Source organism: Hypanus sabinus, chromosome 23 (genome assembly GCF_030144855.1).
Source record: "Hypanus sabinus isolate sHypSab1 chromosome 23, sHypSab1.hap1, whole genome shotgun sequence".
Lineage (NCBI taxonomy): Eukaryota > Metazoa > Chordata > Chondrichthyes > Myliobatiformes > Dasyatidae > Hypanus > Hypanus sabinus.
Genome location: NC_082728.1, coordinates 11,998,315 through 13,061,284, shown reverse-complemented (window position 1 = coordinate 13,061,284; position 1,062,970 = coordinate 11,998,315). Strand labels below are relative to the sequence as shown.

Below are 1,062,970 nucleotides of genomic sequence, written 5' to 3'. Positions count from 1 at the left end.
AAGAAACTGAGAAAAGGGAATAGCATTTTTGAAGGAGACGATGAGAAACAAGTAACAATGGTGGGCAGAGTCTGCTGAATAAGCACATCTGGGAAAGATTTAAATCAAATTGCCAGAAGAAAGAAGAGGAGGGGGTGGGGGAGCAATGCTGGGACTGTGAGATAACAGGGTTGGAGTGGCAAGTCATTGGAAATTGTTGAATTTGGTGTTGAGTCTGATGAATTTACAAATAATGTGCCCAGCCCAAAGAGAGGGTGCTGTTCCGACAACTAAGCATCAACTTCCAGTGGACGGTGCAGGAAGCCTAAAGCAGAGGGAGTGAAATGAAGTGGCAGGGAACAGAAAGCACTGGGTCACTTGCAGACTGAACAGACATCAGTTGCAAAGAAGTAACTTGATCTGTGGTGTCCCCAACCTTAAAAGAGTGTATGTTTTAGTTATAAAACAGGCATGTACAAACGAGGGGGAACGGGAAAGTAGGGTGGACTAACACTGCAGCAGTTATAGAAAGACAGTGTAGGGTTCATAATAAGAGAAGCAAGTTGAATAAGAAATTGCAGGAGGGGATAGCTGCTATAGACCAGTCAACCAAATATCTGGACACAGTGGCCCCATAAAACTTAACAGTATTATTATTAATCATAGTAATTTATGGGCTAATGGTCAAAATCAAAATAGACTTGTTTAGTATATTGAACCAATTTATTCAAATTTATATATAGTTTTTGTTACTGAATATGATAATGGCAAGGCAGCTCACCTGATGGAATGTGCATCCTTTACCATGTGGAAAGTTAAAGAAGTTTAATTGTCATTCACCCATACATGAAGACAGCTGAACAAAACAGTGTTACTGCAGGGCCAAGGTGCAAAGCACAGTATCAACAGTCATACACAGCACAGGGCACGTTTTCCACATATGTGTAGCTGGGGTGCCTAAGACTTTTTGCACATTATGTCTCAATGTGGAGCAGACAGCAAGTTTGTAAATCTGGCAGGAGCAAAGGATTTTGGAAATGGTGATGGTGTGGGACTGGTGGCAGAGAAGAATTGCGAGGGGCTACTGGTGACATGGGTGCAGACACACCTAGCCCAGAGACACCAGTCAAGGTAATTTGATTTCAAATAATTGGTTTATTGATCACTAAAGAATGTCTCTCTCGTGGTTCCTGCTCCCTCTCTTCTCCCTTTCTCTTTTTCCATTATTCCCCTCTCCTTGCCCCCTTCCCACTCTCAGTCTACAACAGACACCCATATCAGAATCAGATTTATCATCACTCACATGAAACCCCTTTTTACTGGGCATCTGTAGAAATGGCTCGTTAGTCCCTCACTAACAGCAGTTCAACTTCATGGTGAGGAAACCCACCTTTCTCAGGGTTCATACATCTAGGGTGTATACAATTTTGGTCCCACCAAATCCATGAGATTGGGCTGTCTCATCCACCCAAACCCCAGTTTCTGTGAATGCTCCGTGATTTACTGCTCCGTCTAATCACCCATTGGCATGAAATAACAGATCGTACACTGCATATAATTACCAAGAAAGTACATTTATGAATGTTAACTAAAGAGCTAAAAATAAAAGACTGAAATAAACAAAAAGGGCCCATTATAATAAAACAGTCAAATGTGCACAGGTTGGAGCTCAAATCTTCCAAAAGCCATTTTCACCGGTCCTTATAGACATCTGCTCCTTGGATTCCATTGAATTAGGTTTCCCACTGGATCAAATCCTACAGCATTTTTTCTCCAGTGTCTTCTCTCCCCACCTCCCACTGAACAAAGACCATGATGCACCTCAGTGTTCGTCACAAAACCCTGCTCCCAGTTCCATTCTCCTGATTGAGTGACACACATTCCTAAGCATCCCTTATCTTTAGCATAACCCAAACACTGCCAGCAGAGCAGTCTGCTTCTGCAGAAAGACTTTTATATGAAATACCCTACAACATCAGCAGTACAACCTTTGCCAATGCATTCACTCTTCCCCCATCAAAGATAGTCATATCCTCATTACTTTGAAATTTATCTACCCCTCATTAGTGACACAATTTTCAAAGGAATTTCACGATGTCAAGACCTCCAATTCAAATGTAAATGGTCGTGACATCGCACTAAAGGGATAGGCGCAACATTCTGATCCCCCAGTGCAACATGGGCCAGCCTATCTGGGAGTTTCCTAACTCTTTGAGACCTCCTTATCCCATCTACTACTTCACTTGAAGATACTCCTTGGGATCTTTCCTGACTACATGGAGAGGCCTCCCCTGTTTGTCACTCAGAGCTTCTGTCTCTTGGCTGAGCTCAGCTTCATTCCCAGTTACTTTAGAGCTCATTGTCCAGCCACAAGCCTGCCTGTCCACTAAGCCCACTTGGCTGGCGTCTGTCTGCAACTGGGAGTTTGCAAAAGCCAACACAGGTGCTTTCGTCAGCAGCTCCTCCAGCAACTGAAAGGTCTCTTAACATTTTGCATTCTATCTTGCTCCAAAAGGCTCTGAAGGGCTGTGATAAACTTTACCATCTTCTCCTTTTGTCCTCCCGTTCTTCCCCAAGGGAGGGTAACTGCACAGAAACTGATTGAAAGGGTGACTCACTTTAGAGTAGTCCTTCACCAACCTCCGATAGTACCCATAGAATCCAAGGAATGAGCACATTCTTGGACCTGGGCCATGTGGTCACCACCCGTATCTTTGACGGATCCGTAGCTACTCCAATCTGTAACATTATGTACCCAACGTAGTTGATGGACATCTTGCAGAACTGGCATTTGTCCTGTGACAGTTTTAACCCTTTAGCTTTCAGGCAGCCTTACACCTTCAGTATCTCACCTCATGCTCTTCCAGGTGGACCTGAACATTATGAGATCATCCAGGTACACCAGCACCTCAAGCAAGTTCATACCCCAACAGTTTTCTCCATGACATGCTGGAAAGTAGCAGGGCTCCTGATAATCTGTGGGGCATCCTTTCAAACTGAAAGAATTGAAGTGCACATATGAATTCTGTCTTCTCCTTGTCAGCCTCACTCATGGGTATCTGATAATACCCACTCTTTAAGTCCAGTACACTGAACCACTTCACTCCACTCAGGCAGGCTAGTGCATCCTCAATCTGCAGAACTGGTCAAGGGCTGTACATCAGTTCAGTGTCCAATAGTCAACACACATTCGTACCTTCCCATTCTTCTTCCTCACCACCACTATGGGTGACTTGTAGAGACTCCTGGACTCAGTGATAACCCCAGCTTCCTTCAGCTTCCACATATGTTACCGAATGTCCTCCATCTTGATGGGTGCCAGTTGCTGAGACCTTTCTCTGAAAGGGGTATTTTCTGTCACTCGGATGGTGTGGCACATATTCTTGGAACAACACACAACAAACTCATCAGTAGAAAAGACATCTTCGAACTTCAACATCCTCCCTGTCAGTTTCCTTTCCCAACCTCCAGGTGCCAGGAGTCACCAAAGTTGAATGACTTGGCTGACAATTTTCCCTTTCCAGGAGACGATTTATCTCCTGCCTGTCTCACAGGAAAACTATACATTACAGTCACCAGTAAAATGTGTGCCATCGGCATTCCCTGCCTGAGGGTGACCTCCCTCTTTGAGATAGTCCTGACAATCTCTGACAACCAATGGCTTCTGCAGTTCGGGCCTCACCAGTACCCCGGCAAGTAAGCACGACTCCTCTTCGTGGTCTTCTGGAGCATCAGGCATTCAGGGAAATTTGCTGTTTCCCATCACTCTAGCTGCTTCCCCAGGTCATAATACGACAGGCTTGGACTGGGTGTACAACACAGTTCCTCGTTTATGCTCATCATCCAGCCTAGGATGGTCCTACACTTCCTCAAAAGCATCTCTGAACACAGGGTGAATGGACAAGGTTTCAAGAAAGATCTCTCTCAATTCCTCCTTGCAGGCTCCCACTAGCCTCCTCATAATAGAAGTATTTGTTTCTCAAGAATTGAAGCTTTACCCTTCTTGACCAGGTCTGGACAAAACAACACTAATGCATCAAGGACCTCAACTACTCCCATATCTGCCTCCGAAAACTGCAGTTTCAACGACAAGCAACCATCACATGGGTAGTCAAAGACCCCAGAGCTCTTGGGCACTGAGTGGTGTCAATGATAAATGCATCAAATCTCAACAGAGTAACCTGAAAACCTGGGTCAAATATGTCTATAGCATAAATATCCTCAATCCCTTCAGAACCAGAGCTTTCCAGTTTAGAGTTTTCCTTGGTACGTTGATTAAAACGTGTTCTCCCCCGAGATGCCAAGCAGCTCCCTCACTGGATCTCTCCAAAATTTCCCGACTTCCCCTTCTGTTTAAGTGACTGTGGGCTCACTTTCCAAAGGTTTTCCGGTCCTTCACACTCCCACCTGAGGTGTTCCTCCTCACCACAGCTGTAACAGACAATACCGCTCGCTCCGCTTTTCCAGGGACCCCGTTAAGCAGCAGCCCTCTGCTTATTAGTTTGTTCCATCAGTGGGTCCAACTCCCTACTGGCTTTGTCTTGTTTGGTGATACCTCAGCTCTGAAATCTTTAATGAACCCCTGTAACAGCCCCGCCTGTGGGACAGGGTTACTTCGGCAACAGGGGACTATGGCTTGCTGATGGAAGCCTTCCACTCCTCCACCACGTTTTCTTCCTCTCTTACTTCTCTGATCAGCTCACCAAACGAGGGAGAGGTCATGTCTTACGGGACATGCCCTGTGACTATGCACCCTTCTCCATTTTTCCAACCTTAATTGATTCACCTCAGCCAGTTGAATGGCTCCTTTATGCTGCAAGCAACTAAGCTCTCTCTTGAGCAGAAAAATATCGGCTTTCTTCTGAAACAAGCTTCTAAACACTATCATTAGCTCCATTGAGCTTCCCATTGGGCCAAAAACACTTTCTAGCACTGACATGTAGCCCGTGGAAGTAGCAAACAGGTTCTCTGTCTTTAAGGACCTCTGCTTCAGCAGCCAGACCTTACAGGTTTTCTACCAGTTGCTGTCTTTTCACATTATCAGGGCACTGTCACTCATCCAACATCTCAGAGGCCAACTCTGCGCAAGTCTCGTATTCCTCCTCCCCAGCGAGGGTGGGCTTTACTCTGAATAACATTTTCAGCCAATGATAACTTTGACTCTCCACCGGTGCACTTTGCTATTTATCCGCCAGGGTCGTAAGGGCTGGTGCTGTTACGTACCCTGTAACTGGGTCACTTACCAACAAAGATAGAGAGGTCCGCTGAAGTCTGATGGTACTATTTTTAACAGTATTTATTGATAAAAATACACAAAAATAATATCAATGCAAACATACAGATAATATACGTTGTCAATGCTAAATCTAAGAGCGCGGGTATAATAATAATCAATAAGAAATAGCTCTATCTTTGTCTAGGGGATAATGTATTGTCCGATGGAAATATAAAAGTCATTTTAGTTCATTCAAGCTGCAGCTTTTTGTTTGGAGAGAAAGATGGAGGTTTAACTTGCCCATTTCTTTTATGATGTCAATCCTTTGAGAGTCGTTGGGGCTGATTTCCCCTTTGTGGTTAGCTAAAGCCGGGCTTCCATGGTAAAGGCCCCACCAATTCTGAGGCAAATGGAAAAGGAGGCACATGGGCTTTTCCACCGGCTTTCGCTATTATGCTGTTACAGGAGTTCTAGCATTTTTTCTGGTGCGTCTGAGGGGCTGTTCCCACAGACCCTCTTTTATCCTTACTCACAGGGTCTCAGATGTCAATCAGGTTGGGATGACGCAATCCCTCCACCAACCCCCCCCCCCCTTGGTTCATTGCCTGGGGGGGGGGGGGCTTTGATGAATCGTACAGTATTCAATACACAATTCGGTCTCCAAAAGACAATGACCAGTTCTGTGGCTTTGTATCGCCGAAGGGCCAAATATTCCAAATGTCTCTCTCTCATTTCCTGGGTCTCCTGCCCCGACTTAATAGCGATCTTGCGATTCTCAAAAAGGAGGGGGAGGGGCCACAGGCGTAACACCCCCTTTCTTCAACGCATTTTTTACCATCGGAAAAAAACGAAGTAATACAGAGTCTTACAGGGTTTTAGAATCCAACACAATACAAAAGTTTTTTTTCTACAGAGTAATACAGTTATACATTCAATTCAGCATCTAGATAAACTTAGTCCGCGAGCACATTATCACTTTCTTCAATATCTTAACATCTTGTACCTTACTAAAGTCTTGTAGCATCAGACTCCAATTTAATAACCACCTATTTCTATTTCTTATTTTCTTTAGCAAACAAGAACTAAAGAGTTGTAGTCTTAGCTTACGGGTATACTACAAAAGTTCATGCAAATACTAATCTTTATGTTGCTTTCAAACTTAACAGGCAGGCTTCCATGGGATTGTCTTTATTATTCACATGCTTTGTCGAAATCCCATACAACCGGTTCCTGCTATTTAAAAATGGCGTCCCCATTAACCCTCGCCTCTTTTCCGGTTAGTTACCACGTGGGGAGCTGGTGCACCCTGGCGAAACAGGCTTTCGTCCACTCCTTCCATAAGAGTGATTTTATCAACAATGTGTTCCAAACTTAGACCATTTCCTGAATTTCCACCCAATTCTTTAATTTTACTCAAGTTGCTAGTTTTCTCTTCAGGACCCTTGAGGCTATTGGGTCTCGATACCAGCGATCCCTCTTTGTTCAACCAGTATTTCGAATTCTGCGGTTTCACACCACACTCTGGAATAACAATAGCGTGTGGGGCCCCTTTGCCTTCCAACTCAATCTGTAATGGATCCACAGGTGCCGCGTTACCAAGCCTTTGTCCCTGTAGCCTGGTTGCTGCTTCTAATATCAATTCAGACTTTAAATTTTCTTCATTCGATTTGGAAACCACACTTTTCCCTTTTCCTTCAATAATAATGGTCACTTCACCACCCGCTATCTCCTCGCTAACCTTTTACACCTCTTCGAGCACAAACACCTGGGAAATCTCACTTCCCACTATTACCGAGGTTAACCCTTTCTTCACTGAACCAAGTCTATCTGACCCACAAGGACTGCATTCCTTTTCAACTGAATCAAATACCTCAGACTTTTTCTGAGCTCCATTACTAGGTTCAGTACCACGTGCATCCACATCTTGGACACACTCAAATGGGACATCTGCCTCTTCCAGGCTTTCAATGCCCGTACCCGGTCCAAATTCTAAATTCCCCTGATTCTCCCAGCTACTCTCTGGGCAACTCCCTTCCGGAGTAAACTCAACCCCGCGGGCTGAAACAACCTCATCTGCCAACCCAGCAGACTTCTTCAAGGTAATGGCATCCTTTTCATCTAGGACTGCCCTCATTTCATTATCGGGAACACCTTTAGAACTTTCCACTTCTTCAAACAGTTCTGCCAAACCAGGCAGATCATTCACGTCCAACTCTGGACCTTTTAACAGCTCTATCTGTTTCTCATCTTTATTTCGTGCCTCTAGAACTTTTCTCCTCGCTAAGGGCAGGTCTACCCCCTCTCCCTTACTCTCTTTCACTTTCCTATTCTCCGTTTTCCCACTCTCGTGGTACAGGGTCGGTAAAAACGTCTCGGCCAAATCGATACTGGCCTGATTTAAACTGCTCCCTTTCTCAGCTGCCTTTCTCGACAGGCTGCGAGTGACCATGCATGCGGGGTAGATCTTGGAACCTAGGGGCAGGACCGCAACGCTCACTGGCCGACTTGTCAGCGTCATTGCTGCCCAAACCTTACCACCAGCTAAACCGTTACCAAGAAGGATGTCTACGTCAGTTCTCAGGAATTCTGATCGCACCCCCATTTCAATTGGTCCGGAGACTAGCTCGCAATTCATAATGATCTTATGCAAGGGCACCATTTCCGTCCCTTTTCCTATTCCTTTCACAGCTACCATTCCCATCTTGCGACCAAGATCTAGTACCTTACTGCTAATCAATGACAGTTCAGCGCCCGTGTCTCTCCAGATCCGTACTGGAACTGGTGTACCTCCCTCCCTCACAGACATGGTTCCGTTTGACTTACAAGTCTCAGACCCTTCTCGTACTCTGTCTACCCGGGATTTCTTGTCGATTTACTGATTACCACGGCACATCCGATAGGGACCCCTGCTTTCCCTTTCCCTGTCTCCTTCTTCGGAGCAAAGCACCTAGATGCAATATGTCCCCCCTTTCCATAATTAAAACAAGTCAAGCCCGGAAATCTCTGGCCGTCTTGCCTCTCCTCCCCAACCTTACCACTAGCTCCTGGTGGGACCTCTGCCTCAACCGGTGGACTTTCTCTATCATTCCCACGGTCTCTCTGGGAACTTTTATTCACCGCATTCAGAACACAAGCATTAGTAATGGGCAATCCTTTTGAATCGTACCAACACTCAGTCCCTGCAGCATCCATAGGAATGTATCTCATTTTCCCAGACAACAGTTTAACACAGGCTGAAACACAAACCCGCTTAATCAATTCTTAGGGTAATCACACCACGTTCAACGAATTCAATCCCAAACGGGCCCCCACAATGAAACCCCTTTTTACTAGGCATCTCTAGCAATGGCTTGTTAGCACCTCACTAAAAGCCACTGGACTTCGCCTTGTATGCCTAGGGCGTATAGGACTGGTCCCGCCAACTCCGTGAGACTGGGATGTCTCGCCCACCCATACCTCAGTTTCTGTGCATGCTGTGTGATACACTGCTCCCTGCAATTGCTCATCAGCATAAAATAAGACCGCACACTGCATATAAGTATAAAGGAAGTATAATTATGAATGTTAACTTAACCAAAGAGTTAGTAAAGAAAAAAAGCAAAAAAGCAAAAAGGGCCCATTATAATTGAACAGTGAAATGTGCACAAGTTGGAGCTCAAATCTTCCAAAAGTCACATTTACCAACCCTTGGTAGAGCTTTGCACCATGGGGTCAGTTGTTGCATTTTCCACCGGATTGAATCATACGGCTGGTTTTCTCCAGCATCTTCTTTCCGCATCTCCAGGCAAAAAAAGACCTCAACCCACCTCAGTGTTTGTCACAAAAACTTGCTCCCAGTTCCACTATCCTGATTGGGTGACACATATTCCTAAGAGTCCCTTATCTTTAATGCAACCCAAACAATGCCAGCAGAATACACTGCTTCTACAGAAAGACCATTATATGAAATACCCTACAACATCAGCAGTAAAACCTTTACCAGGGCGTTACACACGTATGCCGTTACTTTTTTTGTGGCAGCAGCACAGTGCAATACATAAAATTACTGCAATACTGTGCAAATGTCTGAGGCACCTGATGCACCATCAATAACTCTCTGAGACGTGAGGCGAGATATAGGCTTTTATCGGCTGGAAGAAAGAACAAGCAGCAATTGACCACCACACTACATCCTGGAGACTGAGGAAGGGGCTGTGCCTCCAATCGCCTTTATACCGGGGTCCGTGGGAGGAGCAGTCAGCGGGGGGGGTGTGTCCAGACAGGTATGTGTAGTTCACCACAGCACCCTAGCTCAATATCTCTCTCGAGTCCAGCATGGATGCTGTGCCACAACGCCCCGGCCCTCTGGTGGAGCACCCAATCCCTACGCCTCCCCCTAGGCAGCCACAAACAGGCACCACCACGGCTTGAGGCCTAGCTACAACCGAGGCCACGCAGCTGCCCCGCCGTCCACCCCTGCCATTTGCCAACAGATCAATGAATTGGACTTGCACACCTCCAATGTCCAACAGAGTCTTGCAATCACAGGAAAAGCAACTTTTTTGTATTTTCACAGTTTGTTGTTATTTTTCACGTTGGTTGAACGCCCAAGTTGGTGCAAATTTTCATTGATTGTATCTGAATTTATTGTGTTTACCCACAAGAAAATGCATCGCAGGTTTGTATATGGCGACATATATGTACTTTGATAATAAATTTACTTTGAACTGCTCAAAAAGTAGATGTACTTTTCGAGGATAAAACAATGTTGTAATACAGTTAGGATGCAGCAGATGGCAGTAGAACTACATGAAGAAGCTTGAAAACAGCAGTTGCAGTTCCTCACTAATTCTCTCTCTCCAGGCACAGATCCCTGCCCATTCACCTCCATGCAGGGTCCCAAACACTTCACCTGCGTATCTGCTGGGGTTGTCTTTTGAATCCGGTGCTCCTGATGCGGCCTCCTCTACATTGGCGAGACCCATTGTAAGTTGGGGAGCAGCTTTGTTGAGTCCCTCCACTTCGCCTGTTAAAAGTGGAACTTTCCAGTGGCCAAACATTTTAATTCTGATTGCCATTCCCATATATCTGTCCATAGTCTCCTCTTGTGCCACAATGAGGCATCTCTCAGGGTAGAGGAGCAACACCTTATGTTCATCTGGGTAGCCATAACCTTCTCCTTCTGGTAAATAAAAATTCCTTTCATTTCCCCTCTTCTTCTATTCCAACTCTAGCCTCTTACCTCTTCGCTCCTGTCTATCACCTCTTCCTTCCCTTTCTCCTATGGTCCACTCTCCTCTCCTAACAGATTTCTTCATCTCCATCCCTTTACCTTTCCTGCCCACCTGGCTTCACCTATTTCTTTCTAACGAGTCCTCCTTCCCCTCTCACCATCTCCCCATGTTTTTGTTCTGGCATCTTCCCCCTTCCTGATGGATGGTCTCGGTCTGACCTGCTGAGTTCCTCCAGCACTTTGTGTGTGTTGCAGTTGAACCTCTTCCTGGATTTCCAGCATCTGCAAAATCTCTTTGTGTTTGCAACATTCAATGTGGATTGTTAATATGGATGTTTCAGATTTTCAGCATCTGCAGTTTCTTGTTCAAACATTTAATAAGTTTGGAGTTTTATTGCGTTTTTATTTTGGCTTTAGTAATTCACATACATTTCCAAAAGTAATTTTGTGAAAAGATTTTAAAGGGAGATCTTTCTTTAATTCCCCTTACAGCATTCCTGCCTTGTCTACTTTCTTCTCCATCTGCTGGAAACTTTGTATATTCAGTGGTCACTTTGTTAATTACAGGAGTGGAACCTGATATAGTTTACTGCTGCTGCAGCCCAAGGTGTGACGTGTTGTGCATTCAGAGATGCTCTTCTGCACACCAGTGTTGTAATGCACAGTTATTTGAGTTACTGTCGGTTTGAACCAGTCTGGCCATTCTCCTCTGACTGGCTCACAAGGTGTAGCACCCGCTTAACCACACCACCCCACTCCCCTGATCAGGGTCATGTGAAGCCATGGGAGCAGGTGGTGGATGGTCGTATGAGCAGCTGGTCCATATCACAAGTCCTGGTGATGTGACCACTGACGCCAGGCAGACAATCTCTAACGACTGGGGTCACCCATTTTGTAAAGACACTGCCCAGAAGAAGGAAATGGCAAACCACTTCTGTAGAAAAATTTGTCAAAACAATCACGGTCATGGAAAGACCATGATCGCCTATGGCATATGGCACGGAACATAATGATGATGTCATATGACACAGCACACAATAATGTTGATGACCTCAGGTTTGTAGGGCTATGACAGTAAACCTGCTGATATGAAACAATAGACAATCTGCTGGAAGAACTCAGTGGGGCAAGCAGCATCTGTGGGAGGAAATATCGACCTTTGGGGTCAAACCCTACTTCAGGACTGAGAGTACACAGGCAGAATCAGAAATGGATTTATCAGCAAATTGTGAAATTTGTTGTCTTCTGGCAGCAGTCCACAGAAGGACATAAAATTACTGTAAGTTACAATAAATAAATAAGAAAATAATGTGGCAGAGCTAATGGATTGTTGAGAAATCTGATGGCAGGCATGCAGTGGATGTGGAGAGATTGTTTCCTGTGGTGGGAGACTCTAGAACCAGAGGGCATGGCCTGAGAATAGAAATATAGAGGAATTTCTTAGCCAGAGAGTGGTGAATCTATGAAATTCATTGACACAGGTGGCTGTGCAGGCCAAGTCTTGACGTATATTTAAGACAGAGATTGATAGATCCTTGATTAGTCAGGGCACGAAGGGATATGGGGAGGGAGACAGGAGACTGGGGCTGAGAGGGAGAATGGATCAGCTATGACGAAATAGTAAAGCAGACTCAATGGACTAATTCTGCTCCTATGTCTTATAGTCTTATGGAGGGGAAGAAGCTGTTCCTAAAATGTAGAGAGTGGGTCCTGTACCTCCAATCATCAATTTATTTCCCCTTGCAGATGCTGCTCGACCTGCTGGGTTCCGGCAGACAGATTGTTGCTCCAGATTCTGACATTTGTATTCCAAGGTTAAAGTCCAAAGTGAATGTATTATCAAAGAACATATAAGTCACCATATACAACCCTGAGATCCATTTTCTTGTGGGAATACACAGTAATACAAGAAACACAATAGAATCAATGATAGACACAAAATACTCTGCAGATGCTGGGGTCTAAGCAACTCACACAACACGCTGGAGGAACTCAGCAGGTTGGGCAGCATCCGTGGAAATGAGCAGTTGATGTTTTGGGGCCGAGGCTCTTCGTCAGGACTTAAGAGGGAGGGGGCAGGGGCCCTAATTAGAAGGTGGGGGAGGGTGGGAAGGAGAAGGCTGGTAGGTGCCAGGTGAAAAACCAATAAGATCAAGAGGTGGGGGAATCAATGATACACCACCCCAGCTGGACAGACAACAACCAGTGTGCAAAGGACAACAAACAGCAAATACATAAAGAAAGAGAGAAAACAAAAGAATTGAAATAATAAATAAACAAGTAATAAATATTGAGAACATTCGATGAAGAATCCTTGAAAGTGAGTCCATAGGTTGTGGGAACAGTTCAGTGATGGGGCGAGTGAAGTTATCCCCTCCAGTCCAGGAGCCTGATGGTTGAGGAATAATTACTGCTCCTGAACCTGGTGGTGTGGGTCCTGAGGCTCCTGTACCTTCTTCCTGATGGCAGCAATGAGAAGAGAGCATGGTCTGGACCCTGATGAAAGATGCCGCTTTCTTGCGACGTGCTCCATGTAGATGTGCTCAATGGAGGGAGGGCTCAAGATTGTTTATTGTCATTCTTCAGTACATGAGTGTCAAGACAAAGGAAGTGGTTGTTACTCCAGATCCACTGCAGCATATAAAACCACAGTAAGACAATAAATATAAAAGCAATCATATAAAACACAATGGTCAAGTAATTGGTGAGAGTGGTTGAGTACACATAAGGTTACCTCATCAGAATCAGATTTAAAATCACCAGCATATGTCATGAAATGTGTTAACATTATGGCAACGGTACAATGGAAAACATGATAAATAAATATAGAGAAAAGCCTGAGTTACCTTAAGTATCTATATGCCTATTAAATAGTTAAAATAAGTAGTTCAAAAAACAAATAAAAAAGTAGCGTCCAACCTGGTGGCATGAACATTTACTTCTCTAACTTCCGTTAATGCCCCTCCTCCCCTTCTTACCCCATCCCTGACATATTTAGTTGTTTGCCTGTTCTCCAACTCCCTCTGGTGCTCCCCCCCCCCTTTCTTTCTCCTGAGGCCTCCTGTCCCACGATCCTTTCCCGTCTCCAGCTCTGTATCACTTTCGCCAATCACCTTTCCAGTTCTTTGCTTCATCCCACCCCCTCCGGTCTTCTCCTATCATTTCGCATTTCCCCCTTCCCCCACTACTTTCAAATCTCTTAGTATCTTTCCTTTCGGTTAGTCCTGACGAAGGGTCTCGGCCTGAAACGTCGACAGCGCTTCTCCCTATAGATGCTGCCTGGCCTGCTGTGTTCTACCAGCATTTTGTGTGTGTTGTTGTTTAAAAAAGTAGTCAGATAGTTTTCATGGATTCAATGTCCATTTAGAAATCGGACGGCAGAGGGGAAGAAGCTGTTCCTCAGCTGCAGAGTGTGTGCCTTCAGGCTTCTGTACCTCCTTCCCAATAGCAACAGTGTGAAGAGGGCATCTCCTGGGTGGCGGGAATCCTTAATGATGGACGCTGCCTTTCTAAGGCACTGCTCCTTGAAGATATCTTGGATACTATGGAGGCTGATACCCATGATGGAGCTGACTAATTTTACATGTTTCTGCAGCTTAGTTTGATCTTGTGCAGTAGGCACCCCCTCCCCTTTCGAGATGGTGATGCAGCCAGTCAGAATGCTCTCCACGGTACGTTTGTATAAGTTTTTGAGTGTCTTAGTTGACAGACAAATCTCCTAACGAAACATAGCCACGGTCTTGTCTTCTTTGTAGCTGCATCAATATGTTGCATCCAAATTAAGACCTCAGAGATACTGACACCTAGGATATTGACATCAGTCTATACACAAAGACTGATTGTAAGTACTTAAAGTGACACTAATTGCAGGAGTATCTGTACATAAGGTGACAGACAGGTAATAATATTGACAAAGAGACTCTTGACAAGAGGAAGGGCAGGTGCAAACACAGGACAGAGACCGTGTCAATATAGGCACGAGGTGTGGGGTGTAGGTACGAGGTAAACTTGTAAAGACCAACTGCAGAAGTATTTAAGCCATGATCACCCAGCTACCGTTGCAGTGGCTGGGGCACGTGATAAAGATGCCCCCATGTTGGCTACCCCGCAGTGTGTTATACGGCCAGTTACATCATGGTCAACGCTCAGCTGGAGGGCTGAAGAAGCCCTATATGGATCAGGTGAAGAATGGTTTAAGGAAGTGCAAGATCAGACCTGCAGACCTGGAGGATGTTGCTGCTGACCGTAACACTTGGCGACAGCTGTGTAGGGATGGGGTTCGTACTCTGGAGATGGAAAGAACAACCAGAAGACAGCATTAGAGAGCCAGGAGAAATGCAGCCATGGTTGCCATCACTACCACATTTACATGTCCCATCTGCAATAGAGCTTGTGGGTCCAGGATAGGACTGTATAGTCACCAAAGATCTCACCGTTAAAGGAGTGGATGTTGTCATTAGATTCGGTTGGAGAACCGAAGAAGAGATATGTGGATGGGTTATTGATGCTGAAAAGCTGTGGGGAAGCGCGACTGATGTGATTTTGTGGTGGGGAGGGGATGAGAGGGGTCCAGTTGAACTCATGTGGCTTGGTTTGAAGGTATACATGCTTTTGAACGGTTGCACTTTGAAACAAAACAAAGCTTGACTATTCTTAAGGTGGACCGACCATTTGATGCGGCGATTCAGTGGTTTGCAGTGCGCGTACAGAAGAGGGCCTCGCCCACATCACAAGCCGCAACTGCAACCCAACCTCCCGGAAACCTCCTGTTGCGCATGCGCGCGGCGGCAGCCCCGGGACGGCCGCGGGTTCGATGTCGGCGTCGGCTCCGGATCACGACGAGCAGCTGCTCCGGGACTGGGAGAGGTACAGGCAACGCTTTTCTTTAAATGCCACGGAACAAAAAAAAATAAAAAATAATAATATACTCCTCCCCACTTGAGATCATACAACGGCGCCCAGCAGACGGTGGTGGGAGGGCCTTCGAACGCAGTGCATTCTGGGAATTGTAGTGCAGTTCAAGGACTATAACTCCCAGAATGCTGTGCGCAGTGTGCTCCTCAGCTGTAAATCTGGGAGGAGAGGTTGAGCTGAAAATACAGGATATTTATAAAGAAAGGGGAATCTATGGGGCACCCCAGCCCAGCACAGGGACTGGCCATGTGGCCCACCATGCCAACCCTCTCTTATCAGATTCCAACATTTTCAGCCCTTTCACCCATCACCTCCCAGCTTCTGGCTTCATTCTTGCCCTCACCTGGACACCTCCTCCCAACATGTCCAACGTCTTTACCCCACCCTTCCTAGTGGTTCTCTCCCCTCTTCCCTTCAGTGCCAATGAAGCGTCTCGACCCAAAATGACGACTGGGCATTGCCACCCATAGACGCAGCATGAACCGCTGAGTTCCTCCGGCACATCAATCCTGGCGACCTGCACGTGGCCTACACCCCTCCAGCCCTTCCTGTACACGTAGCTGGATAAATGTCTCTTAAACATTTCTCTTGTCTCTGCTTCTGTCATTTCCACTGGCAGCACCCTCTGTTTAGAAAAAGTACCTGGTCCTCACATGTTCTTCAGGCTCTCCCACTCAACTGATGCGCTTTAGACCTTACAGGTTAATAAACAGACACCACCAATTAATGGAGAATATTGGCTGGGAAGAGCGTGCGAACAAACCAGAAGCAACAGCTCCTGGTTTTTCCAGAAGGTCGGGCTTCCGCAGTAAATTTTCCCGTATCCACGGGAACAGCACCATTACTGTGGTAGTATAGCAGTTAAAAATACCAGAACGATGGTCTGGATGCAATTTAAATTCTGTTAATAACCTGGAATTTGTGGGAGATTTAAAAAAAAACAAACTATCTTAGTAACATTGACTACAATGACAACCATTTTGTCATAAAAATTAATTTCATTGATTAACACAAGACTATTTACATCGGAGCAGAATTGGGCCATTCAGCCCATTGAGTCTCCATCATTCCATCGTGGTAGATTTATTATCCCTCTCAACCCCGCCTTTGCCCCATAACCTTTGACACCCTTATTAATCAACAACCTATCAACCTTTGCTTTAAGTATACCCACAGCTGTCTGTGGCGATGGATTCCACAGATTCACCACCCTCTGGCTAAAGAAATTCCTCCTCATCTCTGTTCTAAATGGACATCCCTCTATTCTGAGGCTGTGTATAGGAAACATCCTCCCCCGCATCTGGGCCTTTCAGGATTCAGTAGGTTTCAATGAGATCCCTCCTTATTCTTCTAAACTCCAGCGAGTACAGGACCAGAGCCATCAAATGTTCCTGGTATGTTAATACTTTAATTCCCGGGATCATTTGGGGGTGGGGTTAAGATTGCCATCCTTACGTATTCTGCATGGTATGTGACTCCAGTCACACCACATGGATTCTCAAATACGTAATCTCTACCCAGCTGTAGGGAGCCTCTCACCACCTCCTGTAGGGTCATTGGGTACGGGCAATACAGAATGGTTCTGTCAGTGACACAAGACATTCTGCAGATGCCCCTAATGCTTCTCCTCCTCCTCCCCTTTCTCCAATGATCCACTCTCCTCTCCTGTCAGATTCCTCTGTCACCAGCCCTTTACCTTTCCCACCCATCTGGCTTCACCTTTCACCTTTAACTATCTTCCTCCTCATCCCCGCAGCTTTTTAATCTGACGTCTTCCCCCTTCTTTCCAGTCCTGAAACGCCGACTGTTTATTAATTTCTGTAGATGCTGCCTGACTCGCTGAGATCCCCCAGCATTTTGTGAGCGCCACTCTGGTTCTATCAGTGAAGCTCAGATCCTGAGTGAATAAAGTGCAGAATTGCATGAATGGGCTTGCATACATGCTCCACTTTGATCTGTAGCCCTCTGTTTCCTGTCCGTCCTGTCTCTCTTGGGGCGATGACGTCGTCGTTTGAGTGTCCGGGCTACATTAGTAAAGTGGTACTCGGGTCTGTCACTGCTGGGTTTGTCTATGAGCATCTGTGTGAAATTGTTTATGTAAGATTTGCACACTAGCTTCCAGAGAGCTATCACAAGGAGTTGTTAAGCACCTGTTTCCTATCCTTCAGAGCTGTACGTTACAGCCAACATGCTGGACTCCTCCATCGAGGTATGCCTGTGTCCATTAGAGATAGAAGTCTTGTGGTTTACAGGTTTGGAGGTGTAGCCCTTGGAGTACTCAGTGTTGATTACGGACCTCATGTCGTCTCAGTGCATCAAGGTCAAATGTGGACAGAGAGGCCTCCTAATTACTGCCCTCAGAGTTTCTCAAAGTAACAAGGACCCAGGAAGTTCCCATAGTACTGCCATCACTGGTTGGAGGACTTCATTGGCTTACAGTGGGGGCGGGGGTGGCACAACTACTGATGGAGATGGAAGAGTCGTGAAGGATGTAGCTGCCACTTGAATCTGTGGAAGCATTAATGTGAAGGATGATGCTGATCTTGATTTCAACACCTTACCTGTTACAGATGCACGTGAAGAGTAATGACCACTATCTACTCTGCCCATACTTCTCGCTGCCTCTGTAGAGCAGGCGGATTAATCATAGACTCCGCCTGCCCCAGAGATTCTCTGGTATGGAAACGCCAGTGCCCAAGAACAGAAAAGCCATCCTACATAAAGTGGATGCCGCCCAGGAAAAGTCCTCCCCACCAGTGAGCTCCTCTACAAGGAGCACTGGCAGAAGAAAGCAGCCTCGATCATCAAGGACTCCCACCATTAAGGCCACGTAGCTTCATGCAGCTGCCATCTGGACCCTTAGGTCCCACACCATCAGGTGCAGGAACAGTTATTGTCCTACAACTATCAGCCTCCTAAAGTAGTGTGGACAATGTGTGTGTGTGTGTGAGAGAGAGAGAGAGATTTGCACAGTTTCTCTTCTTTTGCACATTGATTGTAAGTCACTGTGTGTTGTTTTTAATCGATACTGTCATGTTTCTCTGCTCTATTGTGAGTGCCCACAAGAAAATGAATCTCAGGGTTGTATATGGTGGCATAGACGTACATTGATAATAAATTTACTGTGAAGAGGGGGAAGAGAGGAGAAAACCGGAAAAGACAAAGCGCCAGGCTGAAGAATAGCTTTATCCTAATGAAAGGTTTCAGTGACTTTATTCCTTTCCATAGACTCTGAGTTCATCCACGTTTTGTGTGTGTTACTCTGGATTTGCAGCATCTCCAGACTCTCTTTTGTTCTATCCCACCGTTACCAGACACTTGAACAGACCTCTTATACGTTAAGGTGGATTCTCTACAATCTACCTGGTTATGATCTCACACTTTATCATTAACCTGCACTGCACTCTTTTGATAGCTTTTACACTTCATTCTGCCATTCTGTTTTTGCTTTACACGTTTTTCTAGCTCAATGCGCAGTGTTTTGATTTGACCTCTGTAAAGAGTATGCAAGTCAAGCTTTTCACATGCAACAATAATAAACCAATTCCAATCTGTCATTCTGTGCGGCCCTAGAGTTGTGCTGAATGGGCTGGATTCAGATGGATCTGGCAGTTCTAAACAGAGGCCATAGAATGCATAATTTCATAGCCTGGCATCTTCTTCATTCCTCTGTGGATCAACCCTGGTTTAACAGAGAGTGCCAGAAGACATATGATATGAAGTGATAGGCAGATATAAGGAAGATATACAGATATGAGGTATATGCCACACTGGAGGCTGTATTTCATTCAGAGTTTCTGGAGGTTTGGTATGTCAAAGATTCTAACAAATTTCTACACATGTACCATGGAGAGAGTTCTACTGGTGGCATCACCGTCTGGTATGGATGGGCCACTGCACAGGGTCGGAAAAAACTGCAGAGGTTTGGAAGTTCATCCAGCTCCATCATGGACACTAACCTTACCAACGTCGAGGACACCTTCAAAAGGCGATGCCTCAAAAAGGCGGCATCCATCATTAAGGACCCCCATCACCCAGGACATGTCCTCTTCCTATTACTACCATCAACGTGGAGGTACAGGAGTCTCAAGACACACAAGGTTTTAGAAAGGTATCTGCTCTGGATTCCCTCAAAGGCTAACGTATCCTTCCAGTGTATGTGGTGCCCAGCAATGATCAGGGTTCCTGATATGGCCTAACTAGGGTTTTTTTACCACAGTGTTAAGGCTTCTGTCCCACATTATTCTTGCCATAAAACAGAGAACTTCAGAGTTCACTGAATTAGAAGCTGTTTTCTGTGATTATACTTTTGGTTTTGTGCTACACCTTTGTAATTCTGTTTCTTCTCCCAAGTGTCACCCTGCCTGATTGACTGCAGAGGGATTTGATATGTGACTTTCTACATTAGATTTAAGACCTTACTTAAAAATACCGAACTGGCCAAATCCACTGTTAAAACACTAGTCAACTTCTCTCCGTAAAAGGGTCAACCTTATTCGCCGTAAACATTTTCATGTATTAGGAATTTGCTGTGGTGCATTGGCACAACACACAACACAAGACCACATGCCACAATTACAAAGAACAAAGAATCACAAAAAAGTTAGACCTGATACCTATCCTGATGAAGGGTTTTGCCTCAAATGTCGATTGTTTATTTCTCTCCAGGGACGCTGCCTGGCCTGCTTAGTTCACCAGTATTTTGTGTGTGTTGCTCTGAATTTACAGCATCCACAGAATCTCTTGAGTTTAAGACTTGGAATATTTTCTCCTTTGACTTTGGTGAATCACATTGACTTTGAACTTGAGGTGCTATTGACAGTACAGACTGACACTTTCTATGTTTGTTGCCTGTGGATGTCTTTGACAAATCCATCCTTCGTTGTGAATCCCAAGTGTCTTGTGAGCTGAGTAGCTTTCTGGGCTTTTTCTTTCCAAGGAGTTAAGAGTTAACCATAGTGCTGAGCTGTTGTATTGGTCAGATAAGGTAGTATAAAATTGAATGAAGACGTAGCACAAGCAATTCTGTAGGGCAAAACACACAAAGCACTGGAGGAACTTAGCATGTCAGGCATCATCTATGGAGAGGAATAAACACTGTGTGTTTCAAGCTGAGACCCTTAATCAAGGACTGGAAAGAAAGAGGGAAGAAGCCAGAATGAAGAGTGTTTGTCTTAGAATCATCTTTCTGATAGCTCAGGTCAAATTTCTTATACAAGGAAGTACATGTACGTAAAGATGCAAAGAAAACCTTCAATCCTGCAGCATCACCGGCAAAAGACATACAAGGCACAACATTCACAAGAAAAGCATACATTAAATTGTCTTATGAAGGTAACTTGAGTTAGCTGGGGCTTTTTTCTCTGGAGTAAAGGAGGATGAGAGGTGACCTGTTAGAGGTGCACAAGATGATAAGAGGCTTAGACAGAGAGGATAGCCGGAGCTTCCTCCAGGGCAGAAATGGCTAATACAAGGGGCATAATATTAAAGTGATTGGAAGGAAGTATGGGGGGGAGGGGGAGGATGTCAGAGTAAGTTCTATACAGAGAGAGGTGGGTCCTTGGAATGCTCTGCCAGGGGTGGTGGTAGAGGCATTTAGGAAACTCTTAGATAGGTAAATGGATGATAGAAAAACAGAGAATTACATAGGAGGGAAGGGTTAGAATTAATCTTAAAAGGTTAGCCCTGTACTGTGCTGGTTCTAAATGTAAATTATACAAGGAAGAACACAATTAGAACTAAAAATAATCAAAGTCCACTGTGGTGCAATGTGTTGCTGTACTGAGGTAGTGATTAGAATTGTGCAGATTGGTTCAAGAATCAAATGATTAAAGTGAAGTAATTGTACCATACTCACTGAAAATTCCCATGAACAATAAATGCAAGTAAAGGGTCTCTGTATTGGCTTTTCTAGTCATTGGCTCACTAATTTTGCTTGGTTCAGAATCTATTTTATAATGTTTGATTACATTTATTATTATAAATTATTTACATAATTTTCTTTGTTGCTTAAATATTCTTTGATTTCCTTCTGGCAGCCAGCAGGTGGAACTAAAGAAGCACGCGATTGACTACAACACCGAGGACTGGCAGAGCAACAAAGGCTTCGAAGGGTTAGAGCGTGTCGGAGGAGTGGATCTATCTTTCATCAAGGAAGATGAAGTTAATGCTTGTGCTTCATTGGTGGTTCTCAGTTATCCTGATCTCAAGGTAAAATGAAGCATTAAACCCAGAAAGGTTGTAATTGATCCATGCTCCAACTGTCACGTGTTGTCATTCATTGCAAAGGCCCGTCCTATTCTCTGTGGCAGCAGCAATTTGAACATTTTGAGCACCCCATGCCCTTCACAACGAGCCAGCCGGTGGAGTAGTGGCACCCTCACCGGACTCCGAGTCTTGTGGTCCCAGGTTCGAATTCAGCTGACTTCTGGCATGCTTTTCACCTTGTGCCGGGTTGAGTTGCTCGTAAAAATAAAAACAGACAAATGCTAAAGAAACGCAAGGTTGCTGGCCGATGCGCCATAAGGAACAACATGCCTTTCACAGGAGGAGAAACAGATGGTTGAAAGGCAAATGGGTTTGAGGAAGGGAGGAAGTGACTAACATGACCAACAAGGAACAGGAGCCTTAGGTCCCACACCATCAGGTCCAGGAACAGTTGGCTCCTGAACCAGCGTGGGTAGCTTCACTCATCTCAGCACAATGTACCAGCTCACTTTCAAGGAATCTACAACTCATGTTCTCAATGTTATTTATTTAGTATTTGCACTGTTTGCCTTCTTATTGCATTTTGATTGTGAATTTTTATGTGTAGTTTTTCATTGATTCTATTGTATCTCTTTGTTCTACTGTGAATGCCTGCAAGAACATGTATCTCAGGGTAGTATATGATGACACATGTGGCAATACAGTGCGGAGTAGGTCCTTCCTGCTCTTCGAGCCACGCCACTCCATCTACCCCACAGCCCCAGTTAACCCCAAGCTAATCACAGGACAATTTACAATCACCAATTAACCTACCTGGCACTTCTTTTTACTGTGGAAGGAAACGAGAGCACCCAGGGGGAAACCCACACATTCCATAGGGAGGAGGACAGAGAGTCCTTACAGAACGGCGCCGGAATTGAACTCTAAACTCTGGAACGTCCCGAGCTGCAGTGCTGTGGTGCCCAAGTACATGTACTTTGATAATATATTTTCTTTGAACTTTGATGAAAGAGTTTGATGAAAGCTCCAGAATGTTGTAGGTCAAAGCCTGGGTAGCAGTCGGAAGGCAGCGTGCACAGATCCAGCCGGAGCAACTACAATGAACACAAAAGAAAAGAGCTGGATCCACCAGTTAATAAAGTGCAGTATAACAGTATATACTTAGAATTTACTTCTGATTGTCGCATTTACCTTTTATATAATTTTGGGTAGAAGGATACCTTAGCAATTGGCATATTCTGAGTGCTCTGCTGATCTGATTGGACTGTGTTACTGTCTGGTTTGGCTATTAAAACAAAAACCATGCCAATTTAAACATTTCTTGCCCCAGGCAGTTAATCTGATCAATTATTCTAGTAAGCCATCCCCACTCTTCCCCCCCCCCCACAATCTATCACCTCAATCACTGCACTGCACTGTAAACACTTTAAACCACTTTTTATAATGCTATTTACATTGTAAGTACATGAATGTATTTTATGCATATTTTATTCCATATCCATATTTTAACTGCTAAGTACTTTTTATATATAATTCCTTTATTCTTATTATTGTTGAAAGCTGTTTTTTGTTGCATGCCGAACTCTGACCAGCACACCACAGCAAATTTGGAAAGCACGTAAGTGTCTATGGCGAATAAAGTTCATCCTTGATGCTGAATGACTTATCAGAAGTGAGCAAAATAAGATGATCATGGTAGCTGAGTGATAGTTTAACCATTAGCTGGAATCACAAGCCATTAATCCCTCATGTGTCCGCTACTGAGAGGTCCAATATGTGAAGATGTGGTAAGTCCACTGAGTTTGAACAATTGCACATTGACCAGAGAAGCTTATGTTTTCCTTTCAAACTTTGAAAATGACCTACATGTTAAATTTTTCTGGGCAGAATTACAACTCCGGAACATCAGTACAGTACCTCAGTACTGAGCTGTTAGAACAACATTGATCAGAATATCCTGCATTGTTAATTTGCTACAGCGACCTGTCATCTTGATCCATACTTTTAGCATTCAGCCAATCAGAATCTTGCTGCGTCAGCAATTATATAGTTAGCTCAACCTATTGAATCTGCAATCCTTTCTTATGGCTTGTTAGTTGGAATAGCACTAGGACTCTAAATATTAAAGTAATGAATATTTTGCCTTTGATTGGTCCACAAGAGAAAATATTTGGATTGATATTTTACCTAAATTAAAATTGGAATTAGTTTGTGTCTGGCAACACTACCATCTGAGTAATCACGGGTTAGGTATATTCTAATCCTGGAGTAGCCACCAAAATAACCTGCTCTTTAAACTGGATCCGTTTGCATGGTAGACAATTGCTTACTATTCCTCTCTGCACTTAGTGGAGCATCGGGCAGCAACCTTGCCGTTCATTTTGTCTGTTTTTTACGAGGCCGAGTTGCTAGCTCAACACTCGGCCAGCACGGATAGAAAACGTGCAAGGAGCCAGCTGGCTTTGAACCTGGGACCATTCCTCTATAAGTCTAGTGCTGATGCCACTACATCACTGGCCAGCTAAGGTAGACAATTGTATGTAAACTGTGCATGGGAAATTAAAGATATTATTTTAACTGACTTGTCTTGTGAGTTGTTCTTACAACTACAAAATAACACAAGTACACATCACTAGAGCAACAAATTATTGTTAAAAAAAAACTGAATATTGGAAGGACTGAAAGTTTTACAGAGGTATGAGTGATGAGATTGATAATTAGAGAGAGCACGCAAGTAGGACATATACTTAATCCCAGTAGGAGCCGTCATTCTGGGAAGATTTTTCTAACATCAACTCTATAGTTCATTGGAATTATTTGCAGAAAAAAATAATAATTCACAAGAGATTGCTCTAACATATTTAGCTTTTCCAATACAAAGGTATGTGGTATCCAAGCTAATTTTCACCATGTAAGTATCAGAAAATATTACATGATAAATTAATTAAAGAGGGTCATTGACAGACTATCAGAATCGGACCATACAGCTGTTTGTCTCCGCTGTTAGATGGGAGGAATTAATTCTGACTGTACACATAATTCTGAGATGACTGGAAAGGGAGAAGATGAAAAATACTCTTGGCTAGCTATAAATCAGGATGAAAAACAATGAATCAAACATTTTGGAAACAAGTCTTCAAAATGTGATTTTTCACGAGAAAGATTCAGAAAATAAAGCAGAATAAAGTGCTAGTCAGTATCTGTGGACAGAGAAACAAAGTAAACTTTTCAGGTTAAAGCCCCCTTGTCTTACCAGCAGTTTTTGTCCATTTCAGAATCTGCTGTTTTTCTTATTTTCATACAATAAGTCAACCTGTTTGTAGTAATTGTATAAATACATGTGCTAGTATTGGTTCATATTTTGTCAGAAGTTACCAAGATGCAGTGAAAAGTTTGTCTTGCATACTGTTCATACAGATCAAATCATTTACACAGTGCATCAAACTAGAATAAGATATAAAGAATAAAGTGTAATAGCTACTGAAAGAGATAAAGTGCAAGGCAGAGCGGAGGCTGTAGTGTAGTGGAGAGTGTATTGACTAGCCTTTGAACAGAAAATCCTACAAAAGGTAGTGGATTCAGCTCAGTACGTCACAGGTAAAGCCCTCCCAACCATTGTGCACATTTACATGAAATGCTGTCGTAGCATTTCATGTAGCATCTGCCATCAGAGATCCTCACCATGCAAGCCATGCTCTTTTCTCACTGCTGCCAGGGGGTAAAAGGTATAGGAGCCTCTGGACTCACACCACGTTCATGAACAGTTACTACCCTTCAGGATCTCCCTGTCTTCCACCCAGGTTTGTGATAATAATCATTATCACCTATTGTCCTTCGAGACAGATGAATGCCACCAACTACCCTTCAACCATCAGGCTCATGAAGAGAAGGGGATAACTACACTCACTTGCCCATTTATTGAGATGTTCACAAACCAATGATCTCACTTTAAGGACTATTTCCTTTATTTCATGTTCTCATTTATTTCTATTTATTTTTATTTGCATTTAAACTGTTTGCTGTCTTCTGCACTCTACTTGATCATCATTGATCCAGTTATTGTAACTATTCTATAGATTTGCTGAATATGCCTTCAGGAAAATGAATCTTAGGGTTGTATGTGGTGACATATATGTATTCTGATAATAAAATTTATTTTGAAATTTGAACTTTGAGGGCTGGTTTCTTCTCTCTGTGATATGATGTTTTAGATCAAATTGCATGCTGCTTCTCAGAAACCAGTAGTATGAGCATATGCCACTGAGGTTGCTAACATAGGAATCCTATCGAGTTAATATAAATTATCTCCATTTTCTTTTGTCCTTTTTGAAATCTGCAGTTACCTCTAAACCAGCAGTAGGTGGCAACAAAATTTAGAAATGCTGGAACAATTTATATCTTCTCAGCGTTTTCTTCCTTCACTGGTCTTGTTGGATACTGTTAATTTCAATTTAAGGAGTGAGTAAGTATAGAATAGGCGCTGGTTTTAGTTTCAAGATAGTTCATTTAAAACAATTTATCCTGTTATTTATTCCAGCCATTGTTAAAATTCTGAGCAGGATCATGTTGCAAACATCTACCAGATATTTCTGTAATGCCTAGGCAGCATAATCACCTTTTTTAATTACACTTAATAATTAACTCAAAACAAAAAAAATTAGAATTCAAAGAGAAAGGATAAGCTGTGACATGTCATAGAAACATAGAAATCTACAGCACGTTACAGGCCCTTCGGCCCACAATGTTGTGCCGACCATGTAACCTACTCTAGAAACTGTCTAGAATTTCCCTACTGCATAGGCCTCTATTTTACTAAGCTCCATGTACCTAAGAGTCTCTTAAAAGACCCTATTGTATCCGCCTCTACTACAGTTGCTGACACCACTCTGTGTGAAAATCTTACCTGTGACATCCCCCTTGTACCTACTTCATTGAAGATTTCACCATCCAGACATGCTCTCTTCTTGACGCTGCCTTCAGGAAGGAGGTACAGGCGCCTCAGGACCCACACCATCAGGTTCAGGAAGAGACTTTTCCCCCCTCAACCATGAGGTTCTAGAATCAGAAGGGATAACTTCACTCAGTCCTATGTTGAAATGTTTCCACAACCTAAGGGCTCTACGTCTCATATTCTCTATATTTATTATCTTTTTTCCCCTCTTTCTGTATTTGCACATCTTGTTGCTTTTGCACACTGGTTGTTTGTCCACCTTGTGTGTTGTTTTTGTTGATTCTATTGGGTTTCTGTAGTTACTGTGAATGCCTGCAAGTAAATGAATCTCAGAATTGTATATGGTGACATATGTGTACTTTGATAATAATTTACTTTGGACCTTACAGATGCTCAGTGATCTAGCCTTATGCTTTTATTTTGCATTTACATACTTTACAGTTTCTGTTTCTTATTATGATCCCCTTTTTAGTGAAGGTTTGATGAAGGAAACTGTACACTGATGTTGCACTGTGGAATGAAAGAACACCAGCATTCCATGAAAGTGAGTCACTGAATTTCCCTGCATGAAGGGCTGTGCTCAAATTAACTAAAATTCCTCAAAGATACTGTATTCTACAGGGTAATACAGATGAAAGAAACCATGGAGTTGGTGTTTGACATTGAAATAATTAATTTTACATGAAAAGCAGTGGAGAAAATATCTACAGTACATTTAAAAGTTGCAAACAACCTTTGCTGCTAACACTTCTGCTACAGTAGCTATATATATCAATAGGAGTTTGAGGAGATTCAGTATGACACCAAAGACCTTAGCAAATTTCTATTGATGTTCTGTGAAGAGCATTTTAACCGGTTGCAGCACTGTCTGGTATGGAGGGGCCACTGCACATGATCGGAAAAATCTGCAGAGGGTTGTAAACTCAGCCAGCTCCATCACGGGCAGCAGCCTGCCCACCATCAAGGACATCTTCAAAAGGCAATGCCTCTAAAAGGTGGCATCCATCATTAAGGACCCCCACCTCCCAGAATGTGCCATCTTCTCATTACCACCATCATGGTGGAGGAACAGCAGTGTGAAGACACTCAACATTTTAGGAATGGCATCTTCCCCTCTGCCATCAGATTTCTAAACAGACAATGGACTCAAGAACAATTTTTTGTTCTCCTTTGCACTACTTACTTATTTTTTATATATTTCTTATTATAATTCATAGAAAATATTATGTATTGCAGTATATTGCTGCTGCAAAACAACAGATTTCGTGATGCATGCCAGTGATAATAAACCTGATTTTGCTTCAGATTCTGATTTGAACAGCATTGGTTGTTATTTGTTGAAGAGATGGCTCCTTGAACTTTCATTGTTCGTTCTACATTCAATGTTTTAAGACATGAATGTGCCCCTATGAACGCTGTGAACAAATATGCAGGAAGAATCGCATTATTCAAACATTCAATATTCGTCATTGCCATTTCAATTTTGTTTTGTCTCCGTACTGCTCAGGTAGTCTATGAAGAGTGCCAGATGGTTTGTCTGACTGCCCCTTATATCCCTGGCTTTTTGGCTTTTCGGGAGACACCTTTCTTGGAAGAAGCTGTGAAAAGACTGCAGCGTAAAGATCCAAGCCTTCTCCCTCAGGTAAAATCAGCTTGTTAGAAATATAATCCTTGATGGAACTGCCTGAAGCAGATCTCCTTAACACAACAATTCCAAAATAGCAAAGTTATATAATTTTGTTTTTAAAACAACTGCTGCACTTAATGCTTCTCAGAGTGGTAACCACAATCAAAATAGAATTTCGTAAGTATTAAACCAACCCAGTTTTATTAATTTTACTTCGGATCACATACATAAAACATAGAAACATAGAAAACCTACAGCACAACACAGGCCCTTTGGCCTACAAAGTTATGCGGAACATGTCCCTACCTCAGAAATTACTAGGCTTACCTATAGCCCTCTATGTTTCTAAGCTTCATGTACCTATCCAAAAGTCTCTTAAAAGACCCTATCTTATCTGCCTCCACCACCGTTGCCAGCAGCCCATTCCACGCACTCACCACTCTCTATTCCAAAAGATTTAAAATAGCTAACAGTCTCACTTTTACCTTTTGAAATCCATTGGGAAAGTCATTTTGATAGCTATTGTTTACACTGTCACTTTCTAGATTTCACTAATTCAATATAGTCCTTACAAAATGGCACATCATATTATAATTAATAGTTGAGTTTAGAGAATTCCTAACATATGGTAAAATTTGAAAGCTATCTCTGTTTGCATTTTAAAAACAGTTTCAATTTCAAAATTAATTTATTACCAGAATACAAAATATGTACTTTATACAGAGGCTTCACGTTAACATAGCAGTTTGCCTAACATTATTACATTGTCAACGGCCAGGGTTCAGTTACTGCTGCTGTTTGTAAGGAGCTTGTATGTTCTCCCCTTGACTGCATGGGTATCCTCTGGGTGCTCCAGTTCCCTCCCACATTCCAAAGACTTACAGGTTATTAGGTTATTAGGACATGGGTGCAATTGGGTGGTGCAGAAATTTGTACTGGAGGGATACTACCATGCTGTATCTCTAAATATCAAATTATGATACCATATACTACCGAAAGATTCATTTTCTTGCAGGTGTTTACAGGGAAATAAAGAAATACATTAAAATTTATTTTAAAATTGTACATAAGCAATTACGTACAACTAACCAAACTGCAATAGAAGACAAATCATGCAAATAATAACAAAAAGTAAATAAATAATATTGAGAACACAAGTTGCAGAGTCCTTGAGAGTGAGTTTGTAGGTGGAGAAGACAGTTCAGTGTTGAGGTGAGTGAAGTTACGATGGTACATGTCTTTAATTGGGCAAGGATTCCTTAGGAGTTTGCGAAGATTTGACGTGACATCTAAATATATAGGTGATTGTTTTGAAGGAGGTTTATTGATGTCGTTTGATCAATTAAAAAATAAATATAAAATATGAAACAACACTCTTTTCTGTTATTTTCAATTAAAGGCTTATTTACGAGAAAAGCTGGGTCAAACAATGTTGATGCCAAAACCTAGTGAAATAGAAATATTAATTCAAAAAGGAAAAATTAAAAAATTTACATCTTGTATGTACAATTTGATTCAAAAGCAGACAATTAAATCAGGAATTCATAAATCAAGACAAAAATGGGAATCTGATTTGAATGTTAAAATTGATGGAAAAAGCTGGTCAAGATTATGTTCTGATAGTATGATAAATACAATAAAAATGTTCGACTTAGATTAGTACAATATAATTTACATCAATTATATATAACACCACAGAAAATAAATAGATTAAATTCAAATATGTCTGACCAATGTTTTCGATGTAATCAAGAAATTGGTACTTTTTTACATTCTACTTGGTCTTGTTTTAAAATTCAACCATTTTGGATAAATCTAAGACTTTTATTGGAACAAATTACTGGAGTACAACTCCCACATAGTCCAATATTATTTTTATTAGGAGATATTGAAGGGACAATACCGAAGTATCAGAAAAAATTTATAAAAATTGCATTGGCAGTAGCCAAAAAAGTTATCGCAGTTACTTGGAAATCTGATTTATATTTAACTATGGATCGTTGGAATAATGAAATATATAGTTGTATTCCACTTGAAAAAATTACATATAATCTAAGAAATGAATATGATATATTTTTGAAAATTTGGCTCCCATACCTACAAAAGATAGGATTAAATACATAGGTCCTTTGAAGATAAAATTATAAAGTAATTGGGGAAAGTAAAAATAAATATTAAAATTATTTTGAATTCCATGGAGCACGTGGGGATCCTCCGATATCCAGGCAATCTTTCTCTTCTTTCTTTCTTTCTTTCTTTTCTTTCTTTAGATAAGGGTTAAGGGGAGGGGGGAGGATTAATATTATTTTTCTCTTTCTTACTATTTTATCATCACATTTATTCTTTGTAATTTTCTAAAAAATTAATAAATAAATAAAAATAATAATAAATCTTTGACAAACTTCTATAGATGTGTGTTGGAGAGTGTTGACTGAATGGCATCACAGCCTGGTATGGAAACACCAATCAATGCCCCTAAACAGAAAATCCTATAAAAAGTAGTGTATACAGCCCAGTTCTTGATGGGTAAAGCTGTCCCCACCATCGAGCACATCTGTATCTCAGGAATACAGCATCCATCATCAAGGACTCCCCACCACACAGGACATGCTTCTTCTTGCCATCTGGAAAAAGGTACAGGAGCCTCAAGATGCACACCACCAGGTTCAGGAACAGTTATTATCCTCCAACCTTCGGGCTCTTAAACCAAACGGGTAACTTCAGTTGCCCTATTAATGAAATGTTCCTACAACCTATGGACTCACTCTCAAGGATTCTTCTTCTCGTGTCTTCAATATTTATTGCTTATTTATTTATTATTATTATTTCTTTCAATTTGTATTTGCAGTTTGTTGCCTTTTGCACTCTGGTTGATCGCCCAAGTTGGTACAGTCTTGCATTGATTCTTTTATGGTTGTTATTCTATTTTGAATTTATTGTGTATGCTCACAAGCAAGTGAATCTCAGGATTGTACATGGTGACATATATGTACTTTGATAATAAATTTGTCTTGAACTTTCAACATTGATTGGGGACATGCAGGATACATCAAGCTAAGGCTGCTTCTGTTTTAACTTGCTGTAAGGAAATGGACTCCTCAGCAATTAAATGATCAAAGGAATTATATTAAAATGAAATTCTGAGATCAGCTTTAACTGTAAGGAAAAAAATTTAAAAGAAGAAAAATGAATTGGAAAGCATTAGATCATTGAAGAGTTATTGTAACATGTAGTGGCTCAAGAATGTCATATACACCCTGAAATTGGGGTAGTGGCTTAAAATCTCCAGAAGTATATGCCATAATTAATACAGAATATAAAGCAGAATTATGTTTTAAAGTCTCTTTCAACCGATGCTCTGCTGTTCTCATTCTATTTTTTGATGTGGATGTTTTATGATGCTGTTTGAAGTTGTAAAAAATGATTTGTGACAGGTTGTTATTGATTACCTGACAAGACCTGAAGGTTTACTGTATCCATTGAAGAGGGCCCACACTATTAACAAGCTACTTTTAATAGTATATCTCATGGGAACATTAATATTGCATACATTACAATATAGTCACAAAGATTTCCTTTCATGATTCAAAAAACAATGTGGGATTCTGGAAGTATTCAGCAAGTCGGGTAGCATTTGTCAAGAGAGGAACAGGTAATATTTCAGGTCAATTACATTCAATAATGTTTAATAAAGTTCTCATTTGTGATCAAATGATTTTAAAAATGTTTTATAGTAGCAATTAAAGAGAGAAATGAACTGTTTAAAATGACTAATAGTAGATGAAATGTGCAGCATGAATTCTGGTAACTTTTCAGTATACTTTTATACTAATTTTGTTTCTAAGCTTTTTATACTTGTAGATCTTTTAACAGATATTAATATAAAACTGCAGAAGTGCCCTATAAATATATTTAATCTACATTATTAATATTCCAGGTCATTTTTGCAGATGGAAATGGAATATTACATCACAGAGGTACAGTTCACTTCTTAGTTCTTATTTATTTGCAATCTATTGTACAATAATCCATGAAAGCTACAACTTTAGCTCTTTAGTGATTAGAAACTTACTTTTATTTTAAACAAATTTAAGCACTAACATTTACTTCACACAGGCAGTTGACTGATTTTTAAAAAAAACATGCTAGAACCTGTCGCATTCAAGTGTATCTAAAGTGTGAAGTATTAGTACATTAATTTAAAAAACTAATAAAATATTTTTGCCTAGCTCATTTACCTGCTTTTATTAGTTGCTGCATGCTGGTATTCAATCAATTTCAGTGTTTTTTTAAAATTTTAAGTAATCATTAATCTATCCCAGGAAACTGAGGGAAGAAAGGGAGGAAATTGCCGGGGACTTAACAGAGATTTTTGTGTCCTCTTCATAAACGAGCAAGGTGCCAGAAGTCTAGAGAATAGCCAATCTTGTTCCTGTATTTAAGCAGAGCAACAGGGACTAACCAGAAACTATAAGCTAGAGAGCTTAAATCTATGGTCTTAGGTTCTTAGGGACAAAAATTACAAGCATTTGAAAAGGTTTGGGCTTATTATGGGCTGGTTGTGTGAAAGGTGAGGGCTAGAGGATTTCAGTCCTTCCTGCGTACACAGCAAAATCACTATAGCAAGCCTTGCCTCGCCCTTTCAGAGACATTCCCTTTGCCCAATCCATCCTTCTCCCATGCTCTCTGCAACTAAGTTAGTTTTGTTTTACTTTCAGTTCTGAGGAAAGGTCTTCGACCTTAAAGGTTACCAGTACATAGATCATATTGCTGAACCCTGGATGACCTGATGAGGTTTAATGAATATACATGATCAGTGTAGTTTCTCCTTTTTAAACATTATTAACATTAAAATTCCAGTTGCCACCTGCTTTAATGCCCAAGTTTTCTTAAATCCAATTCAATTTCAGGTAGTGGATTTCCACAGGACTGCAAAGATTTACTGTTATTTTGAACAGTCAGTGAACAGTTTTGAAGGATTGTTTTTTCCCCACATAAAGTGTACTTGGAAATGAAAAATGCATGTGGATTTTCATCTGCTTGCAAAAGTCAGAACCACTCTGTGTTTCTATAACACTGTTTTGATAGAAAATGGAAGGTCATAGTGACCCTCCCTGCTGCTGTACACATCCACTCACTTTAAATACTGACTTAAGACCGTCACCCCTACTGGAGTATAGGCCGCCGTCAGCAGCCTGCCGGAGCCCTCTGTCCTGGCCCAGTCTTTCAAGTTGTCTCCAGGTGTAGCCCATGGAAGTTCCTTCCTCCTCCAGGGATGCGGCCTCCCACTTCTGTTGGCATTTTTGTAGCTCTGGGTTTTTAATGGATGTGGTTGCTAATCCCACGGCCGACCCTCCTCCTTTTGCGATCACCCGTGGCAGAGCTACCTTAAACACAAAAGAAACTTTACTTGTTCTCTTCTTGAGGAAATGAGCCATTTTAGTATTCTGATCAAGACTTAGAATGGCACGATTTGCTGATCTGATATTGGAGACACATTGACAGCATTTTGGTACCATTGGGGAAAGACAGTGTGAACTAAACAATGCAAAAAAGGGTGCAGCTGATATGGGTGTACATAATTCTTTAGTGAGGATAGAACAAGGGGAAGATTGTTTAAAAACCTTTAGGGATCCTGTGGGATTAAATAGATGCACAATAAGCCTCCTCTTGGCTTTGTATGCTAAGTTTTTTGTTCAGGTCCCAGATGAAATGTAGCATTCTATTCTAAACACTGCAGATTAGGATGAGCAGTAAAGAAGATTTATCAGAACGGTAGCAGGGAGTCATGACGCCATCAGTATGGGGGACCACAGTTCTCCTTTGAGCAGAGAGGCTTAAGGTGGAACTTATCAGAAGCGTTCAATATGTGAAGGATTGTGTTAGTGAACAAAATGAAAGTTTCTCCAGAGGTCGAGTGATCAGGAACTAGACACAGTTTAAGGAAAAGGGGCCAAATGGCAAGGAACCAGACACGGATTTAAGGAAAAAGGACAACATGGGCAGGAACTAGACACGGATTTAAGGAAAAGGGACAAAATGGGCAGGAACTAGACATGGATTTAAGGAAAAGTCCTGGGCCGGTCTTTCAAGTTGTCCCCAGATGTAGCCCATTGAAGATCCCTCCTCATCCAGGGATGGGGTCTTTAGAGCTTCTGTTGGCATTCCTGTAGCTTTGGGATTTTACTGGATGCGGTTGCTAGCCCCATGCCTCCTCCTTTTCCAGCTGGGCTTGGGACTGTCCAAGGCAGAGTTACAAGTAGTATTTAATTATTCATGAACATACAATTGAAACAAAAAGTTATGTTATTTATTACCTTTTTGTTATTGAACAACAGAATTTGGTGTTGCCTGTCATTTGGGTGTCCTGGTAGACTTGCCCTGTATTGGGGTTGCTAAAAACCTCCTGCATGTGGACGGCTTGGAAGAAAAGGATCTGCTGAAAGAAAAGGTAATGGTGAACTATCTGACGCACACCTTTGTAATTGGCATTGAAATATAACATGAATCAACTTGTTATAGCTCTTGAAGTTGGATGTCTTAAAACCATCCATTCAGGAATTTCAATTTGAATTCAATCTGACTCCAGCATTTTTTATAGACGCAGAAGCAGTGCAAAAGAAAGTAGTTCTTTGAAAAGTGTGACAGCATTGATATCCGTAAGGAACAATAAATCCAAGCACTGAAGGAAGGATTTTGGCACCAACATTAATAATATAATCATTCTGCATTTTTTCAGTTTGTTCCAAGAATATAATAAATGAAGAAATCTTCTAGCATTCTTCATACCACGCCTGTGGTCTGAAAACTGCAGAAATAAAGTCATATTTTCTCACACAAGGTTCAAATTACATTGCTGCAAGGGCATTTCCTCGCTTCCCAATACTAAATACAATTTGGGTTCACATTTCAGCATTGGCTGTGACTCAGAAACTTAACTTCCTCATTTGAAACACCTGCCTGTGTTTCAAGTGTTATCTGCTGGTACCTTATCTCCAAATAGAACTGATAAATATATGTTGGAACAGATGTTTTAATTTGTCCTTACTAGGTTATAAAATTAACCATTTATATATATATATATATATATATTCATTATTAACCAGTTACATGTAGAATTGGATAGTCAGGTGTAGATTAACCCTGTAAGTTCAAGAGGTTGAGTTTAGGAGCTGTGAGGTAATGTTGCAGCACTGTAAAACCCTGGTTAGACCACACTGTTTTCAACTCTGATTGTTTTATTACAGGAAGCATGTGAAAGCTTTAGAGAGTGCACAGAGGAAATTTACCAGGTTGCTGCCTGGATTAGAGGGCATGTCTTATGAAGATAGATTAAGTGAGCTAGGGCTTTCCTCTTTGGAGCGAAGGAGGATGAGAGGAGGCATAATTGAGATGTACAAAATGACAAGAGGCATAAATTGAGTGGATAGCCAGAGACATCTCCCCAGGGTAGAAATGGCTAATACAAGAGGGCATCATTTTAAGGTGAGTGGAGAAAGGTATAGGGGGGGATGTCAGAGGTAAGTTCTTTACACCGGGAGTGGTGGGTGTGTAGAGGCAGATATATTAGGGGTATTTAACAATCTTTTAGATATGCATATGGATGACTGAAAAATAGAGGGCTATGCAGGAGGGAAGGGCTAGATTGATTTTAGAGTAGGGTAAAAGGTCAGCACAATATTGTGGGTCAAAGGGCCTGTACTGTGCTGTAGCATTCTATGTTCTAAGACTGGACTTCCTCACAAGGACAACAGTCCCTGAGTGGCAATTGAACACTCAGCTATGATTGGTTGTGACCAGGCTGGAAGTGTCAATGAAAGAATCCTGTTCAGTGCTTTATGGACAAATGGAGCAGCAAATTCCACATGGTTTCTGATTAGTGCCAGCTGAAAGTCTGTCAGAAATTGGTTCTAAGTATGAATACCTGCTGTCAAATATTAAACATGTGAAAATACTGATGTTCTTATTGTTAAAATTCTAGATATTATACAAGCTTGTAATAGCAGGATGCAATAGCACATTTTGACAATAAAAGCTTGCGGCTGAATTTTCACTCTCGATGCCTGTAGATGGGAATTGAAAATAGAACTTAGTGTGAAGTGACAGAAGGAATATTCATTGCGGTGCATTTGGGATTTTTTTGACAATGTAAGAATGTAGCTTGAGAATCATTTACACAAGAGATTCTGCAGATGTTAGAAGTCTTGAGCTAGGTCCTGATAAAGGGTCTCGGCCAAAGACATCGACTATTTATTTCTCTCTGTAGACGCTGCCTGATTTGCTGAGTTTCTCCAGCATTTTGTGTGTGTTGCTTAAAAATCATAAGTGTGAAGTTGAACTCTGGGGAAAAAAAACAGCTCATCAATCACTGAGTTATCACTTTCCTACTTAATGACTGGAACAGCAAGCAGATTCTGGGGCTGGAGGTGGACGGGGGTGCATTCGAGAAGTTTGCTGTCACATGGCCAGTTGAGGATGAACATCCAGATCCTAAAAAGTGAATAAGTAGATTTTAAAACATTTAGTGTAAATTTCTTCATAATAGTCTGGATGTGCTGAATATAATCATAAAAATTGAATCAAGTTCAAGTTTAATTGGTCATTCAACCATATGCGTGAATACAGCCAAATGGGTCAGTATTCCTTTGGGGCCAAGATGCAAAACAGAGTCCCAACAGTCATACACACCACAAGGCACGTATAGCACAAATTATTACAATAGCAATAAAACATCAGACACACAAGAAATAATATAGCCCAGTTTCCTGAGTATCATGGCCTATGGATTGATGGTGCTTGGGATGATTGTCCTGGAGCCACGTTTCTGCAAAACAAGTACACAGCAGTTCCTTATCACGGGCTAGTGCAGTTGCAGACAAATGCACTCTAGCTTGTCTTCCACAAAGTGAACACTGGAGGGCAGCACCGAACTGAGGGCCAGCCCCAATGCCTGCTGCACCACACTGCCTCCATGGTCCATGTAACAATTAAGGCCATGCAGCTCCTCCACCATCGGTCTCACCAATGAGCCAGTGAACTGGACTTGCAATATTCTACATTACCAATGACCAACAGGGCCTTTTGATCACAAGAAAAACATCCAAGACAATCATTTGCACCACTTGCTGGATCGCACATCACCTCCGACACCTTCCACCTTGAGTGGCTGTAGCAGGCAGCAACATGGCACACAAGTCCAGCTCCACTGCCATCGAGCAGCTCGCTGATGGGGTACATCTGCTGAGCTTGATGTTCTTAATATACAGCAGTGTTCTGCGATCTTAAAAAAGATGTAGAGCACGAGTGATTACACCTTTGTTTGAAATAAAAACTTGCTGTTTAGAGGAATCTAACATTCATAATCATTCTCCAGAAGAGAAAAGGGACTTTGAAAAGATGACAGTTAGGTAAGATTCAGTGAATCTTGGTTTTTTGGAAACCACATCAGCCAATTTAGGTAACATTGCAGTGGTGGGGTGGAGATATGTCTCTGCACTCTCTCCAAAGGAGATGTAAGGCTCTTCTTCCCTCCACTACCCTACAGGTCACTCTTAGGTCAGAGTCATGTGAAGCCATGGGAGCAGGTGGTGGATGGTTGGATGAGCAGCCGGAGCATATCAGAGGCAGACAATCTCTTGAAGAGTACTGATAACAGTTGGGATCATCCATCTTGTAAAAGGACTCTGCCCAGAAGAAGGCAATGGCAAACCACCTGTAGAAAAACTTGCCAAGAACAATCATGGCCAAAGAGACCATGATTACCTGTGTCAAACGACCCGGCACATAATGATGATGATACATCTCTAAAAAAACTTTGTTTAGACCACACTTGGAGCATTGTATTCAGTTCTGGTCCTTTCATTATAGAAAGGATGTGGAAGATTTGGAAAGGATACAGAGGAGATTTACTAGGATGCTGCCTGGATTGGAGAGCATGCTTTAGGGGATAGGTTGAGCAAGCTAGGGCTTTTCTCTTTGGAGTAAAGGAGGATGAAAGGTGATTAGAAGAGGTGTACAAGATAAGTGGCAAAGTGGACAGCCAGAAACTTTTTTCCTAGAGTGGAAATGGCTAATATGGTAAGGTATGATGTTCAGGTAGTTAGAGGAAAGTAGAGGAGGAATGTCAGAGGTGTTTTCTTTACACAGTGTAGTGGGTGCATGGATCGCTCTGCCAGGGGTGGTGGTAGAGGCAAATACATTAAGGACATTTAAGAGAATCTTAGATAGGCACATGGATGAAAGAAAAATGGAGGGTTATGGGGGAGGGTAGGGCTGACTGATCTTAGAGTATACTAAAGGGTCAGCACAACATTGTGGGCTGAATGGCCTCTACTGTTCTAAATTCAGTTTGTGTAGAGCAACCACTCAACTGTAGCTTGAACATATAAACTTCTGTATTCTCAGAGGTGATCGTGCTACCAGTAGGTTGGACATTGTTTTTGTTTCACCGAAATGCCGATTGCAACAGTTTAAATACACTGTTTGATTAGATTAAGTACAGGTGGCCCCCGTTTTTTGAACGTTCGTTTTACGACAGCTCGCTGTTACAAAATACCTACATTAGTACCTGTTTTCGCTAACCAAAGAGGGTTTTCGCTTTGATGAAAAAAAGACGCCCGCTTTATACCTGTGTTTGCCCCGAGAAAGGCTACAATGACCGTGAAGCCTTGTGCGCGCAGTTGTCTGCGCATGCGTGTACGTGCGTATGTGTGTGCGTGCTGATTTTTTTCCTCCAAGTCCATTTTGGCTCACTGTCTTCCCTATTTTGATGTGAAACTACACCGTACATACAATATTTCTACTTTATATAGGGTGTATATTTATCATATCTTTTCTGCTTTTACTATATGTTAGTGTTATTTTAGGTTTTATGTGTTATTTGGTATGATTTGGTAGGTTATTTTTTGGGTCTGGGAATGCTCAAAAATCTTTCCCATATAAATTAATGGTAATTGCTCCGTCGCTTTACGACATTTCGGCTTATAAACGGTTTCATAGGAACGCTCTACTTTTGGATAGCGAGGGAAACCTGTAATTGAGAATCAATAGGTGTTTTCTCCAGAATGTATTTCCAATGCTGCTTCACATTATTTCTTTTGAGAACCCAAGATAAAACTGCACCAACCTGTGCAATGTTTAATCTACAATGCCATGAATGCTCAGCCAATTGGATTACTTTCTTACATTCTGCGTGAGAACTGCAGAGCTCCATCCATCAGATTTTGACATGCACTGTTCTCTCAGGGAACAGTCTACCCGTACATAATTTTAAGGAATCTTAGCAAGACCACCCACTGAACACTGACAAAAATCTTGTGTATTACACAAGACTATAACTGGTTGCTAAAACTGGGGGACAAAGTCAGTAAAGAGTGATAAGAAGTTATTTTGCATCTGAACAGAGGAAATGCGTGAAGGTGAGCTACAGTCTGAGATCAGATTCCATGACTTTGAGGAAAATCTGGACACCATCTGCATGATACAAAAATATTCAGAAACAGATTAGATGTCATATTTATAAATAAATATATATGAGAAATCAGTGAGTTTTACAGGATTTTGTTAAACTCTATCTGGGATATCTTATTCTTCATTAGGGATTCCTTCCTTTGGCAAGTGACAAGTGTAACACAATCATTGAAGAAGTATGAGGCAGCATCCATAGAAACTACTGCCAAATTAGTTATTGGCAGATCTAGACAAAGTGAAAGGATGTGCTGTGATGGAGCATTTGGACATTTAAATTTTGATAAAATAAGGAAACATTGGCTCAAGAAGGAGTATTTTTCATCTGATTTTCTTTAATTTATTTTAAATATTGCTGTGAAGGACTGGAGAAAGTCTTAACGTTAAATTTTTCAGAAGGTTCTTGATAGGGTCCCACTTTGAAGGTCAATGGTTGAGTTAGAATCTGCATCCAAACACATTACCTACATCTCTGTCCACAGGCACTGACCTGTAGTATTTCTAACATCGTTCTTTAACATTTTCAGCATATTGCCGATTTTGCTTTGAGCTTATAGCTCTTAGTCACCTTGAGTTGTAATTACCCCACCTCCTGGATTTGCTGCCAGCAGTCCATGCTGCCATCTTTAATCTAGCCAGATCCAAACAGTTAAAGCCATTTTTCTGGAGTCGGGCAGTGAGCTGTAATAAGATATTGGCCTTAGCAATGCTTCTGATGCTTAGATCTTTAATATCTTTCAATGTTGCTTCAAAAACGAATTAAGACAAAAGCACGTTTAAACTTTTAAAGATTATATTTTCTATAAGTACCTTTTCCTTCTAATCTACATTTCCATTCAAATACTATATCATGTCTGGGGAAACCAGGCTGGAGAGAATTGCACACTTTAAATGCTGGAGGAACTCAGCAAGTCAGGCAGCAATCTATGGAGAGGAACAAAGAGTCATTGCTTTGGGCCGAGTCCCTGTTGAAGGATCTCGGCCCAAAATATCAACTCTTTATTCCCCTCATAGATGATGCCTGACCTGCTGTGTTCCTCCAGCAGTTTATGCATGTTACTGTGGATTTCCAGTGTCTGCAGAATCTCTAGTGTTTAGAACAGAGTTGTCCATTTGTAGCCCAATGACAAAGTAATGTGAGACCTTCTGTTTATCACTGAGGTCATCTCAGACTCAACAGGTCTGTGTAAAGCTCAGCATCATTGGTTCTGCTGGAACTGCCAACCACATCAGCCCAATGCCTTACTCTTCCATATCCTCTTCTCTATATGAGACTAATCTGATAATATAGTGCGATGAACTAAAAGTGTGAGGGGGAGGAGGAGGGGGAGGAAAGGGAAGAATGCCAGAATAAATTTTTAAACCTAATTTAAATTCTAGTTATTTTGTTGTGCTATTTTTTTCTCTCCCTTTCCCTACTGAAATTGCACTGCACTATAATTGATTTTGTCAACACACAAGTTGTTACAAAGATTTTATGCCTCACTTGTATCAACATATTGTTTAGGCATATGCTACCAGTAGAATGTTCACTATACAGCACTTTTAAGAATTTGTTATAGCGTCATAGAGCACAGAAACAAGCCCTTCCGCCTGTCTAGCCCATGCCGGATGATTATTCTGCCGAGTTCCATTGACCTGTTTCTGAACTATTGGCCTCCATAACCCTCCTATCCACTTACTTATCCAAATTCCTCATTTATGCTGAAATCAAACTTGCATCAGTCTCTTCCGTTGGCAGCTTGTTCCACATTCACACCACCCTCTGAGTGAAGATGTATGCCCTCATATTTGCCTTCTATATATTTCTCCTTTCACTTGTTCACTAGAACTTCTAGTTCTAGTCTCACCCAACCTCATAATTTTATATACCTCTATCAAATCTCCCATCATTCTCCTGTGTTCTAGGGAAATAAAGTTCTAACCTATTCAACCTTTCCCTATAATTCAGGTCCTCAAGTCCCAGCAGCATCTTCCAAGTTTTCTCTGCACTCTTTCAATTTTATTGATACCTATTCTGGAGGTAGATGACCAGAACTGAATGCAATACACCAAATTAGACCTCACCAATATCTTATACAACTTCAACATCATATCCCAGTGCCTGTACTCAGTACTTTGATTTATGGTTCAATATGCCAAAAACTCTTTTTACGACCCTATCTAACTGAGACACCACTTTCAAGGAATTATGAATCCGTATTCCTGGATCCCTCTTCTTCCTCACTCCTCGGTGCTCTACTGTTCCCTGTCTTAAGTCCTACCCTGGTTTGTCTTCCCGAAATGCAACACCTGAAATTTGTCTGCATTAATAGACACACTCATCAGCACTCATAAAGGATGTAAGGAAGTGCATTATTATATGCTAACATAGCTTGGATTCGCTGAACAGAACCTCACATCTACATCCTTTGATGTCCAACTCTTGTGTTGGACATCAAGTTTTAAACTCTTGCGTTGTCATGGAGTACTACAACCATGCAGTAAAGAAACAACTTCAGCCACTATGTTTAAAAATAAAGATTGGCTTTATTTGTCACATGTACAATGAAACAAATGCATTGCCTGCATCGACGATCAACACAGTCCGAGGACTATGCTAGGGCAGCCCACAAGTGTCAGCACACTTCCGGCACTAACATTGCATGCTCACAATTCACTAATCCTATCCATATGTCTTTGGAACTTGGAGGAAACCAGAACATCTGAAGGAACCCACGTAGTCATAGGGAAAGCATGGTAGTGACACTGTAGCGTAGTAGTTAGCAGAACACTTTACAGTACAGGCGACCTGGGTTCAATTCCCGCCACTGCCGGTATAGAGTTTGTGCCTTCTTCCCGTGACTGCATGGGTTTCTTTTGGGTGCTCAGGTTTCCTCCCACAGTCCAAAGACGTATTGGCTGGCAGGTAAATTGGGCATTATAAATTGTCCTGCGATTAGACAATGATTAAATCAGGTAACTGCTGGTCAGCATGGCTTGAAAGGCCTATTCTGCGCTGTATCTCATAAATAAATAAAACTCCTTACAGACAGTAGCCGGAATTAAACCCTGATTGGTGATCGCTGGTGGTGTAAAGCGTTGTGCTAACCACAACGCTACTGTGGCTGCCCAATACTGATTATCAAGTATCTGTCTAAGCTAATCTTTACTAACACTAGGGCCAAAGTATTCTGTGCCTCTGCACCTCAGGTTGTCGTCTTGATTCTTAGATATTGTGAGATACCTGCTTCCACCTCCTTTGTGTTGTTTCATAGGATCCCCTATGAACCTCAGCTTAAACCTATGCCTTCTAGTCTATAGATACTTTTACTATGGGGTAAAGTTCCCTGTCAATGCCCCTCATAACTTTTTATACATTTATCAGCTCCCACTCTCCATCCTCCTCTACTCTGAGAAAAACAAACCCAACTTGTCTGAACTGTTCCGTTTTAGACAGTGTCCTCCTCTTCACCCTCTCCAGTGCGGTCTCATCCTTCCTATTGTGTGGACATAAAATGCTTCAGTGGTGATCCTAGTCCTGCATTTTGCAGTCTCTGACCTGAAGCTGAGTGGCAAGTCCCTTCCTGGCACCGGGACTTTGAGTGACAAAATTAATTCGTGTTGGCAAGTCCTGCCATAAAATCCTCTGAAAGCAACATTGATTGGCTACAAAGTCCCAGCCTCACGTTGGCAGTCAGTCAAGGTTATCAAGATTTTTTGGTGCATTTGATAGTCAGCAAAATTTTAAAAGTTAGAATCACCTGAAAGCACTTATAAATAATTAAACATTGCAGCATAAACAACATTTTGTCGGGGGGGGGGGGGGCACTGCACAGGATCTGGAAAATCTGCAGAAGATTGTAAACTCAGTCAGCTCTATCATGGGCACTGGCCCATAACAGCATCAAGGACATCTTCAAAAGGCAATGCCTCAAAAAAGCGGCATTCATTGTTAAGGACCCTCACCACCCAGGACATGCTCTTTTCTCATTGCTGCCATCAGAGAGGGGGTACAAGAGCTTGAAGGTACACACTCATTGTTTTAGGAACAGCTGGTATGGGAACTGTACTTCCCTCAATCGCAGTACAGTCGGCCCTCCTTATCTGCGGGGGAGTGGTTCTGGGACCCCCCGCGGATACCAAAATTCACGGATGCTCAAGTCCCTTATTTAACATATATCAGTGTGGTGGTCTTTAGGACCCAGCGGAACCCTGGACTTTATTTAACATGTTTCCGTGCTGTGGACATTAGGACCTGGTGGTGCAGCTCTAAATCTGCAGTGTTTTTGTTCAAGAAAATAATCGTGATCGCGATTGAAAATAAGGTGTAAGTAATAAAGTGATTAGAAAGAGGTGAAACACCATCGGTCATTGGAAAAGCGTTAGGCTACAGTCAGTCAACGATTGGAACAATTTTAATGGAGCATGTGAAAGGCCCTGCCCCGATGAAAGCTACAATTATTACTAAGCAACGCAATGGTTAAATTATTGAAATACATATGTTTCTTAAGTGTTTTATATGCATAGAAAGGTAAAGTATGTACTATATACTAAGAAAAACGTTTGACTAACTGACGCTAAATAATACTGGATGTACCTGTTCCGACTTCAAATCGGACTTAAAGACGGACTCAGGAATGGAACTCATTCATAACCCGGGGACTGCCTGTACTTTTAAGTCATTTCTAGATTACTTATAATTACTAATACAATGTAAATGCTATGTAAATAGTTGTTATACTGTATTGTTCAGGGAATAATAGTCTGTACATGCTCAAGCAACGAGTGCTGGAGAGAGAACTTCTGGGTTTTCCCAATCTGTGGTTGGTTGAATCTGTGCGTACAGAATCTGTGGATAAGGAGGGCAGACTGTACTCTGCAGCAAGTGGTGTGGACTGTCCACCGCATCTGTGGATGTGAACTTCCCACTACTCAGGACACTTACAAAGATAGGTATGTAAAAAGGGACCAAAGGATCATTGGGGACCTGAGTTACCCCAACCACAAACTGTTCCAGCTGCTACCATCCAGGAAATGATATCGCAGCATAAAAGCCAGGAACAACAGGCTCCGGGATAGCTTCTTCTACCAGGCCATGAGAATGAGTATTTTACACTGACACAATTGTATTTCTAAGCTATATTGACTGTTCTGTTGTATATCTCACTGTACATACTATTAATTACAAATTACTATAATTTGCACATTGCACATTCAGATGGAGACGTAATGTAAATATTTTTAATCCTCATGTATATAAAGTCAAAGTCAAAGTCAAAGTCAGTTCTTCCCCTCCACCATCAAATTTCTAAATGGACAATAAAACAAGCCAGGAATACTAACTCAATCTTTTTTCTTTCTTTCTTTTTGCACTATTTATTTAATCTGATTACTTAAAATATATACTTTGTATTGATATTTATGGTTTTATATGTACTGCACTGTACTGCTGCCGCAAAGCAACAAATTTCACGACATTTGCCAGTGATATAACTTACACATTCTTTGTTTGGTCGCAGTTGTAAAATCCCCATTGAAGTGGTTGGGCTTGCAGATCCCGCACTGGCAGATTCTGACCTGACTTACAATAAGTGAGCTGATTCCCCCTCCTTCATAGCAGGTCTACCAGATGGTGCTGAGCGCTATCTCTGTTGAGCCATGGCTTAGATCTAGATGTTTTTTAGGTTTGTAAAGGTGGTTTGGGGGATAGAGAGGGGACTTAGGGGTCAGACAACACACACAAAATGCTGGTGGAACACAGCAGGCCAGGCAGAACCTATAGGGAGAAGCGCTGTCAACGTTTCGGGCCGAGACCCTTCATCAGGTCTTGGCCCGAAACGTCGACAGCGCTTCTCCCTATAGATGCTGCCTGGCCTGCTGTGTTCCACTAGCATTTTCTGTGTGTTGTTTGAATTTCCAGCATCTGTAGATTTCCTCGTGTTTGCACTTAGGGGTCAGGTTAGGTTTTAAGGATAGGATGAGGAGGAATAAGAGGTCAGTAAGTCTCTGCTCTGCTATAAAAGACCAGTGACACAGATATGTAACATCCATGGTCAGATGTTGGGGTGGCAGAAAGAGGCTGAGGGCCTGCAAGGTCAGTGAGTTGTCAGCGGGTGCCAGAGCTGGAGTTCAATGCGAGCAGGAAGAATGAGGTCCAATAACCCCCCTGCGTTCATGATTCAGAGAGACGGAAGTTCAAAGCCAAGCCATCATTGGCAATTGTGGAGCCTGAGGCCTAATGTTCAGCGATCGATGTCAAGACCCGAGGGTCAAATCGGAAGTCCAGAAGTCAAGGCCTATTGGCCGGATCCTAGTCTGTGAATCTCTGCGAGACCACTAAGGAGGTCAAAGCCCAGTGTCTGCAGGCACAAGTCCACCTCCACTGGAGTTTGCAGCTGGTGCCCTGGGGTTAAAGGACAGTGTATGCATGTGGGTGGGAGGGAGGATCAAGGCTTGTTTTGCTGCCATTGTTGTGTTCTGTCGAGCATCGTGGGCATGCTGTCTACTGTATGTTTGCGTCAGAATGTGTGGCAACACTTGTAGCTTCCCCTCTCAGCTTACCTTCAGATGTGTTGGTCGGTAACACTCACGACGCATTTCACTGTACGTTACGATGTACAGATGATCAATAAACATGAATCTTGACTCTTCGAACTCCAGCATTACATTCCATGTGCAATCTTGTGATGGACAGCCACCAGGGAATCACTGACAGAGCCTTCTGGTGTGCACTTCTGCACACCAATAGCAAATTCAGGCATCTCCATATAAAATTCAGTCTAAGCCCTTGTTGCTGTTTAACATCTGCGTGAATTACATGTTTACTTGTTGAATTTTGGAAGGCTAATTTTGATAGACTGAGTACTATTGGACTCCCAGTTTGATGTGATATCTATATGCCGTTCGCTGGCTTTTGCCACTTGCCCAACTTGTTCTTTTTCTGCTTGTTCAGGTGTTTGATATTTTCTTGAACGGTTTCCATGGTGTTTCTTTGTTTCATGGTATCCTGCGGGAGGACGAATCTCAAAGTTGTGTTTTGTATGCATACTTCAGTAATAAATAGGAATCTTTGAATCAATATTTAAACCTGGATATTGTAGAAATTACAGTGCAGCTTTCAGTCATTTGTCCCAACTGGTCAGGTCTTCATACATTACACTTCTCAGATGGTGCATTCAAAAACCTCAAAGCCATCTCACATTTCCTGCCATTGATTTTTACAAGACAGCCCTTTTCCCGTCCTTATCAGTATCTTTTCTAGGGCATCAGGACTAATTACTGATCCTTCTATTTCAGTGCCATTGACATATTTGGAACCACTCTTTCCCTGGTCAATCGTACTATTGGTTCACGTTTTATTATTATTATTTGCACAGTTTGTCGTCTTTTGCATATTGGTTGTTTGTTGGTCTTTGTTAGGTATAGTTTTTTGTAAGTTCTATTGCATTTTTTTATTCTCATGTAAATACCTGCAAGAAAATCGAAGTTCAAAAGTTCAAAGTAAATTTATAATCAAAGTGCGTGTATGTCACCAAACACTACCCTGAGTTTCATTTGCTTGTGGGCATTCATAGTAGGTAGAAAGAAATACAATGGAATCAACAGAAAACTATAAAGACAGCCAAACAACCAATGTCCAAAAGAAGACACGCTGTGGGAATACAAAAATAACAAATTTTAATAATAAATAAATAAATAATATTGAAAACCTGAGTTTTAAGGCCCGTGAAAGTGAGTCTGTAGGTTGTGGAATCAGTTCAAAGTTTGTGGTGAACTACATATACCTATCTGGACATGCCCCCCCCCCCCCCCCGCTGACTGCTCCTGTGGCTCCTCCCACAGACCCCTGTATAAAGGCGATTGGAGGCATTGCTCCTCCCTCAGTCTCCAGGATGTTGTGTGATGGTCTCTTGCTGCTGATAGTGCTTTCTTCCAGCTAATAAAACCTATCTCCCCTCTTGTCTCCGAGAGTTATTGATGGTGCATCAAAGTTCAAAGTAAATATCATCATATATGTCATCATATGCTACCCTGAGATTCATTTCCTTGTGAAAATTCACAGTAAGTACAAAGAAACACACAGAATCAGAAAACTACACAGAAAGTCAAACAACAAAAGTGCATAAGGAGACAAACTGTGCAATTGCAAAAAAAACCCAACAACAATAATAATAATAATAATAAATAATACTGAAAACATGAGTTACGTAGTTCTTCTATAGATGGTGCAATCATTTGAGCTGAGTGAAGTTATCCACACCGGTTCAGGAGCCTGATGGTTATAGGGTAATAACTATTCCTGAACCTGGTGCTGTGGGACCTAAGGCTTCTGTACCTCAATCCCTACGGCATGGTCTGGATGGTGGATGTTGCTTTTTTGTGGCATTACTCTTTGTAGATGTGCTCACTGGTGGGGATGGCTTTTCCTGTGATGGCCTGGGATGTTTCCACTATTTTCCTCACATGGGCATACCAGGCTTTATGATGAATCTCAAGGCAGTATATGGTGATAAACACATACTTTGATTATAAATTTACTTTGATTTTGGTACAGTAAGTACCACATTAAGTGCATATTATCCATCAACAGTGTTGACCACCTCCTCACAAAACTCTTCTCATCCCTTTGAATTTTTGATGATTCCGTTCTTATTAAGTATTCCAGTTTTTTTTCTGCTTCAGATGTTAAATGACCTGTCACCAGCTTAGTTATTTTTACACAGGGGTTATTATATGAGTTACTTACAAATCCTCCTGGGAGGAGAACAGCATCTGGATTGTATTTAACAACACGTTTTGCAAACTTGTGCTGCCACGATCTGTATGAATAAAGTCACCTGGTGCCTGAGATGAGTAAGTGAGCGGTAGTGATGTATGGATCTGAGAGTATTTTCTCCACAAGCCTTCAGCTGAATAATAAAAGATAAATATAAATGCAAAGGAAAAGGAACACTCGCTCTTAGTGACCAATCTTCACAGAGTGCCTGTCAATTCACATTCTCAAGCCAGCTTCAATTAAGACATTTTACTCATTCCCTGCGTTTTGTTCAATAACGAGTTTCTCAGCAAGCCCTTTGACATGATTGGTTTAACTTAGTTTTTATCGATAAGTAGCAATATTACTGAGCAGTTCATTGTGAACCATGAGGAAAATCAGCCAGACTGGAAAGTATCTTCAGAAATTGTGCCATCATTGTGACAGAAACACACACATTTTCTACATTTTTAATATAAATATCTGCATATATCTATCTATATATATGGATCAACAAGGTATATACATATATATCTTTATACATACTTCAATAATCAATATACTTTGAATTTTGAACTTTTTGAACTAAATGGGCGTTTCTACATTGTGCACCTTGACCCCTTGTTCTAGGTGCCCTCTTGAAGGGAACGTCAAGGGAAATCATCTAAATGGAGAGAGGCTGAAAATGAGTGGGGTATGGAGAGATCTAGGTATGTCATTCTAAAAGCTAGCAGGCCCATTGAGAAGGTAAACTGTATTTTGGTCTTCATTGCCAAGCACTTGGAGTTGAAGTATAGGGAGGTTTTCTGCAGTTGTACAGAGTGTTGCATCAGCTGGAGAGCTGCACACAGGTTTTCGTCCCTTAACCAATAAAAAAAATTACTTTTGGAGGCAGCATAAGGAGGCTTAGGGCCCCTGCCCCCTCCCTCTTCAGTCCTGATGAAGGATCTCGACCGGAAATGTTGACTGTCCATTTCCACAGTTGCTGTCTCACCTGCTGAGTTCCTCCAGCGTGTTGTGAGTGTTATAAGGAGGCGAATTCCTGGGATGAGAGAGCTGTCTCACCAAGAAAGACTGAACAATTTGGGCCTATGCTCCTTGGAGTTTAGAACTGGGTAATTAAACTATCCAACACATCACCGGCAAGAGCCTACCTGCTATCAAGAACGTAGATCCTGAAAGGTGTTGGAAAAATGCCAGCGATATCATGAAGGATCCCACCCACCCTGTTTATGGACTGTTTGTCCCACTCCCATCAGGGAAGAGGCTATGCAGCATTCACGCCAGGACCACCAGACTCAAAATCAGTTCCTTCCCCCAAGCAGTAAGGCTGATCAACACCGCCATTAACTAACTCACCACCAATTCTTTACCAGTTTGTCAGTCAGCTTAATGTACAGACACACCTGTGGCTAGCATCACTTTCTATTCATAAAGTCTATGTATATAAGCTAATCTTATGCAGTTATGTTTGTTGTGTTTTATGCTTATTGTGTTTTTGCACTGGGTTCAAAGTAACAATCATTTTGTTCTCCTTTACCCTTGTGTACTGATGAATGACAATAACCAATCTTGAATCCTGAAGAATGAATGTGATCTTATTCAAACTTAAAATCTTAAAGGGTAGATGTAAGGCTGTTTTCACTAGTGAGAGAGTCTTAAATAAGGGGACATAAGTACAAGATAAAGGGCCTGTATTTAAAACTGAGATGTACAAAACCCCTTCTTGCAGTTGGTAGTGAATCTCTGGAATTCTCTATCCTGGTGGATGGTGGAACCTGGATCATTAGAATTATTTAAGATGGAGATGGATAAATGTTTGATAGATTGAGGAATAGAGGGCTATGGAGAAGTGGCAGGGATGAGGTGGTGAAGCCAATATAGATTGGTCATGGTTACATTGAATGGCTGGACATTATGGCCTTTTCCTGCACCTATTTTCTTGTGTTCTTTAGTATTTTGTATTAGCATTATCACAGTAAATTCTTTACTCTCTCCTAAGCATTCAGAGGGAGTTAGGGAGCTTACCTGTTTTACCTTATCTACAACAGTATTACTGATTATTTTCTGTGTCTTAAAGCCAGATCTTGAATGACATTCCCTTGTTCGTGATTGACAGAACTCTTGGAAGTGAAGTGACTGTCATTTGTGAAAGGGAATATCTATTAAATTGAATTTTGAAGCATTATTTTGTTATTGATCTCTCCGGTACTGGCAGAGATGTATGTTCACCATCTTTTCCCCAGGATAGGGGAATCTAGAACTAGAGGTCATAGATCTAAGGTGAGAGGAAAAAGATTTAAGGAGAACCTGAGGGGCAGGTTTTTCACCGAGAGGACGGTGTATATGTGGATTGAGTTATCAGAGGAAGGGTACAATTAGAACATTTAAAAGAAAATTGGACAGCTTCTTGGGAAAGAAAGATTGTGGAGGTTTGGTTTGTCACCTAAAACACTCATAAATTTCTACAGATGTACCGTGGACAGCATTCTAACTGGCTGTATCACAATCTGACATAGGGGGATCTGCTGCACAGAATTGAAGTAAGCTGCAGAAAGTTGTAAACTTAGAAATCTCCATCACAGGCACCAACCTCCGAGGTATCCAGGACATCTTTGCGGAGTGATGCCTTAAGAAGGCAGTGTCCAGGACATGCCCTCTTCTCATTGCTACTATCAGGAAGGAGCTACAGAAATGTGATGACACACACTCAACGATTCAGGAACAGCTTCTTCCCCTCTGCCGTCTGATTTCTGAATGCACATTGAACCCATGAACACTACCTCACTACTTTTTTATTTCTATTTTTGCAATACTTACCTAATTTAACTATTTAATATGCTGGATATATATTTACTGTAATTCACAGTTGTTTTTCTCCATTATTATTGTACTGCCACTGTAAAGTTAACACATTTCATGACAGGTGCTGGTGCTATTAAGCCTGATTCTGATTCTGATTTAGTGGAATATGAGCCAAATGTAGGCAAATGGGACTAGCAGAGGAAGTCACCTTGGTCGAATTGGCCAGAGGGCCTGTTTCTGTGCTGTATAACTCTATGACTACGACTGTATGAATAGCAAGATAAATTGAGACTTGTGCATTCATCACAAATGGTATCAATGTTACAAGGAGAACTGGTTATTTCTTAAGCCAGTCAGTAAAATAATTATATAATTGATATTACTTCATGTAAACTCTTGCATTTGTCTTGTAGATCAAAGATCTTCATGAAAGAGGAAACACTTTTGCACTAACCGGAAGGACTGGGAAGGTTTTGGGTATGGTAAGTCTTTGCTTATAAGATATAATCCGATGCAAATAGTCTTAAGGATTGTGTTGTAACTGTGCACTTGTGGACCAGAGTGCAATTATACTGGGATCAAACAAATGATCCGAAATTATTACAGACTGCTTAGAAACTCATTTGATTCTGTTTCAGGAATGAGCTTTGCTTTCTGGTGACTGGAAACATTTATTTATTGAAGCAAAAACTGCTGGGCACACTCAATGTAACAAGCCACCAAATCACAAATAGACAATATAACAGTAACTTCACTTCATTGGTTGTAAAACACTCTGTGTTGTCCTGAAGCTATAATTGCTGCTATATAAATGGAAGTTCTTGTTAAAGGGTAATCTAGGGAACTACAGACTAGTGAGCTTTAACATCAGTGACAGGGAAGTTACCGGAGGGGATTTTCAGAGATAGGATCTATCTGTATTTGGAAAAGCAAAGACTTATTAGGATAGCCAGCACAGCTTTATGTGTGGGAAATCATGTTTCATGAATTTGATCAAGTTTTGTGATCAGGTCACTAAGAGCATTGATGAGGGCAGGACAGTAGACATTGACTATATGGACTTCAGCAAGGCTTTTTTGACAAAGTCCTGCATGGTAGACTGGCATGAATATTGAGATCACATGCAATCCAGCCTATTGAATACAACATTGGCTTGGTGGTAGGAGTCAGGGAATGGGAGGAGAGGGTTGTTTTTTTTTTCAGATTGGAGGCCTGTGACCAGTGATGTGACACAGACATCAATGCTATGTCCCCTGTTCACATATATTAATGATTTGGATGAGAATGTAGATGGCACATTTCAATAACATGAAAATGATCGGCATGGTGGGACAGTGAAGAAGGTTGTCTACAGTTACAACAAGATCTGGATCAACTGGGAAAATGGACAAAGGAATGGCAGATGAAATTTTAACTCAGACCAGTGTGTTGTGGGAAGTTAAATTAGGACAGGGCACTCACAGTGAATAACAGAATCCTGAAAGATCTAGAATTGCCAGTGCATAGCTCCCCAAAAGTGGCAACACACTTAAACAAGGCTTACAGCACACTTCACCAGACAGGATATTGATTGCAAGAGTTGGGAGCAACATGCTACAGCTGTACAAGACATTGGTGAGACTGCACTAGGAATATTGTGTGCAGTTCCAACCATCAATCTTTAGGAAGGATGCGATTGAGCTGGAGAGGACGCAGAAGAGATTCACAAAAGATGTTGCTGGGACCAGAGAGCTTGAGTCAGAAGCAGAGGCTGGGTAGGCTGTGACTGATTTCCATGGAATGAAAGAAGTTGAAATTTGATTGTATGGAGGTTTATTAAAATCTTGAGGGGCAGAGGTAAGGTGGATGGTCACTGTTTTCTCTCCCAGGATAGAGAATTCTAAAACTAGAGAGTGTAGGATTAAGGTGAGAGGGGAAAGGTTGAAAGCGGACCTGAGGGGCATGCTTTTCACATAGAGGGTGACATTGGAGCAAGCTACCAGAGGAAGTGGTACAGACATGTACAGCATTTAAGAGACATTTGGGCTGGTTCCTGGGTAGGAAAGGCTTAAAGTGGGATTTTGGAAAAATGCTGGGAATTGGGACAAGCTCAGTAAGGCAGCTTGGTCGGCATGGACATGTTGGCCGAAGGGCACGGTTCCGTTGTTTATAATTCTATGAATATGATTCTCTATGTTGTAAACGATAACTTTCTCCTATCCCTGAATAAATAGAAATCACTGACAGGCTCATTGTTCTGCTTTATAATTTTCTCACATATTCCACTGTAACTAAGGTGCTGCTCTGGTTCTTCAGACCATATCACCCTGTTAATAGAAGAGTTATATAGAATATAGAGCATTGCAGCACAGTACAGGCCTTTTAGCCCATGATGCTGTGCCAACCTTTTAACCTACTCCTAACCATTCCTCCTGCATAACCATCCACTTTCCTATCCTCCATGTACCTATCTAAGAGTTTCTTAAATATCCCTAATGTATCTGCCTCTACCACCACCGTAGTAGTGAGTTCCATGCACCCATCATTCTTTGTGTAAAAAGCTTACCTCTGACATTCCCCTGTTATTTTCCTCCTATCACCTTAAAACGATGTCTCCTTGGATTAGCCATTTCCGCCCTGGGAAAAAGTCTCTATCCTCTCGATATGTGCGTCCTATCATCTTGTACCCTATCAAGTCATTTCTCATCCTCCTTTCTCCAAAGAGAAAAGCCCTGGCTCACTCAACCTGTCCTCATGAGGCATGCTCTCCAATCCAGTCAGTATTCTGGTAAATCTCCTCTGCAAAGAGGAGGCTGAGAAACTGCTGCTCTGATAGACGGTCTGTTCTTTCCCAAATTCAATTATACTAGCAGGCTGAAAAAAGTTTATTTTTTTCGCCTTTAATGGTTGATGATAGAGCAATATTCACCTTGGTATCTTCCCTCACCTCATTGCAGAGGAAGGGAAAACCACAAGACATACAGCAGGAGGAGAATTAGGCCATTTGGCCCATTGAGACTGCACCACAATTCCATCATGGCTGATTTATTCTCCCCCTCAAATCCATTCTCCTACCTTCTTCCAATAACCTTTGATGCCTTTACTAATCAAGAGCCTATCAAACTCTGCTTTAACTATACCCAATGGCTTGGCCTCCACAGCCACGTCCACACTAGACCAGATAAATCTGTAACCAAAACTTTTTCTCGTCGTTTTGACCCTCTGTCCACACTGAAATGGCATTTTCCTCCCCCAAAAACAGAGCTTTTCTAAAACACCCTCCAGAGTGTGTAAATTTGAAAACTGCGATTTGGCAGAGTAATGTGGACGGGGTGACCAGAGATTTCAAAAAATGCTGTCATGACATGCCGGAACAACCTAACAATTTCAGAACAGATGGCAACGAGACTGAAGCCAGAGGAGTTAGAAATGTACTCACCAAATATTTTGACCCATAACTTACTGAATAAATAAGTATACTCACTTTGCCCTGTTTTCTGTCCTTGCTCGTATGAAGGTGGTTTACCTATTTACCTATTTTGACCCATAACTTACTGAATAAATAAGTATACTCACAGTGCCCTGTTTTCTGTCCTTGCTCGTATGAAGGTGGTTTACCTATTTATACATCTGTTACAATAGATGTGTAACAGCCTAATGTAACATTGTATGGAAAGACAAAATAACATTGATGCAGACATCTTTTATACATTTAACAAGGTGCTTTATTAATGCAACAGAGTTAGTCAGTGTTTCAATGTTTGTCGTCAGCTGGGTCATACTGTCCGTGAACTCCCTGTTGGTTGCCTCCATACGCTCCAGTATTTGTTTTTTTAATTTTAAGTCCTTCTGCGCGAGAGCCAACAGCTGTCCGTCGTTTAGCAATTTAAATTTTTCTAGTCTGTAACTGCACAAACGCAGACATTCACAGCAAGATTCAACACCAACCATGTCACTTGTTTTCTGTTGATGTGCCCTGCACATGCCCGGTAGGAGGAGATTTGTCCAAATACCCATTTTAATGTGGATGGAGGTATTTTCAAAAATGCCTATGGCCTATGGCCTATGGATGCCGATCGTTTTTACGTGAAACCGACGTTTTCAAAATTATCTGGTCTAGTGTGGACGTAGCCTTAGATTCACCACTCTCTGGCAAAAGAAATTGCTCCACTCCTCTGTTCTATTCTGAGGCTGTGCCCTTTAATCCTACATTACCCCACTATAGAAAACATTTTCTCCACGTTCACACTATCTAGGCCTTTCAATATTTGAGAGATTTCAATGAGATCCCCCCTCCCCTCGTATTTCTAAACCCCAGCCAATGTAGGCCCAAAGCCATCATAACACTACTCATACGTTAACCCTTTTATTCCCAGGATAATACTCCTGATCTTCCCCTAGACCCTCTCCGATGCAAGCACATCCTTTCTTAGATGTTAGAAGCATCTAACATTAAATTTATTTTAATAGATGATAAGTTGTTATTCTTAGAAATTGAACCTGGAGTAGAAAAGTGAGATTAAAAGTTATGAAAACCACCTGTAGAAAGCTTAATAGGATGGGCAGTTTGAAGCTACAGTGCTCGGATCAACATCACAAGTTTGGTTCTGTTGGTGTGTCTTCCACTTTTGCCCCCCCCCCCTCACTTTGAAATACATTGACCAGCATACAATCCATTGAGTGCAGTACTTACAGCACTGGTAGTCAGGTCTAATGAATACCACAGAGCAAGTGTCAAGTAAGTATGAATATGTGATGAATGACCGAGATATTTTTCAAGAGGAAATTGGGGTGGTTAAGAAGACATGTTGGCCTTTATTAGTCAAGGGATTGAGTTCAAGAGCCATGAAGAAATGTTGCAGCTCTATAAAACACTGGTTATCCTATACTTGGATTATTGTGCTCTGTTCTGGTTGCCTCATTATAGGAAGGATGTAGAAGCTTTCAAGAAGATGCAGGGGAGATTTACCAAGACACTGCCTGAATTAGAAAGCAGGTTCTATGAAATAAGCGAGGGATTTTCTCTTTGGAGTGAAGGAGGGCAGAGATAACTTCATAGAGGCATACAGGATGATAAGGGGCATAGATTGAGTGGATAGCCAGAGATTTCTTCCCAGGGTGGAAACAGCTAACATGAGGGGGCATAATTGTAAGGTGATTGGAAGAAAGTGTAAGGGGGGGATATCAGAGGTAGGTTTATTACACAGAGTGGTGGGCGTGTGGAATGTGCTGCCCGGGGGTGGTAGAGGCAGATACATTAGGGGCATTTAACAAAGGCATGTGGATGATACTGAGTCTGCTATAATATATATATATATATATCTTTCTTTACATGTGGCAGGCTCTTAAAAGCTGTGAGAAAAGCACAAAACCAATTTACGTATCTGTGGGCCACAGGATTAATCTGGACACTGCCACACGCCTGACTCATTCCTGCTGCAAATACAGAGTGCCAGAACCAATTCGACAGGTATGTTCCAATGGTTGGCTTGCACATCTAGGCGTCAGCCAATAATTACCAGGATTATGTGTTGCGAAATTGACCTTTCACCTCAGTGGATATCATTTTCGTTTCACTGCGACATCAAGTAGCGCTCTTGTGTGTGGGATTTGTCTTGTTAGTGCGGGAACTAGTATGCACTGCAGTAAACCTCACCAGAGGTTTGCAGGTTATAACGATATTTGGCGAGCAATGCTGAACCGAGAACAAAGCTTCTGTTTGGTATTAGTTGGTATTTATTATTGCCACATGTACCAAGCTGCAGTGAAAGGCTTGTCTTGTACACTGTTCATTCAGATCAAATCATTACATCTCTTCTTCAGTTGTCCATCGGAATCCGATAACAACATCCAGTCCTTTAACGGTGAGATCTTTGATGACTATACAGTCCTATCCTGGACCCACAAGCTCTATTGCAGGTGGGACATGTAAATGTGGTAGTGATGGCAACCATGGCTGCATTTCTCCTGGCTCTCTTCTGCTGTCTTCTGGTTGTTCTTTCCATCTTTAGAGTACGAACCCCATCCCTACACAGCTGTCGCCAAGTGTTACGGTCAGCAGCAACATCCTCCAGGTCTGCAGGTCTGATCTTGCACTTCCTTAAAGCATTCTTCATCTGATCCTTATAGTGTTTCTTCAGCCCTCCAGCTGAGCGTCGACCATGATGTAGCTGGCCGTGTAACACTCTGCGGGGTAGCCGACATGGTGCATTGACGTACAACAGGGTAAAACGATATGAATGCCGGAATAAAATGTAACAGTTACAGAGAAAGTACGTTGAAGGTAAACAAAAAAATGCAAGATCCTAATGAGGTAGATTGGGAAGTCCATTCAGGATACTGATAAGAGCTGTTTGCACCTGATGGTACATGCTTTCAAGCTTTTGTATTTTGTGCCTAATGGGAGATGGGAGAAGATTGAACATCTGGGGTGGGGTCTTTGAGTATGCTGGCTGCTTTAGTGAAGCAATGAGAAGTATAGACGAGACAATTGTGTCCGTGATGTGCTGAGCTGGGTCCACAAAGCAGAGTTGTGCAATTCCTTGCAGTCTATGTACACAAAATGCTGGAGAAACTCGGCAGGACAGACTGTATCCATGGAAATGAACAGTCAATCAGACCCTTCTAGCGATCTGCAGTTTCATGTAGCCCCATGCAGTTGCTGAGCTGTTATGCATCCAGATAGGATGCTTTCTATGGATCTCAGTCCGACCAACGCCCTGCCTTTGTCACGCACTGCTGAACCATTTGAGAGCATCATCAGCTCCTGTCAGGGTAGTTGCTAACTGAGTTGTACTGGCTGCTTCAATTTTACGACTGCTTTGTGTTTTCTGAAATTCTTTATCTTTACAGCATTGGTTACTAAAAAGGAGTTGAAGAGTGAGGAGGTCTCAGCAAGGGACCACAGCCATCTGTGTAAAAGTTCCTCTACTTGAAACTCAACAAGAAACAATATACAAGCTATTAGCACTTCAGCTAAGGTGCCATCACTGAAATCATTCCAGCGATTCCTCAAATCATTTGGCAGATAAAGCAACAGATTATTTTTTATATATCAAAATAAACTTTATTCCTAATGAAAAAATACAAGAATAAGCCATGCAATGCCTTTTCATTCTTACATTTGTAGGCAATGTATTACGTAGGGTTTAATTACATTATTTAAAACCAATGGCACTTTTGCCACTCGTGGCCCCCTGGGGTGATGTACTACTACAGTAATAAAGGGGCTCCCTCACCCAACCTGCTCCCTCCCTGTCCAGTAACAGAAGAACCCTACACTATCGTCCTTCCCCAGCAAGCCCTTGCGGTGGCTGCACCAAGCTTCATCACATCCCTCAGCACATACTCCTGAAGTCTGGATGGCAGACCAACAAGTTTCGGGTGAGACCAAGGGGAGTCTTTCACTGAGTTGATGATCTGCCAGTACACATGACATCTGCCTCATCAAGGATATTCTTCCTCCATCTGATGTTCCCAGCATCGAAGCTCAAGTCAGCACATCTTCTGCCTGGTGGTTCCACAAAGTGCAGCCTCTTTAAGTGATGCCGGTGCTGCTTTTGAACAGTGCAGAGCAGCTTTAAGTAGGGCAAGCGAGTCACAATATTTGACACCCTGCTGATGTGTGCAGTAGTGAACAGCATGGTCAGCACTGCTTATACAATGAAATCATGTTAATTAGTAGGCAACACAAAATTAGCATGCTGCCTACATCAGAAGCCCTTGCAAGAGTAACATTCCAAAATCAGGCTTTCAATGTTCTTTGCCTCACAAACTTATAACAATGAAGAAATCAGTCATGTTGCCTTTGAAATTATTCCCTGGTATATTTCAATAGAAATGCTTAAATGTATACACTCAATGGCCACTTTATTAGATACACCTGTATATCAGCTCATTAATACAAACGTCAAAGTCACCAGAGAGACACCAGAAGTAGTGGTTATAGAAGCCTTTATTCCAGCAAAACATGTATACAGGTATCATATTTGAGTCTCCCTTGGAAGAAGAGGCATGCCTGATCCAATATCACATGACATTTTTAAATGCTAAAGATCAAAGGTAACACCAGGAATATTTGATAGCTACAGAGTACTATCAATAGTGCTTTCCTTGAGGAACATATAATTTTCAAACACCTTCTTCACACCCACACTCCAGACACCCAAAATGAATGATAATCAGCATTCTCTCTCTCTCTCTCTCTCTCTCTCTCTCTCTCTCTCTCCCCCTCTCTCTCTCTCTCTCTCTCCCCCCCTCTCTCTCTCTCTCTCTCTCTCTCTCTCTCCCTCTCCCTCTCCCTCTCTCTCTCTCTCTCTCCCCCTCTCTCTCTCTCCCTCTCCCTCTCTCTCTCCCCCCTCCCTCTCTCTCTCTCTCTCTCTCTCTCTCTCTCTCTCTCTCTCTCTCTCTCTCTCTCTCTCTCTCTCTCTCCCTCCCTCTCTCCCTCTCCCTCTCTCTCTCTTCATGCATATGTAGACATCAAGTGAATGGGTGTTTCAACCCCAAATCTGCAGCCCCAGGAAGACCATTGTTCCAAGCTGCATTTTAAATTCAATCTACAATCCACATTCAAATCTGAAGATTGGTTGCTGCTGAAATTAATACTTGCTAAATACCAAAACTCCAAAATACGCCCTAACAGGTGCCAATCCTCGAGAAGCAAACATCGGTAACATTTACAACCACTTAATTTCTACATAGTACCTTTCCATTGGCAATGTTACAGCAGCATGTAAAATGAATGTAAATGCTTTGGTGAGGAACCATGATTGAAAAGTGTATGCAATTTTCTTATAAAAAGTATTGAGGAATGAACGATAGTCAGTAATTCCATTCCAAGATTCAGAAGGTGGTTTGAATTACCTTGTGCTTTTCTCATTTTGGTTGCACATAGCTGAATCTCATTACACCACGGGTTTCCAGCTTTTATGATTAAGTTATATGTCATTGCTTGGTTTGCTATTTTACTATTATAATACAAGCAATATTTCTAGTCCTCATCCTTGTACAATAAGTGAATCAATGGCTATGGAGAGAGAGAGGGAAATTTGTGTTAGATTAGGGTGTTGAGCCAATTTGTAAGACCATAAAGTCATGAGCACTAAAGCACAAGAACACGTCTTTCTTTCCATCGAGCTGATGCTGAGATGCTATTCTGCCTAGCCCCCTTGACCTGCACCTGGACCATAAGCCCTCTATTCCACTCCCATTCATGTACTTATCCAAACTTCTCTTAAATGTTGCAATTGAAACTGCAGCCACTGCTTCTGCTGACAGCTCATTTCAGACTCACATCATCTCTTAACAGTCATGCACTTCAAACTAACTTTATTATCAAACAGCATATACGTCACCATATACAGCCCTGAGATTCATTTTCTTGTGGGCATAATTTATAAATCCATATAATAATAATCGTAACAGAATCAATGTAAGACCATGCCGACTTGAGCATTCAACCAGTTTGCAAAAGATAAGAAACTGTGTAAATACAAAAAGGAAAAAATAGTGATAAATAAATAAACAATAAATATCAATAACACAAGATGAAGCATCTTGAAAGTAAATCCATTGGCTGCAGGAACATCTCAACAATGGGCAAGTGAAGTTCACCCTCTGAGTGAAGAAGTTCTCCCTCGGGTTCCTCTTAAATAATTTACCTTTAAAACTTAACTAGTTCTAGTCCCACCCCACCACATTATGTAACTTACATGAAGTATTGCATTTAGGTCTTGACAAAGAACCAATGCAATCTTGGGGCAACTACACTCAGTGGCCACTTTATTAGTTCACCTGTTCACCCTGCTTGATAATGGAAATAACTGATCAGCCAATCATGAGGCAACAACTCAATGCAGAAAAAGCATGCAGACATGGTCGAGAGGTTCAGTTGTTGTTCAGACCAAACATCAGAATGGGGAAGAAATGTGATCTAAGTAACTTGAACTGTGAAATGATTGGTGGGGCCAGACAGGGTAGTTTGAGTACTTAGGAACTTGAACTCCTGGGACAACAGTCTCTCGAATTTACAGAGCATGGTGTGAAAGAGAAACATCCAGTGAGTGGCAGATCTGTGGGCAAAAACACCTTGTTCAATAGGTTCAATGGGTACATTTGATGTAATAGAAATGTATACAATATACATCCTGAAATTCTTTTTCTTCGCAACCATCCACAAAAACAGAGGCATGTCTCAAAAAATGAATGACAGTTAAATGTTAGAACCCCAAAGCCCCCCCATCCCCCCCATGCTCAAGCAGCAGCAAGGCGATGACCCTACCCCCCCCCCCACGAGCAAAAAAAAAGGATCGGTGCCCCCCCCACCGAGCACTCAACGTGCAGCAAAGCATCAATAAAGACACAGACTTGCAGTACCCCAAAGACTACTCGTTTACCCGGTATTCAACACACCATAGGCTCTCTCTCTCTCTCTCTAATAAGGGAAAAAGAGATGTCCCCGTTTCACAGCGAGAGGGGAGACATATCAAACATTTTGCTGATTCATGGTGTTAAAAGTCTGTTGTGTTGCTTTTTTGGAACCCTGTGCCCAAAGTACTTGCGTCCCTGGGCACACAGCTAGCAGCTCGCTGCTTTCGATCTTCCGTGTTCTTCCATGATGCATCAGGCAGCAGCACCAGCCTTGAATCCAGAGCCACAGAAATCCAGAACCCTGAAGGTGCACTCGCCTTCCAGGCCGTGTCCTTGGGAATTCGAAAAGTGGCCGGTCAAGAGGCCCTGAGAATGAGTCCTATTCCCGCAAAGAACCATTGTTAATGAGTGATGTCAGAGGAGAATGGCCAGACTGGTTCAAGATGACAGTAATTTAAATAATCACTCGCTACAACAGTGGTGTGTAGAAGAGGATCTCTGAACGCACAACAAGTCAAACCTTAAAATGAATGGGCTACAGCAGCAGAAGACCACGAACCTCCTGTACTTAATAAAGTGGCCATTGATTGAAAGACCACACCAAATATCTGATAGGAAACCTCAATTCAGATGAGTGTTTATTATACTCTTTAGTAGTTGCACCTAATTCATATATTATATACTTGTATTGGAAACAACAGAAAATGAACCAAATTATAGGCACAAGAGATTCTGCAAATGCTGGAAATCAGGTCCTGATGATGGGTCTCTTTATTCCCCTCCATAGATACTGCTTAACCTGCTGAACTCCTCCAGCATTGTGTGTGTATGTGTGTGTGTGCATGCATGTGTTACCAAATAATGTGGCATTGTTGATGATAACACCAAATGTTGATAATACTAAAGAGTGGAAAGGAAGTGTTTGAAAATCTAGAATATAACCATAACTTAGAAGGGATTTCAGCTCCCTCAGAGGCAGTAAAAGAGTCAGAGAGCCCAGAGGATTTACTTTGGTAGAGGACCCATCATACAAAAATTCCAGTGGGGAGTGAAATATGGCTACATCTACTCATGGGCAATAAGTCATTGCAGGGATTACGTGCGAGAGAAGATCGGGAGTGATCACCACTTCACGGTATTTTAAATAATGGTTGATGAGGTATACTTCCGAGGCCTTCAAGCATCAGGGTCCTGAACAGGTGTGGATAGCTTCACTCACCTCAACACTGAGCTGACTCCACAACCTACAGACTCACTGTCAAGGACTCTGCAACTCATGTTCTCAGTATGATTGATCTATCTGTCTATTTATCAGTTCATTTATGTATCTTTATTTAGTTAGTTATTTATTTAGGCATGCATCCATCTGTTTATTTATTTATCCATGTATTTGCTTGTTTATTTATATGTTTTGTCTTCTTTTGCACATTGTTTGTCCATCTTTGTGTGAAGTTTTCATTGATTCTATTGTGTTTTTGAATGTCTGCAAGAAAATGAATCTCAGAGTGGTATATGGTGACATATACTATACACGCTTTGATAATAAATTTACTTTGAACTCTTGGGGTTCCATAATCGGCTGCTATTCGGCGTGCCAAAGTCTCAGCCTAAGATTTCTGCATGGATTCAGAAGCCTGGGATCTCGAGGAACTGGAGACGGGCGGATCCAGGGTCAGTATCGCCACAGGAGACCCATGTGTTGTTGGGAGAGTTGGAACATCTGCTGTGTGCCTGGGGACCTGGGATCCTTGCGAACTTCAGGCACAGAGCTCGGAAAAAGCGATGTATCGGCCTTTTAACATCTTAAACCAGCGAGTTGCTTGTTATGTCTCTCCGCTCATTGGGAAATGGAGTCAGCTCTTTCTCTCTAATTAGGAGAGAGAGAGCCTGCAGCATGTCGAATTATCGGTTGAATGATGTAGTCTTTGGGGTAACTGCAAGTCTGTGTCTTTGCTATTGCTTTGTTCACACATGAGTGCTGGTAGCGGGTGCGCTTTTATTTTTGCCGGTGGGGGGAGGGGGATTGTTGCTCGCTGCTGTTTATGTGTGGGAGGGAGGGGAGCTGGGGGGGGGACTTTGGGGTTCTCATGCTTAACTGTCGTTCATTCTTGGAGCACTCCTCTGTTTTCGTGGATGGTTACGAAGAAAAAGCATTTCAGGATGTATATTGTATACATTTCTCTGACATTTAATTGTACCTTAGAACCTTTGAACTTCAAAGACCAAAGTAATTAACCATGTAAAGTCCACCATGCGTAAGTGAAAATGGGATTATTGAAGGTAAATTGGGAAACATTAAATGGAAGCCAAGTAAATTGATATTGAGCATTATTGAAAGTCAGTAGAATACAACAGAAATCTGTACCTCTAAAATAGAAAATAGAAAGAAGCTATCATATCAGTGCAGATAAACAAACAATAATGTTTGTTAGATTCTTGTTTGTAATAATGTTAGATTCTCTGAATCTAAAGAGAAAGATGTATAAGCAATGTAGAAGGATTTGTCAAAAGACAGTGAGGTGTGATTGGTAAAGTGTTATAGGCCATTAGAGCAAAGAAGAAATAGTAAAGAACAAAAAGTGACTTCTGATTGAACTATTAAAGGAAGAAAGATAAATTTACAGGAAATATTACTGAGATGGCAGGGGTAGAAAATGTGAGCTAGAAATAACCTGGAAAATGTTGTGGTTCTGCATAAGCCAACAACAACATTGAGAAGACAAAAAGAACAAATCAAGCTATTGGACAAGACCAGTGTGACCTACAAAATCCAACGTGGACACTGCAGCAAATGTTATGGTGGCCAGACTGGGAGAAAACTATCCACAAAGATCCATGAACCTAACGGGCTGTAAAGTGGCACAACCAACTCTCTCTAGTCTCTATTCATGAAGCTCAAAAGGGGCTCAAATTTGACTGGGTATCAGTGCAAGTCATGGTGATAGCAAACCCGTAGCATACAAGAGAATTCTTAGAAGCATGATTTTCCGTGGTCAATTCTGTAAACAGATCTTGATCCTGTTTATAAGGCCAATGCAGGCAAAATTCCAGACAATGCACAAGAGTTCGCCACACAACCAGTCAGTAATAAGACCCCTTCCCTAAGTCACAATTGAGTTTCCATAGTAACAACCAATCCGCTGATTGATAAGTATATAAAGGTAAAGCATTCAAATGATACACCCCAAATTAACAGCACACTGATGATGTCTGTTCATATGGTGACGAAACATTTGCAAATGAATTGCCAAGATCAGAGAACAACTCAACACAACCAAGATATGTCACGTGCTCCTTCACTAGTTTTTGATGTCATTTCGCTCCTCTTCCCAACCACATTAGAATTGTGACGTTAGCTTTGACACAGTGCGTCATTCCTTTGTTTGCTTTAGTGAGGGGTTGGCTATCAAATATTTTGTATTGCTGGAGACCACATTATTGATGTACAGAGCAATCATAAGGTCCACATTCATAGCTCCCTGGGTAGCAAAGTAGGTGTATGGCATGTTTGCCTTTATTAGTTTGAGCACTGAGTTCAAGTCCTGGGCAACTTTATGAAACTATGGTTAGGCCACATTCTGGGTTATTGGCTTCAGTTCTATTCTTTTCACAGGATGTACGTGGAGGCTTTGAGAGGGTGCAGAAGAGGTTTACAACATGCTTGCTGGATTAGAGGACATGTGCTATGGGGAGAAGATGGACAAACTTGGATTGATTTTATTCGGAGTGGTGGAGACTGAGGGAAGACCCGATTGAAACTTAGATTAGGAGAGTCATAGAGTTCACAGCCTGTGGCTTTATTCCCCCCCCCCCCCCCCCCGGGAGTCAAAATGTCTAATGCTGGAGGGTATGCATTTAAGGTGAGTGGAGATAAGTTCAAAGGAGATGGGCGGGGCAAGTTACTTAACACAGTGAGTGGTAGTTGCCTGGAATGCGCTGTCTGGCATGGTGATAGAGGCAATTATGTTAAAGAAATAAGTGCATGAATAGACAGAGAATGGAAAGACACAGACTTGTGTGGGACAAAGGGACCAGTTTAGTCGGCGTTTAATTAGTTAATAAATACAGCACAATATTGTGGGCCAGACAGCCTGTCCTTTTGCTGCATTGTCCCCCACAGTATGAAAAGCTACCATGCCCCACCACCAGCATGTATATTGTCAGTGCTGCTACTTAGGAAGTGTGTTGACAAGTTACCTGTTTCAGTGTTTAACTCTTAAGATATTTCTATTTCCTTTTCCATTGGGCTGTGCTCTGTTCTAGGTTGAAAACAAAACCTGTTTGCCATACAAATTCAAGAGCTGCCATTACATAATGTTCTTTGCCTTCTGAGCTAAGTGAGCAATCTGTTTCCATTGACTACGGTGTGAAGCATTAAGTTGCAGGCTGGCGTCCCTTTGTGTGCTGATATTTAGTAATGGAGTAATAAATTATCGTTGGACAACCTGCTGCTGCTCTCTTTTAATCATTTCTTATTTTATCTACAGTTTTTTCTGCAGTACGTCAAGAGAGAGAGAAAAAAAAATTATCTTTAGCAGTATGGGCCTCCAATATTTTAGAACTATGCTTTAGATACAAGAGACTGCAGATGCTGGAATCTGGAGCAACACACAAAATGTTGGATAACTTCACCAGGTCAGGCAGTAGAGAAAATGGACATTGACATGACCTAGTCCAGATGATCCATACATCATTGTAAAGATAGAGAAAGGGGCTCACAGAAGAATATTCCTTTTCTCCTTTCTGCTACGGTACCCCTCTTAGGGTTTATTCTGGTTTATGAAATAATAGATAACATATATATGGATAAATTAAAATGGGAGCCAGTCTTCAGCAAATAAAACCTGTTCACAGTTTAACTTAAACTGACGCTTTAAGACTATTGAAACCACTCATTGGGTGTGGGACATTCTAATTCTAATATGAACATTCTAATATCTGGGTTCAATTTCTGCCTCCGCCTGTAAGGTGGTTGAATGTTCTCTTCATGACTGGGTGCTCTGGTCTGCACCCATATTCCAAGGTGTATGGAGCAGCAGGTGGAAGTGGCGTCGTGGTGTTGTTGAGCTGATATGGCCTGTTACCATGTTGTTTCTTTAATTTAAATTAAAACTGTAATGAAACTTGTGGGGAGAGGAGAACTAGATTCTCTGTTGTGTGGAATAAGGTATTTTATGTCATCAGCTTCAGTGCTTCTCTGGTGATTGGCTGACAATCACTACAGTCCCTTCTTGATGCTCACAGTCCAGATGAAGGACCTCCAGCCAAAATGTCAGCTCTTCATTTCCCTCCACAGGTGCTGCCCAACCCACTGAGTTCCTCCAGCATCTTCCTTACAACGTGTTTGTTATAGTCGTAACCAAAAGATATTTCTGAATATTAACCAATTGTACTGCACGTGACAAGCGACACAGAGAAATTTAGGAAGATGCACATAACCTGTAATAAATTATATAGTTGCCATGAGAAAATGTTTTTATTAATCCTGGAGTGGTGGGACAGTAAAATGTTGGCTAGTGTACTGCTATTACAATGTCAGCGACCCAGGTTCAAAGTCCACTGCTGTGTGTAAGGAGTTTGTAGGTTTGCACCGTGATAGTGTGGGTTTCTTCTGGGTGCTCCAGTTTATTCCCACATCCCAAAGACGCATGAGTTGATAGGTTGACTGATCACATGGGTGGCACGGAGAGGGCCTAGTACCATGCTGTATCTCTAAATAAAAATTAAATGGAGGAAACACCAGATTCAGCACCAAACAACTGGAATGAATACTTGCTAAATATATAAACAAGTGTAAAACTTAGATACATTTGAGAGAAAAAAGTAAGAATTTTTTGGTGTTTGAGTATTAAGTGAGAGCTACTATTTAAATGCCACAGTGGTGTCAGTGGCGTATGAGCCAACAGAAAGTGCATTATATTCTGCTGTGATACCTAAATGGCAACCTGGCCTCCTAACTTCAGTCCAATTTAAATTTCAAACAACCAGCTGCGTAGATATCCAGCAAGAAGATTTAAATCAGCAGGAGTCATGAAAGAATGTTATCATTTAATTATTGGAACACTAGAGTGGGAAACATTACTGTCAGCTGTCCTATCTTTTACCATCGAAGGTTAAATTGCAGCCCTTGCTGTGCTATATTTCCAGAGGACCTGAATGTAAAAGTAAGGGTGTACTGCTGAGACTGTCAGGTGTTGGTCAGATCCCATCTGGAGTATTGCGAACAGTTTTCAAAATTGCAAGTAAATTTATTATCATAGTATGTAGACAGTATGTCATCATATACTACCTTGAGATTCGTTTTCTTGCAGGCATTTGCAAGGAAATAAAGAAATGCAGTAGATTCCAGTTAATTGGGTCATTTTGGAACCAGTATATTTTGGCTCAGTTAAGCGGCTGCCTCAATTATCTGGTTTCATGGAAGTAGTTAAAAAGGTATGAAAAAGACAAACTACTGCTTACTGTGTAACAAATAGTTAAAAAGGTATGAAAAAGACAAACTACTGCTTACTGTGTAACAAATAGTTAAAAAGGTATGAAAAAGACAAACTACTGCTTACTGTGTAACAAATAGTTAAAAAGGTGTGAAAAAGACAAACTACTGCTTACTGTGTAACAAATTATGTATTTAAATGAAATACAGAATAAATTAGAATACAACCAATACTACAACAGTACTCTAAAACTGTATATTAGTTCCCAAGGGTTATCGATGGAGGATCTCTTCTAGTGTATGGTGCTGTGTTCTTTTGATTGACTGTAAACGAACGAGATCAGCACCGAAAAATTGTGCAGGTAATGGGCTGCCTTCAGTGATTGCATCATCCAAATCTTCATTTTCATTGTAACGTTCAAGATGATTGTTGATACCTTCAAACTCTTTGGAGTGCTTAACTTGTTGAACTAGTGAAATCATTTCATTTTCACTCCTGGTCGTTTCTGGCATCTCCAAACCTCAATGCTTGAAACAACAGTGAGCAAAACAGTTCTGAATTATCTTTCTGCTCGTTTCTCATCAAATATCTTTGGCAAAAATCATTGTTTTTGAACACTATTTAAAAACTGCTCACTCTAATCACAATGTAGTGTCTACCGGCCATGCAAGTGCACACAACTGATGCTAGTTAGAAACTCTTCAGCAGCAACCGCCTGTCCCAATTAAGCGGTATAGTGTCCCAAATAAACAAAAGGAATCCCAGCTATTTTCTCGATTAGTTTTTGTTTCTTTAAGAAATTCCCAAATAAGTGGCTATCCCAACTAACTGATGACCCAGTTAACCAGAATCCACTCTACAATAGACTTTATGAAAACTATAAATAACAAAGACTGAGAAACAGCCAATGCGCTATATACAAATAACAAAAAAGTAAATGAATAATACTGAGTTGTAGGGTTCTTGTAAGTGAGACTATAGGTTGTGGAGTCAGCTGAGCTTTGAGATTAGTGGAGTTACCCATGATCATTCGGTAGCCTGATGGTTGAAGGATAACAACTGTTCTTGGACCAGGTGGTGTAGGACCTAAGATTCCTATACCTGTTTCCCTATGGTAGTAGCAAGAAGCGACCATTGCCTGGGTGATGAGGCCCTTGAGGATGGATGTGGTTCTCTGTGGCAGCACTCCATGTAAATGTGTTCAATGATGGGGAGGGTTTTTGCCTGTGAACAATTTTGGGCCTATATCTAAAGAGATATATGCCAGCCCTTTCACAAGTATCATCCCAAAAACAAGAGGCTTAACATGTGGGGAGCGTTTGAAGTGTCTGGGCCTGTGCTCAATAGGGTTCAGAAGGATGAGGGGGGTGATTTTGTATTGAAACCTACCAGATACTGAAAGGCCTGGATAGAGTGGATGCAGAGAGGATGTTTCCATTAGCAGGAGAGTCCAAGAGCTGAGGACGTAACTTCAGAATGAAAGGACATCCCCCTAATACTGTGATGGAAGGGAATTTCTTCAACCAAAGGGTGATGAATCTGTGGAATTTCTTGCCAACTCATTACTTGTACCTGGGGCAGAAATTGATAGTTGGTCGATTGGTAAGGGCGTAGGCCAGGTCTGAGTCTGTGAATCTCCATGAGACTGCCGGGGAAATCGAAACCCAATGTCTGCAGGCCCAAGACTGAGTCTAAGTCGGCTGGAGAATTTGAAACCCGATGTCTGCAGGCCTGAGACCGAGTCCGAGTATGCTGAGGAAGTGGAAGCCCAATGTTTACTGGCCTGAGACTTGAGTCCGAGTCCACTAGAGGCTGGAGGCTGAGGAAGACAGCCTGTCCTGGGGTTAAAGGACTGTGTATGTGTGTAGGTGGGAGGAAGGAATGGGACTTGTTTTGCTTTTGTTGTTGTTTTGCTGCTTGTTACTTTCTGTGTTGTTCCCGAGCATTGTGGATGTGCTATGTTAGTGCTGGAATGTCGTGATCGGATTTTGTTGGACAAGAGAGAGAATGTCTACCCACACTTGTGGGCTGTCCTCCTGCAGGCCATCAGATGTGTTGATTATTAACACAAATGACAGGTTTCACTGTGCTTTTTGAAGTACATGTGATAAGCAAACTTGGCTCTTGAATCTTGGGGTTAAGGTTTGTGGGTACAGGGTAAGAAAATTGGGATAAAAGATCTGCCACGATTAAATGGAGTCAGAATCAGGTTTATTATCATTAACGTATGTCGTGAAATTTGTTATTTTCCAGCAGCAGTGCAGTGCAATACATAGAAAACTATAAATTACAATAAGAAATAATAATATATAAGTAAATTAATCAAGAAGTGTATAGAAAGCAAAAATAGTGAGGTAGTCTTCATGGGTTGGTTCATTGTCCAGAAATCCAATGGCAGAGGGTAAGAAACATTGTGTGTGTGTCTTGAGGCTCCTGCAGCTTCTCTCTGATGGTAGTAATAAGAGGGGAGCATATTCTGGGTGATTGGGGTTCTTAATGTCAGATGCTGCCTTTTTGACGCATCACCCTTTGAAGATGTCGTCATTTCAGGGGAGGCTAGTGCCCATGATGGCTGAGTTTACAACCCTCTGCAGCTTTTTCTGATCCTATGCAGTGGTACAATCATCTCCATACCAGACAGTGATATAGCCAGTTAGAATGCTTTTCATGGTACAAAAGACAGTCAACGTTGGTGTACTCTGACACTATGGTTAAAGTTGCTGCAGCAAAGCCCAGCATGCACTTTGGGTAGCTAATGGTGTTGCCAAAGCAATGACAGCCTGGTGAAGGGTCTCGGCCTAAAACATCAACTGTCTATTCACTTCCATAGATATTACCTGCCCTGCTGAGTTCCTACAGCGTTTTATATGGAACCCCTTGTGTTTAAAGGGAAGTAAAGGGGCAAGGGAATATAAGGGATGAAATGAAGTGCAGCAAGAAAATGTGGTTGTGTCCACCAGCCATTTGGGTGAAACGCTAGAAGTCAAAGGTTTGTATTGCAGTCAATGAATCAGAAGGGATAACATTCTGATTGATTAAACTGGCCACTGTAGGCAATTTTTTTTTACCGTGGAGAACATTTTGTGCACCTTTAACTAGTTAAGTGGAAATGCTGAGCTGGTATGAAGATAATCGTACTGTATTGCCAGGCTCTCCCCTGTGAGTGAGCACAAATTATGGTTAAAATGGCCAGAATTCTCCTTTAGGATCTGCAAAACTGTATAGTTCAGCTCTCTGAAGTGCAGGCCAAAGCCCAGACTTCTGCTCAGCCATAAACACTGCTCTCAGGGTCAATTATGCTGTGCCAATGGGTCAGCGTGTGATCCCTCGATTGCTGTGCACCATGTTAACCTTGTTCAAGCCCAGCAGGCCATTGATTTCAATGGAAAGAAAGAGCTTTGGAGAGAAAGGGGAGCACAAGTTAATTCCTCAAGTTTCAAAACTCGACTTTATTTATCACGTGTATGTCGAAACACACGGTGACAAACACAAGAAAATCTGCAGGTGCTGGAAATCCAAAGCAACACACACACACAAAATGTTGGAGGAACTCAGCAGGTCAGGTAGCATCAATGGAAAAGGGTAAACAATCGATGTTTTTGGCCGAGATGTCGACTGTTTACTCTTTTCCATAGAAATATACAGTGAAATGCATTGTTTGTGTTAACAACAAACACACTAGGGTGTGCTCGGGACAGCCTGTTAGTGTCGTTGCATATTCATGCACCAACCCTGCATGCCCACAAGCCTTTTTTATTTGATTTAAAAACTCATTTGAATTACATTGTAGTGCTTTTAACATTCTTAAATAACTAATTATAACTTACTTGATTATCTGCACTACACCTTCTCTGCAGATACAACACTATTCTGCATTTTGATTTCTTTAATATATAATTACATAGTTCAATGTATTTACACTCAGTGGCTACCGTCATTAGGTTCATATGTATACCTGCGCATTAATACAAATATCCCATCAGCCAGTCGTGTGGCAGCAACTCATAAAAGCATGCAGACACGGTCAAGAGTTTCAGTTGTTGCTGATACCAAACATCAGAATGAGACAGAGGTGTGATCTAAGTGACTTTGACCATGGGATGGTTTTGGTGCCAGAAGGGGTGGTTTGAGAACTGTATCTCAGAAACTGTAGGTAGTTCTGTGGGTGAAAATGCCTTGTTAATGAGCAATGTCAGAGAAGAAAAGCCAGACTGGTTCAAGTTGACAGGAAGGTGACAGTAACTCAAATGACCATAGCTTACAACAATGGTGTGCAGAAGAGCATCTCTGAACACAAACACTTTAATAGGTACAAGAGGTATCTAATAAAGTGGCCACTGAGTGTATGTATGTATAATGATCTATCTAGAGGACACACAGACAAAAAAGATCACTGTACTTCTCGATATGGCAATAATAAAGATTAAAGATTAAGTTTAAAGTTCAAAGTAAATTTATTGTCTAAGTAGATATATGTCACCATTTTTAGCCCTCATGGGCATACACAGTAAATACAAGAAACACAATAGAATCAATGAAAGACCACACCCAACAGTGGCCAATTTGCAAAAATAAAGCGAACTCTGCAAATACAAAAACAGAAAAAAAATGATAATAAATAAATAAGAAATAAATATCAAGAACGTGAGACGAAGAGTCATTGAAAGTGAGTCTATAGGTTGTGGGAACCTTTCAATGATGGGGCAAGTGAAGTTGAGTGAAGTTATCCCCTCCGGTTCAAGAGCCTGATAGTTGATTGAGAGGTAATAACTGTTCCTGTACCTCCTCCCTGATGGTAGCAGCAAGAAGAAAGCATGACCTAGATGTTGGGGGTCCTTGATGATGGGTGCGTCTTTTCTGCAACAGTAATCCATGTAGACGTGCTCATTGGTGGTGAGGACATTACTTGTGATGGACTGGACCGTATCCACAACTCTTTGTTGGCTTTTCAGTACAAGGACATTGGTGTTTCCATACCAGACCGTGATGCAACCAGTCAATATACTCTCCACCTCACACTTATAGAAGTTTGTCAAAGTTTTAGATGGCAAGCCAAATCTTCTCAGACATCTAAGAAAGTAAAGGCATTGCTCTGCTTTCTGTATAATGGCACTTACGTGCCAAACCCAGAAAGCATCCTCTGAAATGACACCACCGAGGAATTTGAAGTTGCTGACCCTCTCCACCTCGGATCCCTTGAAGAGGACTGGCTCGTGGACCTGTGGATTCTTCCTTGTGAAGTCAACAACCAGCTCCTTGGTCTTGCTGACTTGAGTAGTTGTTGTGGCACCCGTCCGCCAGTTTTTCAACCTCCCCCCTATATGCTCTCTGCCGTCTGCTCCCAGAATGAGGCTTTCCGTTCCAGGACATCTCAAACCACCTTTGATTTGGTCAATGACAGTGCTGTCATCAGCAACGTTAAATATAGTACTTAGGTTGAGTTTAGCCTCACAGTCTTAAGTATAAAACGAATAAGAGCAGAAGGCTTGTGGTGCACATGTATCAATTCTACTTGTCACGTGCATTGAAACATACAATGTTTTGCATCAATGATCAACACAGTCTGAAGGTTATGCTGGGTGCAGCCCACAAGTGTTTTCATGCGTCCTGTGCCAAGACGGCCAGGCAAAGCTCACTATCCCTGTGAGAGGAAACCCACTCGGTCACGGGAAGAAAGGACAAATTCCTTACAGACAGTATTGGGAATTGAACCCCCGACTGGTGATCGCTGACGCTGTAAAATGATTGTGCTAACCACTATGCCAACAATGCTACCATGCTACCCACCTACACTACCGTAAACTAATAGTGCCAGTCCCTTTTTGAACGTGTGTGAATGTCAAAGGCATTCAGTTTGACAGCCAGTAACCCTGGAGGGAAAAAAATCACTAGCCATCAAAGCAGTCCAAGAGCAGTGTGCATCATTGACAGAACACTACATCTCTTCAGTCAGTTGGATGCTGGATTCTCAGCGGAGAACAACACCCGGGTGCAATTCCCGAACTGGGGATTAGAGTCCACACGGTGTAGCAACACATTTTCAGCATAATTACAGAGAGTTCCCAACATAAGCTATAACTACATAAAGAGATTTTTACTTTGTTGAAACCAGTTTGAATCTCTTGGACTTCTGCTGCTTTAGGGATATTCCAAAGAAAATATAAGAACTGGTAAAAACGCCTACAGTTCTGTAGAATTAGGACATGTTAATTCAGGAAACTATCCCTGCAGTAATACGATGACTGTTTCAGTCCAATACCTGTGTTGATATTCTGTCAACATGTTAGTCCTAACTTGAAACAATTTCCATTAATGTATTGAACACTTTCATACCAACTCCCATCTGAAATCAATTTCCTTTCTTTTGTCGATTCATTGAGAATATATTTTCAAATTGAACACAAGAGATTCTGCAGATGCTGGAAATCTAGAGCAACACACACAAAAGTCTGGAGGCACTCAGCAGGGCAGGCGGTTTCCTTAGGGAGGAATAGAACCTGATGAAGGCTTTTGATCCAAAACATCGATTCAATATTCCTTTCCATAGCTGCTGCCTGACCTGCTGAGGTCCTCTAGGATTTTGTGTGTGCTTTCAAATTAGATATTTTCCAGTTTCTGGCTACCATCATTAACTACCTTGCAAACATCATTGCAACACACACAAAATGCTGGAGGAACTCAGTTGGCCAGACAGCATCTGTGGAAAAGAGTTAACAGTTGATATTTCAGCCCAAGATCCTTCATCAGGCCTCATGAAGGTCTTTAGCTACTCATACACACTGTAGTAATGATGTCAGGACCTTGGCTGTTTTTGGACATTGTAAGTTATAAATCTCAATGTATGTGGTGTAACTCATAAAATATATCATTGCGATTGGAATGTGTGATGACATCCTTAGGTTGTGTTGGTTATTGTGCAAATAACACTTTTCATTGTCTTTTTCAATGTACACGTGATAAATAAGTGAATCTAAATCTGAAATGAAATTGTAATTGAGCAGAAATAGTTGATGACTACTATGTGTCAATACTCCTCTCCTACACTCTATGGAATGTGGAATTGAGCAAAAGAAAACAAACATCACTTAAAACACAGAGGTGCTAAGTTCCTTAGTAATATTCACAGTTAAAGTTGGCTTCTTTAAGTTATTCATCATCTTCATTATGTGCTGTGTCATATGCCATGGGCAATCTATGACCATGATTGTTTTTCTACAGAAGTGGTTTGCCATTGTCTTCTTCTTGGCAGTGTCTTTACAAGATGGGTGACCCCCAGCCATTATTAATACTCTTCAGAGGTTGTCTGCCTGGCATCAGTGGTCACATTACCAGGACTAGTGATATGAACTAGCTGCTCATACAACCATTCACCACCTGCTCCCATGACTTCACGTGAACCCAATCGAGGGTGGGGAGTGGGGGTAAATAGGTGTAACACCTTACCCAAGGGTGACCTGCAGGTTAGTGGAGGGAAGGAACACATTACTTCTCTACCCCTAATAAAAAATACAAAGGCTTATGCTTAGAGAGTTGATGTTTGATGTTCATGGAGAGAGCTTTGGTTTTGCCCCTTACTGTGAATTCAGAAAGTACAGTCAGCCTGTGTATCCGCAGATTCAACCAACAGTGGATCGGGATCGAGAAAACCCCTGAAAGTTCTCTCTCTAGCACTCGTCATTTGAGCATTGTTCACCTCGCGTCTCGTTCGGTCACCTCTTGTATTGTGTGCACCCTTTGTTTCTGTGAAAAAATGGCTCCTAAAAAGCAATGAACCGGTCAAAGCAATTCCTCAAAGGCTAAGAAGGAGTGTAAAGTACTGTAATCTAGAGATGATTAAAAGTATTACTTGTTGTTTGAGCATTGTTTGCCTCATGTCTTGTTTGTTCACTACTTGTGTTGTGAGCAAGAGGAAGGAGTTTAAGGCTAGTAAGGGATGGCTGGCTAGCTATGTAAAGCGCAATAGCCTCAAGAACTTAAAGATCACGGGAGAATCGGCATTGGATGATGCCAAGGCGACATCAGCGTTCCCAGAAGAGCTACGATAGTTGCATCTGTACTGAACATGTACAGACTTTTTTCTTGTTATTATTCCCTAAACAATACAGTATAACAACTATTTACATAGCATTTACATTGTACTAGGTACTATAAGTAATCTAGAGATGATTTAAAGTATACGGGAGGATGTGCATAGGTTATATGCAAATACTACGCCATTTTATACACGGGACTTGAGCATCTGTGGAATTTGGTATCTGTGGCAGTGGGGGGGGGGGGGAGCCCGGAACCAAACCCCCATGCATACAGAGGGCCAAAGAACAGTGAAGGCCAAAATGAAAATAAAGGCAGAGTATTGCCTCATCACTGCTGCACAGTAGCTTGAGAAGAGAAAACCCAGAGACTTTATATTGCCTGGAAAGGATTTAAATTGGAATTTACCAGCAGCAATGTCTTTGCTCACCTAAGACCTAAGCAACACTTTTCAGATCATGTTGAAATACATCCGCTTCAAGAGCATGACACATTTTCTGATCTAACGCTGTCAATGTGGAATTGAGCAAAAGTATGTGAATTTGTATAGAAAACAGATGAATTTCAATATTATAGACATGGAGTCATAGAACACTACAGGACAGAAATAGGCCCCTTGGTCCATCTAGTCCAAACTTCTTCGCTTGTGAAAGTAAATTGATAAATTTGGTTATTATTGTCAAATGAACCGAGTATAATGATAAACTTGTTTTGCATGCGGTCCATACAGATCACTTCATTGCAATTGTGGATTGAGGAAGGGAAAACAATTGCAGGATGCAGAATAATGTGTTACTGTGGATTTTATGAATAAAATGTGTGAGAGTCATCTTATGTGTTGAACAAATCCACAGTCCTTCCATTCTGAACAAACCAAAAAAGAGTTGTCTTGCACTGGCATCATTACGTCAGACACCATTTCTTAAAGACAAGAACTCAATGATGGTGTTTGTGAATTATGTAGAATAGTTTCTGTTATGAATAATATATGTCATCTTTCACATTACCCTACATTACATTTACAGTCTAAGTGCAGCACTGGTAGGCTGTAAGGTGCAAGACCATTACGAGATCAAGAGTCTTATCTTAACCTTACAAGAGGTCTTTTCGAGACTGATAACAATGAGATAGAAGTTGTCCTTGAGCCTGTTGGTACGTGCTTTCAGGCTTTTGTATCTTCTGCCTGATGGGAAGAAGGAGAAAAGGGTATGTCTGGGGTGGGTGGGGCCTTTGAGTATGCTGACTGCTTTACCGAGGAAGTATGAAGTAGACAGAGTCCATGGAGGGAGGCGCTTTCTGTAATGTGCTGAATTGTGTCCACAACTCTCTGTGGTTAGTTAACTGCTTTGCCTACAAAAAATTGTCACCTTCTTCAAAATAATGAAAGACCTTGATGGAGTACATCAAAAAGAATGTTTTTTTCTTGTCAGGGAAAAACATATCTGGAAATCATGATATAAGACAGTGACCAAAGTAATTTAATTAAGAGGTTAGAAGAATGTGGAACAGGGAGTGATAGATACAAGAAAGCAGATTCCATCATCAGGACCCCCACCATCCAGGCCATGCTCTCTTCTCACTGCTGCCTTTGGGAAGGAGGTACTGGAGCCTTAGGTCCCACACCACCAGGTTCAGGAAGAGTTATTTCCCTTCAATCAAATGACTCTTGAACCGGTGTGGGTAACTTAACTGACCTCAACATTGAACTGATTCCACATCCTATGGACCACTTTTAGGGGCTTTACAACTCATGTTTTTGATATATATTTATTTATTCATTCATTCATTCATGCATGCATGCATGCACAGTTTGTCTTTTTCTGCACCAGTTGCTTGTTTGTGTGTATTTTTCATCGATTCGATTGTATTTCATTGTTCTACTGTGAATGCCTGCAAGAAAATGAATCTCAGGGTATCATGTGGTAACATACATACTTTGGTCATGAATTTACTTTGAACTTTGAAATATTACAGGTGCATTTAAGGGAAGTCTGGAAAACCGTATGAAAGAAGGAAATAACAGATTAAGTGGTTCAATTCAAGTGGTTTAATTTAATATCAGAGAATGTATACAGTAGAATGAATGATAAACCCTAAAGTCCCCCTCCCCCTCCCGCCCACAAGCAATAGCAAAAGCTGCCCCCCCCCGCCCAAAGAGACCTTGATCTAGAGTCTATCAAAACTACAGTTCGTAACCCAGCACTTCAATATCTCAGACAGGCTCTCTCCCTCACTCCCCCCCCCCCCCATCGAGGGAGAGAGAGGTCTCCCCTGCAACAACGAGAGTAACGAGAGCGGGAGACCAGCAACTGGCTGTTCCGATGTTACAATCTTCCACGTAGCTTCTCCAAACCCCCTCGGCTCGAGGACTGGCAAGCTCTCACTCTCCATCAGAAAGAGAGAGAGATTTGGTAAAGGAGAAAAGGGAAGTAATTTGAGTGCAGTTTAATTCCTAGGGTGGACTGGTTGGGCTAAGTGGCCTGTTACTGTACTGTATATCCTGTGTAATTTGTGCTTTCCTTTTACATACTCTCGTTATAATACAGAGTAGCATTTAAATGCAAAACAACTGCATTGAAATGTGATATTAATATAATGAACATACTACATTTTCTTTGATGTACAATAATATCATTTGTATTTTAATCACACCTGGGATTATAACATTTTTGCTATAAATTGCACATATTACATTTTCTGACAGAACTATAATAATGCAGCAATTTAATCTGACTGTGCCATATATTCCAAACCATTGTTGAATTTGACTGCCTTAAAAGCAACCATATTATTCAGAGAAATGATTACCAGTCCTTTAAGATGTATGCACTTTTGGGTTCAACCCAGCTTCTGTGACGCCGTCTGGAAAATCCGGTTTTAGCTGGATCTACATTGTCAAATCGTGAGGAAAGATGTATTTATGTGAAATCAGGCGTGTTTATTGATGTTATAATTAGTCGGCGTACAGGAAGGAGTCAGGGAACTTAGTAACATATATAGATGTACTGTGGAGAACATTCTAACTAGTTGCATCACTATCTGGTATGAAGGGACCACTGCACAGGATTGGTAAAAGCTGCAGAGGGTTGTAAACTCAGCCAGCTCCATCATGGACACTAGCCTCCCCACCATCGAGGACTTCTTCGAAGGGTAATACCTCAAAAAGGCAGCATCCATCATTAAAGACCTCCACTACCCAGCACATGCCCTCTTCTCATTACTACCATCAGAGAGGAGGTACTGGAGCCCGAAGACACACTCAACATTTTCAAAACAGCTTCTTACCCTCCGCTGTCAGGTTTCTGCACGGTCAACGAACCAGCCCATGAACACTACCTTGTTAGTTTTCTGTTTTCTGTTTATTTTTTAAATATATTTCTTATTATATTTCACATATTGCACTACACTGCTGTCACAGACAACAGGTTTCACAGTATGCTGTGTGTCAATGACAATAACCCTGATTCTATCATGAAAACAACCTTTCCTACAATGTCAGCTGAACAAAAGAGCTGCTCATTGACTTTGGGAAGTGGGGCAGTGCACATGTCCTTGTCTACCTCAGCGGTGTTGAAGTACAGAGGGTGGAGAGCTTCAAGTTCCTGGAAGTGAACATTGCCAGGAGCCTATCCTGGTCCAACCATGTAAACACCACCGTCAAGAAAGCTCACCATTACCTCTACTTCCTCAGGAGGCATCTTGGTTGGCATAGAAAAGTTGGGGACTAAATGGCCTGTGTATGACTATGACTCATATTTATGTATTATCTCCCATGCTGTCAGGATGTCTGCCTAGTTGATATTTCTAAGTTTAACTATTACAGTAATATATACTCAGTGGCTACTTTATTAGGTACACCTGTCCATCTGCTTATTAGTGCAAATTATCCAATCATCCAATCATGTGGCAGCAACTCAGTGCATAAAAACATGCAGGTAAGGTCAGGCGGTTCAGTTGTTCTTCAAACCAAAAATCAGAATGGGGAAGAAATGTGATCAAAGTGACTTTGACCATGGAATAATTGTTCGTGCCAGACAGGGTGGTTTGATTTCCTCAGAAACCGCTGATCTCCTGGGATTTTCATGCCACAACAGTCTCTCGAGTTTACAGGGAATAGTGCAAGAAACAAAAAAAAACATCCAGTGAGCGACAATTCTGTGGGTGAAAGCACCTGTTAGTGAGAGAGGTGAGAAGAGAATGGCCAGACTGGTTCAAGCTGACAGGAAGGCAGCTGTCTCAAGTAGTCATGGGTAATATAGCACTGTGCAGAAGAGCATCTCTGAATGCACAGCACATCAAACCTTGAAGTGGATGTGCTACAGCAGCAGAAGACCACAAACATACATTCAGTGGCCACTTTATTTGGAATAGGAGGTGTGTAATAAACTGACCACTATGTAGTATACAGTAATATAGGGAAACCAGCAACCAGTCTGAGGCTGAAGCTGATGCATTGATTCCATCGAGCTGCTGTACACAGCCAAACAATAGAGGACTCTTGCTTCTGAGTTTAATTCTGCTTCTTTTGTTTGCTGTTTGTTACTGGGTAGAAAGCAAGAGCTGCAGGCAGTGAAGGTGGAGCGATTCATTAGTGGTTCTCTTGGAATACCAGACCAAACAACTTTGTTTCTGCAACTGTCATGAGTTGAAGAGTGTGGATCTATTTAAGGCTGTTGGATTCAACAGTGGCTCAGAATATTGTGCAAGGGTAATTATGTTGCTGCTTTTTTCTATCGTGAAATATCCCTGGCAACCAATCTTTCAGGATCATAATTAGAGTAAAACTTTGTCAAATCTGAATTTAGGGCAGAAAAAAGTTTGGCTAAATCATGATGGTTTTGATTTAAAGTAAAATTGAACATTGTTGTAAAACCAAACGTCTATTACTCAGAAATAATTTGTGAGGCAGGTTATTATAGGGATTTCAAACACACTGTACATTTTAAATATCTCTGGGATTTTACTCCACAGATATTTCTCCAAGCCATAATGGAATTGTTTCCACTGAAATAACATTTAGATTTAGTGATTAGATTGGGTATGATTCAGGGCTGTCAATTCAATATTTAGTTCCAGATTTCACCCAGGTTGTAAGGAATACAGGTAGTTCTATTCCAATGCATGCTTTCAATACTTCAATTTAATATCAGAGAATGTACACAGTTTTCAACCTGAAATTCTTATTCTTCACAGACATCCACGAAACAGAAAAAAAAACCCAAAGAATGAATGACAGAAACATCAGAACCCCAAAGCTATCCCACGCACAAGCAGCAGCCAAAGCATTGACCCTCCCCTCCACTTGCACCAGCACAAGCACCTACCTCCCCGTCTCCCCACCATGCAAACAATAGCAAAACTGCCAAAAAGACCCATCATCTGGAGTCAATCAAAAACTACAATCCATCCCAACATGTTGGTATCTCAGAAAGACTCTTTCTCACTAGTAAGAGAGAGAGATCTCCTGCAAACAACAACAGTGGAGATCAGCAGCTTGCCGCGTTGCTTCTCCGAGTCCCCCGACTCAAGAATGGGCAGGGTCTCGCTCACCGTCTACAAGAGAGAGGCAGAGAAAGTGATTGCTGTAGTGCAGGGGCCTTCTTCTGATAGCAGCGCACACTACCTGCTGTCTCGATGTTTCAGTCCCCGTGACGCTTCAGTCGGCAACATTGGCGAGGAACCAAGTCTTTCAAGGTGCTCGTCTTCCAGGCCGCAACTGGAGATATCAAAATGTCAGGCCGTACAGCAAGTCCAAGAACCCACCACTCGTGGAGAACCGTAGTATGAGCTACAGCTGTACATCATGGACTCTGAGAGGACCCCAGCCGCCTTGAAAAGAAAAGAAAGATACGAAAAAAAAATTCTGTTTCACAGAGAACTGGAAGAAGTCACCTAGGTCTATAAAATCAGCTAACACCATCTTTTCTAGCTCCTCTCATAATAAGAAGTGGATAGAGCACCAGAGATGAATTAGGGAATGTTATTTGTACTACATAGGCAGAATTGGTTATAATATCATTTCCATCAGGAACTAGAGGACCACTTAAGAGTTACTTTGTAAATTGACAAGCAGAAGAAAAGCCGTCTTTTGGGAATAAAACTAATTACAGGAAACTTCCCACAGTAATCAGATACCATTGTCTCTATAGAACACAGGGAGTAATCAGATACCATTGTCTCTATAGAACACAGGGAGTAATCAGATACCATTGTATCTACAGCACACAGGGAGTAATCGCATACCATTGTCTCTATAGAACACAGGCAGTAATCAGATACCATTGTATCTACAGCACACAGGGAGTAATCGCATACCATTGTCTCTATAGAACACAGGCAGTAATCAGATACCATTGTCTATAGAGCACAGGGAGTAATCAGATACCATTGTCTGTAGAACACAGGGAGTAATCAGATACCATTGTCTATATAGAACACAGGGAGTAATCAGATACCATTGTCTCTATAGAACACAGGGAGTAAACAGATACCATTGTCTCTATAGAACACAGGGAGTAATCTCATACCATTGTCTCTATAGAACACAGGGAGTAATCAGATACCATTGTCTCTATAGAACACGGGGTAATCAGATACCATTGTCTACAGAACACAGGGAGTAATCAGATACCATTGTCTATAGAACACAGGGAGTAATCAGATACCATTGTCTCTATAGAACAAAGGGAGTAATCGGATACTGTTGTCTCTATAGAACACAGGGAGTAATCGGATACTGTTGTCTGTAGAACACAGGGAGTAACAGATACCATTGTCTATAGAACACAGGGAGTAATCAGATACTGTTGTCTGTAGAACACAGGGAGTAATCAGATACCATTGTCTATAGAACACAGGGAGTAATCGGATACTGTTGTCTGTAGAACACAGGGAGTAACAGATACCATTGTCTGTAGAACACAGGGAGTAATCAGATACCATTGTCTCTATAGAACACGGAGTAATCGGATACTGTTGTCTGTAGAACACAGGGAGTAATCAGATACCATTGTCTATAGAACACAGGGAGTAATCAGATACCATTGTCTCTATAGAACAAAGGGAGTAATCGGATACTGTTGTCTCTATAGAACACAGGGAGTAATTGGATACTGTTGTCTCTATAGAACACGGAGTAATCGGATACTGTTGTCTGTAGAACACAGGGAGTAATCAGATACCATTGTCTATAGAACACAGGGAGTAATCACATACCATTGTCTCTATAGAACACAGGGAGTAATCAGATACCATTGTCTCTATAGAACACGGGGTAATCAGATACCTTTGTCTCTATAGAACACAGGCAGTAATCAGATACCATTGTCTACAGAACACAGGGAATAATCAGATACCATTGTCTATAGAACACAGGGAGTAATCAGATACCATTGTCTCTATAGAACAAAGGGAGTAATCGGATACTGTTGTCTCTATAGAACACGGAGTAATCGGATACTGTTGTCTCTAGAACACAGGGAGTAACAGATACCATTGTCTATAGAACACAGGGAGTAATCAGATACTGTTGTCTGTAGAACACAGGGAGTAATCAGATACCGTTGTCTCTATAGAACACAGGGAGTAATCTCATACCATTGTCTCTATAGAACACAGGGAGTAATCAGATACCATTGTCTCTATAGAACACGGGGTAATCAGATACCATTGTCTACAGAACACAGGGAGTAATCAGATACCGTTGTCTCTATAGAACACAGGGAGTAATCTCATACCATTGTCTCTATAGAACAAAGGGAGTAATCAGATACCATTGTCTCTATAGAACACGGGGTAATCAGATACCATTGTCTACAGAACACAGGGAGTAATCAGATACCATTGTCTATAGAACACAGGGAGTAATCAGATACCATTGTCTCTATAGAACAAAGGGAGTAATCGGATACTGTTGTCTCTATAGAACACAGGGAGTAATCGGATACTGTTGTCTGTAGAACACAGGGAGTAACAGATACCATTGTCTATAGAACACAGGGAGTAATCAGATACTGTTGTCTGTAGAACACAGGGAGTAATCAGATACCATTGTCTATAGAACACAGGGAGTAATCGGATACCATTGTCTGTAGAACACAGGGAGTAATCAGATACCATTGTCTCTATAGAACACGGAGTAATCGGATACTGTTGTCTGTAGAACACAGGGAGTAATCAGATACCATTGTCTATAGAACACAGGGAGTAATCAGATACCATTGTCTCCATAGAACAAAGGGAGTAATCGGATACTGTTGTCTCTATAGAACACAGGGAGTAATTGGATACTGTTGTCTCTATAGAACACGGAGTAATCGGATACTGTTGTCTGTAGAACACAGGGAGTAATCGGATACCATTATCTATAGAACACAGGGAGTAATCACATACCATTGTCTCTATAGAACACAGGGAGTAATCAGATACCATTGTCTCTATAGAACACGGGGTAATCAGATACCTTTGTCTCTATAGAACACAGGCAGTAATCAGATACCATTGTCTATAGAACACAGGGAGTAATCAGATACCATTGTCTCTATAGAACAAAGGGAGTAATCGGATACTGTTGTCCCTATAGAACACAGGGAGTAATCGGATACTGTTGTCTGTAGAACACAGGGAGTAACAGATACCATTGTCTATAGAACACAGGGAGTAATCAGATACTGTTGTCTGTAGAACACAGGGAGTAATCAGATACCATTGTCTATAGAACACAGGGAGTAATCGGATACTGTTGTCTGTACAACACAGGGAGTAACAGATACCATTGTCTATAGAACACAGGGAGTAATCGGATACTGTTGTCTGTAGAACACAGGGAGTAACAGATACCATTGTCTATAGAACACAGGGAGTAACAGATACCATTGTCTATAGAACACAGGGAGTAATCAGATACCATTGTCTATAGAACACAGGGAGTAATCAGATACCATTGTCTGTAGAACACAGGGAGTAACAGATACCATTGTCTACAGAACACAGGGAGTAATCACATACCATTGTCTCTATAGAACACAGGGAGTAATCAGATACTGTTGTCTATAGAACACAGGGAGTAATCACATACCATTGTCTCTATAGAACACAGGGAGTAATCAGATACCATTCTCTATAGAACACAGGGAGTAATCACATACCATTGTCTCTATAGAACACAGGGAGTAACAGATACCATTGTCTACAGAACACAGGGAGTAATCAGATACCATTGTCTATAGAACACAGGGAGTAATCAGATACCATTGTCTCTATAGAACAAAGGGAGTAATCGGATACTGTTGTCTCTATAGAACACAGGGAGTAATCGGATACTGTTGTCTATAGAACACAGGGAGTAACAGATACCATTGTCTATAGAACACAGGGAGTAATCAGATACCTTTGTCTCTATAGAACACGGAGTAATCGGATACTGTTGTCTGTAGAACACAGGGAGTAATCAGATACCATTGTCTATAGAACACAGGGAGTAATCAGATACCATTGTCTCCATAGAACAAAGGGAGTAATCGGATACTGTTGTCTCTATAGAACACAGGGAGTAATTGGATACTGTTGTCTCTATAGAACACGGAGTAATCGGATACTGTTGTCTGTAGAACACAGGGAGTAATCAGATACCATTATCTATAGAACACAGGGAGTAATCAGATACTGTTGTCTGTAGAACACAGGGAGTAATCAGATACCGTTGTCTCTATAGAACACAGGGAGTAATCTCATACCATTGTCTCTATAGAACACAGGGAGTAATCAGATACCATTGTCTCTATAGAACACGGGGTAATCAGATACCATTGTCTACAGAACACAGGGAGTAATCAGATACCGTTGTCTCTATAGAACACAGGGAGTAATCTCATACCATTGTCTCTATAGAACACAGGGAGTAATCAGATACCATTGTCTCTATAGAACACGGGGTAATCAGATACCATTGTCTACAGAACACAGGGAGTAATCAGATACCATTGTCTATAGAACACAGGGAGTAATCAGATACCATTGTCTCTATAGAACAAAGGGAGTAATCGGATACTGTTGTCTCTATAGAACACAGGGAGTAATCGGATACTGTTGTCTGTAGAACACAGGGAGTAACAGATACCATTGTCTATAGAACACAGGGAGTAATCAGATACTGTTGTCTGTAGAACACAGGGAGTAATCAGATACCATTGTCTATAGAACACAGGGAGTAATCGGATACCATTGTCTGTAGAACAGGGAGTAATCAGATACCATTGTCTCTATAGAACACGGAGTAATCGGATACTGTTGTCTGTAGAACACAGGGAGTAATCAGATACCATTGTCTATAGAACACAGGGAGTAATCAGATACCATTGTCTCCATAGAACAAAGGGAGTAATCGGATACTGTTGTCTCTATAGAACACAGGGAGTAATTGGATACTGTTGTCTCTATAGAACACGGAGTAATCGGATACTGTTGTCTGTAGAACACAGGGAGTAATCAGATACCATTATCTATAGAACACAGGGAGTAATCACATACCATTGTCTCTATAGAACACAGGGAGTAATCAGATACCATTGTCTCTATAGAACACGGGGTAATCAGATACCTTTGTCTCTATAGAACACAGGCAGTAATCAGATACCATTGTCTATAGAACACAGGGAGTAATCAGATACCATTGTCTCTATAGAACAAAGGGAATAATCGGATACTGTTGTCCCTATAGAACACAGGGAGTAATCGGATACTGTTGTCTGTAGAACACAGGGAGTAACAGATACCATTGTCTATAGAACACAGGGAGTAATCAGATACTGTTGTCTGTAGAACACAGGGAGTAATCAGATACCATTGTCTATAGAACACAGGGAGTAATCGGATACTGTTGTCTGTACAACACAGGGAGTAACAGATACCATTGTCTATAGAACACAGGGAGTAATCGGATACTGTTGTCTGTAGAACACAGGGAGTAACAGATACCATTGTCTATAGAACACAGGGAGTAACAGATACCATTGTCTATAGAACACAGGGAGTAATCAGATACCATTGTCTATAGAACACAGGGAGTAATCAGATACCATTGTCTGTAGAACACAGGGAGTAACAGATACCATTGTCTACAGAACACAGGGAGTAATCACATACCATTGTCTCTATAGAACACAGGGAGTAATCAGATACTGTTGTCTATAGAACACAGGGAGTAATCACATACCATTGTCTCTATAGAACACAGGGAGTAATCAGATACCATTGTCTCTATAGAACACGGGGTAATCAGATACCTTTGTCTCTATAGAACACAGGCAGTAATCAGATACCATTGTCTACAGAACACAGGGAGTAATCAGATACCATTGTCTATAGAACACAGGGAGTAATCAGATACCATTGTCTCTATAGAACAAAGGGAGTAATCGGATACTGTTGTCTCTATAGAACACAGGGAGTAATCGGATACTGTTGTCTGTAGAACACAGGGAGTAACAGATACCATTGTCTATAGAACACAGGGAGTAATCAGATACTGTTGTCTGTAGAACACAGGGAGTAATCAGATACCATTGTCTATAGAACACAGGGAGTAATCGGATACCATTGTCTGTAGAACAGGGAGTAATCAGATACCATTGTCTCTATAGAACACGGAGTAATCGGATACTGTTGTCTGTAGAACACAGGGAGTAATCAGATACCATTGTCTATAGAACACAGGGAGTAATCAGATACCATTGTCTCCATAGAACAAAGGGAGTAATCGGATACTGTTGTCTCTATAGAACACAGGGAGTAATTGGATACTGTTGTCTCTATAGAACACGGAGTAATCGGATACTGTTGTCTGTAGAACACAGGGAGTAATCAGATACCATTATCTATAGAACACAGGGAGTAATCACATACCATTGTCTCTATAGAACACAGGGAGTAATCAGATACCATTGTCTCTATAGAACACGGGGTAATCAGATACCTTTGTCTCTATAGAACACAGGCAGTAATCAGATACCATTGTCTATAGAACACAGGGAGTAATCAGATACCATTGTCTCTATAGAACAAAGGGAATAATCGGATACTGTTGTCCCTATAGAACACAGGGAGTAATCGGATACTGTTGTCTGTAGAACACAGGGAGTAACAGATACCATTGTCTATAGAACACAGGGAGTAATCAGATACTGTTGTCTGTAGAACACAGGGAGTAATCAGATACCATTGTCTATAGAACACAGGGAGTTATCGGATACTGTTGTCTGTACAACACAGGGAGTAACAGATACCATTGTCTATAGAACACAGGGAGTAATCGGATACTGTTGTCTGTAGAACACAGGGAGTAACAGATACCATTGTCTATAGAACACAGGGAGTAACAGATACCATTGTCTATAGAACACAGGGAGTAATCAGATACCATTGTCTATAGAACACAGGGAGTAATCAGATACCATTGTCTGTAGAACACAGGGAGTAACAGATACCATTGTCTACAGAACACAGGGAGTAATCACATACCATTGTCTCTATAGAACACAGGGAGTAATCAGATACTGTTGTCTATAGAACACAGGGAGTAATCACATACCATTGTCTCTATAGAACACAGGGAGTAATCAGATACCATTCTCTATAGAACACAGGGAGTAATCACATACCATTGTCTCTATAGAACACAGGGAGTAACAGATACCATTGTCTACAGAACACAGGGAGTAATCAGATACCATTGTCTATAGAACACAGGGAGTAATCAGATACCATTGTCTCTATAGAACAAAGGGAGTAATCGGATACTGTTGTCTCTATAGAACACAGGGAGTAATCGGATACTGTTGTCTGTAGAACACAGGGAGTAACAGATACCATTGTCTATAGAACACAGGGAGTAATCAGATACCTTTGTCTCTATAGAACACGGAGTAATCGGATACTGTTGTCTGTAGAACACAGGGAGTAATCAGATACCATTGTCTATAGAACACAGGGAGTAATCAGATACCATTGTCTCCATAGAACAAAGGGAGTAATCGGATACTGTTGTCTCTATAGAACACAGGGAGTAATTGGATACTGTTGTCTCTATAGAACACGGAGTAATCGGATACTGTTGTCTGTAGAACACAGGGAGTAATCAGATACCATTATCTATAGAACACAGGGAGTAATCACATACCATTGTCTCTATAGAACACAGGGAGTAATCAGATACCATTGTCTCTATAGAACACGGGGTAATCAGATACCTTTGTCTCTATAGAACACAGGCAGTAATCAGATACCATTGTCTATAGAACACAGGGAGTAATCAGATACCATTGTCTCTATAGAACAAAGGGAGTAATCGGATACTGTTGTCCCTATAGAACACAGGGAGTAATCGGATACTGTTGTCTGTAGAACACAGGGAGTAACAGATACCATTGTCTATAGAACACAGGGAGTAATCAGATACTGTTGTCTGTAGAACACAGGGAGTAATCAGATACCATTGTCTATAGAACACAGGGAGTAATCGGATACTGTTGTCTGTACAACACAGGGAGTAACAGATACCATTGTCTATAGAACACAGGGAGTAATCGGATACTGTTGTCTGTAGAACACAGGGAGTAACAGATACCATTGTCTATAGAACACAGGGAGTAACAGATACCATTGTCTATAGAACACAGGGAGTAATCAGATACCATTGTCTATAGAACACAGGGAGTAATCAGATACCATTGTCTGTAGAACACAGGGAGTAACAGATACCATTGTCTACAGAACACAGGGAGTAATCACATACCATTGTCTCTATAGAACACAGGGAGTAATCAGATACTGTTGTCTATAGAACACAGGGAGTAATCACATACCATTGTCTCTATAGAACACAGGGAGTAATCAGATACCATTCTCTATAGAACACAGGGAGTAATCACATACCATTGTCTCTATAGAACACAGGGAGTAACAGATACCATTGTCTACAGAACACAGGGAGTAATCAGATACCATTGTCTATAGAACACAGGGAGTAATCAGATACCATTGTCTCTATAGAACAAAGGGAGTAATCGGATACTGTTGTCTCTATAGAACACAGGGAGTAATCGGATACTGTTGTCTGTAGAACACAGGGAGTAACAGATACCATTGTCTATAGAACACAGGGAGTAATCAGATACTGTTGTCTGTAGAACACAGGGAGTAATCAGATACCATTGTCTATAGAACACAGGGAGTAATCGGATACTGTTGTCTGTAGAACACAGGGAGTAACAGATACCATTGTCTATAGAACACAGGGAGTAATCGGATACTGTTGTCTGTAGAACACAGGGAGTAACAGATACCATTGTCTATAGAACACAGGGAGTAACAGATACCATTGTCTATAGAACACAGGGAGTAATCAGATACCATTGTCTGTAGAACACAGGGAGTAACAGATACCATTGTCTACAGAACACAGGGAGTAATCACATACCATTGTCTCTATAGAACACAGGGAGTAATCGGATACTGTTGTCTGTAGAACACAGGGAGTAACAGATACCATTGTCTATAGAACACAGGGAGTAACAGATACCATTGTCTATAGAACACAGGGAGTAATCAGATACCATTGTCTATAGAACACAGGGAGTAATCAGATACCATTGTCTGTAGAACACAGGGAGTAACAGATACCATTGTCTACAGAACACAGGGAGTAATCACATACCATTGTCTCTATAGAACACAGGGAGTAATCAGATACTGTTGTCTATAGAACACAGGGAGTAATCACATACCATTGTCTCTATAGAACACAGGGAGTAATCAGATACCATTCTCTATAGAACACAGGGAGTAATCACATACCATTGTCTCTATAGAACACAGGGAGTAACAGATACCATTGTCTACAGAACACAGGGAGTAATCAGATACCATTGTCTATAGAACACAGGGAGTAATCAGATACCATTGTCTCTATAGAACAAAGGGAGTAATCGGATACTGTTGTCTCTATAGAACACAGGGAGTAATCGGATACTGTTGTCTGTAGAACACAGGGAGTAACAGATACCATTGTCTATAGAACACAGGGAGTAATCAGATACCTTTGTCTCTATAGAACACGGAGTAATCGGATACTGTTGTCTGTAGAACACAGGGAGTAATCAGATACCATTGTCTATAGAACACAGGGAGTAATCAGATACCATTGTCTCCATAGAACAAAGGGAGTAATCGGATACTGTTGTCTCTATAGAACACAGGGAGTAATTGGATACTGTTGTCTCTATAGAACACGGAGTAATCGGATACTGTTGTCTGTAGAACACAGGGAGTAATCAGATACCATTATCTATAGAACACAGGGAGTAATCACATACCATTGTCTCTATAGAACACAGGGAGTAATCAGATACCATTGTCTCTATAGAACACGGGGTAATCAGATACCTTTGTCTCTATAGAACACAGGCAGTAATCAGATACCATTGTCTATAGAACACAGGGAGTAATCAGATACCATTGTCTCTATAGAACAAAGGGAGTAATCGGATACTGTTGTCCCTATAGAACACAGGGAGTAATCGGATACTGTTGTCTGTAGAACACAGGGAGTAACAGATACCATTGTCTATAGAACACAGGGAGTAATCAGATACTGTTGTCTGTAGAACACAGGGAGTAATCAGATACCATTGTCTATAGAACACAGGGAGTAATCGGATACTGTTGTCTGTACAACACAGGGAGTAACAGATACCATTGTCTATAGAACACAGGGAGTAATCGGATACTGTTGTCTGTAGAACACAGGGAGTAACAGATACCATTGTCTATAGAACACAGGGAGTAACAGATACCATTGTCTATAGAACACAGGGAGTAATCAGATACCATTGTCTATAGAACACAGTGAGTAATCAGATACCATTGTCTGTAGAACACAGGGAGTAACAGATACCATTGTCTACAGAACACAGGGAGTAATCACATACCATTGTCTCTATAGAACACAGGGAGTAATCAGATACTGTTGTCTATAGAACACAGGGAGTAATCACATACCATTGTCTCTATAGAACACAGGGAGTAATCAGATACCATTCTCTATAGAACACAGGGAGTAATCACATACCATTGTCTCTATAGAACACAGGGAGTAACAGATACCATTGTCTACAGAACACAGGGAGTAATCAGATACCATTGTCTATAGAACACAGGGAGTAATCAGATACCATTGTCTCTATAGAACAAAGGGAGTAATCGGATACTGTTGTCTCTATAGAACACAGGGAGTAATCGGATACTGTTGTCTGTAGAACACAGGGAGTAACAGATACCATTGTCTATAGAACACAGGGAGTAATCAGATACTGTTGTCTGTAGAACACAGGGAGTAATCAGATACCATTGTCTATAGAACACAGGGAGTAATCGGATACTGTTGTCTGTAGAACACAGGGAGTAACAGATACCATTGTCTATAGAACACAGGGAGTAATCGGATACTGTTGTCTGTAGAACACAGGGAGTAACAGATACCATTGTCTATAGAACACAGGGAGTAACAGATACCATTGTCTATAGAACACAGGGAGTAATCAGATACCATTGTCTGTAGAACACAGGGAGTAACAGATACCATTGTCTACAGAACACAGGGAGTAATCACATACCATTGTCTCTATAGAACACAGGGAGTAATCAGATACTGTTGTCTATAGAACACAGGGAGTAATCACATACCATTGTCTCTATAGAACACAGGGAGTAATCAGATACCATTCTCTATAGAATACAGGGAGTAATCACATACCATTGTCTCTATAGAACACAGGGAGTAACAGATACCATTGTCTATAGAACACAGGGAGTAATCACATACCATTGTCTCTATAGAACACAGGGAGTAATCAGATACCATTGTCTCTATAGAACACGGGGTAATCAGATACCTTTGTCTCTATAGAACACAGGCAGTAATCAGATACCATTGTCTCTATAGAACAAAGGGAGTAATCGGATACTGTTGTCTCTATAGAACACAGGGAGTAATTGGATACTGTTGTCTCTATAGAACACAGGGAGTAATCGGATACTGTTGTCTGTAGAACACAGGGAGTAACAGATACCATTGTCTACAGAACACAGGGAGTAATCACATACCATTGTCTCTATAGAACACAGGGAGTAATCAGATACCATTGTCTATAGAACACAGGGAGTAATCAGATACCGTTGTCTATAGAACACAAGGAGTAATCAGATACCATTGTCTATAGAACACAGGGAGTAATCAGATACCATTGTCTATAGAACACAGGGAGTAATCAGATACCATTGTCTCTATAGAACACAGGGAGTAATCGGATACTGTTGTCTGTAGAACACAGGGAGTAACAGATACCATTGTCTATAGAACACAGGGAGTAACAGATACCATTGTCTATAGAACACAGGGAGTAATCAGATACCATTGTCTATAGAACACAGGGAGTAATCAGATACCATTGTCTGTAGAACACAGGGAGTAACAGATACCATTGTCTACAGAACACAGGGAGTAATCACATACCATTGTCTCTATAGAACACAGGGAGTAATCAGATACTGTTGTCTATAGAACACAGGGAGTAATCACATACCATTGTCTCTATAGAACACAGGGAGTAATCAGATACCATTCTCTATAGAACACAGGGAGTAATCACATACCATTGTCTCTATAGAACACAGGGAGTAACAGATACCATTGTCTACAGAACACAGGGAGTAATCAGATACCATTGTCTATAGAACACAGGGAGTAATCAGATACCATTGTCTCTATAGAACAAAGGGAGTAATCGGATACTGTTGTCTCTATAGAACACAGGGAGTAATCGGATACTGTTGTCTGTAGAACACAGGGAGTAACAGATACCATTGTCTATAGAACACAGGGAGTAATCAGATACTGTTGTCTGTAGAACACAGGGAGTAATCAGATACCATTGTCTATAGAACACAGGGAGTAATCGGATACTGTTGTCTGTAGAACACAGGGAGTAACAGATACCATTGTCTATAGAACACAGGGAGTAATCGGATACTGTTGTCTGTAGAACACAGGGAGTAACAGATACCATTGTCTATAGAACACAGGGAGTAACAGATACCATTGTCTATAGAACACAGGGAGTAATCAGATACCATTGTCTATAGAACACAGGGAGTAACAGATACCATTGTCTACAGAACACAGGGAGTAATCACATACCATTGTCTCTATAGAACACAGGGAGTAATCAGATACTGTTGTCTATAGAACACAGGGAGTAATCACATACCATTGTCTCTATAGAACACAGGGAGTAATCAGATACCATTCTCTATAGAATACAGGGAGTAATCACATACCATTGTCTCTATAGAACACAGGGAGTAACAGATACCATTGTCTATAGAACACAGGGAGTAATCACATACCATTGTCTCTATAGAACACAGGGAGTAATCAGATACCATTGTCTCTATAGAACACGGGGTAATCAGATACCTTTGTCTCTATAGAACACAGGCAGTAATCAGATACCATTGTCTCTATAGAACAAAGGGAGTAATCGGATACTGTTGTCTCTATAGAACACAGGGAGTAATTGGATACTGTTGTCTCTATAGAACACAGGGAGTAATCGGATACTGTTGTCTGTAGAACACAGGGAGTAACAGATACCATTGTCTACAGAACACAGGGAGTAATCACATACCATTGTCTCTATAGAACACAGGGAGTAATCAGATACCATTGTCTATAGAACACAGGGAGTAATCAGATACCATTGTCTGTAGAACACAGGGAGTAATCAGATACCATTGTCTATAGAACACAAGGAGTAATCAGATACCATTGTCTATAGAACATAGGGAGTAATCAGATACCATTGTCTATATAGAACACAGGGAGTAATCAGATACCATTGTCTCTATAGAACACAGGGAGTAATCAGATACCGTTGTCTCTATAGAACACAGGGAGTAATCTCATACCATTGTCTCTATAGAACACAGGGAGTAATCAGATACCGTTGTCTATAGAACACAAGGAGTAATCAGATACCATTGTCTATAGAACACAGGGAGTAATCAGATACCATTGTCTATAGAACACAGGGAGTAATCAGATACCATTGTCTCTATAGAACACAGGGAGTAATCGGATACTGTTGTCTGTAGAACACAGGGAGTAACAGATAACATTGTCTATAGAACACAGGGAGTAATCAGATACCATTGTCTCTATAGAACACCGAGTAATCACATACCATTGTCTGTAGAACACAGGGAGTAACAGATACCATTGTCTATAGAACACAAGGAGTAATCAGATACCATTGTCTACAGAACACAGGGAGTAATCACATACCATTGTCTATAGAGCACAGGGAGTAATCAGATACCATTGTCTCTATAGAACACAGGGAGTAATCAGAAACTATTGTCTATAGAACACAGGGAGTAATCAGATACCAATATCTACAGCACACAGGGAGTAATCGCATACCATTGTCTCTATAGAACACAGGGAATAATCAGATACCATTGTCTCTATAGAACACAGGGAGTAATCAGAAACCATTGTCTATGGAACACAGGGAGTAATCAGATACCATTGTCTCTATAGAACACAGGGAGTAATCAGATACCATTGTCTATAGAACACAGGGAGTAATCAGATACCATTGTCTCTATAGAACACAGGGAGTAATCGGATACCGTTGTCTCTATAGAACACAGGGAGTAATCAGATACCATTGTCTATAGAACACAGGGAGTAATCAGATACCATTGTCTCTATAGAACACAGGGAGTAATCAGATACCATTGTCTATAGAACACAGGGAGTAATCAGATACCATTGTCTCTATAGAACAGGGAGTAATCAGATACCGTTGTCTATAGAACACAGGGAGTAATCAGATACCATTGTCTATAGAACACAGGGAGTAATCAGATACCATTGTCTCTATAGAACACAGGGAGTAATCAGATACCGTTGTCTATAGAACACAGGGAGTAATCAGATACCATTGTCTCTATAGAACACAGGGAGTAATCGGGTACCGTTGTCTCTATAGAACACAGGGAGTAATCAGATACCATTGTCTATAGAACACAGGGAGTAATCAGATACCATTGTCTCTATAGAACACAGGGAGTAATCAGATACTGTTGTCTGTAGAACACAGGGAGTAATCAGATACCATTATCTATAGAACACAGGGAGTAATCACATACCATTGTCTCTATAGAACACAGGGAGTAATCAGATACCATTGTCTCTATAGAACACGGGGTAATCAGATACCTTTGTCTCTATAGAACACAGGCAGTAATCAGATACCATTGTCTACAGAACACAGGGAGTAATCAGATACCATTGTCTATAGAACACAGGGAGTAATCAGATACCATTGTCTCTATAGAACAAAGGGAGTAATCGGATACTGTTGTCTCTATAGAACACAGGGAGTAATCGGATACTGTTGTCTGTAGAACACAGGGAGTAACAGATACCATTGTCTATAGAACACAGGGAGTAATCAGATACTGTTGTCTGTAGAACACAGGGAGTAATCAGATACCATTGTCTATAGAACACAGGCAGTAATCGGATACTGTTGTCTGTACAACACAGGGAGTAACAGATACCATTGTCTATAGGACACAGGGAGTAATCGGATACTGTTGTCTGTAGAACACAGGGAGTAACTGATACCATTGTCTATAGAACACAGGGAGTAACAGATACCATTGTCTATAGAACACAGGGAGTAATCAGATACCATTGTCTATAGAACACAAGGAGTAATCAGATACCATTGTCTGTAGAACACAGGGAGTAACAGATACCATTGTCTACAGAACACAGGGAGTAATCACATACCATTGTCTCTATAGAACACAGGGAGTAATCAGATACTGTTGTCTATAGAACACAGGGAGTAATCACATACCATTGTCTCTATAGAACACAGGGAGTAATCAGATACCATTCTCTATAGAACACAGGGAGTAATCACATACCATTGTCTCTATAGAACACAGGGAGTAACAGATACCATTGTCTACAGAACACAGGGAGTAATCACATACCATTGTCTCTATAGAACACAGGGAGTAATCAGATACCATTCTCTATAGAACACAGGGAGTAATCACATACCATTGTCTCTATAGAACACAGGGAGTAACAGATACCATTGTCTATAGAACACAGGGAGTAATCACATACCATTGTCTCTATAGAACACAGGGAGTAATCAGATACCATTGTCTCTATAGAACACGGGGTAATCAGATACCTTTGTCTCTATAGAACACAGGCAGTAATCAGATACCATTGTCTCTATAGAACAAAGGGAGTAATCGGATACTGTTGTCTCTATAGAACACAGGGAGTAATTGGATACTGTTGTCTCTATAGAACACAGGGAGTAATCGGATACTATTGTCTGTAGAACACAGGGAGTAACAGATACCATTGTCTACAGAACACAGGGAGTAATCACATACCATTGTCTATAGAACACAAGGAGTAATCAGATACCATTGTCTATAGAACACAGGGAGTAATCAGATACCATTGTCTCTATAGAACACAGGGAGTAATCAGATACCATTGTCTCTATAGAACACAGGGAGTAATCGGATACTGTTGTCTGTAGAACACAGGGAGTAACAGATAACATTGTCTATAGAACACAGGGAGTAATCAGATACCATTGTCTCTATAGAACACCGAGTAATCACATACCATTGTCTGTAGAACACAGGGAGTAACAGATACCATTGTCTATAGAACACAAGGAGTAATCAGATACCATTGTCTACAGAACACAGGGAGTAATCACATACCATTGTCTATAGAGCACAGGGAGTAATCAGATACCATTGTCTCTATAGAACACAGGGAGTAATCAGAAACTATTGTCTATAGAACACAGGGAGTAATCAGATACCAATATCTACAGCACACAGGGAGTAATCGCATACCATTGTCTCTATAGAACACAGGGAATAATCAGATACCATTGTCTCTATAGAACACAGGGAGTAATCAGAAACCATTGTCTATGGAACACAGGGAGTAATCAGATACCATTGTCTCTATAGAACACAGGGAGTAATCAGATACCATTGTCTATAGAACACAGGGAGTAATCAGATACCATTGTCTCTATAGAACACAGGGAGTAATCGGATACCGTTGTCTCTATAGAACACAGGGAGTAATCAGATACCATTGTCTATAGAACACAGGGAGTAATCAGATACCATTGTCTCTATAGAACACAGGGAGTAATCAGATACCATTGTCTATAGAACACAGGGAGTAATCAGATACCATTGTCTCTATAGAACAGGGAGTAATCAGATACCGTTGTCTATAGAACACAGGGAGTAATCAGATACCATTGTCTATAGAACACAGGGAGTAATCAGATACCATTGTCTCTATAGAACACAGGGAGTAATCAGATACCGTTGTCTATAGAACACAGGGAGTAATCAGATACCATTGTCTCTATAGAACACAGGGAGTAATCGGATACTGTTGTCTGTAGAACACAGGGAGTAATCAGATACCATTGTCTATAGAACACAGGGAGTAATCAGATACCATTGTCTCTATAGAACACAGGGAGTAATCAGATACCATTGTCTATAGAACACAGGGAGTAATCAGATACCATTGTCTCTATAGAACACAGGGAGTAATCAGATACCATTGTCTATAGAACACAGGGAGTAATCAGATACCATTGTCTATAGAACACAGGGAGTAATCAGATTCCATTGTCTCTATAGAACACAGGCAGTAATCAGATACCATTGTCTATAGAACACAGGGAGTAATCAGATACCATTGTCTATAGAACACAGGGAGTAATCAGATACCATCGTCTCTATAGAACACAGGGAGTAATCAGATACCGTTGTCTATAGAACACAGGGAGTAATCAGATACCATTGTCTCTATAGAACACAGGGAGTAACCGATACCGTTGTCTATAGAACACAGGGAGTAATCAGATACCGTTGTCTATAGAACACAGGGAGTAATCAGATACCATTGTCTCTATAGAACACAGGGAGTAATCAGATACCATTGTCTATAGAACACAGGGAGTAATCAGATACCGTTGTCTCTATAGAACACATGGAGTAATCAGATACCGTTGTCTCTATAGAACACATGGAGTAATCAGAAACCATTGACTCTATAGAACACAAGGAGTAATCAGATACTGTTGTCTATAGAACACAGGCCGTTTCAGATACTTTTGTCTCTAAAGAACACAGAATGTCAGTTTCACCATTAGAGGCCATTGGAAGTTGACAAGTAATCGCTTCTATTGACTCTTATGCAAGGTTATTTGAACATAAAATGTTACATACAGCATAGAGTATTATTTAGAATCAAAATCAGGTTTGCTATCACTGGCATATGTCATGAATTTTGTTGTTATGTGGCAACAGTGCCTTGCAATACATCATAATAAAATTGAAAATTATAGTAATAAGTATGCATATATCTAAACAGTTAAATTAATTAGGTGTTTAATTTAATAATAACTTCTGGTCAAGATGGCGCCAACAAGCAATTCCTTGGGCAACATCTTCCAGGTATCAAATCTATCCAATTATTTCACTTGTTCTACACCTTCTGCTTTATTTTGTCTTGTTTGTGTTATGGATCCTGTTGGAGTCAGTGGCGTACAGTTTGTAACTCGATTGAAGGATGCAGCACTATGCTGTGTCCGGAGAGCTTCCTCATGGAAATCAGAGATGGGGGGGGGGGGGGCCAAGAATGTCTGAGAACACAAGCTGACTCATGGAAAGGACCAGAGGTGAGGCACAACTCCATCTTGAAGTGGTGAGGAAGATCGAAGCATTGAGGTGAATGCGAAAGGGGTCAGTGATGGCTCTCAACAGAGATGTTTATCAGCCGGATGGGTGCATCCGTCCCCGGGTCAGCGGCAATAGGACCCGGGTTGGCAGTCGCTCGCTATGGAGGACTGAGTTTGTGCCGCTGCTCTCTTTGTATGCAGACAAAAAGGTATTTCCCATTTCTGAGATTTATATGATTATTGGACTCTACTGTTGGTTTCCTTCAGTTTCTTTGGTGTTTTTTTTCTTGTGGACAGTTGGGGGGGGATCTGTTAATTTTTGTGTGTAAGGGGGAGGTTTGGGGGTTTGGTGCCACTGTCACTGTTCCTTTCTCCGAGTGAGGGGACGGGAGATTGTTTTGCTGCGGGGGTGGGGTCATCTTGCGGTCTACGAGTTTTTTTTCTTTTCTGTTCATGCCAGTGGGGTGGGGGGGGGGATCGAGCTGATGTCTTTTCTTTCATCAACACACACATGGTCTTCCTGCATTTAATGGCTACAAATATCAGAGTTATATTCTACATGCATACTTCGACAATAAAATGAACCTTTGAACCTTTGAAATAAGTAGTGCAAAATGAGAAAAGGAGAAATAATGAGATCGTTTTCATAGGTTCAACGTACAGCTGAAATAAAGTTATAGCTATTAAACACACATTTATTTTTGAAGATCATGTTGGAAAAATAACTATTAATGTGAGTCTGAAACTCTCTAGCTCCAAATCCCACTTTTCCCATTCACACAACTGTTTTTAAAATGTAATTATATATAGTGCAAGGTTTATAAGGAGCACAACTGCCACATTGTAGCAGAACCACCTGTATTTCTCTATTTCAGTTTATTGTTGGGAGACGCTTCCGACAACCGAGGATACTCTTGATCCTTGTGGCTGCAGGATTTAGTGGACACGGACCCAGCATCAAGATTAACATTATAGAACCAATAAAAATTTGCAACAGAAGAACATGCATCAAGTCTGTGCCCTTCCAAAAAAGTGAATACCCAGTCTAGTCACAGTCTAGCGTGGCCCTCCCAGTTTAGCCGCTAATTTCATATTAACTTAAGGTGAGATTCTGATGTTTTCTGGACCATCTCTCTCCAAACCATAATTTAAACAGTTGACACTGTCCTTCATGCACCTCCTCCCATACCCCTCTATCAAATTCCAATCCCGCTGCATCTCCAGCCTTGGGGCTAAGGAAGTTTTTCTCCCTCTGTTTCTTAAGCATTACATAAGAATTCAGAATTACTGGCTTCCCAAGTAGGAGTGGAGCACATTGAAAACCGCCCATTCAAAATTCAAAGTAAATTTGTTATCAAAGTACACCATATGCTACCCAGAGGTTCACTTTCTTGCAGGCATTCGCAGTAAATACAAAGAGACACAATAGAATCAGTGAAAACTTTACACATCGACAAACAACCAATGTGCAAAAGACAACAATTGTGGAAATACAAAATAAAATACGAAATGCACTCAGAGCAGCACGGGTCATATTGGAGACACAGGAGTCGGCAGACGCTGGAATTTGGAGTCCTGATGTAGGGTTTTGGCTTGAAATGTTGGCAGTTTCTTTCCTCCCACAAAAGCTGCTCAATTCACTCACTTCTGCCAGCAGATGGTTTATTGTAAGTCGAAGGCACATTGCTGGCCACAAGAGGGCAGTGCAGTATTTTCTGCGAAACTATCAAGTTATATAAATATTTAATAACATTGTTAATCTCATAAAAACACTGCACATAAATCCAGAAGTGTATGATGATTCCAATTTCTTCTTCAAGACAGACTGATTTTAGTGCATTCAATAAAACAGATATATCTTCTTGAACTTAGGACAAAATCAACTCATTAAAATCATATTCTCAACAACCTAAATGCATTAAGTTTCAGCATCAGTCACTCTAGCAAGTCCTTGCATTTTTAATTCTTGCATATTTTCACAAGGTACTGTACGAATACGTAAAATTCATAAACACAATAACCTTGCGATGTCTCACAAAGTTTTGTTTTCATAGATTCCATTCTTTTATTGGTAAGCATTTTTGAAACATGCGGCCTACGTCCTTTGAAAATATATGACCACAAGATTTAAACATTATCCAATCATGCAAAGATGTAAAGGTTCGCGACGAGACCCTTACAAGTTTGTTGTAGGCTGTCCAGCAGGGAATGGTATCAATGATTGAGATTCATCTCTGCCTTCAGGGCAGCAGAGCAGCCTTTGAATAATTAAGGAACAATGTATTTAAAGATCACATCTGGCATAATATTCATGGTCAGCCAGATAGCAGTGAATCCTGCCCTCCCTTATGTTTCTGAAACCTGGATTACCTACAGACCACTAGAAATAGGAGCAACGCTAGGCCATTCAGCCCATTGAATCTGCTCTGCCATTTCACCTTCGCAGATCTATTATCCTCTCAGCCCTATTCTGCTGCCTTCTCCCTGTAACCTTTTAAGCCCTTAATAATCAAGAACCTGTCAACCACTTTAAATATATCTAATTGCATGTTTTCCACAGGGTCGGTGGCAAGAAATTTCACAGATTCACCACCCTTGGGTTAAAGTTGTTCCTCTTCATTTCTGTTATAAAGGGGTGTCCTTGCATCCTATTGCTGTGCTTTTTGGTTCTAGCCTCTCCCACTATAGAAAACACCATCTCTATGTCTGCTCTATCTAGGCCTTTCAATATTTGATATGTTTCAGTGAGGTCCCCCTCCCATTGTCCTAAACTTCAGCAAGTCCAGGCCTAGAACCATCAAACCCACCTCGTACGTTAACCGTTTCGTTCCTGGGGTCATTCTCGTGAACCCCTTCTGAACCCTCCCCAATGCCTGCACATCTGAGGGGCCCAAATCTGCTCAAATACTCCAAGTGTGGTCTGACCAATGCTTTATAGAGCCTCAGCATTAGATCCTTGGTTTTATATTCAGTCAAAATGAATGCTAACATCACATTTGCATTTCTTGTCACTTTGCCAGTCTTGGAAATGTCTGTTTCATTGTTCAAAGTAAATTTATTAAGAAAGTACATATATATCACCATATACAACTGTGATACATTTTCTTTTAGGCATACTCAATAATTCTCTCAAATAATAATCTTAACAGTATCAATGGAAGACTGCACCCACTTGGGCATTCACCCAGTGTACAAAAGACAACAAACTGTGCAAATACAGATAGAAAGAAATAATTATTAAATAAATAAATAGATAAATAAATAGATAGATAGATAGATAGATAGGTAGGTAAATAGATAAATAAGCAAGCAAGCAAGCAATAAATATCGAGAACATGTGACCGAGAGTCTTTGAAATTGAGTCCATTGGTTGTGGAAACATTTCAGTGATGGGGCAAGTGAAGTTTCACGAGCCACACGGGATAGTGTTTAGGACCATGAGTCTGCATTGGAAGCATGCAGAAGCTCTGCATGAGCGGAAGAAACACACATCTCAGGTACTTCCTGCCTCATCGATTGCCTCAGAAACTGCAGAACCAATGTGGCTCATCACCCTAAGTCCCATGAGACTGAAGTAGGAGATGGTAGGTAACTGAAGTGGAAAATTTTGATCTGTTTCTTTGAAAAATGACCACAATGATCTAATATTATTCCACACAGCTTTGCATAAAGAAAATACATGATTTAGGGGACTGTGAAAGCCTGACAAGAAATGAGTTCTCGTAGTTATATTTCATTAGGAGTTTGAGGAGATTTGCAAAATTCTGCAGATATACCGTGGAGAGCATTCTTACTGGTTGCATCACCGTCTGGTACGGTGGTGGGGGGGAGGGGCCGGTGGGTAGGCACTGCACAGGATTGAAGGAAGCTGCAGAGAGTTGTAAACTCAGTCAGCTCCAGCATGGGCACTGGCCTCCGCACGTCTTCAAGGAGCGATGCCTCAAAAAGATGGTGTCCATCATTATGGACCCCAACATCCAGGACTTGCCCTCTTCACATTGCTACCAACAGGAAGGAGGTACAGAAACCTGAAGCATATATTCAATGATTCAGGAGCAGCTTCTTTCCCTCTGCCATCCGATTTCTGAATGGACATTGAACCCATGAACACTACCTACATTTTTAATTTCCATTTTTGCACTACTTATTTAACTATTTGATATAAATTTCCATACTGTAGTTAACAGTTTTTCTCTATTATTATGTATTATATTGTACTGCTGCCGCAAAGTTAACACATTCCCCAACCTATGCCAGTGATATTAAACCTGATTCTAATCACAATGCTGCCCACAATGGCAGTGAGTCCTGCTGAAGGGTCTCTTCTCAAAATGTCGGCTATCTATTCCCCTCTAGACGCTGCCAGACCTGCAGAGTTCCTCCAGCATTTTCTGTGTATTCCTCTGGATTTCCAGTGTCAGCCGAATCTCTTGCGTTAATGGAAGGGAGATGACAGTATTCCGGAGAAAGTCTTGATTTTGATGCGGGAAGTAAAAAAACTGTAGCAGTAACTACGGAGACCCAAGAGTCTGCAGATGCTGGAATCTGTAGCAACAGAACTGTCTGCTGGGGAGATCAGTGGGTCGAGCAGTTTCCATGGAAGGAAAAAGATTGTTGGTGTTTTGGCTCGAAACACTGAGGCAATGACAGTTCCTTTGTTTGTTGCTTCACATAAACTACTGTACTGTGCTTGGAGCTCAGGCATGTTGTGTAGGCTGAGGTGTCTTACCTTATGCCTGGAACGCCCTCACCATAAACCACTTAATGCTGGAAGTATAAAGCAATATACATCATGGTACGGGCATAGAGGATTCAAGATTTAAGCTTATTTGTCACGTATACGTCAAAATATACAGTGATATCACTGTATATTTATATATACATATAAAATATACAGTGAAATGTATCATTTACTCTAACAACCAACACACTCAACAGTGTGCTGGGGGCAGCCCACAAGTGTCACCAACGTAGCATGCCCACAATCTATTTTATCACAACAACACAGAACATAACAGCAGAACAAGCCCCGTTCCTCCCTCCCACGCAGGCAGACACACAGTCCTTTAACCCCAGGACAGGCTGTCTCCAGCAGACTTGGACTCAGACATTGGGTTTCGACCTCCCAAACAGACTCAGCTCTGGCTAACTGGCCTTGATTTCCAGACCCTTGGGCCTTGATCCTTGGTACTAATCCCAGTAATCGCCAATTACTGAACACTAAGCCTCAAACTCCAGATTTGCCGCTGATGGGGTTTGGACACTAGGCCTTGAACGCCAGACTCACAGACTCGCAATCCTGGGGGGGTGTGGGGGGTCACTGGGACTCGATTCTCATGCCCTCATCTTGAGAAGCACAGACTTGACACTTTTATTGCATTGATAACTAGTTTTGATTAACAATCAGCCTAATGATCAAAGAAGGAACTCAAAAGACAGGCTTCATTCCATTAGCATGTACTCAGTGACCACTTTATTAGGTACCTCCTGTATGTTATGATCTTCTTCTGCTGTATCCTATCCACTTCAAGGTTCAATATGTTGTGCATTCAGAGATGCTCTTCAATATACCACTGTTGCAACATGTTTTTTTGAGTTACTGTCACCTTCCTGTCAGCTTGAACCAGTCTGGCCATTCTCCTGTGACATCGCTCATTAGCAAGGCGTTTTCACCCACAGAACTGCTGCTCACTGGATGATTTTTGTTTCTCACACTATTCCACATAAATTTTGGAGACGTGCATGAAAATCCCAGGAGATCAGCAATTTCTGAAACACTCAAACTACCCCGTCCGGCACCAACAATCATTCATTCCACAATCAAAGTCACTTAGATCACATTTTATCCCCATTCTGATGTTTGATCTAAACAACAACAACTGAACATCTTGACCATGTCTGCATGCTTTTATACGTTGAGTTGCTGCCACATGATTGGCTGATGAGATATTTGCATAAATAAGCAGGTGTACAGCTGTACCTAATAAAGTGGCCAATGAGTGTGCATTGCTAAATTACTCAACCTGATCACCAATCTTGGATAATTCAGATAGCATTTAATACAGATCTGTTCATATTTATTATAAATATTTAATTTTAATCAATTTTTCTGTCAGGACTATAATTGTCTTGTTTATTTTAATTTTTTTGCTTCCTATTAACTGACTAATCCTTCAGTTTGGAAAAACAAATTCATAGGCAGTTTCATAAATATGCATCATGACATTTCAGTGTTGGAATTAAATAATAGGCAGAACCTCACCGAGATCATTCACTTATCAGGGTTGCAGTTCAAACAGAGATAAGATTAGTCACTTCTGAGCTTTGTTCACGGAATAGGATAAATCAGGCACTGCTGTCAATGGGGCATCTGTCATGTTTAATATTCTAGCTGCCTGTTCAGCTTTTAGATGATTTATTCTTTTTTAAACTTGAAAAAATGGTAGGAACTGAATAAGAAATTTCTGATGATGGCAAAATGGAAAATTAGACAAACCTCTGTTCCGTTCATTCTTCCTTTCATGCTTACAGTATTATTTATTACTTATTTATTATATTTTCTTTTTTGACATTTGCGCAGTTTGTCTTCTTTTACACGTTGGTTGTTTGTCCATCTTTGTATGTAGTTTTTCATTGATTCTGCAGGGTTTCTTTGTGCTACATCGGATGCCCACTATAAAATTACTCTCAGAGTTGGCGACATGGAGACATATATGTACTTCGATAATCAATTTACTTTGAATTTTGAACCTGTCTTTAAATCTATAACTTAGAGTTAAGGGTAAAGGTTGAATAGGTTAGGATTTTATTCCCTGGAGTGTAGGAAAATGAGGGGAGATTTGATAGAAGAGAGGTATACAAGATTATGAGGGAGTATAGATAGGGTAAATGCAAGCAGGATTTTTCCACTGTTGTTGAGTGAGACTAGAACTGGAGATCATGGGCCAAGGGTGAAAGGTGAAATGCTTAAGGTGAGCTGAAGGCTTCACCCATCACCTATCAGCTTGTATTTCTTCCTCTCCCTCTATCTTCTTCCCCCTTCCTTTCCAGTCCTGATGAAGGCTCTCAACCCAGAACATCGACTGCTTAATTCCTCTCCTTAGATGCTGCCTGGCCTGCTGAGTTCCTCCAGCATTTTGTCTCTGTTGCTCATGTTTAGAACAAGAAGCTCTCCTGCGAGTGATTTGATCCACTTATGGTTATGATTAGCTAAAGAGAGTCAAGAGGAAGCCCATATGGAGTGTAAATATCACCGTGTGGGCCAATTTGTCTGCTGTTCGCAGGGACGTGTTTCGATCTATCTGTTGAAGTTAAAATGCTCGCATCCTGTGTTAAAGCATTCTGCTCTACACCCCCTAGCAGGCAGAGAACAGCAAGCACTCCTTAGAGCTATTGAGAAATATGCAGACACAGAGAGCCCACCCTAAACTCACACGTCTATCAGTTGGCAGCAGGGCAGTGTATATGGAACTCTCGGAGCAATGTATTTGCCAGTTCTCATGAGGTTCCACAGGGAATAAATGTTACGTCAAAAAGGACACGGCGTTCAGTTCACAAACTGACTCCACAACCTACAGTCTCACTTTCAAGGACTTTACAACTCTCAGTTTTACTTCTTTTCATTATTTGCACATTTTGTCTTTTCTGCGGTTCCAGTTACTCATACATTGCGTTTTACAGTATTGCTTTTATATTTGTGTATATTATTGTAATTTCTATGTTTATTGTGTTGCATTTTGCTGCATCGGTTTGGGCGTAACGATTATTTTGTTCTTTACACTTGTGTACTGAAGAATGTGGGTGGCGGGATGGAGATATGTCTCAAGCAAAGGAGGTATAAGGTGCTCCTTCCCTCCGCTTACCCGCAGGTCACCCTCGGGTGAGGTGTAGCACCTACTTAGCCCCTGATCAGGGTCATGTGAAGCCATGGGAGCAGGTGGTGGATAGTTGTATGAGTAGCTGATGCAGATCACAATTCCTGGTTATTCAACCACTGACACCAGGCAGACAATCTCTGAAGAGTATTGACAATGGCTGTGGTCACCCATCTTGTAAAGACACTGTCCAGAAGGCAATGGCAAACCAATTCGGTAGAAAAATTTGCCAAAAACAATCATGGTCATGGAGACCATGATTTCCCACATCATTCGACACGGCACATAATTGTGATGTCACACAACACGGCACATGATGATGATGACTGAAGAATGACAATAAACAATCTTGAATCTTTTGCACATGGTTGTTGTCGGTCTTTGTTTATGTCATTTATGTATAGTTTTTCATAATTTCTGTTGTATATCTTTATATTCTTGAAAATAAATCACAAGGTAGTATATGGGGATATATATATAAAATAATATACTTACTTTGAACATTGAACTCTAGTAGTAGTTTTAAGCTTACTTCATAGTCATTAATGTCAAGGCTATAGAAAAACCCGTACCCACTACCTGTGTTTCATACACTAACTTCCCTGTTTCTTAAATTAATTGCAGTAGATTGCCCATGTATATTACACTAATTGCATTGCCTTTATTGTCTTCTTGATCTTCAGTGTGATATGAATAGCAATGAGCACTGAGTTGCTTTCTCTGGGGTGATGTGGTTTGTATACACTGTACATTCCGAAGATCAGGCTACAGTTCATCGGCACGGCCTGTGATATCTCTCTTTCACTCTCTGTGATTGTACGTCTTAATCAGTTCTCTGGAGGTGAAATTGCAGCAGAGCAAATTACTGCAATCCCCAGGCAACCATTTTTCTCTGCTATCTGTGGAGGTGTGGCACGGAAGATGATATGTTGTCTTACTTAGCACTGCAGCCCAACACTGATTAAACTCGATCAGTCAAGGCAAGGAAATTTGGCCCCTGCCCTCCCCTGGGTCTCATCCTTCTGACCTTCTGATTCATGACTGATTCACATGGTCAGCCATCAAAATAACCTCTCCCGATACACAGATTTCATGAATACGTTATGAATGATCATTTTGAACCTGAGATTGGCGATTTAACCTCAGTGTAATTTTGCTTTGATTCATAGATCCTGACCTTCAGATTGTTTAATTCTATGTCTTCTCAGGCATAGAGAAAAGATGTAAGAGAACTCGCATAGTCACATAGCAACTGCTGTACAACCAACACGACAATTCACAAGGGAAACACATCAAAAGGTGCTGTGTTTCCGTGAAATGTTGACGTGGACATGGAGAGGATGTGTCCATTAATGGAGATTCAAAGTTCACGTTCAAAGAATATTATACAACCTTGAGATTTGTCTCCTCACAGGCAGCCACAAAACAAAGAAACCCTAAAGAATCTGTAAATGGAAAGACATCAAACACCCAGTGTGCAGAGAGAAAAAAGACAAATCGTAAAGCAATAAAATTAAGCGAATAGTATTCAGAATAAAAATAAGTCCAGAGACACAGTGCAGCCGGAGTAGGCCACAGCCTCATCCTCAGTTTAGCGCAGAGCCGAATAAATGTCACGGAGCAGCCAGCAGAACCAGCCCGACCCTCGCCTTTCGTCCTGACTCTCTGCCTTTTCAATCCAACTGGCCTGGTGTTTTAATTGTCCAATCATCAGGTCATTCCTTGCACTAGGACCCAGGCCCCGTCGTGTCGATATGTGCTGGGCCTGGACCCCGCTACCACGTATCAGCCTGTACCTGACCTTCCCAAGTCATTGGCCTGGCACTTAGATCAATCATACCGCACTCTCAGTTTAGGTGGACAGGCCTCGAATCTGCCTCTCCTCCACTGACTTTGCCATATGCCTCTCCTCAGTTTCACCTCGCACCCGCTCGCTTTGACCCTTGACTTAGCCTCATCTTCACTCGCCTCTCCATTGTTTGAGATGATAGTTTATCATAAATTTTACAAGGGGGGTTATTAATGAAGTGTTCACTTGTATCCTTTGTTTTGTTTGCCACCAGTAAGTAGTTGCTGGGATTCACCAGCGCCATCTTAAACCAGAAGACCAGTATAGAAGGATGTCCCTTTAGAATTGAGATGAGGGGGAATTTCTTTAGCTAGAGGGTAGTGAATCTGTGGAATCCATTATCATCTACTCATTAATGGAAATACCTAATGCCACCAGAGCTGCGGCCAAGCCATTGGATGTGTGTAAAATAGAGGTTGATATGTTCTTGATTAGTAAGGGTGTTAAGGTTACGGCATTGAGAAGGAAAATAAATTAGCCATGACTGAATAGTGGAACAGACTTGACAGGCAGAATGGTCTAATGATGCTCCTATATCTTATGGTCTTATGGTTTCTTGCTTCTGGCATGCAGTAAAGACACTGGGGATATCTCTGCATTGGTTAGAGTTTGGAAGAATGAGAAATAATTTGTTGAAGCATGTTTTAGATAAGGTATCATGCAAGAGTCGAGGTTAAGATGTTTCCGCTGTTGGAGTGTCCCAAACCAGGGACACTGCTTGATAGTCATGGAAGTTGGGTCACTGCTTGTACTTAAACAGGGAGCAGAAAAAACTCTTTTAAACTGGTCTGTATGGAGAAAAAATGGAAAATAGCTTTAAAATAAATCAGCCATGATGAAGTACAGAGTAGGCTCGATGGGCCAAATGGCCTAGTTCTGCTCCCATGTCTTATGGTCTTACAGTTGAGTGCTGAGGGAAGAGGAGCTGGGGCCTAGGGCAGACCAGCCATGATTGGATTGAATGGCAGACAAGATTAAGGGGAGAGGTGACTTACTCCTGCTTCTGTCCTTATGTTCCTGGGCAGTTTTGCCCCTGACCTGTTGTCTTGAATTCAGAGAGTTAATTATTAGTTTAATCAGTTCAGCACACTATAGTGTGCAAAAGGGCCTGCTTTGTACTCTACTGTTCAGTGTAACAAATAGAAATTAATATTTCATATTCAGATTCAGTTTATTGTCATTTAGAAACCACAAATGCAATGCAGTTAAAAAATGAGACCATGTTCCTCCAGAATGATTTGTTCACACACATTTGCCCTCACCCCATTCTCCCGCCGCCATGCCAGAGATAGGGTTCCTCTTGTCCTCACCTACCACCCCACTAGCCTCTGTGTCCAGCACATAATCCTCTGTAACGTCCGCCATCTTGAATGAGATCCCACCAGCAAGCAAATCTTCCCTTCCCCCACTTTCCGGTTTCCGCAGGGATTGCTCCCTATGTGACTCTTTTATCCATTCGTCCCTCCCCACTGATCTCCCTCCTGGCACTTATCCTTCCAAGAGGAGCAAGTGCCACACCTGACCCTACACCTTGTCCCTCACCATCATTCAGGGCCCCAAAACAGTCCTTCACCTGTGAATCTGTTGGGGTCATCTACTGTATCCGGGGCTCTCTGTGTGACCTCCTGTATATCAGTGAGACCCGACATAGATTGGGCGACAGCTTTGCCGAGCTCCTTTGCTCCATCCACCTCAAAAGGTGGGTTTTTGCAGTGGCCACCCATTTTAATCCCACTTCCCATTCCTATTCTGACATGTCATTCCATGGCCTCTTCTACTACTGCAATGAGGCCGCGCTCAGGTTAGAAAGGGAACACCTTATATTCTGTCTGGGTAGCCTCCAACCTGATGGCATGAACATTGATTTCTCTAACTCTGGTAACAGCTTCCCCTTCACCATTCCCCATTCCTGTTTCCCTCTCTCACCTTATCTCCTTACCTGCCCATCACCTCCCTCTGGTGCTCTTCCCCCTTCCCTTTCTACCATGGTCTTTTGCCCTTTCCTATTAGATTCCCCCTTCTCCAGCCCTTTCACCAATCAACTTCCCAGCTCTTTACTTCACCCTTCCCCCTCCCCCGCTTTCACCTTTCACCTGCCACCAAATACTTCTTCCTCCCTTCCCCTCACCCTCTTATTCTGACTTCTCCCCTTCCTTTCCAGTCCCGATGAAGGGTCTCAGCCCAGAACATTGACTGTTTACTCTTTTCCACTGACACTGCCTGACCTCTGAGTGCCTCCAGCATTTGTGTGCGTCGCTTTGGATTTCTAGCGTTTGCAGATTTTCTCGTGTTTTAGAAATAAATGGATTTTTTAAGATGTTCCCTATGGACTAATCCCAGTGCTGTGAAAGGAACTTCCCAGCTAGCTGCTAAACCAGCCAGATATCACAGATCATCATTACTGCAAAATTATCACTTAGCAGAGGACGAGAGTATTGAGTGTTTAAGTTCGTTAGGATGTGATTGGCCCATTTATCACTGATTCACTTTACTGCATTATACAACAATATAACAAAGCCCAAATAAACAAAAACAAACATTCAAAGCTCTTGACTCTCTGGTTGAGCTGTTAATAATCTGTTCATTGAGAGAATGACATTGGTCTTTAAATGAGGAGAGCTCATGCCTAGAACGTAGGACATAGAACAATACAGGCCCTTCAGCGCATGATGCTCTGCTGACCTTTTACCTACTCTACGATCAATCTAACCCTTCCCACATATCCCTCCATTTTCCTACCATCTAACAGTGTCTTAAATACCCCCAACGTATCTCCAAAGGGAAAAGCCCCACATCACTCAACCTATCCTCATAAGTCACGCTCTCTAATCCAGGCAGCATCCATGTAAATCCCCTCTGCATCCTTCCTATGATGAAGCAACCAGAACTGAACATAATATTCCAAGTGTGGTATAACTACTGTTATGGTCACCTCTGTTCAATTTGGTGCTGCTATGCATGTACAAAGCCTGTTAGAAAATCCAGTCACTTTGGCTATGGTGAAATAGTAAATGGTAAATAATAAATTAAATATTCTAATTGCCTCGTTCTCTAGTGCATTGTGTTAATTTATGCAATTTGTATAAAAGCCATAGGGGACAGCTGATTGTCTTGCTCGTTCAAGGAAGGTGAAGTGTCTTCCATAGCCTCGACTTTCCAGGTGTATTGATTCACCCAGGACTACTGCTTGGTTTACCATGAAGAAGGTCACTCGCATATGGCCCCTCATACACAACTGCACCCTTAGCAACACCTTCACGTGGCGTCCCTGTTCTTCCTGAGGTTGCTATGTATGGCACGACCAAGTGTCCAACAGTGTAACTGAGCGAACAGGCTGGGCTCATCAGCCTCAGCTGGCAGCCAGCCGAGGAGAAGGACAACTCCGATTTCAAACCCGGATAGGTGGGACTTGTTAGCCTCGCCGGGCAGTTTGTCTAGGAGAAGGAAAACTCCAGTACTCCTTGTGGTCACCGCAGTCATCGCGGCCCGCTGTGCCATTGTAGAACATACCTCGGCCTAAGAAGTGGAATTGATCCTCACTGTAAACCTACGCAGCGCAGGCGGGAGGGAAAGTCCTACAACGATGGAGATATTCCCTCTTGATCTTCACGAGCGAAGAACCAGCCACCATCACCATCGTAAGAGCCAGAGATTGGGTATATTAAAAAATAGTGATAGGGACCTCCTATCCCAGTTTGGGCAAAAGGGAGATGAGAAAAAAAAGTGTGAAGCAGAGTTCTAGCTGAATTTTCCTCAATCCTTCTTCCCTCCCTACTGTCAAGAAGTTTAGTGCTGATCTTCTTGTATGCAATTATCACTACTGAAATGTAGGTTGCTACTGAAGCACTCCAAAAACGTTCTATTTCAAGATTCGCCCTTGGGTAAATCAGTAGACAGGAATTGTGATGGAAGAAAGGACCATGCTGAAAAGGTGTCCTCTGTGAATATGCTTCTCTGCTCAATTCCCATTCACGAATGAAGAACAGAGGGGGAGAAGAAAGTAGAAAAACAGCTGCTATGTTGTGTGGCGAACTCGGAACAGCACCGTCCTCAAGTTGATTCTTCCCCCCCCCCCCGCCCCCCCCCGAGTCAGCAGTCCTTTCAATTTACAGGAACTCAAGGAAGGTGTAAAGAAAGAAAAATTTAGGTGATTAATATTTGCAAAGCAACCGCACTCTAATCATGTTTTGGAAATTAGTCAGTGTTGGAAACTTAAGCAAAAATAAAGTCATTTGTAATGATGCAGAGGTATTCAAGATCACTACAGTCCAGTTGGCTTTAGGGCAACACTGCATCTACTGTTTTCCTGTGTGTTAATGACTTTGGTGAATAAAACGAGGATCCACATGACAGAAGCAATCATGTGCAGATCTACAACCCAGAGGTTAATGGATCCCATCGGTTTTTACCCAGCTGCTTATATTTTTATCACCCGATTCTGAAACACTAGCAGTTGAAGTAATTTGTTGAGCTCAACATTTTCCGGCTTAGTCTGAATAATACATGAAATGCAGTGATGTATGTGTGTCCTGGTGGAACCAGCTCTCTGTGCATTAGTGACGTCAGTAGGCTTGCACTGAGATTCCCAGCAGTGATGCCTTAACCCAATGAGTACCAAACACTGCTCTGTATAAAGACAGTGGTGTAGATCTGAAGTCAGTTTGCTGAGATTGTTACCAATCTGTCTCTCTCAACTTGACCAGGCAGTAGTAAGACCAGCTCTCTCTCAACGGGTGAAATGATTTGAAAACACCCAGTGATGGGATAGGAATATCTGAAAACTTTTTTATGTGGCCTGGAGTCTCCATGATCTCAGGGAATTTTACGAGAATCTCTAGGTCTCTACAAGCAGTAAGAAGTGAACAGTGTAAGAGTTATCCCACCAGTTTGGGGTGAGTATGCTGTGTTGACACCAAAAGCACTTGCAGTTCGCCCACAGCACGTCCTCAACTCAAACAACGCATTGTTTCAATGTGACAAATAAGGCTAATCTTCAAAATCTTTGTGTGGCATGTGGCCAAGTGGTTAAGGCATTGGTCTAGTGATCTGAAGGCCGTGAGTTCAAGCCCCAGCCGAGGCAATGTGTTGTGTCCTTGAGCAAGGCACTTAACCAGACATTGCTCCAGTCCACCCAGCTGAAAATGGGTACCGGCAAAATGCTGGGGTTAACCTCGCGATAGACTGGCATCCTATCCGGGGGGGGGGGAGTCTCATACTCTCAGTCGCTTCACGCCACGGAAAAAGGCCTGATGATCCTATAAGGCTCAGGACAGACTTTAACTTTAAATAACTTAACTTCAAAATCTTTAAAACAATTAAACAGCAGAAAATAGGAGTAACTCACAAAATATTGGAACAACTCATGAGAGGAATAAAGAGTCGATGCTTGGGCTGAGACTCTTCATTGGGACTGGAAAGGAAGGAGGAAGAAACCAGAATAAGAAGAAAATATCAGCAGGAGCAGCCACTCGGTCCGACAAGCCTGCCCCTCGTTCAATGTGACTGCGATTGATCAGACCCATACCTCATTTCCTTTGTGTCAATTCTCCAGAGACCTCAGTTCACGATTTTTCAAAAATGTTTCCATTGCTCCTGGGTTCAGAGGGTCTCACTGAGCTTCCACCCACCTCACAGTTCCTTCTCCATGATCTTTGATGCTCTCCCTCCATTCCCCCACCTTCTTATTCCAGTTTCTCTCTTTCTTTCCAGTCCTGATGAAGGGTCTCGGTCAAAAACATCAACTCTTTATTCCTCTCCATAGATGCTACCTGACCTGCTGAATTCCTCCAGCATTTTGTGTGTAATATAGATGTAATTTCATTTGCCACTTTGGATAGGACAACACTTTCATTCTTCTAACACCCCCCCTCCCCCCACAACCCACATCTTGTATGACCTGGAAGTCTTGGAGCTATCCAACCACATGATTATAATGGATCATTTCAGCCAGGTAAACCTGGCCTATTTGTGAGTCAATGTATGGAAATTTAAAAGTAAGGGAAAGTGAAAAGCTCGGTGTGTTCCAGCTGAGGCATGTAAATTACTTATTTTAGATATTAAAGAGACAGTTCTAGACCAGATTAGAAAGTTATAGGAAAAGTAGTGATTTTCAAATCTAATGCAGTGCTTTGTAAGTGGATATATCAGAGACTGCAGATGCTGAAATCAAGCAAAAAATGAGCTGCTGAAGAAATTCAGTGCATCAGACAGCATCTGTAGAGGGAACTAGACAACCGAGATGAAGAGACATCAACTCTCCATTTCTCTCCACGGATGCTGCCTGACCCTCTAAGTTCATGTAGCAGCTCATTTTTAACTCCATTGCTTTTAATTATCTGAATAAATTATACATACTGTATGTAAATCAATGGACATCAGAATAAATTATGTTTACTATATGTAAATCAAAAGGTATGTGAATAAATTATACTTACTGTATATCAGAGAATTATACTTACTGTATATCAGAGAACTACTGTGGCAATGTTTACATTGTAGTGTACAGTCACAACATTCAGTCTTCCCAGGTCAGTGTAAAACATTGCAGTGGTCTGGACAAAAGAGCTGACATGCGACACATAGAGTTGCAGTTAGCACAATCGCCTTACAGTGTCAGTGATGGGGATCGGGGTTCAATACCTGCCGCTGTCTGTAAGGAATTGATACATTCTCATCATGGCCAGGTGGGTTAGGATTAGTAAACTGTGGGCTGTTACGTTGGGGCAGGAAGCATAGCGACAACTGCGGGCTGCCCCAGCACAATCCTCGGACTGCATTGGTTGTCAACCCAAAATGATGCTTTTCATTTCATATTTCGATGTACATGTGACAAATAAAGTTAATCTTGTCATGTTGTATGCAGGGAAATGCAAATGCTGCAGTTAACTGATTTTTCAATAGTTATGTTAATAAAGATTAAAGTTTACCTTTGGTAGACAAGTTGTTAAGTGTACAGACTGACCAAAAAGAACATGATAATCTGCCTCAATGATTATCGTCCAGTCACACTTACATCCACCATGATGGAAGTGTTCTGAGGGGTTGGTGATGAAACGTATCAACTCCTACCTGAGGAATGACTTGTGTATGCTCCAGTTCGCCTACCGTCACAGCATGTCTATAGCAGATGCCATTTCATTGGATCGTTGCTCAACCCTGAAACACCTGGACAGTGAAGATGCTCTTCATTGACTATAGCTCTGTATTCAATAAGATTATCCCCTCAAAATAAATCAATAACCTTCAAGACCTGGGTTTCAATACTTCCCTATACAACTGAACTCTTTGATTCCCTCACTCACAGCTCCAGTCAGTTTGGATTGACAGCAATACCTCCTCCGCACTCACCATTAGGAGCTCCACTGTGTGCTAAACCCTCTGCTCCACTCGCTTGAAGTTTATAGCTGTGAGGATAAGTACCTCACCAATGCCATATTTAAGTTTGCTGTCAACACCGTTGTCGTGAGCTGAATTAAAGGTGGTGAACATTAGCATATAGGTGGGAGATTGAAAATCTGGCTGAGTCCTGCCACAACATCAAACTCTCACTCAACGTCGGCAAGACGGAAGAGCTGATTATTGACAGAGGAATAGGTAACCAGTGGCCCATGAGCCTATTCCCATTCTGGGGTTCAGGGATGGGAATTTAGAAACATAGAATGGGCTGCCGGCGGTGGTGGTAGAGGTAGAAACAGAGGGGTCTTTTAAGAGACTCAATTGCACAATACAGGCACTTCGGCCCACAAAGCTGTGCCAAACATGCCCCTACCTTAGAACTACCTAGACTTTACCCATAACCCTCTATTTTTCTAATCTCCATATAGCCATCCAGGAGTCTCTTAAAAGACGCCATCGTTTCTGCCTCCACCACCGCCGCCGGTAGCCTATTCCATGCACTCACCACTCTGCGTAAAAAACTTACCCCTGACATCTCCTCTGTACCTACTTCCAAGCACCTTAAAACTGTGTCCTCTTGTGCAGCCATTTCAGCCCTGTGGAAAAGCCTCTGACTTTCCACACGATCAATGCCTCTCATTATCTAGTACACCTCTATCAGATCACCTCTCATCCTCTGTCGCTCCAAGGAGAAAAGGCCAAGTTCACTCAACCTATTCTCATAAGGCATACTCCCCAATCCAGGCAACATCCTTGTAAATCTCCTCTGCACCCTTTCTATGGCTTCCACGTCCTTCCTGTAGTGAGGCGATCAGAATTGAGCACAGTACTCCAAGTGGGGTCTGACCAGGGTCCTATATAGCTGCACCATTACCTCTCGGCTCTTAAACAATCCCATGATTGATGAAGACCAATGCACTGTATGCCTTCCTAACCACAGAGTCAACATGCGTAGCAGCTTTGAGTGTCCTATGGACTCGGACCCCAAGATCCCTTTGATCATCAACACTCCCAAGAGTCTTACCATTAATGCTATATTCCGCCATCATATTTGACCTACCAAGATGAACCACCTCACACTTATCTGGGTTGAACTCCATCTGCCATTTCTCAGCCCAGTTTTGCATCCTATCAATGTCCTGTTGTAACCTCTGACAGCTCTCCACACTATCCACAACAACCCCAACCTTTGTGTCATCAGCAAATTTACTAACCCATCCCTCCACTTCCTCATCCAGGTCATTTATAAAAATCACAAAGAATTAAGAGTCCCAGAACAGATCCCTGAGGCACACCACTTGTCACCGGCCTCAATGCAGAATGTGACCCATCTACAACCACTCTTTGCCTTCTGTGGGCAAGCCAGTTCTGGATTCACAAAGCAATGTCCCCTTGGATTCCATGCCTCCTTACTTTCTCAATAAGCCTTGCATGGGGTACCTTATCAAATTACTTTCTAAAATCCATATACACTACATCTACGGCTCTACCTTCATCAATGTGTTTAGTCACATCCTCAAAAGATTCAATCAGGCTCATAAGGCATGACCTGCCTTTGACAAAGCCATGCTGACTATTCCTAATCATATTATGCCTCTCCAAATGTTCATAAATCCTGCCTCTCAGGACCTTCTCCATCAACTTACCAACCACTGAAGTAAGCCTCACTGGCCTATAATTTCCTGGGCTATCTCTACTCCCTTTCCTGAAAAAGGGAACAACATCCGCAACCCTCCGCTCATCAATCTCCTCCCTCATCTCCCACAGTAGCCTGGGGTATATCCCATCCGGTCCCGGTAATTTATCCAACTTGATGCTTTCCAAAAGCTCCAGCACATCTTCTTTCTTAGTATCTACAATTTCAAGCTTTCTTTTCATTGAAAAGGTCAACAACTTTTAAGTTCCTCGGTGGGATCGTTTCAGAGGACCTGTCCTTGGTCCAACATGTAATTGTCGTTACAGAGAAGACGTGGCAGCATCTCTACTTTCTTAAAAGTTTGCAAAGATTCAGCATGTCATCTAAGCCATCTGTAAATGTGCATCTGGCCTGGATTGGAAGCACCAATGCTCTTGAGCAGAATAAGTATTGAATACAGCCGAGTCCATCCCAGGTAAAGCCCTCCCAACCATTGAGCACATCTACACAGGAAAGCAGCATTCAACATCAAGGATCCCACCATCCAGGGGGAGGAGAGAGAATATAGAGGGTGGGTGGGGCCTTTGAATATATCGGCTGTTTTACTTACACAGTGAGAAATGTAGACAAAGTCTATGAGGGTTTAGGAAGTGTTTGGGAGGAACAGAAACCGGCAGTGAGTAGGGCTAGGGAGAGACGGCAGAGGAGAAGGGAAGTTCTCCACCATCATGGGCTAGTGCCCTCTCATCATCAAGAGCATTTTCAAAAGATGGTGCCTTAAGAATCTACCATTAAAAGCCCTCACCATCCAGGACATACTCTCTTCTCACTATTACTATCAGGGAGGAGGTACGGGAGCCTGAAGACCCACTTACAGCTTCTTCTCATCTGCCACCAGATTCTAAATGGCCAAAGAACCAACCCATGAACACTACGTTACTATTTTGCTCTCTTTTTGCCCTAACTTTTTATTTTTTTACATATTGTAACTTTTTTTAATGTATTACACTGTACTGTTATTGCAAAAAATGTCATCATGGGTAAAGCCCTCCCCACTATTGAGCACATCTGCACAGTCGCAGGAAAGCAGCATCCATCAGCAAGGATCCTCACCAACCAGGCCATGCTCTGCTCTCGCTGGGGCCATCAGGAAGAAGATACAGGAGCCTCAGGACCCACACCACCAGATTCAGGAGCAGTTATTACCCCTTAATCATCATTCTTTTGAACCAGAGGGGACAACTTCATTCAACTTCACTCACTCCATAACCTATAGATTCACTTTCAAGGACTTTTCATCTCATGTACTCAAAATTAATCACTTATTATTTTTATTTCTTTTATATTTGCATAGTTTCTTGTCTTTTGCACGTCGGTTGTTTGGCCTGTTGGGTGTGGTTTTTCATTGATTGATTCTGTTGTGCTTCTAGGCTTTACTGTGTATACCCACAAAAAACAAATCTCAGGCTTGTATATGGTGACGTATATGTACTCTAATAATAAATTTACCTTGAACTTTCATGACATTTCATGACGTTCATCAGCGATAATATACCTGATTCTGATTCTGAAGTTTGGACGGGAGAGATTCCTGGTTTCCTTGTGGGATGAGGGAAACACCACAGCTACAAGGAATGTCAGATAAAACCCACAGCTCTTTTAAGGATGTCTTCCTCCTAGGATTTTCCTTGCTGTCATCTTCAGAAACATCAGATGCCTCTATCTAAGGCTTTAGAGTTGCTTGATGAAGAGACCTCAGGAGATATTTTCATACTAAAATGAAGAACACCGTCTTCTAGTCATGTCCCTCTTAAGCTCACAATGTGCAATGGATCATCCTGGTAATGGACACTGTTGTGTTGGAGGTGGATCCACCAATTTCACCATAGTTTGACCTGTGTGAAGAAATTGCATAGGACAGAGCTCATTTAGAAGAATGAGTGAATCATACAAAACACTGGAGATGGATAATTTGGCATACCCCATTAGGTCCTCTATGCTTCAATAAGATCGCTCCCCATTTTTCTAAACTTCAGAGTACAGATCTTCAAGAGATCTTACAAGACAGTCTGTGGGTATTGGAAATCCAGAGTAACAGTCATACCAAATGCTGGAGGAACTCAGCAGTTCAGGCAATATCTGTGGAGAGGAATAAACAGTTGATGTTTCAGTCCAGGATCCTTCATCAGGACTGGAAAGGAAGGGGAAGGAAGCCAGAAAAAGAAGGTGGGGAAGAGAAGGAGAAAAATCTGTCAGAGGGCAACAGAGATCACTGAGGGGAAGAGAGGGTTTGGCCCAATAAACTCACACCTATCCTCATTGCTTCACCTCTCAGATCTCTGATTGCCTCCACCAGCTTGTACTCCTTCTCTTTCCCATCTTCTTATTCTGGTCTTGTACCCCCGTTCCTCTCCAGACCTCATGTAGGTTCTTGGTCCGAAACATCAACTCATTATTCCTCTCCTTAGATGCTACCTGACCTACTGAGTTCCTCCAGCATTTTGTGTGTAATATAGATGTAATTTCCTTTGCCATATTGGATAGGACGACTCTTTCATTCTTCTATACCCCCCAACCTACACATTGTATGACCTGGAAGTCTTGGAGCTAGCCAATCACATGATTATAATGAATCATTTCAACCTGGTAAACCTAGCCTGTTTGTGAATCAATGTATGGAAATCTAAAAGTAAGAGAAAGTGAAAAGCTCGGTGTGTTCCAGCTGAGGCATGTAAATTACTTATTTTAGATATTTAGAGACAGTTCTAGACCAGATTAGAAAGTTATAGTAAAAGTAGTGATTTTCAATTCTAATGCAGTGCTTTGTAAGTGGATATATCGGAGACTGCAGATGCTGGAATCAAGCAAAAACTGAGCTGCTGAAGAAATTCAGTGCATCAGACAGCATCTGTAGAGGGAACTGGACAACCGAGATGAAGAGACATCAACTCTCCATTTCTCTCCACGGATACTGCCTGACCCTCTGAATTCATGTAGCAGCTCGTCTTTTATCTCCAGTGCTTTTAATTAACTGAATTAATTATATGTACTGTATGTAAATCAAAGGCCATCAGAATAAATTTTACTTACTGTATGTAAATCAGAGGACTACTGTGGCAATGTTTACTTTGTAGTCTACAGTCACAACATTCAGCCTTCCCAGCACTAAATGCAAGGTCGGTGTAAAACATTGCAGTGGTCTGGACAAAAAAAGCTGATATACGACACGTAGAGTAGTGGTTAGCGCAATCACTTCACTGCACCAGCAATTGTGCTTGGGGTTCAATACCTGCCACCATTTGTAAGGAGTTGTTATGTTCTCCCCATGACCACGTGGGTTTCCTCTGGGTGCTCCAGTTTCCTGCCAAATTCCAAAGGAGTGTGAGTCAGGGTTAGTAAGCTTTTGGCGCAGGAAGCATAGCGACAAATGTGGGCTGCATTGGTCGTTGATGCAAAACAACACATTTCATTGCATGTTTTGATGTTTCAATGTACACGTGCAAATAAAGCAAATCTTGTCCTGCTATTTGCAGAAAAATGCAAATGCTGCACTTAAACTGATTTGACAATTGTCGTGTTAACAAAGATAAAAGTTTACCCCTCGGCTAACTAGTTGTTAAGTGTACAGACTGACCAAGTAGAACATGGTAAACTGCCTCAGTGACTGTCGTTCAGTAGCACTTGCATCCACGATGATGAAGTGTTTCGAGAGGTTGTCAATGAAACATATCAACTCCTGTCGAAGGAGCGATTTGTCCTCTCCGGTTTGGCTACTGTCACAACAGCTAAATAGTGGGTGCCATTTCATTGGCTCTCCACTCAGCCCTGGATGCTCCTCATTGACTACAGCTCTGTATTCATCCCCTCAAAACTAATCAATAAGCTCCAAGACCTAGGTTTCAATACCTCCTTATGCAACTGGATCCTCAATTCTCTCACTTGCTAAAGAGCTGATTATTGACTCCGGAGAAAGAAACCAAGTTGCTAATAAGCCAGTTCACATGGGTGTTCAGTGGCGGAAAGGCAACTTTAAATTCCTCAGCATTATCTTTTCAGAGGATTTGTCCTGGGTCCAGCGTGTAGGTGCCAGTACAGAGAAGACATGGTCGCACCTTTACTTTCTTCGAAGTTTGTGAAGATTTGTCACATCATCTTAAACTTTGACAAACTTCTAAAGATGTGTAGTGCAGACTATATTAACTGGTTGCACCACAGCTTGGTGTGGAAACACTAATGCCCTTGAATGGAAAAGCCTACAAAAAGTACTGGATATGATCCAGTTCTTCACAGGTTCCTCCCAACCAGTGAGCACATCTACACCAGAAAGCAGAATCCATCATCAAGGATCCCATCATCCAGGGGGAGGAGAGAGAATCTACAGGATGGGTGGGGTCCTTGAATACATTGGCTGTTATACTGACACAGTGAGAAGTATAGACAAAGTCTATGAAGATTTAGGAAGTACTTGGGAAGAACAGAAAGCAGGAGTGAATAGGGCTAGGGAGAGAAGGGAAGTTTTCCATCATGGGCACTAGCCTCCCCTCCATTGAATGTATCTTCAAAGGATGATGCCTCAAGAATCCATCATTAAAAGCCCTCACCACCCAGGAGATGCCCTCTTCCCAATATTACTATCAGAAAGGAGGTACAGGAGAGTGAAGTCTCACTCTCAGAATCTTAATAACAGCTTCTTCCCCTCTACTATCAGATTCTGAATGGTCAGAGGGGATAACTTCACTCAACTTCACTCACCCCATCACTGAACTGTTCCCACAAACTACTGACTCACTTTCAGTGACTCTCTTCATCTCATGTTCTTGATATACATTGTTAATTTATTTATTATTATATATTTTTTTCTTTCATAGTTGCACAGTTAGTTGTCTTTTGCACATTGGTGTTTGTCTTAACTGTTGGGAGCAGTCTTTCATTGATTCTATTATATTTCTTAGATTTATTGAGTATGCCTGCAAAAAAACAAATCCTGGACTTGTTTATGGTGACGGATATATACCTTAATAATGAATTTACCTTGAACTTTTGAAATTTCATGACATATGTCAGTGATAATATGCCTTATTCTGCTTCTGATTCTGATGTTTGGACAGGAGAGATTCCTGGTTTCCTTGTGGGCTGAGGGAAACACCACAGTTAAAAGGAGTGTCAAATAAAACCCACACCTCTTCTTACAATGTCTTCCACCTGGGATTTTCCTTGCTGTCATCTTCAGAAACATCGGTTGCTTCCATTTAAGGCTTTAGAGTTGCATGACAAAGATGCCCCAATTAAATTATAAGGAGGTAATTGCATATTAAAAGGAAGAATATCTAGTCGTCTCCCTCTTTAGCTGACAACCTGCAATGGACCAGTCCTGGTAATGGATGTTGTTGTTTTGAGGTGGATCCACTAGTTTGATCACTGGAGTAACTAATTTGACCTGTGTGAAGAAATTGAGCAGGACAGGCCTTATTTAGAATAATCCAAAGATTTAAAGTACATTTACCTTCAAAGTAAGCACATGGTATACAACTCTGAGATTCGTTCTCCCTCAGGCAGCCACCAAACAAAGAAACAGCATGGAACCTGTTCACAGGAAACTTCGGACACCCAACACGCAAAAAATAAAGGCTCAAATTGCACAAAGGCAAAAACTGAGAGTAAAACACAGAATATAAAGCATCAAACCACAGAGTCATTGAAACAGCCTAGGAATGTTCAGTACAGTTCAGTTTTGTACTGTGTTGTTCATTGACTGCAGGCCGCAGAGCTAGTCCACCCTGATCAAAATAGCAAATAATAAAGGAGTAACCAGAAACAAGTCATAACATGAACTACAGAGTCTAATCCACTAACCACGTTGATTGAACCTTGTCCCAGACCCAAGAGTCCAGCACCATCCTCTGGCAGCATTGAGCGAGAGGGAGAGAGAGAGAGACCAGTCAAATGCAGACACACTACTCCAGGACAAGTGCAAGAGAGAGACCATTCAAACACAGGCATCTTCCTATGGCAGCGGAGAATGAGTGGAAGAGTGAGACCGGTCAAACCCAGACAGATGGCTGATACATACGAAATGCTGGAGAAGTATAATCTGGCATACCCCATTAGGTCTTTTTTGTTTTACTAAGATTACTCCCCATTCTTCTAAACGCCGAAGAGAATAGACCTCACGCAAGAGATTCTGCGGGTGCTGGAAATCCAGAGTAATGCACACAAAATTCTGAAGGAGCTCAGCAGATCAGGCAGTTTCTATGGAGAGCAGTAAATGGTCAACATTACTGCCAGAGACCCTTCATTAGGACTGGAAAGGAATGGGGAAGAAGTCAGAACAAGAAGGTTGGGGTGTGGAAAAAGTACAAGCTGGCAGGTGATAGGTGAAGCCAAGTGAGAGGGAGGGTAGGTGGGTGGGGAGGGGGGAGATGAGGTGAGAAGCTAGGAGGTGATGGGTGGAAAAGATAAAGGGTTGAAGAAAAAGGAGAGGAGAATTGACCTTCGGAGAAAGGTAAGGAGAAAAGGTGCCAGGGTGAGGTGATAGGCAGGTGAGGAGAAGAGAAGAGGTAAGAAAGGAGCCAAGGTGGAGAATGGAAGAAGAAGGAAGGGGAAAGAAAATCAGAAATTAGAAATTAGAAATATTGATGTTCTTGCCATAAGGTTGAAGGCTACACAGGTGGAATATGAGGTGTTTCTCCTCCAACCTGATAGTGGCCTCATCATGGCAGTTGACCAACATGTTGGAATGGGAATGGGGTTGGAAATAAAATGGTTGGCCACTGGGAAATCCTGCTTGTGGCAGCTGGAGCGAAGTTTGACAAAGTGGTGTGAGTGATGATTTCATTGTAAAGTTCTAAAAGGGATTGAAAACCAGGGAGAGTGAGTTCAGAAAGAGGCTCATAATCACAGTATAATTGATTGGCTACTCAGAACTAAGGTGAGGTGAAAGATTTCTTATCTCAGTTGATAGTCAATCTGAGCAAGTTCAAGGCTGAGACTGATTGATCTTTGAGAAGAAGATCAGTAGCTATGGAGATCAGACAGGAGGGGATAGAACCGAGGATCAATCTTGACATTACTGAATAAGAGATGAACCACAATGCATCTTTTGCTCCTATTTCATATATTATTAAGTTATGCCAGTATGATTCAGTTACCTAAGGCTTGGATTCCAAGACATTAGCTTGAATCTCACCATAGGAACTTGGGAATGTAAGTTCAGATAATTAAATGAACTTGGAATTGAAAGCCAGTGTCTGAAAAGATTGGACTGTGATTAAAAAAATGCCTTACCTGTTTCACTAATGTAAGTTTTATGTTGTCCTTACCCAGTCCAGTCCATGTGACTGCAGATCCACCAGTGTTATTGATCATTAACAGTTCAGGGGTCAATGACATGTAGACAATACTAGCCAGCTTGTACTCCTTCCTGTCCTTCAACATTCTTAAATGGCTTCTGCCCCCTTCTTTTCCATTCCTGATGAAGGGTCTCAGCAGGAAATGTCGTCTGTTTATTCCTCTCCACAGAAGCAGTGTATGTTTGCAATATGTGTAAACCTACCTTTCCCATGTCTGCTGGTAATGACTTGCTGCTTGTCTTAATGGTTTCACAACAAGGCTAGGCAAACTAGGGACAGCCACATCGAAAAAAATCAACAGCTGACTGAGCTTAGTTGGCTGTCAAGCATATCAATGATTATTTTCAAAGATTGCTGCCATCAGCCAATCAACCAAAGTAAAAAATTCAAAAAACTAAAAAAAAATGTTAAAGGAACCAAAAGAATCCAACTAAACTGGACTTTTAAAAAACTGATAAATATTCTGTTTGCCCCACTCCACCAGGAAAGAGGCAATTAGAGATCCACGCTAAGACTCAGGAACATTTCCTTCCCCCAAGCCATCAGGCTGATCAAAACCTCCACCCATTAACCCACCCACCAATGCCACTACCTACACATCAGCCACTCCTCTCCACAATCCCTCAGAACCCTTGATCCACCCCCCTTCATACACTGCAGCTCTGCAGCACATTATGGTTTGTAAGATTGTTTTTATATTTATAGTGTTTGTTATGCTTCTTGTAATGCTGCAGCAGATCCTGGAAAGCAATCATTTTGTTCTCCTTTACCCTCATGCGTGAAAGAAGGTCGCTAAGCCATCGTGAATCGTAATACCTTGCATCTGTTCCACTACACTGAGATGTGTGGGCTGTTTGCTCCTGACACAGATTCTGTGGTCAGATTCCTGACAGAGCTGCTGGAGCATTACAGTGAGTCCATGCTGTGCTGCCAGCCTCTGCAAGGATTTCAGCACTTCAGTACCGCACCACTGTCTTTGCAGTTCATGTTATATAGTTTCTGCTTACTCCTTTTTTATTGCTATTTGGTGTGATTTTGGCCGGGGCAGACTAGCTCTGCGGCCTCCAGTCAATGAATGGCACAGCGCTAAGTGAACTGAACTGAACATTCCTAGACTGTTCCAATGATTCTGTGGTTTAATGTTTTATGTTCTGGGTTTTTCACTTATTTGTTGCCATTTGTGTGATTTTTCCCCATTTTTGTGCATTGGGTGTTTGAAGCTTTCTTTGTAAGGTTCCACAATGTTTCTTTATTTTGTGGCTGTCTGTGAGAAGGCAAATCTCAGGGTTGTATTCTGAATACATACTTAGATAATACATGCACTTTGAATCTTTGAAAAATGGTTAGGTATTCCCCTTATTCTGACCTGCTTTAATTCTGCATTGAAGAGCCTGAATGCCTTCTCTTTATTGCCCTGATTGTTCACGTTGAATGACTTTAATTCCGTAGCACAGAACTAGAGCAGAAGCAAACCATCCTTGATCCCAAGGGCTGGCCAAAGAATAGGAAGAAATAGATGCCATCTCCTGGCTCAAAGAGAGTACCCAAGAAGTCGTAACAAATGATCTGCTGGAAGACCTCTCTGGGTCAAGCAGCATCTGTGGGAAGGAAAGAATTGTCAATGTTTTGGATGGAAAATGCTGCATCGAGACTGAGAGTTTAGATGTGGGAGTGCACACAAGATGCTGGAGCAACTCAGCAGGTCAGGCTGTAACTATGGACGGGTCATCTAATGTGTCCGGGGCTCACGGTACAGACTCGACGCAAATTGGGGGGGGGGGTGCTTTGTTGAGCATCTTTGCTCTGCCCACTGTAAAAGGTAAGACCTCTCAGTGGCCACCCGTTTCAATTCAACGTCCCATTCCCATTCTGACCTGTCAGTTCGTGGGCTGCTCTACTGCCCCGATGAGGCCACACTTAGGTCAGAGGAGCAACACAGTATATTACATCTGGTTACCCTCCAACCTGAGGGCATGAACATTGCTTTCTCTAACTTCCAGTGATTTCTCCCCCATCTCCCTTAAGTTTTACTGTCTAAACTTAAACTTTAAAGTATTTTAAACTTAAACAAAATATTTAAATCGGCTGACAACACCACTGTCATTGGCCAAATCAAAAGTGGTGATGAATCAGCATATAGGAGGGAGATTGAAAATCTGGCTGAGTGCTGGCACAGCAACAACCTCTCACTCATTGTCAGCAAGATCAGAGAGCTGATTATCGGCTTCAGGAGGAGGAATCCACAGGTCCATCGAGAGATCAGAGGTGGACAGGGTCAGCAGCCTTAAATTCCTTGGTGTTGTCATTCCAGAGGATTAGTCCTGGGCCCAGCATGTAGGTGCCATTATGAAGAAAACAAAACAGTGTCTCTACCTCCTTAGAAGTTTGTGAAGACATTTAAATCTTTGATAAGTTTTTGTAGATGGGCAGTTGAACTTATGGAGTGTTTGAATCATGGCCTTCCCTTTCTTCCATGGTCTACTGTTCTCTCCTATCAGATTCCTTCTTCTTCAGCCCTTTACCTATTTCTCCAATCACCTCCCAGCTTTTTACTCCATCCCGTCCTCCCCCACCTACACACCTTCCCCCTCACCTGGTTTCGCCTGTCAGCTTGTCCTCCTTCCCCTCCCCCACCTTCTTATTCTGGCTTCTGCCCACTTCCTTTCCAGTCCTGAAGAAGTGTCTTGGAATGAAACGTCGACTGATTATTCCCTTCAATAGAAGCTGCCTGACCTGCTGAGAAACTTCAGTGTTTCTGTGTGTCACTCAGGCTCAGACCTGGGTTCTGGCACTGAGGGGCAGCAGCTGTACCTGTTGTACCACTCTGCTGTGAATCAAACATTTGGTGAAGGTGGCTGTTAAAAGCCGCCAGTATGAGCATGTGTGCTAACAAGCTGTTAAAGTATCTCTGTAGATTTTCCTAAACATGAGGTGTCTGTTTAAAGACACTCACCCCATAGGATTTCAAGCTAAAAGGCAAAGAAGGCATGCCAGAAAGATCAGCTGGCACCAGCACGATATTGCCCGCAGTCTCCCTACTGTTTCTGCACATACTGCTGGCAAAGTACGAGGGCAGCTGGTGCATAAGACCCATGAAGGCAATTTCAGACCCACACTCCCTGTTAATCGGACATCTGCGCTTCCTGTACAGGCGGCAGTGCAGGCAGTGGTTAGAGATATTTGTTTCCTCTCTTAATCCCAGCTATGGTTGGCTGAGGCTGGCTTCAAAATCAGCTGGAGAATTTGGTCCATTTTGTTCCCACGTACATTTCACATGAACGACGGACGTTACCAGGGAACTGAAGCAGCAGCTTGGCACAGCGACCTGATTTCATTCCAGTGCTGTGTTTACCAGAGAGTAGAATCAGAAGCTGAAACAGGTTTATTATCACTGACATATGTTGTGAAATTTGTTGTTTTGGAGCAGCAGGACAGTGCAATACATAAAGTGCAGTGAATTCTGGTTAATTGAGCCATCGGTTATTCAGGGCAGCCGCCTATTTGGCTTGAACAAAAACTAATTGAGAAAACATCTGGGATACCCTTTCTTTATTTCGGACATTTTTAAAATAACCAAATAAACTTTATTCACAATATAATTATTTACAAGGATAAACCGTTCAATACTTTTACATTCTTCACAGATATTATGCCACTTAATTGCAACAGAAGAATGTTGCCGAACAGTTTGTTGCTGACTAAGGCAGCACAGGAGCGTAGTGGTTACCACAACTCCTTACAGGTGACCTGGGTTCAATTTCCACTGCTGCCTGTAAGGAGTTTGGACGTTCTCCCCGTGACTGCATGGATTTCCTCTGGGTACCCTCGTTTCCTCCAGCAGTCCAAAGACTTAACAGTTGGTAGGTGAATTAGTGTTTGTAATTTGTCCCATGATTAGGCTAGGGTTAAATCGGGGGTTGCTGGGTGGTGCAGCTTGAAGGGCCAGAGGGGCCTATTCCACACTGTATCTCAATAAACAATAAATAAGTAGTTTGTAACCAGCGTTAGTCACATGTACTTGTGCAGCCGTAAGCACTACACTGCACTTAGAGCGAACAGTTTTAAATAGCATCAGTTGTGTGTATGTGTTCAAAACCCAGTGATTTTTGTCACTGATAGTTGTTGAGAAGTAAGCAGTAAGACATATCAGAATTGTTTTGCTCACTGCAGTTTCAAGCATTCAGGCTTGGAGATGCCAGAAACAGCAGGAAATGAAAATGAAACTTCAACAAGTTAGGAACTACAAGGTATCGGCAATCATCTTGAATATTAAAATGAAAATGAAGATTTGGGGGATGAAATCATCTTGAATGTAAAAATGAAAATGAAGATTTGGGGGCAATGCAACCGTCAAAAAAAATTGTATGAAGGCAGTCCATTACCTGCACTAGGTGTCTGCACTGATGTTGTTCATTTACAGTCAATTAAAAGAACGTGACAGTGCACACTGCATGAATTCTTCTATAACTAACTATGAGGAACTAGTACACAGTTTATAGTACTGTAGTATCCACTATTGATAGTGTTCTAATTTGTTACTCTGTTAAACAGTAGTGTGTTTTTCTTATACATTTTTAACTATTTCCATGAAACTTCAGCTAATTGGGGCAGCTGCTTAATTGGGCCAAACTGTAAAAGTTCCAATGTGTTCCAATGAACTGGAATGGAATCAAAGTTACAATAAGAAATAGTGAGGTAGTGTCCAGGGTTCATTGTCTATTTAGAAATCTGATGATGGAGGGGGAAGAAGCTGTTCCTAAAATGTAGGTGTCTTCAGGTTTCTGTACCTCCTCTCTAATTGTAATAATGAGAAGAAAGCATGTCCTGGGTGGTGGGAATGATGGATGCCGCTGTTTTGAGACATCACCCTTTGAAGATGGTTCAATGCTGGGGAGGCTTGTGCTCATGATGGAGCTGGCTGAGCCTACAACCCTCTGCAGCTTTTTCCGATCGTATGCAGTGGCCTCTCCATACAAGATGATGATGGAGGTGAAGATAACCAGTTAGAAAGCCCTCAATGATACATCTGTAGAAATTTGCTAGAGTCTTGAGGACTACAACTTTGACATGGTTTGGAGGCTTGCGTGCCTCAAGAAACTGAAAGGCAATGCTTGCTGGAGTCAGGGTTTTATGCTTTGGCTCTTGGTAGGGTCAACCATGCCAAACAGGTCAAGGGGTAGAGGTCAGTGTAAGAGTGGTCCACTTGTCCTCCAGGTTCGGGGTTCAGCTCAGGGCTAACAACTCCAACTGGTAAAAACAAAATTGTTATGGAAACAGCAATGAAGAATCCTTCTACATGTGAGTGTGACAGTATTCCTGAGTTTCCACCTGGGATTTGCTTGACTGACAGTAGTGAAGACTGAGAGGAAGTTACTGACGTGATGAAGGAAGCTCCAAACACTATGAGAGTTGGTGGACCTTCATTGCTGCCCTAAATGTCAGTTGTGTAAGTTTGGTAGAGAAAATACCAAACTTGTTGTAGGTGCTACATACTGAATAGTTTTGTCAGTGTAAAGTCACTCAGATCCCCCATCCAATATTTGTATATGTATGTCATTAGGTAAGCCATGCCACTTAAGACGTTGAATAACCAAGGAGGAGGTATATGAGCCTGAAGATCTACACGCCACAATTCATAAACAGCTTCTTTACCACCAGATTCCTGGTCTATAAGCACTCACAAAATGGTGGAGGAACTTAGCAAGTCAGGCATTAGCTACATAGAGGAGTAAGCAGTCAATGTTTGGGCCAAAGCTACCTCATTATTCCTTTCTTTTGTGCTATGCATTTATGTTTATCATTTACAAATATATATTTACTGTATTTTACATTTTTATATAGTATATATTGCATTGTATTGCTGCTGCAAAGACAACAAATTTCATAATGTATGCCGGTGATGTTAAACCTGATTGTGATTCTTCAGATGCTGAAATTCCAGAGCAGCACACAAAATGCTGAAGGAACTCAATAGGTTGCGCGACATCTGTGTAGAGGAATAGAGTCAATGCTTTGGGTTAAGATCCGTCATCAGGACAAATTTCACATCATCTAAGTCAGTGATAATAAATCTGAATTTGATTCTGATTCGTAGAGCAATGGTAGGGGGCTGCTGCACGACAATACCGTTCCAAGAATGGGCTCTGAGCCTTTCATACTTACATGGGTGGTGAGCAGGAGAACAATCTGTACACACTTCCCCAGAGCTGTTGCCATCTTTTACATCATAAGCTAGTTGGGGGGGGGGGGGGGTCAGAAAAAAAATTCCCTGTCATGTCCTTTGAACGACCCTCCCCTGTGTAATCCTTTACATTCCATTCAGAGCTCCTTTGCCAAATCAGATCTTCTGGGATAGAGCCTTTAATGAATCTTCCATTGACAAGAAAATAAATAAATCTTTTAAACTCCCCTCGCTCAATTCATGTACAAGGTGAATTACAGTATACAACACCCCTTTCGTCTCCTCGGGATAATCCAAGCAGTCAATTAACTGTATTTGATCGGCTTTGGTGCAAGTTGCAGAAACTACTTGATGCAGCAATTTCCTATGTGAAGCATTAAGAGTAAACAAAAGTGAATCAGCCAAGGGAGAGGCAGTGGGGATGTGATTGAGAGGAGCATCAAAATAAACACTGATTTCTTTTTATAAATCAGGACTAAAAATATAAGTCTTTGACTGCAGCATGTTCACCATTTACATTTACTAAAAATCTCACCATTGGCAAATTTATTCCATGAATAGGTTCTGCTTTAAAGTACAAAATGCAAGCAAATGTTTTACAGTAATGGGAAAATACTGTTCATTCAGTTTTATTGCAACGTATTGTGTTTGTGACAGTATAAATAGCGTCTTTTTCCCACTCTGAGGAGCACTATAATTTTATTTTTCCACCAGTAATTATATAATACAGCAAAAATATGAGTTGGATGACATCACTCACCTCAACACTGAATTGATTTCCACAACTAATGGACTCACTGTCAAGGACTCTACAACTCTTGTTCTCATTATTTATTTATTATTATTTGTTTTTTTTCTGTATTCGCAGTTTGTCTTCTTTTGCATATTTGTTGTTTGTCCATCTTTATGTGTAATTTTTGATTGATCGTGTTTCTTTGTACCTACTGTGAATGCCCACAAGAAAATGAAATCTCAGGGTGGTACATGGTGACATTTATGTACTTTGATAACAAATTTACTTTGAACTTTGAAATGGGTGCTTAATGCTTTATGTACTTTATGCTTAAGGAGAATTGTTTCTAGTCTGTCCATGGGTTAAGAATGCTGGACTAGTGGACACGCTGATGGGCAAGTGAGCTCCCATAATGTGACTATTAAAGGTAAATTGTTCTTTCCTATGAATGACAGGACTTACTTCATATCTCTCTCTCTTTCTCTCTGCTTTTGGTAATTGTTCTTATTACTTTGATGTCCTCTTAATGCTATTCATTGCAATGCTGTGGAGGTATCATTACCATATCAAGGGATTTTTGTGTTTCTCCTGACTAATGGACAAAATGAATTTAAGAAATCTGCAAGAATAGCATCTGGATTATTACCCGGGGGCATCCTGTGATCATTTAATGCAATCTGGATGTAGCCAGCATTTAAGCCATTATAATTGTTCCCGTGAAGGTGTTGATGATGGCCTTTTTGAACTGCTGCAGTGAGGAGGATAGGCCGAGATATTAATCAGCTGGTAAGATGGGCAGACGGATGGAATTTAATACTGATAAGTGTGAGATAATGCATCTGGGGGGTGGGGACTAATGAGGGTAGAACATGCTTAATGAACCATAGGGTCTTGAACAGTCTTGAGGAACAAGGGGATAAATCCAAGGATTAAAGGTTAGATTTACTTGTCATGTGCACGTGAAAGCATGCAGTGAAATGTGTCGTTTGCATTAAGTCAAATCAGTGAGAGTTGAACTGAGCAGCCCGCAAGGGTTGCTGTGCTTCCAGCTTGTTAACACGTTAGGACGTTTGGAACGTGGGAGGAAGGCAGAGCACCCGGAGGAAACCTACGTTCTCACAAAGAGAACGTACAAATTCCTTATAACGAACGGGCAGAATCAAACCCCAATCTTAAAGCTGGTGTTGTAAAGTGTTTTGCTAAACTGCAGGCAGCAGTATGGGTAAATAAGCTAGTAACAAGGTATGTGGGATACTTGCCTTTAATTTCCAGAGCATAGAATAGAATAAGTTTTAAAGATTAAACATTGGAACACACAGAGAAATGGCTCGGCTGCCTCAACGACCATCACAGAAACAAGGAGGTTATAGTAACTTTATGAAGTACTGATCAGGCCACAGTTTGAGAGTGATAGCCATTTCTGGTTGCCACACCAATAGACTGGACATGATGGCGGTGAACAGGGTGCTGAGAAGGATCACCAGGGTGTTGCCTGGGAAGAGTGTTGCAGTTATGAGGAGTAGGTTGGTTTGTTTTTCTTGTAGTAATGCAGGCTGAGTGGAAACTTAACAAAGATTTCCCTTCCTCTCCCCTCTTCTTCTATTTTCCTGCTCTGGCCTTTTACCTCTTCTCACCTGCTTATTATCTCCCCGGGTCCCCTCCTCCTTTCCATTCTCTTATGGTCCGCTCTCCTCTCCTATCGGATTCCGTTTACTTCAGCTTTTATCTTTCCCACCCACGTGGCTTCACCTATCACCTTCCAGCTAACCTCCTGTCCCTCCCTCTACCTTTTTACCCTGGCATCTCCCCCCCGTCCTCTTCAGTCCTGATGAAGGGTCTGGGCCTGAAACATCAACTGTTTATTCACTTCCATAGGTGCTGCCTCACCTGCTGAGTTTTGTGTGTGTTGCTTTAGACTTCCAGCCTCTGCAGACTTCCTCGTGTTTAAAGGTACACAATGGTTAGAGGCACTCGTAGCATTGTTTGTATGAGAGGAAATGGAAGGAAAAATTAAAGAGAGTTACGAGTTCAGTACTAAAGGAGGGTCCCGTTAGAGTTGCTAGGCATGGCGGGGGGGGGGGGGGTGGGGGGAGGAGAAGATCAGCTGAAAAAATGGGCTAAGCTCTTTGTGACTTAGATGTCCACGAATTCCTTGACTTTTTGGAAGTAAAGGATAAAAGAGGAGGGAAACAGAGACAGAAGATCATAGTTGTGGAGAAAAGGAAGTCCTGTTGTCTTTTTTCTCAAGAATATCCTGGTGTAGAGTCCAAGAGTCGCACAGCAAGGAAACAGGTCCTGCCACCCACTTCCTCTGTCAACCAAAAATTTCTCCTAAGCTAGTCCCACTTGCCTGCATTTGGCCCATATCTCTCTAAACCTTTCCTGTCCATGTACCTGTCTAAATGTCTTTTAAATACTTTCTGGTTTCTTCCCCCTTCCTTTCCAGTCTTAATGAAGGGTCTCAGCCCAAAACATCGAATGTATATTCCTCTCCCTAGATGCTGCCTGACATAGATCCTCCATGTGTACTATTTTAAATGCCAGCATCTGCTGAATCTCTTGTGTTTAGCTAAGGCTCCAGTACTTCATTCCTGATGGTAGTAGTGAGAAGGGAGCATGGCCTTGATCATGGATGCTGCTTTCTTGTGGCAGTGCTTTTTGTAGAAGTGCACAGTGAAGGGAGAGGCTTTTCTTGTGATGAACTGGGCTGTATCCACTACCTTTCGTAGGCTTTTCCATTTTTGGGCATTGGTGTTTCCACACCAGGCCATGATGCCACCAGTCAGGTATGCATCTCTAGAAGTTTGTACTAAAGAAACCCTGCAGAATCTCCTGGATTTGAAGCAGATACATGCCGTGGGCCTTTTATACTGTTGCTAAATGATGAAGGAGCCACTCATCATCTGGTTGGATGCCCGCACCAACCTGAGACTTTCACAAGGCATAAGAGGCGTACGTTTTATAAGCAGGCACACTGGAACTGCGTTGATTCACTCCCACACTAACTAGCAGCCTGTAATTCTTATGTGGGCAATAACTAATATCCTGGCTAACTGGCAAACAATGTGGCTTATTCTGAGATGTCTCCTATGGCTATTATATTAAAATTAAAAGACATGTTTGATGTCTACTAGCATTGACCATCAGAAGATTAATTCTCTCTGCAGCCTTTGTGCATTTAGTGTTACGTCTGAAACAGAACCTGTCTGGAGTCATGGACTTCCATTTCCTACGATCACTCCATGATAAGCACACTCTTGCAGAGTGCCCACCGTTGTAACATCAGAGAGACGCAGCTGGTAGAGATAAACAGTCTTTTATTCAGGACACACATAGAGTCATGGGAGAGAGAGACAGAGACCCAACATTTCAGCACATCTTTATATATTAAAGAACAAAGGTAAGAGAACAATTTTTATAGTTACAATGCCCTCATAATGCTTCTTACACTTAGTTTTCAAACCACTTACACATAGTGGTTACAAGTAGTTTTCAAATGCCTGCATCTTTCCCTAACACACCCAAAATGAGTGGTAATTACTGTGGTCTCTGAGTTGCGTTCAGGCAATGGGGTGTTGATTGCATTCATGCATATGCGGACACTTATCAATTGAGCCTATGTCCACACTACACCGGATAAATCCGTAATCGAAGCTTTTTCTCTTCACTTTTACCCTCAGTCCACACTAAAACGGCGTTTTCGTCCCCCAAAACCGGAGCTTTTCAGAAACGCTTTCCAGGGTGGGTATTTTTGAAAACGCTGCTCGGGCAGATCAGTGTGGATGGGGTAACTGGAGAAATCTGAAAACGCTGTCAGACGGCAGTGTACTATTTCATTGTTTTCTTGAATGCAACCTAACAATTTCAGAACAGATGGCAACAAGGCTGAAGCCAGAAGAGTTAGAAATGTACTCACCAAATACTTCGACCCATAAATTACTGAATAAATAAGTATACTGTGCTCACTTTGCCCTTTTTCTGTCCTTGCTCGTATGAAGGTGGATTACCTATTTAGGCAAGTACTTCTCTGACAATAGATGTGTAACAGCCTAATGTAACATTGTATGGAAATACAAGATAACACTGATGCAGATATTAAAACATTTATACATTTAACAAGGTGCTTTATTAATGCAACAGAGTTAGTTAGTTTTTCAAAGTTTGTCATCAGTCGGGTCAATCTGTCTGTGAACTCCCTGTTGGTTGCCTCCATACTCTCCAGTATTTGTTTTTATTTTACTTTTAAGTTCTCCTGTGCGAGAGCCAACAGTTGTCCATCGTTTTAAGTTTTTCTGGTCTGTAACTACACAGACGCGCACTTTTACGGCGAGATTCGACACCAAACATGTCGCTTGTTTTCGGTAGATGTGTCCTGCGCATGCCCAGTAGGAGGAGATTCACCAAAATCTCCGTTTCAATGTGGATACAGATATTTTCAAAAACACATAGTGTGGACGCCTATCGTTTTTATGTGAAACCGGCATTTTCAAAAGTATCCGGTCTAGTGTGGATGTAGCCTGAGTTGTGTTCATGCAAAGAGATGTTGATTGCATTCATGCATATGCAGACACTTATCAATTAAATTATGCGTCTCCTGGTCTCCAATATACTGTTCTGAGCTGCATTTTGAATTCAATCTACAATCCATATTCAGGTCTGAAAATTGGTTGCTGGAGTTAATATTTGCTAAAGAGTCTAGCTCCAGAATACACCCTAACACCCACAATACTCTGTGACCCTCCAACACTCTCAGTCACTGCTTGCTTCGTTCTTAAAAAAACCCGCAAAAATTTTTTGATGTGACTCCTGAACTATAAAATAAGGCTTGATTATCCAGTACTGCTGAGCAATGCCACTAATGTTCTTTGCAAACAAAAATTGTTTCATGTTTAAATGATTTTTAATCTGCATTTGGCAGGGTCCCAGTCATCAACATGCAATATGCAGCCAAGTGGTTTCCTTTCAAGCTGTCTTCACCTCATGCTTACATCTAGTTTTTCACTAAGATTAGAACAGACAAAGAGCTTGAGCTGCCTATGAAATAAATACAGATGGTAAAAATAGTTATAAGCTGTGTTTTCGTAAGCTTGACAGTCAATTAATTTAGTCACCTTGGTGTGTCAGAAAGAGTCAGAATGATTATAGTGCCAAAAGTAAGAAGATTACATTTAATTGGATCACTGTACAACAGTAATTTGATCAAATCCTTTATATGCAGTGTCTGGATCAGAATCAGGTTTATTATCACTGACATATTGCTGTGAAGTTTGTTTTGAAGCAGCAGCAATTGTCATGATGGTGTGGCAGAGCTGACTTGATGGGTTGAATGGCCTCATTCTGCTCCTATGTCTTATGGTTTATGGGCTTATGGGAAGAAGCTGTTCCTAAAACATTGAGTGTGTGTCTTCAGGCTCTACGTTAAACTTGTGTGTTTTAGAGCTTAAAATCTAAATTGTGCTATGAAACAACCATATAACACAGTTTAGGGGAGATGTGTGTTTCAGGAGCAAGTCCTTTGGCCCACAGTGTCTGTTCTGATTATTGTTAGGGCATATTCTGGAGTTAGGCTATATAGAAAATATTAATTTCAACAGTAACCGACCTTCAAATCTGAATATAGAATGTAGATTGAATTTAAAATGCAGCTGGGAACAATGGTTGTCTTGAAGCTGCATTTTGGATTAAATTGTAGACCAGGAAACACCTAATGACTGAAATATGTCTGCATATGCATGAATGCAATCAACACCCATTGCATGAATATGACTCAGAGACGACAGTAATTAACATTCATTTTGGGTGTGTTGGTCAGAAGACCCAGGAACTCGAAAGGAGCATTATGAGGGCATTAGAAGCTATAGAAATTGTCCTGTTACCTTTATCCTTTAACACATAAAAATGCACTTTAATGTTGGATCAGGGAGCCGCTCTCTCTAGTGACTCCAAAGGTTGTCAGCCCATGTGTGTCCCAAATAAAGACGTTTAATTCTACCAGCTGCATCTCTTTGGTGTCTTCATTCACAGTCACAACAAATATGATGCCATGCGAAACTAATCTTATCTGCCTATACATGATCCATATCCTCCACTCCTTTTGATATTCATGGATCTGCCTCAATGCCTCATCAGTTCCACTATCTTACTTGCTCTCACCACCTCTCTGAACAGCCCTTTCCGGACACCACTACGTTCTGTGTAAAAAAAACCTTATCTTGCACACCTCCTTTAAACTGACCCCTCTCACCTTAAAACTGTGCCGTCAAGTATCTGACACATCTACCCTGGGACAGAGACCCTATCTATGCCTCTCAAAGTTTTATATACTTCTCGCAGGTCTCCCTCAGCCTTCAGTACTCCAAAGAAATCAAAACATGTTGTTCAACATCTCAGAGCTAAATCACCTTTGGATGGACACTACCTGATCATTTTGGTGCAGAGTTGGTGGGTGGGGAACAGCGTTAAACAGCACACGTGAACAAACCTTTTCCTTTAACTGTTTTCATGGTAACAAGTGCACCACTGTAACTCCAGTTGTAACCAGAATTACAGATGCATTGATTGAAATACCATTTTATCTGCAGTACATAAAAAGCAAAGTGTAGCACCTGCTTAGTTACGTGAAGCCATGAGAGCAGGTGGTGGATGGTCGTACGAGGAGCTGGTGCATATCCCAAGTCCTGGTTATGCAACCACTGACACCAGGCAGACAATCTCTGAAGAGTATTGATAATGGCTGGGGTCACCCGTCTTGTAAAGATACTGCCCAGAAGAAGGCAATGGCAAACCACTTCTGTAGAAAATTTGCCAAGAACAGTCATGGTCATGAAAAGACCATGATTACTTATGATGTACAACACGGCACACAGTGATGACGTGGCCGCTCTAAAAAAAACTGTTTAGAACCCACTTGGATTATTGTAAACCGCTTCTGTAGAAAAATTTGCGAAGAACATCATGGTGACGGAGACCATAATTGCCCACGTGATATGACACGGCACATAATGATGATGATGACATAAAAGGGTCATCTGAGAATCTATGTGTCAGCAGAGTGATTAAAGATTAGCTTCATTTGTTACACATACATTGAAACATTCTGTGAGAAGTATCATTTGCATCAAAGACCAAAACAGTCCAACGATGTGTTGGGGACAGCCTACAAGTGCCACCATGCTTCCAGTGCCAACATAGCATGCTCACATCACCCTATCCCTAACCCCTATGATTTTGGAATGTGGGGCACGACAGAGCACCTGAGAGAAGCCCATGCTTACAGACAGAAGTTCAAAGTAGATTTGTTATCAAAATTTGTATACTTATACAACCTTGAGATTTGTCTTCTTACAGGCAGCCTCAAAGCAAAGAAACCTAATAGAACCTATTTTTAAAAAAAGACCGTCAAGCACCCACTGTACAGTGGGAGAAAAACAAATCGCGCAAAAGATAAGTGCAAGCAAATAGTGTTCTGAACTGAAGTCCTCAGAGTCTGTCCATAAACCCTTAGTTCAGTGCTGAGAGGAACAGTGCGCTGAACTGACCTGACCCACATCTCGGGCCCTAACACCCTGACCTTCTCAATCTGGCCTGATGCTCAAATTGTCGCCTAGGCACAGGGTTCAGTCACTTGTTAGGCAATATTCTGCAGTGATGGAATTATATGAATATAGCAGATATTAATTCAAAAGCTGGTGCCTGCGTAAACACTCCTTCAGTCAACATCTTCTGAATAGATCATGAAGCCATATATTTCACTTCTTTTATGGTTTTTGTTTTTCATCTTGAATTTGATTCTGGAACAGTTGGTGCCTCTGATTTGCAGTTTGCTGTGCAGTCTCTGAGGGGATTCCAGGAGGCAGAGGCAGCGTGTGTGAACCTCATGGTGAGAAGGCTGTGGGGCAAAGCTGATGTTCGACTCCATTTCGCTGATGAAAGCTTCCATTGTACACTGATTAAAGCGACGAGAGAGATTGAAGCATTGAGGCAAATGTAGAAGGTGATTACCAGTTGCCTGCCTTTTTACTGCTGGGGAATCGCTCTGCTGCCGGAGAGGGAAAGGCCTGCCGCTATGCCCGGAGAATGCCCAGGGTTTTTTGCATTTTGGATATTGAATTGGACTATAGCTTTTTCTCTCAGTCTTATAGTTTTTTTTAATATTGTATGTTCTTCACCGGATCTTTCTCAATTTTTGTTTGCGGGGGAGGGGGAATATGGAGGTCAATATGCCTGTTCTGTTTTTTGTTTGTTTTTTTGTACAGGGAGGAGGGATTTGGGATGGGTGGGGGGGGGGGGATTGATGACCGTGCTGCCATTGGTTTTGTGGCTATCTGGAGAAGAAGCATTTCAGAGTTGTGTACTTTGATAATAAATGAACCTTTGAATCTTTGAAACAAGAACCAGTTTTCAGTCCTTAATGTAAATTGCAAGCAGTAATCAGTTTGAAGTGAAAAGGACTGCTTTGCAAACAAACAGCACTGTCGACAGAGCAGAAGCTGCTGCCCCTCAGCAGGGGACTGCTCCAGAGATGTGTGGTGCAAAGTGAAGTGACATGAGACATTCCCATCTGCATCAACGAAATGCAAGACAGTGGGGTTATTCTAATTGGTCTTCATCAAACCAGGCAATTATGGGTGAAGTTAAATTGCACTATTGTGATAGCAACACATCCTTTCTGAGATATGGGTCCCAAAACTGTTGACAGTACTCCAGCTGTGGCCTGAAGAGCAGAATTAAGTAATTTGGCCCATGGAGTCTGCTCTGCTATTTTGTCAATGGCTCATCCATTTCCCTGCCAACCCCATTCTCCTGCCTACTCCCTGTAACCTCTCGCGCCCTAATCAGTCAGGAATCTGTTAACCTGTGCCTTAAATAAGCTGGTCTCCACAGCCACCTGTGGCAACAAATTCCACAGATACACCAGCCTCTGGTGAAAGAAATTCCTCCTCATCTCCATTGCAAATAGACATCTGCGTGAATTACTTTGTCCCAGCAAAGATGTTTGAACATTCAGAAGTGTCACCCACTGTATACACGTTACTGGAAGGAAGCATTGTCAACCCAAAATGTTGGAGCAAACGATGTCATTGTACCGATTGAAATTGTATTGAATCACCTGCTGTTCCCTCTGATCTTCGCAGTATTAAAATCTGATATATTGACATTGTGGGACTTTGCAGAGAGGGTTTCCAGGAGAATGCCTGCTTATCACGATAAATAACGACCCTCATATCACCAGCCTCAGTGTCTCTGGGGTGCTCACAACTTTTCTTGTTTCCATTTCAGGCTGACATAAGGTCCAGAGAATATATCCGCAAAAATGTTAACGCATCCTGACAGTCGGATACACAGTGGTCAGACGTTAATCTTGCAAGGTAGGTCCGACATGATGAGTGACTGGTGGGATTTACATTGAAATCTGGTCCCAGAATGGACTGCCATCATCGCATTATGTGAGCAAGTGAGGTTAACCATGTGTAATGCTGCAGAAAGCACTGGATTATGATGCAGTCAGCAGGAAAAGGATGAAGTAATACAATTAGTTAAAGTGCTTTAAATAAAAGCAACTCTATCAATTCTGGAGAAAGGCAGTTTACTTACACGCCACAGGAGCATAGCGGTTAGCATAACGCTATTACAGCTCGGGGCATTGGAGTCTGGAGTTCAATTCTGACACCATCAGTAAGGTGTTTACACACCCTCCTCTTGAAACGCATGGGACCTGGGCTTCCTCCCACATTCCAAAGATGTACCGGTTAGTAGGTTCACTAGTCATTGTAAATTGTCCTGCGGTTAGGCTAGGGTTAAACAGATGGGTTGCTGGGTAGTGTGGCTCGTTGGGCAGGAAGAGTCTGTTCCACGCTACATCTCCAAACAGAACTGAACGAACAAACAAACAGTTTCGCCTGTGGTGACGTTTGGGAGCTCAGTGGGAAGGAAGTTGGGCGGGAGGTGTGAAAAAGAGGGAGTGAGCAGTAGGAGGAAAGCAGGTGGAACTGAAATGGTGGGGTGGAGTAATTGTCAAACCGTAAACAAACTGCAACGTGCGTCGGCCAAGGGAAAGCCTGCAGAAAAGAAAGACCAGTCAACTGTGGGCCAGCTCAGGTTATCGTGAACTGCAAGAGCTATGAGCATCAAGCCAGTGAGGCTGATTAAAGAGGTTCAGAGGTCAAAGTGCATTTATTATCTAACTATGTATAACTATATACAACCTTCAGATTCATTTCCATACAGGCAGCCACAAAATAAAGAAACCCAATAGAACCCATTAAAAAATGCTGTCTAACACCCTGCAGGGAAAAAACAAATCAAAGAAACAATAAAAGTAAGCAAGTAATTTTTTTTATTATTTATAAAAAATAATGAAACTTTTAAACATTAAAAATAATAACTTTAATAAGTTTATTAAGCTTATTTTAATCATCGTGGGGCTGTTGCTGCAACTGTGAGCTTACTGGAGGCTGGAGGCCTTGAGGCTGCCTTTCCTGAGGTTGGACTGCTGAGCGTGTCAGTCAAGATCACGATTTAAAGGAGGGAAAGCGGCTCTCCGTGTGACCATGTGGATTTCCTCCAGGTGTTCTGGTTTTCTCCCACATTCCAAAGATGTACGGTTAAGGTTGGTGAGTGGCGGGCATGCTGTGTTGGCACTGGAAGCATGGCACACCTCAGCACATCACATTGCAGCAATGCTTTTCACTGTACGTTTCAATGATTTGACGTACATGTGATAAGTAAAGATAATCTCTAGTCTCAAGTTTATTTGTACGATACACCCGATGATGTGCTGGGGGCAGCCCAAGCATCACCATACATTCCAGCGCCAACGTAGTGTGCCCACCACACTCAGCCGAACAACACAGAACACAACAAAACAAACACAGCAAGCAACAAAATGGGAACAGCCAAACTCCCTCCCTCCTGGGCACATACACAGTCCTCCTACTTGCTGACTGCATCAGCGCATCCTTAGGTTGTGCTGGTTGTTAACGCAAACAACACATTTCACTGTATGTTTGAATGTACATGTGATAAATGAATCTGAAACTAAATCGTGATATTTGGAATAGGGGGCACTGTCTGTGAGATATCACCTGAGGGGCTAACTTTGATGTAGTCAACTTGTAAACAAAGCAATAGCAGAATAAAGTGTTACAAAGAAAGTGCAGTGCAGGCAGACAATAAGGTACAAGTCCATGACGAGCAAAGACTGTGGAATAATTGTTGGTGGTGGTTTGAGTTTCTCAGAAACTGCTGATTTCTTGAGATTTTCTTGCACAACAGTCTCTAGAGTTTATAGAGAATGGTGCGAGAAACAAAAAAACACCCATCAAGTGACGGTTCTGTGAGCGAAAATGCCTTGTTAATGAGCGAGGTCAGAGGAGAATGGCCAGACTGGTTCAAGCTGACAGAAAGGCAACAGTAACTCAAGTAATCACACACTCAGCAGTGGTGTGCAGAAGAACATCTCTGTATGCACAACACATCGAAATTTGAAGTGAATGGGCTACAGCAGCAGATCATCGCAAACGTACACTCAGTGCCCACCTTATTAGGTACAGCAGGTACCTAGTAAAGCGGACCCCGAATATATACTTTGTGTTCCTTCACTATCATGGAGCACTACAGCCCAACTCATTCATACCAATCAAGACGCACATCTGCCCATGTTTAGCTCACTTCCATCCAAATCTTTCTTATCCATGCCCTCATCCAAATATCTTAAATGATTCCATTGTACCTGCTTCTACCACTTCCTTTGGAATTTGGTTTGAAATGCATACCACCTTCTGGGTGAAAAAGTTGTCCCTCAGGTTCTTTTTAAATCTCTCTAATTACGGTGAGCATCCAGTCTATCTCTGGCCCTTTTCACTTCTCTAGATTGCAATCCTGTATTTCTCTAACAATGATGCGGTCCAGCAAGTGAACTGCAATACTTCAAAGTGGCTAACCGTCCTATTAAAGATTAGCTTTATTTGCCACATGTACATTGGGTGACGGGGTGGAGATACACCTCTACCAAAGGAGATGTAAGGCGCTCCTTCACTCCGCTGATCTGCAGGTCAATCTTGGGCAAGGTGTAGCCTGGCTTAGCCCCCACTCTCCCTGTTCAGGGTCACATGAAGCTATGGGAGCAGGTGGTGGACGGTCGTATGAGCAGCTGGTGCATCTCACAAGTCCAGGTTAGGTGACCACTGACACCAGGCAGACAATCTCTGGAGAGTATTGATAGTGCCAGGGGTCACCTGTCTTGTAAAGACACTGCCCAGAAGAAGGCAATGGCAAACTATTTCTTTTGAAAAATTTGCCAGTAACAATCATGATCATGAAAAGATCCTGATCAACTACATCATACAACATGGCACAAAATGAACGAACATCAAAACATTGAAACATACAGTGAAATGCATCATTTGCATCAATGACCAACAAAGCCCGAAGGTATGCCAGGCCAGCCCTTGTGACATCATACTTCTGGCGCCAACGTAGAAAATCACCAGACCTAGCCCGTACGTCTTTGGCATGTGGGAGGAATGTGGAGCACCCGGAGGAAACCCACATGGTCACGAGGAGAGCGTGAAAATTCCTGCTGGAATGCAATCCCGATCGCTGATCACTGGCACTATAACAGTGTTACGCTAACTGCTAAACTGCACAGTGATTCAAAAGCATCTGGATGAGTACCCAAAGCTCAAGACTTGGTTCAGAGATGGGCCGTGAATGCTGACATTACCACAGGTATCCACTCAATGAGAGTGAAGCTAAAACAAATAATACTGGGTGAATACTTCGGTGTTCTCCACTGCCACAAAATACGTTCAGGGTCCACTTTATTAAGGACCTAATAAAGTGGACCTATATATAGGGACCTATAAAGTGGCCACTGAGTGTATGTCTTATGGCTGTTGAATGGTACAGGGAAAAGGCAAGATAATAAATCAGCCATGATCGAATGGTGGACAAGGCTGATTGGCCTAAATCTGCTCCTTTTGCTTATGGTCGTGTTAGACATTGCAGCTGGATAGAATTTCAAAAAGAAAAGAATTTAATTTCCTTTAGGTTTAGGAAGATGAAACTCAGGGTTGCATACTGCAAACACTAATAATAATTACTGTCCATTACGTCACTGGCATTTAGGACGGCATTGAGGTCCTCCATCCCTGCCAGTGTTCATAGCGTCAGTAGCTTCCTCTCGGTTTTCACGACTGTCAATCAGACAAGTTCCGGGTGGAGACTCAGGAATAGCGTTGCACTCAGGTGTAGAAGGATTCTTCACTGCTGTTTTCCCTCACAACCGGTCAGGGTTGTTAGCCCTGAGCTGAACGCCTAAACCTGGAGGACCGATGGACCATTCTTAGTTCAGCCTCTACCCTTTGACCTGTTTGGCATTGGTGACTCTAACAAGAACTAAAGCAAAACGCCCTGACTCCAGCCAGCATAGTTCACCAGATCATCGAGGCGTGCACCAAACCAACAACAAGGTTGTGGTCCTCTTGAAGGTTACTGCATGCATACTTTGATAATAAGTATGGTTTGAATCTTTGAAAAAAAAATAAAACATACTCAAAACAGGAAGGGAAAATAAATGTATAGAAGTTACTTTAAAATAATTTATTAAATATATAAAATGGTTAAAAAATTAAAATGAACAATTCAGCTATTTTAGCCAATAATCTCTGACTACTATCATAATGAAATCATAGATACACAGTGGATCAATATGTTGGTTGCTTCGATGACAGGAAAAGAGAAATCACCAACATTAAACCACCCACGTGCGGAACACACACTGCTGGCACTATATGGGGAAAAGTATGAAATAAACAAAATCAAAGATCCAATTCAATAACAAAAGGAATATCTCTGATATGAAGAGTGATCGTAGAACTCGCTAGAGGATTTTTGTTGCATACTTTATGGTGTGTTTTGTCCTTTCATACAATGCAGAGTAGCTACTAGTGTTGGATATTGTTTGTGAGCAGTTTGTGAAGGTTATAAGCAGCGGAGGCACAAGGACATATTAACATGGAGCTCATCTGGTCATTGTAATCCCAGCACAATAGCTTCTGTTTCCAACCACCCCCAAGCTCTCTGCTGCCTACTTCTCTTTTCGTTTTAAGAATACACGAAATAGGAGCTGATGTTGGCCACATAGAGTTAAGGTGTAATACAATACGGCAACAGGACCTTCAGCCCAACTTGTCTGTGCCAACCAAGATGTCCATCTAAGCTAACGCTATTTGCCTAGTTTTAACCCATACCTCTCGGAAAGTCTATCCCACGCAAATTGTTGTATAAGTGTCTGATTTATTTGTCAACATTTCTGTCCGGTGAATTTGTATGTTCTCCCCATGACCGTATGGGAGTCCATAGATGTATTGGTTGGTAGGTTAATTGGTCATTGTAAATCATCCCCTGATAAGGCTAGGGTTAAATCAGGGGTTGGTGGGCAGCACGGCTCGAAGGGCCGAGAGGGCCTACTCCTCACTGTATCTCAATAAATAATTAATAAATAAACTATTCCACTTCCCTCTTTTTCAATCCAGCAATAATGTCTCCCTTTCTTTGACAGCATCAAATACTGAATAATACCCAAGTATTTACTTTTCAACTCAACTGGAGAGACCTTTGTTTGCCTTCCATAATTCTATTTAATGCTGGAATGGTTTCCTCAATTAATCGTGACCAAACACAATAGCATGGAACAAAAAGGAACAGTGAACCAGCTGAGTCTAACACTTAACAACTGGACGATGAGAACTGGTTTCTGTCAAATCTGCGATAACTCTGTATTGATTATCTCTTCCTTGTGTCCCATTGCGTTTACTCTCATTCACAAGATCATGCATTTTGTGATCTTGGCTTTGACTGGATCTCCCTGCACTTTCCCAACACCCTGCACTTCCTTCAGGTTCAGGCTTGGCAGCATCTGTGAAGGGGAAATAGAAAATAGAATTACCATTTCAGGTAAGCGAGTGTCCGTGAGAATTGGAAAAGCGAGGAAACGTAAATTGGAAAGTTGCAGACAAAGGAAGTAGGGGTGTCTGTTATAGGATGGACACCCAGGTTGGCCAGGTGACACGGTTGCTTTTGGTTCTATCCCTTTGATCAGAACTAACAAGTGTGATGGAGCATAGAGGGAGAGACAGGAGTCAGTACAGAGGGAAACAGCAATGTTAATTTGGGACTAGGGGATGCAGAATACTACAATTGCTAAAATAAATGAGAATGCTTGAATACTCAGCAGATCGTGCAGCGTCAATGGAGAGCGAAAAACTGAGAGAATGTTACAAGTGGAGAACCTTACTACAAAACTGGCCAGTAAGGTCTGGGTTAATTGAAACAGTTGAATTCAGTAGTTCTGATGCAAGCAGAAAAATAAGGAGCAGATCACTAAAAGGTGCTTCCATGCAGAACTTCTGTGTAGCTGCAGAATACACCCAGTACACCTGCACATCATACCACAGGTCTCAGCCCTGGAAGCATTCACCAGCCTTCACTAAAAAGGCATTTGGTCTTGACTTAATTTAATTAATATTTATTGATGAATTTACATAAGTCAATGTCGTCAATAGTTCAGTAGTTCCATTTAATATCAGGGAGTCTGTACAATATACAGCCAGAAATCCTTGCTCTTTGCGGACATCCGTGAAAACAGATGAGTGCCCCAAAGAAATACAGTAAAAAATGTTAAAACCTCCCCCCTCCCATGCATAAGCAGCAGCAAGCATCAACAATCTCTGAAGAGTATTGGCAATGGCAGGGATCACCTGTCTTTTCTTTAATAATTTTTTTTATTGAATTTTCAAATGGTTACAGAAGGAAAAAAATTATCAACCCTTCCCCCCTCCTCCTAACATATCCCTGTAGAAAGAGAAAAAAAGATTAAAAAAAGAAAGAAAGAATGCCTGGATATCAGAAGATCCCCACATGCTCCGCGGAGTTCATAATAGTTTTAGTATATATATTTATTTCTTTCCCCAAGTAACCAATAATTTTATCTTCGGAGCACCTATATATTTAATCCTATCTTTTGTAAATAGGGGGAACCAAATTTTCAGAAATATTTCATATTTATCTCTTAAATTATAAGTAATTTTTTCAAATGGAATGCAGCTAAAAGCTGTATCTATTTTCATTTTCTTAATGTATGTTAAAATTCTTCTTCTTTTCACCGGTCCATTAAGCCCATTAACATTAAAACTTTAAAAATTCAGTAAATTAGTCATTATTTTTAACAGGGTTACTCCACTCTGTAGTAATACCTAACTTTTCAACTTTCGTAGTACCTTGGGGAATCTTTTTAAAATTCTCTGTGTTGCTATGTGTCTTGTCTCCCCCCCCCCCCACCCCGATTGTCCAGGCAAAGAAAGAAAGATTAAAGAAAAGTAGATTATAAAGAAAAAAATTCATGGCAATCGCCATGATTACACACGTGAATCCCGTAGCAATTGATCCGAAGTTCCCCCAGCTCCCCCGTAACATAAAAAAGTATATATAAGAGAAGAAAACATAATATCACTACTCTTGATTAATATTTCTCAAATTTTTACCTTTCTTCCCCTGTATCATATAATTAAGAATATATATTACAACATCGGTTGCGTGGGGAGGGGAGACTTGCAGCTTGGGCACCTGCCGGTCTTCCACAAAAAAAAACCTGGCCCAGGCTTGCGCCCTGGAAAACTTTGCAAGGCACAAATCCATGGCCTATCAAGACTAACGGAGGCCTACACAGATTGCAAAAGACGGAGGGTTTATGCTGTCTTAGAAAAAGCCTTCAATCTGGAGTATTTTGTCGGGCTCTGAGTGCCACGCTTCAGGAAGGATTTGAAGACTTTGGCAAGACCACAATAGATTTACCAGAGTAGTTTAAGGAGGAGGAATTACAGTTACTTAGTTCAAAGCTTTCTTAGAACTGAGAAGGGCTGAGGGATATGACAGAGGTGTTGCAAATCCTGTAGTGCAGATTAAATATGGAGAAGTTCTTTCGAAGCACTGAAAGGTCAGTAACCCAAAGGGACAGATGGTTGGCAAGATAAACAGTGACACAAAGAAAAATATTCTTGTTCTTACATTGCATTGAGTAGCTGGGATTTGGAATACATTGCTTTACAGATACAGATTTAATAGTGGTCTTCAAAAGGTGTACACTCAGTGGCTGCTTTACGAGGTACCTTCCCTACCTAAAAAAGTGGCCACTGAGTGTATGTTAGTCGTCTTCAGCTGCAAAAACCTATCCTCTTCAAGGTTCAACATGTTGTGCATTCAAAGATGCTCCTGCACACCACTGTTGTAGCATATGGTTATTTGAATTACAGTCGCCTTCCTGTCAGTGTGAACCATCTGGCCATTCTCCTCTGACCTCTCTCATTTTCACCCACAGAACTCCCATGGAGTGTTTTTATTTTGTTTTTTGTTCCATTCTCTCTAAACTCTAGAGCAGGGGTTCTCAATCTTTTTTATGCTCATGAGCCTGACCATTAACTGAGGGGTTCATGAACCCCAGGTTGGAAACCCCTGCTCTGGAGACTGCTGCGTGTGAAAATCCCAGGAGGTCAGCAGTTTCTGAGATATTCAAACCACCCTCTCTGGCATCAGCAATCATTCCACAGCCAAAGTCACTTAGATCACATTTCTTCCCCATTCTAATGTTTGATCTGAACAACAGCTGAAACTCTTGATCATGTCTGCATGCCTTTATGCATTGAGTTGCAGCAAGGTATTTGCATTAATAGGCAGGTGTACAGGTGTACTTAATAAAGTGGCCACTGAGTGTATATTTGCAGAGAAAACGTTGCAAGGAAAGGACGTAGGAGCATGACTAATTTGAAAGAGCTTTTACAGATTCGATGGGCTGAATGGGTTCCTTTGCTGATATTCAATGGTTTTTTTTTTAAGAGGCTGATATAAGACTAAAATCTCCGATCAGTGAAGTTGGCACTGTTCCATTGTTGTTTGTTCTTCTGTTGGGATCTAAGTATAGGTTGATGTGCTGCTGTAATATCAACATATTGAATTACCCTTGCATTTGAAAGCATGCAAATCAGTCTTCCTTCAGAGCTCATTAAATAAAAGATTCTTCAAATCATATTGAAGAATAAATATGGAAAAGTTTGGAATGTGTCATCAATTGCTTTGTCATAACTTGAAAATTATTTGCATTTTATCATTCAAATATGTACAGAACTGGCATTGTATGCTGTTGTAAAGGGATATTAATTTACACCAGTATGTCAAAAGTTAGACTATTACAAGATGGTAGACTGTCAACTGAAAGAATCTGTTAGAGGAAGTTTCCACTAAAGATTGATTTGGAGTTGGAATTAGAACTGGTTTACTATTGTCACATGCATTAAGATTCAGTGAGAAGCTTGTCTTGTATACTGTTCATAGAGATCAAATCAAAACCTGAGTGGATGATTGTGTGCCTATGAAAACTTGCTGTATACTCCCAAACCAAAAGCCATGGATGAACTAGGAGGTACATCATTTGCTGAGGGCTAGATCTGTGGCTTTTAAGTCTGGTGAACCAGGTCTGTACAAGAAGACGAGGTATGACTTGTGGAGGGCTATTTCAAGGGAGATAATTCCGAGCGGGTTGGAGGAAACATCGGATGCACACCAACTGACAGGATTTGCAGGATATTACTTCCTACAAAGTGAATCCTAATATCGTGAATGGCAGCAATGCTTCACTACCAGATGAGCTCAACGCCTTCTATGCCTCCTTTGAAAAGGAGAATATATCTACAGCTTTGAAGATCCCTGCTGCACCTGATGACCCTGTGATCTCTGTCTCAGCGGCCAATGTTAGGCTGTCTTTAAGAAAGGTGAACCCTCGCAAGCCAGTAGGACCCAATGGAGTACTGGTAAGGCCCTGAGAAATTGTGCCAACCAACAGGCAGGAACTCAACCTCTTACTGCTGTGGTTGTAAGTCCCCATGTGCTTCAAAAAGGCAACAATTATAACAGTGTGTAAGAAGTGTAGTATAAGCTGCCTTAATGAATATCATTCAGTAGCACTAGCATCTACAGTGATGAAATGCTTTGAGAGGTTGCTCATGGCTGGAATGAACTCCTGCCTCAGAAAGGAACTGGACCCACTACAATTTGCCTATGGCACGATAGGTCTATAGTCAATGCAATCTCAGTGGCTCTTCACATGGCCACCTGGACAATGCAAACACTTATGTCAGGGTGCCATTCATTGACGAGAGCTCAGCATTTAATACAATTATTACCACAGTTCTAATTAATAAGCTACAGAGCCTGACCTCTGTACCTCCCTCTGCAATTGGATTGTCGACTTCCTGACCGGAAGACCACAATCTGTGTGGATTGGTGATAATATCTCCTCCTCACTGACAATCAACACTGGTGCACCTCAGGCGTTTGTGCTTGTTCTACTCCTTCCATAACCATGACTGTGTGGCCAGACATAGCTCAAATACCATCTATAAATTTGCTAATGATACAACCATTGTCGGTAGAACCTCAGATGGAAAGGAGAGGGTGTACCAGCTAATTGAGTGGTGTTGCAGCAACAACTTTGCACTCAATGTTAGTAAAATGAAAGAGCTTATTGTGGACTTCAGGAAAGGTAAGACAAGGGAACACAAACTAATCCTCATAGAGGGATCAGAAGTGAAGAGAGTGAGCAGTTTCAAGTTCCTGGGTGTCAAGATCTCTGAAGATCTAACCTGGTCCCAACATATCAATGCAGTTATAAAGAAGGCAAGCCCACAGCTATATTTCATTAGGAGTTTGAAGAGATTTGGTTTGTCAACTAAAACACTCAAAAACTTCTGTAGATATACTGTGGGTTGCATCACTGTCTGGGGGCTACTGCAAAGATCCAAAACAGAAAGTTGTAAAATTAGTCAGTCCCGTCATAGGTATTAGCCTCTGTAGTATCCAAGACATTTTCAAGGAGCTGTGCCTCAGAAAGGCAAGGTCCATTATTAAGGACCCCCATCACCTAGGACATGCCCTCTTCCCATTGTTACTGTCAGGAAGGAGGTAAAGGCGCACACTCAGTGATTCAGAAACAGCTTCTTCCCCTCTGCCATATAATGTCTAAATTGACACGGAACCCATGAACACTATCTCACTTTTTTATTATTTCTGTTTTTGCTCTATTTTTAATTTAACAATTTAATATACATATATATACTTACTGAAACTGATCTATTTATGTATTCTTTCTGTATTATCATGTATTGCTTTGTGCTGTTGCTGCTAAGTTAATAAATTTTCTGACACACATCAGTGATAATAAACCTGATTCTGAATCTGATAAGGTGCAAGATTATAATGAGATAATTTGTGAGGTTCAGAATCCATCTTATCATACCAGGGAACTATTTAATAGTCTTATAACAGAGGGATAGAAGCTGTCCTTGAGCCTGATGGTATGAGCTTTAAGGCTTTTGTATCAAGCATTAACACATGAGGAACATTTGATGGCTCTGGTCCTATACTTGCTGGAGTTTAGAAGGATAAGGAGGGATCTCATTGAAACCTGTTGAAAGGCCCAGATAGAGTGGATGTGGGGGAGGGTGGATGTTTCCTATATTGGGAGAGTATAGAACTCAAGGATACAAGGACACCCTCTTGGAACAGAGAAGAGGAGGAATTTCTTTAGCTAGATATTGTGAATCTGTGGGATTCATTGGCACCAATGGCTCTAGAGTCATTGGGTATATATAAAGCAGAGATTGATAGATTCTTAATCAGAAAGGACTTCATAGATTATGAGAAGGCAGGATAATGGGGCTTGAGTGGGAAAATAAAAAATCCATAATTGAATGGTGAAGCAGACTTGATGGACTGAATGGCCTAATTTTGCTCCTATACCTTATGGGCTTATGTATGAGTTGGCAAGTTAATTGGCCAGTGTAGATTCTCCTCGGTTTATGGGTAAGTGGGAGCACTTGTAAGGTTTATGAGAATTTTGGAAAGGGTGAAAAATAGGGATTAATGTAGAATTGGTGTAAGTGGGTGGTTGATGAGTGGTTGCAACTCGATGGGCTGAAAGGCTGATTTCCATGTTGTGTATCTTTGATTGCAGTGTTCTAATTCAGTAGGCTGGGAGCCTGTATTGACAGATGCATCATTAAGGCTTACACCAGACTGTTACTATCACTAATTGAAGGATTATGGGGTGGAGCATGGTGAATATTTTAGATGGAAAATTCCTTTGCGATCATAATCAAATGTTAATTAAATATTAATGTTTCAATGTCTGTCGTCCTGGTCAGCATTAAGAAGTATGAGAAATGTTGATGATTATAAATGTAGCCTGGTTCTGAGGAACACCAGACCAGTCTGTCAGTTGTCGAGGCTGCCTGTGATGTCAAAAGCCCCTCTGGCATTCATTCTTTCCTGTAGTGAATAACGGACCATATAATTTTACAACTATTTCAGAATCAACTAATTTTCATTTATGAACCATCAATATTTTTGCAAAGAAAATTCTAACAATACTTTTGTAAAGGGTGATGGTTAATATTTTTAAAGGACTTTCACGATGGCAGTGAATGCCATTGAAGTTGTTATGCCTCAAGGCTGGTCGTAATGCTTCCTGATATCCACACCAAACCACATCAGCGAAGTAAACTGGCAGAACTCTGCCTGGGCCATTCTTTATTGTTTACATATGCTTTCAGTATATCAAGGAATCTCTGTAACTCAAGAATCAAGAATCAAATTTACTTATTGCGTGTATATTGAAACATACAGTAAGCTCTGTCATGTGTGTTAACAACTAACACACCCAAGGGTGTGCTAGTGGGAGCCGCAAGAGTCACCGCAAATTCTGCACTTAAATTAGCATGCCCACAATGCTCAGCAGAACAACAGACCACCACTACTTTCTCATTTTCTGTCAGAGTCACCTGTACTGAAAATGACATTAAATGATCTTGAATCCTGGGGGAAAAAAAAATAACAACAGCAAAACAAGCCTCATCCCTCCCTCCTACCCATGCTTATGCACAACTCAGTAACCCCTGAACAAGCCGTCTTTGTGGTCTCTAAGTGGTCTCAGATTTGGGTGGAATTGCAGGCATTGGGCCTTCAGCTACCCCAGCAGACTTGCAGAGATTCATAGACTTAGGGCTCTGGCCACGTGCACATCGAAGCTTAGAGTGAAATGGGTCATTTGCGTTAACAACCAACAATTTGATCCTTGGGCATCGGCTTTAGCCCCAGGACCTACCAATCATTGAACACTAGGCCTCGAATTCCAAGGAGATCGCCTGCCAGGGTTATTGAGTAAGGCAGAGACAGATTAAACAGAGGAAGACAGGAAAAGAACCGATCAGTAAATTGTGAGTTAGAACTAAAGGAAGAACTGACTGCCAACAACATTTTGCCTTGTATTCTGTTGACAGTTGTCCTTCCTTAGGGGATTAAGTGTGCTTTCGGGCAGGAGTCCTCTTTGAGACTACAAGGAAAATCAAGCTTCTTTGAAAGATCTGGGCTGTTTTCCCACTTCCAACCACAAACAAGTTAAATTCCACCAATGTTGTTAACTATCTGGAAATACAGCCACAGCAAGATGGATTAGGCCTAGTTTTAGAGTGGAGCCCCTCATCAATGGGTCAAGAATTTGTTCCTTTGCTGAAAGAAACAAGGTATGACTGGAAACCCCATTCTCCCATTCTCCTGCTAACTGGCACTTCCTTGAGGGGAGAAGCACTTGGACAGGACAGCGGACAGGAGATGAGGATACAGGATCAGAATTATTATCACCAGCATAACTCATGAAATTTGTTGTGCTGTGGCAACTGTATATAAAGAAATTACTGCAAGTTACAAAAAGTTAATTAAAAAAGAAAAAAAAGCATTATCTTTGCATTATGTTTGAATAATTGTTTCTTCAAAGCTGGATTGTAACCTGAAAATGTATTTTGTTTTTTATTTAGAGATGCAGCATGGTAACCAGTCTTTCCAGCCCAATAAGCTCATACTGCCTAATTACACCCATTAACCTACTAACCAGTAGATCTTTGGAATGTGGGAGGAAACCAGTGCACCCAGAGGAAACCCACATGATCACGGGGAGAACGTACAAATTCCTTAAAAATAATGGCGGAATTAAACCCAGGTCACCGGCGCTGTAATTCTATAATGCCCACTGCTACCCTACCGAGCCACCTCTAAAACTCATGGTCACTGTGTGGAGGTGCCAGGCATTGAATTCAGGATCTTATCCATACAAAGCAAGCACTCTTCCACTGAGCTACATCCCCTGAAGGAAATTAAGTGACAACTTCTGAAAAGGATAGGTTAACAATGCTTCATCTGGTTTAGGTCTGTTATGCTAGTCCAAATCACTGAACTTCCAATTAATTGTGTGGAGCTTTTCCTGAGTGCTCTTTAACCGTTCCTCCTTAACTCAGCATGGTCTATCAACGTTAAAAGAATTCCGAATGTCAGAGCTTCGTGGGCAGAAAACACATTCCTCAATTTTATTTTAAATTATATAGATGTAGGAGGACTTAGTATGAAACTGTTCCCTCTAGGCTTTCCTTATCCTTTAATTTCTAGTATATAATCTATTTTCTTTATTATGTTTTTTGCAGACTCAAACCAGAAATCTGTTTCAATCCATCACCGTTGTGTTTGAGCAATAAATAGGAATAGTGAGAGCTCTGTTCACAGCTTTCCAGTATCATCCCTTATGATTACAGAGGTATTGCTTTCTGGAAAACTGCTGAATAGACAAAACAACAGAACACCCGATTCTTCGGAGAGCAATATTTCCAAATGTAATAAAAGATGTAAGCCTCCAATTTGGCACTCATCTCATTGTTTACACACTCTCACCAACTCACTAACTTTGAGAGCAGTCCTGTGATGGATGCAGTGAATCTTTCAAACATTTCAGTGGAAATGGTTTAGGGGGGGGGGGCCTATAAATACTGCAGTGGACAAGAGACGTTATCACACTTGGTGAAATGGGGTTTGAGCGCCTTTTTTGAAGCTAGAAGTAAACACTGTGATCCAACTCGCTGTGATCCAACTGCACGAAGGTGTAACAGTGAGCCAGTTTGCTCATATTGATATTGGCCACTTGTAAACTGAGACCAGACTACCTCACTGAATATTTCCTGATTGTGTAAAGCCACATTGAACCAAGAGGTGGCAGGCTGCACACATCCAGTAGAATGAGTGGGATTCCAATGAATACAGCTGATGGTGTTCAGGCAGTTCACTGAAGATTATTGAATCTCCTGAACATGAATAGGCATTTCCAGGAACTCAGTGCTACCTGGATGACACCATTGTTATCGGTAAGGATGATAAGGAACAACTCCAAAATCTCAAGACAGTGTTAAAAAGATTAGAAGATTATGGGCTCAGAGTATGATGCAGCACGTGTAGAGATGTAACACTGAGCATTATAGGAAGTCATTCCTACCTGTGGCCATCAAACTTTACAACTCCTCCCTCAGAGTGTCAGATACCCTGAGCCAATAGGCTGGTCCTGGACTTATTTCCACTTGGCATGATTAACTTATTATTATTTAATTATTTATGGTTTTATATTGCTATATTTCTTCACTATTCTTGGTTGGTGCGGCTATAACGAAACCCAATTTCCCTCAGGATCAATAAAGTATGTCTGTCTGTATGTGAGTTCTTTAAACCCAGCATCACTTACTGTGGTCACACCACTAATGCACAAGGATTACATAAGTAAGTTGAAAAAATTCAAGCAGTGGCGAACATCTCAAGGCCAAAGGATGTGTCACAGTTGCGGTCTTCTTTTTAGAATTTGTCAATTACTATAACAGGTTCTTGCCAAACCTGACTACTGTGCTCCACCCTTTGAACTCAGTACTACAGATTGGGAAGACATGGCAATGGACAAAGCAGTGTGGGGTGGCTTTCAAAAAGGTAAAGGAAACGGTTATATTGGAGACTGTACTCAAACATTATGATCCACGTCATCCAGTGAAGCTTACCTGTGACACCTTGCCTTATGGTATAGGTGATGGAAGAGAATGCCCCATAGACTTTGCATCATGTTGCCTTACCGCTGCAGAAAAAATATTGTGCACAGATTGACAGAGAGGCCTTGAGTCTGGTTAGGGATGTAAAGCGTTTCAATGTATGGGAGAGAGTTTATCCTTATTACTGATCATCAACTACTGGAGTCCATTTTCAATCCATGGAAGGGTGTTCCACTAACAGTTGTAGCACAGAAGTGATGGGCTCTGTTTCTTGATGGGCATGATTACAAGATCAAATTCAAGATAACAACTAATTATGGAAATACTGATGGATTGTCCTGTTCACCCTTGGAAAAGGAAATATCTCAAAAACTTGCAAAAGAGGACATTCCTCTTGATGCCTTCTCCCTAGTGCAAATGGAAAGTCTCCCTATTACAGGAGAGATGTTCCAAAGGAAAACTAGAAAAGAACTCACATTGCCTCAGGTCTAAATGGCAACCCAAAATGGTTGGAATGTGCAATAAAAATCTCAGTTCCTCCATTTTTACCTGTGCTGGGATGAACTTGCCCTTGACAGAGGTTGCCTTATGTGGGGCTTGAGAGTTGGTGCACCATCCAAGCAGAGAGCTAAAGTGTTGGACGGACTATATACCAGTCATTGAGACATGGTCAAAATGAAAGCATTGGGTTGAAGCTTCATCTGGTGACCTGGGATAGATCAGTAGATTGAACAGCTTGCCGTGTATTGTTTGGGATGCCAATACTGCCTGTTGATGCCAAGAGCAACACCTTGCCATCCCTTGGAATGGCCTGCATTGCTCTGGCAGAGGATTCATGTGGATTTTGTTGGACCATTCATGGGCACAAATTTCCAGGCCGTAGTGGATGGATGCAGCTACAAAGTGGACAATAGTGTTCCCAATAGCCTCCAATACATCCTCACACACCATAGATGTGTTGAGAAGGCTCTTCACATTGACTGGTGTTCCAGAACACTCAGTCAGTAACAATGGACCACAGATTGTTTCAGAATAGTTTCATTCATTTCTGAAAATGAATGGAGTAAGACATTTTACATCTGCACTGTACCACTGGCTTGGCAAAAAGATTTGTCCCATCCCGAGTCTAAAGGACACACTGTGAACAATGTCAGTATAACACACTACACTAACACTGGATCAAAAGCTCGCCAATTTCCTCCTTGCATACTGTAATGCAGCATACAACACAAGCAACAACTCACCGGCTGTACTGTTCCTGGGTTGTCCCTTGCATTCACGCTTTGATCTACTCAAAATCAAACTCAGAAGGAGGATGCAGGACAAATAGCTGAGACAAATTGAGGGCTCTTCAATCAATGAGGATCAATGTTTCACCCCAGGACAAGCATTGCTGGTGAGGGACTACAGAGGTGATCAAAAGTCAGTACTGGGAAGGATTAAGGACAGGACTGGGCCGTTCTCCTTCACAGTGGATTTGCGTCTGATGTCATTGGGAGACAACACGTTGATTGGTTGAGGAGAGCAGAGGCAATTGTTAGAGAAGAAAGTTGGCTACCGCCTTCAGAACCTCTTCCCGCTGTCTCAGATTCAACTCTTACAACCACCACGGTAGAGGCTGCAGAACCTGAGATTGGTTTCACAGCCGCAAGTCTCATTGCCAAGCAGAGGGTCTCCCCAATTAAATCTTCAGGCCTGAACCGGATCATTTAAAATTGACTCTGCTGTGGATGTCTATATAGTAGTTGAATTATAGAGTGTACTGTAAATATATAAGTTGAGATGCTTTCTATATTGAGTTGGAGTTTTAGCTAAGCAGGGAGGAATGTTGTGTGTTTAATATTTGAGTAATATTGTAAATATATTGTTTGATTGAGCATTCTTTGTTGTTTACATAATTCATTATGGTTTATATGTAGAAGTACGTGAATGTCATTACGCTACCATGTCGTAAGTGCGTCCCTCGCTTAAAGTAAAAACGAAACTAAGACACATTCTCCTGTGCTTAACTTTCAATTAGTTTTATGTTTTGCATAGAAAGGAGGAGTAGCATAACTGAGCAACTGTACATCATTCAGCTTCTGTGATGAATTTGTCATGCCTCCAGAAACAAACAGTTTGAAGGACAGTTTTCAGTTATGGACACTGCACCTTCAAAGTTCCAAGTTCAGAGTAAGTTTATTGTCAAAGTTCATATATTTCACCAAATACAACCTCGTTTTCTTGTTGGCATTCACAGTAAGTCCAAGAAACACAATAGAATCAATGAAAAACTGCACCCAACAGGATGGACAAACAACCAACATGCAAGACACAACAAACTACGCAAATACAAAAGAAAAATAAATAAACAAACAAACAAACAAACAATAAATATCGAGAGCATAAAATGGAGAGACATTGAAGTGAGTCCATAGGTTATGGGACCAGTTTAGTGATGGGGCGAGTGAAGTTGAGTGAAGTTCAAGAGCCTGATAATTGAAGGGTATTAAACCAGAGGGAATAACTTCACTCTCCACATTTCTACCTGCTGTCACTGACTGATTCACTGTTCCTATTGCCCCTCGTAACAAATTGCATTGAACTGAATGAACTTTATTACTTACATCCTTCACATACATGAGGAGTAAAAATCTTTACATTCCATCTCCGTCTAAATGTGCAATATGCAAATTTTAGTAAGTTGTAATAAATAGTATGTACGGCAGGACAGTCAATATAGCATAGAAATACAGTTGTATCAGCATAAATTAATCAGCCTGATGGCCTGGTGGAAGAAGCTGTCCCAGAGCCTATTGGTCCTGGCTTTTATGCTGCAGTACCATTTCCCAGATGGTAGCAGCTGGAACAGTTTGTGGTTGGAGTGACCCAGGTCTCAATGATCCTTCGGGCCCTTTTTACACACCTGTCTCTGTAAATGTCCTGAATAGTGGGAAGCTTTCCAGAGGTATAATAGTTGTAGTGTTAGAAACTGGCCACACTGGAGTTTAGTTGGAGGTCAGAGTTAGACAGGTGTAACACTTCTGACAAGTTTATGGCTCTGTTACTCTCACTTTCTTACATAAAGAATAAATTAATCAGAGTCCTCAGACAGCCCTTGATGTCACCAATGTAATTGAAAAGTAGTTTGCCTCTTGTACTCATTTTAAATATTAAACATAGCAATTATCATCTTGCAAGTTCATTATCATTCTGTCATATACATGTATATAGCTAAATAAAACTACATAATGGTAAAATACTCTCAATTTGTACTTTACAGTTCATGGAACTGTAAGATTAACCTGGTTCTCTTTCCACAGATGCTGCCTGACTTGTTGAGCATTGCCTGATTTTCAATGAGGACTAAGTCTTGGTTCAATTGCAAATGACTAAAACCTGTACCTTTATTTCATATAAAGGGCCTTAGGTGGGACAGCTGGAATGGTTTGATTGCAAGGATGCTTTATATTTGAATGTGTGAGGATACACTTTGGATGACTGCACAGCCAAACATCTCCAAGATGCGGGAGTTATGCCTGTTCATTTATGCCTCTGCACTGCAAACTGAAATTCCCAGAGCAATCTCCTGATAGAAAGTGGCACAATGGAGATCACGGGGATTAGTTGAATCTCAAATGGTAAATAAGTTGCCATCTGGTGTTATTCTATTTCTGGAGTCTTGTTCAGAATAGCAATCATTCACAGTAACACATGTTTATGGCTGTGACTTTTATTTATGTATTTTATTTATTTGGAAGTACAACATGGAACCCTTCCGGCCTAACAACCCGCACCACCCACACCCCACCTATTGAACCCTAGCCCTAATCACAGGAGAATTTACAATGACCAATTAACCTACTAATTGGTACATCTTTGGACTGTGAGAGGGAGCTGCATCGCCCGGAGGCAACCCATGTGTTTCAAGGGAAGAATATAAAAACTCCTTACAGATAGTATCGGAATTGAACTCTGACTCTGACACCCCGAGCTGTAATAGTGTCACACTAACTGTGGTGTACTTAAATATTATTGTTACTTTTTAAAAATTTTCAATTTGTCTTCTTTTGCACCTTGGTTGTTTGTCAGTCTTTGTGGTAAGCTTTTCATTGATTTACTTGTACTTTTCTGTTCTATTGTGAATGCCTGCCAGTAAATGAACATGATGACATACACAAACTTGTCATAATAAATTTACTTTGAACTTAACAATCAGTGAAGGAGTTGAGGAGGCTCAATAGAGGTTACTTATCTATTCCAGGATTTTTCTGAATGCCTGCAATCGAGGGTGTGTGGGCTTTCTCAGTAGAATGAGCACATTGTAAGTCATATCCATTGTTGGATTTGAACTGCCTTGTACTGAAGGTCTCCCTTGCTAAAGGAAATAGTGGAAGAATCCGGATTGAGGCTCCCTGAATCATCCATCACGAAGCAACCTCATCGTCTGAGACATGCCCTTTTCTCACTACAGGGTACAGGAGCCTGAAAACTCTCAGAACCAGACTCTGCCGCACCTCCATCAGATTTCTGAATGGGCCTTGTATCCATGAACACTACCTTGCCGGTCCCATTTTTCCATTATTTACTTAATTTGGTCATTTATAGTAATTATATGACTTTGCACCGCACTGCTGACACAAAAGTCGGTGAAAATGAATTAATTCTGATTGATGCCATCATGTGTTTTATTTTTATTTCTATTTAGCAAAACAGTGCAGAATAGGCCCTTCCGGCCTTCTGAACCACGCTGCCCAGCAACCCATAGCAACCCCAATTTAAACCTGTGGGACAACTTACAATAACTAATTAACCTACCTGGCCATCTTTGGACTGTTGGAGGAAACTGGAACACCCGGGGAGAACCCACGCACACCAGCTCCTTACAGAGGACGCCAGGATGAAACTCTCAAACCCCAAGCTGCAATAGCATTGCGCTAACCACTACACTACCATGGCATTTTGCGTTGATTTAGTGTAACTAATGTTAGTATTTCATATATTGTGACTTTATTAGCCCTCCTGAGGTGTACCTTACCCAATGCAGCAACACGGACCAACCCATTTAGTTCCCACTCGAATGTCAGTGACGGACCCCGATCCCTGAACTTCCTGCCACTGTAATAGATCGGGATGGGGGACTGCACCTTATCCAAGGATTGCTGTAGTCTGCAATGGGATGTGTTTGTGCTGCGTGGTAGCATAGCAGGTAGTGCCATTGCTTTGCAATATCAGCCATCACAAACCAGGGTTCGATTCCCACCACTCTCTGAAAGGACTCTGGACCATAACACATGGGAGCAGACTTAGGCCATTTGGCCCATCGAGTCTGCTCTGTCATTCCATCATGGCTGCTTTATTTTCTCTCTTAACCCTATTTTCCATTTTTCTCCTCATACAACCCCTTGTTTTTCAAAAGAGTTTCTGCTCCCTTTTTAAGTACCTCTACTGACCCAGCTTCTGTGACCATCAAGAAGTAGAAAATTCCATAGGTACCAGTGAGAAGAAATTCCTACACTTTGTTTACACTAATTGACCTCTTATCTTGTAACTATGCCCATACTGCAAGTGACCATTTGGGTTTCCTCTGGGTGCTCTGGTTTCCTCCTATGTTCCAAAGATGTACACTTAGGGCTAGAGTGAGTGAATTGTGGACGTGCTATATTGGCTCTGGAAGCATGTGATACTTGCAGGCTGCCCCCAGCACATCCTCAAGGATTGTTGATGCAAAACGAAGGCATACATTTGTGACAAATAGAAGCTCTGCAGTCTCGGTATTTCATTGCAAAACGCAAAACGGGAGAAAATTTATCCTTTCAGGTTGATAGGTCACCATTAGAACTGGAAGAAGTCGGCCTTAAACAAAATTTAAATTGTGGCACTTTTACCGTAAGGTGATAATTCATCTGTACAATATTTAAAACACACTCAGTAGCCACTTTATAAGGTACCCCTGCACACTTGCTCATTAATGCAAATATCTAATCATCCAATCATGTGGCAGTGACGCAATGCATAAAAGCATGCAGACATGGTTAAGAGGTTCAGCTGTTGTTCAAACCAAACATCAGAATGAGGAAGAAATGTGAACTAAGTGACCGGGGAATGATTGTTGGAGCGAGGATGGGTGGTTTGAGCATCTCAGAAACTGCTGATCTCCTGGGATTTTTACTCACCAGTTTCTAGAGTGTACAGAGGATGATGCAAAAAGTAAGTGGCAGTTCCATGGGTGAAAACATGTGGTTAATGAGAGATGAATGGCCAAACTGGTTCAAACTGACAGGAGGGCAACAGCAACTCAAAGATTTTAGATGCATATCATACTTATACTGAGTTAAATACCGTATGTAATTAGTTTTGCTACAATAAGTGTATGGGACACTGGAAAAATGTTGAATTTCCCCTTGGGGATGAATAAAGTATCTATCTATCTATCTATTACAACAGCACTGTGCAGAAGAGCATCTCTGACTGGAAAACACATTGAGCCTTGAAGTGGATGTGCTACAGCAGCAGAAGGCCACGAGCATGAACTCAGAGGCCTCTTTATTAGGCAGAGGGGGTAGTTAGTAAAGTGGCCACTAAATGTAATGTACCAAACAATTGAATTCTAGTTCTAAAATTCCATCATAAAAGAACTGGATGGCATTGGCCTCTGGCACTTAAAGTAAAACTGCCTACTTATGTGTCACCAACGATAATTTGAAATATGGTCGGGTCAGAGGACGAGCAGATCAAACTGATGCTGCTGTTCAGCAGTTGAGAGCAGCTGACTGTACTCTGATTGTCATCTGTCAGAGCTTAAAAAGCATATTTATGGAAAGAAACATTCCCTAGAGTTTGACATTACAAGAACCTGGTTAAGGAAATTCGAGTAAAATATTTAAAATTAGATGTTAACCTTATTATCTCTAACTAAATGTGCATCATTGTACAGCTGAAATATAGGACAAAGGATAAAATGTAGATTTTATTGGATTGCATCTTCAACCCTCTGCTTACCAATGCTGTCAAATCAATAACAGTAAAGTTCAGAAGAGAACATTGTGCAGAGCACAGTGTTACTCACATAAGAGGATAAAGATAAATGGAACTTTTAAAGTAGAAACTAACTTTCTATTTATTTTTTAACCTTACTCTCATCCAGCCTAGAGAAGACTATCCAGAGTTCTATGGTTGACACATTCAGGAGCCATGATAATAACGTGCATGTGACACACACGTACACACACACACTCTCTCTCTCTCTCTCTCTCTCTCTCTCTCTCTCTCTCTCTCGCTCTCTCTCTCTCTCTCTCTCTCTCTCTCTCTCTCTCTCTCTCTCTCTCTCGCTCTCTCTCTCTCTCTCTCTCTCTCTCTCTCTCTCTCTCTCTCTCTCTCTCTCTCTCGCTCTCTCTCTCTCTCTCTCTCTCTCATGCACACGCACACACATAGTGCAGAGGAGATTTACAAGAATGTTGCCTGGATTGAGGACCATGCATTATCAGAATAATTCGAGGGGGCATAGTTTTAAGGTGCTTGGAAGCAGGTACAAGGGGTTGTCAGAGGTAAGTTTTTCACACAGAGAGTGGTGGGTGTGTGGAATGCACTGCCAATGAAGGTGGCAGAGGGGGATACAATTGGGTCTCTTAAGAGACTCTTCGATAGGTACATGAAGCTTAGAAAAATAGAGGTCTATGCGGTAGGGAAAGTCTCGGCAGTTTCTAGAGCAGGTTACCTGGTTGGCACGACATTGTGGGCTGAAGGGCCTGTAATGTGCTGTAGGCTTCTGTGTTCACACAGACACACACACACACACCTAAACAGCACATACGCAAATCTAAATTTCAGTAGAGCAAGTTTTGAGCAAGATACTGGAGTCAATGTTTTAAAGATAAAAGGTCATTGTTGGAACAGGGCAGCTAATTGGAGAAATGACCTGTTTCAAAACAGATTGTCCATGCCATCAAAGAAAACTTAGTTCAGGGCCTTCATCCCTGGAGAACACTTCAGTGCCTTACCAGGGGGTGGCATCTGTTGGACCAGGTGTTTGTCCTGATCATCACCAAAGCACAATACCATTTTTGGAAGCATGCTGTGCACAAATAAGCCATTTTGTTTCCTGCAGCGCCTGCTCTTCAGAAGTACTTCAGTGGCAGTAAGGTGACCTGCGATGTCCTGAGGTTGTAAAAGAAAAACTTGATATGCAACTCCTTGCTATCCTTTCCAGTAATACAGTGTAGTTGTGTGTGGAAGCAATTGAAAGGAAACTCATCAATAATTCCTATGCATGGAATTTTAAAATGTCTCTGAATTTCTTAGCTCACAGAAATCAACCCAGTTCTCATTTGGAGGAACTTGACTGCAGGTTGAGTTGTGCCTTCTGTGGCAATCTTTTGATAGTCACTTGTTGTTCAATAGGCATTGTCTCAAGGGAATCAACACTCAAAGTAATTTTATTATCAACGTACGTATATATCACCATATACAACCTTGAGATTCATTTTCTTGCAGGCATTTTCCAGTAAATCAAGGCAATGCAATAGAATTAATGAAAAACTACACACAAACCACTGACAAACATCCTTTGTGCAAAAAAGACAAACTATGCAAATAAATAAATAAGTAGATCGATAGACAGGCATACAGATAAAGAGAGATAAAATGTGAGATAGAGAGAGAGAGGTATGGATGGAAGGACAGACAGACAGATAGTTGAGTACATGGGTTGTAGAATCATTGAAAGTGAGTCCATAGATTGTGGCATTAGTTCAGAGCTGAGGTGAGTGAAGTTATCCATCACCATGTTTTTCCTTCTCTCAGGGCCCTGTGGTGGTGATCCTGACGTTCCTTATTGAGCCTGCCTTTGTGTTTATTCCAGGAGGTTGTTTGCAGCCCTCATCAGCGCAGGATTCACAAGTCTGTCTTGTTTTAGTGTGGCATTGATCCAGCCGGTTTAATTGTTGTTGCCAGAACAGATGACAATCCAACTGTCTCACATTAGCCACTTTACATTAGAGTAATTCTGAAAAGATTGTAGTAGGTGCACCGGATATCTTGATCACCAATAACACCAGCTATTCTGGTTAAAGTCAAATCAGGATTGCTGTTGAAGCATATCTTGCTCACAAGCTCATTATATAAAACATTCTTCGAGAAAAGTTCAAAGTAATCATCAAAGTACATGTACTACCTTGAGATTAATTTTCTTGCAAGCATTCACAGGCAAATAAAGAAATGCAATAGAACCAATGAAAAACTACACACAAATAAAGACTAATGAAGAACCAATGTGAACATTTAAAATAATAAAAATATAAATACATAATAAATAAATTATAGCTAGATGGAAACCTTGAAAATTAGTTCACAAGTTGTGGAATGAGTTGAGTGAAGTTATCCACACATTCAGGAGCATGATGGTTGAAGGGTAATCAGTGTTCCAGAGCTCAGTGTGTGGGACCTAAGGTAGGAGTGAGAAGAGAGCATGGCCTTGATGATGGACACAGCTTTCTTATGGTAGTTCTCCTTGCGGATGTTCTCTAAGGTGGGGAGGACTTTGCCTACGATGGATCAGTGTAACAATATGTATATTGGAGGTATCGTGATCAAACTAGCACAGACTACTTTTAATTCAAAGTCATTCAAAAGTATTGCATCGCCATTTTTTCATTTATGTGAAATTTCAAGTTGTTGACAATTATTCTTCTTGATAAAACATAACTTCAAATTCTCCAGAGATATGTGGATGAATCATGAAGATACGACACAAATTCCGTCATTGTTCGTACCCTGAAGTTGTGCAGTTAACTTAAGTTATGCATGAAGATTTGAGGTTGGCCCTGTTCATAAGTGCTACTTGAAAAGTAACACTGACAACCGTGATGTCTGCATTCCCACATATTTGCCGGTAGGAATCATGGAGTCCTGTGTGGGCATTGGCTGCTGTTCCCCTCTTCCGAGAGAAAACTAATTACAGACTGCCAACTTTTTTTAAAAAGAGTAGCTTTATTTGTCACACGTGCTTCGAAATGTACAGTGAAATGCGTCGTTTTGCATCAATAGCCAAAACATTCGGAGTTTGTGCTGGGGGCAATTCCCAAGTGCCGCCTCACTCCCTGCACCAATATAGTCTGCCCCCAACTCACTAGCTTTAACTGTATGTCGTTGAAATGTGGGAGGAAACTGAACACCCAGAGGGATACAGGGGAAGTAGACTTAAAATTCAGGGAATAGATTTAGGATTGAGATGAGGAGAAACTGCTTTTCCCAGGGAGGAATGACTCTGTGGAATTCTCTGCCCCGGGAAGCAGTAGAAGCCAGCTCATTAAATGCATGTTAGATGGATTTTTGGTAGGGGAATTAAGGTTTATGGGGAAAAGACATGTAAGTGGACCTATGTCCACTACCCAATGAGCTGTGATCTTATTAAATTGCGGAACAGGCTCAATAGGCCAGATGGCCTACTCCTGCTCCTATCTTTTACGTTCTAGTGAAGCCCACGTGGTAACAGGACGAATACACAAACACCTTACAGGCAGCAGCGGGAAGCGAACCCCAAGTCGGTGATCGTTAGCACTGTGAAGTGACTGTGCTAATGATGCTGCCCTAACTTGGTTAAACCAGCCCTGACTCAGAATCAAGCCTCTTCATCTCTGGCTGGTCCCTCTACCAACTGAAATTCTGATATGTGTTCTTCATTATTTTTCCAGCCCAGGAAGAAAGGACCTTCCACCAAAACAGCTGCCGCTTCTACCTCTGGAACTGCTTGCTTGGAATATTCAAAGGGGAGAAAAAGGCCATTAATTTTCCAGTAATGATGTTTGTCCTCAGACTCTAAACATGCTTGCCTGGGTCATAAGTTGTCCAGACCAAGGATCACAGATTATACTTCAAATTCTTTACCCAGCACTACCCACCACAGTGTTAGATGTGTGTACAACGAATATTGGACTAACCATGCGGCTGTTTAACTGTTTAAACATTATTACCTGGTCAAAATGGTCTTCTATTTTCAACACAGATTGGTAATATTCTTAATTTTCTTGTTTTGAAATGTAATGGAGAATGTATATTTTCATACAATCTTTCTAAGTGCATATTTGAATTGGGGTGGATGGTCAAGAATGCTACTGGTGAGACTGCAGAAAAGGATTGGGGAAGTAACACTGAGATTTCCAGAGATGGCTTTATAGATTAGTGGACAGTGCTTATGGGGCCAAATGCCTTATTCCCACTCTTAATATGTACAGCAGGTGATTAAAGTTGAATAAACAGCCCTTTCCCAAAACTGAACCAAATAACTCCCAAGGTCTATAAATATGTAATGTAGATCAACATCTCTAAAAATAGGAATAGAGGACATTTAATACAAATCCATGAAATGTTTTTGCTGAAACAATGTTAATTGTAAGAGTTAATGTGCAGTGTCAAGTTCAAGTTTAAGTTTATTGACCTTCAGCCGTATACATGAATGAGGGCCTCCATCAGTCAGAGTTGACTGTAGATATTGCGTCCGAACTATCTAGATATGCAAGCCTGGGCAGCACGATATGGAGAGCAAGCTGTTGTCCATGAAATAGTCTCCCCCTCTCCATGCATCTAATGATCCCAAAGGAATGACAGAGACCGATACAGTTTGGTACCAGCAGCATCACAGGAGTTGCCAGTCAGCATTGACCTCAACGTAGGACTGCCTAAGGGAATCCAGCTCCAGATTTTTCCCTTGGGGTTTATTTCCGACGCCTTCCCCATGAATGAATGTGAGATAGCGGAGGTTTGAGATCAGAGTTTTCCTTCTCCTAGATGAGTTTCCAACCATGGCTGATGAGCCCTATCTGCCTGAATTGAAATGGTTCTGCTGGGCTTAGTAGCTAAGCCACACGTGAAGGCCAGGAGCTGGACTTGGTTGTCAGAGGCTATTTGAGATGCACACCACTGGGAGTATTTAATAGTTAGAGGGAGTTTATCCCTGCTACCACTCCCAGCTATAACAACCTTAAAGAACCATCTTAACTTTTGGAATACAGCCAGATAAATCTACAGAATTACATAATTACAGTAGTAGTACATCCCAACCAGTAGAATCCCTTTGAATATACAATACTAGTGTCTGTTCCAAAAGCTTCTGAGTACAAACTCCAGATCCACAAAAATAGCCCTTTTTTAAATGTTGAAGGATGTTTCATGATGTGCAACTAACCAAAAGGTTGAGTGATAAAATATACCTGTCCTGAACTGTTACTGAAATACACCATAAGCATGTGCTAATTATAACCACAAGAGATTCTGCAGATGCTGTAAATCCAGAGTAACACACACAAAATACTGGAGGAACTCAGCAGGTCTGGCAGCATCTGTGGAAGTGGATAAAACAGTCAACCTTTCAGGCTGAGTCCTTTCATTGTGAATTCAGATGAACAGTCTCATCCGGAAACGTCAACTGTTTATTCCTCTCCATAGATGCTGCCTGACCTGCTGTGTTCCTCCAGCATTTTGAGTGTGTTAAGCTGGATTTGTTGTTTGCCACAGTAGTCCATAAAATATAAATTAAATTACAATAAAACAGATACAAGCACATATATTCTCCTATAATAAAATATACTATAAATTACAATAAGAAATATATATATATAATAAATAAGTAGTGTAAAAAGAGAGCGAAAATATTGAAGTACTTTTCATGGGTTGGTTCAATGTCTGTTCAGAAATCTGATGGCAGAGAAAAGAATGTGTTCCTAAAACACTGAGTGTTTTTTTCTTCAGGCTCCTGTTCCTCTTTGCTGATGCTAGTAATGAGCTGGTAAGAGTAAGCCTTCGAGTATCAGATCGAAGTTAAATTGTGTACAAGTTTTTTTTTCCTGAAGACTGGTCCTCGTCTTAGTTCATCCATAATTATGCTATCCAGGACTACTCACCCTCCAAATAATAATCCCTAACACATTTCTCAGCAGCAGTTGATTTAATCATGAGCTCTGTCCATGGAACATTGACGATCAGAGCCAGCAAAGCACATTACTACTGGTGAAGAGAAAATAACCAAAGCAAAATTCATGGCCCCGAGCAGCTCCCTGGCCATCACTGCTTTAGATACAGATTTATGGTTGCTATAATATTCTGAGGGGATCAAATTATTTCAGGGCTTAAATACCGGTTAGAAATTCAGCTACTTATATTATGCAAACTCCACAATTAGTTTATCACTTTGTAATTTTCCACATTCTCTATTTAATGTAGTTTTCAGAAATAAAAGATGTTTATGTGTAATAAGATGCATATTATTTACACTAAAAAGGCAAACCCCACCAGCAATTTAATAATTTAACAAAACAGACCATAAATTCACCTGGGAAAGCAGGAATTGCTGCAGCATTATAAAGTAGGTTTTCTGGGATTAGGGGCTATAATTTACTGCTAATCATTTCATTAGAGATACAATGCTGATTAGGCTCTTCTGGCCCAGCAACTCCTAGCCTTATCATGAGACAACTTACAATGACCATTTAACCTTCTAACAGGTACTGCATGACTGGACTATTTTGGACTGTGGGAAGAAACTGGAGGACCTGGAAAAAGCCCATACATTCCACAGGGAGGACATGCATGCTCCTTACAGATGGGGTCAAAATTGAACTCTGAGCTGTAATGGTGTCATGCTAACTACTACACCATCTTGGAGCTGAATATTTCACTGGAATTCACTAAATTTTACAACTTATTCCTAACTTTTGCTTATGTTCTCAAAATAAACTTGCTCACTATAATTTTAAGAAGGGATTTGTAACTTGAAGAAAAGCATTGACCTTATTTGGTGAAGACCAATCACTTTACCTATTTTTAAATCTCCCTGTTATTAATTAGTACCCTCACAGTAGGAGTCTTCAGTAATTAAATTCATTACATTTAACAGATTCTTTCTGTGTGATCATTTGCAGAATTTCTAATCCAAGCGGTTTTTTAGATAGGAAAGCATTCGCAGCAGCCTATTTTTCTGCAAATTTTGTGATACAAGCTAAATCTTCAGACACAATGCAATTAAAACTGCCCTACATTTAAATGAACTGATGAATTTTACTTCAAATCTTTTGGGCTGATACTGTGAAGTAGGTCATAAATTAACAATACTGAGTTAATTATAAAGCATCATACACAGTGTTTGTTTAATGGTGCACTGAACTGTTTTGTGACAAAAGCACACTTAAGACCATAGGTTGGTCTTATTGACCACTGGTTCATTAAGGTAGTTATAGCCGTGGGAAGGGGTGGTAATGGCAATAGCCTCCCACTATCAATGAAATGCTCCCAATAGCCTCTGACTATTTGAGAGGCTATGTCCAGCCTCTGGCCTTCTCATGTGGCTTAGCCACTAAGCCCAGTGAACTGTTTCTACTGACAGGAGAAGGGGCAAAAGTGGGTTACTGGCACCTTAAAACCAGCCTGATGGGGCTCCTTAGCCATGGTCAGCAGCTCACCTAGGAGAAGGGTAACTCTGATCTTAAATCTCCCCTGCCTTGCGGCTACACAGGGAAGACTTCGAGTGAAACCAAAAGGGAAAAAAAATCCAGAGCTGGAGTCCCTAAGGTTGAGTTCAACGCTGTCTGGCAACTCCTGTGACGCTGCTGGTGCCAAACTTCTATCGGTCTCTGCCGTTCCTTTGGATTCATCAGCTGCATGGAGAAGGGGAGCCTCCTGCATGGGCAGCAGCTTTCATACTGCCCTGGCTTGCATATCGCGTAGGAAGCTGAGATGCAACATCCATGCTCGACCCCAACCAATGGAGGGCATCAAGAAGACCATGGGAAATAGGTACAGGTTTAGGTCATTCAGCCATCATCACGGCTGATCTATTATCCTTCTCAGCCCCTTTCTTCTGCCTTCTCCCTGTAATCTCTAACACCCTTACTTATCAAGACCCTATCATCCTCTGCTTTAAGTATACCCATTGACTTCACTTCCACAGCTGTCTGGAAATGAATTCCACAGATTCACCACTCTCTGGCTAAAGAAATTCCTTCTCAGCTCTGTTCTAAAGGCAAACCCCCACCGGCACATTAATAATTTAGCAACACAGATCATAAATTCACTCGGGAAAGCGGGAATTGCTGCAGTTGGTTGCTAAAGTAGGTTTTGTGGGATTGGAGGCTTTAACTTACTGCTAATCATTTTATTTAGAGATACAGCGTGGAAGTGGCCTTTCCAGCCCTCTGAGCTGCATCGCCCAGTAATCCCAATTTAGCCTAATTACAATGACAAAATAACCTACTAACCCACACATTCCGTGGGCAGAACATACAGACCCCTTACTGGTGTCATCAGAATTGAACTCTGAACTCCCAATGCCCCAAGCTGGAAAAGTGTCATGCCAGCCATTGCACTATTGTGGCACTGAATAGTTTACTGGAATTCAATAAATTTTGCACTTTATTCCTAACATTTGCTTAAGTTCTTAAGATAAACTTGCTCACTATAATTTTTAGAAGGGATTGTAAATTTGAAGGAAAGTATTGACCTCATTTGATGAAAACTAGTCACTCTTCCTGTTTTTAATCTCCCTGTTATTAATTAGTACCCTCACAGTTGGAGTCTTCAGTAACTGTATTCATTTCATTTAACAGATTCTTTTAGTGTGATCACTTGCTGAATTTGTATTCTAAGGCTGCGTTCTCTGGTCCTAGAGACCCCACTATTGGATACATCCTTTCCACATCCACTCTATCTAGGCCTTTCAACGTTCAAGGTGCCTTTCAATATTCATCTCATATAATGGGCTCTCCTTCCCTATTAAGGATGAAATGATTTTCTAATTGCTTAAATGTGTTAAAGAGATGAGAGGCCTTTTAAGAGTTTGTGGTTTGTCAGGAGGTTGATTCATGTTTGAGGAAATGTCTCCCCCTATAACGTTGACCATTTATTCCCTTCCATAGATGCTGTGTGACCCATTGCATTCCACCAGCATTTTGTGTGAGTTATTCTGGATTTCCAGCATCTGCAGAATTTCTAATGTTTATGGCCTGCATTTTTTTTTTAAATTTTCAGACCTGGCATGAAGCTAGGACCATCCCCAATGGAATCTTTCAAACACTCAATGCCTTATCTAGTCGAATTGCTGTGAAAACAGCTGATTAACTGGGTGGCTTTATAGCGTTAAAGTAAGACAACACCTCTGTACTCTGGATGCTAAAATAGTGTACTTGTAATCTAGATGCCTTGGCAAATGAACTGGAAGTGAGTTCAAATTCCAAATAGGATGAGAGGGAAGATAAATCAGCCATTATCAAATGGTGGAGAAGACTTGATGGGCTGAATGGACTAATCCTGCTCCTGAAAAAAAGTCCCATCACTTCAGGTGGGACATTTAAATTCAGTTAATTAAATAAGGTTTGGAATTAAAATCTGGTGTGCATTGTAAATCCCACTTGATTCACTGATCACCAGCTCACACTGACTTGGAACTATGTACTTGTTTCTCAGGCATCCTTGACCAGTTAGGAGCCAACATTAAATACCCAATGCATTTTTGTTTAGAAACATTGCCTTACATGAATGTGAAATTTGGGGTTTAAACACACCTCCTTCCGGAAATAAGGATATCTGGCAGCTCAGTGTCTGAGATTCCACCTTGCAATGAGCTGACAGTCGGTGCAGGATGGAAGCGTTGCTGTTTTGTGCTTGGTAAGTGTTGGATATCGAGTAACAGATCAGGAAGGAGCCCCTGCCATGTGCTGTAAGGATACCAGAGGCTTTTTCTGCAGAAACCAATTTAGCCAAGATAGCGCTAGTGAACCACAGCAACGTGTTGCAGGCTACTTACAAAACTTCCAAATTAAAGGAATCTCAGGGTTGTTTATGGTGAGATATATGTTGAAAATAAATTGACTTTGAACTTTGAACTGCAATCATGTTGAAATCCAAAACTCGTTAACTCATAATGGAACATTATTACAACATAATGCACTCTTCCTGCTACTACCATCAGGCAGTAGGTACAGGAGCTTTTGGTCTCACACCACCAGGTTTCAGAACAGTTATTACTCTTCAACTGTCAGGCTCCTGAGTCCAGCAGAGATAACTTCACTCAATTCAACTCTTTACTGATTCTAGAGTGGACATACTCACTTTCAGGGACTCAACAACTCATGTTCTCAGTATTTTTTACTTGCACAAAATGTCTTTGTTTGTCAGTCCCTGTTTACACAATTGCAGGGTGCCACAGTAATGCAGTGGTTAGCATGAAGCTATTACAGCTTGGGGCCTCAGAGATCATTTCCAAAGATCTCTGCAAGAAGTTTGTACATCTCTCTCCTGAGCACATGGGTTTCTAGTTTCGTCCCACAGTCCAAAGACATGCTGATTAGTAGGTTAATTGGTCACTGTAAATTGTCCTGTGATTAGGCTAGTGTTAAATAGGTCGGTTGCTGGGTGGCTTGGCTCTTTGGGCCTGAAAGCCAGTTTTGCACTGTATCTCTGAATAAATAATTGTATAAGTAGTTTTCATAAATTTTATTTTATTTCTTTATTTTCCTGTAAATGTTAGCAAGAAAATAAATCTTAAGATAGTATGTGGCAACATATACATACTTTGATGATAAATTTACTCTGAGTTGACTTTAAACACACCGGAGTGAGGCAGTAATACTTCACACCCCTTTGGAATGAGGCATGACTAATTAATCAGAAATATTGATATGAGAAATATATCTGCTAATTAATATAGCTTTGCATACTGCAGAGTCATTTTATTCCCTTTCTTGAGATTGCTGCTCTAATTATTTGCATGTCGTGGACTGAAAAAGAAGCTAATTAGAAATACCAACTCTGATTGTTATTTCTTCTGCTTTATCAGGTTTGCAAATTTTCAGTATGGTTATTTATGATACAGGAAATTAAAGATTTTTAACTTGTGCAAGATGGATATATTCAGAAAATGGCTAAATACAAATGAGATGGGGGAATGAAGCTTTGAAATAAAGTTTGAATAGCATTTTGTAGGGGGAAGTATTCTCAACAAATGTGGGGTACAGCTGCAATAAAATAACCTTCAGAATGGATTGTGTAAACCCACAGATTATGGTAAACTGTCAAATCCACGTCATGTGCCTGGATATCTTCACTTTTGAAACTGAGCTGCTGCTCTTGACATAATAATGAGCTGCTGGCACAAGAGTGGGAGGAAGATGAAAGCCCATGTTTCTTTTCGGTTTTAAACATATGCCCGACTCTCCCATGGAAAAGCGAAGAATAGGTCATAGCAGATGATGTTTGTTCTTAACATGCACAAGTTAGACGTCACTCGTGTTACATGTTCGTCACTGCAATAGTGTTGGAGGAAATCCTTAAGGGTCCGTTCCAGTGACTATTTTTGATCAAACAGTCTTTGATCCTCATCAATGTCTGCTTTCACTTTCTCAATCCTTATTCTGATACTTTTTTTTAAAAAAGCGAGTCATGAAGATTTTGTTGTAGGCCTGAATTATTGATAAGGAATCAATTAAACATGAACTGAGGATTTTTTTTTACAGTAAATGAAGTAGGATAGGAGTTGGAATGTCCGTCAGCGGAAGGTTTGATGCAGCGCTTAGGGACCTGGTCTGATTTTGGAGAACTTTATGAATCGCAGTGGGGGTTGAGTAAACAGGAATAAATCTCAAATTACCGGAATAGCTTGAAATAAAACCAGAAGCACAAAGCAGGTCCATTCATAGGTCTTAATGACCAAAAGACGTAGGAGCAGAATTAGGCCATTTAGCCCATCAAGTCTGCTCCACCATTCCATCATGGCTGATTTATTATCCCTCTCAGCCCCATTCTCCTGCCTTCTCCCTGTAACCTTTAACACCCTTACTAATCAAGAACTGAAGAATCTCCACTTTAAATGTTCATTGCCATCAGTGGCAATGAATTCCAGATTCACCACCATCTGGCTAAAGAAATTCCTCCTCATCTCTGTTCTAAAGGAATGTCCTTTTACCATCTGGTCCTAGACTCCTTTACTCTAGGAAGGAAACATCCTCTCCATGTCAACTCCATCTAGATCTTTCAATATTTGATAAGTTTCAATGGGAGTACCCCCTCATTCTTCTAAATTCCAGTGAGTCCAAGCCCAGAGCCATCATACATGACTCATACCTTAACCCTTTCATTCCCTGGATCATTCTAGTGAATCTCCTTTGGACTCTCTCCAATGTCAGCACATTCTTTCTTTGATAACGGGCCCAAAACTGCTCACAATACTCCAAGTTACGGTCTGACCAATGCCCTATTACACCATTACACCATTACACCATTGCACCATTACACCATTATCAGCATTACGCCATTGCTTTTATATTCTAATCCTCTTGAAATTAAGACTAATATTCTGCCCCATTTCTATTTTTAGACATTCATGCCATTTCTTAGTTTCATTTCATGCCATTCCGCATAGAATTTAGGGTTTTTGATCTTAGGAGATAGCAGCTGGTTGTGTTACACAGAACTTTAACTCGAGTACAATATTCTGTCTCGCACACGGATGGGAGGTGACGTGACGGAGATGTACAGGATGATAATAGGCACTGATAGAGTGGACAAGCAGAGGCTTCTCCCTCAGGTGGAAATGGCTATTACAAGAAAGGCATAATTTTAATGTAGTTTGAGGACATAGTGGAAGGGTGTCAGTGTTAGGTTTTTTTTACACAGAGAGTGGTGGCTGTCTAGAATCCTTCGCCAGAGTGGTGGTAGAGGCATTTGGGAGTTCCCTAAATGACATTAGGGGCTTTTAAGGAACTCTTTGATAGGCACATGGTTGATAGAATAGTGGAGAGTTACAGTACTGTGCAAAGGTCTTCAGCATATGTATATAGCTGGGATGCCTAAGACTCTTGCATAGTACTGGAGTGGAGAACAAGTTTGTAGATCCTTAAAGTCACAACATTGCGTTGTACTGATTACTTGTACTTGGCTTGTACTCTGTCAGAAATTGTTGTCCTTGAAGTGTCTTTTCTTTGGCACAAGCCAGATGCTTTAACAGGCCATTCATCATCCATCTCTACCCAATTGTACATGGATCTTAGTCACTGAGGTACTTAAAACTTTCCTGCATTACGGTTGACAAGAAATACCAAATTAAAAAAACTTCTTTACTTCAATTCAGTGATGAATATATGCTGTTTTTCCCAATCCAAAAAAGACTTAAATATTAATGCTTTGAGCATTACATCTGATGGGCAGCATAAAATATTGAACTTGGCACGACATTACATGCTGAAACAGCGTAGTCCTGCAGACCGAAAATCAGTGCTTCAGTGCGACTTTGGCCAAGAGCCCAGAGCAACAGCAACTACGAGAAAGAATTCAAATCCAGACTCTCTCACAATAGCAGATTGTGAGAGAGTCTAGATTTCTAAACTGTCCGCCAGTCCCACAAAAGTTTAAAGAGAGGAATTTCATTTCCTTTCGGGAGTTGGAGTGTTTTAACTTCTGATGCCTTCAACATTTCAGCATTTCAAACCTTGACATTTTTGTTGCCGTTTTGAAAGGAAAAGGCATTTTACCCTAGAGTTTGTGCACCAGGGATGAAATATCAAAAATGTTACATCTCGTAATCCACTACATTTCATATTCATGTTTTTGTTTTGTTGTCTTCCCAAAATTGTTCCTTGTAACTTTTGCAATGCCCTGGTTCATATTTTTACTGTTATGCGATATTTATTTCACTTTGGTAGTTCTGTGAGGGCAGTCTGTTCTGTTTTCAGCTTATTTGGGTTATTGATGAAAATTAAGAGATGAGAAGAAATGTGGACCATCCAATTAGGATGGTCAGATTAAGGGGAGGTTTCTCTGGTGAAGGACGTGAAGGTTGGGCTTGGGGCTTTTGTTCGAGAGGAGATGAAGAGAGAAGGCGCTGGGGAGAACCGGTCGTATCAGACAATCCAGTGGGAGACCCATTTGTTCGAGATGGATTGCAAGCGACATTAGGAAGGTGCGTGTGTGCTTTCACGCTGACCAAGGGACCAGCGCCTGAGTGACAGAGAAGCTCAAATTGAGCTCCAACTTATGCATATTTGACTGTTTAATTAGAATGGGCACTTTTCTTTTTGTTATTCTTTACAAACCCTTTAGTGAAGATTCATAAATATAATTTACCCGTCTGCTATTTTGTGGCATTAATTCGTTTTCTTTTTTCTTTCTTTTCAAATCTTTTTATTATTATTAGTTATTATCCAAAATACAAGAGTACATTATTTTAAAAGTAACATTTAAAAGTAACATTAATTTTTAACAGAGTAGCAAATTACACAGCATCCACACAAACCGGGGTTTGGGGTGGGATCGGTGTGTCTCAATCTCATGAGTTTGGTAGTCTTCCCTCGACTTACGCAGCCAAGAAAACCAGGGAGTTTCACTCTCTTTCAGGATGTTAATCTGTAGGGGAAATGTCACATCCCAGAAGATGTGGCACTTTATTGATGGCCTGCTGAAAGAATTGTATTAAAAATATCAAGCAACACACATAAAATGTTGGAGTGACTCAGCAAGTCAGGCAGCATCCATGAAGGAGAATAAACAGTCGACGTTTCTGCCCGAGATCCTCCAACAGGGCTGGAAAGGAAAGTAGCAGAGGCCAGAAAAAGAAGGTGGTGGAGAGGGAAAGGAGAACAAGCTGGCAGGTGATTGGTGAAGCCTGGTGAGGGGGAAGGGAGTGGGGATGAAGTAAGAAGTTGGAAGCTGATAGGTGGAAAAGATAAAGGACTGGATAAGAAGGAATCTGATAGGAGCAGACAGTGGGGTGTGGAAGAAAAGGAACGAGAAGGGGCACCAAAGGGAAGTGATGGGCTGTGGAGGAGAAGTGAAGGAATGAGAGGAGAATCAGAAGGAGGAATGGGAAAAAAGAGGTGTAACTACTGGAGAAATCAATATTTATGCTATCAAGATGGAGGCTACCCAGATGGAATATGACATGTTGCTCCTCCAACCTGAATTCGGTCTCATCATGGCAGTAGAGGGAAATGTTAGAATGGGAATAGGAAGTTAAATTGAAATTTAGCCAGTGGGAGATCCTGCCATTTCTTGCAGACAGAATGAAGTCACATGTGTCTAAGAGAGAAAGAGGGGTGGGGGGGGGGTAACTTGTTTCTTCATGTCAACTAACAGTCCCTCAGCAGACAGAGGACACGTGTTGGGATGGAAATGAATGGTGTTTTTCTGGACCCGAGCAACAGTCTTAAGTTACATAGTCTCACACCTTAGCCTGGGCTAAGGGCACTCTTGGCAAGACGGCATTTCAAGCTTCACTGTTGCCCAGCAGAAACTGACCTGGATTTGACTGGCAGAATAGCCTCCAGTGGTAATTGAATGATTTTGTGATATGATGCAAGAGGGACTTGGCAACTGTTTTGGAAACCATCCAGAAACTGCACTCATTGTAAACTGTACAACCAACTGACCCCAATGGGAGCAAGAGGCCACCACCATAAGTGTATTTTCTTAACTTTTTTCTTTCAAAAGGGCTCTTTAAGAAACTGGACACCTCTCAAATCCATCTCTTTACTGTTTGTTTGTTTCCTTTGACTCCATCTTGTTCTGCTTCCTCAGGACTCATCTCGCTGGCCATCATTGGTCTGTGAACTGAGAAACTCACAGCACACCATCAGAATCATAGAGGTACAGAATGCTACAGCACAGAAACAGGCCTTTTGGCCCATCTAATCTGTGCCAAACTATCATTCTGCATCTGGACTATAGCCCACCATGCACTTACTTGCCAAAATTTCTCTTAAATGCTGAAATCGAACCTGCATCCACATTTGAATCAAACCACAAGAAGCTGTTCCTGAAACGCTAAGTTTGTGTCTTCAGGCTCCTCTCTGACACTGGGTAATGAGAAGAGAGTATATCCCAGATGGCAAGGGTCCTTAAGAAACCACTGCAAACCACTGATTCTATCGAGACTTGGACTTCTCAATCCAGGTGCATACTAAAAGTAGCCGGCTGGTGGCGTAGTGGCATCAGCGCCGGACTTTGGAGTGAAGGCTCAAAGTTCGAATCCAGCACTTTCCATCTGTACTGGGTTAAGTGTCGAGCTAGCAACTGGGCCTCATAAAAATAAGAAACCCTGCTCAAAAAAGCGCCATCACGACAGCGTCCCGATGACTCCACTCAGAGTTAAGGGCTTTCTTCTTCTTCTTCTTCTTCTACTACTAAAAGTACACTGTGAGGCAATCAAAATCCAGCCTTAACCAGAAGGGGACATAGCATGGAGACACCCCCCCGACACCCACCTCCAAAGTTTAAAAGGGACCTGAGGGAGGACATTGTTATGCAGATGGCTGTATATAGATGAAGCAAGCTGCCAGAAAAAGTAGCCAGACAGAACAAGGACAGTGATCACATTTGAAAGCATGGGTACATGGTGACAGGTGCATGGGTAGGAAGGTGTAGACAAATATGGGCCAAAGGAATTAGCTTAGATGGGCACTTTAATTGACATGAAAAGTTGGGCACAGCCAGGACATAGACAAGTGGCTATCCACTGGCTAGCCTGACTTCTACAGCCCCCTCCTGTTTCCTGCCCCCCAGAGCATTATACCTTCATTCACATTTGCAAACCCCTCTCTTACCACATGGCAGGTTCACTCTGCCCCTCTTCATTACATAATGGGGGCATTTAAGAGGCACATGGACCTGCAAGCTGATGGTTTAGTTTAATTTGGCATCATGGTCGGTACAACATAGTGGGCCGAAGGGCCTGGTCTGTGCTGAACTGTAGTGTTCAATGTTCTCGTGCCACATTTGATCATCTGTGATTCCTACGTGTTTCATTCCCTGTTTGCAGAATGGCTGTGGAATATAACCGGTAAATGTTCTGTATTCGTAAGCTGCAGAATGCACCTAAAATCCGACAGTTGTTAAAGCAGATATTGGAAAGAATGTTCCCACTCCTTACTGTTAGTTGAACTTTATTTCGAGTAAGTTGAGTCAAGTTTATTGTCATTTAACTATGTACATGTATATTGTCAAACGAGACAGTATTTCCCCAACCCAGGGTGTAAAGCACCGTCCATAACACACATAACACATAATAACTTATGTAAGTTAGGATGAAATCTACAGGTGGATTACACATAAATTAACTAACTAAAGTGCATAAATTAAGTATTGTAAGGTACAAAACAGATTAACCAGTGACACTTCAAATGTGATGTGGCAGGGAGTTCAGAAGCTTAACCATAGAAAGGGTGCAGAGGGGATTTACAAGAATGTCGCCTGGATTGGGGAGCATGCCTTATAGGCAACCTTATAGGTTGAGTGAACTCAGCCTTTTCTCCTTGGAGCGACGGAGGATGAGAGGTGACCTGATAGAGGTGTACAAGATGATGAGAGGCATTGATCGTGTGGATAGTCAGAGGCTTTTTCCCAGGGCTGAAATGGCTAGTGTGAGAGGGGCACGGTTTTATGGTGCTTAGAAGTAGTTACAGAGGAGATGTCAGGGGTAAGTTTTTTACGCAGAGAGAGGTAAGTGCGTGGAATGGGCTGCCAGCGATGGTGGTGGAGGCAGATAAAATAGGGTCTTTTAAGGTACATGGAGCTTAGAAAAATAGAGGGCTATGGGTAACCCTAGGTAATTTCTAAGGTAAGGACTTCTTTGGCACAGCTTTGTGGGCTGAAGGGCCTGTATTGTGCTGTAGGTTTTCTATGTTTCTACGTTTCTATGTTTAATGGCCTGAGGGAGAAACAGTTTTGCATCCTGACCATTGTTGTTTTTATGTATCAGACTCTCCTGCTTGATGGTAGAAAGTCAAAGAGAATGCTAGATGGATGGGTGGGATTCTTAACTATACTGAGTGCCCTGTGTATGCAGAGCTCCTGATAAATGTCCCTGATGGATGGTAGGGAGACCCCTATGATCCTTTCAGCTGTTCTCACAGTCCTTTGTCGGGACTTCCGGTCCAATGGTCTGTTAGTCCCACACCAGAAGGAAGTGCAATTGTCAGGATGCTCTCAATGATGCTCCTATAAAATGCGTTAAGATGGGGGTGGGGTGGGGGGGGGGAGCCTCACTTTCCTCAGACAGAGGTGATGAATTCCTTGTTTCCTTCAATAGAACAGTTAACAGCTCATGAAACCAGGTCTCCAAAGTATGAAATAAACCTTGAAATGGCCACAAATGCCATAAAGATGGCAGAATTAGTTACCATTTGTAAGATAAGCAAAAAGAAATCTCAACTTGGTTAAAGGGAAAAGAATTCTCTGGTGTACTCAACAATATTTCACTGAAAGTTCAGGCCATGTGGCCATTATTACATTCCTGCTTCTGGGGGCTTGCTGTGCACATGTTGGTGCTGAGTTACCTAGGTTACAAACATGACCACACTTTGGAAGCACTTCACTAACAGAGAAGCAGCTTTGGATAACTTGAAAGGGTTCTGAAAAGCTTTTAACAAATGTAATGCTATTTCTCTTTCGCTCTCTCAGCCCCTCTCTTGTCTTTCACAGCCTCTCTCTTCCTCTCTCTGAATGTCTCTCTCTCACTCTCTCGCTCTCTTTCTGCCTCTCACTCTTTCTCTGCTTCACTGTCTCTCTCTGCCTCTCACCCAGCATCTCTCCTCTCTCTCTCTTTGCCTCTCTGCCTCTATCCCTCTCTTTGTTCCTCTCTCTTTCTACCTCTCGCTTCCTCCCTCTAGCCTCTCACTCTCTGCCTCTCTCTCTCACTCTCTCTCAACCTCTCTCGCTTTCTTGCTCTCACTCTTTCTATCTCTCTCCTTCTACCTCTCTACGCCTCTCTCACTCAGCCTCTCTCTTTCTTTCTCCCCCCCCCCAGCCTCTCTCTTTCTAGCTCTCTGTGTCTCAATCTCTGCCTCTCATTCTCTTTCTATCCCATCTTTACTGCAGAACCTCCAAGACAGACTGTCCCTGGACCACCCCCCCCCCCCCCCTTACCCTGACATTTGTGAACTCCCCTCTTGCCTATTTGGTACTTGTCAGTTCTTTTAGGTTATTTTCCTTATCCTTAGTAATTGCAACGTACAAATGGATGGAACTTCCATTTTTTTCTCAATTGTTGGTAGTTCCTTTAAATGGACTGGTTTATTTAGGTGCCCTAGAAGGGATGCACTAAAGTGTTTAGTGAAACTGAAATTACCCTCACTAATAAGCTCGTGTAGTTCTGTACAAAAACTAAAGCAAAAAACAGTCACTGGCTGCAGTGAACCAATGCTGCAGGACTTGTAAGTGTCCAGAACAATGAAGCAGGCAGGAAAAATCCATCCTGCAAGATCCTGTTTTTAAACACACTCCCTTCTGTACAGTGCTATATGGTTATTAAAATGAAATCTTAAAACTGTTCCTTCCCCCAGGCATTTAATCTGATCAATCCCCCTACCTCTTTTAATCCATTACAACTGTCACTGCACTGTAAATTCTGTAAGCCACTTTTAATGCTGTATACATTGTAAATACATGCCAGTGTTTATTTATCAATATTCCATATCCATACATTAACCTCTAACTTTACATGTAACATAATTCTCTATTCTTTATAATTGTTGGATGTTGTTTGTCTTTGCACTTCACACCAACACACCACAGCAAATTCCTAATATATGTAGGAGTATATGTGAATGAAGTTGACCTTTGATACTTGATGTTACTTCATCATCTTCAATTCAGAGTAGCAGAGGATCAATGAAGAGTTGCACTAATTGTTACATTTGTTTATATTCATTAAGGATGCAAATATAAGACAATTCTAGCTATAATAATAATAATTTTTAAAAATATATAATTAGCCTCAATGTAGACCCTCCATTGATCAGGGTCAGCCATGGATATTGCACCTTAGCTGTCTACACATGCCAGAGCAGTACGATATGAAGAGTAAGCAATTGCCCATGTAGCAGGCTGCCCCTCTCCTTGCCATTGATAGATCCAAAGGAACTGCAGCCATGTATACAATTTGGCACCAGCAGCGTTGCAGGGCTTGCCAGTCAGCGTTGAACTCAGTGTAGGGCTGCCTCAGGGACTCCAGATATTTCCTCGGGGCTTACTCCTGAAGCCTTCCCCTAAGTGGGTGTAGCTGCGAGGCAGTGGAAGTTTGAGATCAGAGTTTTGCTTCTCCTAAAACAGCTGTCAACAGTGGCTGACGAGACCCATCTGCTCAAAACAATTGGTTTTAAGGCACTGGTAACCCAGCTTTGTCCATAAACCTGTCAGTAGAAACAGTTCCACTGGGCTTAGTAGCTAAGCCAGACATGAAGGCCAGGAGCTGAACTTGGTTGTCAGAGGCTATTTGAGACAAATGCCATTGGGAGCATTTTATAGGTAGTGGGAATTTATCCCCACTATCCCTCCCATCTATGACAACCTTAAGGAACCAATTAGCCTAAGTAAAACCTACTTCTACAGGGTATTTAAGTACAGACCTTCCTTATCAGAGTGAACTTTAGGTATAATTTCCTCATAGACTCTCAGTATTAGCAGAACCTGAAGAGAAACCCTCCTGTCCAATTGGGAATTAAACTTATTCCTTCCACTGACAACAGAAATTGCTATAAGTGCAGTGGTTCTTCTGTGACCTTATCTTGGTTTCTTGATTTCTTTGGAGTTGTATTATTAGAACAATAATAAGATTCATAAATACAAAAGCAACAGTTGCTGAATTGAAACTATCCATATTCAAGAAGAGAATTGTTCCATGTTGACATTTCAACTGACAGATCAACGAAACCAAGGATCTACGCTGCACAAAGCCATATCTTTTGTAAAAATCACTCAGTGAGATTATAGAAAAATTTGCAGTTTCATTCATGCAGCTTCAAGTTCATGGGTGTCAATATCTGGGAGGCTCTGACCTGAGCCCAACACATTGATGCAATCATGAAGAAGGCACGCCAGGTGCTCTGCTTCATTAGGAGTGCAGTGTACCATTCAGCTAGCTCTTCTAATATGCGGAAACAAACTGCAACAAATTCACAGTAAATCAAATTATAAGTGCATTCGGTTTTTTACTTGCAAGGGAAGTTCTATCTCCACACCAGTATCATCTGGAAATAGCTTCGATCTTATGTCTCAAACAAAGCACTTTTATACTTTTTACAGAGAACAGGTTGATCCTTCCCGTAACATCCCTCCATTATTTGCATCCTTACCTGGTTCTGACATTTATTCTTTAGAAGCTGTGTCCTGTTTATCTCTGTTGTCCAAACATCCCCCCACCCTGCCAGCCATATTAACCTATTAACCAGTATAAAACATAGAACATAGAAATCTACAGCAAATTACAGGCCCTTTGGCCCACAATGTTGTGCTGACCATGTAACCATCTCTAGAAACTGCCTAGAATTTCTCTAGCGCATAGCCCTCTACTTTTCTAAGCTCCATGTACCTATCTAAGAAGCTCTTAAAAGAGCCTATTGTATCCATTTCCACCACTGCCACTGGCAGTGCATTCCACACACCAACCACTCTGTATGTGAAAATCTCACCCCTCACATTCCCTCGGTATCTATTTCCAGGCACCTTAAAACTGTGCTCCCTCATGTTAGCCATTTCAGCCCTGGGAAAAAGCCTCTGGCTATCCACGCGATCAATGTTCCTCATCATCTTATACACCTCTATCAGGTCACCTCTCATCCTCTGTCACTCCAAGATGAAAAGGCCAGGTTCACTCAACCTGTTCTCATAAGGCACACTCCCTAATCCAGGCAACATCCTTGTAAGTCTCCTCTGCATTCTCTCTATAGTATCTACATCCTTCCTGTAGTGAGGTGACCAGAACTGAACACAGTACTCCAAGTGGGGTCAGACCAGGGTCCTACATAGCTGCAACATTACCTTTCGACTCTTAAACTCAATCCCACGATTGATGAATGCCAACACATTAAACGCCTTCTTAACAACGCTGTCAACCTGCACAATGAGTGTCGACACAAACCCCAAGATCTCAAAGATCCTCCACGCTGCCAAGAGGTATGTCTTTGGACTGTGGGAAACTGGAGCACCTGGGGGGAACGCTGACAGGAAGAACATACAACTTTCTTACAGAAAACACCACAATTGAGCTCCAAACTCCGACACCCCAAGCCGTTATAGCACCACACTAAACACTAGATATCATAGTATCCTATAAACCTTTCTGTTTATAAAGTCATCAACGGTAGATTTAACCTCCTTTTAGAACCTTGAATTATACAACAAGAGACAAGGGGTATAAAGCTAAAACAATTTCTTACACAATAAGATGGATCCTTGCCCTCACAATCTTCCTCATCAAGGCCTGGCACCTTATTGCCTGCCTGCACTGTACTTTCTCCATAACTAATACTATATTTTGCATTCTGTTACTCTATTACTCTTTCCTCTGACTCATGTCAAATGTCCTGCTTGATCCATAGATCCTTTGATTCCAAATGATCTTAGCTATGTTTTGTGCCAGCAGTACAGAGGAGGCATCACAAATTATTACGTTACAATAAAAATATGGACCAAATTTGGAAAAATGGGTCCTGCTTAAATGGGAATCTGATAGAATGCGACCATTTGGGCTGAGGGCCTGGTTGCATGCTGTTTAATTCTGGGACTTTAAATTAAACATTTCTTGACAAATTATCCCAATAAAGTTACTTTTGTGATTTTTCACTGCTTCAGTCTGACTTTTTGCTCACTTTTTCTCTTTTCGTTATCATTGTCTAGCCTGCTGGTGTGTACCACTGTCTCGGTCCCAGCAACACGTTGGTGCAGTAAAGGATATATAGTGGCACATTAAATCCGCTGCCACATTAATACATTTAATCTCAACCTTTCAGTGATATTCCCTTTGTTTCAGGAATAGTTAATACCCTACAGCCATCAGGCTCCTGAGCCATTGTAAACATATAGGCTCACTTTCAAGGGCTCTAAAACTCATGCTGTCAGTAATATTTCAAAGTTCAAAGAAAATTTATTATCAAAGTACATATATGTCACCGTATACAATCCTGAGATTTATTTTCTTGCTGGCATACTCAGTAAAACCAATAACCAGAATAAAATCAATGGAAGCCCACACCAAAAGAGTGAACAACCAGTTTGCAAAAGACAACAAACTTAGCAAATAGAAAAAGAAATTTTTAAAAAAGGAAATAATAATAGGTCTTTATAATAATAATAATTAGGTCTTTATTCTTTGGAGCATAGAAGGTTGAGGGGGGACTTGATAGAGGTATTTAAAATAACGAAGGGGATAGATCGAGTTGACGTGGATAGGCTTTTTCCATTGAGAGTAGGGGAGATTCAAACAAGAGGACATGAGTAGAGAGTTAGGGGGCAATGGTAGAGGCAGGTTCGGTATTGTCATTTAAAGTAAGGTTGGATAGGTATATGGACAGGAAAGGAATGGAGGGTTATGGGCTGAGTGCAGGTCAGTGGGACTAGGTGAGAGTAAGCATTCAGCACGGACCAGAAGGGCCGAGATGGCCTGTTTCTGTGCTGTAATTGGTATATGGTTATGATAAATATCATGAGATGAAGAGGCCTTGAAGATCCATAGGTTATGGGAACAGTTTAGTGATGGAGCAAGTGAAGTTATCCCCTTTGGTTCAAGAGCCTGATGGTTGAGGGGTAGTCACTGTTCCTGACCCTGGTGGTGTGAGTCCTGAGGCTCCTGTACCTCCTTCCTGATGGCAGCAGCAAGAAGAGAGCATGGCTTGTGTGGTGGGGGTCCCTGATGATGAATGCTGCTTTCCTGCGACAGTGTTTCATGTAGATGTGCTCAATGGTTGGGAGGGCTTTACCTGTGATGGACTGGGCTTATCTGCTGTTTTTTTTAAGATTTTCCATTCAATGGCATTGATGTTTCCATGCCTGGCTGTGATGCAGCCAGTCAATACGCTCTCTACCACACATCTCTACAAGTTTATCAAAGTCTTGTATGTCATGTGGAATCTTGGCAAACTCCTAAGGAAGTTGAGGCACTGTTGTGCTTTCTTTATAACTGCACTTACAGTGCGTGCTGGGCCCAGGATGTGTTGCTAATACCGAGGAATTTAAATTTACTGACCTCTCCACCTATGATCCCCTGCCAAGGACTGGCTCATGGACCTCTGCTTTCTTCCTCCTGAAGTCAATAATCAGCTCCTTGGTCTTGTGATATTGAGTGAGAGGTTGTTGTTGTGGCACAACTCAGCCAGAGTTTCAGTCTCCCTCCTACATGCTGATTCATCACCACCTTTGATTCAGCCAACAACAGTGGTGTCAGCAAACCTGATTATGGCATTGGAGCTGTGCTTAGCCACACAGTCGTAAATACAAATCAGATAGAGCAGGGGGCTGAGCACATGAATTTCTTTATTTATTGATCTGTAGACCTATCTATTTATCCATCTGTTTATTTGTTTGTCTATGTATGTATTTATTTGTTATTTGCTGTTTGTCTTTTGTGTAATGATTGTTTATCAGTCTTTGTTTCTAAGTAGTTTTTCATTGATTCTACTTCATTTGTTTGACTTTGAATGCCCACAAGTAAATGAATCCCAGGGTTGTATTTGGTGATGTGTATGTACTTTGGTAATAAATCTGCTTTGAACTTTGAATGGTTTAATGGCTCAATTTAATATTAGAGAATGTGTACAGTCTACAACCTGAAATTCTTACCCTTCACAGAACATCCACAAAAACAGAAGAAAAACCCAAAGAATGAATGAGAGAACCCTGGAGCCGCTACCGCCTCCCACACACAAGCAGCAGCAAGGGCATCCTGATCCCCCTCCCCCCACTTGCTCCAGCAGAAGCATCAAGCCCACCACCCACCATGCAAGCAATAGCAAAGCCCCCCCAGAGACCATGATCTAGAGTCTATCAAAAACTACTGTTCATCCCAACACCTTGACATTTCAAACAGGCTCTCTCTGTCTCACTAGTGAGGGAGAGAGAGAGATACTGCTCCTGCAACAGACGAGAGGGAGACCAACAATGTTACAATCTGCTGTGCTGCGATATTCAAGTTCCCCTGACTCAAGGGCCACCTTCCAACAGCAACGCTTCTGTTGGCGACACCAGCGGGAAACAGGGTTGTCCACAGGGCTGCTCCCTGAAGGTGCACGTCTTCCAAGCCAGACCTGGAGATCCCAAATTCTGAGAGCACAGACACAGCAACAGGAAAAACCGCAGTTTGAGTGTAGCTGTAGATCATGGACTCCAACAGGACCCCAGCCACCTTTAAAAGGGAAGAAGAGACATTAAGGAAAATGTTGAACTTTGTTCTACCCATTCCTCATCCACCTCCTCTGCTTCTGACAACTAAATTTACCAGCTCTGATGCAGGTTTGTGAACCTGAACCTAACCCTAACTGTTCCTGCTTCCACGGATGCTGTCTGACCTGCTGAGTGTTTCCAACATTTTATTTTGATTTTATTACACTGTGAATGCACTTCTTTCCTTTTTTCAGGGTGAGTGAGGGGCAAAGATTTACATTCACCAATGCCAAACTGCAGCCAAATGAAACAAATTTGGTTTTCATTAAAAGTGGCAGAACAAACAAGCAGAAACCAATATCCTTGCACCAAACAGCCTTGAAAGCACTGCCTGAAGTATTAGCTTAGCTTGCAATAAGAAAAATAAACAATGATTAAATTTATTAAAGCAAGATATACAACTTACCATGTAAGATAGGTTTTTCATCTAATCTTCTCAAAGCCCCGATTTTAATTAGAGGCATCATGTAAAACTATTCAATATGTTAACCAGGAATCACTGCAACTAAATGAAAGGTTCTACTTGGGTCTGCGAGATGGACGCTCCACTCAAAAATGATCTTGTATTATATTCGTTGGGGATCAGTTCATCTCTAGGCATCAGTATTTAGCTTGAAAGACCTAGACAGAGTGGATGTGGAGAGTCTAGGATGAGAGGGCACATCCTCAAGTACAAGGACATTCCTTTAGAATTGAGATGAGGAGGAATTTCATTAACCAGAGGGTGGTAAATATGTGGAATTCATTGCCAAAGACAGCTGTGGAGGTCAAGTCATTGTTTGATAGGTTCTTGATTAGTAAGGACAGCAAAGGTTATCATAATGCCATAAGATAATAAGACATAAGAGCATTTGGCCCCTCATATCTGCTCTTCTGTTCCATCATGACTGATTCATTATCCCTGTCTACCCCACTCTCCTGCCTTCGCCCCAGAACCTTTGACTCTCTTAGTGTTCTTGCACACGCAGAAGTCCAACCACTGGAAGCTACTGTACCTGCATTTAGCAGCTTTACCAGGCAGAACCAGTCGAAGAAACCTGTACAAACACCCCGGTTATTGGGCCCTTCTCCCGAGATCCAGTGTTATTCTCCAACTTACGGGGAGAAAGCAGAATGTGATTGAGAGGGAAATTAAATAAATCAGCCATACTAGAATGATGGAACAAACTCAATGGGCAGAATGGCTTAATTTGCTCCTATGCCTTATGGTATTATGGTCATATGTGTTACTGAGCTGTGGGCATGCTACGTTGGTGCTGGAAACACAGCACCGCTGTGCTTGTCATTGAAGCAAATGACGCATTTCTCTCTTAGTTTTCATGCTTCAATATACATGCAACAAATAAATACAGCAAAGAGTCCCCAAGCAGAAAAGCAAAGGTGAAGAAGCCTGCCAAAGTCCTCCTCCAGTCCTGCCAAAGGGTCTTGGTCTGAAATGTTGACTGTACATTTTTCCATAGGTGCTGCCTGCCCTGCTGATTTCCTCCAGCATTTTGTGTGTGTTCCATAAATCAGTGCCTGCTTTAGTTTCCAAAAACTAAATGCGATGGAGCTTTAATGGAAGAGCATTGCAAAAACAAGGCATAAGTTTAATTTCTCTGGCATCATGTCAAATGAGGCAGCACGGCTGCAGAAGACTTTACAGAGCTAGTGATCGGAATTCAATTCCTTCTGCTGTCTGTCATGAGTTTGTACTTTCTCCCTGTGACCATGTGGGTTTTTTCTGGGCACTCTATTTTCCTCTCACATTCCAAAGGCATACGGGTTAGCGTTAGTGAGATGTGGGCATGCTATGTTGGCACCAGAAGCATGGCAATACTTGTAGACTGCCCCCAACACATATTTGGACGATGTCGGTCTTTGGAACACATGATGCATTTCATCGTGTGTTTGGATGTACACGTGACAAATAAAGCTAATCTGATCTTTAATCATCCTAGTCATTGTATCTGTGGCACAGGGCATGCTCAGTAAAAGCAAACAATCTGCTGCTGATGGAAACTTTATGTGCTCAAGCTTGGGCACGTATGACCAATGTCTCTACAAGTGAGATAAAATGAGAGAATATCAGAATACTCAGAGGTCATGCAACATCACAGACATTCCCTTTGTTCTCTCCATCCTGCCTCCTTTCTGCACCTTAATACATTCCTAGCTTCCAGAGACAAGACAGGCTGCACATGGTGGATTCGGCAGTTTCAAACAATCTGCTGGAGGCAGATAATGTCATCAACCATTCTAGTTAGCCTCTGGGACAGCTGCCTGGATTAGGGAGTTTGCCTTACAAGAATAGGTTGAGTGATTTTGGCCTTTTCTCCTTGGAGTGACAGAGGATGAGAGGTGACCTGATAGAAGTGCATAAGATGATGAGAGGCATTGATCATGTGGATAGTCAGAGGCCTCTTCCCAGGGCTGAAATGGCTATCATGAGAGGGCACAGTTTTAAGGTGCTTGGAAGTGGATACAGAGGAGATGAGAGGAATAAGTTTTTTACCCAGAGAGTGGTGAGTGTGTGGAATGGGCTGCCGGCGACAGTGGTGGAGGTGGATACGATAGGGTCTTTTAAGAGACTCCTGGATAAGTACATGGAGCTCAGTAAAAATAGAGTGCTATGGAAAACCCTAGGTAATTTCTAAAGTACATGTTCGGCATAGCATTGTGAGCCTGTATTGTGCTGTAGTTTTTCTATGTATCTGTGAATTTGTAGGTTTTCCTTCTGACTGTGTGTGTTTCCTCCAGGTGCCCCGGTGTCATTCCAGATATACAGGTTAGTAAGTTAATTGGTTACATGGGTGTAATTGGGTGGCATGGGTTCGTTGGGCCAGAAGGGTCTGCAACTGTGTTGTATCTCTAAATAAATAAATATCTATTACCCCGCTGAACTGTAAAGACTTTATATACACAACTTTCTATAATGTTGTTTACATTGTAAATGTGCCTTTATTTATTTATTTATTGAGCTGCAGTGCGGAATAAGCCCTTCTCCTTCTAGCTATGCTGTCCAGCAACAACTCCCAACTGCTAGGCCTTTGAACTGTGGGAGGAAACCAGAGCACCCAGAGGAAACCCACATGATCACAGGGAGAACGTACAAACTCCTTACAGGTCAGTGCTGGGAATTGAACCCTGGTTGCCTGTACCCTAAAGCATTATGCTAACCACTATACAACTGTGCCGCCCCAGAATATATGCAGGTATTTATGTATTTATGCACATTTTATTCCAGATCTGTACTTCTAACTTTATTTTTTATATATTTTTTTATTCTTTATAGTTGTTGAATGTAGTTTTTTTGTTATATGTCACAAATTCCTAATACATGCAAATATTTATGGCTAATAAAGTTGATCCATGATTCTTGACCCTTGAACCTTGAATCGAGCAGCATCTATGAGAGGAGAGGAATTGTCCACGTTTTGGGTCAAAACCATGCAATAAGACTGAGAGTTTTGAACCTCCTACGTACTCCACAATTTTCCAAGTTGTCCTCTTTCCTGTGCACTTCCAGTTGTAGTATTCACCATCCAGGGCCCCAAGTTTGGAATTCCCCACAGCCATCGCTCCTTAGATCTCACAATCCTTCATTCTACATTCCGCTTCTCTGTCCACCTTTAAATCCTCTGTAATGCCTAAGTTAGGCATTAAGTTCTAAACTCTTTATGGTTTAGAAGAATGGGGCTAATGTCACTGAAATGTATAGGATCCTGAGGAGTACCACAGGTAGTTGTTGAGATGTTTTCAAGTGTTTCCAACTCCTGAATGAATGGACATGCAGTCATTACAAGATTATGGTACAGTCACTTAAAACTGAGGTGCTTATGAACTTCTCATTCACAGAGAGCAATGAATCTCGACAATTCCCTACCCCAGAAGCTGGATCATCAGGGATACTTATGGAGAAAGCAGATGCAGTTTTGAAAGATCAGAGGGTTGTTGGGCTATGGGAAACTAGCGACCAAGAGCAGACCGAGCAGAACTGCCATGATCAAGTCGGCGAGACAGGAGTTTGAGGCCTAGTGTTTGGGATCCTGGTCATTAGAAAGTCTGGAGTTCATGGTTCTCATCCAGGGTCTTCATTCATCGTCATTAGTGACCTGGGGTCAATACCAAAGATTGAAACCCAAAGGTCGACCAGCTATCCAGAAGTCAAATCCCGATGGCCAGATCCTAGGTCTACGAGTCTGAAAGTCTGCTGGAGAAGTCGAAGGCCTAACATTTGCAAATAGGTTAGTCTACTGGAGGCCCAGAGAGGCCTATCTGTGTGTGTGTGTAGGTGGATGGGGGTGGGGGAGGAATTGGGCTTGTTTTGCTGTTGTTGTTTCATTGCTGCTGTTCTGCAGAACATGGTGAGCATGCTATGTTGGTCCTAGAGTTGTGACACTAGTGGGCTGCCCCCAGCACGTACTTAAATTTTATTGGTTGTTAATACAAACAGCTCACTTCACTGGATGTTTTGATGTAAAAGTGATAAATAAATTAATCTGAATCTGATTATCCTGAATGGTGGGCTGGCTTGAGCTGGCCTACATTTTCTCATATTGGTACTTCTCTGGTCATCTGCCCTAACATCTCAAAGGGATTGATTGATAATGCTCTTGTGATGTTTTGGGAAGTTAATATCTTACATCAATAGCATGATACACTAGGTACAAACTGTAGCTAACTTTTAAGTAAGGATACATGACAGAATGTTCAGATTTATGGATGCAAAGACTGCCAAAGTGAGAGGCATCAGGTTAAATCTTGACACTAGTTGAATTGCAATTTTAGCACTGTATTAAAATTTATTGGAGGACTTTGGAAAACGGAAGAGTTGTATGGCATGCAACCAAAATGAAATTTCAAAAGTACAAACGCAGGAGGTTCTGAAGATGCTGGAAATCCTGTAAAATGCATAGAAAATGCTGAAGGTCAGCAGGTCAGGCAGCATCTACAAAGGGGAATAAATCTTGATGAAGGGTCTCAGCCCAAAATGTCAGCTTTATTCTGCTCTATAGTGCTGCCTGTCCTGCTGAGCTCCTCCAGTATTTTGTGTGTACAGCAATTTCAAAAGTTTGCTTTTTAACAAAGTTCAGTAAGACACAAGAATGGAGTTCCAGTGAGTAATTATCAGAATCAGAATTAGGTTTGTTATCACTAACACATATCATGAAATTTATTGTTTTGCAGCAGCAGTACAATGCAGAAAATATACTATAAATTATCATAAGAAATATACGCTATGTAAAAAATTAAATAAGTAGTGCAAAAAGAGACCAGAAATAGTGAGTTACTGTTCATAGATTCATTGTCCATTCAGAAGTCTGATGGTAGAGGGGAAGAAGCTGTTTCTAAAATGTTGAGTGTGTGGTTTCAGGCTCCTGTACCTCCTCCTTGGTGGTAGCAATGAGAAGAGGGCACGTCCTAGATGGTGTGCATCCTTAATTATGGATGCCATCGTTTTGAAGTATTGTCTGTTGATGCTGTTGATGGAGAGGAGTCTAGTGCCATGATGGAGCTGGCTGAGTTTACACACTTCTGCAACTTTTTCCAATTTTGTGCAACAACCTCTCCATACCAGACAGTGATGCAACCGGTTAGAATGCTCTTCATGGTACATCTGTAGAAATTTGCGGGAGTCTTTTGTAACATGACAAGTCTCCTCAAACTCTGAATGAAATATAGATGTTGGCATACCCTTTTCATAATTGCATCAATATATTGGAGTCAGTATAGATCTTCAAAAATGTTGAAAGCCAGGAACTTAAGGCTGCTCACCCTTTCTAATGGTGACCCTTGATGTGAACTGGTTTGTGTTCCCTCAGTTTCCCCTTCTGGAAGTGCGCAATCAATTGCTTGGTTTCGTTGACATTGAGTGCAAGGTTGTTGTCTTGACACCGCTCAACCAGCTAGGCTAAAGTACTGTATCTGGTCCTTGACTGGAAAACATTGCCTCCACAGATGCTGCCTGACCAGCTGAGTTCCTCCAGCAGCTTGTTTTCTGTTCTAACTGAACATTGGTTAAGACATCATGGATGGCATCCTCCTGTTGTAACAAAGAATCCCTTGATATCTTTCATGTAGGCTCAGGAGAGCCAATGGGGCCTCACTTTAGCATCTCATCCCAGCAAGGGTATCTCCAATTAGAAGGATCTTGGTGCTGGAGGTCTCCAAAGTGGAACTTGAACCTAGAAACATGAGCTTGAGACACAAGTGCTACCCTTTGAGTTGGAACAGACACATGCTTAGCAGTGACTATGAAACTCTGGGCCATATCACACTGGACCCATCCTTCCCCCATCTCTCAGACCCCTGAAGGCATGGCTATGGTTGGTGTAAAGCTGAAGATTCCAGTACGGTGTATCTCTGGTCTCTTGGCTCAGTAAGGTGAATGACATCCCCAGGCTGGGTAATGAGTTGAGAAGTGCCCCACATCTGACCCTTAACATTTTCTATAGTGCAGTGTGTAGGCATGGGAGTCTGTGGTGCACCGACCAATCAACTTGAGAGTTATTCTTGGTTGCCCTCACCACATAAGCTGCCTGGCCTGCTGTGTATTTCCAGTGTTCTCCGTATTTCTCTGCTCACTCTAGGCAGGAGTGCTGTACCTCAACTACCTGCTGTTACTGCCCTACAACACTGAATGTAGCTGGACCTACCCCGTGAGAGAACACTTCACAAGCTGAAAGGCATTTGTTACCTAGCTTTGCTTGGTACTGATCACATCTCCTTGGAAATCTAGATAAAACCATTTCTTTCTGGACATTTATCACCAATTGAGAAAATAGGATTTGGTTAGATTAAAAGGGACACCACTCCAAAAACTGACTTTTCTTTTCTATGTTGTTAATGGATTCCCGACATTCTTAAGTTATTCTCCTGCCTACGAGTATTAGAGCGCCTTGTGTCTCTTTCCCTTTCCTTCCTCCCTTCTTTTCCATTAATTTCTCCAACCCCTTGCCCTTCTCTCTTTTCCCATTCCTCATTCTGACTCCCACCTTACTCCTTCTGTTCACCTCACTTGTGTATCACCTCCCTTTGGTGCCCCTCCTCCTTCCCTTTCTCCCATGGTCCACTCTCCTCACCTATCAGATTCCTTCTCCTTCAGCCCTTTACTTCTGCCACCTACAAAGTCCCAGCTTCTTCCTTCATCCCCTCTCCCCTCCCCCACCCACCCATCTTTCCCCTCACCTCATCTAACCTATCATCTGGCAGCTTGTACTCCTTCCCCTCCCCCACCTTCCTTTCCAGTATTGATGAAGGGTCTCAACTCTCTGTCCTCTTACGTTGCCTCTCCTGCTGAGTTCCTTCAGCATTTTGTGTTTGCCTTTTAGCACATCTTTTAGTCCGCAACTCACTTTGGATCCTGTTTCCAAGCATACCATCCCTGATCTGGAACGCAGAGATTATTAATAATAGGCAGGCATTGGACATTTGTATTTCATCACCAAACCTTTTTGCTAGTTTGGGGTTGTGACCTTTCATTGTCAAATTTGGCAGAGGTGGCTTATACAATTAAAGACATGATGCAGTCCTGATGAAGGGTCTTAGCTGGAAACGGTGATGGTTTAATTTTTTTTCCATAGACAATGCCTGGCCTGCTGAGTTCCTCCAGCATTTTGTGTGTGTTACATTTAAAGATGAACTTTCTTGATGAAAATGAACCCGAAAAACATCAATGATTCCCCCTCTCTCTCTCTCTCTCTCTCACACACACACACACACACACACACACACACACACAATTTTGTACTCAGATGAATGGGAGACATAAACTGACTGCAAGAAGGTGAATGGTTCCTGTTACATTATCTAAATGAGACAATTGTAATGATTTGATCTGTTTGAACAATGTGGAAGGCAAACTTTTCACTGTATCTTGGTACATATGACAGTAATAAATCAAACACTAAACCAAGTCTTAACAATCTATGAATATTTATCTAAATATTTTTACATGATAACAAGAGCCATTATGTTACCTAAGTAACACAATGACAGAAAAGCTAAATTTTACTTCCTTCAAGCTCACTCACTTCAAATCCTTCAATTTCCTTCAAGGAGAGAAAGTGGATCTGTGGCATTGAGGTAAAGGATCATATTCCCATTGTCTATACATTAAGGAAAGGTTGATAAGTTCTTGATTAGTCAAGGCATCAAAGGTTACAGGGAGAAAGCAGGAGAATGGGGTTGAGAGGGAAAATAAATCAGCCATAAATGGGCTGAATGGCCTAATTCTGCTCCTGTATCTTATGATAAACAGCAGAGGGCAAGTGGCCTACTCCAATTTGTTTTTCTATTATTCTGTATCAAAGGATCCACCCTTTTCCAGCATACATCTTTAGTGTTGATGCAAGTTCTGATGCAGGATTTCAACCCAAAACATCAGCAATTCCTTTCCTCCACAGATGCTGCTTGACGTGCTGAGTTCTTTGAGCAGATTTTGTTTCTTCAGATTGAACGCCTAAGTTGGTGCAGTCTTTCATTGATTCTGTAATGGTTATTATTCTATTGTGGATTTGTTGAGTATGCCCCCCAAAAAAAGAATCTCAGGGTTGTATATGGTGACAAATATGTACTTTTTTTTCAAGTCAAGTCACTTTTATTGTCAATTCGACCATAACTGCTGGTACAGTACATAGTAAAAATGAGACAACGTTTTTCAGGACCATGGTGTTACATGACACAGTACAAAAACTAGACGGAACTACATAAAAAAGCAACACAGAGAGAAAAAAGAAACTACACTAGACTACAGACCTACCCAGGACTGCATAAAGTGCACAAAACAGTGCAGGCATTACAATAAATAATAAACAAGACAATAGGGCAATAGGGCATAATAATAATAATAAGTTTAATAATAAACTTACTTTGACCTTGACTTTGATTCCAGCATCTGCAGTCACTCTTGTCTCTAGACCATTAGTTGTCTACTTGGGGAAAATTGTGCTATTTCAAAGACGGTTGGACAGGTATATAGACTGGAAAGGTTTAGTGCAGGGGTTCCCAGCCTGAGGTCAGTGGACCCCTTGCTTAATGGTATTGGCCCATGGCATATAAAAGGTTGGGAAGCCCTGGTTTGGAGGGATGTGGACTAAATGCAAACAAATGTAGGCAGCTCACCAAGGCAACTTCTCGGCATAAACAAGTTTGGCTAAAAGACCCATTTACCCTGCCTTATCACTATGATTCTAAATGGCTGACACCCAAGGTTGATTCAGTTGTTCTCCTTCCTTCTCAGTCTCCTGTTGACAACCATGTCCAAGATCGGTATTTTTCATTGGCTTGCTGATGGGGAGAGGCCTCCTTCAATGCAAGATAAAATTTCACCAAAGTCCTACATGCACAACAACCTTTAAAATGAATAGGTCAATGCAGATCTACTATGAAATGTAGATTACTAGATGTTTTGTAATAGAATTTCGTTGTTTCTAATAATGGTACCCATGGATCAATATACTGAACTGGGTGAAGTACGATATCCTATGATTTATTAAGAAGGAATTGCTTTAAAGTTGTTTGCCAGAAGTGTATGATTGAATACCACATTCACTGAGGGGATAATTTGATTCACAAATTTAACCGTACACAGATTTTGATTTATGCACAGCAAAGTATTTCTGAAATGTTAGGTACTCTTAGCGATCTGATCTCCAACTTCTTTCAGACTGCTCTAATTAAAAACTTACGGCAATTTTAAATATTTCTTCTCATCTTGAGCTTCTTTGTTTTAACTGCAGTTTCTTTTCTGTGCTGTCCTTTTTCAAGAACAATAACTTTTAATGGTGAAGGTGAAGGAAAAATAAACAGAGGAAGCAGGTCTAAAGAGATGAGGCAGAACTTCATGCTACAGGTGTTTACAACAAGAGCATTCAGCTACAGAGAGAATCAGAATCAGGTTTATTTTCATTGACATACATCGTGAAATGTGTTGTTTTGTGGCAGGAGTACAGTGCAAGACATAAAATTACTATATTACAATAAAAATAGAAAAATACATCATGTAAAAGAGGAATAGCAAGGTAGTCTTCATGGGTTCATTGCCCTTTCATAAATCTGATGGCGGAGGGGAAGAAGCTGTTCCTAAAATGTTGAGTGTGAACCTTCAGGCTCCTGTACCTCCTCGGTGGTATTGAGAAGAGGGCATTCCTGGTTAGTGAGAGGCCTTAATGAAGGATGTTACCAGAAGGTAGAAGAGAGAAAAGGGACTGGCAAAAGTGGTGTCATGGGTGTCTAGAGTTGTTAGGTACCAGCCTCACTATCTGCCCCACAATGTTTCCTGCTTGAAGGGAAAATGCAGAAATGGCTTTGATTTATTGGTCCAGATGATCTCTTTACATGCTGTATCAGTTATGATTTTATAATTCTATCTGTATCCATAACTAAAGAGTGTCTGCAGACTAAAGTGGACACAGTGAACCTTACAAGCTTGAGTGTTACCATGAGAGGGTATCATATTAACTGATAAAGGTTGTGTTAATTCCTAACCACAGGGAAAGTCTACAAAAAGTGGTGGAAACAGCCCAGTCCATCACAGGCAAAGGCCTTCCCCATTACTGAGTGCATCTATAAGGAGCACTGACACAAGAAAGCAGCATCCATTATCAAGGACCTCATTACTGACGTCACACTCTCTTCCCACTGCTGCCATTGGGATTTAGGTACAGCTACCATGGGTCCTACAGCACCAGGTTCAGGAAAAGTTGTTACTCCCCAACCATCAGGCTCCTGAAGCAGTGTGGATAACTTCACTCACTTCAAAACTGAACTGATTTCACAACCTATGAACTCAACTTCAAGTGCTCTACAACTTACGCTGTCAGCATTATTTATTTACTTTTTATTTATTATTAGCATGATTTGCCTTCTTTTGCACTTTGGATGTTTTTCAGTCTTTGCTGTGTATAGTTTTTCCATAAACTCTAGTTGTAAATAGTATAGTTTTTCATAAAATCCTATAAATGCCTGCAAGAAAATGAATCTCAAGGCAGTTTGTGGTGACATAAATGCATATACTTTGATGATGAATTTACTTTGAACTTTGAAGTTCATTACCAGATCTATTCAGGGGGTCAGAGAGGACAGTGCATTGGCAGCCTGGCTGTACTTTACTTCAGGTCAGCCATTGCGGAGTGTGGTGAACTATGTGCCTGTCGGGACACGCCCCTGCTGACTGCTCCTGTGGCTCCTCCCACAGGCCCCTGTATAAAGGAGACCTGCGGCCTGAAGATCGGCCTCAGTCTCCATCCACGACCTGGCACTCCGCGGTGGAGAAAGTAGCCCAGGCCATAGTGGAGGCTGTTAGGCACTGGAGGCACTATCTTGCTGGCAAAAGATTCACTGTGCTGACCGACCAGTGCTCGGTTGCGTTCCTGTTCAGCAACCAACAGCGGGGCAAGATCAAAAATGATAAGATTTTGCGGTGGAGGATAGAACTCTCCACCTACACCTATGATATCCTGTACCGGCCTGGCAGACTCAATGAGCCCACTGATGCCCTATCCCGGGGAACATGTGCTAGCACACAGCTCGACCAGCTGTACGCCCTTCATGCACAACTTTGCCATCCGGGGGTCACCCGATTTTACCATTTTGTGAAAGCTCGGAACCTGCCGTACTCCCTGGAGGACATCAGGACGATGACCAGGGACTGCCAAATTTGTGCCGAGTGCAAACCGCACTTCTACTGTCCTGACACGGCACAACTTGTCAAGGCCACCCGCCCTTTTGAACGCCTGAGTGTTGACTTTAAGGGCCCCCTTCCCTCCACTGACCGCAATGTCTATTTTCTCAGTGTTATTGACGAGTTCTCACGGTTCCCCTTTGCCATCCCCTGCCCCGACACCACTGCCACGTCCGTCATAAAAGCCCTGCGCCAGCTCTTCACTCTGTTCGGGTATCCCTGCTATATCCACAGTGATAGAGGGTCCTCCTTTATGAGTGAGGAGCTGCGCCAGTACTTGCTAGCTAGGGGCATTGCTACCAGTCGGACCACGAGTTATAATCCCCGGGGTAATGGCCAGGTAGAGCGGGAGAATGCCACAGTGTGGAAGGCCACACTTTTAGCCCTTAAGTCCAAAGGGTTGCCGGTCTCTCGATGGCAGGAGGTCCTCCCTGAGGCACTGCACTCTATCCGCTCTCTGTTATGTACGTCCACCAATGCCACCCCTCACGAACGCCTATTCTCTTTTCCCAGGAAGTCTGTCACTGGGACCACCCTACCAGTTTGGCTGACGTCCCCGGGGCCAGTGCTGCTCCGGAAACATGTGAGGAGCAATAAATACTCCCCACTGGTGGAGAGGGTTCACCTTCTCCATGCGAACCCCCAGTATGCTTACGTGGTCTTACCTGATGGGCGGGAGGACACGGTCTCCATCCGCGACCTGGCACCCGCAGGTGCAGCAGACCACTACCCTGAAGGCTCTCCGGTAACTGTGAACCCTGCACCAGAGGTGACACCGTACTCACCAGGCCCTACACAGACTCCTCACGACACTTGTATACCGGGCGTTTCGTACGCATTTATACCAGGCGCCTCGCACATGCATGAGGGATCACCGGCGCCTAGTGGGCAAGAACACGCGCAACCCCCGTCCCCTGTGCAATCGCCAATGTTGCCGGCACCTATGCGGTCACAGCCGGTGCTACGTAGATCGCAGCGACAGATTCGACCGCCTGATCGGCTTGACTTGTAAGAACCTTCGCTACATGAGGACTTTTTCAAACGAAGGGGGGGTGAATGTGGTGAACTATGTGCCTGTCGGGACACGCCCCTGCTGACTGCTCCTGTGGCTCCTCCCACAGGCCCCTGTATAAAGGAGACCTGCGGCCTGAAGATCGGCCTCAGTCTCCAGGACCTTGTATGATAGACACTCACTCCTGGTTCCTTCTTCCAGTCAATAAAAGCCGATATCTCGCCTACGTCTCAGTGTGAGTTATTGATGGTGCATCACGGAGTTTCCATCATCGGGGCCTGCACAGCTGTAGATCAGTTCCACCACGAGGAGAACACAGGACCATTTTAGGATGAAATCCCCACTCTCCCGGCAATGATATCAGCCAATTGCTGAGAGAGCAAGAACTAAATTATTGAGTGGAGATTTTGGCTCTAAACTCCTGCCTGATTGTTCTTCTCTAACCTTGAGACTTGTAAAAAGCCTTTAATGTACAGAGAGGTGCTGACTGTTCTCCCAACCCCCCCTTAATATACAGCTCACATAGAAAACTGTTGAGATGGCCCAGAAAATAACTTTGTTCCCAATAATAAATTCCCAAAGCAGGAGATAAACTCAATGTTTTCTGAAGTTCTGCCAGGAACAGAAAGACAGAGATTCTTTCCTCTGCTCTGTTCCAGAAAATAATCTAGCCGTACCCAGCTCTTTATGGGGTTCCACAGTCAACTTTTGTTTAACAAATGTCTGACTAGAAACTTAACAGAACTTTTAGGTTTTTATTAAAATATTTTGCACATGTCATCCAAAGATTGTGCCGTTTTCAGTAGAAACCATGCCGGATGGGATATTGAAATTAGTCACATTCGTTATAAGTCAACTCTGGGTGGGTATTGATGACATCATCACCCAACTGATGATGTCATCACCATGCTTGGCATGGATCTGTCTTGCCTTCCAACAGAAATCTGGTCAGAAAATTGCAACCTGCTACTTTTGTTCTTCGTGCAGGACTTTGGGAGGCATGAAACAAAGTCCCTGGCTGAGCATTGATTTTTTTTTTCACTGAACAGCACCCACATTGTTGCAATGTAAGCATTCGTTTCCAGAGGACTGGAATATAAAAGCACGGATTCATTTATAAGGCACTGATCAGGACACATCTGGAGTATCAAGGGCAGTTTTGTGCCCCATAACTAGGAAAGATATGCTGGCACTGGAGAGGGTTCAGAGGATATTTGCGAGAATGGTTAACATATGAGATGACTCTGGGCCTGTACCCTCTGGAGTTTAGAAGAAAGAGGGTGTATCTCATTGAAACCCACTGAATATTGAAAGGCTTAGATAGAGTGGACATGAGAAGATACTTGCAATAATGGGAGACTCTTAAGATCAGAGAGTACAGTCTTAGGATAGAAGGACACCACTTTAGAACAGAGATGAATCAGAATTTCTTTCACCAGAGGCTGATGTATCTGTGGAATGCATTGCCACAGATGGCTATGGAGACCAAGTCACTGGGTAAGTTTAAGGCAGAGGTGAATAGGTTCTTGATTAGTAGGGGCATCGAAGGTTATGTGAGAAGGCAGGAGAATGGGGTTGAGAGGGTAATTAATTAACCATGATGGAATGGCAGAGCAAACTTGATGGGCCAAATAGCCTAATTCTGTTCCTATGTCTTATCGTCTTATGATCTCCCCTTTCCCCTCCCAGTCCACACGCAAGGTTTCAATGAGACATTGGATGTCCCTCTGCTTCCACAGATCCTGCCTAACGCAAAGATGCGCAAATCCCCATAATCTCCTGTGGTCTGATTGTGACAAAGAGTCTGATCCTTCCATTCCAAAATGAGGTGGGGTCTGTCTCATTGCCCAACAATGCCTCCTCAATCCTTTCCCCTTACACTGATAGCCCCCAGCCCTTTTCATTTTTCCCTCCTGCCTTTGTTTCCCACCATCTCCATACCAGCCTATGTGCCAGACAGAGAACCCTATAACCAGGCAAACCTGCGTCGCTCCCTCTCCATTGGACAGTGTGTGTACAGAGTGGCTGCTCTGACCTCAGGTCCACAAGAGGACTGGAGGCCTGTTCTAAGGTTGGAGGACTGTCTGTGCTGACTTTTGTTAGGGCATATTCTGGAGTTAGGCTATACAGCAAATATTAATTTCAATCACAACCAAACTTCAGGTCTGAATATGGAATGTAGATTAAATTTAAAATGCAGCTTGGAACAATGGTCTTCCTGAAGCTACATTTTAGAGTAAATTGCAGGCCAGGAAATATCCAATTGGCAGAGATGTCTGCATATGCTTGAATGCGATCAACAGCCCATTGCATGAATATGACTCAGTAATTAACTCATTTTGGGTACATTGGTGGAAAGATCCTGAGATTTGCAAAATTATGTGTAACTCAAAAAAAAGCATTATGTTGGCTTTGAAGTTTTTCTTTGACATACAAAAATGTGCTGTCATGTTGGATCAGAGAGCCTCTTGCTTGAGTGATTCCAGTGGTTGTCAGCTCAAGTGTGTCCCAAATAAAGACTTTTATATCTACCAGCTGTGTCTCTGTGGTGACTTAATTGACAGTCACAACAGTGTGAGTGGGTGCTGTGTGTGGGGGGAAAAGGGATTGCTTTGCTGTTGTTGTCTTGTTGCTTGTTGTGTTGCATGTTGTTCTGCCGAGTATGGACGACACGCTATGTTGGTGCCGGAAAGAGTGGCGACACTTGTGGGCTGCCCCCGGCACATCCTTGGGTTGTGTTGGTTGTAAATGCAAATGATGCTTTTCACTGCATGTTTCAGTGTACGTGTGACAAATGAATCTGGGGCCATCGGCTTCCTACTCTAAATGGAAGAAAACCACAAAAGCAAGGATGTTCTAGTTTGGCTGTTTTGTTAGTAACCCCCGATTTGGTGTTGGGGAGCAAGCACCACACTCTTTCAATGCACTAAAAATGGAGTAAAAAAAATCACAAGTTCTGGGCTGTTATGCCTTGCGTGAGAAAGCAGTAGTGTATTTTTTTGGGCTGAATATCTCTTCAACAGATTTTTTAATGAGTCATCTCTCTCCGAGTTAAAGCTGTAATCCATCAGGAATAGTTAGTGTGCTGACTTGCAGCCTATGTTAATGGTCGCATTAATGATTCAGATTGAATTGTTTATGTTTGGCCTGTCCATCTTAAATCAATACCAGATAAGATTTGCAGTAACAATGCGAACTGTGATCTGTGTGAAATCGTAGTTTGGTCAAAGTTAACTATCTACCGTCGGTTTAATTAAATCACCATAATTTCTTTTAATTCATTTTTTAATATGGTTAAATTATATTTTTGCTCTTTTGCTAAGGAAAATTACTTTTGCACATGAGATTTAATTTTAAAACACAAATATAAAGTGATACTCTCTTGTTTGGCAGAGTTGCCTCTATGAACTGTCCTGGGTTTTATTAGAAAGGAAAAGGAACCAACCTTCTATTGGTCCGTTAACATGAGTACATGTAGCAATCATACCCAATGGGATCCTTTGCAAAATTTGTGAAACTGGCCAAAAACGCAGTGCTGTGGTGTTTAGTATATATAAAACCTTGCACTAACATAAGAGTGTATGATTCCTGACAGGGCTGTGTGCAGAACCTCTATACTCCACATCGTTTCTGTGCTGGGAAGAGCGTATGATCTTAAAGACGAGAAAATCTGCACTTGCTGGAAACCAAAGCAACACAAAATGCTGGAAGAACTCAGCAGGTCAGGGAAAGAGTGAACTGTCGACATTTCAGGCTGAGACCCTTCATCAGGGAGTCCATAGTTGCTGCTGGCCTGCTGAGTTCCTCCAGCATTTTGTGTGTTGCCTGAGCTTACAGAGCTTTCTCCCCAGAACCCACCTCCCTCCAGTTGCACGAAAATCAGTCACAGATGTGAGGGAACTTCAAGGGAAAAGGCACAGGAGGATCCTAAGCATGGACAACCCATGTGATGGTGTGCTGCAGTCCAGTCCAATCTCACACAGGATAGAATGTAGAATGGTACAGCACAGTACAGGCCCTGCAGTCCACAATGTTCCAACCTCTTAACCTACCCCAAGACCAATCCAAATCTCCCCTCCCGCAGAGCCCTCTAATTTCTTTCATCTGTGTGCCCATCTAAGAGTTTCTTAAATCTTCCTAATGCATCTGCTTCTATCACCACCCTAGTGTGCAGGGTATTCCATACTCACAGCACTCTCTGTGCCAAGAAACTAATTCTGATATCCCCCTATACTTTCCTCCAAACACCTTAAAATTATGCTTTATCGTATTAGCCAATACTGTCCTGGGAAAAAAATCTCTGGCTGTCCTCCCAACCTATTCCTTTTATCATCTTATACACGTCTATTAAAACTCCTCTCATCTTCCTTCACTCGAAAGGGAAAAGCCCTAGGAAAAACGACATTTTCTCAAAGGACATGCTCTCTAATCCAGGCAGCAGCATGGTAAAACTCTTCTGCACCCTCTCTAAAGCCTCTGCATTGTTTCTTTCTTTCTTTTTTTATTATAATGCAGTGCAAAATTTGCCCTTCCAGCCCTTTGAGCCATGCCACCCAACAGTCCCCTGATTTAATCCTAGCCCAATCATGGGACGATTTACAATGACCAACTAACTGGAAGCACCCGTGAGGCGATCAGAACTGAGCAAGTCTGGTTTAACCAGGGCTTTATAGAGCTGCAACATTACCTTGTGGCCAAGACTGGGGGTGTAATGGACAGTGAGGAAGGCTATTTTGATTTGCAGCGGGATCTGGACCAGCTGGGAACATGGGCTGAAAAGTGGCAGATGGAATGTAATGCAGACAAGTGTGAGGTGTTACACTTTGGTTGGACCCACAGGGGTAGGTCTTACACAGTAAATGGTAGGGCACTGAGGAGAGCGGTAGAACAAAAGGTTCTGGGACTACAGATACATAATTCACTAAAAGTGGCATCACAAGTAGATAGGGTCGTAAAGAAAGCTTTTGACACATTGGCCTTCATAAAACAAAGTATTTGAGTACAGGAAATGGGATGTTATGTTGAAGTTCTTTAAGACATTGGTGATGCCTAATTTGGAGTATCATGTGTAATTTTGGTCACCTACCTCCAGGAAAGATGCCAACAAGGTTGAAAGAGTACAGAGAAAAATTACAAGGATGTTGACTGGGTCTGGAGCAACTAAGTTATAAAGAAAGATTGAAGAGGTTAGGACTTTATTCCTTGGAATGTATAAGATTGAGAGGAGATTTGATAGAGGTATACAAAATTATGAGGGGTATAGGAACATAGAAAACATACAGCACATCACAGGCCCTTCAGCCCATAAAGCTGTGCAGAACACGTCCTTACCTTAGGAATTACCTAAGCTTACCCATAGCCCTCTATTTTTCTAAGCTCCATGTACCTATCCAGGAGTCTCTTAGAAGACCCTATCATTTCCACCTCCAACACTGCTGCCGGCAGCCCATTCCACGCACTCACCACTCTCTGTGTAAAAAACTTACCCCTGACATCTCCTCTGTACCTACTTCCAAACACCTTAAAACTATGCCCTCTCATACTAGCCATTTCAGTCCTGGGGAAAAAGCCTCTAACTATCCACACGATCAATGCCTCTCATTATCTTGTACTCCTCTATCAGGTCACCTCTCATCCTCTGTCGCTCCAAGGAGAAAAGGCTGAGTTCACTCAACCTATTCTCATAAGGCATGCTCCCCAATCCAGGCAACAGCCTTAGAAATCTCCTCTGCACCCTTTCTATAGTTTCCACACCCTTCCTGTAGTGAGGTGACCAGAACTGAGCACAATACTCCAATTGGGGTCTGACCAGGGTCCTATATAGCTGCACATTACCTCTTGGCTCTTAAACTCAGTCCCTTGATTGATGAAAGCCAATGCACCATATGCCTTCTTAACCTCAGAGTCAACCTGCGCTGTAGGTATAGAGAGGGTAAATGCACGTAGGCTTTTTCCACTGAGGTTGGGTGGGACTACAACCAGTGATCATTGGTTAAGGGTGAAAGGTGAAATGTATGAGGGGAAACTTCTTCACTCAGAAGGAAGGAACTACAAACACAAGTGCTGCATGCAAGCTCGATTTCAATATTCAAGATAAGTTTGGATAGTACATGGATGGTAGAGGTATGGAGGGCTGTGGTCCCAGTGCACATTGATGGGAGTAGGCAGTTTAAATGGTTTCAGCAAGGACTAGATGGACCAAAGTGCCTATTTCTGTGCTGTGCTGTAATGTGCAAATACATAAGAGGGAGAATGAATATATATAACACACACCAGCCGGTTCAGGAACAGTTATTACTCCTTCACCATCAGCCTCCTGAACCAGCCTGGATAGCTTCATTCACCCCAAAAACTGAACTGATTCCACAACCTATGGACTCACTTACAAGCAATCTACAACATGAGCAGCCCACTCGGGGTCAGGAATCTGACGGTTGAGGGGTAATAACTGTTCCTGGTAGTGTGGGAACCTGAAGTTCCTATACCACCTTCCTGATGGCAGCAAGAACATGGCCTGGATAGTGGGGGTCCTTGATGAGGTATGCTGCTTTCCTGCAAGAGGAAATTATTCCCAGCACAGCTCAGACAGCAAGTAAAGTTCTCTCTACCCTGCTCTGGCACCTTGCCTGAGACACAAACCTTTTTCAATAAAGACTTTGAATTCAGATATATCCTCAGGAGATCTCAAAGTACTTTTCAGTGTTGGAATTACTGGCTGAACTCTAGTTAATGTCTTGTTTTGTGGGCCAAGTTACAGACCACAATGTTTGGCGAACAACAGCAGAACCATTGCATGGATCTCCTCTGTTTCAGGGATGAATCTCAGTCGGTATACCAGAAGAACACGTTACTCTTCTTAAAGTAGCCCCATGCAATCTTTGATATTTACCTGAACTGGGAGTTGGTTTAAATTCTTGATTGGTCAGGGCATGAATGTCATAGTCCGGTCAGTGTTGGCCGTGTTCCAGTTCATGGTCCGGTCCGTGGACTCCAGACTCCAGGTCATCTGGCTGTCCCTTGTTTCAGTTGGGTTTGATCATAGGCACCTGATGCTTGTCTTGGGACTGGGAATATATGTGGCCCTGGGAACGAGTATAGGTACTGGTTTGTCTTGTCAGTATCCTAGCCTTGCCTCTGTGGGGTAAGTCAGGCTGGCTTTGCCGTTACCCCGCGGTTGGATCCGTCCCTTCCTGTCCTTGCCTCTGTTGGGTAAACCAGGCCATCTCTGCCATTACCCTGAGGCTGGACTGTTCCCTTCCCTTCTCCTTCTTTCTGTAGCCCTTGGCTGGAGCCTTGCCGGCTACCTTTTGCCTGGAGCCTCGCCTATTCTCGCTGTCAAGTTCTACTGTCAGAGTAAGATCGGAGCCTTGCAGTGCCTAGATAAGGAACTGTCTTTAATTGTTTGGAACTGTCTCTTTGTGTCCTCGCCTTTGCTCAGTAGGTCTGGTTGTTTGCCGCTACCTAGTGTTGGGAACCATCTTGTCATGTTCAGCTTTCTGTGTATGAGTCCCGGGCCTACATACTGTTCCCAAGGAGAGGTCCTGGCTCTATGTTCCGCGTTCCTGTCTCCCAAGAACAAGGCTCTATGTTCCGCGTTCCTGTCTCCCAAGACCAAGGCTCTGTGTTCCGCGTTCCTGTCTCCCAGGACCAAGGCTCTGTGTTCCGCGTTCCTCTCTCCCAAGACCAAGGCTCTGTGTTCCGCGTTCCTCTCTCCCAAGACCAAGGCTCTGTGTTCCGCGTTCCTGTCTCCCAGGACCAAGGCTCTGTGTTCCGCATTCCTGTCTCCCAAGACCAAGGCTCTGTGTTCCGTGTCCCTGTCTCCCAGGACCAAGGCTCTGTGTTCCGCGTCCCTGTCTCCCAAGACCAAGGCTCTGTGTTCCATGTCCCTGTCTCCCAAGACCAAGGCTCTGTGTTCCACGTCCCTGTCTCCCAAGACCAAGGCTCTGTGTTCCGTGTCCCTGTCTCCCAAGACCAAGGCTCTGTGTTCCACGTCCCTGTCTCCCAAGACCAAGGCTCTGTGTTCCGCGTTCCTGTCTCCCAGGACCAAGGCTCTGTGTTCCGCGTTCCTGTCTCCCAGGACCAAGGCTCTGTGTTCCACGTCCCTGTCTCCCAAGACCAAGGCTCTGTGTTCCGCGTTCCTGTCTCCCAGGACCAAGGCTCTGTGTTCCACGTCCCTGTCTCCCAAGACCAAGGCTCTGTGTTCCGTGTCCCTGTCTCCCAAGACCAAGGCTCTGTGTTCCACGTCCCTGTCTCCCAAGACCAAGGCTCTGTGTTCCGCATTCCTGTCTCCCAAGACCAAGGCTCTGTGTTCCACGTCCCTGTCTCCCAAGACCAAGGCTCTGTGTTCCACGTCCCTGTCTCCCAAGACCAAGGCTCTGTGTTCCTCGTCCCTGTCTCCCAAGACCAAGGCTCTGTGTTCCGCATCCCTGTCTCCCAAGACCAAGGCTCTGTGTTCCACGTCCCAGTCTCCCAAGACCAAGGCTCTATGTTCCGCGTTCCTGTCTCCCAGGACCAAGGCTCTGTGTTCCGTGTCCCTGTCTCCCAAGACCAAGGCTCTGTGTTCCGCGTTCCTGTCTCCCAGGACCAAGGCTCTGTGTTCCGCGTTCCTGTCTCCCAGGACCAAGGCTCTGTGTTCCACGTCCCTGTCTCCCAGGACCAAGGCTCTGTGTTCCACGTCCCTGTCTCCCAGGACCAAGGCTCTGTGTTCCGCGTTCCTGTCTCCCAAGACCAAGGCTCTGTGTTCCGCGTTCCTGTCTCCCAGGACCAAGGCTCTGTGTTCCGCGTTCCTGTCTCCCAGGATCAAGGCTCTGTGTTCCACGTCCCTGTCTCCCAAGACCAAGGCTCTGTGTTCCGCGTTCCTGTCTCCCAAGACCAAGGCTCTGTGTTCCACGTTCCTGTCTCCCAAGACCAAGGCTCTGTGTTCCACGTCCCTGTCTCCCAAGACCAAGGCTCTGTGTTCCGCATTCCTGTCTCCCAGGACCAAGGCTCTGTGTTCCGCGTCCATCTCCCAAGACCAAGGCTCTGTGTTCCGCGTTCCTGTCTCCCAAGACCAAGGCTCTATGTTCCGCGTCCCTGTCTCCCAAGACCAAGGCTCTGTGTTCCGTGTCCCTGTCTCCCAAGACCAAGGCTCTGTGTTCCGCGTTCCTGTCTCCCAGGACCAAGGCTCTGTGTTCCACGTCCCTGTCTCCCAAGACCAAGGCTCTATGTTCCGCGTTCCTGTCTCCCAAGACCAAGGCTCTGTGTTCCGCGTTCCTGTCTCCCAGGATCAAGGCTCTGTGTTCCGCGTCCCTGTCTCCCAAGACCAAAGCTCTGTGTTCCGCGTTCCTGTCTCCCAAGACCAAGGCTCTGTGTTCCACGTTCCTGTCTCCCAAGACCAAGGCTTTGTGTTCCACGTCCCTGTCTCCCAAGACCAAGGCTCTGTGTTCCGCGTTCCTGTCTCCCAAGACCAAGGCTCTGTGTTCCACGTTCCTGTCTCACAAGACCAAGGCTCTGTGTTCCACGTTCCTGTCTCCCAGGACCAAGGCTCTGTGTTCCACGTCCCTGTCTCCCAGGATCAAGGCTCTGTGTTCCGCGTTCCTGTCTCCCAGGACCAAGGCTCTGTGTTCCACGTTCCTGTCTCCCAGGACCCTGTGTTCCGCATTCCTGTCTCCCAGGACCAAGGCTCTATGTTCCGCGTCCCTGTCTCCCAGGACCAAGGCTCTGTGTTCCACGTCCCTGTCTCCCAGGACCAAGGCTCTATGTTCCGCGTTCCTGTCTCCCAGGACCAAGGCTCTGTGTTCCGCGTCCCTGTCTCCCAAGACCAAGGCTCTGTGTTCCGCGTTCCTGTCTCCCAGGACCAAGGCTGTGTTCCGCGTCCCTTTCTCCCAAGACCAAGGCTCTGTGTTCCGCATGCCTTTCTCCCAGGACCAAGGCTCTGTGTTCCGCGTCCCTGTCTCCCAGGACCAAGGCTCGGTGTTCCGCGTTCCTGTCTCCCAGGACCAAGGCTCTGTGTTCCGCGTACCTGTCTCCCAAGACCAAGGCTCTGTGTTCCGCGTCCCTGTCTCCCAAGACCAAGGCTCTATGTTCCGCGTTCCTGTCTCCCAAGACCAAGGCTCTGTGTTCCACGTTCCTGTCTCCCAGTATCAAGGCTCTGTGTTCCGCGTCCCTCTCCCAAGACCAAGGCTCCGTGTTCCGCGTCCCTGTCTCCCAAGACCAAGGCTCTGTGTTCCGCGTCCATCTCCCAAGACCAAGGCTCTGCGTTCCGCGTCCCTGTCTCCCAAGACCAAGGCTCTGTGTTCCTCGTTCCTGTCTCCCAGGACCAAGGCTCTGTGTTCCTCGTCCCTGTCTCCCAAGACCAAGGCTCTGTGTTCCACGTTCCTGTCTCCCAGGACCAAGGCTCTGTGTTCCTCGTCCCTGTCTCCCAAGACCAAGGCTCTGTGTTCCACGTTCCTGTCTCCCAGGACCAAGGCTCTGTGTTCCACGTTCCTGTCTCCCAGGACCAAGGCTCTGTGTTCCGCGTTCCTGTCTCCCAGGACCAAGGCTCTGTGTTCCACATTCCTGTCTCCCAGGACCAAGGCTCTGTGTTCCACGTTCCTGTCTCCCAGGACCAAGGCTCTGCGTTCCGCGTCCCTGTCTCCCAGGACCAAGGCTCTGTGTTCCGTGTCCCTGTCTCCCAAGACCAAGGCTCTGTGTTCCACGTTCCTGTCTCCCAAGACCAAGGCTCTGTGTTCCGTGTCCCTGTCTCCCAAGACCAAGGCTCTATGTTCCACGTTCCTGTCTCCCAGGATCAAGGCTCTGTGTTCCGCGTTCCTGTCTCCCAGGACCAAGGCTCTATGTTCCGCGTTCCTGTCTCCCAAGACCAAGGCTCTGTGTTCCGCGTTCCTGTCTCCCAAGACCAAGGCTCTGTGTTCCGCGTTCCTGTCTCCCAAGACCAAGGCTCTGTGTTCCACGTTCCTGTCTCCCAGGACCAAGGCTCTGCGTTCCACGTCCCCGTCTCCCAAGACCAAGGCTCTGTGTTCCACGTTCCTGTCTCCCAAGACCAAGGCTCTGTGTTCCACGTCCCTGTCTCCCAGGACCAAGGCTCTGTGTTCCGCGTACCTGTCTCCCAGGACCAAGGCTCTGTGTTCCACGTCCCTGTCTCCCAGGACCAAGGCTCTGTGTTCCGCGTTCCTGTCTCCCAGGACCAAGGCTCTATGTTCCGCGTCCCTGTCTCCCAAGACCAAGGCTCTGTGTTCCGCGTACCTGTCTCCCAGGACCAAGGCTCTGTGTTCCGTGTCCCTGTCTCCCAAGACCAAGGCTCTGTGTTCCGTGTCCCTGTCTCCCAGGACCAAGGCTCTATGTTCCGCGTCCCTGTCTCCCAAGACCAAGGCTCTGTGTTCCGCGTTCCTGTCTCCCAAGACCAAGGCTCTGTGTTCCGCGTTCCTGTCTCCCAGGACCAAGGCTCTGTGTTCCTCGTTCCTGTCTCCCAAGACCAAGGCTCTGTATTCCACGTTCCTATCTCCCAGGACCAAGGCTCTGTGTTCCTCGTTCCTGTCTCCCAAGACCAAGGCTCTGTGTTCCGCGTTCCTGTCTCCCAGGACCAAGGCTCTGTGTTCCTCGTTCCTGTCTCCCAAGACCAAGGCTCTGTATTCCACGTTCCTATCTCCCAGGACCAAGGCTCTGTGTTCCACGTCCCTGTCTCCCAGGACCAAGGCTCTATGTTCCGCGTTCCTGTCTCCCAAGACCAAGGCTCTGTGTTCCGCGTTCCTGTCTCCCAAGACCAAGGCTCTGTGTTCCGCGTCCCTGTGTCCCAGGACCAAGGCTCTGTGTTCCGCGTTCCTGTTCCCAGGACCAAGGCTCTGTGTTCCGCGTTCCTGCCTGTGTTCCTGTTGGGTCCACTCTCAACGCCCACCTTATGACAATGAAGGGATATGGGGAGAAGGCAGGAGACTGGGGCTGAAAGGATAATTGGTTCAGCCATGATGAAATAACAAAGCAGACTTGATGGGCCAAATGGCCTAATGCTGCTCCTGTATCTAATGGTCTTATTATTGTCACTTATGTGTGTGGCTTTTGTGGACTATGGTGAAGTTGTTTGCTCAGGCAACAGGCTTGTCCCAGAGGATCTGAACTCACCACCTGATAACACAAACATAGATCTCTCTAACTTCTGATCATTTCTCTCCACCCACCCCCCCCTTTTCTATCCTTTATTCTAGTTACCCTCTCACTCCTTTTCAACTCCTCGCCTGCCCATTAATTCCCTCTGGTGATCCTCAATTCACTGTATTCAATGGTCAACAGTTCCCTGTCCTCTCTGATTAGATTCCTCCTTCTCCAGTCCTGTACCTCTTCCACCTACCGCCTCCCAGCAGAATTAGGCCACCTGGTCCAGCAAATCTGTCCCACCTTTCAACCTCAGAGTCCCAGTGTATATCATAGTGCAGTTTCCTAGCACTCCTTTCAGATTCCTTTGCTGATGCCTGCGTTCCCACCATTGCTGGTTTTTGCTGCCTTGTCATATAACCTCTTTTGAGTTGAAATGTTAATTCTCTCTCCGCAGATGCTGCCTGCCTTAATGGCACTTGTACCATTTTGTGCTTTTATTTCAGTTTTTCAGCATCCTGGGTGTTTTGGTTTCATGACCACAACCATTGAGTGCCGTGGTAGCGTAACAGTTAGCTGACACTATTACAGCTCAGGGCATTCTGGAAATCAGTGTTCAATTCTGGCACCATCTGTAAGGAGTTTGTACACTCTTCCTGTGACCACGTACATTTTCTCCAAGTGCTCCGGTTTCCTTGCACAGGTTAGTAGGTTAATTGGTCATTGTGAATTCCTGAGGCCTTATGGTGATCGGGGCTGACCATGGATGTTGTGTTCTAGCTGTCTACCTGATAACGCAAGCCAGGACAACACGATATGGAGAGCAAGCTGTTGCCCATACAGCCTGCTCCCCCTCTCCACGCAAAGGAACAGCAGAGACTGACGCAGTTTGGCTCCAGTGGCATCACAAGAGTTGCCAGTCAGCACTGACTCAAAGTTGGACAGCCTTGGGGACTCCAGCTCTGGGTTTTCCCTCATGATTTACTCCCAAAGCCTTCCTCATGAGTGGATATAGCCTCAAGGCCATGTAAGTTTAATGTCAGAGTTCTCCTTCTCCTAGGTGATCAGCCAACCATGGCTAACGAGCCCAATCTGCCCGAAGCAACTGGTTTTAAGGCAAGAGTAACCACTCTTTTCCCCATTTCCTGTCAGTAGAAATGGTTCCACCGGGCTTAGTGGCTAGGTCACACATGAAGGCCAAGAGCTGGACTTGGTTGTCAGAGGCTATTTGAGACTTAGGCCACAAGGAGCATTTAATAGGTAGTGGGAGCTTATCCCCAGCACCACCCCCGGTCATAACCTGTGATCAAGTTGGGATTCTGGATGATCCAGAAGGGCCTGTTCCATGTTCTTTCTCTAAATAAGCAATAAAAATAAATCTGAGAGTGATAGGACATTCAAGATCAAAAGCAAATAAACATGAAACGCGGCGATTTTGCCAGTGTGAGGAAAGGAGATATTCAAATAGCAGGGTGACGTTACAGATCCTCAAGGCTCAGAATCAGGTTTATTATCCCCAGCATGTGACGTGAGATTTGTTAACTTAGCAGCAGCAGTTCAATGCAATACATAACATAAAAGAAGAAAAAAAAATAAGTAAATCAATTACAATATATGTATATTGAATAGATTAAAATCATGCAAAAAACTGAAAGGATATATATTTTAAAAAGTGAGGTACTGTTCAAGGGTTGAATGTCCATTGAGGAATCGGATGGCAGAGGGGAAGAAGCTGTTCTGCAATTGCTGAGTGTGTGCCTTCAGGCTCCTGTATCTCCTAGTTGATGGTAACAGTGAGGAAAGGGCATGCCCTGGGTGCTGGAGGTCCTTCATAATGGACGCTGCCTTTCTGAGACACCGCTTCTTGAAGATGTCCTGGGTACTTTATAGGCTAGTACCCAAGATGGAGCTGACTGAATTTACAATCCTCTGCAGCTTCTTTTGGTCCTATGCAATAGCCCCTCACGCCCACCCCCCACCCCATACCAGACAGTGATGTAGCCTGTCAGAATGCTCTCCACGGTACATCTATAGAAGTTTTTGAGTGTACTTGTTGACACACTAAAGCTCTTCAAACTCCTAATGAAGTATAGGCGGTAAAAGCTGCTGTGCAAGTTAAGAAGGGAGATTACTGGTGCCGTATAACTAGTCACTCTGGGCAGATGGAACTCGTCAGCCATGTTGGCCTTCATTTGTTGGGGACTGAGTACAACAGCTGCAAAGAAATGTTTAAGATGTTGGAAAAGATCTTAATGTTGCAGCTCTATTGAACCCTGCTTAGACCATGGTTGGAGTATTGTGTTCAGTGCTGGTCACCTCATTATAGGAAGGATTTAGAGAGTGCAAAGGATATTTACCAGGGCGCTGCCTGAAATAGAGAACATGTCTTATGAGGATAGGTTGAGGTTGTTCTCTTTGGAGCAAAGGAAGATGAGAGGTGATTTGATAGAGGTGTATAATAAGAGGGATTGCTCAAGTGGACAGCCAGAGGCCATTTTCCAGGGCAGGAATGACTAATACAAGGAGGCATAATTTTAAGGTGATTGAAGGAAAGAATATGGGAGGTGGGATGTCAGAGGTAAGTTTTTTTTTACACAGAGAATGGTGAGTGTATGGAATGCCCTGCTAGGGATAGGGGTAGAGGCATATACATTAGGGGCATTTAAGAAACTGTTTGATAGACACATGTGCGATAGAAAAATGGAGACCTAAGTAGGAGGGAGGGGTTAGATTGTTCTTAGAGTAAGTTTAAAAAGTTGGCGCAACACAGTACAAGGGCCTGTACTGTGCTGTACTGTTCTATGCAATATCGAAAACAGAGGCAATCAGGTGGTGTTGAAAGCATCTTGAAGTGTACAGACTGCAGTTTGCAGTAATCACATCAATGAATCACTAAAAGACTTAAAACTGGCCCCATAGCCATCCTCCACGGTACAGTTTCAAATACACTTTTCACCTTAAAAAAAAATTGATCCTCATCTCTTTAAAAGGAAGAGGCTGTGTTGCAATGCTCTCTGACTGTCGCTGTTTCACCTTTGTTCCACCTCACTCCTCTCCACTTACATCTTATCAAAGTATAAAAACTTTATCCCCTTACCAATGCAAGTATGATGTGCAAGTTTGGCCACTGTTCACTGAAAGTACATTGCTGGGGGATGGTTGAAGAAATAGGGCATAAATCGCAAAGAAAATCCATTCTTTTAAGATAGAAAACCCAAAAGGAGAAGTGATTTATCAGTGGCTGACAAGACAAATTAAAGATGGAATTAAATCTCTGGGAGGAGCTTATAAAGTAGTCAGAAATAGATATACTGTACTGTAGGTCTGAGGATTGGGGGCACTTTAGAACTCAGACCAATAAACTTATTTTTTAAAAAAGTTAAGTAAGAAACATAAAAGTGGACTGAAAGAGTTTCTGTAAGGGGAAAAGGTGAGAGAGGGCAAATGTGGGTCCTTCTAGAGACAGGAGAAGTTATGTGGAGATTCAGGAAATGGCAGAGGAATTAAGCAACTGCCTTGATGGAAGGAGATGCAAAAATCTTGCCAGAGGTGTGAGAAGATGAAGAGTCTAGCAAGAATGAGCAAATAAACACAAGTCAAATAATACTACAACAGAAAGCTAGTAAATCCCAAGGACCAGATCATTTACATTCTTGAGTTTTGAAAGACGTGGTTATAGAGTCAGTGGTTGTCAGCTTCAGATATCTTGTAGATTGGAGGGCAGAAAATGTGAGCAAAAGGAGGGAGAGAGAAAATAGAGAACCAGCCTGTTAGTCTGTTACCAATTTGCCCTGAAAGCATCCTCTCTGGGTGTATCATGGCTTAGTAAGGCAGCAGAGTGGTATGGACACAGCTCAGCCCAGCTTAAAAACCTGCCTACCCTCCATGGACTCTATCCATACACCTCACTGCCTCAACAAATTTCACTTGCCCCATCACTGAACTATTCTCACACCCTATGGACTCCCTTTCAAGAACTCTTCACATCATGTTCTTAATATTTAATGTTTATTTATTTATTTATTTATTTTTGTCTTTGCATTGTTCGTTGTCTTTTGCACACTGGTTGAACGCCCAAGCTGGTGCAGTCTTTCATTGATCCTATCATGATTATTAATCTATTAAGGATTTATTGAGTAAGTCTACAAGAAAATATATCTCAGAGTTGTATATGGTGACATATATACTGTATCTACTTTGATAATAAATTTACTTTGAAAGCAGCCAGTGTAATCAAAGACCCCACCCATCCCAGACATTCTCTCTTGTCCCCTCTCCCATTTGGCAGAAGATACAAAAGCCTGAAATCACGTCCCACCAGGCTCAAGGACAGCTTCTATCCCACTGTTATCAGACTCTTGAATAGACCTCTCTTACACAATAAATTGGACCCTTGGAGGGTCATAATCTACCTTGCTATGATCTTGCACTTCATCTTTATCTACGCTGCACAATATCAATCCCAATTTGTGACATTAGTAGGGAAAATACTGGAATCGTTAATAAAAGATATAATAACAAAACACTTTGAAAAGAATACAAATATTAAAAGAAAATTCAGTGATGATGGTAGAGGCAGATACATCAGGGACATTTTAGAGACTCTTAGATAGGGACACGGATGAAGGAAAAGTGGATGGCTATGTGCAAAGGAAGTTTTAGAATGAATCAGAATCAGAATCAGACTTTAATCGCCAAGTACCTGTGCACATACAAGGAATTTACTTCCGGCAGATGTTGTCTCTCTGCTCATAACAATAATAATGATAAATATGAATGAAAATATGGATTATACATACAGGTAGTGCAATCCAAGTAATAGTTAGCCGACAGTTAACCGGCAGTTAACTGTTCAGCAAAGTGACCGCAGTAGGGAAAAAACTTCTCCAGTGCCTATTAGTCTTAGTCTGGAGGGATCTGAAGCGCCGACCAGACGGAAGCAGTTCAAACAGTCCATGCGCAGGATGGAGGGAGTCCTTTATGATGTTCCCCGCCCTCTTCTTCAACCTGGAAGAGTACAGGTCCACAATAGAGGGCAGGGAGGCTCCAATGATGCGCTCGGCAGTAGATTCAACTTGGAGTAGATTCAAAGGTTGGCCAATATTCTGAGCCACAAGGCCTGCATTGTGCTGTAATGTTCTATAAATTACATTTACAAGACAAATATTTTGCAGAGAGAGTGGTAGGTGCCAGGATTTCCAGGGAAGGTGGTGGAAACAGATATGATAACAACATTTAAGAGGCATTTTCCCAGGCCCATGAACACAGTTGAGGATGTGACCAGTAGAACGGAGAACAGGGAACTGGTAGATACAATATCTTCAGCGAAAAGAAGAACAAAGAGTTCTGCAGTAGAGCCCTGATCTCAACATCACTGAGGCTGACTGGAATTATCTGGAGATACAGAAGCAAGTGAGACAGCCAAAGTCTGCAGAAGAACTCCGACAAATTCTCCAAGAAGCTTGAAACAACCTACAGTACCTGCTGATTTTGTTATAGAATTATATGACAGCATACCTAAGAGAATTGATGCAGTTTTAAAGGCAAAGGGTAGTCATATCAAATATTGATTTGATTTAGTTTTTTTTTACTGTTTTCTGCTCTTTATAGTATTTTTGGATATCTAGAAACTTTTCATTTCATTATTTTTGGAAGTTTTTACATGTGTCTAAGACTTTGGTATGTTCGAATTCTCAGAAAGCTTTTAGCAAAAATCTACACAGGAGATTGGTCAAGCAGGGTTAAGTGGGAAATACACTGACATAGATTGAGAACAGAGAAACAACAGACCCTTGCCAGCTCACAGTGAAGAATGGGATGCCACAGGTTTGGTGGGATTGTAAATAAGGAGAGGAGGTAGAAAAAATTTTCAGGGGGACATAGAGCAGTGAGTGAGTATGGATAGGAAAGCTGTTCTTTCACGGGTGCACAAAACAGACCATGAACTTGTTAACAGGCGAGAAACTGGTGACAACGTTAAAAGGAACCTGGGAGTACATGTGCATAAATGACAGAAGTCCAATATTCTGCAGCAACAAGCAACTGGAAAGACAAACGGTTTGTTTCCCTTTATTGGGAAAGGAGCTTTATGGAATTGTGAGGAATGTAAAGAGGTCTGTGGAGTAAGGCAATCTTATTGGGTCCTAGGGAGACCCATCTTAATACTTTGCACATTTTTGGACTCCTTACTTCCACCCCAGGTGGCGGAGTGCCGATACACCTCTAGCAAAGGAGACGTAAGGAGCTCCTTCCCTTTGTAATACCTGCTTAGCCCCCCACCCCCCTCCACTGATCAGGGTCATGTGAAGCCACGGGAAGAGGTGGTGGGTGGTCATGTGAGCAGCTGGGGTGCATACCACAAGTCCTGGTTATGTGACTTCTAATGCCAGGCAGACAGTCTTTGAAGAGTATTGATAACGGCTGAGGGTCACCCATCTTGTAAAGACACTGTCCAGAAGAAAGCAATGGCAAACTACTTCTGTAGAGAAGTTTGCTAAGGGCAATCACGGCCATGAGCCCCTGATTGCCCACGTCATTTGGCATGGCACATAATGATAATGATGCCCTAGGAAAGGATGTACTTGTCGTAAATGCAATGAAGATTCATTAGACTTGTTTCAGGAATGGTTAGTTTGATGTATGAAGAGAAACTGAGTAGACAGGGCCTATATTCTCGAGAGTTTATGAAAGTGAGAGGAGAGAGATATCATTAAAACTTATAAAGTTTCTTCAGGCCTTGACTGGGTGGACGCAGAGAGAGTATTTCATGTGGCTGAGGAGTCTAGAAGGAGGGATCACGATCACAGAATACAAGATTGGGCATTTGGGACTGAGCGGAGGAGAAATTTCTTCAGGCAGACAGTGGTGAATCTTTAGGATTCTCTATCCCAGGTGACTTTAAAGGTTCAGTCACCAAGTTAATTTACAACAAAGATCAACAGATTTCTATGCTCAGTGGCCACTTTATTGGGTACACCTGTACACCTACTCGTTAGTAAGCAGCCAATCATGTGGCAGCAACTCTGTACATTAAAAGTATGCAAAGATGGTCAAGAGGTTCATTTGTTGTTCAGACCAAACATCAGAATGAGAAAGAAATAACTCTGACCACAGAATGATTGTTGGTGACGAGATATTTTGAGTATCTCAGAAACCGCTGATTTCCTGGGATTTCCATGCACAACTGCCACTGGAGTTTACTGAGAATGCAGTGAAAAACAAAGAAATATCCAGTGAGTGGCAGTTCTGTGAGCAAAATGCCTGATTAATGGGAGCAGTCAGAGGAGAATGGCCAGACCAGTCCAAGCTGCCAGGAAAGCAACAGTAACTCAAATAACCATGCAATACAACTGTGGCATGCAACAGAGCATCTCTGAATTCACCTTAAAGTGGATGGGCTACAGCAACAGAAGACCCACGAGACTCAGTGGCCGCTTTATAAAGTATAGGATGTCTCTTTTAATAATATTACATAATAAGGGAATCAAGGAACACAGAGGTGGTGCAGGGAAATGGCATTGAGGTAGAGAAGCTGAATAGCCTGCAGCTGTTTCCATTTCATTTACAACTTTGTTCATTCTCGGCAATTTTATTATTTTATATTGATGGTTCCTTGTTACCAACCAGAGGATTCCTCATGCATTCCCTCAAACCTCTCTTAAGTTCAAAAATTAGCTGAGTGTAGAAATCCATCGTTAAATAGGCTACCTGTGTGATGTGGTAAGGGGTAGTACTGGGCTTGGTACTCTAGCCCCAATCCTTACAGTGTATCTCAACAATTCAGCTGATATTCCCTTCAACGGATGTCAACCTACAGGGTCATTTTATGTATTGTACTGATTTGAAGAATACATCTCACATGCTCTAAACATGTCATCAGCCATGTAGCCTGAGGACATCAGGTGTTTCGGGGTTTTAACATAAGACACCCTCACCCAGTCAACCCAGCCATGATTGATCAAACCATGACTTGTGTTCATGTAGCCTGTGCTGTGGATCCCCATGGACTTGCTTTCTCCATCCAGAGACAGTTTGAGGCTTTCACTGCTGTCTTGGTAATGTTGCCGATGTCTCTCTGCCTCCTTGTACCAGTTGAGTCTAATGCACTGAGGACGCTGGGAAGAAACTGCCCGGCCATGCCCCTTCAACGGGCATACACTTTGCCTTCCAACGGTCACTTGTATCTGGCAATCTTCCTCTCATGGGCCTCCTCCAGACACTCCTCCCACAACAATGTCAGCTCCAGCAAGATGCCGTGTTTTGCTGCCTCTGAGACCAGGAGGATGTCTGGTCTCAAGGTGGTCTTGATGATGCGCAGTGGTGTGGGAACTTTAATTGGTCTCCAAGTCAGTCATGAGCTGCCTGTCGTAAGTGGCTTCATTCTTAGACCATAAGACTATAAGATATAGGAGCGGAAGTAGGCCATTTGGCCCACCAAGTCTGCTCTGCCATTCAATCATGGGCTGATTCAATTCTTCCAGCCATCCCCACTCCCCTGCTTTCACCCCATACCCTTTGATGCCCTGGCTAATCAAGAACCTATCTATCTCTGCCCTAAATACACCCAATGACTTGGCCTCCACAGCCGCTTGTGACAACAAATTCCACAGATTTACCACCCTCTGACTAAAGTAATTTCTCTTGCTTCAGGTTGCTCTCCAGCTCTCACAAACATGGGAGCTCGATTGGAGGGTTGAGTTTGTTTGCCGTTACTGATTCTTAAGAAGCTTGCTTCCATGACGTGACCCCCACAACAGATGGTCTGGGGCATCAACCTTCCCCCAGCCATACAGATTGGACGGGCTGGGCAAAATGTCATACACCGCCTGGACAGGGAACTTGATTCGGTGTGGCTCTGCTCACTGCTTTGGTGGACCTCAGTTCATCCAGAGCTGCTCTAACTTCCTCCTGGAACAGCTTGTGCTTCTCCCTCCCCTTAGCCATGTCCCACCTGCGGACTGGGAAACTTTCTGGGCCAGCTCTTCCTTGGGTCACTGCCCCCCACCAGGATATTGTGGCACAGCTGAGATTCTTCCACTCTCCTCGTCCTCCCGGTCTTCACCATGACCCCTGCCTGGGCCACCTTTGGGTGGCTGGACTCCCAAAACTGCATCAGCTCTCTAGTTCTTGTCACCTTGAACTCTTCCTCCAAGGATTTCAAGGGCAGCTGCAGTTCAGTGTCCTTTCCATAGAGGGCACTGCAGCTGAGCATCCTAGGCAACCCCAATCACCTTTGGAGAAAGTTGCTGACCCCTCTAGATTCTCGACAGTGGAAATTGAAATTTCATATACCAACAATGGCCAAAGAATCCTAGGCACTCTACAGCTGCCACAAAAAAAAAATCCATGACATGTGTGAGTGATGATAATCCTGATTCTGATATGGATCTCTATTGTGGACTGAGAGTGGGAAGGGGCCAGGGAGAGGGGAATCATGGCTGGAAGAAGGGGAAGGGAGAGGGGATGGAGCGGGAAACACCAGGGAGACATTCTGTAATGATCAATAAACTTATTGTGTTTGGAGTCAAATAGCCTTGCCTGGAGTCTCAGGGCTGAGTGTGTCTGCACCCACACTACCCGTCACCCATGGCACTCCTTCTCTGCTACCTGTCCCACATCCCTCCCACGGCGAGCCATTCCCAACATCCTTTACTCCTGCTATATTTACAAATTTGCTCTCCACTTCACGTTGACAAATACTGTAGCTGAATTTCAGAAGTGGAGTTCAAGTGAAATGTTGCTGTGCCTCCTACACCCAGAGGACAAACTTCTATTGTGCTGCTTAATAAGAATTGTCAAAAATCAAAGTAAATTTATTATCAAAATTCTTATATATTACCATATACTATCTTGAGATTCATGTTCTTGCAGGCAATCACAGGAAAAATAGAAATACAATAGAATTTATGAAAAACTATGTATAAACAAACAGTGACAAACAACCAGTGTTCAGAAGACAAATTGTTCAAATAATAATAAAAAAAAGTAAATAATTAATTCTGAAGAAGTTAAGTTGTAGAGTCCATGAAAGTGAGTGAAAGTTTGTGAAATCAGTTCAATGTTCAGGTAAGAAGTTAGTTCTGGAGCCTGATGGATGTAGGATAGTAACTCTTCCTGAATCTGGTCTCATTTGACCTGGTCTCACCCTATCGCAGATATTGCCTTTGTCCTCTCCATTCCTCCTGCTGTCTTCTCTTCCACATCAAATTATCTATTTTATCTCTCTTACTCTGTTCTGACCTGATACATTAACTCTGTTTTTCTGCAGCTGCCTGACCTGCTGAGTATTTACAGAATTGTCTGTTTTTATTTCAGATTGCCACCAACTGCAATTGTTTTAAAAAGTTTTCATCTACCGGCAGATTTTCTTCCCCAGATTTTATGACAATCTGAACCTCTGCTTCTTTAAAAATACACATTTGTTTAGTTACTTAAGTTTATATTCCCCCGCCAGCACTGGGGGTTCTCTCCTACAAGTCCAGTGAGTTAACTGTGATACTACCACACCCCACATTTATATCTCAAACAGGCAACCTTAAAACAATGTATCTTGTTCTCACATTGCTGTGTACAGGAACTTGTGATGTGCAGAACTTTGCTGCAGGGAACGTTCTCAGAAAATATTCTGAGGGATGCTGAATTTGTTATTTTGAGTCATGGAATCTCAAAGCACAGAAACAGGCCCTTCAGCCCAACTCATCCCTGCTGACCAAGATGCCCCATCTAAGCTAGTCCCATCCTTCTATACCAGATTCCCAACCCTTTTTATGCAATGGACCCCTACCATTAACTGAAGGGTCTTTGGGCCCCCAGGTTGGGGACCCCTGCTCTATACCTTTCCTATTCATGTACCTGCCTAATGGACTTTTAAATATTGCTATTGTGCCTGCCTTGGCCATTTATATATCTGCCTATGTATCTATCAATCTGTCTACTTGTTTATTTATCTATTATCTATGTATTCATATATTATTTATCTATTATCTTTCTATCTGTCTATTATCTATCTATGATAACGTGTGCTTCTAGCTCAACGAGCCCATGCTACCCAATTACCCCCCATGTGACCAATTATCCTACTAACCTGTACAACTTTGGAATGTGTGAGGAACCCAGTGAAAACCCACACAGTCATGGGAAGAACGTACAAATTCCTTACAGAGAGCAGTGGAATGAACCCAGGTCACTGGTGCTGTAATAGTATTATGCTATTTTGCTCTTATGCAAGCTTGTTCTATGTACAGTATGTACCACCTTCCCTGTGGAAATAATTGCATCAAGTTCCTATTAATTCTTTCCCCTCTCAACTTAAACCCTCCAGTTCTTGATTCCTTGACCCTGGGGAAAAGACTTTGTGTTTCATCCCAGTTATGCTCCCTCATGATTTTACACACCTCCATAAGAGCATCCCTCAATCTCCTATGGTCCAAGAAGTAAAGTCTTAGCCTGCCCAAACTCACCCAGTAACTTAGTCCCTCAAGTCTTGGCAAAATTTAAATCCAGCGCTTTCTTTTAATAACAATTCTAATTTACCTTTAATCTGTAGTTTTTGATTTGGTTGGGTATATTCATTTTTGCTCACATTATTGACACAGTTCACCGAGATACAAGAAAAGTGATGGCCACTCATTTGACCCACACTGCTCACTTTTGACATGTTAACACCACAGTTGACAATCCCTTCCTTGTGGGGACTTGCATCTAATGATCAGAGTTCTTTCCAAAACTGATTTGTGTCAAATTGAACAGCCCATATTAGAAAAATGTCAATTGTCTTCCACTGACATGCTGTACATGTAGAATGAAGATTGCCCTCTGAACAATAAAAAAATCTTACCTCACTGATCCCGAGTAAATATCTTTCACTACAAAAGAAAATGCTCTGAATTTAAACGAGTAATTACAGCTTTATGTGGAAGGTTGCAACATTAGCAACTTGGTGTGGATGAGTTACTGTTGACAGCAAATTGTGGTGAATTACATGTTCTTGTGACCAACACTGGATGTAATTCTACATGCCACTGCCGTATCATAAAAGACCTTGGAGGCCCTGTTGATGGTGATTACGGTATTCAAAGTAGTCAAGACCTGCCTGCAACAGCTGCTACTTGCTTCAAACAGCTGCTCATTACGTACTCAAGACAATGAAAGGCTGGTCATGTCAACCAAATCACTGAATTTCTGTTCATCTGCCCCAGGGATAAGTGCCTGTTTAGGTCTTATCTTGGGAGATTGCTTCCACTGGGCACACAGGCTACTTTCTCCACAGTTGTCTGATATCAATCTATCTATTCATCTATCTATCCATCCAGAACAGGCCCGGCCCTTCCCACACAATGTGCCACACTGCCCAGCAACCTACCTAATTAACACTAGCCTAATCATGGAACAATTTACAATGACCAGTTAACCTAGTAATTATCTTTGGACTGTGGGAGAAAACCAGAGCACTTGAGAAAGCCGACATGTTCATGAGGAGAACGTACAGACAACACAGGAATTTAACTCCAGAACGCTACCCACCCCTCCAAGCCATAATAATGTCATGCTAACCACTTCACTACCATATCCCTCAGCTTCAGAAGCTCCAGAGGTGTCTACAACCCACCGGTTCTGGTCTTCAGCTCATTCTTGACTTCACTCACACCACCACAGGCAACTGCTCCTTCATCGATTAAAATTGATACGTGTACCCCGGCTGGAAGCCTGAGAAGAGTTTATTCGTCATATACGCTGGGAAAGCACTAGGTCCTTTTTCAACTGTTCTTTCAGTCCCAAAGCCTCTAAGTTCTGGAACTGAACTTAATCATAGAGAAATACAGCTTGGAAACAGGCCCTTCAGCCTATTGAGTCCATGTTGAACATCAACCACCTACTTGAACTAATCTTTTTATCTAATTTGATATCTCTGGCCTGTGCTCGCTGGAGTTTCGAAGAAAGAAGGGGACCTCATTTAACCCTATCAGATATTGAAAGCCCCAGACAGGGTGGATGTGGAAAGGATGTTTCTTATAGCGGGGGAGTCAAGGACCAAAGGGTGCAGCCTCAAAATAGAAGGATGTCCATGTAGAACCGAGATGAAGAAAAATTTCTTTAGCCAGATGGTGGTGAGTCTGTGGAATTCATTGCCACAGGTGGATGTGGAGCCCAAGTCAGATTTCAAGTGGAGATTGATTGGGTCTTGATTAGTAAGTGTGTTAAAGATTACATGGAGAAGGCAGGAGACCAGAACTGAGAAGGCTGTGGAGGCCAAGTCAAATTTTAAGTAGAGGCTGATAGGTTCTTGATTTGGGAGGGCATCAAAGATTGTGGGGAGAGGGCAGGAGAATAGGGTTGAGAGGGATAATAAATCAGCCATGATGGAAGAGTGGAACACACTCGATAGGCCAAATTGCCTAATTCTGCTCCTATGTCTTATGGTCTTATGGTTTATGTTCTTCCCACTTTCCCCTCAGCTTATCCCAGTTTCTACCATTCTCCTACATACAAGGTGCAATTTATATTGGACTACTGATCTACCAATCTGCATGTCACTTGGTTGTGGGAGGAAACCAGATCACCCAGCAGAAAGTTCAAAGTAAATTTATTGTCAAAGTAGTAGTAGTAGTGCAATCTCTTGGGTTGAGTGTGATGTTCTCCTGACGGGTTGACATTTGGTGAGTCCTCAGGTAGCTGTAGAGGCTGATCAGGAATCCATATATTCTGGATTCAATTAATGGAGAATTTCTGTGCTTGACTCAGTTTAATTTTGGGGAGGCTGATGCACAGGCATCCATAACATGGTCCTTGACAGATTGGGGTCAGGGTCCAGTGACATGGAATGCAAGATGACTGGGGACCCTTCACTGCTACAGCCTTCCCCCACCTTCACTGCTGTTGTAATGAGTCACAACCTTCCTCCAGCTCCACCCTTGAGGTCCTGGTTGGTTTGTTCTTTGTCTGGAACCTCCCCTTTGACCTTACCACCATGGGTGACCCTACCAGGAGCTAAGCACCAGGTGGCCATTACTGCATTACTCTCAGGAACTTAGAAACTCATGTGTCTCTTCACCACATCAAAGTGATGATCATCAGAAAAGAGTATATCTCAAATATGTATGTAAACATATGCCTCCTTAAATTCATTTCCTGCAAGCATTCACAGTAGAACAAAGAAATACAATAGAATCAATGAAAAATTACACACAAAGACTGACAACCATTATGCAAAAGAAGACAAACTATACAAGTAAAAATAACAACAAATAAATAATACTGAGAACATGAGTTGTAGAGTCCTTGAAAGGACTGTTGAAGGGTCTCAGCCCAAAACATCGACTGTACTTTTTTTCTATAGATGCTGCCTGGCCTGCAGAGTTCCTCCAACATTTTGTGTGTGTTGCCCTTCCACCTATACTTGTATTGTCTGTAAACTTTGCCAGAAAGCCATCAATTCCAAGTCATTAACATATAACATAAAAAGAAGCGGTTCCAACACAGACCCCTGTGGAACAGTACTAGTCACCGACAGCCGACCAGAAAAGACTCCATTTGTTCCCACTCTTTGTCTCATGCCCATCAGCCACTGCTTTAACCATGCTAGAATCTTTCCTGTAATACCACATAACAACAGCCTTATGTGTGGCACCCTGTCAAAGGCCCTTCTGAAAATCCAAGTACACAACATCTACCGATTCTCCTTTGTCTATCCTGCTTGTTATTTCCTCAAAGAATTCCAACAAATTTGTCAGGCAAGATTTTCCCTTGAGGAAACCATGCTGACTATGGCCTATTTTATCAAGTGTTTCCTAGTACCCTGAGACTTCATCCATAATAATCGACTACAACATCTTCCCAACCACTGAGGTCAGACTAACTGGCCTATAATTCCCTTTCTTCTACCTCCCTCCCTTCTTGAAGAGTAGAGTGACGTTTGCAATTTTCCAGTCTTCTGGAATCATTCCAGAATTCAGTGATTCTTGGAAGATCATTAGTAATACCTCCACAATCTCTTCGGCTACCTCTTCCGGAACCCTGGGGTGTACACCATCTGGTCCAGGTGACTTATCTACCTTCAGACCTTTCAGTTTCCCAAGAATCTTCTCCCTAATAATGGCAACTTCACACACTTTTGACCCCTGACACTCTTAAACATCCAACATCCTGCTAGTGTCTTCCACAGTAAAGACTGATGCAAAATATTTATTCAGTTCGTCCACTATTTCCTTGTCCCCCATTTACTACTTCTTCAACATCATTTTCCAGCAGTTCAATATCCACTCTCACCTCTCTTTTACGTCTTATGTATCTGAAGAAAGTTTTGATAACCTCTTTAATATTATTGGATTGCTTACTTCCGTATTCCATCTTTTTCTTCCAAGTGACTTTTTTTAGTTGCCTTCTGTTGGTTTTTAAGAGCTTCCCAGACTTCTACTTTCTCACTAACTCCCCCCACCTCTAGTTCAGGAGCCTGATGGTTGAGCAGTAATAACTGTTCTTGAACCTGGTGGTGTGGGTCCTGCAGCTCCTGTACCTTCTTACTGATGGCAGCAGTGAGAAGAGAGCATGTCCTGGGTGATGGGGTCCCTGATGACGGATGCTGCTTTCCTATGACTACACTCCATATAGGTGTGCTCAGTTGTGGGGAAGGCTTTACCTGTGATGGGCTAGGTTATATCCACTACTTTTTGTAGGCTTTTCCATACAAGGGCATTGGTGTTTCCATACCAGGCTGTGGTGCAACCAGTCAATATACTCTCCACCACACACCTATAGATTTTTGTCAAAGTTTTAAGTGACATGCCAAATCTTCACAAACTTCTCAGAAAGTAGAGGCACAGCCTTGCTTTCTTTGTAATGGAACTTACATGCTGGACCCAGGACAGATCTTCTGAAATGATAATACCAAGGAATTTAAAGTTACTGACCCTCTCCACTTCTGATGAACACTGGCTCATGGACCTCTGGTTTCTTCCTCCTGAAGTCGATAATCATTTCTTTGGTCTTGCTGACATTGGGTAAGAGGTTATTGCTGTGTAGAATCAGTAGAAGTGGATGAAGTTATCCATGGTGGTCAGGAGCCTGATGGAGGGTAATAACTGTTCCTGAACCTTTGTCAACCTCTTAACCTACTCTAAAATCAATCTAATGCTTCCCTCTCATATCGCTCTCCATTTTTCTTTCATCCATGTGCCTAACAAAGAGTCTATTAAATGTCCCTAAGGAACCTGCCTTGACCAGCACCCCTGGCAGCACATTCCCCCTGCACTTACTCTACATAAAAAATCTACCTCTGACATCTCCCTTGTACTTTTCTCCAATTGCCTTAAACTGATGCCACATTGGAACATGGAAACTGCACACAGATTGAACCTGCATCTCTGGTACTGTGAGTCCGCCGGGCTACTACCTATGCCACTGTACCCCCCCCCCCCCCATCCCACACCTTTCTGCATCTCCTCTCCTCCTTTAAGAAGCCCTGTGAACAAGAGTAACGGCATCCTCTGGTGCCCTACCTCCTTCCTTTTCGCTCATGGTCCACTCTCCTTTCCTATCAGATTCCTTTGACTCCAGTCCTTTACTTCGTCCACCTATCACCTTCCAGCTTTGAACTTCACCCCCCCACACCCACTCACCTTGCCCCACACCTGGATTCACCTACCCCCTTCTAGTTTGTGCTCCTTTCCTTCCTTCCTTCCACTTATTATTCTGATTTGTTCACCTCTTGGAGATCTAGAAGATTATAAGGCTAGCAGGAAAGAGCTAAAGAATGAAATTAGGAGAGCCAGAAGGGGCCATGAGAAGGGCTTGGTGATCAGGATTAAAAAAATCCCCAAGGCATTCTACAAGTATGTGAAGAGCAAGAGGCTAAGACGTGAGAGAATAGGACCAGTCAAGTGTGACAATGGAAAAGTGTGTATGGAACCAAAGGAGATAGCAGAGGTTTTTAATGAATGCTTTATTTCAGTATTCACTACAGAAAAGGATCTTGGTGATTGTCGGGATGACTTACAGTGCATTGAAAAGCTTGAGCATATAGACATTAAAAAAGAGGATGTGCTGGAGCTTTTGGAAAGCATCAAGTTGGATAAGTCACTGGGACTGGACAAGATGTACCCCAGGCTACTATGAGAGGCAAAGGAGGAGATTGCTGAACCTCTGGCAATGATCTTTGCATCATCAGTAGGGACAGGAGAGGTTCCAGAGGATTGTAGGGTTGCAGATGTTGTTCCCTTATTCAAGAAAGGGAGTAGAGATAGCCCAGGAAATTATAGGCCAGTAAGACTTATTTCAGTGGTTGGTAAGTTAATGGAAGAAATCCTGAGAGGCAGGATTTATGAACATTTGGAGAGGCATAATATGATTAGGAATAGTCAGCATGGCTTTGTCAAAGGCAGGTCGTGCCTTACGAGTCTGATAGAATTTTTTGAGGATGTGACTAAACACGTTAATGAAGGAAGAGCAGTAGATATAGTGTATATGGATTTCAACAAGGTTTTTGATAAGCTACCCAATGCAAGGCTTATTGAGAAAGTAAGGAGGCATGGAATCCAAGGGGGCATTGCTTTATGATCCAGAACTGGCTTTCCCATAGAAGGCATAGAGTGGTTGTAGATGGACCATATTCTGCATGGAGGTCGGTGACAAGTGCTGTACCTCAGGGATCTGTTCTGGGACCCCTACTCTTCATGATTTTTCTAAATGACCTGGATGAAGAAGTGGAGGGATGGGTTAGTAGGTTTGCTGATGACACAAAGGTTGGGAGTGTTGTGGATAGTGTGGAGGGCTGTCAGAGGTTACAGCAGGACATTGATAGGATGCAAAACTAGGCTGAGAAGTGGCAGATAGAGTTCAACCCAGATAAGTGTGAGATGGTTAATTTTGGTAGGTCAAATATGATGGCAGAATATAGTGTTAATGGTAAGACTCTTGGCAGTGTGGAGGATCAAAGCGATCTTGGGGTCTGAGTCCATAGGACACTCAAAGCTGCTGCACAGGTTGACTGTGTGGTTAAGAAGGCATACAGTGCATTGGCCTTCATCAACCGTGGGATTGAGTTTAAGAGCCGAGAGGTAATGTTACAGCTGTATAGGACCTTGGTCAGACTCCACTTGGAGTACTGTGCTCATTTCTGGTCACCTTACTACAGGAAGGATGTGGAAACTATAGAAAGGGTGCAGAAGAGATTTACAAGGATGTTGCCTGGATTGGGGAGCGTGCCTTATGAGAATAGATTGAGCGTACTCGGCCTTCTCTCCTTGGAGCGACGGAGGATGAGAGGTGACCTGATAGAGGTGTATAAGATGATGAAAGGCATTGATCGTGTGGATAGTAAAAGGCTTTTTCCCAGGGCTGAAATGGCACAGTTTTAAGGTGATTGGAAATAGGTACAGAGGAGATGTCAAGGGTAGGTTTTTTTACGCAGAGGGTGATGAATGTGTGAAATAGGCTGCCAGCAACAGTAGTGGACACAGATATGATGGGATCTTTTAAGAGACTCCTGGATTGTTACATGGAACTTAGAAAAATAGAGGGTTATGGGTAACCCCAGGTAATTTCTAAAGTAAGGGTTTTTTCATATTTCATATTTAGCAGAGCATCGTGGGCCAAAGGGCCTGTATTGTGCTGTAGGCTTTCTATGTTTCTGTGTTTCCTTTCCAGTCCTGATGAAGGGTCGTGGCCTGAAACATCAACTGTTTAAGTCATCTCCATAGATGCTGCCTGACTTGCTGAGTTCTTCTAGCATTATGTGTGTATTACTCTGGATTTCCAGCGTCTCTTGTATTTGTGAACAAGAGTCTAGCCTTCTGCTTTCAATTACTTTGTGAGGCTGAAAATTGGATTTGTGCATTGAATAATGCATCTGAATAGGAAAAGTACATCAGAGCTGATAACATATGCCTCAATATTCACATCTTGGGTTTTTGTTGCCAACTTTTTAATGTGCATTTACTTGGTTCACAACATTGTTAAAGATAAAAATCTATGTAAAATTATAACCGAGCAGGGATAATGTCATGTTGCCATTGGAAACCAGCCCCTGGTTATGTGGCCGCAACATCTGTAGAGAAAGTGTTGAAAAGCTTGCACTTATATAAGCTCTCACCAAATCTCTGAAGAGTTTCCCAGACAATGAATAACTTTGAAAAGAGTAACAGTTGCCAAGGAGCCTAGCACAACATCAATTTAATACATGGCAAGATGCCACAGTAGCGCAGAAACAAATGACCAGTTAATCTAGTTATAGTTAATTACTAATTACATGTAATTAGAAACAGAAGGTGCTAGAAAAACAAAAGCAAAAGATCGTACATGCTGTAAAGCTGAAATAACAAACCGAAAATGCTGGAAATGCTCAACAGGTCAGGCAGCATCAGGGAAGAGAGAATCCCGTTCCATGCTCTTTAATTAGAATTGGAAAGATGTAAAGATGTTCAAAGTTCAAAGTAAATGTATTATCTAGGTTCCTGTTTCATGCTCTTTTATCAGAATTGGAAAACTGTGTATATGTTCAAAGTTCAAAATAAATTTATTATCTAACATACATATGTGACCATATACAACCCTGAGATTCATTTTCTTGTGGGCATACACAGTAAATATAAGAAACACAATAGAATCAATGAAAGATTGTACCCAACAGGATGGACAATCAACCAATGTGCAAAAGGCAACGAACTGCAAATACAAAAGAGAGTAAAAAATAAATAAGTAATCAATAAATAGCAAGAACATGAGATGAAGAGTTCTTCAAAGTGACTTCAAAGGATGTAATGGGCTTTAAACAGTATGAGGAATGGAAGAGGGATGGGGGAAGGAATGAACAAACAAGATAGGGTGGGAGGCAGATTCAGATTCTGATTTATTTATCACGTGTACATTAAAACAGTGAAATGTGTTGTCTGCGTTAACAACCCACACACCCAAGGAATTGCTGGGGGCAGCCAGCGAGATTTACCACATGTTCCAGTGCTAACATTGCTTTCCCAGCATGCTCAGCAGAACAACACATGCAGCAACAACAACAAAACAAGTCCTTTCCCACCCAGACACCCAGACAGGATCTCCAGCCTCAGGACAGGCCTCCAGTCCTTGGCCCCGGACTCTAAGACCCGCAAGCTTCAGGCAGAAGAGACTGAATGGCAACGGGTAAGGCACAGGGGTGAGTAAAAGAGAAAGGAAGAGTCCAGAGAGACCAGCAGTGGGGAGATCAGATCTATTATGGAGTAGATGCTTGTGTGTTTGCTTATTATGGATGATGAAACAGAAAATCTTCAAGCTAGGCACAACCATGTAATTCATCACAAAGGCGGGTATTCAAGGATCGTTAATCAGCTTAATATCCATATGCTGATCTGTTCAATAGAGAGCTCTGTTGCATGAGAACGACCTTCACTATGCCGCAGAGAACAAGCGGAGCTACAAAAGGAGACTGAAGGACTAACAGGACCAACTACTAACCACAGCCACTTGCTCTACCCACACTGCACTAGAATGTGTGGATCCTGGATCGAACTCTCCAGCCACCTGAACTCCCAACCCCTTAGGCGCACATCACACTCGACTTGAGCGATCGCACTACCGTTTCCCTGTGCTGAACTCGTCGCTTCAGCAAGTACAGGCCCTGTGCCAACAAATGCTCCTCGTATGTTAACCCGTTCATTCCCAGGGATCATTCTCATAAACCTCTAGACCCTCTCCAATGCCAGCACATCCTTTCTTAGATAAGGGGCCCAAAACTGCTCACGAATCTCCAAATGCAGTCTGACCAATGCCTTCTAAAGCCTTGGCTTTACATCCTTGCCCTTATGTTCTAGACCTTTGGAAAATGGATTCAATCCTAACTTCTGATGCTATCTGTCTCTGCCCCTTTCCAAAAAAATGTACAGATTCGTAGATTAATGGACTAATGTAAATTGCCTCTGGTGTCTAGGTAAATCGTCGAGTTCCAATGCAAAACTTTTGGAGTAACAGCAAGGTCTGTGTCTTCGCTATCACTTCGCACACGCTTGGGTTTCGTGATGGTACGGATGCACGTTTAATTTTGCTGGTGGGATGGGGGGGGGGATTGCTGCTCGCTGCCGCTTACACGTGGGAGGGGAGAGCTGGGGGTGGATACTTTGGGGTTCTCACATTTAACCGTTGCTCATTCTTTGGGGCACTCCTCTTTTCTCGTGGATGCTTTGCGAAGAAGAAGCATTTCAGGATGTATATTGTATACATTTCTCTGATGTTAAACTTGACCTTTGAACCACCCCCCCCCCAATGATAGGAAACATCCTCTCCACGTCCACTCTATCCAAGCCTTTCAACATTCGATTGGCTTCAGTGAGATCCCTCACATTCTTCTAAACTCCAGCAAGCAGAGGCTCAGAGCCATCAGAGGCGCCCCAAACGTTAACCCTTTCCTTCCCATGATTATACCCCACACCAGAATCCCAAAAGGCTCTACGATCCAAGTTCTCCCCTGAGAAGTGACTACCGAGAAGATAGGGCGAAATATCCAAGATGACCCAAAGCCCCTCCTTGCACAACAGCAAAGTTTTGCACTGGGAATCTCGGCCCCAAGACTGCCATGGGTGGAGAGGGAGCATCCAAGACAACCACCAGATCGTGCAGAGGTAAGTGTCCACACTTCAGGCAACTCAAAGATTCACTGCACACTTCCAAATGCTTCATTCATTATTTAGTTTCACAACTCTTGTAGTCTTTGAAAGTCTGTTACTTACAGCCAAATATTAGCCTTTCTTGAAGAACCTGGCTGGGGCTCGATCGCGGCAGGGTCCAGGACTCACTTCCTTCTACGGTACTTTTCCACGGGATGTCAGGTCCCAAACATCCCGATCTGATTTTCCTGCCTTTCAGGTAGTTCACAGTGGGATTTTTATGGCCAGATTCTGATTCTGATTCAGAAGTGGTGGAGAAGGCTGTCAGAATGGACAATGCTTGGAGTTCATGAAATAATCCACTTATTCCAATGCACCTGATGCAAGGTTTTAATGTGTGCTGTGTAGAATTGCCAGCAGCCCCAAAGGTCTGTGCTAGCCACTTATCCCCGCACAGCAGGATCCCACAAACTGCAATCTGAAATTAAACTGAGCAACTATTTTTAGTGATGTTGTCTGAGGGTGAAGTATTGACCAAGAATCCAGGGACTATTTCCTTGTTCTTTTTCAAATAATGCCAACGTCACTGTCATTGCTACCAGCTGACACGTGCAGAATGGTCATTCAACTTGTCGAGCTGTTGCCCCACACCACCACTGATCCTGGTTCCGTCTAGACTGCCAGCACTGTCTGCACAGAGTTTGTGTCACCGCTGGTCAGCTGGACTCTGAAAACTCACACTCTTTCCTCAACCACCCTTGATTTTACTTGTGCACAAGGAAAAAAAGCACCACACTCTCTACCAGGGGTCAGCAACCTTTACCACTGAAAGAGCCACTTGGACCCGTTTCCCACAGAAAAGAAAACACTGGGAGCCGCAAAACCCGTTTGACATTTAAAATGAAATAACACTGCATACAACGTTTTTTTTGCCTTTATGCTATGTATAAACAAACTATAATGTGTTGCATTTATGAAATTGATGAACTCCTGCAGAGAAAACGAAATTACATTTCTGCATGCAACAAAAACATTTTGAACTCCGAAAAAAAGACGTTGGGTTGAAAGTTACTTTAAAGTAAAATACTCAATGTCTATTTGAGTCCTTCTTGTATTTATGAAAAACGCCGAACTTAAATTTTCCGCCAGCAGCAAACCAAAAATAACATCAGCCAGCTGTCAGCCTGAAAAATAAAAGGACTATTTCACTGAACAATGAAAAAATATGAATACACATAAAATAATAGGCAATTAAAATATTTATCATACTTGGTTAATGGGATTTCTGCTCCTGGACCTCAGCGCACAGCGTCTGCACATCAGGGCTGTATGACGTCACCTTCATCTTTACACAGGATCGCAAGCTGTCATCTGTGAGGCGTGCGCGATGTTTGTTTTTAATAAAGTTCATGTTGGAGAACACCTGCTCACTTACATATGTGGATCCAAAGATCGACAGGACTCAAAGCGCATACTTTTTAATGTTTACATAAATGTCGGGCATAGCATTCCATGTTTCGAACACAAGTTTGTCCGGTTTTGGAAGGTTTTCAATATCACTCCATTTGTGTTTCTGAGCAAGAACGGGCAACATCTTCAAGGTCTGCTGTCAAGCGTCTAAACTTGGACACCCATATGTCTTTGTCGGCTATGTCGGCCAGTTCCATCTCAAGATCAGGTTGACTCACACCTGCCAATGCAGTCGTATTCAGTAGGGAAGGATCGATGCTTAAGGGAGTGACCGGGAAGGATAATGTGTTTTTTTCCTCTCTGAACTCACAGAAGCGTTTCCCAAACGATGTTTGCATTGCGATGATTGCAGAATGTAAATACTCCGAAATTATCATGTCGTGACCTTGTTTGAACTCTCTCAAATTGGGGAAGTGAGACAAAGTGCCTTTCTGTAAATATCTGGCAAGCACTGTCAACTTGCGCTCGAATGCCAAAACATCCTCCAACATGTGCAGGGCTGTACGTCCTTACCCCTGAAGAGCTGTGTTCAGCGTGTTCAGGTGCGCTGTCATGTCTACCATGAAGTGTAGCTTTTCCAGCCACTCTGGCTGTTCCAGCTCAGGAAAGGTGAGCCCTTTGCTGCCCAGGAAAGTTTTCACTTCTTCCAGACACGCGACAAAGCGTTTCAGCACCTTCCGTCTGGACAGCCAGCGATAAAAACACGTTGTAGCGGTGTCAGTAAACTGCAGTCAAAGATAGCTTTATTCGAACTAAACAGCCTTGCTTTTAAGCCTCCCTCAACCCAGCCCCCATGGACGCAGATGCTGCAAAAGACGCGTACTCACAAACCCCCGTAGGCTATCTCCCTTAGCCGGAATGCTGGCTAATTGTGAGCCGTTTCGGATGTCGCCACACCATAATCTTCAAATTTAGAATTACATTTCAAAAGCTAACAAACTAACATAAAATACATTTTAATTAAATACTGACCAATTATTTCCCAAAGCCACAGGGAGCCGCAGCACAGAGGTGAAAGAGCCACAAATGGCTCGGGAGCCGCAGGTTGCCGACCCCCGCTCTAAACAGAGAAGTACTGTTTTAAACAGAATTGATTCATGATTACAGGTATTGACTAATTGTTAACCTTGTGTATCAACAGATTCCTTATTTGCAAGATTGATTATCATTCACAATACAGGTGTTAAGAGTCAATGAGAACTACAAGCTAGCAAACAATGGTACTTTGAAGTCAGTAAAGTAATTGTCCCTTTGTTTGGCAAGTGTTCCTTGAATCTTTCCATTATATTCTTATCTCGCCAGGCCCTGTGCTGTGCAAAGGGAGACAAAGATCTTCAAGGACCTTTCTTCAAAGGCCTTTCATGCCAGGACTGTCTGCACACTAACAGCAATCTATCCTTGCCCGGACATTATGTTAATCTTTGCCGCGCCACAACTTCCACATTTGGCACGCACTCCCGATGAAAGCACGTGCTTCCTCTGACGCTCCATTTTCTTCCCACCTTCCAGAGGTGTTTTGAGTTGAGGCAGTGCAGTGGTGCAGCAGTTAGCTCCTTACAGCGCTCTCTGCAAGATCGGGCTTTGATTCCTGCCGAAGCCTGTAAGGAGTTTGCATGTTCTCCCCGTGACCACGTGGGTTTCTTCCCACACATTCCAAAGATGTATGATTAGGGTTAAGTGTGTTGTGGGCACACCATGCTGGTGCCAGAAGCGTGGAAACACTTGTGGGCTGACCAGCACAATCCTCGCAGACTTGATCCAACGCAAACGATGCACTTCACTGCATGTTCCAATGTACATGTGATAAATAAAGCTAATCTTTTAGTTGCAAGGTAATTTATTACCACAGGCAGCTGTGGAGGCCAAGTCGTTAAGTGTATTTAAGGTAGTGCTTGATGCGACATCAAAGCTTATGGGGAGAAGGCCAAGGAGTGGGGAGAGAAGGATCAGCCATGATTGAATAGCGGAGCACACTCGACGGGCCACATGGCCTAATTCTGCTCCAATGTCTTATGGTTAATTGACCATTGTATGTTGGTGAGTGGTAGAATCTGAGAATAGTTGATGGAAGTCTGCAGGAAATATAAAGAGTCTAATATACATGGGAGCTTACTGAACTCGACGGGACAAAAGTGGCACAAGAGACTGGGGCAAGGTGCTGGAAGAACTCAGCAGGTCAGGCAGCACCTGTGAAGGGAATGTATCAGGTCAAGACCCTCCATCTGGACCAGAAGGAAAGAGGTTAATAGTGGCCAGTTCTGTGCTGGATGACTCCATGAGAGCGATACAGGAGACGGCATACATAGGCTCATCGCATCATCTGGAATGCAGTGATGTCACCAACCTAAAAGCTGGTCGAGAGTATGTGGAGTGCGACTTGGATACAAAGCCTTCTGACTCAAGGGTGAGTATGTCAGCGTTGAGTCACAGTTGACACTAAAAGCAAACAGAGTGCAGCCACAGTTGGTGTCAGATCTGAGGGATGGAAGGTCAGAAATACAGGAACCAGGAAGACTTTGCAAGACACATTTGTTAAATGTTTCTCTGATGATCATTAAGCTTTGACAGCCCATGACATTTTGGCCAAATGTTTACCTTGAATACTCTCAAGCATACATAGCGTTTAGTTGACATTTTTCCACTTCGGCTGTTGAAAGCGAATGTTAAGGTTGTAGAATCATTTATTTATGCTGATTTGGGAGCCTAATGGTTGTAGGGTAGTAACCGTTCCTGAACTTAAGTGGGACTTAAGTCTCTTGTACATCCTTCCCGATGGCAGCGTTGAGAAGAGAGCATGGCCTGGATGGTGGGCATCTTTGATGATGGATGCAGCTTTCTTGTGGCTGTGCTCCATGTAGACATGGAGGGAGAGAGCCAAGCCAAGCACAGGTCCGGGAGCGAAGTTTAAAAGGGGAAAGCTTCATGGGAACTGGGAGCACCAGTCATGAGTTGGAAAGCAGGGAAGGTACAGGCATAAAAGGAAGACACTGCCTAGTGGAGCGGTCATCGGCAGAGTGGTAGGGCTTTGGCTCATTCAGGCTTTGGCGAGTGAAGTGGGTAGGTGGACTACGTTTTTCCTTGCATTTTTTTCTGGAGGAATAGACAGCATGTCTGTAGGGTTAATACTTTGCTCTGGGTGTCAGGTGTGGGGATCCTGGGAATCTTCCAGTCTCCCAGATGGCCACATCTGCAGTAGGTGCACCGAGATGCAGCTACTGAGAGACCGTGTTAGGGAAGAGCTCAGATAGTAGAGAGCAGCCCTGTGGCCATCCCCTCAGTAATTGTTATCTCATTTTGGATGCTGTTGCGGGGGGGTGGGGGTGACCTGACAGAGGACAACCACGGCGATCAGGTCTCTGATCATGGTGCAGAAGGGAGAGAAGATGAATGCAGTAGTCATAGGGGATTCCATAGTGAGGGGAACAGACAGGAGATTATGCCAGCCTGATAGAGATACCCACATGGTGAGTTGCCTCCCAGGTACCAGGGTACGGGATGTCTCGGACTGGGTGCAAAGTATTCTGAAGGGAGAGGGTGAACAGGCAGAAGCCTTGGTACACGTTGGTACCAATGACATAGGTAGAAAAAGGGAGGAGGTCCTGAAGAGAGAATTCAGGGAGCTGGGTAGGAAGCTGAAAAGCAGGATCTCCAGGGTAGTAATCTCAGGATTGCTGCTTGTGCTATGTGCAAACAACCACAAGGCATATTAATGTGTGGCTGAGAGACGGGTGTAGGTGGGGCAGGGCTTCGGGTTCCTGGATCATTGAGGCCTCTTCTGGGGGAGGTACGACCTGTGCAAAAAGGACAAGTTACTTCTGAATCCAAAGGGGTCCATTATCCTACCGGGCACATTTCATAGAGCTGTTAGGGAGGGTTTAAACTAATTTGGCAGGGGGATGGGAACCGGAGTGATAGGGTTGAGGAGGGGGGGGGGAAACAGAAATTAATCAAAATCAGTGTGCAACAGAGATGATAGGAAGGACAGGCAGGAGATGAGGCATAGTCACAGCCTGTGGGATGAGTTACAGGGCAATAGAGGCGTGGTCGGGTTAAAACAGAAAGCAGCAAATACTGGACTGGAAGTATTATATTTGAATGTACACAGCATAAGAAATAAAATGGATGATCTTGAAATTCAGCTACAGATTGGTAAGTACGACATTGTGGCCATCTCTGAAACTTGACTAAAGGATGGCTGCCACTGGGAGATGAACGTCCAAGGGTATATGGTGTATTGGAAAGATAGGTTAGTAGGCAGAGGGGTTGGTGTGGCCCCATGTATAAGAAATAATATTAAATCATTAGAAAAGGATAACATAAGTTCAGGAGGTGTAGAGTCTCTATGGATTGAGTTAAGAAATGGTAAGGGTAAAAGGACCCTAAGGACAGTTGTATACAGGCCTCCAAACAACAGCCAGGATGTGGATTACAAATTACAGCAGGAGATAGAAAAGGCATGTCAGAAGGTTAATGTCGTGATAATCGTTGGGGATTTTAACATGAAAGTGGATTGGGAAAACCAGGCCAGAATGGGAACTCAAGAGAGAGAATTTGTAGAATGTCTAAGGGATGGCTTTCTAGAACAGCTTGATGTTGAGCCCACGAGGGGATCAGCTGTACTGGATTGGGTGTTGTGCAATGATCCAGAGGTGATAAGAGAGTTTAAGGTTAAGGAATCCTTGGGGAACAGTGATCACAATATAATCGAGTTCACATTGAAATTTGAGAAGGAGAAAATAAATTCCAACATGTCAGTATTTCAGTGGAATAAAGAAAATTACAATGGTATGAGAGGGGAACTGGCCAAAGTTGACTGGAAAAGGACACTAGCAGGAAGGACAGCAGAGCAGCAATGGCTGGAGTTTCTGCTAAAAATGAGGGAAGTGTAAGACAGCTATATTACAAATTAGAAGACATTTTCAAATGGAAGGACACTACCGTGGCTGACAAGTGAAGTCAAAGCCAAAGTAAAAGCAAAAGAGAGGGCATACAAGGAATCCAAAGCTAGTGGGAAGATAGAGGATTGGGGAGCTTTTAAAAACTTGCAGAAGGAAACTAAGAAAGTCATTAGGAAGGAAAAGATGAATTATGAAAGGAAGATGGTGACTAATATCAAAGAAGACCTTAAAAGCTTTTTTTAAGAATATAAAGAATAAAAGAAAGTTGAGGGTAGATATAGGACCAATAGAAAATGACTCTGGAGATATTGTAATGAGAGACACAGAGATGGCAGAGGAACTGAATATATGTATTTTGCATCTGTCTTCACAGTAGAAGACATCTGCAGTATAGCAGACATTCAAGAGTGTTGGGGAACTGAAGTAGATTCAGTGAAAATTATGACTGAGAAAGTGCTCAGGAAGCTTAATGGTCTGAGGGTAGATAAATCTTCTGGACCTGATGGAATACACATTCAGGTTCTGAAGGAAGTAGCTGGAGAGATTGCAGAGGCATTAACAATGATCTTTCAGATTCTGGCTTTGTACTGTACTGTATAACTGGAAAATTGCAAATGTTACTCCACTGTTTAAAAAGGGTGGAAGACAGCAGAAAGGAAACTGCTAGCCTGACATCAGTGGTTGGGAAGTCGTTGGAATCGATTGTTAGGGATGAGATTACGGAGTACCTGGAGGCACATGACAAGATAGGCCAAAGCCAGCATGGTATTCTGAAAGGAAAATCCTGCCTGACTAACCTACTGCAATTTTTTGAAGAAATTACATGCAGGGTAGACATAGGAGATGCAGTAGATGTGGTGTACTTGGATTTTCAGAAGACTTTTGACAAGGTGCCGCACATGAGGCTGCTTAGCAAGATAAGAACCCATGGAATTACAGGAGAGTTACTAGCATGGGTGGAGCATTGGCCGATTGGCAGAAAACAGAGAGTGGGAAAAAAGGGATCCTATTCTGGCTGGCTGCCAATTACCAGTAGAGTTCCACAGGGGTCGGTGTTGGGACCACTGCTTTTTACAATGTACGTCAATAATTTGGACTGTGAGATTAATAGATTTGTGGCTAAATTCGCAGATGTTACAAAGATAGGTGAAGGAGCGGGTGGTGTTAAGGAAACAGAGAGCCTGCGGAAAGACTTAGATAGTTTAGGGCAGGGGTCGGCAAACCGCGGCTCTGGAGCCGCATGCGACTCTTTCATCTCTGTGCTGCGGCTCCCTATGGCTTTGGAAAATAAATGGTGAGTATTTAATTAAAATGTATTTTATGTTAATTTGTTAGTTTTTGAAATGTAATTCTAAATTTGAAGATTATGGTGATCTTGCACAATCTAAATAAAACGTGTTTTTGTCGCTATTAATATATGTCACCACGGCCAATGCCTGACAACCGCCAGTGCGCGATTTCTTTAATTTTTCGATCCAAGGTAGGCTAACTATGGAGAATTCTAAAAAAAGAAAAGTGACTGAGGAAAACAGAACGTTTAATGATACGTGGGCAGATTCATTTGCTTTCACTGCTGACGAGAATGGTTTACCGGTATGCTTAATATGCAATGAGAAACTAGCAAACAACAAAAAGTCAAAAGTCGCAAGACATTTCCAGAATAAACACGCAGCCTTTGCTCAAAAATATCCGGATGGAGATGAGAGAAAAAAAGCCGTTTCGGAACTGATGCGGAAGGTTGATCTGAGCAAAAATCATTTCAAGAAGTGGACGATATCTGGAAAATCAATGACATATGCTAGTTTTGTTGCCACTCAGGAAATAGTCAGGCATGGGAAGCAGTTTACAGATGGTGAATATATAAAAGAATCTTTCATTAAGATTTCAGAACATCTATTCACGGACTTTAAAAACAAGAGTGAAATTGTGCAGAAAATCAGGGATATGCCCCTCTCTGCAAAGACTGTCAAAGAAAGAACCATAAAGATGGCAGAAGACATCACAAGACAGTAAATTAAAGACATCAATTCAGCTGTGGCCTACTTGATTGCCTGTAACGAGTCTAAAGACAAAGGTGATATTGAACAAATAGCGCTGTTCTGCCAGTATGTAAACTCTGCCAGGCCACAGGAAGAAATGATTGAGTTGATACCTCTAAAAGGCCAAACACGGGGGAAGGACATCTGTGAGGCTGTCTTGAATTGTTTAAGAGCCAAAGTAATAAAGACCACCCACCTGGTGTCAGTAGCTACTGATGGGGCACCAAGTATGACAGGAGCGCACAAGGGATTTGTGGCTTTACTGCAGAAGTTGCTGGACAGAAAGCTGCTGACTTTTCACTGCATCTTGCACCAAGAGGCACTGTGCGCTCAAACATTTCCTCTGGAATGCACAGAAGTAATGGATGTTGTAATTCAGATTGTCAATAAAATAATGGCAAAAAGTTTAAATCACCGTCAATTCCGTTTGTTACTGGACGAGCTGGAAAGCGCATATTCTGATCTCCTGCTGCACAACAAAGTCCAGTGGCTGTCCAGAGGGGAGGTGCTGAAACGCTTTGTCGTGTGTCTGGAAGAAGTGAAAACTTTCCTGGGCAGCAAAGGGCTCACCTTTCCTGAGCTGGAACAGCCAGAGTGCCTGTAAAAGCTACACTTCATGGTAGACATGACAGCGCACCTGAACACGCTGAACACAGCTCTTCAGGGGAAAGGACACACAGCCCTGAACATGTTGGAGGATGTTTTGGCATTCCAGCGCAAGTTGACAGTGCTTGCCAGAGATTTACAGAAAGGCACATTGTCTCACTTCCCCAATTTGAGAGAGTTCAAACAAGCTCACGACATGATAAATTCAGAGTATTTACATTCTGCAATCATCTCAATGCAAACATCGTTTGGGAAACGCTTCTGTGAGTTCAGAGAGGTAAAAAACACATTATCCTTCCCGGTCACTCCCCTAAGCATCGATCCATCCCTACTGAATACGACTGCATTGGCAGGTGTGAGTCAACCTGATCTTGAGATGGAACTGGCCGACATAGCCGACAAAGACATATGGGTGTCCAAGTTTAGACGCTTGACAGCAGACCTTGAAGATGTAGCCCTTCAGAAGGCCATTCTTGCTCAGAATCACAAAGTGGAGTGATATTGAAAACCTCCCCAAACCGGACAAACTTGTGTTCGAAACATGGAATGCTATCCCCGACATTTATGTAAACATTAAAAAGTATGCGCTTGGAGTCCTGTTGATCTTTGGATCCACATATGTATGTGAGCAGGTGTTCTCCAACATGAACTTTATTAAAAACAAACATCACGCATGCCTCACAGATGACAGCTTGCGATCCTGTGTAAAGATGAAGGTGACGTCATACAGCCCTGATGTGCAGATGCTGTGCACTGAGGTCCAGGAGCAGAAATCCCATTAACCAAGTATGATAAATATTTTAATTGCCTATTATTTTACGTATATTCATATTTTTTTCATTGTTCAGTGAAATAGTCATTTTATTTTTCAGGTTGACAGCTGGCTGACGTTATTTTTGGTTTGCTGCTGGCGGATGATTTAAGTTCGGCGTTTTTCATAAATACAAGTAGGACTCAAATAGACATTGATTATTTTACTTAAAAGTAACCTTCAACCCAACGTCTTTTTCTCGGAGTTCAAAATGTTTTTGTTGCATGCAGAAATGTAATTTCGTTTTCTCTGCAGGAGTTCATCGATTTCATAAATGCAACACATTGTAGTCTGTTTATACATAGCATAAAGGCAAAAAAACGTTGTATGCAGTGTTATTTCATTTTAAATGTCAAACGGGTTTTGTGGCTCCCAGTGTTTTCTTTTCTGTGGGAAACAGGTCCAAATGGCTCTTTCAGTGGTAAAGGTTGCCGACCCCTGGTTTAGGGCAGGGGTCAGCAACCTTTACCACTGAAAGAGCCACTTGGACCCGTTTCCCACAGAAAAGAAAACACTGGGAGCCGCAAAACCCGTTTGACATTTAAAATGAAATAACACTGCATACAACGTTTTTTTTTGCCTTTATGCTATGTATAAACAAACTATAATGTGTTGCATTTATGAAATTGATGAACTCCTGCAGAGAAAACGAAATTACATTTCTGCATGCAACAAAAACATTTTGAACTCCGAAAAAAAGACGTTGGGTTGAAAGTTACTTTTAAGTAAAATATTCAATGTCTATTTGAGTCCTTCTTGTATTTATGAAAAACGCCGAACTTAAATTTTCCGCCAGCAGCAAACCAAAAATAACGTCAGCCAGCTGTCATCCTGAAAAATGAAAGGACTATTTCACTGAACTATGAAAAAATATGAATATAAGTAAAATAATAGGCAATTAAAATATTTATCATACTTGGTTAATGGGATTTCTGCTCCTGGACCTCAGCGCACAGCGTCTGCACATCAGGGCTGTATGACGTCACCTTCATCTTTACACAGGATCGCAAGCTGTCATCTGTGAGGTTTTCAATATCACTCCATTTGTGTTTCTGAGCAAGAACGGCCTTCTGACGGGCAACATCTTCAAGGTCTGCTGTCAAGCGTCTAAACTTGGACACCCATATGTCTTTGTCGGCTATGTCGGCCAGTTCCATCTCAAGATCAGGTTGACTCACACCTGCCAATGCAGTCGTATTCAGTAGGGAAGGATCGATGCTTAAGGGAGTGACCGGGAAGGATAATGTGTTTTTTTCCTCTCTGAACTCACAGAAGCGTTTCCCAAACGATGTTTGCATTGCGATGATTGCAGAATGTAAATACTCCGAAATTATCATGTCGTGACCTTGTTTGAACTCTCTCAAATTGGGGAAGTGAGACAAAGTGCCTTTCTGTAAATCTCTGGCAAGCACTGTCAACTTGCGCTCGAATGCCAAAACATCCTCCAACATGTGCAGGGCTGTACGTCCTTTCCCCTGAAGAGCTGTGTTCAGCGTGTTCAGGTGCGCTGTCATGTCTACCATGAAGTGTAGCTTTTCCAGCCACTCTGGCTGTTCCAGCTCAGGAAAGGTGAGCCCTTTGCTGCCCAGGAAAGTTTTCACTTCTTCCAGACACGCGACAAAGCGTTTCAGCACCTTCCGTCTGGACAGCCAGCGATAAAAACACGTTGTAGCGGTGTCAGTAAACTGCAGTCAAAGATAGCTTTATTCGAACTAAACAGCCTTGCTTTTCAGCTTCCCTCAACCCAGCCCCCATGGACGCAGATGCTGCAAAAGACGCGTACTCACAAACCCCCGTAGGCTATCTCCCTTAGCCGGAATGCTGGCTAATTGTGAGCCGTTTTATGATGTGGCAGGAAATGTGTCGCTACACTTAGGTTGTACAAGATCACCATAATTACATTTCAAAAGCTAACAAACTAACATAAAATACATTTTAATTAAATACTGACCAATTATTTCCCAAAGCCACAGGGAGCCGCAGCACAGAGGTGAAAGAGCCACAAATGGCTCGGGAGCCGCAGGTTGCCGACCCCCGGTTTAGGGGAATGAACAAAGAAGTGGAAAATGAAATACAATGTTGGAAAGTGTATGGTCATGCACTTTAGTGGAAGAAATAAAGGGGCAGACTATTATTTAGACGGGGAGAGAATTCAAAATGCAAAGATGCAAAGGGACTTGGGAGCCCTTATGCAAAATACCCTAAAGGTTAACCTCCAGGTTGAGTCAGTGCTGAAGAAGGCAAATGCAATGTTGGCATTCATTTCTAGAGGTACAGAATATAAGAGCAGGGACGTGATGTTGAGGCTCTATAAGGCACTTGTGAGAACACACTTGGAGTATTATGTGCAGTTTTGGGCTTCTTATTTTAGAAAGGATGTACTGACATTGGAGAGGGTTCAGAGAAGATTCACGAGAATGATTCTAGGAATGAAAGGGTTACCGTATGAGGAACGTCTGGCAGCTCTTGGGGTGTATTCCCTGGAGTTCAGGAGAATGAGGGGGGATCTCATAGAAACATTCTGAATGTTAAAAGGCCTGAACAGATTAGATATGGCAAAGCTATTTCCCATGGTAGGGGAGTCTAGGACAAGAGGGCATGACTTCAGGATTGAAGGGCATCTATTTAGAACAGAGATGCGGAGAAATTACTTTAGTCAGAGGGTGGTAAATCTGTGGAATTTGTTGTCACGAATGGCTGTGGAGGCCAAGTCACTGGGTGTATTTAAGGCAGAAATAGATAGGTTCTTGATTAGCCAGGGCATCAAAGGGTATGGGGAGAAGGCAGAGGAGTGGGGATGACTGTAAGAATTGGATCAGCCCATGATTGAATGGCGGAGCAGACTTGATGGGCCGAATGGTCTAATCCTGCTCCTATATCTTATGGTCTTATATGCTGAGTGGTGGGGAGGGCTTTTCCTGTGATGGACTGGGCTGCATCCACTACTTTGTGGAGGCTTGTCTGCTCTTGGGCATTAGTGTTTCCATTCCAGCTGGCTCCTTCACACCGGGACTGCATGCACAAGACGGTGAAAGAGAACGGAACATCCCCGGGGCTTCAATTAGAATTTGACCCCAAGCATTTCTGCAAATTTAGACTGCAATCGCGTCCTCCCTGGATCTGAACTTGGACTGATTTTAAACCCATCTCATTATCCATATGTGTGGAGCTGTAAAAACATTAAATAAATAACCCCGGTTTCCCGGGAATTCAGCAACAAAGTGAAATATCAGAGGCTCTGTAGAAAATCTTGTAGATAAATAGCAAGAAAGCAAGGAGTATCACGTACTCAGTGAGCACAGTTCTAATTCTAAAGCGTTATTACTAATGCTGATCCATTTCCACACATCTCCAATCTAGTTCTGGCCTCCAGTGACCTTTTCTCTGCTCTTTGACTCTCTGAATTCCCCACAGTGTACCTCTCCTCCCTGTGCCCTGTATTTCATGTCCTACATTCATTAGAGAGTGGTGCTATAAAACCACAGGCAGTAAAGGCTATTGCCTTTATGCGGTAATTGGCTGCAGCGAGAAGCAGGCCTCATTAGAATCATTACTGCAGTGCACACAAACCAGTTTGCTCGCTAATGCACCAGTCCTTCATGCTTCGCTCAGTTTCATTAATGCTGGCAATTCTCACGCTCAGTCGGATGGTGATGTTATTGAAACTGAAATAAGCCAAAGTGAAAGAGGATGCCCTACAGTTTAACAAAACAGCTGTCAAGAAAAAAGATGACATCAGTTTTTGGAATCCCCTTCCAGGAGGAGCTTTGGCTTATCTACAGTCAGTGGGCACTTTGTCAGGTACACCTGCTCGTTAATGCAAATATCTAATCAGCCAATCACGTGGCAGCAGCTCAATGCATAAAAGCACGCTGAGTGGTCAAGAGGTTCAGTTGTTGTTCAGACCAAACATCAAAATGGGGGGAGGGGGGGAGAAATGGGATTTCAGTGACTTTGACTGTGGAATGATAGTTGCGGCCAGGTGGGTTGGTTCGAGTAGGGTGGCATGACAGCACAGTGGTTAGCACGACGCTTTACAGTAATTAGCAACCCAGGTTCAATTCCCACTGCTGCCTGTAAGGAGTGATCGCGCGGGTTTCCTCCGGGTGCTTCAGTTTCCTCCCACAGCCCAAAGACTTACTGGTCGGTGGGTTAATTGATCATTGTAAATTGTCCTGTGATTAGACTAGGGTTAAATCAGGGATTGCTGGGCCACACAGCTCGAAGGGCCTACTCCGTGCTGTATCTTAAGAAATTGAATAAGTAAATAAATATCTCAGAAAAATGCTGATCTCATGGGATTTTCACACACATCAATCTCTGGAGAAACAAAAAAATAATCCAGTGAGCGACAGTTCTGTGGGCAAAAACGCCTTGGTAATGAGAGAGCTCAGAGGAGAACGGCCAGACTGGTTCAAGCTGACAGGAAGGCGACAGTAACTCAAATAACCACACGTTACAATAGTAGTGTTCTGAACAGCATCTCTGAATGCACAATACGCCAAACCTTGAAGTGGATGGGCTGCAGCAACAGAAGGCCAGTGGATACTTTATTGGGTAGACAAGGTACTTAGTAAAGTGGCAACTGAGTGTATATTGATCTTTGATTGACCCTTAAGCCCGTTCTGATTGACTAGGCCTCTTTCACCCCACCTGCCCTTCATTGTGATTCCAAGGCCATTCACCAGCCACAGGCAACCAATACTGGCAATTCTACACTGCCCTCAGAGAGAGCATCCTCACATCAGCCATTACTGTCTGGTCTGGTACAGCATCCTCTCACAGTATACGAAAACTACAGCGAACTTTCAGGTCAGCAGGAAAGGCCATTGCTGCAGCCTACTATCACTGCAGGAATTCTAGGCAGCCGGGTCACAACAGTGGATAGGAAAAAAAATTACTGCAGGCACTACCCACCCTGCCAACTGCCTTTTCCAAAAGCTCCCTTCTGGAAAGCACTATAGGATTATTAAAATGAAAACTTCACACCATCTTAAAAGTTTCTTGCCCAAGGCAACTAATCTGATCAACCATTCTCGTTAGCCACCTCTGCCCCCTCATCTATTACCTCAGCCATTGCACTGCAAACACTTAAAACCACTTTTCTTAATGCTATTTGCATTGTAAATACATGATGGTATTTATGCACATATCTGCACTTTAACCTCTAAGTTTATTTTTCATAAAAATACTTTATAATTGTTGAATGTTTTTTTTCGTTGAACGTCATGCCCTGGCCAACACACCACAGCAAATTCCTAATACATGTAATTATATATGGTGAATAAATTTGATCCTTGATCTCTGATCAGAGACTTGCCAAAACCAGCAGTACTGTGATTTAAGCACACACACGGTTCTGGGAAAATGTCCGTGGTGTGGAGGCACATCTGGTATATCCAGATGAAGGGAACTGTGGGCCACTTTCAGTTCAAGGAACAAATATCTCGTCACCGAAACCTGAACAAGCTCCTTGAACTTGGCTTCTATCAATGACAATGACCAGCACCCAACTGTACCTCCATTGGCCATGAATGATGCGACAATAATAGTTACAGGTGGTAGATAACTCACAAAGGGTGATTATGGTCACTGAGGGTTTGGAGAGGGTGCAGAAGTTTACCAGGATGCTGCCTGGTTAAAAGAGCATGTGCTACCATGCAAGGCTGGACAAGCTTCAGCTGTTTTCTTTTGAGCGGCGGAGACTGCGGGGCAACTGAATGAGGTTTATACGATTATCAAAGGCATAGGCTGAGTAGACAGGGAGTATCTGTTTCCCAGGGTAGAAATGTCTAACACCAGAGCACATTGAAGGTGAGGGGGGTAGGTTCAAAGGGGATGTGTGGGGTGAGTTTTTTACTCAGAGAGTGGTGGATGCCTGGTATGGTGGTAGAGGCAAATAGATTGGAGGCCTTTAAGAAATGTTTAGGTAGGCACATAGATGTGAAGAAGATGGAGGGATATGGACGTTGTGCAGGTAGGAAGGATTAGTGTTTGGGGCATTTTTGATTTACTTTTTCGCTGGTTCAGCACGAAGGGCCTGTTCCTGTGCTGTACTGTTCCATATTCTATGTCCTAAACCAGCAAACACACCACACTCGCCGCTGGCAGGAGCACCTCACCTCTTCACTAGGAACAACCATCATGCCCATTTAGCTCCTGAAGGGGTTCACAGACTGACACACAGGAGACAGCAGAAGCTGGGATCAGGATCTCAGGGGATTGAGCAGCATCTGGGGGAGGTAAGATTTGTTGACATTTCGGTTGGAAATTCCTTCCTCGTGCAGGGTTTCAACCCAAAACATCAACAATTCCTTCAACAACCTGTTACAAGGAAGCAGGTTTGTGGGTTTGTTAAGTAAGATGGAAGACACTGATTGCGAATAAGCAGATTAATCATTCGTTTGCAAACAGTAAAGCATTTGCCAAGCATCTAATTCCCCCCAAGTTCCACAGCTACAAAACTAAACATTTGACAAACAGATAAGAGTGTGTTTGGGCTCCCCTATATCTGCAGCAGACTTTCCCAATGCTCTGCAGCCCTGGTTGCGATTTTGGTGTGAAAGTGAGTGCCTGGGGATGAAAGGAAAAGACCGTCTCCCACACTTCCTATTCTTATACGCCAGAGGTGCCTGAAATCAGACATTGGTGCTTTGGCACACAAAGCAACCAATGGGAAGAGCTACTGCATCCTTCAAACCGGCCAATCGATGACCAGCACACTGCAAGCAGCTTTCGTCTGGCAAGTAAACTAACCCCCCACATCCCCAGAGTTGATGGTCAACCCACTGAATTCCTCCAGAAGATTGTTTGCTGTTCAGTGACAGGGTATTTGAGTTTACTCCTTTTCCACTCATACTAAACAGACGAAGGTTTATACTCACAAGAGATTCTGCAGATGCTGGAAATCCGCAGCAACACACACAAAGTACTCAGCAGGTCAGGTAGCATCTACGGAAGGGAGTAAATAATCAGTCTTTTCACCCAAAACCCTTCATTGGGACTATCAGATTGTTTTTATTTCTTTCAAGATGGGATGACTCATGCATGGGTCCTTAAATTACAGTTCAGAATGAGAAACAGAATCAGGTTGAATATCGCCAGGAAATGTTGTGAAATTTGTTAACTTAGCGGCAGCAGTACAATGCAATACATGATAATAAAGAATAAGTAAATTACAGTAAATATATATGTATACTAAATAGTTAAATTAAAAATAGTACAAAGACAGAAATAATTAAAAAGTGAGGTAGTGTTCAGGGCTCCATGTCCATTTAGAAATCAGATGGCAGAGGGAAGAAGCTGCTCCTGAATCATTGGGTGTGTGCTTTCAGGCTTCTGTACCTCCTTCCTGACGGTAACAATGAGAAGAGGGCATGCCCTGGGTGATTAGGGTCCTTGAAGATGAAGATTGCTCTGTGAAGATGTCTTGGATACGACGGACACTAGTACCCATGATGGAGCTGACTAATTTTACCACGTTCTGTAGCTTCTTTCAAACCTGTGCAGTAGGACCCCAACTGCACCCCCCAATACCAGACAATGATGTAACCTGTCAAGATACTCACCATGGTACATCTGTAGAAGTTTTCAAGTGTTTTAGGTGACAAACCAAATCTCTTCAAACGCCTAATGAAGTATAGCTGCTGTCTTGCCTTCTTTATAGCTGCTTCGATATGTTGGGATCAGGTTAGATTCTCAGAGATCTTGACACCCAGGAACCTGAAGCTGCTCATTCACTCCACTTCTGATCCCTCTATGAGGATTGGTTCATGTTCCTCCATCTTACCCTTCATGAAGTCCACAGTCAGCTCTTTGGTCCTACTGATGTTCAGTCCAAGGTTATTGCTGCGACACCACTCAACTAGCTTTACATTTCCTGGACTTTAACTCTCTGTCTCATTCCCACTTCCTTGGTTTATCCTATCATTTCAAGGAACCTCAATGAAAAGCATCTTAACTAGAATGAAGGATCAACTTTACTAGACATATACATTTGCACGTACACTCAGACCCCACTTAATGCTGAGGATGTGTCCCTCAAAGGCCGAGGGCTCTGTAAATCAGTGCTATGCGGGGTCATTATAATATTATGTAAATGGACATGTGTGCCTGTTAAAAAAAAATCAAACCCGAGATATATGATATTTTATGTCTACACAGCAATTCATGGAGTAACAAACTTGCAAGTAGGCCTAACCTGTACATCAGTGGAGCAGCAACACATCACAGCGGCAATGGAGGGAAGCGAGTGGTGGCTCTGTCTTAGAGGAGGGACCAGGCTGAGGTACCTTCTCTCACTTTGGCTTCTTTGGATCTGACAGCCTTTTCTTAAGTTTCCTCTCATGAAGCAGATCTCGGTAGCAGGAAATCATGTCAAGAACTCCTCTCTTTGCCCTATTGCTTCGGTCCCAGCTGGGGTCATTATCGATGAACTGCTCCATGATTTGTGTGATCATATGATGCTAGTGCTGAGGAATTTTGTGGTGAGGTTTCTTGCTGGTGTTTCCTCTTCTCCATTCGTGTCCTCACATTCACCCAGGATGTGTTGCTCTGCCAATTCCCAAAGCTCTTCGTTATTAAGGCTCTCACCATGAGAATGCAGTAACTCTTCACTTGGCCATCATTAACATCCTCTATTCCCGCTTCATTTGCCAGTTCAGCAATGTTTTGGATGACTAGTTCTGCCTGAAATCCTAGGAAATCATTGCATGCTTCTGACAATAGCCTCTTCCACACTCCATTCATTCAGTTTGAAGTGACTTCATCCCAGGCTGCTCTGATATTGTCTACAGCTTTCATGACATTGTAGTTTTTTCCAAAACTGCCTAATGGATCATTAGTCTTGACCTTTTGTTTCCTCTACAACTTGCTTGAATGTGTGATGAAGGTGTTAGGGTTTAAAATTCAATATTATTCTTTGATCCATTGGTTGTAGTATTGAAGTGGTGTTGAGTGGGAGGTAAACCACTTCTACAGGAATGCAGGTCCAGAGCGTGTCATGATTCTCAAGGTGGCCATTATCAAGCACCAACAATGCTTTAGGTTCAAGGTCATGATCCTTACAATACCACTTCACTGCTACACAAAAATGTGCAACAGATCAATTTTGGAAGACGTCAATAGTCACCCAGGCTGTCTTGTTTGATTTCCAAATCACTAGTAGACTTGACTTTAAAATGCCTGTCATTGCTCGTGATGTTTCAAAGAGATACACAATCATAGGCTTTAACTTAAAGTCACCTTTAGCATTGCCTCCTTGCAAAAGAGTTAACCGATCCTTTGCAGCCTTGAACCCAGATGCCTATTGCTCTTCTCAGGAGAAGAAAGTACGAGAAGGCATTCTTTTCCAAAATAGGCCTGTTTCATCCACATTGAAGACAAGCTCAGAAGGATAGTTGTCCTTTTTGATTACAGCCTTCAGTGTTGCAGGAAAATTCTGGGCCTGTCTTGCTTCACCAGAGAGACATATGCTATGCAGGTTACTGCACTGTTTAAATCTATCAAACCAATTTCTGCTGGCTGCGAATATCTTCTTCTTCTTCTTGTTGAATATGATTGAAGATGCTATTTGCCTTTTCCATTATTAACTTGGCTTAGGGGCATGTTTCATTGTGTTTGGTCATATATATATAGTCTATTTTCCTTTTTTTCAAGCAAATGGCTCCTTGAGCAAGTCAAATTCATTGATGATAGTCTTGAGATCATTGTTGCAGAAGCTTTTCTCTTGTCTGCCTTATTTATAATTGTTCTGATCGTCAATGTAGCCAGTTTCAATGAGGCACCTACCTCAATCTGACGCTCACCAGCTTTCAAACACCGTTTCACCTGCAGTTTCACATCCATGCTAATGCTTTTCCTAGATATCCTAACTGGAAGACCACAGTCTGTGTGGATTGGTGATAACATATCCTCCTCGCTGATGATCAACACTGGTACACCACAGGGGTGTGTGCTTAGCCCACTGTTCTACTCTCTCTATACACATGACTATGTGCTAGACATAGCTAAAATACCATCTATAAAATTGCTGATGATACAACCATTGTTGGTGGAATCTCAGGTGATGACGAAAGGGCATACAGGAGTGAGATATGCCAACTAGTGGAGTGGTACTGCAGCAACAAGCTGGCAGTCAATGCCAGTGAGACAAAAGAGCTGATTGTGGACTTTAGGAAGGGTAAGACGAAGGAACACATACCAATCCTCATTAGAGAGATCAGAAGTGGAGAGAGTGAACAGCTTCAAGTTTCTGGGTGTCATGATCTTTGAGGATCTAACCAGGTCCCAACATATCGATGAGGTTATAAAGAGGGCAAGTCAGCAGCTATACTTTATTAGGAGTTTGAAGAGATTTGGCATGTCAACAAATACACTCAAAAACTTCTATAGATGTACTGTGGAGAGTATTCTGACAGGCTGCATCACTGTCTGGTATGGAGGAGCTACTACACAGGACTGAAAGAAGCTGCAGAAGATTGTAAATCTAGCCAGCTCCATCTTGGGTACTAGCCTACGAAGTATCCAGGATATCTTTAGGGAGCGATGTCTCAGAAAGGCAGTGTCCATTATTATGGACCCCCAGCATCCAGGGCCCTTTTCTCACTGTTACCATCAGGCAGGAGGTACAGAAGCCTGAAGGCACACACTCAGCGATTCAGGAACAACTTCTTCCCCTCTGCCATACGATTTCTAAATGGACATTGAATCTTTGGGCTCTACCTCACTTTTTTTCAATATACATTATTTCTGTTTTTGCACATTTTTAAAAAATCTATTCAATATACATAATTGATTTACTTGTTTATTGATTATTATTTTTCTCTCTCTGCTAGATTATGTATTGCATTGAACTGCTGCTGCTAAGTTAACAAATTTCACGTCACATGCTGGTGATAATAAACCTGATTCTGATATCTTAGATGTACTACCCTCACTGGAAGTTGCAGGCTGTTTTCCAGACATTACGCGAGAAAAAAAATGGAATAAATTGATGAGGGAGCAAGAATGTTTACGCTCGCCCGGGAGGCAGAGCATGAACTAATACACGATTGGCTGTAAGTGGCTCAGAGCATGTGCAAAGCGCTCTCGTTGGCTGATTAAATGTTTACTGTAATGGCAGCCACTCTTGAGAAGTTTTAAATGTTACATAGAATGTATTTTTGTCATTTAAAAAAATTCCAATAAAGAATTGAAAAACCGCATTGTAACGAAACAGCACTCTGCAGGGTAGCATTATGCGGGGTCTGAGTGTATTAGGAATTTGCTGTGGTGTATTGACACGACAAGCAACAATAATAAAAAATAAAGAATTATATAAAAATAGAATTAGAAATACAGATATGGAATAAAATGTGCGTAAATATATAAATACCAGCATGTATTTGCAATGTAAAGAGTGTTGTAAACAGTGTTTTAAAGTGGTTGCACTGAAATGCAGTGTCAGGGAATATAGATGGGTGGATGAGGAACTGACTAGAATGGTTGGTCAGATTAAATGCCTGGGGGAAAGAAACTTCAAACATGATGTGAAGTTTTTGCTTTACTACCTGATTATTGACCTTAGGAGGAGGAACCCAGAGGTCCATGAGCCAGTCCTCATCGGGGGATCAGTGGTGGAGAGGGTCAGCAACTTTAAATTCCTCTGTGCTATCATTTCAGGGGACCTGTTCTAGGCCCAGCTTGTAAGCGCAAATACAAAAAAAGCATGGCTGTGCCAATACTTCCTGAGGAATTTGTGAAGATTCGGCATGACATCTAAAACTTCAACAGTCTTCTACAGATGTGTTGTGAAGAGTGTATTAACTGGCTGCATCACAACCTAGTATGGGAACACCAATGCCCTAAAACAGAAAATCCTTTGAGAGGTTGTAGATATGGCCCAGTCCATCACAGATAAAGCCCTCCCCACCACTGAGCACACCTACACGGAATATTGTTGCAAGAAAGCAACATCCATCATCAGGGACCCTCAACACCCAAATCATGCTCTCTTCTCACTGTTATCATCAGGGAGAAGGTACAAGAGTCTCAGGACTCACTCCACCAGGTTTAGGAACAGTTATTACCTCTCAACCATCAGCCTCTTGAAACAGAGGGGATAACTTTACTGAACTTCATTTGTCCCATCCCTGAACTGTTTCCACAATATACTTTACTGCTTCACTTTCAAAGATCCTCCATTATATTTCTTGATATTTATTGCTTATTTATTTATTTGTTATTATTCTTTTTGTATTTGCACAGTTTGTTGTCTTTTGTACACTGGTTGCCCACCTTGTTGGTGTGTTCTTTCATTGATTCTATTGTGGTTATTTATTTATTGAGTATGTCCACAGGAAAATGAATCTCCGGGTTGTATATGGTGCCATATACAAAGCCTATAAAAAGTATTCACACCCCTTGGAAGTTTTCATGTTTTATTGTTTTACAACATCGAATCACAGTGGATTTAATTTGTCTTTTTTGACACTGTTCAACAGAAAAAGGCTCTTTCATGTCAAAGTGAAAACAGATCTCTAAATAGTGATCTAAAGTAATTACAAATATCAAACACAAAATAATTGTTTGCATAAGAACTCATCTCCTTTAATATGACACATCAAATCATCACTGGTGCAGTCAATTGATTTTCTAAGTCACATAATTAGTTAAATGGAGATCACCTGTTGCAGTCAAGATGTTTCAATTGATTGCAGTAAAAATACACCGGTACCTGGAAGATCCAACTGCTAATGAGTCAGTATCCTGGTAAAATCTACACCATGAAGACAAAAAGAACAGTCCAAGCAACTCTGTGAAAAGGTTATTGAAAAGCACAAGTCAGAAGGTGGATGCAAGGAAGTTTCCAAATCACTGAATATCCATTGTACAGTTAAGTCAATCATCAAGAAATGGAAAGAATATGGCACAGCTGTAAATCTGCAGGCCATCCTCAAAAATTGAATAACCACACAAGAATGGGACTAGTGAGGGAAGCCACCAAGAGAGTTGTCAAGCTTCAGTGGCTGAGATGGGAGAGACTGTGCTAACAACAACTGTTGCCCAGGTGCTTCACCTACTACAGCTTTATAACAGAGTGACAAAGCAAAAGCCATTGTTGGGGGGAAAAAAACTCACTTGAAGTATCATCTAGAGTTTGCTAGAAGGCATGTGGGAGACCCTGAATTCAGCTGGAAGAAGGTTCTATTGTCTGATAAAACCAACATTGAGTCAGACTAAAGATGTCATCAAAAACACACCATAACTACCATGAAGCATAGTGGTAGCTATATCGTGCTGTGGGGATGCTTCACTGCAGCAGGCCCTTGGAGGCTTGTGAAGGTAGAGGGTAAAATGAATGCAGCAAAATACAGGGAAATCCTGGAGGAAAACTTGGTGCAGTCTGCAAGAGAACTGTGACTTGGGGGAAGATTTGTTTTCCAGCAAGACAATGACCCCAAGCAAAAAGCCAAAGCTACACAAGAATAGCTTAAGTTCAACAAAGTTAATGTCTTGGAGTGGCCAAGGCAGAGTCCAGACCTCAATCCAACTGAGAATTTGTGGCTGGACTTGAAAAGGGCTGTCACTCACGATCCCCATGCAGTCTGACAGAGCTTGAACAGTTTTGTGAAGAAGAATCCAGATGTGCAAAGCTGATAGAAACCTATCTACACAGACTCAAGGCTGTAATTGCTGCCAAAGGTGCAGCTACTGAATACTGACTCGAAGAGGGTGAGTAATTATGCAATCAATTATTTTGTGTTTAATCATTGTAATAAGTTTAGACCAATTTGTAGAAATTTGTTTTCACTTTGACATGAAAGAGTCTTTTCTGTTGATCAGTGTCGAAAAAGCCAAATTGATTCCATTGTGATTCAATGTTGTAAAAGAATAAAACTTGAAACCTTCCAAGAGGGGTGAATGCTTTTTATAGGCACTGTACGTACTTGGATAATAAATTTACTGAGAACATCAAACAGTGACTTTTCCTGCCCACTTTTTTGACCTGGATACGTACAACTGATGGCGGACTGCAGCCAATGGCCTTTTCTGCTGTCCTGAGAGTTTGCGATAATTTTCATATATATGTTCCAACCGAGCATTTTGCTTCGTTACGCAGCACTCAGCAGTTTCAGGTTCCAATTATTCCCACTTTACCCTCCCCTCAATCATCTCTTGGTGTCCTTTCTTGCCTTCATCCCTTGCCTCGTCGAAGTTCTTGTCCTTTCTGCCCTTTTGTATTTTTGTTCTTTCCTTCTCTCTGGTCTTCCTCTGGATGGTAACAGCTTTCTCCAGGCAGTTCTAAAGATAAATACAATCTCAGGAAATGCAGGGTGTGGGCAGTGTGGACTCTGGGGGTTCTCCTCTAAGCAGAGGAGATTTAAGAGAGGCAGTCAAAATCATGAGGACTTCGAATACATTGGAAGAAACTGCTCTTTCTGACAGAAGGGTGAACAATCTGAGTTTGTGAAACAAATTCAAGTTGTTTGGCAAACGAGGTGGTGATAAAATGAGTGTTTCTGAATGCAGGGACATACTGTGCCTGGAATGTGCTGCCAGATGACAGTGAGCAGAGTCAATTGTACGCTACAATATGCTGGGAAAGGAGACAGTCTTCGCCCTCTGGGAGCTGACTGTTTGGCTCTTTAAAAGAGCTAGCAAGGACGTTCTTTATGGTTCAGGAAGATTGTTCTTGGCATGTCCCTCTGTGGATTGCTTTACTGTCCTCTTGCCTTTACAATCCTGCTCAGTGTGCTGCAGAGATCTGCCCTGGAGGACACTTCCTGATTCTACCAGAGCCTGACAGGAACTACAACTCTAGAACAGGACTTGGAGTCCTAGCACAAAAACAGGCCCTTCAGCCCATCTAGTCCATACTGGACTATTATTCTGCCTAGACCCACGGATATGCTCCTGGACTGTACCCTCCCATTCATGACCCTATCCAAACTTCATCTGAAATGTTGCAATTGAACCTGCATCTACCACTTCCGTAGAAACACAGAAAACTTGCAGCACAATGCAGGCCCTTCGACCCACAAAGTTGTGCCGAACATGTCCCTACCTTAGAAATTACCTATAGCCCTCTATTTTTCTAAACTCCTCTAAGTAGCCATCCAAAAGGCTCTTAAAAGACCCACTGTCAGCTTATTCTGCATTCTCAGTACTCTTGTGTTCCCCTTAAATATGTTACGTCTCACACTTGACCTACGTTCTCTAGTTCTAGTCTCACCCAATGTCGGTGAGGGGAAAAAGCCTGCTTGCATTTACCTTGCCTATAACACTCATCATTTTGTATGCCTCCATTACAAGAATCACCCCTTGGAATAATGAGCTGGAGAGGCACGGAGGGAACCTGTAAATAGCGTTAAGTACCTTTATTGTCTCAATGGAAGAGCACGTGAACTTACACAACCAAATACTTGTGTGCACACCTAAGTTTTCCCTGACCTTCAATGAACAGTCAAAGAATAGAAAATATAATACCAGTTAAACAGGAGTTTCTGCTGCTGACCGCAGGGTCTCAGCCTGAAGCGTCAACTCTTTATTCCTCTCCATAAATGCTGCCTGACCTACTGAGTTCCTCCAGCACTTTGTGTGTGAGAGATCAAAATGGTTGAGGGATATCCACTAACATCATTTTAAAGGTACATGGACCAGAAAGCTTCAGATGGATATTGACCAAGCAAGGACAAATGGGACTAATTAAATGGTCAGCATGGAGCAGTTGGGCTGAAAGGCCTGTTCTCATGCTGTCTGACTCCATACTGTAAATGTGGTGAGAATAAAATGGGGTAATATGATAGCTTACTGTAAGTTGGTCAGAATAGTCTCAATGGCTGAAGGGCGTAGGTATGACTTCTCAGCCCCTTGATAGGATGCCCCATATCCACCCTTGCAACACTATTACTGCCTACTTCCCCTCTCCCCACCTTTATATTCTGCCATCTTCCCCTTCCTTTCCAGTCCTGAAGATGGGTCTCAGCCCAAGATATTAACTGTTTACTCATTTCCATCGATGCTGCCTGACCTCCAGCATTGAACTTGCAGCCTCTGCAGAATTTTTCATGTTTAACATTATTACTTCCTGCCTATGCATTTCTGCTCTTCGATGTAAGCTGAAGAATCAGATTAAGTTCACCGCTGGCACGACAGTGGTGGGGCTTATCACCAACAATGGTGAGATGGCCTTCAGAGAGGAGGTGGAAGAGCTGGAGGCCTGGTGCCAGGGGGTGGGGGAAAAAAGCTCTTCCTCAAAATCAACAAGATAAAAGAGATGGTTATCATCTTCAGGACAAGTCTCACCACTCACGTCCCTTTTTACATCAGCGGCACGGCAGTAGAAACCGCGAGTTTCAAACTCCTGTGGGTGTGTGTCACTCACAACCTCTCGTGGTCCCACATAGGCAAGAAACCTCACCAATGCCTCTACCTTTCCAAGAGGCTGGACTCTACACAATGTCATTCCACAGGTGCACAGTAGACAGCTCTCTCATGGCTGTATCACTGCTCGGTACAAAAACTGTACTGCGGTGGATAGGGAGACCCTACAACGAGTAGTGAAAATTGTGCAACACAGCACCAGTCTACACACCATCAAGGACATGTATACAGAAATAGGCCAGTAATATCATGAAGGATCCCGCCCCACAATGCTCATGAACTATTTGTCGCACTCCCATTGGAGAAGACGCTAAATAGCATCCACGCCAGGACAACCAGACTCAAAAATGATGACCTTTCCCAAGCAATAAGTTGATCAACACCTCTTCCAACTAACCCAGACCTCCAAACTCCCAACCACCACTACTTCATCGTTTCATGTCAGAGTTAGCTTGTGTACATAACTGTGGCTAGCATCACTTTACAGACATACAATCAATCTGTATTTATATTTATTGTTTTTTATATTGTGTTCTTTATCTTATTGTTTTTTCTGCTGCATCAGATCCAGAGTAACAATTATTTTGTTCTGCTTTACTCTTGTGTACCTAGATGTGACATTAAACAATTTTGAATATAAAATCAAAGCAAAATATATTTCTTTGAGGGGGGGGGGAATCACTTGAATACACAAAAAAAACTTGCTTTTAATAGGACTCAATGTAGTCTGTGCCTCAGTGGATGTCATCTGTGATTGACTAAATTGCTTTTAAATACACTATATATTCAGATAAGCCAATAGGTGAAGAGAAAGCTGGGTAGATTTGACTTAGCAGTGTAAGAGATACTCTGTAATAAGCTATTAGAAAGAGACTTTGACTCGGCTCAGTAACAGACAGAACAAGGTTGCAAGAGACTATGAGCTGCATTTCACAGTGCTCATTATACAACTGTCTGCATAGTCTCAGAGATAAAGAACACAAAGTTGTTATTTTCCGGAAGCAGCAATGTTTTTGAATGCTATTGATTTGAGGTAGTCAGTCCAAATATTTTCATTGTTTTTCATTCTGCATCAAGTCGCCTGCAAGATTTCCTAAAGTGGATATCCAGACCTTTGCTTTACAAGTACAGACATTCAGTTAGATGCCTCACAGGCACAGATGTGAACCTTCTGTCTGTGTCTGGTGTAGATGTGGTTGATGTTCTAAGTGACAGGGCAGGGAGGTGAATGATATTTACCCAGCAACTGCACAGCACTTCGTGGGGGCTGACATGATTGCTTAAAATGTGAGGAACAAATATAGATCAAATTATATTTGATATCAAAGTACGTACAGTATACGTCACCAAATACTACCTGAAGAGCCTTTCTTTCAGGCATTCACAGTAGAAGAATGTAATACAGTAGAATCAATGAAAAACTACACACAAAGACTGGTAAACATCCGTTGTGCAAAGGAAGATATGCTATGCAAGTAAAAAATAAACTAATAATGAATAGGTACATAATGCTGAGAGCATGAGTTGGAGATCCTTGAAAGTGAGTGCATTGGTTGCGTTCAATAATCAGTTTAGCGGCATATTTAGTGAAGTTGTCCATCCTGGTTCAGGAGCTGGATGGGTGAAGAATAATAACTGTTACTGAACCTGGTGGTATGGGACTTGAGGCTCCTGTACCTCCTTCCCAATGGCTGCAGCAAGAAGAGAGATAGCCTGGATAGTGGGGATCCTTGGTGATTGATGTTGCTTTCCATCAACTTGTAGATGTGCTCAATGTTGGGGAGGGCTTTTCCTGTGATGGACTGGGCTGTGTCTACCACTTCTTTGCAGGTGTTCTATTCTTGGACATTGGTGTTTCTGTACCAGGCCAGTCAGGATGCTCTTAACTGTGAGTCCATAAAAGTTTGTCAGTTTTAGATAACAAGTGTTTCCTCTGGTAAGCAAGTTAAATTTATGTGGATGTAATTTTAAAATTCAAAACTGTATTATTTTTCAGTAGGAAGGGAAACAAACATCTGAAGTTTTCACCTAACAACGTTTGAGGGTTACTAAGAGCTTCCTGGAATAAGATTCATGGATTTTTATTCACTTGTAGAGGATTATGGTGCATACTGTTATAATGATACTATCATGGTGTGTGTGGCAATGGCTGAACTCAGGGGCAGAGGAAAGACAGACTCCCATGTAGAGACAGAACTGAGAGTTTTTACATAGGAATTCCAACAGAACATCACTAGCTTGACTGAGCAACACCAGGAGACAAAACATTCTCAAAACAAAGACCCCAACGATTAGTGCTAATCTGGAGTCCACTTTAAATAAACACAGTACATGGGAGAAAACCTGTGCCAGTCACAATAAACTTGACAAGGTTAAATAGAAAGCACAAAGGCTTAACAACTCAGCAATTAACAAAGACAAGTGCTCTAGAAACCTCAGAGCCAACACTACATGGCTTACCACACGGGCCTACAGGGCTCCCTATGGCCAGTATTTGATGTCCCAAGGGAGCCCTGGGGAACTCAAATCAGGGCTAGTAAACTCAAGACAGACCCAATGGTCTCTTGTAAACTGGTATACAATGTTCCTGAGTTTACTAGCCCTGTCTTGAGAACATTAGATCTGTCTCATTTATCAGCCTGGCCTCGAGACCTTCTGGTCAGTCTCTTGACAGCTGGTAAACTCGAGACTCGAGATCTCATGTTCTCAAGACAGGGCTAGTAAACTCAGGCTCATAGAATATAACATAGGAACATTGACTACCATGGGAGACCTTCCAAACCTTTTCAACCTAGAGGACCTTGGAACAATTAACAAATACAGGTGCTCTGGAAGCCTCAGAGCCTAGTGGTACATGGCTCATCACACATGCTTGCAGGGCTCATGACAGATACAGAATGAGGATATTCAGCCCATCTAAACTATGCTAGTTCCCAGAGGAGATTTATTATTCATAAAAGTAGAATAGTTCCAGGTAAATTTATTATAAAAATGTGTATACATCACCATATACTACCCTGCGATTCATTTTCTTGTGGGCATTCACAGTAGCTACAAAGAAATGTGATGGAGTCAATGATAAAAACCTACACAAACACTGACAACAACTGTGTAAAAGAAGGTGAACTGTGCAATCATAATAATAAAAGAAATAAATAACATTGTGAACATGAGTTGAATCCTTTTCTTGCAATCCCTGTTTCCTTAGACTCTTCCTCTCTCTGACACATCGTTAAGGATAGTTACATGGAATGGAAAGATTTAGAAGGATATGGGCTAAAAGCAGGCAATTGGATGAACTCAATGAGGCTACCTCAATGCACTGTGCAATGATTTGATCTGTATGTGCAAGATAAACTTTTCACTGCATCTTGGTACATGTGATAATACTGAGCCAATACAATACCTGGTCAGCATAGACAAGTGAGGCCGAAGGGCCTTTTACACCATATAACTCAATGATTCTCTGAATCTATCAACTCTGGTTTCTTTTTTTCACATTAACCTTCACCATAAGTCACTTAGTTGCTAATTCACTACCAAACTCAGAGTCAAGAGTTTCAAGAAGATACAGAGGAGATTTACCAGGATGCTACCTGGATTAGAGGGCATGTTCGATGAGGATAGGTTGAGCGAGGTTCAATTTTTCACTTTGGAGTAAAGGAGGATGAGAGGAGTCTTGCTAGAGATATACAAAATGATAAGAGGTGTAGAGCGAGTAGAGCCAGAGACTTTTTTGCAGGGGTGGAAATTGCAAATAAAAAAAGCAAATAAAAAAAGCAAAAGAAGTCATAATTCTAAGGTGACTGAGGGTATGTCAGAGTTAAGTTCTTTAAAAAGAGAGTGGTGGGTGTGTGGAACACCCTGCCAGCGGTGGTGGCAGAGACAGATACACTGGGGCATTTAAGAAACTATTAGATAGGCACATGGATGATAGAAAAATAATAATAAGTACTTTATTGGTCCAGAGTAGGAAATTCTTTAAAGTTAAAAGCACTTGAGCTACTGCAACAAGCTGACACTAGTGCGGCACCATTGTGAAAGAAAAATGGAAGGCTGTTGGGGGGAAGGAGGGGTTAGATTGACCAAAAAGTAGATCAAAAGGTCGGCAAAATATCTTGGGCTGAAGGGTCAATACTGTACTATAATGTTCCACGTTCTGTGTTCAAGTACTCCACTACACTCACTAGGTCCTGGTGAAGGGTCTCGGCCTGAAACATTGACTTTTTATTCCTCTCCATAGATTTGCTGTGTTCCGCTAGCATTTTGTGTTTGGAACTCTTGGTTCTCCTCTCACAGTGTTCAACACTAATTCAAAGAAAACAAATTGCTTCTGAACTATCTGTGTAGTAGTAGGATGATCACTTGGGTAGAGTATGATGTTTTCCTGAGGGGCTGTCGATTGTTGGGCCCTCAGGTGGCTGTAGGGGTCAATCCAAGATCCACATTCTGGTGCAGTGTGGACAAGGGTAAGTGGTGGCTGTGGTCAGTGGCTGGGTCTCTTGATTACTCAGTCTCCCCTTTCACAGCTGCCGCTTGCTCTCTGCAGCACAGCAGAGGTTGCTCTCATGGTGCACAGCTCCCTCTCAAACAGATTTCCTCCAGGTGCTTCTACTGAGTGCACAGTTTTCCCAGTTTTTAGCTGTAATCTTGAATTTCCCCAGGCTGATTTTGTTAATATCTTTGAAGCGTTTCCTTTGCCCAACAGGGGTTCAACTGGCCTTCAACTGGGACTAAAGGACCTGTTAGAGAAGTCGTGAGTTAGACATCCAGATGACAGGGCCTATCTGTTGGAGTTGATGTTGCTTTATCTTTGTGGAGATGCTGTTCATGTTGGTCTCATATTGCACTGGCACAGGTTTAACATCAGTAACATTTGTCATGAAATTTGTTTATTTTATTCAAAGATTAAAGCTAGTGTATTATCAAAGTACATACACAAGATGTCACCATATACTACCCTGAGATTCATTTTCTTATGGGCTTTCAAAGTAGAACAAAGAATTAGAGTAATGGAAAGGCTGCTTGAAAGCCCGGAGCCCAAAGGTTATGGGAACAGTTTGGTGTTGGGGTGAGTGAAATTATCCCCTCTGGTTGAGAGTTAGTAACTATACCTGAACCTGGTGATGTGGGTCCTGAGGCTTCTGTGCCTCCTTCCTGATGGCAGCAGCAAGAAGAGAGCGTGACCGTGGTACCGTGTAATACGCTGAACTGAATACTACTGGATTACTGATTTGATGTTCGATATTCCACTTTTTGCCATTTGCACAATTTGTTCTTTTTCCATGCGTTGGGTGTTTGATATTTTTTTTGAATGGGTTCCAGTGTGTTTCCTTGTTGTGTGGCTGCAGGCAGGAGGACAAAGTTCAGAGTTGTATTCTGTAAACATACTTGGATAATCAATATACTTTGAAGCTATGAAACTTTGTATTAAAATATTATAAATTATAATAAGTAGATAAAATATATATTTGATAAGTAGTATAAAAAGAAAACAAAAACAGTCAGCTAGTGTTCATGGGTTGGTTCATTACCCATTCAGAAATCTGACCACAGAGGGGTTGCGGTGTTCCTAAAACATTTGAGTGTGTGTCTTCAAGCTCCCGTACCACCACCTAGTAATAAGAAGGGAGCCTGTCCTGAGTGATGGGGATTATTAATTATGGATGACGTCATTTTGAGGCATCACCTTAAGAAGATTCTTTCAATGATGGGGAGGCTATTGCCAATGATGGAGCTAGTCACAATGGTGTTAATGCATCTGTCCTTCCAGCTGATCCTCAGAATCTTTCATTAGGACCTTTTGGTGGTATTGTTCCAGGGCGCTGGACACGCATTACCCTGGATTTTCAGTGAACATTGAATGTACAAATCTGGGAGTCAGAGGTGCTATGCAGCAAACCCATGCTCATCGCTCTCTGTTTCTATCCTGGCCATGTAAGCCAGCATCTCTTTTGCTCTTCTGCCTCTTGGAATTCACCCAAACAGCTGCAAAACGGTAGTTACTTGCTTCAAGCTGTCAACGGTCGTGTCCCAGTAATTGACCAGTTTCAAAAATAGTACAGCGTACCTGCTCAAAATAACTGTCACGCACAAGGGATGTTTTGGCTTTATTCCTTCTACAGTTTGTGCTGTCTGAGCTCAAGTTTTAATTGAGACTACGAGCATCTCGTCATTTGAAAACAATAAGGGAGATTTCAATATGGTAGCAGGTAGCGAGAATCACAATGAGGCCCAGTATGAGACTGAGAAACATCTTCTGTCTGGACTGGTTTCAGTCTTCAATATTTAATTCTGCAACTTTAAGTTACTCACTTTCCTTGTCTTTGTCAGTCTGCTTTATGTCATCCATTTGTGATGTTGATGAAAGGTCTCAGTACAAAACATTTATTCATCTCCGTAGATGCTGCTTGACCTGCTGAGGTCCTCCAGTACTTTTTGTGTGATGTTGAATTGGTTTTCTCTCCTTCCTGAAATCATAAGATCATAAGATATAGAAGCAGAATTAAGCCATTCAGCCCATTGAGTCTGCTCTGCCATTTAATCATGGCTGATTTTGTCTTCAACCCCATTCTCCATGTAACCCTTAACTTGTTTGCCAGTCAAGAACCTATCAATCTCTGCCTTAAATACACCCAATGACTGGACCTCCACAGCTGACTGTTGCAACAAATTCCATAGAATCTCCACCCACTGGCTAAAGAAATTCTCAGTTCTGAAGGTTCATCCCTCCATTCCAAGGCTGTGCACTCGAATCCTAGACTCTCTTACCAATGAGTAAATCACCTCCACTTCCTGAATTTTCAATATTCGGTAAGTTTCAAGAGATCCACCTTTACCTTTCTGAACTCCATCAAGTAAAGGCCCAGTACCAGAAAACATTCAGCCTTTCATTCCCAGGATTATTCTTGGGAATATCCTCAGGACCCTCTCCAGGGCCAACACATCAGATCTGCAAGGAAGTCCCACAGCTCTACATTTTGCAACAGTGCATTCCTCTTTTTTTTAATATACTCTCACTCTCTTAATACGCTTATTTCATAGCTTTTGTTCATTACCTCCTTCTCTACCTGCCCCCATTATTTTGGAGGCCTTTACAATTTATCACTACACCAACCCTGACCCCACCCTATTGCAGATATTCCCTTTGGTCAATCCATCCCTCCCTTAGCTGCTCTTCAACTTAAACTTTTCTCCATTTTCCATTTCTGATGAAGGGTCGTTGACCTGAAATCTTAACTCTGTTGCATGCTCAACAGACAGTCTGATTTATTGGGAATTTTCAATATTTTAGGCTATAAGAAATAGGAGCAGAATTAGGCCATTCAGCCCATTGTCTGCACCTCCACTGGAACATGGCTGATTTATTTTCCCCCTCAACTCTATTTTCCTGCCTTCTCCCCATAACCTTTAAAGCAGTTACTCATCAACCTCCACTTTAAATGTGCCTAATGACTTGGTCTCTACAGCTATCTGCCACAATGAATTCCACAGATTCACTTTCCCCTGGCAAAAGATTAATCTTCAGCTCTATTCTAAAGGGACGTCCTTCCATTCTGAGGCAGTGTCCTCTGGTCATAGACTCTTCTATAAATGGAAACGTCCTCTCAAGGTCCACTCTATCAATATTCAGTAGGTTTCATTCTCTAAACTCTAGTCAATAAAGGCTTGGAGTTATCAAACTGTCCACTTCCACTAACCTTCTCCAATGCTAGTGCAGCCTTCCTAACATGTGGACAGATGTAGCACTTGTCAGACTTGCAGGGATAAATGCCAGAAGGGAGATCAGAGGGGATGGATAAGCTGACAAAGCAGTTATGTTGGGAATGATCCTTGTGGAAAGCAGAGAGGTGAGGGAGGGTGGTTGAGGAAAAATGTTCTTGGTGGTAGTAGTCTGTTGACTATTTGTTCCTCTCTACAGATGCTGCTAGACCGGCAGAGTTCCTCCAGCATCTTGTGTGTGTTGCTCAAGATTTCTAGCACTTGCAGAATCTTGTTTGGTGGGTTTGGTGTCAATGTATCCTTGGTATTGAACACACAACAACCACAGTTTGCCAGTGCTTTGAGTTCCTCATTATGCTGATCAATGGGACAGCAATTGTGAACATCTGGATGTTGTGATGTGAGGTACCTGATCCCTGCCTAATCTGTGGGATACAGTGCGATCACTCGAGTCAAGTATGGTGCTCTCCTATGGGGTTATTCGCTTAATGGAGAATGCCTGTGCATGACTTCATGGGGAGGCTGAGGTATGGGCAGCCACCGAAGGTCCTTGACAGATCGGGTTCAGGGTCCAGTGGCATGGTATCCAATATGGCTGCAGTCCTCCTCTGCCTTCCCTGCTATTGTGAAATGTCATCATTTTCCACCAGCTCCACCGTTGAAGTCTTGGTCGGATCGCACTTTGTCTGTAACCTCTCCCTTGACCTTACCACCATGGTAATCTCCGCGCAGCATCACTCTTCGGATCTCAGGATCTCGCAAGTATCTCCACAAAGACAAGGTGGCGATCCTCCGAAGAAGTGGGACAGATGAAAGTATTTCTACTGAGAATAACCATCTTGTATGGCGCATATTTGCATCTAGATTTTGATGATACCTACAACAGCTAGATTAAGGTGTTCGTTTAGTGGATTTGCAGAAGATTATGGAATTATCACAGAGATAGTATTTTCAACCACACTGAGAAGTTCTAGATATGTCATGGAAAATAGTACGTGCGTCCTATGACATAACAAATTTGCATTTCCGTAACTCAGAAGTAGTGGGTCTCCTTCAGCTCTGGAATTAAATCAGTGGCCATCCTCACTGGAAAAATTATCAATGAATAGGTCCTCACATTGAGAAAATTGGTTCCAACAATGACAACTTCCATTAACAAAGTGAACTTAGATGCCAGGATTGACCCATAATGAATCAGTGAAGCATGTTATTTAACTTTAAATTCCTGGGTGTCACTATCTCAGAGGATAAGTATCCCTGCAGAAAAAAAATGCAGGGTTGTATGTGGTGACATGTATGTACTCTGATAATAAATTTTACTTTGAACTTGCCAATGTACAAAAGACTGGTTAGACCACACTTAGTTCTTAAAAAGTTCTGATGCTGAATACAAGAGGTAGTGTTGCAGAGAGCATGGAAGGGATTCAGAATAAGAATCAGATTTATTATCACTGACATATGACATGAAATTTGTCAGAAACACAAGAAAATCTACGGATGCTGGAAATCCAAAGTAACACACACAAAGTGCTGGAAAAGTTCAGCAGGTCAGGCAGCATCTATGGAAATGAATAAACAGTCGATGTTTTGTCCCCCACCACTCTTTCCCTCTTTCATCTTATCTCCTTACTTGCCCATCACCTCCCTCCGGTGCTCCTCCTCCTTTCCTTTTTCCATGGTCTTCTATCCTCTCCTGTCTGATTTCTCCCTTCTCCAGCCCTTTCAACAATCAACTTCCCAGCTCTTTATTTCATCCCCCCTTTCCAGTTTTACCTATCACCTACCACCTTGTACTTCTTCTGCCACCACCCCCACCTTCTTACTCTGACTTCTCATCTTCATCTCCACTCCCGATGAAGGGTCTCAACATGAAATGTCAACTGTTTATTCCTGTCCATAGATGCTGCCTGGCCTGCTGAGTTCCTCCAGCAATTTGAGTGTTTTGTTGAAGGTTTCCAGCATCTGCAGAATCTCTTGTATTAAGGTTACTGCAGTAACTTTGTAATAAGTGAAATTCCCTTATTCAATCTTACTGTTTTTTCACTTTTTCTCCTGGTCGGATGAGCAGCTAGTAGATACCAGAACTCCTGGTTATGCGATTTCTGACGCCAGGCAGATAATCTCTGAAGATTATTGATAATGGCTTTGGTCACCAATGTTGTAAAGACACTACCCAGAAGAATGCAATGGCAAAACACTTCTGTAGAAAAGTTTGCCAAGAACAGTCATGGTCTTGTAGATGATGACTGGCTGCATCATATGTAACAGCACATAATGATGAGTGCTGTAAAACAACCTCTTGCACAGAGGTAACCTGGGAAATATCAACAGGTGACGACAAGGAAACAGAGAAACAGGGTCCTTTTGAACAAATTTTTAATGCTAAGAAGAGCGCACAGGGGCCTCAGGCTGTGCTGGAAAATTTTCCACAACACCCACTGCAACTTTTTTGAACTTTACATCAAAGAGCAGAGCTTTGTAATATGCTAACACTATTCAGAGCTTCCAACTTTTATCAGCACATTGCAATGTGGCTTTGTGTATTTCCCCGTGAGCTGTCAGAACACTGAAACACAACGTAAAGAAGGTGGGAAAGTGTTGAAAAGGCACAACTAAATTAGAAATCAAAGTTGTCATTTGGACTTAAAATAATCTTCCACCGAATCCTACACAGACTGACAAACTTAGAATTGTCAAAGGCTTTGATGAGAGCCCTTGAAGCTGAGTACGTTTTCAAGAGCAATGCACACAAAATGCTGGAGGAACTCAGCAGGCCATGCAGCATCTAGGAAAAGAGTACAGTCGACGTATTGGGCCGAAACCCTTTGGATGAGTTCCTCCGGTATTTTGAGTGTGTGGCCCGGATTAATAGCAGCTGCGGATTTTCTCTCGTTTCTTCCCTTTTCCGTGTGGGTCCAGGTGTTTTGCTTTCCTCTCACAATCCAAAGGCATAGGGTTAGGGATTGGAAGTCATGGGTATGCTATGCTGACCCCGGTAGCATGACGACACTTGCAAACTTACCCCCAGCACCTTCTGGGACTGTGATGGCCATTGAGGCTTATGACACTTTTCACCATTGCGTTTCAATGTATATGTGACAAATAAAACTAATCTTTAATCTTCTAATCTTTTAACTTGTTTCCCTACCAGTCAGCTTCACCTTCTATGCTTCCATTATACTTCTAAATTATTCTCCTTTCTCCAGTATCTTCTCAAAAATAAATTTCATCCTACTTTCCCCCCCACACCATTCAAAACCCTGCAGAGCTTAGTACTATATTTTCAAAATAAAATATGTAATAAATGCCAGGAAATGCTCAGTATTGTTAAGTTTTCTCTCCAGCACTGCAGCAGGAGCTCTCTTCCCTGTGCTGTGGTTTCTCCTTCCTCTGTGGTTCACAGTAAAATCAATTGGCTTGGCTTCCCTCTTATATCAGCAAAGCAAATATACATTGTAAAATGCAGCCACAATGCAGCAGAACTATCTTCGTTCTGGCCAAGATTAGGATAGCATACAGAGGGGTAAACACAAAGGCATAAATGCCTTCTTTGCCCAATGAGCAATTGGTGCCTGGTGTGCACTGTCAGGGATGGTAATAGATAGTGGTGTTTAAGAGGCTTTTAGTAAAGCACATGAATATGCAAGGATTGGAGGGATATGGATCCCATGCCTAAGATGTTGTGATGCAGCTCCGATGGGAATCATCAAATATTCCTTTTCTCGGCAGCTCGGGTGCAAGGCGTGTGTGTGCCATAGTCAGAGCCCTATGGAACTCGGGAGAGAGAGATCAAAGGGGCAGATTCGGGCAAGGCCGTCTTTATGGGCTGCATGGGTGCAGAAAGTCTTAAATAGCTGCAAATAAAAGGAGGGTAGGCTCAAGCGGAATGGCCACTGTCGGAGCAGTCATGTTTCCGAAGGTTGCCATAGCTGGGGGTGGTAGAGGGGAGAAGCTACCTATAAAGTGCTCCAAATGGCGTGCGACTCTAACTGCCTCTGACAACCAAGTCCAACTCTTGGCTTTCACGTGTGGCTTAGCTACTAGGCCCAGTGGAACTGTTTCTACTGACAGGAGAAGGGTCAAAGTTGGACCACTGGCGCCTCAAACCCAGTTGCTTCGGTCAGGTGGGGCTCATCAGCCTTGGACGGCAGCCCGCCTGGGAGAAGGAAAACTCTGATTATGATGCTCCGCTGCCTTGCGGCCATACCCGCCCACGGGAAATCCTCAGGAGTAAACCCCGAGGAAGAAATCCGGAGCCGGGGTCCCTAAGACAGTTTAATGTTTACAGCTTCACTCTGGCATCCTCTGCGATGACACTGGTGCCAAGCTGTATCGGCGCTTGCCCTTCCCCTGGACTACATCGGTGACACGGAGAGGGGAGACTTGCAGCATGGGAACAACCAGTTCTTCAAATCTTCTCACCCAGGCTTGTACCCTGGAGAGGACACAGTCCACCAGAGGTGCAAGCCCCTGGGATTGATGGTTGTTGAATGTGCCAGTGATAGTGTGAAGGCTTTGGCTTAACACATTTTCTTCTTTAGTATAGAGTCGTCAGGATATAATGTTCCCCCATCAGGTGTGGGAATTTAAGATACCTAACAGCTTATCCCGATGACTACATCTGTGAGAAGTACATCCACCTTCAGCGCCTGACTGACCAGGTCAAGGAGTGGCAGCTGAAGTTGGACATTCTCAGGATCATTCAGGAGACTGAAGATATTATAGATGACACTTCTGAAGATATTCAGGGATTCATCTTCGAATCTCAATGAATGCACCACGGTTGTCACCAACTTCATCAAGACTGGTGTGGATGAATGTGTGCCTTTAAGAAAATAGCAGACATACCCAAACCAAACATCGTGGATGAACCAGGAGACTTGTTGTCTGCTGAGGGTTAGATCTGTGGCATTCAAGACCAGTGTTCCAGAGCTATACAAGAAGTTCAGGTATGACCTACAGAAGGCAACTTTAAGAGCGAAAAAACCATACTGACTGAAGTTAGAGACAGAAGCAGATGCATATCAGGTCTGACAGGGTTTGTAGGCCATTACTTCCTACAAAGCGAAACCTAACATCATGAATGGTTATGATGCTTCACTCCCAGATGAGCTCCATGCCTTTTATACACACTTTGAAATGGAGAATAAAACTGCAGCATGTGATGACCCTGTGATCTCTGTCTCAGAGGATGACATATAAACATCTTTCAAGAGGGTGAACCCTCACAAGGGGTGAAGCCTTGCTGGTGTACCTGGTAGGGCTCTGAAAACCTGTGCCAATTAACGGGCAGGAGTGTCCAGGTAGATCGTCAGTCTCTCACTGCTGCGGTGGGAGGTCCCCACCTGCTTCAAAAGGGCAAGAATCACACCAGTGCCCAAGAAGAGCAGGGTGAGCTGCCTCAACGACTATCTCCCAGTGGCACTCACATCCACTGTGATGAAGTGCATTGTGTGGTTGGTCATGGCTAAAGTCAACTCCAGCCTAAGCAAGGACCTGAACGCACTGCAATTTGTCTATCGCTACAATAGGTCTACAGTGGATGCAATCTCACCATCTCTCCACTTGGCCTTGGATCACCTGGACAATAGTAATACCCTGTTTATTGATTACAGCTCAGTGTTCAGCAACAACATGCCCTCATTTCTCATCAGCAAGCTCCAAAACCTGGGCCTCTGTACCACCTACTGCATCTGGATCTTTGACTTCCTCACTGAGAGACCAGAGTTGGTGGAGATTGGGAATAACATCTCCTACTTGCTGATAATCAACACTGGCACATGACAAGATGTGTGCTTGGCCCATTGTGCTACTGTCTCTACACCCACGATTGTGTGGCCAGGCACAGCTCAAATGGCATTTATAAATTTGTTGATCACACAACAATTATTGGTAGAATTTTGGATGGTGATGAGGCGTACAGGAGTAAGATAGATCAGCTGGTCAAGTCGTGTCACAACAACAACCTTGTGCTCAATGTCAGTAAGACTAAGGAATTGATTGTGGACTTTAGGAAGGGGAAGTCACGAGAACACACACCAATCCTCAAAGGATCAGCAGTGGAAAGGGTGAGCACTTTCATGTTCCTAGGTGCCAACATTTCTGAAGGTCTATCTTGGGCCCAACATATTGATGCAATTACAAAGAAGGCACAACAGCAGCTACATTTCATGAGGTCTTTGAGAAGACTTGGTATGTTACTGCAGATTAGTACAAATTTCTGCATATGTATTATGGAGAGCATTCTAACTGATTGCATCACCATCTGGTACGGAGCGGCCACCACACAGGATTGGAAAAAGCTGCAGAAAGTTGCAAACTCAGCCAACTCGATCATGGGCACTCGCCTCCCCAACATCGAGGACTTCTTCAAAAGGCATTGCCTCAAAAAAGACGCAAGGAGCTCCATCACTCAGGCCACGCCCCTTTCTCTCTGCCACCATCAAGGCGGAGGACCAAGAGCCTGAAGATAGTCAGTGATTCAGGAACAGATTCTTCCCCTCAGCCATCCAATTACTGAACGGACAGTAAACCCGAGAACTCACTTTTTTTTCTCTCTTTTTGCACAACCTATTTAATTTAATTTTTATATTGTAGTTTATAGTTCTTTAAAATATTATGTATTGCAATGTACTGATGCTGCACAACAACAAATTCCACAAGATACAGTATGTTGGTATTAAACCCGGTTCTGATTCTAATCCTTCTGATATCTCAATGATTCCTTCATGAAGACAAACCTGGTTTTCCTGAGTTAAGGTAAAACCAGATTTTGGGAGCGCTGACCACTGCCCTTTCTATTCTATTTCAATACATGGATCACACCTACCTACTCTTTATAATTTAGAGAAGATCCCTGTGTAGTTAATCAAACATAGTTTAATATCAAATTGCTGTATCTGTGTCCCACTGCCTCTGTTTTGACTAATTTTCAGAATTAGTCAACAATAACCAAAATCCCAGTTATTTAACCTCAAACGTGGCACCCGTCAGGGATGCCCTTTAAGTCCCTTTCTCTTTGATTTGGCTATAGAACCTTTGGCGATAGCATTTCAAAATTGTCCTGAATTGACCAGGATTTGGAGAGGGGGTGTTGAGCATAAAGTTTCTCTTTATGCTGATGACTAATTACTTTTCCTTTCAAATCCGTCTATTGATCAGTTGATCAGTTTAGCCAGATCTCTGGCTATAAACTTAATTTACATAAGAGTGAACTTTTCCCAATTAATAAAGAAGCACAAGAATTAACATTCCGTGATCTCCCTTTTAAAATAGTTCATAATCAATTTACTTATCTTGGGATTACAGTCACAAGGAAGTTTAAAGATCTTTTTCGTGAAAACTTTGCCAATCTTTCATATACTATAAAACAGAGTCTGTTACAATGGTCACCTCTATCTATGTCTTTGGTAGGTTGTATTAATGTTGTTAAAATGTTTGTTCTCCCTAAACTTTTATATTTATTTCAATCAATCCCAATTTTTATTCCTAAATCTTTTTTTGATTCCTTAGACTCTATTATTTTGTCATATCTGTGGAAGAATAAGCACTCTAGAATTAATAAAGTTTATCTCCAAAAATCTAAAAAAGAGGGTGGCATGGCTTTACCTAACTTTCGTTTATATTATTGGGCAGCCAATATACGTTGTGCTACCTTTTGGTCTTTTTTCCATGGCCAACCCGAGCGCCCTAATTGGGTGGCAATGGAGTTGAGCTCCACTAAAGATTTATCTATCTCTGCACTTCTTGGCTCTGTACTCCCTACTAGTTTGTCCAGATTAATAGTTAATCCTCTTGTTTGAAACACTTTGCATATATGGGCTCAGTTAAGGAAAAACCATGGAAACCATAAAATTTTCTATTCTAGCCCTATCTTACATAATCACCTTTTTTTGCCTACTACATATGATTCAGCATTCCATGATTGGTATAGGAAGGGCATTAGACATTTTGAAGATCTTTTTATTGATAATCGCTTCGCTTCTTTTCAACAGCTCTCTGCTAAGTTCAATCTGCCCAATGCTCATTTTTTTAGATATCTCCAAATTAGACACTTTATTAATCCTTTAATTCCTAACTTCCCTGAAATGCCTGAGAAAAATGTTATGGATTTATTTCTTTCTATTAATCCACTAGGTAAAGGTTCAATATCATTTATTCGTGATAAATTAGCAGCCTTACGATGTGCCCCTGTGGATAAAATTAAAATGGCATGGGAGCATGATTTAAATACCTCCTTATCTGATGAGACTTGGGACTCGATTCTCAAATCGGTTAACTCAACCTCTCTTTGTGCTCGCCATTGCCTTTTACAGTTTAAGATTGTTCATAGAGCCCATATGTCTAAATCTAAATTATCTCGATTTTACCCTAACATTAGTCCGATTTGTGATAAATGCAAAAGGGGCGAGGTCTCTCTCATTCATATGTACTGGTTTTCTCCTAGCTTGGAGAAATTTTGGAAAGATGTTTTCATAACATTATCGTATATTCTGAATCACCACCTAGAACCTAACCCTTTAATTGCTTTGTTCGTTTTTTTGGGTGAGACAGATTTACGTCTGAGTTCGACTAAGTGTCGAATATTATCCTTTGCCTCTCTCCTGGCTAGACGTTTAATCCTCCTTAGGTGGAGAGATGTTGCCCCACCCACGCATGCTCAATGGCTTAACGATACTATGTCCTGCTTAGACCTTGAAAAAATTCATTATTCAGTTCTTAATTCGGATATAAAGTTCCATAAGGTCTAGGGACCTTTTATTGAGTACTTTCATAACCTTCCTCTTAACTAAGGTTGTTGTTTTATTTTTCGGTCCCTTGCTTTCAGCTCCTTTTTTTTTGGTAGTAGGCATTAATATCTTCTGTTGCTAAGTGTATTTACAGTTTTGGGAGTTTGATTGTCCTGATTTATATTCTCTATATAGTGTTGTGGTTGGTCTGGAGTTTTTTTTTGTTGCGGGGCTTGGGGAGGACACTAATTTTACTTGTCTTCAATTTGGGTGCTTTCTCAATTATCTTTTTTTGTACCATATTATTATTGTATGTTTATTTTTGCACTGTATCAATGTTCTTCATTTTGATCTGGGTTTTTTTTTATCTGTAGCGATGTTGAAACTGTGTTTTTAAAAAAAAACACAACTAATAAAAAAACATAGTTTAATAAATATATGAACCGCACCTAACCATTCTTCATAAATTAAAGAGAGCCCCTGCCTAGTTAATCAAAGGTTAATAAAAAGAAACAGTAAATCATTCTGACAGTCCTGGGTAATTTAGATCGTCCTCTCTAAAACAGTATTATAACACTGTGAACACACAAAATGCTGGAGGAACTCAGCAGATCAGGCAGTATCTATGGAAATAAATAAACAGTTAACGTTTTGGACTGATACCCTTCTTCAGGACTGGAAAGGAAGGGAAAGATGCCAGACTAAAAAGGTTGGGGAAGGGGAAGGAGGATAGCTGTAAGGTGATAGATGAGCCAGGTGGATAGGAAATCTTTCCTGCCTTCTACCTTCTCACAAGTCAGCTTTAATTCCCTTCCTCCTTATCTATGCATCTGAAAGCCTCGTACATTTCTATTTTCTGTAAATATGAATTAACGACAGCATGGTAGCATAGTGGTCAGTGAAATGCTTGACAGCACCAGCAATTAGGGTTCAATTCCCACTGCTATCTGTAAAGAGTTTATAAATTCTCCCTGCGGCCATGTGGGTTACCTCCCGGTGCTCTGATTTCCTCCCACATTCCAAAGACATATGGCTAGGGTTAGTAAGCTGTGAGCATGCAATGATTGCACCAATACTTGATGCTTGCATGTATTCACACGTATTATTACATATTCAGACTGTGTTGGCCATTTACACAAACAACACATTTCACTGTATGTTTTGATGTACGTGATAAATAAACTTACTGTCCATTAAGGCGCTGGCATTTGGGGCAGCAATGAGGGTCCTCCAACTCTGGCAGAGTTCAGGGCTTCCTTCATCATGTCTGTAGCTGCCTCTCCGTTTTCACTACTGTCAGTTATGCAAGTGCCAGGTGGAAACTCAGGAATACCATCACGCTCAGATGTCGAAAGATTCTTCATTGCTGTTTTTGTAACAATTTTGTTTTACCAGTCAGGGTTGGTGGTCCTCAGCTGAGACCCCAAACTTGGAGGACCAGTGGAGCACTCTTCATCTAACCTCTACCCTTTGACCTGTTTGGCATGAGTGACCCTATTAAGGGCCAAAGCGTAAAGCACTGACTCCAGCCAGCATAGCTCACGCAAGCCCCCAGACCACGACCAGGCTGTGGTCCTTTTGGAGGGAGATAAATAAAGCTAATCTTTAAGTTATGAATGGCCTTCAACTAATACTTTGCCTCTTTTTCTCCCACCTTATTTCCAGCTTTTTCTAGCAATTTCCATTATGTGTGTGTGTCTTTGTATCTCTCTTTGTGTCTGTGCATGTGTATCTCTGTAAGTCTCACTTCAGGGGTGTCTTTGCACTGTGTATGTGAAGACATTGTGAGCCTGCCTGCCTCTGTACATCGGTGTGTATTTGTGAGTTAGTGTGTGAACTTGTGACTTTTGATAATGCTTAAATCATATCCCAGCTCTAAACACCTTCCTACACAGGGGTGGTAGCACCAGAAGAGTAAGAAGCTAGCTGGTGGTTTGTCAGAGCATTTAAATCAATAGATGTGTTCGAATGATGTGGCGAACTATGATATCCATGGCTCCCTGTGTTGCTCCCCACGCACTAGTTCCAGGGGATTGTGTGCTGCGCCATGTTCCCATGGAAATGGAGCTCCCTAGTTCCATCACTGGGTAAAGGAGCAGCTTTAACATGGGGAGGAGTTTCCCCTTGCAGCTGTGGCTCACAGGAACGGAACTCTTTTGAAACAGAGAGCTGTGGGTTCAAGACCCACTCATGAACCTTGAGCGAGAAAATCCGCTACGGCTCAGGATGTGCAGCAACGTTGAAATGCTGGCTTTTCGATGAGTTGTTCGACTATCCACTGTCTTGGCGCTCCATCCTGGAGGCCGAACGTTTTAATTCCAATTCCCATTCCTGTTCTGACATGTTGGTCCATGGTCTTCACTTGTGCCAAGATGAAACCACCCTCCGGATGGAGGAGCAACACCTTATATTCCGTCTCGATAGCCTCCAACCTGATGGGATGAATATTGATTTCTCCTTCCCTCCCCCTCTCCTCTTCTTCTATTCCCACTCTAGCCTCTCACCTCTTCTTATTTGCCTATTACCTCCCCTGGTTCCTCTCTTCCTTCCCATTCCCCTATAGTCCATTCTCCTCTCTGATCAGATTCCTTCCTCTTTATCTTTCCTAATCACCTGGCTTCACCAATCACCTTCTCACTGTCACCCTTCCCCCACCCCCCACCTTTTAATTCTGAGGTCTTCCCCCTTCCTTTCCAGACCTGAAGAAGGGTCTCGGCCCGAAACTTCGGCTGTTTATTCATTTCCAGAGATGCTGCCTGACCTGCTGAGTTCCTCCAGCATTTTGTGTGTGTTGCTCTGGATTTCCAGCATCAGCAGGCTCTCTTATGTTTAAGTGTGCTGTCCAATGTCTTGAACAGATTAAAAGAAACCTCCTGGGATAGTAAAGACCCTGCTGGATATAGCAAAGTATTAGTCAACAAAGAGATTTAATATAATAGAGTGTGGTCCAGCACCTTTGGCCCACAATGTTGTGTCATCCCTTTAACTTTACTCTAAGATCAATCTAACCCTTCCCTCCTACATTATATTCCATTTTTTTCCATCTATTTGCCTATCTAAGAGTCTCTTAAATGTCCTTAAAGCATCTGCCTTTACCACCACACCTGGCAGTGCACCCACACATCACCACTCTGTGTTTTTAAAAAACTACCTCTGACATCTGTCAGTACTTTACTCCAATCACCTTAAAGTGATGCCGCATCATATTGGCCATTTCCAACCTGAGAAAAACTCTCTGGTTAATCCACTCTGTCTCTGCCTTCTATCATCGTGTACATCTCTATCAAGTCGCCTCTCATCCTCCTTTGCTCCAAAGAGAAAAGCCCTCGCTCGCGAAACTCAAATAACCACGTGTTCTAACATTGGTGTGCAGGAGGGCACACAATATGTCGATCCTTGAAATGGACGGGCTACAGTGGCAGAAGACCAAGAACATGCACTCAGTGACCAGTGTATTAGGTACATCTTGTACCTAATAAAGTTGCCAGTGAGTATACACGCTGTTATTTATGTATTTCTGCACTTTTCATTCCATATCCGCACTTTAAGCTCTTTTTTTTATATATGGTGTAAATGGCAAAAAAGTTGATCTTTGACCCTTGATCCCAATGTTTGTAGGAGCCTGCTGTGTGCAAACCGGCTACTGTGCTCCCTGCCTTACAGTGGTGACAAGATTGCTGAATAGATTTTTTGTTATAAGCAAGCGATCTCTTCAACCTTGAAAACATTTGCATCAATGGGAACAATTGTCTGAAGCATCCTCTTCAATCACTAGTCCTCTGACCTCTCTGTTCCCTGAGTCTAGCATTTCTGCCAGGTTTCACTAAGGACAAACCATCTCTCTGTTCAAGCTGTGCTGAAGCACACTGAGTCTATTTTTTTAAGTAAAAGTGTTGTTGATGCACTGTTTTTGCATTCCTTGCCAAGAACTAGAATCCTTCCAGCTGCTGTCACTGAAGCACAGCAGCCTCTCTTTCCACACAGCGCACAGTCAGTCACTGGGGATCTTTTGATAGGAGCATTTCAAATGCAGGTGTAGACAAAAGCCGATGAATTTATATCACGCTTATTATCGCTGACATGTTGCTTTGTGGCAACAGTACTGTGCAAAACATAAAAATGACCTCCACAAGCTCTCCAACCACCTCTTTCAGAAGCCTGGAGTGTACATCTTCAGATCCCAGTGACTTAGAGCATCTACCTTCAGACCTTTCAGTTTACCAAGAACCTTCTCTCTAGTTATGGTAATTTCACATACTTCATGACCCCTAACACCCGGAACTTCCACCATATGCTCGTTATCTTCCACAATGAAAACTGATGCCAAATATTTATTCAGTTCGTCCACCATTTCATTGTCCCACATTACTACCTCTCCAGCATTATTTTCCAGCAGTCTGATATCCACTCTCACATCTCTTTTACACTTATAGACAATAGACAGTAGGTGCAAGAGTAGGCCATTCGGCCCTTCTAGCCAGCACCACCATTCACTGTGATCATGGCTGATCATACACAATCAGTACCCCATTCCTGCCCTCTCCCCACATCCCTTGACCCCGCTATCTATAAGAGCTCTATCTAACTTTCTCTTGAATGCATCCAGAGACTTGGCCTCCACTGCCTTTTGGGGCAAAGCATTCCACATATCCACCACTCTCTGGGTGAAAAAGTTTTTCCGCATCTCTGTTCTAAATGGCCTACCCCTTATTCTTAAACTGTGGCCTCTAGTTCTGGACTCACCCATCAGCCGGAACATGCTTCCTGCCTCCAGCATGTCCAATCCCTTAATAATCTTATATGCTTCAATCAGATCCCCTCTCATCCTTCTAAATTCCAGTGTATATAAGCCCAGTCGCTCCAATCTTTCAACAAATGACAGTCCGGCCATTCCGGGAATTAACCTTGTGAACCTACGCTGCACTCTCTCGATAGCAAGAATGTCCTTCCTCAAATTTGGAGACCAAAACTGTACACAATACTCCTGGTGGGGTCTCACCAGGGCCCTGGACAGCTGCAGAAGGACCTCTTTACTCCTATACTCAATTCCTCTTGTTATAAAGGCCAGCATGCCATTAGCTTTCTTCACTGCCTGCTGTACCTGCATGTTTGCTTTCATTGACTGATGTACAAGAACACCTAGATCTCATTGTACTTCCCCTTTTCCTAACTTGGCTCCATTTAGATAGTAATCTGCCTTCCTGTTCTTGCCACCAAAGTGGATAACCTCACATTTATCCATATTAAACTGCATCTGCCATACATTTACCCACTCACCCAACCTGTCCAAGTCACCCTACATTCTCATAACATCTTCCTGACATTTCACACTGCCACCCAGCTTTGTGTCATCAGCAGATTTGCTAATGTTACTTTTAATCCCTTCATCTAAATCATTACTGTATATTGTAAACAGCTGCGATCCCAGCACCGAACCTTGTGGTACCCCACTGGTCACAGCCTGCCATTCCATAAGGGACCTGTTAATTGTTTCCTGTCAGCCAGCCAATTTTCAATCTATGTCAGTACTCTGCCCCCAATACCTTGTGCCCTAATTTTGCCCACTAATCTCCTATGTGGGACTTTATCAAAAGCTTTCTGGAAGTCCAGGTACACTACATCCACTGGCTCTCCCTTGTCCATTTTCATAGTTACATCCTCAAAAAACTCCAGAAGATTAGTCAAGCATGATTTTCCCTTCATAAACCCATGCTGACTCAGACTGATCCAAATATGTTGTAATTTCCTCTTTTATAATTGGCTTCATTTATCTGAAGAAACTTTTGGTATCCTCTTTAATGTTATTGGCTAGCTTGCTTTCATATTCCATTTTTACCTTCGTAATTGCTTTTTAACTTACCTCTGTTGGTAGTTGAAAGCTTCCCAATCCTCTAACTTTCCATTAATTTTTGTTCTAATATCTGCCCTCTCTTTGGCTTTTATGTTGGCTTTGACTTCTCTTGTTAGCCATGGTTGTGTCATCTTTCCTTTAGAATACTTCTTCCTCTTTGGGATGTATATATTCTGTGCCTTCTGAATTGCTTCCAGAAATTCCAGCCATTGCTGCTTTGCTGTCAGCCCTGCCAGTTTTCTTTTCCAATCAATTCTGGCCAGCTCTTCTCTCATGCCTCTGTAATTCCCTTTACTCTACTGTAATACTGAAAAAGACTTGGCCTCCACAGCTGCCTGAGGCAACGAATTCCAGATTCACTACTCTCTGGCTAAAGAAATTCTTCCTCATTTCCATTCTAAAAGGATTCTCCCACCGTCCTCCCCACATCCACTGTATCAAAGCCTTTCACCTTTCAATGGGTTTCAATTAGGTCACCCATTCTTCTAAATTCCGGTGAATACAAGCCCAGGGCCATCAAATGCTTTTCATGTGTCAAGCCGTTTAATCTTGGAATCATTTTCATGAACTTCCTTTGAACCCTCTCCCGCTTCAGCACATCCTTTCTGAGCTAAGGGGCCCTAAACTGCTCACAATACTCCAAGTGAAGCCTCACCAGTACTTTATAAAGCCTCAGCATTACATCCTTGCTTTTATATTCTAGTCCTCTTAAAATGAAGGCTAACATTGTATTTGCCTTCCTCACCACGGACTCAACCTGCAAATTAATCTTTTGGGAATCCTGCACAAGGATTCCTGAGTCCCTTGGTGCCTCAGCTTTTTTTGTATTTTCTCTCCATTTAGAAAATAGTCAACCTTTTCATTTCTTCTACCAAAGTACATGACCGTACACACCCCAACACTGTATTCCACCTGCCATTTCTTTGCCCATTCTCCAAATCTAAGTCCTTCTGTAGCTTCCCCATTTCCTCAAAACTGCCTGCCCCTCCACCTATCTTCATATCCTCTGCAAACTTTGCAACAAAGCCAATTCCATCATCCAAATCATTGATGTGTGCTGTAAAAATAATGGGTCCCAACACAAACCCCTGTGGAGCACCACTAGTCACTGGCAGCCAACCAGAAAAGGTTCTCTGTATTCCCACTCTTTCCCTCCTGCCAATCAGCCACTGCTTGACCCATGCTGGAATCTTTCCTGTAATACCATGTGCTCTTAGCTTGTTAAGCAGCCTTGTTTGTGTGTGTTACCTTGTCAACAGTCTTCTGAAAATCCAAGTACACAATATCATGCGATTCTCCTTCATCTATTCTGCTTGTAAGAATTCCAACAGGCAAGATGTTCCCTTGAGGAAGCCATGGTCTATTTTATCATGAGACCTGGTCCTCAACAATGGACGCACATAGTAAAATGAAGGGCTATGTTGGAGAGACGGGTTAGATTGAACTTGGAATAGGTAAAACAATGGGCACAATATTGTGAGCTGAAAGGGCTGTACTGTTCTATATTCTATTAAAAGGCCTTTGGGATGTTGAACGTGTTTCTGTAGTTCTAGTCTCGCTGTGTGATCGCATGGTTGAATTCTGTCTGAAAGAGCGAGCAGCAGCAATTCCGGCGTGTTACTGAAGGGGTGAACTGCAGCCGAAGCGGAGTTAATTAACTTTCCGCAGCCTGACTGCGTACCTGCTGCGGCAGTGTGGCCCGGGTCCAAACCCGGAGCCCTCGCCGGCCATGCTGACCTACTTAACACTGCAGAGGAGGGGCGCCGCGGTCCCCAAGTACCGAGTCGGGTTCCGTGTGGCGCCGGCAGCTGCCGTCTGGCTGTTAATCCCTGTCACCCACCCGACATTTGAATTGTGTTTCTCTGCGGATGATGTCGGGTTTCAGGAGGTTTCCTTTGCCACCTCGCTGCTTCGGCGTGACAGGAGCGCGCTGCGGGGGCGGTGAACAGGAGGAAGGGCTCCCCCCGCGCGGGGAGATGTCCCTTCACCGCGGAGCGCGTTGATTCAACTTAACCCTCGCCGTCTCTGATTCTCAAAATTCAAACCCGTCCCCTTCAGGATAAAATATCGGGCTTTCAGTGGCGTGTTTAATAGGGAGAATTGGATTTATTTCTGGTTTGTAAACATTCTACATTTTAAAAAAAATAAGATCTCTTCCCCCCCCCCCGCACTGATGTGAGTCGAGATGAAATCTCAGAGACGCAGAAAAAGTCTGCAAAGCCCCTGCCTGCATTGCAGTAACGTGTAAAATATCAGAGACCATCTGCCATCTGAACTGATTCTGGCAGAGAACTTGTGTGTGTGTGTGACTCTACCACCGACCCCCCCCCCCAAAAAAAAACCTCCCGTCTCTGAGTTTCTAACTCGTCCTTACTGTCAGCGACCACGATCTCTTTGTGTCAGGAACTCGGTATGCGTGTCCACCGGTATCTATCTTTTTCTGTATCCCTTTCTCTTCTTCACTGTCTCTCACCTTCTATCTCTCTATCTGATTTTGTGTGTGTGGTTTTGTGTCTGATTTGTGGTTATCCCCATCTCTGACCTCGGACTCAAATTCAGTGAGAAGTCATTCACCTGAAATGTTATTTGCTTCTCTCTCCATGGGGACTGCACGCCCGCTGAGTGTTTGCAGCTGTTTCTGTTATTAAGCCTTTGTTTGTGACTGTACACAAACCTATGTGGGCGTCTGAGTTTGTGGGTGTGCAGGATTGTATGTGTCTATTTATAAATAGCCGTGAGAGGAGAGTGTGTGTGAGTGTGTGTCTTTGTGAGTGAGTGAGAGAGAAACCTTCAGGGTGTTGGGTCTGAATGAGAGCGAGAGGGAGAGTGTGTGAGTATGTTCCTGTATATGTGTGCACATATGTGGTGTGTGTTTTATGTACAGTATCTGAGTGAGAGATTGAGAGTGTGTTTGTTCATGTGTGTATGTCTGTGTGCTTTTTTTCTTTGTGTTTTTTGCGTAGTTCAGTCTAGTTTTTGTACTGTCAAGTAACACCATGGTCCTGAAAATCTAAGTGTTGTCTCGTTTTTACTGTGTACTGTACCAGCAGTTACGGTCGAAATGACAATAAAAAGCGACTTGACTTATGTATATGTGTCTGTGAGTGAGAGGTTGTGTGGTATGTGTATGTACAGTATGTGTTTGTGTATGTGTGCGTATACGTCTGTGCTTATGCCCATGTGTCTAAGTGAGTGTGTGTATGTGCTTACGTACATGTGTCTGTGCGTGAGTGAGTGTGGTATGTGTCTGTGTGTGGGTGTATGTCTGTGCTTATGCCCATGTGTCTGTATGTGAGTGAATGTGTGTGTGTGTGTATGTGCTTATGCCCATGTGTCTGTATGTGAGTGAATGTGTGTGTGTGTATGTGCTTATGTTCATGTGTCTGTATGTGAGTGAGTGTGTGTGTGGGTTGCCTGTCGATGCTTGTGCCTGTGTACGAGTGCGAAGTTGAGAATGTGTGTAGATCGTGAGTCTGTCCCAGCGGCAGAGTTGATGCGCGCACTTGGGCGCCTGGTTGAGATTCCTCGTCCTGCGATTCTGCAAGAAGTTCACTCGGCCGTTTAAACTGTAAGCCTTTCAACCCCGGAGAGAGTGACCAGCGCCGCGGAGAGTTCAATAAAATATAAAGGAACGGACGAGTGCAGCGAGTGTGACCGTCTGCCGCGTCCCCGGCACAGTACCTCACCAACGCAACAGCCCGCCCACCAGGCAGCCTCCACGATGTGACAGGTTATTTCCCAGCCCCCGGAGTTTCTGTAAATCACAGGTACTGAGCTGGAGTTACAACAGAGCTGCTCTTTAATTCCGTGGTCCTGACAGCTGTATCTCGCCCCGGCTGTTTCGTCAGCTCTGTCCAATCATCACCCGGACTCGGGGGTCTCCGCATCGCAGAACCTTTCGCGGTTAATTTACGAGGCTCCCGATGAGAAATAGCAACATTAATAATAATAATAAAAAATATACAGCCTTCCCAATAATCGGAGGCTTCCTTTAAAATCCCCCTCGCCGCCCCTCCCCACAACAATGCCTGCAGTCACGTCTAGTTCATCACATCCGAAGCTGGTTTTACTCGCTGATTGCTTTCTGAACGCCCAGGCTGGAAGCTTTGCGGCAGTCTCTGAGCAAGACCACAGAGCTGCGGGCTTAGGTTTTAAAATCATGCCATAGATAAAAGGGTGGCATGGTAGCATCGAGGCCAGCATAACGCTCTACAACACCAGCGGCCGGGGTTCAATAAGGAGCGTGTACATTCTCCCCGTGACCACTTGGGTTTCCTCTGGGTCCCCCGGTTTCCAAAGATGTACAGGTTCAAAGTTATGCCACCCTGAGATTGGTTTTCTTGTGTGCATTCGTAGTAAATCCAAGAAACACATTAGAATCAATGAAAGACCGCACTCAACGCGATGGACGGGCAAACAATGCGCAAAAAAAATCAACAAACTGAGCAAATATGGAAGAGATAGACAGGTAGATAAGCAAGTAATGAGTATGGAGAACACGAGATGAAGAGTCCTTGCAAATGAGTTCATACAGTTTGTTCTGGGAGCAGCTCAGTGATGGGGCCATGGGATGGGGTTGCTAAGTAGTCAGAGTTGTAATTGGACAGTGTAGGCTCATTGGGCCAAAGGGGCCTGTTACCATGCCATATCTCTAAAGAAGTAAGTTAACAGATACATAGATAAGCATATATTGAGTATGGAAGTTGAAGTGTTATGTTGTACTATGTAAGCTGTCAGTGGAATATCTTTTGGAATATTGTTCATTGTTTTGGACACCCTGCTTTTAGAAAGGCATCAGAAAGCTGGTGAGAGTGTAGAGGAGATTTACGAGGCTGGTGCTTGGACTCAAGAGGCAGAGTTATGAGGAAAGGCTAAGCCGGTTTGGATGTTCTTCACTGGAGTGAGGTAGAATGGTGGTTGATCTTATGGGAACGTATAAAGTCATGAGGGGCATGGATACAGCTGTTGCGAAAAGGCCTTTCTTCAGGGTTGGGTGGTCAAGAACTAGAGGGCATAGGCTTAAGGTGAGAGGAGAAAGGTCTAATGAGAATCTAAAGGGCAACGTCTTTGGATGCAAAGAAGGTTTTACAGAAATGGAGTATTTAAAGCATATAGTTTCAGTTTCTGCTTTGAAAGCCAAGGTAGTGGAAAGCAAATACATCCAAGGTGGGCAAATGGGAAGCTGCATTGGAAGTAGAACTAGTGTAACAATGAAAGGGACTGAATTTGGAGAGATTAGAATAAGAAAATCAGGAAACTGAAGTCCAGTCCAGTGGGTGGGGATGAGGATGATGTCCTGATGGATTGAGGCAAACCATCATATCTTGCCAAAGCTATGAGAAACAATCTGATGATGCAGATACTCCTGTGCACCAGTACTGCATGAGAATTATGCCCAGAAAATTGAAAACTATCACATTAAAGACTTTGTACTTACAGGAAGAGGATTACAACACTGAACCGGTGGTTCAGAGAGGGATGTAATTCCACTTCAGAGTGAAGAGTGCATGTATCAGAATGAATGGTATGACTTCAAAACCAATCAATAATCTTCAAGACCTTGGCTTCATATCTTGTGCAATTGGATCCTCGATTTCCTCACTTGCAGACCCCAGACAGTTCAGATTGGCAACAACATCTTCTCCACAATCTCAATCAGCACAAGTGCTCCACAAGGTTGTGTGCTTAGCCCCCCGCTCTACTCGCTTTACACTTATAACTATAAGGCTAAGCACAGCTCCAACGCCATATTCAAGTTTGCTGATGACACCACTGTCATTGGCCGAATCAAAGGTGGTGACAAATCAGCATGTAGGAGAGAGAATGGAAATGTGGCTGAGTGGTGCCACAACAACAACCTCTCAGCAAGATCAAGAAAGTGATTGTTGGTTTCTGGAGGAAGAATCTGGAGGTCCATGAGCCAACCTTCATCGGAGGATCAGAGATGGAAAGGGACAGCAACTTTAAATCCCTCAGTGTTATAATTTCCTAGGACCTGTCCTGGGCCCAGCACCTAATTGCATTTATCAAGAAAGCACGACAGCACCTCTACTTTCTTAAAAGTTTGCATAGATTCTGCATGATATCTAGATGTGCAGTGGAGGGCGTATTGACTGGTTGTATCACGGCCTGGTATGGGAACACCAATGCCGCGAATGGAAAATCCTACAACAAGTAAGGAATCTGGCCCAGTTCATCATGGGCAAAGCCCTCCCCACCATGGAGCACATCTACACAGAGCGCTGTTGCAGGAAAGCAGCATCCATCATCAAGGGCTCCCGCCATCATGGCCATGCTCTCTTCTTGCTGCCTTCTCATCAGGGAGAAGGTACAGAAACTTCATGACTCACACCAGCAGGTTCAGGAATAATTATTACCCCTCAGCCATCAGGCTCTTGAACCAAAGAGGATAACTTCACTCAGCTCATCACCAAACTGTTCCAACAACCTATGGACTCGCTTTCAAGGATTCTTCAACTCGTTCTCAATACTTATCGATTTTTTTTCTTTTACACTTGCATAGTTTCTTGTCTTTTGCACATTGATTGTTTGTCTGCCCTGTTGGGTGCGGTTTTTCATTGATTCTATTATGGTTCTTAGATTTGCTGTGTACATCCACAAGAAGGAGAATCCCAGCGATGTATATGATTATACATACACAAACTTTGATAATAAATTTACAATGAACTTTGAACTACAGCAACATTCCAACATGTCAGTACTCTTGAGACTTTGCTGGTGTGAATCCAGCAAACTGTCCAGATTATTGAAAATTGCTTATGTGACACCAACCTATTGTAAGACCATAAAGATCAGAAGACATACAATAGAAGCAGAATCAGGCCATTCTGCCCATCAAGTCTGCTCTACCATTCCCTCATGGCTGATTTATTAACTCTGACTTCTCTCCCTGTAGCCTCACTAATCAAGAACGCACCAACCTCTGCTTTAAATATACCCATTGACTAGACCTCCAAAGCTATTTGTGGCAATGAATTCCACAGATTCACCACCCACTGGCTAAAGAAATTCTTCCTCACCTCTTGTTCTAAAGGGACATTCTTCTATTTTGCAGCTGTGTCCGTTGGTCTTAGACTCCCCCATTATTGGAAGCACCCTTTCCAATTCATTCTATCTATGCCTTACAATATTCAATGTTTCAATAAGGCCTCCCCCATTCTTCAAAACTCCAGTGAGTACAGGCTCAGAGCCATCAAAAACTCCTCATACGTTAACACCTTCTTTCCTTTCATTACTTACACTGGCTTCAGTTGCAATCCTACTCACATTCATAACCTCTGGTGTCCTGGTCCATATTGATCCCAGCTCTCATTCAGCACAGTCGTACAGTGTGGAAAATGGTCCTCCGATACAACACATCTTTGCCGACCAAGGTGACCATCTACACTAATCCCATTTCCTTGTATTCGACCCATATCTTTCTGAACCTTTCCAGTCCATGAAACTGCCCAAAAGTCTTTCAAACTGCAATCGTAGCTGCCTCTACCACTTTCTCTAGCTTCTCAATCAATCTACTGATCTCCCTGTGTGGAGAAACATGCCCCTGACACCCCTTTAAATCTCAGAGAGCCATTGAACACTACAGAACAGAAACAGGCCCTTATGCCCATCTCGTCCATGCTGAACTGTTATTCTACCTAGTCCCACTGACCTGCACCCAGATAATGGGCCTCCGTACCCCTTCCCGTCCATGTACCTATCCAAATTTCTCTTGTGTTAATATCATACCTGCGGCCACTTCTGCTAGCAACTCATTCCACACCCTCACTGCCCTCTGAGTGAAGAAGTTCCCCTTAAACATTTCACCTATCACCTTTAACCTATGATATCTAGTTCCAGTCTCACACAACCTCAGTGAAAAAAGCCTGCTTGCATTTACCCTATCTACACCACTCATAATTTTGTATGCCTCTATCAAATCTCCCATCATTCTCCTACACTCTATGGATCTCAAGAGATCACCTTTAAGATCTCTCATCTTAAATCTACGCAATCCAGTTTTTGACTTGCCTACCCTGGGATAAAAAGACCATGAAAATCTACCCTATCCATGCCCCTTGTGATGTTAGAAACCTTTATGAGCTCAGCCCTCAGGCTTCTGGAAGAACAGTCCAGACATATCCAGCCTAATGGTTTTGCCACTCAAGTCAAGTATGTTGTTCTCCGGTTGTCTATTGGCGGGTCCACAGGTGTCTGTAGATACCGATGCAGGATCCACATTCTAGCGCAGTGAGGGTAAGAGTAAGTGGTGGCTGTGGCTGCATCTATGGAAAAAAGTACAGTCGATGGTTCAGGCCAAAACATCGACTGTACTTCTTCCCATACATGTTGCCTGGCCTGCTGAGTTCCTCCAGCATTTTGTGTGTGTTGCTTGGATCTCCAGCAGATTTTCTCTTGTTGGTGGCTGTGGTCAGTGGCTGGGTCTCTTGATTACTCAGTCTCCCCTTTCACAGCTGCCGCTTGCTCTCTGCAGCACAGCAGAGGTTGCTCTCATGGTGCACAGCTCCCTCTCAAACAGATTTCCTCCAGGTCCTTCTACTGAGTGCAATGTCTTCCCAGTTTTTAGCTGTAATCTTGAATTTCCTCAGGCTGATTTTGATATTGTCTTTGAAATGTTTCCTTGGCGTGTCGGTTGCAAAGGCATGATCCACGGACATTAAGTCTACAGATAGCTTGAACTTCAAGCTCTAGTAAGTGCAACAGATGTTAAGTCATGGGATGCCTGATCATTGGTGTTTACTGTGTTCTGGGCCCCTTGTAGAGCATGGTCTCAATTTTCCCATTTCAGCTCCCACATCACTGACTTGTCCTGTGTTGCTAATTAAATCTGTGTGAACATAAGGTGAGATTGAGTCTCACATGTTCTGGCACTTTCCGGACAACTTTGAGTGCAGAAGGAATTGTCAAACACAAGCAAGTTAAGCAAAAAATACCTGCATGCATCAGTGACAATTTTCCAGCTGAAATGATAAGAACAGGGAGTGCATCTTGAAGTCGTTACTTTTCTTCCGCTCTCATACAGTGCCGGAGAGGAGGGGCATCGGCTGTCACCCTGTCAGCGACCAGTCTTTCCCTCAATCATTATAAATATCCTGGCACTTGTAGACAAGTCCCAGTTCCCTGAACGGACAAACAGCTGCTTTAGTCTCTGCATTGCAGCTGATGGATAAAAATGTGTGAAAGCAAAGATTGTTAGAAAAGCTGACCTTGCAGATTTCTGCACTCTTGGCACGGGTCAATAAATGGGTTCCTGTTGTCCTTGACAACCTTGAGGTTTAAAAACATAGAATATAGTAGTTGCAATAGTGGATCACTATGATGTCCTCCTGACTGTTTATTCCCTTAATGGAGTAAAGCCAGTGCATGACTTTGTTGACCATGATCAATCCAGCACAGTCCGGGGCCAGGATCCAGGATTGTGGAGTGTAAGATGACTGGGCACACTTAACAGCAGCAGCTTTTCACTGCCATTATAATGTGTCATCTTCCACCAGTTCCACTGTTGAGTGCTTGGTTGGGTGGCTCTTTGTCTGGAACCTCCCCCTTACCCTTACTCTCATGGGTGACTCTACCAGGAGATCCTATCTTTTCCCCTTCCCTCTTCTTCAATTCTCCACTTTGGCATTCTTACCTTTCTCCCATGGTCCGCTCTTCCCTCCTATTAGATAGCTTCTTCTTCAGCCCTTTACCTTTTCTGCCTATCACGTCCCAGCTTCTTACTTCATATCCCCCTCCCTCTCCCACCTGGCTTCTCCTATCACCTTCTAGTTTGTCCTCCTTCCCCTCCCCTCACCTTCTTACTCTACCATCTTCCCTCTTCCTCTCCAGTCTGCAAGAAGGGTCTTGGCCCGAAACATCGACTGTATATTCATTTCTGCAGATGCTACCTGACTTGTTGGCATTTTGCGTGTGCTACAATGGGAGTCATCACTGCTCAGAAATTCACAGTCATAATGTTAGACAGCATGGAGACAGGCCCTTTGGCCCAACTCATCCACGGCAACCAAGCTGCTTCCTGAGCTAGTCCCATCTGTCTGCGTTTGGACCAGATTCCTCTAAATCTTTCCTATTCATGTACCAAATGTACTGACATCAACTACATCATTGTAATTGTGTCTGTCTGTACCACTTCCTCTGGCGCCTCATTCCATGTACCAACCACCCTCTCAGTGATAAATTTTCCCTCGGTTTCTCTTTAAGTTTCCCCCTCCACCCCAGCCACTTCACCTTAAGTATATGCCTTCTAGTTTGACTCCCCTACCTTGGAAAATCCACCTTGTCAATGCCCCGTATGATCTTATAAACCTGCATAGTGACCTTTGCACCAGGGGAAAATAGAGCCAGCCTGTCTCATCTCTCCTTATTGTAGCAGCCCTTCAGTCCTGGTGAATATTCTCAGCACTCACTCTTGCTTCATCACATCCTTTCTGTAGCATAGCAACCAGAACTGCTTAGGGTATTCTAAGTGCAGGCACACCAATGTCTTGTGCAGCTGTAACCTGCTGGATCATCAATGTTGTGCCTATAAGAACAAGCCTGGTACAGGGTATTCTAACACTCTTTTGTCCTTCCATTAAATACACAGATTTGTAGGAAGGTGAATAACTCTTCACCCTCTCTAACAGAGTCAAAATCAAAGTCAAAGTAAGTTTATTATTAAAGAATGTAGATAGCACCAAGATTCATTATCTTGCAGGCATTCACAGTAGAACAAAGAAGTACAATTGAATCCACAAAAACAAAACTACACACAAAGACTGACAAATAATTAATGTGCAAACCCAAATACAGCAACAACAATAATAATAATAACTGCGCCACAACTTGATGCTAATAGCAACAACCTAGACTTAGAGCCTCCACAGAATGCTGATGATGAAGCTGAGCTTGCAGACAAAATTATCCAAACATTTAATGTCACACTGACCCAATAAATTGACCTGACATACCAAAACAAAACATGTCATCGAAACTCACAAAAAAAACTGTTAATACTTTCAACAATATATTGCCACAATATTTAGGAAAACTTGAAATATTTAAAGAACTACAGACAAAAACATACTGTGCAGCATAAACAGCAGTGCAGTGCAATACAACAAAATAGAGGCACTCATTAATAGAAACTTAAAACTGAGTAATGAAATGAGAACACCAAAATGGCAAGAAACTACATTGAACCCACCTAATGAAGTATAAAATGGATAACCTGAGCAAGAAAGTTAAGAGAAAAGTTAAGAAAATATAAGGCCCATACAGGATACAATCAACCTACCAAAAGCAAGGTAGAATTTATAGATGTACTAAACACAAGCTTGGTGTATACAAAGCCAAACTAAATAGATGCTTGAAATGTGCCAGACAAAGAAAATGGAATTATCAGTTCGGAAACAATGAAAAAGGTTTACACAGGACTTTGAAACTAAACTTGATGCATCAAAATGTCACCAACCCTTGCACAGAATTACCAACACAGAGATAATGAACTTTTGGTCTAATATCTGGTCAAGCTGGGTGACGCAGAATGGATATACTCAACGTGGTTGTAAAAATGCTCACAACTGGAAAAGAACCAGCAGTGATAATATTCATAATTATTGGTATAAAAATTTACTTGCCTTCATTTGTACCTATTAATACATATCAACAGTTTTCTTAAAAATCCTGAACAAGTGCCAGAATTTTTGACAAGGTAAAACATATCTTTTACCTAAAGGAGAAATCACAAATGACCCACCAAAATTTTGTCCAATTACTTGTTTACAGACTATACAGAAAACTGTAACATCTTGCATCTCGCAACTAATCACCACTCACTTAGATAACCACAATATGCTTAAAGAGTATGAAAGGATGTAAAGAACAACAGATAATCGATTTTGTAGTTCTACATTATGCCTGGTGGAAAAGCATAAATCTTTCATGCTGTTATATTGAATACCAAAAAGCATTTGATTCTGTCCCATACTTGTGAAATTCCTATTGCATCTGATGAAGCATTGGCATTCTATAATCACCCTACATTAACAGTCAAAAAGAACAAACACCAGTGTCAAAATAAACCGAGGTAACTTTTTCCTCTTGCCCTTGTTTGCAAAATTACTGGAAAGATATTTTTAGTATTATTTCAAGAGTTCTGAATATCAATTTCCAACCGCATCCTATTACTGCAATTTTTGGTTTACCAATGGTGGATAATAGTAGTTTATCCTCTTCATCTCGACGAATGATTGCATTTGTTACTTTAATGGCGAGAAGATCTATTTTATTGAATTGGAAAGAAATTAATCCTCCAACCATTTTTCAGTGGTTTTCTCAAACTCTCTCTTGTTTGAGCTTAGAAAAAATTAGAAGTGTTTTTGATCCTTCAGTCAAATTTGAAGAAACTTGGAGACCATTTATTCGACATTTTCATATGAGTTAAATTGTCTTTTCCTAAACCTCACTTTTATTATCCTTAATTATTTGGATGGAGGTTCAGAGTTATTGGCACTACTGTATATATCTAATGTTAAGCAATGGCCCACGTTGGTTAGTGGGTTTTTTCCTAATTTTTGGGGGGTTTTTTTCTTTTTATTTCTTTTGTTCATAAATACTATGAGTTTGGGATGCTATATATATTGATTATTATATATTTGAATGTCTACTTAAACTATCAACTATGTACTCTCAAACACTTTGTATTCATGTTTCATTTATGTTTGCTTAAAAATTAATAAAAAGATTTAAAAAGAAAGAAAGAAACTTTTTCCAGGGCAACTCTCTAATCCCACTGTGGCTTTGTCTAATTTTAAACCCACTCTCTAATTTACTGAATCAAATGAAATTAGGGTATCAAATCAGAGAAAACCAAAAGAGTTATATCTTGACACACCTTCTATACCTGGACAATTTGAAATTATACGCTCCTTTATCAGTAAACCTAAAGCAATTACTTCAAATAGCAGGACTATTTAAACATGTAAACATGAACTTTAGACTAGATTACTGCAGGACATTAAACATAAAAAGAGGTGCAATAGAACTAGCAGAATATAAAACAGAGCAGCAGGATACAATACAACCAATGGATGAATATGGAACCTATAAGTATCTGAGATATCAACAAGCAAAGAAAATAGGTCATAGTGTGATAAAGGAAAAACATTTGACAGAATTTACTTCAAGGCTTCAGAAAATCTGCCAAACAGAGCTCAATAGAACAATCTAACAGAGGTAATAAACACTTTAGCTATACCCATATTAACGCATTCTTTTGACATAATATCTTGGTCCAAAACCAATCTGGAAAAATGACAAAGAAAAATAAGAACTGAATTGACAAATTTTAGTAAACTTGAATGCACTTAGGTTAACACAATTTAGGACCGAAGGAGGATGAGGAATAACAGACAAAAAAACTTCTAAGGATATATTTTCATCAAAGAAAAGAAGACTCATGTGAGCATATGCAGTTCTGATAAGAAGTACTCACACTAAACTTAAATGAAGGCACAGCCCAGAAAAATGAAAGAATTGTCACTGCAGCAGAAAAAGTTAATCAATGGAAGAGCATTACCATTCAGTCTGAGGGATGTGAATCTGTGGAATTCATTGTCACTCATGGATATGGAGGCAAAGCCATTGAGTACACTTAAAGTGGAGCTTTGAAAGTTTTTGGGAAGGACATCAAAGGGCTACGGGGAGAAGGAAAGAGAATGGGATTTAAGGAGATAATAATTCAGCCATGATGGAATAGAGCAGAATCGATTGGCTGAATGGCCTAATTCTGCTCCTATGTCTTCTGGTCTCACTATGTGTGGGGAGGGTGGGCCACGGGATGCTTGTGGTGAGGAGGGCTTTGCCTGTGTTGGACAGTGATTGGCTTGAGGGCCAGCCCCAGCACATCCTTAGATTGTGTTGGTTGTTGTCACAAACTGCATTTCACTGTATGTTTTGATGTTTTGATATACATGTGACAAATAAAGCTAATCTTCATTTTGCTCATCATGCCTGCACTGCTTTGTAACTGTAACCCTTTATTCTGTTATCACCTTTCTCCTTTACTACTCAAATACACTGATGGGATGAAATGATGGCATACAATTTATCTACTTAATAAAAGTTACAGTCAAGGAGACTTCGCTGTGGCATCATTCCCCTCTAACACAAAAACCTGATTTCAAAAGTTCAAAGGTAAATTTATTATCAAAGTATAATAAATGTCACCATATACAACTTTGATATTCATTTTCATATAACTATATAACAATTACAGCACGGAAACAGGCCATCTCGGCCCTTCTGGTCTGTGCCGAATGCTTACTCTCACCTAGTCCCACCAACCTGCATTCAGCCCATTGCCCTCCATTCCTTTCCTGTCCATATACCTATCCAATTTTACTCTAAACAACAATATCGAACCTGCCTCTATCACTTCTACTGCAGACATTCACAGTAGAACAAAGAATATAATAGAATCAATGAAAAACGACACACAAAGATTGACAAGCAGCCAATGCATAAAAGGAGACAAAGTGTGCAAATACAAAAAAAAATAATACTGAGAGAATGGATTGTAAAGTCCTTGAATGTGAGTCCATAGATTGTGTTCTGTGATCATTTCAGAGTTGTAGTGAGTAAAGTTACCACATTGGTTCAGGGGTTGTGATTTGGGAACATATTGACATTCCTTCATCGCTCGAGACCAAATCTGAAATGCCTAGTCCATAGCACTAAGAGAGTAACGTCATGAGAAGGAATCCAATTGGTCAAGAAAGTGGCTTGATACCTTCTTCTCAAGGGGGATGAGAAAAGAGAAATGCCCTCAGTGGCCACTTTATTAGGTACACCTGCTTGTTAATGCAAACATCCAATCAGCCAATCATGTGGCAGCAACCCAGTACTCAAAGAGCATGCAGACATGATCAAGAGGTTCAGTTGCTCTCTACACCAAGCATCAGAATAGGGAAGAAATATGATCTAAGTGACTTTGATTGTTTATGCCAGACAGGTTGGTTTGAGAATCTCAGTAACTGCAGATCCCCTGGGATTTTCATGCTCAACTGTCTCCAGAGTTTACAGAAAATAGTGTGGAAAATAGAAAAATATCCAGCGAGCGTCAGTACTATGGGCAAAAATGCCTCAATAATAACAGAGGTCAGAGGACAATAGCCAGACAGGTTTAAGCCGACGGGAAGGTGACAGTAACTCAAATAAGTATGTGTTACAATAGTGGCATCCAGAACAGCAGCTCACAACATACTGCACATCGAACCTTGAAGTGGATGGGCAACAGCAGCAGAAGACCACGACCAGGAGGTACCTAATCAGGTGGTCACTGAGAGTAAATATTGATATTTCCTGCAACCTGTTAATGACTGAATTAAAACCTTTGTTGTCCCCTATGATCTCAATCAGAATGAGATTGTTAAACATCACCTCCGCAGTTATACTGTGCTGAAATAGTTTATATGACTATTGGTGGTTTGCTTAAGACTATTCCATATGCAGTAAATGATTGAAAATTCCCTGCTGTGCTATTTTTAATAAAATCTTAATGCCATATTCTCTAAGACATTGCATTGATGAATTTCATACACTGATTCCATTCGTGCTCAATAGTTCTTCACAGCTTTGTTTGTTTAATCACATTGAGAATGTTCGGCCTATATTATTCCCACATGAAAAGTTCATGTTGAGGGCTCAATGTAATTGGCAAAAGAACCAGAGGGGAGATGAAGAGAGCATTTTTCCACAGCCAGGCATTATGAAATGGGCTGCCTGCCTGAAAGATTGGTGTTCGCAGATTTCAGTTATAATTTCCTTAAGGGAACTGGGTCGGTACCTGGCGACAAAATGTTTGCAGAGCTGTGGTGAGACAAGAGTCAGGAGGAAATTTGCAGAGAGGTCCTACAAGGAGCTAGCATGGATACAGCAGGCCAGATGTGCGGTGCCGTTCTAAGATTCTGTTAAGAAGGCGTCCAGTCTCCTTTCTACAGAGGGAAGAGAAATCAGGGAGAGAATTATCGTGTGTCTCCCTCATGTTTTTAAAGTTGATCTCTGGGCATGTTCACTTAGTCAGGGAGCAAAACGAGATGGGAGTGTAAGAGCATGTGATAGGCTAGGTGTATGTTGGGGGGGTTATTCTATTTATTCTTTTCCATATAAGGACATAGAGCATAGAACATTACAATCTAGTACAGGCCCTTTGGCCCACAAAGTTGTGCTGCCCTTCATTAGTCCAGGTAGATTCATAGAGGTAGTTGTAATGTAATGAAAATATTTCTGAAGTTGGTCGTCAATATTCTGAACTAAAAAGCAGTACCCTCGGGGACTGTGAATTTAGAACATAGAGCATGACAGCATAGTACAGGCCCTTCAGTCCACAAGGTTGTGCAAACATTTTAATATACTCTAAGCTCAATCTAACTCTTCCCTCCTACATAGCCCTCCCTTTTCCTATCATCGATGTGCTCTCTAAGAGTCTCTCAAATATCCCCAATGTATCTATTTCTACCCTACCATCACACCTGGCAGGGTGTTCCACGCACCCATTACTCTCTATTTCCCCCTTATATTTTCCTCCAATCACCTTCATACACCACATCCACTGCCCTATCAATGCAAGAACCCGGATTTCCCCACAGACTGTGGCTATGTACTCAAGCACCAGTCTTACATGGTCACACACAGCCTAGGAAGAATCAAGATCATGGTGGTGCAGCAGGGGTCAGGGGCCATTGCTTGACTGAGCATGGGGAAGCTCACTCTCAGTACTCCCGCTGTGACAGGTAGTTGGGGGTTCAAATCCTGTCTCGAAGACTTGAACGCAGAACTCAAGGTGGAGACCCAATGAGGTGCTGGGGGAGGCCTGTGTTGTTATAAGTGCTTTCTTTCAGGTGAGACCTTAAGGTGAGCTCTGCCTGGCTTCAAGATCTGTAACCAAGGACATCTTCAAAAGGCCATGCCTTTGCAGGGCAGTATCGATTGTTCAGACTCGGCCCGAAACGTGGGCTTTTTATTCCCCTCCATAGGTGCTGTCTGACCTGCTGAGTTCCTCCACCATTTTGTGTGTGTTAATCCATCATCAAGGACAACACCCAGGGCATGCTCGCTTCTTGCCACCACCATCAGAGAAGAGGTACAGGAGCTTGAAGACACACACTCATCATTTTTGGAACAGCTTCTTCCCCTCTGCCATCAGATTTCTGAACGGACAATGAACCAATCCACGAACACTACCTCACTATTTTTCCTCTTTCTTTACATTACTCATTTAATTTTATATATATAGTAATTATGGTATTTTTTATGCATTGTACAGTACTGCTGCTGCAAAGCAGTGAATTTTATGGCGTACTGTATGTCAGTGGTATTAATTCGGATATAGCGGAATAATCATTCTTGATGCCCTGGGCAATATTTATCCTAAACTAACATTGCAGCACATAGTTTGGAGGGTCATTCTATCAATACCCATGGGGAGGCTGCTCTGCACAAATTGCCCAGTGAATTTCCTATGCTATATAACACTGTGACAACATTTCTAAAGGACCTTATTGGCTGTGAATTTCACTGGGACACCTCAAAGGAGAGGCAAAAAGGTGCTACATATAAATAGCGGTTTCTGCATGTAGTGCACCAAGCTGACAATATGGGATGCTGTCAGTAGCAACACGAAGAAATAAGCTGAATTTAATCATAAAATTTCTGTGTATAGATATGACGAGGACTCTGAGAGCCAAAGAACGGCCTTGCAGTGCAAGCGCCTGAGCAAATTCACAAGCCTACCATAAATGTGTGGATGGAGGAGAGGAAGATAAACTCAGCCCTAAAATGAAAGCAGGATTTTACAGTGTAAATCCATTAAATCACTGTTGCTGCTCCTCTTATTCTGGTAGGAGATGCAGATTTTTATTGCTACCTGTTTCACTGCTGTTCCAGCTCGTCTTGTAAATTAAAAATGCATGAAATGCGCTGAAATAAATAAAAAGCAATCAAAACTGACTTGACAGTAATTATTCTTCTCCTGCTGCAGAGCTACCTAGTCTTTGCCAAATTCACCATGCTGTGAGAGGATCGTAGAGCAGGGTACAACAAAGTAGAATGGTAAAGAAGAAGGCCATTCTGCCCATCAGCTCTGTACTGACCCTTTTCAGTGAACATTCCTATAAATCCCACTCCCCATTTCCCACTCATCACAGACTGGGTCCAAAAGTACATTGATGGTGTGGCTAGCGAGGCATATGGTGCTGAATCACAAATAGGAGAAAATCTGCAGATGCTGGAAATCAAAGTAACACGCACAAAATGCTGGTGGAACTCAGCAGGCCAGGCAGCATCTATAGAGAAGAGCGAGCAGTGGACACTTCGAGCAGAAACACTTCATCAGGATTGGTGTGCTGGCTTTCATTAACCGGGAGACAATTCAAAAGCCACAGGGCAAAGTCACAGCCCTACCAAACTCTGGTTAGACCACACATAGTTCTGGTCGCCTCATTGTAGGTAGGACGTGGAAGTTTTACAGAGGGTGCAGAGGAGATTTAGCAGGATGTGGTCCAGATTAAAGATTTAGTTTTATGCAGAAAGGTTGAGTGAGCTAGAGCCTCTCTCTTTGGAGCGAAGGAGTTTGAGAGCTGTCTTGATAGAGGCTGACAGAGGCATGGATGGAGTGGGCAGCTACAGCCTTTCCCGCAGTGTGAAAATAGCTAATACAAGGAGACATCATTTTCGGGTGATTGGCAGAAAGTTTGGGGGTGGTGGTGTCAGAGGTAAGTTTCTAACACAAAGAACACTGGTTGGCATAGCGATAGGGGCAGACATTAGGTCACTTCAGATAGGCAGATGGGTAATAGTAAAACGGAGGGTTATGTAGGAGAAAAGTGTTTGATTGATAAAAGGTCAGTACAACTTGGTGGGCCGAGGGGCTTATACTCTGCTGTACTGTTCAATGTTTTCCATTCAGTATTTCAGTAAGGCCAATGTCAGAACCATATTCAGTACTAGGTCTTGTCCTCAAAACGCTTTAAAACTGAGAAAAGTGCAAGATACTTATAATTAAAATTTGTAGATATTTACAATATATTTACCTGGTTTCCACACCTGTTTAATAACTTCAATGAGATAAAATGAAGGCAGAAAGCTTTCCCATCACCAGGCATTTGTTGTGTCAGAGGCATGGATGGAGTGGGCAGCTGGAGCCTTTCCCGCAGTGTGAAAATAGCTAATACAAGGAGTCATCATTTTCAGGTGATTGGCAGAAAGTTTGGGGGTGGTGGAAGAGTTGCACAGACACTGTCCCACCCATTCCATCAGAGGGAATCCCACAGGTAGAGTTGCATAGACACTGCATCACACGCTCCATTTCAGAATCAGGTTTATTATGACTGATATTTGTTGTTTAGCGGCAGCAGTACAGTACAATACATGAAAAGTTACTGTAAATTACAATATATTAAAAACATAAGTAATGCAAAAAAAGGAATAGCAAAGCAACACACACAAAGTGCCGGAGGAACTCAGCTCTTGTTTGTGAAAGGAATTGCAAAGGTTCAAAACTGCAAAGTACATTTATGATGAAATCTGTATGCAGTATACAACATGAGATTCACCTTCCCGCAGACAGCCACAAAACAAAGAAACACCATAAGATATAGGAGCAGAAGTAGGCCATTCGACCCATCGAGTCTGCTCCACTATTCAATCATAGGCTGATCCAATTCTTCCAGTCATCCCTACTCCCAAGAGCTGCCAGACATGGAACCTGGTGAAGGAAAACATCAAACACCCAACATGGAAAAAAAGAACAAATCACACCAACAGCAAAAAAACAAAACAGCAAAATAACTCATGGGTTTATCGACAGTAAACTTCACATATTCTGTTTTAGGGAGATGAGACAGCTAAAGTACCCTGAGCATTTCCATCTGGTATCGGGGCGGGGGGGGGGGGGGCTACTGTGCAGGATCAAAGTAAGCTGTAGAGAGATGTCAACCTAATCCGCTTCATCATAGCCATTACCTTTCATAGAATCCAGAATATCTTCAAGGAGCGATGCCTCAAAAAGCGGCATCTACTATTAAGGACCCCCACCACCCAGGACATGCCCTCTTCTCATTGTTACCATCAGGAAGGAGGTACAGGAGCCTGAAGATATGCACTCAATGATTCAGGAATAGCTTCTTCCTCTCTGCCATCCAATTTCAGAAAGGGCATTGAACCCATGAACACTACCTCATTAGATTTTTATTTCTATTTCTGCAATACTTATTTCATTTATCTATTTGATATACTATATATATTTACCATAATTCACAGGCTTTTTTCTATTATGATGTATTGCATTGTACTGCTGTCGCTACATTAACAAATTTCACGACATATGCTGCTGATATTAAACCTGACTTGATTCTAAATGAGCTTTAGCCAATGCTTAATAAAATATCTATCTGGTGCAAACTCTTCTTTATTACGTAGTGGTATTCTTGGAAAGAAAGATCTTTTACATTTCTTTATTCATGGCTATGATGTCAGTGGCAGAATGGGCATTTATTGGCCAATCAGACCAGCATCTGATCAGAGGCAGCAGTTAAAAATCAGTCACATCTCGGGTCTAGAGTCACATATTCACCAGTTCAGGAAAATAAGAGTAGTCTCAGGGAAATTAATTTTTCACTGATTGAGATAGGAAACAGAATGGGTTTTTATAACATTTGTAGTTTCATGATCCTATGCCTGAGGCTATTTTGTTTTAAGTTCCAAATTGATCTATGACTTGAATTTAAATTCTAGGAAAGTGTCACACCAGTTCAGCTTAGTGCTGAATAACTGGTCAGTCAAGTAAGACAAGAGGACAAGAGCTATAGATAGGTTCAATGCAGGCAGGCTTTTTATGCTGAGGTTGGGTGAAAGTAGAATTAGAGGTTGTACGTTAAGGGTGAAAGGTGAAATGTTTAAGGGGAACATGAGGTGGAATTTTTTTACTCAGAGTGTGGTGAGAGTGTATAATGGGTTGCCAGTGGAAGTGGTGGATCCGGATTCAATTGCAACATGTAAGATCAATATTGATGAGTAAAAGGAGAGGATAGGAATGGAGAGCTACGGTCATGTACAGGTTGATGGGAAAAGGCAAAAGAATAGCTCATCATGGACTAGATGGGCTGGAATGCCTACGTCTGTGCAGTAGTGGTCAATGATTCTATAAATCCACTGTAGCGCAGTGGTACTGCGATGCTGTTACACCTTGGGTCAGAGTTTGGAGTTTAATTCCGACGTCACGTGTTAGGAGTCTGTAAGTCCCTGTGGAACGCGTGGGTTTCCTCCGCATGCTCTGGTTTCCTCCCACACTCCAAAGATGTACCAGCTAGTAGGTTACTTGGTCTTTGTAAGTTGTCCCTTGATTAGGTGAGAGTTAAATCTGGGGTATAATAAATCGATCAATCAATAGATAGATGAAGTAAATAAATAGCAAGCAAACAAACTAACTCTGATAACACAGCAAGTGAAGCAAGGATGATAACCCAGATGACTGCGCTGAAGAAGCTTAAGTCCTTGTAGGGTCCAGCAAGGACAAAGACTGCAGGAAAAATGAGCAAACTGTGCTGGTGCAGATTGATTCCGATCAGATACATTTATTAATCACATGTACATCGGAACATACAGTGCAATGCATGCAGGGAGCACTGAGTTGTGTGACTTTCCTTGTAACGATTGAAACACTATTTAGAAATAAAACCAGACTCTGCCATCAACCTAGATCATCCATACTGGCTGCCATTTACTATAATCCAGTACAACCCTGAATCAGTTCCAAAGCCCTGTGCAAACTCCACGCAATACACTCAGGGCAACTTTATTGAGAACAGGAGGGGAACCTGGTGTAATCCTCTGCAGCTGTAGCCAATCCACTTCAAGGTTTGGCATGTTACATGTTCCGAGATGCTGCTTTGCACACCATTGTTGTAACGCGTGATTATTTGAGTTTCTGTTGCTTTCCTGTCATCTTGAACCAGTCTGGCCATTCTCCCCTGACCTCTCTCACTAACAAGGTGTTTTCACCCACAGAACTGCCGCTCACTGTATTTTGTTTTGGTTTTTTGCACTGTTCTCTGTAAACCGTAGAAACTGTTCGATTATCTGTGTGATTCTACCTGTGAGATTCCCTCTGATGGAATGGGGGACACAGCATCTGATGTAATAGGGCACCAGCAATCATTTTATGGTCAAAGTCAGTTAGATCACCTTTATTCACCATTTTCATGTTTGGTCTGAACAACAACTGACCCTCTTGACTATGTCTGCATGATTGGCTGATTAGATATTTGCATAACGAGCCAATGTACAGGTGTACCTAATAAAGTGACCACTGAGCATGCACGCCCATGTCCAAGTTAAGGACAGTCTCTTGAGAAACACTGACAGATCTGGATCTGCTGCTAAACTAAGCCAGGCCTCTTTATACATCTCTTCATCTGCAGGCCCCAGTTTCACGGGGTGCGGCCTTCCAGGTGCATGGTTTATAACTTCTGAATGTTTTATGGAGACACAGAAAAGGCTGTGACTAATGTGCCTTTTATGATTTCAGCATGACCTGATTGATTTTACATGATCTGCTCAATCATTGCTCCTCTAGAATAGGACCGTTGGGACCTGACCTCCAGTTTCATTAAAAGTCACGCCCAGCGTGACAGCACCAAGGGGAGGATGAAGTGTAAATAGTGGGGTCATTCTAAACCTCAGTACTGTGTCTGGATAATGTAGAATGATAAATAAAATAGGAAAGTGGCTTTTGCAGTTAAAATTTAGGCATCGGGGAAGAATTAGGGGGTTCATCCCACCAAGTCTGGTCCACCATTCATGGCTGATTTATTAACCCTCTCAACCCCATTCTCTAGTCTTCTCCCCATAACATTTGACACCCTTACTAATCAGGAAACCATCAGACTCTGCTTTAAACATACCCAATGACTCAGCCTCCACAACCCTCTGTCACAATGTATTCCACAGATTTACCACCCTCTAGCTAGAGGAAGTTAAATTGGGAATGAGGTGCCTGTGATCTCACTGACCTTTTCTATACTACACAGTATAACCTTGCTTTCAACATCTGGATCTAATCTTAGTAGCAGGGACCTGGGCCACAGTAGAGCCTTCCACCGTAAAATAAAGGGAGCCAGAGAAACACTGAGCGCTGGCCCTCCCACATCCCTGGCTTAGCCAGCTGTCATTCCTTAAAATACTCTGAATGTTGCTGACATTCAAAAGTCAAAATTAATATAAGTAAAATGTGACAGGCAGATATTTTACATAGAGAGAGGTGAGGCCCTGGAATGCACTTCCTGGGGTAGTAATAGAAGCAGAAATATTAGGGACTAAGAGACATTTAGATTGGCACATGAATGTGAGGAAAAAGGAAAGATGTGGACATCGTTGAGGCAGAAGAAATTAGCTTAGCTGGCCAATTGATTACTGATTTAATTAGTTTGGCACAACATTGTAGGCCAAAGGCCTATTCCTGTGCTGTACTGTTCTTTGATCTATGTTCGAAGTAAGATCATTAAACTGTTTAGAAAACAATTTGATCAAAATGATTTGATATTTTTAAATGTATTTAAACATTACTCAAGTTCAAATAATTCAAAAACATCTGAATGATGCTCTTTGGTAGCCATGTACGTGCGTATAAAAGGGAATGCATCTTACGTATAGGTCCATATACAGGAAAATCCAAACACTGGTGCCTAGTCTAAATATTGTAGACATGACGAATGACTGCATTCTGCAATGCTTTTGAAAAGGATTCCCATTTATGTGTAATTACTATGATTACTGAAAAGTAGCCAGTCACTGTGATGTTTTCAATAGAGTCACCTCATCTTGAAAAAGTCCAGAGAACAGGGCCAGTTCCCACCACTGTTTGTAAGGAGTTTGCACAGCCTCTCCGTGACCGCGTGGGTTTCCTCCGAGTGTCTGGTTTCTACCCACATTCCAAATGTGGGTCACATGGGTGTAATTGAGCAGCTCCAGCTGGTCGGGGCTGAAAGGCCTGTTATTGTGCTGTATCAGAAAGAAAGTCTGCATTAAAGACCATAACAAAGGTTATGAAGCAAGTCTTTCGATGACTGGAGGGTGTCCAGTGAGTTACTTAGTGGAAATAGCAATGTCGAGCAAGTTAACAAGGCCTGAATTTCTTGAGACTCAGTCAAAACAAGTATTAGAGTAAAGTCAGCCTCTTAAAGAAAAAGATAAGTCGTGTGCCTAAAAAGCCTTTCCCAATCTCAAGAAATGAGAGGGCACTTAGAGCCAAGTAGTTTAATTTGAAAGTACAGTATAACCACTGCAAAGTGCAGGAAATGAGGTCAACAGTATGCCGTTGAGTCATAGAGCACTACAGTACAGAAACAGGCCCTCTGGCCTGTCTTGTCCGTGCCAGTTGTTGTTCTTCCTAGTCTCATCGAGCTGCATCTAGACCATCAATCCATATATTTATCCAAAGTTTTTCCAACTGTTGAAATCGAACCTGCATTCACCACTTCCACCAGCTGCTCATTCCACACTTCCGCCACTCTCTGAGCGAAGAAGCTCCCCCTCATGTTTCCCTTAAATACTTCACTTTTCACCCTTGCTATATCGCCTCTAGTTCTAGTCTCACCCAACTTCAAGGGGAAAAAGCCTGCTTGTATTTACCTTATTTATACCCCTCATAACTTCTGTCAAATCTCCCCTCATTCTCCTACACCGCAGAGAATAAATTTGTAGCCTAGTCATAGAATCTTAGTAAAGTACAGCATAGAAACAGGACATTTGGCCCATCTTGTTTGTGCCAAACCATTTAAACTGCACCGGGACCATATCCCTCCCATCTCTCACATGCACCACTTTGCACTGGCAATCTATTCAATCTTTCCCTGTAACTCAGGTCTTCACACCCCAGCAACATTCTTGTAAACTTTCTCTGTGCCCTTTCAATCGTTTTGATATATTTCTTGAAGGCAGATGACCAGAACGGCACACAATACTCCAACATCTTACACAACTTCAACATAGCATCCCAACTCTTGTATTTATTACTTTGATTTATGAAGGACAATGTGCCAAAAGCACTCATTATAACACCACTTTCAAGGAGTTATTAATTAAATAGCAGGTTCACAAAAATTATAGCACAATAAATGCTCGGAACATCGCTTTCATTTTGGATAAATGGAAAAATAAGGACCATCAGACCAGAAGAAAATTTGCAGTTGGGGTGGGAAAATTGGATTTGTAAAATGTAATAGGTCAGTGTTGAATGCCTTAAGAACACAATTATCTGGGTGAACATTTGCATCTTGGAACCCTGTTAAAAACCCCTCTTACAAGGATATTTCTCACAATGGTAGAAAGCAGTGTTGCTGCTACATAAATCCAGAGATTTGGGTTCAATCCTATCCTCAGGAGCTGAATCTGTGGGAATTACACATAATTCCTGAGATTATATGGATTTCCCAAAGGTTCTCTGGTTTCCTCCACTTTCCAAAGATGTGTATAGATTAATAAGCTACAGTAAATTGCTCCTCGTGTAGACGAGCGGTGGAGAATTAATGCCGGAGCTGATGGGCATGCAAAAGACGTACCAGTTGGAAGGTTAATTGGTCATTGTAAGTTGTCCTGTGATTAGGCTCGGATTAAATCAGGGGATTGCTGGGCAGAGTGGCTCAAAGGGTCGGATAGGCCTACACTTCTCTGTTAATCAACAAATAAATAAACCGCCACAAATCTCGTACAACGTAGACCATAAGACCATAAGTTAGAGGAACAGAAGTAGGCCTTTTGGCCTGTTGAGTCTGCTCCGCCATTCAATCATGGGCTGATCCAATTCTTCCAATCATCCCCACTCCCCGGCCTTCTCCCCATACCCTTTGATGCCCTGGCTAATCAAGAACCTGTCTGCCTTAAATACACCCAGTGACTTGGCCTCCACAGCCGTTTGTGGCAACAAATTCCACAGATTTACCACCCTCTGACTAAAGTAATTTCTCTGCTTCTCTGTTCTAAATAGATGCCCTTCAATCCTGATGCCCTCTTGCCCTAGACTCCCCTACCATGGGAAATAACTTTGCCATATCTAATCTGTTCAGGCCTTTTAACATTCAGAATGTTTCTATGAGATCCCCCTCATTCTCCTGAACTCCAGGGAACATGGCCCAAATGCAGCCAGACGTTCCTCTTGTGGTAACCTTTTCATTCCTGGAATCATTCTCGTGAATCTTCTCTGAACCCTCTCCAATGTCAGTGTAAAATAAGGAGCCCAAAACTGCTCACAACACTCCATGTGGTCTCACAAGTGCCTTATAGAGCCTCAACATCACACCCCTGCTTTTATATTCTATACTTCTCAAAATGAATGCCAACATTGCATTCGCCTTTTTCACAACTGACTCAACCTGGAGGTTAACCCTTAGACACCCTTAGACTCCTGCACAACGACACCCAAGTCCCTTTGCATTTCTGCATTTTGAATTGTCTCCCCATCTAAATAATCGTCTGCCCATTTATTTCTTCCACCAGAGTGCATGACTGTACATTTTCCAACATTGTATTTCATTTGCCACTTCTTTGCCCATTCCCCTAAACTATCTGCAGGCTCCCTGTTTCCTCAACACTACCCATTCCTCCACCTATCTTTGTACCATCAGCAAATTTAGCCACAAATCCATTAATCGCATCGTCCAAATCACTGACAAACATCGGACAATACATCTCAGAATCAGGGCTTTGGCACACATTGTTGTTCTGAAAGAATTAAACCAGTACGTCACAGCTAAACTAATCTCTTCTGTCAATATATCCTTCCAATTCCTGCACATATGTCTATCTCAGAGCTTCTTGAATGCCCCTATTGTTTTTGCCTCCAACACTACCCCAGGCACTCACCACTCTCTGCGTAAAATCATACCCTGCATATTTCCTTTGCACTCAGCTTGAATGCGTGCCATCTGATTTTAGACATTTCAGCGCTGGGAAAAAGATACAGGCCAACTGCTCTACCTATGCCTCTCGTAATCGTATACACTGCTGCATCACCATCCTGCTGTATGGGGACGCCTCTGCATAGTGTTGAGAAAAAGCTGCAGAGAGTCGTATACTCAGCCACTGTGGGCATGAGGCGATGCCTCAAATATGCAATGTCCATCATAAAGGACCCCCAGCACCCAGGATATGCCCTCTTCTCATTACTACATCAGAGAGGAGGTACAGGAGCCTGAAGACCCACAATCGATGTTTCAGGAACAGCATCATTGTCTCCACCGTCAGATTTCCCAGTGGACAATGCAGCAAGAGTTGGCTGGAGTGCACTGGGAAGCTAAAACAGAAATTGGGACTGTGGGAACAGCGCTCCCTGTCGATAACCAGGAAGACCTTGGTCATCAGGTGTGAGGTGCTCTCACACCTCTGCACTTGCCACGGGTGAGGCCCAATTCCACTCCTTCAGTTCGGCAATCACACAAGCTGTCTTCAGATTTACCTGGGGATCCAAGATGGAGTAAATCAGACAGGCACAATGCACAGGTCCTTGGACAATGTCACCCTCACCCTGATGGTCACCTCCAGTGTGGCTGTATTACCTTATGCGTGAAACCCAGGCATAAGGGCACCAAGAGCCTCTGCATGCCGAGGTACTATCTGACCCTGGTCTTGCAAAGAATGGGCCTGGTCCCTTTGCCATGCAACGTCCCGGTCAGCTAGATGGTGATGCACTACCTGTCCTTCATTGCAAAGTTCGTCCGGACCAACATCTTTTGACCACAAGGCCATCAGGCAGTGGTCAGCACAGAACTTCCTGCATACACTTCAGGGAGAGGACCCAATGGACACAGTGGGGTGGTTTCCCGAGTAGACCATCTGGCTGAGTGCCTCATTGACAGACCCTGCCTGGCTGGCAGTGAGGGGTGGGGGCTCTCCCAGTCTGATCCTTGCTACATGCCTGAAGTATGCGGACTATGAGTTTGCAAAGAAGACTCGGAGAAAGATGCAAGGGCCTGTGTTGCTGCTCCTCCCCAGCAGCTGCGTGACAGAGGAGCTTCTGATCCCAGGAACACACGTGGAGACGGTCGTCGTGCTGCTGGCAGATCATCGACTCAGTGAAGCCCCTCACTTATTGCAATAGGATACCACCCCAGGGGAGACATGAGTGGCAACAGTGCTATTGATTGAAGTGTAGGAATGTAATAGAACAGGACTGAACGCATTGATTTTGAATGTAAAGATTGAAAAGGTATGGGATGGTTTATTCTTGCAAATATTTTTATTATGAATAAAGTTCATTTTATATAAAAACACAATAAACCCAGGAGTTTCTGCAGACTCTGGAAATCCAGAGTAATACGCACAAACTCCTTGAGCAACTCAGCAGGTCAGGCAGCATCTATAGAGGGGAATAAACATTTCGAGCCAAGACCCTTCTTCGGGACTAGAAAGGAAGGGGGAAGAAGCTGGAATAAGAAGGCGGGGAGGGGAAGGGAAGGAGTACAAACTGGCAGGTGATAGGTGAAGCCAGGTGAAGGGGAAGGGGGTGGTTTGAACTGAGAAGCTGGGAGGTGATAGGTTAAATAACTGAAGGGCTGAAGATTAAGGAATCTGATAAGAGAGGAGAAAGGATCATGGAGAAAGGGAAGGAGGCGGGTGATAGGTGAGGAGAAGGGGAGGGGGAATGGAAAAAGAGGGAAGGGGCAGGAGGAAGAAAATACTGGAAGTTAAAGAAATCAATGTCATGCCATCAGGTTGGAAGCGACCCATTTAAACATTATTCATGTTTTTATTTACTCTCACATTTCCCCATTGTACCTACCTGTCAAAAGTTCTCCCACACAGTTAACCCACTCATCTACAGGATTGTCAAAAATACGTTTCTTAAAATGACTGAAAAGGCATTGTCAAAAAGGTGGGTGACCATGAAATGACACCTTGAAGAAATCCTCCGTATCACCTTTTACATTAGACGGCTGTGAGTAATGTTTCACCCTGATCCTTTGTGGAATAATTGCCACATTCAGCTCCCGAGGGGGATTAACCTGCACCGGCCTCCCCCAGTGAGAAATGACAGGCTGTTGGTGTAAATATTCCCACATACTCTGCGCTATCAATCAACAGCATAACTCAGAGCAGAGACGCCGAGGAAGATAGTTCTGATTAAGGATTCACTGAGAGGTTAGCTGGGGGGTAACAGAAGACCCCAAAACAGATGATTCAAATTCAAACTACATTTATTATCAATGTGTGTATGAATTATACCTTGAGATTCTTTTGCTTACAGGTAGACAAAAAGCAAGAAACCCGAAAGAACCCAATTATAAAAAAGAAAGACCAACACCCAATGTGCAGGGGAAGAGAGAAAATAAACACATCATGCAAACAATAGAGGCAAGCAACAGCATTCCGGACCAAGTTGACTCCACAGACCTGAATCCAGAACGGCCGTTGTAGGCCCAAAGCCTTGGTCTCAGTTCATCGTGCAGCAGGGCAAATCACCACGTAACTCGCAAAGGTGAAGCGCAAACGGCATGGCCTTGTCTTGTCTGGGAGCCACTTAATGACTCTGAATTGAGTCATGGAATCATAGAGCAAGACATGCCAAGAAGCAGGCCCCTCGGCCCATCTAATCTGTACCTACAGTACTTCCATCTGTCTGCACTTGGGCCACGTTCTTCCAAACACCACTCATCCATGTTCCTATCCAAACCTCTTAAATTAATGAGGGGTGACCTCATTGAAACCTATCCAATGTGGAAAGGCATCGATAGAGTGGATGCAGAGAGGATGTTTCCTATGGCAGGGGAGTCAAAGACCAGGGTACACAGCCTCAGAATAGAGGGCATCCTTTTAGAATGGAAGTGAGCAGGGATATCTTCAGCAAGAGGCTGGTGAATCTGTACAAGCTGTTGCCAGGTGGCTGTGGAGGCAAAGTCATTGGGTAGATAGATCAATAGATTCTTGATTAATCAGGGCATGAAGCGATATGGGGAGAGGGCAGGAGATCAGCTGTAAAGAAATGGCAGAGCAGACTCGATGGAGCAAATGGCCCAATTCTGCTCCTATCTCTTACGGTCTAAACTGAACCTGCCTCTCCTATCTTCTGGCACTTGGTCCACACTCACATTATCCTCTGAGTGAAGAAGTTCCCCTTAAACATATCAACTCTCACCTCATTCTGACATACTTATTTATTGTTTGTAACTTATAGGAGGGAAGGAGGTGTAAGGTACTTCTCCCCTCCGATGGCCTGCAAGTCACCCTTGGGCAAGGTATAGCATCTGCTTATCTCCCCTAATGAAGCCATGGGGGCAGGTGGTGGATGGTCGTACGAGCAGCCGGTGCAGATCACAAGTCCTGGTTATGTGACCACTGACAACAGGCAGACAATCTCTGAAGAGTATTGATAATGGCTGGGGTCACCCATCTTGTACAGACACTGCCCAGAAGAAGGTAATGGAAAACTACTTCTGTAGAAAAATTTGCCAAGAACAGTCATGGCCATTGAGACCATGATCACCTGCATCATATGACAGGGCACATAATGATGATGAGCTTATAGTAATCTACATGAATTGTGCTGTACCTCCCCCACAAAACAGCAGAACCTGATTCTGATCCCTATGCCAAAAGACAAACGTTGGAATTACCCCAAGAACATTACAAGGTGGTGAAGGCTGGAGAGAGCAGAGTAGGTTGGTATGTAGAGCAAACCTGTCCTAGAACCTCGGAGCACTACATTGTTGAAACAGGCCCTTCAGCCCATCTGGTCATGCTGATCTTCTGCCTAGTCCTATCTGCCTTCCTCTCCTCGGAGAGCCACGAAGGGTGGGAGTTGCCTCTCGGAGGGAAGTGGGCAAAAAGTCATTGAGTAAGCACAAGATTGAGATTCGAGAGTGCTTGATATGTGGATTACGGGAAATGAGTGAGAAGTGGAGTGCAGTTAGAAGACGATTATAGAGAACAGAAAGATTCATAGCACATGCCTATTCCTGCTGCTTGTTCTGTTCTACCACAATAAGATCCTCCCCTATCTCCTGATCCTGCTTCAGTCCCTTGGACTTTCGTGCAAGTTGAGTTCATTGTCATATGCACATTTCAGGCAGAAACCTACTTGCAGCAGCATCTCAGGCACAGAGCATCCTATAAGCAGCACTTACAAGGAAAACACAAATTAGACATAACTTACACGCAATTTTACAAGAAAGAACACACTTAGAACCAAAACGAAGTCCATTTTCGCGCAGAGTGATCAAAGTGGTCATGGTGTTGCTGAGTTGCAGTGATAAGCGCTGTGCCAGTTGTCCCAAGGGCCAAATGGTTAAAGGGAAGTTGCTGTCCCCTCTCCTCTCCTCTCTCTGTCAAAGAGGAGGTACAGGAGCCAGAAGGCACACAATCTACGTTTTTGATACTGCTTCTTCCCCTCTGCCATCAGATTTCCGAAATGGCAATGAATTAATGAACATTACCTCACTATTTTGCTCTCTTTTTACATTATTTTTAAATTGTTTGGTATATATATATATATATTTCTTGGTAATTTACTGTATATTGTACTGTACCGCTCTCACAAAACTACAAATTTCATGAAATATGTCAGTGATAATAAACCTAATTCTGATTCTGATTTTGCTCTTGAACCTGGGGGTGTGAGTGTTCTGTCCATCGGGGGTTCCCCAGCTTTTTTTTAAGCCATGGGCTGATACCATTAAGCAAGAGGTCCGTGGGCATCAGGTTCGAAACCCCTGCTCTACCACCTGCCTGATGGAATCTGTGATAAAACAGCATGGCCCAGATGGAGGGGTTTTTGATGATAGTTCTAGCCTTTTTGAGGCAGGACTGTGTGTAGATCTTGCTGATGATGGGGAGGAAGGTTCCAGTGAAGTACTGGGCTGTGCCCGCTAGTCTCTGCAGCTTCAAGTATTCTGCACATTTCAAATTGTGATACAAGACCGTGATACAGCCAGTCTGGATGCTTTCAACAAAAACCTTCAGCAGAGTGGGAGCAGATGCTATTGGGAGTTTTGTGTGCAGGTCTGGTCACTCATCTACAGGAAAGGTATCAGTAAGATTAAAAGAGTGAAGAGAAAATTTACAAGGATGTTGCCAGGACTTAAGTTATAGGGAAAGTTTAGAGTTTATTCCAGGAGCATAGGAGAATGAAGGGAGATTTGATAGAGGTGTACAAAATTATGAGAGGTATAGAAAGGATAAATGCAATCAGGCTTTTTCCATTGATAAGGGATGACACGATTACCAGCAGAGGAAAATGAAAACTATATTCATTTGAGGACTATGAAAACAATGAGGTAGAAAGATTCAAGGTGAAAATGAAGATTATATTCATCAGCAGCAGAGGAAAATGAAAACTGCATTAATTTGAAGACTATGAAACAATGAGGTAGAAAGACTCAAGGTAAAAGATGAAGATGATATTTATTACCAGCAGAGGAAAATGAAAACTATATTCATTTGAAGACTATGAAGACAATGGGTAGAAAAATTCAAAATGGAAAATGAAGATTATATTCATTACCAGCAGAGGAAAATGGGCATCACAGTAGCACAATGGTTAACATGATGCTATATAGCACAGGACATTCCAGAGTTTATACAGTGCTGTCTGTACCTTTTCCCCTTGACCACATGGGTTTCCTCTGGGTGCTCCAGTGTCCTCACACAGTCCAAAGACATCCTGGTTAGTAGGCTAATTGGTCATTGCAAATTGTCCTGTGATGAGGCTAGTGTCAAATACATGGGCTGCTGGGCGGTACAGTTCCTTAAGCCAGAAGGCCTTTTCCACACCGTTCCTCTAGATAAAATAAATAAACTATTAAAGTCTGCTTTTCCGATTTCACCTTTTTCTCTCACCGCTTGGCCACATGACCTTCAAGCAAGACCGCGAAGAGAAAGCCGGCTCATGGAAGGAGCTGAATAGAAACACTCCTTCACCCTTCCCAGCCGAGTGTCATTTGCAATATGACATTGTTAGTCACGCATAGGGGAAGCGTTGATCCCCAGGGATTTGTCTTGGGAGAGAAATAATAAAAGAGAGCTACACAGAAAAAATATTGAACTTCTTTTTTTGCCATAATCGAGAAATCTCAGCTGACAGCTAGACATTGAAATTTGATTAAAGTTACCATCACAGTAGTTCTATGTGAATGACAGACAATTTTTCTACACCATAGGAAGGGAGGGTTGTACATATTCATGCAATTATTTGCATATTCTAATATTTAAGCTACAGTACCATCCTAAAGTCTTAGACATGTATATATAGCTCGGGTGCAGAAGCTGTTTGCACGGTACTGTATTGGTAATGTGATCTGTAAATCTGGCAGGAGCAAAGGATGTTGGGAATGGTGAGGGTGAAGTGCTGCTGGAGGGGTGTGGGATGGGCGGCTGAGAAAGAGTGCCAGGGAGGAGGGGGGGGGATATGGGTGTAGACACACCCAGCCCTGAGATACCAGGCAAGGTAATTTAACATAGAACATAGAATAGTACAGCACAGTACACGCCCTTCGGCCCACAATATTGGGCCGACCTTTAAACCCTGCCTCCCATATAACTCCCCCACCTCAAATTCCTCCATATACTTGTCTGGAGGTCTCTTAAATTTCACTAGTGGTATCTGTCTCCACCACTGACTCAAGCAGTGCATTCCATACACCAATCACTCTCTGAATAAAAAACCTTCCTCTAATATCCCCCTTGAACTTCCCACTCCTTATCTTAAAGCCATGTCCTCTTGTATTGAGCAGTGGTGCCTTGGGGAAGAGGTGCTGGCTGTCCACTCTATCTATTCCTCTTAATATCTTGTACACCTCTATCATGTCTCCCCTCATCCTCCTCCTCTCCAAAGAGTAAAGCCCTAGCTCCCTTAATCCCTGATCATAATCCGTACTCTCTAAACCAGGCAGCATCCTGGAAAATCTCCTCTGTACCCTTTCCAATGCTTCCACATCCTTCCTATAGTGAGGCAACCAGAACTGGATACAGTACTCTAAGTGTTGCCGAACCAGAGGTTTATAGAGCTGTACCATTGCCCCACGATCCCTCGACTTATGAAAGCTAACACCTCATAAACTTTTTTAACTACCCTATCTACCTGTGAGGCAGCTTTCAGGGATCTGTGGACATGTACCCCCAGATCCCTCTGCTCCTCCACACTCCCAAGTATCCTGCCATTTACTTTGTACTTTGCCTTGGAGTTTGATTCCAAACAATTGGTTTATTGATCATTGCAGAATATCTCTCTGGTGTTTTCCCCTCCCTTCCCCTTTTCCTAACCATGATTTCCCTCTCCCTGCCCCCTTTCCTCTCTCAGTCCACAACAGAGACCCATATCAGAGTCAGGCTTATCATCACTCACTTACGTCATGAAATTTGTTTTCTTGTGGCAGCAGAACAGTGCAATACATAAAATTACTACAGTACAGTACTGAGCAAAGGTCTGAGGAACATATATATAGCCCAAGGCTTTTGTACAGTACTTTATGTCCCCATATCCTAGACAAGTTCCCACTCTTCTCTCCCATGCAAGGAATTAGTTTCTCTCTCTATCAGTTCCCTTTAATACTTCAACCACTTTTAGCAGTCGTCTTCCATTATCACCCAGTAAAAATTACAGTCAAACAGGCACTACAGCCCATCTAGTCCATGTAGAGCTGTTACTGCTATTCTGCCTACTCTCACTGACCCGCACCCAGGCCATAGCCCTCCATACCCCTCCCATCCATCTACTTGTCCAAACTTCTCTTAAATCGGGTTACAATCGAACCCACGTCCACAACTTCCACTGGCAGCTCGTTTATATTCTCTCTCCCACCTCTGAATGAAGAGGTTGTGCCTCAGGTTCCCTTTAAACATTTCACCTTTCACCCTTAACCTATGATCCTCAGTTCTAGTCTCACTCAGTCTCTGTGGAAAAAAAGCTGATTTGCATTTACCTTATAATTTTGTATACCTCTATCAAATCTCTCCTACATTCCTTGGAATAAAGTCCTAACCTATTCAACCTTTTCCTGTAACTCAGGTCCTCAAGTCCCAGCAATGTCCTGTCGACTTTCTTAGTACTCTTTCAATCTTATTGATACCTTTCTTGTAAAATTTCTTTAGTTTCTTTCTGCTCCTTTTAGCAAGGATTAGACCAGTACACATTCAGTGGCCAGTTTATGAGATACCAGCCGTCTACTCCATGCTTCTCAGAATCTCATATGCCATTGCATCACCGTCTGGTATGGAGAGGCTGCTGAACAGGATCGGAAAAACTGCAGCGGGTTGTAAACTCAGCCGCGTCCATCATGGGCGTTAGCCTCCCCAGCATCAAGAACATCTTCAAAAGATTATGCTGTGTACTTAATACTTAAGTAATATTTGAGTCATCTTGTACATTTTGGCTGATTAGGCATTCATGTTCATTTAAGTAATTCATTACAGATTGTATGAAAAATACATTAATTACATACGTCATCACACTACCACATGAGAAGTAGGTGCCTCGCTTACAATAAACTGGAAGTTAGACCCACATTTCGGACTCCTCCATCTTCCTTTGAATTTGTTTAATGTTTTGAAGAAACAAAACATAACAGGCGACTCTCAAAGTGGTGGCATCCATCATTAAGGACCCCAACCCCCTCATACGTGCCCTCTTCTCATTGCTACCATGAGAGAGCAGGTACAGGAACCTGAAAACATACACTTAACATTTTAGGAACAACCTTGACCCTCCACCATCAGATTTCTAAGGGGATCCATGAAACCATTAAATATTTGTGTGTGTGTGTGTGTGTGTGTGTGTGTGTGTGTGTGTGTGTGTGTGTGTGTGTGTGTGTGTGTGTGTGTGTGTGTAAATTTATTTATTTATATATATATATATACATATACTGTATGTACCTACACTTAAAGATTATTTTAGGTATTGCACTGTACTGCTGCTGCAAAACAACAAATTTCATAACATATATCAGTGATAATAAACCCAATTCTGATTCAGACACACTAGTGTTCAACTCAAAACTGTATGGTTGCGTAGGATGGCATACACCAAATTAATTTAATAAAACATTGACTGGGAACATTTTTAAGTTTGAGACCTTAAATCTGTTTTCTGGAAAGCTCTAGAGGGCTATTAAAAACAAAAAAAAACTTAACACCATTTTAAAAGTTTTTTTTTTCCTTCAAGCAGTTAATCTAATCAACCTTTCTAGTTATCCCCCACCCCACTCAAACTATTAACTCCATCTCTGCACTGTAGACATTTTAATCCACTTTTTATAATGCTATTTGCATTGTAAATACATGCTGGTGTTTATTTATTTGAACACATTTTATTCCATACCTATATTTTAACCTCTAACTTTATTAGCTTTTTACTCATATGTAATTCTTTATGTTTATATCATACTTTATTCTTTATATTTGTTAAATTATGTTGTTTTTGTTGCATGTCACGCCCTGACCAACACACCACAGCAAATTCCTATTCTATGTAAATATATGTGGTGAATAAAGTTGATCCCTGATCCCTGATTTTGCTGATTTATTTTCTTATACAAGTCTAAATCCGGAGATCATTTCTATTTCATTCCTTAGAGTGGGGAGGAGCCATTAATCTACGAGGGCATCTAATCAGATTACATAATATCTGAAGGAAAATCGAGGCAGTTCCACTATCATGAGATACAAGTGGCTCCACAAATCCTTTTAGCGTTGTGCTTGCTGCTCTTTTAACATATGTGTCTCCCAAAAGTTTGTGTCACTTAGATGGAGAACTCTCAATTTGATCACAGGCATTTAAGGTGTACAAGAATCTGAAACTCTGCATGGAGTCACCTTCACACATAAGGTTCATTGGAGTTAATATAACTAAGGGTGAGCTGGCATTGCAGATGATCCAAAGGCGGTTCGCAGGAATGAACTCTAAAAAGTGTTTGATGGGTCTAGACCTGTACTTGCCAGAGCTTAGAATGACAGGGGATCTCACTGAAACCTAGCAAATATTGGAAGGCCTTCATAGAGTGGACGTGCAGAGATGGTTCCAATAGAGGATGTTTTCAATCATGGTAGAGTCTGGGACTAGAGGGCTCAGCCTCAGAATAAGAGGGCATCCCTTTAGGACAGAGATAAGGAGGAATTTCTTTAGCCAGAGGGTGGTGAATCTGTGGAATTTATTGCCACAGTTGGCTGTGGAAGCCAAGTCATTGGGTATATTTAAAGTGCAGGTAAAAAGATTTTTACCCCCTTGGATGTAAGAAATAAAAATAAATAAGTACATAAATAAACATAAACACTCAAGTAAATAAATAGGTACTTAATTAGTAAGGGTGTCAAAGTTACGGGGAGAAGGCAAGAGAATGGGGTTCAGAGGGATAATAAATCAGCCATGATAGAATGGTGGAGCAGATTCGATGGGCTGAATGGCCCAATTCTGCAATAATGTCTTATGGCCTATTGAACTTAAGCATGTTCCACATCTGGCAGATATCAACATGTTGAGTGCTCGCAACCAAGGCCAAACTTCTCCCTTGTGGTTACAATTAAACTCTATCTTATCAATTAATTTTTGAATCTCTTTCTAAGTGGACTACCATATGTGTCCTCTGCTAGTTAAGGATCAGCAAAGCGTCAGCACTTATCATGTTACTGCATTTGGTAGATGGGTTTGTGAATTTTGTATGCTCTTTTCAGACAAGGAAGCCAATTATTTAGCACATGTTAGGGTTGAGATGACAGAGCACACGATCTTAAGTGACTTTGGAGTTAAGTACCCTTTGATCTTCTTATAACACTACCACTATGATTCATTGAAAAATTAAGATGATAAAAGGAATACAGAACTAAACGCTGGAAATATTCAACTGCTGAGAGTTTCCAGCACATTAAGGCAGATCTGAAACATCTGCAGTGTTTTGATCAGAGGAGAAAAGATTTAGTAAATTAATTGGTGATTACAGGATGTGAGTGTTAGAGGGAAAGGTGGCATTTATCCTTGTATCTTGAGAAGGTAATTGAGTGCAGCTCTCCAGAGCTACTGTGTCATGCAGGACAATGCCATTTAGGTGGTAACCAACAAGTTACAAGACAATAGCACAAACAGCCATGAGCAATCAACAGTTAGCAGAACGGTCGCATGTGCAAGCACCAATGATCAAGCTTAAATAAATGAGAACACTTGAACAGACTCAATAGTCATCGACAGAACAAGGCGAGCAGATGTTTCACGGATGTTGTGCAGGGACAGTTAGAGTATTCCACCTGAACGAGTTGTGCTGAGAAGCTGGAAAGCTACCAGAAAGAAGCTTCGGAGATGATGTGTAGTCCTGGTGGTGATGGACTTGTAGTGTCTCCCTGAAGATGAACTGGTGAATAGGAGCCTGCTAGGGTCCATGTGCCGGAGCGTTTCTTCAGATAAGCTGAATGTTAATTACACCACAGTTTGATGGGATTTATCCTACTTATAGGGGAATCTATGACCAGAGAGCACTGCCATAGAATAGAAGGACGTCCTTTTAGAACAGAGATGAGGAGCAATTTCTTTAGCCAGAGAGTGGTGAATCTGTAGAATTCATTGCCACAGATGGCTGTGGAGGCCAAGAGTCAAAGTGGAGTTTGATACACTATTGTTTAGTCATCATTAGCATTATTCACTGTGTCGTATGACGTAGGTGATCATGGTCTCATGACTATGATTGTTCTTGGCAAACTTTTCTACAGATGTAGTTTGCCATTGCCTTCTTCTGGGTGGTACCTTTACAAGACGGGTGACCCCAGCCATTATCAATACTCTTTAGAGATTTTCTGCCTGGTGTCAGTGGTCGCATCACCAGGACTTGTGATATGCACCAGCTCCTCATACCATCTATTCCCATGGATTCATGTGACGCTGGACTCTGATCGAGTGGGTGGGGGTTGTGCCAAGCAGGGGTAATCCTTGCCCAAGGGTGACCTGCAGGCTAGCAGAGGGAAGGAGCACCTTACACCAATTTTGGTAGAGACGCATGTCCACCCTGCCACCCATCTTAATCAGTCAGGATGTCAAAGGTTACAGGAAGAAAGCACAAGAATGGGGTCGAGAGGAATAATAAATCGGGTATGACGGAATGGTGGAGACATTCTGGATTTCCAGCATCTGCAGGATCCCTTGTACTTAACTCATGAATGCCTATTGCTCATTAATACAGACGTAACTTCACAGTATGGGCGCAGTGCCCATAGCCCAGCAGGGTTTTCATTGGGTCTTCTATCCTCAACCCCTCTTGGTTCATAGTTCAAAGCAAATTTATTATCTCAGTACATAAATGTCACCATGTTCTACCCTGAGATTCATTTTCTTGCAGGCATTCACAGTTGAGCAAAGAAAATAAATAGAATCCATACCAGGATATCAAAAATCCAATGTGTAAAAGAGGGGAAACTGCAAAAACACATAATATTGAGAAAATAAGCTAAAGAGTCTTTGAAAGAGAGACCATAGGTTATGTGCAGTGATCAGTTCATTGGCCTTTAACGTGTAGATTCTGTTGGTTATTGTGGTGGTATGGTTGGTGAATGATCACGCAAATAGGGAGTTCGGGCATACATGGGTTTGCCGGTTGGCCAGTGTCTGTATCTACTGGTCAATCACTGTATGGAAGTTTCATTTTTGTTCAGACTTCAGAAAAGTGTGCTAACGGGAGCCATGCTCACGTGTAAAAATAGCGTGATTGCGGAACAAGTGTGAGATTTCAGAGTCCGGTTAATCAGCGATGACATTTCATCCTGTCACTTGCTCACTTCCAAACTGTCCTCGTGACCACTGCTCACTATCAGATTCCAAACCCCTTCTGGACAACGCTAACAACCCCACCCTTGTCTGAAATGTGAGGGCTTGCTGGGTTTGCTCAATGAACCAACCTCTCCATGCAGAAACCTTTCCTCTGCAACTAACCAAAAGAGTGCTACGCTTTCCACCAACTTCATCATTCTAACAATAAGGATTTATAACTTATCAGTTATTTTTCAGATAAACTTTGCTATCATGAAACACATTTAAACTTTTTAAACATTTAAACTGTGAAACACATGGAAACTAATTCAATGCATAATAAAAATGAATGACAGCAAATTCTACATTAATGACTTGCGTATGCTATTAAGTGCCAAATGTTTCTGTGTTCATTATTTTATTAAAACATGGCATGGACATAAATCTTGTCCATTATTTCAAGCTACCCCTACAGCAATGTGTTTGTTGTATAGAAGAGCTCCCTATACCATTCCACGTCTGTGCTTCACTCAAAATGCTGGAGAAACTCAGCAGGTCAGGCAGCATAAATTGAGAGGAAAAATCAGTCAACAAGATTGAAGGGTCTCAGCTTGAAACGTCCACTGCTTGTTCTTCTCCATAGATACTGACCTGCTGAGTTACTCCAGCATTTTGGGTGTGTTATTCTGGAATTTCAGCATCTGCAGAACCTCATAAACACAAGAAGTTCTGCAGACGCTGGAAATCCAGAGTAGCACAAACAAAATGCTAGAGGAGCTCAGTAGGTCAAGCAGTATCTATGAAGAGGAATTCATCAGATCTGGAAAGGAAGGGGCCAGAAGCAAGAATAAGAAGTGGGATGAGGGGAAGGAGTACAAGCTGGCAGGAAATAGGGAAGACCAGGTGAAGGCGGAGGTGAGTCGGTGAGGCAGGGGGGATAAGATGAGAAGCTGGGAAGTGATAGGTGGAAAAGATAAAGGACTGAAGAAGAAAGGATCTGATAGGAGAGAAGACTGGACTCTGGGAGAAAGGGAAGGAGGAGGAGCACTGGGTGGGGGGGTGGTGATAAAGCAGACAAAGAGAAGAGAAGAGGTCAGAGGGGACCCAGAATGGGGAATGGAAAAAAGAAAGAAGGGGAAGTGGGGCAAAATTAGAGAATTCAGTGTTCATGCCTTCAGATTGGAGGCTTACCAGACAGAATAAAAAGTGTTTTTCCTCCAACCTGAGAGTGGCCTAATCATGGCATTCAAGGAGGCCATAGACTGGCATGTCGGATTGGGAATGGGAAGTAGAATTTAAATGGATGGTCAGCAGGAGATCTGTCTGTTGGAGCAGACGGAGGGATGGTGCTCGGCAAAGTCATTCAAGTGATTCTTTGAACCTCACTGTTATTCAGACACCTTGGCTGACCACATGCCGTAGTTGCCATGACAGCATGTTGCCATGGGCCCAGTCTGCACTCATTGTCTCCTGACCCACTTAGGTCCTGGAGAGCGAAGACACACTGAATCCAGGGGAGCTCCATGCACGTGACCCCTGGCCCCTGTCTCTCTCTGTGCAGTCTCCCTTAACTTTGTTAGCAAACATGCCCTGAATGGAGAGTAATTAAATCATAGTTCTGCCGTTGCCAATAAACTGGATTCTGAAAACTCACACTCGTTCCTCAGTCACAGTTTATTTACTTGTGCACAAGGACAACAGCTCCAGTCAGCTCCATCCGGGCATTAGCCTCCTCAGCATCAAGGACTTCTTCAAAAGACATTGCCTGAAACAGAGAGCATCCATCATTAAGGATTCCTTTTACCCAGGACATGTCCTCTTCCATCCAGGACGAGATGCAGGATCCTGAAGACACACACTCAGTGCTTTAGGAACAGCTTCTTCCCCTCTGCCATCAGATTTCTGAATAGACATGGTACATTACCTCAATATTTGTTTCTGCTCCCTTTTTGTACTTATTTAATATAATTTTTAATACATTTCTTACTGTAATTTATAGTTAATTTATTGTTATGTATATAGATTTTTATTAATATGTGTTGCTGCAAAACAACAAATTTCATATGACATATGACAGTGATATTCACCCTGATTCTGATTGTTTTTTTATTGTGTTCTTTATGCTTATTATGTTTTTTTCTGCTGCATTATAAACAAGCAACCACCATATCACATCCCTCACCACCACTACTTTATCATTTCCTGTCAGTCACCTTACGTACAGACACTCCTGAGCCTAGCATCACTTTATAAAGATTCAATCAGTTTATGTATGTAAACTATCATAATCATCATCGTCGTTACATTGTGACACACATGGTCGCTTGACTGTAATTATTCTTGGCAAATTTCTCCACAGAATGGTTTGCCATTGCCTTTTTCTGGGAAGTGTCTTTACAAGATGGGTGACCCCAGCCATTATCAATAATCTTCAGAGATTGTCTGCCTGGCTCATAACCAGGGCTTGTGGTATGCACCGGCTGCTCGTTCGACCATCCACCTGTTCCCATGGCTTCACGTGGCCCTGATCTTGGGGGGGGGATGGGGGCTAGGCAGTTGTACACCTTGCCCAAGGGTGACCTGCAGGCTAGCGGAGGGAAAGAGCACCTTACACCTCCTTACAGCAGACCTATCTTCACCCCACCACCCAATCTTATGTTAATCTAATGTATTTGTATTTATTGTGTTCTTTTTTCTTTTTTTCATGCATTAGTTCTGCAATAACAATCATTTTGTTCTCCTTTACCCTTGTATACTGATAAATAACAATAAACAATCTTGAATCTTGAAAAGTCCATGAAAGTCAAGGAATGACATTAACAACATGAACTTCTTGCCCCATGTAATTTCTTTTGAACAGATTACATTTTACATCTGTCATTAACTAATTGTGGGCTTAATTTGATTTTAACTTGACTCATTTCTGATGCACATTTGCTGACCTGAAGTTTGTCTTTTCTTGCCTCTTTATCAGAACCATCGTGACTCCACTCAGACCCCACAGCCCACCAGTCCTCCTTCATATTGAAATTACAAAGCAAAGCACTAACACAGGAGATTTTACAGATGCTGGAAATTTTGAGCAACACGCACAAAATGTTGAAAAAACACAACAGGTCAGGTAGCATCTATGGATGGGAATAAACAGTTGATGTTTTCGGCCAGGACTCTCCATCAGGACTGGAAAGGAAGAGGGGAGAAGCCAGAATAAGGAGGTGAAGGGGGGGGGGAGAGGGAGAAGTGCAAACAGGTGATCAGTGGGACCAGGTGAGGGGTCAGGTGGGTGAGTGGGAAAGGTGGATGAAGTAAGAAGCTGGGAGGTGATAGGTGGAAGAAGTAAGGGACTGAAGAAGAAGGAATCCGACAGGAGAAGACAGTGGACCTTGGAAGAAAGACAAGGAGGATGGAGCCCCTGTTGCTCCTCTGTCTAGAGGTAATAAGGGATTGGACAAGAGATGCCAATACTGCTAGCAACATTCACATCCCATGAAGAAATAACAGAACCAGACCCAGCTAGGGTTATACAGTCTGTAGTTCAGTATGACTTTCTCATTCAGGGTCAACTTCATTGTCATTCAACCATACACATGCATACAGCTAAATGAAACATTGTTCCTCTGAGACCAAGATACAAAACACAGTACATACCGTCACACAGCACACATAGTTGCAAACCAGCACATACAGTCACAAAGTAAAATTAGCACAAGTCCCTGAGTGGCCAGGCCTGAGGATCGACAGGTTGACATAAAGTGAGAAGTGCGTGTTCATGTAGGACGGTATAATGTTACTGCCACTACGACAGTAAAACAAGCAGTCGTATAAATATGTGAAATAGCAGCAATAAAAGATGAAAAGTTTCCAGTGGAGAATGAGAGTGTGTCTGTGAGTCGAGGAGTGGTGGGTGAGGGCAGTGGGGGCATTCAGACAGGATGTACATGTGTGCTGGGTGGCAGCTGGGTGTTAACAAGTCCAAATCCACCCCCCCCCCCCCCCAGGAGGTAAGAAGCTGTTACCCAGTCACACAGTCTGGTTCTTATGCTACGGTATGTTCTGCCTGATGGCAGGAGGTCAGAGAGATTGTGGGAAGAGTGGGAGGTTATGGAATTCACACTTCTCATTCCATGCCTGTTACACCACTGGTGTTCAGAGAAGCATTGGAGGTCCATCTCTGTCTGTCCTTGGCCATCTTCTCTATTGTGCCCCAGGAGTGGTTCAAGGTCCTCATTTCTGCCTCTACGATATGGCACCAAATTGTCTTTGGTCTCCCACATGTCCTCTGCCCTCAGGGGTCCAGTGAAATGCTGTCTGATGATGTTGGCCTCTCTTCTCACCACATGCCGAATCTATCTCCAGCGTTTCCTCATGATGATTGTGGCCTTGTCCTCTGGGTGACACTGAAGGACTAGGATGTGCTTGGAGATCTTTCTTGGCCAGAAAATGCAGAGGATCTTCCTGAGGCTCATGGTGTGGAATGATGACTACTTGGTAAAGTCATTCTCTGTCATGAGCCAACGTTCTGACCCGTACAAGAGAGTGGGCAGAACACAGCTTCATCATGGTGTGGACGCTGTACTTGGTTGATCCCCATTTGTTGCTCATTGATCTGAAGACATTTCTAGCTGTGATGAGTCTGCACTGGACGTCATCCTTGCTCCCACCACCCTGCCCAGGTCGGTGAATCTGCTGGTGCTGGGTAAGTTGATGCCATATGCCTTGACGGGAGGAGGAGACTCTACATTGAGGGTCACGGTCTCAGTCTTTCTCTGGCCGACTCTAAATCCAACCTGTCCAGCACAGGTACACGGGCGCTGAGTTTTCCCTTGCATGTGCTGGTGTGTAATGCAAGGTCATCCACAAAATCAAGGTCTTCTGAAGCAGAGAATAGAGTCCACCTAATGCCTCTCTGATTATCTTTTGTTGTTTACCTCATTATCAATCACCAGGTTAAATAATATCACCAACACCACACAGCCTTGCCTGACTCCTGTCCTGACTTCAAAGCACAAATTCCAGTTCCCAACTCTGCAGTTAGGAATTGGCATAGAAACTCTGGATTAGCTGGAGAATTCTGTCAGGGATCCCGTACAATCTGAGAATTCACCAGATATTCTCCCTGTGGACGCTATCAAAAGCCTTTTCAAAGTCCACAAAATTCACAGTGCCACTCGGCACTGTTCTATGATGTTACACAGCGTGAAGATCTGGTCGACACAGCCTCTGCTTCTCCTGAAGCCAGCTTGCTCTTTCTTCAAGCATCCATCGACAGCATCAGTAAAGCATTGGAGAGTGACTGTGGCGAGGCTCTTGCTGGGCTCTGACAGAAGTGTGATGCAACCACAACGATCCTAGCAATAACTCCCTTTGTCCAGTTCCTGGGTATTGTCCCAGTTCCCAGATTATGGTAAACAGTGGCTGCCGATCAGCTGCTGCAACTTTCAATTCAGCTCTGAACAGTTTGGCGTTCAAATTCTCATGTCTGAGAGCTTTGCAGTTCGTTAATGATTTAATCACAGCAACAACCTCTTTTTTTCTTGGGTGACTCTGTGTTGATGTTGAGGTCCTCTGCTGCCTCTTGTATGTCAGGTTCTTCATTTAGTGGCTGTCCTTTCAGTAATTCTCTGCAATACTCAACCATCATGATTCTTGTTCTTTCTCAGTTGTCCAAAGCAGACCGTTCTTATCTCTCACATGGAGAGTATGAATTCTACTCACAAATTCAGATGGTAATGGAGGTTGTCAGTGGAAGAATAACCACGGCAAGACACTTCATTCCCCCTACCTCAAACACTCAAAAGGGAACTTTTGGAGCCCAACCAAAACTCATAAAGGATTGAAAACAAAGTTTTGCACTTTGTTGCACTCTTCACCCTGTGCAAGTACTGAAGAATGTTTCAGAGCATAACTAAAGTTGAAATTTAGGAAGATATTGCAACAGTAATGGTTGTCTAGCAACCATTGTTCAATCATCTTTGAGGGATTCTATCAAGTGGAGGCTGATGGGTCAACCACTGACATTTCAGCTTAAGAAAGAAAAATATAGTTGGCAAATTGCTCAGGAGTAGCTGTGTGATTGTGTTTCATATTTTTTTCTGACCTCAGACACCGAGATGGAGTCTGATCAGGTACAAAAGCAAAGAGGAATCTGTGTTTCAGTCTTACAAGCCAAGATCAGACGAGTCATGACCAGTCCCATGACTGCTGTGGTCCAAGAGGGATGTTGTGGACCATAATTGGGGCTCAAGGTTATTGGGAAGGTAAAGAACAAGGAAATCAGTCTGGATTTCTGATTTGTTGGAAAATCTATGTAACTGTAATATTCCCAGTGTCAAATAATACCGGCGTACACAGAGGAAAGGAAATTAAACAGAGTAGTGGGTACTGCAGGGCTGATATGGTTAATATTTTTGCATTGGGTAAGCCACAATTTAGCTCTTAATAGACTGAGAAGAAATCAAATCAGCTGTAAATAACTTTATTCAACTGATATAGAACAGCCGTGAGTCTGAAGCTGCTGCAAGGAATTGATTCTATTTTTAATGATTTATTTGTGGAAGTATTCTGACAACATGGTGTTCCCTAGGGCTGGTTTCTAGCTTCCCATTTTCTTCTCTAGGATTGGTTTTGTGCCAAGGGCCAATCTTCAGCGATTTATTTCTTTGGAGTTTAGACCCTTAATGACCCCCTGGAGCTATTCGCCCGCTGCACACGAGACTGCAGCTGAGATCCGGGTATCGCAGCCACCAATACATCGCAGCAACGTTGTGCCTTGTTTCTCAGTGGCAGTTTTGAATAATATGCTGTAAATAATTTAATTCATAATCAAAATACTATTTTTAGCATCCTAAATTATTCACAAACACAGCTTAACAAGATCGCAGACCGTGGCACCTGAAATCACAATGTGGCATAAATTATAAAAGTATTTCATTTCTGTTAAGAGTCTCAGTATCAGGCACAAGGTGGTTAACGTGACGAGTCTTTACAGAGAGGTCCACACACTTGTCCAAAAGGTTAACCAAATGCACGTCAGGATGTGGGCCAGTCAGTAGCGAGTTTGAATCTCCAAAACACACACACACATATACACATACACGAGTGCACACACACTCACACACATATACACATACACGAGTGCACACACAAACACACACTTATACACAAACACGAGTGCACATATACACATACACGAGTACACACACACGTACATGCTCATATATGAGTGCACACACAAACACACATAAATACACATACACGAGTACACACACACACACACACACACACAAACACATATGCACATACATGAGTGCACACACACATTACACATGTACAAAGCATACAGGTAAGCAATCAAACACACATACATAAACACACCAGTGTACAAAGACATACATGCAAACAATAAAATACACACATACAGATATACAAAGGCACACTGTATATGCAAGCACACGTGCACTCACAGATATACAAAGATGTACATGCAAACACACACACACATATAAAGGCACGCACTCACAAGTACTGTATTCAAAGACATCCTGTAGATACAAACACACGCACACACACACAAGCGTGCGCGTGATCTTGCATCTAATGGACGTAGATTCGTAGAGTTATCCCGCATGGAAGCAGACTCCTTAGTATCCACTAGAGTTTAGAAAAATGAGTTTTGGTTTAATTGAAATATATAACACCCTGAGGATCTGGAGGACAAGGTGGATGCTTCTTCTTGTGAAAATATTTCGAGCAGAACTCACTTAAGACACAGATGACTTATAGTATGATGATCCTTGGAATCCTCTTCAAAGGGTGTTGGCATGAGATACTTGAAAATGTCAGTTTGAGGTCACTGTCCATTCAGCCTTGACCTTACTGCCTCACTCCCAGCTGTCCATACTCCCACACAGACAGTCCTTCAAGCCTGGAACAGGCCTCCTGCGGACTCATTTAAAGATTACACTGAGCAAGATAGGAGAACGCCGGTTATCCTTAGTGCATGGTACTGAGGCAGAACAATAGTGTCGGCAGAGCAGTTAGCTCAATGCTTTAAAGCGCCAGCGATCACTGGCGGGGTTGAATTCATGCCGCTGTCTGTCAGGAGTCCGCCCGTTCTCCCTGTGACTGGGTTTCCTCTAGCCGGTCTGATTTTCTCGCACGTACAGTGAGGGTTAGTTAGTGAGTCTTGGGCACGCTGTGTTGGCGCTAGATGCGGGGCAACACTTGCGGGCTGCCCCCAGCACATCCTCGGACTGAGTCGGACGCCGACAGGAGAAAGCAAAGCACTTTGCTGCATGTTTCAACGTACACATGGTGAATAAAGCTGATCTTTTTTTTGGTAAAGCCCCTCTGCACCCGCTCTAAGGCTTCCACGTCCTTCCTATAACGAGGTGACCATAAATGAACACAGCAACCCAAGTGTGGTCTAACCAGGATTTTATAGAACTGCAATATTACCTCACGGCTCTCAAACTCAACATTCCCTCCCCCCACCCCCCCACACCACCACCACATAACGAAGCCTAACACATCATTCACTTCCTTACCTTGCACTGCAACTTTGTGGATCATCTACAAGGTGGATTAGTCCTGCAGTTTAGCAGGGAGACCTGGTACCTTAAGCAAGCATCAGTAGCCTGCTATGTTCCTATCTGAATTCATCAGTGTTACATGGTAATTTGTAACTTGGCCGTGAGCCAGTGCATCAATACTGCTTTGTCAGGAGAGCAGTTCATAAACCGAATGATGTATTCAATGGCTCGATAAATGACACTTTAAGGGTAACAGACACTCTATCTGGTGCTGACCCGTGAGAACCAGTTGCATCTTAGACCCAATCCCCAATGACTCTCAAGGCAACCGAGGCAGGAATGCTGGGGGACACTCTGAAAATTCATGCAGCCATCGTAAGGGCTCAGTTGGGGAGGACCACCAGTAATTGAGGGGCTTTCTCGCCCAACCTTGTCCCTCCCACTGCTGGACAGGGAGGGGTCGGGTCGGATGAGGAAGCACCTCAATTATTTGAGTAGTGTTCCCCCTCCCAGGAGGCCATGTGATTGACAGCAGCCCTATTGGGTTTAAGGAATGACACAGAACCCTAAACAATGGACTACAAATGTAAGGACGAAAGGATTTGCATGGTTTATGTAAATAATATATTTGTAATGAATAAAATTGATTTTGATATATACAGTAAATATGTTGCTGGGCTCCTACGATAGGCACCCTGTCCACTACTGACCCCAAGCGGAGAGTTCAAAGTTCAAAGTGAATTTATTACCGAAGTACATGCATGGCACCATATACAACCCTGAGATTCATCTTATTGAGATAGAGCATGGAATAGAGAAAACCACAGTTTTACACTAGCGTAACCACAGGACAATCTGCAATGACCAATTAACCTACTAACCTGTACGTATTTGGAATGTGGGAGTAAATCCGAGCACCTGGAGGCAATCTACACAGTCACGAGGAGGACACGCAAACTCCTTACAGGATGGCAGCAGGAATTGCACCCGGGTCACTGGTACTGGAAAGCATTGTGCTAGCCACAGGCATGTACAGTACATCCAAGAAACCCAACAGAATCAACGAAAGACCACACCCAACAGGGCGGACAAGCAACCAGTGAGCGAGAAACAGCAAACTGTGCTCATGCAAAAGAACGAATTATAATCAATAAGCAATAACTATTGGGAACATGAGATGAAAACTCTTGGAAATGAGTCCATAGGTTGTGGGAACAGTTCAGTGATGGGGGCAAGTGAAGTTATCCTCGCTGGTTCAGGAGACTGATGGGATAATAAATAGAAAACTGAAGAATAAAGGGAAAAATAGAATAAAAAGGAAATAACATCTAGGATTTATGGCATGCAGTCAAGTTGAGAGAGGTTGGAAAAAGGATGAAAATTCTCCATGCCCCTACACACAGACCACTATCCTGATGACCCAGTACCAAGTCCCTGCTATAAGAAGCACACAAGTATAGCTTGCTGTTTAACCATAGAACATTGGATAGTATAGCATGGTACAGGTCCTTGGCAAACAATGTTGTGCTGACCTATAAAAACCTCCTCCATATCCAATCTAAGCCTTCCCTCCTGCACAGCCCATGACCCTCCATTTTTCTAGCATCCATTAAGACACTGCTGCTAAAACCTGGATTCTACTTACCTCAGTATACCGTGACTGTGACTCTGCCAGAAGAAAGCAGCATCCCTCAACAAGGACCCCACCATACAGGCCATGCTGTCTTCTCACTGCTCCCATAAGGAAGGAGGTCCGGGACCCTCAGGCCCCACACCACCAGGTTCAGGAACAGTTATTACCCTTCAACCATCAGGCTCCTGAACCACTACGTCCAGAGAGGTGCATACGTTCCATTGCTGTTCCTGGAGTAGAGTTCAGCATTCAATACCATAATTCCCTCCAGACTTGACAGGAATCTCAGAAGCCTTGGTCTGCCCCCCACCTTGTGTAGCTGGATCCTGGACTTCTTACTGGATCGCCCATAGGTGGGAAGAATGGGCTCCCTCGCTTCTGCCCCTCAACACAGCTGCCCCACAGGGATGTGTCCTGAGTCCCCTCCTCTACTCCCTTTATACCCAGAACTGTGCTGTCACACACAGTTCCAATCTGCTGATCAAATTTGCAGATGACACGACTTTGATCAGCCTTATTTCCAGCAGAGATGAGACAGCCCACAGAGGAGAGGTTGACACCCCGACACAGTGGTGCCAGGATACCAATCTCTCCTTCAATGTCCCAAAAACACGACAGAGTTGATTGTGGTCTCCAGGAGGAACCGAGACGGGCTCAGCCTACCAACATCAATGGGTGTGCCGCGGAGAGGGTGAGCAGTTTCAAGCACACATCACTGAAGGCCTCGCCTGGACTGTGCACACTGGCTTTGTGGCAAAAACATTGCGACCACATCTCTTCCACCTCAGGCAACTGAAGAAGTTCGGCATGAGCTCCAAATCCTCAAGACCTTCTACAGGGGCACCATTGAGAGCATCCTGACTGACTGATCACTGCCTGGTCCGGGAACTGCGCCAACCTTGATCGCTGGGCACTGCAACCATAAACTGTTTCAGCTGCTTCCATCCAACAAACGGTACTGTAGCATTAAAACCAGGACCAACAGGCTTCTTTCTACAAGCCATTAGACTTTTAAATTCACATGTCTGTACATTGAGACGGAGTCATAACAGAAAGATTTTTACTCCCTCATGTTGTGGAATGGATGTAAGATTTAAATAAATTCACTTCAGATAACTTCACTCACCTCAACACTGAATTGATTCCATAATCTATGACCCCCTTTCAAGGACTCAGCATCTCATGTTCTCAATATTATCTATTTACTTATTTTTGATTTGCACCTTTTGATTTGTTTTTCACATTGGTTGCTTATCAGTCTTTGTTTGTGTGTAGGTTTTCATTGATCCTGTTGTCTTTCTCTGTTCTGCTGTGAATGCCTGCAAGAAAATGAGACATGAGGTAACATAGTGGACTCTGGTTAATTGAGATGCATCGGGACCAGTACATTTTGGCCTTATTAAGTGGCTGCTTAATTATTTGAAGTTTCATAGAAATAATTAGAAAGTTATAAAAAGGTAAACTGAGTAACAAATTATGTAAATAAAACACAGAATAAATTCAAATGCTATCAATAGCACTATAATACTATAGACTGAGTATTAATTCCTAATAGTTGTCAATGTAGGAATTCATCCAGCATAACCAATGATCAAAATCAGTGCAGACACCTAATGCAGATAATGGACTGCCTTCAAAGAATGCGCTTAACAATTGCATCCTCCAAATCTTCATTTTCATTGTAACATTCAAGATGTATGTCGATACCTTCAAATTCTTTGTAGTACCTAACTCGCTGTAGTACTGAAATCATTTCATCTTCATTCCTGACCGTTTCTGGCATCTCCAAGCCTGAATGTTCGAAACTGCAGTGAGAAAAACAGTTCAGGATTGTCTTACTGCTTATTTCTTTCCAAATCTCGGTGACCATCTGCTTTTTGAGCACAAGCACATGGCACTAATGCTATTTACAAACTGTTTGCTCTAAGCACAGTGCAGCGTCTAACGGCCACATAAGTGCGCGTGACTGATGCTAGTTAGAACTGTTCAACAACACTCTCCTGTCCCAATTAAGTGGCATAGCATCCCAAATAAATGAAGAGATTCCTGGCAATTTTCTCAATTATTTTTTGTTCTTTAAGAGTTGACTCAAACAATCAGCTGCCACAATTAATCAACGGCCCAATTAACCAGATTCCACTGCATGTGGTGACATATAAGTACTTTGATAATAAATTTACCTTGAACTTTGGTCTTCAAATTAATAACCACCTTCTCCTTAGAAAACCCATCAAACTCTCTCAAAGTTTTGGTTGAGACTCATAACCTGTCATAATGAGATACACTAAAAATAAATGTCCAAGTCTTTGCTGTTGTCTGTTAAGATGACCTAACTCTCCTCCCATCACTAGTTATGCATCTAATCTCTCTCTCCGGAGTTATGAGCAAAAGTTTCATAAACTTTCTAATCCTCCTTGAGACTGATTAGCCATTTGCTGTCATTCCTGAATACTGGCGACATATGGCTCCTCTCTGTGCCACACGATCATGAACTTCGGTGTCTCAGTGACAATATTAATCATCATTTATTTACGGAATGCAAATGCCTTCGGTTAGTTTGAAGTCAGCTGAAGTTTGCTTCGGTGCATGCCAGATGATGTAGAAGGGTTTTTTACAGGCAGGGCTGTCTTGTCACTCCATTAATGTTTAAGAGCTCTACTACATAGCAGGAGTCGATTCTTGCGGGCTGCCCACAGCACATTTCGGACTGTGTTGGTTGCCCACCCAAACCGCGAACTTCACTATATGTTTCAACGCCTCGAGGTACATGTGACAGATAAAGCAAATCTTTAATTGAAAAGACATTTGGATAAACATATGGATAGGAAGGTTTCAGAGGGGTGTGGGACAAATGTGGGTAAGAGATACTAACATGATGGGCATTGCAGTCATCATCAACTAGATGGGCTGAAGGGCCTGTTTCTGAACTGTATTATGCTGTGACCCTGTGACTCTCCCTCGCTGCTGCACTGGGGAGTTTTGTACAGAAGGTTCATGACCTCTAAGGATCTATCCTGGTCCCAACATCTTGATGTAGCTACAAAAAATCCACGATAGCGATTGTACTTCATTAGGAGTATGAGGAGGTTTGGTATGTCACCAAAGACAGTCACAAATTTCTATAAAGAGCATTCTAACTGGCTACATCACCGTCTAGTATGGGGGGTGGAGGTGGCACTGAACTGGGTTGAAGTGAACTGCAGAGAGTTGTACAGTTAGTCAGTTCTATCATGGGCACTAGCCTCTATCGTATCCAGGACATCCTCAAGGAGCGGTGCTTCAAAACAGTGGCATCCATCATTAAGCAAACCCATCAACCAAATCATACCTTGTTCTCAGTGTTACCATCAGGAAGGAGGTACAGAAGCCTGAAGGCACACACTCAATGATTCAGGAACAGCTTCTTCCTCGGTGAAATCTGACTTCCTTATGGACACTTTACCCATGACCACTACCTTACTACTTTTTTATTTCTATTTTTCAACTACTTTTTTAATTCAACTATATATATATATATATACATACACACACACACACACACACACACACACACACTTACTGTAATTCATTTTTTTGCTATTGTCTTGCATTGTTCTGCTGCTGCAAAGACAACAAAATTCACAACATGTGCCAGTGATATTAAACCTGATCCAGGTTTAATTTCCAGAGATTCTAAATGATTCTTTCCTCTTTCTCCTCTACTGTGTGAGATCCATAAGGGGCAGTGGGTTAGCCAGCAAGCAACCGAGGCTGCCTTCTGAATACAGAGCGTCAGGACCCACTGAAACACTGAGCTATCTGCTCAATAGATCTGCATATTACAGTGCAGGCAGGGACTGGCTTGATCCATCTCCAGAATCCACTTCCCCAGTGGCAGAGACGGAGAAGGTGAAAGCATTATCTCTAAGCCTAAATTAAATTAAAGCAATTACATTCTGAAGGATAGATTTTTACACCCTGTACTGTTAGCGGCAGGTGTAATGAACAAGGTATACATGACTGGTGCTCAGTGTTAACATCTGCAATCTCCCGGCCAAGCAGTTCCTTAGAGAAGGCTTTATGAAGAAGGCCAGATGCATCAGGAAGGATCCCACCCCACTCCGCTCGTGGACTGTTTGACCCACTCCCATCAGGGAAAAGACAATGCAGTAGCCTCGCCAGGACCACCAAACCCAAAAACAGTTACTTCCCCCAAGCCGTCAGGCTGATAACACCTCCAGCCATTAACCCCACCACCACTACTTTATCATTTCCTGTGAGAGTCACTGTACCCAGTGTCACTTTATGTGCTTACAATCAGTCAAGGACTCTAAGCTATTTATGAGTGACCATATTATTTCATTAGCTGGCCGGTGGTGTAGTGGCATCAGCACCAGACTCCGAGGCGAGCGGTCCCGGGTTCGAATCCGGCCGGCTCCTTCACGCTTTCCATTGTGCTGGGTTGAGTGTCGAGACAGCAACTCACCCTCGGTAAAAAGCAAAACAGACAAAATGCTAAAGAAAGGGCAAGCTTGCCACCACGGAGAGGAATTAAAACAAATATTATACTCATAACATTTAATCTGAAGACCCCGTAACAATGATTCTGAGCACATAACCATCAGGCTGATCAACTGCCCCATCCATTAACCCACCACTACATACACATTCCCTAGTGTCACTCTATCTACATACTGTAACAGTGACTTGTTCATTGTATTTTATAGGATTGGTTTTATATTTATTGTGTTTTTTGCTTTTTTTATTGTGTTCTTTACGCTAATTATGTTTTTATGCTATATCTGATCCAGAGGAACAATCATTTTGTTCCCCTTTGTGCTCGTGTACTGAAGAAAGTCAATAAACAATCTTGAATCTTGAAACTTATGTTCACACTATATCAGTTATATACTTAACAGAGAGGGAAAAGGTGGTCAGGAATCATTAGTCAACTGGTTTTCCCCACTGCCCTTTCAGGAGGTTGGCCTCTCATTTCCTCCTGGGGACGTTGTTTCTCGCTAACACTGATTAACTCACAGCATAAGCCTTCGTGATAATGCTAACCATCATTCTGTGCGTAGAGCTCTCTCCAGCTACAGTGACTAATGTAACCTGGTTGATTCAACACAAGTGTGAGAACGTATTTTCAAGCTCAATAGGTACTAGATTTCAGATATTAAAATAGTTTTTTGTCGCCTTCCAATTTAATTTGCTATTCTTCTGTAGATTAACCCACCCAAGTACTAAAGGTCAGCTTCACCCTGTTCAAATACTTCTAGTGAATCGCTGTCGGTGACGAGATTGTCACCACTTCATAATACATATTATTTTAAAGCCATCTCAAGCATTCATGAGGACATACAATTTAGAAATCAGTCTTGGGTTTAATAATTAGATTGTGAGCTGAAAAGCACTAATTGGTTGTCAAGTGTGGCATTAAAGAAATTGAGGCCAACAGATTGAAGCATTAAACTGCCAAATGATGCTGAAACCGTTCACCTGAGTGTTTGAAGTGTTATTTACTTTGAAGCAGATGGTAGTGCAGTTGATAATAATGCCATTCTGTTGCTAATGGATATCACACTGAAACCACTCACCCTTCCTATCCCTCTTGGAGTTAACTGGGGGTGGGGGGAGCCACATCAACACAACCCTGTCTGCATGAAGCTTCACGCTAAGTGGGAAGGGAAGGTCGAGTCTGAGGGAGAGGGAAGAACGACTTGCATTTCTACAACACCTTTTAGAGTTTTCCAGACCACGTAGCAGTCGGTGTAACACCTCACTGCACCATCGATCAGCAAATCTTGCCCGTGTCCGTAAGGAGTTTGAACGTTCTCCCCCAAGACTGCATGAGTTTCCTCAGCGTGCTTCAGTTTCCTCCCACATTCCAAAGATCTGCAGCTTAAGGGGTTAGTAAGTTGGGAGTATGCTATACTGGTGACGCAACACTTGTGCACAGCCCCCAGCCAGTCCTCGGACTGTGCTGGTCAGTGAAGCATTTCACAGTGTGTTTTGATATTTCGATGCACCGTGTGATACATGAAGCTAATCTTTCCATTCAAAGGATAGGGGAGTCCAGAACTAGAGGGCATAGGTTTATGGAGAGGAAGTTTTCAAACAGAGAGTGAAGGGTATGTGGAACAAGCTGCTCAAGGACGTGGAGGAATTACAATGCTTAAAAGATGTTTTGACTTATATGCAGATTCAGAGAAAGGCAGGAGAGATTTCAAGGAGATCTGAGGGACAACTCTTTACAACTGAGTTCCCAGCAGTTTTATTTGCACCATTTGTTTTTTGAACATTGGCTGTCTCTCAGTCTTTGTCTGGCTGTGTGTAGCTCCCTGTAAAATTTTATCGTACTTCTTTTTCCCTGTAAATGCCTGCAAGAAAATGAATCTCAAGGTTGCATTTGGGAAGGATTCAGCACAGTAGCGTGGTGGTTAGCAGAATGCTTTACCGTCCCTGCGACCCTGGTTCAATTCCCACCACTGCCTGTAAGGAGTTTGTACATTCTCCCTGTGATGGCTTGGGTTTCTTCCAGGCGTTCAGGTTTACTCCCAGAGTCCAAAGTCGTAGCGGTTGGTAGGTTAATTGCTCATTGTAAATTGTCCCATGATTAGGCTAGGTTTAAACTGGGAGATAACAAGGCAGTGTGGCTCAAAGGGCCAGAAGGGGCTATTCTGCGCTGTATTCAATAATAATAAATAAATAAACATATACAAGCAATGGCATTATATTTACTTTGTACATAGTATCTTTTTCATCCAGAAAGTGGTAACTGGACCATTGCTGGACAGTGGAGGAAACAGAGTTACTGACGGCATTTAAGGCTTGAATCACCTCCTGAGTATAGAGGGGAATGAACCAAGATGGCACTAATACAGATGGCGGCCCGCTGGTAGGTGTGGACATTGTAGGCCGAATGGCCTGTTTCCACGCTGTATGGAAATTACTGCCTTCCCAGACACCTCTGTTGCATCTCTCAGTACAGTCACTGAGAGGGGCTCAGGGAGATCAGGAAAATGTCGGAGTGAAGATATGGATATACACCTGCCACTCCTGGAGAGAGGAGGCGAGGATGTGCAGTCAGCTTTTGACACCTCGGTTTCACTTCAGTGGCTTCAAAAGACAGTGGAGTACAAGGCACAGTCAGTGGCTTCTATACTGATCCTCAATACTCCTTCACATGCCAAAGGTTAAAGCCTACAAATGATGTCATCCCTAGTCAGTACTACGTGTGAGCGTGATTTTTGGATGACTGTGTAGACACTTGGAGTGGGAATTGAATCTGCACCATAATTATTCAGAGTCTCAAATGAAAGCATGCTTCCAATTGAGCCATGGCTGACATGTATGTTAATGCCCTCTGACAATGATTTGACAAGAATTGTAACCGGGTTGCAAAAAGCACTGAAAAATAACTGGGAATATAAAAGATTAACTACATATTTCAGATGGAATTATGAGCATCAGTCTGATAAATATGTGTGTTTTGACTGTCAATGTATTTTTATGAGATAATTAAACCAAATGTGTAGCTTTTGCTTGTGTTTAGCCAACTGTATGTATCCATGGTTACCAGTATCATTACAAATTATATTAATTCTGAGGCTAATACAATTACTCCAAAAAATTTTTAATTAAAAGCCTGTAATTTAATGATTATGGAATATGCAAATATGAGACAAGTGATTGTACCTATGTGTCATGAAGGAATGTAATGATAGCGATAAAACTCCAAATAATAGTGAAGCCCGCAGAGTGCAGGATGCCCTGTGTGCCTTTTGCTGTTCTGGGTGTGCAGCCAACCCAAGCTGAGCCAATGTAATAACACAGGGTGGCAAGAGAGAAGCTCAGTCATCAATTAATTCCTGGCCTGACACCGTTCAATTCATGTAGGTTTTAATAACAGAACAATGTGCAGAGACTTGTATAAATAATAGAGGGGTACTGAATTAGTAGCTCACCAAGATCCACTGAGATGATGCCTAGATACTATCACAAGCTGAAAGAAAGATTGAATAGGTTAGGACTTTATTCCTTGGAACGTAGAAGATTGAGAGGAGATTTGATACAGTGGACAAAACTATGAGGGGAATAGATAGGGAAAATGCAAGCAAGCTTGTTCCACTGAGGTTGAGTGGAACTAGAACTAGATGTCATGGGTTAAAGGTGGAATGTTTAAGGGGAGCATGAGGGGAAACTTCTTCACTCAGTGGGCCATGAGAGAGTGGAATGGGCTACCAATGCAAGTTGTGCAAGTGAGCTCAATTTCAACATTCAACTCCAAGCAATGTGCTTGTAAATTTTCTCTACACTCTTTCAATCTTAGTTACATCTTTCCTGTAGATAGGTGACCAAAACTGAACACAACACTCCAAAGTAGACCTTACTGTCATCTTATATAATTTCAACATAACATCCCAACTCCTGTACTCAGTACTTGGATTTATGAAAGCCAATGTGCCAACAGCTTTCTTTGTGACCCAATCTACCTGAGATGCCACTTTCAAGGAATAATGGATCTGTATTTCCAGACGCCTCTATTCTACAACATTCCTCAGTGCCCTACCATGTAAGACCCACCCTGATTGGTCCTCCCAAAGTGTAACAACTCACATTTGTCTGCATTAAATTCCATCTGTAATTTTTCAGCCATGCTTCCTGCTGGTCCAGATCCCACCCACTGCAAGCTTTAATAGTCTTCCCTACTGTACACTTCACCACAGTCATCCACAATCTTATTGATCCACTTTACCACATTATCATCCAGATCGTTGATATACAGTAGATAACAAACAACAATGGGCCCAGCACCAGTTCCTGGGCACTCCACCAGTCACCGGCCTTCGGTCACAGAGGCAACGATCTACTACCGCTCTCTGGCTTCTCCTGCAAAGCCAACACCCAACCCAATTTACTACCTCATCTTAAATGCTGAGTGACTGAACTTCTTGACAATTTCCCACGTGGGACCTTATCAAATGCCTCACTAAAGTCCATGTAGACAACATCACTACTTTGCCTTCATCAACTTCCCTCAAAAAACTTTATATAAGATTGGTTAGACCTACCATGCACAAAGCCATGTTGACTATCCCTCATCAGCCCCTGTCTATCCAAATACTTGTATCTCCTGTCCCTCAGAGTACATTCCAACTACTTCAGACCTTTACCTCTCCCATCTTCTCACTTCATCCCCACCCACCTTCACCCTTACCTGGTTTCACCAATCACCTACCAGTTTGTACTTCCCCTCCCCAACCTACGTATTCTGGCTCCTTCCCACTTTTTGGCCCAAAATAGTGACTGTTCATTCCCCTCCATAGATGCTGCCTGACTTGCTGAGTTCCTCCAGTATATTGCTTTGGATTTCCAGCATCTGCAGAATCTCTTGAGTTTTCATACCGTGGGGCCTGTCCTGTCTTTGTTCACACCCATACAAATAGCCAGTCATCATCTTAATGTGCCAAGTTATAATACATAGTCTTACTAGTCATGGTCTTCCAGCTATCTTTAAGACCCCCTTCATCCTGTTGCATTCATTCTTTTCCCTGTCTAAAACCATGATTATTCTTGGCAAATTCTTCTGCAGAAGTGGTTTGCCATTACCTTCTTCTGGGCAGTGTCCTTACAAGACAGTTGACCACACCCATTATCAATATTCTTCAGAGATTGTCTGCCTAGTGTCAATGCTCACATTACCAGGACTCAGCTGCTCACATGACCATCAACCACCTGCCCCCATGGCTTCACATGACCCTGATCGGGGTCTAAGCAGGTGATACACCTTGCCCAAGGGGGGGCCTGCAGGCTAGTGGAGGGAAGGAGTGCCTTACACCTCCTTTGGTAGAGATTTACCTCCAACCCGTCACCAAAATAACCACCAAAGTCAATAACATCATTATACCTAGGTCTTGTACCAACGTCTGACTTGTAGTCATGTCCTCTTCCTGATCCAAGTCCTAACCCAAGCTACTACCTCACCTCATGCAGGACACTGGATCCTATATAAAAGTAGTCCTCTCCTCAAATGCAACATCCGCAGCTCAGATTCCAGCTCAGCAACTCTTGTCAGTTTTAATCTTTATACCTGATCAAATTTCCAACTGACTCCCACTCCTGCTTCTTGTGTAATTATGCTGGTACACAAGTATTGGTCAAGCCTGCTTGCTGCCCTCAGGAAGGTGGTACAGGAACCTTAGGACCCATACCATCAGGTTCAGTGACAGTTAGTACACCTCAACCATCAGGCTCTTGAACCAGATGAACTTCACTCATCTTCATTCATCCCAACACTGAGTTGTTCCCGTTTCAATGACTCTTCACTCATGTTCTCAATATTTATTGCTTCTTTTTTTTCTTTCTTCTTACATTTGCAGCTTGTTGTCTTTTGCACACTGGTTGATTATCCATCCGGTTGGGTGCAGCCTTTCAATGATGGTATTGTGTTTCTTGTATTTACTGTGAATGCCCACAAGAAAATGAATCTCATTGTTGTACCTGGTGACATCTATGCATTTTGAGAATAAAGTTACTTTTGAACTTTGAAGTAGAGTCTCTTCCATAAGCAGGAACAAGTACGGGAGAGAAACAGCTGAAACAAATACACTTACAATAACTAACATTAGTAAACGAGAAGTTATTGAAACTGAAATTTCCTGCAATCTATGGTTCTATGAGAGGCACCACAGTGATAGTGCATACTGAGCCCCATAAAGAGGATGGGGCCCAAAAGTAAGGAAGTCTTGCTGTGATTATACAGGGCTTTGGTGAGACTGTGTCTGCAGTTTCAATCTCCATACTTCAAATCAGAAATATTTACCTTAGCTTCCAGACAAACTGGATTCTTTGAATGAGAGATTAAGAAATATTTGCCTATGCTGGAATTCAGAAAAGTAGAGTATGATCTCTTTGATGACTTTCTGAGAGAGATTGATAGATTGATGCTGTAGAAGTTAATTCCCCTCATGGCAGAGTCTAAGATAGGGAACTAAATCATAGCCAGCTGGTCTCCTATTCAGGACTGAGATGAGGAGATGTTTTCTATTCTGACCATTGTAATTCTCTCTAAAGTCCGCTGGTGAGTATACAGAGTTGAGGAGATGGTTTCCATTCTGACCATTTGTAATACTCTCTGAGGTCATCTGGTGAACATACTCAAAGCATCTGTAAAGTTGAGATCAGCCAGGAAAACACCATTGTATCACAGGATGAGCCATAAACTAAGTCAATGGCATCCGGCCTGTTCTGTAGCCTGGCTAGCTGATCATAGCAAACTAGGATTCAACAGTATGTGTGGGATTGGGATGAAAAAACATTATAAGTTCTGCTGATGAAAAATGGATTGAGTTAGTTTTTACCTTTATACCTGAACAAATCTCCAGCTGTCTCCCACTCCCGGTTCTTGTGTTATTATAGTAAATTGGTCCTTTAACGTTGTCAAAGGCAGGGGAGGTAGCGAGGATAAACTCCCACTACCTATTAAATGCTCCCAACGGTGTGCGGCTCAAATAACCACGTTCAGCTCCTGCCTTTCATGTGTGGCTTAGCTACTAACTCCAGTGGAACCATTTCTATTGACAGAAGAAGGAGCAAATGTGGGTTACTGACACCTTAAAACCAGTCACTTCAGGCAGATGGGCCTCATCAGCTGTGGTTGGCAGCTCATCAATGAGATCGAAACTCTGATCTCAAATCTCTGCTGCCTTGTGGCTCATGGGAATGGCTTTGGGAATAAACCCAGAGAAAAATTCCAGAGCTGGAGTCCCTAAGGCAGTCCTGCGTTGACCAGCAACTCCTGCGACGCCGCTGGTGCCAAACTGTATCGGTCTCTGCCGTTCCTTTGGATTCATCAGCTGCATGGAGACAGGGAGCCTGATGCAAGAGCAATAGCTTGCTCTTCAGTTTGTACTGCCCTGGCTTGTGTATCACATGACACAGTGAGAGTGCAATATCCATGATCAATCTCAACCATTGGAGGGTCTCATAATAAACTGGTAAATTGGTTTACTATTGACACTGGGCTGAGGGAGAGTGAAAAACTTATCTCGTGTAACATGCATGCAGATCAATTCAGTACATCAGTGCTTTGAGGTGGTGCAAGGTAAACCAATAATATAGCAGAGAAAGTGTAGTGCAGGCGGACAGGATGGTGCAAGGCCATGATGAAGGAGACTGAGGTCAAGGATCCATTTTATTTCAATAAGGAACCGTTCAGTCTAACAGAAGAGTGGAAGCTGTCCTCAGCCTGGTGGCATAGGCTTTCTGCACAAAGGGAGAGGAGAGAAGAGGAAATACCTGGAGTGGGTGATTATAAGACTGTAAGACATTAGAACAGAATTAGGCCATTTGGCCCACCATTCTATTATGACTAATTTATTACCCCCTCCCCTCGCAAACCCTATTCCCTTGCCTTAGAATCATAGAAAACCTACAGCACAATACAGGCCCTGCAGCCCACAAGGTTGTGCCGAACATGTCCCTACCTTAGAAATTACTAGGCTTACCCATAGCCCTCTATTTTTCTAAGCTCCATGTAACTATCCAAAAGTCTCTTAAAAGACCCTATCGTATCCGCCTTCACCACCGTTGTCGGCAGCCCCATTCCACGCACTCACCACTCTCTGAGTAAAAAACTTACCCCTGACATCTCCCCTATACCTACTCCCCAGCACCTTAAACCTGTGTCCTCTTGTGGCAACCATTTCAGCCCTGGGAAAAAGCCTCTGACTATCCACATGATCAACTCCTCTCATCATCTTATACACCTCCATCAGGTCACCTCTCATCCTCTGTCACTCCAAGGAGAAAAAGCTGAGTTCACTCAACCTATTCTCATAAGGCATGCTCCCCAATCCAGGCAACATCCTTGTAAATCTCCTCTGCACCTTTTCTATGGCTTCTATGATGTACTGTTTGATCTGTATGCATGGCCTTCTCCACATAATCGTTGACCCCCTCACTAAGTAAGAACCTATCAAATTTCTCTTTAAATATACCCAATAAATTGGCCTCCACAGCCATCCGTGACAATGAATTGTGGGTGGCACAGTAGCATGGTGGTTAGCACAACACTTTACAGTACCTGTGACCCCAGTTCAATTCCCATCGCCTCCTGTGAGGAGTTTGTACATTCTCCCCGTGACCATGTGGATTTCCTCCTAGTGCTCCGGTTTCCTCCCACAGTCCAAAGATGTACCGCTTGGTAGGTTAATTGGTCATTGTAAATTGTCCTGTGATTAGGTTAGGATTAAATCAGGGGTTGCTGGGCAACACAGCTCGAAGGGCCAGAAGGGCCTAATCCACATTGTATCTCAATAGACAAAGAGCAGATTCACAGACTCACTAACGGATTCTGGCAGCTGGCTTCTGAACCATGTTGAGTAGCGTTCCACAGAATGAAACAGCTTGTGTAGCTTTATAACAAGGAGAGTGATGTAATATGCAAAATCTTAGTTGGCTTGTCCCACTAAAGCACAAGGTTTAATTACTATCACTTCCACAATTTATTGCAGTTACTTAATAATAATGTGAGGTTTATGGATTGATAGGTGGTAATAAATGTCTAATTTCTGGTCATAAGTGACAGGATGAAATAACTCTCCCCTTTCCTCATTTTTATATTTTTATTATAGTTTGTGTGATTTATGAGATGCGATCTCTGAAAAATCTTCCCTTCCTGCCAAGAAAGGTCATTAAAATATAACCATTGTTCTTGCCAACTTTCATTCTGAAGTAGAGGTATAAAAGCCTTCTTGATCCACAAGGCCCTGAATTTCCTCTTTGGCATTTCTGTGCGGGAGGTCAGAAGAGCTTTAGGCAAAATCAGGCACATTCTGTGGCCGAAGAGGATACTGCATTCGTTTGTTTGTGTGACATAGGCAATCATGGTCTAAGGACTGTGATCATTCTTGGAAAAATTTTCCTTCAGTAGTTTTCTATTGCCTTTTTCTAGGCAGTGTGTTTACCAGACGGGTAACCCCAGCCATTATCAATACTCTACTGAGATTGTCTGTCTGGCGTCAGTGGTTGCATAATCAGGACTTGTGATATCACCAGCTGCTTCCATGGCTTCACACGACTCTGACCCTGATCAGCGGGCTAAGCAAGTGCTACACCTTACCCAAAGGTGACTTGCAGGCTAGCAGAAGAAAGGATCGCCTTAAACTGATAGAGGTGTGTCTCCACCACCCCCTCCCCCACCCAGGAGATACTACAAGAGTATTAAAAGCACAGGAACACCACCCAAAAGTTTCCCTCCAAATGTACATTGTCCGAATTTTTTATTTAAAGGTACAGTGCAGAAACAGGCCCTTTTAGCCCAACGAGACATGCCGCCCAGCAACCCACCTATTTAACCCTACCCTGATCACAGGGTAAGTTACAACGACCAGTTAACTTACCGTCCGATACGCCATTGGACTGTTGGCGGAAATCAGAGCACCCAGAGGAAACCCACATGGTCACAGGGAGAACGTACAAACTCCTTTACAACTTGTAAATATGCCACTGTCCCTTCACTCTCGCCGGTCAGAACCTCAGAACTCCCTTCCTAATGGCACTGTGGGTAAACCCGCGGCTCGACGAGTGCAGTGGTTCAAGAAGGCAGCTCACCATCTCCTTCTCAGGGGTAATTAGAGATGGGCATTTCAAGGTTCAAAGTAAGTTTACTATCTAAGTATATATACTGTATGTCACCATATCCTACACTGAGATTCATTTTCATACGCAGGAGAACAAAGAAATACAACAGCCTCAATAAAAAGCTACACAACATCAAAAGCTTACAAACAACCAATGTGAAAAAGAATAAGAATTTCCGTGCTGGTTCGGCCTGCAAAGCCCAGATCTCTTGGATAAATTTTTAAAATCTACTTTTAATTGTTTAATTCTTTTATTTGTTTTTAATTGTTTAATAATTGGGCCATTGTAAATCTTAAACCACAGTCTGGGGAAGTTTTGATAACCAAAGGTGTTAAGAGGTATGAAGAAAAAGTGAACGATTAGACTTATGCCTCAGAACCATCCATCTCCCCGACCCTTGACTTGCTCAATCTTTTATCCGATTAGCTGAGAAGTTAAAAATACCCATAGTAAAAATAGAGCATGAAAGATTACTAATATATCATTCATTGCGTTATAAGACAATTAAACATTGGAACTGCAAACTCATGCATAAAACCTCATGAATAATGAAATAATGTAATTTCCAGATGAAATAATGTGGCAATAATATTTTTGGAATCGTCGAGGAAACATATACAGTATAAAACATAAAGTGTATGACTTTATCTGTCCTTCCTTTAAAATTATTTTCCACACCTTGCATTCCAAAGCAGCAAGTTATGCCTATGGAAACCCATCTGTCTATTGTTACTCTGTTTTCCATCCTGCATGGTTTGTAATGTTATATAACCGAGCGGATTACAATTTAGAACACCACAACACAGAACAGGCCTTTCAGCCCACAATGCTGTACCGACCTTATAACCTAATCTAAGATCAATCTAACTCTTCCGTCGCACATAGCCCTCCATATCTCAATCATCCACGTGTCTATCTTAGAATCTCTTAAATGCCCCTTGTATATCTGCCTCTACCACCACCTCTGGCATGGCATTCTACGCACCCAGCACACTGTGTAAGAAACTTACCTCCCTAGACTTTCCTCCAATCAACTTAAAATTATGCCGCCTCATTTTAATCCTCTCTCTAGGAAGTTATCTGACTATGCCCTCAATCTACACCTCATCATCTGAGACATCTCCATCAAGTCACCTCTCACCTTCCTTCGCTCCAATGAGTAAAGCCCTAGGTCACTCAATCTTTCCTCATAAGACACACTCTCTAAACCAGGAAGCATCCTGGTAAATCTCCTCTGCACCCTCTATAAAGTTTCCACATCCTTCCTATAATGAGGTGACCAGAACTGAACACAATCCTCCAAGTGATCAGGTGCTGAACTTTTGCACTCACTCTGCGTGGGACGGAGACTGACAAGAACAGAAGGTTCTCCTTTCAGAATTGTCTGAGTTCTTTCATGTTACTGCACTAATTACTCAGATGTTATATTTGGATTCAGCAACCTTGAGATGGGGTTCAGGACAGTTTGAAGCATTGGTCACATTTTTTTAATTGGCTTGAAATTCTATCACAAGTTTCAGTCAGAAGAGCTCAGACCTTCCTGTCCTCTTCATATGGCCATTTATCGGTCCTTTCCAGTGAGACTCATTAGCTCCCTACCTGAATACTGTGATGCTGTTAACTTTTCATATTCTCCAGTCATGCAGTCTGTTGGAATGGATAATGCCCATGTCTTCTGCTGGTGACCCAACTGTTCACTTTAGTTCACCTCCTATCCCTAATCAAGTGGTCACTGAGTATACGTTCATGGTCATCTGCAGCAGTTTATCCACTTCAATGTTTGATACTTTGTTCGTTCAGAGATGCTGTTTTGCACACCATTGTTGTAATAGGGTTACTTGAGTTACTGTCACCTTCCTGTCAGCTTGAACCAGTCTGGCCATTCTCCTCTGACCTCGATCGCTAACAAGGCATTTTCACCCACAGAACTGCCACTCACTGGATTTTTTTTTTTTTTTGTTTCTCGCACCAATCTCTGTAAAATCTGGAGACAGTTGTGCTTGAAAATCCCAGGAGATCAGCAGTTTGAGATACTCCAACCACCCCATCCGGCACCAACAGTCATTCCACAGTAAAAATCACTTAGATCACGTTTCTTCCCCATTCTGATGTTTGGTCTGAACCTCTTGACTGTGTCAGCATGCTTTTATGCTTTGAGTTGCTATGATATGATTGGCTGAATAGATATTTGCACTAATGAGCAAGTGTACACGTGCAGCTAAAAAAGTGGCCATTGAGTGTACAAATCCTCCTCAACAAAGCATTCATTCTTTAGAAGTTCCTAGAAAGTTTTTCAAAAATTAGTTTATCTTATTAATGCTGATGAAAATAAGACAGTATGATTTGCAAGTTTATTGTAGATTTGAAAATATCTGCCTGCAGTATGCAAAATGAATGCTAAAATTGATTGAGAATAAAAGCCCTTGAGAGGGCAATATATAAAAAAATGTAAAATTCATGCGTGAGTTTATTCTAGATGCTCTGGACTCCTCCCATTGTGCAAAGACGTATGGTCAGTAGGTTAATTGGTAGTTGTGACGTCCTGCGATTAGTCTAGGGGGTAAATAGGTGGGCTGCTGGGCCGGAAGGGTCAGTTCCACACTGTATCTCCAAATAAATAAATACGTATATACAGAGACTTACGCTCAGCACACGCACGCACAGACACACACAGCTGAAACAAGGAGGCAATTAAAACAATGCTGTCATAAGCAACGAATACTGTAGAGAGCAAATGTCAGGAGTAAAGATCACTGAACACCAGGAGCCAGTGAGTTGGGAGCACACTCATTCTCAATCACTGTTGAAGTGTGTGGCATGTTTATGATTAGAAAAATATTCCACCCAGTAGCATTCCACTCCAGTAACAGAATAATTAAGTCTGACAATACATGCCAGAACGGGAGTATTTCTGTCCTTGGAGGACTTTCTACTGAATAATGTTAAATCTCTGTCTGTTAGACTGATGTTAAAAATTGAATGCTTTGGGAAGAGTGCATACATTCCAGATACACTGAATACATTTTCTCAGTGATTGTATGCTTTTCAAATAATGATGTACAAAAGATACACAAACTTGAATGGATTGCCAATTGTTAACTTTCAAGAGAAACAAGATATAGACCTCTTTCTATCCGTGTAGATCTTGGCAATGCTTTCAAAGTCAATTAATTGCAGCAAAGGTGCCATTCAAGTTGTAATGGATTTCAGGTCAGGTTAGTGCTTTCAGTAACAAATCACTTTTTCAGCCTCTGCGCCAAATATCAGCCTTGGTACCCTTTTTTTTTATCAAACTTTTCACGTCCCTGTTCAAATTTCAAGCTTTGAAGTAAATTTATTATCAAAATACCTCTGGGTCACCATAATAACCCTGAAATTTGTTTTCTTGTGAACATACACAGTAAATACAAGGAACACAACTGAATCAATGAAAGACAGGGTGGATAAACAACCAATGTGCCAAAGACAACAAACCGTGCAAATGCAAATGAAAAAAAATAAGTAAGTATTGAGAACATGAGATGAAAAGACGTTGAAAGTGAATCAAGGTTTGGGAACAGTTCAGTGATGGGGCAAGTGAGGTTGAATGAATTTATCCCCTCTGGTTCAAGAACCTGATGGCTGAGAGGTAATAACTGTCCCTGAACCTGGTGGTTTGGGTCCTGAGGCTCCTGTACCTTCTTCCTGATGGCAGCAGTGAGAAGTGAGTATAACCTGGGCAGTGGGGTCCTTTATTTTCACAGTGCCCAGTCACTAACTTAATGTGAGAACCACTGTTGTGAGGCATCATATTGCAAAAGGTTTCAGCAGCGGTTTTAGAAAATGGTCATACTGAAACCAATTCAAATTTGCAATGGGAGAAAGCCTTTGCAAAGGGGCTTGAGCACATAAACCAGGGAGACACAGTAGTGTAGCCACTAGCATAATGCTTTACCGCAACCAGCTGTAAGATCTGGGTTCAATTCCTGCCTCTGTCTGTAAGGAGTTTGTACATTCTCCCTGTGACCGCACGGTTTTCCACGGGGTGCTCTGGTTTCCTCCCGTGTTCCAAAGCCGTATGGGTTATGCTTAGTGAGTTGTGGGCTTGCTAAGGTGACACTGAAAACATGGCTTCCCAACACAAACTTTGTTAGAGTGATTTGACGCAGCCAGTGCATTTCACTGTATGTTTTGTTGTATGTGTGACAAATAAAGCTAAGCTTCATCTTTACAAATCTTTAAGGGGAGTATTGGCGCACTATCATAGGTTCACATGAAGTATTAGACTAAGGGCTTGCCTTCCTTTCAGGTTCAAAGTTAGAAACATAGAAACCCTACAGCACAATACAGGCCCTTTGGCCCACAAAGCTGTGCCAAACATGTCCTTACTTTAGAAATTACCTAGGGTTACCCTTAGCCCTCTATTTTTCTAAGCTCCATGTACCTATCCAGGAGTCTCTTAAAAGACCCTATTGTATCTGCCTCCACCACTGTCACCAGCAGCCCATTCCACGCGCTCACCACTCTCTGCATAAAAAACTTACTCCTGACATCTCCTCTGTACCTACTTCCAAGCACCTTAAAACTGTGCCCTCTCATGCTAATCATTTCAGCCCTGGGAAAAAGCCTCTGACTATCCACATGATCAATGCTTCTCATCATCTTATGCACCTGTATCAGGTCACCTGTCATCCTCCGTCACTCCAAGGAAAAAAGGAAGAATTCACTCAACCTATTCTCATAAGGCATGCTCCCCAATCCAGGCAACATCCTTGTAAATCTCCTTTGCACCCTCTCTATAGTTTCCACATCCTTCCTGTAGTGAGGTGACCAGAACTGAGCACAGTACTCCAAGTGGGGTCTGACCAGGGTCCTATATAGCTGCAACATTACCTCTCGGTTCCTAAACTCAATCCCATGATTGATGAAAGCCAATACACCGTACGCCTTCTTAACCACAGAGTCAACCTAGTTCACAGTAAATTTATTATCAAAGTACATAAATGTTACAATGTACAACCCTGAGATTCATTTTCTTGCAGGCATTTACAGCTAAAAGGGAATACAGAAGAATTTTATGAAAACTATTCCTATGGGGGCAGCATGGTAAGCTAGGGGTTACATATTGTCATTACAGCACCAGAGATCTGAGCTCAATTCCCACTACTATCTGTGAGGAGTTTGTACGCTCTCACTGTGACCACGTTTTTCCTCCGGGCGCTCCAGTTACTTCCTATAGTCCAAAGACATGCAGATTAGTAGATAATTAGTCACATGGGTATAACTGGGCTGCAGGGGCTCATTGGGGCCAAAGGGCCTGTTATGGTTCTGTATCTGTAAATAAAAATAAAACAAAGACCGACAAATGACCAAGAGGCAAAAAGAAGACCAACTCTGCAAATAAAAATAATCCTGAGAACACGAGTTGCAAAGAGTTCTTGAAAGCAAGTCTGTAAGATCAGAAATTCAGTGAGTGAGGTTGTCCACGCTGGTTCAGGAGCCTGATAGTTGCAGGGTAATAACTGTTCCTGAAGTTGGTGTTATGGGATCTAAGACTGCTGCTCCTCCTGCCTGATGGTAGTCATCAGAGGAGGAGGTGGCCTTGATGGTGCAGGTACTGATGCTTGATTATGCTTTCCTGTGGCAGCTCCGTATAAATGTGCTCAATACTGGGGAGGGCTTTGCCTGTGATAGACCGGGCTCTAACCACCACTTTCTGTAGCCTTTTTCCGATCCCAGCTTTGGTGTTTCCATATCAGGTCAGTTAGGATACTCTCCACTGAACATCTATAGAGGACTATTAAAGTTTTGATGATGTAGCAAGTCTATGCAAACCTCCAAGAAAGTAGAGGAACTATTTGTGCTGGTCCCAGGACAGACTCTCTGATATGTTAACACCAAGCTACGGAAACTTCTCCACCTCTGTTCATCCACGAGGACCACCTCATGGAGCTCCAGCTTCTTTTTCCTGTCGTTGATTATCGGCTCTTTGATGTTGAGTGAGAAGCTGCTGTTCACTGCTCAGCCAGATTTTCAGTCTCCCTCCTTCTTGCCGATTCGTCACCACTTTCAATTCAGCGGTGTTGTCAGCAAACCCAGACACGGCATTGGAGCTGTACTTGGGCACACAATCATTAATATAAAGAGAGCAGAGTTGGGGCGAAGCACACACCACCCGTGCTGATGGTCAGTGTGGAGGAGATATTGTTGCCAATCCATAGAGAAGAGAAGATTAAGAAGAAATTTCACAGAACTTTCAAAATTGTGAACAGCTTCCGACATTCATGTTAACTGTTAACCCTAGCATCCTATGCTGGTCATTAATGCAAGCGACGCATCTCACTGTTTGACATTAATGTGACAAATAAAGTTAGTATTTTGATCCTTAACCCAAAATGAAGAGTTAACTACACAATAAGTTATGGTCCACTTCTGTGTTATCACTTTTAAGGCATTGCCATGGCTGCAGCATCAAATATATATTTGAGCATCACACTTTGAGCAAGAACAGCACTCATTCATAATTGATTCCAGAAGGCACCCTGCAAGATCAAAACAGCAGATGATAGCAGTTCAGATTTAGGCTACGTGAGTCTCCAACAGTGTCAGATGAAATGAAATGTACCAAGGCAGGGACGGGAGGTAGAGTCACTCCATCAGGTCCAGGAGCGACCTGGCTGCAAACTTGAAATGGTACATTAACTGGATATGTCAGAGTCAAGACCCTCCAGACTTCACTGAGAAGGTGGCTGAGGTGCATTGTGATCAGTGTTAACAAGTCTTGGCTGAATGCCCAGTATCACCCCCACAATCCCACACCACCAGATTCAGAAACAGATATTACCTTTCAAACATCAGGCTCCTGAACCAGAGTGAATAACCTCAGCTCAGAACTAATTCCACAACCTATGGACTCACTTTCATGGACTCCACGACTGAAATTCTCAATGCTATTTATTTATTTGTTTGTTTGTGTTGTGTTTACACATTATGCTTTATTTTGCACATTGGTTGTTCGTTGGTCTTTGCATATAGTTTTTCATTGATTCTATTGTATTCTGTTGTTCTGCTGTGAATGCCTGCAAGAAAATGGTAGTATTTTGTGACCTATATGTACTTTAATAATAAAATTACTTTGCGCTTTGAACTTTGAATTGTCCTCCATCTCCCCAGATCCAGTGAGAAATTAGCGGAACTGTTAGAGAATGGTTCCTGCTAGAAAATAAGTTCACTCCAATGCTTCATCTCAGGACGAGCTGCCTGAGCCAAATATCTTGCTGAAACTTAAGGCAAATTGTAATTGCCTTATGTTGCCTCAGTGGAACTATCCATGGTTCTGATCTAGACTTACGACAGTTCACAGGCTCAGGGACTTAAGAAATTAGAAATGACTACACAGACTAGTTGAGAGTTCATCAATGGGAAAGCATTTTCACTTATCCAAACAACACACACAAAATGCTGGTGGAACACAGCAGGCCAGGCAGCATAGGGAGAAGCACTGTCGATGTTTCAGGCCGAGACCCTTCGTCAGGACTAATTGAAAGGAGAGATACTAAGAGATTTGAAAGTAGTGAGGGGAGGGGGAAATGCGAAATGATAGGAGAAGACCGGAGGGGGTGGGATGAAGCTAAGAGTTGGAAAGGTGATTGGCGAAAGTGATACAGAGCTGGAGAAGGGAAAGGATCATGGGACGGGAGGCCTCGGGAGAAAGAAAGGAGGAGTGGGGAGCACCAGAGGGAGATGGGGAACAGGCAGGGTGATGGGCAGAGAAAGAGAAAAAAACAACTAAATATGTCAGGGATGGGATGAGGGGCATTAACAGAAGTTAGAGAAGTCAATGTTCATGCCATCAGGTTGGAGGCTACCCAGCCGGTATATAAGGTGTTGTTCCTCCAACCTGAGTGTGTATTCATCTTGTCAGTAGAGGAGGCCATGGATAGACATATCAGAATGGAAATCCAAATTGTCCATAACTGTGGGATCAGAGTTAAGAACATAGAACGTAGAATGCTGTAGCACAGTAAAGGCCTTTGGAGCCCCAATGTCCTGCCAATCTTATAACCTACTCTAAAATCAATCTAACCCTTCCCTCCCACATAGCCCTTATTTTTTCTATCAACCATATGCCTAAGAGTTTCTGAAGTGCTCCCAATGTATCTACCTCTATCACTAGCTCTGGCAGGATCTTTCACGTACCCACCACTTTCTGTGTTAAAAACATACCTCTGGCATTTTCTATATTTTCCTCCAATAACCTTAAAATTATGTTCCTCAGACTAGCCATTTCTGCCCTAGGAAAATGTCTCTGTCTATCCATTCTATCTGTGCCTCTTACCTTCTGGTACTCCTCTATCCAGTCACCTCTAATTGTCCGTCAGTCTCAAAGTTAAAGACCTCACAATCCTCAAACTGTGTTGGTTGTTGACTCAAAATGATGCAGGACAACTCAAAATGAAGCTTGTGTATCAATGAACAAATTATTGCAATTGCATTCCCCTGTAGAAATAGCAAACATGCCAATGCATTTTGCTGATATTTTCTCAGCATTGACCCCAGTGAGCCTCTAGGCCAGGGGTTCCCAACCTGGGGTTCTAATAGTAGGGGTCTATGGCATAACTAAGGCTGAGAACCTCTGCCCTAGGCTATATCCCCTGTTCTAAGTTCAGTGATGTTAAGTAAGGGGGTTGCTTGTAGGTCAGGAAAATGGAGTTAACATCACTGCTCCTCCACCTGGTTCCTTTCAACTTTATCTCCCCTGAGAGGTGCTTACCAAACCCAGAACCAGAATCAGAATCAGTTTTAAAATCACTGGCATACGTTGTGAAATTTGCAGTCTTTGCGGCAGAAGTACAATGCAACACATAATAATAGGAAAAATATGAATTACAGTAAATATATATAATAGTTAAATTAAATAAGTAGTGCAAAAACAGAAATAATAAAGTAGTGAGGTAGTGTTCATGGGTTCAATGTCCATTCAGAAATCTGATGGGAGAGTTCCTGAATTGTTGAGTGTGTGTCTTTAAGCTTCCCTGATGGTAGCAATGAGAAGAGAGCATGTTCTGGGTGATGGGTCTCCTTAATGATGGATGCCACCTTTTTGAGGCATCTCTCTTTGAAGATGTCCTGGAGGCTGTGGAGGCTAGTGACCATGATGGAGCTGACTAAGTTTACAAACCTCTGCAGCTTATTTTGGTCCTGTGCAGTAGCTCCAGCACCACCACCTCCATACCAGACGGTGACGCAGCCAGTCAGAATGCTCTCCGTGGTACATTGGTGAAAATTTACGAGTGTCTTTGGTGACATACCCAGTCTCCTCAAACTCCTAATGAAATATAGCTGATGCTGTGCTTCCTTTGTAGCTGCACTGATCTGTTGGGTCCAGGGACAGATTTCCATACATGGTGCTAGAAACAAACAGCCGGTAAAGCAGCACCTTAAGAAAAAGGGGTGGCATGGTGGTGTAACGGTTAGCATAACACTTTACAGTGCCAGTGATCGGGGTTCAATCCCCACCACTGTCTGCAAGGAGTCTGCAAGTTCTCCCTGTGACCGTATGTGTTTCCTCCCACATTCCAGGTATGTAAGCTTCAGTGAGCTGTAGGCATGCTAGAAGCTCGCAGAGATTCGCATTCTTGGATCTCTGGCCGATAAAGCAGTAAAGACACTTCTCCACAATAAGGCTACCTCTGCATGGTTTGGAGTTTAGGAGAACGAGAGATAATCTTCTTGAACTATGTAAGATGGAGGAGCATGCAAGAGTTGAGGTGAAGATGTTTCCACTATAGGGAGAGTCCTGAAACAGGGACATAGTTACAAGACAAAGGGGCAGTTATTCTAAACAAAAGTGTAGAGGAATTTCTTCTCACTGGAACCTGTGGAATTCTCTTCCACATATTACCCTGCCCCCAGTGAGGCGAGAAACCACGTAAAAAAGCGAAGTTCTAACCTTATGAGCTCCAGTCTCTGATCACTGGTTTGATTATTGTCAAAGGCCCAAGGTGGGAGGAAGGTGCTGGGGCAGGGGTCACTCCACCACATCACCATCACCAAGTCATTTTCTGGAGGACTAGCTTGCTGAAACTGTGGATCTAAGTTAGTTCCAGTGTTAATGCTATGAAACTGTTTCATCCATTGACTACATTCAGAAGCAGCACTGCCACAAGACAGCAGAATCCATCATCAAGGACTCCACCATCCAGTCCATGCTCTTTTCTCTCTGCTACCATCGGGCAGTTAGGTACAGAAGCCTTAGGTCCCATAGCACCAGGTGCAGGGACAGTTCTACCCTGCAACCAGCTGGCTCCTGAACCAGTGTGGAGAACTTCAATCGCCAAAACTCTGAACTGATTCAACAACCTACAGACTCACTCTCAATGACTCTTCACAATGCATCTTCTCAGAATTATTTTTATTTGTACAGGGGTTGCCTGTCAGTCTTTGTTTCTGTATAGTTTTTCATAAATTTTATCATATTTTGTTGTTCTACAGTGAATGCCTGCAAGTAAATGAATCTCGGGGTAACATATGGTGACGGACAATGTACGTGCTTGGATAGTAAACTTACTTTGAACTTTGAAATGCCCATCTCTAATTACCCCTGAGAAGGAGGTGGTGAGATGCCTTCTTGAACCACTGCACTCCTCGAGCCGCGGGTGCTCCCGCAATGCGTTAGGGAGGGAGTTCTCTCGACCCAGCGGCAATGAAAGAACAGTAAAACACTTCCAAGTTGTAGGGAGCTTCTGTGTTTTCCCTGAAACCACTTGGGTTTCCTCCGGGTGCTCCGGTTTCCTCCCACAAGTACCGGTTAGTAAATGATTTGGTCTTTGTAAATTGTCCTGTGATTAGGCTAGGGTTAAATAGGTGGCTTATACGTACTTTGATAATAAATTTACTTTGAACTTTATATTCATTTTTTTTGCAAACCTCAAGCATAAATCTACAGTCTGGTAACCGCACAGGGATTCATGCAGTGAACGATACTGTCTGGCTCACTAATTCCGACCAGCCTGCGCCGTCTTCATCTTTTGCTTCCACTGATTTTCCCATTGGTGAGTTTGAAAGAAAGACTTTGAAGACCCAATGGCAAAAATCCACGCGTTTCATCCACCTTCAAACAACATGAATAGCTGGGTCCAAGTGGGACAAGGCCACCTGAGGTCACTTAATACATTTCTGGAGAACCAACCTCTGATTAATCAATGGATCACACCTCATTACAAGAGGCACTGTAACGTCTCTTTAAGAAGCTCTCTCTCTGTCTCTGATCACAAACAGGAGAAAATCTGCAGATGCTGGAAATCCGAGCAACCCACACAAAATGCTGGAGGAGCTCAGCAGGCCAGGCAGCACCTATGGAAAAGAGTACGTTCGACATTTCGGGCCAAGGCCCTTCAGCAGGACTGAAGGGAAAAAAAATGAGGAGTAGAGTTAAAATATGAAGGGAGGGGAGGGGGAAACACAAGATGATAGGTGAAACCAGGAGGGGGAGGGCTGATGTAAAGAACTGCGAATGTGATTGGTGAAAGAGATACAGGGCTGGAGAAGGGAGAGTCTGATAGGGGAGGACAGAAGGCCATGGGAGGAAGAAAAAGGGGGAGGAGCACCAGACGGAGGCAATGGGTAGGCAAGGAGATAAGGTGAGAGAGGGAAAAGGAGATGGGGAATGCTAAAGATGGGGCAAGGGGTGGGGGAGGCATTACCGGAAGTTTGAGAAATCGATAGTCATGCCATCAAGTTGGAGGAAAGAATATAAGGTGTCGTTCCTCCAACCTGAGTGTGGCCTCATCACGACAGTGGAGGAGACCATGGATAGACTCACCGCTCAAGGCCCCAGACAGTCCTTCCAGGTGAGGCTACACTTCACCTGTGGGTCGGCTGGGGGTCATCTACCGTAAGTGGAGCTCCCGGTGTGGCCTCCTGTACATTGATGAGACCTGACGCAGATTGGGAGGCCACTTCACTGAGCACCTACTCTCTGTTCGCCAGAGGAAATGGGATCTCCTCGTGGCCACCCATTTTAACTCTACTTCCCATTCCCATTCCGATAGGTTTATCCATGGTCTCCTCCACTGTCGTGATGAGCCCACACTGAGCTGGAGAAATAGCACTTTATATTCCGGCTGGGTAGCCTCCAACCTGATGGCATGAACTTCGATTTCTCATACTTCCGGTTTTGCCCCCTGCCTCCTCCTTCACCATTCCCCATCCCCTTTTCCCTCTCTCACCTTATCTCTTTGCCAGCCCATCACCTCCTTTTGGGGCTCCTGCCCCCTTTTCTTTCTGCCACGGCCTTCTGTCCTCTCCTATCAGACTCTCCCTTCTCCAGCCCTGTATCTCTTTCACAAATCACCTTCCCAGCTCTTTAGTTCACCCCTCCTCCTCCTCCTCCTCCCAGTTTCTCCTATCACCTTGTGTTTTCCCTCCCCTCTCCTCCACCTTTTAACTCAACTCTTCATGTTTTTTTCTCCAGTCCTGCTGAAGGGACTCAGCCCAAAATGTTGACACCGTACCCTTTTCCTCCAGCATTTTGTCCTCCAGGTCCTCCTGGAGGTCCTCCAGCATTTTGTGTGTTTCTCTATCTCTGAGTAGGCCATAGTGGGATTTACAGTACAGATATTGCCTGGCTGCCTAGCAAGCAATGAAATATTGAAGATGCATTGCTGCATTTTTAAGCCTCTACCTTTTCTCATTTTAATTCTATGCACTCGGAATATTGTATTCAGTTCTGGTCACCTCATTATAGGAAGGATCTGCAAGCTTTAAAGAGAGTGCAGAGGAGATTTATCAGGATAATGCCTGGATTAGAGCGCATGTCTTAAGAGGGTAGGCTGAGTGAGCTGGGACTTTTCTCTTTGCAGTGATTTGATAGAGGTCTACAAGATTACAAGAGGCGTTGATAAAGTGGACAGACAAAGACTTTTTCCTGGGGTGGAAAGGCTAATACGAGGGAACGTAACGTTGAAGGAAAGTATGGGGGTTGTCAGAGATAGGTTGTTTTTTACACAGAGAGTGGTGGGTAGTGGAATGTACTGCCAGGGGTGGTGGTAGAGGCAGATACATTAGGGACATTTATGAGACTCTTCGACGGGAATGTGGATAATAGAAGGGAAGACTACGTAGGAAGGAAGGGTTAGGTTGATCTTAGTGTTGGTGAAAGGGTCGGCACAACATCGTGACCAAAGACTCTGTACTGTCTTACATTGGTTTCACTTTGTGACCATGAAACCAATCATTGTGGGTGCGACCCCTGGATTCTGTCACATTCAAACCTTAGAGGGGAAGACAAGAGATGACCGTCCCTGCTATTAGCACATTACTAAAGTGTATCCCTGCCACTTCACAGTCCAGGACAAATCCCTGCTTGGTTACCTAGCCTTCTGGTTCATTGTACAGTACTGTACATTAGTCCTGGGCACATATATGGCTACGAGTACTTTAGACTTTTGCACAGTACTGTAGTAATTTTATGTATTGCACTGTACTGCTGCCACAAAAAAAACAAATTTCATGACTTATGGGAGTGATGATAAACCTGACTCTGATTTGGACTGAGTGGGAAGGGGGCAATGAGAGGGAAATGATGGTTGAGAAAAGTGGAAGGGAGAGGGAAGAGAACAGGAAGCACCAGAGAGACATTCTGCAATGATCAATAAGCCAACTGTTTGAAATCAAATGACCTCTCCTAGTGAATCAGGGTTGGGTGTGTCTGCACCCACACACCATCCCCCCCCCCCCCCCACGCCCCAGGCACTCCTCCTCTGCCCACTGTCCCACACCCCTCCAGCGGCACTCTACCCTTGGCATTCCCAACATCCATTACTCCCATCAGATTTACAAGCTTGCTCCCTATCCTCGCTGAGCAAACATCTTAGGCACCCAAGCTATGTATATGTTGCATGGTATAGTATATTGATGAAAACATTCTTCAACTCTGTAACATAAATATGGTGTCTGCAGTTTGTAATGAAAAGCTTTCCCAATGGACCCTAGTATTGAATATTAAAAGGGGCTCTGTTAGTTGGGTTGTACTACCATTTTGAAAACGTAATTCTGTAAATTTGCCTGATTATAATCCACATGTTAAAGTTAAGCAGGTTAAGTAGCAATTGAAACTAGTTGATTGTTTATTGTTAACTTCATGTTGAAGAGACAGTCCAAGAATATCTCAGTATTTATTTCTGTGTTTACTGAGATTATAATTCTCTTGGATTCTCCTCTCCTGAAGATTTAGACCATACAGGACAGGACAGCACAGGCCCTTCAGCCCACAATGCTGTGTTGAACCAATTAAACTGGTAATCAAATGGTCAACTAAACTAATCCCTTCTGCCTACATAATATCAATAACTTTCCATTTTCCTCACATTCATGTGCCTATCTAAATGCTTCTTAAAAATCCTTAAGTTTACTTTGTCAATAAGGACATTTGTACTGCTTTTGTGTGTCTTGGTTTTAGTTCAGCCTCAACTTACCCAGTCATCATTATTATGTACCACATTGTATGATGCAGGGGATCAAGGTCTATAACCATGATTACGCTTGGCAATTTTTTTTGTAGTTCAAATTTTTATTATTATTTATTCTTATTTTACAAAGCAGCACAGCATATCACAGAGCAGATACAGTACAGCGTATTTAGACAGCCATCCCATGACAGGAAAACAAATAAGACTTAGAAACAGAAAGAAGTTCTAATTTAAGTTTAAATTAACATACTACCAAAATTGATCCCTTGCATCTTGCACTTTTCCCTCACTGTTAATTCTTCCCAACGTGTTCATATGATGAAATCTTAATCATTTCCTCAGTCCATTCCTTCACAGTGGGACATCTGGGTTTTTTCCAGTTTTGCAATATAATTCTTGCAACTGTGATGAGACCCACCTTTAAAATAGTGGATTTGTCATTGTTTACATTAGGTATCATTGTCCTATCACCCAGGAGACAAAGTCGTCTTTGTGGTTCGCCATTGCTGCCTTCCGGGCAGTGTCTTTACAAGACTGGTGACTCCAGCCATTATCGATGCCCTTCAGGGATTGTCTACCGCGACTTGTGACGCACACCGGTTGCTTCCATGGCTTCATGTGACCCTGATCAGCAGTGGTTTGGGGGGGGGGGGGTCACTAAGCAGGTGCTACCTCTTGCCCAAGGGTGATCTGTAGGCCAGCAGAGGGAAGTGGTGCCTCACACCTCCTTTGGTAAAGACGTCTCTCCACCCCACCATCCAAGACATATCCAGTATATACGTTTGTAGAAGAAAGAGATTCTCTTCTATTTGCCCTCAGTTACAAAGCAGATATGGAGAAACCAGTTTCTCAACAACATCCAAAGCTTGGAAACGTTGAACATACTTGGGCAGAAGCCCCAGTCTCACGTTCACTGGCATCTAAAAAACTAGGATCATGTTTCGGTGAAGTTCAGTCTCCAGCTGTTTGTTTCACCGCAGACAAATTCAATAAAACCCTGGTCCAAAAGCTTTGCTTCAAAATGCATCTTAATTATGAAATTGATTTCAGGTGGATTCTTGATCCGTTAATAAACAAACACATTTGTGATGGAGGCATTTTTTCACAAGAGAATGCTGAGAGAATATTAAAACTAGAAACTAATTTCTGTGTCTCTTTTCCATGGGTGAGCGATCATTAGTTCAGATTGATTCAGGGGTAGCTGTTATGTAACAGAAAATATTTCTGAAATTGATGGTTAATGTTCTGAATTAAAAGAGCAGTACTCTGGGGGACTGTGAATTTAGAACATAGAACATAATAGCACAGACAGGCCCTTTGGTGATGTTGTGACCCTTTAACATACTCTAAAATCAACTTAGCCCTTCCCTTCTATGTAACCTTCCAATTTTCTATCATCCATGTACCCATCTAAATATTCCTAATGTATCTGCCCCCACGGTGGGTTCCATGCACCCACCACTCTCCGTGAGTTAAACAACTTACCTCCAATAACCTTAACATTATGCTGCCTTGGATTAGCCCTGGGAAAAAGTCTCTCTCTGTCCACTTGATCCTCTTATCATCTTGTACCTCTTATCATCATGTCACCCCCCCCCCCCCCAAAGAAAAAGGCCCTAGCTTGCTGTCCGCATAAGACATGATGTCTAATCCCGGTAAACCTCCTCTACACCCTCCTCAAGCTTCCTCTTCCCCCCCCCCCCCCATATAACGAAGCAACCAGAGCTGAACGCGATACTCCCAAGTGAGGTCTGAGCAGGCTTTTATCCAGCTGCAACATTTTGTCGCATCTTTTGAACCCAATCCAACCAATGAAGAACAACACACCATACGCCTTCATAACAACCCTCCATTTACTGCCGTGAATACGATTAGCTTAGATCGACATTTTGGATGGCAGGAGCGAGTTGGGCCAAAGGGTCTCTCTCCCTGTTGTATTTCTCTATGAATACGATGCCTTGAGGTGATTTCTAGCCTCGGATTCTCACCTATGCTCATTGTTCCAGTTCCGATCTGAAGTTCTGCCTCAGTGGAGACTTGCGGAGCTGCTAGTCCCTTGGGATAAGTACACGAGTGTTTACCAGCATGAACCCAACCCCGGCATTGTAATAAGATCAATTGACAATGTAAACAGAACTAATCTACAAATATTCCTGTGTGTATTTCCCAGAGATGCAGTTGAATTTTACTTAAATTCAGTTTGGCAAACACTAAATTGCAATATATTTCATCGCAGTACAGTAATTATTCCGATTGCTCCATTTATTTCCAAATGTGAGTGGCTGTTCACGTTGAATGTCTGTTTTTGACACGATTAAAATTCACTTAACAGAGATTAATGCAACGTACGTGTGAAATAGAAGTTCCAACGTTTGACTGATGTGAGCAATAATCTTCTGTACGGGTCAATAGAAGAACTTTACTCATTATTGTCTTTAGATGAAACATTGAAATATACAATTAATCAACTAGATTTACAATAACATCATTGTACACACAAAGAAGTTTTTCATTAGACTATTCCCTTCACAAGTTATACATTGCTTTAATAAGCACATTCGTGATAAAGTATTTTTTTCACAAGATAACTTGAAAGCTAGAAACTAATTTCTGTCTCTTTTCAATGGTCAATCTTTCATCGTTCAGATATAATTATAGAAGTAGGTATAAAATAACAGAAAATAATTCCGACATTGGTGAGTAATGTTTCGCTAAGCTTAATTTTGAAGTTCCCTCATTTAACAGAGACAGGAATTTTGAAGTCTTTCTTTAGGTCGCTCACTGAGGAGAAGATTTCGTATCATTTAATTAATGGAAATTTTTAAATAATGGGAACTTCCTGGGGGTGGGGAAGCATAATCACTTCTCAATGTGGCCACTAGGTGGAGAATTTTGTTTTGAGCGATACCGATTAGCAAGAACCAATTTAAAATGATAAAATTTCGAATGGATAAGCAAATAGTGTTATTTCTCCCCTGGCTTGTTTCTTTGTTAGTTCTTCTGCCGCCGATTGATATTTGCCACTTAGAAAGACATCCGTGACAAACTAGTATGAAGTGTGACAAAATGCAAGTAAGTCTTTCGTGCTTGGGAGAAGTCAAAGGCAATGAAGAGAGAGAAGGACAATTGTGCCTTCTGGATCAGGGTTTGAATTATGTTCGAGTCCATCGTTCTTTGTTCTCTCGAATTCTCCGATTTATACAATAGATCTGCATCCACAATTAAAAGGTGTTTTGACGGCCAGGTATCAGTAAGAGCATCCTCTCATTGTTATAATTACTTCCTTAAGGTAAAATGATTTTTGGTGCAAAATTGCAGCATTTTCTGGCCGAAGTCCTACATATGAACAGTTTTTTTAAAAAACCTTAATGGGCATTCGTTTACAATTTACCGCTATTTCGGCTTCAGGTGTGGGCGCCGATACACGATAGCGCGAAAGAAGTGATATATTTGTATCAGATTTTGGCGGGGTTAGCAAGCACGAGATGGGCACGTTACCACGTGTAAAATCACACCCCTCCCGGATAAAATAATCGATGTTAATTCCAGTCACTTTTTTTCCCTTTTTCTTTATTGTGTAAAAATAAAACTGACAGTACATGTCACATTTGCATTAAATGAAAAAAAAGCATAAATGACATAAAAACGGCGCTTTCTTAAGAAATGGTTGCATAATGTAATCTCTAATCGTACGCTATCCAGAAATGAGATTTACCGTTGGATGTGGATCTGAAGTTGGAATATTTAAAGCTTTGGCTTCGGTGTAATAGATTCTGGTACAGTATATAGAACTTCCTAGTGTACAATATTTACATTTATAAATATTTTACTTGCAAAGAACCAATGTTTGGCAAAAACAATATTTTATCATCTAAATATTTTTTTGGGAAAAAGATCCTCATTCAGGCATCAAATTCAATAAAAATCTTCGTACATTTGCAAAATTTCGTTTCTTGTAAAAAATACTTGTCGCTAGAGGGCGCGACATATCGTTTGTTCTTTATTCCCTCTGGCGATGTCCAGCTGGAAGAACGGCTGTTCAAAATAAACGCACACATTATTGAGATGCCATGCTATAAGCAAATGATGTGATAGGATGGAATGTTCCTTTAAAAAAATACTTGCACTTTATTCTACACCTTCAATTTACCAGTACATGTTCGACATATTTACCCATGTCTTGGTTGATACTCGAGTGTATTTTGAAATACGCATACATAGCCATAACATTAACAAGATGTGTTCCTATAACGCAATTATCTCAAATAATGTGGGTTTTGTTTCGACTTATGCAAACGGAAATGAGAAAAGAGAAACTACTTGTTGCATTTCGTACCTGCCAAAGGCACTCGGGCTTATTGGCATCAAGTAAACACACCAGCGGGTATTTAAAGCACATTGCTTTCCTCGGGTCATCTGCTGTTAGCGGAAGTTCGAAGAAAATCTTTTTGATACTCCCTCTATATTAGGCCTGAGAAGCATGATCCAGTTGTCATGGCAAGGTATTGTAAATATTTTACGAACTTAAGTAATTTTTTGCACAAAATTCTTTTACGTTTCATTCCTGAAAAAAGAAATTTGATTTTGGAGTCGTAAAAGAGAGTCCATTCGCTAATTAATTAATCTGGCGACAGGCTTCAAATGTCCACTTGGTGGCGCCGCCGTAGATGTCCACGTTGGCTTCAGTCCACGCAATGACATTGCCCACCAGGGTCTTGGAGCTACAGTTGGCCAGGCTGTAGACTTCTCCGGGAGTCAGGACCCTATCCCACATGTGGAAATGCGACATTTCGCCCACAAAGGCCTGTGTGGCATCAAACCCACCTCCTAACATGTCCTGGTTTTAAAAAAAAGGAAAACAAATATAATTCAGCAATTGTAATGTCGTATCCTTCTCTTTAATACGTCAATTACAAGACTTCCTGGGCATCACAGAACTGAACACCAGACCTACAAGAATGGTGTAGAATCTACATTTTACTGCCTTCTGCTCCATTTTGTGCACAGAACAATTCCTCACTTTATTTTACAAGTCAGCAATTAGGAGGCAGACTTAAAATACCCTACCTGCGCATGGTGACCATTACAGCATAGTACACGCCAGTTGGCTCTGGCTGTTGTGCCGACCTTGTAACACATTCCAAGATCAATGTAACTCTTCCCTCCGACATACCCCTCCATTTTCCTATCTTTCGTGTGCCTGCCTACGAGTCTCTTAAGTGTCCTTAATGCTTCTGCCTCTACCACTGTCCCTGGCAGTGCGTTCCGCGCACCCATCACTCACTGCGTAAAAAACCTACCTCTGACATCCCGCCCCCCCTCATCCTCCTACCACTCAGCCGCATTAGAACACATTGCAACGCAGCACCTTACTGGCCCTTCTGCCTCCGATGTTGTGCTGGTCTTTCAACCTAATGCAAGATCAATCTAGCCCTTCCCTCCTACATGACCCTCTGTTTCTCTATCATCCATGTGCCTATCTAAGAGTTTCTTAAATCCCCCCCCCTCCCCCCCCCCCCGATGTATCTATCTCTACCACCAGTCCTGGCAGTGCATTAATAGTGTAATGTTAAATTATGAATCCAAATTCCTATGAGAGAAAAGACTAAAACCTCCTTTTCTACTTAACAGTCCGAGGATCCATTCATTTACTGCAAAAGGGCGGCATGGTAGTGTAGCGATTAGCATAAGGCTTTACAGCGCCAGCAACCCAGGTGCAATTCCCGCCGTTGTCTGTGAGGAGTCTGTGTGTTCTCTCCAGAACTCCCCAGATTTCCTCCAGCTACTCCAGTTTCCCCACACGTTTCAAAGATGTGCAGGTTCCTCAGTTAATTGGCCACAGAGGTGAGCTCATTGGGCTGGGGGGGGGGGGGGGGCTTGTTACCATGCTGGATCTCAAAATAAAAATAAATAGATAGACAGATAGATAAAAACTGCTGTAATTATTCTGTGCTACAATCATGGAAAAGTTCCAAAGAGGAAAAGCCTCTTTCGACAACAGCGGTCACCAGGGAAAAGAGGACATCTCTACTGAAATATCCTTGAAGAGTTTCAAACTTAAATTAGACTAGCTTGTGGTTTACAAAGCACTCCAATCATCTTGGTTTATAAGTGTCATTGGAACATGTTCATTAATTGATTTTATTATAATCCTGCTCAACCTCTCGGGTCTTCTCCTGCCAGTCTCTTAAATTTAAGCAATCTCCCTCAAAAGACCATTGGCAAGACAGCTTTTTTTGAACTATGCTCTTAAACCATGGGGCTCAGGGCCTAAAACTGGTTGCCTGATCTATAAAATGGCACAGAACACACACACACGGCTCAGAGACTGACAGGAGTGATTGGTGTTGCTCTGATCAGTTGGTGCCTCTGGGAGCTGAGATACCCATTGGCCCACCGTTCTCCTCACCCTTCCCAGAGACTCGAGTTAAGTGGTTGATTGGTTAGTTGATTTGTTTGTTTTTTTTTAATGGCATTCTGATGCTCTCAGAGCTGATGGCTGCCCTCTGTAGTTTCATCTTTAACCTGGAACTCATTTAGCAAGACTGCAGATTTGCATTGGACAGCGCTGCAAGTGTGGAAATGAATGGCTAATCCTCAGTTTGTTGTTTTCAATAGTCTACCCACCTGCTCTTGTCCCAGAACCATGATGCCACCTGGTTTGATGGGGTGCCATGGTGCTAGGTTTTCACCGTTCCCTCTCTTCATGCCATCTTGATATGCCTCCCAGACACCATCTCTTGTGGACCAGGTAACGCAGATGTGATGCCATTTTCCATCATTGATAACGAAAGGGAGTTTCGCCACCTATAAAAATTACATTTAGAACTTATGATGAGATGCTGTCCCATTGATACCTTTGACTTCTGGAGTCTATGTCTAGCGGTTGTGGAGGTCAAATCATTGGGTTTATTTATAACGAAGGTTGATAGTATCATGGACCCAACAGAAGAGCGGCAGACATCCAGGTTTTGGTACTCCAAGTCCCTGGAGTAAAGTTAGCTGCTGCTGTCCTTTTAAGACTCAGATTGCCAATTATTACTTGCCACATTCCTTCATAGAAAGTCTGTTCTGAAAGGCCTCGTGCTGAGCGCTCTGTACTCAATCATAGGAGTTCCATTTCTACTACTAATGTTTGTGATTTTGCCTTTGTATCATCTTGTTTATTTCAAGTCGAGTTAAATTTAGACCTTACTGTGCACTTGGATTCAGCATCGTTCATAGCTCTCTCGTTACAGGTAGGTTCTCGATTAGTAAGGGTGTCAAAGGTTATGGGGAGAAGATAGGAAAATGCGGTTGAGAGGGAAATAAATCAGCCATGAAGGAATGGTGGAGCAGACTTGATGGGCCAAATAGCCTAATTCTGCTTCTGTGTCTTAAAGTCTTATGGTAGATTAGAAAATGATTAAACGCCCCATAATTAACACAGAAAATACAGGAAACACTCAGCAGGTCTGACAGCATCTGTGGAGAGAAAATGTTTCAGGTGGATAACCTTTCTGTAGTTCTAAAAGTTTCCTCTATCTCCCCATAGGCGCTGTCTGACCTAATGGGTATTTCCAGTTATATCGCTTTTCAGATATACTGAGTGGATAGTTATTCGCCTCTCCTTTAGCAGAATTGGGATTCTGCTTGACTCCAGCCCCTGAGCCACCCGGGCTTCCTTCTGCTGCCTTACACTTCCGCAGGTCTAACCATATCAGAATCGTTAGGGTACATCCATTCCAGCAACGGTCCGTGTTAGACACACAAGGCGCTACAGCTGTTGGTATCTGGAGCTACAAGCAATCTGCTGGAGGAACTCAGCGGCATCTGTAGAAGGAAACGAATTGTCCAGCTTTGGAGCTCAACTCTAATTCGGATTCGGAACTTGGGTACATTAAGTACAATCATTCGAATAGTTCATTCGCACGGATTGGACAAGATGGGGAGGGAATGGAATTACGGAACAGGAGTGGGGTTTACTGCCCGAGAAGGCAGTGGGCCAAGTGCCGGTAAATGGAATGATAGACATGGCCGGCCAAAGGAGCTGCAGGTTTAGCGAAGTGAATTCGCGGCACACTGACGAAGCGTTTAGACAAACATGTGGACCGCCCATGCAAAGGAGGGTTGAGGCTAAATGTGGACAATGTGTAGTGTCGAGGGTAGAAAGGTCGGCATGGAGAGGGTGGGCCGAAGGGCCTGCTTGTCTCTCCTCTACCTTGTCGTTGATTAGAATCTCCATCGGATTGTTGCCCCACTCGATGAGTACCAGCTCGTTCGCTTGTCCCGGGACGGCGTAGGAGAACGGGGTGCCGACGCCGGGAGAGGCGTTCGACTTGAGCCACATGCAGACGGTCATGGCGTACATCTCGGGCAGGCTCTTCTTCACCTTGGCGTACATGTAGTTTGTCCTCAAGGGAAATGTGATCTGGAATTTATCAGTCGGCCTGGAATTCTTCTGCCCTACAAAGTAATCATTCACAATATGATTGCATTATTAGCTGGAAACAGTGTGTGACCGAACACTGGAATCGCAGAGCTCCTGAATCTAATGCGATCCAGTTCACCTGTGATTATTGTTCTGTCTGTGTGTGCCGGCTTCTGGATGATTCATGTACCTGATCATGACCATTTCTTATATAACTGCCACTCCGGAATAATCCCCACCAGCGCGCCCCGCAGTATAATCCGAGTCATGTGAGAGGCGTCCTGGGACGGCTCTCATTCCATTATAGTTGGAGACCGCTGCGCAATCCATATTGCTGCAACGCGGGCGTGGGGGGCGGGCGGATGGCGGTGGGGGCGGTCTCCGCACTCGGCTCATCCGGAGGAAGTTTCACTGAAGCAAAGAGCTTATGGTGCCTGAACACTGTCGTAATGCGCCTATGGCTCGGGTTCCAGCACTACTTGGAGATCTTGGAGCCTCCACCCCGCCAAACACCGCCCCCTTACACACAAAACACCTGGCTGCGGACAGCTCGCTAAATATAGGGGATGCAGGAAAAACTAATGGATTTTGGGAAGGAGTTTAGTTGAGTTTTTACACAGGCATTTTCGCCGTCGCTACGATCCCCTTAATGTTTACATCCTGTGTCTCGATCCCCCTGTTTTCTAAACGCGCTGAAAAGCTTAACATTATGACAACGCGTTAGGACATTTCTCTTTGACCATAATTATATAGTATTACCATTTCCCTCTGCATGCTCGCCTTCCTTCCAGCAATGTCCCACCAGCAAACTAGGAGTTTTTCTAAAATATTATTCCCCGTATTCATCCCATTTTACAGCGTAGTATATTTGAGAATGTAATGGTAAATATAGCGAGCAAACAGTTTAAATAAAGACGACAGCTCATAGCTTCTTGTAGACTATAACTTCACTAGTTAAAGCTTTGGGATGGTCTGAGTTCAGAGTCTCCCATTCAGGGACGTACCTTTTTCCAAATCGCTGATCCTTTGGTGAAGAGAGTTGAGAGCATTCTCAATCTTGCCCCGGTTCTCCGTCGTGTCGTTCCTCACCAGAATTTTTGTTTCCTCCAGGCTGTTGACCCGGGACAGAACCTGCCTCTCCAAATCGTCTATCTTGTTCTGCAGGAGATCTTTCAAGGTGTTTGTCTGGGCGGTGGTGTTGACCCGGTTGTACTGCTGTGCTCCGGTGCACACAGAAAGAACACAAAGGGGTAAAAAGATGATTCGATAATAAAGCGAGGCATGAGTAAGCCCTGCGCACTACTAAAAAAAAACAGCTAAGGCAGCCCGAGTTGAAGAGCGTATGTTATAAAACCCACCTTTGGCTACCTTCCCAATAAGCCGTTCATCTCATGGTGTTTAGTAGGTCATACAATCGGACCGAAATTTAATTCCCAGGTCCTGTTTTATTTCAGTTGTTCTGTAAATCCTGATAAACAATGGGACTTAGTCTACTGCACTAGCTACCGCCGGTTTGTATCGTTTTAACAACTGGTTTTTATTTGGTTTGACGGAACTCAGACGTTTATTTTCTACTCGTACATATTTACCTCTAATTTCTCCAGGCGTGCTTTGAGTGTTTGCAAAGTTTGTCCAAATTGATTTAGTTTGTCCACTTGATCTAGTGAGAGATATGCCACGGAATTTCTACTGCCCCCTGACTGTTCCATGCTGAATCCCTGCCCGGATTTGGTTTCACTCACCGAGGGCTCTGACATACTCTGACTCTCGCATCTGCTAAGCTTGGCCGTGAGCTCCCGGATGGTCTCTTTCTGGTTCATTATCGTCTCTTTCTGTTGCAGTATGGTTTCCCGGAGCTGGAGTATGGTCCCCTTGATGTCCTCCACCGGACCGCTGTTCTGCATCGGAGCAGAACACATGGGCTCCATCTCCAGAGGGATAGAAGTGCAGATAAAGCGCGTCTGGGCGAATTCTTGCGCCGCCGCTTTGGCCAAGAGGAAGAAGAGGACGAAGTATCTGCTGAAGATTCCCCGGGACATCTTTTGAGGAGAGTAGGAGTGGGGAGGTGGGAAACGAGAAGCGAAGCGTCGCCCGAGACCGCGAGTTACAAGGGAGCGACTTCAGCACCACGGAGCTGTCCACGAACACTGACGCGGTGCTCTAAGCTCAGCCACTCTTTATACAAGGGAGAGCGCAGCACACGGCCACGTCAGAAATGGGTGGAATCCCATTTTAAACGCTCCATTTCTTGCCTCGCAACCACGTCAACCGTACCAACATTTTAACAGAGCCTTTGCTTTGGTCCCAGCGGAGAGTGCGAGAGTGGAGAGAGGTTTCTATATGCACGTCTACAACACTGGGGCAATTTGCACTCTGGCGGCGGAACATAAATCCTTTATCAATCTGACGTTGGCCCAGCAAGTTTTTTTTTTGCAGACTTAGTGCACTAAGATTGCAGGTTTGAAAGCTTTAAAAAGGAAACCGGTGCGGTTTACTTAGAACAAATCAGTTCCACGGACAGTACTAATTTTGCGGCCAATAGATAGACGAAATGAAACAGTTTAAAAATGAAACCGTGTGCCTTCAAATTACACTCGCCGCGAATATTTGAACAACCGACTCTATCCAGGGAAACTGATATTTCCGTCTTTTTGACAGTCGGGTGCGGATGTACCACTTTATTTCCCCCCCCCCCTTTCCTTAAATATACTGCCTTCATAAAGGTCTGGAGGTCATACTGTGGAGAAGTTGAAAGGAGCGAGTTAGAAGATAATGCAGAGGAAATAGTTAATTTCTGGAGAATAATGCATCTTTTTAAAGTGTGAAAAAGGAGAGCTGCGAGATTCGCTAACTACTGAGTAATGTGTTAATAATGAATGTCTGGAAATATTAGTCATGCAGGCACCCAGAGGTCCGACCCATTGAATTATTTATATTGAACCAGTAGAACAGTAACACATTGGTAACGTGAATCTCATTGCATTCATAGGACGATCCATTTACTGGTGGCTACAACCGTTGGCGGGAAAAGAGCTATTTATTTGATTGATGGATTTGCGGCCTTGCCCCTTCCAGCACTAATGAACGATGTGCCTTTCACGTTGTGCTTTTATTTCCCATCTGCCTCATGAAAATTCTCCTCCGCCAGCCCATTTGGCATTTATGCCAAGTGATCTCGGTCTAGGACCTGCTGTCGTTATTTCCTGCAATCCGCTACTCGGATGGATTAACTGTAAGAACTTCCACTTGCTATTAAATGCGTTGGTCACCCAACATCCATCACCTGTTCACGGGTCTCCTCACGCCTTCGCCCTTCGCAACTTCAAACATTATCTTGGGCAATTCTAAAGATCCGCTCAGTTCTGTCTGACACTGAACACAAATAAATAATGGGGTAGAGGCACCTGAATACCCCAATCAACAAAGCGTGGCTATGGATGGTTCGTTATGTGATAAACCTAAGAGATTCTGCGGATGTTGGAAGTCCAGAGTAACACACACAAAATGCGGGGAGGAACTCAGCAGGTCAGGCAGCATCTATGGAAAGGAAGAGAGGGCCGACTTTTGGGGCAGGGCTGCAAAGGGAGGGGGAAGAGGCTAGAAAGTGATAGGAGAACCCAGGTAAGGGTGTTTGGGTGGGGAAAGGGAGGATGAAGGGAGAAGCTGGGAGGTATTGGGTGGAAAATGTAAAGGGCTGAAGAAGGAGGAATCTGATAGGAGAGGAGAGTGGACCAGGGGAGAAAAGGAATGAAGAGGGGCACCAGGGGGTGGTAGTGGGCAGGTGAGGCGAAGGGCATGGGCAAGAAGGGAGACAGAAAGAACGGGCAATGGAAAAAAGAGAGAATGGGAGGGGGAGTGGAGAAATGAAAGGAAGTTAGAGAAATCGATGTTAATGCTTCAGGTTGGAGGCTACCCAGAACTAATATTAGGTGTTGCTCTTCCAACCTGAGAGCGGCCTCGCCGTGGTATCCGTTTGTGTTAAGTTGTTTGAAGAACCATACTGGGATCCCCAAGAACGGAGTTGGGCCTTCGCTAATATAGAAGGGGAAAGGAATTCTGAAAACAATATCATCTTCCTAACGGTCTCCTTCTAAACTGAAACAACAAACAGGAAACTGGGGAACTCAAGTGGCCAGGCGGCACCAGTGGAGGGAAATAGACAGAAGAATTTAAGGGTCAAGCCCCGAAGGCTTGAGGCCGCGCAGTAACTGAAATGTTCCCGCACACATAGCCTCTTTTGCCGCGCAGCTAAAAATAAAGTTTACAAAACGTGAAGGATTTTCTTTGTTGTGCTGTATTTCATTATACCCTTCAATTAATAAATAAAACAAAAGGTATGTGATTTTTAAAATTTCATTCTAAATATTCAAAGTATGCATATTACAAAAATAAACACCGAAAGTGCACACTGCTCAAGCAATGGCCGTTCCGCGCTGCTGTGAATAAAAAGAACTGGAGGGAAGGGCTGAAAGATAGAGGGGCGATAGCTAGTGTAAAGAGGCGTGAAGGAGGGGCGGAGCAGGAACTGGGAATCGATAGGTGGATTCAGGTGAGGAGGGTCGCCTGGCAGAGGAGTGAGAATGGCGAGAGAGGCCGGGAGGTCGCAGGTGGAAACAACAAAGGGCTGCGGAAGATGGAATCCGGTGGGGAAGGAAGGCGGAGGAGAAACAAACGGGCGGTAGGATGATGGGCAGATGAGAAGAGGAGGGAAAGGTTCAGCAAACAGCGAGATCAATGTTATTAATACCTCCCCCCCCCCCCCGATTAATGCATCCAGAGCAGAAGTCCAAATTGGTCCCACTGCTGGCAGCGGCGGGTGATCACTGAACTTTGGAATGGGAATGAACAGTCAGTCTCGCGTTAGTGGGCGGTTCCACAAAGAGGAACGCGCGTAAAGGACAGGTGAGTCCACCGAACCCGGAGGTCCATTTCAAAGAGAAAACCTCGAAACCTTACTGGAACATCGAACGAAAATGTTTATCAAGGCGACAACTTTTCAGCATTGTGTAATTGTAAACTTCCTAGATACTTTTGCGATTTTAACCCAGAACAAAACGGCTCCGGGTGCGAGCCTGAGTGAGCGCTACGTTACTGGAGGTGTAAACTGTTAACAACCGAAGCCCTTTTCTCTCACCGATGCCACTCAACGTTCCTTGGTGTGACTTCCAAAGGGAGGCTATAGCCTGTATCCCGCCTAGTATTTACCGCCCAGGCAATGTTGTATTTCTGACTGGAACTATCTATCCACTATAATTTTACTGTTCGTGGAGAAATGGTTGTGCACGTTATAATGATGGCTGCAAGTGAAACAATTTTATATAAATATAAAAACTGAAAAAAATTATATTAATTCCAGTATTTTGAAGATGATGTCAGCTGCGTCCTAATGCCTTTGGGGAGGTGTGGAGGCGGAACCAAATATTTCAGCAGCCAAATATGTCTTTTACGCACGATGAAGTGATTCATGTTATCTCAGTACTTATTTGCTTTCAAGCTACAGTTATCAATAGAAGTTTGTACGGAGCACAGATGAACATTAGCACTTGATCAGATCTACGTGCCAAAAAAAAAGTTTTTTTTGTTGCGGTCCGCCGCACGTTAATGCCACGTTTGTCCATTCACTATTTCCCGATATTTTATTAAAGAGCCCCGTAGGGTAAAGTTGTAGCAGTGGAGTGTCAGGTCGACAGATGGTCGACGTAGATTCCAACTCAGAAAGGAGTAGAAGTTATCCGAGATAACGTTTACATATCTCGAAAGACTAACAAGAAATCTGCCATAGACCCTTCAATCTTTCCTAGACCTTGTCGTAGCTGATTCCTATTAAATTTGTCCTTTTTAAAATCCACGTGTCATTTAGAAAGCGTTGTGACAATAACATTAGTTAACTACAATGTTTTAATGTTTCACTGAATTAGGTTTATCAGGGTCCAATGCATGAGCTATGATTCATAGGACTCTCCCCTATTTGTTTTGAAGTCTCCCTCTCTCTCCCTTATGGCCAACTTTTCCAATTAAATTTAGACTTTTATAAAGGAGAATCGTTGAAGTTTATATATGCGAAAAGCTGGTTGTGGATCCCGGAGGGGTTCATTGCGGATACCTGCTGGTTGCTCCGTATTGAATTTCTATTCATAGTTGAGCACGGTTCACATCACAGAATCCACGGGAATGGCGGGTTAGGGTGGATCGAACCTGCTGCCCGAGCTCAGGCGAAGCAAAGTACCGCTGGGCTGTCAATGGACAGACCATAGAATCTCAAGGCAGGACGGAATGATATTAAACTGCTTGATGTGGAAAATATCCCTTCCTTGCAGTATGTTGCGTTAGGGAAGGCTAGTGTAGAAATTGTAAGGATGCTGACAGGGATATTTTTAAAATCCTTAGGCACGGGTGGGGTGACTGAGGGCTGAGGTTAGCTAATGTTGTTCCACCTTCAAAAAAAGCCAGCCTGACGTCAGTCATAGGAAGGTATATTATAAGAGACAGGATATTTAAAGTATTTGGTCAGAAAGGGATTGGTTAGGGATAGTCAACATGGCTTTGTGCGTGGCAGGTCAAGTCCAACCAATCTTATGGAGTTCTTGGAGGAGGTTGTCAAGAAGATAGATGATATTGGCTTGGAAGGTGGCATCTATGATGATGGATGCTGCTTTCTTGTGGTAGCGCCCTTATACTCACTGGTGAAGAGGTTTTCGCCAATGTGGACTGGGCTGTATCGACAATTTCCCTGTAGACTTTTCTATTCCTGGGCATTGGCGTTTCATACCAGATCATGATACAACCAGTCAGGACACTCTCCACTGTGGATCTACAGACGTTTGTCAAACTTTTTGGTAATGTGCCAAATCTGTGCAAATGTTATATTGTCTATGCAAATGCAAATTTGTTTAATATGGTATTTACATTGATTGTCAAAACTCTGGTTACTGCAACAAGTGTATAATACATTGCCTAATGAAAGAATGGCCACTGTAATCTGCAGAGTCAGCAGAGCCAAGATGAACAATGGTACTGAGAGAAGATAAAGACTGCACCGCTACAGATTTCTCGGCCTGCAATCAGATGGATTCCAGCATTGATTAAAAGAACAAGCAAACAAACTGGAGAAAATCTGCAGATGCCGGAAATCCAACACATATTTAGTGTATTTGTGGAATATGTGAAATTGGGGTTTACTGGAGAGATCAAAAGAATGAGAGTGAGAAAGAGGGAGGGGGAGAGAGGGAGAAAGAGAGAGAGGAGAGAGAGAATGAGAGAGAGAGATCAGTTGAAACTATCCCAGGCAGTTAATGAAATCATCCATTCTAGCTAGTTTCCCCACCCCTCTCTATCTAATACTCCCATCTGCACTGCACTATAAACACCAAGCCAACTTTACATTGTAAATACATGTTGGTGTTAATGTATTTATGCACATTTTACCCAGGACATGCCCTCTTCTCATTACTACCATGAAGGAGGAGGTACACGAGCCTGAAGACACACGCTCAGTGTTTTAGAGATAGCTTCTACCCCTCCACCACCAGATTTTTGAATGAACGATGAACCAGCACTGTATCTCAGTAAATAAATAAATAGATAAACAAATGAACAAACAGACGTGACAAATAAAGTTGATTCTCCTCCTTGAGAGAGACCTTAGGTCTCTGTTTGACTATAAGAAGTGGCTATAACTCTGAAAGTCAGAGGACTAGAGTCTCGATCAATTGTGTAAGGACTGGCCATGTGAGGTTGGGTAATATCTGTAATATATCTCATTTTTAACTCATGGCCTCTAGTTGTAGTCCCACCCAACATCAGTGGAAAAAGCCTGTTTCCATTTACCCAATCTATATCCCTCACAATTTTGTCCATCTTTATCAAATCTCCTCTCAATCTTCTATGTTCTAAAAAGTACAGTCCTCACTACTCAATCTTTCCTTATAACTCAAGTCCTCCAGTCCTGACAACATCCTTGTAAATTTTCTCTGAATTCTTTTAATCTTGTTTACATCTTTCCTGTAGGTAACTGACCAAAACTGCACACGGTACTCCAAATTAGACCTCGCCAACATCTTATACAACTTCAACATAACATCCCATCTTCTGTACTCAATACATTGATATATGAAGGACAATGTGCCAAAATCTTTCTTTACGATCCTATATATCTGAAACACTATTTTCAATGAATCATGTACCTGTATTCCAAGGTCCTTTTGTTCTACCACACTCCGCAGTGCCCAATCACTCACTGAGTAAGACCTACCCTGGTTGGTCCTACTGAAGTGCAAAACCTGCCACTTGTCTGCATTAACATCTACTACCACTCTCTGGCTTCTCCACGAAGCCAAAGCCTAATCCAATTTACCCCCTCATATGAAATGCCAAGTGACTGAACCTTCACGGTTATTTTTATAGATCATTCTTCTTCTTTATAGTTGTTGTATGTTGTTTTCTGTTGCATGTCACACTCTGACCAACACACAACGGCAAATTCCTAATACAGTAAATGTCAATGTGTATAGTGATCCTTCAATGTTACGCTTTACAGAGACCACTCTTTCTGTGTCCCCATTGATTCATTCCTCTGTCTCCACAAGCACCCTCTTCCCTCCTTATGGTGTCAATGGCTCAATTAACTGGAATACACTGTATATAATATACAATTTATATACACCAGCATAAATTTACAATGTAAACAGCATTATAAAAAATAGTTAAAAGTGTTTACATTGCAGTGGAAAGGATTTCAAAAATATATAAAAACTTGCTAGGAGACTGTCCTGACAAGTTGCATCTCAATCTGGTGTGGGAGTAGTCGAGCATTGGACAAAAAGTCCCTACAAAGGACTGTGTGAACAGTTGAGAAGATCATAGAGGTCTCCTTACCATCCACTGGGGATATTTATCAGGAGCATTGTGAATGCGGGCCCTTAGTATTATCCAGGATCCCACCCATCCATCCAGCATCCTCTTTGACTTTCTACCATCAGGCAGGGGACTGTGATACATAACAACAAGAATGGTCCGGATGAGAAACAGTTTCTTCCCCCAGGCCACTAGGCTCCTGAATTCCCTGCCACATCGTACAGAAGTGTCATTGGTTGATCTGGTCCGTACCTTACAATATTTAATATTAATGCACTTCAGTTTGTTGTTTATGTGTGATTCATCTGTCAGTTTTATCCTTACCTTCATAAGTTATTATGTGCTATGCATGTTGCGTGTACTACTGCGTCTTACATCCTGGTTCAAAGAAACATTGTCTCATTTCTATATACATTATATACATGTACAGTATATAGTTAAATTACAATAAACTTGACTTGAAATAAACCTTATTCATTGTATAACATAGATAGAAAAGAAGAAAGAGTTTGAAACTTTTCCCTTCATGCTCATTTTATTAATTGTGGTTAACATAATTTTTTTAAAAAAAACATGGTGCCATTACCAGCCATGTATCCCCTGGGGTGACAATTACTTTCATTGTTTGAAGGGCTTGCCCACCCAATGCTGCCACTCTATGTCCATTTGCAGAAGGAGCCCAGATTGTGGTCCTTCCCTACAGAGGCTTTTTGCATTGGCTGCACCAATTTCAGTGCGTCCTTCAGCACCGCACAGTAGCATTGCAGTCAGTGCAATGCCATTACAGCACTGCACAGTAGCATTGCGGTTAGTGCAATGCCATTACAGCACCGCACAGTAGCATTGCGGTTAGTGCAATGCCATTACAGCACTGCACAGTAGCATTGCGGTTAGTGCAATGCCATTACAGCACCGCACAGTAGCATTGCAGTTAGTGCAATGCCATTACAGCACCGCACAGTAGCATTGCAGTTAGTGCAATGCCATTACAGTGCCTGCTGTAAGATCAGGGTTCAGTTCCTGCTGCCTTCCATAAAGAGTGCATACGTTCTCCCCGTGACTGCGTGCTCCAGTTTCCTCCCGCATTCCAAGGACGTTTGGTTAGAGTTAGTGGGGTGTAGGTATGCTATGTGGGCCGGCGTGGCGATACTTGTGGTTGCTGATTTTATTTGACGCCAACAATCCATTTCACTGTATATCTTGACAAATAAAGCTGATCTTTGATTTCTGCTGTACACCTGCAGCCTGGAATGTGCCAGGATGCAGCCTTCCCTTACGGACAACTCACTGTGCTGGAAGAGGTGCCTAATGCTGGCATTAACCAGAGGTGGTGCAATTTGCAGAGGATGTAGGAGCTGGCAAGGAGGGAAGGGAGGGCACCATTCTATGGGTGAGAGGGGACAATAATAGAAGGACCACAGGAGTGTCCTGGTGTCTATAATAGCAGAGAAGCTCTAATTCAGGGGCTCCCAACCTTTTTTATGCCATGGACCAAGACCATTAAGCAGGGAGTCCATGGACCCCCAAGTTGGGAACCTGGCCTCCAGTTAACAGAGAAGCAAGCATCTCAAATATACTGGTATGGAAATGTTCATCATCGGAACAGTTACGACAGAGCTGGAGAAAGTGGGAGAACAGAATGGAGTCCTTACTGGATGAGGAGTGGGAGGAAGTGTAGTCAAGATATCTGTAGGAGTCTGTTGGCAAGGATCATCGATGCACATTAATAACATAGACAATATTATTATAACATCATATTCCCTTATGTCACAGCAATATGGATTGAAATACATTTTTACAGACAGATTAGCAGCCTATAAAATAATTAGATAATTTATGAGCTAACAAGTGACATTTTAAAATATGTGCTGGAACCTTGTACATCCCTTTGTATACCCACGCCTGGCCTTTTTACATTTAAGTATTTTTTGTGGGGCAGCTTATCATTTAATCAAAACATCTCAAAGCACTTCAAACAGTAAATTACTTTTGGGGGAGGAATGTTGAACAATGCATCAGCAAATCCTTCTTTTCTCTGAGCAGCAATGTGAGAGATGAATGACAAACAGGACCCGGAATAATGCAGCATTTAGCATCACACTGAACTGCTGGCCTAGTTAACGTGCTCAAGGCTTCATCACCACACAAATCAAAGAGCAGCACACACAAAATGCTGGAGGAACTCAGCGGGTCAGAATAAACGGTTGATGTTTCGGGCCGTGAACCTTCGTCAGGACAGGAAAGGAAAGGGGTAGATACCGGAGTAAGAAGGTAGTGGGAGGACAAACGAGAAGGTGATAGGTGGGTGGGGGAGCAGGGGTGAAGTAAGAAGCTGAGAGGTGACAGGTGGAAACGGTAAAAGGCTGAAGAAAAAGAAATCTGATAGGACAGCAGAATGGACCTTGGAAGAAAGGGAAGGAGGAGAGGCACCAGGGGGAGGCGATAGGCAGGTGAGAAGAGGTAAGAAGCCAAAGTGTGGAGTAGAAGAAGAGGGAAGGGAGAGGGGGAATATATTACCAGAAGTTGGAGAAATCGCTGTTTATGCCATCAGGTTGGAGCCTACCAAGATCAGACTATGAGGTGTTGCTTCTCCAACCTGAAACTGGCCTCATCATGGGAAAAGAGGAGGCCATGGATTGACATGTCAGAATGGGAATGGGGATAGGAATTAAAATGGTAGCTCACTGGGAAATCCTGCTTTTTGCAGATGGGGGGGAGGTGCTTGACAAAAGGATCCCCCAATCTATGTGAGGTCCCACCAGCATAGAGGAGGCTGCATCAGCAGCACTGGACACAGTAAATGATCCCACTAGATTCAAAGGTGAGGTGTTGCCTCATCTTTAGGGACTGTTTGGGGCTCTCTCTGATTGGAGGTGAGGGAGGAGGTGAATGGGAAGGTGTAGCACTTTGGCCACTTGCTGGGGTAAGCGCCGGGAGGGAGATTAGTGGGGAGGGGCAAATGGACAAGGGGGTCACAGTGGAAGTAATCCCTCCACTGGATCTGCTCCCAAGATATGGCTTTCCCTTCCAGGATATCAGAAATACCCTCCTCTTTCAAAGAACGAGGGTTCTTTTCCTCCACCATTGACATTGCCCTTGCCACATCCCCTCCATTTCCTGGAACTGCACACTCACCCCTTCTGGTAAGATGGCGGCACGTGCAAACACAGCAGCCTCTCAGGGGCCAACCAAAGGTGCTTTTTCCCTTTGTAAAATTTGCTTTTTTTACGATCCAAAGGCAATTCTACTCCAAGAGCATCAGGTTCTACAGGACTCCTCCATCAGCGAGCTGCTTGTTGATCAGAGGGGCCGGACTGGTGTTGGCGGCAGGACCGGCTGAGGTGTCGAAGGGGTAGGCCGAGGTGTTGAAGGAGCCTGTCAGGATTTCGGAGGAGCCAGTCGGGAAGTTGGAGGAGAGCACTGGGATAGCGGATGAGCCCGTTGGGATATTGGAGGGCCCCCAATGATGTCAGAGGAGCTGGCCTGGCTGCAGATCGTTGCCCGTGATTTGGAAGCATCAGAGTTGGTGCAGTATAACCGTGGGACATTTCCCTCGTGATCGCAAGACTCCATTGGACAGGAATAATGTAAGTTGCCACAGGCCTGTTATCCTTGTCTGGTGGAGGGACAGTAGACATGGGAGCTGTGTAGCCTCTGTTGTAGGGAGAACTAGGCCACAAGCCTCGGGCTTGCCTGCTGCCGCAGACCAGGTGAGAGATGCGGAAGTGCTACAGCATGGCTGAGCTCGACTGTGAGCTGGACTCCCCCATCGATGCAGCCCTCTCATGTTCATGCAGTGGAACAACAGGCTGGATGCGTGTGTCTGCGCACTGCCGGGTGACTGTACCATCGACTGTTGGACATTGTCACTCGGGGTCTTGGACCTATATATGTTTTATTTGAGTGACTATGCTTCTTTGCTTGATACTTTGAATTATATTACTTGCCATTTTTGAAAGTTTGCTTGCTATTTTGAATGTTTTGCACCTTGGTCCCGGAGGAACGCTGTCTCATTCAGCTGTATCTCTGTATGATTTCAATGACAATTAAACTTGGTTTGATCATACCACCACCTTAACAGGATAGAGTTTCTCTTATCCTCACCCCTATTTCATGAGGCCCCGCATCCAACACTTCATTCTCCACAACTTCCACCATCTTCAATGGGACCCTACCACCAAACACTCATCTTGACCTCAACCCCTCCAACTCTCTGCTCTCCTTGTCCTCCTTCCCCTCCCCCCACCTTCATATTCTGGCATCCTCCCCCTTCCTTTCCAGTCCTGATGAAGGGCTTCGGCCCGAACCATAGACCGTTTATTGACTTGCAGAGATGCTGCCTGACCTGCTGGGATGCTCCAGCATTCGGTGTATGTTGCCCTGGAATGCCGGCATCGGCAGAGTCTCCTGCTTTTACAGTTCACTGCTACCAACTCAGTCATACGTGGATTCTGATGAATTCACACCAGAATCAGAATCAGTTGATCATTCCCTTATTTGACATGAAATTTGTTGCCTTACAGGAGCAGTACAGAGCAAAGACACACATTTGCTGTAAATTACAAATAAATAAATAGTGCAGGAGAAAGAGGAACGTGGTCTCCATGGGTTCACAGATCACTTGGAAAGCTGACAACAGAGGGCAAGGAGAGTTAATGGCACCTAACGGTGACTCCTTTGCTTGCATCTTCAGAAACAGCTCTATTTCCATCTTTAATATCTCTCTTTTTCCCTTTCAGGGCTCTTTTGAAGATGTCATGGTCTGGTCCGTGAAATCTGTATTCCGGTTCACGGTCTGGTTCACCAATCCTTATTCCGGGTTTTCTTGTTTTCCCTTGTTCCATTGGATGCCTTAATTGAGGCACCTGATACTTGTACTTGCACACAAATACCTCTGCAAACCAAGGATTCCCTGCTGGTCTGTTTCCTTCCCCTCCTTTCTGAATCTCTGATAGTTGCCTCACCTGCTACCTTTGTCAGAATCCTTGGCAGTGACCTGGGCAGTTACCTTGGCAAATATCCTTGGCAGTCATCCCGGCCCTGTGTCCTAGAAGAGGTCCCAGTGGCTCCGAGCCCCAGACCCTAACCCAGCCAAGTCCGAGAGCTGAGCCAAATCTCGTTCAAGAGCCTTGCCCAGCCAAGTGCTGGAGTCCCTTTGTCCAGTCCAGGAGTTCCCTCGTCCGAGAACCTCATCTAGTCAAAGCCACGTCCAAGTACCTTGTCCTGTCCAAGTCAAGACATTGTGTTCTCATCATGTCCATGTGCCTCATCTTGTGCAGGAGTTCCACGTCCAATCCTGTAGCCTAGTCACATCCAGTCATATAGCCACGTCTTGCCCTCGCCTAGATCCAGGGTCTGAGCCTGAGTCAAGACCCAGGTTCTGGGTCCCTGTCCAGTCTCTAGCTCGGAGTCCTAGCCCAGGCTCCTAGTTCCTCGTCCTGGTCCCGCTTTTCCTAGTCTTAGTCCTAGCCCAGGCCCAGTGTCCTTGTCCTGTCCAGGGCCTGTGTCCATGTCCAGCATTGTTTCTTCCTGACTCCCCTTGCTTTCTTGATAAAGCTTGTCCTGTTCCCAGTACTCCAGTGTCTGCGTCTTGCATTTGGGTCTGCTCCTGGTGGCCCCTTATGACAGAAGACTCTAATCTGGAGTTGCACACTGACTACGGCTCTTTGCAAGAATGAGACCTGACCTCGGGATTTCATGACTGGCCATTACTCGATACGCCAAGGGCGCGGCCTAACAGCTTCACTCACCTTTGGAGGTCCAAGATTTCGTGGCTCTGGAGAAAGGGGGATTGAAGGTTCGTGTCCTGGCAGGAGATCGATGTGTCGTGGGAGTCGAAAGATCTAAGGCTGCGTACCCAGAGACCTGAGATCTTTGAGCACAGAGCTTGGAAAAAGCGATGCAACGGACTTTTAACACCGTAAACCAGCGAGTTGTTTGTTATGTCTCCCCCCCCCCCCCCAGCTGTGAAATGGAGACACCTTTCTCCCTTATTAGGAAGAGAGAGAGCCTGTGGAATGTTGAATACCGAGTGAACGAGTAGTCTTTAGGGTACTGTGCTGGCGCGTGGCCAAGTGGTTAAGGCGTTTGTCTAGTGATCTGAAGGTCTCTAGTTCGAGCCTTGGCTGAGGCTGCGTGTGCATCCTTGAGCAAGACTCTTAACCACACATTGCTCTGCGATGACACTGGTGCCAAGCTGTATGGGTCCTAATGCCCTTCCCTTGGACAACATTGGTGGCATGGAGAGGGGAGACTTACAGCATGGACAACTGCCGGTCTTCCATTTAAAAAAAACCCTGCCCAGGCTTGTGCCCTGGAAACTTTCCAAGGTGCAAATCTATCGAGGCTAATGGAGGCCTACATTTAGGGTACTACAAGTCTTTGTCTTTGCTGTTGCTTTGCCGCACATCTGAGTGCCTGGTGGTGGGTGCCAATGCTTTGTTTTTGCTGGGGGGGGGGGCGTTGGGGAGATTGTTGCTTTGCTGCTGCTTAATGCACGGGAGGGGGTGGTTCTTTGGGCTTCTAACATTTAACTGCCATTCATTCTATGGGGGCACTCCTCTGGTTTCAAGAAAAAGCATTTCAGGATGTATACTGTATTGTATACATTTCTGAAATTAAGTGTACCATTGAAACCTTGGAAAGAAATTGTTTCCGAATCATTGAGTGCAGGTCCAGATGTGTTCTCCCCAGAGTGCTCTGATTTCATCAAGCAACGTGTATGGAACGGGTTGCCGGGGTGATGGTAGAGGCAGATGCATTAGGGACACTCAAGGGAGTGTTGGACAGGCACGTGAATGAAAGAAAAATGGGAGGGAAGGGTTAGATTGATCTAAGGGTAGGTTAAGGGGCTGGCACAATATTGTGGGGCAAAAGGCCAGTACTATGCTGTAGTGCTCTATCTTCTATCCCACATCCTCATTTTTCAGTCTCCCTGATCCTGGGAATCATCCAAGAGGACCACACTCTTGTCATGGTTTGGAGGCTTGCGTGCCTCAATGACCTGGAGGACCATGTTGGCTGGAGTCAGGGCCTTGTGCTTTGGCTCTTGGTAGGGTCACCCATGCCAAACAGGTCAAAGGGTAGAGGCCAGACTAAGAGTGGTCCACTGGTCCTCCAGGTTCAGGGGTCCAGCTCAGGGCTAACAACCCTGACTGGTCAAACAAAACTGTTGAGGAAACAGCAATGAAGAATCCTTCTGCATCTGAGTGTGATGGTATTCCTGAGTCTCCACCCAGACTTTCATGACTCTCAGTATTGGAAGCTGAGAGAAAGCTACTGATATGAAGGAAGCCCGGTACACCAGCAGAGGTGGAGGACCTTCATTGCTGCCCCAAAATGCAGTAAGTAAGTAATCCTGGGGATCCTCTGCTGGGACTTGTAATCTCTTTCCCCTTATTTCATCCAAAGCAAACCATCAGCTTCTGTTTCATTCCCCGTCTCCCTAAGCTGAGGCTTTATAAGGCATTGGTCAGACCACACTTGGGGTATTGTGAGCAGTTTTGGGCCCCTTATCTGAGAAAGGATATGCTGGTATTGGAGAAGGTCCAGAGGAGGCTTGTGAGATTGACCTGGCAATGAAAGGGTTAAAGTATCAAGAGCATTTGATGGCTCTGGGCCTGTAGTCACTGGAGATATGAGGAATGAGGGGGGCCTCGTTGAATCCTACTGAATATTGAAAGGCCTGGATAGAGTAGATATGGAGAGGATATTTCCAATGGTGAGAGAGTCTAAGACCAGAGGGCACTGGTGTCCCTTTAGAACAGAAATAAGGAGGAATTTCTTTAGCAAGAGGGTGGTGAATGTGTGAAATTCATTGCCATAGATGGCCATGTGGACTAAGTGATTGGATATACTTAAAGTGGAGTTTGGGTTCTTGTTTCACAAAAAAAAGGAAAGTTCTGAAGTTGTATTTTTGAATTCACTTCAAGCTTCCTGATGACTGAGTGGGTAGTTGGTGTGGGGTTGACCATATGGATCGGTTGGCCTTCAAGTTCAACCTGACCTTGCACATATGCAGAACAAAACAAACAAGGATCTTTCCAAACACATCTCATTCTTCTTCCAACTTGATTCTCCCTTACCTTGGTAATGACTCACAATGAAGTACAGTTCCTCTGTCATATTAAATGCTCCTGGTGTGAGAGTCTGGACAAGTGTGTGTGTGTGGGGGGGGGGGGGGGAAGGAGGGGTTGTTGACTGTGGGAAGTCTAACAAAAGTTGAAAGATAATACTGGAGGCCAGCTTCCATCCAAGCCTGCCACCCACACACAGACTTTCCAGCAGGAAACATCAGATGGAGATTGGTCACTGGAATCTGTGCCAAGTATCCTTCCTCTCTGACTCAGCGTTGTCAAAGTGACCTGCCCAGGGAAATTCAGAACAAGTCCATGGGCTGAGGAATCTCCAGCTATTTTTCTGAATCAAAACTTTAAATCTTACTTTTGTTTTGTTCTATGGTCTTTCCTTGTTTTGGGTGTGAAGAATTGGAAAATTGATATATCAGTCTTTGGCCCATGAACCAAGAATATTAAACATCGAAAGAGGGGTATGATGTTTGTTTCCTTGTGCTCATGCTAGTTCCTAAAAGATAGACGACCCAATGGCCAAATGGCCTCCTACTATGTTATAAGGAAATATGAGAAACCGTTTGGAGTACAATTAATGGCTGACTACACTATAGACTAACTTGGTACTGAAGTTGCCTATGTCTAACTGTCTGCCCCCATTGCCACTCTAACTTCTCTGTCACAGCCCTTTCACTAACTTAAAGAAATGGAACAAACAGCATCTCATCCTCTGACTGGACCTATTACAGAATTCTGAACACCAGATAACCTGTAATTGTTAGCCTGACATCAGTGGTTGGGAAGTTGTTGGAATTGATCGCTAGGGATGAGATTACGGAGTACCTGGAGGCACATGACAAGATAGGCCAAAGCCAGCACGGTTTCCTGAAAGGAAAATCCTGCCTGACTTACCTACCGCAATTTTTTTGAGGAAATTAAAAGCATGGTAGACAAAGGAGATGCAGTAGATGTGGTGTACTTGGATTTTCAGAAGGCCTTTGACAAGGCACTGCACATGAGGCTGTTTCGCAAGATAAGAGCCCATGGTATTACAGGGGCTTACTGGCATGGGTGGAGCATTGGCTGATTGTCAGAAAACGGAGTGGGAATAAAGGGATCCTATTTTGGCTGGTTACTGATTACCAGTGGAGTTCTACAGGGGTTGGTGTTGGGACCACTACTTTTTATGATGTACGTCAATGATTTGAACTATGGGATGTGCAGCATACCCTAAAGGTTAACCTCCAGGTTGAGTTGGTGGTGCAGAAGGCGAATGCAATGTTGGCGTTCATTTCTAGAGATACAGAATATAAGAGCAGGAATGTGATGTTGAGGCTCTCTAAGGCACTCGTGAGACCACACTTGGAGTGTTGTGAGCAGTTTTGGGCTCCTTATTTCAGAAAGGATATACCGACATTGGAGCGGGTTCAGAGAAGATTCATGAGAATGATTGCAAGAATGAAAGTGTTACCGTATGAGGAGTGTCTAGCAGCTCTTGGGCTGTATTCCCTGGAGTTCAGGAGAATGAGGAGGGATCTCCTAGAAACATTCTGAATGTTAAAAGGCCTGAACAGATTAGATATAGCCAAGTTATTTCCCATGGTAGGGGAGTCCAGGACAAGAGGGCATGACTTCAGGATTGAAGGACATCCATTTAGAACAGAGATGCAGAGAAATTACTTTAGCCAGAGGGTGGTAAACCTTTGGAATTTGTTGCCACGAGTGGCTGTGGAGGCCAAGTCATTGGGTGCATTTAAGGCAGAAATGGAAAACTTCTTGATTATCCAGGGCATCAAAGGGTATGGGGAGAAGGCAGGGAAATGGGGATGACTGGAAGAATTAGATCAGTCCATGATTGAATGGCAGAGCAGACTTGATGGGCCGAATGGCCTACTTCTGCTCCTATACATTATGGTCTTATGATATCAGTAGAAGAGAAAAGGGTGTAATCTATTATTAAGCAAGTGGTAACAGAACAGCTGAAAAATAATAATAGGACTGAGCTGAGTCCACGGATTGATGAAAGGAAATCAGGGGTGACAAATCCATTCAGAGTTATTTTTTTGAGATTGTAACTACAGAATAAGGCTGCAGGAGTGGCTTTACTTGGTGAGGGAGAAGGGGGAAGAAGTACAAGCTGGCGGGTGATAGATGAGACCAAGAGAGGGAAAGTGAGCGGGTAGGAGAGGGGTCATGTCATAAGAAGCTGAGAGGAGATTGGTGGAAAAGGCAGAGATGAAGAAACATGCTTAGATTCCTGGAGGAACTCAGCAGATCAGGTAGCATCTGTGGAAATGAATAAACAGTCAATGTTTCAGGCCCAGACTGTTCTTCGGGATAGGAAAGAAAGGGGGAAGATGCCAGAATAAAAAGGTGGGGGAGAAGGGAAAGGAGGACAAGTTAGAAGGTGATAGGTGAAGCCGGGGGGTAGGAAAGATAAATGGCTGGAGGTGAAGGAATCTGATAGGAGAGGAGAGTGGACCATGGGAGAAAGGGAAGGAGGAGGGGACTCGGGGGGGGGGGAGGTGATAGGCGGGTGAGAAGAGGCAAGAGGCCAGAGTGGGGAATGTCACAACCTCGGTTTTGGCAGCGCTGTAGCTATGGCAATTGGGCTTGTGAATCTGCATGTGTCAGCTAATTATTATTTAATCATTTAACTCCATACTTGTCGTCATGGTGCTTGACGACACTTGGACAGAGCACAGCAACACTTTGCTGCTGTGTTGCATTCGGCCTTTCCTGAGACATTGGACTTTCAAGTCAACTGACTCTGAAGACTAGCCGTATTCGTTTAATGTTTAGATGTTCTTTCCAGCCACAGTGTAGGCTTCGTTTTCCTTGAGAGTTTTAGTTAACAGCCCTGTTTGGCCTAGCATTTATTGTTTTATTTTCCCTTTAACACTGTTTGCATTAAAGTCTGTGAACTATCGACCTGCTTCAGTGTCTCTCACTCTGCGCTTGGGGCCACATCTGAACCCAGTAACAGGGAACAGAAGAAGAGGGGAGGGGTAGGGAAATTTCTTTTTACCAGAAGAAGAAATCAATATTCATGCCGTCAGGTTGGAGGCTACCCACACAGAATACAAGGTGTTCTCCACCCTGAGGGTGGCCTCAGTGTGGCAGAAGAGAAGGCAATGGACTGACATGTCAGAATGGGAATCTGAATTAAAATATTTGGCAACCAGGAGGTTCTGCTTTTGGGGGATGAAGCGGAGGTGCTCCACGAAGTGGTCCCCCAGTTTATGACAAGTCTCATCAATGCAGAGTAGGCCGCATCAGGAGCACTGGACACAATAGGTGACCCCAGCAGAGTCACAGGCGAAGCGTTGCCTCACCTGGAAGGACCTTTCAGGGCCCTGAATGGGGGTGAGGAAGGAGGTGAATGTGCAGGTGTAGCACTTAGGCTGCTTGCAGGGATAAGTGCCGGGAGGGAGACTAGGGCGGAGGGACGAATAGACAAGGGAAGAGCGGAGGGGGAGAAGCAAAGATATGTTCAGTCGTCGGATCCTTTGAAGATGGAAGAAGTTGCAGAGGATGATGTGTCAGATGAGGAGGCTCATAGGTAGCTAAGGACAAGAGGAACTCTATCACTGTTAAGGTGGCAGGAAAAAGGGGTGAGATGGATGTTCAGGAAGTGGACGAGATACAGGAGAGAGCAGCATCAATAGTGGAGGATGGGAAACCCCATTCTTTGAAGGAGGACATCTCTGGCGAAGAAGGGATCTGGTTGGACAGGAGAGTGAACTATGGAAGAAAGGGAAGGAGGAGGGTCACCAGTGGGAGGAGATGAGCAGGCGAGGTGAAGAGAAGGGGTTGGGGGAGGAGGTGGCATGGGGAATGGAAAAGGAGAACAGGAGGAGGGGTGAGAAGTTACCAGAATTTGGAGAAATCTCATCAGATTGGAGGGTACCCTTACAGAATATGAGGTGTTGTTCCTCTAACCTGAGAGCGGCCTCATTGTGGCAGTAGAGGAGGAGAGGAGATAATTGGGAATGGGATGCTGGATTGAAATGGGATTCTCTCTCTGAAGATCATGAAAGCTCTCAGCCACAGAATTTATTCAGACAGAAGTGTTTAGATACCGAGGCAATCATGGAGTATTACATGCAGTTCTGGTCACCCACACACAGGAAAGATGTCAATAACATTGAAAGAGTGCAGAGAAAATGTACAAGGATGTTGCCAGGACTTGAGGACCTGAGTTATAGGGAAAGGTAGAATAGGTTAGAAGGTTATTCCCTGGAATGAAGAAAATTGAGGGTAGATTTCATAGAGATATACAAAACTGAGGGATTTAGATAGGATACGTGCAAGCAGGCTTTTTCCACTGAGGTTGGGTGGGACTACAATGAGAGGTCATAGGTTAAGGGTGAGAGATGAAATGATTAAGAGGAACATGAGGGGGAACTTCACTCAGAAGGTGGTGAGAGTATGGAATGAGCTAGGTGTGGTGTCAATTTCAACACTTAAGGTAACTTTGGATAGGTACCTGAATGGGAGGGGAATGGAGGCTATGGTCAGGGTGCAGATCAATGGGAGTAGGCAGATTATTGGTTTGGCATGGCCTAGATGGGCCAAAGGGCCTGTTTCTGTGCTGTAGTGTTCTATGACTCTAAGGAATATGAAGATAATGTAAGAAAGTAGTGCCAAGGTAAAAGACCATCCTTTATTGAATGGCAGCGTAAGGTTAAGGAACCAAATGGCCTACCCCCTCATCAATATTTAATGTTCTTATCAGTGAAAGAGACATATAGTAAAACTCACCACTGGTGAATGTAGGGGATTGTGATTAAAAATACCTGGAGAGAGTGGGGTCCAATACGGATCAGGAGCCGGTTGGGGTGCCCAATCTTGACTTCAAAGGCTCTCTTACTTACTTAGCGCCCATCACATCGCTGACACTTGGGGCAGCAATGAAGGTCCTCCAACCCCGGCAATGTTCAGGACTTCCTTCACGTGTCAGTAGCTCAGTTTGTACCACGGTCAGTCACACAAGTTTTGGGTGGAAACTCAGGAATATTGTCGCAGTCAGTTGCAGAAAGATTCTTTATTGCTGTTCTGTAACAACTTTGTTTTACCAGTCAAGGTTTTTAGCCCTGAGCTGAACCCCTGAACCTAGAGGACCGGTGGACCACTCTTAGATTGTCCTCTACCCTTTCACCTGTTTGGCATGGGTGACCCTACCAAGAGCCAAAGCGTAAAGTCCTAACTCCGGCCAACATAGCTCTCTGGGGTCGTTGAGGCACGCACGCCTCCAAACCACAACAAGGTTGTGGTCCTCTTGGAGGACGAGGCTGATCATTGTTATTTTTATGAGGTCATTGGGTACCTCACCCCTCACTATCATTCTCCCTGTGCCCAGTTCTTCAGTGATTTCACCACGGTGGTCCCAGGGATGGCAGGCGGGCTCTGTGAAGAGAGACTAGGGAGAATAAGATGGGATTGTCTAGAATTTAAAAGAATGAGAAATTGAAAATTTTAGGCAAAGATAAAATAGATTCAGCAACAGGACAGTGCAAGAATACTACAATATTACTAAAAAAAAAGTTACAATAAGGAAATAGTACAGAAGAATATTTTATTTTCACAGTTTGTCTTTTGCACATTAGTCATTTGTCACTTTGTGTGTCACTTTTCATTGATTCTACTTATAAATAGTATCTCAGTTCTTCATAAATTGTATTATAATTCTTTATTTTTCTGTAAATGCCTTAAAAATTAATCTAAAGGTACTATATGGTGACATATACATACTTTGGATAAATTTTCTTTGACCTTGGTAGCGTTCATGGTTTTGTATACCTGAGTTCAAACATCAAACAGATTTGCTTCTATGCTCAAAGAACACAATAAACAGGCAGAGCCGCTTGCTGTAAAAAGTTATTTTAATTGTATACTTAGTATAAAACTAATTCCCATTATGTCATTTAGATAATTTGCCACAGTGGAGCTGGGAATGGGGACAGAAGGCTGTAGGCTTCACTTCCCATGTAGGGTGTCACTTCATTCAGTGTGGTAAACCATGTATACCTGTCTGGACACGCCCCTCTGCTGACTGCTCCTGTGGCTCCTCCCACAGACCCCTGGATAAAGGTAATTGTGTCACTGCTCCTCCCACAGTCCAGGGCAGTCATCCAGCATGGACGTGCTCCGTTGTACTGCTAATAAAAGCCTTTCGGTATTTACTCTACTTCCAGTCTTTTGGAGTTACTGATAGTGCATCATACAATCAATAACATTTCAAAGGGGGGGAACTGGTGAATGAGGTCCAGCCAATTTCCCACTGAGGAGGAAGGGAAACCTAAAGGCTGGTCCTCAGGGTGATGCCGTGTGGTACCTACACTCCTTCCAGCCCACTGGAGAAACTTGAAAACTGCTTATCTGCTTCCACCCCTGCACCACCCCCAACAAGAGGCAAATAGTCCAAAAGTGCCTCGAGATGGGCATTTAAAAAAGCACAAAAACTGAAGGGGAGAAAAGGAATACCCGCCCAATACCGGCAAGTGTGTCTGAATAGAATCATAGAAAGGTATGGCCTGTTGTTGCCATGCTAGAAGGAAGAAAGGCACTGATATCTCCCATGCAGCACGCTGTTTTATATTATAGACATAAACTGTTAGAAGTGGAATTAGTAGCAAGTATCTCTACCCTACTCACTTGAAACCCTCAGGGTGGAACCCTGGAGGAGAGGCGATAGCAAGAAAAGATCTTTCGAAACTACGGCTATAACAAGCTGCAATATTGGCAGAGACGAGTGGCCGAGATCTCTGCAGTGTAACCGGGAATTTGTTCTGTTAAGTCACACCAAGGGATTTGGTCAGGTTTTTCTCTTGTTTTATGTTTGTGACTCGACTTTCTTTAGATGATCAATTATTTCATCCGACGAAACAAGAAACAAGATGGTGAGCCACCCAAGATCGAAGAACCAGTGTGGGAACAAAATGATGTAGAGGATTTAATACGGCTGGACGTACGTATAAGTTTATTTTCATTTGAAGGATCTGAACTTGATTTTCTGTAATAACTGATTATTTTTGCAAAGGCTTTGGTAAGTTACTGAACGAGATTTACTTTGTTTAAAAGTTGCGATGGTGGAGAATTGTCATGAAAGGAGTTGAGGGGTGTGTGTGTGTGTGTGTGTGTGTGTGTGTGTGTGTGTGTGTGTGTGTGTGTGTGTGTGTGTGTGTGTGTGTGTGTGTGTGTGTGTGTGTGTGTGTGAGAAACATTTGAATTTGCAGACATACTGACCTAAACTGAAACTGAAGTTTGCCATTATATTTAAGAATAGGAATTCAATTAGTTTTCTAACTAACTAGGGATGAATAAAAAGGAAGGATTAGTCTGTAAACCTTTAAATAGGGAATGACCCTAGATTAAATTAGTTTGAGAAATTGGAGTAACAAAGGTTATTCTAATGAATATTACTTTTTGTTTGATATCTGAAATTTGGAACCTAAACAGACTGATGGAATTTTGAATTGTCCTTACTCATGTAAATATTTTGTATATATATTTTTTAAAAACAAAATTTACGTCCAGAAGTGTGTGTATTCTATTCACTGCCTCCTTTCAATATCAAGAGCTTCTGATGGCTTACTAGCACTTCATGCAGTCACATGTAATTTGATATTTCACATAGTGTGGGAACCAGTCACATGAGATAGGACCGCTGTTACATATGCCTGCATGCTCTTACACATGGAGTTGCTGCCTTATGATTGGCTGATTAGATATTTGCATTCACAAGTAGGTGTACCTAATAAAGTGGCCACTGAACATATATGCTGAGGGACGAGGTGTTCAAGAGATCTATTCATGGCAAAAGAAACACTTCATATTTTCATTTAACACCACATGATATTTCCTACTATTTTAATTCAGGCAGCAATACATTTAATTTAAATTGATTACTGCCTCAGCTGCGGTAGTGGACAGAGTCAATGCAAGTTAAATCGTGTGAAGTATTTGTCTGCTCGTGTTATTAATAGTAATCCTATATTTGTATCACAACTGAATTGTTGGTATGTTTGCTGCCATTTCCAATATATACAGTGACCCAACGTGAACACTACAAGAATGAAACGGGGAAATAAGCAACAAGATTAAACTGATCGCTGTCGTTTTGAATCACAGTTTTGACCTGACATTCACCAGCACCTGTCCTTTTGGGTGAGGTTTAACAGACCCCATCCAGATGAACAGATGGGGCTCTGTGTGGAAGCAGGGTAATCCACGGCATTGTAAACAATTGGCCGTACCAACCTTAAAAGTATGCCTCCTGTCAGCAAAGATTAGAATATCTCTGACAACAGCTGCGAGGAGGTCTGTAGCTCTGAGTAGATCGGAACTCCCCCATGACTGGAAGAAGAAGCCAGCAGAACAAACATTTGTCTTTAAAGTTTGATTAAAATATTTGATTAAAGTTTGATTAAATTTCTAACGTTCTAATGCCTACTAGGGATGTGTTGCTTTACAGACTGCAACTTTGCTCTTCGTTATCGTTGTCTAACTTTATTCCAAATTATTAAGAGATGACTTTTCCTTTCCATTTGGTATAAATTATGAAGATACACTTTCAATTTAAAGGAATAGCTTCTTCCCTTCAGCCATTAGATTTCAGAACCATCAATAAACCAACCCATGAATACCACTTCACTTCCGTTGCTCCCTTTTTGTACTACTCATTTAATGTAGTAATTATTATTTAATATGCTAATTATTAACATATGTAGATTTATTTTATATATATATTATGGGTTCTAGATTCTAGTAACACTTGTCAATGAGTGCCTGAATGCAATTCTACCATGCCTCATGTCTGTCTGTGTGTGTGTGTGTGTGTGTATGTGTGTGTGTATATATATAATATATTACATTTCTTATTGTAATTATAGTATTTTTATGGATTTCTCCCTCTCTCCAAGAGTTTGCTGGTTCTCGAGTTGGGTGAGATCGAATCAGTGTCGCTTCAGACTGTAATATCAAAACAACGATCTGTTGGACCTCTCACTGTGGAAAGGATGACAGCTCTCTGCCCCTTGTTAGTGAGAGAGAGCGAGCCTGTGTCACGTTTTGGATGGTAGTGTTTGTTGGACTATAGGCTCTTCGGGGGCTTTGCTATTGCTTGGTGGGTGGTGGGTGCTGATGCTTGCTGCTGGAACAAATGGGAGGAGCAGTGGTGGAGGGGGAGAGGATGCTTTTCTGCTGCTTGGGTGTGGAAAGAGGGTGGAGGGCTTTGGTGTCCTAAAGTTTTTCTGTCATTCATTTTTAGGGGGGGGTGGGGTTCTGTTTTGTGGCTGTCTGTGAAGAGTAAGAATTTCAGGTTGTGTGCTGCAAACGCTCTCTGATAGGAGATGGAACCATTGAACCATTTTGCACATGAATTTGTTCTTGCCAATCTGGCTCACGTTTTCTCCAGGATCCCAGAAGGCGAAGGATTTCGTTCCGAGTCACAGCAACGACCAGCACCTCCAGGTAACTACTGCTCGTGTGCCTTACATTAGCAAATCTGCAATTCATTATGCCTTTGGAAACAAAATCAATGCACTTTGATAGCAAGATGTGCAGTTTTGTGAAACTAAATGAACAATAAAAGCTCACTTAAATGTGGCTTTGGCACAATTCAGTGATCAGAAAAACTGGGAATTAAAGAGAGCTTTGTATGTCCATGAGCCTGACTGCAATGACTCTCCATTTGCTTGCTATTGCAGGCAGCTAAAATATTAACTGCATTGCATCATTTATTTTTTTTGCATCTGACTACGTGTTGTGTGGCTCTTGTTCTTATCCACGTTAATTTTTAGCAATCCTCGGTGATGAGAGTTTACATGAGATGCCACAGCAACAAGTGGACGATCAAATGAAGAGAGCATAGGGCCAACACACACTGTGCCTTGAAAAGGAAAACATTGATGCAGGATTTATTTTTAATCAATGCCTGATTTAGCATTGAAAATAGAAAATGTACTGGCTGGAACATTAGAGAATCAGTGAATATAATTAGGTTGGTTTTATAAACACAGGAGATTCTGCAGATGCTGGAAATTCAGAATAACACATATAAACTGCTGGAGGAACTCAGCAGGTCAGGCAACAACCATGGAGATGAATAAATACTCGATGTTTTGTTCCCCCCTTTCTTTTCCGGTCCTGTTGAAGAATCTTAGCTCAAAACATCAATTGTTTATTCCTTTCCATCGATGCTGCCTGACCTGCTGAGCTCCTTCAGCATTTTGTATGTGTTACAACATACATTGAAGCCAAAAGACTGAATTGGAAGGAAGAGAAAAATGTGACCTTGTTTGTACACTTGTTCTTAATTAGACCACACTTGGAATGTTGTTCAGGTCATCTCAATATAGGAGGGAGGGTGCATAGGAGAATTACCAAGGTGACGTCTGGATTGGGGAGCATGTCATAACAGACTGTAAAATCAGAAGACCATAAGAGACAGGAACAGAAATAAGCCAATTTGGCCCAATGAGTCTGCTACGCCATTTCATCAAGGCTGATCCATTTTCTCTCTCAACCACATTCTCCTGCCTTCTCCCCATAACCTTTCACGCCCTGACTAGTTAAGAACCTATCAACCTCTGCCTTAAATACAGCCTATCACCTGGCTTTCTCAGTTGTCTGTGGCAACGGATTCCACAGATTCACATCCCTCTAACTGAAGAAATTCTCATCTCTGTTGCTGATGGCATTCGATGTGGCAGGGTGGAGGCAGCGAGGCCCAGGCCAGGCCCTAGAGCGAGGAATGACCTGCTATTTGGCTGATTTAAGCACCAGGCCAGATTGGTGAGGTCAGGTACAGGCCAAATCAAGGACATGGGGCCTGGGCCCAAGAGCGATGAGTGGCCGAGGTTTAGCCAATTTAAGTGCAGGACCAGATTGAAAAGGTCAGGGTGTCAGGATGGAGGAGAGGGAACAGACCAGCTTTCAGCTCACTGTCCACAAGGTTTACTTGTCCCTGTGCTGAACTGAGGCTGTGACCTGCAACTCACAGGTTCCTGGATCGGCTGCCATGATGACTGGCTTTGCGGCTGTGGGCTCACTTTCGTGAACTTCACTTCTGAATGTTATTTGCTCACTTTTATTTTTTGCACCTTTCTTTTTCCTACACAGTGGCTGTTGGACAGTCTTCTTATTTTTAAATGGTTCTATTGGGTTTCTTTGTTTTTTTGGCTGTCTGTAAGAAGACAAATCTCTAGGTTATATATACTATACAATGTCTGATAATAAATGTACTTTGAACATTGATTTTTTTAATGGATATCCATCCATTCTGAGGCTGTGCACATAGATCCTAGACTAGCCCATCCTCTCCATATCCACTTTATCTAGGCCTTCTGATGTTTGATAGGTTTAAATGAAATCCCCCTCCCCCCAATTCTTCTAAATTCCAATGAGTACAGGCCCATAGCCATCAAATGCTCTTCATCTTATAACCCTTCTATTCCCTGAATCATTCTTGTGAGCCTCCTCTGAACACTCTCCAATGTCAGCACATCCTTTCTTCAAGTAGCTTCTCCACTTCCCCAACACTACCTGCCCCACCACCTATCTTTATATGGTCTGCAAACTTGGACACAAAGCCATCAATTCCATTATCCAAATCATTGACATATAACTTAAAAAGAAGTGGCCACAACATCAATCCCTGCAGAACACCACTAATTACCATCAGCCAACCAGAAAAGGCTCCTTTTATTCTCACTCTTTCTCTCGTGCCAATTAGCGAATGCTCTATACATGCTAGTATTGCTCCTGGAATACCATGGGCTGTTATCTTGTTGAGCAGCCTCATGTGTGGCACCTTATCAAAGGCCACCTGAAAATCCAAGTAGATAACATCCACAATTCTCCTTTATCTATCTTGCTTATTTCCTAAGCAAATTCCAACAGATTTATCAGGCAAGATTTTTCCTTGAGGAAACCACGCTGACTTTGGCCTATTTTATCATGTGCCTTCAAATTCCTGAGACCTCATCCTTAGCAATCAACTCCAACACACTCTTAACCACTGATGCCAGGCCAACTGGCCTATAATTTCCTTTAGTCTGCCTCTCTCCCTGCTTGAAGAATGGAGTGACATTCAAAATTTTCCAGTTCTCTGGAACCATGCCAGAATCTAACCACAAACAAATCCTGCCAAAGGGTTTCGGCATGTAACGTCAACTGAACTCTTTTCCATAGATGCTGCCTGTCCTGCTGAGCTCCTCCAGCATTTTGTGTGCCATGCCAGAATCTAGTAATTCTTGAAAGATCATTACTAATGCATCCACAGTCTCTTCAGCTGCCTCTTTTGGAACCCTTGGTGTAGTCCATCTGAAGACTTAGCTACCTTCAGACCTTTCAGCTTTCCATGCATCTTCTTGCATGGAGTAATGGCAATTGCACTCTCTTCTCTTGAACTTCTGGCATACTGCTAGTGTCTTCCACAGTGAAGAAAGATGCAAATTACTTAGTCAGGTCATCTGCCATTTTCTTGTCCCTACTATAACCACTCTAGCATCACTTTATAGTGATCAGATATCTACCCTTGTCTCTCTTTTACTCTTTATGGTCTACATCTGAAAATCTCTTGGTATCTCCTTTGATATTATTGGCTAGCTTGCCTTCATGCTTCACTTTACTCTCTGGCTGTTTTAGTTGTCATTTTTTTGGTTTTATAAAAAGCTTCCCAATCCTCTAACTTCCCACTAATTTTGCTCTATTACATGGCCTCTCTTTTACTTCTATGTTGACTTTGACTTCCCTTGTCAGTCACGGTTGTATCATCCTGCCTTTGGAATACTTCTTTGGGATGAATTGATCCTGCACCTTCCTATTTTCTCTCAGAAACTCCAGCCATTGCTGTTCTGCCATCATCCCTGCTAGTGTCCCCTTCCAATCAACTTTGTCCGGTTCCTTTCTCATGCTTCTACAATTCCCTTTATTCCACTGTAATACTGACACATCTGACTTTAGCTTCTCCCTCTCAAATTGCAGGGTTCATTCTAGCAAATCTATCACTGTCTCCTGAGGGTTCCTTTATCTTTAGCTCCCTAATCACTCTGGTTCGTTGTACTACACCCAATCTAGTATAGTCCTTCCCCTATTGGGCTCAACCACAAGCTACTGTAAAAAGCCATCTCATAGGCATTCTACATATTCTTTCTTTTGGGATTCAGCACCAACCTGGTTTTCCCAATCTACCTGCATATTGAAATCCCTTATGAATATCCTACCATTGCCCTTTTGACATGTGTTTCTTATCTCCCATTGCTATTTGTAACCCACATCCTGGTTACTGTTCAATGGTATAACTCTAATCAGGGTCTTTTTATTCTTTCTGTTTCTTAACTCTACTCACAAGGATTCTACATCTTCCTGCCCTATGTCACCTTTTCCTAAGATTTTGATTCCATTTTTTACCAACAGAGCCAACCCACCTCCTCCGCCTGTCCTTTTGATAAAATGTGTATCTTTGGACACTAAGCTCCCAACTATGATCTTCTTTCAGACACGACTCTGTGATGTCTGCAACCTCATACCTACAATCTCTGTGCTAGAAAATCATCTACCTTATTCCATATACCGCATGCATTCAAATATAACACCGTCAGTCCTGTATTCATCACCCTTTTTTATTTTACCCACATGTTATACAGCAACTCATCCCACTGTCTACAATTTTGCCCTAGCATCTGCCTGTCCCTCCTGACAGTCTCACTACACACTGCATCTAGTTGTACACCAACTGACCAATCCTCAGGTTCCCATCCCCCTGCCAAATTAGTTTAAAACCTCCCCTACAGCTCTAGTAAAACTGCCCGCAAGGATATTGGTCTCCCTTGGGTTCAGGTGTAACCCGTCCCTTTTGTACAGGCCATACCTTCCCCAGAAGAGATCCCAATGATCCAGAAGTCTGAACCCCTGCCTCAGGCACCCATTCATCTGCCAAATCATCCTATTCTTACCCTAACTGACAATCACTTCTCTGTGGATTGTCACCTTGTCGCGATGGAAAAGCTTCTGTGGTCCTGAGATCCCGAGAGCAATGCCGTCTGGAGCTCTGCTCCTGGTAGGGTCACCCATGGCAGTAAGGTCGAGGGTGAGGTCCCTGACAAAGAACAATCCAACCAAGACCTCAACGGTGGAACAGGCGGACAAAGTTACTTCGAACTCAACGGCTGTGAAGGCGGATGAAGGCTGCAACAAATCCATCAGCTCCAATCGTCGTGGTTTCCACGCCATTGCAATCAGTTGGTTGTTTGTGAAGTATCGTGTGCTTCTAGGAGTGCAACATCAAGTACACATTAAACAAATACACGTACAGGCGTCTTTGCTCTGTGGAAACGGAACGATGACCATCATCCTCGACCTCGAGGGATAGCCACAATGACAACTCTAACTGGCACATAGCACAGGCAGCAATCCAGAGATTACTACCCTGGAGGTCCTGCTTTTCAGCTTTCTACTTAACTCCCTATAATCTCTTCAGGACCACTTCCCTTTTCCTACCTTTGTCATTGGTGCCAATATGTACCTAGACTTCTGGTATTGGAGTATGAAGTTGCATTGTTTGCTGTGTAACCAAAACTATGTAGTCAGCTTTGTATTTGCTATTTGCTATGTATGTATCCAATTTAGTAGGAGAATGAAATCTCTGTATTGTCTCAGTACTATTGAACACATCAGTGCCAAATAAGAAGATAATTGTGTGTTAATGAGAGGCTAGCCAAGAGATAACAGTGGCCAGGGATGAAGCAACACGTGATTAAGTTAATGGGTAGAAACAATAGTGGGAGCTGATGTACTGGTGATACGCAACTGTAGACGATTGGATATGCTAATGCAACTAAACCAGGAGATTGCTATAAAAAATGCTATGTCCAAGGATCGGTGGGCAATCAGCGACTAGCTCAATGACTGTCTCAGCTTGATTTGCAAATTAAAGTTTAATACTTCTTGAAGAATCTTCTGCATCTCCTGGTCATTTGTGCGGCACAAGAAACCACGACACTGGCTGCTCACCCTTCCCTTTCGAATGCTGTGGACCCTATCCCAGATGTCCCTGACCCTTGCACCTGGGAGGCAGCACACCATCCAGGTGTCTCTTTCACATCCACAAAATCTCTTCTAACTATGGTATCCCCTATCACTTCTGCAATCCTTTCCTCCCCACTTCCCTTCTGAGCCACAGTGCCAGAGACCCTGTCACTGCAGCTCCCCCGGTAGGTCATCTCCCCTCAAACCCAACAGTATCCAAAGCGGTACTGAAGGGAATGGCCACAGGGGTACTCTGCACTGGCTGCCCATTTCTTTTCCCTCTCCTGGGAGTCACCCAGATACCCGCCTCCTGAAACTTAGTGGTAGCTACCTCCCTGTAGCTCCTATTTATCATCTCCTTAGTTTTCCCTTATGAGCAGCTCCAGTTCCTTAACACGTTCTCTGAGGAGCTACAGCTCGGTGCACCTGGTGCAGATGTGGTTATCCGGGAGGCTGGAGGTCTCCCAGAAATCCCACATCTCACAGAAAGAGCACAACCCAGACCGAGCAAGCAAGAGCTTTTCTCTTTGGAGTGATGAGGAGGACGAGAGGTGATTTGATGGAGGTGTGCAAGATGATTAAATGCATAGGTCAAGTGGATAGACGGAGACCTCTTCCCAGGGTGGAAGTGGCTAATACCAGGAGGCATAATTTTAAGGTGATTGACAGAAATTATAGGGGGAGAGTGGTGGGTGCATGGAACACCCTCCCAAGGGTGAAATAGAGGCAGATTTATTAGGGGCATTTAAAAAAACTCTTCGATAGATGCATGGATGATAGAAAAGTGGAGGGCTATGTAGAGAGGAAGGGTTAAATTGATCTTAGAGTAGGTTATAAGGTTGGCACAACATTGTGGGCCAAAAGCCTGTACTGTGCTGTTGTACTCTATGTTTAATTCTCGCTGGGCACGTACACTGCTAGGTTTGGCAATGAAACAAACGTCTTGGAAATCTCAGATTGCTGTCTGCTTTGCCAGCTGTAGATGAGATACTACAGGAAACATAAGGCCAGATCACTTTTGATCCATCCTGCTGCCTACACCAGCACACATGTTTACAAAAAAAGTTTACAAAGTAAAAAAATGTGCACTTCATTGATTTGGAAGTCGATTTTATGAAAGTGCCAGCAAGTAATTTAAAAACATAAAAGAAGGAAGCTGTTTATTTTAACTTGCTTTTCTGCATGGGTTTGGCAGCCCCACTTAGAATGGTCCTGTGGTGAAACAGACAGTCAGATACAGTAACATCTGTGACTCCTGCCCTCAGAGATTCTGGATTTTGAGGCCTGGAATTCTGAGATCAGTGTGTCCTGGGATCGATGGCTAGGATTGAGGGTTCAGGATGAATCAGATGTCCAGAAGTCAAAACCCGTTGGCCTGAGCCACAGGGGAGGGTGAAGTCCTGTGGCTGTAGGCTCGAGTCCGCGTCCACCGGGGGCCTGCCTGGGGTATGTGAGGCAGGGAATGTGCTTGTTTTGCCGTTGTTTGTTGTGGTCTGTGTTGTTCTACTGACCTCTGTGGGTTTGCTCTGCTGGCCCCGGTTTGTGTACAACACTGCAGGTTGCCCTGAGCACACCCTCGGGTGTGTTAGCTATTAACGCAAATGATGCACTTCGCTGTATGTTTCAAGTGGTAAATAAACTTGAGCTTTGAACTTTGATCAGCAGATCTTGTGGTGTGGGAATAAATTGGAGCATCTGGGGGAAATCCACACAGTCATGGGGAGAGCAATGGGAATCGAACCCTGATTTGGCAAAGGCTGGTGTTCAGCTCACTGTTCCATGTGGGTTACTCATCTTTGTGCTGAACTGAGGCTGTGGCCTGCAACTAACAGGCTCCTGGATTGACTGTGAGTGGCTTGCTGGCTGTGGATTCCCTTTTGTGAACTTCAGTACTGAATATTATTTGCTTATTTTTATTGTTTGCACGATTTGTTTTTTTTTCCTGCACATTGGGTGTTAGACAGTCTTTTTTTAATGGGTAGTATTGGGGTCCTTTATTTTCTGGCTGCCTGTAAGGAGACGAATCTCGAGATTATATAGAGTATACGTACTTCCATAATAAATGTACTTTGAACCTTGAACTTTGATCTGTGATCTCTGGCACTGTAAAGCGATTACGCTAACCATGACACTATTGTGCAGTTGACACGGTACGGATGAGGTTTCAAGGAGCGAGTTTTCAAAGAATCATACAACATAAAAAAGAAAAGAGGGGCTGAATATCAGCCCTTCATGCCTGTTCCACCATCCAATAAGATCGCGGCTGATATGTTAATCTCAGTGCCAATTTCTTCTACTACCTCCATATCCCTTAATTCTCTTAATATCTAAAATTCTTTTGCTCTTCATTGCAAATGTACTCGGAGTCTGACCCTACGCAGTTCCCTCGGGAAGGTAATTCCGAAGAATCACTACCCTTTGCGTGAAGGGGTTTCTTCTCGCTAGGTTAAAATGGATCCCTTAACCAACATCACTAAACAGAAACACGACCTGCTCATTTATCACGTGATTTACACAGCTGATTGCAAAATGGGCTGTTAGGCTCCCTATGTTACAATGGTAACTCAGTTGCCACGCTATTCGAAATGCCTTACACCTGCTCATTAATAAAAATATCTAATCAGCCAATCATGTGGCAGCAACTCAATACATAAAAGCATGCAGACATGGTCAAGAGGTTCAGTTCTTGTTCGTGCCAAATATCAGAGTGGGGAACAAATGTGATCTAAATGATTTTGACCATGGAGTCGTGCCAGATGGAGTGGTTTGAGTCTCTCAGAAACCGCTGATCTTCTGGGATTTTCATGCACAACAGAGCAAGGAATTCCAACCTTTTTTATGCCATGGACCCCTGCCATTAACCGAGGGGTCCGTGGACCCCAGATCTGAAAACCCCAGTCTAGAGTTTACAGAGAATGCTGTGAAAAGCAAAGTCCAGTGAGTGGCAATTCTGTTGGTGAACATGACTTGTTAATGAGAGAGTTCAGAACAGAGTGGCCGAGCTGGTTCAGGCTGACAGGAAGGCAACAGTAAGTCAAATAACCACACATTACAACCGTGGTGTACAGAAGAGCATCTCTGAATGCACAACATGTCAAACTTCGAAGCAGATGGGCTACAGCAGCAGAAGACCATGAACATACTATTCCGTATGATCAGTGGCCACTTTATTAGGTACAGGAGGTACCGAGTAAACTGACCACTGAGTGTATTTCAAATGTAGCAAATCCCTTTGGGTCATCCTGATATCATAAAAGCAAGTGCAAAACTTTTTTCTTTGGATCAATATTGCCTATGGTACTTAACTTGGCAATTAAATATTTAAACCTGAAAAATAGGGAGAACGCTGTAGAAATCTGAAAAATTAGCAAGGCAACAGGACAAGACTAAAATCATCAAACAACAGTGAGGGCTTCATGAGAGACTGCACAGGTTAAATTGGAGACACAGGCCATCGCTTACAGAGACTGCAGTAGAAGATTGGAAAATAAATAATGTTCCAATACATGTGGAACCTAATCCTGAGAGATATAAACACTTTAATTGGAAGTACAGGACTTGCAGATTGATAAATTATAATCAATTTCAGATAATTCAACAAAATAAAATATAATTTCAAATCTATATGAATTTAGGGAACCTGTGTCATATCTGACAAATTACTGGAATTCATTTAAGTTCTAATAGGATTTCTAAATGTCAATACTCTGAACTTTATATATCCCATTTTCCGAGTAACTTGACAAGGCTTCCCATAAGAGAGTTGTGGTTAGAACAGATATGCTCTGAGTAAAGAGGAAACAGTAAATCAGGCAAATAACAGTGCAAAAATATACCTCAATCAATGGCAAGGATTTTAAGTGACGTCTGCGACCCCGGGCATCAGATATGGGAACTTTGCTGTAAATATTATTTTTAACCTACATTGTCTACAGTATCATAAGCCACACGATTTTGGAGCAATATTAGACCATTTGGTCCATTGAGTCACTGCTCCACCATTCCATCATGGCTGACTTATATTCCATTATACCCCATTCTTCTGCCTCCATTACATTCAATGCACTTACTAATCAAGGACCTATCAACCTCCGTTTTAAATATACCCAATGACTTGGCCTCCAGACCTGTCTGTGGCGATGAATTCCACAGATTCACCACCCTCTGGCTGAAGAAATTCCTCCTCCTCTCTGTTCTAAAGGGACGCCCTTTTGAGCATGACTGTGGTGTGTCATGTATGGGTCGAATCTAGGCAACAGGGCCTGGGATGGAGAGTGAGGAAGAAGCCAATGTTTGGCTGCTGGAGCAGACTAGGAGGCAATAGAGAGCAGCAGAACCAAAGTGAGGTCGAGTCCAGGCAGAGGAACCCAGACACGAGAGTGAGGAACAAGCCGATGTTTGACTGATTTAAGTGCTGGGCCAGATATGGTCTGAATTGAGCTGACTGGTCCCAGGCCCAAGAGCATATCGAAGTGGGAAGGCCCTGGACCAAGAGCAAGGAATGACCTGCAGTTTGGCCAATTAAAGGCCGGGCCAGATTGAAAAGGTCAGGGAGTCGGGGCTGGACTCGAGGGATGGGCCACTGCTCAGTGAGGCTTACTCGTCATTGTGCTGAACTGAGGCTGTGGGCTGCAGTCAACAGGCTCCTGGATTGGCTGTGACTGGCTTCAAGGCTGTGGACTCACTTTCGTGAACTTCAGTTCTGAACGTTATTTGCTCACTTTTATTGTTTGCATGATTTGTTTTTTTCTCTGCACATTGGGCATTTGACCACCTTTTTTTAATGGATTCTATTGGATTTCTTTCGTTTGTTGGCTGCCTGTAAGGAGACAAATCTCAAGCTTGTACATACTTTGAGAATAAATGTACTTTAACCTTTCTGAGCTTTGTATTCTGAGGCTGAGGCCTCTGGTCCTAGACACCTTCACTGTAAGAAACATTCTGTCCACGTCCAGTCTATCATAACGCATTTGTTCGTTCATGATTTGCTAAATCATATGACGTAGGTGATCATGGTCTTTCCTTCACCATGATTGTTCTTGGCAAATTTTTCTGCAGAAGTGGTTTGTCATTTCCTCCTTCTGGGCAGTGTCTCTACAGGCAGGTGACCCCAGCCATTATCAATACTCTTCAGACATTGTCTACCTGGTGTCAGTGGCCGCATAACCAGGGCTTGTGATATGCATCAGCTGCTCATATGACCATCCAACACTTGCTCCTATAACTTCATGTGACCCGGATTGGAGTGTCTAAGCAGGTGCTATACCTTGCCCAAGGGTGATCCGAAGGCTAGCAGAGGCAAAGAGTGCCTTACGCCTCCTTTGGTGGAGATGTTAACTCCACCCCACCATCCACAACAATAACTAGAACATTCAAAATGATACAAATCATTATGTAGGGAAATTGAGAAATGTCACATCATGCAAATTGGAATTGAAGTTATGGAATGAAATGTAGATTGGGAGAAGTTTAAATCCAAAGAAAGGGTTAGCTGTAATTGCTCATCAAATATAAATGGCAGCAGAATTACTACCCCTCAACTATCAGGCTCTGGAATAAAAGGGGATAACTCCACTTGCTTGCTCCATCATTGAGATCTTCCCACAACCAATGATCTCACTTTAAGGACTCTTTATCTCATTATCTCATGTTCTCAATATTTATTTCTATTTATTTATATTTGTGGAGTTTGTTGTCTTCTACACTCTGGTTGATCTTTCATTGATCCTGTTATAGTTGCTATTCTATAGATTTGCTGAGTATGCCCACAGGAAAATGAATCTCAGAGTTGTATATGGTGACATATATGTACTTTGATGATAAAATATACATTGAACTTTGAAATTTGAATTGGAAATATATTACCATTTTAGAAACATTGCAAAATACAATACAGAAAAAGAATTTCAGGATGTATATTGTATACATTTCTCTGACATTGAATCTATCTATTGAAACCTGATGAGGAACAGGCCATTTGGCCCACCATCTGTGCTAAGCATGAAGCAAATCTAATTAATCTCATCTGCCTGCACATGGTCCATATCCATCAACTCATGTGTCTGCCTAAATATCTCATAAATGTTGCTAACATATCTATTTCCAGTACCTCTTCTATTCCAGCTGCTATCATCCAGGAAACAGTACCGCAGCATAAAAGCCAAGACTAACAGGCTCCGGGACATTTCTTCCACCAGGCCATCAGACTGATTAACTCACACTGATTTGAGCGTATTCTATGTTACATTGACTGTTCTACTTATTATAAATTATTCTAAATTACTATGATTGCAGATGGCACATTTAGATGGAGATGCAACGTAAAGATTTTTACTCCTCATGTATGTGAAGGATGTAAGAAATAGAGTCAATTCAATTCAATTCTGCAAGTGTGCTCCTAGCACGCACTATCTCTGTGTAAAACAGAAACACGTGCCTAACACATTTCCCCTAAACTTTCCCTGTCTCACTTCAAGTGTTTCACATTTCCACCCTGGGACAAAAAGACTCTGTCTACCCCATCTGTGGCCTGTCATAATTTTATTCACTTCTCTCAGGTTGCCTACAGCCTCCACTACTCTGGAGAAAACAGTCCAAGTTTATCCAACCCCTACTTATACCTAATACACTCTAATCCAGACAACCTTCTGGTGAATCTCTTCTGCACTCTCTCCAAAGCCTCCACATCCTTCTTGTAAAGCAGTGACAAGAGTTACACAACTTTGGATGTGTTAGTTGTTAAAGCAATTGACGCATTTAACTCTATGTTTTGAAGTTCACGTGATAAATAAACTTGAATATTGTATCTTGAAATTTTACTCTGAACTTTGAACTTCAAGCTTTGAAGATGACATCATTCTCGTACCTGGTTTATCTTACTGAACTCTCAAAAGCTCGACACTGACACAGGTCACTGGCAATGTTTACAGTTTATTCAGCTCAAGCACATCTCGGTGTGCCTGAGCAATTGTTTCCAACTTACAACTGAGAGTTTCATCGCCAGAATATGTGACCCAGACACATTACTTTACCACCAAGGATAAAGATCTGACCTCCAAGAGGACCACAGCCTTGTCACTGGGGTTGGAGGCTTACATGCCTCAACGATGTCGAGAGATATACTTTGGCTCTTGGTAGGGTCACCCATGCCAAACAGGTCACAGGATAGAGGTCAGTCTAAGAGTGGTGCACTGGTCCTCCAGGTTCAGGGGTTCAGCTAAGGGCTAACTGGTAAAACAAAGTTGTTATAGAAACTGCAATGAAGAATCCTTCCATAACTGAATGCAGCAGTATCACTGAGCCTCCACCCAGGACTTGCATGACTGACAATAAATCGAAAGGAAGCTACTGACATAGGAGATAGAAAAATCGGAGCAGCCATGATTGAGTGGCAGAGCAGACTCAATGGGCCAGGTGGCCTAATTCTGCTCCTTTGTCTTATGGTCTTATGCTGAGGGGAGCCGTGAACACCGCCAGAGATGGAGGACCTTCATTTCTGCCCTAAATGGCAGTGGCGTAATGGGCAGTAAAGAAAAGATTAAAGACCAGGGGAAGAACGTCCTTCACTCAGAGGGCTAATTGCAGTCTGGATTACTCTGCTTGAGAAGGTGATAGAGGACAGGTACTCATACAACAGTTAATAAACTTCTATACATTCTTGCTTAGATAAGCGGCCCAAAACTGTTCACAATACTCCAAGCATGGTCTGTCCAATGCCTTATAACCCCTTCAATTTACATCCTTGCTTTTATATTCAGCTATTCATATATTTTATACTAATCATCCAATGGTTCAACAGTTCCATTTAATATCAGAGAATGTATACAGTATACAACCTGAAATTCTTACTCTTCGCAGACATCCCCAAAAAAATGAATGAGAGAAACATGTTAGAACCCCAAAGCCCCCCCACCCCCTCCCATGCACAAGCAGCAGCAAAGCATCAACCCTCCCCTTCCCCCATCATCAGCTCCCCCCACCCAGTTTGCAAGCAATAGCAAAGCCCCCAAAGAGACCATGATCTAGAGCCCATCAGAAAAAACACTGTTCATCCCAGTGCTTTGACATCCCACAGGCTCTCTCTCTCTATCTCTCTCACAAATGAGTGGCGGAGATATATCACTCCTACAGTGCACAATACACTGTTACCTTTGCATTCTTCCAGTTTCTGGTTTAAGATGGTGTCAGTGAAGCACAGTAACAACTTGTGGGTAGCAGACAAAACTATAAATTACTGTAATAATCACACTTTCTCTTGGATACGGTCACTGCAATCAATAGCCTGTTGAGCTGAAAACTCTGTACAACCTGGCACTTCTGTGGTGTGAACTGAAGTCTCGAAGGAGCAGGACAGTTGCAACGTGGTGTGTACAGGCCGAATGGAGGCAGCTTGGCCCAGGCACAAGAGCGGGGAATGTGCGTTTGCTAGCGTGCAGTTGGAGGAGAGTCGATGAGGCAGAACCGAGGAGAGTGGGTTCGGGCCCCAAGAGCAAGGGAAGACCTGGGGTTTGATCGATCTAAGCACCAGGCTGAATTGGAAAGGTCAGTTTCGGGCTGAATCAAGGCAGTGGAGCCCGGCCTGAGAGTTTATCAAAGCGACAGTGCCCATGTCCGTGAGTGAGGAACTGCCCGAATTTTGGACAATTTAATCATTAGGCCAGATTGAAAAGGTCAGGATGTTGGGGGCAGAGAAAAGGGATGGGCCGGCATTCAGCTCACTGCAAGGTTTTCTCATCTCTGTGCTGAAGTGAGTTTTTGTCCTGTAACTAATGGGCTCCAGGATTGGCTGCAGTGATGACTGGCTTTGTAGTCATGGACTCTCTTTTGTGAAATTCAGAATCAGAATCAGAATCAGGTTTATTATCACCGGCATGTGTCATGAAATTTGTTAACTTAGCAGCAGCAGTTCAATGCAACACATAACATGGAAGAAAGTAAAATAGTAATAATAATAATAAAAAATAAATTTATAAATCAATTACAGTATGCATATACTGAATAGAATAAAAATTGTGCTAAAACAGAAATAATGCATATTTAAAAATTGATGTAGTGTTCATGGATTCAATGTCCAGTTAGGAATTGGATGGCAGAGGGTAAGAAGCTGTTCCTGAATCGCTGAGTGTGTGCCTTCAGGCATCTGTATCTCCTACCTGATGGTAACAGTGAGTAAAGGGCATGTCCTGGGTGCTGGAGATCCTTAATAATGGACACTGCCTTTCTGAGACACTGCTCCTTGAAGATGTCCTGGACACTTTGTAGGCTAGTGCCCAAGATGGAGCTGACTAAATTTACAACCTTCTGCAGCTTCTTTTGGTCCTGTGCAGTAGCCCGTCCATACCAGACAGTGATGCAGCCTGTCAAAATGTTCTCCACAGTACATCTATAGAAGTTTTTGAGTATATTTGTTGACATGCCAAATCTCTTCAAACTCCTAATGGTTGCTGTCTTGCCTTCTTTATAACTGTCAGACGGGATGGTTTTAGTATCTCCAAAACTGCTGATTGGTGGCTGTCGTCAGTGGTTGGGTCTTTTGGTTGTTGAGTCTCTCCTTTTGCATGTCTAATACAAACACAGAAGATTCTGGAACCTGGAGCAACAAAGAATCTGCTGGTCTAACTCAGCAGGTTGAACAGCATCTATGGGAGGTAAGAAAGTGTTGACTTTTCGGGTGAAAACAATGTAGAGAATACGCTGAGCCTCTTAATCCCACAATGTGAAAATTAGTTGCTGGATCCTCTTCACACCTCCAGTAATTTAGGAGCATTAAATCCTGTTTGTGATGACTCCATCAGTCAAGGTGTGACAGATCATTCATGCACTCGTCTCACCAGTTTCTTCTTCCTCCACAATGAAGAAAATAACGGATGGAAGAGGAGGTTGAAGATGAAGAAACACAGCTAATAAATGAGAGTGTGCCAGTACCACTTGGCAATTCCCCCTGGTCTGAGGTAACACTCACAGCTTGATGCTTTCACTTAAGCTGAATATGAGCTCATGATTGGAAGTATCACAGTGAGAGCCTGTCTAATATTGAAAACACTAAAGAGCAAGAAAAAAAAATAGGTCACATATTCAAACTTTAATGAGTGATTTTCTTTCTTATTTCAAGGCTAGCTTCACAAAGACAAGTGCAGTAGCCACTCAGTCTACTTTAAGGATCCAGCGTTCTCTTATTGTAGCACGTAGCCCACTTGTGTGAATTCAGCATAAGAACATTAAAAATGGGAGCAAGAATAACCATCACCACCGCCCCCCCCATCCCACCCCCATTGAACCTGCTCTGCCATTCAATAAGATCATGACTGATCTGGTGGTTGGTTCAGTTCCATCACCTGTCTTTTGCCCATAACCCTTAATTATCCTTCTATGGAAAAATATATCTAACTGTGTCAAAAAAAATATTTAATGAGGTAACTGTTATTCCTTCCCTGGGAAAAGAATTCCACAGATTCACTATTGTCTGGGTAAAGCAGTTTTTCCTCCTCTCTGTCCTATAATCAGACGGCCTACAGAGAGGAGGTGGAAAAGCTCGAGACCTGCTGCCAGACAGAGGAGATGGATATTGACTTCAGCAGAACTCACACCACTCACCCTCCTCTTTACATCAGCGGCAGGGCAGTGGATACGCTCATGGTCCCAGAACACATCCTACACAATCAGGAAATCTCACCAATGCCTCTACTTTCTGAGGAGACTGAAGGAATCTGGGCAATGCATATCTGTATCCAAGTCCTTGTGCAAATGCGCAGTAGACAGCAGCCTAGCATGCTGCATAACTGCTGCATGGCACAAAACGACACTGCAGCAGTGGAGAAGGATCTACAATGGCTAGTCAAGACTGCACGATGCACCAGCCTATCCACCATCAAGAACATTACGCAGGGAGGTGCTGAAAAGGATCATAAAGGATTCCAGCCACCCTGCCCATGGACTGTTTGTCTCCCTCCCATCAGGAAGGAGGCTACTTAATATCCACACCAGGACCATCAGTTATGTTCCCCAAGCAGTAAGACTGATGAATACGTCCACCCACTAACCCAACCCGCCATACCCCCAAACACCACTACTTTCCTGTCAGTCAGACACTCCTGTGCCTAGCGTCACTTTAAGGACATACCATCAATCTCTGCATATAAGCTATATTAAGTATTTATATTAATTGTGTTTTTCTATTCTTGTATTCTTTACCTTATTGTGGTTTTTGGTGTGGAGTCAGATCTGGAGTAACAAATATTTCGTTCTCCTTTACGCTGGTGTACAGGAAATGACATTAAACAATCTTGAATCTTGAAATCTATTCCCCTGAATCTTGAAGCTATGTTCCTTTGTTCTAGTGTCCCATCTAAAAGATTGTTCCAAGAACTGTCTGCTCCACTTGAAGAACAGTATCGTGATATAACCATGAACTTCTCCTTTATTACTTCATATTTTTATCTTCATGTTACACAACCATGATTGATCGTAAACTAATTCTTAAGTCTTTTTCAGTCTTCACATACAATATATCAGGTATTTGAGAGTTCTTATCTTCTTCTGTTGAGCTGCACGCTACTCACCGAGACATAACAGATCAAGATAACAGAAATCCCTGCCATAGAGTCTGATCTTAACTCTGCTGTGTATATGTTAGTCTGACCTCAATGGTAGGGAGGAAGTTGGAGTCAATTATTAAGGATGAGGTCTCAGGGTACTAGGAGGCACATGATAAAACAGGCCGTAGTTAACATGGTTTCCTCAAGGGAAAATCTTGCCTGACAAATCTGTTGGAATTATTTGAAGTAACGAGCAGGAGAGACAAAGGAGAATTGGTTGTTGTTATGTTCTTGGATTTTCAGAAGGCCTTTGACAAGGTGCTGCACATGAGGCTGCTTAGCAAGATAAGAGCCTGTGCTATTAGAGGAAAGATTCTAGAATGGATAAAGCAGTGGCTGATTGACAGGAGGCAAAGAGTGGGAATAAAGGGAGCCTTTTCTGGTTGGCTGCCAGTGACTAGTGGTGCTCCACAGGTTCTGTGTTGGGACCTACTCTTCTTAAATTAAATGTCAATGATCTAGATGATAGAATTGATGGGTTTGGAGCAAAGTTTGCAGACGATATGAAGATAGCTGGAGGGCAGGTAGTTTTGAGGGAGTAGAGAGGCTGCAGAAGGACTAAAACAGATAGAAGAATGGTCAAATATATGGCAGATGGAATACAGTCTCAGAAAGCTTACAGTCATGCACTTTGGTAGAAGAAATAAAAGGGTTGACTAGTTTGTAAATGGAGAGAAAATACAAAAACAGAGGCAGAAAGGGGCATGTACAGGATTCCCTAAAGATTAATTTGCAGGTTGAGCCTGTTGTGAGGAAAGTAAATTCAAGAGGACTAGAATATAAAAGCAAGGATGTAATGTTGAGACTTTATAAAGCACTGGTGAGGCCTCACTTGGAGTATTGTGAGCAGGTTTTACCCACTTATCTTTGAAAGGATGTGCTGAGGCTGCAGAGGGTTCAAAGGAGGTTTATAAGATGATTCCAGGATTGAAAGGCTTGTCATATGAAGAACATTTGATGACTCTGGGCCTGTATTCACTGGAATTCATAAGAATGAGGGGAGACCTCATTGAAACCTATTGAATGATAAAAGGCCTTGATAGAGCAGATGTGGAAAAGATGCTTCCTATTGTGGCAGAGTCAAAGACCAGAGGGGTGTCCTTTTAGTACGGAGATGAGGAGGAATTTCTTTAGCAAGAATGGTGAATCTGTGGAATTCTTTGCCATAGTCAGCTGTGGAGGCCAAATCTTTATGTATATTTAAAGCAGAAGTTGGTAGAATTTTGATTTATCGGTGCATGAAGGGATATGTGGAAAAGGCAGGAGATAGAGGCTGAAAGAAAAATTGGATCAGTCATGATGAAATGGTGGAGCAGACTTGATGGGCCAAGTGGCCCAATTCTGCTCCTATATCTTATGGTTTTATGGTCTTATGGTGTATGTGCACGGTTCAAACAGTGCAGTAGATACAGCCACATGACACACTAATAATGTGGTACTAACACAACAACCTTAAGAGACTACTTTCCAAAGCAGCTAACTGCATAATCAATAAGTCTACACCAGGAGAACCTGTACCAGAGCTGTGTTCTGTCTACACTCTTGTCCGGGCCAGAATGCTGGTGCATGACAGAGAGCGTCTTTGCTAAGCTGTCGTCATTCCACACCATGATCCCTCAGAAAATCCTCTGAATTTCTAGTCAACCATGCCCCACTCCTTCAATGTTTCCAAGAGAACATGGCCACAATCATCATGAAGAAACATTGGCAATGGATCTGATGAGAAAAGAGGCCAACTTCATCATCAAGACACCACTTCATTGGACACCTGAACTGCGGAGGAAACACAGGATATGGAAGAGAACTCAATGCCATACCATAGAGGCAGAAATGAGGATCTTGAACCTTACCTCGGGGTATCGTAGATAAGATGGCCAAGGACAGACAGAGATAGGGGACATTCATTGCTGCCCTGAAAGCCAGCACCATAACAGGCATGGAATGACGAGTGTGATATATGTAAAAATGCGTGTACCATTAAGATCCAAAATGATGTCGGGGGTTCTGATTGGACCTACGTGTTTCAGCAGGTAGTAAGAAGTCATGATCCTTAAAGAACAAGATGTTAACACTCCAAAAGAGACTATTTATTTACTTAGAGATACAGTACTTAACAGGTCCTTTGGCTCTAAAAGCCCATGCTTCCCAATTACACCCATATGACTAATTGACCTACTAACCTGTATGTCTTTGGAAAGTGAGAGGAAATCGAAGCAACTGGAGGAAACCTAGACAGTCACAGGGAGAATGTACAAACTCCTTACAGACAGCATTAGATTAGTATGTGCCCGGCTGGTTTTAAGCTCTCCTCTATTTCTGGCCTTTTGATCATTAACAACTCTGATTGCTGGAACACTATAAGTCTTGCTTTCAAAAGAGGAGATGAAATAGTCTGTTTCAAGACTGATTCACTGCAGATTAACATCATGACTGAACTTTCATTTGAGTGCCACTTCTCTTCACTTGGTTCCATTTTGTTTGGATGCACAAATCTAGTCGTTATTCAAAGCTCAAAGTAAATATATTAAGTATTAATATTTCACCATATACTACCTTGAGGTTTATTTTCTTGCAGGTATTCACAGTAAAACAAAGAAATACAAAAGAATTACTACTATGAGTTTGGGAGGTTATTATATATGGATTATCATCTATTTGTATTTATACTTTAAGCTATTAATTATGTACTCAAACTCTCTGTATTCATGTTTTATTTATGTTTGTTTAAAAATTAATAATGAAAAACTACATGGATGATTAGGATGGCCATACATGTCATTGGGACTCAACCTGGGGACAATCTATGCCTATGGTAGGCACATAATATCTTTAAAGATTTGTCCCATCCCAGACACTGTCTGTTTCGTCTTTTGCCATCAGGTAGAAGATACAGAAACATCTTAGCCAAGACAGTAAGAATGAAAAACAGCTTTTTCCCGAGGGCTGTTATGTAGCTGAATAATCCTACACCCGGCTTGCCAATGGCCTTTGAGTGTTATGGACTATTGAAGTCGTTTATCGCAGGTAAATATGGGAATATTTTTAATTAAACGATACCACATGCATTGTAAATATCTGTTTTGCACAGACTGTAGGGGCACTGTAATCTCGTTGTCTTGAGCAATGACTATGAAGTTCTATTCTATCCTATTCTAAAGACTGACAACCAATGTGCAAAAGAAAACAAACTGTACAAATAGTAACAAGCAAACAAATGATAAGTAAATAAATAAATAGATAAACACAAACATAAGTGGATGGATAAATAAATCAAATGAATAAAACCAGGAACTTGAGTTCTGGAGTCATTGAAAGTAAATCCATAGGTTGTGGAATTAGTTCAGATGTGGCGAGTGAAGTTATCCACGTTGTTCGAGAGCTTGATGGTTGAGGGGTAATAACTTTTTCTGAAGCTGGTGGTGTGGGACCTAAGGTTCCTGTACCTCCTTGCGGATGGCAGCAGTGAGACGAGAGCATGGCCTGTAACATGGGGAATGATGGACGCTCCTTTTCTTGTGGCAGTGTCCTTGTAGGTGAGCTCAGAGGTAGGGAGGACTTTGTCTGTGATGAACTGGGCTATATCTATTACTTGTTGAAGAGTTTTCCGTGGTTGGGCAATGCTGTTTCCATACCAGGTTGTGATGCAACCAGTCAGGATACTCATCGATAGAAATTTGTTGAAGTTTTAGATATCATGCCAAATCTGCTGCTGTGAAAGTAGAAACACCATCATGCCTTCTTTGTGCTCGCACTTACATGCTGGTTATATTGATCTATTTCTTAAACTAACTCAGTTCTTGAGGCTCCACAGTCCACCAGAGGTGAGAAACATTCACCAACCTCTGTGTAAAAGAATTACACCTGAACTAAGTTCTAAACACTCTACTCCCTATAAAGCCCAAGGCTTTATGAAGCATTGGTCAGACTGCATCTGGAATACCGTGAGCAGTTTTGGAACCCTTAAAGTTGTGCTGGCATTGGAGATGGTCCAGAGGAGATCCACAAGAATGATCCCAGGAGTGAAAGGGTTAATGTATACGGAGCGTTTGATAGCTCTGGACCTGTATTCGTTGGAATTTAGAAGAACGAGGGCGGATCTCTTTGAAACCTACGGAATTTGAAATACCTAGACAGAGTGGACGCAGAGAGGATATTTCCTATTACAGGTGAATCTAAGACCAGATGACACAGCCTTAGAATGCAGGGACATCCTCTTGGTACAGAGATGAGAATTTTCTTTAGCCAGAGGATTGTGAATCTGTGGAATTCATTGTCACAAACAGCTGTGGAGGCCAAGTCATTGGGTATATTCAACGCGGAGGTTGATACAGTTCTTAATTAGTAAGGATGTCAAAGGTTACTGGGAGAAGACAGGACAATGGGTTTGAGACGGATAATAAATCTGCCATGATGGAATGGCGGAGAAGTCTCAATGGGATGAATGGCCAAATTCTGATCCCTTGTTTTATGGTTTTATGACATTTTGCTAACATTAACTTTGTTTCGCTTTAACCTTGAGTTATAAATCTGTTGGCTCAAATCTCACTGACAGTCTTAAGCACATAATCCAGGCAGGTACTCCACTGTCATAGTGATGGAGTGCTACTCTGTGGTGTCCTTTGTATGTAACATTGAACCAAGTCGCTTTCTAATCTCCAATGTGGAAACAAAACGTCCAGTGATCTTTCCAAGAAGGGATAGTGCTCCTAGTCATCATTTTCCTGGCATCACCCAGAGAGACCATCCTGACTGTGGAAACTTGTGTAAAAATTACTGTCAACTTTTCATACATTGACTGACTTGTAGTTTGCTGGCCGCAAAACATGTTAGGATATTCTCAGTGGTGGAGGGTGCTAAAGAATTGCAGGTTCTCCTTCAGAATGATTTAATGCAATTGTAAAAATTAAATTGACTGAGCCTGTATGGTAAATAGAGGTTGCATAAATGTACTTAATACACGGTCTTTGAATAATCACCAGTAAATTTGGGCATAAACAATTGAGTTAATTGTAAACACAGGAGATTCTGCAGATGCTGGAAATTCAGAATAAGACGCACAACATGCTGGAACAGTCCTGACGAATGATCTCGGGCCAAGGTGCCGACTCTTTATTCCTCTCCATCGATGCTGCCTGAGGTGCTCCAGTAGTCTGTGTGTGTTACACGAAAAGTTTTAAGGGGAACATGAGGGGAAACCTCTTCACTTGGAGGGTCATGTGAGTATGGAATGAGCTGCCTGGGCAAGTGGAGAATACACACTCGATTTCAACGATAGGTGCATGGATGGTCGGAGGGATGGAGGGCTATGGTCCTGAAGCAGGTTGATTGGAGTTGGCAGATTAAATGGCTCGCCATGTACTAGATGGGCGTCTTTCTGTCGTACTTTTCTTTGACTTTATGAGTTTATTGTCCTGTGCTCAAGTGCATACAATACACATGGCCAAGGAAAGAGAGTTGCAGCAGGATCACTGGCATAGAGGCACAATATTCATGAGAAAAGCATAATTATTAACATTGGAAAGAACACATTTAGAACAGAACCGTCCGTTGTAATTGTGCAGCAGTTGTTTATTCCGATTAGTCAGCGTTAAGTAACCGGGAATAGCGTGGTTCTGGGGTAAGGTTGCTGCGGGGCGTGGTGCGGTGCTGAGCCTGCCGGAGTCGCGAGGTCGTTGCGCGTTTGAGCCACTCGCGCTGCCGTAGGGACGCGGTGGCTGTTGGTCTCGGTGAAGATGGCGTCCTCCTTCAGGGTGAGCTGAGCGGGCCGGCGAGCCGCCCGCTTCTCATCTCAGCCGTTGGCGGCGGAGACAGGAGAGCCTCCCCTCCACTTGCGCGACCTTCAGCTGGAGGCGTTCTCGCTTCCCCGGCCCGCCAGGGCGAGCCTCCCGTTTGCAGCGAGCGGGGCCAGGGTCGACGCCGGCAGCATGGCCGGGGCGAGCCTGCTGGAAGAGGTATTGCGCGGAGAGCCCGGCGACGTGACCGACTGGAACCTGCCCGTGGCTTTCATGAAGAAGCGGCACTCGGAGAAAATTGAGGGCTCTAAAGCGGTCACACAGAGCTGGCGCATGAAGGACCGGGTAAGTTAACTTGTCCCGTTTGCTCCATTGGGCTGGCTTTCGTCCCTTCTCGACCCTGACCAGCTGGAGGTTACTCACCTCGGGGCAGGTCGACTCCAAATAGCATAGCAACAGGCCCTTCAGGCCACTATGTTGTCCCCAACTAATTGAACTAGTAATTAGATGTGTAACTACACTAATCCCTTCTGCTTGTACCATGCCTATATTCCTTCATTCTCTGCACATTTATGCTTCTTATCGTGTTTGCCTCCCTGGCAGAGCATTCTAGACTCCCACCACTCTCTTAAAAATATATATAAATTTGATCCTCACATTTCCTTTGAATTTACTCCCGCACTTCAAGTACTTGCCCTGTAGTATTAGTCATGTTGACCCCAGGAAAGAGATACTGGCTATCTACTATATCTATGCCTCTCATAATTGTATAAGCATCTCTCAGGTTTTCCCTTAGATTCCACCATTCAGGGAAAACAAACCAAGTTTGTCCATCCTCTTATCAGCACGCCCTTTAATCCAGGCAACACGCTGGTAAATCACTTCTGCACCCTCTTCAAATCCTCTACACCCTTCCTGTAATGGGATGACCAAAACTGAATGTGTTACTCCAGATTGGACTGAACCAGAGTTTTATAAAGTTGCAGCGTAACTTTCTGAATCTTGAACTCAGTGCATTGACTAATAAAGGCAAGTATGTCATATGTCTTTTGCAGTAAGATGTCCCATATCCTATCCTTACAGCTCTGCTTTTAGAGTAGTGAACAAGAACAGATGTGCTTTAAAAAGTAATGTTTAAAGCAATGCACAAAGGCACGAGAAGAACTCTGTAGGTTAGGCACCCCATCTATGAAAGGAAATGGATAGTCCATGTTTCTGTTTGAGATCCTTCATCTGGACTGGTGAAGAGAGGATCTCATTGACACCTACTGGCTACTGAAAGAACGCGAGGGCCTTGATTTGAAACATAGACTGTCAGTTTCCCTGCATAGGTTTTTCCTGACCCACTGAGTTCCTCCAGCATCTTTGTGTATTGTTCCAGATTTCCATAATCTACAGTGTTCTGTGTCTTCATAACATTTAGAATTCTGAAATTTTAAGGGCAAAGGGTGTCTGAGGATGTACTGCTGCATTCTCATGAGGCATTAGTCAGATTGCATTTGGAATATTGTGAACAATTTTGGACTTCATGTCTCAGGAAAACCTTGGAGAGGCTCCAGAGGGGGTGCAGAGGAGTGTTTGAAGGACTTAAAGTTAGAACTGTGTTTTTTGTCCTTGGGTCTGGACTCAGAAAAATTAGGGGTGATCACATTAGGATGTACCGGCTACTGAAAGGCCAGAATAGAGAGGAGATAGGATGTTTCCCTTTGTAGCAGAGCCTAGGATCTGAGGGCAGAGCCTCAGAGTAAAGTGACGTCCTTTCAAAAGTGAGATGGAGAGGAATCTCCTCGGCCAGAAGGTGATGAATCGGGACAATTCATTGTCACAGACAGCTCTGGAAATCAAGCAATTAGTTATAATGAAAAAGAGGGTTAACATGTAAGGAACATTTGAGGGAATGAGAGGGTTAACATATGAGGAATGTTTGACCGCTCTTGGACTGTACTCCTTGGAGTTTAGAAGAATGAGGGGGACCTCATAGAAACATTTTGAATGTTGAAAGGCATGAACAAAGTGGATGTGGCAGTTGTTTCCCATGATGGGGGGGGGGGGGGGGTCTAGTACGAGAGGGCATGACTTGAGGATTGAAGGGCACCCATTCAGAACAGAGATGCGAAGAAATTTTTTTAGCCAGAGGGTGGTGAATCTGTGGAATTTGTTGCCACGGGCGGCAGTGGAGGCCAAGTCATTGGGTGTATTTAAAACAGAAATTGATAGGTATCTGAGTAGCCAGGGCATCAAAGTTTATGGTGAGAAGGCGGGGGAGTGGGACTAAATGGGAGAATGGATCAGCTCATGATAAAATGGCGGAGCAGACTCGATGGGCTGAATAGCCGACTTCTGCTCATTTGTCTTATGGTCTTGTATTTAAGTCAGAGATTGATGAGATCTTGATTGGGTGTGGAGAGGGTTTAAGGGTTACTGGGAGAGGGTGCGAAAATGGGGGTTGTTTTTAAAAACAAGCAGACATTGAATGGTTGAGCAAATTTGATGGGGTGAATGGCCTAATTCTGCTCTGATGTCTAATAGTTTTGTTTTATATCATCTGACATTGATCCTTTAGTGTAATCAAACTGGCTCGTAAATATTGGTGGACTAGGTTTAATATTAGACCTAAACCTTTTGTGCGTTGAGTGTTGGTTGTAAAATTACCTCACTGTGATTAAATTAGGTTGTGACAGGACCTATAACTTAACAATATATTTTTGAAATAAGTGGAGTTTTGTAGATTTTATCATGATGATATACCTGCCAAATTGTGGCTTCTGAAAAAGGCCCTTGTCTTCAACTTTAATGATAATTTTGCATTTAGTGCATTTTTGAATAATCAACATTTCTAAAGAATGGTAAAGTAATGGAAATCACTAGACTTTTGTGGTGGTGGTTCAGTAAGGCCTTTATATACTTGCAGTGGTTGTACGATAGAAGTATCTCAATGTGTAAGTGACCAGCAGCATAACTTTGGAATAATTCTTGATATTTGAAGAGTAGGGTGGTGTAGTGTTGCAGCATGGTAGAGCTTCTGTTTCACTGTGCCAGAGACCTGTTTTTAACCCTGCCCTTGGGTGTTCTCTGGAGTTTGCATGTTCTCCCTGTGACCATGTAGGCTTCATGTGACTCTTCAGGTTTCTTCTCGCATCTGAAAGATGTTTTGGCAGGTTACCTGGTTGTTGTAAATTACCCCTAGTGTGTAGATGGGAGTAGTTGATGAGATTAAAGAAAAACAGGATTAATGTGAGGTTATTGTAAATGAATATTTGATTATTGGTAATAACTCAGTGGGCCATAAATCCTATTTCCATGCTATATCGCTCTAGCGGAGTCCGGAGCACCTCGTCCTCAAAATAGAAAGTCATTGGATATTAGTTCAATATAAGTGTTCAGTGAGAAGTATTGTTTAGAAACTTATCTCAAAGTTCAAAGTATTATCAAAATATGTACATTATATAACTTTAAGATTCATCTCCTTACAGGCAGCCACAAAACAATGAACCCCAATACAACTCATTTAAAAAAAACTAATGTGCAGAGAGAAAACACAAATCATGCAAGCAATGAAAGCAAGCAAATAGTGTTCACGAAACAGAGTCTTTCCGTAGATACAAAGTCACAGAGCCAAGTAAGCGTTGCAGAGCAGCAGCTGAACCAGCCAGGCCCTCGCCTTTGGCCCTGACATTCTGACCTTTTCAATCTGGCCTGGTGGTTTACTCATCATCCAAACATCGGGTTTTGTTTCTGTGATATGTTTTGGGTCCTGGATCCCGTTGCCTCAACTTGGCCTGTACTTGACCTTTCCATCTCAGCCCAGCATTTAAATCATCGGCTAAACGTTGGGTTCCATTGCTTCGGTATGCTTTGGGGCCTGGACCTGACTGCCTCAATTCGGCCTGGACTCGACTTTCCCAATTTGGCCCAGCACTTGCATCGATCGAACCTTGAACCTTTCCTTGCTCGTGGTGATGGACCTGCTGCCTCGCCTGGGTTCTGCCACATCAAATCACCTCCAAGTCCAAAGGGAAGTTGCAGGCTATTTGTGGTGATTGTTTACCAGAAAGTGTTATTAATGAAGTCTTTAGTTGTTTCCTTCATTTTGTTTACCGCTGATAAGTAGTTGTGGAGCTTCATCAGTGCCATCTTAAACCAGAAGCTTGACCGAGACATCAAGTTGCAGGAATCTGACAAGGGAGCCATGTCAACATTGCTTATGATCCTTTAGCAGAGCTAACTCTGCTATTTCTTGTTTTATTTGCAATCTCTAGCAGTTTTGTGGTCAAATGCAGATTGTTGAAAGGGTGCTTGGCATGCTCCAAGTAATGTGTACAAAACATGGAGGTGAATGCTGTGCCATATTTGGGCTTGGGTCTACATTGAAACTGCATATTGTTTGGGCTATAACATTTTGAGTATTGTTGTTCTAGTGAAGAGTGACTTGACACAATCAGGATCTTGTTTGTGTGATTTGATTTTGAATTAGGAGGTGGTTGTAGTTTGTGATAGTGCTGGGAACAGAGATTGTCCAACTGCTTTGAGTCCTTAGACTAAATGCAGTCTTGAAGTTCTAGAGAATAAAGATTAGCTTTATCTGTCACACACTTTATCAATTTCACCTTTGTCCCACATGTTTCAGTTTGATATTTGCTTTTTTTTAAGAGTTGAAAGTCGCTGTTCTGGGGTGGCACTGTCCGGCTCTGTCTTATTTTCACCTGTCAACATGATTAAAGAATTGCTTTTCAATGTTTTTTTTGGCAAATTGTTGTAATTGTGTGACTTTTACCAAATTACAGTGTTAGCATCAATATAATGCAATAAAAAATATTATATCATCTTAAAACATGACAATTTGTGAAGCAGTGGAGAATGTCAAAGTAGAAGTGTCATTAAAGTAGAATTTTGCTCATATGAAATAAGAAAATTTATTGTACAATTTCTTCATGGAGAAATAGTTTTGAAATGTGTAGAGATAGATCTACTTGGTGGAAATCTATAACGAGAGAAAATCTGCAGATGCTGGAAATCCAAGCACCGCACACACAAAATGCTGGAGGAACTCAGCAGTCAGGCAGCGTCTATAGAAAAGTGTAAGCAATCAACGTTTCGGGCTGAGACTCTTCCTGATGGATGCTGCCTGACCTGCTGAGTTCCTTTAGCATTGTGTGTGTGGTTTAGAATTATTGTGAAAGTTTAACACAAAATCAGGCTCAATTTGTGTGGTAAAACACACAAAATGCTGGTGGAACGCAGCAGGCCAGGTAGCATCTATAGGAAGAAGCACAGTCTATATTTTGGGGCCAAGGGTCTTGTCCCGAAAAGTCAACAGTCCTCCTTCCTATAAATGCTGCCTGGCCTGCTGCGTTCCACCAGCATTTTGTGTGTGTTGCTTGAATTTCCAGCATCTGCAGATTTCCTTGTGTGTGCGTCAATTTGTGTAGTATTTACTTTCCAAATAAGCTGAAGTTTAATCTAGCATTTGTACTCAGTTGCCTATGTAAGTATTGTTTGTATAAGCCTGTATCTGTTGCCAATATGGGGCGACACAGTAGCGCAGTGGTTAGAGCAATTCATTATAGCACTGGTCACCTATCAGGGTTCAATTCCTAATGTTGCCTGTAAGGAGTTTGTACATTCTCCCTGTGACGGCATGGGTTTCTTCTGGGTGTCCCTGTTTCTATTCACATCCATAGATGTTAGGATTAGTGAGTTGTGGGCACATGTTGGCACTGGAAGCATGATAACACTTGCAGGCTACCTTAGTACAATCCTCAGAATGTGTGGCTCATTGATGCAAACGTCTGGTTCAATGTACAGGTGGAAATAAAACTAATTTAGTCGAATTTGTTTCTAATCAGCTATTTTTTTCTACTTAACCATCTATCTTAAGCAGACTTAGATTCAGCATCCTGATGAATTAGAATTATGTTGTATATTGCATATGAACACAACATGGTGGACATGGGCTAGTTGAGTTTAAAGGCCTTTTTCAGTGCTGTATAACTCTGATACCTTCAATGTGCACTGATTTGTGTACTTTTTCCACTTCCTCTGTGTTAATACTTATGCAACATATTGGGATTGTAGTATGGTTTCAATTTCGGAGATTTTTTGGGTTGACTCAATTCGTTTTAAATAGTCCTATTGTATCTAATTGTTTTTTTCACCCTTCCATTATAGATCAAGCTTATTCAGCTTGGAAAACTAAGGGATTACTAAGATTTTCTGATTTATTTTTAGATAATTGTTTCATGTCTTTTGAACAATTATCCAACAGATATAACTTGCCGAGATTTCATTTTTTTAGATATTTACAGATTAGACATTTTTTAAGTTCTGTACTCTCTACGTTTCCAAATTTTGTGCCTTCAGATACTTTGGAGAGTTTATTTGAATTAGACCCTTTTCAAAAAGGGCTTATTTCAAAACTTTATAATATAATTATGAAGATACGTTCAGAGCCCCTTTATAAGACTAAACAGGATTGGGAAAGAGAGCTTAGTTTTAGTATTTCTAGTGAGAATTGGGATAGAATTCTTCAATTAGTTAATACATCATCGTTATGTGCCAAACATTCACTAATACAATTTAAGGTTGTACATAGGGCCCATATGTCCAAGGATAAATTAGCTCATTTTTACTCTCATATAAGTCCTATTTGTGATAGATGTCATTCTGAAATTGCGTCTTTAACTCACATGTTTTGGTCGTGTTCATTTTTGGAGAAATATTGGAAAGATATTTTTGATATTATTTCTGCGGTTTTGAATATTGATTTACAACCTCATCCTATTACCGCAATTTTTGGTTTACCAATGTTAGATTCACTGCATTTATCTTCTTCAGCCCGTCGAATGATTGCATTTCTAACTCTGATGGCTAGAAGATCTATATTGTTGAATTGGAAAGAAATTGATCCTCCCACTGTATTTAATTGGTTCTCTCAAACTATGTTATGTTTAAATTTAGAAAAAATTAGAAGTGGTACTTTTGAGACTTCTATTAAATTTGAAAAGTTATGGAGACCATTTATTCAACATTTTCATATGATGTAATATGACCCTGTGCCAAGTACATTTGATTTCCTAGCTTTTAGCTTATGTATTTTGAGAGGACCGGAAGTGACGGCATTGATGAATACTTATTTTTGTGAGATATTATAAACAGCCCACTTTTTTTTTCTGCTTCTCTTTTGTTTGTTTTTCTTTCTTTTATATTACTTATTAGTTATAGTTATTAGATTAGATTAGTTAGTTTTGCATTATATAATTTTTTTTTGTTTTTTTTTCTTTTTTTCTGTTTTTTTTATATTATACATTATGAAATATTTAGATTTACTAGGTCCATACATATATCTTATGGCTTATGTCTTGGTAAACTCATTTATATTGTAACTATTATGTATGTTTTTTTTTCATATGTAATGGAATGTGTATGTTGGTAATTTCTTTATCAATATATCATCTGTATTCTGTCCATATTACTAATATTAATAAAAAGATTTAGAAAGAAAAGAAAAGGATTGTAGTGAATTTCTACTTCTTTCAAGCACTTGTCTGGGATGAAAAATAACTAAAGTTGAATTTTACTATCTTTGCAGTTGGTTGAGAAGTGAAAAACTATCTATTGTTAACATTCAAAACAAATTTATTATCAAAGTTCATATGCAGTCAAATGGCCACTTTCTTAGGTAGATAGAATGTTAAGTACATTCTGTCTAAATTATGTGGAGGGCATTTTGGTATCTTAGAAGCTACAAGCTATAAATGATGTAGCATATTCACAATGCTATCAATGAATTTTGACTATTGAGTTCAGTGATTTCATGTGTTACACACCAAAGTTGCATTTACGGTTGCAAGAAAAAGTTTGTGAACCTTTTTTGCAATTACCTGGTTTTCTAGGTTAATTACTCATAAGATGTGGTCTGATCTTCATCTAAGTCACAATAGTAGACAGACCCAATCTGCCTAAACTAATAACAGACAAACAATTATACTTTAATTTCTTTATTGAATATATTTAATCGTTCACAGTCTACATTAAAAAAATGTGGACCTCTGCGTAATGCCTTCTACAAAAGCTATTTGGAATAAGGAATCAATGAGATGAGATTGGTGGTGTGGTTTGTACAGGTGCTCATTTTTAGGTGCACAATGCCTCGATCAAAACAACTTTCAGAGGACCCTTGAAGAAGAATTGTAGAGATGTATGAAGCTGGAAAAAGTTACGAAAGCATTTCTAAAGACCTGAGTGTTCATCAGTCCACAGTAAGAGAAATTGTCTACATATGGAGGAAACTCAGTACTGTTGTTACTCTCCTCAGGAGTGGGCATCCTGCAAAGATCACACCAAGAGCACAAAGTGAAATGCTGATACAGGTGAAAAAAAAGCCCAAGGGTTTTTTTTCCCGAATAAAAGACCTTAAGAAATCTCTGGAAGTTGCAAAAGTCTCTGCTTATGTGTCCACAATAAGAAAGACACTGAACAGGAATGGTGTTCATGGAAGGGCGCCTCGGAGGAAACCATTGTTCTTCCAAAAAAAAAACACTTTGCACGTCTCAAGTTTGCAAAAGACCTCGTGGATGTTCCACAACACTTCTGGGGCAATGTTCTGTGGACAGATGAAACAAAAATTGAACTTTTTGGCAGAAGTGCACATTGCTACATTTGGACAAAAAAGGGCACTGCACACCAACACCAAAACCTCATCCCAACTGTGAAGTATGGTGGAAGGAGCATCATGGTTTGTGGCTGCTTTGCTGCCTCAGGGCCTGGACAGCTTGCAATTAAGGAACAATGAATTCAAAATTATATCAAGACAATTTAAGGAGAATGTCAAGGTAGCAGCCTGTCACCTGAAGCTTAATAGGAGTTGGATGATGTAACAAAACAGTGATCTGATACACAAGAGTAAATCAACAACCGAATGGTTTAAACCAGGGGTCGGCAACGTTTACCACTGAAAGAGCCAATATGGACCCATTTCCCACAGAAAAGAAAATACTGGGAGCCACAAAACCCGTTTGATATTTAAAATGAAATAACACTGCATACAATGGTTTTTTTGCCTTTATGCTATGTATAAACAAACTATAATGTGTTGCATTTATGAAATTGATGAACTCCTGCAGAGAAAACGAAATTACATTTCTGCATGCAACAAAAACATTTTGAACTCTGAAAAAAAGACATTGGGTTGAAGGTTACTCCATAGTTAGCCTACCTTGGATCGAAGAATTAAAAGAAAGCGTGCACTGGCGGGTGTCAGGCATTGGCAGTGGTGATGTATATTAATAGCGATAAAAAACACGTTGTAGCGGTGTGCTACACGCAGCGCTAAAATAAAGACACTGCAGTCAAAGGTAGCTTTATTCGAACTAAACAGCCTTGCTTTAAAGCCTCCCTCAACCCGTCCCCGTGGGCGCGGATGCTCCAAAAGACAAGTACTCACAAACCCCCGTAGGCTATCTCCCTTAGCCGGAACGGTGGCTAATTGTGAGCCGGTTCGGATGTGCCAGGAAATGGGGTCTCCACAAAGTTTTTAGATTGTACAAGATCACCATAATCTTCAAATTTCGAATTACATTTCAAAAACTAACAAACCACGGGGAGCCGCATCACAGAGATCAAAGAGTCGCATGCAGCTCCGGAGCCGCAGGTTGCCGACCTCTGGTTTAAACAGAAGAAAATTTGTGTTGGAATGGCCGAGTCTGAGTCCAGACTTTAACCCAAATGAGATGCTGAAGCATTACCTGAAGAAGGCTGTTCATATATGGTATCCCAAAAATATTGTACTGAAACAGTTTCATATGGAGGAATGGTCTAAAATTCCCATTTGCTGTTGAGCAAGTCTGATCAGCAGCTCCAGAAAACATTTGCTGGAGGTTATTGCTGCTAAAGGGGGTTCTACGCATTATTAAATGCAGAAGTTTATATATTTTTTCTAGCCTGGACTGTGAATGATTAAACAGTGTGTTCATGAACTGCACAACTTTTGTGTGCTGTTAGTTTTGGCAGGTTGCGTTTGCCTATTATTGTGACTCTGAAGATCAGATCACATTTTATGAGTAATTAATGCAGAAAACTGGGTTCACAAACTTTTTCTTGCAACTTTGTGAATCATGAAGCTCTTAAGCTGCCACATATGTGGCCAGAGCACAATTCATCTAAAAGCAGACACTGTTTTAAGTAAACTTGCTTAGGCTTTAAATTGCACTCTGTTCACTGTTTTATGTACAGTGCACAGAAGAACCTAATTATTAGAAATTCGGAAACGTTTTCGCCATACCTACAATAATACAGTTTCATTGCTCTTACGTTGCCTTCATTTCAGCAAAAGTAACAAAGACATTCCCAAATATAATCGTGATGCACTGTCTTCCTATTGGTACCATAATGTATGGCACCACTTCTGGGCTGCCTCCAGCACCTTCTTGGGTGTGTTGTGTGCTAATATAAACAACGCATTTCACGTATGTTTTAATGTACATGTGATAAATAAATCTGAAACGTCGTTGCTTGCATCCTAGAAACACTGGACATTAGGGATGCTGGGACACAGGTTTCTGGAGTTCAGGATTGATCAGTATGGGATGAGGAATGGACATGTGTATTTTAAAGTTCAGTTTAGTAATCATGTACAAAAGCCCGTGGTTCAGCATTCAAAGTAAATTTATTATCAAAGTTTGTACCTCTCATACCTGATAAAAAGGCCACTGAGCATACGTTCATGGTCTTCTGCTGCTGTAGCCTATCCACTTCAAGGATTGACATGTTGTGCATTTAGAGATGCTCTTCTGCACACTACTGTTGTGCTGCGTGTTTATTTTGTCTTCCTGTTATCTTGAATCAGTCTGGCCATTTTCCTCTGACCTCTCTCATTAACAAGATGTTTTCACCCACAGAACTGCTGCTCACTGGATGATTTTTGTTTCTTTGCACCATTCTCTGTAAACTTGTGCGTGAAAACTCCAGGAGACCAGCAGTTTCAGAGATACTCAAATCACACCGCCTGGAACCACCAATCGTTCTGTGGTCAAAGTCACTTAGTTCATATTACTTCCCCATTGTGATGTTTGGTCTGAGCAACAAATGAACCTCTTGACCATGTCTGCATGCTTTTATTTCATTTTCATTTTAAAATCTTTTTATTAATATTGAAGATGAACAAAAAAAAGATGCATTGAGTCAATATGTCATTATATACAATAAAGAATTAAATTAGCAAATAACTGATTAACAAAGCTAAGCAATATATCAATAATAATAAGAGAAAATAAAGTGTTAAGAATATTTTTTGAAAGAAAAAGAAGGGAAAAATCCCCTACTAACTTAAAAAAAACCCCTACTAACTGGGAAAAAAACCAGAAAAACCCATTGGGAGCACAACCCTGGAGCTATACATCATACAAGCTTCCACATGCTTTTATACATTGAGTTGCTGCCATGTGATTGGCTGATTACATATTTGATATTTGAATTAATAAACAGGTATGCCTAATAAAGTGGCCACTGAGTGTATGTTGCCATATATTACCCTGAGATTCATTTTCTTGCAGGCATTCAGTCTTGACACTCTGTCCAGGACTGCCTCAGGGTGGTCTCAACGTGATTTCTAATCTTCCACCCTCCCTTCACTCAACAAATGCTTCCAAATATGGAACAGAAGACTTTTGAGATACTGAACTAGTGTTCAGGTTTCAAATTGTCAATTAGGTTTCCAGTTAAGAAAGGAAGAGATGACTTGGCAGGCTACTTTGGAAGACTATCAATGTTCAACCAAAAGACATTTTGGATTTTCACTTGCAAGTTTTTCTGAGTGTAGTAAAGGAGAAATCTTCCAGATATGACAGTGCAATAGTTTAAAATACAGTTGGATATAAGAACAAAGGGACAGAGACTGTGGTTGGAGAATTCACAATTGACCAAATTCCTTGCTTATCTTCTATGATTTCTATGAATGATATCATTGGGTTTCTTAAGAAATTAACTGGAGGGCATTTTGGTATCTAAAGCTATAAAAGACCCACAATTATTCACAGTGCTATCTGTGAATTTTGGCCGTTGAGCTCAGTAGTTTCATGTGTTACCTTGCTATTTAAAAATAAACTTAACGGTAACAAAGTTATCAGAAAGAGTTGACGTCTCAGCCCGAAACATCAACTGTACTTCTTCCTATAGATGCTGCCTGGCCTGCTGTGTTCCATCAGCATTATGTGTGTGTTGCTTGAATTTCCAGCATCTGCAGATTTTCTCGTGTTTGCGTTTTTAAAGAAAGCATCGTGGAGTAGCTAGTCGAGCTTGAGCCTCAGTGCTGGAGGCCTGGGTTCAGTCCCGTCCTGTTTGGTGGTGCCTGTGTGCCGTTTTCATGTTCTCTCACATCCACTAAGATGTGATTTAGTAGGTGATTGATCGCTGTAAGTTATCTCCAGTGTGTAGCGGTAGAATATGGGGTGGTGGGTGGAGGAGGGTTAATAAGAATGTGGTGAGAATTTTAAAGAAAGGGGATTAATGGCCAAACAGCACTGTTTGCATGCTGCAGGCATCTGTGACTACATTATTGAAAGTTGTGCACACATGGTCACTTTCTCTGGATCCTGCTGAATAAATGCAAAACCTTATGTTGATGAAATGACTGTATCTCAATAAATAAATCAATAGTCTTTGGACTGTGGGAGGAAACTTAGAGCACTCAGAGGAAACCCACGTGGTCACGGGAAGAACGTACAAACTCCTTACAGGCAGCGTTGGGAAATAAACCCGGGTCACTGGTACTGTAAAGCTTCGTGCTAACCATGACTTTACCGCGGAGCATCATTGATGGGAACAGCCTGCTTATGAATAGTCAAGATGGCTGCTATTTTGTGATCTCAACAACTTTAGATCACAATATATATGGCCACTAAATTGCTAAGGAATTTTGAAAAGTTTACCTTTTGGTTAAAAGAGCTGAAAATACAATGTGTTCTGGTTAATTTTGATGCCCAGTTATGCTTTGGCCCTAAGATGAAGACAGTTCCAATGCCATATTCAAGTTTGCTGACAAACACCACTGTTGTTGGCTGGATCAAAGGTTGCGATGAATCAGCATGTAGGAGGGAGCTTGAAAATATGTCTGAGGGGTGCCACAACAAACTCTCACTCAACATCAGTAAAACCAAGGAACTGGTTATTGACTACCGGAGGAGGAAACTGGAGATCCATGAACCAATCCTCATTAGGGAATTGGAGGTAGAAAGGGTCAGTAACTTCTAAATTCCTTGGTGTTATCATTTCAGAGGATGAACATGTAGGTGCAATTATGAAGAAAGCATGGCAGTGCCTCTACTTCCTTAGAAGTTTACGAGGATTCGGCATCTGCTCTGCTTTGGCAGAGTTCTGTAGACTGATTGGTTGCATCACAGCCTGGTATGGAAACACCAATGCCCTTGAATGGAAATTCCTACTGAAAGTAGTGGATATGGTCCAGTCCATCACAGGTAAAGCACTCCTCTCCGTTGAGCACATTGATATGAGTACTGTTGCAGGAAAGCTGCATCCATCAGAGAGGACCCCCACCATCCAGCTCATGCCCTCTTCTCGCTTCTGTCATCAGGAAGAAGGTACAGGAGCCTCAAGACTCTCTCAGTTTCAGTATCAATTATTAACCCTCAACCATCTGGCTCTTGATGAACCAGTGGGGATAACTTCATTCAACCTCACTTGCTCCATCACAGAAATGTTCCCAAAACCTATGGACTCACTTCATCTCATGTTCTTGATAGTTTATTATTTGTGTTCTCTTTTGCATTTGAAAATTTATTATCTGTATACATTGGTTGTTTGTCCATCCTGTTGGGTACGGTCTTTAATTGATTCTATTGTGGTTTTTGATTTAATGAGTATGTCCACAAGAAAGCTAATCTCAGGTTAATATGTGGTGACATATATATACTTTGATAATAAATTTACTTTGAACTTCGAGCTTTTGAACTTTGGTAGCCAACCAGACTCCTTTATAAACAGAAAAGGAAACAATAGTTCCTGTAAACTGCATTTGCAAATAATAAAATAACATTTCAAAAATCATAATGATGGTGATGATCTCATTTTGAATTTCTCATAGCTGTATTTTTTCTTATGGGTAAGGTACTCTATCCTTTGGAAGTTGTGAATTACATTCTTGCAGCTGGTAAAAATCCAGTTCCATTTTCCTTGGTGTTCACTGCTGAATCAGATAGAAACCAGTGCACATTGTCACATCTTCTCTGCATTGCTAGCCTGGATTTTTGGGAATAGTTTATTATAGAACAGAAATATTTACTTTACTTGGCATGACATTCATTATTTCATAACCTCACACACCCTTGCATGTTATTTTATAATCAGGATGAAAGAGGAATAGGAAATCTGTCCTGTGATTAAAATGGTGGAAATTGGTTCACAAACTGATGAATATTACCTCATTATTCCTTTTTGTGCACCAATTATATTTGTTCTTTGTAATAATTTTGTCTTTTGTATTGTATTGTACTGCTGCTGCAAGTCACCAAATATCAGTCTTAAGCAACATGAAAATAAATCGGACTCTGAAATCCTGTTGTGTGTGCGTGTGTGTGAGAAGCTTGTGTATTGCAATCGGATGTCTTATTTTTCCAATATCATAAAGTTGTACTGATAGTCAATGTTTGAAATGCTGTCTTTGTTTGCAGCTTAAGATAATCTGTCTAGATTTTAGTTGCCATAAATAGACTACTTAAAGATACATGACTGTGTCACTTTGGATTTGATGTTTTATGCAGCAAGAGGAAAGAAAAATAATCCTTCCTTTGTCCCCATGGGAAAATATTTTACTTTTCATATCAAAAATGCTGTAGCATGGAGTCTCATTGTATTATTACATTGACTACTGTGCGTCTGAACTGCAGGATACTTTAAAATGCAATACGTGTAAACAGTGCTTATGGACGTTGCTTAACTTGACAGAATTTACTAATTTAGATTTTAAGACCTGGGAGCAGAATTAGGCCATTTGGCCCAACAAGTCTGCTGCATCATTTTATGGCTGATTTATTATCCCTCTTAATCCAATTCTCCTGCCTCTCCCCATAATCTTTGCCACCCTGACTAATTTAGAACCGATTAACCTCCACTTTTAGTTTGCTCGAGAATGAAGCCGAGAAAGCTGCAAAGCTCGGACAGTGGACTGTCTGCTTGATTTGGATGCACAATTGGAGATGAAGTCTGGGATTAGACTGGTTTCCTGTTGGCTAGTAACAAGTGTCCAGATCTAATGCGGTCCTGAGGCTGGCTTTTACTCTGAGAATTCAGGTCATAATTAAGTGCTTTTGAGTGCTTGATTTCTGCATCCCATAAAGCTAATTATTAGATGCTTTCAAGTTCCATTATTCACATAGAAATCACAATGTGACAGACCATTACCCAACTGATTTATTTATGCTGCATGAATTCCCAGCAGATTCTTGAAGCAACCTTTCTTCACTGGAGCAGAGGAGAATGACGGGAGATCTTTTGGTGGTATACTAAGCTAAGGGGAGTATAGACAGGGTAGCTGCTTGCAGACTTTTTCCTCTCGGGTTGGGTGGGACTAGAACTGGAGGTCATAGGTTCAGGATGGAAGGTGAAATATTTAAAGGGAATCTGAGGGAGACTTCACAGATTTGAGAGCATGAAATGAGCTGTGGTACATGCAAGTTCAATTGTAGTAATGGAAGTTTGGATAGGTACATGGATGAGAGAGGTATGGAGGGCTGTGGTCTAGATGCAGATAGAAAGGACTAGGAAAAAGACCAGGCTGACTTGGACTAGATGGACAAAAGGGCCTGTTTCTCTGCCGTAGTGCTCTATGGCTTGCAATGACTTTAATTCTTTTACCCATCTTCTACTTCCCCAGTTTCTGCTAAAACATCTAATATTTTTGAAAATGGTTCAATATTTTTTTAAGTTTCATTCTCTATCAACTCTGTTTTGTGTCTCTGTTGGATTTCTTAGTGACTATTGTTCCTTAAGTTGGACTGCTACATAGTTGGATAGGTGTCTGCTTGTGCCATTAAATCCTCACATAATGTTAATGATCCTTATTATGCCCTACCTTTAGAGAAATGTTCACTGGTCTTTTCAATCTGCCCTGATAACATAGTCCGCAATTATGGTATTATTTTTGAAAAGTTTTCTGAATTTGCTCCAGTGTTCTTTTGTGCAAAATTAAAATCAGAACTGCACATGGTACTCTAAAGACCTTATTCAAATTTAATCTATCCACTAGAAATGAATCAGAGTGCTGTTATTTGCATGTTAATAGATTTTTAACTTGAATTGTTAATTTTAATGATTTGTGAGTTTGCCATTAGGGCTTTCTTCGTACATAAGGAAGAATAAATATAACGCTCCCTGTATACTTCAACAAAAAATAAAATTTTGCACATTTCCACTGTATCTTGTAATGAACATCCACTGTCCATGCTTATTTTTCCATTATCATCCTTAAAATTAATTATACTATCCTCCTAAAGCCCATGCCATCTCCAGATTTTTTTCTGTTCAGCATCTGATTTGCAAGTCCAGGTCACTTCTGTACATTTCCCCCTAAGGAATACCACATTTCATCTTTTTATCCTGCTTCGTAACCACCTTTAATCACTAAGGTCCACTTTGCCATTGACTTCTGATCTGTTATTACTTATCCTCCAAAACCATATTCTCTGACCCTAAATATTTTTGAAAATCCAGGCACATTATATCTGCTGCATAACCTGTCTCCGCTCCTTTGTTTTTACAAGCGTTAATTGGTGTCTTAATTGGGTATGTACAAAATTGCTGCATCAGGAGGAGTGATTTAGGCCAAGGGTCACTGGAACTAGACAAAGTAAAGCTTGAGTGGGATTGAATCAGAATCAAGTTTAATATCACTGGCATACGTTGTGAAATTTGTTTCTTTCTTTTCTTTCTAAATCTTTTTATTAATATTAATAATATGGACAAAATACAGATGATATATTGATAAAGAAATTACCAACATACACATTCCATTACATATGAAAAAAAAACATACATAATAGTTACAATATAAATGAGTTTACCAAGACATAAGCCATAAGATATATGTATGGACATAGTAAATCTAAATATTTCATAATGTACAATATAAAAAAAAACAGAAAAAAGAAAGAAAAAAAAACAAAAAAAAATTTATATAATGCAGAACTAACTAATCTAATCTAATAACTATAGCTAATAAGTAATATAAAAGAAAAAAAAACAAAAGAGAAGGAAAAAAAAAGTGGGCTGTTTATAATATCTTACAAAAATAAGTATTCATCAATGCCGTCACTTCCGGTCCTCTCAAAATCCATAAGCTGAAAGCTGGGAAATCAAATGTACTTGGCAAAGGGTCATATTACATCATATGAAAATGTTGAATAAATGGTCTCCATAACTTTTCAAATTTAATAGAAGTCTCAAAAGTACCACTTCTAATTTTTTCTAAATTTAAACATAACATAGTTTGAGAGAACCAATTAAATACAGTGGGAGGATCAATTTCTTTCCAATTCAACAATATAGATCTTCTAGCCATCAAAGTTAGAAATGCAATCATTCGACGGGCTGAAGAAGATAAATGCTGTGAATCTAACATTGGTAAACCAAAAATTGCGGTAATAGGATGAGGTTGTAAATGTGAAATTTGTTAACTTTGCGGTAGCAGTACAATGCAACACATGATGAACGGAATCTGAATTACAGTAAATATATTTTTAAACAGCTAAGTTATCCAAAAAAAAGTAGTGAAGTAGCGTTCATGGGTTCAGTGCCCATTTAGAATCAGAATCAGACTTTAATCGCCAAGTACCTGTGCACATACAAGGAATTTACTTCCGGCAGATGTTGTCTCTCTGCTCATAACAATAATAATGATAAATATAAATGAAAATATAGATTATACATACAGGTAGTGCAATCCAAGTAATAGTTAGCCGACGGTTAACTGGCAGTTAACTGTTCAGTAAAGTGACTGCAGTAGGGAAAAAAACTTCTCCAGTGCCTATTAGTCTTAGTCTGGAGGGATCTGAAGTGCCTACCAGACGGAAGCAGTTCAAACAGTCCGTGCGCAGGATGGAAGGAGTCCTTTATGATGTTCCCCTCCCTCTTCAACCTGGAAGAGTACAGGTCCACAATAGAGGGCAGGGAGGCTCCAATGATGCGTTCGGCAGTCCTCACTGTGCGCTGTAGTCTGGTTCTATCCTGCTTGGTGGCGGATCCAAACCACACAGTAATGGAGGTACACAGGACAGACTCAATGACTGCAGTTTAGAACTGCAGCAGCAATTTAGACATCGGATCAAGTCAAGTCAAGTCACTTTTATTGTCATTTCGACCATAACTGCTGGTACAGTGCATAGTAAAACTGAGACAATGTTTTTCAGGACCGTGGTGTTACATGACACAGTACAAAAGCTAGACTGAACTACGTAAAAAAAAAACAACACAGAGAAAGCTACACTAGACTACAGACCAACACTGGACTGCATAAAGTGCACAAAAACAGTGCAGGCATTACAATAAATAATAAACAGGACAATAGGGCAAGGTGTCAGTCCAGACTTCAGGTATTGAGGAGTCTGATAGCTTGGGGGAGGAAACTGTTACATAGTCTGGAGGATGGCAGAGGGGAAGAAGCTTTTCCTGAATCATTAAGTGTGTGCCTTCAGGCTCCTGTACTTCCTGATGGTAACAATGAGAAGAGAGCATGCTTTGGGTGATGGGGTTCCTTAATGATGGAAACAGCCTTTTTCAGGCATTGCTCCTTGAAGGTACAGACGCTAGCTAATACCCATGAGTTAGCTGACTAATTTTACAACTCTCCGCAGCTTGCTGTGATCCTGTGCAGTAGCCCCGTCATATCAGATGGTGATGCAGCCAGTCAGAATGCTCCCCACGGTACATCTGTAGAAGTTTTCGAGTGTTTTAGGTGACAAATCAAATCTCCTGAAACTCCTGATGAAATGTAGCTGCTGTCTTGCCGCCTTTCTAGCTAAATTACCTTGGGATCAGGTTAGAGCCACAAAGATATTGACACCCAGAAACTTGAAATTACTCACTCTCCATTTCTGAGGACTTGTGTTCCCTTGTTTTAGCCTTCCTAAAGTCCCCAATCATTTCTTTGGTCTTAGTGACGTTGAGTGTAAGGTTTGTTTTGAATTTAAAGGAAGTCCTTGCTCTTGGGCCAGATTGAAGATTCAATTGGACAACTTGAATAAATGTTCTAATCCTTGAGTGCACTACTGCTTTTTAAATAAATACATTTTATATACTTGGGCCAGTAAAGCTGGGTAACCTGTGCATGTGCTGCAGGGCTGAGGTGAGATTCTGGATATTGATAGCGGGATGTGAAACACATTCTAATTATATGCATCTGGTCTCACCTATCGCCCTGCCAAGTTGTACTCCTTCCTCTCCCTTAACTTTATATTCTGGCTTTTGTCTCCTTCCTTCCCAGTCTTGAAGAAGAGTCTTAGGCTGAAACATCAATTGCTTACCCTCCTCCGTAAATGTTGCCTGACCTGCTCTTTTTCTCCAGTGCTTTTGTGTGTGTGTGTGTGTGTAGGTCAAGAATTCCAGCCTCTGTTGAATCTCTTGTGTTTGAGTATGTGGGCTGAGCTGGTACTGAGAATAAAAATTGAGTTTGGTGTTTGATTGAGCAAGCTTCTAGTCTTACTAGGTTTTCTGCTTTTGTGTTGTAAAGTATTTTTTACTGAAAGGGAAGGATTTATGCCAGATAAATCCCTGGCATGCATGGTGAACAAAGATTGATTTCTCATGGAAAATATCTTCCTTGCTAATTGTTTATAGTCTGATTCTTGATTCGAGTTTAAAGCTTTTAATGCTTGGATCTTGTTTTATTTTTGTTTATTGAAATGCAGTCTACAAATGCAAAAGTCTTGCACACGTATATATGGTTAGGGTGCATCAGACTTTTCCACAGTACTGTATTTGTCAATGTGGAGTGGAGAGCGAGTTTGTAAATCTAAAGGATTTTGGAAATGGCAAGGGTGAAGCACAGTGGGACAGGTGGCAGAGAAGAAGTGCCAGGGCAGAGGTCGGCATAGGTGCAGACACACCATGCCCTGAGACACCAGGCAAGTTCATTTGCTTCCATATGATTGGTTCATTGATCATTACAGGATGTCTCTAGTGCTGCCTCCTTTCTTTCCCAACCATGATTCAGCACTCTGAAAATTAAGATAATGATGCCCACAAAGCAGGAGAAGGCTATAAGAAGATGGCCAAAGTGTTTTCAGGTAGCCATTTCCTTAGTTCGTAATGTAATTAAGAAATGGCAGTTAACAGGAACGATGGAGGTCAAGTTGACGTCTGGAAGACCAAGAAAACTTTCTGAGAGAACTGCTCATAGGATTGCTAGAAAGGCAAATCAAAACCCCTGTTTGACTGCAAAAGACCTTCAGGAAGATTTAGCAGACTCTGGAGTGGTGGTGCACTGTTCTACTGTGCAGCGACACCTGCACAAATATGACCTTCATGGAAGAGTCATCAGAAGAAAACCTTTCCTGCATCCTCACCACAAAATTCAGCGTCAGAAGTTTGCAAAGGAACATTTAAACAAGCCTAATGCATTTTGGAAACAAGTCCTGTGGACTGATGAAGTTAAAATAGAACTTTTTGGCCACAATGAGCAAAGGTATGTTTGGAGAAAAAAGGGTGCAGAATTTCATGAAAAAAACCTCTCCAACTGTTAAGCACGGGGGTGGATCGCTCATGCTTTGGGCTTGTGTTGCAGCCAGTGGCATGGGGAACATTTCACTGGTAGACGAAAGAATGAATTCAATAAAATACCAGCAAATTCTGGAAGCAAACATCACACAGTTTGTGGAAAAAAAAGATGAAGATGAAAAGAGGATGGCTTCTTCTACAGGATAATGATCCTAAACACACCTCAAAATCCACAATGGACTACCTCAAGCTGAAGGTTTTGCCATGCCCCTCACAGTCCCCCGACCTAAACATCATTGAAAATCTGTGGATAGACCTTAAAAGAGCAGTGCATGCAAGACAGCCCAAGAATCTCACAGAACTAGAAGCCTTTTGCAAGGAAGAATGGGTGAAAATGCCCAGACAAGAATTGAAAGGCTCTGAACTGGCTACAGAAAGCATTTACAAGCTGTGATACTTGCCAAAGGGGATGTTACTAAGTACTGACCATGCAGGGTGCCCAAACTTTTGCTTTGGGCCCTTTTCCTTTTTTGTTATTTTGAAGCTGTAAAAGATGAAAATAAAATAAGTAATCTTGCTTAAAATACTAAAGAAATGTGTCATCTTTAATTTTATGCCTTTTGGAAATCAGGACATCTTTTACTCGCTTAACTATTCACAGTAATAGAAATTTTGACCGGGGGTACCTAAACTTTTGCATGCCACTGTATATGTGCCTAAGATGTTTAAACAGTACTGTATATACCAAGTCCAGGCAAAGATATAAAACAAATGTGTTTGACAGCTTGTGTGACCAAATTCAATGAATGCACTTTTCCTAGGACTTTGTATCCCTATAGCTATCAGTATGTGAAATGTAGAAGCTCTCAATGCTGTCATGCATTTGAAGGGATGTTTCCTTTGGCTGGCGGAACAGAAACATTTAAAGTAGATACTTTGAGCAATTGAAGGTCTCAGCCTATCTTTATTACTATCCATATATGCTGCCTGACCTGCTGCTCTCCTCCAGCGTTTTGTGTGCATGTTGCTCTGCACTGAATTTTCAGCAATCTCCTCAAGTTCAAGTTTAATAGTCATTCAACCATAAACATACACAGCTAAACAAAACATTGTCCCTCTGGAGTCAAGGTGCAGAGCACAGAACATACAGCCACTCACAGCACATATAATTATAATAGCAAATACAGTGGATTCAGTTAATTGGACCATCGGGTAATTGGGGCAGCTGCTTATTTGAGATGACTCTCAAAAGAAGAAAAATTAATTGAGAAAATAGCTGAAATTCCCTTCATTTATTTATTGCACTATGCTACTTAATTGGGGCAGAAGACTGTTGGTGAACAGTTTCTAACTAACGTCAGCTGCATGAACTTTTGTGGCTGTTAGACACTACACCGTGTTTAAAATGCACAGTTTTTGAATAGTGTCAGTTAGAAACATAGAAATATTGTGTAGGTTTGTGTTTTAAAAAAAAAAATCGGTGATTTTTTGTCACTGATGGTAAGAGTAAGCTGTAAAACAATTCAGAATTGTTTCAATTGTTTTATGCTTGGAGTTGATAGAAACAACTGGGAGCGAAAATGAAACTATTTCAGTACTTGAACAAGCTAGGAACTATGCAGAATTTGAAGGTATCGACAATCATCTTGAATGTTATAATGAAGATGAAGATTTAGAGAATGCCGCATTGAAAGTATTGCATGAAGATTGTCCATTATCTATGCTAGATCCATTATCTGGGCTAATTTGCTTCATTACAGTTAATGAAAAGACCATGGCAGTGTGCTGGTTGTCCTCTGTATCTGACGATGACAGTGAAACCTGTGCAGGAGTGTTTTTCAAGTGGAAAAGCCATTGCACAGGGACAGTTACACTCTATTGACCCTGGAAGTTCAGGGTCCATGGTCTGAATAGTCATCACAGACTAAGGTCTTCCTTGGTTGCAGTGGGTAACCATGACTTCTGTGCCTTATCACATCCTTTGCTCTCCACAAAGTGTTGCAGAACCACCATCTTGGTTGTTAGATCTAACTGTTGGTCTCATCCATCCAGTCTGCTGGAGCTGACTTAATAAGCGAAGACAAGTTTGTCCCTATTTCACAGGGTTATGAGGCCCCTCCAGCTATCCTCACCTGGGCTCGCTTGCCTGTTAAAGCTTTGTACTGTGGTGTGGCCACTGTCGCATGCAAACATCTGCTTCAAGCCACAGGTGAGAGCTGAGTGAATGGTGTGGCCAAAGGCTGAATGAGCTGCTCCAGAATGGACAGGACAAGCCCCTTCACCAGAGGTGCTACCCCTCTTTGGTCATAGATGGCAGCATACACTGGATGAATTCTTCCATTGATAACTATTAGGAAAGAATGCACTGTTTTATAGTACTGTAGTGCTATTGCCAGTGTTCTAATTTATTCTGTGTTGTATTTAAATAATTTTTTTTACTCTGTTAAATGGTAGTTTGTCTTTTTCATACCTTTTTAACTATTTCCATACCTTTTTAACTATTTCCATGAACTTTGGCAAATTGGGGTAGCTGCTTAATTAGGCCAAAATATACCAGTCCCGATGTATCCCAATTAATCAGAATCCACTGCAGTCACAAATAAAGAATAGCATTAGCACTAGTTCCTGAGTCTTTTGTTTACCATTAGTTACTTATACAAAAGAAATCCATTTTTAGGTATACTTCGGAAAGCTATTCTGCAGAACCAGCTAACTTTCTACTTGCTTTACTCTCTATATTTCCGACAGTGAGGCTGAGTCCAGCTCCAATGCCGTATTTACGTTTGCTGACAATGCCATTATTGTTGGCGGAATTAAGGGTAGTGACTAATTGGTGTAGGGGTTAGATTTAAAAAGTAGTTGAGAGGTTTCACAACAGCCTCTTGATCAATGTCAGCAAAACCTGAGCTGATTATTGAGTACAGGAGGAAGAAGCCCGAGGTTCATGAGTCAGCCCTCATTTGGGGGAATGGAGGTGAAGAGGGTTAGTGGTTTTAAATTTCTTGGTGTTAACACATCGAACACCTGAAGTGGGACCAGTGTCTCTACTTCCTTAGAAGTTTGCAATAAAGGTATGTCACCAAATATTTTGACCAAAATCTATAGATGCACAGTAGAGTTTATCTTAACTGGTATTATGGCCTGGAATGGTTACACCCCAATGCCCAGCAATGGAAAAGGCTACAGAAGGTGGTGGATACAGCTCAGTGCATCATAGGCAAAGTTTGAAAACAACTCGTGTTTCCAGTGTTATTTTGATTTGTGGAGTTTTTCTTGTTTTGAAATTTGGAGCCTTTGTCTGTTTATGTACAGTTTTTGGGTTTTTTTCTGTAAATTCCTGCAACAAATAAATCTCAATGGAGTATATTGTAACAAATACGTACCTTGATAACTTTACTTTGAACTGCAGTCTGTATCTGTGTGTCAGTACCATAAGGGACAGTTTGAAAGCTTGTGTATCTCCAAGTTTCTTTAAAAGTCATGTTTTTGGAAGTTTATATTGTCTTGAAATATAAATTAAGGTTTTCATTTGGTACTTTAATACCCTTTGTCATCAGTGTAATATGCATTTAACTTTCTCGTAATTCTGGTTTCACAGCTGATAGGCATGCGACCCTCAATTAGAAGTGGTGTCATTAATTCAGCCTCGTCACAGAGTGATACCAGGGGCCAAGCCTACTGTTCTGAATTGTGTTGAGAAAGGAAACTGAGTTATTTTTCCCTGAGTATTACTGCAGTCAGAATAAAGAGCGAATTTTGACCATTTTGCCTGAGAGTGCATTGAAGTGGCAGAGCCTGGGTCCAAGGGTAAGGAATATCCCGAAGTTTGGACGATTTAAACATCAGGGCAGATTGAAAAGGTCAGGATGTTGGGACTGGAGGTGAGGGACAGGCCAGTTATGCTCTCTACTCCACGATGTTTAGTTGGCTCTGTGTTGAACTGAGGCTGTGGCCTGCCCCGACTGCAGTGATGCCTGGCTTCGTGTCAGTGGGCTCACTTTTGTAAAACTTCACTTCTGAGTACTATTTGCTCGCTTTTATTGTTAACACGATTTGCTTTTTTTTCTCCCTCTGCTTGATGGTCTTTTTTTAAAAAAAATGGGTTCTATTTTTGTGGCTGCCTGTAAGGAGACAAATCTCAAGGTTTGATAATAAATGTACTTTGAACTTTGAGTTGATGAATACATTTTGCAATTGTCCTGGAATGTAATCTTGTACTTTCAGTGTGTAAAAATTCAAATTGTATTTATGTTAAGTATTTTATAACTTTGTATCCGTGATCTTGCATAGAAGGACGGATGGCGTTAATATCTCTCATTAAATAGAGCCATTGAATTGAATTGACTATTTCTTACATCCTCGCATAAGTGTGGATAAAAATACAAACAATTCTATTTTTGAGCATGATCTTGATATTTTCTTCCTTGTAAAATTTGGTACACCATATCCTCGTTATATGCTCCTTCAGTCTATGGGGATTCACAGTTATGCGATGAACCGATTTCTACCAACGTCTCCTTATATGCATCCAAAACTCTCAGTTATGCGAGGAGCTCTGCTTTCCTGCGAATACAGATCACATGTGCATGCCTCACAGTTTCACTCCCGCCAGTCTCGCATTGGATTTGGCAGCGTGTGGATGTGCGATCTTGTGCTCTTAAACTTTTGTTGGTTTTACCTACGGTGCAGTGATTTTTTGCTTGAAATATTTAATTATGCCTCTTAAGTATCCGATGTCAATTCTTGGGCCATCAGCCGAGCGGCAGAGAACCACTTTAACACTTGGGGAAAAAAAGTTGGAAATTATAAACAGCGCGGCATCAGCTGGAGGTAACACAGCTCTGGGACTGCCAGGAACAGAATCTTGCCTTTAAAGTTCTTTTGTTGCTTGACAATGCACCAGCCCATCCTAAACATTTGGACAGCATTCATCCTAACATAACAGTGCGTTTCCTGTTGCCTAACACAACATTGCTGATTCAGCCACTCGACCAAGATGTGATCCACATTCAAGGCGCATTTTTTTAATGGCGAACTATCTCTCAGATGCTGCAAGCAACAGACGATTTTGAAAGTCCTGGGAGGTTACTAAATTGGAACACTTGGCATAAATGGCAATGGACATGGACTCAAGTTTAGAACGGAGTCAGCATTTCAGTCGTTCCCTGCTGTCGACCCTTCTTCCCTACAAGCAAATTTATGCTGAAAAACAAAATGGTGCCAAGCAAACAACCCTCACCACTTTCTTCAAACCGGTGCCAGCAGTTCTAAGAGTTCTGTGAGTCTTCCTTCACCCCTTGCTGTGCTTGATATGATCCTGATGACCACAACCATCCGTCCACCTTGTCCACGTAGAGCTGCCCGACACCACAACAACCACTCATCTCTTGGAGTGAACACACCTGCCACTGTTTGTGAGTATTGTACGCCCTAGTATGTTAACTTTCTATGATTTATTACATTGAATATTGCCTTAAATTGATGAAATATAATACAAATGTACCTTGAGGTACTGCTTTTTTGTCATTGGTATGAAAATGTGAATAAATTACAGTTAAAACATATTTAGGAAGCCCTCTGGAACGCATCACTATTTTCTCCATTTAAATAATTATTCGCATTATGCGATTTCACATTATGTGTTGACTGAGGAACGTATCCCCCGCATATAACAAGGATAGGGTGTACTTGTGCATTCATTGTGGCTGATTTTTTGATTCCTTCACTAGGAAGTTTGTTTTAGAAAGAGTTTCTCTGTTTTGGGAAACCAGAGTGTGTTCATTTAAGAGGAGGATTGAGTTTAGGTCCTCTACATTAACTCCGGCAATTTCGGTCATTTACATTAACATTGGCATTAAACAGTACAATTTCTGGTTGAAAGGATGTAGAATTGAGTGACCTGATATCTTTCTACAATAGTGCATAAACTCCAATTGCCTTGTAATGCTTGTGTCTAGAACGTGAACTCATGAGCAAATACTGTATATTGTTTCCATACTGAAAGCTGCAAAACTTTTCACTTTGTTATATTGGTGTGGATGCATTTTGGGATTGAGATGCAGAGAAATTTATTGAGTTTACATGTAATCATTGATAAATTTACAACTTTTTTTGCACTTTATTAAATCAATAAACGTACCTTTTGTTATCTGCTCAACTAAGAAACTTGTAGTCAGCGTTGCAAATATCACAGTTCCATTTGTTCGCAGTGGTTCTTGTGTGTCCCTGAATTAATAGCTGCTGACTGCTCGTGTAAATTTTTTTGTTGTATGATATTTCTGATTGTATTGTTAGATGCTCATGTATTCAACTTTTGGCTGTTGTATTTAATTTTTTTAATGATGCCATTGAGTATTAATGCTTTTGAATTTCTGCAAAGAAGGATTTTCAAGTCATAATATACATCAGAGCTTGGAAATAGGGTTCACAAAATAATTTGAACAATAGTGTTGAAACGCTTGTACATGTGTATGCTCCCAAAATTTTGTATTTACATAACTAGTTAAGATTCTTCTGTTACAACACACACACAAAATGCTGGAGGATCTGTGGAAGGGAATCAATCAACAGTCCATACAAACAAGCTGGATGAACTCAGCAGGTCGGCAGCATCCGTTGAAATGAGCAGTCAGCGTTTCGGGCCGAGACCCTTCGTCAGGACAATCAACAGTACAAATTGGCAGGTGATAGGTGAGACCAGGTGAGGGGAAAGTTCGGTGGGTGGGTAAGGGTGTTGAAATGAAAAGCTGGGAGGTGATGGGTGGTAGACGTAAATACTGAAGAAGAAGGAATCAGATAGGAGCGGAAAGTAGACCCTGGATAGGAGGAGGTGGGGAATCTGAGGGAAGTGATGGGCATGTGAGGAGGAGGGATGGGAGGGTAACCAGAATGGGAAGGTTAGAGAAATTGATGTTCATGCCGACAGGAATATGAGATGTGCTCCTCCAGCCTGAGTTTGGCCTCACTGCGGCAGTAGAGGAGGCCATGGATTGACATGTCAGAATGGGAGTAGGAAGGCAAATTGGAATGGGTAGGCACTGGGTGATCCTGCCTTTTCTGGTAGATAGCAGAGGTGTTTAAAGTAGTTCCCCCAATCTGCGCCATGTCTCACCTGTTTAGAGGCCGCACTGGGAGCTCCAGATTAGTAGATGATCCCAACAATAGATAATTCTGTTACTTTACATATCTCTCTACTGAAGGTTTTGAATTAATTGGGCTAGAGTTAGTGTAGCATTCTACACTTTGATCTGAATTACCAATCAAAGGTGTTGACAGGATATTTAACTGTAAAGACAATCAAGGATTCATTATGCATTCATTTATCCAAGAAGCATTCTTATCAAGCAGTAATCAAATGCAGGATGGCAGCTGGACATTTTCTGCACCGAGCTAAGTTGTTAACTGTTTATCTCCCACGCTAAAGTTAAAGCTTTAATTTTCTACTCTCTGAGATAGCAAGTACTGAAATTGCTTCTGAAACCATTCCTTCCATCACTGGCTGTTTCGTATTATTCAATATGAAGCAAGAGTGTGCTCAATTTCTGGCCCATATGAAACAGATTGGTACAGTGGGTAGGGGAATTTATATTCATGAATAATTCAATATCAGGCTGCATTGCAGATGTGTGAATTCCCTAATTGGAGTTCTCGTGAAGTGCTCTGTTACCGGGCCCAGGATGAGTTGGAATTGTCAAGTTTTATAAAATTACTTCTGATTCATTTTGTTTTCAGACTTTATTTGGCTTCTTATTGCTAATGATTGATGTAAACCACAGGGCTTACTGCTTTACTTTGACCTGGGAATTTAATACTGAAGGGAAAGATGAGTTTTATCTGTCACACATACATCCAAACAAAAAGTGAAATACATAATTTACGTCAATGACAAAAGATATAGTCTAAGATGTGCTGGGGCTAGTCTGCAAGTGTCATCATGCTTCCAGCACCAACTTTGCATATCCACAACTCAATAACCTTAACCCTAACTATTCATCTTCGGGATGTGGGAGGAAACTGGAGCTCCCGGAGGAAACACACAGTGTTGGAAAGAATGTGCAAACTTCCCACAGACAGCGGCGGGAATTGAACCCCAATCTTACCGCTGGCACTGCAAAGCATTGTGCTACACTACTGTGTCCTCCCTCAAAAACCATGTCCACTGGGTATGCTTATAGATTTAAACCTCGATTACAACATCAGGACTCGAGACCAGAGAGGCAATTGTCCACATCGGTGCGAGGGAAACCCATCAAGTTGGAGTTCTGCTGGTGTTCCCCACATGGAAACTGGTAATGATAGCCCATAGTAAATTTCCTAAGACTGAGAAGTATTCTTCACCCAGTGCCAGTAAGTCAGAACTCATGGCCGAGGAGATTAGGCCTATGCTGCAGCAGGAGAGGTTAGAGTGACACTATTACTGCTTGGGGTGTCAGAGCTCAGAGTTCAATTCTAGCATCCTCTGTGAACAAATCACATTCTTTCCCATATGTACATGGGTTTTCTCCCACAGTCCAAAAGAGGTACAGTTTAGTAGGTTAATTGATCATTGTAAATTGTCTAGGATTCGATAGGTGAGTTGCTGAGAGGGGCAGCTTGTTGGGCTAGAAGGGCCTGTTCCATGCTGTATCTCTAAAATAAAAACAAAATCGAGGAATCCTGGAACTATTTTATAAAGGAATATTAGAAAATCTATACAGTTAGCAAATATAGTAAACAAATTAAGTAAAAAAGTTTTTAAAAAAGCCTACAGGAAATAATGAATATTTTTCCTTATTTTCACAAGGCTTTCCTTAACAGTTCCTAGCTACCATTCTGTATCCCTTCTCTGGTTCAGCAATCATTGGCAGTCATAAAACTGAAGAACCTAAAAATAGTTCTCTAAATAAAAATGTAAAATTAATGCAAATAAATGCTGCATCTACTTAAATTGTGCCCAACTCAAAAAAAAAGTGACAGGGATTCTTTAAAATTACCCAAGCATTTTCTTCAGGGGAGTTTTCTTTAAATTATTAAAGCAAAAAAAACTGTACCATTCCAATTATCTTCCAGATCAATAAACCAGTCAATCCTCTCAAACATGAAACAGTGAAGGACACCTTCCTCAGTTTCTTCACACAAGAATAGTCAGTACTTAGCCAAAAAAAATACGCTGCAACCTTCACTGCAAATTGCTACCAGTTCTATTGTCCAATCTATCGAATCAGCAGCAAGAACCGTCCTCCACTGTCGTCGATTCTGAACCAGCCTTCCTACTTCATCTATATTTGTCATGTGGATGCCATTGTGTCACCAGCACTCAGTTAATCATCCTCAGCATCTTGCTCTGTGTCTCTGTATGATGTATTTCCTCAAAAGACTAATCTTTGCAATTTTTAAACCGTCTCCGACACCATCACTGACCTCACCAACTCTGAAGAACTCCCATCCATTGCCACCAAACTTGTAGATCCCCGACCCTGCACTGCTCACTTCTACCTCCTACCCAAGATCCACAAACCGGACTGTCCGGATAGGCCTGTTGTCTCTGCCTGCTTCTGCCCCACTGAACTCATGTTCTCGTACATCGATCCATTCTATCCCCCTTAGTTCAGTCCCTTCCCACCTACATCCACAAAATATCTCATGCTCTTCACCTTCTTGGTAACTTTCAATTCTTGGCCCTGATGGTCTCATTTACACCATGGTGCTCAGTCCCTCTACATTTCTATCCTCCGTCAAGAAGGCCTCAAAGCTCTCTGCCTCTTTCTTGACAAAAGAACCAACCAATTCCCTTTCACCATCACCCTTCTCCGTCTGGCAGAATTGGTCCTGACCCTCAACAATTTTTCCTTTGGCTTCTCCCACTTTCTCCAAACTCGAGGGGTGGCCATTGGCTGCAACTTTGCCTGCCTCTTCGTTGGCTACTTAGAACAGTCCATGTTCCAAGCCTTTTCCATTATATTCCCCAACTCTTCCTCCACTATATTGACAACTGCATTGGTGCTGCTTCATGCAGTCATGCTGAGCTCATCAATTTTATCAACTTTACCTCTAACTTCCACCCAGCCCTCATTCACTTGGTGAATTTAACCTCCTCTCTTTTCTCAATCTCAATGGCAGAATTAAGCCATTTGGTCCATCGTATTTGCTCTGCCATTCTATCATGGGGAATTTATTTTCCCCATTAATCATGTTTCCCCCACCTTCTCATCATAACTTTTGATACCCTTACTAATTAAGTACCCACCAACCTCCGCTTGAAGGTTCTGCTCTCTTGTTCAAAAAAAAGCATTAGGGTTAAGCCTGGAAAGGGATTCTTGCATCAGTGGTAGGGAAGTTGTTGGAAAAGATTCTGAGGAACTGGTATATGTTCACTTTGAAAGGCATTTACTGGCAGCGCAGTTCAAAGGGTCAAAGGGCCTGTTCCGCACCATATCTCTAAACAAATGAGAGCATCCTGAGCAGCTGCATCACTGCCTGGTTCGGAAATTACACCATCTCGGATCGCAAGACCCTGCAGCGGATGGTGAGGTCAGTTGAGAAGATCATTGGGGTCTCTCTTCCCGCCATTACAGACATTTACACTACACGCTGCATTTGCAAAGCAAATAGCATTATGAAGGACCCCATGCACCCCTCATACAAACTCTTCTTCCTCCTGCTGTCTGGGAAAAGGTACCGAAGCATTCGGGCTCTTACGACCAGAATATGTAAGTTTCTTTCCCAAAGCTATCAGACTCCTCAATACTCAGAGTCTGACTGACACCTTACTGCCCTATTGTCCTGTTTATTGTTAATTGTAATGCCTGCACTGTTTTGTGCACTTTATGTAGTCCTGGGTAGGTCTGTAGTCTAGTGTTTTTTCTGTGTTGTTTTTTTATGTAGTTCAGTCTAGTTTTTGTACTGTGTCATGTAACATAACACCATGGTCCTGGAAAAACATTGTCTCATTTTTTACTATGTACTGTACATAGCAGTTATGGTTGAAATGACAATAAAAGGTACTTGACTTAACTAAATGGCCTAGATATACCAATGGAGGCAAAGGTCACTCAGTGCTTTCCTGATCTCATCTTGAAGTTTTCAATAACCACCATCAACATTCATCTATTGTCTTCTCTTGTGTAGTTTCCATGGAATGGAATCAGAATGTCCTGCACCCAGTGATTGGAATCAGGACCCTTAAGGATATTGATTTCAATAGCCTTTAAGTTTAAGTTGAAGTTAAAGTACGATAGGGGTTATTTCCTGAAGACTGATTCTTGTTTTAACTAATATCTTCTGTCCATAATTACATAAGTCTAGAATAATCCCTAACAAGTATATTGATTGCCTTCAGTTTTGGGTGTCAAAGTTAGAAAATATGTAAAGATTTTGGAGAGGATGCAGGAATGATCAGGCAAAGTGATTCCAGGAATGAGGAACTTTAGTTCAGTGGATTAATAAATAGAATAGAATAGAGATTGAGGGGACTGGTAGAGACATTTAAAATATACAAGTTATAAACAGAGGAGAAAGAAGCCATTCCCTTTGGTTTATGTGGTAATGAGTATAGAATGAGGGCGATTGGCAAAAGTGACACATGGAAAAAAACTTGGTATGTGATTAAAATGAGTTTCTGCAGATGCTGGAAATCCAGAGCAATACACAAAAAAAAAAGCTTGGAGGAGCTCAGCAGGTCAGGCAGCATCTATGGAGGGGAGTAAGCACCTGATGAAGGTTCTTGCTTTGAAATGTAGACTGCTTATAACCCTCCATAGACACTGCCTGACCTGCTGAGTTCCTGCAGCATTTTGTGTGTGTGTTAAATTTGGTACATGGTAGGGTCTAAGATTCACTGCTGGGTGGTAATGAAGGCACAATCACATATTAAACTCATGAGATTCTGCAGAAGCTTGAAATCCAGAGTAACCCACACAGGTTGCTGGAGGAACTGAACAGGACAGGCAGCATCTATTGGAGAGGAATGAACAGTCGGCATTTCGGGCAGAGACTTTTCATTAGTTCTGATGAAGGGTCTCAGTCTGTGCCACTGACTGTTTTTCCTTTCCATCAATGCTGCTGACATCCTCCAGCATTTTGCATTTTCAAGGAACTGGATTAATATTGAAAAGGAAAGAGTCTGTAGGGATGAGGGAAGAAGTTGGGATATGTAAGTAGCTAGATTGTAGTGACATTGAGCCAATGTGTATCTAACTTGTCAATGGCCTCTTTCTGGCACACAAAGTTCAATAATGTTACAGCCCTAAATAGTGGGACAATGAATAGGTATGCCTTGAATGATTTAATTTATTATTTTCTTCCTAGGATGCTTTAAGCCCTAAGTGCTAAGGCTTACTTTGTAGGTCTTTTGTCAGTGACTCTATGGACTAATTTATCATATGTTACAGAAAGTTAATTCTCTGTAGTGTTTTCCTATATTTTCATGTATTACATTGTACTGCTGCCGCTAAGTTAGCAAATTTCACAACATGTGCTAGTGATATTAAACCTGGTTCTGATGTTAGATTGTATGTCTGATGGAGATGCTGGATTCTGGTTGATTGGATCATTGGTTAATCAGGGCAGTTGCTTATTTGGAACAACTCTTAATTAAAGAACAAAAGCTAATCGAGAAAATAAACAGGATTTACTTGGGATACTATACTGCCCAACTATTTCTAACTAGTGTCAGTTATGTGCACTTGTGTGGCTTTTAGACACTACCCCATTCTTAGAGTGAATAGTTTTTAAATAGCGCCAGTTGTGTGTGCTTCAGTTGCGCTATACTTTTGGGGGCGACAGGTGCTGGTTCAAAAAGCAGTGGTTTTTGATAATTTTGTTATATTTATTTTGACAGTGCTTCATGCTGGAAGGCAATGAAGTACTCCATTATCTGTACTAGGTGTCTGCACTGAATTTGTTCATTTACAGTCAATCAAAAGAACACAGTGGTTAGTACTGGATGAATTCCTCTGATAACTATGAGGAGCCAATATTAAGTTTTAGGCTACTGTAGGAGTATTGATAGTATTTTAATTTGTTCTGTTTCATTTAAATACATAATTTGTTACCCAGTTAAACACTAGGTTTTCTTTTTTATGCCTTTCTATTTCCATAAAACTTTGGCTAATTGCTTAATTGGGCCAAAATGTACTGGTGCTGATGTGTTCCAATTAACCAGAATCCTCTGTACTTGCAATTAAGATTGGAAACAGATTGTTCTCCCTTTTAAAATGTATTGCAATGGTCAGTGAGCAAAAAGTATGAATTTAAGATGATGAGAGGGAAGTGAGAAATAATTTTTTGATGTAATGTTTCAGATCCGGGTGCAAAATATGATGGGGCAATTAAGAGAAATTATTGCAAAACAGTTTGTGTCAGTCTGCCTGTGGGATGAAATCAGTAGCAGTTTTGTAGAACTGGCATAAGTATGAAGGGCTGAGTGCAGCCTTCCATTTCCTGAAGTTGATCTACATGAACATGTTACAAATGGCATTGTGTTGTCCAATGTATACTGTAGGTATTAATAATGACACGATACAATTTCTAACAACCAGTTGCTGGCTGTGTTGGGAGATTAGGTAACTTGTGTTACGGGTTTTAAAAGGTTTCAATGTAGTAACCTTCAAATCACACCAAGCTTGCTTTGGTATTTAGCAGGTCAGACAACATCTATGGAGAGGAATAAACAGTCGAAGTTTCAGGCCGAGATCCTTCATTGTCTCCATAGATACTGCCTGACCTGCTGAGTTCCTCCAGCATTTTGTTTGTGTTGCTCAAGATTTCTAGCATCTGCAGAACATCTTGTGTTAATATGAGCTGGCCTGTGTGTCTGTGGTCAGCTGGATGTTGAATAAGTGAAATTACCTGTAAATATTGAATAATTTTCTTTTTGAGGGAATTCAGCCAGATAAAGAAATGCAGCTCCTTGACTATCCGGGTATTTCCATTTCGTCCATCAAGTATTTGGCATATTGGTATTTTTAAAAATTTTTTTATACATTTTCTACATCGCTACAGATAAAAAAAACCAGATCGAAATGAAGAGCATTAATGCAGTGCAAAAATAAACATACAATAATAATATAATACAAAAGGAGATAATTGAGAAAGCACCCAAATTGAAGACATGTAAAATTAGTATCCTCCCCAAGCCCCGCAACAAAAAAAAACTCCAGACCAACCACAACACTATATAGAGAATATAAATCAGGACAATCAAACCCCCAAAACTGTAAATACACTTGAAAACAGAAGATATTGATGACTACTACCAAAAAAAAAGGAGCTGAAAGCAAGGGACCGAAAAAAAAACCTTAGTTAAGAGGAAGGTTATGAAAGTACTCAATAAAAGGTTCCCAGACCTTATGGAACTTTATATCCGAATTAAGAACTGAATAATGATTTTTTTCAAGGTCTAAGCAGGCCATAATATCGTTAAGCCATTGAGCTTGCATGGGCGGGGCAACATCTCTCCATCTAAGGAGGATTAAATGTCTAGCCAGGAGAAAAGCAAAAGATAATATTCAACACTTAGTCGAACTCAGACGTAAATCTGTCTCACCCAAAAAACCGAACAAAGCAATTAAAGGGTTAGGTTAGGTGGTGATTCAGAATATAAGAATACGTTGTGAAGACATCTTTCCAAAATTTCTCCAAGCTAGGACAAAACCAGTACATGTGAATGAGAGAGACCTCGCCCCTTTTGCATTTATCACAAAGAGGACTAATATTAGGGTAAAATCGAGATAGTTTAGATTTAGACATATGGGTTCTATGAACATTCTTAAACTGTAAAAGGCAATGGCGAGCACAAAGAGAGGTTGAATTAACCGATTTGAGAATTGAGTCCCAAGTCTCATCAGATAAGGAGATATTTAAATCATGCTCCCAAGCCATTCTAATTTTATCCATAGGGGCACGTCGTAAAGATGCTAATTTATCACAAATAAATGATATTAAACCTTTACCTAGTGGATTAATAGAAAGAAAGAAATCCATAACATTTTTCTCAGGCATTTCAGGGAAGTTAGGAATTAAAGGATTAATAAAGTGTCTAATTTGGAGATATCTAAAAAAATGAGCATTGGGCAGATTGAACTTAGCAGAGAGCTGTTGAAAAGATGCGAAGTAATTATCAATAAAAAGATCTTCAAAATGACTAATGCCCTTCCTATACCAATCATGGAATGCTGAATCATACGTAGTAGGTAAAAAAAGGTGATTATGTAAGATAGGGCTAGAAAAGGAAAAACCATGGAAATCATAAAATTTCCTAAACTGAGCCCATATACGCAAAGTGTGTCTAACAAGAGGATTAACAATTAATCTGGACAAACTAGTAGGGAGTACAGAGCCAAGAAGTGCAGAGATAAATAAATCTTTAGTGGAGCTCAACTCCATTGCCACCCAATTAGGGCACTCGGGTTGGCTATGGAAAAAAGACCAAAAGGTAGCACAACGTATATTGGCTGCCCAATAATATAAACGAAAGTTAGGTAAAGCCATGCCACCCTCTTTTTTAGATTTTTGGAGATAAACTTTATTAATTCTAGAGTGCTTATTCTTCCACAGATATGACAAAATAATAGAGTCTAAGGAATCAAAAAAAGATTTAGGAATAAAAATTGGGATTGATTGAAATAAATGTAAAAGTTTAGGGAGAACATACATTTTAACAACATTAATGTGACCTACCAAAGACATAGATAGAGGTGACCATTGTAACAGACTCTGTTTTATAGTATATGAAAGATTGGCAAAATTTTCATGAAAGAGCTCTTTAAACTTCCTTGTGACTGTAATCCCAAGATAAGTAAATTGATTATGAACTACTTTAAAAGGGAGATCACGAAATGTTAATTCTTGTGCTTCTTTATTAATTGGGAAAAGTTTGCTCTTATGTAAATTAAGTTTATAGCCAGAGAACTGGCTCAACTGATCAAGAAGTGAAAACATTGGAGGTATGTAGACGGATTTGAAAGAAAAAGTAATAAGTCATTAGCATAAAGAGAAACTTTATGCTCAACACCCCCTCTCCAAATCCCGGTCAATTCAGGACAATTTCGAAATGCTATTGCCAAAGGTTCTATAGCCAAATCAAAGAGAAAGGGACTTAAAGGGCATCCCTGACGGGTGCCACGATTGAGATTTCTGGGATTTCTGAAAATTAGTCAAAACAGAGGCAGTAGGACACAAATACAGCAATTTAATCCAAGAGCTAAAACTTTGACCGAAGTCAAATTTTTCTAAAACGGCAAAAAGGTAGTTCCACTCTATACGATCAAGTGCTTTCTCCGCATCGAGGGAAATAACACATTCAGGAATCCCAGTTGGAGGTGAATATAAAATGTTAAATAAACGCCGAATGTTAAAAAAAGGAACACGGTTTTTAATAAAACCAGTTTGATTATCAGAAATAATAGAGTGAATAACAGTTTCTAATCTATAAGCCAAAACTTTGGCCAAGATTTTAACATCAACATTAAGCAAAGAAATTGGCCTATACGAGGAACACTCTGTTGGGTCTTTATCCTTTTTTAATAAAAGAATAATAGATGCCTCATTAAAAGAGGGTGGCAATTTACCGTAATTAAACGAGTCAGACAATACTGAGAATAACTGAGGAGAAAGAAGTGAAGAGAATGATTTATAAAATTCTACAGGGAACCCATCAGGTCCAGAAGATTTCCCTGAAGACAATGCAGAAATTGCAAAAGATATTTCTTCTGATGATATAGGCACGTTAAGTTTGGCTTTAAAATCAGATGAAAGCGAAGGAATATTCAGATTATTAAAAAATGATCAACAGAGATATTATCATTCAAAGATTCAGAGGAATAAAGTCAAGAATAGAAAATTTTAAATGCGTCATTGATTTCTAAGTGATCCGATGTAAAGTCTCCATTCTCCTTCCGGATCTTTGTAATATGTTGTTTGGCTTTGGAACACCTCAGCTGATTGGCTAGAAATTTACCAGATTTGTCACCATGAATATAGAAGCGACTCTTACTTTCAAGAAGTTGGCGTTCGACAGGTTGAGTAGACAGAAGATTAAATTTAGTTTGAAGTTCTACACGCTTCTTGTATAATTCAGGATTCTTAGTTTGAGCATACAGTTGATCCAATTCTTTAATCTGATTAATGAGGTCTAATTGATCTGCACAGGACTTTCTATTAAGATTTGCTGTATAGGAGATTATTTGACCCCTCAAATATGCTTTCATGGCATCCCAGACAATCTGGGATGACATTTCAGATGATGTATTGGTGTTAAAATAAAAGGTTATCTGATCTTTAATAAATTTTAGAAAATCATCATCCGATAGTAAAGTCGAGTCAAAATGCCAGTGTTTATTCCTCTGAGGGAGACCAGGAAAATTTAAAGACAAAGTAATTGGGGCATGGTCAGAAATCAGTATACTCTGATAGTCACAAAAATAGACAAATGGAATAAGTTGATTATCGAGTAAAAAGTAGTCAATTCTGGTAAAGGTATGGTGAACATGTGAAAAAAAAAGAATAGTCTCTTTCAGTAGGATGAAGGAAACGCCATATATCAGAGATACCATAATTAGAGAGAAAAGCGTGAATAGCTAAGGCAGATTTAGTAGGTAGTTTAGTAACAGAGGACAATCGATCCAAATTAGGACCGAACCAACAATTGAAATCGCCACCCAGTATAAGAGAGTATGAGTTTAAATCTGGTAGTGAGGAGAAAAAACTTTCAAAAAAATGAACATCATCAAAATTGGGAGCATACAGGTTTGCTAGTACAATTTTAGTATTATATAATTTACCAGAAACAATAATAAAATGGCCATTCGTATCAGATATCTTATTATGGAGTTTAAAAGGAATATTTGAATTAATAAGGATGGAGACCCCCCCCTAGCTTTGGCAGCAAAGGATGAATGAAAATGCTGACCCGCCCACTTTGACAGAAGCCGAGAATGATCAAAACTACGAATGAGTTTCTTGAAGGAAAGCAATGTCAGCTTTGAGTTGTTTAATATGCGAGAAGATTTTCCTTCTTTTAACAGGATGATTCAATCCCTTTACATTCCAGCTCACAAATTTAAGTGAATTAACCATTATCAATTGTTAGTGCATATAAGGTAGCAGGCATATAAAAAATCAAGCAGTACAATAACAGTCTGGGAGCAAAAATGTAAACATAGATCCGTAGAATCAAAACAGAGACGTGTCCTGAATAACAAAGGAAAACAAAAGAAACAGTGAGTAGTCTTGGATCTGGAGAACCGCCCCCCCCCCCCCCCCGCAACCCAAAATTAGACGGCTACCTAAAAAAGCAGCTAGCTCTACCAAAAAAATTAACCCAAGTATGACTTCCAGTTCTGTGTCGTTAACAAAAGTTCCGTATAAATAATATAACAAATAATAACTAATTTATGCACTAGAAAACAGAATTACAAATAGGAACAACTTCAACAGAAGTATAAAACTTAATACAAAGAAAATCAGAAGAAAACTAAAATTAACCTACCCGTGAAAAATTATAAAAGATTAAAAGAAAAAAAAAGGGAGGGAGAAAAGGGGGAAATTATAAAATTCAAAGAGAGTCCTTATCAACCATTTACAGACAAAAAAGCAAAACTTAAACTATGAATCAACCAACAGGGAGGCCTTCAATAAAAACTCCAAACCTCCAAAACAAGTTAAAGACAATTGTAGTTCTCTATAGATAAGATTATACAAAAATAAAATAGATTACACAGGTAAAATCTAAAAGTTCGCAGGGAAACATTAAACTTAAATTATCTATTTAGAAAAAACGCACCAAGTCCAGGGAGAGATTGACTACAGCCCTTAGAGTTTCAATAGATAATGACTGAATTATTCAAATAAAGTTTGAGTTTGGAAAAAATAGTTTTACTCCGAGAAGTACTTATCAACCATTTTAGAAGGTCAGGCCGGTTCCAAAGAAGACGAGGTGGCTGGAAGACTTCCAACAAACGCCTCAGCCTCCTTCACTGATTTAAACCACTTATAATCTCCAGTAGTAAGCGTAATTCGAAGATCGGCTGGATTTCGGAGAGAGGGTCTGAATCCGCGATCAAAAAGCACTGTCATTACACCTTTAAACTCAGCACACATCTTCAGAACCTGGGGGGCAAAATCCTTCACAAAACAAATGACCGTATTTTGAAAAGCAAAAGTACCTCTGCCGTGTGCCTCCATCATCAAACGGTTTTTCACCTGGTATTGATGAAAGCATAAAATAATCGGCCGTGGGCGGGAACCCAGAATTGCTCGAGGAATGTAGATCCTGTGTGCCCTTTCAAGTTCAGGTGGAGTCGGAAGAAATTCTTTCCCGAAGATCTCACAGAGAAACTTAGAAAAAAATTCAACGGGAGAGCCCTTTTTGGTGGCCTCTGGCAAACCAAGAATTTGTAGATTGCAACGTCCGCTCCGATTTTCAAGATCCACCGTTTTGGAAAAAAGTTTACTGTTCTTCTCCTCTAGGCTGGAGCAGAGAGTTTCAAGATATTGAACACGGTGTTTTAAATCTTCAGAAGTTATGTCAATGCGAGATAAATGTTCAGCATGTTCATCCACTCTAGCATTAATCTGATCCAATTTGGCATTCAGCTGGTTGAAAAAAGTTCTAAATTCACTTCTAAAATCCATTAAAGTATCTTGTCGATGTTGTTCCAGAACAGCGAGAATGTCAGCCGGCAAAGCCGTAGAAGTTTCCTTTTTCCCGGTTTTAGTACTTTTGGTAGCCATTATAAGATAGATGTGTTCGCAGGCAGGTAAAAGAGATCTAATAAAATACCTAACTAAGGTTTAAGAAGGGAGACATATAGTGCAAAGGTAAGAAGAATAACGGAGCAAAAGTTCGGAGCAACTAAACAATCGCCATCTTACCGGAAGTCCCATATTGGTATTTTCTTTTTTGGAGCTCAATGCAAAGAATTTTGCCGTACTATGATAAATGTTCCTTCAGCTTCTATTTGTTAACCAGGCTGATGGAACAAATCAACGGTTTAGCCCTTGTATTTTTGCTGAAAATATATTTGACTCTGAATTTCTGCTGTGGGAAATAATGGGCTGTCGTTCAGGAACCAAACTTCTTTGAAGAGGAGCTATTCTGACAAGTTTATTCACATGACTTTGTTTGCATTTTAAGGTAGCCTTTGAACGGATCAATTTTCCATTTTATGATTAATTGTTTGACCTTTAACAAATTTTCAGATTTCATCCTGCTCTTGGAGGTAATAACATTAAAGGTGATGGAGAAATAGGGAAAGAGAAATTAGTCCTGGAGTATTGATTTATTTAGCTATGTGTTTGGCTAGTAATTGGAGTGCTTTGTATTCGAGCACTGTACTGATTTAGGTGGCTTACAACAAATGGTGGCAAAAGGTTTCTTGGCAAATTCATGGACTGCTATTTTAACACATAACGCGTAGTTTTGCAGACCTTCTTAATTCAGCTTTACATTTTTTTTCCACTACTGGGCTTAGATGAAAATGATTTGTTGGTATATTGTCCTTGGCTTGAGTCTACATTCCTTTTAAAGCGGTGATATCCATAAATTCTGGTCAAGATGGCTGCATATAATGCTCCTTTGGTTGACATCTTCTGGATGGATCATGAGGCTATATATTTCACTTATTTTAAGTCTTTTACACTTGTTTTTCATCTTGAATGTGATTCTGGAACTGTTAGAGCATGTGATTTGCAGTTTGGAGATCGTTTGGGTGTTTCAGCGCTCTGCAGTCTCCAAGGGGATTCTGGCATCTTGCTGGAACCTCGTGGCAAGAAGGCTGTGAGGTTGACGTTCAACTCCATTTTGTCGATATAAGCTTCCATTGTTCGCCAATTAAAAAGTGAGGGAAATTGAAATGTCAGCTGACTGCCTTTTTATTGCTGGGGGATTGCTCTGCTATGGAGAGAGGTGACTACCTTTTTATCGCCCTGCTATAGAGAGGGAGAATGTTGCCCAGGCTTTCTGTGTTTTGGATGTGGACTTGGACTGTAGACTTTTTTTTTCCAGTCTTGGTCTTTTGGTTTTTGCCCGATCTTTCTTGTTTTTTTTTTGTCCAATGAGGAGGGAATTGGGGGTTGATGATTGTGCTGGGGTTCTTTTCTATCTTGGTTTCATGGCTCTCTGGAGAAGAATTCCAGAGCTGTATACTTTGATAATAAATCAACCATTGAACCTTTGAAATTGTGAAGAAAAGAGTGAACATAACTGAGACCTTCATTAGCAAAGAGAAGCATCAATGACCATGGTCCATGAATAAACTGAAAGGAGGCAGGGGACACGAGCTGGAAAGAAGGCCAGACAATGGCCCCAAGTGAACATCCTGGAGAATGAACACCACTAGCTGAAACAGGAATAAAACCAGAAAATGTTAGAAACACTCAGCATCTGTGGGAAGAGGGTTGATATTTTCAGTTAACCACCCTTTGGTGAGACTGCAGGAAGACAGAAAAAGATAAGTTAGTTTTAAGATGATGTTAAGGTTGGGTAATGATGAACACGTCAAATGAATATCTACGTTGGAATAATTTTTCCTGAAGGAAAAACCAAATTGATAAAAGGAACTGCTTAATAACCTTTAGGAGACCATGGTAATAAGTTGCTGAGGTTATCAACTGAAGGGTTAATGGGAGCAGCTGGAGAAATTCAAGTTAAAATAAATTTGCTATCAAAGTATGTTTACCAGATACAATCTTGAGATTAAGATTCTTGCAGACATCTATATGAAAATAAAGAAATAAAATCCATGCAAAACCACACATCACAAAGACTGACAAACATCCCAATATACAAAGGAGGACAAATCATGCAAAGAATAAAAAAGTACACAAATAATCCTCAGAATGTGAGTTGTAGAGTCCCTGAAAGTGGCTGTGGAGTCAGTTCAGTGCTGAGGCAAGTGAAACCATCCACACTGGTACAGGCAACATTGTTCCTGAACCTGGTGGTGTTGGACCCAGGACCCAAGACTCCTGCACCTCCTGCCCAATGCTAATAGCGAGGAGAGAGGGAGATGGGTCAAACTCAGGCAGATGGGTTGGGCTGAGATGGGGAGGGGTACTTGGCTGGCACGGAGTAATGGGAAAGGGAAAAGATGAACAAAAGCCATGAAATGGGAAGTTAGAGAATGAAAATACCATTGAAGCAATGTAAAATATTGTGAGGTCCATGGCTCTGTCAGAGATAGACCCTTTGTCCTATCCATCCCTACTCCACCTCTACATCTCAAAACTAACTTGCTTTCTCTTTTTCCAAGCACAGATGAAGGGTCTTTGACCTGAAATGTAGATCAAACGTCAACTGTTTTTTCCTCTGCCTGACCTGCTGAGATCCTCCAGCATTTTGTGTGTGTTGCTCGGGATTTTCAGAATCTGTAGAATCTCGTGTTTATCAAAGTTTAACTTTTTTTCATTTGTTTTTAGGAACTGATTCCCTTTCTAATTTAGTCGTGTACTGTGCCTACTTCAAATTTCTTGGAAATTTGTGTCCATATTTAAAAATAACACTTGGTAGATTGTAAATCTGGCAAATAATTAGAGATTTGCTGTAAATTCTAGCTTGCCAATACACCTGAATCTGAAAGATGAGCTTTGTCACAAATGCATCAACATTTAGAGCGAAATGTGGTGTTTTGTATCATATTAACATTGAGGATTGTGCTGGGCCATCTGCAAAGGTCGTCATGTATCCGGTGCCAGTGTAGCATAACCACAACTCACTCGCCCTAACTGTACATCTTTGGAAACTGGGATACCCATGTGGTCACAGGGGAGAATGTCCAAACTCCTTATAGACAACGGCAGGAATTGAACCCTGACTGGTGATTGCTAGCACTGTAAAGTGTTGCGCTACTGTGCCACCCTAAATAGTTAAAAGTTATATTAAATAGTATGGATGGGAGTACTGATGATTATTTCCATTTTATAATGAGGCTTTGATATAAGTGATATTAAACGTTACTCCACACAAGTAAAATCCGCAGTATAACTTGTTCTTAACTAACACCGGTCTGAGCATGAATGATTGCAGCTCAGTGATGTGTGTAATACTGCTCCCAACCATTGAGGGAAAGGGAGCAGATGATAAAGCTTGCAATAATTTATTGCCTTCTATGGCTGACTGGGAGCTTGCAAATTATTTTGTTTCTTTTATTTTAGATGAAAACTGTCAGTGTTGCCTTAGTTCTTTGCCTGAATGTTGGCGTGGATCCCCCTGATGTTGTGAAAACTACTCCCTGTGCTCGATTGGAATGCTGGATAGGTGAGCAACCTCTTTGAGTACTCATTTAGAAAATGTGTTCTTGAACAAATGTACTTTTTATTGTGTAATCATGAAATCTGAATGCATATTAACTTAAAAGATTGGTAAATTCTAATAACACTGTTCAGCTCCTTTGAATACCAATGCATCCTTGGTCTACAAGCCTTCAGGAAGCTTCTTCATCTAAATCAGTTGCTAGGTTGTGCATGACGCCACTCCTAGGCATGCAGTTAAAGTGAAAAATGGGTTAGTATATCAAAATCACATACATTAAGTAGTTAGTTCTATAGCAAAATTTTTGCTATAACAAATACTTGTAAATTGATGAATTGCAGTACTTGGAGAAACATCTCCCAATGCACTGAGTTGGGAAACAAATAGAGATTTAGCCATTGATCGAGTTCAGGATATAGTTAAGAGAATACATTGAATCACAAAGGAACAGGTGTCAGAGATGTACTGGCCTGATGCATTCATGGTCAATCTTCATTGTAAAATTTTCAATGTTAAAAGATTTCTGTTTCGGTTTAGAACAGCCTTAAATTGAGTACAATCATGCATTTTTTAAATATCCATCTTATTTCATGAACTGAGAATTTACCTTTTGACATTCAATAACACATCTATGACTTGGTGTACAGGAAGAGTTTAATTAGAGTTCTTCACAAAGTAACTTTTCCAAGTTATGCTGTTGGTTATTTTGAGGAATGGCCTTCAAAAGCAAAACCAAATCCAGATTTCTCTTGTCAGTTTACACTATGCAGTAGTTAAATGTTTATGAAGTTCTGCAAAAATTATATAATTAGTGAAGAATTGGATATCTGGTCTGTTAAATAGGTGATTATTCTTGAACTACTCTTGTACACTTGATCTTTTAGCATACATTAATTTAACAGCTGGAATTTATTGAGATGGTGAGGAAATAATTTGTGATTAACCAATTGTTTTAACTTCTCTGTTGTTTTGTTCAGGTCTCTTTTCCAGCTGAAATGTTTGATTTTGTTCTGTTTCACACATTGTAAGGTACATTATTGTTTGGGGAGGGACAGCAATACCTTGAAGCCTTTTTTTTGAGAAAAAATAGTTCTGACTATTGATTCTTTCCTGAAGGTTAGTTTCTTCCTAAAGTGAATGTTTGTTTTATGCAAGTTCAGAAAAGTCTGCTTTAATTGCTGCAGGTATCATCGGTACAGTTGATTTTTGGCCTTACCCAGAAGTTCACATGCTGATTCTAGCAGTGGTCCCTGGTTACTGATGAGAACATGAATCTTGGTCGTTTTAGAAACTTATTTGTTCTCTTCAGAGTAGACCAAAGTGATTAATTATTTGTGCCACCAACCTGGCTAAGCTTAATTAACTCAGCGGCAACTATGATTCAAATGCAAGGTGTTACTATTTCTCACAGCTCAGCTGACTGCAGCCACATTGACTCAGTGCAGTTGTGCTTTAGTGCTGTATTTTATATAAGGCTTTCTTAGCTTCTTCCTGCTGTATTTGATATACAGTCAGTGACCACTTTATTGGGTACACCTGTACACCTTGTTAATGTAAATTTCATGTGGTAGCAACTCAATGCATAAAAGCACTTGGACATGGTCAAGAGGTCAGTTGTTATCCAAACCAAACATCAGAATTAGGAAGAAATGTGATGTAAGGGGCACCTCAGTAGTGCAGCAGTTAGTGCGATGTTTTTACAGCTCAGGAGGGCGGAGTTCAGATTTCCAATGTGCGACAGTTCTGTAGTTGATCCACTTCCCATTCCCGTGCTGATAATGTCCATCCATGGCCTCCTCCACTGTTGGGATAAGGGCACACTTAGGTTGGAGGAACAACACCTTGTATTGTTCAATCTGATGGCACAAACATCGATTTTGCGAACTTCCAGTAATGCTTCCCCTGCCCCTTCAACTCTCAGGTGCTTCTCTCCCCCCCCCCCCCTTTTCCTTTCTTCCATGGCCTTCTGTCTCAAATTTCTAGCTCTTTGCTTCATCCCTCCCCCTCCAAGTTTCCCCATCACTTGATGTTTCTCGCTCCCTTCCCCCCACCTTTCAAATCTACTCCTCAGCATTTTTTCCCTCCAGTCCTGCCGAAGGGTTTCTGCCCGAAATATTGATTGTGCTTGCTGCCTGGCCTGCTGAGTTCCTGCAGCATTTTGTGTGTGTTGCTTGGATTTCCAGCATCTGCACATTTTCTCTTGGTTGTGAGTTGATAATGCCTTGTTAATAGACAGACTGGTTCAAACTGACAGGAAGGTGACAGTAACTCAAATAACCATGTGTTACAACAGTGGGTGTGCAGATGAGCATATGTGAATGCACAACATGTCGAACCTTGAAGTGGATAGACTGCAGCAGCAGAAGACCTCACTGGATTCCCCTCTTGTACCTAATAAAGTGGCCACTCAGTGCAAGACTTTGTTCTTTTCCATGTGCTTCCATCCTTCTGCCTTTAGTTGTGGCAGTAGTTTTGTTAGGGAGTTGGAGTTGGCCTCTCAAACCCTTATGCCTGTTTACCCATTACCTGAGGCATTTTTCTGTACATACTGTACATTGTATCACATGAGTCTCTTAGCTTTGATGTTATTTTTAAAATAGATCTCTGTCATGAATCTAATGAGTAATTAAGACATCTTGGAGAATCCAGAGATTCACTCTGCTCTGGTGAAGGAATTTCTTCTTGGCACCGTCCTGAATGGTCAACTTTTCTTTTGAGGTTGAGAGTGGTGTTCCAGACACCACTACCAGCAGAAGCATTGGCTTTCTACCTGCCCTGCCAAACTCCATCAGCATTTTTTTTTTAGAATTTAATGAGATCTCGTTATTCTTTTAAATTCAGTGCAATGTAGGGTCAGTTTACTTGCTGTCTCCTTTGGTGATGTATCCACCATCCTAAACCATCAATGTGGTGAAACTTTGCTGCACCTCCTGTATAACAATGATCCCTTTCCTTGGGTAGATGCCAGACCACGGTGTGATCTTACTGGATGAATATATAATTGGAGAAAGATGCTTCTAATCTTGTATTCAATTCCTTTTGCAATATGGATCAACATATAATTTTCCTTCCAAATTGATTTCTGAACCTGCACGGTAACTTTCAGTTCTTTTTATCTAAGCTCAAGATTGTTTAATGTCATTTCCTGAACTCAAGTGTAAAAGAGAACAAAATAATTGTTACTCTGGATCTGTTGCTGCACAAAAAAAAACCCACACAAAATAAAGAACCCAGTAATAATTTTAAAAAATACAATAAATATAGACACACAAGATAATATATACATTGATTGTATTCCCATAAAGTGTTGCTAGGCACAGGAGTGTCTGTACCTAAGGTGACTCTGACAGAAAATGATACAGTGGTGGTGGTTGAGGGTGTGGTGGGATGGGTTAGTGCAGGGGTCGACAGCCTTTACCACTGAAAGAGCCATATGGACCCGTTTCCCACAGAAAAGAAAACACTGGGAGCCACAAAACCCGTTTGACATTTAAAATGAAATAACACTGCATACAATGTTTTTTTTGCCTTTATGCTATGTATAAACAAACTATAATGTGTTGCATTTATGAAATCGATGAACTCCTGCAGAGAAAACGAAATTACATTTCTGCATGCAACAAAAACATTTTGAACTCCGAAGAAAAGACGTTGGGTTGAAGGTTACTTTTAAGTAAAATACTCAATGTCTTTTTGAGTCCTTCTTGTATTTATGAAAAACGCCGAACTGAAATTGTCCGCCAGCAGCAAACCAAAAATAACGTCAGCCAGCTGTCAACCTGAAAAATAAAAGGACTATTTCACTGAACCATGAAAAAATATGAATATACATAAAATAATAGGCAGTTAAAATATTTATCATACTTGGTTAATGGGATTTCTGCTCCTGGACCTCAGCGCACAGCGTCTGCACATTAGGGCTGTATGACGTCACCTTCATCTTTACACAGGATCGTAGGCTGTCATCTGTGAGGCGTGTGCGATGTTTGTTTTTAATAAAGTTCATGTTGGAGAACACCTGCTCACATACATATGTGGATCCAAAGATCGACAGGACTCCAAGTGCATACTTTTTAATGTTTACATAAATGTTGGGGATAGCATTCCATGTTTCGAACACAAGTTTGTCTGGTTTGGGGAGGTTTTCAATATCACTCCATTTGTGATTCTGAGCAAGAATGGCCTTCTGACGGGCAACATCTTCAAGGTCTGCTGTCAAGCGTCTAAACTTGGACACCCATATGTCTTTGTCGGCTGTGTCGGCCAGTTCCATCTCAAGATCAGGTTGACTCACATCTGCCAATGCAGTCGTATTCAGTAGGGATGGATCGATGCTTAGGGGAGTGGCGGGTGTCAGGCATTGGCAGTGGTGACATATTAATAGCGATAAAAAACACGTTGTAGCGGTGTGCTACACGCAGCGCTAAAATAACGACACAGAGTTGGTAAACTGCAGTCAAAGATAACTTTATTCGAACTAAACAGCCTTGCTTTTAAGCGTCCCTCAACCCCCCCCCCGTGGGCACGGATGCTCCAAAAGACATGTACTCACAAACCCCCGTAGGCTTTCTCCCTTAGCCGGAACGCTGGCTAATTGTGAGCCGGTTCGGATGTGCCAGGAAATGGGTCGCCACAACGTTTTATTTAGATTGTACAAGATCACCATAATCTTCAAATTTAGAATTACATTTCAAAAACTAACAAACTAACATAAAATACATTTTAATTAAATACTGACCATTTATTTTCCAAAGCCACAGGGAGCCGCAGCACAGAGATGAAAGAGCCGCGGGTTGCCGACCCCTGGGTTAGTGGTAGGAGGTGTTGATCAACCTCACTGCTTGGGGAAAGTAACTTTTTGAGTTTGGTGGTCCTGGCAAAGATGCTTTGTTGCCTCCTCCCTGATGGGAGTGGAACAAACAGTCAATGAGCAGCATGGGTCTGAGTACAACATGGTTCAATCATTGTCATTGTTTAAAAGATGCTTAACCTTTCAATTTCTTTTGACTATAGTGGATTATTTCAGTAATTTTCACATTTTATTCCATTTGCCATATCTTTACCTGTTCACTAAATCAGTCTGTATCTTCCCGAAAATGGGCGTTGCTGAGGCAGTATGGCTGAAAGGGCCTATTCCACGCTGTATTGTTAAATAAAGTAAATTACATAAATAGAAACCTCTGTGTCCTCCACACAACAAGTGTTGAAACCGAGCTTTGTATTGTCTAGACACTTGAATGTATTACGCTCCCCTCAAACAAATCATTATATTTTGAGTTCCCAAGGCTACTGCAGCACTCCACTGACCAACTTCTTCCTACTGTGTTTTGTTAGTTAACCAAATAATAATCCACACTTTCTAACTTTGTTTTATAATCTTATGGAGATCTTCTGAAAGCCTAAATACAGCACATCCACTCCTTTGTCCTTGTGTGTAACAGGATTTTCAAAATCATAATCATTGTTGGCTTAGTCAATTAAAAATGTTTACTCTGCAGAAAAATTATATTCTGTCATAATATGAGTTGCATCCCTAAAAAAAAATGTAAAAAAAAAAGCAAATTTGTCAAATGGAGATGAAGGGGATTCAGGACAAGACAGTTTCAGACTGATGACAACAACAAAGTTATTTTTCCACCACAGGATTTTCAAAAATGAAGGTGCTTCTGATAATTATGTTTATTTTACTGCTACAAGATAAAAATACTAAAAGCTGTATGTTGAATTGTGCAACAAAATATCCTGGTACAAGTGCCAATGGAAGCAATTGCTTGTCAATTTCCAAAAGTCTCCACTGGTGAAACTGGCAGCCTGTGTTCTTAAGAGACAACTATGTCTTGATTACAGCTGGGTGGTTAGACTGAAAATATTTTTTTCCAAGATGGTTCTTTTTTCTGCTTGCTAATTTACAAAGTTGCTTTTAAGCTTCTAACCTAATAGCTTGAATATCGATTTCTCGTAGTTTAAAAAAAATCCCTCCCCCTCCCCTCTTATTCTGTTCTCCACTCTGGTCTCTTATCTCTTCTCACCAGCCTATCACCTCTCTCTGATGCCCCTCCTCTTTTCCTTTCTCCTATGGTCCGCTCTCCTCTCCTATGAGATACTTTTGTCTAGCCCTTTACCTTTCTCACCCACCTGGCTTCACCTATCACCTAGCTATCCTCCTTCCCTTCTCCTTCCCACCCCCACCTCTTTACTCTAGCATCTTCCCTCTTCTTTTCCAGTCTTAATGGAGGGTCTTGGCCCAGAATGTCGACTGTTATTCATTTCCATAGATGCTGCCTGACTTGCTGAATTCCTTCAGAATTTTTGTGTGTCTTTCTGGATTTCCAGCTTCTTTGAACTTTCTAGCTTTTATAGTTTTTAAGTGGTTCTCTAGTTCCCGATCAAACTCACATTTGATCGGGAACTAGGGAACTAGGGAAACTATTTTGGACTTCATAATGCGAATAGGGTAGCCTAATTCATCAATTATTATGGAAATGTTTGTTATAGCTAAATGACTGAACCAATATCTGGATTTTTATTAAGGGTCTTTGACCTGAAGCATTAACTTGTTTCCTCTTTCCACAGATGTTGCCTGACTTGCTGAGAGTTTGCAGCATTTTCTGTTTTTATTTCAGATTTTGAGCATCTGCAGGTTATTGTGTCTTGAAGCTCAAACTAAGTTTAATGGGCTTTTTTGGATTGCGACCAGGCTTCACTGCAACATTCATTGATTTGGTTCAACTCATACTTTTGCTACCTCTCTCTTTCTTGCAGCAGGAATTTGTTAAATAATCTCGTTTTTAGCTGGCCGAAGGGTTTATTCCTCTGCTGAACTTTTTGACTTGCTGGTAAGGTAGTGTTAAAAACCAAAGGTTAACTTCAACCATTTTTTTAATGAGACCATGCCACGTTATCAAACTTGGTGAGCTGAGGTGTGCTTTGGCTCAGAAAATATAAAATAAAGTCATGACTAATTTTACTAAGTCAATTTAAGAGCAGTAGTTCACGATGTAATAGGATTTGAATCACTCATTTAAAAGCATTTTTATAGCTATGTTGGCTAACTGGTTTGGTTCTCAGCCACTGTTTAAGTATTTGGAGGATCAGTATGATTGGCTTTGGCCAAAAGCCACTTGGACAGTGAAATGCCAGTATCAAATAATAAAGCTGTGTGTTCTCTGTGGCAGCCCTTGGCTTGTTTGCACTTAGTCCCTCCAGTGATCAATGTGGCAAGCACATCTCCTTCCATCAGGAAGGAAAGATTATGGAAGTACTTACAGAATTGTTGTTTTGCTCAGAAAATAACTTTATTTTTGAGGCAATTTTTTGTGGGAAATGACCTTTCAAGCTGCAAAGCAGTGTCTCTGGAGCAGCAAAAATACGTTCCTGTTGCCTTTGCTAACCGAAAGCTCACACAGCCTGAAGGATGTTGAATAGGTTTGCTGGAGAGCTTCCAGCCAGTTGCACTCTCTGTGTAAGTGAAAATTGCAGGCTGTCAGAGATTAAAGTATTTGATTCACTTTGATCAATGACACAATCCCGCAGCATTCAATGCCAGACGTGCAGTCAGTGACCAGGATGACCCACTTATGATTTACCATGTAGCAGTTGGCTGGTTTACTGATATTCAGTATTTTGGCTTTGCATTTCTCTCAGCAACCATTTCAGTCAATTGATAACTTAGTGAAGGGACGAACTTACTATTCTATCTATATTGATGTTTTTAGTCTTCATATAGAACAGTACATTACCGGAAAGGCCCGTCAGCACAAAATCAGTTTTATTATCACTAACGTGTTGTAAAATTTGTTGTTTTGAGGCAGTAATACTGTGCGATGTATAAAAAAAATTCTGTGTTACAATAAAAAATGTGTAGTGCAAAAAGAGAGCAAAATACTGAGATAGTGTTCATGGGTTCAGAAACCTGACATCAGAAGGGAAGAAGCTGTTCCAAAAATGTTGAGTGTGGATCTTCAGGCTCCTGTACCTCCTCTTTGGTGGTAGTAATGTGATGAGGGCTTGTCGTGATTGGTGAGGGTCCTTAATAATGGATGCCGGTTTCTTGAGGCTTCGCCTTTTGGCAATTTATAGAATTAAATTGAATGAAGAATATCTTTTGGCAATTTATAAAATTAAATTTAATGAAGGAAAATGAAATAGTTTTAGTTATAATATTTATTATAAATTACTATAATTGCACATTTGAATGGAGACGTACCGTAAAGATTTTTACTCCTCATGAATTTGAAGGATGTAAGCAAGTCAATTCAATTCGATTCAAGAAATGAGGTGAAATAGAAGTCTGTAGAAACAAATTTCACTGTGACCCACTGAAATATGAGAGTCTGGAAGGTAATCACCAAAATAGGAAAAGGAGAAGGTAACTGCTTGTTTTTGCTTTGAAGCAAGTGTTGACTAACAGACTTTAGAAAACTTTATTGTACTATTCCTGTACTTTCAAAAAGCTTTTTAGTGATTCATGATGAGGTGTAAAAATGGATTAAAAATTGCGGAAGAAACTGTGAGTTAATGCCATTCTTAAAAGAAAATTCTGACATGCTCTGGAATAATGCTCTGTTTTTGGAAGAGATGAAGAACTTAACGCAGTACCTTGTGTTGATACAGCTATTTCATTTTTATTTAAAACACATAATTGGAATTTTAGGTTATATTATGAGGTATAGAATGTAAAACCCAGAGGTAATGATGAATTTAATAAAAATAATATTAGTAAGAGTGCCATGTATCATTTTGGTTGTGTAGTAACCACAATGCATGAGGGAAATGCAAAGAAATAATTTTTTTTACGATAAATATGCAGATCATGATCATGAAAGGATAGGATAACTTGAGTGTTGAATGGGGATATTAATATTTATAAAAGGGCAAAGCACAAGCAGTAGTTACACTGTATAGAATTCACATTTAGGATTAGTGAGTGAGCTATAATAATTTGGCTTTCGAGATCAGATTAGAAAGATGGATGAAGGTAAAGGGGATAAGAGAAGTAAGGCAGGCTGAATAAATGTGACCTTGGTGCAGATCAATTGGGTCAAATGGATATTTATCTCCATACAGTTGAATAGTTTTGTTAAAGGTAACCTTTGGTTGCATATTGTTTATCACAGCTGGTAGTGTTGAATGCAAAGCAGCCTGGTATCACAAACACAAGCAAATCTGCAGATGTTAGAAATCCAGAGAAAAACCGAGAACTCAGCAGGTCAAGCAGCATCGAAAGTTGATGTTTCGGGCTGCGACCTTCCATCAGGACTGGAAAGGAAAGGGGGAGAAAACTACAATTAGAAGGTGGCGGAAGATGTACAAGCTAAAATGTGATAGGTGAAGCCAGGTGAGGGTGAAGGTGGGTGGTAGGTGGGATGAAGAGAGAAGCTGGGAGGTGATATGTGGCAAAGGTAAAGGGCTTAAGAAGGAGTATTTAGATTGAGAGTGGACCATGGAAGAAAAAGAATAAGGAGGGGTACCAGAGGGAGGAATAGGCAGGTGAGAAGAAGAGAAGGGGGTAAGAAGAGAGTCAGAGTGGGGAATGGAAAAAGAGTGAAGCAGCTACAAAATATTGTCCACATAATTGTGTCCTGTGTTGTTATTGGCATTCTTGTAAAGGAGGGGTGAATGCAGTTTCCACCCTGAAAACAATGGTATTGCCACTTCAATTATTTTGGTAGCAGTATTATTTCCAATCTATTTAAGCAGAGAGTAATGCTGACGGTTTTGGTCTCTGTTTAGTTTTGATGTATACTCAGTGAATTGGAGATAGGATGAACACTAACTGTAATGAACAGCGATTTGATGTAAGTGAACTACAGTGAATGGTCTGATCAACTGACAGTTGCTATGCTACACAGACTATAAGAAGTGATAGTGAAAAACAATGGCTTGAAATAAGACCCTGATTTCTCTTTATTGAGGTATGCAAAATATGTAATCTGCTTATTTATCATTGCTATTAGCTTGTTCATTCTAAATTTACTTAATTTGAAACCTGAATGGTACAACTGTGCTGTTCTGTATTATCTAAGATGTGTGAGGGGCTCAGTAAAGATGGCACCTGGTGGCCACTTTTTTAGGTAAAGGAAGGTACCTAATGAAAGTGGGCACAGGAATAAAAGCTGCGGTGGTCCTCTACTGGAGCCCATCCACTTCAAGGTTTAATGTGCTTTGTGTTCAGAGATGCTCTTCTGCACAGCACTGTTGTAAACTGTGGTTACTTCAGTTACTGTTGTCTTCTTGTCATCTTGAACCAGGCTGGTTATTTTCCTCTGGCTTCTTTCATTAACAAGGTGTTTTTGCCCTGAGTTTGTTCACTGGATGTTTTTGTTTATTGCAGCGTTTTGCGTAAATCTTAAAAGGTCAGGAAATTCTGAGATGCTCAAACCACCCCCATCTGGCACCAACAATTATTCCATGGCCAAAGTCATTTAAATCACATTTCTTCCCCATTCTAATGTTTGGTTTGAACAACTGAACCTCTTGACCATGTCTGCATGCTTTTATGCATTGAGTTACTGCCACATGATTGGCTGATTAGATATTTGCATTAACAAGTAGGTGTACAGGTATATCTAACAGTGGCCACTGAGAGTATATCATGGAAAAGTTATTCAATAAGTAGAGCTCGCTACTATTCAAAACACCACTGAAAGCTGATGAAATTGATCTGTAAGTCATTTGAACTCTATAAGATAAAAATCTGGAGAGGTTTTTATTAAAGTATAATAGTACCAAAGATGGGTTGCGTGGTGGAGCTACATCTCTCTACCAAAGGAGATGTAAGGCGCTTCTTCCCTCTGTTAGCCTGCAGGTCACTCTTGGGCAAGGTTGAGTAACTGCTTAGCCTCCTCGATTAGCATCATGTGAAGCCATGAGAGCAGATGGTGGATGGCCGTATGAGCAGCTAGCGCATATACAGAGAGAAGGGTCTTAGAAAACTGAAAGGTCTGAAAGTAGGTAAGTCATTTAGAGCAAGTGGTGTACACACCTGAGTTCTGAAGGAGGTGGTTGAAGAGATTGTGAAGGCATTATGAAGGCCATTCCCATTAACAATAAGTATACTGTGCTGGATACTGTTGATGGGGATGACCTACCAGGAATGAGTTGTAGTGGTCCTGCCTCTGGCACAGAGGTTGAACCCTCAACTAGAAAGGGGAGGAGGGAAGGGAAGAGAGCAATAGTTTTAGGGGATTCTATAGTTAGGGGGGCAGATAGGAGATTTTGTGGGGCAGATCGGGAGTCTCGGATGGTATGTTGCCTCCCTGGTGCCAGGGTCCGGGACATCTCAGATCGGGTGCAGGCTATTCTTGAGAACGAGGGCATGAACCCAGATGTCGTGGTCCATGTAGGGACCAACAATGTAGGTAAGGTGAGTGAGGGGGTCCTGCTTAGAGAGTTCAGGGAGTTAGGAGTGAAGCTGAAAGGCAGGACCTCCAGGGTGACAATCTCGGGATTGCTACCTGTGCCACGTGCGAGTGAGGCGAAGAATAGAATGATTATGCACATTAATACGAGGCTGAGGGCATGGTGCAGGAAGGAAGGGTTCAGGTTTTTGGATAATTGGTCTTTGTTCCAGGGACATTGGGATCTGTTTCGAAGGGACGGTCTACATCTGAACCGGAGGGGTACTAACATTCTTGCAGGAGTGTTTGCCAGTGCTGCTCGGGGGGGTTTAAACTAGATGTGCAGGGGGCAGGGATCCAGATCCAGAGGGTTGGTCAGAAGGAGCATGGGGTTAAATGTGTAGCAGGTTTGGGTGATCTTGAGAAGGTCATCAAAATTCAGGGTGCAATTAGCCCGATGGACGTTCAAGGAGCTGGGTTAGGTACAGTAGACAGTGTTTTAAGCAAAGAGAGGAGGAATGGGCTAAGAATTCTATACTTGAATGCGCGTAGTGTCAGAAATAAGACAGATGAGCTTGAAGCTCAGATGAAAATGGGGAACTACGAGATTGTTGGGATAACGGAGACATGGCTGCAAGGGGATCAGGCCTGGGAATTGAGTGTACCAGGGTATACGTGCTATCGTAGAGACAGAAATATGGGAAGAGGGGGTGGGGTGGCCCTGTTGGTGAGGAATGAGATTCAGTCCTTAGCAAGAGGTGACTTGGGAACAGGGGAAGTAAAGTCTGTGTGGATTGAGCTGAGGAACAGTAAGGGTAAAAAGACCCTAATGGGTGTTGTGTACAGGCCCCCAAACAGTAGCGTGGATATTGGGTACAAGCTGATTAGGGAGTTAACATTGGCATGTGCTAAAGGTAATGCAGTCGTTATGGGAGATTTCAACATGCAGGTGAACTGGGAGAATCAGGTAGGTGCTGGACCCCAGGATAGGGAGTTTGTGGAGTGTCTAAGGGATGTATTTTTGGAACAGCTTGTGCTTGAGCCAACCAGGAACGAGGCTATTTTGGACTTGGTGATGTGTAATGAACAGGAATTGATAAGTGATCTTGAAGTAAAGGAGCCATTAGGAAGTAGTGACCACAACATGATAAGTTTTTATCTACAATTTGAGAGGGATAAAAGCAGATCAGAGGTGTCAGTGTTGCAATTAAATAAAGGAGACTACGGAGCCATGAGGGAAGAGCTGGCCAAAGTTAAATGGGCGGATGCCCAGGCAGGAAAGACAGTGGATCAGCAGTGGCAGATATTCTTGGGCATATTACAAAAGATGCAAAAGCAGTTCATTCCAATGGGAGGGAAGGATTCAAAGAGGGGAAGGGGCCACAGTGGTTGACAAAGGAAGTCAGAGATTGTATAGCATTAAAGAAAAAAAAATATGACAGGGCTAAGATGAGTGGGAATACAGATGATTGGGAAAGTTTTAAGGAACAGCAGATCTTAACTAAAAAAGCAATACGGAGAGAAAAAATCAGGTATGAGCTCAGTCTAGCCAGGAATATAAAAGGGGATAGCAAAAGCTTTTTTAGCTATGTGAAGAGAAAGAAGATAGTTAAGAACAATGTTGGCCCCTTGAAGAATGAATTGGGAGAAATTGTTATGGGAAACAGGGAAATGGCAACAGAATTTAATGCATACTTTAGATCTGTCTTCACCAGGGAGGACACAAGCAATCTCCCAGATGTATGGATGGGCCAGGGTCATAAGATATCAGAGGAATTGAGACAGATTGACATTAGGAAAGAAACTGTGATGAGTAGACTGGTAGGACTGAAGGCTAATAAATCCCCGGGTCCAGATGGTCTGCATCCGAGGGTTCTAAAAGAGGTGGCTCAGGAAATTGCGGATGCATTGGTAATCATTTTCCAATGTTCCTTAGATTCAGGATCAGTTCCTGAAGATTGGAGAGTGGCTAATGTTATCCCACTTTTCAAGAAGGGAGGGAAGGAGAAAACGGAGAACTATTGCCCTGTTAGCCTAACGTCAGTCGTGGGGAAGATGCTTGAGTCCATTATTAAGGACGAAATAGTGGCACATCTTGATGGCAGAAATAGGATTAGGCCGAGCCAGCATGGATTTACCAAGGGCAAATCATGCTTGACTAATCTGTTGGAGTTTTTTGAGGGTGTTACAAGGATGTTAGACGAGGGTAAGCCAGTGGATGTTGTGTACCTAGATTTTCAGAAGGCATTCGATAAGGTGCCACATAGGAGATTGGTGAGTAAAATCAGAGTTCATGGCATTGGGGGCAGGGTTTCAACATGGATAGAAAACTGGTTGGCAGATAGAAAGCAAAGGGTAGCAGTGAATGGGTGTTTCTCGGACTGGCTGGAGGTGACTAGTGGGGTACCACAGGGCTCTGTATTGGGACCACAGCTCTTTACGATTTATGTCAACGATTTAGATGAGGGCATTGAAAACTATATCAGCAAGTTTGCTGACGATACTAAACTGGGTGGCAGTGTGACATGTGAAGAGGACGTTAGGAGAATACAGGGAGACTTGGATAAGCTGGGTGAGTGGGCAGATACTTGGCAGATGTCATTCAATGTGAATAAATGTGAAGTTATCCACTTTGGAAGCAGGAACAAGAGGGCAGAGTATTGTCTGAATGGTGTAGAGTTAGGTAAGGGAGAAATGCAAAGAGACCTAGGAGTCCTAGTTCACCAGTTAATGAAGGTGAATGAGCAAGTGCAACAGGCAGTGAAGAGGGCAAATGGAATGTTGGCCTTTGTTACAAGGGGAATTGAGTACAAGAGCAAGGATGTCCTTTTGCATTTGTACAGGGCCCTGGTGAGACCACACCTGGAATATTGTGTACAGTTTTGGTCTCCAGGTTTAAGGAAGTACATTCTGGCAATTGAGAAAATGCAGCGTAGATTCACTAGGTTGATTCCTGGGATGGCAGGGCTGTCTTACGCAGAGAGATTGGAGAGATTGGGCTTGTACACGCTGGAATTGAGGAGATTGAGAGGGGATCTGATTGAAACATTTAAGATAATTAAAGGATTTGATAGGATTGAGGCAGGAAATATGTTCCAGATGTTGGGAGAGTCCAGTACCAGAGGGCATGGATTGAGAATAAGAGGTCAGTTATTTAAAACAGAGTTGAGGAAGAGCTTCTTCTCCCAGAGAGTTGTGGAGGTGTGGAATGCACTGCCTCGGAAGACGGTGGAGGCCAATTCTCTGGATGCTTTCAAGAAGGAGCTAGATAGATATCTGATGGATAGGAGAATCAAGGGATATGGGGACAAGGCAGGGACTGGTTATTGACAGTGAATGATCAGCCATGATCTCAGATTGGTGGTGCAGACTCGAGGGGCCGAATGGTCTACTTTTGCACCTATGTCTATTGTCTATCAGTAATGATCTTTCAAGAATCACTATATTCTGGAATGGTTTTGGAAGACTGGAAAATTGCAAATGTCGCTCCACTCTTCAAGAATGGAAAGAGACAGAAGAAAGGAAACTGTAGGCCAGTTAGTGTGACCTCAGTGGTTGGGAAGATGTTGGAATTGATTATTAAGGTTGAGATCTCAGGGTTTCAGAAGGACTTTGACAAGGTGCCACACAAGCTGCTGAATAAGCTTTGAGCCCATGGTATTACAGGAAAGATCCCAGCATGGATAAAGCAGTGGCTGATTGGCAGCAGGCAAATAATGGGAGTACAGGGAACCTTTTCTGACTGTCTGCCGGTGACTAGTGGTGCTCCACAGGGGTCTGTGTTGGGACCTATGATTATATTAACCTTTTTACATTATATGTCAATGATTTGGACGATGGGAATTGATGGCTTTGTTGGAAAGTTTGCAGATGATATGGAGATAGGTTGAGGAGCAAGTAATTTTAAGGAAGTAGAGAGGCTATAGAAGGACTTGGGAAGATTCGGAGAATGGGCGAAGAAATGGCAGATGAAATACAGTGTTGGGAATTGTATGGTCACGCACTTTGGTAGATGCGATGAAAGTGTTGACTATTTCGTAAATAGAGAGGTTAATTTGCAGTTTGAGTCTGTGGTGAGGAAGGCAAATGTAGTTAGCATTCATTTTAAGAGAACTAGAATATAAAAACAAGGATGTAATGTTGAAACTTTTTATAAAGCACTGGCAAGGTCTCATTTGGAGTATTGTGAGCAGGTTTCAGCCTCTTAGAAAGGATGTGCTGAAATTGGAGACAGGTTGACGGAGGTTCATGATAATGATTCCAGTATTGAAAGGCTTGTCATACGAAGAACGTTTGATGGCTCTAGGCTTATATTCACTGGAATTCAGAACAATAAGGTGTGACCACAATGAAACTTATTGAACGGTGAAAGGCTTTGATAGAGTGAATGTGGAGAGGCTGTTTCTTATTGTGGGAGAGTCTAAGACCAGAGGGGACAGCCTCAGAATAGAAGGCCATCCTTTTAGTACAGAGATGAGGAGGAATTTCTTTAGCCAGAGAGTGGAGAATCTGTGGAATTATTTGCCGCAGGCAGCTATGGAGGCCAAGTCTTTATGTATATTTAAGGCAGAGTCTGATAGATTCTGGATTGGTCAGGGCATGAAGGAATACTGGAAGAAGGCAGGAGATTGGGGCTGAGAAGAAAATCAGATCAGTCATGAAATGGCGGAGCAGACTTGATGGGTTATATGGCCGAATTCTGCTCCTGTGTCTTATGGTCTTATAAGTCCTGGTTATGCGACCACAGACATCAGGCAGACAATATTTGAATATGATTGATAATGGCTGGGCTTTTATAATGGCTTCTTATAAAAACACTGCCCAGAAGAAGGCAATAGCAAACCAATTCTGTCAACAAATTTGCCAAGAACAATCATGATTATGATTGCCCTCATCATACAATACAATGCATAATGATGATGCGTACCAAAGAAAATGGGGCTGTGTTTCATCTGTTGATTTGGACTTGGCTAATTCTCAATCAATGTGGGTTAAAAGATAAAAGAAGAATTACTGAAGCAAATCCTTTGTCCATGTTTGACTTTTTCAAATCTACTACCTTGAGAACATGGCTGAACTTGCCCCATGAGCGTAATTAAATGCCCCTTGCTTCTGTCCTGCAGTACGTTGTATTAAAATTAACATTAAACAGCCGAGGGCATTTTTGTGCAAGTGATTGATGCGAGTTGTTGGTATAAATGATGCAATATGTCATGTAGTCATGTGCCTGTCAGTGTGATATATAATTGTGTTATTCCTGCAGGTGATCTAATTCCTAAAATGTGCTTTAACTATGTAGTAATTTAGAGTCTTGAATACATTTTAAACAAATATCTTTCAAATTTATACTTTCAAATATCAATGAGAAGGAAGATGAAAAACTTCGGAGACATATCGCTTTGATAACCTAAAAGTAAGTTGTGTACTGTTGATTGAAGAGGTAATTGAAGTGATCCAAGATGGTGGCGCAACGCAGCTTGCAGCGGCCACTCCGGAACTGATTATTCGTTATTTGTGAAGTGGGGTGCCGTGCGCAATCATAATCGATTGAAAACGAACGCGGAAGCACGGAGAAACGTTGGGAAATTCCAGGAAGACCTTCTTGGTTGCTGCTGCTGTTGTGAGGTCTGGGACTCTGCTGGGAAGAACAGGCCCCCAGTCCTCGGGGTCGTGTTGCCAATGGCCGTTGGCGGGGCCGTCTTAATACGCTCGGCAGAGGATGGAGCTCGGAGAACCTATGCCAGAGGGGATGGTCACTGGCTCGGAGGATCGACAGACTCAGGTCACTTTCGGTGTGTGCTGCGTCTGCGAGGCTGGTTTCAACGGAGCTTCCATTGTGTGCTACATCTGCGAGGCTGAGTTGGGCAAAGCCCTGGAAGTCCATAGCGGGGGTACTCCCTTCTGCCGCCAGCGTGGGATGGCAAGTCTGTCGGGACCCTGGGGACTTGTGGAAACTGTGGTGATTTCTTTTGAACTCACAGTCCTTTAATATCTTGGACTATTTTTACTGTGCCCATAGTCTGTTTTTTTTAAAGTCAATTATGCTATTGTTTGCACTTTAACTATATGTTATAATTATGTGGTTTTGTGCAGGTCTTGTAGCTTTAGTTTTCGGTCTTGTTTTTGTCTAGTGAATTTGGAGCTCCTTTCTGGGCAACGCGCTAGACGGTAGCGTGATATTAATACGCAGCAGCCTCTCTGGACTCTGGATTGGGGATTTCCAAACGTTACGTGGATTTTCTGGTGCAGTCTGTTTTGTCATATGCTTTTGTGATATTCTGGGGGAATGTCGTCTCATTTTTTAACTGCATTGCATTTGTGATTTCTAAATGACAATAATCTGAATCTGAATTTCTGAAGTGAATCAAACAAATATAGTTAGTCTTCAGATATGTTAAAGTTGTGAAACAATATGGATATCTAGAAAAACAATAATTGTCAACTAGTATTTAATTTTTTCAAATCTCAATTGTGAGGGCGATAATATATTTACAATTAAACGAAGCACTAGAAAGGCACATCTGGCCTATCTGCTTCAGTGAAAAGGTGACCAGAATTTATGTTGAAATGAGACCTTAATGTAAGGTGGTGAAAGAACACTGAACAAATATGAGGTATCATTTGTAGTTAATTAAAGAAGAGACCAAGCCAAATAAAAGAAGGATCAGTATTTGGTTCATTCTGTTGGTGCACTGATTTTGGAAAAAGATTCACTATGAAAAATGCTAACTTAACACATATTCAAAATTGTATCTCTATATAAAATAACCTGATTTTATTGACAATAGCAATTACAAGGAAGTAGTGATGAAATTTTTAATACTATTTATATTTAAGATTATCTTTCAACTTCATTCAAGCTGACTAGCCTTTAAGCAGTTTGGGTTAATTTGATGGAAGTAACACTAAAAAAAAGTGTAGATACTTTGCCTGAGTTGCAGTGAGAAGTTTCAACTTTGTATTGTTATCTTTTTATTAATTATTGTTTACATGTGCAGTTTTTGAAAATAAACCTTTTCTATTTCGTAAGCAGTTTTTTCAGTTTTTTTCCACTGATTGTTTCTAGTTGTTTAAGCAATCACTTTAGGTTATAGTTTTATTGTTTTTGTCCTTTCCTTATTTCATGTAGATTCTGAACCTACTGAAAGTAAAAGTTTGGGTGTAGCATGTTGGTCCCAAAATTAGATAATTGGCTCAATTTCCAAATTAATATCTTGATTACTAACCTAGGATACTTTTTCATTTATGTACTAAAAGAGCATTGCACATTTGGAGGAAATGTCTTTGGGATAAACTCTGCCCATCACTGGTACCAGCCTAGCTGCCATCTAGCACATGTATACAGGAAGGTCCCAGAAAAGGACCACCAGTATCATGAAGGATTCCACCCACCCTGCTCATCAGGAATTTTATCACAACATCTTCATAAAGTGCAGAAGAGTGTCTCGAGCAGTTTCCATTTGAGTACCATCTGACTTCTGTGTGTAACAGCAAGTGTTCAAACTCTTTATCATTCTCAATACAAAGCTTTCGAAATAATTGAGAATTGAAAGCATGAGATTTGATTTTATTTTCCACTGTGATAACAGTATTTAGTGATATGTGCAGCTGATCACTTAGGCTTGTTTGAAGCAAGGTATTGTCTGTGAATTACACTCTGAATAGTAAATACGTTATGTATAGCTTTTTTCAGGAATGTAATAACCCCACGGTGGTGTCCAGTTATTGATGGTGCCCCATCTATTGCACAGGCGTGAATATTGGTGAGACGAATGTCCTTCTCTTTGGAAAATTTGCTCCACAGCAAGAAATATTGACTCCCCCTTAATAATCTATTTTTAGACCCTTTGCAAGTAACAACTCAGAACCATGCTTTCATTTTTTTATGAAGTGAACTTAACCAAGAAGCAAAGATTCATTGTCTGGCAATGTTGACTCATCCAGCAGCAGAGCAAATTTTGTTGCCCTACGTATGTTGAACAACAATTGCACATTTCATCTATTTATCTTTGAAAAGAGTTGTCACTGAGCAGAATTCCCTTGATTATTTGGTCTGGTGATTTAATTCAAAACCTTACTCAGAATCTCCCTTACTGCTGGCAGAATTAATTCTCCTCCAGTTGTATGGCTTTCCAGATTCAACAATGAGAAATGAAATGTTGTATGAAGTAGACGAAACCTCACTATTTTGTTGTGAAGTGTTTTCTTTTTCTGAAAGTTTACATGAAGTGACTGAAAATAAGCCAAGTTTTTGTTTGCATTGTCAGACTGTATTCTCTTTAGATGTTCAAGGAGCCTGGACATTTCATTGACTGATTTTAAAAAAAAACTTCAAACAACAGACAAATTGGCTGCTGTTGATTGTTTGGTCCTGGTATGAATTAATATTTCAGATGCTCCACACTATACCGTCCACACTTCTTTATCACTTGGTCTACTTCTGCCATTTTCATTATGGATTTATGAACTTGTTTAATTGTCCATTGTTTAATTTCAATCTCCAGTGTTGTGATTAATATAGAGGAAAGTTTATGATATTATCATAGCTCAAGCAAAACCTGACTCTGCCTGAAGGTACATAAATTATGAGGCACTGAGAATCAAATGTGTATAATAAGTAAATCATTTCTTAAATTAAGCTTGTAATCCCTCAGCTGCTTTTCACCCCCTGGTACCGAGCTCTCCACCACCCCCTTTATCTTTATCACCACTTTAGAAAGTTCAAATTTAATTGTCATTCAATCATGCATGAATATCTGCGAATACGCCAAATGAAGCGGTGCTGCTCTGGGGCTAGGGTGCAAAACACAATACCAGCAGTCACACACAGCACAAGACACAATATAGCACATATAAGATATCAGTAAAATATAGTCACTCACTGTGTTCATGAATGTTGCAGCAATGTACAATTGAACACAATACGACTTGTCTTCTGCCAAGTGAACACTGGGGGCAGCACCTGCTCCACCTTGGACACTGCTCTGGTGGAGCACCCCAACACCAAGCGAGAGAAACTCCCACTGCCCAGGGGGGCAATTTGTCCCACTTTGGAACCGCTGGTCTACATATATAACAGATACTTCTACATTGTATTTTATAGGGTTTATTTATGTGTATGTTTGTGTATATATTTGTATGTATATTTTTATATAAATATGTATTTTTAAAAACTTGTGTTTATGCTTATTGTGTTATATTCAGCATCGGGTTTGGAGTAACAATCATTTTGTTCTCCTTTACACTTGTGTACTGAAGAATAACAATAACCAATCTTGAACGAAATGTTAAGCTTGGAGTTTATTCGCAGAACCCAGATTACATAAATACATTTTTCATTTTCTAATTATACTTAAAATATACAGAGGCATAGAAAACCTACAGCACAATACAGAACCTTCGGCCCACAAAGCTGTGCTGAACATGTCCTTGCCTTAGAAATAACCTAGGCTTACCCATAGGCCTCTATTTTTCTGAGCTCCATGTACCTGTCCAGAAGTCTCTCTTTTTTTATTATTCAAATTTTTATTATTTATTCTTATTTTACAAAGCAACACAACGTATCATAGAGCAGATACAGTACAGCATATTTACACAGCCATCCCATGACAGAAAAACAAATAAGACTTAGAAACAGAAAGAAGTTCTAATTTAAGTTTAAATTAACATACTACCAAAATTGATCCCTTGCATCTTGCACTTTTCCCTCACTGTTAATTCTTCCCAACGTGTTCATATGATGAAATCTTAATCATTCCCTCAGTCCATTCCTTCACAGTGGGACATCTGGGTTTTTTCCAGTTTTGCAATATAATTCTTGCAACTGTGATGAGACCCACCTTTAAAATAGTTAATTTGTCATTGTTTACATTAGGTATCATTGTCCTATCACCCAGGAGACAGAGCCGTGGGCCCAAGGGTAGTGTGGAACCCGACCAATTCCCCAACAAATCAAGAGCTTTACACCAAAATGGACGAACCATAGAACACTCCCAGATCATGTGAAAATATATGCCTACCTCATTTTTACATTTCCTGCATAAATTATTATCAACAATCCCCATTTTGTAGAGTCTAGTTGGTGTCCAGTAATATCTATGTACTCTTATACTGTATAAATTTCCCTCTCGCTTCCCTAATATGTCTACCTACATTTGATAAAATATTTGACCACTCATTATCTTTAATATCACTTCCAAGATCCTTCTGCCATACTGCTTTGAGATTGTTACACGATCCACCCACAGAGAGCTTGAACATTTTAAAAACATTGATGCTTTATGAACTTCCTGTGGTAATTTAAAGTATTCAGTTAAAGGGTTACTTGTGGGTCACCGTTCTTGAATATACTACTAACGCAATGTCTTATCTGTAAATACTTCCAAAAATTCCCTTTATCTGCAAGGTTATATTTCCTCTGCAAATCTACATATGACATAAAAATCCCATTCTCATTGAGATACTGTATTTACATTAAATCTTCCATTCTTTCCAGTACACCATTCTTTTCCCAATGCATTTCTCAGGGTTACTTCAAAGCAAGGGGTATAACTGGTTTAAATGTAACATTCTACCAGCTTTATGAATTGTACTCCACAAGAGTCTCTTAAAAGATCCTATCATATCTGTCTCCACCACTGTCGCTGGCAGCCCATTCCACACACTCACCACTCCTGACATCTCTGTATCTACTTTCAAGCACCATAAAACTGTGCCCTCTCATGCTAACCATTTCAACCTTGGGGGGAAAAAAGCCTCTGACTATCCACACGATCAATGCCACTCATCGTCGCTCTATCAGGTCACCTGTCATCCTCCGTCGCTCCAAGGATAAAAGGCCGAGTTCACTCAACCTATTCTCATAAGGCATGCTCCCCAATCCAGGCAACATCCTTGTTAAATTTCCTCTGCACCCTTACTATGGTTTCCACATCCTTCCTATAGTGAGGCGACCAGAACTGAGCACAGTACTCCAAGTGGGGTCTGGCCAGGGTCCTATATAGCTGCAACATTACCTCACGGCTCCTAAACTCAATCCCACGATTGATGAAGGCCAGTGCATCATATGCTTTCTTAACCAGAGAGTCAACCTGCACAGCAGCTTCGAGTGTCCTATGGACCTGGACCCCAAGATCCCTATGATCCTCCATACTGCCAAGAGTCTTACCATTAATACTATATTCTGACATCATATTTGATCTACATATGATGGTGTTTAAGTTTTAATTTAAAAGGAAAAGTTTTCCATTGTTTTTAAAGACCTTTGAATGTTCTGAAATGCTCTCAAGACAAAGAACTTTTTGAAGCATAGCCACATGTAGTGTTATAATATAGAAAAAGGGGCCAGTTTCTGCACAGCAAAATCCGATAAAGCAGCAAGGCAATATGGCCAGATCACTTATTTAGTGATATTAATTGAGAGAAATGTCATTTTGCCACATGTGCATGAATTATCGTTGCTACTTATTGAAATGTTTATGTTGTTAAAATGTTACAGATCCACTGTCCATGAGCCCTCAGAAAGCCTTGGAAAGCATTGGCGCTAACCTGCAGAAACAGTATGAGAACTGGCAGCCGAGGGTGAGTTTTCAATGCTGTGAATATGTTTAGTCGATCGATGTGAAAAACCAGAACAAAAACTGCAGTTGCTGGGAATCTGAAATTTAAAAACTCAGGCAGCATCTGTGGAGAGTGCAGTTATTTACAGATTTTGTCTGAGTATTTTTAGCATTTTCTATTTTTACTTATGGTTTTACTAAATGTGCTTTAACTGTTGGAGTGCAGAACCAAAAGTAGGCTTCTGATAAATGAAAATGGATCATTGGGGAGTAGTATTGTATATTCTTGGATTTTTGCTATTCTGCATGTTTAAAAGTTAAGGAGTATGATGTCCTTGAGAAGCCTGCAATGTTTGTATTTCCTGAGTGGCAATAACTCATTTTAATTGTTGTATTTAAAACTTGATTTCACAGAGATTTGTGTCACTCTGGTATATCTGTTTCCAATTTAGACAGCTGTTCCCTTTTTTTTTCAAACTATATTTTGTTTGTTTAAAAATAGATCAGCCATGATGGAATGGCAGACCAGACTTGATGGGCAGAATGGCCTAATTCTGCTCCTTTGTCTTGTGGTCTGAAGAAAAAAATCCAGAGTACCTAACATGCATATTTAGCTAAAATTGATGGAAAATTGGGGAAATACTTCAGTCATAATTTATGGTTTGCAAAATTGAATAGTCTTATGTATTGTGTCTCAGCTTTGTGGTTTCAACAGTTGACCAGTCCAAAGCTCACAAAATATGGAGTTGGATTTAGGATGATTTCTGTTTATTTAACAATTTCAGTCAGGGGGTGTTGAATCTCTGGAATTCTTTGCCACAGATGTTGTCAAAGTCAGGACATTGGGTATATTTAAAATGGAGGCTGATAGGATCTTGATTAATCAGGGCATCAAAGGTTAAAGGGAAAAGGCAGGAAAATAGGGTTGAGCGGGATAATAAATCAGCCATGATGGAATGGCAGTGCAGATTTATTGGGCTGAGTGGCATAAATTTGCTCCTGTGTTTTATGGTCTAACAAAGATACTGTTCAATTGTATTCTGACTCTACTTAAATTATACCGGTTTGTGTTGCTGCTCTGTGGGGTTTGCTTGAATCTGTGCTGGACTTGGGGACCGTGGTCTGCAACTAGTGGACATCTAGATCACCTGCAGTGATCCCTAACATTATGAACTTCAGTTCTGAATGCTGTTTGCTTGCTTTCATTGTTTTCATGATTTGTTTCTCTCTCTCTACATTCTCGTAGTTTGTTGGTCTTATTTTGCTTTTAGTGGGTTCTTTTGGCTTTCTTTGGCTGCCTGTAAGGAGGTGAATCTCAAGGCTGAAAAAAGTATATATACTTTGTTAATAAATATACTTCTAAACTTTGAATTTCCTGCACAAGCTCATTGAATTGAAAGGGAAACTAGACTGTTGAGTGATAGGTTGTGTGATCTTTCAGTTTATTTGTCATCTTGGCACCTCATACAATTATCATCTTACTTGTGTTTGGGAAATCCAGATAGAGGGTACTGCATTGGATCATCAGTTAATATGATTCCAGTCCAAGACAAATGTTTTTGAACTGATGTACATAGGTATTTTCATTATTTGCTATACATTGTTTGCAGTTTTACATATTGTCATGATAGGAAATTACTTTTTCAAGAGCTCTGCCCACTGAGGATGAGACATGACATGACTCTCTCTGGCTTATTGCATCCTGGATCGGTTCCTGTTTCTCATTCTTCTGATCTAAGCAGTGTCTCCGTTGGTTTTTACTTTTCTTACTAATACAGAATGGTACTTCAAGTACTTTTTTTCCCCCCAGAATGTGGTCCATTGATATTATTAGGTAAATAGTGAAAACTGATCCGGCTTGTACTTAGTCCTTCAGTTCTCTGAATCATGATAAGTTTGTTCCATTTTGAGACTGGTAAGGATTTAGATAGGGTAATCAGATTTCCCTGAGGTGCTTAATTCAGAGCTGATTAATTGAAGTTTTCTACCTTCTCTGGTGGATGCACTTAGTACTGAAGTATTGCATGAATTATTGCTGCTTAACATTCATTTTATTGTGTTGACCTAAAAAAGTTACAAATGCTGACAATCTGGCAAACTTGCTCTGCATTTTGTACAAGTTTTTAACCTTTATTAACATGATACTTGCATGGATAGAAGACTGGCTGGCTGGCTGACTGACAGACACCAAAGAATGGGAATAAAGACAGCTTTTTGTGGTTGGCTGCCAGTGACTTGTGTTCCACAGGGGTTGGTGTTGGGTCTGCTTCTTTGATGGCTTTGAGGCCGAGTTTGCAGATGATACGAAGGTGGGTAGGGGACAGGTAGTGTAGAGGGAGTCTCTAGAAGGATATGGATTAGGAGAATGTGCAAAGAAGTAGGTGGAATATAGTGTAGGGAAATGCATGATCATGCACCTTGGTCGAAGGAATAAAGATTTAGACCATTTTCTAAAAGGGGAGAAAGTTCAAAAATCAGAAGTTAATGGATCTGGGGACTCCTCATGCAGCTTTCCCCAAAGGTTAACTTGCAGGTTGAGTCGGTGGTAAGGAAGGCAAATGTAGTGTTAGCATTCATTTTGAGAGGGCTAGGATATAACAAGGATGTAATGAATGCAGAGGCCTTATAAGGCATTGGTCAGTCATATTTGGAGTATTGTAAGCAGTTTTGGGTCCCTTATCAAAGAAATGATGTGCTGGCAATGGAGAGGGTCCATAGGAGGTTCACGAGAATGATTTCAGAATTAAAGGGTTAATGTTTGAGGAGCAGATGATAACTGTGGGCCTATACTCACTGAAGTTTAGAAGAATGCGGGACATCTCCTTGAAACATATTGAATATTGAAGCTCCAGATAGGGTGCATGTGGAGAGGATGTTTCCTATAGTGGGCGAGTCGAGGACTGGAGGCTACAGCCTCAGAATACATGGGTGTCCTTTTAGAATAGAGATGAGGAGGAATTTCTTTAGCCAGAGGGTAGTGAATCTGTGGAATTAATGGTTACAGATGGCTGTGGAGGCCAAATCATTGGGTATATTTATGTTTGGGTTCTTGATTATTCAGGGAGAAGGCAGAAGAATGGTTTGAGAGGGACAAAAACCAACTTGTGGTCGTATGGTTCTTGCATATTTAAAGGTCAGCATGTCTGAAGCAAGTTGCTTGAGTCTTACTATTTAATGAGCAAATTCTTCCTTATTTTGTTTCTTCGTGGAATGGAAACAAAATAATTTGCACTGACCCATCCTCTCCTCAGTTACCCATAGTTTACTGTTTTCTGGACTTGAAAATGTGATAGTTAGATCCCTAGAGACACTGCTCAACATTTTAGGAACAGCTTCCTCCTCTGCCATTGGGTTGCTGAATGGACCATGAATACTACCTCACTATTTTTGCTCTCTTTTTTGCACTACTTTATTGTTTTGTATCCAATGGATTCCTGTTACTTGGGCCATTGTTTAGTTGGGTCAGCCACTTATTTGAGACAACACTTAAAGAACAAAAACTGATCTGGAAAATAGTTGGGGTTTCCCTTCATTTATTTGGGAAACCATGCCACTTAATTGGGGCAGGAAACTGTAGCTGAACAGTTTCCCACTGACCTCAGTCGCGTGCACTTGTGTGACCATTAGCCACTGCAGTGTGCTTAGAGTGAACAGATTTTAAATAATGTCAGGTACATATCTTTGTGTTCTAAAAGGCAGTGATTTTTATCACTGACAGTTGGCAAGAAATAAGCAGCAAGACAATTCTAAACTGTTTTGCTCACTGCAGTTTCAAGCATTTAAGCTTGGAGATGCCATAAACGGGTATGTGTGAAAATGAAATGATTTCACTACTTCAGTAAGTATCAAGAATCATCTTGAATGTTGCAAAGAAAATTAAGGTTTGGAGGATGCGTTCATTGATAGTATTGTACGAAGGCAGGCCATTTCCTGTACTAGGCACCTGTGCTGATTTTGTTCATTGCCTACACTGGATGAATTCCTCCATCGATAGCTACCAGGAACTAATACACATGTTTTGTAGTACTGTAGTGCTATAGGTAATTTGTTCTGTATTTCATTGAAATACATAATATGTTAATTTGTTTTTCATATACAATATACATTTCTAATCACAAACAAGAGAATATCTGTAGATGCTGGAAATCCAAGCAACGTGCACAAACTGCTCAAGGAACTCAGCAGGCCAGGCAGCATCTATAGAAAAGAGTACAGTCGATGTTTTGGGCCAATACCCTTCAGCAGGACTGGGGGAGAAAAAGGATGAGTAGATTTAAAAGGTGGGTGGAAGGGAGAGTGAAGCACAAGGTGATAGTTGAAATTGGGAGGGGAGGGGTGAATAAAGAGCTGGGAAGTCGATTGGTGAAACAGGTACAGGGCTGGAGAAGGGGGCATCTAATAGGAGAGGACAGAACCAGGGAAGGAAGAAAAAAAGGGGGAGAAGCACCAGAGGAAGGCGATGGACAGACAAGGAGATGAGGTGAGAAGGAAAAGGGGAATGGTGAAGGAGGGGGTGGGGTGCCATTACCGGAAATTCAAGTGTAACCCCCTGGGTCGCCTGAGGCTCGCTCAGCTCGTTCCCGTCTAGGGGGAGCAGCTTTTGGCCCCGCCAAACTGGGTAATCAGCTGGTGTGGATGTTGTGTGATGTCCCCACCTCACCCAAAAAACAGACAGTACACCATATGCGATTAAATAAGTACAATTTATAAAGGTTACTATAACTAAGTGATTAATAATGATACAGTATATATAAAGAAAAAATATAAAGAAAAGGCGCCAAACTTATCAAAGTCCAAACCACTTTGTGCACAACCGTTGGAGCTCAATTACTGAAATCTTCTGGCCACCATTCGATCCCCTCCGAACTCCTCGACTCGCAGCTTAGGACCATCTGAAGTGGTCAACCAAGCACATCTAGCTTCATCTCCTCTCCTCGGAGTACCTCCTGGCCTCGGACTCCAGCTCGGTGCAGGTCCGTTCCTCGCCCAGCTTACAGCATTGCGTCCTCTCTCTCACCCCTCGCGGCGATCTCCCCAAAAGCCCGCCAACAATAGCTCACAGACACAGAAGAATGAACAACATTAATCCCAATTGGTTTATAAAGAAATACAATTCTCATTATCAGTAAACTTTAACCCAAACAAGCTTCCAGCACTCTCTCGCAACAAAGAAGCATTCCTACTTTTAACAAAACAAAGAAGCCATTTTGATTACATACACAGTAACAAAGAAAAAAGAAGAAACCCCCTTTACACGAGAAATCGATGTTCATGCCATCAGGTTGGAGGCTACCCAAACAGAATATAAGGTGTTGTTCCTCCAACCTAAGTGTGGCTTCATCATGATTGTAGTGGCCATGGATTGACAAGTCGGAATGGGCGTGGGAAGTGGAATTAAAATGAGTGGCCACTGTGAGATCCCACTTCTTCTGGCAGTAAGATGTTCTTGGTAGTGGGATTCCGTTGGAGATGGCAGAGGTCACCAACCACCCCACCAGCCTCCATGTAAGGCACATAATTCTTGGTAACTTCCACCTTCTCCAACAGGATCCCACCACCAAGCACCTCTTTCCCACGCCCATGTCCCCCGCCACTTTCTGCTGGGATTGCTTCTTGTGTGACTCCCTTGACTCCCTCCCCACTGCTCTCCTTCCTTGCAAGCAGAACAAATGCTGCACATGTCCCTACACCTCCTCCCTCACTACCATTCAGGGCCCCAAACAGTCCTTCCAGATGAGGCAACACTCCACCTGTGTGTCTGTTGGGGTTATATACTGTGTCTGGTGCCCCTGGTGTAGCCTCCTGTATATTGGTGAGACCCTATGCAGATTGGGAGACTGTTTCGCTGAGCACCTGGCAGAAGAAGCGGGGTTTCCCAGCGGCCACCCTTTTTAATTCACTTCCCATTCCCATTCTGATTGTCATTCCTGTACTGCCATGACGAGACCACACTCAGGTTGGAGGAACAACACCTTGTATTCTGTCTGGGTAGCCTCCAACCTGATGGCATGAACATTGATTTCTCAACTTCTAGTAATGGCCCCCTCCCCCACCCTCTCCTTCACCATTCCCCATCCCCTTTGCCCTCTCTCACCTTATCTCCCTGCCTGCCCATCCCCTCCCTCTGGTGCTCCTATCCCCCCCACCCCCTTCGTTCTTCTTTAGCCTTCTGTCCTCTCCTGTTAGACTCCCCCTTCTCCAGCCCTGTATCTCTTTCACCATCAACTTCTCAGTTCTTTACTTCATCCCTCACTCCCCCCCCCCCCCCCCACACCCCGGTTTTACCTATCACCTTGTGTTTCTCTCTCCCCTCCCCCACCTTTTAAATCTACTCCTCATCATTTTTTCTCCAGCCCTGCTGAAGGGTCTTGGCCTGAAACATCGACTGTGCTCTTTTATAAGCCTCCTGGCCTGCTGAATTCCTTCAGCATTTTGTGTGTGTGATATATTTCTGATTGTAATTTACAGCCTATTTTATGTATTGCATTGCACTGCTGCCACAAAGCAACAAATTTCACAACACGTCAGTGATAATAAACCTGATCTGACATCTGTTCTGGTTATTTATCTTGGCTAACTTCAAAACAAACATCTAGATGAGAGCATGTCAATTGATTATTGGAAATCTGTTAATTTATACAATAAAATGTTGATAACTGCTCTCTCTTTGAAAATCCCAGTGTCTCACCCATTTTCACTTTGAACTTGGGTTTTGAGGAAGATTTATTATACCACTGCATCATTTTTAAAAAACAAATGAAAAAAGTTCAAACTGTTCTATACTTCTAGCTGGGATTGACGTCAATGATCTGTGTGACTTATGGATTCTCTGGTTACATTTTGACATGTGTAAGTCTTTAAGGAACATTTTATAGTTACCATGAAATGCTAATTTTGAGTACTCAGTTTCCTGCTGCATCATTCAAATATTCCTCAAATAACTTGCATACGTAGTTGGAGCTATATACTCCTTGGATAATAGGATTTCATTCTGTCAAATGCTGAAACCTTTTATGAGATGAGCGATTGTTTGCGCTAAGGAGGTAATTTGTTTGGTGTGCTTTGTTGCACATGAATATATTGAGTGTAAGTGTTCGGTAACGATGAGCTCTGTACAGAATGGTGGGTCAAGTTTTGGAACTTGACCTCGTGCATGCCAGCTTGAATTGTGTTGTTTGTCAATGGCGATCTGAACATTTGAAGACCATTTATTGCATGGTATTTCAAGATGGTATGAAGTGCTTGACTTGGACTGAAATAAAGCTGTTATACATTTCTTCATGAATTTTTAACATGAAATAAAAGTTTGCTCAATGTTCATGTGTTTGTTTGGAATTCTGGCATTTAATTGGATTTTAGAACTTATTCACATTAGCAATCTGTTTTCAGGAGGATGCTCTCCACATTTATGGCTCGCTAATGTGTTTCAATTTGAGTCCGTTTTGCAGATGTGCAATCTGTAATTCTCCATTTGCTACTTCAAAAAAAATTAAGATAATTGATTGAATCCATTTTTTTGGATGATTTGAGAGCCTCATGTTAAAATCAGAAAATGTTCATGATATCAGGCATCATTTACTTATGGATGTTGATATTAATTCTCTTTTGAATTGGAAGAGAGTTGCAATGTCACAGTCTTCAAATAAATATGGAAAGGAAAAGGGAAAGAACAAAAGGGAGGGTTTGTAAATGGGTTGAAAACAGAGCCTAAAGACTCTGGTTACAGAGTCAATGACAGAACTAAAATCGGAATAGGTAATCAATGAAAATCTATAAATGAATTAATCCAAATCTACAAATGTTGGGTGATTATAAACTGTATTGGGAAATAGTGTAACAAATGGTAATTTTTATAGTAAATTCCTTGTCAAAGTTCATCATTTACAAAGTACATCAAAGTCACCCTGAGATTCGTTTTCTTGTGTGCATTCTTAGTAAGTACAAGAAACACAATAGAATCAATGAAAGATTACATGCAACAGGGTGGTCAAACAAAAACCAATGTGCAAAAGACTACAAATTGTGCAAAACCAAAAGGGGAAAATAATCAATAAATAAGCAATGAATATCGAAGATATGATCATAGGTTATGGGAGAAGTTTAATAATGGGTGAGTGAAGTTATCCCCTCTGGTTCAAGAGCCTGATGGCTCAGGGGTAGTAACTTCCTGAACCAGGTGGTGTGTGTCCTGAACTCCTGTGCATTCTTCCTGATGGCAGCAGCGAGAAGAGAGTGTTGCCTTGGATGGTTGGGGTCCTTGATAATGGATGCTGCTTTTCAATGCTTGATGGTGGGGAGGGCTGCATCCACTGCTTTGGGAATTGGTATTTCTGTAGCAGGCTGTAATGCAACCAGTCAATATACCCTTCTCTGAAAATCTATAGAAGTTTGTCAAAGTGTTCAATGACGTGATAATCTTTGAAAACTTCTAAGAAAGTTGAGGCACTGCTGTGCTCTCTTTGAAATGGCATGTGTGCCTTGAACCCAAGATGGATCCTCTGAAATTATAACACCAAGGAATTTAAAATTGCTGACCCTTCCATCTCTGCTTTCCGCCCCTAACACAGGCCTGGCTCATGGACCTTTGGTTTCCCGCTCCTTGGGTTTTGTGACATTGTTGAAAGGTTGTTGTTATTGTAGTACCACTCAGCCAGATTTTCAGTCTCTCTTCTGTATGCTGATTCATTACAGCCTTTGATTCGGCCAATGACAGTGGTGCTGTCAGCAAATTTAAATGTAGCATTGGAGCTGTGATTAGTCCCACAGTCATAAGTGTAAAACGAGTAGAGCAGGGGGCTAAGCACACAGCCTTGTGATGCACCTGTGCTGACGGTAATTGTGGAGGTGTGTTGCCAGTCTGAGTTGAATGGGGTCTGCAAGTGAGGAAATTGAGAATCTAGTTATTGAGTTGTAGGAGTTATTGAGATATAGGTGTCTTGAAATTTATTGATTAGTTTTGAGGGGATGACGGTTTTGAAAGCTGATCTGTATTCATTCAGATCCTCTGAGTCCTTTGAACACGGCCCAGTCCACCGGCTTGAAGCAAGCTCGTAGCTGCAGATCTGTCTCCTGCGACCACCTCTTTGTTTTCCTTACTTCCAGAACCTTGCTGTTTAGCTTTTACTTGTTTGCAGGTAGGAGGAGGACAGCCGAATGATCATATTTGCCAAAATGTGGTCTAGAGATTGAACAGTGAGCAACCCTTAAGGTACAATAGCAGCAGTCCAGTGTGTTGATACCACTGCTGCTGTAGGTGATATGCTGATGATAATTGGGTAGGTATTTCTTCGAAAAAGCCGGATTGAAATCCCCAACTATGATTTGAAAGGCTTCAGGGTAGGCTGTCGCTTGTTTGCTGGAGGTGGCACTCAGTACCTCATGTGCTTCTTAATGTTGGCTTTTGCAGTATGTAAACTGTAGTCAGGATCATGGAGGTAGAATGGTTGCCAGATCACAGATGAACTCTCTTGGTCAGTAGAACAAATGGATAATCAAAAGTTAGTGAACTAATTATTTTGGGTTCTGGAGAAAACATAACTGTGGCTACAAGTTAAGAATTCATTACAAGCTATCATAGATACTATAATTCAGTGTAATTAATAGCATTAAAGCAAGTATGATGCTGATGGCATAAGGTATTTAATTGAAAAATACCTTAATGTATTGAAAAGAAAATTATGTGGTTTTGGTGAGGACTAAGGACAGGGAGAGAAAACTTGGAGCTGTAACATAACTGAAAGGATAAGTGACTGGAAGACGGAGGTCTCACTTGTAATTTGAACAGAATTGACTCATAAAGTGCTTATTCTATCTGTGGCTACCACTATGCAACAGAAAGCATTTTGAGGGCTTTAAATGTGTTATATTGAATCAATTGCAAAGAAGGGAGTTTATACATTCTTCTTGTGACCTTGTAGGTTTGCATAGTGCTCCAGAGGTACAGATTAGTGGCTTAATTGACCACATGGGTGTAATTGGGTGATGTAGGCTTGTTGGGCTGGAAATGCTTGTTACTGTGTTGTATCTCTAGATAAAAAATTGCTATTCAACTACAAAGTGGTGTGATTGATGAGAATAACTAAAAGGATATGCTGATGGATCTCATGGTTGTATGAAAGGAGGGATTTTTGGTGAAAATAGAGATAAAAATTAGGGGGTTACGGAGGTGTCTTCCTGAAATGTTGAAAGGTAAAAATTGGTGTTTCACAGTAGCAGTTGTGTTAGAAGTCAAGTCAAGTCACTTTTTATTGGCATTTTGACCATAACTGCTGGTACAGTGCACAGTAAAAACGAGACGACGTTATTATGCAGGAAAGTGTGCCTTGTGGAACTTGTTTCTGGGCAGGATGGAAACGGGTAGAAAATCCCTCTTCTGTCTTTTTCTCATTCCCCATTCTGGTTCCCCTCTATCCTTTCTCTTCTCCTCACCTGCCTATCACCTTCCTCTGTTTCTGCTCTTCCTTTCTTTACTTCCACAGTCCACTCTCCTCTCCTTAGAGTTCTTCAACCTTACATCTTCCACCTGTCACCTCCCAATACTTCATTCCACCTCCCCCTCCCACTCACCTGGCCTCAACTATCACCTGCCAGCTTCTCCTCCTTAACCTCACCCTCTTCCCCCCCCCCCCCCACCTTATTTTGGCTTCTTATTTTCCAGTCCTGATGAAGGGTTTTGGCCTGAAAAATCAACTTTTTAATTCTTCTCCATTGATGTTGCTTGGCCTGTTAAGTTCCTCCAGCATCTTGATCTGTGCTATATTGATGTGTGTTATAAAGGTTCTGTCAGCTATGAAGTGAGAGATTTCTTGGTTGAAGGAAAATTCAGTGGATAATCTAAAATGGAAGGTAGACCCACCAGAACAGAGACTGGAGAAATAGAGTAGAGTCCTTCTAGAAAGTAGGATAAAATGCAGTTAAGGAGGCGCGATACTGAGTTTGTCATTGATATTAATCAGTCCTGTCACCAGCAATAGAGATGAATGAAGTGAAGGAAGGTAAAAGTTGGAGGTGCGCCATGTGAAAGCAAAGGAATGCTGGAATTTTAAAAAAGCTGCAAATGGTGGATGTTTAAAGTTCAAACAGAAAATTGCTGAAACATCCAGCAGGTCAGGCAGCAAATGCAGAAGGAGAAATGCTGCTGATGTTTTGGGCTAAAGTTCCTGCTTCATAAATTATTCTGTTATAAAATTGTTGACTTAATGAAATTATTATCTTTAATAATTGTGGTAAAGCCTTTTCAATGTCTATTATTGCCAAGCTCTAAGGATTTTGTACATTTCTACAACATGGTAATACAGCTTTCTCAAATGCTGAAGGGGTTTTGTTGTATCTACTATAAATGCCCGGAAGAAAATGAATCTCAAGGTAGTATATGGTGACATATAGGTAGTTAGATAACAAATTTACTTTGAACTTTTGGTCTTCGGGAATGGAAAGTTTATGGAACCATTATTGGCTGGAGAAAACCGAACCATGGCCACAAATTAAGATCTCATTACAAACTATTACAGATACTATCATTCAGTATAATTAATAACAGTAAAGCAAGTAATGATCTGATTATTCAAATATTGTTCATGAAGGATCTGCTGTGGGCCCAGCAAGTAAGGGCAATTACAAAGGAAGAACTGCATCATCATGGACATCTTGGATTATGCCCACAACATTTTGGAGAGGGAGAGAGAGCAGCCAGATGTCTTGGTACATATTGGTACCAATGACATAGGAAGGAAAAGCAAAGAGGTCCTGAAAAGTGACTTTAGAGAGCTGGATAGAAAGCTGTGAAGCAGGAGCTCCCGGGTAGTAATTTCTGGTTTGCTGCCCGTTCCACATCCCAGTGAGTGTGGAAACAGGATGATTTGGCAGATTAATGCGTGGCTAAGAAGCTGGTGCAGGGGACAGGGCTTCAGGTTCTGGGATTATTAGAATCTCTTCTGGGGGTGGGGTATGGCTTGTTCAAAAATGACAAGTTGTACCTGAACCTGAGGGAACTAATATTCTCACGGGCAGGTTTATTAGAGCTGTTGGGGAGGGTTTAAATTAATTTGGCAGGGGATAGGAATCAGAGTAAAGGGATTCAGGATAGGATGGATGGTAAAAATCAAAGATAGCATGCAGTCAAACTGTCAGGAAGGGCAGGCAGTTGATAGGACATAATTGCAGCCAGCAGGGTGACTATTAGTGCATTAGGTATGCAGAATCAAAAAGGGTAGCAAATACAGTACTCAGAGTGTGACATCTCAATGCACAGAGTATAAGAAACAAGGTGGATAATCTTGTTGCACTATTACAGATTGTCAGTAATGATATTGTGGCCATCACTGAATTGTGCCTGAAGGATGGTTGTAGTTGGGAGCTAAATATCCAAGGTTACATGTTGCATTGGAGGGATAAGAAGGTAAACGGAGGGGATGGTGTGGCTCTGCTGGTTAAGAATGGCATCTAATCATTAGAAAGATGTGACATAGGATTGGAAGATGTTGAATGCTTGTGGGCTGAAGTTAAGAAACTGCAAGGGTAAAAGGATCCTGATGGGAGTTATCTACAGACCTCCCAACAGTAGCTGGGATGTGGCCCACAGATTACAATGAGAAATAGAAAAGGCACATCAAAAAAGCAATGTTACGATAGTCATGGGAGATTTCAACATGCAAATCAATTGAGAAAATTAGGTTGGAAATGGATCTAAAGAGAGAGTGAGTTGGTTGAATGCCTATGTGATGGTTGTATAGAGCAGTTTGTCTTTGAGCGTACTAGGGGATCAGCTATACTGGATTGGGTGTTATTTAATGAACTGGAGGTGATTAGGGAGCTTAAAGTAAAAGAACCCTTAGGAGGCAGTGATCACAATATGATTGAGTTCAACTTGAAATTTGATAGGAGAAAATGAAGTCTGATATAGCAGTATTTCAGTGGAGTAAAGGAAATTACAGTGGTATGAGAGAGGAGAGGAGAAAGTAAATTGGAAGGAAATGCTGGCAGGGATGACAGCAGAGCAGTAATGGTGTGAGTTTTCGGGGGGAAACTATCCTGAGGAAGGTGCAGGATAGAAGAAATACATAAATAAAGAAATACGCAAATGGCAGAATAGGACAACTGTGACTGACAGGGAAGTCAAAGCTAATGTAAAAGCAAAAGAGAGGGCATACAAAAAAGCAAGAATTAGTGGAAAGACAGAGGATTGGGAAGTTTTTAAAACCCTACAGAGAGCAACTAAAAGAACTGTTAGAGAAAAGATGAAATATGAATGCAAGCTAACAAACAATATCAAAGTGGATATTAAAGCTTTTTCAAGTAGGTAAAATATAAAAGAGATGTGAGTGGATGTAGGACCGCTAGAAAATGGAGATGGCAGATGAACTAAATGAGTATTTTGCATTAGTCTTCACTGTGGAAGGGTGTGAGGGAAGAGAAGTGAGTGCAGTTATTGTTACTTGAGAGAAGCTGCTCAAAAAGCTGAAAGACCTAAGGTACATAAGTCACCTGGCCCAGATGAACTGCCCCTGGACTTTTGAAAGAGGTAGTGGTAGGGATTGTGGAGGTATGAGTAATGCTTTTCCAGTCCTCTGGTATGGTGGCAGAGGATTGGAAAATTGCAAATGCCACTCTACTCTTGCGCTCCATGGGCCAAGTGGCCTAATTCTGCTCCTATGTCTTATGTTCTTACGGTCTACTTCTGTAGGAGTTTGCAAAGATTCAGCATGACATCTAAGATTTCGACAAACTTCTTTTGATGTGTGACAGAGTATGCTGACGGGCTGCATCACAGGCTGGTATGCAAACACCAGTGCCCTTAAACTGAAAATCCCCCCAAAAGTAGTGGTTATGGGTGTTCATCACAGGTAGAGCTCTTCTCACCACTGAGCACATTGACATGGAGTGTTGTTAAAGGAAACCAGCATCCATCATCAGGGACCCCCACTACCCAGGTCATTCTGTCTTCGTTGCTACTGCCATTGTGAAGAAGGTATAGGAGCCTCACGACTCACCACCAGGTTGAGGAACAGTAATTCAACCGTCAGGCTCTTGAACCAAAGAGGAAAACTTCACCTGCCCCATCATTGAAATATTCCCACAATCTATGGATTCACTTTCAAGGACTCTTCATCTTATATTCATAATATTTATTGTTTGCTTATCTATCCACCTATTGTCTTTTGCACACTAAATGCCCAAGTTGGTACGATCTTTCATTGACTCTATTATGGTTATTATTCTATTACTGATTTATTGAGTATGCTGACAAGAAACCAAATCTCACGGTTGTATTTGGTGACATGTATGTAATAAACTTTGATAATAAACTTACTTCAAACTTTTGAACTTTGAAGAAGTTTGAGAATCAAAGTATTTATTGAGGGACCTATAAGGTTTTAAATGGGCAATGTTATGGAAATGTATTTCAATCTACAGCCAAGAAATCTCAGAAAATACATACTGCAAAGAATAGTCAGCTACACAATCTGCTCTTATAATTACATTGAAATGTCCTAAGATGCTTCACAGATGGAAATTAAAATTAGGCAGACTCCCATAAAGAAATATGAGAGCTGGTATTAAGAGAGGTCTGAAAAGAAAGCTGTGGAGTAGTTTAGGGAGAGAACATCAGAGCTTTGATTGCAATGGTATTAATCTTTGGAAGGTAATATGTGTTTATTTCCCCAGCTCTCAGGCCAGGTATTGTTTTAATGGGAATAAGAAACAGTGGCTGCAATTGTTTTCTGGGTATGGGGCAGGTTTTTATGGACTTACTTTTGCAATTCCTTGCAGAGCACAATGCAAATAGAATTAGCAAAGCAATAAGGTCTGTAGATAAAGTTTCTTTGTTTTGCATAAATCAGAACAACAATTTTACCAAAAATTATACATCAGTGTTCTCAATAGAAAATGTACAAGACTGAAAAGGAAATTAATATAATCCCCAGTAGGTGAAGAGAATGGAGAATGCTCTAAAGCCTTGTATTTCATTGGAATTCCCATAGTTTAATGAGCATTTATTGGTAAATAGTACAAGAGCCTTGTATTTCACTAGGACTATGCTGTGGCATTTTACAAATAATAAATTTATTTCTCTCAAAGCCAGGAAATGGGCATTAATGAAACAATAGGAAAAAAACTCAAATATTAGTTGTTATTTAAATAACCTTGCCTCAAATAGAACAGTTAAATCAGCAAGACCAGAATGCTAATTCTAATATAAATATAAAGACCACAGGTGACAAAAGGTATTTGGCCTGAAACAATAACTATTTCTTTACATTGAAGGAATGCTGAAATTCATAACAGAATATAATAACATTGCCCAGTTTGGAAGAGGTACAATAGAGACAGGGGAGTATCAGAAAAGATGTGAGAAGGACTGACGCAAAATGTTCCAAAATAACCCATTAAGAGGCAGTCATGGCTAGCATATGCACAATTTCGACAAGCTGTGCTTTTTAAATCTGGAAATGAATGGACTTCGGAGAGGTTAATTTCAGAATCAGGTTTATTATCACTGACGTAAGTCATAAAATTTGTTATTATGCGGCAGAAGTACAGTACATGAAAATGACTATATTCAACAAGTAAAAAAGAAAAAAGTGTGTATGTATGTGTAACTATACACACACGCAGATAGTGAGGTTGTGTTCATTGGTTCATGAACTGTTCAGAAATCTGATGGTGGAGGGTAAGAAGCTGTTCCAAAAACATTGAGTGTGTTTGTCTTCAAGCTCCTGTAGTTCCTAGTAATGAGAACAGAGCATGTCTGGATGGTGAGGGTCCTTCTTAAGCAAGAGAAAGTCTGCACGTGCTGGAAATCCGAGCAACACATACCAATTGCTGGACGAATTCAGCAAGTTAGGCAACATCTATGGAAAAATACAGTCGCTGCTTTGGGAAGAAGCCCTTTGGCAGAACTGGGGGGAAAAAAAGCTGAGGAGTAGATTTGAAAGGTGGGGGGGAGGGGAGAGAGAAACGCCAGGCGATAGGTGAGACTTGGAGGGGGAAGGATGAAGCAAAGAAGTTGATTTGTGAAAGAGACAGAAGGCCATGGAAGAAAGAAGAAAGCGTGTGGGGTGGGAGCACCAGAGGGAGGCGATGAGCGGGCAAGGAGATAACATGAGAGAGGTACAAGGGGATGGGAAATGGTGAAGGTGTGGGTGGGAGAAGGCATTACTGGAAGTTTGAGAAATCGGTGTTCATGCCATCAGATTGGAGGCTACCCCAACGGAATATAAGGTGTTACTCCTCCAGCCTAAGTGTGGCCTTATCCTGACAGTGGAGAAGGTCATGGATGGACATACTGGAAATGAAAGTGGAATTAAAATGGGTGGTTACTGGGAGATCCTGCTTTTTCTGGTGGATGGAGCGTAGATGCTCGGCGAAGCAGTCTCCCATTCTGCGTTGGGTCCTTCATGATAGATGCCACCTTCTTGAGTCCATGCCTGTTGAAAACTCTGGCCTGACAGAAGTTGTTGTAGCGTATGTTTGGGGGTGGTAAAGCTGCTATTCAAAAGGAAGTAGTTGTTGGCTTTCAGGCCATTTTGCGGGGAGCTGGATTGGTAGAATGTTATGATGCCTTCATGGTTTTAAAAAAAAGGTTGGTGTTTGGAAATCTGAGAATTACTTCACTGAATGTTTCAATTTACATGTGACAAAGCTAATCTTTGTCTATTAAAATAATCAAGGCATTAGTTGAAGGAGGGAAGAGATTGGACAGTACTAAAAAAATCATTGTAATTGGGTTTTACTGATAGGATTTTGTTTTTATAATTTCATCTTTTGTGCTGAAATGGGGAAAAAGAACAAAATGTTTTGCTGCTCAGGATTTCACATTTTATGTTCAGTGGAGAAGTAACCCTTTAGAATGGAAAATATATACTTTCAATGAATGAGAAATGCTTTGTGAGCCAAACAGCAATGTTCATTACAGTATTAAAGCTTTTTCAGTTTGAACAAACAGACATCTTAGATCAGTGGTTCCCAACCTTTTCTATGCCCCACACCCCTAGGAAATGTTTGATTAATGTTTGCACCCCCTACAAAGGTACATTTGAAGATGAAGAAGTCTAATTTCTAATTTTTGAACCACAAATTGAACCACATACAATACTGCAGGTGAACAAATAGAACTTTAAAAAAAAGCTTAATTCAGTGCATAAAATGCAAATATAAACTGAGCAATTAGCTTCTAATTTATTCAGAAAAAATTGTAAACAGTAAAATCAATCCCAATTGTGAACATAAAATTCAATGACTTCTTGCTCCTGCTTCTCATTCATGATTTGGTCAAAATGTGCAACTTTCTTGCTGACTGCGATCCTCAGGTCTGCCTGTGGATTCAGGCAATTTCTAGATTTTGTCTTGATTGACAAAAGAGAACTGAATCCAGATTCACACAACTGTGTTGTTGCAAATGGAGTGCGGACACAGAGAGCTTCTCCACCAAGTCTTGGGAACATATCCAGTGCTGCACACCAAAACTCCTGCAAAGTCTTGCTTTCAGATTGCATTTCAAGAGCTCGATTTGTCCACAAATCAATAAGATCTTCCTTCATCTCTTCATCATCTGACATTTTCTCCAAATGTAGGAATATGGATTCATGATCCATTCTTCTGAAATCTTCAGGTCTCCAGCAGCAAAATATCCATCAAATGATTCTGACATTTCCAAATGAGCCACAATTTCTTCACGCACAGTAGGAGTTATGGATCCAGCATCATCAACCATCTCTTCTAGTGAAGGAAAATTTGAGAGACTGCCTCTTTCCATCCTTTGACGCCAAAGGCGTAACTTTTCTTTGAAGGCATTCAATTTTTCACAAGCCTTCAATATGTTTATCCCTTTTCCTTGAAAAGAAACACTCAGGTCATTCATATGAGTGAAAATGTCAGCTAAGTAAGCCAGCATTTGGGCGAATTCCTGTGATTCCATTGCCCCAACCAGATCACATTCACACTTCTCCAGAAAAACTTTGATTTCTTCCAGCAGTTCAAAGACGCGGGTTAAAGCTTGTCCTTGTGACAACCAACGGACAAAGTGTGGAAAAGCAAAACTGAATGCTCATTTCTCAGATTGTCCAAAGCACGCCCCCTGATCCAGTTGATGATCTTCACACAAGTATCAATGACTTTCTTCAAATTTGGAGGCAATGCTTTTGATGCCAAAGCATGCTGATGAAGAAAACAATGGGTAACTTGCAAGTCTGGAATCTCCTTTTTCATCAATGCAGAAAAGCCAGATTTATTTCCAAGCATTGCAAGTGCCCCATCAGTGCACACAGAACCAATGACTTTGATATCTAAATCATGTTTGCAAAGACGTCTTTCACCAGCTGCATTACATATGTTGCAGTTGTGTTTGTTTTCAGATCTTTACAAAACAGGAAATCTTCCTTCACAGCACAATCATTGACATACCTCACTAATGTGATGAGTTGACTACAACTGGAGACATCAGTTGACTCATCCAACTGAATAGAGATTTTAAGAGGACTAGCTCTGACATTTGAGATGACTTGGTCCAAAATATCTTCACTCTAATCACTGATTCAGTTATGAAGGACATTATTTGATAGGGGCACCTGTTCAAATTTTTTTCTTGCTTCTTTCCCCAGTATAATTGTTGCCATTTCCAGTGCACATGGCTTGATGAGATCTTCCGCAATTGTATGGGGCTTTTTGGATTTGGCCACTTTATATGCCACTTGGTATGAAGCAAGAAGTAGTGGTTTTTCAACAGAAACGAAACCTAATTTTGGAAGAGTTCCTTGTGAATCAAAACGAGCTCTTTTGATTTTCAATGACCCAACATCATGTCCTTCAACATCAGCTCCGCCAAGCTTGTTCTTGAAGTGCTCTTGAAGCTTGGATGGCTTCAGATTTGAGTTGGAAAACACAACACTACAAAGAATGCACTGGGTTTTTTGCAAGCCATTATTTCCCGTTGTGCAAGTGAAACCAAAGCACACATAGTCATCATTCCACTTCCCTCTCTTTGACATGATGAAGGGTTAATGAAGGGAAAAATCTGAGCTGATATGAGAGAAACTATCTGACTAAGTCAGGGATGACCACTTTACTCAACCAGACACGCCTATAGCAAAGTATCACGAGAAATACGCTTTCAAATATTATATTACGATATTATCTGCGGTTAAGCCAAGATAAATCGTAAGGTGGAAATGCTACAGGGACGCAACGCGAATTATTAGGCTACTCTCTATTGAATTTACACACCTATTTCTGATGATTACCAGAGATATGAACTCCCATTACACGATTCAAAATCCATGGTGCTAATCATGATACCTCCTCAACTAACATAATTCAAAATTATCAACGATTCAAGAAAAAAACCTTTTAAGAGAAAAAAAACTTTTGAAATTCAAAAACTTCTTTGATGCATTGAGACAAATACAAATGGATGACTTCAGCTGCTTTTTATCAAAATGCGGCTTTTAAAAATTTTATAATTGAATAATTTACCTACTGTCTGCGGGTTTGGTTTTAATATGAAGTCGTTACTTGATGGTTGATTCGGGATGTATAAAGATTTTGGCATTATGAGATGATTTTTAACTCTGAGATGTAACCTTCTAGCTAACAATGATGAGACTCCTCGACTCTGAGGTGTAACTTCCCAGGTAACATTAATGAGAATCCTCAATGCTGACTCGGGCAGCACGAGACCGGAGTGAGTTTACATCTCTCTTGACTCGGGCAGCGGGAGACTGGAGCATGCTTGGGACAAACGTTACTACCACTTCTCAAGGCACACCGGCAGCTGGCTGGAGTGATGACTCGTGACTCATTACTCAAGGACACAAACCACTCTCTGTCGCACTCCAGGTTGGGAACCCCTGTCTTAGATTAATCTGTAGAGGTGGGCTAGATCTGGAGCATCTTGACTTTTTGAACATGTGTGCACTGAAAGATATGGATTTCTTAATCTGAATACTGTCAAGGAAAGTACACTATTAGAGAAGAAAGAAATTTCAATTCATAGTTTTTCTTCAGAAAATCATTTTCCCTTTTTGAAGGATTGGGGTGGAGTTAAACTACCAACCTGTTTACCGGTGTTCTCCGTTTTTCGAATGTTAGCTTTACGACAACTCGCTGTTATGAAAGACCTACATTAGTACCTGTTTTCGCTAACCAAAGAGGATTTTCGCTTTTACGAAAAAAAGACGCCTGCTTCATACGTGTGTTTAACCCGAGAAAGACTACAATGACTGTGAAACCTTGTGTGAGCATGCGTGTACGTGCCGATTTTTTTCCTCTCTGGATCGATTTTGGCTCGCTGTCTTCCTGATTTTGATAAGTGAATCTACACCATACATACTTTATACTTTATACTTTATACTTTATACAGGGTGTATATTTATCATATCATTCCTGCTTTTGCAAAATGTTAGTGTTATTTTAGGTTTTATGTGTTGTTTGGTAGGTTATTTTTTGGGTCTGGGAATGCTCAAAAATTTTTCCCATACAAATTAATGATAATTGCTTCTTCGCTTTACGACATTTCGGTTTACAAATGGTTTCATAGGAACGCTCTACCTTTGGATTGCACTATGCTTATAAAATGGTAATTTCTGCAGAGAAAATTCATTTATGATTTAGTGATTTTAAGTCTCATATTATACTAGATCTAAAGCACAGTTGGAATCTGTTAAATTTGTGTTTTCACAGCCTCTGAATACTGATATGTTGAATATCAACTTTGATATTCATTGGTGTGTAAAAACATTGTTTGGATATAGGAGAAAGAAAGTATTATGCTCAATTGTATATTTATAACAAAATATAAAACATCTGCAATAAATAGCAAATGCAATTATTGCATTCTGCTGTAAGATAGCATCCATCATAGCCAGAATATGCAGTCTGTCCTACTTGGAGAACATTTCTTATTGAATAACTCAGAACTAGTTACTGATGAGAAATGGGTTTAATGACTATGTTTGGGAGTTCTTTAAAAGCATAAATGGTGCATATGTTGCTGGCTTTATGGCTTAGACATGTGTAAGAGCTAACCCTGTCTTGTATTCTGTTTACTGAAGTCCATTATACATTGCCTCACTTCAGTGGAACTTGCAGTGTGGCATTGTTCTGTGATCATAGCTATGATTGTAAAGGATTTCAGCTGTAGTGTACATGAGCTCTGCACAGTAGCATTTTTAATTATCTCTTTTAACTTAAGGTGCTTAGTTGAGTGATGAATAGAACACAAAACTTTGAAAATACGCCCATGTTTTATTTGGACAATGGCAGAGAACTGTTGATGCTGACGTGATGAAAGCTAAAATTAAAATTTTTGAATATATTGCCAAAATCTTTTAAGCAACATTGTGTACAGCTACCAGCAGTAAATTTCTGCAGTGCACCTCAAAAATAAGTTGCAGAAAACACAGGCTTGTCATTGTCATTTGAAGAGATCAGATGAGTTAAAGTTTCAAGTACAGATTCTTTGTTCATACACCTTTATTTCTGTGACTCCAGCAAGAGTCAGAACAATTGGAGAGCCTAGAGCAAAGGCCCATTGTTTTGAGATCATGGGTTACCTGCTCAAGATTAAGTTGGGGGAGAAATACCTTCAGGTAGGAGTTGTAAAGTTTGTAATTTTTTTTCTTCCCCAGAAGTTTGTGATGTTTAGTCTTTTAGTATGTTCAAGACTGTAATCAAAAATAGATAAATGGTTATCTGGTGAGAAACACACAAAAAGCTGGAGGAATTCAGTAGGTCAGGCAGCATCTATGGAGCGGTATCTGCTGTGATGGAAGTGGATTTGAGCTGCATATTCATTTATGGTTCTAAATAACAGAATAGGTTGAGGAGGCGGTAAGGTCATCTTGTGTTTTCAGGTTTTCAATTGTATGAGTGAAAATCATACTAGGTTCTTTCTGGCTCAATAGACTATCGTCCTTGGACATTATGGGAATTAGCACAGACAAGCTTCTTGTGCTTTGCAGGAGTAATTTCATTTCTGCACCCCCTCCCCCCCCCCCCCCCAACTGCAGACAAATGGCTGGAACTACAGCTATTGAGTTACTAGTCACATTGCTGAAAATTGATGTTTAAGGTTGCTCAGACATGGCCTGTTAAACCCAGATGGAGTTATTTTACTTGTTTTCCACAAACTGATATGTTGATCAGTCAGTCTTTCTCTTTTAGAATGTTCAAAGCTCAAGAAAATGATCGAAGTATGTATCACTGTAGTGTAGTGTTTAGCACAATGCTTTACAGCACCAGTGACCTTTAGCACAATGCTTTACAGCACCAGTGACCTCCACTGCCTGTAAAAGTGTGTATGTTCTCCACATGACCATGTGGGTTTCCTCTGGGTTTTCTGGTTTCCCCCTGTAGTTCAAAGATGTATCAGCTGGTAAGTTAGCTGGTCATTGTGAATTATCCCATGATTAAGCTAGGATTAAATCAAGTTGGTGTGGCTAGAAGGGTCAATTGGGCTTATTCTGTATTGTATCTCAATAAATCAATCAAACAATAAATAGATATGTCACTATATACAGCACTGAGATTAATTTTCTAGTGGGCATACTCAGTAAATAATAACCTCCCCAGGATCAATGACCTCACCAAGTTGGACGTTCAACCAGTGTGTAAAAGGCTCAAAAGAAAACAACCCTGAAATTTGTCTTCTCCAGATAGCCATAGAATACAGAAAGCCATATAAGTAGTTGAAAGAAAGACATCAATCCCCTCCCCCGGCAAGAAAAGAAAAAGAAACAAAACCTTGCAAACCCCAAACACCGGTAACCCCTCCCTTCCACAAAAACTCACAGATTATCCAGACTTCTCAAACTTCCAGTAATACCCCCAACCCCACACCCCTTCACCATGTCCCATCTCATTGTCCCTCTCTCATGTTATGTACCATCGCGTCCCCCTGGTACTCCTCCCCCTCCATCCACCCTTTCTTCTTTCTTCCATGTCCTTCTGTCTCTTTCACCAATCAACTTGCCCTCCCTCGCCTGTTTTGACTATCGCCTGGTGCTTCTCTCTTCCTTCACCCCACCTTTCAAATCTACTCCCCAGCTTTTTTTTCTCCAGTCCTGCTGAAGGGTCTCGGCCTGAAACGCTGACTATACTTTTTTCCATAGATGCTGCCTGGCCTGCTGAGTTCCTTTAGCATTTTGTGTGTATTGCTTGGATTTCCAGCATCTGCAGATTTTCTCCTGTTTGTGATTAGATTTCATAAGCCCCCACCCTGTGAATCTGCAATAAGAAAGAACAGGCAAGAACACGAGAAAAATGTAGAGCTGAAAGAGGCCAATATGAACTACAGTTAGTTTGAACTACAGTCCAATCCATAAATCTGAGAATATCTCAGCTGTCCTGAAGAATCGTTGTTCACTGGCACCTTCTTGACCAGAAGACAACAAACTGTGCAACCACAAAAAGAAAAGAAATAATAATAAATAAATAAGCAATAAATATTAAGAACATGAGATGAAGAGTTGTTGAAAGTGAGTTCATTGGTTGTGGGAACATTTCAGTGATAGAGCAAATGAAGTTATCCCATTTGGTTCAAGAGCCTGGTGTTTCTGAACCTGGCTGTATGAGTGCTGAAGCTCCAGGACCACCTTGCTGATGGCTGCGGTGAGAAGAGAGCATATCTTGGGTCAGATGATGATTGCTGCTTTCCTGCGACAGTGTTTCACACAGAGTGCTCAGTGGTGGGGAGGGCTTTGCGCATGATGGATTGAAACATATAAACTGCTTTTTGTAGGATTTTCTCCCACAATAACAACACCAAGGAATTTAAAGTTGCTAACTCTTTCTGATGAGGACTGGTTCATGGACCTCTGGTTTCTTTCTTCTGAAGTCAATAATCAGCTCCTTGGTCTTGTTGACATTGAGTGTTATGACACCACTCAGCCAGATTTTCAATCTCCCCCCCCCCCCCCCATATACTGAATCATCATTTAGCCAATGACAGCGTTATCATCAGTAAACTTGAATATGACATTGCGGTTGTGTTTTGCCACACAGTCATAAGTGTTAAATGAGTAGAGCAGTGGGCAAAGTGCACTGCCTTATGGTGTATCCGTGCTAATGGAGAGCATGGAGGGGATGTTGCCAATCCATACTGATTTGGTCTGCAAGTGAGGAAATCAAGTATCCAATTGCACAATTAGGTATTAGGACCAAGGTCTTTGAGCTTATTCATTAGTTTTGAGGGGATGATGCTGTCCAGATATTCCAGAGTTGGTTGAAGAGCCAATGAGATGGCATCTGCTATAGACCTGTTGCTCCAGTAGGCAAATTGGAGCAGATCCAAGTCACTTCTCAGGCAGGGGTTTGTATGTTTTATCATCAACCTCTCAAAACTCTTCATCACTGTGGATGCAAGTGCTACTGAATGATAATCATTGAGACAGGTTTCCATGTTCTCCTTGGGCACCGGTAATTGAAGCCTGTTTGAAACAGGTGGGTACCTCAGACTGCTGAAGTGGTAGGTTAAAGATATCGATGAACATTTCATCAGTCGATCAGCACAAGTCGATCAGCCAGTCAATCAGCACAAGTTTTTAGTACTTGGCCAGGTACACTCAGAGCTTTTCTTATTAGATAAAGATTTAAAGCTTGGTATCTTTAGATTTGTGTTGGAAGCATTTCCAGCTTATTGTCATATATATTGGGCAGAATGAAATTACTTGCTGTCATGAAGCTCACAGAGTAAACAGTATATAAACAGTGATGATAAAGCATGTTCCATATAATATCTGCTCTCATCTCTCACATGTCTGTTCTTCACTTCATTCAAGTTATTAATATGTAGTGCGTTATTAATATGAGGCTCTGGTACAAATGCCTGAGAAATTATTATTGTCACAGCCTATCTGTCCTGAAGAAGGGTTTCGGCTTGAAACGTCTTGACTGGTTATATATTTCCATAGATGGTTCCTGACCTGCTGAGTTCCTAGCATTTGCAGAATTTCTTGTCTTATGGTGACATTTTGCCAATCAGATCTCAGTCCATTTTCTTTCAAACCACAAGACTCCCATATCCTGACACAGATTATTTTGATTACACCTCAACGCAGAATAAAAAATGCCCCAACCAGTATCTCTAAAAGGTACACAAAAAAAAACAACTCCTATACTTGTGTATCTCTGAAGTCTCAGCAATAATGGAAATATAACACTGGAGCCAAATGGGCTTCAAGTCTTTTACATTGCAGTTCAAACCAATTTGAAATGAAAACTTTATCATGGGTGCAGACTTTTTTTGATACTGCTATGTACAGTTCTTAATTATATAGTATTTCTTTGAGTTTTTCCCCCTCGTAATGTTGTGGAATTTTTAAAAAAGTTTGATTTGACCCACATAAGTGAGCCTGCTATGTTGGAAGACAGAATAGCAGCATTTTATTTGCATTGTAAGAGTTCCCTGTTACTTGTAATAAATAATTTAAGAGTATTTTATGTTAACTGCCTGTCCAAACTTCCCATTCCTTCAATTTCAATACAATAATGTATTTAGAGAAAGGTCATTTCAGAAAGAAGGATGACAACTCCACTATAGCTTCCATAAATAATCTACAGAACGGCGCTAAAGTCTTAGACACATGTAAAAAAAATTCTGTAAAGCAAAGATGATTTCAAAAGTAATGGCATTAAAAGTTTCTAAATATCAGATTATGTACTATAAAGAGCAGTAAACAATTATTTTAAAAAAGCTAAAAACCAATATTTGGTGTGACCACCTTTAAGACTGCATCAATTTCTTAGGTACACTACCATATAGTTTTATAAGAAAATCGGCACGTAGGTTGTTTCAAGTATCTTGGAGAACTTGCCACAGTTCTGCAGACTTTGGCTGTCTTACTTGCTTCTGTCTTACCAGGTAATTCCAGACAGCCTCGATGATGTTGAGATCAGGGCTCAGTGGAGGCCACACCATCTGAAACCATATATTAAAAAAAACTAGGGTGCTGAAGACTTTTGCATAGTACTGTATATTATTTATGGAAGCTACAGTCATTCTTCTTTCTGAAATGATATCAAAGCATTTATAGTGAATGGAAATATGGCAAGATTAGAGAAGGGTTCTTCAGTTTTAAATATGGTTGAAAATTGAAACTGAAGAATTAATGGCAATTTCATGTCCAGGGTTGTGTTATTTAAATGGAGAATTGGTGACATTTGTGTGATCACAACAGAGTTGAACATTTGAGTTGTTTGATTGCAATTAGATTTCTGAGTCTGTGAGTGACAATTTAAATTTTGAAATTCTAGTTAAATACTAGAGATAATTGGAGTAAATTCTTGCAATAATACAGATTAATGATTATCTTTATTTGTCACATGTACATTGAAATATGCAGTGAAATGGGCAGTTTACACCAATGACCAACACAGTCCGAGGAGGTGGGGGGGGGGGGGGACAGAGGAGCCGACAAGTGTCGTAATGCTTCCTGTACCAATGTACCATCCCCCAAGCTTACTAACTCTAACCCCTATGTCTTTGGATTATGGGAGGAAACCCCACACGGTCACAAGGAGAATGTACAGAGAGTGGCAGTTATTGGACGCTGATCATTGTCACTGTACAGCGTTGCAATACTTGATAGTTGTTTCAGCTGATGGCATTTCATCTTGGTTAGTGCTCCTCTTGTGTAATGGTGGAAGATATGACAAAAGATCGCTATATAATATTTTAATAATATATATTATGGTATTGGTGACCACGTTCTGTGAATTAGGTGTTGCATATTGAACACTGATGGATGAAAGTATAACTAACTACATAAGATATAGTTAAACTCAAGTGGTCTTGCTGTGTGAGTTAAGGTAACTTTGTGTAACTCCATTGAATGCATTTAATTCATTGCATCAGGAGGCTGTTCTGCCTGTTGAGTTAATGCAAGCTCTTAAAGCCCTCTCCTCAGTCACCATTCCCAAGCTCATTTCTCTATTGTCTATCATCTCATGTGTCCATCAAGTTTACTGTGAATCTTTTACAATCCATCTATACGGAGTGTGATTAATACTCACCAGTTAAACTGCAAAGATAGTGCAGCTTTGGGATGTGAGAGAAAACCAGAGCACCCAGTGGAAACCCATGTGGCTACAGGCCAGACTGCACAGAAGCAGCTTCCAAGCTCATAATCCAACCTTCATTACTGGTGCTGTAAAACAGCAGGATAAAATGCAATACTGTACCACCCTGTGGCTTTATGATGGAGAAAATAAGCTTATAAGCACTCCAACCATGGTGCTTAAAATGTAAATATTGTGTCTGGAAGACTGTGTGTGCGTGCGCTCGCTTTCAATGTATGACCCCTGCCCATCTCTTCATATCCGGGCTTGGCCACTTAAAAGACTTGTTCAATTGCCGGATTGGGTGTGCAGGCTTATGATAGCTGATCTCCAGTGAATGAGGTGAATTTAATGATCTCTGGCTTCAGCTGTTGAGGGATGCACTAAGCAAAATTTTGGCATGAAATTTGTCTGAATTTAGTCTGCATTCCTGGAAGCTGCAATGGGTTTAATCTCTAATGAGCTGAATTTGATATCTGGACTGATCCACAGTTCTACTAAAGCTAGTCAAAATTCATTAAGTATGAAACTTTGTTCATGAAAGAAAAATTTCCAAAATCCATTAACATAAATTATTAATGCATCAATATTTGGGAATAGTGGTTGCAAAAAGTGCACTGGCCACACCAGTGGTAAGATTTCTTGCCAGGATAAGCGTCTTGGCCTGATTGAGTCATCTAGTTTTGGGGGAAACTCACAGCAACCATATAACCGTAGTTAAAATATTAAATAATTGAATATTGCCACTAATATTCTGCAGTTCATTCTATAGGACTGAAATACATTACTCCTTTTTTAATTTCGTACATGTTGGCATAAATTGTCAATGTATGGTTGTCACCATTGTCAAGAACCTAATCATATCCCAAATGGCCTGGCAAGGTCCCTTGCAGTAATTCTATATGGGAGAATGCTCGAGTGGAGGAGGCAGGAGGAATATTAATATTTCTAACTCCACCCCCCATGGTGTAAACAGGAAGCCATGACCACTCTCTCAGCCTGACATAAAATAATCAATAAATAATTCTTTAAGAAAAATGTAATTGAAAAATCTAGCAAAGCTTTTTTTAAAGGATCAAACTTCAAAAAATACCTTCAATAACATTTAACTAAACTCAGTTTACAAAATAAAATGTGAATATCCATGCACTTACCTGGTAAATTGCAGCCAATGAGATGAGCTGACATTTCTTTATGTGGAGGATGGTAAATCTTGGTTATTTTCTACATTGGAAAGCTATGGAGACTCTGAAATAGAGTTAATTTGTATATTAATGACATCAGTGGATATAGGAATGTTGCTGGAAAATAAGAGCAGATTAGCCATGAACTTGATAAGTGAGAGGAGCAGGTTCAAAGGGTTAGGTGGCTCACTTCAGTGCCTAATTCCTGTCTTAATTATATTCCCATGTTCTTCATGGAAATTAGAATATATTTAGGCTCAATCTAATATAGCAGCGATTCTGCAGCCAGATTTCTCTGAAAAGCACATTTGGAAAATTTACCAGCAAAGAGCTTCTTCTTTTTCTTTCTTTTTCAATCTTTTTATTGATTTTCACATATACACAAAAAAAAATAACATAGTAATAAGTAAATTATAAATACAATAGACTTGAAATCACATTGATAATAAGATAATAATATCCTACTAAACATCAACAAAAGAAAATACCTTAATCAAGTCCACATGATTATATGAAAAAAAAACAAATAACCATTAAAAAAGAAAAAAAAATATTAAAAAATATGTGAGAAAAAATATATATTAAAAAAAAATAAAACACTAAACTAAACTAACATAGGCAATAATAACAGTTTACAAGTATAAGATAGTGTCAAAGAACTCCGGAACTCCATACCTGAACATGAATAAGCAGAAAGGTCCGGAGAAGGCCAAATTAATTCATATGAAAATGTCGAATAAACGGTCTCCAAGTTTCTTCAAATTTAATTGATGAGTCAAAAATAGTGCTTCTAATTTTTTCCAAACTCAGATAAGAAATAGTTTGAGAAAGCCACTGAAATGTAGTAGGAGGATTTACTTCTTTCCAATTTTGTAGTATAGACCTTCTGGCCATTAATGTTACAAAAGCAATCATTCGTCTGATTGAGGGGGAAAACTGATTGCCATCTTCATTTGGTATGCCAAAAATTGCAGTAATAAAATGAGGTTGTAAATCTATATTCCAAATTGAGGAAATAGTAGTAAATATATCCTTCCAATAATTATGTAAAGTGGGACATGACCAAAACATATGGGTCAATGAGGCCACTGCTAAATGACATCTGTCACATAGAGGGTTAATATGAGAATAGAATCGAGCAAGTTTATCTTTAGACATATGAGCTCTATGTACAATTTTAAATTGTATTAAAGCATGTTTAGCACATATAGAAGAAGAATTAACCATTTGCAAAATTTTTTCCCATTTATCTGTTGATATGTTGTATTGAAGTTCTTTTTCCCATTCTTGTTTAATTCTAACTGATATTTCTGGTTGTATCTTCATAATCATATTATAAATAAAAGCTACTAATCCCTTCTGACAAGGATTTAAGGTAAAGATCAAATCTGTAGTGTCCATCAAAGTTGAATTAGGAAAAGATGGTAAAACTTTATGTAAAAAATTTCTAATTTGTAAATATCTGAAAAAATTAGATTTAGGTAATTCAAATTTATTAGAAAGTTGATCAAATGACATCAAAGTATCTTCAAAAAAGAGATCACGAAAACATTTTATACCTTTCCTTTTCCATATGTTAAAAGCTTGATCTGTCCAGGAAGGTTTGAAAAAGAAATTAAATAAGATAGGGCTATCAAGAACAAAGTTTTTCAAAATAAAGAACTTACGAAATTGAAACCAAATTCGTAATGTATGTTTAATAACAGGATTAAATATTTGTTTATTAAATTTAACTAAATCCGCAGGAAGACAAGAACCAAGAACAGAGAATAGAGAATATCCCTTTACCTCATTACATTCCAAATTTACCCACTGTGGGCACAGTGGTGAATCCAAATCTAATTTCCAATACAATAAATTACGAATATTATTTGCCCAATAATAAAATCTAAAATTAGGTAAAGCTAAACCACCATCTTTTTTTGATTTTTGTAATTGCTTTTTACTTAACCTAGGGTTTTTATTTTGCCACACAAATGAAGAAATTTTTGAATCAATGCTATCAAAAAAAGACTTAGGAATAAAAACTGGTAGGGCTTGAAATAAATATAAAAATTTCGGTAAAATCATCATTTTGACAGCATTAATCCGACCAATTAATGATAAAAACAAGGGAGACCATCTTGTAGTAAGTTGATGAATTTGATGAAGCATAGGTAAAAAATTCATTCTAAATAAATCTTTATATTTCTTGGTAATTTTTATACCTAGATAAGTGAAGTTATCAGTAACAACTTTAAATGGTGTCCTATCAGTCAATAAAGTTTGTGCATTTAAAGGAAATAATTCACTCTTATCTAAATTTAGTTTATAACCAGAAAAAGTACCAAATTGAACCAACAAGGATAAAATAGCAGGAATAGACCTATCAGGGTCAGAAATATATAACAGCAAATCATCAGCATAAAGAGATAATTTATATAACTTCTCATTACGGGTAATACCAAAAATATTAGGAGATTCACGAATAGCAATAGCTAAAGGTTCTAATGCAATATTAAATAATAAAGGACTTAAGGGACAACCCTGTCTCGTACCACGAGATAATTGAAAAAAAGAGGATCTGTGGTTATTCGTAAAAACAGAAGCAACAGGTTTATGATATATTAATTTAATCCATGATATAAAATTAGGACTAAAATTAAAATTTCTCAATGTATTAAATAAATATATCCATTCAACTCTATCAAAAGCTTTTTCAGCATCTAATGAAATAACACATTCTGGGATTGTGGGTGGTGAAGTATGAATTATATTAATCAATTTTCTTACATTAAAAAAGGAATACCGATTCCTCATAAAACCAGTTTGATCTTCTGAAATAATCTGAGACAGTACTTTTTCTAATCTAATAGCTAAAATTTTTGTAAGAATCTTAGAATCTACATTTAATAATGATATAGGGCGATAAGATGTACATAAAGTAGGATCTTTATCTTTTTTAAGAATTAGAGAAATATTAGCTTCATAAAAAGATTGAGGTAATCTCTTCTTAGCAAACGCATCATTAAAAATTTCACATAACCAAGGAGAAAGCAAAGAAGAAAAAGTTTTAAAAAATTCTACTATATAACCATCAGGACCAGGAGCCTTCCCTGAGTTCATTGATGAAATAGCCTCTCCTATTTCCACTATAGAAATAGGAGCATCTAACAGACTATGATCTTCATCAGTCAGTTTAGGAATATTCAAATTGTTAAAAAAATTATCTATCATGGACTGGTCACCATCAAATTCTGAATGATATAAAGATTTATAAAAATCTTGAAAGGTATTATTAATTTCTTTATGATCAGTAGTTAAATTACCGTCTAATTTGCGAATTTTAATAATTTGTCGCTTAGTCGAGATAGCCTTTAATTGATTAGCTAACAGTTTACCAGTACGGTCACTATGAATATAAAATTGAGCCCTGGTCCTAATTAATTGATTTTCAATTGAAGAAGATAATAGTAAACTATGTTCCATTTGAAGCTCAACTCTCTTCTTATAAAGTTCTTTGGTAGGAGTCACGGAATAAATCTTATCAATTTCCTTAATTTTATCCACCAATAAAGCAATATCTAAATATCTTTGTTTTCTTTTACCAACAGAATATGAGATAATTTGACCACGAATAAAAGCCTTAAAAGAGTCCCAAAGTATTCCTCTGTCGATTTCTTCAGTACAGTTTGTAGAAAAGAACAAGTCAATTTGCTGTTTTATATAAGTAATAAATTCTGGGTCTTGAAGCAAAGTAGCGTTAAGTCTCCAAGATCTGGTGTTATTGGAATAGTCCGAAATCTTAATAGATAACTTCAAAGGTGCATGATCCGAAATAGTAATAGAATCATATTTACAATCAATAACATCCGTTAATAACCGATGATCAATAAGAAAATAGTCAATTCTAGAGTAGCTATGATATACATGTGAAAAAAAAGAAAATTCTTTATCTTTAGGAGCAAAGAGCTTCTAATAGTTGCTCTTTGGAACGAAGGAGCATAAGAGGCGACTTAACAGAAGTGCACCACACACAAAAAGCTGAAGGAACTCAGCAGGTCAGGCAGCATCTATGAAGATAAATGAACAGCTGATGTTTCTGACTGAGAACCTTCATCAGGACTGGAAAGGATGGGGGGGGGAAAGAAGCTGGAATAACAAGATGGAATGCCCTGCCAGAGGTGGTGGTACAGACAAATACGTCAGGGACTTTTAAAAACTCTTAGGCATATCAATGAAAGAAAAATGGTTTGCTATGTGAGAGGGGAAAGGTTAGATTGAAATTAGAGTAAGTTAAAAGGTCAGCACAATATTGTGGGCCAGAGAGTTTGTACTGTGCTGTAATGTTTTGTTCTAAGTTTGGGACTTCCCTGTTCACTATAGAATCCCGTAAATGTATAGGTAATGTGTAGAACATTGCTGGTGGTTTTGTGTGGAGCTTTTGCCATTTCACACCAAAATTTTGTCCAGTAGTTTAACATTTAAATGTCCATTGCTATTCCCACCAAAATTAACTTCAATTAAATTTCTAAATGCCCATTTCATGAAGACTGTAGTCTTCCTGCAGAACTGGGTTTGAATCCTTGATTCTGCTTAAACTAAGCACATGATTGTAAATAACCACAGATTAAATGAAAGACAAATAAAACAACTGATAGTAGGATTTGAAGCAAAAACAGAAATACTGGAAGAACTCAGCTGGTCAAATACCATTGGTGGAAAGTGAAACTAGGTCAATGACCTAGCTGACATGGCTTTCATACTGTTCACCCTCAGTGATTTCTGCAGATTAAGTGGAAGTAGTTTGCTGCATTACCCTGCGGCAATGGATTTATTAACCCACCTGGCAGCCAGTTTTCTAAATAGCCAAACATCATTTTGTCAAGTTTTAAGCAATGTCTTTTTACTTCTAACTCAATAATTGTGTAGGTTTATCTGGTTTTGCTATTAAACATTGCAGTGAAACTTAGGATGGGTACATTTGCAACGAATGTTTTTGTCTTGTAACATGCACAAAATGTTTGAGGAGGTCAGGCAACCTCTATGGAAAGAAAGGAACAAAGAGTTGATTCTGCGAGGTCCTTCACCAAGACTCTTGTGTTTATTTTTATCTTAACTGCTGGTAAGTCCATATGTAACAAGTATTAAACTACAGAATTTATTCAGTTTTGTTTAGTTAGGTGAAAATGAAGTTTGAGATGATTCTTTTAAAAAGTGTAAAGAAAATGAGCTATTTTTACATCAATATGTTTAAAAAAGCATTTCCCTTTGCACAAGGTGTTATTCACATGCAGAGGTTAGAAATATCTATGAAATTGCATTGTAGTGACCTTCAAAAATATTTTAAATGAGTCGTGAACAACAGGGTCAGGACTATTTTGTTAACTGCACTGCTTGACAAATTTTACTTGCTTAAAGTAATACATTCAACAGAATGTTTATGACCTTGAAGTGCTACTTTAAAGAGAAAAATGTCATCCTTTAGCATAAGATGGAGTCAGGTGTTCCAAGTTTGTAACCAGCCTCATAAAGGCTACTGTTTCAATGGAACATTTATTCTTTGAAGGCAGTAGAACAGAGAGCACAGTACAGGCCCTTTGGCCCACAATGTTGTGCAACATCTTAACCTACTTCAAGATCAATCTATACCTTCTCTCCCCCATTTCCCTCCATTTTTCTGTATCCATATCTCCAAGAGTCTGTTTAATAAACGTCACTCATATGTGTGATTTTTAAACTGGAAACTGGTTTAAGAGGTCATTATCCTTTGTTGTCAATGAAATCTAGAATGTAGTATGTTTACTGTACCTTCCAAGAGTTGGTTTAAGGGGTATTTAATATTTTTCATTATTTTGTAAAAATGCATGTAAACTTTAGTATCAAGTATCACCACTTCTGCCCTGAAGTAAAATAAGTTCAAGTATTTTGCGTTGCTTAATTGTGTATATTTCAGAATTTATTCTTAGTAACTGAACTTAGCAGTTCTTTACCCTTTCAAAATGTTCTTCTTTTACTTGATTATATATAGCACTCAGATGTTAACTCGTTAAATACATTTCAAGAATATTGACTAGCAAACTAAGATGGCATTCAGATAAATTTTAATAAAAGGCTAATCATTTGGTCTGGTTTCTCTTTGTATAAAAAGCTATTTCCTGACCCCAATTTTGAAAGGTACTCTCTGAATATTGTGCATCATTATTTTAATATCAATATGATTCTCCCTCCGTAAAAATTTTATCCCTAACCTGAAATATTAAGTCTGTAGCTCTTTCTGCCGATGCTGCCCGGAAGGCAGGTAGAGGAAATGTCCTTTTGTTGTTTTATTTTTACACCATTTTGAGGTGAAGAAAAACTTAGTATTATTAAAACCAAGAACCACCATGGGAAGATGCCATTCTGGCCATTGAGTAGATGCTAGCCCTTCCAACCCATTTCCTCCCATTTTCTGTAAACCCACACTAAATGAAACTAGATCCTGTGGCTGAGAGAGGCAATGCTGACTGTCAAGTGTTGTATTGTTTTATTTATAGATATATTTCTGTAACAGGCCCTTCCAGCCCGGTGAGCCTGCACAGCCCAACTACACCTATGTGACCAATTAACCTACTGACCCATGCATCTTTGGATTGCGGGAGGAAACTGGAGGACACCCATGTAGTCATGGGGAGAGTGTACAAACTCCATTTCCACAGTGGTGGAACTGAGTCAGGTTGCTGGTGGCTTAATAACGTTATGCTACTGTGCTGCCAGCTATGATGTGAGGCATACCAATTGTTATTAGTCACGTGTGCAGTAACATTTTAGCCCGTCTAAATAGGCTGAAACTAATTTTTACTCATGCATTCTATCTTATTTAGGCCTCATATGGTTGACCTCGTAAGAGCTTCCATTATAATCCAATTTACACCGATTTGTCCAATTAGCCTTCTCTGAATGTCTCTTTGCATTTTCCAAAACAAAGTATTGCAGATATTAGAAATGCCAAATTAAAAGTGCTGGGGGCGGCACGGTAACATAGTGGTTAGCACAACGCTTTACAGTACAGGTGATCTGGGTTCAATTCCCACTTCTGCCCTCCCTTCGAGCATATATGCATGAAGTATTGTCACAGGAAAGCAGCATCCATCATCAAAGACCCCCGCCACCCAGGATATGCTCTCTTCTCACTGCTGCCATCGGGGAGAAGGTCAGGAGCCTCAGGACTCATACCATCTAGTTCAGGAACAGTTATTACACCTCAACCGTCAGGCTCTTAAAATGGGGATAACTTCAATCAATGTCACTTGCCCATCATTGAAATGTTCCCACAACCTGTGGACTCACTTTCAAGAACTCTTCATCTCATGTTCCTGGTATTTATTGCTTATTTATTTATTAGTTCTTTCTTTTTTGTATTTACCCAATTTATTGTCTTTTTCACACTGATTGAAATCCCAAGTTTGTGCGATCCTTCATTGATTGATTCTATTATGGTGATTATTATAGATTTATTGTTATGCCCACAAGAAAGTGAATTACAGGGTGCATTCAAAATAAATTTATTATCTAAGAACATAAATGTCAACATAAGCAACACTGAGATTTGTTTTCTTGAGGCATATTCAGTAAATCCAAGAAAAATAATAGAATCAATGAAAGACTGCACACAACAGGATGGACAAACACCAATGTGTAAAAGACAACAAACTGTGCAAATACAAAAGGAAAAAAACAGTAAATAAGCAATAAATATCAAGAACATGAGATGAAGAGTCTATGAAAGTAAGTCTATAGGTTGTGGGAACAATTCAGTGATGGGGTGAGTGAAGTGATCCCCTTTTGGTTCAAGAGCCCGATGGTTGAGTGGTAATATCTGTTCCTGAATCTGGTGGAGTGGATTCTGAGGTCCCTGTACCTCCTTCCTGGTGGCAGCAGTGAGAAGGGAACTTGTGGTGGGTGTCCTTGGTGATGGAGTGTTGCCACAGGAAAGCATCCATGTAGATGTGCTCAATTGTGGGAGGGGCTTTACCTGTTGGGCATGGCCATACCCACTCACTGGAGTTTAGAAGAATTGGGGGGGGGGGGGTGGTTTCATTGAAACCTATTGAATATTAAAATACATAAATTGGGCATGAATAGGATGTTTCTATTACCAGAGGGCACAGCCTCAGAATACTAGGATATCCCTTTTGGAGGAATTTCTTTGGCCAAAGGGAGGTGAATCTGTGAAATTCACTGCCACAGATGCCTGTGGAGGCCAAGTCATTGGGTATGGTTCTTGATTAGTAAGGGTGTCAAAGTTTATGAGGAGATTGTGGTTGAGAAAGATAATAAGTTGGTCATTGATTGAATGGTGGTGTCAACTCATTGGACCAAATGGCCTAATTCAATGTTTAGATTGAATTAAGACTGAACCCAGACCATGTCACACATTTCTGCAAAGTAGTAAAAAGGTAATTACAATTAATTGCTTTCAATAGTCCACTTTAAAACTTTAAATTCATCATCACTTTTCACTTTACAAAATTGTAGCAAAGTGGTCGTAATGGTTTTATCAAAAAGTCAGAGCCACTCTCAGGATGATTTAAAAAAAACTGATGCTCACCCACACTAAAAAGCTTGGTTTAGCATAAAAGGAGGAACAATGATGTACATAAACATAATAGATTCTGCTGATGCTGGAGATCCAGACTGACACACACAAAATGCTGGAGGAACTCGGCAGGTCAGGGAGCATCTATGGGCAGGAATAAAGAGTCAATATTTCAGAGTTTTGATGAAGGGTCTCGACTAAGAATACTGTGCAGTTGTTTTGAGGGAATTCCAGTACTTCGAGTCTTGGCTGCTTAAGACTGGAGATCCAAGCAGCCAAATTTTTTGGTCTTTTAAGGGATCTGAATTAATGGAAAGTCTTTCTTGGGGAGCTGGAGAGTGGTCAAGGAGTAAGGTAATGTATAAACTATTATAAATTTAAATTCATGATGCTTCCTAACTGGGAGCCAGGATGTGTCACCAAACAGCATTACTGGCTGAGTGGAATTTCATAAATTAGGAGCTGGGCAGCAATATTTTTGACATAGTCAGATTTGTTCAGAGATGATCCAAAAGTGCTTTGGCATACTACTATTTAGAGAAACAAAGGCATGGGCGAGGGTTTCAGCAGTAAGCATAGGCAAGATGCAAATATTGCCATTAGTGAGATCCAACATCTGCTTGGAGATCAGAGTACAAACTTGGACCTTTTCAATTTTTGAGTATCTATTGTATGAGTACATTCACTGAACAGTCAGGTACAAATATTTGCACATTTTACAAATCTTATTACAAGAATTGTGTATTTGATTTTTTTTAACTAATCCGATCATAAAATATTGAAAGTGGGATATTATGGTTTTCCTTGACTATTTAATTAAAACTTAGCACTGTTACTTTGAGCTGTGGTCCAGTGGGCTGTTCATTCTCTAAGCCTATCGGGCATTAATACATCCATTAGCATTTAATTGAAATTGTGACACTGAATACTTTTTAGGTCTGAAAGTGACTGAAGGCAAATCTTCTATTTTGGCATTTAATCATTTTGTCGTAACAAATGGAAATGACAATGTAGTAGGCACATTATCATAACTGAGTTTTGGAGACTTTAAATCTTGTCTTTCAAGTTTTTCAAAGCATAGTGGTGATAAAAGTTAAGAAACTTTTTGTTCAGTAATGTAGGGTGATACAAAGTTGATGAGAGAAATCCTAACCAGCATACACAAAATGCTGGAGAAACTCAGCAGGTTAGGCAGCATCTATGGATATGAATAAACAGTCAACATTTTCTTCAGGACTGGAAAGCAAGGGGGAAGAAGCCCAAATTAAAAAAAGAAGTGGGGGGAGGAGAAGGATAGCGAGAAGGAGAAATTGGTGTTCATGCCATCAGGTTGGTGGCTACCAAGATGGAATATAAGGTGTTGCTCCTCCACCCTGAGAGTGGCCTCATCATTGGCACAAGAGAATATGTCGGAATGGAAATTGGAATAAATTCTGTTATTTTCTGAGGCCTTTTTATTTTGTTCAAGGCAATGCATTGGGGTTACAAACAAATCAGAACATTCATTGATTACTTTGTTTTCTGTCTATGGTAGCACTTGTGAATGTGTAGTCTCCTTTGCTAGCCGGTTCCGCTTAGTACAGTTTTCATTGTTAATAAAGTACTGTTGTTCCCACATGAAAGGTGCTATGCTTTCAGTTATACAGGTAGGTTCTTGTGTAAAGTGGCATATTCAGATTGTGTGATCTTTCAAAGTTCAACTCTAAGGTATTTTAATAATAAATTAAAATCTTGAAAGTATTTAACATTTTCCTCAAATTGACATGACCATTTTATTTCATAAGTGAAAACATGATTAGGGGATGATTGAACTTTGAAATTAACGCAAGGGAAATTAAAATGTCTGCAATGCTTGTGCGCAGTTCATGGCTGCATTACTTCGTTGCTCAACCAGACATTGCTTGGCACCCAGATGGTCATAGAAAAGTAAAGATGCACAAATATGCCATGCTGACCATGGTGCCCAGAAAAGAACAAGAATCTATTCATGCTCTTTACAAATTATAAAAATCATATTTATAAAACTCTGGTTAGGCTGTATCTGGAGTATTGCATTCAATCTGGTCAGCCTATTATAGGAAGGATGTGGAGGCTTTGGTGAGAGTGCAGAAGGGGTTTATCAGTTTGCTGTTTGGATTAGAGGGCATGTGCTCAAAGGAGAGTTTGGTGGAAAAAACACTTGGATTTTTTCACTGGTACTGTGGATGCTGGGGGGAGAGCTTATAAGATTATTAGGGGCATAGGTGGAGTATACAGCCATTATCTTTTTTCCAGAGTTGAAATGTCTAATACCAGAAGGCATACATTTAAGGGGAGAGGGTTTAATTTCTAGATTTACGGGTATTTTTTTCCACAGAGACAGTGGAATGTGCTGCCTAAAATGGTGGTAGAGACAAATACCGTCAAGAGCCTCTTACACAGGCACATGAATGTACTGGGAATGGAAGGACATGGGCATTGTGTAAACGGAAAGGATTAATTTAGTTGGGCATTTGACTACTAATTTAGTTAGTAAGGCACAAGTAATGGGCCTATATCTCTGTACTTGTCTGCATGTCTTAATTTCTGAGACATTTTGTAACACAGAGAAAAATACGAGGTGGTGATATGTTCTGAGATTAAAATAGAAAATATTATAATTATTTAGTAGGTGAAATGGCATCTTACTATTTCAGTTTTCCAGCATCTACACTTTTTTTTCCAGAATATTTTCTCTCTGTTGCAACTGAGAGTTGTATTACAAATTAATTGGACTCATTGAACTTCTCTATTTGAAATGAAAAATTATTAAGTAAAATACAGAATCTATATTCAGTTGGTTTTCAGCTTGAAAATGTTTATAAAATGATGGAAAGCATTTTTAAGCATGTCCGATATTAAAAGTTTAGAATTGCTTGTCAACACTGACATTATAAAGCTATAAACTACAAACTTACTTTTGGATATTTTTATTAGATCGAATGCTTACCTTTCTAAAAGCCTGAAAAAAGTTTAGAGAGCTCTCTGATTTTATTGAAGTTGTGGGAGTTATGTGGGCTTTAATTACCGTTGATGCTCACATTTGAGTTCAAGAGACTCTCATGTTCTTAATTTTTCTCCAAGAAGGTAATATGAGGGACTAAAACCTGAGACTTATAAATTAAATATTGATAAAATTACCACTTTCCCAGCAGAAATAGGTGACAAAAAACTTTGAAAGGCACTTCAATGCATTTCTAGGTGTCGTCTGTTCTTGAAGCAGGATTATAGCCAAGTGCTTACGGTGTAAACTTCTGGCTCAAATGTGCTACCTTACAGAATAGTCCATTATGAAAGCTGTTATAGGTTGTTGCCAAATTGTGAAAATTCTTCCAGGACAGAATGTACCTTGAGGCAAGAGGGAATGAAATGGTTTGTGTAACCTTATCATTTTGCCAGTTTCTCTCTCTTTACTCCTTCCTCAGCCCCCCCCCTCCCATAACATCTTCTTTCCAAAACCATGGTTAATCACTCCAAGTTATTTTCCTTGTGTAAGAATATTTTTTTTCCTGCTAACTTGCTTTGGAGTCAGTGATACAGTGTGAAACCACACTCTTCAGCCCACGTAGAGCTTGCTGACCTTCAAGTTCCCATGTCCATTGCATCCCCATCTGGTATGGGAGCAGTTGAGCATCGGACTAGAGGTCCCTACAAAGGACTGTGAGAACAACTGAGAGGATCATAGGGTTCTCCCGACCATCCATCAGGGACATTTATCAGGAGCAGGGCCCTTAGTATTGTTAAGGATCCCACCCATCCATCCAGCATCCTCTCAACTTACTACCATCAGGCAGGACACTAAAATGTACAAAAACAAGAATGGTCAGGGTGATAAGCAGTTTCTTCCCCTGGGCTTCTGAACTTCCTGCCACATCGTATTTGAAGTGTCACTGGTTAATCTGTTATGTACCTTACAATATTTAATATTAATGCACTTTAGTTTGTTATTTATGTGTGATTTTCTTTACTTTCGTAAGTTATCAAGTGTTATGTGTACTCCTGTGCTTTGCGCCCTGGTTTGAAGAAACATCTTGTTTTCTATATACATTATATGCATGTGTATAGTCAAGTCACTATAAACTTGACGACATTAATCCAACACCAATGACATTTTTTTCTCCCTACACTCCCTTTGCTCCCTCCAGTTTCCATCACTCACTTACACACTAGGGACAATTTTGGGTGCAGAAGAAAACCAGAGCATGGTGGGGGGGGGGGGGGGAACCTTAGCTGCCACAGAATATATAAGCTCCACACGGTTAGCACAGGGGGTTGGCATTTAATCTGGTTTGTAAGAGCTGCTTGCATCTCAATGCAGGAGCTCGGCTCAGTGTACCATTCTTCTTTTCACTGAAAGTGTTCCACCTGCTTTTGCCACCTGACTGAGCAACAAACTCTTTCCTGCCAAGAACTCTTTCATTGGATTCAATATTTAGCTCTTTGGTTCAGTATTGTAAGGGTTTCCTTGTTTCCTATGATATAACAATCATCACATTTCAATTTTTTTTGTTGGCTGAAACGAGATGTGAAAGGTAAATCCAGACGTAGATCAACAAGCTTCATTTACAAAAAGGCTCACCAGAAGATGTACTACTTGCAGCGGCTGGTAAAATTCTATCTTCCCCAGAACACACTGGTGCAATTTGACACTGTCATCCTCACTTCAGCCTTTTGCTGTCTTGTTTACTGCAACAGCTGCTCACAATATACAACAACTACAATGAATTGTCAAGTCAGCAGAAAAGGTAATTGGCTGCACATTGCCATCACTGCAGGACTTGTATGTGTCCAGGATAAAGAACTGGCCAGGAAAGACCATTGTGAACACTACCCAACCCGCACACTGACTTCCAAAAGCTGCTTTCTGGAAAGCACTTTTAAGGATATTAAAACAAAAACCTCATGCCATCTTAAAACTAACCTCCCCCAGTAGTAAGCTTGATCGATCATTCTAGTTGGCTTCACCCCACCCCTCTCTAACTGCACTGTACTGTAGACACTTTAAACCACTGTTTATAATGCTGCCAGTGTTTTACATGCTGGTATTTATGTATTCGTGCATTTTATTCAATATCTGTATGTTAGCCTCTAATTTTATTTTTATATAATTCTTCATAATTGTTGAATTTTTTGTTGCAGATTGTGCCCTGACCAACACAACACAGCAAATTCCTAATACATGTAAATGTATATGGTGAATAAAGTTGATCCTTATTTTTACAGAAAATCCGGTTAAAGATGGTGCTAATGAAACTCAGCAGCTTCTTGCCAGCAGCAAACAAAACAAAGAACTCACTCTTAACAATTTCTCCTTTGGCTCCTTGCACTTCCTTCAAATAAAAGGTGCAGTCATGGGCACTCGCATGTGTCCCAGCTGTGCTTGCCTTTTTGTTGACTACGTGGAGCAGTCTGTGTTCCAAGCCTACACTGGTTTCCACCTCCCCCCCCCCCCCCCCCACTTTTCCTCTGCTACATCACTTGCATTGGTGCTGCTCCCTGCACCCATGTGGAGCTCGTTGACTTTGTCAGCTTTGCCTCCAACTTCCGCCCTGCCCTGGTCCATTTCCATGATCTCCCATTGTTCTTGGTCTCTCTCTTTTTCTGGAGACAGCTTATCTACTGATGTCTGTTAAAAACCCACAGACTCTCACAGCTGCCTGGACTATATTTCTTCCCACCCTGTAAACTGGAAAAACACCATCCCCTTCTTTCAGTTCCTCTATCTCTGCCACATCTGATCTCCAGATGAGACCTTTCATTCTAGAACCAAGGAGATGCCCTTTTTCAAAGAAAAAGATGCCCTTCCTTCACCATCAGCGCTCCCCTCAACCGCATCTCTTCCATTTCACTCACATCTGCTCTCACCCCATCCTCCTGCCACCCTACCAGGGACAGGGTTCCTCTTGTCCTCTACCAAGCCTCCACGTCGGGCGCATAATTCTCTGCGACTTCCGCCTTCTCCAATGGGATCCCACTAGCAAGCACATCTTCCCTCCCCACCCCGCTTTCTACTTTCCGCAGGGATCGCCTCCTATTTGATTTCTTTGTCCATTCGTCTCTCCCCACTGATCTCCCCTCCCTCCTGGCATTTACCCTTGCAAGTAGAACAAGTGCTACACCTCCTCCCTCACTACCATTCAGGGCCCCAGACAGTCCTTTCTGGTGAAGCGACACTTCACCTGTGAGTCTGTTGGGGTCATATATATTCAGTGCTCCCAGTGTGGCCTCCTGTTATTGCTGAGCACCTGCTCTCTGTCCACAGCGGGATTTCCCAGGGGGTCACCCATTTTAATTCCACTTCTCGTTCCCATTTCCCATAGCCTTCTCTACTGTCGAGATGAGACCACACTTAGGTTGGAGGAACAACACCTTGTATTCTATCTGGGTAGCCTCCAACCTGATGGCATGAACATTGATTTTTCAAACTTCTGGTGTTGTCCTCTGCTCCCTCTTTCACCATTCCCGATCCCTCTTTCTGTCTCTCACCTTATATCCTTGCCTGCTGTTCACCTCCTTCTGGTGCTCCTCCCACTTTTCTTTCTTCCATGTCCTTCTGTCCTCTCCTATTAGATTCCCCCTTTTCACCAATCTACTTCCTCCCTCCCCCTCCCCCCCACCTTTTAAATCTACTCATTTTTTCTCTCTCTAGTTCTGCTGAAGGGTCTCGGCCCAAAATGTCGACTGTACTCTTTTTCATAGATGCTGCCTGGCCTGCTGAGTTCCTCCAACATTTTGTGTGTGTTGCTCGGAATTCCAGCATCTGCAGATTTTCCCTTGTTTATGAATGAAAATTACTAAATACTTTATTAATCACCCTTTTTCTGGTAAACAGTCACTGCAGTTAATAGCCTGTAACTTCCTGTTCGGAGTTGACTTTTTGAACCGACTGTACGACCTGGCATTTTTGTGGTGAGAGCTGAAGTCTTGATGGTGCAGAATGGTTGTGGCGTGGCATTTTTGGACCGAATCAGTGCAGCGTGGCCCAAGTGGAGGAGCAGGGATTGAGCAATCCTCAACCTCCCACGGCCACTTCTTTGTCATCTTAATCTCTGGAGTCTTGCTCTTTATATCCTCTGCCTTTATGTGGGTGGAATGACAGCCAAGTGATCCAATTTACCGAATTGTGATCATGTTATGAAATGGTAGGCATTCTTTATCTTAGTACAAAGGTGGCCTCGTGTGTTGGGACCCTTGGTGCTACAGGTTTTATGCCGATGATTGTAGGGCCTGGTTGAAGTCCCCAACTATGATTTGAAATGTGTCAGGATAGAATGTTTCTTGTTTGGAGATGGCATCATCGCAGTTATCTGAAGTGCTTGATGGTAGTCAGCTGGTGGTGGTACGAAAACTGCAGTGAGTATCACGGATGTGAACTCCCTAGTTAAAGAGAGTGTAAAATACAACAGGATCTGCATGTGGTTTCTCCACTGTAGAGGAAATCACATTATAAACACCAAAAGCAGTGCAGGAGATTGAAAAAAGTGCAAGTTAATTGCTTCAATTTTTGTGTCTGTGGGTGGTGAAAAAGGAAGAAGTGAAAGGCTGGTGTGCACGTCTTGCGATTGGATGGGCAAGTGCCCCAAGCTGGAGTGTGGTTAGTGGGGATGAGTCAGTAATGGAAATAGGATTGGAGGAAATCTGCTCGGCAGTAGGTTCGAAATTTAAAAGATGTTGATTCACTGGAGGTTCTGGTTAACTGCTGTGGGTGTTCGCTGCTTTGGATATTATTGATGTGAAGGTGTAATGCTTGTGAATGGGGTTTGTGTTCTCTCCCGCACTTTTAACTTGTGCTCTCAACAACATGGCCATTTCCAGAGGCAGGCTGAATAATTTATAAAGGGAAGCCTGCACCTTTTTGTATTTTGTGAAAGGGATGGTTTGATTAGAATTAAGTGCCTCTTTTATCACTTCTATTACATAACAGAAATATTGGGTATTTTGTGTACCCTCCTGTCATTTTGAAAGGCAAAATAATTCACTGGCAGACAACTGTGTTCAAATTAAATAATCACCCCTTACTTATAAATGTGCAGCATGCAATTAAACAAGAAACTAGAGTTGCAAGATCTGACAACAGGATGTAAAAGCCGATTACATCAGTGCACTGGTAAGGAGGTAACCATTAAGCCAACTCTGCACCTCACTTTCCCTTCCCCCACTACAGCCCATGGGTTTTATTTATAAGCTGTTTAGCCTTGGCATTTATAAACGGTTGTGGCCACCTTGTCCAGACCAGTAGAATTTCATAGAATTTTGACATGGTATCTGCATTGAAGAGGACTATCACCTAAGGAATATGATGGACTGTTTGCTTCAGACTCTGATAGATAGAGCTGAGGCACTGAGTCTCTAACCACTTGTATGGGATCAGAGTCAGATACGTTATCCCTTTGCGATTACGTGGTTTTTTGCATTAATTGTTCATAAAATGCGGCTTGAACAAAATAGACAAACAAAATCTGCTTAAACTAATAACACACAAGTGATTGTACTTTTCATGTCTTTATTGAACATGTTGTTTAATATTCACAGTCCAGGCTGGAAAAAGTTATGTGAACCTGGTTTCACATTTAACAACTGGTTATTAGCAGCAAAAATCTCAACCAAACATTTCCTGTAGCTGCTGATCAGACTTGCACAATAGCAAGGACGAAATTTAGACCATTCCTCGACACAAAAATGTTTCAGTTCATCAGTCTTTCTGGGATACCTTCAATGGACAGCCCTCTTCAGGTCATGCCACAGCATCTCAATTGGGTTAAGGTCTGGACTCTGACTTTGCAATTCCAGAATATGAATTTTCTTTTTTTTTTAAAAAACATTCTGTTGTGGATTTACTCTTGTACTTTGGATCCTTGTCTTGTTACATCATCCAACTTCTATTAAGCTTCAGGTGGCGGACCGCTACCTTGACATTCTCCTGTAAAGTGGCTTGATACAATTTTCAATTCATTGTTCCCTCAATGATTGCAAGTTGTCCAGGCCCTGAGGCAGCAAAGCAGCCCCAAACCATGATGCTCCTTCCACCGTGCTTCACAGTTGGGTTGAGGTTTTGGTGTTGGTGTGCAGTGCCCTTTTTCCCTCCAAACGTAGCAGTGTGCATTTTTGCAAGAAAGTTCAACTTTTGTCTCATCTGTCCACAGAACATTGTCCCAGAAGCATTGTTGAACATCCAGATGGTCTTTTGCAAACTTGAAATGTGAAAAGGTGTTTTATTTGGAGAGCGGTGGTTTGCTCTGTGGTGTCCTTCCATGAACACCGTTCTTCTTCAGTGTTCTTCTTATAGCTGACACGTGAAAAGAGACTTCAAGTTCTAGAGATTTCTACAGGTCTTTTGCTGTTACTCTTGAGTTCTTTTTCACTTCCTTCAGCATTGCACATTGTACTCTTGGTGTGATCTTTACAGGACTCCTGCTTCTTGGGAGAGTAGCAACAGTACTGAATTTCTTCCATTTGAGAACAATTTTTTCTTACTGTGGGCTGATTAAAAAAAAATATATTGCTGCTTATTTCTTGCCAACCATTAATGAAAAAAACATTGCTTTTTGAACACAAGCACATACAACTAGTGCTATTTTAAAATCTTCACTCTGCACGGTGTAGATTCCATTGGCCACACAAGCAAGTGTGACCAACACTAATTAGAATGTGTTCGGCAATGGTCTGCTACCCCAATTAAGTGGCACAGAAACATAGAAAACCTACAGCACAACAGTCACTTCGGCAGTGGTGCAAGATGGGGTGGTTTAAGTATCGCATAAGCTGCTGATCATCTTGGATTTTCACACACAACAGTCACTAGAGTTTACAGAGAATGGTGCAGAAAAACTAAAAACATCCAGAGAGCTGCAGTTCTGTGGGCGAAAATGCCTTGTTAATGAGAGAGGTCAGCGGAGAATGGCCGGACTGGCTCAAGCTGACGGGAAGGTGACAGTAACTCAGATAGCCATGCATTACAACAGTGGTGTGTAGAAGAGCATCCGTGAGTGCACATTTTGACGTTGAAGTGATGGGCTACAGCAGCAGAAGACCACGAACATACAATCAATGCCCTCTTATTAGGTACGGGAGGTAGCTAATGAAGTAACCACTGACCGTGTGTGTGTGTGTAGAAACAGAATGTGTATAAAATATGTAGTTCAAAATAACCGCGTCCTTGACCTTTCCCTTTCCATATTGTATTCAGAGTTTCAAAATAGGTTTATGAATTTGGGCATTTTCCAAATAGCGTTATTTCAGAAGGTGCAGAAACCTGACATTTTTCTAGTTAGCTCTCTATTAAATAATAATTTATAGCAGTAAATAAGTGTTCTTTTGAGGGGGTTATATTTTGTTCATGTTTAATTGATGCTATCCAATGTGCTACCAAGTTTTGAATATGTACGCAAATGGAAGTTGAAAGAATGTGACCTTTAAGATATTGCAAATATAATAGCCAATTTTCAGTCGGTTCTGCCAAAACATTGACATTTAGTTTTAGATTCACCCCCTCAGATGTTGGATAATATTTTCAAATTGGGTTGGGGGGGTCTGGTGGGTGTATGGCTGAATAATTATATTGATTTCCTTGTTTGAATATTCTAAGTACAGAGAGATGTTCACTGTCATCCGTTGTGTGGGCTCCACTTCTTAACTCCTGTGAGTCAAAGCTGCTAACCACAAATAATCTGATTGGGTAAGAATAGGATTAACCATCAACCATTTCCTGGACAAACCAAAGGTAACCGGAACAGGGAAGTTAATTAATAACAAAGTGCCTCAAAGGGTCCAGGCCCTTTTATTGGCACAGCGCAAACATTGGTCAAGTGGCATCAGTGGAAAGAGAAGCCAGTCAGCGTTTTGGGTTGAGGAGTCTTCCTGAGAGGTCCAAGGCTCTGAGGAGATGTTAATAATTCTCCATAGCTGCTGCTTGATCAGCTTTATTTGTCATATATACACCAAAACATGTAGTGAAATGTGCAGTTTGTGCCAACAACCAGCACAGTCTGAATGTCGCCATGCTTCCTGCACCAACATAGCCTGCCCACAACTTACAGGTCCTTCCGAACACCTATGTCTTGGAAACCCATGTGGTCAAGGGGAGAACGTACAAACTCCTCACAGAAAGTGGCAGGAATTAAACCCTGATTGCTGACACTGTAAAGTGTTACATTAGCCTCTACGTTACCGTGTCATTGCGTGATGGGCTGACTTCTTCCAGGATTTTCTGATTTTTTTTTCAGATACTAGTATTTTACGTTTTAGTTGCTTTCCTCAGTGAACTTAAAGATCTTTGAATACTAATTATGATTGTCATCAAAATCTGGTTTGTTTGTCACTGATATATTGTGAAATTGTTGCTTTGTGCAGCAGTATAGTACAATATGTAATTTGTGTTGGGAAGGTGACATTTCTTTGAATCTCTATTATTCCAGAGTTACCATTCCTTTTAAATGGACACTTGAGTTATTTGCTCTTAGCACAATAAAATCTGGTGTGGGCAAAAGTATTTTTTTTAATTCTGATTTTGTTAGTATACCCATTGCATTTCCATTCACTGGTATTCACTTGCTTTGATAAATGGTGTCGTCAGCACCCTTCTACATCCAGTCAATGTAACAGCAACTCATGAAGCCTTGAGAGTGTCCACTATAATCTGTGCTGCTCCTGATAGTTTTGAATTTTTGGCTGCTTTGAGATATTTTATTATAAATATTAATAACATCATATGTCAAAAGTAACAGCCGCACACCCAATCTCCATGCATTGAGGGGGACTGGTGTCAAAACCACATTAATGGTACAGCCAGTGGAGTTACTGATGAGCAGCTCTGGTGATTTGAATTCATTCCTGACTTCCACTGTTGTCTGTGTGAGCTTTCCACATTCTCCCTGATAACCCATTCTTCTGGGTACCCTGGTTTCCTCCCACCCGTCTCTCACCCTGCCCCGAAAATCTTTGAGTTAATTGACTCCTGTAAATTGCCCCAAGTTGGAGGTGAGTGCTAGAAGCTTGAGGGGAGTTGATGAGAATGTGTGTGTGGGGGGGGGAGGGGAATGAAGCAGGATGAGTGTCGGTGTGTGCTGATGCCTTTCTCAAATTCGTCTTCCTCCAGAAATTCATCTCTATCTTATGTTTGCCCCATGACGGCATGGAAGCCATGATATTAACTGATGCAGAAAATGCTGGAGGAACTCAGCAAATCAGGCAGCATCTATGGAAATGATTAAGCAGTCAATATTTCGGGCCCAGACCCTTCTTCAGGACTGGAAAGGAAGGGGAAAGATGACAGATTAAAAAGGTGGGGTGAGGGAAATGATGATAGTTGCTCGGTGATAGGTGAAGCCAGGTGGGTAGGAATGGTAAGGGGCTGGAGAGGAAAGACTGATAGGAGTGAAGAGTGGACCATAGGAGAAAGGGAAGGAGGAGGGGTGATAGGCAGGTGAGAAGGAGTGAGAGGCCGGGGGTGGGGGGAGGGAATTTTTTTATTACTGGAAGGAGAAATTGATATTCATGCCATCAGGCTGGAGGCTACCCCAGACAGAATGTAAGGTTTTGCTCCTCCACCCCGAGGGTGGTCTCATTGAGGCACAAGAGAAGGCTGTAGACCAACATATGGGAATGGGAATCAGAATCACAATGTTTTGGCCACCGGGAAGTTCTGCTTTTGGTGAATGAAGCAGAGGCGCTTGATGAAGCAGACCCCCAATTTATGATGGGTCACACCAGTGCAGAGGAGGCCATATCAGGAGCACCAGACACAATGGATGACACTAGCAGGTTCTCTGGTGAAGTGTTGCCTCAACTGGAAGGACTGTTTGGGGTCCTGAATGATGGTGAATGGGCAGGTGCAGCACTTTGGCTACTTACACGGATAAATAACAGAGGAGGTAAGTGTGAAGGGATGAATGAATCAGGGACAACTAGCATTCCTACAACAGAACCATCCCAGGGAAGACTTGGTGTCATGCGGCTGTGTCAATGCCCATGAATTTTCTCAATCTCACTCACCTTTTGCAAACGTTCTGTGGGAATGGAGCTACCATTCAGAATTAATGGGATGCTGTTCACCACAGAATACTCAACGTCTGATGTATGTATTTGCTTGTTTGCAGAATGCTGAAAGTGGGAGACTTGGTCAAGGTAATAGTGTGAATGTTGGTGTAGGTTTATAAACTCTGCTATGTAGTTGTGGCACATAAATGTTACTTGACTGCCACAAATAATAACCATGCCAGATCACAACTAGTAAACTTGATAATTTGGAGAACTAGCCCAGAGAGATATGCTGCTCTGTTTATTTGAGATAGTAGATAGGTGAACAATTTCTAAATTCAAGTTCAAATTTAACTGTCATTCAACCATACATATATATATATGAAATAGCGTTCCTCCAGGGCCAAGGTGCAAAATGCATACATATAGCCGCAGACAGTACATATAGTTATGAAGACACATACAGTCACGAAAATAATATTAGCACAAGTCCCTGAGTAGCATGACCTGAAGATTGATTGTGCATGGGATGTTGTCCTGGAGCCATGTTTCTGCAAAGCCAAGTACACAGCAGGCCTTCACTCTGTGTCGGGTCAACTGCAGATGAAGGCGAATCAGATTGTCTCATGCTGGGTTAGTTGGAGATGAAGGCAATCCAGTCTGTCTTCCAGGAAGCACTACAATTTTCTAATTGGTTGTTGGGGAGCACAGCAAAATTATGTCATGCTCAGCTGCCGCCACAGGCTACGGCAAAGGGCCTCAGGAATCAGGGCAGTGAATGTGGTTCCAGAACGCTGTTAGTGCATTAACACCTCATCTTTTGATTGTCAAAACTGTGACATAATTGATCTCTCTGCATTTTAGCCGTTGAGAATAAAGTTTTATGGTTGATGTGATGTGACTGCGGAGTCTGTTATTAGTCTTTCAAGTACTCTGCTATTCATAGAATCCTCTGCTGAGAAATTCCACTTTGAAGAAAGTGCCTGTTATTTGGCTTTGAGTGCCTTATTTTGTCTATTTGAAGATACCGTTTGCACTATGTTGGCCTTTATCATCTGAAGGCGTGGACATTGTGTAAATCTGCTATTCACCCTCAGTTGGCATGATTAATCTGGGCACCACTCTTTTGGAAGGGGGCATTGTCCCGGGATGATACAGCTCTATGATTTCACTATCCTGAAGATATTTAGTGAATGGCCTTGCACCCTGTAAATTAATTTAATAAAATCTAATTGAAATGTTTAAAATTTGTTGATAAGATATATAAATTCAGAATAAAGGGAGTGGGGGACGTATCTACCTTCAGCTGTTGTCAGGAAGTACTTCACTTGGGTAATAGAAATCTGCAACTCTTTTCTGTCAGATCCAGTGTTGTAAGGTTTGAAGGGGAATTGGATATGAATCTGGAAAAATAATTTACACATAGAGGTTGTAAGGCAATAGGACTGGCTAGTTTGGTATTTTATAGACTGCTGTGGCCTCAACAGGCTGACTGGCTAAATTCTTTCATAATTTAGTGAAGCAAGAAACCAATGGTTAAGCAAAACACACAGAATGCTGGTAGAACTCAGCAAGTCAGGCAGCATCTGTGGAGGGGAATAAACAGTCAATGTTTCGGACCAAGACCCTTCATCAAGACTAGAAAGGAAGTGGGGCAGAAGTCAGAATAAGAAAATGAGAGTGGAGGGGAAGTTTGGCAGGTGATATTTGAAACCAGGTGACAGGGAAGAATGGATGGGTGGGGGAAGGGGGATGAAGTAAGATGCTAATGAAACAGATAAAGGGCTGAAGAAGAAGAAGACAGTCCCAAAAACCTACAATTTTTGTTCCGCAAGAATACTAAATAATTTTAGAGCATTATTGTCATTTCAACAACCACATTACATTAATAGCATGCAATGCTGGAAATAATTCGTAGGGTGTGTAGCAACAGTAGGGAGAGAAGGAGATGATGTTTTGGGTTAGTGACCTTTCATCAGATCCAGTGTGTGTCTTGATGAAATGGCATTGACTAAAAACATCAATTCCAATTATCTCTTCACAGACTTTGCTTGACGAAATATTTCTAGATTTCATTTCAGATTCCTGACTTCTAAAATGGTTAACATTCCATTTTGTATGAATGGTGTTAGTACCTATTGTGCATCATTACTGCATCAAACTCGATACAGCTCTATGATTTCACTATCTTGAGGATATTTAGTGAATGGCCTTCACTGTTATGTTTTGCAAAAAGATGAGAGTTAAGAACATTCTTAGTGTTTGTTTCCTGGTACATTCCTTTATTGATAAGGAAAAGACATCCTGTTGTAATGAATCATTAAGTTATTTTTAAATGGATCAATAGGCCTTTAAATAGATGCCTTTTGATAATGTTTCAAGCTTACTGTAAGTATGACCTGAAAAACCAAATGAAGGGCATTGTATTCAGTGATAGAATGGACTTGATCCATAATGAACTAACACAGAGGAATTAGATTTTTTATATAGCTTGACCAAAATGATGCAGGTGAGCAGCTATTCTGTTTTTCACTCTCTCCCCCTCTTTCTTGCTGTAGTGTTGAATTAGAATCAAGTTTAATATCACTAGCATATGCCATGAAATTTTAGTTAACTTTGTGGCAGCAGTACAATGCAATAAATGAATTTATTTAAATTAAGTAGTGAAAAAATAGAAATAAAAAGTAGTGAGGTAGTGTAAATGGGTTCAATGTCTATTCAGAACCTGGATGGCAGAGGGGATGAAGCTGTTCCTGAATCGTTACAACACACACAAGATGCTGGAGAAACTCAGCAGGCCAGGCAGCATCTAGGAAAAGAGTACAGTCGCTGTTTTGGGCCAGATTCCTTCAGCAAGACTGCTGAATGGTTGAATGTGTGCCTTCATGCTTCTGTACCTCCTTCCTATCAACACGTACAAACAAGCTTGATGAGCTCAGCAGGTCGGGCAGCATCTGCTGAAATGAGCAGTCAATGTTTCGGGCCGAGATTCTTCATCAGGACGAAGGGTCTCGGCCCAAAATGTTGACTGCACATTTCAACGGATACTGCCTGACCTGCTGAGTTCATCCAGCTTGTTTGTACGTGTTGATTTGACCACAGCATCTGCAGTGTAGTCAAGTCAAGTCACTTTTATTGTCATTTTGACCATAACTGCTGGTACAGTTCATAGTAAAAATGAGACAACGTTTTTCAGGACCATGGTGTTACATGACACAGTACAAAAAACTAGACTGAACTATGTAATAAAAAAAAACACAGAAATCTACACCAGATTACAGACCTACACAGGACTGCATAAAGTGCATAAAAATAGTGCAGGCATTACAATAAATAATAAACAGAACAATAGGGCAAGGTGTCAGTCCAGGCTTTGGGTATTGAGGAGTCTGATAGCTTGGGAGAAGAAACTGTTACATAGTATAGTTGTGAGAGCCCAAATGCTTCGGAGCCTTTTCCCATACGGCAGGAGGGAGAAGAGCTGTGTGAAGGGTGCATGGAGTCCTTCATAATGCTGTTTCCTTTACGGATGCAGCGTGTAGTGTAAATGTCCATGATGGCGGGAAGAGAGACCCCGATGATCTACTCAACTGACCTCACTATCCGTTGCAGGGTCTTGCAATCCGAGATGGGGCAACTTCTGAACCAGGCAGTGATACGGCTGCTCAGGATGCTCTCAATACAACCCCTGTAGAATGTGATGAGGATGGGGTGTGGGAGATGGACTTTTCTCAGCCTTTGCAGAAAGTAGAGACGCTGCTGGGCTTTCTTTGCTATGGAGCTGGTGTTGAGGGAGCAGGTGGGATTCTCTGCCAGGTGAACACCAAGAAATTTGGTGCTCTTTATGATCTCTACCGAGGAGCCATCGATGTTCAACGGGGAGTGGTCGCTTTGTGCCCTCCTGAAGTCAACAACCATCTCTTTTGTTTTGTTCACATTAAGAGACAGGTTGTTGGCTCTGAACCAGTCCGTTAGCCACTGCACCTCCTCTCTGTAAGCTGACTGGTCGTTCTTGCTGATGAGATCCACCATGGCCGTGTCATCGGCGAACTTGATGATATGATTCGAGCTGTGTGTTGCAGCACAGTCGTGGGTCAGCAGAGTGAACAGCAGTGGACTGAGCACGCAACCCTGGGGAGCCCCCGTGCTCAGTGTGATGGTGTTGGAGATGCTGCTCCCGATCCGGACTGACTGAGGTCTCCCAGTCAGGAAGTCTAGGATCCAGTTGCAGAGGGAGGTGTTCAGGCCCAGTAGACTCAGCTTTCCAATCAGTTTCTGAGGGATGATTATGTTGAATGCTGAACTAAAGTCTATCAACAGCATCTGAACGTATGTGTCTTTTTTTGTCCAGGTCGGTTAGGGCCAGGTGGAGGGTGGTGGCAATGGTGTCATCTGTTGAGCAGTTGGGACGGTACGGAAACTGCAGGGGGTCCTTTGTGCAGGGTACAAACTGCAGGGTACTTTGTGTACCTCCTTCCTGATGGTAGCAATGAGAAGAGGGCATGTCCTGGGTGGTGAGGTTCCTTAATGATGAACGTGACCGAGTAAATGGTTGTATGCTGGTACTGTTATTGGAATGCTCCCTAGATGAAAAGAATGGAAATCGTTTTGTTTTCCCCAGCGCAACTAATCTTTGAATTTTTGTTCTGTAACACTGGAATTTTTTTGTCAATTGCGAATTTCAAGTTCAAGTTCACATATATTGTCATTCACATGTACACATCTAAGCAAAACATCATTCCTCTGAGGCTAAGGTGCAAAATACAGTATACAGAGTCACACACAGCACATGTGCTTACAATCCAGTCACAAAATAATATTAGCACAAGTCTGTGAGTGACATGGCCTAAAGATTGTCGAGTTGACAAAAAGTATAAGCTGAATGTTTATGCAAGCAGCATAAAGTAATTGGCACTATTATAATAAAGTAAGCAGTAGTATAAATGTAACTTGATTGGATTGTGTTTCTTTTGTTCAGAGCTGTCACCAATTTTGATGTTTAGTTTTTGGTTTTTGTGGTTTTGTATGCAAAAACAGGCATGAATGAATAATTGCATTTTCCCAAATGAATGCACTATTAAGTTCTGAACTTGTTCCAGATAGTGTTTAGATTATTCATCTGTAAGTCTAATACACAGGAATAGTTCAAAGTAAATTTTTTATCAAAGTACATGTATGCCACCATATGCAGCACTGCTATTTATTTTCTTGTGGGCATTCACAGTAAATACAACAAACACAATAAAATCAGTGAAAGACCACACCCAGCTGGATGGACAAACAACCAATTTGTAAAAGACAACAAACTGTATAAATACAAAAAGAAAGAAGAAAATAAAGGAATAGTAAATGAATAAATAAGCAATAAATATCGAGAACTTCAGTTGAAGAATCCTTGAAAGTGAGTCCATAGGTTGAGGGAACAGTTAAGTGATGGGGCAAACGAAGTTATTCCCTCTGTTTCAAGAGCAGTGATGATTGAGGGGTAGTAACTGTTCCTGACCTGGTGGAATGGGTCCTACGGCTCCTGTACTATCTTTCTGATTGCAGCAGCAAGAAGAGAGCATGTCCTGGGTGGTGGGGGTGCTTGATGATATATCCTGTGACAGCACTCAGTGTTGATGTGCTCAGTGGTGGGGAGGGCTGTACCCATTGATGGACTAGACCGTATCTACTGCTTTTGGTAAGCTTTTCCATTCAAGGGCATTAGCACTTCCATATCAGGTTGTGATGCAGTGTGGTATACTCTTCACCACATAGCTGTAGAACGTTTTCAAAGTTTTAGATGATATGCTGAATCTTCACAAACTTGTAAGGAAGTAAAGGTACTGCCATGCCTTCATTATAGCACTTGCATGCTGGACCGAGAACAGATCCTCTAAAATGATAACACTGAGAAATTTAAAATTACTGACCCTGTACTCCTCAGATCCCCGATGAAGTCTGGAACTTGGACCTCCGGTTTCCTTCTCCTAAAGTCGATAATCAGTTCCTAGATCTTGCTGACATTGAGTGAGAGGTTGTTGTGGTACCACTCAGCCAAGTTTTCCATCTCCCTCCTATACGCCTCACAGCCATAAATATAAAGTGAGTAGAGCAGGGGCTAAGTACATAGCTTTGTGGTGCACCTGTACCAATGGTAATTGTGGAGGAGATGTTATTACTAATCTGAACTGATTGGCATCTGCACATGAGGAAATCGAAGATCTAGTTGTATCTACCTTCTGTTTGCTGATCTGGAGAAGGAGCCTCTGTGGCCTATCACTGTTCTGCTACTGGAGAAGGAGCCTGGAGGTTGGGCCTCTGCGTGTCTCATTCTTTCACTGATGTTGGAGGATGTCACTGATGTTCTGTGTTAATGGACTTTTTCTGGTCCGATGGTTTTTGTATTCTGTGTTTTTGCCTGTTCTTGTTTTTTTTGTGTGGGAGGAGGGGGAATTTGGGGATCGATGTTTTTGTTGTGTATTGTTCAGGGGAGAAGTGTGCCTGATGTTCATGTTGCGTTTTTGTTAGGTTTTTTTGTGTGGTGGGGGGGGGGGGATTTTGGGGGACGGTGTTCTTGTTGCATGTTGTGCATGGGGGTTTAGGGAGTTGATAATCGTGTTGCAGTTCTTTTTTTTAATGCATGGGTGTTGGGTTTGCTCTTTCTCTCTGAACTGATTTCCATAGTTTTTCTCTGTTTTGTGGCTATCTGGAGAAGAAAAATCTCAGAATTGTATACTGCATACTTACTTTGATAAGTGAACCTTTGAACTTAGAGATATTGAGGCCAAGGTCTTGAAGCTTATTGATTCATTTTGAGGGGATGATAGTATCTCAGTGGCGCCGTGGGAAGAGGCTGGCTAGTTTCCATTCCAAGGGAGTCGTCGTTCCCCTGTTAGCATTTCACTTGTGATGACTCTGTCATTAACGTTTCCTTTCAATGGACATTAATTGGACTTTTATGTGGCAGGAATAAGACTGGTGTTTTTGGTGTGTCTCAGCCCCAAGTATTAAAGAAAATAATAAGTGGCTCTAATTAAAGAACTGTACATCAATGAAGTGAGGAATATTATCTGCAGTAATAATTTTGGGAAAACTACATTAAGGGCCAAAAAACAAAAGCCCTCTTTGGCCTTAAGTTTGATACAGCGTGAATCAATAATCTTTGCAGAAAAGCACAAATCTTTGCAGTCTTTTGCTGGAAGTGTAATATTTATTTAGCAATACTGCGTGGAACAGGCCCTTCCTACCCAATGAGTCACAACACTCAGCAACCTACCTGTTTAACCCTAGCTTAATCATTGAACAATTTACAATAACCAATTAACCTACTGACCAGCGCATCTTTGCTCTGAGGAAACCCATATATTCACAGGAAGAGCATACAAATTTTGTAAGCTCTGATGCCCTGAGCTGTAGAAATGTTGTGGTAACTGCTACCCTGCCCCATGATTGTGTCAAAGTTAGCAGTTGTATTTTGAGTGTTCTGGAAAATCCAACTTGTGTTGATTGATAATACTATTCTGTTTGCAAACTTTTCAGATAGTAGTTGTTCTGAAGTAATTGGGTCACATTTGAAACTTGAAGCAAAAGTTGTTTGATTTTCCTCCTCTTGTTTCCAATCCACTGAGGTAATTTGCTGTGAGTTTGAGCCATACTGAAAGATATAAAATGCATATTGAAAAGACCTGGTTCATAACATGTGGAAGTTGCTGGAGTATCCTTCCCATGCAGGTAACCTGTGATTCACAGCGTAATGGTTTTCTGCAAATGAATTGACTCACTGAGTATCATCATTATGGTATTGAAGCTCGTACGGAGAACTTATTTAACCTCTGTTAAAAGTCAGGAGGCAGTTGGATTGGGCAGTAATGCAGGTAGGGAACCTGACATCTCTGGTGCAAACAAGTTACATGAAATGAATTTCAATTGATTTTGGAAAACAGAAATATCCATTAAATGAGCTTTTAGATATTAGCAGGTTTAAACTTCATTATTGCCTGTTGAGTTTCTCTTTCGTGAATGAAAAGGGATTCTGAAAAATAAGACCATTAAGACATTGGAGCAGAATTAGGCCATGTGACCCATTGAGTCTGCCCCACCATTCAATCGTGGCTGATCCTTTCCCCACCCTCCTCCTCAGCCCCACTCCTCGGCCTTCTCCCCCTAACCTTTGATGCCATGTCCAATTAAGAACCTATCAAACTCTGCCTCCACAGCTGCCTGTGGTAATGAATTTCTCAGATTCACCACCCTCCAGCTAAAGAAATTTCTCTACATCTCTGTTTTAAATGGACGCCTATCTATCCCAAGGCTGTGCCCTTTTGTCCTGGACTCCCCCAGCATGGGAAACATCCTTTCCACATCTACTCTGTCTGGGCCTTTCAGTATTCCAAAGGTTTCAGTGAGATCCTCCTCCCCCCCCCCCCCCCCCCCATCATTCTAAATTCCAGTGAGATTAGACTCAGAGCTATCAAACGTTCCTTGTATGATAACCCTTTCATTCCCGGAATCATCCTTGTGAACCTCCTCTGAACCCTCTCCAATGCCAGCACATCATGAGGAGTCCAAAACTGTTCACACTACTCAAGGTAAGTCCTCACCAGTGCCTTATAAAGCCTCAGCATGACTTTCCTGCTCTTGTATTCTCAACCTCTTGAAATGAATGCTAACATTGCATTTGCCTTCCTCACCACCAATTCAACCTGCAAGTTAACCTTTAGGGTGTTCTGTACAAGGATTTTCAAGTCCCTTTGCATCTCAGATTTTTGGATTTTCTCCTCATTTAGAAAATAGTCTGCATACTTATTGCTCCTACCAAAGTGCATGACAATGCTTTTTCTAATATTGTATTTCATTTGCCACTTTCTTGCCCATTCTCCTAATCTGTCTAAGTCCTTCTGCAGCCTTTTGTTTCCTCAACACTGCCTGCCTCTCCATCAATCTTTGTATCATCTGCAAACTTGGCAACAAAGCCATCTATTCCATCATCTAAATCATTGATATACAGCTTGAGAAGCAGTCCCAACACTGACCCCTGTGTAACACCACTAGTCACTGGCAGCCAACCAGAAAAGGATCCTTTTATTCCCACTCGCTGGCTGATTGGTAGGAGGCAATGCTCTAACCATGCCAGTAACTTTCTTGTAATACCATGGGCTGTTGGTAAGCAGCCTCGTGTGGCACCTTGTTAAAAGCCTTCTGAAAGTCCGAATATACAATATCCACTTTCCCCCTTTATCTATCTTGTAATCTCCTCAAAGAATTCAACAGGTTTGTCAGGCAAGGTTTTCCCTTAAGGAAACCATGCTGAGTTTGTCCTATCTTGCCCTATGTCACCAAGTATCCATAACCTCATCCTTAACAATTGAGTTAACAATTTGACTCCAACATCTTCCTAACTACTGAGGTCAGGCTAACTGGTCTATAATTCCCTTTCTGCTGCTTTCCTCCTTTCTTAAAGAGTGGAGTGACATTTGCAATTTTCCACTCCTCTGGCATGATGGCAGAGTGGAATGATTTTTGAAAGGTGCCTCCACAATCTTTACTACTACTTCTTTTAGAACCCCAGGGTGCAGTTCATCTCGTCCGGGTGACTTGTATACCTTTAGGTCTTTCAGCTTTTTGAGCACCTTCTCCCTTGTAATAGTAGCTGTATTCACTTCTCTTCCCTCACACCCTTCAACACTTGGCACACTGCTGGTGTTTTCCACAGTGAAGACTGATGCAAAATACTCATTTAGTTCATCTGCTATCTCCTTGTCTCCAGTTATTGTTTCTCCAGCCTCATTTTCTAGCAGTCCTATATTTATTTTTTTACATACTTGAAAAAACTTTTACTGTCCAGTTTGATTTTGTTTGCTAGCTTGCTTTCATGTTTCATCTTTTCCTTCCTAATGATTCTTTTAGTTGCTCTCTGTAGATTTTTAAAAACTTCCCAATCCTCTCTCTTCCCACTAATTTTTGCTTTGTTGAATGCCCCCTCTTTTGCTTTTACATTAGCTTTGACTTCCCTTGTCAGCCACCGTGATACTATCTTGCCATTTGAGTATTTCTTTGTTTTTGGAATACATTTATTCTGCACCTTCCTCATTTTTCCCAGAAACTCTCTCTATTGCTGCTCTGCTGTCATCCCTCCCAACACCTCTTTCCAATTTACTTTGGCCAACTCCTCTCTCATGCCACTGTAGTTTCCCTTACTCCACTGAAATACTGCTATGTCCGGCTTTACTTTCTCCCTATCAAATTTCAAGTTGAACTCAATCATATTGTGATTACTGCCTCCTAAGGGTTCTTTTACTTTAAGCTCCCTAATCACCTCCGGTTCATTAAATAACACCCAATCCAGTATGTCTGGTCCCCTAATGGTCTCAACGACTAACTGTTCTTAAAAAAAACATCTTATAGGCCTTCGGTAAACTCACTCTCTTGAGATCCATTATCAGTCTGATTTTCCCAATTGACCTGCATGTTGAAATCTCCCATGACTGTCAAATCATTGCTTTTTTGACATGCTTTTTCTATTTCCTGTGTAATCTGTGGTCCATATCCCAGCTATTGTTGGGAGGCCTAAATACCACTGCCATCAGGGTCCTTGTACCCTTGCTGTTTCTTAACTCGAGCCACAAGAGTTCAACATCTTCTGATCCTATGTCACATCTTTCTACTGATTTGATGCCATTATTTACCAGTAGAGCCACACCACTCCATCTGCCTACCTTCTTATCCCTCCGATATAATGTGTAAACTTGGACATTCAGCTCCCAACTACAACCATCCGTCTGCCACGATTCAGTCACAGCATCATACCTGACAACCTGTAATAGTGCAACAAGATCATCCACTTTATTTGTTATACTTTGTGCTTTGAGATACAGGTGGCCCCCGCTTTTTGAACGTTCGATTTACAACAACTCACTGTTACGAAAGACTTATATTAGTACTTGTTTTCGCTAACCGAAGTGGATTTTCACTTTTATGAAAAAAAGACGCCCGCTTTATACATGTGTTTACCCCGAGAAAGACTGCAATGACCGTGAAGCCTTGTATGTGCAGTTGTTTGCGCATGCGTGTACTTGCATATGCGTATATGCACATACACACGTGTGTATGTATACGTGTACGTGCCAATTTTTTCTTTCTCAAAATGGATTTTGGTACGCTGCCTTCCGGAGTTTGATAAGTGAAACTACACCATACCTACAATATTACTATTTTATATAGGGTGTAAATTTATTATACCATTCCTGCTTTTATTATATGTTGGTGTTAATATTTTAGGTTTTATGTGTTATTTGCTTTGATTTGGTAGGTTTTTTTTAGGTCTGGGAACGCTCAAAAGATTTTCCCATATAAATTAATGGTAATTGCTTCTTCACTTTATGACATTTCGGTTTACAAACAGTTTCACAGGAATGCTCTACCTTCGGATTGTGGGGGGACCCTGTATAACACTTTGCGTACTGTATTTGCTACTCTTTGATCCTGCTTCCCTAATGCACCAATACTCATCCTGACGGCTGCAATTTTGTCTGATCATCTGCCTGCCTTTCCTGATGGTCTGACTCCATCCTGTCCTATCTTGAGTCCCTTTACACCAGTTCCCACCCTCTTGCCAAATTGTTTTAAACCCTCCCCAAAAGCTTTAGCAAACCTGCTTGTGGGAATATTGGTCTCCCTCAGGTTCAGGTGCAACCTGTCACTTTTAGGGGAAGCCATACCTCCCCCAGAAGAGATCCCAATGATCCAAGGATCTGAAGCCCTACCCTCTGCACCAGCTTCTCAGCCACACATTAATCTGCCAAAACATCCGGTTTCTATTCTCACTAGTGTGTGACATAGACTGCAATCCAGAAATTACTACCCTGGTGATTTTGGTCCCTCCCATAGAAGTAAGACTGCAGTAGGTTTTAATTTTTTTTGAATCTGACAAGGCCAGTGTTTATTGCTTACCCTTAATTCTAGATGAGCTGACTGCCTTCCTTCTGGTGAGCTAGAGATTTCCAAGGTTTAGTCCTGCAATGGCGAAGGAATGACCATGCATTTCCAAGTCAGGATGTTGTGCATTTTGGAGGGGAACGTGGAGGTGGTGGTATTATTGAGCATTTACCCCCCCCCCCCCCACCTCCTTGGTGTTTGAGGCAGTGGATTAGGAAGGTGCTGTTGGATAGCTGAGGCTACTGCAATGCATTTTCTAAATGGATAGCCAGCAACCACTGTGCACTGGTGGTAGAGAGGTGCTGATCAACAGTCCTCTTTGTCCAGAGAGCTGTCAGAATTCTCGATAGACATTAGACCTGCACTTATCTAGTCTGGTGAAGAGTATTCCACCACGTTCCTAACTTGTGCCTTGTAGATAAAAAAAGTTTGGCATGTTAGGAGATCTTCCGTAGGATCTTGTGATTCCACAATCTATAGACTCACTTTCAAAGACAGTACAGCTTGCGTTCTTAGTGGTATGTATGTATTATCAATTTATCCTGCATGAAGACCACAACCTTGCTGTAGGGTTTGGAGGATTGTGTGCCTCAATGACCTAGGGAGCTGTGTAGGCTAGAGTCAGGGCCTTGTGCCTTGACTCTTGGTAGGGTCACCCATTGCCAAAGAGGTTAAAGGGTAGAGGCCAGACTAAGAGTGGTCCACCAGTCCTTCAGGTTTCAGGGTTCAGCTCAAGGCTAACAACCCTGACTGGTCAAAAATAAAATTGTAACGGAAGCAGCAAATCCTTCTGTATCTGTGTGCAACATTTTGGCAGACAGAGATGGAGGACCTTCATTACTGCCCTAAGCGCCAGTGGCGTAAATAAGTTATCCATTTATCCACCTATTCATTCATCTATCTATTTTTGTACTTGTGCATTATTTTTCTTTTGCATACTGCCTGTGTGTAGTTTTTCATTGATTCTATTGTATTTCTTTATTCTACTGTGAATGCCTGCAGGAAAATGAATCTCTGGATAGTGACATGCACTTACTTTGATAATATATTTACTTTGATCTTTAGAATACTTGGTCTCTGACCTGCTCTTTTAGCTCTGATGTTTATATGCTACTGTTCGAGTTGACAGTGGGCGCTTGAAATTGGTGATGTTGTTGAATGCTAGATGACTGGGCTCTCTCTCTTGTAGATGTGCATTGTTTAGTACAGTTGTGGCACAAATATTACTTGCCATTACTCAACCTGAATGGTATCTAAATTTAACTGCGTATAGGGATGGACTGCTTCATTTTCTGAAGAATTGTGTATGAAATTGAACACTGTGCAATTCCTAATTATGATCTCCTGACGGAAGAAATTGCTGTGGCACTGTCCTGGGGCTCGGCTGATTGATATCCAGCAGCTGTAATCACCTTTCTTTGTGTGAGGGATATGTTCAACCATTGGCGTGTTTTCCCCTTCATACCTTTGGAGTCATTGATACCACACTCCATCAAATGCTGTGTTGATGTTAAGGACAGATACTCAAGTCTCGCCTCTGAAGCTTGGCTGCTTTGGCCATGTTTGAATCAAAGCTGTGATGTGATCAGGAGCCAAATGGTCTCAGCAAAATGCAACATAACTGGACATATTTGAGCAGGTGAAAGAGGGTAAAACTGAAAACAGTGAGCAGGCTTTGAGTGAGTTGTTATATTCAGCAATTCTTTAGGATGAGGGCAACATGCTTCCATTGCTGTTCTGTGGCCACTGTTTCACCATTTATCTGGAATAGGTTTAAAAAAAATAATTAAAGTTCAGCTTTACTCGTGCCATCTGGTTTAAGATGGCGCAACTGAAGTTATGACTAAGAACATTACTAATAATTGAAGTAAATTGTGATCAGCCGTCACTGTAAGCAATGAAAAAGCAAGCAGAGCTGAAGCTGATTCGAAGCGTGGACCATGTAGGAGTATCGCAAAGCCGGAACACAACAATGTGTTCAAGACTTGGCTGCAGACCAAGTTGTTATCACCGTCGCGGTTGGAGTGAATGATTTGGACAGGAGACGATGCAGGACAGCTTTGACGTCCATCCACCTAACCCAGGCATGAGGTTAGATTGCTCCAAGCACCGAACCGATGTTCTTGAGATTGAGAATGACTTTGGGCTGAGCGGCCCAAGCGTGTCATTGCGCCAGGGTCTGGGTCCCAGAGTGAGGCCCTACTAGGTGCTTGGGACAGTTTAAACACTGGCCCACATAGACTGGAAAGCCCAAGAGTGGAGGTGAGGATCGGACTGATTTCGCTTGCTCTTCTGTGATGTTCATTCCTCTGTCCAGTGGCTACCACTTCTGTGAGTTTCGTGACATTTTTGCCCCACTCATATAATGAACGAGATCATGGGTTGGGCCTACTACTCCAGCTGCTCCGGGGAGTGGATCTAAGTGCTCAATCTGGTTCGGATTGTTGTTTGCACGATGCATGTTTTTTCTCCGTCTTTCTCTGGTCTTTTTTAAAAATTGGGTTCTTTGGGTTTCTTGCTTTGTGGCTACCTGTAAGGCAAGTAAGTATCAAGGTGTATAATTTATGCATTCTTTGATAATAGATCTGCTTTGTTTGGGAAGTTTGTTGGTAATGCGCAATGTTGTAATGAGAGAGTTCAGAAAAGTGTCAGAACAATATGGCAGTCTTGTTTGACATTGGCATTCACTGAGACAGGTTCAGTTAGAGATCCATTGATTAGTATCATGGCTTGCTGTGAAACCAAATAAATGCAAACCTCTACAGGCAACTTGATTGGAGTCAAAAGCTTTAGTGAGCTTGAGGAAATCCATGTATGGTGGCTACTGTCTGCTTTTACTTTGAGCTATTGCAAGGTGAAGATCATGTTCAGTGTGCCTCTTGGTTAGGGATTCCCAACCTCCTTTATGCCACGGACCAATACCATTAAGTGTGGGACCCATGCATCCCAGGTTAGGAACCCCTGCTCCAGCTGTTTTCTGTTTTGGTAGGGATCTCAGAGGAAGCTGAGATGTATCATTGTTTTGGCATTTTTGGATTAACATAGTTATGAATGTTGCTGCTTTGTTTCCAGCATTCGTACTGGGCCCGGCCTTTTGGGCTACTCCGGGTTATCCTATTAGCTATTTAATTTTTCTTTACTGCTATTGGCTCATGTGGGTGGAGACTCAGGGATACCGTCGCATTCAGATGGAGAAGGATTCTTCGTTGCTGTTTCTGCCAATCAAAGTTGTTAGCCCTGAGCTGAACCCTAAACCTGGAGGACCGGTGGACCACTGTTAGTTTGGTCTCTACCCTTAGACCTGTGTGACACAGGTGACTCTACCAAGAGTCAAAGCACAAGGCCCTGACACCAGCCAGCACAGCTCTCTGTGTCATTGAAGTACACAATCCCCCAAACCCTACAACAAGGTTGTGGTCCTCATGCAGGATAGATTGATAAATAAATAAATACATGCATACATACCACTGAGAACACAAGCTGTACTGTCATTGAAAGTGAGTCTATAGGTTGTGGAATGACAAGATCCTATGGAAGATCTCCTAACATGCCAAAGCCTTTTTATCCCCATCATCTACAAGGCACAAGTCAGGAACGTGGTGGAATACTCTTCATCACACCAGATATGTGCAGGTCTAATGTGCATCGAGAATTCTGACAGCTCTCTGGACAAAGAGGACTGTTGATCGGCACCTCTCTACCACCAGCTTAGGTTTCCTCGGGTGCTCCAGTTTTTCTCTCATCCCAAGGATATGGGTTAGTAGTTTACTTGGTCACATGGGTGTAATTGGGCTGGAAGGGCCTGTTGCTATGCTGATTCTCTAAATAAATTTAAATATATATATTTATTTATTGAAATACAGTGCTGAATAGGCCCTTCTGGCCCTTTTGAGCCACGCTGCCCAGCAACCTCCATTTAACCCGAGCCTAATCACGGGACAATTTACAATGACCAATTAACCTAGTAATCAGTACATCTTTGGATTGTGGGAGGGAGCAAGAGCATCCGGAGGAAACCCCTCATGGTCACAGGAGGAATGTACAAACTCTTTACAGATGGCGGCAGGAATTGAACTCAGGTCACTGGTGCTGTAAAGCATTATGCTAACTGACTGGATGTGTTTTCCCAATTTTCAATTGCAAGTCACAGAAGCATTTTAATAAAGAGTGCCATGGTCTGTGGTCAGAGGTTGTGAAGTTGTGGTATCTGAGATACCTTTAAGAAAGGAGGGAAAGAGGAATCCTGTGACTTAAATAATGTGGTGAGAGATGCATCTTTATCATTTTCCTTGTGAAAACGGTACAGCAAGTGAAGCAGATGTGTGGAACATGGGTGGAAATGCTTAAGAATTTAATGTACAATTGTCACGTGAGCCAGATGCTTATATTTGACTGAAATGTTATAGTTGAATTGTGCCCATGGACAAGTCCTTAAGTCCTTCCCTGCCCCTTACTTTCTGCCATTATATTTTAACATAAGTTTTGAAAATTGCACTATTCAGTTCTGATTTGAATTTTTATCATCAGGGAGCCTTTACTGCAACAGTTTCTTCCCATTTAAAAGCTGCACATGTATTAATAAATTTAAGTGCTCTGCTCTACACCTTGCTTGATCTCATTTTATTCATTTACTCTCAGGTGGTCTTTCTTTTGAAAAATAACCTCAAAAATTATGAGCTGATAAGCAGGCAGTGTGAAGGAGCTTATTCAAAATCATGAAAATGGTTGAAAATGATCCTTTAAGACCAGATCTATTTCCATAGCAGTAATTAGCCTTTGGAATTAGGTCAGCAATCAAATTGTCAAAGAATTAGATGCATTGTAGGTCAAAGAGGGATTTGTCTTGTGGTTGTTGCCAGATTTAGTACTGAAGTGCACTTTACATTTTGTGTGGCCAGTGATAAAGTATAAAGGTCCATCAGCTCAGGGTGTCTTGTAGGGTGCGGCCAATGCGGCAGTTTGGAATAAAACTTGGAATTGTTGTTTGGACAATTTGTAATTCCAACATCTGATTTTGAATCTGAGGGCAGAGATTGCTGATATATGTGCTCCCGTGTAAAGTATGAAATTCTCGAAATGCAACTCAAATAAGGGCATGGCTACTGCAGTTTGATGTGACTGTGGCAGCCTTGATCAGAATCAGGTTTATTATCACTGACATACTGCATGTCATAAAGTTTGTTGTTTTGCAGCAGTAGTTTATTATAAGCATTATCATCATTGTGTGCCCTGCCATGTGATGTGGACAATCATGGTCTGTCCATGACCATCATTATTCTAGGCAATTTTTTCCTATAGAAGAGGTATGTCATTGCCTTCTTCTGGGCAGGGTCCATTCAGAAATCTGATGGCGGAGGGAAAGAAGCTGTTCCTAAAACATTGAATGTGTGTCTTCAGGCTTCCGGCTCTGATGGTAGTAATCGGAAGAGAGCATGTCCAGGGTAGTGGGGATCCTTAAAGATGGGTAGATGGATGTCAGCCCTTGGGGTTTTATTGACCCTAATTTGCCTCAGGACAGCAAACACTTTTTCTGTAATTGATATAGGGTCCACGGCCTCTGTGCTGCTTTGCCTAACTTCTAGAAACTCTTCGTCCATCTCCCGAGAAAATACAGTGGAAAAAAAATACCCATTTCAGATCTCCCCGAGTTATTTTTGTTCCACTCATAGATTACCATTCTGTTCTTGCAAAGGATGAATTTTGTCCCTTGTAATCCTTTAGCTCTTAACAAATCTGTAGAAGCCCTTGGGATTCTCCTTTGCCTTGTCTGCTAAGACAACCTCATGACTTCTTTCAGCCCCTGTGATTTCTTTCCTAAGTGTTCTGTTGCATTTTTATACTCATTTGTTCTTACCTGCCTATACCTTTATTTTCTTACCAGCGCCTCAATATCTCTTGAAAACCAAGGTTCCCTAAACCCGTTACCTTTACCTTCTACTCTCAAAATTTCACTTTTGAAGGCCTCCCACTTATCAAGTATACCTTTAGGAAAACAGCTTGTCCGTATCCATACCTGCCAGAACCATTTTGTTAACATCAAAATTGCCTTTAATTTAGAATCTCAACCCGTGGATCAGACCTTTTCCATATTTACTTTGATCACTAGGTGCATGGTCTTATCCTACATAGACGTCTGTCACCTGCTCGGTTTCATTTTCTAAGAGTAAGTCAAGTATCATAAACTCTCTCATTGGGTTTTCTGTTTCTTGAACATGTTTGACAAGCTCTATCCCATGTAATGTGTTAGTCCTGACGAAGGGTCTTGGCCCGAAACGTCGACAGCGCTTTTCCCTATAGATGCTGCCTGGCCTGCTGTGTTCTACCAGCATTTTGTGTGTGTTGTTTGAATTTCCAGCATCTGCAGATTTCCTCGTGTTTGCTCTATCCCATGTAGTCCTTTTACAGTATGGGAGTCCCAGTCAATATGTGGAAAGTTAAAATCACCTAATATAACAACTTTGTTCCTTGCAACAGTCTGGAATCACCCTGGGACTGCTGGTTGGTTTATTATATAGCTCCATTTCTGTGGTAATGCCTTTCTTATCCTTACTTCCACACATAAACCCTTATAAGACCAGTTCTCTCGTCTGTCCTGATGGAGAACTGCTGTGACATTTTCCCTGACTAGTAATGCCACCCCTTCCCCTTTAATCCCTCTCGCTCTGTCAAACATCTGCAACTAAGTCTCACTACTGACCACAATATCATAATTCCATGTGTTGATCCATGCCCTGGGCTCATCTGCCTTTTCTACAATACTTCATGCATTGAAATATATGCAACTCAGAGCATTATTGCACTTCAGTGGTGTGTATCAGTAGTTGCATTGTAAACTCTCAAGCTATTTTTTTTCTCTACATACCTAAACAATTTGAGATCATGTAATATGTTGGTGAGGCTTTATTTGGAATATTGTGTGTAGTTTTGGTCACCTACTGACTGGAAAGATGTAAATAAGATTGAAAGAGTGCAGAGAAAATTTACAAGAATGTTGCTGGGACCTGATGTGAGTTAATGAGGAGAAATTTGTTAGAGATATATAAAATTATGAGGGGTATAGATTAGGTAAATATAAGCAGGCTGTTTTCACTGAGATTGGGTGAGACTGCAACTGGAGGTCATGGGTTAAGTTGAAAGGTGAAATGTTTAAAGGGGTACTTCTTCACTCAGAGGCTGGTGAGGGTGTGGAACGAGCTGCCATTGCAAATGGTGGGGTCAATTTCAACAGTAAAAAGAAATTTGGGTAGGTACATGGACGAGAGGGGCATGGATGACTGTGGTTCAGGTGTAGGTCGATTGGTTTAGGCATATTAATGGTTTGGCACAGACTAGATGGGCCAAAGGGCCTGTTTCTGTACTGTAGTTACTTATGCCTCTAAATATTAATTTCACAGCCAAATGAGTATCTTCAGCTGAGTTTTTTGCTGCTTTAAAGAAAGTGCCAGATTGCCAACACCTTCAACCAAACCAAAATCAGAACACTGATATAATTCCCTAGGTGGTCAGCTGATCACTAAGTAGCAGAGAAATTCATTGATGAGCTTGTGAAGATTGTCGCTAATTAAAATCTAACATCAGTGGAAGGTTCAAAGGTTCAAGTTAATGTCAGAGAAACGTATACAGTATACATCCTGAAATGCTTTTTCTTCGCAAAACATCCATGAAAGCAGAGAAGTGCCCCAAAGAATGAATGCCAGTTAAACATGAGAACCCCAAAGACCACCCCCCCCCACCAACCCCCTTCCCACACGTAAGCAGCAGCAAGCAACAATACCCCCTTTACCCCCTCCCCCCGGCAAAAAAACAGAAAGCACATACCAGCTACTGAGCACAGGTGAGCTAAGCGATAGCAGAGACACAGACTTGCAGTTACCCCAAAGACTATCACAATTTATCCAGCACTCAGCAATCCAGAGGTTCTCTCTCATCCTAATAAGGGAGAGTCAGGTGCCCCCCATTTTCACAGCAAGCGGGAGACATAACAACAGCCCGCTAGTTTATGATGTTAGAAAGTCAGTTTCGTCACTTTTTATGAGCTCTGTACCAGAAGATCACAAAGATATTGGTTTTTCGGGCCCACAGTGAAAGATTTTCCGGCCTCCCTGACGATGCCGAGTCTCCTGTTGTGACACCGACCCTTGATCCGCCCGTCTCCAGAGTCCCGAAATCTTAGGCTTCCAAACACTAGACCACCTCTCAGGCCGATCCCTTGGCGTGCCGTACAATGGCCGGACCTGAAACCCCGAGAACGAGTCCCATTCCCGCAAAGAACCTAAGTCAGCATGTAGCTCCGGGTCAGGGCGTTCACAATAATCCTGAAAGGGAAAAATAGAGATATTAAAGAGCTGTTTCCAAAGATGCAAGCAAAGGAGTTGCCTTTTAGTGCCATTGTAACTCTGCCTATGAGAAGTCTACAAAGCTAATTGTTTTAATGCTTTGCATAAACCTAAAAGAAAGTAAAATACAAACATGGTGTACTGAAATCTTTTAATGAAAACATGGCATCGTTGGTGGAAACTGAAAACCTGACGTTGTTTGGTGATTCAGGCTTTTGTTACCCTCCACACATTATATTTTCAATACATTAATGTAATTTTTACTGCTAAGTACTATACATGTGTGAAGAAGTATAAGACTGCATACCCGTAGCACATAAATTCAGAGTCAGAAATTATGCTGATCCCAAGCTATCTCATTACATATGCCAAAATCTGAAACACTTGCGGCCCAAAGCATTTCTGTTAAGGGAAACTTAACCTGCATTCGTAATCTTTAGTGTTTTAGAATAATCCTTCAACTATTTAATTCTTGCTTTTATTGGTTCCTTGAGATGCTCTGCATTACAGGTAGCAACTTGAGAGATGCATGTTTTTAAGAGCTTTGGAAATCCGGCTGATCGAAGATAACATTTTATTTGTCTCATGAGCTACACCAAGGATTATCCTTTGAAGGAGACAGTTCCACAGCATTGGGGCAATGAACAGTATACTGGAGGAGCTAGGTGGGTCTGTGGGGGGAAGAGGATTGTCAACATTTCAGGCCCTGTCAGAGCCAAGTGGAAAGAGGAGAAGGCACAAGTAGGTCACTGGTGGACCCGGGAGGGAAGAAGGGTGAAGACCAGTTTGAGCGACACAGAGAAGGAGAAGGAAGTAGATGGTTGACAGAGGCAGACAAAGAAAGTCAGTTGGAACTCCTCAATCCACCACTTACTTGGCCCATTTTTGACTACTTGATTTCCCTTTATGCTGGTTAGGTCCTCTCTCCACTCTTAGTCCTGAAGAAGGATTTTGGTCCGAAGCATCAACTCTCACGTCTCCCACCCCCCACCAACAAGTTTGCTCGACCCACTGAGTCCCTCCAATAGATCAGCACCTGCCCTTTCTTGTGAGTTCCATGATTGTGTTCATCTATGCTCTACCTAAAATGTCTTAGAACTACCTCCTTAGCACATCTGTCACCAAGTCTTTAATACTGGCATCATCATAACTACAACAGATCTATCCTTATAACACTCTCGTCACTGGGATTATAAGTGTGGCGGGGTTTGAAATGTGATAAAATTAATTTTTCTTGGAGTAGCAGCTTTCTGAATTAAATATGAAATGTTATTCATGGTATGTTTGTATAGTATTTGAAAGAATTTGTGTAATTTTGGCACAATGCATCTGGAGAAATCTAAGGCAAAAACGCACATGCCCAGTGTTCACCAAATTCACTGCTTGATTTTAATACTAAAATAAGTAACCCTTGCTGTAGGCATTCTGGGTCACACAACACTCAATAGGTTCATTTTAATGTCAGAGAATTGTATACAATATACATCCTGAAATTCTTTTTCTTCACAAACATCCATGAAAATGGAGGCGTGCCCCACAGAATGAATGACAGTTAAATGTTAGAATCTCCAAAGCCCCCCATCCCCCTCCTCCCATGCTCAAGCAGCAGCAAAGCGACAAACCCCATCTCCCCCGCCAGCAAAAAAAGCATCTGCACCCTCCACCCAGTACACAAGCATGCAGCAAGCATCAATAAAGACACAGACTTACAGTACCCCAAAGACTACTTGTTCACCCAGTAATTTGACATTCCACAGGCTCTCTCTCTCTCTCTCCCTAATAAGAGAAAAAGAGATGTCCTCGTTTCACAGTGAGAGGGAAGACATGAGAGAACAACTCACGGATGTATAGTGTTAAAAGTCTGTTGTGTTGCCTTTTCTGAGCTCTGTGCCCAAAGAACTTTAGTCTGGGCACACAGCCAGCAGCCAGCTCGCTGCTTTTGATCTTCTGTGTCCCAGAACGCTCCAGTTTTCTGTGGCGGCACCAACCTGAAATCCACCTGCCTCCAGATCCACGAAAATCTGGCACCCTGAAGACGCACTAGTCTTCTTGGCCACGTCCTTCGCATATCGAAAAACAGCCGGTTGTGAGGCCCTGAGAGCGGGTCCCATTCCCGCAAAGAACTGAAGTCAGCGTGTAACTCCAGATCAGGGTCTTCGAAAGAACCCTGAAAAGGAGAAAAAAGGGATATTAAATATAGAAACAGAGCTGTTTCCGAAGATGCAAGCAAAGGAGTCGCTGCAAGGTGCCATCATCCTAAGCTCTGCCCAACTTAAGACCTTATTTAAAAATGACCAAAGAGAATGGAAGTTGTCGTCATTTTTTCCCTCCAACCAGCATTTGGGATGTGCAGTAGAAGAGTAAAATAAAGCAGGAGTTGAAAGGTATTCACCAGTGTAAATGTATCACAACAGTGGTGTGAAGAAGAGGATCTCTGAATGCACAACACGTTGAACCTTGAAGTGAATGAGCTGCAGGAGGTACCTAATAAAGCAGCCACTGTGCATACAGTATATTCTCGATTTATCCATTGGATGGGAGACTGGATAAGGAGTATGAAGAATGCAAATCTACATAGGTGAAGCCTTGTCATAAATATATTTACTGAGGTAGCCTCCACCGCTTCTTCCCCATTCTGATGTTTGGTGTGAACAGCAACTGGACCTCTTGACCATGTCTGCATGCTTTTATGCTTTGAGTTGCTGACACATGATTAGCAGATTAGATATTTGCATTAATGAGCAGATGTACCTAATAAAGTGGCTGCTGAATGTATATTGATAATGTAATATATAGTGAAAAAGAGAAGTGATGATGTGATTGAGTTGTTGACTAAGGGAATCAAGCTAATGACTTCATTGCATTTTGAAAATGATATCCTGGATACACGTTTAGAATGAACTGTACTGAATTCCTGCTCCCATTGCTGTTTCTCAGTGATCCCTAATACTGTTGTTCTTCAGAAAGGGGTGAACCTTGTTGCAGAGCGTAGGTGGGGATTCTAGATTTTGTAAGCTTTATTCACATACACTTGATTTACAAAGCATATATCAGGTAAAACATAATCATCATCCGGTTGATACTGGAAAGACTGAGCTGTTGAATCAGGAAAAGGATGAGAGACGACAGCTCATGCAGTGTTGTTGGGTGTGAAAGGGACGTTGGAAATTCTTGGTATGGAAGAGAGAAATCTTCAGACATGAACTTGGAAGAAAAGAGAAGGTCGCCCAGAACTAAAAAGATGGGGGGAGTAAGTAGCAATTTTATGTGTTTTTAGGCAAAAGGTAACCATGTATAACAGGAACTATCAGTAATATATCTCCTCAGCAGTTCGGGTTGAGAGTGGTAATCCATGGTAATATACTCGTGTCTGTGTGTATTCCTCTTTTGGTATGTGTATGAGGCAGCAGCAAGACTGCACTCAGGACTGGTGAAGAAAATAGCATGCAGTCATCTCCAAATGAACTTAAATCACTATTTAGATTTAGAAGTACAGCACAGTAACAGGCCCTTCTGGGCCAGCAAGACCGCACTGTCAATTGCACCATGCGACTAAATAACCTACTATCTCATATGTCTTTGATGTGGGAAGAAACTGGAGGAAACTCATGTGGACACGGGGAGGACATACAAACTCCATGCAGAAAATAGCAGAAATGAACCTGGGTCACTGGTGCTTTGGTAGCATTATACTAACCATGAACCTCATGTGACCTGTGTATCATTTCAGGTAGAACTTGATTAAAATGGAAATTATCCGCCCATTTAAAATAACTTGCTCTGGTAGCTACAAAGTTAAATTAATAGATTCAGTTTTTGTCATCATTTCCTATATTATAAGTTTCAGAGAATTGATCAGTGTAAAATGTACTCTTGTCACCAGTGTTTATCTTCATTTGTAATTGGGTTGCTTTTTGCATCTCACTCACACTATTTTAGTGAAACCAATGTGTCATAGTGTCTTAAATAAATAGTTGGGCATCAAAGGAGTAATTTATAAATTAGGTGAAATAGGAAATGTTTACTTCTGTTCATCTAAGATACTCCCAGTACACACATCTTAACTGCTCAGCATCTGAAGCAGTCCATACGACTGAGCAGACAATGGCATGGCTCTGTAGTGTAACACTATTACAGTGCCAGCGATCAGGGTTCAATTCCTGCTACTGTCTGTACGCTCTCCCCGTGACCACGTAGGTTTCTTCTGCATACTCCGGTTTCCTCCCACATTCCAAAGATGTACAGCATAGTAGATTAATTAGTCATGTGTGTAATTGGGCTTGTTATTACCATGCTATATATCTAAATAGAAGTATAATAAAACATTATAAGATATATATTAATAATATATTAAAAGTGTATTAAAATATAATAAAACATAAACAAAATTAGACTTAGCTGGAGTGGGGCCACCTTCACGAATGGGCGATAAAAGTGGGTAGCTACTTTGTGCCACAAAAATGCCAAGCAGGGACCGTCTCATGTGACAAAAGCAACAGCAGCACGACTCAGCTTGTCAATACCTTGAGCTTGCCATACCATTAATTAAGGGGTTATGTTTGATCCACTTCTCACCCACTGCGGTTACTAGCTGAGGTTAATCCTAAAGCACTCCCCAATTCTTTAAACTGCTATGGTCATGTAAGACAGGAGAGACAGGCACATGGGAAACATCACTTCCTGCACATTTGTCATAGGTAATGATACTTAAATTACAAACACCATATGTTCTTTTTGGATGATAATTTTTCAAAGAGTATTCCTTTTCCAAATCTTGTCAGTAACCAGCATGTATAATGATACAATGGAGACATGAAAAACAGCAGATGCTGCAATCTGGAGCAACAAACTATCTACTGGAGGAACTCAGCAGGTTGAGCAGCATCTGTGGGGGTGGGGGGGGGGAGCAGAGGAATTGTTGATCTTTCAGGTTAAAATCTTGCATCAGGACTTGTGCGAAGTCTCGATCTGAAATATTGACAATTCCTAAACATGAGATTCTGCAGATGCTGGAAATCTAATGGGAGAAGCATCTTGGTAGCCTCCCAGCCTGCCGGTTAAAAACGTCACTTTCACTAACATCTGATAACTTCTGCTGTCTCTTTCTTCTCTCTTCTTCCATTCTGGCTCTCCTCTTACCCCCTCTCCTTACCTGCCTATCATCTTCCTTGGGTACCCCTCCTCCTTCCTTTTCTTCTGTGGTCTATTCTCTCCTGTCAGATACCTCCTCCTTCAGCCTTTACCTTTTCCAGCCATCACCTCCCAGCTTCTCACTTCATCCCCACCCCTCACATACCTTCCTCCTCACTTTGCTTCACCTAAAACGTGCCAGCTTGTATTCCTTCCTCTTCCCCTCCTACTCCCCACCTTCTTATTCTGGCTTTTCCCCCTTCCTGATGAAGGGTCTTGGCCCATAATGTTTACTCATTATTCCTCTCCATAAATGCTGCCTGACCTGCTGAGTTCCTCAAGCGTTTTGTGTGTGGTTTGTCGACAATTCCTTTTCCCCATCAGATGCTGCTTGACCTATTATAGTACCTTAAAATAATAAATTCATTTGTAGTAGTAGAAGGAAGATAATAGAGACACAATATTTGCAGAAAGGAGATTTGGGACATGATCCAGGAGGCTTATTCATAATAGTGGAGGGTGAGGGCTAGTGGGTTGTGATGACATAAAGCAGCAAAGAGGATTACATTGTGGATGGTATGCATAGTAAACTGATCTAAGAATCAGAATCAAAATCAGCTTTGATTTTACCAGCATATACAATGAAAGTTTTTTTTAGTGACAGCAGCCCGTTGTTGTTTTGTGACAGCGCAAAAAGAGCGAACAAGAGTGAGATAGTGTAGATGGGTTCATTATCCTTTCGGAAATCTAATGGCGGAGAGGGAGGAGCTGTTCCTGAAATTGAGCATGTCTCCAGGCTCTTGCACTGCCTCCTTGATGGTAGTAATGAGAACATTGGAGACCGCAAGCTTGACCGAATTTAAAATGCATTTTCAAAATCAGGGATTGTTGTTGGCATTTGAAGATTTAAATTAAACCTTTGATTGACCTCATTTCAGAAACTTGAATGTGTTTAATTCATTGTAGGTCTGCAGCGTTTGTGGTCTTTCTATCTCTGCCTGCATTTTGAACACATTATCTGAGGAAAAAATGGACTGGCACAGGCAAGTCTGCAGCTGCTGGAAATCCAGAGCAACACACACACAATGCTGGAAGAACTCAGCAGTTCAGGCAGCATCTATGGAAATGAATAATCAGGCAGCATTTTGGGCTGAGACTCCTCATCAGGACTGAAAGAAAGTGGGAAAGAGGATAATTAGAAGGTGATTGTTGAAGCCTGGTGGGTAGGAAAGATAAAGGGCAGGGGAGGAAGGAATCTGATAGGAGTGCTTGCAAAGACTGAGCCTTTGATGGACGCTACTTTTATACCCAGTCATGGTACCTCACCTGCTGCCAATTAGCCTGCTTAATGTGGAGTCTTCCAAACCGGTTTTACTTGAATATTCTGTGTACTTTTCAATCTTATTTTCACTCGGTTCCAACTTTTGTTGAGTGTGTTGCAGCCATCAAATTCTAAATTTGTGTATATTTACAAAATACAATTAAGTTGGTCAGTAAACCTAATGAAAATCTTTTCTTTGTACTTTTGTCAGTTAAATAAAGGTTCACGTGAATTAACATATCACAGATTTTTGTTTTTATTGCATTTTGGAAAATATCCCAACTTTTCTGGAAATGGGGTTTGTATGTTTCATCAGGAGTTTAAGAAAAGTTGGTATATCACCAAAGACACTGACAAATTTCTACAAATGTACCGTGGAGAGCATTCTAACTGGTTGTGTCACCACCTGGTATGGAGGGGCCACCGCACTGAATAAGCTGCAGAAAAGTTAAAAACTCGGTTGCCTCCGTCGTTGGCACTAGCCTTCCCCGCATTCAAGACACCTTCAAAAGGTGATGTCTCAGAAAGGTGGCATGCATCATTAAGGACCCCAATAACCCAGGGCATGTCCTCTTCTCTTGCTACCATCAGCAACTAGTTACAGATGCCTGAAGACACACTATCACCATTTCAAGAACAATTTCTTCCCCTCTGCCATCAGATTTCTGAATGGGCAATGAACCCATGACCGCTTCCTCGGTATTTCCCCCCCACCCTTTTCCCCCTCCTTTTTGCATGACATTAGTTTTTAATGATATACACTTATTGTAATTAATTGTTTTTATTACTATGTACCACATTGCAATGTACTGCTGCCACAAAGCAACAGATTTCATCATGTATGCCGATGATATTTAATCTGATTCTGATATGTAGTGTTGAAGAGGAGCAATGATGTCACTCTGTGTGTCCCCGAAGGAGGAAGTGGAAGAAATGGGTTGTATTTGAGGGAAATGAAGCAGAAGCTATAAGCACTGTACTGAAGTGAAGTTGAACTCATGCTGCAGTACTGCACTGTAAGCCAGTATTATCGATTATGGCTTTTTGGGATTCCAGCTACTTTGTAGTTGGTGCCTAGTTTTCTCGGTCAGTTTATACGAAAGTTTGAAAAATGCTAAAGTATTTTTCTAATTATTAGTTGTAAGAGCACCAGCATTAGTGGGCAATTTAGGACAAGCTTGAATTTGGGAGTGCTACGAAGTGATGGGTGGGCCAGAATGCCTGGTTAAATAAAATGCAGAATATTGTTAGACCAACCATGGAATATTGGAGGAAATGTGAGTGTCCTATTGAGAGAGTGAAGTTTAGAATGCTTTCACTGAATTTATAGGGGGCAAGACATTGTAAACTGACTTGGAAAGGCCAGATGTGGGAATATGACTTGTCTTTTGAGGAGTTTAATAGACTATAAGGCCATTCTTTAGAAAGTAACATCTAAGTTCAATACAATATTGAAGTTAAACTCTGATAATCTGGCACACTCAGGCTTTAGTGGAGCTGAACCTGCCATTTTTTCTGGACTATTGGGATTATTATTTTAAAAATGTATCTATTTATTGATTACAGTATATTTCCCAGTCATCTCAGGAACTTTAAAGGGAGCACAGGAAACTTTAGCTTGGACTGGTTGAATACAGCTTGGGAAATGAGGTGTCATTGATTCAGAAGGGATCATGAAAACTGGAGTCAAAGTGAGTGCAGAATCAGGCTTGAGGCAATTGAGAAGAGTGTGTGGGAACAGCAGCCCTGGTGAATCACAGTCAACATTACCTAGTGAGCCAGATGCTGAAGCATTGAGATTTCAGAATGATCAGAGTTAGGATTGTTAGAGTTTGTTTAAAACTTCCTTGAGTGCATTATATGTGATTAAACCCATTCCTGTTTTATAAACTCAATAAATGTTTATCGATGGCATTCCGTTGCTTTGCACTGATGAACGTAGCATGCACCTGAAGTTCACAATGCAAACATTTAAGTAACTCTTTGTTCTTGTATGTCATATTCAAAGTCTGTTGCACAAAGTCGGTATTATTGATGATGTTTTTTGGAATACCTGCAAATTTTCAGGTCATGGCCTCCTTTACCTATATTTCAGGTCAGTTTGTACAAGAGTTTGAAAAGTGCTAAAGTATTTTTCTAATTGTTAGTGGTAAACCAGGAGTTTAAATTTTACACTAATGTTAATGTAATAATAATCCTTCAACCTACACTTTGAAATTAAAATTGTGACTAACTGAAAAGTGCTTTCCGGATTTATTAAGTTAAATGCATGCTGTTGTCTTAAACTTTACACAGATATCATACAGAGGATCAGCAGAATAAATGCCAGAGCAAATAGAACCATAAACCTCATTGTCTGATATTTGGCCTCTTTGGATAATTAGTCTTGCTAAAAGGCAGCATAGTAGTGGAGCAGTTAATACCATCACTTTACAGCACCAGTGATCACAGATTGGGGTTCAGTTCCCATCCTGTTCTCCCAGTGACCACGTGAGTTATCTGTGGTTGCTCCGGTTTCCTTCCACATTCTAAAAGGCCAAGGTCAGTGAGCTGTGGGCATGCTATGTTGGCACCAGAAATGTGGTAGCAATTGCGAGCTGCCCCCCTCCCCCCTCCCTTTCCACGCACAGCCCTCAAGCTATGTTGGTGATGCAGAGCCGACCTGTTTCACTGTGTTTTGTACATGTGACAAGTAAAGCTAATCTTTATCTTTCTATTCTAATTGAGGAAAGGTCACCACATCTCAATAGGAATTCCCTGTGTGTGTTGACTCAGCTCCCATTTGAAATGTTTTATAAGACCCTTGGTAGAGGGGGATGAGCTAGTTTTGCCTACAACATCTCCATCCAGCTCTTATGAATAAATAAATAAATAAAATAAGCCAAATGTATCATGCTGATGCTCATCTAGCTGGTTTGATGTTGGGTGACCAGAGGTTCTTAATATGGAAGTTTAATGGTACTTGCAATCTAAAATTGATGAGAAAATATGACGTACTGCAACTTGGCCTAATTATGACCAAATAGCACTTGCTTCCTACTTTCAAAAGCTTTGCATTGAAAGTCCATTAATGTTAGCAGTATAATTGCAAGATTGAGGTCCCTGTGGGCATTAGAAATATGAGAACACTTTGATGCTAAAGGACTGGATTGAAGATGAGCTCTTTTTAAAGTTGTTAGACAATGTTAAAGATATTTGCTGCCTTTTCACCCTGGTATCCTTTATGCATATCATTTCAATGAGCAGTGATATAGAAGTTCTGCATACAGCAGCATTAACTGTTCATCATGGGTCAGTCGGCACTGGGAAGTAGGACTGGAAGGAAGTGAAGATATGACTTGTGCAGTTAGTATTTATTTTGCCTCCTGTACCTAATAAAGTGGCCACTGAATATATATTCATTGTCTTCTGCTGCTATAGCACATCCACTTCAAGGTTCAACGTGCTGTGCATTTTGAGATGATCTTTTGTACATCACTGTTACATAACTCAAATAACACATGGTTATTTGAGTTCTGTTGCTTTCCTGTTAGCTTGAACCAGTCTGGTCACTCCCCTGACCCATGTCATTAACAAGGCATTTTTGCCCACAGAACAGCTGCTCACAGGATGTTTTCTTTTTGTTTCTTGCACCATTTTCTGTAAACTCTAGGAAATGTTGTGCTTGAAAATCCCAAGAGGTCATCAGTTTCTGAAATACTCAAACCACCCTGTCTGGCACCAACAATCATTCCATGATCAAAGTCACTTAGATCACATTTCCTCCCCATCCTGATGTTTGGTCGAAACAACAACTGAACCTCTTGATCATGTCTACGTGCTTTTATGCACTAGTTGCTGCCAGATGATTGGATGACTAGATATTTGCATGAACGAGCAAGTGTACAAGTGACGTAATGAAGTGGCCACTGAGTGTGTATCGGTGGCAATGCTGGTGCAAATCAGAAAATAATGTTCTGCTTTTTAACATTCCTTCACTTTTAGTTGCTGCTGAGTGTATTTTCCTACCTTATTGTCCATCCTCTTCCTTTCAATTAATTACTTGTGAAAGTGTTTACAACTGTATTGCATTCCAGGCTAGGGTCTTGCAATTGTGTTGTACCTTGCTTTATTCAATTGACTGGTCTCTATGTTATTGAAGCTCAATACTCTACAACAGGCATGGGCAAACTACGGCCCGGGGGCCATATGCGGCCCGTTAAGCTTTTTAATCCGGCCCGCAGAACTTGATGAAATTATATTAATAAACCTTGTTAACGTTTTTTTCCCCGCAATTCTGGCGTTTTCCCAATAGATTACGCACTCTATATACACTTGTGGCGACCCATTTCCTGGCACATCTGAACTGGCTCACAATTAGCCAGCGTTCCGGCTAAGGGAGATAGACTGCGGGGATTTGCGAGCACAGAGCTTTGGAACCTCTGCGCCACGGGGGGGGGGGGGGGGCAGGTTGAGGGAGGCTTAAAAGTGAGGCTGGGGATTTCGAATAAAGTTTTTTTTCCTTCAACTGCAGTTACCGACTCCATGTCGTAATTTTAGCGCTGCATGTAGCACACTGCTACACATTGACCTTTGTTGAGGTGCAGCGTATTACTCCACATTTGCGCTTTACTCTTTGTTCGGCTCAACCTATTTGTGTGAACAGGCGTTCAGCGTCATGAACATCAACAAAGCCAGCCACAGATCCAAGTTAACTGACCAACACCTCAGATCCATCCTGAGAATTGCCACAACAAAACTAAATCCAGACTTTGATGTGCTGGCTAAAAAGGGAGACCAACAACACTGTTCCCACTGAAACTAAAAATAAGTTTCTTCGTTGTGTTATGTAAAAAATGCATTTGAAAATATTTTTTTCAATAAGCCTTACATGTTACATGTCATTTCTGTTAAGTGATGGACATGAGTAGTGCGCAGGTGCGAGTACGTTCTCAAAATAAAAAATGCGCTCCAGATCAAATAACGCGCTCCGCATACTGGCGCGCTGTCACTGTTCTGTCCTTGTGCTGGTTGTTGTTGAGTTTTGGCACAGGGGACAATTGAATAAGAAGGAGCAGGACAGGTAGACCTGCATCTCCTACCGTTTTTGAAATAAAGACAGGCAGGAGGAGAGTGATGATGATAATATCTTGAAAGATAACAGAGTTTTCAGTGCTTTAAAATAATAACTGTTACTATTTTATTCATTTAATTTTCAGTGTTTTAAAAGTCATTTCAATAAATAGCTAAATACCATGGGACTTCAAAGACAGATATTTTGTTGTAATGCATTTGTTCATTTTCAATTGAAATTAAAGCACATGTTTTCTACATATCCCATGATATTTTATTTTCTCTTATGAGGTGTATTACCAAAACACTCCGTCCATCTGCTCCTGGTCCGGCCCCCCTGTCAAATTTTAGAACCCTTTGTGGCCCACAAGTCAAAAAGTTTGCCCACCCCCTGCTCTACAATGTGTTTGTTAATCCAGTGGCCATATCAGCGAAGCATGTCGATTTTCATGGCTGTTGATCTGTACATTTTATAAAGTTTCAGTTCACCCACTTCACACAACATGGTTAGCAAGAAATGGGTTTTGATCTGCCCAATTTTCACATGCTAAAATTTGCACTGCTTATTAATAAATGTTATTTTCCTTCCATCAGGCCAGATACAAGCAGAGCTTGGATCCAACAGTGGATGAAGTTAAAAAGCTCTGCACCTCCCTGAGACGTAATGCAAAGGAAGAAAGAGTGCTTTTCCATTATAATGGGCATGGAGTGCCAAGACCAACTGGAAATGGTGAAATCTGGGTATTTAATAAGGTAATATTATATCCTTCATATCCATTTTGAAATCTGGTATTTCTGGAATCCAACTCCTAACATCCCAAACCAGCAAGGCTATATTTTGCACATTAGCTAATCATTTCATTTAATTTCACAATATCCTTTTTCTATCCTACAACTTTTGTAAACACTCGAATTTGTTGTGCTGAAGTTTAATTTATTTACATGATTTTAGGGCTCTTGAAAGAATTAAAGTGTAATAAAGCAAGAAATTTACAGGTTAACTTAGTATAATTAATGACATAGCTTCTGCATAATTCTGTTTTGTGGTATTAGACCTGGGAACATAGGACATTACAGCACAGTACTGGCACTTTGGCCCACAATGTTGTGCTGACCTGTAACATATTTCAAGATCAATCTATCCCTTCTCTCCCTCATAGCCCTCCAATTTTCTATCATCCCTATGTCCATGTTCTATTATTCAAGAGTCTCTTAAATGTCCCTACTGTATCTGCCCCCACCACCAATCTTAGCTGTGTGTTCCACGCAACCAACGCTGTCTGAGTTAAAGAAGATTTACTTTTGACATCCCCCTACTATACTTTCTTCCAATCACCTTAAAATTATGCATCCGTCATGTTAGCCATTTCCACCCTGCAAAGATGTCTCTGGCTGTTCATTTGATCCAGACCTCATATCATCTTGTACACCTCTATCATATCACCTCTCATTTTCATTTGCTTTAAACAGAAAAAACCCTAGCTTGCTCAAACTATCCTCATAAGATTTGCTCTTCAGTCCTGGAAAATTTCCTCTGCAAGTTCTTGGGTGTTAATATCTCTGAAGACCTAACCTGGTCCCAACATATCAATGCAGCTGTAAAGCAGGCAAGGCGATGTCAAATTTCTTTAGGAGTTTGAGGAGATTTGGTATGCCATTTAAAACACTCAAACAGGCAGTCCCCGGGTTACGTACGAGTCCCGTTCCTGATTCCGTCTTTAAGTTGGATTTGTACGTAAGTCGGAACAAGTACATCCGGTATTATGTAGCGTCAGATAGTCAAACGTTTGTCTTAGTATATAGTATATATTTTACCTTTCTATGCATATAAAACACTTAAGAAACATATGTATTCCAATAATTAAACCACTGCGTTGCTTAGTAGTAATAGTAGCTTTCATCGGGACAGGGCCTTTCACATGCTCCATTATTCTCACTTTATCCGTTATCCTTTAAAATTGTTCCGATCGTTGACCAACTGTAGCCTAATTCTTTTTTAATGACCGATGGCGTTTCACCTCTTTCCAAATACTTTCTTACTTCCACTTTATTTTCAATTGCGATCGCTTCCCGTCAACGGAACAGAAACACTGCGGGCGGCGGGTCCCGACCTCCGCCGGGTCCTAAGGACTACCGCATTGAGACAGACTAAATGGGACAAGTGGAGGCTGTGCTGGGTTTGGGTATTTGATCATCCACAATATTCCGCATGGGAATTTAAACTGGAGATGGCAGTGTTCTTTTTTTACGAGGTCAAGTTGCGAGCTCGACATCAACCCGGCATGGGAGCAGTCTGTCACTGGATCGAACTTGGAAATCTCCGTTCTCCAGCCTGGCATTGATCTCACTGCGCCACCAGCCGACCGGGATGGGGGAGGAGGGGTCAGGGTGAACCATACTAAGAAAAATTTAAGCCAAATACAAAGTTAAACACTCAACAAAGTGTTAATGGCAACAACTTAAAGTGGCGGACAGCGCCGCGATCCAACTTAAAATGGCAAACGGCATCGCAATCTATCTTAAAATGGCAGGCGGTGTTCTCCTTCCTCGGTTCGTAAGTACGAGTTGTCTGTAAGTTGGACGTTCGTAACTCGGGGACTACCTGTAGATGTACCATGGAGAGCATTCTGATTTACTCTGTCATCATCTGGTAATGGGGGGTGGGGAGGCGGCTGGGATTGCTACTGCACAGGATTGAAGTAAGCTGCAGAGAGCTGTTAAATTTGTCAGCTACATCAGGAGTACTAGCCTCTGTAGTATCCAAGACATCTTCAAGGATCACTGCCTCAAAAATGCTGTGTCAATCATCAAGGACCCCCATCATCCAGGAATGCCGCCTTCTCATTATTACCATCAGGGTGGAAGTACAAAAGCCTGAAGTCATACACTCAGTGATTCAGGTACAGCTTTTTCCCCTCTGCCATCCGATTTCTGAATGCACATTGAACCCATGAACACTACTTTTTATTTCTGTTTTTGCACAACATATTTAGTAACTGTAATTCATTTTTCCATATATTTATCATGTATTGCATTCTACTGTTGTTGCAAAGTTAACAAATTTCACAACATATGCTGGTGATATTAAACCTGATTCTGATTCTGCACCCTCTCTAAAACTTCTATAGTGAGGTGACTAGAACTGAGGATAATATTCCATGTGTGGTCTAACTTGGTTATTAAAAATGTTTAAAGATTCAATGTGGTTTGCTCTGAAAATGACAAATAATTTTTAGGTTTTGTCATAGAGCTGTACTGCTACTGAGTGAATCACTGGGTTACTTGATGTACTATCATGTTTAAATACGAGATCAATAAGCAGACTATAATTGCTTTCGCTGGGGTTTGCTTCTGGTTTAATCTCAATGTCTTGAGCAAGACTGAATAAAAGAGGACATCAAAGATCAACAAGGTGTTTGTGGTTTCCTATGTTTGTCAAATGCTTGAAGACAGGGTGCCTATCAACCAACCACTATTATGGGATAGCCCATGGTGTAGAAGTTTGTTCATTATGTGCCATGTCACGGTGAGGGAGAAGGGCCTCAAAAGCTAATCGCCATTAGTGTCTTAATGTTTAAAATCCTCTTTTTAAAAAAAAGTTTTTAGAAATTTAAATTTTAACTCTGTACAGGCCACACTGCAGTATGGGGGGGGGGGGGGGCGGGTTACATTCCCAGAAAACAATTTATATTGTGATTTTCAGTAACATAGAGCCTTGTCATATGCATGTGCATCACAAAATGTGAGCTAAAAATAAAATTGGCACACACATTCCATGACAGCGAATTGTTTATTCTGTTTCTCAGATATTTTGGTTGTGATCTGTGAATTACGTATCATATGGGCGAATTTCCATTCCCTGAACTGCTATAATGTGTGGTTGTCTGAATTTAGTTTAAAGTCATTCAGTTCAATTCATTCACCAGCAAAGTGGGCATCATAGTTTTGTTCAACATAAAATGGGCTAAGTTCAGGTTTGAATCGTTTTTAACCATGTGAGCTTTTAAATAAGACTTAAGCCAATGCACCTGATTGCAGCTTTGGGGTTCAGCCTAAAATATATCTGGAAGTTTCTATGCTCTCTTTACCCAGTGTGTTTTTGGATGTATACTCTTCCCAGAGACATCCAGTTAGTCCTGTTTACCGTTCAATTTATTCAGATGGTAGAAGAGAAGCTTAGTGGCTAAATCCTGAAGTGATTGAAGTATATTTATGAAATGTAAAAGCTGTGTTGCTTATAAAGAGGGATGATAAGATGTTCTAAATGTAGCCACCTGTATTGTTAGTATTTGTATTTGGGATGATGAGCATAATGCAAACGTTGATGAGGCTCCAGATTAGAGATCTATTCTGTAGTACATGTTAAAAAATAAGGTAGATTTTAAAATTAGAAGATAATTTTGTGTATATTTTGTCTTTATAATAAAACATTGTGCTGAACTTGCAACTGTTGCAAAATGACCCATCAATAGCAATAGTTAATCACAAAGGAACTGTGACTTGTGCGTCGCGCAGTTACTGGTGTTTCACACTCAGAACATGGTCAGTACAGGAACAGGCCCTTTGGCCCACAATGTTGTGCCAAACCAAAGAAATCAGTAATCAAATGGCCAGCTAAACTAATCCCTTATGCCTACATAATGTCAATATTCTTCCATTTTCCTCAAATCAATGTTTCTAGCTAAACGCCTCTTAAAAGTCTCCAATGTTTCTTTTCTCCTTGGAGCGACGGAGGATGAGAGGTGACCTGATAGAGGTGTATAAGATGATGAGAGGCATTGATCGTGTGGATAGTCAGAGGCTTTTTCCCAGGGCTGAAATGGTTGCCACAAGAGAACGCAGGTTTAAGGTGCTGGGGAGTAGGTACAGAGGAGATGTCAGGGGTAAGTTTTTTTTTAACTCAGTGGTAAGTGTGTGGAATGGGCTGCCAGCAATGCTGGTGGAGGCAGATACGTTAGAGTCTTTTAAGAGATTTTTAGATAGGTACATGGAGCTTAGTAAAATAGAGGGCTACAGGTAAGCCTAGTAATTTCTAAAGTAGGGACATGTTCAGCACAACTTTGTGGGCCAAAGGGCCTGTATTGTGCTGTAGGTTTTCTATGTTTCTGCTTCTACCACTGCCCCAGGCAATGCATTCCAGTCACCCACCACTCTGTATGTTTTAAAAAAACGACTTGCCTCTAGCATATTCTTTGAAATTACCTCCTCTCGCCTTAAATACAGGCCCTGTGGTATTAGATATTTCAATCCTAGGATTAACATGCTGTCTATTCTATCATTACCTCTCAATTTTATAAACCTCTATCAGATCTCCCAACAGCCTACACGGCTCCATAGAAAACAACCCAAGTTTGTCCAACCTCTCGGTATAGCACAGGTCTTCTAATCCAAACAATATCCTGGTAAACCTCTTCTGCACCCTCTCCAAATCCTTGACATCCTTCCTATAATGAGGTGAAGAATTATATGCAATGCTTCAGATGCAGTCTAATGAGAATTTTATAAAGCTGCAACGTAACTTCCTGAATTCTGAACTCACTGCCTCAACTAATAAAGGCAAACATGCAATATGCCGCCTTAACCACCCTATCAGTCTGTGTAGCCACTTACAAAGAGCTGTGAAGTTGGGTCCCAAGTTCTCTCTGCTCATCAACACTGTTAAGGGTCTTGCCCTTACCAGTGTACTGTCTCTTTACATTTGACCAACCAAGGTTCAGCACTTCATATTTGATCGGGTTAAAACCCATCTGACATTTCTCCGCCCATACCTGAAACTGATCTATATCCCGCTGTATCCTTTGCCCGTCTTCTACTCTATCCACAACTCTACCAATCTTCTTATCATCTGCAAACTTACAAACCCACCTATCTACATTTTCATTCAGGTCATTGATATACATCACAAACTGCGGAGGTCCCAGCACAGATCCCTGTGGAACACCATAAATCACAGACCTCCAGCTAGCAGAATTCCCTTTGGCCACTCGCCTCTGTCCTGTATGGGCAAGCCAGTTCTGAATCCAAGTGGGCAATTCACCATTGAACAATGGAACAAAACTAGCCAGCTCTCTGGGACCTCATCTGTGGCTAGAGAGAAGACAAGATAGTGATGCAAACACAAGAATACCTGGATCCCTATGAATGGCAACTTATTTCAAATTCTCAGCATTTAAAACATTTTGACTTTCTGGTTCAGTACTTAAATTCCCTTGAGTAGGGATTCTCAATCTGGGTCCACAAACCTCTCGTTAATGCTAGGGGTCCATGGTATACAAAAGATTGGGAGCCCCTGCCCTAGAGCCTCACAACATTCTCCTTGCAACCCACATTACAACCTAGCTTCATCATAGCAGCAAAAATGTTTTTGATCTCTTCTTTCAAACCATTGATAAAGGTTCTAAACAGGTGGGGCTTCAGCAGCCACTAAAACTTGCAGCACTGTTCTGACCTCCTCCGGCCTGACAAAGTTTTAGGTTCACTTACTGATCCTCAATGTATGATGCTATTGACCTTGAAAAAAAATGTGAGTTAATTTGTTTAATAATCTCTTAGAAGCTATCTTATTTGAAGTCCTTCAGAAGTTCAGATGTGTTGCATTAATTAGTTTGCTCATATCTATTGTGCCAATTACAATGAAAGGTTTGTTAAACATCACTTTCCTTTTATACTAACATGTTGTCTCATCCCAGCCTTATTATTATTTTCCAGATGCATTTTGTCACTTCCTTAATAAAATATTCTAACATATTCCTACTGCAGCTATTAGGTTAACTGGTCTGCAGTTCCCATTCTCTCCCTTGCTTTTCTTAAATAGTGGAGTTACATTTCCTATCTTCCAGCCCGAGAGCTATTTTAGAATCTTCAGAATTTTATTAATAGAACACTAGTCACCGATCATCTCTGTAGCCACCGTCTTCAACTGGTCCTGACCATTTATCATCTTTTAATCCCAGTTATTTCAGCATTATTTTTCCACTAATATAAAATTCTCTGAGCTTCTTGTTCTTGACCTATAGATCACCACTATTTCTGGGAAGCTTTCAGTGCCCAATTTCATGAAGATGGACATGAAATATTTGGTTGATCTCTGTTAATTACTTACTTGCCAATGTAGTTTTTTTTCTTTCTATGTATTTCCAGGAATGTCTTTTTCATAGACAGTCATGAAGTCGTACAATAGCAGGCTCTTTAGTTTGTCACGACAATGCTGACTTTTGTAATTAGTCAATCCCTTTCATGTATAATGTGATTCCCACCTGACAGTTATTATATTCCACCTGCCTCTTCAATACCAATGCTTTATCCACTAAGTTTTGAAATTTTTTTTCTCTGGCAGTGTTCTTTTTTTTTCTTTATCATGTTATCTTTGATGATACAGCTTGACAGCTTTTTTTTTAACCTTGAAAGAATATATATTACTTGAAAATTATGTATTTCTTCTGGATTGGTAAACTTGTGTTAGGGTCTGTTTAACTGAAATGCATATGTGCTATGATTGGTCACTTGTGGCTTTTGGTCACTTGCAAAGAACCAGATCACCTTTAGAAAATGACAAATTATATAACAGACAGGTCTAACCCTTTCCTCTGAAATGGAAGGCTGTGTGAGAGGGAAGGGTTAGATTGATCTTTGAGTAGGTTAAAGGATCGGCACAACATCATGGGCTGAAGGACCTGTACGGTGCTGTAATGTTCTGTGTTCTGGGGTGATAACCTTTCAGTTGTGCATAACAAACTATAGTAATTAAACTGCATCAAGTTTCCAAGATTTTGCTATCCTTTATTTTTCAACTGGGAAAATGTCACATTTCCCATTTTGAAAGACTTTTGCAATTGGGTTTCTTGCAGATAAGGGGAATCTTTTGCATCATACTGCAGTCTGCTCAAATTATTTTATTAACTTGCATGTAATAAAAAACCTGACTTTTACTGAGCAAGTTTGCAGATGAAGCAAAACTGAGATGGGAAGATATAGTTTTGTATGCTCAGTTTGTGCGCTTGTGGAATTGGTCACATCCTTCAAGTAGCATCTGTTCTACATCCATTCTAATTTATTTATTTATGTATTTTTTGAGATACAGCACGGAATAGGACCTTCTGCCCCCTCAAGCCATATTGCTCAGCGATCTCCTGATTTAATCCTGGCCTAATCATGGGACAATTTACAATGACCAACTAGCCTACTAACCAGTACATTTTTGAACTGTGGGAGGAAACCAGAGCACCCAGTGGAAACCCATGCGGTCATGGGGAGAATGTACAAACTCCTTACAGGCAGCATTGGGAATTGAACTCGGGTGGCCTGAATTGTAAAGCATCTTCCTAACCACTACACTACTGTGCTGCCTAACATCTAAAATGTTCCTAGTGGTCTGAGCATTTGAATTCTCCAGATTAATTCAATTGTTGTTTGTGATACTTCAGTCCTTTTATGTAGGCTTTTTTAATTGAAACCTTGATTTTTCACTACTGGGAAATATAGTTTCGATTTCTAAATTGGTCATACAATAGGAAAGTGGTTATGTATTCAGAGGCCTAATGCAATTAAGGCCTAATCCAAAATCATTAAGTCGGAAATTACAGTACTTTTGTTTAAGGGTATGATGCCAGTTTAGCAAACACTGGAAATGATAAAATCTAATGGAAATGAAAGTGAAGCAGGCAGGTTTAGAAATAGGAACTTGTTGCCCTGTTTCCTGGCCTGGCCTTTATGGTATGAGACTCCAATCGCACAGTACTTGGCAATTAGCCACTGCTGGATGTGAGGTAATGTGCAAATCATTTACATTATATCTGCTTTGAAGGAGGACACCATATGGTCTGCTGTGGCTCATGAATTGTGCCCACTTCCTCCATTATGGAAATACTGCCCTCGCCATGGTCAACTGCAACTGAGAATGGAACAATTAAGTATTTAAGAGCCACTCTGATTGACATCTCCATGTTTAGAAATAAAATAATTTATTTTAATGCTAATCTTTTAAAAGTAGTTGTGTTCACTTGGTCTTAAAAGTTTTAACCAGAATTGTGTAATTGACTATTTTTTAAGTTGATTTCTCTTCATAAAAAGACTATGTGAGGAGTTTTGTACAGACGGTCCCTGAGTTACGAATGTCTGACCTACAAACAACTTGTACTTACGAACGGAGGGAGGAGAACTCTGTCTGCCATTTTAAGTCGGATTATGACGCTGTCTACCATTTTAAGTTGGAACATGACGCTGTCCGCCATTTTAAGTCATTGCCGTTAACACTGTGTTGAATGTGTAACTTTGTATTTGGCATAAATATTTCTTAGCAAGATTCACCCTGAACCCCCACCTTTACAGTCAGTACTGCCCCCACTTGTCCCATTTAACCATTCTCAGTGCAGGTGGAGTTTAGGACCCGGGGGAGCAGAGGACCTGCCGCCTGCAGCTGCTGCTGTATTTTTTTTATTAAGTGCGATCGTGAACGATAGCCAGATCGGAAATGCTGATCAAGTCAACTAGTTCCTAAAGAGAACTCTGATAGGCTAATCAGATGGTTCACTGCTGCTCAGCGATAGAACATAAAATCCACAGTTTTCTGTTCCATTGATGGAAAATGATCGTGATTGAAAATAGAGTGGAAATAATATAGTGATTGGAAAGAGGTGAAATGCCATCAGTCATCGGAAAAGCTTTAGGCTACAGTCTGTCAACGATCGGAACGACTTTAAAAGTTACAGGTAAAGGATAAAGTGAGAATAATGGAGCATGTGAAAGGCCCTGCCCCGAAAGCTACAATTATTACTAAGCAACGCAGTGGTTTAATTATTGAAATGTGTAAGTGTTTTATATGCATAGAAAGGTAAAGTATATATTATATACTAACACAAATGTTTGACTAACTGACACTAAATAATACCTGATGTACCTGTTTCGACTTACATACAAATCCGACTTAAAGGCAGACCCCGGAATGGAACTCGTTCGTAACCTGGGGACTGCTTGCATATTGAGTAAGTATGTTGATAAACTGTGAGAAGTTGCGGTATGAATGTACTTTTATTTTTAAAGCTGAAAGCTTTAATAGATGAGGACAGATTTTCCATGTAACTAATATTTTCTTTCTTTTGTGACAGAACTATACTCAGTATATTCCGCTCTCCATTTATGACCTTCAAACTTGGATGGGCAGTCCCTCGATATTTGTGTATGACTGCTCAAATGCTGGGATCATTGTGAAGTCATTTAAGCAGTTTGCATTACAGAGAGAACAAGAGCTTGAGGTACGTAAACATGCTTTATCCTTAATGTTCCTATAACTAAAGAAAAAATTGTTACTATGAAGATTATAGCTTAATTTAAAATGTACTAAAATCTGGATCTTTGAAAATATTCATTCATTTTTAATGTTCAGTCCTAATTTTTGTTATTTTATCATATCAACAAGAAGCAAAGTAACTAACCTATACAATTGGAAGAATATTTTCTGTTTTGTTGTCATGGAGATTTAACAATCAAGAGGCTAAGACATAATCTGATGGTGAACTATCAATTGTGTTCCTCTCTCACAGTGAATATGTATTCAGGCTTTTATGGCTATTGCAAAAGAAATCAAAGAATTCTGCCAACTTCTTTGTAAACAGTATTTACTCTACTCATTAAATTTGCAAATTTGTATAATTTAATTGACACAACAAGTGATACTGTTTCATTACACTGTCAGCACAACTTTATTTGTATTTTGCATATGTTCTTTAAGCAAACAGTCTGGATAAAAATCCAGGTTCTAGATGCTGAGTGTGCGGTGCTGATAGGGCTATAAATATGGCATTTCCCCATAGAGCCTTTGTGGCAGCTGTACCAAACGCAAAACCCCGAACAATAGTGTGTGCCAGGCCGCAGCATTCGATTGTCCACAGTACAGCGCATTGACAACCAGTGGTTTCCAAGACAGGTCAAAGAGCACACAGCTTGAGGTGTATGATTAAGAGGGAGCACTGTTGTCAAAATCATAGTTCTTGTGTTACCTCACCTGTATACTCCATCCAGTTCTGTGCCTTGCACATTTGGTTAATTGGATCTGATGGTGAAGAGGAACCTCTTGCCAATGAATGTATCCTTGCTCATGTCCCTGAAGTCAGATTGAACTGGCCATAGTTGCACAACAAGCAGTAAGCAATGGTGTCCATCAATTCGAATGCCTTCATTGCATCGGATCATCAGCCCTTCTACGCCTGAATCCTTCGTGGAGGATGTGGCAAAGTCTCCCACTCAACACATAAAACAGAGAGGGCAGATGCTGAAAATCTGAAAAATAGGAAGTTCTGTAAACATTGTGTGTTTTTTCACCTGAAACATTAATTCTGTTTCTCTTGCTGCCTTTCTGCTGCCTGATCTGCTGAATGTTTTCAGATCTTCTACTTTTAGTTTGGAGGAAACTGGAAGCTTTGTGTAACTTCAGATGTCAGTAGGAATCTATTTCCCACCATTAGTTTGGATGTGCCACATCCACAGTTGCAAGAAAAAGTTTGTGAGCCCTTTGCAATTACCTGATTTTTTGCATTAATTACTCCTAAAATGTGGCCTGATCTTCATCTAAGTCACAATAATAGACAAACACAATCTGCCTAAACTAACAACACACAAACAGTTGTACTTTTCATGTTGAACACATTGTTTAATTATTCACAGTCCAGGCTGGAAAAAGTTTGTGAACCCTGGTATTTAACTCTGGTAGAACTTCCTTTAGCAGCACTAACCTCCATCAATCATTTCCTGTCACTGCTGATCAGATTTGCACAACGGCGAGGAGCATCTCTAAAATTCTTTTTCTGAGGCCCACTAAAAGTTCTTCTGATTGAGGCATGGTGTACATAAACAGATCTTTCTTGAGAAGGGCAGGTCCTGTCAGTAACCTGACTTTCTGTGTCTTTTTTTTAATAGGACACGATGCCTCTACAACCTACACCTCCAATCTCGTCTCATTAATTGGAACACCTGACTCCAAATAGTTTTTGGAGAAGCCATTGCCCCAGTTCACATACTTTTTTGAACATAGACTATGATTGTTTAAATGGTGTACTCAATATTGACAAGAGATATAATTGTTTGTGTGTTTGTCTATTATTGTGACTTAGATGAAGATCAGAGCAGATCAGAAGATCAGATTAATTACGACCAATTAATGCAAGTAATTGCAAAGAATTCACAAACTTCTTTCTTCCAACTATCCAGTTGCTTGTTCCTTCCAGAGCCCCATTTGCTCATCTTGCGGGTGGATGATATTCTGTCAAGGGCCTTTTCCTGATCCAGGCAGATTCAGCAAGTGTCCACTCCTCTGACCTTTATATAGGTGATTGCATCACTGAATTGTGCAAGGCTGTTGGGCAATTTCCTACTGGGTGGAGTGCAGCTCTGATCTGGATGAATCACCACCCCCAGAGCAGATTTGATTGGGATGACCTTGGACAGAATCTTGTATTCCATACTAAATTAAGTTGGTCACAAATTTCTTATCTCATCTTTCTCTACTTTTTGAATGCAGATGAGTGTGATGTTAGCTTTCGTAACAAACTCATAGTGCCAGTTTGAAGCATAATACTATGCTCTTCAACAGCTCTGGCCAAGTCTTATGAGATAAGGCCAAGTTCGCACACTTTTGATTCCAGATTCTGTTAACTTTTCTTTCAAAATATGCACTTTCCTCATAAAGATACAGAACTTTCAAGTAATACTTCCATAATAATCCATTTTATTCCAGTTGCTCAACATTAGCACATATTGGTTGTCAATATTAAGATCATATGATGTAGGAGCAGAATTAGGCCATTCAGACTACATTCAAACTATCGAGTCTGTTTCACTATTCTAACATGGATGATCTATTATTCCTCTCAACCCCATTCTCTTGCCTTCACTCTGTAACCTTTGTTGCTCTGACAAACCGGGAACCTATCAACTTTCACCTTTACAGCTGTATGCGGCAATGAATTCCACAAATTCACTACCCTCTGGCTAAAGAAATGCCTCCTCATCTCTGTTCTGCAAGAACATCCCTCTGTTCTGAACCTGTACCCTCTGGTCCTGGACTCCCCCACTGTAGGAAACAATCTCTCCACATCCACTTCCTCTAGGTCTTTCTATATTTGATAGGTTTCAAAGAGATACTCCCCTCATTTGCAACCATAAAGTTATAGATTATGGAGTTTAATCCAGGTTTCAACCAATATATGTGAATGACATGAGGTCTTTGAAGTAGGCCCTTCAGCTTGGCCCTTTAGCATGGACCTTAAGCCACGTTAGTTCACAGCATCTTTTTCCAGAACTCCAGTAGAACACAGATTTAGAGGGATATAGGCAAATAGTTATAGTTTAGGTGGCCACCGTGGTTGGCATGGATGAGTTGGGCTAAAGGGCCTGTTTTCATTTTGTGCTACGCTTTGATTTTATTGATGAGCTTGAATGGAGTATCTTTATACAATAAACACTTGTACCCCTGCCACTGTCTCTTTAGCTTTGATGACAACATTGTCTCCAGAGCAGAGTTTCCAAACTGGAAGAATTGTTCCTTGGCCTCCTGATCAGGTTGCCTAAATCTGGGCTACCAACGTGGCCACTGCGGATGGTTGCTGAAGCGCAGTAAGCTGAACTGTAGCTGGTAGTTGCCTTGATCTTGGCGAAGTAACAGAACATTGCAAGACTTATGCACAAGAATTTCTGCAGATGCTGGAAATCCAGATTAACACATACAAAATGCGGAAGGATCTCAGCAGATCAGGCAGCAACTAGGGGGAGGAATAAAGAGGCAATGTTTTCCACCGAGACCCTTCATCAGGACAGTAGTCTTTCATCGCACAGTGCTTCTGATGCCTCCTAGCCTCCTATACCTTTAGTGTTAATGTGGTTAGTTTCTTTGTTGCCGCATGCTCATTTTTTGAAATGCTGCACTTGCCCAGGACTGATGTACAAGATTTTTTTAATACTTTGACTGCGGTGGAGAAGGCAGCAATGTTTTTGGGGCAGAATCTGTACAATAAGTGTAGTTTCATTTTGATCTTTTTTGGTGGTGCTTGCAGTTTTCTGGAGGTGAGGTGCAGGGATTGCTGCACTGAATCTAGTTGCCAGGGGTGCTGAGGTTTTCTTTGTAGCCTGTCTTTGCTTTTAATGCCCTAAAATTGGGGAGCACTGTCATGACTGTTTTGTTTTCTATCACAAGTCTTTACCTTGTGGAACATTTCATTGTCTGGTCACTCAACCCTCAAAATCTGGACGGCAAAGATCATACATTGTTATATTCTTTAGCAACTACCGCTCAGCATTCAGCATCTTCACCCTCGCAAAACTAATCAATAAGCTTCAATTGGATCCTCTATTTCCTTGCTTGCAGACCCCAATCAGTTTGGATTGGCAATAGCATCTTCTGCATGATCTCCATCAGCCTGGGTGCACCACAAGGCCTCCTGCTCTATTTTTATACTTACAAGGCATTACCCAGAGGTTCACATACTTTCTTGATCCTAGACTGTGATTGTTTAAATGATGTACTCATTATTGATGAAAAGAACTGTTTGTGTGTTTTAGTTTAGGCAGATTGTGGTTGTCTATTATTGTGGCTTAGATGAAGATCAGACCACATTTTATGGGTAATTAATGCAGAATATGAGATAATTGCAAAGGGTTCACAAGCATTTTCTTGCAACTTTTTATTGACTGGTTGTGTCATGGTCTGGTATGGAAACACCAATGCCCTTAAATGGAACATTCCATAAAAAGTATTGGATGCGGCCCAGTCCATCATGGATAATGCTCTCCCCACCAATGAGCACATCTACACAGAGGAAAGCAGCATGCATCATCAAGGACCGCCACTACCCAGGCCGTGCTTGCTTCTTGCTGCTGTCATCAGGAAGAAGCTACAGGAGCCTCAGGACCCCACAGGAACAATTATTACCCTCAACCATTAGGCTCTTGAACCAGTGGGGATAACTTCACTCAACTTCAATTGCCCCATCACTGAACAATGGACTCACTTTCAAGGATTCTTTATCTCATGTCCTTCATATTTATTGCTTATTTATTTTTTCTTTTGTATTTGCACACTTTGTTGTCTTTTGCACATGGTTGTTTGTCCTTTGGGTGCCATCTTTCATTGATTCTAATATTTTTCTTGGATTTGTTGAGTAAGCCTGCAAGAAAATTAATCTCAGGGTAGCATATGGTGACATATGGTACTTTGATAATAAATTTACTGTGACTGTGAACTTTCCCTATGTAGTCTGTTCCCTACTAACAACTTTCTAGGACCTCTTTAGAGAAGTTGCCACTGTTGCACTGCAGGATCTCCAGACATTGGCACCATGAGACTTTGCAGGCTTTTCTTTTCCTCCCTTCAGTAAACTGGCTCACTTCTGCCCCTGATTGTTTTTGTTCTAGTCTGCAGTCTCTGCATTGGATTTAGAGGCGATTTTGGGAGTTTCTACCATAGCTCCTTCACGCTGCTGGTTGCTCTGTGTTTTCATCCTCCTCGCCATACTGCTGCTGTCTGTGTGACACTGGGTTTCTTTGGAAGAAGATGTGAATACTGCAGTCTTCTCCGCAGTTTCCTCATCTCACTGCTTGGGCATTGCATTGATTTCCATTTGGGCAGACTCACCACATTGGTACCCAGCAGTGTAGTGTTTTGTAACCTCTCCCCACTGTCTACACTTTCAGCAGGCAATCCCTAAGCAATAAACTGTTTCATGCCTAGAGTTGCTGTAGGGTTGGCACACTCTGGGTTCACCTTGGCAGTGACTTTTATCACTGGAGTCATAGGAAGACAGGTGGATGGCACTGCCAGTCTATCTAGCATGCCTAGCATATTCATATGCATATGAATAGCATAAACTTGAGATTCTGCAGGTGCTGATCCTGCTGAAAGGTCTTGGCCTGAAACTTCGACTCTTTACTCCTCTCCATAGATGCTGCCTGAGTTCCTGCAGCAATTTGTGTGTGTTGCATAGAAATAGCATTTCCTTGAACGATGTTCTTCTCTGCTCCTTGAACACGAGGCCATCAAAGAGAGATACATGTCGACACTGAGTGTTAGTCCTGATAAGATTGGGAAGACAGCCTTCACAGTTAGCAGTGGTGAGGGTATTTTCACATCCTTCTCCTCAAAAGATTTCAGCATCTTCAGACAGCCATCCACATTTTGAAAAGTTACATCAAAATACCTACCTTGAGAGAAATAAGACCATAAGATATAGGAGCAGAAGTAGGTCATTTGGTCCATTGAGTCTGCTCTGTCATTCAATCATGGGCCGATCCAATTCTTCCAGTCATCCCCACTCCCCTGCCTTACCCTTTGATGCCCTGGCTAATCAAGAACCTATCTATCTCTGCCTTAAATGCACCCAATGGCTTTGCTGCACAGTCGCTCGTGGCAACAAATTCCACACATTTACCACCCTCTAACTAAAGTAATTTCTCTGCATCTCTGTTCTAATTGGATGTTCTTCAATCCTGAAGTTGTGCCCTCTTGTCCTAGAACCCTCTATGTGGGAATAACTTTGCCATATCTAATCTGTTCAGGCCTTTTAACATTTGGAATGGTTCTTTGAGATCCCCCCTCATCTACCTGAACTCCCAAGAGCTGCCAGACGTTCCTCATACGGTAACCCTTTCATTCCTGGAATTATTCTCGTGAATCTTATCTGAACCCTCTCCAATGTCGGTATATCCTTTCTAAAATAAGGAGCCCAAAACTGCACACAATACTCAGTGTGGTCTCACGAGTGCCTTAGAGAGCCTCAACATCACATCCCTGTTCTTATATTCTATACCTCTAGAAATGAATGTCAACATCGCATTCGCAACCTTCACCACTGACTCAATCTGGAGGTTAACCTGTAGGGTATCCTGCACAATGACTCCCAAGTCTCTTTGTATCTCTGCATTTTGAACTCTCTCCCCATCTAAATGATAGTCTGCGTGTTTATTTGTTCCACCAAAGTGCATGATCGTACACTTTCCAACATTGTATTTCATTTGCCACTTCTTTACCCATTCCCCTAGACTATCTAAGTCTCTCTGCAGGCTCTCTGTTTCCTCAACACTACCTGCTCCTCCATCTATCTTTGTATCATTGGCAAATTTAGCCACAAATCCATTAATCCCATCATCCAAGTCATTGACGTACAGCGTAAAAAGCAGCGGTCCCAACACCGACCCCTATGGAACTCCACTGGTAACCAGCAGCCAACCAGAATAGAATTTCTTTATTCCCACTCTCTGTTTTCTGCCAAGCATTACTAGCAATGCTCCACCCATGCTAGTAACTCCCCTGTAATTCCATGGGCTCTTATCTTGCTAAGCAGCCTCATGTGCAGCACCTTGTCAAAGGCCTTCTGAAAATCCAAGTACACCACATCTACTGCATCTCCTTTGTCTACCTTGCATGTAATTTCCTCAAAAAATTGCAGTAGGTTTGTCAGACAAGATTTTCCTTTCAGGAAATCATGCTGGCTTTGGCCTATCTTGTCATGTGCCTCCAGGTACTCCGTACTCTCATCCCTAACAATCGATTCCATCAAGTTCCCAACCACTGACATCAGGCTAACAGGTCTGTAGTTTTCTTTCTGCTGCCTTCCACCCTTCTGACATAGTGGAGTAACATTTACAATTTTCCAGTCATCTGGTACAATGCCAGAATCTATCGATTCTTGAAAGATCATCGTCAATGCCTCCACAATCTCTCCAGCTATTTCCTTCAGAACCCGAGGGTGCATTCCATCAGGTCCAGGAGATTTATCCACCCTCAGACCATTACGCTTCCTGAGCACCTTCTTAGTCATAATTTTCACTGACTCTACTTCAGTTCTCCAATACTCGTGAATGTCTGATATACTGCAAATGTCTTCCACTGTAAAGACTGATGCAAAATATGCGTTCAGTTCCTCTGCCATCTCTGTCTCTCATTACAATATCTCCAGAGTCATTTTCTATTGGTCCTATATCTACCTTCAACTTTCTTTTATTCTTTATATACTTAAAAAAGCTTTTAATGTCTTCTTTGATATTAGTCACCATCTTCCTTTCATAATTCATCTTTTCCTTCCTAATGACTTTCTTATTTTCCTTCTGCAAGTTTTTAAAAGCTTCCCAGTCCTCTATCTTCCCACTAGCTTTGGATTCCTTGTATGCACTCTCTTTTGCTTTTACTTTTGCTCTGACTTCACTTGTCAGTCATGGTAGTGTCCTTCCATTGGAAAATTTCTTCTAATTTGGAATATATTTTTGTCTTGCACTTCCCTCATTTATCGAAAGGATTTTTCAGTGCAAGGATTTCTTTTGGTCTGAAGCTGCTTGCCTAAAGCCATAACACAAACGAGAGAAGATCTGTAGATGCTGGAAATCTTAAGCAACGCACACAAAATGCTGGAGGAACTCAGCAGGCCAGACAGCATCCGTGGAAAAGAGCACATTGCTGAAGGGTCTCAGTCTGCTGAGTTCCTCCTGCATTTTGCATGTGTTGCTAAATGCCGCAAGTTCTTCAAAGATCCTCTTTTCCCAAGGTGCTTTAATAGACTTTGCATGAATAGAAATGGAGTTCCACTCTGGCTAGATATCTCTTATTGCCATGACAAATTACAATTATAATCTCTTCCCTGCCGTATTAACAGCTCTTGAAAAAATTATCCAACCCTGGCAGCTTGCAGTCTTTCCTGCCAGTTAAGATTCTGTCCATTTATTCTTACATTTATTAAATCTGAATGGAATTAGAATGGGAGATGCAAGATTGAAGAGACAGTGATATCATATGGGCACAACACCCTGTGGTAATAGTGGAGTAATATATGGTAGTATGCATTCACTCAGACAACAGCTTATGATTCATCGGACTTTACGATTTTGGCTTTTATTGTGAACCTTGAGAACCTTTGATTAAAATGATTTTTTTTTGCATAAATTGAATCTCAGTGTCAGTATTCTAATATTCACATTATGCAAGCTCAGCATTTATCCTTGCACATAATTTTCTTTGCAGTTTATAAATTCCAAGTTTCTCTGACTTAGTTTCCTCAGTCAATGTAGAATGAATGCAATGGAATGGAAAGTGCATTGTTTAATATGTTTTCTATTTCATGGTACTTTCTGTTATGAGTCATCAGGCTTTATATATTGAATCTAGATGACAGAAAGGATTTTTCTGGAAACCTTTCATTCTCACCCAGTTGTTTTAACTACTTTCGTACAACATCAAATATCATGTAGAGTTTTGAAGTTAATGCGGTGGAATTTTTTTGTTGAGGTTATGTAGATTGAAATCTATCATCCTTCAGCAAATAGGAGCAATGAGGTGCTGACAGCAGCATGTGCTGGATACAGAGACTATCCATTCGCCGCGATGTTGTTCATGAAGATATTCAGTAAAGTTCAGCAAGGTATGCGCTGCCACAAGAAAGCAGCATCGGTCATTGAAGATCCCCACCATCGAGGCCATGTCCTCTTCTCGCTACTACTGTCGGGCTGGAGGGACAGAAGAATTGGGTACCAAACTGCCAGGTTCAGGAACAACTATTACCCTCCAGCCATCATACTCCTGCACCAGGATGGATACCTTCAGTCACACTGTGGTGAACTTGTTCTCTCACCTGGGTCACTTTCAAGGACACTTATTCTCAGTAGTATTTTTATTTGCACAGTTAGTCTTTTGTGTTGGCGCGTGGCCTAGTGGATAAGGCATCGGTCTAGTGATCTGAAGGTCAGTGGTTCGAGCCCAAGCTGAGGCGGCATATTATGTCCTTGAGCAAGGCACTTAACAACACATTGCTCTGTGTCCACACTGGTGCCAAGTCCTCGTGCCCTTCCCTTGGACAACATCGGCGGCGTGGAGAGGGGAGTTGCAGCTTGGGCAACTGTCGGTCTCCCATACAACCCTGCCCAGGCCTGCGCAGTGGAAACCTCCCAAGGCGCAAATCCACGGTCTCACGAGATTAACAGATGCCTATTCTTCTTTTGTATGCCGGTTGTTTGTCAGTCTTAGTTTATGTAAGGTTTTTCATAAAAATTCTATTTTGCTCATGATTGCCTGCAAGAAAATGAATCTCAGGGTAGTATGTTGTACCATATATATACTGATAATAACTTTGCACTTTGAACTGGAGGGGTTGGATGCTGCTGCTGAGATGTGAACAAGGGATCAGTGGGTATTTGAGGTGACTGAAGGTGAAACGAGCACATAAAAAGCAGAGTTAGATGAATGTAGCAAGTTGGGGTAGCAATGTGGCTACCTTGTATGTGTGGGATTGGTAAGCTTATTCTTGTTTTGATTTTTTATCTCCTTTCCCCGCCCCCAGCAGAGGACTTTTTCTGACACTTTTTTTGTACTTTGAAGGACTGCAGCAGTTCAAGAAGGTGGCTCACTACTGCCTCAGCTAGAGCGTGGGACAAGTGATGGGTGCCTGGAATGCACTGTTATGTGGTGATGTTGGCAGAATCATAAAGGCATTCAAGAAGCTCTTAGTCACGTTTATATGCAGGGAATAGAGGGCTATGGGCATTGTGTTGCAGAAGGGATTAGTTTAGCTAGACATTTTACCACTGGTTTAATCAGTTTGGCACAAGATCATGAGTCAAAGGGCCTGTTTCTGTGCTCTACTGTTCTCTGTTCCAAGAGTCCATTTGACTTCATTGAATCAGCATTGTGTTTAATATTACTGACACTAAATTTGTAGTTTTGCAGCAGCAATACATAGAAAAAAATATTACAATAAGATATATTCTAATTTATTGTTTTGCAATATATGTATATATAATTATATTAAATAAAGCAGTGCAAAAAGAGAGCAAAATGTTAGTGAGGTGCTGTTCCTGGGTTTCATTGTCCCTCCGGAAATCTGATGGCACAGCTGTTCCTAAAACACTGAGTGGGTGTCTTCAGGCTCCCACTCCTCCTCCCTGATGGTAGCAATGAGAAGAGGGCATGTCCTGGGTGATGGGGATCCTTAATGATGGATGCTGCCTTTTTGAGGCATTGCTTTTTGAAGATGTCCTTCATGCTGTGGAGGCTAGTGCCCTTGATGGAGCTGACTGAGTTTGCGACCTTCTGCAGCATTTTCCAATCCTGTGCAGTGGCCCCTCCATACCAGACAATGATGCAAGCAGTTTGAATGTACTCCAGTGGCCCTAGTCATCAAAACTTCCCACTGTCACTCCCCGGTCTCTTTACCCTTTTAAATTTATCCAGGTCAACAACTCATTACATTTCAGTTAATGCTTTTTAATATTCCCCTTGCCTAAATATTCTGCAGCCGTAAACATCAAACACAGCTGATGCATTACTGCAAAGAAAATCTCCTTTAACAAAGACATGCTCATACATTGTCTCAGTACTGCAGAGTCTCTTAAGAATTACAAAACCAATGAGCTTTGTAGTTGTTGATCAGAAACATGTGCATCATTTACAATCATCACACAATTGAACCAAACTGGTCATCGTAGTTTACAGTTGCAATTTTATGGCTTTTCATTAATGAAAGATTAAGGAATTTATTTGATGTTTTAGATTTAATTTTATTGTAATTTTATCTAGATGTTTGGACTAGAATGTGTGTATCATGAAGACAGGTTGAGTGAGCTCGGGCTTTTCTGGGAGGATGAGAGGTGACTTGACAGAGGAGTATAAGATGATAAGAGGCATAGATTGAGTGGATAACCCGAGACTATTTCCTAAGGTGGTAATTGGGGGAAAGTATAAGGGTGTAGATTTCAGAGGCAAGTTCTTTGCACAGAGAGTGATAGGTGCATGAAATGTTCTCCTAGGGATGTTGGTAGAGGCAGATACATTAGGTATACTGAAGAAACTCAGGTTTACCGATTAAAAGGTCAGCAGAACGTCATTGGTCATAGAGCTGTACTGTGCTGTAATGTTCTGTGTTCTACTAACATTCAGTAAACCATTTAAACAGAGTAGGTGATAGAAAAATGGAAGGCTGCATGGGATGGAAGGGTTGGATTGGTTTTGATTTAGTTCCTTAATGCTGCTTGTAGCGGATCGGGCAGCAACCTTGCTGTTCCTTTAGCATTGCCTGTTTTTTATGAGGCCAAATGCTAACTTGATGCTCAATCCAGCACAGATAGAAAGCCTGCAGGGAGCCACCTGGATTTGAACTTGGGACCAGTCAAGGTCCAGTGCAGATACACTCTTCCACCTGCTGGCTAGATTGATCTTAGAGTAGGTTAAAAGGTTATCAGAAGAACATGGGTCAAAGGGCTGTAATGTGCTATGTTCTACTAACAGTCAGTTAAACCATTTACTCATGTATTTTGGGAGTTGTAGAGATGCTACTGGAATCTTGCTAAGCTGGCTGTCTTTGCTTATCATTTGAACCAAGTCCAGGTTTATATGTGAAGGAAAATTTACTGCAGTCTATATGTCGTTGCTAGTTGCAATTGTCAAATATCTATTTCTTGTCTTAAGTGATGAACCGTTAAATTTGAGCTGTTGCAGTATATGAAGGAGCATTCGTGATTTATGCTTGCTTATTAATTTCTTGTTGATTGTCGATTGAAAAGTTATGGTGTACTCTACTTATTCAGCCATTCAAATATGCCTCAAGCACTCTGGTGCCAATTGGCATCTCTTTTTGTCCGCATAAAAGTAAAGTGTGACATGCATTCTTCACATCCAGGGATTTTGTTTTCACAATGAATGAAACACAGCCATCTTTTATTAGCCATCTTTTATTAGCTTATAGATAAAAGTACAACCATGACATTTTTCAAATCGTTATAATCTATGAAGTGTCCTCAAAAGCTGCTCTAAGGAACAGTTTTGATGGATGTTTTCATTTGATCTGAGTAGGAGTGAATTGCGTTTAAATTGTAAACATCTTATTGTAGGCGTGTAGCAATTATTCGTGTTTCATCATCAGTGTCCTTTAATTCAGTATATAGAATTAAAATTGTTAGGCACTCTAATTTGTTTGTACAAAAGTAAATTCTGTGGCAAACTCAAAATTTATACCTGGTTTAACTGACTTCCCTGGTCTACTGTGTGTGTCTGCCATAAGTTTTTTCAGTCTTCACCTCAATTAATTACCCTCCTGACCCTCTAAATTGATTGCTCTCCAATCTCTTTTAATCTTAAATCATGTTCTGTAAAACTCCAGTAATCTACATATTATTTCATAATCTACATATAATTTCCCTGACATATTTAGTTGTTTGCCTGTTCTCCATCTCTGTCTGGTGCTTCCCCCCCACCCCCTTTCTTTCTCCTGAGGCCTCCCGTCCCATGATCCTTTCCCTTCTCCAGCTCTGTATCACTTTCGCCAATCACCTTTCCAGCTCTTAGCTTCATCCCACCCCCTCTGGTCTACTCCTATCATTTTGCATTTCCCCCCCCCCCCCTCTACTTTCAAATCTCTTAACTATTTTTCCTTTCGGTTAGTCCTGACGAAGGGTCTCAGCCTGAAACGGCGACATCGCTTCTCCCTATAGATGCTGCCTAGCCTGCTGTGTTCTACCAGTATTTTGTAAGGGAGACCGTTTCGTGGAACATCTACACTCGGTCTGCCAGAAAAAGCAGGATCTCCCAGTGGCCACACATTTTAATTCCACATCCCATTCCCATTCTGATATGTCTATCCATGGCCTCCTCTATTGTCAAAATGAATCCAAACTCAGGTTGGAGGAACAACACCTTATATACCGGCTGGGTAGCCTCCAACCTGATGGCATGAACATTGACATCTCTAACTTCCGTTAATGCCCCTCCTCCCCTTCTTACCCCATCCCTGACATATTTAGTTGTTTGCCTGTTCTCCATCTCCCCCCTGGTGCTCCCCCCTCCTTCTTTCTCCTGAGGCCTCCCGTCCCATGATCCTTTCCCTTCTCCAGCTCTGTATCACTTTCGCCAATCACCTTTCCAGCTCTTAGCTTCATCCCACCCCCTCCGGTCTTCTCCTATCATTTCGCATTTCCCCCTCCCCCCACTACTTTCAAATCTCTTACTATCTTTCCTTTCAGTTAGTCCTGACGAAGGGTCTCGGCCCGAAACGTCGACATCACTTCTCCCTATAGATGCTGCCTAGCCTGCTGTGTTCCACCAGCATTTTGTGTGGGTTGTTGTAGTAATCTACAGCCTGACTTCAGATATTTTGTTTGCTTGGTGCCTGGCTCACCACATGATGTTTGCAACTCCCACTCACCAGATCCCTATGTCATATAAAGATAAAATGAAGATTAACTTTACTTATCACAAGTACATTGGAACATACCATGAAATACCTCACTTATGGCGTCAAATCATATTAGAAGGTTGTGCTGGGCAGCCCGCGTATGTCACAATGCCTCCGGCACCAGTATTGCATGCCCATAACTCACTGATTAACCCTAACCCTTTGAAACATGGAAGGAAACCATTGTACCTGGAGGAAACCCATGCAGTCATTGAGACAACATACAAATTTCTGACAGGCAGTGATGGGAATTGCACCCCGATTGTTGATTGCTGGCTGGCGCTGTAAATCATCTTGAATGTTACAATGAAAATGAAGATTTGGAGAATGCAATCATCAACAGCATTGTAAAAGTATTTGTAGTGTTCTAATTTGTTCTGTATTTCATTTAAATACATAATTTGTTACTCTGTTTACCTTTATTTACATGCTTTTAATAATATACATTTTTAACTGTTTCCGTGAAGCTTGGGCTAATTGGGCTAAAATGTCCTGGTCATGATGTGTCCTAATGAACTGAAATCCACTGCATATATATTTCTTGTAATTTATAGTATTTTTTAATATACAGTACTGCTGCCGCAGAACGATGTATTTTTGTACATAAGTCAGTGATATTAAACCTTATTCTGATTCCCTGGAATTCTCCACCAAGAATCACTTGGGAGTACTTCCTCATACAAGCTGTGGCAACTCAAGGCAGGGACTTGAAAACAGTTAGGATGGACAGTAAATGTCCTCCACATCAATAGCTCTTGCATCAGTTAGATAAATTTGCCTGCAGATGTATCCTACTGTGCAAAATAAGGCGTTACATTCATGAACACGTTGATCATTATTCAGAACTTTGACCTAATTTCTTGCAGTTTTGTGGTCTGTCTTATGTTTTAACTTCCCCTTACTCTGTTAGATCTTTCTTGAGTATATTTTGTTCAAATAGCTCTTTGGAACTAAATATGGAATTTTTTAGTGAGGCTTCCATGAATCAAGATAGTTACATTTGCCATAAGGATTAGTGTTGGATGCTTATTAACATCTTCCATGCTGTCATGGTGTACCTGTACAAGAGTAATTCAAAGTTACAGATTATCTTCCATTATTCTAACATTCAGCTGGAGTGTTGTTACAAAAGTCTTTTTTTCCTTGAATCTTTCAGAGATTGGTAAATCATTAAAGCGTTAACCTTTTGTTCTCGCAGTTCTTTGTCTCTGAATTAGAAGGCCGTTGCTTCAGACTTAAAGTCATTGATGTTGACTTAGTATGGGTACTGAGGGCATGGTGTACTTTTGAATATGGGTATTAACTGAGCCACTCTGTACACTAGTTTGGCACATGACTCTTTGGTGGGGGTGTTGGGGGGGGGGGTCAATCTCATTGAAACCTATTGAATATTGAAATGCCTAGATGGAGTCTAGGACTTGAGGGCACTGTCCTAGAAAAGAAGGATGTCTCTTTAGAACAGAGATGAGGAAGAATTTCTTTAGATGAGGGTGAATATGTGGAGTTTATTGCCACAGACAGTTGTGGAGGCCAACTCACCGGGTATATTTAAAGCGGACGTTAACAGGTTCTTGATTAGTAAAAGATTATAGGAAGAAGGCAGGGGAATGGGGTTGAGAGGAAAAAATTAAGTTAATCATGATGGAATGACAGAGCAGAAACGATGGGTTGAAAGGCCTAATTTTGTTCTTGTGTCTTAAGGTCTACAACAAGGTTTTCCAAATGTTTTAATGGACCAATATCATTAAGCAAGGGGTCTGTGGGCCCCAGGCTGGGTACCCCTGGTTGAGGACAATACTTATACCTCAGTGGTCCTGGCCTTTTCTATGTGCTTCCTAATGATTTCCACATCTCAACAATGCCTCCAGTTTGCCAGTGCATCATTTGCAGTAATCACCATCCCATACTTTTTAGAAAAATGTATTCTGTTTAAACCGAAGCTAGAGTTTCATTCTATCTACAGCACAGTTGAACCTGTGGAAAAGATTGGTATTTTAAGGTGCAATCTTTGACATTTCTTAAAATGTCTTCATATGACCTGCAGCCAACATTCTGCTGCACAGCTCTGTGCCTGTAACCTTATGGAATAATGATGTGTTCTTCACTTTGACAGACTGGGGCACTCAGAACAACATTTTATATGGTCAGTCCTCTTGGTTTGTGTTAGGGTAGCCAACATCAGAGAGACAATACAGCATTAATGATGTTCATTTGCTGGTTGTGGTACAGACTGTGGAATTTTAAGTACTTTAGTTTTGAGGTTGTGGTCAGATGGCCATTTCTTTATTTCTTTCCTGACTGAATAAAAATTTAAGAAAGCCAGACGAGCATTTTCAGGCAACATCGCGTTCTTTGTTTGAAAACCCAATGCACAAAGAGATTTTTTTTAAAAATGTGAGCATGATTAATTCTATAATGAGCAATGATGGTTGATTCATGCTGCTCTGCTAGTCTACCATTAAGCATCTTATTCCCTTCTGGAAGAAGAATCCTTTTGATTGGTATTCCTTTGTGCTTTTGGTTAAACATGAGTGCTCATGATTTCTTCTGAGAGGCAGTTTCCAGCTGAAGCAATGCATATTTCATAATCTTCGAGAATACTTTGCTAGAAGTGAAATGCACCAACGCTGAATTCTGCTGTGAAGCAGAAAACTTCATGTTTCCACAATTCACTGTGAAACTAAAGAACCCTCCTCATCTCTCTTCAGCTTGGTATGTCCAATTAGCTGAATTTATTCCTTCTCCATTATAACTTATTTTGCTCAGGAAATAAGTTTTTTTTTGCTCTGGAGGGTGATTGCACAATGATTCCTTGGCCCACTGACAGCAAAAGACAGAAATTAAAACAGTAAACAATCTTGGCCTTGAGGGGACATGTGAAGAGGTTGTGTAGTAAGTGCATGATCTGGGTATTAGAAGAGTATTCAGTGCTGGAAATATGATAATGAACAATGAAAGGTGGTAAAATTCTGCATGTTTTACCATATGTGTATTGTTCTGATGTTAATTAGAGATTAATATTTCACTCCACATTTGAAATGTAGAAGTTGTTCAACATATTTGTCTGTTACATATAATTCTGGAATACTTTAAAGATTACACTGAGATTGTTAAGGTTGTTATAGTCGGGGGTGGTAATAGAGACAAGCTTCCACGACCTACTAAATGGTACCAACGGCGTGCGCCTCAAATAGTCTCTGACAGCCAAGTCCAGCTCCAGGTCTTCAAGTGTGGCTTCGCTGCTAAGCCTGGCAGAACTGTTTCTACTGACAGGAGAAGGGACAAACATGGGTTGCTGGTGCCTTAAAACCAGTTGCCTCAGGTAGATGGGGCTCATCAGCTATGGCTAGCAGCTCACCTAGGAGAAGGAAAACTTTGATCTCAAACTTCTTCTGCCTTGTGGCTATACCCACTTGGGGAAGGCTTCAGGAGTGAACCCTGAGGAGAAAAACCCGGAACTGGAGGTCCTAAGACTGCCCTATATCGGGTTCATTGCTGACTGGCAACTCCTGCGATACTACTAGTACCAGACTGTATCAGTCTGTGATGTTCCTTTAGATTCATCAGATGTGAGGAGAGGGGGAGCTTGCTACATGGGCAACAATATGCTCTCCATATTGTACTGCCCAAGCTTGCTTATCTAGACAACTAGGATGAAATAACTCTGGCCGACAGAGGCTCTCAGCTCACCTATTTTAATACAACTTTATTAATTGTTGCCCTTCATATCTTCAAAGCTCCTGAGATGTTTTGATGTATTTCAGTGTCCACAATGTTGTTGTGTAGTAAGCACAAACATGCAGGATTGGTATTAACACAAGTTAATTGAGGAATATTCAGCCACGGTATGAAGGTTGTGATTTCAAGCCTGAATCCATATCCATCAGCAGATGATGGGAGCGCTGCACTGGTAGCAATTCTATCTTTTGCTATAACATTCACCTGAAGGCTCAGTAACCCACTCATCATCTTACAGAAATGTTCAGTCTATAAGGCAGACATCTGAACTGCTAATAATCATATGTATGTCAAGACAATTTCTGAAAAAAAGTTTTGAGGAGCCCTCAGATAATCTCATTAAAGGTCAATAATGCAAAGGAGAGATTTGTTTAATTTGAATTTTTTTTGTTTTAAATGGTTATTTGGTTTCAATTATTTAAATTGTTAATTTAAATTATTTTAGTGTCATACAGTTGTATGGCTAGGAAACATACGTTTTGGCCCATCGCAGCCATGTCAGCCAAGTAGCCTAACTGAGCTGGTCCCATTTGCCTGAATTGAACCCATATTCTTCCAACCAATTCCTACCGATGTCCCTGTTCAAATGCCATTTAAATGTCTCAGTTGTATCTATCTGTATCACTTCCTCTGACAGCTTATGTGGGGGAAAAGTTGCCCCTTTGGCCATTTTTCAAATTTTCCCCTCTCATTTTAAAATTTTGCCCTCTAGTTCTGATCCTGTATCTTATGGGTATCAAAGGTTACAGGGAGGAAGCATGAGAATGAGTTGAGAGGGATGATAAATCAGCCATGATGGAATGGCAGAGCAGATTCAATGGACCAAATGCCCAATTCAAGTCCTATGTCTTATGATTTTAGTTTGCTTATTGCTCAAATTGATCCACTGATGATGCCATAGCCTGTGCACTCCACTCCATCTGGTGCCACCTGGAAAATGGTGCTTTGCATGCCAGGATGTTTATTGAACTTCACCACCGTCTTCAATACAATCATGCCTCAGAAGTTGGTGGTAGTGCCCTCAATGGGTTTCAACACCTGTCTCTGTAACTAGATCCTCAACTACTTGACAGAAAGGCCATAGTTTGTCCCTGTTGGCAGAAATGTGTGTAGTTCCATCATACTGCTGACGCATGACTGCATTGCTAGATTGAGTTCAAACCACAACATCAAGTTTGCTGATGATGTAACAGTTGTTGGCCTTATTAACTGCGACAACGAGACTGTATACAGAGAGGAGGTAGTGTAGCTTGCAGAAGGGTGTGAGTACAGCAACTTGAGGGAGTTCATACCGCCAAAAAGAGATGATTGTTGACTTCAGGAAGCTGCAGGCTGACCACTTCTCTCTGCACACACATGGCTCTTCTGTGAAGAGAGTTTGGAACTCTTAAGTTTCTGGAGAGCTCTTAATGGGCTCTTTTAACTGGTCCCTTAACACCACCTGTTTGGTCAAAGGGGCATACCAGTGTCTCCACTTCCTGAGGAGATTGAGGCAAGTGAGGCTGACCCCTCCTCCCTGCTCCATTTTAACAAATGTTTACAGGAGTACCATCAAGACCTGCTGCATCACCACCCGGTGTAGAAATTGCTAGGCATTTGACTACATATCCCTACAAAGGATTGTGAAGGCTGCTGAAAGGATAACTTCCACCTATAAGGGATATTTGGCATTGTTAGTGATCCCTCCCATTGAGTGGTCTCCTTCACCCCCTATCATCAGGACAAGAACTGATGGGAAACAGCTTCTTTCCCAAGGCCATAAGACTACTGAAGTCCCTACCGCACCCAGCTCTCATCATGTATGATACGCCAGTAGCATTATACAGTTGATAATTTGTATTGTATATGCAGCTTATTATTTATTAATCTATTTGTGGTAATATTACCTTGCATTATGTGTGTGAGTTATATGTACTATATTCTGCATCTTGGTCTGGAGGGATGTTGTCTCATTTGGTGGTATACATGTGTATGGTTGAATGGCAATGAATTGAATTTGAACGTGGACTCCTCCCCCACACTGGAGAGAAATACTTTCTTTTTACTTAACTATGCCGCTAATTTTGCATTTGAAAAATATGAAAATGTATCTTATGATTTTTCCCCTCTTTTTTTATGGTCAATTTCACACATCTGGCTCTTTAAACATTCCTCTTCATGTAAGCTCTTCTGATAACCATTTTTTTCCAATCCTGTACATATATAAATTGTCCTGGGATTGCCAAGGCTAAAATTCAGCCAGGAAGTATAATGCCTAGGTTGTGGTGACCCACTTTCTGTGCAGGCGAACCGGCTCACAAATAGCCAGCACGCGGGGGGAGACTTTGGTAATGCACCTCTGACGTCATTTCCGCCTGGAGAGGGCGGGCGCTAGGGATTTAAATGCCAGCGCTGCGAAGTTTGAATCAACTAGTCTCGAAACGACTTACCGAATGCGTGTCGTTATTTCAGCACTGTGTGTAGCACATTGCTACATTGGTGACCCCGACAGTCCAAACGGGATTTGGACCAAAGATGACCGACTCTTCATCTGTTCACGCAGTTTCGCTAAAACTGCCGACTTTCTGGACGCTGCGACCACGCGTGTGGATTAGCCAAGCAGAAGCCCAGTTCCAGATTCGGCAGATATCCTCTGATTCCACGCGTTACTATCACGTGGTGAGTGCCCTTGACCAGGAGACGGCCGCCCAGGTTTTTTCATACAGTTGCCCCCGGAAGAAGGTAAATATAAAGCATTCAAAGCGCTGCTCATTGGGACCTTTGGCCTCTCACGGCGTGAGCGAGGTGCCCGTCTGCTTCACCTGGACGGTTTGGGAGACAGACTGCCATCAGCATTGATGAACGAGATGCTGTCTCTGGCTGACGGACACAAGCCCTGCCTCATGTTCGAGCAAGCATTCCTAGAGCGACTGCACGAGGACATACATCTGCTGCTGGCCAACGCAGATTTCAGCGACCCCCGGAAGGTGGCGGCCCAGGCAGACGTGCTGTGGAAAGCCAAGTGGGAGAGCGTGGCATCCGTCAGTCAGATTACCAGGCCACGCGCCCAACAGCAGACCAGACCAGGCCCGGCGGGGGGCGCACACAACACAGAGGCAGGAGTGAGGAGGACAGTGAACAGTGGTGTTTCTACCACCTGCAGTGGGGCACAAAAGCCCGCCATTGTCGCCCACCCTGCAAGGGCTAGGGCCAGCTGCCGCTAATAACTATGGCGGCTGGCCACCAGGTCAGCCTCTTGTACGTCTGGGACAAACAGTCGGGACACCGCTTCTTGGTCGACACCGGAGCGGAGATCAATGTCTTTCCCCCGAAAGGGTACAACACCCGCAACAGGAAGCCAGGACCCACCCGAGGGCTGCAAACGGCAGCACGATACGGACCTATGGCACCCGCACAGTGCAGCTGCAGTTTGGCGCCAGCCGGTTCATGTGGGACTTCACACTGGCCGTGGTGGCCCAACCAACCACTCCTGGGGGTGGACTTCTTGCGAGCTCACAGCCTGCTGGTCGACTTGCAAGGGAAAAGACTGGTACATGCCGAGACTTTCCAGATGTTCTCCCTGGGTGAAGCCAAGTTGCCGGCCCCACACCTGGACTCCATCACGCTGTCGGACAACGAATTCACCAGAATCCAGGTGGACTTTCCATCGATTCTGGCACCGCAGTTCACGGCAGCCATGCCCAGACACGGGGTACAGCACCACATTCCAACCCAGAGACCACCCTTCCACGCCCGCGCACGAAGGCTCCCCCCAGAAAAGCTCCACCTGGCGAAAGAGGAGTTCCAGAGGATGGAGGAATTGGGGATCGTACGGAGGTCCAACAGCCCATGGGCCTCCCCCCTGCACATAGCAGCCGGGCATTGGAGACCATGCAGCGACTACCGCAGACTGAACGAGGCTACAACTCCAGACCGCTACCCCGTGCCGCACATACAGGACTTTGCAGCAAACCTGCACGGGGCAAGAATCTTTTCCAAAGTACACCTCGTCTGGGGATACCATCAAATCCCGGTGCACCCTGAAGACATCCCCAAAACAGCACTCATCACCCCGTTCGGCCCCGTTCCTCCGAATGCCGTTCATCCTGAAGAATGCCGCACAGATGTTCCAGCGGCTAATGGACACGACCTAGACTTTGTGTTCATCTATTTGGATGACATCCTTATAGCCAGCAGTTGTCTTCAGGAGCATCTGTCCCACTTCCGCCAGCTCTACTCCCGCCTGAGTGATTTTGGCCTCACGATTAACCCGGCCAAATGCCAGTTCGGTCTCAATACCATCGACTTCCTGGGCCACAGGATTACCAAAGACGGGGCAACACCTCTGCCCGCCAAGGTAGACACAATCTGACACTTTGCCCGGCCCAAAACGGTCAAAGGCCTGCAGGAGTTCGTTGGTGTGGTGAACTCCTACCACCGTTTCCTCCCCTCAGCAGCACGTATCATGCGCCCTTTGTACACCCTGATGTCGGGTAAAGGCAAGGATGTTACTTGGGACGAGGAGGCCGCGGCTGCTTTCGTTAAAGCCAGGGAAACCTTGGCAGATGCCGCGATGCTGGTGCACCCCAGAACGGACGTTCCGACCGCCCTCATGGTGGACGCATCCGACACAGCAGTCGGTGGGGTGCTGGCAACCCCTGGTGTTCTTCAGCAAGCATCTACAACCACCCAAACTCAAGTACAGTGCTTTTGACCGGGAGCTGTTGGCACTGTATCTGGCAATCCGGCATTTCAGGTACTTTTTGGAAGGCGGGCCATTCACCGCATTCATGGACCACAAACCGTTGACCTTCGTGTTCACGAAGGAGTCTGATCCCTGGTCGGCTCGCCAGCAGCGACATCTGTCCCACATCTCCAAGTACACAACGGACATCCAGCATGTCTCGGGAAAAACTATGCAGCACTGGCGGAGGCGCAGCAGGCAGATAACGAGATGCCCAGCTGCAGGACCGCAGTCTCGGGTTTGCAGCTGCAGGACTTTCTCATAGGCCCAGGTGATAGGACCCCCCTGTGCGACGTGGCTAGTGGCCAACCTCGCTCCAACGTCCCGGCAGCCTGGAGTCGGTGAGTTTTCGACTCCATACACGGTTTGGCGCACCCATCTATCAGGACAACCGTCCGGCTGGTCTCCAGCAAGTTTGCGTGGCACGGACTTCGCAAGCAGGTCAGTGAATGGGACAGAATGTGCGCGCAGTGCCAAACAGCCAAGGTGCAACGGCACACTAAAGCCCCGCTGCAGCAGTTTGAACCCACCCATTGGAGGTTCGACCACATTCATGTGGATATCGTGGGCCCCCTACCAGTGTCCCGAGGAGCGCGGTACCTCCTAACTATGGTAGACCGGTTCACAAGATGGCCAGAGGTGGTCCCGCTCACCGACACATCTGCCGATTCCTGCGCCTGAGCACTGATCGCAACCTGGATAGCACGCTTCGGGGTACCGGTCCACATAACCTCCAACAGAGGCGCCCAGTTCACCTCCAGCCTGTTGGGAACGCAGCTACACCACACAACTGCCTACCACCCACAGTCGAACGGACTGGTGGAACGTTTCCAGCGTCACTTGAAGTCGGCTGTCATGGCCCTCCTGAGAGGACCTAACTGGGTGGACAAGCTTCCCTGGGTCCTGCTTGGAATTCGCACAGCGCCCAAAGAGGATCTGCATGCCTCGTCGGCCAAGTTGGTGTACAGTGTGCCCCTGGCCGTCCCAGGAGAGTTCATACCAATCCCAAGGGGGCACGAGGAAGAACCAATAGCAGTCCTGGACAGGCTACGCGAAAGGCTCTGCAACCTGGACCACGTACTAACTTCACAGCACAGACGGACCCCGACCCATGTACCCAAAGACCTGCAGAACTATAAGTTTGTGTTTGTACGAAGGGGTGGACATCGGGCACCGCTACAGCGGCCGTACGAAGGGCCATTCAAGGTGATCGACAACAACCGGTCCACGTATGTTCTGGACATTGGGGGGAGAGAGGAGGTTTTCACGGTGGACCGACTCAAACCAGCCCATGTGGACTTGGTGCAGCTGGTCGAAGTTCAGGCACCGCGGCGCGGAGGCAGACCTCCCAAACAGAGGCTGATCCAGACTGTGGACATTGGGGGTGTATCGCCGGTTCTGGGGTTGGGGGGTTATGTGGTGACCCACTTTCTGCGCAGGCGAACCGGCTCACAAATAGCCAGCGTGTCGGGGGAGACTTTGTTAATGCACCTCTGACATCATTTCCGCCCGGAGAGGGCGGGTGCTGGGGATTTAAATGCCAGCGCCGCAAAGTTTGAATAAACTAGTCTCGAAACGACTTACCGACTGCGTGTCGTTATTTCAGCGCTGTGTGTAGCACATCGCCACAAGGTATTGCTTCTAATGTGTAACGAGCGCACTGTTTAATTAATAAAGCTTAGGATACTGAATGATCAATATAAGAATGTAAACAGCTGGGAATTTTGATTTCTGATCTGCTTACTGCAGGCACAAAGAAAGTAGGGCAGAGCAGTACTTTTTACTGAATCATTTATGTGAAATTCAAAAAAAAGCTGTTGAGGAAGCAAGCAACCTGTCATCCTCAAAATCTCAATTCAGAATGCAGCTTGTTTCTATTTATATTATCTCCTGGGAATGGATCTCAGGATTTGCCAGTGTCACAGAATTATCATGTGCTGACCTCAGCAGCTCCTGAAGCCCCATGTTCCTGGCAGAAAGATGACCCCCGAGGGTGGTTTCTTCAATTCTCATTCTGTTCCAATCGTAGTACAGTTGTAGCAAGGTTTCATGTGTTTCAGTCTGAACTGCATTACTGTTGGCTTGAAGAAGATTCGAGAAGGGTCTGAAATCCTACCATATTCAAAGATTTTAAAGATACATCCTTGGAATGTAGGAGGAAACCAGAGCACCCAGACGAAACCCATGTAGTCACAAGGAGAATGTATAAATTCCTTTCAAGCATTAGTGGCAATTGAGCTCCAATCGGTGATTGCTGGCACTGTAACAGCAATAAACCAACTGCTACACGACCATGCCACCCAGTTTTCAATATTGAATATGTGATGAAACACGTGAAGAGCATGATTTGCTGTTCTGTTCACTGCCATGCTTATTTACTCTGATTTTAGAGATTTTAATTTATAAATATTAGAATCATAGAACACTACAGCACAGAAACAGGCCTTCTAGCCAGTCCTGTCTGTGCTGTAACATTAACCTGCCTAGTCCAATCAACCTGCATCCAGAGCATAGCCCTCAATAACCCCTCCATCCATGCACCTATTCAAATTTCTCTGAAATGCTGAAAGCGACCCCACATTCTCTACATGCTGGCAGCTCTTTCCACACATTCACCACCCTTTGAGTGAAGAACATCCCCCTCACGTTCCCATCAACAATTCACCCTTCAAGCCTGCTTGCATTTACCCTGTCCATCTACCCTTGTAATATTGTAACCTTTTCAACTAATATTGAAACCTATTCAACCTTTTCCTATAACTCAGGTCATCAAGTCCCAGAAACAGCCGTGTAAATTTTCTTTGTACTCTTTTCAATTTTACTTACATCTTTCCTGTTGACCAAAACTGCACACAATATTCCAAATTAAGCCTCACCAACATCTTATATAATTTCAAAATAACATCCCAGCTCCTGTACTCAATACATTGATTTGTGAAGGCCAATGTACCAAAAGCTTTCTTTACAACCTTATGTATCTATGACGCCACTTTCAAGGAATTATGGATCTGTAAAGGTTAACTTGCAGGTAGAGTCGGTGGTGAGGAAGGCAAGTGCAATGCTAGCATTAATTTCAAGAGGTCTAGAATACAAGAGCAGGGTATTGTGAACAGTTTTGGGCCCCTCATCTCAGAAGAGACGTGCTGGCATTGGAAATGGTCCAGAGAAGGTTCACAAGGATGATTCCAGGAATTAATGGGTCATCATACGAGGAACGTTTGATGGCTCTGGGTCTGTATTCACAGAACTTAGAAGGATGGGGGGGGGGGGCATCTCATTAAAATCTTTCAAATGTTGAAAAGCCTAGACAGAGTAGATGTGGAAAGGATTTTTCCCTTGGTGGGAGAATCTAGGACATGAGGGCACAGCTTCAGGATAGCGGGGCATCCATTCAAAACAGAGATGTGGAAAAGTTTCTTTAGCCAGAGGGTGGTGAATTTGCGGAATTTGTTGCCACATGCAGCTGTGGAGGCCAGTCATTGGGTGTATTTAAGGCAGAGATTGATAGGTTCTTGATTGGACATGGCATCAAGGGTTATGGGGAGAAGACCGGGAACTGGGGTTGAGGAGGAGAAAATAAAGGATCAGCCATGATTGAATGGCAGAGCAGACTTGATTGGCCATGGGCCAAATGGCCTAATTCTGCTCCTACATCTAATGCTGTTATGGTATTCTCAGATCCCACCATTCTACCACACTCCTTGACGCCCTACTGCTCATTGTGTAAGACCTACCCTGGTTGATCCTCCTGGAGTACAACACTTCAAGCTTGTCTGCATTAAATTCCACCCGCTATTTTTCCACTCGTTTTTCCAGCTGAGCCAGATCCCGTTGCAACCTTCGGTTCTGCATGAAACTATCCGATCAAGGTGGCGCCAGCATACAATGCTCCCTCTGTCAACATTTTCCAGATAGTTAAAGAAAATAGCTTTTTTAAAAACTACTTTAATGTCTGTCTTTCCCCTTTACTGGGTTTCTGGGACTGTTAAAGCCTGTGATTTACAGTTTGGAGATTGATTGAGTGATCTGTCACTTTCTTGGCTCTGAGAAGATTCCAGGAAGTGGGCATGTACTCGGACAGCCTCAGTGCAAAGAATCTTCGATATGGAGTGCGCACTGATGTTCAACTCAATTTTGCCATTCAGAGTGTCCATTAATTGCTGATTAAAGCGCTGAGAAAGACTGAGACATAGAGGCAACTGCAGAAGGCAAACGAGAATTTCAGCACTGCCTCTTGATCATTGCCGGAGGAGTCTGTGAGCGGCCTATCACTGTGTAGCTCACTGGAGCAGGCGGGTAAGCCTGTCTGCCTCGTGGTGTCCCTCGCTGCCTCGTGGTGTCCCTCGCTGCCTTGTGTGGAATCCCTCTCTTTCAATGAATGTTTGAGCTATCATATGTTAGTATTGTGGTTCAGCATTTATGGATCGGACGATTGCGTTTACAGACAGTGGACTTTTTTCAGACATGTTTTTTATATTGTGTTTTTTTAAATCACCTGTTCCTTTTCTATTTTGTTGTGCGAGGAGAGAGGGTTTGGGAGTTGATCTGTTAGTGTCCTGTTCAGGTTTTTTTGCGCAGGAGTGGGTTTTTTTTTAGGGAGGGGAGCAGTGTTCCTGTTCTGCTTTGTGCAGGATGGGGGGTGGTTGATGATTAGGATGCCATTTTTTTTATACGGGTGGGGAGGTGGTGGAGTTGATGTTTCTCTTTGAATGACTTTAATGTTTTTTCTTTGTTTTGGGTTATCTGGAGAAGTACAAATTTCAAAGTTGTATATGAATACTTGTTTTGATAATAAATGAAGCTTTGATAGTCTTCCTTACCTCCAGTGTTGGTGTTATCCACTAATTTGCTGGTCCAGTTTGCTAAGTTATCATCCATATTGTTGATATAGATGACAAACAACAATGGACCCAACACTGTTCTTGTGGCACCCCGTTAGTCACAAGCCTCCAGTCAGAGAGGCAGCCATCTATTCTTTGGCTTCTTCTGCGAAGCCAGTGTCTAATCCCTTTTTTTTGCTAGTGCAACTTCATGTCTTTTAGTCTCCTCATTCCTTTTTTAAGTGTTCTTTTGCATTTCTTATACCCCAAGTACCTCATTTGTTCTTTCCTTTCTATACCTACTATGTACCTCCTTTTTCTTAACCAGGGCCTCAATATCTCAAAAACCAAGGTTCCATAAGCCTGTTATTCTTGCCTTTTATTCTGACAGGAACATACGGACTGTATACTCTCAAAATATCACTTCTGAAGGCCTCCCATTTACCAAGTACACCTTTGTTGAAAATACCCTACCCCAAATCCACACTTGTCGGATCCTTTCTGAAACCATCAAAATTGGCCTTTCTTTAATTTAATATCTCAACCCAAGGACCAATCTTATCCCTTTCCATAATTACCTTGAAACTGGTGGCATTATGATCACTATTAAATTTGTTTTACCTTTTTTATATCTAGTGTTGTGATGTCAAAATGGTTTCTTTTAGTATTTTAATTGTGCTTTCTCTATTACTGTGCTTTCATGTTTATTTCTGGTTGCTACATTTGGCTGGGATCCTTTTCTTCACTGGTTAGTGATATCTGAATAAATTTATCTTTGGTATTGCATTATATACTTAAGTGTTGTTGATTGGGTTACTGCTATTTAAATAGCTTTAAAAGCTTGGGCATTTCCTCTCTAGAGCAAATATAAATACATTCTTTGGTGTAAGGGAGACCAGGATCACACTTAACTGTGGTGCCATCCTACACTAGATCAGATATTTTGCATTTGTTTTCTAGTCTCATACAGAAGATGACCACTCTTGTGTAGGGCAAGACAGATCCGTACGTCAGCACGATTCAACTTTTCAGTGGAAGAATAGGGGGATGGGGAGGGGGGAAGAAATAGAGCCTTTTGGGCGTCTACATTCAAATGACGTTCTCTGCAAATACTACAGAAAGAGCTGTTTTACTCTAATAATTAATGTTTCTGACCACCTGGCCATGTATGAGTCGCTGCTTTTCTTAAGTTAGTTGTTTTCCACATGAAACTTCTGTCAATGATCCTTTCAATCTCAAAACAAGTTTTGTACAGTATATGCTAAATTAAAATGGTAGTATGGTTGCATTATCCATGATACACTGACAAGGTCCTTTGTGAATTAAAACCTGGTACCCATAGATTTTTAATGTGCATTCATTTCGACGAATGCAAGTTCCTTATTTGAAACCATTGAGTTTTGAGTAACAGCTTTAATCCCTTCAGGTTGCTGCCATCAATCCAAACCACCCTCTGGCACAGGTGCCGTTGCCGCCATCGATGAAGAACTGCATCCAACTGGCAGCCTGTGAGGCCACTGAACTTCTTCCGATGAACCCAGATTTGCCTGCAGACCTTTTCACTTCCTGCCTTACCACACCCATCAAAATAGCATTGCGCTGGTAAGTATAGTAATAGATACAGATTTTTTATTTATACTGCTCCGTTTATTTTAAAATTGTATAGAATAGTTAATTAGATTAGGCAAATTAATTGTGTAGAAAAAATATCAAGTATGCTGTCTTCAGTTGTGTAAGTATAAATCCTAGTGTATTAGAGTTGGATGTAAAGAATTGATTTTCAAAAAAAATGTCAAAGTGAAGACAGATTCACAGTAATGTGTTAAAGAAATAGAGATGAGATAATACTATGAGCAGAGGTGGTGGTAGAGTGAATTATGGATTAGGCACAAGGGAAACTAATTTGCAGGCTATGGGAGAAGAGTGGCAATTGGTTTGACTGCTCCACTGTACAAGGGGATGGCATGAACTTGATAGGCTGAACGGTCTTTTGTATATGAAGAGGGAAGGGAAAACAGTGTTCATGCCATCAGGTTAAAGTTTACCCAGATGTAGCTCCTCCAGCCTGAGGGGTTACACAGACGGAATATGAGGGGTTGCTCCTTCATCATGGCACATGTCAAATCAGAAATGGGATTAGGAATTAAGATTGTTGGCCACCAGGAAATTCCACTTTTGGCAGATGGAGTGGAGATGCTTGATAAAATGGTTCACCGATTTATGACAGTAAGGTCCCCCAATTTGCTTCAGGCACATCTATAATCTTTGAGCAAGTTTCTTCTACTGTCAGTGTCTGTTGAGCTGAAAGCATGGCTTTCAGAGATGTGGCCTTTTGCCTACGAGTTTAAAGGATTTTGTTTTGTTAAATGCAAAGTTGTTAACGTAAAGGAGTGCATGATTTCTGCAGAGATACGTGACTCATTTACTTTGTTCCTAAGCCCTTCTGGTAAATCAAGCAGCGGAGGTTTTTTTTAATAGTAGACACTTGTTTTACCTCAGCTCTGCAGGTTTTAGTCATTCACAGAATGCATACAATAACCTCTTAACACAGAATATATCATCTTAGCATACCCTCTAAATAGATATCTTTAAAAGGAAGCAAGAGTTTAGATTGAGAAATATGACAGAAATTCCAGTCGAATAAGAAGTTTTCCCCATTTAACCTTTGTGATTGAAATGTTTTATGGCACTGCCAACCTAAATCACGTTAGTCAGATGTTGCAATTCTACATAATTCCACCAGAGCAATTTCCTCTCTGCAAAACAGGATTTGATTATTCTGAGGTAAATTGTGCTCTCCTGTGCTGCTTAATCTTGTGTTCCACATTTGTAGAGTCTATTGTGTCTTCATTGAATCTGATTGACCCTGTCTATCAAGCTGAACGGAATCTTCTGTGCCTTTTAATTAGCTAATAAGGAAGTTTTAATTTTAAGCTTTAGTGGGACTGCAAGCATGTGGGAAATGAAGGAAATGCACATGAGGGCTCCATTATAGCAGATTTGTTGTAAACATGGATTCTGCAGGAGCTGGCAATCCAGACAACACAGAAAATGTTGGGGGAACGCAGCAGGTCAGACAGCATCTGTGGAGAGGAATTCCATAGATGTTGTCTGACCTGCTGAGTTCCTCCAGATATTTATTCTAGATTCCAGCATCTGGGGTCTATTTTGTGTTCTTAATTACAAATGTGTTACAGCGTCAAAGAGAGTAACTTCCAGCAGTCCGAAAATCATTCTGCTTGGCACCACCAAAATCCCAAGGGTACTGCATTATTGGAGTTTAATTGTACTCCTGCATTTTTGAAACACAGCAATGCCTCTACTTCCTGAGGAGGTTGAGGTGAGTGAGGCCTCCTCCCCCCCCCCCGCCCATTTTCACTAATGTTTACACTAGCACCATCAAGAATTTCCAGACCAACTGTATCACCATCTCATCTGGGAATTGCAAAGCATCCAACTACAAATCCCTACAAAGGATTGCAAGGACTGCTGAGGTGATTGTCGGAATCTCTCTTCCACCTATTAGAGATAATTATCAGGAGCACTGTATACGCAAGGCCCTCAGCATCATCAATGATCCCTCTTATCCATCCATCAATCTCATTTGACTCTCCCTACCATCAGGCAGGAAGTACCGTACCATTAGGGCAAGAACTGTTAGGATAGGAAACAGCTTCTTATCTCAGGACATACGATTTCTGGACTCCCATTCACCACCCAGATGTCATCATGTATGAAGTACTAGCAGCATTATACTGTTTACTTTTTAACTTGTATATGCAACTTATTATTTGTTAATTTATTTGTGATAATATTACTTAGGTGTTTTGTGTGTGAGTTATATGTACCATGTTGTGCACCTTGGTTCAGAGGAACGTTGTTTCATTTGGTGCTATATACACATACAATTGAATGACGATAATCTGCATTTGAACTTGTACTTTTGTATTCACAGAAGGGTGATATTGACAGTATAGTTAAAGAGGAATATTGATTTAAATATTAAGAGTTCAATATCTCTGAAAAATATATTGCCAGGCTTTGTTGAAGTGTATCCAGGCTGTTAAAAAAGGCAGGAAGAACAGAGATAGAAATTTTCCTGTGATCAGGTGCTTGCTGTTGCCTTGCCCTGGTTAGATCAAGCTTGGAGTATTGTGTTCAGTTCTAGTCACCTCATTGTAGAAAGGTGGGAAACTTTAGAGAGAGTGCAGAGGAGATTTACCAGAATGCTGCCTGCATGAAAGAGCATGTCTTATGAGGATAGGTTGATTGAGCTAGCGTTTTTCTCTTTGAAGTGGAGGAGGGTTGTGAGGTGACTTCTTGGAGATGTACAACATGATAAGAGGTATAGATTGAGTGGACAGCCAGAGGCTTTTTCCCAGGGCAGAAGTGACTAATTTGAGGGGGCCCATAATTTTAACAAAACTGGAGGAAATTATAGGGAGCATGGTTAGAGGCAGGTTCATTAAGAAACTCTTAGATAAGCATATGGATAATATAAAAAAGGGAGGACTGTGTAGGAGGGAAGAATTAGATTGAGTAGATTAAAAGATTGACACAAACTCATGGGCTGAAAACTGTGATGCAGTGTTCTATGTTCTGTGCATTGCAGTTCCGTCAGAAGTTACTGCAAGGTTCTTTGTTTTTCCTGGCATGTGTCACTGCTTTAGACTTAACTATGAGAGATGAGACTATATTGTTGGTGGATGATACCAAAATTCTTATTGATAACTTGAAGAAAAAAGTACAAGAAGATATCAATGTTATGAGATCAGCAGAAAGCCAATGAAATTCAATCCAAGAAACACATTTGAAGAGAGCAAACTAGCCAATGGATTATGGATCAAGCTGTAGAATATTGAGAAATATTGAAGACAGAAAGTCTTTGCAGTCTGCATCCCTAGAACCCTGAAGGGAGCACGTTAGTAGCTAAGGTAATTAAGATGGATTAGGGGATTTTTTTCTGTAATTGATTGAGAAATGTAATATGAAGACAGGAAGGTCCCGGTAGAATGAAGTAGTAGTTGGGCAACAAGAAGAGTGTTGTGTCTTCAAGGGTTCATAGATTTCTGGTAATTGGTAAATGGATTATAGGTGATGTGAGCAGAGTTTTTTTCCTCTTCAAGCACGGAGAGGATCTGTATAAACAGAAAATCTCATCATGTTTCAGAGATACTCGAATGAGTACTTAAAGTACTGTTAACCTCAAGGCAATGGACCAAGAGCTGAAAGATTGGAAATGGGTGGAAAGCTGTGTGTCATTTGTTGTAGACATGACAGGGGAGAACATCATCTTATTGCATAAATGACTGTGGTTCTGTTCAGCTTTTGATTTATTAAGACTAGGTGGCTAAAAGGCAAAATAATGTTAATACTCAACATCGAAAACTGAGCTAATGTTTGGGATGATAGGTTCATCAACCTAAATTATGAATTCTGTTTCTCATTTCTGAAATCCTGTTTGGTCTGCTGAGTATTTACATGTTTTCAGTTATCATTGCACTTAAAAACTAATGGGTTTGATTTTATCAAGTGCAAATTATTGTCCTGATTTTATAATATTGGTAGCCCTTCAGATCTGTTTAATTGGGTTTTAAATGCTTTGAGACATCTTCGTGTATGGGGGGTAAAACATAAATCTTGCATTAAACTTAAAATGGAACATAACTCTTCAAAAAAAGATTTTCCTGGCCTGCTTGAAAGCTTCTTGACTTTAAAATATTGGCCTCTCACTTTCTATTTTGCTATTTATCTAATACAATGTAACTTTTACTTTTATGGGTTTGGTTCTCTACATTATGGAAAAATATAACCATTCATTTGGGTTAAGATGAAAATATAATGGATTTGGTTATATGCAATGTTGTGCTGACTTTTTAACCTACTCTAAGATCAATCTAGCCATTCACTCCTACATAGCCCTCCATTTTTCTATCATCCATGTGCCCATCTAAGAGTTTTTTTAAATGTCCCTAATGTACTTCTCTACCAATTATCTCTGGTTCCATGCGGCCACCATTCTCTGTGTCTTAAAAGAAAACCTACCTCTGATAGCCCCCCCTCCCACTCAGACATTCTTCCAATCACCTTAAATTTATGTTCCCTCATTTTAACCATTTCCACCCCTGGTAAAAGGTCTCTAGCTATCTGCTTGATCTATGGCTGTTAACATTTTGTACACCTTTATCAAGTTGCCTCTCATCCTCCTACACGCCAAAGAGAGAAGCCCTAGCTTGATTGACCTATCCTTATAAGACAAATCCTCATAAGGCAGATGGGATTTAATGCAGACAAGTGTGAGGTGTAGCACTTTGGTAGGACAAACCATGGTAGGTCTTGCATACTGAATGTTAGGACATTGAGGAGTGCGGTAGAACAAAGGGATCTGGGAATACAGATCCATAATTCATTGAAAGTAGCATCACAGGTTGATAGGGTTGTAGAGAAAGCTTTTGGCTCACTGGCCTAGTCAAGTCAAGTCACTTTTATTGTCATTTCAACCATAACTGCTGGTACAGTACATAGTAAAAATGAGACTTTTTTTCAGGACCATGGTGTTACATGACACAGTACAAAAACTAGACTGAACTACGTAAAAAAAAACAACAACAACACTAGACTACAGACCTACCCAGGACTGCATAAAGTGCACAAAACAGTGCAGGCATTACAATAAATAATAAACAAGACAATAGGGCAGTGAGGTGTCAGTCTAGGCTCTGGGTATTGAGGAGTCTGATAGCTTGAGGGAAGAAACTGTTACATAGTCTGGTCGTGAGAGCCCAAATGCTTCACTGCCTTTTCCCAGACAGCAGGAGGGAGAAGAGTTTGCATGAGGGGTGCGTGGGGTCCTTCATAATGCTGTTTGCTTTGTGGATACAGTGTGTAGTGTAAATGTCCGTAACGGTGGGAAGGAAGACCCTGATGATTTTCTCAGCTAACCTCACTATCTGCTGCAAGGTCTAGCGATTCGAGATGGTGCGATTCCTGAACCAGGCAGTAATGCAGCTGCTCAGGATGCTCTCGATACATCCTCTGTAGAATATGATAAGGATGGGGGGGTCGGTGTGGGAGATGGATTTTCCTTAGCCTTCGAAGAACGTAGAGATGCTGCTGGGCTTTCTTTGCTATGGAGCTGGTGTTGAGGGACCAGGTGAGATTCTCCGCCAGGTGAACACCAAGAAATTTGGTGCTCTTAACGATTTCTACCGAGGAGCTGTCGATGTTCAGCGGGGAGTGGTCGCTCTGTACCCTCCTGAAGTCAAAAACCATCTCTTTTGTTTTGTTCACATTAAGAGACAGGTTGTTGGCTCTGCACCAGTCCGTTAGCCGCTGCACCTCCTCTCTGTAAACTGATTCGTCAGTCATGCTGATGAGACTTTCATAAATCAAAGTATTGAGGACAAGAGATTAGATGTTTTGTTGAAGTTGTACAAGACATTGGTGAGGGCTAATTTGAAGTATTGTGTGCAGTTTTTGGCACCTACCTACAGGAAAGATGTAAATAATGTTGAAAGAGTACAGAGAAAACTTTACTAGAATGTTGCCGGGTCTGGAGGACCTGAGTTATAAGGTAAGATTGAATGGGTTAAGACTTAATTACTTGGAATGTAGAAGACTGAGAGGAGATTTAATAGAGGTATAAAGAATTACATGGGGTATATATAGGGCAAATGTAAGGAGACGTTTTCTACTGAGGTTGGGTGGGAGTACAACTATAGGTCAATGGGGGGGGGGGGAAATGTCTTCACATAGAGAGTTGGGAGAGTTTGGAATGAGCTGCCAGCACAAGTTATGCATGCAAGCTCAATTTCAAAGTTTAAGAGAAGTTTGGATAGGTACATGGTTGGTTGGGGTATGGAGGGTTGTGGTCCTGGTGCATGTTGATGGGAGTAAGCAGTTTAAGTGGTTTAGCACAGACTACACTGGCAAAGTGCCTGTTTCTATGCTATACATTTTTATGACTGTGACTCTACATGTTCTCTAATTCAGGCAGTATCCTGGTAATTCTCCTCTGCACATTCTTCCTCTAATGAGGAAGAGTTGTGTTCCACCAAAAATGAACACAATATTCCAAGTTGAATTGAATTGACTTTATTTCTAACATCCTTCACATGCATGAGGAGTAAAAATCTTTACATTACGTCTCCATCTAAATGTGCAATGTGCAATCACAGTAACTTATAATAATTTATAATGAATAGGACAGTCAATGTAATATAGAGTACACTCAAGTCAGCATGAGTTCATCAGTCTGGTGGCCTGGTAGAAGAAGGTGTCTCAGAGATTGTTGGTCCTGGCTTTCGTGCTGCGGTACCGCTTTCTGGATGGCAGCAACTGGAATAGATTGTGGTTGGGATGGCTTGGGTCCCCAATAATCCTACAGGCCCATTTTATACACTTGTCCTTATAAATGTCCTGAATCATGAGAAGTTCACAACTACAGATGCGCTGGGCTGTCCGCACCACTCTATGCAGAGTCCTGTGATCAGGGGAGGTACAGTTCCCATATGAGGCAGTGATGCAGCCAGTCAGGACGCTCTCAATTGTGCCCTTGTAGAAAGTTCTTAGGATCTGGTGGCCCATACCAAACTTCTTCAACCATCTGAGGTGAAAGAAGCACTGGTGTGTGGAGACCATGTGGGGTCCTCAGTGATGTAGGTGCTGAGGAACTTGAAGCTGTTCACCCTCTCAACCCCAGATCCATTGATGTCAATAGGGATTAGCCTGTCTCCATTCCTCCTGTAGTCCACAACCAGCTCCTTTGTTTTTGCGACATTGGAGGAGAGGTTGTTTTCTTGTCACCACTATGTCAGAGAGATGACTTCTTCCCTGTAGGCCACCTCATTATTGTTTGAGATAAAGCCAATCAATGTAGTGTCATTGGCAAATTTAATTAGCAGATTGGAGCTGTGGGTGGTGATACAGTCATGGGTATACAGGGAGTAAAGGAGAGGACTCAATATGCAGCCCTGAGGGGCTCCTGTATTGAGAATCAGAGGGTTGGAGGTGAGGGAACCCACTGTTAAAACCTGCTGGCGATCTGACAGGGTCCAGGATCCAGCTGCACAAGGCAGGGCCAAGGCCGAGGTCTACGAGCTTCTTGTTGAGCCTGGATGGAACTGTGGTGTTGAATGCTGAACTGTAGTCCAAGAACAGCATTCTCACATAAGCATCCCTCTCCTCCAGATGTGTAAGGACGGTGTGTAGAGGAGTGGTTATTGCGTCATCTGTCGATCGGTTGTGTCGGTAGGCAAATTGTCGGGGATCCAATTAGCTACTTGAACAGAAGATGCTAAGAAAATTGTAGAAGTTTGTAGTATTCTGTAGATTTGGAACGGAGCTTGTAATGTGGCCGCCGTATGCGGCACCATCTTGGGGGGAATGCCAGGGTTTTATAGAGTTGTAACTTACCTCGCAGCTTTTGAACTCAATCCCCCAACTAATGAAGGATAACACGTCTTGCACTTTTGTAACAATCCTATCAGCTTGCTTCGCAGCTTTGAGGAATCTATGGACATAGACACAAAATCCCTCTGTTTCTCCATTCTGCTATGTATCCTGCAATTAACCCCATATTTTCTCTTCAAGTTGGACCTTATGAAGTGAATTAGTTCAAATTTTTCCAGGTTGAACTGCATCTGCCATTTCTCAGTCCAGCTCTGCGTCTGACCAATGTACTGTTATAAGCTATGACAAGCTTGTACATCATCCACATCTGTACTAACCTTTGTGTCATCCGCAAACTTACTAATTAACTCTTGCGCTTCCTCATCCAATTCATTTACAAAAGTCTGGAGCTGGGGTCCCAGAGCAGATTGCTGCAAAATGCCACTGGTCACTGAAGTCCATGCAGAATATGCTCCATCTACTACCCCTCTCTGCTCTCAATGGGCAAACAAATTCTGAATTCACACAGTTTCCCTGGATCCCATGCCTCCTGGCTTTCTGAATGAGCTTACCAGAGGGAACTTTACCAAATGCCTTACTAAAATTTATGTACACCACATTCACTGTTCTACATTTATCAATGTACTTTGTCATATCCTCAAAGAATGCATGAGATAAACATGATATCTTGAGTGGAGCATATTGGAAGAAGAAGAGCGCCCTGAACTCCAGGTGGAGTCATCAGGACGCCGTCGGGACAGCATTTTTTTTTTAGCAGACTTTCTTGTTTTTACAAGGCTGAGTTGCTAGCTCAACACTCAACCCAGTAGGGATGGAAAACATGCAAGGGAGCCGGCTGGATTCAAACTCAGGAGCCTTCGCTCCAAAATCCGGCACTGATGCCACTACGCCACCAGCCGGCTAAGCACATTGGAAGACCTAAAGAAAAGTTTCTGTGTGGTCACCAAAATATTGAGGATATGTGAGTGAAAGTGACTCGAGGCTTGAAAACTCACTGATAAACCACAATTTTGTGCCCAGGTGTTGGGTAACAACACTTGATGATAGCCATTTTCTGAAGGACTGTATTTGTGTGTGCATTAGTGTGTGGGGGGCAGTGCAAAATAGTAGCAATAAAATGACATGTTTCTTTGCTATTTTCATTTAATCAGTTCTGTCAACTGGAAGAGGTAGCATGTGTCACTAAGCAGTAAACTCTGAACAGTTGGTACTCTCAGAATTGTGGTCATTTTGGAATGCTTGGTTGCTTATTTGTTTGTCAAGCATATTTTTTCTCCTGTCTTCCTTGCCACTCCGGCATCTCTGAAGCCATGCAGGATAAGTGGATTAAAATGGAGCCAGTTCTGGTGACATCTTCGTTGGCACAATGGTGATGGGTGTGCGAGGGTTATTACAATGAATGAGGATTTGGATTGGAGGAAGCATTCTTTAGAAGTACCAAAAATCAACGTTGCTAAAACTTCATAACACAAGAGTGACCTGAACTATAGAGACAATGATCTTAATTTCTTGACTGAAATATGAAATACTGAGGCAACAGCAACTATTGTAGGTCTGCTGGAAATAGAATTGCAACTCATGGAGAACTGTTCTGAATGGTTATTTTGCACGTCATTTGTTTCTAAGTTCCTTGTTTCATTTTACAATTGTTGGAATCAATATAAGTAGCATCTTGATACTTCAGTTATAGAGGCATAGAGTAAAACAGCATGGACACAGGCCATTTGGTTCATTGAGTCCATGCCAACCACGGTGCCCACCCAGCTCAACCCAACTTCCCACGTTTGGCCCATATCCATTGAATAGTCAGGTTTTGCAGCTTAAGTTTACAAAAGCAACTGTCACTTTGGACAGAAGCAAATTCTAATAGCACTCTACTGTGGAAAAAATCCTCAGAAGATAGAAGTACCTTCTATCTAAAATGGATGCCGATGCCTCAGCAGTTCATGTTTAACTTAAGAAATTATGCAATAAGTACATTTAGTTTGATAAGCAATGTGTTTAAAATGCAATCATTTTAGTTGATAACCAGTAATTGTTGGTAATAATGTCATAATTTTGCGTTTAGGACTTGTAATGTGTGCAACTTCAGGAAATGCATTTATAATTTGATCAAGGATTAATTTTAACATTTGCCAGCTTGTCATTTCACTGTTTCTTCAACAGTTTCACCTAAATGCCAACTTAAACTAGGTCTTTAATGGTAAATTTCTTAAAAGCAGTTTGTCATAAAATTACTTATTTTGGAGATTGTGTTTTTTTAAAAATGTGCATTGAGAGCAGAAAATATAAAACAGTACAATACAGGGACAGGCTCTTTGGGCCATGGTGTCTGTGACAAACACGATGCCAAACTAAACTCAATTTGTTGTACTTGTACATGATCCATATCTCAGTACCCTCACATATTCAAGTGTCTGTCTAACAACTGCTTAAATGTATTTGCTTTCACTTTCATATTATTGTACTAATGGTGAATTCACCTAAGAAGATCTGTTAGCTATGTATTGCAATTGAATACTAACAGTAAACCATACATATTTGTTATTTTGTGTCTAATAATACCATTTGTTCTATTTGGATTCATCGTAAATGGTGAATGGGATGGGTTTTTAGCTCCGCTCCTATCAACGATCACATTGAAATCGATTTATACTTCAATAAAGTCAGCACAGTGGTTGTATAGTTACAATGGATTTTTAAAATGGTAGATGTTAATCCATGGGCTTTTCCTACATACAGTAAATCCTACTGAAATAATACCCTGTTGTCAACTCAGTTAAAACTAGCTTATGTCGTATCGAATAGTAAGGTCTTTATAGCACCTCATCTGATTGGCTTTTCTAACCTTTGTTAAATTGACTCTATACCATCTTGTATATGGTGACATGTACGTAATTTGATAATAAATTTACTTTGGACTTTGGTCTTTGAGATTCTATTAACCAGCTTCATTGTACAGGCAAGATATGGTAGTGCAATTAATCAAACAAACCCAAATAGCTTTGGGATTTGGGAGGAAACTGGAGCACTCAGGAAACCCCTGCCGTCTTAAGATGAGTATGCAGAGTTCCTTCAGCACCAGAGGTCAGGACTGAATACAAATCTCTGACATGGTGTGGCAGTGACTGCTCATTGTGCCATGATGTCACCCAGTATTCTCACAAGTTATCCAGTGACTTCACTTGATTGTGATGCTATTTAGTGAGATCATCTGCCAGTTCGAATAGCAAAATCACTGCTTTGGATTAAACAGGACAACTGTTGCCAAATAAAAACCAAAATTATTTCCAAAACTCCAAAGAATATCTGCTTACAAAAGGCCTTGGCAGCTCTCTGATCTAAATTACATATTTTTTTTCTGTGTAATTCTGTGCAATACTTCATCCTGCCCCTGAGCATGAATGAATTGTGCTGGTTGACAAGTTTGCTCTAGAATGAGAGTGAATCTCAGATATTGAGAGATATGGGCCAAACACGAGCAAACGAAGCTATCTTAGGTGTCCACTATGGTTGCCATGGATGAGATAGGCCAAAGGGTCTGTTCCCATGTTGTATAACTCTGACTACTTTACACTGCTGAAAAAACAAGCTGGAAAAGCACTGGATACATTTGGTATATGCTGAAGTACCTTGGGATTCCAGCTGATTTATTTTGTTAAAATATTTTTATTTTTTATTTAGAGATACAGCATGGTGCAAGGTCCTCCTCGCCCATTGAGCCTTTGCTGCCCAATTACACCTATATGACCAATTAACCATCTATCATGTACAGTTGAAGTCAGAAGTTTACATACACCTTAGCCAAATACCTTTAAACTCAGTTTTTTACAATTCCTGACATTTAATCCTAGAAGCATTCCCTGTCTTAGGTCAATTAGGATCACTATTTTAAGAATGTGAAATGTCAGAATAATAGTAGAGAGAATGATTTATTTCAGCTTTTATTACTTTCATCACTTTCCCAGTGGGTCAGAAGTTTGCATACACTTTGTTAGTATTTGGTAGCATTGCCTTTAAATTGTTTAACTTGGGTCAAACGTTTTGGGTAGCCTTCCACAAGCTTCTCACAGTAAGTTGCTGGAATTTTGTTCCATTCCTCCAGACAGAACTGGTGTAACTGAGTCAGGTTTGCAGGCCTCCTTGCTCGCACACGCTTTTTCAGTTCTGCCCACAAATTTTCTATTGGATTGAGGTCAGAAAATGTCAAGTCTGGTTTACCCTTGGGAGCAATTTCCAAACACATGAAGGTACTACGTTCATCTGTACAAACAATAGTACGCAAGTATAAACACCATGGGACCACGCAGCCGTCATACTGCTCAGGAAGGAGACGCATTCTGTCTCCAAGAGGTGAAGGTATTTTGGCATGAAAAGTACAAATCCCAGAACAACAGCAAAGGACCTTGTGAAGATGCTGGAGGAAACAGGTAGACAAGTATCTATATCCACAGTAAAACGAGTCTGATATTGACATAACCTGAAAGGCTGCTCAGCAAGGAAGAAGCCACTGCTCCAAAACCACCATAAGAAAGCTAGGCTACAGTTTGCAAGTGCACATGGGGACAGAGATCTTACTTTTTGAAGAAGTGTCCTCTGCTCTGATGAAACAAAAATTGAACTGTTTGGCCATAATGACCATTGTCATGTTTGGAGGAAAAAGGGTGAGGCTTGCAAGCCGAAGAACACCATCACAACTGTGAAGCATGGGGGTAGCAGCATCGTGTTGTGGGGGTGCTTTGCTGCAGGAGGGACTGTTGCACTTCACAAAATAGATGGCATCATGACGAAGGAAAATTATGTGGATATATTGAAGCAACATCTCAGGACATCAGCCAGTAAGTTAGAGCTCAGTCGCAAATGGGTCTTCCAAATGGATAGTGACCCCCAAGCATACCTCCAAAGTTGTGACAAAATTGTTTAAGGACAACAAAGTCAAGGTATTGGAGAGGCCATCACAAAGTCCTGACCTCAATCCGATAGAAAATTTGTGGGCAGAACTGAAAAAGCGTGTGCGAGCAAGGAGGCCTGCAAAGCTGACTCAGTTACACCAGTTCTGTCTGGAGGAATGGAACAAAATTTCCAGCAACTTATTGTGAGAAGCTTGTGGAAGGCTACCCAAAATGTTTGACCCAAGTTAAACAATTTAAAGGCAATGCTACTAAATACTAACAAAGTGTATGTAAACTTCTAACCCACTGGGAATGTGATGAAAGAAATAAAAGCTGAAATAAATCATCCTCTCTGCTACTATTCTGACATTTCACATTCTTAAAATAAAATAGTGATCCTAACTGGCCTAAGACAGGGAATCTTTTCTAGGATTAAATGTTAGGAATTGTGAAAAACTGAGTTTAAATGTATTTGGCTAAGGTGTATGTAAACTTCTGACTTCAACTGTACATCTTTGGAATGTGAGAGGAAATCAGGGCACCCGAAGGAGACCCATGTAGTCGGGGAGAACGTACAACACACACAAAACACTGGAGGAACTCAGCAGGCCAGGCGGCATTTTGTGTGTGTTACTCTGATTTCCAGCATCTGCAGATTTTGTCTTGTTTGCATTGGTTCTGTAATAGTGTTATACTAACTGCCACACTATAGGCCGCCCCTTATCCATCAGTTCAGATGGAATATATCCATGCTCAAAGTAGCAAAATGTCCTCAAAAATAGAGTGGATCATAACGGGAAGCTGTGCTTTCTGCCACAGGCCTAAACATCCCACAGCTGACATGCAGACTACTAACCACACAGGAAGAATTTATACTATTGAGATTTTGTGTCAAGTAAAATTGATTGTATATGGTTAAGTTTTTTGAGAAGTTCCACACAAACATCATGCGGTATTGGATTTAAGTGGTTTCTAAATAGGTTTTCCAGCTCCCTCTTGAAATCGAATATTCCAAACCTTAAATTGCTTGTATAATGAGCAATAGAATGAATATCGGTGCTGTCTCAGCATGAAGCTTTTCAGTGTGCATTTTTTATGGTGAAACTGCTGAAGCTCATAGTTCTGAAGAGATTTGTGCAAACACAACATTTCCTTGCCCAATTTTGTTGTGAAAATATGTGCACTGGATAGTGTCAACAATGATGAATAATAAAATATAGCAGGTACATCTTATCCACTTTTTGACTTTGAGACTGTTTTACGGTACTCAATTGGCACAACCACATGCAGGTTGGAATACCACATGTGAAAGATTTGCTGATGATTAGCAGGATAAATGAGATTGAGGTATTGGTCTATTCTTCCCATTTACTTTGTAATTTGGTTATCCAATTCTCCATTCAGGATGAAGGATAGAAAAACAACTCTTGAGGTTTTATTTATTTTTATTTAGAGGCACAGCATGGTAACAGGCCTTTCTGGCTCAATGAGCCAGTATTATCAAATTGACCAGTGTGACCAATTGACTTATTAACCCTTATGGCTTTGGAGAGTGGGAGGAAACCGGAGCAGCAGGAGAAGCCCAATGATGACAGGGAGAATGTATAAGCTCTTTACAGACTTGTTCTCTCCAATCCCCCAAATGTTCACGTCTTGCCTATGATTAGAACTATTGCTGCATTCTAGTGATTCTTGATTTTCCACATTAACTGACCCATGCTAGATTTATTTATTTTAGATATAATGTATTTATTTTATTTATTTAGAGATACAAGCTCTTCCAGCCCATTGAGCCCTTGTTGTCCAATTGTACCCTTGTGGCCAATTAACCTACTAACCTGCACCTCTTTGGAATGTGGGGAAAAAACTCATACAAACATGGGGAAATTGCCCAGCTCCTTACACACTGTAGTGGAATTGAATCCATGTAGTTGGTGCTGTAGTAATATTATGCTGACTGCTACACTACCATGCCATCCTAAAGAAATCAGCTTGGGTTAAATGGCTGAACAGACTCAATGGGCTGAATAGCCTAATTCTGCTCCTATGTCTTACAGTCCATTTCCCATTACTTTTGGTCTCCCTTATGAGTAGTTTTTCCAATTGAAGCTCTAAAACTTGCATAAATGCTTGAGCCTCCCTCAGATGTTCTTTGTGTTTCTGGAAGAGCTTTCTTTCCAGTTGGGCTTTATACTCAGCAGCCACTTTTTTGGGTACCCAGTGTACCTAATACAGTGGCCACTGAGTGTACGTTCGTGGTCTTCTACTGCTGCAGCCCATCCACTTCAAGGTTCAATGCATTGTGCGTTTGATGCACACCACTGTTGTAGTGTGTAGTTATTTGAATTTGATCACATTTCTCCCACATTATGATGTTAGCTCAACTGATCCTCTTGACCATGTCTGCATGCTTTTATGCACTGAGTTGCTGCCATATGATTGGCTGTTTGTATATTTGCATTAAGCAGCAGATGTATCTAATAAAGTGTCTACTGAGGATAGAAACAGGAGTAAACTATTAAGCCCTCAGCATCTGTTCTGTGAGTTAATAGCTGACATTTATATTTACTTGATCCATTCTTCTTAGCTTCATTTTCTTAACACACTTGGCATATAAAGATCTGTCATGACCAATGTAAAGCTATTAATTGATCTGGTGTCCACTACTTTTACCTCTCTACATTGATGAAGAAGCTTTTAACCATCTCTCTTGAGTGGGTTGGTTTTAATCGATGTCGCCTTGTCTGAGATCTATATCACGAGCAAAAATTTATTTCAATCCGATCAATTCTTTCAAAATCTTTAGAACCTTAACCAGATCACCCTTTAATCTATTTCAGTTTGTATGCTTTCTTCTCACAGTACAACCCTTCATGGTCATAACAGTGAACATTAAGCCTCTCACACCAGAGCACTGCCCATGTAGAAGAACCAGTAGCTTTAGTTTCTAGAGTGTAACACACAACATATTAACTCAGTAAATCATTCAGCAACTACGGCATGGCAGTCCTGATGAAGGGTCTCAACTCATTATTCCTCTCCAGCATTTTGTGTGTGTTGCTCAAGATTTCCAGTATTGTCACAATCTTGTGTTTATGTTAATTTCTATATTTTACTTAAGAAAGTACAGCCAGCCTGCTTGAATTGAAACTTTATCCCTATGGATTCTGATCTGTCTGTGTACAGAAACTTGTCAAAAGCTTTTTGAAAATCAAGCAATGAAACGTAAAATGATTGATGTAAATCTTGCTGTGCTGTATTAGCTGGTTTTTTGGAACTTGGCAGAAGGCCATTCAGCCCTTCAAGTCCTATGCCAACTCAAAGAGCATTTCTTTGCTCCTTTCCCCCTGTAAGTTTTTCCTTCACTCATTCCTACTAACAATCCATTGATTGTCCCACTGGCTAACTTCACAAAGGCTAATTTTACAGTAGTCAATTAAGCCAAGAAGCAGAGTGTTGTTAGAATGTTGGAGCGAGCTAGAGTTCACACTAGAATCTGATGTGGTGACAGGGAGAATGTTAATGTTCTCCAAGTCTGCTTTCACAAGAAGGGCACAAAACCAAATTCAGTTTCCTCTATCATCCTCGCTGAATACGAAGAATCTGAGAGGAGGTTCTCTGCAGCGGATGCCCTATGTATCCCTACTGTTTTGGTGGGGCAGGTATTTGGATGCTGCTTCCCTGGGATTCCAAAACAAAGGAATTGTAAAGCAGCATTTTAATTACCTGCCCGAAAGCCTACTGAACTATATTGGAATGATTCCAACAATGTGGCAAGTGTGCATGCAGTAATTTGATCACATGGTAAATAGATTGGGCCTCCTATCCACGTTAGGCTCTCTTTTTTTTTGTGCGGGTTTTCGAGTGCATGTTTTCCATCTCTGTGAGCACATTTTGTTGTTCTCACACTGCAAGATGCCCCACACATACCAAGGTCAATGTGACTCTAAAAATATTTAATCCTACTACTCCGTTGTCACTTCTGCTCTGCGTAGAGGGTAACACATTTTCGACAAGAAAAAGTCAAAACCTCGAATATATCTCCTGCAAGATTGCGGATGATAAGGTCAATGAAATGTGCAGTATTTTTAACGGGTTGTATATGTATATACATCAGACGCAGATGGACTTGAATAGCCGAACAGTTGCAGAATCTGTAACCTGAGTTCCTTCGGGAGTCTACATTGCTGGCCACTATCTGTTATTGAAGACTCTTGTGTATAATTTGCCTGGTGGACAAATGGTGGTAGAGTTGTTCATGCCTAGTCCCTGACATAATAGGCACATTGACCTGGACTCTCAGCATCAAGTGTTAATTAATTCTAGCACAATAACTTGATTGGGTTGAATTAAATATCTTCAGAAGTGACATTTTACAGCAGCAATGGTTTTTTTTTTAAAAAACAAATGGAGCCATGCTTCCTTTATTTCACCCACTCAAACATCATAAATCTTTTAACTCTTGAAATGGATTTTTTTTTCTACAATTGAGAAAAGCCATTTCTTCATTATGCATAATATCCAATTTCTGCTTTGCTCCTTAAGGCTAATTGAGAACAATTTCTTTGATTCTGTCAACACCCACGGAGGAACTTTAAAGCTGTATTCACATGCTATTTTAGGGTTTTAACTGTTTATTTGGCTTCTCACTGTCGATTCAAGTGAGCTAACAGGTTAAACTAGTTAGTGTTGCCACAGTGTAGTGTTAATCTCTTCCAATACAGCTTCATTAGTTTGCTCAGTATCGTGTCCAGTGATTCAAAATAGGGGACATTGTTTCTTGAATCTTATCCTGTCCAAAAAAAATTGTCCTTTAGTTGTTAGAGCTGTTAGCTTCAGGCACAGCAGCCCAGCTAGTAGATCCTCCAGCCAAGGTTGAGGCTAATTATGGGACTTTTCCTTTCTGGTGGATAAGGCTGCACTGGAACGTTACTCTCATCACCATTCTTAGTGTCTGTTTACTCTGCAATGCACTTGACTGCATTTATCCAGTAGAAGAGTTTTTATATTCTGTTATGTTTACCTTCTGCCAGATGGCCTTTACAGGATGATTTGTAGCCTCTGGAAACTGGATCATTCTTGATAAAGCTTCATTGACACAAAATATGTTGTTGGTGTACCTCCATGTGGGAAAAGTAGTGTCCCTGCTAAAGTTTTGATTTTGCTTAACCCAGTACTATGAATATTGTTTGCATGTCTGATGTGATAATTTGGGAATTATGTTTGGAGATCAAGACTATAACACCTATTGGACATCCCTGCCCCATTCAACACTGGAGATGCCACCAGTGTTGGCACCACAACATCCACCATATCCTCTGGCAGAGTAAATAAACCGATATCAGCATTAAATTCAAGAAACTAAGGTCTTAACTACTCATCCAGCTTTATTGGGCATGCATTGGCATTTGCATGCCAGATAACAGACTCCTGAAATGGACATCCTGTTGGGAGTTCTCATGCTAGAAGTTAACAGACAAACAAAAGAAAGGTATTTTTCAGCATCTCTCTGGAAGGAAAAGAAATTCAATGCCTCCTAATGATCATTTGGAAGCCCAGTGTAAATGATGGGGGAGAATGCACCACCCCCCAAACTCTCCAATCACCTACCTTGTCAAATGTCTTCTGCCCCCTCTGAGACAATGTGCAGATTCCATACCGGCCTCACCAATCATCGCGGAACTGGAAGGAGATCAGTCTTGATCCTGAGAGACTACCTATGAAGATTAATAGAAGAGTGAAGAAGCCTGAGATCCAAGTGAGCAAGTAAAAGTAAAACGCAAACATGTCCACTTAACCAATCAGGTTGAAATATTGTAAAATTTTAGTAATGCTAGCCAAAGAAGAACTTTGAAGTGTGGGTGCGTTCATTGTCAAATTGGGTAGCTCTAATTCACCCTGTTTATTGGTGGTGCAATGATTACTTATTCATTCAACCTGAGCTGTCACAGAAGACTATTAAGGCAGTTAGAATAATATGAATAGAAACCTCAATGAAATTGCAAGGTCATCTTGTTTCCAACAGGAGCATTTGTGGTTCTTTAGACAGTTTAATCCCAGCAGTTGGAGAAACATCACATATCTCTCTACAGCTATTTGCTATGACCAAATTTCTTCTTTATGGAGGTACAAAGGAAAGCATTTTGCACTCTGACATTTGCTATGCTGATTGGCCCTGCAATTTAGCATTACAACTTTAATCTAGGCAAATATTATAACTTCCTGATCCAATTTTAATTTTATGTGTAAACATTTGATATCTTAGTATAATACCACTAGCTTTAAGAGCAATGTGGAAAGGACTGTGACTGTAAAGTTTGGCGATGCGCATGTTCCTGAGGTGGCTTTGAAATTTTATGAAGTCTTTAAGAATAACTTTTCAAATAGTGATGGTGCAGGTAAATGTATATGTATGAATATCTATCCAACTCTGTATTTTTCATTTTGAATATTTGGTTCCTTGCACGTCAATGTTCTCAGTCCATTCCCCTCAAACAATAATTTCTCATTAGCTTCTAATATTGGTCCTATAAGCACGTTTCTTCGCATTTCATGATTGTCTCATTCATCTCCTCAGCTCCCTCTGAAATATGTATGTTTCTCCAAGGATTAAAATGTGAATTGATAAAGTTTTAAAAATTTGCAGTAAAGATGAGCTCTGTAAGTCTTTGAACAATCAGGATTTTACCAACTTATCTCCGTAAATGGACTTGGTAATTTGGTGTTTCTTACTTACAGGTTCTGCATGCAGAGGAGTGCCAAGCTGGTGCCTGGTGTTACATTGGACTTAATAGAGAAGTAAGTTGGTTATGTATCATATTTTAAGTTGGCCTGCAATTTCTTTTTTCATATAGGCATTTATAATAGCATGTCAGAGATTTGTTTTGATCACCTGCACCCACACCCAAAATAGGCCACAGCAATAAATCTTGAGATATGTGACTCAGTTTGGAACCTTCCTGAGTGTGGAGTAAACTGAGAATTGTTCATTCAACGAACATGTAAATTTGATTTGTCAGATTATTTAGTATGTGTGCAATTTGACATTTTATATATCACAAATAGTACACTACATTTAATCTTGTGCCTATATTTATGATTTCATTGTACCATTTAAGGTGTTCATTTCATGAGGGAAGATGAGAAGATTGTGTTCATTTTACTAGGTCTTATAACAAAGTACCAAAAAAAAACTTGGAATGGATCTGGTTAAAGACGTGTTTACTCTTAGCAATGAGAAGCACCCCAACTTCTTGAATGGCAGGCTGCTAATAACTTACAGCTTATGAAGTTTGTTTTTTTATACAAGTTTTCAAGCTGTTCTTTGGCTGTTACCTGTTCTGGAGGTCAGCACTCTTCCACTGCAATAGAGCTGCAGTACTCAAGCGAGAAGTATATCAATGTCCCCTTACTTACACAGTGATCAGAACATTTCCTGTCTCTCGACACTGGGATTATACAGGTTCTATTTTGTTACATTACAAAATTAAATACATTAAAAAAGGCAAAGTTTCAAATATATCTCCACATTCTCTGTGAAGTTCATGTATTGAGAATACCATCCGAACAAAGGGTGGTCAATAAAATTAGGTTTTCAGTATATTTCGGAAATTTAGGATTATGAGTCCAAGCATACTTGTAATTAACGTGACCATTTTCTACTATTACAATGAATTTAAAATTAAATGAAAACATTTATCAAGGCTTAAAAAATGTGCTGGGCACACAACAGTAGATAATTTGTTCTGGTGAAAAAAAATATTTAATTTGTACCTGTCTCCTATGATTTTTTTTAATTGATCACAAGTGTGGAGAGTGTTTTCATTTCTGCCTTGTACATCCCTTTGAATGATCAATAATTTACCATCTTGGCATCATTAATATTATCATAACTACATTATAGAAAACTAATAAAATTTAGGTTACCTGCATTATGATTCATTTTATTCATACTTTGCCATTACGTTAGAGGAAACAAACCATGTTTCCTGCTTGAAAGCACATGAATGTAGAAACAGCAAAGGGATTATTGCAACAATGAACTTAAAATTAATAAATTTGCATTCTCATGACTTACAGGATTACAGCTGTAGCAGAAGCAGAAATTTGCCCTCAAATAATTCATAAACATAATCCAGAAGTTTGAGCTAGAGAATAAAATGGAAATTGTATGGAATTTGAAGGAAGAAATAAACACAAAATGTGAAATAATGAAAAATTTACACTATTTGAGTTAGGCCATTGTGTGAGTGGACAGTGTTAGAGTAGCAACATGCACAACACGCTGGAGGAACTCAGCAGGTCGGGCAGCATCCATGGAAATGAACAGTCAGCATTTCGGGCCGAGACCCTTCGTCAGGTGGAGGGTCTCGGCCCGAAACGTTGACTGTTTGTTTCCACGGATGCAGCCCGACCTGCTGAGTTCCTCCAGCATGTTGCTTTGACCCCAGCATCTACAGAGTATTTTGTGTTTAGTGTTGGAGTAGGCCTGCTTTGGCTCATCAGGCTTAGGCATGAACAGGCTTTGGCAAACACAGGTGGTTCTAAATAACTTCCTGATAAGTTTTTTTTGTTAGGACATAGCTAGTGTGCTGAGAATGGGTCCAGATTTAGTGGGATGTTCCTTGTGTGAGATGTGGGAATTTTGGGAGACCATTCTCCCTGGTAACACAACACGAAGTGCACCTATCTGCAGCTCCTTGGAGACTGTGTTAAAGAACTGGAGCTGCAGCTGAATGATCTTTGGCATATATGGGTACATGAGCTAAAAGATGGGAGTGACAGGAAGGTATTCACCCCCAGGAGGCAGGAACCTAGGTGACTGGAGAGGAAGGGAAATAGTCAGTCAATGAAGATTACCCCTGTGGCTGTTACCCTCAGTGATGTATACTGATGGGGGTGGGAGGTAGAATGAATGACTTTTCTGGGGGAAGTTGTATTGAGTCTGGCTGTATAAGTCAGAAGGGAAGAAGGGTGAAGAGGACTGCAGTCGTGATAAGGGATTCTATAATAAGAGGAGCAGACAGTAGATTCTGTGGATGTGAAGGAGACAACTGAATGGCAGGGATGTCTTGGACTGGGTACATAACATTCTAAAGGGAGATGGTAAACAGCCGAAAGTCATGGTGCATATTGGTACCAACAACATAGGTAGGAAAAAAGTTGAGGTCCTGAAGAGAGAATTTAGGGAGTTAGGTAGAAAGCTGAAAAGTAGGAACTCCAATGTAGTAAATCTCTGGATTGCTGCCTGTGCCACCTGCCAGTAAAGGTAAGAATAGGATGATTTGGCAGATGAATGTGTGAATGAAAATTTGGTGCAGGGAACTGGGTTTCAGATTTCTGGATAATTGGAATCTGTCCTAGGGAAGGTATTGACCTATGCAAAAAGGATAGGTTACACCTGAACCCAAGGGCAACCAACAACCTTTGGGTATGTTTTCAAGATTGTTGAGAAGGGTTTAAACTAATTTGGCAGGGGGCTGGCAACCAGAGTGATAGGGCAGTTGGTGTACAATGAGGTGCAGTGTGTAGTGAGACTGTAAGCATGGGCAGGCAAATGATGGGGCAAAATTGCAGTCAGTGCAAGTTCAAGTGTAACAGGGGCCAAGATCAAAAAGGATGAAGAATACAGACTGAAGGTGTTATATTTGAATGCACACAACATACACCGTAAGATAGATGATCTTGTAGCACAGTTAGAGGTTGGCAGGTATGAGGTAGGCATCGTTGAGCCATGGCTGAAGGAAGATCATAGCTGAAAGCTTAACATCCATGTTGTATCAAAAGGATAGTCAAGTAGGTAGGTGGGGTGGGGTGGCTGTGTTGGAAAAACTGAAATCAAATCCTTAGAAAGAGGTGACATAGGATCAGAAGATGTAGAAACCTTCTGGGTAAAATTCAGAAACAGTGGGCAAAAAGACCCTGATGAGGCTTGTGTGCAGGCCTACAAACAGTAGCCAAGGTGTGGCTACAAATTACACTGAGAGATAGAAAAGGCACGTAAAAAGGGCCACATTGCAAAAGTCATGGGGGATTTCAGTACACACGTAGATCAGGTTGGTGTTGCATCCCGAGAGAGGGTATTTGTAGAATGCCTACAGGATGGCTTTTTAGAGCAGCTTGTGGCTGAGCCCACGAGGGAAAGGCAATTCTGGATTAAGTGTTTGTGATGAGCCAGATTTGATTAGGGAGCCTTAGGAGACAGTGGTCATAATATGACAGAATTCACCCTGCTGTTTGAGAAGGAGAAGCTAAAATGGGCTGCATCGGTATTATAGTTGAGTAAAGGGAATTATAGAGGCATGAGAGAAGAGCTGGTGAAAGTTGATTGGAAGGGCACACTAGCAGGGATGATGGCAGGACAATGACTTGAGTTTCTGGGACCAATTCAGAAGGCAAAGGAAAGATACCTCCGAAAGATGAAGAAGTATTCTAAAGGAAGGGAGAAGCAATTGTCATTGACAAGGAAAGTCAAATACAGCATAAACTCCAAAGAGGGGACATATAGCAAAAATGAATGTGAAGGTAGAGATTGGGAAGCTTAAAAACCAACAGAATGCAACTTAAAAAGCCACAAAGAGAGAAAAAATGAAATATGAAGGTGAGCTAGCTGGTAACATAAGAGGATACAAAATGTTTTTTTCAGATATATAAAGAGTAAAAGAAAGACAAGTGGATATCAGTCTGCTGGAAAATGATACTGGAGAGATAGTAATGGGAACAAAGAAATGGTGGACAAACTGAATAAGTATTTTGTGTCAGTCTTCACCGTGGAAGACAATGGCAAAATGTCAGAAACGTGAGTGTCAAAAGGTAGAAGTAAGTGTTGTTGCTATTACTAAGGAAAAGGTGCTTGGGAAGCTGAAAAGTTTAAAGGTAGATAAATCACCTGGACTACACCCAGGGTTCTGATAGAGGTGGTTGAAGAGATTGTAGAGACATTAGTAATGATCTTCCAAGAATCACTAGATTCTGGAATGGATCCTGAAGACTGGAAAATTGCAAATGTCACTCACTCTTTAAGAAGGGAGGGAGGCAGAAGAGTTAGAAAGATATTATAATCTATTATTAAGGATGAGATTAACTGGGGACTTGGAGACACATGACAAAATAGGGCAAAATCAGCAAGCTTTACTTGAGGAGAAATCTTGCAGGACAAATCTGTTGGAATTCTTTGAGGAAACGGCATTTAAGTTAGACAAAGGACAGTTAATGGGTGGTATTTATTTGGATTTTCAGAAGGCCTTTGAGTGCTGCACATGAGGCTGCTTAACAAGATAAGAGCCCAGAGCTTACAAAAGGTTAAAAACCTAGATAATGAGAGAGATCCAGAAAATTGTAAGGCTACCAGGAAAGAGTTTAAGAACGAAATTAGGAGAGCCAGAAGGGACCATGAGAAGGCCTTGGCGAGCAGGGTTAAAGAAAACCCCAAGGCATTCTACAAGTATGTGAAGAGCAAGGGGTTAAGATGTGAGAGAATAAGACCAATCGAATATGACAGTGGAAAAGTGTGTTTGGAACTGGAGGAGATAGCTGACGTACTTAATGAATACTTTGCTTCAGTATTCAGTACAGAAAAGAACCTCGGCAATTGTAGTGATGACTTGCAGTGGACTGAAAAGCTTGAGCTTATAGACATTAAGAGAGAGCATGTGCTGGAGCTTTTGGAAAGCATCAAGTTGGATAAGTCACCAGGACTGGACGAGATATACCCCAAGCTACTGTGGGATGTGAGGGAGGAGATTGCTGAACCTCTGGCAATGATCTTTGTATTATCAATGAGGACAGGAGAGGTTCTGGAAGATTGGAGGGTGGCAGATGTTGTTCCCTTATTCAAGAAAGGGAGTAGAGATAGCCCAGGAAATTATAAGCAAACACAAAGAAATCTGCAGATGCTGGAAATTCAAACAACACACACAAAATACTGGTGGAACACAGCAGGTCAGGCAGCATCTATAAGGAGAAGCACTGTTGCTGTTTTGGGCCGAGTCCTGATGAAGGATCTTGGCCCGAAACGTCGACAGTGCTTTTCGTTATAGATGCTGCCTAATCTGCTGTGTTCCACCAGCATTTTGTGTGTGTTCCAGGAAATTATAGACTAGTGAGTCTTACTTCAGTGGCTGGTAAGTTGATGGAGAAGATCCTGAGAGGCAGGATTTATGAACATTTGGAGAGGCATAATATGATTAGGAATAGTCAGCATGGCTTTGTCAAAGGCAGGTTGTGCCTTACTAGTCTGATTGAATATTTTGAGGATGTGACTAGACACATTGATGAAGATGGAGCAGTAGATGTAGTATATATGGATTTCAGCAAGGCATTTGATAAGGTACCCCATGCAAGGCTTACTGCGAAAGTAAGGAGGCTTGGGATTCAAGGGGACCTTGCTTTGTAGATCCAGAATTGGCTTGCCCACAAATGGCAAAGAGTGTTTGTAGACAGGTCATATTCTGCATGGAAGTTAGTGACCAGTGGAATGCTTCAGTGATCATGTCTGGGACATGATTTTTATAAATGACCTGGATAAGGAAGTGGAGGAATGGGTTAGTAAATTTGCTGATGACACAAAGGTTTGGGGTGTTGCAGACAGTGTGGAGGGCTGTCATCAGTTACAGTGGGACATTGATAGGATGTAAAACTGGGCTGAGAAGTAGAAGATGGAGTTCAACCCAGATGAATGTGAAGTGGTTCATTTTGGTAGGTTAGATATGGTGGCAGAACATAGTATTAATGGTAAGACTCTTGGCAGTGTGGACGATCAGAGGGATCTTGGGGTCTGAGTGCATAGGACACTCAAAGCCACTGCGCAGGTTAAGAAGGCATATGATGCATTGGCTTTCATCAGCCGTGCGATTGAGTTCAAAAGCCAAGAGGTAATGTTACAGCTGTATAGAACCCTGGTCAGACCCCACTTGGAGTACTTTGCTAAGTTCTGATCACCTCACTACAGAAAGGATGTGGAAGCCATAGAAAGGGTGCAGAGGAGATCTACAAGAATGTTGCCTGGATTGGGGAGCATACCTTATGAGACTAGGTTGCGTGAACTTTGCCTTTTCTCCTTGGAATGACGGAGGATGAGAGGTGACCTGATAGAGATGTATAAGATGATGAGAGGCATTGGTTGTGTGGATAGTCACTGCTTGGAAGTAGGTACAGAGGAGATGTCAGGGGTAAGTTTTTTACGCAGGGAGTGGTGAGCACGTGGAATGGGCTGCCAGCGACTGTGGTGGAGGCGGATACAATAGGGACTTTTAAGAGGCTCTTGGATACATGGAGCTTAGAAAAATAGAGGGCTATGGGTAACCCTAGGTAATTTCTAAAGTAAGTACACGATCGGCACAGCATTGTGGGCTGAAGGGCCTGTATCGTGCTGTAGGTTTTCTATGTTTCTAGAATTGCAGGAAATATACTAGCATGGATAGAATATTGACTCAGTGGCAGGAGGCAAAGAATGAGAATAAAGGATGCCTTTTCTGGTTGGCTGCTGGTGACTAGTGGTATGAAGTATGGATCGGTATTGGGGGGGGGCCACTTCTTTTCATGTTCTATGTCAATGATTTGGATGAAGAAATTGATGGTTTTGTGGCCAAGTTTGCAGACAATACAAAGGTAGGTGGAGGTAGTATTGAGGAAATTGGGTGTCTGCAGATTGGGAGAAAGGGCAAAGATATGGCAGATGGACTATGGAGTAGGGAGGTGGATGGTCATGCGTGATTGCAGAAGAAATAAGGACTGTTTTCTAAATGGGGAGAAAACTCAAAAATCAGATTTGCAAAGGGACTTGAGGGTCTTCAAGCAGGATTCCCTAAAGGTTAACTTGCAGGTTGAGTTGCTGGTAAGGCAGGCAAATGTAATATTAGTTTTCATTTTGAGAGGGCTAGAATACAAAAGCAAGGATTAATGCTGAGGCTTTATAAAGCATTAGTCAGACTGCACTTGTAGTATTGTGAACAGTTTTGGGCCCTCTATCTAAGAAAGGATGTGCTGACATTGGAGAGGGTCCAGAGGACGTTCACAAGAATTATCCCAGAAATGAAAGGATTAATGTGTGAGTATTTGATGGCTCTGGATGTATACTAGCTAGAATTTAGAAGAATGGGGGGGTGGGGCCAGGACAGCTCATTTGACTCTATTGAAAGGCCTACATACTGGCTGTGGAGAGAGCGTTTCCTATAATTGGGGTAGTCGAGGACAAGAGGGCACATCCTCAGAATGGAAGGATGTCCATTTAGAACAGGGATGAGGAAAAATTTCTTTAGCCGGAGGGTGGTGAATCTACATTTACAAGAAAGGCATCTGGACTCCAAGATGGAATAAGGGATGCCAGTTATATAAAGTGGTGAAGAAACTCATGATGTTTTGCAGTGAAGCTGAGAAAATTGAAGAAATCTTAATGTTATTGAAAATTGAGGATTTTCAGTAATGCAAGTATGGGGAAACTGCTTCTTCTGGCAATTGTTTTCTTAGGTAGCGATTATATATAAAATAAATAAAGCTGAAAGAGGGAAAGAGAACTTTTTCTACATTGTTATCACAGTCTAGAATTTGGACATACTTTCCTTGGCACGTTTGTGAAGAAACTGAATTCATTTGACAGGGCAGATTGAATTGCCTTGTTCAGGATTGTCTGCTCAAATGTTTCAGTTGGTGATTAGTTATTTATGTTCAATTGGATTGTAATAAATTGGATTTTAGTAACTTATTTTTCTGGTTTTCCATTCTGTATGTGTAACCAACTGGAATCCCAAGAGTGTAACCAACACATTCAGATAAATGCATGTGATTAGGAACAATAATTAGTTCTATGATTAATTTATGCTCAACACACTGATTTTAATACTATAATTGCAAATCACTAATTGTCCCATATTTCATAATGCCATGAAACTTTGAAAAATCTATTTGCCAATTACATTCCATTGTGATGCCACTTGTAGCCAATATCAGAAAATAAGTTGTTGAAAGACTCAAGCAATTTGTTCACATTCTTCTACTTAACTGAAAAAAATCAATTTGATACAGCGTTAGAATGGCCTATTAGAGCTAATTTATGTGTGGCTTTTATATGAATGATCTAAAAATGGTGGGAGGTGAACAAGTAACATTTAAATAAATGGTGGATAATATAAATGTGTGTAAATTACTAAAGTAATTTAAAAATAAACCTATATTATTGTTTTTTAAACTATATTTATCTCCCACTAGTACATTCATTGGAAAATAAAAGCCATTGTAAATATGATCTAATCTATTCAATGTGTTTTTGTGGAGTATGATTAAGTAATGCTTACTTTTTCAAGGTATATTCATTCTCTTGAACTGGGTAATAAAATGGAACATAGAACAGTACAGTACAGGAACACACTGTTCGGCCCACAATGTCTTTACCAAAAATGTGCCAAATTAAATCTTTCCTTCCTGTGTGTGATCTGTATGTCTGTATATTCATAAGAGTATGTCTTAAGTTTTTCACAAGTCAGTCTAACAGCCTATTAAACACCACTGTAGCATCTGCTTCCACACTACCCCTGCAGCCCAGGTTCAAGTTTATTAGCATTTATGCGGCTAAGCAAAAAAAAACTCTTCTGGGATAAAGGTGCAAAACCCAGCACATATATACAATGCAAAATGGTAACAATAATATTAATAGATAATAAAATATTCTGTAGATATACAAGTTGACAAAGTATATATACAGCTCATAGTTAAATATACAGCAGTATATTGCTACTGGTGCTGTCATAAATACGTACTGGGTGGAGGCAGGCAGTCAGAAGTCTCACAGCCTTGGGGATGAAGCGATTATCCTGCCGAACGGTCCTTGTCCTTGTACTGTGGTACCTTCGGCCTACATTAGGAAGTCAAAAAAGATTGTGGGACAGATGGGAAGGGCCCTTGACAAATGCTGAGGCCTCAACAAACCTCATTCCAGACCCTACTGTGTGTGAACCTTCCCCCTCTCAACTTAAATCTATATCCTCTAGTATTTGATGTTTTTACCAAGGCTTAGAGATTCTGACTGTCGACCTAATCACATTCCCCTCATAGGTTTATAAACTTTTATTAAGACCTGTTTATACTGTTGATGTCCTTCCCAAAAACCTATACTAGCTGCTAATTATCACTATTAACTACAAAATTCGATTATGAAACAAACATCTTGCAAGTTACCATATTACAGCCAGTTACCAGAGTACAGAGCAGTTAGAACCCTTTACCATTGAGCAAGGCAGAAAAAGTTGAGCGTTGACACCGTGGTCACTGTGACTTTCCAGAATTGTTTACATCCATTGACAATGTAGATAGCATTTTGTTCACTTCTCATTTCTATAGTGTGATCTTTTAACCAAGTTCTTCTAACAGTCCTTCAGCGAAGCTCCCAGTGTTCAGCATTGGAGATGATGATCTGAGTTTTGCTGTGGTGGTGACAGCAGCTTTGAGATGTTCATGCATGCTTTGCTCACCACAGAAGTTTGAGATTTACTATCTATTATTTAGATTTATCCTACTACCATACTTTTTGCAGTTTTCTCCATGGACTCAGAGGAAATCAGTAGAAATGAACTGTATTGTGGTATTCACAAACTAGTGTATGTGCAATGTCCTGAAACTGTAAGCACAAGAGATTTTGCAGATGCTGGAAATCCTGAGTAACACACAATAAATGCTGGAGGAACTGAGCAGGTCAGGCAGCATCTGTGGAGGAGAACAAGTAGCCAACGTTTCAGGACAGTACCCTTCATCTCCATACATGTGGCCTGAGTGGCTGCCTTCTGAAGCTGTGATGCTTCACAGTAGGAGGTCTGAGTGATGTTAGTTTAATGCTGTATCATGAGTATTTACTGCATTGGAAGCTCTGAATTTTCGAAGATGAATATATTTGTGGATTGTAATTCACAGTATATTTCAAATATAGATATTTACACATTGATAAGTTGGGGAGATGTGTTGGCATAATGGCATTACAGTGCCAGTGACCTGGGCTCAACTGCACTGCTGTTTGTTCAGAGTTTCTACATTCCCCCCGTGACCACATGGGTTTCTTTCCACAGTCCAAAGACATCTGTGTTAGTAGGTTTTAGGTGTAATAGTAGACTATTACACATGGATGTAATAGTCATAAAACACCACAGCACAGAAACAGGCCCTTTGGCCCATCTAGTCCATGCCAAACCATTTATTTGACTAGTCCCATCGACTGATACCTAGACTATAGTCCTCTATACACCAACCATCCATGTATGTGTCTGAATTTCTCTTAAATGTTGCATTGACCCTGCATCCAGAACTTGTACTAGCAGCTTGTTCCACACTCTCACCACTCTGAGTGAAGAAGTTACCCCTCATGTTCCCCTTAAACATTTCACTTTTCACCCTTAACCCATGACCTGTAGTTGTAGTCCCAACCTCCATGGAAAAAGCCTGCATGCATTTACCTGACCTATATCCCTCACTATTTTACATCAAATCTCCTCTCAATCTTCCTAGGGAATAAAGTCCTAACCTATTCACTGTTTCCCTATAACTTGGATCCTCAATATCCAGCAAAATCCTTATAAATTTTCTCTGTACTCTTTCAATCTTATTTACATCTTTCCTGTAGGTTGGTGACCAAAACTGCAACAATACTCCAAATTAGGCCTTACTGACATTTTATACAATTTCAACATAACGTCCCAACTCTGGTACTCAGTACATTGTTATATGATGGTCAATGTGCCGAAAGCTTTATTTCTGACTGATTCAGCTCATTTTTGCAGCTAGTTCAGATCCAGCTGCAAGTTTGATAGTGGTCCTTGCAGTCTACTACACCCCCTTTCTTGGTGTTATCTGCAAATTTGCTGATCTAGTTTACCACATTATTATTGAGATCTGCTGTAGATCTTGTCGATATACAGTAGATGACAACAGACTCCTCACCAATCCCTGTAGTTCACCACTAGGCAGACGCCTCCAGTCAAAGAGGCAACTATTTACTACCACTCTTTGGCTTCTCCCAAAAAAGCCAATGCCAATTTACTACCTCATCTTGAATGCCAAGCAACTGAACCTTCTTGACCAACTTGCTATGCGGGACCTTGTCAAAGGCCTTGTAGACAAGATGCACTGTCTTGCCTTCATCAACTTTCCTGGTAACTTCCTTGAAAAACTCTATAAGATTGGTTAGACACAACCTATCACGCACAAAGCCATGTTGACTATCCCTAATCAGCCCCTGTTTATCCAATAACTTTCCCACCACATATCAGGCTCACCAGCCTATAATTTCCTGTCTTATTCTTAGAACTTTTCTTAAACAATGGAACGACATTAACTATCTGCTAATCCTCCGGCACCTCAACCGTGGCTGAGGATGATTTAAATATCTCTGCTAGGACTCCTGCAAATTTTGTACGAGGCTTCCATGGGGTCCAAGGGAATACCTTGTCTGCCAGAGCATCCTCGTGTCTTCTTTAGTGCTCTTGATTTTGTTACGTGTTTTCTTAATCTTTCTTATACTTCTCAAATACCTCATTTGTTTCTACCTGGCTATATCTGCGTAGTTCAGTGTAGTTTTTGTATTCTTTCATGTCGCACCATGGTCCTGAAAAATGTTGTCTCCTTTTACTGTGTACTGTACCCGCAGTTATGGTCGAAATGACAATAAAAAGTGATGACTGTGCACCTCCTTCCTTTTCTTAGTCAGGCTCAGAGACCTCGGCCTTCACCCTGCCTTTTGCAGCTGGATCCTGGACTTTCTGTCAGATCACTGGCAGGTGGTAAGAGTGGGCTCCCTCACCTCTGCCCCTCTGACCCTCAGCACAGGTGCCCCTCAGGGCTGTGTCCTAAGCTCCCTCCTTTACTCTCTGTATACCCATGACTGTGTTGCCACCCACAGCTCCAATCTACTAATTAAATTTGCTGATGACACTATATTGATGGCCTAATCTCAAATAATAACGAGGCAGCCTATAGTGAAGAAGTCATCACCCTGACACAGTGGTGTCAAGAAATCAACCTCTCCCTTAGTATTGCAAAAACAAAGGAGCTGGTCGTGGACTACAGGAGGAATGGAGACCAGCTAACCTCTATTGACATCAATGGATCTGGGGTTGAGAGGGTGAACAGCCTATAAGTTCCTTGGCATACACATTACTGAGGATCTCACATGGTCTGTACATACCAGCTGTGTGGTGAAGAAAGCACAACAGTGCCTCTTTCACCTCAGACAGTTGAAGAAGTTTGGTATGAGCCCCCAAATCATAATAACTTTCTAGAGGGGCATAATTGAGAGCTGCATCACTGCCTGGTATGGGAATTGTACTTCCCTCAATCGCAGGACTGTGCAGAGAGTATTGTGGACAGCCCAGCGCATCTTTAGATGTGAACTTCCCACTATTCAGGACTTTTACAAAGATAGGTCTGTAAAAAGGGCCCAAAGGATCATTGGGGACCCGAGTCACCCCAACCACAAACTGTTCCAGCTGCTACCATCTGGGAAATGGTACCGCAGCATAAAAGCCAGGACCAACAGACTCTAAGACAGCTTCTTCCACCAGGCCATCAGACTGATTAATTCATGCTGATACAATTGTATTTCTATGTATATATTGTCTGTCCTGACATACTATTTATTACAAATGACTATAAATTGCACATTGTACATTTGGATGGAGATGTAATGTAAAAAAATTTTATTCATGTATGTGAAGGATGTAAGTCATAAAGTCAATTCAATTCAATATTCTTTTAATACCAGTGTTCCCTTAACCTGTTATCCTTGCCTTTTATTCTGACGTGAAAATACAAACTCCATACTCTCAAAATTTCACTTTTGAAAGCATCCCACTGACCAAGTACACCTTTGCCAGAAACCAGAACCCCTGAACATTGAGCTGCCATACCTGCCTTTCCTGCAACCAAGTCTCACTAACGGCTACAATGCCATAATTCCATAGATCCATGCCCCAAGCTGATCTACCTTTCCTACAACACACATTGAAGTCAGAACATTAGTCCCACCGTGCTCAACCTTTTGATTCCTGACTTTGTATGTAGGCTTAACAACATCTATCTGTTCTAGCACTCTGGTTCCCAACCCCCTGCAACTCTTATTTGACACCCCCTCCGCTCCCCACTGCTACAGCACTTGTAAACCTTCCCACGAGGATATTAGTCCTCCGTCCCGTTCAGGTGAAAATTGTACTTTCTGTGCAGGTCCCATCTTTTCTGGAATAATCCAGAAATCTGAAGCCCTCCCTCCTGCATCATCTGCTTAGCCACATGTTTCTTCATCAACGAGTACCTCACTAATGGGAGAAGTCCTGCAGTACTTTAAGTTGTTGATGTCCATCTGGCCTCGTGATCGTAAAAAATACACTTAAAAAAGACAATAGCACTTTTGCTTGGCCCCGTAGAATTCGCAGCAATCGAACTTGCTGCCATCTCATCGTATTTCTACAATTCCTACATTCCAATTATGTTTCAGGCCTTTTGTAAAGTCACACTATTATGTTGTACTCCTTGATTTCCCTGTTTATTGCCCGTCTCTATTTTTCCTTTATCCTGTTCTTTATTAGCAAGATTAGCTAAGGTTTAGAGGGATATAGGCTTAAGGCAAGTAATTGGGACTAGCTCTGGTAGGCATCTCGGTCAACGTGGATGAGATCAGGTGAAGCGTCTGTTTTGCTGCTCTACAGCTCTGACTCTGACCACATAGAATTAAGGAGTACTTTCATAGCATGCAACCCTATGGTAATATTTATAGTAATCAAACTAACACTGTTTAAATTGAGCTAGAGTGTGGACCACACATGATTTAAGTCTGTTATCTCCTGGATCACAGTTAAGTTTTATGATGCACTCAATGCAAAATAATGAAATTAATAGATATACTCACAGCTTAATGATTACTACAAATTCCCTTGTAGGTTTCTTTGCGCTTTGTTTGATAGCCTGTAATTACTACCTATTACACACTCCCAATTATATGTGTCTCAAATAGCCTCTGACTACCAAATCCAGCTCCTGGCCTTCACACGTGGAACTGTTTTTACTGACACTGGCATCTTAAAACAGTTACTTCACGCTGGTGGGGTTCTTCAGCCGTGGTTGGCAGCTTATCTAGGAGAAGGAAAACAGGTTTTGTATTGACCATAAGCGCCTACCTCACGCCATTTCCAGCTGTGAGAATGCAGGGGTTATAGTAAAGCAGAAAAATACTTTGGCATGTCAAACACATTCATTTCAGTCCCTCCTCATGAAAAGAAAACTATTGGTATTTTAGAGTGGCAGTCTTTATTGATGAATAACAATGTTGAGGTTGGTTTCTGTGGTTTGTGATTTAAGAATCATACAACCCAGGAGCAGTTCTTTATGCTGTTGAGTCTGTGCTGTCTCTTCAGAAGGCCTTCCAGTTTCTCCCCTGCTGTCCTCCTATGGTTTGTAAATCAGGTTTTAAGTGTACATTTATGTAAACACGTCAAAGTCTATTGTACTTGGTCTGTAAACTAACTTCCACTAATTTTTCACTTTCAAACACTAAAAATAGTTTATTCCTATTGCTTTTCATATATGCCAAATGTGCTAAGTATCTAGTTAAGTAATGTTTTAGAATAGCTCCATACCTTATTACAGATTTGGTGATCCCTTGGTCATGTTTAAGAGCATCTTTTAAACTAACATCTTCATATGGAGATCAAATAAAAAGAGACTAATATATCCTGAATGAAGAACAGCACACCTTGGGGACAAGTTCTTTGGCCCACAATGTTGTGACAAACTAACTTTAGTAATCAAATGCCCAACTAAACTAATCCCTCCATTCCTTGCACTTTAAAGATTATCACATGCACTTTGAAACATCAGAGTGAAATATGTCATTGTGTTAACAACCTCATGTATATGAAGGATGTAAGTAATAAAGTCAATTCAATTCAAAACCAACATGCCCGAGGATGTGCCGGGGGCACCTGTAAGTGTTGGCACACATTCCAGGGCGTGCCTACAATGCTCGACAGAACAACACAAGCAACAAATCAACAAGAGCAAAAGGAGCCCTGTTACTGTCTTCCATCTATACACATACACAGTCCTTTAATCCTACGATAGTCCGTGATACAAACTCTTTCTTCTCAGGAACGTCTAAGACATGACGTGTTAGTTTTGTTGAGGGTTGCAATTGGCATACATAACATATTTGTTAAAATTGACATTAAAAATAAGTATTTGCATTTTGTATGCATTTTTTCACACCCTTTATACTGCTAGCTAACAAAGCATTTTTCAAACAGAAGAAGTTTGATTTTTAAGCATGTTTTAAGCGACGAGGAACAAAGGAAATGGCAGTAATAGGGTAGAGACCGGAGATTGATCTTCTACATTTCTTCAGACTCATCAACTATAGTTAGCCAGCTTTCACCACACTTGCTTAAACAGCACCGCCTTTGTGTCACCAGGCTCTCACTTTCCCTTTCATTCTCTCGGGTTCAATTCCACCACTGTCTGTAAGGAATTTGTATGTTTCTTCCCGTGACTGTGTGGGCTTCCTCAGGGTGTGTCAGTTTCCTCCCACATTCCAAAGACGTACAGGTTAGTCAGTTAATTGGTCACATGGATCTAACTGGAAAGCATAGGCTCATTAGGTTTGAGAGCCTGTACCATGTTGTATCTGTAAATTAAAATAAAGTTCTTAATTATTTTGCTAGCCATACTTAGTGCTATGCAACAACTGGTCCTGAAAATTTAAGTTTATATCCTGTTTATTGTCTCCATGGATTTAGAAGTTTACTGTTATTCTGACATAGGGCCTGCCTCACCTCACCAGTGTCCCAACTCTGGTTGTGACAGTTCTGTAGTATGCCAGGCTGACTTTACACTCTGTAAGACTAAGGTCATTCAAAACACTGTAGTCCATTTACAAACTCACAAAAACTTGCCATTGATCATCCCACGTGTGTGTTGAGCTACACTGACCCATAGTTGAGCAACAACTTGTTTTTACACTGAGAGAATGGTTTAGCTTTACACAAGTATTTGAAGCACCCATCTATAATCCGTTTACCCACCTTTTATCCATAGCTTTCTAATTTGGTCTAATAACAGGCTTGCAATGCACCGTGTGGGTGGGGGGGGGGGGGGTGGATTTGACCAAAGTTGCTCATTGCCATGCTTTAGATATTCAGCAGCGACACTGTCTATTCCATTGCCTTGTTTATTAGTTGGCACTTTTATTAATGACTTGTTGAATAGAAAGGACTGAGATTTGCTGTGGGATGGAGTCAAGGGCATTCAAAACACACGTAGAATCACAGTTGAGATCTGCCAAAGATTTTCATCTCTTGAAAGGATTTGTAAGTTTGGCTTGAATCCTGAATATGGCTTTCAAGTGGAACTCAGTCAACTCAGTCACCCAATAAGATCTCATACAGCAGTAGTGAGTTGCTCAAATACATCAGTTTATTCTGGTCCTGTTACAGTGTGCTCTGGGAGCTCCTCAAATGCGAGCTTAAAGATACTCCACTGACTTAAAACACTCGCAGCAATACCTCCCTGACCATATTTTTGAACTTTTTCTTCCCATGTGATTTTTAAACTTCCTCCACTGTTGGTCAATTTTCCTCTTTTCTGTTTTGTATGGTAGCTTTTATAACTGTTATAAGTTTTTCCAATTTTTTATGATTCCCAGAGGTTTCTTTATTAACCATCCTAGATGAGCTTATCTCCATTCTTGGCTGTTGGTGGTGCATAGACAATGGATGGCCTTAACCCACACAACATGGCTGTCAGCAATTTGCTGGACCTCTTAGACCAGGGGTTACAATATGGCAACCATAGACCCCCTTGGTTAATGGTAGAAGTCCATGGGAACCCCTGCCTTAGAGACTTTATTTTGCCACTTGTTCTTTTTGTCACAACATCTCAGATCTTGGCCTTCAGATATCTGAAACCCCTAGTCATTATTATCAATCTAGTCCCACGTCCTTTTAGCAGAGAAGTTTCTGTGCATTATTTGCAGATTACTTGCCATGATACTCATGCTCTATGAAGCAGCTCTTTTGTGATTGCCCGACCTTGATTACTTACAACAGGCGCTTTAAAGTACTGATGAAAAGTCGCCAAATCTATCTCTGCAAGCTCCTGAAACCTAAGCAAAGGTTAAATGAATTCTATTCGAAGGCAGGTATCCTGAGTGTTGAGACACCTTAGCTCTTAAAAATGGAGAGCAAGCGTGCTGTCTTCAGTCCTGAGGGAGCACCTGAGAAGATGACCTCATTAATGTATAGAAGCTGTGGTTGCTCTACCAACCCAACTGTTGGTGGATGGCTTGATCCCAAATTAAGGGTGCCATATACAAACCCGTTAGAAAAAGGGAAACCCCCTCTATGGAGTCTATTCAGTTCTTGCAGACATTGTATTTTCCAAGGTTCATTACAAGTGCCTTTACTTTGCTGTTGATTAGAAAATCTCACTATTATGACCAGTTATTGAGAACACCCAGAGTTTGACTTAATGAATCTTTATTTTCTAGTTAAGCAAACTTAAATGAAGAAATCAAGAAATAGCCTGATCAACAGCCAGTATAATTATCTATAACCTGAATTTCTGTTGTTTTAGTGGGTAGTCCAGCATTTTTAATTGATTATAATATAGTGTTAGTTGAAATATTTGTCCTTTTAGTCTTTTCTCACATGTATCGCGTAATTTTCTTGTAGAGCATTGACTTCATATTTGTTTGTAAGACTTTGTTTTTGTAAAAGTTCACATCAGTGCGCAGCTTTGTGGGTATCCATGAGCCATAGAGTCAGAGAATACTACAGCACAGAAACAAACCCTTTGGCCCATTTAGTCTGTGCCAAATTATTAATTTGCCTAATCCCATCAACCTGCACCCAGACCATAGCCCTCCATACCCCTCCCATCCTTGTACCATCCAAATTTCTCTTAAATGTTATAGCTGACCCTGCATCCACCAGTTGCACTGGAAGTTTGTTCCTCACTTGCGCCACTCTGAACGAGGAAGTTCCCCTAAACATTTCACCTTTCACCCTTATCCCATTACCTCTAGTTCTAGCCTTACCCAGCCTCAGTGGAAAAAGACTGCTTGCATTTTCCCTAACTATACCTTCATAATGTTGTCTACCTCTAACAAATCTCCCCTCAGTTTTCCATGCCATTCTAGGGAATAAAGTCCCAACCTATTCATCCTTTCCCTATAACTGAAGGACTCCAGACCCAGTGACATACTTGTAAATCTCTCAGCACTCAGAACGTACGAAGTAGGAGCAGGAGTTGGCCATCTGGCCTAGGGTCAGTCCTGCTCTACAGTTCAATAAGATCATGGCAGATCTCCACCTACCTCCTTTTCCCCATAACCCTTAATTCCCTTACTATGCAAAAATCTATCCAACCTTGTCTTAAATATATTTACTGTGGTGGCTTCCACTGCTTCAATGGGCAGAGAATTTCACAGATTCAGCACTCTCTGGGAAAAGCAGTTCCTCCTCATCTCCATCCTAAATTTACTCCCCCGAATCTTGAGGCTATGTCCACTAGTTCTAGTCTCACCTACCAGTGGAAACAACTTTCCTGCCTCTAACTTATTTATCCCTTTCATAATTTTATATGTTTCTATAAGATTTCCTGTCATTCTTCTGAATTCCAGTGAATACAGTCCAGGGTGACTCAGTCTCTCCTCATGGTCTAACCCCCTCATCTCTGGAATCAACCTGGTGAACCTCCTCTGCACCGCCTCCAAAGCCAGTATATCCTTCCTCAAGTAAGGAGACCAGAACTGCACACAGTACTCCAGGTTTGGCCTCACCAGTACCCTGTACAGTTGCAGCATAACCTCCCTGCTTTTCAATTCAATCCCTCTAGCAATGAAGGCCAACATCCCATTTGCCTTGATAGTCTGCTGCATCTGGAAACCAATCTTTTGTGATTTGTGCACAAGCACGCCCAAGTCCCTCTGCACAGTAGCATGCTGTAATTTTTACCATTTAAATAATAATCTGATCTTCCATTTTTCCTTCCAAACTGGATGATCTTGCATTTACCAACATTGTACTCCATCTGTCAGACCCTTGCCCACACATTTAACCTATCTATATCTCTGAAGATTTTCTGTATCTTCTGCACAGTTTGCTTTTTCACTCAATTTAGTATCATCAGCAAATTTACACTCAGTCCCCTCTTCCAGATTGTTAATGTATATCGTGAACAGTTGCAGGCCCAACACCGATCCCTGCAGCACACCGCTCACCACTGATTGCCAGTCAGAGGTGGACTGTTTTCTCTTAGTTAACCATATGTCTATCCGTGCTAATACATTACCCTCAACTCTATGCATCCTCATCTTATGGATAAGTCTTTAATGCTGCACCTTATCGAATGCCTTCTGGAAATCCAAGTAAATAGCATCCATCTGTTCCTTTCTATCCATTCCTTTTATATTTTCAAAGAACTCCAGTAAATATCGTCAAACCGGACCTGCCTTTGCTGAATCCATGCTGCGTCTGCCTGATGGATCCATTTCTTTCTAGATGCCTCACTATTTCTTCCTTAACAAGCATTTTCCCAACTACAGATGTTAAACTAACTGACCTATAGTTACCTACCTTTTGCCTGCATCCTTTTATGAACAGTAGTGTGACACTCACCATCTTCCGATCTGCTGGGACCCGCCCAGAGTCCAGAGAATTTTGGTAAATTATCACTAAAGCTTCTACCATAACTTTTGCCATTTCTTTCAGTACCCTGGGATGCATTCCATCAGGACCAGGGGACTTTATTACTCCAGATGCAGCCTCACCAGTGCCCTATACAGTTGCAACATCACCTCCCTGCTCTTAAATTCAATCCCTGTAGTAGTGAAGGCTTTCCTGTGGGTAGGTGACCAACAGTGCATACAGATCTCCAACTTAGGCCTCACTTATGTCTTGTACAATTTCAGCCAGGAGGTTATTGCAGAGAAATCTTTTTATGTAGTTATTTTCTGCAATATGTTTGAGGAGTCTCCATGGGCAGTTAAAATTTGATGCATGTTTGGCCAGCAAAATAACATTTTGACAAATAATTTCACATCTGCATGGTTGATTAACACATGAACATGAGCAAATATGCTGACTTTTCAATTTATAGTTCAGCCCGTTACATAATCAGACATAGAAAATGCGAGGGGTTCACCTTATTGTAGTTACTTATCAGGAAATTTCATGTTTATTTTATGCTGCATGTTACATCAAGCCAATACATCATTTAACATTGGTTGCTTCTCTTTCTATATTAAAATAAATGGGTTTTGACAGCCTGGTACCACAATAGCAGATTATTCATGACTGGTGTTGAATAATGTAACTGCTACATTTTATTAATAATGCTTCTTGCTTCTGCAGAATGTGTTTTGTGAAGGTTTATACTTTGGAGTACTCATTCATTCTTGTATTTTTCTGAATCAAATACAGGTCTTGTAACTTTTGAAATGGAAGAAAAGACCTTTGTAACAGTCCAATAAATTATTTTATCAGCATCCAAAAATTTTACTGTAGAGGAACAGTTATTACCTCTCAGCCATCAGGCCCTTGAACTCAGCTTCCCACAACCTATGAACTCACTTTCAATGACTCTTCATCTCATGTTCTCAATATTTATTGCTTATTTATTTATTTATTTACTTATTTATCTATCTATCTATTTATTTATTTATTTATTATTTCTTTCACTTTGTATTTGCACAGTTTGTTTTTGGCATACTAGTTGAATGCCCAAGTTGCTGCAGTCTTTTGCTGATTCTGTTATGATTATCATTATATTATGGATTTATTGAGTATGCCCACAAGAAAATACATCTCAGCATTGTATCTGTTGAGATATATGTAGTTTGATAATAAATACACTTTGAACTTTGAGATTTTCATATTCTTTTCATATTTGTATCCTTCTGTGCAAGTAAATGTTAATATTTTTGCTGGGGGTTTGGAGATCTCCAGAAGATTTGATGCAGCCTCAGCTGAGCTTTTGGCTTATTGACATGTGCCTTACTTGTTTCCCTTTGGTTTAGCACTCAGACATTTCCAGAACATGTTACTATTGGGGTATATCCCTTGACTGTAATGTGCTAAAATAATGATAGTCAGTGTCGAACATACCTGATAGGTCATTCAGTATTTGTGGAAGGAGGAACAAAAAATGACTCTTTCAAGCATAATTGCAGCGGCACAGTAGTGTGGAGGTTACTATAACACTATTTGTAGGCGCCATGGTAGTGCAACACTATCACACATCATGGTGTTTGGAGTTTATTTTGGCACTGTTTGTAAGGAGTTTGTTATGTTCCTCCTGTGAACTGAGTGGGTTTCTCCCACAGTCCAAAGTTGTACAGGTTTGTAGGTTAATTGGTCATTGTAAATAGTCCTGCGACTAGCCAAGTGTTAAATAGGTGATCTGTTGGGTGGTGGGGCTTATTGGGCTGGAACGGCCTGTTCCACGTTGTATCTTGAAATATTACAGCACCAGCAATCCTGGTTCAATTCCATTGCTGTCTGTAAAGGATGTGTACGTTCTCCCAAAGTACGAATGGGTTCTTCCTTCCACATTCCAAATTTGTATGGGTTAATAGGTCACGTGTGTAATGGGGGGGGGGGGCACTGGCTCGTTTAGCCAGAAGGGCCTGTTAATGTGCTGTATCTCTGAATAAAAATAAATGTCAAAAAAAGTCTTGGGACCTTTCATCGGAACTAAGCATACAGAGAAAGCAAGCACATATTAAGCTGTAATGCATCTGTGTGTGTGTGTGTGTACGTGCAGGTGGGGGGGCTGCATATCAAGAGGAGGGAATAAAGGTAATGTGCGAAAACATGGAGAGCAAGTGAAACCAAATGACCAAGATGTTATTTGTGCTGGTGTGAAGGTGGTGGTAAAGATCTGTCAATTGAATTTGATGGCACTGAGGCAATCCACCAAGAGGGAGATGAGTTGGGAAGGAGAAGAGTGACAAAGAAGAGTTTACAGTGGACAATCAAGTTGCCACTTTTTGCAAAGCACTTCCATTCAGGTGTGGGATTTCAGTGACCTCCCATATTAACTTCCAATCCCATTCCCACTTTGGCCTTTTATGCAAACCCCATGTGACCATCTCATCTTTTATCCCATCGTATGATGGCTTGGGTGATTCTACAGTAAATTCGAGTTTGTGTCATCCTGTAATGTTTAGTTTTTCTCTACCATCTGCTTTATTTGCTGGGCATTTCCAGCATTCTTAACCCTCTATTCTCTCCTTATTTTCACACCAACTTTAGACATTTCAGCTGCTGTTAGCTAGTCTTCCCCACCTTCTCCACCAGCACCAGATCCAACTGTGTGCTTTATCACCCCAGAAACATACTAACCTTGAACATGAAACCGTGGTTAGACCCTGTGTTCTGTTCTGGTTGTCTCAGTGGAAGCTTTAGAGAGGGTACAGAGGAGATTTACCAGGATGCTGCCTGGACAAGCGATAGAGAGTATGTCTTATGATTGATTGAACAAGCTGGGACTTTTCTCTTCGGAGTGGAGGAGGATGAGAGGGGACTTGATAGAGATGTATAAGAGAAGAGGCAGAAATAGAGTGAATGGCAGAGACTTTTTTCCAGGGCAGAAATAGCTAATGTGGGGGGGGGGGGCATAATTCTAAGGTGATTGGAGGAAAGTCTAGAGGGTGGAATGCCAAGGGCAAGTATCTTGCTCAAAGAGTGGTGGGTGCGTGTTAAGCCTTGCCAGGGGTGCTCGTAGAAGCTGATACATTACGGACATACAGGCACCTCTCAGATATTAAGATATAAGAAAAGAAAAGGGCTAAGGGGGAAGGAAGTGTTAGATTGATCTTTGAGTAGAATTGCATAGGTCAGCACAAAATCTTTTACCAAAGGGCCCATACTGTTCTGTAGCGTTCTATGTTCACTTTATAGACGTGCTCTTTTTTCAGTCTTTAAGCTCCCCCTCCTCTGCAACTTAACACATTAACTTTACTGATTCTGTTGAAAGGTTATCGCAATAGAGCATTAATTCTGCTTTTCTCCCTCCCTAGAGGCTTCCTGAATTGATGAATGTCTTTAGTTTTCTTCCAGGTTGCAATGATAGACAGCAGCAAATCTGCTGGAGGAACTCAGTGGGTCAGTCAGCTTTCGTGGGAGTTTGGGAGGGCAAAGGGAGTTGTTGTTTTAGGTTGAAACCTTGTACTGGTGCAGGGTTTCGCCCAAAGCACTGATAATACCTCTCCCCACCCCACCAACACCCCTCCCCCCCCCCAAAACCCACTGTTACTCCAGATTCGCAGCTGCAGTCTCTTGTGCCTTCAATAACACAAGTATTTTGGTTTTCAGATGTTGAAAATGGCTTCTTTTTCTTTGGGTATTAAGTGTCCATTCAACCTCGACGATGAAGGGACTTTAGATTATTTGATCTTTTAAACATCCTTTGGAAGAAATCACAAGGGTATAGACTTGTTTTTAGGAAGAGATCAAGTAATGCAATGAATTAGAACAAATTCTTTTGGTATTTATTACCCAAATGATACTTTCACCAAAGTAATTGAACAAATTCACCTCCAAGTCAGAAATGGAGTGGTGGAGGATGTAGCCTCTCCACGATGATTTAAATGCCATTGACCCCGGCTTGAATTCAGTTAGTACTTAATGTGAGCTTGCAGCAGAAAACCACCATTAACTGTGGCAAATTTTGCTAAATGCAGTTGAAAGATTGGCAAGTACGTGTTTGAGTACTTGCAGTAATTTCTTGTGCAGTTTAGTGGTTGGGGGCAGTGGGCTGGTGCTTATGATGACTATTACTGGGAACCACTTGATTAAGTTTGTTTATCTGACTTTGTGTTTGTCACTGACAGAATAAGGAAGAGACATTTTACAGATGCCTTATTGCAGACATTGGCCAGAAACCAGTGGCAGTCAAATGACTTTCCTGAAGATGGCAAATCTGTTGGGAGTGCTAACATTATAGATGTGAGATTTGCAAGTACAGATGACAAGGTGCCATGTATGAAGCTGCTTAACAAGCTATGAGCCCATGGTTTTACAGGAAAGATTCTCACATGGATAAAGCAGTGGTTGATTGGCAGGCGGCAAAGAGTGGGAATAAAGGGAGCCTTTTGTGGTTGGTGATCCACGGGTGCCTGTGTTGGGACCAAGTCTTTTTACTTCTTACTTTATATGTCAGTGATTTGGATGATGGAATTGATAGCTTTGTTGCACAGTTTGCAGGTGATATGAAGATAGGTGGAGTGGTAGGTAGTTTTGAGGAAGAAAGGCTACAGAAGGACTTAACAGATTAGGTAAATGGGCAAAGAAGTGACAGATGGAATACAGTGTTGGGTAGTGTATGGTCATGGTAGAAGAGATAAAAGGGCTGACTATTCTAAATGGAGAGAAAATACAAAAAAACTGAGGTGCAAAGGGACTTGGGAGACCTTATGCAGGATTTTTTAAAGGTTAATTTGCAGGTTGAATCTGTGGTGAGGAAGGCAAATGTGATGTTAGCATTCATTTCAAGAGGACTAGAATATAAAAACAAGGATGTAATGTTGAGACTTTATAAAGCACTGGTGAGGCCTCACTTGAAGTGTCATGAGCATTTTGGGTTCCTTATCTAACAAAGGATATGCTGAAATTGGAGTGGGTTCAAAGAAGGTTCACGAAAATGGTTCCAGATTTGAATGGCTTATTGTATGGAAGAGCTTTTGATGGCTCTGGGCCTGTATTCACTGGAATTCAGAAGGATGAGGGGTGACCTCATTTAAGCATCGAATTGTGGAAGGCCTTGATAGAATAAACGTGGAGAAGATGTTTCCTGTGGCGGGAGTGTCTAAGACCTAAGGGTACAGCCTCAGAATGCAGGGACGTCCATTTAGAATGGAGATGAGGAGGAATTTCTTTAGCCAGAGAGTGGTGAATCTGTGGAATTTGTTGCCGCAGGCGGCTTGTGGAGGCCGAGTCTTTATGTACAAACCCCATTTCCAGAAAAGTTGGTATATTTTCCAAAATGCAATAAAAACAAAAATCTGTGATATGTTAATTCACGTGAACCCTTATTTAACTGACAAAAGTACAAAGAAAAGATTTTCGATAGTTTTACTGACCAACTTAATTGTATTTTGTAAATATACACAAATTTAGAATTTGATGGCTGCAACGCACTCAACAAAAGTTGGGACAGAGTTAAAATAAGATTGAAAAGTGCACAGAATATTCAAGTAACACCAGTTTGGAAGACTTCACATTAAGCAGGCTAATTGGTAGCAGGTGAGGTATCAAGTAGCGTCCATCAAAGGCTCAGTCTTTGCAAGCAAGGATGGGTCATGGCTCACCCCTTTGTGCCAAAATTTGTGAAAGAATTGTTAGTCAGTTCAAACGGAACATTTCCCAACGCAAGATTGTAGAGAATTTAGGTCTTTCAACATTTACAGTACATAATATTGTGAAAAGATTCAGAGAATTCAAAGACATCTCAGTGCGTAAAGGGCAAGGTCGGAAACCACTGTTGAATGCGTGTGATCTTTGAGCCCTCAGGCGGCACTGCCTAAGAAACTGTCATGCTACTGTGACAATTATAGCCACCTGGGCTCGGGAGTACTTTGGAAAACCATTGTCACTTAACACAGTCTGTCGCTGCATCCAGAAATACAACTTGAAACTGTATTACGCAGGGAGGGAGCCCTACATCAACTCTATGCAGAAATGCCGGCAAGTTCTCTGGGCCCGAGCTTATCTCAGATGGAACGAAAGACTGTGGAACTGTGTGCTGTGGTCAGATGAGACCACATTTCAGCTAGTTTTCGGAAAAAACGGGAGTCAAATTCTCCGTGCCAAAGATGAAAACGACCATCCTAATTGTTAACAGCAAAAGGTGCAAAAGCCAGCATCTGTGATGGTATGGGGGTGCATCAGTGCCCATGGCACGGGTGAGTTGCATGTATGTGAAGGTACCATTGACTCTGAGGCATATATTAGGATTTTAGAGAGACAAATGTTGCCATCAAGGCGATGTCTTTCCCAGGATGTCCATGCTTATTTCAGCAGGACAGTGCCAGACCACATTCTGCACGGGCTACAACGGCATGGCTTTGTAGACACAGAGTGCGTGTGCTAGATCTATCTCCTATTGAAAATGTATGGCGCATTATGAAGAGGAGAATCAGACAACAGAGACCACGGACTGTTGAGCAGCTGAAGTCTTATATCAAGCAAGAATGAACAAAATTTCCAATTGCAAATCTACTACAATTAGTATCCTCAGTTCCAAACTATTAAAAAGTGTTATTAAAAGGAAAGGTGATGTAACACAATGGTAAACATGCCTCTGTCCCAACTTTTGTTGAGTGTGTTACAGCCATAAAATTCTAAATTTGTGTATATTTACAAAATACAATTAAGTTAGTCAGCAAAACTATTGAAAATCTTTTCTTTGTACTTCTGTCAGTTAAATAAAGGTTCATGTGAATTAACATATCACAGATTTTTGTTTTTATTGCATTTTGGAAAATATCCCAACTTTTCTGGAATTGGGGTTTGTATATTTAAGCCGGAGGTTGATAGATTATTGATTGTTCAGGGCATGAAGGGATATGGAGAGAAGGCAGGAGATTGGGGCTGAGAGGAAAAACAGATCAGCCATGATGAGATGGCAAAGCAGGCTCGATGGGCCAAATAGCCCAATTCTGCTTCTGTCTTATGGTCTTATACATATTGCGTGCCTGCCACAAATATGGCAATGTTTCAAAGTTGGCCTAATAGATATTTATATTTTTTAATTTCACATATTTGAATTTCTTTTAAGGATAATATTTAGGAACTAAAGTGGTTAATAAAATGTGGAGAAGTTTGTGTACATTAGAGTAAAAGTGAGAAGATTGTTCAGTATATCTTATAATACAGTGCTGATTTGGGGGCACTTTATATTGTGATTGAAATGTTCTTTGAATCAGGATCAAGTTTATTATCACCGGCATGAGAAGTGAAATTTGTTAACTTAGCAGTAGCAGTTCGATACAGTACATAATATAGAAGTATATATATATTTCAAGAGGTCTGGAATACAAGAGCAAGGATGTGACGCTGAGGCATATATTGAATAGATTAAAATTGTGCAGGAAACAGAAATAGTATATATTAAAAAAGTGAGGTTCAATGTCCATTTAGGAGCTGGATGACAGAGGGGAAGAAGCTGGTCCTGACTAACTGAGTGTGTGCCTTCAGGCTTCTGTACATACTGTCTGATGGTAACAGTGAGAAAAGGGCATTTCCTGGTTGCTGGAGGTCCTTAATAATGGATGCTGCCTTTCTGAGACACCGCTACTTGAAGTTGTCCTGGGTACTTTGTAGGCTAATGCCCAAGATGCTCTCCATGTTACATCTGTAGAAGTTTTTGAGTGTATTGTTGACATACCAAATCTCTTCAAACTCCTAATGAAGTGTAGACGCAGCCTTGCCTTCTTTATAACTGCATCAATATGTTGGGACCAGGTTAGGTCCTCAGAGATCTTGACACCCAGGCATTTGAAGCTGTTCACTCTCTCCACTTCTGATCCCTCTATGAGAACTGGGTGTGTTCCTTTGTGTTACCCTTCCTGAAATCCACAATCAGCTCTTTCGTCTTACTGACGTTGAGTGCCAGGTTGTTGTTGCAACACCACTCCACTAGTTGTCTTACCTTGCCTCCTGTACACCCCCTCGTCTCCATCTGAGATTCTACCAACAATGGCTGTACCATCAGCAATTTATAGATGGTATTTGAGCTAAGCCTAGCCCAGGGGTCAGCAACCTTTACCACTGAAAGAGCCATTTGGACCCGTTTCCCACAGAAAAGAAAACACTGGGAGCCGCAAAACCCGTTTGACATTTAAAATGAAATAACACTGCATACAACGTTTTTTTTGCCTTTATGCTATGTATAAACAAACTATAATGTGTTGCATTTATGAAATTGATGAACTCCTGCAGAGAAAACGAAATTACATTTCTGCATGCAACAAAAACATTTTGAACTCCGAAAAAAAGACGTTGGGTTGAAGGTTACTTTTAAGTAAAATACTCAACGGCTATTTGAGTCCTTCTTTTATTTATGAAAAACGCCAAACTTAAATTTGCCGCCAGCAGCAAACCAAAAATAACGTCAGCCAGCTGTCAACCTGAAAAATAAAAGGACTATTTCACTGAACAATGAAAACATATGAATATACGTAAAATAATAGGCAATTAAAATATTTATCATACTTGTTCAGGTTGACTCACACCTGACAATGCAGTCGTATTCAGTAGGGATGGATCGATGCTTAGGGGAGTGACCGGGAAGGATAATATGTTTTTTTCCTCTGTGAACTCACAGAAGCGTTTCCCAAACGATGTTTGCATTGCGATGATTGCAGAATGTAAATACTCCGAATTTATCATGTCGTGACCTTTTTTGAACTCTCTCAAATTGGGGAAGTGAGACAATGTGCCTTTCTGTAAATCTCTGGCAAGCAACGTCAACTTGCGCTCGAATGCCAAAACATCCTCCAACATGTGCAGGGCTGTACGTCCTTACCCCGTTGAAGAGCTGTGTTCAGCGTGTTCAGGTGCGCTGTCATGTCTACCATGAAGTGTAGCTTTTCCAGCCACTCTGGCTGTTCCAGCTCAGGAAAGGTGAGCCCTTTGCTGCCCAGGAAAGTTTTCACTTCTTCCAGACACGCGACAAAGCGTTTCAGCACCTCCCCTCTGGACAGCCAGCGATAAAAACACGTTGTAGCGGTGTGCTACACGCAGTCAGTAAACTGCAGTCAAAGATAGCTTTATTCGAACTAAACAGCCTTGCTTTTAAGCCTCCCTCAACCCGCCCCCCATGGGCGCGGATGCTGCAAAAGACACGTACTCACAAACCCCCGTAGGCTATCTCCCTTAGCCTGAACGCTGGCTAATTGTGAGCCGGTTCGGATGTGTCAGGAAATGGGTCGCCACGACGTCTTATTTAGATTGTACAAGATCACCATAATCTTCAAATTTAGATTTACATTTCAAAAACTAACAAACTAACATAAAATACATTTTAATTAAATACTGACCATGTAGCGGTGTGCTACACGCAGCGCTAAAATTACGACACGGAGTCGGTAACTGCAGTCGAAGGAAAAAACTTTATTCGAAATCTTCAGCCTCACTTTTAAGCCTCCTTCAACCTGCCCCCCCCCATGGCGCAGAGGCTCCAAAGCTCTGTGCTTGCAAAACCCCGTAGGCTATCTAATTGTGAGTCGGTTCGGATGTGCCAGGAAAAGGGTCGCCACAACCAATTATTTCCCAAAGCAACAGGGAGCCGCAGCACAGACGTAAAAGAGCCACATGTGGCTCCGGAGCCGCGGGTTGCCGACCCCCGGCCTAGCCACACAGTCATGGGTATAGAGAGAGTAGAGCAGTGGGATAAGCACACACCCCTGAGGTGTTCCATTTGTTTTGTTTTTGTTTCAATACTGTGTAAGAGTTGTGTTTGTTGTGTTCTGTGTCAACTACATCTGTAGATTTCATTGTTATTACTAGAATTGTTATTCTGGCAATGCTGCTTTTGCTGTTCTATTCCCAGGAAAGAAAGCAATTTATTTAATAACTGCCAATATATCCATTGTTTTTTGCTGTTTCATTAATGTGTATTTCATTGGTTTGAGTGGTTAAGATTTGCTGTCTGAATGTAATAATTATTCTAGGTGAAAACAATCTTATCTAGGTCTGGTAATGATTTCCAATAAATACTTAATAAACTTCTGTAATTCTGATGAAATGCAAAGCTCCCAAGCAATTTCTGTTCCCTTCATCCCTTGAGAAATCCAGTATTTTGTTATGTTTGGCACCTTTCTGTTGAAGGCACTAATGTATACTTTTGCACAAAGTTGATGTTCTGATTTATGTAGAAGGGTGAAAATTATGTCTGCAGGCCTTACTGCTTTGTCAAATGGTTAATTCTAAATTCTTTGCGCATTAATAAATCTATAAAGATCTCCCCTTTTAACTAGGAGAAGATGACACCATCTGTTGCTGTTTGTTCCTAAACCGGCCTATGAGTTGGAAAAATGAACTATTACTTTTTAAAGAGTAAAACCATTGTAACCAAAACATAGCCTTTCTCTCCCTGGAGCATTCTCACTGCTCTCTCTAGATCTTTCTTAAAACGTGCCCTCGCATCTCCTGGTGTGACTGTCAAATTTTTATTTAATTTTCATCTGAGTAGCACCTCGGGACATCTTAATGCAAGTACAAGTGCAGGTTTTTATCGTTTATGATGTGAAATCTGAATTTTTATTGGCTGTAGATTGGAATGTCTTTGTCCTTTGAAATCTTACTGGTCCCTCAGTAAATATATTTATTTCTCCCACTTGCTCCCTGAAGAATCTTTGAATAATTAGCAGTCTTACTTGATGGCAATATTTGGGATAGCTTGTAACTTTCTCTTGTCTTCACACTTCTGATTTCTCTCTCGCTGACAGTGATTCTGTAATATGTTCCCTTCGTTGTTCTACCCTCGAGACTATTTCCTGGAGTTTTAGTAAAGCAAAAGGTAATCTCGTGAATTATGTAAATTTCTCTGAACTTGACAGTAGTAGATGCTAAAAGGGCTTTTGCCTCTAGTGACAAAATATCAACGTTTAAGGATGATTATCTCCTTAAGAAGAGGTAATCGGTTCAAGATAAACATGAGATTCTGCAGATGCTGGAAGTCTTGAGCAACACACACAAAATGCTGGAGGAGCTCAGTAAGCCAGGTAGCATCTGTGGAGGGAAATAATTTGTATCTGTACCTTTTGAAGTTTAGAAGTGTGAGGTGTGATCTTTTTATTAAAGCATATGTCTATAGGAGGCATGAAGGATAGATGAAGAGATGTTCCGGCGGTGCAAAAGTATTGAACAAGGGCACATACTTACAAGGTAAGCAGGCAGTTGAATAAATCTGAGGTGATAAATAGCTATTGAATTGCTGACAGCTTATTCACCTCCTTCACACAACAAAATGTGATTTAGGAGATGGGTGTGTTTAGGAAGATTTTGGTCCAATGGGGAATTGACCTGGACAGGTCCATTCTGATTGTACTCAATGGCATGGGGCCAACTCCTACTACTTTATTTCTTGTATTTCCAGCATCAGTGTTCCTGGTAATTGTTTTCTTCTTAAGTAGAGATTATGAATCTTGGGAATTCCTATTAAGAAGTGATTTAGCTTTTAAACTGATGAAAGTTTGGTCATTGAATGAAGCAAATGGAATAGAGACTGTAAGAAAGTGAATGTGAAATAGTATATTTTAGCCATGGTTCAAACTGAATGGATGGACAGACCTTGCCACTTTTTATAGGACTGTGTAAATGTCGTATGCACATATACAATGTATAGTAGGGTGCCTAAGAATTTTGCACAGTATTGTAGTAATTTTATGTATTGCACTGTACTGCTGCCACGAAAAGAAAAATCATGACGTACGTGCGTGAAGATAATCGTGATTTTGATATGGGTTCTATCATGGACAGAGTGGGAAGAGGGGAGGGGGAGGGGAATCATGGTTGGGAAAAGGGGGAGGGAGTGGGAAGCACCAGAGTGACATTCTGTAATGATCAATAAATACAGTACTGTGCAAAATCTTAAACACCCTAGCTATATATATGTGGCAAAGGCTTTCGCACAATACTGTAGTAATGTGTGTAAGTTATACATTAGCTCAGCAAATATTCTTCAGCTGGTTAAGGCTGTTGTTGCATTTTAAACCAATTACATTTTATCCATTACACTAGAAAATTGCTTTTTTGTTGTGTGAAGGAGGTGAATAAGCTGTCAGTAATTCAGTAGTTATTTATTTTTGGCACTTCTTTCTAATCTTTAGTTTTGTTGTAATACTTTTGGGAAATTCATGCTTATAATAAAAGCAAAGCACCCTGTCAAGGTTTTAGTAGAACAAATCGTTAAACCTCTTAAAATACCAATTTCAGAACTTGTTTGCCATGAACAGCATGTCAGATCCTTTTACAGTATACTTTTCAGTAACACAATTTATGTGACTTTTTTTCTAATTAGCTAATTTTAATTATATTGTTAGATGTGCTTCTGTTTGACTTGGCCTTTGGAATTTTTTATAAAATAAGCCTGTGTACTGCAGGGTTCAGTATCTATTAATATCAATGATGTGCAAAATGTGCAGATACAATTGCATGGTACTATCAAAGGCAGTGGCAGATAGTTATTGCAGCATTGTTTTTCACATTTTAATTTAAATTTAGTATCCTTTGGACAGAAAATACTGCCTGTTGCCTGCGAATATTAAGTATTTAAAACACATTTAATGCATTCTGGAATCCTTTAGTAATCCCAAAACTTGCCGGAGACAATAATTTCTTGGTGTATCGTGAATGGAATTTTACTCCTTTCCCTTCAGCCCCAGTTACGGTGATTTGGTCGAATGCTTTGTTAGATGTTGTGAATGATGGGACCAGTGATCAGTCTCCACAAATGATGAAAATTGAGAAAAGACAAAAGTGCAGGAGGAAATATGGTAAATCAATTAAGTTACAAAGGTGGTGAAGAAGCCTTGGAAACTATGCAATATCGTGGAAATCTCCGCTAAGATTGAATGGCGCTGAGGACTTCCAAGTTCATGTGTCAGGAGCACACAGCTGCTTATTATAAATCTCAGTAGTCGTCCACCAACTCACTAGGTGTCAGCCTCTCCTAACCCAGAGGTTCCCAATGTTTTTTATGCCATGGAAACCTCCTATTAACCGAGAGGTCCGTGGTCCTTAGGTTGGAAACCACTGTCCTGACCTAACTGATATAAGGAAAAATTGACAGGTTTCATCAAAGTGGAATCAAGTCATCGATGATATCAGATACATATTTTTTACCACATGTACGTTGAAACATACAGTGAAATGTGTTGCTTGTGTTAACAGCCAATATACTCAAGGATTTGCTGGGAGCAGCCTGTAGGTGTCACCATATGTTCCAGTGTTAACATACTATTCCCACAGTGTTCGGCAAAACAACATAGAACACAATGAGCAACAAAACAATAGCAAAACAAGCCCCACTCTTCCTTCTCACCCACTCACCCATCCAGCCACCCATACACATGGACAGGCCTTTGGGCCTTCAATCTCCGGGGCTTTGGCCTTTCGGACTTTTGATCAGTTATAGGGATTTGACTTTTGGTATTTATCCTTGAACAAATCCTGTTTCTGCCACAGAAAACAGTTGAGGCCAGTTCATTGGCTATATTTAAGAGGATGTTCGATATAGCCCTTGTGGCTAAAGGGATCAGGGGATATGGAGAGAAAGCAGGTACAGGGTTCTGAGTTGGATGATCAGCCATGATCCTACTGAATGGCGGTGCAGGCTCAAAGGGCTGAATGGCCTACTCCTGCACCTATTTTCCATGTTTCTACGAGACAATGACGGGACCCTGAACTCCAGGTCTTGAACTCTGAACTCATAGACTCATCGGCCCTCATGCCTTCTCCTTGCATGGACATCCAGTTGTGAAACTCATTGATCTGCAGATATTTTTCATCACATGTCCATGTTGCTGGCTTTTGAGCACAGAGTGGAGGCCTAGATTTCAACATCCTTTGTATCATATCCATATAGTTTGCTTTTGAGTTGGTAGGGGTGACCTGGACTTCGGATGTCCTTTGTCTCATGTCCATAATATTGATGGACCACCTCTGGGTAGCATAGTGGCACAGCTGGTAGTGCTGCAACCAGAGCCCAAACCTAATCTCTGAGTGCTGTCTGTGTGGAGTTTGTAGGTTCTCCAGGTTACTGTATGGGATTCCTCCAAGAATCTGGGGTTGGGAATGGGGAACAGGAATTGATGGGAATATATGGAAAATAATAATAGAACAATAATAATGAGTAGGGTAGGATTAGGGTTAAAAATGGTTAGTGAAGACTCATTGGGCCAAAAGGACAGCTTTCTGTTTGGTGCAGAAAGGGTGCAGAACAGATTTACAAAGATGTTGCCTGGATTGGGGAGCAGGCTTTATGAGAATAGGTTGGAGCAATGGAGGATGAGAGGTGACCTGATAGAGGTGTACAAGATAATGAGAGGCATTGATCATGTGAATAGTCAGAGGCTTTTTCCCAGGGCTGGAACGGCTAGCATGAGAGGGCACAGTGTTAAGGTGCTTGGAGGTAGGTACAGAGGAGATGTCAGGGTTACGTTTTTTACGCAGAGAGTGTGAGTGTGTAGAATGGGCTACCGGCGATGATGGTGGAGGCAGATACGATAGGGTCTTTTAGGAGACTCTTGGGCAGGTACATGGAGCTCAGAAAAATAGAGGGCTATGGATAACCCTAAGGTAAGGACATGTTTGGCACAGCTTTGTGGGCTGAAGGGCCTGTATTGTGCTGTAGGTTTTCTATGTTTCTATTTCTCTACAACACAAAAAGAACAGAGAAATACCAAGAGGAAGTAATGGACTTGGTTTTAGGAATCAAGGATCAACTTTATTCACCATATACATTTATTAGGAATTTGCTGTGGTGTGTTGGTGCAACATTCAACAATTATAAAGAACTGTATAAAATATAAAGCTAGAGGATAAAGTATAGATAATGGAATAAAATGTGCATTAGTACTTATAATACTAGCATGCATTTACAATATAAACAGCACATCCCTACTACATCTGTTCCTAGGATACAGCTTTCAATTCTAGGACACCAGAAATGTCCTCCTCCATCAAAGAATGGGGTTTCCCATCCTCCTCCATTGATGCTGCCCTCACCTGCATCTCCTCCATTCGCTGAACATCCGCACTCACCACATCTTCCTGCCAGCTTAAAGGTGATGGTTCCTCTTGTCCTTACCTGCCACCCCATGAACTTCTATATCCAACACATCATGCTGCACAACTTCCACCTTCTTCAAAGGGATCCTATCACCAAACATAAATTTACTTCCCACCCCCCTCCCCGCCCCCACTTTCCGCTGGGGTTGCTCTCTCTGTGATTCGCTTGTCCTTTTGTTCCTCTGCACTAATCTTCCCCCTGACACTTATCCCTGCAAGGGGCCAAAGTGCTACACCTGCCCATTCACCTCCTTTCAGAGCCCCTAAGTAGTCCTTCCAGGTCAGGCAGCACTTCACCTGTGAATCTGCTGGGGTCGTCTTTTGTGTCGGTTGTAAATTGGAGGACCACTTCATCAAGCAACTTCGCTTCATCCACCAAAAGCCGAACTTCCTGACGGCCAAACATTTTAATTCCAATTCCTGTTCTTGTTCCGACATGTAGGTCCACGGCCTCCTCTTGTGCTGAGATGAGGTGGAGGCGTAACAGCTTATTCTGCCTGAGTAGCCTCCAATTTTCTCCTTTCCTCCTTCTGTTCCTCATCCCTGACCTCTTATCTCGTCTCATCTGCCTATCACCTCCCCTAGGTTTATCCTACTTCCCTTTCTCCCATGGTCCACTCCTATCAGATTTCTCCCTCCCCAGCCCTTTACTTTTCCTAATCACCTGTCACCTTCTAGCTATCATTCTTCCCCTTTAACCCCCCCCACAACTTTTTTATTCTGGCATCTCCCCCTTCCTTTCCAATCCTGAAGAAGAGACGCAGCCAGAAACATCGACTGTTTAGTCATTTCTGTAGATGCTGCCTGACCTGCTGAGTTCCTCCAGCATTTTGTGTGCATTGTTTAGGATTTCCAGCATTGGCAGAATTTCTAATGTTAGTGTTTCAAATTGTTTACAGTGTTGTGCAGAGATGGGGGGTGGGGGGTGGTGCTTACTAGAATTCTTGATCAGCTTAACGTTTTAAAGGAAATAAGAATGAAAAGGTAAGAAAATTCATTGTATTAAAATATAAAATTAGAGGGAAAATGTTGTCAGCTGTGAGATTATAGTTTATTCCTTCATTTATGGGCTTCCTAAGGTTGATTGACATGTCAGGGTCATTAATTGCATCTGAGTGAACCTTTTTGCAAGGCTTGACAGCTGTAATTTTCTCCTGAGAATTAAGCTTGTATTTGCAAACCAAATTAGCAATTTCTCGGTGTTCATTGGGACTTTGGTGTATTCCCACTTTTATGAGGCTTAGGAAGGAATGATGCTCATGGAATAAACTCTTAAAACACATTTGTTTGCAAACAAACAATGGAGTGCACATTAATTCGCTGTCACTATTCCACCAATCCTTGCCCAATCATGCTGAAGAAACCTTTAAATGTATGTCATGTACATTATTTGAAAGAAAATATTTTGTGCTGTAAATATTTGTTTTGGTTTATTGTTGTCACATGTACAATGAAAAGCTTTTGTCTGCACACCATCCAGCCCATCATTCCAAACATCGAGGCAGTAGAAAGGAGCACAATGAAATGCGACTAAAGGCCATGACAGGAAGTGCAGTGCAGGTACATAAAGTGCAAGAGTCATGACTGGGTAGATTGGGAGATCAAGAGTTCATCTTTTATTGTATGAGAGGTCCATTCAAGAGGCTGTTAACAATGGCATAAAAGCTGTTCTGAAGCCTGGTGGTACATGTTGTTAAGCTTATCCACCTTCTGGCAGACTGCATCATGAATACAGTGATCAATTTATTGACTAAAATGCCTACTGATATGTGCCAGGACCTAAGTTATTTTAAAAATGAAGTTTGCTTTTAAATCTCTTATTGTTGCTGCCCATCGATTGTAAATGGTAAACAAGAGAAAATCTGCAGTTGCTGAAAATCGAAGCAACACACACAAAATGCCAGAGGAACTCAGCAGGCCAGGCTGCATCTGTGGAAAAGAGTACAGTAGGCGTTTCGGGCTGAAACCCTTTAGCAGGACCTGTACTCTTTTCCATATGCAGCAACATTGTGGGAAGGCACGTGTAAAAAGACATACATACATAACTGGTAACTTACAAGGGAGGTACCTGGTGAACTATGTTGAAATTTGCAAGATACAATATAAACAAGGTATGTTCAGTCTGTATGAAATCATTTACATCTGACAGTCAAGTGAGATACACGGTCAGTGCTGCATGTGGTGCATCCCTTTTCCATGAATTGTAAATCTGATTTTGCTGAGCATCCTGTAAGGTTCTTGGAACTATTCTTATAATGTTTCAGAGATTGGCCCACGGACCAGACAAGCCAAAGAGTTTCCGGGTTTATTTTCGTAGTGAATTAACTGCTGAAATAAGCCTGTAGTATTTATTGCCACCAGTTACAGCAGGCAAATCATCCCAGTAGTGCCATTAGGTGTCGAAGGATAAATTAGCTGGGGTTACTGACCCCAACACCAACACTGAATGTGATGATGGGATGCAGATGGATGCTGAAGCTCACCTATTTTCAATCTCAGCTCACAACTAATAAAGTCAGAATCAGGTTTAATATCACCAGCATATTATCTTGAAATTTGTTAACTTTTAGTATTTTATTTTATAAAAAAAAGTAGTACAAAAACAGTAATAAATAAGCAAATAGCAGTGAGGTAGTGTTCATGGGTTCAGTGTCCATGTAGAAATCAATGGCAGAGGGGAAGAAGCTGTTCCTGAATTATTGAGCGTGTGCCTTCTTGCTGGTGGTAACAATGAGAAGAGGGCATGCACTGAGTGATGGGGTTCTTAATAATGGATGCCTCCTTCCTGAGGCACTGCTCCAGGAAGATGTCTTGGAGATTACGGAGGCCACTACACATAATGGAGATGACTAAGTAGGTGAATTGACAATGGAATCCATTTAAAGGGGGAAGTAAATAGCCTTTGGGAATGTAATGTTAAAATACAATGTTGATAGTTGAATTTTAGATGGAATCCATGCCAGCTCTTTCTTTCTCTGGAATTTCTGAAATTTTTGTGTTATGGCTTATATTTGTACTTATATTTCTGTTAACCTTTTATATGGTTTCCTATCGATAATATGGAATTGGAGGAAAAGAGCTCTTGGTCTCCTTTTCTGTGTTGTGCAGACAGCCAAGGGAGATCATAAAAGGCGTTGCACAGTTGCTCGCGAAGGTCCATTCGATGACGGATGGTATCATTCTGTTAACCTTTTATTGATATCTATGGAAAATATCTATCTTACTGTTGTTCCTGAATGTTTCTGAAGTCAGGACATCCAGTCTCTTTAAATTTGTCCCATTACTAATTTCCAAAAACTCCATTAACACAGCAAACAGTTGAAATGGGAACATTCTTTTGCTGACATGTATTCTTATATCTTAATATTCTGCCTTTGCTTACTTTTTCCTGAGCTGATAAATGGCAAATTGTGTTGGCGCATGGCCAAGTGGTTAAGGCGTTGGTCTAGTGATCTGAAGGTCGCTAGTTCGAGCCTCAGCTAAGGCAGCGTGTTGTATCCTTGAGCAAAGCAGTTAACCACACATTGCTCTGCAACGACACCAGTGCCAAGCTATATCAGCCCTTGCCCTTCCCTTGGACAACATCGGTGGCGTGGAGAGGGGAGACTTGCAGCATGGGCAACTGCCAGTCTCCCATACAACCCTGCCCAGGCCTGCGCCCTGGAAACTTTCCAAGGCGCAAATCCATGGTCTCTTGAGACTAATGGATTTTTTATAACGTATAAAATGGCAAATATAAACCATGAACTGTATCCTTTCAATTTGTAAAGTAAAGCTTGTAATTTCAACATTATAGTAACTGTATCTTTTGACTATGACACTATCAGTTTTATCTAAATTCAAGATTCAAGATTGTTTATTGTCATTCTTCAGTGCACAGGTCTAAAGGAAAATGAAATGATTGTTACTCTGGATCCAAATGCAGCATAAAAACATAATAAGCATAAAGAACACAATAATAAAACACAATAAATGTAACTACATAAGATTAGTTTATCTGCATAGACTGATTGCATGTACATTTGACCACAATATATAGGAACAGAATTAGACTGTTTGGCCCATCGACTATGCTCCACCATTCTGTCATGGCTGATCTATTCTTTCCTTCAGCTCCAATCTCCTGTCTTCTCCCCATATATTCTTCATGCTCCAATCAATCAAGAATCTATCAACCTCTGTCTTAAATATGCAAAAAGACTTGGTCTCCACGGCTCCCAGTGGCCACGAATTCCATAGATTCACCACTCTCTGGCTAAGGAAAGTCCTCCTCATCTTAGTTCTAAATGGACACCCTCTGTGTCCCTACTTTACTCTCACCATCGGAAACATCTTCTCCACATCCACTATGTCAAGGCCCTTCACCTTGAGGAAGAATGAAATGATTGTTACTTTGGATCGAATGCAGCATAAAAAAACACTAGCAACGCACACGAAATGCTGGTGGACCGCAGCAGGCCAGGCAGCATCCATAGGGAGAAGCACTGTCGACGTTTCGGAGAGTCCTGACGAAGGGTCTTGGCCCGAAACGTCGACATTGCTTCTTCCTATAGATGCTGCCCAGCCTGTTGCGTTCCACCAGCATTTTGTGTGTGTTGCTTGAATTTCCAGCATCTGCAGATTTCCTCGTGTTTGAGCTTTAAAAAAACACTAAGCATAAAATCACAATTAAAAAACGCAAATATAAATATATAATATTAGCTTATATGCATAGACTGATTGTACATAAAGTGACGCAGATGAATATTCTTAGCTGATTTATTTAAGGTATTTTTGTCTATAAGTTAAGGGTAAGAGAAATATTATACTTTTAATCTGTGAATATTAACTTGATATATTAAACGGACACTCTTTGCTACTTCGATGAAGTTGTGTAATTTGAACTGAATGTAATTGGCAGTCATACAGTCTCCGTTCTATTGATCTCTGTATTATGGTGTCTCTTTCCCACCACTATATATCCTGAGCTGCTTGAAAATAGATGAGTTGTGTAAATGTACTCTGGTATCAAGTGTTGGGCCAAGAGGTTGCTAATTCAGTTGTTTTGGTAGAGGTTAAATCAATACAAATCATGAAAGGATTATTTCCACCACTGCAAGGAGTAACATCTGAGTAAGACAGTATGTGCTATTTAAAGTTGGTCGTTAGAGACCTTTAAGTAGAAAGCTTGGGAATTATCTACGCACAACAAAGTTGAGAATGCTGGGAGTAAAGTACAAAATACAGTGTCTGGAAAGGAAAATCTTTCCATCCATGATGCTGACTAAGCCACCTGAGTATTTTTAGTCTCATCTGAAATTCGCTAAAGATTTCCAATATTTACATATTTCTCTTGATCTTTTTTGAACTCAGATTTTCAGAATTATTAATGAACTTGCACTGTGTGAGTTTCTGACGGTTGGAGACTGCCACATTGTAAAATAATTCTGTACAGCTTCCAGCCCTTTGAAATGATTAAACTATACACTCAGTGGCCATTTTATTAGGTACAGGAGAGCAACCTGGTGTGGTCTTCTGCTGCTGTAGCTCATTCACTTCAAGGTTCGATGCGTTGTGCATTCAGAGATGCTCTTCTCTATACCACTGTGGTAACGTTTGGTTATTTGAGTTACTGTCACCTTCCTGTCAGTTTGAACCAGCCTGGTCAATCACAACTGACCTCTCTCATTAACAAATCTATTTTGCCCTGAGAACTGCCACTCACAGGATGTGCCACTCACCGGTCTTCTATCATTTCGCATTTCCCTCTCCCCCCACTACTTTCAAATCTCATACTATCTTTCCTTTCAGTTAGTCCTGATGAAGGGTCTCGGCCCGAAACGTCGACAGCGCTTCTCCCTATAGATGCTGCCTGGCCTGCTGTGCTCCGCCAGCATTTTGTGTGTGTTGTTTGAATTTCCAGCATCTGCAGATTTCCGCGTGTTTACTCACAGGATGTTGTTTGTTTTTCGCACCATTCTCCATGACCTCTAGAAACTTGTGTGTGAAAATCCCAGATCATCAGCAGTTTCTGAGATACTCAAACCAGCCCGTCTGGCACCAATAATAATTTACCAGTCAAAATCGCATAGATCACATTTCTTCCCCATTATGATGTTTGGCTTAACAACAACTGAACCTCTTGAATTGCGGATGCATGATTGACTGATTAGATATTTGCATTAATAAGCAGGTGTACCTAATGAAGTGGCCACTGAAAGTCTGTGTTGGTGCTTACACACCATCAGAGGCGCCTCCCAAAGAAAGTGCTGTAAAGTTTTAAATAGACCACATTTCACATAAGCATACCTGCATCAAGGAATACGGGAAATTTGGTTGCAAGTTCTATCATTGCTAGTATTTGCTGCACCCAGTTACTGAAACAGGAATTGATTCTTATTATTGGACTTGAAGCACTGGCAGAGGAGGAAAGACTGTTTCAGGGTGTAATCTAATGTTTCCGTTCCTCATTATACCTGCGCACTTTTGGTCTTTAAGTAAGACTCAATCTAATTGTTCTTGCAATGCCTGAAGAAATCTGTTATTTCTTCTGGAAATCAGCAGTTCAAATCCGATGCAGACATAAGGGACTGTAAATGTTGGAGTCTGGAGCAACAAATAATTTGCTGGAGGAACTGAGGTGGCATCCATTATTAAGGACCCCCACCACCTAGGACAGGCCCTCTTCTCATTGTTACTGTCAGGACGGAGGTACAGAAGCCTGAAGGCACAGACTCAACGATCCAGAAACAGTTTCTTTCCCTCTGTCATCCGATTTCTAAATGGGCATTGAACCTGTGAACACTACCTCACTACTTTTTTATTTCTGCGTTTTTTTCACCACTTATATTTAACTTAACTATTTAATATATATATATATATATATATACACACACACACTTCCTGTAATTCAGTAGTTTTTTTTTCTTTTTATTTATCATGTATTTCATTGTACTGCTATCATAAAGTTAACGAATTTCACTGTGCATGCTGGTGATATTAAATCTGATTGTGATGTCAGTGAGCATCAGGGGTGGGGAGGCGGAGTGTGGGAATTGTCATTGTTTTGTCCTGAACCATTGCATCAGGGCAATGTCAATAATTACTCGCCCCCACCCCCAATGACGCTCCTGATGTTCTTAGTTCTTCCAGCCCGTTCCTTTTTAATTCTAAAGACAAGCTTGTGCACAGAAGAATTTATACTTTTCTCAATTTCCACCCCGCAACTCCCTGAACAAGTCCATGACTTTTTCTTCCAAAGCCCTGTTCTATTGCAAAGGTAACAGTGGTTCTGTGATTCAGTAAAAGTGTCCCTTCTTTATATGTGAGCCAGGGCTGTAAATGTCATTTCATTGTGATATATCACAGTTATGTTTCTGCTGTGCAGTTGTAATCAATTCTTGTTTTGAGGAATGGAAATTTCAGTTGAACTTTGATTTCATGTCTCCTGAGCTTGAACATAATGTGCCATCACTGCTCTCAGCATGGCTGTGATCAGTTGACCACACTCCTAATCAATCTAACTGCTTCTTAGACCAAAATACCATAAGAAATAGGAGCACAATTAAGCTATTTGGCCTACCAAGTCTTCTCTGCCATTCAATAATGACTGATTTATGATCCCTCTCAAACCTATTCTCCTGCCTTCTACCCATAACCTTTGAAATGCTGACTAATCAAAAACCTATAAACCTCCACTTTAAATATACCCAGTGACTTGGCCTCCACAACTGGCTGTGGCAGTGAATTCCAGAGATTCACCATTCTCCAGCTGAAGAAATTCCTCTTCAACTAAAGAGACATCCTTGTATTCTGAGGCTGTGCTCCTCCACTATTGAAGACAATCTCTCAACATCCACTCAATCTTGGCCATTCAGTATTCAATAGGTTTCAATGAGATTTCCCCCTCATTCTTCGAAATTCCAGTGAACACAGATCCAGAGCAACAAACGTTCCTCATACGCTTCCTCAAACTCTTCATTCTTCAAAGTCATTAAAGCACAATATTATTTGCTCTTAGTAGAGCTAAGTTTTACAGTATATAGAAGCAACAAGTCAGCTGGTAATCACAGGTGACAACTCAAACTTAGGTATTTGGTTTTGAACTCAACTTACCTGTTCTACGTTAAATTACAGTAAAGCTGTACAAATCCCTGATTCTACTCCCAATTTGCACTGAATTAACTAGCTTCATCTGAACAGTGTTTCATCGCAGTTGGACCGCGTGTTGCCATCTTAGAGAAGATAATTGGTGAAAAAATGATTGTTGGTTGTGGCCACTGGTAGAAAGTAGATTCCTGTAGATGTTAGTGAGTAAGGTCCTCTTTGATGCCTGTCCCACATTTTATATTGAGCCTTAAAAATTTAGAACACTTGATACTGTTGAAATAAAAATGCCTGAATGTTGTAAAGAGCACTTTTTAAAGAAAGAAATTTAATGAGGAAAAATGACATATCCTTGATTATAAACTAGTGTTTCTTTATTGTGTAGCATCTTGGATTAAAGTCCAACCTACCCTTTGCCTTCCAAATTGCTTGCTGTACCTGCAGATTAACTCTTCCTATTTTGTATGCAAGGACATCCACATCTATTCAAAAACACGCATTTCCTAATGTTTTGGCTCAAAGCATTTTTTAATTTTCTACTGTTCCTATTAAAGTTGATAATCTCACATTGTATTCTATTCGTTGTCCTCTCATCTATGCAGCTAGTTTGCATCTTCCTTGAAGCGATTCGTTACGCAATTTTGATTCAACTATAAGTTTGGATGCTTTGGCTCAATCACTGAAGTTACCCTTGAGGCACTTTGCGAAATGCCATCTCCCATCTGGAAAATTGCCTTTTTGTTCCTATTGGTCAGCCTTCATTCAATCCGTGCTTCTGCATCTCATGAACCTGAACTTGTGCACCAAACTTTCACATAAGCCTCTATTAAATGCGTACAGTCATCATACATCCAAAACACAAAAGATTCTGCTGATGCTGGAAATCCAGAGCAACACATATAAAATGCTGGAGGAACTCTGCAGGTCTGGCAGCATCTACAGAGAGGAATTTACAGTTGACATTTCGGGCAGAAACCAAGTTCCGAAGAGAGGTTTTGGCAGGAAATGTCGATTGTTTATTCCTCTCCATTGATGCTACTTGACATGCTATGTTTCTCTAGCTTTTTATATGTGCATATCGTAAATCAAACAATGATTTATCAGCTGATGATAATTATACCCTTAAAAACATGAATAGATTTGCCAAGTGCTATTTGTCTTGTGTAAAACTATATTCCATTCCAGCTAATTGAATTGTGATTCTCAGAATGCCCTGTTATCATGTCCTTAATGGATTACAGCGGTTGTAACACGAACATCAAGCTACCTACTTAGCTTCCTGTATATCCTTTCTTCTATTGTTATGTTGGCTCACTGATCTATTTTTCCACTGGGAATGTTCAGGAATCCACGGAGTTCTGGAAAATGGAAACTAATACATTCACTATTTTGTCTAAAACTCCAGGGGTGACATCCGTGTGATTTGTCAGCGATTAGTCCTATTAAATCTTCCTGTACCTTTCTTGTCTAATTATGTAACTTTGCTCAATCATTTGATAAACTATTCATGTGATTCCACTATTTCTTTGTGCCCTCTGATAAAGGGAGGGCACAAAATTTCTGCTGATAAAACATTGTAGTATAGTACGGGCTCTTCAGCCTGTGATGTTGTGTGGGACTTTTTGTCTATTCTGAGATCAATCTCATCCTTCTCTCCTACATAGCCCTCCATTTTTCAGTCATTCATGTGCCAATTTAAGAGATTCTTAAATGCCCTTAATATATCCACCTCTACCACCACCCCAGCAGGGCTTTCCCCACGACCACTTGTCTCTGTGTTTTTAAAAAAAAAACTTATCTCTGGCATCCTCACTGTACTTACTTCCAGTTACCTTAAAATAAGTTGGTTCTGCTCTGGCTATCCATTGATCTATGCCTCTTATCATCTCGTACAACTCTATCAAGTCACCTTTCATCCTCTTATGCCCTGGCTTGCTTAACCTTTCCTCATAAGCCATGCTTGTATTGCTCGAAGCTCTGTTGCCTTCAGTACCTATGTGTTGAGGTCCTTGAGTTTTGATGGCCATGAATTCCGTAAGAGGCTAGGGAAAATGTCAAGCAAGGAAATCTGATATTGGGTGAGAGATATCTTGACATTAGTCCGCAGCAATAGGTGTCAAGTGATGTTTCCACTCTGAATGTACACTACTGTTCCATTGATTTAGCAGCTGAGAGGGTTATAAACTCAGCCAGCTACGCCATGGGCACTAGCCTCCCCACTAGCGAGGATATCTTCAATTAGTTATGACTCAGAATGGTGGCATCTGTCATTAAACATCCTCACCACTCTCGACAATGCCCTCTTCTCATTGACACCATCAAAGAGGAGGTAACACATTGTTTTCCCTTCATGATATTAACTTCAGTTTGACAGGTCTCCTTGATTCCACCCTCAGTGAAAAGGTACATTTAAAACAAGGGCAGTGTCACTCGCTCCTGTCTAGAATTCGGCTCTGTTATCCAGGCTTGGACCAAGGCCCTGAAGAGATTTGGAGCCAAATGCTGGCCCAATTCAAAATGCATATTAGTTGTTGTTGAAGTAGGTAAAATACCAAAATTCACAGCAGGGATATTGAATTCCTGGCTCTGCAGAATTGCAGAAAGCAAGAGGTGGTGGGGTGGGGGTGGCGAATAAGCATATATTAGTGAAATAAAGGGAATACAGGCAGTGTAAAGCTGTAACAGGCTCACCCAGCCCAAACCACAAACTGTAGGCTAAAGTGAACTCAAGTCCTGAGAAGAGTCTTGGCCCAAAATGTCGACTGTTTGTTCATTTCCATAGATACTGCCTGATCTTCAAAAGACTTGCCTCACACTCTGTATACACAGTGCATTTTTCAATAAGCTTTCAAAACAGCCTTGAATCTTCCTCTGTCTACAAAATAATCTCTCCCCAATGCTCCAAGTACAGTGTCTGTTTCGGAAGGAGCTGACTGAATGTAATTAAGCATCGTTGCTGGGAGAGGATGCTGATATTTCATTTATCTGGCCAGTGGATTTGGAGGATTTTGTAGACAATGTTCCTGCTGTAGGTAATCCAGTTATCAGTAGCATAGTCCAAATCTCAGTGGCATTTAGGAAGAAGTTCTCTGTCTGTTGGGTGAAAATTGTGTTAGGTGGCATGTAATTTGATTTGAAGACTTCATAACAGTTACCTTCTGGTGACTTCTCATCACTCCCTTTTCTCTCTCTTTCCATTTTCCATTCTGGCTCTCCCTTTACCACTTCTGCTCATCAGCCCATCACCTCTCTCTGGTGCTCCTCCTCCTCCTTCCTTCCATGGTCCATCCTTCTCTCCTATCAGATTCTTCCTTCAGCCTTTTATCTCTTCCACCTATCTTATTCCTCGCTTCTTACTTCATCCCTTTCCCCCTCCCCTACCCAGCCACCTTCCCCCTGACCTGGCCTTTCCTATCACCTGCCAGCTTGTACTCCTTCTCCTCCCCCCACTTTCTTCTGGCTCCTTCACTCCACCATTTCAATGGTGCTGAAGGATTTCGGCCCAAAATGTCAACTGTTTATTCCTCTGCATGGATGCTGCCTGACCTTCGGTGCTTTGTGTATATATGTTTGCCCCAGATCCCAAAGTGTGAATCAAAAGGTTAGATGGCCACTGTAATTGCAGCTAGTGTGTAGTGCAAGATGGTAGAATTTAGGATGAGCTGAAGTGAGGAGAGAATAAAATGAGATTAGTTAGGATAATTACACGTGCATGCTTGATTATTGGCTTGGACGTGGTAGGCTGGAGGGCCATTTTCTGTGCTAAGTGATCCATAAATGGGTCATTTGGATTTCTAAGAATTCTAAGTTTTCCATGTTTCGTTAACAACATTATAGACTGCAGAGGATGCATCATCCTCTGACTTCACTCTGTAATTGATGTGTGCCGTTGGAAACAGAATTTACAAATCCATACTCACATTATTTATAGATGTGCACTAGAGAACATCTTAATCACTTGCATCACCGTGTGATATGGAAACTGCCCTGCAGTGGAGGGGCAGGCTCTACAACAGGTAGCCAGGACTGCCCAGTGCAACACTGGCACCGGTCTACCCACTATCAAGGGCATATATACCGAAAGGTGCTGGAAAAGGGCCAGTAACAACATGAAGAATCCCTCCCTTCCTGCTTATGGATTGTTGGTCCCATTCCCATCAGGGAAGAGACTATGTAACATCCACAGCAGGACCAACAGACTCAAAAGCAGTTGCTTACCCCTAAGCTCTAAGGTTGATCAATACCTCCACCGACTAACTCCACCAATACTTCAATTTCCCCTTCAGTGTCCTTATGTACAGCTTAGCATCACTATGAAAATGCAATCAATTTATGTATATAAGCTAGCTTATGTATTTATATTTATTTTGTGTTTTTTTATTATTATTATTGTTGTGTTCTCTATCTTTCATGTCTTGCTTTGTGCTGCATTGGCTCCGAAGTAACAATTACTTCATTCACTTGTGTACCAGAAATGACATTAAACAAAATTGAATCTCGAATTGAATTAAATGACACAATGAAAACTTGCAGAAAATTTTAACGGATCTACTGGGTAAATTTGAGCTTCTGAGCACGCAAGAACTGCCTGCCAAAGAACTGCAGGCATTTAATAGAACTTTTCTACCGACTACAAAATCGCTTTTAGTGCTGTATTAAAGATATGCACTAAGAGCAGCTGTAATAACAGAGAGGCGCCCATTAATTAGTCAACATTTCTATCACCATTGGGATGATTATTTTATTGAAGTTCAGTATTAGTGGATGTATTCATCATATTCTTGTCAGAACCCTTGTAATTGAATTTCTGCTTATTGTACTGAGCATTAAATATTCTACCTATTTTTTGCAAAATATACTGTTAAATTGTAAGTTAGAGACAACCAAGGAAGTAAATTGTGTAGAACCTCATCTTTCCCTATCCCTCATCCCTATGAATTATTCTCCCATTTTTCAAGTGCCCTTAAAGTAGATGACAAATGAGATTTTAGATGCTAGAATCTCGATCAATAAAAACCCAACTGCTGGAGGAACTCAGTGGGTAGGACATCTATGGAGGAAAATGGCCAGCCAGTATTTCAGGACAATTCATCTGGACTGCCCACTTCCCTCCACAGCTGCTGCCTGAGTCTGCTCTACCATTGCATCAATTTTCCTCTCAGCCCCAATTTCCTGACTTCTTTCCATATCCCTTCACACCATGACCAATCAAGAATCTGTCAATCTTTGCCATAAATATATATAAAGACTTGGCCTCCACAGCTGACTGTGGCAAAGAATTCCACAGGTTCACGACTCTCTGGCTAAATAAATTCCTCCTCATCTCCATTCTAAAAGGATACCCGTCTATTCTGAGGCTCTGTCCTCCAGTCGTAGACTCTCCTACCAAAGGAAACATCCTCTCCACATCCACTCTATCAAGGCTTTTCGCCATCTATAAATTTGCTGATGATACATCCGTTGTTGGTAGTATCTCAGGTGGTGACAAGAGGGCGTACAGGAGTGAGATATGCCAACTAGTGGAGTGGTGTCACAGCAACAACCTGGCACTCAACGTCAGTAAAACGAAAGAGCTGATTGTGGACTTCAAGAAGGGTAAGACGAAGAAACACATACCAATCCTCATAGAGGGATCAGAAGTGGAGAGAGTGAGCAGCTGTACTTTATTAGGAGTTTGAAGAGATTTGGCATGTCAAAGAAATACACTCAAAAACTTATATAGTTGTACCATAGAGAGCATTCTGACAGGCTACATCACTGTCTGGTATGGAAGGCCTACCGCATAGGACTGAAGGAAGCTGCAGTAGGTTGTAAATCTAGTCAGCTCCATCTTGGGTACTAACCTACAAAGTAGCCAGGAGGACATCTTTAGGGAGCAGTGACTCACAAAGGCAACGTCCATTATTAAGAACCTCCAGCAACTAGGACATGCCCTTTTCTCACTGTTACCATCAGGTAGGAGGTACAGAAGCCTGAAGACACACACTCAGCAATTCAGGAACAGCTTCTTCCCCTCCGCCATCTGATGGACATTGAATGTCCATTGAAGACATTGAATCTTTGGACACTAACTCACTCTTTTTTAATACTGTATACAGTATTTCTGTTTTTGCATGTTTTTTAAAAAAATTATTCAATATACATGATGGATCTATTTATTTATTTATTTTTATTATTTTTATTTTATTTATTTTTTTCTCTGCTAGATTAGTTATTGGATTGAACTGCTGGTGCTAAGTTAACAAATTTCATGTCATATGCCAGTGATAATAAACCTGATTCTGATTTTGATTCATTTGATAGATTTCAGTGAGGTCACCCCTCATTCTTCTGAATTATTGTTAATGCAGGCCCAGAGCCATCAAATGCTCTTCATATGACAAGCCATTCAATCCTGGAATTATTTTCCTGAGCCTACTTTGAACCTTCTCCAGTTTCAGCACATACTTTAAGATGAGGAGCCCAAAACTGCTCACAATACTCCAAGTGAGGCCTTACCAGTACTTTATAATATCTCAACATTACAGACTTACTTTTATATTCTAGTTCTCTTGAATGCTAACATTGCATTTGCCTTCCTCACCAGAGACTCAACCAGCAAATTAACCTTTAGGGAATCATGCACAATAACTCTGAGTCTCTTTGTGCCTCCGAGATTTTTGTATTTTCCCTCCATTTAGAAAATAGTCAACCCTTTAATTTTTTTTTCTACTAAAGTGCATAACATTACACTTCCTGACACTATATTCCATCTGCCACTTCTTTGTCCATTCTCCTAATCAGTCCAAGTCCTTCTGTACTCTCTCTACTTCCTCAAAACTATCTACCCCTCCTCCTAACTTCATATCCTCTGCAAACTTTGCAACAAAGCCATCAAGTCTGTCATCGAAATAATTGACATATAACTTTTTAAAAAAAATCGGTCCCAAAGCATACCCCTGTGGAACACTGCTAGTCACTGGTAGCCAACCAGAAAAGGCTCCTTTATTCCTACACTTTGCCTCGTATTTGGCACTTAGTCAAAGGCCTTCTGAAGATTCCAAGTATTATTTTGAAAAAACAGGAACAGAATCTTCTTGAGAACTTCATGTTGAATGGTTAAGGCAATTTAACGAGATATTTGCAGGAATGCTTTTTAAAGTCTGTTGTAAACTTCCCTAACATGGGCAAGACTATATCTAAAATAGCTTCTCAACTTGTCAGTTATATGACTAAGTGGCATTATGATATTATTTATTCAAAGCAGATTGATTTATAGCATTCTTAGCACATTGGAAGCAGAACATGATGCTGGCAAAGTTGAGGCTTAAAAATGTTACAATTTGGGAATTCCAAGAGTGAGATGACTTTTCAGGATCGGCAGTTGCTGTGGCCACAAGAAGTACTCTTTACTTTCTGGATGCGCCAAGCCAGAGAACTTTGTGCAATTCTTAAACTCAGATACAACTTATAATTTAAAGTTTAAAATATATATATCAAGTCCAGTACTGATGATTTTTTTTTTGCAAAAAGCAACATGACAGAAAGGTGAAAGACCGTACCAAAGGACTGAACTGCAGTAATTTCCAACTTGTCTCTTTAGTCTGTTGATTAGAGTACCAGGTATGATTGGTCAGAATAACATAATGATCTTCACTTGGCATGGTTCACTGTTGCGTCATGCATCCACTTTCTGCTGGATGTCATTGTATATGTGCAGATTTTGGAGTTAAAATTCTCCCCTATCCTTTGGCTTTGGATGGAAGGTAAATCACAAATTTAAAAAACCCCAGATTGCAAAAAAAAATCTTCTCCAGGGATATGAGCCCCATCCTCCAGGATGTCTTGTGTGTAATAATGTACCCACCTTCAATTGTGTGAAATGGCAAAAAAACTAATGCTATGCTATCTATATTCTCTGGTTGAACTGTGGCCGAGGATAGGACAACATCGAGATTTGATACTCAGGAAGTTAGCACAAGCAAGCTTAACTACTCAAACTACTAATCTGAATGATGGATGTTATTCTGTGCCGAAACTATTTCAGTACTGTTTCTGCCATTCACACATAGCATCACCTTGTACTGCTTGAGGTCCTGATGATAGCACTGCTTGATCCAGCCTTTGATTTGAAAATAAAGAAGGCAGCACAGTATTGCTGCAGTGCAGGCATGTGATGTAACTGCAGCATAATTGGTTGCTTGACAACCGGTCAAAATGTTTATCCTGGGAATCAGGTAAGAAGGGAACTGCAGGTCAAAATGCTTCTGCTGTTTGCTAAAAATGTTTTGATCAGTCTAGTTGTCAGGATGGTATGGTGGAGGTAGCTTACCTCGACCTGCCCATTTTTTTGCTCATTGAGTACCATTCTGCACATGGCAAAAGCCCCCAGAGACCTTGACTAAGAGGTCATTTCCTAGGTTCTGTGATGTGTTAGGTCAATTATTTGATCCTCCAGAATCAACCTGAAAGGATTAGCAGCTCCACCCTACCTGAATTGTGCACCTTCGCAAGGGTCACAGTTAATAATGAGAGTCCCAACAAAGGATTGAGCATTGTTGGTAACCGCCAGCTATTCTCTAGTCTTTTGTGCTCAACAGGCATGATTTGTCATAATAGAATTGACCTCACGATTTTTGCCAGGCATGGGTCACTGCTACATTATGGAGTCCACATTCTGCATGCATTGATTTTAGGGCTAAAACTCTACCCTATCCTTTGGCCTTAAACGTAAATTGAAAATTTTAAGACACCACGATTGCCCATAAAACTTCTCCAAGAATATGTCCTTTCCTTTCTGAAAGTAATTCAAAGATTTTTGTTTGCTATTAAGCTGTTTTTCTGTTAACCAGTTTGAAATTCTAAATTTCTCCTGCTGCTCATGGTACAGTAATAAAACAAAGATGAACTCTGTTTTTGATACCCAATTCGGGCATAGAAAAATGCTGTCGTCCAGTTGGTTGACCTCTTTAGACTACTGCTGTGGTAGGAAGAATTTTGGGAAATCATCGGTCTGTTAACTCCAAAAGCAAAATAAAAAGGTTCGTAGTTTCATTTTGTGTTGTGAATACTGAAGCGGTATCCAATTTAAGGTCATTGACCTGAAATGCCATCTCTGTGCTCTCTCTTGCAAACACTGCTGGACCTGTGGAGTATTTTCAAAACCTTTTGTTTCAAAGATGTCCAGTAGTTGGAGAGAAATTTTCAGAATGTACCACATAATTTTCCTCAATTATTCTCAATTTAAAGCATTTAAACAAATTATATTGCTGGTGTGCAGTTTAAAGAAACATCATTTTAATATGTTTCTCATGGGTTGATATTTCTCTCTCCCTCGCTGGAGAGAGAAGGAGCCTGTCTGAGATCTTGGTGTTGGCATGGACAGTAGTTTTTGATGGAAGCTAGATCATGGTCTCTGGGGGCTTTGTTATTGCTGCATAGTGACTGTTGGAGGGGGGGAGGGGCAATCTTCTGCTGCTTGTGCGTGGGAAGGGGAGGGTGGCTTTGGGGTCCTAATGTTTTCAGTCGTTCATTCTTTGGGGTTTCTTTCTGTTTCATGGATGTCTGTGAAGAGTAACGATTTTCTGGTTGTGTACTGTATACATTCTCTGATATTAAATTGAACCATTTGAGCCTCCAAACTTGGTTCAAATCAGAATAATATCACTGGCATATGTAGTGAAATTTGTTAACTTAGCGTCAGCAGTACAATGCAATATAGAAAAAAATAAGTAATCAATTACAGTAAATAGATATAAATATATGTATATTAAAAAGTTAAAAATAGTGCAAAAACAAATTATATATAAAAAAGTGAGGTGGTATTCATGGGTTCAATGTCTATTTCGGAATGAAATGGCAGAGGGGAAGAAGCAGTTCTGAATCACTAGATTCATTGGAACCTACATTTGAACCATTGAAAGATGAAAAATGGTTGATATTTTCTCAGACCCATGTAAGTTAAGAAAGCAGATTCTAGCTTCAATTACTGCAGAGCTTTCAAATTTTAGCAAGCATTCCAAATGCAATTCCTCTCATTTTAAAATGAAAGACCTGTATTGGGCTAGAGCAACTTATATTTGAGTTTCCTGTCTTAGAAAGCTGTGGTGTTTGTTTGGCATGCAAACAATTCTTAGGTAAACACAGTGACCAATTTTGGGCAGGTTTCATTATGTAATGGGGGCTTTGATGGATTCTGTGAACCATAGAAGTACCAGCACTTGTATAAAGATAAAAGCAGGTTATTAAACTGCTGCAGTCTTATTTGCAATGTCGTATCGATTTTTGGCAGGGCTAGATTTTTTTAGGGCTGTGTCCATGGTTACATTTGTATATAGAAGGAGGCTCTCAGAGCCAACTGTTGCATATTTCAATCTGAGGGGATATACTTCTGAGCTTCCCTGATTCAATTCTCACTTGTTTTTTCGTTAATGTAGAATTCCGGGACGACTGAATGATAGGCGAACACCTCTCGGAGAGCTCAATTGGATTTTTACAGCCATAACAGACACAATAGCATGGAATGTATTACCTAGAGGTAAGAAGTCTATTCCATTCCCAGTAGTAGGCCAGATGACTCATTTGCTTTTCATTCATTGCCATTAAGAGATTTGCCCAAACTTGAACTACTTCTACCGCAAGTAGAATTACTGTTTTCTTCCAAGCTCGCTGCACGCTTGCACAGTCACAGCAGCCCACCTAACAGTGGATAGATACCCCTGATTAACACATTGCCTCACATTTGTCCAATTGAGGGCTTGCCTATTGTCTTATCGTTGTTAATATCCAGTATCACTTGCTTGGCAAATTGATGGTCGTTTTCAAAGTTCTAAAGTTTGCAGTAAGTGTATTTTTAAATGTTGCTGCTGTAACAAAAGAATTTCTCACTCAGGATCAGTAAAGTGCTTATTATTATTATTACCATACACTACCTTGAGATTCAATTTCTTGCAGTCATTCACAGTAGAGCAAAGAAATACAGTAGGATCAGTGAAAAGCTACACACAAAGTCAGGCAAACAACCAATGTGCAAAAGAAGACAAATAGTGCAATAAAAAAACTGAATAATACTGAGAACATGAGTTGTAGAATCCTTGAAAGTGAGTCCATAGGTTGTTTATTCAGTTCATAGTTGAGGTGAGTGAAGTAATCCACACTGGTTCAAATCACTGGTTGCAGGATAATAACTTTTTCTGAATCTGGCGACGTTGGACCTGAGGCTTCTGTACCTCCTTCCCGATGGCAGCAGTGAGAAGAGAGCATGACATGGATGGTGGGGGTCCTTGATGATGGTTGCTGCTTGTAGATGTGCTCAATTGTGGGAAGGGCCATGCCTGTGATGGACGCTCAATCATAAATGACCTTCTAGTTCAACTTCACAAACAAACCCCACTAACCTGAGGCGCACCCCGATTAACCCTGTCCACACCCCCACAAACCCGTAGCCACTAGACTACCCTTTCTGCCAGAGCCCTACATGCTCACCGCACAAAACTCCACAACCTGATCTCTCCCAACCCAACATTTACATCCATCAGCCCTACCCTCAAACCTAATCCTAATGTCCAACTACTAACCTGAGGCACACTCTGATTAACCCTGGCCACACCCCCACAAACCCAATGACCTGTGTCAGGAGAGACAAGATCCAAGAAAGGCAAGTGTTGGACCTGGTTAATGAAGGCATGGGCCACATCAAAGTGGCAGGGCTGTGTGACACTGAATCTCAAGTGACGAAATCAAAAAGCACAAGAGGGTTGATTCGCCCACTGCCCGAATACTGTGTGTTTACTGCTTCAGAATAGCATCATCACTCATACTGTCATCAGCTTGAAATTTCTCCAAGTAAAATGAAATTTCTTTTATTCATGCTGCATAATTAATATGTAATAAGTTAATCAGCTGCTGGATTCTTCTGCAATTAAAAAAAAATCTGATTATAATTTTCAGGTATATCCAGAATAGCAGTGATGTCAAATTGCAGAACAAATTCTAGTTTGCCTGTGGATTTGCTTACACTTATTTTTAAGTCTTGTTACAGTGTTATTAAGATAGTTCAATGATCTCTTTCAAACATTTAAGTGAATTTTAAGCAAACAACAAAAAAAATTGCTAACTTTTTGTTTCCATAGACCTCTTCCAAAAATTATTTCGGCAGGACCTGCTGGTTGCCAGTTTATTCCGCAATTTTCTTTTAGCCGAAAGGATCATGAGGTCATACAACTGTACCCCTGTCAGTAGTCCTCGTCTACCTCCAACGTACATGCATGCTATGTGGTGAGTTAATGCAACTCCTCTGAAAAGCAAATATCAAGGAAGGCTCTTGTCCAAAGTGATAGTGATTGATTTGAGAACTTCTGAATATCTAAATGTGTTAAGCCTGCAAGAAACCAAATGTAACCCTGTACATAACCCCGTGTCTTTAATATATTGGAGGTGATTCAACAAATATTGGACGTGATTTTCTGTGTCATTGTTTTGAATTGCCTTCAGTTTTTATGGGTATTGTTATAAATCTCAGCATCTAAGCGAATGTGAGAGTTCTTTGTTTCAAACTTTTGAATTTTAATTCTCCCTTAGTTCGGGCAGAACTTGAGTGGTGTAAAATGCCTGCCCACCCCATGGATGCATTACTAACCATGCTAAAAACAGTAAGCTCTCACAAACAGCAAGATGATAATGATCAGATAATCTGTAGGTGTTGGTAAGAAATAAATATTGACCAGGAAAACACCTGGAGTAACATGGCCCATTCTTCAGAATATTGTTGTGGACGCCTTCAGTCCAACACACCCACAATACAACATGGAATGATATTTTTCAGGTTTCTGGAATGAGAATCTGATTGTGTCAAAAGTTTAAAGTTAGAAGTAAATTTATTATCAAAGTGCGTATATGTCACCATATACAGCTCTACCTTGATTTTCATTTTCTTGTGGGCATTCAGAAATACTATAGAATCAATGAAATTCTACACAGACTGACAAGCAACCAATGTGCAAAAGAAGAGAAACAGTGCAAATAAAAGTAAATAAATAAACAACACAAAGAACTTGAGTTTCAGAGTCCTTGAAAGTGAGTCCACATGAAGTGGATCAGTTCAGTTTTGGGGTGAGTGAAGTTATCCACTCTGATTTGGGAGCCTAATAGTTGTAGGGTAATCATTTTTCCTGAACCCGGTGCTGTGGAACCTAAGGCTGCGACCACCTTCCTGATGGCAGTGGCGAGAAGAGAATATGGTGAAGATCCTCGTTGATAGATACTGCTTTCTTGTGGTAGCGCTCCTGGTGGATGTGCTTGATGGTGGGGGAAGGCCTCACCTGCGACGGACTGGGCTGTACCCACCACTTTATGTAGACTTTTCTGTTCCTGGACATTGGTGTTCTTGAGCATGCTTCATCCAAATTGCAAATGGAACTTTCCTCTAGTTGTAGGGTCGATAGTGAGGAGATTACAACTTTGCTGAAGTTCTCAGTTCATTGTGCAAGTATAACCCGGAATTTCTAGTCAGCTGTAACTAGAATTTTCCACCCCACTCATACTTCTGGATGTTTTTCCTTTGGTTTTGTAAGTCTTCCAATGAAGACAAGTTGTTGAAGAGCATTTCATCTTTAAACTTGACACATTCTGACCTTTAGGACTCAGCTTTAAATTCTGCCATTTCAGATGGTCAGCTATTCTACTATTATATTTCAGCATTCCAATTTTCAGCTATTTTCTCTTTCTCCTGGTACATTTCACTTAAACTGCCTCTTCTAACTCACATCACCTCCAGACATACAGTACCTACACCAACATTTTTCACTTGGCTCCAAAAGGACACTTATCCTTCAGTCTTTTCCGGTGTCCAGCCTATTGCAGACTTTCCGTTTTGTTCTCTCCAACCCCAGCTTCCTCTGCGGCTTAACATTTGCTTCATTTCTAAATTTACCCAGTTCTAGATGAAATGTTATCAGAGACTTTTCCCCTTCTTTCCACAGATGCTGCCTTCTCTACTGAAAATTTCCACCTGTTTTCCGCGTTAGGTTGTGAATTTAAATTGATTTAAATGAAAGGAGACAGTGGAATACATTTTATCCAATATGGATAGGACTTTGCGAGGGTGATATGTTTGTGAAGTGAGCCAAATGCAGAGCTCTGGCAGTAGTGAGCATCATAAATCTTGTGTTGATGTATCCAAAAGCTAGCACTGATATGACACAAGCTTCATTGGTTCTGGTCAGATCTGGTCTTCTTTGTCTTCGTTATTAAGACCATATGATACAGAAGCAGAATGGGCCATTTGATACATCTAGTCCACTCTGCCATTTCCCTTTCAACCCTATTCTCCTGCCTCTCCCCATAACCTTTTGTGCCTTGACTAGTCCAAAATCTATTGACCTCTGCCTTAAATACATCCAATGGCCTGACCTCCACTGCAGCTTGATTCATTAGCCTCAGGCAAAAGGAATTTTTCATCCTCTCTGTTCTAAATGAGCAGCCCTCTGTACTGAGACTGTTCCCAGACAAACCCTGCCTTGGGAAACATTCGATAGGTTTCAGTGAGAGCCATCAAAAGCTCTTCATATGGTAACCTTTTAATTCCCGGAATCATTCTTGTAAACCTCTGTACCATCTCCAATGTCAGCACATCCTTTCTTAAATAAGGTGCCTAAACTGCTCACAATCTCCAAGTGAGGCTTCACAGTGCCTTATGAAGCCTCAGTGTTACATTCTTGCCTTTATATTTTACTGCTCTTGAAATGAAAACTAACATTGTATTTGCTTTCCTCACCATCGTTCAACGTACAAGTTAATCTTCAGGGAATCCTGCACAAAGATTCCAAGTCTCTGGATATTTGAATTTTCTCCACGTTTAGAAAATAGTCTACATTTCATTCCTTTTACCAAAGTGCAGGACCTTACACTGTCCGACACAGTATTCCATCTCTCACTTTCTCCTAATTCATCTATATCCTTTTGCAGCCTCCCTCCCTTCTTCAACACAACCTGCTCCTCCACTTGTCTTTGTATCGTTCGCATGTGGTATCACAGTATTGGTGATACTAATGTGTATTTTCAGTTCAAAGTTAAAGTTTAGAATATATTTATTATCAAAGTATACTACTCTGAGATTCTTTTTTGTTGTAGGCTTTCACAAAGCGATACAATAGAAGCTTTGTGTACAATAAAAGACACAATGACAAACAACCAATATGCAAAAGACAAACTGTTCAAATGCAAATGAAAGAAGTAAAAATAATTAAGTAAATAAATAGCATTTAAGGCATGAGTTGTAATGTCCTTGAAAGCGAATCCATAGGTTGTGGAATCAGTTCGCTTTTGAGGTGAGTGAAGTTATCCTTGCTGGTGCAGGAGCCTAATGGTTGCAGAGTAATAACAAATCCTGTACCTAATAATGTGAGGCTGCTATAATTCCTTCCTGATGTCGGCAATGAGACGAGAACATAGCCTGGATGGAGGGGGTCCCTAAGGATGGATGCTGCTTTCTGGTGGCAGCACTCAGAGATTCAGTAAGGTTTTTTAGAGATAAACTTTTGACTAATTAAATGCATAGAATATGCTTAGCAAATCCAAGTGTAGGATTTTTGGAACAGATCCTATGAAATAAAATCAGGTGTATTGTTCTGCAAATCAGTATTTGGAAAAGAAATGTCATGTGTACATCTGTGCACATCTGACAAATGCACTGAAATAAAATTTGATTCTAATCCACGGTTTCCTAATCCTCTCAAAATCCAGTTTTCAGTCATTAAGAATTAATATTAGAATGTCCTTGCAATTTAAAGTGGACTATAAATGCCAAAGGATTCAAGTTATGGTACTTTGTTTATTTGAATTTAATGGAAAAGATCAGATGGATATATGACTCAAATCGGTAGTTTTTTCTGCCTCTTTTTCAATGTCACATGGCTTACTCTGTTGGCAGTCACGTCATTCGTGATTAAGCTTAAAGTGTTTGAATTGTCTATATTTCGATGCAGGCAATGAGCAAAAAGTGATCCTCCTTAAGAAATGTGTGACCCCTAAGAGCTTTGATGTTATGAGGATTTATAGTTCTACAGATGATGTAAATAGTGAGAAGATGAGTTTGTCTGGATATGTGGAACTAATTTAAAATGCTTTGGGTAATTTGATGACCCATTGATACATTTCCTTTCAAACGCAGCATGCTTACACCATGAACATTAAAAAATTAATAATCTTGAACATAAAACAATCTTGAACATGAACAATAATCTTAAACACATGTTGTGTTCAATTCTAGTTGCCTCATTATAGAAAAGATGAGGAAGCTTGAGAGGGTGTGGGATTCTGTCTGCATTAGAGAGCATGGTTTATGAGCATCGGCTGAACAAGCTAGGGCTTTTCTCTTTGGAAAGGAGAAAGGGAAAGATGGGTGACTTATTAATGATGTAGTGTGATAAGAGGCATAGATCAAGTGGATAGCCAGGGACATTTTCCCCAGGCGAATAAGAACAGGCATAATTTTAAGGTGAGTGGAGGAAAGTCTTGGGATTATGTAAGAGGTAAGTTGTTTTTTGATTGATGGGTGCATGAAATGCCCTTACAGGATGGTGGTAGAACAGGGGCTCCCAACCATTTTATGCCACAGACCCCCTACCATCAGCCAAGGTACCATCAGCTGAACTTATAAGACCATAAGATATAAGTGTAGAAGTAGGCTATTCAGCCCATCGAGTCTGCTCCGCCATTCAATCATGGGCTGATCCAATTCTTACAGTCATCCCCACTCCCCTGCTTTCACCCCATACCCTTTGATGTCCTGGCTAATCAAGAACCTATCTATCTCTGCCTTAAATACACCCAGTGACTTGGCCTCCACAGCTGCTTGTGACAATAAATTCCACAGATTTACCACACTCTGACTAAAGTAATTTCTCTGCATCTCAGTTCTAAAAGAATGTCCTTCAATCCTGAAGTCATGCCCTCTTGTTCTAGAATCCCCTACCATGGGAAATAACTTTGCCATATCTAATCTGTTCAGGCCTTTTGACAGTTGGAATGTTTCTATGAGATCCCCCCTCATTTTCCTGAACTCCAGGGAATATAGCCCAAGACATACCAGACGTTCCTCATACGGTAACTCTTTCATTCCTGGTATCATTCACGTGCATCTTCTCTGAAACCTCTCCAATGTCGGTATATCTTTTCTAAAATATGGAGCCCAAAACTGCTCACATCACTCCAAGCTTGGTCTCACGAGTGCCTTAGAGGGCCTCAACATCACATCCCTGCTCTTATATTCTGTACCTCTAGAAATGAATGCCAACGTTGCATTTGCCTTCTTCAGCACTGACTCAACATGCATTCAGTTCCTCTGCCATCTCTGCTTCTCTCATTATAATATCTCCAGCGTCATTTTGCATTGGTCCTATATCTACACTCGACTGTCTTTTGCCTCTTATAGACTTAAATAAGCTTTTAGTATCTTCTTTGATATTAGTCACCAGCTTCCTCTCATAATTCATCTTTTCCTTCTAAATTACCTTCTTTCCTTCTGCAAGTTTTTAAAAGCTCCCCAGTCCTCTATCTTCCCACTAGCTCTGGCTTCCTTGTATGCCCTCTCTTTTGCTTTTACTTTGGCTCTGACTTCACTTGTCAGCCATTGTAATGTCCTTCTTCCCTTTGAAAATTTCTTATTTGGAATGTATCTGTCTTACAGTTAACTCATTTTAAGCAGAAACTCCAGCCATTGCTGCTCTACTGTCTTTCCTGCAAATGTCCCTTTCCAGTCAACTTCGACCAGTTCCCCTCTCCAGGTATTGTAATTTCCTTTATTCCACTGAAATACCAACACATTGAATTTTATTTTTTCCCTCTCAAATTTGAATGTGAACTCAATCATATTGTGATCACTGTTCCCCAAAGGTTCCTTAACCTTAAGCTCTTTTATCACCTCCGGATCATTGCGTAACACTCCATCCAGCACAGCCGATCCCCTCGTGGACTCAACAACAAACTGTTCTAAAAAAGCCATCCCTTATACATTCTACAAAATCTCTTTCTGTCGAGGTCCAGTATTGACCTGGTTTTCCCAGTCCACTTTCATGTTAAAATCCCCAACGATTATCATGACATTGCCTTTCTGACACGCCTTTTCTATCTCCTGTTATAATTTGTAATCCACATTCCAGCTGCTGTTTGGAGGTCTGTATACAACTGCCATTAGGGTCCTTTTACCCTTGCCATTTCTTAACCCATAGAGACTCTACACCTTCCAATCCTATGTCATCTCTTTCCAATGACTTAATATTATTTCTTACACAGAGAGCCACACCAACCCCCTCTATCTTTCTGATACACCATATATCCTTGGATGTTCAGCTCCCAAAGGCAGCCATCCTTTAGCCAAGTTTTAGAGCTGGCAACAATGTCATATTTGCCAATCTGTAGCTGAATTTCAAGATTGTCCATTTTATTCCCTATGCTGCATGCATTCAAATACAACACTCTCATCCAGTATTTGTTGGATTCTGTTTTAAACTGCACCACACCTCAATTGCCCTGTAACTCATGCCAATGACTTTGATTAAGCCTCATCTCATGCTTGTTCTTTCTGTCATCTCTGTTGCACGCAGCCCTATCACACCAGTTCCCGTCCCCCTGCCAAATTAGTTTAAAGTTCAAGCTAAGAACCCATGTTGTGGAGGCAGGTACATTAGGGACGATTATGAATTGGAAAGGCCCATGAATGATAGAAAATCAGAGGGATATATGAAAGGGAAGGGTTAGTTTCATTTTAGAGTAGGCTATAAGGTCAGCACATCATCATGGGCTGCGGAACATGTGCTGTAGTGTTCTATGTTCTATATTACAAAAATAATTGGCATGGAGCTGCAGAAGGAATATTAAGTCTGATGACCAGCAGCTTGGCCAGAAAGGTAATTTTTAAAATCCCTAAAAGAGAGAGTTTCTTGCGTAGAATTTGGAAACTAAAACCAGATTGATCTGCAGGCCTGAAATGGAAATCTGAAGATGATGTGGTACCCAGATGAACTTACAGAGATTGGATTAGGTAAGACATCAAGGAAGACAAGTTTAAGATCATTGCCTTGCTGAACTGGGTTTAAATGTGTGTTACTGAGCAAAAAAGTGATGGACAACATGTGGATTATAACATTTGTGCTTGGCCCTACATGTACATAGAAATAAGTGAAGGGTGCTTTGGATTAGTCAAATAGAGGTAACAAATGATGGTTGAAGATAGCAGCAACAGGTGTGTGAGGCAGAGATTAACAGACACACTGTGTTTCTTGAAAGGGTCGTCCTTAAGTGAAGTAGTCAGTGATACAGATCAAATGAGTTTCAGAGTTTTCATATGCTGCAAGCTTCATCTATTTATTGTAAATTGAAGACTTCGATGGGCATAATTTGGTTCTGAACTGGAGATAACAAAGTTGAATAATTTTCCATTCATCTTGTAAATTAACTGCAGTCCTGCGGGGAGCTTTTTAAAGTGGAGATTACAACTATGAGAAGAGATTTGTTGCAATGACACAGCCCTGCCTAAATCTGTGATTCAGTCTGGCTACTCGTGAATTTGTGGCACAGTCAATGGAGTCATTCCAATGTTATTTGAAGACAATTAACATTGTTCATGCCTCATAAGTAGTGCAGATATTTGGCTTTAAAAAACATAGATATCTTTGGACTCTTAAGAATGTGGTATATGGTTAGGGAAGTGGCCACAAATAGAGTGGTGGAACAGATGCAATGGGCAGTAGTGGTTGCTGCAAGTTCCATTCCTTCTTCTTGTGTAAACGCTGTTAACCCAGGCACAGGTTTTAGCGTTAACAATGTGCTGAAGGACTTGGGAATGAGGGAAGACAGCAATAAATATAGAACAATTTTGAAGTTGGGTTACAGACTGTGATTTGAGAAAAGAAGAGGAAGGATTTGGAATTATTTACACTGTTAAGAGAATGGCACAAAGAATTGCCCAACAACTTAGTGAGAATGGTGTAGAGTTCAAGTTCAAGTTTAATTGTTCAACCGTACATGAATATAGCCAAGCAAAACAGCGTTACTCTAGAGTCAGGCTGCAAAACATAGTACCAGTGGTCATTCGCAGCTCAAGACGCACACAGTTCATATAAGATAGCAGTAGAATATAGTCACACAAAAAAAATTCCAAGGCCCTATGTCCATGAATGCAGCAGTCTGCAGTCAAACATAATACACCGTGTCTTCTGCTGAGTGAACACAGCACGTATGCCATGCCACACTGCCTCCAGCGCTGGTGGAGCACACTGATTCTGATGCCTCTCTCCTGAATGGCTGCAAACCGGTGATGCCGTGGTTTGAAGCTTAGTCCTCCCTACGACTGAGACCATGCAGCTGCCCCACTGTTCGCCAATCAAACAGTGATTGATTTGCAGGACTTGCAGCATTCCATACTACCAATGTCCAGCAGGGTCTCGTGATCACAAAAAAAGTTACCAAGATGATCACTTGCTGCTAGACTGCAGACAGCCTTCGTGCACCAATGCCTCCCTGACGTAGGCAGCAGCACGACCCACGCCAAGTCCAGCTCCTTCAGATCTTCTGCCAATGAGCAACCCGCCAATGGGGTTAACCTGCAGTTCCTTTAGTTTTTAATGTCCAGCAGGGTCTTGTGATTGTGAGAAATAAGTTTAAAAAAAGACAGTAGCACCTTTGGTTGGCTCTGTGAAGCTGCTGTGTCTGAGCATGCTACCTCTTACTGGATCTTAAGGGAACAGAGGCTAAATTTTGTCAGGTATTTGATCTCAAAGAGGGCAGAAGGAACACTAAAAAAGAAGCTAGAATAAAAAATACATACCTTTCTTAAAATCTTCAGTGTTTGAATTTCTGAACTGCTTTGCAGGCAAGCTTGGGATCTCGCGGTGGATATTTGCCTTTCCCAACTACCCACCATTATAGAAGAGGGAACAGCTTTCAGGGTGAGTTGGATGTCTTGATTAAAAAAACATTGTAATCACCTATTCTTAAAATGAAATATCTTACTTGCAGTATCCTCTAATTGTTCTGTTTAATATAATCTGGAATAATTAAAGTGATTACTTGAACTGTGTCATAAATGGTTGTCATTGGTTATTAGGTGGGAGCACACTCCCCTTGTGAGTTTAATGAAATGCTAAATTATGTTAGCACTGTTAGATTAGTGTGTAGAATTGATATTATTCTGGTATTTTTTCTCATTTTCTTGTTTAACCCCTATGCTTGCTTGGAATATTTATATAATCATCTATATATATGTATAGTTGCTCAGTAAATGCTCTAGTGAAAGTAGTGTAGCACTTTCTACATTTTCCAGAAGCTTCTCAGTGTTTCTGCAGTAGGTTTCAGTGGTGTGGGCTTGGTGGGCTGAATGACCCATTTCTGCTCCTAAGTCCTATGGTCTTACAGCCACTTGAAACTAGCTATTTTTTCAAGCACATTTTTGTAGCAATAAACAAATTGGAAGCCTTGCTGCAGGTACTGCAAGTTAGATTTTTTCCCCCAATGTCAATTCTTTTGATATGAAGTATTTTGAATTGATTTACTCCACCCTGACCGACTTTCCTTTTGTTCACCTTCCCCTTGCTTGGCAAAAAAAGAAATGGACTTCTAACTTGTAATGAAATGTCATCAACCTGAAACATTATCTCTGAGTAGCAGCCATAGAGAATTTATTCTGATGGTGCTGTTTCAAAAGACATGCACACATCCTGTTGGCAACATGGAAATTGTTTAGCTTGGGATTTCAACCATACCACAAAGTTTGTGTTCTCATCATTATCCTCTTTCCTTGTTGTCTTTGACACCAGTTATTCTGTTGTCATTCACCCCTGTTCTGATTTATTTAACAACACTTCTGCTTTGACCTATATACTGCTAAACTCTTCCATTTTGATGTTGCCCTCTATGCCATTAAGCATCTTTGATTCTTCTAAAACTTTTTGACTACAATCTCTGAAGCTGCTGCTTTCCTACTGACTCAAGAATCCTACATTACTGATGTTGTTTGGTTCCCAGTTCCCTAGTGCCTTTGATTTTTCAATGTTTTTCCATCATATCATTTTGGAAATGCACTTCTTTAACCAAGGTCTTGGTAACACCTCTGCACATTTCTTTTGATATCTCATTAATTTTCTTATACCTCAAGGTGTCCTGCTCTGGCTTTTCTGTATTATTGACATTACAAATGTAGTTGCTAGCACTCACTGGATTAATAACCATCCCCAAGATAATATTTGCATGTCTTTTAAAAAGTATTAGCTCAGGTTGAAGAGAGCATGAGACTTAACATGGTGATCCCTCACTATTACTACCAGGATCGATTAAAATTTCATCTTAAGAATACTGCCTTTAAAAATCATAACCTTTCAATATGTACAAATACATAAATTCAAAATTTGTTTAAATTTTGCCTGAGATTCATTCAATGTTATTTTGTTTCCTGTTGTGCATGTTCTTCACTTGCTTCCACTTCTCTTTTTGATGAGCAATTGAAAAAAGACATTCAATGTAGTAGTTCGGAACGCTATAACTAGCCCTCTTCCCATCCAACTTTGGGGCCCCTATCTTTATAAGAATGGATTGTGCTGGCATTGGAGAGAGTCCAGAGGAGGTTTACTAGAATGATAACGTGAATGACAACGTTACTCTATGAGGAGTATTTGATGCTCTAGGCCAGTACTCATGGAGTTTAGAAGAATGAAGAGGAATCTCATTGAAATCTATATCAAATATTGAAATGAATGGAATGCAGTGAATGGAAGTGTATGGTCATGCTCTTTGGTAGAAGAAGTAAAAGCCTAGACTATTTTTCAAATGAAGAGAAAATTCAAAAGTCAGTGGTACAAAGGGACTTGAGGGTCCTCATGCAGGATACCCGAAAGGTTAATTTGCAGGTTGAATCAATGGCGAGGAACGCAAATGCAGTGTTAGCATTTGAGAGGCTGTATGAGAGGTTTAGGATATAAAATCAAGGATGTAATGTTAAAGTTTTATAAGGCACTGTTGAGGCCTCGTTTGGAGTATTGTGAACAGTTATACGACCCTTATCTATAAGGAAGCATGTACTTACATTGGAGAGGGTTCAAAGAAGGTTCAAGAAAATTAATCCAGGAGGGCTTGTCTTATGAGGAGCTTTTGATGGTTGTGGGCCTGTACCCACAGGAATTCAGAAGAATGAGGAGGGGGCATCATTGAAATCTATCAAATGTTGAAAGGCCTCGACATAGTAGATTTGGAGAGCATGTTTCTTATGGTGCGTGAGCCTAAAACCCGAGGACACGGCATCAGAATAGAGGGACACCCATTAATAATGTAGATAAGGAGGAATTTCTTTAGCCAGAGAGTGGTGAATCTGTGGAATTCATTGCCACAGGCGGCTGTGGAGGCCAGGTTATTTGGTATATGTAAGGCAGAGACTGATAGATTCTTGATTAGTCCATAAGACAATAAGATATAGGAGCAGAATTAGGCCATTTAGTCCATCACATCTGCTCTGACATTTCATCATCGCTAATCCAGTTTTCCTCTCAGCCCCATCTTCTCCCCTCTTCCCGTACCACTTCATGCCCTACCAATCAAGAATCTTATCAACTTCTTGCTTAAATATGCATAAAGATTTGGCCTCCACGGCTGCCTGTGGCAAATAATTCCACAAATTCACCACCCTCTGGCTAAAGAGATTCCTCCTGGTCTCCATTCTAAAAGGACGCCTGTCAATTCTGAGACTGTGTCCTCTGGTCATAGACTCTTCCATCATAGGAAACATCCTCTCCACAGGCACTTTATTAAGGCCTTTCACTATTCGATAGGTTTCGATGAGGGCACCCCTCATTCTAAATTCTAGTGAGTGCAGGCCCAGAGCCATTAAACACTCTTCATATGACAAGCCATTCAATCCTGCATGAAGAATCCCAAGTCACTTTGTGCCTCAGTTTTTTGTATCTTATCTCCATTTAGAAAATTGTCAACCCTTTCATTTCTTCTACCAAAGTACATGACCATACACCCAAAACTGTCTTTCATCTGCCATTTATTTGCCCATTCTGCTAATCTGCCCAAGTCCTTCCGTAGTGTCTCTACTTCCTCAAAACTACCTGTCCCTCCACCTATCTTCATATCGTCTGTGAACTTTGCAATAAAGCCATCAATTCCGTCATTCAAATCATTGACATATAATGTAAAATGAATTGGTCCGAACACAGACCCCTGTGGAACACCACTAGTCACTGGCAGCTAGTCAGTAAAAGCTCCCTTTATTCCCACTTTTTGCCTCCTGCCTATCGGGCACTGCTTTATTCATGCTGGAATTTTCCCTGTAATACCATGGGTGTGTAGCATGTTAAGCAGCCTCGTGTGTGGCACTTTATCAAAGGCTTTCTGAAAATCCAAGTACACAACACCAACTCATTCTCCGTTGTCTATCCTGCTAGACAGGGCATGAAGGGATACCGGGAAAAAGCAGGAGACCGGGGGCTGAGAGGGAAATAGATCAGCCATGATGAAATTCCAGAACAGACTGGATGGGCCAGCTGGCCTGGTTCTGCTATACTTTATTGTCTTATGGCCTCGATAGAGTGGATGTGGAAAGGATGTTTCCTATAGTGGGGGAGTCCAGGATCTGAAGGCACAGCCTCAGAATACAAGGCCATCCCTTTAGAGCAGAAATGAGGAGGAATTTATTCAGCCATAGGATAGTAAATCTGTGGAATTTATTGTCACAAATCATTGGGTATATTTAAGGTGGAGGTTTATAGTTTCTTGATTAATAAGTTTACGGGAAGAAGGTGGGAGAATGGGTTTGAGAGAATTAATAGATTAGCCATGATGGAATCGCAAAACAGACTTAATAGGCCAAATGGCCGAATTCTGTTCCTATGTCTTATGGTCTTAAAGTAATCAGATTTTACCATATTTGCAGAAAGAACAAGTTTTACTAATTGAAGTCACCCTTTTACCGTCTCCTTTAATCCTCCTAGAGCTTTCAGTTCACTACCAATTAATTCATCATAGCCTACCCATTTTCAAAAGCAATGTAGAACAGTACTGCAGAGGGACAGCCCTTCAGCCCATAATGTTCTGCCAGATCAATTAAATTAGTAAACAAACAGCCACCTAAACTAATTTCTTCTGCCTGTACATTGTCCATATCCTTCTATTTTTCTTACATGGATTTGTCTATCCATATATTTCTAATGTTTCTGCCTCTAACATCATTCCGGCAGCACATTCCAGGCACCCACCTCTCTGTAAAACAAAAAAAATAATTGCCCCTCACATCTCTTTTGAAATTACCCCTCGCACCTTAAATGCATGCCCTCCGGTATTAGACATGTCAACCCTGGGAAAAAGGTGCTGCCTGTCTACTCTATCTATGCCTCTCATAACCATATAAACCGTTCTCAGATCTCCCCTCAGCTTTTGTCGTTCCTGTGAAAACAACCCAAGTTTGTCCAGCCTTTCCCAATGGCACACCCCCACTGATCCATGCAGCATCCTGGTCATTCTCTCCAAAGCCTTGACATCTGACTACAACAGGGGCAACAAGAACTCAATGTAATACTTCAGATACAGCCTACTGGAGTTTTATAAAGCTGCAATATCCCTTCCTGTCTTTTGAATTCAATCCTTGACTAATAAAGGCAAGCATGCAGTATGTCTTCTTAACCACCCTGGCAACCTGTGCAGCCACTTTCAGAGAGCTATGAACTTGGTCCCCAGAATCCCTCTGCTCATCAATGCTTTTAAGGTTCTTGTAAGTTTTGGTTGATAAAGGCATAGAAAGTACTTGCAGAATTAAGTAGAGGATAGATCTTTGCAATGATGCCTGTTGTCATAAATATCTGTTGCAGCACAGTCCATTTTTTGCTGAGCAGCTCACAGCATTCCAAGTGTGGCTGACAATGGGCGTCGAGAACAGGAATCCCCCCGAGCAGTTGCCAATTGTTCTTCAGGTGAGCATGATAGCGAAGTGTCTGTGATGGAACAGAAAGTTATAAGATCAACTCTGAAAGACTGTGGATTAATTTTATTTTTTAACTGATACATGTGGATGGCTCAGAATTTTCTAATTTAGCACAAGACAAATGCATATATAAACAAATATACAATGGTTTGTTATACTTTATATATTTGAGTTTTAGAATTAAAACTTTAGTTCAATAACATCCCGTGAGTAGACTGTGTAAAATAATCAGAAAAATGATCAGTGTTTACCATTTCAAGAATGCTTGGATACGTGATCAGAAATAATGAATCATTCCCCTTAACTAATATACTGGATCAAATATAGTTGTAGTACATGCCCTTAAAACTCACAATTTTTGAATTTATTTTAGAATAATTCTACAACGAGTTTGCTGAGAAATGCATCATTTAATGTTTTATGCATGAAAACCATAGTTTGGAGTATTTGGTTAATTGATCACTTCTAGTGAAATACCATCATTGAATTTGAATGCACAACACATGAGATTCGTGTAACTTGCTTGAATTCCCTTATTGTAAATCATAGGTTCATTGCTTCATATCTCCTTGTCCTCCCTGGTCCCAGAGATTATTAAAACATCAACGGTTATTATAGAAAATAAAAGGAGGCAAGTATAGGTTGGATAAATGATGGCTAGCTATTGGGGAACAGAGAGTAGATAATAAGTTCTATTTCTAACCCACCAGCGTAAATGCTGCAGCCTCAACGATTTACAATTTATATAAGTAATGTCGATGAAGACACTGAAGTTAAATTTTCTGATGGCCGAAGGGTAGGTAGGAAGGTACTGTAAGTTTTGACGAGGACATAAGGAAAGTACGAAGGAGTGTTGATACTTGGATGGTTGACCGAAGATCTGACAAATAAAGAATAATGCAGAAAAAAGTACAGTATGCATTTTGCCAGGAAAATGAAACAAGATGCAATTATTTAAACATCCATGGATTGCAGAGCTCTGAGATTCAGAGAGATGTGAGTGTCCTAGTACAATCTACACAGAAGCGTTGTATGGTAGTAATGTGATGCAGAATTAAAATGTCAGCCAACTGGAAACTGAGCATCAGCCTTGTGAACTGAACTGAGGTCTTTCGCAAAGCAGTCACCCAGTGTCTGTTTGGCACCTCTAGCACGGAGGTGGCTTGCTGTGAAGCAAAAATGAAATTTGCTATATTAGAAGTGAGGGTGGATCATTTTTTTCCCCTGGATGGACTCTGGATCCCTGCATTGTGAGAAGGGGAGGGCTAGGGGGATAGGAGTGGCATTTCCCTCAGTTACATGGGGAAAGAGCCAAGTGAAGAAGAGCAGTTAGTGGACGGGGAAAACGGTGACCAAAAATGGTATGTTCAAAATGCTGAACAAGGATGGTTTGGGAGGGGAAAATGTATCTATTGGCGGAGTGTTGCAGCTGAATGGGCTAGAAATTGAAATCAAGTGGACCCAATTTTTTTGGGGTGAGTGCAGAAGTGTGGGAAATGTAGAAGACTCAGTTAAGACTCCTGCCAACTGGAGGGAAAGTTATGGTGAAAGAAGGAAGAAGCCATCTTAAGTCACTGGTGTTGGTGTTGTAATCAGATCAGATATGATAGAAGCTGATACTAGGGGAATAGACTGAAGGAAAATAAACAGAAGAGTGAAAGGAGGATCTACAGCTAGTCTTCTGTCAGCTTTATTTATCACACGTATATTGAAACATACAGTGGAATGCATTACTCGTGTTAACCACAACGCACCTGAGGATGTGCTGGATGCAGTCTGCAAATGCTGCCGCACTTTCTGGTGCCGACATAGCATGCCCACCATATTCAGCTGATCACAGCGAATCAAGCCCTTTTCCTCTCCCACCCATACACACCAACAGTTGTACAACTGCAGGGCAGGCCTTTGGGCTACGACTTTCAGCTGACTTCCAGGCTTCATTCTTCAGTATCAACCTCCGGACGATAACGGGACCCTGTTGCTCATCTTTTTCCATGCCACTGCCTGAATTTTGTTTATCAAACTTTTATTCCAAGAACCTCTCTTCCTTTCAGTGAAATATATAATAATAACTGTACCTGTCATTCTGAGGTACTGGGTGTAAATAATCTTTTAGATAATGCTTGCAAGTACATCTGTAACTCTGCCTTTCTAACCTCCTGTTGGAACCTTCTATAACAGTTCCTTGATGCAGCATAGCTAAGATTTTCACCAAGAAGGGCATTTCTTTCTGTGCTGCCATTTCTACTTCAATTATGTTACACAAATTTTAGTTCCATAAAATTTCATTTAGATTATCCTGCTTCCCTTCCTTCATTGTTCCTTGTTCCCGCTTAACTTCCAAATTGGGAGATTTGGCATCTCTTTTTTCTGCCAGCTCATTCTGTAGGAGTATGATAAGATTGTTTCTAATGAGCTGTTGCAAGAAGTAGTCACGAAATACACAGAAATCATGGTGACCTAATCCAATAATATGCATAATTCATGACTGTGGACTCAAGAAAATATTCAGGATTATAATTAAAATGGTGAATTCTGCAGGTGCTAGAAGTCTAAAATAAGACTGAAAATGATAGAAATACTGAGCAGTTCAAGTGTCAATGAAGAAGCAAGAAACAGTTAATGTTATTGGATCAACACACAAAATGCTGGAAGAACTCAGGAGTTTAGGCAGCATCTGTGGAGAGGAATAAAAAGTCAATGTTTCAGGTCAAGACCCACCAGGTGTAAGGAAGGGTTACTCATGAAAGGTGAGGAAGGGTCACTCCTGAAGGGTGTTGGCCATAGCTGCTATCTGAACTGCTGAGTTCCTCCAGCACTTAGTGTGTGTTGCTGAAAATTTCCAGCTCCTGCAGAATCTCTTGTGTTTATAAAGTTTTCAGCCAGTGACTTTTCATTAGAACTTTTCAAGGTTCTGTCAAAAGATCATAGGTTTAAAACACAGTAGTAAAACATTTTCTCCTCCAAAATGATCAGAGTGATGTATCAATTGAACTTGTCAAAACAGAATGGTAGATTTATATTAGGCTAAGATCATGGGATATGGAGCAAAGATGCTCAGATGGAATAATCATGATCTTAATGAATGTAGATGTGTCCTGATGGGCTGAATGGTTTCATACTGTTCCTAAGTTCCTCTGTAAACCTTCTAGTTCAAATGACTGTACTTATAAGTAGGACAGTATTCAGCAGAAGTATTAAGATAGCTTGTTGTTAGGACTTTGGTTCAAAATGCAAGCAAAATGTATTCTATAGTTTAGACATCATTTCTCTCCATGCTACTGCTTTCTTGATTATGTAAAATGGATGATGCTGCAAGTTTCCTGTACCCAACGAAACACAGTTTTCTCTTGTTAATTACTTTCTATCCTTTGCCTTTATTAGGTATTGCTTAGCCAAGTCCATCGTCTGCGAGCACTCGATTTGTTGGGAAGGTTTTTGGACTTGGGACCCTGGGCCGTGAGTCTAGTATGTATCCAATTCTATTATAAGGGATTCAACAGTCTCATTTATCCCTCAGTTTGGGAATATGGTGATTCTTTTAAGTTCATTTATTTCTGTCTCTCTTACACTGTTAAAAACAGCAAATAACACTAGTATTCTAAGCTATCTGATATATACGACATGATACACTATGATAAGTTATATTCCGTTGCCGTTTTACAGTTAAAGAGGATAAATTTAAATAAGATACAATTTGTCACTTCCGGATATCTAAAAGACCAGTTCAGTCTTGGTATTGTATTATTTTTGTATGATTTTAATCATAGTCATAGAGTTATACAGCACAGAAACAGGTCCTTCCACCCTTCTTGTCCTGCCAACCAAGGTGCCTTCATAAGCTAGTCTTATACGTCTGTTAATTGGCCAACAATTCCTTTAGCCTTTCCTATTCATGAAACTGTACAAATATCTTTTAAATGTTGAAATTTTACCCGCTTTATTAAGTTTGTACTTCCTCTGGCAGCTCGCTCTATATAACCACCACCTTCTGTGTGGAAATACTTACACTTCAGGTTCCTTGTAAAGTGAGAAGCGAAGGATTTAAATCTGTGCTCTAGTTTTAGACTTCCCTGCTCTGGAGAAGAAGTTTGACATTCATCTTGTCTAAGCCCCTCATGAATTTATATACCTTTGTAAAGTGATCCCTCAATCTCCAGTTTCTCCTTCTTATTCAAGTCTGTCAACTTCATTGTGAAACCTCTCTTCACTTTCTCAAGATTAATGAGGCACTTGGCGCGACACTGTTATATTGCAGGGCATCAGAGTTCCGTTTCAATTCCAGCACTGTCTGTCTGGAGTTTGTACATTCTCCCTGTGACTGCATGGGTTTCTTCTGTGGTGCCCCAGTGTCCTCCCACAGTCCAAAGACGTACAGTTAGTTGGTTAACAGGTCATTGTAAATTATTCTGCACTAGTGTAAAGTAGTTGAGTTGCTGGGGGGCATGACTGATTAAGCTGGAAGGGCCTGTTCCACGATGTATCTCTAAGTAAGAATAAGTAAATAGAACTCAGCAGGTCAGGCAGCATCTTTGTCGAGGAATAAAGATTTCACAGATGTCATTGATCATAGCATCCCTACATGCTGCCTGAGCTACTGAGTTCCTTCAGCACTGTGTGTGTAGCTTCCAGCACTGCACACAGTATATTCCATTTGCGGTCTCCACAGCACTTGGTATAGCTGCAACAAGACATCCCCGACTCATGTATGCAGTGCTCTGTCCACAGCCCTATGCCATCTTCACCACTGTCTAACTGTGTCACCACATTCAGGGAACTGTGTGTTAAACCTCAAGCTCTCTCTGATTTACAGCACTCCCGAGGACCCTGTCTTACACTGCGTATATCCTTCCCAAAATACATCACATATAATTTATCTGAAATAAGGATCTTCCTTCACCCTCTGCCTACTTTCTTGTTTGATCTAGATCCTGTGTAAACTTATACAACCTTCATCATTGTCGTTTTATACACCAGCCGTGCCATCTAATATCTGAATCATTAGTACATCTTCTAAACAACAGAGGGCCCAGCACTGATCCCTGCAGCACATCATTGGTTACAGGCCGCACTGCCACCCTCTGGCTCCTTCCACCAAGCCAAAATGCTAGAGGATCTGACCAGGTCATGCACTGTCTCTGGAGGACAATATACAGTCATCACTTTGGGCTGAGACCCTTTATCAGGACTGCGAAAGGAAGGGGGTAGAAGCCAGAATAACAAAACGGAATGGCCCATTGTCTGCTCCTATTAAATTCCTTCTTCTTCAACCTTTTACCTCTTCTGTCTATCCCCTCCCAGTTTCTCCCATCTTCTTGGAGCCTTCTCATTCTATAAAGATTGTTTTTTTTTGTCACATGTACATGGAAGCACCATGAAATATTTTGTTTGTGTCAATGACTAACACATTCCGAGGGTGTGCTGGAGCCAGCCAGCAAGCGTCGCCGTGCTGCTGGTGCCAACATAGCATGCCCACAACTCACTAACCCTAACGTATTTGATGTTGGAATGGAAAGGAAACCAGAGCATCACAGCTAACCGGAGTCAAGGGGAGAACAGCAGCGGGAATTGAACCTGGATCAGCGATCGATGGCACTGTAAACTCTTGTGATAACTACTACACACCTGTGTCGCCAATAAAAATAAGTAGAAAACTTACTAGAATTCATTTTGGAAAATATAGCAGCATTACTTGGAAGAACATAACATTTGTATTAATACATTGGAAATCAGGTCCAAGTTTTAAATATAAGCTTAAGATACTATTATTAGCACTATTGACACTTGTGTGCTTTTCATTGACAGGCATTATCCGTTGGTATTTTTCCATATGTTTTGAAACTACTTCAGAGTTCAGCCCGGGAATTGAGGCCACTTCTTGTTTTCATCTGGGCCAAAATCTTGGCTGTGGATAGTGTGAGTAATATCGTTGTTTCATTTTAAAGGAAATGCGTGGAAAACATTTCATGTGGGATGTGGGCAAAGTATGCAGATTTTGTTTAGATTTCTCAAGAACTGAAACTTATTTGTGTGAAGTGAGTTTTCTTTTATACAAATTCTATTCTGCCACATGCTTATGTAGTTGTCTTTCTTGTATATTATCCTGAGAAAACTGGTAAGTCTAAAGCTGAACAGCAGATTTCCTCGTGTTTGCCTTGAGTATTATTCAACATTGCTTTGCTTTCATTTAATATTAGAATCTGAGGAATTATAATAAAAATTGACAGGAAGAGAATGAGGATAGTAACAGCAGGGCAATAGCTTTCTTGTGCATGAATGATATCCATTTTATGATTCAATGTCTTTGTATTGTCTTAAATCCTTCCACTTATCCAGATGCTGTTGACCTCTTTGCCGTGCTGTGCACTTCCATGTTTTGCTGAGTCAATCTTTGTTCTAATCTGCTCTGTCAGCTCTACGTCATCTGCCATCTGCTCCTGAATAACTCCCTTTGTAAACATCGGGTCAGTTTCCACACCGATTCTAATTTGCACCCACTTTCTGGACTCTTCACCAAGCCATGTCTAATGTACCACTAGGTGTGATATTGAGACCTGCACGAGTAAGCTTGTGTAACTCATTTACTGGCTAAACTGCAGCTATCCTGCCTGATTGTCTATAAAATCTGAAAGGCTTCAGTGTACGTAGTCCTGAACAGTCATAAGAATCAGCTGCTAAGCTGCTAGATCAGTCTTTAACACAAGATTTTGCAGATGCTGGATATCCACAGTGACTTTCTTACTCTCCATTACACCACTGGCTTTCAGGGCAGCAATGAAGGTCCTCCATCTCTGGCGGTGTTCAGGGCTGCCTACTTAGTTCCAGTCCCCAAGAAGACATGTCCCACCACATCTAATGACTACAGATCAGTGGTACTGACCTCGTATGTTGTGAAATCATTAGAAAGAATGGTCCTGACACACCTACAGACCATCGTAAATCCATCACTGGATCCCCCTTCAAGTATCTTACCAACCACTCTGCAACCTGGGGAATAATGCTATCAGGTCCTGGGACTTTTGTAAGGAACCCAACATTACCCTCTTATTTAATCTCCACTTTCTCTCCTTGGTAAATATTGATGCAAAGTATTCATTTAGGACCTCAGCCACATCCTCCGTCTCCAAGCACATGTTCTCTCCTGTATCCTTGAATGATTCTACTCATTCCCTGGTTATCCTAATCCTCTTGATAGATGTATAGGATGCCTTGGGATTCTCTTTAATAATGGAAGAGATGTGGAGAAGGAAATGTGCGAATAAATTGGAGAAGTGAATCAAGATCAATAATAGGATGGGAGAGTACCCTGACATTGGAAGAGATGAGTAAAGATGATTAAGGATATGTAGTAGTTCTTCCACTGTGTCCAGGAATAAATGAGCAACAAGCAAGATATAAAATAGAACATTACTGCACAGTACAGGCCCTTCGGCCCATGATATCATGCTGACCTTTTAACCTACTCTAAGATCAATTTAATCCTTCCCTCTTACATAACCCCCCATTTATCTTTCATCTGTGTGCCTATCTGACAGTCTCTTAAATGTTTATAATGTATCTGTTTCTACCACCAACCCTGGTAGTGCATTCCACACATCCACCACTCTCTGTTAAAAACCTATTCCCCCCCCCCCCCCCTTAGTTTCCTCCAATCACCTTAAAGTTATGCTTCCTCGTAAACTGCCGGAGGAATTCAGCAGGTGAGGCCACATCTGTGGAGAGAAAACATGCTTGTTTCTTACTTCAGATTTCATCATTTGTAGTCATCTTGTGTCTCTAGAATAAATGAGATCAAATTAGAGTAGGAGAACATCTAGCAAAACAAATCATAATCTATGTCAGTTTAACTAATAATTGAGAAAGACATAAGCATATTGAAGAACAGAGTGGAGAAAAGCCGGTGCTATCAATTCAGTTGAGAAGACGTAAGGAAACAATGAGCCGAACTGCCAAATGCTGATGTGGAGCTGCAGTGAAAAGCATTTTAAATGATGTTCAGTGGAGCTTGCAAGATGTATATTATCCTAAAAACCAAAGCAAATTAACCTGATGAGAGAGTCTGAGTAACGTAAACTAAAGGGATATATTGAGTGAAATGTATATATGCACTTTGTGTGGAATGCAGATGTGAAAGACGGGAAAGAACTTTTAAAAATAGTGGGATTGTATAGAGTAGTGATGGAATCAGTTATCATAGGATGTTACAGCTAGCAAAATTATCTTTCAGGCGTAAATATCAAAACAAGGAAAAGTGAGTTGAGATTAGATGAAGGTAAGATCTTGGACAGTAATAAGAAAATGGCAGAAGTAGTCATTTTTTTCTTTAGTCCTTGCCATAGTGATGGTTGTGAGAATGAAATTAGGATCTGAGGTTAGAAATGAACAAACTGTTTAGCACAAAAATAATCAAAATACCAAGGCACAGACTCATGGACTGGACGTATTACATCCAAACATCAAAGCATCTGCAGAGGAAGCACGTGAATTAATTCATTAGCGCTGGTGGATCTACAGATAGTTTAAATAATATGTTTACTTAAGAAAGGATAATCTAGTGTGTTTGAGAACTATTGAGCAGTAACTTGGTATTGACAATAGAGCAAATACTGAAGTGTTAGCAAATGGAAACACTTGTTGACCATTATCTTTGAACTCAAGAAATAAGAGGATGATTTCAAGGTTAAATGAGTAGATGCTATTTATCCACAAACAAGAGAAGATCTGCAGATGCTGGAAATCTGAACAACACACACAAAATGCTAGAGGAACTCAGCAGGCCAGGTAACATCTATGGAAAAAGTACAGTCGACGTTTCGGGCCAAAACCTTTCAACAGGACTGGAGAGAAAACACTGAGAATAGATTTAAAAGGTGGGGGAGGGAAAAGAGAACCACTAGGTGATGGGTGAAACCTGGAAGGGAGAGATGAAGTAAAGAGCTGGGAAGTTCACTGGTAAGATGAGGTGAGAGAGGGAAAAGGGGGATAGGAATTGGGGAAGGGGGGTTGGTTTGGGGGGCATTGCCAGAATTTTGAGAAATCGATGTTCATGCCATCAGGTTGGAGGCTACCCAAACAAATATATGGTGTTGTTCCTCCAACCTAATTGTGGCCTCATCATGACAGTGGAAGAGGCCATAGATGGACATATCAGAATGGGAAGTAGAATTAAAATGAGCGGCCACTGGGAGATCCTGCTTGTTCTGGCAGACAGAGCGTAGATGCTTGGCAAAGCAGCCTCCCAATCTATGTTGAATCTCACCGGTTTACAGCAGGCCATACTGGGAGCACTTCGCGGATACAGTAAATGACACCAACAGTCTCACAGGCAAAGTGTCGCCTCACCTGGAAGGGTTGTTTAGGACCCCTGATGGTTTCCAGTGCTCTCTGCTAAGGTGGAATAGAATGTGGGAATGAGTAATTTCATGACTGAAAACTGAGACTGAGTAAAGATATGAGACCATAAGAGATTGGAGCAGAATTAGGGCATTTGATCTATTGAGTCTGTTCTGCCATTCCATCATGGCTGATTTATTACCCGTTCAATCCCATTCTCCTGCCTTCTCCCCGTAACATTTGACCCCCTTACTAATCAAAATCCTTTCAACCTCTGCTTTCAATATACCTATTAGTAGGTGGAAACTGTCAATGATTTCACAAGTTATATGGGGGACAGCTTATAAATCTGTTGGTGGCAGCAAAATTGGGTTGGTTGTGGAAATGGCCAGTAACATACACAAACAGACATAAACTTTGTAGAATGGGAATTGTTGAATTAGAATCTCAGTGTGCAAGTTTGAAATACTCCATTTTGTTAAGTAAAATGAAGTCACAAATTGCACCACAGAGTAACGAGAGAAACTTCAATTACACAGATCATCATTATAAAAGCTAGAGCTACACACTAAGGTGTGGTACAGCTTCTTTGCTGAACTGTCTTGATACCTCAAACGAGTTATCCATGCGCGTACAGTTCTAACATAGCATGGTTTTAACTGAGACTTGTAGCCCTGTTCCAGATACCAAACTACTATGTTGATCCATATTAATCCAAACAATTTTCCAGTCATCTGAGTCCTGATTAAAGGTCTTGACCCAAAATGGCAACTGTCCAATTCCCTCGAGAGGTTCTCCTCTTGTGTTGTTTCACATTTCAACACCTGTGCTCTTTTGCAGTCAGAATCATCATTGCTGCTTTGTGGAGCACATGATTTTCTATGTTTCATCAATAACTATAGTTCAGAAGCAGTCCATTGTCTCTATGACGCCTTGAGCTATCCCCAGGTCATGAAGTAGAGTGGTTGAGAACAGTAGAATGGAAGGGATAAAGGGGAAACTGCAAATGAATATGAGGAATAAGAAGAATTGAGGGTGAAATAAAATTAGGTACCTATATAGTGAATGAATATTCCATAGACTTCATAAGCTGCATGACCTATCTGTACCATATAATTCATTTGATCGTTCTGATGAGCAAAGAGGAATATAGTTATCTTTTATGGGATTTTCAACATTTAAGATGCATCACACAAAAATAATGGGGAACACAATAATAAAATAATATTTTTATTAATGATTAACTCTTAATTACTTTAAACACAAATAAGTCAATGAACTCAGTGCAACTAAGATTTTTTTTAATAGATAATTGACAAAGTCCTTATGTACCTGAATTCTCTGGCAAATATTTTGGGTACTGAGACATAGAGAGGAATATCATGGTAACTTTGATTAAAAATTGCTTTTTTGGAAAGAAGGATTTAATCAATGAAGCAGCATTTGAAAAAGTGACAGTTTTGTATTTTTTTATTATTATGAAAGCGTTTTTTGCTGTCTCAAATCCAGAGTAATAATCATTTCATTCTCATTTACACTTGTTTACTGAAAAAAAATGACAATAAACAATCTTGAAACTTGAATTTCACAACAACTTTGATGGCCTAAATAAATGAATCCCTAGAAGATTTATTTCTCAAGGTATTTTTTCTTACTAAGATTTAGCAGTCCACCAACAATTTGAGTACTTTCTTTTAGACAATTTTGTTACAGTGGCTGTCGAGTTGGGGTTTCATGGTAATTAATCTGCTCTATAGGGGAATAAAGGATTGACATACATCTTTAGTTGACTGCTTTGAAATTTTCTTCTCTTTGAACTTTTTGCAGAGCATACTGGCAGTGAGTACTTGTGTATGCTGAAGTGTAGGAGTACTTATTATGGTTTGTCTTTGCTGAAAGATCTTAAGCATAATTTTTGAATTTCCTTGAAGTGTGTGCTGTGTGACAGTTATATCTCATTATACATTTGATTCATTCTTTGCTCTTTTTCAAGGTTTGCTGCCTATAGCATTTTGGTCATTTTCATATAGTATATGGAAGCAAGGCCACTTGGGCCAAAGTCATTCAAGATGCCCTTCGTGACCATGACATTTTAATCCTCAACCTTGCATTTCTTTTTATTGTGTCAGTCATTGCATTTCTTTGCTGCTTCAAAGTGTCTTGATTACATGTCACAAGAGATTCCGCAGATGCCGGAAATCCAGAGTAGCACATCCAAATTGCTGGAGGAACTCAGCATGTCAGCTTTGGAATGGGAATAAACAGTCAATGTTTCAGGCTGAGACCCTTCATCAGGATTGCCAGCCTGATGATAGCAGTACCTCTGGAATTCTCCAATTGTCTATTCTTTCCACACTCCTTTCCCTTCTTGCATTCTTAGTGAGTATTGGAATATTGCCAATTTTTACATCAGCTGAGGCATCTATGATTACTTCTGTCTACACCCATGACTGTGTGGCTAGGCACAGCTCAAATGCCATTCATAAATTTGTTGGCGACGTAATTATTGTTGGCAGAATTTCAGATGGTGACGAGAAAGCTTACAGGGGCGAGATATATCAGCTAGTTGAGTGGTGTTACAGCAACAACCTTGCACTCAACATCAGTAAGACTAAAAAAATGATTGTGAATTGCAAGGTTAAGAGAAGGATCTTACATCAGTCCTCATAAAAGGATCAGAAGTGGAAACACTCAAGCTTGGGTGTCAACATCTGAGGATCTAACCTGGTTTCAACATATTGATGCATTTGCAAAGTAGGTTCGACAGTGGTCATAATTCATTAGAAGTTTGAGGAGATTTGGTATGTCACCAAAGACCTTCACAAATTTCCACAGATGGAGAGCATTCTAATTGGCTGCATCACAGTCACCGTCTATTGTTGGGAGGGCACTGTGGAGGATTGAAATAAGCTGCAGAATTTTGTAAACTCAAGTCAGCTCCATCATGGGCACAATCCTCCCCAGCATCCAGGTCATCTTCAAGGAGCAATGCCTCAAGAAGGTAGTATCCATCATTAAGGACCCTCATCACCCAGGACATGCCCTCTTCTCATTGCCACCATCAAGGAGGAGGTACAGGAGCTTGAAGACACACACTCAACAATTCAGGAACTGCTTCTCCCCCTTTCCATAATTTACAGTTTTTATTATTATGTATATCAATGTACTGGTGCCATATAACAACAAATTTCACAACTTATGCCAGTGATATTAAACCTGATTGTGATTCCATCCTAGCCAGCCTCTTGGCGATGAATCTCAATTACAAACAAAGATCCCAGATATTCAGAGAAAGATTGCACATTGTTGAAATTTAGAGTTTTCAGTGGTTGGGAGTGGGTGCTGGCTAGGGAGGATGGAAAATAATGAAGCAAGTTGTGACTTGATGTTAAGTTTACTTAATCTGGTGTCTACAGTTTTTATTTCCTGTGCACTTAAAGATGAAAACTGAATCATGGTAATATTTTAGTTATATAAACATCCATTATGAGTTGTTTATTAGTTACACTAAACTGAAACGATCATTTTAGATCAAATATCGATCCACGTTTACTTCAGATTCCATTAAGGGCTTGTACTCTTTTAATGCATTTGGGATCAATTGTTCTCATATGCTGAATGGAAGTGGGCAGCCCCCCCCCCCCCCCCCCATGCCTGACTATGGCTCTAAAGTGCGGAAGTGTTTTGCTCCTCAGTCATGCTCTTATCTCTTCAATTGAAGAGACTATTTATAAGGTTGATCCTTCCATTTTGCATTATTCTCTGTGTAGCCAACAAAATGGGCCCACGTTAATGGGAATTTATTTCTATAGAAAAATCACTTTCAGTGCTGTTGTGATGCCATAAAACATCAAAATATTTGGCATTGTGTATTGCAGATGTTGATATTAATCAAGAGAATCCATTTAGATATTATTATGTAACAGGAAGTCTAAAGTTCATCATGGAAGTGATATTATTGGAAGTGGAGTGGTCAGAACTTGCATATTCCCTTTATATAGTTTGCAAGTTGATTTTTGTGAGCTAGCGATGTTTAAATTGAAACGAAACTGGTGAATGTCTTCACTTTTTTGTGATAATCTATTTAACAGATTGATGTCCACTGTAGTGGAGTGAGCTGTTGCTTCATCTCAAACCTCCACTTAAACATTAACATTTATCATTTTGTAATAGTTAAATGAAATAAGTAGTGCAAAACAGAAATAAAAAGTAGTGAGGTAGTGTTTATGCATTCGTGTCCATTTAGAAATCAGATGGCAGAAGGGACGAGGCTGTTCCCAAATTGATGAGTGTGTGCCTTCAGGCTTCTGTGCCTTCTTCCTGACAGTAACAGTGAGAAGAGGGCATGTCCTGGGTGGTGGGGTTCCTGCCTTCCTGAGGCACCGTTTCTTGAAGATGTCTTAGATACTACGGAGGCTTGTGCCCATCATGGAGCTGACTGATCTTACAACTTTCTGCAACTTGCTTTGATCTTGTGCAGTGCCACTCCACCGCCCCCCCCCCCACCCGCCAAACCAGATACTGATGCAAACTGTCAGAATGCTCTCCGTGCTACATCTGTAGAAGTTTGAGTGTGTCAAGTGGCAAACCAAATCTCCTCAAATGACTCCTAATGAAATATAGCCGCTGTCTTGCCTTCTTTATAGCTATATCAGTGTGCTGGGACCTGGTTAGGTCTTCAGACGTATTGACACCCAGGAACTTGAAATTGCTCCACTTCTGAGATCAGAAGATCTCCACTTCTGATCTATCTCTGAGGATTGGTTTGTGTTCCCTCATCTTACCCTTCCTGAAGTCCACAATCAGCTCTTCAGTAAACTGCTTTACCAAATTAACATTGGTGGAAGGAATTTAATGTGATTGGATCTGGCTTCTTTTCAATTACTGCTGCTAATTTAGGACAATATATACAAATTATATAGTGGAGTTAAAATTTAATGCCAATGCAGTTGAAATTGTATGACATTTGTGTCACTTCATTTTGACATACAGTTTGTCAACAGGAAGTATGGCAAATCCTGAATAAAGCTACCCTGGATAAGATAAATCTATGGCCTGCCTCAGCCTCCTTTGTAATTTGATAAAACAATAAACAGAAGAGATTCTGCAGATGCTGGAAATCCAGAGGAGCACACATACACAAATTGCTGAATGAACTCAGCAGGGCAGGCTGGACGATGCTTGATCTGATCTGTTAAGTTCATCCTGCATTTTGTATGTGTTACATAAGATAAAACAAATATCCTTCCTTTTGAGCCCCTTAACCACATTTTGCATTGCCACTTGATTTGATACTATGAATTTTATTTTGCGATCAGTGTAGAGTTAGCTGGCTAGTGATGTAGTGGCATCCGCACCAGACTTCGAGGCGAGTGGTCACGGGTTTGAATTCGGCTGGCTCTTGGCACTCTTTCCATCTGTGCTGGGTTGAGTGTTGAGCTAGCAACTCGCCCTCGTTAAAAACAGACAAAATGCTAAAGAAACGACAGGGTTGTCACCTGATGCGCCTGGTGTGGAAAGGGACAGCAACAATGTAGAGTTGATGTTTAAAATACTTTAAATCAACCAAGATAATTTCATGAACATTCTGATAACAAGATTTATTTTGTCAGAATTAACAGATTGTTCTAACACTTGAATTGTTTTGTTTCTAGGATTTATTTTATATAATTATCTCATGTATGAACTTCTGTGACATAGTATCAAAGTTCAAAGTAAATTTATCATCAAAGTTAATACATTTCACTACATACTCCAGTGAGATTCATTTTCTTGTGGACACTCAGAGAGAGAAAATAGAATCAGTAAAAATCCGTACACAAACAAAGATGATAAAGCAAAAACAAACATTTTCAGACAATATTTATATTATCTAGTTATCGTTGGAAATTTATGCTGAATTGTTGGCGTATTTCTATTCGTAGTCAGTGTAGAGTGCAAAGTTAAAGGTCAAGTTGTCATTAACTTCTCATCTGAACTGTCGGTATAAGTTTTATAGTGGAGCAAGTAAAATGTATGGTTCAGTAAAATAATGCAGCCTCTCTGTTCATTTGGGTATAAGTCAGTAAATGCTCGTGACCATACATGTAAATCTAAAGATTGCCAGCTTTGTGCAGTTGGAGATCCTGTGAATCATAAACATGGAAGAAAATTTGTTGCTTAAAAATCAGTTCTGGGTACCAGACTATGACATTTGCATGTTTATTTTTAATATAATTACTCTGCATGGCAAGGGTAAAGCACAGAAAATTCAATATATTCGTTGCAGTCATCAGAATTTATGCAGATCGTCACAGTGACCTTTAATGTTGTACTTGCCACTTAATTTACAAATGAGGAATTTTATAGCCACCAATTTGAGAATGGAATGGCTTGATAGAAAAAATATAATTCCTATCCTGTCATGAAAAGCCAAAAATTTGATATATAACCGGATTTCCAGTTATTAATTTGGAGCCACAATCTCTAACTTGTGCAGATGTTACAGCAAAACTATGTGGAACAAAAAGGAGTCTTAAATAATAGTTCTCTGATACATGGCTTATAGCACTTCCACTAATATTAGTCTTGCTCTAACAGATGTTTAGGGAATTAATAATGGTGCCGTACTAAGCTTTCCCAAATCACTTTTGTCTTTTCTTCCTCTAACTTTTTAAACATTGTACTGATTGAACTCCATTCAGTCAACAAATATGCTGCTGTGTTCCCCAAACAGTCATAACAAAAAGTGGTATCTTTGCAATCCAATGGCACATATAAAAATTTAATATTATCCACCTTTTCCATGCATTTACACTCAGTGGCCACATTATTAGGTACGTCCTGTCTTCTGCTGCTGTAGCCCATCCATATAGATGTTCAACGTGTTGTGTATTCAGGGATGCTCCACTGCAACGCATGGTTATTGTAATGTGCAGAACAGAATCGATGGGCCAATGAGTGAGACTTGAAGGATGTCCAAATAATGATTGCCATCAGGGACTCTAAAGACGGTCTTTAGAATTCAGTATGATTCCATTTTCACCTTTGAGATTTTGTATTTCAAATGCAGTCCTCTATAGCTATTGAGTGTTGAAAGGCATTGATGGAGTGGGTGTGGAGAGAATGTTTCCTATAGTGGGAGACTCTTGAGTGCAGAGGACAGCCTCAGAACAGAGAGATATTCCTTTAGAATGGAGACTTCTATATTTAAGGCAGAGGTTGATAGATTCTTCATTGGTCTGGGCATGAAGGGATATGGGGAGAAGGGAGGAAATTGGGGCTGAGAGGAAAGTTGGATTAGCCAAATAGCTAATATCAGCTCCTATATCTTATGGTCTTAAGTTTTTAGATGCATGTAAATGTTTCATAAGCTATCTTACCTCAGCACTAGTTAATCATGGGGATTCACTTGAAAGCCAAACTTTCAAATCTTGGTTCTTGTTCCTGTCAGTTTTGATCTGTTTTTAAAAATCAGGATCCTAACAGCAAATGAACTACATCTCATGGAACTGGGACAGCACACTGAGGCAAAGATGCATTCACAAAACCAGAGGTGACTTTTGCAAAATAATCAGCCTGCTTAGAATCCACAAAGGATGTTGAATCTCTTGTGGCTTTAGTCAAGAAGTTAAGTGTTCGTTTTGTAGAAACATCCTCTGTCATGTTAAGATCCTTCAGGGTCTTTTATTTTAGGAAGATCACCTGATGTTAACCTGGACGCTAGCAGATACAATCCCAGTCCACTGAGTATTTACCTAGTAGACATTCCAAGAAGTGGTGTGATAAACAACTTCCAAATGATTAATATTCTTTCCCCAATAAGGATACCAGTACTATATGCTGTGGTCTCACCAATGCCCTACTTAACTGAAGAATAATCTCCCAACTTCGATATTGAACTCCCAAGCAACAAGTGATACCATTCTGTTAGCTACTCTAATTATTTGCAGCCTCTGCATATTAACCTTTGTGAATCATTAACCAGATCCTTCTGCATTATTTAATCATTTAGATTGTATCGTTCAGTTATATTCCTCCTGTTTTAAAAAAAAAAGAACGATTTCAATTATTTTTGTGTTCAGAAGAATGGGGGTGCGGGGTTGGGGTCTCAATGAAATTTCATCAAGGTCCCAATGAAGGTTCTCAACCCAAAACATCAATTCTTTATTCCTTTCCATAGACCCACTGAGTTCCTCCAGCATTTTGTCTGTGTTGCTCTGGATTACCAACATCTGCAGAATCTCTTGTGTTTATTTATGTGTACAGTCAATTTGTTGTTAGCTAGCCAATCCATGTCAATATGCTACCAACTATATCATGTGTGTATATTTTCCACAACAACATTCAAATAACCTTGACATATAATGGCATAATAGTTGACAGGTACCCTACCATCATAACAGTTGACAGGTACCTCACTATCATTATGGGAGGGGAGGGTGATTCTCCATAAACCAGAAATTCAACTGAAAGCAGTCTTTGTTGTGGCAAAGGGACCACATGTCCATTGAGCTGGGTATCCATTGGTGAGTGACTCTCCTGACATCTCGAAGACCTTTCCTCCCCATCTGCAAGGCACTGGTTTGCTGGCATGATGGAATACTCTGCATTTGGTTGAATGAATGCCCCTGAAGCCACTCAAAAAGAGCTCAGTACTATACAATATAAAGCAGTACATTTGACTAACACCTCATCTATCACCCTGAATTTTGGAGGCTGTAGCCATCAAATATGAGGGTGAACTTGAGGTGGAGGGTTGCCGATGATCTTATTGAACAGCAGAGAAAACTCAAAGGAGAGTCTGATTTATTGCTTCTTCTATTATGTTATTATGATAATTCTATTATTGTAATGAAGTAAATCAGTGTTGCTCTTTGATGTATGTTGTAACCAAGTTAGTATACTTACAAATATGAAGTGTAAGATAAATCCACTCTTAAGGATTGTCCACTGCACTGTCATGTTTGTGGCTCCTGGTTTTATTGTTTTATGCACAATTATGTAGATTATTACGTTGCAATTACCCCTCCATGTCTTAACTTTGGGCTGTTTTTGTTAAATAAGGTCAAGGATTTGAAAGATGTATTGACCCTTAGCAAGGTACATGATTTGCTTCAGATTCCATAAGACATAGGAAAAGTATTAGGCAATTCAGCCCGTCAAATGTGCTCCACTGTTAAGTCATCACTGATTAATTCCACCCCCACCCTATTCTCTTGCCTTCTAACCCTATACCTTTGACACCCTTATTAATCCAGAACCTATAGATATACCCAATGACCTGGCTACCACAATGCTTTCCACAGATTCACCACCCTCTGGCTACAGATCCCAGTATCTGCAGTCTCTTGCATATGTCTTAAATGATTTTAAATGAAGTTATTAATTGTGCCTATTTTGACTAGCGTGAACTTTTATGACTCAGTGGTCAATAGCTGTTAGCAAATGATTTTAAAATCCTGAAGAAGGAACTGATTAATTGTTCAATTAGTCTGGAGTGACTGTCCAGATAAACATTATTCTCAATTCATTTAACTATAAGAAACAAAATTGTACTTCACCTTTCTATCTCTTGGCCATTAGTTATATAAGCAGTGTCTTATGTCTTTAAAGTTGCATTATTATTGATTGTAGCATGAAAATGTGGCTAATTTGAAGCAGTCATCCTGGCATAGGCTGTTAACCTGGGTAAAAGACTATTAAATAGTCTACATGTTGTATACCCATTCCAGAGGAGAGGAAATCAAGTTTGTTTATTGCCATTCTTAAGGAGAACAAAATGATTACTGCTCTGGATCTAAAGCAGCATTAAAAAACACAAGCTAAAAAAAAGCACACAATAAGTATAAATGTAAAAGTAATCCTATAAAGCTCAAGTTACAAGTAAATGTTATGTACGTAAAATGATACTAGGTGCTGTATATGTAATGGCGGTGGGATGTATTAATGAGTGGATGTGTTAATCAGCCTGACTGCTAATAATAAGAACCTGATAACTTTATTGTTGCAATTTCATTGACAGGCAAATTTCCCCTAGAATTGTTTTGTTTCTTTATCGACTGCTGTTTTCTTTTCTCTCTCAGTCTTGCCAGGCTGATCTAGTGAAAGATAATGGCCACAAATACTTCCTGTCTGTTCTGGCAGACCCATACATGCCGGTGAGTTCCTTTTTCATTACTCTATGCCATATGCCAGTGCTATCTTTAAAACAAGAAACAATAGTTGCTGCTCTACAGCAAGTTGAAGCCTCTCAATCAAGTTTTACCTCTGTTGTGCAGGGCAAGGAAATGGTAATTGCTCTATAAGTTAATCATCAAAAACACATTTAAAGTTAAAAGTTAATTAAAAGTAAATTTATTATTGAAGTACATATTTGTCACCATATACAACCCTGAGATTTATTTTCTTGTGGGCATACTCAGTAAATCCATTATAGAAGAGTAACCATAATAGAATCAATGAAAGAACACACTAACTGGGTGTTCAACCAGTGTACAAAAGACAACAAACTGTGCAAATACAAAAAGAAAGAAATAATAGTAATAATAAATAATTAAGCAATATATATTAAGAACATGCGATGAAGAGTCCTTGAAATTGAGAACATTGCTTGTGAGAACATTTCAATGATGGGGCAAGTGAAGTTGTGTGAAGTTAGCCCATTTGGTTCAAGAGCCTGATGACTGTTAATAACTGTTCCTGAACCTGGTGGTGTTAGTCCAAAGGCTCCAGTACCATCTTCCTGATGGCAGCAATAAGAAATACATAGATAAATACATACATAACTGAAAGGTAGCAACAATAATTGGAAATTTGACTTTGTATTCATCTTTTCAGTTTCAGGTTGGTCCAAAGTTCTTAACAAATTTATTTTAGAGCCATGAACACAGAAAAATGCCTTTTGCCTTCGTGCTGACCATCAAGTTCCTATTTTATTTTAATTGTTTTTTTTCTCACATTCGTATCATCTTCTTCTGATTCTACATTATGGACTGCAAGACCTGCAATGCAGAGTAAAATAAAGTCAGAACAATGGACAGATTGATGTGCTACCACATTTCTTCTGACAGAATTGTGTAAGCTCGTGTAGCTTTGTGTAATTCTGGCCACTAGAGTTTAGAATTATAAAGAAGGCATGGTAGCAGCTACATTTCATTAGAAGTTTGAGGAGAATTAGTATGTCATCAAAGACACTGATACATTGGAGAGCATTCTAATTGACTGCATCTCTGGTATTGGAAAAAGCTGCAGAAAGTTGTAAACTCAGCCAACTCTATTATGGGCAGTAGCCTCCAGGAGACCTTTAAGAGGTGATGCTTCAAAAAAGCAGCATTCCACCTGAAGGACCCCCACCACCTTGGAAACGTCCTCTTCTCATTGCTACCATTAAGCAGGAAGTCCGGGAGCCTGAAGACACACACTCAACATTTCAGGTCCAGCTTCTTCCCCTCTGCCATCAGATTTCTAAATAAAAAATGAACCCATAAACACGTCCTCAGTATTTTCCCATCTCTTTGCTCTACTTATTTTTTACTATATACTTATTGTAATTTATGGTTTTATTACTATGTATTGCAATGTACTGCTGCCACATACCAACAAATTTCATGACATATGCCAATGATATTAAGCTTGATTCTGATTCTAGAATGGTAAGCAAAAATGTGCAAAAACATGAAAATAGCGAAAATGTGGTTTTAGCTTCAGGGAGTGTCTTCAGCTTCTTATTACTGGGGTGCAGCTTGACACAGAGAATTGGTGGTCATTTTGAAGGATGGAACAAATTAGAGGACTAATTTCTCCTAGTTCTTACTTTATTTTATATTTTGCAAATAGTGAATATCACAATTACTTGTCTATGTGGTTGTGCTGATTTAAGTTTCTGTTTGTTTAGGCTGAACATAGAACAATGGCAGCTTTTATTTTAGCTGTAATTGTCAACAGCTATAATACAGGACAGGTAAGTTATAGCTAAATTTATAAAAACGGATGTGATTATTTTATGCTTTCATGACCTTGCGGTATCCTTAAATTCTTTACAGCCAGTGAAATATTTTTGATGATTTGTCACTGTTATCATCAGGAAACATGGCAGTGCATTGCTGCATATCAAGTTCCCACTTAAAGCAATGATATAATCTATTTTAATGTTACTCGTTGAAAGAGAAATATTTGCAAGATTATCGAGGATATCTTCTCTGCTCGTTCTTGAACCATTGTCATGTTTCAAAGCTCAGACAGCTTAGGTTCATGGTGTGTAAGGCTGGGACTCATCTTACCGAAGCAAATGATTGTTGGTAGCTGTCTGCATTCTCTTCCATGGCAGAAGTCAAAGGAACTTGGTTTGGGCTTAAGACAATAAACCGTTTTTCATCCAGAGAATAGGGAGTACTTGGGCAGTGCAGTTAAACATTTTTTTTCCAAATGTTGGCTCTCTAGCAGTTCAACACTCCATTAGCGATGCACCAGTCTGCCAATTTAGAATTATGCTGTGAATCTCTGAAGTGGTCATAACCTTTTGACCAAGGCCAATATGTGACTAATTAAACCACATATAAAAAGTTACCCTTATATTTATAAAATGTATACCACAATAGCTGTAGACCGTTATGATAAATGTTAACCAAATGTATTTTTCTTTCCAATTAGTGATTTTTCTATTTCAATCTCCAGAAGTATTTTTATGCTTTCCCAAGGCAATTTATAAGCTTTCTGAAATTCTTGATCATTTCTCCAAAAAGCTTGCAAGTAAAATTTGCCCAGTAAAAATCCATTTTAAAAATAAATTGTTTTGTTTGCCACCTCTTCCTTGGATCTATTTACAGCATGATGCAGCCTCCATATTAATATTCAGTACACTTGCTCTTTTATCCTGCCCAGTTTTGAACAAAGTATATATTTCTCTTCATGAATATCAAGAGAGAATTTGTGTTAACTCGCTACTTTCGAATAGCACTGTTCCCGAAACTGTTCCGTTCATTTTACCCTCTAAGGTTTATCCATTGGAATTTTATCTTAGTAAAAACACTCCCAGCATTCATAAGAACCACGCTTTACACGAATATGAGCATCTGCACATTGGTCTGTTTCACCTTAAATCCAGTGAAACAAAATGACAGTACTCCAGGTAACGTAGATGAATCTGCATCTCATTCTCCCTGCATTTTCACGTGCCTTTATTTCATGATTTTGCAGTATGCTTACTGAGGCTTGATTACTTCTCTTCCTACCACAGCATCTTGCTAATCAGTAGAAGCAGGAGTTTGCCATGTGGTGCTGTGAGCCCACTTGACCACATGTGTTGCTGAAGCTGGAGTTCGTACTTTCCATTTCCAGTTTAGTAGATGCACCTCCGCACTTTCTCAATTGGAGTTATTGGTTATTGACGGCATTAATAATCATGCCTCCTTTAGGTTTTATTATAATTCTAGTTCTTATTACCCCAGATTAATTTTATGTTAAAAGATAGAGATGGGCACTCTTACCTAATCTAATTCTAAATGAGATTTGTTTCCTGCAAATACCCAGGACAAACATTTTATTTTATTTTTGGTCCTTTCAACAGAATGACTCCCCCCATTCGGTTTTTGACTAAGATTCAAGATTTTAGATTGTTTAATGTCATTTCCTGTACACATGTGTAAGGAGAATGAAATAATTGTTACTTCAGATTTGATGCAACATTTAAAAACACACAATAAAGATAATAAAAACACAATAAATATAGATACATAGGATAGCTTAAACACAGATTGATTGTACGTTCATAAAGCGATGCTTGTCACATGAGTGTCTGTACATAAAGTGAGTCTGACAGGAAATGATAAAGGCATTTTATGCACAAACGCCACATCTTTAAAGAGTGTTGAAAAGGTGTGAATATTCTGATTTTTTTCATGAGCATTTTACTTAATGGTATAAAATAAAATTATTTAATAATTTTATTAAACCATCCAAAATAGATGAATGCAAAGAACACAGGTTCTTTGTAAAAAGTTGGCTCTCACAGCCCAGGTCCAATGCATTTATTTCTGATGGTCTTTGCAGTGGCAGTTCTGAAGCTGAACATTGCAATTTTTACCTGAACATACAGAATTTCAGATCAGTTATGCAAATTGTGAAACTAATGATATACCAGGTTTCTAGTGGTTTAAACACTTTTCCATTTTCTCTTTTGCAGGAAGCCTGTTTACAGGGTAATCTGATTGCTATCTGCCTGGAGCAGTTGAGTGATCCTCATCCTTTACTGCGACAGTGGGTTGCCATTTGTTTGGGTCGTATCTGGCAGAATTTTGATGCTGCTCGCTGGTGTGGTGTAAGGGACATTGCACATGAGAAATTGTACAGTCTTCTCTCAGATCCAATACCTGAGGTAAATGACCCTAAACCTGTTTGCTATTTCCAGTGAGTTAAATCGCAATGCCAAAATCAGAAAATAAGTGAGAGCATAGGAGAATGAGGGGAGATTTGATTCAAGGATACAAAATTATGAGGGGTGTAGACAGGGTAAATGAGGTTGGGTGAGACTAGAATGAGAGGTCATAGATTTAGGTAAGTGAGAAAGGTGAAATATTTAAGAGGCGCTTCTTCCCTCAAGGTGTTGTGAGTGTGGAATAAGCTGCCAGCGGAAGTGCAGATGCAAGTTTGATTGCAACATTTATTTATCTGTCTATCTACTGTATCTATCTGTCCATCTGCCCGCCCATCCAGCGTGGAGTCGGCACTTCCAGCCCTTCGATCCATGCCACCCCAGCACCCCCACAACCCCAGTTAATCCTAACCTAATTTACAATGACAGTTAAGCTACAAAGTACGCCTATACACTGTGGGAGGAAACCAGAGAATCTGAGGAAAACCACACATTCTACAGTAAGGACGTACACAGGCTCCTTACACAATGGTGCTGGAATTGAACTCTGCAGTGCCCTGAACTGTAGTGGTGTCGTGTTAACTGCTACACAGCTATGATGCCTGAAGAGAAGTTTGGAAAAGTACATGGAGTTATATAGGGCTACGATCTAGGTGCAGGTTGATGTGACTTGACAGAATAGCAGTATGGCACAGACTAGATGGGCCAAAGGGCCTGCTTCCATCTTTGACTGAGACTATATCGGTATGTAAATGTCACTGACACTATAATAGCATTACGCTAACGGCTATGCCACCATGCCACCCCAGTTGTACTTGTACAATGAATTATAGTTCATCATGTAATGTGATCCCATAAAATATTCCATGAGTTTTGTCTTTTGACAGAGTGTAACAAGGTGGGCTTTAAACTATCGTGTACTTCAGGATATTTTCTGCCAAACATTTGTATAAGTTATGTAACCCCCTGGGTCGCCTCAGGCTCGCTCAGCTCGTTCTCGTCTAAGGGGAGCAGCCTTCGGCCCCGCCAAACTGGGTAATCAGCTGGTGTGGATGCTGTGTGAGGTCCCCGCCTCACCCAAAAACAGACAGTACACCATATGCAATTAAATGAGTACAATTTATAAAGGTTACTATAACTAAGTGATTAATAACGATACAGTATATATGAAGAGAAAATTAAAGAAAAGGCGCCAAACTTATCAAAGTCCAAACCACTTCGTGCACAGCCGTTGGAGCTCAATTACTGAAGTCTTCTGGCCACCATTCGATCCCCTCCGAACTCCTCGACTCGCAGCTCAGGACCCTCCGAACTCCTCGGACTCTCCAAACAGCTCAGGACCCTCCGAGTGGTCAACCAAGCACATCTAGCTTCATCCCCCCCCTCCTCGGAGAATCTCCCGACCTCGGACCCCCCTTTGGGGTCCGATCCTCGCCCAGCTTAGAGCATTGCGTCCTCTCTCTCGACCCCCTCGCGCCGATTTGCCCAAAAGCCCGTCAACAAAAGCTTACAGACTCAGAAGAAAGAACATTAATCCCCATTTGGTTTACAAAGGAATACCATTCTCGTTATCAGTAAATTAGCATTCCTGCTAGTTAACAAAAAAGAAGAAACCCTCTTTACAGTTAGTTTTCTAGACTAAAAATGTATGATTATGGTAGCAAATGCTTAACATAGCAGCAGTTTGGACTGGCATAATGCAATTTTTTTCTTGCTCGTTTTGTTTTACTGCTTAATTATGGTGGGTACACAGGTAGTAGCCATCCTGTGACATGTTGCCTAAAGTGGCTGTTCAGTTTGTAAGTCCAGTGAATGTTGTTATCAGCTGATAGGATCACTGCCAAAGCAATCTCATGTGATTAGATGTGCTGTCTAACAGGAATCACTGCTGATTAGCAATGGATGTCTGACTGAAGGATGCTTTCCCTTTCATCCCTTGGGATGCTCAAGCTGTGGATTAACAAAGAAAGGAAAACATGGCAACTCTATAGAGTCTTCTATGACCTCAGGATTTCAGGCAGTGAAATATTTTCAGAGTAATTACTTCAATAATGTAGAGAAATAATGCAGTTTGTTTATGCGGCATATCCCCACAAGCTGCAGTGATATTCATTTGGTGGCCACTTTATTAGGTACAGGAGTGAAAACTGATGTAATCTTCTGTTGCTGTAGCCCACCCTCTTCAAGGTTCAATGTGTTGTGCATTTGGAGATGCTCTTCTGCACACCACTGCTGTAACATGTAGCTCTTTCAGTTACTGTCACGCTTCCTGTCTGCTTGAACCAGTCTGGCCATTCTCCCCTCACCTCTCTCATTCACAAGGCATTGTTGTCCACAGAACTACCACTCACTGGGCGTTTTTTGTTTTCCACACCATTCTCTGTAAACCCTGTCATCGCTGATAATAAAATAAAATAACTGGACCTGGAACACCTGCACTCTTATGACTCAACCACGCTTTATTTTATTCGTGCACAAGGAGAACAAGATGGTCCCTGTCATCACCACACTGTTCTGAAGTCTGAACAGAAAAATGCTATTGTTAGACAGAATTGGCTTACAAGTTACAGATATTGACCATTTGGTAAATTTTGTATGTTTGAATTCCTTACAGATGTGCCATTCACAGTAGAGTCAAAAGTCAATAGAAAGTACAAGCTAACAACCGATGACACTTTAAAGTTATAAAATGACTGTCCCTTAGTTAGGTGTGTTTTTACATCCTTCTGTTATTCCTACCTCGTCTGTTTCTGGCAGCCCCTACTGTGTAAAGGGAAGCTATATTGTTCTAGTTTGAATACACAATGCTGCAGTCACCTTTACCTATCTCGTCTGTAGTGACCAGGGCTGGCTCCAGTGGTCTTACTTTAAAGGTCTGTCATTCGAGGAATTCGCTCATAAATCTGATATTCCTTTGGAATGTAAATGCCAGTTGTGAGCGTATTTGCCTCTCAGACACTGCAGTGCAATGAAGTATTGTCTTTTCAAAGAGACTCGAAATCCATTTGTCCTCTCACAGAAAAGTATAGTGTGGAAATAGGCCCAACTGGCTCACTGAGTCCACGTTACACTAATCCTACATTAAGTCCAGGTTTTATTCCCAAACACGAGAAAATCTGCAGATGTTGGAAATCCAAGCAGCAAACACAAATTGCTGGAGGAGCTCAGCAGGCCAGATAACATCTGTGGAAAAGAGTAAACAGTCTACGTTTTGGGTTGAGACCTTTCATCAGGACTGGAAAAAAAGATGACAAGTCAGAGCAAAAAGGAGGGGGAAGGTTTTATTATTTCCACATTCCAGCCGACTTTCTCCAGATTCTACCACTTACTGTCACACTGGGGACAATTTACTTAGTTGGAATGACAGCACAGCAGTTTGCGCAATGCTTTACAGCACAGGCTGTAATATTGGGGTTTGCTTCCCACCGCTGTCTGTAAGGAGCGTCTACACTCTCTTTGTGACTGTGTTAGTTTCTTCTGGTGCTCTGGTTTCCTTCCACATTCCAAAAATGTACAGGTTAGGGTTAGTAATTTGTGGGCATGCTATGCTGGCACCAGAAGCGTGGCTCAGCGCAATCCTCGCTGATTCGATTTGATGTAAACGACGCATTTCACTGTATGTAAGCAGATACAAAGATACCTCATTCACTGTAGGAATAAGTTGAGAAGTCCCAAGTTTGCACAAAAAAATGGTATCTCAATCTAAATTCTTTGTTTACATTTCTGGGTTAAAATTAATACACATAGCAATACATACAATGAATCAAGCTCATCTCAGACAGATTTCACCAACCTTACAACCTTTGGAAAATGAGATTTAAATTGTTTGTACGTGCTCACATGACAACTCAATTTGAACCTTTCTGAACCATAAATATGTAAAGATATTCCACTGGAGGATATTAAAAATGGTGAAATGCTTCTTCAGAATTGGTCACTTTGACCAGAAAGTCCATTAAAATTTCTTGCAGAAGTAAGGATTTGATAAAGATGAGCTGTATTTGTCACAAGTACATTGAATCATACAGTAAAAAGCATCCTTCACGTCAAATCAAATCAGCAAGGATAGCTCTGGGCAGCCTGCAAGTGTTGTTGTGCTTCCAGTGCCAATATAGCATGCCTACAACTCACTGACCCTAACCAAACGTGTTTGGAATATGCGAGAAATCCCATGCGGTCTAGAACATACAAACTCCTTAGAGGCAGCAGCTGGAATTGAACTCCAATATTACAGCTAGCACTGTAATAGTGTTACACTAACCACTACACGACCATGCTGCCCACTAATTTGAACTCGTCCTAAGAAACCCGTTGTGAATCAGTGATTAAGATTTGGATTTATATTTTGGAATGAAATTCATGTTTCAAATAAATTAATAGTCTACTTGTTTATTAACATTTCTCTGGTTTCTTGGGTGCATTTGTTTAAACTTGTTTTCTGCTATAGTTGTAAACTTTTAAAATTATGTTCTTGAGATATATTGTCAAAGGTGTCCACAATCCTTAATTTTGTTCACCTACCTGACCAGACAATAGTGGCAAATAGTGTTCCAATCAGTACTTACTGACATTGTAGCATTTTGCTGGTGCTGATGGAATGTTTAGTTTTGCATTTGGCTACTGTGAGAATTGCTGTTATTTCTGAGGTGGCAGTCTAGTACTATATCTACAACAATACAACTTGAGTATTCTTGCTGAAACCTTTTTAACTATTGTGAATCTAGTGTATATACAACACTTGCAATTGTTGTCTAGACTTACAATGTTTCTGGCAACACACACAAAATGCTGCTGGAATGCAGCTGGCCAGGCAACTTCTATCATAGATGCTGCCTGGCCTGCTGCGTTCCACCAGCATTTTGTGTGTGTTGCTTGAATTTCCAGCATCTGCAGATTTCCTCGTGTTTGTGTTACGATGTTTCTATATATTTTTTCTCACAACATCATTAAATATTTACAAATTGTTCAAATGATTTGGCAAAATGAAAACTTCCAATATATAGCCCACCAAGACACATTAGGAGCATCATGTACAGTTTTAGTCATCCTATCATAGGAAAGATGCTATTAAATGAGGAAAAAAATGACCAGGATGATGCCTGGACTTGCGGGGCCTAATAATGAGAGATTGCCTAGACTAGGACTTTATTGTCTGGAATGATGGAGATTGAGAAATGCTCTGGTAAATGTTTGGTAAATAGGTTCATGAAGGGTCAGACCAGGTGAAAGCACATAGTCTTTTTCTCAGGGAGAGTGTACTGAAACAGAAGGGCATGGATTTTGACCATAAGATACAGGAGCAGATTTAGGCCATTTGGCCCATTGACTCTGATCCACTATTTCCTCGTCTGATCCATTTTCCCTCTCAGCCCCAATCTCCTATCTTCTCCCTGTATCCCTTCCTGCCATGGCTAATCAAGAATCTTTCAACCCCTGCCTTAAATACACCCATTAACTTGGCCTCCACAGCTGCCTTTGGCAATAAATTCCACAGATTCACCACTCTCTGACTAAAAATTAGAGGTGAACGATTTAAAGTCAGGGGCAGCTTCTTCACGCAAAGGATGGTGCATATTTGGAATGAGCTGCCAGAAATAGTGGCTACAAGCAAATTAGCAACATTTAAAAGCCATCTGGATATATACATGGATAACGGGTTTAAAGAGCTATGGATTAAACACGGGCTGGTGGGACTCGCTTGCTGGGCAGCACGCTGTGCATGGATCATTTAGACTAAAGGGCCTGTTTCCCTGCTGTATTGCTCTACGATTCATTGAAACAATCAATATGAAATCCTGTGGTATTAAAGGGTAATTCTAAGATGGCAAGCTCTTAGGTTTTTTTTATTTCTCAGAGCTTTCATTAACTATTTTCCAGGTGCGATGTTCTGCTGTCTTTGCCTTGGGCACATTTGTGGGCAACTCAGCGGAGAGAACTGACCATTCCACAACTATTGATCACAATGTAGCTATGATGTTAGCTCAGTTAATAAATGATGGCAGTCCTGTCGTTAGGAAGGTGGGTGTTTTAAGCCTTTTGAGTCATCTCACTGTTTCTGAGTTATTTGCTAAATTATTTCTCAGCAGATATCTCCTGTTGACCACTTCAGAAGCTTGTAACACTTTGATATCAAGAATATTAACACATGGCATTTGCTCAGAAGGGTTCTGCCATTGGTTGCATACAGTACAACAATTACACTGTGTTGTTTCTATTTGATTGAGCCTTGAGACCAGTAGAGCAGGAATCAAAGTATACAACCCTGATCACCCTGAGATTCCTTTACTTGCAGGCATTCGCGGTTGAACAGAGAAATACAATCAAATCAATGAAAAACTATGCTCAAAGGCCAACAAGCAACCAGTGTGAAAAAGAAGACAAAAAGTGTGCAAATACAAACAATAAATAAATAAAATTTCATATATTTTTTCCTATATGGAACTGTAAGTTAACAGTGGCACACTGAGACCCACGTTCCAGGAATCCAATCCTGAGCATACAAGTTCCTTTGGTTTTTGTATATTTTTTATTATAAGATGTGATCTTTGCTTCTTTATGATGTTAAGGATATGTTTGCTTATTTTATACTGATTTAGCACAATAATAAAAACATGAAAGATTATTAAACAAAAACAAACAGCAAATCAGGCAGCATCTGTGGAGAGAGAAGCAGGGTTAACATTTGAGGATGACAATCTTTATCAGAACTATTGCTACTAGCTTTGATATGATTAGGAAAAAAACACTGTTCAATTGGACACAAATGTTCTTTTTGTATTTTCTCTCTATTTTTGCATGGTTTTTAATTGCTTTAAAAATGTCCTTGAAAGTTGTGTCTTTAGGGCAAGCTATGAGGAAAGTGTTGTCTTAACCCAAAATGAGATTATGGATAAACTGAAACATACATGATTAGGTTGTAAGTTGTCAAATCTTAAAACTCAAATGCACATTCAAAGGATCTCAAAAGTTCAACTTGATATTTCTTCATTCAAGGAGTGTCAGTTTGATTAATCTGATTACCTGTTAGATCTTTCCTTGTAAGGATTAAAAGTTGTGGACTGGTGCAGTTTCTTTTGTTTTGGAATAAGCTAGTAAAGAATGTTTTAGAAGCTCTCTCACATAAGTTGTACAAAGTTTAAAGTCTGTTTGGAGAAGATCTGGACTGTTATTTGAAAAGGCTTCACTTGAAGAGTCCTAAACACAAGGAGATTTGATTTAAATGAAAAGCAGAATGTTGAATTAACTCGGGTCAATCAGCATCTGTAGTGGGAAAAGGTGTCAACATTTTGAGTCGAGATCCTACATCAGGACTCAATATCTTCATGCAAAAGTCTTAGATTTATGAAGGTCATTGAACTCCATAGACTTCTAATTTTCCCCTTTTGACGCTTTTAAATGTTGTTTCTCTTTATAAGATATGTATTTTGTTACTGGGCTTCTTTACTGCTCCTTTAGGAGTTTGTCTCATTTAATTGTGATCCTGATGCTGACTGGTAAAGGTTGCAAATTGTTTTTAATTTTGCTTGCATGATTTACTGTATTGATAGTGTGTAATTTGGAATGATGCTTCTTAATGCTGCCTTAAGAGTTGTTATGGTCACTTATTTCTTGGGCAAATGCAATAAACACAAGGTCAGAGTGCTGAAGTTATTTCATGATTAGCTTATTTTGTGTTTTAATTGGCAGGAATTGGTTGTGGCATTCAGTCATCTTGTCATTCAGTATGAAAGTAATTTCTGTACCGTGGCATTGCAGTTCATGGAAGAAGAGAAGAACTACCCTCTTCCCTCTCCTGCCAGTGTGATAGGTAGATATTTTTAACGTGTACTTCTCTGTGTTTAACATTAATGTCAATGTAATACAGTGATGTTACTTTTAGGGTTTATAGTAAATTGGGTCCCCCTTATTTGACTGAAATAAGCACAGCTGAACAAGAAAGTTGATAATATTAAGAGCTTATTCTTGCCTTACTTTCAGACATTGTCTCGGTTGGCATGGTTATTGCGTACTCCAATACAGTAGAATTTTTCACTTCATGTCGAGTGCACAGAATAAGTGATGAACGTGACTGGATGAAGTTGAACATATTTGCAACTTCTTTCCTTCAAGAGCTTAGACCAGTGGTTCCCAAGCTGGGGTCCATGGGCCCCTTGCTTAATGGTATTGGTCCGTGGCATTAAAAAAAAATTATTTGAGAATCCCGGCTTAGACTGACTCTTGTCAATATGCACAGATCCTCAAACAGGACAAATTCATTGGTGCAAACACGAGGAAATCTGCAGATGCTGGAAATTCAAGCAACCCACACAAAATGCTGGTGGAACGCAGCAGGCCAGGCAGCATTGATAGGGAGAAGTACAGTCGACGTTTCAGGCCCAGACCCTTCGTCAGGACTAGCGGGAAAAAGAGATAGTAAGAGATTTGAAAGAGGGAGGGGGAGACCGGAAATGATATGAGTGGGGTGTCTTCTCCTATTATTTCGGGTCTCCCCCTCCCCTCCCACTTTCAAATCTCTCACTATCTCTTTAGTCCTGACAAAGGATCTCGGTCGACTGTAGATGCCACCTGGCCTGCAAATTCATTGGTGCCATGGTTGGAAGGATTCTGTTTTCCATGTGTCAAAGTATTTCCCTTTATTGAATCAATCCTTGAAAGTAAATTACTTGATTTATACAGATTGGGATCACATTTATCCAGTACATTATAGTTGCCCTTTTACCGGCAGAGAGCATGAACACAATAAAAGCAAATTTTCAAAGATGTTGTATATTGTCAAAGTTAATCCACCCTTCATTCAGGAAAAAATCTTTACAGAAATTATCTGTCAAGAATCATCCAGAGTTATATATTTTTTAAGTTACCATAATAATTTTTTCAAGTGAAGCCACTTGTTCTCATAAATTGCCATACTATTTACTCATTACTTTCATTGTCCCACACTGCTGTCAGTTTCATATCTTAATGAACAAACTAATACCTTTGCCCATTGAATAAAGTACTAAAACTGCAGAAGATTTAAGGACTGAAAAAGAAATCCCATTTAGTTCCATCAACTTTAATTACTATAACCATGCAAGAATTAAAACAAGAATTGTAAATTCTGAAAATCTCAAATAATAGCAAGAAAGTACAAGAATTTTGCAGTAGGTCAGATTTTTTAAACATATCCTGCAAGATTTATTTTGTCTGAATTATATGCTAATTTTCTAGTTACCATTTCAGAAATTGCTCTATCTTCAAAAAGCAATAAAGCTTGACCTGCTGGTCTCTACCCTGTACCAGCCAGTGTACTTTGGGCAGAGATAAAAAAAAACCATGAACTCCCCCACTTTCCAAAGTCCCACCCTTTTGGAATGCACAAACCAATGATTTAAAGTTTTTGTTTTGCTCTATCTAACAAGCATTCCCCCCCCCCCCCCAACAAACATTAAGAATTTTTAGCGAGAAAATCTAAATGAAACATGTGATAACTGCTTCTGTCATCCCCTCATCGTACTAATTTATTTTCATTATTGGACTCACAGAACCTGGGAACTTCACACCAGTACGTGATGGGCCAGCTGTCCCAAGGCTTCGTACCGTGAGTTCCTATGGAAATATCCGTGCAGCCACTTCAGTTCGCAACTTGAACAAGTCTCTTCAAAATCTTAATTTAAATGAAGAAAGTAAGTTTGGCTATAGAAGGTGATAAACATATGTGGGAACGTAATGAATGTGCCAAGTTCCTGTGTGTTCATAGACAGTCTTAATGACGCACCTATTCATGCTGAACTGGACAGAAAAATACTACCAAGTACTAGATCTTTTTTTTTAACCAAGTACTATACAAATAAATTGTGAGGTAAAACGAATCTGTCTTCCACAGAAAGTCATCACAATGTTTGCTGTATCAATAATGAAAAGTATAGGAGAAAGGTTCAGGGTTGTAATGTTTTGATTTCCACTCCTCACTCTCTCTTCTCCCAGGGTGGTTCAGTTAACTAAACTTTGCCTCATGCTCAGCAGTGATCTTTAAAATTGGCTTTCTTTAAATAAGTGAATGCTCCATTATAAAACTGGTCATCACTTACAGTTAAGTTTTATGTTTAAACATTCATTGTCTTTAAAGATCTTGTATACATACCTAACCCAAACTGGCTGATGTTGCTTGGGTCAGCACAAGGTTAGCATGACGATGGAGCTAAGAGAGTATTTGCTTTATAACTCAGGCGTGTGATGGTTAATAAATTGCCCCAAATGTATAGGTGAGTGGTGGGAACTGGGGAGAAGTTGATGAGAATGAATGCATGGAGAATAAAGTGAGATTAGTAAAGGACCTTGTCAAAAAGTTCATAAGTAAATTTTATTATCAAAGTATATAAATGTGACCATATACAATCCTGAGATTCATTTTCCTGTGGGCATGAATCTATAAATAGTAACTATAACAGGGTCAATGAAATATCAACCAGTGTGCAGAAGACAACAAACTGTGCAAATGTTAATATAAATAAATAACAAAAATGAGGGATAATGAGATTCGGAGTCTTTAAAGTGAGGTTATTGATTGTGGGAACATCTCTATGATAGGGTAAGTGAGTGTAGTGATCCCCTTTTGTTCAAGAGCCTGATAGTTGAGAGGTTGTAATTGTTCTTGAACCTGGTAGTGCGAGTCCTGAGGCTCCAATACCTTCTACCACCTGGCAGCAGTGAGAAGAGAGCACAACCTGGGTGGTGGGGATCCCTGATGATGGGTGCTGTTTTCCTCCAACAGCGTTTCATGTAGATGTGCTCAATGGTTGGAAGGGCTTTACGCATGAAGTGCTGGGCTAAATCTACTACCTTTAGTAGAGTTTTCCAGCTGTTCATACAAGGGATCTAGGCCTAAATATTTATAGTGGTCTAAATCATCTATGTCAAACTCAAGGCCCACAGGCCAAATCCAGCCCGCGGTGGAATTATCTTTGGCCCGCGAGATAATATCTAATTACTATTAAAGCTGGCCCCAGTAATCGAAGTGCCTATGGTGTATGATATGGCTAATGCTAAGTTTATTCAGGTACCAGGTTTTCAGGGTTTTTAGTGTTTATTCGGCAGTCTTCTTCATAAGAAACGGAATTTGTAAAGTGAAACACTTTGTAGTTATAGCAGAGACTGAGACACATGAGAGCAGGCTGAAAAAACGGAGGCAACGAAAGCTGCGTTTGCACACTTCCGACTGATCTGGCCCGCATGAAGCTGCATTTTGCTCAATCCGGCCCGTGACCTAAAATAAGTTTGACACCCCTGGTCTAAATGATCAGCCGCTGATCACTTGATTGGCAGGGTCACATGAAGATTTTGAAGATGAAGAAGATCAGTTTTATTTGTCACGTCAATTGAAACTTACAGTGTTGGTCGTTTACATCACATGAAGAACTGTGGAATCCTTTTACCTCTGCTTAAGTCACTCCCATTCCTGGCTAGTGTCTGTCTTTTGTTACACACCTTATATTTGTCTGGTTTATATACTACCTATTTAGCTGTAATCAAGATATAGCCAACATTAAGTTTTATTCAGGCTCTCACACTGTTAGTTCTGGTCATAGAGTTATACAGTATTTCAATAGGCCCTTTGGCCCAAATTATCCATGCTGACCATTTGCCCTCCTGAGAAAATCTGTTTGTACTGGCTCAGTTTTAAATTTCTTACCCTTATTTTAAAAATTCTTCTACGTCTTTATCGTTAGTAATTATTCTCCAGTTCCACAACTACCCAAGACTTCTGTGCACCTCCAAGTGTGGCTTCTTGCACATTCCCAGTTTTTCTTAGCTCCATCATTAGAAACAGGCCTTTCACAGTCAAAGTCCTCAACTCCTTCCTCCTTTCCCTCCTTTATATAGCAAGTCCTTGAAACATAGTTGAAAGTAAATTTTTTATCAAAGTACATATATGTCACCATGAGATTGAGATTCATCTTGAGATTCATTTTTGAATTTGTTCTTCACCAGTCCTAATTTCTCTATATGGTGTAGTGCCAAATTTAAAAAAAGTCATTGCTGATTTTGTATGCTAATCCATGGAATATCTTACAATAAGTACATGTTGATAAATGATTTATTGATCATAATTTTTCTAGCATACGCAGCAGTTCACATTTTTGCAATATATTAGCATCATCTAGTGGTACAATATTAATACTGACCTCTATCTGTCAAAGAGTTTCTAAGTCAATTTGCTGCCACAAAAATGTGTAAAGCAAGCAAATAATTTTGAACTTTCTGTGGCATCCAATATCTTGTATATTGATTTAAATTTGAACATATAGCAAACCGAATCAAGGTTTAAAAAATGATTATACCTGGCTATCTCATGTTTGTTTTGATGATGTAACTTCAACTTCAAACGTTGACTGCTTCTCTTTACATAGATGCTGCTCACCTTTAATGTTTCCAGCTTTTTCTTTCTTTCAGATTTCTAGCATCTGCATTTTTTAAATTATTGTTGCTTCTGAAAGCTTTGTAATATTAATGGAAATCATGAAGCAGGATTATAAGTTTCCTTGCACTGACAGATGAATATGGATAATCAGACATGGGTAGAAGATTGGATCTTGATGCCCCTTTCTCAACTGATGTTTCATCCTTGGAAGATCAGTGGCAGCCCTGATCAACACTGTTGGTGGATTATAGCATGTCCTGCTGTCTAACGAATTTCAATGAGATTTCAATGTCCTGTTGTGGAGGCTTGGATTTAAATTGTTGCTTTTGAATCTCTGCCATCTATCTTATATTTAGTATCACACAACATAAACATATTGTTGGTCAGATTGTTGTTAACAAATCCACAAGAAAATGATTATGTCTCATTGTACCATTTTGCTGAAAATGACTTACTGGATTTCTGAGAAAAGAGAAAATGTTTATTTATATACAGGATGTGGGCATCGCCAGCAAAGCCTAGTTGCCCTTGAGAAGGTGGCGATGAGCTGCCTTCTTGAACTGGTGCAGACCCTGAGGTGTAGGTGCAACCACAGTGCTGTTAGGGAGGGAATTCCAGATTTTGACCCAGCAGAAATGAAGGAACGATGATACCTTTCCAAGTCAGGATGGTGAGTGACTTCCGAGTGGTGGTGTTCCCGGGTATCTGCTGTTCTCATCCTTCTAGATGCTAGTGGTCCTGGGTCTGGAGGGGGCTGCCTAGGAGCTTCAGTGTGTCTTGCAGTGCATCTTGTAGATAGTACACACTGCTGCAGCTGTTTGTCAATGGTGGAGAGCATGGATGGTTGTGGATGGATGTATGGATGGTATTGAGCATGGATGTACCTTTGAAGTGGGCTGCCTTGTACTGGATTGATGTCAAGCTTCTTGAGTGTTGATGGAGCTGCACTCACCCAGGCGAGTGGCGAGTATTCCATTGCACTCCTGATCTGAGCCTTGTAGATGATGTACAGGCTTGGGGAGGTAGGAGATGAGTTATATGTCGCAGGATTCCTATTCAATTCCAGTCAATTAAATAACTCTCGGGGCAGGATGGCAGCGTAGTGGCTAGTGTAACACCATTATGGCACCAGTGAACCGGATTCAGTTGTGCTCTTGTCTGTAAGAAGTTTGCAAGTTCTTCCCATGACCATATAGGTTTCCACCGGGTGCCCTGGTTTCCTTTCATGTTCCTAAGATGTATGATTTAGTTGGTTAATTGGTCTTACGGGTATGATTGGGCTGTGCGGGCTCGTTGGGCTGGAAGGGCCCATTACCATGCTGTATCTCTAAATAAAATAAGTAAGTTGATGCCGTGCTTGAAAGAAAGCAGTGCTTTCAACTATTGTTCCACTTGTCCATTTCTACAGACTTACTTAATTAAGCATCTTAATTTGGATAGAAATGTGATTTCATGGTTAATTTTTTTTAATGACAAAGTAGCTGAAATTTTATCTACCCCCCCTACCTTCTCTCCACTGGTAGATACCAGCTATAAAATCACTTCATTCGTTCAGCCGATCTATGATGATTGCATTTAAGATCGTGGTAGAGGTACAGTACAAGATCATGAGGGGCCTGTTTTATATAGTGGGGGAGTTCAGTACTCAGAACTGGGTGAGATGGCAATGGGGGAACCCCTTAATGTGAAGCTTGTAAGGGCGTTATTTGATAGTGCTGGGCTTGTTCACACTGGTGTTTAGAAGTATGGGGGGGGGGGGAAGAATCTCTTTGAAACCTATTAAATGTTGAAAGGCCTAGATTGAGTGGGCATGGAGAGGATGTTTCAGATAGTGGGGGAGTTTAGAACCAGCGAGCACAACCTCAGAATAGAGATATTTCTCTTTAGAACAGAGCTGAAGAGGAATTTCTTATAGCCAGTGGGTGGTGAATCTGTGGAAATCATTGCCACAGATGGCTGTGGTGGTCAAGTTATTGGGTATATTTAAGGCAGAGGATTATGAAAACCAGGACTGTTACCATAACTTAATAACTCAAATCCAATTTGATATTGTTAGTTTCTATTACATACAAATTTTCTTGTACAAAGAAAACAAAATAGTACTGTGGCACCTGGTACAAATTAACTCAGCTATCGGCCTTGAATTCTAAGCTATTTAGGAAGAGCTGAATTTGAGGAAAAAGCTGACATTTAAGTAGAGGTTCTTCTCAAAAGAGAACAAGAATTGAAAATTATTCAAATAAGTGAAAAGAAAAGATTGAAAATGAGCTTCAATGGTCGCCTATTGAAACGTACAGTGAAAGGTGTCATTTGCATCAAATCAAATCAGGGAGGATTGCAGCTGGCAAGTGTTGCTGTGCTTCCATCACCAACATAGCATGCCCACAACCCTAACAATGATCCAGTGTTTATTTGAAATGTGGAATGAAACTCATACGGTCACGGGTAGAATGTGCAAACTCCTTATAGACAGTGTGGGCGATTGAACCCTGATCTTACAGCTAACACTGCATAGCATTATGCTATCCGTTATGTGACCATCTGTGTTGTCTTTGATATAAAATAAGAATTAAAATAAACATTAGAAGTAAAATAATGATGCAAAATACTAACAATAACAGTAAAATAAAGTAAAACAGCCTGTCCACCGAGTTATATTTACCTTTTCCCACATGGTAATTGACCCATTCAGAGTGAGGTTTCAATCTGTACGCCAGCCTTCCCGAGCATAAGATGGAGGGGCTGGATGCAAAGTGCATTGGTGAGTTCAGCAGCAGGTGGTCAGTCAGCTGCAGCAAGACCTGCCCTCCGCATATCTCAAGCATCCACACATCACTAGAACTTTGTTATGACCTGACATCAAAGAGCTGACAGCAGAGATTCCCTAGCTCCCTGTAAGCATGATTCAGTGTGCAACTCGACAATGTAATATCTGATGTTTTCTTTTGATTTAATGTTAATTGTGATCAATTCAAATTTAATATTAGATATGAAAGTAATTAGTTAATTAATGCAGTGCTGTTGTATTAATATCATCAATGTGTCAGATTGATACCACTGCAATAAATAATATCTTAATGCAATTGAAAATCTCAAACCATCTTATGAATATTCATTCATCTGAAGCAGTGTATTCATTTCTGAGGGTGGATATTATCACAATTAGTGCGACCTGATCCAAATGAAGCTATCATTTCTGTTTTCCTAAAGTGTCATTTGATTGTGATTACTCTCGCTACATACTTGTAAAGTGACGTCGCTTTGGTTTAATTAACTCGTTTTTATTTATTTAGCGGTATAGCATGGAGTAGGTCCTAACAAACCCAATGAATCCTAACCTAGCCTAATCACTTACAATGACCAATTAACCTACCCGGTATGTCTTTAGACTGTGGGAGGAAACTGGAGGACCCAGAGAAAATCCGCATATTCCACAGGGAGGACGTTCAGAGACTCCTTACAGAATGGCATCAGAAATGAACTCTGAACTCTGGAATGCTCTGAGCTACGATAGTGTCACGCGAACTGTTGTGCTACCATGCATTAAAGAAGAATGATACTAAAGGGAGATGTAAATATTCCTCTTCCAACATTTACTAAAGGGAGATGTAAATATTCCTCTTCCAACATTTATGTACATTCTCTAGTGCACGAATATTATGTTGTGTAGAAAAGTTCTGGTTTGAGTTGTGTAGAAATGTTTTGCTTTGCTTTTTCAGGAAACCAGTAAAGATTTAAACTTCTGCTTTGGCATTTTACCAACAGTCCTGACAAAGTTTGAGTATCACTAGCTATGTAACCATGAAGCAGAAATTTACACCATTTTTTCTTTCATAATTAGACTTCTCCATCTGAAGCTCCATCCTTGTAAATCTCTCGTGCTGTGATATCCTTAAAATTATGACACATTCTTAAATTACTGCCAATAGTGAGAGATTTCTACCTTATGTAAAGTGACTACATTTTTTAAAATTGTGAATTACTTTGGAATGGCAGCTGTCAGAATGCAAGATGTTCTGTATTAACACTTTCCAAATTAATTTACAAAATAGATAAATATCTTATCCGGGTGCGGCACAATAGCATAGCGTTTTGTATAATGCTTTACAGTGTCAGTGATCTGAAGATCGGAGTTCAATTCCCGCCACAGTCTGTAAGGACGTTGTATGTTCTCTCTGTGACCATGTGGGTGTCCTCGGGGTGATCCGAGGAGGGTTTGCTGTTTTTCTCTGAAATGACTTCCATGGTTTTTCTTTGTTTCGTGGTTATCTGGAAAAGAAGAATCTCAGTTGTATGCTGCATACATACTTTGATAATGAATGAACCTTTGAATCTTTTTTCTGGTTTCTTCCCACATTTCAAAGGCATATGGGTTAGGGTTAGTTGCTTGTGAGAATGTTGGCACCAGAAGCATTGTAGCATTTGTGGGCTTTTCACAGCATAATGCTCTGACTCTCTTCATCGTTGACAACGCATGTTACTGTATGGTTCAATGTACATGTGACAAATTAAGCTAATCTCTTAAAAATTTATTTCAATATCTAGTAAGATTCACGTGAATTCCCCATTCCTGCATTAAATTTTTTGAAACTTGGCTTGAACAGACAATCTAGAGATGGGGTGTTTTGCCTTTTCAACTTTCTGTGCAGTGTCAGAACATTTAGTCAGAACTGCCTTGCTCTTGATAGTTGGAACCAGGAAAAAATGGTAAACACTGCCCAGTCGATCACAGGCTCGTCAATTCCTTCCATCCAGTCCCAGTCCATTTTTTTCTTTGGGCTTCTTTTCTATGAAAGGATGCACTGGTCCAGAGAGATTTCACCAGAATAATTCCAGAAATCAAAGAGTTAACGTATGAGGAGAGATTAATGGCTTTGGGCGTGTACTCGCTGGAGTTTAAAAGAATTGGGGGGGGGGGTGGAAATCTCATTGAAGCCTACCGAATATTGAAAGGCATAGACATAGTGGAGGTGCAGAGCAAGTTTCCTATAGTGAGAGTGTCTACCACCAGAAGTCACAGCTTCAGAGATGAGGATTTTCTATTGTAGATCTATGGAATTCATTATCACCAATGCCTGTGGAAGCCAAGTCATTGAATATATTTAAGCAGAAGTTGATAATTTCTTTATTAGCAAGGGCATCAAAGTTTGCAGCAAGTAGTAAATTGGGGTTGAATCAACCATGACAGAATGATGGAGCAGGGCCTAATTTTTCTCTTGTGTCTTAAGATCTGAATGATGCATTGCTTCAGGAAGGCTAGTAATATCATCAAGGATGCCTGCTACCTTGTCCATTTGCTTTTCTCTTTACTGTCTGGGAGAAGATTCAGGAGTTTGAAAGCCAAGTCATCCAGACTTAAGAATATGTACTTCCCCACTGCTATCATACTTCTGAACCAGTCACTTCTTCCACAGTCCTTCCTTTCCATGTGCTGCCATGTTCACCTCAGTAATTCCTTGCTATTGATGAACAGTGGTATCTTGAGGTACAGGTAAAAGCATTGTGGAGAAATAAATATCGGAAATTAATGAAAATTAATGTGGCATGGTAGTGTTACGTACCCCGTGACTGGGTCACTTACCAGCAAAGATAGAGAGGTCCATTGAAGTCTGATGGTACTATTTTAACAGTATTTATTGGTAAAAATCAGAATCAGACTTTAATCGCCAAGTACCTGTACACATACAAGGAATTTACTTCCGGCAGATGTTATCTCTCTGCTCAAAACAATAATAATGATAAATATAAATGAAAATATAGATTATACATACAAGTAGTGCAATCCAAGTAATCGTTAGCCGACAGTTAACCGGCAGCTAACTGTTCAGCAAAGTGACCGCAGTAGGGAAAAAACTTCTCCAGTGCCTATTAGTCTTAGTCTGGAGGGATCTGAAGCGCCTACCAGACGGAAGCAGTTCAAACAGTCCATGCGCAGGATGGGAGGAGTCCTTTATGATGTTCCCCACCCTCTTCTTCAACCTGGAAGAGTACAGGTCCACAATAGAGGGCAGGGAGGCTCCAATGATGCGCTCGGCAGTCCTCACTGTGCGCTGTAGTCTGGTTCTATCCTGCTTGGTGGCGGCTCCAAACCACACAGTGATGGAGGTGCACAGGACAGACTCAATGACTGCAGTATAGAACTGCAGCAGCAATTCCTGAGGCAGACCATATTTCCTCAAGAGCCGCAGGAAGTACATCCGCTGCTGGGCCTTCTTCAGGATGGAGCTGATGTTCTGCTCCCACTTCAGATCCTGAGAGATGGTGGTTCCCAGGAACCTTAAATTCTCCACGGTGGACACAGGGCTGCCGAGGACTGTGAGGGGGGACATAACGGAATATACAAAAGTAATATCAATGCAAACATACAGATACTATACGTCGTCAATACTAGATCAAAAGGTGCGGGTATAATAATAATCAATAAGAAATAGCTCTATCGTTGTCTAGGGGATAATGTATTGTCCGATGGAAATATAAAAGTCACTTTAGTTCATTCAGGCTGCAGCCTTTGGTTGGAGTCAAGAGAGAGATTTTGGAACTTGCCAGAGTTTCCTTTTTTATGATGTCAATCCTTCGAAATGTTGTCGGTGTCCTTTTCCTTTTAGCTAAGCCGTACTTCCGTGGTCAGTCCCGCCAATCCCAGGCAACGGGAAAGGACGCACACGGGCCCCACTGGCTGTCGCTGTTAAACGCTGTCACGGGACTTCTAGCGTTTCTCCTGGTGCGTCTAAAGGGGTTGTTCCCCAGACCCTCTTTTATCCTTACTCATGGGGTCTCAGATGTCAATCAGGTTGGGATGGAGCCATCCCTCAACCAGCCCACTCTGGTCATTCCCTGAGGGCTTCAATGAATAGTACAGTACTCAATACACAATTCCATCTCCCAGAGACAATGGCTGTTATCTGTGTCTTTGTCTTTTGGAGGCCCAGGACACATTCCAAACCTTGAGAATCCTGTGTCTCTTTCTCATTTCCTGGGTCCCAGTCCCAAATTAATAGTGATCTTGCGATTCTCAAAAAGGAGGGGGCTACTTTTTACCCTTCGGCCCCTCAAGAGTTGTGGCACATTCGTAACAGTAGCAAAATGATTAGTGTGTCGCTGTTACAGCGGCAGTGATCTGGGTTCAATTCTGTCACTGACTGTAAGGTGTTTGTACGTATGTTCACCCTGGGACACTGTGTCTTTCGTCCAGGTGAGTCAGTTTCCTCCCACGTTCCAAAGACGTACAGATTAGTTGGTCACATGGGTGTAACTAGGCAGTGCAAGCTGTTACTGTGTTCTAAATAAACATCAATAGAGAGAATGAAACCTTTTGTATTTCCAGGTTTGAGCTTATGTTCATGGCTTTTGACGAATTGAGTATATTTCTCAAGTAAATGTGTTTTTCATTGATTTAGATTCAAGACATGATGCTTATAAGTTTTGTGTTACCAAAGGTCTTCAGCCCTTCATCTCAATTCTTTTCCAGCGGGCAGCTCAAACCCCTTCTCCCCTGGGTATCTAAGTACGAGCAGTAGTGCCAGCAGTACCCTGGGAAGCCCTGACAATGAAGAGTACATCCTTTCGTTTGAAACCATCGACAAAATGAGGAGAGTCAGCTCCTACAGCTCCTTGAACTCATTGATAGGTAAGATTTAAACTTTCATTTCTATCAGAAATTGCTTTTCAATGTTGCTCATTCTTTTAGGGGCCAAATAAACTCTGAATTCCTGTCAGCTTTATAGCAAGATTTTTTTTCCCTGCATTAAATTCACAAGACAGTTTACCAAATACCTTCACTCTTCTTTATAGTCATCCTTGTGCAGACCCTGTGAAGAAAAGAATTTGCAAACCAGGACTTACCTAGTGAATGGGCAGGTGCTGAAGAGAGCAGTAGAACAGAGGATCTGGGAATATAGGCCTATTATTCCTTGAAAGTGGTGTCACAGGTAGATAGGTCTGTAAAGAAAGTTTTTGACACGTTGGCCTTCATAGATCGAAGTATTGAGTACAGGAGTTGGGATGGTATGTTGACATTGTGCAAGGTGTGAGGCCTAATTTGGAGTGTTCTGTGCATTTTTGGTCATCTACCTATAGGAAAGATGTAAATAAGATTGTAAGAGTGAAGAGTCATTTTACAAGGACGTTGCTGGGATTTGAGCACCCGAGTTATAGGGAAAGATTGAATAGGTCGGGACTGTTTTTCTCTGAAGTGTAGGAGATTGAGAGTTATAGATGGGGTAAGTGCAAACAGTTTTTTTTCCCACTGAGGTTTGGTGAGACTAGAACTAGAGGTCATGGGTTAAGGGTGAAAGGTGAACTATTTAAGAGGACATGGGGAGGAACTTCTTCACTCAGAGAGTGGTGAGAGTATGGAATGAGCTGCAGCGGAAGTGGTGGATGGGGGTTTGAGTTCAGCATCTAAGCAAAGCTTGGTTAAGTGCATGGATTGGAGGGGCATGGAAGTCGATGGGATTATGTAGAACAGTGGTCCCCAACCTCCGGACCGCGAGGCATGCAGGGGGTGCAGCAGTAGCCAGAGCGCACCCAGCATATCTTTAAGAAAAAAGCCGAAATAAACAAGCCAATTAATTAGGTGCTGCCCAGCACAGAAATGGCGGCCCAGATCAGAGGCGATTGCCGATTTCACTTGCTCTACGCAATCGGCGATCACCTCTGATTTGGGCCGGCATTTGTATGCCTGGAGGTTGGGGACCACTGATGCAGAGTAATAGTTTGGTATGGACTGGATGGGCCGAAGGGCCTGTTTCTTTGCTGTGGTGCTGTGTCGTGTGGTTTGCCTCTTGAGAAAATTTGGGAAATATTTTATCTGAATAGATTCCATTCCTACATTTTTCCAAGGTATTTAATACTGACAACAGTAGGCTGTTGCAATAGTAAATAATGGAATTGCTTTTCTTTATGTGATTTATATTTCATGTTTGTTATTGTATATCAGTGCTTATGAAGTGGGAAATTTATTTCAAAGTTCAAAGTAAATGTATTATCATATACGTATATGTCACTATGTACTACACCGAGATTTATTTTCTTGTGGACATTCATAATAGATACAACTAAACACAATAGAATCAGTGAAAAATTACACACAAGCAAAACTGGACAGGCGACCAATATGCAAACACAAAACAAAAAATAACAAGGAATAAATACAGTACTGTGGAAAGGTCTTAGGCACATATATATATATATATATATATACCTAGGCTGCCTGAGACTTGTACAGTACTGCATTTGTCAACATGAAGCAGGGAACAGGTCGTGGGTCAGGTGGCAGAGAAGGAATGCTAGGGTGAGGATTGGCATGGACGCAGTCACATCTTCCCTGACACACTGGGCATTTGATTCCAAACAGCTGGTTTATTAACCATTACTGAATGTGTCTCTGGTGCTTCCTGCTCCCTCCCCTCTCCCTTCCCCCTATTCTCAACCATGATTCCCCTCTCCCTTCTCACACTCAATCCACAATAGAGGCCCGTATCAGAATCAGGCTTATCATCACTCACAAGTCATGATATTTGATATTTTTGGGGCAGCAGTACAGTGCAATACATAAAATTACTACAGTACTTAGTCAAAAGTTCTAGGCACCCTGGCTATACATATGTGCATAAGACGTTTGCACAACTTGTTGATTATGTGCAGTGTCGGATGATATGGGCAATCATGGCCTTTTTATGGCCATGATTGTTCTTGACAAACTTTTCTACAGAAGTGGTTTGCCATTGCCTTTTGTCCAGTGTCTTTACAAGATGGGTGACCCCAGCCATTATGAATACTCTTCAGAGATTGTCTGCCTGGCATCAGCGGTCACATCGCCAGGAATTGTGATATGCACCAGCTGTTCATACAGCCATCCACCACCTGCTCCCATGGCTTGACCCGGGGGTGGGGAGGGGGGTGGTCGGCTAAGTAGGTGCTACACCTTGCCCAAGGGTGACCCGCAAACTAGTGGAGGGAAGGCACACCTGACACCTCAATTGGTAGAGATGTATCTCCAACCCGCCACACATCTACACAGCACTGTAAGTAATAAATAATATTGAAAACATGAGTTGTAGAGTCCTTGAAAGTGAGTCCAAAGTTGTAGAATCTTTTCGGTGTTGAGATGAATGAAGTTGTCCATTCAGGTTCAGGTTGAAGGGTAATAAATGTTCGTGAACTTCCTATACTTCCTTCCTGATGGCAGCACCAAGAAAAGAGCCTGGCCCAGATGGTGGGGGTCATTGATGAACTGGGCTGAATCAACCACTTTCTGATGGCATTTGCGTTCCTGTGCATTGGTGTTTCCATACCAGACCACGATGCAACGAGTCAGGGTGCTCTCCACTGTGCATCCCCAGAAGTTTGTCAAAGTTTTAGATGACATGCTGAATCCATGCAAACTTTTTTTTTAAAAAGTAGAGATACCTCCACTGTCCCAGTTGTTCCGGGGATTTAGGAAGGCAATATATGTACCTCTCGGAAAATAAAGGGTCTTACATCTTGTCCTTCCTCAGCAGATTTTCTATTATTGTGCAGCCAGCTTTATTGTTCATTGCTAGTATCATGACATTTACTAGAATATCTTAATAGGCTAAATAAGGGTCTGCTTTACCTGACTTAACTTCAGTAAATGTGATCATGATCTCCCATTGCACCAGGTGAATAGCTGATTAATGATCTCTCCACAGTTGTCACATTGATTACCATGCTAAAAGTAAAGCATTACTATTCTCAAGATGTGACAGATTGATTTGACCAGTGTTCGCTGTATACCCAGGGTGACTGACCACAGGCTTACTGCACTTGGCATCGCTGTCCTTTGATCAGGCAGGATGCCTGTGGACACTGCTGAGGGCAAGCTCACACACATTTGGAGTGAGAGCAACTCACATCTTTATAAAGCCTTTAACAGAGGAAAAGTATAAAAAGCGAATTGAGGTACTGAACTCACTCATAAAATTTTTTTGGAGAAGTACAGAACTTGTCAATATGGTTTGTTAATAGATTTTTACGTCTCGATGCCAGCTGCCTCTAATTTTGAAACTGCACGGTTTACTTTTTACTTCCAAGCAAGTTAATCTCTCATCTAATCAACTAGGAAATTGATATTGATTAGTTTACTAAATTGGAAAAGCTGCTTGGGTTGAAATAAGCAACTGTATTGGTCTGCCCTTTGAATGACGATCCTTCGTGTAATGCTGTTCTGTTGTACCCATACTCACCTGCATCTCTATTGAGTCATCCTCTCTCTTCCTTCATTCCTCGCATAGTTCTGTTGCATTATTTCTATTTGATATTTATTCATTTTTAAAACTCTTGCCTTTGTTGAATGTGTATCTCCTTTTCAAGATTTAGATGCATGCAATGCATGGAGAGTTGGAAGCCTCGATTCAAAGTTGCCTTAGTCACTAAAGGTAGTGGTAGAGAAGCATTATATCAATAAATTAATCATCATCATTATTATGTGCCTTGTTGTATGACGTGTTGATCATGGTCTTCCTCTCTCTAACCATGACCATAAGTTTTCTACAGAAGTGGTTTGCCATTGCCGCCTTCTGGGCAGAGCTTTTATAAGATGGGTGACCCCAGCCGTTATCAATACTCTTCAGAGATGGTCTGCCTGGCATCAGTGGTTGCATAACCAGGACATGATATGCACCAGCTATTCATCCGACCATCCACCACCTGCCCCCATGGCTTCACGTGATCCGGATTGGGGGGCTAAGCAGGTGCTACACCTTGCCCAAGGGTGATCTGCAGGCTGGCGGAAGGAAGGAGAGCCTTATACCTCCTTTGGTAGAGACATACCTCCACCCTGCCACACTTAACTGAATAAATGAATGAATGGCTTGGTCAAAAATGTAGATAGCCTGATTGGTAAGTTTGTGAGTGACGTAAAAAATTAGATTTGTAGATAGAGAAGAAGGTTGTCAAAGTTTGAGGCCCTCCATTGGTCAGGGGCAGAGCATACCACGCAGCAGGCTCCCCCTCTCCATGCAGCTGAAGAATTCAAAGGAATAACAGAGCCTGATACTGTTTAGCACCAGCGACATTGCAGAAATTGCCAGTCAGCTTTTGACTGCCTTTGAGACTCCAACTTTAGACATTTCCTCAGGGTTTACTCCCAAAGCCTTCCATATGAGTGGCAGCAGAGATTTGAGATCAGAGTTTTCCTTGCAGAGTTTTCCTTGCAGATGAGCTGTCAACCATCAGCCTGATGCGACTTGTTTTATGATGCCAGTAACCCACCTTGGGAAGGTGGCTAAGCCACATGGGAAGGCCAGAAGCTGGACTTGGGTGTCAGGACTATTTGAGACACAGGCCATTTGCAGCTGTGACTTTCACCACTATGGTCCTCATCACCGCCATTCTTTCCCTGAGCCTCTCCACCTCTTTCTTTTGCATTAGGACCCTCCCTTATTTTGACTAAAGGGTATGACTGTGACAACCTTACGAAAAATGTCAAAGGATACGCATAATATAAACCAGTTGCAGGTGTGGGCAGAGAAATTGCGGATTAAATGTAATCAGGGTAAGTGAGAGATGTTTAGGAGGTTAAATGTAAGGGGAAACTCTTCAGTAAATTGCAGGACCCTTAGGAGCGTTTACGCACAGGGGAATCTTGGAGTCCAAGTCCATAGCTCCCTGAAGATGGCAGTACATGTATGTGGGGTATTAAAGGACGCGTGTGGCATGCTTGCTTTCACCTGTCAGGGCACTAAGTATAATTGTCAGCAGGTCGCATTACAGCTTAATAGAGTTTTGGTTAGGTCATATTTGAAGTATTTGGGGCAGTTTCTGTCACCTCAAAACCGGTAGGATGTGGAAGCTTTGGAGAGGGTGTAGCAGAGGTTTGTCAAGTTGCAGTCTGGAATAAACAGCATTAACTATGAGAAAAGTTTGGATAAACTTGTATGGTTTTCTTTAGAGAAATGTGAGATACATTGATAGGACAAACAGTCTTTCTCCCAGGGTGTAAATGTCAAGGACGAGAGGACTAAAGGAAAAGTTTAAAGGAGATGTCCAAGGGATTCCTTTCACAAAGAACGGTGGGTGTGTGCAATGCATGCGGGGCGGTAATGGCTGCAGACACACTAGCAGCATTTACAAGCCATCTAGACATACACATGAATGCCCCGAGAGTGGAGTGATCTGGATTGTGTTCATGTGGATGGATTCAGTTAAAATTGATATCTAGGTTCGCACAGGCTGTGGCTGAATGGCCTGTTCTTGCGCTATACCGTTCTATGTTGCATCTCACCTGCTCACCACCACCTGCTTTGGTTCCATTGCATTAACAAATATCCTGGGTTTCTCAGAGTATTTGTGTGCTTGCAGCATGATCCTACAAATATCCTTGAATGTTGTATGTTAGGGCTATTGATGGAGGGAAAACTACAGGCCAGGACGCTTAAAATTCATCTACTTGTATGCACTAACCTTGATCATTGAGAGCATACAGACCTTGATGCCATGCTTGGGAATTGGCATCTCTGACACCCTGAGGTTGATTAGTACTGTACTGAAGTGTTAGCCTGTATCTTGTACTCGAGTCTCTGGGGTAGATTTTGAATCTGCAGTAGTCTGACTCATGAATGTGTGTGCTCCCAGTAGCACCACACCACAACCTAACAGTTAATCGTATGCTATGTTTATGGGGGAGAGCCAGCTGTCTCACCCACTGTTGCAGACAAAGTGACATTATGGGGCTGTGCCTGCAGAAATCAGTCTGCTCTTCATTTAAAGTTTATATTTGTAAGAACTTTAAAATTGTGAATAGTCATGATTTCACAAAAGGTTTGTACTTATAGAAATTATTACAAAAATCTAGAGGGAATTGCCCTACAATGAATCACAGTTTTCCATTTATTGAATCAAATTCCCCATTAATTACTCTGTAATAACATCTCTGCATAGACTGAAACACAGGGTATGGCAACCTAGAGAAATGCAGTGAATGGGAAACACAAAATCTTATTAAAATTGATGGTTGCCCAATTCTTACCCACTGCTGATTTTAATTCCATTCTGTGAGGTTCAGTAACTTTTCTAACTCTGTTCTCTGATGTCATCAATTCTGTTTAATGAAAATATTTTTGAATCAAGGATGCAGAATAACAGAAGGATGTGAATATTTATGATTCTGTGCATCTTTTAAGAGGTAGTTGATGGTGATGTCATCTTGGTTTGTGGAGACGATCCCAGCTTTTCTCAATGCCCCAGTTGTTGGTTTGTATCCTGAATGTTAAACTCAAAAAGTTCAAAATACATGTTTTATCTAAATATGTATACTATATACAACCCTGGGATTTGTCACCTTACAGGCAGCCACAAAACAAAGAAACTCACTAGAACCCACTTAAAAAGAAGACTGTCAAACACCCAATGTGCAGAAAAAAATCAAATCATGCAAATAATATAAGTAACATTCAGAACTGAAGTTCACAAAAGTGGTTCATTGCCACAAAGCCAGTCACAGCCGATCCAGGAGCCCATTAGTTTCTGCCCATAGCCTCTGTTCTGTTCAGTAATGAGTAAACCTCACAAGCAGCAAGCTGAGCACCAGCCCATTCTCCTCTTCCGGCCCTGACACCCTCACCTGTTTGATCTGGCCCGGCGCTTAAATTGGATAAACTGTGGTTCTTTCCGTGCACTTGGACCCTGCTGTTTCGATACGCCCTGAGACCCACTCCCTCGATTCGGCCCGGACCTGAGCTTTCCAATCTGCTCTGCTGCTTAAATCGATCAAAGCAGCATCTGTAGAGATGAATAAACAGTTGATGTTTCATACCGAAACTCTTCATCAGGACTGGAAAGGAAGTGGGAAGACGTATCCATTCCTCTCCATAGATACTGTCTGACCTGCTGAGTTACTCCAGTATTTTGTGTGTGTTTCTAAAGTCAACCTAGTTGATATATGATGTAAGTTTGTTCTTAGTTAGTGCTCATTGGAGTAAAAGCAGGCTGCAAGTGAAGAAATAAGAAACAGTGATATTTCCCAAATCATAATTTGATAACACAGTATACTTTCTTCACAGGAGTAAACCTGAGGAAAATCCATACAGATTCAGTTTTATTTCACAAATCTCCATACTGAAATGGACCATTTGCCGTAACAACCAGCACAACCTGAGGACGTGCTGTGTGCAAGTGTCACCACACATTCCGGCGCCAACCGGCACATACCCATAATGTTCAGCAGAGCAACAACAAAAACAGAACAAAACAAGATGACAGCAAAACAAGCCCTATATGTATATATATATATATATATGTACACACACGCACGCACGCACGCACTCACTCACTCACTCACTTCTCCAATCGAGGACAAGCCATCCCCAGCCCTTCAGTCCAATCATGACCTATTAAATGAGCAATCAGAATAGGAGGAAGGTCCTGTCCACCTAATCTCTTTGACTGTCGAGAGGAGGACTGTGAAAATACATTAGACATGCTATTTTGAGAGTTTCCAGAAAAATATTTGGTTAAACTGTCAGTTAAACCTAGTCTTTTGGAGATCCAGGGTAAATCTTGGAAATGGGCACCAATTTGACAGAAGAATGGCAGCCAATGAGTCCTCAAGGACATTATACGGTGTGGAAAGGAAATGCTGAGTGGGAATTCATGTGGGTAATGCTGCTTCTAAATTAGCAACTTGGATCAAAAAGTGGATGACACAGCTACCGTCAGCTCTTTCATCGATGACTATCAGAAACGTCAATGTTAATTGTACAGTGTTCAATTCCAAATAGTAAAACGGGCCATCTGGCTGGCTATAGGGTGCTTGAGGGGGAGTGTGGGAGAGCAGGGGGATATTGTGCCTTGGCTAGAAAGTGGAAAATGCTATCAAATAGCATTCACTCATGGCACACAAGTGTCTTCAGAAAGTGACAGTCTATTAGCGTTTGGTGAGATTGCCACCCATTGAATACAATAGATGGTACTCATTGAATACTAAGAAAGTCTCTAAGCAACTATTTCCAAGTGATCAGTGTTGGCAAAATATAGAACGGTGTACTGTCTGTAGAACAGTCTATACTGCATGGGAACAGGCCCTTTGGCCCACAGTGTCTGTGCTGACCATGATACCAAATTACTCCCACTTGTCTGCACATTGCTTGTATCCCTTAATTCCCAGCTTGTTCACTTGCCTGACTAAATTCCTCTTAAAGATTGCTGCCGTGCTTTGTCCCTCTCCTCTGACAGTGTGTTGCAAGCACCTGGTACTCTCTGTATAAAAGAAAACTTGTCTTATAAAGCTCCTTTAAACATCTTCCCCCCACCTTAAAGCTCCACCCTTTAGTATTTGAAAGATCTTGTTGATCTACCTTATCTGTACCTCACCTGTTTTTATATACCTCCACCAGATTGCCCTTCAGCTCCATTTGCCCACAGAAAACAATCTAAGTTTGTCCAACCTCTCCTTAATGCTTTAATTTCTGATCCAGGCACCATCATTGCCCTGCTGCTGCTGCTTTAGCAAGGCTTGAGAAGCTTGACAGAACTCGAGACAAAACAGCCTACTTCATTGTTACCCACTGCCCCTCCAATATGACTACACATATGCCATCAAAATACTACAATTCACCAAGGCTTTTACCAAGAGGTCCTCACAAAGCTATAGATTACAGGGCATCCTGCTTCGATATGAATCACGTTTCCTCCAATGATGCTGGGCAAATTTTTGGAATTATTTACAGCCCTGTAGGAGTACAATAACTCCTGCAGTAGTTCAGTGATATGGGTAGGAACCAGCACTTAAAGATGGTCCATAAATACTGGTCTTGCCAACTACAAATGCAGTCTATTTATAAATAATGAAAACTTACTGGTTTGTTACATTAGAGCTGTTTAAACCATTGCTTTCCAACTCTAGATTTGAGGTTTTCCCAGAATAGAACATAGAACAAGATAGCAATGTACAGGCCCCTTTCGCCCACAACGTGTGCTGACCTTATAAACTAAGATCAATCTATGTATGCTAATAAAAATATTCAAAGTGTCCCAAAACTCCCCATTAGTCCAAAAGAGCTTCATGTCAGCCCTTTGGTAGAAATATCCAATTAGTTCCACATCTCTATTTTCTGTATTTATTCAGTTCTGTTTTCAATGTTATTGGTAAATCTGTCTCCTCCACCCTTTTAAATTGTCCATTCTACATTTATTGTCCACTTTATTAGTTATACCTGTACACCTGCACGTTAATGCAAATATCCAAACAGCTAATGATGTGGCAGCAACTCGGTACCTGACAGAATGCAGACATGGTCAAAAGGTTCAGTCGTTATTCAAATCAAACAACATCATGGGGAAGAAATGTGACTTTGACCGGGGAATGATTGTTGGTGCTAGATGGGATGGTTTGAGTATCTCAGAAACTGCTGATCTACTGGGGTTTTCGTGCACAGCAATCTCTAGGGTTTACAGAGAAGGGTGCAAGAATGAAAGAAAAATCCAGTGAGTGACAGTCTGTGGAAGAAAACGCCTTGTTAATGAGAGAGGTCAGAGGAGAACGGCCAGACTGGTTCAAGCTGACAGGACGTGACAGTAACTCAAATAACCATGCATTCCAACAGTGGTGTGTAGAAGAGCATTTCTCAACACACAACACATCAAACCTTGAAGTGGATGGGCTACAGCAGCAGAAGACCACAAGCATACACAGAGTAGTCACTTTATTGGGTACCTGTATCACAGTGTTTACCCTAGAGGAAAGATCCCTCCTCTTGCTTCCAGTAATTTGCTTATTACCTTTAAATCTGTGACTTCTGGTTATTGACTCTTCTACCACTCAGAACAACTTGTTGCTTTCAGTTTGATTTTTAACATCTGTAATTATGATTAGATACCAGGTAATCTTACCTTATTTTATTTAGGTTATGCGTAGTTCTAGGTTTTTGTCAGAGGTCCAAGTTTTGCACAAGCTCTGCTTTCCATTACCTTATTCTAGAACTTTCATTCTGAAGTTTGCTTTTCATTCCAGGTTCTCTGGTCATTTCGCATCAGGTGCATATCTGGCCATCTGGTATTCCAGAGCCTGTTTTCCAGCCACATTGATCTTGCTGTCTTTCTAGATTATACAGCTTCCAAGCTTTCAAAGGGAAATCAGTACTGACAAATGATTTCTCTTTGACTTCTGCAACCTCCTTCATCTCTTGCCAGGAATCTGGAATGCCACCTCTTATTGAAATAATGTCAGAACCTACTTCTGCCAAGTTAAAAGTGTTATATTTATTTTGAGCCCAGGGAATTTGTCCAGTTAATTATTTGACAAGGAGAACCATACCCTGAACAGTGGGGTGAATCAGAATCGGTTTTATTTTTGCTGTCTTATGAAGTGAAATGTGTTGCTTTGCGGTAGCAATACAGTGCAAAGGAAAAAATAGTGCAAAAGAAAAATAATGAGGTATTGTTCATAAAACAGTACAGCAGTTTGGCCCTTTAGCCCACAATATTGGAACTAACTTGTAACCTATTCTAAGATCAATCTAACCTTTCCCTCCTTCATAGCCCTCATTTACTTGTCCTCCATATGCTAATCTAAAAGTTTCTTAAATGTCTTATCGTCTTATTGAGAATCTCAAGCGAATGGGTTGAGTGGGATCTAAGATCAGCAACGGTGGAATGGCGGAGCAGACCTCGATGGGCTGAATGACTAATCCTGTTCCTGTATCTTACGGTCCCTAATGTATTGGCCTCTACCATCGCCAATCGCAGGATGTTCCACACATCCACTACTCTCTGTGAAAAAAAAACATGGCTCTGACACTTTTCTCCAATCACCTTAAAGTTATGCCCCCTTATATTAGCCATTTCCACCCCAGGGAAGAGACACTGGCTAAGTAGGTTCATAGGTTCATAGACTGTCTGTAACTAAGCTTTAAAGGTCAAGAGGCTTTTTTTTATATACTGTATCTCAAATCATTTGGTGGCTTAGGGGCAGTACAGTGGGTCAGCTGACAGAGCTATTGGGTCACAGCTCTAGCAGCCTGGGATCAATCCTGACCTCCGATGCTATCTATGTGGAGTTTGCTCATTCCCTATGTAGCCAGTGGTGTTCCGTATCAGTGCACTCATTCCTCCCAAAGGTTTTCCACTCTCCATGTGAGATTAATGTGGTTGTGCTATCTTCTCATGCCCCTGCATGTTGATGAGCAATTTAATCTGAGGAAGATAAGGGGACTGGGTATACTTAAAGTAGAGATTAGGTTCTTGATTTGTAAGGGCATCAAAGATTACGGGGAGAAGGCGGGAGAATGGGGTTGAGAGGGGCAAAGAATCAGCCATGTTGGAGTGATAGAGCAAACACTTTGGCCAAATGGCCTAATTCTGCTCTACAGTATGTATTTCTACAGTATTCTATGGACTGTAGGGGGAAGTAAAGTAGAATTAGCATTGGATTTGTGTATGCAAATATTAAATAGCCTGGAGTGATTCAAACAGCCTGATTCTTTGCTGAGTTACTCTTATCTGTACTTTTTCCAAGACAGCAGTGTGATAATGTTCAAATGTGCTAATAATCTGTTTAGAAATACTGACCAAGTTTGTAATTGAACTGATTGACATGAATGTCATTTGCAAGATTCTTTTAACGATGCACAATATACAGATTCCTGTATGAAGCTTGATTAATAAGAGTTAATTGATGGTCAAGCAGTCCCTTTGACTGGTATTGCAATTAAATATCAAAATCTGAGGAGCGGCAAGTGAATGGCAGCTCACATGAGCAATGCTTTTAATATTGATCTCCATTTCAGCTTCATTCTGTCTTCCTGATTTTACCATAATTTTGACTGTTGTGAACTTGAATTTCAAGTGTAGTTTGGGGGAAATGGGCAGAATCCCTATTTCTGATCACAGAATGATAGCTTCTTTAGAAAAGAGGCCATTTGACTCAATTTGCCCATGCTATCTCGATTAGTGGCACAGTGGTGTCATGGTTAGCATAATACTATTAGCCTGTGTCTCGAGTTCAATTCCGCTGCTCACTTTTCATCTTTTATTGCTGCTGTTTTACATATTTATGGGACTATTTGTTTTAGCATAATGCCAGTAACATTATACTACCTTACTTAAACACGCAGCTCGTACTTTTTGTCAACCTGACAATCTTAAGGCCATGCCACTCAGGGACTTGTGCTAATATTATTTTGTGACTGTATGTGCTGTGTGTGACTCTATATTGTGTTTTGCTAATTAGTTCCAGAGGAACGATGTTTCATTTAGCTGTATGCTATGGTTGATTGACCATAAACTTGAACTTGAATTCATAGCGAGGATTGGGGAAATATGGATTGTCCAATAAGGTGAAGCCAGAGTTACTGTGGTGATGAACTGTTGATGTAGCCATCTAGTTGATGAGTCAGTGGGCAAGTTAGAGAGAAAGCTGAAACAAATTTGTGAAAGTGATGAAGTGTAGGTTAGAGTTGTCAAAAATGCCCAGCTGATCAGGCTGTGTAGTGAGGGGCAGTGGTGTGGATGGCCTGCATTCAATTTACAAACAGAAGGCAAGTTTCCTTAAATGGTTAAATTTGACTCTAAACCTGAAAGACTGATACATGCTCAGATCAGACAGAAGACTATTGTTCTTCCTGAAGCATTACATTTGACCATGGGCCCAGTGCAAAAGGCTACCAGCGGGTCAGTGTGGTCATGGAAAGGAGAAATCAGGTGAAAAGCTATCAGAAGCTCAGGGCCACCCTGAAAGCCAGTGCTTTGTAACTCCATTACACATCCACATTTTGTTCCTTCCTTGTAGAAGAGACTGCACCTTGAGCACAGTAAATCTACTAAGATGGAATAATGTGGAAACAGTTTGTTGGTACCTTGAACTGCTTTGTTCTCAGCATGGTGGGATGCAGAGAGATCGAAAGAGGTTGCCAACTTCTGTGGAAACTGCAGGAAATACAATGGGAAAGGGATATGGAGTAGAGTTCAAAGAGTGGACCAGTGAGTTCCTTTAGTCTTAATGTTCTTCTCTACCAGCATCTGCATTTAATCAGAATCATGTTTACTGTCACTGATGTATGTCGTAAAATTTGTTGTTTTGTAGCAGCAATATAGTGCAACACATAAAAATACTATGAACTGCAATAAGAAATACAATGGATTCTGGTAAATTGGGCCATTGGTTTATTGGGGCAACTGCTTATTTGGGACAATTTAAAAAACAAAAAACTTATTGAGAAAATAGCTGGGATTCTCTTTGTTTACTTTGGACATTATACTGTTTAATTGTTAAGACAATTCAGAACAGTTTTGGTCATTGCGGTTTCAAGCATTCAGATTTGGAGATACCTGAAACAGCCAGGAATGCAAAAGAAATTATTTCAGTACTTAAATAAGTTAAGAACTACAAAGAGCTTGAAGGTATCAACAATCATCTTGAATGTTACAATGAAAATGAAGATTTGGAGGATGTAGTCATTGTTAGCATTGTATGAAGCCAGTCCATTATCTACACGAGGCTTCATTTATAGTCAACCAAAACAATGGCAGCGTGCAGGTGCATTGGATGAATTCCTCTGTTGATTAAAATTAGGAACTAAACACAATTTTATAGTACTGTAGTAGTATTGATAGTGTTTTAATTTGTTCTATATTTCAGTTAAATACATATTTTGTTACTCAGTTAAACTATAGTTTGTCTTTTTTTAATACCTCTTTAACTATTTTCATGAAACTTTGGCTAATTGGGGCAGCTACTTAATTGGGCCAGAGTACACTGATCCCTATGTGTCCAAACTAATCGGAATCCAGAGTGTGTGTGTGTATGTAAGCAAAAACAGTAATGTAGGAGTCATTGTCCATACAGAAACCTGATTGTGGAAGAAGAGAAGCTATTTATAAAACATTGAGTGTGTGCCTTTAGGCTCCTGTACTTTCTTTCTGATGATAGCAATGAGAAGAGAGCGTGTCCTGGGTGATGAGGATCCTTTATGATGATGACACCTTTTAAAGATGTCCTCAGTGCTTGGGAGAGTAGTATCCATAATGGAGCTGACTGACATCCTTTGCACTTGTGTCTACCATCAAAAGATTCCACCACCAAAGCAGCATCTTCAGAGCACTGAAATGTGAATGAAGGCGAAGGGTAGTTTTGGTGGTGAAGATCTTGAAGGTCATGGAAATAACAAAGGAAATCCATTAAATGCAGGTGCTGGTGAAATGGAAAGTGAGGATCCACTCCTTGTTCTGTACAGGAGAGGGTTTAAGAACAGAGATGCACCAAGGTACAGTCAAGGGCCCTCTCAGCCATGGATCAAAATCACTGCTTTGGTGGTGGAATCTTGCTGAAGGTAGAGGAAATTGCAAAGAACATCAGTCAGCTCCGTTATGGATACTGACTTACAGTGCCAGGACATAACATTTTACAGTAAATTACAGCAAAATGCAGTGAAAGGAATATTGAAGTACAGTTCATGAGCCATTCAGAAATCTCATAGCAGAGTGGAAGAAGCCATTTTTGAATCGTTGAGTGTGGGTCTTCATCCTCCAGTATTCTTCCCCAGTGGTAGTAGCAGGACAGGGGTATTTTCTGGAAGGTGAGGGTCCTTAGTGACCTGTGCTGCCCTCTTCAGCCAGCGGCATCTCTTGAAGATGTCATTGATGTTGGGGAGAGTTCTGCCCACAATGGGGCTGGCTGAGGGAGGGGTATGATCAGAATCAGGATAATGGAGGGGAAATCTCATTGCTGAAGCTGATATAAAGAAGACGGAAGAGCTGGAAGAATGGAATGGAGTCCATACAGGAGCCAGGGTGAGTGGGGATTGTCTGTGTTGCTGTGGGAATCTGTGGCCTTGCAATGGATGTTGCTAACCTTCCCCCTCACTCAGAGGGTTCCAAAAAGGGAAGGGAAAGGACCATGTGAGAGTGAAAGCTGGATTGAAATTGGCAGTAAAAGTTACAGCCATTTTGGGTTCTTTGAGTGCCAAAAGCAGATAAAAAGTCGAGGGAGAGGAGCTGGGTAGGACTGAACCATAGACTGTTCCATGCATCCTACAAAATGTCAGGGATAACTGTTGCTTACAAATGCTTAGGGGCGGCATGGTAGTGTAGCCGTTAATGTAAGCTATTGCAGCACCAGCACCCCCGGTTTTATTTCCACCAAACTCTATAAGGACTTCGTACATTCCCACTGTGACTGTGTGTGTTTTCACCCACCTTCCAAAGGTGTAAGGGGGTTAGTAGATTAATTGCTCACGTAGGTGTAATTGCCAAGGTGAGCTCATTGGGCTGGAAATGTCTGTGTCTCTAAATTTTAAAAAAAGGGAGTTCCCAGAGCTAAACTTTTCATCAGTGCTGCTACACAAAAATCATCAAATCATGATCCTTTACAAGATTATAAGGATCCTTCCAAAACCTGTTTCCCAAAACTGGACATTGGACTTCAGTTGGGTCTTAACCAGCATTTCATAAGATTTTGCACAGAATCAAGTTTAATATCACTGGCATACAGTGCATTCAGCCCCCACAACTGTTTTCACATTTTACTATCTCATTTTCTAAATTTAAAATATATTGAAGTAGGACTTCTTGAACAAGCCTGAATAAAAACCTGCCAGCATCTGCCAAAAAACTTAAACTGGGGAGAAAGTTCATCCTTTAGCAGGAATACACCCCAAAGCACACTGCCAAAGCAACCAGGGATGGCTTTAAAAGAAAAAAATTGATGTCCTTGAGTGGCTCAGTCAGAGTCTTGACCTTAACCCGATCGAACGTCTCTGGCAAGATCTGATTATTGCTTTCTACTGCCACTGTCAAACTAACCGGGCACAGCTTGAGCAATTTTACAAGGAGGAATGGGCAAATCTTGCTCCATCGTTTTGTGCAAAGCTACTGTAGGCTTATCCAAAAAGACTACAGGCTGTAATAGCTGTGAGAGGTGGTTCAACTAAGTACCAAGCAAATGGAGATGAATACTTCTGAACTGCTGACATTTCAGTATTTGAATTTTTAGCTTTTCATTCACAGTAATTTATGGAAATTTTATGTCCTGGCACTATAAGTCAGTGATAATAAATCTGATTCTGATTCATTGCTGTATTCCCGTTTTTTGGGCTCTACTGAGGAGAAAAATGGGGCATCTGATGCACAAATGAAAATTCTGAGTTAACTTGATCAAACTTGCTGGTTGTAATTCTCATTTATGTGAACAATCAGTTGCAATCTGAATGCTTTTAAAAAGCACTGCTTGGTGAACCTCCAGTTTTGTAGGGTTTGGAGGCTTAGGTGCGTCAATGACTCAGAGAGCTATGCTGGCTGGAGTCAAGGCCCTGCGCTTTGGTTCTTGGTAGGGTCACCCAGGCCAAACAGATCAAAGTGAAGAGGCTAGACTAAGAGTGGTCCACCAATTCTCCAGATTCAGTTTAGGGCTAACAACCCTAACAGGTCAAAAACACAATTGTTACGGAAACAGCAATGAAGAATCCTGCACAGAGGTGGAAGACCTTCATTGCTGCCCTCAATGCTAGCGGTGTAACAGCCAGTAAGTATGTTGTGAAATTTATTGTTTTGGTGCAGCAGTACATTCATACATAATAAGGAAAGCTATAAATTACAAAGTGTGAATATACTATATATTTATTTATTACTACAGTACTGTGTGCTCCCCGTCAGTGCTATATTAGAAAGAGAGGAAAATATAGTAGATAGTGTTCATGGGTTCATTGTCCATTCAAAGATATGATGCATTGACTGCATCATATGCCTCAGTTATCAAATAAGAACATCGAGCTCAGTTGTGATGCCCCCCCCCCCCCCACTGTCGAGTAACTGATCAGTGCCTGTTGTCAGGATTTTTAAATGAAGTATTCATTTTGATGTGTTCTCTTAACAGTCACAGTGAAGTTATTGAGATCAACTTTTTCAGAGTTGGGCTAAAGGTAAACATCTTAAAAGATTAAGATTAGCTTGATCTGTCACATGTACAAATTAGGGGCATTTGAGAATTTGTCAGATGAATGATAGAGAAATGGAGTGTTATGTAGGAGGGAAGGGTTGATCATAGAATGGGTTAAAAGGTCAGTAGAACATTGTGGGCCGGAGATCTGGTACCACTCCACAATGTTCTATGTACCGTTTATTGAAGTACCAAAAACACACAGTGAAATTGTTGTGATTTCCGAGGATGTGCTGGGGTAGCCCACAACATAGCATGCCCAAAACTCAGAAACCCAATGAAATGAGGTAGGAAATCCATGCGGTCACTGGGAGCGCATACTAACCTCTTTACAGGCAGTGGTAGAAGTTGAACCCAAGTCACTGGCGCTGTAAAGCTTTACGCCAACTGCTACAGTACAGTGTGCTGCCCGTTAGTGCTATATTAGAAAGTTTTTTAAATCCAAAATTGTCCCTTTTATTTTTGCAGAGTGTAGAGGCTGAATGTCTGTAAAAATATACATCAAATCTGCACAATTCTACTGCTAATCCTGTGTTAGCCTCTTAGTTTAGGAAGATTTACTTTCATTGCATCAGGATAAATTTCTGAGACCACATGTAGCAGTCTTAGAAATGAAAAAGAGTTGTAAGACTCCATAAATGCAAATTTTCATCATGTTGGCGGTACTGCCCTCTTAAAACCTACGGTCTTTTACATAAGAATGTGAAGTTTACAAGGGCATAACATTAGTCTGCTGTGTGTCTTTCTTATGTAAACACACTGCATTATCAAACAGAAATCTTTCATTTTTTCATTATGTAACTGTTTTAAATATTCAGATTGCTACACCATGGGAAACCTAAAAACTGCATAATTCATCATTTTGAGAATCTTTCACACTTAACAAGCCAGCCATCATGTAAATAAGATGCTTTTGCTAAGTATTCATATGCAGGGGTGTAAGCTGCTTTCTCCCTGCTCAGTACAATAATGAAAGTAATTGCTTTCTCTCCAGACAGATGAAAGTTGATCCATCTATGATAATAGGTATGATTGATTGACAGCCATTTGAATATGGATTAGTGTTTCAAAAATCCTGCTGTGTGCTGCATTATTCTGTGCCAGTTGATGGTTGTGACATTGCAGTGCTGGCTGTGTTAAGGCTGCTACTCATTTCCCAATTTTTTTTGCAATATGCTCAATTCTAGTGCATAGTGCAGGTTTCCTTTTCTCAGAAGTCACTGGATCCAAATTAATCTCGTATAGATACCACTGGACAACCTGTTCCTGCGGGTCATAGTCATAGAGAAGTACAGCACAGAAGCAGGCCCTTTGGCCCATCCAGTCCATCCTAAAATAATTTAAACTGCCTGCTCCAATCGACCTTGCACTGGGACCATAGCCCACCATACCCCTATCACCCATGTATCTATCCAAACTTAACTCAAACTTTGAAATCGCACTTGCATGCACCACTTGTGCTGGCGGCTCATTCTGCATTCTCACAGCCTACTGAGTGAAGTAGTTTCCCCTCATGTTCCCCTTAAACATTTCACCATTAACCCATGACCTCTGGTTGTAGTTCTACCCAGACTTAGTGGAAAAAGCCTGTTTGCATTTACCCAATATATACGCCTCATAATTTTATATACCTCCATAAACTCTGATCTCAGTCTTCTACGTTCCAAGAAAAACAGAAGCTGTGTTGCTGTATTTTGTAATCATGCTTTGGCATTGTGTTCAGTTCTGGTCACCTCATTATGGGAATGATATGGAAATTTTAGAGTTGGTGCACAGGATGCTGCCTGGATAAGAGAGCATATTTCGTAAAGATAGGTGGAGCAAGCTAGGGCTTTTCTCTTTGAAGTGAAGGTGGATAAGACTTGACCTGGTGTACAAGAGAATAAGAGGCATAAATCGGGGTGGTAGCCAAATTAGTTTTTCCAGGGCAGAAGTGACTAATACAAGGAGATTGGAGGAATTTTTATTTTAAGCAGAATGGAGGAAAGTATGGGGAGGGAGGATGTCAGATGCAAGTTGTTTACCCAGAGAGGGGTGGCTGTATGGGGCGTCTTGTTGCGTGTGGTAATGGAGGCAAATACATTAGGGGCATTTAAGAAGCTCTAAGATAGGCACATGGATAGAAATATAGAAAACTTTCAGCACTATACAGGCCCTTCGGCCCACAATACTGTGCCGAACACATACTCAGTTTAGAAATTACCCAGGGTTACCCATAGCCCTCTATTTTTCTAAGCTCCATGTACCTATCCAGGAGTCTCTTAAAAGACCTTATCGTATCCGCCTCCACTGCTATCGCCAGCAGCCCATTCCACGCACTCGCCACTCTCTGCGTAAAAACAAACTTACCCCTGACGTCTCTGTACCTCACACTTATCTGGGTTGAACTCCATCTGCTACTTCTCAGCTCAGTTTTGCAGCCTATCAATGACCCGCTGTAACCTCTGACAAACCTCCACACTATCCACAACACCCCCAACCCTTATGTCATCAACAAATTTACTAACCCATCTCTCCACTTCCTCATCCAGGTCATTTATACAAATCACAAAGAGAAGGGATCCCAGAACAGATCCCTGAGGCACACCACTGGTCACTGACCTCCATCCAGAATATGACCCATCTACAACTACTCTTTGCCTTCTGTGGGTGAGCAAATTCTGGATCCGCAAAGCAACGTCCCATTGGATCCCATGTGTCCTTACTTTCTCAATAAGCCTTGCATGGGGTACCTTATCAAATACCATACACACTACATCTACTGCTCCACTTTCATCAACGTGTCTAGTCACATCCTCAAAAATTCAATCAGGCTCGTAAGTCCCGACCTGTCTTTGACAAAGCTATGCTGACTATTCCTAATCATTTTATGCCTCTCCAAATGTTCATAAATCCTGCCTCTCAGGATCTTCTCCATCAACTTACCAACCACTGAAGTAAGACTCACTGGTCTATAATTTCCTGGGCTATCTCTACTCCTTTTCTTGAATAAGGGAACAACACCTGTAACCCTCCAATCCTCTGGAACCTCTCCCGTCCCCATTGATGATGCAAAGATCATTGCCAGAGGCTCAGCAATCTCCTCCCTCACTTCCCACAGTAGCCTGGGGTACATCTTGTCTGGTTCTGGAGACTTATCCAACTTGATGCTTTCCAAAAGCTCCAGCACATCCTCTTTCTTAATGTCTATATGCTCAAGCTTATCAATCTGCTGTAAGTCATCCCTACAATCGTCAAGGTCCTTTCTCGTAGTGAATACTGAAGCAAAGTATTCATTAAGTACCTCCGCTATCTCCTCTGGTTTCATACACACTTTTCCACTGTCACACTTGATTGGTCCTATTCTCTCACATCTTATCCTCTTGCTCTTTGCATACTTGTAGAACGCCTTGGGGTTTTCTTTCATCCTGCTCGCCAAGGCCTTCTCATGGCCCCTTCTGGCTCTTCTAATTTCATTCTTAAGCTCCATCTTGCTAGCCTAATAATCTTCTAGATCTCTATCATTACCTAGTTCTTTGAACCTTTTGTAAGCTTTTCTTCTTGACCAGATTTTCAGCAGCCTTTGTACACCATGGTTCCTGTATCCCTACCATCCTTTCCCTGTCTCATTGGATGATAGAAAAGTAGAGGGCTATTTAGAAGGGAAGCATCAAATTGATCTTAGGGTAGATTAAAAGGTTGGCACAACATTGTGGGCTGAAGGGCCTGTACTCTCCTCTGTGTTCTATGTCATCCATGTGAAAACAAAACAGCAAAGTAAAGTCGTGAAGCATTCTCAACTTATATTTAGAACATTGAACTTTCAGTGATTTTAATGTTGATTTGCAGTGGGTTTCAGCATTAAACTTGTGTTCTTTCAACTTGACGCCATAATTCTGAAACATGCAAAACAATGTGCTCTACGCCCTGAAGATCCAGTGTCAGCAAGACTTAGCCAAATAATGGCAATCCACTGGAATTTAACGGTCAAAGTAAATTTATTATCAAAGCACATACAGTGCCTATCAGTAGCATTCACGCTGTCTTGGAAGTTTTCCTGTTCTATTGTTTAACAACATTGAATCACAGTGGATTTAATTTGGCTTTTTTAACACTGATCAATAGAAAAAGACTCTTTCGTGTCAAAGTGAAAACAAATTTCTACAAGTTGGTCTATTATACTCAGAATAATTGATTGCATAATTACTCACCCCCTTCAGGTCAGTATTTAGTAGATGAACCTTTGGTAGCAATTACAGCCTTGAGTCCATGTGGATAGGTCTCTATCAGCTTTGCACATCTGGACACTGCAATTTTTTCCCATCCTTCTTTACAAAACTGCTCAAGCTCAGTCAGATTGCATGGGGATCGTGAGTAAAATGCCCTTTTCAAGTCCAGCCACAAATTCTCAATTAGACTGAGGTCTAGATTCTGACTTGGTCACTCCAGGACATTAACTTTCTTGTTTTAAGCCATTCCTGTGTAGCTTCAGCTTTATGCTTGGGGTCATTGTCTTGCTGGGAAACAAGTATTCTCCCAAGCCACAGTTCTCTTGCAGACTTCATCAGCTTTTCCTCCAAGATTTCCTTGTATTTTGCTGCATTCATTTTACCCCCTTACCTTCACAAGCCTTCCAGGGCCTGCTGCAGTGAAGCATCCCCACAGCAAAATGTAGCCACGATCATGCTTCGCTGTAGGGATGGTGTGTTTTTGATTATGTGTGTGTTTAGCTTACACTTGATGACCAAAAAGCTCAATTTTGGTTTCATCAGACCATAGGACCATCTTCCAGTTGATTTCATGTGAGTTTTTTCACAGTGCCTTTCTCTTTGCCATTCTCCCTTAAAGCTACAACTGGTGAAGCACCCAGGCAACAGTTATTGTATGCACAGTCTCTCCCATCTTAGTCACTGAAGCTTGACAACTCCTCCAGAGCTGTCACAGGTCTCTTGATGGCCTCCCTCTCTATCCCACTTCTTGCACAGTCACTCAGTTTTTGAGGACGGCCTGCTCTAGGCATATTTACAGCTCTGCAGCATTCTTTCCATTTCTTGATGATTGACTTAACTGTACACCAAAGGATATTCAGTGACTTTGGAAATTTTCTCCTGGAAATCATCTCCTGACATATGCTTTTCAATAACCTTTTCATTGATTTGCTTGGAGTGTTCTTTTGTCTTCATGGTGTAGTTTTTGCCAGGATACTGACTCACCAGATGTTGGATCTTCCACATGCTGGTGTTTTTTTACTACAATCAGTTGAAACACCCTGATTGCACACAGGCCTCCAAAAACAGATCTCCATTTAACTAATTATGTAACTTCTAAAACCAGATGGGTGCACCAGTGATGATTCGGTGTGTCATATTAAAAGGGGTGAATATTTATGCTATCAGTTACTTTGTGTTTTATTTTTATAATTAATTTAAATCACTTTGTAGAAATTTGTTTTCACTTTGACACAAAAGAATCTTTTTCTGGTGGTCATTGTCAAAAAAAGGCAAATTAAATCCACTGTGATTCAGTGTTGTGAAACAATAAAGTATGAATAAAAGAATAACACCAAGGGGGGGGTGAATACTTTTTATAGGCATTATATATGTCATTATATGCAGTACTACTAGGGCATTAGACGAGAAGGGCAAAAAATGTGAGATTTAACTAACCATTTCTAGATAAAGAAACCTGTGTTTATGCTTTGTTAAAATGGCATTGCTAAAGCATGGGTCTGTTATGCAATGTTAATTCCAGATAAGTCTACTGTGATTGTTCCAAATCACATTTGAATCCAGCTTTGGCCTATATAATTACCAATTCTGTATGTGCCTCAATTATCTGAAGTTGGTGTAATCAAGTACTTACAACTAGATTACACTAACTTTAAATTATGTCTTGATAGTTCATCGTTTCCAGCTGAACTAAGGTTGGCATATATCAGCATTCCGATCAGACAGACATTTCACTCAATATTCTCTCACTATTTTATGGAAATTTTAATTGATGGTAAAGTTTTTGATCACAGGAGAGGGCTGTGCAAATCTTTTTTCAAGATGAACAAATCTATAAAATAACATGATTAAAACTGAGCTCAGTTTGAATATGTGGTAATAATAGACAACCAGAAAACAACTTGTAGACAGAGTTATCAGCTCCTTTTAATTCCTGGGGGAAAAAAAGCAATCATTTTTTGGTCATTTGGTTACAATAGACACTAGCTTGGCTGCTTCCCAGTAATGTGACATTCTCTTGTCCGCAGTCTTGCAAATATGATGACAAAAGCTTTCTGATTAATGGGAAAATGTTGTGCTTTTTCCCCTAAATAGTTTGTGGGAAAAATTGTCTGCATGGACTATTCAGGAAGATCATCTATCCACAGCCATGTGTAGAATGGTCTTTTTAAATGGTCATCTCCTTGTTTTATTGAGTTTAACTTTGTTTCTGGCTGCTACTGAGTTTATCTGATCCTTGATTTAATCTAATCTCCAGTCCTGTCACCCGAATATAATGTTTTTGGCCCTTAATTGCATTGCAATTATCTGTCAGATATTTATACGGTGAGATGGTCGTGGTTAGCGTGGTTAGAGTTATTCACTGCTCTAACAAAAAAGTTAGAGCTTCTGCCTTCAATACTAAAGACCTGGCCTCCACAACCCTCCAGAGAATCAAAACTGCAAAAAAAACCTTTGTTTTACATGCCTGCCACTCTATGGTCCTTCATTTTAGACTGTCCCACTAATGAGAGCATCTCAATATCCACCCTGTCAAACCCCCCCTCAGAATCTTGTGTGTGTCCATATGTTCACCCTATTTTCCTAAACTTCAAAGAATACAGCCCCAATTTGTTCAGAATCATAAGCCAATCCTCTCTTCACATAATTTTGCAGAAAATTTTGGTTCCTTCATAAGGCAATCCTCTCGTTACATAGCTACTGCAGAAAATTTCAGTTCCTTGGGAAAAGCAGGCTGTTCTCTGCCTGATATGCAGTAACTAGTCAGCTACTCTAAGGGCTGAGTGCTCATCTGAGCTAGTCACAGTAGAGATGTGTGTTTTAAATGAGATTGCAGAGTTATAATGTTTCAATGTTTGTTGAAGAAACAAAGCTTGGTAGGAAAATGAGTTGTGAAGAGGATGTGAAAAGGTGTAGGTTAGAGTAGCCTTTCTCAACCTTCTTGCCCTGGAGGAACCTTCGAAATAACTTACAAGTCTCAGAGAACCCTTGCATAAAAATTATTATATCTAGAGCTCACAGTACGTTCGTGTGTTCAGTCAGTTGTAGATATAATAACCCAAAAATAATTGTAAGTAGAGAGTGAATTTTCAGCCAACCTTTAAAAAAAAGATAGTTAGGCTTAGCTTACCTTTCTTGAAATTACTCTTTCTTTCTCTTTCACGAAGTTTAAAAACTCCTAGGCAAACGTGATAAATTTCTCAACTGTGGGTCGAATGAAATGAGCACACACAGATTTCACCTTCAGCTGAAATGAGACAATTTCTATCCTTGCTCTTGATACCTATTAAACAAGAAAAAGCTTGCTCACACATGTGAGAAGTTGAGAGCTGCAACAAAATGTTCATTGCTTTTGTATTAATGGCAGGATGCTCTTCTTTCACAGAAATCCAGAACTTGTCCAGTGGCAGGTCGGTAAATCTCATCTTGAGTGCATGATCAGAGTGCAGCTCACAAAGTTCATCCTCTTCTCTCAAAGTCAAGTTCTCAGGCTGAGCAGAAGATTCAGAGAAAGGGTCCCTCACCCAGTCACTTGTGTTGAAAGGGAGGGAAAATACTGTTCAATTTTGCTCTGCAGTTCTTCCAGATGGTTTTCAATAAGAACTGAGACTTTCTGATATCCTTCCTCACTCTCAAGCCCAAGCAGCAGTGGAAACATTTCAAGATTTCCTTTTGCAGCATGATTTTTTTTGAAGTTTCAGTTGCCTTTTAAATCCAAGAATCTTGTCACTTGAAGTCAGCACATTTTCTCCAAAACTTCACAGAGGCTTATTGAACTGATTCGTATGATGAAAAATATCTGTAGGCTAGTTTCTTGCAGCCAGTCTTCATCTGCAAAGGACTGGCCTACTATCTTCTGGAAAGTACTCCTGCAATTCACCTTTCAGCTCAAACACGCTGTTGAGAACTTATCCTTTGCTAAGCAACTAGATTTCTATATGTAGCAAGAGATTGGTGTGTTCATTTCCAGATTTTCACACAGTTTTTTAAACATTCTCGAGTGAACTGGTCTTAAAGCTACTGAATAATTTGCTTCCTGAATCCTTTTACTGACTGTGACTTTATTTTCAAAAACTTTAACCTGTTTGTTTTGAGGTTCCAACAGTAATTTAAAATCATCGGCACTTTTATGTGTCACGGCTGTGTTTTGTAGTTGTGCCTTTTCAATTTTGCTAGACCCTTTGCTGTATTTATAAGTTGTTTTTTTGCATAGATCAGGCACAATGGAATTGGACAACTTGGATCACCAGTCTATGATAAGTAACTTTCATTGTAAAGACATGGTACCGGTGATTACTTTAGTTCCACCCACTGCTTTAGGATCTAGAAGGCTAGTGTACTTCTTCTGGGGTGACAGGAGGCATTGGGTCTCTGCTCCGGTCCTGAGTCTAGAAATCATGGAGGGTGGCCAGTCAGTGGTGTGTGTGTGTGCACCCACCATGTGGCTCTCCATCTCAGGACCCTGCAGAGATACCTATATAATGACCCCCCACCCCCGAGATGGCATGCACATGTGACTCACTTCCTCCGCTGGGGCACTGCCTGTAGGAGGGCACGGGGCTTCCAGAGGACAGCATCGGCTGCTGCCACTTTGCCTTGCTTTTACCGAGAGCTGTTGAGGGTAGGGGGTCCAGTCTCATCCAGACAGGGTGCTCCTGCGCCAGTGGAGGACGGTGCTCTAGCTGCGAGGGAATTGGTCTCCATTCTGTCACAGTGGGTGTTGAGGAGGGGAGGGGTTCCAGCTGCACCACCACCTGATATGCTGGAGTTGCTCATCGGTCGCAGACCTCGGGGTACCACACGGGAGAGGGTCCTGCGTAACTTGAGCCGTCTCGCAGGGATGCCTGCTGTACCTTTCCATGACTCTCCAAAGCGTTTCTTGTACAGGCTACTCTTGCACACTTTTCACTTCCACTGCTGACCAGACTCGCCTTGGCAGTCTGTTTTACCATCTGGCAGCGGGGGAGGTCCCCAGTGGAAATCTCGTTATGCAGGAGTCTTTCCCCTGTGCATTGGGGACCTGGGGTGGAAGGTGTTGCATAGGGCAGTACCATGCAACGGGTCTTTAAGCAGGTTCACCGACACCCCATCCGCTTGTTCATTCTGTGGCCAGGAGGAATCAGTGTAGCATGTTTACGTGGAGTGTGACAGGTTGCAGCCCCTGTTTGAATGTCTGAGGGGGCTGCTGCTCAGGTTCTGGTTGCACTTCAGCCCCGCGCTCCTTGTATACGGGCGCCAAGTACGGAAGGGGGCGGGTTGCAATGATCTATTCGTGGGCTTGCTTCTGGGCCTGGCCAAGATGGCCACTCCCAGGTCTTGGTGGCAGAAAATCAGAGCCAACTGCCTGCCCCTCTTCCAAGGATACGTTTTTGTCCGGCTGTCCTTTGAGAGGGAGCATGTGGTTACGATGAGTACAGTGGGGAATTTCCAGGAACAGTGTGCCACCCAGGGAATTGACTGTTTTATAGACAGTAGTAATCATATTTTAATTTGAATTTATTTGCAGCCTTGTAAATACTTAATGTTTGCACTTTGTGTATTTTAGCTGCAGTCTACAATTAATGAATAAAGTGTTTGGCATAACACCGTTGATTTTGTGTTCTGCTGATAAAACCAATGATTTTGTGAGCTTTTGTACAGCTCTTCTAATGCTTATGCCTAGACGCTGCCTGGTCTCTGTTCATGCAGAGCCCCATTAAACTAATGGCATTTATTTAATGCTGACTCTCATTCTTCTCTCCACACTCTTCAGCACTAGATCGTCATGCATCTAATCCGTTTCATCAGTCGATCCACTGTGTGTCCTTCTAAAGTCTGCTGAAGGCTTTACTCCAGTCAAAATGTTGCAAGTGTAACCTTTTACCAGTGTCTCGAGTCATTAAGAAATCTCAAACAATACAGTGGTGCTAATATTGATCCCTGAGGAGCACTGTGCTTTCTTCCAGTCTAAAAGCAAACTATTCAACTGGTCTCCTCCGTGTTTCTGACCTGCATCCATGCTGCTGGTGCCACTTTCAGCCCATGTACTCCACCCCACAAAACTAAAACACTCCAAAATGTGTGATGTGATTCCCTACCCAGGTGCATGCAGAAAATGCCCTGCTTTAATTGGAAGGAGTTGGAGGCCCAGAGGCAGCTTGTCTTGGGGTTGGAGGCCTGAGGAGGGGGAGGATGGTGTATATGGTTAGCAGATGGGTGGGTGAAAGGAAGGGGTTTTGTGTTGTCGGCCTGAACCTTAGAGGCATGTTATGTTAGCTCTTGAATGTTTGACGACAGTTGTGGGCTGACCCCGGTACATCCTTAGGGTGAAATAGAGCAATTTAGCATGAATATGGGCCCTTCCACCAGGGACTCCACATAGTTGACAGTAGTGAAAACCAAGTGGAAGCTAGTTGCATGGTGAAGGAAGCCCTGAACACCGCCAAGACCAGGTACGTCATTGGACTCCTGAAGGGTGGAGGAAGCGAGGAGATCACAAACAACTTGGTGCCATACTGTAGAGGCAGAAATGAGGACACAAGAGAGAAGATGGCCAAAGACAGACAGAGATGGAGGATCTCCAATGCTGCCCTAAACACCAGTGGTGTAACGGGCAGGAAGTAAGCGTTTTGCCTGCCTCAACCACTTTTTGTGGTTAGTCATAGACACAAGATTCTGCAGATGCTGGAAGTCCAGAACAACACACACACACACACACACACAATGCTGGAGCAACTTTTCATTGTGAAGGACACATTTCACTGTATGTTACAATGCTGTGAATTTGAGTTTGATTTTTTGCTATGTAAAGAAACTCACTCTTTTTGAAGTAAATTGACTTTGTAACAGACTGCTGTGAATCTCGCCCCTTTCTCCACCTTCAACTCATGGCTGCTGTCATTGAAGCTCTTTCACTTGCCTCACAAGCAATCCCTTTGCAATGTGCACCAAATTTATTTCCCCTATAAATGGTGCAGTATCTCAGATGAGTAAATGTAAGAGGTTCTGCAGATGCTACATATCCAGAGCAACACACATGAAATGCTGGAGAAGCTTAGCAGGTCAGGCAGCATCTCTGGAAGGGAATAAAGAGTCAACATTTTGGGCTGAGCTCATTCAACAGGACTTGGTGAAGTTTCTCAGCCTGAAGCGTCGACTGTTTATTCCTTTCTATACATGCTGCCTGAGCTGCTGAGTTCCTCCAGCATTTTGCATGTGTATCACAGATCAGTATTTGTTTTGGTCATCTTACTGTCAAATGCTAGCAAACCTATTTATAATTGAATCTTAATATCTATTCCTAAATGGTTGTTTGTTGGTGTGTAATTTTAATACATTTAGCTGCAGCACCCATAGCTATTAAATCCTTCACAGCACAAGAATTGTTGCAGCTTCATTATCAATTGTTTGCCTGCTGAATTATTTATATATATCCTACAGCATCAAAATAATTATGTGTTCTTAGTGCTGCGAGTGATGTATTAGGTCAGAATCTGTGTCATTACTGGGTTAGGAAAGAATTGGCTCTAAGCACTCAACTAATGAGTTCTATAAAAGTATAAAATAAAGGTATCGACGGTCTTTGTAACATTACAGTTCATTAATTCTCTGGTAAGGTCTGACAGAAATTTGGGGGGATTGGTGACATTTCTTGTATACTGCATTTTAAAGCTGTAGAGTTTCTGCTGAGATGTGCTTTTGAGAGTAAAATAACGAGTTGGCAAATCAGGTATTAGCTACTAAATTAAGATAAATGTAATTGCCAATTAAGGAGACTTGTTTGAGAGGTACTCGATTCATTCTCTCGTTTAAAGGCATAGAGTTGTACAATGCAAGAACAGGACCTTTAGCCCACTGCTCCTATACCTCTCCACACCAATTCCATTTGCCTGCCTTGTGTCCAAATCCTTCTATTACTTACTGCCTGCTCTGCTGCTGGCGTTTAGGCCAGCAGTGAAAGCTCTCCATCTCTGTACCGTTACACTCAGATATACAAGGTTTCCATAACGATTTTCTTTTTGACCAGTCAGGGTTGTTGGCCCTGAGCTGAACCCTCGAACCTGGAGGACTGGTGGACCACTCTTAGTCTGGCCTCTACCCGCATGGGTGACCCTACCAAGAGTCAATGCACAAGGCCCTGACTTCAGCCAACATAGGTCTCTGTCTACCTGTGTTGCCACTTTCAAGGAACTATGGACTTGAACCCCCAAAGGTCCTCAGCTGTCAATACTCCTTAGTGCCTAAATAATAACTCTATACTGTATGTCCTACTCCCTTTTTGACTTACCAAACTGCATTATTACATTTGTCAAGGTTGAATTCCATCTGCCAATGCTCCTTCCAGCTTCCCATCTGATCTGTATCCTGCTGTAGCTTTCTGTAATCTCCCTTGTTTTCCACAACACCCACTTCAGAGTCATCTGCAAACTTACTCATCATGCCTCGTGCGTTCATATACAGTCATTAGTTTATGTAACAAGCAAAGGTCCCAGCACTAGTCCCTGTGGTAACTCACTAGTTGCATTCTAACAATCTTAAAAAAATCCTTCCAATACTACCCCCTGCACCCAACCACTGCCTTGTATCCCCAGTCCTTTTGACTAAGAGGGAGAAGTAAAAAAAGACCTTATCTACTCTTGGCTCATCCTCCTTACTGAAGCCTGACATTCAGTGAAGTCCTCACTTTGTCTCACTAACAACACTTCCACATATCAGCATTTCTTAGAATGTCTTTTGCTAAACACGCCGTACAATAATTACTATGCTCCTTGACAAGATGGAAAGGCTTGTGGGTTCCTGAGATCCTAAAATGGATTTAAAAACGCAAACATGAGAAAATCTGCAGATGCTGGAAATTCAAGCAACACATGCAAAATGCTAGTGGAACACAGCAGATCAGGCAGCATCTGTAGGAAGAAGTACAGTCGACGTTTCGGGCCGAGACCCATCATCAGGACTAAAATGGATGCTGTCTGGAGCTTAGCTCCTGGTAGGGTTACCCATGGTGGTAAGGTCAGGGGGATGTTTCAGCCAAAGAGTGACGTAACCAAGACTTCAGTGGTGAAGCTGGTGGAGGATGATAACACATCACAATGGCAGTGAAAGCAGAGGAAGGCCACAGCAGTAAAACGTCCCCAGTCACCTTGCACTCCATGCCACTAGACCCTGACGCCGATCTGTCAGGAACACTGTGGTGGCTGCCCGTGCATCAGCATCCACGCATTTAACAAAGTCATGGACTGACGTTTCCTGTTAAGAGGATAATGCCTTGAGAGAACATCATACTCAACTCCAGCACTACCATGCTGTGTAAAGTCTGCTCCAGAAACTTTACTGAAGTTGACTTAAGCAGTTCAAAAGCATATTAGTGAAACCTTGTAACATGGGGGATGAATTTCTACCGGAGTTCAGTTTTGTTCTGATCTGTTATGTGAATGACTTGCGGATTTGTTATCACTAATGGGTTAAACATTTACCATTTTCTTTTTCACAGGTGTGTCATTTAACAGTGTCTACACTCAGATTTGGCGCGTTCTGCTTCACCTGGCAGCAGATCCTTTCCCAGAGGTCTCTGACCTTGCTATGAAGGTGCTCAACAACACTGCTTATAAGGTATGGTGGACTATAATGGCACTGATATCAAATTCTATAAAGTGTCATGCTGGATTCACGTTAAGTGCCAGATTTTGTGTTTCCATCTCAACCAGAAATTATGTGTCAGTCTAAGTTCCCAAGCTCATAACCTTTAAGATGGAACATTTAAAGAAGTAAATCTGAAGAAGTACTATATTATCCTTTGGATGAGCTGTAGATGATGATCCTCTGCCTGTTCTTTTGGTTCAGTTGAATGTGCAAAGGTGTCATGATGTTATGTAAAAATTGTGCAGCTAGTTTTATCCACAGAATTGTCTGCAGCTCACAATACAAGGTTCCGCTTTCATATCGATGACATGATTAGGAAGTGTTATGATACGGCAACAATGAATATAGAATGACTTTTTTTTATAAACAAATAAAACATTTATTAAACACTGCTAAATAAAAAAGTGAAAAGTAAACAAACGACTAATTTAACCGGAAGTTAACAGCTATACTGCAACTCGAACAGTTCTTAAAGCAATAAATGCGAACTCAGTTCTTAAAGCAATAAATGCGAACACAGTTCCTAAAAGTAGTAAATGCAAAAGTCCAAATGATTTACACAGTCAATTAGGAGAGACTTTACTGAAGTAACGAATTCCTTGACGACGTGACGTTACTGCTGAGCCCAGGCGAAATATGCCTTGCCCGAAGGATTTATGACGAAGGAAATAAAACGGCTTAAAGGCACTGATCTTTCCTTGGCAAATACTGCTGCATCCAGCTCTTTCTGCTTGCACGATGCAGGAGCTATCTCAGATGCAGCCAACTCCCCTGTGAATGTGGATTCAATAAGGTCGATCCTGTATTACCGATGTCGACACCAACTGTACTCGATCCTTCAGGTCTCCGTACTTCCATAAATTCTTCACTCTCCGACTGGACTAAAACTGACAGCGTTGTGCATGTCTGCCAGCAATAACTTTTGAAACTTAAGACAGAAAGTAAAACTCCACTTTAAAACAAAACTGCGTCATGAGACGAATACGCAGCATAACGGAGTCAGTGACAAATTAAACCACGAACTGACTTGCGTCACAGCAAGGCTTTCCCCTTTTATACCTGTTGAAACAGGCCATCACATGACCTCCCACTGGCAGGAAAATTACGTCACTCCACCATCACAAGACCATTACGTCGTGCTCAGCAGAGATTCAATTACATCATGGTCATGTGACAGTCACAAGATACCCAAGGGGTACGTAACAGAAGGATGTTTCTTAAGTGCATGTGAATTAGCAACAAGAGTAGTTGATCAGTTGCTCAAGCCTCCTCTGCCATTTAACAAGATGATGGCTGAGCGGCTTCTGATCTTAATTCTGCAATCCCATCTACACTCAGAACATTTTCACCCTCTTAGGAAGTATGTACAGTATCTATCTCAAACTCAAAAACATTCAGAGAATCTGCTGTCACAGAGCTTTAAAATAGAGAATTTCGAAGGCTCATGGCCCTCCAAAAGAAAACAAAACTGCCTCACCTATTAAATTTTGGTGACCCTTTATTTTCAGCAGTGGTCTTTGGTTCTAGATTTTCCCACAAGGGAAACATCCTCTCCAGTTAAGACCATAAGACATAGGAGCAGAATTAGGCCATTTGGCCTATTGAGTCTGCTCCACCATTTAGTCATGCTGATCGATTTCCCTCTCAACCCCATTCCCCTGCCTTCTCTCCATAACCTTTCATGACCAACTAATCAAGAACCTATCAACCTCCACCTTGTCCTGGCCTCCACGGCCACCTGCAGCATCGAATTCTGCAGATTCACCACCTACTAGCTAAAGAAATTCTTCCTCATCTTCTCCTAAATGGACATCCCTCTATTCAGCAGCTGTGCCCTCTGGTTCTAGTTGCACCCTGCCAGGATGCCTCAGGATCTTTTATATGTTTCAGTCAGCTGCCTCCAGTTTTAAGCTTCAGCAGTGCAAGCCTAGCTTGTCCAGCCATTCCTCATAAGGCAGACCCTTCACTCCTTATCTCAAGTCAGGCTTCTGAGGTATGCCAAATAATGCATCTGCTCAATAATTTATATGTTCATATGTGTACCCCTTATAATTTTAAATGCTTGCAAGATGCAGTTAATTTTTATGACTCATCAGTTATGATAGTACTAATTCTGTCTTGCGAGAGAAAGTTACACTAAAACACACAACTGTTCTTAAAGCTCAATATCCTCCCACAATCTGTTCACTAGAATTTTTCAGTAACTGTTGTTATGACTTCTTCCGATAAAATAAATTTTGAGTACAAAACAGAAGCCATTCAACTTTTATTTAAAAGATAAGTGTGAAGTTGTAATGAATGGCAGCAAAGATGCTAGAGTCACACACAAGTAGAATATCGGTCTCACAATTCTAGTGAACCTGACCTCCAATACTGTCTGTGTGGAGTTCGCGTAATCTGTCAGTAATCACATGGGTCTCCTCTGGGTGCTCCATTTTCTTCTCACATCCTAAAGCTGTGAGTGCTGTTGGATTAATTAAATACAGTAAATTTCCCCTAGTGTATAGGTAAGTAATGTAAGATAGGGAGAATAAGAAATTGGAATCTGTATCAAGAGTGTTTGATGCCCCTAGGGTCCCTACTAGTTTTTGGAAGAATGAGCAGGGGATCTCATTGAAACCTATCCAACTTGATGCTCTCCAAAAGCTCTAGCACATCCTCTTTTTCTTAATATCTACATGCTCAAGCTTTTCAGTCTGCTGTAAGTCATCACTACAATCACTAAGATTCTTTTTCCATAGTGAATACTGAAGTAAAGTATTTCCTCCGGTTCCATACATACTATCCCACTGTCACACTTGATAGGTCCTATTCTTTCACGTCTTATCCTCTTGCTCTTCACATACTTGTAGAATGCCTTTTGGGGTTTTCCTTAATTCTGTCCACCAAGGCCTCCTCATGGTCCCTTCTGGCTCTCCTAATTTCCTTCTTAAGCTCCTTCCTAGTAGCCTTATAATCTTCTAGATCTCTAACATTACCTAGCTCTCTGAACCTTTTGTAAGCTTTTCTTTTCTTCTTGACTAAATTTATTACAGTCTTTGTACACCATAGTTCCTGTACCCTACTATAACTTCCCTGTCTCATTGGAACATACCTGTACAGAAATCTACACAAATAACCGCTGAATATTTGCCACATTTCTTCCATATTTTTCCTCTGAGAACATCTGTTTCCAATTTAAGCCTCCAATTTCCTGTCTGATAGCCTCATAATTTCCCCTTACTCCAATTAAATGCTTTACTAACTTGTCTGTTCCTATCTGTCTCCATTGCTATTGTAAAGGAGATAGAATTATGATCACTATCTCCAAAATACTCTCCCACTGAGAGATCTGACACCTGACCAGGTTCATTTCCCAATACTAAATCAAGTACAGCCTCTTCTCTTGTAGGCTTATCTACATACCGTGTCAAGAAACTTCCTGAACACACCCAACAAACTCCACCCCATCTAAACTCCTTGCTCTAGAGAGATGCCAATCAATATTTGGGAAATTAAGATCTCCCATCACGACAACTCTGTTATTATTACACCTTTCCAGGATCTGTTTCCCTATCTGCTCCTCGATATCCCTGTTACTATTAGGCAGCCTATAAAAAACACCCAATAAAGTTATTGACCCCTTCCTGTTCCTAACCTCCACCCACAGAGACTCCATAGAGTCACAGAGACTCTACCCACAGAGACCTCCATGGTGTCCACCTTTTCTGCGCAAGAGTAAATCAACAACAGGATGGTTTTTTAAAAAAGAAAATTCATATTTTGGAATGATCAAGTCAGAATCCAGATTTTTAACCCAATTGTGATGCTGTGGCATGACCTGAAGAGGTCTGTTCATGAAAAGTATCCCAAAAATATTAATGAACTGAAGCAGTTTCGTATGGAGAAATGGTCTAAAATTCCTCCTCGTCGTTGTGCAAGTCTGATCAGCAACTACAGAAAATACTTGGTGGAGGTTATTGCTGCTAAAGGAGGTTCTGCAAGCTATTAAATACTAAAGTTTATATACTTTTTCCAGCCTAGACTGTGATTGATAAACAATATGTTCAAAAGACAAGAAAAGTACAATTGTTTGTTATTAGTTTAGGCAGATTGTGTTTGTCTACTGTTGTGACTTAGATGAAGATCAGACCACATTTTATGAGTAATTAATGGAGATAATTGCAAAAGGATCACAAACTTTTTCTTGCATCTATATATTTAAAGCAGAGGTTGATAACTTTTAATTAGTAAGGGTGTCAGAAGTTCCAGGGAGAAGGCAGGAAATGCTGTTGAGGGTGTTAGTGAATCAGCCATGATGGAATGGCAGAGCAGACTCAATGGTCTGAACAGCCGAATTTTCCTCCTATGTTTTATGGGGACCTGGTAAAGGCTACTTTACATGTTGTATGACTGTAAGATACTGGAACAATTGAGGTGTTCTGTAAATACCACCGTGTAATCAGTAGTGTCAGTCACTTATGTAAAAGAGTATTATCTTTATGTGAATTGTGTCTCAATGGGTTGTTTCACTTTATACCGGAGCATAATTCACGGTTGTAACAATTATCTCCCTCTGTGATTGCTTCTGGGTAAGTATGTCTCCTGCACGAATGTTTCCATAATATCTTCTAAGGCTAATGGACTAAATGCGTGGTGAGGTGAGACAAGATCTGAATCAGATGACTGCTTTGTTTCACAGCATGTGGACGTACAGAGTGCTGGTCACAATCAAAATTCCTTATCCCACTCAGCTTTACTTAGCTTCGCTTATTTTAGGGGAATAATGAATTTGACATTGTATTTCTATTTTTTGAATTCAACTGTTAACTGACGGGATCAGATTGCTGGCCTTAAATGCATTCTGCATTCCAACTGCCAGCAGCAGTTGCTTACAGGCCAACTGATTATCCCATCGGAGAGCTAAATCAGCCAAAAAAAAACAACCAAAATGGAAATCCTGCTGATGAATTTGTCATAGAAGCAGAAGTGTTGAAGGATCACTAGAATGTTAAGTTCTCTTTCATTGTCTGCACTAATTCTTATTTGAATCTGTCAGCCCATTTGCGGGCAAGAGCCCAGTTCTATGGTAACGCCTTGATACTGTAACCCTTGATTAGTAAGGGTGTTGAAGGTTACAGGAAGAATGCAGGAGAATGAGGTTGAAAGAGAGAGAGAGAGAGAGATAATACGTCCGCCATGTCAGTCTCAATGGACCTAATAGCCCAATCTGCTCCAGTGCCTTATGGTCTGTAGGGAGAGTGAAACTGAATTAGCGCAGGATTAGTGTAATTGAATGTTAAATGGTCAACCTGGGTGATTCAAACATCCTGCTTCTATGCAGAATTATCCTTTTTCTTAGACAGCAATGTGGTAATGGCCAGATAGTCTATTGACCAAGTTAACTAGTTTTTAATTGAACTGATTGACATGATGTCATTTGCAAGATCTTGATCGGTTCTTGGTTAATAAGGGTGTCGAAGGTTCTGGGGAGAAGGCAGGAGAATGAGATGGAGAGAGAAATGTCAATTAGCTGTGTTTAAAAGGCAGAATAGGCTCCATGGACTGTGGCCTAATTTTAATCCTATGTCTTTTTGCCTTTTGTTGTCTGATGATAACATCCTTACCCAACACCATCTGCCCAGCCATCAGTAAAGCCACCATTCTGGAAGCATTTTGAGAAATTTGACAGTGTGACAGGACTAAACTGATCTCTTAGAACACAGAACAGTACCATATATGAACAGGCATTTCATCCCAAGATTCAAGTTTATTTGTAACGTGTAAATCAAAACAAACAGTGAAATGGATCATTGGCATTAACAACCAACACTCCAGAGGGTGTGCTGGGGGCAGCCCACAAGTGTCACCACACGTTCCTCCCACAATGTCTTTGCCAATCATGATGCAAAATTAAACTGCTCCCAGCCATCTGCCCATGATCGATATCCTTATATGTTCATGTTTCTGTACAAATTACAAATGCCTCTTAAATGTCACTGTTACATCTGCTTCCACTTGGCAGAGTATTCCTGGCACCGACCACTCTCTGTGTATAAAAACTTGCCTCAGACGTCTTTTAACATTCCTCCCTCTAAAAACTATGTCAACTCGTATTTGACATTACCACCATGGGCAAAAGACGTTGACATCTACCCATAATCTACCAAATTTATGCACCTCTCATAATTATACAAACCTATATCAGGCCTTGCATCAGCCTCCCATGCTTGAGAGAGAACAATCTTAGTTTGTCCAACCTCTTCTTACAGCTAATACTCTGTAATCCAGGTGGCATCTCAGTAATCCTCTTGTGCACTCTTGCCAAAGCCTCCTCACCTTTCCTGTGTTGCAGTAACCAGAACTGCACAAAAAAATTCCAAATGTAGCTAGCAAAGTTTTATACAGCTGCAGAGTGATTTCTCCATTGCTGTACTCACTGTCCAAACAACGATGGCATGTATAAAGGGAGGACAAGAGAATAAATATTGGGCCCTGATGGAGGACTTTGTCAAATGGTGCAAGCTGAATCATCTTCAACTCAACGTCAGTAAGACAAAGGAGATGGTGATGAACTTTAGGATGACTAAGCCTGCAGTGCTCCCTGTTACTGTTAATAGTGAGGGCATGGATGAGGTGAGGACCTACAAGTTCCTGGGGGTGCACCTGGATGTAAGACTTGAGTGGAGCTCCAACACAGAGGCTGTGTACAAGAAGGGTCAGAGTCACCCCCACTTCATGAGGAGACTGAGGTCTTTGTAGTATCCAGGTCTCTCCTTCACATGTTCTACCAGTCTGTTGTTGGCAATCTAGTATGTCCAGTTTGACTCCTATAACAGAGCCAGCCTGTCTAATCAGTTTATTGAGCCTGTTAGCATCACCCATATTGATGCCATTGCCCCAGCACACCACCACATAAAAGATTGTATTGACAAGAACAAACGGATCCAACCTTTTTGATGAGTTTATTTAGTCTTTTTGCATCACCAGCATTGATGCTGCTCCCCCAACATAAAGCAGTATACAAATATACAGATATTTCTATATCTGTGCACTTGTAATGCTACTGTGACACTGTAATTTCCTCTGGGATCAATAAATTATATATTTATCTATCTATCCATTGCTTACCCTCATCAATCATCTTCATCATACCTTTAAAAAACCTTATAAGATATGATCTACCTGAAAAAAAGTCCATGCTTTTCCATGTGCAAGTAGATCCAATCCACAAGAATCATCTCCAATAGCTTCCCTGCCATAAATGTAATGTTTATCCACCTATAAATTTCTGGATTATTCCTAACAACTAATTAAACAAAGGAACATCTTTGACTAAACCTGCCCATTTATCACCAGTATGTAACCTGTTGCACCAGAAGTTTCAACACCCTGGATCACTGCTGCTCTACAACCACATTTTGGCAAATTCGATCATTTGGCTGTACTCCTGTTACCTACATGCACACAGCCTAAAGAGGAAGGCTGCAGAGATCAAGACAACCAAGAGGTGGTCATGGGAGGTTGAGGAACAGTTACAGGATTGCCTTGAGTCAGTGGACTGGGCCGAGGACCTGAATAACTACACCAGGGTCATTACAGTCTTTATTAAGACATGTGTGGATGAGTGTGTCCCCATAAAATCGTTCAGGGTTTTCCCCAATCAGAAGCCCTTTTTGAACAATGAAATCTGGAACCTGCTGAGAGCCAGATCAGAGGCAATCAAGTCTGGAAATCAAGAATACTTCAGGAGGTGTAGATAAGATCTCCGGAAAGCCATGTCTCGGGCAAAGTGGAGATCCCAGACTAGACTGGAATCAATCGAGAATGTTTGACAGCTGTAGCAGGGTTTGAACACCGTAACTACCTACAATGCTAAATCTTGCAACATAGGGGACAGCAGAGCTTCACTTCCAGGTGAGCTCAATGCCTTCTATGCTCACTTTGATCACCAGAACAGGTGGGAATCATCGTGCAGCCCCATTCCTCAGTATCTGAACATGACATGCAGACTTGCCTTCAAGAGAGGGTATCCAAGGAAAGCATCCACTCCAGACAGAGTAGCTGGCTGGGTACTGAAGACCCCCTGTGCCGACCAACTAGTTTGTGTATTCATGGATTTCTTCAAGCTCTTGCTCTGGCAATGTGTGGTACCCATCTGCTTCAAGCAGGCTTCAGTCAAACCAATGCCCAAGAAGAACGTGGTAACCTGTCTAAATGACTATCACCGAGTGGCACTTATATCCACAGTAATGGTGTTTTGAGAAGCTGGTGTTGAAGCATTTCAGCTCTTGCCTGAATGGTGACATTTATCTGGTCCAGTTCACATACCAAGGCAACAGGTCTGGAGCAGATGTTATCTCGTGGCTCTTCACACAACCCTGGCTCATCTGGACAGCAAAGGAGCATACACCAGGATGCTCTATATCAATTACAGCTTGGCATTTAACACCTTGTGCAATTGGATCCTGGATTTCCTCATTATATACCAGCCAGTTTGGATTGGCAAAAATATCTCCTGCACAATCTCCATCAGCATGGGAGCACTGCAGGGCTGTGTGCTTAGCCCCCTGCTCTACTCACTTTACACCTATGACTATGTGGCTAAGTACAGCTCCAACACAATCTATATGTTTGCTGATGACACCACTGTTGTGGGCTGTATCGAAGGTAGTGATGAATCAGCACACAGGAGGGAGAATGAAAACTTGGCTGAGTGGTGTTATAACAACAACTTCACACGCAATATGAAGAAGACCAAGGAACTGATTGTAGTCTTAAGGAGAGGTTCATGAGCCAGTAATCGTCAGAGGATCAGAGATAGAGAGAGTCAGTAACTTTATATTCCTGGGTGTCACTATTTCAGAGGACATGTCCTAGACCCAGCATATAAATATCATTGCGAAGAAAGCACAACAGCACCTCTACTTCCTCAGGAGTCTGTGGAGATTCGACAAGTCACCGAAAACCTTGACAAACCTCTGTAGATGTGTGGTGGGAAGTGACCTGGCTGGCTGCATTACAGCCTGGTATGGGAACGCCAATGCCTCTGAGCGGAAAATCCTACAAAAGGTAGTGGATTCGGCCCAGTACATCATGGGTAAAACCCTCCCAAACATTGCCATAGAAAAGCAGCATCAATCATCAAAGATCCTCACCACCCAGGCCATGCTCTTTTCTCACTGTTACCATCAGGTACACGTGCTTCTGGACTTGCACCACCAGGTTCAAGAACAGTTACTATCCCTCAACCATCAGGCTCTTGAACAAAAGGGGATAGTTGTACTTATTTAAGGACTTCCTTATTTCATTCTCATTATTTATTGTTCTTCATTTTTATCTGCATTTACACAACTTATTTACAGTTAACAGTTCCTGTTGTTTACGTTTCACATTTATTGTTCTATAGATTTGCTAAGTTTGGCCCACAGAAAAAGAATCTCAGGGTCGTGTGTGGTGACATATATGTACCTGCTAAATAATTTTACTTTGAACTTTGAACATCTACTCTCCAGTCCTCTGGAACCTCACCTATGGCTAGAATCTTTAGTGGGGACTGTTGATTCATTGAATTCTGGTCTTTAAGAATGATTTTGTATTGGATGAATATGCCTGTCTGTTTTGAATAAGACATTGATCAGTGATCAATAGGTGAGTGTGCACAAACATATTGAATATATACTTGAAGCTCTAGATGTCTCAGCTACCTCTTTGAAAGTGAAGAGGCTGTCTCCTGTGGTACTGGGGAGAAGATCAGAGCTGTTTTCACAATTCAGAGGTGTGGGAAGTTGCAAGTTGTTTTACTCATCTTGTCTGTCTTTGCCTGTATGAATAAAGTTGAAATTCTGAAGCTGATGAATCATTAAAAAAGAAGTTTTTGTCAGGAAAATATTTCACATTTGACTTTTTTGTGTATTTTATTCATTCCAACTATAATATTGAATGTAGTTTATCCATATTTTCAGAGTGGACGTATTATAAGTAGTATAATAGAATGAAGGCCTGGAAATTTATCTATGAAACCTTGGGAAAGCAAGTTTTGCAAGATTGAAAATCATGCTGACAATATTTTTGCACACATCTCTAAATGTATTTGTGCCGTGTGGTCATTTTGTTTTTTTTTCTTATTCTTTACTGCTGGTTTTCAGTATCCAGCTTGATAACAGTACAGCATCACCCACAATTCATCTCCAACAGGATATTCAACCATTTTTAAGCCTACAAAACCTGGTGGACACAACCCATTCCATCATAGGCAAAGCCCTCTCCACCATTGAGCAAATCTGCAAGGAGCGATCCCACAAGCAAAAAGCATCCGTCATCAAGGACCCCCACCATCCAGGCCATGCTCTTGTATTGCAGCTGCCATTGTGAAAGAGGTCCCACACCACCAGGTTCATAAGCAGTATTTACTCTTCAACCATCAGACTCCAGAACCAGCCTGGATAACTTCACTCACCTCAACTTTGATCTGATTCCACAACCTTTGGACGCACTTTCAAGGACTCTACAACTCATGTTCTCAGTATTATTTATTTAGTTTTTTATATATTTGCGCAGTTTGTCTTCTTTTGCACATTAGTTGTTTATCAGTCTTTGTAATTTTCATTGAATCTATAGTATTTCTTTGTTCTATTGTGAATGCCTGCTAGAAAATGAATCTCAAAATAGTTTATGTTGACATATGTACATTGATAATGAATTTACTTTGAGCTTTGATAGACGAGGAGGTATCTCTTGATTCAGAGGGCATTGGCGCTCCGTAATTCACAGGAATATGAATAGCCAACTGTTCAAAGGGGGACAGATTTTGTGTGGTAGAAAGGATTTGTGGATTGGGTGAGGAGGTATGGTTGAGAATTGGAATTGATTTCTTGTCATATGTACTGAGATACAGTGAAAAGCTTGTCTGGCATCCAGTTTTGAACTTTGAACACTTGATTCCCATCTTGCCGCTCTCAAAGAAGTTTTTTGTTTTACAACTGTGTTGGAGAGTATCGTAAGTGTATTTTGATAGCCAGAACACAGCCCTTTGACACTTCTCGCCTGTTATTCTTTTAATTGTTTTCCTCAGAGAATTAAATCCTACCATTTTCCCAAGCTGTGCACCACTTGCAAACAGGAAAGAACTAGCAAGTATTCCCTTTCTTTTCCCCTGCTCAAGAATGCAATCAGGAATTGCCTATTAGCTTCACACATACTCGGTGGCCACTATATTAGATACATTTGTACACCTGCTTGTTAACACATATATCTAATCAGCCAATCGTGTTCAAAGTTCAAGTTTAAAATACATTTGTTATCCAAAATATGTATACTATATGCAACATTGCAATTCATCTCCTTAGAGGCAGTCACAAAACAAAGGAATCCTATACAGCCCATTTTTTAAAAAGGCTGACAAAACACCCAGTGTGCAGAGTGTGCAGTACTGTGCTCAGTTCTGGTCACCTCACTACAGGAAGGATGTGGAAACCATAGTAAGGGTGCCGAGAAAATTTACAAGGATGTTGCCTGGATTGGGGAGCATGCCTTGTGAGAATAGTTTGAGTGAACTCGGCCTTTTCTCCTTGGAGCAACGGAGGATGAGAGGTGACCTGATAGAAGTGTACAAGACGATGAGAGGCATTGATCGTGTGGATAGTCAGAGGCTTTTTTCCAGGCCTGAACTGGCTAACACAAGAGGGTGCAGTTTTGAGGTGCTTGGAAGTAGGTACAGAGGAGGTGTCAGAGCTAAGTTTTTTAAGCAGAGAGTGGTGAGTGCGTGGAATGGGCTGCCGGTGACGGTGTTGGAAGTGGATGCAATAGGGTATTTTAAGAGACTCCTGGATAGGTACATGGAGCTTAGGAAAATAGAGGGCTATGGGTAAGTCTAGGTAGTTCTAAGGTAAAGACGTGTTCAGCACAACTTTGTGGGCCGAAGGGCCTGTATTGTGCTGTAGGTTTTCTGTGTTTCTACTTTAAAAAAATAAATTGTGCAAATAACAAAAGTAAACAACTGAAGTTCATAAAATGAGTCCACAGACACACAGCCAGTCATCATGTGGCACTTACTCAATGCAGAAAAGCATGCCAAGAGGTTCTTTAGAACAGACATCAGAATGGGGAAGAAAGATAATCTAAGTGACTTTTACCATCGAATGATTATTGGTGACAGATGGGATGGTTTGAGTATCTCTGAAACTGCTGATCTCTTGGGATATTCAAGGACAGCAGTCTCTAGTTTATAGAAAATGGTGCGAAAAACAAAAAAAAAAATCCAGTGAGCCTCAATTCTGTGGGTGAAAATGCTTTGTTAACGAAGGAGGTCAGTGGGGAGTGGCCAGACAGGTCCAAGCTGCCAGGAAGGTGACAGGAACTGAAATAACCACGTATTCCACAGTGGTACAGTTGTGTGCAGAAGAGCATCTCTGAACGCTCAGCATGTCGAATCTTGAACAGTAGCAAAAGAGTATGAAAATGCACTCAGTCGTCATTTTAGTAGGTAGAGCTAGTTCCTATTAAAGTGGCCACTAAGTGTATAAATGAAATGATACAGAGCTGAACTGACAACATCTGGATTGAATTGCTGCTCTGCACTCTTTGTTATCAGTGCCCTCTGATAGCAGGGACTGTACTGGCTACGATCGTTTGCACAGCCTGGGAAGGATTGGCCAGTGGTGCCACATAAGTTCCCTTATGTAAATAGCTGAACATAATTAGATTAAACTTGGCTGTTAATGGCCTTTGTAAGCAAAAATAACTTGATAATGCATTTTCTATTTCTAAAGGTCAAGTTCTACTTTAAAAGGTCAAGTTCTGATGTTAATTGTTTTTATTTATTCATTCATGGAGTGTTTGCTTTGTTGACAATGCCAGAATCTATTGCCCATCTCAGATTGCCCTTGAACTGAATGGCCTGTATGGTCAATTCAGAATCAAGTTTAATATCACTGGCGTATGTTCTGAAATATGTTGTTTTGCAGCAGCAGTGCAGTGCAATGCATAAAAATATATAACTGGAATAAGAAATATAAGGAATGCTGTAAGCCAATATATGAAAGAAATATATAAAAATATATTAAGAAATATGAAATTAAGTAAGTAGTGCAAAAAGGGAGGGAAACATAGTGAGGCAGTATTCAAGGGTTAGTTCATTGTTCAGAAATCTGATGGTGGAGGGGAAATGATGTTCCTAAAGGGGTGGGTGGGTGTGTGTGTGTGTAATGCTGTATCACCTCCTTGATGTTAGCAATGAGAAGAGGGCATGTTCTGGGTGGTGTGGGGGTCTTTAATGATGGATGCCACCTTTTTGAGGCATTGCCTCTTGAAGATGTCCTTGATGGTGGGGTGGACAGTGCCATGATGGGGCTGGCTAAGTTTATAACCCTCTGCAGCTTTTTCCGATCCTGTGCAGGTGCTTCTCCATACTGGACAGTGATGCAACCAGGCTTCTCACTGGTTGATGTGAACTTTCTTTTACAAATTGTTGTCACTCTTCATTTCCTTCAACTCACATGTCACTCCATTTTCTCACACTTGGGGAATGATTTGAACTTAACCTTTCTGCAGCCAACTCCAAATCGGCAAGTCTTGGTTATCTTCACAAGTGAAATGATAACTGATCTGTCTGTCCACAGATGCTGACTGCAGGTCTTCACCGTCACCCGTATATATTGTTAACTGTGTGGTATTACATTGAGGGCCTGTTTGCATTAAGTCAGCTGCTAAATCGGTCTATTCTGAGCACTATTAGAGGGTGGACAGAAGGAAAGATTTGTGGACGTTCTCAAAGCCTCCGTGAAAGAAATATACCATTCCCCACAGCTTTGTGAGAATCTTTGGTCCAAAGTGTAGGGACATTCAGGATGGCATTGAGATTCTTGGCCACTCATTGTGAGCACACAGAACCCCTGTGTAAACGGCATTGTTTTACCAGCACCCAAACTATCTACCTGCTCATCCATTAAGCTCCTTTCTCCACCACCTTTAACAGAGTCATCAAGTCCTACATTAGCCTCATCAGCCACCTGTGAAACTACAGAACTGAAGTGAAAGCCAACCATCCTTAATTCCAAGTCACTGCTTCTGTTGTCATTGAACGTATCTCAGCAGACTCCTCTATTCATTTATTAAGGACAGTTGGGAATAAACTTTTAAAGATCATTGATGTCTCCAAATTGTTTTCTGAAGTCTTATTTTGACCTTTCATCCATTGAAAGGGTGTTTCCCCACTCCGCACTTCTATCTGAGGGAAGCTTGTTTACTTTCTAGGAAAAACTTCCCAGAGCAATCTGAGACTTTGATCCAACTCTGTAATGTCTACGCTATAGCCCTGACTACTGCTGCTTTTTGCAGTTCCTTTGTCATATTGTGAACTACAGGAGACAAGATGAGACGATCAAACCCTCCATGAATATTGAGGAGGTTTGGAGTAGCCATTTTATTGCAATGAATGATGACTCGCAGAAAGCAGAATTCAACCAAGACCATATATGTGAAAGCTGACCAATATTAAAAAGTGGCTGCAACTTAAAATATTTATTAAGGCCATACTCTAAAGCAGGAGTTCCCAACCTGGGGTCCACGGACTTCATGGTTAATGGTAAGGTTCCATAGCATAAAAATGGTAAGCATGTTTATGGCTTAGTTGCTCTCTACTCCATCTCCAACTTGCTCATACCATTTTAGACCTTAAGACATGGGAGCACAATTTGGCCCATCAAATCTGCTCCACCTTTTAATAATGGCTGATTTATTATGTTTCTCAACACCATTCTTTTGCCTTCTCCCTGTAACCTTTGACCCCTTACAGAGGAAGAACCTATCAACTTACACTTTAAATATACTCAATGAGTGGCCTGCACAGCCAACTGTGGTGATGATTTCCACAAATTCACCATCCTCTGGCTGAAAGCATTCCTTCTCATCTCTGTTCTAAGGCACATCCTTCATTTATTAGGCTAAGCTCTCTGGTCCTAGACACGCCCGCTATTCAAAGCCACCTCCCCACGTCCAATCTTTCTAGGCCTAAAAATCTTGCGCATTGTTCTGTCTTCAAGATAACTGTTTTTCCACTATCTTGACACAGGGCAGCAATATTTGAAAAACGAAAAGGATTAGTCCCACTGTGCACATCTGCATTGTAATAATTATTGAAAAAAAGCAGGTGAAACCCAAGCCTTCCATTTAGTATCAAAATATGAAATAAAAATCTCTGCTAATATTAAAAATAAGCAGCTATTGATTTTAACCATGTTACGGATGCAGAACGCTGGAGAAACTCAGCAGGTCAGGCAGTGCCAAGAAAGGGGCAGAAGCCAGAATAAGCAAGTGGGGTGGGGGGAGGAGTACATGGGCTGGAAGGTGATCAGTGAAACCAGGTGTGGAGGGGAGGAGGATGGAATGAAATGAGAAAGTGGCAGGTTATAGGTGGAAAAGCTAAAGGGCTAAAGGTGCAATCTGTTAGAAGAGTGAATCATGGCAGAAAGGGAAGGAGGAGGGGCATCTTGAATTTTCCTTATCCATGGAATCTCTTGTGTTTATGATTTTAACCATGCTCAATGCATGATGATTTTTTTTTTCTCTACTGTAGAACTCTTTTATCAGGTTATTCATTATTGAAACACTCAAATGAGACTTTTCAGGTGACCACAATGTGTTCGCTGTGGAAGAGACTCTCAATGAGCAAAAGATGTACTGCCAATATGCACTGTTATCTTTGCCACCATATCTTCATAAACCCAGTGAAAAACATCACACAATCTTTCAGAAATTGGTATCTTCTGTGCAGTCCGGTCAGGCATCAACTTGAAAGTTTATTGGGTTTACATTTACCCATTTATCAAAAAGACAATTCTCAGCTATTAATCTTTGGCTAGCAGGACCCATGGCTGCTTTGCATTTTATTCAACTCCTGCTGGTAAGGTAAAGGTTAGCTTTGTTTGTCACTTGGACATCAAAACACATGGTGAAATGCGTCATTTGTGTCAAACCAAATCAGCAAGATTGCACTGGCAGCCTGCAATTGTCACCACACCTCTGGTTTCCAGTGTTGTCTATCTCCATCTCCTCCCCCCCCCCCTCTCTCTCCCCCTCCCTTTCTCTCTCTCCCCCCTCTCTGTCTCATCTCTCTCTCTCCCCCCTCCCCCTCTCTCTCTGTCTGTCTCATATCTCTCTCTCTCCCTCTCCCCTTCCCCTCCCTCTCCCCCTCCCTCTCCCCTCCCTCTCCCCCTCTTTCTCTCCCCCTCTCTCTCCCTCTCTTTCTCTCCCCCTCTCCCCTTCTCTCCCTCTCTCCCCCTCCCTCTCTCACCCCTTTCTCTCTCCCTCCCTCCCTCCCTCCTCTCGCTCTCTTTCTCCCCCTCTCTCCCCCATCTACTGCCCTCTCCCCTTCTCTCCCTCCCTCCCTCCCTCCCTGCATAGACACAACTCAAAGGAAACTGGATCACCTGCGGGAAACATACTCAGATCACCAGCATTGATCACTGGACACTGAAGAGTGGTACAGACAGCTCAGCACATCTGTGGATGAGAACGTCCCTCAAGTGAGGACATGTGCAGAAATAAGGGCTGAAAGATCACCGGGGACACCAGTCACCCCAACCATAAACTGTTCCAGCTGCTTCTATCTGGCAAACGGTACCCTAGCATTAAAACCAGGACCAATAGGTTATAGGACAGCTTCTTTCTATAAGCCGTTAGACTTATAAATGCCTACACATTGTGACAGTCTCAACACAAAGATTTTTACTTCCTCTCATCGTCGGAAGGATGTAAGATTAAAATAAATTCAAATTCAAAGATACAGACTTCTGAGAGGCAGCGGCGAGAATTGAACCTGATCTTACAGCAAAGCGTTGGTCAAACTACTATCAGGAGAAAATCTGCAGATGCTGGAAAACCAGAGAGAGAGAGAGAGAGCTGTTAGTGAATAACTCTGTGCTGCTGGGAGGAAAAGTTGTCAACGGCATTGTAAAATCCTCCTTCACTGAATCACCATCTTTGACCATGGGTGCTATAGTGGGTAGTAATGTTATCTCACAGCTCCATTGATCCAAATTGAATCCTGACCCCTGGTGTTACTTTGAATTTGTATATTCTCCATGTGATTCTGCATTTCCTCCCAAGCATATAGGTCAGAATCACACTTTACAGTGCCAGCAAACTGTGTTCAATTCCCGACTATCTGTAAGGAGTTTGTATGTTCTCCCTGTGACCACCTGGGCTTCCTACAGGTGTTCCAGTGTCCTCCCACTTCCCAAGATGTATGGACTAGTAGGGTAATTGGTCACTTCCAGCATCTGCAGATTTTCTCCTGATAGTTAGCCCAACGCTTTGCTGTAAGATCAGGTTCAATTCTCACTGCTGCCTCTCAGAAGTCTGTATCTTTGAACTTGAATTTATTTTAATCTTACATCCAACCCACGATGAGAGGAAGTAAAAATCTTTGTGTTGAGACTTGTTTGGCTAGAAGGGCCTGTTACTATGCTGTATCTCTAAATAAATATAAAATGTAAAATAAACTCCAAAAACATGCTGGCTAGTAAGTTCATTGGCCACTTTAAGTGTCTCCTTTTGTAGTTAGGCGAAGCAAGAATCAGAAAGAATCTGGCCTTGTGAGAAAGAATGGGTTGTTTGAGAGTTGTGAGCAATATTGCTTTAACTGCCATGAGAAATGTTTGAAGTGAACTGATGAGATTGCTCTGAGAGCTGGCATTGACAACAGGTCGAATAATGGCCTCCTGAGCTACTTGAAAATACGGGAAAATATAATAGTTTGAGAACCGAACAATGTTAGATTGTATTTATATATAATGTGGCAAGCATTCCTCTAAGCACCTCTGTTCAATTTTCGTGAAGAACATGGGTCTACAGTGTAGTCACTAGTGATTCATTTTCTTCTCCAAGCCTCAACCAATGTATGAACGATGGCCATTTATCTACCGTGAATGCAAGCTACTGTCATTAAAGTTGTTTTTCTGTAGTTTCTGTGCAATAAGCAATGTACTTTCAGTCCCTCAAAACTCAATTAAAATTATGCCCAGAATTGTTCCATGAGATAAAAGCCATGTATTCCTATTCTAGCAATATAGAAAGCTCAAGGCTCACTAACTGGCTTTCAGTGTGTCTCTCAGTGCTACATAAGCACTCAAGTATTCTGAGTGGAAAACAGTCAGCTACTGTTTGTATACACTTATGAACAATGTGAGCACCACAAACAATACCAGATATCTCTTTCCTTTGATCTGCAGCTTCCCTCAAATTAATGTAATTGTTATCTGTATTTTGCTTTACAAAAAGAAACAGTAACACTTGAAGTGCACCACCTACTTTGTTCGGCATCTTGGCATTCCGAACCTAGAACAGTACAGCATGTGAACAAGTTCTTCAGCTCCCAATGTTGTGCCAAACCAACTACAAAGTATACCAAAACCCCCCCTCTGAGAAAAACTAATCCCTCCTACCCACACAATATCCACATCCCTTCATCTTCCTTTCAATCGTGTGCTAATCTAAACACCTCTTAAAAGCCTCTGATGCATCTGCCTCTATCACCATACCACGCAACGCATTCCAGGCATCCATCACTCTGGGTAAAAAAAATCTTATCTTGAACCTACACCTCTCACTTCCAATGCATGCCCTCTGGTATTAGACATTTCTAGCCTGGGGAAAGGATATTCCCTGCCTCTGCCTCTCATAATCTTGTAATCTTGTAAACCTCCTTCAGATCTCCCCTCAACTTCAGCTGCTCCAAAGAAAGCAACCCAAGTTAGTTCAGCCTGTCATGGCAGCATGTGCCCTCTCAACCAGGCAGCATCTTGATACATCTCTTCTGCACCCTCAACATCCTTCCTTTCGTGGGGCAACCAGAGCCATATGCAATCCTCCAGATGTGGCTTAACCAGACTTCTATAAAATTGCAATGTGGTTTCTTGACTTTTGAACTCTGTGCCTCGACTAATAAAAGCAAGCAGTCCATAAGCCTTCTTAACCACCTTATCAACCTTTGTAGCCACTTTCAAGGAGCTATGAACTTGGATCCCAAGATCCCACTGCTCAGCAACACTGTTAAGGATCTTGACAACAGTGTAGTCTTCTTGCATTTGCCCCATCAAGGTGCAACACCTCACGTTGTTCTGGGTTAAGCTCCATCTGCCATTTCTCGGCCTATATATGAGATTGATCTATAATCAAGCTCTATCCTTTGCCAGACTTCAATGCTATCCACAGCTCCACCACTCTCAGTATCTTCTGCAAATTTACTAACCCACCAACTACATTTTCATCCAGGACACTTACATACATCACAAACAGCAGAGGTCCTGAAGCAGATCTCTGCAGCACACCGCTAATTACAGACCTCCAGCTCAAATGAGTTCCTTCAACCATTACCCCATTTTCTATGAGCAAGCCAGTTCTGAATCCAAACAGTCAATTCACTACGAATCTCATGCATCTTAATCTTAGGGATTAGCTTCCCATAAGGAACTGTTAAACATATTAAATCCAGGTAGACAACATCCACTGCCCTACCTTCATCAATCTCTTTCATCATCTTGTCAAAAAACTTAATCAAGTTGATAAGACATGACCTGCCCCACACAAAGCCATTCTGGCTCTCCCTAATTATTTCATGGGTTTTCCAATGCTCATATATCGAATCCCTAAGTATTTTCTCCACCAATTTCCCTACAACAGACATGAGACTCACCAGTCTATAGTTTCCAGGATTTTCCCTTCTTCCCTTTATATATAGAGGTACAATATTAGACACTTACCAGTCCTCCAGGACTTTACCTGTGGCTAGAAAAAACATGAAGATACTGGTCAAGGCCCCTGCAAACTTGTCTCTTGCCTCCTTCAATAACCTGGGGTAAATCCATCAAGCTGTGGGGACTTATCCACCTTAATATCATTAGGTGGCCCAGCACTTCCTCCTCCTAGTCATATTTATACACTCAGCACTGACCTCCTGGTCTTCCATGTCCTTTTCTTTGGTAAATACTAAAACAAAATACTTATTAAATACCTCACTCACATTCTCTGCATCCAAGCAAATGTTTCTGTCTTTATCCTTGAGTGGTCCTACCCTCTTCTTAGTTAACCTCTTGCTCTTGACCTATGTATAGAATGTCTTGGGAGTTCACCTTAATCCTGTCTGCCAAAAACTTTTCATGGCTCCTCCTGGCTTTCCTAATTACCTTCTTTTGTTCTTCTCTGGCTTCTTTATAATCCATATGTGCTTTTTTTAATCCTAATTTCTGAAACTTTACATTTCATTTTTCTTCTCGACTAAATTCATCACCTCTCCGGGCATCCAAGGTTTTCTTGTCTTTCCATCTTTGTCCTTCTTTCTAATAGGAACATACCTTTCTGTACTCTGCGCACTTGATCTTTAAACACCCAGCACACACCTGATGTGGACTTGTCAGAATAAAGGTGTTCCCAATTAATGCTTCTTAGTTCCTGCCTAATGTAATTTGCCCTACTCCAATTTAAAACTCTCCCACAAGCACCTTACCTATCTTTATCTATAGCTATCTTGAAACTTTAGGTGTTGTGGTCACTGTTCCCTAACTGCTCACCAGTTGATAGGTCAGTCACCTGGCCAGGCTCATTACCTAACACCAGGTTCAGAACAGCCGCTCCTCCAGTTCGACCATCTGCATATTGATTTACTAAACCTTCATGGATATACTTAAATTCTGCTCCATCTAAACCTCTTGCACTAAGAAGATCCCAGTTTATATTAGGGAAGTTGAAATCCTCAATGACAACAGCCACATTTTTACTCATTTCCTTAATCTGATTTTTGTTCAGGGCTTCTGAGCAAAATTGCTTTAGCTGCCTTGAGAAATAGCATATTTTGCAGGTGCTAGTTAAAAATTAAGGGCCCTGTTTGTGGCATGTTCATGGTGTTAGCCAAGTGCTAGGCTAGTCCCATTGAGTGGGAATTCCTTGCATGCAGTTGCACACCATAACACTTTGAGATCTTAACTCAGTAACAAGGGGGCTAAGATGAGTAGAGACTATAATCTGTTGCGTGGGTCTTAATTCAAATGTATATGGGCTAAAGTATGCTTTTCTCCTTCTGTTACCCTACCTCCCTTTGAATCTTCACACTCCAGTTCCCCATGTTACCAGATCCCTTCACTCTAAGTATTAAGCCCTCAGCCCCTCCTTCCACTCTCTCACAAGTCCCCAACCTTCAACACTTTTACCAGCCTCCTCCCTCTCTGGGCTCATCTATCCATGTTGCTGACTGGAGAACACCTGTGCGTGGCTTTGTTTGACGTGGGGAGGCTAGGTGCACAAGCAACCACCACATGGCCCTTGATGAGGGTCAGGATCCAGTGGTATGGATGTAAAATGACTGAAGACCCTTCTCTGCTGCAGCCTTCCTCCAGCTTCGCTGTCATTGTGATGTGTCATTGTTTTCCGCCAGCTCCCCCACTGAGGTCTTGGTTGGATCACTCTTTATCTCAAACCCTTCTCCTTGAACTTACCACCATGAGTGAACCTAGCAGGGGCTAAGCTCTAGAAGGTATGACTATTGGGATCTTAGGAACTCACAAGCTTCTCCACCATGACAAGGTGATAGTTTATCGAAGAAGATATTGACAACTAACTCTTACTGTCTTCATACCTAATGCAGGTTGTAAATCTGATCATTGCTATTGTCAGTGCAGTAATATTTTATTGTAACTTAGCATAAATCCCACCTACCCATGTGTAATTTTTGCTTTAGAACCAAACTCATTTGGTAAAATCAAGTTCCCCTTATTGTGAAATGAACCAAATATTAGACATGTAGTCAAAAACTATATCACAATATGCCATTTAAGAGAAGGTGGTGGCACTGCCATTAACAACAGAACAATCCCATAGGATCATTGTATTTCTCGTTTTGCTCCTCATGCTCAAAATTTGATCCTGGATGCTATTTCTCTCCTCTACCGTCTGCCTGTCTAGTGATTTCTGTAGAATATGATGAAAATCAGTGGCCTCCCATTTCCCTCTACACCTGTCGTTACCCCAGTCACATCTTGCACCGTGCACTTATTGGGATTAACTGCTGAAATCCCTGTACAACTATATTTGACTGCTTAATTGTTAAAAACAATTGGCTGTAACTAGCCAGCTTAAACACAGGTAATAGTACTCAAACCATTGACTCCTGTCACTGGTAAGATTGAGTGCTAGAACGATGAATGCAGATGGCTGAGCTGGCATGGTAGTGCACTGGTTTACAGCACGTCAGTTGTAAGATTGGAGTTCGATTCCCACTGTTCTCTGTCAGGAGTTTGTATGTTCTCACCTTGATTTTATGGGCTCCCCCCACATTCCAATGACACACAGTATCATTAGGCTGAATGAGTGTGGGCATGCTCTGTTAGCTCCAGAAACATGGTAATACTCACAGGCTGCCCAGCACAATCCTTGCTGATTAGATTTGATGCCAACAACATATTTACTGTATGTTTTGATGTAGATGTGACAAATAAAGCTGATCTTTAATATCTTCATCTTGGACCATTTAAAGAGAAACTTTATCATTGCTAAGGAAATAATTAACCTCAATTTACTATGAAAGATGTGAAAGGTGAAGCAAGGTAAGGTGGAAGTTTAGTAGATGGGGAAGGGAGGGATAAAGTAAGAAGTTGGGAGGTGATGGGTGGAAAAGGAAAAAGGTTTGAAGAAGAATGAGTCTAATAGGAGAGGAAAGTGGACCTTGGGAGAAAGAGAAGGAGAATGGGCACCAGAGGGAGGTGATGGACAAGCATCAACTGTTTATTCCTCTTCATCGATGCTGCCTGACCTGCTAAGTTCCTCCAGCCATTTGTGTGTGTACGTTGATCTGGACTTCCAGCATCTGCAGAATCTCTTACGTTTACAAACTTGGCAGGTAGTGCTGACCAGTTGCCTGTATATTCCTTCTTCACATATCTAATAAAGAGGAAAAAAAAAACAATGTAAGAGCAAAGTACTGCAGAACGTTGCTATGCATTAAGAGAAAGAAATGTGGCAGTGAAGATGCTGACTTCTTTTACTGGAGCCCCTCACTGTTTTAGGAGCAACTTCCTCCCCTCCGCCATCAGATTTCTGAATTGACAGTGAACCAACACCTGAACACTACCTCCCGATTTTAACTCTTTTTGCATTTTTAATTTATTGTTTACCTATATTTCTTATTGTACTTTACAGTTATTATGTATTGCATTTACTACTGGCACAAAACAACAAATTTCATGACATAAGTCAGTGATATTAAATGTGATTCTAATTCTGACAACTCTATTTACCATAATTGCAGTGCACATACAATAGATTTTAAAATCAGTATGGAGATAATCTGTTTCCTCTTACAACAGAAATCAATATTGTTTTTGTGGAATCGTGTTCTTACCAACTAGATAATATTTACTGATGGGCAAAACATGGGATGTTTTAAGTACAGGCAGTTAGTGTTTTTTTTATCATTTTACCGTATGTTTCAATTGAGCTTCATGCTGCCATGATTGTAGTTATGTGCTTGTTAATGCAAGTTTTAATAGTAGCTTATTCTAGTCATCTCTAATGTATAACTATTGAAATTCATGATAAAGAAAAAATTGACTAATTCCTAATCTTGTCAGAAATTGCATTTACTGTACATTTGAATTTAGTGTTACAAGCGAGAGTTATAGAAGCAAAGTTAAATTCTAAAATTAGCTATTTACATCAAATAAGTTGGGAGTTAAACAAATATAGATATGCCAGCAACTCTTTTTTAATTAGTTTTAAGTATCTCAAAAGTTCAGTACCTCAAAGACTGGTTCGCGTTGTTATTTGAGGAGAAAGTGCAGATGATAGCACCCCACACATTGTCCCTCAGTTGGACGAATTTTCTTGCTTAACTATCTTACCATACCAATCAAGGCAACTATTCAAGATACAAGATTGTTTATTATCATTTCCTGTAAAAGGAACAAAATAATCCCTACTCCAGATCCGATGCAGCTCAAAAAAAAGACACAAAAGGTACTTCCTGCAAAGCGAAACCTAACATCATGAATGGCAGTGATGCTTCATTCCCAGATAGGTTCGATGCCTTTAATCCATGCTTTGAAAGAGAGAATAAAACTCCCTGCAGCACGTGGTGACCCAGTGATCTCTGTCTTGAAGGATAGGGAACTGTAATGTAAACCTGTGCCAACCAACTGGCAGCGGTGTTCAAATCTCTCATTGCTGCCGTCAGAAGTTCCCGCCTGCTTCAGAAGAGCAACAATTATACCAGCTGCCTAGAAGAACAGGGTGAGCTGCCTTAATGACTATCGTCCAGTAGCACCCGTATCTAGATGATAATGTGCTTTGAGAGATTGGTTGTGGCTAGAATTAACTCCTGTCTCAGCAGGTACCTAGACCCACTCTAATCTGCATATCGCCACAACAGGTCTGTGGTGGATGTGAGCTCATTGGCTCTTCACATGGCCATGGTCACCTGGACATCTATATCAGTGTGCTGTTTGTTGACTATAGCTCCGTGTTCAACACAATTATTCCTACAGTTCTGATTTTAAATCCTCCAAAATGTGAGCCTCTCTATATCCCTCTGCAACTAGACCCTAGACTTCCTAATCAGAAGACCTCAATCTGTGTAGATCGGAAATAACATCTGCACTTCGCTGATATCAACACTTAGGGATGTGTGCTTAGCCCATCGTTCTACTTCATGCCCTGACCAATCAAGAATCTATGAATCTCTGCCTTAAATATATTTAAACGCTTGGCCTCCACAGCTGCCTGTGGCAAAGAATTGCACAGATTCACCACTCTCTGGCTGAAAAGATTCCTCCTCATTGCTATTCTAAAAGGACACCCCTCTATTCTGAGGCTGTATCCTCTGCTTTTAGACTCATCCTCTCCCATTCACTCCATCATGTGTGGAAGGGAAGCCTTTTACTTAATGTCCTGAATTTTGCCTTGCAGGAACATTTTCCAGAACAGATACAATTTCTTAGTTCAGTTTTCATAGCTGGCATATTATAACAAATTAACTGGAATTTTGGACTGCTCAGCACACTTTTCCAATAAAATAGAATAGCTAATAATAACTAAGACAACACACACAAAATGATGGAGGAACTCAGCAGGCCGGGCAGCAGCATCTGTGGAAAAGTGTAAACAGGACTGAAGAAGGGTCTCTGCCTGAAACATAGACTGTTTGCTGTTTTCCATCGATGCTGCCTGACCTGCTGAGTTACTCCAGCATTTTGTGTGTGTTATTCTGAAATTCCAGCATCTGCACAATCTCTTGTGTTTACATTTAGTGCCGGCTAATATTTTGATCTTTGTTGTGTGAATTTGTCACTATATTAAAATGTGACTCTTTTTCTGACTTTTTCCATGCAGGCTACAGTTAATGCCCGACCACAGCGCATCCTGGACTCCACAAACCTGACACAGTCGGCACCAGCCAGCCCTACCAGTAAGGGAGCACACATTCATCAAGTTGGGTAAGTTATCGAGTCGGGGTGAGTAACTCTTTGAGATAATACATTCTTACAACAGGTTGTATATGCCAGGGCATTTTGTACTTAGTTTATTCCAGAGTTTGCAACCAAAGTAATTTTGCCCATGGGTAGATGAGTATCCATATTGAGATACGCTTGAATTTTGTCCCTTCCTATCGTCTAAGAAAGGTCTGTGTTTTAAGTCCTGGTATTCAGTCCTATTCACATATTTCCAGTGTCATTAGTGTTTCTGGGTATATATGTTATGAGTCACCTTTAAAGTAACAGTAGTAGCATTTTGCAAAATTAAATTTCTAACTTTCTAATCTGGTTGCTGTTGCCTGAAATGTCTGTGAGTCTAAGTTACGTCTGTTCATAGATACTTCAGTTTCTCTCTCTTCCACTCCATTTCCCCCACCCCAGTTCTGCTTTGTCCCATCATTGCTACCTGTTCTGTGAGGCTGATAAAATTTTGCTCCTTGCTTTCACACTTCGACCATAAGACAGAGGAGCGGCGGTGTGCCATTCAGCCCATCGAGCCTGCTCCACCATTCCATCGTGGCTGATTTATTATCCCCCTCTACCCCATTGACCTGCCTTCTTCCCATAACCTTTGAAGCCCTTACTATTCAAGAACCTATCAGCCACCATTTTAAATATACTCTGGTAGATTCAGCACCCTCTTGTTACAGAAACGCCTCCTCATTGCTGTTCTAAAGGGACTCTACCATTATCTGTTGGTTTCTTCTTACCTTTTTGCACAAGGTGGAGTACCAGCCACTGTAGCTTCATATTTCTCCTCCATCTTGCATCCTCAAACCCCAGCAGAGCCGTTCCCTGCTCCTACCGTACTTGAACCACGGCCTGATGTCTTTCGTTTGGTCTCGGCCCACTGTTATTTTCACTGGGGCAAGGAAGGTGGCACAGAAGACACAGGAGCATTGTCACAGCAAAGCAGCATCCGTCATCACCATCCAGGCAATGCTCTCTTCTCACTGCCGTCATCAGGAAGGAGGTATAGGAGCCATAGGTCCCACATCACCAGGTTCAGGAACAGTTATTACCCTTCAACTATCAGGCTCCTGAACCTGTATCAATAAGTTTGCTCACCCGAACACTGAGCTCCCATCTGAGCACATCGACAAAGAGCGCTGCCACAAGAAAGCAGCATCATCATCGAGGACCCCCACCATCCAACCCGTACTCACTTCTCATTGCTGCCATCAGGAACGAGGTCCCATGACACCAAGTTCAGGAACAGTTACTACCCTTCAACCATCAAGCTCTTGAACCAGTGTCAGTAACTTCACTTGCCTCATCACTGAACTGATTCTGCAGTGTACAGACTCACTTTCAAGGACTCTACCACACACGTTCTTAGTATTACTTTTATTATTTATTATTGTTATCAATACTATTTGTTTTTCTTTTTGTATTTGACAGTTTGTCTTCATTTGCACATTGGTTGTATGTCAGTTTTTGAGTGTAAATTTTCATTGATTCTGTGTTGTATCTTTGTTCTGTGAATGTTTGCAAGGAAATGAATCTCAGGATTATATATGGTAACAAACATACTTCGATAAAATTCTTTGAACTTCGTGTGGGCAACACAGAAACAGGGATATGTTAGGCCTTTTCACTTCACCACTCCACACTGTGTCAAATCCAACCTAGGAAATAGGAAACAAAATGGATGGAAAAGGAGGAACTTTGAAGCTCACTTGATTGGCTGAGGCTTTCTGTTTCACACTCCATAGACCACACACCAGCAGATCCACTTCTATATATTGTGGATCATTGTACTTGGCAATGCTGGGCATTGAGCATATCTACACAGAGCGCTGACACAGGAAAACCAGTCCCCCAAGGTCCCCCACCACCCAGGTCATGCTGTCTTATCTCTGCAGCCACAGGAAGAAGGTACAGGAGTCTCAGGACCCACACCACCAGGTTCAGGAGCTGTTATTAATCCTCAACCATCAGGCTCTTGAACCAGTGGGGATAATTTTATACAACTTTACTCGCCCCATCACTGAACTGTACCCACAACATATAGACTCATTTTTAAGTACTCTTTATCTCGTGCTCTTGGTATTTATTACTATTGTTTCTTTTTCTTTCTTTTCAATTTGCAGAGTTTGTTGTCCCTCCTATTGGGATTGATTCTATTACATTTCCTTGATTTACTGAGTATGCCTGCAAAAAAAATAAATCTCAGAGTTGAATGTTGTGACATATATGTACTTTGATAATAAATTTACTTTGAACTTTGAGTTGAGATTCTGTGTTGAGAGCAAAAATTGCCAGATGAGAACTTCCCACCTGTCTAACTTCAGTAGCTGTTGCCTTGCTGAAGAGGGTTTATATCAGTATCTGATGATTTAAAACTTTTCTAAGGAGTACTGTTTTCCTTTTACATTAATTCTGGTCTGATTCTAAGCATATGAAAAATTAGTTGGCTAAGCTAAATAGTTTTATTAATCTGGCACCATGTGGGCAGAATGACTGATAGTAAAATAAAGTAAATGACTGCTTTATTTATTTAACTTAATTACATCCATAGGGCGTATTTCATTTTAAGAGCAATTATGGCAGTCCCTGTCCTATAGTCGGGGTGCCCCATTATTAATAAGTGCTGAGATCGTTCCTTTATAAACTCCTTACTTCAGGTGAAAATTGTGCAATTAAGATGAATTATTCTCATTATATTGTGCAGTTTGTAAGAACATAGAGGTAGGTTGCCATAAGTACAAACTATTCTTCAGATGCTGGAAATCCAGAACAACACATGCAAAATGCTGGAGGAACCCAGCAGGTCAGGCAACATGTATGGAGAAGAATAAAGAATCAATGTTTTGGGCCAAGTTTTGGCCCAAAGCATCGACTCTTTTTTCATCTCCATTCATACTACCTGACCTGTTGAGTTCCTCCAGCATTTTGTGTTTGAACTAATTCATTATGTTGAACAAAATGAAGAGATGCTATCATAATCTATAATACTGAACATCAGTTAACATGGAATAAAAGACCAGTGCAGGTGTGATTCACTGTGGTAACAGCACTCACTATTTCCACGAGAAATGAAGATTTATCAAGTTTGCATTGTTTCCAAGTTCACATCATTTTATAGACCAGAGCTGAACTCTGCAGTACACTCCATCTGCCACAGCTTAATGCTTTTTACAAATCCACTGCCTTCCTCTTGTCTGGTGTACATGCCATTTCCCACTAGTTCTCCTGCAAAGGCACCTTACCAAAGACCACCTGGAAAAATTGTCTTATTTCCCAAGTTTTACACTATCAATGAGCCTTCAACGTGGCATCAGTTTTTTATGTTTAAAGTAAAAGTGAAGACTGCTGGTCCTATAAATGCCCAACCAGCTTAGCTCGTGTAAGCCCAGATGTCAAGGGAAAATATGATGAATAATAACTGGGTATAGAGCCACAAATTAAATAAATTTAGGTCAGGATTTATGTTCGAGCCCAGACAGTTCAGCTATAAAACATATGAAAATTATGAAAGCGTGAGTTTGTGAAATTAATTTTGATATGCTGGATCCCTGGAGAACATTACTTTAAAGCTGTTATTTGACATATACTGTACTCTATTCTGGAGAGAGTCCACTCGTGTGCGACTTCTAGCAATTTTATTTACTAATTGATAGATACACTGCTGATTAGGCCCTTCTAGACCTCCGAGCATGCCGCCAGCAATCTCTAGCCCTATCTCAGGTTAATTTACAATGAGCAGTTAAGCTACTAACTGGTATGCCTTTGAACCGTGGGAGGAAACTGGAGCACCCAGAGGAAACCCACGCAATCCACAGGGAGGACGGACAAACTGGGATGCTGGAATTAAATTCTTAATTCTGACACCCCAGGCTGTAACAGCATTGTGCTAACCACTACACTACCCTGGAAGCCCAAATTTCATTTCAGTGTATTTTAATAAGCATGTGTCCACCACATTATGATCTGCAGGAATTTGGCGGGCAGTGTTGAATGTTTTGTATATTTCTTCTGTACAATTGAATGAAAAAGAAATCTCTAAAACATCCCCTAATCTTGCACCATCGGGATAAATTGGAAGTTTGCCATTCTTGAACCAAATAAAGTTTCAAAAACAGAATATATTGGAAACGCTCAGCTGGTCAGGCTGCATCTGTGGAGAGAAAAACAAGAGTTAGCATTTCTTATCAGAGATTCTTCATTAAAAGCCAGTACTTTGCTTTTGTTTCAGATTTTCAGCATCTGCAGCTTTTTGATTTTCATAGAGTTTTTCTGTTGCTGACATAGCAACCATTTCACTTAAGTATCTATAATGCATGTAAGTCTCTGATGTAAACACACGATTGAGGAGCTATAAACTGCATCAGATCTTTTGTTGGTGTAATTCTTCCATCACCTTTTATCCAAGCAGTGCCATATTAGTTGCCAAGAATTATTTGTGCCACAAATATAAATATCTCCTTTGTTCACTGACTTGAATTTAACTTCTAAAGTCTATTTCATGTCTTCACAAGTTTTACTTACATGAAATGATTGTTAAAATAGAAAAAATATTCAGGATTGACAGCAAAACTAACCAAACTTCTTATACAGTAAACTTCATGGAACTTTGCTCACACATTACCCTTTCAGTGGGAGCATCCAGCATCACATCCAGCTCACATAAGCAGGGTAATCACGTTCTTTGGTCACTTGCTATTGGAGCTCATAGCCTCAGCCCAATATGAAAAAGCATTGTTTCCGTTCTTTGAATCTACATTAACCTCCACTATTACTGATACATCTCACAGGCCTGACTTTCTCCTGTTGCCCTTATGGAAAAGGACAACCACATTCACCAACCTCCAGTCATCCAGTCCTTCATTAGTGATGTAAAATTCTCAGCCAGAATTGTTCCCTTCCTTCCCATAGCAGCAAGAGTTAATCTGGCCATGGATATTTATATACTAAAGCATTGACCTTATTCACGAAACTTCCACTTTTGATTTTGCTTCCAGTTATCTTAGTATGGAAAGGATGTGGAATCGTTAGAGAGGGCGCAGAGGAGATTTACCAAGGTGCTGCCTGGATTAGAAAGCATGTCTTATAAGGACAGGTTGAACAAGCTAAGGGTTTTCTCTTTAGAGTGAAGGAGGATGTGAGGTGACTTCATAGAGGTGTATAAGTTGTATAGGTAGAGTGGATGGACAGAGACATTTTCCATGGCTAATCTGAGAGGACAAATTTTAAGGTGATTGGAGCAAAGTATAGGTAGGTTTTTAAACAGAGCAGTAAGTGCATGGAATGCACTGCAGGGGTTGGTGGTAAAAGCAGATACATGAGGGGCATTTGAAAAGGGTATAATCTTAAGGTGATTGAAGGAAATTCAAGGGGGATGTCAGAAGTACCGTAAATTCCGGACTATAAGCCGCTACTTTTTTCCCACGCTTTGAACACTGCGGCCTATACTACGGTGCGGCTAATGCATGTTTTTTTTTCATGCCGCCAATAACATTTTGCCTCGTAACAGTAGACCAATAAAATTGATGAGTAGTTCACAGAGATTCAATGAAAATGTACGATAAATCAAGCGCACTTTCACAATTAAATTATTGTAAATCAGTCATTTGTACTCACCCTCATCAACATGGAAAACACTCGAAGAAAAGCATATGATGCAGCTTTTAAGTTAAAGGCGATCAATCTGGCGGTTGAAGAAGGAAATCGAGCTGCTGCACATAATCTTGGCATAAATGAATCAATGGTGAGACGGTGGAGACGCCAGCATGAAGAACTGAGTCAATGCAAAAAGACGACAAAAGCTTTCAGAGGTAATCATAGCAGATGGCCCGAGCTTGAAAACTTTCTTGAAGACTGGGTTAACACACAGAGAGCAGGCGGCCGCGGTGTTTCCACCGTGCAGATCAGACTGAAGGCTAAAGCAATCCCCACCAAAATGAAAATCGAAGATTTTAGAGGTGGGCCATCGTGGTGTTTTAGACTTATGAGGCAAAAAGGCCTGTCCGTCAGGGTACGCACGACTCTGTGTTAGCAGCTCCCTCCCGACCACGAGGAAAAGCTTGCTGACTTCCGCACATACACTCAAACAAAGATAGCGGAGAATTCCATCGGGCCAGATGATATCAGAAATATGGATTAAGTACCTTTGACGTTTGACCTGCCTCTCACTCGGACTGTTAATAAAAAAGGTGACTCGTCCATCACACTGAAAACAAGCGGCCATGAGAGAACGCATTTTACTTGTGTTCTGAGCTGCACAGCATCCGGACTAAAGCTTCCACCGATGGTGATTTTTAAGCGGCTGACAATGAAAGTTCAGTGAAAGCAGCCATCAAGAGTACAAACTCAATTCCAGCTGTGATTCATGGGGGCACCATGAAGCATTTGCAGCCACTGGACAGCAGCATGAACCGGGCATTTAAAGTGGCGCTGCGCGTTGAGTGGGAGGGTTGGATGCCGAGCGGCGAGAAATCCTTTACCAAAACAGGACGCATGCGAAGAGCATCTTTAACTCAAGTCTGCCAGTGGATCCTAAATGCGTGGAGCCGTGTCACAACATCCACCATCACCAGCGGGTTTCGAAAGGCTGGACTGCTGCGTGATGAAGAGGACCGCGTGCGCTCAAGTGAGAGCGACAACGAAGAGACTGAAGTGAGTGACGAGATCCTGAGGTTATTCAATTCGGACACTGAAGAAGAGGACTTTGATGGTTTTAGTGCGCAGGAGGAAGATGAAGAAGGCGATCAATAACTTTTCCTGGTAGGCTGCAGTATATATATTTTTTTTACCAGTCGTTAGGAGATATTGGAATGTTCGTGCACTGTTCAGTAAAAAAGTATTCGCAACATAATTTGTGTGTTACTGATACATATGTATATTTAAAAGTAGCTGTGTTACAGGCACTGTTCGAAAAAAAGCATTTGCAATATATATTTGTTTATGTTACCATACGGATTTAATTAAAAGTTAAAAAATCCTCACGTGTAATGTCTTTCTGTGTAAATATCTCATATTACAACGTGGGACACCTGCAGCTTAAAATCCGGTGTGGCCTGTACAAGTACAAAATTGATTTTCTTTCTAAAATTAGAGCGTGCGGCTTTTAATCGGGTGCGCTCTGTAATCCGGAATCTACGGTAGGTTTTTTTTTACACAGAGTAGAGGATGTATGTGTAACACCCTGGGTCGCCTCAGGCTCACTCAGCTCGTTCTCGTCTAGGGGGAGCAGCCTTCGGCCCCGCCAAACTGGGTAATCAGCTGGTGTGGATGCTGTGTGATGTCCCCGCCTCGTCCAAAAACAGACAGTACACCACATGCGATTAAATGAGTACAATTTATAAAGGTCACTATAACTAAGTGATTAATAACGATACAGTATATATGAAGAGAAAATTAAAGAAAAGGCGCCAAACTTATCAAAGTCCAAACCACTTTGTGCACAGCCGTTGGAGCTCAATTACTGAAGTCTTCTGGCCACCATTCGCTCCCCTCTGAACTCCTCGACTCGCAGCTCAGGACCCTCCGAACTCCTCGACTCTCCAAACAGCTCAGGACCCTCCGAGTGGTCAACCAAGCACATCTAGCTTCATCCTTTAGGGTCCGATCCTCGCCCAGCTTAGAGCATTGTGTCCTCTCTCTCGACCCCCTCGCGCCGATCTGCCCAAAAGCCCGTCAACAAAAGCTTACAGACTCAGAAGAAAGAACATTAATCCCCATTTGGTTTACAAAGGAATACCATTCTCGTTATCAGTAAATTAGCATTCCTGCAAGTTAACAAAAGGAAACCCTTTCCCAACAGTAACAAAGAAAAAAGAAACCCCCTTTACATATGGAACACCCTACCTGGGGTAGTGGTAGAGGTAGCTACCATTTAAGAAACTTTTATATAGGTACATGGATGATAGAAAAAGGGGGGGTTCAATGGAAGGGAAAGGTTAGATTGAGTAAGAGAAATGGGAAATATTTTACAGGCATGAAGAAATGAAGATGGGGGAAGGCCTGCAAAATGTTTCCCTTTTCTTCAGTTCAACCTTCAATATTCCTGGATGTCTAGGATTCCCTATATTTGTCACCCTTAGCTTTCACTCCTGTAGGGTCGTGTTGTTCTGAACATTCACAATTTGACTTTTGAATGCTTCCCTCTGTGTGGATGTAGACTTACCTGGAAGGGATACTCTACCAATGCCAGGTTCTAATTTTAATGAAATTGGTTTTCCTGTAATTTTGATCTCTATTCCTGGTCTTTCCCGGCTTTTTCTATGTGCCTTGAAATTTACTGAGTTTACTGAGCCTTTTTACTCCATCTAGCCCACTCATAACTTTCTACAACATAATTAAATCTTCTCCAATTTAACAGCCAACACTACCCTATCCAGTAATCTTTCTAGTCCTGGCAAAATCCTCATAAGTCTCTTCTGCGACCTCTCCAGTACAAATGCCACTTCCATGTAATGTGACCAGAACTTTATACAGTAGTGTAGCTGTGGTCTAACTCATCCTTACAATTCGATCGTTATATCTTCCCTGTTATGTTCTGCCTGTCAGCTCACAGAAAGGCATCCTATATGTCTCTAACCATTTTATTAAACTATCTTGGTTTCTTTAAGAATCAATGGACATATACTCAAAAGTCCCTTGTTTCTCCACAGCTTTTGGTCACCATTCTACTCTGGATTTTTACCTCGTACTTCTCTGGATTAAATTGTTTCCTATTTTTTCTGTCCAAATAAGGAAGGCATCTATATCAATAGACAATAGACAGTAGGTGCAAGAGTAGGCCATTTGGCCCTTCCAGCCAGCACCGCCATTCACTGTGATCATGGCTGATCATGGGGTACACAATCAGTACCCCGTTTCTGCCCTCTCCCCATATCCCTTGACCCCGCTATCTATAAGAGCTCTATCTAACTCTCTCTTGAATGCATCCAGAGACTTGGCCTCCACCGCCTTCTGGGGCAGAGCATTAACCACATATCCACCACTCTCTGGGTGAAAAAGTTTTTCCACCTCTGTTCTAAATGGCCTACCCCTTATTCTTAAACTATGGCCTCTAGCTCTGGACTCACCCATCAGCGGGAACATGCTTCCTGCCTCCAGTGCGTCCAATCCCTTAATAATCTTATATGTTTCAATCAGATCTCCTCTCATCCTTCTAAATTCCAGTGTATACAAGCCCAGTCACTCCAATCTTTCAACATATGACAGTCCTGCCATTCTGGGAATTAACCTTGTGAACCTACGCTGCACTCCCTCCATAGCAAGAATGTCCTTCCTCAAATTTGGAGACCAAAACTGCACACAATACTCCAGGTGGGGTCTCACCAGGGCCCTGTACAGCTGCAGAAGGACCTCTTTAATCCTATACTCAATTCCTCTTGTTATAAAAACCAGCATGCCATTAGCTTTCTTCACTGCCTGCTGGACCTGCATGCTTGCTTTCATTGACTGATGTACAAGAACACATTGTACTTCCCCTTTTCCTAACTTGACTCCATTTAGATAGTAATCTGCCTTCCTGTTCTTCCCACCAAAGTGGATAACCTCACATTTATCCACATTAAACTGCATCTGCCATACATTTGCCCACTCACCCAACGTCCAAGTTACCCTGCATTCTCATAACATCCTCTTGACATTTCACACTGCCACCCAGCTTTGTGTCATCAGCAAATTTGCTAATGTTACTTTTAATCCCTTCATCTAAATCATTAATGTATATTGTAAACAGCTACAGTCCCAGCACCGAACCTTGCGGTGCCCTACTGATCACAGCCTGCCATTCCGAAAGGGACCCGTTAATCACTACTCTTCATTTCCTGTCAGCCAGCCAATTTTCAATCCATGTCAGTACTCTGCCCCCAATACCATGTGCCCTAATTTTTCCCACTAATCTCCTATTTGGGACTTTATCAAAAGCTTTCTGGAAGTCCAGGTACACTACATCCACTGGCTCTCCCTTGTCCATTTTCATAGTTACATCCTCAAAAAACTCCAGATTAGTCAAGCATGATTTTCCCTTCATAAATCCATGCTGACTCGGACTGATCCTTCTACTGCTATCCAAATGTGTCGTAATTTCCTCTTTTATAATTGACTCCAGCATCTTACCCACCACTGATGTCAGGCTAACTGGTCTATAATTCCCTGTTTTCTCTCTTCCTCCTTTCTTGAAAAGTGGGACAACATTAGCCACCCTCCAATCAGCAGGAACTGTTCCTGAATCTATAGAACATTGGAAGATGATTACCAATGTGTCCACGATTTCTAGAGCCACCTCTTTAAGTACCCCAGAATGCAGATCATCAGGTCCCGAGGACTTATCAGCCTTAAGACTCAACAGTCTATCCAACACCGTTTCTTGCCTAATATAAATTTCCTTCAGTTCATCCTTTAGCCTAGTTCCTTTGGCCACTATTACATCATAATCTAAATCTTGGCTCTTAATTATCAGCACTTTTGAATCATCTACAACCTTCTTTATCATGCCTCTAAATTTACTTTTCATTTATCGGTATGTACACAGGGGCAAGGGAAAGTGTGCAGTTGTATCTGCCAGTCACAAAACACCTACCCTTTGCTTTCTCTCTCTGAGATTATTTCAGATCAATTCAATATTCTCCCTTGGACTAACTGGTTTTTACCTTTATGACTACCGTAGCTTACCTGAAATGACTTGCTAGAATTCAGGTGGTACCATCAATTACACTGTTTTCATTAAGATTCCTTGTCCCATCTTTGCTCAAGAAGATTCATTTGTTAAACAGATATGACCTTCTCCTACGCTGATTATCTCCGATTAATCTGTGACTTCCTAAGTGAAGTTTTATTCTGCAAAACTAATTCCAATAATTTACCCCTTCTGACTGTAACTAATTGGCTAGTTAATTATGCAGTTTTCTCTTCATTTTTAAATCCTATTATAAAGTGCTGTCATTTGTTTCTAAGTAGTCATCATCATCAAGTACTGTATCGTATGATGTGGGCAATCATGGCCTCATGACCATGATTGTTCTTGGCAAAGTTTTTCTACAGAAGTGGATTGCCATTACCATCTTCTGGACAGTGTCTTTACAAGACGAGTGACCCCAGCCAATATGATTCAGTGATTGTCTCCTTGGCATCAGTGGTCACATAACCTGGACTTGTGACATGTGTCAGCTGCTCATATGATCTTCTACCACCTGCTCCCATGGCTTCAAGCGACCCTGGTTGGTGGTGGGGGGGAGTGGTTTGTGCTGAGCAGGTGCTACACCTTGCCCAAGGGTGACCTGCAGGCTAGCAAAGGGAAGGAGCGCCTTACACATCCTTAGGTAGAAACATTTCTCCACTTCACCACGCTTAAATGCATAAATGAATGGATCACTTGGTCAAAAATGTAGATAGCCTGATTGGTAAGTTTGTGAATGACAGAAAAATTGGAGTTGTGGAGAGGGAAGAAGATGGTTAAAGCTTGAGCCCCTCCATTGGTCAGGGACGACCATGGATATTGCGTCCTTGCTGTCTGTGATAAGCAAGTCGGTACTCAAGCCAGGCCAGTTTGGTATGGAGAGCATGCTGTTGCCCGTGCCCAGCTTCCCCCCTCCATGCAGCTGAGGAATCCAGAGGAGCGGCAGAGACTGATACACTAGCATGGCAGAAGTTACCACTCAGCATTGATCTCAACATGGACTGCACTGGGAACTCCAGCCTCAGATTTTTCCTGGGGGTTTATTACCAAAGCCGTCCATGCAAGTGGATGTATCTCCACCTCGCCACCTATTCCAGGTCGCAAGGGTATTAATATTATCACTTTGTCTGAATTTTACATTTGATTTTCTGTCCCAGGGGTTCACCTCCTATACCCAGCACAAGCAGTTCGAGCCTAACCAACGATGTGAGCAAGCAGGCCGGACCCAGGGATATCTCATCAGCGTCGCGACAAGGAATTATTCCCACCGTCGGTGTACCATATACTCCACATTCTCACCAGTTTTCCAGAACACGGAAAATGTTTGATAAGGGGCCAGATCAGGTAAGAAATCTGTCAGATAGAAAATAACACAAATTCTGCTGCTTGCTCTTTTTCTCATGTTGTAGTTTCAGGTGAAATGTTCCAGAACACTTAATTGGGTTAACACCAATCAAAAGAAATTGAAAATGTGTGGTAGGTGATCAAAGATTTGATCAGAGAGTGGTTTTAAGGAGCATCTTAAAATGTAGATGTGAATTTTAGAAAGGGATTTACAGAGATTCAGACAGTTCAGTAGTGAAATAGTTAAGATGAGAAGCACTCAAGGAGAAGCAATCCAGAGGACTTGTGGGGCAGAAACAGGTTACAGAGAAATTATTTAAAATGTTGAAATAATTTATGAGGTTAAATTAGCTTTATTTGTCACATGTACATTGAAATATTGAAGCATACGGTGAAATGCGTCATTTGGCGTCAATGGCCAACACAATCCAGGATGTGCTGGGGCCAGCCCTCAAGAGTCACTATGCTTCTGCCATCAATATAGCAGGCCAGCCGTTTACTTGCCCTAACCTGTATGCCTTTTTAGGATGTGGGAGGAAGCTCATGCTATCACAGGGAGAATGTACAAACTCCTTACAGATAGCAGCGGGAATTGAATCCTGATGGATTTTGTGGCTGGCGCTACAAAGCATGCACTAACCTCTACGCTACTAAGCCACCATTATTTTACTGAATGAAATGACACCACCAAAGAGAGAAATATTAGTGGGAGCAATGAAGGCTTAGTTGAAGAAATGTGTTTTTAGAGGATGAAAGAGCTGAAATGACAGCGGATTAATGAGGTTTTGAAGTGCATGGAAGGCAGCATTAAAGGAACATAAAGTTCTTGGTGGTAGAGCCAACACAGGACAATGAACAAAATTCAAGTTTCAAGTCTATTTAACGCATACATCTGAAGATACGGTGAAATGTGTTGTTTGTGTTAACAGACCTGAGAATATGCTAGGGGCAGTCTGCAAGTATCGCCACACATTCCATTGCCAATGTAGCGTGCCACGCAATGTCCAGCAGAACAACATAAAAGAACAGCAAAATAAGCCCTGTTCCCTCCTGCCCGCACACATACTCAGTCCTCTAATCCGAAGGCAGGCCACTTTCTTGACTCTCCAGCCTCCCATTCGGACTTTCAACTACCCCAGCAGACTCTCAGAGAATCTCAGACCTGAGGTTCAACTTGTGTACTTCTGATTCAGGCCTCAATCCTTGGCATTGGCACCAAGATATCAGTTGATACGGTACAGATTTGGGTGAGAAAAGTAGCGTTATGGACTAATTCCAGTTTATAGAAGATTGGAGGCAAGTCAAGGAAGCACTTGAATAGTTGAGGCTCCACATGACAAAAACAGATGGGCTGAGCGAGGGGGGAAAGCTGGGTAATGTTATAGCAATTGAAGTAGGTGGATCTTCAGTAAATTCCAGATCAATTTGTACGGCACCTTGAGTTCTGTGAAATTTCAATGTAAGTGAAAAGTATTTTAGTGATCCAGCTCTGCTCCTGTTGTAAGTGAACAGCACCTCTGATTCAATCTTTATATTTCTTCAGCTCAGGCATTCTTACAACCTTTCATTTTTGTGTCATCCATGTGAATATTTTAAGAATCAAATTACTCCACAGGTTTCTGCTGTTGGTGTGTGGTTTCAATTAAGCCAAAAGGGAATTTTGTCAGGGTCTGTTTTTATTGGAAAACCTGCTTTTAGAACCAGTGAGAAGGAATAGTACAGGTGTACTTCCCGCCCCCCCCCCCTTTACAAATGTAGAGCATTCCTATGAAACCTTTCTTAAGCTGAAATGGCGTAAAGCGAAGAACCATTAATTTATATGGGAAAGATTTTTTTAAGTGAAAATCCTCTATGTAATGAAAAAACAGGTTACTAATATAGGTCTTTTGTAAAAGCGAAGTGGCGTAAAGCGAACATTCGTAAAGTGGGCAACACCTATATACTGCCAAGACAGGAGGGTCCTAGGTTGGGAGGGGAGCCTACAGCTGGTGGTGTATCCATGCACAGTTATAAGACCATAAAATGTAGGAGCAAAATTAGGCCATTTGGCCCATCAAGTATGCTTCGTTATTTCATCATGGCTGATCCATTTTTTCCTCTCAGCCCCAACCTCCTGCATTCCCCCAGTATCCCTTCATGCCCTGACCAATATAGAATCTATCAATCTCTGCCTTAAATATACATGAAGACTTGTCCTCCACAACTGCCTATGGCAACAAATTCTACAGATTCACCACTCTCTGGTTAAAGAAATTCCTCCTCAGCCCCGTTCTAAAAGAATGCCCCTGTATTCTGAGACTCTGTCCTCTCATCCTAGTCTCTCCCCTCTCATCCTAGTCTCTCCCCTCTCATCCTAGTCTCTCCCACCGTAGGAAACATCCTCTCCACATCCACTCTTTCAAGGCCTTTCAACATTCAATAGGTTTCAATTAGGTTACCCCTCATTCTTCTGAATTCTATAATCCTGGCTCACTTAGAGGCAGAAGTCACAGGCTTGAGAAATGCTGTGAGGATGACACCAGAGATTTTGCGGACGACAGTAATCTAGACTAGCACACACAAAATGTTAGAGGAACTCAGCAGGTCGGGTAACATCTATGTGGAGGAATAAAGACCCGATGTTTCAAGAAGAGTCTCAGCCTTTCTGTTAGAACATAGCAAGCTTTGGCATCTTCTTCATACCATGTAGTGTGTTCATATAATATATTTTTCAGATGTAAGTTAATTGGAGTACAGATATTTGCAATTGAGTGATGTAAGTTAGACTCACAGGCCTCTTCAAACTTGGCCTCACTTAAAACTAGAGAATATCAGAGCTCGATGAGTGCTTCCAAGTTCCCATCATACACAGAAGTATTGCTGATGCCTCACTAGCCCTTTATAGCATACCAAGAACATTGTCAGCGGCTTGAAGATAAACATAATTTGTCAAAATGAGAAAGTCAGGTTGTAAAGTCCGGCAGGACAAGTATACTACCGCAAGTGTGAAATGGTATTAAAACTTGTTTTTTGTTTCAGACTGTTGAAGATTCAGAGGATGGAGTTGGACACAAAAGTTTTATATCTGCAACTATGCAAACGGGGTTCTGTGATTGGAGTGCAAAATATTTTGCACAGCCAGTGATGAAGGTACATAACCACTTACTAATTAATATTGATTTCTGATTTACTTATTAGCAAATCAGTATGCTGAAGTGAGTGAACATCTGGTACAAAGTACCATCAAGCGAGCACAGAAGAGCTTCCTTTCTGATACTTCTTTTAACCTTGAAAACCTTGCAGCTTAATTTACACCTAGTGTAGTGTTCTCGCTCATGTGTAAGAGAACTCTGAACTAAACACCGAGGTAAACCGTAGTCAATGAAAACAGGATCGCAGTAAGATTAACCATTTACTGTTCACTCTTCCACATTAACGTATGGTGAAAACTGTTGATAAAACAATACAAAATGTATACAGTATTTGTTTCCTTTTTGATATCACACTTACATCGTAAATACTTGCAAAAGTAAAACTACAACAACTACATTACATTAAAGTGCAGCATACAGTCAGAATCTATCTACGCCATTGACTGCTTTAAATACACTTCAACACAAACTATCCGCGACTCTTTAACTAACGAAAACACAAACCTTATCAACTGTCATTACTTTTAATAGAATCAGCGTTAACATTTTTAATTCAACACATCGATTATCTCATGAACTTGAGGCATTGCTTCACTGATGTTTCTAGTGCGTAGAAAGAAAACTTTTCTTGTGCTGATCCTGCACATGTGAGCCCCCTCCTTCCCGTTTCTCCAAACCGGTATTTTCCCACAAGACCCAGCGAAACCGGGTGTGACGTCATCGCATGCCGCGATATATCACAGACAACGAATTTACTTTAAACAATCCTAACTTTAACTAAAAAATGCTAACAAACAAATTACTAAAGCAAAAATATTATAAACTAAACAAATGCCATAAAGGCAACACACCTAGTAATGGTTTGTAATCAGTTACATTGATTGCATTGACTCAAAATTTACTTAGATATATTGCTTATCTCCTGCTGTGGTAGCTTCTTTTTCTTTCCAATGAAATATGTTCTCAGGTTTAAATCTTGAAAACAATCTTAGAAAACCGCCCTAAGTGGTTTGTGTCCTTCACACCAGTATAATATAGAGAATGAAAAGTAATATGGGGAAATCCAGGACCCAGCTAATTCACATTGTAATGAAGACATCTGTTGCTAATGCTAGAAATATCTGAAGTGACGAAGCAATTCATTCCCCGTCAGAAGATTGATAGCTGGTTTGTGGGGAATGGCCTATTCCACTGTCTCAATGAGAGAAAATCTGCAGATGCTGGAAAGCAAAGCAATACACAGAAAATGCTGGTGGAACTCAGCAGGCCAAGCAGCATGTATGGAAAAGAGTTATCGGTCGACGTTTCGGGCCGAAATCCTTCATCAGGACTGGAAAAGGAGATGAGTAGTCAGAGTACAAAGGTGGAGGGAGGCGAAGAAGAACATGCCCTCTTCTCATTATACCTTCAGAGAGGAGGTACAGGAGCCTGAAGACACACACTCAACGTCTGAGGAATAGCTTCTTCCCCTTCGCCATCAGATTTATGAAAGGTCCACTATTTGTTGTTTATGTCAAATAACTTTGCAAGGGGGTTCTTTCTTCATGATGGAGGATAGCGATATCCCATCCCCATAGTAAGGAAGCATCAGCCATCATCAAGGACATCTTCAAAAGGTGTACAGTATCAGACTTAATTCACCAGCAGTTAGCTGAGAGGGGAGGGGACCAGGAGGGAAAACTCAGTCAACTCCATCATAGGCAGTAGCCTCCCCACCATCAAGGACACCTTCAAAAGACGATGCCTTCAAGAAGGCAGCATCCATCATTGAGGACCCTCATCATCCAGGACATGCCCTCTTCTCATTACTACCTTTTTCACTATTTTTCTCTCTGTCTTTGCATTACTTACTTCGATTGTAGGTTTCTTAGTGTAACTTGAAGTATTTATTGATGTATTGCACTGTACTGTTGCTGCAAATCAACATACTTCACTGCATATGTCAGTGATAATACATCTGATTCTGATTCTGATGACTCCAGTCAGTGATTTATCCTTTTGAAATTCTCTAAAAGATCCTCAGTTCCACATTAGTTGTCCTTCATCACCCTTAATAGTTCCCAAGATTTCTTATACATCAGTAACTCCTAGCAAGAAGAAAAGATCTATCATCTAAGTTTACTGTTTTCTTCCCAGAAACTGCTCATAATTTAATTAAAGTATATTCTGGATTCCCCCCACCCCTACCTTTTCTCCAAGAACATTTCTCCAATCTGTAAACCTTTCATTTTCTGTCTTTTTTGAATGTGTCCATTATATAAATATTAAACTCTGCTCATCATTTGAAGAAATGCAATCTCTGCCATCTGAAAACGTCCGTGCTTTGGACTCCTTTAGCCATTGTCTGTCAGGCTTTCCTATGGCCTGCAACTTTGATGTCAGGTAGAAGCTAGTCATGTGAAGCTTAGTCCAATATCTGTAGGAAGTCACGGTATAATCCGTAAAGGTTATCAGGCTGAAATATTACCTAATCTGTTTCATTTCCTGCAAGTACATTCTGCCCTGCTGAGACTTTTCTACCTACACCCTATCCTCGTTATAGGCGGGGGGATACGTTCCTCGCAGTTGACACATAGTATGGAAAATGCATAATGTGAATAATTATTTAAATAGAGAAAATAGGGATGTGTTCTGGAGGGCTTCCTAAATATGTTTTATCTGTAATTTATTCACATTTTCATTCCAACGCGACACAAAAGCAGTACCACAAGGCAACATTTGTATTATTTTTCATCAGTTAAGGTCATGTTCAGTGTAATAAATTATAGAAAGTAACATACTAGGGCGTACAGTACTCTCCAACAGTGGCAGGTGTATTGGCTCTGGGAGATGAGTGGTTGTTGTGGTGTCGGGCAGCTCTACGTGGATAAGGTGGATGGATGGTTGTGGTCATCAGGATCATATCAAGCACTGCAAGGGGTGAAGGAAAACTTAAAGAACTCTCAGTACTGCCGGCAACAGGAGATGACACCGGTTTGAAGAAAGTGGTGAGGGTTGTTTGCTTGGCAGCATTTTGTTTTTCAGCATAAATTTGCTTGTAGGGGTCGACAGCAGGGAACGACTGAAATGCTGACTCCGTTCTAAACTTGGGTCCATGTCCATCGCCATTTGTGCCAAGTGTTCCGCAGCCTTAAAAAATTCTGCCAGTTGTTTCACCGTAAAATCCTTCACCTGTAACTCGACACTTTCTTCTTCATCGTTATCACCTTCAGTCTGAGTTAAACGCAGAAGGTCATCCATACTTAATTCTTCATCATGAGAATCCAAGAGTTCTACCACGTCAGCAGTCTCAAGATCTGAGAATCCTTCCCCACCAATTTTATAGCCCAGGACCACACAATCCTAGGTGGCTACAGTGAAGGCAGGAAACCCCTTGAGGGTGTGCACACACTCCGCCCAAATTGATTCCCACGCTCCATTGAGAGTGGAAGACCTGACCTCTTTCCAGGATTCATCAACGTTATTGATGGCATGTCTGATGTTGAAGGACTTCCACCATTCCCTCACTGTTGATAAACTCCGGGATTTTCAAAATCGTCTGTTGCTTGCAGCATCTGAGAGATAGCTCGCCGTTAAATATAAGCCTTGAATGTGGATATCACACCTTGGTCGAGTGGTTGAATTAACGATGCTGTGTTAGGCGGCAGGAAACATACTGTTATGTTAGGATGAATGCTATCCAAATGTTTAGGATGGACTGGCACATTGTCAAGCAACAAAAGAACTTTAAAGGCAAGATTCTGTTCCCGGCAGCAGCAAAATGATTAGCAAACCAATCTTCAAAGATTTGACCAGTGACCCATGCTTTCTTGTTCGCTGCCCAGTGGACAGGAAGCATATTCTTACCCAAACCCTTAAGAGCACGGGGGTTTAGTGAATGGTAAACTAAGAGAGTCATAGTTAAATATTTCAAGCATAAAATCAGTGCACCGTAGGTAATAAAAACAGAAGTTTAAGCGTGCAAGATTGCACATCCACATGCTGCTGAAACCAATGCGAGACTGGAGGGAGTGAGACTGTGAGGTATGCGCAAGTGACTTGTATTGGGGGGAAAATATTAAACTCTGCTCATTATTTGAAGAAATGCAATCTCTGCCATCTGAAAACGTCCGTGCTTTGGACTCCTTTAGCCATTGTCTGTCAGGCTTTCCTATGGCCTGCAACTTTGATGTCAGTTATGATGTCAGGTAGAAGCTAGTCATGTGAAGCTTAGTCCAATATCTGTAGGAAGTCATGGTATAATCCGTAAAGGTTATCAGGCTGAAATATTACCTAATCTGTTTCATTTCCTGCAAGTACATTCTGCCCTGCTGAGACTTTTCTACCTACACCCTATCCTCGTTATAGCAATTAACTGGAAAATCTTAAATTGAATAAAAAAAATTTTATATGCCCTTTTGTCACCACCAGTTTAACCCTAGCTTAGTCACGGGGCAATTTGCAATGACCAGTTAATCTACTAATTGTTATGTCTTTGGACTTTGGGAAGAAACCGAAGCACCTAGAGGAAACCCACTTAATTCATAGGGAGCAAACACGAGGAAATCTGCAGATGCTGGAAATTCAAGCAACACACACAAAGTGCTGGTGGTATACAGCAGGCCAGGCAGCAGCTATTGGGAGAAGCACTGTCGACGTTTCAGGCCGAGACCCTTGCTGCCTGGCCTGCTGTGTTCCACCAGCATTTTGTGTGTGTTAATTCATAGGGAGGACATGCGAACTCCTTACAGAGTACACCAGGATTGAACTCAGAACTCCTTCGCCCTGAGCTGTAATAGCGTCACACTAATTGCTATACCACCATGGGGTTCATTATGTCACAGAACAATAGTAATGCCTGGTACAGGAATTTTAGACCATAAGACTATAAAACATAGGAGCAGAATTACGCCATTCAGCCCATTGAGTCTGCACTGCCATTCCATCTTGGCTGATTTATTATCCCTCTGAACCTTATTCTTCCACCTTCTCCCTGTAATTTTTGACACTCCTACTAATGAAGAACCTATCAAGCTCTGTTTAAAACATATCTAATAACAAGGCCTTCGCAGCCATTTGTGGCAATGAACTCCATTCAATCAGCGTTAACTGAAGTTGTTATAACTATACCTTTTGAAGAGAATCTGAGATTTCAAATCAGTGAGCAACAAATATTCTGCAGCAGAAACTCAAGAGATAAAGCAAAATTTTGTTGCTACAAATTGCAGCATCTGCAGTCACTTGTGTCTCTGTTGTAAATCAGTGAAACCACTTGAGTGACAATTTTCAAAGTAAAAGGCAAATTTCTTTTGATTCTCAAAGGCCCCAAGGTGATGTTATAAACCAATTCTACTGTTATTCAATTCAAGTTTATTGGTCATTCAACCATACATGAATACTCATTAATACAGCCAAACGAGACAGCGTTACTCTGGGGTCAAGATGCGAAGCACAGTACCAACTGTCACACACAGCACAAAGCACACATAGCACGTATAAGATAGAAAGATGCAACCACTCAATAAGAGACCAAACTCAAGCCATCTAAAGCTGCTGAAATCTGCAGATGACCCCAACAGAGCTTGTTTTCTGCCGAACAAACACTGGGGGAGGTGGTGGTGTTGGGAGGGAATAGTAGCATCAACTCCAGCCTGGACACTGCATCATACTGCCCCCAATGCCACTCCCTAATGGCTGTAAACTATCAACTATTTTACTGTCTTAAAGAAAACCCACAAAATGACTGAAGATTTTACAGTAAACACTAATATGGCCATTTCTGATTCGCAATAGTTTTTAATATAGCCTGATGTGACTGTGATCAAAGTCACTTGAGAGACTCTGAAGCTGGAGATATGGGAACTTCTACTTATCACAACATGCGGACATTCTTCTGGAGACTTTCGGTAAAGGCTCACAAACTCAAAGTACATCACAATGTTAAACTTTTAAGGTCAAAGGTAACAGATGATTCAATGAAATTTCAATAGTTGCAATGACATTGTTTACTTCAATTCTTTGGGCTGACAAATGGTTCCTTTGAGATGTATATTTACAGTGGGAGCACATTGTAGTAAGACACCTCAGAAAGTTTAAACACCTTTGCTGAGAAAAACAAATTAACACAGATATTCTAAAAGCTTCTGACATCAGAGATCCAAATGCCCAACTATTGAATAGAACTAACTGATAATATCAGTTTAGTCTGCAAGCTTCCTATAACTCATTTGCAATGATGCAATTTACTTAAACCTATTACTCAAACCCTGGATTGATGCAGGCCAATTGACACAACCCCATTGTCTTAAAGTTGGAAGATGCATACACCATTTTGCAAACCATATCTCTTGGTCTGTGCTACGCTGCAGTATTGTTTATTTGCAAAGGTGTGTTTTTAACGTCAATTTACTGCTTGCAATTTACATTAAGAATATTCACATTAGTATCTGCTACATTCACAGAATTCCAGAATACTCCCTAACATAGCCTTCAGTATCAACATGTATTCAGTCTGCTAAAGATTCATCAGTGTTGAGGACAAAGATTGTTTATTAATACTCTGATGAATGCAAAGTGCAGAGTATGTATAACAGATTTCAAACACATGCCCAATTTTAATTTCTTCTTATTAAGCCCATCACCCCTACAGCAACTCACCAGAGTACCCTATCCAGGACAAGTCTTTCAAATTGTCTGCCGGTGTAACCAATCTTTGAAGATCCTTCCTCCTCAGGGATGAAGTATTTGGATCTTCTGTTGGCATTTCTGTAGCACTGTTTTCTTACGAGATGACGTTGCTATGCCCCATGCTCAACCCTCCTCCTTTCGCATCCAGGCTTGGGACTGTACATGGCAGAAATAATTTTCATTGAACCATTGTGATATTTGGTGAAGAGAATATTAAAAGGGATGTTCTGTGCTTCTTCATTTCATTTACGTTTAATGTAAAGCTAACCCATCTTTGTATTGGTATCATTAGCTGTTCGTTGTATAAGGTCCTTGGAGATGGAACATAATTGCATGTATTTCTTTTGATCTAAGCTGAACCTGGAGGACTGTTGGACTGCACTTAGTCTGGCTTTTACACTTTGACCTGTTCAACTTTGGTGACCCTACCAAGAACCAATGCATAAAGCCCTGACTTCAGACAACATAGCTCTCCTGGTCATTGAGGCGCATAAGCCTCTAAACCCTACAACAAAGTTGTGGTCCTCTTGGAAGATTTTTGATTCAGTACCTGATAAATGCACATCAGTACAATAGTAGGGATAAAGACTACATAATGGGATTCCACTAGTAGGTTTGCCAGCCAAAACTACGAAGCTCTCACTCGGGGTCTCTATCCAGTAGCTCTTGTTGTAGATTGCTGGGTGTCAATTTTCCTAACATTTGTTTGTGCCTTTAATGTCTCACAGTGTGTTAAACTCTTTGGACTTGCAAGTTGTTGTGCCATGAACAAAGTACAGGGCCAACCAACACAAGAAGATCTATAATCTCATATTAGTGCTCATTCTGTATACGCAGCCTGTAACTTCCATCAACTAATTATGAAGTATGAAAGTTCATCTTCCCTTGGTTTACACTCCCCTTTCCTGCACAAGTTTGTTGCTCCACTTATATGAATATGTCTCTCCCTGCTTCATTTCCGTGTTACTGTTTTGGAGCCTTGTAGCTAATTGAGCATCTTCTCTATTGATGTTCAGATGTTTTCATCAACAGTTTCAAAGCTAAATTATCAAACTTAACCTACCCTGGTTAATTGAGTTCGATTCAGCTTTAAAGTATCCTGTTTGCAATTGCATCATGATTAGTGCCTTCTCCAGTGTCACCAACAAATTGACGTTTTCTTAAATCGAACATGTAAAAACAGTGTGATCCTGTGATTGAATTAAGCTATTGACTAATTGCAGAGCAGGACCCAGATTTCTCCCAATTTTACCAAAGTGGGAAATGTTATATCCATAAATCTTTAAAGTCTTTATTTTCCAAATCCTTGATGTCAACATATTTGAAAAATACGGTGATAACGTTGTAAGAAAAAGAACTGAAATAATGATTTGTTCCTCAATTCTCTGCTCCTGAAATTCTCCGTATCATAAACACAAGAGATGCTGCAGATGCTGGAAATTTTGAGCAACACACACAAAATGCTGCAGAAACTCAACATATCCCCTATGGAGGGGAATAAACAGCATTTGGGCTGAGATCTTATATCAGGACTAATCATGTGTTTTCCATGTTCTGTCACATCTTTTATTTCATTCATGGGAAATATACGTCATTGCTAGAGAGATTTTGAGAAGCTGGGAGATTTTCTGCAGAATAATCAGTGTCTGTACTGCTCCTGCAACTATGGTATTTGTATGACTACTCAAGTAAGGATTAATAATATATTCCACAGTGACAGCACTGATGAATGTCTGGTTAGGCCTTCTGTTGTTAGAGTTGTTCTTACTTGGTATAGGGTGGTACGGTAGCGTAAGGCTTTACAGTGTCATCAATTTCCACTGTTGTCTGTAAAGAGTTTGTGCATTCTCTCCGTGACTGTGTGGGTTTTCCCTGGGTGCTCCAGTCTCTTTCCACATTCCAAAAACAAACAGGTTGGGGTTAGTCATTTGTGGATGTGCTATGTTGGTGACACTTGTAGGCTGCCCCCAGCACAAATTTGGACTATGTTGGTCATTGACACAAACAGCACATTTCACTATATGTGAAATATGACAAATTTGTTTGGTGACAAATTAACGTTTCTACTCTTAGCTTTACTTGTGTGGCAAAGGTGTAACTTGCCAGCCAGGCCAGTATGTCATCCAGGGACAAGCCTGATGAGTTGTGAATGGAAAAGAGGAGCTAGTTGTCACTAAAGATCTTGCATTAGACGTTGATGGAAGGAAAGCCGTTGACGAAGCAGTAATCAATTAGAATTTGTTAATATTGTCACATGTACTGAAGTAAAGTGAAAAAACTGTCTTGCATGCTTGTCTCACAGTAAATTATTAAATCAGTTCTATTAATCAAATCATTAGTCAAGTCACTTTTATTGTCATTTCAACCATAACCGCTGGTACAGTGCATAGTAAAAATGAGACAAAGTTTTTCAGGACCATGGTGTTAAATGACACAGTACAAAAACTACACTGAACTATGTAAAAAAACAACATAGAGAAAGCTACACTAGACTACAGACCTACACTGGACTGCGTAAAGTGCACAAAAATAGTTCAGGCATTACAATAAATAATAAACGGGACAATAGGGCAAGGTGTCAGTCCAGGCTCTGGGTATAGAGGAGTCTGATAGCTTGGGGGAAGAAACTGTTACATAGTCTGGTTGTGAGAGCCCGAATGCTTCGGAGCCTTTTCCCTGACGGCAGGAGGGAGAAGAGATTGTATGAGGGGTGCATGGGGTCCTTCATAATGTTGTTTCCTTTGCGGATGCAGCGTGTAGTGTAAATGTCTGTGATGGCGGGAAGAGAGACCCCGATGATCTTCTCAGCTGACCTCACTATCCGCTGCAGGGTCTTGTGATCCGAGATGGTGCAATTTCCGAACCAGGCAGTGATGCAGCTGCTCAGGATGCTCTCAATACAACCCCTGTAAAATGTGATGAGGATGGGGGGGGGGGGGGGGTGGGAGATGGACTTTCCTCAGCCTTCGCAGAAAGTAGAGACGCTGCTGGGCTTTCTTTGCTATGGAGCTGGTGTTGAGGGACCAGGTAAGATTCTCCGTCAGGTGAACACCAAGAAATTTGGTGCTCTTAACGATCTCTATCGAGGAGCCATCGATGTTCAGTGGGTTGTGGTCGCTCCCTGCCCTCCTGAAATCAACAACTATCTCTTTTGTTTTGTTCACATTTCAGAGACAGGTTGTTGGCTCTGCACCAGTCCATTAGCTGCTGCACCTCCTCTCTGTAAGCTGACTCGTCATTCTTGCTGATGAGACCCACCACGGTCGTGTCATCGGCGAACTTGATGATGTGGTTCGAGCTGTGTGTTGCAGCACAGTCGTGGGTCAGCAGAGTGAACAGCAGTGGACTGAGCACACAGCCCTGGGGAGCCCCCATGCTCAGTGTGATGGTGTTGGAGATGCTGCTCCTGATCAGGACTGACTGAGGTCTCCCAGTCAGGAAGTCTAGGATCCAGTTGCAGAGGAAGATGTTCAGGCCCAGTAGGCTCAGCTTTCCAATCAGTTTCTGAGGGATGATTGTGTTGAATGCTGAACTGAAGTCTATGAACAGCATCTGAATGTATGTATCTTTTGTGTCCAGGTGGGTTAGGGCCAGGTGGAGGGTGGTGGCAATGGCATCATCTCTTGAGCGTTTGGGACAGTACGCAAACTGCAGGGGGTCCAGTGAGGGGGGGCAGCAGGGTCTTGATATGCCTCATGACAAGCCTCTCGAAACACTTCATGATGATGGATGTAAGTGCAATGGGATGGAGTCATTTAGGCAGGACACTGAAGACTTCTTCAGCATGGGGATGATGGTGGCGGCCTTGAAGCACGTTGGAACAGTGGCCCTGCTGAGGGAGACGTTGAAGATGTCAGTGAGAACATCTGCTGGCTGGTCTGCACATCCTCTGAGCACTCTACCAGGGATGTTGCCTGGTCCAGCAGCCTTCCGTGGGTTGACCCTGCACAGGGTTCTTCTCACATTGGCCACAGTGAGACACAGCACCTGGTCATTTGTAGGAGGGGTGGACTTCCTCGCTGCCATGTCATTTTCCGCCTCAAACTGGGCGTAGAAGTTATTCAGCGCATCTGGGAGGGAGGCATCACCCACACAGTCAGGTGATGTTGTCCTGTAATTGCTGATATCCTGGATGCCCTTCCACATGCACCATGTGTCACCGATGTCCTGGAAGTGGCTGTGGATTAGCTGGGCGTGTGCACGCTTTGCCCCTCTGATGGCTCGGGACAGTTTGGCCCTTTCTGTTGCTAGAGCTGTTAGAGCTGCCTTGTCACCTGCTCTGAAGGCGGAGTCATGGGACCTCAGCAGCACACGCACCTCCGCGGTCATCTCTGGCTTCTGGTTAGCGCATATAGTGATGGTCTTGGACAGAGAAACATCATCAATGCACTTGCTGATCTAGCTGGTCACTGATACTCCTCTAAGTTGGTAGAGTCGCCATCGGTTGCAGCCTCCCTGAACATGTGCCAGTCAGTGTGCTCAAAGCAGTCTTGAAGAGCAGAGACGGCTCCTGCAGGCCAGGTTTTCACCGGTCTGGAGCGCCTGACGAGCGGTCTGTATGCTGGGATTAGCATAACAGAGATGTGGACTGAGTAACCGAGATGTGGCACGCATCGGGGATGTTTGTATAAGCAAGGTCCAACGTGTTCTCCCCTCTCGTTGCAAAGTCCACATACTGATGGAATTTGGGGAGCGCTGACTTGAGGTTCACGTAGTTAAAATCACCGGCGACAATAAACAGTTCATCAGGGTGTGCATTCTGCAGTTCGCTAATAGCCCCGTACAGTTCACAGAGCGCCTCCTTAGCGTTAGCGCTGGAGGGAATGTAGACACCGAATATAAGGACAGAGGTGAATTCCCATGGCAAATAAAATGGTCTGCATCGAACAGCCACAAACTCCACTAGCGATAAGCAGTGTCTGGAAACCAGCACAGAGTTCTTACACCATTCGGTGTTGATGTAAATACACACACCACCACCGTGAGTCTTACCGGAGACAGCTGCATCCCTGTCCACATGAAACAAGGCGAGCCTGTCTAGCTGAATGGCAACATCCGAAATCCCATCAGTGAGCCCTGTCTCTGTGAAGACATACGCAGAGCAAACTCTGTACTCCGCCGAGTATTTAGGCAGTGCTTTGAAATAGTACAAGGTAAAACAATAGCAAAATGTGGAATAAAGTAAAACATCATAACCAGGTCGAGACGAACTTAACATACTCGAGAACTATTAACTAGTCTTACAACACCGGCTATAATCTGTCCTTCAACTGATGATATCTCTTTTAGTGATCTAGTATCTTCTGTCTGATGGGAGTGTAGAGAAGAGAGAATGCCTTGGTGGGGATTGTGATTGGTGTCAATTACGCTGGCTGCTTTACTGAGGCAGCAAGAAGTATAGGTGGAGGGGAGGCTGGTTACTGTGATGGGCTGGGCTTTGTCCACAGCTTTCTGCAGTTTCTTGCGGTCACGGGCCGAGCAATGGCCGTACCAAGCTGTGATGCATCTAAACAGAATGCTTTCTATGGTGCACTGACAATAATTGAAAAGGGTAGTCAGGGACATGCCAAATTTGTTCACCATCCTGAGGAAGTATTGGTGAACTTGACAGAGAACATTGAACACAGGAATGCCTGCAGTAAATAGCTGAAATGAATCCCGTCCAGCAAGCACTGCCCTCCTTTGTGCATGCTTTCACGTGGTGGGTGGAAAACATTGATGTGAGTTTTCCTTGGACTCCTTGATGCCTCATTTCATCATTTGCTACCTTGATGTCAAGAGCAGTTATTTTCAAATCATCTTTGATATTCATATCTTTTATCTGAGAGTTCAAAGACATGTGGAGCTAAACAACCCTCGAACTATCTAAACTGAATATTAATGAGTACTGAGTAGCAATGCTGTGCACGTAGAACATAGAACATTACAGCACAATACAGGCCCTTTTGTGCACGATGTTTTGCCGACCTTTTAACCTACTTGAAGGTCAATCTAACTCTATGCCCCCTCATAACACTTCATTTTTCTATCATCCATGTGCCTATCTAAGAGTTTCTTAAATGCCCCTAATGTAGCACACACAAAACTCTGCAGGTCAGACAGCATCTGTGGAAGCTCTATGGAATAAACAACCTGCTTTTTGAGCCAAGACCCTTCTTCAGGAATGAGAAGGACGGGGATAGATGCCAGAATAAAAAGGCGGGGAGAGGGGAAAGAGATTAGCTGAAAGGTGCTGGTGAAGCCAGGTGGATAGGAAAGGTCAAGGACTAGAGAAGAAAGAATCTGGTAGGAGAGGAGAGTAGAGCATGGGAGAAAGAAAAGGAGGTGGGGACCCAAGGGGAAGTTATAGGCAGGTAAGTAGTAAGTGGTCAGAGTGGGAAATAGAGGAAGGGAGAGAGGGAATTTGTTTACTGGAAAGAGAAATTGATAATCATCCCTAATGTATCTGACACTACCACCATACCTGGCAGTGTGTACCACACACCCACCACTCTGTGTGTAAAGAACTTACCTCTGACATCCCCTTTATATGTCTCTCCAATCACCATAAGATTGCGTCCCCTCGTATTAGGCATGTCTGCCTTGGGAAAAGTCTATGACTATCCACTCCATCTATGTCTGCCTCATCATCTTGTACACCTTGCAGCACTTTGTTGATAATTGAGAGTATCCAGGATAGACTAAATCAGCTGGGTTGAACTTCTCTTGCCTATTGTGATTAGAACTACCTCAGCAGCTCTCCATAATGCATGATGCATGCAGCTTTTAACTGTACTGTCACAGCCTGACTGGAAGCAAACACAGGCACAGCAGGCCCAAAGCCTTCATCGTGTCGAGCAGCATATGCTATCTTTTTTTCTATTTCATTCCTTTATGATACCTAGCATGTTGTTAACTATGCTTCTATGTCTTCGAACACAGAACAGTACAGGCATTTCAGTCCATGATATTATGCCGACCTTTCACTCTCCTCCAAGATCAATCAATCCCTTCCCTCCCACATAGCCCTCCATTTTACTTTCATCCATATGCCTACCGAAGAGTTTCATAAGTGCCACTAATGCATCTGTCTCTACCGCCACGTCTGAGAAGACGTTCCATGTACTCACCACTCTGTGTAATACAAATTTACCTCTGACACCCTCCTCCCTCTCAAACCTTTCCTTCAGTCACCTTAAAGCTATGACACTTTGTACTAGCCATTTCTACCCTGGAAACAGTCTCTGATTTTCCACTCAATCTAAGCCTTCTAATATCTTGTACACCTAATCATAAGTATTTGGTCCCTCGCCAATCTCGAGGGGCCAGAATCCGTCCTGCAGCTCCTACCTACCTGGGCTGATCTTGCACCTTGTTTACTGCTTGATAACTATAGAACAGGATCAAAGGACAGATTGGCCTCAGTGGTTGGGAGGATGTTGGAGTCAATTGTCAAGGATGAGATTTCAGGGTACTTGGAGGCACATGGTAAAATAGGTTGAAGTTAGCATGGCTTCCGTGAGGGAAAATCTTGCTTGACAAATCTGTTGGAATTCTTTGAAGAAATAACAAGCAGGATAGACAAAGGAGAATTGGTTGATGTGTACTTCAATTTTCAGAAGGCCTTTGACAATGTGCCACATATGAGGCTGCTTAACAAGTTTGGAGCCCGTTGTATTACAGAGAAGTTACTAGCATGGGTAGAGCATTGGCTGATTGGCAGGAGGCAAAGAGTAGGAATAAAGGAAGCCTTTTCTGATTGGCTGCTGGTGACTGGTGGTGTTTCACAGGGGTCGGTGTTGCTGCAGCTTTTTATGTTGTATGTCAATGACTTGGATGACAGAATTGATAGCTTTGTGGCCAAGTTTGCAGGTGATACAAAGATTGGCAAAAGGGCAAGAGTTGCTGTGGAAGCAGAGAGGCTGCAGAAAGACTTAGACATGTTAGGAGAATGGGCAAAGAAGTGGTAGATGGAATACCGTGTCAGGAAGTGTATGCTCATGCACATTGTTAGAAGGAATAAAAGCATAGATTATTTTCTTAGTGGTGAGAAAATTCTAAATTCCAAGGTGCAAAGTGACTTTGGAGTCTTTGTGCAGGATTTCCTAAAGTTTAATTTGCAGGTTGAGTCAGTGGTGAGTAAGGTAAAGGCAATGTTAGCATTCATTTCAAGAGGATTAGAACATAAAAACAAGGATGTAATGCTGAGGCTTTATAAGACATTGGTGAGGCCTCACTTGTATTGTGAGCAGTTTTGTAACAGTATTTAGACAGTAAGTATTTCTTTTAACACACATCATTAATACTTACTGAATTTATCATTCTGTACCTTTCAAGAAAGCCTGTTCTATGTCAGGAAAAATTATGTATCAAAGAGAAACAGTAATTTTTTTCTGATGGAAGAGTGAGACTAGCATTTACGAAGCATGTTTTAAGGTCTCAGGCGTCCCAACCACTTCACTGTAATAAAGAGCAAAAATAATCATCAGGCTTATAAAGCATCTGGATTAACAGACAAAGAACAAGGAAGAAGACTTGTTTTCGGTTTTAAGCCAAGGGCCAAACGAAGGTACAATGGGCCAGATGGTTTCCTTCTATGCTATAATATCCTATGATTCTAAATTATCTTTAAGAGAGAAATATTACTGTGTGCTGTTCTTCACAAGCCATGCATAGTCTAGTGTTATGGCAACAGTGTTAAGGTTTATTAAGGAATAATTGTTGAAGTATTTTCAGCCTGTATTGAGGTGGGCTTCAGATGTCGAGAAGTTACACTCTCAGTGACTATGCCTCATTAAACCATCCTCCCTATGGGTAGCAAGGCAAGTCTTTGCAATCGATTTTTCTGTCCCACCTGATAAGGAGGCAGCTACATAGGCTGTGACATTTTGTCCCCACAGCACTTCTGTCACTTGCAAAGGTTTTCAGCAATTCCTCATAGAGTAAAATACACCCTTCACACCATAAGTTGAAGAGAATTACTTAGTGCTTATGGTGCAGCCATTTCAACGTATTTTAATAGCTAAGTGCTTTTATGTCTGGGGGACGGTCAGACCAGCGTGAGACCATTGAGAAGGAGATGGTGCTGGGCCTCTTGAGCTTATAAATGGACAGGTCCCCAGAGCCCTCTGGAATATATCTCAGGTTACTGAAAGAGAAGGGACTGCTGTGACCATGATGGAAATCATTGCTTCCAGGCAAGAACCTGGAGGACTGGAAAGTAGCAAAAGTTGATTCTTGTTTTTTAGGAACTAAGGTAGAGATAGTCCAAGAAGTTATAGAACACTGAGCCTCCCATCAGTGACAGGGAAGCTATTGGAGAGGATCCTTTCCATTCATTGGAAAGAATGGCCTGATTATGAATTGTCAGTGAAATGTTGTTAGGGGCAGGTCATGTCTTATTGAAGGTAGGGCTGTGTATATTGTCTTTGTGGACTTTAGGAAGGTATTTGACAAGTTCCCTCATTGTGGGCTATCCTTGCAATTAAGGTATATAGGACCTATGGTGACTTGCAAGTTTGGAGTCAGAATTGCCTTGCTCATAGAAAACAGAGGGCAATGGTGGGAGAGGGTTCTGGCTGGAGGTTCATGGCCGCTGGTGTTCCACAGGGATCAGTGCTGGGACTTCGGTTGTTTCTAATATAATATAAACAAATGACTTGGATGTAAATGTATGTGGGTGGGTAAGGAAGTTTGCAGATAATGCAAAGGTCGATGGAGTTGTGGACAGTGAAGAAGTGTCAAAGGGTATACATCAGTTACAAATATGAGTGGTGGAATGGTATTTGGAGTTCAATCTGGGCAAGTTTGAGATGTTATGAGGTCAAAAGTAAAAGGGAAGAATGCAGTTAATGGAAGACCCTAGACAACTTTTTATCTTGGGGTGCAAGTCAATAGCTCTCTAAAAGTGGCCACTTAAGGGTGGTAAAGAAGATATATGGCTTGCTTACCTTCATTTGTCAGCATGGCATATAAGAGGAAGAAAGTCATGTTGCAGCTATATAAAACTTTGATTAGGACACACTCAGTGTACAGTTCTGGTCACCCCAGTACAGGAAGGATGTAGAGGCTTTGGAAAGAGAACAGAGGAGGTTTACCAGGATACAACCTGGATTGGAGGGCATTAGTTTTAATTTGGATTCAGATTTATCTATATATATTATTTGTGTTAACAGCCAACATGCACCAGGATATGCTGGTGTCAACCCACAAGTGTCGCCACATGTTCCGGTGGTAACATATCATGCCCACAATGTTTACCAGAATAACAAGGGAGGCTAGACAAACCTGGGTTGTTTTCTTTGGTGTATCAGAGGTTGAGGGAAAATCTGATAAAAGTTTATAGGATTTTGAGAGACATTGATGGGGTAGAAGCAAGAATCTTTTTCCCAGGGTCAAAATGTCAAATACTAGAGGATATGCATTTAAACTGGAAAGGGGAAAGTTTTAAGGAGGTGTATGATCAAGTATTTTCACACATAGCGGTGGGGACCTGAAATGGGCTGCTAGGGGTTGTTGCAAAAATAATTATGATAGTTGTGTTTGAGTCCTTTAGATAGACACATGAACATACTGAGAATGGCAGAATATGTATCTTGGTGTGTGTTCAGTGCAGACATCACGGGCAGAAGGGCCTGTTCCTGTACTGTTCTGTTTTATATTCTACATGAGCATATAGAATATATTGAGGTTCATAATTTACCTGTGTTGAGCTTTAATTTTTTCCCCAGAAACAAATGCTTGAGATTTGTCCTTCATTGTTTGTCTTTTATCTGACATATATACAGTGTGTTTGTTTTTTAGTCATCCAGTACTTTGTGGTATTTCCTATTAGACAGAGTTCTTCTCTTGCCCTCTCCAAAAGAAAAATTTACCTCAAGGTGTAAACAGGAGTTGCTCAGATGTCTAGTTAACCTAGGAAATTTTATATCACATGCAGTGTGCTCAAACTTTCTATCTTCGATCAATTCAGGAATACCTACTAGCTACAGATGATCCCCAGCTTGCAAGTGGGGGGTAGTCTCAGATTATCATAAAGAGGAGTACAAGATGTGAAGCTGATGATGCAACTTTTCAAAAATTTCAAAATTCTTATTCTACATTTAAACTTCAACTTTCATGGCTGTCCATCAGTACTATGTTGTATCACAAAGCAGAGCCTGATCCTGATTCATTTTAATCCCTCTTGCCAAGACCTTGTCCAGTCCAATCCATGTCCCAATGATGTGAATGGTTTCCCTGCCTTAGAAAGAACAATTCACAGGCAACTTGCACCCCACAGCACAAGAGTCTGGGACCTGGACTGCATTGTGGATTGTCCTGGGAGTGACAGACCAGCACAGCACTTTGCTCTCACAGCCTCAGGAACTCAGACACTTCGACATTAATGTTGCTGTACTGAGTGAGACATAATGGGCAGGAGGCGGCCAGTTTAGAGAACAAGGCATAATTCTGGTGGGACAAATCCAATACATCATCTCTGTATTTACAGTTTTAGTAGCATGGTACCTCACAAAATGCCCCCCCCCCCCGCCCCACCCATCTCAGTCATGTCTGAACTTACAAAGCCTAGGATTTCTCTACACTTTCTCTGTAACTACAATACCATAATATTCTGCATTGTGATTTACTTCTTACTATCCAGACTTACTTGTGCGTGGCATAATCTGCCTGGATGGTATGCAAACAGAAGCCTTTCCATAAGACACAGGAGCACAAAGTGGTCATTCAACCTATCCAGTCTGAATAGCCATTACAATGCCAGTATCTTGCCTTCTCCCCATAACCATTCACTCCCGGACTAATCAAAAACCTTTCTTTCTTTTTCAATCTTTTTATTGAGTTTCATATAAATATAAAAAAAACATAACATAATAATGAATAGGTTATGAATACAATAGACTTGAAATTACATTGATAATAGGATAATAATATCCTATTAAACATCAACACAAAAAAAGTACATTTATCAATCGAGTCTATATAATTATATATGAAAAAAAAACAAAAATAATCATCAAAAGAAAAAGAAAAAAAAATTAAAAATGTGTGAAAGAAAATATATATATGAAACAAACACTAAACTAAAACTAACATGGGCAATAATAACAGTTTATAAGTATATGATAGTGTCAAAGAACTCCGGAACTCCATACCTGAACAAGAATAAGCAGAGAGAAGGTCTGGGAAAGGCCAAATTAATTCATATGAAAATGTCGAATGAACGGTCCCCAAGTTTCTTAAAATTTAATTGATGAGTCAAAAATAGTGCTTCTAATTTTTTCCAAACTCAGATAAGAAATAGTTTGAAAAAGCCACTGAGACGTGGTAGGAGGATTTACTTCTTTCCAATTTTGTAATATAGACCTTCTGGCCATTAATGTTACAAAAGCAATCATTCGTCTGATTGAAGGAGAAAACTGATTACCATCCTCATTTGGTATACCAAAAATTGCAGTAATAAAGTGAGGTTGTAAATCGATGTTCCAAATTGAGGAAATGGTAACAAATATGTCCTTCCAATAGTTATGTAAAGTGGGACATGACCAAAACATGTGGGTCAGTGAAGCCACTTCTGAATGACATCTGTCACATTGAGGGTTAATATGAGAATAAAATCGAGCAAGTTTATCTTTAGACATATAAGCTCTATGTACAATTTTAAATTGTATTAAAGCATGTTTAGCACATATAGAAGAAGAATTAACCATTTGTAAAATTTTTTCCCATTTATCTGTTGGTATATTGTATCGAAGTTCTTTTTCCCATTGTTGTTTAATTCTATCAGACATCTCTGGTTGTATCTTCATAATCATGTTGTAAATAAAAGCAACTAATCCCTTCTGACAAGGATTTAAGGTAAAAATCAAATCTGAGAAATCCGTTGAAGTTGAGTTGGGAAAAGATGGTAAAACTTTATGTAAAAAATTTCTGATTTGTAAATATCTGAAGAAATTAGATTTAGGTAATTTAAATTTATTGGAATGTTGGTCAAAAGACATCAAAGTACCTTCAAAAAAAAGGTCACGAAAACATTTTATACCTTTCCTTTTCCATATGCTAAAGGCTTGATCTGTCAAGGAAGGTTTAAAGAAAAAATTAAATAAAATAGGGCTATCAAGAACAAAGTTTTTCAGAGTAAAAAATTTCCGAAATTGAAACCAAATTCGTAATGTGTGTTTAATAACAGGATTAGATATCTGTTTATTGAATTTAACTAAATCAGGAAGAAAAGAACCAAGAACAGAGAATAAAGAATATCCCTTTACCTCATTGCATTCCAAATTTACCCACTGCGGACACAATAATGAGTCCAAATCTAATTTCCAATACGTTAGGTTACGGATATTATTCGCCCAATAATAAAATCTAAAGTTAGGTAAAGCTAAACCACCATCTTTTTTAGATTTTTACTTAACCTGGGGTTTTTATTTTGCCACACAAATGAGGAAATTTTTGAATCAATGTTGTCAAAAAAGGATTTAGGAATAAAAATTGGTAAGGCTTGAAATAAATATAAAAATTTCGGTAAAATCATCATTTTAATAGCATTAATCCGACCAACTAATGATAGGAATAAGGGAATCAAAAACCTATTAACCTCTTCTTTAAATACGTCCAATGACCTGGCCTCCACAGCCGCCTTTAGCAACAAATTCCACAAATTCACCACCCTCTGGCTAAAGAAATTCCTCCTCATCTCTGTTCTAAATGGACATGCTTCTATTCTGAAGTTGTACTTTCAGACTTCTGCCACTATAGGAAACGTCCTCTCAACATCCACTCTATCTAGGCCTTTCAACATTTGATAGGTTTCAATGCTATTCTGCGCCCTCCCCCCGAATTCTTCTAAATTCCAGCAAGTACAGGCCCAGAGCCAGCAAACACTTCTCACACAATAACCCTTACATTCCCAAAATCATTCTCGTGAACCTCCTCTGAATCCTCTCCAATGTCAGCACATTGACACTGCTCACGGTACTCGAAGTGCAACCTCACCAATGCCTTATAAAGTCTCAGCATTGCATCCTTGCTTTTATATTCTAATCCTGTTGAAGTGAATGCTAAATTTGCATTGGCCTTTCTCAGCATCAACTCAACCTGCAAGTTAACTTTTAGGGAATCTTCACAAAGACTCCCAATTCATTTTGCACATTGGATTTTTGAATTTTCTGCCCTTTTAGAAAGTAGTCTATGTTTTTATTCCATCTATGAAAGTGCAAGTCCATAGATGTCCTAACACTGTATTCTTTCTGCCACTTCTTAGCCAATTCTCTTAATCTGTCTAAGTCTTTTTACTGCCTCACTGCTTTCTCAACACTACCTGCCCTTCCACCTTTATTCATATCATCCACAAACTTGGCCACAAAGCTTTCAATTCCTTCATCCAATTCATTGATATACGACATAAAAGAAGTCCCAACTGTGACTCCTGAGGAACACCACTAGTCACCAGCAGACAACCAGTAAAGGCTCCCCTTATTCCCACTGTTTGCCTCCTGCTAGTCAGCCAATCATCTATCCATGCTCATATCTTTCCTGTAATGCCATAGGCTCTTATTTTGTTAAGCAGCCTCATATGCGACACCTTGTCAAATGCCTTCTGAAAATCCAACTACCCAACACCCACTGATTTTGTCTATCCTGCTTATTACTTCCTCAAAGAATTCTAGCAAATTTGTCTGGCAAGATTTTCCCTTTAAATAACTGACTTGGGCCTATTATCATTGCCTCTATGTACCCTGCGAGCTCATCCTTAACAATCGACTCCAACATCTTCCCAACCACTGAGGTTAGGCTAACTGGCCTATAATTTCCTTTCTTCTACCTCCCTCCCTTGTTGAAGAATGCAGTGGCACTGCAATATTCCAGTCCTCTGGAACCATGCCAGAATCTAGTGATTCTTGAAAGATCATTACTAATGCCTCCACAATCTCTTCAGCTACCTCTTTTGGAACACTGGGGTGTAGTCCATCTTGTCTAGAGAACTTACTTACCTTCAGACCTCTCAGTTTCCGAAGCACCTTCTCCTGAGTACTAGCAATTATACTCACTTCTGCCCCTGTCACTCTTGAACTTCTTGCACATTGCTAGTGTCTTCCACAGTGAAGACAGGTGCAAAATATTTAGTTCATCCACCACTACCTTGTCCACCATCCAGTGTCATTTTTCAGCAGTTCAATATCTACTTTTGCCTCTATTTTACTCTTAATATATCTGGAAAATCTTTAAGTATCCTCTTTGATATTATTGGCTACCTTACCTTCATATTTCATCTTTTCCCTCCTTATGGCCTTTAAATTGCCTTCGGTTGGCTTTTAAAAGTTTCCTAATTCTCTAACTTCTCACTAATTTTTGCTATATTATATGCCCACTCTTTTGTCTTTATGTTGTTTTTAACTTCCATTGTCAGAACGATTGTGTCATCCTGCCTTTAAAATACTACTACTTCTTTGGGATGTATCTGTCCTACACCTTCCAAATTGCTCCCAGAAATTCCAGCCTGTGCTGTTCTGCTACCATTCCTGCTAGTGTCCCCCTTCTATCAACTTTAACCAGTTCCTCTCTCATGCATCTGTAATTCCCTTTACTCCACTTCAGTCCAGTTTTTTCATCATCCTTTTCAATTTTGTCCCCATGTTACACTGCAGCTTATCCCATTGACTGCAATTTTGCCCAGTCACCTGCCTGTCCTTCCTGACAATCTCACTACACACTGCACCTAGCATCTCATTGTATAACAACTATCCATTCTCAACCGTACCACTCCAGTTCCCACCCTGCCCCCACCAAATAAATTTAAACCCTCCTCAACATCTTTAGCAAAGCTGGCCACAAGGATAATGGCCCCCCCCCTTGGGTTCAGATGTAACCCACCCCTTTTGTACAGGTCATACCTTCCCCAAAAGAGATCCAATGATCCAGAAATCTGAAGCCCTGCACTCTACACCAGTTCCTCATATTATATCCGATACATGTGACAATATTTCATGAACCTGAGGAAGTGTGTAAGAAGATTATTACTAGCTTAGTGCTATTATGTACAGGTGTCCCTTCCTTTACAAAAGTAGAGCATTCCTATGAAACCTTTCTTAAGTCGAAATGGCGTAAAGCAAAGAACCATTAATTTATATGGGGAAAGTTTTCGTAAAAGTGAAAATCTTCTTTGTAATGCGATAACAGGTTACTAATGTAGGTCTTTTGTAAAAGTGAAGTGGGGTAAAGCGAACATTCGTAAAGCAGGGGACACCTGTATAACAATAACCAATAACTACCATCATGTACATATTGGAACCTGAAGACACACTCTCAATGTTTTAGGACTAACTTCTCCCCCTGCACCATCAGATATTTGAACGGTCAATGAACCATGAACACTACCTCACTATTTTTGCTCTCTTTCTGCACAATTTATTTAATTTATATATCTTTCCAATATCTTATTGTAATGTATGCTATAATTTGTGAAGTTCACTATACTGCTACCACAAAACAAGTTTTATGGCGTATGTCAGTGCTAATAAACCCAATTCTGATTCTGAACTAGAAAACTTAGCCTCCTGAGCTATGATTTATAACTACACCAACTAAGTGTGCTCTGAACTACACAAGACATTCTGCAGATGCTGGAAATCCACAGTTACACACACAAACGCTGGAAGAACCCAGCAGGTCAGGCTGCATCTATGGAGAGGAATAAAGAGTTAACATTTTGGACTGACACCAGCCCGTCACCACCAAAACTCTGAAACTTGTTTCCTTCAGCTCTCCAGCTTCTCAACAAAACTCACTCACTGTCCTTGCACAACATCTGTTAAATGGTCTTTTCCCGTTTTGAAAACTATTGAGTCTGTTTATATGTTCACATTTTTTTCAGTAATGTTTGTATGTGTGATCGTTCTGCCAATTGTAGATTGCTCGTGGCTGTTTGCACTTGTCTTTTAAATTGTTGTTTGCTGTTGTATTGTCTGCGTTTTACACTTGGCGCTGACCCACATTCAATTCTGGTACATTTCACATACTGGCAATAAAGTGTTTCTGATTCTGAGTTAATTATCTTTTCCTCAACAAACCGAAGGAGTAAAATGCTGATCTTGTGATTGGTTCTGGTTGAGTAGGAGATAGGTGTTAAAACAGCTATAGTGTGACATGATCCTAATCATGAAAAAACACAGAAGCTCCCACAAGGGTTCACAACTGGTTCTGTTTACTGGAAAGAGGTTTTGAATATAAGTGGTGATGGGGAGGGGGCAGAAAAGGCTACAGTTAATATTTTGATCTGACTGTATTAGTTCTTTGAGTTGTGCAGTTGATGGTTTGCATCATTAGCACTGCAGTAAAGTTTAAGGCTGGGAAATGTGGTGTAGTGGGAACAGTTTTGCATAATTGGCTACAGATTTCATTAACTCACTACAGGTAAGATATTACCAAAGTTGTATATATCATGTCTATGGATAAATGACTCTTGCCCTCCCCACCTGCCCATCACTAACCTCTGGTGCCTCTTCTCCTTCCCTTACTCCCCTGGTCTATTCTCTTCTCCAATCAGATTCTTTCACTTCAACCCTTTACCTGTTCCACCTATCAACTCCCAACTTCCCACTTCATTCCCTTTCCAACTCACCTGGTCTCACCTATCACCTGCTGAGCTGTACTCCTTTCCTCCTCCACCCCCAGCATCTGAACAATCTCTTGTGTTTATGACTGTTAGAGGAACCTAGCTTTTTATTGGCCTAAAACAGAAGGAGGAAATGAAGTACGGGACTTTAAAAGCTTGTACATCTGTCTCAGCCAGGTCCAAGATGTTTATCATCGAAGTTAAATGAAAGAAACAGTCATCATTTGAAATAGACACCAGATTGATTTTAAATTGATAGTATTTTTTGGAAATTAATAGTTAGTTTAGGTTGGTGTACAAACTTTTAACATCATAAATCAGCGAGTTGTTTGATATGTCTCCCCTCTCACTGTGAAACGAGGACACCCCTTTTTCCCTCATTAGGGAGGGAGAGAGCCTGTGGTGTGTCAAATTACTGGGTGAACGAGTAGTCTTTGAGGTGCCCTTATTGATGTTTTGCTGCACGTTTGAGTGCTCAGTGATGCTTTTTTGTTGGTGGAGGGGGTCATTGCCTCGCTGCTGCTTGTGCATGGGAGGGGTGAGTTGGGGAGGGCTGTGGGGTTCTACGTCTAACTGTCATCATTCTCTGGGGCACTATTTTTGTGGATGTTTGCGAAGAAAAAGAATTTCAGGATATAGATTGTACACATTTCTTTGACATTAAATATACCTGTTGAACGTATCTAGGGGATGACTGATTCCCTCTCGTCTATACAGAAACAGTTGTGTAGTACATGCAAGAAATCAGTCCAAAAGCTGGTACCTGTAGGTTTTATAGGGCATAAATTGCAGATAGGAAATTTTGGCAATGAGTACCATAATCTACCTGTGAAGCTGCAGTTCAGTAAAGTAGCAAAAGTGCTTATCCCAGCAAGTACCTTAACTCTGACTGAATACATGCCAACACTGAAGCTATGATGGGTTATATAAATCCAGCTGTGTTTAACGGTAGAGTACTGCAGGAGGAAACGCCGTACTCATTAAAGCAGTAACTTTTTGTATTTTATAGCAGCTATTAATCTGAAAAGTTCAGCACAGAAACAGGGCCTATCGGCCCACCTCTTCCTTGCAGACCTCGATTCCAATCTCCACCTCTTCCTTGCAGACCTCGATTCCAATCTCCACTAATCACATTTCAGACTATAAGACAGGAGCAGAATTAGGCCATTTAGTCCATTGAGTCTGTTCCACCATGGCTGATTTGTATTCCTCTCAACCCAGTTCTCCTGCCTTCTCCCCATAACCTTTGATGCCCTTACTAATCAAAAACCCATCAATCTCCACTTTAAATATACCCACTGACATGTCTTCCACAGCTACCTGTGGCAATGAATTCCACAGATTCACCACTCTTTCTAAAGAAATTCCTTATCTCTGTTCTAAATGGACATCTTTCTATTCTGAGGCTGTGTCCTCTGGTCCTAGACTCTTGCATTATTTAAAAAAAAATACTCTCCATATCCACTCTATCGAATATTGAAAGGCCTAACTTTCAATGAGGTTCTTCTGAACTCCAGCAACTATATGGCCAGTGCTATCAAATGCTTCATTCCCTGAATCATTCTTGTGAATTTCCTATGGACTGTCTCCAATGCCAGCACATCTTTTTTTATATAAGGGGCCCAAAACTGCTCATAATATACTAAGTGAGGTCTGAGTAATGCCTTATAAATTTTCAGCATTACAATCTTACACGTATATTCTAGTCATCTTGCAATGAATGCTAACGTTGAATTTGCCTTCCTTGCTGACTCAACCTGTAAGTTAATCTTTGGAGAATCCTACACTAAGTCTCTTTGCATCCCGAGTTTTCTAATTTAGGCCATTTGGTCTGTCTCACCATTTGATCATGGCTCATTTATTATCCCTCAGAAGATGGGGGCTCAGACATTGAGTTTATTCAGAAAAGATGGATGTGCTGTTTAATTGGTTTAATTACATCTACCTCCACCACCTTCTCCAGCATCTCCTTCCAGCAATTCATCAATCTCTGTGATAGGAAAAATCTGGCCCTCAAATTTCATGGCCCGACTTCACTCAAGATGCTTCACTGGAATTTTATCAGACAAAATTTGACTGTGTGTCAGACAGAGCTGTTAGAGTAGTAACCAAAAGCTTGATCAAAATGTTTGGTTTAAGGAGAAAAGATGAAAGGAGGGATCACAGAGAGTAAAATGAATTGTAAGGCTGAAGGCAAGGGCACCAATGATACAGAGATTAAATTCAAGTGGAGGAGAGCAAATGTCACTGAGAATTATGAGGCTGGAGGAGTTTTAAGGGAAACAGCTATGTCGATAAGAGTTTTGAAAATAATATGTATAAAGTCAAAGCCTTTCTTGATTGGTAATGAAGATGAAGAGAAACCAAGACGTGAATGAGGGCTTCAGCAGCTCATAAACTGAGTGATGGAGTGGTGGATGTCACAGAGGGGAAAATGGATGACAATGTGGTCCAAAGCTCACCTCGAGGAGCCAATACAACACCCAAATCTGTGAGGACCTCATTTCAACCAGCGGGCAGGGCAGTGAAGTTGGTCAGTAAGACGTGCATTTTGTGAAGGTGGCATTGACTTTGTACTGGCGTTTTGTTAGTGGAAGTGTTAGCTGTTCTGAGCAGATAGGAAAATGAAAACAAAATGAGTTTTTACAGCACTATTTGGACTTGCAGTCCACCCCGCCACTGCCAGAAAAGACCATAGTGCACCATAACCAATAAAGTTCTCCAGTTATATTATTGGAAATATGGAAACTAATTTGCATATAGTGAGGAGCATCAACCTAATCTCTATTGGCAATATTAAATCAAATTGTGATGATTGGCTGGGTCACTGCTGCTGGTTGAAAACTGGCAAGGAATCTTTTGTATCCATCTGAGGATCTATCCAAAGGTTGGCATTTCCACTCATGTAGCAGTCCACCAGCACTTTAGGCTGAGCTTGTGTGTTCAGGTCCAGGGTGGTGGTGTCCCTTAAGCAAGCATGCTGCTAACTGATCATCCCACGAGGGGTCAGAGAGGATTGTTCCCTCAACTTGCACTTTGCTGTCAATGGCTTGTCAAGAATCTATAAGTTACTACGGAACAGCTTCCATGCAGACACTTATCAACTTTTATGACTATGCTGTATCTCTTGACAAGTAATGGCCATTTAATACGACTATTAGCAGCCGACAGCAGTAAATCAATTTTCTCTGTGTTTACAAATCTTTATTCCTCGCAGAGAAATTCACCACAGTGTTCCTTTTCTGTCAGATAGATGTGTTGTTTCATGTCTTTTACCACTTTATTTCAAATATAGAACATAGAACAGGCCCTTCGGCCCACATAGTCCTCCATTTTTCTTTCATCCATATCCCTATCTAAGTCTTTTGAATGTCCCTAATGTACCTGCCATTCCCCCCCCCCCCCATACTTTCCTCCAAACACATTTAAATTATACCCCCTTGTATTAGCCATTTCCGGCCTGCGAAAGTGTCTCTGGCTGTCCACTATACACGTCTATCAAGTCATCTCTTATTCTACTTCACTGCAAGGTAAAAAGCCCTAGCTCGCTCAACCTATCCTCATAAGACATGCTCTCTAATCCAGGCATTATCCTTGTAAATCTCCTCTGACTCTCTTTAAAGCTTTTATGTCTTTCTATAATGAGGCAACTAGGACTGAACACAATATTCCAATTTAATATGAAAATATTCCTCAGTTTAAGTGCAGATTTGAAAAATGTTGAAAATTGCAGGGATTTTGAATGAAGACGTGAAGGGAGAAAATTTGTTACTTCATTTTACTCACCTTACTTGATGTTATAAGCTGACATCCAGATGAGTGCTCTGAACATCTAATGAAACAGCTGTAATAAGACATACAGATTCTGCAAATGCTAAGAATCTAGAGTAATACACTCAAAATGCTGGAGGAGCAGCAAGTCAGACTGCACCTATGGAGGAGAATAAATAGCTAATTTTTAGGTTTGCCATTAGATTTGCAGCTCATTCTTGACTTCTGGGGGACTTTCTGAATAGTATCATCTCCACACCCAACATTACCCATGCTGCTTTTCCTTCTAATGATCCTTTCAAAATGGCTGGTGCCCTGCAAAATCAGTTTTCAATACATGGTCTCCTTGCAACATTATCAAACCTATTTATTTCTGTCCGTAATTCATCCATCTTGCTACAAGTCTTACAGAAGTAAAATAAAGAGCCTTCAGTTTAGTTATATCACCATTTTTCCTATGCTGACACTACTTTCAACTGCACTGTAAGGTTTGCTCCTTCTCCTGATTATCACGACCCCTAGTGCTACCTACTTCCATTGTCCTTCTCTTTCTCTTTAACTTTCAGAAATTCCCCTCATTCAAATTCCTTCCTGCCTCCAAGTATTTAGTTTAAACCTTTATCCATTGCCCTTGTGATTCGATTGAATGTTATTGCTACTGGGCATTGGAAGTATACTTTCTCATGCAAATTTCTGTCCCCTCTAACATTTGGATTGCGTTCAGTTATGTAAAGCACTCATTATGAAGTTTTAAAAATGCAGCTACCATTCGGTTGTAATGAAGCCATTGTACAGCAAATGCCCTTTAATCTTATAGATCAAAGCAAGTGCAATTTATTTCTTACAAGCACACCACGTTCTTTAGAATGCTTCAATACAACATAGTGGAAGAGAATTATTCAGCTCATCTGCTTCCTCATTTTATATATGGGGTGCCATGATAACATAGAGGCATGGTACTATTACAGCTCGAGGTGTTTGGAGCCGTCTGTCAGGAGTCTGTACGTTCTCCCCGTGACCATGTGGTTTTCTCCGGGTGCTCCAGTTTCCTCAAAGACGTACAGGTTGGTAGGTTAATTGGACATTGTAAATTGTCCTGCAAATAGTCTCGTGTTCAAAAGGTAGGTTATTGGGCAGTGTGGTTTGCTGGACCAAAAGTGCCTGTTCTGCACTTTATCTTGAAATAAATTAAAATAAATAAAGATATAAAATGCTAGAAGCTTGAAACATTAACTCTAGTTTTCTTTCCACAGATGCTGTCTGACTCACTGAGTGTTTCAAACATTCTCTGTTTGTGTTTCAGATTTACACTATTTGCAATTTTTATTATTTTAATTCCTCTATTTACTATCTCATTAAGATATAAAAGGCTGTAAACACAGACCATCAGGCTCAAAGTCAGTTTCTAATCCATTGTTATATGATCTTCTTGCATGAAAACGTACAGCATTGATCTCACAGTCTATCTCGTTATGGCCTTGCACCTTAATGTCTGCCTGCACGTCACTTTCTCTGTAACTGTAGCACTATATTTTGCATTTCATTGTACTACCTCAATGTATTGATGTGATGAAATTATCTCCACGGACAGCATGCAAAACAAAGATTTTCACTGTACCCCAGTGACAATATAAATCAATTTACCAATTTGATCAGTGCTCCTGCAGTGAGTGTCTGAATAGTGATCAGGATTCAAGGCTAAGGAGCTTCCAACAACGGGAAGGCTTTTGTTCTGTCCATCTTCTTTGTAGTTCATTAACTCAGCACAGTTCAGACTGTTTAAATCTGGTCATTTCCTGCAGTACAAAACACGGGCTCATTTCTGGCATATTGAATGAGTCTGACAAAACTTCCATCCGTTAAAGAAAATAAAACATGCTTATGCCCAGGCATTGATCTCACTCTCCAAGCTGATCCACACCCAAACAAGACCCGAACTGCCAAATCTGTGCCTTTTGCAGCAATATATTATTTATCTGTTCAAGGGATAGTGACTTCATGGTAAGTCATTATCAATTATCCCTGAATAGGAAGTGAGTGGTATGAAGTTACATGTCAACTAGGTAAAGATGACTGATTTCCTTCCCTAAAGGGCATTAGTAAAATACATGAGCATTAAGCCTTGACTTGAAATAAAGCAATACAGCTACCATTACTGATTTATTTATTTTGGGCTATTGTGTAAATTCAAACTCTCCACCTATCACGATGGGATTTGAAGCCATTTCTAATTCAACAGCCCAACCATTACACTTCCTCTATAGCTAGTATTCACTACGGAAAAGGATTTTGGTGATTATAGGGATGACTTACAGTGGACTGAAAAGTTTGAGCATGTAGATATTAAGGAAGAGGATGTGCTTGAGCTTTTGGAAAGCATCAAGTTGGATAAGTCTTCAGGACCAGACGAGAAGTAGCCCAGGCTACTGTAGGAAGTGAAGGAGGAGATTGCTGAGCCTCTAGCCATGATCTTTGCATCGTCAATGGGAACAGGAGAGATTCCAGAGGATTGGAGGGTTGTGGATGTTGTTCCTTTATTCAAGAAAAGGCATAAAGAAAGCCCAGGAAATTATAGACCAGTGAGTCTTACTTCAGTGGTTGGTAAGTTGATGGAGAAGATCCTGAGAGACAGGATCTATGAACATTTGGAGAGGCAAAATATGATTAGGAATAGTTAGCATGCCTTTGTCAAAGGCAGGTCATGCTTTATGAGCCTGATTGAATTTTTTGAGGATATGACTAAGCACATTGGTGAAGGTAGAGCAGTAAATCCTCCCCATTCTTCTAAACTCCAGCGTGTACAGGGCTAGAACCATCAAACACTCTTCATGCATTAATCCTTTTGTTCTTGGAATAATTCTCATAACACACACAAAATGCTGGAGGAACTCGGAAGGCCTGTCAGATCTATAGAAAGGAGAGTTGACATTTGAGGCTGAGAACTTTCATCAGGATCCTTCATCACTTCCAGCAGAAACTCTAGGGTTTATTGTTCTTGTAGACTCCCCTGGATCCAATGCAAGCACATCGTTTCTTAAATATAGGACATAACATTGCTTACAATATTCCAAATGTAGCCTGACCAGTGCCATAGTATCAGGTAAGCTACTGGTTAGCATGGATGAATTGGGCAATAGGGCCTGTTTTCCATGCTATGTATCTCTTGGACTCTATCAAGGGAATGCTCAAAAATGTGCAGTTTAATTTTTTTCAGTCTTCTGCTATTCTCGGTAATTATTGATCTAGACTCTAATTACAATTGATTAAGTGAGATGCCAACCAGTGAAGTATTGGTAAAGCAAGATTAGGTGTTTGTCTGTCTTCCTCAGTATTGAGTAGAACCTTTACTTTGGTACTGAGGAGGCCTAAACCTAATTGGGGGAAAGAACAGTCAAGAAGGTTTAGGTGAAATGAAAGATGAATTTAATCCATAGACTTCAGTTCTAGCAAAAGCACATTAAGCCACTGTCTGTATGAAATTTCTTGATTTGCACTCATTACTTTCGTCAAATAGTTAAGCCTAGTTTAAAATCTGCAGATGTTTCAACAGTTCTGAATTGAATGCTGAACCATTGTCCATATTCTGTATGTTTTTAAATGATTTTCAGAAGTTGATCTAAGTCATGCAAATGTAGACAAATTTTGCTCACTTTGAAATTTTTGTTTAAATATGTACCTCATATTTGCTCTGGCAGTTGTGATTTGCCAGTTAAAGTTAAAATATTATTAAAACTAAGATTTTGATCATGATGTTTTTAATTGCTTGACAGTCCTATGAATATAATTCTTTCGGAATAGACAAGGTTCCAGTTTGAGTTGTGTTGATGCAAATCTGTTGACGTAGTGAATGCTGACAATGCAGTGATTCTGCACAGATTCCTGAGGAGCATGACGTGGAGAGCCTGGTTCGCAAGGAGCGAGAATGGAGGTTCTTACGTAACGGGTTAGTTAGAAAACGTTCCACAGAGATTATAAAAAAGGGTGAGTCATTTATTAGATGTAATTAATCCAGTCATTACTTTCAATGGAAATGCATTGAGATGGGTTGTCATGATTTTGTTTTCAATGCCACATACCCGAAATGCAACATTGGTTTTTATCACCTAGATTTATGATGAGGGCAGCTCACTTGCGGGTGACCAGAATTGCTTTAAGATATCATAAATATATTACAGATTCTAGGAGGTTTCAATGTCAATCTGCAATATATAGAACATTATAAGTACAGCAGAGGCCCTTTTGGCCTGTGATGTTGTACTGACCTTTTAACCTGCTCTCAGATCAATCTAACACTTCCCTTCCATGTAAACTTCCATTTCTCTTTCACCCATGTTCCTATCATTGTCCCTAATGTATCTGACCCTGCCACCATCCTGGGAGAAAGTCTCTGGCCATCCACTCAATATATGCCTCTTATCATTTTGTACACCTCTATCAAGTCACCCTTCATCCATCTTCACTCTACTTAATGTGATAAAATAAACCTATGTGATGAAGTAAAGCCACCTTTCATCTGAACAGCAGCAAAATATAATGGGCTAGACTGTTTATGCCCTTCCATATCAGTCTGTCCTGGCTGAACCTTTCCGTGGGGGAATGTATGCAGGTTCTCATCACTGAAGTTCAAATCACCTTAATGTATATCTGACCACCAGATGTAGCTTGACCTCATTCACTATTAATTCAAAACAAATTAACTCATTACTTCACATTTCCCCCTCCCCCTCCTACTTTCAAAGCTCTTAGTATCTTTCCTTTCGGTTAGACCTGACGAAGGGTCTCGGCCCGAAACGTCGATAGCGCTTCTCCCTATAGATGCTGCCTGGCCTGCTGTGTTCCACCAGCATTTTGTGTGTGTTGTTTGAATTCCCAGCATCTGCAGATTTCCTCGTGTTAACTCATTACTTAAATTTTTTTAAAGTAAAGTTTTTCTTTTATAATTTTTAATTATTTATAACTTTTGGAGCTGTTTTTAAATGTCCCTGAGCTAGCAATCAAAGCATCATCAGGGAAGCCAGGACACGGATTGGGCATTTGACCTACCTGAAGCCTAATTGTCACTTACCTACAGCCAGTCCTCTCAGACAACTGACCTGCAAATGATATGTGTGTGTGTCGAGGACACTTTACTCCACTAAATTGAATTACAGAAAAGATCTGTAGCTTATTTTTATAAAGTAAATTTTTTAATCAAAAAAATATTTGTAATAAGTTAAAATGCAAAATGAAGAAACCAGCTGGATTTCCGTACTGGCATCAGCTATTCCTTGCAGAAAGCTGAGAGGCCAATTGTGAAATTCTCATCTCTTTAGTTCACTGCTGTGTCACTGGATGCAGTGGCAGTGAGCTGACCTGCAGGGAGCATGAAGTTGGCAGTTCTCAATGGAACTGTCAGCCGCAGATGAACATCATCTACCCATTGGATTCTGCAGCTTTACATTTTAAGTTAGTCAGCAACAAAGTCTCTCAAAGAAAAGATAATTGAATATGTGCTTCTTAATTAGTTATCCCTATGAGAAGCCCAGCACATTATTGGTGTCGGAGTCTTGCAGCATGGTAACAGCCCATGCCAGCCAGGATGACTGTATAAGCTAGTGCCATTTGCCAGTATTTGGCCCATTGTCACTCCAAACCTTCCCTATCCACCCATATCAGGGAGGCAGGGCGGAGTTACATCTCTACCAAAGGAGATGCAAGGAGCTCCTTCCCTCCACTAGCCTGCAGATTACCCTTGGGCAAGGTGTAGCACCTGCTTAGCCCCCTGATCAGGGTCACATGAAGCCCTGGGAGCAAGTGGTGGATGATCGTCTTAGCAACCGGTGCGTATCACAGGTCCTGGTTGTGAGACCACTGATGTCAGGCAGACAAACTCTGAAGAGTATTGGCTGGGGTCACAATGTCTTGTAAGAACATTGTTCAGAGGAAGGCAATAGCAAACCAATTCTGTAGACAATAGGTGCAGGAGTAGGCCGTTCGGCCCTTCGAGCCAGCACCACCATTCAATGTGATCATGGCTGATCATCCACAATCAGTACCCCGTTCCTGCCTTCTCCCCATATACCTTGACTCCGTTATCATTAAGAGCTCTATCTAACTCTTTCTTGAAAGCATCCAGAGAATTGGCCTCCACTGCCTTCTGAGGCAGAACATTCCATAGATCCACAACTCTCTGGGTGAAAAAGTTCTTCCTGAACTCTGTTCTAAATGGCCTACCCCTTATTCTTAAACTGTGGCCTCTGGTTCTGGATTCCCCCAACATCAGGAACATGTTTCCAGCCTCTAGCATGCCCAATCCCTTAATAATCTTATATATTTCAATCAGATCCCCTCTCATCCTTCTAAATTCCAGTGTATACAAGCCCAGTCGCTCCAATCTTCCAACATATGACAGTCCCACTGTAGTGTTCTCGCTCGGGTGTAACGGAATGCCGAACTAAACACCGAGATAAATCGTTGTCAATGAAGACAGGATCACAGTAAGATTAACCGTTTACTGTTCACTCTTCCACATTAACATATGGTGAAAACTGGTGATAAAACAATACAAGATTTGTACAGCATTTGTTTCCTTCTTGATATTACATTTACATCGTAAATACTTGCAAAAGTAAAGCTACAACTACTACATTACATTAAAGTGCAGCATACAGTCAGAATCTGCCTACGCCATTGACAGCTTTAAATACCCTTCAACGCAAACTATCCGCAACTCTTTAACTAACGAAAACATAAACCTTATCGACCGTCATTACTTTTAACAGGATCGGCGTTAACATTTTAATTCAACATATCGATTATCTCATAACTTACGGCGTTGCTCTCACTATGTTCCTAGTGCGTAGAAAGACAACCTTTCTTGCGCTGGACTCACACATGTGTGGCCTCCACCTTCCTGTTACTCCAAACCGGTATTTTCCCACAGGACGCGGCGAAACCGGATGTGACGTCATCGCATGCCGCGATGTATCACAGACAACGAATTTACTTTAAACAATCCTAACTTTAACTAGAATGCTAACAAACGACTTACTAAGCGAAAATATCATAAACTAAATAACTGCCATAAAGGCAACACACCCACCATCCCGGGAATCAACTTCATGACCTACGCTGCACTCCCTCAATAGCAAGAATGTCCTTCCTCAAATTTGGACACCAAAACTAAACACAGTATTCCAGGTTTGATCTCACCAGGGCCCTGTACAACTGCAGAAGGACCTCTTTGCTTCTGTACTCAACTCTCCTTGTTATGAAGGCCAACATGCCATTAGCTTTCTTCACTGCCTACTGTGCCTGCATGTTTACTTTCAGACAGACAGACATACCTTATTGATCCTGAGGGAAATTGGGTTTTGTTACGTCGCACCAACCAAGAATATGGTAGAAATATAGCAATATAAAACCATAAATAATAATAAGTAAATTATGCCAAGTGGAAATAAGTCCAGGACCAGCCTATTGGCTCAGGGTGTCTGACACTCTGAGGGAGGAGTTGTAAAGTTTTCAGTGGCTGATGAACAAGGACACCTGGATCTCGTTGTATTTCCCCTTTTCCTAACTTGACACCATTCAGATAGTAATCTGCCTTCCTGTTCTTGCCACCAAAGTGGATAACCTCACATTTATCCACATTAAACTGCATCTGCCATGCATCTGCCCACTCACCCAACCTGTCCAAGTCACCCTGCATTCTCCTAACATCCTCCTCATATTTCACACTACCACCCAGCTTTGTGTCATCTGCAAATTTGCTAATGTAAAATATTGCCAAGAACAATCACGATTGCCCACGTCATACAACACGATGGATAATGAATGAATGAATCCTTGTACCTGGTGAAGTGGCTTTTAATTATTGTTAATGCTTCAAGACACTTGTATTGTAATTATTTACACATAATTTAATTCACTCCCTAATGTACTTCAGAGAAGGAAGCACATTCTCGTCTGCTTTGTGCTGATGGTTTTGACTCTTGTGTGCTTCAGTTGTATCAAGCAATTATCCTACTCAGTTGCAAACTCCCTAATTAACAACCCTGTGATAACAGTATTGTCCTTCACACTAGCAGTTACAGATTTTGCTTCCATTGTGACAGTAGGAGAATTCAGCAACGTCTGCAAATCTCAGTGATGTCTATACCCTGCAGTTTTATGTCCTGTAAAAATCACTGTTTAAGTCACTTTCCCTTTTGGACTTTTGTTTTTAAAAATCATTTTTCATCAGTCTAAGATACATCTATCTTTACCCTTCTGTGTTCAGGTCAATTATTACTAGAAAATTAATCCTAGTTTTGAAACATTTCTTGCACTGTTATACTTCCCTATCTCATTTCTTCATGTTATGAAAATATTGTTGTTGTTCCTCTCTGCACCTCGTGGCATATTGGGAGGCAATCTTGCCATTTTTTTAGAGTTTGTCTATTTTTTTACAAGGCTGAGCTGCTAGCTTGGCGCTCAACCCAACATGGATGGAAAGTGTGCAAGGAGCTGGCCGGATTTGAGCACTCAACCACTCGCCTTATAGTCTGGTGCAGATGCCACGACACCACCAGCTGGCTAAGGAAAACATAACAAACTTGAAAAGCCATGCACCAACAAATAATATTTTGAAAAGTCATTATCTACTCCTTCTAGGCATAAAAACACTAATTTTGTTAGACTTTTCCCTTGGTGTTTAAAGCTCACCAGAGTGCATTGTCTCCATTTTCCAAAGTGGTTTGCTCTGTGGGCATATAGAGTCAAGGAGTAATACAGCACAGAAATAGGCCCTTCAGCCCTTCTAGTCTGTGGAAAACTATTATTCTTCCTAACCCTATTGACCTGCATATCCCTCCTATCCATGTACTTAAACAAACTCCTCCTATCCATGTACTTACCCCTCCTATTCATGTACTTAAACAAACTCCTGCATCCACTTATGCTTGCAGCATGTTCCACACTCTCACCACCTTCTGAGTAAAGAAACTCCCCTTGTGTCCCCTTAAATATTTCACCTTTCATGCTTATTCTATAATTCTCTAGTTCTAGGCTCCCCCAAACTCAGTGGAAAGAACCCGCTTACATTTATCCAATCTTTGCCTCTCATAATTTTGGCTGCTACCAAATCTCCCCTCAATCTTCAATGGCCTTGGGAATATAGTCTTAATCTATTCAACCTTTCCCTATAATTCAGGTGCTTGAGTCCTGGCAACATCTTTGTAAGTTTTCTCTGTATATCTTTCCTGTAGATAGATGGCCAGAGTACACACAATACTCCAAATTAAGCTTCAGCAATGTCTTGTACAACTTCAGCATAACATCCCAACCCCTATACTCATACTTTGATTTATGAAGACCTTAAGTATTCATACAGAGAAAGAAAGAGACATAAACATGCCTTCCATTTTTGACTTTACATTCAGTCCCCAGCTGTACATTGTAGCAAAATTAACAGTCGGACTTAATTAGCCTCAAGCAGTTCTCCTGTGACCTTGCTCAAAGTGCGTAGGGCTCGGTGTTATTTGAACTTTGAAAAGCCACCAAATGACAAGAAAGTGACGTGTTGGTTGGAAAGTTGTGGGAGATGGAAATGTTTTGTTAAGCTGAATCTGATGTTTGAGAGAATAGAAGCAATAGTTGAAAGGAAAGGAACGATTTAGAAATGAAAGAGAAGTATTGCTAGGAAGCAGATTGAAATAGGGAGAGGAAACGCTTTGGAAGGAGAAATTCATTAAGGACAGACATGAGAAGTCCAGAGGCACGTTAGACAGGAAAACAAGTGTTTAGAGGTAAAGCAAATGTCACTGGTCGTAGATGGTAGAAAATGGAATCAGAAATTGTAATGGAAAAGAAAATATTTCAGGAAGTTTATTATATTAGTTTGTTCAGAAGAAAAAAATGCATGTGATTAATCTTCAGAATTTGTTTTGAAGAACAGAGAGTAAGAGTAGAAGTGAATCCTGTTAGAAATGGGAAAACAATGCAAATTCAGTCAATCTGAAACAGAAAAGAAAATACATTAATCTTTGGCATTTGGAATAGACAAAGGGAAAATAAATTAAGAGGATGAGTGCAAGTATATCATTGGCAATGAATATCTGATAGGTAAATGATGTTCATGTATGACAGTGCATTGATGAGTGTGACTGCTATGTTGCAGCACTCCTCAGCATCGAGAAGATAGAGGGGTATTTTACAACAGATGTTTCTGGTAATAAAGGTGATTGAATGAGGAGACAGAGGGAACAAATGGTTCTTGAAGTGTGATGAGTGATCTCTTGATTGACTCTCTGAGACATTTGTTGCTCCGACAGACTTTCTGATTTAGGAGGAGGCATAAGCATAACTGTGAAGATTTTTTTTTTAATTTCTCCAATTGCTTTCCTATCCAATCAGTGAGCTTCAATCAAAGGAGTGAATAGTTGGAATCCCATAAGTGGCAATAAATGTTCATTTTTATTGACTAATCAGACCAAAGAGCAGATTTAGGCCATTCTGCACATGGAGACGGCTCCACCATTCGATCATGGTTGATTTATTTTCCCTCTCAACCCCATTCTCCTGCCTTCTCCCCAAAACTCTCTGATGCCTTTACAAATCAAGAACCAGTCAACCTCCACTTTAAATATACCAAATGACTTGACCTCCACAACCATCTGTGGCAATGAACCCAGCTTCCAGCTAAGTAAATTCCTACTCGTTTCTGTTCAAAAGGGATATCCATCTATTCTGAGGCTGTGTGCACTCAGATCAACAGAACATTTGTCCGTCATTCAGATTCAACATAGGTAAGGCAGCAGCAGGAGAAATATAAATAGAAATGCGCAATTCAAGCTCAGGGTGGAATGATGCCCTGAGATTGCATCACTGTGAAGACTGGTGACTATATTGGTCAAAAGCAGGGCCGGCAATGGATTGCATATTGAGTAACCAGCACACACTATTCATGCAGGTAAGACAGGGTGCAGGTGGAGCTCAACAACAACAGAGGCTGGTGGAGGTGATATTGCAAGCTAAAGTCTTGAGAGTAAAATTTAACCAAATATAAAGAAGGCATTTTCTATTTATCTTACAGAGAACAAGATTCGGCGCGGTAGCAAGGTGGCTAGCACAATGCTTTACAGTACAGGCAACCCAGATTCAATTCCCACTGCTGCCTGAAAGGAGTTTCTGTGGGTTTCTCACATGCTCCAGCTTCCTCCCACTGTTCATAAACATACCAGTTGGTAGGTTAATTGGTCATTGTAAATTGTCCCATGATTAGGCTAGGGTTAAATTGGGGGTTGCTGAGCAGCGCGGCTCAAAGGGCTGAAGTGGCCTATTCCAAGCTATATCTCAGTCAATAAATAAAGATAAATAGCCCTTGCTTCCAAAGCTGCTATAATCAACAAGTATTGAGATGAGATTATAGGGTAGTATCCAGGTTTAAATGTCTTTCACAATACAGCGGCATTCTAGTTTATGGTAACTACGCCGTTAAATTAAGTTACTTGCCCTGTAATGATTTCCTAGTTATAATTGCTAACTGGAATTTTTCCTGCTGAAATATTAGCCTTTAAATTCTATCAAACCTACTTAGTGACATTTGGCAGGCTTGTGTTTCTGCTGCTAGTTGTACTGAAGAGGTACCATTTGGCACAGTTTCCTTTTTTTTTGTGCTTTGGCCTATGCACAGCAACACTTCGGACCCCATATCTAAGGAAAGACGTGCTGGCTTTGGAGAGGATCCAGAGGAGGTTCACAAGAATGATCCTTGGATAGGCAGGTTAACGTATGAAGAGCATTTGATGGCTCTGGGCCTGTACCCACAAAAATTTAGAAGATTGAGGGAGGATCTCATTGAAACCAACTGAATATTGAAAGGCTAAGACAGAATCGAACTTGAGAGGATGTTTCAAATAATGGGGGGAGTCTAGGAGCAGAGGGCACATCTTCAGAATAGAGGGACAGAGATAAAGAGAAATTTATTTTAGGCAGAGGGTGGTGAATCTGTAAAATTCATTGCCACTTATGGCTGTTGAGTCCAAATCATTGAGTATATTTGGAAAGCAGAGTTTGATAGGTTTTTGATTGGTAAGTGTGTCAAAGGTTACAGAATGAAGTAAGGAGAATGATTTTGAGAAGAAAAACAAATCAGTTATGATCAAATGGCAGGGCAGAGTCAATGGGCTGAATGGTCTAATTCTGCTCTTATGTCCTATAGTCTAATAACAGCGATGGATGCACAAAAAGAGTTCATTTGAGCTGCCATAATTTAAATGGATGGAATGAATACACAAATTGTTTCACAGGCCTGAAATCTTTCCAAACTATTTTTCTCATTTGCAGTATCTACCAGTATTTTAGTAAATCCAGGACAGGATAACAAAAGCTGCTGTCCTCTGAGTACCTCTCATCCTAATGGATTTTAGCTTTCACTGTCCTCCTGTTCTAAGAGCATCATTTTCTGCTGCTCCTTCACATCACCAAGAATTGAAAATCCCTATATTGAATTAAATATTTTACAGGTTTTTCTTCAACAATTAATACACAAGACTCTTAGTGGTACCACATAATCAGGTTTTATTTTATATTGGATATATTTAAAGTGGAGGTTGATACGTTCTTGCTTAGTGAGAGCATCAAAGGTTACAGGGAGAAAGCAAGAGAATGAAGTTGTGGGGGATGATAAATCAGCCATGATGAAATGGCAGAGCAGACTCAATGGGCCAAATGGCCTAATTCTGCTCCTATGTCTTATGTTTTCTTTCCCTGTGCAGCTGAAAGAACTTTATTGCAAAGGCAACATGAAACGTTTCAAAGCGCATCTATTTCTTTCCAAGTGTCATTTTACCTTTTTCTTTTATTCCCACTAACCTAGGTGTTACAAGACTAGATGACCAAATCTTTATCAACCGGAATCCAGGCGTACCCTCCGTTGTGAAGTTCCACCCTTTCACTCCGTGTATCGCAGTAGCTGATAAAGACAGTATCTGGTAATTCCAGCTCAAATCTACATCAAATAATTTCAAGTGCACACCTTATTCCAGCTTTTGCTCAACATGCTTTTCTGTTTTGTTAAGTTTTTGGGACTGGGAGAAAGGAGAAAAACTTGACTATTTTCACAATGGAAATCCCCGGTACACACGGATCACTGCTATGGAATACCTGAATGGGCAGGATTTCTCTCTGCTCCTCTCAGCCACAGGTGAAGTAAATTTAATGAAATACTCTGATATGAAAAATTTGTATTAATTGCACAGGAGATAATCTGCTTCACTGTTATGATGTACATTTACTAGAATAGCTCATATTTAAATCTCCAAAGTAAGGCTCAATGCTTCCAGATGCTTAGAGCTTTGACGAAAGCCTGAAACGTATTTGCTGTTGGGCGTTCACAGCTTTGCTTGTTACTCTGTTTGAAAGCTCCAAGAGGACTACAACCTGGCCGTGATTTGGAGGCTTGCATGCCTCAATGACATAGAAAGCTATGTTGGATGAAGTCAGGGCTTTATGCTTTGGCCCTTGGTAGGGTCACCCATGCCAAAGAGGTCAAAGGGTAAAGGACTGATTAAGAGCAGTCCACCGGTCCTCCAGGTTTGGGAGTTTAGCTCAGGTCTAACAATCCTGACAGGTCAAACGAAGTTCTTACAGATATAGCAATGAGGAGTCTTTCTACATGCAATGGTATTCCTGAGTCTCTACCCAGGACTTGCATGGCTGACCGTAGTGGAAAACAAGAGGAAGCTACTGATATGATGAAGGAAACCCTGAACACCACCAGAGATGGAGGATCCTTCATTGCTGTCAGCAGTGTAGCAGGCAGTAAGTAAGTCTGTTTGAAAGCAGGTTTTGAGCCCTTATGCAATAGTTATTATGATCAGTACTGACATTGTGAGTGTTTTCACGTCTCCCCCCCCCCCCACCCCCATTTCTCCGAATCCTCTTTCAGAATATCACCACAGGATATCATGCTTTTGTTTGGCTCTTTTATTTCAAGATGACAGAGATTTAATCTTTGTTTGTTTCCTACAATTAAAAAAAAATGATTCACTTCTACACAATCGTACTTTAACCTGAAGAATGACGCACAAAAGCCAGGTTTAATGAAGTAGATTGATTTTTTTTCCCTCTTTAAGAACATCAGAAAATTACTGGAAATTTTTGAATTGGACATTGTTTATTTGCAATTCATTCGAAGGGCTTGACATCAAAAGATTAGAGTTTGTTCAAGCGTTCTTTTGCAGACTGATAAAATTATTAGCTAGCATTTAATTTCCGAGTGGAACTTTGTTTACTTCATGCTAAGTCACTAATTAATTTTTGATTTTGTTTAATAACTATAACAGATTTGATTATTAACCAGTGTTGACAGATGGAGATTATAGCTCTTGTATATTTTTCATTTTAAGATTAGTGTAATGCAAATTAGGAGTACAGGCAGCATCTATGGAAAAGAGTAAACAGTCGATGTTTCAGGCTGAGACATTTCATCAGGACTGGAGAAAGAAGGTGAGAAGTAAGGTGGGGAAATGGAGGAAGAAGTGCAAGCTGGCAGATTATAGGTGAAATCAGGATGGGGAGGTGAAGTAAAGGCTGGGCGTCAATAGGTGAAAGAGATAAAGGGCTGGAGTAGGGGGAATCTGATAGGAGAGGACAGGAAGAAGGGGAAGGAGGAGGAGCACCAGAGGGGGATGATGGGCAAGAAATGAGATGAGGTGAGAGAGGGGAATGGGGACTGGTGAAGGAGAGGGCGGGGGTAATCACTGGAAGTTTGAGAAATTGATGTTCATGCCATCAGGTTGAAGGGTACCCTGATGGACTACAAGGTGTTGCTCCCTGTGTGGCCTCATCGCAACAGTAGAGGGGGCCACAGACTGACGTGTCGGAATGAAAATGGGAAGTAGAATTAAAGTGAGTGAGAGATCCCGCTTTTTCTGACAGACAGAGCTTAGGTGCTCAGTGAGGCGGTCTCCCAATCTGCATCGGATCTTACCGATATATTGGAGACTACACCAGGAGCACCAGATACAGTAGATGACCCCAACAGACACAGGTGAAGTGTCACCTCACCTGGAAGGATTGCTTGGGGGCCTGAACAAGGGACGGAGGAGGTATGGCACTTGTTCCATTTGCAAGGATAAGTGCCTGGAGGAACGAATGAACAAGGGAGTCACGTATGGACCGATCCCGGTGGAAGTGGAGGGTGAGGAGGAGATGTGATTGGTGGTGGGATCCCGTTGGAGATGGCAGAAGTTATAGAGAATTATGTACTGGATATGGAGGCTGGTGCGGTGGTAGCTGAGTGATGATGATACAACTAGATAGAATGCTAGATAGAACGGTACATCTGCAGAAATTTGCTGGGATTGTAGGTGATCTCCTTCCTGGCACTTACCTTTCAATCTTTCCTAGGAATTTGAGAAAATTTGGTATGTCACCAACAACTCCAGCAAATTTCTGTAGATGTATCATGTGGGAGCATTCTAACTGCTTACACCATCGTCTACTGCAAAGCAAATTTCACGACATACAGTATGCCACTGATATTAAACCCAGATAGACTGGAAAGGCGGAGTGTTGGCACCGGAGGCAAGGCTCGGAGCGATTTCGCGCTGAGGCTGTGAGACTGCCCTGGCTGCTGTGCTTCGTGTCTGCGAGCTTTACAGCTAAAGTGATGAACTGAAACTGAGGCTTTGGGGCTGCTGTGGGGATTCAGATCTAGGAACTTAGATTTGGTTCGGAATGCTGTTGTTCACTTCTATTGTTTGCATAATTTCTGTTATTTTTCTCTTTCTTTTGGGTGTTGGTCTTAACGTTTTTTAAAATTGGATTCTTTTGGGTTTCCTGCTTTGTGGCTGCCTGCAAGCAAACAAACAAATCCTGAGGTTGTATAATTTATACATACTTCGATAATGTTCTTTGAATCTTTTGAATTCTGATTCTGTATGGAGGGACGATTGGAAAAAGCTACAGAGGGTCATAAGCTCAGATAGCTCCATCATGGACACTAGGCTGTCCACCATCGAGGACATCTTTATTAGGTACACCTGCTTGTTATTGCAAATATCTAGTCAGCCAATCATGTGACAGAAACTCAGTGCATTAAAACACACAGACATGGTCAGGAGGTTCAGTTATTGGTCAGAGCAAACATCAGAATGAGGAAGAAATATGATCGAAGTGACTTTTACTGTGGAATGATTGTTGATACCAGACAGGGTGGTTTGAATATTTCAGAAATTGCTGATCTCCTGGGATTTTCACGCACAACAGTCTCTAGAGTTTACAGGGAATGGTGCAAAAAACAAAAAAACATCCAGTGAGCAGCAGTTCTGTGGGTGAAAACACCTTGTTAATGAGTGAGGTCAGAGGAAAATGGCCAGACTGGTTCAAGCTGACAGGAAGGTGACAGTAACTCAAATAACCACCTGTTATAACATGGTGTGCAGAAGAGCATACTGTGTATATATAGTACCTATAAAAGGAATTCACACCCCCCCCCCAAGAAGCTTACTTGTTTTGTTGTTTTACAACATTAGATTTAATTTGGCTTTTTTGACATTGATCAGCGGGCAAGACACTTTCATGTCAAAGTGAAAACATCTCTACAAGATTATCTAAATTTATTACAAATATACAATATAAAATAAATGATTGCATAAGTATTCAACCCCTTCAAGTCAGTATTTAGTAGAAGCACTTTTGGCAGCAATTACAACCTTGAGTCCGTGTGGATTGGTCTCTATCATCTGGACACTGCAATTTTTCCCCATTCTCCTTTACAAAACTGCTCAAGTTCTGTCAGATTGCAAGGGGATCGTGAGTGAACAGCCCTTTTCAAGTCCAGACACAAATTCTCAATTTGACTGAAGTCTGGACTCTGACTTGGCCACTCCAGGACAATAACTGTTGTTTCTAAACTATTCCTGTGTAGCTTTTGCTTTAAGCTTGGGGTCATTGTCTTGCTGGAAAACAAATCTCCCAAGTCTCAGTTCTCTTGCAGACTGCATGAGGTTTTCCTCCAGAATTTCTTTGTATTTAGCTGCATTCATTTTACCCTGTACCTTCACAAGCCTTCCAGAGCCTGCTGCAGTGAAGCACCCCCACAGCGTGATGCAGCCACCACCACGCTTCACAGTAGGGATGGTGTGTTTTTGATGATGTGTGGTGTTTGGCTTATGCCGAATATAGCGTTTAGTCTGATGGTCAAATAGTTCAATTTGGTTTCATCAGACCATAGAACCATCTTCCAGCTGACTTCAGAGTCTCCCATATGCCTTCTCTGAGATTTCCTGTGAGATTTTTTCAACAGTGGCTTTCTCTTTGTCACTCTCCCATAAAGCTGCGACTGGTGAAGCACCCGGGCAACAGTTGTTTTATGTGCGGTCTCTCCCATCTCAGCCTCCAGAATTGTCATAGATCTGTTGGTGGCCTCCCTCACTAGTCCCCATTTTGCACAGTCACCAAGGGGGTTAAATACTTTTTATAGGCACTGTATATAGCTGGGGTGCCTAAGACTTACACAGTATTGTGTGTCACCATTTTATTTGTTTTCTACCGCAGTGGAAGAGCAACTTTCTGACTTTCCCTTCTGCACTTCATATATTTTGAAATTGCTTTCTAAATATATAGTGTTCATAGATGTTTCTCTGGGGTTAGTATTATTCACTCTGTATTTTGTTTTGCTTCAGGATGTAACAAGCAGAGTTGATAGAAGGGGGACCTGGAGATGTGTTGTATTTTGATTTTGAGAGAGCACAAGATAAGAGTACATTGCATTAGGAATCTGTCAAAAGGCAAAGTAAGTTTATTGTCAAATGAAATGGATGTTGCCACACACCACCTTGGGATTCATTTTCTTGCAGGCATTGACAGGCAAGTAAAGAAATACAATAGAATTTATTAAAAACTGTACCTAAACAAAGACTAAGAAGCAAGCAGTGTGCAAAAGAAGACAAATTGTGTAAATAAAAAGTAATACTGAGAACATGAGCTGTAGACTCATGAATTGCAGAGTCCTGTGAAGTGAGCCTGTAGGTTGTGGAATCAGCTCAGTGTTGAGGCAAGTGAAGTTATCTACAGTGGTTCAGGAGCCTAATGATTGTAGGATAATAACTGTTCTTGAGCCTGGTGGTGCGGGACCTAAGGCTCCCGTACCTCCTTCCCGATGGCAGCAGCGAGAAGAGAGCATAGTCTAGATGGCGGACATCCTTGATGATGGATGCAGCTTTCCTGTAACAACATTCCATGTAAGTGTGCTCAATGGTCAGCAGGGCTTTTCCTGTGGTTTAATGGATGTGATTTACTGTGTTGGCATGAATTGAAAATTGGTTGTGGCATAGAGGACTGAGTTGGAATATTTTCCAGGCTGGGTAGCCGGTGGATTGTCCTAATGTTTTCATTTGTAATGGCGCCCCTCCTCCTTTAATCTCTCTTGGGGTCAGGAATCAGTCTGTTCAATGATTTTTTTATTCAAGTGTCCAACTCATCTTTCATCTCCCGGTGTCATTTCTCACTCCAGCTTCTGAGGAGGAAATTGTTTTCTGTTTTTGTTTGATCCTAATTTTTTTGAAAGATAGAAATGTTATACTTGTGCATATGTTTTGCGATATTGTGTAAAGGAACCTGTCAGGCATAAATCACCCACGGTGATTAGAAATTGCAGAAGGAAAGATCAAAATAACCCATGATTGTAACAATTGCAATTTTCAGCTGAGATACATTTTTTTCTGGAACACCCTGGACTAATCCTTGAAGAGTTGTAAGAGGGACTGTTATATTATTGTATTGTTACTTGTTGTTGCATTGTCATTGGAGTCTGGAAAAATGAAAAAAGGATCTTACCCAAATGTACAAGATTCTGAGAAGGCTGAGAGTGGGTTTTGTCTCATCAGGGAATCTAAAACTGGAGGGCAAGGTTTCAGAAAACAGGGTTGTCCATTTATAATGGTGATGAGAGATTGCATGTTTCGAATCTTTGGAGCTGTCTATCACAGAGAGCTGTAGGGACTGAATCGCTAAGTATATTCAAGACCACAATATCTCTCTGGTCCGTAGGGAAGCTGAATGAACAGACAAGAAAGTGGAGCCGAGGACAACATCAAATCATCCATCATTTGATTGAATGGTATGGCAGACTCAAGAGGGCCATTCTGCTCCCATGTCATATACACTTAAAAATAACTGCAGATTTAAGCTTTATTGGTTAAATGTGTTTCACATTTTTAAAGAAAAGGCATTAATTTCTATTATCAGCATCTAATATAATTTTTGTTATTGAATTTGATCTGGTAAACGTTATTTATGTGAGCAGAAATTTCTGGTCCTTGAAGTATCTTTTCATTTTCATGCTTCCCCTGTGTAAATTTTCTCCACAAAACATGGGTTTTGACTGTTAGGTGAAATGGGAATAGCAGTTGATCATGTTGGTTTGATGTCCTTAGCTCCACTTTCCTAGCTGTTCATTCAGCTTCCCTCTGCACCTGATGTATATTTACATCTGGAATATACTCAGATCTTCCTCACTACCTTCAGGTTCCTGAACCAACCTGAAAAACCAAGACACTACCTCAGACTATATATATTTCTTTATTTTCTCTCTCCCTCCTTGCAATGATGCCATTATATTTATATTTTGTTTCAGTTTTGTATATGTTAATTTATCTTTGTAATGTATTCTGCTGCTCCTGCAAAAAACTAATTTTCATGGTATTTATTCCCTGAGTACATAAGCCTGCAGCAATAAACTTGAACTTGACAAGTATCATTTAGCTTCCAAAATGTTATGTGGTAGATTTAAAGTCATAAACTTGTAATCAATGATTGTCCAAAAAAGAATAGCAGATTTTCTGTGTGATAGTTGCAAACTAAATCCAAGATCTTTACTGGTCAATGTTTTAACACAGTAAAAGAATCAAGGTTCATATTTCTTTGGAAGTGTTTTTTCAGTTATTCACTTATGCAGTTGACAAAGCCACCATGATTCCCAGGCCAAATTACCCTTGAGAATGTAGTGGTAGGTCATTTTGAACTGCTGCTCTCCTTGTAGTGCTATTGTAGTAGTATTGGGTGCCGAGTTCCAAGGTCGATACCCAGTGTTGTGAAAGAGAAGGCTGCATATTTTCAGAGTTGGGATAGCAGGGAACCTGCAGGTGGTGATGGTGTTATGTGTTTACTTGGCCACTTTGGTGGTGGAATTTGTAGGTTCGCAGGTTTCCCTATATGCAAACAGAACTAGTATTGGCTACACCAAATTTATTAGTGTTTTAAAGAGAAAATTAACAATTATTATGTGAAAAATTACATGTTTTCAATGTAAGCCATATAAAACCTATTAATAACAGTTCAACTGTCAAAGAGAAACCATAGATCCCTACCAACTCCAAACTCAGTAAAAGCATTCATGAGATACAGTCAGCACTTGGCTGGCTTCTAAAAAGCACATTTCTACGTAATTCTGTATGGATTTAGTATCTGTTGGTGATACTGATAAACACAAGAGAATCTACAGATGCTGTAAATCCAGAGCAATACATAAAAAATGCTGGAGGATCTCAGCAAGACAGGCAGCATCTATGGAGGGGAGCAAACAGTCGATGTTTCTGGCCGAGACCCTTCATCAGGACTTGTGTGTGGTGATATTTTAGTCAACAATACATCTGCATACATAAGACACTACATTGTCACAGAAATGTGATCAGATTGATAAGACTTGAAATTGGATTTCACTTATACATTCAGAGATCTCCTCCTTGACAGGTCCCTGATTTCCCCTGATTACCAATGATAGTGTTAGAAAAATGTGTGCTTGAAGAATTGTGTTGAGTGATTTGTGGTCATTGAATTCAGAGTGAAATAACTTCAGCTGCTGTTAATGAACTTGCTTCTCAGCAGCAGTTATAATCTCTTAACATCTAAGAACTAGCTGTAAACTTATGAAGATCTAAGCCAATGCAGCCTTGAACTTATTCAGAATCCCCTTACAGATGTTAAAAATCTATTTAGTTTCTGTATAGAGTTTACTTTGCAAATGTGTTCCCTTCAGGACATTAGACCGCGATATACAAATAAACCAGTACAGGTTTAAATGAGACTGGTTAGACATCTCAAACTTGCCTACAGTTGCCTTGCCCACTAATGTCTGGGAATTAAACTTAAAACTTGAAATCTTAGTCCAGACTATCTAAGCAATTTATTTCCTATGTATAAGCAGCAACCACATGCTAACACTGCCAAATCTATCACTGCACTTCCCTGTTTTGTGACCAAATTATTAATAATTATTATTTCATATCTTTTAATTTAGATGATGGCGCTATCCGAGTTTGGAAGAACTTTGCAGATTTGGAAAAGAATCCAGAGATGGTGACTGCATGGCAAGGTTTATCTGATATGCTCCCGACCACGAGAGGTTAGTTAGCTGCCTTGTAATGGGCTCTATCATTCTCTCCCTTGTAATACCTTCATACAACAATATGTGTTACACTGTTCCTCGGGTACTAGTTTCAACATAAAAGCCTGTAAACATCATCATCATCTTCACAGACTACAAAATTATCTTTTTTTAAATGTTCTGTTTATCTTTATTATGAATACAATGCAATGTGGTTTAGTGTACTGTAACTCTAACCCAAATATTTAATACATCACAACACAGTCTGGAAGTACTTTGTATTAGAAGGTGTATATAAAGAACAGCTTGGACAACTGAACTTCCTGGGTGTTACCTTCCTGATACTTCCCTGCTGATCTTTCAACTGTTATCTGTTGTTCCCAAGGAAGATTTTCTAGAATTTGTGGAAGGCGCAAATATTTGGAATTTGATCTAAATCCTGCTGTATCACGTATAAAACAAATGAACAGAATGAAAGATTTCTGTTATGTCTCATCAGATTGATAAATTTAGCTTAAAATGCATCTAATCTGAAAATATATTTAAATTACACTTCAAAGCAGATTTTTATTCAGCTTCTCTCATGACTTAAAAGATTTAACAGTTCATGAAAGAAGCTGAATAAAAATTTATTTTGCTGGGAAAATATTGAGTTTTACTGCCTAGAAAAAAATATATTGACGTGTCATGTGTTAGTCATGTTTCTACCAGAATACAATTTATTTTTTGTTGAAATGATGAAACCAGCTCTTGAATTATGTACAAACAAGAGAAAATCTGCAGATGCTGGAAATCCGAGCAACACACACACACACAATGCTGGAGGAACTCAGCAGGCCTGGCAGCACCGATGGAAAACAGTACAGTTGACGTTTCGGGCCAAAATGTCGACTACTTTTTTCCATAGATGCTGCCTGGTCTGCTGAGTTCCTCCAGCATTTTGTCTTGAATTATGTAATTTTGAATGGAATAGTACTGCATTTTTTCATGCTACGTAGAGGTGAAATATTATGCAATTTATTAAGATTAGAGAGATGCATAATGCTAATGTCAGGATACAGACTGCAAACTAAGCCTTGTAAACCACTGGATCTGCTTACACCATTGACTTGATTATGACAAATTGAGTAATAGATTTGAGCATTGCAATCTTCCTAAGATGATGTTTCATCTACCTGTGCTAGGGTCTGATGGAAAGGGAGCTAGACTGTAATTAATTAAATGTAACGGCTGATGTAATTTTGCACAGTAAGGTAGCAATTTCTCTGCTCACTGCTGCTTTGTTTGTACCAGGCTTTTGAACAATCTATGATTTGCTCACAGTCTAACCAAGGAAAATGCGTTTAATCCACTGATGGATCTGGTTTGTAATAGAGACTTCAGCATAATTGTTCTTGTGGGTGAAAGGCAAGTTTCAGCAGATGAATTTGCTTGGCAGTTTTGTCATGGTATTAAGTGAAAGATTGTGCTCTGTAGCACAAAAAGAAAATTGTTTTGTGGAATATGACAGCAAGGCTGACCTATGTAATTCAGGGAAGCATGCAGAATTAGTTCTGCTGAAACTGCTTTGTTTGGTCCAAATGGCATGTCTTGTGTTGAGATTAGTTTCCCCAATTTTTAAAATAGCCTTTTTCAACACTATTACGTGGAAATACTGTCTCAAGAGGGTAGCCTCAAAGCTTGACTCACTCACAGCAAATAGTGTTTGTCAAGTACCTGATGTGATTATCTATTGAGAGGGACTAGTTGGCAAGTGAACTGGAAAACTGTTGTGTAATGTGGCCAGTGTATTTACCTTAAAATTTTTCATCAGCATATGTGCACTAATAAAGTACCAAAATTCACACGGTTGACTGAAATTGGATTTTTTTTTGCTTAGGGTGCCTGTCCTGGGCTGGAAGACTGTATGTGTATGTGTGTGCATGTACATAGGTGGGTGGGTGGTCGGGCGGAACAGGGCTTGTTCTGCTGTTGTTTAGTTGCTTGTGTTCTGTGAGCATTGTGGGCAAGTTATGTTTGTATCAGAATGTGTGGTGACACTTGCGGGCTCCTCCCAGCACATCCCTTAGGGCGTGTTGGTTTTTAATGCAAACGACTCATTTCACTGTGTGTTTCAATGTAGAAGTGATAAGTAAATGAATCTGAATGTTTTACACTAAAGCAATTATTATTTTGTGCAGCAAAACATTAGAAGGAATACCAGTAAGAGTTCACTGGTAACACCAATTCACACTTCTATTACAGCTTTAAATTTGAACTTACATAATTCTGGCCACCTTTCCTCCTGCTTCTCTCCCCATACACTCCCCACAACCTCCCCCCCAACTCTCATCCAAAACAAACATACCGTACATTTTGCTTCAGCATCTCATACAGACATGGCAGCTTTCGAGTCTGCACCTCCTCGGCTGTTCTTTTTTGGGGGAATTGGTCATGGCAGGGAAGGCTGTGGAAGTGACATGTGCCAACAATTTTGCTTGTCTGTAATTTCAAAAAGGTTGAAGTTATATCAACAAATGTTAACACTTTAGCATAAGTCATTATATTTTCTAAATCCTTCATCGTGTATTACCTTCGTTCTTCTCAACTGTTACTAAAATTGTTTTTATTTAGTTCAATTGATCTTAGATCCTCCTCCTAGTTATTAAACTTGTACAGCTGCTGTTTCTGCTGCATTTCTTCTTGTTAGAAGGTTTTATCTCCAAAGGATCTAATAAATCAATGTTTCTTTTTTGTCCAGCCCATCCTGATAAGTTGTGGGTTGATAGGATTTTTTTTTCAAAGCTCTTCTTGCTCTGTGAATGATTCATCTGAAATATTACTTACTGACTTCTCTCATCCCAGTTTCTTCTCCCCTGCAAGGTTTATCAACATGGCTATATGTGAGTCATACGCCCAATGCCTAGCGAGATTCACACACAAAGTGCTGTAAGAGCTCAGCGGGTCAGGTAGCATCTATGGAATTGAATAAACAGTCAAATTTTGTGGCTGAGACCCTTCTTCAGGACTGGAAAGGAAGGGGGAAGATGCCAGAATAAAAAGGTGAGGGTGGGGGGAAAACAGGACCAGCTAGAAGGTGATAGGTTAGCTCAGGGTGGGTGGGAAATTTAAAGGGCTGGAGATGAAGGAATCTGATAGGTGAGAAGAGTGGACCATGGGAGAAAGGGAAGAAGGAGGGGCACCAGGAGGAAGTGATAGGCAGGTGAGGAGAAGAGGAAAGAGACCAGAGTGGGGAATAGAAGAGGGAAGGAGGGAGGGGAAAAAAATTACTGGAGGAGAAATAGATGTTCATGCCATCAGGTAGGAGGCTATGTGGACAGAATATGAGATGTTGCTCCTCCACCCTGAGAGTGGCCTCACGTCAGAGAAGAAGGGGCCGTGGATCAACATGTCAGAATGCCAGTGGGCATAGAACTTAAAATAGTTGGCCACCAGGAAATTCCACTTCTGGCAGATGGAGCAGAGGTGTTTGACCAAGTGTTCGCCCCATTTACAATGTGTTTCAGTAATGTAAAAGAGGTTGCATTGGGAGCACCAGATATAATAGACAACCCCAACAGATTTGCGGGTGAAGTGTGAATAGATTGCTCTGAATTGTCTCACTGGTTAATAGACATTACTTACAACCAAGAGGTGTTCCACATTGGAAGAAGCAGAGAGGAGAATGCAGGTCTCCAGCTGCTAGATGCTCTACCTTCAATTCACTTGGAAAATACTGAGTAAGAAACTTTCACAATGCAGACTACAGCATAAATCCTCAATATTCTGATGTACTTTTTAAACAAAGCAACTAATGAACTCTGTATATTTTTTGAATGTTGAGATAGTGTTCATAGAACAGTAAAGCACAATACAGGTTCTTCAGCCCAAGATATTGCCTGTTCTTTTAACCGAAGATCAATCTAACCCTTCCCTCCCACATAGCCCTCCATTTTTTCTTTCATCCCTGTGCCTATCTAACAGTCTCTTAAATGTTCCTGATTATCTGCCTCTACCACCACCACTGGCAGTGTGTTCCATGTATTTACCATTCTGTGTAAATAAATAATCGACCTCAAACGTTTCCCTATGCTTTCCTCCGATCACCTTAAAAATGTTCAGGAACTTTTAAAGATATCTGATCAAGTGTGATCTAATTTTGTACCCATTTCCTTGATGAATACAGACTCCAGTAGCACTAATTCATAATAAATGTTCTTGTTAATTCATGATCTACCATCTTGTGAATAATCTCAGCTGTCATGGGTGTTGACAGAGTGAGAATACTTGCTAAATTCACCCTTCATCTGCTCGTGTGTACATCTTCTGCCGCAGGCAACAAGTTCCTTGACCTTAGTACACCAAGGTGAACTGATGCTTTGGCTGAAATCTGCAATTTTGGCCCTGGAGTGGTTGGTCCATAGTACACCTGTACGCCATTGTGGAACATGATGTTGAAATGGGCAGAATAGGTCAGCACTAAAAGAGCTTTAACTGATCGTGATCAATGATTGGAGTTACAGTCAGATAGGCATGGTCTTGTTAATTGCTCCTATTTCATATATTAATAATTTGCCATAAAGCTTGATGTGCTGTGAAGTACTTTGTGCACATTTTATTTATTTCTTAATCGCCAGCTTTGATCCCACAGCACCGCCCTGCATTTTGAATCATTTTCAATCAGTGATTGAAACATATAAAATTATTAAAGGATTGGACAGGCTAGAGGCAGGAAACATGTTCTCGATGTTGGGGGAGTCCACAGTTTAAGAATAAGGGGTAGGCCATTTAGAACGGAGTTGAGGAAAATCGTTTTCAGCCAGAGAGTTATGGATATGTGGAATGCTCTGCAGTGGAGGCCAATTCTCTGGATGCTTTCAAAAAAGAGTTAGATGGACCTCTTAAAGACAGTGGAATCAAGGGATATGAGGAGAAGGCAGGAATGGGGTACTGATTGTGGATGATCAGCCACGATCACATTGAATGACGGTGCTGGCTCAAAGGGCCGAATGGCCTACTCCTGCACCTATTGTCTATTTGTTATAGCAAGGTGCATCCAAGAACCTTGTTTGTGTTAGCAGTTCCACAGATCTCAGTTAATTGGGGCTTGTGCTATTCTTTAGCTCCCTAGACGAATCATTGCTTTCTTTGGGGTCTGGGGCTTCTAATATTCACCCCCTTTCAGTGAAGTTGTATTAAGTACATTCATTGCCTGCTAATCAACAACCAGCTTTTACTGGTGTCTCTGTGAAGCTGAATGATGGGAAGAGTGCTGAAGAAATGAGGAATTTTCAGTTTCTCTTATTTAGTGAAGTATGTGCCAGCTGCCACCCTCTTCTAGTTATTCATGAACAAAGGGCAAACACTATGCCAGGAGTGGGCAGACATGTTTTACAGAGACCCATGCAATCCACTGCAACTGTAGTGATTCCAGTACCAGATATCCTGGAACTAGTTCTTGGGGTGAAAGAACACTTTCCTCAGAAAGCCACTTGAAAGTAGTAAATTAGTCTTTGTAGCTGATTGTCTACGAGGAAGTATGTTGAATAGCCTCCACTGATCCCATAGTAGAGGGATAAAGAGGGAAATCAGGAGGGCAAAAAGAGGATATGAGATGGATTTGGTAGGCAGGGTTAAAGGTTATAATGAGAGGTTCCTCAGTTATATTAACAGTAAAAGAGAAGCAAGGTCTTCCTGAAGACAATCTTTTCAAGATTAGCATTATTTGTCACATTTAGATTGAACCATACAGTGAAACGCGTCATCTTTGTCAGCTACCACATAGTCTGACGATTGTGCTTAGGGCTGTCCACATGTATCGCAATGCTTCCGACACAAACGTAGCATGCCTACAACTCACTAGCCCTAAACCTAATGGTACATCTGTGGAATGTGGGAGGAAATGGGAGCGCCCAAAGAGGGAGAATGTGCTAACTGCTTACAGACAGTGAGGGAAATGAACCCTGATCGGTGATTGCTGCCATTGTAAAGTGCTGCACTGACTGCTACACTAACATAGCCGCCTTCCTACACTATCAGGGCTGCCTGCGTGTAAGGCCACAGGAGATGGCTGAAGTTTTTAATTACTTTATTTATCTAGTCCTCCAGACTAAGACTAATAGGCACTGGAGAAGTTTTTTCCCTACTGCGGTCACTTTGCTGGTTAACTGTCGGCTAACTATTACTTGGATTGCACTACCTGTATGTATAATCTATATTTTCATTTATATTTATCATTGTTATTGTTATGAGCAGAGAGACAACATCTGCCGGAAGTAAATTCCTTGTATGTGCACAGGTACTTGGCGATTAAAGTCTGATTCTGATTCTGATTATTGAGATACAGCATGGAATAGGCCCTTCTGGCCCTTTGAACTGTGCACCCAGATTTAATCCTAGCCTAAACACGTGGTAGTTTACAAAGACCAATTAACCTACTAACTGGTATCTCTTTGGACTGTGGGAGAAAACCGGAGCACCCAGAGGAAATCCACGCGGTCACAGGGACAACATACAAACCCCTTATAGGCAGCGGCAGGAATTGAACCTGAGTCACCTATACTGTGTGTGAAGCGTTGTGCTAACCGCCAAGCTACCATGCTGCACATTTTTAAAGTCTACTTCTTCTCAGTCTTTACTAAGGAGGATATGAAAAAACTGACTGTAATAAGTAGTCAGGTCTTCCTTACAAGGAAGGGGGTATTTGTAGCCCTAAAGTGCATTAAGATGAGCAAATACTCAATGCCTGACCAAGTACACCACTGGAAATTGTCGAGGCCCCTGTAGAGCTATTTGCTTTGTTGTTAGCCGCTGGTAAAATTCAGAAGGTTGGAGGGTAGATAGAATTGTTCCTTTGTTCAAGAAGAGTGGCCAGGAAACTACAAGTTAGTTAGCCTGATTTGGGTTGTAAGGAACCTATTTGAAGGGAATTCTGGAGGATAAGATAGATCATCACTTGGATAGTTAAGGCCTGTTTAGAAATAAGTATAGTTTTGTCGGTGAGAAGTTAAGTCTGACAAATCTTTTGGAGATTTTCGAAGAGGTAACTAAGATGATAGATGAAGGTCGGACATCGGATGATATCTATAAGGCCTTTGACAGGATCCTGAATGGCAGGTTGATCTGGAGAGGGGGTCACATAGGATTTAGGGGGACCTGGTGAGGCGGGTTCAGGATTTGCACAGTGATAGGAAGCGGAGGCTGAAGGTCAGTTCTCTGACTGTGGTCCTGTGACTAGTGGGGTGCTCCAGGCAATAAGCTGTATTCATTATTTATGTAAATAAATTGGATATTAATGTACATGCCATCTTTAGAAGTTTGCAGAAGATACAAAACTAGGGGTCTTGTTGATGTTGAAGTAGGTTGGAATGCATTATAGAGAGATCTTCTTCAGATTGGGAGATGAACTAAGGAATGGAAAATGGATTTCTTCTTGGATAAGTGCATTTTGCACTTTGTGGTGCATTTTGGGCATTCAAACTAGGGTAGAAACTATGCCGTGAATGGCAGGGCATGAACAAGTGTTGTGGAACAGAGGGACCTGGGAAAAATACAAGTGAACAGTTCACTGAAAGCAGCCACACAAGTAGACAGGATGGTGAAGAAGGTGTTTAGCATGCTGGCCTTCATCATTCGGGGCGTCCAGTTTAGGAATAGGGACGTTATGTTGCACTTATATAAGTTGTTGTAAAGGCTGCACTTGGAGTACTGTGTGTGGTTTTGGTTACCCTTTTATAGGAGAGACACTGTCAAGCTTGAGAGGATGTAGAAGAGATTTACAAGGATGCTGCCTAGACTGGTGGGCTTGAGTTGTACGGAAAGGGTTACCACGCAGGATCTTTACTGCCTGGAGTAGAGCAATAAAGGGTGACTTCACAGAAATTCAGAAAATCATGAGGGTATGGATAGTCTTTTTCCCAGGTTTGGGGAGTCCAAAAGTACAGGGTACAGTTACAAGCTAAGAAGGAAGACATTTTAAAGAGGTCTGAGAGGTAATAGAGCATAGTGAGTACCTGGAATGGGCTGCCAGAGGAAGTGGTTGAGGCAGGTCATATCACAATATTTAAGAGGTATTTGGATAGGTACATGAAGTGGAGGGGTGTAGAGGGTTTTGGGCCAAAGGCACATGACTGGGGTCTAGCAGGTCGGCATGGACTAGCTGGTCTGGAGGGTGTGTTCCCATGTGTTATTACTCTATGACTCTATAATGATCCCAAGCTCATTTGAAGCTCATCTGTACTGAAGACTATATCAGTTTATGACTATGGTTCTGGGCAGCTGAGTTCTGCCCTTATCTTCTCCCGCGAAAAGTTAGTAAGACACTTTTTTGATCCCATTGAGTCCATGTGAAGAAGGTGCAGCCACAATGTGTGATGGTATTACAACAGCACCATGAGCTTGTTCTGTTAATGGTGCAGGTAGGAGTCAACATTATAGTTTTAGATAAAAGCAAATTTTCAACCAAAAAGATCTAGTTATCCCAATGATTTTTATGACAATCCAATTGTCTGATGGTCACCCTTAACAGAACATAGATTGTTTTCAAAGTTTATTTAACTGATTGAATTCTCCACCTACTGTGCTAGGATTGGTAGGTACGGTAGTTTCCAGTTCATTAGTCCTGGCTGTAGATTATTAATTGGGCAGCGTAACCACTGTACCTTATAATTTATGTGGATAAAATACACTCAGTGGCCACTTTATTAGGTACAGGAATGGAACCCAGTGTAGTCTTCTGCTGCTGTAGCCCATCCACTTCAAGGTTCAACAAGTTGTGGATTCAGAGATGTTCTTCTGTATACCACTGTTGTAACTCGTGATTATTTGAATTATTGTCACCTTCCTGACAGTGTGAACCAGTCTGGCCGTTCTCCTCTGATCCCTTGCATTAACAAGGCAATTACGCCCACAGAACTGCTACTCACGAGTCAGTTGTTTTTTTGTTTCTTTCACCATTCTCAGTAAACTCTGGGGACTGTTTGCACAAAAATGCCTGGAGATCAGCAGTTTCTGAGATATTCAAACCACCCCATCTGGCAGCAACAATCATTCCACGTTCAAAGTCACTTAGATCATTTGTTTTTCCCCATTCTGACGTTTGGTCTAAAAAGCAACTAAACCTCTTGACCATGTCTGCATGCTTTTATGCATTGAGCTGCTGCCTCGATTGGCTGATTAGATATTTGCATTAACAAACAGTGCACACATATACCTAGTAAATTTGCCAATGATTTTAAATATGAAAAAGTACCGTTGCTGTTCAGCATCACCTACTAACATGACTTTGACAATACAGTAAGAGTCCTCTGCTGGTATATCCACCCAGTTCAATGTGAAGAGAATGGCTTCTTGTAAACTAAAGAATTATAATGCAAATAAGGTTTATCTTCTTTAGTTTATTGGGTATTCTCCAAGGCCAGGAGCGGAATTTCATTTCTTGTGTGAACTTTAGCTAGCAGGCCGCTCCATTTGATTTATGTTTGTTTCTACTCCATGCACTCGGAATTAAAATTATTATTCACCTCGGGTAGAAGATCCATGCGAGTTCATAATTTTCTATTTTGATAATGAGTTTGAAAAATTTACACTCTGTCAAGTACTTACTGCACCAAAGCAGGAACTTGATGCTGTAGTTATGTATCATTTAATTTTTTTTCATTAAATGTGCTCTGACTGAGCAAAAAGTTGTAATTAAACTTGTTTCTACTCCATTTCTCATTCGATCTGGGTACCAACTGGTTTCCTTTTGAATTATTGCATAGAATTACAAAGAAATTGTAACACAGGCCATTCAGCCCAATCAGTGCATTTGGTGATTGCCTTGAAATAACCAGAGCTTGGTGAAAAGATTTCTTATAGAATCTCTACAGACTGTGGTTTTATTAACATTGTTTTCTGGGAAGATATTTAGTTCCGATTTTAATCATGCAAGTTTGTATTTGACTTTTTTTTGTAATTTTTTTACAACTTCTTCGGAGTTACAACTAAAATTGTGGCTCCTTTGGGCAGTTTTCTATGTTTACCATAAGTTCATCTCTTGTACAGTGTAATTAACTTTGCCTGCATAATTTACTGTGCAATAACTTGAAGGGTCAGCAAAAGTTTAATGCTATAACTGGCTTGTTCTATTTTCCCTGCTTCTCCCCTCAATAATAATGCATTGGCGAACCTAATTAACCTAATCAAATTTACATAGAACAATCTTACTCATTTTAATTACTCATGTATCATCCAATCCATACCGTTAAAACCGCAACTTCTGTCAATTAGAACCATGTTGCGCGTGTGAGAACTTGCTCATGCTGATAAAAGTATGTAAATGTAGATTTATTCTTTTGGAAACAATTATTGCTTGGATATAATTTGCAATTAACTTGAAATTCAGAGGCTGGTGCTGGTGAAATGAGTTTTCAAAGAGCTTTATAATGCATAATGGTAACCTTTTTGTGAACCTATTATTCACACCAGCTTTTTACATAAAATCTCAAGACAGAAAAACACATTATATAACTGCGATTCTTACACTTCTCAGGATTTATCTTCAGACCATCTATGCTGGTTCTTAATAACACAATTTCATGATGGCTCATTCTGATTACAGCACATCCTAAATGAATTTAAACAAAGAAAAGCTTTTTTTATTTTCTGCAGCTCAGAGCCTTGAGTCGAAGTGCCTTTCAGGCAATGAATGACTTTTAGAAAGCACCATTGTACTTGGGCGTGAAAAGGGGCAGGAAATCTCCACATAGCAACCTCCTGCAAGCCTGTCCTAATGACAGGATTAAGTATTTCAATGTGAATGTGTTTCTGCAGTATTTTGTACTACAAGGCATAATCCAAATGTTAATGGAGATTATTATTCAGGAAGTGGGTTGTGAGTTCCTATGGGACCTGTGGGTTACTGATAATAACTTGTTTCTCCATTTGCACTCTGTGTATGGCAAGCTGTTTATCCAGCAGTCTAGATGATCTGAAATTTCATCTACCTTCCCCGAGGCGAAGCGGTTAGCGTAACGCGATTACAACAGCTGCAGCCAGGTTTCAGTTCCGCCACTGTCTGTAAGGAGTTTGTACGGTCTCTGCATGACCTCCCACATCACAAAGACATACGGGCTAGTGGTTCAGTTGGTCACGTGGGTGTAATTGGGCAGCACAGGCATATTGGGCCAAAAGGGCCTGTTACTGTGCTTTATCTCCAAATAAGCAATAAAATTAGAAAAATAAAATAAAACTGCTGCTGTGGTCAAGGAGGAAGGGAAAATTATGAGGTATTCATGAGTTACCTTGAGTTTATCTGTTTAATCTCCAAATTCTAAAGCTTCAATTACCATTTAATGTCATGCGGTTTTCCAAATTTTGCCATTACTAGTACATATTCAGCAAATAGAAGCAGTTTAATGTTTTTATAGAATGTAATTGGTGAATGTCTCATTCAAATTGTATGTAGTCATTAGAACAGATGTACCACATTGTAGCTCAAATGGCAGGTTATTACGAGGCTAATTGAAAGATTATATAATTGCCTCAACATTTTTTTTAAATTAAAAGTAATATCTACAAGTAGATATATTTTGCCAGATATGTAAACTAACTTTGATTTTTCTCCAGTGGTGTGTAGCAAGACTGTGGACATGTTTTAAGATTGCCCTATTAGTGAAGGAAATGGTTGAAAATCAAATTTTGCCTAAAAGCATCCACAAGCTATGATTCCAGTGTAATCTGCACTCAGTGACCACTTACTAGGTACCTTCCGTACTTAATAAAATGCTAACTGAGTGTATATTCACGGTCTTTTGCTGCTATAGCTCATCTACTTAAAGGTTCGGCATGTTGTATGTTCAGAGATACTCTTCTGCACACCTCTGTTATGTTGTGTGGTTATTTGAGTTACTGTCACCTTCCTGTCAGAGAACCACTCTGATCATCCTCCTTGAGTTCTCTCTTTAACAAGTTTTCCCCCACAGAACTGCAACTCACTGACTCGTTTTTTGTTTTCGCACCATTCTCTGTAAACTCTAGAGACTGTTTTGCATGAAAGTCCCTGGAGATTAGCAGTTTCTGAGATGCTCAAACTACCCTGTCTGGCACCAGCAATCATTCCATGGCCTCTTGACGAGAATCAGAATCAGGTTTAATATCACAGGCATTTATTGTGAAATGTGTTGGTTTGCAGCACCGGTACATTGCAATTGTAGTAATAAAATAAATAAATTACAACAGGAAGTATATATTTAAAAAAATAAGTAGTCCTAAAAGAGAGGGGAAAATACACTGAGGGAGTGTTCATGGTTTCATTGCCCATTCAGAAACGTGATGGTAGCAATGAGAAGAGGGCATGTCCTGGGTGGTAGGGGTCATTAATAATGGTGCAGCCTTTTTGAGGCATCATCGTTTGAAGATGCCTCAAAATTCCATATAGGTCCAACAGAAGTAAGTTTATGAATTAAATGAATTGTCTGATTTATAGAAGACTGACAATAGAGATGACATTTAAGATGTTACTGCTCTGTTAATTTACATACATGCAATATTCATCTTGATTCTGTGTAGAAGTGACTTGCCGTCTGATAAAAATTACATGAAGTGAAGTGAAATTTCTTTTACACTTCCACCAGGCTCAAGGATAGCTTTAATACAGTTATTATAAGACTGTTCAACGGTTCCCTAGTACAAGACATCATCTTGACTCCGCAATCCACTCCATTATGACCTTTTGCCTTAATGTCTACCTGCACTTCCCTTACACTGTAACTTTAATGCTTTATTCCACACTGTTTTACCTTGTACTACCTCGATGCACTGTGGTAATGAATTGAAGCTGATGATGCCAAGCTGTGACCACCATTGAGGCGGTGGCTCAGGTTTTAGTTGATTTTTTTAATATTTTTTGAGTTCATGGGGAGAGCTTTGGGATCAGAGAAGGTCGATAGGGGTCAGGACAAGGCTCTGGGAGATTAGAGGAATCTTGATTGCTAAGGATCGAGGCTGGAGGATGAAATCAGAATTCTGGAAGTGAAGGTCCAGTAGCTACTAGAGTCCTGGCTCTGTGAATTTCTGTGAGTCCACTGGGGCAGTCGAAGGCCCAATGTCTACGTGCTTACATTTGAATCTGAGCGTGTTGGAGGGAAGAGGCTGAAGAAAGCAGACTGCTTTGGGGTTAGAGAACTGTGAATGTGTCAGTGAGAGGGGAGGAACGGGCTTGCTCTGCTGTTGTTGCTTTGTAGCTTGTTGTGTTCTTCTATTGAGCTTTCTGGACACGCTATGTTGGTGCTGAAAAGTGTGGTGACACTTGTGGGCTGCCCCCAGCACACCCTTGTGTGTGTTGGTTATTTAATGCAAATGACACATATCACTGTATGTTTTGAAGTACACGTGATAGTAAACCATTTGGCGATTTAATTTCTAGCAACTGAATGCTCTTTTTCTCTACCCTTGCAACTCCGCCCATCAAAGTGCCATTCAAATAAAATTAATGCATTGGGCAGGAGTGAGAAGTCACATGAATAAATTAAATAGGTTCTTGATTAGTCAGGGCATCAAAAGTTATGGGGAGAAGGCAGGAGAATGGGGTTGAAGATAATGAGAATGAAGATAAACCAGCCATGATGGAATGGCAGACCAGGCCCATAGGTGAAATGGCCTAATTCGGCTCCTATATCTTACAGTATTAAAACAAGGGGGTGTTTGAATGTGAGATAAACTTTGGAAACAGAACAGACCAGGCAGAGTTCATCATGATAAAAGGCAATGGTGAACCATTCCTAGATAGAGAAACATCCTCGTCCCATTGACCTGCATCTAAACCAGAGTCCTCCAGACCTCTCCTATCCTTGTACTTATCCAAATTTCTCCTAAATATTTAAGTCAAGCCCGCCTCCGGCACTTCCGCTGGCAGCTCTTCATTGGGTTGTATCACAGATTATGTGCTGTATGTAGTAGGCGTGTTTGTAGTTACATAACATGACTATATTACTTACTTTAATTCTTCCCATGTGGACTCAATGTGGGCAAAATTTTCGTAACTCGGAACCAGATGTCGTTATGGATAAATTAAAGTTCAATGAAGAAAATCCTATCAGTCGGGAGTATTACCCATGTGTTTTATTCAGATTTGTAATTATTTGAGAAATCTGTTTCTCCTGCTTTTTTAATTCTCTCATGCAATGTGATCATCACAGCCTTTGTTGGTGTGCCACCGTAGTGTGGTTAGTGGGGCTTTCCAGAGTTCAATTCTGGCACCATTCTGTAAGGAGTCTCTGTACATCCTTCCCGTGGAGCATGGGTTTTCCCTGGGTGCCCCAGTTTCCAAAGATCTACTGGGTAAGTCGATTGGTCATTGTAAATTGTCCCATGATTAGATCGGTGTTAATTAGGCTTGTCGGGGTTGCTGGAATGGCAAACTTGAAGGGTTGAAAGGGCCTACACCGTGCTGTATTACTAAATACAATAAAGTAAAATAAATTGCCACTTCATTGCTTTATTGTCCATGCGAGAATGGGTAAGATATTCCAAGTCAAGATAGCGATTGACCTGGAAGGCACTTTGCAGATGATAACGTTCCCTTGCACTACCTGCTCTTACCTTCCTTGGTGTTATCAGTTGTGGGCAGAAGAATGTGAGGAGAGGAGAGATTGTACAAGCTGACAGGTGATAGGTGAGTCCTGATGGGTGAAAAGGTGAGTGAGCGAAGAAAGTTGAAGTGAGAAGCTAGGTGAGGATAGAGAGGAAGAGGTAAAGATCTGAAGAAGAAGGAAGCTGAGATGAGTCAGGTGGTTCGAAAGCTCTAGCCTTGACCTGTTCATCTAACCAATGTATTTAGGCCAATGAATTTCATGAGGAGTTAATCTGATTTTGCCTTCCAATTGTTTGGTGTGATTGGGATTTCATCATCCAAACAAAATTGTGTCTGGATTGTTGTGTGTTCAATCTATGAGGAGCTCTAATTGGAAGTGTACATGCTGTGATCTTCATCAAGCATCCCACTCCCCCTTCCCGGTGCATAGATCATTGATAGTGTAACTGGAGATGATCGGACCCAGGACACTATGCTGAGGAATTCCTGAAGCGTAGCCCCAATGGATTGATTATTGTCCTCCAATGACATTGGTCATCTTGCTTTGAGCTAGGTAAAATTCCCTTGGTGAATTCTCCTAATTTTCATTCCATTTAAGGCTCTGGTGCCATGCACAATCAAATGCTGCTTTGACATCAGCCATACTCACTCACCTGACGTCTGTAGCTTGGACCCAAGTAGTCCTGGTGAGATGTGAATTGGGCACTGTTGGGCATGTTATTGATAATTAAGTAGTGCCTTAATAATACTGTCAATAACACTTCCATCATTAAGCCGATGATAAGAGTGTGTTCTCTGCTTCATAATTCTATATCTCTGTAGGCTTGAAGGAAATTTGAGGCATAAAATGAGGAATTCTAAAACTCAGTCTAGTAATTGGCGAAGATATTGTCATAAGATGGCTGAAAGTTTGCAAGTTCAAAGCTGTAAGAGGAAAGCACATAAAAGCTCTGGCTGGTTGAGTGAGGGGTCTCTGAGCATATATTATTGATTTAACAAGAAGTACATTAGAGAGGAAATTCCTTTTTACTTTCCGGCATCTTGTGTATAAAGCTGGAAATAATGAATCATCCTGAAGAATTAATGAGCAAGTGACGCCAAGGGAATTAGTGTAGGCAGTGAAGAGTGCACTCGGGTTTTTGCAGGCATCTTTAGCTGGTAAAAAATGCATTGTCGGTGTGTGGAATTCAAGCTGAAGGAGAAAAGCTTTTATAACTATATTCCTGGTGAATCTCATGAGTGATGAGGCAATTGTAGAAAGTTATTTAATATGAAGTCTACAGCAGAAATGAGAAATAAATTAAGTTTCATTTTTTTCAACCTTTTAGTATTTCTGAAGAAGCCCGATAGTAATTCAACATACCGAGTAGAGAATAGCTTAATGGCATTGAACTAAGATAATTTGTTATGTAATGGTCTGAGTGCTTGGTTTTAACCAGATTTGACATGCTCAGGGATAAAAAGAGAATGGAGAAGAAATTTTGGCAGAATTGAATCAGATGTTAAAAGCTTTAAACAGCCCCATAGTTTCCAGAGAGTATTTGAGAAAATGCATACCAGTGAATATTAATGCTCACACAGGAATCTAATAGTTTGTCAACTCAAATCTTAGGTGTATCTGACTCAGTAATGGTGAATCACAACTTAAGATCATAGATTCATGTTGATTCCTCTAAGTACAACTTTGCACTTGATATCTAGTGGGTAATGGCATGAGAATTTCCTCTGTGTGTTCCATTTCCATTCCTTTTCTCATTTTTTTTTACTGTGTTTATGTAATTCCTTATTAAAGCACAAGGTTAATTCAGCTTCGAGGGCCACTGCAGTACTGAAAGAAAATGTTTGCATTAATAAATTATTCTAATGGAGTTCTTTAAATTTTTAGCAATCTTAAAATTAATTTCAGTTTCGCCTACTTGAAAAATCGCCCTCTCTGCTGTAATTCATATACCCCTAGTTTTTGAAGTCTCTTCATAACCTAACCTATATCAGATTTTGCATGGTTTTAATATCTTATTTAGGTGACTAGAATTAGACATATATCTCCATCAATTGCTTAACCGATATCTTATACAGTTTCTGTGTAGATGCACTCTGTGGCGACTTTACTAAGTACAGGAGTGGAATCCGGTTTGGACTTTTGCTGCTGTAGACCAGCCAAAATGCAGCATTGCTATGAGAAAACAAAGCATATACACACAGTGGCCATTTTATTGGGTACAGAAATGGAACCAGCTTGCAGTCTTCTGCTGTAGCCCATCCACTTGGAGGTTCAGAGATGCTCTCCTGCACATCGCCTTTGTAACATATGGTTGGTTATTTGATCTACAGTCACCGTCCTGTTGGCTCAAGCCAGTTTGGCCATCCTCCAATGACCACTGTCACTAACAAGGCATTTTCACCCACAAACTGCTGCTCACTGGATGTCATTTGCTTTATGCACCATTCTCTGTAAATTCTAGACTGACGTCTGTGAAAATCCTGGGAGATCAGCAGATACTGAGATACGCAAACCACCCCGTCTGGCACCAACAATCATTCCACAGTCAGAGTCCCTTAGATCACATTTCTTCCACATTCTGATGTTTGGTCTGAACAACAACTGAACCTCTCGGCCATGTCTGCATGCTTTTATGCATTGAGTAGTTGCCATATGATTGGCAGATTAGGTATTTGCATTAACAAGCAGACGTACGGGTGTACCTAATAAACTGGCCACTGAGATTCAAGTTGCTAATCACAAAAGGGGAGACTAAAGAAAAGGATTTGTTGATAGGATTAGATAGAGCTCTTGTTAAATAGAAATATCTGAAAAGCTTGTTTTTTGTGCTGTAAACAGTGTGTGATTATTCAAAGCCAAAGCAGAATCCCAATTAACTGTAATGGATTACCTATCATTAATCAAGCTTGTGAAGGTACCTGCATCTGTAAAGCCAGGTTTTTCTTTCTCTCCATATCACTGAAGGTTGTACAATTTTGGTTATACTCCATTTGTGTTCTGTTTTTCTCCCTAAAATGTACTGTAGCACATTTATCCATCTTAAATTCCATTTGTAATCTATCTGCCTTAATCTACCTGTCTTCTTGCAGATTCTGATATATTGCTCTAATGACCAAGTATTAACAGCAAATCTCAATATTGATTCTCATAATGGGCATTGAAACTAAACCACATCGTTGCTACGTATGTTCCTATAATTGATTTTCTAACTTTGTGCTATTACCTGTTCATTTGGTTCTTAAGTGGTTCCATAAAATTGCAGTTTTGAAAATCAACCACACCATGTTGTCCTACAAAAGCCTACAAAAAGTAGTGAATAGGGCACAGTCATTCACGGGGAAAACCCTCCCAACCATTGAGCATGTCTACGTAAAGCATTGTAACAGGAAAGCAGCAGTCATCATCACAGACCCCCACCGCCCAGCTCATACTCTCACCATACTACTGCCATCAGGAAGAAGGTACAGGAGCTTCAGGCCCCTCACCACCTGGTTCAGGAACAGTTATTACTCCTCAACCATCAGCTCTTGCACCAATGGAGATAACTTCACTTCCCCATCACAGAAATCTTCCCACAATCCACAGTCTCACTTTCAAAGACTCTTCATCTCATGCCCTCGATGTTTATTGCTTATGTATTTATTATTATTATTATTTCTTTCTTTTTGTATTTGCACAGTTTGTTGTGTTTTGCACACTGGTCGAACGCCCGGTCAGTGCAGTCTTTCATTGACTCTGTTGTGGATTTATTGAGTATGCTCGCAGTCTCAGGTTTGTACGTGGTGGCATTTATGTACTTCGATAATAAATTTACTTTGAACTTTTGAACTTTCTACATTGGGTAATTTATTTGAAAACCTTATGGAATTGTCTCTGTGTCGATTCCTGATGAGCCCTTACCCAGCAAGGAAGCATTAAGCGAACAACTGCACAAATTCATTGTTTTTTCCCCATCAGGTTCAGATTTATTATCACTGACTTGTATAGCCTGAAATCTGTTGTTTTGCAGCAGCAGTGCAGTGCAAAGACGTGGCCTAACTGTGAATTACAAAATGGTGCAAAACAAAAGCAATAATGTTCACAGACCATTCAGATATCTGACAGCAGAGGGGAAGAAGCTGTTTCTAAATAGTGTGTGTGTGTCTTGGTGCTCCTGTACCTCCTCCCTGATGGTAGAAACAAAAAGAGGGAGTGGTCTAGATGGCGAGGACCTTTTGTGATGAATACTACCTTCTTGAGGCAACACCTCTTGAAGATGTTCTCAATGGTGGAGAGATCTGTGCCTATAATTAAGCTACAACCCTCCACAGCCTCTTCCAATCTTGCGCATTGTTTTCTTTTGCATGTTGGTTTCTTGTCGTAGTTTTTCATTGATTCTACTGTATTTCTTTGCTCAACTGTGAATGCCTGCAAGAAAATGAATCTCAGGGTAGTATTTGGTGACATATCCATACTTTGATGATGAGTTGACTTTGAACTTTGGAGCATCCATACTAGACTGCGAGGCAACTGGTCAGAATGTTCTCCACATCTGTAGAAGTGCACACTTCTGTCGTTTAGCAATTTCTATGATGGCTTAGTTTTTCAAACAAAAACTTATTTCCTAAACAGAGTTTCTCTGCAATATTTGTAATCATGGTGCACTCATAAAGTTTGCAGCCTCTAACCATTACCTAGGTGCTTTCATAAACGAAGATGTTGTGCTGAAATTAAAGATGGTTGACTGCAGGGTATTGTTGCTCCTGCCAGTCTGTTAATCTTAGGAGTACTCAGCAATCTTCCACTTCCTGCTTATAAACTTCAGTAATCATGTTTGGATCTTTTGAAATCTAGATTAATTATGCATAATTAAAAATCTATTAATTCATTCTTTTTAAATAGCTTCAGTACATATTTTGACAAATTTGCAACAACCCCATTGGGTGTTCTTCTGCCTCCTGGTTGCCCCCCCCCACCCCATCTCCAATTGGCTTGTCTGAAAATATCATTGACTTCCATCCCATGAAATAAATGTATGTAAGGGTCAATTCTTAAAATATTTTGTCAGTCTAATGGTGTTTTCACTGCAGGTATAACCTAATCAATATAGAGTACAACCACAACAACAATGCTGGAAATAATCAGCAGGGCAGGAAACATCTGTGAAGAGAAAAGGAATTAATGTTTCAGATTTATAAAATTTCATGAGAACAAGGAAGAGTTAGAAGATGCATCAATGTATCTTTAAGGGTCTTGCTTATTTTCCACGGGTGGCGGAGTAGAGAAACATCCCTACCAAAGGAGGTGTAAGGTCACTCCGCTAACCTGCAGGTCGCCCTTGGGCAAGGTGTACCACCTGCTTAGCCTCCCGATCTGGGTCATGTGAAGCTATAGGAGCGGGTGGTGGACAGTCATATGAGCAGCTGGTGCATGTCACAAGTCCTGGTTATGCAACCACTGTTGCTAGGCAGACAGTCTCTGAAGAGTATTGATAATGGCTGGAGTGACCTGTCTTGTAGATACTGCCCAGAAGAAGGCAGTGGCAAGCCACTTTTGTAGAAAATTGACCAGGTCAAATGACCATGATCGTACAACATAATGATGGTGACTTATATTCCAAAGCCTTAAACACCTTTACCTCTCTCTCTCTCTCTAAAATGCTCCTCAAAACCTACTGTACCTCCTTAGCTAAGTCTTTACTAAAATGTCCGATATGGTCTGTTATCACATTCTGTTTGCTATCACTCCAGTGAATTGTCTAGGAATGGCAGCACAGTAGCATAATGGTTAGCATAAGGCTCTTACAGCATCAACAACCCATATTCAGTTCCGCCACTGTCTATAAGGACTTTGTACGTTCTCCCGTGACGGCATGGATTTCCTCCAGATGCTTCAGTTTCCTCCCACATTCCAGAAACGAGTTAGTGTGTCACACTGGTGTAAATAGACTGTGTGGTTCATTGGGCTAGAAAGGGCCTGTTACGGTGCTGTATCTTGAAATAAAATAAAATGATGTTTTGTTATAGATATAGTTGACAAAAGCAAGTGGTTGCGACAATATTTATTTTCCAGTAGGAAAGTTTAATTGTCAACGAGAATCTAAGATCGTCATTTTCAAGATTTGTTGATTGTATAGAGGTGTACACACCAGGAATAAACTCCAGTGAGGGTGCAGAGGATGCTTCCTGAGACAGAGAATCTCAGATATGAGGAGCCCAAGGAAGACTGGGTTTGTTTTCCTTGAAGCAGAGGTGGCTGAGGGGTAATGTGATGGAGGTCCACAAAACCATGAAATGCAATAAATAGGACTGACATTGATAACTGTTTTCTTATTGTACACCTTCTGTGACCAGTTAAGAAGCAAGAAAGAGGTTTAGAGGGGATATAGGAAAGACTTTTCTGCCCAGAGTTGGGAATGCTCTGCTAAAAGGGTGATAGAGGCAGAGACTTGCGCAACGGTTAAGAAGAATCCAGATGAACACTTGCATTGTCAAAACCAGACAGTGGTAACCTGGTACATCTTGATCAACATGGGCAGGTTGGGCTGAATCACCTGTTTCTGTACAGTGTTTCTGTTTCTGTACTGTGACGACTTGCAGAGAATGACGGTGATGAAAATCTCTCGCTTTTGCCTCAATTAAAAAGACTCAAGCCCAAAGTCAACTGTCTGTGATTAGAAACAAAATAACTCAAGTAATTTAAGAATAGGATCTCATTATCCACACTGTTGATATCACCTCGTTTTTCACTTTGTGACTTAAATGACAACTTGTTGAGAATTTTTGACATGACATACTGTTTTAATGGAGGGTCACACAATGTGAGCTGACCAAGCTGTGATCTGGCTGTGTATTGTAATTCCTGAGGTGACAGTGAATGCCAACTAGCTGAGAATAATTTGTAGCTTGTCTGGGTTAGGTATCTTTGATAAGGTGAAAAATGTAGCACAAAGCATATACACTTAGAGGCCATTTTATTAGGTACAGGGATAGAATCCTCTGGCCTTCTGCTGCTGTGGCCCATCCACTTCAAGGTTCAATGTGTTGTGCATTCAGAGAAGCTTTTCTGCACACCATTGTAACATGTGGTTGATATTGAGTTACTATCACCTTCCTGTCAGTTTGAACCAGTTTGTCCATTCTCCTCTGACCTCTCTCACTAACAAGGCATTTTCAACAACAGAACTGCTGCTCACTGGGTACTTTTTGCTTTTTCACACCATTCTCTGTAAACTCTAGAGACAGTTGTCCATGAAAATCCCAGGAGATCAGCCACCCCATCTGGTGCCAACAATCATTCCAGGGTCAAAGTCACTTAGGTCACATTTCTTCCCCATTCTGATGTTTGGCCTGAACAACCACTGAACCTCTTGACTACATCTTCATGCTTTTATGCATCGAGTTATTTTGCCAACAGGAAAGCTTAATTGTCAACAGAATCAAAAATCGACATTTTCAAGATTTGTTGATTGTATGGAGCTTTACACACCAGGAATGAACTCCAGTGAGGGTGCAGACAATGCTTCCTGGAAGAGATTTGATATTTACACTAATGAGCAGATATATAGATGTATCAAATAAAGCGGTCACGAAATATATATTTGTGTGAGTGTTGCAGTTAGAGTGTCATCTTTTCTGCACTCTCGTCTATACCTACTGCCTCAATAAAGCAACCAACATAATCAGAGACACCACCTACCCTCTCTTCTCTCCCCTTTCATCATTTAGAACATACAAAAGCCAGAAAGCACATACCACCGGACTCGAGGACAGCTTGTGTCCTCCTGTTGCAAGATTATTGACCAGTCCCCTAGTAATAACACAGGCCCTTAATCTCAAAATCTACCTTGTTTATGGCTTTGCACCTTCTTGTCTGCTGGCACTTCACTTTCTCTGTAACTGTAGCATTATAGTTTGGATATAGTTTTCCCTTCCCTTGTACTACCTCAGCGCACCATTGTACTGAAATAATCAGTATGGATAACATACAAACAAAAGTTTTTTTTGCTGTGCTTCAATATATGTGATAATAATAAAGCCATTTGCCAATTTTACTCAAATTCAAGAATGAATGTCTTGAGAGCCCAAAGAAAACATTAATTCCTTAATAATATATGCCACATTTTTAAATGCAGTGTATTTTAAGTCATAAGACATGGGAGCAGAATTAGGCCATTCAGCCCATTGAGTCTGCTCCAGCAAGCCATCATGGCTGACTTACTATCCCATTCTCCTGCTTTCTCTGCATAACCTTTGACACCTTGACTAATCAAGAACCTATCAAACTCTGCTTTAAATATGCTTAATGACCTGGCCTCTACAGCTGCCCATGGCAATGAATTGCACAAATTCACTATCCTTTGACAGAAGAAATGAATATTATTGCAAGGAAATATGATGTGTGGACTAAGTGAACACTTTTTACTGCGCAGCAACAATAAATTGAACATGCTGGGCATGGGCCATCCCTCAGTTCTCACTACTAAAGTCATTTAGTTTGATATTTGGCACCATGGTAGCATAGCAATTCATGTGATGCTAATACAGCACCAGCGACCTGGGATCAGTTCCCACCACTGTCTGCGAGGAGTTTCCCCATGTGGGTACTTCAGTTTCCTCCCCCATTTCAAAGATGTACAGATTGGTAGGGTGCAGTTGGGCTGGAAGGGCCTGTTACCTTGTTTTATCCCTAAATTAAATAACCAAAATAAAGCAAGGTCTTCTCAACGTACTCATATTTACTAGTTCATGAAGTGGATTTATTCCATTCAGTAAAGAAATTGTTCTTAAAAAGCACGCAAACTAGCATTGTTAATACAAGCAGTGGTGGGGCTCATCGCCAACAGTAATGAGACAACCTACAGAGAGGTGGTGGAGAGCTTGAGAACATAGGAGATGATTATCAACTTCAGGAGAACTCCCACCATTCACAACCCTCTTTACATCAACAGTACAGCAATGGAAACTGCAAGCAGTTTCAACCTCCTGAGAGTGCCCATCACACACAACCTTTCATGGTCCCAGAACACATCCTACACAGACAGGAAAGCTCACCAATGCCTCTACTTTCTGAAGAGGCTGAAGAGAGCTGGACTTGGAACATTTATGCTCACATCATTCTACAGATGCACAGTGCAGGGCATCCTAACAAGCTGCATTTCTGCATTGTACAGAAACTGCACTAGAGCAGACAGGAAGAGTCAAAACTGCCCACTGCATCACTGGCATTAGCCTAACCACATTCAAGGGCGTGTACACAGAAGGGGGCTGTAAAAGGGCCAGTAACATCATGAAGGATCTCACCCACCCGCTCATGGATTGTTTGTCCCACTCCCATCAGGGAGGAGGCTACAGAGCATCCACAACAGGACCACCAGATTCAAAAACAGTTACCTTCCCCAAGCAGTAAGGCTGAGCAACACCTCCACCCATTAACCCCACCTCTACTTTATTGTTTCCCATCAGTCGCCTTATGTACAATCTAGCGTCACTGAATGGACATACAATCAATTTATGTCTATAAGCTATTTATGTGTTTATATTTACTGTGTGTTTTGTATTATTATTATTATTGCTTACCTTATCTTTTGTGCTTTGTTTCTGTGATTGATCCGGAGTAACATTTATTTGGTTCTCTTTATATTTGTGTGCCCAAAATGACTTTAAACAATCTTGAATCTTGAAATGGCTGTAGATATATTCTCAAATAAAGCATTTCCCAGAAGGTTACCTTCCTGGGTGTGGACTGTTGGTCAGAATTGAAAAATGTCAAACAATGGTATGAAGGGAAGGGACCGGAATGCTTTAGATTCAGAATGTGATTTGTCATTTGGGAACCTAGAGACCCAGGCCATAAATCCTCAAAGCCAGCGCTCCAGGAAGAGAAACTGTGGAGATGGTTTAGTTCTTCGGTTTTGTTTATTACTTAAATATGAAAAAAAAATGTATTGATGACATGCTTGTTGGAGGTGGCATAAAACATTCATCTAGTTATGTTGTTTCCAAGCAAGCAAGTTGCCATGAAATGTTGCAAGTGTAGATATAATCAAGTATAGATATGCCTTTTGAGTTATTTAAATTAATTTTTATACACTGCTGCTGTGTAGTTGTGTTCTATACACTACTGGAATAACTACCAACAAATGGCAGGCTCTTCCTTGAATAGCCATGTTTAATTGTAGTAGCCTTAATTCCAGGAGTCCAAATCTGAAGTAGTAAATAGTTCAATGGCTAGGTAGATAAATCTGCTCAGGCAGTGTATCATGAATAGTGTAGGAACTCTGCTTTGGCTCTTAAAACCTTTTATTTTGTGTGGGTGGTTTGTGGTGCTGTACGAATTAATCAGTTACAACACAGTGCTCATACTCATCAGCAGGAGTTCTACAGGGAATCCCCAGTCTTCAGCACATTACCCGCCCACACTCTGCATGCATCATGAGTAGGATGCCCGAAGGAATTTTAAACAGTGCATTTCTTTACATTTCTTTTTAGCTTGTGTTGGTATTAAATACTGAATGCTCCGGGGTGCAGGACATTAATATATTTATGTTGTGTTCTGCACTACAGTGATGGGGTAAGGCTGCAGTTCTCTGCCATTATTAATTGTACTTCCAGATTTCAATCAACCACATACCTTCAGGAAATTAAAGAAAATTTGCTCTCTCGCTCTGTCTCTCTCTCTTCTTTCCCCATCTACCTTCTCCACCCCACTTTCCCTCACTTTCTCCCCTTCTCCCTTCCCCCACTCTCCCTCCCCTCATCCCTCCCCTCTCCCTCCCCTCATCCCTCCCCTCATCCCTCCCCTCTCCCTCCCCTCATCCCTCCCCTCTCCCTCCCCTCATCCCTCCCCTCTCCCTCCCCCCTCTCTTCCCCCTCCCTTCCCCACCTCACCATCCCCCTTCCCCCCTCTCCCTTCCCCTCCCTCGCTTCTCCCTTACCCCCCACCCTCAAAGACTGAGGATCATCATGGTAGCAGAAAATTCCAAACATTTATAACTCTCAGAGCTTGACATTTGCCATCTTCTCTGTGCTGGATGGTTGTTCCCATATCCCAAGGCAAGGCTCACTGTTTCTGGACTCCAGCATATAGGCTTCCCAGCGATATGATGATAACTCTCACCTTTGCATATCTGTGAGACTGCCTATCATTCCACTAAACTCCAGTAAGCATATACCAGTCTTCATCAATCTCGCTTCATGGTTCAATTTCAACATTTAAGAGAAGGCTGATAAGTACATAATTGAAAGGGGTACGGAGGGCTATGGTCCAGGTATAGGCTGATGGTACTTGACAGAATAATAGTTTGGCTCAAACTAGATGGGCCAAAGGGCCTGTTTCTGTGCTGTAGTGTTCTATGACTCTGATTCCCGGAGTCCTTGTAAATCTCTTCTGCACCCCTTTCAGCTTAATCATACTTCTTTTCCTATAACAGGGTGACTAAAACTGAACAGTGTGGCCACATCATCATCTTGTACAACCAGAGAACCTGTGCAGTCCTCCTCACAGCACTCGCTCCCAACCAGCATCACATAATTCTGTACCAACGGGCTTCAAAAATATTACAAGTTGAATTAATGGAAGGTTTCCATAAACGTAATGGAAAAACAAGACAGAAATATCATCCTTCTGTCATGTTTGAATCATCTCTGGTTAAAAGAAATGCAAACTGCTGCCAGGGGTGATGATTTAAGCAGATACATTAGGGACATTTAAAAGACTCTTAGATAGGCACATGAATGAAAGACAAATGGAGCGCTATGTGGGAGGGAAGGGTTAGATTGATCTTGGAGTAGGTTAAAGGGTCAGCAGTACAAAGTGGGCCAAAGGGCCTGTAGTGTACTTTACTGTTCTATGTTCTAAACCATTTTGATTAAAGAAAACAGCTCAAGTAGTAGAATACATATTTCTGTAACTTTCTTTGTCTGCAAGTACACCTTGACTCACTTAACATATCAAGTTGTGATCATCATTACAGATGTTATGCATTAAATGTCAGGCAAAATTCATGATTTATATTGTAAAGTGAGAGTCGCTTTTGCTATGTTAGTATAGATTATTTTTCTTTTAAGTCGAGATTAAGTTAAATAGTTGAACGTTTCTGTAAAAGATTCTTAAAAACCCTGCAAGGTTCAGTTATTCTGTCAAAAGTTACCAAAAAGTGAATTTAAGTAATCAAATACTGGCTTAACGGCTTAGAGCAATGTCTGTGATAAGGGAAGCAGAATGAATGTTCACCTAATATGCCATCTTTAGAGCTATGGGTTAGACTAGATTACCTTTACTTGCCACGTGAACATCAGAATATTCAGTGAAATGCATTGCTTACATCATCATTAGTGATATGCGACAGCCCATAAGTGTCGCCACATTTCCAGTACCGACGTAGCCTACCCCCAACTCACTAACACTAACCATATGTCTTTAGAATGTGGGAGGAAACCAGAGCACCCATAGGAAACCCAGGCTGTCATGGGGAGATCATGTCCTTCCAAACAGCAGTGGGAATCGAACCCTGATCGATGATCTCTGGCGCTGTGAAGCGATTGTGCTACCGTGCCGTCCCATGGAAAGGAAAAAGACAAGTTGGTTTTAAATTGATGAGAAGGTAGGGAGGGATGTGTAGGGCAGTCTCCAGTGGTGGGTTTCCTTTGATGTTCGTGGAAATCACAAAATTATTGCTATTTGTTTACTTTCACTGACAATATCTGATCTGCCATTTTGTGGCTTTTATGTGCCTCTTTTATTCTCCCTGCCTAACTGCCCACATTAACCTATTAACCAGATGTCTTCTTGGACAGTTTACCTCCACCAGAAACCTGCCCTCACACAATCAGAGGTATTCCCTTTCTCATATCCATACAAAACCACCATCCTCTCAGGCATTTACAAGAAAATAAAGAAATCCGGTAGAGTTTATGTAAAATTATGCAGAAACAAAGATTGACAATCTACTGTCCACACATGCTGTCTGATCCACTGAGATCTTCCAGTATTTTCTGCTTTTGTTTTATTTCAGTTTTCCAGCATCTGCAGTTTTGTATGTTTCTCGATGCTGTTTAGGATGTGATGACGGTGACGGCGAAAATAAAATCTTGCGGTTTAGTTTAAACTACTTTACCATGTGTATGCTGTTCACTCAGTGAAGAGCTTGCTTTCTGTTTAGGTGCTGGAATGGTGGTGGATTGGGAGCAGGAAACTGGTCTCCTAATGACTTCTGGTGATGTTCGCATTATTCGAATCTGGGACACAGACCGAGAGATGAAAGTACAGGTAAACTCTATGCTTAGTGTAACCATCATGTACAGTATTTTAATTTGATAGATTCAGGAATGTATATTGTCATTCTTCAGTACATGAAGGTAAAGGAGAACAAAATGATTTTTGCTCCAGATCCGATGCAACATTCAAAAGAGCACAATAAGCATAAAAAAGACAATGAATATAAAGGCAATCCAGCGAAAGAAAATATATGAGAAACTGTTTGAGTGTGGTTTAGTCTAAACTTCTTTACCATGTGTATGCTGTTCTCTCAGTGAAGAGCTTGCTTTCTGTTTGGGTGCTGGAATGGTGGTGGATTGGAACAGGAAACTGGTCTCCTCATGACTTCTAGAGATAAAGGCAATCCTGTGAAACAAACTGTATGAGTAACTGTTTGAGTGTGGTTGTGTATGCGGTACGCAAGATTAGCTTATATACATAGGCTGATTGTACATAAACTGACACTAGGTGCAGAAGTATCTGTACATTAGGTGGCTGACAGGAAATGGTAAAGTGACTCTGGGCAAGGGCAACTCTTCCAGGTAGCAGCAGGGCATCTGAACACACGGGATATTGATAGATGAGGTGTAGAGTGTATGCATAAAGGGGCAGTACATGGGGGGAATGGATGAAGGCTGCTGAGGGGCTATGGAGAGGAGTGGCTGCTACGGATGTAATGGTGCTGGGGTGGACGTGTTGACCAGCCTGACGGCTTGGGGGAGGCAACAATATTACATGAAGAGCTATTACTGATTGAATATTTTTGTCCTATGTGTCCACTATATATTACTATTATTGAGATGCATTCCTAACCTGATCTTAAACACGAGAGGTTCTGCAGATGCTGGAAATCCAGAGCAACACAGACAAAATGCTGGAGGAGCTCAGCGGGTCAGGCAGCATCTACGTAAAGGGATATAGAGTCAACGTTTTGAGTTGAGACCCTTCATCAGGACTCTGATGAGTAGCTGCACACGTGTCACATGAATCCAGGACTTTGACTTTCTCTGCAAAATTGCTGCAGATCACCAACAAAAAAGGAACTTAAGAAACTGCTGTCAGTAGTGACTTGATTTACTGATTAATGTCAGTTTATAAACCCGTTAAAGAAACCCCTGTTTCTGATGGAGAGACGTGTATGCTTAACTACAGAGAGTACAAAGTAAGTTCTGCGTACTGTCGTGGTTACTTGAAATGACCAGGAGACGCAGACAATTCTTCGAGAAGTTTAAACCTTTCTTTGCAAACAAAGGCTGAGGCAATCAATGAACTTGTCACCGAAAGCCCACCGAGCTCCGGTGTACAGCATTCTTTATAGTAATTTCTTATCTCAGTTACATTCCGGTTTCATCAGCATACCCAATCAATTTATAATTGCATATCATCTATATATTAACTAATCAATCGCTGTTGCCTAGCTCTCGGTGCGTCACCATTATTTTTCACCCATTTGCATTGGGACCAAGATTATGTTTTCCAGACAACCTCCCTCACATTACATTCCTGCTCGCAGCATCCTGTTCGCCACCGTTATCTCGTACTAAACAAAGGCTGAGTGTAATACATGGGATACATCTCAGCTAATAGTGCTGCTAAACAAACAGGTGTTCTGTAAGTGCCATAATATGCAGCTAAGAGAGTACAAAGTATCTAGTAAAAACAACACATAACAAAATGTGTCTAGTAAAATAATACATACTAATATTCAGTACCTAGAAGTGATTACATAGTATAGTAAATAGCTAATACATAGTGATTATATTTCAGGTATATATAGTGGTTATGTCAGATATATTTCTCAATAGTACCCCATGGTTGAGACTCACGTGCAGCTGGACTGTCTCCTAGGGGATCGTGCAGCTGTAGATTCTACAGTAGAGAAGTACATTTGGCAGTATTGAATCTAGAAGATCAAAACAAGTGTTTACACTGCCGAATGTTAAAAAAATAAAACGGAAAATACTGCATCTGCTCAGTAGGTGAGGCAGAATCTGTGGACTGAAAGGTAGAATTAACATTTTAGGTCCATGACCTTCCATCGGAACTTGAAACATTAATTCTGTTTCTCTCTCCATGGACAATACTTGTCCTGCTGTGTGTTTCCAATGTTTTCTGTTTTATTTCAGAATTCCTGTATTTGCAGTATTTTCCTTTGGTTAATCATTAAGAGTTTGATACCACAGGTGAAGCTGAGTTCTTTTTTATACCGCAGGCCTAAGGTCTCAGAGGCTCAACCTACATTTCAGTTGTTTTTCCTTCTTTACACTATAATGGTTGGCGTAGGTTTGTTGCTTTTTTTCAGAGTATCATTACCAAGAATCTCAGCAGAACTAATAGTGCACTTAATGGAAGAAGATTAATTAATACAGTGATATAAACATAAAATATTAGAGGAACTCAGCAGGTCAGGCAGCATTTATAGAGAGGAATGAACAGTTAATGATTGGGCCGAGATCCTTCATCAGGATTCATCAGAAGAGTCCTAATGAAGGCTCTTGACCCAAATATTTGTTCATTGCTCTACGTTGATGCTGCCTGACCTGATGAGTTCTTCTAGCATTTTGTGCTTGTTCCTCTGGAGTTACAGCATCTGCAGAATCTTTTGTGTTTGTTAACAAAGCAGTATCCCATTGTGAAAAAGAATCTAGCACTTTCCCAATGTATATGATGAATAAACTCTTCTCAGGCTTCCAGCCAGGTACAGATATCAAATATAACCGACATTTTGATGACAACTTCTGCCATCTTCTTCAGGGATGATGACTGGGTCTGCCGGTGGTATTTATACCCCCTGTAGTCTGTCCCTCCTGATTGGTTAGTCCTCAACCAATTAGGTTTCCACTCTCCCACCTTGTTTACAGTCGAATTCTAGTTCTTATTTTGAGCAAAACTTTTGTCTTTGTTAAACTTATTTTCCCCTAGTTTTATTTCGGTGGCTTCCTTCACCAGGAACTCCTAAAAGTCATTGGCGCAGCATAGTAGTTTTGTGCCGTCAAGGTCAAAACTATGGCCATTACAAATGCAGTGTTCTGCTACTGCCAATTTCTTAGGCGAACCCAAACAAATACACCTCCTGTGATCCTTGATGGGGGTTTCCACCGTACGTCCCATCTGGCCGATATACACTGCTCTGCTTTCACAGTGAATCCTGTAAACGCCAGCTGACCTGAGTCCCAGGTCATCTTTGACTCAAATCCCAGGTCATCTTTGACCCACATAAGCTGTAATTTGAGCTTCTTCACGGGTTTGTGGATGGTACTAATCTGCAATTTCTTCAGGATCCTGGCAATCATTCCAGAAACCTTGGAAATATAGGGAAGACAGGCAGTAACGACAGGTTCCTCCTCGTAGTTAGGTTTCCTGTTTTTTCTTTTGGCCCTTTTAAGGGCTCGATTGATTTCCTTCACCTATTCTGCAGGAACATCGTGTGTAATCATCTAATTTCTTCATGGAGACTTCCCAGGTGCAAAATAGTTTTCACGTGGTTAATCAAAGTAGAAAGAACTGCTCTATGTTGGGAGGCATGATGGTGGCTGTTATTGTTAGGTACAGGTCCGTGTGAGTGGGTTTCTAATAGACGCTATACCTGAGGCTATTGTCCAGTTTCCCTCGTATTACAATGTCCAGGAATGGGAGGTAACCCTTCTCCATCATAAACTGAATGTTTGGATGTATACTGTTCAGATGGTCATGGAACTGTTGGACTGCCTGGAGTCCATGAGGCCACACTACATAGGTGTCATCGACGTATCTGCAGAAGCATTTGGGGTGTAAGGGCTATGAACTCCATGTAGAAATAGCAATAGCTGGTGATAAGGGCGATCCCATGGCCACTCTGTCCATTTGTTCATAGTAGTTCCTCCTACAGAGGAAGTATGTCAATGTGTTCAAAAAGGTCAGTGGTACCCTTATCAAACCTTGACTGCAGGAGGGCCAAGCTGTCCCTAATGGGAACTCTCATGTACAGGGACACTGTATTGAAACTAACAATTATGTCCTCATGGTATATAATAAATGTCTTATTCCATAACTCCGTGCCAATAGATCATGTCTACAGTCTGCACTTATTCTCAGAGCTAGTGCCGGTGAATGCCTTGCCAAGGAAAAGGAAAATTGATTTAAAGCTGCAATAATTTTCAGTTCCCCTTCTGCTAAAGAGAGATTTAATTCTATAATTCATGCCCTGTTTAGCTATGGGTATTCAAAGCACACCAGAAGCCTAACTGAAGGTTTATTATTATCGAGTCCTGGAAACCATCAAGGAAGCCGGCCTCCCCTCGTGGACTCTGTACGCTTCTCACTGCCCTGTAAAGCAGCCAGCATACTCAAAACTCCCACCCACCCTGGACATTCTCTCGCTCCCCCCACCCCTTCCATCATGCAGAAGATACAAAAGCTTGAAAGCTCCAGGCTCAAGAACAGTTTTTGTCCTGCTGTTATAAGACTATTGAATGCTTCCCCAGAATGATAAGATGAGCTCATGACCTCACAAACTACAGTGCATGCCCTTGCACCTTATTGTCTGTACTTTCTCTATAACCACATTCTGCACTAGGCTACTGTTTTACCTCAGTGCACTGTTGTAATGAATTGATCCACAGGAACAGTGTGCAGGACAAGTTTCTCACTGTATCTGTGTACATGTCCCAAGAAGAAACCAATACAATTTGCCAATTGATGTCTCTTGTTCTTGTATTAGATTGTTCAGGTTATGCAAAAATCTCACAAGCATTATAGCTGATATAGAGTGAGCTTTATCACTTTAGTTCCATTCTATGCAGGATATTTAAATTGCAGGTCAAAGTTCAAAGTAAATTTATTATCGAAGTACATATGCATATTCCACCTTGTACTGCACTGAGATCCACTTTTTTTGCAGGCAGTCAGATTCAGATTCAGTTTATTGTCATTTATAAACCACAAATACGATGCAGTTAAAAAATGAGACTACGTTCTCCAGAATGATACCATGAGAAAGCACAAAACAGACCACACAAGAAAAACCACATAACGTTTGGTAATCCCCAATCCAGAGTCCGGAGCGGCTGCTGCGTATCGATATCACGCTACCGTCTTAGCACATTCCCAGGAAAGAAACTATAAACCTATCAGACAAAACTAAAGCTACAAGAGCTACACAAAACCACATAGTTACATATAGTTATAGTTAACATATAGTTTCAACAGTGCAGACAATACCATAATTGATAAAAGACAAACTGACAAAGACCACATAATTATAACACTTAGTTTCAACAGTGCAAAGCAATACCATAATCTGATAAAGAGCAGTCCATGGCACGGTTTAAAAGAAAGTCTCAAAAGTCTTTCAGCCCATCATCTCAGTCATGGTAGAACAAAGAAATATAATAGGGTCATCGAAAAATCACATACAAAGACTGACAACCGATGCGCTAAAAAAGAGAAACTGTGCAAATAAATAATATTGAGAACCTGAGTTGTAGAGTCCTTGTAGAATCATAGATACAGATATGTAGACTAGTTTCCCTGATGGTTTCCAGGATTCGATAATAATAAATGTTCAGTTAGGCTTCCGGTGTGCTTTCAGTATGTATAGCTAAATGGGGCATCAAAGTGAGACTAGGTTGTGGAATCAGTTCAATGGTGAGCTGAGTGAAGTTATCCACACTGGTTCAGGAGCCTGATGTTTGAAGGAATCTGAGAAATATCAGTGGCTCAACCCATCTTTCCATTATTAGGATATCCTCATGTCCCCATAATAACTGATTTGAGGACGCTGCTATATTTTACGGCTATCTAGAGTCACAGTAGGAATAATAATGCACCAACTAGAATTGACATTATACCATTTTTTTGGTTCCTCTGTGGATAACTGATGCAATATCCAGATTAATCCAGAGAGTTAAACTTGGGTTGAGCTACTTGTCAATTCATTAGTAGCTCGCTTTGGGCAGAATTCCCAAATTTTGGAAAATCCAATTTTCCAAATGAATCATGCAAAGCTTTTCTCACCTCAGCTTGCTCAAATACCTGTCTATTATGGCAATATCTGGCTGGAAGCTGAAAGAGTTTACAATATCCTAATGCATGTTTCAACCAAAATAAAGTTTTGCAAGTATAAATACAACAAGAAAATGTATTTATTCAACAAGTGCCTCTGACAAGATATTATTTGTTCTCTGCCTGGCTGTATTAGTTATTTAATAACCATCCAATTGAACTGCAACCAATGCAAATCTAAAGCCATCCCAAATTCAAGGACTTCTTTTTCTATCTCTTCTTCCACTCACTGTCTCTCTGTCCAGGAAATCTCTTGAATTTAAGCTATATTCCCTCCAGTATCTCTGCCTCCCTGCCCAGCACCTGGTTGAAAGTATCCGCACCAGACAAAATGCCTGTGTGGTGACGTAGGACTTCCCACAAAACTATGAAGTACTGAGCCTGCACAGCCGACTCAGCCCATGGGCAAGTAATCCTTTTTATCCCAACTTTATGCCAGCACTTATAGACATTTTCCATCAGGACTTTCGTTGAGTAGGTGACCTGATAGCAGAACTCTCACTGGCAATAAATTGTAATCTTATTCTTCTATCCAAAGTACAAAATTATAATAAAATGTGTGTTGTTTCACACTCTAACACAGTTGATTTGACTGCCTTGCATAGAATCATTCTCAGTTCATCATCAAAGTCGATGAGATTCAGGATTAGGATATTCAAAATTTTGAGCGTAACATTGTGGTCAACATAGAATTGTGTTGTGCAGCGACCTGAGTTCAATTCTGCCACTGTCTGTAAGGAATTTGTATGTTCTCCCCATGACTGCATGAGCTTCCCTCCACTTTACTAAAGATAAACAGGTTAATTGGTCACGGGTGTAATTTGATAGTGTGGGCTTGTTAGGCATGAAAGGCCTGTTACTGTGCTGCATCTTTAAATATACAGAATAGATAATTAATCAGTCTTTCTAGGAATGAACCCATTTTTAGTGTGCGCTCAGACTTTCTCTGGATTGAAAGGCAGAGTTTATGTAATACCTCTTGTAACCAGACGATATTCCATGATGGTTCATCAGTGCTGATCTGTTCTGCTGGTTAGTAAGTGAACAGCTGCCTTCACCAGAGTGCACGATGAGGATCCTGCCCTCTTCTACCTATCTGTAAAGCTTCTTGAATGCAACTAAAATTTCAAAATAATCACGTCTTTGTGTTCCCTTCCCACACCATTCAAAGCTAAAGCTCTTTCTTGTTCTTGGCATGAATGATATTTAAACTTGAATCCGGTTATGCGTCAGCAACAAGGATAGTGCGGACTGAGTTCTTTGATTTCTCAGTTGCCATGCTTTTTCCTCGAACAGAACTAATGTAGTGAGTTTATTCCCATTGAAGGTACTCTGCAGGCTTGTGCTCAGCAGGAATTAACTCCAGCATCCTTCCTCAATCAACACCTCCAAACAAAGAATAGCTGATTTGCGGTTTGTGGAATTTGGCACAGATTGGCTGCCACAGTGGAGCCAGCAGAAGATGACAACATATCACAACGGCAGTGACGGGTCCCCAGTCTTCTGGCATTCCATCCTCTGGACCCTGACCCCCATCTGTCAAGGACCAAGGGGTAGCAGCCTGTGCAACAGGATGCACCCTAACATCCCAGAAAGCTGTTAGGAGAACGTTCTGCTTGACTCAAGAGATCACACTACTGCTACTACCCCAGGCTGACCGCCACTTTTATTTCCAGAGTAAAAGAAACTGCATTTAAAAAGTAATCCCTTGCCTGTGGAGTTTTTCAAGAAGGTGGCAATCTCTACAAACATTGAAATATTTTCCACTTTCTTTCAGCATCACCTGTTTTTGTTTGTTTTGTAGGATATTCCAACTGGGGCAGATAGTTGCGTAACCAGTCTTTCCTGCGATTCCAATCGTTCCCTGATTGTCGGCGGCCTTGGTGATGGTTCAGTTCGTATCTTTGACAGGAGAATGTCTCCTAATGAATGGTAGGTTCTTGTTACCTTGGTTTCAATTTTCTACTCATAGAGCACAGCACAGTGGAGTGTTTGAATCTCGGGCAACCACCCGCTTAAAGGCACTGCCGCTGATGTGAATGTCATCACAGTCCAGGAGGCAGAGTCATTCCTGAACTTTACGTGAAACTGATTTCTGTTCTGCCCGTCAGTGGTTTCAAGTTAGAGAAAATGCACAACTCTGAGTCATAGTTCCATTTTGGATGCTCTTGCCTGCTGTGGGACTTGTTTAGAAACATTGTTATTCAAAGGACTAGGAAAGATGTCAATAAGATTGACAGAATGCAGAGAAATCTATGAGGATGATGCCAGGACTTCGTATCTGAGATGATACAAGGGAAGATTGAATAGGTTAGGACTTCATTCCCTACAGCATACGAGAATGAGGGGGAGATTTGTTTGAGATATACAAAATTATGAGGGGTATCGATAGGCAAAGTGCAAGCAGGTTTTTTTTCACTAATGTTGGGTGAGACTACAATTTGAGGCGAGAAGTGAAACGTTCAAGGGGAACTACTTCACTCAGTGGTGCAAGTGTGGAACGGGCTGCCAGCAGAAGTAGTGAATGTGGATTCGATTTCAGCATTTAAGAGAAGTTTGGATAGATATAAGGATATGGAGGACTATGGGATATATAGTTCAGCACACACTAGATGTGTTAAAGGGCCAGTTTCAGTGCTGCAGTGTGCTATGACTCTGTGACGTTTTTAGAAACATAGAAAACCTACAGCACAATACAGGCCCTTCGGCCCACAAAGCTGTGCCAAACATGACCCTACTGTAGAACTACCTAGGCTTTACCCATAGCCCTCTATTTTTCTAAGCTTCATGTAGCCATCCAGAAGTCTCTTAAAAAAAACTTACCCCTGACGTCTCCTCTGTACCTACTTCCAAGCACCTTAAACCTGTGCCCTCTCGTGCTAGCCATTTCAGCCCTGGGAAAAATCCTCTGACTATCCACAAGATCAATGATAGCTTTTGTTTTAGAAACAAAATTAAGCATATAATGGGTTGGAAAGGTACTGTTGCAGTGGTTGAATTCAGTGATAGGGTGGTTTTTAATGTTAAGTGTATTATGTTGCCCACTCAAAAGTTAATAGCGAGTTTCTTGTCTTCTCTTATTCAGTTTTGTTACCCAAACACATTCAAATGCATTTTATGATGTGCATATATTACTTAGGTTTCACGCTTGTTCTGCGAGATGATTCACGTCTGATGCAATTTCAATTTACTTCCAAACAAGAAGAGACGGTGAAGTCAACTTTTATTCAGACTGGTGATATAGATGTCACTGGCAAGGCTAACACCTATTGTACCCAGAATGTGTGACTTGCTAGGCTCTTTCAGAGGCTGAACTCTACCCAATTGGTGGTCTGGAGTCGGATAACATCCAAATTGTAATTCATAATATCCAAAACAGACTTATTAACCTCAATAGAAGAATCAAAATGCTTCAAAGTCAAATAATTGGTGACTCGTGTAGGATATTATCATGGCCAGCTTGTGCATCAGGATAAAATTAATGAGCACTTTCATCCAGAGAATATTCCTATTCTGTCTTGAATATCAGTGCACATAAACAAGAAGATGAGGTCTTGGCTTTAAATCTTCTCCAAATGTCTCTTCCAGTGATAATGTAATTTCCTTCTTAGTGACAATAGAAACTGCTGGGGATATACAACAGGTCAGGCAGCATCTAGGGAGAGAGAATATTTCAGGTCAATGAATCTTCATCAGCACTAGCTAGTCTCTGCTTCACATTCAAATCCCAAATCTATTGGCATTGACCTGGGTTGTTGATTAAGTGATGATAAAACTTTGCTTAAGATTTCCATGTCTTATAAATAAATTCTGCTAAACTCAACTCAAAAAATAATTGTGTATGAGAACTTCATTAACCTAGCAATTAATATTTCTAAACATTGATTTCTTTAAAACATTGCTCTTTCACCTGATTTAAGATGAAGATGACAGAGGAGTAATTCAATTGCCATGAGACCCCATTCCATAATGTAGCACTAAATAATCATGGATTCTTAAAGCATAGAAAGAGGCTCTTCAGCCCATCCTGTCTGTGCCAGACACTGCACTTGCCTACATTCAGCTGCATTTGGCCCTTTGGAGTTCAATAGTTGTTGATGAGAAAAAGAGATATCTTTTTACTTCAGAGAGGAGGCATTTGTACTTAAAGATGTATCTTAGGACATTAGGTAGGAGTTTAACCCTCATTCCAAGATGTACTGGGTCTGACGTGACAATAATGAATAAAAATAATGGACAGAGTTGGTGAAGTTTCTCACGTGTCAGCACTGACCCCCCCCCCCCCCCACACACACTTGATAAGCTTAATATCCTGACGTGTTCTGCACCCTGTTCTGAAATGGAATGATAATCTGGCTGTGGACATTGTGATTGCTTCCACAGCCGTGTAATGACCTACAGAGAACATTCTGCATGGGTAGTAAAAACCTATTTACAGAAGTCCTCAAAAGGCAATATCATCGCTGTGAGGTAACACAAGATTTCTGTTTCTTTTTGATGAAATGACAATTTGATCTTCCAAAGATACTTCAAATGCATATAATTACATCTGTAATGAGTTTGTAATATGTTGTGAATTATTTAACTTGAGATGAGGCTAATTGTTAATTAAATATCTCTGGATATTTCTTTAATTGAGTGAGACAGGAGCTTTGTTTTTTTTTAAATTTAATATTGCAGCTGTGTGTGTTTGAGCATTGTCATCGCAGGGGAAGCTCATTTATAATTCGTTAATTGAATGGGTAAAGTTAGTGAAATATTAGCTGGATTGTAGTTGCTATACTAATCAGCAGCAGCGAACTGTTTCTTGCATGTTGTCCTTCTCAAAGAAATTGGTGACACTTCATGTCCTCTCCCTTGTTCAATTGTTAAGTGTAAATGGAGATGTAAGGTTCTTTGACCCACGGAAGACGGATTCATACAATATTATCCAGACGGTAAAAGGGCTGACAGCGCTGGACTTCCATCCTCAAGCTAATCTGTTTGCTTGGTAAGTGACTTCAACATTATTTCCATTAATACAGGTGAATCAACAGATTGGGCCTTTATTCATTTGCCAAGCAGAAGGAATAAACATTCATAGGACACGATGGTATTAGCTTCATTTCAGGATTCAAGTGCATTTGTCATGTGTACATCAAAACACACAGGGAGATGTGGTGTTTGTGTTAACGACCAGCAAGGTTAACGAGGGTCGCCACACACATTCACACCAATGCGCTGCTGATGGCAGCATGACCCGGAAGATGGGTTCCTGCGGTGTTCTGGGGGATTCGCTGAGCCAGCTTGACAAGTACGGGCTGAATTGAGGCAGCCGGGCCTGGGCACGAGAACAAGGAATGAGCAATGTTGCTGGACAGATTGGGGTTGAATTGAAGTGGCAGGGCCCAGGCCCGAGAGCAAGGAATCAGCCGATGTTTCGCTGATTTCAGCGCAGGGTCAGAATTGAAAAGATCAGGGTGTCAGAGCCAGAAGTGAGGAACGGGCCAGTGTTCAGCTCGCTGCTCCGCCAGCTGTACTCATCCATGCACCGAACTGAGACCGTGGTCTGCAACTGATGGGCTCCAGGACCAGCTGCAGCTACGAACTGGCTTTGGGGCCATGGACTCACTTTTGTGAACTTTAGTTCTGAGTGTTATTTGTTTACGTTTTATTGTTTGCATGATTTGCTCTTTTTTCCGCACGTTGTCTTAACAATCTGAACCAGCTCGGATAACTTCACTCACCACAATACTGAACTGATTCCACAACTTGCGGACTCACTTTCAAGGACTATCATTATTATTATTGTTGTTGTTATTTGTATTTGCGCAGTTCGTCTTCTTTGCACATTGATTGTCGTCTTTATATTCCATTTTGCATTGATCTTGTTGTATTTCTACTGTGAATGCCTGTAAGAATATTAATCTCGAGGTAGTATATGGTGACATATGTGTATAATAAACATATAAATCCCCAAGTACCCACATCCAAAGGCATCCTTACTTTTCACTTCGTATTCCCCTGTCATTGTGGGTTTATTTGTCCAAAAAATGAGTGATGTTTGTCCACGGCATTGTCTTTCCTCTTTGCAGCTGAATCTGAATCCTTATGCATAGTGTGGCTCGTTGGAAGAGTTTGTGTTTCTCTCCGCTCTTTCTCCATGACCTAGGAAGAACTCATTGCATTCCCAGACATAATTCACTACTTTAAAACAATCCCACTTTATCTCACCTTCATTTCTTGTTTTTCCTAAAGGACATTTGTTAATCTGCCTGGTGAGTCAGACCCACAGCTCTTGGAAGACGTTCAATTTACTGGCACTTTGTGTGGAAAATGACCACCGGCCTTTTTTTTAGCAGCTTCCACAGCTTGTCACAATTGATAACCATCTTGTACATTTTGTGCATCTCTATTAAAGCTTCCCTATACTCTGCCTTTCTCACACGTTTCTAAAGTCTGGTGTGACTTCTGAAGGTTTAGTATTATTTCTTTGTGTTTCTTTCTCCTCCCTTATAAACCCAGTAACCCTGTGCTCTTGCTTTTGTCTTTTCCTTGCACTGGTAGACATTTATCCTTGGTTCCTTCGACCCATTTGCAGTTGTTTCACTCTTATTTGATCTGCCCTATGCAAACTTAGTGTTACGTTTGTCTAAGAATGAAAGCAGTGGGGACAGGAATTGTTCTCGTAGCCGTTCAAACTGCTCTGTCATTCACTCTCATTGGTGAGCAAGATTCTTTATTGGGAGCATTCAACTCCAGAATAAGATCATATGACATAGAAGCAGAACTAGATCATTTGACCCATCAAGTCTGCGCTGCTGCTCCATCATGGCTGATTTATTCTCCCTCTCAACCCCATTTTCTGGCATTCTCCCATTGATGCCGTTACTAATCAAGAACCTGTCAACCTCCACTAAATATACCCATTGACTTGGTCCCTACAGCCATCTGTGGCAATGAATTCCACAGATTCATCACCCTCTAGCTAAGACAAGTCCTCCTCTTCTCTCTTCTAAAGGGGCGTCCTTTTGTTTTGAGGCTGTGCCCACTAGTCCTAGACTCCCCCTCTATTGGAAACGCATCCACTAGGCCTTCCAGTATTCGACAGGTTTCAATGAGATACACACTCATCAAAATCCTCTGGACTGTCTCCAATTCCAGCACGTCCTTTCTTAGATATGAGGCTCAGAAATGCTGACAGTGCTTCCGAGTGCAGTCTGACCAATGCCTCATAAAGCCTCAGTATCACATGAATGGCTGACACTCAACAGCCCTCTGAGATGGAAGCTCCAAACATTCATAATCCCTGAGGGAAGAAGTCCCTCCTCATCTTACCCTGAGAATTTGTTTCCAAACATCAAACCAAACCTTGCAAAATGTCCTCTCCGTCATCCGTAAGCCATTTCATCAATTTGCTTGAAGCCTTTTTATAATCTTCAGCCTGTTCGCTATATTTCCACGTTCTTTGACATTACATTGCATCTCAAAATCAAGACATTAATAAAATATCAGCCTTTGGGAAATCATAGCTTGGCTTCGTGAGCAAAGATTTAGGAAGGGGGCTGCCCACGTTTGCTGCAGGCTCGCTGGTGGCAGACAAGGCCAATACGGGACAGGCAGACCCGGCCACAGCAGCTGCATAGACGTGGACCTGTCCTTCAGCCTTCGCAATGCTATTTTTAGGTGGAGAGTGGTGTGCGCGATACTGGCCCCACCCTTTACACCCGGGATTCATCTGCCATAGCCTAGCAAGATGGGACGGTGACAGTGAGGTCCTCAAGTCATAGGAGTTACGTCGGAGTGTCCTTCTTCGAGGTGGATGGCCTGACAAGGCTGCCGAGCCCCACCTGCCCGGGTTTGGAGTCAGAGTTGTCCTTCCCTTACGCTGGCTGCCAACCAAGACTAACGAGCCCAACCTACCCATCCAGTTATACTGCCGGACACTCGGTCACCCCGTGACGTAGCAAGCTCGGTGGAAACGGGGGGCACCAACGAGAAGGTGTTGCTACGGATGCCGTAGTGTAGGAGAGGCCATTCGCAGTGGCCTCCTGCCTAGCAAGCCAGACAGTGACCACGCAGCGAACACTACACCAGGAAAAAAGAGGCAATGTATTGCACTTTCCCTGGGTGAGCGGGACATCATTTGGGAAATACCATTGTCTGATTCCCGTCTATCTGAAAATAACTTCAGCAGTACAATGGATACAGCCCAGTCTATCGCAGGAAAAGCCATGTTCTCGTCTTGCTGCTGTCATCAGACAAGATGTACAGGAGCCTAGGTCCCACACCACCGGCTTCAGGATCAGTTATTACCCTGCAACCATCATCTCCTGAACCTGTGTGGACAACGTCACTCACCTCAACTCTGAACTGATTCCACAACCTATGGACTGACTTCCAAGGACTCTGCCACTCATTTTCTTAGTATTATTTATTTTTTGTTATTTATTTATACAGCTTGCCTTCCTTTGAACATTGGTTGTTTGTCAGTCTTTGTGTGTAGTTTTTTTAACGATTCTATTGTACTTCTTTGTACTATGTGAATGCCTGCAAGAAAATGAACCTCACTGTAATATAAATTTTATTTTAGCAATACAGCGCAGAGTATGCAATGCCAGTCAGCAAGCCCTGACCTCCTAACTGTTGACTTATATGTAATAATAAATTTACTTCCAGCTTTAAAGAATTCTTAATTATTTTCTCTTCCACAGATAACTTTGAGTTTACACCTACATAGACCTGAATTCATGGCTTATGTAGATTTTTAAGCCCAATGATATCAGTTTTGCTGAATGCTTCATGTGGTACTTTATCCAGTGTTCTTTGACTATATTAGCATTGTCACTCTCCCATCAATCCATCAAAAGTGCATTTAAAGTTGCTTCAACATTTCCTTGATAGGTTGTAATTTCCCATTTTTTCCTCATAACATTTCTTTTTGTTTTGCACTGTCTCTCCAAGGCAACTGCAAAAATGCAGATGTTAGAAATGTAAAATAAAAGCACAAAATGTTCAGTAAAAAAAGTTAATGTCTAGTTTTTGTTTTTTTTAATTCTTGCTAAGGTATTATGGAAATTTAGGATACAGTTTTTTTTTCGTTATACCTGAGGAAAGTATACTTGTTCATGAGCCAGGGCATTGTATATTTATGAGATTGCTTCCTGAGAGGGTTTTGAGTAAGTCTATACTCCCTGGAGTATAGAAGGATACATTTGAAAGAATGCAAGGTGATTTCAATAATACAGGATTCATGAGAGATTTCTTCAAACTGGGTAGTTTTGAACTAGAGGCACAATCTTAGGGCAAAGGGCAACAGCTATTTTGATGTGTGATAAAGACAGGTTATACAAAGGATTACAGATCTTCGGAATTTCCTCCCTTGGTAGGCAATGGATATTCATTTCTTAAAAATTTATATTATGTAATGTTTTAAGTGAGGAAGGTTCAAAGTATATTTATTATTAAAGTATGAATACAGTATACAGCCCTGAGATTCATCTTCCCACCCCAGACAGCCAGTAAACAAAAGAAACACCATGGAACCAGTTCAAAAAAATCAAAAACACAATGCACAAAAACCAGATCAAATCATGCAAACGGCAAAAAATGAGCGAGAAACACAGAATATAAACCATCAAAGCACAGAGTCATTGAAACAGTCCAGGAATGCTCAGTTCAGTTCAATTTAGCACTGTGTCGTTCTTTAACTGAGCCAGTCCGCCCAAATCAAAATAACAAGAAAGAAAAGGAGCAACTAGAAGAGAATCACAGGAATGTGGGTTTAGTTCACAGGATTAGCTGTGATCCCAGTAGTGGGTGGTACAGGTTTGGGAGGCTCTGCAGCCAGATACAGTGTTCCTCATCATCATCAGTGCCACGCTGACTGAGCTGGAATTGCATTTCTGTTTGTGGCATTTACTGTTCTGTAGTCTCATGGCAACTCTCCCAAGTCGAACAATATTGATGTCAAAGCGCAGGTGCGATGAAAAACTTACTTGTAGCAGCGTCAAGCCGCGTGGCAAAATCTGAAGCAATCATAAATTGCACGCATTTTTAACAAGAAAATGCAATTAGAACAAAAAAAAAGCTGATGTCCCTTTTATTGCAAGGTGATCAAAGCACTCTGACTCTGTCATTCCTTCTTTCCCTGACAGCTTCAGGTGCATTCCATTCGGATGAGGTGACACTTCTGCCTTGGATGTTGCCAACATTTTAAATCTATGTGGAAAGATTTTCAATCTTCCTTTAATGTTACTTGGTAGAGACAAGCAGCATGAAGTAAAGCCATTCAGCCCAATTCACCTGTGCTGACTGTGTTGCCCACTGAGCCAGTCTCATCTGCTGCTGTATTTTTAGTAGCAATTTTATTTTCCGCTTCTGTGTTTTCTCTTTCCTTTTCAGTTCTAATTGTGTCATCTGTAAGCCACCCATGAGCTCTAGCTTCAGTTGCTCTTTCTTCACCTCTCATAAGCACATGTTTCATCTGGAGTCAGACCACTCTTGTTTGAGAGACTCCCATTTCTCAATTGCTGCTTTACTCCTCGTCTCCAGATTGTTTTTCACTCAATCTCCTCTCATGGTGCTGAAATTTAGATCTCCTCCAGTTGAATATTTTCACATTTGTCTGTTCTGGCCCATTCTCATTTCCATAATGACTGTAAGCCTTCATGTTTCTGTAAGTCTAATGATTTCTGACCTTCCTCACATCATTGCTGAGGATGTCTTTGATCTTTTCTTCCCACAGATTGACACCAGTATTCCCACAACTGTAGGCATAAAACAAATCCAATACATACTCTTTCCATTGCAAAGATAACCTGAAAACATATAATAACTTGCCAATTGCATAAAACTCACATAGAAAGAGTGACACAACATGAATGTCAGGCTCCATTCTCTGTCATTATATCATTGGGTCTTTTGTTCAAGTTCAAAGTTCAAAATTTCAAAGTAAATTTATTATCAAAATACATACACGTCAACATATACAAGCCTGAGATTTTCTTGTGGGTGTACTCAATAAATCCATAATAGAATCAATAAAAGACTGTGCAAATACAAAAAGAAAAATAATAATAATAATAATAATAAATAAACAAATAAGCAATAAAAATTGAGAATATGAGATGAAGAGTCCTTGAAAGTGACTCTATAGGTTGTGGGAACAGTTCAGTAATAAGGCAACTGAAGTTACCCTGTCTGGTTCAGGAGCATGATGGTTGAGGGGTAATAACTGTTCCTGAACCTGGTGGTGTGAGTCCTGAGGCTCCTATACCTTCTTCCTGATTTTTTGTGTGGGAGAGTGGGTGAAATTATCCAGTACATAGAAAACTGGCTCTGTTATGAAATTCTCCATTAAGAGGTGCTCGTTTCTCTTCCTGACATTTATTATGGTCTTGCTGCAGCAAGCAGTGTCTCAGATTATGATCCTCTTCAAGCACTTATTCTGTTTTGGGCAGCACAAAATACTTTGGTGTTTGACATCTCTTCTTAAATTCAGCATTCTGCAAAGAAATTAAAAGATTGTTCCATTATAAACACGAGCTTCTGAGATGCTGGAAACCTTGAGCGACATTCACAGAGTGCTGGAGTGCTGGTTTGATGCGCAGAACAAAGTGCTGGCAAGGAAGGCACCCTTCCCGCCGGGGAGCAGGCATTCCATCTGGCTAAAGTTGAGGTGTGGAGGACCCTGGCCAGAGTCAACCCACACAAAGCCTGATCATATACCAGGTCGGCAGCCCTGTTTGTGACAGATGTAACACAGAAATGGCTACTATAACTCATATGTTTTGGTCATATGTAAGTTTAAATGATTTTTGGAGGGGTGTGTTTGGAATATTATCTGAAGTTATAGATATGGATGTTCAACCTAATCCACTTACAGCAATTTTTGGGATTTTCCCAAAGGAAGCAAGCAAAGTGTCTGCTTCAGCCCAACATGTGACAGCTTTTTCAACTTTACTGGCTAGGAGAGCTATTTTGCTACATTGGAAAGAATCTAAGCTGCCTACTGTTTTCTATTGGCTCTCCTCCATTATGTCATGTCTAAGCTTGGAGAAAATTAGAAGCCAGACATTTGATACATCCTTTAATTTTGAACAAGTCTGGCGACATTTTATTCAATATTTTCACGAATTAATTTATTTTATTTTTTTTTATTCTCTTTGGGGAAAATCCTTATCCATGAAGGTTCGGAGATGACTGGAAGGATGTGTTTTTTTCTCTCTCTCTCTGTTTTTTCTCATTTTATCCTCAATTGGACTGCCCAATCTTCCTTTTTCTTTCCTTTTTTTCTCTTTTTTTTATGATTGTTATGAGGAGTTGTAGTTGTTTTGACCATTGTATATATAACTGCATAATATTTTACCTATTTGATTTTGATATTATATACTTTTTGTTTTACTATTGCTGTTTATATGTCTTTTATATTATCTACTTGTTAAACTCCTCTTCCGATTTGTATATTCTTTATTTGGAGATCAATAAAAAAGATTGAAAAATGATCATATACCAGGTCGGGTTCTGAAAGACTGCACAGCCCAGCTGACGAATATATTCAACATCTCCCTGGAACAATCCACTGTCCCATCCATTTTTAAGGTGCAACCATCATTCCGGTACCAAAGAAGGCAACAGTAACCTGCCTAAATGACTATCGTCCAGTGGCATTAACATCAACCATCATGAAATGCTTTAAGCAGCTGGTCATGGACCACATTAAAGCCTTTCTCCCTGCTACACCGGACCCTTTCCAGTTCGCTTATTGCTCAAATCAATCCACTGATGATTCAGTAGCTTCTGTCCTGTCCTACCTGGGAAATGGGGTCTCATATGCCAAACTGTTGTTTATAGACTTCAGTTCGGCATTCAACACCATCATACCCAGAAACTGGTGAAGAAACTGTCCTCACTGCGTCTAAACACCTCCCTCTGCTACTGGATCCTGGACTTCTTAACAGTAAGGCCACAGTCACAGTTGATTTACGCGCACAGTGAAAGAAAATAGGAACTGAAAATTCAAAGCAGTGACAAACAACTGCAGAAATTATTCAATTGTAAATTTAAAGCTACAGGTAAAATTATTGTAGAAACAATTTTCATCAACAATTTTAAGTGTACATTATTAGTCCAACTATTCACTACTTCATTGCTCTGCTTTTTCACCTTTCAATGAGATGGATGGGCTTGGTGCAGTGATATCAGCTTCTCAACATCAGGCTGAATGTCACTCAGAAGAAGTCTCAGATCCCTCGGTCAGTAATTTGCGTCTTTTGTTGATTTGAAAGAAGTTGGGTGACTTCACTGAAACTGCGCTCCACTAAATATCATTTTGGAAAGGCAACAAAGAATATCTTGACCTTTTCCATAGTGCAGGGTAGCATTCAGACATTTTTTTCTGCAACCAAAAGTTTTGGTATGAATTTTTTTGAGCCTCGGATTCAGCTCAAAATCATTTTTTGGCGAGGTATTTAAGTTTGCTGACAATACTGTCATAGGGCGAATCAAAGGTGGTGATGAATCAGCATACAAGCGGGAGATTGAAAATCTGACTGAGTGGTGCCATAACATCAACCTCTTACTCAATGTCAGCAAGACCAAAGAGATGAATATTGTCTTCAGGAAGAGGAACCTGGAAGTCTGTGAGCCAGTCCTCATCAGGGGATCGGTGGGGTGGGGGTGGGGGGCAACAACTTTAAATTCCTTGGTGTTATCATCTCAGAGGAAATCCTGGGCCCAGCAGGTAAATGCAATTATGAAGAAAGCACGGCAGTGTCTCTGCTTCCTTAGGAGTTCGCGAAGATTTGGCATGACATCTAAAACTTTGACAAACTTCTATAGATGTGTAGTGGAGAGTATATTGGCTGCACCACAGCTTGGTATGGAAACACCAAAGCCCTCGAATGGAAAATCCTACAAAAATGAGTGGATATGACCCATTCCATGACGGGTAAAGCCCTCCCCACCATTGAGCACATCTACACAAAGCATGGTCGCAGGAAGGCAACATCAATCTTTTTCTTTCAAGAAAGTAATAGCGGTGGCATCCTGTCATTGATGATGCCCCATTCTGCTCACCAAGCAAGAATGTTGATGAGCTCTTCGTATCTGTTTCTAGTCCCATTGTAAATAACAGCTCTTGAACCATGCTTTCATCTTTTATGAAGCGGACATAACCAAGAAGCAAAGGTTTGTTGACTCATCCGACCGCAGAGCAAATTCTGTTATACTAAGCATGTTGCTCAGTGTGACTTCCAGTTTCTCAGAATTTCATTTGTCTTTGAACAGAGTTGTCACTGAGCAGAATCTGGTGACTTATATAATACTGTATTCAGAACCACTCTTATTGTTGGCAGAATTAGTTCTTTTCCTATTGTATGGGGCTTTCCAGATTTAGTGGTGAGCAATGAAATGTATGAAGCACACAAACCATCGCTGTTTTGTTGTGAAGTGCTGGCTTTGAAGTATTTTCTGATTCTAAAAGTTTTCACTAAGCGACTGAAAATGAGCCAAGTTCTTGTTTGCTTTATCGGATGGAGTATATTCTCTTCAAATGTTAAAGGATCCTGGTCTTTTCACTGACTGATTTGAAAATACTTTTTCACACAGCAAGCTGTTGCTTGCTTGGTGATGGTATAAATCCATATTTCTGACACTATATTACAGTACAGTGCAACAGTCTCAGGCACATATATAATATTAGGGTGCCTAAGACTTTTGTACTGTATGTACTGCATTTGTCAATGTGGTGCAGAGAGTGAGTTTGTAAATCAGGTGGGAACAAAGGATGTGGGAGTGGTCAAGAGTGGAGCGCCATGGGAGGCATATGGGACAGGTGGTAGAGAACAAGTGCCAGGGAGGAGAGTGGCTCATGTGCAGAAACATCCAGCCCCGAGTCACCAGGCAAGGTCACTTGATTCCAAAAGTTTGGTTTGTTAATCATTGCAGAATGTCTTTCTGGTGCTTCTCTCCCTTCTTTTCCCAACCATGATTCCCCTGTCCCTGCCCCCTTCCCACTCTCAGTCCACAACAGAGACCCATCTCAGACCCATCACTCACATATGTCATGATTTTTTTTTTCTTTTGCGACAGCAGTGCAATGCAATATGTAAAGTTACTACAGTTCTATGCAAAAGTCTTAGGCACCCTAGCTATGTATATGTGTCTAGAACTTTTGCACAGTACTGTACCTACACTCCTTCATTTGGTGTGTTTCTGCCATTGTCATTAAGGAGTTGTGATCACGGTCGGTCGCCTGTTGCTTAAGTCCAACCTCAAGCACTATGATCAATAAAGGGAAAAGTTGTGACATCCTCATAGCTCAGGCAATACCTGACTCTGCCTGAAGGTACATAAAGTGGGGCAGCAATACCTCAATTGGGCCACGGGCCCATACCATACCGTAATTCGCAGGAAATTCGTCACTACATGATTAGAATACAGGAATTCTAGCTAACACTGTACTACAGAAGTGAACAGCAATAATGTGTGGGCCAGGCCCAGAAATAACACGATTTCTTCATTCTATATTTTTCATGACATGCCAAATACAGATATATCACATTGCTTTTCAACAGCTATAATGCACTTACACCAAAGTCCGAGGACAAGTGGGTTAGTGAAAGATGAGGTGATCATTGTAATCAATTATGAGGCACTGAAGATTAAGTGCTTATAATAAGCAATTTATTTCTTAAATTAAACGTGTAATCCCTCAGGTGCCCCCCCCCCCCTTGGTACTGAGCAGCCCACCACCACCTCCTTTATCTTTATTGCTCCCTCTCCAGGGGGGTTGGCAATATTGTCCACTTTGGGAATCACTGCCATAGAGTATCCCAGCAAATACTTACTCGAGCAAACTCAGAACCAATGTGTTTTCTTAATATAATGAGAAGACTAGTGCTGGCGTCTCTTGTTTGGGCTGATACACACCTTAACTTCTGATCTAGTGGCCATTACCCTTGCTCCACTCTTGGAGGCCTTGATTTTACCAAATTTCAAATAAAAATCATGAGGGCTGTCAGATACTTGTGTTACTAAAATCTCCTTGCCAGTCTTTTTACATAGATTGAAACCTCTGTCAGTCAGTTGTATGTTTTTCAACACGAGGGCTGTCAAATATTTATGTTAACAAAATCTACTTGCGAGTCTACTTTTACATAATTAAAAGCTCTTCCAGTCGTAGGTTTTTCAACAGATAGTCTCATATTCTGTCTTGATTTTTTTTTAATCAAGTTTCTGGTCCTCTTTTGTTGAGTTTGGAAATACTCCCAGTTCTCAGGTCCACTGAGATTTCTGACAGCATTTCATAAGCCACTTATTTTCAGTTTATAGTGTCTTTAATTTCTCTGGTCAGTCACAGATAAATGACTTTTTGTGTTATTCCCTGAAGGAATTAGTTTTTGTATCCCATGCGTCATGTTTATGAATGTTGGCCATTGCTGGTCCACTGTCAAACGTAAGAAAGTAGCAGTCAGCTTTCCCCTTCTATCTTCCAACTTTCCTTTGTTAAGACTGGTGATCCTGTTTTCAGGTTGAATTGCATCACTTCCGAGTTCAGTGCAAAGCTGTCACATTATGGTCTTTCATCCCTAAGGTCCCTTTACAAGATGATCATTTCTGTTCATTCAGTCCTGATGAACGGTCTCAGCCTGAAATGTCAAATGTTTTTTCCTCTGCCTGACCTGCTGAGTTCCTCCAGCGTTTTGTGTGTCTTGCTTAAGATTATCATTTAATCCTTTCTCACTGTGCAAGATCTAAAAATAGACTTCTACGTAACATATTTATCTAGAAACCAGTTGTGCATATGTTCCAGAATATGGCCTTCCCTTACAGCTTCTAATTTAGCTTGTTCAGTCTATATGTAGATTGAAGCCCCTCAATAACACTGCTATTCCTGTTGCCTGCACTTATTAATTCCTGATTTTTGTCATGCCCTGTACTATAACTATGATGAGTAACAAACCCAGTTGCTAATTTACATAGCTCAACCCAGATTGATTCAATCTCATGAACTGCCATGGCAAGACTAGTTCTTACCAGGATACTCCCCTCCTCTGCTATCAGTAGTTCAGCTTTAAAAAAAAGACCAACAAACATCCAATGTGTAGAGAGAAAAATAAACAAATCGTGCAAGCAATAAAATTAAGCAAATAGCATTTAGAATGAAAATAAGTCCTCAGACATAAAGCCTGGAGCAGACCACAGCCTCAGGTCAACGCATAGCGGAGTAAACGTCGCGGAGCCCACAGACGCGGAGCCTGAAACAGCCATCACAGGCCGCAGCCTCAGGTCAGCGCATAACGGAGTAAGTGTCGCAGAACACGAAACAGCCAGCATAGATCACTGCCTCAGCCTCAGTGCAGTGATGAGCAGAGTAAACATCGCAGAGCAACGAGCAGAGCAGGCCCGATCCTCACCTCTGGTCCCAACACCCTGCCTTTTCAATCCATCTGGCCCAGAATTTAAATCGTCGAAACATCAGGTCGTTCCTCACAGGATATTTTTATGTTTTTTGCATCATTCTCTGTAAGCTCTAGAGGCTGTTTTGCCTGAAAATCCCAGGAGGTTAGCAGTCTTTGGAATACTCAAACCAGCCTTTCCACCATCAAAGGCACTCAGATCTCATTCTGACATTAAGTCTGAGCAATAAGTGAACCTCTTAACCAGGTCCAGATGCTTTTATGCATTGAGTTGCTGCCACATGATTGGCTGATTAGATATTTGCATTAACAAGCAAGTGTACTTAATAAAGTGGCCACTGAGTATATATGATGTAAAGAGGTGCAGATGAGTCTGACTTGTAGACAATAAACAAAGTTGGCTGTTTTTTCCTGTAATTTAAGGGAAACAATTCAAGTTTGTTTGTGCTTTAATTCAGTGAACTAGCTGCACAGCAGCATTTTTTTAATAAATTGTGAATTGTTAATTTCATGTTAAGTCCCATTCCCAGCCCAGCATTGTTCTTTAACTGAATGGTTGCATAGTGGAAGTGCATACGTTCAGTGTTCTATCATCCAAAAAATTGCACATGATGCCTAATTGTAAATGTATTCTTGATCTTTCAGTGGCTCTATGAACCAGTTCATTGCTGTATATAATGCAAGTGGAGAAGTGATAAGCAATATTAAATACTATGACGGATTTATGGGGCAGAGGATTGGAGCGATTAGCTGCCTGGCTTTCCACCCGTATTGGGTAAGTCATTTCTCAGAGGTATTCCTTCCAAGCAGTTCCTGATTCATTATCTTTATAACATAACTATCATTGTAGGAGCAGTCTGAAAGATCAAACGGAGTTGGTGGTGTTTGAAATAACGGGCAATTTATTAAAAACTGGTGCCTAGCAGGAGCCAAGCCAAAGCTGATCTACCTGAGCATGAATTTGGAACAGCTTTTACATTTTCAGTTGGGGAGATTACCAATAAAACTACATTTGTTAGCAGAATAGTGGCAACAGAAAGACTTAATTAAGTAACAGTCTAGGTCCTGCTTACAGAATAAAATGTCTATCCACAGGTCTAACAGTAAATCCAATTTCCTGTTACACCAGTGGGTACACGCTATGACACAATTAAGTGAAGTTCCTGAAATTTGGGGTTCATCTGCTGCTGCATTCTGCGTCCCTATTTTTATATATAGTTTTCTGTTACCACTGTAGCACAATCTGCATCCCTGTTCACTTGTTATAAGCCCTCATTACTCTTCCCCGTGCAATGATTACTTTAAGAATGTGCAGCATTTCATTGCATAGGCAAAAACAAGGTCAAAGTTGCCACCTCTCTTCACAAACACAATTTATAACTGTACTATCTTGGTCAAGGATAAATTGATTCGCCATAAGCACTTACATGTATTAGGAACTTGCTGTGCTGTGTTGGTGTTTCATGCAATAAAAAGCAACATTCAACAATTATAAAGAATTATGTAAAACTAAAGTTACAGGGTTTTTTTAATAGCCCTATAGCGCTGTTCAGAAGGGACCTTTTGGAAAAGGCACTTTGCTAGGTGGGCAGTGTCTGCAGTGATTTTTCCCTACCTGCTTTTTGTCCTGTGAAGTTTTATTGACGTTAGCAGGAATTTGACAATACTGCCCATAGTTCCTGTTGTGCAAAATATTCTCTCACAACTGGATTTTCCAAAAATGGACAATCCCTATGTTAGAGAATCAAAGAAAATATTTTCTTTTGCTGTAATGTTCTTCATATGTTGAATAGTTGACACTGGTTAGTGTCTTCGTTCATTGTATTGTGCTGGCTGGAAGAATGGAGACTAATTTCATGCGTTCTTGTTGGTATGTACTATAAGCACTTTGAATTTAATTGGAACTGTACAGATAGTAGAAATTAACTTTCAGTTGCTGGTTGGTCTACTACCTATTCTAGCTATAAACACTGCGTTATTTTTAGGAAGAACAAATATTCAGACAGATACTTGGCATTTTGTTTTCCATTGAGATCTTTGAATCTCCACATACAAGAATCCTCACATCTTCTGATTAAAATATTAAAGCCTGCAAATGCCGTCAGTGTTATTCTTAATGAAATTGTGTCAAAGTCATCTGACTGACAAAAGTGCCACCAATTGGGAGGTTATGTGTTTGATAGCTTTTGGAAGTGTTCCATTCCTTTTTTTTTGGCATCTTGTAAATTATCTTCCCTGTGCAAGTCCAAATTTCAGAGGAATTGCAGATTCTCTTTTCTACATGTCATGTGACCAATTATCCTTCAGTATTGAGTTATCTCCTCAACAGAAAAAGTTTTAAAATCGATGAATAAAAAAATGCATTGAAATGAGTTTTAAGGCTTGCATATCTTTGAAGAGTTACTCAACCAGACAGGCTTTAGTATGATAGTTTGATGCTGTGATTTTACCATATCACACTTCTTGTAACTAGATCTGTCCTCTCTGCCTGGTAACTCTTCTAAATCAAGCACTAAATAATCCAACTCCTCTCACTTCCATTTCCTTCTTGCTCAAGATTAATCCAACTTGAGTCCTAGTGTATGTTGTGCTTTATCTCCTACCTGATCCAAATGAAGTTAATGTCCTTTCGCCGTGTGCCAGCTGCTGTTTAAAGCAATGGCATTTAAAGATTTTATTTAGATCCACAATTTCAAAGATAAATACCTCCATTTGAAATTACTTGAACCCTTTTACATTGCCTGAGAAGGTGTTGCAGGTTCTATTGCCCTTCATGTAATAAGCCAGTTTTTCTTCCCCAGTATTCCAACACCATGCTACCTCTTGCTAATGTGATCTCAATTTAAGCAATTTTTGTTCTAATTTATAAACAATACTCTTCATTCCAAAGATCCTGTAGGTCATTAACACAACGTAATAAAAATTCTGTGAAGGAAAAGTCCCATTGTTCCCAATTATAAGCATAATCTTTATTTAATTTTTGTTCTTCTATCTGTGTAATGGACATCATAAGCCAGGGGTATGTAGGTCTTTTGAGTTTAATTGTTTTTTGGTACAGATAATTATTTCATACAGATGCATAAATGTTCTAATTAGTGGTCATTGATTACTTTGTGCTTTTCTCAACAGCCTCACTTAGCAGTTGGAAGCAATGACTACTACATGTCTATATATTCAGCAGAGAAACGTGTCAGATAACACAGAATTACGCAGCCCTGCCTGTCTACTTTATGGAGATTCTGACTAGCCTCAGACGCTGTATATTACTTCAAATGTACATATTGAATTATTCACTGGAACGTTTGGTGACAGCTGCTGCAAGTCGTGATTTGAACAAATTTTCTATTCTCTATTTCAGTAGCAGTCACAACTTGTCCTGTAAGAACATGGCTGCCAAACTTATTCAAGGCCTTGTCTGAACCACTAAAAAAATTTTTCCCCTTTTGTGAATTAGATGTTAGAATTCAGATTAATATAATTTGCCATGTCGTGACCACCTCGGATGGCCTAACAACTGTGTGTAAATTACAAATCCTCGCAGCTTCCTCGGTGAAATAATACATCAAAGGGGAATGCCGGTATTAAAATATTAGTAGCTGTTCTGAAGAACTGTTCAAAAACTCACACATTTATCGTTACGTCTATGAGCATTATTTTATCCATAGACTACAGCAGGCCCGCAGGAGGAAAATCATGTTGTTCTGAAACATTGTACAGTGTTCTTCCCAACTCGTTCTGTTTTGTGTGTGTGGGATTTAATTTTGCTCGACAATTGCTGGTTGTAATAGGAAACGCCAATCAGCTCGTACAAGTAACCGATGATGGGACAAGCAACCTGAGCAGGACAAGAGTGATCCACTTATCTATTGTCGAATGTAAATGAAACCATTAAAGGAACTGGAAATTGATCTGTGATTGTTTTCCTAATGATATAAATGCTTCCAATCTTCAGGCTTGTAAACTAGTTGGATCTGCAAAAGCCAAGAGTTATGAGATATTCTTGTTTATTTGTCTTTATTTTTAATATAAATCTGATGCCACATACATATTATGATCTCACATTTATTAAGCTATGTTGTGAATTAAATACAGTATTATTTTATTATATATTATCTCTTTTAAAACGATTTAACACTGACTTTTGTTTAAGCCTAGGCAATATATACACTAGTAGCTAAGTAGTTGCTGATCACAATTAACGAATAGTAAAGTGGAAGGTTGGCTTTTTTCATGATAATAAATTAATTTGTAGTATTGAGTTTTACGTTGCCATCTGTAAATGGAAGTTTTTTTTTGTTAAACTTGTAATTTGTTATTTCTTGCTTTTGTGGTCTAAAGGTTAGGTATAGAACAGGATGCCATACTTTTTTTTCAGTCTATGTTGAGTTTGAATCATCCTTTAATGGAACAAATTTAAATTCCACGTTATCCAACCGCATTACCACATTGCATTCAGAGCTGTTTCTCAGCTCACCAGCGATATTGAATTTGAGCCTATTGGAAGAAACAGGGTTCCATTTTTGTCCTGTGTGAGTTCAGTGCTGAATAGTTAAAATTTGAAGCTTTTTGTTTGCACAGTTAAGCCAAAAATCCTGACTTGCCTCATTAGAGCATCATGTTCTAAAGTAAAGCCATGCTGTGTCGCATTTCCCACTAAGAACCAGCAGAACTTACTTGAAGTCAAATTAGCTGCAAGGAACTTAGGAAGGTGAAGAAGCAGTTAGTAGTGTGGTCCCTCAGTCCTCCTCCTGCTCCATCCAGTCAATAAAATAATAACTGTTCTGATCTTTAGTCTGAACTCCATATTCCTGACCGTTTCCTATAAACCCTCATTTCCACTGTGGTCCAAGTCATCCATCTCAGCTTTGAATATACTTTGAGTGGGCATCCGCAGCCCTCTGGGAGAGAAATTCCAAAGATCCTCAGCCCTCTCCAGGAAGTTTGACCTCATCTAGTTTGAATATTGTCAACCCCTCACCCCAAGGCCGTCTCCTTCTTTAACACTCCTTGGAAAATATTTTCACCATATTTACTCTGCCGAGTCCATTCTTCTCAACTCCAGAGAGCAGACAAAATTGTAACTGGAATCCTGAACATCTTCATCAAAATTGATAAGTGCTTTTAGAACTGGAGGAAAGCTAAAGTTTCCTAAAAGACTTTGTACATTAAAATTACTTAAATAAAAATATTTTGGAATGCAAGCAAGAATGAAGGCGCAGGAGGCTGAACAGTTGTAAAAGGAGCTGTTAGGGTTATTCAAAGTAATTTTCTCTCATTGGTCACAAATAGATTGAAATAAACACCTGGCACAGCTTTTTTTTATTGTTATAGTTTGGATCTTTTTTTAATCCATTAAAAAACGATACAAATAAGGTCTCTGAAACTGTGTGTTCCAGAGCACCTCAGAGAACATCTAAGAGTCAAACCCAATGCCCCTGCAAACCTGGTTCCCAGCTGGATTTTGATACCATGTGCCTGTGGATGGAAGAGATAGCAGTTGCAACCATGGCCTCTCCCAGGACCATAATCCGGGGATGTATGAATTAGATCTGTTAATTAATAATTTTAAAAATGTAAGCTCAGACACAAATACTGTTATATGGCATTTGGGAGTGGGATCATTAGATTTTTAGGGCCCACAGCTGAGTCAGACACAATTTTGCCAACCCTTGTGCTTTTAACTAAATGTACCTTAGCTGGAGATTCTTTGAAACCAGTAGCTTTTATCCCAAAAGACACCGTTATGAGTGTATTAAAGTAATTTTCACAGCTGAAACACGATATATGTTCAGGATTAGGTGATGGGTCACAAGTAGTTGTAACCTCTTTTAGTAGTTATCAGTTTGTAACCTGAAGTTGAGCTCTAAAATTAAAAAGAACGAACCAGGTTGTCTGTATTGGAGAAAAATTCACTTAAGTTCTGTTTAAATACATCAGTATCTAGAAAAACAAGTTATAAGTCAGTCAAGTTGAAAGCATATTTTTTTAAAGTGTGCAAGCATACATTCTCTGATGAGAATATATGTGTGAATTAAGGATATAACTACAGATCTCTTCCAATTCCTCAGCATTTGGCTTCTACATTCAGTTATTTTTAGTTAGAAATTGACAGTCAAGAGCTACTCTGTTGTCAGACCTCTGCTACAAGTGAGGCAAGGTGGCGTAGTGGTTAGCACAACGCTTTTCCATACCAACAATTCAGGTTCAATTCCCACCGCTGCCTATAAGGAGTTTGTGCGTTCACCCCTTTACCACACGGGTTTCCTCCAGGTGCTCCAGTTTCCTCCCACATTCCAAAGACTTACCATTTGGTAGGTTAATTGGTCATTGTAAATTGTCTGTGATTAGCTGAGGATTAAATTGGGGGATTGCTGGGCAGTGCAGATCAAAGGGCCTATTCCACACTGTATGTCAATAAACAAGTGTATAATTCTTCCTAACAAGGATAATAGCTTTTAATTGGTGGTTAAGAACACTCCTATTACAATTTGGCTCCTTGCCTCCTACTAATAAATGACTCTTTATAAAACTTGCAAGTTTGGGTTAAAAAATGCCTAGCTTATCAGGTGTGCGTCAGTTTGCCTTATAGTAATTTGAGACATTTTCACCTTGATTATCTGCCTTGTCGGGGGAACCTTTCCTGAAAATCAGTTGAAGACTTATTGTAGCTGACCGAATGGATTATTTCCAACCTTAACCCAAATGGTTATTTTGCCTTGGTGGGGAAAAAGACCATGTAGAAATTGACAAAATAGGTTTGGTCACAAGACAAGCTTACAAATGCATCAATCCTTTCCGTTTGAATACCTCACTCAAACAGAGTTAACATGAATGTGTATAGATGTTTTAAACTCACTAACCTTAATTTTGTGTGATCTATTTAGTTTCTGTTAGGATGTTAATTTTATCCACTTGTCACTGTACATTGCATATGGAATTCATATGCTGGGTATTAATTAAATTGAGGGAGGATATATTGATGTGATACCTCATGAGCCGTTGTTTTGAATGTCTGCTTTTTAGATGAAAACGCACAATTAAAACTATATTGGCAAATAAATCAAACACATCTTGGTCTGTATCTTTTTCAACTCGAGAACTTTAATTGAGATTCTGGTCTGGAAATGGAGTGTGTGTGTGTTCTGGAAAGCAAAGAAGGGGAGGTCGTAGTTCCTATCAATCGTCACATTTAGATCTTTTAATAAAACTAAGATCCTTTTGTCATCAATAACCTGCTGTTGAAGTAAAACTTAATAACTTTGTTGCATTGTGGTTCCTATTTCATTTTGATGCATTGAAAACTGCAGTTTGACTGCGGAGATAATCTGCTTAACAACAGCGCCAGCTGGGGCTTCTCTTCACACAGATACAAACTGCAGCATTTCACTGGTGACTGGAAGATGATGAACTGAAGATTTATAATTTTACAGGCATTTGGTTTTGTGTAAGAGTCTCCTAAGAAGCTTTCTTCCTTTGTCCTCATCTATGTTTCTCGTGATTTTATGCTCCTCTATAATTCACCCCTCTGCCCCCTACACTGCATGGAATAAGGTCCAACCCTGCCCAACCTCTCCTTATAACTCAGGCCCTCAAGTCCTGGCAACTGTGGTAGCATGTGGGGATTTGTCAGGGTGCACCACAGTCCAAAGATGTACCAGTTGGTAGGTGAATTGGTCATTGTAAATTATCCTGTGATTAGCCGGGTTAAATTAGGAGTTGCTGGGTGTTATAGCTCAAAGGGCTGGAAGGTTCAATTCCATGCTGTATCTCAAATAAATTTGTGTATATCCATCTACTGATGCCTCTGGACACATCTTCAGTGATGTTCCTGGAATCATCGGGTGTTTCAGCATCATACACCCTCCTCCAGGTGACCCAGCCGGGGCTGATCAGACCCCAGCTTATGTCCAGGTGGCTAGCGACACATGACTCCATGGATCCCCTCTCATGAGCCACAGCCACCCTGAGACCCTCTCTGTCGCATCGGTGGTACTGCGGATGGCTCTCCTCTTCCTCTCTCCCTCGATGCCCAAATCGCTGTCGGCTCTGGCTAAGGAATGGGCTGCGAATCCCCTACAACCAACCTCCACTGGGAGACACCTCGCTCTCCATCCAGCCTGCTGACCAGTCCTGCATACTTGGAGAGTCTTTGCGCTCCTTTCAGCTCAACAACATCTTTCCTATAACGGGGGAGTAAAATTGTACACAGTACTCGGGTGCAGCCTTGCCATTGGAATGTACAACTGCAAAATGACGTCGTAACTCCCGTACTCAGCGCCCAAGTGATGGAGACCTGTCGTGTGTTTGTCAGACACACGGTACCAGTAACAAGCTGCATTCCCACTCGGTTAATCCAAGACCTTTAAGTTTTGGGGTGGAGGAAGGGGCTTTTGCAGTAATTAATTGGATGCTGTGATCATCTGTTTCAAGCTCTAATTGATTTTATTTTCAATTATATTACCGGCTTAAACATGATTCGATGTGGCTGTTATCCAATTATCAGACAACAATCATTACTTCATTTGGAGAGATGATTAAACTACTGTCCTTAGCTGCTGCAGGAGATGAATAGGATTGTTTTGGAAGAGTGGATTTGTTAATTAGTGCAAGAGCTAATTAGCAACCATGTGGGTTTCCTCTGGGTGCTCCAGTTTCCTCCCACCTTCTAAAGACACAAGAAGAGTAGCAACACTTGCAGGCTGCCCCCAGCACTCTCAGATGATGAAATAAACAAAGATGTTTCTATTTTAGTGGAAATGTTCTGTCAGGATGTCTCTGGAATTTCCTTCCCCTTAGAATCTCACTCCCATGGCTGGGAACAACATTCTCACCCATGATGTAAGCTGGCTCAATGAGGATAAAAAGGGAGGAGGTTAGGCAGCGTCAATGGAGGGAAATGGACAGTTGCTGTTTCAGAAGCACAAGAGATTCTGCAGACGTTAACATTCCAGATTAGCACACACAAAATGCTGGAGGAATGCATCAGTTTGGGCAGCATCTATGAAGAAGAACAAACAGTTGACATTTTGGGCCAAAACCTTTTTTCCACCCATCCTCCCACCCCTCCAGTTTTCATACTGGCTATCTCCCCTTTTCTTTTACAGTCCTAATGAAGGCTGTCAACCCAAAACATCAACTGTCCATTTCAGTCAGAGAAGAGGAATTGAAAGCATAGATAAGCCATAAAAACAATCTCAAAGATTGAGGGGACTGGTGACCACCTCCTGTTTCTTGTGTCCCCTCTTAGCAAATACAATAGAAAGTCCACAGACATTTCAGTAACCCATCTAGGCCAGGTGTGGCTTTGTACTCCTCCCAAGAGGTACTGCAGAGAGATCATCTTCATGGGTAGTTTTCCCAGACTGCTTGTTGGACACGTGGTCAGAAGAGATTCACACAGAGTCGGACATTTACCTTGAGAACAAACTTTATTATAATCTGACATCAACAAGGAGGTCACTCTTCCTCTAGAAAAATGCTCCCTGGACCAAACTTTTCATTATTCTTAATTTCTATCTTATCTACTCTCCCCCACTATCTCTACCCCACATGCTCTGTAGAGTGAGCGCCTGTATTAGGCCATAGACCATAAGGTATAGGAGCAGAATTAGGTTATTTGGCCCATTGTGTCTGCCCCCACCATTCCATCACGGCTGATCCATTTTCCCTCTCATCCCCAATCTCCTGCCTTCTCCCCCTATCCCTTTGTGTCCTGACCAAGAATCGATCAACCTTTGCCTTAAATATACCCAATGACTTGGCCACCATAGCCACCTGTGGCAATAAATTCCACAGATTCACCATTCTCTGGCTAAAGAAATTCCATTTTGAAAGGACACCCCTCTCTTCTGAGGCTGTATTCTCTGGTCTCAGAGTTCCCCACCAAAGGAAACGTCCTCTCTTATATCCACACTACCAAGGCCTTTCAACATTCAATAGGTTTCAATGCAATTCACACCCCCCCCCCCTTATTTTCCTGCATTTCAATGAGTACAGGCCCAAATGCTCTCCATCTGACAAGCCTTTCAATACTGGAATCATTCTAATGAACCTCCTTTGAACCGACTCCAGTGTCAGCGCATCCTTCCTTAGATGAGGGGCCCAAAACTGCTCACAATACTCCAAGGGAGGCCTCACCAGTGCATTACAAAGCCTCAATATTATTTCATTGCTTTGCTATTCTAATCCTCCTGTTCTATGTGAACTGTATGCATTTCTGCTTTTACCTTGTACCTTGGGCGTCATGTTAGCGTAGCGGTTAGTGTGATGCTATTTGAGCTCGGTGTGTCGGGAGTTCAGAGTTCAATCCCAGCGTCCTCTGTTAAAGTCCTGGCGAAGGGTATCGGCCTGAAACGTCGACAGTGCTTCTCCCTATAGATGCTGCCTAGCCTGCTGTGTTCCGCCAGCATTTTGTGTGTGTTGTCCTCTGTTAAAGTTTGTATGTCTTCCCTATGGAATGCAGGGGTTTCCGCAGTTTGATCCTGTTTCCCCTGCAGTCCAAAGACGTACTGGTTGGAAGGTTAATTGTTCACTGTAAATGGTCCTGCTGAGGGATTAGGGTTAAATCGGGGGTTGCTGGGTGGCAAGGCTCGAAGGACTGTTCTGTGGTTTATCTCTAAATAAAAGTATACTGTACAGTATGTAGAATACGAACTTCCATTCTGGAGTTTTATGAAGCCTTTGCTAGGCTGGTAACCAGGCATGAGTTTCTTCCCACCTTATTATTCTAGCTTCATCTCCCTTCATTTCCAGTCCTGATGAAGGGTCTTGGCCCAAAACATTGACTGTTTATTTCTCTACATAGATGCTGCCTGACCAGCCGAGTTCCTCTGGCATTTTATGTGAGCCGCTACAAGTTTGCTGTAGTTCACCTTAGCCTGCAGTTCGTGGCTCGGGCCTATTGAGCCTGGTACCAATCCTGTAGGACCCCCTTTTGTCTCACTACAACGTACACATTCCCCCTCCCCCCACACACCCTCATCCCTTTCTGCTATGCTACAAAACCAATAACTCACTCTTTCCTACTGTGAAATTACTAAGATGTACTGCATTGATCTCAGCGAATGTTTAGAATGACGACTGAGGAGGTGAGGTCTGCGGGGCTGGCTGTGGGAAGGAAGGTGTAGTACAGTAGCTCCACGGGCCCATGGGCCTCTCCCCCTGCCCCGGTCTGGTTCTGTCGCGTGGTTCGTCTTGATTTCCGTGCAGGGGGAGTCGAGCAGCAGCCCAGCTATTGCAGAGAAGCAGGTGCAGTGGTTTTGTCCTTTGATCCTCTCAATTAATGCAAGGAGGGCGCTGGTACCTCTCCAGATTCTGGAGTGCTGCTCAGGCTTTGAGAGAATTCAGATTTGGCAAAAGAAAACGATCAGTGACACAGAAGGAGTTCTCAAAGTGGAAAGGATGAATTGAGGAATAAGATTAATACCTTATGTTCGCAGAGAAACAATGAAAAGAGAAATGAACTTAACATTTCAGATTGATGGACCTGCTTAAAGTGGGGGGGGGGAAGGTTTTCAGCAAGGGAAGGGGAAGGAAAGGCAGGATCTGGGCCAGGGTGGAAATCAGGAAGAAACAAAATCAGGGGATAAAAGTCAGGTCAAACAAAGGTTTTAATCAAATTCAAATCAGGTTTATTGTCAATGACAAGTCGTGAAATTTGTTGTTTTGCTGCAGCAGTACAGTGCAATATATAAAATGCGCTACAAATGACAATAAGAAATATATAGCTAATGTAATAAATGAGTGCAAGTAGAGAGCAGAAAATAGTGAGATAATGTTCATAGATTCATTGGCCATTCAGAAGAATGGGAATAAGCTGTTCCTGAAGCATCGAGTGTGTGGCTTCAGGCTGGGGCTGGTGCTGGTGATTAAGCTGGCTGGGTTTACAACCTTCTGCAGTTTTTTCCCCATCCTGTACCATGGTCCCTCCATACCAAACGGTGATGCAACCAGTTAGAAAGCTCTCCATGGTACATGTGTAGAAATTTGCTAAGGACATACCAAATGTCCCCAAACTCCGAATTAACTGCAGCTGCTGGCATGCTTTCTTCGTAGTTGCATCAAAATGTCAGGTCCACGAAAGATCTTAAGAGATGTTGACACACAGAAACTTGAAACTGCTCATCTATTCTGCTGCTGACCCCTTGAAGATGACTGGTGTGTTTTCCCTCAACTTCCCCGTCCTGAAGTCCACAATCAGTTCCTTGGTCTGACTGATGTTGAGTGCAAGGTTGTAGTGACACCATTCAATCTATCTCATTCCCATACACCTCCTCGTCACCATTTGAGATTCTGCCAACAACTGTCATGTCGTCGGTGAATTTATAATCGAGCAAATAAATTATACTTAATGAGTTATTACCAGTGTTTAATGGTCCAGACTGTAATAGGTACTTTTTACTGGGGCAGGTGTATTTGATTTAATAAATGATATTAAATCAAAATAAAATCGAAGTCTGATGCCAGGAGTTAAATAGCTGAATAGTTATGTGCAGGACTGATCCATTGATTGTGACACAGACTTTATCTTGCTGCAGAATCTTTTATTGAGTTCTTTACTGAAATTGTGTGAAATATAATGACAGGTTTAAGCCCAGTGACTACTTATCGGCGGCAAAGAAGACAACTAAGTACTTTATTAGAAACACTTTTTGGCAGCATTTCTGGTAAATGGTCATCGCAAACATTGGAGAGTCAAGATGGAGCTTTGGTGCATCCCCAGCAGCAAGGAAAACCCGAGGTTTGATCCATTCTAAGCACCGGAACAAATCGTGCCAGTGGGGTCCAAGCCCCTGAGTGTATCAAAGTGACAGGGGCTGCGTCTGAGAGCGAGGAATGACCTGATGTTTGGACAGTTTAATGGCCGGGCCAGATTGAAAAGGTCAGGGTGTCGGGACTGGAAGATGGGCCAATTCTGTTAGTTGCTCCACAGTGTTTGCTCTGCTCTGTGTTGAACTGAGGCTGCGGCCTGCTCCGACTGTGATACCTAGCTTCATGTCTGTGGACAAAACTTCAGTTCTGAATATCATGTGTGTACTTTTATTGTTTACAGAATTTGTTTATTTTTATCAGCACATTGGGTGTTAGTCTTTTAGTTAAAGGATTCTTTTGGGTTTCTTTGTTTTTTGGCTGCCTGTGAGGAGTCAAATCTCAAGGTTGTGTAATGTATACGTACTTTGATATAAATGTACTTCGAACTTTGGAACCCATCGGACACCAAACTGTGTGAGGAGGTCATCTTGACTTGTCCTTGCCGACGCATAGTAAAACAGGAAAACTGATCACACAGTAAACAGAAGATTCTGTAGCTGCTGGGAATCTTGAGCTACACACACAAAGTGCTGAAGGAGCTCAACATCTACAGAGGCGAATAAACTGACCCTCCGTCAAGGGGGCAGAAACCAGAATAAGGAGATGCAAGCTGGCAGGGGATAGGTGAGACCAGGGAAAGTGGGGGGGAGGGGGGTGGGGAGGGGGGATGAAGTAAGAAGGTGGAAGAGGAAAAAGGTTGAAGAAGAACTCTAGTAGGAGATAAGAGTGGACTATGGCAGAATGAGGAAGGAGGATTCACATTGCTCTGAGTGCAAGAAAACTTAGAGCAGAGATCCTGTCCCTCAGAATTTGATGGTAAACTATTGTCAATTACAAACATTTAACTTTCTTGAAGAAACTCTACCTAATTAAATAGCTACTTAATGTATATTCATAGTCTTCCGCTGCTGTAGACCATTCACTTCAAGGTCTGATGTGTTGTGCATTCGGAGATGCTTTTCTGCACACCACTGCTGTAACATGTGATTATCTGAGCTACTGTCACCTTCCCATCAGCATAAACCAGTCTGGCCATTCTCCTCTGACCTCTCTCATTAACAAGGTGTTTTCACCCACAGAGCTGCCAGTCACTGGTTTTTTTTCCGCTTTTCACACCATTGCCAAAGTTCAAAGTAACTTTATTATCAAAGTGCATCGATGTCACCATACACAAACCTGAGATTCATTTTCTTGCAGGCATGCTCAATAAATCCATAACAGAATAAAACTGTAATAGAATCGATGAAGGACTGCATCAATTTGGGGGTTCAATCAGTGTGTAAAAGAAAACAAACTTTGTAAATAGAAAATGAAAGAAATAATAATGAAAATTGCTGAGTCTGCGGGCAGACAGCAAATCCACAGATCAGTAACTATAACAGGGTCAATGAAAGATCAAGTACAGCAAACTGTGCAACTGCAAATATAAACAATGAGAGCATGGAATAAGAAGATAAAGAGTCCATAAAGTGAAACTACTGGTTCTGGGAACATCTCAATAGATGAGTGTTGCTATCCTCTCATGTTCAGGAGCCTGAAGGTTGAGGGGTAGTAGCTGCCCTTGAACCTGGTGTTGCAAGCCCTGAGGCTCCTGTACCTTCCATCTGATGGCAGCGGCAAGAGGACAGCGTGGCCTGGGCAGTGAGGATGGCTGTTGCGTTTATGCACTGAGTCGCCGGCACGCGATAGGCTAATTAGATATTGGCTTTAACGAGCAGGCGTACCTAATGGAGTGGCCAGTGAATGTATAAAACAAGGGACCGATGAAATCCAAAGAAAAATGGAAAGTGATTATCGCGCTGTACACATCCCTCAGGGCTAATTCATGGAAACAATATTGCAATTTGCTAAATCAGTGGACTGGGCTCCCTGGAGAGACAGTACAAGCAGGTAATATTGATTTTATTCCATTGTAAATTAGATTTCTTTCAAAGAATAGTATTTTGAGATGCATACAAGTTGTTTGTGACCTTTGGTGAGCGTGGCTTGCTTGGGAGCAGTGACCGACATGGACATTGACTGCATCATTAGGCTGGTCTGTTCAAAGCTCATTGATTGCTGCCACTGGACGACAATTCCATTACAGTATCTTGTGGTTACCAGGGTGATTGAAGGCAAGCAAGTTAGATTTTAGTCTTTTTATATTAATGAAGTTTTGCTATCTTAAAATTAATAGTTTTGTTGCACAATTGCAATGCTTTTTATTAAACCACCATTTTGTTGCATTTATTACTGCCACCATGCATAGGACTGTAAGACATAGGAGCAGAATTAGGCCATTCAGCCCATCAAGTCTGTCCCACCTTTTGAGTTGTTTTCTTTCCCCATAAAACATAGGAGCAGAATTGGGCCATTGAGTCTGTCCCGCATTCCAACACGGCTGATTTATTAACCCTCTCAGTCACCACACTAAATATACCCAATGACTTGGCCTCCACAGCTGTTTGTGTCAATGAATTCCACAGATTCACCACCGTCTGGCTAACGAGATTCCTCATCTCGTTCAAATCACTTCCTTTGTCTTGCCAGGTATTGCCCTGATGTCATAGCCCTAATGCTTACTTTTTAGAGCGACAGCACAGAGCCACTTCACCCAGCAACCCCCAACAACCCCCGATTTAACCCTAACCTAATCACCGCACAATTTACAATGACCAATTCGCCGACCCGGTGAGTCTTTTTGGTCTGTGGGAGGAAACTGGAACAACCGGGAAACCCACACATTCCATGGGGAGGACGTATGGAGACGCCAGGCCTGAGCTGTGGTAATGTCGCACTAACCCTAAGCTACCGTGGGGGCCCTCTAGTCACTTCCAAAAAAAAATCGACACCAGATTCCCCAAACAATCAAGTAACCCAGTGGCCTTCACTGGCTAGGCCAGGGGTCGGCAACCCGCGGCTCCGGTAAAGGTTGCCGACCCCTGGGCTAGGCCAAAAGGATTAGCAATGACTAAGGGACAGAAAAGCAGTTCAGTACAAAGGCCAGCATTGTCACAGTGAGAACAACACTTTTCCCTTCACTCTTTCCGTTGCAAGTCAACCAAAACGGAACAGTCTTGGGTAGGAACTGGATGAATGAGTAGGGGAGAGATGAACGATATAGTCCTGCAGATGCTGGAAATCCAGCGTAAAACATACAGAATGCTGGAGGAACTGATCGGTACATGGAGCTTAGAAAACTAGAGGGCTATGAGTATCCCTAGGTAATTTCTATAGTAAGGACGTATTTGGCACAGCTGTGTGGGCCGAAGGGCCTGTAGTAAGCTGTAGGCTTTCTGTGTTTCGAACTCGGCAGGTCAGGCAGCGTCTGCGGAGAGGAACAAGCGGTCGACGTTCATCGGGATTCATGAAGGATCACGGCCTGAAACGCCGACTGTTTATCCCTCTCCGTAGATCCACCTGACCTGCTGAGTTCCCTCAGCGTCTTTCCTGCGTTACTCCAGTTCCACTGTAGGCAGCACGGTTAGCGGACCAGCGCCAGTGACTGCGTTCAATTCCCGCCACTGAAAGGAACTCTCGCCACTCTCCCGGTGACCGCTGGCAGCTCCAGTGTCCTCTCACGTTGCAAAGGCGGACGGGCTTACAGGTTAGTTGGTGACACTGGAGTAACTGTGCAGCATGCAGTCGGTCTCAAAGGGCCTGTACCCCATCGTATCCCTAAACAACTAAAGTTTGAAATGTCACGTCTTCACTGAGTACTCAATATGCGAGTTTCTCCATTGTTTTGCAGCAGTTCTGCTCATATTTCTGACTGTGAGCACATCTTAAAAGTAGTTTGATAGATTGTCTCAGAGAACATTGAACAGTACAGCATAAGAACAGGCCCTTGGGCACACGATTTACTGAGTTTTTGAGATACAGGTCCTGCTGGCTCTTTGACTGCAGCTTCCAGCAACCCCTCTGATTAACTCCAGCATAATCACGGGATCATTTACACTGACCTATGAGCCAGTACGTCTCAGGACTGTGGGAGGAAACCGGAGCACCCGGAGGAAAGTCACACATGCCAGTGGAAGGGACTTACAGAGGCTCCTAACAGATGGAGTCAGAGTTGAACTCTGAACTCCGATGCCCCCGAGCAGTGATAGTGTCGTGCTAACCACCACATTACCAAGGCACCCTGATGTTGTGCAGCACCAATTAAACGAGTAATTAAATGCCTAACCAAACGAATCTGTTCCGTCTACACAAGTCGATATTGTGCCGTTCGGCAGGAGACGGGGAATGGACGTGGGAGAGGCCAGGATTCAGATCAGTTTGCTGTCAGATACATCAGAGTGCACTGTAATTTGCTGCCCCCGTGGAGCGCACAGAATAAATGGTCTACATGGTAATAACAAATGTGGCACCAAATGTAATTGGCTGCATTGGGCGTCATGGTAACGAAGTGGTTAACACGTCACTATTACCACTCTGGGGTTCAGAGGTCAATTCTGACATTGTTCTGTCGGGAGTCTCTGTACATCCTCCCCATGGAATGCGTGGGCTTTGTCCCATTTCCTCCCACAGTCCAAAGCCGTACTGGGCAGGTTAATTGGTCATTGTAAACTGTCCCGTGATTAGGCCTGGGTTAATCGCGTTTTTCGGGAGTTGCGGGGCAGTGTGGCTCGAAGGGCCAAATAGGCACTGTACCGCTAAGATAAAAATAAATAGATAAGCGAGCACAACTACAGGTGCAGAAGAATGGAAGTGATGCAGGGAATGAAATGCCAACCGAATTGGTTCACTGACAAAAGCAATAGCAGAATAAGCGAGGCAGGTGGAATCATAGAGCACAATAGCACAGAAACAGGCCCTTGGGCCCACTGTTACGTACGTGGGTTTTGACCCAGAGAAGGAGTCACTTCGCACATTCGTGCAAAGGTCTTTATTCGGTTAATTTTGGCCAGACCACTGAAGAGGGTGAACGTGGGCTGGGGTCCCTGCCTGCTCCCAGTGCAGACATTAGACTTAGCAGCTGAGTGCCTATTAAAGCTGGAAGTGTAAAGAAAGGAGAGTCACACACAAAGGTCTGGAGGGATTCAATGGGTCAGGTAACGTCAATGGAGCAAAATGAACTGTTGATGCTTCGGGCCAAGACCCTTTATTCCCCTCCATCGATGCTGCCTGACCTGCTGAGCACTTGGTGAGTGTTGCCAAGGTTTCCAGTGTCTGCAGAATCTCCAAGCAGCAACTCGGCGACTCAGTTCGGGAAGATCAGCACTGGATCTAACCGGTCCCTCACAGCCAAAGCCCACCCTACCACAGGTCACATTTACACAGGGTGCTGCCCTAAGAAAGGAACCTCCATTACCTAGGACCCCCTCCATCCAGGTCACAACCACCGTTAGGCAGGAGGTGCAGAAGCCTCAGGTCCCACACTGCCAATTACCACCCTTCAGCCATCCAAAGCCAGTGTCGGATAATTTCACTCAACTCACCTCTGGACTGATTCCCCAGTCTGTAGTCCCACTTCCAAGGACTTTACAAGTCGTGTTGTCAGTATTATTTATTTATTTGCACAATCTGTCTTCTTTTGCACATTGGTTTGTTTGTCAGTCTTTGCTTATTCATAAATTCTACTGTAATTATTTTTTCTGTAAATACCTTCAAGAACATAATCTCAAGGCAGTTTACGGTGACATATACATGCTTTGACATTGAAATGGTGACACACCCTCTCCAGGCCTAGTGGAAAGCCAAATCTAAAACCTGTGGAGACAGAAACAATGTTTTGCGTCGACGTTCTTTGATCACCACTGGTGAGTGAACGTGAATTCTCAAATGGAAACACTAACTCAGTTTCTCTCTTCCCTGACTCTGCCCGACCTGCTGGGTATTTGCAGGGTTTTCTGGCCCGGAAATCCTCAGGTGCCCGTCACCATTTTCTCGGGTGACTTTACAGAAACGTTTTGAACGGGAGTAGGTACAGCATCCGAGAACAGAGGCAGGGTGGCCTGTGAGTGACCCCAGCCTACGCTGGGGAAGGAGCTGCCAGTGTTCGTTCTCAGAGTGCAGAGATTTAATGTCAGTGACTGTGGCCAACTTGGGCTGGGGGTGTGGGTGTGGGAAGCTCGTTGACATTTCACTTCAGCCTAAATTTGGTGGTTTGATGCTTCCTTTGATTTTTCCTGTGCTGCGCTCACACAGCCGTGCCCAGAACATGATGTCACTGACCTCGTTTCAGTTTTGGTTTTTATTTTAATTTAATGCCGTTGACAACTTTACATAAGAATTCTATTTTCTGCACTCCTGTTAAAACCTACAGACTCCCACTCCTGTATGAGGTGCAACAAGGATTCCTTTTAGAAATTAGATTGGCTGTGAGTTCTCACTCTTCGAACATAGAACACTACAGCATTGTACAGACCTTCTGGCCCATGAAGATGTGTTAACCCTTTAACCTACCAAGAACAACTAACCCTCCCCTCCCACAAGGCCCTCCAATTTTCTTTCTTAAGATTCTCTTAACAGCCCTTAATGTATCTGCCTCTACTGCCAGCCACACAGCTGCCATACTCCGTTTAAAAACTTACTTCTGCCTTCCCCCTTTTCTTTCCTCCAATCGCATTAAAGTTAAGCCGCTCTGACATCTCCGCTCTGCGGAAAGCTCTGCTGACCACTCAATCGACGCCTCTTGTCATCTTGTACACCTCTATCAAGTCGGCTATTGAGCTTATGAATATCTGGGAACACGGAGGGGTTTCTACAGTAAAACTCAGACGATCTGGCACCGGACTGCTCAGAATGGTTGGGCACCTGACTTGCTCATCAATGCAGAGTGTGAGCCGGGGGTCTGGACTGAAGGCCAGGACTGCAGTGGGGCTGAGGTTAGGTTCAATGGTTTTATTTAAAATCAGAGAATGTAAACAGTATACAACCTGAAATTCATACACTTCACAAACATCCTCGAAACGGAAGAAAAACCCCAAAGAATAACTGACAGAAAAACGTTAGAACCCCAAAGCCGGGAACATGGGTAAGGTTGACAAACTGTAATCCTCTGGGTGATATTTCCCGCACCTCCTTGAACTCCCTGGACCTCAATTTCCCCAGTCTCTTATAAACTCAATGGGTTCACTACAAAAACCAATACAAATTGTATAAAAACTACACTAAGTAAATTGATAAATTGCTTTATTACTGTCGCGGGTACAGTGAAAAACTTTGTTTTGTGTACCATCCATACAGATCACTTCAGTGCCTTGAGACGGTACAAGATGAAAGCAGTAAAAATACAGATTAGAGCTTACAGTGAAAGGGAAGTGCAACGCAGGCAGACAAAAAGGTGTGAGGCCGTAATGAGGTGGACTGCGAGGTCAAGAATCTATCTTATCATACAAGGTGACTACTCAGTAGTCGTATAACAGCTCTCCTTGAACTCTGGTGGGAAATGCTTTCAAGTCTGCCCATGAGAGGCAGGAGAAGAGAGAATGTGGTGGGGAGATGGGGTGTTTGATTATGCAGGCTGCTTTGCTGGGAGAGGCAGAGTCTTCGGACGGGAGGCTGATTCCCATCATGCACTGAGCTGCGTCCACAACTCTCTGCAGCATCTTGCTGTCTTGGGCAGAGCAGTTCCCATACCGAGCCATGGTGCATCCAGAGGGGATGCTTTCTGTCGTGTGTCGATAAAATTGGTCAGTGTCAAAGGGGACATGGCAAATTTCTTCAGCCACCTGAGGAAGACGTTGGGGGAATAACATTCAATAGTCTGGAAAACCTGCTGTTCTGGTGCCACCAGTGTCCTGAGGACACCAGATTATCGGAGCCAACACAAAGTGCACTCCAGATTTGTATGTGTAGATTATCAGAGCCGTATTGTAATAGAAATGGGAGACTATTTTCATATTTAATCCTGTCCAGTCGGGTGTTTCTTTCTTCCAAGCATGGGACTTGGCTACCACTAGCTCAGCTAGCATTTGTTGACTATCCCTTGCTGGCCGATTTCAGGCAGCAGGAAAGGGTCAAACATATTCTGAGGACTTAGGGGCTTTGATGTTTCTGTTATTCATTCTGTGGGGTTTCTTGTTTCATGGATGTTTGTGAAGAGTAAGAATTTCAGATTATATACTGTATACATTCTGTGATATTACAATGAACCTTTGAACCTGTGAATGAGGCAGATTCCTTTATTAATTGTAGGGATTACTTGAAGCGGATTGAAAAGCTTGAGCATGTATTTATTAAGGAAGAGGATGTGCTGGAGCTTTTGGAAAGCATCAAGTTGGGTAAGTCACCGGGACCGGATGGGATGTACCCCAGGCTACTGTGGGAAGCGAGGGAGGAGATTGCCGAGTCTCTGGCAATGATCTTTGCATCATCAATGAGGACAGGGGAGGTTCCGGAGGATTGGAGGGTTGCAGATGTTGTTCTCTTATTCAAGAAAAGGAGTAGAGATAGCCCAGGAAATTATAGACCAGTGAGTCTTACTTCAGTGGTTGGTAAGTTGATGGAGAAGATCCCGAGAGGCAGGATTTATGAACATTTGCAGAGGCATAATATGATTAGGAAAAGTCAACATGGCTTTGTCAAAGGTAGGTCGTGCCTTATGAGCCTGATTGTAGATGGGTCATATTCTTCATGGAGGTCAATGGCCAGTGGTGTGCCTCAGGGATCTGTTCTGGGACCCCTTCTCTTCATGATTTTTATAACTGACCTGGATGAGGAAGTGGCGGGATGGGTTAGTAAATCTGTTGATGACACAAAGGTTGGAGGTGTTGTGGATAGTGTGGAGGGCTGTCAGAGCTTACAGCGGGACATTGATAGGATGCAAAACTGGGCTGAGAAGTGGCAGATGGACTTCAACCCAGATAAGTGTAAGGTGGTTCATTTTGGTAGGTCAAATATGATGGCAGAATATTAGCATTAATGGTAAGACTCTTGGCAGTGTGGAGGATCAGAGGGATCTTAGGGCCCGAGTCCATAGGACACTCAAAGCTGCTGCGCAGGTTGACTCTGTGGTTAAGAAGGCGTACGGTGTATTGGCCTTCATCAACCGTGGGATTGAGGTTAAGAAACAAGTGGTAATGTTGCAGCTGTATAGGACCCTGGTCAGACCCCACTTGGAGTACTGTGCTCAATTCTGGTCACCTCACTACGGGAAGGATGTGGAAACCATAGAAAGTGTGCAGAGAAGATTTACAAGGATGTTGCCTGGATTGGGGAGCATGCCTTATGAGAATAGGTTGAGTGAACTCGGCCTTTTCTCCTTGGAGCGACGGAGGATGAGAGGTGACCTGATAGAGGTGTACAAGATGATGAGAGGCATTGATCATGTGGATAGTCAGAGGCTTTTTCCCAGGGCTGAAGTGGCTAGCACGAGAGGACACAGTTTTAAGGTGCTTGGAAGTAGGTACAGAGGTAAGTTTTTTACGTAGAATGGTGAGTGCGTGGAATGGGCTGCCGCCGCCGGTGGTGGAGACAGACACATTAGGGTCTTTTAAGAGACTCTTAGATAGGTACATGGAGGTTATAAAAATAGAGGGCTATGGGAAACTCTAGGTAATTTCTAAGGTAAAGGCATGTTCACCACAGCTTTGGCGAATATTGTGCTGTAGGCTTTCTATGTTTCTAATTCATTATTTCTTTGCAAGTGATAATGGGAAAGTTTGAATGACAATGTACGGAGCACTTTCTTTTCCTTGTGTGCTTGTAATAGTAATGCCCTGCGATTTATTGCAGGCACTGGCCATTTGTGTTATCCCAGTGATTATTGTGATGTTGGTTAATAAATCGACTCTAAATAAAGTGCCTCATTCACAGAATGATTGTGAATTAGTGAAGTTGCTGAGTTACTTAAAAGGCAGCATTACTCACGTTAACACTTTGACATTTCCCAGTTATGTACAGTATCTGTTATCAGTGCTTTGCTCACCACAGTTCTAAATTGTCTCATGTTTGCAAATGTTTTTTCTTCCTGCAGCTGGTAACATTCTGAAGAGATTCTCATTAAATCAGTGTGAGATGCCTGAGAACTATTAACCATGTTTACAGTGTTGGAAAGAAACAAAGGTTGGCTTTATTTGTCAAGTGTACTTTGAGAGATCGAACCATACAATGAAAAGCATTATTTACGTCAACAACCAACACAGGATGTGCCGGGGGTAGCCTGCAACTGTTTCCAACATAGTATGTCTACAACTTGCTTACACGTACGTCCTTGGACTGTGGGAGGAAACCGGAGCACCTGGAGGAAACCTGGTCACAGGTAGAACGTACGAACTCCTTATAGACAGCAGTGGAAATTAAATTGCTGGTGCTGTTGGATCTTTGTTTATTTTCTGATCTTCTGGGAGTCAGGAATGACAAGCAGTCTTAATTCCAAGATTTCAGTTTATTTTAGAGTACAAACAAACATACAAATACTAAGCCAATTAAATAAAGTCAAGTCAAGTTGCTTTTATTGTCATTTCAACCATAACTGCACCATAACTGTTTACTGTGTACAGTACACAGTAAAAATGAAAAGTTTTTCAGGATCATGGTGCTACATGAACAATACAAAAACTACACTGAACTACATAAACCAACACAAAAACTACACTAGACTACAGACCTATCTAGGACTGCGTAAAGTACACAGAACAGGGCAGGCATTACAATCAATAATAAACAGACAATAGGCACAGCAGAGGGTAGTCGGTTGGTGGTCCGATGGCTTGAGGGGAAATCTGTTACATAAATAAACAGCTGAATGGTGGCATCCAGGATTCCTGTACTCCTGCCGAGTATTTCGTTGCCACAGATGTAGATGAAGTGTTGAGAATCGATGCTAAACGGTGTATGGATGTGAGGACAAAGGAATAAAGAAACCAAGATAGCACCTCTGAAAAATCTATCGCTTTCATAGATAAGGTAAGGGAAATTCCTTAGATAGAGAATAAGTTAGCTAATAAGCTACATAAGTAAAACAATTATATCACGCGTGTATTGTGCTAATTCTTAGCCAATGCAAAAGGAGAGAGGTGATAGATCATTAGTTTAGCTGCTATACTGCTTTCTGCCAGTGAGAGGGGATGAACCACCACATACTGTGAAAAATACATGAGTTTGTTAAATAGTACAAATCTTACAGAAAGTATTATTTAAAAAAACAGTGGTTTCCAACAGTGCTGGAAAGCATTATGCTAACCCTTGCCACCCATCGCTGACTAAATAACTATTAGAATTATTATTGTTTAGTCGGTGCTCGGATTATTTTCTGTGGACCATCCATGGGCTGAAGGAAGAGTTGATGGAAGTTTATAAAATCATGGGAAGCCCACATGGACAATCAAAAACTCATGTCCAGGGTAGAAATATCAAATATTAGAGGGCATGTACATAAGGTAAGGGGCAAAGTTTAAAGGAGATATGTTGGGGCATTTTATTCTACATGAGGGACCGGTGCTGGGAACATGCTGCCTGCCAGGTGTCATGGTGGTGGCAGATATGAGAGGGGTGTTAAGGAGGGTTTTGGTCAGATACACAAAGACACGGGGAACGGTGGGTTACAGATCATGTGTGGACAGAAGATACTTAGATTAATTTGGCATCAAGTTCGGCACAGACATTCTGGGCCAAAGTGTCCATTCCCCCACTGCACCATTCTGTTTTATGGTCAAAAACTTAGGTCTGCGTTTGCTTCACTGTGTGTGTGTGTGTTCCCCCACCAGTCCCTGTAATCACACTAACAAAGAGCAAACTGGAGTCATACAGGGCTTCTAGAACATGCTGTTAGACCGTTGAAGCCCAAGGTGCTTACAGTCTTACAATCTTTCTGCAGTTGTCACCCAGGAGCTGATTGGTTCACTGAGAGACCAAACTGTCTGCCCAGAATTGACTAGTTCCCTGACTGGCCAATCCGTGTGCCCAGTATTAACTGCTTTGCTGAATGACCATTTCACCTGTCCAAAATTAATTGGTTCACTGACCTGTCCTTGATCTCCAGGCAAATACAGTTCCTGAACCATCCCGCTCTCTGAAAACCTCACTTACTTTTAAATTTAGGATTACGGCACGATAACTGGCCCTTCCTGCCCAACAGACGCTCACCACCCAATTACGCCCATGTGACTAATTAGCCTACTACCCCGTACACCACACCCTTTGAACGTGGAAGGAAACCAGAGTGTTCAGAGGAAGTCCACACGGTCACGGGGAGAATGCACAACTCCTTACAGACAGCGGCAGGAACTGAACCCAGCTTGCTGGTCTTCTAATAGCATAACACAAACTGCTACGCCACTGCTGGATTGTTTTGAAGGAAGCTCCACTGATTTCCATTATTTCCATATTACCCGTTAATTTCCAATACTTTCCATCGACACTGGGAGCTGACGGAAGCACGTTCCTCATCTGGTTTATGTTTCAAGTTCAAGTTTACAGTCCTACCATACACGTGTCTACAGCTAAACGAAAGAGCATTCGTTTGGGGCCAGGGTGCAAAACACAGTAAGTATAGTCACGCACAACACATGTATTTACAATCCAGTACCTAGAATCAGAAAATAAAATTAGCACATCCCAGAGTGTCATGGCGTGAAGATTAACAGGTTGACATAACATGAGGTGCATGTTTATCTAAGACAGTGTAATGTTACTCACGGTATTATAATAAAACAAGCAATCATATATATATATATATGAGAAAGCAGCAAGACAAGGCAGTTCCAACAGTTGTTAACCAGTAAGAGTTACAGTCTTTTATTAGATTTCCTTAAGGCTCAGAGGTTGAATAAATATTATCTCTGAAGAGATAATCTCTCAGATTTACATGCCAGTTTCCTGAACAGCCTGCAGAGCTGGTTCTAGTGACACCTCCTGTATTTGGATGCGGAGCAGCTATAGTAATGCAGCTGCTAAGAATTCGATGAGACTGATGGATATTTTCGCCATGGATTCTCAAGAATATCGAAAACGTCAAGACGTCTCTGGAGGACAGGTGGAGCCTGTGCTGTGGCTAAGTGCTGTAATCATTAGAGCCCTCGCTTTGGGCTGTGAGTTGTGCAGACGTGAGTGAGACGTGGGTTTATAAATTGCAATCTGCACTTTTAACAGGAACAGAATATGCACCTCCTCTCCCTCCCTGTTCTGGTCGAGCCTTCCCTCAAGTGAAAGTGATGGAATCACAGGCTGAGAGGCAACTTGTTCCAATGCACGAGGGTCTTAGTAATTGAACATCTGTTCAGAGTATAAATCAGGAAAACCCTACAAAAGGTAGTGGCTTCACTCAGTCCATCACTGGTAAAGCCCTCCCAGCCACTCCCACCTCTCCCTGAAAAACTGTCGTAGGAAAGCAGCATCCATCGCTGGACATTGCTACCTCTTTTCTCGCCACTGACATCAGGTAGAAGGTACAAGAGCCTCAGGACTCTCACCACCAGGTTCAAGAACAGTTACTACCCCTCAACCATCAGGCTCCTGAACAAAAGGGGATAACCACACTCACTTGCCCCAATATTGAAATGATCCCACATCCAACGATCTCATCTTAATGATTCTTTATCTCGTTATCTCAAGTCCTCGGTAATAATTACAATTTATTTATATTTGCATTTGCACAGGCTTGAGCTGGGACTTGGGCTCCAGGTGTTGGCCGCTAAATGCTTTAATCTGGTGTTTACAGTTACTGGGGAAGTGAGGGGGAAGGGGAAATGCTTTAACCTGGGCTTTTGAATGGGGAAGTGAGGGGGAAGGGAAAATGCTTCACCCTGGGCTTTTGCATGAGGAAGGGGAAATGGTTTAACCTGGGCTTTTGCATGAGGAAGGGGAAATGGTTTAACCTGGGAATTGAATTGGGAAGTGAGGGGAAGGGGGATTTCTTTTCCTTGGTTTGGGTTGGTTTCGCGTCGCACAAGGGAGTGGGCTATCAGTCCAAGGCATCTCATCCAGTCACCACAACTTGGCCTGTTGTGGTGAAAAGAATGTTTCACCCCATCCATTCTTCAGGTCAAAAACGGAACTTTTTTCAGTCATCTTACACTTCCAGGTGGGAAAAGTTCTCCCAAAAAGAGTATGACCCTTTTATACATAATTGTAGACGTGTTGGTGATAGAGTTTATAGAAAGATCCTGTTCAGCCTATCTTGTGCATGCTGACCAAGTTCCCTACCTCAGCTGATCCCACTTGCTTGTATAGCCATATCATTCTAACTCTTCTTATCCAAATTCACTCACTCATTCATTATGTGTCGTGCCATATGACATCACCATTATATGCCAAGTTGTATGACGTGGGTGATCGTGGTCTTTCCATGACCATGATTGTTCTTGGCAAATTTTTCTACAGAAGTAGTTTGGCACTGCCTTCTTCTGGGCGGCGTCTCTACAAGATGGGTGACCCATAGCCATTATCAATACTCTCCAGAGATTGTCTGCCTGGTGTCAGTGGTCGCATGACCGGGGCTTGTGATCTGCACCCACACGACCACCCACCACCTGCTCTCGTGGCTTCACGTGACCCTGATCGGGGGTGTGTGGGGGGGGGGGTCTAAGTAGGTGCTACATCTTGCCCGAGGGTGATCTGCAGACAAGCAGAGGGAAGGAGCACCTTCCACCTCCTTTGGCAGAGATGCATCTCCAACCCACCACCCGTACCTGCTCCAAGTACCTTCTTAACCTTAAAGCTTCCTCTGACTTTCATATCACATACCCACCACTCCCCCCACCCCGTGTGACAAAGTTGCCCCTCAGGCCCCCTTTTAATCCTTTGCCTCTGGCCTAAAGATAGAGATTGAAGATTAGCTTTATTGGTCAACGTACATCAGCACAGTGAAATGCGTAAACTTTGAAGAGACACATGGATATGAGGGAAATAGAAGGATATGGACTTTGTGTGGGTAGAAGAGATTAGTTTAGAAGGCCACTTGATAACTGATTTAATTGATTCGTCACGTCGTTTTGGGCTGAAGGGCCTGTTTTTGGGTGGTACTGTTCCACATTCCACAAGCCACTCACTTCAAATCAAGTCAGCAAGGATTGTACTGGGGGCAGCCCAAAAGTGCTGCCACACTTCCAGTGCCAACACAGCATGCCCACAATTCACTAACCCTAAACATCCTGTGGAATTGTGCAAGGAAACTGGAGCGCCTGGAGGAATTCTAGACGGATATGGTGGGAATGTTCAAGCTCCTTACAGGCAGCAGCGGGAATTGAAACCCGATCTTACAGCCAGCACAGTAAAACATTATGACAGCCGCCACATTACTGTGCTGTCCTTTAAATCTATGCCCTCTGATTTTAGACTCCCTTACTCTGGGAAAGGGTGACGGGGTGGAGATGCATCTCTACCAGAGGAGGTGTGAGTCACTCCTTCCCTCCGCTAGTCCACAGGTCACCCTCGGGCAAGGTGTAGCACCTGTTTAGCCCCCGATCAGGGTCCCGTGAAGCCATGAGGGCAGGTGGTGCACGGTCGTATGAGCAGCTGGTACATATCACAATTCCTGGTTATGTGACCACTGACACCAGGCAGACAATCTCTGAAGAGTATTGATAATGGCTATGGGTCTCCCGTCTTGTAGAGACACTGCCCAGAAGACGGCAATGGCAAACCACTTCTGTAGAAAAATTCGCCAAGAACAATCAGGGTCATGGAAAGAGCGAGATTGCCTACGTCAAAGACACAGCACATGACGAACGAACAAACCCTAGGAGAAAGATTGGCCATTCACCTCGTCCTTGCCCCTTGCAACATTTTGACCCAACGTACAGACATCGGTACAGAGCCAATAATTGTGTTTGAGCTCACGATCCATCATTGCTGACACTCGCAGATTTGTGCGGTCATTCTATGCTTCGTAGTCCCAAACCCCACCCCTAAGGCTTGTGGTACCATAATAAGGGTAACAAAATATACCATCCTACCCTCCTCCTTTTTCTGTGCTATTGGTGCTCACACCTGTCGGGAAGGTGCATTACGCCCACCTACTGTAATGGAATATGAAGGGACCCATGATGGGGATCAGATCTTGCCTCCCAAACCTGTTTTAATTTAAAAATTCAACAGGGCTCTACATGACTTAACCATCCCTGCTTCGGCTGTTGGAAGGTCCTGCAAACCAGGCGCCTGAGATCTACCCAGTAATTGCCTAAAAAGCTTCCCCATATCAACAGATCTCTGTGGCACACTATGATCACGTGTTCCACCCTCTCCGGGGCCTTACAGAACCCACACCACCCATTCTCATGCTTACCAACAAGTGCCAAACTCGCAAGTTCAAACCTGAATCTCATCAACTATACAACTGTCCTCCTATCCCTTCCCTTCCCTGAACTGATGGAAACAAATTGTAATACCACCTCCCTTCCATTCCTATCTCACAGTTCCTGCCATTTCCCAATCCCAGCCAAACCTAATACACAATTTGGCTTCATAGTAACTATAGTATCTCTCTCCAATCTAGTAAGTGCCTATTTTGCTATCACATCTGTCCTTTCATTACCCAATACACCCACAAGTGTAGGTACCCAACAAAATTATACCATAATTCTGCACTCTCTGGAACCTATAGGTTACGATACACTTCCATCGCACTCCTACCCTGTCTGCTCCTCATTCCTCTGCCACTACCACAAACGCTACTGAACGAGCAGAGTTTTGGCTTTAAAGTGTGCAATGGCTGAAAGGAATGAATTCAAATGAACTGCAATTAAAAACAATCAGGAGGGGTGTTGTGTAAGCTGGCAATTTTCAATCAACCTTTATGCAATTCTGCATAAATCAGGTTTAATGTCACCGGCACATGTCATGAAATTTGTTGTCTTTGTGGCAGCAGTGTATTACAGTACATGATAATAGAAAAAAAACACAGATTTTAGTGTGTATATATACACACATATATAAAATTAAGCAAGCAGAGCAAAAATGGAAATAAAAGAGTAGTGAGGTTGTGTTCATGGGTTCAATGTCCATTCAGAAATCGGATGGCAGAGGGAAGAAGCTGTTCCTGAATCAATGAGTGTGTGCCTTCAGGCTCCTGTACCTGCTCCCTGATGGTAACAATGAGAAGAGGGCATGTCCTGGGTGATGGGGATCCTTAATGATCGACTCTGACTTTCTGAGGCACCACTCCTTGAAGTTGTCTTGGAGACTACGGAGGCTAGTACCCATGATGGGGCTGACTTAGTTTACAGCTCTCTGCAGTTTTCTTCGATCCTGTGCCTTAATGTTTGTCTACATGGCTCTTCCTCTGTGACCATAAACATTTCATTGTGTTTTGTTAATGGTTTCCCATGCACTGAAGTGACAACATGATGGCTTTCAAAACAAAGTTTCTCATTATACCTCAGTACACGTAATAATAATAAACCAACATACCTATTTGCCGATGAATCTAGCTGACAGCTACTTCTTATTCCATTTTACATAACTGACAGTGTGAAAATATGTCTCGGAATATGAAAGCACTCTTTAATATTTTCCTTCTATGGATACCTTTCTAATTCCTTACTAAATACCATGCTCAAATGAGATTTGATGACATTTGTAGTGATTCATCCCATATTCCAATGAACTTTCCAATGACAATAAATTTTAATCTCTTTTATGCATCAAAATAAAAACTAGGATTTATATAAGACTTCAAATTAATGAAGTGCTTTTGCAGTCTAATCACTGGCATAACAGTTAACTTATCCACAGTAATCTATACAACATTCTCCAAAGGGACCACAACCTTGTTGTGATTTGGAGGCTTTTGTACCTCAATGACCCGGAGAGCTATGTTGGCTGGAGTCAGGGCTTTACGCTTTGGCTCTTGGTAGGGTCACCAAAGCCAAACAGGTCAAAGGGTAGAGGCCAGACAAAGAGTGACCCACAGGTCCTCCAGGTTCAGGGAACCTGCTCAAGGCTGTCAGCCCTGACTGGTGAAACAAAACTATTATGGAAACAGCAACAAAGGATCCTTCTACATCTGAGTGGCCAAGGACAGACAGAAATGGAGAACTGTTCATTGAAGCCGTGAACGCCAGCAGTGTAATGGACAATAAGTAAGCAAATAAACTCCACAAGATGCACATTTTGTTAACGTCATCGACATTACTGTTCCTCTCCGCGATTAATGGTGCATCAGCTGGCCTTGCCGTTACTTTAGCTGACTTCTGTCTGTGTTATACGAGGCCAGGTAGCCATCTTGACGCTAAGCCCAGCACGGAATGGAAGGCGTGCCAGGAGCCGGCTGAATTTGAACCCAGGACCACTCACCTCAAAGTCCAGAGCTGATGCCACTACACCTGGCAGGCATAATGTTATCGATGAAGGAATATATATCGATCAAGTCATTGAACACAGATTAGAACAGTACAGCACAATCCAGGCCTCTTGAACCTACTCCAAGATCAACCTAACCTTTCTCTTGCACATACCCCGCCCATTTTTCCTTCATCAGCGTGCCCTCATAACCCCTTAACCAAGTGCTGGGTCATGCGCGGTTCGTGGATCGGACTCTGTAGTTCACATTACGATGTGCTTCCGGTTTCTGGTCGACCCTCTTTCCTGTTGCTATTTTGTGCGATTCTGATTGGGGTGGCCGCAGATAACGAACGACACAGCACTAGATCGAACCGAACTGAATACGCCGGACTCTTTCAATGATGAATTCATGGGTTAATGTTTTCACTCGTCTTTTTTTTGCCATTTGCGTAATTCGTTTTTTTTTTGCATGTTGGCAGGAGTTTGATTTTTTTCTGATCATAAAGAGATAAATAAAGCCTTTCAAGATTTTTATAATTCTTTATATCAATCAGAATTTGTTAAGGATTCTTCCGTAATGGTTGAATTTTTAAGAAAATTGAATATCCCGAAATTAACGGCAGAAGACAGTGTATTTCTAGACGCACCTATTACAGAAACCGAAATAAAAGAGGCTATTTTTTCAATGAATTCAGGTAAAGCCCCTGGTCTGGATGGTTATACTGCAGAATTTTTAAAAATCCTTTTCTTCTATAACCTCTCCTTGGCTTTGTAAAATTTTTAAAGATGCGTTAACTGAAGGTAAATTACCACAATCTTTATGATACATCCATTTCTCTAATTCTTAAAAAAGATAAAGACCCCATTGAATGAATGTGTATCCTATCGGCCTATATCCTTGCTGAATACAGATTCTAAGATTTTTACCAAAATTTTGGCCACTAGATTAGAAAATATATTACCTAAAATTATCTCTGAGTACCAGATCGGATTTATTAAAAACAGTTATTCATCTTTTAACATCAGAAAATTAATTAATATAATTTATACTCCTTCATCTAAAATACCAGAATATGTTATTTCCTTAGATGCTGAAAAAGCATTTGATAGAGTTGAATGGCCATATTTATTTAATACGTTGCAGAATTTTAATTTTAGTTTAAAATTTATATCATGGATTAAATTAATATATTATAAACCTTTGGCTTCAGTTCTTACCAATAATCAGAGATCTCCTTTTTTCAGTTATCCCATGGTACGAGGCAAGGCTGTCCTTTAAGTCCTTTATTATTTGACATTGTTTTGGAACCTTTAGCCATTGCCATTTGTGAATCACCTAATATTTTTGGTATTACTCGTGGGGAAGGGACTTATAAGTTATCATTATATGCTGATGATTTGTTACTATACATATCTGACCCTGAGAGATCTATTCCTGCTATTTCGTCCTTGCTTACTCAGTTTTGTAGCCTTTCTGGTTACAAACTGAATTTTAATAAGAGTGAATTATTTCCATTGAATATGCAAGTTCCAATTTATAAACACTTACCATTTAAACTTGTTACAGATCATTTTACTTATTTGGGTATTAAAATTACCAAGAAACAGAAGGATTTATTTAAAGTTAATTTTTTACCTTTAATTGACCAAATCAAACAGCTTGTTACCAGGTGGTCCCCACTATCTTTGTCATTGGTCGAATTAATGCTATTAAGATGATAGTATTACCCAAATTTTTATATTTATTCCAAGCATTACCACTTTTCATTCCTAAATCTTTTTTTGATATTATTGACTCCAAAATATCCTCATATGTGTGGCAGAATAAAAATCCTAGTTTAAGTAAAAAATATTTACAGAAGCCTAAGAAGGAGGGTGTTTTGGCTTTGCCAAACCTGAGATTTTACTATTGGGCAGTTAATATTCGATATTTAATATTTTGGACACAAGAATCGATTATAGTATCTTGCCCACAATGGGTAAATTTAGAATGTAAATCTGTACAAGATTTCTCATTGTTTTCTATTTTAGGATCTTAGCTTCCTTTTGCTTTATCTAAATTGAATAAACAAATAACCAATCCTATAGTTAGACATACATTACGAATATGGTTTCAATTTCGTAAATCCTTTGGCTTGAATAAGTTTATCTTATCAAGCCCTATTATATCTAACTTTTTTTTTGGCCCTCTTTTATGGATCACGCCTTTGTATTATGGAAAACAAAAGGTATAACATGTTTTCGTGATTTTTTTTAGACAATAGTTTTATGTTCTTTGAACAGCTAACTAATAAATATAATTTGCCTAAAACTCATTTTTTTAGATACTTGCAAGTTAGAAATTTCTTGAATAACATGTTACAGTTTTTTCTGAAATTATGTCCAATGGACATTATGGAAAATTTTTTAGCTCTGAATCCTTGCCAGAAGGGTTTAGTAGCCATCATTTATAATATGATCATGAAAATACAGCCAGAAGTATCAGAGAAAATTAAGAAGGAATGGGGAAAAAGAACTTCATTGTCTTATACCCACTGAGCAGTGGGAGAAAATTTTACAATTAGTCAATTTTTTTTATATAATTTTTTTATTGAATTTTCAAATAGGTTACAGAAAGAGAAAAAATTATTATCAACCCTTCCCCCTCCCCTTAACCCCTCCCCCCTAACATATCCCTATAGAAGGAGAAAAAAAAGAGAGAAGAAAAAAGAAAGAAAGAAAGAGTGCCTGGATATCGGAAGATCCCCACATGCTCCATGGAGTTCATAATAGCTTTAGTATGTATAATTATTTCTTTCCCCAGATAACCAATAATTTTATCTTCGGAGTACCTATATATTTAATCCTATCTTTTGTAAATAAGGGTGCCAAATTTTCAGAAATATTTCATATTTATCTCTTAAATTATAAGTAATTTTTTCAAGTTGAATGCAGCTGAAAATTTCATTCTTCCAACGATCTATACTTAAGTATGAATCTAATTTCCAAGTAACTGCAATAGCCTTTTTGGCTACTGCCAGTGCAATTTTTATGAATTCTTTCTGATATTTATTCAATTTGGGTTTCGGTTTTATCCCTTCAATATCGCCTAGTAAAAATAATGTTGGATTATGTGGAAGTTGTGTTCCAATAACTTGTTCCAGTAAACCTCTTAAATTTGTCCAAAAAGGTTGAATTTTAAAACAAGACCAAATAGAGTGTAAAAAAGTACCAATTTCTTGATTACATTGGAAACATTGATCAGATAAATTTGGGTTTAATTTATTTATTTTTTGTGGTGTAATATATAATTGATGTAAAAATTTATATTGCACTAATCTTAACCAGTCATTTGTTGTATTTGTCATATTGTCAAGACATATGACAAACTTGACCAACTTGTTTCTTCAATTTTACTATTCAAATCAGTTTCCCATTTTTGTCTTGACTTATGAATTCCTTGTCAATTAGTCAATTCTTCTTCTATTTGTGCTAAACATACCTTAATACAATCTAAGGTTGTACATAGGGCTCACATGTCCAAGGATAAACTTGCTCGATTTTATTCTTATGTTAATCCAACCTGTGACAGATGTCATTCTGAAGTTGCTTCATTGACCCACATGTTTTGGTCTTGCCCTTGCTTGCAAAATTATTGGAAAGATATTTTCGGTATCATTTCAAAAGTTCTTAATATTAAATTGCATCCTATCACTGCAATTTTCGGTTTACCGATGGTGGATAATAGTTGTTTATCCCCCTCAGCTCGACGGATGATTGCATTTGTTACGTTAATGGCTAGAAAATCGATCCTATTGAATTGGAAAGAAATTAATCCTCCAACCATATTTCAGTGGTTTTCTCAAACTATTTCTTATTTGAGTTTAGAAAAAATTAGAAATGTTGTTTTTGACCATTCAGTTAAATTGGAAGAAACTTGGAGACCATTTATTCATCATTTTCATATGAGTTAAACTGACTTTTCCTAAACCTTACTTTTATTATCCTTAATTATTTGGATGGAGGTACGGAGTTATTGAGGCTGCTGTGTATATTTGACATAACGCAATGGCCCGTGTTGGTTAGGTTTCTTTTTGGAGGATTTGTTTTTCTTATTTACTCCTTTTTTCGTTATCACTATGAGTTTGGGAGGTTATTATTTATGGATTATCATCTATTTGTATTTATACTTTAACCTATTAATTATGTATTCTCAAACTCTCTGTATCTATGTTTCTCTTATGTTTGTTTAAAATTAATAAAAAGATATAAAAGGATTTTTTCTGAATGGGATCTTTGGTTTTCTGTGTTTTGTGGCTGTCTGTGGGAAGACAAATCTCAGAGTTGTATACTGCATGTATAATAAATGTACTTTGACTTGGCATCTTTGAATCATCAGGCTCTTGAACCAGAGGGGATAACTTCACTCAACTTCACCTGCCCCATCACTGAAATGTTCCCACAACCTATTGACTCACTTCCAAGGACTCTTCATCTCATGTTCTCGATATTTATTGTTATTATTTCTTTTTCCCTATTGAATTTGCACAATTTGTTGTTTTTTGCTCATTGATGGTTTGTCCACACCGTTGGGTGCGGTCTTTCATTGATTCCGTTATGCTTCTTGGATTTACTAAGCATGCTCACAAGAAAATGGTTGTATATGGTAAAATAAAGTTAAGAGTCTCTTAATTGTTCCTGGTCTATCTGTCTCTACCGCCATCCCTGGCAGCCCATTCCATGGAACCACTAGTTAAAGTTGAAGTCTTATAGGCTCATCAGGCCAGTACTTATGCTGGTTTCTGTGGAGTGAAGCGACTATGAGACTCCCCCCAGGATAGGACGCCAGTCTATTGCAAGGTTAACCCCCAACATTTTGGGGCTTTTCAGCTGAGTGGACTGGAGCAGTGTGTGGTTGAATGCCTTGCTCAAGGACACAACATGCTGCCTCAGCTGGGGCTCGAACTCACGACCTTCAGATCGCTAGTCCAACGCCTTAAACACTTGGCCACGCCACCTCTGTGTGAACTAGCAACCCCTGACTGAGTCTGAGCCTGAGGCTGCTGTCTACATATGCAAGCCAGGGCAGTAAAATGATGGGACTGTACAGGAGTGGGAAAAAACTGCAAAAAGCTGTAAACTCAGGCTGCTCCATCGTGGACATTAACCTCCCCACCATCGATGACATCTTCAAACAGGACACCTTGATCGTGGCATCTGTCATGAAGGGCCCTCACCATACAGGACATGCCCTCCTCTCAGAACTACCATCAGGGAGGGGGTGCAGGAGCCTGAAGATACACACTCAGCATTTTAAGAACAGCTTCTTCCCTTCCACCATATCAGGTGATGCACCATCAATAACTCACTCTGAGACGTAAGGCGAGATATCGGCTTTTATTGACTGAAGAAGGAACCAGCAGTGAGTGACCATCATATTACATCCTGGAGAATGAGGCAGAGGATCAGACCTCGATCGCCTTTATACAGGGGCCTGTGGGAGGAGCCACAGGAGCAGTCAGCGGGGGGTGTGTCCAGACAGGCACATAGTTCACCACATCAGGTTTCTGAACGGTCCACAAAGCACCACCTCACTGCTTTGCATTTCCTTGAACTGCATATTTATTCCTTAGACAGTACTGTGCAAAAGTGTTCGGCATATATATAGCCAGAGTGCCTTAGAGTTTTGTACAGTACTGTAATTGTAATGATTAATAAACTAATTGTTTGGAGTCAAATGGCCTTGCCTGGTGTCTCAGGGCTGACTGTGTCTGCACCCACACCAAACCATGCCACCCCTCACTCTGCCCCAATACTCCTTCTCTGCCACCTGGCCAACACCCTTCCCCCGGCACTTCACCCTCTCTGTTTCCAGCATCCTTTGCTCCCGCCAGATTTTCAGACGTGGTCTCCGTTCCGCATTGACAAATACAGTACTATACAAAATTCTTAGACACCCTAGATATATGGGGTACATCTCAGGCCTCTGTCAGTCGGAGCTGACAATGGATATTTTGTCCTAGCTGTCTAGATACACAAGCCAGAGTAGTACAATATGGAGGGCAAGCTGTTACCCATGTAGCAAGCTCCCCCTCTCCACACATGTGATCGTCCCAAAGGAATAGCAGAGACTGATACAGTTTGGTATGAGTAGCATCGCAGGAGTTGCCAGTCAGCATTGAACTCAACGTAGGGCTGCCTCAGAGACACCAGCTCCGGATTTTTCCCTCAGAATTTCCTCCTGAAGTTTTCCCCATGTATGGCAGTGGAGGTTTGAGATCAGAGTCTTCCTTCTCCGAGGTGAGCTGCCAATCGTGTTGACGAGCTCCATCTGCCCAAAGCCACGGGTTTTAGGGTGTGGGTAACTCACCTTTGCCCTTTCTGTCAGTAGAAACGGTTCCGCCAGATTTAGTGGCTGAGCCACAGGTGAAGGCCAGGAGCTGGGCCTGGTTGTCAGAGCCCGTTGGGAGCATTTAATAGGTAGTGGGAGCTCATCCCCATGACCTCCCCTGGCTATATAACACCCTTAAGTGTATACATTCTATATACACACACATACCGAAGACTTCTGCACAGTACTATATATTCTTACTGTAACTTATAGTAATTTTGTGTGTCTTGCATTGTACTTCTGCCACAAAACAACAAATTTCATGGCATTTGGCAATATTAATAAACCTGATTCTGACCTCGGCAGAAGTGTGTACCAGACTAAAGTTTGGATAGGTTGGGATCTTGCCCGAAGGGCCTAACAAAGCTTTGGCTTTGCCTTGTGCCATGGTCTGCTGAGCTCAGCCACGGCTGAGGACGTGACTATGGAACCCTTTAATGTCTACACCTTTTGTCACACGCTCTGTCCCGTGCGGTGTCTTCCATCTGGGGTACACTCGGTGCCTCCCGCCTCCCTCTGCCGCTCTGCACAGGGACCCCGAGTCTGCTCTTAATGGTGGGGTTGGGGATGTGCTGGGCCACGAGGCGGACGCACTCGGCTCTGCTCCTGCTTCGGGAGGGAGGGCCGGGGCTCATTTCGCTCTTGTTGCTTTGTCGCCTGCTGGGCTGTGTGCCGTCCTGCCGGGCGCAGTGGGCGCCGGAATGTGCAGCAATGCTCGCGGGCTGCCCCCCAGCACAACCTTGTGTGTGTTGGTTGTTAGGGCAAGCGATGCGTTTCACTGCACTTTCCAATGTCCTTGTGACAAAGCAACCTGAGTCCGATTCTGAATCCTACGTCACGTCATGGCTGCTGGATCCATCCCCCAGTACGGAGTGACAGCACCTGGGGGGGTGGGGGGGGGGGCGGTGGGGTGGCTGCATCTCCTGGAGTTCTGAACAATGCGTTCTCCATTCCAACAGGGTCAAGGACCATTAGAACTGAGACAAGCTGACGAGTTCAGGTCGGCTTAATAGATCACCTGACCTGTTAGTGCACTAGAAGTAAACAGCCACTGTTTGCATTTCTTGATGATCCGCAGTGTTTCTGGTCTCCCTTTTTTCAGTGGTAAACAGGATCTCCAGATGGCTAGCCATTCCCATTCGACTTCCCATTCCCATTCCAACCCATCAGTCCATGGCCTCCTCTACAGCCACAGTGAGGCCAAGCTGAGGTTGGATGAGCAACACCTCAAATTCTCTCTGGGAAACTTCCATTCTGATGGCATGTACATCGATTTATCTGACTGTCTCTTCCCTTCTCTCTTCTACCCTTCCCCATTCTCACCCCTTCTCTTCTCACCTGCTCCTCTCCTCCTTCCCCTTCTTCCACCGCCTCTCCTGTCAGATTCCTTCTTCTTAAGCCCTTTGTATATCACATTCCACCTTCCCACTTCATTCCCTCCCCACCTTCCCCATCACCGACCAGCTTCCCCTCCCCACGCCTTATTCTGGCCTCTTTCCCATTCTTCTCCGGTCCCAGCGAAAGGCCTCTGCCTGAAATGTCGGTTATTTATTCCTCTCCAGAGACGCAGCCCGGCGTTCCGGGTACCTCCAGCGTTTTGTGCGCGTTTCCAACATCCAACATCCGCAGAATCTCCGGCGGTTCTGGGCGCCCTCAGCTGCTTCAAAACTGTCGCTTTGTCGCCACCCAGTGGATTCCCTGTGTTACAACATCGGAATTAGAAATGGTTTCTTATTGTCAGGGTGAAAAGAAAGGTTTGTCTTGCATTCTGTTCATACAGGTCAGATCATTACACGGTGCACGGTGCATTGAGGTAGAACGAGGTAAATGATACGGTGAAAGCTCATAACAAAGTAGTACGTGTGATAGAGTACATGGTATCATAGAAGGGAGACCATTTAATTTTCTTAAAATAATTGTATAGATGCTGTCCCTGACCCTGGTGGTACATGCTTTAAAGGTTTTCTATCTTCTATCTGATGGGAGAGGGGAGAAGAAAGACTGTCCAGGGTGAGTTTTGACTTTCTTTGTTGTGGTTGCTTACCTGAGGCGGTGAGTCCTCAGAGGAGAGAATGCTTTTGGTGATTTTGCTGAGCTGCACTTTCTTGCAGTCACTAGCAGGCCATTTGCATTGCCAAGCCACGCACTCGGGGCCGCACGCAGGCAAGCTAGACTGGGCCTGGGTATCTAACAGTTATAAGGCAGGAGGAGAATAGAAGGGGAGAGAGCAAAGATTTGAAAACATAGATGAGTACTGTCATGTTTTGCAACTTCAAAACGTTAAACTAATTCGAAGGAGGACACAGGAGTCTAATACAGGAGATGCACACGTATCACGTGGTAGCGTATTGATGAATGCAATTCATGTATTTAAACATGTAATTTGTAATGAATTACTTAAACAAAAATGCAGAATTAGAATCAGGTTTAATATCACTGACGTATGTCGTGAAATTTATTAACTTTGCGGCAGCAGTTCAATGAAATACTGTACACGGTAACAGAGAGAAAGAAGAAAACTGAATTACAGTAAGGTATTAACAAGAGAAAACCTGTACATGCTGGAAATCCGAGCAGCACAAGATGGGCTGAAACGTCGACTGGACTTTTTTCCATAGATGCTGCTTGGCCTGCTGAGCTCCTCCAGCATTTTGTGTTGTACAGTAATACACACACACTCATATATGTCTTTCAAAAATATGGTGCAAAAAAATAGGAAATAAAAGAAGTAGTTATGGACATCATGGGTTCGATGTCCATTCAGAAATCAGATGTGGCAGAGGGGAAAAAGCTGTTCTTAAATCACTGAGTCGGTGCCTTTAGGCTTTTGTACCTCCTTCCTGATGGTAGCAAAGAGAGGAGGGCACGTCCTGGGTGGTGAAGATCCTTAATAACAGATGCCGCCTCTCTGAGACGCCACTCCTTGAAGATGATCTAGATACTACAGAGGCAAATGCCCATGATGGAACTGGCTAATTTTACAACTTTCTGCAGTTTACCTTGACCCTGTGCAGTAGCACCCCCCCCCACCCCACCTCCATACCGGACAGTGATGTAACCAGTTAGAATGCTCCCCACGGTACCTCTGTAGAAGTTTGAGTGTTTTTGGTTTCAACCCAAATCTCCTGAAATTCCTAATAAAATATAGCCACTGTCTTGCATTCTTTATAGCTACATCAGTATGTTGTGTCCAGGTTAGGTTCTCAGAGATATTAACACCCAGGAACTTGAAACTGCTCACTCTCTCCACTTCTGAGCCCTCTATGAGGACTGGTGTGTGTTCCCTTGTCTTACCCTTTCTGAAGTCCACATTCAGTTCTTTGGTCTTACTGACCTTGAGTGCAAGGCTGTCACTACAACACCACTGAACTAGTTGGTGTATCTCACTCCTGTACACCCTCTCATCACCATCTGAGATTCTGCCAACAATAGCTGTAACATCAGCAAATTTATAGGTGCCACGTGCTGTGCCCAGCCACGTAGTCATGGGTGTAGAGAGAGTAGAGCAGTGGGCTGAGCACACACCCCTGAGGTGTGCCAGTGTTAGTTGTCAGCGAGGTGAAGATTTTTTTTAAACCTTCACAGTTTGTGGTCCAGTTGCAGAGGGAGGTACAGAGGCCCAAATTCTGGAGCTTTTCGATCAGAATTGTAGAAGTGATGGTGGTGTTAAACGCTGAGCTGTAACAACATCTTGACATTGGTCAAGATATATACTATATATACAGGATTACTCAAATATTATTTAAATATTGAACACACAATCAGAACTTAATGTAGCTCTTCGACGTGCTATGGAAGGTGGAAAGACCTTGTCTATTTTCCTTTAGTAGAAGCAGTATATAACACACAAAGATAAAGGGTGAACAGGACTTCATCTATTTAGTTTGAATACGGACAGAAGAGCTTTGAATGTTCTCTGGGTTATAGAAAATACGATAAAGGCTGTTTTTCTGTGCTGTATAACACCATGACTATGATTCTAATAACTAGAGACCACGCTGGTCAGGGCCTTGTCATGTCGTGAAAGGAATTTGTTGAAGAAGTCTTTGAGTGTGTTAGGAGTTTACAATCGGAGAGCAAACGCAAGCTCTGCTCTGGCTGACTAAGGATTCTCGCTTGCTGCCTTTCATAAATTATTATAACTCAAAATCCTTGTTCTTGCCAGGTTTGCAGAGGATTTAGGCCTGATTACACATGTACATTAGCGCGTCTTCCTCTGCAGCCTCGGAATAAGTCTTCATGATTTAATACAGACAGGCACTGTCACCCTGCGTCACTCACATAAGCCATTACTAAGGACGGGGACATTTTGTCAGGAATGCTTGATTTACTTTGCCAGGTGTCACTTTGAGAATGCTGGCCTCATCCTCTTAAAGTAAACTTCCTACGTTAATAATCAGTCATTAATTGGAGATCACATTTGTCTCTATCTTTGTTAAAGAGCTGCCTTATGTAGTGAAGGTGATGTCACTGATCAATAAACCGATTACAGTCTGCTGGGGGAGCACAGCATGTCATCGAATATAGGCCCTTCAGCCCACGATGGCCTTTTAACCTCCTAACCCTTCCCTCCTCCCTAGTCCATAACCCTCTATTTTCCTTTCATTCCTGTATGAGTCTCTGAAATGTCCCTAACGTATTCACCTCAACCACCACCCTTGGCAGTATGTTCCACACACCCACCACTGTCTGAGTAAAAAACTACCTCTGACGCCTCCTTAAAACTTTCTTTCATTCCTCCACTCAGCTTAGAAGGATTTCCTCTGGTACTTGGCCATTTCCACCCTAGGAAAAAGGAGCTGGCTGTCACTCTGTTTTTGCCTCTCATAATCTTGTACACCTCTCTCAAGTTGCCTCTCATCCTTCTTCACTCCAAAGAGAAAATCTCTAGCTTGTTTCAACCTGTCCTCATAAGACGTGCTCTCTAATCCGGGCAGCGTCCTGGTAAATCTCCTCTGCACCCTCTCTAAAGCTTCCACATCCTTCCTATAATGGTCCCAGCAGCACCTGTGGGAGGAAAGGAATTGTCCGCATTTGGAGCTGAGTCCTTGCATCTGGACTGGAGTGCTTTCCCTAAGCTGGGAGGTGGTTCCCGCAGTGACCTTCAAGGAAGGAGTTATGAAGGTGAGAGGAAGAAGTTCTAAAAGCGACCTTAGGGGTGAGTTTTATTTACACAGAAGGGTTGATATCTGGGATGCACTGCAAGAGGAAGTGGTGAAATCAGATACAATTAAGAGGTGCCTATTCCCTCTGAAATACCCCGGCCAGGGCATTGATGGATGGCAATAACAGTTGGCCCGTAATGCCCAGATCGTGAAAGTAAAGAAAAGTTCGTGAAAAGAGGCTGCAAAGGAGAGTTACCAGGATGCTGCCTGGATTAGAGAGAATGTCTAATCCAGTGGGGCTGAGGATGGGGAAAAATAATCAGCCATGATTGAATGGTGGAGTAGACTCAGTGAGCCACGTGGCCTAATTCTGCCCTCATGTTTTATGGTCTTATAAAGAAAGGTTGAGCGAAATAGGACTTTTCTCAATAGAGCCAAGGAGGATGAGAGGCAACTTGAAAGAGGTGGACAAGATGATTGAGTGGAGAGGCAACACCTTTTTCCCAGGGCAGAAATGGCTGATATGAGGGATCAAAACTGCAACATGATTGGCAGAAACTATCTTTTCGTCTTCAGTGCTAATTTCTCATTTCCTCCTGTCTTTTTTTTTTAATAATGCTCCTGCGTAGATTCTGAGTGCATCTCTCAACACTTGAGGTGCTATTTAGAAAGGCTGTTGCACCATTCGGTTTAAAATCCTGAATAATTCCACAAGAGAGCCAATTGGAAGACTGCAGAATCTGTAAACAGAAACTCAGATTGAAACTGAAATCAGATAGATTGCAGTAGCAGCCTGTGAATTTTCTCTCCGTCTTTGGGGAAACTGTTCCATTATTGATAAGCAGATCTTCAACTCAAGCAGTATTCTCAGTGTAAATTATAATAATCACTCAAATCATAGAATGTTTGTTCTTTGCAATGATGACATTAAATACATAAGATTGTGTGATGGCTTCATTTTTCACAGCCAGGAACAATTGAACATACAATAAGATTCTGGGCCAGTTCTCCTGCAGAGGCCGTGAATGCGGAACAAAGCTGGTCAACAGACTGAAGGCTGCTCCACAGACACTTCCTCAATATACTCTGAGTGGTCGCTTTATCAAGTACAGGAGCGTACCTAATGAGGTAGCGCAGGAGTGGAACCCGGGGTGGTCGACCGTTGTAGCCCATCCACTTCAGAGTGTGATGTGCGTTCACAGATGCTGCTCTGCGCACCACCGTTGTAACGCTTGGTGGTTTGAGTTACTGTCGCCTTCCTGTCAGCCTGAAGCAGTCTGGCCGTCCTCCTCTGACCTCGCTCGTTAACAAGTCTTTTCACCCACAGATCTGCCGCTCACTGGGTGTGTTTTTTTTTTGTTTATCGCACCATTCTCTGTAAAGTCTAGAGAATGTTGAGCGTGAAAATCATAGGATATCAGCAAGAGATCCTGGGATGTCATTGACTGGATCAACTCCTGCCTGAGAAAGGACCTAGACTGGCTGCAATCTGTCCATCACCACAATAGACCTGCAGCAGGTGCAATCTCACTGGTTCTCCGCTCGGCCTTGGATCACCTGGACAATACGTCAGGCTGCTGTTTATTGATTCAAAGCAATCTTCCCCTCAGTATTAATCAACAAGTTTCAAACCCTGGACCTCTGCACCAACTGGATCCTTGACTTTGTCATCAGGAGATGACAGACCAGAATTAACACCGCCTCCTCAGACGCCATCTATAAATCTGTCAGTGACACAGCCATCGTTGGCAGCATTTCTGGCAACTATTGTTGGCAGAATTTCAGACGGTGACAAGAAGGCATGCAGCTGGTTGAGTGGTGTTGTAGCAACAACCTTGCACTCAGTGTCAGTAAGATCAAGGAACTGATTGTGGGCTTCAGGAAGGGAAAGTCGAGGGAACATGCATCAGTCCTCATCGAGGGATCGGCAGTGGAAAGGGTGGGTGGCTCCAAGTTCCTGGGTGTCGATATCTCCAAAGATCTATCCTGGGCCCTACATATTGATGCAACTCAAAGGAAAGCACAACGGCAGCTATATTTCATTTGGAGCTTGGAGAGATTTGGCTTGTCAACAAAGACTCTTGCAAATTTCTATAGTTGTACTGTGGGGAGCGTTCTAACTGGCTGCACCACCGTCTGGTATGGAGGGGCCACTGTACAGGGTCAGAAAAAGCTGCGGAAAGTTGCAAACTCAACCAGCTTCATCACGGGCACGAGCCTCCCCAGCACCCAGGACACCTTCGAAAGGCGATTCTTAAAAAAGGTGCTATCCGTCATTAAGGACCTCCATCATCCAGGACATGGTTACCATCAAAGAGGAGGTACAGGAGCCTGAAGGCACACACTCGGTGTTTTAGGAACAGTTTCTTCCCCACCTCCATCAGATTTCTAAATGGACACTGTACACTACCTCGCCATACTTCTTTAAATTTTTTTTCTCTCTTTTTGCACTATTTATTTAATTTAGCTAGATATAGTTATTAAAAGTGTTGTATTGCAATGTACTGCTTCCGCTGATGACCAATTTCACACCATATTGCTGGTGATACTAAACCTGATTCTGTGTTTCTGTGATACTCAAACCACCCCGTCTGGCACCTTCTGCACCTATTGTCTATTCCATGGTCAAAATTACTGAAATCACACTTCCTCCCCATTCTGGTGTTTGGTCTGAACAACTGAACCTCTTGACCATGTCTGCGTGCTTTAGTGCATCAAGCTGCTGCCAAGTGATTGGTTGATTAGATATATGCATTAACGAGCGGGTGTACAGATGTAACTAATAAAGGGGCTACTGAGTGTACATTTGTGTATACTGTACCTGTTTATTACTTGACTGGGTGGCAAAGAAGGAACTTGATAGTTTATAACCTGCTTTTACAAACCCCTAACTTTTGAAGTGTAGTCATAATTATAAGTTTCATATTTCCTTACAAAACACGGAGATGCTACTTGATCCATCAAGTCTATGCTGGCCCTTGGGTCAACCCCATTCCCAGGCTAATGAGTCTTGTATCGGTGGTAGGGAAGTTTTTGGAGATAATTCTGAGGAACAGAATGTATGTTCATTTGGAAAGGCCAGGACTGATTAGAAGGAATTAGCACCATTTTGAAATGTGAAATACCCTTAGAGAGTAAGACCATATAGTTTGGGTATATACCTCAAGAATGGTTGAAAAGAGATAAATATTTAATGAATATACTGTTAGTGGCTGGTAAAAAGACTCTTACCAGGAAGTGGCTATCACAGGAGAGCCCGACTTTAAATGCATGGATGGAAATTACAATGGACATTTACAAAATGGAGAGGATAACAGCATCTGCTAATCATAAGTTGGAACAATTTGATTCATACTGGAAAAAATGGTTTAACTACATAACACCTCATAGGCCTGAATTTATCCTCACAAATCAATGAATATGTTGTAAAAAAAGATCACTCCCTACTTGTACATAGTTTTCTCCTTTCGCTTGTTCTTTCTTTCCTCTGTTTTGCATAAGTGTATACCCCAGATAAATACTATGTGGAGATTTGTGGCCAATATGACTATATGATATACATGTACAGTATCTGAAATACTTCTTATGGAAATGTTTGTTTGATGATGAACTTCAATAAAAAATAAATTACAGAAAAAAAAAGAAGGAATTAGCACAATTCTGTACAGAGGAGATCAAGTTCCATAAACGTGACTGGGTTTCTTGAAAGGGTGGCAAAGGAAATGGAATGGTTGTGTGGGAGCCGTGGTGTACTTGGAGCTCAATGAAGTTTCGGATGAGGTTCCGCGTGGCAGGCTGGTCCAGGCCGTCAGGACGCGAGGAACCTGAGGTGTGCTGGTGAGCTGGATTGAAGAACCGGCTGGGATGGGAGTGGGGTGCTCCGACTGGACAGCAGTGAGAGCGAGGGCACGTCTAGGATGTCAAAGTGTTGGGACGGACAGTAGTTTTTGATGGACTCTAAATCACAGTGTCTGGGGGCTTTGCTGTTGCTTGCATGGTGGGTGGTGGCTGGAGCTTTGATACTTTTTGCTGCAGCAAGGACGCGGGAGGGGAAAGGGTCTTCGGGGTTCCAACATTTCCTGTCATTCACTCTTTGGATTTTTTTCCCGTTTCGTGGATGTCTCTGAAGAGTAAGAATTTCAGTTTGAAAACTGTATACATTCTCTGATATTAAATCGAACCATTTGAAACAGCAATATCTGTATCAGCTGATGCACAAAAAAAAAGTTTGAGCCTTTGTTACTTGTAATACATTTGAATGAATAGGATGAGAATTTCGCTCATCTTTCAAGTAAGTTTGCGAACATGAAACTTTGAACTTAACTGGTCAAGCAGCATCTAGGGAATGGAGGGTGGTGGGTGAGGGGAATTCTTTGATGTCTCGGATTCAACTCGACATCGTTGGTTGGTCTGAATAATGACTGGTTCTGTTCTCTTTCAGAAAATATAAACGTCACTAACATTGGAGGCTTGAACTGAGACTTATTTAAAGCATCTGACTCAGCCCTCTCGCTACCAGGAGGCAGTCTGCTGAGCAGTTCTCTGCCAAACAAGCCACAGGTAGACAGAAAGCAGAATCCCGACCCCCGCGCCTCCTGCTGATCTCAGCACTAAATGCCCAAAGTGCCAGAAGAAATTTAGCAAAAAAGGAAGTTCCTTTCACATTCATCAACAGGAGCTTGGATCTTGATGATCTAAGAGCAAATGATCTTGGAGAGGGCGAAAATGTCGGCACGACGCTGAGGGCCAGAGGACATGAACTGTGCTGTACCATTCTAGGTTCTATGTTCTAAATGAGAAAAATGAATTTAAACCTGGAGAAAGACTAAGATGGTGGTTGCCAGGGAGATGTTGGCAAGGGCTCACTAGGTTTGTCCATTGCCACTCGACTCATGTGGAGCTCCAAGAATGACTACACTATTCGGTGCCCACAGTGCACTCAGGTGCCTTCTCCATGTCATAGAGTCATAGACCTCTACAGCACAGCACAGAACAGGCCCTTCGGCCCACCTGATCCGCGATGGGCTATCATTCTTCCAAGTTCCATTGACCCACAGCTGGACCGTAGCCCTCCATACCCCTCCCATCCAGGGACCTATCCAAACCTCTCTTAAATGTTGAAATTGGACCTGAACGCTCCATTGGCAGATCATTCCACATGCTGAGAATGCTGAAATGTTGAATCTTAATGCTGAAACTTGATCGAAGTAACCAGTGCTATGCTGTGTCCGAAAACCTGCCTCGTGGAGTTCAGAGATGGGGCTGGGGGGGGGGGGGGGGCTAAAAAGGACTGAGAACACAAGCTGACTCGTGGAAAATACCAGAAATGAGAGGTACGGGGTCATGAATGACTCCATCTTGAAGCAGCGAGGAAGACTGAAGCATCGAGGTGAATGCGGAGGGGGTCAGTGATGGCTCCCAATAGAGACAATCAGCAGATGGATCGGCGCATTTGGACCTGGGGTCAATGGACACTCTTTATGAAAGGATAGAGTTCGTGCGGCTGCTCTCCCCGCACGCAGACAAAAATACATTTCCTATATTCTGAGATTTGTGTGATTACTGGACTGCACTGTTGATTTCCTTCAGTTTCTTCATGTTTTTTTTCTGTGTGGACAGTTGGGGGGTGGGTGATCTGCTAATTTTTGTGTGTAAGGGGGAGGGTTGGGGGTTTGGTGCCGCTGTCACTGTTCCTTTCTACGAGTGAGGGGGCGGGAGATTGTTATGTGTATGGGGTCGGTGAAAGTTATTGTGGCTGTTTTTTGCTGTGGGGGAGTGGGGATTTTGGGGTCAGTGAGTTTTTGTTCCTTTCTCATGCCGGTGAGTGGAGGGGCAAATCGATGTCTTCTCTTTCATCAGCACCCACGGTCTTTCTGTATTTAATGGCTATCTGGAGTGGACAAATATCAGACTTGTGTTGAACACGCACACTTTGACAATAAAATGAACCTTTAACCTTTGATCCCTTGATCCTTTGAATCTTGTTTCTGGAACTATTCACGCCTGTGATAGTTTGCGTGATCCAGTGCTCCGCTGTCTTCAGGAAGATTACGGGAAGCAAATGCATACTTGGATGGCCTGAAGGTGAAGAAGCTTCAAGACGGGGCACAAGCAGATATTCAGTTCCATTTTGCTGATTAAAGTGTCCATTAATTGTTGATTAAAGTATCGAGGAAGATTGAGAGATCGAGGCAAATGTGGAAGGGGAGTGAGAGTTCAGCGCTGCCTGGCTGTGGTGGGCAGGTAGGCCTCTGCACTTACATGGTGCGTCCCTCTTCGTTGTCGATGGAAGATGTTACCGTGGTTCTGTTGGACTATGTTGCTTATGGACTGTGGATCTGCTCAGACATAGTTTTTATATTCTGTGTTTTTCACCCATTTCTTTCTGATTTGATATGGGGGTTTGGGGGTTGATGTTCTTGTTCTGTTTTGTGAGAGGGAAGGGGGCTTTGGGGGTTGATAATCAGGATGTTGTTCTTTTTTGTGCGGAGGGTGGGGCTGATGTTTCTCAATGAATGACTTCCATGTTCTTTCTTTGTTTCGTGGCTATCTGGAGAAGACGAATCTCAGAGTTGTATAGGGATACGTTGGTTGTTGTTATTCAGTCATTAAGTCGAATCTGACTCTTTGTGACCTAATGGACCACAGGGTTTTCACGGCAAGATACGGAAGTAGATTGCCAGGCCTTTCTTCCGCACAGATATTGTGCTGCCCAGGTTGGGACCTGGCTGGGTTTGAACTCAGGACCATCTGCCTTGAAGTCCAGTGCTGATGCCACTATGCCACCAGCCAGCATACTGAACCTTTGAACCTTTTGAAATGTTGAAATGAAACCCATGTCCACTGGCAGCTCATTCCACACGTGCGCCACCCTCTAAGTAAAGTTACCCTCATGTTCCCTTTAAACATTTCACCTTTCACCCTTAACTTATGACCTCTAGTTCTGGTCTCACCCAACCTCAGTGGAAAAAGCCCGCTTGCATTTGCCCTGTCTATAGCCCTCATAACTTGTATACCTCTATCAAATCTCCCCTCACTCTCCTACCTTCTAGGGAACGTGTGAGGTCACTGAGTTTCCTGTTTGGTTGGTGTACTCAACCCAAACTTGTGACCAGGGGAAATGCCATGTGCCTCGGCCTCTGACACTTCATTAACATAGCAGCTCTGGGCCTGTATTCACTGGAATTTAGAAGAATGTGGGAGGGTCTCATTGAAACCTACCGAATGTTGAAAGGTGGATGTGGAGAGGATGTTTTCTCTGGTGGGGGGTATCCAGAACTAGAGGGCACAGACTCAAGATTAAGGGGCGGCCTTTTTAGAACAGAGGTAAGGAGGAATTAGCCAAAGAGTGGTGAATCCATGGAACACTCTGCCGCAGACTGGGGTGGAGGCCAAGTCCGTGGGTATATTCAAAGAGGAAGTTGATAGATTTCTGATTGGTCGGGTCATTGAGGGATATGGTGAGAGAGCAGGTGTATGGCTTGAATGGGATCGGGGATCAGCCATGATGAGATGGCGGAGCAGACTCAATGGGTTGAATGGCCTAATTCTGCTCCTATGTCTTATGGTCTTATGGTATCATATTTTGGAATTATTGGAGTGTTTACATTTGTTGGCCAGAAAGAACTACAGTCTACAAATCAGTGAATTCAGATAAATCAAGGACAGTGGAAGGAGAGAAACCAAATGTCTTGGGTCTTGCCATGTGCTTGAAGGAGATGGAGGTGGCCATTTTGTGAGATTGTCCTTGCAGCCCCCCGCATGGTGAACTCTGAACTGACTTTTGCTCTGGGATAATCTATCAGAGCAACTGAATGTGAATACAACTCGTTTCAGCTGCTAAACCTGAGACCATTTTCAGACGAGTGGCTATTTATTACGTAAAGTGGTAGACTTGCTGAAGAACCAACCTGGAAATCTTAGTGTCTGGGTTACTGAGTTTCAACCAGTCAGAATTGAAAGGAGCAAAGGCACGGGGCTGGGGGGAGGGGGGGCAGAAGCAATAGAACGATGCTGGTTGTAGCCCTGGATCTGAGCCAGTAAGAAGATGGCCCATGTAGGTCAGGTGACCTTGAGCCAATGGGATGGAGGGGTATCAGCTGAGTCAGGAGGTTCAAATACAAGACAGCAATAACTCTCCAGCAACCAGAGACTAACCATTGTGGTTGAGGAGGACCCCACAGACGCATGGATGTTGGGACCATGAAGAATGCCTGGCCAGTGTAGAATCATCTCCTAGGTAAACCTTTCCTCTTCATTGACTGTTCATGGAAGGTCAGGGAACCCTACTGGGTCTGCACACGGGTAGTTAGTTTGATAACTCACGCGCTTTTTAATTGAGACAATAAAGGTTACTTGTTAAATATAGATTCTCCCTGTGCCACTCTGATCATTATTACAAAGGGCTAGATCTTTATAACACATTTTAAGTTTGATGAATAAATTTGTGCATTTTCACAGCATGTCAATGAATTTTTAAAAAATAGTCAAATACAAATACTTTAGTGCCATCTTTTGGTTTCTCCATGAAGAATATCTGAAAATGTTATGAATGGTCTTAATAGAAATCTAGAAACAGTAATATGTACAGATTCAGGAGTGATCCCTGAGAAAAAATTGCAAATATTACTCAGAGATATATCCAATAACCACAGACCAGTCAGTATAATCTTGGTGATAGGGAAGTTCTAAAAACAATAACCAGGATCGGAATAAGCAATCGTTTGGACCAGTGTGAGATGATTAAAGAAAGCCAGAATGGGTTTGTCACAGGCAAATCATGTGTAACTTGGTTAATAATACTTTCAGAAGTCGTGGAAGATGGTCCATGAGAAAAGGGCCAAGAACAGACTTGTTGAAAGTAACACACACAGAATGTGGGAGGAACTCAGCAGGTCAGGCAGCATCTATAGAAGTGAATAAACAGTCAACAGCCGAGACTGAGGAGGAGAGGGGAAGATGCCAGAATAAATGGTAGTGGGAGGGGAAGCTGGAAGGTGATGGGTGGGGCCTGGTGGGTGGGAAAGGTCAAGGGCTGGAGAGGAAGGAATCTGACAGGAGAGGAGAGTGGACCATGGGAGAAAGGGAGGAGGTGTGTGTGGGGACCCAGGGGATGGTGATAGGCAGGTGAGAAGAGATAGAAGGACAGAGTTGGGAATAGAGGAAGAGGGGAGGGGAGGGAATTTTCTTCACTGAAAGGAGAAGTCAGTATTCATGCCATCAGGCTGGAGGCTACCCAGACGGAATATAAAGTGTTGTTCCTCCACGCTGAGAGGGCCTCATCTCGGCACGAGGAAGCCTCGCACTGACATGTCGGAATGGGAATGGGAATGAGAATTAAAGTGCTTGGCCATCGGGAAGCTCCACTTGTGGCTGATGGAGCGGAGGTTCTTGAGGAAGCGGTTCCCCCAATCTACCAGGGGACTCACCGGTGCAGAGGAGGTTGCTTCAGGAGCATCAGACATGATAGACGACCCCAGCAGGTTCTCAGGTGAAGTGTTGCCTCAACTGGAGCTGAATGGAGGTGAGGGAGGAGGTGTAGCACTTGGGCTGCCTGCAGGGAGGAGTGCCGGGAGGGTGGGGGGACGAATGGACAAGGGAGTCCTGGAGGGAACAATCCCTGTGGAACGTGGAGGGGGGGAAGGTAAAGATATGTTAAGTGGTAGGATCCCTCTGGACATGCTGGAAGTTGCGGAGGAGAAAGTGTTGGACGTGGGGGCAGATTGGGTGGTAGGTACGGACAAGAGGAACTTTGACATTCTGGAACAGAAAGCTGCGTCCTGGGAACAGATGCAGTGCAGGTGGTGAAGTGCTGCATGTCTTCGGGATTAAAGGCCGTGAAATAGAAAGGACAGGGGGATAGGAAATCAGCCAAATAACCAGAAGCAAGTGTTCTACTTAGTAATTGTGTGGTCCTGAGGTCCCGAGAGCTATGCCGTCTGGAGCTCTGCTCCTGGTAGGGTCACCCATGGCGGTAAGGTCGAGGGTGAGGTCCCTGACAAAGAACAATCCAACCAAGACCTCAACGGTGGAACAGGCGGACAAAGTTACTTCGAACTCAACGGCTGTGAAGGCGGATGAAGGCTGCAACAAATCCATCAGCTCCAATCGTCGTGGTTTCCACGCCATTGGAATCAGTTAGTGGATCTGTGAAGCATCGTGTGCTTCTTGAAGTGCAACATCGAGTACACGTTAAACAAATACACGCACAGGCGTCTTCGCTGTGTGGAAACAGAAGACCACTATCCTCGACTTTGAGGGACAGCCACGACGACGACGATGACGACGGTAATGGGAAGCTGGGTGGCTGTGAATAACACACATGAGAGACAGAGAGGTGAGGAACAAGTGGGCAGCTGTCCGTTTTACTCGTAAGCAATCTACCCTCTCACATTACGTTCAGTCCGTAACGCACAGGGAAGTCTGAAAGCAACCCATAAGGGTCAAGATACACATGAATACATAGCAATCTGCAGCAGAATTGAGAGGCTGTATTTCATTTGAAAGGGAAGCGCACAGCGGAATTCAACAGGAGTTGGTATGAGGACTGCTGACTTGTTTAACCTATTAAATATATACTCAGGTTAAAAGCTAGAGGGCACAAGAGGGATGCAAGAACAAAGAGGTCCAGGGGTAACATGTTGAAAAAGACAAGGCAGGTTGAAAGGGTGCTTGAAAAAACAGGACCCTGGGGATGGTGAATATTAATATAGAGAACAAGAACAAGGTAGTCATGATGAACTTTTATTGAACACTGGAATAGGATCAATAGTTATAATAGTTCAATAATTCAATAGTTCTATTTAATATCTGAGAATGTATTCAATGTACATCCTGAAATTCTTGTTCTTCGTAGACATCAACAAAAACAGAAGAGTGCCCCAAAGAACGAGTGACAGTAAAAACGTTAGAACCCCAAAGCCCCCCCACACAGAGCATCAGCAAAGCAACACCCTCCCCCTCCCAACTTAGCTCAACAAATCAAAGCAAGAGCACCCTCTGCCCACCAAGCAAGCAACAGCAAAGCCCCCGAGAAAGACCACGGTCTGCAGTACAACAAAAACTAATCGTCCACGGGCTCGCTCCCTCTTCAAATGAGGGAGAGAGAGGTATCACTCTTTCATCCAGTTCTGGATGCCTAACCTAGGAAAGATGCAATGGCTTTGGAGAAAAAGCAAAATAAATTTCCAGGAATTATTCCAAGGATAAGGGGCATTGGTTATGTGTACAGTCTAAGTATTTTATATCTTCTTGCAGTTTAAAGTAGTCTTAATATGAAATCTTAATTGTAGAAATTGTGTGCTTATCAAACAATATAACAGAAACAAGTAGGAAACGCGCAGGAAACACGGTGTCTCTGTTGTCTATGGAGTTCAGAAGGATCATTTGAATCTGTGGGAATCATTGCCTCAGATGGCTGTGGAGGCCAAGCCATTGTGTGCATGTAAGGCAGATATTGATAAGTTTATGATTGGTAAGGGGTTAAGGGAGAAGGTGGAAGAAAAGGGTTGAAAAATAAAAATAGTCACAATTGAATGCTAGAGCAGACTCGATGGGCTGAACGGTCTGATTCTGCTCCTATATCTTGGGGTCTTATGGACAGAGTGGAGAAATCAGAACAGAACTTGGAAGGGGATCTGGTAGAAGTATTTAAGGTCATTGAAGGTACAGGCAAAAGAGAAGCTATACCCACTGGTGTCAGAGGTACCTGAAGAATCACTTGTGTTTATAGGATGAAAGTATAGGAAGAACCAAAACTGAGATGACAATAAACACTTGGGCTAGATGAGAGTCTGAAGGGAAAGAGTTTGTTGTTTTTGTAGAGGTGGTAGAGTAGACCAACTGAGCTACTTTCAAATACAGACTCAATAACGCCGTGCTTTTTCAAATCCCAAATCAACAAATAAAAAGAGAGCTCCAACCTGTGGCCTTGAGGAAAACTACAGCTTCTCTGGCAGCAGTTTTATATTTCTGTGTTAAATTCAGAGTCATACAGCTCTCAAACAGGCCCTTCTGCCCACTGAGTCCATGCTGACCATGAGCAATCCATTTACACTAATCCTATATTGATCCATTTTCTTTTTTTTTTATTCTTCACCCGTTCTCAACCACTTCCCCCAGGCCTTCCTTTTCACCTACCAATAGGTGCAATTTACAGTGACCAGCACATCTTCGTAATGCGGGAAGGAACTGGAGGGCCTGGATGAATCTGGGACCAAAACTACCGGAGGAAATCCATCTGTGAGTTCCAAATCTTTTCTGACTAGAGTAAATATGTTTATTCTTGTCACATGTACCAAGGCACGTGAATAACTTTTATGCCATCCACACCAATCATTTCATTACAATGGTGCGCTGAGGTAGTACAAGGGAAGGGAAAACAGTAACAGTATCCAAACTATAGAGCTACAGTTACAGAGAAAGTGCAGTGTTGGCAAACCATAAGGTGCAAGGCCACAACAAGGTAGATTGTGAGGTCAAGAGTCCTCCTTATTGTACAAGGGAATTGTTCAATGATGTTATAGCAGTGAAATAGAAGCTGTCCTTCCTTCATGAGGATCAGAGCTTGTCGTGGTTTGGAGGCTTGTGTGCCTCGTTAACCCAGCGAGCTATGTTGGCTGGAGTCAGGGCTTTATGCTTTGGCTCTTGGTAGGGTCACCCATGCCAAACAGGTCAAAGGGTAGAGGCCAGACTAAGAGAGGTCCACCGGTCCTCCAGGTTCGGGGGTTCAGCTCAGGGCTAACCACCCTGACTGGTAAAACAAAACTGTTAGGGAAGCAGCAATGAAGAATCCTTCTACATCTGAGTGTGATGGTATTCCTGAGTCTCCACCCGGGATGTGCATGGCTGGCAGTAGTAAAAACCGAGAGGAAGCTACTGACATGATGGGGAAGGTCGTGAACACCGCCAGAGATGAAGGACCTTCATTGCTGCCCTAAACGCCAGCAGTGTAACAGGCAGGAAGTAAGTGAGAAGCTGTCCTTAAGCCTGGTGATCTGTACCTTCAGGCTTTTTTAATGGGGGGGGGGGTGAAGCCAGAATGTCTGGCTTGGGTGGGGTCTTCGATTTTGCTGGCTGTTTTACCACGGCAGCGACTATTCTGGTGAGAATCCATGGAGGGGGTCTGGTGTTGGTGATGTGCTGAGCTGTGTCCGCAGCTCTCTGCAGTGTTGGGCAGAGCTAATCCAGGATGCAGCCAGAGAGAATGCTTTCTGTCGTGCGTTGATAAAAATTGCTGAAGGCCAATAGGGGCATGCCAGATTGTTTTAGCCCCCTGAGGGAGTAGAGCTCCTGGTGCGCTTTATTGGCCATGGCGTCTGCGTGGTTCAACCAAACGGGCTACTAGAGATGTTCCGATCTTGGAACCTGAATTTCTCAGCCCACTCCATCTCAGTGATCTGGCTTCAGTCCTGACTTCCGGTGCTGCCTGTGCTGAGTTTGCACACCCTTCCTGCAACCCTAACCCACGTGAGTGTAGGGTGCTGCCACCGAGCTGTAGGTGAGTAGCAGTTGATCACAGGGGCAGCATGATCAATCGAAAATGGAAGATTATGGGCCATGTGTGGTGGGGGGGGAGTTGGGGGTCAGATTGTTCATGGAGTAACTTTATAGAGGACAGCATATGTTTCCTACCACCGTCCAAAAACATATCAAGTTAGTAGGTTAATTTGTCATTGTAAATTGTCCTGTGATTAGTCCAAGGTTAAGCAGGTAGGTTGCTGAGTAGTGTGGCTTGTTGGCCCGGAAGGGCCATTTCCGCACTGTATCTGTAAATAAAATATCGTCATGGGCTAAAGAGCTCATACTGTAATGTATTTTTCTATAGGACCACAAGATATAGGAATAGAATTAGGCCATTTGGCCCATTGAGTCTGCTCTACCATTCCATCATGGCTGACTTACTATCCCTCTCAACCCCATTCTCCTGCCTTCTCCCTGTAACCTTTGAAACCCTTGATAATCAAGAGCCTATCAATCTCCGCTTTAAAAATACCCAATGGTTTAGCCTTCTCAGCTGTTTGTGGCAATGAATTCCACAGATTCACCACCTTCTGGCTAAAGAAATTCTTCCACATCTCTGTTTCAAAGGGAAATCCTTCCATTCTGAGCCTGTGCCCTCTGGTCCTAGACTCTCCCATTATAGGTAATATCCTTTCCACATCTACTCTATGCAGGCCTTTCAAAATCCTATAGGCTTCAGTGTTCAATAGGCTCTATGTTCTAACCCCACAGTCTGCACTAGTGATCTGAACATCGAGCAGCTGTGGAATTTAATTTTAGTGACTCTGCCAAAAGAACTACCACCTTACACTAAACTGAAGAAACTCATCTGGTCAAGCAACAATTGTGGAGGCGGAAAGATGGTTGACGTTTGTTTGTAGAGTTCTTCGCCGAACCTACAGATGAAGTCACTAACGTTTCGTTGCTGGTCGAGGTGACATCATCAGTGCGCAATTGAATGTTGTTTCATCTGAGTTCTCACGTTTTATTGGTCTGATTCGTTGTTCTGATTGCTTGGCTGCCGTGCTGGCCGGGATCCGGTGGGACTGGATAACTGAGTGATCGCCACTGGCCCTATTACCCGGATACCGGTCGCTGAGGGCATCGGTTCCTCAGGTGCCTGCAGCTCATCCCTCAGCCGTGACCCCGCAGACGCATAAGTTGGTTAATTGCGTCCAGTTCAGTATGCTTGTTAGTAGAGTGTTCTGTTGAGAACCAAGCTTCTGGGAAGATTGAGACCCTGCAAGAGGAATGTGAAAGTGTAGAGGGGCAATAGAGAATATAAAAAGGCAAGGGGGAGGAGTTATGCAGAGGTTGATAGGTGAAACCAGGAGGAAGGAGATGTTGTGTAGATGGAGCCAGGTGGGGGATTAATGAGACCCTAGAGAAACAACAGATGCTGGAAATATAGAGCAACTCTCTGGTGGATTCTATGAAGGGAAATAAACAGTTGAGTCTCCAGGTTGAGACCCTTCATTAACTGAGGAAAGTAAAAGTGGAAAATGCTGGATTCTCATCAATAAGGAAGACACAGGAGGTGCAGGTGAAACGTCTTTTTAACTGAAGAGTGAAGAGATGGCTGTGGAGGCCTAGTTATTGGTGTTAAGTAAAGATCTATTTCTTTTAACACAATGACTCCCCTTAGCATTAATTATTGGCTGATAACTTACACATGTGCATTAATTTGTTGCTCTCTCTGCAAAGAGAATACGCACATTAACGTCACCTCAGAGTGTGTGCCTTTATTTATTTGATATGTAGTTGCACAGTTGCAACAAGTTGGCGACGAATATGAGGCCGAATGTCAATGAATATTGTCAGCTGGACTGACAGTAATGAGATGACAGAATTTGGAGGGAGAGAGACGGTGAGAGGAAAGAGCGAACTGAACCAGTATGGTGATGGAGAAGGCGGTCACGGATGCTGGAAAAGTGCGCGTAAGTAACAGTGCACAGTACACAGTAAGGGATGCACAACTAGCAAAGCATAAGTGAAAAATAATGTGGTAATGGCCTTCACTGGGAAAATTGATGAACTTGGTAGTGCTAATGAGGACTGGGAATCATATATCGAGAGGGTTGAACTGTATTGTAATGCTAATGATGTGGATGAGGTAAAGAAAGACTCCGCACTTCTTAGCTTAAGGGTGCGAGAACGTAAGTCTCTTACACAACTTAGTAACTCCTGAAAAGCCAGCAAGCAAGACACTTGATGAAATTGTTGCAGTTTTGCAAGATCACTTGAACTCAAAACCACTAGTAATAGCTGAGAGATTTAGATTTCATATAAGCAACCAGTCGAAGGACAAAGGCTTTTCTGAATATATTGCAGAAACGTTCCCAATACTGTGACTTTTAATATGGATGTTCTGATGCATTAAGGGACAGGCTTGTATGTGGCATACAAGTCAAAGCACTTAAAAGAGGCTACTGTCAGAAAGAGACCTAACCTTACAACAGGCTTTGACCATTGGAGACTGCAGCAAAGGATGTGGCAGAACTACAGAAAAAAAGTTTAGAATGTGAAATGCACAAAATGTCCTTGAATGGTGCAATATGCCAAAAATGTTATCAATGTGGAAAATCCAATTATGCAAATGACTGTTGGTTCAAAGAAAATGTTTGCAGGAAGTGTCACAGAGAAGGCCATTATGGGAGAGTGGGCAAGTGAGACAAAAAGCACAACCAAAAAGAAAAAACAGACAGAGTGAAAAATTTCAAACACAAAACTAAACAAATGCATAAAGTGACTGAATGCGAAACTGAATCAGACAACACAGAGTCTGACAAAGGTGAACTGTCATGCCTAGAAATGTATAGCATTACTGAAGCAGATCACAAAATCCTATGGATCACAACAGATGTGTCTGGTGTAAAACTGAAAATGGAGCTGGATACAGGGTCAGCGTGTCTGTCATTTCAGAGGCTGACTATATCAGTCAGTTTTCCAAACTACCTTTAGAAAAGACCTCAGTGATTCTAAGGACCTACACAGGTGAAAAAGTGTCTCCCAAAGGTAAACTGAAAGTGAATGTGATGTATGGAGGCAAAACTTAGCAGTTTGTGCTTTATATGCTGAAAAGTGGACAGCCAGCACTTTTCAGATATGAATGGTTGAGAAAAATTCAACTAGACTGGCACATAATTAAAGCCCTCTGTCAAAGTGTCATCAACAGGCAACTGCAGCCATAATGGTAGCTCTAGCCAGATAGTGTCACAGCTGCTTAATACTGATGAAAAGGTGTTTGAGAAAGGGATAGGTAAACTCAAAGGCATGATGGCCAGAATTGAACTGGATGAAGCAGCAATACCAAGAAACTATAAAGCGTCCCCAGTGCATTACGCACTCTGTCCTGAAGCGGATGCTGAACTGCATTGCTTGGAGGCATCTGGCATTCTCTTCAAGATTGAGTGGAGCAATTGGGCCATGCCCATTGTCTCAGTGATCAAGAAATTTGGAGCCGTTGTCATATGTGGGGACTTCAAAGTGACCATCGACCCGGTGCTGTGTACCGTGCAGTATCCCCTGCCATGAATAGAAGACACTTTTGCATCTTTGGCTGGTGGAGGGAGGTTATCAAAGATTGACTTGTCACAAGCCTATCTGCAAATTGAGATTGAGGAGTCGAGCAGGAAGTTCCTCACCATCAATACTCTCAAGGGACTGTCCAAGTATAATTGTCTCATCTTTGGCATCACATCAGCTCCAGGAATTTGGCAAAGAGCAATGGATTGAGTGCTCCAAGATATCTCAGGAACACAGTGTACCTTGATGACATCATCGTGACTAGCAGGAATGATGAAGAGCACCTCCAGAACTTTGCTGAAAGTGCTCAACAGGCTGAGTGAATACGGTCTGTACACAAAGAGAGAGAAATGTGAGTTTTCAAGAATGAAATCGTATATTGTGTGTACATCATTGATAAGCATGGCTTATGTAAGACACAAGAGAGGACTGAAGCAATAGACAATAGACAGTGGGTGCAGGAGTAGGCCATTCGGCCCTTCTAGCCAGCACCGCCATTCACTGTGATCATGGCTGATCATACACAATCAATACCCCGTTCCTGCCCTCTCCCTATATCCCTTGACCCCGCTATTTATAAGAGCTCATATATAACTCTCTCTTGAAAGCATCCAGAGACTTGGCCTCCACTGCCTTCTGGGGCAGAGCGTTCCACATATCCACCACTCTCTGGGTGAAAAAGTTTTTCCACATCTCTGTTCTAAATGGCCTACCCCTTATTCTTAAATTTTGGCCTCTAGTTCTGGACTCACCCATCTGCGGGAACATGCTTCCTGCCTCCAACGTGTCCAATCCCTTAATAACCTTATATGTTACAATCAGATCCCCTCTCATCCTTCTAAATTCCAGTGTATACAAGCCCAGTTGCTCCAATCTTTCAACATATGACAGTCCTGCCATTCCGGGAATTAACCTTGTGAACCTACGCTGCACTCCCTCAATAGCAAGAATGTCCTTCCTCAAACTTGGAGACCAAAACTGCACACAATACTCCAGGTGGGGAGCGGTGCAGGCACCAAAACTGGAAAATGTGTCACAACTCAGGTCACCCTTGGGCCTGCAAACTACTACTGTCAGTTTCTCCCAAGCACTGCTACAGTGCTGCATCCATTGAACACACTGTTACAGACAGGAGAAAAATAGGAATGGTCTGAAAGATGTGAAAGAGCATTCAAAGAAGCAAAGAGACTAATAACATCCGATGAACTGCTCACCATTTATGACCTGTCACTGCCCATCGGATTGGCTTGTGATGTGTCCCCTTATGGCATTGGAGCCGTTTTGTCACACACTATGAAAGATGGATCTGAACGCCCAATTGCATTTGCTTTAAGATCACTGACAAGCTCAGAATGCAACTATGCACAGATTGTCCGAGAGGCTCTTAGTCTAGTATGGGGAGTAAAGAAGTTCCATCACTACCTCTACAGACAAAAGTTTGGTGATAGACCCCTAGCCCCTTGTGTCTATTTTTAACCCCAGGAAAGGAATTCATGTCTGCTACCTGGTTACAACGTTGGGCACTTTTCCTAGGATCCCACGCTTATGACATGAAGTTCAAGGGTACCAAATAACATAGCAATGCTGACAGCTTGTCATGTCTTCCACTGTTAGTAACTGAAGAAGAAAAGTCTTCATTCTGTGACCCAGCAGAGGTATTCCACACAGCATAGGTGGACCAGCTACCAGTAACAAATACAAGAGAAACAAGGAATGACCCAACATTGTCAAAAGCCTATGAAATCACCATGCAAGGATGGCCAGCTCGTGGTAATCCTATGTTTCCAGAGGTCTGAGTGAGGCAAGACCAGCTGTCTGTATGTCAAAGGACCCTGATGTGTGGGTGTCGTGTTGTGATTCCCTCTAACCTGTTGCACCAGAGCATCGGAGAATATGCATGAAGGACGCCTGGGTACACAGTCATGCTGACAGGCCTTGCTGGAGCTACGTGTGGTGGCTGGGAACAGATAGACAGATTGAAGGCTTGACCAAAAGCTGTTCAGGATGCCACAAAATTCAAAATGCACCCCCACTGGCAACTTTATACCCGTGGGAGTGGCTGTCATCACCACAGCAAAGAGTGTATATTGACTTTGCTGGGCCATTCATGGACTCCATGTTCCTGATTGCTGTGGATGCTCATTTGAAGAGGCCTGAAATCATACTAATGAAGTCAACCACATCAGAACAGATCGTTCCTGCTCTGAGGACTATCTTTTCCAAAAATGGCTTACCAGAACAAACAGTGAGTGACAACAGACCACAATACTTGTCAGAAGAGTTCAGACTGTTCATGAAGAAAAGTGCCAACACTCATTTCAAGACAACTCCTCGCCACCCAGCAATAAATGGGTTAGCTGAAAGGTTTATCTAAACCTTCAAGAAGTCCATTAAAGCGATGGACGAAGAGGACATTTCTCTACAGCACAAGGTGGACAACTTCCTTTTTGTGTATCGGAGCTTTGTTCATGCGATGACAAATCAAACACCTGAAATGTTGTTCAGGAACAGGAATTTGAGATCTCACATAGACCTCCTGAAACCAGATCTACGGTGGGAAGTGCAGAATAAACAGTTCAGCCAGCTGCCAAGTAAATCAGCAAGGAGTTTTGAGGTTGGACAAGAAGCCCTAGAGCGTGATTACCGAGAAGTCATGGACACCCGGTAGGGTAGCTACAAGAACTAGACCACTGATGTACACAGTGGATGTTGGAGATCAGACATTGAGACGTCATGTGGACCGGATACTGGATGCTCAGCCAAAGATCACCCCTGAGTCGACTGCATCCAACCAGATGGACACACTCCAGCCACAGGACTTACCTTTCAGTGATGGTCATGTTACCAACAGCAAAGTGACACCTGCAACATAGAAAGTTGACTTTGACAAGACACCTTCCAAATCCGATGCCACTCCACAGGTCCAGAGATGCCATCCTGAAAGAAACAGAGCGCCACCCAAAGACTGGTATAGCAAAGTTAGTTACGGACTGTTACTTAAAGGAGAAAAATCAACTGAAAACATTGTTATTGTGAAGGCATGTTATTTGAATATGGTTTGTTAAAGGGAAATTGAATGATTTGTTACAAATACAGTTTATGATACAATAATCTAAAGGGAGAGGAAATGCAATGTACGGATCTATTTCTTGTAGCGCAGTGCTCCCCTTAGTATTAATCATTGACTGATAACTTGCACAGGCATATTGATTTGTTGCTGTACATGTTAACTTCACCTCAGAGTGTGTGCCTTTATTTATTTGATATGTCGTTGTACAGACACAACAATTGGGTATACTTAAAGTGGAGATTGATAGGTTCTTGATTAGTAAGGGCATCAAAGGTAATGGAGAGAAGGCAGGAGAATGGGGTTGAGAGGGATAATAAATGAGCCATGATGCAATGGCAGAGCAGCCTCGATGGGCTGATTGGCCTAATTCTTTAACTATGTCTTTTGGAGAATGTGCAACTTGCTGTCACAGCAAGAAGTGGTTGCTGTGAAAAGCATTGTTGCATTTGAGGGAGGGCTGTATAAGCACATGTGAGAGAGGGTACTGGACACATGGGTTCCCAATCTGAATACACAATCCCTCGGTTAACAGTAGGGCTCCCTGGCAGACAAAAAGGTTGGGAACCCCTTTTTATAATGCACTGGAGCACAAACACAGGCATGGGATGGTTGTACTGAAAAGCCTATGTTTGTGATGCATTCCTATGTAATCCCATGCAATTTGTCCATTTAAACATAGAATAAACATCGAGCAGTACAGCTCAGTACAGATCCTTCGGCCCATGGTGTTGTGCTAGCCTTTTAATCTACTCCAAAAACAATCTAACCCTCCATTTTTTCTATCATCCATGTGCCCATCTCTAAAGTCACTAAAGACCATCATAGGATATAGGAGCAGAATTAGGCCATTTGGCACATTGAGGCTACTCTGCCATTTCTTCATAGATGATCCAATGATGATTTACAGTCATTTCCAGAGGAAAATCAAATGCCACAAAAGTAAGGAGTTGTGCAATTGTTCCCATTCGCAGTCCATCCCGTTATTTCTTTAAAAAGTAATCCTTAGCTGTGCAAAAAAAAATGTTATTTTTATTAATGTATTGAATCTCGATCAATGAATTAATCCTTTGCTTGAGGAGACGCAGCATTTCGAACTGACGGCGCGCCGTGCGCTTTGACCTTGGCAGCTCTCCGTAGGTAGAGCCCGGGCGTGGTTACCAGGGGGACGGCGCGGCCTAGGCCGGGCCTCCGGGCGTTTGGCGACGTTTCCCAGCCGGAGCCGAGCGGGTGGTTGCTCTCCTTAGGACGGGAATGTGGCCGAGCCCGGACCGAGGCAGCGCAAATGGGAAACTTGTTCGGCAAGAAGAAGCGGTCCCGAGTGACCGAGCAAGATAAGGCCGTGCTGGTGAGCGGGATGGAAGGCGGGGGTCGACCCGGGATCGCACCGGGGTGGGGTGGGAAGAAGGCTCTTCCTGGGACAGTAGGGGACGGTGATGGTAGGAGAATGAGGGCACACACCTCTGGGTGCTTCAGCCCTCTCCCCATCCCCAAGCAGCCGGGTACCCCTGTCCCTGCTCTAGTTCCTCTCAGGCATCTACTGACATAGGGTCTTGCAATTACAACTATCGTTCTCAGCTCCCTACAGCTGTTAAAGTAATTTGGCATCACAGCACGGTTTACGGGTGATTTGGCCGATTGAGTCACCGATTCTATCTATAAGTAGCCCTGCCAGTCTTTCTGAACAGCCCTGCGATTTAATCTGCTTCCACCATCCTGCATTTTAATTTCGTTGTAGTGTTACAGCCTGCATTTATATCGTAGCTAGATAAATGCAGGAAGAACATGGCTAGTAAGCAGCAGCATCAGTGGAAAGTGAAACCAGTTCTGATCAGAAACGTTAACTGGTTTCTCTTTCCACAGATGTTGCTTGACTAGCTGAGTGCTTGCAACATTTCTGTTTTCGTTTCCGATCCCAGCAACTGCACTTTTATTTGTTTTTCATCTAGCCCATTCGTATTTTCTAGCATTTGGTCTGTAACTTAGTGTATCTTGGCAATTCAAATGTCAGAATCAGGTTTACTATTTACTGGCATTTGTCGTGAAATTTGCAACAGTACAATGCAGTACATAATAATAGGGGGAAAAAAATGAACTGCAGTACACTTATTCAAAGTCCATTCGGAAATCGGGTTGCAGAGGGGAAGAAGATGGTCCTGAATTGTTGAGTGTGTGCCTTCAGCTTCTGTACCTCTTTCCTGATAGTAGCAATGAGAAGAGGGTGATGGGGGTTTTTACTGATGGACGCTGCATTTTTGAGGCCTTGCTCTTGAAGATGTCTTGGATACTATGGAGGCTGGTGCCCATGATAGAGCTGCCTGTGTTTATAATTGGATGCAGCTCACTTTAATCCAGTGCAGTAGCCCCCCCAACTCCGTATCAAACAGTGATGCAGCCAGTTAGAATGCTCTCCATGGTACGTCTGGAGAAATTTGCGAGTGACATACCAAATGTCCTCAAACGATAGGGTCCTTTAAGAGAATCCTGGATAGGTACATGGAGCTTATAAAAATAGAGGGCTATGGGTAATCCTAGGTAATTTCTAAGGTAAGGACCTGCTCAGCACAGTTTTGTGGGCCAAAGGGCCTGTATTGTGCTGCAGATTTTCCATGTTTCTATAAACTCCTGATGAAATATGGCTGCTATCAGCCCTTCTTTGTAGCTGCATCAATGTGCTGGGCAGGCTAGATCCTCAGAGATATTGACGCCCAGGCACTTGAAATTGCTCACTCTTCCAACTTCTGAGCCCCCTATGAGTGCTGATGTGTGTTCCCTCGTCTTACCCTTTCTGAAGTCCACATTCAGCTCTTTGGTCTTACTGATGTTGAGTGCAAGATTGTTGCTGTGATGCCACTTAACAAGCTGAAATATTTAGCTCCTGTATACCCTCTTGTCTCCATCTGAAGTTCTGCTAACAATGGGTGTATCACCAGTAAGTTTCCAGATGGCATTTGAGCTGTGCCTAGCCACACAGTCCTGGGTGTAGAGAGAGTAGAGCAGTGGGCTAAGCACACACCCCTGAGGTGCGCCAATATTGATTGTCAGTGAGGTGGAGGTGTTATTTCTGATCCACACAGATTGTGAATAACTACTCAAATCTTGGGAGAGTTCTTGCTTCCACCGTTCCCTTGAGCAGTGTGTTCCTGGTTTCAGCCTTTCTTCAGCTGAAAAAAATATTCTTCCTGGATCATATCTAAACTTTCTATACCTTACCATAAACCAAAGCCTTCAAGTTTTTTAAAACTTCTGTTTCGTGGGGGGGGGGGGGGGGGGTGGGGAGAGAGAATGTTCTTTTCTAGTTGTTTCATGTAAATTTGTCCCCGGGAAAAATCTGCACAGAGCACATAGCCTCAGAATAAAGGGTCGTCCTACTAGAATGGAGATGAGGAGGAATCTCTTTAGCCAGAGAGTGGTAATCTGTGGAATTCATTGCCATAGGCAACTGTGGAGGCCAAGTCACTGGGTAAATTTAAAGCAGAGGTCAAAAGATTCTTGATTAGTCAGGGCATGAAGGGATATGGGGAGAAGACAGTAAATTGGGGTTGAGAGAGAAAATCGATCAGCCATGTTGAAATGGCAGAACAGACTGGATGGGTCAAGTGGTCTAATTGTGCTCCTATATCTTATGGTTTTATAGCACATTAAATTATTAATCAATTTTCAAGTAAAAATAAATTTAATTGATAAAGTCCTTTTAAAGCATTCTTGGTGGACTTTAGTAAAAAAATATAAGAACTTGAATAATAGTTTGGCGTACACTAGACAGGTTGAAGAGCCTGTTTCTGTGCAGTAGTTCTCGATCACAGTACCCTGTGCCTTTTATAGTTTAGTACACTTCATTCGAGCCAGCCCCTCTACCCAGCTTCCTATACTCCAGAAAAATCAAGCCCACCTTGTACAGTCTCTCTGCATAACTGAGCTGGCCCATCCCAGACAATATACTGGTCAATGCTATGGAATGTGTACGTTTTCCCCAAGCACTCCGGTTCCCTCCCACAGTTCAAAGATATACTGGGTTAATTGGTCATCGGAAATTGTCTTGTGAGGGTTAATCGGGGTTGTGAGGCTGGTTGCTGGGGTCAGAAGGGCTGCTCTGCACCGCATTGCTAGCTAGCAAGCTAAATGAAAAAGAGAAAGAAAGAAAGAAAGACCTCTATAACATCTCTTGTGCAATCGTGTCCTTCCTTTAGTGTTGTGACTGGAACTCAGCTTTTTTCTGAATTTTCTCTCAGTCCCCTCTTCATCTTTCCATTCCTCTTTCTTTTGGAATTTTCCCCACTGTGTCATTCTTCCTAATTGTAATGTAACAGTTTCCATTTCTCAGCACTAATTTTCATCTGTCACATCCTCATCCGCCGGTTCCACCAGCCTGGCTTTGCCTTCTTGAAGCTCAATGTCATCCATCTCGGGGCTTGCATTGCTTTCAAGTTTTTTTTTTCTTGTTATCTGCAAATTTAGAAAATTGTATCCTATGCATCAAAGTCTTCAAAGTAGATTAGACCAGCCCCAGGAAACTGCACTTTTGTTTCCAAATCTAAAAGCAACCTATCACTAATAGTTTTACTTTCTTTCTTTTCTCTGCTACAGCCCTTTTTTTAAATTCTTGTTGCTGCAACCTTGATTTAAAACTATTTTGTATACTTAGTCAAATGCTTTTTGTATGTTTATGTACACTGCATCAATTGTGTTTTCTTTATGAACTCTTTTTTTTTAAAACTTATCAAGCTAGACACAATTTGACCTGGTAAGCACAGACAATCCTGATTCTGAACTCTATGACTCTGATTCCTACCATTAACAAGCCATCAATGCCATGTCCAGACATTCCCATTTACATCAGCATTTTTCCATATTGTGTAATTTTCACCTCCATGAACTCTGCCACTCATCTGCTCAGCTCCATATTTTTGTTATCTAATCTTCCAAGTTTCCCATTTTAAAGTATCCTTTGTCCTTGAACTTTAGTTTCAAATTTAACATCAAATTTTTGTAGTACTATCTCATCATCTCAAAAGTTCAAAGTGAACATTTTCAATCAAAGTACTGATATATCACCATATACTACTCTGACATTCATTTTCTTGTGGGTGTATGCAGTACAGTACCAGCGGCCCAAGTTGAATTCCTGCCACTGCCTGTAAGGAGTTTATACATTCTCTCCGTGTCCATGTGGGGGTTTCCTCCAGGTGTTCCATATTCCACCCACAGTCCAAAAACATACTGGTTGATTGGTTAATTGGTCATTGTAAATTGTCTGTTGATTGGGCTAGGGTTAAATCGGGATTGCTGGGTGGTGCGGCTTTGTGAGAAGGGCCTGCTCCGCACTGTATCTCAGTAAATAAATGCCCAAGAAACATAATAGAATCAATGAAAGACCACACAAAAAAAATGTGCAAAAGACAACAGACTGTGCAAATACTAAGTAAATAATAAACACTAAATACTGAGAACATGAGATGAAGAGTTCTTGAAAGTGAGTCCATTGGTTGTGGGAACATTTCAATGATGGGTTGAGTGAAGTTATCTCCACTGGTTCAAGAGCCTGAAGGTTTCAACTTTCTATAGCTTATTTTGATCCTGTACACGCCCTACCTCCAATTCCAAACAGGAATTCCAATTCCAATGCAGCCAGTTAGAAGGTTCTCCATGGTACATCTCTAGAAATTTGCATGTGATTCCCAGATTGTTCCTTCTTAACTTTATGTAAAAAACTCAGTTATTTCCAATGTGGCCTGATGTTAAAGCCCAAGAATTTTAGTTCAGTTTCTTTATTCACGATATTCTCACTGTTACAGAGCCATTGGCCCTGGCCCTTTTTGGTTATTGCAGTGTATCTTAGCCATGGGAAAGGTCATCCACCTGAAACATTAGTCTAATGTTTTTGTTTACATCTTATTTATCTTTTAAGATTCTACCTGTTCTGTTTAGTTGAGCATTGTTAGGCAAAAAGAAATGTTGAAGTAGAAAGTCTTAAGGATGTTTTCGATTGATCTGACACACATCCTGGAGACTAATTGCCTAATGATCATGTTCTCTCCAATGCTCAGAGCATAAATAGAAGTGGGAGTAGGACATTCAGCCCCTTGTGTTGAGTCCATTCAGTGAGATCATGACCAATCTCTTATCTCAGATCCACTTACCTGCACTAATCCCATAATTCTTCAATTCCACTTTAAAAAATCTGCCTGTGTCTTGAATATACTTAGTGAGTGAATGTCCACAGCCCGACTGAGTACAGAATTTCAAAGATTCACTTTGCTCTGTAAAGAAATCATTAGTCCTGAATGGCTGAGCCCTTATTTTGAAACTCTGAATTCTGGTTGTAGACATCCCAGTTAGGGAAAATAACAATAAACTACTTTGTCGAATACCTAAGCATTTAATATATTTCAACGAGATTATCTCTCATTTGTCCAAATCGCACCAAGTACTGGCTGATGTGCCTAATCACGTACAATGAACTTTCCAGCCTAGGAATCTTTTTTGAGTTCCTCTATGCCTTTCTTTTGATAGGGAGAGCAGGTCTGTACATTATATTCCAGATGTGGTCTCGTTGGGGCTTTGTGAAATTGAAGCAACAGGCTCTTTGTACTGAAATCCACTCATGTAAATGGGGCAGTATATTATTTCCTAATATAAAAAGAAATAGAAGCAGGAATAAGCATTCTACCGAAGGTTTTGGCCCAAAGCATCATCTGTACTTTTTTCCCATAGACGCTTCCTGGTCTGCTGAGTTCCTCCAGCATTTTGTGTGTGTTGCTCAGATTTCCAGCATTTGCAGAATTTTTCTTGTTTGTGATAAGCATTCAGCCCCTCTGTTTTACAAAATGTTCTTGTTTACACATGGATCACCAGTAATTTGCATTGAACTAGAGCACGTTTAAATGTTTATTTTTAATTTATAAAAACAGGAATTTATATATATTAAAAGATTAAGAGAAAATTTGGTCACAGTAAGCATTCCAAGTTCTTACCAAAGTCCATAGACAACTTAAGAAAGGAATTTATTTCTGGAAAAGGAGAAATATATGGAACAGTGGGCTTAATGCAAGAAGAGTAACATTTAGAACAGCAGAGCACAGGCCCTTTGGACCACGAGATTACAAAACACAAATTACTTTAAAAAGATTGAGGTACAATGAGTATGATAAACATTGAATGTTTTTGCTTTCATCTGTTCCCAAGATTAATTTTAAGGGCAGCAGGCTCCCTCTTCACCTGTGTTTGTTCAGACATGTCAGTTGGCAAGCTGGATGCACTCTTTTGACTGAGTGGTCTTGCATGAGGACAGAAAATCCTTGTCCATCCCTTGTTTGTGTGTTAATATACCTATAGGGGGAAATTACATCCTTGTCCTACCGTTCCCCAGCATTGGTTGTTTAACTTGAATAATTGTTGGAAGCAGTGGGGGAAAGAGTAGGTGTTTTGTTTGCTACAAAAAGCTATTATTTCTGTCTGGACATTTTTTGGCTGAGAATTCTGCAAAACCCAAGTTCACTTACCAAGGTAAAGAACTGAGATGCTTGTAATCAAGTATTATACTCAATCCCAAGTTGGACAGTCTAGTTAACATGGATGAACTGACATTGAGGTTGACTAAATTTCATTTCATTACGGCTGTGTAACTGGTAGCCAGCAGTTGTCATTGGACAACTGATCAGCTCTTTAGGATGCAGAGGTAGTACTACTTGTGTGTTTTGAGGAAGGGGTCTGATCTAATTATTGTAGTTATTTTCTGATGGTTATTTCGACAGCATCCACATATTGCACAGTTAGAGTCTTGAACTGAACTATCAACTGTCTATTTCCCTTCATAGATGTTGCCAGACCCAGTGTTGCAAAAGATTGCACAGACTGTTTCAATTGGACAGCAAGAAAAAAGAAATTGCTGACTGTCTTTTGCAGGGCTGTCTGTGCACCAGAGCCAAATAGATTTGGAGTCATCGTTTTTATATATGGAAACAAGTTAAGACTGAGAAGTACAGAGGCCACTTCATGTACAAGCTGTTCAGACTAGTTTCTCTGGTAAGAACTGTCTGTGGAGTGAAATACTCGCTTTGAATGATCTGATGTGCAGAGTAAGAATGGTATTATGTTCCCTGACAACAAATTACTAACCCTTGGACTGAATATTGACAGGGCTGATTGGACATTTCCAGTACTTGGAGAGCATAGAACCACAGCACATAACCTCAGAATAAAAGGATATCCCTTTCAAACAGAGATGAGAAAGAATTTCTTTAGGCCAAAAGATTGGGTCATAGAGCACAGCAGCACAGAAACAGGTCCTTTTGGCCATCATGCTGAACTGTTATTCTGCGTAGACCCATCAACCAGCACCTGGACCAGTGCTTTCCGTGTCCATGTACTTATCCAAACAACTCTTAAAGGTTGCAGTCAGACCCTCATCCACCACTTCTGCTGGCAGCTCATTTCATGCTTGCACGACCCTCTGTGAAGAAGCCTCTCAGATTCCCCTTAAATATTTCACTTTTCTTCCTTTACCTATGTCCTCTAGTACTAGTCTCACCCATCCTCAGTGGAAAAAGTCTCCATCTATTCCCCTCATCATTTTGTATGTCTCTATAAGATATCCTTTCATTCTCCTGTGCTCCAGGGAATAAAGTCCTAGCCGCTGTTTCCTGTAAGCTGTGTAGCTGCATAGCCTTTGTTGCCACGCAGTTGGAATTTTCTTTCATAAATTAAGGTCATGCAGTTTTCAGACTTGTAAAAAAAAATTCCTGCTCAGAACAATAGGTGGTTTGCACATCCGAAACAAAAAAAAATTGGAGTGAACTTTGGTCCTAGTCTATTCAACCTTTCCCTATAACTCAGGTACTCAAGTCCCAGAACATCCTTGTAACTATTCTCTGTAAATGTACATTTACTCTTTCAATCATATTGCTCTCTTTCCTGTCAGTAGGTGACCAGAACTGCACGCAATACTTGGCCTTACCAAAGTTATACAACACATCATCAAAGACACACTATCCCTACTACAAAGCATGGTGGTGGCTCCATCATGCTGTGGGGGTGCTTCACTGCAGCAGGCCCTGGAAGGCTTGTGAAGGTAGAGGGTCAAATGAATGTAGCAAAATACAGGGAAATCCTGGAGGAAAACTTGATGCTGTTTGCAAGAGAACTGCAACTTGGGTGAAGATTTTTTTTCCCAGCAAGACAATGACCCAAGCATAAAGCCAAAGCTATACAGAAATGGCTTAAAAATAACAAAGTTAATGTCCTAGAGTGGCCAAGTCAGAGTCCAGACCTCAATCCAACTGAAAATTTGTGGCAGGACTTGAAAAGGGCTGTTTACTCCTGATCCCCATGCAATCTGAAAGCAAGAGCCTTTTTCTGTTGATCAGTGTCAAAAAAAAAGCCAAATAAAATCCATTGTGATTCAGTGTTTTAAAACTTGAAAACTTCCGGGGGGTGGGGGGAAGGTTTGAATACTTTTTACAGGCACTAGAGCACAGAAACAAGCTCTTCTACCCATTTAGTTTGGGCCAAACTATTATTTTGCCTAGTCCCATTGGCCTCCACCTGGACCATAGGCTTCCATACCTTTCCCATCCATGTACTTGTCCAAACTTCTCTTAAGTGTTGCAGTCTATCCCACATCCACCACTTCTTCAGGCAGTTTAGTCTACATCTGTACCACCTGTACTTATATCTTTTCTGTAAATAGGTGACTAGAACTGCACACAATACTAGGCCTCACCAATGTCTTATAAAATTTGAACATAACATTCCAATTTATGTGCTCAATGCCTAGATTTATGAAGCCAATGTACCAAAATCTTCTTTATGACTCTACAATCAACAAAAATCTGCACATAACAAGACAAACAACCACTGTGTGCAAAAGACTCTGGAAATGCAAATAATAACCCAAAATATAATCATCAATAACCAATAAATATTGGGAGCATGAGATGATAAGTGCTTGAAGTGAGTCCATAGATTATGGGAACAGTTTGGTGATGGGACCGTTGAAGTTACACCCTCTAGCCCAAGAGCCTGATGGTTGAGGGGTGATAGGCCTTGGACCTTATTGATTAGTTTTGAGGGGATGATAGTTTTGAATGTAGAGCTGTAGACAATGAGGAGTATCTTTACTGTCCAGATGTTCCAGAGTTGAGTGAAGAGCCAATGGAATGGCATTTCCTGTTAACCTGTAGTGACAGTAAGCAAATTGGAGCAGATTCAAGTGGCTTCTCAGACAGGGTTTTGTTACCAATCTCTCAAAGCACTTTATCACAGTGGATATAAGTGCTACTGGACGATAATCCTTAAGGCAGATTACTAAGGCACTGATATAATTGAAGCCTTGCTATCCTTTTGCTCTTAATATATCTGTAGAAATCCTTGGATTCTCCTTCACCTGCTAGAGCTACCTCATGCCTTCTTTTAGCCCTCCTGATTTTTCTTAAGTGTTTCTTGCATTAAATACTCGTCAAGTACTTAATTTGCCCCATCCTGCTTATACCTGCATACACCACCTTTTTCTTAAGCAGAACCTCAAAGTCTCTTGAAAAACAAGTTCCCTAAACCTGTTGTCCTTATATTTATTCTGACAGGAACATGCAAACTCTGTACTCTCAAAATTTCACTTTTGAAGTACATCTGCCGGAAAACAATGTGCCCCAATCCACACCTGCCTGATCCTTCCTGGTACCATCAAAATTGGCCTTTCCCCAGTTTAGAATCTTAGCCAGAGGGCCAGACCTATCCTTTTCCATAATTATATCAAAACTAGTGTATTATGATCACTGGGTGCAAAGTGTTCCCCTACACAAACTTCTGTCATCTGCCCTGTCTCATTTCCTAATAGGAGATTCAGTATGGCACTCTTTGGTTAGGACCTCTATGTACTGATGAAGGATACTTTCTTAAGCACATTTGACAACTATCCCATCTAGCCCTTTTATAGTATGGGAGGCAATATGTTGAGAGCTAAAGTCACCTATTGTCACAATCCTCAAGTATTCCTTAAATATTTTTTACCTTTCATCCTTACTCCATGATCTCATAATTTTGTACATCTTTATCAAATCTTCTTTCATTCCAGGGAAGGCTTCCCAATCTTTTTTTATGCCATGGACCAATACCATTAAGCAAGGGGTCCATGGTCCTCAGAATGGGAACCCCTGCTCTAGGAAATAGTCCTAACCTACTCAACCTTTTCCTATAATTTAAGTTCTCAAGTCCTGGCAACATCCTTGTAAATCCTTCAATCTTACTGATATCTTTCCTGTAGATAGGTAACCAGAACTGCACACAAGACTCCAAATTTGGTTTCACCAACATCTTATATAACTTCAATACCACTTACTTAGGTTAATATCTATCAGTTTCCTTTAAAAGCTCTCTCACCTTTCCCAACAATAGTAGAAAATCTGCACTGCAGAATGGTACTATTTGGGTCCATAGAAATGAGGTCGTGGCCCTTGAAGCGTATGTCCTTAGTACATTTCAAATTTAACATGTGTTTCTGCCTTGCAGCCCTTTTCCATCAGTTAGTTTGAAACCCTTACTACCTCTTGGGGCTGAGGTTGTTTTTCTCCTCTGCTAATTCTTAGAAACATAGAAAACCTACAGCACAATACAGGACCTTAAGCCCACAATGCTGTGCTGAACATGTACTTTAGAAATTACCTCGGGTCACCCATAGCCCTCTATTTTTCAAAGCTCCGTGTACCTATACAGGAGTCTCTTAAAAGACCCTACCATATCTGCCTCCACCACCGTTGCCAGCAGCCCATTCCACGCACTCACCACTCTGCGTAAAAAAAAATTCAGCAACATCTCCTCTGTACCTTAAAACTGTGCCCTCACGTGTTAGCCATTTCAGCCCTGAGAAAAAGCCTCTGACTTTCCACACAATCAATGCCTCTTATCTTATACACCTATGTCAGGTCACCTCTCATCCTCCATCACTCCAAGGAGAGAAGGCCGAGTTCATTCAACCTATTCTCATCAGGCATGCTCCCCAATGCAGGCAACATCCTTGTAAATCTCGTCTGTACCCTTTCTATAGTTTCCACATCCTTCCTGTAGTGAGGTGACCAGAACTGAGCACAGTACTCCAAGTGGGGTCTGACCAGGGTCCTACGTAGCTGTAACATTACCTCTTGGCGCTTAAACTCAATCACATGGTTGATGAAGGCCAATGCACTGTATGCCTTCTTAACTGCAAAGTCAATCTGCGCAGCAGCTTTGATTGTCCTATGGACTCAGACCCCAAGACCCTCTGATCTAAAAGTCTTACCATTAATACTATATTCTGCCATTATATTTGACCTACCAAAATGAACCACTTCACACTTATCTGGGTTGCCACTTCTCAGCCTAGTTTTGCATCCTATTGATGTCCCGCTGTAACCTCTGACAGCCCTCCACACTGCCCACAACACCCCCAACCTTTGTGACTTCTACCAGGTTATATTGAAACTACATCTTGTTCATGGAAATAGGTTCTTCTCATTTTCTCTCATTTTGAACATCTCATTACATTTCCCCTTAGCCACCTCTGTTTAAAAAAATATAACCTTGGCCAATCTTGCCTCTTGGCTTCTATTTTCCACTTGTGACAACAAACTCAAGTATCAGAGCACACTCTCTGGTGGAATCACATCTTTCATCAAATGTAACCAGAATGGTATTAATTACAGAAACTGTGGTGAAACTTACAAGATGATATATACCAATTTTCATTGCTGGTTAGTATATGTTCTTGAACAATACAAAATCTGTAGTTTATTTTTTAATGTAATATTGTCACATTTATTCATGTTTTGTGCTTAAAATTTTCAGCTCTGAACTGACTCCTCAATTTATGGACTCACTTTCAAGGACTCTGCAACTTATGTTCTCAGTATTATTTATTTACTTATTTTTTTTAATTGTCCAATTTGTGTTTTGCACTTTGGCTATTTGTCAACATTTGTCTTTCTGTAGTTTTTTTTAAAATATAGATTCAAATGTATTTTTTTGTTTTAGTGTGAATGCCTGCATGAAAATGAATCTCAAGAGAGTAAATGGCAACATATACATACTTTGATAATTGATTTAATTTGACCGTTTGTAGCTAGTGTTAGAAGGAAATCCAATTTAAACTATATATTTTTCACCACTAGGGGGTACAATTGCCCACTGTAGCCAACTCAGCTTTCAAATAGCTTTCAGAAATAAGCAGAATCAGGTTTACTTTCACTGGCATTTCTTACGAAATTTGTTCTGTGGCAGTACATTGCAATACATCATTTCAAGCAACTAGAAATTATAATAAGTAAGTGTGTGTGTGTATATAAATTAAGTAAGAGTAGTGCAAAAAGAGGTAGTAAGGTGGTATTCATGGGTATGTTGTCCATTCAGAAATCTGATGGCAGAAGGAAAGAAGCTGTTCCTGAAATGGTGAGTGCGTATCTTCAGGCTCATTTATCTCCTTGATGGCAGCAAATGAGAAGATGGCATGCAATGGGTGGGTGAAGGGGATCCTTAATGATGGATGCTGCCTTTATGAGACATCACCTTTTGAAGGTGTCCTCAATGCTGGGGAGACTAATGCTCGTGATGGAGCTGTCTGAGTTTATTACTTACTGCAGCTTTTTCCAATCCTTTGCAATGGTCCCTCCATACCAGTGGAGGGTGATGGTGATGCAACCAGCTGGAATGCTCTCCACGATACAGCTGAGGAAATTTGCAAGTCACCTCCTTTAACTCCAAATGAAATATACCCACTGTCGTACCTTCTTTGTAATTGCATCAATATGTAGGGCCCAGGATAGATCTTCAGAGATATTGACACTCAGGAACTTGAAGCTGCACACCCTTTCCACTGCTGATCCCTTGATGAGGATTGGTGTGTGTTCAGTGTACGCTTTCGGGGCCTGATGCCTTGTGAAGGTTCACCATCTTGAAAGATGTTTTGATGTCAGCCTCAAAGACAGAGATGAAAGAGTCACCAGATGCTGCAGGGACTTGCACAGGTGTATTTTTATTCTCCCTTTAAAAGCATGAATAAAAGTCATGGTGTTGACCTGGGAGTGAAACATCACAGCCATTCGTGATGTTAGATTTCGTGGCTAATATGCGAGGGCACAGTTTTAAGGTACTTGGAAGTAGGTACAGAGGAGATGCCGGGTAAGTTTTTTAAGCAAAGAGTAACGAGTGTGTGGAATGGGCTGCTGGCTGATACAATAGGATCTTTTAAGAGACTCCTGGGTAGGTGCATGGAGCTTAGAAAAACAGAGGGCTGAAGGTAACCCTAGGTAATTTCTAAAGTATGTACAAGTTTAGCACAGCATTGTGGGCCAAAGGGACTGTACTGTGCTGTAGGTTTTTCTATGTTTCTATGATTCACCTTGTAGGAAGTAATGGCCTGCAAACCCTGCCAGAACTGATGTCCTCCAATTCCGTCTCTAACCAATTGGAATTGTTTTCTTTCACTCTTAAAATAACCTTCCATTGGTCATACCTGGACAGTTTGTATAAAGCTGGATCTATGTTGTCACCCTCAGCAAACTACGAATTTCTTGGTTCATCCACAGCTTTTAGTTTGGGTATGTCTGGTATATTCTTGAAGGCATACACTCATCCACTCAGGCCTCGATGAAGTTGGTGACTACTGTGGTGTATTTATTCAGATTCAAAGATGGGTCCCTAAGTGTCCTGTCTACTGACTCAAAGCAGTCCTGTAAGCACTCCTTGCCTCCCTTGACCATACCTTCTTGGTCCTCATCATTGGTGCTGTGGTCTTTAGTTTCTGCCCGTGGAGGTTCAGCCAGGTGATCAGACGTTACAGAGTGTGGGCATGGGATGGCATAATTATGGTCAACTGCGCTGGCTCCTCTGGTTCCATGGGTGATATGTTATCAGAGCTGAAGTTGGTCTGATTGAAACTCCCTGCAATAATAGAGAAGGCATCTGGGTGTGCTGTTTCGTGACTGCTGATCACAGTGCTCAACTCTTCCAGTGCCTGCCTGACGTTGACTAGAGGTGGAATGTGTACCGCTTTCCCTTTAGAACAAAGACAAGGAAAAATTTCTTTAGTCAGAGGGTGGTAAATCTGTCCAAATCATTGTCGAAGACAGTTGTGGCGGAATAGTCATTGAATATATTTAAATCAGAGGTTGATAAGTTCTTGATTAGTAGAGACATCAAAGGCTATGGGAAGAAGAATGGAGAATGGGGTTGAGAAAGATAATAGATCAGCCACGATGGGTCGAATGGCCTGATCCTACTCCTGTGTCTTATGGTCTTATCTTTCGGCTAATACTACCTTACAGGTCATTTATCGCTTTAATGCTTGTGAGACTTTGCAATTGTGTTCAAAGTTTGGTATTGTATTTGTCCGGCAATCAAACTTCAACAAATATAAAAGTCAAACTAAAAACCAGATTCACCACCCTCTGGCTAAAGAAATTCCTCCTCCTCTCTCTTCTAAAGGGATGTCCTTGTGGTTTGAGGCTGTGCTCTCTGGCCCGACACACCTCCACTATAGGAAACATCCTCTCCACGTCTGCTCTCTCCAGGCCTTTTACTATGTGATAGGTTTCATTAAGAACTCCCTCTTTCTTCTAATGCTTCCTCATTACATACCATGTAAAAATAAAATACACTGTGCTTTTATAGCCTTTGATTGACTTGACCATCTTTTCATCTTGCTCCATAATTCCTTTTAAATTCCAACTGCACGGTGCCACCAATACTTGACTCCACTCCTATCAATGTGCTCAATATAACTTAACCTTATGAACAGTGGATTGCCCTAGCATAATGCCACGTGCCCTTGGTAGGCATTATGTCAGCTTTTGTATATTTGATAATATCCTTGATTCTGACTACAAGTATGATTTTAGTCTGGATGAAGAAGATCTTTCTCCAACTTAATGTGACAATTCATCCATTAAGTGCTTTTCAAGTATGGTATCCTATTTAACTAGTAGCATAGCTTCAGATATGTTATTTTTCCTCACTGGATGAGTTTATATGGCCTTCTTCCTCCGGATGTATGCACAACCATCTCCAGGTAAGAGCTGGGTAGTTGCACTCTTCTGCCATCTCCACTGCAATTATTGGCTGGAAGTCCTTGAAATCAGATAGATTAAATAAACCAAACATCATTCTGCCACTTTTTACATTACTTAGTAATGTAGATTTGTATTAATATTTTACTTTTGTTAATTCTTTAAATTTTTATCTTTCTAGCAATTAAAACAACAACGTGACAAACTGAAGCAGTACCAGAAGAGGATTGGTATTCAGCTAGAAAAGGAACGGCAGCTTGCTCGGCAGTTGCTGCACAATGGAAAGAAGGAGTGAGTATCGCAGGAAATGAAGGAGCTAATTATTTGTGAGAATTTAAATTGGGTACTTTTCCACAGTGCCCAACTTCAGTCTTGTGGCTGCTTATTACCATATTCATCCCAGAATAGTTGCTCGGATACTTGGATTGCAAATGCCTTCCTTTTAAATTTGTTTCTCACACGAGAACAGGAGAGGGCAATTCTTGAATTGAAAAATCCATTCCTATCCATTTGAAATTCTGAATCAACTTGACTTTCACAGGTTTTTGAAAAAGATACTAAGGTTTGTGTGAGGCATTTCCTGATACCACCTTTGAACGGCCAAATTCCAATCTTGGATTTATGGTTCCTTATACTCCCTGCCAAATGCTTTAATGATCTTAAACACTTCATTTAGATTATTCACTGAAAAATAGGAGATCAAGGAGTTAAAGTTTAGACTATGCAACAGTTCTCAAAATTGAATCCTTTTGAATTGTTGCATCATTTTGGTCATAGAGTCATAGAGCACGATAGCACAGAAACTGTACTTCATAATTACATCTGCTGTCCCAGTATTTCAACTTGGGTTGCTGGTCTTTATTTGTACATTGTTTCATGATAACAATACTGCTGGAGTGTAATTGACATAGGAGCAGAATTAGGCCATTTGGCCCATTCAGTCTGCTCTGCCATTCCATAATGGCTGATTTGTTATTCTTCTCAACTCCGTTCTCCTGCCTTTTCCCTGAAACTTTTAAGGCCCTTACAAATCAAAATTCAAAGTGCATTTGTAATCGAAGTATATATACATCATACAACCTTGAGATTTGTCTCCTAATAGGCAGCCATGAAACAAAAATACCCAAAAGAACCCATTTTTTAAAAAAGAGGATCGTCGAACACCCAATGTGTGGAGGGAAAAAAAACAAATCATGCAAGCAATAAGCATGAGCAAATAGCGTTCTGAACTGAGGTCCACAGAATCCGTCCCCAGATCCTTAGTACAGCGCAGAGCGGAGCAGCGAGCTGAAATGGCCCATACCTCTCCTGGGGCCCCGACACTCTGACCTTTTCAATCTGACCTGGTGCTTAAATTGTCGTCCAGACATCGGGTCCAGTTGCCTCAGTAGGCTTTGGGGCCTGGACCCCGCCACCTCGATTCAACCTGTGCCCGACCTCTCTGATTCAGTCCTGCGCCTAAATTGTCATCCAAACATCAAGTTCCGTTGCTTCAGTACGCTCTGTGGCCTTGACCCCGCCACCTGTGCCCGACCTTTCTGATTCCACCCTGTGCCTAAATTGTCATCTAAACATCGAGTTCAGTTGCTTCATTACCCTCTGGGGCCTGGACCCCACCGCCTCGATTCGACCTGTCCCGACTTTTCCATATGGCCTGATGCTTAAATCGAACTTCAGTTCTTCTTTGCTCTCAGTGATGGGCCCACTGGCTCAATTCAGTTCTGCCATGCTGAATTCCCTCCAAGTCCACAGAGAAACAACAGACTATTGTTTGTGATGATCATTTACCAGAAAGAATGATTAATGGAGTATTTAGTAGATTTTCTTGTTTCATTAGCCACCAGCCAGAAGTCGCTGATATTCACCAGCATCTTCTAAAACTGGAAGAAGCTATCAACCTCCGCTTTAAATATACCCAATGGCTTGGCCTCCGTAACATTGAATTCCACAGATTCACCACTCTCTGGTTAAAAAATTTTGTCCACATCTCTGTTCTGAAGGGACATCCTTCAATTCTGAGACTGAGCCCTCTGGTCTTAGATTCTTCCACTATTGAAAACATCCTCTCCACGTCCACACTATGTAAGCCTCTCCATATTTTTCAGGTTTCGATGAGATATCCCCACATTCTTCTAAACTCCCACAAGATCAGACCTGGAGCGATCAAACAGTCCTCGTACGTTATTTAGATCTTTTGTAGCACCTTGATAGTATGTGACTGACTGACATCTTTGTCGATTGTTAGTCAGGTTTGTTAGCTGCACTTTGGGTATCAGTCCAGCAGATTGTTCTGTCTGGGATTTTGGTGTTGTGAGAGTTATCTCATCCAGGCAGGAGTAGCATAGGTTGGTGAGCGAGGTTGCTCATTCATTACTGGCAGCTAAACCTCTGAAAACTGAGACTTGGCCAGCTCAGTTGCTAACACTACTACCAAGCTACTTGTGCTGATAAGTTCTGAATCCCTCTCCCCATCCCTCGCCTAATCTGGAAAACATTTTATGCCAGTGTCGCCTTAGTTGTTTCCTTCAAAAAGCAGCAACTTTAAGCATTTACAATGAACAAAATGGTCAAAGCTGTAAAGAATTGTTTGCATTTGCTTGATTTATTGTCCTTGGAGATGATTCAATAAGTGTAAAGTACAAAAGTATGCTAGCAGGGGTCATGGCAAGCTTGCTTTGTTACTTAACTGAAGTCAAATCAACAAAACAGACATCATTCATCTTGAGAGGACTAAAATACAAAGACAAGGATGTAATGCTGAGGCTTTATAGGCATTGGTCAGACCACACTTGAAGAGTAGTGAGCAGCTTTGGGCCCGTTATCTGAGGAAGGATGTTCTGATATTGGACAGGATCCAGGGAGCATTCACAAGAATGACTCTGGCAATGAAAGGGTTAATGAATGCCGCATGTTCATGGCGCTGGGCCTGTACTCACTGGAATTTGGAAGAATGAAGGGGTTGGGGGGTGGATCTCATTGAAACTTATCCAATATTGAAAGGCCTAGATCAGGGGTCGGCAATGTTTACCACTGAAAGAGCCAATATGGACCCATTTCCCACAGAAAAGAAAACACTGGGAGCCACAAAACCCGTTTGACATTTAAAATGAAATAACACTGCATACAACGGTTTTTTTTGCCTTTATGCTATGTATAAACAAACTATAATGTGTTGCATTTATGAAATTGATGAACTCCTGCAGAGAAAACGAAATTACATTTCTGCATGCAACAAAAACATTTTGAACTCCGAAAAAAAGACGTTGGGTTGAAGGTTACTCCATAGGTAGCCTACCTTGGATTGAAGAATTAAAAGAAAGCGCACACTGGCGGGTGTCAGGCATTGGCAGTGGTGATGTATATTAATAGCGATAAAAAACATGTAGCGGTGTAGCGCTACACGCAGCGCTAAAATAAAGACACTGCAGTCAAAGGTAACTTTATTCGAACTAAACAGCCTTGATTTAAAGCCTCCCTCAACCCGTCCCCGTGGGCGTGGATGCTCCAAAAGACACGTACTCACAAACCCCCGTAGGCTATCTCCCTTAGCCGGAACGGTGGCTAATTGTGAGCCGGTTCGGATGTGCCAGGAAGTGGGGTCTCCACAACGTTTTTAGATTGTACAAGATCACCATAATCTTCAAATTTCGAATTACATTTCAAAAACTAACAAACTAGGGGGAGCCGCAACACAGAGATCAAAGAGTCGCATGCGGCTCCGGAGCTGCAGGTTGCCGACCCGTGGCCTAGATAGAGTAGACGTGGAGAAGATGTTTCCTACAGTGGGGGGCAGTCCAGGACCACAGGGCACAACCTCAGAATACAAGGACATTCCTTTAGAATAGAGATGAGGGTTTTCTTTAACCAGAGGGTGGTGAATTTGTGGAATTTATTTCCACAGATGGCTGTAGAGGCCAAGTTATTGGGTATATTTAAAGCAGAGGTTGATTGTTTCTTGATTAGTAAGGGGGTTCAAAGGTTATGGGGAGAATGGGGTTGGGAGGGATAATAAATCAGCCATGATAGAATGGCGCAGAAGACTTGATAGGCTGAATGGCCTAATTCTGCTCTTTTGTCTTATGGTCTTATTCTGGATTTGAATGCACCCTATAAAGAATCTTTTTTTTTATTTCTCAGGAAAGCCAAGCTCCTGCTCAAGAAAAAACGATACCAGGAGCAACTTCTTGATAAAACTGAAGTTCAGATTAGTAATCTTGAACACATGGTAAGGACTTTTATCTCTGTTTCCATTAACATAGGCAATCAATGATCATAAAAGTTAAAATAAATTGTTGGTTTGATTTAAGCATTGTAGGGTCAAAGTGGTTAAAACCTGGTTGAAGATAACTCCTATAAACTGATTCGATGCATCCCATTCCTATTCAGTTTAGGGGCCAATACAAAAGTGTCCATAGTTTGGCATCTGTTCTGAATGGCTGTTATGGGAAATGGAAAGCAATCACACTGAAATGCAATGAGGAGAGAATGTTTTCCTGCGACACAAGAAAGTGCATCACAGTGTGAAACAGATATATCCAGGGAATGTTAATACAGATTAACAATAGAAAATGGTGGGAAAAGCTCAACATGTCAGGCAGCATCTGTGGAAGCAAACTGAGTTAATGTTTCTGGTGAAGTGCTTCATCAGAACTGGACCTGAAACATTAACTCCTTCTCACTCTGCAAATGCTGTCAGACTTGTAACTTTAGGGGTTAAAATGGGTGGAGTTGTGGATAATAAGGAAGTTTGTCAAAAAATTCAGCAGGATATAGATCAGCTGGGAACATGGACAGAGACATGGCAGATGGGGCTAAATATAGACATGTGAGATGTTGCACAAGAGTGTATTAAGTGGCAGAATCTGTAAGAGCATTGGTATACAGTGGTATCTCAGAGTACATGTCTAGCTCCCTGAAAAGGACAACACAGATAGGGCACTAAAGGAGATGTATGGCATTCTTGCCTTCATCAGTTGTATCAATGAGTATGAAAGCCAGGCAGTCATGTTGCAGTTGTATAAAGTTTTGTTCAGGTCACACATGGAGTACTGTCGTCACACAAGATGTTGGAGGAACTTGCTGGTCAGGCAGCATCTATGGAGGGAAATAAACGTTCATCAGGAGACCCTTCATCAGGATCGAAACATCATCGTGGCCCAAAACGTTGACTGTTTATTTCCCTCCATAGATGCTGCCTGACCTGTTGAGTTCCTCTAGCATTTTATATGTGTTTCTCAAGATGTCCAGTATTTGCAGAATCTCGTGTCTAGGAGTATTGAAGGATTACAAGAAGGATGTGGAGGATTTGGAGAGGGTGCACAGGAGCTTCACCAGGATGTTTCCTGGATTGGAAAGCAGTTATAAGGAAAGATTAGGCTGACTTGGATTGTTATCTCTTAACTGTTGGAGGGTGAGAGAACAACTTGATAGAAATGTATAAAGTAATGAGAAATTTGCCAGGTGGAAATGCAAGGTAGTAGAAATCATGCATTTTATTTGAGAGGGGAAAACTAAAAGTTTTTTTTATAGCGCAAGAAGAGAGAGTACAGAGAAGATTTACTAGAATGTTACCAGGGTTTCAGCACCTAAGTTACAGGGAAAGATTGAACAAGTTAGGTTTTTCTTTGGAGCGTAGAACGTTGAGGGGGGACTTGATAGAGGTACTTAAAATTATGAGGGGGATAGATAGAGTTGACGTAGATAGGCTTTTTCCATTGAGAGTAGGGGAGATTCAAACAAGAGGACATGAGTTGAGAGTTAGGGTGCAAAAGTTTAAGAGTAACATGAGGGGGGATTTCTTTATTCAGAGTGGTAGCTGTGTGGAATGAGTTTCCAGTACAAGTGGTAGAGGCAGGTTTGATATTGTCATTTAAAGTAAAATTGGATAGGTATATGGATAGGAAAGGAATGGAGGGTTATGGGCTGAGTGCGGATCAGTGGGACTAGGTGAGAGTAAGCGTTTGGCACGGACTAGAAGGGCGGAGATGGCCTGTTTCTGTGCTGTAATTGTTAAATGGTTAAGCAGTGGAGGCCTGGAATGCACTGCTTAAGGAAAGTGGTGAAGGCAGATGCAGTAGCAATTTTTTAAGAGGCATTTAGACAGGCACATGAACCTGCAGGGAATGGATGGGCATAGACCATGTGCAGATAGGATTAGTTTTGCTGGCATAATGATCAGCACTACAACGTGGATCCTGTGCTGTACTGTTCTGTGTTTTTCCAACATTTACTGTTTTTAGATAGATTTCCAGCATCTGCAACTTAAGATTTGTTTTCAATCTATATATTGTTTTCAATCAATATAACAATCACAGCACGGAAACAGGCCATCTCGGCCCTCCTAGTCCGTCCCGAACTCTTAATCTCACCTAGTCCCACCTACCTGCACTCAGCCCATAACCCTCCACTCCTTTCCTGTCCTGTCCATATACCTATCCAATTTTACCTTAAATGACACAACTGAACTAGCCTCTACTACTTCTACAGGAAGCTCATTCCACACAGCTATCACTCTCTTGAGTAAAGAAATACCTCCTGGTGTTTCCCTTAAACTTCTGCCCCCTAACTCTCAAATCATGTCCTCTCGTTTGAATGTTGCATAACAGTAATGTTTTTCATCATCTTAAGTGTGTAAACAGTAAAGGTAGTTTGTCCTTAACATTAGAATTGATTTTGTTGCCTGATATTTAAGAACCAATATGTTCCATTCTACTTGTCTGATGGTCAGCTGATACTCTCTGTCCACTTAATTTTCGCCTTTTCTGATACTAGCCTAGCGCTGATGAATAAAACCTGGCCCATTTTTAGCTTGAAAGTAATGCATTTTTTCCCTTTTTAAAAGGTTCAAGACATTGAATTTACTCAAATAGAAATGAAAGTTATAGAAGGTCTGAAAATCGGAAATGATTGCCTAAAGAAAATGCATGAGGTATGTATGTTAAAATTATTGTTCCCATTGGTGAATTTTAAATTTTTTGGAGACACTAAAAAATTGCCTTTTTTGGGTATGAATAATGAACAAGTTCCAAAACTGTTTCCAACTGCAGTTATTGTTTCTGTTACTATTTTAGGTGATGTCTATTGAAGAAGTAGAACGAATAATGGATGAGACCCAGGAAGCTGTTGAATACCAGCGGGTGAGGAATATGCTGCCAAAACTTTACTAATGTGTGAATGTATAGAATTAAACCAAGAACAACTTATAGCAATTAAATGTACTCTAAATGACATGACTTGTTCTTATTTCAGCAAATTGATGAAATTTTAGCTGGTGGTTTGTCTCAAGAGGATGAGGATGCTATTCTGGCAGAGTTAGATGCCATAACTCAGGTGAGCAATATATATTTAGTTAATTTTTCAGAACCTGCCTTTTCAATTGTCATTAATTTATTCAAATGGACACTTAAAAGTTATGGCTTTTATTAAGGTATTAATCTAGATTTAATACCTGAATACTGCTGAGGCTAACAGCCATTCCAGAGTCCACATGAGGAAAATGGGGATAAAAGTGAAGTGGTTATCTATGACTTTGCTGAAACAACTGTGTAGGAGCCAGGTATCTGTTTTCAGTCTCTCTGTATTGTAGTTTGTATTGCCCGTTTGTTACGGGTTACGATAATTTGTCACGTGGATTGGGGTGTGGTAGGAGCAAATGTGCATAGTTACGTATTCTCTCTTTGTCCTGGTTAGTTTTAGTTTTGGTTGTTAGAGGTAGACTGAGATGATATTTTTAGTCGACGGCTAATTTAAACGCTAATTACTCTTATTCCACTATATTGCTGATTTAGCTTTTTATTGCTATAACATAGAAATCTACTTCACTTTACAGGCCCTTCGACCCACAATGTTGTGCTGACCACGTAACCTACTCTAGAAACTGCCTAGAATTTCCCCAGCGCATAGCCCTCTACTTTTCCATAAGATCGTTTGTCTTTTCTGTAATAAATGATTTGTCTTTTTTCAACTAGGAAACCAATTATTCGGAAGCACGTCATACAGTGTTGAGTCCCTCAATCATTCTGTTAGCAGTTTTGGTTTGTTTTTCAAGTAACTGCTATAAAACTGGAGTTAATAAGTATGTGAGGGAATGTAGTTGCATTTTTGCCCATTGCCCATTAAATTCACCAGACAAAGGTAGGCCTGCAACATTCAGGTGCAAGTGAATTGTTCGATAACTTTGAATCGTATGTCACACAACCTTTCTGGCACTTTCCCAGTGCTCTCCAACTCTGTGTCTGCTACTCCTGTCAAACCTTTGTACATTCAATATAATATTAATGCAATATAGCTATATAGGACCTGGTCAGACCCCACTTAGAGTACTGTGCTCTGTTCTGGTCGCCTCACTACAGGAAGGATGTGGAAACCATAGAAAGGGTGCAGAGGATATTTACAAGAATGTTGCCTGGCTTGGGGAGCACGATTATGAGAGTAGGTCGAGTTAACTCGGCCTTTTCTACTTGGAGCAACGGAGAACGAGAGGTGACCTGATAGAGGTGTACAAGATGATAGACAATAGACAATGGTGCTGAAGTAGACCATTCGGCCCTTCGAGCCTGCACCACCATTCTGAGATCATCTACTATCAATACCCGGTTCCTGCCTTGTCCCCATATCCCTTGATTCCCCTATCCATAAGATACCTATCTAGCTCATCTAGATGAGAGGCATTGATCGTGTGGGTAGTCAGAGGCATTTTCCCATGGCTGAAGTGGCTAGCACGAGAGGGCACAGTTTTAAGGTGCTTGGAAGTAGGTACAGAGGTAGGTTTTTTATGCAGAGAGTGGTGGGTGCATGGAATGGGCTGCCGGCGACGGTGGTGGAGGCGAATACGATAGGGTCTTTTAAGAGACTCCTGGATAGGTACATGGAGCTTAGTAAAATAGAGGGCTATGGGTAATCCTAGGTAATTTGTAAGTTAAGGATGTGTTTGGCACAGCTTTGTGGGCCGAAGGGCCTGTATTGTGCGGTAGGTTTTCTATGTTTCTATTCTCCCTGTGACTGCATGGGTTTCCTCCGGGTGCTCTGGTTTCCTCCCAAATTCCAAAGACATACGGGTTAGCGTTCGTAAGTTGTGACCCTGCTTTGTTGTCTCCAGAAGAATGGTGATGTTTGCAGGCTGCGCCCAGCTCACCCTCAGACTATGTTGGTCATTGACACAAAATGATGCATTTCACTGTATGTTACGATATTTCCAATAAAGCCAATCTAAAGTAACCACACAAAATGCAGGTCAGGCAGCATCTATGGAGGGGAATGAACTGTCAACATTTTGGGCCAAGACCCTTCATCCGGCTGTACCTAATCTTTATTCCTTTGGTTTGCTTTTTGATCTATCAAAAGTCATGTTCCAAATACTGATGTTTGTTTTAATTAATGTTGTGCTGTGTATTTTTCCCCACTGTTCTGTGTAATGTATATATTATTCTTCATGGGTCACTTTGTCACTTCCTGTACGTAATTTTTACAATCAATTGAACTTCCTGCTTTACGTCATGGATTCTTCCATCAGGTTGAAGAGGCATGCTGTAGTTACCATAGGTCTGCTTTGGGGAGCCCCAAAACATCAGATTTCTCAGTAATGGGTAGCTGGCTGCTCTGTACCTTACAAAGTAGGCATCTATAAACATGTTGAACAGTACTATTCATTTCCTCCAGACCACAAAACATTTGGGCTGAAAGCAAGTGTTTAGATGTGACAAATGTTCAGGAAGACAAGTGATGTATGAACATTTATTAACATTGAATACAAAAGTAAGGACATCTTATGGTAATTGTTTAGGCAAGGGTTTTCCAACCCCTACCATTAACCAAGGAGTCAGTGGATCCCAGGTTGGGAGCCCTTGCTTTAGGGCCCAGGTAAGATCACACCTTGAGTTATGCATACAGGTTTTTACCTCCATGCCAAATGTGTTGGCCATTGAGGGAAAGGTGGACTAGATGGGTTCCATGCATTGGTGGGTTTCAGGATGGTTGAGGTTGAGTAGGATTAGGCCTGTAATGTCAGGTGAGGAGCATTTTCTTCACTCGGAACTCTCCACGTCAAAGAACTGCAAAGAGACTCAGAAATTAATTAAAAACTGAGATCGATAGATTTCTGAATTTTAAGGAATTGGGAGTTATAGAGATGGTGCTGAGGCAGAAGATCACCCATGTGAACGGCAGTACACATTCTCCCTGCTCCAAGTTCTTATATTCTTTTGTTTCACTGTTTCAGGAAGAAGTTGAACTTCCAGAAGTTCCTGCAGAAGTACTACCAAATATTCCTGCCAGTGAGAAAGGTACCTGTGAGATTTCTAACCAAAGTCATTCTCTTTATAAAAAGCCATTCGACTTTTTGACTTTTAAAGAATTTCTAGTTGTTTGTTTGGATATTTTTGAACATTAGATTTTTTAAAATTTTAGATGTATAATGAAGGTTACATAAACAGCAAATGTAGTCAGTTGTGTATGATCTAGTAGAAAGTTGATGCAACCCACTGTATCTAGCATCCTTTTAAATTTATTTGTGTTCTAAATATAGTTGCAGTTCTGATTTTGTTTTCCTTTTGTATCTGATGTGACTGTTTGCATAGACTGTAATACTTCAAGCTAACAGTGTAGTGGCACACTGCGATATTTATTCACATCATCAGTGCAAGGGCAGATAATGCCGTTATACTCATGAACTGTCATTGCTGTCGGAAGTGTATTGTTTGTCATTTGCTCTGTGGTATTACCACCCTACTACCACACCATTTGAAAGTCATTAAATTACATGAAATTTCAGCATTTGAACTGAAAGCAACTCTGCCCCTCCCCACACACGTGCGTGTGTGCATAAACCTTAAGACCTTAAGATATAGAAGCAGAATTAGACCATTTGATCCATCGAGTCTGCTCTGCCATTTCATCATGGCTCATCCCAAGTTCCTCTCAGCCCCAACCCTCCTGTCTTCTCCCCATATCCCTTCATGTCCTGATCAATCAAGAATTTATCAACCTCTGCCTTAAATAAAGACTTGGCCTCCACAGCTGGCTGTGGCAATTAATTCCACAGATTTCTACTCTTTGGCCAAAGAAATTCCTCCTCATGTTCATTTAAAAAGACTACCCTCTATTCTGAGGCTGTGCCCTCTGGTCTTAGATTCTCCCACCAGAGGAAATGTCCTTCTACATCCATTTTATCAAGGCCTTTCACCATTCGATAGGTTTCAGTAAGGTTCCCCTCATTCTTCTGAATTACAGTAAATACAGGAATAAATGTTCTTCATATGACAAGCCAATTTATCCTGGAATCATTTTCATGATCCTCCTTTGAACCCTCTCCAGTTTTAGCACATCCTTTCTAAGATAAGGGGCCAAGTGAAGCCTCACCAGGGCTTTATAAAGTCTCAACATTACATCCTTGCTTTTATATTCTAGTCCTCTTGAAATAAGTGTTAACATTGAATTTACCTTCCTCACCACAGACTCAACCTAATAACCTTTAGCGAATCCTGCACAAGACATCCCGTCCCTTTGCACCTCAGGTTTTATACTTCCTCTCCTTTTAGAAAATAGTCAACCCTTACATTTCTTCTACCAAAGTGCATGACCATACACTTCCCAGCACTGTATTCCATTTACCACTTCTTTGCCCATTCTCCTAATCTATCTTAGTCCTTCTGTAGCCTCTCTACTTCCTCAAAACTACCTGCCACTCCATCTATCTTCATATCATCTGCAAACTTTGCAACAAAGCCATCAATTCCATCATCTAAGTTATCGACGTATAACGTAAAAATAATCGGTCCCAACCCAGACCTCTGTGGAACACCACTAGTCACTGAGAGCCAACCAGAAAAGGCTCCCTTTATTCCCACTTTTTGCCTCCCAGTTAGCCACTGCTTTATCCATGCTAGGATCTTCCCTGTTATACAGTGGGCTCATAGCTTGTTAAGCAAGCTCATTTGTAGCAGCGTGTCAGAGGCCTTCTGAAAATCCAGGTGCACAACATCAGCCGATTCGTCTTTGTCTATCCTGCTTGTTACTCCATCAAAGAATTCCAACAGATTTGTCAGGCAAGATTTTTCCTTAAGGAAACCATGCTGACTGCGGCCTATTTTATCATGTGCCTCCAAGTACACTGAAATCTCATCCTTAATAATCAACTCCATCGCCCCAAGCACTGAGGTCAGAGTAACTGGCCTGTAATTTCCTTACTTCTGCCTCTCTCCCTTCTTGAAGAGTGGAGTGATAGTTGCAATTTTCCAGTCTTCTGGAACAGTCCAGAATCTAGTGATTCTTGAAAGATCATTGCTAATGCCTCCACAATTTTATCAGCCACCTCTTTTAGAACTCTGGGGTGTACCCCATCTGGTCTGAGTGACTTTTCTACCTTCAGACCTTTCAGTTTGCCAATTTCCACCTTATGCTGGTGTCTTCCGCAGTGAAGACTGATGCAAAATACTTATTCATTTTGTTCACTATTTCATTGTCCCCCATTAGTACCTCTTCAGCATCAATTCCTGCAGTCTGATATTCACTCTCGCTTCTCTTTTACACTTTATGTATCTAAAGAAACTTTTGGTATCCTCTTTAATATTATTGGCTAGCTTGCTTTCGTATTTCACCCTACCTTAATGACTTTTTTAGTTACCTTCAGTTGGTTTTTAAAAGCTTTCCAATCCTCTAACTTCCCACTAAAACTTCCTTCATTATATGCCCACTCTTTGGCTTTTATGTTGGCTTTAACTTTTGTTAGCCACAGTTGTGTCATCTTTCCTTTAGAATATTTCTTCCTCTTTGGGATGTATATATCCAGCACCTTCCGAATTGTTTCCAGAAATTCCAGCCGTTGCTGCTCTGCTGTCATCCCTGCCACTGTTCTTTTCCAATCAATTCTGGCCAATTCCCCCCCTCATGCCTCTGTAATTCTCTTTACTCCACTGTGATACTGATACTGAATTTAGCTACTTCTCAAATTTCAGGGTGAATTCGATCATACTATGATCACTTGCCCCTAAGGGTTCTTTTTCCTTAAGCTCCCTAATCAAATCTGAGTCATTACATAACACCCAATCCTGAATAGCTCAACCAGGCTAGTGGGCTCAACCACGAGCTGCTCTAAACAGCAGTCTTGTAGACAATCTAAAAACTTCCCCGTCCTGGAATCCAGTACCAACCTGATTTTCCCAGTCTACTTATGTATTGAAATCCCCCATGACTATTGTAACATTGCCCTTTTGGCATGCATTTTTTAACTTCCGTTGTAATCTGTAGTCCACATCCTTACTACTGTTTCTGCGGTCTGTATGCAACTCACATCAAGGTCTTTTTACCCTTGCAGTTCCTTAGCTCTATCCGCAATGACTCAATACCTTCCGACCCTATGTCACCTCTTTCTAATGCTTTGATTTCATTTTTTTTCAACAGAGCAATGCCACCCCCTCTGGCTTCCTGCCTGTACTTTTGATACAAAGTCTATCTTTTGACATTAAGCTTCCTGCTTTAATCTTCTTTCAGCCACGATTCAGTGATGCCCACATCATATATGCCAATCTACAACTGTGCTGCAAGTTCATCTACATTATTTTGTGAACTGCGCGGATTCAAATATAACACTTTCAGTCCTGTATTCACACTTTTCGACTTTTTTTTCACCTTTTATGTTGCAACTCATCCTGTTGACTGCAATTTTGCCCTAGCCTCTCCACCCTGCATGTTGCCTCTGTAGTAAATCAGCTACCTCATCTTTAGTGCTACCATCGGCCTTTCCTGCGATACTTCTTGCATTGAAGTATGCACAGCTAGGGATACTAGTCGCACCATGCTCAACCTTTTGATTCCTAACTTACCAACATCTGCCTCCACAACCTCTTACTAACTGTTCTGGCACTTTGGTTCCCATCTCCTTGCAACTCTAGTTTAAACTCCACCGTGCAGCTTTAAAAAATCTTCCTGCTAGGATATTAGTCCCCCTCCAGTTAAGGTGCAAACCATCCCTTATGTACAGGTCCCACCTTCCCTGGAAGAGAGCCCAATGATCCAAAAATCTTATGCCCTCCCTCCTACGCCAACTCCTTAGCCAAGTTCTAGCCTCACTAGCATATGGCATGGGTAATGATCCTGAGATCACAACCCTGGAGGTCCTGCCCTTTAACTTAGCACCTAACTCCCTATGTAGAACCTCGTCATTTGACCTACCCATGTCATTGGTACCTACGTAGACCACGACTTCTAGCTGTTTACCCTCCCACTTAAGAATGCTGAGGACTCTATCCAAGATATCCCAGACCCTGGCACCTGTGAAACAACATACTCACCCACAGAACCTCCTGTCCATTGCCCTAACTAACCGATCTCCTATCACCATAGTGTGCCTCTTATTCCCCCTGCCCCCCACCTTCTGAGTCACAAAAGCAGATTCAGTGCCAGAGGCCTGACCACTGTGACTTTCCTCTATTGGGTCATTCCCCCCCCTCCCCCACCCCGACAATATCCAAAGTGGTATACCTGTTGTTGAGGGGGGTGGGCTCAAGGGTACTCTGCACTGGCTCCTTAACCCCTTGCCCCTTCCTGGCTGTTACCCAGTTTCCTGTGCCCCATACCTTGAGTGTAACTACCTCACTATATGTCTTAGCTATCACCTCCTCAGCCTCCCAAATGATCCAGAGTTCATCCAGTTCCAGCTCCAGCTCCTTAACACAGATTGTTAGAAGCTGTAGCTGGACGGACTTCTCACAGTTATAATCATCAGGGGCACTGGAGGTCTCACTGCCTTGTGCTTTCCAATTACTCTTGACTCTATTTTCAGCTTGTAATGTTGAATTAATTTTAAAATTCAAGATTATTTATTGTCATTCTTTTGTACACAAGTGTAAAGGAGAAAAAATAATTTTTACTTTGGATCTGAGGCAGCATTTTTAAAAAATGCAATAAAGCATTAAGAATACAATAAAAACAAAAAAAAAAGATTATTGAAGTCTCCTGTAATTACGAAGAGAGCTTCCAAAGTATTGTTTTTAAGAGAGCTGATGATATTGTAAAGCTTTCCCAGTGCGTCCTTGACCGCGGTGATCAGCACAAGAGTAAACTTCCCAAGCAGGCAGTGTGGCTGGCATTCAACTGCATGATGCTTAATTGCCATAGAACAGTGACTATCTGCTCCAGAGGGTATAACTTCCACATGGAGGCTCATAATTGTTACCAATTCAAAACAATCAGTTAAGATTGTTGAATATTTATAATTTTTCACTGGTTAAGTCCACTACGTAAGTATGGCTTGGTATGTATGTTAGAACATTTGTGTAGCTCTATCAAGCAGTATTTGAACACTGGTTTTTGGATCACTGGATTGCTGGGACAGGAACGGCAACTGAGGTAGGACTCAATGTTTCTAGGACGGGAGAGTATACAGGGGGAAGTGGCTGAAGCCTGATTTTGAAATGGGGCAGTTGATGTTGATCTAGTATTTAAAAAAATCAGGTTTAGTACATGTAGAGATTTTTTTTAAAAATTGTACTCCTTCATAAATCTTTTAAAATTTATAACACTTTATTTGTCTCTTAACAGACAAAGAGCCAGCTGAACCTCTGCAGAACCAAGTGATGGTGGCAGCTTCATAAATGAAATTAGCACTCTTCAGTGATGTACGTCTTCAGTGTATTTTCTAGAGTTGATCATGGTTCACAACCCCTTTTTGAGGGTTGGAAAGTTCAGACTCTATACAGTTGTCAGAAGAACCTTTTATTATTCTCGTGGAATTATTATTTTTTAAATGCAGGCTCCATGTTGACTTTCTTTTACATTTGTATTTAAAAAGAAAATTCCAGAAGTGAGCAGTGCTTCAGAATCGTAAAGAATCAGAATCCATTATCAGCCTTCCTAAACGGGATCTTTTGTTAGTCAAAGTTGGTATGTAATTATATGGTATCTGCTCATGCCTAATTGGAGAGGTATGACTAAAGTTCTGCACTGATACATTAATGTGGTGGATAAGAAAAGCAGGAAACATCTGTCTATGAGACATTAATTTTTTGAATATCTCAATAATTAATTTGAGTAGTACAGATGGAAATCCAGTCCCTGAGAAGAGTCCACTCTTTAGAGTTGCTGGAGATGTAGCAGATTCAGCATTGATGGCATGGTTACTTTTAATGTTCTCTGCCATGAAACAGTTTGATTTGTATTTAAGATGGTTCATGATGAAGATTTTTAATTTAAGGGATATGATCAGTATTGCAAAAATGAAATTATCTCCAGAATCACCAGACAAGAGCTTTGATTGAATTCCTTGGGTTGAGTGTAATGGAGGAGTTCTAAATGGAAGGAATTCATCAAGTTTTCATGTGGTTTCCATTGCAGTTATCCATTTAATTAAGAACCACTCAATGCATACTTTGATCTGCAGTGCAATTCCACCATGTTCTTTCCTTTCCAAAACAAAATCACTCAGCAATACTTGAAGGGATTGATACTTATTTAAAAAGCAAAGAATCATCTTTTTCTTTTTGAGCTTCTAGCCCTGCTGTCAATATTCCATTTTATAATCATGTTTAAAAACTGAAGATTTAATTTTAACTTGTTTTCCCTGAGCACCAAGCAGAGTAGTTTCGTATAACATGGTTAGATTGTTTCTGGACTTGAACTTCCAGTGTTGATCAGTATTTGGACATGATATACTCAGTTAATTTTTTTTTTCATTTGGAGAATCTTACAAATACCTGACCCTTCCCTTGATGCAAATGGGTTATTGCTAAGTATTTTGTCCTGCTATCAAACAAAATTTTGAATGTAAAATTATAATTGGCTAAGTGGAAAACCCCAAATGATACTTGCCAGTGACAGGAGAGAGGCATATTATCATAGATGAGCCATGAGCTGATGAGTGGAGTAAGGTAGAGAACATGAGACAAGTTCTCCCTGTAAAGGCAGCTGGAGGCTATCGTGATCAAAGTGCCAGGCATGCACCTAATGATGCATGTGGTGAAAGGTGAACTTTACAACCCGAGACACAAATTGGTAAAATTACTTCTGTATTTTTTAATTATTGTAGTGGATGAGGTAAGCTTGCTTTACATAAAACCTCTACTTTGATACAAATTTTGAATATTATAGTTCAAGTAAAAATGTCACAGCACACAACTTACAAACTGGGCACATATTCAGCAGTATACCTATTTGATCTCATATATGGAAAGGATTTTTTAAGTCGTCCTTCATCTGAAAATTGTAGAACAAAATGCAAGTTAATTTTAACATTTCCAGCAAATGCCTTATCTGGGTGTTTCAACTTTTTCTTCAACCATGCTTGAAAATGTTCAGATGTAAACCCCTCCAACCTCTGTCATTTCTACAGATTGATATTGCACAGTAGAATAAAGGAATTAAACCAAGATTTTTTTCCCTCTTGCAATGAAATGTTTTCTTGAATAAAAGATTATTCACTTGTTTGCTGTAGTCATTCAGCTGAGGGTGAAATAATGTGATTGCAACCACTGACTACTGTTGAAAACAGCATTATTATATTTTGAGAAAGGGTTGTGGAAATTGCTGTCAAAAGTACAATGAGGGAAATACAAGGCTAATGTTCTTCGATATTATTGATGTACTCTAGCTGTGGTGTCATTTGTCCCTTTTTTAAAAAAATTCTGAAATGCATTGTGACTAACTATGACTCACAATCTTTGGCACTGTGGTGTGTATGTAAATGTGGGATGTATGTTTGGAAAATGTTGTAAGGATCATGAGGGTTGATCATGTAATCTGTTCCAGAGCCTTTATTTCAATTGAGACTTAATAACTATTGGTGACTCACGGGAAAGGTCAGGGTTGTGAGAAGTTCATTTGGCTCATCATAATTGCTTTTTAAAGTCCCTGATGTCTTCCTACTTCATTTGAGTGTTTTTACCTGAACTGAGGCAATCTTTTTCTTTTAACTAATTTCCCTTTTGCTTTCCTGCCTTGGCTTAATTTTAATTTGGATGTAGTTTTATAATGCTTTATATTAGTTTTCTAATAGATTGCCAAAGATCGAGACCACAGAAGTGGGTTCTTTAGCCCATCAGGTCTGCACTGCCCATCAAGGATCCACTTTTACAAGAACCCTACCTTAATCTGATTTGCTCTCTGCATTCCCACTACCAAATTTTACACAGTAGGAGTAATTTTGGAAATTATGGGGAGAATATGCAAACTCCACGCAGACAACATCAGAGTGCTGTTGGTCTGCAGGAGTTGGAGGCAACTGCACTACCTGCTGCACCACTGTGCCACTCTTTATTGCAAATTCAGTTGAGTATGTTTTTCTGTATATTTGTAATGATAATTTTTAATATAGTAATTATACTTGAAACTCAATTCCTGATTTGGTGTAACAATTACTTCTTGAATACTGTAGGAAATTCCTGTTAGCCATGGCTAACAATCTTCTGGATAGGTGTAAATGGAAATTTTAGAATTTAGTTTCTACAGTGGTCTTGCTGAACAGTACTTGGACAAAGTTTTCTGCCTTTTTCAAGCCTGTGCCAAATTTAAGAAAAACTCCCTTTAACATGGGTCCAGGACTAAGGTCAGCTCCATTCCATTTAACCCAATGTACTTTGTGTTGACTATTAACACCATTGGTAGCTTCTCTTTATAGATATTTATTTATAAATTGGAAGGCCTAGATGGAGTGGACATGGACAGTATGTTTCCTATAATGGGAGAGTCTAAGACCAGAGGTCAGTGAAACTGAAATTCTTCACCATAGACAGCTGTGGAGGCCAAGTCATTGGGTATATTAAAAGCAGAGGTTGATAAGTTTGAGTGTAAAAAATTCTGGGGAAAATGCAGGAGAATGATGTTGAGAGGGTTAGTAAGTCAGCCATGGTTGAATGGCAGATCAAACTTGATGGGCCAAATAGCCTAATTCTGCTCTTATGTCTTATGGTCTACCAGCAGGCCAAGGATACAAAGTAATATAGTATCTTCACAACTTCTCGCTTTTAACTATCGAACAAGCACTTTAGTTATGTACTCACTATAGGAAATTTAGTTTAATGTTGCACAGTAACTTCGATGAGCAGCTATGTCATACTAAGCAGACCCTTTATTTATTTTGATTGGGGACTAATAAGTATGGGGCCAGATCACTACAGGGAAAAATTATGGTTTTTGAAATATTGGACCAAAATGTTATTGGCCCAAATTCCCTGCAACTACATTAAGCTTTAGTGGTTCCAGTTTCTGGTGTATAGATGTTGCCAACAAGGCCATTACTGGTGACCTGATTGGCCCTGAAGATGGCAAAGGACCACCAACTTGAAGCTTTGCCATCTTTGTGATTAAATGACCTCTGCAGATCATTTGTATACTACTAATTACAGGCCTACAGCTAGAGCAATCCCCTTCAACCATCACTCTCTCTTCTATGGGTTAATAAGTTAGACACAACTTGCTTTCCACAAAGCCATTCTGGCTCTCCCTAATTAGCCATGGTTTTTCAAATGCTCATGGATCCTATCCTGAAGAATTCTCTTCAATAACTTTCCTACCACTGATGTGAAATTCACAGATCTAGCTTCTAGGGTTATCCCTGGATTCCCTTCATGAACAAAAGAGTAAGATCAGCTTCTCGTCAGGGACGTAGCCTGTGGCTAGAGAGGACATGAAGTTATTGGTCAAGGCCCCATCAATCTCTTCACTTGCCTCTCTCAATAACTTGGCATATATTAGGCTGTGGAATTTACTCACCTTAATTTAAAAGGATGAATATAGGACTGAAGGTGATATATTTGAATGTGCACAGTATACAGAATAAAATAGATGAATTTGCAGCACAGTTGCAAGTTGGCAGGTATGATGATGTAGACATCATTGAATCATAGTTGAAAGATGATTAAACCTGGGAACTTAATGTCCAAGAATACACATTGTATCAAAAGGACAGGCAGAAAGGCAAAGGGGGTAGTGTTACTCTATTGGTAAAAAATAAATTAAAATCCTTGGAAAGTGATGGCTTAGGATTGGAAGATGTCGAATCCTTGTGGACTGGCCCAAGGAACTGCAAGGATAAAAAGACCTTGATAGGAATTTTACACAGACCTCACAAACAGTAGTAAGGATGTGGCCTACAAATTACAATAGAAAATGTGTGCCAAAAGGCAAATGTTAGGAAACTCATGGAGGATTTCAATATCCAGATAGATAGGGAAAATCAGGTAGGTGCTTGATTCCAGGAGGGGGAATTTCTAGAGTGCCTATGAGGTGGCTCTTTAGAGCAGCACATAGTTGAGCCCACCAGGGGATCAGCTATTCTGGATTGGGTGTTGTGCAATGAAGCAGAATTGATTAGGGAGCTTAAGGTAAAAGAAACTTTAGGAGAAATATGATTGAATTTGCCCTGAAATTTAAGAAAGAGACACTAAAATCAGATGATTGAGTATTACAGTGGAGTAAAGGGAATTACAGAGGCACGGGACAGGAATTGGTAAGAATTGACTGGAAAAGAACACTGGCAGGGATGATGGCAGATCAGCAATGGCTGGAATTTCTGGAAACAACTTGGAAGGCATAGGATATAGATAGAGATATATATATAGATATCCCAAAGAGGAAGAAGCATTTGAAAGGAAAGGTAGCTAGCGAAGTCAAGGCCAAAGAGAGTGCATTTAACAGAAAATATTATTGGGAAGCTTTTAAAAAACTGAAGGGAAAGAAAAAAGCCATTAAGAAGGTAAAGATGGAATACAAAAGTAAGCTAGCCAATAATATTAAAGAGGATACCAAAAGTTTCTTCTGATACATGAAGTGTAAAAAAGAGGCTCGAGTGGATATCAGACTGCTGGAAAATGTTGCTGGAGAGGTGGTAATGGGGGACAACAAAATGGCAGATGAACTGAGTAAGTATTTTGCATCAGTCTTCACTGTGGAAGACACTAGCAGTACGGTGGAAGTTCCAGGTGTCAAGGGTCAAGAAGTGTGTGAAGTTACTATTACTGGAGAGGAAGTTCTTGGGAAGCTGAAAGTAGATTAAGTCATCTGGACCAGATGGTGTACACCCCAGGGTTCTGAAAGAGGTGGCTGAAGATATCATGAAGGCATTAGTAATGATCTTTCAAGAATCACTCGATTCTGGAAGATTAGAAATTTGCAAATGGCATTCCACACCTCAAGGGAGAGAGGCAGAAGGAAGGAAACTATAGGCCAGTTCGTCTGACCTCAGTGGTTAGGAAGATGTTGGAGTCGATTATTAAGGATGAGGTCTCAGGTTACTTGGAGGTACGTGATAGAAGTAGGCTGTAGTCGACATGGTTTCCTCAAGGGAAAATCTGTTGGAATTCTTTTTAGAAATAATATGCAGGATGGCCAAAGGAGAATCAGTTTATGTTGTGTACTCGGGTTCTCAGAAGGCCTTTGACAAGGTGCCATACATGAGGTTGCTTAACAAACTACAAGCCCATGGTATTATAGGGAAGATTCTAGTATGGATAAAGCAGCGGCTGATTGGTAGGAGGCAAAGAGTGGGAATAAAGTGAGCCTTTTCTGGTTGGCTCCCAGCTATTAGTGGTGTTCCACAGGGGTCTGCGTTGGAACCAATGCTCTTTATATGTCGATGATTTAGATAATTGATGGCTTTGTTACAAAGTTTACAAATGGTATAAAGATAAGTGGAGGGGAAGGTAGTTTTGAGGAAGTAGAGAAGCTACAGTAGAACTTAGAATGGACAATGGACAAAAAAATTGCAGATAGAATGCAGTCTTGGGAAGTGTCCGGTCATGCACTTTGTTAGAAGAAATCAATGGGCTAACTATTTGCTAAATGGAAAGAAAATACAAAAATCTGAGGCTAAAAGAGACTTGGGACTGAAAAAAAAGAGACTTGGGAGTCCTTATGCAGGATTTGCTAAACGTTAATTTGCAGGTTGAGTCTGGTGAGGAAGGCAGATGCAATGATAGCATTCATTTCAAGAGGACTAGAAGACAAAGGCAAGGATGTAATGTTGAGACTTTATAAAGCACTGGAGAGGCTTCACTTGAAGTGAGCAGTTTTGGGATGTGCTGAAACTGGAGAAGGTTCAAAGGAGGTTCACGAAAATGATTGCAGGCTTGCAAGGATTGTCATATGATGATTGTGTGATGACTCTGGGCCTGTAGTCACCAGAATACAGAAGAATGCATGGTGACCTAACAAAAGCCTATTGAATAGTGAAAGGACTTGATAAAGTGGATGTGAAGAGGATGTTCCCTATGGTGGGAGTCTATGGCCAGAGGACACAGACTCAGAATAGAGGGATATCTATTCAGAGAGAGGTGAGAAAGAATTTCTTTAGGCAGAGTGTGGTGAATCTGTGGAATTCTTTGCCACAGGCAGCTGTGGAGGACAAGTCTTTATGTATATTTAAGGCAGAGTTTGATAGATTCTTGATTGGTCAAGACATGAAGAGATATGCGTAGAAGGCAGGAGATTAGAGCTGAGAGGAAAAGTGGATTAGCCATAATGAAATGGTGGAGCAGGCTCATTGGGCCAAATGGCCCAATTCTGCACCTATATTATATGGTCTTAATGCTCCTTAAGTAACCTAATGCTACCTCCTCCTTAGCATATTAATAATAAATAGGCTCGCCCTATCCTCCCTGGTAGATACTGATGTAAAGTACTCATTATGGACCTCACCCCTTTAATTTGCATCCCCCTTTGTTCTTGAGACTCCCGCCTTCTCCCTAGCATCCTCTTGCTCTTGATGTATAGCTACAGTGCTGATAAAAAGTATTCACTCCCTTTGGAAGCTTTTATGTTTTATTGTTTTACAGCATTGAATCACAGTGGATTTAATTTGGCTTTTTTGACACTGATCAACAGAAAAAAACTCTCATGTCAAAGTGAAAACAGATCTCTACAAAGAGATCTAAATTAATTACAAATATAAAACACAAAATAATTGATTGTATATTCACCCCCTTTAATATGACACATCAAATCATCACCACTGCTGCTAATAGGTTTTTATAAGTAATATAATCAGTTAAATGGAGATCACCTGTATGCAGTCAAGGTGTTTCAACAAGATTATAGTAAAAATACACCTGTATCTGGAATGTCCAACTGCTGGTGAGTCAGTATCCGGGCAAGGACTGCACCATGAAAACAAAAGAACATTCCAAGCAACTTTACAAAACGGTTATTGGAAAGCACAAGTCCGGAGATGAATACAAGAAAATTTCCAAGTCACTGAATATCCCTTGAAGTACAGTTAAGTCAAACATCAAGAAATAGAAAGAATATGGCACAGCTGTAAATCTGCCTAGAGCAGGCCATTCCCAAACACTAAGTGACTATGCAAGAAGGGGATGAGCGAAGAAGGCCAGGTGCTTCACCAGTTGCAGCTTTATGGGAGGGTGGCAAAGAGAAAGCCACCGTTGGAAAAAAAATGTTGAAAGGAAATCTTGGCCACAGTTGCCAGAGAGCATGTGGGAGACTGAAGTCAGCTGGAAGGAGGTTCTTCAGAAACCAAAATTTTGCCCATCAAACTACATAAATGTTATGTTTGGCATAAGCAAAACACTGCACATCATCGAAACACACCATCCGTATCGTGAAGCATGGTGGTGGCTACATCATGCTGTGGGGATGCTCCACTGCAGCAGGCCCTGGAAGGATTGTGAAGGTAAGGGGGTAAAATTGATGCAGCAAAATACAGGAAAATCCTGGAGGAAAACCTGATGCAGTCTGCAAGAGAACTGTGACTTGGGAGAAGATTTGTTTTCCAGCAAGACAATGACCCCAAGCATAAGAACTTAAGAAATAGGAGCAGGAGTAGGCCATCTGGCCCATTGAGCCTGCCCTGTCATTCAATAAGATCATGGCTGATCTGTCTGTAACTCAGCTCCATCTACCTGGCTTTTCCCCATAACCCTTAATTCCCTTTCTATGTAAAAATCTATCTGTGTCTTAAATATATTCAGTGAAGAAGCCTCAAATGCTTCCCTGGGCAGAGAATTCCACAGATTCACCACTCTCTGGGAAAAAGTTTCTCATCATCTCCATCCTAAATCTCCCCTGAATCTGGAGGCAATATCCCTCTAGTTCTGGTCTCACCTATCAATGGAAACAACTTTCCTACTATCATATCTATCCCTTTCAAAATTTTGTATGTTTCCATAAGATCTCCTCTTATTCTTCTGAATTCCAGAGAGCATAGTCCCAGGTGGCTCAATCTCTCCTCATAGGTTAACCCCTTCATCTCTGGAATCAACCTGGTGAACCTCCTCTGCACTGCCTGCAAAACCATTATATTCTTCCTCAAGTATAGAGACCAGAACTGCACACAGTACTCCGTGGAGGTGCAGCCTCACCAGTACCCTGTATAGTTGCAGCATGACCTCCCTGCTCTTGAATTCAATCCCTCTAGCAATGAAGGCCAACATTCCATTTGCCTTCTTAATAAATTCTTATACCTGCAAGCCAACTTTTTGTGATTCATGCACAAGTCCCTCTGCACAACAGCATGCTGCAATCTTTCACCATTTAAATAATAATCTGCTCCTCTATTATTCCTTCCAATGTGGACGATCTGGCATTTACCAATGTTGTATTCCTTCTGCCAGACCTTGGCCCACTCACTTAACCTATCTATATCCCTCTGCAGACTCTCCACATCCTCTGTACAATTTGCTTTTCCACTCAGTTTAGTGTCATCAGCAAATTTTGCTACACCACACTCAGTCCCCTCTTCCAAATCATCAATGTAAATGGTAAACAGCTGCTGGCCCAGCACCGACCCCTGCGGCACCCCACTCACCACAGGCTGCCAACCGGAGGAACACCCATTTATACCAACTCTCTACCTTTATTGGTTAACCAATCCACTATCCGTGCCAATACACTTCCTCCGACTCCATGCATCCGTATCTTACTTATAAGTCTCTTGTGCGGCACCTTATCGAACATCTTCTGGAAATAAATAAAGCCAAAGCTATACAGGAATAGCTTAAAAACAACAAAGTTAATGTCCTGAAGTGACCAAGTCAGAGTCCAGACCTCAACCCAACTGAGAATCTGTGGCTGGATTTGAAAAGGGCTGCTCACTCATGATTCCCATACAATCTGACAGAGGTTGAGCAGTTTTGTGAAGAATGGGGAAAAATTGCAGTGACCAGATGTGTAAAGCTGATAAACACCTATCCACACAGACTCAAGGCTGTAATTGGTACCAAAAGTACACCTACTAAATACTGACTTGAAGACGATGAGTAATTATGTAATTATTTTGTGTTTAATAATTGTAATAAACTCAGAGCAATTTGTAGAAATTTGCTTTCACTTTGACACGAAAGAGTCTGTCCTATTGATCAGAGTCAAAAAAGTTAAATAAAATCCACTGTGATTCAATATTGTAAAACAATAAAACATGAAAACTTCTGGAGGGGGTGGGGGGGGGGGGGGAGGTTAATACTTTTTATAGGCACTGTAGGTTCTTTTTAATCCTACTTGCCAAGGCCTTTTCATGACTTCTGCTGGCTTTCATAATTAAAGTCAAGTCAACTTTTATTGTCATTTTGACCATAACTGCTGGTACAGTGCATAATAAAAATGAGACAACGTTTTTCAGGACCATGGTGTTACATGACACAGTACAAAAACTAGACTGAACTACGTAATAAAAAAACAGAGAAAGCTACACTAGACTTCAGACCTACACTGGACTGCATAAAGTGCACAAAAACAGTGCAGGCATTAAAATAAATAATAAACAGGACAGTAGGGCAAGGTGTCAGTCCAGGATTCAGGTATTGAGGAGTCTGATAGCTTGGGGGAAGAAACTGTTACATAGTCTGGTCGTGAGAGCCCGAATGCTTCGAAGCCTTTTCCCAGAGGGCAGGAGGAAGAGATTGTATGAGGGGTGCATGGGGTCCTTCATAATGCCTTCTTGAGTTCTTTTCTGTCTTAATTGGGCCCCTTATCTAAGAAATGGGTGCGCTGACATTGGAGAGCATTCAAAGGAGGTTCACAAAAATGATTCCGGGATTGAAAGGTTTGTCATATTTGGAGCATTTGATGGCTCTGGGCCTGTATTCACTGGAATTCAGGAGGACTAGGAGTGCCCTCATTGAAACCTATCAAATGATGAAAGGCCTGATAGAGTGGATGTGAAGAGAATGTTTCCTATGGTGGGGCAGCCTAAGACCAGAGGACACAGTCTGAAAATAGAGAGTTGTCTACTTAGAACAAAGACGAGGAAGAATTTCTTTAGCTAGAGACCGGTGAATCTGTGATATTCTTTGCCACTGGCGGCTGTGGAGGCCAAGTCTTCATGTATTTTTAAGGCAGTGGTCAATGGACTCTTGATTGATCAAGACATGAAGGGATATGGGGAGAAGGCAGGAGATTGGGGCTGAGAGGAAAATTGGATCAGCCATGATGAGATGGTGAAGTAGATTTGATGGGCCAAATGGCCGAATTCAGCTCCTATATCTTGTGCTCTTATGGTCTCTAGAGTTCCAGTCACCACCCACATTCCAAAGACGTATGATTAGGGTTGGTGAGTTGTGGGCATGCTTCAGTACGCTGGCAGCAGAAGGGTGCCAACACTTGCAGGCAGCCCAACACAGTCTTTGCTGATTTGATTTGATGCAAAATTACACATTTAACTGTATGTTTCGATGCATGTGTGACAAATAAAGCTAATCTTTAAATAATCATAAAACTTAGGAAAGGGCTGAGTCTGCTGTGGTACTGGTGGTTCCCGCTGAGATTGCGGGCTGCAGATGACCGTCTGGGCCATCTTTGGTACAAAGTCTTTTTGAAGGAAAGCAACCCTGACTGAAGGAGCACTGTACACACGTTTAGCTGGGTTTTGAGCTCATGTATAATTTAATCCCATAACCTTCTATAATAGGCAAAAATGCTAGTTACTGCACTTTGGGTAATGCTCTAGAGAAACAATTCAGAAATAGACTAAAACAAAATCTAAAAATAGTAAATGATAGTATCATTGCAACGGCTTACTTTGACCGATTCTCTCCTAGTCTGCTGAGTGTGACCTTAATCACGGAATGTGTCTTCACCAGTCTCCTTCCATAATTATTCCTCAAATTCCCTGAATTAAATATTATTTTCTGCATAAACATAGTGGTTAGAGGCAGTTTGTAGATATGATTTCATTGCAAACAGTACACTCTTAATGACCTTAATTTTCAATGGGAAACTATCCACTGCAGGTGAAGAGAGTAACGTCATGAGGCTGAGGCTTTAATGCTGAAGAAGCAGTGAACATTTTGCAATTGAAGCCTAAATGTGGGCAGGTAGAATGATGTGAACAGTGATTATTGTACTCTGCTGCTAGTAACTATTATAATGAAACTGGCTCATCCCCTGAGAAAAATCATTCTAACCTTTTCCAGATGAATGTAGGCAGGATCCTCTTGTCCTCTAACAATCAGTAATGAAAAGTTGAATTAGACAATGGCTTTGGTGTAAATGTCCACCAGAGCATGTACAGAGCCTTGAACTAACTAACACTGTCTCTGTCTCTCTCACTCTGTCTCATATTCTCTCTTATATTCTGTCTCTGTTTCTCTCTTATAGTGACCATAATATGATATGTTTTAACCTACTGTTATGATCCCAGCACCCTCCTTTGTGAGAATCGCAAGAGCACCTGTTTGGGGGGGGGGGGGGGGTCAGTAGACCCAGGAAGTGAGAGAGAGAGAGAGAAACCTGCCAAATTGCACGTCCCACCCGGGATACAGAATAAGACGACAGCGATTATTGTCTCATGGAGACCACGTGAAAAGCCCTCGGGCAAGGTGGGCTGGTTGAGAGAGAGATTGCATCATCCCAACCTGATTGACACCTGCGACCCCGTGAGGAAGTACAAAGGAGAGTCTCAGGGGGACAGCCCCCTCAGATGCACCAAGAAGACACGAGAGAGTGATCCCGCAGCAGCGGGAAGCCATTCTGAAGGAAGCCACGTGTGTTAGATTCCGGGATTGGAATTTGTGGCTGGAATCACAGAAAACCGCTTTTAACTAACATCGGGGAGAGGGAACCAACGCTCCCCCGATTTCACGGAAGATTCATCAAGACTCGGCAAGTTCTTTCTCTTCTCCCCCAATCTCTCTCTCTCGGTCGCCCCACGTGAAACCCAGCGATTTTTCAAAGGACTGAGGCCTGCAGACTTTCTGAGTGACTTTTATATTTCCAACAGACAATCTATTAACCCCTAGACACCAGCAGAGCTCACTTCTTAATGATGATTATTACTATACCCGCGCTTTAGATTGAGTGTTGACGATGTACACTATCTGAATGTATGTATTAACCCTCCTTTTGTGTCCCTTTATAAATAAAACGTTTGAAAATAGTGACATCAGACTTCAACGGACCTCTCTATCTTTGCTGGTAAGTTCTCCAGTTACGGGATTCATAACACTACAATTTGAGAAGGAGAAGGAGAAATCGGATGTGTCAGTATTACAATTGAACAAAGGGAACTATGGAGTTATGAGGGAGGAGCTGGCCAAAGTTCAATGGAACAATACCCTAGCAGGGAAGACAGTGGAACAAAAATGGCAGGTATTTCTGGGAATAATGCAGAAGGTGCAGGATCGGTTCATTCCAAAGAGGAAGAAAGATCCTAAGGGGAGTAAGGGGCGGCTGTGGCTGACGAGGGAAGTAAAGGGCAGTATAAAAGTAAAAGAGAAGTATAACATAGCAAAGATAAGCAGGAAACCGGAGGACTGGGATGCTTTTAAAGAGCAACAGAAAATAACAAAAAAGGCAATACGCCAAGAAAAAATGAGGTACAAAGGTAAACTGGCCAGGAATATAAAGGAGGATAGTAAAAGCTTCTTTAGGTATGTGAATAGCAAAAAAATAGTTAAGACCAAAATTGGGCCATTGAAGACAGAAACGGGTGAATTCATTATGGGGAACAAGGAAATGGCAGATGAGTTGAACAGGTACTTTGGATCTGTCTTCACTAGGGAAGACACAAACAATCTCCCAGATGTAATAGTGGGCAAAGGAACTAGGGTAAAGGATGAACTGAAGGAAATTTATATTAGACAAGAAACAGTGTTGGATAGACTGTTGAGTCTGAAGGCTGATAAGTCCCCGGGACCTGATGGTCTGCATCCCAGGGTACTTAAAGAGGTGGCTCTAGAAATCGTGGACGCATTGGTAATCATTTTCCAATGTTCTATAGATTCAGGAACAGTTCCTGCTGATTGGAGGGTGGCTAATGTTGTCCCACTTTTCAGGAAAGAAGGGAGAGAGAAAACAGGGAATTAATTATAGACCAGTTAGCCTGACGTCAGTGGTGGGAAAGATGCTGGAGTCAATTATAAAAGAGGAAATTACGACACATTTGGATAGCAGTAGAAGGATCAGTCCGAGTCAGCATGGATTTATAAAGGGAAAATCATGCTTGACTAACCTTCTGGAGTTTTTTGAGGATGTAACTATGAAAATGGACAAGGGAGAGCCAGTGGATGTAGTGTACCTGGACTTCCAGAAAGCTTTTGATAAAGTCCCACATAGGAGATTAGTGGGCAAAATTAGGGCACATGGTATTGGGGGCAGAGTACTGACATGGATTGAAAATTGGCTGGCTGACAGGAAACAAAGAGTAGTGATTAACTTTCGGAATGGCAGGCTGTGACCAGTGAGGTACCGCAAGGTTCGGTGCTGGGACCGCAGCTGTTTACAATATACATTAATGATTTAGATGAAGGGATTAAAAGTAACATTAGCAAATTTGCTGATGACACAAAGCTGGGTGGCAGTGTGAAATGTCAGGAGGATGTTATGAGAATGCAGGGTGACTCGGACAGGTTGGGTGAGTGGGCAAATGTATGGCAGGTGCAGTTTAATGTGGATAAATGTGAGGTTATCCACTTTGGTGGCAAGAACAGGAAGGCAGATTACTATCTAAATGGAGTCAAGTTAGGAAAAGGGGAAGTACAACGGGATCTAGGTGTTCTTGTACATCAGTCAATGAAAGCAAGCATGCAGGTACAGCAGGCAGTGAAGAAAGCTAATGGCATGCTGGCTTTTATAACAAGAGGAATTGAGTATAGGAGTAAAGAGGTCCTTCTGCAGCTGTACAGGGCCCTGGTGAGACCCCACCTGGAGTATTGTGTGCAGTTTTGGTCTCCCAAGTTTGAGCAAGGACATTCTTGCTATTGAGGGAGTGCAGCGTAGGTTCACAAGGTTAATCCCCGGAATGGCAGGACTGTCATATGTTGAAAGATTGGAGCGACTGGGCTTGTATACACTGGAATTTAGAAGGATGAGAGGGGATCTGATTGAAACATATAAGATTATTAAGGGATTGGACACACTGGAGGCAGGAAGCATGTTCCCGCTGATGGGTGAGTCCAGAACTAGAGGCCACAGTTTAAGAATAAGGGGTAGGCCATTTAGAACAGAGATGCGGAAAAACTTTTTCACCCAGAGAGTGGTGGATATGTGGAATGCTCTGCCCCAGAAGGTAGTGGAGGCCAAGTCTCTGGATGCATTCAAGAGAAAAGATGGAGCTCTTATAGATAGCGGGGTCAAGGGATATGGGGAGAGGGCAGAAACGGGGTACTGATTGTGTACCCCATGATCAGCCATGATCACAGTGAATGGCGGTGCTGGCTAGAAAGGCCGAATGGCCTACTCCTGCACCTACTGTCTATTGTCTATATTGTCTCTCTCCCCACTTGCATCCCCAGTTCTGCTGAATTGATTCGATGTGAAACATTAACTCTTTTTTTCCCACTAATGTTGCCTGATCAGTTGAGAGGTTCAAGTGCAGTCTATTGTCATTGAAATGTATACATGTATACCACCAAACGGAACAACGTTCCTCCACACCAAGGTGCACAACACAGTACACACAACACATAAAGTTACTCCAGATATTAAAATCTATTCCGGATGATTGACATTTAGCATAAGGTGCATTTAGGACACAAGTTTAAGAAGTAAACAGTAAACTTCATACATGATGATACTTAGGTGGTTCAGCAGTCTCACAGCCTGGGGAAAGAAGCTGGTTCCCATCCTAACAGTCCTTGTCCTAATGCTAAGGTATCTCCTCTCTAGTGGTGGGGGAAGGGGGGGGCAAGGAGGTTATGGGATGGATGGGATTGTGGCCAAGGTCTTGAAGCCTATTGATTAGTTTTGAGGGGATGATAGTGTTGAATGCCAAGCTGTAGTTGATAAAGAGCATCTGATGTATGCACCCACTGTCCAGATGTTGCAGGGTTGAGTGAAGAGCCAATGAAATGGTATCTTTGCTGTCCAGATGTTACAGGATACAATGCTTCTGGAGCAACAAAGCCTGCCCACAACTCACTAACGCTAACCGTACATCTTTGGAATGTGGGAGGAAACCGGAGCACCCAGAGGAAGCTCACATGGCCACAGGGAGAACTTCTAAGCAATGTTTGAAGTAGGAGACACCAGGTAGCCCTAGACTTTTTTTTTCCTGGAGTACAGGAGGCTAAGGGGTGACCTTTCAGAGGTTTATAAAATTGAGGCATGGAAAAGGTGAACAGCCACAGTCTTTTCCCCAGGGTCCAAGCTAACGGGCATAACTTTAAAGTGAGACGGAAAAGATTTAGAAGAGACCTGAGGGGTAACTTTTACCACACGGAGGACAGTATGTATGTGGACGGCAGAGAACGTGGGAGGGGCGGGTACCATCGTGACATTTGGACAGGGATGTGGATAGGAAGTGTGGAGGGATATGGACCAAACACAGGTAAGTCAGATAGCTCTGATAGGCAACTTGGAAGACACAAGGAGGTTGGGCCAAAGAACCCAGGCATCATCCCTGATGAGGATGGCAGAGCTTATCATCGAAATGTCGGTTGAAATCGATACCTGTACCCCGCTGGAATCCCGAAAAGAGTTTATTCGTCACCTACACCAGGAAAGCACTAGATCTTTTTTTCAGTGTAGATAACTTCACCCACCTCAACACTGAACCCATTTCACAACCTATGGACTCAATTTCAACGACTCTACAACTCATGTTCTCAGTATTATTTATTACTGATTTATTTATTATTGTTGTTATTATTGCAGTTTGTCTTCTATTGCACATTGTCCACCTTTGAGTATAGTTTTTCACTGATTCTATTGAGTTTCTTTTTATCTACTCTGAATGCCCACAAGAATGTCAGAGTAGTGTATGGTGACAGGTATGAACTTTAATAATAAATGTACTTAACCCTTGAGATGCTGTAAGGACATTCCCCACCTCCCCCCACCACCAGCACCCCAATATGTCATTTAGAAGAAGCTTCACTTAATGCAAAATTGGCATATCTGGGTGATTGACAACCAGCACAAACTTCAGCCGAAGGGCTTCACTCAGTGGCTGCATGATCCTAAGGTTCTATTATCTGAAGATAAAGGGTTATAATTTAATGAGGAAGAATTTCTTCTCAATAGTTGAAAATCTTTGGAATTCTCCACCCACGGAGAGCTGTGAATGCTGAGTCATAAAGTGTATTCAAGGGTGAGACAGATCTTTAGCTTGTAGAGAATTAAAGGAAAATGGGGAATCAGGTAGAAAAATACAACTCCAATATTTACCTCTGCTCTGATCGTATTAACTGGCAGAATACTTCAAAGTAAAGCACATGTATGTTACCATTTACTACCCTGAGAATCACTTTCTTGGAGAAAAAGAAATGCAGTAGAATTTTATGAAAAACTATACGTAACAAAGATTAACAACCAATGTGCAGACGAAGTGAAACCGCGCAAATAAAAAAAATACTGAGAATATGTTGCAAAGAGTCCTTGAAAAGTGAGTCTGTAGGTTATAGAATCAGAGTAGTGGAGAATATCCACTCCAGCTCAGGACCCTAATGATTGTAGAGTAGGAACTGTTCTTGAATCTGGTGTGGGACCTACTTCCCTTTCTTCTACATCCATTGTACAAGACTACTTTTAAGAGCGCTATATGTTCCATTTCATGTAATCTCCACCTTAATAACACAGATAAATGGGTTAAATTTATGTTCTGTCAATGTCAGCAAAATATTTTTTTACACTTTATTTCTTGTCAATTTAAAAAATATATATTATTGCTTTAATTTCATCACAAATTGCAACAGAGTAGGAGATTTGAGCAAGATGACCAAATGCTGTCCAACCTGACATTCACTTGCCAGGGGTAATCTGTTTATATTATTGCCCTTACAGAGTTTCGTAATTGTTCCTAAGTTTGACCTTTAAAGAACATTTCAAATTGACTCTGATCTTGGTGACTTTCTATGCTATGCAGGGTTCTGACCTGAAATGTCGACAATGCCTCTCCTCCTACAGATGCTACTTGACCCACAGAATTCCTCCAGCAGATTTTTGTTGTTGCAGAATCTTTTGTGACTTCATGGTGATATTTTAGTCAAGAGTACACATTATTGAGGGTCTGGAGTTGCCTATCAACCAGACAATAAAGGGATTCTGCAGATGCTGGAAATCCAGAGTAACACACACAAAATGCTGGACGAATTCAGTAGGTCAGGCAGCATCCATGGAGAGTAATAAACAATCGACGCTTTGGGCCGAGGCTCCATTCATCATGCACTTCTTTCAGTGAGAGAGATGAGTGAGCAGGTGGGCTTTATGACGATCTGGTGGTTTAATGGTTACCAGTAAAACTCGTCATTTTGTTTCAGGATTTATTGAATTGTTTGGTTAAATCATTCCCCAGCAAACTTAAAGTGAGTAATGAAACAATTAAACAAACATGGAAGTTCAATTACTTAGGGAGCACAATAACATCTGATGGTAGGGCTGATGTTGAAATTACGAGGAGGATTGGGGTTGCTAAATGCGCATTTGAGCAAGATACTAAAGAATAACATAACTTCTATGGGTATGAAACTCCCAAGTGTTGCGGTGCTACTTTCATTCCACACTAACATATGGAAGTGAACGCTGGACAATATCAAAGCAAAATGAGGGAAGACTCAAAACTGCAGAAAAGTAATTTTTAAGAAGAATGATGAAAATATTGTGGAAGGACAGAGTGACAAACGAGGAAGTGTTGTGAAAAGCCGGAATAAGAAGAGAGCCGATATCATAAATCAGGAAACAGCAGCTGGAATTTCTGGGACACATACTGAGGAAGAAGCTCAAACATCTTGCATTGATGGGATAAACTGATGGAAGAAACAGTCGCAGTTGATAGCACATGACATTCATGAGTTACATCAAGGGATGGGCAGGCAAAAGTTTTGAAAAGTTTAATTTTTTAAGTTCTAATAAAGACAGATGGAAGACCATGGTCGCCCACGGCATACAACACGGCACATGATGATGATGAAATTTCTCCCAAGTTTTTTACGTTGCAAAATCGCTGATCCAGTAAAAAAAAGGTAAAATGTTAGCCCTGAGATTAAATTGCAAAGTAGGTATGACAAATTTTTTTCTTGAACCTTGTCAAGTTGATTGTTGAACACATATCAACTCCTGCCTGAGAAGGGATTTGGATCCAGTTCAACTTGACAAGTCAACAGCAGGTGCCATTTTATTGGCTCTTCACTTAGCCCAGGTACATCTGGACAGGGAAGATGAGCACATCAGAATGTTCTTCATTGTCTACAGCTCAGCACTCAGTGCTATCATCCCCTCCCAAAACTAATCAATAAGCTTCAAGACGTTGGCCTCGGTACCCCTTTGTGCAAATGGACCCCCAACTTCCTCACATGCAGATCCCAGTCCGTCAGATTGGCAACAACATCTCCTCCACAATCTCCATCAGCATGGGTGCACCACCAGGCTGTGTGCTTTGCCCCCTGCTCTACTCGCTTTACACTTATGGTATTTTGAGGCTAAGCATGGCTCTAATGCCATATTTGTTTGCTGACAACACCACCATCATTGACCAAATCAAAGGTGGTGACGAAATTAAAAATCTGGCTGAGTGGTGCCACAGCAGCAACCTCTCCCTCAATGTCTGCAGGACCAAGGAGCTGATTATTGACCTCAGGAGGAGGAAACCAGAGGTCCATGAGCCAGTCCTCACCTGGGATTCAGAGGTGGAGAGGGTCAGCAGCTTTAAGTTCCTCGGTGTTAACACTTCAGAGGCTCTGCCCAGGGTGCAGTATGTAAGTGCCGATACGAAGAAAACACGGCAGCAGAAGTTTGTGAAGATTCCGCATGTCACCTAAAACAGTGAGCAACTTCTATAGAAGTGCAGTGGAGAGTATACTGACAGGTTGCATCACGATCTGGTATGGAAACAGCAATGCCCTTAAACAAGAAAGCCTACAACAAGTAATGGATACAGCCCAGTCCATCACAGGTAAAGCCCTCTCCACCGTAAGACAGAGAAGCCGAATTTCACCATTCAGCCCATCGAGTTTTCTCCGCCATGCCATCATGGCTGATTCATTATCCCTCTCAACCCTATTCCCCTGCCTTCTTCCTGTAACTTTTCATGCCCTGATTAATCAAGAAACTATCAACCTCCACCTTAAGTATACCCTTCCTAATCAAGAAAGTACTAACCCTCTTTTAAATATACTCAATAACTTGGCCTCCATAACGATCTGTGGCAATGAATACCACAGATTCTCCACCCTCTGACTAAAGAAATCTTTCCTCATCTCTGTTCTAACTGGACATCCCTCAATTCTGAAGCTGTGCCCGCCAGTCCTAGATTCCCCCACTGTAGGAAACATTCTCTCCACATCTAGACTATCTAGGCCCTTCAATATTCGATAGATTTCAATGAGATTTTCCCTCATTCTTCTAAACTTCAGCGAGTTTCACACAATGTGATATCTGCCAGTCAATAACTCTGCTGCAAGATCATCTACGTTATTCCGTATACTGTGTGCATTCAAATATAACACTTTTAATGCTGCATCCATTACCCTTTTCAAATTTGCCCCCATCTTACGTTTCAACTAATCCCACTGACTGCAATTTTGCCCTGTTATCTTCCTGTCCTTCCTCACACTCTCACTACACACTGCCCTATCAACTGTTCCACCCTTTACCCTAATACTCCGGTTCCATATTCCTGTCAAATTAGTTTGAATCCTTTACAGCTCTAGCAAACTTGCCCACAAGGATGTTGGTCCCCCTTGGGTTCAGGTGCAACCTGCCCATTTTGTGCAGGTCACTCCTTCCCCAGAAGAGATCCTAATGATCCAGAAACCTGAAACACTGGTCCCTGCACCAATTCTTCAGGAACATGTCCAATGCCAAATCATCCTATTCTTACCCTCACTGGCACATGGCACAGGCAGCAAACCAGAGATTACTACGCAGGAGTCCCTGATGTTCAGCTTTCTGCCTGTATTCTCTCTTCAAGACCTCCTCCCTTTTTCTACCTTTGTCGTAACGTAAGTACCACGACTTCCGGTTGTTCGCCCTTCCCCTTTAGGAATGCCGTGGCCCTAATCCAACAGATCCCTGACCCTGCGGCTGGGAGGCAACATACCATCCAGATGTCTCCTTCATATCTTCACCCTTCCCTCCTGAGCCACAGATCCAGACTCACTGCCAGAGAGCCGGTCACTGTGGCTTTTCTGGTGGGTCACTGCCCCTCAACAGTACCCAGACAGTACTTATTAATGAGGAAGGCAGTCAGAGGGGTACTTTACACTGGCTGCTTATTCCCCTTCCCTCTCTGGCACCTGGGTGATTACCTCCCTACAGCTCATATCAGCTCTTCGTTTTCATCTCTTGAACCCTATCAAGTTAATTGTTGAGCACATATTTCCTTAACAGTGTCTAAGGAGCTACAGCTGTAGTTATCCAGGAGTTTGGAGGCCTCCCAGAGTTCCCACATCTCACACAAAGAACAATCCATTACCTCCAGACCCATTCTCAGTGCACTAGCTATGTACTAACATGAAATATAACTTACTTAGTCTGTGCTCGCCCAAGCCTGTTCTTGCCTAACATGTTCAGCCAACTACTCACTCTAACACTAGCCCACTCAAACAATGGCCGCTCCGCTTACATCTCCCTTCTTTTTATTGGCCCCGTGCTGATTGCAGCCCACCAAAATGAGCCAAAAACACCCAGACTCCTTTTTAAACCTCGCTCTACGTCACCAACAAATGACCTTTCATTCAGCCCTCAAAGAAGAGCTGAAAGCACCCGAGCTCTGTTAAAACCTCGCGCTGCATCACCGATGAATGACCCCCGTACTGATTGCAGCTCGCCACCGAGCACATCTACGTGGAGCACTGTCGCAGGAAAGCAGCATCCATCATGACGCAGCACAAAATAGGCCTTTTCGGCTCCATGAACCTCACTGCCCAGCCACCCACCTACTTAACACTAGCCTTATCATGGGACAACTTACAATGACCAATTACTCTATTATCCTGTATGTCTTTGGACTGTGAGAGGAAACCCACACGGTTCACGGGGAGAACATACAACTTCCTTACAGACAGCATCGGAATTGAACCCCAACACCCCAAGCTGTAATGGCGTTGTTCTAACCACAACACCCTGGTGCTTCTGCAGGACCCCCACCATCCAGGCCATGCCCTCTTCTTGCTGCTGCATCAGAAACAAGGTACGGGAGCCACACCACCAGGTTTCTGAACAGTTATTACCCCTCAACCATCATGATCTTGAACCAGAGGAAATTAACTTCACTGACCCCAGCACACAACCTATAGATTCACTTTTAAAGACCTGTCATCTCATGTTCTCAATATGTATTGCTTATTTATTTCTTTTTGTATTTGCAAAGTTTGTTGTCTTTTGCACGTTGGTTGTTTGTCTGCCCTAATGGGTGTTGTCTTTCATAGATTTGATTGTTTCTTATACTTGCATTCTCTTATGCACATTCGCAGTATCTCAGGGTTGTACATGGTGACATATATGTACTTTGCTAATAAACTTACTTTGAACTTTAGCTCTTGTGAAGCAGAGTGGGCTGTTCTTGTGATGACAGTCCTTTGAGTTATTGGGTGTGGAGTTCTAAGGTTTAGAGCCAGCAAAAATGATGTAATGGAGAAGGCAAAAGAAAGGAATTGAGAGGGATAATAAATCATGAGGAATGGTGGGGAAAAACCAATGGGCCGAATGGCATAATTCTGTTCCTATATCTTATGGATTATACTCGCAAAGGGAGTGAATGATGGATGAATATTTGCAAGTGGTGATATTTCCAAACCTCTGCCATCCCTGTTCTCGAGCACTACAGCACCAGAAACAGGCCCTTTGGCCCATCTAGCCTGTGCTGAACTATTATTCTGCCCAGTCCTATGAATCCATGGACTATAGCCCTCCATACCTCTCCTATCCATGTAGTTATCCAAACTTGTCTAAAATGTTGAAATCAAACTCACACTCACCACTTTCACTGGCAGCTCGTTCCATACTCACACCTCCACATCATGTTCCCCATAAACATTTCACCTTTCACTCTTACATGACCTCTAGTTCTAGTCTCACCCAACCTTAGTAGAAAAGTCCTGAGTACCTCTATCAAATCTCCCCTCGTTCTCCTGTGCTCCAGACAGCATCTCCATCTTCTTGATAATACAGAATCAGAATTCTCCTAGACTTCCTGACTGGGAAACCTCAGTCAGTCCGGATCGGGAGCAGAATCTCTAACACCATCACACTGAGCACGGGAGCTCCCCAGGGCTGTGTGCTCAGTCCACTGCTGTTCACTCTGCTGACCCACGACTGTGCTGCAACACACAGCTCGAACCACATCATCAAGATCACCGATGACACGACCGTGGTGGGTCTCATCAGCAAGAATGACGAGTCAGCTTACAGAGAGGAGGTGCAGCGGCTAACGGACTGGTGCAGAGCCAACAACCTGTCTTTTAATGTGAACAAAACAAAAGAGATGGTTGTTGACTTCAGGAGGGCACGGAGCGACCATTCCCCGCTGAACATCGACGGCTCCTCGGAAGAGATCGTAAACAGTACCAAATTTCCTGGTGTTCACCTGATGGAGAATCTCACCTGGTCCCTCAACACCAGCTTCATAGCAAAGAAAGCCCAGCAGCGTCTCTACTTTTTGCAAAGGCTGAGGAAAGTCCATCTCTCACCCCCCATCCTCATCACATTCTACAGGGGTTGTATTGAGAGTATCCTGAGCAGCTGCATCACTGCCTGGTTCAGAAATTGCACCCTCCCAGATCGCAAGACCCTACAACGGATAGTGAGGTCAGCTGAGAAGATCATCGGGGTCTCTCTTCCCGCCATCACAGACATTTACACTACACGCTGGATCTGCAAAGGAAACAGCATTATGAAGGACCCCATGCACCCCTCATACAATCTCTTCTCCCTCCTGCCGTCTGGGAAAAGGCTCCGAAGCATTTGGGCTCTCACGACCAGACTATGTAACAGTTTCTTCCCCCAGGCTATCAGACTCCTCAATACCCGAATCCTGGCCTGACATGCACTTTATGCAGTCAGTGTAGGTCTGTAGTCTAGTGTAGCTTTCTGTGTTTTTTTTTTATTACGTAGTTCAGTCTAGTTTTTTGTACTGTGTCATGTAACACCATGGTCCTGAAAAACATTTTTTCATTTTTACTATGCACTGTACCAGCAGTTAAGGTCGAAATGACAATAAAAGTTGACTTGACTTGACGACTTGAGAATCAGGTTGAATATCACTGACGTATGTCGTGAAATTTGCTGTCTTTGCAGCAGCAGTACAATGCAATACATAATATAGAGAAAAACATTGTAAATTACAGCAAACATATAGTTAAATTAAATAATCAGTGCAAAATCAGAAATTTAAAGAAAAGTAGGGAGGTAGTGTTCATGGATTCATTGTCCATTCAGAAATCTGATGGCGGAGGGGAAGAAGCTGTTCCTGAATTGAGTTGGTGCCTTTAGGCTCCTGTATTTCTTCCTGATGGTAGCAATGAGTAGAGGGCATGTCCTGGGTGATGGGGGTCCCTGATGATGGACACTGCCTTTTTGAGGCATCACTCCTTGAAGATGTCCTGGATACAGGGAGTGAACGTGGAAGACGCTGCAAACAAGTGAGTTTCCTCTGCTTTTTTGTGGATGAGGCACAGTCTGTGCTGGTCGTGGTGGGCATGAATGTTCACAATCGTGAAGAGAGATGCAATCAGGTGCTTTATCTCAAACTGGAATATTGTTGGAACTGCACTCATCCAGGCAATTGGTAAAGTATTTCATCACACTCCTGACACTCCATACAAACAGTACTGGCACTCCAATGTGGGATACCACATCTCTGATCTCGTCTTTGTGCCACAGTGTCTGTCATATTGTTCAGTACTGAAATATGCCTGTTTGACTAACCTGTCCATGCTGACCGATGTGCCTATCTAAGCTTGTCCCACTCCTCTAAACCTTCCCTGTCTACATGCCTGTTCAAAACCTTTATTCTACCCATCTCAACCATTCCCTCTGGCAGCTCCATGCATATACACCCCACCTTCTGCATGAAGACATTGTCCCTCCAGTCCCTTTTAAATCTCCCCTCTCACCTTAAACCTGTGCCCTCTAGTTTTTCAATCCTTACCCTGCAAAAGAGACTGCACTTTCACCTTATCTATGTCCATCAGTTCAAGGAATAAACTCCTAGCCTATCCAACCATTCAGTATTACATAGGCACTTGAGTCTTGGCAATATCCTTGAAAATCTCCTTTGCACTCCTTTGGTATTAAGTGGTTCGAAAGACTGTCAAGAAGGTTATCAAAAATTACTGGGGGATCTTGATCAGTGAGATAAGCTTACTGATGGCTTATAACATCACAACCAAGTCTGTTCAGTACTCAAGGTGCAACCTCGCCAAAACGTCCTAACTCCTACACCCAATGCCCTGATTGATGAAAGCCAGAATTTGAAATACCTTCTTCATCACCTTATCTACTTGTGACGGCACTTTAAAAGGACAATGCACCCGTCCTCCTTGGTGCCTCTGTTCTATAACAGTCCTCAGATCCCACCATTCACTGTGAAAGTCCTGCTTCAGTTTGACTTCCCAAAGTGCAACACCTTGCACTTATTAGAACGGAGCACCATTTACCATTCCTTGGCCCACTTACCTAGCTATTCAAGTTCACCCAGTAATTTTTGATAACCTTCTTGACAGTCTTTAATACCGCCTATTTTAATGTCATCATTAAACTTGCTAACCATGCCTTGTACATTCTCATCCAAATCATTTATATAAATGATGAACAACAACAGCACCGATCCCTGTAGTACATTAGTCACAGTCTTCCAATCTGTGAAACAACCTCCAACCATCAAACTCAGTTTGCTTCCATCAAGGCAACTGTGTAACCAATTAGTTACCCTGGATCCTACGCGATCTAACCTTCCAGACTAGCCTACCTTGTTAAAAGTCCACATTGACGATGAGCTTATCAAAGTTCAAAGCAAATTGATTATCAAATTACATATGTCACCTATTACAACACTGAGATTTATTTTCTTGCAAGCATGCTCAATAAAATCCATAATAACTATAATAGGATCAATGAAAGACCACACCAACTTGGGTGTTCAATCATCCTGCAAAAGACATAAAAAGAAATAAGAAATAAGAATAAATAAATCAGCACTAAATATTCAGAATGAGATGAAGAGTCATTGAAAGTGAATCCATAGGTTGTGGAAACATTTCAATGATGAAGTGAAGTTATCCCACTGATTCAAAGCCTGATGGTTGAGGGGTAGTCATATTTCTGAATCTGGGGGCATGAGTCCTGAGGCTTCTATATCTTTTTCAGTAAGAAGAGGACATGTGCTGGGTAGTACTGGTCCTTGATGATGGACGCTGCTTTCCTGCAACAACGCTCCCTGTAGGCGTACTCAATGCTTGGGAAGGAATTACCCGTGATGGACTGGGCCACATCCCGTACTTTTTGTAGGATTTCCCATTCAAAGGCATTGGTGTTTTCATATCAAGGTGGGATGCAGCCAAGTCAGTAAACTCTCCACAGTTTGTGAGACACTGTTTCCCATGCACAAGCACAAGAAATTCTACAGATGCTGATAATCCAGAGCAACACACACAAAATGCTGGAGGATCTCAGCAGATCAGGCAGCATCTATGGAAAGGAGTAAACCATCAATGTTTCAGTCTTGGCCCGAAACATTGACTGTTAATTCCCCTCCATAGATGCCGCCCGACCTGCTGAGTTCCTCTAGCGTTTTGTTGTGTGTTGCCCCCATGCTCAAAGCTGACCATCTATAACCATTTTCACTGCTCCAGATATTGGTACATCCTGCCCCTCACAATCTCCTCCAGTGACTTACCCACCACTGATGTCAGGCTCATTGGCTTGTTCCCTGGCTATCTTTCCTGCTGTTCTTAATAATAATACATTAGCCACGCTCAGGTCTTTTGGAACTTCACCTGTGGCTAAAGATGACACAAACCCATTTGGAAGGGCCTGGACCTCTCCATTTTCTTTCCTGGCAGTAAACTGTTCTGTACTCAAGGTGCAACCTCAGCAAAACATCCCAACTCCTATACCCAATGCCCTGATTGATGAGGGCCAGCATCAGTGTGCAAGTATGCACTTGGCCAGGTCCTGGGAAATAATCCATGTTAACGTGATTTAAGAATCTGAATCAGGTTCATTGTCAGAACCACATGATATGAAATCTGTTGTTTGTGGCAGCAGAGTGCAGTGCAATAGGTGAAAAAGTACCAATAGTAACAAAAATGAATAAATATAGTAAAACTGTGAGGTCATGTTCATGGGTTCATGAAGTGTTCAGAAATCTGATGGCAGAGGTGTTATTTCAACACATCAGTGCTCTTGGGACTGTGCTGTCCAGCAGATTTTCCAGATTATTGAATGTTACGAGTCTTGCATCAACCCACTTTAAGACGATAAAACATAGGAGCAGAGTTAGACCATTTGATCCATCGAGTCTGCTCTGCCATTTGATCGTGACTGATTTTAACCTCAACCTCCTCCTGTCTCTCTGTAACCATTGATGCCCTCACTAATAAAGAAACTATGAACCTCGGCTTTAAATAGACCCAATGACTTGGCCTCCATAGAGTGTGTGGCAATGAATTCCTCAGATTCATTACCCTCTGGCTAAGGAAATTCCTCCTCATCTCTGTTCTAAAGGGACATCCTTCTATTTTGAGGCTGTGCCCTCTGGTCTGAGACTCCCCCACTACAGGAAACATCTGGCATCGTTCCTCTTGCCAAATGACGGAAAGGCTAAGCGCAATGTTCTAAATGCGGGCTCATCAAAGTCTTCAACAACTGCAATCTAATGGCACAGCTTCCATTCTAAATGTCCTGACCAACGAAGACCCAGTGTGCCAAACGCCTTCTTCACCACCCTGTCCACCAGCAACGCCACTTTCGGGGAACCATTACTGTGCTCTCCCTGGCCTGTGTTCACTCTTCTTTGGTTGCATTGGAAGGGTTTTTTTAAAAAAATATATATCAAAATACACTTTATTCATAATAAAAAAATGTTTACAAGAATAAACTGTGCAACACCTTTTCTTTCTTACATTTGTAGTCAATGCTTTAAGTAGTGTTTCTTTACATTCCTTAAAAGCAATCGGACTGTTGCCACTCCTGATGATAGGCTACTGCAATAATTGAGGGATTTCCTCAACTAGCACGATCCAATTCCACCTTCTCAAATCTATAATCTGCATTCTTCTACCAATCACCTACTAGCTTGTCCCCTTTCCCCTCCCCCAACCTTTTTTTTTGATTCTGGCATCTTCTCCCTTCCTTTCCAGTCCCAAAGGAGAGTCCTGGGCCAAAATGTCAACTGTTTACTCCCTTTCGCAGATGCTGCCTGACTTGCTGAGTTCCTGCAGCAGTTTGTACGTGTTACTCTGAATTTTAAGAGGCTGGGCCATCAGGAAGGCAGGAGCAATCAACACCATAATTCCCTTTGGACTTGACAGGAAGTTCAGAGACCTCGGCCTATACCCTGTCTTGTGCAGCTGGATCCTGGACTTCCTATTGGATCGCCCACAGGTGGTAAGGATGGGCTGTCTCACCTCTGCCCCTCTGACTCTCAACACAGGCACCCCCCAGGGTTGTGTCCCGAGTCCCCTCCTCTACTCCCTTTACACCCACGACAGTACTGCCACACACAGCTCCAATCTGCTGATCAAATTTGCAGATGACATGACATTGATCAGCCTAATTCCTAGCAGTGATGAGACAGCCCACGGCGGAGAGGTTGGCACCCCGACACAGTGGTGCCAAGATAACCTCTCCTTCAATGTCCAATAAACACAAAAGAGCTGATTGTGGAGGAATGGAGACAGTCTCACCCCGACCAACACCAATGGGTCTGCGGTTGAGAGGGTGAGTAGTTTCAAGTTCCTCAGTAAACACATCACCTGAGATCTCACCTGGACTGTACACACCGGCCGTGTGGCAAAACAAAACACAACAGCATCTCTTTCAGTTCTGGCGACTGAAGAAGTTCAGCATGAGCCTCCAAATCCTCAAGACCTTCTACGGGGGCACCATTGAGAGCATCCTGATTGGCAGTATCACCGCATGGTACGGGAACTGCGCCAACCTCGATTGCTGGGCACTGCAGATAGTGGTACGGACAGCCCAGCGCATCTGTGGATGCAAACTTCCCTCCATTGAGGACATTTATAGCAGCAGGTGCAGAAAGAAGGCCTGGATGATCATCGGGGACACCAGTCACCCCAATCATAAACTGTTTCAGCTGCTTCTGTCTGGCAAATAGTACCGCAGCATTAAAGCCAGGACCAACAGGCTCCAGGACAGCTTCTTTCTACAAGCCATTAGACTTTTAAATTCACATGTCTGTATACTGCAACAGAGTCATAACGCAAAGATGTTTACTCCCTCGCGTTGTGGGACGAATGTAAGATTTAAATAAATTCGATTCATAGAGGTAGGAACAGTACACACTTGTATCAATCCAACACTGATTGCTCTACTAGTGCAGAAACTGATTAGTTATCACTCAATGTAATTAAGCATTAGATGTCACTCCTGGTCCCCCTAAGCCAAACAAAACACAACTCTCATCAATACTCCCAAATACTGGAGGAACTCGACAGGTCGGGCAGCATCTAACAGGTGACATTTCAGGCTGAGTCCCTTCGTCAGGGCTGGGAAGGAAGGGGAAGGCGCCGGAATTTTAAAAATGTGTGTGTGTTTGGGGGTGGGGGGGGCGATGGAGGATAGCTAGGTGATAGCTGAAGCCAGGTGGGCAGGAAAGGTAACGGACTGGAGAGAAAGGAACCTGATATGAGAGTAGAGTGTAGGAGAAAGGTGGGGTGGGGGGGTCAGGGGAGGTGAGAGGCCAGAGAGGGCAACACAAGAAGAGGGGAGGGAGAGGGATTTTATTTTGCAGTAATAAATCGATATTCCTGCAATCGCGTTCGAGGCTATCCGGACGGAATTTACGGAGTTGCTCAGAGTGAACTGGAAGGAGAAATCGATATTCACGACACCGGCCTGGATTCTGTCCCGGGTTAGAAAGGGGGGGGGAACATCACACGGCTACATTGGTGTTAATTTCTTTTCAAATACCGCGGATCACACTGGGACAGTAGCATTAATCTGCGCCGCAAACATGTGCGCGGAACATATTGTTCGCGGTGACTAAGCCTCTTATAAAATAATGTAAATTACTCAGTGGGTGGCTGCAAGGATGGCGATGTTTCATACTCTTCCCACGTTCCAGCGTTTCTCATCGGCCTGGCTGACTCACCTCACTCGGGCTCGGCGCCGAGCCGTGGCAGATCGCTCGTGTTGGGCGCGGGGAGACCAACCTGGGCCACGGCTCCGCTCCCCCCGCGCGCTGGGCGTCACTCCCCCCCCCCCCCAGCTCCGCGCTGGGCGTCACTCCTACGTTTCAGTGACATCACCCCCCCTTCCCCCCCCCGCTCCGCGCTTCAAGTTGGATTCTGACGTCAGCCGCACACATCCACCGTTCACTCTGCAGATGTTACTATCGGCGATTTCTGGTGACTTTGCATTTTAAATTCCAAAATGACGCAGTGACCTGTTATTTTCGAAGTCGCTTGATAGACGCGCGTTTAAAAAACAGTCACTGAATGTCGACGGAGAATGATTCATCAGGAGACTGTGATGCTTTGAACTTGGTAGTGGTACGGATAAGTCCCACGAAAGTTTGGCAAAAATTAGCCCCTAATTAAGTAAAAAAAAAACACAAAGGAACTGCATAACATGTATGGGCAGGTAGGAATAAATGGGGTGCTTACGGAGTGTAAGAAATGCAAGAGAACACTTGAGAAAGAAATCAGGAAGACTTTTAAAAAAGAGGCCTGTGGTTGCCTAGGAGACAAGGTGAGGGAGAATCCTAAGGGATCCTACAGATATGTTAAGAGCAAAAGGATTGCAAGGGACAGAACTGGTCCCCGAAATATCAGAATCATCGAGCAAAAAGAGATGGGGGAGATCTTGCATCTTTTGCCGTCTGTATTTACTCAGTAGTCAGTCGTAGAGTCTATAGAGGTGACGCAAGATGGCATCAACTTCATGGACTCCATACAAATTGCAGAGAAGGGGGTGTTTGCTGTCTTGAGGCAAATTAGGGTGGATAAATCCCCAGGGATCTGACAAGTTGTTTTCTCAGGCAGAAATTGGTAGGCTCTACCAGAGGTATTTAAATCATCCATAGTGACAGGTGAGGTTCCAGAGGAACTCATAGGCCAGTGAGCCTGACATCAGTAGGGGAAAGTTAGTGGAAGGTATTCTAAGGGATAGGTTATAGGAGTATCTAGATAGACATGGACTGATTAAGGATAGTCAGCATGGCTTTGTGTATAGTAGGTCATGTCTAACCAATTTTATAGAGGTTTTTGAAGAAATTACCAGAAAACCAGTGGATGTTTCCTACATGGACTTCAGCAAGACATTTGGTAAGGTCCCATGTGGGGGGTTGGTCAAGAAGGTTCAGTCACTCAGTGTGGTGAACTACATATACCTGTCTGGACATGCCCCCCCCCCCCCCCCTGCTGACTGCTCCTGTGGCTCCTCCCGCAGACCCCGGAATAAAGGCGATTGGAGACACAGACCCTTCCTCAGTCTCCAGGATGTTTTGTGGTGGTCACTTGCTGCTTGTGCTTTCTTCCAGCCAATAGAAGCCCACCTTAACCCACATCTCAGAGTTATTGATGGTGCATCACTCAGAATTCAAGATGAGATAGTAAAGTAGATTAGACACTGGCTTTGTGAGAGAAGCCAGAGCGTGGCAGTAGATGGTTGCCTCTCCGACTGGAGGCCTTTGAGTAGTGGAGTGCCACAAGGATCTTTATTGTCTGTCATCTATATCAACGATCTGGATGATAGCGCGGTGAACTGGATCAGCAAGTTTGTGGATGACACCAAGACTGGGGGTGTAGTGGACAGTGAGGAAGACTGTCATGGCTTGCAGCAGGGTCTGGACCGGCTTGGAAAATGGGCTGAAAAACAGCAGATGGACTTTAATGCAGACAGGTGTGAGGTGTTGCTCTTCGGTAGGACCAACCAGGGTAGGTCTTACACAATGAACAGTAGGGTAATGAGGAGTGTGGTAGAACATCGGGATCTGGGAATGCAGGCTCATAATTGATTGAAAGTGGCACCACAGGTTGCTAGGGTTGTAAAGAAAGCTTTTGGCATGATGGCCTCATAAATCAATGTCTTGAGTACAGGAGATGGGATGTTATGTTGAAGTTGTACGAGATGTTGGTGAGGCCTAACTAATTTGGAGCTTTGGGTGTCGTTTTGGTCACCTACCTACAAGAAAGATGTAAATACAGTTGAAAGAGTGCAGGGAAAATTTACAAAGATGTTGCCAGATCTGGAGGACCTGAGTTATCAGGAAAGGTTAAATAGGTTAGGACTTTATTCCTTGGAACACAGAAGATTGAGAGGAGCTTTGATAGAAGTATAAAAAATATGAGGGGTACAGATAGGGTAAATGCAAGCAAGTTTTTCCCACCAAGGTTGGATAGGACTACAACTAGAGATGAAGGGTTAAAGGTGAAAGGTGAAACGTTTAAGGGGAACATGAGGGGAAACTTCTCTACTCAGAGGGTCATGAGAGAGTGGAGCGAGCTGCCAGCACAAGTGGTGCATGCGAGCTTGAGTTCAACATTTGAGGGAAGTTTGAATAGGTACATGGATGGTCAGGGTATGGAGGGTGAACGTCCTGGTGCAGGTTGATGGGGGAAGGCAGTTTAAATGGATTGGCATGAACTAGAGGGGCTGAGGGGCCTGTTTCTCTGCTGTACTTTTTTTTATGACTCTATGACTCAAGTCGATGGAGGCCTCATCAAGACTCAAGTCATTGGGTAAAGCAGAGGTTGATAGGTTCTTGATTAATAAGGGCATCAAAGGTTACAGGGAGAAGGCAGGAGATTGATTGAGAGGGAAAATCTATCAGCCCTGATTGAGTAGCAGAGAAGAATTGATGGGCTGAATAGATTAATCCTGGTCCTATACTCCATGGTCTAATGACTTATTATTTACTTTTTCTTTGGGTAGGTAGTTGGGCTTTACATATGTAGAAACTTGAGAAGACAGCAGGCTTTAATGAGGTGAACTGCAACATTTTTGACAAAGGCAATATTTTATTGTCCATCCATATGCTCACTAGGCCATTGCAAAGGGTCCTGGAGAGGCAAGCACGTCAATGCAGCTTCTATTGCTTAAGGTTGGTATATTTCCCTTGATGAACAACATTAGTGAACCGTATGGTATTTTTAGTTGGTGGAAGTTTATTATCATTGCACTGGGCTGGGGGAATGAATGTTCACCATTGTAAACGAGGCACCAACCAAGTTGGCTGCTTTTCTGGGACGGTGTGTGACTTAGTCGGAGCTGGAGTTGCCCCATCCAGCCAAGAGGAGATTATTCTGTCACAACCTTGATGCTGGCCTTTGTGAATAGTAGGAAGGCTTTGGTACATGGTGGGTGGGGTTGGTGAGGTGAAGCACTCACTGCCTGGTCTCCATTATGTGGCTGATTTTCTCGTGACTAGTACCCCACAGGATGTTGACCCCCTTTGCTTCTGTATCCATTGTCCCACAAAAATCTTAATGAACATTTTGAAATAGAGCATCTCATCTCAACTCTCCTGGGGAAGGTAGTTCCAATCATCTTCATTTAAAGTGGAGGCTAATAGGTTCTTGATTAGTAAGGTTGTCAATGGTAAGAGGGAGAAGGCAGGAGATTGGGATCATAAATCTGCCATGATGGAATGGCAGAGCAGACTCAAGGGTCTGAATGGCCCTAATCCTGCTCCTGTGTTTTATCGTCCGGGTCTTTTCTACTGATATTGTCTTTCGGCCAATGTTACTTCCATTTTTTTGTTCAATTTCGAAGTTTCAGCTGACAGAAACCTGGACTCTGAGCATGATGTAGGAAGTTTAAAAGAGGTGGATTGGGGGGACTTTCTCTTCAGTTTCAGCTAGCAGGGCTCTTAAAAAGGAATGTTTTGCAAATTGTTAGGTGAAGATAGATTGTTCAGTTAGTTAATTGGCAGGGGTCAATAAGAAAAGTTCGGGTCAAGCAGAGCGGACATTGTGTGAGTGGGCGAGTGGTGAACTGAGGTTTTGGCTCATGAGGCTTCAGTGCCAAGAAGCAGGTGCAGAGAGCAGAGGCTAAGGATCTGTGCTTGTAATTTTTTTCTAAATTCGCTCTAATTGCACAGTTAGAACAGTGGGAACGGCAGTCAGAGCAAAGTGTGCTCCTGGAAGTCGGGGAGTCGGGGAGCCCCAGATTATGACTGACCTGTGAGAAGTGAAGCTGACTGCACCTCCTTGCTGACTGTCAGGGAACTGGAGGACCAATGGATTTTTGGGGATCTACACACAAATGAAAGATTACCCACACCCACTGCCTCCCCGGCAGCTCATTCTGCACTCCCACCACCCTCTGAGTGAAATAGTTCCTCCTCGGATTTCAGTATTTATGTAAATACTTCACCTTTCACCTCATTCTGTTATTAAGCCTAATATCGATACAGGAACACTGGATTCCAAACTTATCTGATGTATTTTTAATTTTAATTCTAAATTCTGTGTGGTTTGTAGCAAGATGCATCTTTATTGATTTCAATCAGTGTTATGTTTATTGGCATTCGTCACTGCCGTATGCTTAACAGCTTAATGAGTGATAGTGACATGGTCACATAATGGCTAGTGTAACGCCTTATGGTGCTTGTGATCGGGGTTCAATTCTCACTGCTGTCTGTAAGGAGTTTGTACATTCCTCCCATGACCGTGTGGGTTTTGTCTGGGTGCTCCAGCTGCCTCCCACATTCCAAAGACAGGTTAGTGTTAGGAAGTTAGACCATAGACATAAGTGGAGAATTAGGCCATTTGGCCCATCGAGTCTGCTCCGCCATTCAATCATGGCTAATCCTTTTCTCCCATCCTCAACCCCATTCCCCGGCCTTCTCCCTATAACCTTTGATACCATGTCCAATCAAGAATCTATCAAGCTCTGCCTTAAATACACCCAATGACCTGGCCTTCATAGCTGCATGTGGTAACAAATTCCACATCTTCACCACATCCGGCTAAAGAAATTTCTCCACTTCTCTGTTTTAAATAGACACCCCTCTATCTTGAGGCTCTGCCCTCTTGTCCTAGACTCTCCCGCCCTGGGAAACATCCTTTTCACATCTACTCTGTCTAGGCCTTTCAACATTCGAAAGGTTTCAATGAGATCCCCCCTCATCCTTCTAAATTTCAGCGAGTACAGACCCAGAGCCATCGAGCATTCCTCATACAACAACCCTTTCGTTCCTGGAATCATCCTTGTAAACCACCTCTGGATCCGCTCCAATGCCATCCCATCTTTTCTAAGACAAGGAGCCCAAAACTGTTCACAGTACTCAAGGTGAGGTCTAGCCACTGCCTTATAAAGCCTCAGCATCACATCCGTGTTCTTGTATTTAAGACCTCTTGAAATGAATGCTAACGTTGCATTTGCCTTCCTCACCACTGATTCAACCTGCAAGTTAACCTTTAGGACAAGAACTCCCAAGTTGCGGGCATGCTATGTTGCCGCCGGTTTTCTTCACTCTGACGCAAGCAACACATTTCACCTTTTGATGTATCAGTGTACGTACAACAAATAAAGCTAACCGTTAAAATATTTAGCTCATAAAAAAAGTTTTTGACGACATGCTTGTCTGTTCCTCTGGTAATTAGAGGCCCAAGTCCCACATGTGTGATTGAGGAAATTGTTGTGTCCAAAAAACAGAGTAAGTTCATCGTTTTCTCGTTTGCACACACGTGAACTTGAAAGGTGAAGTTTTCTATTAATGTGGCAGCTGGTGTAGACCCTGGGAGAGTCTCATGTGCTGCCTTGTGTTGTGCAGGTATGACATTTTCGTGCCACCTGCAGCCCTCTAAAGTTTACATTTAACCACAAAGAATGTGTCTGAGTGTGCCAACGTAAACAGGTTGCATTTATATCGTGCTTAATCCTCTGCACTGCACCCTTTGCACTTATGACTTATGCAGCTAAGCACAGCTCTAATACCATATACCCGTTTGCTGACGACACCACTGTCGTGGGCCAAATCAAAGGTGGAGATGAATCAGTGTACAGGAGGGAGATTGAAACAACAGCCTCTTACTCAAATTCAGCAAGGTCAAAGAGCTGATTATTGATTTCAGGAGAAGGAAACCAGAGGTCCATGTGTGGAGGATCAGAGGTGGAGAGGGTTAGCCACTTTAAATTCCTTGGTGTTATCATTTCAGAGGATCTGTCATGGACCCTGAATGTAAGTGCAATTATGAAGGAAGTGCAGCTGTGCCTCTTCTTCCTTAGGCATTTGCAAAGATTCGGCGTGACATCTAAAACTTTGGCAATCTTCTATAAATCTCTAGTGGAGGGTATATTGACTGGCTGCATCACAGCCTGGTATTGAAACACCAAGGCCCCTGACAGAAACTTCTACAAAGAAATGGTGATATGGCCCAGTCCATCATGAGTGAAGTCTTCCCAACCATTGAGCACATCTACATAAAACACTGTTGCAGGAAAGCAGCATCCATCATCACAGATGTGGCATCACCACCCAGGACATATTCTCTCCTCTCTGCTGCTTATCAGAGAAAAGGTACAGGGCCTCGAGACTCACACCACCCGGTTTAGGAACATCAACCATCAGACTCTTGAATCAAAGAGGATAACTCCACTAACTCCATCAGTGAAGTATTTCCACAACCAATGGACTCACTTTCAAGGACTCTTCATCTAATGTTCCCAATATTTATTGCTTATTTATTATTTTTCTTTCTTTCTTTTTATATCTGTACAGCTTCTTGTCTTCTGCTCTCTGGTTGAACACTGAAGTTGAGCAGACTTTTATTGATACTCTTATAGTTATTATCCTGTAGATTTATTGAGTGTTCCCAAAGGAAAATGAATCTCATGGTTCTATATGGTGACATATATGAACTTTGAACTTTGACTTATCGTAGCTAAAAGCTTTCTGTGTATGGTAAACTACCTTTTCAAAGCACAGCTGCCGTAATCATATAGGCAAATGCAAAAGGAGATGTTTACACTGAAGCCTCCACAACTAAAAAATCTTAGATGACTCCACATCCTATAGACTCGCTTTTAAAGACACTACAACTCATGTTCTCAATTTATGTATTTACTTTAAAAAAGAATTCTCATTGGCAGGATTTGTCCTCTTTTGCGCATTAGCTGCTCATCAGTCTTCATTACCTATAGTTTTCATAAACTTTATTGTATTTCTTATTTTCTTTGAAATGCCTGCAAGAAAATAAATCCTAAGGTAGTATACTGTGGCATATACGTACTTAGACAATAAATTTACTTTGAACTTTGAAATCCATTACAGCGGGTTCCAATTAAACTTGAAAATACATGACACTAAATGGAATTTGTTTGGTGAAGGAGAAGTGTTGGGAAAGTCCCAAGAGAGCTAGCCATTATTTTTCTTACATAAGGAAATGGAAAGCTATGTAGGGGGAAGGGGTTAGGTTGATTTTAGAGTATTTTAGGGTTGGCACAACATCCTTGGCCAAAGGGCCGGTACTATACTATATTTCTGAGGCCTTTAATGTCAAGGCAACAGTTATCCTTGTTACAATGCCCTCAGTTGTAGATGCTTGCTGACAACATGCTCTGGTGATTGGATGATCTATCCTCAACAATCCAAATTAAGATGGTGCTGGTGAAGCACAGTGACGACTTGCTGATAGCAAACAAAACCACAAATTATTTTATGGAGCAAACATGAGGAAATCTGCAGATGCTGGAAATTCAAACAACAACACACACCAAATGCTGGCCAGGCAGCATCCATAGGGAGAAGCGCTGTCGACGTTTCGGGCCGAGACCCTTCGTCAGGATCACACTTCTTCTTGAAAGCGATCACTGCCTGTAACTTCCCTTTCGGAGTTAAGCTTTTGAACCGACTGTATGACCTGGCATTTTTGCAGTATTAGTTGAAGTCCCGATTGTGCAGGATGGCTGTGGCGTGGTGTATGTGGGTCAAATCGAGCCAGCGGGGCCCAGGCCCGAGAGCAGGGATCGAGCCAATGTTTGGTATTTGCTAGAGAAGGCTTGTAGCCGATTTGAAGTGGCATATCCGAGGCGAAGCCAGATGGAGCTGAGGCAGCAGGGCCTGGGCCAGAGAGTAAGGAGCAAATTGATGTTTGACCGGTTTAAGCACTGGGCCAGATTGGAAAGGTTGTGTACGGGCTGAATCGAGCCAGCGAGTTCCAGGCCCGAGAGCATGTCGAGGTGACAGGGCTTGGGACTGAGAGCGAGGAACGACCTGCTGGTTGGCTGATCTAAGCCCCAGGCCAGGTTGAAAAGCCCAGCGAGTCGGAGCTGGAGGAGAGGGACGACTCAGTCTTTGGCTCGCCGCTCTTAAGGTTTGCTCATTTCTGCACTGAACTGAAGCAGAATCAGAATCAGGTTTATTATCACCGGCGTGTTAACTTAGCAGCAGCAGTTCAGTGCAATACATAATCTGGCAGGGAAAAAATATAATAATAAATACATCAATTACATACATTGAATAGATTTTTTAAAAGTGCAAAAACAGAAATACTGTATACTTTTTTCAAAAGTGAGGCAGTGTCCAAAGATTTGATGTCCATTTAGGAATCAGATGGCAGAGGGGAAGAAGCTGTTTCTGAATCGCTGAGTGTGTGCCTTCAGGCTTCTGTACCTCCTCCCTGATGGTAACAGTGAGAAAAGGACACGCCCTAGGTGTTGGAGGTTCTGAATAATGGATGCTGCCTTTCTGATTGCAACTAACAGGCTACTGGATCGGCTGTGACTGGCTTCGTGGCTGTGAACTCACGCTTGTGAATTTCAGCTCTGAACGTTATTTGCTTGCTTTTATTGCTTGCCCGATTTGTTTTTTCTGCACATTGGGTGTCTGACAGCCTTTTTTAAACAGGTTCTATTGTTTTTTTTTTGTTTTGTGTCTGCCTCTAAGGAGATAAATCGTGTGGTTGTATAAACTGTTCGTACTTTGACAATAAATGTACTTTGAACTTTTTTGAACTTTGAATCACAACTATCTTCCTTCTTGTTAGGTAACATTCCAACGATGAATGTGATTTCCCCCCTGAAGCTTATTGACTTCAGTTTTACCTTGGCTTCTTGATGTCACGTTTGGTGTCAAGACGAATTCTCCTTACTCAAGGAGGAATGTTACTGCACAGAAAGCAGTGCAGGGAAGTTTACTGGACTGTATGCTGCAACTCGATAAAACTCTAGTGGGAGTATTGTGTTCATTTCTGGTTGGCCTCATCATAGGAAGGACGTGGAATCTTGAGAGAGGGTGCAGAGGAGATCTATTCATTCATTCATCTATTGAGATGCAGAACGGAGCCTGCCCTTCCAGCCCTTCAGGTCATGCTGCCATGCATTCCCCTGATTTAATCCTAGCCTAATTATGGGACAATTTACAATGACCAATTAACCTACCAAGCAGTACGTCTTTGGACTGTGGGAGGAAACAAGAGCACCCAGGGGAAACCCACGCGGTCACGGGGAGAACGTACAAACTCTTCACAAGTAGTGGCATGACTTTAGCAGGATGCAGGCAGGGTTAGAGAGTACAATTTATGAGAGGATTAGTTGAGTGAGCTAGGGTTTTTTCTCTTTGGAGAGAGGGAGGAAGAGAGGTGACTTGACAGATAATAAGAAGCATAGAATGAGTGGATAGCTAGAGACTTTTTCCCAGTGTGGAAAAGGCTAATGTGAAGGGGCATGACTGTAAGGTGTTTGGAGGAAAGTATGGGAGGGACCTCCATAAGACCATGAGACCTTAGAGCAGAATTAGGCTCTTTTGTCCATCAAGTTTGCTCTGAGGTTGTTTTTTATAGAGAGTGATAGTTGCATGGAGCACACTTCTAGGGTTGATGGTAGAGGCAGGTACATTAAGGACATTCAAGAAACTCTTAGAGAGGCACATGGAGGAAAGAAAAATAGAGGGTGAAGTGGGAAGGAAGAGTTAGATTAATCTTGGAGTAGGTTAAAGGGTTGGCACGACCCCATGGGCCGAAGGACCTGTACTGTGCTGTAATTTTCTATATTACCAGATATTGTTCTATGTTCTAAAACCTGGAAATGGTAAGTTTGTCCTTCGAAAGTGGTTAAAAATGCATCATTGCTAGGTTTAAATCCTAACAGGAGTACTGTGGATAGACCTTCAACAGAATGACTACAGCTTTTATAAAAGTGGTTTGCTTCCTCCTTCTGAAGGGCAAATAGGGATGGGCAATAAATGCTGGCCTAGCCAGCAACTCCATCGTTCTGAATAATGAAGTACCGATTATTTGTAGCTCAAGGACCATGGGGTATAGATCTAATGTTGGTGGTAAAGCTGTAAGAGAGATGTAGAAACGGAACCGACAAGAAAGAATTGGATGAGAACTACAATAAAGTAACTTGCATGTCTGTGTAGAAATAAAGAAGAAATGGGACTGACAGGTATATTAGGATGCAGCACAGATTTGATGGGCTGAATAACCATGTTCCATGATAAATGACATTACCGCCCCCCCCCCCAAAAAAAAATCAAGGAGATTCCCCAAAGAAAGAAAAAGAGAAAACAGGAACAAAAATCACGAACAGATGCTGGAAATCCGAGCAACACGCACAAGATGCTGGAGGAACTCAGCAGGCCAGGCAGCATCGATGGTAAAAAAGTACAGTAAATGTTTCTGGCCAAGACCCTTCAGCAGGACTGGAGAAAAAAATTGAGTAGATTTAAAAAGTGGAGGGAGGGGAGAGAAAAACGCCAGGTGGTAGCTGAAACTTGGAGGGGGAGGGATGAAGGAAAGAGCTAGGAAATTGATTAGTGAAAGAGACAGAAGGCCAAGGGAAATGGAAAAAAGGGGGGAAGGAGCATCAGAGGGAGGCAAATGGTGGGCAAGGAGATAATATGAGAGAGGGACATGGGGATGGGAAATGGTGAAGGGGGGTAGGGAGGAGGCATTACTGGAAGGACAAAAATATTACCTACCAAAAATTGTAAGGTCCAGGCAGAGAGGATGTTTCCAATAGTAGAGAGTCCAGGACCAGAGGGCACAGCCTCAGAATAGAAGAATGTCCCTTTAGCACAGAGATGAGGAAGAATTTCTTTAACCAGAGGGTGTCGAATCTGGAATTCATTGCCACTGATGGGTGTGGAGAGCAAGTCATTGGGTATACTTAAAGTGGAGGGTGGTAGATTCTTGATTAGGAAGGGCGTCAAAGGTTACGGGAAGAAGGCAGGAGCATGGGGTTAGAACATAGAATAGAATATAGAACAGTACAGCACAGGGTCGAGTGGGGTAACAAAATAAGAGGAATAATAAATATGTCAGTCGTTATTTGTGTGTAGTTTTTCATTAATTGTATTGTATTCGTTTGTTCTACTGTGAATGCCTCTAAGTAAATTGATCTCAGGGTCGTATACGGTAATTAATATACTTTGAACATGGAAATCAGCCACGATTCAATGGTGGACCCGACCCGATGGGACAAATGGTCCAATTCTGCTTCTATGTCTCATGGTCTCCTATGATGGTAGGGAGGGTTATTAATTGGTGCTGCTGTGTTGTTATCTCCTCCAAAAGGACCACAAACTTATTGTGGGGCTTGGAGGCTTGCGTGCCTCAATGACCCAGAGAGCTATGTTGGCTGGAGTCAGGGCTTTATGCTTTGGCTCTTGGTAGTATCACCCATGCCAAAGAGGTCAAAGGGTCGAGGTCAGACTCAGAGTGTCCTGCTGGTCCTCCAGGTTTGGGAGATAACTTAAGGACTGGTAAAACAAAATTATTACGGAAATAGCAATGAAGAATCCTTCTACATTTGAGTGGGGCGGTATTCCTGAGTCTCCACTGGGACTTGTGTGACTGACAGCAGTGAAAACCGAGAAGAAAGTACTGACAAGATGAAAGAAACACTGAAGACTGCCAGAGATGGAGGACCTTCACTGCTGCTCCAAACACCAGTGGTGTAATGGGCAGAAAGCAAGTGTTGTTAGCTCCCAGACATTTTTGCATTACCTGATGGATCTGTGGTAACTGTGCTTGGTGAGTCGGCCGTGATCGGAATGAAGAGATACCAGCCGCAGAGCTCAAAGCTGATGGCAGCTTTCCCTCAGTGCTGCTCGTTGCAGGTTCAGTAACTTTGGGAATCTGTCAGGGGTAGTCTGCCAAATAAAATGTAGTTGATGCATAATGAAATGCTAATTCCAAACAGAGTAACACTGCTTCGATGCCGTGAGCCTTGTGAGTGGGTACGTAGGCGATCTGAGCAGACGGCAACCACACTTTCTCACTCACCCACCCACCTCCCCGCAGACTGACAGTGTGTTCCAGGCAGGGTGTGAGAATGTGACAGGCTCACGACAGCACCTGTCACTCCAAAGTCACCGGGAGACAGGATCAGGCCGGTTCGGGGACTGAGCCCCCCACCAAATCGACATTATTCAGCAGTGCGATACCTGCGCAGCGAATATGATTCAAAGTACATGTGGTATTAATCAAGTGATCAAAGCTCAAAGGATTCCCCTAAATGGAAGATCAAGAGCCTAACGCAGCGTGCTGTTGAGAAGCAGTAGCGTAATCACTCGAGTCGAGTATGACCATAAACACAGGGGATTCTGCAGACGCTGGAGATCCAAAGCAACACACAGAAAATGCTGGAGGAGCTCAGCAGGTCAGGCAGCATCGATGGAAATGAACAAACAGTCGACATTTCAGAGTGGGCCCCTTCTTCAGGAGGGGAAAGGAAGCTGGAAGACAGCAGAATACAAGGGTGGGGTGGGGGAGAAGAGTAGTGAGAAGGTGATCTGTGAAGCCAGGTGCATAGGAAAGATAAAGGGCTGGAGAGGAAGGAATCTGGTAGGAGAGGTGAGTGCGCTATAGGAGAGAGGGAAGGAGGAGGGGGCCCAGGGGGATGTGAGGAGGGTTAAAGAGACCGGAGTGGGGATTAGAAGAAGTGGGAAGAGGGAGGGAATTTTCTTTACTGGAAGGAAAAATCAATATTTATGCCTTCAGGTTGGAGGCTAATATAAGGTGATGCTCCTCCACCCTGAGGGCGGCCTCATTGTGGCACAAGAGTCAAGTGCGATGTTCTCCTGGGGGGGTTGACAAACAGACAGACATACTTTATTGATCCCGAGGAAAATTGGGTTTCATTACAGTCGCACCAACCAAGAATAGTGTAGAAATATAGCAATATAAAACCATAAAAAATAATAAGTAAATTATGCCGTGGAAATTAGTCCAGGACCAGCCTATTGGTGTCTGACACTCCAAGGGAGGAGTTGTAAAGTTTGATGGCCACAGGTAGGAATGACTTCCTATGACGCTCAGTATTGCATCTCTGTGGAATGAGTCTCTGGCTGAACGTACTCCCGTGTCTAACCAGTACATTATGGAGTGGATGGGAGACATTGTCCAAGATGGCATGCAACTTGGACAGCATCCTCTTTTCAGACACCACCGTCAGAGAGTCCAGTTCCACCCCCACAACATCACTGGCCTTACGAATGAGTTTGTTGATTCTGTTGGTGTCCGCTACCCTCAGCTTGCTGCTCCAGCACACAACATCACTGGCCTTACGAATGAGTTTGTTGATTCTGCTGGTGTCCTCTACCCTCAGCCTGCTGCTCCAGCACACAACATCACTGGCCTTAGGAATGAGTTTGTTGATTCTGCTGGTGTCCGCTACCCTCAGCCTGCTGCTCCACCCCCACAACATCGCTGGCCTTACGAATGAGTTTGTTGATTCTGTTGGTGTCCGCTACCCTCAGCCTGCTGCTCCAGCACACAACATCACTGGCCTTACGAATGAGTTTGTTGATTCTGTTGGTGTCCGCTACCCTCAGTCTGCTGTGGTTGTTGATTGGTGGATCCTCAGCTGGCTGCAGAGCCCGATCCAGGATCCACATAACCTGGATTCTCTTTATGGAGGATGCCTGTGTGTGGATTCCTTTGATGTGGCTGATGCATGTGGCCACGTGGTCCTTGACAGATTGGGTTCGAGGTCCGGTGGCTTGCAGTGAAAGAGGACAGGAACCCTTCACCGCTGCAGCTTCACTGCCAATGTGTTGTATCACCATCTTCCACCAGCTCCAATGAAGAGGTCTTGGTCAGAAAGCTCTTTGTCTGGAGCCTCCTCCTTGACCTTGCCGCTTTGGGTGACCTACTAGGAGCTAAACTCCAGACGGCATCACACTCACAATCTCAGGAACTCTACACCACAGGCTTCCAACCTTTTCTACGCCATCAGCCAATACCGTTAAGCGTGGACCTCAGGTTGGGAAGCCCTGCCCTCCACCAGGACAAGGTGACAACTGTCGAGAAGTAGCGTATTTCCAAGTACTCCAGGGTACTCACTGGCTGTACGGTGTTGTGGACATGGAGTTACACAGCAAGGAAACAGGCCCTTGGCTCATCTTTTTCATGTCAACCAATTAGCTTATCAGAACTACACCTATTCACCTGCATTCAACTTACATCCCTCCAAATCCTTTCTGCACCTAGCTAAAAATTCTTTAAATGTTATAATTTTTCTCACGCAGCTCATTACATGTATTCACAACACTCTGTGAGGAAAAAGTTGCCTTTCAAGTTCCCTTTAAATGTTTTCCCTTAAATATATGCCCCTACTCTGGTGGGGGAGGGGAGAAAAGAATATATTCATTTGCCATATCTATGTCCCTCGTGATTTTATATACCCCTATAGGGTCACCCCTCAGCCCCAGCCTACCTACTCTCGCCTTATAACTCAACCCCTCCAATCCTGGCTAGATCTTCATGAATCCCTTCTGCACCTTTTCCAGCTATGAGCATACTGGAAGAGATATGAAAGGTGCAGCGTATATATCTGGGTGACACAGTAGTGTAGCTTTCCCGTGCAGGTGACATGGGTTAAATTCCCACTGCTTAAGTGTGAGCTTATCCACTTTGGGAGTAAGAACAGGAAGGCAAATTATTATCTGAACGGTGTAGAGTTAGGTAAGGGAGAAATACAAAGAGATCTAGGAGTCCTTGTTAATCAGTCACTGAAGGTGAATGAGCAAATGCAGCAGGCAGTGAAGAAGGCTAATGGAATGTTGGCCTTTATTACAAAGGGAATTGAGTACAAGAGCAAGGAAACCCTTTTGCATTTGTACAGGCCCCTGGTGAGACCACACCTGGAGTACTGTGTACAGTTTTGGCCTCCAGGGTTAAGGAAGGACATCCTGGCTGTAGAGGAAGTGCAGCGTAGATTCACGAGCTTAATTCCTGGGATGTCCAGACAGTCTTACGCAGAGAGGTTAGAGAGACTAGGCTTGTACACGCTGGAATTAAGGAGATTGAGAGGGGATCTGATTGCAACATATAAGATTATTAAGGGATTGGACAAGATAGAGGCAGGAAATATGTTCCAGAAGCTGGGAGAGTCCAGTACCAGAGGGCATGGTTTGAGAATAAGGGGTAGGTCATTTAGGACAGAGTGAAGGAAAAACTTCTTCTCCCAGAGAGTTGTGGGGGTCTGGAATGCACTGCCTCAGAAGGCAGTGGAGGCCAGTTCTCTGGATGCTTTCAAGAAGGAGCTAGATAAGTATCTTATGGATAGGGGAATCAAGGGATATGGGGACAAGGCAGGAACCGGGTATTGATAGTAGATGATCAGCCATGATCTCAGAATGGCGGTGCAGGCTCGAAGGGCCAAATGGTCTACTTCTGCACCTATTGTCTATTGTCTATTATCTATTGTCTATTGCTGTCTTAAAGGAGTTTGTACATTCTCCCCATGACCACATGAGTTTCATCCAGGTGCTACGGTTTCCTCCCACAGTCCAAAGACTTGCTGGTTAGTTAGTCAGTGTAAATTATCCCATGATTAGGCTAGGATTAAATTGGGGGATTGCTGGGCATCATGGCTCAAAGAGTCAGAAGAGCCTGTTCCACACTGTATCTCAATAAATAAATAGAAGTAAAAAGTTGAATTATTTAGCATATTAGGCAGATTTTTGGAGAAACAGGTATATAGTTAACATTCAAAACTGATCTCCTAAAACCTTAGCGCTGCCTGATCTTATTTAGGGTCACAGCATGTTAGCAAGCCCTTTTGGCCCAATTCTCCTACACCACTCTGTTACACCCTTGTGATCGATTAACCTACTAACCGGTACATCTTTGGGATGTGTGCAGAAATGAGCACCCTGGAGGAAACCCACGCAGTCCCGGGGAGAATGTAGAAACTCCTTACAGGCAGCAGCAGGAACTGGCGCTGTAAAGTGACGGTGGTAACATCCCGCCCAAATGAACTGCTGTGCACTTCTAGTATTTTCATATATTTATATAACACTATCAGGTCAACAGTTATTGAGTTTTGCAAGTTTTTTGTTATGCTGTTTCCTACATCGTCCACACACAGCCCCCAAGCTCAAGGATACCACTGGGAGCTAGAGTCAAGCCACACTGCCCAAAAGATATGAATTAAAACACTTATACACGTCTCCCTTCAAGCTCCACCTGGAATACTTTAATGGTATTTTTATTTTACAGCTGAACGCTGCTCTGAAACATTATGTGCCTGTTCTCCTCAGGTTGAAGTGATAATGAAAAATGCGGGGGCTGTCGAAGAGGCTTTCTCCTGTCAAATCCTGCAAGCACCAGTGTAATGCCAGAGCATGTTGAATTAATACGACATATGGGAAAAATCCCCATTCTGAGAATCACTCAGTGCAAAATGGAAAAAAACAAGTTGGCTTGCATATAGATGTGCCAGAGATTTTATGCTAATTTCAACTGTATAATTATAAATTAGAAAGTAAATCCTTCAGCCTGGAAATTCTAGTGCTTACCTTGATAGTTTCAGGTGCTATATTTTCGAGTTGATAATTGATTTCTGGAGGAAATCAGTTCCTCTGCGTGAACACGTATATTGAATCCAAGCCGGGGACTTCACTGAGCGGTCAGAATCAAATTCAATTTTAATTATCATTCAACCATACATGGATAGATCTGAACGAAATGGCGTTCCTTTGGGGCCAAGGTGCAAAACTTACACAGCACATTCAAAACAGTGAGCAAAAAGAAACATAGTGAAGCAAAAAAAATTTCCACATAACCAAGACCCTGAGTGACGTCCTGCAGATAGATTGTACAGACTCCTGGCAGTGCGCAGCCACTGCAACCCTGCCTGTCATTCCACCAATTGGACACTGGGGGGCAGCACTGACCAGAGAGGCCTGTCCCCAACCGAGCATGGACCCCACGCTACACTGCCTTCAGTGTCTCTCTCCTGGACTGCGGCAGCAGGCAAGCCCACGGCTTGAAGCCTGGCAGCTCCCACACCATCTGTTGCACCACCATACAAGGGAAAATGGCCTGTGGCATCTTACATTATCAATGTCCAAGACAGTCACCCATGGTTACACTGCATGCTGCCTTCACGCACCAATTCCGATGCCTACTATACAAAGTATGACTAGAATTGCCACTGTAATTGCACCCACGTACACTGCAGAAACAGTATGGACTTAGAACCCAAGTGCTAGCCTTTACAGAGGGCAGATGTAGGGTCTTGGCCTGAAAAGTTGACCATCCTTCTGCCTCCACAGATGCTGTACGGCTCATTGATTTCTTCCAGCGGTTAGTTCTGTGCTGGAGAATAAATTTACAGTCTTCATTATAATCACGACCATAGGAATTGATAATAGAATATCAAAAATGAAGACTAACACACAAAATGCTGGAGGAACTCAGCAGGTCAGGTAGCATCTTTGGAAAATCAACATTTTGGGCTGAGACCCTTCATCAGAATTCCTGATGCATGGTCTCAGCCTGAAACTGAGTCTCTTTTAATTCCTCTTCATAGATGCTACCTACCCGCCAAGTTCCTCCAGCATTCCGTATGAGTTACTTGGTTATTTGCACCATTTGTTGTTTTTTTTCTGCACGCTTGATGTTTGACAGTCTTCTTTTGTTTTTAATGGGGTCTATTGGGCTTCTTTGCTTCATGGTTGCCTGTAAGGAGAGAAATCTCAAGGTTGTATCAAAGATTCAAAGTACATTTAATATCAAAGTATGTAATATGTGGGCGGTTTGTAGTATACATACTTTGTACTTTGACTTTGGATTTCCAGCATCTGCAGAATCTCCTGCATTTAATATTTAAAAATAAAGATGTCTTTTTAAAAATAATAATTGAATGATTAGCAGACACACAGGTTCAATTTCTCTCTGTGTCTGCCCTCTTACTGTATCTGAGTTCATCTTGGTACAGAGATAATTGATTTCAATTTGCAGTACATATTACCAAGAGGAATCTATTGTTATTTGTTCCAGGTGATATCATCTGTGCAGTCTCAATCAGCTTTCTGTTTTAAAATAAAGTAGTCAGATTTGGCAGGAATTTGTAACATAATGGGAAATTGGGAAGTTGTACTGTTGAAACATGGGGCATGAGGGTTGATGTGTGGAGGAAGCTGCAGTTCGCAGAGATGGTGCAAACCACTCTTTGACCAGACATCGTACTGTGGTCCACCGTAGACAAGAAAACCATCCTGGTGGAGCTCACAGTACCATGGGAAGAAGGATGTGAGGAGGCTCATATAAGGAAGGCCCTGAAGTACCAGTCCTTAGTCCAGGAGTGCAGGGAGGAAGGATGGCAGACGCGGCTATTCCCCGTGGAGATCGGCTGTATGGGGTTCCCGGCAACGTCAGCATGGAGGTTGCTGTCTGTGCTGGGCCTTGCTGAAAAGAGTAAGAACCCAGCAGGGAGAGGAAGCAGAAAGAGCCTCTTGCTGGATATGGAGCAGGCGAGAGGAGTTGAGCTGGAAGTCAGGAGCAGATGGGCAGTGATTCGGCCACCACTGCTGACCCGCCAACCGGAGAGTGTCATGGTTAAGGGTCGAAATACTCTGTGGAGGTCGGCACCTCCTGATGACATCTGCCCCTGGCCAAAGGCTATGGTGACCTCATCAGGTAACTGAAGTGAGCAAGAAATGGTAACTGTGGAATTACTTAACAGGTCAAACACATTTGCGGAAAGTGAAATAGAATTAAGTGTTTGTGTTACATTGAAATATTTCTCATGAGGGATTATAACCTTGATCCTCCCTCTCTACCAGCTCCTGATGTGCTGAGCATTCCCAGCACATTACAATCTACAGATCTCCATATAGATGCAACAGATTGCTGTGGGGGAAGGGTGGTAACCTAGCAGATAGCGTAACACTATTACAGCATCAGTGACCCAGGTTCAATCCCCACCCCTGTCTGTAAGGAGTTTGCATGTTCTCCCCATAACTGCGTGGCGCTCCTTTCTAGGTTGTTTGGTTTCCTCCAACATCCCAAAAGACACATGGGTTAGTAGGCCGACTGGTGAGATTGGGTGGTGTGTGTTAGGCCAGGATAGGCCTGATACCATGCTGTCTCTCTTGAAAATAAAACATTGCATCAGAGTTTTTTGAAAAATCAAAAACAATGCAGAAATAAAAAGGGTAAGTGCTGGAAACACTCAACAGATTAAGCAGCATCAGTGGAACGAGAAACTGCGTTAACATCCTTCATCCTGAGAATACTGACTCTGGATCTGTTTCCATGGATACCACCCAACTTATTGAATACTTCCAGCCTTTTCTGCTCTTCCTTTGGAAGTTGCTGAGTCAGGTCAATTTTTTGGTTGGATATGACAACCAAGTACAGTATTTATCAAAAGGCTTTACTTAATTTACTAGCGCAAGGGATTCTGCATATGCTGGAAATCCAGAGCAACACATAGAAAATGCTGGAGGAAAAGGGTTCACATATTTGTACTAATGTTTGTTTTATTATAATAGTGCCAGTAACTATACTGTCTTACATAAACACTCTATGCCAACCTAACAATCTTCAGGCCAGGCCACTTGGGGACTTGTGCTCATGCTATTTTGTAACTATATGTGCTGGATCATAATTATATGTGCTGTGTATGACTATACATTTATTTTATTATTTGCCATATTGTATGATGTAGGCAACCATGGTCTTTCCAGGACTATAATTGTTCTTGGCAAATTTTTCTACAGAAGTGGTTTGCCTTTGCATTCTTCTGGGCGGTGCCTTTACTAGATGGGTGACCCCAGCCACTACCAATACTCTTTAGAGATTCTCTGCCTGGTCACAAAACCAGGACTTGTGATATGCACCAGCTGCTCATACGACTGTCCACCACCTTGGCTTCACATGCCCCTGATCAGAGGACCAAGCAGGTGCTACACCTTGCCCAAGGGAAACCTGCAGGCTAGCAGAGGGAAGAAGTGCCTACACCTCCTTTGGTAGAGACATATCTCCACCTTGCCACCCATGTGTCCGTACAGCACTCTGCAAAAGTCTTAGACACATTTATATAGTGAGGGTGCCTGAGACTGTTTGCACAGAACTTGTGGAGGAAAATATTTTGATAGACAAAAGGTTATTATTGACTTTTTGAGAATGGAAGCCAGTTTTTAGCTGAGTTTGTTATAGATATGGCCTTGGCTTTCAGCAGAGACAACTCTTGGAATAAATACTTGCAGTTGCTTATCCTGTAAGATTTAGACTCAAGCACATGAGATGAACTGTTTGTTAATGCAAAGTTATACACAGGACTGATATTTTAATTTTTGGCTGTTGCTATGGGTATAGTTTAGTACAAGAGAATTGCACGTGAACCTAGATTACTTTTTTCTACTTCATAAGGTTTATCGAACAGCTTTTGATTTTGCAATTGATTTGTACATGTGTAAAATGAGCTGTGCTCTCTATTATTGGGAGTTCGAAACCCACGGTTAGCAGTTCCACTCCCCACAATATCATGAAAGTCTTTACTTCAAAGTCCATGTCTAGTTTACTTACGATCAACTTTAATGGAATTTCCATAGCAAATTAATTTCCCTAACAATTTGGCGATGAGAGTGGCCAATATCCCTATAGATATGGGACCCAAATGAACCCCAGTGACAGTTAATTTCTCTGACAATATGAGTTGCTCTTGGGAAGTGACTGTAAGCTGCTGTGAGCCTCTAACGGAGACAAGACCAGCAGGACAAGACTGGTGCAGAGGAGGGGCTCAGCTGGCCGGTGTCCATCCCTGAGCTCCTGTAGAGGGGCAAGACAGTAGATGGAAGACAGGGTCTGAGACCCACAGCGAGGCAAATGAATAGTCAAATTAAAGGACAATGGGGACTTTGAAGACTGAGATAAATTCTGGCCAGAAAAAAGATAAAGAAATTGTATTGTGATTGAAAATTGACTAAATTTGATTACAAGTTAACCTAAAACTAATAGGTAATAAATGGGTAATAATGAAAGCAAATGTGGCAAAGCCCCCGGGGCTGTACTGAAGAGAAGAGACACAACCTCGAGGCCTGTCGATTCCCTTATAGTACTGTAGTAATTTTATGTATTGCACTGTACTGGTGCAAAAAAAAACAAATTTCATGACATAAACCTGATTCTGATCTGGGTCTCTATTGTGGACTGAGAGTGGGAAGAGGGCAGGGAGAGGGGAAATCATGGTTGCGAAAAGGGGAAGGGAGGAGGAGGGAAGTGAGGGAGAGACCTTCTGTAATGATCAATAAATCAATTGTTTGGAATCAGATGACTTTCCCTGGTGTCTCAGTGCTGGGCGTGTCTGTACCTGCGTCACCCCATGCCTGGCACTCCTTCTCTGCCACCCGTCCCACACCTTTCTCATCATGCACCACCCTCACCATACCCAACATCATTTGCTCCTGCCAGGTTTACAAACCGCTCTCCACTTCATGTTGACAAATACAGTACGGTGCAAAAGTCTTAGGCACCCTAGCTATCTATATATATATGCCTAAGATTTTTGCACAGTACTGTACATACTGTGTTTTGCACCTTGGCCCCAGAGGAATGATGTTTTGTTAGCTGTATACATGTGTATGGTTGAATAACAATAAACTTGAACTCAGCCGGTCAGGCAACCATTTATGGATAGGCTGAAACGTCTACTGTTTATTCCTCTCCATAGATGTTGCCTGACCTTCTGATTTTCCTCCAGATTTTTATCTGTCACTTAACTTACTTATCCCTTATTTGCTTTTATTTGCCCAAGTATTTTGCAAATAAAAAGTACAATATTAAGTTCAGCATTGAATTTTGCAAGCTTAAGTTTACAACTCAATGCACATTAACTGAAGGTCCAGGTAAATGAAATTTTCCATGAATTACAATCTCCCTGAGGGTGCTGAAGGTTTGCTTGTTTTTGCCCTTGTCAGGGAGTGTGCTTGCAAGATATGAGCTTGGGTGGGAGATCCCACAGACAGGTAGATAGTAGATATTTTGCGGGAGACCTTAATAGGTTCACAAGTCCTGGTTATGCAACCACTGACGCCAGGCAGACAATCTCTGAAGAGTATTGATAATGGCTGAGGTCACCTGTCTTGTAAAGACACTGCTCTGAAGAAGGCAATGGCAAACCATTTCTGTAGAAAATTTGCCAAGAACAATCATGACCATGGATAAGACCATGATCACCTATGTCACATAACAGGTCACAAAATGATGATGAGTACGTTCTTCTGAATAAGTCTCTTTTCTTTCAACCATGATTAATTGTATGCCAGACATGGATAAAAGTTCTCACTGTGGCATTTATAAAAATATTCACCAGGTGCAAAAGCTTCGCTCTATAATGTAACGAAAAGACTGGCTGGAGATAATGGCCGTTATTCTTCTCAAAATGGTTCATATGAAATGCTCCCAATGGAGTGTATCTCAAATAGCCTCTGACAACCAAGTCCAGCTCCTGGCCGTCACGTGTGGCTTAGCTACTAAGCCCAGTGGGACCGTTTCTACTGACAGGAGATGGGGAAAAGGTGAGCCACTGGCAGCTTAAAACAACTCGCTTCGCGGCTCATCGGCCGTGGTTGGCAGCTCATCGAGGAGAAGGAAAACTGCACTGCCTTGTGGCTTCTGGAGTAAACCCTGAGGGAGAACTCTGGAGCTGGAGACCCCGATGTAGTCCCACGTCGAGGTCAGTGCAGTCTGGCAACTCCTGCGACACCGCTGGTGCCAAACTGTATCCGTCTCTGCCGTTCATTTGGGTTCAACAGGTGTGTGGAGAGGGGGAGCCAGCTACAAAGGCAACAGCTTGCTCTCCGTATCGTACTGCCCTGGCTTGCGTATCTAGACAGCTTGGTCACAACATCCATGGTCGACCCTGACCGATGGAGGCCTCATCGTCTTCTCAAAATACAAGCCTTGCAGATGAGAGGAAGGCACACCACAGAACCAGGTGCTTTCCCACAGGGAGTTTACAAAGGACAGTAAACAAGGGGCAGGAATGGAAAGAAATGCACAAAACTTGGCTCTGAACTGCATTCCGAAAATAACCAATGGAACATCTCAATCATTGGAATGGGCGTGCATAAAGATTCCCCTCAAACCAGATGGTACCCCGGTGTATTGGCAGGAACTAGGGATTTCAAGCCAGGAAAACATTTGTAACCCAGCACTAGGTGTTTTCACAGCCTGCCTGAACACAGAGTACTTTATTCATTCTCCATAGAGAGAAGTTATACTTCCTGATCTTGGGCTCAGGTGGGCAAGAGGTAAATATAACTGGCTGTCACATGTCTTCTGGTGCTCTGTAGGAATGCATCCGCCATAAATAGAGCAGCTTACTAATGCAGAGCTCTGTTTCTTTTAAGATTAAAAAGCAAAGGTTTAAGGTCATAGGTAGAAGAATCATGGGGGAGTTGAGGAAAATATTTCAAAGACTTTGGGAGATCTGGATTTCATTGCCTAAAAACTTTGGCGATGAAAAAAAACTACTGTACATCACATATAAAATATCATCTGGATGAGCACTTGGTGCACCACATCCTGGGCCTAACCTATTGATTCAATTTCAAAGACAGCTCACCTACAGCTATACTTCATTAGGAGTTTGAGGAGATTTGGTATGTCTATCAAATTTCTACATGTGTACCTTGGAGAACGTTCCATAGCCTGCTATGGAGGCTCCAATGCACAATCGAAAAGAAAAAAACTGCAGGGAGTTGTAAACTCAGCCAGCTCCATCATGGGTACTAGCCTCCCCAGCATAGAGGACAACGTCAAAAGGCAATGCCTCAAAATGGCGGCATCCATCAAAAAGGATCTCCACCATGCAGGACATGTCCTCTTCTCATTACTACCATCAGGGAAGAGGTACAGGAACCTCAAGACACACACTCAACATTTTAGGAACAGCTTCTTCCCCTCGACCATCAGATTTCTGAATGGTCCATGAACCAATGAATGCTAGCTCACTATTTTTGCTCTATTTACATATATTTCTTCTTATAACTGAAAGTTACTTGTTATACATATATTGCACTGTGCTGTGCCGCAAAACATCAAATTTCATGGCATATGTCAGTGATAATAAACCCAATTCTGATTCTGATATATCAAAACACTCCGGACCACGAACTGGAAAAAGGGATTAATTTTGCAGTTGTGGACATGATGGGTCCAAGAGCCTCCCTCTGGGTGTCTGTTCTCCTCATTGACACATCCATACTGAGGTGTAGTTAATCATTAATAAAACCCCAGAGTACAGAAGAGCCCATCTACTTGGACATTGGATAATGGAGACTGATGTGGAGAAATGCAGCAAAAATTTTGAGAGCACCTGTCTATTGGAGTAATGCATTCCATTCTGGTAGTCTTAGGGAGCAAGAATGTGGAAGCTTTCGAGAGAGTTCAGAGGAGATTTGCCAGGATGCTGCCTCCTTTAGAGAGCATGTCTCATGAGGACAGATTGAGTGAGCTAGGGCTTTTCTCTATGGAGTGAAGGATGATGAGAGGTAAACAAGATGATAAGAGGCAGAGATAGAGTGGCCAGCCGGCTCCTTCTCCCCATGGTGGCAATGACTAATACGAGAGGACATAATTTTAAGGTGATAGGAGGAAAGAATAAGGGAAATGTCAGAAATAGTGTCTTTTTTTTTGACATGGACAGTAGTGGGTGTGTGGAGCATGCTGCCAGGGGTGGTGGGAGAGACAAATTCTTAGATAGGCACATGGATAAAAGAAAAATGGAGGGCTATATGGAATGGAAGAGTTAGATTGATCTTAAAGTAGGTTAAAAGGTCAACACAACATCATGGCCTCCGAGGATCACAACCTTGCGTGCCTCAGTGACCCAGAGAGCTATGTTGGCTGGAGCTAGGGCCTTGTGCTTTGGCTCTTTGTAGGACCACCCATGCCAAACAGGTCAAAGGGTAGGGGCCAGACTAAGAGTGGTCCACCGGTCCTCCAGGTTCAGGGGTTCAGCTCAGGGCCAACAACCCTGATTGGTCAAACAAAACTGTTACGATAACAACAATGAAGAATCCTTCTGCAGCTGAGTGTGATGGTATTCCTGAGTCTCCACCCGGGACGTGCATGGCTGATGGTAAACCGAGAGGAAGCCACTGACGGGATGAAGGAAGCTGAGAACGCTGCCAGAGATGGAGGACCTTCATTGCTGCCCTAAACACCAGCAGCATGACGGACAAAAGAAG

The 1,062,970-nt window shown here is 41.7% G+C and overlaps 4 protein-coding genes across 12 annotated transcripts; 3 read left to right on the top strand and 1 right to left on the bottom strand.

Annotated features, from left to right (window-relative positions):
- The first annotated feature begins 15,150 nt into the window (after positions 1-15,150).
- LOC132379976 (endonuclease V-like) lies at positions 15,151-175,517 on the top strand. 9 transcript variants are annotated; one of them, XM_059948394.1, is made up of 9 exons: positions 15,151-15,272; positions 21,359-21,530; positions 27,986-28,120; positions 32,043-32,082; positions 34,444-34,556; positions 51,527-51,595; positions 56,434-56,562; positions 142,107-142,195; positions 168,454-175,517. In XM_059948394.1, exons 1-8 carry the CDS (start codon positions 15,220-15,222, stop codon positions 142,155-142,157), a joined length of 762 nt encoding a protein of 253 aa, XP_059804377.1. In that variant the 5' UTR covers positions 15,151-15,219; the 3' UTR covers positions 142,158-142,195; positions 168,454-175,517. The 9 variants fall into 9 exon arrangements, with proteins under 9 accessions (XP_059804377.1, XP_059804378.1, XP_059804383.1 ...); XM_059948395.1 differs by lacking the exon at positions 168,454-175,517 and adding an exon at positions 156,410-156,506; XM_059948400.1 differs by lacking the exons at positions 142,107-142,195; positions 168,454-175,517 and adding exons at positions 56,916-56,956; positions 57,945-59,310.
- Positions 175,518-368,360: 192,843 nt separating this feature from the next.
- Positions 368,361-374,212, bottom strand: nptx1l (neuronal pentraxin 1 like). Its single transcript, XM_059949049.1, has 5 exons — positions 373,916-374,212; positions 373,178-373,388; positions 371,964-372,208; positions 370,391-370,570; positions 368,361-368,600 (listed from the first exon to the last, which is right to left on the bottom strand). The coding sequence occupies exons 1-5, from the start codon at positions 374,210-374,212 to the stop codon at positions 368,379-368,381; spliced, it is 1,155 nt and encodes a 384-aa protein (XP_059805032.1). The 3' UTR covers positions 368,361-368,378.
- Positions 374,213-421,413: 47,201 nt separating this feature from the next.
- Positions 421,414-920,621, top strand: rptor (regulatory associated protein of MTOR, complex 1). Its single transcript, XM_059948392.1, has 34 exons — positions 421,414-421,799; positions 465,303-465,405; positions 488,236-488,318; positions 570,434-570,592; positions 579,943-580,089; positions 608,738-608,913; positions 628,353-628,412; positions 681,934-682,034; positions 683,629-683,773; positions 692,367-692,442; positions 697,351-697,452; positions 700,848-700,931; positions 703,269-703,379; positions 716,861-716,935; positions 718,672-718,737; positions 720,958-721,149; positions 727,024-727,164; positions 728,833-728,953; positions 730,671-730,811; positions 741,015-741,173; positions 772,116-772,234; positions 797,618-797,721; positions 809,551-809,737; positions 812,756-812,866; positions 844,777-844,882; positions 853,740-853,854; positions 853,942-854,066; positions 862,167-862,271; positions 889,947-890,053; positions 897,888-898,015; positions 900,467-900,553; positions 900,957-901,073; positions 914,131-914,260; positions 916,615-920,621. Exons 1-34 carry the CDS (start codon positions 421,647-421,649, stop codon positions 916,681-916,683), a joined length of 4,005 nt encoding a protein of 1,334 aa, XP_059804375.1. The 5' UTR covers positions 421,414-421,646; the 3' UTR covers positions 916,684-920,621.
- A 56,522-nt stretch (positions 920,622-977,143) lies between these two features.
- chmp6b (charged multivesicular body protein 6b) lies at positions 977,144-1,009,452 on the top strand. Its single transcript, XM_059948391.1, has 8 exons — positions 977,144-977,357; positions 992,222-992,331; positions 996,178-996,265; positions 998,882-998,968; positions 999,111-999,176; positions 999,289-999,369; positions 1,002,257-1,002,320; positions 1,007,575-1,009,452. The coding sequence occupies exons 1-8, from the start codon at positions 977,295-977,297 to the stop codon at positions 1,007,625-1,007,627; spliced, it is 612 nt and encodes a 203-aa protein (XP_059804374.1). The 5' UTR covers positions 977,144-977,294; the 3' UTR covers positions 1,007,628-1,009,452.
- The last annotated feature ends 53,518 nt before the right edge of the window (positions 1,009,453-1,062,970 follow it).

What these genes read in the sequence shown, in the direction of transcription:
- LOC132379976 (XM_059948393.1), top strand. Translation starts at nt 15,220, where the DNA reads ATGTCGGCGTCGGCTCCGGATCACGACGAGCAGCTGCTCCGGGACTGG. An exon ending in TGGAATATTACATCACAGAG is followed by an intron (nt 32,083 to 34,443) that starts GTACAGTTCACT and finishes ATTGAACAACAG; the next exon opens with AATTTGGTGTTGCCTGTCAT. An exon ending in CTGGGAAGGTTTTGGGTATG is followed by an intron (nt 51,596 to 56,433) that starts GTAAGTCTTTGC and finishes TACATGTGGCAG; the next exon opens with GCTCTTAAAAGCTGTGAGAA.
- nptx1l (XM_059949049.1), bottom strand. Translation starts at nt 374,212, where the DNA reads ATGTCCCGGGGAATCTTCAGCAGATACTTCGTCCTCTTCTTCCTCTTG. An exon ending in AGAGTATGTCAGAGCCCTCG is followed by an intron (nt 373,389 to 373,915) that starts GTGAGTGAAACC and finishes ACCGGAGCACAG; the next exon opens with CAGTACAACCGGGTCAACAC. An exon ending in AGATTCTAATCAACGACAAG is followed by an intron (nt 370,571 to 371,963) that starts GTAGAGGAGAGA and finishes TAATTTTTATAG; the next exon opens with GTGGCGAAACTCCCTTTCGT.
- rptor (XM_059948392.1), top strand. Translation starts at nt 421,647, where the DNA reads ATGGCCGGGGCGAGCCTGCTGGAAGAGGTATTGCGCGGAGAGCCCGGC. An exon ending in ATGAGAACTGGCAGCCGAGG is followed by an intron (nt 488,319 to 570,433) that starts GTGAGTTTTCAA and finishes TCCTTCCATCAG; the next exon opens with GCCAGATACAAGCAGAGCTT. An exon ending in GCACACATTCATCAAGTTGG is followed by an intron (nt 797,722 to 809,550) that starts GTAAGTTATCGA and finishes TTTCTGTCCCAG; the next exon opens with GGGTTCACCTCCTATACCCA.
- chmp6b (XM_059948391.1), top strand. Translation starts at nt 977,295, where the DNA reads ATGGGAAACTTGTTCGGCAAGAAGAAGCGGTCCCGAGTGACCGAGCAA. An exon ending in AAGCTGTTGAATACCAGCGG is followed by an intron (nt 999,177 to 999,288) that starts GTGAGGAATATG and finishes TTCTTATTTCAG; the next exon opens with CAAATTGATGAAATTTTAGC. An exon ending in TATTCCTGCCAGTGAGAAAG is followed by an intron (nt 1,002,321 to 1,007,574) that starts GTACCTGTGAGA and finishes GTCTCTTAACAG; the next exon opens with ACAAAGAGCCAGCTGAACCT.